Consider the following 1,081,068-nt stretch of genomic DNA (forward strand, 5'->3'; position numbering starts at 1 on the left):
TAACTGCTGACCTATGCCACCACCATAGCAACGAGGGATCCAAGCCACATCTGCGACCTACATCACAGCTCATGGCAACACCAGATCCTTAACCCACTGAGCAAAGCCAGAGATCAAACCTGCAACCTCATGGATACTAGTCAGAGTCATTACTGCTGAGCCAAGATGGGAAGTCCTCCCCCGCCTTCTAAATCCCTCCCACTTACCTTGTCTGTAGACTGGTTCTCTCAAGACTAGGATTTGCCTGCAGGCCTGGCATGATCTGCTTCACCTTGATTTGTCCACTGTTTTCACTATATTTTTTAGACTTTTTATTTTATTTTTTACGGCTGCATCTGTGGCATACGGAGGTTCCCAGGCTAGGGGTTGAATTGGAGCTGCAGCTGCTGGCCTAGGCCACAGCTAGAGCAATGTGGGATCCCAGCCATACATGAGACCTACATCACAGCTCACTCACGGCAACGCCAGATCCTTAACCCACTGAGCAAGGCCAGGGATCAAACCCGCATCCTCATGGATCGTAGTCTGGTTCTTTAACTGCTGAGCCATGAAGGGAACTCTGAGCTTGGGGATTTTAACTTGGGCTGGGTCTACCTGATGTGGCCCCACCCCCTCCCACATCATCACTGGTTGAAGCCAGTTGGCCAGGTCTACATGTACATCCTCTAAGTGGCTCTGGCCCCAAAGACATTGGAGTAGTTGAAATGGCTGAGGGGGCCCAGTGGACAGGGCCCTAGAGGCAGGAAAAGAAGGACTTTCCTGAGGGATGGCAGTGGGAGAGAGCGCTTGTAGGGGAGGAGGAAGTTGATGATGGAGATTGCAGGAGTTGGTCATTGCAGCAAATTGACACAGGCTTCAGGCTGACATCTGGAGTTGAGTCTGGCTTTACCCCTTAGGAGTGTGACAACCTGGCTGTTTACCCCTTAGGAGTGTGACAACCTGGCTGTTTACCCCTTAGGAGTGTGACAACCTGGCTGTTTACCCCTTAGGAGTGTGACAATCCTTTTAGGTTTCTGCTCTTGGGTGTCTTCAATTATAATTCAGGAATACAAGCACTGACCTCACATATCACAGTTTTATGAGGATTAAACCAAATGGGTGTACCATAAGGACATGTGGTTACACATCTCCCCCTGTCACACGTGGCGTGCACTCAGCAAGCTGACAGGACACAGTGCCAGGGGAAGCGTCTTGGCTTGCACCGCTTCTTCTTAAACTGGAATCCCAGCAAATGCACCACATGAGCACGGCATTCAGACGACAGCATGGAGTGCCTTCTACCTGCAAGGCAGTCACAGCTCCATAAGATAAAAGAGGATGCTCTAGGACTCTGGAAGACAAATGAGACACTCTTTTGTAGCAGAGCAGCAAGTTTTGGAGCCATGCAGGCCCTCTCCTTGATGTTACTTTGGATCTAGCTTACTTTCAGTCACCCACACAAATTAAAGGGTATTTGTGTCATTGTAACTATAGTACCAAGGCAGGACCTATGAAGTTCCATAGGTGACTTTGAGCCAATACACAGAAAATTATGTTCTGCTATCTTCTACTTAGCTTTTTTTTTCTCTCTCTCTCTTTTATTGGCCACCCCACAGCATATGGAGTTCCTGGGCCAGGGATCAGATCTGAGCTGCAATTGTTACTGAAGCCACAGCTGTAGCAATGCTGGATCCTTAACCCACTGTGCTGGGCCAGGGATTGAACATGGGTCCCAAGGCTCCCAAGATGAAGATAATCCTTTTGCATCATAGCAGGAACCCCTCTATATAGCTTTCAGATGCTTCATTTGATGGTAGGTGGCAAACTTATTTTCTATGTATTTAATGGACATAATTTATTGTGCCAGTCAGTGTGCTAGGCTCTGAGGATTCAAAGGTAAATAAGACATGGACAGAAATGCAAAGAAAAGGTGATAAATTCCACAAGGGAGGTACAAACAGGCCTAGTTCTGATTTAGAGGGAAGGAAAATCTCTTGGAGGAGGTAATATATCAGTCAGGATGGGCTAGATTTGCTGCAATAACAAACAAACCTCAACTCTCAGTGGCTTAACATTCTAGAAGCTTATCTCTCATTTATACTACATATCACATCACACCATAGGAGCCTCTGCTCACTGCAGCCACCTAAGGCTACAGAGTGATGGGGATCTTGTCTTTTCTCAATATGTGCTTCCAGGATCCCCTTGCCAGGGAAAGGGGGGCATGGGGATTGTGCATTGTTTCCTTGGGCTCCTGCCTGGAAGAGGAGTGTATCATTTGACATTTAACCTTTCCCTGCTTACGGCTACTGCTATGGTCATACCTAACTTCAAATCCTAGCCTGTTCCCAAAAGGCAGAGAGCTAGAAACAGTGAAGAACATGAATGACTAGAGTGCAGGTGACTTTGTCCCAATGTGCAAGGTAAGAGTATGAAGGAGCAGGGCTTCCCAGTGGGTAAGAAGCATTAGGAAAGAAGACGATGTGGAAAAGTCTAGCTGCAGAGGAGGGGTCTTAATAAGATGGCTGGGAGGCAAGTGTGCAAAGGAAGACAGATCACATGGTGAAAGCCAGGGAAGGCTGCTGGATTTGATCCAGGAGACATTGAGGGTTTTTTTTTTTTTTTTTCTTTTTAGGGCTGCACTGGTGGCATGTAGAGATTCCTGGGCTAGGGGTCGAATTGGTGCGGCAGCTGCCAGCCTACACCACAGCCACAGCAACCAAGGATCTGAGCCATATCTGCCAGATCCTTAACCCACTGAGGGATGCAAGAGATCGAACTATACTAGTTCTATACTAGTCAGATTCGTTTCCCCTGAGCCATGACGGGAGCTCCCAACACTCAGGTTTTAAAGATGCTGTGATTTAGGAAGAGTAACCTGGTTGCCCTGTGTAGGAGAGATTAGAGGACCACAAACTGCGGGCAGGAGATGCATTTCCTTCTTACACTAATCCAGGCAACGTGCAAGAGCTTCAAGTGGGGTCTCCTAATAGGGGAGGAAAAAGGGGTTTTACACACCTCAGCTACTTAAGTGAAGGTCTCAACTGAGTCTGGAACAAATTAGGTAGGAAATATAAGGGTTGAGGGTTGGAGAGTCAAAGATGATTCCAAGGTTTTGAGCCTAGGAGAATGATAATATAACAGGAGAAATGGTGCAAGACGGCCAAGTCTGGGAAGGGAGTCTGGGCCTTGCTGATTGTTTCTCTTTTGCTGTTTTTCTTTTCTTTTCTTTTTTCTTTTTGGCCGTGCCAGGGGCCTGTGGAAGTTTCCATGCCAGGTATCTAACTTGAGCCACAGCAGTGACAACACGGGATCCTTAACCTCCTGAGCCACAAGGAAACTCCAAAGCAGGAGTTTTTATTTTGCTTGCTCTTGTTTCCCAGCATCAAGAACGGGTGCTTAATATATAACTTGTACTGAATGATATTTGTTAAATGCAAATGCGTAACACTAGTAGAAAGCAAAAGGAGAAGTTCCCAAGCAATTTTTCTCCCCAGGCAATTGTTAATTCAGGATTGGCCCTCCCTCATCATGTCAATGCTAGGAAGGTGGACTTAACCTACCTGAAGCCATCAGATGAGTTGCCAAGAAAGTGTAGAGAAAAAAAAAAGAGAGAGAGCTTTGGGAACTCTGACATTTAGGGGCCAGAAAGGAGGACCAGAATCCAGGGAAGGTGAGCATTTGAGGCTGGGGTCAATCAGTATCAGATGCTGCAAATAGGTGAAGGAGGCTGGGAGCAGTTGAGAGGGCACTGAGTTGAGCAACTCTGGGAGAGCCGGATGCAGGCCACAGGGAGGCCCTCATGGAGCAACAAGGAGGAAGGAGAGGCAGCTACCTGCCAGGAGGGAGAGGGGGCCAGTGGCTGGAGGTGGAAGCTGGGCCACGGGTAGGTCAGAACTGAGACCTGGACAAGTGGAGCAAGGTGGGGAGAGACTGAAGACTCTGGAAGAGAGGGAGGGAAACCAAGGCTGGACTCCAGGTGGAGGATGGGCCACTTCTAGGCGAGGAAAAGGGCGGGGGTGGGGGAAAAGTTTCCCTGTTTTGTTTGTTTGTTTTGTCTTTTTAGGGCCGCACCTGCTAGGGGTCTAATCCGAGCTGCCGCTGCCATCCCAGGCCAGAGCCACAGCAACGCCAGATCCGAGCCGCGTCTGCAACCTACACCACAGCTGAGGGCAACGCCGTATCCTTAACCCACTGAGCGAGGCCAGGGATAGAACCTGAAACCTCATGGTTCCTAGTCGGATTCATTTCCACAGCGCCAGGCCGGGAACTCCCAAGTTTCGCTGCAGTTTCACGCTATCTCCCGGGGGCCTGTTATGTGAGCGGGGCACGGTGCGGGCAGAGGGCCACCGCCAGACAGGTCGCCCCACCCAGCTCCTCCACCACCTCCAGGCAGTGGCCTAGCTTCCCGGTTCCCTAGGGGAGGAGGTGGCCGAGAGCCCCGCGGGCTGGGGGGAGGAGGTGGAGGGGGTGGAGGGGAAGGTGCGGCGACGCGGCGGGCGGGGCTGGCCGGGAGCCACACCCTGAAACTACCTGCGCGCGACAGGAAGGGCCGGGTAAGAACCTCGGCGGCCGGCGCGCTGGACCTGCGACCGGAACCAGGCCCGCCCCGCGCCCCGACCCCGACCCCGCGGCGATGGCCTGAGCCCCACCGCCCACGGGACCATGAGGAGCGACCGGGAGCGCAGGGGCGCTGGCGGCTTCGGGGGCCTCGGCGCGGGACTCAAGTACAGTTCGCGGCCGGAGGTGGGCGAGCGCTGGCGGCGCGGGCATCTGGGCGGGACACGCGGGGGCCGGGGGGCGAGGACAGGGCCCGGGGAATCGGGGGCCGGGGGAGTAGCGCGGCGCTTCTGTCGGCCGAGGGAGCCGCTCCTCTGCCGGTTTGTGGTCGCGGCGCCGGGTCAACAGGTGGAATTTCCTGCTCGGCGGGAACCCGGCAGGACCTTCGATTCCCGCCTCGCCGCGCCCGCCTAGGTACAGGCGTCTCTCTGCCCCGGTCCCCCTGTCCCTCGGGCTTTTCCCTGACCTGGAAGGGTTCTCATCTTGGGCCTTGCATAATCTCCGCGCAGTGGGTGCACATCTGGAAGGAACCAACGGCGTGGCCTCAGACTAGGTGGTTTGGGTCGGGAAAGGAAAGTTGCCAAAGGGCTCCGGAGTCCTAGCGTCCTTGGCCTCTGCAGGAACTTGTTTTTGTCTTGCTGGTCTGAAGACATTCTGAGGACCTCTGCAGAGGACAACTGGGAGGCCAGAGCTTCGCTTGCCATAGAGCTTGGGACACCCAGGGCGGGACTGGGTCTGGGCTTCTCCAAGAGGGGATGGAGCCGTTTGGGCAGGTGACTTTATGGGAAAGGATGTGGGAAGCTGTGTCTTGAGCCTTTTGGAAGACACTGAAGCAGAAAACTCTTGCTTGGCAGAAAGAACAGGAGAGACTTCTTAAAAGATCTTTAATTAAAATGTTAGATCTTTTTTTTTTTTTTTTGTCTTTTTGCTATTTCTTTGGGCCGCTCCCACGGCATATGGAGGTTCCCAGGCTAGGGGTTGAATCGGAGCTGTAGCCGCCAGCCTACACCAGAGTCACAGCAACGCGGGATCGAGCCGCGTCTGCGACCTACACCACAGCTCACGGCAACGCCGGATCGTTAACCCACTGAGCAAGGGCAGGGACCGAACCCGCAACCTCATGGTTCCTAGTCGGATTCGCTAACCACTGCGCCACGACGGGAACTCAAAAAAAAAAAAAAAAAAAAAAAAAAAAAAAAAAAAAGTTAGATCTTAACGTAAAGAGCGGGGAAGCTACATGGCAGTGCTCTGGCAGGACTAACAGCCAGGCCTCCACCGAGGTCTCTCGAGAATCACTGTCTTTTCCAAGGCCATTCTGACTGAGAAAGCTTGCAGAAGCCAGATTCTGGGGATGCCCTCATTCTCTGAACCACCCTTAGCAACTGAGGCTGGGTACTCTGGGTTTCTCCACTTTTCCAGCCAGTGCGGGAGGAAGTGTGGACTCAGCAGCCAGCCTGGAGGCTTGGGACTGTTCCCGCTGAGTCTCAGCCCTGCTGGGGGCAGATGCACACTGGTGGTGGACATCTTCTATTTTCCTTGCTTTAATTGCCATGTTTATGAATCCCTGATAATTGCCTACTGGGGCTCTAGCCTCCTGCCTCCTCAGCAGAGGGCCTGCTGTTTGGTGTTTGCTATTTCTGGGCTGTTTTTATTCCCTCTGTTCAAGTCTTACTTCTTCCTGACTTCCCTTTCTGGGACTCTCCTGCTGACTCTCAAGAGCTGGCTCTTTCTTCCTGCAGTCCTCTCACCGCCCACATGCTCCTCTGAGCTTCCACGGCTACCCATAAGTCCTTGATTTTGTCCCCTCATGGTCCTGCTCATTCTCTTCCGTGAAGATTATCCATTCTCCACTCCGCTGGGCTCTTCCTTCCACTCTGATTCCGCCTTTTTCCCCTTAAGTGGATCACTGTCTTTTTCACCTGCCAAGCTCCACTGAACTGATGTCTATACCTCATCCTGGGCCGGACACTGTTGGGGGAAAGGCTATCAAAGATGAATAAGATGTTGTTGTTTCCCTTAAGGAACTTACACTCTTTTTTTTTTTTTTTTGTCTTTTTGCCTTTTCTAGGGCCACTCACGTGGCATATGGAGGTTCCTAGGCTAGGGGTCTAATTGGAGCTGTAGCACTGGCCTATGCCAGAGCCACAGCAACTCAGGATCTGAGCCGCATCTGCGACCCACACTGCAGCTCACGGCAATGCCAGATCCTTTACCCACTGAGCAAGGCCAGGGATAGAACCTGCAACCTCATGGTTCCTAGTCGGATTCGTTAACCACTGCACCACGACGGGAACTCCCAGGAACTTACACTCTTGAGAGCCGTGCTGAGATGTGTGAGAAAATTAGACGTGAGTCAGTGTCCTAAAGGAAGTGGCCTGCTCTGCCTAAAGCTCATTTCTGTTTCTCCAGGAAGTCCTCAGAATCCTGCTCCCCACCCCATGCTTTCTCAGAACTCTCACTCCTGGATTACCCTGCAGTGTTTGCAGTCAGGGTCTGTAGACTCTGCCTTGACTTGTTTTTCTTCTTCTTCTTTTTTTTTTTTTTTCATCTTTTTGTCTTTTAGGGCTTTACCCTCAGCATATGGAGGTTCCCAGGCTAGGGGTCCATTCGGAACGGTAGCCGCTGGCCTGCGCCACAGCCACAGCAACTCGGGATCCAAGCCGCGCCTGCGACCACAGCTCATGGCGACCACAGCTCATGGCAACGCCAGATCCTTAACCTATGGAGTGAGGCCAGGGATCGAACCCACAACCTCATGGTTCCTAGTTCGATTCATTTCTGTTGTGCCACGACGGGAACTCCTTTTTGTTCTTTTTTTAAAAAAATTGTTTTATGGCCACACCCATGGCATATGGAAGTTCCTGGGCCAGGGACTGAATTCAAGCTGCAGCTATGGCCACGCCAGATCCTTTTACATACTGCATGGGGCTGGGGGCGGAACCTGTACCTCTGCAGCAACCCAAGCCACTGCAGTCACATTCTTAACCCACTGCACCTCTGCCTTGACTTGTTTTCTAAGCAGGAGGTGCAGCTGCTGCCCCTGGGTTTGTCCTCTGCATCGGCAGGAGCCTGGCTTGGTCACACTGGGCCCCACAGGGGCACTGTTGCTATTGAACTCCTTGCTCTCAGTCTCTTCTGTCACTGATGTGGTGGCAGGGGTTTCCAACCTGGAGTCAAGACCTGGTGTTGCCACTTTCCCGTCAGATGATCTCAGAAGTGTTACCTAATCTCTCTGGACCTTAGTTTCTGTGGCTATAAAATGGGGATGACATGTATGTCACAGATTTGTTGCAAAAATTAAAAAGCATCCTTTACACGAAAGCCCTTTATAAGTTGCAGTGTGGGGTACAAATCACAGTTTGAATTTCTTGAGTTGGCAAAGCCTTGAGACAAACTGTAAGCTGATATCATATCAGTAGGATGCTTAGGAAGAGGCTGAGAACCTAGGTTGGGGTGGGGGGGGGGTGACCTGGCAGACCTGCCTGCCTGCCTGCCTGCTGAGCTCTGGGAATCTCATCCAGGAGTGTTGGGAACAGCATTCTGGCAATGGAAACCCTCTCCCTAGGGCCTTGTAGTTTTCATTTCCCTCCTTTATGTGGCTTCTGTGAGGAAGGTCCTCCTGTGAAAGGAAAATGGGAGAATTCCTGTTGTGGCTCAGTGGAAACGAATCTGACTAGTATCTATGAGGACACAGGTTCGATCCTTGGCCTTGCTCAGTGGGTTAAGGATCTGGCGTTGCCGTGAGCTGTGGTGTAGGTTGCAGATGAGGCTCAGATCTGGCGTGGCTGTGGCTGTGGTGTAGGTCACAGGCGCAACTCAGATCTGATGTTGCTGTGACTCTGGTGTAGGCTGGCAGCTGTAGCTCCGATTGGACCCCTAGCCTGGGAACCTCCACATGCCTCGGGTGCAGGCAAAGAAGAAAAAAAAGGGAAATGGGTGCTAGGACAGACTGCTCAGGCCTTTCTCCCTCCCAGCACACAAACCAAAACTTAGAGCACTTCCCTCTTTCTGGGCTCTCAGAGCATGCGCGGGCCTCTGGAGGGGAAGGCCGTGTGCTGAAAGGTGCCTGCAGGAGTGAGCGGAGAGCCTGGGAAGGTGGTGAGCAGCGGGAGCCAAGGTGTGTGAATGGTCAGGAAGCCTGCCTTCCTCAGGCCTCATACAGCCTTCCCTCCAGCCCGGTCCTGGGAATCTGTGGCCCTCGTTTAGGAGAAAGAAAACTGAGGGTAGGAGAAGACAGCACTAGCTTGACAGGTGCCTTGGGAAGAAGCCCTTGCCTGCTACCCCTGCAAATCGTCCAGGAGTGGGTCTGCCCAAAGCTGGCTCCTTGGTGGGGGTGCCGTTTTGCCACAGCCTCCCCCACCCAGGCCTCTCACTGCCAGCTGTGGCTGTGGTCCTAGAGTTTTGCTGGTGCCAGCTTCTCTGGCCTGTGGTTCTGCCCAGGCTGTTGACTCCTGTCTCTCCTAAGAGAGAAAGTCTGTTTTGGGAAGAGGGGTGAGGGTGTGACAAGGCCCTAAGGAGCACAGGTCCCAAAGTTGTGGCTTCTGACCTTGCACATGGGTTATTGGAGTGTCTGGAATACTAATGATCATCGCTGAGTTTATGGAGCATGTGCCATGTCTTACACCTCTCAGAGTAAGTACTATTACCCTTTCATAGGTGAGGAAAGTGGAGCCCAGAGAGGCTGAGTAACTTGCCTAAGGTCGCAGAGCAAAACAGTAGTGGGTTCAGGATTTGAACCCAGGCAGTCTGGCTTTGCTGCATTCTCCTTGGAAATGCTGTGGTATGAGACAGGGCTGACAGCCCAGTGGGCCCAGGAAGGTCTGAATTACTAAGGGTAAGAGATGGTTTGATTTGGTAAGAAACTGGATTTCTCTTCTCAGGATTTTCTGAGATGCCTCACGCTTAGCCAAATTACAAAAATTGTTGGATAGGATAGGATGGGAAAATGGGAACTTCTGAGATTCTCAGAGAATTCTCACCCTGGCTGGCAGTGGTGAGAAAGGTGTTTGGGGTTTGCTCAGAAGTCATGGGCAGTAATGCCATGACTTTTGTCTTTGCTAAGGACTTTTCTTGAAGCGGATCCTTACTAAAAATTCTGTCTTGGAATCTCATATTTTCAGAATTTGCTTAGCAGCAGAATGCTTTGGATCCCTGTGGTAGTTGACTCACTGGTCAGAATTTGTCTCGTAGTTGGTGATGATGATGGCGAAAAGGTGGCCCTTAACAAGACAGTCAGTCATCACTACCCTTCACTAAAGATGTGCATTTTCTTTTTTTTTTTAATTTTTATTTTTTTGTTTTTTTGCCATTTCTTGGGCCGCTCCCACGGCACATGGAGGTTCCCAGGCTAGGGGTCCATTCGGAGCTGTAGCTGCCGGCCTACGCCAGAGCCACAGCAACGAAGGATCCGAGCCGCGTCTGCAAACCACACCACAGCTCACGGCAACGCCGGATCCTTAACCCACTGAGCGAGGCCAGGGATCGAACCTGCAACCTCATGGTTCTTAGTCGGATTCGTTAACCACTGAGCCACGACAGGAACTCCAAGATGTGCATTTTCAATTCATGCTCTCTTAATCCTCACAGCAACAGTAGTAGAAAAAAAACGCCAGAGTTCCCATCATGGCTCAGAGGAAACGAATCTGACTAGAATCCACGAGGACCCAGGTTCAATCCCTGGCCTCGTTCAGTGGGTTAACGATCCGGCGTTGGATCTGGTGTTGCTGTGGCTGTGGTGTAGGCTGCCAGCTGTAGCTTGGGAACCTCCATATGCTGTGGGTGCGGCCCTAAAAAGACAAAAAAAAAAAAAAAAAAAAAAAAAAGACAAAAAAAAAAGAGAGAGAGAAAGAAAAGAAAAAATACCTAGTTTACAGAAGAGAATACTGAGGCTTGAAAAGTTTGCATAATGGCCCAAAGGCAGTTTGTGTAGAGCAAGAGTTCAAACCTAGATCTTTGTGACTTCAAAGCCTGCTAACCTCAGAACAATCCCAGGATGATGGGTAATTCATGCGCACCCCAAGCAAAACCCCAGAACACATTGTTAAACAGTGCTCAGCACCAGGCTCCAGCAGGAGCCCACTAAAGATCTCTTATACTAAACTCTCAGGTTTCCGCTTTTGATGAGGTGACTCACCTGGTAGACCAGGAGGCTGGCTGGAGATGGGATTTCCACAAGGCTTTGACAGATGGAGCTTTGTTTATTATACATGTGATTAAAAATCATAATAGATTTTAAAATAAAGAAAATTTACCTGCCCAGGCACACAAATCAGATTCTTTACATTTCGCATACCTCTTTCCAATCTTTGCTGCATGCCTAGGTGTTATCTAGTTTGTTGTTGTACACATATGTTCTGGAAGGCATATCAGCCTCCTATCAACTGGGCACAGTGGAGGGCTGGGGGCTGGAGGAGAGTCAGGTCTGCAGAGTTGTGTCTGATTGACTGTGCCCAAAGGATCTCCTCATGCTTCCAGGTCACTCTGGGTGGTGGCCTCGGGGTTGCTCCTGACTCCTTCCTGGGTCTTGTGTCATTTCTTATTTAGCAACAACTCTGATGAGGTCTTAGGGCCTCGCTTATCAGCTTCGTAGATGACACCCTATCAGGAGGGAAAGGCCGATACCTCAAATGATTTCATCATGACTCAGAAGGACCTGGGCAGCCAGCTGCCTTAGAAGTAAGTGAACCACCCAGATAAGACTTAAAACCTCCATCCCCCGACAGTTGGGATCTAAGGAGCGAGCAGGGCAACAAGGCAGACCCAGAATTTTGAGTTCACAAAGCCAGCCTATAATGTGGTTACCTCAAATGTCAAACAAATCCCCCCTCAGTATTTTTATTTGGTTGTATCTTTAAAAATTATTATTAAAAAGGCTGATATATACATATTTAAAGAAAATTTGGCTTAGAAAAGTAGAAGGAATTTTAGAAATGGGGAAAGTACCCAAGAGAGACAATTTTTTTTTTTTTTTTTTTTGGCCACATCTACAGCATGTAGAAGTTCCCCAGCCAGGGACTGAACTCCCGCCACAGCTATAACAGAGCCGCTGTAGTGTAGCCGCTGGATCCATAACCTACTGAGCCACGAGGAAACTCCTAGAGAGGCATTTTATTAACTGGATATTGCCTATGCATATTTTCTTTAAAAAAAGTTGCTTTTGGAGTTCCCATAGTGGCTCAGTGGTTAAGGAACCCGACTAGGATCCATGAGGATGCGGTTTGATCCCTGTCCTCGCTCAGTGGGTTAAGGATCTGGTGTTGCCCATGAGTTGTGATGTAGCTCTCAGACATGGCTTGGATCTGGCATTGCTGTGGTTGTGGCATAGGCTGGCAGTTACAGCTCCGATTCAACCCCTAGCCTGGGAACCTCCATATGCTGTGGGTGCAGCTCTAAAAAAAAAAAAAAAAGTTGCTTTTTTTTCCAATTAAAAACTTAGGAAAGGATTTTTTTTTTTTAAGTCAAGCAATGTAAAAATATATACAGTGAAATTCCTCTGAAATTCTCTCCCCAGATTTTATAACCCTATAAACAGTCAGGTTTCTATTCTCCCACAGTCTTCTATGCATGAATTAATACTTATGTGTATATTAATATATATGTGTACATGTATTCTCCCCAGATGGAACTATAATGTCATTCCTATCCTGTTGCTAAAGACATGGTTGTAATGAATGAATTGATCACCTATTTATTACATATCTAAACCACACTTGTGTTGTGGAGCAAGACGCAGCCCTCTCCCCTCTCCTCCATCCTTAAGGAACAGTTGGTTGACTTTGAGACCCAGAGATTGGGGTGCAGGTATGCTTGGGGTGACAGGGAAACTGGAGGACATCACTCCACTAAAACAGTGGGGGAGGGGCTTTCCTTGGAGGCTTATCAGAAGAGACAACCTGAACTGAGTTTGGAAGGGGGAGGAAACACCCTAACACTTTGACTTTTTCTCATTTAACATTGTATTTTAGAGTTTTTCCGCGTTATTACCTACCCTTTGCAAAATGATTCTTGATGGCTGCATAAACTTTCATCAAGTGGATATGTCATTTTTTGTCGTTAGTATTTTATTTTTACTATTTGTGGGTGCTGGTTGACTCTGCTATGGGACAGGTTTATGGCAACAGTGCTCAGGATAAGGGAGGAAATTGACAAACAGCCCTCGTGGGGACCTGACCGGTCAGGCCCTGTTTGGGTTATGCTATTGAATTGTGGGTTCCATGTGTTGGAGAATGGCTCGGATCATCGTCAGTGTTGGAAAATGAGACACGTTGAACACTGGAGATCTTGACACGGCTCTTTACTTCTGCAGAAGGGCGCGGGTGCTCAAAAAGGGCGTGCAAAGAAGAAAAGACCTTTCCTATTTATCTCTAAGGGCATGCAAAGAAGAAAAGACCCTCCCTATTTATCCCTAACGCAGGTGACGTTCCTGTCTCCTTCCCATTGGTCAGGTCAGGGTGCACATTCTTCCCGGTTGGCCAATTGAAACAAACTGTTGCTGGGAGAAGACGGAAAGAGGAGGGCGTCGCAGGAGGCGGTTTCAGCTGAAACCGGAGCACAATGGATTAGCCAAGATTTCCCTTGATAGAAAAGACGTTATGTTACTTTCCACACCTGTAGCTACTGTGCGTTTTCCCAATGGCCAGAGGTGTAGAAAACACTGAATGATCGAGTCAAGCATTTTAGCTGGGAAAAGAGCGGACTCTGGAGATTTCAGGAACTGCCCTGAGCGGAAGGAATCTGCCAGTTCTATTGCAATGCTGATGTGCAGGCTACTGTGATGCTGATCACCCTCCGGGGAGGGAAGAACTTTGTCGCGGTGGCCCAAGCTGAAAATACCCTTTCCCCCAGAAAGGGTGGTCCGGGGAGGATGGAGAGGGGATGACGTCTAAACTGTTTTCGCTCTAAGAATCCGATGCCAAGAACAGGACTCCTCATTTTTCTCGTGGCTCCCGTCCTTTAACTTCTGTGCACAGGTTGGGGCCTCCAGGCGCCCTTCCCTGGTGATGGGGCTTTCTTGTTTGCATATTCAGGGCTTTCAAACAGCTAGATTGGTAGGTAGCCCAGTTAACTTTCCTGGGAGCTGCTGAAGAGGTGCAGAGGTGTTTCTGAATGTAGTCAATTCCAGGAGGCCAGTGCACTTGGTGCATTTCCACTAACTTCTGCAGTTCTCTGGGTCCACCAAGTCAGCGGTTAAAAAAGGCTAACAGGTACTGTGGAATACTACTCAGCAATACAAAAGAGCAAAGCCTTGAGGCATGATGCACCAGGGAATATTGCTGAGGAAGAAAAAGACAGCAATCCTTATAAATTCTATACTGGATGATCCATTTATTTGACACTTTTGAAATGCCAGTTTTCGAACTGGAGGATCGGCTGGGTGGGCAGTGGGGCAGGCAGGAGGAAGTGGGTGTGGTCACAGGAGGGCTGCAAGGAGGGATCCTTGTGGGAACCGTTCAGAATCATGACTGTTGGTCCACACAGGAATGTAGGCCAGGGATAAAATCATTGGGAACTTAACAGCTCCATGCAAATGAATACAAGTAAAATGATCTCTGAATGAGACCCGTGGGTTACATCAGTGTCGTGGTGTTGTAACTATAGTCTTTCTTGATGTTACCACTCGGGGAGACTGGGCAAAGTGTGCCAGGGATCTTGGTTTCATTTCTTACAACTGCACTCAAATTTACGGTGATCTCGACAAAAATGTCAATAACTAAAAAAGCACTAGCCGTGAAATCTGAATGTGGGCTCAGTGAAAAGTCAGGAAAAAGGATGAAAAGAAATTACAGGGTGATGCCTTTACCTCTTTCTGGTTTACTGTCTTTTTTCTTAGTTTCTAATTTAGTGGTTTCTTTTTTTTTTTTTTTTGGCTTTTTTTGCTTTTTAGGGCCACACCTGAGGCACATGGAGGTTCCCAGGCTAGGGGTCTAATCAGAGCTATAGCTGCTGGCCACAGCCACAGCCACAGCAATGCCAGATCTGAGCCGTGTCTGTGACCTATACCACAGCTCATAGCAACGCCGGATCCTTAACCCACTGAGCGAGGCCAGGGATTGAACCTGTGTCCTCATGGTTCCTAGTGGGATTCGTTTCCACTGTGCCACGATGGGAATCCTTTCTTTCTTTCTTTCTTGTTTAATTTCTGGAGAATCTGCCTGGTTTGTGTCCCTGCAGGCAAATACTTTGGCTCCTGGTCAGGTGACTAGGGCCGGAGAAAGGTGGGTGTGGCTGAGCCAGGAAGGGGCTCTCTGGCTGAAAAGGATGCGGTGCGTACAGAGTTTGTGGGATCAAAGATACTGGCTGGGTTGGGGGGCAGGCTTCTCTCTTATGCAATCTTGGAGCCCATTTGAGATGGAATTTTCTGGTTGGAATGACAAGAGTTTGTGTCCTGGGGGAGCATTTAACTGAGGAACGGGACAGGAAGAGACTGGGCGAGGATGAACTCAGACGCAGATGCCGAGGATATTGCAGGTGGCGGGGTGGCTGACACTAGAGAGATTGAGGGGCTGTCAGCAGAATCCTGGGGTGTGGACTGAGCATTCTCAACCCTTCTAGGGTTGGACACAGGTCAGGAGAGTTCCCTGGGCTCTAGCACCTTCCTTGGGGTAGGCATCCTAAATCTGGCTATGAAGGGAAAAGTCTTTCTTTCTTTCTTTTTTTTTTTTGTCTTTTTGCCTTCTCCGGAGCCACTCCCTTGGCATATGGAGGTTCCCAGGCTAGGGGTCGAATTGGAGCTGTAGCCACCGGCCTACGCCAGAGCCACAGCAACGCGGGATCCGAACTGCATCTGCGACCTACACCACAGCTCACGGCAACGCCGGATCGTCAACCCACTGAGCAAGGGCAGGGATTGAACCCGCAACCTCATGGTTCCTAGTCGGATTTGTTAACCACTGCGCCACGACGGGAACTCCCGGAAAAGTCTTTCAATTGGTCAGTCAGTCAGTCAGTCAGGGGCTCACCTGGGCAAGGTCAAGGGTAAAAGGGGTGGGGGAGGGAAGCAGTGCCAGGAAGAAACTGGGGGAGCCTGACCTCCTAGGATTCCCTGACCACTATGGCCAGTGGGTATCATTGATGGAGTGGGTCTAAGGGGATTGAGGTTCCAGGGAGAAGGACTCCGGACTGAGGTGGTCCCAGGGGTTTCCTGGAGGGGCTCAGCCCTGGGCTGTGTCTTCAGGGGCAGGTGGGACTTGGTGGGTGGTGACAGGAGCTGCGTCATGCTTCCCTACAGGTTTTCTGGGGGCAGGGTTAGTGCCCCTCAATCCAGTGTTGAAGGGGTGGAAATTCACCCACCCTGACCCCTCATAAAAGATGGAGGCTTGTGTCTGTGGAGTCTGGTTGCAGGTGTGTGTGGTTCCAGTGCCGCAGTGGTGTGGGCAGGGCCAGGAGTGGGGAGGGGGCACAGGCCTGAAACCTGCAGACTCTGGCTGGGCAGGCCAGCAGCGATCCCTTGGGTCCTGTGCTGACAGGGCCCACATCAGCCGAGTCAGGCCCCTGAGACTTTCCATCTTGCTCTGAGCAGGTGTGCAGTTTTGATTTATTTCCTTCAACAGGAGCTGTTGGCTCTGGGTCAGCTTTCTGTTTCTCTCAATGCCTGGGGGTCACAGATCTGCAGGTAATTTTTGGATCCTCTCAGGGCCCTGCAGCCTCACCCATTTCCCGGCAGCTCCTTCTTCCTGGTGGGGCAGCTGAGGACAGAATAAGGTCGAAGGGAAAGAGTGAGAGGGTCAGGCAACAAACACAAAAGCCACCTGCTAACCAGTCTCAACCGGCAGTATGTGTCCACAGAAATCTGCTGGCAGCTTCAGGGACTTCTGGGTGGTGCTTATAACCTATCATGGGAGAGTCCTGGGTGGGGAAGCCCAGTCCAACCCCTTGCACAGGTACCTTGCATCCCAGGTGGTTGCTTAAAATAGGCTGACTGAAACTGACATGGCCTGGAGGCTCCTCTCACTGTGATGGGAGGTGAGTGAGTGGGGCCAGCAGCCTCCTAGAAATGGTAGGTGGCAGCATACTCTCCACCCAGTTCCTAAGAATGGGACACAGGTTAAACTTCCAAACCCCAGGGCCCTGCCCTTGACCTGCTGCATCTGCATCAGAATATTCAGAGAGAGGGAGAGAGGCTTGGGAATCACTATTCGAGCAAGCACTGTGTTTTTGTTTTTTGGGTTTTTTTTTTTTGCTTTTTTGTGCTTCTTTTCTTTTTTAAATTATTTTTAATTATTTTTATTATTTTAATATTTTAAATATTTTTTATTATTTTTTAATTATTTTTAATTATTATTTTTTCATGGCCAGACAAGTCGGGGAAATGCTGAGGTAGTACCATCGAGGGTTTACACTTCCTGTTTCTTGAGATTCTGGCTTTTTTTGATATCAGTTTCCCCGGGCTGAGGGGGTGAATTCAAATATGGGTTTCTTTTCTCCTTTGTCGCTTCGGTCATCCTGTGATGAGCAAATTGAGTGTCCTCTCTGTGCTGGTCGTTGCGCTGGGCCAGAACTGCAGTGGCCGTAGGATGCGTGAAGTTCTTGCCCTCGGGAACCTGCATATTGGCTGTACTGTGCCCACAGCTGCTTGAGTTTTTTTGTGGGTGCTGATTCAGCGGGAGAGAGCCCCTTTAATAGGGCCTCTTCTGCCTGGAGACAGGGTTCCTTTATAACCAGCAGCTTGAAGAAGGGACTTTTCTCCAGTTGCACCCCTGGTATCTCAGTGCTGTGCATTGTCCTGTGCTCAGCCTCTCTCAGGTTGACAAATGCGATGGCAGGTCCCCTGCTCTTGAGCCAGGCTGAGTTTCTGGGGAATTCTGGCCAGGATCTAAGTTGAAATGGTACCAGGGAGTGGCCATGAGTTATGCTGGCTTTGTCTTTCCTTTTGAAAATAAAGACATTTTTGAAGTCCCATGGAAGGCATGCCTCACCTGGGTGCTCAGACCATCATTTCCTGCTTGCACCATCCCAGGGATCTGTTCTGGTTCTCATGGCCATGGTGGTGGAGATGACATCATGGAATTGAAATCCATCCCACCTGATGGTGGGCACACTGAGTCACTGAGCTTCTGAGAGAGGGGTGCCTGTCACGAGGCAGTGGCACATGAAGCCACCCACCCTTGTCCCAGTCTTAGGTCTGTGTCTCCAGCCAGTGGCATCACCTCTGCCCTTTGACCTTGATCCTCAGCCACAGAAGCATATCATCAGACATCATGTGAGGGCCTTTCATGGCCCTTCCCAAGACTCCCGTCTTCGGTTTCGTCTGCTCCCTTCCTGGCAGATCACACCCGACCTTGGCCAAATGAGGAACAATCTTGAAAAAAAAAAAAAAAAGTCTGGCAAGGTTTATTTTTGTCCCTCTCTGCAGTTAACTGGTCTCTTGTGTGGACTTTTTGGATGGTTCGTATTATTTCTGCTGTTTATTAGCATGAACACTTACTAGTAGCTTTTCTCTCGTGAGGACCACACTGAGCTGCCAGTGGCAGGTTCTGGCTTCAGATCTGCTGGTCCCTGGAGCCAGTGGGAGAGCAGGCCCTGGCGAGCGTGTGGCCGGTGCCTGGCCCATCAGTCTGGGCTTGGGCAACTAGGCACACTTTGGTTCCCTCCAGCAGGGGGTCTGTGGTGGACATGGACATAGAGTTTTGCTTGCTTAGTGTTCAGCTTTCAGCCCTGGTGAGTTTCTTCTTAACAGGAGTAAGGTGACCACAGGACTCTTTCTATAGCATCAAATAAAATGTACGTTGTTCTTTTTACCTTGTATAAATTAGTTTTCTGGACAACCACTAGCCTTGGGGAGGATATACATCATTTGCACTGATGTGCTGAAAATAGCAGAAACTATGATATTCTCTGGTGCTTCTCCCCATCTAGAGTTTTAGATGCTCCCCCGTCTCTGTCCCTCTAGGAAGTTGGGTTTGGATGGTGATGATCTGATTTGCCCTTGCACCCCACCCTTGGCTTCTCCTCCTTCATCCCTCCAAGGGCTTCACTCTGTCCTCCAGAAAGTCATTCCTTCTTGTCTGAGCTGGCCTTGAGCCAAGCTGTGTTTCTGGGGACTCTGGCCAAGATCTAACTTGAGCTCCTGGGTGGGAAGCAGCCACGAGAGTGGCGTGGCCTCTGTTTATGGTAGGCAAGCACCTGCTTCACAGCACTAGGTTTTGTATGTGCACCTGCAGATGTGTTTACTTTTATGAAAGACAGGAGAGGCAGAGGCAGGCACTAGCGTGCTCCCTCTTCCATTGGCTCTGTGAGCTGGAATGAGATGGTTCTGTACAGAGAGAAGGCAATGTACATGATTAAGCCTGAGTGGATGGGAAGCCCCTGCCACCTCCTCCTGGGGACATGTACCCATCAGTGAAACCCTGCCAGGGTTGAAAGCTATGGCTCTTTTTTTTGGTCTTTTTTTTGCCATTTCATGGGCCGCTCCCGTGGCATATGGAGGTTCCCAGGCTAGGGGTCAAATCGGAGCTGTAGCCACTGGCCTACACTAGAGCCACAGCAACGCGGGATCCGAGCCGAGTCTGCAGCCTGCACTGCAGCTCACGGCAATGCCGGATCCTTAACCCACTGAGCAAGGTCAGGGATCGAACCCGCAACTCATGGTTCCTAGTCGGATTCGTTAACCACTGAGCCACGACGGGAACTCCTGAAAGCTATGGCTCTTGTCTCGCTTTGGTGCTTTACTGGCTTCACTACCTTTGTGACTTTGGATAGTTCCTACCCTCTCTCTCAGCCTCAGTTTCCTTATCAATAAAATGACTGGGTTAGGCAAGATGATCTCCAATGTACCTGAAAATGAGGCCAGGAGTAGGGTAATAAAAGGCAGTAGTCTAGTTACTGGTTAAACAGCGTCTGCGGATTCACACAGCAAGCATGACCAGGGCCCTACCTATGAGCCAGTTCCACCTCTGACACCTTGCTTCATGGCCAGGCTGGGGTGGCCCTTGGGTCCCAAGGAGCTGGCTTTCCCATTTCCCAGAATACTTGCTCCCTGGGTTCTGGCAGCTGACCTCAGGGAGGCAGGAAATCAGTATAAGATCTGGAGCTGCCACCCAAGGGTGGTATGATCTTGCAAAGTCATCATTTTCCCCTGCCTTTCTCTAGAACAGTGGTGAGGGCACCTGTCATGAAATGATTCCAAGATGGTTGTGAGGGTAAGAAAACAGTTGTGAAATTACTCTGCAAATTGAAAGTAAAAGTAATAAACCATTATTTTGTTACATTTCTTCCAACGCATATAAACATACACACACTCTGTTCAGAGAATCTAGCTAAAGCCTTAATGTTTTTTCATTTTCAAGTATGATTAGACAGCTAAAGACCATTGGATACTTAAAGAAAACCTACAGCCTGGAAGGGAAGGGCAAAATAAGATTCTGAAGATAATATAAAAACAATTGAGTTGGTATCCTAAGAGCAAGAAGTTAGTGCATCCGTGAAATAGAAAAGGCTGTTCAAAAAAGAAACATCTGAGAATAAAACATCACTCTTGGAGCTGAGTTGTATGATTTTTTTTTTAATTAAAAAAAAAAAAACATTGTCTTTGTAATAAGTCTCGAGATCAGGTGCTGTAAGTCCTCCAGTTTTGTTCTTTTTCAGAACCTGTTGCATTTCCATATGAATTTCAGAAGCAGCTCATCAGTTTCTGTGAACAGCCTGCTGAGACTTTGATCAAGATTGTATTGACTTTTGGGGTTCCCTGCTGTGGCACAGAGGGTTAAGGATCGGGCATTGTCTCTGCAGTAGGGAGAGTTTGATCCCTGGTACAGAAACTTCCACTTGCCTCAGGCATAGCCAGAAAAAAAAAAAAAAAAAAAAAGTGTATTGACTCTTCTTGAGGAGAATAGACATCTTAACTACCTGACTCTTCCAATCCATGAACATGGGATATTGCTTGATTTTTTTTTCAGGTCTTCCAAATTTTTTCTCAGTGGTGTTTTGTGTTTGTCAGCGTATAGATCCCCTATATCTTTTGTCAGACTTGCCCCTAAGAATTTCATACTGTGGATGTTACTGCAATAGAGTTTTGTTTTGTTTTTAGTTTTAATTTCCAAGTGGTCATTGTTAATGTATAGAAATACAACGGATTTTTTTACTTTTTTTTTTTTTTTGACCATGGCCACATCATGTGGAAGTTCCTGGGCCAGGAATCAAACCTGTGCTGAAGCAGTGATCTGAGCCGCTGCAGTGACAATGCTGGATGAATGGGATAGAATAGAGTCTGGAAATAGACCCATGTATATAGGGACAACTCATATTTGACAAATGTGCAAAGGCAATTCAGTAGAGAAAGGGTAGTCTGTGCAACAGTGGATATCCATCTACCAAGAAAACAAAGAAGAAAGAAAAAGAACTTTGATCCTTACCTTGCACCATTAAAACATTTTTAGCTCAAGATGGATTATAGGCCCAATGTAAAACTTAAAATGTTAAAATGACTGGAAGAAAACATAGGGGAAAATCCTTGTTGCCTTGGGTCAGGCAAAGATTTCCTAAATACAGACACAAACTCAGAATCCATAAAGAAAAGCTTGACAAATTGGACTTCATCGAAATGAAAAATGTCTCCTCTTCAAAATCCACTATTAAAAGAATGAAAATACAAGCCACAGACTAGGAGAAAATCTTTGCAAATATATATCTGATAAAGGACTTTTACAGAATATATATGAAAAACTCTGAGAACTCGGTAAGAGGAAACTAAGCAAACCAATTTAAAAAACTAGGCAAAAGATTTGAAAAGACAGGGAGTTCCCGTCCTGGCGCAGCAGAAACGAATCTGACTAGGAACCATGGGGACACGGGTTTGATCCCTGGCCCGCCTCGCTTAGTGGGTTAAGGATCCAGCGTTGCCGTGAGCTGTAGTGTAGGTTGCAGACACGGCTTGGATCTGGCATTGCTGTGGTGTAGGCTGGCAGCTACAGCTCCGATTGGGCCTCTAGCCTGGGAACCTCCATATGCCGAGGTTGAGACCCTAAGCGCACACACACACACACACACACACACACACACACACACACACACACACACCTTACCAAGAACTTAAAAAAAAAGAAAAAGGGAACTTAAAACCACAGTGAGAGACCAATACATATCTATTAGAATGGCTAAAATGAAGAAGACTGACCATGTCAGCTGCTGGGTAGCATGTGGACAGCTTGGAATCCTCACACACTGCTGATGGGGATGTACAGTGGTACAGTCACTTTGGGAGACACTTCGGCAGTTTCGTAAAGAGCTAATAAACATAATTATATAAACTTAGTATTCCACTCAGGGTGCTTGCCCAAGAGAAATGAGAGCATATGCTAATACAAGGACTCATACAGGAATGTTTAGCAGATTTATTTGTAATTGCCCCAACTGGAAACAACCCAAATGTGCATTAACAGGTGACTAGGTAGACAGATTATTGTATATCCATACAATGGGCTGTGACTCAACAGTGGAAAGGAATGCTCTATTAACAGAATTAATATGATAATAGAGTGACTCTCAAATGTTGTGCTGAGTAAAAGGAGCCAGACAATAAAGAGTATATGCTGTTGGAGTTCCCTCTGTGGCTCAGCAGGTTAAGGGTTAAGAATCTGACTAGTATCCATGAGGATTCAGGTTCGATCCCTAGCCTCGCTCAATGGGTTAAGAATCTGGCATTGCTGCAAGCTGTGGCGTAGGCTACATATGTGGTTCAGATCCCACATGTAGGCCTCCAACTGCAGCTTTTATTCAGCCCCTAGCCTGAGAGCTTCCATGTGCCGCAGGTGCAGCCCTTAAAAAAAAAAAAAAAAGAGAGAGAGAGAGAGTATACGCTATATATTCTATTTATATAAAGTTCCAGAAAAGGTAAATGAATCTTTGCTGATGGGAAGCATTTGAGTTGTTGCTTAAGGACAGGAAAGGGAATCAGGAAGGAAAACAGTGATGGACTGCTGGATGTGTTCATTATTTTTTAAATTTATTTAATGATTTTTATTTTTTCCATTATAACTGGTTTACAGCGTTCTGCCATTTTCTCCTGTACAGCAGGGTGACCCAGTCACACATACACATATACACTCCTTTTTCTCACATTATCATGCTCCGTCACAAGTGACTAGATGCAGTTCCCAGTGCTATACAGCCAGATCTCATTGCTTATCCATTCGAAAGGCAGTAGTTTGCATCTACTAACCCTAAATTTCTAGTCCATCCCAACCCTCTCCCTCCCCCTTGGCAACCACAAATCTGTTTTCTAAGTCCATGAGTTTCTTTTCTGTGGAAAGGTTCATTTGTGCCATATATTAGATTTCAGATATAAGTGATATCATATGGTATTTTTCTTTCTCTTTCTGACTTACTTCACTTAGTATGAGAGTCTGTAGTTCTATCCATGTTGCTGCAAATGACATTTTTTTATGTCTGAGTAGTATTCCACTGTGTATGTATACACCTCATCTTCTTAATCCATTCATCTGTCAGTGGACATTTAGGTTGTCTCCATGTCTTGGCTATTGTGAATAGTGCTGCAGTGAATATACGGGTGCATGTGTCTTTTTCAAGGGAAGTTTTGTCTGGATATATGCCCAAGAGTGGGATTGCTGGGTCATATGGTGGATATGTTCATTATTTTGATTGTAGTGACAGTTTCATGGGTATATATATACATAAATATATATATACACACACACATACATACACTTCGTTTTGTTTTCTTTTTTGGCTGCCCCGAGGCATATGGATTCCCAGGCCAGGGATCAGATCTGAGCCTCAATTGCTACCTGTGCTGTGCTGTGGCAATGCTGGATCCTTAACCCATTGTACTGGGCTGGCATTGAACCTGTGTCCCAGTGTTCCAGAGATGCCCCAGATTCCGTTGTGCCATAGTAGGAATTCCAAATTGTATGCTTTAAATATGTACAGTTTATTTTATGTCAGTTGTACCTCACTGAAGCCATGGTAAAAATTCCATAGGAGTGCCTGCCGTGGCTCAGTGGTTAACAAATCCGACTAGGAACCATGAGGTTGCGGGTTCGATCCCTGGCCTCCATCAGTGGGTTAAGGATCCGGTGTTGCCATGAGCTGTGGTGTAGATTGCAGACACGTGTCGAATCTGGCGTTGCTGTGGCTCTGGCGTAGGCCAGCAGCTACAGCTCTGATTAGACCCCTAGCCTGGGAACCTCCATATGCTGCAGCAGTGGCCCAAGAAATGGCAAAAAGACAAAAAAAAAAAAAAAAAAAAATTCCACAGAAGGTTTATAAGAGTAAGTTTTTTTTAAAAAAATCCCAGAATAGAACCAAATGACAAAGAGATGTGAAATACGAGGGGGGAGGGAAAGCTAGATAGGCATATAGAGGAGGTACTCTTAATTCTTGCTGTTCTGAAATTGCATCATGATATATTTTGTTACATATACTTTTCATTTATTTTTCTCACCTTTCTGTGAGCCCTTTGGATTTGATGCGATATGCCTCTCTGTAGTGTTTGGAAATATTCTTTTAGTATTTCTCTGATAACATTCCTCTGCCAGGCTCAGGAACTGGGCTCAGTATTATAGAAAATAGGGGTGAGATAGGGAAGGGCGTTGTTAGAAATCCCTAGAGCCCCATCTCCATCCCACACAAAAATACCTCTTCCCACCAGTCTCCCATAAGGGATGGGAAATCGATGTCTCCAGACTTGACACCAGGAGGGCTGAAGTGAAGGGGACAAACAGTCCCTGGTCTCTTCTCTCCCATGTTCTAAATGTAGCAGCTCGGTTTAAATCACCCCATCCAGAAAATTAGAAAATTACTCTCTGCAGTAACTAAATCATCCCATAGAAAAGATCTACACAGTGTAACAGTTGAGAGTGTCCAGTAAAATCTCTGGCTAGCCACTGACTTGTAGGCTGAGGTGAATCCATCTATGATCAGCCATGCCCACAGAGCTTCCACACAACCTTTAGGATCTCATTCCTAAATATGAGTACATAGCCACACGTCCTCAGGCATTTGAGGAAAGCCTTCAACACAAAAGAGAAAGTCAGCAGCAGAAGAAAGTTACTCAGTAGAAGTAGAAGGATGAGAAGATTTTACATCCAATATTCAGAGAACAAGAAAGAACTCTTGGAAATCATAGTTTTGACGGCAGAAGTGAAAAACAATAGGAAGATTAAAAAGCAAGAGGTAATAGCAGAGGAAGGACAGATAAAATAGAGGATCAATATAATAGAACTTAAGGGAGTTCTCCTTGTGGCACAGTGGAAATGAATCTGACTAGGAACTATGAGGTTTCAGGTTCGATCCCTGGCCTCGCTCAGTGGGTTAAGGATCTGGTGTTGCGGTGAGCTGTGGCGTAGGTTGCTTAGGTCCCGTGTTGCTGTGGCTCTGGTGTAGGCCGGCAGCTACAGCTCTGATTGGACTTAGCCTGGGAACCTCCATGTGCTGTGGGTGTGGCCCTAAAATATATATATTTTATATTATATTCTATATATATAGTAGAACTTACAGAAAGAGAAAAGAGAAAACGAAGGGAAGGACATAATCTAAGAAATAATACAAGAAAGTTTCCCACACTGAAAGATAGGAGTTTCCAAATTCAGAGCCAGGCAGAAAGCTCAGTGTTAGAGAAATTTTAAGACTCAATAGAAAGCATTTCCTCAAGGCTTTGAGAGAAAGACAATGAATGGTGAATAAAAAGTAAAACAGTATTTTCAAAGACTAATAATGAAAACAGAGTATGGATATAATTTTTTAAAAACCTATGTTTTGGGAGGATGGGTGAGAGGCAGAGAAGGAAGGGCATTGAAATCCACATTGATTATATTTTAGATGGATGAGTCAAGAAACATGGAGTTCCCGTCGTGGCGCAGTGGTTAACGAATCCGACTAGGAACCATGAGGTTGCGGGTTCGGTCCCTGCCCTTGCTCAGTGGGTTAAAGATCCGGCGTTGCCGTGAGCTGTGGTGTAGGTCGCAGACGCGGCTCGGATCCCGCGTTGCTGTGGCTCTGGCGTAGGCTGGTGGCTACAGCTCCGATTCAACCCCTAGCCTGGGAACCTCCATATGCCGCGGGAGCGGCCCAAGAAATAGCAACAACAGCAACAACAACAACAACAGACAAAAAGACAAAAAGACAAAAAAAAAAAAAAAAGAAAGAAACAGTGGTATTGGGGAGTTCTCGTCGTGGCCCAGCAGTTAACAAACCTGACTAGGATCTGTGAGGATGTGGGTTCCATCCCTGGCTTTGCTCAGTGGGTTAAGGATCGGGCATTGCCGTGAGCTGTGGTGTAGGTTGCAGATGAGGCTCAGATCCCGAGTTGCTGTGGCTGTGGCATAGGCTGGTGGCTACAGCTCCGATTTGACCCCTAGCCTGGGAACTTCCATATGCTGGGGGTGTGGTTCTAAAAAAAGAAAGAAATAAAGAAATACTGGTATTGGAGTATTTAGAGACATAGAGACAAATTCCAGAACAAGCAGCTTGAAAGCATTTTAAGTGGATGCCTCTGGGATATGTTTTTTTTTTTTTTTTTCCTTTTTAAAAAGTTATTTCTTTTTGAGATAAAATTGACATAGTGAGGTGTACAGTGTGTTGATTTGATACCTTTATATGTTGCAGTATGATTACCATGGTAGGGTTAGCCATGGGATGAATGTTTTTTGGTGTTTGATAATAAAGTCGTAAATATAACCATTAGGAAACTAAAATTAGAGTTACAACTATCCAAATGTGGCAGGAGTGGGGAGAATCTTTCATAGCAGTGAATAAATAGGTAAAATTTGAATGTGATACAACAAGAAATAGTAGTTCAGGAGTTGCCATTGTGACTCAGCGGGTTAAGAACCCAGCGTAGTATCCATGAGGATAAGGTTTGATCTCTGGCTTCACTCAGTGGGCTAAGGATCCAGTGTTGCTACAGGGTGTGGCATAGGTCAAAGACCTGGCTTGCATCTGGTGTTGCCGTGGCTGTGGCATAGCCCAGGAACTTCCATATTACTGCAGGTGCAGCTATAAAAGAAAAAAAAAAAAAAAAAGTCTAAGTTCAAGCACATCTTTTACAGTTATGAGGTAAATGCCAAAAGAGTCACATCTGAAAACTTAAAAATGGCCACATCTGTGGGATTTGGGGTGAGGCTGTTGCTTTTTTTTCTTTCTAGGGCTGCACCTGCAGCATATAGAGGTTCCCAGGCTAGAGAACAGCTACAGCTGCCGGCCTACACCACAGCCATGGCAACGCCAGATCCGCAGCTTAGGATTCTTAACCCATTGAGTGGGGCCAGGGATCAAACCTGCATCCTCATGGATACTAGTCAGGTTCGTTACTGCTGAGCCACGATGGGAACTCCTCTATTGCTTTTATTACAAACTTTGTTGGAGTGGGTGTGAAGCAGTGAACTCTAAAAGGGCACAGCCCCTGCTCCCCAGGGTTTAGGGCAGGCGGATAGATAGAGTCTGTGCTGCAGGGAGGGAAATTCTGCCTACCTGTCATTAGTGCCGCAAATGTCCCCCCTGCCCTGTCCTTACTCATGCCCTCTGTTCCTGGGTTTAGCGAAGCTGCCATCCTGTTTGTGGGAAGTTTTGTTTGCTTTGCATGCTCTAGGGTTGAGTATGGGTGTGTAAATTCCAGGAGAGACCTGGCCTTTCCATTTCACCTTGGGATCCTGGCCTTGGACACTTAAGGCTGCAAGCAGAGTGACTTGCCCTGCAGTGGCATGGCAGAGCTGCCCAGTTTACTGTCTTTTTATGTGTGGCTGGTTAAACATTGGCAGAGCAAGGCCACTGGGTAGGGTGTGCAGTGAAGCTTGCCCAGAAGGCACCTCAGTGGCCAATCCTGGCCCTGGCCTGGGCCTGCTACCCCAACCTGGGTATCCACCTGCGTCAGAGATGACTCATGTAGGTGGACAGTCTCAATAACTACGTTCAGATGGTCTGTCTGTTTTTTTTTTGTTGTTGTTGTTTTTTTGTTTGTTTGTTTGTTTGTTTGTTTGTTTTTGTCTTTTTGGGCTTGCACCCCTGGCATGTGGAAGTTTCCAGGCTAGGGGTCGAATTGGAGCTGTAGCCACTGGCCTACGCTACAGCTCACAGCAATGCTGGATCCTCCCCTTTATAAATTTATTTCTTATTTTTTATTTTTCTGCTTTTTAGGGCTGCAGCCATGGCATATGGAGCTTCCCAGGCTAGGGGTCGAATCAGAGCTGCAGCTGCCGGCCTATGCCACAGCCACAGCAACGGGGGATCCGAGCTGCATCTGTGACCTACACCACAGCTCATGGCAACGCTGGATCCCCTACCCTCTGAGAGAGGCCAGGGATCAAACCCGTAACCTCATGGTTCCTAGTTGGATTTGTTTCTGCTGCGCCATGACCAGAACTCCCATTTTTTTAAAAATTTAAACTCACAATCCTTAAGCGGCATGGGGCTGCTGGACATGGGGCTGCTGGACATGGGGATGCAGGGAGGGAGGCCACTGCTCCCTCCTTCTGGCTTTCCTCCTGCAGCTGGACCTTACACCCTGTCAGCGTTCTTCCCCAGAGGGGCTGGGAGGCTTCTGAGATGGGAGGGATTCCTGAAGGGCAGTGCTTTGCTTTCTCTGTTCAGAACATGAATGGCTTTGAGGAAGGCGTGGAGTTCCTGCCAGCCAACAACACCCAGAAGGTGGAGAAAGGCGGCCTGAGGCGCTGGGTGGTGCTGGTGGCCGTGCTGGCCAGCATCTTGACGCTCTCCCTCGTGGCTGGCCTCCTGGTGTGGCACTTCCAGTGTGAGTGGATCCTCCTCTGTGGGCTTGCCTGGGGCACCTGCTGCGAGCCTGAGGGAGGGCCAGAGGGTGCAGCTCGGGGTGTAGGAGGGGAGGGCTCTGCCCATGAGCAGGCGAGACTCTGGTCCACTCCCCCCAGGGTGGCTGAGGGCAGCTGTGACACTGAGGGGATCAGAGGGCATGGGTCCCTTCTTCTGACCGCTCCCCTTTCCTGGTCTCTCACAGACCGGAACGTGCAGGTCCAGAAGGTCTTCAATGGCTACCTGAGGGTCAAGAATGAGAACTTTCTGGATGCCTATGAGAACTCCAACTCCACTGAGTTTGCAAACCTGGCCAACAGGGTGAAGGAGGCAGTAAGTCCAATCCCTGGGCAGAGCCCAGGCCCTACAGTCCTCTCTGGCACCCCAACCCCGGCCTGGCAGAAAGGACACTCCTCTCTGCTCCCTGATGCCTGGGCTGGCCTGTGACATGGGCTTCTGGGCACTGGGGAAGGGGGCCCAGGTTTCAGGAGGGAGGGAGTGGCCTATCCTGGGCTGGGCTGGGGGCCGTTGCCGCCCTCTGGCACAATCAGCCTCCTTTCCTTCCCACAGCTGAAGGTGTTGTACAAAGGGATCCCAGTCCTGGGACCCTACCATAAGAAGTCAGCCGTGACTGCCTTCAGGTGGGTGCTGGGAAGGCCAGTGGGAAGGGGAACACGGTGGTAGTGGGAGTGGGGGGACCTTCAGGCTGATAAAGCCTCGAGATCCTGCTTGGAGAGCCGAGGCACCAGGCCGTGTTCTGACTTTATCTCAAAAGTCCTTTTGCAGCTTCTAATCTAATTTAGTCTTAACGGATGCTGTGTGGCAGGTGGCATTGTCAGCCCCTTTCAAGTTCAGGAAACAGACTCAAGAAGCTGTCACTCAGTGTGGCCAAGCTAGTGGTAGACCCCAAACTCCACTTGAGGTTTTTTTCTCACCCCTGAGCCTGAGCTGACCCTGCGTCACGTCTGGCTGGGTGTGAGGCTGTGGGACCAAAGGGCCCCGGCTTCTGGCTTAGGGGATCAGCAGGTGGGTGTGTATTCAGGAGCGGTGGGGGGTAGGGTGGGCCTGGAGAGGGTCTCTAGGGGAGTCCCTTGGGAGGCTAAGCTGACCTCTTTACCGGGCATCTGGGAGGGTGTGGGCACTGGCGTCTCAGGCTTGCCCCTCTCTCCCCAGCGAGGGCAGTGTCATCGCCTACTACTGGTCGGAGTTCAGCATCCCCTATTACCTGGTGGAGGAGGCCAATCGGGCCATGGCGGAGGAGCACGTGGTCACAGTGCCGCCCCGCGCCCGCTCCCTGGGCTCCATCGTACTGTCCTCAGTGGTGGCCTTCCGTGAGTGCCGGGGTGCTGGGGGTGGGTAGTTGTCTGGCCCAGAGCAAGGCCAAGCCCTGGACCATCATGGGGGAGCCAACACTGTGAGAGCCGGTGCCCAGAAGAAGATACTGACTTCCTTATTCCTTTAGGGGAATAAGGAAGCAAGAATAAGGAAATAGACTTTATCGGTAAGCTTTATTCTCCCTCTTGTTCTTCAGCCACTGACCCCAGAACGGTACAGAACACCCAGGACAGTAAGTATCATGCCCTCCTCCCAAAGGGGAAGAGGGGGGAATGTGATGTCCCTTCACTCAAGGGGGTCCCTCAAAGTCACGTGGTGGTGACCGCCAGCCCCATCCCTCTGCCTCTCCCAGTCTATGAGAAGCCCTCATTCCAGTCTCTTCTGGGTCCAGGGCAGCCTAGGACATCTCAGAGGGTCAGGCCTGGGTGACACCCAGGTGGAGGGCCTGGTTTTCTTCCCTGTCACCTCTGCCCAGCTCTGCCCTCTGTCCTCTTGTTCCCCACAGACAGCTGCAACTTTGCCCTGCATGCCCATGGCAGTGAACTGACTCGCTTCACCACGCCTGGCTTCCCTGACAGCCCCTACCCATCTCGCGCCCACTGCCAATGGACCCTGCGGGGGGACGCTAACTCTGCTCTGAGCCTCACCTTCCACAGCTTCGACGTCTCAACTTGCGACGAACGTGGCAGTGACCTGGTCATGGTGTATGACACCCTAAGCCCCGTGGAACCCCGAGCTGTGGTGCAGTGAGTATCCTGGGCAAGTGGAGATGGGCAGTGGGGGCCTGGCAGCTGCCCACCATGGGCTGAGCCTCCAGAATGAACCACAGTGTAGGCTGGAAGGTCAGGTCACTGCCAGCTTGCCAGCAGTGGAGAGCAGGTGCAGTGTGAGCCTCAGTGTGCACTGTAGGGAGCATCTCAGAGGTGATGGTCAGCCTTGGGAAGGATGCTAGAATTGGAGTTGCAGCTGCCGGCCTACACCACAGCCACAGCGATGCCAGATCCGAGCTGTGTCTGCAGCCTACACCACAGCTCACGGCAACACCGGATCCTTACTTAACACACTGAGTGAGGCCAGGGATCGAGCCCACATCCTCATGGATGCTAGTTGGGTTCATTACTGCTGAGCCACGACAGGAACTCCCACCACTCATAATCTTATTGCATGGAAATAATCACTGTAAACTTGGGAAGTACATTCTTGTAGAATTTTTTGCTATGTGTATGTTTGTATATTTATTTAAAAACAGGGCTACAGCACACTCTGTTTTGTTATCTGCCTTTCAAGAAGGAAATGTGTTATGATGATCTTCCCAGATCAGTAGCGTGTCTCTGTTACGGCTGCATGACGAGGTGCTGGTTAGCAGCACGTGACATGCTTGTTAGCCATGAGGGCTGGGGTCCTGGATGCCAAGTTTGAATTTCAGTTTGAATTTTCCTGTGCGGTCTTGGGCAAGTAATTTCACCTGTCTATGCCTCCATTTCCTTATCTGTAAGATGGGGCAATAGTATGTAATAGCTGTTGTGACGAATACCTGAGTTAATAGAGAAGCATGACATGCCTGGTGTGTTCTTTTTTTTTTTTTTTTTTGTCTTTTTTAGGGCTGCACCTGCGGCATATGGAGGTTCCCAGGCTAGGGGTCTAATTGGAGTTGTAGCTGCCGGCCTACGCCAGAGGCATAGCAATGCCAGAGCTGAGCTGCTTTTGTGACTTATACCACAGCTCACGGCAATACCGGATCCTTCACCCACTGAGCAAGGGCAGGAATCGAACCCGCAATCTCATGATTCCTATTCAGATTCGTTAACCACTGAGCCATGACGGGAACTCCCCTGGTGTGTTCTTAGTAAGTGTTAGTAGTTGATGCTGTTATTGCTGCTGTTACTGTTACTCTTTGGCCTGAAGTTTATTTAATCCGTCCTTTATTGTTAGGTGTTAGGTATTTGAGTTTTTGCTGTTCACAGTCTTAGGAGTAGATCTTTACTCAGATGGCTGCTGGCCTATGTGAGAACAGCTTTTGGACGCCACCCTCTGCCCTGTGTGGGCAGGGTCGGGGTCAGGGGTGGGGTCCTCCGGCTCCTCGCCTGGGGCTCTGTCTGCTCCCGTAACGCCCACCCTTCTGCCCTGCAGGCTGTGTGGCACCTACCCTCCTTCCTACAACCTGACCTTCCTCTCCTCCCAGAACGTCCTGCTCGTCACGCTGGTGACCAATACGGAGCGCCGGCATCCTGGCTTTGAGGCCGTGTTCTTCCAGCTGCCCCGGATGAGCAGTAAGGGAGGGCAGGGGTGGCTCAGGAGAATGGGGCCCCTTGGTGAGCCTGGGTCCTAGGTCCTCATGCTCTTCCTCCTGCCTTTCCTTTCAGGCTGTGGAGGCTACTTACGTGGAACCCAGGGTATGTTCAGCAGCCCCTACTATCCCGGCCACTATCCGCCCAACATCAACTGTACCTGGAACATCGAGGTAGGTGCTAGGGTTGGGGGTGTTAGAGAAAAGAGAGAGAGAGGGCAAAGAGGGAGAAGTTGGAGGGAGAGGGACACTCCAGATGGCAGAGGAGAGGGTGATGAGTGCCTTGGGCATGCCCTGGGGTCTGAGGGGCAGGGCACATTCTGTAGCGCTGATCAGCAGCATCTTGCAGACTCAGGCCTAGACCATTGTTCCTGGCCAGTGCTTGGTAAGGAACCTGGACCAGGGACTTGCTTCTCAGGCTGCAGCTCACTCAAGGGTGCTGCCGGGATGAGGTCACAACCATTGAAGCCTAGAGGATGCACCTGCTCGATGGCTGGCAGGAGACGGAGTCTGGCTGGTGGGACTGCCCCTCACACCATCCAGTTGATAATGTTGGGAGAACTTTCCAGTTTTTTTTTTAAATCATGTACTAGTGTGTCGCACTGTTCAGGAGTCTAGAAGGGCTTCCAAGCACAGAGTCCGTATCCGTCCCGCCACATCCTTACTCTTACTGCCCGCAGACTGGTGGGGAGAGCTGGGAAGCTGCTGCCCGACCCTCCCCCTGCCCCCCACCCCGCCGGGCTGGGAAAAGAGGCAGGCAGGGCAGAGGTCCAGCAGCATCTCTCTCCGCAGGTGCCCAGCAACAAAAATGTGAAGGTGCGATTCAAAGCCTTCTACTTGCTGGAGCCCAACGTCCCCCTGGGCTCCTGCCCCAAGGACTATGTGGAGGTCAACGGCGAGAGGTGAGTGTCGTGGGACAGGGAGTGGGGCCAGGGATGGGGTGTGCCCTGAGGTGGATCCTGAGCTGACCACCACCCCAGGCTCTGCGGAGAGAAGCCCCAGTTTGTCGTGAGCAGCAGGAGCAACAAGATTACTGTCCACTTCCACTCGGACCAGTCCTACACCGACACGGGGTTCCTGGCTGAGTACCTGTCCTACGACTCCAGTGACCGTGAGTGAAGCCTGCAGGGGGAGGAGCCTGGCTGGAGGGCTGATTGGAGCACGTTCTAGTCTGTATCTGAGCTACCAGGGACTGTAGGATGCTTGACCCCTTAGTAGGTTTTGAGGGGGAAAAAAGGGCTACTTTAGATGTACTTATGAAAAAAGGTTGGCAGTGAAGGTTGGCACACACCGTGCCCTTCCATCCCTGGGTGGGCACTTCAGTCTGAAGACTCCAAATTCCCTTGAGCCTCTGTCCCTTTGGTTCAGCATCACTGCGACTTTGAGACTCTCTGGCCTTTCAGCACCTCCAAGCTTAATGGCGTGCTTTTGAGACATTAGAACACATTGGGGCATGAATCCTCGCACTAGCTTTGAAAATTCTGAGACCTCTAATGAAGAGATCTGGCAGATTCCATGGCCTTCAGCTTCACTGTCTGCTGTGAATCCAGTTCTGCCACCTACACAGTGGATTTTTGTTTCAACCTTGTACCTTAGAATAACCTTTGGAAGACATGCTAACTGTGCATGAGCACCCTAATTTTAGTTAAAATTCAAGTGCATGGCTCACCACCAAAAGTGTGATTTGATGAACAAGCTTAGCTAAGCTTCCTGGGCAGAGAAAGTGACAAGGGTCTCCTCTCAGTTTTGTCATCTGCCTGATGACATCAGGTGGCAGACACATTCCAGTTTCAGAAATGTTGAAACATGAAGGAAACCCGGTGATCCATTTAACACTAGGATAGGACATGTATGTCATCCATCTGCTCTGAGCTGCCGACAGGCCTGGCTCTTAGGACCTGGCTGGCCAAGGCCACGGGGCAATAGAACTGAGTGCACACCCACCAGCCTCTCTCCACTCTGCCCAGAGCTTCCTGGGGTGTGGTCAATCGGAAGTTAGGAGGGATTTGGTCAGACCCCTGCCTAAGGCTATCAGGACCCCTTTGCCACAGCTCAGTGGCTCTGAGAGACCCCAGCTGCAGCCTTACTGCTCTCCGTGCTGGGGGCTGGGATGGGTTGTGGGGGTTAGTCTCTGGTGCCCAGAGTAGCTGTGAGGTTAGCTCTGAGGGCAGGGGTGAGGTGGGGAGCCAGTGGTGGAGGTGAGGGTGGTGGCCATGGACTTCAGGCCTGCCCTGTCCCTGCAGCATGCCCGGGGAAGTTCATGTGCAACACAGGGCGGTGTATCGAGAAGGAGCTGCGCTGTGACGGCTGGGCGGACTGCACTGACTATAGCGATGAGATCAGTTGCCGTGAGTCAGGGCTGCGAGACCCGGGTGTCCTTCTGCCCTTCTTGTGCGTGGCTTCTGCCACCTACCCCAGGAAGGCCCGAGGTGGGGGGAGGTTGTTCCCATCCCGGTGTAAAGGGCAGGCCACTGTCTCCTGGCTGCTGTTGGAACGGGTGGTGCTGAGTCAGTACCCACAGCTCAGATCGCCCTCCAGGTGGGAAATGGTCCCCAAGAGGGAGCAGTTGCCCCAGCTCCCCCAGCTCCCGGGCAGCAGTGAGTGATGAGTGGGGGCAGAAGGAGGCTCCATACCAGATGAGCTTCATTTTTTGTGTGTCTTTTGTCTTTTTAGGGCCACACCCACGGCGTATGGAGGTTCCCAGGCTAGGGGTCAGATCAGAGCTGTAGCTGCTGGCTTACACCACAGCCACAGCAATGGGGGATCCGAGCCATGTCTGCAGTCTACACAACTCAGGGCAGTGCCGGACTCTTAACCCATGGAGTGAGGCCAGGGGTGATCGAACTTGCATCCTTATGGATGCTAGTCAAATTTGTTTCTGCTGAGCCACGATGGGAACTCCTGAGCCTCATGTTTTGTTTTGTTTTTTTTTTTGTCTTTTGCCTTTTTGTTGTTGTTGTTGTTGCTATTTCTTGGGCCGCTCCCGCGGCATATGGAGGTTCCCAGGCTAGGGGTCAAATCGGAGCTGTAGCCACCGGCCTACGCCAGAGCCACAGCAACGCGGGATCCGAGGCGCGTCTGCAACCTACACCACAGCTCACGGCAACGCCGGATCGTTAACCCACTGAGGAAGGGCAGGGACCGAACCCGCAACCTTATGGTTCCTAGTCGGATTCGTTAACCACTGCGCCACGACGGGAACTCCCAGCCTCATGTTTATTAACTGCTGCTCCTCATCCCCTTCCAGAATGCAATGCCACCTACCAGTTCATGTGCAAGAACAAGTTCTGCAAGCCCCTCTTCTGGGTCTGTGACACTGTGAATGACTGTGGGGACGGCAGTGATGAGCTAGGATGCAGTGAGTACTTGTGGATGAGCTGGTCGGGCTTCCTGTAGCCACTCTGCTGTGGCATCGAGCCTTTGCTGAGTCTTGTTGCTTCCCCAGGCTGTCCGGCCGAGACTTTCAAATGTGACAATGGGAAGTGCATCCCGAAGAGCCAGCAGTGCGACGGAAACGACAACTGTGGTGACGGGTCTGATGAGGCCACGTGCGGCAGTGGTGAGGCTAGGCCCAGCCCACTCTCCTTGGGGGCTTTTATTCCAGGGGTGTGTATGCGCACGTGAACATACACACACACACACACACACACACACATACACACACACACACACATAAGCATCAGGTCCAAAGTTCCTTGCATGTCAAATGTGACGAGAAAGGGCATTGGTTGGGGGAGAACCTTCTGGAAGGTAGAGAAGCTTTGGCAGGGCTGGAAGGAGAGTGGGTGTGTGTGTGCATGGGTCATCAGGCTTCTGGTCAGGTGTCAGAGGGAAGTTGATTCTCCTCCCCTGTGTCTTCCTTTAGCGGGGAGGACTGTCGCCTGCACCAAACTCACCTACCGCTGCCTCAACGGGCTTTGTGTGAGCAAGGTCAACCCCGAATGTGATGGGCAGAAGGACTGCAGCGATGGCTCGGATGAGAAGGACTGTGGTGAGCAGGGCTGCCGCCTACAGTTATGCAGATTGTTCATGGTGTAAGGCACACCGAGGCGGAAATCACGCCAGCGCCTCACTCACCCAGCTCTGCCCTGGTGAGAGGGTGTATCTGCTGGGAAAGGATGACTTTGCCGATTGACACCAAGGCACTGCCCCCCCCGGGCAGCTCTGATCCTGGAGGCCAGCCCCAGGGTGGTCAGGGCCTCTGTGGTAGGCTGGTGTCCTGGCACCAGTGCTGGGCTGACCCCTGATCTATAGACCTGGCCACAGGGGCAAGTCCTGACTTCCCCAGGCTGCCTGGAGGAGAGAGCAGGGCTCCGGAGCTCTCAGCAGGGTTTGGTCCCCACCCCACCCATAGTTTAATTTGCAGCCACTTGTGTGTTTCAGAAGCACTGGCCAAGGTTAGGTGTGAGCAGAGCTGCCGTTGTCCTGTGACTTCACGTCACCCATCACTCTTGCCTCTGAGAGCCATGTCCTTCAGCATGCAATGAGAACATTTAGGCAAATGACACCCAAACTAAATCCAGGCAAACCAGCAGATGTCTGGAGGCTCCTTACAGCATCTGTGCAGGAGCAGGGAGGTGGGGAGGGGGGTGAGAGTTCTGAGCTTTGGGGGCAGGGAGAGGGGACAGATGGCTGTCACGACTGTGGCAGCAGTGCCAGTGCCCACACGCTGAGCGTGGCGCGGCCGTCGGCCTGATGCCGAACCTTGACCCCTGTCTCTGCTCCTCCCAGACTGTGGGCTTCGCGCGTTCACCAGGCAGTCTCGGGTCGTCGGGGGTGAGAATGCGGATGAAGGCGAGTGGCCCTGGCAGGTGAGCCTCCACGCCCTGGGCCAGGGCCACGTGTGCGGGGCTTCCCTCATCGCCCCCAGCTGGATGGTGTCTGCAGCGCACTGCTTCGTTGACAGCAGAGGATTCAGGTGAGCCACAAGCCAGCGGCAGCAGCAGGGGGGTTGCTCGCAGGCCCTGGGTGGCCCCCCCCCCTGTGTTTCCTGGGCTGCAAAGGCCCTTTGTGAGTCGTGCCCAGGTGGGGCCGGGCCAGGACTGGAGGGGTGGCAGACCCCCCAGGATGGGGCTGAATCACATAAATAATTGACTTGAATGTTTAGAGGGTGGGGTCTCAGTGTCTTTGCTAACAACCTGGGCAGGTAAGTCTGATGATGTCCCCGTTTCTCAGAAACAAAGGATCAGAGAGGAAAGGACATTTGTCCGGGGCTGTGCACCTACTAAGTGGCCGGGCCAGACTTGAGCCCCAGTGTGTGGATTCCAGAGCCTGTGTGATCAGTCTCCACTGCGGGGACTCCTCGGGGTCCTTGCATTCCCATACCGGCTCCGGCTTGCCAGGAGACCCTGGGCAAGTTATTCACCTTCCTTGGTGCTGATGGTGACGCTGTGACTCATCCTGGGAGTTGTGAGAAGTAAATCCTGAGCCTGTGCCTGGCACGTGGTAGGGGCTCAGCCTGTCGTAGCCTCAGGTCCACCATGGACTTGAGCCTGGTGCAGGAAAATTTGCTAAGGTCGTGCTGGCTGTCTCAGGGTGGCCTGGGCAGGGCCAGGCTTGGCAGGGGCAGGTGGCCTGGCCCAGGGCTGGGGCTCTTTGTGGCTTAGGTCCAGCCTGCCCAGGCCCGCCGGCCATCGGCTGTGGGAGAAAGACTGGCTCCTGGAGAGGCAGACACAGAGGATCCCCCTCCTGGGGCCTTCCTGCCCACCTGCCACAGGCATCTGCCTGAGAAGGGGACCCCGGCTGCCATGATCGTTGCCCTTTTGCAAAGAGAGAGAAGGACCAACATGGACTTTCAGGACAGATGGGGCCGGTAGCATGAAGTGGGCCTCCAGTCAGATGTTGGGGCTGGTCAGACAGGTGCATGTACTGGAGGTGACAGCAGAGCCTGGAGGGAGAGGGGTCAGTGATCGTTCCCCAGCCTCGCTGGTCCGAGGAAGTGCATCCTCGTCCTGCCTGTCCTCCCTCCTCTCACTTTGTCACACTCCACTCCACTCCACTCTGGGGAGAAGTGATTTGCTTCCTTCTTGGGGTGAGGGGAGCTTACCTGAGAATCTTTAAAATAGCCTTTTCATTTTGGAATGTGGACAGGTTGCACAGATAGGACGGAACTCCCCCGTACCCTCACCCAGTTTCCCTTGATGTTATCGTGGTGCATGTGTCAGTGCTGAGAAACTCATGACCCCTTACCACGAACTCGCCTCCGGGCTCCCTCGGGGCTCCTGGTGCCCGTTTCTGCTGCAGGAGTCAGTCCAGCTTCCCTCTTTGCATCTCTTTTCCTTCTCCCCAGTCGCCTGTGGTCCCTGCTGGTTTCTCCGTCTTCTCTTTGTGTGTTTTATGCAACTCTGGAGGCCAGGGGTGTTGTAGAGCGCCCCCATCTGGGTGAGTCTGATGTTCTCATGGGGTCACGAGTGTTTGGAAGAATGTCATGTCATATCTGTAGGTAAATGAGGTCAGCGTGACTTATTGCTGGAGATGTTCATCTCTCTCATCTGGTCAAGACAGAGTCTGCCTGCTTTATCCAAAGTGTTTTCCTCTTTCCCTATTCTATTCTTTGGAAGTGAGTCAGTTTGGAATTGTTCTTTGTTCCTTCTCTCCTATTTATTTATTTAATCATCTATTTATGTTGGTAGGAACTTGTGCATATATATATATATATATATATATATATATATGTATATATTTTGGGGAGGGTTGTAATCCAATACCATGTTGTTTACTGTTTTTTGTGTGTTTTTTTTGGTCTTTTGTCTCTTTAGGGCCACACCCTCGGCACATGGAGGCTCCCAGGCTAGGGGTCTAATCAGAGCTGTAGCCGCTGGCCTACCCCAGAGCCAATGCAGGATCCAAGCCGCGTCTGCCACCTACACCACAGATCACGGCAACGAAGGATGCTTAACCCACTGAGCAAGGCCAGGGATTGAACCTATGACCTCATGGATGCTAGTCAGATTCGTTTCCGCTGAGCCATGATGGGAGTTCCCCATGGTGTTTACTGTTGCTAGATTGTTCCAGAGCCGACCACTGGGAGTTCTCCAGGACTGGCTCCTGGCTTTCTTTGACATGCCCCCATGCTTTGTTTTTTTTGAGCCACGTCCTTGCTTTCTGGCACTACCTGGCGCTCTAGGCTCATCTTGCATTTTTCCGGCCCAGCCCTTAAACTAGGTATTCCCCAAGGGGAAACCACGGTCTGGGCACCGTGCGCCCCCAGAGTTACCACAGTCTCCGTTTCTAGCGCCGCCAGCGGCGTGTGTTGGGATGTGCATGATGTATGTGTACAGTACTTGAAGCAGCCACCCTTGGACTCTGCCCCCTCCCTTGATCCATCTTTTCTTTTCTTTTTTTTTTTTTTTTAAGGGCCACACCTGCGGCATGTGGAGGTTCCCAGGCTAGGGGTTGAATCGGAGCTGCAGCTGCCGGTCTGTGCCAGAGCCACAGCAATGGCAGATCTGAGCCACATCTGTGACCTACCCTACAGCTCATGGCAACACCAGATCCTCAACCCACTGAGCGAGGCCAGGGATCAAACCCGAAACCTCATGGTTCCTAGTCGGATTCGTTTCCGCTGTGCCACCACGGGAACTCTGCTCCATCTTTTCATTTCTCATTTCCCTTTCCTTCATCGTCTCCTGCTCAGCAGTCTTTTACCTCTGCCAGTGAAGGCACTCAACACCCATTGTTCTCACTGGCACCAAGAGAGACAAAGCTGAATTAGACTTGGTCCCTGCACTTCTCAGGGACCAAGACAAGATGCAGTACATACGTGCACACAGGCATGTGCACATGTGTACACCTGTGGGCACAGTAAGGGCTGTGCCAGAGCCAGGTGCAGGCTACCTAGGGCCCAGCGTGTGGCTCAGAGTTCTCCTGAGGGCTTGGGAGTGTGGCACATCACATCCCCCCTGGGCTTTGCTTCCTAAATACCCCGGGAGCATTTCTGCTGCTCTCCACTCCACTGCGGCCTTGGCTGCCTAGGCCCAGGGGCTGCACCCTCTACTGACGTCCCTGCTTCCTTCTCCACACTTTGGTCTGTATCCACAAAGAGCTAAATGGGTCCTGTCACCCCTACCACAGCTGGCGGGATAGTGGAGGAATGCTGCAGCCTGGCCAGCGGGGCCACGCTGTCTGCCCCTGCCCAACCCCCACCCTCACCTGCCCTCACACCGGCCCATGTTCAGTTCTGGCACCTCCTCAAATCTTGCCTTGGCCCTCTTTGAAGATGTTGCTTTCTTCCCCACCCGCAGGCTTTGGCCACATCTGATTTGATCTTCCAGGCTTGGTTCGAGACTTGCTTCCTCTCCTTGCTCTCCGCCCCCCACCCCTGTTCCTCCCTGGCCTTCTACCCGTTCCTCCGGAGGACTTCGCCGGCGCTGTCTGTCATGGGTGGCCTTCATGGCTTTCTCCCCTCATGCCCTGGGAACTTGAAGACTGGGTCGAGTGCCATTTCTAGAACATCAGAGATGCCCAAAGATTTGTGCATAAATGAATAAAGAGATGGATGGATGAACCATCTGAAGATGATTGGGGGAAAAAGAGGGGGTCAGGCAGAGTTAATGCAGATGGAGAACACCTGCTTGGGAGGCAAGTTTTAGGAACCATTTTAAGCTGTTGAATAAGACAAAAAAGGATCTCAGAAAAGCAGTTTTTAGAAAGTGGTTATCTGGCAGCAACAGATTACAGTGAAGAGAGGCCAGAGGCGAAAAAGACCAGCTTGGGGCTAGTGCTTCCTCTGAGTGTGAGATTCTGTGGGGAGGAGGTAAGGGATGCAGGATGCAGGATGCAGGGGGGGTGGGGGCGGGGGAGGGGCAGATGAGACTGTTTATAGGGAATGGAAGGTTCAGTGCCGGGGGCCAGATGTTTTGTAACTGGCCATTCCAGTAGCCTCTTGACTTTCCTGAGAGGTCAGAGGAGTGGAAGCAGGTCTTAGCTTTTCTCTCTCATGCAACATTTTCTATTTTAAAGATGTATTTTCCCGATTTTTTATTTCGAAAAAATTTCAAACCTATAAAAAAGTTGCAGGTAGAACAAAAGAAAAAAATACAATGAATGTCCTCACCCCCTTTATCTACATTCATTAATTGTTCGAGTTTTACCACATTCATTTTATTTTTCTCACTTTACCCAGGTGTGTGCATGTGTACACACCCATTTTGTTTTAACACATATTTTTCTTTTTCTTTTTTCTTTTTTGCTTTTTAGAGCCGAACCTGCAGCATATGGAGGTTCCCAGGCTAGGGGTCCAATCAGAGCTGTAGCTGCAGCCACAGCCACAGCAACTCGGGATCTGAGCTGCGTCTGTGACCCACACCACAGCTCACGGCAATGTCAGATCCTTAACACACTGAGCAAGACCAGGGATTGAACCTTCGTCCTCATAGATGCGAGTCAGATTTGTTAGCTGCTGAGCCATGACGGGAACTCCTAACATACTTTTCTTTTAGACACCAAGGTATCTCAACACGCTTCAGGGACAGAAGCGTAGTTTACTAAGCCACATTGTTTAGGCCACAAAGTTAATATCAGGTTATATACATCTGACAAATATTACATTGATCTATTAAAATAGTCCAACGTGGGAGTTGAGTTTTCTCCTGCACAGCAGGTTAAGAATACAGCATCGTCACTGCAGCAGCTTGGATCACTGCTTGTGGTGAGGGTTGGATCCCTGACCCAAGAATTTCTGCATGCTGTGGGTGTGGCCAAAAAAAATAATAAAGTAAGCCGAAGTAAAACTAGAAAAGAAACACTAGCTCTGCTTTAGTGCCTCGCGTATCACAGTTTCATACTCAGATACTGTATCGAGTTATCACACTTGGAAATGACATCTTACCTTCCCCTCATGTAGTTTTTGTCATTCCCTACTGATTTTTTAAAATGTTAGTAAAAATGTGAAAATCCATGAAAATATGTTAGACAGAATGAAGATAAAGTACTGACATGTGTTTAAGACATTCTCGAGGCCGAGCCTGGTCTGCTTCTTCCAAGCGGGACGTGCCACCATGTCCTCTGAAGGCTGCCTCTCTTCAGTCACGGCAGTACTGCTGTTATCAGCAGCAGGGTCATCTCCATCAGTACCAAGACCAAGTGAGATCATCATGGATCCTGTTAGCATGTGTCTGAGGATCTTCTGGTTTTGAGGTCCGGGATGACCAGATCCTTCGCACACGTCCCCTTCTTGTCCACCCCTGACTTTGCCTTAAGTCTTAATGGAATGGCCAGGGTTCTTCTGCAGGTGTTTCTCTGCCACCATCTAACCCATCATTGAGTTGCCTCTGAGGGCTTGAGCCTTCATGATTCTTGCCGATTTGCTGTCCAGCCAGATGTGCTTGTGACGATGCAGTGTGGGGATGTCACTAGTCAGCTTGACCACAACCAGCTTATGGGCTTTGTTCTCCAAGAGGACCTTCATGGTTTTGTGCAGGTTTTCACACTTTTCTGTTCTCTTTTCCTCTTGTCTTCTGGAAGTTCCGGGCCCTCTCTGGATTCCTTCTGCTGTTGGATGCAGCACTCATCAAAGGGCTTGAGCACACAGGTCACATCTAAGCTGTGCTTCTCAGGACATTCACATATACATTTCTGAGCCATTTCTCCCCCAAGTACATCAGCTGGTGTCTCCCAAGAACGAGGAAACTCCCATGACTGCATTGTGGTGATCATATCCAGAAATGATCACACTGACATAACACTATTAGCTGGCATACTGTCTGCATTTCAGATTCCTCCAATTCCACCAATATAGGTTTGTTTTTTTTTTAAAAAAATCTAGGATCTGGGAATTCCCTTCATGGCTCAAAGTGGTAACAAACCCAACCAGTATCCATGAGGATGTGGGTTCTATCCCTGGCCTCACTCAGTGTTACTGAGAGCTGCAGTGTAGACTGCAGACATGGCTATGATCCCGCATTGCTGTGGCTGTGGTGTAGGCTGGCAGCTATAGCTCTGATTCTATCCCTAGCCTGGGAACTTCCATATGCCGCAGGTGCGGCACTAAAAAGACAAAAAAAAATTTCAGAATCCAGTCAAGGGATATGCTTTGTTTTAGTCATTAGTTTTCTCTAGTGTTGTAAATCTAGAACAGTCTCTCCCAGCCTTTTAATATTTGCTCTTCTATGGCATTACATTTTGGGAAAGTCCAGGCTGTTATTTTGAAGAATGTCTCTCCATTTGGATTTTTCTGCTTGCCGTTTCATGATTACAGTTAGGTTAAATATTTTTGGGGGGGTCAGGAAACACTGCATAGGTGGTTGTGTTCTCAGGAATCACATGATACTCCATCAAAGGGAACAACCTGGAAGAAGTCTGATTACTTAGTCAGGGTGGTGTCCATGGGGATTCTCTATTATAAAAGTACTTCCCCCATTGGTTATGAATCGTAAGCTTGGGTGGTACTTTGAGTCAGTTTGTACATCATGCTACCCAGTGGTTTTAGCATCCATTGATGATTCTTGCATCTACTGGTTATTGCTGTGGTATGTGTAAAATATGACTTACTCTATCGCTTCTTCTATATTTATTAGCCGGTGTTTTTCTGTAAAGAAGAGCTTTCCTTTTTGAAATTATTTTTTCGATTCAGGATAGACTTACAGATTTAATTTTGGTGTCCAGATGGTCCAGCTCTTGGCCAGTGAAAGCCGTGTCATTCTGGCACCGTCCTTATGTGAGTTCTTTTTTTTTTTTTTTTTTTAAACTATTTTTCTTTTTCTTTTTTTTTAAATTTATTTTATTTATTTATTTTTTGTCTTTTTTGCTATTTCTTTGGGCCACTCCCGCGGCATATGGAGGTTCCCAGGCTAGGGGTCCATTCGGAGCTGTAGCCGCTAGCCTACGCCAGCGCCACAGCAACGTGGGATCCAAGCCGCGTCTGCAACCTACACCTCAGCTCACGGCAAAGCCAGATCGTTAACCCACTGAGCAAGGGCAGGGACCGAACCGGCAACCTCATGGTTCCTAGTCGGATTCGTTAACCACTGCGCCACGACGGGAACTCCCCTTATGTGAGTTCTTACTTCCAGTAAAATAAAAGGTTCCTGGTTTGCTCTCTGTGCTACTTGCTTCAGACTTGAAATGAACCATTCCTTCCAAGGAGAAGGATAGAAACCAAGTTCTGGATGCTGTTGAGGATGTTTCTGTTCTGATCCTGATGCAGCAGCACCGGGTTCACCTCTCCTCCTCCCACTGCATGCTGTTGCCTCCCTTTTCCCACATGGGAAACTCAGTCCCAGCACCACCAGTGTCTTATCCTTACTGACTCAGTCCTGTGATACACGACAGCCAGAAGTGCTGCACTGCCCCACTGCCAACCACAAGCCTGGCAGATAAACTTCCATCTACGTTTCAGTGCATTTGGCACTCAAAGTATGTACCACTGTGCTAGAGACGTATCTGGATTGATCTGTTATTCCTTCCCTGAAAGAGCGGATTAATAAGACGGGAGATCTTTTTGGTATAACGAGATGCGAATATCCTGAGGGCAACCCAGTGGTGAGGGCTGGGAGCCGCCCTGCCACTGCCCTGCCACTGCCGGATGGGCCTGAACACAGGCTCAGGGCCTCCCTCCTCCGGCCTTCCCCCACCCCTGCAGGTACTCAGACGCCAAAATGTGGACCGCCTTCCTGGGCCTGCACGACCAGAGCAAGCGCAGCGTCCCGGGGGTGCAGGAGCGCCGCCTGCAGCGCATCACGTTCCACCCCTTCTTCAACGACTTCACCTTCGATTACGACATAGCGCTGCTGCAGTTGGACCAGCCGGTCGAGTACAGCCCCACCGTGCGGCCCATCTGCCTGCCCGACGCCTCGCACACCTTCCCCACGGGCAAGGCCATCTGGGTCACCGGCTGGGGCCACACGCAGGAGGGAGGTGAGCGGGGCTGAGAGGTGGGGTTGTGGGGGGCAGACTTCCAGCTCGGCAGCCGCAACTGAACCGCCGTGGGCTTTGGGGGCTCCGTAGCCATCTTGCTGTCTTTGCCCCTCACTCGCCTTCCCAGGGTGTGTGTGGGCCGTATCCCGACAGAAGGTCAGCACGCCCTGGGCACTCTGTCTGGCAGCACAGCATCCCATCCGGGACATGTGCCATGAGGTTTTAGCCCTGTGTCTGCCAAAGCCTCCTAGTGGCTTCCGGGGCTCTGCCAGGCAGGTCCCTCCTGTGGGAACACGTAGACTGGCTCCTCCCCGGGTAGCTTGGCTCCCAGCCTCATCCCGCCCTGTCCCCCAGGCACCGGGGCACTGATCCTGCAGAAGGGTGAGATCCGCGTCATCAACCAGACCACGTGCGAGCGCTTGCTGCCGCAGCAGATCACGGACCGCATGATGTGCGTGGGCTACCTCAGCGGCGGCGTGGACGCCTGCCAGGTGGGCCCGCGGCAGGGGACGCGGGGTGGCGGGGCGGCGGGGCGGTGGGGCGGGCAGGGGGGCGGCGGCTCTGGTGCGAAGCCTAGTCTCCCCACAGGGCGATTCCGGGGGCCCCCTGTCCAGCGTGGAGTCAGATGGGCGGATGTTCCTGGCCGGCGTGGTGAGCTGGGGCGACGGCTGTGCACAGAGGAACAAGCCAGGCGTGTACACGAGGCTCCCCGTGTTTCGGAACTGGATTAAAGAGCAGACTGGGGTGTAGCTGCAAGGCCTGCCCCCCAGCCACCCCAGCGCACACACCTGCGGCCTGAGGACCGGACTGCTCACTGTACCCGCCCCGCGGGCCCCCAGAACCCAGGCTGTGAACTGAATCCCGGAGACTTGAGATGGAGACTCGCTTGGAGACCGCTCACCTGCCGCAGCCTCCGAAGCGGGGGAGCTAGAGATGCGGAGGGGAGGACATCCATCGGCAGTGCCCCCGACTCCGACCCCAAGCTGGGCGGAGGCGCTTTCCCGAAGGTCTGCTTCCTCTGCCCCTGATAGAGGAGCAGCTGTCACGTTGCCCCTCGCGGGGCTGGTGGGGCACCGTGGCTTACGGTCTCCGGGAAACCCAGGCCGGAAGGATCATGGAAGTCCGACGGGTCCAAGATTTGAATGTTTGACCAGCTCCCAGGGTGGGGTTCAGTGTGTGTATTTGTGTGTATGTAGTAAAAAAACACTGTATTTCTTTTTAAGTCTTTTTTTTTTTTCTTGTTGGAGTTGATGGGCTCTCCTAACTGCAGAAGCAAGAAACTGGGTTTAAATTCCCCTCGACACAGATCCTGGAGTCAGGCTGAGAGTGGGAACCACAGGGTGCTGGCCAATGAGGGGCTGTGTGTCTGCTCTTAGCAGAGGCTCCCTAGATGGCCTGGGGCCCTGATAGGAGGGATGGGAGGAGGTGAGGCACCCCAAGGGCCTAAGCTCCCCAGAATGGGGGAGGGGCCTTGTTGGGGTTTTCCTTTCGGTGGGGAGGGTGGTCATACGAGGGCTGTATGTGTCTATGCTTGCACACTTAGGAGGCTGTGCAGTGTGGGTAGAGTGGGTGGGTTCTCAAGTCTTGGAGGAGTGATGTTGCCTTGCTTGAGGCTTCTCACTGTCTCGTGCCGTCTTTCTTTGGTTTTTACGTATTAATTTAAAATATTCTCTCTCTCTTTTTTTTTTTTTTAGCTTTTTAGGGCCACGCTCGCAACATTTGGGGGTTCCCAAGTTAGGGGCTGAATCAGAGCTACAGCTGCCAGCCTACACCACAGCCACAGCAACGCAGGGTCCGAGTCATGTCTGCATCCTACACCACAACTCATGGCAACGCCAGATCCTTAACCCATGGAGCGAGGCCAGGGATTGAACCCTCCACCTCATGGTTACTAGTCGGATTCGCTTCTGCTGCACCACAGTGGGAACTCCTAAAATATTCTCTTTTTTAGTTTTTTAAAATATTGTGGTTGTACCTATGGCATATGGAAGTTCCTGGGCCAGGGATTGAATCTAAGCCACAGCTGTAGAAACACAGGGTCCTTAACCCACTTCACCAGCTGGGAATTGGACCCGTACCTCCACAGCCACCCCAGCCACTGCAGTCAGATTCTTAATCCACTGTGCTATGGCGGGAGCTCCCTATTCTCTCACTTCTTGCTTAGGACGACCCAGAGGGACAGTGTTGAGCATCTGGGGAGGGCTTAGTTCTTGCAAAAACATTTGAGGGTGCAGGTTAAGGATCCAGTGTCGTAATTTTGGCTGCTGTGGCCCAGGTTCAATCCCTGGCTTGGGAACTTCCACATGCCAGGGGTGTGCCCCCACATAAACAAACAAACAAACAAATAAGAACCAGTTATTAAGAAAGGAAGAAAGAAAAGAAACATTTGAGGGCCTTCTGTGTGCCAAGGCTGTGTATGAGCTGGGGCTGCAGCAGATCTAGGAAGAGAAATCAGATGGCCATGTTGTGAGGGAAGACGGGGTAGTCTCTCATTGCTCCATCTCCAGCTCAGGTCTGGCTCCTAGAAGATGCTAACACATATTTGCTGAGTGAATGAATGGTCTTTGCTGTCCATGCGTTTTGGAAACCAAAGGGAGCAATCTGGGCTGATTTCCTGGAGGAGGTGAGCTGCCTCTTTCATTTCCCTGAGTGTTTTTACCTCTGGAAGGAGGGAGACATTTTGTCTTGACACCTGTGCCGCCATCTGCATTGGTTTTTCCTTCCAGAGAAGGGAACAAGTATCATTTTTACTGAGGTGTGGGGATCGGGAGAATGAAGGTGCCGTCCGCCGACCCACGTAGAGGGCGCCATGTCGTGAATAGCTGATGTGGAGGAAGAGACTTCATCGGTGGTCTATTTCCCAAGGGCAGGTGCCGCGCAGGCAGCCAGGCCTGTCCTGTGCCTGTCTACAGCCTCTCTCTCCTGTCAACACCTGCCATCATCTGGAAGACCTCCCTCCCCAGGTCAGAAAGGCAGGCAGGGTCATCAGAGGACTTTACTGTTCTTTAAAGACACAGGGTCTCTCTCCACGGCTGTTCCAGTTTATTGTGGTTTCTCGGGCTCATTGTTATACCCTCCTGCAGTCCTGCAGGGTCACCCCACCATCACGGGGGTCTCAGTGGTGTGTCTGGCATGGTTCCGGGTGGATTATCCATGACAGTGTCCCCACAGCATGGCCCCAGGGCCGGGAACATCTGCACCACCTGGGCCATTGCAGCGGCTCAATTCCCGCTCCACCAGGCTTAACGCATCAGCGAGGGGTGGGGCCCAGCGATCTGCTTTAACAGGGCTTCCAGGTGATTCTGACGGACCTCAGGTTTGAGAACCCGGGAACGAACAGCACCGCATCACTGAGTGGTTGGTGCCCGGCGCTGTGGTTGGCAGGAGTGTCCTGCGGTCCTGGCAGGGTCCTGGAAGCCACACACATTTGACGCCTGGAAACTGAAGAGAGCTGCAGTGCCTTTCAAGAGGTTGTGGGGCCCAATCCAGCCTGACTTCTGACCACAGGTATGAATCAGCTGAGACTCCTTGGCTTAGTTGGACTCCTCAGGCTGAGGTTTGTCACTGAGCTGTAATGTAATGTAGTGACTGACAGCTGGCCTGTGTCTGCTCCTCCTTGCTGAGGGCCGCAATGCAGGCCTGCAGCAGTGGAATGGTGTATGGCCACCGTGTTGGCTGGGGTGTATGCTGCTCGGGTCAGCGTGGACTTGGGTTTCTGTTAACCCAGGTGAAGGCTGGGGGAGGGACAAATAGCCAAAACTATCTTATACACATTTGCATTTCTAATTCAAGAGCTCCAGCTCTATGTGTGTGACAGAATTCAGTTCCATCTGGGCAGTACTCTGTGGCTGCAGCCAGGCCCATGGCCCAGTGCCATTCGTATGACTGCACCCAAACAGCCAGGCAGGGCTGTCCCCTGGCCAGGCACATGGCCCTGTTCAGATGGGCCCTCAACTGGGGTTCATGCTTGAATCCGAGCCACCACTGCAATCCATGTCACAGTTTTGGCAATGCTGGATCCTTAACCCACTGTGCCACAGTGGGAACTCCCTCTGTCTTTTTAAAATTTGTACTAAGTTTTAAACAAGGGGACCTGTGTTTTCATTTCCTATTGGATCCCACAAATTCTATACCTGGTCCTGCAGTCTTGTGCCCATGGCCATCCTCTGGTCAGCATAGGGTATGTCCAGAGTGTGGCTTGGGCGGGAGCAGGGGCCGAGGAGGCTCTGAGGTGGGTGCAGTAAGGTGTGGAGTCTGCTGGGAGGTGGAATAAACTTCTAGCCCTCGAGCTGCCATCCTGCTGTGTGGACCTTGGGGCCCCCATTTGCAAACCTGGCCAAGGGGACCATGGGAGCCTCTGCTCCACCTGCAGGTATGAGACCCCAACTGAGATTCAGGTGCTGCTGAAAAGCCAGAGGAGGAGGTGGCGGGGGCGTAAGGCAGAAAAGGGTGGGATTCCTACTCAAGTGAGAGCCCACACCCCACGCACAGCACCCCCAGGCTTCCCAGGGACAGGGCCCAGTGGGGTTGGTTGAGTGCCCCCTAAAATCTCAGTGAACTACTGAAGGGTCTTTTCCCGATTGGCCTGTTTTTGTTTCTAGGATCTTGAAACAATCCATCTCTCTGGTCCCCCAACTACCTTGTATCTCAGTTGTTTTAGTCACTGATCACAACCATTGAAATTAAAGTGCAGTGTTTGCTCCTATTTTGTGGACAGGGAGTCTGATACAGGGCTCTGCAGGGACCCAAAAGCGGGACGGAAACTGTTCAACCACCAGAGGGCGCTGCAGGGCTTCCCAGGCTGCCGGCCTCTCCACTGCATAGTTTTCACCTGAGAGGGGCCTCACTTCCTGCCGGGGTGGGGATGGGCTGCTTAGGGTGGGACCTGGGTTGCAAAAGGTTCCCAGGTCCAGCTGGTCCAGGAAGGCTGTCTCCCACTGCTTCCAGCTGCTTCGTGCTCCATCTCAGGTGGGCCCATGGGAGGCCAGCAGCCAGCCTTACGGGTCAATCTCAGTTGAACCCACTCCACCCTGCAGCCAGGACCTGCTGGCCCTCAGACTTTGGGACCTGGAGGACAGATGGTCCCAGGGAAGGGTCAAAGGAACTGTCGGAGTTGAGGACAGAGGTGACCTGTGGCAGGTGGTAATTGACATCTCCTGGAGTAGAATGCGTGGAACGTTATCCCCACTGCAGCCCGTGGGCCCTACCGTTCTTGTGAAGACCTGCATTCTGGGGGGAGGGGCGAGGGTGTGTTTTAGGGACTGAACTCTGGATCCTGGGCATGAGGCTGTGCGGGAATGTCCTCCCCCTTCCAGGCACCTGGGGTGTCTGCAGACTAGTTCAGGAGGCCTCAACTCTTGGGGATGGAATGATGCTTTTCACTTTGGCAGGCTTAGAATCATGGGTGGTGTGTGTATGTGTGTTTTGCACACCTGCAACCACACCTGGGGGAGCTGGGCCTTTCAGCCAGTGTTTCTCGAACTATTGAATGTCTCAGAACATTTAATATAAGTGAACTTGGGTGCAACATCTCTAAACATTTAATGAAAACGCCGCACAAGTGTTCTAAGTGCTTTATTCATCTGATTTAAACCTCACGACAACTCTAGGGTCGTTCCCATGTTACAGCAGAAAACCAAGGCACCAAAAGTATAAATAACTGCCCAAGGTCCCATGTCTAGTTTCCTAGCATCTGGGGATCTAGGACGGAGTGCTGGTAACCTGGCTCTCAGGCCCTGTGCCTTATGCGTCGTTTCAGGAAGGAAGGGCCTTTTCACATGTAGAATGAAGGCAGGCCTCGCTCTTAGAGAACTGGGGGACCAGCATCTGGCAAGTGTTTCTCTAGGCATGAGTCCCCCTGGCTTTGAGGAAATCTTCACAAACCTAGTGCAGGACCTGCTTTCCAGGCAGAGGCTTTGCTGTAGGCTGGCAGTGAGCTTGTCTTCCATCTGCTTGGCCAGCCTGGGTGGAACATTGCTCCTTACTGGGCCCCCAGGGTCCACTGGGCCAGAAGAAGGGAGGTTTGCCTTAATCCTCGTGCTGTCTCACCTTGCCCAATAGGGGTGGTTGGCTGAGGGAGGGAAGGGGGAAGTGTTCGAAAGAGGTGGGGGACAATTAGCATCAGGTTAGGTCCCTGCCCCCCGCACTGGGATTCCTCACAGTGACAATCAGGAAGGGAGCTCAGAAAGCCTCCAGATCCCACTCAGATGCTGAGATCAAATCCCAAAGCAGGTATTTATCACTTGCTTTGACTTGGGATCACCTAGAAAACGGTTCCAACTGTTCTTCCACAAGATGACAGACCCTGGTGTTGACAATGGGGAGGGAAGATGTCAGAGGGGGTTTGAGCGAGTGGCCTTTCCTCTGGGCCCGTGGGATGCAGAGGCTCGTCCATCCGTGGGATGAGCCTTCTGAGCTCATGGCAGAGATGGGAGAGGAGAGAGAGCGGCCGCTGGCATGTCAGAAGCGGGGCCCTGGCTGAGGATAGGGGAGCCTGTGTCCAGATTATCTTTGTCCAGGCTGTTCCCCCACCCACCCCTGACCCCAAACCAAGACAGATTTGAGGAAAGAGCAGCCCTGACCATGAGCTCTGTGCGATGCACCAGTTGCTTCTGAGGGCTGATGGGCCTGCAGTGATGGTTGTATTTTGGTGAAGAAACCCCAACTCTGAGGCTCTCAGTCTCGTTATCTGCTGCTCCTCCTTTTTCTTCTCTGAGGGGTGCGCACTCCTGGTCCATCGCCCTGTGCCTGCAGCTTGGAGACACATGTTTACCCTTTCCCTTCACCTCCAGTTGTTTCCTAAAAATGGAATGCTCAGTTTCCAGGCACGGGTGGGATCAACCCCATTGTCTGTCTGTTCCATTGTCTCAGAATCTTCCACCAGGAGGGATGTGGATTTTCCTGGGGTGTAAACCTAACATGCCCTTCCCCTTGGCTCTCTGTGCTTTCCCTGCACCGCCTGCTCCCTTCACCTTGGGGTTATCACGATTTTCCCTGCCCACGCCCTGGTGTTCAAGAATAACTCAGCCTCCCTGCCAGACTTCTCTGGAACTTCATACAGACTTGTTTAACTCGAAAAGGAAACTCTTCCATCCTTAGCCTATGTTCTTTTTCCAAAGAGCTGAAGGGCACCGGGTGTGTGGTGAGGGCAAGCGAGGAGGGAGAAGGACCAGATTCAGAGAGAAGGGGAGGGAAGCTTGCATTCAGGCTCCCTCTCTCCACCCAGAAGTACGTTTAGAGAACAGCTCCCCGCGTAAACAAGGCATCAGACACCTTTTTGAATTTCATAACAGAAGTACTATCTGAACACCTAACAGGACAGGAAAAATGTATAGACACAAACTAGAAAAAATTGGTATCTATATTTGAAACATGTGACTGTGGCAAAAAAAAAAAAAAAAAAAAAAAGTAACAAGCTTATTTCTATCGGCCAAAGGAAAGGATGAGGGACGAAGTCTTTGGTGCAGCAAGGTTTTGTCAGGGCCCACCCCGCGCCGTTTGTGATTGGGAAACAGGGCAGTTCTAGGGTGGGGGGCTGCTTTAGGGAGCAGATCCTGGAACTTGTCGGGGGAGAGTTTATGTCCCTGGGAGATGTGGGGTCCCAGGTCTGGGCCAGTGCTGGGAAACAGGTGCCTGTGCCCGAGGCCTTTTCAGGTGTGTGCCAGCATGCCTCTGTGGTCCTCCAGGTGCTTAGGGGAGTAACAGCTGCCTGAGGGGCACCCATTTGACCTCACAGCTGGAAAGAACTTAAAGGTCAGGTAGGTAGGCACCTGCTTAACATCCGAGAGCAGAGACAGGCTGTCAGGGACAGGAAGTCGCTGTGATGATGGTCTCTCTCCCGCTGGTGTCTGTGCTGGGTGGGACCTGGCAGGTCAGCTGCTCCAATGATATATAAAAAGTGTCAGTAACAACGGGCAGGGCATGCTGAGTGCCTTATATGCATCACATCCCTGCATCCTCACCAGTCTTGTGACTGTGTTTGGAGGAAGCGGTACACCTCGGTCAAGCTTCCTCAGTAAAAGAGGAAGGCTGCAAATCCAGTGGCAGGACCCCAAAGCCCATGCAGTGAAGTGCTGTACTGCCTTCTGGAGGCAAGTCGCTCCCCACCTGAAGCTTTCAGGATCCAGGGTCTCTCGTTAGGCGATCAACCCTCTGGCTCAGGCACACGCGGGAAAGGCCAAAGTGAACTGGGCTGGATTCTGAAACGGCTCCTGCAGCATTTCAAGACCCTTCCCATTCTCATCTCCTTGGCTACGCCCAGCAGCCCCTGGGCATCTCCCCTTCTCGGGGGCCAAACTGTCTGCTCTTATTCCTCGGCCTGTGGCTAGCAGGAACCTGGAGGGAGAAAACGTTCCCTTGAGTCTTGGCTGTGGGCAGCAGAACAGCATGTTCTGAGCTGTGACCAGTCTTCTTCCTCCCTAGAGCCCTTCATTTCTGCTGGATGCTGGTTGGCCTTGGGGGGGGGGGGCGCATAAGCAAAGGGAACAGAGGCCAAAAGTGATTGGGCAGCTGAGCTTGGAGAGATGGCTGGAAAAGGACTGATGGAAACTCTGCTGGGGCTACGGCACACGTCCCTGTACTGGGTCCTGCCGAATCCAGGGAAATCCCCTTTGCTCAGATGTTTCCAGGCCCAAAGAAGAGCCACAGAATGAGCCTGTACTGGGTGACAGAAATACTTCTGGATCATCAATGATGGGGACTTTCTTCACTGGGACCTGGGAGAATGTCGCAACCAGAGCCGAAAGGCCAAGTCCGTTTTGTTTTAGTTCCAAGGCTTTTGAAAAATAAGTGAATGGTTAACAGTTTGAATGGTTTCACTGGGTATTTTAAACAAAAGCCTTTTAATTAGGTTTAATAAGTATTCTATAACTTTAGGTTAAAGGCAAAGAAAGATGACTCTGGGTCTTTCTCCTAGGGCTCATTCAAGGCGAGAGCAGTAGGGGGCGCCCACACCTCATACTTCCTAAGTGTCCAGGGGAAGCTTTGGGTATCTCCACAGCCCCCTCCACCCAGGTGATGGTGAGTCTTGGCAAAGTACAGACGTGGAACACAGTGTTCCCAAATGTGGCAGTGTCATGTCTGGACCCCTTGTGAAGGTGGCTTTCCAGGGGTTGTGCTGCCTTTTCTCTTCCTGTCCCCTTGCCCTAAGGGGTGGATCCATGGCAGTGGCATGCCATGAGCAAACTCGCTGTCCCCTGGTGAGGCTGGCAGGCACTCTGAGGTCCCACTGCACTTCCTGAGCTCCGGGCATGGAGCAGGCCTGCTCACATGACCTGGAAGTGGGTTATGGGTTGGCCTTACGCAGGCATCCTTGGCAGATTCCCGGGCTGGTTTATGGGAGGCTGCAGGACTTTGGGATGGTGGTCACTGCTGTGGGAACTGAGCACCCAGAGGGAAGCTCCTCAGGTCGCCTTTTCCAGAGTGGATTTCATCCCATTTAATATACCTGTCCTCAAGGTCAATGTTTCCAAGGTCAATGTCTACTCGTTCAGGCTTTCTTCACTGATGCCATTTTCTAGCTTTTCGGTCATGGTCACATCAAGTAGTAGGGAAGCTGATGAGTTCAGTTCTCCAGGAAGAGCTCATAATTAGGTATTTCTTCATCACTGACAGGGAAAGTGACAGGCAGGAAGTGTGCTGAGGTTTGTTTTTTAATTAACTGTGATCTGATTGATAGACTGCCATTATTACAGATGTGTATCATCTCTCCTCACTGATTCCTTCTGAGGACACTTACTTCTCACCGCCTGCAGGCCTGGTCCTGGCTCTGGCGGCACAATAATGCCCCCACAGGAACTCAGGGGGAGAGCGAGGCCCCTGCTCAGCGACACACTCTCCTGTCCCTGAGGGAAAGAACCTTAAAAAGCCAGGGGGCTGAACTGAATGTCCTGTGAAAACCTCACCAATGCCCAGCTATGAAAGGATGAGTCTGGGGCTCTGGGAAGATCTTAAGCCTATTCCTTACCACATATTCCTGTCACCCCATATTAACATCATCTTGGCCTGAGTCTGAATTATATTCAGCCTTGACCTCCCCACATGCTTCTCATTCTCCTTGGGATTAATGAACGCCTTCCACTTTGTACTTACTCACGGCACTGCATTATAGGTAACTTCTGGGAATCAAGGACCAAACTTTTACGTCTACACTGAAAACATTATACTTACTTAACACACTCCTAGATGCCCTCTGGGAAGGACCTGTGGGGAGAGTCAGGGGGAAGGCCCACCTCCCGAGGTTTAGGAACCAGGTGCTGAGTGTGTTGGCTGGGCCCGGAGGAGGCATCTGGTTCTCATCGGAGAAGGGGAGTTGCTGGGCAAACTGAACTGCTGGATTTTTCCTTTACTTCTGGCTCTGCTAACCCCTCCACCCCCCCTCCCCCCACAACCTACACTTTATGGTGGGAGAAGAACCGGAAAACCCACTGACGCAGATAAAAAGCTGGGGTAAACCAGTGACTGTGAGTGAGTCTGGGGAGGTAGGGATTCAGGAAATGGGGAAAAACCTTCCACACCTGGTGCCTGTAAACAGAGGTGAACAAGGGGCTAGAACTGTTTGGCTCTGGAATGGTGGCTGATACAAGTGAGGGTGTCGGCTCCAGGAGGAACATGAAAGGGCTTCTGGTCCCATGTGTTTCAGGGACACAGGCTCAGGGCCCCAGAAAGGGAAGTCTGGTAGCAGCCCTGGGGAGGGGGCCCTGGGTGGGCAGTTAGCAAGCTGCCCCAGACGGATCCCACGTGAAGCAGAGGCCCTCCTTTCTTCACTTGTCCCTTTTCACGTGTGTCTGTTCTGCAGCACTTAAAACGTGCAAGGCTAGGTTACCTTCCCCAAAGCTAATCTGTGCCAGGGTCTTTCTCCCAAGACCACACGGAAGGCCCTGCCATGTCCGACAGTGGATCTCAATTCCAAAAGGTATCACACAACCTGCCAGGGAGGCCAGGGGTACTGTGAACCCCAGCTCTACAGAGAAATTCTTCACACATGCACCTGGCACATACTGGGCAGGACTGAAAGAAGCTGTGTTTAGTTTTTCCATCACGTTTTCTCCATTTAAATCTCATTCTTTCCCTAGGCCTTCCTTGCGGTACCTCTCTAAAAGGCACTTCCCCAACTTTCCAGGGCAGTTATGCGTATCCTCTCAGGAAGTTCTGGGGTGGGGGGAAGAGCAGTTGTCTAATAAAAGCCACTCATGTTTCCTGGGTGAATACAGATTACATGCTGACAGCAAACAGCTCAGCTCTGGGTTCAGTGTATGTCTGCATGTAGTCAGGGCCTCTATAGAAGGTGTCTGGGTATCTGACGGATGCAGAGATCATTTTCTTTGCTTTTTAGGGCCACACCCATGGCATATGGAGGTTTCCAGGTTAGGGGTCTAATAGGAGCTATATCTGCCAGCCTACACCACAGCCATAGCAACACCAGTTCTGAGCTGTGTCTGCGACCCACACCAGAGCTCACGGCAACACCAGATCCTTAACCCACTGAGCAAGGCCAGGGATCGAAATGTAACCTCATGGTTCCTAGTTGGATTTGTTTCCGCTGCTGTGCCATGACAGGAACTCCTCTGCAGAGGTCTTTTAAATGGCATCTTAAACTTAGGAGCCACAAATTTGGATACAAAGAAGCAGCTCAGCTATGTTAAAAACTTAAACCTTCAACTGCTGCTAGAACTTGGCCTTTAGCTTGGTTGCTACCCCAGAGCAACCTGCTCCTTGGCTTGTGCTGGGGAAACACACTTCCTGAGTTTGTTCAGGACAGGACACTACACGTGGAAACAAACTTCCTCCATCCTCCACGATCAGTTTCTATTTCTTTTTTTTTTTTTTTTTGGTCTTTTTTTTTTGCTATTTCTTGGGCCGCTCCCGCGGCATATGGAGATTCCCAGGCTAGGGGTCCAATCGGAACTGTAGCCACCGGCCTACACCAGAGCCACAGCAACGTGAGATCTGAGCCGCATCTGCAACCTACACCACAGCTCACGGCAATGCCGGATCGTTAACCCACTGAGCAAGGGCAGGGACCGAACCTGCAACCTCATGGTTCCTAGTCGGATTCGTTAACCACTGTGCCACGACGGGAACTCCTCTATTTTTTTAATCTCCCGGCACCGCCTGTTCCACTTTGGCTTCTTGCCTGTGGGTGGGGATCCTGGCCTCCCTCCTGAACACACCAGGCAGCTTACTGTCCCTTGTACCTGCTGTTCCCTCTGCCTACGGCACTCTTGCCAGTGGAGCAGTTATTGTCCACTGATCGGATACTGTCACCTGCTTGGACCTAGATGTCCTGGTCCTTTGCTCACTGTACCTAAAATCGTACCGCCGCCCACTTGCATGCTATCTTATTCACCCCATCCCACACCCGGATGAACTCCATGAGGGCAGGGTTTCTTTGGTTCTGTTTGATGCACTATTTGTGGTGCCTAGAACAGTGTCTTGTGTAGCAGACAATGTTTATTGAAGGAATTTTAAGCAGAGTGAAGTAGGACATGAGAAACATGTTTGGAAATTCCATCTCCACTATCTCGGTTTAGTAGAAACCTGGCTCTACTAGAAGAGGGCCACCCAGCTGAGTTTTTCCAAGGGGGAAAAGAAACCTCTCTTTACCCTAACTCTGAGCTGAACTCTGGAACCTGGCTCAGAATTTTGCCTAATTCTCACCCTATTTTGTCTAGGACACAGTTTCTCCTCAAAACAGGGAGTTTGGCATTCCTGCTGTGGTGCAGTGGGTTAAGGATCCACTGTCGCCGCAGCTACAGTGTAGGTCGCAGCTGTGGCTCAGATTTGGTCCCTGGCCCGGGAATTTCCATATGCTGCAGGGCTGGCCAAAAAAGAAAAAACAACAAAAAGCAAAGGGAGTCTGCCTAAGAGTTTGACAAAGTCAAGTAAAGGGCACTGTGAGGGCTTGGAATAAGAGTGGATACTGTCCACTGTTTAGAGACACAGGCTAACCTCTCACCAAACTCCTCCCCAGATCCCTACTTTAGCCCCACTCATGGCACCTTCTAGGTTCTTCCCTGAACTACTGAAGAAATTCCTGTGACCTCAGTTAAGTCTGTATACCTTCTCCCTCATCTACATTAGGCTTGTTCTTACTCTTTCTAGAGTAAGCTCTGATTAGTTGTCCTTCTGGCTCAAAATGTGTGATGGTTCCCTATCCTACCAAACGCAAGTTCTTAAGACCTTCCTGATCTGGTCCCGTTCTGCCTGACATTTTCTTCTTTCAGGGATCCTGTACATCTCAGCAAATCAAATCACTTGCAACTCTTGGACACTCCATCTCTTATGCTCAGTATTATTTCCTGAGTGGCCCTATTTTTCTTTTTTGCTTTTTAGGGCCACACCCGTGGCACACAGAAATTCCCAGACTACTGGTTGAATTGGAGCTGCAGCCGCTGGCCACAGCCACAGCCACAGCCACGCCAGATCCAAGCTGCGTCTGCAACCTACACCATAGCTCACGGCAATGCCAGATCCTTAGCCCACTGATTGAGGCAAGGATTGAATCCACATCCTCATGAATACTAGTCAGGTTTGTTAACCACTGAGCCACGAAGGGAACTCCTGAGTGGCCCTGTTTTTGCTGGTACAAATTCTAGACCTCTTTGCAAGGAAGATTCAGCTCAAATGTTCCTCCTCCATGTAGCCTTCCCTGATCCCTCCAAATTTCCAAAGCACATGTTTTGGTGTTTTTCAACCTGTTATTTATTTATTTTTTTTGGCTGTGCCTATGGCATGTGGCAGTTCCAAGGCTAGAGACTGAACCTGTCCCACAGCAGTGACCTGAGCTGCTGCAGTGACAATGCTGGATCCTTAACCTGCTTCACCACAAGGGAACTGTTATTTTTGTATTACCTTTTCTTCCAGAATTTTTCTAGACTTCGGAAACCATAAGCTCTTAAGGTCAGAGACTTCATTCAATCAACCCTGGACCTGGGGACACCTTGATACAAGAGATAGGCATGGCACTTGTCCGAATAGAACTTATCTAGTGGTGTTTAGTCCAGCTGATTTTATTTAATATACTTATTTATTTTAGGCCACACCTATGGCATTCATAAGTTCCCAGGCCAGGGATAGAACTCCCTCCACAGCAGTGACAATGCCGGGTCCTTAACCCATTGAGCCACCAGGGAACTCCCCAGCTGATTTTAAATTATCAATTACCAATGTAATAAAAGCACAGGATGCTCTGTGAACCTAACAGGAAGTCCCAGCCCAGGGTGGGGGCTCTGGGAATGCTTCTTCTTTTTTTTTTTTTTTTTGGTCTTTTTGTCTTTGTTGTTGTTGTTGCTATTTCTTGGGCCGCTCCCGCGGCATATGGAGGTTCCCAGGCTAGGGTTCGAATCAGAGCTGTAGCCACTGGCCTACGCCAGAGCCACAGCAACGCGGGATCCGAGCTGCGTCTGCAATCTACACCACAGCTCACGGCAACGTCGGATCGTTAACCCACTGAGCAAGGGCAGGGATCGAACCCGCAACCTCATGGTTCCTAGTCGGAGTCGTTAACCACTGCGCCACAACAGGAACTCCTGGGAATGCTTCTTAAAGATGAAAGACTTAGGTATGTACTTGACGGATGAGTAAACCAGACGGAAAGAGGAAAATGGCAGGACCAGTGTTTCAGAGAACAATTCAGGAAAATTTTGGCAAGGCTGAGGGCAAATTTTTGGTGTTCTGTCCTCAAGTTCTCTAGTGAGTACCTCTCAGCACTCCGGTAAAGTGAACTTATGACCGTTTCCTGGCAACATTCAATTATTTATTCAACATTTTTTTTGAGTTCTACTATGTACCCAGCACTATGGGGGATATACAAATAGAACACACAGTCCCTGATGTCAAGAATTACGTCAGGTGAGGGAGACATACTAGTAATAATACATGAGACTTAATAAGTGGTTACTATACACTAGGTGCTCTCTCTCCTAAGCATCTTACATACAATTCATTTAATTCTTATAACTACACCATGAGGCAGATTTAAAAGAGTGTGATTGAGAAGTGGTTTGGTAGAACTAAACAAAATCTGCTAGGGGAACAGACAGGAGGTGAAGCCTGATCTGTGTTGTGAAAATCCAGCTACACAGCAGGCTGGGACCGGTTCCCGAGGGGGAGAGGAAGATTTTAGGTAGGGCGGTGGCCTGATTAAAAGATGACTCTAGCAGAAATGGGAGGGATGGACCTGACTGGAGAGAGGGAACAGTGGTTAGGAGGCTGTTTTTGCTGTTACTAGGCCAGAAACAACAAAGGCTTAGCCGCAGTAGGGATGGAGAAAATGATAGAAAATAATACCAAAAGAGGTGGTAAAGTTAACCCAGTGGTGGTATTGTCTAGGGAAAAGCACACAAAGAAAAAGCACATGGCAATTAATCCACGTCCCTATGGCAAGGTCACTTGTAGTTGTTTTACATCATAGAGACCAAGTTAACCTGACTTTCCTTTAGGAGAACTAGGTCTTGGCATAAAAGACAAAAACACACATCTGCATCATTGAACTCACACTTCCTGCCAGTATTACCCTCTCTCAAGAGGCTGCCGAAATGTTAGTGCCCCAAAGAATCTCAATGTGAGCACTGGAAGGGTCAAAGCTCCTGGCTTCTCTTCCAATCACAGGGTCTGGGAGAGCACAGAGCCCACAAAGATACCGGCTCTACCCACTCAAGACCTCTCAGGGTTCAGACCTGTTGGTACCTAGAGATTTCAGGGTGGATCTAATGCCTTTTTTTTGTCTTTTGGGGGCCAGCATGTGCAGCACATGGAAGTTCCCAGGCTAGGGGTCAAATTGGAACTATAGCTGCTGGCCTACACCACAGCCCCAGGAAAACAGGATCCTTGACCCACTGAGAGAGGCCAGGGACTGAACCTGCATCCTCATGGATACTAGTCAGATTTGCTTTCGAGGCGCCACAAAGGGAACTCTCCAATGCCTTTCTTATAAGGGTAGGAAGGGCACTAACTGTCTAGGTGGACCATATGTTTGCTGTTACACCACTGGGTTTTTGAAGACCAAATCATTTACAGTGCTAATCTTTGGTAACTGTAGAACAAACTGAAATCTTCACTAATCTTGTATGTAGACTCATTTGCATTCAATTAATTCTCTTCCTGGACAAAAGTTATCATGTACACAGGCCCTACATATATACTGATGACACTTGTACTGCAAGAGTGCACTATCTGCCTCAGTCCCTAATTACGATAGGCTAGGAGTATTTTATTTGGTTGTGATCTTTTCTTATATTTTAAAGCAATTTTCCCCAAAGAGGGTCTCTAGATGGCTCATCAGAAGCAATTCATTTGAAGCTGGCCATTTACTTAGTGTGTGCTGCTAACTTTTCAGGTTCTCTGGTCAATGAGATTCACTCTTTTACTTAACTCCAGCCAAAGGCAGCCAGAAATGTTAGCTGTAGAAAAAAGCAGGCAAGAATAGAAAGAAGGGTGAGGGACTGTGCGGAGGGCCCCTCAAAATGATTCTAACGATACTCTGTCCACAGCCTCTGTAATGACTTGTTTGCTTATCTATAAAATGGGCAGGTTTACTAATTTTGTTTGTTTTGTTGCTATTTCTTTGGGCCGCTCCTGCTGCATATGGAGGTTCCCAGGCTAGGGGTTGAATTGGAGCTGTAGCTGAGGGCCTACGCCAGAGCCACAGCAACTCGGGATCCGAGTCGTGTCTGCAACCTACACCACAGCTCACAGCAACACCGGATCGTTAACCCACTGAGCAAGGGCAGGGACCGAACCCGAGACCTCATGGTTCCTAGTCGGATTCGTTAACCACTGCGCCATGACGGGAACTCCAGGTTTACTAATTTCAAGTACTTTTGGTACAAAATTTCACGTAAATGAATCAAGATTTTAAGAAAACAAAACAGCTTTCCTGGAGTTCCTGTTGTGGCTCTGTGATAACAAACCCAACTAGTAACCACAAGGATGTGGATTTGATCCCTGGCCTTGCTCGGTGGGTTAAGGATCGGGTGCTGCCGTGAGCTGTGTGGAGGCTGCAAACGTAGCTTGCATCCCAAGTTGCTATAGCTGTGGTGTAAGCCAGCAGCTGTAGCTCCAATTCAACCCCTAGCCTGGGAACTTCCATAGGCCACAGGTGTGGCCCTAAAAACAAACAAAAAACCCCCACAAAACCAAAAATGAACAAAAAACCCCCACAAAACCAAAAGCTAAAAAACCCAAAATAGCTTTCCTGTCATCCTCATGTCTGTTCAAACCCTAGTTCTCATCAGTTTGCTGATGGGGGAATTCTTTCTGGACTGACTATGCCCCATCTTATTAGTTTTTCTATCTGTGTAAAAGTTTACCCGTGAGAAAAATGAATTACATTGCATTTTGAGATTTTTTTTTTTTTGCTTTTTAGGGCCGCACACAAGGCATATGGAGGTTCCCACTGGGGGCCAAATCAGAGCTACAGCTGCTGGCCTGCGCCACAGCCACAGCAATGCAGGGTCTGAGCTTCGTCTGCTACCTACACCACAGCTCCCGACAACGCCAGATCCTTACCCCACTGTGTGAGGCCAGGGATTGAACCAGCAACCTCATGGTTCCTAGTTGGATTCATTTCCACTGCGCCAAAAAGGGAACTCCACATTTTGAGATTTGATGTTCATGAGCAAGTTTCTCTCAAACTCTTAGTACGTTTACAGATTTCTCAGTTTAGTACTTAGAACAAACATTCTGTTCAGAAAAGAATGCCCTAATAATAATCCCAGCACCAAGTCAAGGAGACACACATCTGGAGGTTATTACCCTTAGTAACATTCTGAGAAGAGTTTTTCTGGTCTGGAATTCATATGCAAATCAAACCACAGGGCATAAATGACCATTTAAAATTCTACATTCTGGGTGACTGAGGCCACTGAGGACCACCCCCCACAGTTGGCTGACCTTGAATGGTCTGGAAAACTGCAGTTAAAAATACTCAACATACTCAATGAATGATAGAGAATGCTTTCCCAAAATTTACCCCTTTCCTCCCAAACTTAATTAAAGTGATCTTGGTAGCCTGGGGTGAATGAAACAACTGACTTTGCCATTACTCTCACTCTATAGACCACTTATTGTCAAATTCCACAGTAAGACAAATCTATAGTTAGAATGACCTTCCCTGAGGATCTCATAGGCTCATCACCTATATGCATTGAGCTGCTTTCCTCCAGTAACTATCATTTTCTACTCCTTGGCTGCAAGAAATTATTGAAATATCACCAACAGGTCTCTAATCAATAAAGTATGGCCTCAGAAAGACTCAGGGCAAGTTCTGAAAAAAGTAGCTCTGTGTAAAATACCTGGTTCAGTAGCTCTAGGATTTGATGACTTTCTCTAACCAGCCTCCTTCATATCCCTTTCAATCTTAGGGACAGTGTTTGTGGATTCTTTACAAATCCAGCTCTTGGCTTACCTGCCCAGGAAGCAGACACATGCTGTCTCACGTACGACCCTCTAGTCTGTACACACTCAAATGGATGCTTCCTTAAGTGACGCATTATTATGATGACATATCTTACCCACTTGACCTCAAGCAGCACCACCATCAATTCTTCCTTCTAGCCAAGAGTAAATAACAATATCAGCAACTTTTACTCCATAAATCATTAATAAGATATTTTAATGAAGGAAAAAAACCCAAACAAATCTTATTCTTATGTTTCTATCCAAAGACACTCAAAACTATTTTTTCCCGGCCCATCCCTTCTAACTGCAACTTTAATTTGTGACCATGTAATAAAGGCCAGTTTAAAGTTTTTGTTTTTGTTTTTTAAAAAGTTGAAACCTTTTAAAAAAAAGATTAAACAACCAGGCTAGCAAAAAAGTACTCAATACATACTTTCCTTATATCAAACAAGCTAATATTTCAGTACAATGTAACTATACAGAATATATACAATACACATATATTCACAAAGCAAACACTATAGGCTCAGAACAGATTTGAAAAAACATGATATTCACATTGATTACAATAACTCTAAAAATGATTGTAACATTGAAACGGCACTTAGTATACAAAAAAGTCACAAAAATATATATATATATATGTTGTCACCAAGAACTATGGTTCCTCTGTAAAATACTAATAGCCAGATACTAGTATATAAAATGTGAAGTTCTGACATTGTATACATTTTTAGTAAATAAAACAAAATCCAAAACCATTTCTGTTACTGTTGAAAGTCAAACATGCCAAATAACTTAGCTGTGGCCACTGTTACCAAGTAAAGCCAAACTCGAATGAGATGATAACTGGATACAAAGCTGGTGAACTAGGGCCTGGCACAGGTAAGAAAGTTGTACTGGTTCTAGGAGAGGGTAGAAGACATGGAAACACCCACCCACACAGTTTAATTCACATTTCTTCCCCAGCATCACCCTCCCTCCCCCAAGGGTTTCACAAAATGCCAGTGCCCCAAAAGAATCATAATGTTGTAACTAGCAAGAGAAAAGTTTCTCACAAACTTCCTTGATGTTGGGCTATAGGCAAATGTTAAAGCATGCATCAGCTAAATAAAGCCGTCGGTCACCCATCTAGAAGACTGTGGTGCACAGTTTCCTCCTAGGCTGGTTGTCCTAGAAAGTACTCCAGTTTTTAAATGGAGCCAGATTTATACGTTAGCTCTGTAAAATACTGAGCTACTATAGCAGCAAATATGAAATTACATAAACAAAAACATAATTTTATTTAAAAATTCATTTGTTACATCAAAACAATTTTTTTCCTTTCACATCTGTTTCCGATACCCAGACATCAATTTCTTCTATCACTGAATTATGGTCTATTATCTCAAACTGACTTTTTCATTTTGCTGCTGTGGAAAAAGATAAGTTCAAATCCTGGAAAATTTACTCTTAAAAATGGGAGTACAGAAATTTAAAGTAAAAAAAAAAAAAAAGTCTTCTAAAAGTATCTCTCACAAATATATATATTTAAATATTAAAATAGGCTACCTAGGATTTTTATAAAATGGCTTTTGAAAAGATAGCAGAGGCACAAAGAAGCCATATACTATCTTCCAACTGGACATAAGGTGCCACAAGGGTGCCCTACAAAGAGGCAGGCAATCTCTATCTGATGCAACATGAGGCACCAGCAATAACAGAGAAATCAAACATATTACTGGGACCTGCGCTGAAATTAAATTTTGCTCTAATAGGGACAGTTGTCTTTTAAAAAAATATCTTGAAATATAAGCATCAGAAGCCATCACTTCGTATACGGAAGAAAATGAATAAAGTTTCTGATCTTACTTCTTCCAAACACCTGATGACATTCACTTCAGGCACCTGAAAGATCAACAGCAGTGCAACTTTCAATAATTTAATGGACTACTCTCAGTATGAGAGACTTTACATAGCATTTGTTAACTTGAAAAGTGAAACTGAAATAAAAGCTCTTAGAGAAAACACAATCATAACCTATCATAGAAAAGGTTCTTTCTAGAAAAAGCAGGTGTTTCTAGGAACTGCACAAAAAGTTTCCCACCTTTAAATGAATACAGCCTCCACCAAATCCAAGGAAAGAGCGTGTGTTTAGAGGAGATGATGGCTCCTTGTAATGTCAGGAAGATGTACCCTTCCTCAGCAGACAATGTACTTGGTAACCCAAACAGTCATTTACAGGGTGATTTTTTAACTTGCGTAACTGAGTAATGAAATCTGGAGATGGTTACATTGGTATTTGGGAAAACAAGGACAATTTAATAAAAGTCATAGCACTGTAGGCCCTCCAACCACCAAGCAACAATTTTATCAGTAAGTCATCACAATTGAGCCCAGGGCTTTCAGTTTAATCAGCAAAATTAGTCAATTTAAAAGAGAAAGGCATAATCAAGGAATCTGATTTTATAAACCAGGCACTTCAAACTGAATTTTAAGTTAAAAAAAATTTTTTTTAAAGTTATTTTCAACCAATGGTCTGAATCTTAAATTCTTTGTAAACTATTATGTACATAGAAACCTTGGTACTAGTTGGAACTGGCCATATGGTCCCTATGCAAAGGGAGCTACATACCCCAAGTAGGACACACACTTTAAGGCAGACTGTTTCTTGGATGCTGCCAAACGGAGATGCCAATAACATCATTGCCTGACATGTCTGCAGAGATTATCTGTAAGATATGGAACTATTATTTTTTATCACAAAAATATAATCACTATGATGTAGTAGAAATACATTAACTGTATTAGTTGAATATGAAGTTTTTAAAAAAAGTATTAACTATGATGTCATCGAGTCTTCATCCCATAATCTGACTTAACTTCTCATTAATAAATCTCAACATACTTATAATCTAAAAATTAAATACCCAAATAATGTCTGCTTCTTAGCTGAATCTAGAATTTGGTCCAATTCCACTTCATTGTTAATCTGAACCATTATTGCTTTTGGCAAATCTGTCTGGCTGAGGACCTTCCAAATAAACATACCCTATGTCACCAATACTCTATCAAGCAAAATGATACTGAATGATAAAAATGGGTATAGGCAAAACAAGGAGTAAGTTACTCTAAATTTGACAATTTGAGCTTAAAACCTGTAGGATATGCTCTGTCATAAATATTCCTCATAGACATGGTTACTGTAACAGGGCTCCTCATCAATCCTGTCCCACTGATTCAGAGAAGAAAATCTATGCATTCTTCTTTCAGTAATTTTTAAAATCTAAATAATATTATAAATAAATCCTCTTATGTCAATAACTTACAGTGAAAACCACATTTACTACCTTTTGGCAACTTTGGATTGCTTCCAAATGTGAACTTCACTGTTTTTTTCCCCTCCCAACTAAACTAGAAAGCTATTCTTCCTCACTTAGATGTATATTCCAGAGATATAAATTCACATTTTACAGATGGGTGAAAACGGAATAAATGCCACGAGTTTCTAATCCTATCAATTCCTTAAATTCCAAACTCCTTTTGGTTATAATATTACGATTTCAGGATTGTTCATTTATCAAGCAATAAAAATAATTCTATCCATGTGGTATACTAGCACGAATTTACCTACATAGTGATGTAATTTTCAGGGGGTATAAAGCTAAAAGAAACTAAAACATAATCTGAGAACCTTCAAAATAAAAATCACTAAACTGGTAACTGGCCTCTTTTTAGATTAAGTACGAGAATAAAAAATAGTAAGAGATCAAATAAAAGACTCAAGAGTCTTCCAAAGGCTCTGGGAGAACCATTTATACGTGGGGAGAGACTGGCTCAGTAGTTGGAAGGTAAGGGGGTTACCAATGATAAGTACATTAGATGTGCTAATTCATTCCACTTAGTAAAATGTTTGAACAAAATGGAAGTTTTATTTTTAAAATCACAGGGCATGTGTCATAGCATGGAATCAGAATGTAAGTGCTGTAAGCCAGAGTGGCTGCTGAAATGTTAAAATAAAGAATGAATGAGGCTATTTAAACATTTTAGTACACTTTGTCTCACTGAAATTGAGAACTTTAAAAACTGTGAATATAACTAAATTATCTAAAAAAATTAAGAAAATTACTTCAAATTCAATGCAAGAAATATCAATTTAAATTCACTTACAGGTGATAACCTCCATCTGCATCCCTTTCTCAAAAATGTAAAATTCAAAAAAAACAAAAACCAATATGAATGCTTTCGTTTCTGAATTAGTACAATCGCTGACATGCTAGATGCTACCACTGTTAGAATACATACCCTTACAAAGGGAACAAATGACTGCAGGAGATTGACATACCTTGTCACAGCAAAAATCTTTGCTCATTTCTAACGTATGCATATCATACCTATTTGGTAGCTTTAAAATGAAAAATACATGCTTTTCTTATATAAAAGACTTGGTTTAAAAAGGCAATTTATCCTGTATCCTAAAATTTAAGCCCTTTCAATACCACAAAGTTTTACCCCCTTGGGCCTTTAAGACAGCTAAGCTAAGGTATTCCAAACTGGAATTTTTAATGTTTAGTTATACTAGTAATTTCTAATGGATGAGATAATGTAATTGGCTTTCATCTCTTTGCAATGTTTTCCATATATTCTAGTAAAAATTACACATCCAGGCATCTTTGTCTTAGATGAATTTTAAATAAATCTAAATAACACTATGCATAATTTCCCCCATAACTTAGTTTCCAAAAACTGATCCATAAGCTAAATATCCTCAAGCCGTATATTATCAAGGAAAATGTAGCGCCTCAGTGAAACGGGGAAAAAAAGCCTTCGTTTATATCATATTTTCAGTACGAGTTAGTTACCTGTATTGGTAAGATTTGGAGAGCACACAGCCAACAATAGGCATTTTCACAGTAGAGTCAAATATTTCACAAAACTTGGAAATCTATATAATTTGTAATTACCAATGAAAATCTAAAGGTCTATTTGGCAAAAAATAGCCAGTGATGGTAATCCTACATTCTGAGAACACTGAACAACTCAGAGCTGCCAAAATTGTGTAGGAGACTCTTAATGCAAAATATTCAGGACAGGGGGTGTGCTAAAACCCTTTTAACCAACAGATCTACAAGTGGTTCTGATGTATTTCTTCTCATTAACGCTATTTCTTTGTTCTTTTCTTTCTTCCTTCTTACAACTGAGGGCAACAATGACTCCTGGTCATAATTTTACCTAATCTTTGTCCATGTAAGACTCTAAAATTAACTGAGATTTATCTACTGGTAGGCATAATAGTTTCCAAAGAACCTATATGATTAAAAAAAATTCTTGACCTTTCCCGCTGAGACACAGCAGTATCACTATTAAGGAGTACCACAGTCTGTTGCAGAAAGTAATTCAACCTAGTAGTAAAGAAGCCTAAATGACGGAAGGCCATCATAATCTATATATGTTGATTTTCCTGAAGGTACTATAGCCTATATTTGGGAGCAAACAGGAAACAACAGGTTAGTAAGTGAGAAAAGAAATTGGAAACAAGTTGAAAAGAGCAGAACATAGAAAGAGACAAAGGAATATTAATATAAAAAAATCTCTAATGAGTTTACTTCCTTTAACATTTGTGGGGGATTAAGTTATAGAATTAGCCAATTAAAAAAAAACTGAAATAATTAAATCCATATTAACCTAAAAAATATTTTATATTAAGGTGTAGCACCCAGACAAAATTGAGATTTTATGTTCTGAGAAAGAAACTGTAATCTTCTAATCTAATCAGGTGCTTTCACAAGTATTAAATTTTAGGAATATAACAAAGAAAAAAGTTACTCAAAAGCTCATTATTGGGAGTCCCCTGCTGGCCTAGTGGTTAAGGATTCAATGTTGTCACTGCTGTGGCTTGGGTTTAAACCTTGGCCTGGGAACTTTTTTCACATGCTGCAGGTATAGCCAAAACAAACAAAAAAAAGTTCATTGTTCATGGAACCATGAATATTTAGAATCAAAGTCAATGGCACCAGATAAAACATATACTCCAGCCGAGAGTATCATATCTATTAACTATAAACCAGAAAGTGTCATTTTTTTTTAGCAGCAAAAGAGGTAATATTCATTAATTTAAGAATTCTAGTTTTTCTTTTCTTAATTCTTTTTTCTTTTACCCAGATTTGAGTCATAGATCATCATTTTATAGCCTTTTCTCATCTTCTACTTTATTGCTTACGATGTGTAAAAACTATACTAACTGTTTTTAATAAGACATTTGGCAATATCTAAAAATATTTTGGAATAAGAACAATGTATCGTTGTAATATAGATTTTTTGTAAACAATCTCAGTTGGGTTAAGAATGTAGCCTTAACAGAGAATTCTTTATTTTGTCCAAAACAGTACAATAAAAACATCCCCAACAATACACAAAACCTATATATAAAATATAGAACATCTCCAGTATTTTTTCCTTCTTATGGGATCACGCCAAGTGTAGGCAAGAGAAAGTACTCTTGATGGGGTAAGACAAAAACTGATTTAGGTAATGACCTAATTAGCCAGGCAATAAAATTCAAAGACCAGGTAAACAACAATTTTAGCCAGAAAAGCAGAGTTTCTATGAAGCTGAGATCTACATACTACATATTTTACACTCCTGGCCATTTCATGCACAGCTTAACTATTCTCAACCATGGTTCTTTGCCTCCTTTAATAGAAGATTATTTGGAGGAATGGTACTATAAGGTACAGGGAATATCTACCCCAGTATCAAATTTTTACCATGAAAAATAAAAATGATAAAGCTTAAAAAAAAAAAGAATACGTTGGATTTCGGAAGTACATACTATAATAATTTTTAAGAAAGCTCACCATAAATACTTCCAAAAACAACAGGCTTTACAAAAAATTGTACACTGTCCTGTGTATAGAAGTAAACATCTATTCAGGCTATCTGCCAAATTTGTTTAGTAATATTTCTGGTATTCCCTTTCATCTCAGAAGGTCAACAATTATCTTGTTTCTTCTTGACCTAATGATCCATTGTTAGCCCATTCCTAACACTGGAAGAAGAAACTGAAAATAAGTTTTAAGTTAACTGGTTCTCCCTAAGTCTCAAAGTTTCTATTTTGTTCCACCATGTCATTGTGCACTTATAGACACAATCTCTCAGTCATGAAAAATAAAACATCAGTTGCAGGACTTACAGAGTAAAAAGGAGAATTCTTTCCCAAACCCTTTTTTGTTTAGAAAATTAAATTAAATTTAAATGTACAAGACCAAGCACAGGCACTTTCCAAAAATCAAAAATGAAGCCAAATCATGAAATTACTCAATGGTTATAGATGACAGCTCTGATTTTGGGGGGTCAATTCTGGTTGCCTCGGCACCAGCACTGATCTTTGGCTGCTCTGGCATTTCTTCCTCTTTTTCTGCCAGCCCACCAAGAGACCCCAAGGGAAAAGTGCTTTCACAATTCTGGGTTGAGGAGACCTGTGAAATTACAGGCATTTGAACAGAGGAGTTGCTTTCAAAACTGTGTTCTCCAAGATCATACTGAACAAGGGTCTCTTCTTGCTCCTGGTTTAAGTAGTCCGGTACTAGGAAATCACTAGGTAAGAGGCAAAGGATGAAACAGGGAGTTAATTTTCACACCAGTAATAAGTAAGACAATAAATAGATTTGATTTGTAAAACAAGATTGGGATTTTTCATTTCTCTAATTCTTGAATGAAGATTATAACTCAGGAATGTTCAACTTCTAAACTCTCCCGATTATGAACCAAAACCATTCATCAGAACCAAAGTAGATCAAACCAATTCTCCCTACCATCAAGAGAAATAAAATTGTCACCTTCAGTATCACTTTGAACACCTAAACAGCCTTTCTTGTTTTATGTAAAAGAGCTTCTGTACACAAAACAAATGCAAATAGCATGTTCACTTAAGCAAAGATCATCTGAATAATTTATGCTTAACCTTTCTGTGGATAACACACTAATATGAGGTATATAAACTTAGCTTTTTATTACTTCCTGGATATAAATTAGTTAAGAAACTAAATCCTCATGTGTAAGTGACTTTATATATAATACACTATATAGAAAGATGTAAAACTACTTAGATGCTTTATTAAAATCTTTACTGCTGAATAAAAAAGGTCATTATACTAGGAATGTCAATAAATAAAATACTTAAGGTTATTATTTTATAATTTGTCCTTTTTTTTTTTTTTTTTTTTTTTTAAATCTTTTTGCCTTTTCTAGGGCCGATCCCACAGCATATGGAGGTTCCCAGACTAGGGGTCTAATTGGAGCTGTAGCCGCTGGCCTATGCCACAGCCACAGTCACACGGGATCTGAGCCGCATCCGCAACCTACACCACAGCTCACGGCAACGCTGGATCCTTAACCCACTGGGAACCTCCATGTGCCGCAGGGGCAGCCCAAGAAATAGCAAAAAGACAAAAAAAAAAAAAAAAAAAAAGAATTGTATATCTGTAGGAATCCTTAACTCCTTATACAATGAAATCCTTAATTTTTTTTTTTTTTTTTTTTTTGCTTTTTAGGGCCGCATTTGCAACATGGCGTTCCCAAGCTAGGGATCAGATGGGAACTACAGCTGCCGGCCACAGCCACAGCCATGCGGGATCCAAGCCTCGCATCTGTGACCTACACCACAGGTCACGGCATCACCGGATCCTTAACCCACTAAGTGAGGCCAGGGATGGAACTCGCAACCTCATGGTTCCTAGGAGGATTCGTTAACCACTGAGCCATGACGGGAGCTCCTAATTTGTCCATTCTTAATAAAAAAATTAAAGTCTGCTCATCTGTAAAGTTAATTTAAGATGCCCTATATTTTCTAAAGCATCTTCAGGTATTAAAGAGGGGTACTGGAGGACGGAGGGCTCAGCACATGGAAGAAGCAGAAACAGCATGGTTAACTGGGGCATTTAGTTCCAAACAAAGTTTGATATGTCATGTATGATCTAGGTTTAGTGAAATGATAACCAAAAATCAGAGTTGGAATGATTACATTATACAAAACAGTTGGTTTGAAAAGAAAAGCAAAATCTATACAGCAATAATTTACTGAAAAAAAAAAAGATTTTAAAAATTAAGGTGGTTTAGGGAGTTCTTATTGTGGCACAGTGGAAACGAATCTGACTAGTAACCATGAGGTTGCGGGTTCGATCCCTGGCCTCACTTAGTGGGTTAAGGATCCGGTGATGCCGTGACCTGTGGTGTAGGTCACAGATGCGAGGCTTGGATCCCGCATGGCTGTGGCTGTGGCCGGCAGCTGTAGTTCCCGTCTGATCCCTAGCTTGGGAAACGCCATGTTGCAAATGCGGCCCTAAAAAGCAAAAAAAAAAAAAAATTAAGGATTTCATTGTATAAGGAGTTAAGGATTCCTACAGATATACAATTCTTTTTTTTTTTTTTTTTTTTGTCTTTTTGCTATTTCTTGGGCTGCCCCTGCGGCACATGGAGGTTCCCAGGCTAGGGGTCCAATCGGAGCTGTAGCCACTGGCCTACGCCAGGGCCACAGCAACGCGGGATCCGAGCCGCGTCTGCAACCTACACCACAGCTCACGGCAACGCCGGATCATTAACCCACTGAGCAAGGGCAGGGACCGAACCCGCAACCTCATGGTTCCTAGTTGGATTCGTTAACCACTGCGCCACGACGGGAACTCCCAGATATACAATTCTGATAAAGTATTAAAAATAGACAACAGGAGCTGCTACTGTGGTGCAGCAAGCTAAGGTCTGTCTGGATTCAATCCCTGGCCTGGGAACTTCCATAGGCTGAGGGTGCAGCAGTTGAAAAAAATAGACAACAGCATTTTATATCTACAGGAGATCTTAGAAATCATCTTCAAAGCTTACATGTTATCATTCTCTAAGTTCCAAGTTTCTTCATCTGTGAAGTGACATGTTCAATCATAATAGCAGTTAGTGGCAGAGTTAGAACTAGAACCTGATCCCTGGATACCTTATGAGTCAAAAAGGTCACTAATTATAAATCTTTTTATATTAAAAAGCATAGGGCTCTAAACTGAAAGAAAAAAGGGAAAACTTCATTGATATAAATAAATTATCATAGTCACTATAGTTATAGTTGAAGGTTCTCTGTTATTATTTGAAAAAAAAAAGAGATGTGTTCAAGAATTTAACATCCAAAGAGTCTGAAGTAACCCACTATCACTAAGCATCATGGCATATGGTAGGTTCTCCAAAAAGATCTATTAAAATCTGCTACAGAATTACTTTAACCTTATAGTTAAAAAAATAAAAAACCCACAAGCAGATAACTAGTCTATTTCTGCAAGAAAAGATTTTTAATGCCAATTATAAAAATATTTTAAATTGTATATACTTAGAAGAATCAGTAAAATTTTATTGGATCAGGAGATCAGAGTATTATTGGATAGTGGGAATTTAAAAGGAATGTGACTAATTAGTTGGCAACCTGATTAAAAAACAAAAACAAAAACACAGCAGGCTGCCCTATAAGCAGGAAGAGAGAGTTTAGAAAGCAGTTTTCCTGGTTCAGGTCTTGTTGTGCACCTCACCTGCTCTGGAAGTAGTTTGCTAGCTCTGACGCTTCATGGTTCAGACTCCTCAGGTGCACGATTAAATTTCCAGAGTTGGTGAACATGGCGCCACATGTTTTGCACTCGTAAATCCGAGGCTTGCGGATAATGTGCCGGGAAACCCTCATGTGGTGTTTATATTCCCCGAAGGAAGTGAAAGTGGCACTACATATCTGGCACCGGAAACAGCGTTTACCTTCATGCTTTAGGCGATGCATCTTTAGCGAGTAAGCCCTGGTGAATTTTTTCCCACAGCGGTCACACTGAAATGGTTTAATTCCTATAAAATAAAGCAAAGTGAAATATTATCTAAAAACAAAATAAACAGAAAGATCACACCTCACACATGTCTGAACTATAATTTTGCAGCAATAGATAATTTGAAAAGATAAAAATTGTCAGCAGAAATGAATTCCAGATTCACTATCTCGGAAAAGGTACTGGACATTTGAAAAGTCACTAGTGCTTAAAAAAAGGTGAGAAAGGCCTGATTGGGGGGCAGTCCAACTGATTTTTTTTTTAAACTTTTTTTTAGGGCTGCACACCTGAGGCATACGAAAGTTCCCAGGCTAGGGTTGAACTGGAGCTACAGTGGCCAGCCTACACCACAGCCACAGCAACTCGGGATCTGAGCTGCATTGCAGCTCTCATCAACACCAGATCCCTAAACCACTGAGCAAGGCTAGGGATCAAACTTGTGTCCTCATGGATACTAGTCAGGTTCATTATTTCGAGCCACAACAGGAACTCCAACTGATTTTTGAACTCTTCTAAATCTTCTATTTCATAGACTTCAAAACACAATTTAACCACACTATTTAAACAGAAGCCAAACCTTCAGATGACATTATTTCATTAAAGTAATGAGGTTTATATTGAGAAGCTGTGAAAATGATCAGTACCCATACCCATTCTTCACTTCCTGTCTCAGAGGAAAACATGAAAGAATTGGGTTTGGAGATATTTAATGTAATGCTAGAAAAAATACATAGAGATTAATATATGAATTATAAAGTATATTAATAGGAGTTCCCAGTGCAGTGCAGAGGAAACAAACCTGACTAGCATCCATGAAGATGCGGGTTCGGTCCGTGGCTTTGTACAGTGGGTTAAGGATCCGGTGTTGTTGTGAGCTGTAGCGCAGATTGCAGACACAGCTTGAAACCCATGTTGCTGTGGCTGTGGTGGAGGCTGGTGGCTACAGCTCTGACTCAACCCCTAGCCTGAGGACTTCCATATGCCGCAAGTACAGTGCTAAAAAAAGCAAAAAATAAATTAACAAACTAAGTATATTAATGGTCTCCCCCAAATCATTATCCCAGTTTTATTTTTAAATTTTTATGGCTGCACCAATGGCATATGGAAGTTCTTGGGCCAGGGACTGAACTTGTGCCTCTGCAGCAACACGAACTGCTGCAGTGGGATTCTTAATCCACTGTGGCATAGTGGGAACTCCCACTATTATAGTTTTAGCAAAAAAAATTTCAAAAACCTTCAAAATATAATCTATTGATTCAACAAACAGGGAATTACTATTAGCACAGAGATTGTTAAAACCTATCTAAAGAAGGGGAAAAGTGAGAAATTATATAACAGAATAGTAGCAAAGATTTCTTACTTATCAGAAGTCAGTGTTCTACCCATAAAAAACATATTGCCTTTATGTAAACACTGAACTAAAGTTTCAAATATGTTGTACACATTATTCACCCAAAATTTCTCTTATACTAAAAAAAAAAAAAAAATAATAATACAAGGCTGACTAATCAGGGCACAGAGAACTGCAGAATTAAAATTAAATTGTTATTAAATTTTTAAAAACACTTTTTATTTGGAAATAATGACAAACTTACAGAAGTTACAAGAATAGTACAAAGAACATCAATATATATCCTTTAAAACCCATGTGCTTTACCATATGTATTTGTGCTTTTCTCTCTCACGTATATATACACACATATCTGATGTCTTTTTCATTTCCATATTACACCCACCCCTCTAAGTTTTAATCATAATACTTATGCCTGTAGCAAATGTATTAATAAGCAAATAGCTTTCTGACACTGCACCATTTCAGCAATAGACCTGTTTATCTGCTCTCACTAGATAACCCAGAGATATACTTCTAACTCAAAAGCATCTGTTTACTATTTTTACCTATAATTTTGAAATAAAATGTTTACAGTTCTCATTTATGCCACAATTGGGACGATGACATTACCTGAGTGGATGAGCATGTGCTGTTTCAGGTTCTGAATACGGGTGAACCGCACCCCACAGGTTGGACACTGAAAAGGTCTATCTGGACCATTTGGACTTGGTCGTTCTGTGCTGCTGGTGGAAGGAGCAATGTAGAGTTGATAGGGATACTGAACATTTTCCAATCTAAAAAACAGACCAAAGAAGGCAACCAGGCTCTGATTTTTAAGTTCAATAAACACTTCTGTACAACTTTAAATAAAAGAAAAAACAAAATTTTTGAAGCAGTTTAAAAGTTACCCTAAGTTAAGCAAGGACTATTTTAAGAACATACCATAGATAATTTTACTTTAGGTATCCTTATCCCACTAATCCATTCCTTACTACTACTGCTTTAATTCAGGCCCTTGTCAATATAAGTCTGAATTAATAACTCCCTCTAATCCATCCTCACCGATTCATAGTGATTTCTGATTAAATCAATCCCCTGATAAAAATCCTGTGACAGTTCACTGTTACCTTCAGAACGAAGGCATACAAGAGTCCTTATGATCTGGGTCTGTGCCTCATTTTTTGTCATATCTCCCAAACATACCACGCCATGCCTTTTTTTTGGTTTGGTCTTTTTAGGGCCGTACCCCCAGCATATGGAGGTTCCCAAGCTAGGGGATGAATTGGAGCTGTAGCCGCTGGCCTACACCACAGCTGCAGCAATGCTGGATCTGAGCCAAGGCTGCAACCTACACCATAGCTCACGGCAACGCTACATCCTTAACCCACTGAGTGACGCCAGGGATTGAACCTTCGTCTTCATGGATCTAGTCGGATTCATTTCTGCTGAGCCATGACGGGAACTCCAATGCTGTGCTTTTGTGTATTTAACTTTCTCTATTTGCCTGCTGCGGTTGCCTAGATAACACACCCAGGCATTTTATGAGATGTAGCCAAGAAACTACCTCCTCCTGAAAGCCTTGACTCATCAGTGGTTCTAGCTACATGCCCTCCTATGTAGAGCAACAGATCCTTGTGTGGGACACTCACAATAATCTGTTTGTCTATCTTTAACCTCTCCCCCTTCCCCAAAGTTGGTTTGATTTCTTTGAAGGTAAGGGTTACATTTCATCTCAATACCCCACCACTTGGCACAGTATCTAGTACAGAACAGAGACCTTACCAATGTTTGAAATTAAGGAATCCAGGCATATTTTCATTTGCTTACACCTTAATTAATTTATTCAAATGATTCTAGTTCATAATCTGGTCTACTAGATTAACTATTCAAGAACAATAAACCCTGTTTGAGTTCTTTGAATCCCTCAAGTATTCAACAAATATACTTTTCAAGTCTGTTCTGGACTCTATGAGGAGGAGCTAAATAAGTGAAGTCTATATTCAATGGTCAGAGACAGACAATAAACACTTAAGAAAATAATCAAAACAAAGAATTAAAATAGGGTAACCTAAGAGTGACTGGTGGGTGCTATTTTACTTTAGACTGGGGGTCAGGAAAAGCTTCCTTAAGAACTGACATTAAGGAGTTCCCAGCGTGGCTCAGTGGAAATGAACCTGACTAGCATCCATGAGGACACAGGTTTGATCCCTGGCCTTGCTCAGTGGGTTAAGGATCCGGTGTTTCCAGGAGCTGTGGTGTAGGTCATAGATGCGGCTCAGATCACACATTGCTGTGGCTGTGGCATAGGCCAGCAGCTACAGTTCCAATTAGACCCCTAGCCTGGAAACCTCCATATGCCATGGGTGCAGCCCTAAAAAAAAAAGGAACGGACATTCAGACAGTGAGCTGAAGATTCAGGAGTGAGCAATGCGAAAATCAGGGGACAAAGCATTTCAGGCAGAGTAAGGCCCTAAAATGGCAGAAAGGCCCAAAAGTCAGACAAATATGGACTATTCTAGGAACTGAGAGACAGTCAGCATGGCTGGAATGTGGTATACAAAGAGGAGTGTGGTCTGAAGAGAGTCAGGCCCAAGTCATAGCATGTAGGGCTTTAAAGGCATAGTGAGGAGTTTAGAATTTAAGTGTAAATCTATTGGAGAATTTTAAGAATCTGCTACTTAGAACTGAAACATAATCTAACTGAATTTTTTTTTTTTTTTCTTTTTTTGGCCTTTTTAGGGCTGAACCTGTAGCATATGGAGGTTCCTAGGTTAGAGGTCAAATCAGAACTACAGCTGCCAGTCTACACCACAGCCACGGCAACACAAAATCCGAGCCTCGTCTGCAACCTACACCATAGCTCACGGCAATACTGGATCCTTAATCCACTGAGCAAGATGAAGGATTGAACCTGCAACCTCATGGTTCCTAGTCAGATTTGTTTCCACTGCGCCACAAAGGGAACTCCAGGTTTTTTGTTTTTCTTGACTGAATTTTTTTAAAAAGATCATTCTGGCTGCTACATGGAGAATGACTAGATTGGAGGGAGAATGACGTCAGGGGCCAGTTGAAGGTTACTGTAGCAGTCAAGACAAAAATATGGTGGCGTCTTGGGCTGGGTGGTTGGACTGAAGAGAAATGGACTGACAAGGAATGTGTTTTGGATGCAGAGCCGACAGGACTTGCTTAACGATTAAATATGGAGAGGAAGAGAGAAACGAGGATCAAGTTTAATTCCCAGAGACACTGCTTGAGAAACTGGGGGGACTGTACTGCCATCCTGAGAAGGGAAGACTGGAACAGCAGAATCTGCAGGAGGGTGAAGCCTGGTGAGCTCTGTCTTGGCCACATCAAGTCTGAAATGCTCCTCACATCAATGTGAAAATATCAAGCAGGGAGGGTCAATTTGGAGAGAATGACTCGGGAATCATGGAAGTATATAGCTAAGGGGTAGGTAAACTTTTTTGGTAGCAGGTCATATGTAATTATTTTTGGTTTTGCACACCACATGATCTCTGCTCCAACCACTCAAATCTGCAATCCACGGACAACATGAGCATGGCTGTGTCCCAATAAAACTTGATTTATAAATAAGGGGTGGTGGCTTGGATTTTGGCCTGTGGTTCAGTTAGTTTACTAAGCCCTGATATAGATACTATTTAAAGTGATGGGGCTGCGCAGTTTTGGAAATGCCCAAAAAAAGAAAAAGAAAAAAAAAAAAAAACAACAAAACCCAACCTTGGATAAGTTGTCTAATTTACATAGATAACGCTACCTCATAACTTTAAAAAATATACTAAAATGGGGTTCCAATAAAGTTTTATGTCATTTCCAGATGAAATGCTTGGATTTAGAGTTACAAGCACAGCACTCACAAGAAAACTATGTACTACGTCAATACTAACCTATCATCATCGTCTGCATGAGCATTGGTACTAGAAGTGCTTTGAAGTGTAGGTAACCCTTCGGTGACGCCTTCATCTACTGAACCTGTGAATAAAGGAAAGAAGACAGCGGTTAATACTTTGTAATAGATAAGCTAAGATATACACCGCAAGTTCTATCTGCAAGCCTCTGAACTGAATATCTAATGTCTATAACCTAAATTATTAGACAAAAGTAGTGTTCTGTAATATTTTACTTTCATAAGTAAAATAGCATTACACTAATACTTAATTCTTTTAGAAGTATTTCTTTGATATAAATTTTAGAAAGTAGAACATTTCAAACATAAACTATTATGATATACAACTTACTGTACACACAACTTTTTTTAATTTTTATTTTTTTAGGCCCACACCATGACATATGGAGGCTAGGGGTCGAATCGGAGCTGTAACTATTGGCCTACACCATAGCACACCACAACACCTGATCCTTAACCCACTGATTGAGGCCAGAGATCGAACCTGCGTTCTCATGGTTATTAGTCAGATTGTTTCCACTGAGCCACGATGGGAACTCCTGGGGCGTGCTTTTAAATATCCCTCTCTATTTCAAATTATCTTATGAAAAACTTGTTCTGCCCCGGACATTTAGGTCTTTTCTTTCACCTACCTGGAGCTGATTTTTGTGACGGAAAAAACTTACTGAAGATTTTTTTTTCTTCTTCTTCTCAGCTCTGCAGTGCTCTAAATGCATGGGTCTGTTTCTAAATTCTCTACTAGTTCCATCTGCTAGCCTTTTTTTTTTTTTTGGCTCATCCACTGCATGCAAGAGTTCCCAGGCAAGGGACTAAACACTTGCCACAGCAGTGACAACACTAGATCTGTAGCTGCTAGGCCACCAGAGAACTCCCAGTTACTATAGCTTTATAATCAATCTCACTATTAGCTCAAGCAAACCCTTTCACTTTATTCATTTGCTTCCAGAACATCTTGATTATTCCTGGCCTTTTGTATTTTTCTATATATTTTAAAATCAACTTGTTGAATATAAGTGATAATAATCATTCCATGTTCATTCTACTAGTATGGAAACTACACAGTTTTTCCCCCATTGATTTTGCTGGTTGCTTTGGAAATTAGACACATACTAACTTACCAAGTCTAAACAAAATTCTTACTTTCTCCTAGACGACAGAAGGATCTTAGATCACTTTTCATGTCCCATACACTCCCATTCTGCATTTTATAAATCAGTGCCTGACGTTTTACTTCTTTATTTTGATAAAGTCTCTACTTTTTCTACTTTTTCATATAAACAATGTTTGTTCAGATGTTTACCTTTCTTTGCTCTTCATTCTTTTGTGTATTTTAGATCTTCCATCTATGTTCACTTTACCTGAAGTTTATCTTAAGCATTTCTTTAGTAAAGATATTCTGCTGGCTTCTGTTTTTCTTTGAGAATTTTTTTTGTTTTAGGGCCGCACCTGCAGCATATGGAAGTTCCCAGGCCAGGGGTTGAATTGGAGCTGTAGCCACTGGCCTACAGCACAGCCACAGCCATGCCAGATCTAAGCCTCGTCTGCAACCTACACCACAGCTCCTGGCCATGCCAGATACTTAACCCACTGAGCGAGGCCAAGGATTGAACCTGCTTCCTTATGGATACTAGTCAGATTCATTTCTGCTGAGCCATGACTGGAACTCTGAGAAATGTCTTTATTTCAGCTTTATTCTTGAAAGATATTTTCACTTTGTGTAGACATTGATAGCCATTTTCGTAATTACCACATTGAGGATATCATTCCATTGCTTTCTAATGTTATTAAAAGGTCATATTTTGGAGTTCCTGTCGTGGTGCAGTAGAAACAAATCCGACTAGGAACGACGAAGTGCGGGTTCAATCCCTGGCCTCGCTCAGTGGGTTAAGGATCTGGTGTTGCTGTGAGCTGTAGTGTAGGCCAGCGGCTGCAGCTCTGATTCCACCCCTAGCCTGGAACCTCCACATGCTGCGGGTGCGGCCCCAAAAAGCCAAAAAAAAAAAAAAAAGTCATCTTTTTCTGAAGGTAAGCTGTCATTAAATTTTTTTTTGGAATTTTCTCTATAATGTGTCTAGGTTTGTGTTTCTTTTTATTATTACAGTTTGGGATTTGCTGGCCTCTCATCTTTGGTCTGTTGTCTTTTTGTCAATCCTGGAAAATTCTTGGCCATTTACTTTTCTCCTTTCAGGACTTCGATCGAACCTATGTTTGTACTGTCCATAATCTTCACCCTCTTCTACATCTGTAGTCTCCACCACAGTCTCTGTAATGGTTAATTTATATGCCAGCTTACTGGACTAAGTGGTGCTCAGGTAGCAGGTAAAATAAATAAATAAAGAATACTAAATGTGATTTCTTTCTTGTTTCTTGATGATTCATGGCAATTATCATGAACATCAGTTCTTACATTGTGTTCCAATACACTGATAGAGGTGGTTTTTTTTTTTTTTTTTCTTTTTTTTGGTCTTTTTGCCTTTTCTAGGGCCGTTCTCGTGGCATGTGGAGGTTCCCAGGCTAGGGGTCTAATCGTAGCTGTAGCCGCTGGCCCACACCACAGCTTCAGCAATTCGGGATCCGAGCCACGTATGCGACCTACACCACAGCTCACGGCAATGCTGGATCCTTAACCCACTGAGCAAGGCCAGGGATTGGACTTCGACCCCACGGTTCCTAGTCGGATTTGTTAACCACTGAGCCACGAAGGGAACTCCTGATAGAGATTTTTGAAAGGAGACAAGACTTTATGCGTTTACACTCATCCCCCAGTGCACCTCTATTATTATCTTCCCCCTGCCCCACCTCCCAACCCCGGATCTGGTGTTGTCACTGCAGCAGCTTGCGACAGGGTCTGATCCCTGGCCTGGAAACTACCATATCAGGGGTATGGCTAAGAAAAGTAAAAAACAAACAAAAACCCCCCAGAAATAAAAAAAGAAAAAGTTGTTCACTTGTCAATATCTTCCCACTGTCCTTTTTTTCCTTAAAGGGAACTAAACAATAACATTTCAATTTGCCCTAGGATAAAACTGGATAAATCCCAATATTTAGACCTGGTTACCATGGACACACACACACACACACACACACACACACACACACACACTTCTACTTTATAGTAGTCTGCAGTTGTTCAGAATTCTGGCAACATTAAAGCTTATAGGTAAAGACTTGCAAAAAAAAAAAAAAAAAAGCCTGAAGGTGTGATTAGGGCAGGCCAGGAAGACTGATCTGACATTTGACCATCAGGCAAGCTATAATACTTTTAGGAGGGGGTGTGGTCATGATGAGGTAGAAATAAAACCCACCATGCTTTGGATTGATTCTATTATTATCTATCAAGAGTTTGCTTTAAAAGCTGGTCAAAAAGAACTAAAATGTACAAGATATATCTAGCAGATGGTCCCTCTTAAAACAAATCTATTTCCACATTCTAAAATATCTAAACCTTGGCCTCTAGATCCTTAATTTAATGGAGAGTATGCATGGAAAGTAAAACAAAGGGAACTCTCCTCTTGTCCATGGCAAATATACCAAAAGCTAAAAATAAAAACCACTCCAAGCTAAATTAGGAGTTAAAACAGACTTTTAGAAATCTATCCATACTGTGGACATTAAAACCCACAGTGTTTTATCATCTATGCAACTATTAGCAAAAATAAATCTTGTAAACTTTTTTTCCTGACGCAATGGTTTCTGCTCAGGACAACACAATCATATTAATTGGAATTTTAATTGAACTGATTTAATAGGAAGGATGTTAATTTCCTGAGGTGACAGTGATGTTTCTTTTCCTTTCTTTCTCTTTTTTTTGTCTTTTTGCCATTTCTTGGGCTGTTCCTGCAGCATAAGGAGGTTCCCAGCATATTAGGAGTCTAATCGGAGCTGTAGCCACAGACCTACGCCAGAGCCACAGCAACGTGGGATCCAAGCTGTGTCTGCAACCTACACCACAGCTCATGGCAATGCTGGATCCTTAACCCACTGAGCAAGGCCAGGGATTGAACCCGCAACCTAGTTCCTAGTCGGATTCGTTAACCACTGTGCCACAATGGGAACTCCGACAGTGATGTTTCTTAAATTATTAAAATGATATTTCCTTTCTAAACTGTAGGGATTCTGCTCTTGGTGGTAATGAGGGCTAAGAATTCTAAACAGAAGCTTCTGTCTTATGAAATCAGTAAAGCTGACTTACAGAATCAGACTTAAACATTAAGGTCTACCTTATCAGGGGAGATAAGGAAGATAATCCCTTCCACAATTAAGAGTGCTGGAGGATAGTTTCTGTTCCATCAATCTGAGTCCTGTTTTCACTAACCACTGTACTTAAAGTACTTAAGACACAGAGCCCCTTCTGGTGGTGAAAAATAATTACAATGGTTGTCTACTACAGAGCTTTTACCACGTACCAGCTGCTGCTTTAAGCATAATATCTCATTTCATACTTGAGAAAGAGGAACTAGCCTGATACTGACACTTAGGTGTGACTGACCTCAAACACACAACTTTGTTTTTCTCTCTCTCCCTCCTTTCTTTTCCTTCCTTTCTTTTTCTTTCTTTCGCTTTTTAGGGCTGCACCTGCAGCATATGGTGTTCCCAGGCTAGAGATCAAATCAGAGCTACAGCTGTCAGCTTACACCACAGCTCCTGGCAATGCTGGATCCTTAAACCACTGAGCAGGACCAGGGGTCAAACCCGCATTTTCATGGATATGGTCTGATCCGTTTCCACTGAGCCACGACAGGAACTCCCCACAATTTTTTAAAAACCACAAAAACAAGGTCATTGGGCAATCACAAAAATACCAAACCTCCCCTTTCTGGCTAATGGAAGTCCCTGCCGCTTTAGGCTCACTTTGGTCTGCATTCCTAGATATCTGTTGAGATTCTCAGTCATAGAGTTCGCTACACTTTATGACGTCACCAGTCACAAAGCAAACCTCATCTCCTTTAATCCTCCCTGAAATCACCTAACAAACCCATTTCCTCTAGTAAGTCCTTTCTAACACCCTCTTCGTGAGAAGCCCTAAAGAGCCATACTGTGGGGATCTCCCATATTGCAAATGGGCACAGAACTCAACTTGTTTAAATACAAGTATGCTCCTGGTGGTCTCTGCTGTAACAGGGCGCTGAAAGAAATGAAGAACTCATGGAGATTCAGCTGAAGTTCTTACTGTCTTGCACTGGGAACCTGGATAACAGAGTACATATCTAAAATTCCTTCGGAAGTGGAACAAGCCCTTAGCTGGGAGGTAAGTAAGTTCATGTTGAATCGAGCTCATCTATCTTACTGAAGTCTTTCAGTGTTGGGTTTATTTTGTATTCCTAGAACAAGGTCTTTTGAGAGAGGCTGAGTTCAGATCTCCGACTGGCAAAAACATTTCAAAACTTTACAAGGTATGACATACATGGACCTTGAAACTATTAGGTAAAGTGACAGAAGTCAGTCAGAAAAGACTACATACTGCATGATCCCACTTATATGAAATATCCAGATACAGTATATTAGTAGCTACCTGGGACTAGGGGTGGGATTAGGAGGGAGTCATTGCAAAAGGGTATGGGGGTTTCTTTCTGGGGTGATAAAAATGTAAACTTATGATTGTGGGGATGATTAAACAACTGTGCATATATTAGAAACCACTATAGCATACACTATTATGTTTTATTTTAAAAAAAATTCATTTTATTTTTACTGCCACAACTGTAGCATATGGAAGTTCCCAGGCTAGGGGTGGAATTGGAGCTGTAAGCTGTAGCTATTGGCCTACTCCATAGCCACAGCAACGCTAGATCTGAGCCACATCTGAAACCTACACCACAGCAATGCTGGATCCTTAATCCACTGAGTGAGGCCAGGGATTGAACCTGGTCCTCATGGATACCGGTTAGATTCGTTAATCCCTGAGCCACAACGGGAACTTCAGACTCTGTATTTTATATGCAAGCACCATTCCAAGCCAGGAAAACCCACTTTACAGTTGGGGAAATAGAGGAACAAAATCATTTAGATTTTTTATCTCCCAGAAAAGGCAGGTGAGCACTACCTTCTGATTTCAGGCTGCAGCTCTAACCCTCAGCTGCCTGTAAATTTTTTTTTCTTTTTTTTTTTTTATCTTCCCACTGTACAGCAAGGGGGTCAGGTTATCCTTACATGTATACATTACAATTACATTTTTCCCCCACCCTTTCTTCTGTTGCAACATGAGTATCTAGACATAGTTCTCAATGCTATTCAGCAGGATCTCCTTGTAAATCTATTCTAAGTTGTGTCTGATAAGTTTTTTTCTTTTTAGGGCTGCACTATGGCATATGAAAGATCCTGGGCTAGGGGTTGAACTGGAGCTGCAGCTGCAGGCCTACGCCACAGCCACAGCAATGCCAAATCTGAGCTGCATCTTTTTTTTTTTTTTTTTTTTGCGCCATTTCTAGGGCTGCTCCCGCGGCATGTGGAGGTTCCCAGCCTAGGGGTCAAATTGGAGCTGTAGCTGCCAGCCTATAGCCAGAGCCACAGCAATGTGGAATCTGAGCCGTATCTGCAACCCACATCACAGCTCACGGCAAGGCCGGATCCTTAACCCACTGAGCAAGGCCAGGGAGAGAACCCACAACCTCACGGTTCCTAGTCAGATTCGTTAACCACTGAGCCATGATGGGAACTCCTGAGCTGCATCTTTGACCTATGCAGCAACACTGGATCCTTAACCCACTGAGTGAGGGCAGGGATTGAACCTCACTACTCATGGACACTATGTTGGGTTCTTAACCCACTGAGCCACAATGGGAACGCCAATGATCACTTTTTTTAATGGCAGATATATATACAAAAAAACTGAATTTCCTTTTTTTTTTTTTTTGTCTTTTGTTGTTGTTGTTGTTGTTGTTTGCTATTTCTTGGGCCGCTCCCGCAGCATATGGAGGTTCCCAGGCTAGGGGTCCAATCGGAACTGTAGCCACCAGCCTACGCCAGAGGCACAGCAACGCAGGATCCGAGCCGCGTCTGCAACCTACACCACAGCTCACGGCAACGCCGGATCATTAACCCACTGAGCAAGGGCAGGGACCGAACCCGCAACCTCATGGTTCCTAGTCGGATTCGTTAACCACTGCGCCACGACGGGAACTCCCCCCCCCCTTTTTTTTTTTTTTGATTTCTAATCTTTCTAATCTTCGTTGGCTTTTCTTCTCTCCCTGGATATAGATACTTCTCAAGGATCAGTTCTTTGGTTTTTGCTCTTACATACAAATCTCCCTGTTGAGAGTCAATCATTACTGTTAAAAGCCCCAACCTGGTCCTCTTCAGTTTTAGCTCACCCACCCTGCCTTTCAGCTGCTATGGGGCATGATGATGTGTGAACCCAAGCATGGTTCACACAGAACCAACCCACTAGTTTTTCACATTGCTGTTATTACATTTAACAGATTCCTATCCATTATATGATTAGCATTATGTTTTATACCATTTAAAAAGAAAAACTAAAGATTATTAATTATAAGACATCTGAATTCATACATAATACAAAAAACTGACTTAGAATCAATGAACATAAGATGTTATCACTATTTTCCTAGTCATCCAGGTACCCTGCCTCTTCCTATTCCCTCAATCCATATATTCAATATCATCAGGTGGTAATGATTCTTCCTTTACAAAGTCTCCCTCTCTTTTTTTAAGGGCTGCACCTGCGGCATACGGAAATTTCCAAACCAGGAGTCGAATTGGAGCTGCAGCTGCCAGCCTATGCCATAGCCACAGCAATGAGGGACTGGGGCTGAGTCTGCACCTATGCCACAGCTCACTGCAACGCTGGATTCCTAACCCACTGATCGAGGCCAGGGATCGAACTCACGTCCTCATGGATGCTAGTTGGGTTCTTAACCCGCTCAGCCATGACGGGAACTACTACAAAGTCTCTTAATATCTGTTTTCTTTAGTTTTACTCTAAGCATCTTGATTCATATAAAGATTACTATAACTGGTATTACTATTACTATAACTATCTCTCCTTAGTCAACTTCCTTGCATACCAATATCAAATTTATTTTCCTAAAATATCTGTAAATGTTTTACTTTTCAGTCCCTTTAAGGCAGACTCCTTATTACCAGTAGGATAAAATTCAAGCTTACCTGGCCTAGCTGTGATAGACATTGCTAGTTGCATATAATAATAGCCAATCTCCTCTAACTTTATTTGAGGCAGTTACATACCCAACTAATATGTGTATCCCCAGATTCCCTTGTAGCTAGGAAAGACCAAGCGACATAATTTGGCAGAAGTTTTGGGGGGACTTCTGGGAACATTTGTCTTTCCTGATACAAGCACTACCCCTTTTTAGAATATAAGGCTAAGAATGAAGCAAAAATCTAGTCACCCATAAAGTATATGGGTGACAAACTGAGGGCGGTGGATTATAAAAATATAAGGAGCCTAGGTCACTGCTTACATTGTAAAGCCACTGTACCAGTCCTGGACTTCCAACTTATAAACACTTTATGCAATAAAAATAAAGATGCTGTTTGGTTTAAGCCACTTTAAAGAGATTCTACTATATGTAGTTGAATGTAATCCTAACTGAAACTAGTGTTCAAGGCTTTTCACAACACTGCTGTCAACTGCTCATTTTCTTTTCTCCCATTATTTTCTATACTTGTAGGTTCTCATGCTTTATTCACATCATCGTACACTGAATTCACTGCTTTACCATACATGTTCTTCCATACCTCTGTGCTTTTATACATTTTCAAAGAAATGTCATTCCCTCAACTGAGCAAACTCCTAATTATTAAGATCCAGCACAAATATACAGTGTTAACTTGCTTTTTCCTTTGTGAACCTGTGACACTTTGTTCATACCTCTAGCTTAGTGCTGTTGATTTACTCATCTGCTTCCTCAATTAGACTATTAACTGCTCAGATGCAGGCAGTATATGTCTTTTTCATCATATATCCCTAAGTTTGGCACACAGTAAGTTTTCAATATATATATGTATATATATATTTTTTTTTTCGGTTGTACCCACAGCATGCAGAAGTTCCAGGGCCAGGGACTAAATCCATTCCACAGCAGTGACACTGCCGGATCCTTAACTTGCTGAGCCACCAAGGAACTCTTCTTAATAAAGAATAAAACACTAACTGGATTTTTTTTTTTGGGCCATGCTCATGGCATGTGCAAGTTCCCAGATCAGGAACTGGATCCGAGCCACTGCAATAACAATGCCTGACCCTTAACCAAATTTTGCCACAGTGGGAACTCTCTAACTGGATTTTTTTAAACTGGTATTTTTTTTTTGTTATTGAAAGTAAGTCACAATTCATATACATAAGAATTGTGCTATCATATAAGTTCCACCAGATATTGTTAAAATATCATCTTTCTTTCCCAATGTCTAATTTGTCAAAAAAAATTTGTAGCACTAAACAAACAAACAAAAAAACTGTAGTACTAACAGCATCTACAAAAATCCAGTTACTGTGTTTTATTCTTCTTCTATTTCCTACAGGATACAGCACAAAACTTTTATCAAACAAGCACTTAAAAATGCTTGATATGACTTGTTAGCATCATGGAAAACACATAAGACACTATACCTATAGAGGAAGACTGTGGACTAATCAGAAGGTCCTCTTGAACTTGTTCACTTCCTGGCACTGTTTGCTGATCACTCAGTGAGCTCTGAGATGCACTGACAGGCTGGGATACTTCCTCATGGACCTCCTCATCACTTAACCTTTCAACTTTGACCCGGACATCTTCCTCGGTACCCAGAGGCAAGGCAGTTTTTGTGCTCTCACAAGTCACATAATCGGGCATTCTTCTACCTGTCTCAGATGGCCCAGGTAATTCTAAAGTCCGGGTACCTTCTGCTTGCTTAACCTTATCAGGCTGAATCCTTCGATCAATTCCAAAAGGAAAAGTCCAGGGAAAAGCTAGAGAAGAGTCAACTGGCTGATTTCTATTTTCTGAGTAGGAAGCTGAAGAATTCAAAACCTGGGGAGAACTTGTTTGTGTGCTACACTTTACAGGACTTTCAGGAGACATAACAATGTAGCTTTTGCGCTTTCTCCGGGATTCTCGACAGACAGGAATGGTTCTTTCTACCACACTGCACTCTGAAGACACTGGAGAAATGCTTCCATCTCGAGACGTAAAATTGCAGTTAGAGTTATTTTCTTGTCCAGCATCTAGACTCTTTTCTGGTTGGCTGTTGGGTGTATTCCATAAAATGCTTGATTTCATGAATTCCGAGCAGGTACTAGCAACACTGAACATTTGCATATAGCTGGCTGCAGCTAGAACATCAATGATATTTTCTGTGTTAATTGACAGAGTGGCTGTATAAGCATATTCTAAGAGGGGTATAAAGCCAGTCACTGTAACATGATGCAAATCCAACACATTCTTGTTCTCATCCTCTGCTTGGCCTACAAGTTTGGTGCGAAAGAAATCACTGCAAGCTGCTAGTACCACCTTATGTGCCCGGAAGATTTTGTCCTGGACACGAATAGTGATATCACAAAAATGTCCATCATTTCGCAGCATGTTTAGCTTTCCAAGCATTTCCTGGCTGTGAGAAGAGGAGCTATGAGTAAATGTTTTCACACCCATCTTTTCCTTCCTCTTCTACAGATGCTGTCAAAGATGCAAATGAACCAGAAATGTCCTAAAAAAATACATAAAATAAACATTAATGGATGGTTTAAGTAGTTGAAACAAAAGGGCCACTATGCTAATAAAAATGCTGAAAAATGGTAGTGAGAAAGAAAGTTCAAGGTAAGAAATATCTTAAAATACATTCCTTACATGTCCCCTAAACTGTCCAGTAAGGAGTCTGTGAGCTAATGTGTTAATGAGCTAGCTACATAGTTTTAAATAATAGTAGTTTGCAAATAATGACAATTACAGATGACTATGTGCCAGATACTGTTCTAAATGCTTCACATTTGATAATTTGATTGTCATAATGTCTCTATCAATAAGTGTATTACTATCCCTGTTTAATAGAAAAGGGTTAACTACCTTGCTGAAGTCAGAAAGTTATTTAGTAGCAGACCCAGAGTTTAAAACCATTCAGGCTGGCTATAGAACCTACACTTGCAGCCTCAATGCATTATCCTGCCTCTTTTAGGATAAAAAGTGAGTAAATACAGGTGGTCAAGAGTCTAAGTTTTAAAAAGTGATAGCCTGCTTCATTTCTCCAACAATTCCTCCAAGGTTGTTTTAAGAACTAAATGAAACAATTTGACATTTTGTCAATGTTCAACAGATAAAGAGCACTGCTACTTATATTACTAGCATAATAAACAACCTTTTTGGAAGTAAACTTACAAAACAATGTTTAGTAATCAGCCAAATGACTGGATTTCCCCTTTAAAAAGACAGTTGGTTTACCTTTACCAGATTACATATATTAAAAATGTAGGGAGTTCCTGTCGTGGCGCAGTGGTTAACAAATCCGACCAGGAACCATGAGGTTGTGGGTTCGGTCCCTGCCCTTGTTCAGTGGGTTAAGGATCCGTCGTTGCCGTGAGCTGTGGTGTAGGTTGCAGACTTGGCTCGGATCCGCGTTGCTGCGGCTCTGGCATAGGCCAGTGGCTACAGCTCCAATTCGACCCCTAGCCTGGGAACCTCCATAAGCTGCGGGAGTGGCCCAAAGAAATGGCAAAAAAGACCAAAAAAAAAAAAAGTAAAAAAATCTGTCATTATTAAATACTTTTAATTTAACAAATCAAATAATATTTTAGTTTTTAACAGTACTTTCCCCCAAACTCTTTTCAGACCCTCTGTGTGAGGTCAGGGAGGCTTGTATTAGCCCTTTGATAAAGATAAGAGAACTAATACTCAGAGAAGCTGAGAGACTAACAAATGACAATCTAAGCTAAGATCTGGGACTTCTCACTCTTAGATCACAGTACTTTTCCAAAACAAAAACATACAGCTATGCATATCAATTATTTCACCTAAGATTAAAAAGTACTGAAATAAATGCAAAGCAAAGCAAACTTGGGAGAAGTACTTTCTGTGAAATTATTTTTGAATAAGGAAGATTTCAAACGCCTTAAGAATATAGCCAGTAGTTAAAAATGATGTTAAAGATGACGAATATTTAATTAGCCTGGAAAAACATGTGTTTCTGAATATTAAATGAATGTACATTTCCGATGTAGAGTTAACATTCAATAGCGGCTATTACGTATCTAGTGAAAAAATGTGACAAAAAGAATATACAGAATATATAGCATTCATCTTTGCGAAATAAATACATGTAAGTGTATATTTGTACACATACACATACTCAGCAGGAGAACATGTTTTAACTAGAGATTCATGAATTCCCAATGAGGGCCATGATCCTTCTGAAACTGTACACAGAAAAATGTCTGTATGCACACATGACAGCTTCCACCATATTTAAGGGAATCACTAGTAGAACATGAGGTTTTTTTTTTTTTTTTTTTTTTGTCTTTTTGCCATTTCTTGGGCTACTCCTGCGGCATATGGAGGTTCCCAGGCTATGGGTTTAATTGGAGCTGCAGCCGCCGGCCTACGCCAGAGTCACAGCAACGCCAGGTCTGAGCCGTGTCTGCAACCTACAGCTCTTGGCAATGCCGGATCCTTAACCCACTGAGCAAGGACAGGGATGGAACCCGAACCCACAACCTCATGGTTCCTAGTCGGATTCATTAACCACTGAGCCATGATGGGAACTCCAGAACATGAGTTGTTTATTCCCCTTCTTTTTGCACATTTTTTCTTTTAAAAAGCAGCATATTGCTTCAAAACCTTGGGATTTCAGTTCCTCTTGGTTCAAATCGCAAAGTCATACAGAGTAGGCTTACCTTTTCCTTCCACTTGAAAAAGCTTTCAAAGACCAAAGATGGCAGTCACATTCCACTCTTCCCTATGGGTTTCTCATTTCTTTAAGCTAAACATCCCTTACCCCCAAGTGATCCTTCAAATCTTACTGAAATCCTTGTTACCCAGAGTACTCTGAACAATCTCCACTTCCCATATTTAAGACTGGTTCCTAGAATTATACACAATGTGACAGCTATGGTAGGATTATAACTTGAGCCTAATAATTTCACTATTTCTACCTCCCTTTTCTACACAAATATTAGTAAGACAAAACTAGGTATTCTGACAGCAAATCATACTACTGACTTTGTTTACAGTATTGAAAACTTAATTCAATAATTGACTTATCAGATTGAGGAACTTTATTATGAAAAGAAAGGAACACAAGTACAAATAAAACAGGTCCTTGAATTCAATAAGCTTACAGTCTTTATGCAGACGACACATGTGCCTAATTAAGAGTACACAGTGCTATGTGAAAGCCGAGAATGGAAAATTTAACTCTGTGCAAGACAGAGGGCATCATGAGGACAGGACCCAATGAAAGTAGAACTTTGCTGGATGATAAAGCAGGTGGGAGTTCCAGGCTCTCGTGGGACCTCACGTGATCTCAGCAAGTGCTCACCATTCTGATCTGCCCCCTGCATGGTATGTGTAATGCACTGGCTAACTGCTGTGAATGGGCACGGTAAGTTATTCTAAATGTGCGCATGCAGAGGTTCCAACATCAATCCATTACATGAACATCCCTTTTGAATGTTCTTTGGAGGTAAATGAGTATGTGAAGGAGAAGACATCCTAAAGATTTCCAGCTGAATAAATATAAAAAATTCACTGAATATTCTGAGAAGACAAAATAATCAAATTCTCCTCCATATGATAACATGATAGAAAGGATAAACAAGATAAAGCCTTATACTCAGACAGCCAGGTAAGGCCACTGAAAATAACTGCCTTGACCATATCAGAGATAATTTTTCAAATATAAACCTGCTCCATATACTTTCCTAAAGACCAGTAATCATAAGAGACTAGGCAGCTAGGACTGGTCTAACTAAATTACCACTTAACATATTTGCTGATTTTTCTCTCAGAAGTGAGATGAAAAGGGGGGAAAAAAGGGGAATATTTGTGGGAATTCCTGGGTGGCTCCATCAGTTAAGGATCTGGCATTGTCACTGCTGTGGCATGGGTTGCTACTGTGGTGCACATTTGATTCCTGGCCCGATAACTTCTGCGAGGCTCAGGCTCATGAAAAAAAAAAAAAAAAAAAAGGCTGTATTTATATAGTTTTTTGTTCATTTACCCTACCCCAGTAAACTGGCTTCTTCTTTTAAAAGCCCAATCATGAGCATTTAGTTTGAGATCACATGGATCAGGGAGGAATATGCCTCCAAGCAAGTGATACTCATAATCCAGGTACCATTTGCATGAACAAAGGTGTGAAGGCAAGAAATTAAAATAGTATATCTGGAGAACATGTGTTGAAAACATTTCAATCTTGGTTTGGGTGGAAGTCCCAAACAAAAGACACTACATTCCAAAGTGAGGTGCAAGGCCCCCTATGCAAGGAGGTAGTGGAAAACATTTTTCAACCTTGGTTTAGACCCACCTTCGACATTCAAAGAGTTAAATATGAGAAAAGGATTTTTTGGCATTCCCGTCGTGGCTCAGTGGTTAACAAACCTGACTAATGTCCTTTAGGACATGAGTTCAATCACTGACCTCCTTCAGTGGGTTAAGGATCCAGTGTTGCTGTGAGCTGTGGTGTATGCCAGCAGCTACAGCTCCGATTCTACCCTTAGCCTGGGAACTTCCATATGCTGCAGGTGCAGCCCTAAAAAGACCGGAAAAAAAAAAAAAAGGATTTTTGTGGAGAGTGATCAATGTGCTATGAGTTTCAAAGCCTCTCCCATTTCCTTCTATTCCTCTGAAGGGAAAGGCACTGAGGCAGGTTTGCCCTTTGTTTCAGGTCTATGGAAAAAATCTAAAGGGTATGAGTCCAATTTAAACTCTGGTCAAGACTAGGAAGAATGCTTACCATTCCCTAACAGTATACAAGCGCAACGCCCAAAGTTGGTGTAAATTCCAGTACTGCCATTAAAGCTGTGGGACTTTAGCCAAGTCACCAAACTACCTTAATTTCTTTAGCAGTGAAACAATAGAACCCACCTCAGAGTTCTGAGGGATTAACTGGCCTAATACACGTAAAGTGCTTTTAACAGTACTTAGCATGAAATAAATGCTCCATAAACACTGGTTGCTGCTACTGCTAAAGACATTTTTCCTACTCAATCCTTGCCTCTCCCAATCCTGGAGTGCCCAAAAAACCAATCAGCAAATGAAAAGGAATAAAAGGGCAGCGGAGAAAAACAGAAAGAAAAAAGAAGCCAAATGAAACTCAATTTCCACTACAGACCTGTAACAGGCATGAGGTGGGCAAGGACGATAACCCTTTACTCAATGAAGATGATTAATTCTTGAAAATAATATTTCTATTCCCTGAAAGTGACCAGAAGTTATTAAAACTTGCCCTTCAAGGAGTTAGAAGGAGTACTATCCCCATAAGATAAATTTAAATGGACGGTGGAAAATGGATTCTGAATACTTTCCATAAAGCGTTGTTTGTTCACACTTATGGTACAAAGTCTGATAGATGGAGGAATAGAACGGGCAAAAGATGAAGATTAGACTGGGAAATGCCTTGTATGCCATTTATTTATTACGTGAATTTATTAACATAATGTGTCTGTGAAAACTTTGTTTCATGATATATTCTACAATAAAAAATTACATGGACATACATAATCTGGAAATACTGCAGTAACATACATACATGTTGCAAAGTGGCATGACACCATGTTATTTGAAAAAGTCATAAATATGGACAATACAAAAACCAGAAAGTATAACCTGATTTTTTTCTTTTAATGGCCACATCTACAGCATGTGAAAGTTCCCAGGGTAGGGTTGAATTGGAGCTGCAGCTGCAAGCCTACGCCACAGCAACACCAAACCCGAGCCACATCTGTGACCTATGCCCCAGCTTGCAGCAATGAACCCACTGAGCGAGGCCAAGGGGTAGAACCCACATCCTTCTGGAGACTATTTTGGGTCCTTAACCCGTTGAGCCAGAATGGGAACTTTGAAATTTTTAAATTAGATAATTCTATTAAAAAAAAAAAAAAAAAACCTCTCTCCATACGCATGTAGATGAATATGTATGTGTGTAGTTACACATTTGGAACTCATTTAAAATTCTTGAGTAAATTTTTTTTTTTTTTTTGGTCTTTTTGCTATTTCTTGGGCCGCTCCTGCGGCATATGGAGGTTCCTAGGCTAGGGGTCTAATTGGAGCTGTGGCCACCAGCCTACACCAGAGCCACAGCAATGCGGGATCTGAGCCGCGTCTGCAACCTACACCACAGCTCACGGCAACGCCGGATCGTTAACCCACTGAGCAAGGGCAGGGACCGAACCTGCAACCTCATGGTTCCTAGTCGGATTCGTTAACCACTGCGCCACGACAGGAACTCCTCTTGAGTAAATATTTAATTCAAATTACTAATGTAGAATTTATGCAGCACTCACAAGTAATAAAAATGTATTTTGTAACAGTTTGCAATTTGAGCTAGTAAGTCAAAAAATTTCCTTCCCATCTCTTTAATTCAGAATCACTTAAGTAGTATATACACATTTATGAAAGTGGGAGTTGCTAAATAACATATACTTTAGGAGAAAAAGTTCTGATTTTGTTTTGCAGTTGAGTTGAAAAATCTTTGTCATAACAGAATGGTTTAAGTTAGACAAATCTTAGGTTCTGAATTCTGACTCTTCCATTTACCATTCACTCATTCAAACTTAAATTACTTCATCTCTCTATGCTTCAGTTTTCTCATATGTTAACAGGAATGGAAATTACACTTTCGATAGCCAAAATGAATGAATTAGCACAATTCCTGGCATAAAGTAAACATTCAATAAATGTTAGCTACTATTATTACCCTGGAAAAAGTGTGAATAAAATGAAATGGAGATCAAATTTCAAAATGTCTTTTTTATGACACAGAGCACATTTTGAATATGTCTATTTTGATTTAAAGATTAGCTGATAAAAATTATCAGAGGATATGAGATTAAAACAGAGTAGCTCAGCATATATAGTTAGGTGGCTGCCTCAGATGATTAAAGTAATGAGAGACTGATAATCCTGAAACTAATTTGGGTGGATGCGAAAGGTGATATTTAATAAAAATTTTAAATATCTAGCCACATCTCAAAACTGGACACTAACTTTCCAAATAACACTGACAAGATTTTAATTATGCTAAAATTGAACTGAGATAATTGCGTTGCCAACCTATACTAGGACCTTTAGATACGTTATCTCATACAAGGTAAGCTGATAATAACCTGACTTTACAGAGGAAATTGAGATTTGGAACACTGTTTTGTTCTAGGCCGCTTCTGTTTATGCCAAAGCTAAGGACCTAGGACCTTATGATAGGCACTGGTAGTCACTGGGGAGTAGGGTATTTATAGCTACATGTGGTGGCAATATAGAGTGGCTGTTATAGCAGTGCAAGTGTAGGATAAGATAAAATTGAATTAAGTCAGTGGCAGTGAGGACAAAGCATAAATCTGAAAAATTTAGGAGGTAAAACCACCTGGGCATGATTTTGCATTAAGGATGGAGGCGGGGGTAGCTAGGAGAGAACAATGTAACCCTAGCTTTCTGACATGGATGGCTGAGTGGACAGTGTTTTCATCAAACAAGATAATGAAAGATGAAGAGCTGAATTGGGTAGGGGTTAGTGATGAACGAAAATAAGTATTTTGGTTTTAGGCACACTGGATTTGAAATACTTCTGAGAGGAATATCCTAGAGTAAATTTATATAAAGTTGCCCATTTTGGTCCGGAGTCCATGGACAGGTTAGGTATTGGGTTTTAAGTCACGGATAAATCTAAAGAATGCGTCAGGAGCATGGGCAGAAAGGCAAGGTGTAAGAAGATTGGAATGGGTGAACAGCAAAAGGATTCAGTGAAAATACAGTGTCTAAATTATATTTTGAACCTTTCCAATTTTCAACATAGTACACACAAAATAGGCACTGAAATAAATGAATGGATAAATATATGTCGTGAAATTTCTATCTGGTCTGGTTATATAAAGGGCCTATATCCATTATCAGTAGTTAAAGGTGAAGATAGTTACATTCTGAATTTGAGTTTGAATTAAAAGCATCAATATGAACTCCTAACGTAGTTACTCTTTGGCAATGAATATCCCCAGCACCCAGACTAGCTTCCAGTTCCATTTCCCACTAAAAGAAATCATGGCTCCCTATATCGCCTTCCAGCTATATGCAAAAAAGCTATCAAAGATCATTAGGGATATGCCAAAATGCAAGTCACTTTGAGGAGGTTCCCAATGGCAAAAAAAACTGAATAAACTGAAACAGTGAAATACGTTTAAATTCATGAATTCATATGACACCAGAAACAAAAATAAAGCCAATCCATCACCATGCTAATGAACCAAAAAGATTTTTTTTGTGTCTTTTTAGAGCCGCACCCACAGCATGGAGGTTCCCAGGCTAGGGGTCTAATCAGAGCTATAGCCACTGGCCTACGCCACAGCCACAGCAACATCAGATCCAAGCCATGTCTGCGACCTACACCACAGCTCACGGCAATGCCGGATCCTCAACCCACTGAGCGAGGCCAGTGATCGAACCCGAAACCTCATGGTTCCTAGTTGGATTTGTTTCCACTGTGCCACAACGAGAACTCCCAAGAAGTTATTTTAAAAACTGGTTTTTAAAAAGAGGAAAGGCAGTTTCTGCAGTGGTTAGGCAGGTTAAGAACCCAACTAGTATCCATGAGGATGCAGGTTTAATCTCTGGCCTTGCTCAGTGGGTTAAGGATCCAGCATTGTTGTGAGCTGTGGTGTAGGCCTGCAGCTGCAGCTCCGATTAGACCCTAGCCTGAGAACTTCCCTCTGCTGCAGGTGTGGCTGAAAAATAAATAAATAAAAATTAAAAAAGAGGAAAGAATAAAGTGTTTACCTTGCCTTTCCAATACAAATGATATTTCTAAGTAATCAAATAGAACATGAAAGGTTTCTCTTTAGAGAACTATCCCAGCTAATAACTGAAGAAGGAACATTAGAATTAGAACACCCGTAGTGCACATGATCCCACCTCCCCATAAAGAGGTATTAATCATTAAGGTTTATAACTTCACAAGAAGAGCAATAAGACACAGCCAAAAAGATTGAACAAAAATCTGACCAAGTCTGTAGATCCAACTACCAATTCACAGTAATTACAGAGGTAACAGGAATATGTTAAGCTACACCACAGCAATACAAGCAGCATTTAGACTGTGAGAAATTACAGGACAAAAGAGTTGAAAGGGAAAAAACCAGCAAGGCAGAAACGAGATTAAGGGGGAACTAAAATGGGGAATTTAAAAGATTAAAAGAAACTTCAAAGATTTTATAAACCAGTCAAACTATGGATCTTAAAAGAATAAACTTACGGGGTAATTGGAAATTAGTTTTCATTGACTGCTGGGAAATATCAAGAAATTATTAATTTTAAAATGCAATAACACTGCCATATATTTTATAACAGAGCTACAATTCACATCTCATACAATTCATTCCTTTAAAGCATACAATTCAAAGTTTCTTGAGTATATTCACAGACATGTACAAAAATCACCAATTTTAGGACCTTTTCATACCTCAAAAAGAAGCCCTATAGATATATTAGCTATCACCACCATCTTCTCCCCTCCACCTCACCTTCCACTTCTCTGCTGGCCCTAAGCAATCACTAACCTGTTTCTATGAATTTTCGTATCCACAACTTTCATGTGTGGAGTTTCCCTTGTGGTTTGGCAGAAACAATTCTGACTAGTATCCAAGAGGATGCAGGTTCGATCCCTGGCCTCGCTCAGTGGGTTAAGGATCTGGCATTGCCAGGAGGTGTGGTGTAGGCCAGTGGCTACAGCTCCAATTCAACATCCTAGCCTGGGAACCTCCATACACCATGGGTGTGGCCCTAAAAAGACAAAACAAACAAAAAAACAAAACAACAAAAAAACCCTCTAAAAGACAACCAAAAAACACCTCTCATATGAATGGAATCATATAATTTGTGAACAGTGGTTGGCTTCATTCACTTACCATAATGTTTTCAAGGCACATCCAAACCAGCAAATATCAGAGTTTTATTTTTATGTCTAGATAATATTCCATTGTATAGATGTAGCACATTTTATCTATCTCTTCATCAGTTGATGGACATTTGGGTTGTTTACACATTTTAGCTATTATGAATAATGCTTCTATAACCATTCTTGTAAAAGTTTTTGTATGGACACGCTTATAGTTTTTCTAAATATGTCTCCAGGAGTGGAATAAGACTCCAGTGGTAGCTCTTGGCTAATGCTGAACATCTTTTCATATGCTTACTGGCTATATGCATATCCTTGGAGAAATAACTATTTGAAAGCTTTGTCTGTTAAAAAATTTTTGTCTTTTTACAGCTGCACCTGCAGCATATGGAAGTTCCTAGGCTAGGGTAGAATTGCAGCTGCAGCCTATGCCACAGCCATGGCAACAACAGATCTGAGCTCCATCTATGGCCTACACTGCAGCTTGCGGAATGCCAGATTCTTAACCCACTGTGCGAGGCACAGGGATGGAACCTGAATCTTCACTGACACTACATCCAGTTCTTAAACATGAGTTAAAACGGGAACTCCTTTGTCCATTTTTAACTTGGTTGTCTTTTTTTTTAATCTTTTTGCCTTTTTCTAGGGCTGCTCTGGTGGCATATAGAGGTTCCCAGGCTAGGGGTCTAACTGGAACTGTAGCCACTGGCCTATGCCAGAGCCATAGCAACGTGGGATCTGAGCCTCGCCTGCAACCTACACCACAGCTCACAGCAACGCTGGCTCCTTAACCCACTGAGCAAGGCCAGGGATTGAACCGAAACCTCATGGTTCCTAGTCGGATTTGTTAACCACTGAGCCACGATGGGAACTCTGCAACTGTATTCTTAATTTCATCTGTGATGGTTCACTGTTCATAGTATTCTTTTATAATCTTTATTATTTCCTTCCTTCTGCTTGCTTTATGTTTAGTTTGCTCTTCTTTTTGCAGTGTTTTAAGGGGAAAGCTGATTATTTGAAATCTTCCTTTCTTAATATAGGTATATACAATTATAAATATCCAAACACTGTTATAGCTATGTAAATTTTGGTATGTGGTATCTTCATTTTCATTCACCTCAGAATGTTTTCTGATTTCCTATTTGACTCCTTCTTTGACCTGCAGGTTATTTAGGAATGTGTTTTATTTTCATTTATAAGTTTCCCAAAAATTTTCCTATTGATTTCTAATTTCATTCCATTAAGGTCTCAGAACATACTGAGTATGATTTCAACCTCTGAAGATTTACTGAAGTTTCTTTTATGGTCTAGTATATGATCTACACTGGACAATGTTCCATGTACACTTCAGAATGTACATTCTATTGTTGGGTGGAGTGTTTTATAGTTGTCTGCTAGGTCTAGTTGGCTTAGAGAATCTACTGCCTGTTGATATTCTGACTAGTCTATACAGTATTCAAAGTGGTGTACTGAAGTCTCTAACTATTAATGTTAAATTGCCTATCTCTTCCTTCACTTGTCCATTTTTGTTTCACATATTTTAGTATTCTGTTAATAACTGCACTTATCTTAATAATTGTTGTATCTTCCTGATGAAGTGACCCTATTATTATAAAATGTCCTTAGTAACATTTTTTGTTAAAGTCTATTTTGTCTGCTATCAGTACAACCACTCTGGCTTTCTTGTGGTTACTATTTACATCTTTTTTCTATTCTTTTTCAAGCAGGCTCTATCTTTGGATCTAAAATGTGTCTCTTATAGACAACATATTGCTAGATTAGGTTTTTTTATTTTTTGTAACCCAATTTGATAATCTTTGCCTTTTGATAGTTTAGTTACATTTATGTTATTATTGATACAGTTGGATTTATGCCATTCATTCCAATTGGCTTCTGTATGTCTCAGGTCTTTTTGTCCCTCTCTTCTTCCTGTAGTGATTTCTTTTGCGATTAAGTGAATATTTTCTACTGTAGCATTTAACCTTTTTTTTTTTTTGGTCTTTTTGCTATTTCTTGGGCTGCTCCCGCGGCATATGGAGGTTCCCAAGGCTAGGGGTCGAATCGGAGCCGTAGCCACCGGCCTACGCCGGAGCCACAGCAACGTGGGATCCGAGCCTTATCTGCAACCTACACCACAGCTCACGGCAACGCCGGATCGTTAACCCACCAAGCAAGGGCAGGGACCAAACCCGCAACCTCATGGTTCCTAGTCGGATTCGTTAACCACTGTGCCACGATGGGAACTCTTTTTTTTATTTAAACTTTTTAAATGACATTTCTACTATTTTTTTGAGTTACATTCTCAGTGATTCCTTGAGTTTACCATATAAATCTTTTAAGAATCAGCTTTTGATTTCTACTACCTTAGTATCAGTGACACATAGAAACATTACCCCCCTTTTACTAATATTATCAACATACACATTATATATACTGTTACAAACACACTGTTATGATTACTACTTTACCATCTGTAGTCATTTGTGCAGTCCAATACAGTTTTGCTCCCTCTTGTTTTTGTGCTGTTACTGACAAATATATTACATTCATTGCATTTCTATATGTTATAGGGGCCACCATTACATTATGTATCTATTTTCTAACTTGCTTTTTAATGAGAAGAACAATATCCATTTCTACCATTTTTTATAATTTCCTATTTACCTATACTAGTGCTCTTTTGTGTGTGTATCTGAATTACCATCTAGGGTCATTTGCTTTCAGACTTCAGAACTTCTTTCAGTATTTCTTATGAGGTAGTCTGCTAGCAAGAAATTCAGTTTTTGTTCATCTGGGAAAATCATTTGCTTTCATTTTAGAAATATAGGATTCTGGGTTAACAGTTTCTTTCTCTGAGTACACTGAATATGTTATCACACTGCATTCTGGCCTCCCCTGTCTGACAGGAAGTCAGCTGTTAATCTTACTTGGGAGGTTCCACTTTAAGTAACAAGTTATTTTTCTCTTGCTGCTTCCAAAATGTTCTCATTTGATTTTCAGCATTTTTACTATGATGGGTCTGTTTGTAGATTTCCTTGCATCTTACTTGGGAGTTCACAGGCTTCTGAATATGTAGGTTATTGTTCTTTAAGAAACTTAGGAAGTTGCCTATTATTTCTTCAAATATTTTTTGTCCTGTATCTTCTCCTTTCGCTAATTACATTATATATATGCTAGTGTACTAGATGGTGAACCACGTTTCCTCTCTCTGTTCTTTGGTTTATACAGTCTCTATTGTGCTATGTTCAAGTTTGCTAATCTTCTTCAGCCAAACCTACTGTTGAGACCCTTTAGTGAATTTTTTTTTCCTGTTACAGCGGTTTTTCAACTACAGAATTTCCATCTGGCTCTTTTTAACAATTCCTAATTACTACCAATAGTCCCTATTTTATGTGAAATTGTCATTACGCCCTCTTTCTGGTTTTTATTGGGGGGTCACCTGGACCAGGGATCAGATCTGAATCGCAGCTGTGACCTATGCCGCAGCTGTGGCAATGCTGAATCCTTAAATCAAAACTGTGCCAGGACAGGAATCAAATCTGGGTCCCAGTGCTCCAGAGAAGCCACCAATCCCATTGTGTCATAGTGGGAATTCCTCCTTTACTTATTTAATCATGCTTTCCTTTAGGCCTATGAATATATTTAGAATGTTCTCAAAGTTTTTTTCTGTTAAATCTGACAACTGATGTAACAGGCAGTTTTATGTTGCCTGCTTTTTTTTTTCTAGTGCAAGGCTCATAATTTGTTTCTCTGCATGTTTCATAATATTTTGGTGGAAATCAGACGTATTTGATAACATATTACAGCGACTCCAGTTACCATCCCACACTCCACTTTCCGGTATTTGTTGTATTTGCTTGTTTACTTTTTTAGTGACTAGCTGGATTAACTTTAAACAAAGTCTACTCTGCCGCCTCAATCCCCACAACATCCCTCTGATGCTGCTTCTCAGGGATGTGCATCTTTGGGTACATCCACAGTTAACCCTGGAATTACAGCGATACTGGCAATCTTTCCCTTTTCCCAAAACACACCCTAGTTTTAAGTACTAATTGCTCTATTATTTTTCAACAATGCCCAGTGACCTAAATCGTTCTACAAAATAATTCAATCAAAATAATTCAACTCTTCCTCTGAAGGAAGAGTTTGAGATTCCTGCTTCATATCTATTCTGACAGGAGGTCTACTCCCAGGTATATAACTCCCTGGTTCTCCCTGTAGAGTAACCTAGGCTGCATACTCATTAAATGCACAATCTTCTCCCAATTAACTTTCAACACACTACCACTATTCTTGAGAGCACTGACAGCACTGAAGTTCTACATACTTTTTGCAAACAAAGTGAGTTGTTAAGGGAAGAGACTAGGAACTACCACCCTGTTTTAAGGTCTGCTTTACCCTGCAGGCAAAACCTCTTGAGAAAGAGCTCTGGAGCTAAAGGTTGAGAGGAGAGAACAGCCGCAAGTCCTCTAGGCTTGACTCATCTGGAATGGTGCCACTGCTTCATGAACCAAGGCATAGATGACTGGGGTCCCAGTATTCTTAGTGTGTTGTAGCCAAAGTTCCTTAAGTAGGGGAATGGAGCAAAGAAAGCAGCCCCTATCTCCCAACTGCACTCATTGCTACATTCAATGTAAATGGCCTAAACACATCAATTAAAACACAGAGACTGTCAGAGTGGATTTAAAAGAGAGAGGGGGTGGGGTGGGGGAACGACCCTGCATGATTCAAACAAATCTACAAGAAACTCACCTCGAATATATTTTAGGTAATTTAAAAGGAAAAGACTGGAAGTTCCCACTGTGGTGGAGTGAGTTAAGAATCCATCTGCAGTGGCTCGGTTGCTGTGGAGCCACAGGTTCAATCTCGGCCCAGTGCAGTGGGTTAAGGATCAGGCATTGCTGGAGCTGTGGTGCAGGTTACACCTCTGGTTTGGATTTGATCCCTGGCCTAAGAACTTCCATATGCCACTTGGGGCGGGGGGGGGGAAGGAAAGAAAAGAAAAAGAAAAAAAGAATCTTCAGGGCTAGATGATTTTACTAGAGAATCTTACCAAACATTTAAAGAAGTAACAGGAATCATAAATCTCCTCCAGAAAATAAAAGAAGACTTCTCATTTTATGAAGCCAACATTACTTCAAAACCAAAGTCAGTACAAAAAACCCCGACAAAATAGTATCTTCCATAAACAGATGTAAAAATTCTCAACAAAATATTAGCAAATCAAATCTAGTAATACAAGGAAAAATAAAAAGAATAATACCACAATCAAGCATGGCTTATCTTGGGATTACAAGGTTGGTTCAATATTAAGAAATCAATTTAATTCACCATATTCACATAGAAGAAATATCATATGGTAATTTCAATTGATGTGGAAAAAGCATTTAAAAAACTCAACATTGTTGCATGATAAACTCTTAGCAAACTAGGATTAGAAAAGAACTTCAACCCAATAAAGGGCAATTACAAAAAACGTATAGGTAACAGCATACTTATTGGTTAAAAGGGTGGATGCTTTCTCCCCTAAGATCAGGAAAAAACCTCCAAAATTACTTATTCAGCTATGATTATCTACATCAAAGGAATTTCTTTGTCATTTACAACAAGATGGATGGACTAAGAGGGTATTATGCTTCGTCAAATAATTCAGGCGGAGTTAAGATAAATACTGTAAAACATTACTTAAATGTGTTATCTAAAAAATAAGACCAATCAGTGAATATAAATAACAGAAACAGACCCACAGATATAAAGAATAAACTAGTAGTTGCCAGAGGGAAAAGGGAAGGGAGGGGGGACAAGATAAATAATAAAAATAAACAAGGCTATATATTGTATAGCACAGCCAGTATTTTTAAGTGTGTGGAGTACAACTTTTAAAAACTGCAAATCACTGTTGTACACCTGAAAATATGATACTGTTCATCAACTATACCTCAATAAAAAAATTTTTAAAGCATTCTACATTATTAAGTGATAGGGTATAAGGTAAATATAAACAAGTCAGTTGTATTCTTATATAACAGCAATGAACAAAAAGAAATCTAATTTTGATCTGTAAAAATTAAAAAACATTAGTATCATTACAGTAGTGCCAGAAAAAAAAAAACAAAACTTAAAATATAAAACAAGAGTTCTTGTTGTGACTCAGCAGTAACGCACTAGTATCTCTGAGGATGTGGGTTTGATCCCTGGCCCTGCTCAGTGGGTTAAGGACCCAACGTTGGTGTGAGCTGTGGTTAGGTTGCAAACGTGGTTCAGACCCCGTGTTGCTGTGGTTGTGGCTTATGCAGCTCAAATTCAACCCCTAGCCCAGGAACTTCCATAAGCCACAGGTGCAGCACTAAAACACCAAAACAAACAAAAAACCCCCCAAAACCCCAAAAAACAAAAACAAAAACCGCAAAACTAACAAAATATGTATAGAATCTACATGCTGAAAAGTATAAAACAAGAATAAAATAGGAGTTCCCGTCATGGCGCAGTGGTTAACGAATCAGACCAGGAACCATGAGGTTGCAGGTTCAATCCCTGGCCTTGCTCGGTGGGTTAACGATCCGGCGTTGCTGTGAGCTGTGGTGTAGGTTGCAGATGTGGCACGGATCCCATGTTGCTGCGGCTCTGGCGTAGGCTGGTGGCTACAGTTCCGATTCAACCCCTAGCCTGGGAACCTCCATATGCCACCGGAGCGGCCCAAGAAATAGCAAAAAAAGACAAAAAAAAAAAAAAAAAAAAAAAGAATAAAATAAATTAAGGAAGACCTAAGTAAATGGATAGATATTATTTTCATGAAGTGGAAGACTCAATATAATAAAAATGTCATCTACAAAATGGAAGGAAGGAAAGAAGAAAGAACTAATTTTCTACAAATCTAACATGATTATCTGCCACAGGTGGGGCCTGAAAAGACAAAAAAACAAAACAAACAAACAAACATTCCTCGTTCAATATATTGCTGGATTTGGTTTGCTAGTATTTTGTAGAGGATTTTTGCATCTATGTTCATCACTGATGCTGGCCAGTAATTTTCTTTTCTTGTGGTATCTTTGTCTGGTTTTGGTATCAGGGTAATGGTGGCCTCATGGAATGAGTTTGGGAGTATTCCTTCCTCTGCAATTTTTTGGAATAGTTTCAAAAGGACAGACATTAACTCTTCTCTAAATTTTTGACAGAATTCTCCAGTGAAACCATCTGGTCCTGGACTTCTGTTTGTTGCAACTTTTTTTTTTTTTTCTTTTTTGGTCTTTTTTGGGGCTGCATCTGTGGCATATGGAAGTTCCCAGGGTAGGGGTCAAATCAGAACTGATGCTGCCAGCCTACACCACAGCCATGCCAGATCTGAGCCACATCTGTGACCTACACCACAGCTCATGGCAATGCCAGATCCTTAACCCACTGAGGAAGGCCAGAGATTGAACCTGAGTCCTCAAGGATACTAGTTGGGTTTGTTACTGCTGTGCCACAGAGGGAACTCCTGTTGGAAGTTTTTTTCAATCAGTTTCAATTTCAGTACTTGTGATGGGTCCATTCATCTTTTTTATTTCATCTTGGTTTAGTCTTGGAAGACTGTACTTTTCTAAGGATTTGTCCATTTCTTCTCAGTTATCCATTTTATTGGCATATAGTTGCTTATCGTAGTCTCTTATGATCTTCTGTATTTCTGTAATGCCTGTTAACTTCTACTTTTTCATTTCTAATTTTTTTGATTTTGAGTCCTCTCTCTTTTCTTTTTGGTGAGTCTGGCTAAAGGTTTATTAATTTTGTTGATCTTTTCAAAGAACCAGATTTTAGTTTCATTGATCTTTTCTGTGGTTTTCTTGGTTTCTATTTCATTGATTTTTTGCTCTGATCTTTATGATTTCTTTCCTTCTGCTAATTTTGGGTTTTGTCAGTTCTTTTTTCTCTAGTTGCTTTAGGTATAAAGTTAGGTTATTTGAGATTTTTCTTGTTGCCTGAGGTAGGCTTATATTGCTATAAAGTTCCCTCTTAGAACTGCTTTTGCTGCACTTAATGTGTCTTTGTTGTCATCTGCTTCTAGGTATTTTTAAATTTCCTCTTTGATTTCTTCAGTGATCCACTGGTTATTAGCATGTTGTTTAGTCTACACGTTTGTGTTTTTTGTAGTTTTTTCCTTGTTGTTGATTTCCAGTCATACAGAGTTTTGGTTGGAAAAGATGCTTGATCTGATTTCAATTTTCTTAAATGTACTGAGGCTTGATCTGTAGCCCAGAATGAGACCTATCCTAGAGAATATTCCGTGTGCACATGAGAAGAATGTGTATTCTGCTGCTTTTGGATGAAATGTTCTATAAATATCTATTAAGTCCATCTGGTCTAATGCATCATTTAAGGCCTATGTTTCCTTGTTGATTTTCTATCTGGATGATCTGTCCAGTGCTGTCAGGGAGGTGTTAAAGTCCCTTGCTATTATTGTGTTACTGTCAATTTCTGTTTAAGGTTGTTAGCAATGGCCTTATATACTGAGGTGATCCTATACTGGGTGCATATATAATTGTTATATCTTCTTGGATTGATCCTTTGATCATTATATAATGTCTTTTTCTCATAATATTCTTTAACTTTTTGTTTGATACGAGTATTGCTACTCCAGCTTTCTTTTGATTTCTGTTTGCATGCAATAGTTTCTTCCATCCTCTACTTTCAATTTGTATGTGTTCCTAGAACTGAAGTGGGTCTCTTGAAGACAGCATAAATGTGGGTCTTGTTTTTGTATCCATTCAGCCAATCTATGTCTTTTGATTGGGGCATTTAGTCCATTTACATTTAAGGTAATTACTGACATATGTTCTTATTGTGTCTTTATTAATTGCTTTGGATTTGTTTAGATGGTCTTTTTTCTTCCTTTCTCTTGTTCTTTTTTCTTGTGGTTTGATGACTTTCTTCAGTGGAGTGTTTGAATTGCTTTTTCTTATCTCTGTGTGTATCTACTGCAGATTTTGGTTCGCAGTTTGACAAAGGAATGTGTGTATGACTGTGTGTTTATGTAAGATTGTTTTAAGCTGCTGGTCTCTTAATTTCAAATGCATCTCCAGTATCCTGCATTTGCACTCTTCTCACATTTTCTGGTTTTGGTAGCATATTTTTGTGTGGATGATTTCCTACCTTTACTATATCTATGCCTTCACTGGTGAGCCTTGTCATTTGTAGTGTTTTTCTTTTTAGTTGTGACCTTTTCTCTCCCACCTAGAGAACTTTAGAATTTGCTGAAAAGCTGGTTTAGTGGTGCTGTAATTCTCTTAGCTTTTGCTTTTCTGAAAAGCTTTTGGTTTCTCCTTCAACTCTGAATGAAAGCCTTGCTAGTCATCTCGGTTGGAGCTCTTTTCCTTTCATCACATTAAGTATATTATGTCATTCCCTTCTGTGGTTTCTTTTATATGGTACCTGCATTTGAATGAGTGATCCTTCCCCATGCTAGGGAAGTTTTTGGCTATTATCTCTATAAATATTTTCTCTGGCCCTTTCTCTATCTCTTCTCCTGGCACCCCTATAATATGAATGCTGGTGTGTTTAATGTTGTCCCAGAGTTCTCTTAGACTACTTTCATTTCTTTTCAATCTTTTTTTTTTTTTTTTATTGTTCCTCGTCAGTGATTTCTACCAGCCCATCTTCCACCCCATTTTTCACTTCTTCTGCCTCCTGTATTCTGCTGTGGGTTGCTCAGTTATTTCAGTTACTGTATTTTGCATCTCTGCTTATTAATCTTTAAATTGTCTACTTCTTCATCATTTTTTTTTTGTCTTTTTCCTATTTCTTGGGCCGCTCCCGCAGCATATGGAGGTTCCCAAGCTAGGGACTGAATTGGAGCCATAACCGCAGGCCTACACCACAGCCACAGCAATGCGGGATCCGAGTCACGTCTGCAACCTACGTCACAGCTCACGGCAATGCCGGATTCTTAACCCACTGAGTGAGGCCAGGGATTAAAACCCACAACCTAATGGTTCCTAGTCAGATTCGTTAACCACTGAGCCACGACGGGAACTTCAACATTTCTTGTAATTTATCAATTTTTGCCCCCAGTGTTATTTCCAAGATCTTGAATCATTGTTACTATCGTTAGTCTAAAGTCTCCTTCGTGAAGGTTGATAATTTCCTGATCACTTAGCTGTTTTTCTGGTTTTTCTCCTTGTTCCCTTATCTGAGTCCTAATTCTCTTTTCATGTTGTATAGATTTTTGGTGTGGTCTCCTCTTTGCAGACAATAGGGTTGTAGCCTCTTGCTTCTGATGTCTGTCCCCACTGTGGCTGAGGTTGGCACAGGGACTTACTGCAGGCTTCCTCATGGGACCTGGTGCCCAACCACTGGCAGGTAAAACTGATTCTTATCCCTCTGGTGGGTGGGGCGGCTTTGTCCCTGGGTGAGATTAGAGGCAGCTGTGTGTGTGTGGGGGGGGGGGGGGTCTTTAGGCAGCCTGTTTGCTGATGGGTGAGGTTGCAGTTCCACCCCATTTGTTACTTGGCTTGGGGCTTCTCAGCCCTGATGGCAGTGCCAGATTGTTACAAAACAGCCACCTCTAGAGAAGTTCACACTGATCACTGTTTCCAAGACCTGTGCCTCCAATGTCCTTCCCTCATGATAAGCCAGTCACCCCGTTTTCCCAGGAGGTCCTCCAAGAACCGCAGGCAGGTCTAACCCAGACTCTCTGCTTTGCCCTGGGACCCACTTGCACATGAAATCCTATGTGTGCCTTTCAAGAGTGGAGTCTCCATTTCCCTCAGTCTATGGAGCTTCTGCACACAAGCCCCGCTGGCTCTCAGTGTGAAATGCTCTGGGGGCTCCTTCTTCCAATGCCAGATCCTCAGGCATGTGAACCTGATGTAGGGCTCAGAACTCTCACTCCTGTGGGTAGGCCTTGCAATATAGTTACTTTCCAGTTTGTGGGCTGCCCATCCTGCCTACATAGGATTGCTTATATTGTGTAATTGCCCCTCCTACCATCTTGATGTGGCCTCTTTGTCTTCTGGAGTAGGATATCTTCTTTGATAGTTTCCAATCTATTTTGTTGAATTTTGTTCAGCAGTTGGAGGTAATTTTGTTGCTTTTATGAGAGAAGGTGAGGTCCAGTTCTTCTACTCTGCCATCTTAATCCTGTCTCAAACCACAGATATTTCTGATAGCACTGATTCTGAGGCTCTGACTTGGTTCAATGGGTTGGGTCTGCTCTTCCACCAGACTGTCCACATGTGGTTATTTTATTTTTTTTTTTATTTATTTTGTCTTTTTGTCTCTTTTTTGTTGTTGTTGTTGTTGTTGCTATTTCTTGGGCCGCTCCCACGGCATATGGAGGTTCCCAGGCTAGGGGCTGAATCGGAGCTGTAGCCACTGGCCTACGCCAGAGCCACAGCAACGCGGGATCCGAGCCGCGTCTGCAACCTACACCACAGCTCACGGCAACGCCGGATCGTCAACCCACTGAGCAAGGGCAGGGACCGAACCCGCAACCTCATGGTTCCTAGTCGGATTTGTTAACCCACATGTGGTTATTTTAAATCAAACTAAATTAAACTGAATACTCAGTTCCTCAGTCTCACTATATCAAGTAGTATATTAAAAAGCAGTTTACTGTTTTGGTAATATGCCCATATCACTTCATTTTTATTTTTTGGTCCTTTGTCCTTTTGGGGTTGCACCCATGACATATGGAGGTTCTCAGGCTAGGGGTCTAATAAGAAGCTTTTGCCGCCGGCCTACGCCAGAGCCACAGCATCTCAGGATCTGAGCCGCATCTGTGACCTACACTACAGCTCACGGCAATGCCAGATCCTTAATCCACTGAGTGACGGCAGGGATCAAACCCGCAACCTCATGGTTCCTAGTTGGATTCATTTCCGCTAAGCCACAAGGGGAACTCTACACTTTTTTTTTAATGCTCTTCAAAACTCTATTATAAATGAAAACACCTCTATCATCTAAGTTATTTAATCAACAGCAGTTAATAAAGGTTTTGCTGTTGTTTTTTACTGTGGCAAAACAAGTAACATAAAACTTACCATTTTAACCATTTTTAAGTGTACAATCTTGTGGCTCTGACGTTCACATTGTTGCTCAAACATCACTATCTCCAGAACTTTTTCACCGTCCATAATTAAACTCAGTACTCCTCAAATGATAATTCTTCATTCTTCATCCTCCACCCTCTACCAGACCCTGGTAACCAACCTTCTTCTACATTCTGTCTCTATGAATTTTACTACTCTATGTACCTCATATAAGTAGAATCATACATTATTTGTCCTTTTAAAATTGGCTTATTTCATTTTAGTATAATGTCTTCATCCATGTTGCAGCATGTATTCTAATTTCCTTCCTTTTTAAAGACTGCATAATGTACCACTGTATGTCTACTTTATTTATCTGCTGATGAACCTTTGGGTTGTTTCCACAGGTTTTTAATCTCCCACTTAACTAATGAAAGCACGATTTATTCTCAATTCAAAGAATCTCCGAGTAGAGATGAATCTTAGTGATCATACAAGTTCCACAGTGTTCTAATTCTAAAATCACTTGACGGAAATTATCACCATCATAAAATTCTGTATTATCTTAAGAGTGGCTACCACTTCAAACTGTTCATATTTCTCTTTTCCAAACTGGCAATTACCATCAGTATTTTATTTATTTAGTCATGACATACATGTTCACATGTGTGATTACCTCTCCATGGGCAAGGCCTCATTTTTTATTTTATATGGTACTCGTTGTGCTTCCTGGATTTGAGGGAGTGGTTCCTTTCCTGTGTTAGGGAAGTTTTTGGCTATTATTTCTTGAAATATTTTTTCTGTCCCCTTCTCTCTTCTCCTTCTGGCACCCCTATAATACGGATGTTGGTGCGTTTAACGTTGTCCCAGACTTCTTTGAGACTCTCTTGTTTTTCAGTCTTTTTTCTCTTTTCTGTTCTGCATTTGTAATTTCCACTAATCTGTTCTCCACCATGCTTATTCATTCTTCTGCCTCCTGTATTCTGCTGTTAACTGCTTCTAGTGAGTTTTTTATTTCAGTTATTGTATTTTGCATCTCTTCTTGTTTAAGTTTTATATCTTGTATCTCTTTGCTCAGTGTTTCCTGTAAGTTTATCCATCTTTGCCTCCAGTTTATTTCCAATGTCTTGCATCATCTTTAGCATCAACAATCTAAAGTCTTTTTCTTGGATGCTGAGAATCTCCTCATCACTTAGCTGATTTTCTGGGGTTTTTCCTTTATCCCTCATCTGAGTTATAGTTCTCTGTCTTTTCATTTTTATAGGTTTTTGGTGTGGTGACCTTTTTACAGATAATAGAGTTGTAGCCTCTCTTACTTCTGGCTGTCTGCCCCCCTTGTGGCTGAAGTCAGTATGGGGGCTTGCTGTAGGCTTCTTGATGGGAGGGGCTGATGCCTGCCCACTGGTAGGTGGAGATGATTCTAATCCCTCTGGTGGGTGGGGCTTAGTCTCTGATGGGATTAGAGGCAGCTGTGGGCCTGGGGGGTCTTTAGGTAGCCTGTTTACTGAGGGGCGGGGCTGTGATCCCACCTGGATTGTTGTTTGCCCTGGGGCTACTCAGCCTAACTGATGGGTGAGGCCAGATTATCACAAAATGGTCACCTCTAGAGAAAGGCAACTGCTGAATATTCCCAAGAGCTTTGCTTTCAATGTCCTTCCCTCACAACAAGCCACATTCACCTGTTTTCCCAGGATGTCCTCCAAGAACTGCAGTCAGGTTTGACCCAGATTCCTATGGAGACCCCACTCTGCCCTGGGACCCAGTGCACATGAAAGTCCGTGTGCGCCTTTTAATAATGGGGTCTCCGTTTCCCCCAGTCCTGTGGAGCTCCTGCACACAAGCCCCAATGGCCTTCAATGCCAGATACTCCAGGGGTTCTTTCTCCCAGTGCCAGATCACCGCAGGTGAGGGTATGATGTGGGGCTCAGAACTCTCACTCCTGTAGGTCAGTCTCTGTGAACCAGTTAGTTTTCAGTCTGTGGAGCTTCCCACCCGGGAGGTATGGGGTTGTTTATATCGTGAAATTGCCCCTCCTACCTCTTGATGTGGTCTCCTCTTTTTCTTCTGGAGTAGGGTATCTTTTTTAAGGTTTCCGGTCCATTTGGGCAGAGATTGCTCAGGCTTTAGCTGTGAATTTTGTTGTTTTTAGGAGAGAAGTTGAGCTCCAGTCCTTCTATCCCGCCATCTTGAGGCCTGATTTTTTAAAAAAATTGTGGAGTTCCCACTGTGATTCAGCATCACTGGAGCACCAGGATACAGCTTCAATCCCCAGGCCAGCATAGTAGGTTGTGACTCCAGTGTTGCCACAGCTGTGGCATTGGTCACAATGGTCACAACTGCGGCTCAGATCTGATCCCTAGCCTGGGAACTCCATATGCTACGAGGCAGCCAAAAAAGAAAAAAAAAAACTACATTAAATGTAACATATAATTTGCCATTCTAACCATTTTTAAATGTGTAGTTCAGTGACATTAAGCACATTAATAATGTTGGGCAGACAACATTGTTATCTACTTCTAAAACTTCTTCATTGACAAGGCCAGATTTTGACAAAACTCAAAAAAAACTACAGAGGACAAAAGCAAATAGCATCGCAAATTTTACTTTGGCATAATATTCCTAAACGGAACTTACAAAGCCTGTAAGAAATAAATTCATCATTTAACTATATCAAAAAATTCCATATTTATAAGAAGAAAATATATTCAATTTCACTTTTAAAAACTGAGCTTTATTTGAAAATGAGAAGAAATCTTGATTTTTTTTTTTTTTTTATTCTCTATTCCAGATACTTGAAAGGCAGCACATAGGTAAAACTTATAGAATTACACTGTCTGTTACGTTACCACAAATTTTTTCACTGAGTCAATCTTGCTTATGGGCAATTACATGTGCAGTTCACACTTTGCTTGCTCATCCTTTTCATTAAAAATTTTGTTTATGGAGTTCCTGCTGTGGTGCAACAGGATTGGAGGCATCTCTGCAGTACCAGGATGCAGGTTCAATCCCTGGTACAGCACAGTGGATTAAAGGATCTGGTGTTGCTGTGGCGGTAGGTCACAATTGTGGCTTGGATCTGATCACTGGCCCAGAAATTTCATATGCTAGAGGGAGGCACCAAAAATAAATAAATAAATAAAAATTGTTCATGAATAAAATAAAATCAAAGTAACTGAAATAATCACAAACACTCTAATAATTCACAACTGCTAGAGCTATTAATGGTACTGTAGACTAGAAATGGTTCTATACAATAGCTTTAGCTTTAACTCACAACTGATAGAGACAGCAATTACAGAACCTCTGGTAAGACCTGGTCTTCTGAGGACCCACACTCAAAACTGGTCAAGAACAAGACTTTATACAACTCTAGAAATCACCAGTCTTGCATAATATAGACAGCTGTGGAAAAATACTGTATTCCGATACAGTCAATACTATATTAAGTGTCTCCAGGGGAAGCATATGCTAGGCTGTGAGGTTTGACTCTGACACTTCTAGTTTTCATTTTTGTATACTATAGATATTACTTTCCATGGCTTAAAGATTATCTTAGAGGTTAAAGCGATAAAGGAAGGAGGAAATACTGAAAAAAGGTAATCTTTTTCCCTTCAAGTGGGAAAAAAAATAAACTCTCAGAAAATAGAATGAAGGAACTTGAACTTCGGAGCCAGAAGCTATAATTAGGAGATTATTTTACAGTTTTAAAAGTTTAGATCAGTATTTACCAGGTGCTAAAAAGGACGGAAAGGTTAACCAAGTCATAACTTAATGGATTATGGGAGAGGAGCTCAGATTACTCAATTCTTGGAATCTACTGCCTTTTATAAAAAACACAGTTAAAAATAGGAGCTGGAGCCAGTATTTCTAAATTATAAGTACTCTTTCCATTGACTTGATAACAGTATAATTGTTTCCATATAGGAACAATTGGGAAACAGCTTGGGATGGGAAAAGGTTATAACTTGTTAAAGTAAGTATCTTTCTAAATTATCAAACAAATGATTTAGGCAAATTCCATAACAAAATGTTTGAAAGAAAGAAATTACTGTTGGGTTAGAATTTAAAAAGTGAGTTTTAGTTGTACTCTTTCCTGCAAAACCACCTAAAGGGGAAAACGCTTCTGTGAGAAGATCAAACAAAAGCCTATTGTGATTATCTGAATGTCCAGAAAAATATATGCTTATAGTTACAGCTCTTAAATCAATACAAAAATCTATAATAAAGTCTTTAAAAAACACCTATTAAGTTGATGTTTCTTAGAAAGTTACTACCTCAAATCTCCCTAATGAGCAATACATATCTTACATCATAACTGCTCAATTCCTATTAAGGTTTTTAATTCTAGAAATGCCACAGATATATACCCTTAGTATCCATGCCCCTTTGAACTACAGAAGACTGCTACAAGGCCAAATACATTGAGCCTTTTGACAGTACTATGTATTAATTAAAAGAATTAAAATCTTCTCATAGTGCCCAAATCCAGTAACAGATTTCTCCACTTTATATATAATTAAGCATTATTTATTTCACTAAACTAAATTCAATCATCACGCAATATATTACTGTTCCCTAGAGATAGCTTATATAGTAAGAAAATTGCTTTGTAGTTCAGACAAATCTGGATCTTTTGTTGTTATTTTATAACCTGTTTATTATTAAAGTATAGTTAATTTAAAATAGTGTGTTAGTGTCAAGTGTATAGCATAGTGATTTGTGTTTCTTTGCAGATTATATTCCATTATAGGTTATTATAAGATATTGGCTACAAATCCCTGTGCTATCCAGTAAATCCTTAGTTGCTTATCTATTTTATATATAGTAGTTGGTATCTGCTACTCTCATACTTCTAATTTGTTCCTCCTCCCCACCCTTTGGCAACCATAAGTTTGTTTTCTATGTCTGAGTCTGTCTCTCTTTTTGCGTTATTTTTTAAATGGGGAGTTCCCGTCGTGGTGCAGTGGTTAACGAATCCAACTAGGAACCATGAGTTGTGGGTTCGATCCCTGGCCTTGCTCAGTGGGTTAAGGATCCGGCGTTACCGTGAGCTGTGATTTAGGTTGCAGACATGGCTCGGATCCCACGTTGCTGTGGCTCTGGCGTAGGCCGGTGGCTACAGCTCCGATTCTACCCCTAGCCTGGGAACCTCCATATGCCGCAGGAGCAGCCCTAGAAAAGGCAAAAAGGCAAAAAGCCAAAAAGCCACACACACACAAAAAAAAGTAATACAATTCTAAAGCCCTTTCCATTCAGTTACTACAAAATATTGGCCACATTCCCCATGGTGTACAATATATCCTTGAGCCTATCTTACATCCAATAGTTTGTACCTCTACTCCCACACTTCTATATTGCCATTCCCCAACCAGTAACCATTAGTTTGTTCTCTGTATCTGTGAGTCTGCTTCTTTGATTTATGGTTTTGTTGTTGTTTTGGCCTTTTTAGGGCTGCACCCACGGCATATGGAGGCTCCCAGGCTAGGGGTCGAATCAGAGCCATAGCTGCCAGACTACATCACAACCACAGCAACGCCAGATCCTGAGCCGCATCAATGACCTATGCCGCAGCTTGGAGCAACACCAGATCTTTAACCCACTGAGTAAGGCCAGGGAATGAACCTGCATCCTCATGAATACTAGTTGGGTTCTTAACCTGATGAGCCACAATGGAACTTTCTGCCTCTTTTATGTTACATTCACTAATTTGTTGCATTTTTAAAGATTCCACATACAAGCAATATCGTATAGTATTTATCTCACTATATAAATCTGGATCTTAATCATGGCTGTATCACTGATCTGACTGGATGCCCTTAAACAATTTAAGTGTGGTAGGGGTTAAATGAGATTAAATGAGTACTTAGGAAGTGCCCACTGTCTAGCACCATCAGTATACACACAAGAATGTGATGAAGCACTGAGTAACAGATGAAGTATCCTTACTGATAGACCTTTGACTCTATCACCTACCTCTGGCTGAATTAATCTCAAACCTCTAATACCATCATCTTTCTTGAACTCCAATTCTGGGCCTCTAAGACCAGCTAGAGTGCTAGACAATTTCATCTGAATGTTTGCCATCTTTCAAATTCAGTCTTAAAACTGAACTCAAATTCTTTCTCCTCAACTGATACTCTACTGCAGAATTTCTGTTAATGACAGATGCTTTCAATTACCCAGTTACTCAGAGCTTAAAATCTAGTACTCATTTTTGATTCACCATCTCCTGTCAAAACCTGGAAATCTTTCCTTAGCTATTCCTTCCTCAGAGGCATATTCAGAAAAATTATAGATACTCCTCTACTTATAAATATTTATTAATAATTCAAGGTCATTCTCTGGAGCAAGTCATTAACCATACCCACTACCAAGAGACAATAATAGTCTTGCATGGTACTTTAAATCTTTGCTGTAGTCTTCATTAGTTTCTCTGAGATTTTCAGGGTTTTTTGGCTGCAGCATGCAGTGGCCTGATGTGGGATCCTGAACCTTGGGCCACAGTGGTAAAAGCGCTGGGTCCCAACCACTAGACCACCAGGGAACTCCCTCTCTGTGATTAGTTTTAAGGTAGTTATGAACACTATTAAATCCAGCATGGTCAATAAATACAAAAACCTTAAGAATGCAGAAACTGTTAATAAACAGAGGTATGTGATCATGGTGGAGACAAATGCAGAGCTAACACTTTAATGAGAAAGCATGCTGCCCCCATGCATGGAATAAGTCACTGAGCAATATGAATGATTCTGAAGTACCCACAACAAATTCTGCAACAAAGGATGCTATATCTATGAGATAATTGACAATAATCATCAACGGACAAGGAAAATTGATAAAATGGAAAAACTTGAGTACGTGTTTAGAGTAGCATCAACACTAGATGACAAGATTTCACACTTTTTCGTCTCAGGACCCATTTACACTCTTAAAATTTACTGAGAATTGCAAAGAACTTTTGTTTATAGGACAAAGCAGGAACTATACCTAATATTTACATTATACACTGAAAATGAGACATGTAAAAAGCTATTGATTCATTAAAAATGGTAAGCCCAGTAGTTCCCTGGTGGCCTAGTGATTAAGGATTCAGCATTGTTACTGCTATGGCTGGGCTTCAATCCCTGGCCTAGGAACTTTTGCATAATGTGGGTATGGCCAAAAAAAAAAAAAAAAAAAAAAAAAAAAAAAAATCCTATTACATGTTAATATAACATATTTTTCAGTAACCTACACTTCCTCAGAACAAAAAAGCAAGAATAACATGGATTTTTCCAACTCTCTTAAGGTCTATCATCATATCAACTGAATTCTCATATCTGCACCTGCATTCAGTCTGTTGTGATATCACACTTCAAGTAGCCTCTTGAAAACTCCACTGTATTTCTTGAGAATAAGAACGAAAATGACAATTATCTTATTATTATTATGAAATGGTTTTGACCTTATGGGCCCGCTGAAAGGTTCTGGAGATCCCAGGAGAGTTCATGAGTAACCACTGCCTTAATTTTTAATGTTAAATCAGGAGATGATTAGAAATTTGTAGACAAGAATTTAGAAAAGGCTCAGTAAGGTAAAGGACTGCTGTTCAAACTTCTGACCCAGACCAGAGAAAAACGGTTTTGTATATTCAAATTTGCACAACAAAGTAGTAAAATCCACTTGTCACTTAAGATAAAGGACCAATTGTAACACAGACATAATAGGCCTATTTGTAAAAGACAGTCAAGGAATCGTTAAATTGCTTATCTGGTTAAGCGGAATAGAGCTTGCTAGGGAGCTTCAAGGGTTATTAGGGTTAGGTCTCTTTGCTGTTCTTTAAAAAAAAAAGGCACACAAAACAATTCATCTCTGGATTTAAGTATTAGGATTGTTGGGGGGGGGTCACCTTGGAACCATAAGGAAAGCTAACTTAAGGATGGATGGCAAAGCAAAATGTTGAGAATTTAGGTTTCTTGTTTTTTGGGTTTGTCTTTATGCCTTTTTCTAAGGCTGCATCTGAGGCATATGGAGGTTCTCAGGCTAGGGGTCTAATTGGAGTTGTAGCTGTTGGCCTACCCCAGAGCCACAGCAACTGCCAGATCCTTAACCCACTGAGCAAGGCCAGGGATCAAACCCACAACCTCAAGGTTCCTAGTTGGATTCATTAACCACTGAGCCACGACAGGAACTCCAGAATTTATGTTCTTGATGCCATCACTGAATTGTAGAATAACTAACTCTGAAGTTGTCATACTCTGAGATTTGTTTTGTTTTCATTTGAAATAGTTAATGTCCTTAAGGTTTAAGTAACTACATTCAAAGTTTTTTGATACACAATATGAATATCCACATACAGATGTTCCACAGGTACTTCAACTGGTCCAAATGAATTAATCATCACTTTGCACAAATGTACTTCAAGTACAAATGTACTTCAAGTACTCTGGTCCATGATACCACCATTTCAAAAAGCAAAAAACCTGGAAATCATCTTTGACTTCTAAGGTAGCCTTTAAAAGGTTACTTCCTCAAAACAGGTCTATGTCCTAATCCCTGTAATTTTGTTAACGGTACTTTCATGGCAAAGATTTTGCAAGTATGATTAAGTATCTCAAGATATGGATATCTGTCCGCATATCCAAGTGGTCCCTAAATACAATCTTTAGCATCCTTCTAAGAGAGAGGTAGGAGACCTGACACATATATCAGAGAAAGTGATGGGAAGACAGACAGAAATTAGAGTGATGTGGCCCCAAGCCACAGAATGCCTGATGTCACCAGAAACTAGAAGAAGCAAGGAATGGATTCCCTACCCCACTAGAGCCTCTGGAGGGAGGGGGTACCCGCCAACATATTTTTTTTTTTTTCTCCTGTGGTATGCAGAATTTCCCAGGCCAGGGACGGAACTTGAGCCATAGCAGTAACCAGAGCTACAGCAGTGACAATGCCATATTCTTAACCAACTGAGCCACCAGGGAACTCCAGTACCTGCCAATATCTTGACTTCAATCCAGTGATACTGATTTCGAACCTCTGGCCTCCAGAACCGTGAGAGAATAAATCTGTTGTTTTAAGCCATCCAGTTTGTGATAATTTATTACAAGAGCCACAAGAAACTAATACAATTTCTATCTTCCACTTTTTCTCTAACACAGACTTGGTCATTAAGACCTATCTCAATCAAACCCATCCTTTCTCTTCTCCAATAGCCACTGCCTTGGGCTACTTTAACAACCTGACTGATCTCCTTGCCTTTAGTCTCACGAATCTTGAGTTAATCCTCCATCATTATTCGAATTGTCTAAAATCCAATCATCTTAGTCCATAAGTTACTACTTCATGCCTTAGCTATCATACTGAACAATTCTGGTATCAATTGATTTCAATACATAGGATATTGGAGATAAGGCAGACTATTATCCTCCAATTATAGTGAGGAAGAAACTGAGGCTTAGAGAATAAATGACTTATTTATTCTCATAAGGCAAGTTCTCATAAGGTCCTAAGACGAGTAAAGAGGAGTTTCCGTCATGGCTCAGCGGTAAACGAATCCAACTAGGAACCATGAGGTTGTGGGTTCGATCCCTGGTCTTGCTCAGTGGGTTAAGGATCCGGGGTTGCCACCATGAGCTGTGGTGTAGGTTGCAGACGCGGCTCAGATCTGGTGTTGCTGTGGCTGTGGTGTAGACTGGCAGCAACAGCTCTGATTAGACCCCTAGCCTGGGAACCTCCATATGCCGTGAAAGCAGCCCTGGAAAAGGCAAAAAAAAAAAAAAAAAAAAAAAGATAAATTCTTTGCGTCAAACTGATTTTGACTCATTCTCTGAACTATACACATTTCCACTTGCTCTCTTCTGGTCTCGTTTTAGAATTACCTTATTGCACTCAATAGGTCAAATTATTTTGTTTTTCCTTCCACTCTAGGTATGAGCAATACCATCCATTTGTATGTCAGTTTCCAGATTACAGTGTTTTAAAATATATTTTCTTTTGATCCACTTGGGAAGTATATGAAGAAATTCTTTAATGATCAAGGAAAATAAAGATCAGAGAAAATAAGCAGCCTTAACAGGGCCACAAAATCAGGTACTCTGACTCTACCAATGCCTTTCCCTCCACTGAACTCCTGCAGCATTTTCTATCTTGATTACTGACCTAGCATTTGATATAATACCAATTTAGGTTTACCAAGGTATTAGTCCTGTCTCTCCAAGGATAATTCCATATATCTGGAATCAATCATACCTGTGTTCTTCAAAAATCACTTTATAAATGCTTGCATTATAACTGATGTGCCAATTAAATAAACCAAACATACTTAATATAAATGGAACCAAACAGTATATATGTCCTACTCATTTCGCTTCTTTCACTGGATAGAAATTATTTTGAGATTCACCCATGTTTGCAGGCTCAAGAATTTTTGTTCCTTTTACTGCTGAGTACTATCCCATTGTATCCATTGTACCACAGTCTGGTTATCATCTAACAGATGATAGACTTTGAACTGTTTCCAGTATGGAGCAATTACAAATAAGGTTGCTGTGAACAAAAAATATTGACTGGCTGACGTTCCTGCCATGGCTCAGTGGTTAATGAACCTGACTAGTATCTATAAGGATGCAGGTGCGAGATCCCTGGCCTTGCTCAGTGGGTTAAGGATCTGGCGTTGCTGAGAGCTGTGGTGCAGTTGCAGACACGGCTTGGATCCTGCAGTACTGTGGCTATAGTGTAGGCCAGCAGCTACAGCTCCGATTCGATCCATATGCTGCAGGTGCGGCCATAAAAAGACAAAAGACAAAAAAATAAAAATAAAAAATTGCCTGGCACATCAGTAAATAAAAGATGTTACAGCCATCAAATTACAGCCATGCTGACAGTGAGCCCTGAGGGAGCTCAGGATGGAAATAGGGTGCAGTCATCAGACTAGTCACCCCCACCCCCAACCCTCAATGCACTCTGAGGAGTCTCAGGATGAGAAAGCACAGGATGCTGGGCCCATGTAGCTGAGATGCATATCAAAGAAATGATTTCAATGAGCCCAGACTCTTGCATCTTGCCACAGAAAAGTGCTAAATTCCTTGAGATATCTGGTTTTCTTTAATCTTCTGAAGTTTCTACTACCTGGTCTTTGTTGCAAAAACTCCTACATATCCTGGCTCCCCTGGCCTGCCTCTTTCAAGTGGTCCCTCAGAGCAATCTGAGAGTCCACTTCTGTGGACTGGGCTTGAAGTCCTCAGAATGTCTGCCAAATAAAACATAATTCTTAACATTGAGGTTGTGTTTTTTTTTTTTCACTTGACACTGCTATGAACATTTGTGCACAAGTCTTCATATAAACACACCAGGAGAGGTTCTTAATCATTTCTATTCCTATACCATTTATATATGCTATACTCTTGGGGTACGGGGGCATGCCCGCGGCATGCAGAAGTTCCTGGGCCATGTATTGAACACAAGCCACAACAGTGACAACAATGGATCCTTGACCTGTTAAGCCACCAGAGAGCTTCACACATGCTATATTCTTATTAATAATACTGCTTATTATAGTATAGTGGTTCTCAACTGGGCATCCCTTCACAGCCACAAAAGAATCACTGCTCTGTTAATCAGTAGAGTATTTTATGCATAATGGGTGATCAGTTAAGCTGTCTATAGATCTTGTTCTCCTATAGATCCATATGCTACTTGAGGGAAAATGCTGAACGTATGTGTATTCTGTAACTGCTTAACACAGAGAGAGCGTTTAAAAAACATTGACTAGGAGTTCCCTAGTTGGTTCAGTGGGTTAAGGATCTGGCATCGTCACTGCTGTGGCCTGGGTTCCCTGAGCTGGGAACTTCCACAATTCCACAGGCTCAGCCAAAAACAAAATAAAAAAAAGGAAAATAAATAAATAAATGTCTGTGGTGCTTATCTTTGGAATAAGCATATGCTTTTATGCTCATTTGTATTACTTTTTTTTCTGGCCACACCTGCAGCATGTAAAGTTCCTGGGCCAGGGACAACTCCTGCCACAGCAGTGGCCTGAGCTGATGTGGTAACAACATTGGATCTTTAGTCTGCTGTGCCACAAGGGAACTCCTATGGTCATTCACATTATTAATAAAAGTATAATTATAAATGCCTGAAATAATTTTTTTTTTTTTTTTTGGTCTTTTTGCTATTTCTTTGGGCCGCTCCCGCGGCATGTGGAGGTTCCCAGGCTAGGGGTCAAATCGGAGCTGTAGACACCGGCCTACTCCAGAGCCACAGCAACGCGGGATCCGAGCCACGTCTGCAACCACAGCTCACGGCAACGCCGGATCATTAACCCACTGAGCAAGGGCAGGGACCGAACTCGCAACCTCATGGTTCCTAGTTGGATTCGTTAACCACCGCACCACGATGGGAACTCCCTGAAATAAATATTTTTAAAGGAGTTTAACATATACAACATGCAAATGTTTTAAAGAAAACCTGTCAATATGGATAGTTTAAAAATGGAAAAGCCATTAACTCAGAGCAGAAACTTCACGCTAAAATTACACAGAAATTTTAGTAGTGAAAACACAACTCATCTACTTCCTTCTCCAGAAAGTTACTGTTAAAATAGTATGTTTTTCACTACTGCTTCCTTTAGAATAAAGTTTTCTGGACAATTATTACAGCATCTCATATTTTAAGTTTTGTTCTAAGAAAAACTGTCACTATGTTGTCAATCTAAGCAAAAACAAACATCCATATTTTCCAAGAAAGGAATCACTTTTTAGAATTGATCCACATGAGTACTCATACTTGAGAGCATGAACACTAATGAAAGTGCATGTAATCTTTATCTGACAATAGTTTAATTCCCAAGCGTTTTCTTTAGGTTTATTCTGAACGAATTACTACTGTACTTGAGTTATAAAAAAATTAAGTCACTTAACTTTTATAACTAGCCACTTTTTACTCAAGTAAACGCTTAATTCCCAAGCGTTTTCTTTAGGTTTATTCTGAACGAATTACTACTGTACTTGAGTTATAAAAAAATTAAGTCACTTAACTTTTATAACCAGCCACTTTTTACTCAAGTAAAGATTTTAATCATTTTACTACATGAAGAAGTCCTTTCTAGTTCAGAACTTTGAGAAAAAGAGAGACTGAGATTTATGTGGAGTTAAACTTTAATTAAACCAGTAACGTTAAACTATAAGAATTTCCTCTCACTGCTGGTAGCCATAGAGTCATGCTGATTATTAATGTCGATATCCAGGGAAAGTAAGTTAATGTACATTGAGTAACTCCTACCAAGTATAGCTCTCTCTGGCCTCACAATTCTGGGAAAAGGATTTTTACGATCTAATTATAAATAAGGAAACAGAAGATTAAATTAACTTGTCCACACTCCTATAAGCAATAAAACTGGGATTTGAAGAAAGGTCTGACTGAAAAAACCAAAATCACAGCCCCCTCTCCCCACCTCATCAGTTACCATTTGTAAGAACTCAACCACAGTACTTAAGGGATATCAGCTATTAATATCAAATCACTTTTACTAGAAAGAAAGCTTGAAGAAAGTGCGTATCTTATTTCAGTCTTTTGGATCCTTACATGAAAAAGTTAAATTCCAGTCAGTTTTAGTCAATTAGCACTTAAACAGCTCTTTGTTTCTCTAAGCGTTGTAAGTGGTCATATCAAGTACTTTAGTCCCACTGTGTATGCTTTAAAATATGTACGTAAGTATAGTGGCTTTACCCAACATGCCTTTGCAGTGTTACCAACCTTACATGTGTCTTAGGGATTTGAACTGTGTTCTCCCAAAAGATATTTTGAGTCCCCAGTACCTGAGAACGTTACCTTATTTGGAAACAGGCTCTTTATAAAAGTAATCAAATTTAACTGAAGTGATTAGGATGTCCTTATACAAAGTAAAATTCAAAGACAGATGCACAAAAGAAGAATGCCATGTTAGGACTGAAATTATGCTGCCACAGGCCAAAGCACTAGCAAAAGCAAGGAGAGAGGACAAGAATAGCTTCTTCCCTCATTAAGTTCCTTCCCTTAGATGGGATCAATCCTGCCAATACCATGTAAGCTCCAAATCAAACAAAATTTCTCTTTAAGCCATCCAGTTTGTGGTACTTTGTTACAGCAGCATTAGCAAACTAATACATGTCTACTTCTTAAAGTAATGTAAAACGTAACTACATTAAATTTTAATAAAAGCAGAGACTGCAATTTAAAAAGCAAGCCCAACTGTATGTTCTTTATAAGAAACCTACTTTAAATAAAAAGAGAGGTATGTTACAAGACATACCATGCAAACAATAAGTACAGGAGTTAGCTATCTTTAATATCAGACAAGATAGACTTCATCACAAAAAGTATTACCAGCAACACAAAGGTGTGTAACAAAGAGTATATATGCACCTGATAACAATGCTTCAAAGCATTAGGAAGCAAATATTGACAGGATTACAGAGAAAGATAAACCATAGTAATAAATGGAAAATTTAACACCCTTCTTACTAATAATTGATAGAACCAGGCAAAAAAACAAAACCAAAAAACACCAAGCTATAAAGATCTGAAAAATACCATAGACCACCTTGACCTAATTGATATTTATAGTGCAGAATACCTATTCTTTTCAAGTGCAAGAAGGTATGTTCACTAAGAGAGACCATGTGCTGGGCCATTAGACAAATATTAATAAATTTTAAAGGAATGAATGCACACAAGAGTATGCTGAAGACGGAGTTCCCATTGTGGCGCAGTGGTTAACGAATCCGACTAGGAACCATGAGGTTGCGGGTTCGGTCCCTGCCCTTGCTCAGTGGGTTGACGATCCGGCGTTGCCGTGAGCTGTGGTGTGGGTTGCAGACGGGGCTCGGATCCTGAGTTGCTGTGGCTCTGGCGTAGGCTGGTGGCAATGGCTCCGATTTGACCCCTAGCCTGGGAACCTCCATATGCCGCAGGGGCGGCCCAAGAAATAGCAAAAAGACAAAAAAAAAAAAAAAAAAAAAGAGTATGCTGAAGCCATAGGTGAAGTCCATGAATGCACATAGACTATGTTCTCTAATCATAATAAAGAAAATTAGAAATCAATGAGTAGTCAACAAAATTCCATACATTTTTAAATAAAAAATACTTCTAAATAGTTCATAGGTTGATGAAGGAATCAACAAGGGAAACTGGAAAGTATTTTTAACTGAGAAATATTGAAAATACAACATTATCAACATCTGTGGAATGTAATAGCTAAAGTAGTGCTTAGAGTAAAATTTACAGTTTTAAATATATATATACATATTAGAAAAGGTTTAAAAATCTTTGGCTTACCACGACATACTCTACTATCTCACACTCAATAAGACGGTTCATATAAAAAACAAAATAACAGGAGTTCAGTGGAAACGAATCTTCGTCCATGAGGAGGCAGTTTGATCCCTGGCCTCGCTCAGTGGGTTAAGGATGTGGTGTTGCCATGGGCTGTGATGTAGGTCGCAGATGCCGCTCGGATCTGGTGTTGCTATGGCATAGGCCAGTGGCTACAGCTCTGATTCAACCCCTAGCCTGGGAACCTCCATCTACCGCAGGTGCTGCCCTAAAAAAAATAAAAATAAAAATAAATAACAAGTGTTTCCAAAGATGTGGAGAAATGGAGCCCTTACCACATATGATCTAGCAATTCTACTTCTAGGTATATACAGCAAAGAACTCAAAGTAGGGGCATGAACATATACTTGGACAAAAATGTTCACAGGGGCAGTTAATCACAATTGAAAAATGTCTATCAGATAAATGGATAAACAAAATGTGGTATATACCTACGATGGAATATTATTTAGCCTTAAGGATATTCTAACATGTACTAGGACATTGATAAGCCTTGAGGACATTGTGCTAAGTAAAACAAGCCAGTTGCAAGATGAACACTGCAAAGCCAGTTGCAAATCAAACACTGTTGGATTTCAAATATACAAGACCCCTAGAGTACTCAAATTCATAGATAAGAAGTAGATATCACGAAAAAAAAATTAAAGCCAAATCTTGGTTCTGTGAAGAGTTAAGCAAAATTGATAAGCCTTTAGCTAGATTGACCAAGGGAAAAAAAGAAATGGAAAAAAAGGGTGGGGGCAGTAGAAGGAAAACCTTGGAAAGAGATATAATGACCAGGATGGTAGACTGTCCCAGAAATGAAGGGTGTAGAGTAGGAGTGGCCAACAGTGTCAAATGCTGATATAGGTCAAATAAGATACAGACCAAAGTCTATTCAATTTATCCATAAGAAGTCACTGATGACCTTAAAATTGCACATAATAGAGAGGTAGTAGACTGTAATAGACAAAGAGTAAACAGAAATGAGGAAGTGAAAATTTTGAGTGTAGACAAGTCAATCTGAAGAACTCTGACTTTAAAGATAGGGCAAATGTGTTAGCTGGAGGGAGGATACTGGTATTTTTATTGAATGGAAGAAACTAGAGAATGCTTCTTCCCCCAGATAAGCTTTTCTAAATTGTGATAAAATATACAAAGAATGTTTTAAGTGTTGGTGGAAAAGACTCAGAGAAGGAAAAGTTAAGATACAGAAAACAGGTGATAACAGATAGTATAAGGTCCCTGGATAGGTAAAAAGAAACTGGATTCAGGGCTTGAGTAAAAGAATTAGCCTTAAACAGAATGAGACCCAATGATAGGAAAAAAGAGGAAAGAAAAGGTGTAGTTACAGTTAAGTTTATAGGTCTGTGGTAAGAAGTAGCGGGAGTTCTTGTCTGATTGCTTAGACATTTACTTCTCTTAAGTTACAGGTAGAGGTTAGATTGACAAGAGATAAAGAAGAATTTGAGGGAAATGAAACATTAAAAAAAAAGTGTGGAGGAAAAAAAAAAAAGGATGGCTAGGAGGCCCTGGAGGCCTAACTGAAACCCAGACCACAAATTTCTAGTCCTAATCATCTACATAGCTTTTGAGTTATGTATATCTCAAGAAACTGTTAAAAAAAAAAAAATGGCTTTGAACCATTTTAAAAAAGTATTAATAATCAGAAGTTAATACTTACACAGTACTCAAATGTACCAGGCATTGTTCTAAGTACTTTTCACATATTAAATAATTTAATTTTCATACAGCAGTTTGACATAGGTATCATTTTTTATCTGCACTTAAACCAGTAAGGAAAATGAAGCAAAGAGAAGCTAAGGAACAGACTACAGCCACATAATCAGTAAAAATCAGAGTCAAGATGTGAACCCAGGCGGTATGCTGAGTTGTGCCCCTTAACACTACACTGGTTTGCCTCTCAAAGTAAAGCTTAAGTGAACCTAGTTGAAGTAGGAAGAAATGAGGAGGAAAAATACCAGGTGCCAACAATAAAGAGGTAGTGATTCCTGTAAATAGAAGAAGCAGAGTTTGAATAGTTTTATGTGCCATGTGAAAGGCACCAAAGATAAAAGAAACTGTCCTCATACAGTAATGGAAAGCCACAAAAAAGGAAATGAGCAATGCTGGAAGATCCAAGGCAGAAAGGAAGAAAAGCAAAGAGTGAAGGAAAAAGTAAAACCCAAGATACAAAATGTAAAAAGGAGAAAAAGGTAAAAGTGAAAGAAAGCACATACACACACACACACACATACACCAATAAAAGGGAAAAATGAAACAGAAGCAAAGTATGCCCAAGCCCCTGAAAACTCTATTTTCTTTGTTTGGACCAAAGAATTTACTAGTTTTATCAAAGAGTATAAAGAAAATATTTAATAGAGGGTAGCTCTGAATATGCTTACTAGCTAACATAGGTGAAGATCAGATACTTAAAGATCTGAATTGAGAAAACTTTTAAATTTTTTTAAAAATTTTATGGCCACACCTGTGGCATATGGAAGTTCATTGAATCCAAGCCACAGCTGCAGCAAAGTTGGACTCTTTAACCCACTTTCCTGGAACAGGGGCCGATCTGAATCTCCCCAGCAATCCTGAGCCACCGCAGTTCCCGATTTTTAACCCATTGCACCATGCTGTGAACTCCTAAGAGAAACCTTTTTAAAAAATCAAGTAAATGTGTTTCACAAGCCAGAGGACAGCAAAATCCTATTCCAGAAATTACAGTTTTCGGTTACATGCTACCAAGATGTTTGTAATTATGCTGAATTCATCAAAAACTACCAAAACCAAATAGCAACATTAAAAAATATATACCATTTAATACCTACAGGACAGTAATATAGAATACTGAAATTACAAATTCTTTAGCTATCAAACATGTGTAATTTTATTTTACTTTATTTTTTTAATCTTTTTTGCTTTTCAGGGCCATACCTGTGGCACATGGAGGTTCTCAGGCTAGGGATCCAATGGGAACTACAGCTGCCAGCCTACACCATGGCCACGGCAATGGCAGATCTGAGCTGCGTCTGTGACCTACACCACAGCAACACCAGATCCCTAACCCACTGGAGGAGGCCAGGGATCGAACCCGCATCCTCAAGGATGCTAGCCGGATTCCTTTCCGCCACGACAAGAACTCCTTAAGTTTTTTTTTTAAAGCTATACAGTTATTAAAATGGAAGAACATTCAATATGGAGATAAAAGATGTTCTAGAAAGTTTCATCCACCAATTTTCACTCTTATAGGACAGAGTTATCAATGTGAAACACCACAAGGTCAATGATTTACTCCAGGATCAGTTATGTAAAAATGTGCTGCCTAAGGTCACCTTTGGCACTAATAATAATTTTAGTGAAGAAATTAACATAACACTCTATGTGCCCTTCAAGCAGGAGTGTAATGTATCTTTAAAGACACACATACAATCACTATTTTATTCTAGATTCTGTGACTAAGATCCAGAGATCTCACTGTCTAAAATGGCGTAAAGTATTTCTGACATAAAGAACAAAGGAAAACTAATGTGGCTTTCAGCTTAAGAGAGAAAATTTCAAGCAATCATTCTGAAGTACATGGAGAAGTGTCTCAATCACGAATGTGGTTCCATTTAAATTTGAAGTAAAAATACCGGAGTTCCCTGTCATGGTGCAGTGGTTAATGAATCTGACCAGGAACCATGAGGTTGCGGGTTCGATCCCTGGCCTTGCTCAGTGGGTTAAGGATCCGGCGTTGCCGTGAGCTGTGGTGTAGGCTGCAGACGCGGCTCGGATCCCACGTTGCTGTGGCTCTGGTGTAGGCCAGCAGCTACAGCTCTGATTTGACCCCTAGCCTGGGAACCTCCATATGCCTCGGGAGCGGCTCGAGAAAAGGCAGAAAGACAAAAAAAAAAAAAAAAGTAAAAATACCCCATATAGCTTATACAAAGATATGCCTAATAGTAGTCTACAAAGTAACAGGAAACCATGGGGGGAAATAAATATATATATATATTCAATATATATAAATAAAAATATTAAAAATTACAGTTGGAAGAAGCCAAATTAATCAGGAGCCCCTAACTAGGGAAGGAAACCCCTTTTAAAAATAGTCTTTGATACATGACTATTTTCAATAACAAGAATTTTATCCTTTACAAAGTTAGGAAGACTTACTCAAAATTTAAAACCTTTGGTGTATTATGAAAAATTTTAGAAACAACAAAATTTAAAGAATTTTTACAGGAGAATGCCCCCAAAACCATACCCAGATTCTACCACGAACATTCTAGAATATTTGTTTTATTACACATCCATCCAAACTCCCATCCATCTTGATTTTTGATGTTCTACTTTTTAAATGCCTATTAAAATGGTATCTAAATGCAATTTCCAAAGCAAGGTCTGATAACTAAAAAGGACACGTGTAGTAGACAAGCACATGGGGCTCTTGGCATGCAATCACTGGAATTTCTATAGGACCAACATCAATCATGTACTTCCTGTAATTTGACCCATGCTGAGTTAAAATATATCCAATTTTATGACACATTATATTTACTTGTAAGATGTAGCAAAGTAGTTAAGTGAAACACTGAAGACACCTGAGTTTGAAATCTGGGTATCAGTTTACTTGCCAAGTGAGATAGCAGCAGCAATAACAAATGGTTAATAGGTTATTTAAATGAGATAATGCATGAAATGTTTAGCACAGTACTACCTCTTTGAAAGGGCTCAGCAACTGTTAGCAATTATCATCACTCTATTAGCCCAATCTATCGTAACAGGCTCTAGCTGCATTTTTAGGAGGCATTTTAGTTCACCTCTAGTTCTGAAGGAAACCTCCCTGCCAGAGCATCTCCAATAAAACAACTGATTCAAGACAGCTGCTCAAAATCACTGAGCAAAAGGTAGGCAGGAACAGGATTATTTGCTTGGTGTCAAAGTACTACCCCCAAATCACATACAAATCATAAACAGGCAAACCACACTTTAATAGATCTGATAGTCACCACTTTGATCAAGTGGCCACATTTAGTATTCGTAATAGTGTAGCAATGACATTAAATACCTCCTATATGATGTAACATGAAATACACCGCATCATCTATAAAATAATCTTTCCAAAGAAAGTTTTCCTCAAGCTAATCAGTTAGGTTTCTTTAGACCTAACTTTCAGTAACAGGAAATTCAGAGGGAGAGAGGAATAAATTAAATGACCCCACCAGGAAACAGACAAGCCTAATGTAAGTGGGAGAATTCTCTAAGACAACCGGTTTCATCAATTAAGTATCAGGAAAAAAAGGAGAGGAGGACACAGGATTTTTCAAAAAGGAACTAAGTGGGTAATTAACAAATGCAACTCAGGAATCTTGACTGAATACCGCTTGGGATTTCCCAAAACGACCTTGGAGTACTATGGAAATTTGCATATGGACTGTTAATTTAGAAAGGTGTTAATGCTATGTAGGGATTAGTAGAATGTCCATAGTTTTGGGAAACACTTGGGGAAATACTGGAGTGTCTTGGTGTTTGCAATTTACTTTCAAATAGTTAGAGAGACACACAGAAAGGGAAGAGAGGTGGGGGGGTCAATACCACAAAAATGCTAATCACTGAATCTAAGTATTGGAGTATTCACTACATTTTCCCTTAATTTCCGAGAGACTGGTATTTTTCACATTAAGTTTTTTAAAAGTATTCCTATACTGAGAGGCACAGTAGAAAACATTTCTACAATGGAATTATATCTGGGGACAAATTTCACTTCTATTACTAACTAGTTGTGTGGCCTAAGGCAAAGTTACTTAAAATTACTTAAGTTTCTGTCTCATCTATAAAACTCAAGTAATAATGTCTAAGTCATTAGGTTGTTCTAAGAATCAAATCAGATCACATGTGTAAAATGCCTAGTAGTGTAGCACAGAAAAAGTAAACCTGGTTTGCCTATTTAATGCTATCATTCTAAAATACAGGGCTATAGGAAAACATTCCTTTCATTATCGCCACATTCCACGATAAAGATACATTAGGTAAAATTAAAAGTCCATTGGCAGTTAAAGCGAAGTGACGGGGGTAAGTAAATGCATAATGAAGATTTATATAATATTTTTTAAAATCCAGTAATTCCAACTGGGACCCTCTAGGCAAAAAAATCTACCTACCCAAACCATTCGTATCTATCAAATTGTGAAGTCTGCTTTTGGTATTAGCCTCTATCCGAATAAAACATTAAGAAAATAAGTGGAAGTTAGAGACTTTCTTCCTGACCAACTGATAATCTACTTATACGTTTTCTTAAAAAAACGAAGTTTTTGTCTTCATTTCTATAAGTTCCAATAAAGCACACAATTTTTGGGCTTTATCCTAAATTCTAGTTAAGCATCATACAACTCACAAGCATGCAGTTTCCTTTCATCAGTGCTAACGTAACTCGTCATGTCACTCGCAGGTAACCCTTTTCCGGCTAGGCCAGCAGAAAATGACTAGAAGCAGACCCATCCTCAGGTAGGGAAGAAAAAAACGTGGGTTTTTTTGTTTTGTTTTTTAAATAAGTGTCGCCCTTTTTTTCCCCACTATCAGAAAAAGAAGCAGGGGAGAGGAGGGAACAGTCGGATCTCGGGCTCCCGGCACGACCAGGTGGGACGCTGACACCCCGCCTCCTCGGGGTTAGGGTGCTGGGCACACGCGCGTGCACACTGGGGGCGCCCTGGGAGATCGGGGCAATTTCTCCTGGACGTCAGGGCCCAGGTTCAGTCTCCTCCCTAAAGGATTAGATACCATTGAGAGCACCCGATAGGGTTCTCCCGGTTCCTTACCGTCCAGCGCCCAGATGGGAGACGCACGGTGGCAGCCCTCGGCGGGCGCGCGCGGCGAAAAAGGGCCGGCCCCCGCCCTCCCCTTCCCTCTTCGTTACCTGCGGGCGGCGGTGCCAGGGCCCGGAGGCCTGCTGCTCCTCCTCCTCCTCCCCTCCAGGCTGTGGCGGCGAGGTGGCGGCGGCGGCGGCGGCCCGGGGGGAGGGGGCGGAGCGCGCGGCTCGCAGCCTCTCTCCTCCCCCGGGAGGCGGAGGGGACCCTATCTCGGGCCGCCGCGCCTAGGCCCGTGGACGGCCTGCGGCTGGGGCATGGCGGCCCCGAGCAGCGGCGTGCCTGCGAGGTGGGGGGCGAGAGGCGGCGGGAGGGAAGAGCGCCGAGGGCCTGAGGGGAGGAGCGAGGGGGCCCCGCGAGCCGCGCGAGCGGCCGTTGGGGGCGGTTGGCCGAGGGCAAGCGGTTTGGGGAGCGCGGCGACGGCTCGCGTTTTCCTGGCGGGTCGGGGTGGGGAAGGGGAAGGGGAGTGAGGGGAGGGGAGGGGGAGGTTGGGAGGGAGCCGCCGCCGCGCGCGTGCGGGACGGCGCCGCCGCTGTTGCCGCTCGGCTCACTCCAGCCTGTTTGGGGGCACTTTGTTTGTGTCCCACAATGCTCTGCGCGGGCGGCCGGGCTGGGGAAGGGGAGGGCAAGTGGGCGGGGCGGAGCGAGCTCGGGGGCGGGGCGCGAGCGGGGAGACACGGGTATTGCGCAGCCGCAGAAAAGGCCGCTCCCAGTTCGGGGCTTGAACTGTGGGCGACTCGGCCTCCTGACACCCGCGGGTTTTGACACCGCTCGTGCATCTTTGCGTCTGTGCACACGTGCTGATTTACCGATACACACCGCCCAGACCCTGGCCAATTCGCTTTTCCTCTACCCGTCCAAAGCCGCCTTCCCGTTAGCCCTGACAAACATTTCTGGGCATGGTTCACGCTTCTTGTCTTTTTTTGTTTTCTTTGAACTAAAACCGAAAGAAACTCCTGTTTTCTCGAGTGGTTTCTGTAGCGGGGTTGAACCGGAACACCCCAGGCGCTTTCTCTTGGTGAGGGAGCTGAGCTGGTAGTGGGCCCATTTCTCGCACACGGAAACTGAGGCCTGCGGAGAGGCGGCCTTGACAGGTGAGGACGCTGAGCCCCGCTGGCTCCCACGCCCGCTTCCGCTGCAGGCAGCCGGTGTCCCGGTTGCCTGCGGCCTTTGCACCCCCGGCGTCATATTGGTGCCCGAGGATTTTTCTAGAACTTCCCTCCCTGGGCCACCTGGCGGGACGTGCGGTTCTGAAGTGACTGAAGGAATTCATCTCGTTCCCCCAAAATATGCCCGTTCCTTCCACAAGCTTGAATTTTTTTGGCTCTACCACCACTAACCTGGCTTTCCGGCGGGGAAGACTGTGGGGCGCCCCGAAGTGACTGGTACGGCCGGGAGGCGCTCTAGAGCTCTCGGTCCACTGCAAAATCATGTAAAGTGGTAAAATTCCTGGACCCCAAGTCTTAGCGTCCCGGGGCGGGCGGGCGAGCGCCCGGGACGGAGATCGGCGGGTAGAAGGGGCGCCAGGGCTGCGGGTACAAGCGCGCTCCAGGCAAGCCCGCCGGCCGCGCAGAGGTGGAGGGGGTGCGGCCTGCAGTGCCTCAGGCGCTCTGGGTTCGCATACTTTGTTTTCCCACGCCTCCAGCTTTTACACCGAAAGACTTCTCTCCAAAGGGCTTTGTGCAAGGTGAGCTGACATCCCGCCCGAAGTAGAGTGGAGATTTCTTTTGAAACACTTGGTAACGTCTTGCATTAATCTTTCCGAGAGACCAGCACCCTAGCACCCCCTCTTTCTAACCACTGAAACCCACTTTAAAAATAAAGGCCATAAAAACAACGTCTAATTTTATAGTCTTTTGCAGTTTCCAACTGCTTTTCCAGTATGTATGTCTAACGGCCACCGCAATTGTAGTACTAATAAGTTTTACCACTATTTCCACCATCATTTTATTATTCCCATTTCAGAGATCCAAGTCGGAACGATGTGAAAGAGGCCCAGAAAATTTTGTGCTGAAATTTGAAGAAGGAGAAAAAAAGAAGGTGGAATGCTTACCCTCGGCGGAAAACAGGAGCGACAGAGCAAGTCTCAGGAAGGCCTGAAGTCCTGGTGTTAGAGCAGGTGCACAGGTAACACCTGGAGAAGAATCAGGATGGGAATAAAGTCAAACAAATCGTGTCGACCTCTCCTAGGGTATTCAGTAGGACAGTCAATAAAAGACAACTGGTCAGGTCCTTACTACTCATTACCCAAGGGACTGAGGTGGCAACTTCCTTTCGTGGCAAGAGTAGCAGCCCTGGCCAAAAAAACAAAACAAAACAAAACCAGCTTTCTTTTTTAGTTTACTCTCTTTTCTCCCTTTCCTTCCCTTTTGTACTATTCTGATTTTCATTTTACACTTAAAAATTATCGGCCTCTCACTCCACCCCCACCCTGGGACTGGAAGATCAATTAACCACCAAATGGCTGTGGGGCCCTAAGGGCACAGTGCTAGATGCTTGGATAAGGTGTAAGAAGAAATACAAAGATTAACTTTGTTGTAGTCCTTTCCTCTGTTTTGGCTTTGGGTAGGGTTAGTTTCTGTGGCTTTTGCAGCCTCCCACTTTTTTCTTCCTGGACTAGTAGAGGCTTGCCCTTCAGTTGGTGGAATATATACACCTTTCTTTGACACTCGATTAAATAATACCACTGGGAGGATTTTCTGAAACCAGAATCCTGCATACAGGTGAAACAAACAAACGTAAAACAGTATGAGGAACCTTTAATTATTAACCTGGTGTAGGTGACGCTAAGGAATTCAAATTCCAGGCAAAGAGGGTTTTATTTCAGCCATAAATTTGGGGGACCAAATTCTGGCACAAATGCCACTTGCTTGTGTTAGAGCATTATAGCTGAGTGGGAACTTACTTAGTCCATAACTTATTTCAGAATAAGAATGCTTGACACTTAACTGCAAGATCTCTAGTCTGACTTGGCTCATTCCAATAGAGGAGAAATCATTTCTGCATAAAGTGCCCTTGCTCCTTTATTAGATCTTTCCAACTATATTAACAAAATTAGTCTTGCTCCCCCACCCTGAAACTTGTTCCTCTTCTAGTATTCCCAGTTCATCATCCATCCCGTTGTGCAAGTCAGCCTCACTGCTTCACTACTTTACCACTTCTCAGTTCTAGTCCATCAACAAGTCCTGCAGAATGTTCCCATTCCTGTGGCCACCATCCTAATCTAAGACACCAGTACGTTGTGCCTGGAAAATCGTGATACAGCTGACCTGGCTTCCTAAATGCATTTGCCTTTCTCTTCATTCTCTGCATGGTTGCAATGCATGCATAGCATACAATGGCTTCCTATTGTTTTTAGGATAAAATAGACTGGTACCATGGCTTTCACTGCCCTTTAAGGTGGGCCTGTACAATACATAGCTTCAGCTCTTTGTATTTTTTCCAAAAAGGTGCTAGCTGTGGGTCCCCCCAACCCCCACATCTTCTAAAATGCCACATGCTCTTCTCCAATGCATACATTGTTCCCTCTGTGTATAAAAATTTCATTCCTTAGCTAATTGCTCGCAATCGTCACATCTCTTCTACATATGGGTGTATATGTGTATATATATGTGTGTGAGTGTGTTTGTATTTGCGTGTGTGTGTATACAAAGAGGAAAACCACAGGCCCAAGTAGCATCACTTTTGCTGAAGCCCATGATACCAAATTTAAAATCTAAACCTAGATTTAATACCTGACCTAATTGCAGTTTTGACCTTTACCAGGAATGTAATCTTCATCAGCCAGTTTGGAATTTTCTGGTCAGCACTAATGAGGTAATCGGTCACACGGACCCTCTCGATTCCCCACCCTCTCCCGCCCCAGGAAGAAGAAGCTATCTGCATGATAAAAACCCTTACTGTCCTTTTCCAGGCAAAAGAAAATGTCCTGGCCTAAAAAGAATCCTTTCTATTCTTTTGCTAATAATCTCCTGCCCCCACTCTTCTTCCCTAAGAAAACTTCCATTTCGTACAACTCCCCAGAGCACCCTTCCAGTTACTAGATGGGATGCAACGTGATTCAAGAATCATTGAATAAACTGAATTAGACCTTCAAGTTTATTGAGGTTAATTTTGTTTTTTAATACTATGTATGAACATTATGAGATACAATTCACATAGCATACAATCCACCCATTTGAAGTGTTACAGTTCAGAGTTTTTTAGTGTATTCATAGAGTTGTGTGGCCATTATCACCATAGTCAGTTTTTGAACTCCTATCACCCCCAAGAGCAGTTACTCTTCCTCCCCAACTCCTCAGCTCTAGCTGACCACTAACCTAACTACTTTATGTCTCTCAGATTTGCTGGTTCTGGACATTTCGTATAAAGGAAATTTAGCTCTCTTTTTGACCACCATTCGTTCAAAACCTCCTCCCCTGTTTCCCCAGATTGTGTTAGATCCCATGGTATAAGATTCTTAGAGCTCCCTGCATTTCTTTTTTTTTTTTTTTTTTTTTTTGTCTTTTTGCTATTTCTTGGGCTGCTCCCGCAGCATATGGAGGTTCCCAGGCTAGGGGTCGAATCGGAGCTGTAGCCACCGGCCTACTCCAGAGCTACAGCAACGTGGGCTCCGAGCCTTGTCTGCAACCTACACCACAGCTCACGGCAACGCCGGATCGTTAACCCACTGAGCAAGGGCAGGGACCGAACCGCAACCTCATGGTTCCTAGTCGGATTCGTTAACCACTGCGCCACGACGGGAACTCCTAGAGCTCCCTGCATTTCTCCAACACCCTTATCATTCACCACTTTAATCTCAGAACCTAGCAGTGTCTAGCCCATAATAGATATTTGATAATTGTTTAATAAATGAATGATGATTAATGAAATAGATGAAGCAAATGGATATGGGGCCAATTTTATCAGTTAGTAGAATGTCACCTTTCCAGGACCTGTGATGTCAGAGTATAGCTTCAGTAGACTCACCCATTCCTCTGCAAGATGCCATGATATCCCTGATTAAGGTCCATCCTTTTGGTTTTTGAAAAATGGTGAGTTCTTTAAGATGTGACTGTTGAAATGCAACTCATCTTCAGAAGGAAAATTGGTCTTGTCTTATCTGTCTTTCTTTCTTTCTTTCTTGGGGCTGTACCTGCGGCATATGGAGGTTCCCAAGCTAAGGGTTAAATTGGAGCTGTTGCTGCTGGCCTTCACCACAGCTACACAATGCAGGATCCAAGCCGCATCTTTGACCTATGCCACAGCTCACGGCAACACCGGCTCCTTAACCCACAGAGCAAGGCCAGGGATCGAACCTGCATCCGTGAGGATGCTAATCAGATTCGTTAACTGCTGAGCCATGAGAACAGGAACTCCTATTTATTTATTTATTTTTTTTAATTGAAGGAAGAAGGCAGTGATTTGGTCTCACTGATTTGATCTTAATGTTTTTTGTCTGTTTTCAGCCCCACCTCCCCTCCCAACACAAGACTGTGTTTTGACTTCTTCACAGGATTCACAGTCAAACTTCTCAAAACTATTATCTGCACTCACTATTCTTTGACTTTGCATCTCCTTTACTTCTCATCCCCTCTGATTTTATTTTCCCTTTACACCACCAAAATGTACCTTTGTTGAGGGTGCACCACATTTGAAAGTTCCTGGACCAGGGATCGAACCCCAGCCACAGCAATGACCCAAGCTGCTACAGTGACAACACCAGACCCTTAACCCGCTGCACCACAAGGGAACTCCAACATGTTCCTCCTTAATGTCACCAACTACTTTGATGTTGCTAATCCAAAGGACATTTATTTTCATCCTCATCTTACTGGACTTTTGAGCAGCATTTGGTCTTGTTGAGCACTTGCTCCAACTTGAAACACTTTCTTCCTTGTCTTTGCTGATATCCCCCATGCATCCAGGGTTGAGAAATGGGTTTATACTATTTTCCAAGGCCAGCATTCCTCAAAAATATAGTCTCCAGGTCTACAGTGTGAGCATCACCTGTCAAATTATTAGAAATGTGAATTTTTACATCATACCTAGACTTACTGAATCAGAAGCTCTGGGGTAGGGGCCCACTGATCTGTGTTTGAATGAACTCTCCAGGTAATTCAGACCCGTACTCAAGTTTGAGAACCGGTGTCCAGGCATGCTCATCCACTTACATAAACTCTGTGAGCCACTGATTCCTAAATGCATACTGTTAGCCCAGATCTCTCTACTTAGCTTCAGATCTGCCTAACTGCCTACTAGTCCTGCTTTGCTTGGTTGTCTCAGAGATCATCAGACTCAACATGTCCAGGAGAGATGAATGGGCTTCTTCTGTAGATGAAATTTTTGCTCACTGTTTTCTTATCATTGAAGGGAACCATTTTAGGTTCCAGGCACAAAAATCAGAACTCAGGGTCATCCCTGACACCTCCCTCAGTTTATTATTAAATTATATCAATTTTTCTTTCCAAATTTATTTTACAATGAACTTTTGTGGAGAATTTCATACATATAAAAAAATAGAAGAATTGAAGTCTATATAAACGTGTGCCTAACACCCAAGCCTCCAAATCCAATCAATAGCCAGTGTTGCCTCATCCATTTTTCCCTTATTTTAAAGAAAATCTCAGGTATCATATGATTTTCTATGCAAATATTTTAGGCTATATTTCTGAAAGAGACTTAAAAAAACTCAATGCCGTTATCACAGTTAATAACAAGAAGGATTTCTTAGGAGTTCCCGTTGTAGCACATCAGAAATGAATCTGACTAGGACCCATGAGGATGTGGGTTCGATCCCTGGCCTAGCTCAGTGGGTTCAGGATCTGGTGTTGCTGTGAGCTGTGGTATATAGGTTGTAGACTCAGCTCTGATCCTGAGTTGCTGTGGTGTAGGCCAGCAGCTGTAGCTCCAATTTGAACCCTATCCTGGGAACTTCCACATGCAGCAGGTGCGGCCCTAAAAAGCCAAAAAAAAGAATGGTTTCTTAATACTGTAAAATATCCGATTAGTGTTCACATTTCCAATAGAATTGTAACTGTTACCTTTTTTTAAGAAATTTCTCCCTGAGGAACTCTTTATAGGGTACTTTTTTTTTTTTCAGGGCTGCACCTGTGGCATATGGAAGTTCCCAGGCTATGGGCTGAATCGGAGCCACAGCTGCCAGCCTACAATGAACCTCTCATGACAATGCCAAATCCCCGGCGCACTGAGCAAAGCCAGGGATCAAACCCACATCCTCATGGATGCTAGTCCGGTTTGTAATCCGCTGAGCCATGACGGGAACTCCCTGGTTGGTACATTTTTTAAGTCCTCCGTATTTTTTTTCCACCTGCGGCATGTTGTTGGGAAAAAGTGACCCTGACTAGGATTGTCAATGCCGGAAAGTGAGACGCATGAACATGGGGAGATCTCGATAAGGCTGTTCTGCAGAAGGGCACGAGTACTCAAAAAGAACATGCGAAAGAGGGAAGACCCGCCCCTCATTTATCCCTAACGCAGGTGCAGGTGGTATACCTGTCCCCTTCCCATTGGTCAGGTCAGGGCGCACATTCTTCTCGGCGAATTTGAAACAAATTGTTACCAGGAGAAGAGGGAAAGAGGTGGGTGGAGGAGGATGTCTCAGATGAAGCAGAAACAAAATGGAGTAATCAGGACTTCCTTTGATAAAAAAGACATATGTTAATTCTCACAATGTGGAAGTTCCCAGTCCAGGGATCAAACCTGAGCTGCAATTGGATCCTGCACCACAGCTAGAGCAAGGCCAGATCCTTAACCTGTTGTGCCACAGGGAAACTTAAGCAGTACTTTTTTTTTTTTTTAATTTAAGGAACTAATTTGTTTGTACTGTAGTTTTTGCCACAAATCAGATTTTGTCAGCTGCAACCTCATGGTGTACTTTATTTACTTATTAAAATGTACCATTTTAGGAGTTCCTGTCATGGCTCAGTGGTTAACGAATCTGACTAGGAACCATGAAGTTGCAGGTTCGATCCCTGGCCTCGCTCAGTGGGTTAAGGATCCGGCGTTGCTGTGAGCTGTGGTGTAGGTTGCAGATGCGGCTTGGATCCCACGTTGCTGTGGCTCTGGTGTAGGCCAGCATCTGCAGCTCCAATTAGACCCCTAGCTGGGAACCTCCACATGCCTCAGGAGCAGTCCTCGAAAAGGCAAAAAGACAAAAACAAGAAAATGTACCATTTTAATAATTTTTTTTTTCTTTTCTTTTCTGGCCACACAACCCACTGCAACAGGCTTGGATCAAACCAGCACCTCCACAGAGGCAAGCCTGCTTGTTAATTCCCTGCATCACAGCAGGAACTCCCCTATGGTGTACTTCAACACGTTATCGTTATCTTGTCCTCTGTTATTTTCTGTAAATTGGTCGTAAGATTGAGATGTTTTATCAGAGTCAAGTTTGGATTTTTTGGCAGGATACCTTCTTATGTGGTGGTATATTTTTCCATTAGGAGACAAACAATGTGTGCTTTTCTCTCTTTTTGTAATGTTAACAGCTGTTGAGGAATAATACCTGCATCAGTTCATTCATTAGGAGTTTTAAAATGGTGATTTAATTCAATCATTCTTCATTTAGTAGCTGCAGTGTTTCTATAAAGGAAATCATCCCTCTTCAATTATTTGATTACCTGGTGGTATAGTTTATGTAAGAAAGCAGAATAAATACTTGATCCTTTGTCTTCTACTAAATATCTCTTAACCCTTTCTAGTCTCATTTTCAACTACTACCATCCTGATCAAAAATCCACAGAGTTCCCATTGTTATTCAGCAGAAATGAATCTGACTAGCATCCATGAGGATGCAGGTTCAATCCCTGGCCTCACCCAGCAGGTTAAGTATTCGGTGTTGCCATGAGCTGTGGTATAGGCTGGCGGCTACAGCTCCAATTTGACCTCTAGCCCGGGAACCTCCATATACAGCGGGTATGGCCCTAAAAAGACATAAAAAAAAAAAAAAAAAAAAAAAAAAACCAAAAAACCTTAACCTCCAAGATCTTGAATCTTCAGTATCCTATTCATCTTGCAAGTCCTGAATGTTCTGGTCTCTGCCTGTTTCTCCCCCCTCTTTTCATGCTATTTCTCTCTTTTCTTACTATATCCGACTCTCAAAAGTCCTTTGCACATGACCTCCCTCTACCTGCAAATCTTTCTCCAATGTCCTCTGCCCTTACTGACTCTTACATTGCTTTCTTAACGAAGACTAATTGGTGTTCCAGTTATAACCTCTCCTAACCCTTTCTGCTTGTCCTTTATGGCACATCTTATAGTTTGTGCTAAGATTATTTATGTGATTATTTTTTTAATATTTGGCTTCTCCCTCAACCATAAGATCCAAAAAGGCAGGGACCATGTCTATTTTGATAGCATATTTGCTCCTAAGCTTAACTTTTTTTTTTTTTTTTTTTTTTTTTGTCTTTTTGCCTTTTTGCTCCTGAGGCATATGGAGGTTCCCAGGCTAGGGGTCTAATGGGAGCTGCAGCTGCTGGCCTATGCCAGAGCCACAGCAACATGGGATCCAAGCTGAGACTGTAACCCACACCACAGCTCACAGCAATGCTGGATCCTTAACCCACTGAGCCAGGCCAGGGATCAAACCTGCAACCTCATGGTTCCTAGTCGTATTCATTAACCACTGAGCCACGACAGGAACTCCTCCTAAGCTTAACTTAATGCTTAGAATATAGTATGTGTGCAAAAAATAAATGTTTAATTGACATTGAAGTCACATCTGAAAAAATAAAACATTTGTCTCAGTTTGTAAAGAGTAAGGAATACTAACACTTATTGAGTGCAAGGTATTATTCTGTTTTTCTATTATTTGTTATAACCTAATGAAGTAGATATTATAATTATCTCTAACTGGCAGATGAGGAAATGAACAGAAAGTAAGCCATTTGCCCAAGTTTGCACAGATAATGGATGTCAGAGTCAGGATTCACATCTCAGCAATCTGGCTCTAGAACCCAAGATACAAGGTTGAATTTCTAATATACCACAGTCTGTAAGAATACACCACACAAGTGTCTACACTGGAGAGAAACTGACCTCAATTCTTTGAGTCCTAAATTCAAAAATTCCAGAGAGAGGGCATGTTGGCTTATTAGCTCAAGTCAGGTACTCATCCCTAAACCAACTAAAGTCAAGGTGATGAGCACTACAAGAGCATGTAGTCCATGCTGAGGGGCAGTTTCCAGGGGAAGGGGGCACACCAGGCAGACAGTCTCTTAGGGGGTACACACATATTTCTTCCCATACATCTAACATCATATATTCCCTTATCCAGCATGGTGCACTTTCCCTACATAGAACAACAGATACCTCACCTCCTCAATGAGAAAGTGTTCAAAGACATAATCAGCTACCACGCTCATCTCTGGTTCCCAGAATTTCTGTTGATCATGTCTGGATATGACTGCACACAATTTTGCAACCTATGGGCTAATTGACAAATTTGACCCTCAAAACAATAGAGTTACAATCTTTTGCAAAGATCCTAAAGGCAGCTCCTGCCATGTAAGAAATTACCCTGGGCCAATAATAACCTCCAAGACCTTTTATTGGGTAAAGTTATTTCAGAGGCCTTAGGGTAGAAAAGTTCACAGACCAAACTAGGCAGCTCAAACCACAGTTTATCAAAAGAATTTAAAATACATAGTGAGAAGTAAGGGGAAAGAAGTAGGGTAGAAGAACATACTTTGGATAAGTCAGAAGTGGGATGGAAGAACCATACTATCTGTATCTGGATTACACCATGTTCATATTCCTGTTTCTTCCCTGTTATATCAGCTTTCCTCTCTGGGTTAAGAGAATCAGGGTTGGGTCTGAGCAAGGGGATCCCACAGATGGAAGGGGAATGGGATCATCATACACCCTTGTCTGTTGGAGAGATACAGGGGCAGGTATACCTGGCAAATACCCGTATCTCATCAGTTAGCCTGATGTGTAGCTGTGGTTTTATTTCTTGGCCAGAGGGTGAGTGGGGCCAGAATGGTGTCATGGATGGGTGGCTGATCAAGACCTCATAAATGCTGGATGCTTGGTGTGCCTCGTGTGTATTTACTGATTCATGGATATTTGATACGTCCTGGTCCTTCTTGCCCTTTCTATCTAGTTTGCAGCATGTATGCTCTACTTATTTTTTTATTTCATTTTTTTTTTTTTTTGTCTTTTTGCCTTTTTCTAGGGCCGCTCCCGCGGCATATGGAGGTTCCTAGGTTAGGGGTCGAGTTGGAGCTGTAGCCACCAACCTACACCAGAGCCACAGCAACGTGGGATCCGAGCTGCATCTTCGACCTACACCACAGCTCACGGCAACGCCGGATCCTTAATCCACTGAGCAAGGCCAGGGATCGAACCCGAAACCTCATGGTTCGTAGTCAGATTCGTTAACCACTGAGCCACGACGGGAACTCCACTCTACTTATCTTTATATCTCTCCTACATTCCTCACATGCCATTGGCTTCTATACTCAGTTTTGTCTAGCCTCCTTATTTTTTGTTTATCTTATTTTCTATAGTAAACATGAAACATTCCTAAAGTATATAAAGTATATAACACATGAGCCATGTTGGAGGCTGACATGCCACCTCTCACTAGGTCCGACCCAGTGGGTCTTCCCTCCAGTGTGGGGACAGATTGCTCACTTCTGGTGAATGACAGAGGAAGTCGTGGGCTTCTGTTTAGTGACTCTAGATGCGCACTCAGACCACAATGTGTCCATATCATGGGGGACACCCAGAGACTGAGGCCAGCCGAGCAAATGACAGATTCATATCTCCCACCTCCTACTTACTCTGAGCATCCATTTGCTGAGCAAAATGACACTCATTCTTCTCTCTCTCAAGCCCACTTCAACTCGCATAAATTAAATTGTATATGTTCTTCTACAGAACAACAAATATGAAAGGATGGGAGACAAAGAGGATATCCATAAATTAAAAAAAAAAAAAAAACTTTAGAAAAGAAGGGAAGGGAAAGTAGTGTATAGTGGTCACTGAGGCAGATCTTACATCCTACCTAGCTAGACAAGGTGAGTGAAGTAGATCATAGGACCAGCAAATTTCATAGACATCTATTTGTTAACTCGCCCCCTTAATAATGGAATAAGCTCAGTATGTCTGCCCCAGGTTCTGTCTGTTGGGAGAATTTTCCTTGTTTGTTCACCACGGGGCCATCCCAGAGAAAGAACTGAGAACTGGGGGGGGGGGGGGGGTGGCGATTCCTCTGAAAGGGACTCGAATGAGTGTTTTATATTTTTATTTTTATTTTTTGCATTTTAGGGCCACACTGGCAGCATATAGAGGTTCCCAGGGTAGGGGTCAAATTGGGGCTAGAGCCACTAGCCTGCACCACAGCCACAGCAGCACAGGATCCATGCTGCATCTGCAACCTACACCACAGCTCATGGCAACACTGGATCCTTAACCTGCTGATAGAGGCCAGGGATTGAACCCGCATCCTCATGGATCCTAGTTGGGGTGGTTAACCGCTGAGCCATGAAGGGAACTCCTCAAATGAGTTGTTTAGCCATGTGCTGTGCTCTCTGCTGGTGAATACATTTGGACTGGGGCCTGTCTTAAGTGCTGAGTAGTAATAATCACAGCTCATTTGGCAAGGATTGAATTATTTTGTCAGTTCGACTTTAAGACTTTAGTTAATGGCCTGTTGCTTTTGTTTTGGGGGACAGTGTTTGTCCGTAACCCAATCCAGAAATCATTTGTGGCTAGGAGTGTGGTGCAATGATTTGCCAAACTTATATCAGATGATCATTCTTGGACCAATGAAATATTGCCCGATGGTGGGTAATTAAAAGAACCAGAACTCCCACAGTAGCCGTCTAGATGGAGGACGGATGTTCCTAATTCCTTTAAGTGTGTTCTTAATGCTGGCTGGTAATCACACTCCATTTTCCTAGTCACTTCATCCTCTTGCTTTCCTACATGACTCTGTCTGAATGTCTCCTCTTCTGTCAAACCTCTAATACCTTCTTGACTCTTACTCATGGTCGGTGACCCATAATATGAATAACCACAAATGTGGTGGCTTAAGTCAACACAAATGTATAGTCTTATAGTTCTATAGGTCAAAACTTTGACACAGGTCTCATTGGGCTAAAACCAAGGTGTGGGCAGGGCTGTGTCCCTTTCTGGAAGCTTAAAGAGGAGAACTCATTTCCTTGCCTTTTCTGGGTTCCAGAGGTCCACTGCATTCCTTGGTTCATGGTCTCCTATCTGCTAAGTCAGTAACTCTCCAACCCTATTTCTTTTCTTTTCTTTTCTTTCTTTTTTTTTTTTTTTTTTTGTCTTTTTGCTATTTCTTGGGCCGCTCCCATGGCCTATGGAGGTTCCCAGGCTAGGGGTCGAATCGGAGCCATAGCCACTGGCCTACTCCAGAGCCACAGCAACGCAGGATCTGAGCCGCGTCTGCAGCCTACACCACAGCTCACGGCAACTCCAGAGCGTTAACCCACTGAGCAAGGGCAGGGACCGAACCTGCAACCTCATGGTTCCTAGTCAGATTCGTTAACCACTGCACCACGACGGGAACTCCCGACCGTATTTCCATTGTTACATGTTACTCTGATCCAATCCTCTGTTTCCTTCTTCCATTTTTTAAAATATTTTTATTTATTTATTTATTTATTAACAGCTTTATTGAAGATCTAATTCACATACTATAAACAGTTTACCCATTTAAAGTGTTCAATTCAGGAATTCCTGTCGTGGTGCAGCAGAAACGAATCTGACTGGTAACCATGAGATTGCAGGTTCGATTCCTGGCCTTGCTCAGTGGGTTAAGGAACCTGTGTTGCTGTGAGCTGTGGTGTAGATCTCATACATGGCTTGGATCCCACATTGCTGTGGCTGTGGCTGGCAGCTGCAGCTCCAATTCGACACCTAGCCTGGGAACCTCCATATGCTGCCTGCGTGGTACTAAAAAGCAAATAAAATAAAGTAAAATAAAGTGTACAATTCAGTAATGTTTAGTATATTCATAGAATTGTTTACCTTTTAGCACTACCAGTTACAGAAGAGTTTTCCTCATCCCCCAAAGAAACCCTACACCCTTCGATGATTTCCCTTTATTCTCCCCACCCTCAAATCCTGGCAACCACTACTTTACTCTCTTTCTCTATGCATTGGCATTTTGTGTAAATAGAATAATACTCTTTTGTGCCTGTCTTCTCTCACATAGTGGGTTTTCAAGGTTCTTCCTGTTGTAATAACGTGTGGCAATATTTCATCCCACCTCTTCCACCTTTTTTTTTTCTCTTTCAGCCACACTTGTGGCATATGTAAGTTCCCAGGCCCGGGATCAAATCTCAATTGCTGCCATGACCTATGCCACAGCTGCAGAAATGACGGATCCTTAACCTACTGGATTGGGCTGGGGATGGAGCCTCACCACCACAGAGACAACGCCAGATCCTTAACCTGCTGTGGCAGAAACTCCCCTCTTCCACTTTTAAGGACTCATATAATTAGATAATCCAGCATAATCTGCCCATCTCAAGGTCTTTACCCTTCATCACATCTGCAGATTCCCTTTGGCCATGTAAGCTAATATTCATAGGTTCCAGGCATTAGGATGTGGACAGCTTCGGGCAGCCATTACCATCTCCCACAATAACCGTCCTTTCTATATCAGAGAGAAAAGATAAGCAGTGAGAAGAGAATTTTAATAGACTTTTTATCTCCCCGCCCAACCCCACTGGGTGGATCCAGGGACTCTGCCTTCTCTCCTGTTAGGGTCTCTCCTGTTAGGGTGGCTGAAACTCTCTTGCTCCTAGCGCTTCCCTTCAGAGACTGCCCCTTCCTCTGCTGCTAGCAGAGGCCACACTGCCACTCAGCACTAGGCCCATGCCTTTCTTGCTCTCTCAGTGACACCGCTGGAGCTTGTCTCCCTGCTCTCTGCATTATCCTCCCCCCCACCTCCTGGATCATTACAGGTGGAGTAAAAACAACTTTTAATTTCTCCCTTCTTAAAATTCTTTTTTGACCGCTCTTCCTTCTCCTGCTACTGCCCCATTTCTTTGCTCCCTTTGACAACAAAGCTTCCCGAAAGATTTTTTTCTGTATTGTTTCCAATTCCTTCTTTTTAGTTTTTTTTTTTTTTTTTTTTTGGTTTTTGTACGGTGAAATGTACATGATAGAAAATTTGCCATTTTGTTGATTTTTTTTTTTTTTTTTTTTTTGCTTTTTAGGGCTGAACCTGTGGTATGTGGAGGTTCTCAGACTAGGGGTTAAATCGGAGATACAGCCACCGGCCTACTCCACAGGCACAGCAATGCCAGATCGGAGCTGCGTCTTTGACCTACACCACAGCTCAGGGCAGCGCTGGATCCTTAACCCACTGAGCGAGGCCAGGGATCAAACCTGCAACTTCATTGTTCCTAGTCAGATTAGTTTCCGCTGTGTCACGACGGGAACTCTCATTTTGTTGATTTTTTTAAGTGTACAGTTCAGTGGCATTAAGTATAACCATGTCGAGAACTTTCCAGAAATTTAATTTTATTTAATTTTATTTATTTATTTATTTTTGCCACACCTGAGGCATATGGAAGTTCCCGGGCCAGGGATCAAATTCGAGCTGCAGCTGCAAAAATGCCAGGTCCTTAATCAGCTGTGCCACAGTGGGAACCCCTCCAGAACCTTTAAATCATCCCAAACAGAAACTCAGTACCCATTAAAACAACTCCCAGCACCTCCCCCTAGCCTCTGGTAAGCACCATTTACTTTTTGTTTCTATGAATTGGACTGTTCTAGGTGCCTGACATAAGTGGAATCACACAATATTTGTCTTTTTTTTTTCCTAGTTTATATCACTTGGTACAAGTTTTCAAAGTTCATCCATCCTGTAGTGTGTATCAGAATTTCCTTCCTATTCCATCCTGTGTGTATACATACCAGTTGTATTTGTCCATTTATCTGTACATGGATACTTAGGTGATTTCCACCCTCTGGCTATCCTGAATAATTCTACTGTGAGCATTGGCCAAGTATCAACTTGAGCCAATTCTCTTAAATTTACTCCAATTCAGATGTGCTTCCATTGCTCTACCCAAACTGCTTTTGTCCAGGTCATGAATCATCTCTGGACTGCTGTAGCCAATGGTCAGTCCTCCAGGCTCATCCTAGTGCCATTTGGCTGAACTGATCATTCCTCCTTGAAGTATTCTTCACCTGATATCCAGGACAGCCTCACACACTCCCAGTTTTCCTCCCACTTCTCTAGCTCTTCTTTCTTTGTCTCCTTTGCTAGTCACCCTCACTGCCTCCTCCTCAGTCCTTGGACCTACTCTCTTTTCTTTTTGTACTTACTCCCTTGGTGGGTGATAGCACCCTGTCTTATGGCTTTAAATGTGCTGACAACTTGCAGGGTTTTTTGTTTTGTTTTGTTTTGTTTTGTTGCCACACTTGTGGCATGGGATCGAACTGGAGCCACAACAATGTCAACACCCCGTCTTTAACCATTAGGCCACCTGGAAGCTCCTGACAACTTACAAATTTTTATCTCCAGCCTGGATATCTCCCTTCCATGTCAGACTCCAACAATCTGCCTGACTCTCCATTTGGTATCAAGTAGTTATCTTAGATTTAATGTGCCCCCAAATAAATTCTTGGTCATCCTCATTCTCAAAACCCAATCTTGTCAGTATTTCTTAATTCATTGGATCTATAGCCTTCTAGTTGCTTAGACAAAAATCTTGGAATCATCCATGATTTCCCTATTTCTCTTCCACTCCATATCCAATGGATTAACAAATACTGTTGGTGCTTTCTTCAGAATACATACAGAATTTGACCATTTCCTGCTACCTTCACTGCTACTGCCTTGATACAAGCCACCAACATCTCTTGTCTGGATTATTTCCATAGCCTCCTAACTGGTCTCCCTGAGTCTGTGCTTCTCTCTCTTCAGTCAATTATCAACATAGCAGCAGAGAGATGCTGTTAAAATGTTAACATTATCCCTCTATTAAGAATCCTTCAAAGGCTTTCTTTCTAACTCAAAGTGAAATTCAGTGTCCTAGCAATGGTTTACAAGGCCTGACACAGTCTTGCCTCTCCTTACCTCCTACAGTTCTCTTTCTTACTTACTTCTCTTTAGCCGTCCTGGCCTCATTGCATTTCTCAAATACACCAGGCACATCTCTACCCTAGGGTTCTGTACTTTCTATTTCCTCACGCCCTCATTGCCTTTTTTAAGATGCCAACTTTTCAGTGAGAACTTTCTTGATAACACTACTTAAATTGTAACCCTGCCAGCATTTTACTTTTCTTCATTACACTTGAAACTTTCTAAGATACCATGTAATTTACTTATTTTGTTTGTTATTTTTTTCTGCCTAGTAGGATATAAACCTTATAGGGCAAGGGATTTTTGTTTCTTTTGTTCATTGATGTATATACAGGACTTAAAACACTGCTTGGGAGTTCCCATTGTGGCTCAGTGGAAATGAGACTGACTAGTATCCATGAGGATGTGGGTTCCATCCCTGGCTTTGCTCAGTGGGTTAAGGATCCGGCATTGCCAGGAGCTGTGGTGTAGGTCGCAGACATGGCATGGATCCCCCGTTGTTGTAGCTATGGGGTAGGCTGGCAGTTGCAGCTCTGATTTGACCTCTAGCCAGGGAACTTCCATATGCCACAAATGTGGTCCTAAAAAGTTAAAACAAAAGGCCCGAAAAATGAAAAAACATTGCCTGGCACACAGCATGTACTCAAAAAAAAAAAAAAAAAAAGAGATGAAAATTTGGTATAAGTCACTTATTAGAGAGTAAGTTGATGGTGGAGGCATCTGATACTCTCAATGTGGTCACTGAAGTAGGAAGCAAAGTTACCTGTGGAAGTAGGGTCAGAGTTGGTTCATGTGGTGCATGGCTTGAAGAAAATGCTGCAGATTTGCAAGAGCACTTGTGGGAAATGGGAAAGGCAGCATGTTCAAGGTCCCCTGGCCCCAAAGAGAGTCTTGCTGAGGTTGAAAAAAATATATTTTGTGAGGTATCAATCTGGAGATTTTCTCCAGAATCTAATAATGACTACATTTATTGCAAGTGTCAGGACTTGTGCTAAGTGCTTTGCCTTCACTGTTTTATTTTGTTCTCATAATAACTCTGAGATAAATATTATTTACATTTTACTGGAGAAAAGAGAGGGCTTAGATAAATTAAATAACTTGGGCAAGGTTACTTGGCTGATGAATGGCAGAGCTAGGATTCAAATTGAGCTGTTTTACTCAAAAGTCTCTGCTTGCACAGTGTACTATGTTTGTCATGGGCTTGATATAAGAAAGGGGATTTCCAGGTAGATCCAGTCTTTATTGTCTGCCAGTTGGGTGAGGCAGAATAAAAGAGGTCTATGGTTAGGTTGTAGGAAGTAGAATGGTTGAATGGTGTACTGTGACTTTCAGTCTGGTTAGGGGTAACACCATAGCCATGAATGGAGTAAGATTTCTGGATGCAAATGGAGAAATGAAGGAATTAGAGATAAGAATGAAGTAGCCATGCAAGGGGATTACCGGTTTTAGCATCATGGCAGCATGAGCCAGTGGGGATCTCTGTTACCCCTTCTCCATTGCAGAGACATAGAAATGGTGTTCCTGGTTCCAAATGTGAAAGAGGAACTGAAATCTGGATCTACTCACTTGATTCATCAGCCAAGAAATAACAAAACAGTGTAAATACTTTAGAGGCTGGGTAGTGGGCTCCCAACGTCTGTATAAGGATAGGAGATAGAGCCTCAGGAGAGAGTGAGGCAGGAAGCTAGAACTGAGATCCTTAAATCAAGCCGGGACTCTGATGAAGTTACCCTTCAGTAACTCAGTGGGAACCACAAACTTCTCAGGGAAGTAATAAGGAAATGTATTTACACCCTGAGTTTAGATTTGGAATCTGAATTTGCCTTATTCTTGTTAATGGAATTCCTGATGAGGAGATATTAGAATAAAGGCTGGTCTGGGATAGCTTGTTATCCTGGACAGTGAAATCCTTTTTGTGCCTGAAAGACGCAAATATAAAGCCACTATGTAGCATACTTCCATCATCCATCCAGTCGACTCATATGGGAATACTAATTCCTGTTGAAGATGAGTTCATAGTTAGAATTGCAAACCATTTGGGGTATGACTCATGCAGAATTTATCAGGGATCTACTATCAGTGGAATTAGTACTTTGAAATCCTGTTTTTACAAAACATTCTTGAAAGGATTATAAAGTAATTAGTTTGAAAATAACCAAAGAGAAAAAGAAGATACAGAAATCATAATGAAAAAACATGACTCAAAAGAGACCAGACATATTTGAAGAAGGGCCAAATAGAACTTCTTAAAATGAAAAAAATTTTTATTGAAATTAAAACTGAATAAGTGGGTTAAATTATATACTAACACATTAATGAATGATTTGTGAACTGGAACTCAGCTAAAACATAACTATCTAAAGGACTGCCCAAAGGGAAGAGATGGAGACTATGAAAGTAAAGTTGAGAAATTACCTGGTGGCTCAGTGGGTCAAAGATCTGGCATTGTCACTGCAGTGACTTAGTTTACTGCTGTGCTTTGGGTTTGATCCCTGGCCGGAGAAATTCTACATGCCGTGGGCATGCATGCCCTCCCCCGCTCCTGCCCTCAAAATTAGGATATAGAGGATGTACACATATAATTTCTCTTCCAGGAAAGAATGTAGAAAGAATGAGGGGAAAGCCATATCAAAAAGACAGGGCTGAGAACTTTCCGAGAATTGTAAAAGACTTGATTGTTCAAATTGACAAAAGCTAACTAGTGAGCAAAATAAATCAATAGCAATCCTTACATAAACACTTTATAGAAGAACTGCAGGACACTAGAGACAAAGACAAAGGTCACCTACAGAGGAAAAAATATTAAATCAATATCTCATCAGTGAGCCTAGAAGCTAGAAAACACTGGAATAACATCTTTAATGTTCTGAGAGGAAATAACCAGTATACCAGAACTTTATACCTAGCTAAACCATCACAGAATATTGACAATAGGATAAAAACATTTTCAGACAGCCAGAAGACTGAGAATGTATCACTCAGTGACTCTGTCTGAAAGTATTATTAAAAATAGTAGCTCCATGAGAAAGAAATTGGATTAGAAGAAATAAATGGAATGCAGGAAGCAGTGGTGTTCAAGTGAGCAAAGCAGGTTTACTGGAGGGAAAAAGCACGAACCAGCTAGAGGTTTAGCAAGTGTGGTCACAGATTGTTACATTTAGGTTTAATATCTCAGAGGTGGAAGAGTCCTGTGTGCTGTGTAGCCTTGAGAGTAGTTGACTGGAGTGAATAGAGTGAAGGTCATTTGATCCCAGAAAGTCAAGAAGCTTTGAAGCTAAAATATGGGAGGGACCATATATTATACTGATTATTTTCCTCCACTGCATCCCAGATAGGTTTTCCAGTCTTCTCCCAGTGCTGCTTTGGGCACGGAGACTGACTCCTGAGAACCATATCAGCTAGGTTTCTTTGCTACCTGGCTTCATGTAGGTTTGACCAATTGGAGTCACTGGCCAAAAATCAGGGTGTGACAGAAAGAGAGATGAGGAGTTCCAATCATGGTTCAGTGGAAATGAATCTGACTAGCACCCATGAGGATGCAGGTTTGATCCCTGGCCATGCTCAGTGGGTTAAGGATCTGGCATTGCCGTGAGCTGTGGTGTAGGTTGCAGATTCAGCTTGGACTGGTTTAGCCATGGCTGTGGTGTAGGCCAGCAGCTACAGCTCTGTTTCGACCCCTAGCCTGGAAACCTCCATATGCTGAGGGTGCAGCCCTAAAAAGACAAAAAACAAAACAAAACAAAACAGAGAGATCAGAGTTCTTTCCCATTCTCTCCCTGCTTCAGCATTGCTTCTCTAGTAGCAGCCATTTCTGTGACTAGTGTTTCACTAATGGCCCCTTTTCCCCAGCTCCAGCTCTCACTGGACTCAAATAACTCTTTCTTCTTGCATTTTGGCCCTATGAATAGCAGATTTTTAACACCACTGATTTCTAGGTACTGTAAGGAGATAATTTTCCATGGATCTTTCATGTTTTTATACCTCTTGCGAGCAAGGGACTAAGTGCCCTTTGTTTCTGGTGATCTTTTCTTTCTTTTTTGCTTTTTTTTTTAGGGCTTCCCCTGTTGCATATGGAAGTTACCAGGCTAGAGGGCTAATTGGAGCTACAGCTGCTGGCCTACGCCAGTCACAGCAATGCCAGATGGAAGCCGGGTCTGCGACCTACACCATAGCTCACTGCAACACTGGATCCTTAACTTACTGAGTGAGGCCAGGGATCGAACCCAAAACCTCATGGTTTCTAGTTGGGTTCGTTTCCACTGTGCCATGATGGGAACTCCCTCTGGTGATTTTTTCAAGGAGGTTTGTATCTTCAATATCCTTGGAAAGTAAAGATAGTGTCTCTTTCTGGAGCAAAAGGTAGTCATACTCACTGTCCAGTGTAATGAAGATAGAGGGCAGACATGTCTCATGACCACCCTAAAAGATTGGGTTTCCTATATTCAGGGTTTACTGGCTTGCAACTCAACCCATCACAGTGCAGTTTTTATCTAGCCCCCTTAGTGTCACTGTAGGGGAACTGGGGCTGGGGTAGGTAACCAGAACAAAAATGCTGATGCACTGGCTACTGTTATTGCTCTGTGAAGTCAACTGTCCTTCATCTTGACCCAGAAGTGTCATATCCTCAGTCACTACCCATGAAACTGTAACAGGTTATCTTGTTACTTTCAAATAGGGTAAAATCTCAAATCCCTCACAGTTCTTGACATGTAACTTGGCATCTCTTGTTTGTTCCCTTGAGATGATACATCTAAAGATAGTTCTTTTCGCAGAACCCGTCTCATTGAATTCTGTTTCCTGCCTGATATGTCTAGTTTGAAGTCTCAAGGGATATGCAACAGTTCATTTTGTATATCAACCTGGCTTGGCTGTGGTGCCGAATTGTTTGGTCAAACACCAGTCTGGATGTTATTGTGAAGGTACATATTTTTTTCTTTTTAGGGTTGCATCTGTGGAATATGGTAGTTCCCAGGCTAGGGGTTGAATTGGAGCTGCAGCTGCAGGCCTATGCCACAGCCACAGCAATTCCAGATTCGAGCCACATCTGCAACCTATGCTGTAGCTTGCAGCAATGCCTGATCCTTAACCCACTGAGCGAGACCAGGGATCAAACCCACATCCTCACAGATACGAATCAGTTTCTTAACCCATTGAGCCTCAACGGGAACAACTTGAAGATATTTTTTTTAGGTGTGATTAACATTCTCTCTCTATATATATACACAGATACACAGACACACACACACACACACACACACATGCTAGACTTTGTTAAAACAAATTACTCTTCTTAGCGTGGATGGGCCTCCTCAAACCAATTAAAGGCCTTAAGATCAAATACTGCAATTTCCTAAAGAAGAAGCTATTCTGCCTCAGAACTGCAGCATAGAAACCTGCCGGCATTTCCTGCCTGCCAGCCTGCCCTGCAGGTTTTGGGATTACCAGCCCCCACAACTGTGTGAACTAATTCCTTAAATCTGTCTCTGTGCATATATTTCCTACTTGTTTTGTTTCTCTGGAGAACCCCAAGTAATACAGGATGCTCACAGAATTTAGAGGAGACTATGAATATATTGTCCCAGTGCCCAAATGATGAGAGGGAGTTTCCAAGTTAGAAAGTATGAAACAGCAATAGTATGAAAAAGAATAGCATTTCTTGAGTCTAAGTGAAGAGAGAGGAGGGTGCCTCAGTGGTGCCTCCAGGCAGCAAAGGAGGCAGAATGTGCAGGACGTGGCCCCTGCTTACACATCAAGCCTTACCCCTATCTCTATCATTCATGCACCCACCCTATAAAAAGGACTTGAAGCTCTTAGAATCCAATGTTTTACGTTCTAATGTCTCCTTGACTTGGGTTTTATAGTTCCTTCTACCAGAAAGTCCCTCTGTCTCTCCCTTCTCTCCAGGATCCTTTCATCTCTCAAAATTTTCACCACCTTTCCTTCCTGGCAAACACCCTTTCTTCCTTCAAGTCTCAGCAAAAGCTTTCCAAAAAAGCAAAGTTAGTTGTACGATTTCCCCCAATTTTCTTGCTATCTTTTTTTTTTTTTTTTTTTTTTTTTTGCTGTCTTTTAAGGGCTGCACCCACGGCATATGGAAGTTTCCAGGCTAGGGGTCAAATTGGAGCTGTAGTCGTTGGCCTATGCCACAGCCATAGCAATGCCAGATCCAAACTGTGTCTGCGACCTACACCACAGCTCATGGCAACACTGGATCCTTAACCCAGTGAATGAGGCCAGGGATCAAACCTGTGTCCTCATGAATACTACTCAGATTCGTTTCCACTGAGCCATAATGGGAACTCCCCCAATTTTCTAGAAATTATCTTACTTTGTAACTCTGTGTTTGTATGTGTCTGTGAACAAAACTGAAGCATTTTCGGCTTAGTATTATATATATTTAGGACAGGACCTATCATATAGAATGTGCTCTATACATGTTTGTTGTGTGAATGAATGAGCGAATAAATTTGTCCATGATCATGTAGATGGTAGAATGAAATTCCAACTCAGGATTTTCTTACTCTAAAGCCTACTTTTCTTCTCCATATATGATATGATCCAGTTCCTTAGGAATTCTGAAGATAGAATACACCTACTAGGAAGATAAATTTGTCAGCAGTGGAAGGAAAGAAAAGCAATTATGGGAAAAACTGATGAATGCCCATTTAAAAAAGAATAGGGGGAGTTCCCGTCGTGGCGCAGTGGTTAACGAATCCGACTAGGAACCATGAGGTTGCGGGTTCAGTCCCTGCCCTTGCTCAGTGGGTTAACGATCCGGCGTTGCCGTGAGCTGTGCTGTAGGTTGCAGACGCGGCTCGGATCCCGCGTTGCTGTGGCTCTGGTGTAGGCCGGTGGCTACAGCTCCGATTCAACCCCTAGCCTGGGAACCTCCATATGCCGCGGGAGCGGCCCAAGAAATAGCAACAACAACAACAACAAAAGACAAAAAATAAATAAATAAATGAAAAAAAAAATAAAAAAGAATAGGGCATGGAGTTCCCGTCGTGGCTCAGCGGTTAATGAATCTGACTGGGAAACACAGGTTATCTTCTTTACACTGGATAGTGAGTATGACTACCTTTTGCTCCAGAAAGAGACACTATCTTTACTTTCCAAGGATATTGAAGATACAAACCTCCTTGAAAAAATCACCAGAGGGAGTTCCCATTGTGGCTCAGTGGAAACGAATCCAACTAGAAACCATGAAGTTTCGGGTTCGATCCCTGGCCGTGGTCAGTGGGTTAAACATCCAGTGTTGCCATGAGCTGTGGTATAGGTCACAGATGTGGCTCAGATCCCATGTTGCTGTGGCTATGGTGCTCTGACTCTTGTTTCATTTTTGTTTTGCTTTGTTTTTGTTTGATACCTACTCTTTTCTCTTTGTTGACAAGATTCCCAATGGATTAATCTCAAATATAAAAACAAATTTAGGGAGTTCTTTTGTGTTTCAGTGAGTTAAGGATCTGGCATGTTCAGTGAAGCAGCTCTGTTTGCTGCTGTGGCATGGGTTTGATCACTGGCTGAAGAAATTTTGCCTGCCATGGGTACGACCAAAAAAGAAAAAAAAAAGTAGTTATAGGATTTGATTTGCCATACACAACATATATATTAAATGTCCCTTTTGCTTCAAAATGAAACAGTTTGGAAAGCTTTCAAGTTTATCGATAATCAGTTTATTTTCATAAGTCTTATTCCATGCAGGGTTGAGTGGGTGACTGCTCATTTGGTTAGATTTTGATGTCACATAAAGGAACTGTTCTGTTCCTTGAATTCCTCTGTGGAGAATGGAAGGAGCCTACTTACTTTTATAATGAGATTATATGTTTAGACATTGGCTCCTTTAATTTAAGGCGAATTCTCCTTTCTATTCATTTTTCCTAAACTCTACACCTAAATAGCCGTGTTTCCGCCCCACTATCATCTCAGATGCAACATTTCCAAACAGAAATGTTCTCTTGCCCCAGAGCCATTTCTTCGGAGTTTCTCATTTCAGTGAACTATACTACCACTCACCAGATTTCCCAAGCTAGAAACCCAAGGGTCTTCCCATCACTCATATCCAATCAGTCACTAGTCTTCTGGGTTGTTTTCATGAAGATTTCTTAACTCTGCCTACTGGTCTCCATGCAGGTGCCTGCTGCTGTTCAGGCCTGTTCAGGCCCTTCATCAGTTCTCATCTGTATGTCAAGAGTTGAGCCCTCCTCTGACCATTGTCCACAGCGTAGCCAGGGAGTTCCCTTTTAAAGATGGAATTGATCACATGATTCCTCTTTCTGAAATTTTATACGATGGCTACTCATTGCCCTTATGATAAAGTACAAGCTCTCACATTATTTAAGTTATCCATTTTCTGAACCCTGTCCAACTCTTCAATATTCATCCTCCTCTCTCCACTCCACCCCACCCATTTCATATAATATATTACCTCATTTTTCCCAATCTGCTCATATTCTCTCTCTCTCTTGCTTTTTTCTTTTTAGGGCTGCACCTGTGGCATATGGAAATTCCCAGGCTAGGGGTCATATTGGAGCTGCAGCTGCTGGCTTATGCCACAGACACAGCAATGTGGGATCTGAGCCACATCTGCAACCTACACCACAGCTCCTTGCCATCCTGGATCCTTAACCCACTGAGTGAGGCTATGAATCAAACCTGCATCCTCATGGATATTAGTTGTGTGCCTTACCTGCTGAGCCACAGCGGGAACTCCTGTTCACATTCTCTTTACTGTTTGTGTCTTTTTGCACATTGCTCCTCTTGCCTAAGAAGCTCATCACCTTTCCCCTGGCTAACTCCTATATGTTGAGGTTCAGCTCGGTCTCTTAACATCCTTCGGAAAATGTTTCCACGTATTTCCTGCTTGAACTAAATGCTCCTAACTATAGGCTTCCTAAATTTCCTGCACTTAACCAATATCATGGTACTTACCACATAGTTTTGTCTGTTAATTTTACTTTCATGCCTTTCCAAAGAGATGACAAAGCCTTTTATGACAAAGACTATTTTGTGCATCTTTGAAAGCTGAGAACCTATCAGAGAGCTGACATTTGTTTAGCAATCAATACATTTTGGTTGAATAAGGGAAAAAATTAAGTGACACTTAATAGTTGGTTTGAGAGGGCTATTAAAACACATTTTATCTTCAATATAGTTCAAGACTTTTTTATTGTGGTAAAATATTTATAACATGAAATTTACCATTTTAAAATATACAATTCAGTGACACTAAGTCCATTTAAATTGTGCAAACACTACTAACACTTTCTAGAACACTTTAATTATCCCAAGCAGAAACTCTTTATCCATTAAACAATAACTTCTTATTCCACCTTCTCAACAGCCCTTGGTAACCTCTATTCTACTTTCTGTTTAATGAATTTGCCTATTCTTGGTAACCATATAAGTGGAACTATACAGTATCTGTCCTTTTGTATCTTTATTATTTCACTTAGCATAGTGTTTTCAAGGCTCATCTGTATTGTTGCATGTACCAGAATTTAATTCATTTTCAAGGCTAAAGAATATTCCATTGTAGGCAAGAATATACAATGGGAAACAAGTCTTTTCAGCAAGTGGTGCCAAGGAAGTTGGATAGCTGCATGTTAATCAATGAAGTTAGAACAAACCTTTGTACTGTGGACAAAAATAAACTTGAAATGGCTTAAAGATTAAACATAAGACATGACACCATAAAATTCCTAGAAGAGCAGCTCCCGTTGTGGCTCAGCGTTAATGAACCTGACTAGTATCCATGAGGATGCTGGTTCAACACCTGGCCTAGCTCATTGGGTTGGGGGTCCTGAGTTGCTGTGAGCTGTGGTGTAGGCCAGCAGCTACAGCTCCAATTTGACCCCGAGCCTGGGAACTTCCATATGCTGCAGGTGCAGCCCTAAAATGACAAAACAAACAAACAAACAAAAAACTCCTAGATCATAAGCAAAAATATTCTCTGACATAATTGTATGAGTGCTTTCTTAGGTCAGTCTCCCAAGGCAATATTTGTATAAACAAAAATAAACAAATAGGACCTAATTAAACTTAAAAGCTTTTGCACAGCAAAGGATACCATAAACAAAACAAAAAGACATCCTGCAAGAGTTCTCCTTGTGGTGCAGTGGAAATGAATCTGATTAGTATCCATGAGGTTGTGGGATCTATCCCTGGCCTTGCTCAATAGGTTAAGGATCCAATGTTGCCATGAGCTGTGGTGTAGGTCACAGACTCGACTCGGATCTGGCATTGCTGTGGCTGTGGTAGAGGCTGGCAGATATAGCTCTGATTTGACCCCTAGCCCAGGAACTTCCATAGGCCTCAGGTGCGGCCCTAAAAAGCAAACAAAACAAAACAAATAAAAAAAACCCCCTAAAAAACAGAAAAGCTGCAGAATGGGAGAAAATTGTTGCAAACAATGCAACTGACAAGGGCTTAATTTCCAAAATTTACAAATAGCTCATATCAGGTCAACAACAAAGCAAACAACCCAGTCAAAAAATGGGCTGAAGACCTAAATATACATTTCTGCAAAGAAGACATACAGATGGCCAGTAGACACAAGAAAAGATCCTCTACATCCCCAATTTTTAGAGAAATGCAAATTAAAACTATAATGAGGTACCACCTCACACCTCAAAATGGCCATCATTAAAAAATTTACAAGAAGCAAATGCTAGAGGTGGTGTAGAGAAAAGGGAACCATCCTACACTTTTGGTGGGAGTGTAAATTGGTGAAGCCACTATGGAAAACAGAATGGAGGTTCCTCAAAAAACTTAAAATTACCATATGACCCAGAAATCCTACTCCTGGGCATATATCATAACAAAACTATAATTAAAAAAATACATGCACCCTTATGTTCATAGCAGCACTATTCACAATAGCCAAGACATGGAAACAACCTAAAGGTCCAGTGATAGATGAATGGATAAATATGTGAGATATATATGTGTACACAATATATAGTGGAATATTATTCAGCCTTTAAAAAGAATGAAATAATGCCATTTGCAGCAACATGGATGCAACTAGAGATTATCATACTAAGTGAATTAAGGCAGAAAGAGAAAGAAATATCATATGGTATCACATACATGTGGAATCTTAAATATATAGAACCTATCTACAAAACAGAAACGAGTTCCTGTCATGGCTCCAGTGGTTAACGAATCTAACTAGGAACCGTGAGGTTGTGGGTTCAATCCCTGGCCTTGCTCAGTGGGTTAAGGATCCGGTGTTGCCGTGAGCTGTGGTGTAGGTTGCAGATGCGGCTGGGATCCTTCGTTGCTGTGGCTCTGGCGTAGGCCAGTGGCTACAGCTCCGATTAGACCCCTAGCCTGGGAATCTCCATATGCATGGGAGCGGCCTTAGAAAAGGCGAAAAGACAAAAAACAAACAAAAAAAGGATATTCCCTCCCCTTTCCTTCCTTCCTTCTTCCACATAGTTGCTCTGACTAGAACTTCCAATAATACTATTTTTTCTTTTTATGGCTGCACCTGAAGCATATGGAAGTTCCTGGGCTAGGGGTCGAATTGGAGCTATAGCTGAGGCCTGTGCCACAGCCATAGGAATGCCAGATTCAAACCGCATCTGTGGCTGGGGCACAATGGGAACTCCTCCACATATTTTTGAATTTTCTAATTTTCCTTTTGGTTTTGATTTCAAGTTTCATTTTATTTTGATAGGAAGATACTCTGTATGATTTCAGTCTTTTTTTTTTTTTTTTTTTTTGTCTTTTTGCCATTTCTTGAGCCGCTCCCGAAGTATATGGAGGTTCCCAGGCTAGGGGTCTAATCGGAGCTGTAGCTGCCAGCCTACGCCAGAGCCACAGCAATGCAGGATCCAAGCTGAGTCTGTGACCTACACCACAGCTCACGGCAACGCCAGATCCTTAACCCACTGAGCAAGGGCAGGGATCGAACCCGCAACCTCATGGTTCCTAGTCGGATTCGTTAACCACTGTGCCATGATGGGAACTCCTGATTTCAGTCTTTTATGCATTAAGAATTGTTTTGATATGGTCTATCTTGGAGAATGTTCCATGTGTACTTGAAAAAATTGTGTATTCTGTGTTGATGGAGTTTTCTGCACACATATATATTTGGATTATAGTGTTAGATCCTCTATTCTTTATTAATCTTCTGTTTGGTTATTCTATTCATTATTGGGAGTAGGATATTTCTAACTATTTTTGTAGGACTCTTTCTCCATTCAATTCTGTCAAGGTTTGCTACATACATTTTTTGGTTTTGCTGTTTGGTGCAGATATGCTTATAATTATTATATCCTCCTGATGAATGGACTTTTTTATAGATATATAATGTCATTATTTGTCTATTGTAACAGTCTTTGACTTAACATCTGTTTTGTCTGATTTTTTTTTTTTTTTGGTCTTTTTTGTCTTTTCCAGGGCTGCACCTGTAGCACATGGAGGTTCCCAGGCTAGGGGTCTAATCAGAGCTGTTGCCACTGGCCTATACCACAGCCACAACAATGCCGGATCCAAGCTGTGTCTGTGACCTACACCACAGCTTATGGCAAAGCCAGATGCTTAACCCACTGATCGAGGCCAGGGATCAAACCTGCAACCTCATGGTTCCTAGTCAGATTCGTTAACCAGTGAGCCACGATGGGAGCTCCCATTATTGCTTTCTTTTGTGTTTTGTTGATTTTTTGTAGTGACACATTTTGAGTCCCTTCTTGTTTCCTTTTGTATATATTCTCTAACAATATTTTTGTGACTATGGTTATGGTTGCCAGTAACACCCTAAAGTTATAACAACCTTATTTGAATTGATACCAACTTAATTTCAATTGCATAAAAAAGCCCTACTCCTATATAGCTCTGTCTTCCCCTGCCACTTTATGTTATTGATGTCGCAAATTACATCTTTATTATATGCTTATAATAGTTTCCTAATGCTCTAAGAAATTACTACAAATTGGGTGACTTAAGCAAGAGATATTTATTGTCCCACAGTTCTGGAGGCTAGAAGTCCAAGATAAACATGTCAGCAAGGTTCCTTTCTTATAAGCTGTGAGAGAAAATCTGTTCCATACCTCCTGCTTACCTTCTAGTGGTCTCCTGACAATATCCGGTGTTCCTTGGCTTGTAGAAACATCACCTTGATCTCTGCCTTCACCTTCATATAGCATTCTCTTTGTACGCCTGTCTCCAAAGTTCCCCTTTTTATAAGGACACCAGCTATACTGGACTAGGAGTCCACCCAATTACAATATGACTTCATTTTAACTAATTACATATGCAGTGACCTTATCATTATTCTTTATGAATTTTTCTCTTACACATTTCATCAGAGATCTTTTTTTCATACAACTTTGAGGTACTGTCTAGCATCCTTTCATTTAACCTTAAGGACTCACTTTAGCATTTTTGGTAGGGCAAGCTTAGTGGTAATCAATTCCCTCAGCTTTTGTTTATCTGGGAGGGAATATCTTAATTTTTCCTTTACTTTTTTTTTTTCTTTTTTTTTTTTGTCTTTTTGCTATTTCTTGGGCTGCTCCCACGGCATATGGAGGTTCCCAGGCTAGGGGTTGAATCGGAGCTGTAGCCACCGGCCTACACCAGAGCCACAGCAACGCGGGATCCGAGCCGCGTCTGCGGCCTACACCACAGCTCACAGCAACGCCGGATCGTTAACCCACTGAGCAAGGGCAGGGACTGAACCCGCAACCTCATGGTTCCTAGTCGGATTCGTTAACCACTGCGCCACGACGGGAACGCCTTCCTTTACTTTTGAAGGAAGGTTTTGCTGGCTATAGAATTTTTGGTTGACATGTTTTATCTTTCAGCACTTTAAAGACTTTATCCCATGTCTTTCTGGCCTCCAGGGTTTCTTGTGTGATATTGTATTGAGAACCTTTAGTTCATGGTGATGATTCACTTTTCTTTTTATCTTTTGACAGTTTGCTTACATGTCTTGGTTGGGCCTTTTTGAGTTTAACCTACTTGGAATTCATTGGGCTTCTTAAGAGTTACAGATTTATTTCAGCAAAGTTCAGATGTTTGGCATGATTTCTTCAACTAATTTCTTTCCTGCTTTTTCCTTTTCTCTTCTGGTACTCCCATAATGTGTACATTTGTATGTTTCATAGGCCCTTAGTTCATTTTTCTTCATTCTTTTTGTTTCTTCACTTCAGACTCCATAATTTTGATTATCTTATTTTCAAGTTTGCTGGTTCTTTCTTCTGTTTGCTTGAATATGCTGTTGAATTCCTCTAATGAAATTTCCATTTCAATTATTGTAATTTTCAGCTCCAGAGTCTGTTTGATTCCTTTTTATATTTTCTGTATTTTTGTTGATATTTTCATTTTATTCATGGATCATTTTCTTGGTTTCCTTTAGTTCTTTTTTTTTTTTTTTTTTTTTTTTTTTGTCTTTTTGTCTTTTGTTGTTGTTGTTGTTGCTATTTCTTGGGCCGCTCCCGTGGCATATGGAGGTTCCCAGGCTAGGGGTTGAATCGGAGCTGTAGCCACCAGCCTACACCAGAGCCACAGCAACGCGGGATCCGAGCCGTGTCTGCAACCTACACCACAGCTCACAGCAATGCCGGATCGTTAACCCACTGAGCAAGGGCAGGGACCGAACCCGCAACCTCATGGTTCCTAGTCGGATTCGTTAACCACTGCGCCATGATGGGAACTCCGGTTTCCTTTAGTTCTTTATCTATAGTTTCCTTTAGATCTTTGAGCATATTTAAGTTTTATGTAATAAGTCTGATGTCTGGGCTTCCTCAGGAATGGTTTTTGTGAATTAGTTTTGTTCCTTTGAACATTTTCCTGTTCCTAGCTCTGCCTTGCAGTCTTATTTTGCTGAAAATTTGACATTTAACTATTACAGTATTATAATTCTGGAAATCAGATTCTTCCCTTTTCTCTGGGTTTTCTGGTTTTGTTTTCATTGTGGTTGTTTTTGTTGAAGATTATAGTAGTCTGTTTGTTTTGAGTGTTTTTCTAACTATTTTTGGAGAGGCTATATCACTTGTCAGGTGTGATCACTGAAGCCTCTGTTCCTTTAGCTCATATTCAGCTCAAAATCTGATGTTTTAATAGTGATTTCCTTGCATACCAGGAACTTTTCTAGTATTTACAGATCAGCTCTGTACTAAGACATTCCTTCAACACTTACCTAGTCTTGTACTGAGGCTAGTGATCAGCCTAAGGTAAAATCTTCTCAGCTCTTTTCTGAGCATGCATTTTGTCTGGCTATGCATATGGCTTCCTAAATCCCCCCACCCATATTTTTATGCTTTCGAATGTCCTAAATTCCCAGTCTCACTCCAGCTTTTCCTCTACACCTTAGAAAGTCTATTGTACATTTCTACCTATAATCTCTTGCCCCAGTAGGCTGGTCTATAGTCATCTTGCAAGTTTTATCAATGGTGTCCACCACTTTCCCCACATGATTTCTGAGTTAGATATAACAGAGACAAGCTCTGATGTCAGTCTTTCAGGTATACACCAGATAGTGTACAAAAGATGTACAAAATAACTTGCAATTAATTTCTGCTCTGCTTCTTCTAGTTTGAGGAATGATACTGGAAACCAGGCTGCCACCACTTCAAGACCAAAGGCACTGCCATGCTGGAGAGGGGGTGGAGCAAGGGTAAGTAAAAATGCTGCAAAACTTCCAACCATTTTGAAGATGGCTCTTTCTTAACTGGTTATTTGTTTGGCGGCTGTGAACTTTTGAGTGTTTTCCAAAGTTCCAGTAAGGCTGGTTCAGACAGTTTCTACCTTCTAAAAAAATACTTCTGTGAAGGAATGAAAGCTTGGAGCTTCCTAGTCTGCCATTTTGCTGATGTCTTTTTCTTCAACATAGTTTTGCCTTCTCTTGGACTTTCACTGAAGGGCATTAGAGCACTTGGAATATAACCTAAAGGAAGATGTGTGCAGTCACTAAAAAATGGTGGAGCAAAGACACCGTGAGCCACTATAAAAAAGCTTGGAATAGAAACTTGTTTGGGGAGTTGAAATTTTATGGATGAGGAATCCACTAGGATATTGGATGACAGTTGAGAACAGATAAGCTTAAGAAATGAAGTTCTGTCCAGGTAGTAAATTGCTCAGGGAGCTGTTGTTTGCTGACAGTATGGGACAGCTGCAGTTACATGCTACACATGGCTGGGTCTGGTTTCTTGATGCATATTAATTCCAGCTCATGAAGGGTCTTGAGCAATGCCAAAAATGACCAAATAGAAGAAAATGTGAAAATAATGATATGGCTAGTTCTGGAACTAAATTAGATCCTCTCCTCTGAGCCCAGAGAATTCTGTCTAATTCAATTCATTCCTAAAGGTAGCTGTCATATCAGCTTGTCCCAACTTTGGCTGTGGTTCATAGATGTGTCTCAGAAGTGACTTTGGGAGTTCCCGTTGTGGTTCAGTGGTTTAAGAACCTGACTAGTATCCATGAGGATGGAGGTTAGATCCCTGGCTTTGCTCAGTGGGTTAAGGATCTGGCATTGCCTCAAGCTGTGGTAAAGATTGCAGACCTGGCTTGGATGTGACATTGCTGTGGCTGTGGTGTAGGCTGGCAGCTACAGCTCTAATTTGGCACCTGCAGCATATGAAGTTCCTTGTCTGGGAACTTCACATGCCACAGATGCAGCCCTAAATAGGAAAAAGAAAAAAAAAAAGTGACTTGGGAGGAAAGCCTTTAAATTCACATTAAGGTGAACATGGCCGATAAGATTTGAGTATGAACCTGTTTACACTGTTCAGGGGGTGTTTGCATTTTAACAGAAGTCTCTATTTCAAGGTAAATGAAAATATTTCCAAGTGTGAAACTCTAAGTATTAGCTGTTTCATAGGAAAGAGAATTTTTAGAGGACCTGGTTCTAACAGAATATTTTCCCCCCGCTGTACAGCATGGGGATCAAGTTACTCTTACATGTATACATTTTTCCCCCACCCTTTGTTCTGTTGCAATATGAGTATCTAGACATAGTTCTCAATGCTACTCAGCAGGATCTCCTTGTAAATCTATTCCAAGTTGTATCTGATAACCCCAAGCTCCCGATCCCTCCCACTCCCTCCCCCTCCCATCAGGCAGCCGCAAGTCTATTTTCCAAGTCCATGATTTTCTTTTCTGTGGAGATGTTCATTTGTGCTGGATATTAGATTCCAGTTATAAGTGATATCATATGGTATTTGTCTTTGTCTTTCTGACTCATTTCACTCAGTATGAGAGTCTCTAGTTCCATCCATGTTGCTGCAAATGGCATTATGTCATTCTTTTTATGGCTGAGTAGTATTCCATTGTGTATATATACCACATCTTCCGAATCCAATCATCTGTTGATGGACATTTGGGTTGTTTCCATGTCCTGGCTATTGTGAATAGTGCTGCAATGAACATGCGGGTGCATGTGTCTCTTTTAAGTAGAGTTTTGTCCGGATAGATGCCCAAGAGTGAGATTGCAGGTCCTCTAAAAATTCTCTTTCCTATGAAACAGCTATACATATGGAAGTTCTATGTATAGATTTCTAAGGTATCTCCAAACTGTTCTCCATAGCGGCTGTACCAGTTTACATTCCCACCAACAGTGCAGGAGGGTTCCCTTTTCTCCACAACCCTTCCAGCACTTGTTATTTGTGGACTTAATAATGATGGCCATTCTGATTGGTGTGTAACTCAGAGTATTTTTTAAGGTGTACTCTACTCCAGATAGTATAAAGAAATTCCCAATTATAAAAGGGCTTTAGGAGTTCCTGCTATGGCCCAGAAGGTTGAGGATATGGCATTGCCTCTGTGGTGGCTCAGGTTGCTGCTGAGGTGGGGGTTTGATTTTGGTCTGGTACAGTGGGTTAAGGGTCTTGCATTGCCACAGCTGTGGCATAGGTTTCAACTGTGACTTGGGTTCAATCCCTGGCCTGGGATCTACCATATGCTGTGTTGCAGCTAAAAAAGAAAAAAAAGGGCTTTAGAAAATCCAATTTCTCTTCCCAATATGAATAGAAGCTCTGGAGCTGATTTGAATAGGACATATATTTTTAAAATATATTTTTTATTAAAGTATAATTGATTTGCAATTTGTGCCAGTTTCTGCTGTATAGCATAGTGACACAGTCATATGTATATATATTCTTTTTCTCATAGTATCTTCCATCATGTTCTATCCCAAGAGATGGGCAATGACCTTCTACACTTTTCCAGCCAAAGGCACCAAGGATAAAGCCAAGACCTTATTGAGAAGTCAGGTCAGGGAGACTTTCACCTTGCTACAGGAAAAGAAATGGTGATGAGGGGAAATAGAACAGATCTAATTTAGGATTTTGATTATTTTAGAAGATAATAAGCAGCCTTGATACATTTATATGGCCTTTCTTCCTAAGCATCATCAGAGACTCTTTGGGATACAGTATACAAAATAAGCAGCTGCCAGGAAGGATGGGTCCCAGAAGGTAAAAGCTAAGAGTGGGAAACATATTATCACTGACTGAATTTAACCTTTCCAGCCTCTGTTTCTTCCTCTGTAATATGGGAACAGTAATATCTTTTTTTTTAATTACTCAAATGAATTTATCACATCTGTAGTTGTATAATGATCATAACAATCTGATTTCACAGGATTTCCATTCCACAGCCCAAGCACATCCCCCCCCCCCCAAACTGTCTCCTCCGGAGACCATAAGTTTTTCAATGTCTGTGAGTCAGCATCTGTTCTGCAAAGAAGTTCCGTCTGTCCTTTTTTCAGATTCCACATGTCAGTGAAAGCATTTGATGTTGGTGTCTCATTGTATGGCTGACTTCACTTAGCATCATAGTTTCTAGGTCCATCCATGTTGCTAAAAATGCTGGTATTTCATTCTTTTTGATGGCTGAGTAATATTCCATTGTGTATATGTACCACATCTTCTGGATCCACTCTCTTTCGATGGACATTTAGGTTGTTTCCATGTCTTGGCTATTGTAAATAGTGCTGCAATGAACATCGGAGTACATGTGTCTTTGCGAGTCGTGGTTTTCTCTGGATAGATGCCCAGGAGTGGGATTGCTGGATCAAATGGTAGTTCTATGTTTACTTTTCTGAGGAGTCTCCATACTGCTTTCCACAGTGATTGCACCAATTTACAATCCCACCAACAGTGTACTAGGGTTCCTTTTTCTCCACACCCTCTCCAGCACTTATTGTTTGTGGACTTTTGGATGATGGCCATTCTGGCTGGTGTGAGGTGGTACCTCACAGTGGTTTTGATTTGCATTTCTCTAATAATGAGTGACGCTGAACATCTTTTCATGTGTTTCTCGGCCATCTGTATGTCTTCTTTGGAGAATTGTCTGTTTAGATCTTCTGCCCATTTTTTGATAGGCTTGTTTGTTTTTTTGGTATGGAGCTGCAGAAGTTGTTTATAAATTTTGGAGATTAATCCTTTGTCAGTCGTTTCACTTGCAAAGATTTTCTTCCATTCTGTGGGTTGTCTTTTTGTGTTGTTTAGGGTTTCCTTTGTTGTGCAGAAACTTTGAAGTTTGAGTAGGTCCCATTTGTTTATTTTTCTTTTTATTGTCAATACTCTGATAGGTGGATCTGAGAAGATGTTGCTGTCGTTTATATCAGAGAGTGTTTGGCCTATGTTTTCCTCTAGGAGTTTTATAGTGTCTGGTCTTATATCTAGGTCTTTAATCCACTTGGAGTTTATTTTTGTGTATGGTATTAGGGAGTGTTCTAATTTCATTCTTTTCCATGTGGCTGTCCAGTTTTCCCAGCACCACTTATTGAACAAGCTGTCCTTTCTCCATTGTATAGTCTTGCTTCCTTTGTCATAGATTAGTTGGCTGTAAGTGCATGGGTTTAATTCTGGGCTTTCTATCCTGTGGGAACAGTAATATCTATTGAAGAGGATTAGAATGCTTTTGGTTGCAAATTATAAGAATATACATTGAACATAAGTTTTAAAAAAGGAAATTGTAGGCTTTTATTCCTGTATATCAAGAATGGGTCCAAAGACCCAAAGGATGCATTCAAACTTTCTGGTTCTCCATTTCTTAGCTCTGCTTGTTTTTGTTTGGCTTTTCCTCAGACAGTTTTAATTTATGTGTCAGTTAAGAAGATCTAAAAACTTACCTCCCAGCTTAACAGTTCCAACAGAAAACCTTGTTCAAATATCACTCCCAGGGCAGATTATATTACCTTGCTCAGGTCAAACATCAAAACCTTAACTAATTTCTATGTTGGTTTTTTTTTTTTTTTTTTTTTTTTGTCTTTTCTCAGGCTGCACCTGCGTCATATGGAGGTTTCCAGGCTAGGGGTCTAATTGGAGCTGTAGCCACTGGCCTATGCCAGAGCCACAGCAACGAAGGATCCGAGCTACGTCTGCAACCTATGCCACAGCTCATGGCAACGCCGGATCCTTAGCCCACTGAGCAAGGCCAAGGATCGAACCTGCAACCTCATGGTTCCTAGTTGGATTTCTTTCCGCTGCGCCACGACGGGAACTCCTGTTATGATTTTTTTGATTGGCCAGCCTAGGTCATATTTATAACCCTGTATTTGGCCAGTGTACCGTAATTGACAGCCTTTCCAGGATAACATTGTGGGAAGGGAGAATTCCCTAAAGGATTTAAGAGGCAGAGGATGGGAAAATATACGGAGTATAAAAATATTATAAATGGAGTTCCCATTGTGGCTCGGTGGAAACGAATCTCATTAGTATCCATGAGGATGCAGGTTTGATCCCTGGCCTTGCTCAATGGGTTAAGGATCCGGCATTTTGGTGAGCTGTGGTGTAGGTCACAGACACAGCTTGGATCCTGTTCCTGTGGTGTGGCGTAGGCTGGCAGCTACAGTTCAAATTCGACCCCTAGCCCAGGAACCTCCATATGCTGTGGGTGCAGCTCTAAAAAAGGCAAAGATAAATTGTAACTATTATAATTTACCAAGCCCACCATCACAGGTTGAAGAATCAAACTAGCAGACACAAGGAAATTGCTTATAAACTATAATCATAATTAAAACATCAAATGATAAGTACCTTGTTCATTGAAATCAAGAAGGCTGCATTAGGTAAAGATGGCCTTATAAATCAGTGGGAAAAGACAGACTATTCAATAATTGCTATGAGATAACTGGATTAGCATCTGGAAAGAAATGAAAGTAGAAGCCCCACCTCCCACCACACACTATATCTGAATGGATTGAAGATTTAAATGTAAACATGAAACCATAAAAGTTTCGTATGACTGATAAATAAAACTACATTAAAACCAAACATTTGTATGATGAAAAACATCATTTGAAAAAAGAAGTCAAAAGGCAACAAACAAACTGTATACAAAGCAGTGGTGTGTTGGAGACAGCCTGCACTGGCTCACAGGAGCTGATTATTAAATTTCAGAAATTTTGCAAGCTGGTTGTCAAACACAGCCATTATTTAAAATTAAGTTATATTAACATAATTAAATAAAGACTGTTACAAACAAAGGTAATATATATTCACAAACTCATCACTCTAATTGTTTAACCGCATTTTGTTATCATCCATATTCTTGGAGAGATTTGTATCTATCATGTCTGCATCTTGGAGTTGATACATAATGGCCACCATCTATGCTCTGGGAGGATTTACATTTATTGTGTCTGTATCATGGAGATATTCCATAATGGCCTGATGCTGCACATTTCTTCCCAATTCCACGTTTAGTGCTGTTTTGTTGGTAGCTTGGAATTGGCTGTGGTAGGAATATTTACGTCATGGAAATTGGCAAATGCTTTAAACGAGGATTTATTTTCCTCAGAGACCATTGCTAAACACTAACCAACACACTACTGGGGAAAAAAATTGAAAGTCACATTAAAGAGAAAGGGCTGATCTCCCTGTATGTGATGTGCTTCTTATAAGCCTAGTATAAAAATACTATTAACCTAATAGGAACATAAGAAAGTGGTCCATTCCTGGAGATAAAAAGTGCTCTGTGTCATAATAGAAATGCAAATATAAACCATATTGAGATTATGTTTTATTTACTAGAATAGCGACACCTCAAGTTTGGTAAAATCCTGTTGGCAAGGATGATGAGGATATAAACTTATATAACCCTTTTGGAATAAAATTTGGCAATATATATTAAATTACCAATACATAGACTGTGTGACCTAGCACTCCTACCTCTGGGAATTTATCCTATTGTATAGTATAATATAATTGTTATTTTTTAACAATTTGTTGAAAACTTTTGTTTTTTTAATAGCAGATGACTGGAAACAGCACAAATGTCCAGCCACATGGGCTGGTTTAATAAATTGCAGAATATTTAATAAATAGAATTGACTGGAACTGTAAAAAAAAAAAAAATTGAAAACACCAAGTTGAATATGAAGAATCTCCAAGTTACACCTTTCCTTTCCATTTTCTTGAGAAACAGCTGACATATAACATTGTATTAGTTTAAGAAGTATAACATAAGGAGTTTCCGTAGGGGCTCAGTGGAAATGAATCTGACTAGTATCCATGAGGACACAGGTTCAATCTCTGGCCTCGCTCAGTGGGTTAAGGATAGGGTGTTGCTGTGAGCTTTGGTGTAGGTCACAGATGTGGCTCAGATCCCACATTGCTGTGGCTGTAGTGTAGACCAGCCACTATAGTTCCTATTTGATCCCTAGCCTGGGAAGCTCCTTATGTGGCAAGTGCGGCCCTAAAAGACCAAAAAAAAAAAGTATAACATAATGATTTGATGAATGTATGTTTCAGAGAGATCGTAATAGATTTAGTTAACATCTATCACCTCATATAATTTTTTTTTTTATTGTTGGAACTTATAAGATCTACTCTCTTAGCAACTTTCAAATATACATAAAGTATTGTTAACTATGGTCATTATGCTATATGTTGCATCTTTAGAATTTACTTATCTTAGGACTAGAATTTTGTACCTTTTGACTGTCTTCACTCAGTTCCCCCTCCCCTCTCCGGCCTCTGGCAACCACCAAGTGTTCTGTTTCTATGAATCTGAGTTTTTTAGATTTCACATATAAATGAGATCATGCAGTATTTGTCTTTCCTGTTGGATTCATTTCACTTAGCATAATGCCCTCTAGGTCCATCTATGTTACCATAAATGGCAGAGTTTCCTTCTTTTTTATGACAAAATAATATTCCACTGTGTACATGTGTGTGTACACACAATGTATTTATTGTATATAATATATGGATATGATGAATGGATAAAGAAATTTCTTTATCCGTTTTCTTCATTCATCAGGTTACATTATTGAGTTAAAAAAAGCAAGGCTAATATTAGATGTATAGTATGTTATTTGTATAATAAAATAAAAGTATAGTTGTATTTGGTTTGTATAAACAAAGTCTGGAAGGAAAGTAATAAAAATGGTTATGGGACAAAGTTGCTATGCCAGATGTGAGAAAAGGATGAGGAAAAGGCTTTGTGTTTTGTTTTTTTTTCTTAACACTAAAATGCATGTTTTTTCTTTTCTTTAATGTTGTTTTTTTGAATGTTGGACTATGTCAACATACTATCCTTTTACAAAATTAAATGAAAAACAGTAAATGAAAGATTCAAGGATTTTCTGTTGTGGCTCAGTGGACTAAGAACCTGACTAGTATCCATGGGGATATGGTTTCAATCCCTGGCCTCACTCAGTGGGTTAAGGATCTGGTGTTGCCACAAACTGCAGCGTAGTTGAATATGTGGCTCGGATCTGGTGTTGCCGTGGCTGTGGCATAGGCCTTAGCTGCAGCTCCAATTTGACCCCTAGCCAGAGAACTTCCATATGCCACAGGTGTGGCCTAAAAGGGAGGGAAAAAAAAAAAGCAAGCTTCATTAAAGAGCACTTGACATTCAATAAAAAGTTACTGAGGACCTATCATGTGGCGGGCACTGTTTTCAGAACTGTGACCTGAAGGTAGTGCCACATCTTATAAGTTGTGATGTAAAGCTGAAGAGTTTGTGATTGTCCTCAGTCACTAAGCCAGTCTTCAGATGCCATTATGTCCACCCCACAGTTTTCTTTTGTCCCATTAGCTCATATCCATGACCTCAATGTTGTAAAAATATTCCCCGAGTGATTGAGGTCTAGAAAAAACTTGATGTCTGTGTTCTTTTTTTTTTTTTTTTTTGGTCTTTTGTCTTTTTTGTTGTTGTTGCTATTTCTTGGGCCGCTCCCGCGGCATATGGAGGTTCCCAGGCTAGGGGTTGAATCGGAGCTGTAGCTGCCAGCCTACGCCAGAGCCACAGCAACGCAGGATCCGAGCCGAGTCTGCAACCTACACCACAGCTCACGGCAACGCCGGATCGTTAACCCACTGAGGAAGGGCAGGGACCGAACCCGCAACCTCATGGTTCCTAGTCGGATTCGTTAACCACTGTGCCACGACGGGAACTCTTCTGTGTTCTTCGCTGTATATTCTCTGTATATGTTTTCTCATCTTGGTCATCTTTCTTTTTGAATGTGTTGTTTAATGTATTTTTGCAGACAGTGAACAAAATAGATAAAAATCCCAGTGACTTTACATTCTAGTGGTGATCAGGAGAAGACTGAGAAGGTGACATTGAGCACAGACGTGAAAGGTATGCCTTGTCAGAATCTGTGATTATGCTTGTAGGTTCATAGTAATTGCTATTAATGCTGCCCTCAGCGTGATTGCAAAACATTACACATGCACAGGCACACACATATTTATCATTATATATGGGTATAATAATGCCTTCATTACCTAAGGGCTACCCCATCCTGCCAGTGGCATAAGAATCTGATAATGACGATGGGTTTGAATGGAGTAAACCTCTTTTTGTGTCTCTCTTTTTTAAAATTAGGGCTGCACCCATGGCATTGGAGGTTCCCAGGCTAGGGGCTAAATCTGAGCTATAGCTGCTGGCCTCCACCACAGCCACAGCAACACCAGGTCCTTAACCCACTGAGCGAGGCCAGGGATCGAACCTGAATCCTCATGGATGCCAGTCAGATTCATTTCCACTGAGCCACGAAGGGAACTCCTTTTTGTCTCTTGCTCAGGCCCCAGTAAACAAGGACACAGACGACATTTGCTAGGCTTCCGACTCAGATTGAGAAGGTGAACCTCTGGTCGTGGGGGCTTAGTCCTCTTTCCAGATGAAGCTAAGTATTCCATAAAATTAAAGCCTTGGCTTTTTAATATCTTATTCTACCGACTAGAGTAAATAACATACTCAAAAAGAAAGACATCCAAGATATGAAAACATATCAGTGAACATACAGAGAAGAAAAAAACATTAAATTATAGCTAGATGTTAAGGGCCATGGGATTAGATATGAGTTGAGTGGCGTTTGAAGAGTGGTTCATGCATGTGTGAAGATACCAATTCTTTAGCTTTAGATCACAACTTAAATAATCTGGTGCCTGTTTCCTGTGTTCCTACAGTACCTGTGCTCTCTTTTATCCAAGCTCCTCCTGCATTTCCCCCCTTTTTGTAATTGTTTACTAAGTGCTGAGCTCCTTAGAGGGAAGCACTGTACATATTTCTTTCACATCCCCAGCACTTAGCATGGCCAGCCCTGACATTTAGAAGCTCTTAATAAGTGTTTTTTGAAAGACTGGTGGAGACATGCCCTGTGAAACAAGAAAATGGATAATACTGTAGATACCACTTTGGTTTGGGGGGATTTACAGTCCAGACCTGCTTTGTTTTCCAGTTAGGTGGGTGGATAGACTGCTGGGTGGTTTCCATAACTGTTAAGATTTCCTGCTCCCAGTTAGCTTGCATTCTATGTGCACACACAAGGCAGCTGGCTCAGCACAGCTGCCTGTGACAGTTCTCTTCTCCCTGCCAACTGGGTAGGCTCTACCATCAGTCTGTCCCAGAGTCTCCTACACCCTGTGATACAACAGTAATTCAATCCTCTTTCGCAGATTTCTCTGATCTCCTGCCCTGTGTTCTCCTCACTTCTGTTCCTTGCTGTCTGAGCTGCTCAGGCTTCAGCAGCCATGTGGACTAAAGCAAAAGTGAGTTCATCCACAGAGCATGTGCCCAGGCAGCCAAATCTTCCAGGTTTGAATAAAATGACCCAGTCTATTTGGCATTCACTGGGCAGTCACAGAGGGACATGGCCATTCTGGGATGTCCCTCAACAGGGCAGATGCTGCCCCTGCCAGACTGGCCAAGAGTCTTTGAACGGGGTTCCTGGTGGGAGGCATGGGCGATCAAAGGCCACCTTCCCTCCCCGACCTCCACACCTTATTCTACTAACACTGATTTTACTGTAATAATGAATTCCCAATAGGAATTTCAATTCCCAATTCCACTTGGATTCTTCCCAAATAGAAGTCCTTCACCTGGTCTATAGCTGCAAATTCAAAAGACTCAAAACTGCAGCTTTCACAGACAATGGACTATTTTATTTCTAGGGGGTAAAGAATTGGCACTGGCTAATGAGTTATATTCTGATGTACAATGCCCTCTGATTGTGTATTATATATTAGCACTCTGGACTTGAAAGAGACAATTGTGTAATGTTTGCCCATTAATTGAGAATAATCATCTCAGCTGCACAGTATTGCATACCAGCCAAGCTTGTCATTCTCATATCCAACAGCTTTTAATTGTTGTGTTGCCCTTTAACGGCAACCTTTCTCAGAGTTTGGAGAACAAAAACAGAGACCTACCTAAATATCAGCTCCTTCCCACCCTGAGAGAAAAGAATCCATTTAGTTGGAAAGGATTTGAGTGTTCTAATCCCCAGAGAGGGATCATGCCTTCGCAATTTCCATTATCCATCAAGTCTAAATGCTGAGGCCATGGGCTTGCTTCTTCCTAATAAAGTTAGGAAATGTATCAGACAAGAAAGGGGCTTATATGATTATACAGTAAGCTGGAGACCAAAATAGAAGAAATGCCTTAAAATTAATTGTTAGCATCCTTTTGAATGCAAGTAACAGAAAATTTGACTCAAACTGTCTTAATTAAAAAAAAAAAAATGTATTGGCTCACATAACTGAAAAGTCCCAGCATGGAATTGCTTCAGCACATTTAGATTGCAGGGCTCAAAAATATTTATGAGCTTTGGTCCCTTGGTCCCCGTATCCTGGCCCTTCTCTCTTCTCCTGCTGCCTTCTCAGGTGGGCCCTCTCTCCTCTGGCAAGAGGGCAGCTGGCAGCTCTGCTCTAGGCTCACAGCTCTAGTCCCAAGACTGAATTTCATTGGACTAACTTGGATCATGCTCCTTATTCAAAACCAATCATGGCAGCCAAGGGGAATGGAGCATGCTGATTGGCCAGGCCTGGATCACACTCAGCCTTGAAAGTGAAGGGTTGGGTCAGATCCAACAACCTGAACCACATGAATAAGCGCTAGAAGGTGGTGATAATTCCCTAAGGAAAAAAATAGTCAGTGTTACCAGAAAAATGGGACTGAATGCTGAACAAACAAGAAAAACTCAGACACTATCCCTTCATCTCAACCTCAGGAATGATTGTCTTTGTAGATTGGAAATTTAAGCCTCGTATCTTCTCCCAGAAGCCTGTCTGCAATAAAGACGACCATTTACCAAATGCTGGACATTGTGCAGAATGTTTTACATGTATCTTCTCATTTAATCCTTATGGCTACCCTGCCAGGGAGGTACAACTAACCCCCTTTCCTAAATAAGGGCATGGAGGCATAGGGAGATTAAATGGCACTCTCTAAGCCCACAACTATTAAAGAGTGAGTCATTTTTCAGCTCTGGCCTAACTCCAAAGTCCATGCTTATTCTCCTTTTGTATGTTTCCCAAACTTGCCCATTTATAAGACTTTCTGCAGTGGTTATTACAATGAAAATACAGGTTCTCAAGCACCACCTCATCCCAAGATTCAATAAGTCTGGGACTCTCTTTTGTTAACAAGTGTGCTCAGGGATTCTTATGATTGGACTAGAATGAAAATGCACAATATTGTGCTGCCTCCCACAGCTTAAAAAACTACTGCCGAGGTCATCCCTCCTCTTGCCTCTCCCTTTCCCCTCAGGGGCCCTACAGGAACTTCTTTAGCTGCTGGTTATAGCCACTCACTAGTGCACTGGTCTCCAAAGATGGGATGCATAAAGGTTCCACTGGTGTATAGGAAGGCAACATTTTCCTTTTTCCTTCAGTATCTATTTAATTTTAATCTAAAAGAAAAAAAAAAGATATCCGACTTTACTAAAATCTGATATCCAAATCCACACTGGCATTCTCCTTTCACCACGAGCCCCGGGGCCATCCATGCTACCTGAGGTGTCCTAAGAGAAGAGTGAGGGTCCCACCATGCAGAGGGAGAATGGCGCCCCACCCTTTGTTAACTCCCCCGCAAGTGAGACCTTATTTGTACCAAGGGGAATTACAGGTGATGTTATCCAGTCTCCTGTCCCCCAAAGTCACCCCAAAATCAGACTCAGATGGTTTAGAAGACAAGTTTTACAAAGTCATCAGCAAACATACAGTTCTTATATTTTATCTGTTTCAGATGATAGAGAAGGGGGAAAGCTATGCAGATCATTTTTATGAAGTTAGTAAAACTTTTGCTACCAAAGCTGATAAGGACAAAACAAGAGAAGAAAATTGTCCATTAACCACACTTAAGAATGTAGGTGCAAGCTTCCTAAATGAAATATTAGCAAGTTTAATTCAGCAGTGGAAAAAGATAATAGGCATCTGATACTTCAAATGAGTAAGATCATGGGATACAGTCCTGCAGTGTCATTGTTTTCTTCCTGCTGTTGTCCTTATAAGCTGAATTGTGGGGCCAATACTTTTTTGCCCTGAAGTAAATGAATAGTCATTCACTTATTTGGCTGCTCCAAATAAAAAGTCCTTTGATCATGAGAAATGGCCTCAGTTTATGAATTAAGATGTATAATCTGGAGTTCCTGTGGTGGTGCAGCAGAAACGAATCCGACTAGGAACAATGAGATTGTGGGTTCGATCCCTGGCCTTGCTCAGTGGGTTAAGGATCCAGCATTGCTGCGAGCTGTGGTGTAGGTCACAGAGGTGGCTCGGATCTGGCGTTGCTGTAGCTCTGGTGTAGGCTGGCAGCAACAGCTCCGATTCGACCCCTAGCCTGGGAACCTCTGTATGCCACAGGTACGGCCCTAAAAGGCCAAAAAAAAAAAAAAAGTATAATCTTAGGTAATAGTCACAACTTTCGACATCCAAAAATTGAAGCTTATTCCTCATCCTGAATCTGAGTCTGTGCAGGTAGAAAGCTTGCAGTGGGAATTGACAGCATGATACATATCTGTATTTCCTCAACTAGATTTTCTCTCCTCCCCGTGCACTCATTAGGTGGTCTCTGACTCCTCCAGGGTTCAAGCAGGGAAAGGGAGGGGAGCAATAGGAAAGGCCCTACTTATCCAGTACTGTTATGAGTTGATATCAGAACACCCTGGACTGGGCGGAAGTTTGTTTGTTTGTTTAGGGCTGCAGCTGCAGCATATGAAATTTCCCAGGCTAGGGGTTAAATTGAAGCTGCAGCTGCCAGCCTATGCCACAGTCATGGCAACACCGGATCCGAGATGTATCTGCAACCTATACCACAGCTCACAGCAACGCCGGATCCTTAACCCACTGAGTGAGGCCAGTGACTGAACCCAATCCTCACGGATACTAGTCGGGTTCATTTCTGCTGAGCCACAGCAGAAACTCCTGGGCGGGAATTTAAAGCAGACCTTTTCTATCAAGGAGGTCTTCTGTGAGTGTTTTTGGACATCTCTTTCTGGGAATCTCTCATCTGCAGTTTCATTCATGTGAGAAAATGCATCTTTTCCACCTGGTTACTTAGATTGCTAGGAGTTCTAGTTCTTTATGAAGTTGGTCCTCTTACATGGCTCTAAGATGATGTCACAAAGGAAAATACTCTTACTTATGGCTCAAAACTGGCCCTTGGGAAATATCTCCATTCTTTTTGCTCAGATAAATTCTGGGAATGTGGGGTTTCCCTAATGCCTCCCTTTCCTCTGCCGTCAGAGTAGCTACCCGCCAGTCTCCCATCGTCCAGATTTCTCAGATGTCAGACACAGTCTGCACTGTCCTTCAGGTTCTAGGAGACTCTATGGAGGAGCAATGGGCCAAGAACTCATTGCATTTCTAAAAAGAAAAGGTGAGACTTGTTCTATGAGAAATTTATTTTATTTTATTTATTTATTTATTTTTTTGTCTTTTGTCTTTTTTGTTGTTGTTGCTATTTCTTGGGCCGCTCCCACGGCATATGGAGGTTCCCAGGCTAGGGGTCGAATCGGAGCTGTAGCCACCGGCCTACACCAGAGCCGCAGCAACATGGGATCCGTGCCACATCTGCAACCTACACCACAGCTCACGGCAACGCCGGATCGTTAACCCACTGAGGAAGGGCAGGGACCGAACCCGCAACCTCATGGTTCCTGGTCGGATTCGTTAACCACTGCGCCACGATGGGAACTCCGAGAAATTTATTTTTTTGGCTGAACTCGCATCATGTGGAAATTCCCTGGGCCAGGGATCGAGTCTACACCATAGCAGTGACCTAAGCCAGTGCAGTGACAATGTCGGATTCTTAATCCACTGAGCCATAAGAGATCTCCATGAAGGCTTATTTTTTAATTAAAAAAAATTTTTTTTGGCTTTTTAGGCTGCACCCACGGCATATAGAAGTTCCCAGGCTAGGGGTCCAATCAGAGCTAGAGCTGCCGGCCTATAACACAGCCACAGCAACATAGGATCTGAGCTGCATCTGCAAACTATACCACAGCTCACGGGAACACTGGATCCTTAACCCACTGAGCGAGGCCAGGGATTGAACCCACATCCTCATGGATACTAGTCAGATTTGTTTCCACTGTGCCACAATGGGAACTCCCATGAAGGCTTATTTTTAAATATGTCTTAGGAATTTGGACATAGTGGGGTGGTGCAAGAATTGGAAAATAAATCAGTGGAACAGCATAGTAAGCTCAGAAACACACACGTATCTGGATACAATCCATGGTAAAAGAAGAATTATAAATAAATATGAAAATCATGACTGTTCAATAAATGGTGCTTGAAAAATTGATTTTCTGTATGGAAAAACACAAAATTGCATCACTCTCTTACATCACAGGTGGGTTAAAACCCTATAAGTAAAAAAACACAAACAAAAAACAACCCCCCCAAAAAAAACCCTTAAATTTTATAAGAAAATATGGGTATTTACAACTTTGTGTATGTATAGAAAGGTTTCTTAGACTTTACACCAAAACCATGAATTGTACAGGAAAAAGTAAGGACAAATTTTTATCACGTTATGTTAACATTAATTTTCTGTAAAAGAGAAAAAACAAAAAGACAAATTGAAGACATTTGGGAAAAGATATTTAAAATGCAAAATCTGACAAGGAAATAGTATCCAGACTATAGAAAGAACCTCTACAAACCAATAATGATGATGATGATGACAGCCCAGCACTGTCCTAAGCATTTGAGCTATATTAATTCATTTAATCTTTACTATATCCCTGTGACATATGTGCTTATCATTCTCACTCTACAGATGAAGAAATAGGCACAGAAAGGGTTAAATAGCATGCTTAAAATCACAGTTAAGCGATGGAGCTGTTTGAGCCTGGGATTCTGGCTCCAGTTGCTATGGTCTTAACCACTATGCTCTCAAATGCAATAGAAACATCAACCCAAGGAGCCAACACATAAACAAGAATTTCAGTCTCACTAGCAGTTAGAGAAGTGCAAATTAAGATGTAAGGAGAAATCACCTCACAATTTAAAAAGTCTGATAGTACCAAATTTGAGTGAGGGTGTAAGAAGAAAGTGGGAACTTTTGTACATTGCTGGTGGAAGTATAAATTTTTCACAGCAATTTCAGGAAACAATTGGTAATATGCAGTAAATTTGAAAGTGCTCACACCCAATGGCTGAGCAGTTTCACATCTAGAAATATACCCTAGGGAAATTCTCATGCGTGCACGGTGAGGTGTGTTCAAGAATATTCATTGCAGTATTGTTTGTAATAGCAAAATTTGAAAACCAGAAAATGCATCAATAGGAGAAAAATTGTGGCATATTTATACCATGAAATAATATGCAGCAGGTAATATATACCAGTAATATATCTACCAGTATGGGTAAATTTTAAAGAATAGTATTATGTGGAAAAAACTGATTGAAATAAGATACATATAGTGTAATACCATCTTATAAGATTTAAATATCTGCAAAACAATGCTGTTTAATATGTACGTATACAGGAGTTCCCGTCGTGGCTCAGTGGTTAACGAATCCGACTGGGAACGATGAGATTGTGGGGTTCGATCCCTGGCCTTGCTCAGTGGGTTAAGGATCCGGCGTTGCCATGAGTTGTGGTGTAGGTCACAGACGCGGCTTCGATCTGGCGTTGCTGTGGCTCTGGTGTAGGCTGGCGGCTACAGCTCTGATTAGACCCCTAGCCTGGGAACCTCCATGTGTGGCGGGAGCGGCCCTAGAAAAGGCAGAAAGGCAAAAAAAAAAAAAAAAAGTATGTTTACAAAATATGCAGTAAAAGAATAGAAACTTAAATAGTAATGATAAATAACATATTCATGGCAGCATTTATCTCCAATGGAAAGAAGAGGGCAATGAGTGAGATCTGAGAGATGTGTGCACAGGAAGTCTCAATGATGTTTGCTATGCTTAACCTAAAAAAAAAAAATCCTAAACTGGCTTTTTTTTTTTTTTTTTTTTAAACCGTACAATACCATATACTGTGATGAAATGGCTGATTCCAGGGCTGGGACAAAAAATCTACATGATGAGCCATGCACAGCTTCTTTTGTAAAGAAGCTCTCCTGGGCTATTTGAGGTAATATCAAAACAATACAGGCACCACTTTGAAGTGGTCCCTATTGGGCAAAGTGGGCAATTTCTGTATCAAAAAGAGTAATAACTACAATGAATTAAAACCTGTCAAATACAGAAAAACCATGAGTTCAAAATGAAACCAAAAAAACCCCCAAAGACTCTAATAGCTTGCCATTGGAAATTGCTATAATAATAATTTATTATTCTGAAAATGAGTAAGTAATAAGAATATATTTATCTTCCCTATGCCATATTTTTGGGGTAACTCGTTGATAATAGAAGGTCCTACAATATAAGAATTCCAACTAATAAAATGCAAAAGGAATGACAGACTTTCTTTTTTTCTTTTTTAGGCGCACATCTGCAGCATATGGAAGTTCCTGGGCTAGGGGCTGAATCAGAGCTGCAGCTGCAGGCCTACACCACAGCCACAGCCACACCAGATCCTTAACCCACTCAGCGAGGCGAGGGATCAAACCTGAATCCTCATGGATAGTAGTCAGGTTCTTAATTGGCTGAGCCAATTTAAGAACTCTGAATGACAGACTTTTTTAAAAAGCACCATTTTTGACCTCTAAAGAAATAATTGATCTAGGCAACATTCAAGAATGAGGTTAAAAGTATTAGCTGAGATGCCAGTAGGGAACATTATGATGGTGTCAGGCTAACGCCACCCTCAGCCTCCCTAAAAGTGGGACAGTGCGAACATTATATGTGGTGATGCAACAGGAGTATCTCTTATAACATTTCTTACCTAAAAAAATTGATCCTGACTTTAATCAAGTCCTTAGAACTGCTATTTATTTATAAGAAATATGAGGGATAGAAGAACTGCTTAAATGACAAGGATACAGTCGGCTAAAAGGTTCATTCTGTAGGAAAAATGACCCAGTTTCTCCAACAAATATGCATTGTGCTCCAACAAAAATGGCATAATCGAATAAGGGAGGGTGAATTGTTACCAGATAAAAAAACACTGAGAAGAGGTAACAACAAAATGCATTGTGAGGCCCTTGTTTGGATCCTGATTCAAACAAATTGACAGTAAAAAGACTAGGAAAATCAAAGAACTATGCACAGGGATTGGTAAAAGAGGACATTAAGGAATTTTTATAATTTTTGATACTGTGATGAAGGCACAGTGATTATGTTTAAAAATGTCCTTAACATTAAGATAAGGACACTTTAGAGGAGTGTAACATGGTGTTAAATGCCTTTCAATGGTCTTTTACTCCAATCCTTCAAGCACATTAATGATTACAGAAACCAGTCAGATACTTCCCTCAAGGTCTCTATGATGTGGGAGCCCAAGAGAGAATGTAGTGCCATCTGAGAGGAGCAGCCCCTCTGCCCAGAGTGGGCACTGCTGGGGTCACTGCCGCCAGGGGAAGGGCAGAGTGTAAAGAACCGGTGAGAACAGGGCCTGAAATGACTGTGGTAGCCGATGCTCACAGGGTGTAAATTCTGTATTTTACATATAAGCACAACAGTCCCAACCCAGGAAAACCCACTTTGCAGTTGGGGAAATACAGGACAGAACAATTTAGCTTTTTTATCTCTTAGAAAGGGCAGGTGAGATCTACCTTCTGATTCCAGGCTGCAGTTTTAACTACCACCTGCCTGTAAATTTTTTTTTTTTCTCTTTTTAGGCTTGCGCCTGCAGCTCTCCTGGGCTAGAAGTTGAATTGAAGCTGCAGCTGCAGGCCTTCGCCACAGCCACAGCAACATCAGATCCTAGCTGCATTTGTGACCCATGCTGCACCTTGTGACAACGCCTGATCCTTAACCCACTGAGTGAGGCCAGGGATCGAACTCACATCCTCATGGATACTAGTTGGGCTCTTAACCCACTTAATCACAATGGGAACTCCTTTTTTTTTTTTTTTTCTTAAATCTTTATGATTTTCTGCACACTTTCGTCTAACATGCAGAAAGGCTGTCAAAAGAATTGCATTCCTCAGCCCAAAGGGTGTTAATAGCCATTATCTTCTTTCTGAGCTTTTATCAGGAACTTCTGCTTGGCAATTCAAGCTGTGAGAACGTTTGCCAGAGATTTCTCAGGAGCAGGCTTAACTCTTCCTACTGTAGCAGAATTAATCTCTTTAGCAGTTCTCACTTTTCCTGGAGTCTGGGGCCTTTCTCAAGCTGGGTCCACTCTGTCCCCGGTAGCTGGTGCTCTGCTCTTCTGATCTGGTGCCTGCTTCGTGGCGGAGCCCAGGGGGGATGGAATGTTTCTGTTTGACAGTTTGCCAGCAGCAAAAGAATGAGCTTTCCTTGAGAATTTCCATTCGTGGGCTCTGAACCAAGTCCAGGGAACTATCTACCACGAGATCCTGGTGGTGTTGCAGCCTGGGGAGATAGGAACATGTACAGAGAGCTATTTTTCTGGTCCTACCTGCTGACCGAGTCACCATCACATTAGGCACAATTAAGCTGTTTCTTTTGATAAAATTTCCCTCCTTGCCATGTCCATAGAGGCTCGTCTGTGAATTACTTTTGATCTTGGAAGATTTTGTTTTTTAGATTTTTTTTTTTAGGCTATGTCTGCCTTGTTTATAATAAGTAGGACATCTTCCTATTAGAAGTAAGTGTTCATCTGTACCCTCTATGAAGGCATGGGACTAAAAAGGGGTTCATTGGAGTTCCTGGCCTGGCGCTGTGGAAATGAATCCGACTAGGAACCATGAGGTTGCCGGTTCGATCCCTGGCCTCGCTCATTGGGTTAAGGATCTGGTATTGCCGTGACCTGTGGTGTTGGTCGCAGACTCGGCTCTGATCTGGCAGTGCTGTGGCTGTGACGTAAGCTGGCAGCTGTACCTCGGGTTGGACCCCTAGCCTGGGAACCTCCATATGCCACAGGTGTGGCCCTAAAATAAATAAGTAAATAAATAAATAAATAAATAAATAAAAAATAAAAGGGATTCATGAGAGGGTATTAAAAAGTACTGGGGTATCTTTTCTGGTCTTCTTGAAGATAATTTCATGATATATGTGCCAGATGTTAAAAAAAATAGAGACTAATATTGAGCAGAATTGTATAAAGGGCCTTGCATTGGGCAGTATGATTTCCATAACGCATTTAGTCTATATTGACCTCAGTTGCTTTGTCTGTAAAATGAGGCTAATAACAATTAGCCTAAGTAAAGGTAAGAGGTTCATCTTCTGGAATGACTTTCCTTTTTCTTAAATCTGGGAAATACTGACAATTCATCCCATTCATTCAGTTATTTATATTGCTCTATATCCTCAGTCATGTATGTATTTTTTCACTCAACAAACATTCACTGAGGACAAAACATATAAATTAACAATGCATGATACTATGGGACATAAGATAAACGTTTGTGTTCTCAGGAGTTCCCGTCGTGGCGCAGTGGTTAACGAATCCGACTAGGAACCATGAGGTTCGGGTTCGAACCCTGGCCTCATTCAGTGGGTTAAGGATCCGGCGTTGCTGTGAGCTGTGATGTAGGTCGCAGACACGGCCCGGATCCCGCGTTGCTGTGGCTCTGACGTAGGCTGGTCACAGCTCCGATTAGACCCCTAGCTCCGATTAGACTCCTAGCCTGGGAGCCTCCATATGCCGCGGGAAGCAGCCCTAGAAAAGGCAAAAAAAAAGTTTGTGTTCTCAGGAATTCCCATTTTAATTGGAGAACGAAGGCATACATGGAAAACTGTAATGCAGAGTATGTCAAATACAGTAAGAAAGGTGCCAAATACTATGAGAATTCAGAAAAAGAGGAAATTTCAGGAAGACTCAATGAAGGATGAAGTGGTTAGATTGAATTTAGAAGATAAATAAAATTTGGATAGGCAGATATGGGGGAAGTATTCCACAGTCTCCGCAAAGACTTGAGCAGAGATCTGGGGGTGGGAATGTATGGACTATGTTTGGGAAACTATAAACTACTTAGAAAAAAAATTGGAAACTGTCAAAAATACTTGAACAGAAGACCAATCAGAACATAACGGGGAGTTCCTGTGGTTAACGCAGTGGTTAGCGCAGTGGTTAACGAATCCGACTAGGAACCATGAGGTTGCGGGTTCGATCCCTGCCCTTGCTCAGTGGGTTAACGATCTGGCGTTGCCGTGAGCTGTGGTGTAGGTTGCAGACTCGGCTCGGATCCTGCGTTGCTGTGGCTCTGGCGTAGGCCAGTGGCTACAGCTCCAATTCGACCCCTAGCCTGGGAACCTCCATATGCCGCGGGAGCGGCCCAAAGACAAAAAAAAAAAAAAAAAGAACATAACGGCCACAGTTCAAGGGAGAGTTAGTGAGTGTTTAACTCGGGGGTGAGAGAGAGAAAGGGATGTGAGCACTGGCCCTGGAAAGGGTGACTGTGGGGATGGGAAGAAGGGGCGGAAGTGAGGGAGGCTGGAGCGAAGAATCCTCACATCTGCTTCTTTTCCTCAAGGTTGGGGGTCACTTCCCCAAACCTGACTGTCCCTCTACTTTTTTCTGTGAACAGTGTTGGTTTTAATACCCAATTATCTGTTCAGAGCAAGTCAGAGTTTGGACAAACAGCGATACTCTTTGACTGTGATCTTTATCTTGGAGGACATATGTGTTTTGCTTAAGTGTGACATGTTGCCCTAAAAGTCAATGAAGGAGGCAAAAAGATGTGTTGAGGCCTCATGTCCTCATGTCTCCTTCTCCTCCCACTGCTACTCCTTTGAGTTCAGATGTTCACTAACTGTCCCTTGAACTATGTGTTTTTGTTTTTGTTTTTTTGGTGGTTGTTGCTTTGTTTTGTTTTTTTGCCTGCACCCATGGCATATGGAAGTTCCCAGGCTAGGGATCGAACCCAAGCCATAGCACTGACAATGCCGGATCCTTGACCACTAGGCTACCAGGGAATTCCCTGTCACTTGAGCTATGGCAGTTGTCTCCTAGTTGGTCTCCCACTCATAAATCTTTTACCGTTTCCATTTTTTTTTTTCTGGATGATCTATAGTTTTCCAGCTATATAAAAATATATTTGAATGTATTTTCAATAATAATAATATCTCTGATGTTTAAGGTGATGTGAGCTAGTATGGGGATTATATCTCACCCACAAGAGTTTACAAACTAGTACGGAAAAGTTGTGTATGTAAATAATTAGATAAAACGAGGAGTTCCTGTCATGGATCAGTGGTTAATGAATTCAGCTAGGAACCATGAGGTTTTGGGTTCGATCCCTGGTCTCGTTCACTGGGTTAAGGATCCGGCGTTGCCGTGAGCTGTGGTGTAGGTTGCAGACGGGCTCAGATCTGGCGTTGCTGTGGCTGTGGCATAGGCCGGCAGCTATAGCTCTGAGTAGATCCCAAACCTGGGAACCTCCATATGCCATGGGTGTGGCCCTAAAAAGACAAAAAGACAAAAAAAAAAAAAAAAAGAGAGAGAGATAAAACATGTGAAAAGTGCCGTGAGATTAGCACAAATTCAGAATAGGCAGCATTCAATCCTAGGAACCTGGGAAAGCATTGGGAAGGCGGTGGCCAATGAAAGAAAATATGGGCCTGTCTATAAATGTTCAAGGGTGGGGAACCTGAGAGGAATGGGAGCTAGTGGTTTGGAACTGAAGGTCCATGAGCAGTGGATTTTGTCAGGATATGCTGTCTACTAGTTGTATCTCCAAGAGCCTTCAAATTCTTTTTAGCCATTTCCCATACAACCAACCATGTTGACTTTTTTTTTTTTTTTTTTTTTTTGTCTTTTTGCCTTTTTTAGGGCCGCATCAGCACCATATGGAGGTTCCCAGGCTAGGGGTCTAATCCTATAGCCACCGGCCTGTGCCAGAGATGCAGCAATGCAGGATCCAAGCAGCATCTGTGACCTACACCACAGCTCACAGCAACGCCAGATCCTTAACCCACTGAAGGAGACCAGGGATCGAACCCGAACCTCATGGTTCCTAGTCAGATTCATTAACCACTGAGCCATGATGGGAACTCCCATGTTGACTTTTCGGTCTGCTTCCCCTCTGGTTAAAACTGGCTTCGTCTCTGCTGAAGGATATGCTTGGGGCGTGGACTCCCAGTGCAAGGATTTCTACAGGACTGGAATTTGACAATGGAGCTGATGCGAATGGGACAGGTGTGACCTCGATGTCCTTCATCTTGGCTTCCCTTACTCCAAACTGGTGTGATTTGTTCAAAATCCCACCTACTGCTTTTGCCAAGACCAGCTTTCCACACTCTGAGAATGGATTTCTCTCTGTGGTCTGTGAGGCCACTGTGCGGTTTCCCCTACTGGATTCCTTTTTGTGGTTGGAGGTCAAACCCTTTCTTGCCTGCTGCTTCCAGGAATTCGTGGTGTGTGTCTCAGCGTGCTACACGAGAGGGTTTTATTTTACCTCCCTTGAATGGAATGGCAGTCATCCAGCAGGCCTGGGTGCATGTAAAAATAGAGGGACATGTAAGCCTGCATTTCATATCCAGTACATAAGCCAGCCACCACTGGGTGCTGCACCATCATGTTTTGATGAAAGACTGCTGACAGCACCACAGACCATGCCGTGGGGCCCAGCAAACCACCTAATCCTGCTGCTTTATCCCTGGCATAGATGGGGCAGATTTCACTGCAGGGAACAATTTCTTTCCAGCCTCCAGCAGCTCTGAGTTTCTTTGGCTTTTCCTCCTTTAGCTGCCCATTACTGGTGACCCTCAGTCAGAGGCCAGGGTGACCACGGAAGACTAAAATGTTCAGTTAATCCCCCCATTTTTAAAAAGGTATAATTAGATCCACTCACCTGTGAATCTCTTTGATTGTGGAGCTAATGTCAAAAGGGCCCACTGAAAGTTCAGCATTTCCATATCTCTCACCCCTTTCTACAGTATACCACAGGAGAGTGTCACATCCTAGACTCAATAGGATTAAGTACGAATTCCAACCATTCCGTTGATTCTTTTCTTTTCTTTTCTTTTCTTTTTTTTTAAATGGCTCTACCCATGACACATGGAAGTTCCTGGACCAGGGATTGAATATAGACCACAGCTTTGGTCTCTGCAGCAGCTGCAGCAATGCTGGAACCTGAGGAGATCAAACCCACGCCTTCTGAGTGACCCAAGCTGCTGCAGTCAGATTCTTAACCCACTGTGCCACAGCGGGAGCGCCAAATTCCTACCATTCAGATTCTTTACGGTCTGGTCCTAAATTACCTTTCTCAGTCTGTAAACACTGCATCCTTACTTTAGCCTCTAGTTAAGAGTTTTGGTCCATTTTCTGTTTTCCTAGGCCGCTTATACCACTATGCCGTTATTGTAGTGGTCCCCTCCCCTGGAATAGTTCCCCTTCTCTCTGTCTGTTGAGAGCCTTTTTATCCACTAAGGCTGAGTTTCATTCCAGGGCCTCCACAACCACTCCCACCCACGGGTATCTTTCTCTCCATAGCATGCATTGTTTTTACTACATACTCGATGAGTCATTACGTTACTTAAGATAGATTCCTGGTTATCTTATATAATGATTAGACTTGATATTTTTCACATTGAAATTCTAGATTCTAGTCTCCTTTAGAATGGAAATCCTATGAGGTCAAGAGTCATGCATTATACTCCTTGTAACTCCTACAGTGCTAAGTGCTATGTATAAGAGGAGCCAGGAAGTGCGTATTGACTGAATGGATAATAATCCACTCTTGAAAAAGCAGAGCTTTGGCAGTATCTGTGAGTGAATCTAGTGACCTTTTGAGGACATTCTTGGCTAAGCAGTGAGAAATTGGAATATGAGGTAATAATTAAAGCTATTTTCAGGTCTAGAAGGGAGCTCAGAGACTGAAGTGCTCTGGAGCCATCTAGAATGTCAGCTTAAGTCAGCTTCCAGGTTGGTTTGCTTCCACCGTTTTAGGTTTCTTGGGATTCTATGCTATGGACTCAGAAGACCTGATTTTATAGTTGCCATTCCCTAATAGCCTTCATATTTTTATTCAATTAGTGCTTGATGGTTTGAATTAAGCTAGGAACAGTGGTTCTAACCTTTTTCTTGACGTTGTGGAGAATGCTTCTGGGATGTTTGTGTAAGATGTAAATGCTTTTTATGCAACATTTGGGTATTGAACAATGCCTTTGGAATTCCATAAGTACCTGAAATGTATAGTCAGCAATAGTGCAAAACTTTTTCTTTAAACGGTGTTTTTGACTTTTGTGAACCTCTAACCATAATTTTTAGATAAATCTGATTAATAAAATGGAGACTCAAACATGATAATATCTTAGCACAAAATGAGGAATACACAAAATTAGAAAAAAAACCATGATTTTCACATGTGTCTATAAAAGGGTTTTGAGGGTAATTCCAAAGAACTTTCAGAAATGTATTAAATTATAGAAGCATTACTGTAATAAGGATAGCTTTCACTGGCTGAACATTTATTGTGAGTCATTAAATACTTGCTATTCAAAATCTCATTTAATCCTAAAAGCAACCTGATGAAGAACGATTTAATTAGCTCCATTTTAAAAGTATGGAAACTAAAGGTTAAAATGGTTAACCTGGATTTGAACTCAGGCTTGTCAGACTCCAAAATCCATGTATCACTGTGATGACCACCTTGAAGGAAAAACACTGACTGGATATGTTCAACTCTCATGTCTAAGGACACTTAAGGCTGTTCATTGCACAGCTCTGGGGTCAGCGCCTCCCCTCTGCTCATAGCATATTTGGATGGGTTTTATGACAAATTTGTAGCAGATGGCAGTAAAGTGTCTTGAACAGGGTGGGTAGGGGAGTGGTTCCTAATTCACAGTTGCTCAAAAATTGTTCTCAGTGCTTTATGGTCCCATGTAGAAGGCAGGGTCTATAAATCTTCAGAGTTCCTGTCATGGCTCAGTGGTTAATGAACCCGACTAGTATCCAAGGACACGGGTTCGATCCCTGGCCTCGCTTGGTGGGTTTAGGATTCGGTGTTGCCGTGAGCTCTGGTGTAGGCTGCAGACGTGGCTTGGATCCCATGTTGCTGTGGCTGTGGCATAGGCTGGCGGCTACAGCTCCGATTAGACCCCTAGCCTGGGAACCTCCATATGCCGAGGGTGCAGCCCTAAAAAGACAAAAGACAAAAACAATAAATAAATAAATAAATAAATAAAAATCTTGAGCAACTTCTAGATAAGCCATCTTGGAACTAACAAATGAGGGTTCTTATTACTTAGGATCTGGAACAATAGCACTTGCCTTTTATCATGGTTCTGCCTTCCTTTTGCCTTCCTTCTGTCTTTGGAGTAAACTGATTTCTCCTTATATTCTTAGTTATTAATATAATTTATTGGCACAAACAATGTATTGAGAATCTCCTATGCGGAAGACGCTTTGAGAGTCCCTTGAGAGAAGGAATGAGGATGGGGAATGGTGGGCCGTGGAGTGACCTGGTGGAGGTGAGAATTTGAGGGAAGATGCAGGAGTGAACATGTGGCTTAATCTTACCTTTATTATTATTTTTTTGTCTTTTTATCTTTTTAGGGCCGCACCCATGGCACATGGAGGTTCTCAGGCTAGGGGTCCAATCAGAGCTGTAGCTGCCAATCAACCTACACCACAGCCACAGCAACACCAGATCCAAGCCATGTCTGTGACCTACACCACAGCTTACTGCAATGCTGGATCCTTAACCTACTGAGTGAGGCCAGGGATCAAACCTGAGTCCTGATGGTTGCTAGTTGGGTTTGTTAACCTCTGAGTCACAACAGGAACTCCTTGATCTTACCTTTAAACTGCAGAGGAGACTGAACTATGAGGACCAGACAGAAGTGGTAGAGTAGTGGTGGTGGAGGCAGGATATAAACAAAATCCTTTGGGAATATAAGGGAGAGAAAAGATTATTCTCTCTGGGAGAGCTGCAGACACCTTCACAGAGGATGGGACATTTGAGCTCATTCTTAAAGGGCGGGCAGGCCCCTGACAACTGGAGAAGGAAGGAATAGTAGCAGGAAAATATGAGGTGAAAGTGGTCTACTTGCCAAAGGGAGAATGAACTGTGTGTACCTGCTTTGGTGCTATTAGAAGTTCCCAGGCTAGGGGCAGAATTGGAGTTGTAGCTGCCGGCCTATGCCACAGCCATAGCAACTCCGAATCTGAGCTGTGTCTGCGACTTACACCACAGCACATGGCAGTGTGGGATCCTTAACCCACTGAGTGGGGCCAGGGATTGAACCCATATCCTCATGGACACTAGTCGGGTTTGTTTCCGTTGAGCCACAGTGGGAACTCCTAAAGACCTTTTGATCTTTTGATTTTCCAGAGAAGGCTCCTTTTGCATGTACAGCTACTGGCAGTGTTGGCTCTATCAGGCAGCATGAGATTTCCTTTCATTTTTCATTTCCAGCAGAGCCATCTCAAGGAAAAGGACCTTCTCGTTCTTTTGCTTCCCTTTGTCCAGGTTTGATATTCCATTTGCCATTTCCTCCCCCTTTCCTTTGATGCTTATAGCAAGGGAAGTTATATTGTTCATTCTTCCTACTAACATCTGGGTCAGGTATTTGATCCATATTACCTCATGACTATTTTTGGTAAGTTAGATGAGTTAGGGAGTAGGGTGTCACCACTGTTCATGGGTTGAAAACTCAAGGAAATTTAGGAGTAAAAGAATTGGAGAAAGAAGTGTATAGACAAAGAGGTGGGACATGCATCAAAGCACGGGATAGCATGCCATGTGTTGAGAGAGGTCTCAAAATAGAAGGTGCTTCTCTTGGGATTCATACTGCAGCCTTGGCAAGCAGCCCGCCCTTATCACCATTAATTTTCAGACTTTGGAATTGGGCACCACACCCTGGTGTTAAGCTGTTAACCTCCAGCATCAAGGCCACAGCTGCCGGGAAGAATTCCTCTTTCAAGCTGTGGCCTCATCAAAGTTCTTCGTCTGGACATGCCACAAAGAATAAATGTTCCTAAATCCAGTCCTATGATTCTGGGATTCTATATATACTCAGGCAGCTCCCACCCCTTTACTCCAGAGCTGTCTTAGAGTGGATCATGACCCCGCAGTTGCAGAGAGAGATAGAAAGTGTGTGTGTGTCCCCATATGTGCACAGAAGTGTGTAACCCTCTCAATGTATATGACGAGAACCCCCTTCCAGACCTTTTTTTCTTTTATTTCCTGGAAGAATAAAATAGGAAACAATGTGGATACATTTCAAGAGCCTGGCTTCTCCTGGCAAAAATCTGCTCTGAGTCTAGAGACAGGTTACAGTTTTCAGATTCAGGAGATTTTGAGACTTGGCCCAGTTTCCCCTGCTGTGTGCTATGAAGTTACACCCAGGCCATCAGCAGAGGGCTCCCTCAGCCTTAGAAGCTGGTACTGATGCTTGGAAGGCAAAGCCATGTAAATGAGAGAAGAAATACAGATCCGACTGTGAGTTTAAAATCCCATGCCCCAAAGTACTTTTGTAGAGAAGAAACCCTAACCCATGCTGAAAACAAACCACTTCAGCAAGAAGGTATTTGCTAGCGTTTACATTAAATGACACTGTTTAAATTCCTGGATCGAGGTCAGCGTAATGTTTATGCTCAGAGTAACACGTAGCTAAGTTATCCTTCAGAGGACGTAAGAAGCAGAACAACTCTCCAACCGGTGGTTTAATTGTTTCTGGACTGGTGGCTTGATGATTCCTAAATATTGAATCACAGCGCCATCAGTCACCATGGGTCCCAGGTCTGGACCAAAGCTTTGCAGATGCCAAATCCCTCTGTGACATGTGCACCAAATCATGCCCGCTAAACACACAGCACCTGACTGATAAGCACAATGTCAGGGTAGCTAATGGCCACTGTCTGTTAGGGCCATTGGAGTGGGCCAGCTGCTCTCCGTTAAGATGGCAAAGGACGCAGAGTGCAAATGGAATCGGAAAGGGGAAACTGCACACTGCCCAAACAACATCTACCTGAAGTTACGTGTCTTTTGGGAGTGTTCTGATTTTCCACTCTGAAGACACAGTGGGCTTGGCGGCAGTAGCAGGTAGTAGAATCAGGGTGCCCTCTTCCTCGGAACTTGCTAGACAATGTCTGTTCTGGTTTTACTATCTCTTTGTTCTTAGCTTTAGGCAAATAATCATGTTCCTTTATTATAACCTCACCTGGAATGTGTTACAAAGAATGATGCCATTGGTTGTTTGACATCAGGTATGCTTCTCTGAGGAAATTACTGGAGAATGCCCCAAATTCCTTGACTACATTTGGGAGGTGTCTCGGTCTTTTATTTTGGGGTGATGGGGACATACCTAGCCAGTTGGTGAGGTTTTCTAACCTTTTCAAACTCTGGGACATGGAGGCACCATATTGTGAACAAAATCTGCCTCCCACCTGTCTCCTAAAAAAAATGTACCAAACAGAGGAGGCAGGGCAGATAGCTTTGAGAAACTGCTGTACCTAGTGCTGCGTGGACTTGAGGGGACACGGGCTTCATGAGGTCAAGGTTAATGGGCATGACCTGGAGACGTTTCCAAGAGGAAGCATATTCCCTCCTTGTGACAGAAAGGCAAAAAACGCATGTGAGTAGAAACTCTGGGGAAGCCACGGCAGGCTACTGCAGTGGGAAACTCAACAGTTTCTGTTTGTACTGGCTTCATTCATTCACATGTTTCTCATCAGCTACATTCAAATTGATTCCATTTGCAAAGCTCTCCTGGCAGTCTTGGTGCATGAGGCTTGGTGGCAAAATCTCTGGCAGATCTGATCCTGCCCAGGCCCTGCTCTTCTCGTGTAGTTTCTTGGCGCTTCAGCTCCTAAGCAGAAATTGGCTAAGCAGACGCAGCGGCTGAACAAAACCAAATGTAAAACAGAATGTTGGAACACTGAACGCAGAGGATTTTTCTACGTGTGGGGAGCGGGAATGCAGTGAGGGACAGTGAGGGATAAGGAAAAGGAGGGGCCTCCTTAGAACCAGACTGAATCATGCTCCCATCTTGTCAGCATCCTCACTAATTGCGCCAGAGCAAAGGTTATATCCCCCTTTCTCTTCTGTCTCACTAATGGATGCAATGTAATATACATGGATCCCTGGCCCTCACGGAGGTTGTGACCTGTGACACCTTGACACCATTTAATTTTTCTGAGAATCCTTAGCTTTGCAGTCTCTTGTCAGCTTCCTTCTTAGCACCTGCCTCCCCAGCGCCAACTGTTTCCCACGTGTGACCCATCTCTTCTTCCTCCACTGGATGCTGATTTCCGTGCACTGTTAAGGGAGGATGCTTGTCATCCCACCCTTTACGTTAACACCACAGGGGAAGGCCGTCCAATCCCTTGCTTCCCACTGTTGAGACCAGGAAAAGGCACTGCTGTCCGTAACCCTTGGCTAAGTTTCCCACGGACTGAGAGCATGTGTTCTGTTGCTCTTGTCCTGCGTGTTGCTATCTGGATTTGATTTCCGCATGTGCGGGTCATGGAGTCTGAAATTAGGGTGGAGACCTCAGTATTCAGAAGGAGAGAGTCCATTGGCTTCAGGTTCAAGACATGATCCAGTCCAGTAAAGCTGGTACATACATGCACATGCTTGCACGCACGGTGTTCTCAACAATTACACGGTTCAAAGTGCAAAAGGCACAAAAGGGCATATGTGGCTTCCCACACTCCTGTCCCCCAGCTTCTCAGTCCCCTCTGTAGAGGCATTTGGTGTTTACAGGATCTCCTGTGTTCTCCTGGACATGTTGTAAACGTACATTAGCAAATAGATCACATTTCCACAGTTGGTAGCATACTATGTATATTGTTCAACATCTTTGTGTTTTTTTCACCTTTTTAAATGGCTGCATAGTGTATCATTGAATGAATTTCCATAATTTATTTAACTGGTTCCATATGGATGGGCATTTGGTAGTTTCCAATCTTTTGCTATTATAAAAAAATAAAGTGGATAGTTTGATCCTTAGATTTTTATTTCCCAGGGCTTGGCACTTAGAAGGAACAGGAGTAGGATCCACTGTCCACATGTCTGCCCAGCCTGGCGCTGGGTGTAAAGCCTCAGACCACGGGGTTACACATGTCCAGATCTTCTCCTTTGCTCCCCCTAAATTTTCCCCAACTTGCCATTATGCAGAGAACTTATGATGCCAGTTCTGTTCACTAAATTAGGTAATTTTATGCTTTTTTTTTCTCCTCCTCTGCCTACATTCTCCTCCAACCCAGAGGTTAGGTTGTAACCAAACTACTGTTTGAGCAAGCGATGCCCCACTCTCCTAAGACATACGGTATTGAATTCCCTACATTTCAGTAGCACGTGATAAATTTTCAAAGCACTTTCACATAGCATTCTTTCATTTAATTCTTACACACATTATCTGAGGTTGGCAGGACATGTTCTAGATGAGGGAACTGTTGCTCAGAGGGACTGTGTAGCTTGCCCAAGTTCACTAAGCTGATAAGTGACAGACACAACACTGGAAGCCAGTCACCTAACTCTCTCCTGGGGCTTTTCTAATACACATGCTAACCCTCTTGCCATGTATGTGACATCCAAGTCAGCTTTCAACTTGGAATATGGCGGAAGCTGAAGATCTGGCAAATTTATCCTCAACTGTCATTTCTATCAGTAGGTAGATCGAGGGTATTCAGACAAAAGGAATGACGGGCCAGTTTGTCCACACAGATCCATTGGGATGGTGTAGAACACGGTGAGGACAATGCCAGTGTCCAGGAAGCGGGAAAAGTGTGGTGGGAGAGGGACCAGAGCTGGAAGCCATATGTGTGACGTGGGGTTAGGGAATTGGCCTGTGAGTGGGGAGCAGGAAGAGAGGAAAGAAATGTGTGTGTACAGAGGGTCCTCTGTGTGCCATGCTCACTGGTTAAACACTCACAGAACTTGGAAAGGACACACAAACTGATTCGACAGGCCACGCTGGTTCCCTCAGGATGTGGTGGCCATGGTGTAATGGGCCAGCTCTGCTCCCCAGGGCAGCAAGGGACTGAGGAGCTGCAGACACCCAGTGCTGAGTGCTGAGCTGGTTTCAGCCTCCTTCTCCAGCTTCCGTGCATGGCTCTTTCCTCTCCAGGATGTGTTTTCTCTCTGTCAGTTCCTCAGCGCCTAGGAGCACAGGTTTGGGCAGTTCTGCTGCCTCTGCTCACAGGGCATCTATGGATGCACCACCCATGCTACAGGGGTTCATGATGTGAAGGAGCTGCTACTGCAGGAGCATGGGTTTGAGGGCAGACAGGGACACTGCATGGGCTCCTAATGGGGAACAAGGAGCTTTGTAGGGGGCACTGCTGAGAGGCACTGGACCGAGAGGAGGGCCAGGTCACTGCAGGCTCGGAAGCTGTGCTCAGGACCTCAGGAACTGTCCTGTAGGCATGGGAATTATGCGGGAACATGGAGGAAATTTTCTCCCTCCGCAGGAGCACACACCAGGGAAAGGCCATGAGGACACGGTAGAAGGTGGCCATCTGCAAGCCAGGAAGCGGGTTCTCACCAGGAACTGACCAGGACTGCACCCTGGTCGTGGACTTCCAGCCTCTGGAACTGTGAGAAGCAGACTTCTGCCTTAAACCCTTAGTCTCTTTGTTATGGCAGCCCGAGCTGCTGGAGATGCACACAGCCACATAGCCAGCACGGGCCTGGCTCCAGAAATCCAGGGTGAACACAGAATCCTTGCCCTCATGGAGCTTACACTCTGGTGGGGAGGAGAGGGAGGCATGAAATGAACGCCCCACACAGACACGTATGGTTCCTATTATGAAAGAGAGTAGCGGGACTTCATTTAGACTATGCAAGAGAGGAGGAGGACTTCTGAGGACGCGACCTTCAACCTGCAGCCTGAAGAATGAGTGGAGGGAGCCAGGCAGTGAAAAGATCATGTGAGGTCCCAAATGAGAAAGGGCTGGGGGAGAAACTGACAAGGCACTGTGTCACCAGTGTGGGGTGTTGGGGGTGGGGAAGGATGTGAAATAAGACTAGAGCTCGGGGGGGGGGGAGCGGGGGGCAGATTGCTGGGGACTTGAAGATCTTGTTAAAAGATTTACATTTACAGGCATGCACTGGGGAGCCATTAAAGGGTTTAAGTGGAGGAATGAAATGCTCCAGTTTTCGTGTTTAAAAGATAACTCTGAATAATGTGAGAATCAGACGGGAGGGGTGCGACACAAGAGAGAGAGGCTTGTCTGAGGGCCGTCGGTGCCGTCCTGGGTGGGCAGGGGGTGTGGGGGGTGGGTCCTGAGCAGCAGGGCGATTAGAAAGAGGTGGTGGCATGTGAGGGCCAGTGCCTGGGCTGGGTGGGGGAGAGGAGAACAAAAGACAGGTAACAGGTACAATAGCTGGGAGAGGGTGAGTGCGAGGCCCCTGAGTCTGGTGGGAAGCTGGAAACATGGGGCTCTGTGGTTCAGGAGACAGATTCAGGGAGGAGTAAGCACAGCAGACCTGGGGCTACTGTCCTTAGAAAGGTCTGACTGCAAGGCTGGCCCTTGGCTGGCGTCTGGGAACTTGGCTCTCAGAGTGTCCCCATCACCCGCTAACTGATAAGGGTGGTTTTCTGTGACTAGACTGTTTGTGCAGACACTGTGATTTATGCCGTACACCTACTTTCCCTCTGGGAGTCAGGAATGTTGGTATGTGCTCGGCAGAGAGCGCCTACACGACCAGTCCTGGTTACAACTCAAGCTGAGTCTCTCATGGGCTTCCCTGGGCCGAACAGCACACACGTGTGGCTACATTTTCACTGCCGGGGGAAGAGTGAGTTCTGTGCAGCCTCCGTGGGAGGGAAGGAGCAAGCAAAAGCCTCACTCGGATCCCCTGGACCCGCCGAGTCTCTGTCCTCACAATTGGCCGGGATCCTCGCTGTATCTCTGTAATAAATCTCATCCATGACCACAACTCATGCTGAGTCTCATGAGTTCTAGCAAATCTCTGAATGATGGGGCGGTCTTGGGGACCCCTGACACAGCCTCAGGATTTGAACTTTGGGGATGATCAGCATATAGGAAAAAAGGTAACCGTGGACGCATAAGAGATCACCTGGAAGACTGAATGGAACTCTGAGGGTCTCCGCAAGTTAGGGGTGACTAGGGGACAAGGACCAAGGAAGACGGGGACTCAGGTGGCCAGAGAGAGGAGTGTCTGTGGGACTTGGCAGAGGCTCATTGACAATCTTGGCAGGCAGTCCCATGGGCATTTGGAGGGAGACCTGGCTTGTTAGGGGTGAGGAGGGTGCAAGGAGCAGAGAGGTACGTTGGAAGATATAGACATATTGCATGTAAGATGGAAAATTTTTGATCATTTGTTTTCTCACTTATGAAGTGCCCACTGTATGAATGGTCCCAGGCCAGATATGAATGATGCAGGTGGACAGAAGGTGTGGTCCAGCAGTGAGGACAGGAAGGAGCCACCAGCAGGCTGGCTGTTTGAAAAGCAAAGTGTGCCCGTCGTCGCACAGTGGAAACGAATCTGACTAGGAACCATGAGGTTTCGGGTTTGACCCCTGGCCTCACTCAGTGGGTTAAGAATCTGGCATTGCTGTGAGCTGTGGTGTAGGTTGCAAACATGGCTAGGATCTGGCATTGCTGTGGCTCTGGTGTAGGCCGGCAGCAACAGCTCCAATTGGACCCCTAGCCTGGGAACCTCCTTATGTCACAGGTGCGGCCCTAAAAAAGACAAAAGACAAAAAAAAAAAAAAAAAAAAAAAAAAAAAAGAAAGAAAGAAAGAAAAGAAAAAAGCAAAGTGCAAGACACCATGGAGGTATTTAATCTAATCGGAGGGCTTCTTTGACAAAGTGACCTTGAATGTGGGACTTTATGATATGAATAAGTTGGAGAGCAGAAAAGTTGTTGAAGTCAGCAGAGCAGAAAAAGGGAAAAAGGTCATTTTGGGAAGAAGGAAGAATATACAAGGACTGAGGAACTTGAGAGGGCTCTAGTGTCTAGAAGGGACTGATTTTGAAAATACCTCAACATATAACAGACACAGGGAAAGGGGATGGATTTTTAAAGGATGGATACAGCTACAACTGAGACCTTAGAGTTGGTGGCAGGACACTGAGCTTTTCTTTAGCTTTCTTGTGTGACAACTTTCATTTTCTTGTGGGACAGGATTTTTTTTCTCCATCCCATCCCTTTTCTTAGATCTAGCACATTTGGTGGGCTAGAAAAAAAAATAGAAAGGGTCTTTGGGAATATACTCAAGATGGAGAGAAGGGAGACATTTTTTTCAGCATCACAACACATCAGAGAACAGGAGGCCAAGGTTAGCATGGGAAAGTCTGCTGTCATTGTTGTCCTTGGTTCTGTCGCCATGAGGGCTTTTCTACCTTTCCTTCCTCCACCCTGAGATCTGAAGGTCTAGCTCCATCCAGCAATGAAACCAGAGAGGAGTAACTAATAACTCATGTCAGGGAACAAGCCCAAGGAAAGGCATCACTTTCGGTGGGTGGTGGAGACAGAGGGTGGACGATGATGCTGGGTGGGGAAGCTGAGCCACATGGGCGTCCTGGATGCCCAGAGCTGACCTGCTGTACCCTAGAGAAGCTGGGAGATTAACTTAATAAAGTCCTGAATCTCCACTCTCTGATGGCCTTTGATAGCAATTGGAATATGCCTCTTAATTCTAAGATGAGGTAGAATCTGCATGTTCCTTTAGATTCGTGTCTGTAGCTTGACCAACAATAACGAGACCATGTTGATTCTCTCCTTCTATCGTGGGAGATGCAGTGTTGGGTTCTGTAGGAAGGGGTGAGGTCTTCCCCACATCACAGGGGGAAATGGGTCAGGATCACAAGCTTGTGAGCAAAGTGAAGAAAGTGGAAGATGATTTTGTGGAGAAGTAGCCATAGAGCTGACAAGGAAGCCTGCTTGGGCTGTTGATTAGACCAGAGATGCTGACTTCATGGTGGCTCCATGTGCGCAGTGGCCAGGAGCTTGGTCATCAGCATAATGGTGGTGATCCTGCAACAGAGGGTGGAGTGGCCTTTGTGGGGGGCACCAGAGAGTCACGGGGCAAGGCGTTTGGGAATGTTGGCAGGATCAAGTGTGAGGCATTGGAACAGGAACTCTAGGTGCACAGGGAGGGGAGAAGTAGAGGCAAAGGGGAAATAAAGATGGGGACGTGTGTAGTGTATCAGGGGCAGTCAAGGATTTGGGGGTTCCGAGAATAAGTGTAGGGGGAGCCGTGAGAAGTCTGGAAGGGTAGGAAGTTGTGGTTGGGGAGCAGGATATTTAAATCTATGACTTCAGAGGTAGAGAAGTTCTGAGTAATAAGCAAGTTCAGGATGTGGCCTTGGGAGGCCTGCGCTGACCCTCATCATCACCGGAACCCTCCTTTGATCCAACATTCACAACAGTGCATCTCTCTCTTTCAGCCTCTGATGCGCCGCCCATCTCAGCTACCCTTTTCCCACTTTCTGGTCCAGCGACTATGAGTTCTGGTCCAGGAACTCACAGCATCTTTTCTTACTTCCGGAGAAATTTATTCCACATGTGTCTGATTCATTTGCGTTTACAGAAACTCAAAATCTCCAGTGTCCAAAAACCCTTTCAACTATTTTTTTCTTCCTTTTCTTAGAAACAGGAAGTTGTGTTTGGCTGAGGACAAACTCTTCCAGTGCTCCTGGGATGTACAAGATATTTGGAATGAGGAACGGTGAGGGCTGGGGAAGACGCCTCTGCTCCCGCCTTTCCCAGGGTACTTGTGCATCTGCCGGGGTAGGCCAGGCAGCTGGAGGGATGGAAGACGAGCCAGAACTTTCCTGTCTCTTGTTGCTGAGCCCAAGGCCTCAGGGAAAGTATGTTCCAGGCGAGACAGGTGCATTGGAGGCTTCTTGTTCCTCCCGCCCAGTACTAGCATCTCAGCTCAGGATCTGCTTGTGCACTGGATCTCATCTTCCTCTCCCAATACTTGAGCCGTGTCTAGTCTGGGAGGCTGCAGGTCGGCTGACGTTCAATTTTAAGCAGGGAAGGCGCACTACCTCCCCCATGGGGTATCAAAGAAGGTCCCTGTCTGAGGAAGCACGGATCGAGCTTTAACGGGGCACACCTGTTCTGATAAGCCTGGCCGGCTTGCTGGGAAGTGTTGACCTAGAAAGCACACAGGTGCCTGGGAGGGGCTGGCGTGGGGCCTGCAAAGCCGGGACAGCTGGGGGTCACAACCCAACCGCCATGCTCACTCAGCACTCTCTCTTCCAGTCCCTCTTGCGTGTTATTTCCTTTTGTTTAGAATTGTTTCATACCAAAGGTCCATCTGACCGCAATGTCTCCAGTGATTACCTCGACTGAACCAGCAAAAATGTCGGCTTAGGTTGGTGTCTTCTCCTTCACATTCTGCAGGCAGCTTTCTTGAAGTTGCAAGCTCAGCTGGAGGGCCACGGGGAAGAGTCCTTCCTTAGAAAGATGTGCTGTCCTGCGGCCAATGGCCACCCCAGGCAAGCGGACCTGGGTTTCAACTCTTCTAGGGCAGGGGTGCCACTGCGGCTCGCAGGCAGGCTGAGTGTCCAGCCCACGGTGGGATTGGGGTGGCGGATGCTGCTGGGTGTACACTTCTCTCCACTCTGCACAGGGCAGGGTCAGGCTGGAGGAGGGTAGGTATCATTTGACCTGGTTAAAATGCTGCCTTCATGGCCTTCATCACGCTCCTCCTATCTTGTGTTTGACTTTGGCCATGTATTGAAAAATTTAGCTTCAACTCACCCAGGAGGCAAAAGGAAGTGATGCGGCTGTGGCAGGAGAAATCTGGAAATCCAAGGAGAGCACTACATGTGATTCTCTTTGGTAAATTCCTCCTTTCTGTTTACTCTTATCTATAAACCTTTCCTAATCCCCCAACAGCCAAGGCAACGCCGCTGCTTCCAGGTGGGGCTTGGTGAGGTGAAGCAGCGACACAGAGCAGAGGTTGACGTGGGCTCAGAGTGTCTTTGTGACCAGGGGACCCTCGGACACTGAGGCTCTTGGGCCATGTGTGAAGGCCTAGCACGTGGCAGTACCCTGCCTCGCTTCACAGACCCGAGAATGCAGGTGCAACAGAGCCACTCTATTTGCTGGACACATGGAGCTATCAAGCCAATTCAAGACAATGTACTTTGAAGAACATTCCTATTCTTCCTGTCTTTTTTTCTTTTTCTTTTTCTTTTGGTGGTGGTAGGGTGGTAGGGGAAAGGCTTGGGAAAAATGAAGAGGGCTCCAGAGGGATGGCAAGAAGAACTCATGTTCAGATGCCAGGAAGAAGGGAGGGTCCTCAGGAAGAGGGCCCACTTGGTCAAATGCCCGAACACAAAGGATCGAAAACCTAATAGACATCGTCAGAGAGCAAGGAGTGGCACTGATGGCAAGATGGTCCATCATCCCTGGAAAATGTCCCTGGGAGAGAGGGGCGATTTGCTAAAATGGGTTGGGGAACAGTAATGTTGCATACTTCTGTAAATTCACAAAACTCTCTCGTCAGCTACGGGGAAATAAAGGGCAGAGAATGAATTCCAGACAAGGACTCAGTTATCTCAAGGATGGAAGAACTTTGATGCAAACCTACCCCCTTTGAAATATTTCTGGCAGGAGCTCAGAGGATCATGGGAATGACCAAGTTAGCTGCCGAGTCAGGGCCTCAGGGACTTTTATGAGGAGGCACCGGTACTATTTCCATCAGGAACTCTAGCTTGAAAATGCCAGCTCTCAGCAGAGGAAATGCAGTCTTCCCCTCTCCGGGCTAGAAGGGTGGTCGCGGTAGGCTGGGGGGAAACGATGGCACGGTCTTTCTCTGCAGATCTGTTTTCTGAGTCCCTGAGCTGCAGCTGTTGAGTTTCCAGACACAAACAAGTATGTATTCTGTGAGCCTCGCCGAGCCCACACAGCAAGGAAGAGCCAAGCCGGATTCCATTCTGCTTTGCACATCAGCAGCTCTGCTGCCAGCTGAACTCCAGGGCAAACTCTGTGCCTGGTAATGATGCAGGCAGTAGGGATGGCACAGCTGGACTGGCGTGGGCAGTTAATGGGGACACACTTGGCCTTGATTATTTTGGGGAGAATGAGAAACAGAAGGAGGTGAAGAGTTGCAGAAACATAAAATCAATCTCCATAAAGCTGGTGCACAGCAAGGACTAATCTGGTTTTACTAGTCATCATCAACATGCCTGTGTGTGTGCTTGTTTATGCTTAGGTAAGCCTGGCCTCCCACTCACTAAGGAGCCAGCAGTCAGGGAAATGTAGTCAGCAGGTCCACGGCCACTGCGTAAAGTGTATACCACACACGGATGACCAACTGGCTGAGGGCACGGGAGGGCTTGAAACTCTGCTTGCCCTGCCTCTGCCCAATGGCCCGAATCCTCCCCGTGGGCACCTTTTCCTCATTCACGCAGGGCTCCATGTGGCCTCCTCTCTGCCCAGGCCATTTTTTATTTGAAGGGGTCTTGAGAGAAAGCTAAAGGAAGGGAGTTCCCATTATGGTTCAGTGGTTAATGAACCTGACTAATGTCCATGAGGATGGGCGTTTGATCCCTGGCCTTGCTCAGTGGGTTGAAGATCCGGCATTGCTGTGAGCTGTGGTGAAGGTCACAGAGGCAGCTCAGATCCCTTGTTGCTGTGGCTGTGGTGTAGGCTGGCAGTTACAGCTCCAATTCGACCCCTAACCTAGGAACCTCCATATGCCGAGGGTGCAGCCCTAAAAAGACAAAAAAAAAAAAAAAAAAAAAAAGCTAAAGGAAGGACAGGCCGTCAACCATGATGGAAAAATGGAAGATGCAGATTCAGATATTTTCCTCCTTTTCACTAGAACGTCATTTCTTGATGCTGCCTATTCCTTCTTACCCACTATGACCAAGGACTAAGCTCCCCCACCCCAGACCATATGGAAGATGAGCTGGGGGCCTCCCCTGAGCTGGGGAGAGATGAGATGATATGGAGGGAAGATGGGATTTTGGAGGCCATCAGGGAGGTTTCAGGTGGCTGGCGGGGAAAGCCGTTCCGTATAAAAGGGCTGATTGAGACAACTGCAGTCTGCCTGGGTCAAAAGCATTGTGAGATGGGGATGACATCTGGTGTGGAGAGATGGGGCTGAGGTCATTGGATGATGTCACTTGGAAACAGGTGCAGTGCTCCTCAGATGCTAAGAGAATCTGGTATCTCTGGCTGGTCGGTATGTAAACGTGAGGAGGGGGACATGCGCAGAGTGGAATGGGAAAGTCTTCCTCAGGAATAAGGAGCCCAGAGACACTGAAAAACCTTTGTTACCCCAGAGTTGGAAGTTCCACCTAAGGCAGAGGTTCTTAAAGGGTGGTCCCCAACCTAGCAGCCTCCATCTTGCTAGAAATGCAGGCCTCTGACCCACTGAATCAGAAACTCTCGGGGTGGGGCTGAGCCATCTGTTTCGAGCAGTCCTTTATTTTCTTATTTATTTATTTTTCTCCAAGCGGTCCTTTAGATGACCCTAATGCCCACTAAAGTTTGGGAACCAGTTGTCTAGATTATGCAGATGGAGAATTGCCCAAATGAGCTGGACTCCGCAGGCACCGGAACTCAGGGGGACGCCCACAGAGACGCAGGCAAGGTGCCAGCTGCCCTGCAGGTGCTCAAGGTGAGCTGACCTAGTTTCAGCCTCTGTCTTTGGGTCCTGGGTCCCCTGCCCTTTCCAAAGAAATACCGAGCCAGGTCAGACCACTCCATTGGCACAAGATCACACTTTAGTTCAGAGACACATTTGCATAAATACTTGACATGGATCCACCCCAGCAGGTGGGAGCCTGAGAACACAGGGCTCTCCACGATCCTGGGGCCTGCAGCCCTCCAGGCTACGGCTTAATACCAAGATCGTCCAGGTCATTTCTGAAGACCGCTCGGGGCACAGCTACAGAGCTTGCTTTGACACACCATCCACCCTACTCCACATCTCTTACTAATTTGTTTCCCCTCTGAGGTAGATTATTTATCGAGGGAACCAAGTAGAAAAAATGTTTTCATTTAACTTTGCTAGTCCTTTGCAAACAGGCTGACCGAGTCTCCTGTTTGGGTCAATAAGTATACTCTTTACCTTTTAACCTATGCCCTCTACTTGAACCCAAACAAGGTTCAACCCACTAGGTAGTAGACTTTAACATCTGCTGTGTCTCCTCTCCTTCCCTCCCCCTTATGGATTCATGCCAACCGGAGGGGCTGGGGCCCTGCCGGGCCTGGGTGGGCCATGCCACCTCCGGAGGTGGGGTCACCGCAGTGCAACCCTTGTCTGCCTCCCACACCCCAAGTCCATGAGCACGAGCTTGGCCCACCCACTGGATCACAGGGGGCAGGGCTGGCTTCCACAGGGCTTGGCATCCTCAGGCTTCAGGGCCTCATCGCAGGTGGTGGAGGCCTGGCCGCTGGGATCGAGGCATTCCACAGCCCGCCGTTGCCAGCCAGCCCCGCAGCTGCTGGAGCACTCAGACCAGTCCCCCAGGACCCACTGCGCGTTGAGCAGAGGCTGGATGACGTTGGTGGTCGCTCTCTCTTTGCTGCTCTGTATGCTGAAGTTCACGTCATTTGGGACAAAGAAGGTATATTTGACTTTGGGGGGAAAGACCTCCCCAGGGACTGTTAGGAGCTGCACAGTCAGAGGCTCTGGCAGGGGCCGGAAGCTCTGCAGCCGCTCCAGGGTGGCGATGGAACCACTGTACTTGAGGATGGTCCCCTTCACCAGGATGTCCTGTTCTATGGCAGAGATGGCCAGGTTTCCATTGAGCAGGTACTGCCCGTCAGCGGTCTTCAAGGCCAGGTAGTTGCCGTCGTTCTGGACCCCTGGATGGCTCCGCTGTTTCACGTCAATGTTGGTGGCACCAGCTGGGATGGTGACGATGTCATTGTAGCCATAGCTATGAGAGGAACAGAAAGATACCCTCAGGACCAGTGGCTCCTTAGCCTGGTACTCAGGGGGTCAGCATGTGGCGACTGGGGGTGGGCAAAGGGCTGCACTAGAAAATAAGGAAGTAGTCACCCCAATGTCTCAAATAAATTAGCTGCTGAGGCTTTGTGCGTTGGGGTTTTTGCTTTGCCTGGCAGCTCTGTTTCACATGTTTGGAGTTTAGGTCTTGACAACAGCACAGAGGGGAAGCCAGCCCAGAGGGTGTGAAAGCTGCATCGTTGCTGCCAAACCTGGGCTCTTGGCTCGGACACATGCAGCTCTTTGCACTGGTATAAACTCTGCTTGGCCACTCTCATACCCAGAGCTCAAATCCATGTGGAAAAATGTGTTCCACACGCGCATTCCAGAATCCGACCCGATGGACGCCTCCCTCCACCTCCTGGGGTCGATCAGTTCCTGGTATTTGGTTAGTATGGCTCTAAGGCAGGAGCCGGGGTGTGACAGCCCGCTCTGAGGGGCTTCTTTTGGGTGTGCCCAGCACCACGAGCTGGGCCATCTGGGGGGTTGGGGTGCCGTTTGGAGAAAATGTTTCAACTTTATCATAGGTCTGGGGCTTTAAGTGGGCTGGAGAAAGCTAGTTCTTAGTCTTCTTTTCTGAGATTAGTGCATGTGGGTTTCTTAGGCTGGGAAGAAAGTGAAGAGGTTGCTATCCTTGCCTTACACCCAGTGGAGCAGCTGTGAAACCACCCCCAGGGCCACGTGTCTAATGCCTGAGAGAGTGCCAGGAGGGGACCCAGTGCCTGAACACCCCACACCCGATTCTTTTTCCTACATCCTTTGAGTTAAATTTGAGAAAACCCCCGAGTTGTCTGCAGTACGAAGATTCGGTTATTGGAGGCTGAGGAGATGAGAGAGACTGAGAGAGGCGGCAGGGGGTACAGGTTGGCCTCTAGGCCCTTGTCCTTCCTCTCCAGGAAGTGTGTGCAGGGGCAGAAAAGAAACAACCCAGGAAGGAAGACACCTGGCTCTCTTCTGGCCGCCGTTACCTATTTCTGTGACGCCAGAAGAGTCGTACAATCTCTTTGTGCCTTAGCTTCTTCATCTGAAAATGGGAAATAATGGTCTTGGCCCTGACAGACTGTTTTAGGAACAGGCCACTTATTTTAGGCCACAGAAGTGAAAGCACTTAAATACAGGGACTTTATGCACATGAGCTTTGAGGTGTGAGAAAGCATCTGGAGTGCTGAGATTCATGAAGCCCTGAAACCGCCAAGGCCTCCCCTCTGTGTGCCCCTCTCTCTGAAGATCCACCTGCGGAAAGGGCAGGACTCGCCAGGTATAGGATGAAAATGATTTCCCAAAACAGGCCTGGAAGAGCTGCTTTCTGGCAAAGGTCCTGGTTACTCAGCGTAGCTCTATTGCCCACTGACTCAGAGATGATACATCCGGACCCATGTGGCCTCCGGCTGCCCTGAGAGCCGCCCCCTCCATGGGCCAGACCCATCTCGTGACTCCTCGCCATGACTCTGAGATGGAGAGGATGCCGGTGTTTAGACAGGCACCAAAGCTCAGTGTTCCACAGGTATGAAGGGGCAGCCACAATCCAAACGTGGGCCCATTCCGTCCGCATGTGTCCGTTCTTGCAGCTGGGGACAGAACTCCTGGGGAGACCCACCTGGAGGGGTTGAGGGAACCGGAGACCTTCCTGCACGAGTTGCCTTTGCCCCCACACACCCCACATTTGTCCAGCTTCCTAGGCGAGTCCACCACGTGGTCACAGCCAGCCTTGACACACTGGCCCCGGACACAGATGGCCAGAGTCTCGGGCCCACACAGGGTGCCATCAACCACCTGCAGCAGGCGGGGGGAGAGGGGAGGGCAGAGGAGGGATGGTGAGCCGGATGCAGCCCAAACGTGGGCTCGGGCCAGGTGGCCTTCCTCCCCGCCTGTGGATCTGAGTTCCAGGCGGGGATCCTCACCTTGGCCTCGAACACTTTGAACTCACTCCGCCCCCGGGCTCGGCAGAACAACTTGCAGCGGTCTCGGGGAGACACCCCCGCGTACTTGGGGACCCACTGCAGGAGGTTCCCTTCCAAGTCTGTGTAGTTGTAGGCGTTGTACTTCTCACACTGCTGCTCCCTGAAGCTTTTCCCTGAAAAGAGTACAAGAGGGCGTGGAGTTAACAACGCTGAGCTGAAGAAGGGAGGAAGCTGCTGGAGAAAGGCCAGAACTCTGGGCACCTTTCTTCCTCCTGGACTCCACCCAACTCCAGGTCGCAGGTCCAGTGTCACCTGGGTCCAACTTTCCAAGACACCAACCAAGGCCCCTACTCATGGGGCAAGGAAAGGAGCAGCCAGCCTCAGCTGGGATTCCTGGGAAAGAGCCTTTTCATTTGGGAAAGATCTTAATTCTACATTACAGAAGGATAAACTCAGGTGGGAACAAGGGACAATTCAGTAAGCTTGGAAGGCAGAGAAAGACCCATGGAGTTATATTTTGGGAGCTTCGCTCAGCTCATTGTGCTTGACTTCTTGGTGACACTAGACGTGTGGCCAGGGGCTCCCAGATTTATACCTCTACACCCCACTTGCTATAATTCCAGGCATCTATAGGGCACTCCATTCGCAGGCATTTGATCACCCCCAGCTCGCAAGGCCCAATTCCACATGGTTCCTCCATGAACTGGTGATGCTACCACATTCTGGCCTGAGACTGGAACCCTGCTATCTTCCAAACATCTGAGCCTCTACATCCACTATTTCCAAATTGCCATTAGGTCCTATGCACTATTCAGGACAACAACCTGTGATTTGAAATGTCTCCGCCCCATTCTCAGCATCTCAGTCCACCTTTCACAAGCCTTGGCCTTATGGTTTCACGTAAGACTCAGTGCCCGTCTCCTCTGCTGCATGCTGCTTCCTGAATAGTCTGTCTGACGTATGACCTGGGTTTTTTTTCCCTTTCACAATCCTGAAGTTCAACCTGCCCTTACTACTGAAGTTCTTTGCCTCAGTTGTACATCTCCATGGCCCATGGGGACTTCAAATCACAGGTGGCCATGCCCTCCTCCTGAGATTCTGAATCAGGACATCCGAGGGCCCTGGCTCTCTGTGTTTGGAAAAGCTCCCCAGGTCACCTGATGGGACAGCTGGCACAGAGAGCCTCCTAATGCTGTTTTAGCTTCCATGCACCTTACCTGGCCTGGAGAAGCTGGTCCTCTCTGCCCCAAAGCACCTGGGGGATCAGAGCCCCACCCTAGCATGTCCTCCCACACCTCCTCCCAGTCCTTCAGGCCCTGCTCAGCCCTGACTCCCCAAGAAGCTTCTGTCTAGCCCAGGCTTTTCCTTGCTCTGGATTCCTCATAAGCCCGGGGTCTGTGTCTCACAGATTGCACTTTAGTTGCTTTATAAAAGGGATTTGGATCTCTAACAAGATCTGCACATTGCTTAAGGACAGAGAATGTGCTTTTTATGTCATTATAACACCTTTTCCAGTTCTACTCCCACAAGAGGCACCAAAACGCTCACTGATGGAGGTGATCCTGGTGCACCTGAAATCATGGGATCACCTGCTGCCCACATCTACCTCATGCCTTATATTCATTTCTCTTTCTCTCTCTTTCTCCCTCTCTCCTCCTTTCTCCCAGGGAATGCCTCACCCCTGTGCCAGGCAGACTCACAATTCCAGGGCAGGGTTTCTAGAGCCTCGTGCCATTACTGATCTTCCCCATCTTGCAAAACTGCAAAGCCCCCCTATCCCCTCGTCAGACACCACGCCAGTGCCAGTGCGCCTCTGCACTCAGGCGAACCTCTCTAAATCTCTGCTGTCATTTGCTGCCTGCCAGTACTTCCCGTAGCTGCGCAGGGGAAGCTGGGTGGGATGGTGGGAAAAAGGCCTCCCTCCCACCAGTTCCCCGCTGCCCCTCACTGCCTGGGTTATTGCCAGTGCTTTCTAGCAGGTACTGGGGGGATCTGCCCAGAGGAGGCAGAGGCGAGGCTGCTCTCCTAGAAGGTTCCGTCAGGCAGCTGGCACAGCACCAAGGGAAGATGGGCAACTCTTCTCAGAAGGAATGTGAGCTAGAATCAGATTCAGAAATCTTCCCTCTGCCTGGGCTGGATGTTGGCTGGAAAGACATTGGAGGTTTGGCTCTGACACTTGCTTTGGAAAACGCTTCCATTCTCAGAGGAGGGTTCAGACGCCTCCGGGGGGATTATTATCCTAGACACTAGCCCCTCTGCAAAGCCCTCCCCCAGCTCTAGCTGAGTGAGTTTGGTTGGGAGTGACATTCTCCATTTCTACATCTTGGAAGACTAGAGCAGTTTCTCGCCTTGACTTTGCCAGGCTCTCCCCGCACAGCGAGAGCTGTCCTGGGTGGCTGCACTGTCCTAAAACTTGGTACCTTGCAGAGCGCATTTATGTCTGCGTCCCAGGAAGGCTCTGGGCCCGGGAGACCGCCCCACTCCTCTGCAGATCTGCTGCAGGCACCCTAGCCGCTGCTCTGACGGCAGCATTACCATCAGGGGGACACTCCTCTGTGTGGCACGACTGGTACTTGGCTCTCCGACCCAGGCAGTATCTCCCTCCGTTCTGAGGCTCCGGGTCCTTGCACTCGCGGTGTGAAAACTGTACTCCTCCTCCACAGGTCCGCGAACACTCTCCCCAGGGTCCCCACGGGGCCCAGCCTCCATCCACCATGGGCTGCAACACACAAGGGCATGCTGAGTCGGGGGCAGAGGAGAGGAGGCCTCAGAGCTTGGTGTGACGTCCTTGCCTAGTTATGCCCATCCCGGTGCGTGGAGTTGGGTAGACTGCCTGATTCATTTGTTCAGTGACTGTGTGGCCTGCGTGACTGCGGCTTCATGATCACATTCTGTGCTGGCTTTGCTCACTGCTGCCCTCCTGGTGCCTAAAACAAGGCCTTGCCCTTTGCTAGGTGCTCAACCGGAGTTGTTGAATCAAACACTTTTATGGGAATAAGGTTGAGTCTAAGGTGGTAGTTCTCTGTCAGGCAGGACCAGTTTGGACCTCTGGGGACACTTGGCAATGTTTGGAGACATCGAGGCTGTCACAAGGGGGGGGAGGGCATATGCTGCTAGCCTCAGGTGGGTAGAGGACCAGGTGCTGCGACACATCTAAAGACAAGCATCTGACAGCGGACGAGACAGCCCTTCAAACCAAGACGTGTGTAGCGCCAGCGCCACCAGTGCTGAGGCTGAGACGTCCAGATCCAAAGGGATTATCTCTGGTCTCCCAGCCACCAGTTCCAGGGTAGGAGGATGCCCAGAGTTGCTTCCAACCTTACAACTGATCCTGGGGACAAGGCCCTTGGTGGGTTCACAGTTTTCAAAATGAAAATAAATTTTAAAAAGTTACAAAAGTCACATGTGCTCATGTAGAAAGTAAAAAATACGGAAAAGTGTAAAAGAGAAGTTAACACTTAAGGAAATACCACTACCCAGATGAAACCACTGATGTGATTTTCATCAATATGCTCTTGTACTTTGCTCTGACTGTATAATCAGGAAGATGCCATGTTTTTATTTTCCGCAGATATGATTTTGTCCTATATAAATAGTATTTTATGATCTGTCTTTTATTCTTCAAAATAGATGATAAACATCATCTGGTGATCATTTTATGTCCACCTTTCCCTATATTGAGCCTGGCTCTGGTGCTGGGCCCCGTCCCCGCCTGCCCCCCCTAGTAACACATGAAGCACATGTTACAGCACAAAACTGGGAGCAGCTCAGTGTCAGGATGGGCGGGGGCTAAGAGTGAATCTGTGAAGCCTGTCCCAGCTCAGGCTTCGAAGAAGCGTGTGACCTACCCAGCCAGGGAGGCTCCTAGGCCTCAGTGCAAAGGACATGCTGCTGAGGACAGCCCTCTGGAGGGTGAGCCTGCAGGCCACCCTGGGGATTCAGAGCTGGGCCCGGCCCAGGCTGCGAACCCCGCAGAGGCTGTTTCATAGATGGCTCAGTGACTTGCAGCTAGAGAAATGTGATCAGGCTTGGATTGGAAGTATTAAGAGCAAATCATTTAAAAACTCTCACTGGCATTGCTTGCTTTTCCTCGTAAGTTTACCCTGTCCTGGGCCAAGTTTCCTCTGCCTGGTGAGAGGTGATTCTGACTCCTCCGTGAGGGGAGTTCCCATGGTTACTCTCACTGTCCTGACCTCTGGCTGTGAATTCAGCTCAAACTTGGGTAGGATATAAATACCCTCAGTTCCTGATTGGCTGTCCTTCCTCTGCTGCCATGCTATCTGTTTACAATAGAATTCACCATGGCTCCTGGTTATTGAGTGCCCACTACGGGTCTTGTGCTGGAGTGTTTCACACCTATCACCAATCGTCACAGGCCTTGGGGCCACTCCACGGCAATTCCCCAAAAGCCTGGAGACCTGCTGGCATTACCCATCTTCTCTGAGTAGCTCCTCTCACATTTGGATAAATACCCTTTGCTTTGTCAAAAGATGAATGATTTTGAAGTTTCCACTGTGGCTCAGCAGTTACAAACCCGACTGTATCCATGAGGATGTGGGTTTGATCCCTGGCCTTGCTCAATGGATTAAGGATCCGGTGTTACTGTGAGCTTCGGTGTAGGTCACAGATGTGGCTCAGATCTGGCATTGCTGTGGCTGTGGTGTAGGCCAACAGCTGCAGCTCCAATTCAACCCCTAGCCTGGGAACTTCCATAGGCCGTGGGTGCAGCCCTAAAAAGACCAAAAAAAAAAAAAAAAAAAGGAATGATCTTACTTAGAAGTCATAGTTGCACGTGGCCCAAAGTGTCTTAGCTCATGGCTCTCAAGTGTGGCTTCTTCCTTGAAAATGGCCCTCCCCCTTTTCTCCACCTCCCCCCGCCACCCGCCGCTCCCCAAGTGGCCATCCCTCACCTTGGGCTTCTCCACTTCCTCCTCAGGCAAACAGCTGCCATCCCAGCAGAGGCGCCCGGGCCCACAGGGCGTCCCATCGGCCCAGGGCAGGCTGCCGTTCTTCGTATGGCAGAGGGGCTCTGCGCCATCCATGTGGCACCAGAGCTGGGCGCAGATATCCTGCGCAGATGTGTTGGGGCAGTGGCGGAATCCCAGCCCAAAGATCTGCTTGCACTGTTGGTCCAGATCATAGAGGGCCCTGCGGCCTGGGAGGTCTGTTGGGAGGGGCAGGGCCGAAGTGGGGGCGTCCAGGAGACAGTCTCCTGAGGAATGGAGGAAGGAGAGGAACAGAAATAAGGCGCAGGGGCTTGCTTCCTGCCACATCACACTCAAGGTGTCCTTGACCTCAAATCTAGAAACTGTCAACACTCGGTTGTCTACAGAAAGCTCATCCAGGGGTTCCCGTTGTGGTGCAGCAGAAATGAATCCGACTAGGAACCATGAGGTTGTGGGTTCGATCCCTGGCCTCGCTCAGTGGGTTAAGGATCTGGCGTTGCTGTGGAGCTGTGGTGTAGGCCAGCAGCTGTAGTTCCGATTGGACCCCTAGCTTGGGAACCTCCATATGCCATGGGTGTGGCCCTAAAAAGCAAAAAAAAAAAAAAAAAGAAAGCTCATCCAATGTTTGACTATCAGTAGCAATTTTTTTTTAGGGACTGAATTTCTTTTGTTATCCAGAACCTCTTACACGCATTCAGTGTTTGCCTAGGGAATACCAGCTAATCATAACACTATTCTACATCGCAGTGTAATTAGGGATGTAAAGGGGCTGTTAAAAACCATGCCAGGAGAAATAAAGCCAAAGTATTGATGTTTAGATAATCTATTATTTTCGTATCAAGAATCTAGGATCAACTGTGTTTTCACTGCTTCACTCAACAAGTCGAGCTCCCTTCGCCAGGCACCTTGCCCCAGTCCTTGCTCTCACGGGGCATTTCCTGCCTCTGCCACTTCCACGCTATGACTATCGTTCCAGCCCGAAGCTCCCTTCACTCCTCTGCGAGACAAAACTTCTTCCGCTCCTTCCAGGTCTGTTCAAACCCACCTCCTCCAGGCAGAGCTTCTCAGACCTACTTCCAATAATCGAAACTGGAATACTCTAAACTGGCCCCAGACAGAGGCTGCTGGAAGATGGGCTGGAAGAGCATGTGCTGTGGAGCGTCAGAACCCTGTGGCCCAGGGAGGTGGCCCAGCCCAAGTGTCCACGATGCTCTGGGACTCAGCTGGAAGCAGCGTGGCAGTCACGGCTGGCCAGGGAGAAGCAGCGAGAAGCTTGGGGGACCTACCGTGCCCGCTGTCGAGGAGCTCTGTGAGGTACATGGCGCTGCAGGGGGACCAGGGCAGCGTCTTGTTGAGGTGGATGAAGAGGGGCGCCATCATATGGTGCTTGCCCAAGGGCCCGAAGAGCCGAGCACAGGGCTTGGAGTCGTCATGGGGCATGCTGAGGACGTGCCCTGGGGAAGACGAGAGCCGGTCCACACACTGTCTTCACAGGACAGATGGTGTGTGTGTGAAGGCCCAGCTGGCTGCCAGGTCCTCATGGGGGCCCCACCCGCCTGTTCCTCAAAGAACCCGCTGGCTTCACTCTGCCCGCACTCTCCTCTCCCAGGAAGCTTTCCACAGAACCAGGAACACTGAAGTCCCTTCATGTCATGGCCCAGCCTGTCCCGATTCACCTCCCCCTCAGGCACACACTTGCTTCCATGGCACTGTCTTTGCAGCGACCTTCCAGAAGCCTCACTGCTCTACCCGAGCATGCCTTCTGTGTTCTGGCATTTCCCCGGGGATCTCTGATGACGACCCTTGATGTGTTGGTCCCGTGCTTGGCAGGGGAGGGGACTGGCCAGTGCAGGGCGCTCGGCACAGTCGCTCTGCCAGATGACGAGGGCCCGTGCCAGGACAGCACTCGCTTTGAAGCCCGGCTGGCAAGTGCTCCTGCCCCAGCCCAGCACGTGTGGCCCCCAGTGTGGCGAGCCTTACCGAGCTCATGGGCCAGAGTGTAGGCCGCCTGCAGGCCCTCATCCTCGATCACAGAGCAGCTCTTGCCGGGGTCACAGATGGTGCCGATGTCTGCCACGCCCAGAGTGTCACACATGCCCTCCTTTCCACAGAAGTTCTGCTCGAGGAGAGAGAGCGAGACATGAGCACAGACATAGGACAGAGACCCTGCCTATTCCTGCGCCTCCAGGGGTGAAAGAAATGTTTGAATCCAACTCCCTATTTCTTCACAGAGGTCCCTTCTCCTTCCGCATAGGCATGTCCTGGGGCTGCCCGTGGCTTGGAAAGTCTGTCCTGGGCGTGGTTAAGGGTGTAGACCCTGCCCAGGGCCTGACTTCGAGGTCACCACAGGAATGCTCACAGAGACTCTGGGAAGCAGGGATTGTCATCCCCATTTCACAGATGAGGGCGTGGAGGGTCACGCAAGTTAAATAGCTTGTCTAAGGGTGGCTGCTCTGTGCCTGGGTCTCCCCAGCTGAAAAGTGGGGCTAAAAACGCAGTGCTTGCCTCAGGGGTGAGCAGGGTCGGGCACATGGGATCACACTCGCTAGCCTTCAGGAAGTGATCTGTTTAAACCAGCCCCGGGGGGTGGGCAGCCTTCTGATTTGGAGAAGTCCTGAGGACACCCAGGCTCCCTGCCCCCCGGGTTTCACCCCCTCCGTAGATGGGCCTCTTCTTAGTTCCCACTGCACATCCCTCACTGGGCAGTTTGAGCCCGTTTCCTCTTGTTATGACCTCAGCAGACAGCTGGTCACAAACCTCTGGCAAAGAGCCCTTCCGAGATTCCTCTCCTTCCCTTGCAAATACCTCACACTTGTCCCCGTGACCTTCTCCTCGGCATCCACATGAGGCTGCTGGTGTCCAGCTGGGACTATGTTTGGGCAGCCTGGGCCTTCCCCCCCCCTCCCGCCCAGTTTCTGGGGGCCAGGACCTGTCTGGTGAGCAGGATGGCCGTGTCAAAGTGCTCAGGGTGCCGGTCACTGGGCTGGTTGAAGCGCCGCTGCCAGCTGCAGAAGTTGCGCAGCGTCAGCCCGCCGTTGTCGGACACCTCCGGGCCCCACTTCTCGTCCTCCACGATCAGCACTTTCACCACCATCAGGTTGATGGAGTTCCTGATGCTGGGGTGCTTGTAGATGCGGGCTGCCATGGACATCAGCGTCAGGATGTGGTTCTGGGGAAGGAGGAGTGGAGAGTGAGGAGTAAACCTTCCAGCCCTATCGTCACCCTGAGTCATGCACTCTGAGTGCTCGGCTCTGCACTTGACCTTGGTAAACGGCATCTTGGTGAAGACTCACAAAACCCCCAGGGCCCCAGCATTATTTCCCTTCACCGTGCAAGTAAGAGACTGGCCCACCATCCCAGAGCTAATGAATGTGCAGCTACGTGTGAACCCAGAACTCCTGATTCCAAAGCTTGTGCATTCAACATCCTGACCAGCCATGTGTGGCCATGGATAGCTAAATCCACTAAAATTCAATAAAATTAATATCATAATTTCCCTGCCACACTGGCCACATTTCAAGCGCATCATGAGCCACCTAGGGCTTGTGGCTACTGCGTTGGATGGAGCGGACAGAATGTTTCCATCACCACTGAAAGTTCTACTGGACTGCACTGGTTATTTCTAACCTTGACACCCACCCTCTCCCTGCCAGCCACCTGCCCTCTCTCTGCTCTTGGCCCAGCAGCAACTATCTGAGTGCTCAAGGTTGGTAGAATTTCCCTCTTAGAAATTTCCTGATGTCTGCTGGGGTGAGCCCTACTCTCCAGGATGGGAATGCTTCCTTAACAGTCACTTCTGACAACAGTTCCCTATTGAGGTGAGCACCTCATTGAGTGCTCACACAAACTCTGGGAAGTGGGATTGTCATCGCCACTTCACCAGGGAGGAAGCAGGGCTTCACGCAAGCTAAACAGCCTGTCTCAGGTGGCGCAGCTCCTAAAGCTGGGGTGCCAGCCCAGGCCTGCCTGTTTCCAAGTCTACGTTCTTCTCACTAGCTTTCCAGCGCTGGCCTCCTGGCTCCTGCCTGGATAGCCTTGAAGGGTGAACTCCTGTCTGGGGCATGAGAAAATATGGGCCACAGTGAAACCCAGGTTCCCAGGCCCCCACTGCTTCCATCCCACTGAGGCCAGCTGAAGGGGTTGACTTGGTGTTTGGCCTCTGCTCTGCCCCTGGGCTTCCAGCTGTTCCCCAGCTTGAGGGGAGGCTGGATTAGGGCTCACTCTGCTGCCTCGGGGACCTTGAGACGTCAGTCCTCTCTTGGATGACTTTGCAGAGCCAGAGACAAAGGGGGCAGGGGCCTGCAGGCCTTTGGCCAGCAGTGTGGGCAGCCCTGCTCCCTGTTCCCTAGGGCACCACCTCCTGGAGCCTCTCTTTCTTCCCTCCTGTGGTCTGGAAGGTGGGAGTAGAAGAAGGGAAGAGAAGGATGAAAGGCTAGAGAGGGACATTCCATGGGCTGAGGCCATGTGTGGGAGTTCCAGACAAATCCCAGTATTTGTGAATGGGATCTGTCTGTTCACCTCGCAGGCAACAAGCCAGATATTTTGTAAGCCCTACAAACAGGGGTTGGCAGGTTACTGAGCAAGTCAAGCACTCCAGCTATGTTTAGGCTGATGTAAACACCTTATCAGCAAAGCTGAAACTTGGCACTCGCTCCTGGAGCTGGATTCCTAAGGGAAACACAAGCAATCACATCATTATGCAATTGGGGGTGAGGGCTGAGGAGTGGCAGCTTGCTGGGGCTACTTCCTCCACTGCTTCTTGTGGGGCAGGAAGAGTCTCCCAGTCTCCTGCCCTAGGAAGGAGCAGGGCCAGCCCTTGGAACTTCTTCTGAGACAATCTGCATCTCTCCTCACCAGAGGGCTTCCTTTGAGTGCCAACTCCACCAGGAGAGATGATGGGGAGATGATGTCTTACACAGCAGGTGTGAAGAGAAGAGATGCCAGCTGCTCAGGGCTTGGACTGAAAGTAAGGAACCAAAGACCTAAGGTTTAAGATGGGCCCGGTTCCTAAGCTGCCCGATCGGTCAGACTGAGCAGAAACGGTGCAATGGGCATGTCCCCACTGGAAACCAAAGGCTCAGGGTGCACACTGCTGCACGGAGCGTCCCGTGGCGGGGTGCTCCTCAGCGCCGAGGTTCTCAGTCCCCTCCTTTGTGTTCAGGGAGCTCAAAGCATCTCCTTCAGACATGGAGTAAAGTTGGACTGAGCCAGCCTGAGAGTTGTTTTCTCTGAGGCAGTGGGTTAGATGTATGGATGTCTGAAGGTCCATCTGGCCTCTTTCTCAGAAGATAATTTCCATTGCAAGAGAGCTGCCAGGACTGTGTCTTCCAGAGTTTTCTGTTAAAGTCCCCAGTCCTGGTCTGACTCCCCTCTCCTCCTCTCTCGTCCCACTGAGCACTGGGGGATGGGAAGCCCTGCTCCTCAGCTCCTCTGAGGAACAGTGGCAGGAGTGCCCATGCATCTGAGTTTCCTGGAGGAAGGGCCACTGGGCCTGGGCAGGTGGGCCGCCTTGAGTCTGAGCCCAGCTTCTCAGCCCATCTCCTGGGTCAGGAGGGCAGGCCCGACTTTCAGTTCCACAGACGCGGGCCCAGGAGCCGGTCAAGAGGTCAGCTGTCTCGCTCCATCACCTGGTGTCTATCTACAGCTCTCTGTGACCACCCCAGTGTGGGCTGTGGGCTACAGTTGGGAACCCCCCCACAGACAACTTCGCACAACCAGGATATTGGGTGGGGCCCGTGGCCAGCTCGGCTGGGGTGGTCACACAGCCCTGCTCTTGAATGACCTGGGCATCGCCTGCCCTTGATTCTTATTAGGAAATGCAGGTACTTTTCAGGGAGTCTCCTTCACTGGTCACCCTGGGACTTGGAGGAGAGAAAAAACACCCCACCAGCTAGGCTAGGGCGAAGCCCTCTGATTTTCTGAGATATAAACAAGGAGGATCCTCCCTCGGAACTCCCACACAGCCAAGGCTAACTGTAGTGGGAATCTGGGGAAGGCTGGGCCTGGGCCAGAGGCATCTCCCGCAGCTCCTTCTGCTCAGAATGTCATCCCTACACTCTGCTCATTTGCTCTTCATTCCGTGGGTCCAGCGCTCTCCTCGCAGCACGCCTGGGGGAGGAAGAGTAGTAGCATAGCAACCTCTTGAGCTCAGCAACGGTCTGTCAGTTTCCCATCTGGCATCTCTTGGCGGGGGTGGGGTGGGGAGGTGGTCTGAGATGGCTGGGGAGGGGGAGGGGGCAAAGGGAGAGGAAAGAAGAGATGGAGAAAAGAGAGGGTTCTGGCATGGCTGTCCTTCATCCTTCCTTGTTCTGCAAGCAGCGGAGGGGCGAGGCTCCCTCTCCAAAGCACACAGTTGCCAGAACCACAAGGAGTTGAACTTACATAGTCTGGGCTGAGGGAGCTGAAAGCAGGCTCTCTGCTGCACAGGACAGCACAGCAGACACAGCGCTGGCTGGCTGGCTGTGATGGCGTGTGACCGCCCTGCCCTCCTACCGTGACAAATGCATCATCCAAGGCAACTCCAGCATTAGCTACGCTTTGCCGAGCACCTACTGTGTGCCACCTCTGGGTCGAGTGCTTTCCGTATCTTACCATCTCCTCCAGACAATGCTGGGACATTGATATAGCTGTTCCTGTCAGGCTGGTGAAGAAGTCTAGGTGCAGAGAAATGGGTAACTTGCTCAAGGTCACTCATTTCCACTTCTCGTCAAAGTCTATATTGCTTTATCACAGCACTGACTGCCACTCATTTTTGCTGCTGCAAGGAAACCACAGCGAAGCCCAAAGAAACCCAAAGCATGCAAACAAGCCAGCGTGCCCCTGACATTGCGCCTCACCCTCCCCACCCCCGCACCCCCGCCCTGCCTCCTACCCGGCTTTGGGGGGAGTGATAGATCAAAGACCGTTGAATACTAGGGCCTTTTCTTTGGGAAATACTTCATACAGTTGATCATTCTGATGGCTGCAGACAGAGATGGAGAGGACTCAGTCTTTTGCCAGTGGGGGAACCTACTTCACACGCATGCAACATTCGTCTTCCACCCATGAAGACTTGAGCACGCATCTGTTTCTGTTATTATCCAAACTAGGACACTTTTGAGAGTGCAAAAGGAGGCTGTTAATTATTATGCCAGAACAGGCTTAGACTGGGGTAGTGCTGGGCAATGTGAGGGTATGAGGTACTTTAGAATTAGGGCTTTTGCGGGACACCTTCTCAAACCCAGAGGATAAGGGTAAGGGGGAGACGAAATGGCTATCACTGAGCCCTTCCCTGAAACCACCTGCCAGTGGCCTGAATCTTGGGGCTCCTCTGGTATTCTCTGGGGATGAGGAGTGCTACGCGTGGGACCCTCCCTGCTAAGCAGAGAGTTCAGAAGCTCAGCTTGCAGCCGGTGCACAGCTTTCCAGATTGAGGGCGGGGAACTGCTTGGCCCCCACTCTCTCCTTTCGCGCTCCAGTTTCATCCAGGGAACAATTAGCAGCAGCCGGATGCAGACAGAGTTAATGGTCTCTTCCGAGGTGGTCCCTCCTTTCAGAAAGCCCCCTTTGTCTGAGCTCCTGAAGTCTGAAACCAGATAAGAAGGTGGGAGGCAGGGCCCCTTCTGTCAAGGGATTAAGTGAACTCAAGTGTACAGAGTCTGGAAAACTTCCTTGTCGCTTAGCGGTGAGACCAGCCTTGCGCAGGGCTAATTCCTTCTCTCGGCCTTGAAGGTTTCTTCTCAGGATTGGGCCTCTCATGGTGGACGCCTTTAGGCTTCTAGATTCAATGACTCGTTCCCACAACACAGATGAGTGTCAGGGCTAGGCTGAGCCAGAGTCACAGATGCTCCTGGTGCTAAAGAGGCGGCCTGGCCAGTGAACCAGCACTGTGCTCAGGTTCAGGAGACCTGAGCTGCAGACCCAGCCCCGCCTCATACTAGCAGTGTGACCTGGAGGGAGTCACATATCCTCTGTAACCTGCACTTTCTTCCTCTGCCCCCTCACAGGTACTCCCACTGAGATGATGCTTGTAAACCACTCTGCAAATTCAATGCACCCAGAGTGGCTTCCTCGCATGGCGCTGAACTTTCCAGGAGACTCATCCTGAAGCAGCAACATGGATGCTTAGACTAGAATCGATTACCTGGGCCAAGTGCCGTGTTTCACAGGTGAGGGGGAACGTCTTCCTTCATCTTCATAACACTCTCTGGTTGCTGGGACACCCCAAAGCACCTTCTGTCTGTGTGAACGAAGTCTCCAGGAGGATCCTTGGAGAGTTACTTGGAAAGAACTAGAGTCCATTTGAGGAGGTGGCATGGGCAGGCAAGGTCTTGGGGAACGAGGAAGCCCAGGGGATGGAGCTGAGAAGGTCAAGTCTATTCTGTGGCATCTCCACAGTTGGCGAGCAGTTGGAACAGAGGGGCCAGTGGTCAGTCTTAGAAACAGCTGTGTCTCAGCCCCTGCCACACCCTAGCACGGTGACAGCAGGATGCAGGCAGTGATGTCAAGAGGGAGGTGGCAGGGCTGACTCTGCTGAAAGGGAGTAACACCCCCACCCCCACCAAAATCCCACCCCAGGAGAAGGCCTTGGCCTTCACAGGTGCCTGATGCCTATTCTGACGGGCTCTCCTGACCCGCAGGGGCTGGCTGCTGCAGAAGTGTGTGTCTGTGAGTGGTCCAGAAGTCTGTGTATGTGGAAAGGGAGCAGATAGGACATCCAGCCAGGAGTCATCCAAGGGTGGAAGTGCTCCTGGGTGGCTCTGTGAAGAGAAAGCCAATTTGTCTGGGGCAGAACCCCACCCAGCTTCCTGCATCAGCGGCCTGGGAACCCTGGTGCCCAGCCGCAAGCATGTCTGCTTTCAGATGGCCCTGACATCTGGAGCTGTTGCATGTGTGCTTGAAGCAAATGCGCAGTTTCTTAAGTGTCTGGCATTGAGCTGAGGGTGAGATGGTAGGAAAACGTCAGAGAGGACATGTTGGCCCTGAAGACTGAAAAGCAATTAATTACTTTTTCTGCTGCTCCGTGTTCTTGTTGGCTTTCCCACCTCTTGGGTTTCAGGCAGCTTTCAGGAAGGAGTCTGTGTCTGGGAGGGCTCAGCACCTCAGGTCTGGGTTTGCAGTGAATGTACTTTCTGAGGAATCCCCCACCGCCTCCCCTGCATGGCTCTCTTCACCTGAGGCGGGAGGAGCCCCACCTGCCACCCTCTCGAGGACTGCCTTGGAAAAAGGAGTCAGAGAAGGTGGCTGGTGCCTCCCCCTGATCTCATGGAAGGCGAGGAAGCAGATACTTAATTGGCCTGGACCCACAGCCCATGGGGCAGACGGTGATGATGGCTCAAAGCTGCCTTCCCACACTTGGCAGAAGTGAATACTGGGACAGGCACACGAGCCTTGGGGCTTTCATCAGCCCTGGCAGTAGCCAGGGGAGCAGCCACGTGGACCCTTCACCTCCAGCTCTTTCCAACCTTCCATCTAGAATGCTTTACCTGGTGACTGCAGAGGGAGAAAGATGGGATGAGGAACAGGAAGGCCAACTGTGCCTCATCTAGTCTATTCTGCACAGGTGATGCTGAAGCACACAGTGCTCCCAGCAGCTGGGGACAGGCTGAGCCTAGAACAGGGTCCCAGCCAAGACTGCCATCACCGAAAAGGCATCAGCTGAGCTGCCGCAGCAGCCAGGGTGCCTGTTTCAAGGAACTGTGACCTCTGGGCAGGTCAGTTCTCCACCAGGCACATCTCAGGTTCTGTGCTCCCCAGGGGAAGAGAAAGTAAGGCTTCACCTGGTCCTGGGGGAGGTGTGAGGTGTACGGTTTCAAACACACCTCCTGCTGAGTTTGCACCATCTTTGAATCTAGTTGGAAATGGCCTGGCTACAGGAGCTGCCCCTGGACTCAGTTTTCCTGCCCCAGCTCAGCAGAGAGCTGTGTCTGGGCAGAGGGCAGCTGAGGTGGACCAAGGATAGCTCTGGCTCCACCAGGAACATTCACCAAAGGAGTTCATATCCCCACCCCCTTCTCCCCCCCTTTTCCACTGAAGCTTTAGTTTCCTGGGCTGAGCCCCCAGGCAGAAATTCTGTTCCCTTCCCTTATTGCGCTGATGCTGGCACTGCCAAGTTCTGCCAGGGCTGAGCGCCAGGTTGGCAAGGTGTCCACGCCCCTGATCAGAACCAGCTGGGCACACAGAAGTTGGGCAGCCCCTTTCCAGGTTCAGCTCCCTGCAAACAACATCTTTTACTCATGGCAGCCTCAGTTTTGCAGGCAAAGGGAATCTTTCCATCGCAGCTGCCTTCCCTTGGGAGCCTCAGGTCTGGAGACAGGAGAGGGCTGAGAAACCAAGGCTGGGGTGGATGTTCTTCCAAAGTGTTCACTTATCATCTCTGTTGGGAGAGGCAGGTGTTTGGGGTAGGGATGCTTCAAAACCCATTTTCAGTTCAAGATGTGAGGGATGGAGGGAACAGAGAGGAGGAAGCCCAGAACCTCCATCTTAAGCTGGAAGGGGCCTAGTGGGAGGAGCAGTAGGTGGCCCAGGTATCAGCGGTCAAGAAAGGTGTTACCGCAGTTTCTCAGAAAGGACATTTCCTGATTTGGGGTGAGGAAGTGAAGGGTTTTCTCAGAGGGGCTGGAAAGGGAAGAATTTGGAGAGTCTTGGAGGTAACTGGGATCTCAGGGCAAAGCCAGTCCTACCTGCAGGTCGGCTCCATAGAAGGCAACCATGGACGCATCCGCCACCAGCAGCGTTTCCACGAAGCGAGCCTCAGACACAAACCGCTTGGTCCTACTCGTGGCCCCCAGCGTCGGTGGCAACTCGGTGGCACCTCCTGCCTCCTCTTCTTCGCTCTCCTCGTTCTCCTTTTCCCCTTCCTCTTCCTCCTCCTCTTCCTCCTGCGCGCCGGCTCCTGTCTCCTGCCTCTGACCCTCTTCTCCCTTCTCCGCCTCCCACTCGGGCGCTCTGAGCAGGGGCTGGGCTTCGGCGGCAGCGCGCCCCGGCCCCCAGCGCTGCAGGCGGTGAGGCTGCTGCAGGGAGTCCCCCGCGCCCTGCGGCTGGATGGTGAACTCCTCGCCGTCCAGCAGGAAGGAGCCGCTCAGCCCGCGGCACAGGCTGACGGCCGCCAGCGACTCGGGCTCCCCGTTCACCGTGCCGGAGAAGAAGCAGTCGCGCAGCTCCCGCTCGCCCCCGGCCGCCCCGCCGGAGCCCCCCAGACGCTCGATCTTGAACTCGGGCGCCAGGAAGCTGGCGTCGGGCTCCAGGCGCAGCACGAAGCCGCGGCCGAAGGCGGACAGGTGGAGCGCAAGCTCGCCGGCGCCGCCCGGCAACCGCGTGGGCACCACCAGCGCCGAGGCCGGCTCCCCCTCGCCGGGCCGGGTTGGAGCGCCGAGGGCGAGCGGCGGCAGCAGCAACAGTAATAACAGCAGCAGCAGCAGCAGCAGCAGCAGGAGCGGCGGCCACCCGGGGGCGGCGCGGGGCATGGGGGCTGCGGCTGCGGCGCGGGAGACGGAAGAAGCGGGCCCGGCGCGGGCAGGTGCGGGCAGCCGACCTGCGGTCCCCGCCGCAAGGAGCTCGGGCGTCCGGCCGGCCGCGTGGCCTGTGGGTGCCTGGCGGCAGCGGTCCCCGAACGGCCCCTCGGGCTGGCACTGCCGCTGCCGCTGCTCCCGCGCCCTCCCGCCCAGCAGAGCGCGAGCAACTGGCGTCCGAGCCGCGTGCGCGTCCTCCGCGCCTGCCTCCTCCCCACCCCGGGAAGCACCGAGTGGGCTGCCGAGCCCTTCGTATTTATACTTCCTTCCCGGCTTTGACATAAGAGGTTTATTTTTGATCTCTCACTATTCCCGTTTCCCCTCCCCTGGGATCAGAGAGAGAAACTGAAAAGAGGGAGCGAGAGAGGAGAGGAAAAAAATTTTGGATGAAATGTAAAACCAATCAGAAGTCAGCGGGACTCGCTCTCTCCCCCCCTCCCAAGTGTCAACTCCAACTTTTTTCCCCTTTGCTTTACGCACTCCCACATTAACTCCTCCAATGCTGGACAGGCCCTTTAGGCAGCATGCTTGGGAGACCCCAACCACTACCTCCTGTGAGGCCATGGAAGAGGCCCCTGCATTGGCCCCAGTGACGGTGTCACTCCGGGGACCTGACTGTGCAGAAGTCTTCAGAGAAGGTTCCAGAGCTTTTCATTGTAAAGCAAAAGATGGAGGTGGGAAAGGTCTTACTAAAACCATGCTCTTCGGCTAAAAACCCCATTTCACCCCAAGCTTGAGATGGGGGCAAACAGTATCCAACCTGGTTGGCTAAGTCCTGGTTAAGGCAACAAGGACTGGGTTACTGCTTGGTGGGCGCAGGGGGGCAGAGCCTGGCACGGGAGTTAATTACTGAGGGGAGATGTAAGCAAAGTCGAATCACCCCCCCCGGGCAAGTAAGCTCTTGGCTAGGAGTGCAGCAGAGGTCCAGGAGCTGCATGTCTGGCCCTGAAGACTCAACTGCTATGGAGCTCAACTGTCGGGGTTGGGGGGGGGACGGACATGACCCCCTCACTGCACTGCCCATGGCTGTGGATACCAGTCGTCCCACAGTGTCACCTACCGCTGGGATGGGAGGGAGCTGAAACCCCCCCAGAGAGGGTGGCATGTTCTACAGTCCTCTCTCAGAGCACCAAAGAGAGCACTTCCTGGCACCCCAGTCCTACCGCCACAAGGCTGGGCTGGACTGCGGGTCCTCTACTCTAAGTACAGGCTCTGAGCTGTCAGCATGCATACCTGGGGATCAGGACTGCTAAGTTCTTCGCTGGTCACCAGTTCCCTGCCTGGGTTGGGGTGCCTGCCACTGGGTCGCCCCTGCTACGTTTTAGCCCATGCCCTTCTGTTACCATCTGTGCAGGAGCATTAGGAAAATGAGACTCTCAGGGCTTGTTACCCCTGAAGAGGAGCCCCTCACAGACTCTCAAGAATCCCAGGGCAAGTCCTGGCACATTCCCTCTGAGCATTCCCTCTCTCTGCTTTCTCAGAAACTTTGAATTAGATGGAAGGAAGGATAAGCTTTCTAGCCTAGCATGCTGCCGAATCTTCTTCCCTGGATAATTTACAAGATAAGATGTTTCGGGGAAGCACTTCTGGAGGCAGGGGAATGGAAAGAATGGCCTCTTCAATCCTTTTCCAAAAATGAGCAAAACACTTCATCCCAGCACAGCAGCATAATCGCCCTGGGGGAGTCTGACCCGGCAGGCAGTGAGTAATCCCATTTGCTTCAGGCCTGTTGTAACATTTCTTTGCTTCTCAAAGCCCCCTATTCGCCATTCCCCCGAGTAGAGCACAACTCATGATTTTCAATAGCAATTTGGTCTGTACCTTTTCCTTCTTTCTCCTTTGAGAGCATTTGAGAGGAGAGGGAGGAAGGGTTGTGCCTGGTTCTCCTCCCCCCGGGTGTGTATTAATGGCTGCAGGCAGGAGCCTTAACCAAATCAGGGAAGTCTTCAATGTCTTGGGCCCCCAGGTCTCAGCTGGGAAGGCTCTGGATGTCGTTCTTGTTTTTTCCAATAGAATAAAATGCCCCCAAAGACTGCTCTTTGGAAGCTCCTTTGGAGAGAGGTCGCGTAGCGGACTTTGGGCTCTTTATGCGTGGCTGGCCTCCCTCTGCCTTCCTGGGTTCACTCTTCCCAGTAGGCATACATGCCTTGCTGGTAACTCCAGGATGGTGCCTGCCACTCACACTGTGTCCTCAAGGTGTCACACTTAGCGTAGCTGTGCGTCCACCTACTGCCCTGGATGCTGGGACTGGGAAGGGGGTCCCTGGCTTGTGATGAAAGCCCTTGGGAGAATGGCCGGTAAAGACAGTACAGCAAGACAACGGCCAACCAGTGAAAAATCCCAGAGGGGTATCCGCCAGTTGTGGATTTCCTACGTTACCGTGTTCTTTCCCAAAATATATAATTACAGCAGAGCTTGGCAAACTACGGCCTGTGGGCTAAATCCTGCACGCTGCCTGTTTTTGTATAGCCAAGGATGCTTTTTTAAAATGATTGAAAAAAAAATGAAAAAGAATAGTAAAATTTCACAATGCTTGAAAATGACATGAAATTCACATTTCAGTGTCCATAAATAATGTTTTATTGGAAAGTGACTGCGGTCATTCACCTACACATCGGCTGTTCTTATGCTATAAGAGCAGGATTAAGTGCACCTAAAGTGTATTAACTATCTGACCCTTTGCAGAAACAGTTTGCTGGCCTCTGAATTACAGTAAAGCAGCATTAATTGGTGGGGGGCTCAAATTTGGAATGTGGGATTATTTAGACTCAAGATCTGCGATTCATGTGAAGTAAGAAGTTTAACATAATTTCTTGCTCTAAATATGAGGGGGAAAGTGTATAAAATGTGAAAATTAAAATATCTGTGCCTGTCTTTAATTCTGTATGTAGCAATTATTTATTATTTACTTAGTCCTTAAGTAATTAAAGGACTTTTATGTTTATAGTACCCTATAATACAGGTAGCACATTTTAGGATTCTAATTAACTTATACTATTAGTAACTAGTTATTTCTTAGTTTCTCACTAGTTTTATAGAGTATATATTATACATTTATAATGTATCCTAAGCTCTGATATTCTCTAGGATTTCCTTCCAACCAGAAGACACATTAGTAGCTGTCTGATCCACTTCCACTCGAATTTTGTAGAGAAGAAACAGAAATGCAGAGGTTTCAGTGGCTTTAAGGCACATAATCAGCAGAACACTTTTCCCTAAAATGTTGTGGTACCCCCTGCATGAAGATTAAAAAAAAAAAAAAAGTATTGCTTTCGAATTTCATTTGCAATTCATATTTTATTGCTGTTGTTGTTGTCAAAAGTGAGTGCTTACTCTGGGCCAGGTGTTGTCCTAGGACTCATTTAAATTTAATTTCCATTAAATCCTCTGTAATAACAGCATCCATGTTTTGACTGCTAGCTGTGGTCTCGGCACTGTGCCGAACAGCTTGCAAACATAAATTCACTTTACCATCATGACAATCCTCTCAAAAGGCATCCTACATATACAGAAATAGGTTTAGAGAGGTCAGATGACTTGCTTAGGGTCACTTAGTTAATAAGCGGTGGAAACAGTGTTCTTAACCAAGGTCGCCTTCATAAACTACCAATTAAATATAAGATTTTTCTAGCGATGATGTCCTACACTGAATTAGCGTTTCTTTGTTTAGAACCAAGGATTAAATCATGCTATTACAGAGCTGGAAGGGCCTCTAGGATTTTATCTTTAAAGATCACAAAGAAGGGAATAAACAGCTTTTCTCCAAAGCCTGTGATGGCATTTAAATATAAACAGAGTTCTTTCATTCTAAACAAAATAATACCCTTTTTGCCACAATTCATGTTCATTTTCTATAACTTTGGCTAATTGCTGTGAACCCCACATTGCCTGTAACAGAGAGGACTTCCTGGTCCTTGCCTCTCTCTCTCGTGAGCACAAACCTCCCAGCAGTCCAGGTTTGGTTTTTGACATCACTTTTGTGCTGATTTCCCTTTGCAGAGTTTTGTGATCGCATTGGTATGCGTACAAGCATTCCTCTGTATTTTTCTCTGTTTAATTCTTTCTTAGTCCTAAATCTTCTACCTTTTGGAACCTTTCGAACTTCACCCAGTATATGGAAAATCATTAATTCATATTCTTGAGGCCATTTTAAGTTCAGTTTCCTGACTCCCACTAGCTCCTCTGATTATTTTTCCTATCTTCATCTGGTTGTTCTTGTGTTTACAGACAGTCTCAGTGGCGCGCTCCCAATCCTGTTACTTCTATTACCAAGAACTAGATCTAGCACAAACTGTTGTCCGATATTGACATCGACTTGCTTGTTGACCAAACTTTGATTGATTTTGATACAAGGAGAAGCAGCAAAAAACCTTTTGCTCCAACTGTTTGTACGTTCAGTGACTGACTGCCAACCACTGGGCTCACTGTTGGGTACCCGATATAAGACTGCCCAAGGCCCCATGTGGGATGCATCTGTGATGACAATCTCTGATTCCTGCTGTAACTGGCCAGTTAGTCACTTGCACTTTTTGAGTCTTATAAGGGCCACAAAGATGAATGACAACAGTTTGGGTCATGCTTGCTTTATTACCAAATGACCAGCAGGTGGCACTGTTCAACTTGGTTTTCATCCTCTTAGACTTTACAGAGCAACTTATTCAAAAGTTAGAAATTTCTATCATGCCATGAAGTCTGAGGTAGCAGTCTTTCAAAATTACACACACAAAAAAATGTGAGTGTTCATTAGATTTCTTACGCCTGGTCCCTGGAGAAGGTTGAAGGTGGTGGTGTGCCCTTGTCTTGTTTTGACATAACCTGTGCTGCTCTCCTTCCAACCATCCCTTCTTCACCTTGATTTATGGTCTTCATCAGACCAGTGTCTCTCGACTCAAATTATCTGGCAGCCTTGGAGAGCTGGCCAAACTGAGGTGTCTCTAGGGCCTGGGACCACTTTAATCCTGAGGATGGTTTGATTTCTATGCATCTTTTAATTATTAATGAAAAGAATTCACCTCTTTCACATCTTCATTATTGATTCTAACCACCAGATGGGAGTCTCGTCACATTTACTTTTTATAGCTGCTGCAAGAGGGTCTGAAATCTCTCTAAACAATGGGTCTAATTAACTGCTTCTGATTATACACACACAGGAACACGCAGACGTATAAACATATATTTTATTTTGCTAACTTGTGAAGCTGCATCCATTTCTCCTTGTTTTAGAGGGAAGAAAAAAGGGATGAAGGAAAGGAGCTGGGATTTCAGGATAGAAGATTCTTTCTCTCTTCCTTTTTTTTTTTTTTGCTTTTTAGGGCCACGCCTGAGGAATATGGAAGTTCCCAGGCTAGGGGTCAAATCGCAGCTACAGTTGCAGGCCTACACCACAGCCACAGCAACGCCAGATCTTTAACCCACTGAGCGAGGCCAGGGATTGAACCCAAAACCTCATGGTTTCTAGTCGGACTCGTTTCCGCTGTGCCACGATGGGAACTCCGGAAGGTGATTTCTCAGAGCAGATGAAGTGCTTATTCAAGGTCATCCAGGGACTGGATATTAACACAGTCCACTTTTTGGAAATATGTTCACAGCGTTTGGTGCCCAGTAGGCATATGTAAAAGGCCACTGTTTTCTATCACACCATCATCGTTGTCATCATGTTACTATACCCCACCCATCCTGGTCCACTGGTCCTATAGTGTCTGGAGTTTGTCTTGGCCTTGTTCCCCTCATCCCCAGTATCTCCCTTCTTTACAGTTGTCTAGGGAGCTCCCCTGACTTGCTTTCATGGACAGAAGGGAATCCAAGTCGTGAACACTTTGATTTGATGGCAAGGACTCCTAGGCGTGTTCGAATTTTAAGAGACCCGAGGAAAGGAAACTAAAAGAAAGAAACAGCTGATGGCAGAATTTCAGACACTGTGACTATAGCATGAATGAGAAATCTGGGGCTGGGGAGGCACACGAGTCAGGGCTCCTAAGTAATAGGTGGGGGCACCTGCAGGGGTGTTGAAAGAGGATTTGGGGGAGTTCCCTGGTGGCTCAGCTGGTTAAGGATCCGTTGTTGTCACTACTGTGGCTCGGGTTCCATCCCTGGCTTGGGAACTTCTGCATGCCTTGGGCAGGGCCAAAAAAATGGGAGGATTTTTGAATTGGGTGCAATCTGATATTATGAGAACTTAGGCTCCAGCCTTTCTATTTTTAAGGTACTTTTTTTTTTTCCTCCCATTTTTAGGGCTGTTCCTGTGGCACATGGACGTTCCCAGGCTAGGGGTCGAATTGGAGCTGTAACTGTTGGCCTACACCAGAACCACAGCAATGCCAGATCCAAGCTGTGTCTGCCACCTACACCACAGCTCATGGCAATGCCAGATCCTTAACCTAAGAGTGTGAGGCCAGGGATCGAACCTTCCTCCTGGATGCTAATCAGATTTGTTTCCACTGAGCCACGACGGGACCTCCCATTTATCAGGTACTCTTGAGTAGTGGAGGAAATGAGCACTTTCTTGCTTCTGGATTAAAAAAAAAAATCCAGATTTTTTCCCCCTCTTAAACATCTGGGCCTACAGCAAACTCTCTACCCATCTCTCTTCCTAAGGTTACAAGATGTATTTCTCTTTTTTGGACATTCTTCCTTGAAGTTCTCTCTGAAAGGAGTCTTGTCAAGCTCCTTGGATTAAAGGATTTAAAGAGGAACATGGACGTTAGATGTGGAGAGCAGAGGTCATTTCTCCATCCCCTCCCATCTCGACCTGCCAGCTCTTCCTTCGCCTAGAATCACACAGCTGGTGGACAGACAGGCGATCCAGGGCGGGAATGTACATCTTCAGCTGTATCACATCTAATGTCACTCTCTCCTGAAGAGCAGACCCTGAGCTTAGAAGGTCTCCAAGGTCTCTTAGAGCTGCCTGGAGATGGGTCTGGCAGTGGAGGCCTGGTCCTTGGGGTGTATTACAGCAGCTTCATCACCCAGCACGTTATCTTCGCTCAGAACTCTTCCTTGGGGTGTTTGCTTTTTCTTCAGTAAAGAACTTCCCATTAAGGAAGAATTCAAGGGAGTTCCTGTTGTGGCGCAGCGGAAACATATCCGACTAGAAACCACGAGGTCGAGGGATTGATCCCTGGCCTTGCTCAGTGGGTTAAGGATCTGGTGTTCCCATGAGCTGTGGTGTAGTTCACAGACGCGACTTGGATCTGGTGCTGCTGTGTCTCTGGCATAGGCTGGTGGCTACAGCTCCAATTAGACCCCTAGCCTGGGAACCTTCATGTGCCACAGGTGTGGTCCTAAAAAGACAAAAGACAAAAAAAAAAAAAAAAAAAGGAAGAATTCAAAATACTCAGACTTTAGCCATATTTTGTGACTTTACAAAGGAGGGTTTCACCCCTGTATGATGCTGAGAATGTGGAAGTGTCTTCCAAATGCCTCAGAAGCTGGTGGGCAAAAGAAAAGGGCCTGAGGGCTTAGGAAGAGAGTGGAATTTAGAGCAGCCACAGGCAGGAGAGGAATGGGAAGAGATGGGGATGGAGGCCCTGGTACCTTTGCTGGAAAGGCTTTTTAATTAGCCTCAAATCTTCGAACGTGGAAGGCTTTTTTCCTTATCTTGGCCTGTGCACATGTACCCGCTTGCATCAATACACCCTCTCTCTCTTTCTGCACACACACACACACACACACACACACACACACACACACACTCATTAGAGAAACTTTTGCACTTGGGAGGGAATGGGGCTCACTATGTCTTGCAGGTCTGGAGGGATGGGCAGAGAAGTGGGGGGGGGGGCTAGGTGTGTGAGGGTGTATTTGTTACCTTGACACGAGTTTTCTTTCAGAAGGCGGTGCAGACTCATTAAAGTCTTGTAAGCAGGGAAGTGACATGACTGCATCGGTCTTTTACAAAGATGCCTCTGGCAATTACGTAGAATGAGGATTGCATTAAAGGAGAGATTAGAGTAAAGAGGACCTGTTAGGACAAGCCTTCCAGAGGTTGAGTGAGCCTAAGCCAAGCAAGGGGCAGTGGAGGTGAAGAGGAATGCACTCTCCCCATCGGGTCTGGTGATGATGCAGGGGCCAAGAGAAGGGCAGAGGTGAGGTGCGCAGAGGTGCCCTTGGCCGAGTTGAGGGAAGCAGGGAACGGAGGTGTCTGTGTACATGCAGCTGGCTTTGGGTATGGGTGTGGGAGGGAGTGATTCATTTGGTTTCAGACCCGTGGAGCCCCCTCTGGGAGGCTGGTGGAGACGGCCAGGCAGGGATGGGGCTGGGCGCGTGGATTTGGGAGTTGGCTGTGAGCTGGGGTACTTGAAGCTGGGGTACTTGAAGCTGTGAGTGCTCGGTGCTACACATATGTGTGCGGCTAAGGGTCCTTTTTGTTTCTTCCTAAGTTGCTAGTCACCTCTCCAGCATCGCCCTATCCCTTCTCTTTCCTCTCTCTTGGCACCTGCTGGAGCGCAGGTGAGGTCAGCCTGGCCAACTCCCCTTCTGAGGCCTTTCCTGAAGAGTCAGAGTCCACAGTTGGGTCACCTTTATGAAATGTCATGATGTTTGCCCACCCGGGCTCTGTGGTCTAGGGTGTCTTCTGGTTGGTCCATTGGCTGAGTCAGATGTCAGGGTGGGATGCACTGGTGAAGGAGGAGATCCTGCCTGGCCCAGAGGGAAGGGGAGGAAGGGAGAAGTCGTTAGCTGAAGTGACTCGCTGTCTGGAGTCTCACCAACCACAGCTGGAAAGTATTGGACGGGTTGCTGGGCAGCTCCTGCCAGGTTGGCTGAGAAGTGACATTACTGGATCCACCCCCTCCTGGCTCTCCACAGTGACACAGGAGGCGCACAGAGGTGCAGGCAGAGCACGGAGAGTCTTGATCTGCAAGATAACCTCTGGCTTTGCCCAGATCTTGGGAGATGGGAGCCAGCGGGGTCTGCTGGCCATCCCGGCTCTGCCCTCAGACCCAGAGCCAGAGCAGCTTTATTCTTCCCCGTGGCCTGGTCCACGGGCCATGTCTAGGTTCTTCTTTAGTTATACACCAGCATTTTCTGCCCTTTAATTTTCAACGTCCTATAAGCTTCATGCACGTGGGTCACAGAGGCTTAGGTGGAAGATTTCTCTGCTGCTCTGGCTCCCCCTCTGCCCTGGATCAGCCATGGTTCCTGTTCCCTTTGCCCACTCACTTCTCCACCTCCAGGGTGAAGTAGAGGCCCAAGCCCAGAGTAAGGCAAAGGGTGTTGACTAGGTGGGTCAGGTCCCAAAGCATTTTTATTTATTTATATTTATTTTTTATTAATTTATTTTGCTTTTTAGGGCATTTTTATTTATTTATTTATTTATATTTATTTTTTATTAATTTATTTTGCTTTTTAGGGCTGCACCCAGGGCATATAGAGATTCCTGGGTTAGGAGTCAAATCGGTGCTACAACTGCTGGCCTATGCCACAGCCACAGCAACACAAGATCCAAGCCGAGTCTGCGGCGTACACCACAGCTCACGGCAACGCCAGATCCTTAACCTAATGAGTGAGGCCAGGGATGGAACTCGCAACCTCCTGGTTCCTAGTTGGATTTGCTTCTGCTGCGCCAGGACAGGAACTCCCGAGAGCATTTCTAATGAGATGCCAGAGAAAAAAATTCAAGGACGGTGGATACCTTCCCATCGTGGGAGGTTCAGTAAGAACCCTTCCATCCTGTTGGGCCCAGGGAGCAGCGTGGTGGGTGAGAGCAGGGTGGGGACGTGGAATCAGATGCTGCACATGTGGTTTATGAGCACCGTGCCCCCAGGGCTGGGCTGTGATCCTGCCTGGGACGGTCTCTGTGCCACCCTCTCGGCCCACCTCCCCTCTTAAAGCACCTCCCTCGAAGCTCCCTTGGTGGCCACTGACTAAGATTCTACTGTCAGAACTTTGTTTTGAAGAAGATTTTGAGACTTTTAAAGAGTAAATATATGTGAATGGGAAACATTTTTAAAGTGGTTATGAGTTCTTTTTAAAGCTGGTATCAGTCAATATCACCTCGGTGAAAATGAAGATGCTGGCAGCATCAGATTTTGGGAAAGGGGATTGATGATGCAGGAGAAGAATTAGGGAGAAGACAGGAAACACAGTGGGGGCAGAGGGGAAAGTAGAGGGGGGCAGGGGTGTGCTGAGTGGAGGAACTGGCTGCCTGGGTTTCCACGGGCCTTGTGCCTCCCCCTAATCTTACCTACGGGAAGAGTGCAAGAGCCTGCAGCTCACCTCCATTTTTCTTGGCAGAACAAATCAATTGAACCGCCAACTCCTGAAGCGCGAATTGTCTCATACTTTGTAATTACCAGAATCCCAAACTCTTTACTCTGTGAACTCAGTGTGTCCTTACTCATGACAATCAGGATAGTCCTCCTCTTTCAAAAGTAAGGAACTCACAGCTATAGGAGACGGGGCCAGTAGGATATCAGTCCCCCCACCACCAGACCCAGCTGGAGCCGGGCCTGGCTCACAGATCTGCAGGGGGAGGCAGTGAGCTACACTGTCACATAAGGGCTGCTGATTTCAGCTCAAGTCCTGGTGGGGTGAGAAGTTCAAGTATTTTACCAACAAGTGTGAGAGGAGGCTTTTCCTCCACTGTGGGCACAGGCAGCACTTGCTAAACCTCTCGGAGTAGAGGAATGGGCTTCTGAGGGTCTATGCATCTCCCAAAGTCATGGGCAAAGTTTTGAGTGTGTGTCTGCCTGGGTGTTTCCAGGGATCAGGTCTCTTGGTATTTATGACAACCCTGTGGCCTCTAAATGATCAATACATTAGAGCAAATTCTCATGTATGCTGAGTTCCAGTCAGGCGCGTTCCCTTGGTGCTGTAGTGTGGAGGAGAGGATGTGAAAATAAATGCAACAGGAAAAAAAAAAAAAAAAAAAAAAGCTCCTTTAATGCAGATTAAATATTACTCCTCTGGTAAGTCAGGGTGCTCCTGTGACTTTTAGTAAAAACGCCAAAGACAGTTGACTAGTGCCTTTAGGGCCATCAAGTTAATTGTTTTTCTTACCCAAAGTGGAGATGTTAATAATTCCCATCCCACCACTCCCCCTCCTCAAGTGTTTTGTAAGGATAAAGTCAGGTAATCTATATGAACTCATTTACAAACCATATGCTATTTTATATATGTCAAGTATTTTTATTAAGAAGGAGAATGAGTTGATAGAAGAAAGCATGGCGCTTGGGAGGAATGATGAATTTTACGTGGGGGCCTCGCCTGACGTTCTGCTGTCTCGAGGTGGTGTTTCCTGCTGACTGTGCTGGGGGGCCTGAGGCTTAGGTTCAAGCTCCACCTGGATGCTGATGGTGGTGGGAAGAGAACATGCTAGGAGGAGCAGAGCGGAGAGAAGCGAGCTTGGCAGAGAGAACTAGCTGCTTTCTAAATCCCCAGGCAGGAGTGGAGGATTTAGTATTCATATCTAGGTATCACTGCCGCACCCATTCGAAGGCCAGCACTATCCTGAACAGCCAAGAGCTCCACAGTAATTTACACTGGGGTGTGTGTGTGTGTGTGTGTGTGTGTGTGTGTGTGTGTGTGTTTGTACGTGTGTAAATCTATGAAAGAAGTTACTAAATTGGGGAACCTGAGAGATGAGGGTGCAGCTGTTATTTAAGATGGTGTGGGTGGGGGAAGGATTCAGGGTGCAAGAGGGAGGCAGCCCAGAACTATTATCTGGTGAATTTTCCCAAGCCAAGTCAAGACCCTTTGTTCTAATCTCCTAGCAGAGAACACATACAGGACTTAAGGACCAAAGGGACTTCAATGAAGTACGAAGCCCAGGAGGAAAAACAGAGTGGGTGGCTGAGAGGGGAAAAAATAGAGTTAAATAGTTTCTCCAAGCAGAGAAGAATGGACCCAGGCCCAGGGCTGTAATTCATGGGAACTTAGATGCATCTCCAGCTGCTTCAGCTGTCTCCACATCTGGGGGAAGATGGGCCAAGAGCTCCAGCTCTGGTGGAAGCCAGTGGATGCTGCTGCTTTATAGTTTAACACTTCCTGAGCCTTCCAGGAAGCTTCCCAAATACCTTTGTAGATGTTGTCTGCTTTGCCCATCTCTATGGCACAGTTTCCATGAAAAGCAGATTAAACACACCTGGGACTTTCAGGGCTCTTTGCCAGAGAATGCCAGAGACATACAGCACAAAAAAAGGCAGGTTCTTTAAAATCTCTTTTCTGATGTTCATGCTAACCTGGTAAACCAGTGATTTAATAACATCTGACCTGAGGAGCTAGGAAATATCCCTCCCCACTGAGATCTTGCCTAGAACATAAGGCTTCTTCCTCCTTTCTCCCCACTCTTTTCTCCTTGATTCTTATCTCCCACATGGGAGATACTCCAGGAGGCTTGATTTTATAGGAGGCAGAAGTCATCCTTCATCCTGATGTTGCTGAATAATCAGGATCTGAAAGAGGTGATTTTTTTTTTTTTAGAGTCGAACCCAAAGCATATGCATATTCCCAGGCTAGGGGTTGAATTGGAACTGCAGCTTCCAGCCTGTGCCACAGCCACCGCAACTCAGGATCCAAACCACATCTGTGACTTGTGCCGCAGCTTGCGGCAATGCTGGATCCTTAACCCACTGAGCGAGGCCAGGGATCAAACCTGAATCTTCATGGATACTAGTTGGGTTCTTAACCCACTGAGCCACAACGGGAACTCCAAGAGGTGAATTCTAAGCCTCCTAATGGGATCCTGTAGCTGTCTCCTTCTGGCTTCAGTGCATCACCCTTCTGGGCTGACATACTTAGAACCTGGCTCAGCCAAGTGGCCAAGCGGGACTGTCATGGAGACTCATGTAAAAGAAAAAGAAGTCCCAATTTTCATGAGTTTCCAGCCCAGCCTAGTGTGGCTGTAGCCATCTCAGGAAAAGTGTTTAACATTTAATTAGCGAAAGGCAGGGAAGTTCAAACTGAATGTTTTGCTAGAGATGGAACATACACACATGCTGAAGGAATGAGGAAAGGAGGGGAAGTCTAAGCTGTATGAGTTAAATGGAGAGGTTTCCTATAGGAGGTGAGAATTATATAGACGAGCAGAGAGGAGGCTGGGAGGGCATCGGGTAGGAGAGATGGCGTGCTGAAGTAACAGCTTTGCAGCAGAAGGAGCCAAACCAATTAATGTAGCAAGAGTGAGGTCAAGAGGAATGCGTCTATGAGATAAGCAAAGCAGTTCTCTGGGCAGCCTTGGGCAGGGAACTTTCTCTCTTTGCACCTCAGTGGCCTCAACTCTGAAATGAGGGTACTGGGCTTGGGGATGAGGTCCCTCGGCCAATTCTCCATCAGAGAGGCAGAGGGTATTCATAATAGGAGCCCCACATTAGGCATTCCAGGTTCCCCTAGGAGACAGCCATACCTCCACCTTAGAGCTGAAGTGCCTCGTCCACTGAGAGTGATCAGGCTGAGGTTAGGGTCAGGCCCATCCACTCACTCAACTCCATATTCATGGGAGCTCCTATTTGCCAAGCATGGGGCCAGGCCCCGGGAGGTAACAGTTCATGAGACAGAGGAGGTCCCACATTCTAGCTGGAGGGTGCGGGGCAGGCGGCCAATAAAGAAGTACAGATCTAGGTGAGCAAAATAGGTGTAGATGCAGGTAACTGGGGAGGAGAAGGGGAGAAAGTAAAACACAGACTCATAATCTCAACTTTGGGTTTGTTAAGTTGGGTGGCCTAGGGACGCTTCTCTGAAGGGTGGCCCTTGGGCCGAGACCAGAAGGGCAGGAAGAGGTCAGTCTGGTGGTTGAGGGCAGAAAGCCAAGCTGAGGTGTTCAGATCTGACAACTTGGGCCAGGCCTCCAATCTTTCTTTGGAGGAAGAGTTGTTGTCTATTTTCCTAAGATCTTAAGATCCTGAGGACAGGGAGAAGCAAGAGTCCTGATGCAGTGTCCTGATGTGGAAGCAGGACCACCAGGGTGACATTGGAGCCCCTGAGCAGAGCTGGGAGAGAGTTGCCCCACCAGCTTTCCTCCTTTCCCACTGGAAACACCAGAACCGTCTCAAGATGATGATGCAATCATCCTGGAGTGTCAAGTAAGCCTTGGTAGGAATAATAATAATAGCTAATAAGAATATGACCAGCAGTTCTAGGTAACATTTGAGAAAGATTTTTTTTTTTTAACCTACCAAACACTCCTGAGCACTTTTTAAAGCATTCACTTCTTTAATCCTTATAATAAGTTTAGGACATGGGTAATATTATTATGCTGATCTTAATAACGAAGAAGCTGAGGCTTGAGAAGGTGCAGTAACTTACCCAAAATTGCACATCAAGGATCAGCTGGAGTCAAGATGAAGATCTGGGTCCCCTGCGCCTGGTTCTTTTTTTTTTTTTTTTTTTTTTTTTCTTTTTAGGGCTGCACTGTGGCATATGGAAGTTCCCAAGCTAGGGGTCAAATTGGAGCTGCAGCTGCCAGCCCATGCCCCAGCCACAGTAACGTAGGATCTGAGCCATGTCTGTGACCTACACCACAGCTCATGGCAACACCCTATCCTTAACCCACTGAGTGAGCCCAGGGATCGAAACCACGTCCTCATGGATACTAGTCAGATTCATTTCCGCTGGGCCACAATAAGAACTCCGAGCCTAGGCTCTTAATATCATGCTCGGTTGCCTTTCACAGGCCACAGACAGTTATGCTGTATTTGACCTGGAAGTAATCTTAGATATTATCTAGCCCAGAGATTTCTGATGCAGCCTTCTGACCCAAGACCTCTGACGGAGGGTAATTCCTCTTCTTTTGGCAGATGAGAAAATGAGAGAATCAGATCAGTGATTGGAAAGGAGGGCACACTCAGAGCCCTCCCAGCTTCTACTCAAATCTTCTCTCTGCTCTACCCCAGAATTTCCCCAAGGGCCTCAGTTCCTGCTGAGGAATCCCTGGCAAAGTGACTGGACAGAGCTGCAGCTTCCCGAGGAGAGAGGTGAGTGTTAAATAAGGTGAGACACACAAAGCTCCCCGGAGCCGTACTTTGCACAGAGTAGGAGCGCGAAGGCAGGCGAGTGCCTTTGAAAAAGGTCAAGTGGCCTGCTTCTGTGCTGGGGGGTAGGAACAGTTGGGGTGATTGGGGGAGGGGAAGTGAGGCACACAGGCAGGGAGGTGCTTCTTCTCCTGGGCCTGCCATCGTGAGTGACATGCCCCAGCCCTTACCAAATGCCGCTGTGGATCCCTGTGAAAGTAAAATGTCATTAGAAACCGTGTAACTCCCCATTAAAACTGCTGGGTGTAGGAAAACAATTGCATGCCCTAAATAAGTGACTTATGATTGCCCTTGGTTGTCTGAGTTTCTCTTTAATTATAGGCCCTCTTTAAACACTCAAACACAGAAAGCCTTTGTAAACGTGAATGCTCTCTCTCACAGCCCTCCATATGCACACTTCCCCTTTCATTTAGAGCATAAACACCATTTCTTACTCATTCACATAATGAATTTCAGCCCCATGCCTCTCAGTTGAAGAGGGGCCCCAGGAGAGCCGCGGGCATCTGGGCACTCTTCCTGTTCCAAGGCCCCCGGGGGCTCTCCCAGATAGGATCCTTCATGGGGAGAGGATAATGGGCAGAATGTGCTCTCGAGATGAGATGGATCAGCCCCAGCTTTCTCTTCCCTTCAACAACAGCATTGTTGACTGGAGCAGCCACTTTCTTAAGCAAATTCCAAACTTCTTCCACTACCCCCTTCTTAGGCTTCAAATCATCCCATTCTCTCCCCTCCTGGCCCCTCCTCTTGCCAACTCAACCCAGAGCACTTTGGTTCTGCAAAGATTTTCCAGGTATCAGGAGAGACCAGGAATGCCTTTCTCCCTTTACTTGCCTTCTTCCTTGTCAGAAGAAAGAAGGTGATTTTTTTTGTCTTTTTGCCATTTCTTGGGCTGCTCCCATGGCACATGGAGATTCCCAGGCTAGAGGTCCAATCGGAGCTGTACCGCCAGCCTACGCCAGAACCATGGCAACGCGGGATCCGAGCCGCGTCTGCAGCCTACACCACAGCTCACTGCAATGCCGGATGCTTAACCCACTGAGCAAGGCCAGGGATCGAACCAGCAACCTCATGGTTCCTAGACAGATTCGCTAACCACTGAGCCACAACGGGAACTCCAAGAAGGTGATTTTTATGGAGAGCTAGGGAGGACCTCAAGGTCCAGAGCCTGGAACAGGGCTCTTCAGACCCCCTCAGATGAAATGGGAACCCTTGGCCTGATGGTCTCGTCCCACCTATGCACACCCAGCCTCCCACCCCAGTGTCCTCCATATACTTGGTCAAGGGTCAAATGAAAGAATGTCAGGGAGGAAGGATTTTTTCTGGATGATTACTTTTTTACTGTCCACAGTGCTTCGGCCCCTCCCTGGTGGGAAGACCATCTCTTTCCCCACAGCACCCCAGGCACTGATGGTCAGTGCTGGACACAGTCCCCCCCCCAAGCCCTGAGTGGCACTGTTTGCCCATGTCAGTGGTATAAACATTCCCACAGGACCTGTTCCAAGCTCCTGTCCTGCCGCCCCTGCCCTGGGAGATGGGGAAGGCCACACACTCAATCCTACCATCCACTCCCGCACCTCTGCTCTCCTTCCTGGTGCTGGCCGCTGTCCTGGAGGGCTAGTGGTTCCCAAGGTGTAAGAGCTCAGGTAATTATGCTCAAATAATTAGGAAGTGATGGAGTTTATTACTAAGCATAGGTTATAACTATACATCCATATAATTAAAAATTTTAATAATGACTGTGTTTAATAGCTGACAGGCAAAGTTCTTGAAAATTAACCATTTGCACCAGCCCATCCAGCACACCCTTGCCCCCAGGGCGGACTGTGGGTCTGGGCAGCCGTACCTTCCAGAAGGTCTCTCCATGTGCCCAGCAATGTGCCCTTCTGGCAGCAGGAGCACATTTACAGGGAGTCCTTGGTTCTGGGACTTTTAGGGGACACTGCGATGAGGAAAGAGCAGGGATATTGTAATAGAAGGGATAAGGGGGTTCAATGGCAGTCTTCATTTCCAACTTCTGAGCCCTACTGCCTTGAGCTAAAGGCTGAGGCCCAGGGAGCGGCCAGATGTGGGTCCCGGCTGATGTGTGGGGCATGGGGCGGAGGGGAGGTGCGGAGGAGGCATAGCTTGAAAGCACAACGTGAATCCAGACTCCAGAGCTAGTTTCTCCGGCCAGCCCACGCCTCCCGCCTCAGTTCAACGCCACTCCCTCCCCGCCAAGTGGCTCTCAGCTCTGGAGGCGGGACCGAGTTCTTCGGTGGCCCCAGGAGGCTGCAAGCTTTGGGAGGCTGGGAGGGGAGAGAGGGAGGGCGCTGACTGGGCAGTCCAAAGAGGAGGGGGCCTTTAATAGGCTCGCCGCGCCTGGTTTGCGGCGCTGCGAGTGGCTGCGGTTCGGAGAAGCGGCCCGGCACCTCCCTCTAGTTCTCGGCTGCAAATCTTCGTCTTTGCACTTGACAGCGATTGTACTTAAGCTCCCAGGGCGCGCTTTGCCTGGAAAGGCACAGGTAGGCGGCGCGGGCAGCCCGGTGCGCGCTCACTGCCCTGGGAGGATCCTCCCTCCCTGGGCTCTCCTTTCTGGGAGCTGCGGGCGGCCCCGGGAGTCGGTGGTTCTGGCGTGCGGGCTTCAGGAAGACGGTGCCGGCTGCCGGGGAGCCGAGTCGAGCCCTTCCGAGAGCGCGGCTCTGCGCTGCCCGGCGCCATGCTTCTGCTGGGCATCTTAACGCTGGCTCTCGCCGGGGCACCGGCTGGCGGCTCAGAGCCAGAGCGGGAGGTGGTGGTCCCCATCCGACTGGACCCGGATATCAACGGCCGCCGCTATTACCGGCGGGGTCCCGAGGACTCAGAGGATCAGGGACTCATTTTTCAGATCACAGCATTTCAGGAGGATTTCTACCTACACCTGACGCCAGATGCTCAGTTCCTGGCACCCGCTTTCGCCACAGAGCATCTGGGCGTCCCCCTCCAGGGACTCATCGAGAGCTCCCCGGACTTGCGACGTTGTTTCTACTCTGGAGACGTGAACGCGGAGCCAGACTCTTTTGCTGCTGTGAGCCTGTGCGGGGGGATACGCGGAGCCTTCGGATACCGAGGCGCTGAGTATGTCATTAGCCCGTTGCCCAATGCCAGCGCGCCGACGGCGCAGCGCAACAGTCAGGGCGCACACCTCCTCCAGCGCCGGGCCGCCCCCGGCGGGCCTCCTGGAGATCCTACCTCTCGCTGTGGGGTGGCCTCAGGCTGGAACCCCGCCATTCTGCGGGCCCTGGACGCTTACAAGCCTCCGCGGATAGGCTTAGGGGAAGATCGCAGCCGGCGCAGGTCCGGGCGCGCCAAGCGCTTCGTGTCTATCCCGCGATACGTGGAGACGCTGGTGGTGGCAGACGAGTCCATGGTCAAGTTCCACGGCGCGGACTTGGAGCATTATCTGCTGACGCTGTTGGCCACGGCGGCGCGACTCTACCGCCATCCCAGCATCCTCAACCCCATCAACATCGTCGTGGTCAAGGTGCTGCTTCTTGGAGACCGCGACACAGGGCCCAAGGTCACGGGCAACGCGGCCTTGACGCTGCGCAACTTCTGCGCGTGGCAGAAGAAGCTGAACAAAGTGAGTGACAAGCATCCTGAGTACTGGGACACCGCCATCCTCTTCACCAGGCAGGTGAGTTGATCTGTCACCTCTTTGGACCCAGATAGCCCCCATTCTATTGGGGTCACCGCCCTTAGCTCTCCAAATGCCCTTTGTGCCGCGCAATGTTTAAATTTCGTTGATCTCTTCCGACTGCCACTTTGGATCTTCCGGATGCACGTGGGCGGGCAGAGGAACGCCTGCTCCTTCGGAAGGTGTTGGCCCGGCCCGGCCAATGAACGCCTCCAGGATCAGGCGCGGAGGGGCAGGAACCCAGGAAGTTGCCGCCCCGGAGCCGCAGTTTGTCTCCAAGACAAATAGGAGGCGCTCTGAGGATGGTGTTGGAGAGGTCCGCCCCTACTGCGAGGGGCGTCTAAGTCTTTTCGGATACCTTCTTCGGAGGCTTCCTTTTTCTGCTTATGAAACTGGAAGTTCAGTGCCTGCTTCTTTTCTCATGAGTAACAGTTGTTATCCTGGCCCTGTCCTGTGCTGGGAAACCCGAATTGGGATAGTGGGACTCATCTGGGATTTTTCGTGGGTTGCAGTGAAAGGACACACTCAGTACAGGGAGCATCCCCTTCTTCCTTGACGCTTCTCCTACACCCCTCTGTGCTGGGCTTGTCTCCTCTTTGAGGGGCTTCTGGTCCATTCAGAGCAGGCACGCTATGTTAGTGTACCTGTTTGAAGCTTGGAGTTTCAAGTAGAGCTTCCCTTGGAGTTGAGTTGAAAACATCTCTTTCAATCTTCCCATATCCCTGTTGGCCGAGGGTGATGTATACTACCTGGTGGCAGAGCAGGCAGGGCTGCTCCCGACTTAGACTTGCTGAAACCTCCTGTGACTGCACTTGACCGCAGGCCTCCAGATTCTGCCCCTGGCGGCATGGAAGTGGAGTGAGTTCAGGGGAGAGCATCTGCAGATCCCAGCTGCAGGGCTGGAAAGATGTTGAGTCTTGGGATTAAAAAGACAGATCAGAAAAGCAGCTCTGCCTTTTGCTACAGCCCTATTGAAAGTTTAGATTCGTAGATCTTGGAGTGATTGGGTGCTGTGTTTTTGAGTTCTGAAATTTCTCAGATACAGGAGCTGGGAGGAAAAGGGGCATCTGTGTGTCCTGCTTCTTCTGATTTGGGGGCTGTGGCTTGGGTCTGTGCCAAGCTCTTATTTTGTTAACATCAGAACCACAGCATTCTGGTGATGGCACTGAATCCTTGGGTACCTGTGGCGCCCTGACCCTCCTCTGTATCCAGATGGACTGGTGCACATGGAGCTGGAGCTGCAGTCTTCCACATTAACCCATTTGGCACAGCTGGCCTCTTCCTGGAGCTGAACTTCCTCCTTTCCCAGCCTTCTCCTCCCACCACCTGGCTCCTCTCGGGAGGTCTTTGGCCTGAGTACGTTTCCGTGCATGCTCATTCTTCCAACTGAGGTCTGTAGAGCTGTCACTGCCCCGCCCCTACAAGCACTGCTTGAGTCATGGGGAAGCTACAAAGGAGGTGGCTTCAACCTCTGCACACAGACCAACTCGGCAGTCAGATGGCTGGGAAAAAAAAGCAAAGGCCGAGAACAGGCTCTCTTAATGGGCAAAGCAGCTGCTGCCCCATCTGCCACCTTGGATGGCCTGTGGGGTCACTCCCTGGTCTGAGGTAACAAAACCCAGTCTCTGATGCCTAGGGGCAAGGCTGACTTTTGGAACCAGCCCTAGGAAGAGGAGTCCTGCTGGGAATATGGATGACGCCATCAGAAGGATCTGCCTTTTGAAGAAGCCATCAAACAGCGTGACAGCTTCTGTTTGTCGGTGGAATGTGCTGGGCCCCCAGGGGGCTATCTTGACCATGCACTGTGGGTACCAGATGTATGACCACTTGGGTCGGAAGCGGTGGTTGGTGGGCATAATGTGGCTCTCAGAAGCTGTCTTTCCCTTAGGCGTTGAGAGGGCAAAGCCAGAGAATGGGGAGGCCGCTTGGCAGGCCCATGACCCAGGTATGTGCTTTATGCTGTAGAACAAACATCTCTCCCCCCAACTCCTTGCCAGCACAGACTTCAGGGCCTGCTGCATTCTCAGAGTCTTAGGAATAGCTCATTCCTAAACCCCCTGGAGAAGGTACAGTACAAGATGAGAACACCAGCGTGCAGCTGCTCTTTCCAGACGTGGCCCCTGTGGAGTCTCCGGGAACCTGGGAAAGGAGCCTCCTCAATGCTCCAACACGAGAGGGACTTTTGTCTTACTTTGCAAGGTCAGAGTAACCCATTAAGTCAGATGTGTGGGCTCTGCTTAGGCCTTATCTAGTATAATAATGGTGCAAGTAGTGCTTTTTCAAGCCAAAATTAGAAAAAAATATACATATAAAATTTGTTTGGATTCGATGTTTTTAGAAATAGGCTTATGTTGTAAATTACCTTTTGTTTCTAAAGGACCTTGAACTGATGGACACCTTTAGAGTCACCTGTTTCTTGCTTCCCGCAGAGAAATGGGAACCATGATGAGTGCCTTTTTCTGACTGAGGTCTGGTTAGGGTTTTCATGGGGAGGAAACAGTGAGGAAGGGCTTGGGCTCGGGGTTGGGGTGGGGGGTTGGGGTGGCAGGGGCGCGGCATTTCCTCCAGTGAAGGAGAGGTGAGAGCAGCTCCTGGGAGTTGCCCACACCAGGGGTCCTGGAGGAGAGCGGGAGGGCAGGCTGGCAGCTCTCTCTCCCACCCGGGTCAGGGCTGCCGTGGTGGAAACAAGCCCAACCAGGCTGTGGGGAGCCCTGCTGTCCTCTTGGCAGGCAGAGGGAGGGGTGAGGGTGTTGAAATCAAAACACCAGGAAGATGGAGACCCAGCAAGGACCCTTTACTGTCCACAAAAGGGAAAAATGGATCCTACGGCAAGTATTTTGACTATTTGGCAAGTTTACTTAAAGTTTCAGAAGGAGTCCATATTTCTGGAGGAAGAGTGCATATCGGGCTCAGCGAAGTGATCAGCCTCCAGCACATAACAGCAGGGTGAGGTCACACAGGCTTGGAACCAGGATCTGCGGAGAACGAGAGCCAGTCTTTCTGGGTGGACGTTTATTTCCTCAAGGAGAAGATTCTACGGCATCTGCGGCGTTGGGCAACAGGAGCCAGACCCTGAATGCTGAGATCCACGGGGCTGCCCTTCTCTCTCTTTGGGACCAAAGTTTCTGCTGTTTGGGTAGCTCTGTGGTCGGCTGGCTTCCATTCATTTATCCATACATTCTCTCAATACTTATTGAGCATCTATTGATTCTAGTCTCTCCTGGGCTGTGGAGGTACAAAGCCTCATCAGACATGGCCTCTGGCCTCCAGGACTTTACTGCACATCAGGGACCCGGACAGGAAACCACCCATGACCATGTGGGGTGTTCAGTGCCCTGGACAAGGCTTGGGGCCTCCTCTAATGGAAGCCCAGTGGGGAGTCATTCTCTTGAACGCTGGAGTCCAGAAGCTGAGAACAAGGGACAGAGAGGCACTGGAACAGAGGATGGAGAAGCTAGGAGCCAGTGGTGATGACCAGAAAGCTGCTTTCTACCTTGTAGGAAGCCCTCTCCTCCATTTGACCCTCTTGTTTTGCTATTTGTGATGTTTTCTCCGTAGGACTGACTGTTTTGGATTTGTAATTCGTGGGGTTTTTTGCCTGCTCATTCCCTCATTTCCTTGGTTTTCCTGTCAAGCTGAATACTGCTGTGCTACTCCCTCTCCCCCTCGGCTCCCCAATTTCTCAGACGCTTTCTTCTTCCTCTTGTGGCACCATGGAGGCAGGCTCTCTGTCATCATTCTCGTCTCTTCCTCTGCTCCCTCATGCTCTTCTGTCCCAAGCTTGGCACTTGTCTTCCTGCTCTGGTCTTGGGGTTTGTGGGGATGTATACTTACCCTACACTGTGCAGAGGGGATCAGCATTCTGGACCCTCATTTGAAAAAGAGGCCAATTCTTTCCATGATAAACTAGTTGCAACATGGCAGTGAAATTTAGTGTTCAGACAAATGAATGCTAATACGACAATAATGTGTATTTTACACACATCTCCTAATACTAAAAAGAATCATAATTTTATCAGATCTTTTTTTTTTGATTTATCATGTTGTATTAGTTTCAGGTGTATAGCAAAGTGGCTCAGTCACACACACACATTCTTTTCCAGACTCTTTTTCAATTTTCATTATAGTTTATTACTAGATATTGAATATAGTTCCCGGTATTATACAGTGGGTCCTTGCTGGTTATTTTATATATAGTAGTGTGTATATGTTAATCTCAGACTCCTAATTTATTCCTCACTCCCATCCCCTTTGGTAACCATAAGTTTGTTTTCTATGTCTGTGAGTCTATTTCTGTTTTGTAAATAAGTTCATTTGTATCATTTTTTAGACTCCACATATAACATATGATACTTATCTTTCTCTTTCTGATTTACTCCACTTAGTTTGATAATCTCTAGTTGCGTCTGTGTTGCTGCAAATGGCATTACTCCATTCTTTTTGATGGCTGAGTAATATTCCATTGCATATGTACCACATCTTCTTTATCCATTCCTCTATTGATAGACACTTAGGTTGCTTCCATGTCTTGTCTATTGTATATGGTGCTGCTGTGAACGCTGGGGTGCGTGTATCTTTTCGAATTTTGTCTTTTGTCTTTTGTAAGGGTCTTTTTTGAAGTGAGACCTTGGAGGAAGATGTTAGCAGAGAGAGACAACTGTAGATTTGGTATTTAATAGTTGGCAAATCTTTATCACTAAATGGAAACTCAACCCTATTCCTTCTGGGAAGTGGGGGGAGACAGGAAAGAGGGGAGATGATTCTCCTTGGCCTGTGGGGTCATTGTTCTTCTGCTTCCCTTTCTTATAGTAAGTGCCTCACTGAGCTGGGAGTGATGGGGTGGGGGCGATGAAAGGGAGTTTGGAGGGAGGGATGTGCGCTAGAATCTTTTCATTTTTTTTTTTTTCAACATTGCTGAGTCAGGAGGGCTGGCGAGGTCTGTCCCTCTGTAGGTCCTGCCCTTCCCTTGCCTTTGAGCTCCCTGCAGCTGTTTGTGTCACACGAGGCCCTCCGGCTCACTTGCCAGGACACCTTGCCTGGGTCTCTTGGCGCAGTGGAAAGAACACAGGCGTAGGGTCAGTCAGAACTGAGTTGGGATCCCGGCACTTGCACTTTCATCCGTGACACTGCATGAATCAGCTGTTTGAACTTCCCTCTTCTCATGCATAAAATGGGGATGATGATGATAGGGGTACCTGGTTTTCAGGGCTGTTCAGGGGATGAGTCACTGGGTGGTCCAGAATCGGCACCCAGTTCATGGGGGCTGCTACCATCACTGCCTTAGTCATCGCTCTGTAGATTTCTTGTTGTCCAGTCATTACCGATGGGTCCCCGGCTGGAATGCAGGTTTGAGATGGTTCTGATGCAGACATTCTGCCCCATTCCCCTGCAAGTATGCCTGATGCTTCCAAATTCATGTGGAAACCATGGGCTCCACAGCTGCCAGTCCCACTGATCTATAAACTGCTCTAGGCAGGACTTCTCTACATCCGGGTAGACCCTGCGACGGGCCCGTGACATTGCCGTGGTTCACTGTGTTCCCAGAAGGGAGGCAAGGCCACAGAGAAAGGACCATGGCACTCTGGGAGCTCAGTAGTTCACCTCCCTTCCTGGGGCAGGGTGGGAGAGCTTAGGCTCCTGGGCATTTCATCTTGGCTCTTTGCCATCAAGCTTTGCTCCAGAGGAAGGAGGGGCCTAGCAAGGAGCCGGGCAGCAGATGGGGACACGCAGGGCTAGGGTCAGTGTGTCCGTGCAGGTGTGGGGCAGGGAGCCAGGTGCTTTCTTGACAGGGAGGCAGACACGGCTCCCAGAGCACTTGGGCCCCTGGTCCTGTTGCCCTCCTCTCCCGGCCTCTCCCCACTCAGTGACCAGCCTGTGCTCTGGGGCCCCCTGGGGGAGTGATCTTGCCCTCCTGAGAGCCCCAGCCCCTTCATTCTTGGGGTGCTCTGCCTGGATTCAGTGCAAACTCTGTCCCTCACTACTTGTCTAACCTTGGGCTCACTGTTGGACCCTGGTTACCTGTCTCTTCAGGTCACATGTGTAGAACGGGGCCTAATAATAGCATCTTCCTCCTAAAGCTGTTGTGAGGATTCATGAGTGAGTGCAGATGAAGCTCTCAGGACAGCATCTGGTGCCTTAATGTCAGCTCTTGTTGGACTTGAAGGGATGGTTTCTGGAAAGGGTTTGGTCTTCCTGTAGGCTTTGGGTACCTCTTCCTCCTCACCAAGGCAATTCTTATTTGGTTGCCTCCATCTCTTGCTGTGGTCCTTGTGTACATCTTGAGGGATTTATATTCCAGTGGAACAGAATCTGCTGATGGAAGCTATCAGGCAGTTTTACTTTCTCTCACCAGGTGTCTTGAGTTGCACTGTCCAGGCACTGAGTTGCTGGATTTCTTATTCTTCCAGCAAAGCAAGGTTCTCCCACCCTCGGGGATTGCAAACGGAAGTAGAATTGGAGGTAAATAAGGAAATTCAGGGACTCTTGATAGAGATTCAGATGGGAAACAAGCTAAGGGCCAGCGTTAATACCAGGGCAGGGTGGTTTCACCAGCAGTTAGGATCCCTTAGCTTGGGTGGTGCAGTTCAGAGCCAAGGCCACTGCTGGCCTGGGCGTTCAAAGCTGTGGGTTCAGACCCCATCCTTATTTAGTGACCTGGCCTTGCGGGGGTGATCCTAGCTCACTGAACCTCAGTTTCCTCACCTGCAGAATGAGAGAGTGGCTCTGCAGTTCTGTGAGTAGAAAGCTTGGAAGCTATGATGTGGCCTTAAACCTGAGCATAGGCTCACATGCCCAGGTGTTCAACGTGGGCAGGAAGTTGGCTACACTGAACATGTATGAATACAACAATTACTCTGCTTGGTTTTTGTCGGTCTCCCTCTCTTCAGACGTCTAGAAAACACGAGCATCTCTGTAGCTGGCAGGGGAAGTGAGAGCAGGTGGGCGGGAGGACCCTAAGGAAGACAGCTGGCGGGCAGGTGTGGTGGATGGGGAGGGAGCACTTTTAGTAAACATGGGTTGGGCCACATCCAGATGTTACCCTTATTTATTTGTTTGTTTCCAAATTGTGGCTCTAATCCTAAACTATTTTTATAGAACGAAAGAGTTGGAAAGGAGTTCCCATCGTGGCACAGTGGAAACGAATCCCACTAGGAACTATGAGGTTGCGGGTTCGATCCCTGGCCTTGCCCAGTGGGTTAAGGATCCAGCGTTGCCGTGAGATGTGGTGTAGGTCACAGACGTGGCTCGGATACTGTGTTGCTGCAGCTCTAGTGTAGGCTGGCAGCTGTAGCTCCGATTAGATTCCTAGCCTGGGAACCTTCATATGCTGCGGGTGCAGCCTTGAAAAGACAAAAGACAAAAAAAAAAAAAAAGAAAGAGTTAGAAAAAAATAATCCAGGAAGATCAGGTACTTGTCCAAGATGATTCTTGAGTTATCTGGAAAAGCAGTTGTAGCTACAAGAAGAAGTGGCAAATTGACCAGAAATAGTAAGGCAGGTAGGAGCTGGGCTGGGCAGTGCCTACACCCTCCAGGTGGAAGGGACCAGAACAGTTTCTGGAGGCAAGTGCCTGAGCTGAAGAGAAGATGTTAAGGCAACTTGGAGTGCATCTGAGTTCGTTCCAGAAGGGTGGAGACAGTGCCACAAATGAGGCACGGCGGGGCCCTGCACAGCCGCCTGTAGGCGTTCAAAGCTCAGAGGCCCAGCAAGTCTCCATCTGAGTCCTGACTGGGGGCAGAGAGCCAGGCAGAGCCTCTGAGCCAAGCAGCTGTGTCTTCCCACAGTGACGAGCTGTCACTGCAGGATGGCTGCTCTCAGCTACACCCTGACCCTCAGGAAGTTCGCCGGCTCTTTCCTTGTTCCTCTTGTTTGATCCAGGGAAACCGGGATGTCTTGATGGAAAGAACAGGTTTCTCCTGGCCAGGAAAGGCCTGCAGCTGCATGTCTGTTTCAGAGAAAGTCCTGGGAGGAAGGAGGCTTTGGCGTGAATGACCTCCTGGCCGGAGTGGCGGGCTGCCCCATGGTCGCGGGACCCCAGCCTGAGCTCTGCTCTGCTCCAGCTGTTTCTGCTGAGCAGGGCAGGGGATGGGACTCTGAACCACTATGTCATGATCCTGTGTTTCTGTGATTCGGTTTTATCAGCTACACAATGTGGCTCAGCAGATGAGATCACCTTAGGTCTAAAAGCAGAGTGTTCTGGGTATTCCTTTCATAACCTAGAGGCCAGAGGGGCCGAGCACCCGGATGGGGAAGGAGCAGAGGCTCAAAGCGCTGGGGTGTCTGGGTTCTAGTTGCAAGTTGGTCCTGGGGACTTGCCCGAGGGGACACACCTGAGTTGTGATGGGCCAGGGCCAGACTCTAGGCATCTTGGAGCTTGTGGCCATGCCCTCTCTCATACACAAGGCCAGTGGTGACTGCACATGATGGCCAGGGGACAGTGTGACATGCTTGTCCTGCAGGTTCTCTGTACAAGCTGTGACTGCCAGGCAGAACTTTCAGAGGCAACCACCTTTGTGGGATGCTATACTCCCGTGGCATGGCCCCCTTACTCTGCCGCTGCATGAGCCTTCCTGCTGCTATTCTGTCCTCACCGTAGCCCTTCCCCTCCTTTTCCAGGCCACCCCATCAAGTCAGCCTGCTCCCCAGAGGCCACATTCCCTGAACTACTGGTCAGGTGAACCTCCCTTCTGCTTTCTGACAGCATTTGTTTTCTAGGTTTCAGAACTCTGGGGGAAGGAGAACATTCTTCAGAGTAAGAGAGGAAAGGATATGGGAATTTGGGGTCCACTTAGGGGCTCCCAGCAGGGGCTGAGGTGCTATGAGTGAGTGTGGGATGGTATTTCATCCACCAATGACTCAGTACTCTCTGTTCAGTCTGGTCACCCTGGTTGCTCTCTGGCCAGAGTCAATGTTAACTCATTAGGGTGCATGACTGTCACCTGACCATGGGAAGCCAAGTCTGACTGCTCAGGTGGTAAACTTTTGAGTGCTTTGGATTAAATTTTGCTGAGTTTTGTCCCATGACCACGTTTCCTCCTCCGCCCCCTGGCCCCACTTATGTGCCCTGGCTGCCTACCTTTCCCCAACGTCAGCACACGCACGCACACAGCCCTAAAGAGACACATAGCAGCGGGCAGGTCCGTGTGCGTGTTGTGCGCACACCCGGGCTCTGAGGGAACACCCGCAGTGCTTTCTCCCACGTATGTGGATCCAGAAGGGGCTGGCATCAGCTGTGACTTGGCGGAGAGCATGAGTGTCCTGTTCTCAGCCTCCACATGTGCATTTCTGCTCGGGGATCTAGGGTTCTCTGAGCTTCAGGGAAGCCCAAGGAGGGTGTCTGTGGAGGGTGTTGGTAATAGTCTTTATTCCAGAGGGACGTGAGAGGATTAAGTAGGATTCCAAGTGCCAAGTGCAGGCACGGTGTCAGCAGGTACGAAATCACCACCGAGCTTAGCTGTGATCATACGTTGCAGTCCCACCCTTGACACGTGAGTGTGTGGGTGTAACAATGTCGCTGCCTCCTCAGACTGTGGCGGGATTCCTCGAGATGCTGCATGTAATCTCCTAAACGGTGATGTTCCCTCTGCATTAGAGGCAGGGATTGATGAAGAGAGAACCCATGTCACCTATTCTGAGTGTCTTCTCAGGAGGCAAACAAGCACGAGGGTCTCATTCCATTTCCAGCTCTGGGCCCCTGGGGTGCCTTAGTGCATTGCTAGCCCACAAAGCTCATGAATCCTGTGACAGCCCCCCTCCCCCCGCAGGAGCCCCATTTTCCTTCTGCATCCAGGAAATGCATATCTTCAGGGCTGCTGGAGGCCCTGACCCCACTGCCAGCTGTTTCAGTAGAAAGAGAAGGACCTTCCTGTTTAGGTCACAATCCATTTAATTTACCTTCTTTGTAGTGGCCATTGAGCCTATGGTCCTCTTAACCTCTGTGGCCAGTGGCACTGGGTTTAGATCTCGGCTTGTGTCTGCCTCGCTGTGTCTCCTCGCAGCCTGTGGCAGCCAGGCCTAGGGCAGGACAGGCCTTTGGCCAGTGGTCCTTTGGCTGAGAATCTGAGCTCAATTCATGGCATCTGAAGACAGTCACTCATCAGGGGCAGAGGCTCCCCGAGCTGACTGTGGATGGGATCACGAGGGCCTGCCACCCTCACCTGCCCACCTCACCCAGCTGGGGAGTCACCATTGTCTGGGCTGGAAGGCCACCTCTCTATAAAGCAATGGCCCTTCTAGTTTAATTCCATATCTCCTAGTTTCCTTTAGTTGCCCCCCACCGGTAAGATTGGGGTAGAATCTCTTCAAGCCGCAGGGCTTTCTTCCTGAGGCCTCCTCCCTCAGCCTGGCTTCATTCCATGGATAATGGCCCCTTGGCCCCTGGGCACAGAGCCTGGGTGAGCAGGAACATCCCACAAGGTGCCCTTTCTTCCCTCTGGTTCCTTCTGTCACCGCCTCTAACTTCCCGCTGGCTTCTGCTTCTCCCCGACCTTGGCAGGACCTGTGTGGGGCCACCACCTGTGACACGCTGGGCATGGCTGACGTGGGCACCATGTGCGACCCCAAGCGAAGCTGCTCTGTGATCGAGGATGATGGGCTCCCCTCTGCCTTCACCACCGCCCACGAGCTGGGTAAGCGAGGGGCTCTCAGGCAGAGGGAGAGCGCTCCCTCCCGGGGTCTTCTGGGCAGTGGGCAGACGTGTGCCTTTGCTCCTTCTTGTCCCGAAGCCTTAACAATGGCTTATTTTTTTCCATGGCCCCAGCCCAGGTGGCCCGTGGCATTGTCCACACCAGCAGCAGTCAGAGTCTCATAGGCTCCCAGGGGAGCAAGTGTCACATACTCTCCTGTCCTCACGGAGCCCACAGCCTGATGGACAGGGCAGGCCTTTCACGAACATGCTCTCGAGGCTGTTGGCAAAGCAGCCCGTCAGGCTGCGGTGACCTGCCTGAAGACGGTCGCCCCGGACTCTCGAACGCCCCTCGCGTCTTCTTAGCTGCGTCCCCCTTCTTCTGCCCTCTGAGGCCTCTTGCTTCCCCCACAGGCCACGTGTTCAACATGCCCCACGACAACGTGAAAGTGTGTGAGGAGGTGTTTGGGAAGCTCCGAGCCAACCACATGATGTCCCCCACGCTCATCCAGATCGACCGCACGCATCCCTGGTCGGCCTGCAGCGCGGCCATCGTCACCGACTTCCTGGACAGTGGGCATGGTAAGCGGGGCCTCAGAGGAGGCCCCTTCATTCTCTCTCTATCATTTATTTATTTTTTTATCTTTTTGCCTTTTCTAGGGCTGCTCCCGTGGCATATGGAGGTTCCCAGTCTAGGGGTCGAATCGGAACTGTAGCTGCTGGCCTACACCACAGCCACAGCAACATGGGATCTGAGCCGCGTCTGCAACCTACACCACAGTTCTCGGCAACGCCGGATCCTTAACCCACTGAGGGAGTCCAGGGATCGAACCCGCAACCTCATGCTTCCGAGTTGGATTCGTTAACCACTGAGCCACAACGGGAACTCCTTTCCCTATCATTTAGACGCTGCGCTAGCCACACCCCACTTTTCCAGGCACATCCCTAACAAATGCCCTTGCCTCCCTGCAGGCGACTGCCTCCTGGACCAACCTAGCAAGCCCATCTCCCTGCCTGAGGACCTGCCAGGTGCCAGCTACACCCTGAGCCAGCAGTGCGAGCTGGCCTTTGGCGTGGGCTCTAAGCCATGTCCCTACATGCAGTACTGCACAAAACTGTGGTGCACCGGCAAGGCCAAGGGCCAGATGGTGTGCCAGACCCGCCACTTCCCCTGGGCAGATGGCACCAGCTGTGGTGAGGGCAAGTTCTGCCTCAAGGGCACCTGCGTGGAGAGGCACAACCTCAATAAGTACCGGGTGAGTGAGCTGAAGACGCGTGCAGGGAGTGGCTGGGGGCCCCCGCCTGTCACAGATCTCATTGCTGCGCTGTGCCTCGATTTTCCTGGCTGTGGTCCTGTCCCCTTCTTGATTCTAAAGCCTGAGAGAAAAGATGTGGTCGGTCAGAGAACCCAGTGAGGCCCTAGGCTGGCGAGGAGCCTTCCCAGGAACAACAGCCCTGAGCTTCGCCCCAACTCCCTGTTAGGAACCCTGGGCCCAGAATCTAGCAATTGGGGCTTGACTGGCTCACTCAGGGGCTCCTTCCTCTCTGCGCTCGTCCGGTGCTTCAGAACCTGGCATTTCTTTCTTTCTTTCTTTCTTTTTTTTTTTTTTTTGTCTTTTGTCATTTTAGGGCCTCACCCGTGGCATGTGGAGATTCCCAGGCTGGGGGTCGAATCAGAGCTGTAGCTGCTGGCCCATGCCAAAGCCACAGCAATGCCAGATCCGAGCTGTGTATGTGACCTACATCACATCTCATGGCAATGCTGGATCCTCAACCCACTGAGCAAGGCCAGGGATTGAACCCGAAACCTCATGGTTCCTACTCGGATTTGTTTCTGCTGCACCACGATGGGAACTCCAGAACCTGGCATTTCTTACATCGCAAACCAAGCTTCAGTTTCTGTTGTGGTTGGCCATTCCTGAAGGTGAAATGTAAATGAAGAAAAGTTATCTTTCCCTGATAAAAAGGAATAGCAATCAAACCGGAACAAATTCAGAACCCAGATATTCTCTGAATGTGATTAAAACTATATATTCTTCAGCTCCTGGGTTGGGGTAGCAAAGGCATTTGCATTTTTCCAGGCAGGAGGAGGTCCATCCTCTCCCTTCATCCTGGTGGCCATCGTCCCTCTCCCTGCTGCTCTGGCCGCGGGAGGGCTTGCCTTGGGGTGTTATGTACTCAGAGGCAGTAGAGAAAAAGCATTCACCAAGCACTTTCTCAGTTGCCCCAAGATGGGTGTGGTACAGAATTATGTAAAATCTTCTGTGTTCTGGGAAGTACCTTTAATTAAAGCTTCAGTCCTTTATTAGGCAACACCCCACCATATTCAGAGATCTGGGTAAGATATGGTGGTGATCAGAAAAACAAATGTGGGCCATGGCAGAGAGGGCCACCCAGTGCAGTGTGCAAGGCTAGACGTGTAACTGTAGTCTGTGGCTTCGATCCACAACACAGAGAAGTTGCGGTGAGTGTTGAGACAGCGTGAGTGTATGTGGTGGAGACAGCGAGGAAGGGTCAATGATGATGGGAGGGGCCTGGAGAAACTGATGAGGAGGCTGAATCTGAAGAGAGGCTTGAGGGGTGAGTAGGGTCTCACCAGGCAGAGATGGAGCAGAGCCCGGGAGGCGGGCTGAGCTGGAGGGCTGTGGAGATGGGTGCTCCATCAGGGCATCTTTGGGAGGGTGGTTTGGGACCAGCCTGTGTTCACCTTGACTGCCAGCCTGATGCACTGAGGCTGGAAGGTCCTGAGGACAAGCCAGTCATGGCCAGCTCCTCCTGGGAAGATGAATCTGGAAGATGAAGAGATGGGTGGAGAGGATATTGGATATAGGAAATGTGATCTGAGACACACAACCTTTTCCACATGTGCTCTGGACCTCTCAGTCCTTCAGCAGCAGAATCCACTAGCTCTTCAACCTCATTTCTAAATAAACGGTCCCCTCTCCACCCCTGGCCCTTCAAGAAGGCCACGGCCATCATCAGCTAAGGTCACAGCACCAAGCTTATCTTATCAATGGCTGCAGCACCCCAGGGATCTGACTCTGCCCACCGAGGCTAGAAGCCTTTGGACTCCAGTGATTCTTCAGTCCCATCTGACCCACAACCCATCCATCCATCTGCCTTCCTGCCATCCCTCACCAACCTCCAATCGAGCTGAGACCCTGTGGCTCCCTGTTGGAACTGCCCCTCACATACCCTCGAAACCCCCGTCTCTCTCCATCCTCATCTCTCATCTCTGGGATGAGCCACCACCCTGGGGGCATCTGATTCTCACCTCCTCAGCGGTGCCTGTGTGGGTGGATGTGGTGGGAAAACCATGCGGGGTCCTGCCCACCGGTCTCACTTTATATCAATGACTTGGACGCTGAGGTGGGCCTTTCATGCTGCCCCGGGGGTCACATCACTTTTTATTTCGGGAGTTCTCACTCTCCCAGCAGCCTAAGCTATCACTTCTCACCTCTACCCCTCTCCTCCCTCCATTACCAGCTCTAGCTGTCTCCTCTTCACTTTTGCCAGTGGCTTTTCCTCCTCTTTCGCTAAGAGAAACAAAGTGTTCAGGTAACCAGGAGAGGACTCCCCTGGCTCCCAGCACCGCATCCCCTTCTGGCACCGTCGGCGAGCTGCCCAGCTCTCACCTAAGGCCAGGCTCTGTGCTCGGCACTAGGATGCTGCCCCTCTCGTCCCTTTAAGGGAGGCGCCCCATCAATTCTCTCCTCTCTCTTCTGCAGCATCGAATGTCCCCTCTGTGGAGCTTGTCGTTCCCACCAGGACACACACTTGCTGACATGTCTTTCGTCTGAAACACACCCTCTCCTGATCCTGCTTCCTCTCCATAGAACACAGTTTCTCTCTCCAACCCCCTTCAGGGCAGCCTTCCCTGAAAGAGTTGTGGAAACTGGCTCTCTCCCATCCCTGTCTTGCCATTTTTTTTTTTTTTTCCAGAGCCCATTCCAAACTGGCTTTCAGTCCTGTTATTTATCTAAAAATCACTCTTTTTAAGGTCACCAATGGCCTCTGCATTGCTAGTCAGTGATTGTTGCCTGACCTGCGAGCAGCGTTTGACACGGCCTGTCACTCTCTCCCCTGAGAAGAGTCACCTCCCCTGTGTCCCTCCTCCTCAGTGGCTGCCCCTCCCTCACACTCCCATTTCCCAGTGTTGGGGGCTCCAGGGCTCAGCCCTTGCCCTCCTCACGATCCGCACTCACCTCTTAGGTGGCTCCCCTAGATCTACGGCTTTAAATGCCATGTATGTTTGGGTGCTGCAGATTCCTGCGTTTCAGTCCAGTCCTCTCTCCTGAACGTTGCATGTCACACTGGACCTCCATCTCTCCATCTGGATAACGGAAGACGACATCAGTAAAACACAGCTCCTCTTCATCATGTGAAACCTGCTTTGTCATCTTCCAGGCACTCAGGCCAAGGCCCACATCTGCCGCCTCAGCAATCCCTGAGCTTATTGCAGGGACAGAAGCAGGTGTCTGACAGTAGTCCTTCAGACTGTCCCCCAGGGCAGCGAGAGGGGTCCTTGGGAATAGAAGTCAGGTTCTGCCACTTCTCAGACCCTTCCGGGATTTTACTCCTCACTCTGAACAGTGAGCCCGTCTCCGCCTTCAGCTCCTGCTTTCCCTGCTCTTGCGATGCTGGAGTACTCCAGGCCCCCCCCCCCCCCCCCCGCGCCAGGGTCTCTGCGTTACCTGCGCCCCCTTATCTGCACGGCTCACTCCCGTACTTCCTTCAGGCCTCTGTACAAATGTCAACTCAGTGACCCTAGAACACAGGGCAGCCCACCTCACCGAGATGCTCCCCCTCAACTCCATCCTGCTCTCCCCCACCTGCTTCCACCCTCATCTGCCACTCTGTCCCCTGTCTTCCCTGCTGGGGTGCGATTGCTTCGAAGACAGGGATTTGCTGCACATGGTGCCAGGCTTGTAGTAGCAATTCAACAAGTATTTGGTGAAGGAGTGATTGAATGGCTCGTGGCAGGAGTGTTTCCTGTAGGGATGGGTAGAAAGAAGTGATGCCAGGTAAAAAAAAAACAAACAACAAACACAGCATCGTCTCAGAAGCCACAGAGGCAAAGATGGAAGACTGGTGACGCCAGGCCTGGGCGTAGACTCTTTCAGTCTGTAGGGGGTCACTGCTGACCATCGAGAGGATGCTCCCTGGTGAGATGGGGACTCGGCCCATTCTGCAAGGCTCGGAGGATGAGGCGGTAGAAAAAGCTGGTGTGGCTGACTTGTTAGAAGGGAAAGGATGGAATGAGATGGTCTCTAGTTTAAGGAGAAGGTGGGGTTAAGGGTAAGTGTTTTTCTAAGAATGCAACAGACATGTTGACACAATGAAACAAGAACTGCCTGACAGAGGACAGACAGGATAAATATGCTGAGATCTACATAAAGTATTTATCTTACATGGAGCCAATGGCTCTGGGTAGGTTGGTGGCTCCAGCTGATCTGTGACAGCGTTGCCATCCCAGCCTGTACAACCGGGCCGCCTCTGCTCTTGCCCAATTTGTGTGTATCCAGGGCTGAAAACTCACTTTACTGTCATCCTAAGAACAACATTATGAAGACTATAAATTTCCTATCCCTTCTCCGCCCTCTGGAAAGGCAAAACAACACTGCATAATTCACCCCAAAGCCAAATAGAGTTTTAGGATTGCTTAACTGTTTCTTATCTCTATCTCCTCTTAGCATAAACATTAGATCTGCTTATAGTGAAACTTTCTCAAATCCAGCACCCCCCCACACACACACTGAGGGGAAGACCAGTCTGGTTTCGTGAAAAGTCTCAATTATAGAAACCTCACAGATAAAAATATTCAGATATCTATGAGATGTCTAAGGCGACATGGTTTACTAGCCAGGCTGTGTCTGGCCAGCCTTTAGCTGCAGAGACTCTTGTGAGGACATTAACAATAGATAAGGAGAAACCTTGAACTCCTGCATGGTGGCAAACACTGTGCTGGGAAATTTTACACGCATTGTATCTTTTAAATCTTCCTTCTGACCTCACACCATTTTTGCACGTGAGGCACCTGAAACTTGAGGAGGTTTTGCTACTTGCTCAAGACCACCCATGAGGTAAGGGCAGAGGTGCCCATGGAACTTGCCCACCTGATTCCACAACCCAGAGGTGCTTGCTAATCAACAGGTTGAAGCGTTGTGTGTGCCCCTGGCACAGGATCATCTGCTGGCCAATTTTCTCCTCGTGATACAAAGTGGGTCTCATTTAGTGTAGCTCCCCTGAGGTTCCAGGTATGGGTGTGGCGCCCCAACCCACAGGGGTGTAACAGACGCTTTCTTGCAGGTGGATGGCTCCTGGGCCAAGTGGGAGGCCTACGGCCCCTGCTCCCGCACCTGCGGCGGGGGCGTGCAGCTGGCCCGACGGCAGTGCAGCAACCCCGCCCCGGCCAACGGCGGCAAGTACTGCGAGGGCGTGAGGGTGAAGTACCGCTCGTGCAACCTGGAGTCCTGCCCTAGCTCAGGTGAGGGAAGGGAGTGGCTATGGCCTGGCCAGGGAGGCAGGTGGGAGGCCACCAAGTTACTACAATCAAGATTCGAACGCCCGGGACAAAGTCTGGATGCGCAGAGGTGCAGAATCCCCCTGGGATTAATTCTCTGCCCACCCACCTTTGTCAGGGTGTTTTCTTCTGATGCTGAGGCTGGGGGCTAAATGATCCAAAGGGATGAGACACTAGAAGCCTCTTAGTCAAGTGCCAATAAGCCCATCTTCATAAACAGGAATACTTTCTGAAGGCCTAAGAACTTCGGTGGGAGAAAAATGACATCTTTATATTCACTTACCTTTTCATCTAAAATCTAATATTGTCTCCAGTTGGAAATTTAGGTGTTTTGTTTTGTTTTGTTTTGTTTTGTCTTTTTAATGCCGTGCCCATGGCTTATGGAAGTTCCCAGGCTAGGGGTCATATCGGACCTGCAGCTGCCAGCCTACGTCACAGCCATAGCAACTCAGGATCCCAGGCATGTCTGCGACCTACACCACAGCTCACGGCAATGCCGGATCCTTAACCCCCTGAGTGATGCCAGGGATTGAACCCGTGTCCTCATGGATCCTAGTCGGGTTCATTAACTGCTAAGCCATGATGGGAACTCCAAAATTTAGTATTTTTTAAAACTAACTTTTCTGCCTAAAACTTAGTATTTTTTTAAATTAGCAACAAACTACAGTGCTAGTAGTAGTGCCTGTGACTCTGCCACCACTAGAAATCGTGGGCTATTTCATATGACATTTCAGTTGTCGCAGATTTCTCAAAATGCCATTTGTGCTCATCACTACTTCAAAATGATAGTGGTCTTTATTTTTATTAAAGTATAGCTGGTTCACAGTCAAAATTACGGTGGTTTTTAGACTCATTATTGAATCTCGTTATTTAATGTGTTTAGCAAGGAAGCACACACATCACAAACATGTTTCAAAATATAGTGACAGTTGTAGGTTAATATGATTTATGTTCTTTGTAGTCCATGTGTTTTATGCATTTAAAAACCGTCTGAAAACCATTGCAATAGACTGCTGAAGGGCTCAGTTTAGGATTCCTTCTTCAGAAGGAACTGAAGGCCAGACTGCTGGGGAAGGTGGACCATGGCCTGCAGGATGCATTACCATCTGTTATCCTGCATCCTTTGGTCCTCGCCTGCTTTGGTCCTTCAAGATGGGTGGCTTCAGTGATGAGGACCACCTAGTTGGGGTGGGAGGTGGGCTGTTAGAGGCAGGGGAAGCTGAGCAGCCCCCCTCTGAGGGGGACTCTCTCCTTTGCCCCCTCCTCCACCGCCCCTCCCTTTAGTTTCCTGTATATGCTTCATCCCCCCAGCCTCTGGTAAGAGTTTCCGGGAGGAGCAGTGTGAGGCCTTCAACGGCTACAACCACAGCACCAACCGGCTCACCCTGGCTGTGGCCTGGGTGCCCAAGTACTCAGGTGTCTCTCCGAGGGACAAGTGCAAGCTCATCTGCCGAGCCAATGGCACTGGCTACTTCTACGTGCTGGCGCCCAAGGTGAGTGACCCTGGGACAGGAGGCCAGGGCAGGGACGAGGTCTCCGGGAGCATCGGGCTGAGCTGCCCCTGCTCCTTTTCTCCCGCTTCTGGGGCCCTGCAGGTGGTGGATGGCACGCCGTGTACTCCTGACTCCACCTCGGTCTGCGTCCAAGGCAAGTGCATCAAGGCGGGCTGCGACGGGAACCTGGGCTCCAAGAAGAAGTTTGACAAGTGTGGGGTGTGCGGAGGAGACAATAGGAGCTGTAAGAAGGTGTCAGGACTCTTCACCAAGCCCATGTGAGTTCTGGGCCCCAGCAGGGGTGTAGCCACGGCCAGGGGGATGGGCGAGGGAAGGTGGGGTGCATGGGGTTGCTCCCAGGCATCAGAAGCTTGGAGTAAATGTCAGATCCTGGCCGTACCCTTGCTGTGGAGGCTGCTTATACCTTGTCTACAAGTATAGTGTTCATTCATTAATTCATCCAACAAAGAGAGAAGCAAAGATGAAAGCTTGAGTAGGAACCACTTAACAGGAGATAATATCAGGGAGCTGGCAGAACTCTAAGGGTCTGTCTGGAGTTCTAGAGCGAGACTGACCTCTGTTCAAATCCCAGTTCCTCATTTTCTGGATGACTCTGGGCAAGAGACACTATCTTTAGAATTCTAAATTTCTTCACTTGTAAAGGGCATGTGATACTGATGTATTTCATGTCCTGCTGTTGTGAGGATTAAGGGAGTTAATTCTAAAAAAATGAATTAGCATAGTTCCTGGTGCATAATAAATGCTCACTAAATGTTCATGATGATGATAACAAGACACAACATACCTGGGGACAAATGTGACAGCCTCCCACTTCCTGAGCCTGAGGCCCTGGCCTTGGCGATGGGATTAATGGAGAATGGCAATAAACCGCAGGGAGACAGGGATGGGTTCTGGATCAGCTGCAGAAATGCCTCTGCAGAGTCTGGGCTCCTGGCTTTCTGAGGTCCAGCACAATCTCTTTGTTTTCAGGAAAGGTGCTCCTTAGAAAGTCCAGACTCAGGGTCTGGAAGAAGCGGGGGCAAGCGGCGCCCCTGTGGTCTCAGTTGAGGGGGTGTGACTGGCTCTGAGAACTGGGGGGCCCGGGTGCTGGTGATGGGAAGGGCTCCATGGCTGTCCAGGAGCCTTGACCATCCCCTGGGGGTAGGGCCCTCTGCTGAGCCCCTGGGTGTGGCTTCTTTGGGAGCCCTGTGGACAGCTGGTGTTGCAGGCTGTCCCTCGGAGACCCACAGAGGGGACCGATGGGGAATTAAAGGTAGAGACCCTGACTTTCTTCAGTGGCTGAATGGCAGGTGTCCTTTTCATAGACTAGTGGAGCCAGAATGGACCTAAGTCCTCATTTCTTCTGACCTGCTCATTGCATAGATAGGGGACCAGAGCCCAGAGAGGCTGATTTGTTTGAAGCCACCACGGAGTTGGTGGCCCAGCCAAAGTGTGGTCTGGGTCCCTGATTCCAGGGCCATGTACCCCAGCCAGGTCTTCTCCCCTCCCCCCCTTCCCCTCCCCTCCCTCTTCCCCTCTGCCCCCTTGGAGGGGTGCAGCCAGTGGATCTGGTTACGCCTGTTGTACTGACAACCTCACCACCACTGGGTTTGTGTGACCCCTGAATGGGCTGGCCAGGCTTGTACCCTGCTGCCTGTGTGACTGCGGGGTTTGTGAAAGGGAGCCAGGCAGAGGGGGTCCCTCTAACGCTCCTCACTTCCGCTGCAGGCACGGCTATAACTTTGTGGTGGCCATTCCGGCGGGTGCCTCCAGCATCGACATCCGCCAGAGAGGCTACAAGGGGCTGATCGGAGACGACAACTACCTGGCCCTGAAGAACAGCCAGGGCAAGTACCTGCTCAACGGGCACTTCGTGGTGTCAGCCGTCGAGCGGGACCTGGTGGTGAAGGGCAGCCTGCTGCGCTATAGTGGCACGGGGACGGCGGTGGAGAGCCTGCAGGCCTCCCGGCCCATCCTGGAGCCACTGACAGTGGAGGTGCTCTCCGTGGGGAAGATGACGCCGCCCCGGGTCCGCTACTCCTTCTACCTGCCCAAGGAGCCCCGGGAGGACCGGTCCTCACCACCCAAGGAGCCCCGGGCCCCCTCTGTGCTCCACAACAGCGTCCTCAGCCTCTCCAACCAGGTGGAGCAGCCGGACCCCCAACCCCCCGCTCGCTGGGTGGCGGGCAGCTGGGGGCCGTGCTCAGTGAGCTGCGGTGGCGGTCTGCAGAGGAGGCAGGTGGACTGCCGCGGGTCCCCTGGGCTGCGCGGGGTGGCCGCTTGCGACGCTGCCCACCGGCCCCCCGAGACGCGCCCCTGCGGGGAGCCCTGCCCCGCCTGGGAGCTGGGCGCCTGGTCACCCTGTTCCAAGAGCTGCGGCCGGGGGTTCAAGAGGCGTCCGCTCAAATGCGTGGGCCACGGAGGGCGGCTGCTGGCGCGGGACCGGTGCAACCTGCGCCGCAAGCCCCAGGAGCTGGACTTCTGCATCTTGCGGCCGTGCTGAGCTGGCTCGCCCTCCTCCTCACTCTCCACACCGGCGGTGCTGCCGACCTGGGCAGAGGACAATGCCCAGCCATGAGGTCACCTGCATCTGAGGACCTGGACGGGGAAGCCAAGTCACTAAGGCACAGTCTACCTCACGCCCAGCTCCTCTGGGCTGGCCTCAGGGGAGGCTGAGAGGTGCGTGGACCTGGGCAGAGGTGCTGAGGCCCAGTCCCCGAGGGACCTGGAGGACAGGCCCCTCCCATCAGGACTTCAGGGACCTTGCCCCCATCAGGGAGGCCACGGGCTGCTGGAAGAGCCATGACCCGGCAGCTTGGCATCCTCAGGGGCCCTGGGACTCTGAGCTGACTCTGAACAAGGCAGGTTTTTATGGTGCTTTCAGCCCCTTTCTGTTGTGATCCAGGTGGACTGCACAGTGAAAACTGGCTAGGGGTGGGTAGAGCTGACAGGGCTGTGGGGGGAGGTGTAGCTGGAGCCCGGGCCCCTCCTTTAGGGATGAGGGGGGTGTTGGGGGGCAGTCCTGAGTTTTGCACTTCCTTCTCAGCCCTCCCTTAAAGGGCCGCCTCTTCTCCCTGTGTCTCTTGTCATCAGACTAGTGGGGGGACCTCCAAATAGATGTCCTCTGGGGCTTTGCAGGTGGAGATAGGCGGTCTGTAAGGAGAGTGTTGCCTTTTTTAAGAGGGATCTGATGACCATCAAAAAAAAAAAAAAAGATCCTGAGACTTAGGAGAGGTGATCGATTCTGTGGCTGAAGCAGGGCGTTTGAGGAGCAATCTAGAGGGTCCTGCTGTCGCTGAGGCTGAGTCTGAGCTTTGTGGGAATGTCGCCCTAAGATGGGGAGGAGAGGGCCCCAGTTCTGATGGCTTTTGGCATCAGAAGAAGGTTTAAAGAAGGCAGATGCCGTAACCCAGCCCTGCTCCAGTCATGATCCACTAAGGGGGACGTGGGACATGCCCAGAAGGGCCAGGTGCTAAATATCCATGTGGACAGCTACACGTGGTCCACCTGGGGCTCATCACGGTGCATCGCAGGCCATAGTTTCCACAGTCGGATAAAGGGGTCCACTGTTTGCTACCTCAGGCTATGTTCTCTGGGAACCCGCCCTTGTCCCTGCCCTGGGGCAGTGGCGACCCTGGTGCTTCCAGCAGACCTGGCTGTTGCCCCCTGTAGACCAGCCCAGACACAGAGATGAACTTGGGTGCATGCTTCCTGCTTCCCACAGCCAGGCCACCCCCAGGCCTCCACATGCGACGACAGGGTCTCTCTCTCCAGGTGCCTTGGGGAAATTTTCAGGAGGCACCAAGAATCAATTAGCTGACCCCAGGGCCTTTGACTGCCACCAGTAGGAGCTGCTGGAGATCTGTCTATCTGGGAGACACGTCAGGGGAGTAGACCCCAGGGTGTTTCCCACAGCTCCACGTAGGGAAGTGTTTGGGGCTAGGGACTCTTCGGCCAAGCAGGGTATTTCTTGAGGATGTGGCTGCCCTAGCACGAGCATGGGAGAGTCTGCTTCTGAGTGTAGGTAGTAAGTCCTGGACCTCAGGGAGGTGACATCCCAGTAAGTGTCTTTCCTGGGAGAGGGAGTCCGTCCATTTTCTTTGGTTTCCTCTAATAGTCAGAATCCACAAACCAGCCAGCCAGCCACGCAAGCCTGGGATGGTGATCTAATCCCAGTCTGACCCTAGCCGGGTCCCTTAAACAAGCCCCGCTGAGGGGAAGGGGGCAAGCGGATCTCTGAGGCAGGGGTCCAGTCACCCTTGAAGAAGGGAGCGAGGAGGTGGACACTGTGGGGCTGCAGGGCAGAGGGGGACCCGCTAGCTGACGACAGCACTGCGCCCCGTGCTTGGTGCAACCCTCCTCTGCGAGGAGCTGGTGGCGCGGGGGCCGTGTGGATGGGGCCGGGAGTGGGTGGGTGGGAAGGGAGCTGCAGTCAGTGGGGGCACCTGGCCCCTCTGGAGCGGCTTGATGACCCATTTCAAGGAGGGACAACCAACTTCGTTCCTGACACAAGCTGGGTCTCTGTGCTCTTTTCTGTCATGATGTTTTTCTGTCTCCTTTTCTTCCTTTGTAAAAGAAGTGTGATCAAGACAACTTGGAAGGTGTGTCTTGTCTTGGACTATTTCAAGAATCCAACCATACTCTCCAAGGCTGAGCAGAGACAAGTCTCAAGGCACAGGTTTCTGGTGATGGGATAAAAAGTTAAGGAGGTCTCTCATGTCTGTGGAAGGAGAGGAACATTCTGGGGGCTGCAGCAACCTCTTCCGTGGGGTGTGGAGCAGTAAGGGTCTGGGCTCGGGAGCCCCGGCCCCCTCTGCTCGTCATGTGCACTGATTGGAGGGCCTTGCCATGCTGCAGTGGGGGTCAGGGGAGCTGAGGACCAGTGGAGGGACCTGAGTGTCCCCAGCCTGGGCCCCGGCTCGGGAAGGCACTAGACACTGTCACTCACAGAACCCCCTTTTGTGTTTGGTTCTTTTGCATTTCATGTACTGCAGAAGGATGGAAGGGCCTGAGTACTGGCTGGGCTGTGTATACTGTGTATACGTGGGAGCTGGCTGCTGCGGGGACAACAGCCTGCTCCCAATAAAGTTGTATTTAAGACCTGTGTCCTGCCTATGTGACTTCATCTCATCTGTGCACATGTGCCGCTATCTCGGCACCCACGGTGGGCCAGCCCAGGGTCCCAGGCTGGTCCCTCTGGGCTCGCCCAGAGACAGATGGTGACAGGCGTGGAGTGTGTGAAGAGGGGATGGCCTTGTGCTGAGGAGGAGCACTTGGGTCTAGGGATGTGGGGTTTGGGGGAGAGTGAGTGTGTGTGGGGGTGCTGGTGGAGGAGGAGCACACCCTGCTGAGAGGAGAGGTGTTCAGCCAAGGAGCACAGGCTGGGGCTTAGCAGCCAGAAGGGTTGGGTGTGCAGGTGGCCTGAAGGAAGACCTCTGGGGCTGGCCGGTATTCCAGGGGCAGGGGAGCAAGGAGAAGCCAGGGGTCCATCATGCTCCTGGGCACCTGTCTTAGGAGGGAGTTCTGTTTCTGGAGGGAAATTTCATTCCTTCTGTTAGGAGAAAATTTCCATCTTGTTCTGTTTTGGTGAGATGATGTTGGCAGATACTCAGGCAGGGCAGGGTTGGATCATTTTAAAGAACATCCAACTAAGAGGCCAGAAGCATGCCTGGGTCTCAGATCTGAGATGTCTCTTGGAATCCTCCCCCGCTTTGTTTTCTTTTTAGGGCCACACCCTCTCATATGGATGTTCCCAGGCTAGGGGTCCAGTCAGAGCTGCAGCCGCTGAAGCCAAAGCAATGCAAGATCCAAGCCACGTCTGCAACCTACACCACAGCTCACAGCAAATGCTGGATCCTTAACCCACTGAGCGAGGTCAGGAATCAAACCTGCATCCTCATGGATGCTAGTCAGATTTGTTCCTGCTGAGCCACGCGGAAACTCCCTTGGAATCCCATTTTCTAATCTGCAGAGTGAGAAGGTAGATTTCATGGTCCTTCAGGGTGTTTCCAGCTTTTACAACCTGGATTTCTGGGCATTGCTATGGTTTAAACTGCAGTGGCTGACTCTTTGATTTCAGTTTGGGATTCAGAGATGAAAGGGCTTCTCCTGGAGAGGGGTCCAGGGTTGGGGCTCAGACAAAGCTTTGGCACTTGATGGAAAGTTCTGGTGGAAGGAGGTGGTAGCCAGAGCCTGCCTGACACTCCGAGCTAGTTGGAGGCCTGGATGGGATCTGAAAGAGGTTAGGGTTGATGTCTAAGTTGGCAGTCAGCAACTGTAAGGTCTTTGTAAAACTCAAAATTGTCACATTCCTGGGGTTGTTATTTTTGTTATCCCTCCTCTTTTCCACTGTAGCAATTGCCAGTAAAACCTTTGTCAGGAAAAGTTCCCATGGGTTGGTTTGGGGGGAAAGGAAAACTGTTTCTCTACCTGCAACTTTTGACACCAAATTCATGGGATTTTCCCTCCCTTGCCAACCAATTTTCCAATTCTCCATGTATCAACTGGATGGCCTATGATTTCTTTCTTTCTTTCTTTTTTGTCTTTTCAGGGCTGCACCTGCTGCATACGGAGGTTCCCAGGCTAGGGGTCGGAATCAGAGCTGTAGCTGCCAGCCACAGCCACAGCCACGCAGGATCTGAGCCTCGTCTGCAACCTACACCACAACTCTCGGCCATGCCAGATCCTTAACCCACTGAGCAAGGCCAGGGATCCAACCCGTAACCTCATGGTTCCTAGTCGGATTCGTTTCCGCTGCACCACAACGGGAATTCCCTATAATGTATTTCTGACACTAGCTACCTGGAATTAGCCTCAGACTCCGCAGGTTAAGGGCTCAGTCCCACTGACTGAGGACACTTCAGACACTGGTCACAAGTAACGGGTCCCTAGGGTCTCCACGCAACTGACCTACTTGGCTACCAGGTTGAGCGTTCTCATGGTTCCCTGCCAGGTTTAAAAATTTGCTGGAAGAACCCACAAAACTCAGGGAAACATTTGCTTATATTTGCTGGTTTATCATAAAGGACATGATACAGGTGAACAGACAGATGAAGAGGTACACAGGGCAAGGTCTAGGAGGGTCCTGGACACGGGAGCTTCTGTCTCTGTGGAATTGGCTGGGTCACCCTCCAGCATGTAGATGTATTCACCAACCCAGAAGCTTCTCAACCCTGTAGTTTGTTTTTATTTTTTATTTATTTATTTTTTAAATTATAGTTGGAGTTCCTGTCGTGGTTCAGCAATTAATGAACCTGACTAGTATCCACAAGGATGAAGGTTCGATCCCTGGACTCACTCAGTGGGTTAAGGATCCGGTGTTGCCATGAGCTGTGGTGTAGGTCGCAGAAGGGGCTTGGATCCTGAGTTGCTGTAGGCCAACAGCTACAGCTCTGATTTGACCCCTACCCTGGGAACCTCTACATACCATGAGTGTGGCCCTAAAAAGAAAAAAAAAATCATAGTTGATTTACAATGTTCTGTCAATTTCTGCTGTACAGCAAAGTGACCTGGTCATACACACACACACACACACACACACACACACACACACATGTATACTTTTTCTTACATTATCCTCCATCAAGTTCTATCAGAAGTGATTGGATATAGTTCCCTATGCTATAGAGCAGGACCTCATTGCTTATCCATTCTAAATGTAATACCTTAGGAGTTCCCGTTGTGGCTCAGAGGTCATGAACCCGACTAGTATCCACTGGCCTTGGTCAGTGGTTTAAGGATCCAGTGTTGTCATGAGCTGCGACGTAGGTTGCAGATACAACTTGGATCTGGTGTTGCTGTGGCTGTGGTGTAGGCTGGAACCTGTAGTTCCAATTGAACCCCTAGCCTGGGAACCTCCATATGCCACAGGTGTGCCCCCCCACCCCCCCCCAAAAGTAATAGTTTGCATTTACTAACTCCAAACTCCCACTCCATCTCATTAGTTAAGGAAACTTCAAGGGATCGGAAAGGAGCTAGGTATCAGGAACCAGCATCAAATATTAAAGCAAAAGATGCTCCCAGTATCCCTATCATTCAAGAAATTACAAGAGTTCTGAGTCAGGAAGCAGGGGACAGAGACCAGTATATATTTCTTACTGTGTTGCAGCAAGTAAAAGATGATGAGAAGCCTGGGTTCTACCCTGCAGCCAGGTTGGGGGTTCAGGAGAGCCCCAGGTAAGCAAACAGGGGCAGCAACTTACACCAAAATGTCTAAAGCAGACAAACCTGCCTGCATTTTTAAACTTTTTGGAGAGGGACAGTGCAGTTTCCTGACCTCGCTGGCCTTTGAAGAGGGGCAGGAACAATTTGCTTTGTAATCCGTTCTCTGAAGAGGAATGTCTTCTTGCTCCAGTAAAGAAAAAGCCTCTGTAATTGCATAAAGGTCTTGACTCCCTGGGCCACAACTCCCCCTGCCCAGCAAGCCCTGGCTGGTCCCCAGCAGGCTGAGCTGGCATAGCCAACGGCCGCGTGTATGACCCCAGAGTCTTTCTGTGGCCCCTTGGCTTGCACCCAGCCCTGCTGGGTGAGTCAGGCCTGAAGCCTGCAATCCTAGCAACAAATCCCAGAAGAACCCAGCGTCTCCTTTCAAGCTCCTGGCTGCCACAATCACACACCAGCCCACACAGCCAGGAACGGGGTGCAGTGGCCTCTTCACTGTACCATCCTGGGGTCCTGGGGGAGGAGATCCCTCCCCAGCCCCATTGTGGGGACCTGGGGTGGGGAGACCCCTTGTTGCTCCTGGAAGGGGACCCTCCCTGCCCCCATCGTGGGGGCCCCTCTGGAGGAGACCCCCTGAGCTGCTCCTGGCTGCCTATCCAGCATGGCCCTGCCACTCTGCTCAGTGGAGGTTTCTCCTTCTGTGACTTATGGTCAATAATGTAAATCACACTCCAAGCACTGGCTGGAGTGTTGTCCAGGGAGATAACAGTTCCTGGCTTCCAGAGGCATTCCAGGGCAGAGGCAGAACTATTTGTTTTTGAAGGAGAGCAACCCTGGCAGAAAAGGCAAGATAGATGGAGAGGATGGGAGAAGAGAGTCTCAGGAAAAGTGGGATTTGGGAAAATGGTGAAAATAATGTCATACTGGCAAAGGCTTGGAGGTTGATGAGGTTTCAACTGCACCCCTTGAGCTGTGACAAAAAGTCCCCTTCTCCTCTCCCCTCTCCCCTGTCCCCAGCCAGGACCCAGTCCTAGGCAGAATATGCAGGGGTTTAGGCCACCTCTCTCTGGAGCTTCTGACCCCAAGGGCTGGGATTTAGTTCAACAAGGAGGACCCTCCATCTTCCCCAGAGGTCATCCAGCAGAGACCCCGGATGTGGTGGGGGTGGGAGTGGTGAGGGCTTTGAGGAAAGAGGCCTTGAGAGGCCTAATGAGATGTATTTGCGGGGGGTGGGGTGGGCATGACCTCTTTAGGGACCCTCCTGGGCCTGGGTCTGCAGAGTGAGTGGATGTGGCCCAGAGAGCAGGTGCACACACACCTCGTGCGGGACTCAGGGCCAGTCAACCTTCAAGGAGTGTTTCCAAGATGGAAGCTTCCTGGGAACCCATCAGAGCAAGAAGGATGATGGAGCTGGTCTTCTTTGGAGCTGTGAGGACCCTGATCCCTGCAGGCACCGTTTAACCTACAAACACCATCCCACTTGGTCTTCACGGCCGCCCTCCGAAGGCTGATCAATCCAGTCTTCCAGATGCTGAAAGCGGGCTTTCAGAATGTGGAGTGACTTGTCAATTACCCTGGTGAGTGGCAGAGCCAGGATTCAAGCCCAAGTTTGCTCCCTTCCAGAATGAGGCTCTGCTCGGCTCTGCTGTGCTTTAGGAGGCCTGGTTAGCCTCTAGGTAAGGCAGGGAGACAATGGCCTGTTCCTTTCTTCTGCCTGACAGGTTTCCTGAAATGACTGAGAGTATGTTCCTGAGGCAATGTTTGGTAGCTTCTAAAGGACTTCTGAACACAAATGTGCCCCGATTCCTATAAGGCAGACCCGGGAAATAGTGCAAAGATTTCAATAAACTGAGTTGCACTAATTTTTTGGTGTTCCAGTGCATAGAAAAATTTTGTTACACTATTCTGTAGTCTATTAAGTGTGTAATAGTATTACATTGAAGAAACACACATACCTTAATTAAAAAAATCATTTATTGCTAAAAATGCTTACCATTATGTGAGCCTTCAGCAACACATAATCTTTTTGGAATAGTAATATCAAAGATCACTGATCACAGATCGCCATGCCAGATACTATAATAAAAATGATAAAAGTTTGAAATGTTATGAGAATGATCAAAATGTGATAGAGAGACGGGAAGTGAGCAAATGCTATTGGAAAGGTGGTGCCAGGAGTGCTTAATGCAGAATTACCACAAATCTTCAAATTACAAAAATGCAGTATCTGTGAAGCATAAGAAAGCAAAGTGCAATGAAAAGAGGTCTGCCTGAAACCTCTCCTAGCAGAAAACCTATGCACTTGACTGCTTTCTTGGTATGTTTTCCACGGGAGCTTCTGAGGTCGTAAGGGCTGGCACCTTGTCACCCCAGGAACCTGGAGTTCAGAGATGCCCCAGAAACCTCAGAGAAGTTTGAGCTACTTTGAGGCAAAAGAGCAGAAAAGAACAATGAGTCATTAGACGTAAACAGTTGCCTTTGGAGTGGATGAGCAATGAGATCCTTCTGTATGGCACAGGGAACTCTATCTAGTTACCTGTGATGGAACGTGATGGAGGATAATGTGAGAAAAAGAAGGTATAGATACATATGAATGACTGGGTCACTTTGCTGTACAGCAGAAATTGACAGAACAATGTAAATCAACTATAACAGAAAAAACAAAACCCTAAAAAACCAAAAAAGAATGATGAGCCATGAGTAAAACTGACAAGGGCATCCAGCAACCCCCATGACTCTATTTTCCCTGGAAACCTCCAGAAGTTGTTTTTTTTCCTGTTTATTTCCTTAAATTAAATATTTAAGACCTACATCAAGAGCAAAGAATAATAAAATAGAGCCCAGGTGCAAATCACCCAGGGTAAGAAATAAAACATCACTGGTGGTAGAGTCGAGGCACCCTGTGAATGCCCCTCTTTGTGCCGGGTGGATACACGTGACCTTGAATTTGGTGTTAAGCATCCCCAGCCATTCCTTTATTCTCTTGCTACACTTGTCTGTATCCCCAAGCAATGCCTCGTTTGCTTTTCAACTGGTACATGCAGGGCAGAACCTCTTAGGTAAATGCAAGTCCTTTGGCCTCTTACCTCCTTCACTGAACCTTCTGCCTGCAGGAGTCTTTCACGTGGGTACATGTAGTTCGTGTTCACTTATTTTTCAGTCTGGTGTATTACTTCTTTACTTAGGTATGCATGATGGACATTTAGGTTGTTTCCAGATTTTTGCTAATACAAACAACGACTCCTGTATGTGTTTTCCAGAACATGTATTATATGACCCATTTTAGGGGTGGAATTTCTGGGCCAGGGAGTATGCACATCTTCAACTTCATCATGAGCTCTTTTCAAATCGTTCTCCAGTGTAGTCTGACCAGGCCCAGAGTTTGCCCAATTTGTCTTTCTCTTTTAGGGGCTGCCTTTTCCACCAACTGGGGTTGCCTCCTGATCCACTTACCTCTGGGTAGGATTCACCTATCTCAGATTTCTCTCTCTCTCTCACTCCCAGAATTCCAGCAGGAGCTAGGTGGCACACTCAACGTAGGATAATTTGAGGAGAGAGTTAAATAAAAAGCAGGTTATGGGGGTGTGGCAGGGATAAACCCCAAGGGCTTGTGCAGCATCCTGGGTGCTAAGGGTTGGCTTAGTTTCCACACTCCCTGGAAGGTGAGAGGAGAAAAGTTACAGGGGCAGAATAAGAGCAGTCTATGTAGATAGGGTGGCCAGACAGGTGCTGAGATTTTTAAGTGGGGAACACAGCTTTAACTGCAAAAAGAGGAAATAAGGAGTTTCCATTGTGGCTGATGCAGCCCTAAAAAGCAATAAAATAAAATAAAGTATTTCCCATTGTGGCTCAGCAGTAATGAACCCAACTAGTATCCATGAGGATGAAAGTTTGATTCTTGGCCTCCATCAGTGGGTTAAGGATCGGGCATTGCCAGGAGCTGTGGTATAGGTCACAGATGTGGCTCGGATACGGTGTGGCTGTGGCGTAGACCAGCAGCTGCAGCTCCAATTCAACCCCTAACCCAGGAACTTCCATGTGCCACAGGTGCAGTCCTAAAAAGCAAAAAGTAAAAATAAAAAATAAAAATGAAAAAGAGGAAATAAGGTTACTTACAACCTGCAGCTTTTGTGTAAATTCGATGGGCTGATGTGCTCAGTGCAGTGCCTGGGCTGCACTCAGCAAATGCCATTTAACTATTTCTCTAAACCTGGAGTAAGTTACACAGCCTCCGGGATTCTCAAAGAATTTTTATTTCCAAATCTGTGTTGAAATATAAGTGGGTTAAGGTTATTTTTCTTGTAGTTGCATCCCTGCCATTCTAGAAAATAAGAAATGTGTTACGTCCAGTTTCTGTCCTTGGCTGGGACTCTGCCTGCCGTTTTCTCCAGCATCGCAGGAGTCAGTGTGGTTCCTGCTTCTTGGATATTGTGGAGCTGTTTTTGGGAGATGAATCTCCAATGTTCTGAAGACTAAGTTCCTCAATCTTTCCCTCAACATACATTTATTTATTTATTTATTTTTTAGGGCCACACCTGTGGCACATGGAGGTTCCCAGGCGAGGGGTCAAATCGGAGCGGCCAGCCTTCACCACAGCCACAGCAACTCAAGATCTGAGCAGTATCTGCGACCTACACCACAGCTCACGGCAACGCTGGATCCTTAACCCACTGAGCGAGGCCAGGGATTGCACCTGCCTCTGCAGACTCTGATCAGGTGAAATAACAGGTGTACTCCTATGCCTATGAAAGGCCTTTCACATGCCCTCACTTTTAGGTGGGTCATTTAAATTCAGTGCTTCCCTCATTTATTCCAGAAATAAATCTATCTGCCAGGTATCAGGCAATAAGAATCTCCAGAATATTCCTCCCTCTGCTTCCTTGCTGCTTCTGTGCTGGCTGTTAGTTCTCAAGTGCCCCCATGACCTCCTCTTTTCCTTTAGCCCTTAAATGCTGCTCTGTGCAGCCCTCATTCCTCATGCTTTCCCCTGTCATGTGCTCTCCTGTTGCTTGTGTTGAAATGGGCACAGGGATGGCTCTGAGTTTGCCTACCTAAGCCTCCCCCAATGGGTGCTACCAGACTCTCTCTGGCAGGGGCCCCATATCTCGTCCGCTACTAGTCCCATGACTAGTCACATGGCAGGAGCTGCCTGACCTTCAAGCCTCATCACCCACCACCCTGCCCTGTGCGTCCTACAATTCAGCCCAAGTATTTCCATTCCGGATGCCCCCACGCATTGTCCATGCGCCACTGCGGGGCGGGCCTTCCCTCCTTAACCACTAATGTCTTTGAAGTCGTCCCCGCCATCCCTCTTCACTGTGGCTGCCCTAGTGCAGGCCAGTGGCATGGCTTCCCTGGGGATCATCAGAGCCTGTTCCCATCCTCTCTGTCTCCTACACGGTCATCCCCTTCCAGCCCTTCCTCCAGGAATGACTTTCACCCCAGAGGAGAGGCCCTGTTTTGCACTCTCCCAACACCCTCTGTGTCCTTCTGACATTGCAGTGATGTTTGTCTTTCTCTTCAGTTATACTCTGCAGACCTTGATGCCTTCATTGACCTTGTACTTGGTGAGTGCTTGGCACATGGTCATAATATAATAATAACAGCCATCACTTAGCATGAACTATATACAAGCATTATGTTGGGGACTTACTTGTATTATTGTATTTATTCTTCATAACAACATTATGGATGATATTAAATTACTGTGCCCTTTTGCACAGGAAGAAGCTTGGGGTTAAAGGTGAAAGGACCTAGTATATGTTCTTCCAACTTGTTAAGTGGCAGAGTGAGGTCTCCAAACTCTTTTTGAATGAGTTATAGAAGGAGACCTCTTGTCCTGATCTCAAAAGGCTCAATTTTACTGGGGGAAGAGGAGAATGATTGCGATGCAGTGGGGGAGGGCTACCATGGAGGTATTATTAAGTCTATGGGATTCTAGAAGAAGCTGTTGCAGTGATGACTTTCAGTGCATCTGGGAGGATCTTACAGAAGAAATGATACCGGAGCTGGGTCTTGGAGAATGAACAGAATTTGCTAGTAGATAAGGAGGGAAGGCCTCCCTCACAGCAGAGCCAGAATGGACAATGCATGGTGGCGTCAGGTATGGAAATACTCCATTTGGCTGATCTATAGGAGGCATGGGGCAAGGCAGTGGAAGATGAATCTTGAAGGTTGGGCTGGCATCGCATCATGAAGGCCTTCTATGCCACATTAAGGAGCTTGTGCTTTGTTGGGTGAGCAATAGAGAGTCATGGAAGGATTTTAAATCAGATATTTAACTCAGATCAGATTTTGATCAGCTCACAACTCTAGTGCGCTTGAGCAAGTGTGGATTAGGATAGGAGAAGACTGTTGGCAGAAAGACCAAGTAAGAGGCTCCTGCAATGATCCAGATTTAAGACCACCAAAACCCGGACTAGGGCAGTGTAAGTGGACTGGAGACAATGCCGTAGATTCTAGAAATGTAGAGGGTTAACGGTGAGCAGGTCTTGATAACTAACTGCATTCAGAGTATGACAGTGAAAGAAGAGTCAGAGTAAACTGCAGATTAATGTTGACCCTCTCAGTGACTTCCTTGCTTTACAGAGGAAATATAAAATCAGGTCATTCCTTGACACACGGAGATGGCCAGGGAATAAGGGAGAGAAAAGCGGGTATTCTTGATCTCTCTGGATCAAGTTTCTAAAATATAGTTCTGCCAGGATTTAGAGGATGGTAAAACTGATACTTTTTTTTTTCTCCTGTTGCCCCTTCCTGCCTGCACCTTCTTCCTGAAAGTTCCTGGCATCATATGCCATCCCCTCCTCTAATCTAACTTAGCTATGGTTAGCTTGGTACCAAGAAAGCATACAAGGAGACATGGGAGGTTGAAAGGGAAAGGATAGAGCCATCAGAGTTTGAAAAGGCAGAGAGATAGTGCACATATATTAGTGTGAAAGCAACTGTACTGTATTTCAAGTGTATTTCAGCATAGGTCATATAAACAGATTTATTTTTTAATATACCCCCTGTATCTTTCAACTAACCATACACTGTACGTAATATACTTCAATACAAGTATCTCGGGATGGGAATAGCAGAAACATATGTTAACGGAGTTATATTAACTCTAGGGACAATACCACTGGGTTACGAGATATTATAGCTCCATGTGTTACCCATAAAGGATCCTGTGGCTTTAATGCGTAACACACTCTGTTTTGGATTGGCAAATGGATTGGAGTCAGGCTGAGAAAAATGAGGATCTTCCGGATGAGAAGGTTTATGTACTGTTCTGGGCAAGGAAACCTCCCTTAAAGCAACCTGGGTAAATCTTCTTGCTGCCCGGTCTCTGTCTAAATGAAGATTCCAGTGGTTAGGGAGGGCCACTGCTATTTTCACCCCACCATCCTGGGAAGGTCTGACACATATAGATGGTCTTTGAGATAATTAGATAAATACCGAACTGCCTGATGGGAAAGTCTTGCTAGTTCCTAGGAGTCCAGGGCACTATTCCTGAGCACTCTGCTCTTCTTTCTTCAAAACCTACCTGTCTATACATGGCTCCAGTCATGGCCTGGGTGTCAGGAGACCCAACTTCTTTTCTAGGCTCTGCTACCTCTCAACGTCCTTCTGCAGAAGACTTGTCCTTTCTCAGTGTCCATTTCCTTTTTAGATGAGGCATTGAACTTGATCATTCAAGCTTACATGGCCCCTTTCAAGCTTTAAGACTCATCAGCTCTGACGTCGGAAATCATAGCTCCAAGAGGATTTTCAAAAGCTTTTATTGGTTACAGCTTCTGAAAAAAAAAAAGAAGATATGTCTTTTTGGCTTTTTACCTTGGAAATTTCCATGCTTCTTTTTGGAGGAAGTGTCCCACCAAAGCATGCTCTCCTGCTCTTCCATCTGTGGGCAGTCCTTGGAAGGAGAATAAATACTCAGGAAGTCTCACTGCCACATGGGTTTGCTACCGTCTCTGGAGTGTCCTTAGTCCTGCTTAACTTTTAAAGTTGCCTTGGATGTCATGGACCAGAAAAGTGATAGCAAAAATTTCTATTTCTTCCCTATGCTTATCAAACCCATACCTAGACACCAAAAATCTGTTTTGAACTCTGTACTGCCGCCCAGTGGGCAGCTCTCATCACTGCATTCTCTTTATACAGGGCGTTGAGGAGAGAAACCTGGATACCTTTTGAAAGGTGGGATAATAATAAGGCTGCTGTTGCTAACAATGGGAGCTTTCTCTACATCCCACCCAGGCACTGTTAAGTCTTTTTCTTCCGTATGTGTTTATAAGTTATAACTATTTATACGTTACATGTTGTCTATCCTCCTAGCAACTTGATGGGTAACAGAACAATTAAGTTCTAGTATTATTCCCATTTTGCAGATTAGAAAACTGACATTGGTAAGTGCCAACTAGCTTGGTAGGATCTAGGGCTGGAAACAGTGAGAAATGGTTCCCCTGGCCTCTGCTCTCACAGAAATTCTCAATAGCCAAGTTTCTGTCTCAACTCCTGTCTCAGGCATCAGAAGAGAATGTTTTTTTTTTTTTTTTCTCAGACAGTGTTTTCAGTTCAGTCTGATTCCTGTCAACTGCAGTGTGTTCTTGGAGCTGTGGGGCATAAGTAAGAAGCCCAAGAAATGGTCCTTGCCCTCAAAAGGCCTACAGTCCAGTTCAGAGGGTTGTACATACTCTTAGGAGGTAAATAAACAGTGCAGAGTGGTCCTGAAAGTTTCCTGGAGGAGGAAGAGTTGAAGTGGATGGAGACGGCATGGTTTGAATCTGGAGGCAGGAAAAGACAGGTGGGAGAGCGGGGCGTGGACAGAGTGGAGGGCCATCTCCTTGAGGGAGGCTCTGCATCTCTCCTTATTCTTTCTCTCCTCTTCCCTCGTGTCCATATCTATCATTTTCTCACTAGAAGCCAGGAATGTGGAATGTGAGACATAGGCTCTGCTCTCAGAGCACTCACAGGCGGAGGGTGAGACTGTGTAATTAGTCTGAGCCAAGGCAGCAGCAGGGGGACTGAGGCCTCTGTGTGGGGTGACGGGGAAGCTGGCCCAGTGAGGAGGCAGAGGACCTGTGCCCCTGAGGTGCTATGGAGGAAAAGACAGAAAGAGAGACAGAGAGAACCAGACTGGGGAGGCCTCGAGCTCCTGCCCAGAAAGTTGGGGCTTTATGCTGAGCCATAGACATTGCGAGTTGAGTTTCTAAACAGGGAGCAGCATTTTGAAATCACATGATACTGACTTTTTTTTTTTTGTCTTTTTAGGGCCGAATGTGTGGCATATGGAGGTTCCCAGGCTAGGGGTCAAATCAGAGCTACAGGTGCCAGCCTGCACCACAGCACAGCAACATCAGATCCATCTGCCACCTACACCACAGCTCATGGCAATGCTGGATCCTTAACCCACTGAGCGGGGCCAGGGATCGAATGCATGTCCTCATGAATACTAGTCGGGTTTGTTACTGCTGAGCCACCATGGGAACTCCAGCATTGACTTTTTTTTAAGAAAGAGAAATAAGGAGAGGAGAGAAGTAAATATAGACTTAAATGCTTTGTGCCAGAAATGAGTCCCTGCGTTAATGTGCTGACTTCATTGGGGAATTCTCCAGCATGCTTTGCTGCAGCCGTTCCACACCCCAGCTACCCCTGCAGGGATTTGGCAATGACAACTGAATTGACAGTTAGGGTCACAGGGATTTCTAGGTCTTAGTATGGTCTCTGTGAGTTTAAGGAATTGCTTAGGGATCTCAAGAGATGAAGAGCCCCAAACTGGAGCTGGAGACAATGGCCTCCTTGGCTTCTGTGAGGCTGAGCAGTTCTGTTGTTTCCTGGAGTTAAGCCTGTGCCTGACTCTGTCTTTTTAGCTTCCTCTCTATGAAAAAGGTCAAATGCAATCCAAAAAATGAAACAGGCCACATAGAAGGGAGAGCAGGAAGTCAACTGAGCGTAGACAAAGAATTGTGATGAATTAGTTAACAAAATACACCGTGCAAAACTCAATGTTCCCAGGCAATATGTGCTGACTTATAAAACAGGCTTCTTAGCTGACATGAGAACTCTTGTTTGATGACTCTAACCTATAGAAACACTCACTCATAAATATGCAGGAATATTCCTAGGAATGTCCATTGCAGCACTGCATGCAATTGAAAAGGAAGAATGAAGAAAGAAAGAAAGAAAGAAAGAAAGAAAGAAAGAAAGAAAGAAAGAAAGAAAGAAAGAAAGACAAGAAAGAAAGAAAAGGAAAGAAGGAAGCGAGGCCTTAGATTCCTAAAAAAGAGAACTAGTTAAGTCAATTGTGGTACATTTACCAAGTGGAATTCTATGTGGCAGTTGAAAAGCACTGTGGCATTGGTTTCCTGGGGCTGCCATAGCAAGTACCACAGACTGGGTGCCTTAAGCAATTTTCTCACAGTTCTGGAGGCTGGAATTCCACCATCAAGGTGTCATCAGAGTTGGTTTCTCCTAAGGCATCTCTCCCTGGCTTACAGCTGTCTTCTCCCTGTGTCTTCACAGGGTCCCCTCTCTGTGCCTGTCTATATCCTTTTATTATTTATTTATTTATTTATTTATTTATTGTCTTTTTGCCATTTCTTGGGCTGCTCCCGCGGCACATGGAGGTTCCCAGGCTAGGGGTCCAATTGGAGCTGTAGCCGCTGGCCTACACCAGAGCCACAGCAATGAGGGATCTGAGCCGCATCTGCAGCCTACACCACAGCTCACGGCAATGCCGGATCCTCAACCCACTGAGCAAGGCCAGGGATCGAACCCACAACCTCATGGTTCCTAGTTGGATTCATTAACCATTGTGCCACGACGGGAACTCCTATCCTCTTATTTTTATAAGGACACCAGTCATATTGGATTAGGGACCCCAGTGACCTCATTTCAGCTTAATTACATCTTTCAGTGTTCCATCTCCAACTGCAGTCATATTCTGCGGTATGGGGGTTGGGACCCTCCATATGAATTTGGGAGGAACACAATTCAGCCCATGACCAACTATACATACTCATGTGGAAAGGTGTCTATAATTGTTTTTAAAAAAATTGAAGATCAGTATAATACATATGATGTCTTTTTGAAAAAAATAGTGCGTATGTAATGTATATACATATAAGGACACTGCAAATCATTTGGAAGGATGTATGACAAACATTTAGCAATGGAAATTTGTGAGAAAGAAGTGGGCATCGTGGCAAAGGGGGTATGGCTGGGGTTATGGGGATTTTTTTTTCCATTTATTTATTGTATGAATTTCATTCTTAATGTTTTATTCTGGGAACTAGCTTAGAGATAAAGAGCCCATACCCCTAGACTGGGGTTGTGTGACTTCTGATTTGAGTACAGGCTCAAATCCTGGCTTTGCCTCTCTAACTGCTTCTCTAAACCTCTGGGGCTTTCTTCGTAATGGGGAAAATAAGAATCAGATTTTTATGACAGTTACATTAAATAATGAATGTAAAACATTAGACACAGTAGTTGGCACCTACTAAGACCAATGAACGTTAGCTATTTTTATTGCTGTGTTAATAAAGAAAAAAAGCTCTCTCTTGCAACTTGGGCTAAAGAGGTGTGCTCTTAACCCTGGAGTGCCAGTAATTGAATCCGGTTCAATGCAACACATAATTGAAAGTCTGCCATGTCTGCAAGGCACTGTGATAAAATCTACAGGGGAACAATGGCAGTCAAGTCAATGCCTGTCTGTGGGTAGCTAACAACAGGCAGACACGGCTTCCTCCACAAAATAACCCAAACTCACAGGAGTCTGGCCCCTGCCTATAAAGCATTTAGTAAGAATTTCATGTAAGACAACCATCATTATTGTTAATATCACCCTCTCTTTTGTAGTAAACTCTACTTGGAAAATTAAACTTAGAAGGCAGCTCAGGAAGACAGATTCAGGGAAATTACTTAAGGGCAATGTCACCAAGGCATGCATATTCAGGCCCGTTCCAGGCATCTCTAGAAGCAGAATACCTGTGATGGCTGGTCAGCATGTGGTCTCTCCAGTATGGGGTCAGGAGCAGGGTGCCGACAGATTTCCTTTTTAAAAAAATTTTTTTAGGAGTTCCCATCGTGGCTCAGTGGTTAAAGAATCTGACTAGGAACCATGAGGTTTTGTGTTCGATCCCCGGCCTCACTCAGTGGGTTAAGGATCTGGTGTTGCCGTGAGCTGTGGCGTAGGTCGCAGACGGGGCTTGGATCCCACGTTGCTGTGGCTGTGGCATAGGCTGGCAGCTACTGCTCTGATTAGACCCCTTGGCTGGGAACCTCCCTATGCCACGGGAGCAGCCCTAGAAAAGGCAAAAAGACAAAAAAGAATTTTTTTTTAAATTAAAATACAGTTGATGTACAATGTTGTATCTATTGCTGCTGTACAGCAAAATGACCCAGTCATATAGATACTATAAACTTCCTTCAGAGTCTTGGTCCCCGCCCTCCGCCTTGGAGAACAGTTTTTTTAAATTAAATTTTTTTTTTTTTTTTTTTTTTAGGGCTGAAGGTGAGGCATATGGAAATTCCTAGGCTCAGGGTCCAATGAAAGCTTCAGATGCCGGCCTATGCCACAGCCACAGCCACCACTGGATCGGAGCAGTTCACCACCACTCACTTGGGGCAACACCAGATCCTTAACCCCCTGAGTGAGGCCAGGGATCAAACCCACATCCCCATGAATACTGAGGTTCGTTTCCACTGAGCTACAACAGGCACTCCTAGGAGAACAGTTTTGTCAATGGCCCTGTTAGCCAACTCTTGGTCAGTTCACCGTCAGGAGTGACGGTGACATCTGGAATTGGGGCTTTTTTTTTTTTTTTTTTTTTTTTTACCTCTTGGTCTCATGAACCAGCCAGAGTTCTTCATTTCCGAGCTGGGCGTGTGCCCACCATCATCTGCTCCTTCGGACTCCTCCATGTAATCCTAGGGGACAGGCTTGTCAAGGTCCACTTGACTGAAAAATAAAAAGAATACTTGGGCTAGAAAAGGAGCGGTTTGAGGGAAGGCCTGTGGAACGGTCTTTAGTGAGCAGGTAGGTGTGCGCATGCGCACATGCCGCCAGGCTTTGGGCGGCGTGGGAGCCAGGGGTCCCGCCAAGGGCCACAGAAAGAGGCCCAGGGAGCCAGCGAGCGAGAGAGGCTGATGGTGGGGCCTGCAGGTGGAATCCTGGTCTCCAAGGCAACAAGCACGACGGGGAAGCTCAGGTGAGCGGCTATAGGGCAGGGCTCACGCCCGGAAGGGCGGCAGGCGCCGACTTTCCCCCTGAGGTTCCAGAGCCAAGGGTCAGGTTCAACCCGGGTCTGCTAGGAAGTAAGTGTGGCCTTAGCTCCTTATCTGTTCTGGGAGGTGATAGCAGTACCGGCCTGGCCGGTTTGCCAAGTGGGCTACGTGAGAAGCACTTGGAACCCTGAGTGCCAGGCGGAGTGACGCAGAGCGCGGCTGGGGGCGCGCGGTCTGCAATGGTCGCTCCGCGGGTTCCAAGCCCCGTCTCCCGAGCCCGCTGTCGCTTCGTCTCCCACTACGGGAGTGACTCGGGCGGATTCTTAGGGAAAAAGCCTCCCTCCCAACAAGATCACTTTACCGAGCCCATAGGGTCGGCAGGGGGCACTTCCTGGGCATCAGGCACCAAGGGCACCCTTTCCTTGTTGGATCCATTGTGCCTTGGCCGATGCTGTGGCTGGATCAGAGCAGACCCCTCCCCTCGGGCTGAAAGTCTCCTGGGCTCTCCGCGGCCTTCGTGGTGGAAATATGAAGTGTGACTTCCCTTGCACAGGGGAGCCTGAGTCAACCCAGGCCCGGGCTTATCTCTTAACTCGGCAGTGTTTGTTTTAAGAAAATCAAAGCACGTTCCCCTTCTGCTTTCTTCAAAGGGAGGAGGAGAGAGCTGGCCACTGCCTGGGAGGGAGGCTGCTAGTGCAGAGGCGTCAGTTCAGAGCTCCCCTCTTAGCAGGTCCCTCTGGTCGTCTGTGTGCCCCTTCCTTGTTCTGATCCATGTCGCATCAAATTGCATCAGAGCCCCCAGACTCAGGGCTTTGGATCTGCCAGTCTCTCTGAATTTGGTTTTGGGAGGGAGGGCTGCCCAGAGTTCACTCCCTCTGAAGACCTCCTTGCTGGAAGGTCACAGCCCTTTCCCTCTGGTAAGGCTGTAGCCCCTCCTCTGTTCCTCCCTCTGCCTGGAAATGCTCCTTCTTGCTGGGCCTTCCCTCTACACTTTCTCACAGTCTGCAGGCAGAGAGGCCTTGGCTGGACAGGAAAGTTATCCGTGGTCCTCCTCTCTTTCCTGCTCTTTCTCTTTCCTTCCTCCCATCCCAGAACTGCCACTCCTGGGGTCAAGGCCATGTTCTCCTTACCCCACTCCAGGGAGGATCAGAGCCCCCGGTGTGCCCCCGCCCCCCACCTCCAGGGTCAGAGTTTCTTATTGCATCCATTGAAGGAGCTGGGCCCACCACTTTAAGGCCCACCACTGGATTGGGAACAAACAGCTCATTGTTTGAGATGCTTTTAGAAGCACTCAGAATCTACTGGGTGCCCTCAGGCAGGAGGCCTGCATGTGAACTCAGGAAAACTGCTTGGGGCTTCCTGGAGCTGAGTCACAGTGGCAGCAGCGAATTGTGAGTAACCTGGGGGAGCACTTTATAGGATTCAAATCACTTTATTTCATTTTATTTTTATTTTTAAACATGTTTTTAAAAATTAAAAACTTTTTTTTTTTTTTTTTTTGGCTGCACCCGTGGCATGTGGAAGTTCCCAGGCCAGAGACTGAACCCATGCCACAGCTGTAACCAGAACCAGTGATAACACTGGATCCTTAACCTGCTGAACCACAAGGGAACTCTTTCAAATAACTTTTCATAGCCAGAATCTTGCAGTATAAATTGTAATGCTCTTAGTTTACAATTTTTTTTTTCTTTTTAAATGTGGGTATTTTCAGACACTCAAAAGCAGAGGGAATAGATCCATGAGAGCTCAGGAACCCAGATACAAAAAGGCTTGACTTTCTGCTGCTGTTGTTTCCTCAGTCCCCTACTTCTCACTTCTCTTTGCAACATTCTTCTCTTTAACTTGCAAAAGGCTGATGACTTTTTAGATGAATTTGGCACATGCCTTTCTGCCAAATTATGGTTTATTATCATGGCTTTTTTTTACACTCAGGAGATATGATCTGTTTTAATAGGAAGCTTAATCCAATGGCAATTTATTGTCAGAAAGAACAGCTCAGCCTGATGCCAAATGGAAAATTGTTGTTTTAGGCAGGCATTTTCCTACACCCAGTTAGACAGCATTAAATAATGATGCGATTGGCTAATTTGCACAGCTGCTTGGGGCTGGTGGGTTGACTGGGGACTGGCTCTTTACTGGAGCCCTTTCTGATCCTCCTCCAGAAGCAGGGCCTGCCTGTGTTAGGGGCTGGTCCAAAGCCTTGCTGGTTTGGGGAGGAGGCAGTTGAGGACATTGCCCACAAGGCTATTCATTGGCCTCTTAAAAGGAATGACACCCTAATTCCTGCAAAAGGCAGCTCCCAGAAAGCGTTCTTTCCCCAAATGGGGTATGATCTTTTTTCCTGACAATGAGAACTAAGCACACTGTTGGGTTTTGCTTTTTGCCTTGGCTACCAGGAAGCTTAGCACTCAATTTAGAGCCCAACTGCAGTGACTGTTTCACCTGTGGTACCAGTTAACTTATCTCCCCTATTTCCTCTGTACATTTCCGATTTCTCAATTTTTATCTTTATATGCCTTGGGGCATAGGGGTTTTATTGTACCCAACCTTCGATTTCATGCTTTTGAAATTAGGAGTGGTAGAAATTAAAAATGAAAGCAAACAATGCCAGCTCGCCTTTCCTTGTCCACAGAGCTTTGTTTGTGAAAAGCCAGAGGTTAAAGTAATAGGCCCAGATCACACCATCAGTAAGTGTTATTGGTGGGGGGGGGGTGCTGACCAGACCTTATGTATATGCAGTGCCTTTTCACTTTGTAATTTATACTTTAACTTTTAAAAAGGCTTCCTCATCTTGAGCAAATTGTCTCAGTTTGTCCTTGATTTATTCTTTCAACAAATACTTACTGCCCACTTTATCTGTGTCATACTAGGCACTATGAGTGGACAAATAAAGGTAAAACAAACTCATGTCTTTGGGAATTTACCCTTTAATAGGGAATATCAGACATGTTCATCTAACACAAGATAAGAAGTGTGGGAGTGTTTTAGATAAAGTTTTTAGGGATTGAGAGGAGGGAGAAGTTAGTTGAAGATGAATGAGGGCAGACTTTGTATAGATGGTTGACATTTAAGTTGATTCTTGAAGACACGGGAAGGTATAGACATAGAACCTTCTGTCCTGCTGTTACCTCCATGTTACAGAGGATGAAATCTGTAGAAAGAGGCAGAAATTTCCTCACATCACCCAGTTAGAAGTTACTACTATTGTGATTATCCACTCTGCCTCCCGGTGTTGAAGCTGGTTCTGTGGCTTTAGGTCAACTGAGGCTGGCTTAAATTTGTTCTTAGGTGAGAACTATTTATTTATTTATTTAGTTTATTACATAATGAATTTTATTACATTTATAGGTGTACAACAATCATCACAACCAAATTTTATAGCACTTCCATCCCAAACCCTCCATGCATCCCCTCACCCCCCCAAACTGTCTCCTTTGGAAACCATAAGTTTTTCAAAGTCTGTGAGTCAGTATCTGTTCTGCAAAGAAGTTCATTGCGTCCTTTTTTTTTTTTTTAGATTCCACATGTAAGTGATAGCATTTGATGTTGGTGTCTCATTGTCTGACTGACTTCACTTAGCATGATAACTTCTTGGTCCATCCATGTTGCTGCAAATGCCATTATTTCTTTCCTTTTAATGGCTGAGTAATATTCCATTGTGTATATGTACCACATCTTCTTTATCCACTCCTCTGTCAATGGACATGCAGCACTATATACAATAGCCAAGAACTATTTAATTAATGGTATTTAAACTGCCAGAGCCCAAGCCTTGATATCTGGGGCAGTGCTTTATTTTAATTTGCAGGGGATAAAACATTATCTTGAGCTAAGCTAGAGTTAAAAAGTGGCAATGCATGGAGGCCACTGAGGTCTCTTAGATAATTTAAGGAAGCATTGAAGAACCAGCTGGGGCTCAGGGACAGCTGGAACCAGGTAGGGCATGTTATAGCCACTCTTTGTATCTGTGGCTCTATCAGTGTCAACCTGCCTCCTTCCAACCTTCCCCTCCCCAGCCTGTGCCCATTGTTCAAGGCTGAACTTGAATTAGGAATGTGGGAACATGGGTGTCTTTAGCCCATACATGTCTGCCCTTCTTCTGGTCTGATATAAAACTTACTCTTTTTTTTTTTTTTGTCTTTTCTAGGGTTGCACCGGCAACATATGGAAGTTCCCAGGCTAGGGGTCTAATCGGAGCTGTAGCCACCGGCCTACACCACAGCCACAGCAACGTGGGCTACGAGCCACGTCTGCAATCTACACCACAGCTCACAGCAAAGCTGGATCCTTAACCCATTGAGCGAGTCCAGGGATTGAAACTGCAACCTCATGGTTCCTAGTCAGATTCGTTAACCACTGAGCCATGATGGGAATTCCTAAATCTTACTCTTTATCTGGCTCTTATGAAAGCAATTTATGAACCCTCTTCCTTCAGCCTGACCCCCAATGTCCCTCACAGTCCTGAGGGAGAACTGGCCTCACAAGGTTCTTTGGACAGGGCAAGGCAAGGTGGCCCTAGCAGCTGGTGTTTTGACCATTTGTGACTTTACGATGTGCCACGTTCCATTTCTAGATCTCTCCAGCTCTCCTTTTGTTATTTTTTAAATTAAAAAAATTTTTAAGATAGCTGTAGATTTCAGGCAGTTATAGGAAATCACACAGAGAGAGCCTGTGTGTCCTTTATCCAGTTTCCCCAATGATAACATCTTGCAAAACTATAATGTCACAGATGCTGTAATATCACAGGTACTATGCAATAATAATACATGTGTTATAATATCACATACACTATAATATCCCATGTACTATACTGTAATATCACAACCAGGATACTGACGGTAGATACAAAATGTTTCTGTCATCACTGTGTATCTTTTTTTTTTTTTTTGTCTTTTTTGGGCTGCACCTGCGGTACACGGAAGTTCTTGGGCTAGGGGTCGAATTGGAGCTGTAGCCACTAGCCTACGCCACAGCTGCAGTAATGCCAGATCTCAGCCGCATCTGCCACCTACACCACAGCTCACGGCAATGGTCAGAGATCAAACCTGGGTCCTCATGGATGCTAGTCAAATTTGTTTCCGCTGAGCCACGGGGGGAACTCCATCACTGTGTATCTTCCTGCTGCCCTCTTATAGTGACTTCCCTCTCACTCCCATCCGCTCCTTAACCCCAACAGCCACTAAGCAATAGTTTGTTCCTCTTTGTTGTTGAGTCCATGGTATGGCTGGGCTGCAGTTTGTTTCAGCATCTGGGCAGTCTTAAATTATTGGCTAAAATGAAAAACCTTTAAACTATTCTGTACAGGATTTTGTGTGAAATATCTCCCCCCCCCTGCCCACCCCTGGGATACATACTGAGAGGCGCAACTGCTACATTTATGGTAGTTGCATTTTTAAAAAAAATTAGACATTTAAAAATTAGACATTTTAAAGACCATTATTTGGTTCACAGCAAAGTTGAGCGGAAGGTGCAGTGATTTCTCTTATGTCCTCTGCCCTGCATACACACAGCCTCCCCTGCTATCAGTGAACGTACTTGACACATCATTGTCACCCAAAGTCCATAATTTGCATATTTTGGATATTAATCTTTTATCAGATATATCTGTTGGTGTGATGAATTGTATTAACTGATTTTCAAATGTTGAACCAGGCTTGCATACCTAGGATAAATTCCACTTGATTGTGCTGCTTAATTCTTTTTATATGTTATTGGATTATATTTGCTAATTTTTGGTTGAGGATTTTTACATATAATTTAATGAAGATATTTGTTTTTAGTTTTCTTTACTTGTAATGTCTTTGCCTGGTTTTGGTCTTAGGGTAATGTCAACTTCACAGAATGAGTTTGGAAGCATTTCCATCTGGTTCTATCGTTTGGAAGAGACTGTAGAGAATTGATGTGATTTCTTCTGGTGGTAGAATTAACCAGTGAGCACATCTGGGCCTAGTGCTTTCTATTTTAGAAGATTATTAATTATTGATTCAATTTCTTTAATAGATATAGACCCATTTAGATTGTTTCTTCTTGTATGAATTTTGGCGGATTTTATCTTTGAAGGAATTGGTCCATTTCATCAAGGTTATCAAATTTGTGGGTATAGAGTTGTCTATTATATTCCTTTATTGTCCTTTTATGTTCATAGGATCTGTAATCATGTCCCTTTCCCATTTGTGTCTTTTTTCCCCTTAGCCTTGCTAGAGGCTTATCAATTTTATTCTCTTTTCAAAAAATCAAGCTTTTGGGTTTTTTTTTTTTTTTTTTTTTTGCCTTTTCTAGGCCCGCACCTGTGGCATATGGAGGTTCCCAGGCTAGAGGTCTAATCAGAGCTGTAGCCACCAGCCTATGCCAGAGCCACAGCAGCATGGGATCCGAGCCGCATCTGCAACCTACACCACAGCTCACGGCAACACTGGATCCTTAACCGACTGAGCAAGGCCAGGGATCACCATTTGTTGAAAGTCTGTATCTCCCTCCATGAATTGCTTTTTCACCTTTATCAGTAATCAATTTGGCATATTTGTGTGGATCTATTTCTGTGTTCTTTTTTTTTTGTTGTTTTTGTTTTTTCTGGGCCTGCAACCGTGTCATATGGAGGTTCCTAGGCTAGGGGTCTAATTGGAGCTGTAGCCTATGCCAGAGCCACAGCAATGCGGGATCCAAGTTGAGTCTGACGGCTCACAGCAATGCCGGATCCTTAACCCACTGATCGAGGCCAGGGGTCGAACTTGCAACCTTGTGGTTCCTAGTCAGATTGATTAATCACTGAGCCACGACGGGAACTCCTGGGTTCTCTATTCTGTTGCGTTGATCTATGCAGTTTTCCCTCTGCCAGTACACATAGTCTTTATTACTGTAGCCGTATAATGTCTTGAAATTGGGTAGATGATTTCCTCTTATTCTTCTTTTTCAAAATTTCTTTTAGCTATTCTAGTTTGTTGGCCTGGCCATATAAATTTTAGAATTAACTTGTCTATAGCTACAAAAATCTTTGATGACATTTTGATAAGAATTATGTTAAATCTGTATATAATTTTGAGGAGAATCGGTATCTTTACTATGTTGAGCCTTCCAATCCATGATCATGGGATGCCTCTCTCTTTATTTAGGTATTCTTCCTTTCATCAACATTTTGTAATTTTTAGCATAAAAATTCTATATGTGTTTTGTTAGATTTATACTTTGGTATTTAATTTTTTTAGCTAATGTAAGTGGTGTTGTATTTGTATGGGCACTGCCTTTACCCTGAGTTTACAGACCAGGAAACTGAGGTCTGATAAGTAGCTTACCCAGAGTTGTGTAGATGGTGAGTTTAGGGCTGGGCTCTGAACCTGTACCTGATTTCAGAGATGCTCCTGAGATGCTGACTGCTGTGTTCTTCTTGTCTGGAAGGGCTGGCAGGCTGCTGGCTTGTTGATGGTTGTTGACTGAAGGAGTTATGTGGTTTGGCCAGAATCTTCCTTGCTGTAGTCATTGGTGCCTTTCAGGACTCTCACTGGCCCAAGAGGGCATGGGGGACAATTCTTAGAGAGTCAAAGGTTAGGCCCAGCATTTCAAGGACATGTGTCTTTTTTTTTTCAGTCTCCAAACCAAAGCAGGTCCTATTTTTTTTTGAATAAAGGGTCTGTACTATCTGACTGCCTCCCAGGAACTTGTTGAAAGTTTGACCAGGTTATTTGAACTAGTACCTAACTTTGTTTGTACCCCTGAATCTCTAAACTAGAAAAGAAAGTCTTCCTTAGCCTTAGCCTTCCTTAGGCCTAAGGAGGCCTCTGGCTCTGTCCATGAATGCCTATAAAAGGAGGTTTTGCCCCGTCATAAGCTTGCTGGGTTTTTAGCTTAGGAGGCCTGGTTTAAAAACAAACATGTAACATTTGTCTTGGATCTTAACCAACTTCACCAACCTGACAGTCTCTTTAAAGTGTAGTCGTGACTGCAAAGTATGTGGTGGAGAAAAAAAGGAACACTCTTTCTACGTCACATCTCTGTCTCCAGCTGGAGCTGAAAGCCCACTTTTAATGCTGTTGCCTGCATGGGGCCTGTTTCTGCTGGGCCAGCAGCTGGGGGAAGGTGAAGGTAAAGCTTCAGAGATAGAGTTCAGAATTTGTAGGTTCCCTGGAAAATTTAGCCACACGCAAATCATGGATGGTCTCTGATTCTTGCCCTCACATTTTAGAAACTGAGGAACCCATAGCAGAAAGAATGTGTCTAATTTGAGATGATTAAGGGCCAAGGCTTTGGAATCAGAAACGTGTTAGTTCAACCTTGGCTTCTCCACTTGTACTTGTGTATCATTGGGAAGTGTCCTTAACTTTTTTGAGCTTCCACTTCCTTAGCTGTGAAGCGAGGATGCCAGCATCTGTATTAGATGATGCGGAGACAGTGCCCAGCACAAAGCAAGCACTTGGTAAACATTCATAACACATGACATGACCAAAATGCAACATAATCTTTTGCATGTCTTGGTATCCGTTTACGACTACCCAGAGGGAATAGTTTTCCCTTGCTGTAGAAGGATACTCCAGCAGGTACATCTTACCAACACATTAAGTCCCTAACAGCCTCAATTCAGAAACTGCAATGTCCAGTTGAAGACAGTAATCACAATTCTGAATTAGATTTAATGTTAAAATTCCTCCCTTTGCTTAGCTCAGGTGATCCTCAGATGGGGTCCCTCTGGAGTCTGCAGTGGGGGCAAAGTGGGGAATGTGCTTGGTTCTCTATTTTTCAGCCCTTTCTTATCTTCCTCTCTTACCTCCTGATTGGTTTCTAGTCCCTCCATGGATGGGAAGGTGGATGGAGGGTGGGAGGAAAAGGTAGGGAGCAGAGGGCTTTGTGCTTTGGGTGTGTAGAGCACCCTCTTCTCATGGGCCCTTCCGTGGGATCTGCAGACATTGCCAGCACACTCCTTTCTACACACCCCTTGAGTTGTGATTGTATTTTTTTTTTTTTTTGTCTTTTTGCTATTTCTTGGGCCGCTCTCGCGGCATATGGAGGTTCCCAGGCTAGGGGTCCAATTGGAGCTGTAGCCACAGGCCTACGCCAGAGCCACAGCAACGCGGGATCCGAGCCGTGTCTGCGACCTACACCACAGCTCACGGCAACGCCGGATCGTTAACCCACTGAGCAAGGGCAGGGACCGAACCCGCAACCTCATGGTTCCTAGTCGGATTCGTTAACCACTGCACCACGACGGGAACTCCGTGATTGTATTTTTAATCTACAGAACTGTAAAAAAGGGAGCCTCAACAATATTATTTACTTCAAAAATTGAACTTTCTGATTACTTCTTTGGATATAGATTTATTCAGTGAAAAGCAAAACCACAAATAATTTGAGGCAAAACATCACCATGAAGTGATAGATGAAAATGGGAAATGCTATGTTCAGAAAACCGTACTCACTGAAATTTTGCACAGTGCATTGCAGGTGAGGAACAGCATCGTGAAGTTATGTGTGCACTTGAAGTTAAGTTGTTACAAGCTTAAAATAGGCTATAAAACAGATGTTTTATGTAAGTCTATGGTAACTACAAAACAGAAATCTATAATAGATACACAAAGGATAAAGAGAAAGGAATCCAAGCATACCACTACAGAAAATAATTAAACCACAAAGGAAGAGAGCAAGAGAGGAAGACAGGAACAAAGGAATTACAAAACGACCAGAAAACAATGAAGAAGATGACAATATTAAGTCCATACTTATCAATAATTACTTTAAATGTAAATGGACTAAATTCTCCAATAAGAAGACATAGAGTAGGTGAATGGATTAAAAAAAACAAGACCCAAATATGTGTTGCCTGCAGGAGATTCACTTCATTTGTAAGGACACACATGGATGGACAGTAAAGGAGTAGAAACCAAATGGAAACCAAACAAGAGTAGAGGTAACTATACTTGTATCAGATAAAATAGACTTCAACTAAAAAACTATCAAGAGTCAAAGAAGGTCATTATATAGTGATAAGGTGTTCATTTCATCAAGTGGGTACAATTGTGAATATGCATGCACCCAACATAGGAGCACCTAAATATATAAAGCAAACATTGACAGATCTGAAGGGAGAAATATAAAGGAATACCATAATAGGAGGGGACATCCATACCCCACTTTCCATGATGGGTAGATCATGCAGACATGAAATCCTTGTGGAAACATTGGATTTAGACCAGATGAACCCAACAGATGTACAGACCATTCTGTCAAACAACAGCAAGAGACCCATTCTTCTCAAGCGCACACGAAACACTCCAGGATAGAGAATGCAGCCACATCTACCTGGGCCATGTGCATCTTTACTTTCTCAGGAGTGACCTCACACCAGGTCTCTCTTATTCCAGTGCATGTGGTGAGAGACACAGTCTCCTTGTAACAGCCGCTTCTCACTAGCCTTGGGCTTAGAAGGTAACCCCATGCAGGGGAGGGGTGGGACTTGCACTTCAGCCTCAGCTCTCCATACAGAACTTTCTTCTTGCTCCTTTCCTCACAGCTCTCAGCTCCCTTCCTCTCTCATGGATCTCTTGAAGCCTCCTGGAGTGGTGCAGTTTGTCCTGGGGCATTTACTGTGTGAGATCCACACATTGGAATTGGTCTCACACTCCTGATGGTATCAATCTTTATGATGTGGATTCTTCTGCACAAATTTTAATTTTAGCATCCTTTTATACATTTTTTTGGCCTTTTTTTTTTTTTTTTAGGGCTGCACCTGCAGCATAGGGAAGTTCCCAGTCTAGGGGTCAAATCAGAGCTGCAACTGCCGACCTACGCCACAGCCACAGCCACAGCAATATGGGATCTGAGACGTGTCTGCGACCTACACCACAGCTCACAGCAACGCCGGATCCTTAACCCACTGAAGGAAGCCAGGGATCAAACCCGAACACTCATGGATCCTAGTCAGCTTCGTTAACTGCTGAGCCACGAAGTGAACTACGTTGTTATACATTTAATAGGCCTGGAATTTAAGTCCTTCTAACTTTAGCTACACTCCCCTCCTTGCCCACCTTTCTTACTAAGTCAGACCCTCCTGGGGAAGAACCTTGGTGAGAACTGTGAGGGGAGAGGTGGGAAGGGGGCATAGTGCCCTTGGAGACTGCCTACTGGAGCAGCTAGACGTGACCCTGGCCCCTTGGACTCCCTGCCCCCCAGCTCCGATCTCCCACAATGCTAGTCTGCTGCACTCTGAGCTACAAGAGGGCACAGGGAAGAGCCCTGCCCATCTTTTCCATTTGTCTGGTGTCCTGTACACTGGCTTGAACAGAGCACACACCTAGTTCTCATGCTGGGGCTCAGGCCAAGTGGCCTCATCTCCCCTGCAGCCTCCGCGTGGCTGCAGAGGGTGATTTATGGCTGCCCATTAGTTCTGTTCACATGGCTCAGATCTTGAGAACATCTGCGCTGTGGTGGAGCAAGCTGTGTTTGCAGTGACAGATGGTCAGGCTCTTTTGGGGACTGATTAGGCTCACAGAGGGACAGATGCCTGAACTTCTGCTGCCTGGGAAAAGCCAGGCTGCCTATTAACTCATCTGAGAGCAAACAGACCTTCTCCTTACCTTTGCCCAGACTGCAGCAGGGTACTGGGTTTCTGCGGGCCCTCTTGCCTCTGGTTCTGGACCAGATGGAGAAAGAGGAGATCAGAGATCTAGACCAGTGGTCCTTAAACCTGGAAGGCTTATAACACACAGAGTGCTGGGCCTACCCCCAGAATTTCTGATTCAGTAGGTCTAGGGTCGGGGCTGATAACTTGCTTTTCTAACAAGTTTCCAGGCAATGTGATACTGTTGGCTTGGAGAACCACTGATCTCAACCAGTCCTAAAAGGAGGCACCTCTCTGGGAAGGCTAGAAGGGTGCCAGAGCTGAGTGCAGGATTGGTGAAAGATAGATTTGGGTGAGAAAACTTTGAGATGCTGGGTTCCAAGCAGAGATTGTAGGGACTTAGGTTGCCAAATACCATGTTATTCTGGAGTGGAGATCTCTCAAGGGTCAGAGGGGGCTTGAGGCAAATTGTGCTTATTGATTTAATCAGCCCCAGATCAGTGTCAGAATCTTACCATCTGGGTAGAGAGCCCACTGTGGGCACAGGGTCTGTGGCACAGGGATGGCCATGCCTGCTTTGTCTGTTGAGGAGCTTGGTCCCTTCAGCGAGCGTCGTGGGAAGAGTCCATATTGCAGAGGCTAAACCATCTAATGGATGGACTGTCCTCTAGGGAGGCCGAGGGACCCCACCATCAACTCTCTAGTTATGTGTTGTTCCTTTGATGTCAGCAGGCACTGCAGAACAAGAGAAATGACAGTAGAGAAAACTGATGACTGAAAATTCGTCCACTTGTGCTAGATGTTCACTGGCAGATCAGGGATTTGGTTCCAGGAATAATAGGAGGCAAGTATGCCTTTGCCTACACTCATCCGGATGTTTAAAGAGTCTGCTCTCTCTTTGTGAGTGTCAGTTGGTGTTTAACCAGGGAAGCAGATCCACTCTGGGTTATGGGAGAAAAGATTTCTTATCGGAATGGATCCTATTGACTTAAAAAAATATGCACAGCCTGAAAGTTGAGAGTTGGAGTTCCCGTCATCGCTCAGTGGTTAATGAATCTGACTAGGAACCATGAGATTGCAGGTTCGATCCCTGGCCTTGCTCACTGGGTTAAGGATCCGGTGTTACCATGAGCTGTGGTGTAGGTTGCAGACGCGGCTCGGATCCCACATTGCTGTGGCTCTGGCATAAGCTGGCAGCAACAGCTCTGATTAGACCCCTAACCTGGGAACCTCCATATGCCGAGGGAGTGGCCCTAGAGAAAGGCAAAAAGACCAAAAAAAAAAAAAAAAAAAAGTTGAGAGTTAAGTTTTTGTTTTTGTTTTTGTTTGTCTTTTTAGGGCTGCACCTGCGGCACATGGAGGTTCCCAGGCTAGGGGTCTAATCAGAGCTGCAGCCGCTGGCCTATACCACAGCCACAGCAATGCCAGATCTGAGCTGCGTCTGCAACCTACACCACAGGTTATAGCAACACCAGATCCTTAACCCACTGAGTGAGGCCAGGGATCGAACCTGCAACCTCATGGTTCCTAGTCGGATTCGTTTCCGCTGCACCACAACGGGAACTTCAAGAGTTAAGTTTTAATTGGGGGAAAATGAGGACTGTAGCCCAGGAGGCAGCATTTCAGATAGCTCTGAGATACCCCTCCAAAGAGGTAGGGGGGAATGTTGGCATATATGGGATTTTGGTGAAAAGGGAGGTACATGCAAGCAAGCAGCATATTTTGCAGAAGGTCATTGCTAGTCTTGTGAAGGTCAGTGCTAGTCACGAGGAGTAGACATTACCATGAAGGATTTTAGTGCTTTTCTAGATATGAGGAGATGCGAGGAATGGGCTTCTCCTGAAAATATCTGTCTGCAGACCTGTTCTGCCAGTTTTCCCAGAGCACAGAGTGCCTCACTTCTGGTCTCACAGAAGGTCCTTTCAGGGGGTATTGAGGGTGGGTGGCTGGAGTGGCTCATGATTCAGTCTGGGTAGAGGCAGAGGGCAAGTGCCATCTCCAGTTCACAGTCCTTACATGATGTGGGAGGCACTGGGCAGAGTGAGGGCTGTGGCCAATTGGAGAAGCCCAGTTGCTGAAGTGGCCCATGGCACAGATGCTGCTAGGGAAGTTGACCAGAAACCATGTATCTGATGGCCAGGCCCCCACTGGAGGGCAGGGCTAGCACTCAGGAGAAGAGCTGGACCCACTTGCATCTCTGCGACAGCCTTGCAGAGGGAGGCCAGTGCTCCGTTCCTGCCTCCAATGCTTTTGAGGGCTCACTTTTGGCCACTTCTAACCCAGAACCATCCAGGGAAGGGGATTCTGGGAAGCAGCTCCAGTGTAACCCAATTGTCAACAGGACCATCACCACAATGTAGTTTCTTGGCTCGTAGTCAGTGACTTTAATTCCCCCTGCCTGCTTTCCCTGGCTACAAACCTTGCATCAGGGAAGAGAGAGACAGATCCTTAGGGGCTCCAAGAAAGTCTTTGAGAAAACTTCTCCGCCATAACTGAAATCAACCAATTTTCCTTAAAAGACAGAGTCTTCAAGGCCAGCCCTGCATAGACTTTGCCCTGAGCCCTATAACTAGGCCCCAGGTCCAGTTTACAGTTGTTGTCCAGCATAATCATCAATGATGCTTCCTCGCATTCTCCAGTGGAGAATGACACTGGTTTGGATGACACATCGTAGAGTCACTTGGCCTTTAGCTCAGGATTGAGTTGCACATGTAGGTGAGGAGGGTGGGGAGCTGAGGGCCCAGAGGCTGCTGGGATTCCCTGGAGGCCCCCCGCCCCCCAGTCATGCCAGGGTTACCATGGGGAGGTGGGGGGGAGGAGGTGCCTGGGCTGCAACATCAAGATCTAATACTGGAATTGGGATAAAATCAGGTTAAGCTTCCCCGCCCCAGGGTCCCTGGGCTTCCCAGGAATTCTAGGAAAATACCTGCCTTGTGTTTCTGCTCTTCTAACACCTCCCCATCCTGGGGCTTGTTTGGCCAGGGAAGCGCCTACTGCAGCCTAAGTGCTTCCCTGTGTTTACCGGCTGAGCTGCCCAAGGTGTGAGGCTGCACTGCTGCAGTTTTCTGAGTGTGTCGCTGTGGGGGAGAGGAAGGTCCAGAGAGGGCGGGGCCGAGGGTTGTGGTGCATCCAGGAACCCTGCACCGCGGGGGCGGGGGGAGGGGGGAAATAAGGCTCCTTCCAGGAGGGTCCCATCAGCCCTGGTGCACAGTGGTTTTGGGATGGTCCCTCAGGGGAAGTGGGCCTGGCCAGTGGCTTCCCTGCAGGGGATGGGCTAACTGTCAGAGAGTGGTTTTTCTCTCTGGACAATTCCTTTCCCCGCCTCCTTTGGGAGCTCTGGCACATAGGCCTTATGCACAGTACATTTTATAGTGGCAGCTGCCCAGGATCCGAAACCAGACAGAATCCCAGGTTTGCCTCTCTGCTCCATCCTTTAATAGCTGTGTGATTTCAGACCAGTTACTTAACCTCTCTGAGCCAGAGGGGGGCTATTCTTCATATGGTGGGGAGAACAAGAAGTTCCCTGCAAGCTGGCATTGGGACTAAAAGGAGCAAAGGCCTGCAGGGTGCCTCACACTGAGCCTTTGCTCAGTTACCACCTCCGTCTTATACCTTAAGGCCATTTTCTTTCTTTCTTTTATTGTGGCAGCTGCCACTATAAAATGCAGTCTATCAGCTCTAGCGACAGCCCTGTGCCTGTAGTGTATCAGCTCCAGCAGCTCTGTGGCCACGGTGTATCAGCTCTTTTACCTGGTGAGAAACCAAATGAGCGCTCGGAGAGTTGGAGAACTCAGGTTTATCACGCCCGGCGGGTAAGGATCACTCCCCGGAGGGATCCTCTAGAGAGGAGATCACTCTCCAGAGTCTGAGCCCTGAAGAAGGGTTTTGCAAGGCTTTTATGGGCTAGCTTTTCTGGGTCCGTTGATTGGCAGACTGGAGAGAGGTCAGGCAAGGTAGTAGATGCAGAAGCAACTTTACAGAAGCAGATGCGTGGGGAAGGGGTGGTTAGGGGCAGTTGGCTGGACTTTGCTTAGTCATCATGGCTGGGGTCTCTCTACCTTTTTATCAGGACATTTTCTCCTACACGTTCTTTATTCTATTCTATTCTATTCTATTCTATTCTATTCTATTCTATTCTATTCTATTCTATTCTATTCTATTCTATTCTATTCTATTCTATTCTTTTTACTTTTTAGGGCCGCACCTGTGGCATATGGAAGTTCCCAGGCTAGTGTTCGAATTGGAGCTGCAACCCACACCATAGCTCATGGCAATGCCAGATCCTTAACCCAATGAGGGAGGACAGGGATCGAGCCCATGTCTCCATGGATACTGGTTGGGTTTGTAACCCACTGAGCCACAAAGCCTCCAAGGCTTTTTTCTTAATTCGGTTTTAGCTCCTCCTGACACTTTCTTGGGGAACTGTGGTTTTGCTGCCAAAACTCGGCCTCTGTCCACTATTGCCGAATAGAAACGAGGAGACAGAGTTTGGGGTGAAAGAGAAAAAGAGAGCTTTATTGCTTTTCTAGGCAAAGGGGACCACAGCAGGCTAATGCCTTATAGACTGTGCCCCCCTCCCGCCCCCCGCCTCCTTGGGAGAGATTTGGAGGTGGTTTTTTAGTTAGGGGAGTGGAAGATAGGGCCAAAGATAAGGATCAGGGTAGAGGCAAGCTTTCACTGTCTTTCAAAACTAATGTTTAGTGGTCCCAGGACTGGTTCTGGTGGTCCTTCTTCTTCCCAGAATGAAGAATGCTTCATCAAGTAGTTCTTCCATTTGTTGGGGGTTTTAGTTCTGTAGAAAGGCTCAAAGATATTGTTATGTATATTCTTTGAAGAACCAGGACTCTGCCCCAAGACTATTGTCTCTTGACTTTTCCTTCCTGGTCTCTGCATCCCCTCTCTTCCCTGATGAGCAGCTGCCCTTTGAACTCAGGGAAGGTCATGGAGGCTGAGGCTTATTCCCTAAAAACAAGCAATGGAGGACACAGAAAGGCTTGTGTGCCCAGGAGCCCCACGGGACCCTAGCTCGGTTACAGTTTGATTAAGTCAATGGTTAATTGAAATCCAAGACTTTTACCATCGACTTCCTTCTGGTCATGGGTTTACTACAGGAGCAAGTGAATGAAATGAATGAAGAAATCAGTGGCTTAGTTAAAGATGGTAAATGCAGTGGGGAAACAACTGAGATGAATCTTAGCATTAAATCTGCCTTCATGAGCTTTCCAGATCTAGAAGAAGAGAATATTGCTCCAGCCATTGTAGAGACTATGATGATTGGGCCCAAATAACACAGGGATTCCGAAGAGGAAGCTCAGGCTTTGTTTAGGGGGAGGAGGTGGAGATGGGCAGCTGACCTAAGCTCTTTGAGCTCACCTTCCTCCTCTATAAAACCGGGCTGTCTCTTCCTGCCTCACAGGAGGGTTAGCAACAGGGAGACTTTATTGATGCAAACCAATTGACAGTTGCCTGACGCTAAGTAATCAGTCGTGCTCTTGGTGATGCTGGTCCAAAGTCAGCATCCTTCAAATCAGCTCTGCTGTTCTACTTATTCAGCATCCTCCAAGCGCTCCTTGCTCATTTCAACTCTAGTCTTATCCAGGCTGCTTTGTGTCCCCTGAAATGCTTCCTACTCACCCTTTCCTTTCCTGAGGGCTTCATGACCTCATGGAGTCCCATGAAGTCTTCCCGAGCCTGTCCCTCCTCTGAGTTCCTTCCTCCCCTTGGCATGGCTTGCCCACTGCTTTGGGTTGCCATGTGCCAGCCTGTGGACAGCTGCGGTCTTCTCTCTCCAGTGAGATGTTCAGGTCCTTGGAGACAGGAGCTATTTCTTTTTTATCCTCTCCTGGTACAAGTGGTGACTCATGCATGCAGTGGTGTCTAATGACAGCTTACTGAATGTCAGATGCACCCTCCTCTCTAGTACTGAGCTTTTATGCGAGGATAAACTTGAGAACACTGGAGGGTTTCCTCCACAGATTTCTCTATTTCCCAACAATATCCTCAAGATTGCATCTGTCCTACCCTCCACCCTCATTTCCCAACATGGGCTTCTGGGGTTTCAGCAGAAACCCAAGGATGAAATGACCCAGGGTCTGAGGAGGCTGCATTTCAGCAAAGTTAGGAGCCTGCTGCTGGGTGTATAACCATCCTTCCCAGATTGCTGGTCCCAGAGCAGAGATTGGTGGCCACCTTGGCTGCCTTCGCTGTCTAAGCCTGATATCTAAAAGCAGCCCTTCCCTAGCCAAGAGCAATAAGCCTCAGGACATTTTTGGAGAGAGTTGGAGAGGAGGGGAGAAGGTGGTACTTCTTCAGGTTTGACCTCTTGTGTTCGGGATATGCAACAGATGTGGAAACTGCGTGATATTAGTTTATTGCCATGGAATTCTTTCTTGACACTGAAGTTTCCTTAGTTCGTGATATTAGTTTATTGCCATGGCATTCTTTCTTCACACTGAAGTTTCCTTAGTTCGTATACAAAGCAGACCAAGGTGGAGCTGCTCTGGGGAAACCCAAGGCTGAGAAGAGGGCCCAAGGAAGTGCCAAGAACCTCATCAAAACCCGTAAACCTTACACTTCTTGCCGAAATAAAGGAGGAGAACCAGTGTCTTTCTCACTTTTAGGGTGTGCCTGGCATGGATAAGTCCTGCCCTTTAGGGCCCATATACTTTCCCCTTCTTTCTATGAGGTTATGGAGCCTCAAGGCAATGTTTTTGCTGAAGGCTCCAGCCTCTTGGCTGCTCTGATCGTCACATGGGACAGAGGCGAGCTTGTGCAGACTCAGGAAGTGACAGTGTTCAGTGAGCTGTGTACTTGGTGGCGTGGTTTCTGTCCAGGGTTGAGGCAGCAGCAGCTCTCCCCCTCCGCCGCTGCCAGGGGGCTTTGTGTGTAGCACAGTGGGTGCAGTGGTGTCTGTGTGAGGCCTGGGGATGGGGGGGTCCTTGTCCTGCTGTGTGTGGTCCTTCCAGCCTTACGGGCCTCAGCCTCGGAGGCTCTGGTTTGAATGTCGCTCTTGCCTTGGAGGCGGTTGGGCCACTTCCAGCAGAGCTGGTTGGTGTTGAAGAGCCATGGGTGACGGCTGTGGGAAGGGCACCAGCCTGCCTGGCCTCTGAGGTAGCCGGTTTCCTCCGTGTCCCTGGGAGCAGGCAGCCGTTTCACAAGCTGTGTGGGAAAGGAGGGCCGCCCACGGGTGGAGAACCGGGCAGCGTGGGTGTAGCCTGGGAGGGGCCTGGGAGGGAGGCCGAAGTGGGAGTCTTGCGGGAATAAGGAGAAAAGGGCTTGAAAACCAGGATAAGGCATTTCTCCAGCACTTGGCTCTCTTTGTCTCTGAAAATTAAAGCCAGGCCTCTCCTGGAACGTTCCACTTGAGATTCTGCTGGGAAATTTAAAAGATTGGGGAGGAGAGGGCAGTACGTGGGACTTTCTGCCTCAGTTGACAGTATATATGCTGGAGTGGGCACCACAGTATTTTGGTATTTATGCATTCACCCATTGGTTATTGAACACCTACTGGCTTTGAACCCTGGCTTAAAGGATGGATTAATATGGAAGCCATGATTCCTGCTTTTAAAGAGCTCACAGTCTAGTGAAGAATGCAGGCAAATAAATAGAAGATGATATGATATAGTATTCATCCTGGAAAATATCAATAGTCTATCATATATGATATATTTATTAGCGCATAATATAGTACTATTCTTAACATACTAATAATAATGTACTAATTTATTAATATGTAATATATATGAATTATACAGCTATATATCATAAATCAATAGTATGCGTTATATATATACACTATTATGTATATGTATACATATGTAGTATATAGTATATATACTGATATATTTGGATATATATGTATATAGATGTATATTAGCTACTTTGCCATTGCTGTTTGTCTCTATTAACTCAGAGAACCCATGCAACAATTCTATGCTAGTAAGTGGATTAGCTGGAAATGAACCCAGGCAGCCTTCCTGCAGGTGGATACAGGATGCAAGAGGAGATTTGAAATAAGAGTGTTTAACTCTGGGAGTTTCCGTCATGGCTTAGTGGTTAATGAGTCCGACCAGGAACTGTGAGGTTGCGGGTTCCATCCCTGACCTCGCTTAGTGGGTTAAGGATCTGGCTTTGCCCTGAGCTGTGGTGTAGGTCACAGACGTGGCTCAGATCCTGCGTTGCTGTGGCTCTGGTATAGGCCGGCGGCTACAGCTCCGACTGGACCCCTAGCCTGGGAACCTCCATATGCTGTGGGTGCGGCCCTAGAAAAGGAAAAAAGACAAAAAAAAAAAAAAAAAAAGAATATTTAACTCTGCCCCCCTGAGTTAAACCCTGAGAGGTTTCACAGAGAACAAGTTGTCTATCCAAGATTGTATCTGTTTCATGTTGGGGTGGAGACAGGGGTGGAAGGTATTCCAGGTAAGGATCAGAACCTCCTGATGGGCGTGGACCTGGGAGAGAGAAAGGCACTTATGTCAGGTCAGCCTGGGACAGTTACAGGAATCAGAACACATCTTGGACCAGCCAGCCCAGGCGCTCTCATCCCACCTTGTGGAAGGCAGTGGCCACACCCCCAGCATGCATGGCTCTTACCAGGTGACTTCAGTCTGGGCTCCATCCTGCATCCACGCTTGTGGGAGGGGAGGCGGGGAGGCAGGGAGGACTGGAGTTGTCTGTTTCCCAGCTGTGATGCCCGGGCCAGCCATGAGTCTTGGCCAGAGGGGTCAGCTCGGCCGTGGGGCAGGGAGCTGCCTATGCTGTTGCTCAGCCCCCGGCACGTGGAGTCCAACCGCCTGGGTCAGCTGGCCATCTGCGTCTTGTTTAGCATCTCTACTCCTGGGAGCCCTGCTCTCGGGCCCATCTGTCCAGCTGAAGGGGAGGTTTGCAGGCAAAGGGATGTTCTTGCTGTGTTTCTCTAACCAAACAGATGCTTAGAACAAATAAACAGACCAGGAAGCTCGGAGAGGTGGTGTCAGGCTTAGTTGAGACATGCTGTCCTTTTTGAAGGCTGTTGATGTGCTCAAAGGGATCAACATCCAGGGCCAGATCGTATCTGACTATAAGGTGAGGCCAGGGTTCTCGGATCATCCACAATGACAGTATTTGTTTAGTGCTTTACAGTTTCCAAAGTCCCGAGATCACCGGCCAGTGAAGAGTTGATGGGGCCTCGCGCTCGTGTCCTTGGCCTCCAGGTCCTGGGCTCTTCTCTCTGCGAGAGTGTCGACTTTAGTAGGTCAATCTGGAGAACATGAGATGTCCCCTGGGAAACGGCAAGCTTGCTTTGGCGGATTGTGCGGTTTTATTGATTACAGATCCCTTGTTTCCTTTAGGAGAGCAGGCTGCAGGAAACCTCGAGGTCAGAGCTCTGAGGTTTTGCTCTGGGGACTGTCCGTACAGCTAGACCTTTGCCGTCCTGGGGTGGATGATGGGCCCAGCTCTGCAGTCAGATGTGGGCTTTTGGACTCAGCCTCCACTCAGCAGGAGCTTGAAGGCGTTCCTTCACTTCTCAGGGCCTTGGTTTAGCTCTCAGCAGAGTGGGGTAACTATGCCTTGCTCTTGGGGTTTAGTGAGGATTCAGAGGGGAGTGATCAGCAGCCCTGACCTCCCTTCCCATTTCTCCCCTGGCTTGTTCTTCAAGGCTCTTCTGGCAGGAAAGCCACATCCAATTGCTTGGCCCCTCTCTTCTCCCTTTACTTGGCTGCCACCGTTTCAGGCGGCTCCACACGCTTCTCCAGCCCCTTCTTAGTCACCCATGGCACTGAGCACTTGCTGATAAGGGTTTTTTGGTTTTTTTTTTTTTAATTTTATTTTTTATTTTATTTTATTTTTTTTTGCCTTTTTGTCTTTTGTTGTTGTTGTTGTTGCTATTTCTTGGGCCGCTCCTGCGGCATATGGAGGTTCCCAGGCTAGGGGTTGAATCAGAGCTGTAGCCACCGGCCTACACCAGAGCCACAGCAATGCAGGATCCGAGCCGCGTCTGCAACCTACACCACAGCTCACGGCAACGCCGGATCGTTAACCCACTGAGCAAGGGCAGGGACCGAACCCGCAACCTCATGGTTCCTAGTCGGATTCGTTAACCACTGCGCCACGACGGGAACTCCTGTTTTTTTTTTTTAACCTTTTCAAAATACAAATTTATTCTAATTCTTACCAAACAATGCAATGAAAACATTGTGTTTAAGCAACAGAAAACAATAAGAAAATCAAAAGTTCTTTTTTTCCTTTTGTGTTTGTAAGATTTTTATTTTTTCTATTATAGTTGATTTATAATGTTCTGTCAATTTCTGCTGTATAGCAAAGTGACCTGGCCATTCATACACACACACACACACACACACTCACACACACATTCATTCTTTTTCTCACATTATCCTCCCTTGTGTTCCATCACAAGTGACTAGCAGGATCTCATTGCTTATCCCTGATAAGAGTTTGATAGGCTTGTGAGATAACCCTCTACAGCCGTCCCTTCGTATCTGCAGGGGACTGGCTCCGGGACCCCCCAAGGATACCAACATCGAGGATCCAGTCCTGCGTATAAAGTGGTATAGTGTTTGCATGTAACCTACGCACTTCCTCCGCTATACTCTCAATCATCTCTCCATCACTTATAACACCCAATACAATGTAAATGCCATGTAGACAGTTGCCAGTGAATGGCAATTTCAAGTGTTGCTTTTTGGAATTTTCTGGAATTAAAATTTTTTTTTATTATAGTTTATTTACAATGTTCTGTCAATTTCTGCTGTACAGCAAAGTGACCTGGTTAGACATATATATACACATTCTTTTTCTCACATTATCCTCCATCATGTTCTATCGCAAGTGATTGGATAGTGTTCTCTGTGCTATACAGCAGGATTTCCTTGATTATCCACTCAAATGGAATAGTTTGCATCTATCAACCCCAAACTTCCAGTTCATCCCACTTCCTTTCCGTCCCCCTTGGCAGCCACAAGTCTGTTCTCCATGTCCATAAGTTTGTTTCTTTTCTGTTGATAGGTTCCATTTGTGTCATACATTAGATTCCAGATATAAGTTGTATCGTATGGTATTTGTCTTTCTCTTTCTGACTTACTTCACTTAGTATGAGAATCTCTAGTTGCATCCATGTTGCTGCACATGGCATTATTCTTTTTTATGGCTGAGTAGTATTCCATTGTGTATATATACCACATCTTAATCCATTCATCTATTGATGGACATTTAGGATGTTTCCATGTCTTGGCTATTGTGAACAGTGCTGCAGTGAACATAGGGGTGCGTGTATCTTTTCGTGTGTGTGTGTCTGTATATAAATATTTTCAATCCACGGTCAGTTGAAGCCACAGATGTAGAACCCACAAATCCAGAACATGGATGCAGTGCTCAGCAAAGTGCCTGGCTTGCTAACCTGTTCAGTAAATGTTAGCTGTGGCTCTTATTGTTAAGGGGGATTCATCAGGGAAAACTTAAATCACTCACAAAATCTTGGGACTGGAAGAGACCTTTGCGAATGCGCTTTTCTGTTTCCTCTTTTGACAGATGAAGTCTCAGTGGAAGAGTCAGTGAAGTTCTGGGGGTAGATCCCAGTGCTAATTTATTCATTCATTCATTCGACACTCATTGAACACTTACTCTGTGCCGAGCGCTGCACCAGGGGTTGGTGTAAGAAGATGAGTAAGACAGTGCCAGGTGCCAGGAGCTCATGATCTACTTGGGGAGGCAGCTACATAAATAGGGACAGTGCATGTGGTGGGTACAGTAGTGGAAACAGCCTGGGGGGCCCGAGAGAGTTGAGAAGCCTCTCACACACCCTCCAAGGGTCAGCAAATACTTCCTGCAGCTGGTAGTGCCGAACTAAGTTTTCAAGAAGCAGAAGCCAGTCAGGTCAAGAGGAGACTCTTGGAAGGCAGGCCAGGGATTCCAGGTGCAGGAGATAAAGAACATGGGGCATCCAGAGAGCCAGGCAGCTGCTGACCCTGGGAGCCAGCTTCCAGAGAAGAGGGAGGTCCTGTGTGGGAGTTCTGAGGAAGAGGGAAGATGTAATTGGTAGCGTGAACTTCCTCTCCCAAACAAGGCCTTGAAGGCAGAAGCACCAGTTGTACAGAGGGTCCTGCAAATGGATTGGAGTGCAGAGGCCTTGGCTGGAGGACCGGGGTGGAGACTCTGAGGTAGTCCCCTCTCTCAGATTCATCCCCCTGGGTTATAGGAGCACACTTACTTCTCCCAAACAAGTATTTGCTACAAAAAGCATTGGAATGAAGGGAATAAGAAAGCAGGGAGTTCCTGTTGTGGCTTAGTGGGAATGAATCTGACCAGTATCCATGGGGATGCAGGTTTGATCCCTGGCCTTGTTGTGAGTGTTGCCTGAGCTGTGCTATAAGCCAGCAGTTTTGGCTCTGGTTCAACCCCTAGCCTGGGAACCCCCAGATGTCATGGGTGCGGCCCTAAAAAGACAACAACAACAACAAAAGAAACAACAACAACAAAAAGAAAGCAGGACCCCAGAAAAAGCTAGGTTATCTGTGAGTGGGCAGTGCCAGTGGGCTCAGCACAGGCCTACCGTCTTCCAGGGGGCAGAGTCCCACGTGGTGTGCGTGGCTGCTGTGAATGAAACAGTTTTCTCAGTTACCTGCCCACTGCCCAGCAAAGACGTGTGGGCATCCCTTGAGGATGAAGTCTTGGCACTTCCAGGGTTCAGTGGGCACCTCAAGGCCAGCAGGAGATTTTTCTTCTGATACATTTCCTGTTATAATGCAGCATAAGTCAGGGTTCTTGGTCATAAAGAAAAGAAGCTAACTTGGTTAACTCAAGCAGAAAATAGGTTTACTGGCCATATTCAGTAGCTTTTGAAATCTGTGGGAAGGGAATTCCCACTGTGGCTCAGCAATAACGAACCCGACTAGTATCCATGAGGACACAAGTTCAGCCCCTGGCCCTGCTCAGTGGGTTAAGGATCCAGCATTGCTGTGCACTGTGGTGTATGTCACAGAAAGAGCTCAGATCTGGCGTTGCTGTGGCTGTGGTTTAGGCCAGCAATTGCAGCTCTGATTTGACCCCTAGTCTGGGAACTTAGATATGCTGCAATTGCAGCCTTTAAAAAAAAGAAGAAAAAAGAAAGAAAGAAGAAATAATCTGTGGGAAGATGAGTGAACCAGTCTTGGGCACACACCAAGGGAGCAAGGCTCTGCCACAATCCTGCCCTGGGAACAGGGGGTTAAGATGCTGCTTCTGCTGTCAGACCTTCAGACACCACTCCCCTTAGAAACTTGCCATCACAGGATCATCTCCAACTGGTTCTTGGCTTTTAAGTCAGAGTTAAGCTCTGTGGATCCTCTGATTGGCCACACTTGGGTCGCATGGCCTTTCTGCAGCTGCCTGGGGAAAGAGGAGAGGAGTGACACAGCCTCTTTGGCTTCCATGAAAAGGAGGCCCATCTTCCACCTAATTTGGGATCTCTTCCCCCAGCAGGAGCACCTTTGGGTGCTGGGAGGCCCCAAATGACAATTGTCTGCCTTGTTCTTTGGCCTCCCGGGTCTGGCTCTCAAAGACACTTGCTCTCCAGAGCTGTTCTCATTGGCTTCCATTAGTGGGTCTGAGGACTAAGGGGTTTTCTCCATCACTCTTGGAAGCGTCTACCTCTTGAACTCTTGACTGATCTTTTCCAACTCTTTCCCTGAAAATCGAGTATCATTTTTCTTTGAATGAAAAGAGATGCGACTGCCTAACTATAAAGGCAATTCTCTCTTCCTCTGACAGATTTATGCCCACAGGCTCTTTTTGCCCCAGACTGTGTGGATCATAGGGGGCAGGAGGGGGGCACTTAGTCAGTCTCTATGACTTTCCCAGATTTTCCCTGTTTTGACAAATGGCATAAATCACACTCCCATTGGTTAGGCCCAAGGTAGAAGACCTCAGAATCAGTCCTCCTTCCTTCCTTCCTTCCAAGGCAAAATAATAACTCAGGCAGTCAGTGTAGACGCATGGGCTTCGATGCACTCTTTGACATGGCCATTGATTAACATTTGTGGCTTAAGGGCTCCAGGGAGTAACGTCCCCACAGGCCTTGTTTACTATAGGGAGTGTACCTATGCCCAGATGGACAGTAATCCCTAACCCCCTGTGACTCAGTCTATGGGAAGAGAAGGGCAAAGAAACCATGAGACTTATGGGGACATTTCCACCCCTAAGACTGCTGTTGGACAAGGACTGATATAGGTAATTGGGCAAGGCCAATGGGAGAAAACCACATCTTTCTGGACTCCACCATTGGTAACTCCCATCTTTAAGGAGTAAAAACCCCTATAGGACAATAGAGAGGGGGCTCTTCTTCCCCCTCCCAGCTGTCCTGGGAGCTGTTTGCTTCCCTGTAATAAAGACCTTGCTTGCTTGCTGCCTGTGTGTTTGAGAAGTTCATTCTTCGTTTCCGTGAACAAAAACCCGGATTCTGGTAACATCTTTCCAGCATCCCTCCCTCCCTCCCTCCCTTGCTCCCTTCCCCCCTCCCTCTCTCCCTTCCTCCCTCCCTCCCTTCCTTCCTTCCTCCTTCCTCTCCTCCCTCCCTCCTCCCCTTCTCTCTTTCTCTCTTGGTCTTTTGATGGATCTAATTTGGGTTGCCTCAGAACTCACCTAACTATGGATTTACATCCTAGAATCAGAGGAGATGGTTGGAGAACCGGCATGGAGATGTGGGTTTTGAGCCTCTTTGGAATTCCAACAATATTTGCACTCATGTACTATAATGAGAAAATTTGGCTCTGGCCGTAAAATGGTCTGCGATCATTGATCTTCTTTCAGAGGGTCATCTCTTCATTTGTCAGAGTGCTATGATGATCCAGAGAGGGAATAAAACAGACCTTTTGTTTTGCTTCCTTTTCCTTCTTGCCCTCTGGTCTTTAGCCAGTGGGTTAATTCCTAATCCTGCCACTGGAGAATGAAAGAAGGAAGAGGAGGTAAAACTTGTTCCCTTGTCTTTACATCTCTCAGGCTCTCTTTCTAGGAGTGTGCATGGCTCCAGATGTGCATGTTAAAATGAAGTCAATGCATAGTTCATCCATCTCCTTCTGCTGCCTTCTGGATTTTCTTCCTCTCCTCTTCATTAGGTCTAGGAACCTTGCCAAAGTTTGCATGATCTTGGGGTCTTCAGGAAACCCTCCAGACCTTAGAGTTTATCTGCAGGAACTGTGGCTGTTCCAAATACAGAAAGGAGATAATTTCTTGAGGGCCCAAATTTCTCCAAAGGTCAGAGTTAAGTCTCTTTATGGAATCAGTTTGCCTCGTAGGGGTTAAAAGAGGCGGCATGACATCTCCCTTCCCGTTTAACAGATCACATTCCCAAGGCAAATCCAGCTGGAGGAGTAGAATTCAGGGAGGCTCTGGTTCCTTAATCATTGGAGTGTTAGCATTATGAAGACATTCCTGGTCACTTGAAGACCAGAACTGTAATCTAACTTTCAGCCCCAGCCTGGTAGGGTACGTGGAACTCAGGGTTCAAAGCCCGACCACCATGTGTGACTTCGGTGTCACAGGCAGATGGCATTATCAAGTAGCAATTACTCATGACCTTTAGCTCTGCTTTTCCTCCCTCCTCTTCCTCTCTCCCCTTCCCTGGGGGTCTGAGACCCAGAGCCACATTCCTGCATTATCACACTTCCTTCTGCAGACCAAGAGACTCATTCCAGGATACTGATCTGTGTGAAAGCTCTCCAGGGCTGGTGGGAAAGCTGCTCCCAGAACCTGACTTGTTTTCAGAAGCTTATCTTCTGGCACTTGCTCCTCCAAAGAAAAAGGCTTAGGCAAGAGGATAAAAGAGGCAGTCCAAGGGTGTGTGAAATGGAGCATTATATGCAGACTCACAGCCACCCCAGGGGTTACAGTGAGAATGAAGTACACCTTGCCTAAGCCCATCACCTATGATTTGTAAGATATAAATAAATATGTCCAACTTACCTTTTACCTGGCCATACTCAGGGTCATTGTCTTGGCCCTTTTAGTGGAGCCTACAATGAGCTATGGCTCCAGTGGGGTTACCAGGTGGAATGGCCGTCACCTATGGCTACCCCTAAACAAGAGCTATGCCTTGTCGGTTTCACTGGAAGAGGGTGTGGGGCAATCTGGTACCATGGCTGACATCTTTGTCAGATGTTAAACAGTTTTAGTGATGGATGGAGGTAGCTCTGTGTGTGTGTGTGTGTGTGTGTACACACATGAATATGTCCAAGATTGGAGTGTGTATTTGTTGAGTCCTCATGTTTGCTTCATATGGATGCTTGGGTTTGAGACTGGGTGCGGGATGGTGAATGAGGGGTAGTGCTGGGGGTGGGGGAGGACGGGGGAACTGAGGCTAGAGGAGTGGAATGACTGCAGTGGGAGTGGGGGTGGCGTGTGAAACCTGGGTGGCATGAGAACTGATTTTATGGCTGAATGGAGTTTGAGCATTCTTTGTCTGGCTAAAGTAAAAGGATCAAAATTTTTTTATGCTGAAGAAATGCTTTTATATTTTTTTCCTTTCTCTTCTTTGGTTCCTTTTATATAATAATTTGCCAAACTCCCTCAAAAAAATCCCCCAAATGGGTTTGGGGTGTGGAGAGCACAGCTGAGCTCCGTGGGAAGGAGCAGCCACGGGGCCAGAATGGGCTCAGCTGGTTTGGGGACATGCTCCCTGGGTTGCCGGCTTCCTCCCCTGCCAAGGGGCCAGATCCCTGCCCACCCATTTGGAGAAAGCTGCTCTTTATCTTTTGTTTTGGTTTTCATTGGCATTTTCTTTCTTCCTTTTTAACTGTGTCCAATCAAATTGGCACCAGTGAAGCTTGGGAAGACCAGTTGGAGCCATCCCTTTACTCCTGCTTGTTGAATTCTGGGAGCTCTGCTTTCTGCCCCATCCTGTCCTCTGACCCCAACTCACCTTGCCTCTACTGTCCTCACACTTGATCCTCCTTGACTGTGTCTGCACCTCTGCCTGCACGTTTGGGTATTAGGGGTGGGGATAGTGAGAGTTGTAACAAAACCATTGAGACATATTTCTCCAGCATCATTAGCCATCTGGGTCCTCATTGATGCCATACTTTCTCTGTTTTGCAGACAGAACACTGAGTTATGGGGAGATGAAATAGATTGCATGTTTGCTTTAACAAACTAGTAATGAGGTGGCTTTTTGGTTCCTCATTTGGTTATTTGAACACTTATTTCCTTTTCTTACCCAATTTGAGATACTGAGGAGACAGCTGGATCATGGATTTTTATAGTTAGAGAAATCCTTACAGATCTCTGGCATAGAGGGGTCTTCAACAGCGCTGCTGAGCCCCCTGAGAAGCGACCGCTGAAGCTTCAGTCAGAACACTTCCATGCCTGCTGACATCATATCTTGAGCAAGTCGGGAACTCCTTGTGTGGATTTCACCCGCCTTCCCTGTTTAATAGACGTGTAAAAGAAAACACATGTCTTCAACCAAGAGTCTACTTACCTGTAATCTGTTTATTACCTAAACACATGCATACCCACATACATGCAGAACGAAGCCCAAATATTTTAATATTTAGGTGCCATTTATCAAGACAAGTAGAAATGTTTTACATAATCCTAAGGTAAAACCGTGTGAAGTTTTTATTAAGAATGTTTTTTGGGCCGGGTGGGAGAAGATTGTTGTCAGTATAAATGGCCATGGCATGGGACATGCTTGATTTTTATACCTTCAGAAATAAGTGGTGGTGACATAGTGACAGATGATAAGGTCCATATGTTGGATAACAATGTTAAGGCTGCTGATTAAACTTTTCATTGGCGACAAGTGATTTTTCTCTGGATTTGGGAAGTAACAGAGTTTGGGATAACAGACTGAGGAAAGAAGAACTTGGAGATCACTTGATGGTTTATTTCCACCATCATTGTTCTTCTGTTAGAAAGACTTTGCTTGCTGCAATCCTAAATTGGAAGATCTTACTTGGCCCCTTTAGGGTTGGGTGGCAACACTTTAAAAAGCCAGAAAATATGAATTTCATCAATATGAAGTTCATCTATGCAATTGTGCAATGAAGTCTGGTTTCAACATATCCTAGTATCTTGCCTTGTCTAAATATTTTTATTTTGGGGTGGGTGATTATTAGAAACAGTAATTTAAAATCTTTTAAATTTTAGATCTCCAGACAATGAGAACACCATTCTTTTCATCCATTTCATCTAAAAGTATTGGTTGGAATATGGTAATCTTTTGGTCACTGAATCTTCAGGAACATCTAGATCATCTGGTTCAATAATTTGTAAAGTATTCTCCAAGGAGAAAGAGAGCGAGAGGTAGTTAAGGGTAAGGAGTTGGTCCTAAGTAGGAGTCTTTGGCCTCCCCAGGTTTGCTTCAACCAGAGAAGCTCCATGTGGTTGGTTGTTCACATAACTGCTTGGTAGAGCTTTAGAAACTGTAGTTCAGTGATACAAATAGATCTTACTGTGGTTAAGTTAAGCTTTTTATTTACCAATGGAATTACTTCTTCCACCTCAAATCTGATTACATATATATGTATGTATACATAACATATATTTATGCATGTGTATATATTTTAGCATATATAATATACATAAATGTAAGTTATGTTGTTATATGTTATATATGATAAAATATATGTCATTTAAATAAAATGGATAAAGCCAGAATGAATCTGATTGAAGAATAAGTAGAGGTCCAGACCCCTACCAGCCTTGCTTCCTTGGTCTTCTGAGACATTTTTATGCAACTTTGGCATTTCAGGAACACAGAATGGAAATTACCACTGGAGGCAAGAGGTAAGTATCTAAAGGAGTATATGTAAGTGGAACCCTTGCAGGTGAAGTAACATTTCATTTGCCCACAGGTATCTTCTGTGCCCTGAGCTGAGACAGAACAGCCATAGCAGACCTCATGTCTTGTAGAGAGAGACAGCAAAGTTGCATTTTCAATGAAGTAGTGAAGCAAAAGGGGTAGATAGGCTAGGCTGTTTATTGTCATCAAGATGGCCTGGAATGGTCCTCGATGAAACTCATGGAGAAAGTGGGGGAGCCCTCCAACCAAAAGATTAGAAGCCCAGCTAAACATAACTCCAGGTACCAAACTAGTGGCTGGCAGCTCCCACAAACCTTGAGGAAAGCTATCTTGATTTCTGTGTGGTACGCAAAGACTTATGGCCACCCCCATCCTGTTGGAAGTTCATTTTCTGACACTGTGTCCAGTGGTGTTCTCATGTCACTGACTCCTATTCTAGCTCCTTCCACTCTGGTCACCTATCCGCTCACCCCACCCCGCCCCACCCCCGCCACCCACTGCAGGCAGACAGTGGCGTCCTTCAATGCCATGAATTACTTGGGGCCCCCAGGTCAGCTGGTCTCCTGTCCTTGCTCAGTCATTCTGTGGGTTTGTGGACATTGGGATTTGCTGAATGCCCTGGGATATGGTGTGGGGAGGAGATTTATCAGAAGAAAGTGGTGGGATTATACAAGGCAGAGGTGGAAGAAAGACTTTGGTTCTAGGAAAGGACTAGTGGGCAGTGAAATTTTTAATTTTTAAGTCCAACTATAAGATTTTCTCAATGCAGATCACCTAAGAAGATTTTATGGCGAATTTCATGGTTGCTGTTTGCTCCAGGGAAGTCTTTGAACACTCCCAACATCAGTGGCCATGTCTATCCAATAGGCTTCTGGAAATGTGTTCTCCTTCAGGAGATGCTATTTCAAACCCATCCTCCGTGATTTGGGTGGTTGGGTAGTTTTTCCTCGGTCATCTGCTTTTCAGTACAGGCCATCTTGTAACTCATGTATGACTTTTTCAGATGCTTGTTTGGGTGTGGGGGTAAAGTCTGTGGTTTAAGAATAGGCTTTTTCTCTGTGGGAAACTGAAAGGCTGGGTTACAGCGATCCTGGCCGGGGGCCTCTTCAGCACAGTTAATTAATTCTAATGACAAATATTTACTGTGTGTCTAACAAAGCAGGCCATGCTCTAACTGGTGGAGATACTCTGATGTGATAATGGAGAGTGGATTTGAGAAAGTAATGATTTTAACATGTAGTTACCCACCTAAGTTTCCGCAGGCACAACGGCAGGCATTATTCTGGCATGAAAACCAGGCTTGACTCTGAGGGGACTTGCCCATGATGCCTGGGTTGGTGATTTTGCTTCTTTTCCGTAGTTGGGGGAAGGAAGGCCGTTCTTGGCCCTGTGCCAGTGTTTGTAATCCTCCCAGCAGGCTCCCATATCTTCTGGGTGGGCCTGCATCTTTTGTTACACATTTGTCCCCCAACCCAGACCACTTCGGAACTCTCTCAGAGAGTGCGCGCCCAGCAGACGTTCAGTGGGGTAGGTGGGCTGGCGGATGCCCTCAGGCCCAATTTGTTCCGCTTCCCTTCAGCTCCTCAGCCCTAATTCATTTGTTTGCATTTGGGGATTAAAAAAAAAAAAAAAAAAAAAAAATCTCTCATTATTGCCTATCCTTTATTTCCTGGAATCTGACATGAAAGTTGTCATTGTTTTAGTTAGTGGTCTCCCAAAGAATAAACCATTTGAGCAACCATTCTCTATGGCAGGGGTTTCAGATTGTTTGACTTTTAAGTCTGGGTGTCCATTCTGTTCGAGTTGAATGTGCACTGAATTTGGGGTGGGTGGGTAGGGGGCTGTATTTATTTTTAAACTCCTTTAGGCTGTAATGAAAACCAGCTGCTTCTCCAACAAGTGCATTACTTTTCCCATAGAAAGCCTGGCAGTCAAGCCAGAGCAACAGGGGTTTCGTGTCTTTTGACTTTTCCCTGTGTAGCCTTCTTGCATTTTACTCTTTATCTTGCAGTTCTCCAGCTCTTGACGGTGGATGGATTGGTAGCTTCTCTCCCACCTCCTTCTGTGCTTGTGGCACTACTGGCATTTTTAGTTTGTGCGGAACAGACCTTTCTGTCACTCCGTCGTGGGGGCAGAAGTGGTAGCTCCCTCCAGAAAAAAGGTGGCCCCTCCAGTTTGAGTCTGGGATGAGGCCTGCTTTCTCTGTCTGCTGCATATAACCCTGATGCCAGGTCCAAGCGGGGCACATTCTTTTGGGTGCCTGGAGAACATTCCTTCACATGTGCCCTTCCATTAGGCATCTGCTGTCACCCTTCCTGTAGGAGAGTAGCACTGAATTCAAATGCTTGCCCAAGTGTATAGGCTGTTGAGTAGGAGGGCTGGGGAACAGGAAATGCAGCAGAGCAGAGAGCAGGGAGGCAGCGCATTGCACCGGCCACCTCCACTCTGGTCACATGAGAAGGCGGAAGAATGATTTACTAGGTGCTCCCCTCTCCTAGAATGTGTGATGCAGGCCGATGACGGAGTGCACTTTCTACTCTCTGTAATGGGAAGCTTGTGGCGGGGCTGCTTCCCAGTTATTAAAAATGGGGCAACGAGGTGAGCTATACATGCGGACCTCTGTGTAGGAAAATACAAGAAGTCAGTTGGGAAAAGATGGAGTGAAGACTGCCTGAGGGAAAAAGAAGGTAGAGAGTAACTGGAGGGGTTCCCGTTGTGGTGCATCGGAAACAAATCCAACTAGTAACCATGGGGTTGCAGGTTCGATCCCTGACCTTGCTCAGTGGGTTAAGGATCCGGCGTTGCCATGAGCTGTGGTGTAGGTCACAGACGTGGCTCAGATCCCACGTTGCTATGACTATGGTGTAGCCTGGTGGCGACAGCTCCAATTCAACCCCTAGCCTGGGAACCTCTATATGCTGTGGGTGTGGCTCTAAAAACCAACCAACAAACAAACAAAACTGTAGAGAAGAATAAAAGATTATTGAGATTGAACAGGAGAGTTAGAAAGTTCAAATGGGTGAGTAAAACAGCAGTAATGCAATCAAAGAAAGCATGGAGGGGGGCTTGCTCCCTGCCCCCTCCCCTGCCAAAGAGAGAGGGTTGGGGGAGGGGTTGACTGGGGAGATTGAATTTATAGGTCACTGAAAGAAATGGTGAGAATGAGAATGAGGAGCTCAGGGATTTTTTTTGGTCATTGGACACCCCTGGAGCTGTGAGTAATGTGCACTTCAGAAAGATTTGGGCAAATTTCCGCAGAACCAATTCAGAGAACATGATACAGTGTGTCCTGCCTCTTTATGGAGGACCTGCTCTGTGGGGCCAGAGAAATACACACAGCTGAGGCTTTACAGCCATATCCGGTTTCCGTGTAGTTCTCCTTCTTTTCTGCTTCCCACAACACTTGTCGGTGTCCAAGTATATTTAGCTCTTGACGCTAGGCAGCGCGGTGAATTGCTTCTATCGCTTACTCTGCTGGTTTTCATGTACCTTCTCGCACCCCGCAAGGCTGGGATTCTTAGGGACCAGGCGATGCTTTCTTTTTCTTTTGTATCATTCCCAGCCCTGCGGGTGGTCAGCAGGTGGTAGGTGGAGAGGTAGATGGGGTGACTTGATAGGAGAAATCCCGCTTGCCCCCCTCCTTCCTCCCTCCCTCCTTTCCTTCATTCCTTCCTTCTGCCTCCTCCCTCCCCCCTTTTCCCTCCCTCCTTCATTTCCTTCTTTCCTTCCTCCCTCCCTTCCGCCTCTTCCCTTCCTTCTTCTTTTTCCTTCCTTTCTTCTTCTCCTACTTATTCTTTCTTCTTCCTTCCTTCCTTCTTCTTCTTCTTCCCTCCCTCCTTCCCTCCTCCCCTCCCTTCTTCTCCCCTCCCCCTTTTCCTTCCTCCATTCCATCTCTCCCTTCCTGCCTTCCATCCAATATTTATCAGAAACCGACACTGTTCTAGGCCCTGGGCACGAGCAGCAAACCAGCAGACAAGATGTGATGAAGCTTACATTCCAGCAGGGGAGGAGGACCATGCAACAAAATGACTCTAATCTAATCACCACGTGCCCTGAAGGGCAGGGGAGGGGGAGGGAGGGTAAAGAGGTGGCAGCAGCAGGAGGGCAGGGGCTCTGGTTTGCACAGGGTGCAGGGAATGTCCTTTTTATGTGGGTGACATTTGAGTGGAGAGCTGAAGGACCTGAGAGAGTTCTCCGGGGGAGGAACGTCTAGGTGTAGGGGACAGAGGGGCCCCAAGGAAAGCATGCCCAGTGTGTCTGGAGGGCAGGAGGGAGGCTGGTCAAGGCTGGGGTGGGGTCCAGAGGGGCAGAGGAGGTCAGAATGTGACCGGGGCTGGACCATGCAGGTTCTTGTGGCCCAGGTAAGAAAGTCAAGAGTCGGTTCTGGGTGCAATGAGGGACTCCCGTATGGAGAATAGACTGGGGCCAAGTGTGGGCTGTGAGCCCACAGGGGATGTGGCAGAAGCTGATGGCTGGGACCAGGGAGGTGGTGGCTGAGATGATGGAAGTGGTCTGATGCTGGATCTTTTTGGAAGCTGACCGCATTGCTGATGCGTTTGAGGTGGGGAATGACAGAAATGCAGGAGGGAAGGATCTTTTGGGGGTTTGGTCTTGTCAGAAGGTGTGTGTGTAACTGGAGTTCTGTGACTCTGGATAAGTCCTGAAAAGAAGGATGCCTGGGATGAGCCTAGGCCTCCCTTGCCCCCGTGACTGGTCTATGCTGGATGGTGGTGGCCACACCAAGCCTCGGTTCCAGGTAAGGTGGTTTAAGTGAGGTCAAGGATAAGTCTTTCATTCCATGCTTATTACAGAGCCTCTGTTCCGGTGTGGTTCTGGCTGGTGGTTCAGGTGGTTTCACCTCTTTGTCTAGCTAGAATCTGCTGTTGTTTGGGGACCTGAACCGTTTCTCAGTTAAAAGAAAAAAAAAAAAAAAATCCAATCCAGTTCCACTTCAGTGTGGTTGAAGGTGGTCAGTGCCCTATAAATAGATTTTAATTTTTATGGCAGTTTTAGGTTCAAAGCAAAACTGAGCAGAAAGTACAGAGATGTTGCACATGCCTCCTGCCGCCACGTATACAGTCTCCCCTGCTGTTGATATCTGTCACAGTGAACCTGTGGTGACACGTTATCATCACGCAAAGTCCATGGTGTACACTCGGGTTCACTTTTTTTGGGGGGGGTCTTTTTTGTTAGGGTTTACTTTTTTTTCTGTCTTTTTGCCTTTTCTAGGGCCGCATCCTCGGCATATGGAGGTTCCCAGGCTAGAGGTCTAATCAGAGCTGTAGCTGCTGGCCTACACCACAGCCACAGCAACGCAGGATCCAAGCCACGTCTGCGTCCTACACCACAGCTCATGGCACCGCCAGATCCTTAACCCATGAATGAGGCCAGGGATGGAACCCGCAACCTCACTGTTCCTAGTCAGATTCGTTAACCACTGAGCCATGACAGGAACTCCCAGGGTTTACCTTTGTGTGGGACATTTTATATGTCTCGACAGATGTATAATGACTTGGATTATCGTGGTTTTTTTTTTTTTTTTTTTTTGCTTTTTAGGGCCGCACCCACGGCATACAGAGGTTCCCAGGCTAGGGGTCCAGTTGGAGCTACAGCTACCGGCCTATGCCAGAGCCACAGCAATGACAGATCTGAGCCGCGTCTGCGACCTACGCCATAGGTCACAGCAATGACAGATCTGTGCCGCGTCTGCGACCTACGCCATAGGTCACAGCAATGCCAGATGCCTAATCCACTGAACAAGATCAGGGATCGAACCCACAACCTCATAGTTCCTAGTTAGATTCGTTTCCACTGCACCACGATGGGAACTCTTGGATTATCATTTCACTGCCTTAAAAATCCTCCACACAACTTCCATTCCAGCTACTCATCCCTCCTCCCTCCTCTCTGCCACCCTAGCCCCTAGCAACCATGCATCTCTTTACCGTCTATGAAGCTTTGCCTTTTCCAGAATGTCAGAGTTGGAATCATACAGTATGCATCTTTTTCAGATTGGCTTCTTTCACTTAGTAATATGTATATAAGTTTCCTCCATGTCTTTTTATGGCTTGGTTGCTTGTTTCTTTTTAGTGCTGAATGATATTCCATTGTTTGCATGTACAGTTTATTTACCCAATAACCTACTGAAGGACATTTTAATTGCATCTAAGTTACAGCAGTTATGAATAAAGGTGCTTTAAATATCTGTGTGCAGGTTTTTGTGTGGACAGAAGTTTTCAGCTTTTTGGGTAGATGCCAGGGGGCATGCTTGCTGGATCAACTGTACGTTCAGTTTTGTAAAAAACTGCCAGGGTTAGGGAGAGAGGGAATTGGATGAAGGTGGCCAAAAGGATCAGGTTTCAAGTTAAAAGATAAAATAAGTACTGGAGATGTAGCATACAACAGGATAACTATAGTTACCATTGCTCTGTGGTCTATTTGAAGGTTGCTAAGAAAGTAGATTCTGAAAGCTGTCATCACAACGGAAAAATTTTTTTTTTCTTTCTTTTCTCTGTTTCTACATAAGACAGAGATGTATGTTAACTAAACTTATTGTGGTAATCATTTTATGGTAGATGTTAGTCAAACCATTTTGCTATCTGCTTATACTTACATGATGCTGTATGTCAATCATATCTCGATACAACTGAAAAACAAAATTTGCCGAAGCATCTTCCAGAGTGTCTGTACCACTTAGCATCCTCACCAGCAGTGAATGAGAGTTTCCACAGCTCCACATCCTCACCAGCATTTGGTCGTGTCAGTCCTTTGGATCTGAATCATCCTAATAGGGGTGCAGTGGTTATGTCACTGTTGTTTCAGTCTGAAATTTCCTAATAATGTCATGGTAAGTATCTTTTCACTCTCATATTTTCCACATGTATATCTTCTTTGGTGACGTATCTATTCAGGTCTTTCACCCATTTTATAATCAGGTTTTTCATTTTCTTATTGTTGAGATTTAAGTTTTGGGGTATATTTTAGATAACCGTCCTTTATCAGAGGTGGCTTTTGCAAATATTTTCTCCCTGACTGTGGTTTGTCTTCTCCTTCTCTTGACAGTGTTTTTCACAAGCAGAAGTTTCTCGTTGTAGCCAAGTCCCATTTAACTTCCTTCTTTCATGGATTTGCCTTTAGGGCTGTATCTAAAAAGTCACAGCCAAACCCAAGGTCATCTAGACATTCTCCTGTGTTATCTTCGAGGAGTGTTATTGTTTAGTGTTTGTTCAGTGTACTGGAAGTACTTTTTATGGCTTCTGAAACTTTCCACTCACTTTTTCCAATGTTCCTTCCTTCTCACCTCTTCTCTAATACCCCATCTCACGCAAGTGAAAAACACAGCTGATATCACAATTCCCAACAGCTAAAATTCTTACGCACAACAGATGTAAAGGGAGATTGTTCAGCTTCTAATTCAGTCTTTTGGAAGACCTTGGTCTTCATCTTCCTGATTGTTTTATTCAGAGATGCATATCTTCTCTCCTACGGTCTCAGCATTTTTTTTTTTTTCCCACTGTACAGCAAGGGGGTCAGGTTATCCTTACATGTATACATTGCAATTACAGTTTTTCCCCCACCCTTTCTATTTTTTTTTTTTTTTGTCCTTTTCAGGGCCTCACCCACGGCATATGGATGTTCCCAGGCTAGGGGTCCAGTTGGAGCTGTAGCCACCAGCTTATGCCAGAGCCACAGCAATGCGGGATCTGAGCTGTATCTTTGACCTACACCACAGATCACGGCAATGCCGGATCCTTAACCCACTGAGCGAGGCCAGGGATCAAACCCACAACCTCATGGTTACTAGTCGGATTCGTTAACCACTGAGCCACGACGGGAACTCCATCAGCTTTTTTATGTTACTGTGCCCACTGTCCATGACTGTCCCTTCACCCTTTGGAATCTTACCCTGGCTTCTCTCCCATTCCCTCTGAGTCAGGAATTAACTGAGCTAGAACTGACTTTAAAACCTTCTAGTCAAGGTTTCTTTTTGTTGACCAGGTTCTGGAGATGATGAGTGTTGAGCTGATGGGTATATTATCTTCCAGTGATGATGTTGAGAGCAATGCTTCCATGAAAGTCTTCAACTCATCTGTACCTACACTAAGGTTGTGGGTTATACCCAAGTGACCTCAGTGTCATTTTGATCCAGTTTGGGTCTAGGCCTGATTGCTAGTTTCTTTGAAAATCCTGTGCTGACTTCACAGACCCCTAAAATTTGGCGTTCATCCCCAGTTGTCTTTATTTTTGGCTTGGTTTTTGCTATATGCTGTACATAAACCTTTCTTGAGGATTCTGGAGGTTTAACTCTGGGTCTTGTGGGGAAGTTGCTTCTTTATACACCATGACCCTGAGGACTCAGAAATCCGGAAGTACAGTCATGGAAAACTTCTGAAGAACTATCTACCCACCCCCCTGAACCAAAGTTCAAGGCTGGCTCAGAAATCTGGTGACTGCTGCATCCTTCAAACCACAGGTGGCCATGGCTGGGGTAGAAGCTGGTTCATGCATGCTGAAGAGAGGGGGTGGAAGAAGAATCATGGCATCAACCAAGATGGGGTGAAGGCAGCACTTTGGGGGAACAGTGTCCTGCCAGCGAGCTTTATAGGGAAAGGGTAAAAATTGCCAAGTATTATTAGAAAGGGTTATTAAAAAATAAAGTGTAGGAGTTCCTGTCGTGGTTCAGAGGAGACGAATCTGCCTAGTATCCATGAGGATGCAGGTTCAATCCATGGCCTCGTTCACTGGGTTAAGGATCCAGCATTGCCATGAACTGTGGTGTAGGTCACAGATGAAGCTTGTATCTGGCATTGCTGTGGCTGTGGCATAGGCCGGCAGCCACATCTTCGATTAGACCCCTAGCCTGGGAACCTTCGTATGTTGCAGGTGCAGCCCTAAAAAGACACACACACACACACACACATACACACACACAAAGTGCACATGATTAATTTTTAAGCAGATGGAAGTAGAGGGAGAGAGGGAGGATGGTGGGTAATGGGGGTTGCTGACAGCAACATCAGAGCAGGTAAGAGAATCACTGGTGAGGAATGGAGGAGGAGCAGAGGCTGGAGAGAAAAAAGCCTGTGTCAGAGATGCTCTTCCAGACCAGCCTCTGGTGTCAGCGATAGGCTGGTTCCATCATAACCACTAGGGAGTTTGAGAATTTACCTCAGATTCCAACTGAGAGGGTTTGGGTTAGAACCTAGGAATCTGCTTCCAAAACCAGCTCCCTCCCTCTCTCCATTCCCAGGTCAGGCTGATTAACTCATAGATTTGCTAACTGAGTGGTTTAGACAAAGGATAGGCAATAGCATCTGGCCCAAATCTAACCTGCAGAGACACTTTTTTACAGTCTTGAGCTAAGAGTGGTATTCACATTTTTAAAGCATTATAATGCCCTCCCCCAAAAAAAAGAAGAGCCAAAAAAAAAAAAAAATAAGAAAAAGAAAAAAAAAAAAAAGAGTATATGACAAAGATGTAAGTGATCTGCAGAGCCTAAAAATATTTACTGCCTGGCCCTTTACAGAAAAGGTTTTCCTACCCCTAGCTTAATAGGGAGTAAATAGACATGATGTTACAACTGGGGAAGAGGTGATGAGGTCTCGCATTCCCACAGTGGGTCACTCCTTACAGGCAGGGACACTGGTGTTGGGTGTGGATCTTATTGGAGAAGGATGTGCTGCCGCTTTTTTTTTTTTTTTTTTTGTCTTTTTGCCATTTCTTGGGCCACTCCTGCAGCATATGGAGGTTCCCAGGTTAGGGGTCCAATCAGAGCTGCAGCTGCCAGCCTACGCCAGGACCACAGAAATGCGGGATCCGAGCCGCGTCTGTGACCTACACCACAGCTCATGGCAACACCGGATCGTTAACCCACTGAGCAAGGGCAGGGATCGAAGCCACAACCTCATGGTTCCTAGTTGGATTCGTTAACCACTGCACCACGACGGGAACTCCTGTGCTGCCGCTTTGTAAACTCCTGCTTTGTCAGGGGCTGTTAGATGCATCATGTTTGCACCAATGCATTAAGGTTATGGATAAGGCAGGGATCGAATGGGCTGCCCATTAAGAGCAGTTATTTAAAATGATTTCAACATTTCCTTTGTTTAGTTCGGAGAGGAGAGAGCAGGTCAGACCTTGGAAACTTAAGGAAAAAACTCTCGGTTGTACAAACATAAAGCACTTAAGTCGGCATGTGTTATAATGCGATAAGGGTGGGTTTGGAAGAATGGCTTTTCAAGTGCTGTCTTAGCTCCTGGTATACAAACTTGCCAGAAAGAGAGAGAGAGAGAGAGAGAAAGACAGAGAAGTGGTGGGGGAGAGGGAAGGAGATGAAGAGAGTGGATCAGTTTGAGAAAGGCTCTGATCCCAGGCTTTCTTGAAAAGCTAGTCCAGTCCCCCAAACTCAAGATAAAGGCTGAGGCTTGTGGCTGATGTTTGCATGGGGTGTGCCCCAGGCACCCAGCACTCTTGCCCAGGGATTGCATGTTGGGGGGCTTTGGCCATGGATGGAGTGTGAGTGAAGATCCTGTGATGCTGGTGTGTGGTGGTGTCCCGGGTGATGCTGAGAGATCCATCCTGACTCTAGGGGCAAGCGCTGCTGCCTGTTGATCTGAGCAGGGCAAGTTTCCAGAGCTGTATCCCATGCAAACCATGAGCCCCTGGGTTGAGGACAAGGTACTTTGAGTCCTGTGGAACTTGGAGTTCCTGGAAAACTCGTGGACAAAGGAATGGTAAGAGAAAGACCCTAGGCTTTCTGCTGATGTGTCATGGGGCTTGAACACTTTACTAAAAACCCCAAAGCACCATATTTGCCTTTTTACCCTGAGTGTGTATAGGTAGGAGGCACGCACTCCTTTATTCCTGCATGGATGTGGAAACAGAGGCTTAGAGAAGTGGAGTAACAGACCCGGGTCACACACTTAGTGGGGGAGTCGGACCCAAACTCTGGGGGAGTCCAGAACTCCTCTCCTTCCTTGTGACCCTGCTCTGGCAGAGTCATGGCTTATTAAGGAGAGCCTCTGGATTACGGGCCATTTTCCAATGAGAAAACCGAGATTCAGAGAAGTGAAGCAACTTGTTTAAGGTTGCTCAACTCATTACCAGCATTCCTGTGGACCTGCCTCAGGAATGGGCTGATCTGAGCTGCCATGGACTTCTAAGAACTTCTTATCAAAGGAACTGAGAATGTCAAATGGGGTGTGTTGAAACCCGGAGGAACAAAGGAGCATTGAGGGAAAAGGGAGCTTTGCAGAATGAAAACATCTCACTTTTCTTAATGACCTGCCAGCTGATGCCCCTTTGAAGGACTTTTAGAAGGTGGGAACGTCTGAGCCCAGCAGTTTGACTCCAGAGAGCACCTATTTATTTATTTATTTATTAGCTCTTTAAACATTAACTTGGCTGGTCTAAAGCGATCACCGCAGACTCCGGAGTTCATGGACACCGGTCAGGTGAGGGGAGCTTTCTCTCCACAGGCCCAGCACCTGAGCGCAGGAGTCTGGACTGATGCCCAGGCATCCGGCGCACCTGTGACCTGGCGACCCTGACCCTCAGGTAGCTCAGCTGCTAGCGGCAGTGAAAGAGATGCCCGAAAAGGGGCTTGAAATCAACCAGATCTTCACATTCCTTCCCAGGGCTCCCTCTGACAAGCTGCCACTGTCCAAAAGAGTCCAAAACCCAAGATCTCTGCACATGGGTGAGATTTCATAACTTGGCGGGTGTACGGTTTCCTGGAGTGTATCTGTCACAGAGCATCCCTGTTCGCCTTCAGTTTCTAAAGATGGTATTGTATGATGTAGTGTCAGGCCTGAAGATGGTTCAGTGCCTGGACAAGTCGTGAAATGTTCTTTGATGCTTAAGTGCAGCGTCTAATCTCTTCTCTGGGGTACAGTAGGCGAGGGGGTTCCTAGACGCCAGAAAGGACTGTGCGAGCTCTTTCATCTTTCAGAGTTCACAGTTTTGCCTGTAAGAACTAAGTAAGATGCAGAGTCATGCAAGTGTGACAGGAGTTGGATTCATGGGTGGGAGTGGGGCAGCCAAACCCAGATGGGTACAGTTGGGCTGGGTCTGGTCCTCAGATTATTCAGCTGAGCCTGTTTCCAGCTTCACCTTCCCATCTTAGTCGATGTAAACCTGAGGAAGCTGTGCAGACAAAGTGGACACTCTGCCTTTCATCAAGCGTGGTCCATTTCTGGAGTCCGAAAAGAGAGCCCCGGCCTGGTTTGTTCACCCATAAAGGGCTGGTTATTTCCCTGAAGGGCCTTTCGTAAAACACTCAGAGAAGATTAGCACTAAAGAGGCTTTTAAGAATTTCTTGCTTGATGTCCTTATTTTCAGAAGTAGAAAATAAAGCTCAGACAGGAGATGTGAGTGATTAACTTGTGGCCTGCACTTAACGGTAGAGGCAAGATTGAAAGGGATGCCTGGTCCTCTAATTTTCAGGCCAGTAGCTTCGTGACTGGCTGTGCTGCTCTCTGAAATAGGGTTATTATGTTAAAATCACAGTCCATAGCATCCGGAGGGAGGAGTTGAATGCATTCATTCCTTCATTCCCACATTCATTGAAAAAACTTTACTGGGCTTACCAACTATAATGGAAAAAAAATAAACATCATTAAAATTAAAAAAAGCAAAGAATCAAAAAACACACCCCAACTTTACTGGATTGCCATTGGGTATAACAAAGAACAAAGCTGGTAGGGCCCCACCCTCCTGATGCTCAAAGAAACAGGTATTTGTGGAGAACACATGTGGACTTAGTTCACTTGTTCTTTCTCTGGTTGGTGAGAAACACATACATAGAAACGGGGTTTTCAGGGAGGTGGAGGAGACAGAAGGAGGGTATAAGAAGGGGAGAGGCAGAGAACAGCTCCCCAAGGGTGTTTGTGGGGAGGGACATGCTTGGCTGCCGCTGCTTCTTTTTCGGCAGTGACTGTGGTTAGCTCGAGTGCATCAAACTCCTTAACTCTAATGCAGACTCTTCTACTTTCCGGTAAACTTGTGTTACCATGGTGAGAGAGTGGCCTGGGACACGTCACCTGTGAAACACGGGAAACAATACCCCGATGTGGTGCCACGTGTCCAATAGTTAATTAGAACGTCCTGCCATGTGTTTCCCATTCCTTGCAGTGGATTTGATGGCTTTATGATTTATCACCTGCTTTTCCAAGCAAAGCTTTCACCCTCATTCTCAGCTCTCCTTTCTTGAATGTGCTAAGAACGGTTGGGGGCACAGAAGGTATGGGAAGGAGGCAAAATGTGTGAATTCGCTGTTGTTCCTCCAGAAGGCTTTCTTCCTTCCTCCAGAAACCTTTCTTTCTTCTCCCTGTTTCCACCCCTGATCTAGCGCCATTGACCTTAGCACGCCTCTCTAGGCATGGTTACAACTCACTTGGGAAAGTTCGCTCTGATGTTGCATTTCTTGCCATCTGCCCTACAGCCTGGAGCAGCCGAAATGGCCGGGTGACCCTGTTCCCCATTTACAAGATTAGGGACGGTGGCCCAGGCAGAGGTTCACGGCTGGCCAGCGGTCACTCCCATGGACATAGGTTCTGAACTCTGAACTCCAGCCCATGGCTCAGCAGTTCCTTTTGTAGTTCTGCTGTATCGTCAGTGGTTTGTGAACTTGGAGGGCTCAGGGCAGCAAGCATCTGATGATTAATCAGAAAAGAGGAGTTAACTGTGTCAACTGTAAATGAGAGTCGGAAATCAAATTTATCTCCCAGGGCCTCACAGACTCCTGCTAAGGGGTTTCCTGATAGGGAACCATGGACTGAGCCTGATCCCCTGAGAGGCAGTTGTGAATAATTCTATAACGTTGGATGTTCCATTTGGTACAGTCATGCATTTATGCAAAAGTTTATTTCTTTCTGGTCAGACATGATCATTCTTAACACTGGTGTTACTTAACATTGAAAAGAAGTCTTGTGAAGCAGGAGAGTGGGTCTTTCCTGGGGTCACTCAAGATGCATTGCATGGTAATCTTTCAGATCTAGGGAGTTCCTAGTCATGGCTCAGTGGAAACGAATCTGAATAGTATCTGTGAGGTTGCAGGTTTGATCCCTGGCCTCGCTCAGTGGGTTAAGGATCCGGCATTGCTGTGAGCTGTGGTGTAGGTGGCAGACACCGCTTGGATCTGGTGTTGAAGTGGCTGTGGTATAGGCCAATGGCTATAGCTCCAATTTGACCCCTAACCTGGGAATTTCCAATGCCTCGGGTTTAGCCTTAAAAGGCAAACAAACAAACAAACAAACAAACAAAAAGAACAAAAAAAACCAAAAAACCAAAAAAACCCAAAAAACAAACGTTCAGATCTAAAACTTGATTCCAGGGATTTACCCAGAGGTGTTCATGTGGGATGATAATAATGAGTCAGGGTTTAACCAGACCAGTAAGAACAGTACAATGACCAGCCATAACCGAAAATCAAAATAGCAGGCATTTATTGGGCACACAATAGAAAGCTTTTTTTTTCTGGATTAGTCTAATATAATCTCCCCCCAACAACCCATCAGAGAGGTGCTGTTTTTATCCTTGTCAGAGAGGAGCTGGAACGAACTTGCTAGATTTGCTCAAAGTCTTCAGCCGGTAAAGACCACCCAGGATTCAAACTCAGGCAGCCCGTCTGCAGAATTGGCTCTTTTACCAGTTGAATTTGCTGCTGTACACAGGTGAGGTTTTGGGTAGAGAGAGCTGTGTGAAGGTGCTTGTCTTTGGAAGGCCCTCCACCGAGGACACTGAGGCACAGTCAGACTCTGAGATCTTGGAATGAGACAATAAGTTTCTGATTTAATGTCAGATGCTTGCTACCCTGTGCCCTCCAAGGTCACAGCTTGGAAGGATGCTTCCACCTGACAGGTCTGATGCCATAGAAATGGAACCCCTCTGACCAACCCCCCACCCCCGCCCCTCGCCTGAGAGTCTCACCAATCGCTCCTCTCTCAGTTCCTGACTCCTGCGGACCCCCATCCTCTTTTATGACAACACAACATAACCTCAGATCCATTGCAATTCAACTGAATAAGTTACCGTAAATAAACCACATTCCAACGTGTGTTCCCGGGGAGTCAGCCTGGAGTCACTCTGATGAGACTTGGGGGAGACTGGTGCCCTTAATTGAATTTGTGAGGCATCCTGTTCCCCTGGACAGAAAGTGGGGAGAAGCCCTGCTCCCATCAGCAGCACATTTACAACCGTCTCCTGAGTGGTTTATTTCTGCAGATGGTGCGTCTCAGTCATTTGATGTTCTTATTGTTTTCAATTTGCTGACCAAATTCTGGGACTGGACCCAATTTGAGGTTTGTAACCTCTTGTCTGTTATTCTAGAGCGAAGTAGGGCGTAATTAATGCATTTCTTATTTGTGCCTCTGATTCAGACCTCGGTTTTGAAGTGGAGCAGTGAGTGCAGAGCACGCGTGAGCTGGGTGTAGCCCCGACAGGCGTGTGTGCACGTGGCACGTTTACTCAGAGGCACACATATTTGATTTCATACACTATTGTTGAAGGGACTCTTCCGGATGCCTTTTTATGTAGCTTGAGTGCAGGGCTGTGACAGATCCAGCTCCTACCCTTCCCCTTTCTTTGCTTTCAACATAGTTCTCCCACATCAAGTGTTTTCATAACAGGAATTAGATGGAACAACGTATTTATCTCGTGATTACTGTAATTTAACACCAGTTGTACAGTACACGTGGAGGGCTGCACACTGCTCCAAGCACGTTACGCATATTATCTGCTGCAATCCTATTATTACTCTTGGAAGTGGGTCGCATTATATCTCCTCATTTTACAGACCAGGAAACTGAGGCAAGTTTCCTTATCTGCTGGCGATCTGGATTTGTATGGGGTAGGTGCCACCCGGTGCTTTGTTTGATAGATTTGTGTTTTCTTTTCCATACAAAAGAAGGACAAAAAGCTGTGATCCGAGAGTGCTGGGAGGGAGAGAAAAAGAGGAGCTATTCCCCTTGAGCAGAAAAGCCAGAATCATCAAAGCCTGGGTGTACACAATGATGTACTGGTTTTAGGGCTAAACACTTAGAACTATTACAAAAAGGCTTTTATTATTTAAATTCCTGCAGGAAACTTAACTTTGTTATTGTAACCCTTAAACTTTCTGGCTTCTAACTTCCCCTCCTTTTGAAGCAATTATGTGCATAATGTGATTTTTAATAATCTGTGGTTTCCTTGGAATGCAAATATCATGTTCAAACATCTCAGGGTGTCCTTCTTAAGGCTCTAGGCCTCCTGGTCTTTGCACAGAAGATGCCTGTTGCCCTGGATACTTGGTCTCACTCTTCCAGCAGGTAGGGCTCCGAGGAAGAATGTCCAGCAACACTGAGCCCTCCCCTATCTTGCCAGGCTTCTGTTGGGTGATGGAGTTCATCAAACCGGGGTTCATCATAGGAATGGTGCACATATCTGTGAGCTGTGCCTTTGCCCGGAATGATAGTAGAGAGAGGCTGGGAGGTAAGTGATTCAGGCTCTGCGTTGGAGGTGATTGACTAGTGAGGGGGCAGAGGGAAGAATCTCTGAATCAAAATTGTCTGGATATTTGCCTCTCACCAATGTGGCTTCAGGGATATTGTCTTCCTTAGTGCCAACCATAGCGCCTGGCACCTAGTAAGCAACTGAAAAATATTTATTGACTATGTGAAGGAATGAGTGATGGGTAAAGCAAATGTGATCAGAGAAAGTTCTGTGATCTGCCCAAGGTCACGTAACTGCTCAATGGCAGAACTAACTTTGGAATCAAAATGACCTGAGTGCGACAGAACCTTTGGTGTTAGGTTCTTTGTGTGGTCACTCTCATCTCCTGTTCAGATTTTTAACTCTTTGGACACAGAGACTGTGTACAGATCAGTATAACTGAAGCTATTATTTAGCAGTGGGAGACTTGAGACAAAGCTGGATGGCTGTGTGCATGTATGTACACTTTTGTTAGTTATGATGTGCTTTTCTTTGAGGGAGGGCATGAGGAAGTGGGGAGTTGGGGAAAGGCTGGAAATTGGCAGATACTGTAGGATTCCCAGGTCCTTGCACTGCCCCAAATGGCAGCTTTACTTTCTCGTTGTCTTTTGTACCTGTCCTTTAACCTATTTTTACCTTTACCTGTGTTCTCCATTCCATCCTAGCAATGGCCCCACTTACCCCTTGCCTGGACAGTAGCCTCCTCACCTTCCATCTTTTGTCATGTTATTTTTGGGTTATTGGCCTCGTAAAATAGTCCTCTTAGCTTTGCCACTTATTCGCAGGGTGATCTTCGCCAAGACATTTATTTTTTCAGAGCCTGAGTTTACTCATTTGTCAAAAGTAGATAATGACAAAAAATACGCTACTAATACTGTGAACATTTGTTGCAAGTCTCTGTGAGAACCACGCCAGACCACAAAGGCCGGGCCAGGCTGGAGGATTGGAGAGACCAACCCGCTAGACTTGGCTATAGTGACCTTCTCTTTGGTTCACTGTTGCCTCAGCTAGCAAGCGGTGCAAGGAGAAGAGGGGCAGACAGCGAGCCCTGTTTCCTTGTACATACTCAAAGATCAGTGACTAGGAAGTTTCTGGAGATTTCAGAGAAGGAACTAAGGACAAGGGCTGTGTCTGGATAAACCTGCTGTGTAGATTCTAAAGAGTTTTCTTATAGTGCTATTAAGGTTCTAGTGCTAGAATCTTCTCTGTGCTGGATATTTTTCCATACTTTATCATATTTGAGCACAGCAAAGGTGGAGAGTGATGTAATTATCTCTATTTTATAGCTGTGGACAGATAGAAATGTTCAGGAACTTACCCAAGATCACAAAATCAGGCTTATTTCATTCCCAAGCTTATTTATCTAAGTTACAGTTATTTTCAAACTTTATATTCCTTAGGCAGGATCCGTGTCATGTAACTGTTTATCCCCCTGGTGTCTTGCACATAAGAAGAACTTAGTGCATATTTTTTGATCCACGAATGGGTGGATAACAACTTCTTTTATAGGTTATAAAGTTGAGGGACTCTGTAAGACTCTTGGAAAAGAATTAAGATCTCTAAGATTATGGTAGACTGGCTTGAGGTCTATGCCTAAATTAATTAAACTTTAGAGTTGGGATGCAGAAGTAAGGAGGATGCTTGAGAACATTCCGTGATTGCCAATTACATAAGAAGCTTTATAAAGGGAGTGAGTACAGAAAGATCTTTGAGCACTCTGTGATGGCCAGAAACAGACACACGAATCAAAGCCAAAAAGAAATCCGGTGATGCTAAACCATTATTTCCCAAAGTGTGTTCCAGTGAACTATATACCCAAGAAACACTATCTTGCAAGATACCAAAAAAAAGAAAAAAAAAGAAAAAAACGCTAATAATTAAATACATATGAAAACACTAGTAGTCTATGGTATATATTCTCTTGATATATATTGCACAGTAAAAGCTGAGAATTCCTATAGTTTTTTTTTTTTAAATCTGGAGTTCCCACTATGGTGCAGTTGGTTAAGAATCCACCTGCAGCAGCTCAGGTTGCTGCGGAGCTGCAGGTTCATTCCCCTACTCAGCACAGTGGGTTAAAGGATCTGGTGTTGCTGCAGCTGCAGCATGGTTTGCAGTTGCAGCTCAGATTCAATCCCTGGCCCAGGAACTTCCCTATGCCATGGGTGTGACCATTTAAAAAAACAAAACCAAAAAACTAACAATGACCAAGTGCTTTTTATTTTATAAACTAGTATTGCCACACGTATTTAACACATATCTTCTCTCCCATCACCCGTCTACATGCCACCATCTATTTACATACCAAGCAGCTAATGGTTATCAGAGCCCACTGAGAAATGCTAGAAAGGACACTGAGTAGTAGTTTGAATGCAATTCCTTTTTCTCCCTTTCATGCTTGTTATTATGATCAGCTAATACTTGTATTGAGTGATCAAAGTTGGTCTATTTCTTCCATTTACTCAGTAAATATTTACAGGTACCTACAGAGCATCAGACATGGTGATACACATGCTGCATCAGTAGATCTTTGATTGCTATGGTCCTCATGAGGAAGGGAGAAGAGTTTGGAGAGAGAGATGTGCATGAGTATTGGGAACCATTGGTCATTAAGATGCTCCCATCTTCACCATCCTTCAGAAGTTATTAATACCCAAATGACATTGTCTAAGTCTCCATTCTACTGCCATCATGGAGTTCAGAATTTTGTTAGGTTTTCCTCCTCAAGTAATTTTTGGGAGCCCTTAAGGAAACTATTCCCCAGATCCTCCCATGCCAGCCGGGCAATTTGATAGTCTGGCTCTGGGACAGTGCCCCACTTCTACTGGCTGTGGCTTCTGTTTTTCTGTTTCTTTCCAAGTGCAAATAAAAAAAGTTTCCGTATAAGACAGCTTAAATCTAGATGTAGAAAAGAAAAATCTAATGCTATAAGTCAGTAATTCTTAGAGTTTTACTCAGTTTATATGCCCAGAGTAGCATCCCAACATCTCAGTCTGAAGCATTTGTGTGTGCATATGTGTGTATATATATATGTGTATATTTATATACGTGTGTGTGTGTATATAGAGATGCCTGAGCATTACTAAAAAGTTCATCAAAATGTTGTTTCCAGAATTAAGAACAGTCTGCATTCTAAAATACAGATATTCATTGCGGTCCTCCAGTGTTTATATGAATATTAGGAGGTAGAATCTACAAGGAAGGACTAGAATGTAGGTAGTGTGACAGTCTCAGGCTCACTTCTAGCTGGTCTGAGGACCTTATGAAGAGAGTTGCTGTGTCAGTGAGCAGGAGATTGAACGGGGAAAAAGAGGGAGACCCGGATGTGTCACTGCAGTGGGTGACTGAGGCTCCGTCCAGCTGGGCAGCATCTGAGGAATCATGGACTCCCCTGACTTAAGTACAGAAGTTGGGTAGTTTCTCCCTTGGTTCCAGGGCCCCATGGTCCAGGTTGCCCCATGGGTCACACCTCCATTCAACCTGTCTTCCTCTCTGAACTATCCCTTGTATTTATCATGTAGCCTTCAGCCAAGACCAGCTCCTCCATTCAAGGGTCACTTGCTCATAAAGCTGTGGGCTGCCTGAAGAAAGCAGCAGTGAGTTGCAGAGTAAACTGAAACTAGAGCAAATGAGATGGCCTTTGCCAATGGCGGCTCCTCCTGCCTCCTCATTTTTCCAGCTGCCATTTATTTAGTAGCTTTGTGTACCAGACGGTGCATTAGGTTCTTTACAAGGATCACCTATCTGGTTGAATGCTCACCATTACTCTTCCCATTGGAGGGCTGGTCAACAGAGCAGATGTGGATCTGCTCTTTCAGTGCATCCCCATCCATCACCGAAGGAGTGAGCGGCTTAGACTTGTGATGAACATGAGAACAACAAATGACAAAGCTTGGAACAGGCCCAGCTAGTCCCCCTCACTCTAGCCCATGGCCCTGCTTTACTTTCTTAGAGCATATTATGTATTGGTTTATCTCTTTACCTGTTGTTGGTCTCACCTCTAGAATGTAACCTCCACTGGGTTGGGAGTTTATCTGTTTCGTTAGAACACTGACTGGGATGTAGTTGGTAGTCAATAAACATTTCCTATTGAATGAGAAAGGAAATAGGAGCTTTCATTGTTATGGGAGCAATGAAGTTTGTCCTGTATGAGAACTTTTGGATCAAGAGGGAGTAGACACGGTACAGGTAGGGGGCAAATTGCAAAGTCTCAGGAAGCAGGTGGAGATCTCGGAGGCCCATAGCATATGGAGTCAGTGAGGAGCAAATGCAAAGAAAAAGATTGAAAAAGGAAAAGAAGGGACGGATTCATTTACAATAACCCCATTCATCAACATTTATTGGGTGTTTGCTGTCCCAGTATGTGAGAGGACACAGTGGTTGGCTACAATGTGATAAAACGTAGAAAAAAAGAGCCAAAGACCAGAAACTGGAGAGACTGAGAGGAGGAAGGAGGCCAGCAGAAGGCTCCCTGTCACATATTTGAAAAGACCTGGCCTTTTCTTAGAAGCACCTGCGTGTGTGAGCTGTGATGTGCATTAGCGAAAGGGTTACAGGAAGTCTCACACTGGGTGGGGCAGGGTGGTGGGGGAGAGGGGGACCCTGGAGAGAATCTGACTTTGTTGCCAAGTTTTCTGAGTCAGATGTCTTCCAGAAATGGAGAGCAGGTTTCAGAAAGAAAAAACCGGAATATACTAACAACTATGGAAAACATTAGTTCCTGAGTGAAGTTCTTGAAAGTGACAAGGTTTAGAAAACCCGAGAGGGTAAAGCTTTGAAACAAATTATCATGGGCTCTGGGGATGTGGATGGTGGGGCTGGGTGTACCTAGCCAGGAGTGAACCTGAACTCTTTGTCCTGAGAACCACTGTTTTCCTTGTCAAAGACGAACTTGTCAGACAGAGCTTCAAAGGGTTTGGGGATCCCAAGGGTCCCAGGACACGTGTCTGGTCTTCCTTCCCTCTTTGTCTCAAAATCCCTCCTACCCTTTTGTCTGAGGTGGGGACAGGGTGTGGCTTGAGTTGGAGGCTGGCATCTTAAGACATTTCTGCCTCCCCCATTTCCCTCTTCCTTCCCCTTCTATCAGTGTCAGAACTCTAGGGGACCAGATCCCAGGCGGGCATTTCTGGCCTTTCCTGAAACTCTCCTTGCTGCTTTGACAAATAATATCACTGTTATGTAAGTGACCTCTGTCAAGCCAGGAACATGCAGCTCAGGGAAGAAGTAAATTTTAAGTTTTGATTTCTCTCTCTCTTTTTTTTTTTTTTTGGCAAAACCCTGTTGTTCCCATCCCTGCGAGGGCAGAATGATGTCCACTTGGTGTGGAGAGGGAGAGGGCCACTCTGCCTGAGTGCGCTGGAGCCTGGTGCTTGTTCCGATGCCCGGCTGGTCATAGAAACACCCTGTGGGAGAGCATGATGCGGGGAGCTCTGGGCTTGCAGGAGCTGCTCCAGCTTCCACGCTGGCTCCCACAGAGGTCAGCCAAAGCCAGGTCCCCTTGGTGACCTGGATTGCAAATTTGACAAGATCTCCCCAGGTCACACTGTGCATAGAGCACCCCGTCTGAGTAAGGGTGAGTCTGAATTGAGGGAACACTTTGCTGAGTAGCAGTTTCATGTCTTACCAAACAGAGTATGGAATTGGTATCATGCGTGGGCTCATCATGCTACCAACTGCCCAGGCTGGAAAATTTGGAGTCATGTTTAAAGGTTTCCCTTTCCTTTATGTCCTGGATAGAAGCAGTCACCTCAAAGTCCCTCTCAGTGACCCTTTCCTCCTGCCCTGTGGTCTCCAGGGCTCAGCCTCTTGTCCAGGGGGACAGTCAGGAGGGAGAGGAATGCGGGATCTGGAAGAATACATTCCGGGTGTGCATTTTGGCTCTGTCACATGACTTGGACAGGCCAATCTTTCTGTCCCTTGAGTTATTCTTATAAAAGGGGATTGATAGTACTTCTTACTTTGCAGGGCTCTTGTGAGGATTAAATGAAATAACATTTATTAAAATGAAGCCGACTCAACAGTATGGTCCCAATTGTTCTTTTAGATGAGGTGATTAGTAGAAAAAAGTTTATGAGGAGCTGCACCAAAAGTTTAATAATGTTTTTATATTGAGGTGGGATTTATGGGCTTTAAAAAAAAATTGCATCCTCCTGCTTTTCTATATTTTAAAAATTTCTGGGAGTTTTCCTGTGGCACAGGGAGTTAAGGATCCAGCATTGTCGCTGCTGGAGCTCTGGTCACTGCTGTGGTGCGGGTTCAATCTCTGGCCTGGGAACTTCTGCATGCCACAGGTGAGCCCCCCCACACCACAATTTCTGCAATGAACTTGTTACTTTTGTAACTAAAAATCATAAATAGAAATTAAAATTCCACCAAACTGTCAAAAGCCAGCTGAAATGATATTTCCTTTATTAAAACTCCCCAGATCCTCCCATTGGCAAAGCTCACTCTCTGAGCAGATTACTGAATCACTCTGAAATGTAGCTTGCTCACCTGTTTAAAGACTTTAAGTGAAAAAATATGTATATACACTATGATGTATATATAATATATATTATTTATATGAACAAATATAAATATATGTATAATATGTATGAAAAAATATGTATGTACACTATGATGTATATATAATATGGATATGTATATAAAATTACATATACATTATATCACAGTATGATATGTACTATTAGATACATCTCTATTATAATATTATATACATATCTATATTTTATATTAATTATATAATTTATATAATCATATAATATTTATAATAATATAAATATAGATATGTGTATGTATGTGTACACATAGAATGTGTGTATGTGTATTATGATATATATATATATGTATATTTTCCAATGTTTCAATGTCTGGGCTATAGAAAGTGCTTAATAAATGCACTTTTCTTCTAAATACTAAAAACACTTCATACTTCTCTTTTCACCCTTACTGTATTTCACTTTGTATTATGGCTATTTGTGAACTTCCTATATCTGCTACTGGACCGTGAGACCTCTGAGGGTAGCAGCTATGTCCTCGTCTCTTGCCACACAGGGCTTTATGTGTCACACATGGAAGGTGCTGAGTGTGCTCTCTGAGTGAGTGAATGCCCAGGTAAAGGACAAGGCCCCAGGAGTAGCGTTGAGGCTGTCAGGGTGTAACACTGGGTGGCCTGTGCAGTTGCTCAACAAGGGTTTGTCCGTTGGGTGAGCGTATGGGACATGTGGCAGCAGGGACCCAGCAGGAGCCCAGGTGAATGAGCTTTGGCCCATGGGAAAGCCCCCCCCATCACTGCAAGGAGGAGGTTCATTCTTAGAAATGGAGGGTGAAAAATGGGCAGAAGACCTAAATAGGCATTTCTCCAAAGAAGACATACAGATGGCCAGCAGAGCCATGAAAAAAATGCTCAACATCACTCATTACTAGAGAAATGCAAATCAGAACTGCAGTGAAGTACCACCTCACACTGGTCAGAATGGCCATCATTAAAAATTGTACAAGAGAAGGTGTGGAGAAAAGGGTACCCTCCTATACTGTTGGTGGGAATGTAAGCTAGTACAACCACTATGGAAAACAGTATGCTCCTCAGAAAACTAAAAATAGAACTACCATATGATCCAGCAGTCCCACTCCTGGGCATATATCTGGACAAAACTATTAAAAATATTATCAAAAAGATACATGTACCCATACATTCATTGCAGCACTGTTCACAATAGCCAAGACATGGAAATAACCTAAATGTCCATCAACAGATGAATAGATTAAGATGTGATACATATACACAATGGAATACTACTTAGCCATGAAAAGGATGAAACTGCCATTTGCAGCAACATGGATGCAGCTAGAGATTCTCATGCCAAGTGAAGTAAGTTAGAAAGAGAAAGACAAATACCATATAATATCACTTATACGTGGAATCTAAAATAACTTATCTACAATGAACTTATCTACAAAGCAGAAGCAGACTCACAGACACAGAGAATAGGCTTGTGGTTGCAAAGGGAGAGGTGGGGAGGGAGTGGAATGAATGGGGAATTTGGGGTTGGTGTAAGTAAACTATTACATTTAGAATGGATAAGCAATGAAGTCTTTTATTGTATAGCACAGGGAACTATATCTAATCTCTTGGGACAGAATATGGTGGAAGATAGTATGAGAAAAAGAATATGTTATATATGTATGCCTGGTCACAAAGCTATACAGCAGAAATTGAGGCAACACTGTAAATCAACTATACACTAATAATAATAAAATAAAATAAACATAAAAAAGAAAACTGTGAAGATGTTGCTCAGTTAGGTAGTTTATTGGATCATAATTTTGGAAACTTGTTTTATGTAGATGGTCGGTGAAATTCTTGTGCGATTTTAGAATAATTCCCACAGAACTTCTCTCCAGTTGTACTGAATCAACAATGTACTAGGGAATATTTAACCTGGAATAGATAATCCAAAGAAGACTGGCATTAAAATGGCTAAAGTGTTCCAGGTCAGAGTAGGAATTATACCGACACAGTGGTTCATGGAAAAATTTTATTAGCACCTGTTATGGTTGGCCCTAGTTCTGATTTTCTTATCCCAGCCTTATTGTTTGAAAAGTGCAAAGATCATATTTGGTGTTGAAGAATATTTGCTTTCACAAGCAAAAGTTTATTTTTTGCATTATGTTTCATAACCAAAGTTGGTACACACCCAAAATAGTCACAAAGTCTTGGCAGGCTCATGAGAAACTAGGTAGGGTCTGTGAGCATTTAGACAGCTCAAGTAAATGTAAGAGAAGAGGAATCACATGTACAGCTTAGCCAGGTCCTCCTCATCCTCTCCACTAATCATTACAAAATCCCTAAAAATAAAAAAATAAGAAAGGGGGTGGAGTTGCTTCAATCCCAGGACCTGGCTCTGAGTGCTAAAGAGAGTCGGGGGAGGGGGCTTTGAGTGAGAAGAAATGGAAAGGGTGGTTTGCATGATAGTCTTAAGAGGCTGGGGAGGATGGAGTTCCCATCGTGGCACAGTGGTTAATGAATCTGACTAGGAACCATGAGGTTGTGGGTTCGATCTCTGGCCTTGCTCAGTGGGTTAAGGATCCAGCATTGCCGTGAACTGTGGTGTAGGTCACAGACGTGGCTCGGATCCCTCATTGCTGTGGCTCTGGCGTAGGCCGGCGGCTACAGCTCCGACTGGACCCCTAGCCTGGGAACCTCCATATGCCCTGGGAGTGGCCCTAGAAAAAGCAAAAAAAGACAAAAAAAAAAAAAAAGGAGGCTGGGGAGGAGCCAATACTCCTGCTTTGGTATCCAGGCCAGGAGGGGATTCTCCCCAGATCCACTGCAACACCACTGACCTCTTCTCCCTACTGGTGACTGGAAGGGCTTTATCATGGGCAAGAGCCAGGCCACCTTCATAGAGCTTGGCAAGCTTAAAGCCGAAGAGAAAGCAGACAGCAGAGACCCCATGGCAGCTGGGAGAGCTGGGAAATATGGAAACATGCAGGCACTTCTGAAGAACTCCCGCAACCAGTTGCGAGGGACTTTGAATAAAAACTGGAGATTTTGGCAGATTGGAAAGAAGGGGGCAGAGCCTGAGTAATGCTGGTTATCCTGTTACCATGGTGTTCTTTCCCTGTGGCTAATGCAGCCCAAGAAATAAGTGATATGTATAATCTGTATGGGTGTGTCCGTGGAGTGAAGAGATTGCCTGAAAGAGAAGAAATGCAGAGAAGATAATGACCCATGGAGGGAAGAGATATGCCAGCTGGGACACAAGACAGAGTGAAGTCAAACCCCAGACTTCACTGTCTTTACCTGGTTGCTTAGAGCTCAGGGAGACCCTGCCACCCTAAGTCCAGGGCAGAAAAATGGGCTCCCAAGGGTTGGTGAGACCTCATGTGATACCGCTGGGAGCGGAACAGGAAGAGGTGGGACTTTGAATATTCACTGACATTTTCGCCAAGGGTTGTGAATATTCACGCCGATCTACTCACTGAGATATTTGTCTCAGGAGGGAAATAGTGTTTGGGCCTGGTGTTTGTCTATTTGTGTGTGTGTGTGTGTGTGTGTGTATTTGTGTGTGTATGTGTGTGTGTGCGTGCGCGCCTGTGTATGTACATAAGTAAAGAACGTAAAAATATCTTAAAATAACCTTTTTTTTGGCATATGATGCAATGTTCATGATATACTTGGTAAGACCAGAAAAAGAATTGAAATGAGGAGTTCCCACCATGGCTCAGCAGTAACAAACCTGACTACTATCCATGAGGACTCGGATTCAATCCCTGGCCTTGCTCAGTGGTTTAAAGGATCTGGCGTTGCCGTGAACTGTGGTGTAGGTCGCAGATGTGGCTCGGATCTGGTGTTGCTGTGGCTGTGGAGTAGGCCAGCAGCTACAGCTCCCATTAAACCCCTAGCCTGGGAATTTGCATATGCCACAGATGTGGTCCTAAAAAAAACAAAGACAAAAAATTTAAAATGATTACATAGTTGAATATGTAACATCAAGAACTTCAAGAGCATGATTACATTCATTGTTCCAGAACTCCAGTGTAGACAATGAGATATTTTTTTGAGCACTTTACAGATTTCATCACCATTTCACATGTGTCGTTTCAGTGACAACCCTGTGAGGTAGGTAGGGTACTCCAGTCCCATCTCACAGATGGGTGGACACTGGGAGGGTGAAGGGATTGTTCACAGTCAGTAGCAGATGGGGGATTGAACCTCATCTCTAGACTCAAAAATCTCTTGCTCCTGTACCAAGAGTAGCAATATTTTTGTACCTTATCTCTCATTTTATATCTTTTATATGACATTTTATATCATGTATGTTACATATCTTAGATCTTACCCATCATTCCATCAAAAAATCTTGGCGTGATTTGTAGAAATAGAAAGTCGGGGGTTCCTGTTGTGGCTTAGCAGTAATGAACCTGACTCGATGAGGATGCGGATTTGATCTCTGGCCTCACTCAGTGGGCTAAGGATCTGGCATTGCCGTGAGCTGTGGTGTAGGTCACAGACGAGGCTTGGATCTGGCGCCGCTGTGGCCATATGCAGCAAATGCGGCCCTAAAAAGACAAAAAAAAAAAAAGAAAAAAAAAGAAAGAAAAGAAAAGAAAGAAATAGAAAGTCCACTTTTCCTATGAATGGCATGCACCACATTCATAGCCTGTTTCTCTGTTGATGATTTCTGATAAAACTTATGGATATAAAATTGTTTCAAGCATATTATCAGGACTGCCTTTAAGATGATGTCTTAGTTGTTATTCCGAAATGGTGTGTCCACTTTGACCTTTGTGTGCCATCGATGACGACCCACATGCTCAGGGGGTTGGGATGACTCAGTGGAGTCGCTGTTGGGTGCGCCTGGAGAAGGGAGGGAGGGCAGGCTTAAAGAGTGTGAGTGTGGTGGGCCTAGGGGTGTACTGCTGAGGTCCTCTGGCAGGGACAATTTGATGCCCGGCTGCTGGGAGTGTTGTCAGCAGTCAGCCCCTCAGGGAGTTTCCTTGCCTAGGTTCAGGCCATTCTGGCGGTGGCCCACTTCCAAAGGCTGATCAAGGCAAAAGATAATTCAAGACCACTCTGGGGGGCTGTTGGCTCCAGTGTTTCCTGTGGAGTCACCGGATCTGCATTATAGTCTGTGCCCTTCCTGAGTCCACTCCTGCTTCCTTTGTCACCTTCCAGACATGGGGGTCCCAGAGGTGTTCCCTGTTTGTTTTTATTTATTTATTTATTTGTTTATTTCTTTTTGTCTTTTGTCTTTATAGAGCCGCACCCGTGGCACATGGAGGTTCTCAGGCTAGGGGTCTAATCGGAGCTGTTGCTGCCGGCCTACACCACAGCCACAGCAACACCAGATCCGAGCTGCATCTTCGACCTACACCACAGCTCACAACAACGCCAGATCCTTAACCCACTGAGCAAGGCCAGGGACCGAACCCTCAACCTCATGGTTCCTAGTCGGATTTGTTTCCCCTGCTCCACAACAGGAACTCCGGTGTTCCCGTTTAACACCTGAACTCTGCACTCTCTTCTCAGAGTCTGCTTTGCCAAGAGCTCAAACCACAACTGTTCGTGCTTTCTTTTGGAGCAGGGCTTGGTAAACTATTCTGTAAAGGGCCAGGTAGTGTATAGTTTTAACCTTTGCAATCCAGCTCTGCCTTTGTAGCATGGATGCAGCCAGACATCACAGGTAGATGAACGAGCCTGGCTGTGTTCCAGTAAAACTTTATCTACAAAAACAGGCCTTTGGCTGGATTTGGCCTGTGTGTGCAGTTTGCCAGGGAATTACTGATTTCTGAGAAATCTGGGTTAATTGCAGATAATTGGGGAATTCTGGAGAATTATGCTTAATTTCTTCAGGCCCAGTATTGCATAAGTTCTAGAGCAGCTCATTACTGTGCATGCCAAGGGCTGAATGCTGGTAAAGCCCATCCTAGCAGAGTAACAGCCCACACACTTTTGACCCGGACAGACTTATGATCGAATGTGAGAAGGGACTTTTAGAAGCTGTCTCTGCCCTGGGCAGAGTGACTTCCCTTTAGCCTGGTTCATCATCCACTCTGGCACCTTCTTCCCAGGATCCACGGAGATGGAGAAAGAGGACTGCCGCAGGGAGGGACAGAGGAAGGGAATAGCAGGGCCCCTGCCAGGACCTTTGCCTGTGTTATTTCACTTCATTCCCACAGCCTCTGTCTTCCCCGCGTCACCCAGTTCTCAGGGAAGGTGAGGAATGCGGTTTGCAGTGCTATTCAGCGATAGGATGGATTTCCAACCCTATGTCTGGCTTCTCAGAGCCTTGCCTTCTCCACGACCCCAACCTGACCCCTCACCTTGGGCTTGTTTGCAGATGGTTTCTCTTGAAAGCCCGATGGTTTCTTCCCAAGAGGATTTGGCACGAGGAGCTGGATCCTGGACCAACGCTGGTGGCTGTGTTCCCAGGGTTCACTGCAGGCTGTGTTTCTGCATGCTTGCCACTGGCCAGCTCTGGGCTGTGGCATCTGATGAGCTGGGGCTTTGGGGTCCTCATGGTCCGTCCTTGCAGGGAGGGATGGAGGAAGGGAATGGCAGGGCCCCTGCTGGGACCTTTGCCTGTGTTATGGAGGGGGGCCCACAGCAGGCCCTCTCACTCCCCTCTGTCAGCCAGCTGTCATCACCCCACCGGCCTTTTCTTTGCAGCCCGTTTCAGAAGGCCGGCCAACTCCTTGGGAAGGTGAGAGAGGAAATTGGGAGGTGGGGGCTGGGGGAATCACGCTACCACTGTGCTTTCTTGCCTTGGGGCTGATGGAAATAACACTGCTACAGCACCCGGAGACCTGGCCGCAGCCCAGACTCAGCTTCCTCATTGTTGTGGCCCCGGGGAGCTCTGTGGCATCTCAGAGCTATTCTTCCCCCATGTAAGAAGAGTCAGGGTTCCAGCTTGCTTGTGCGCTGCACGGTGAAGTTGTAAGGATAACGCCGGCATGGGTGACAGAAGGCAGCTAGAGAAGGGGCAGGGCAGAGTCCATGGCTCTCACCTGTCAGCGCGCATCAGTACCACCTGGAAGAGCACAAGTGTCTCATTCAGTAGATCTGGGGTCGGGTCTGGGAATCTGCAATTCCAACAGACTTCTTACTCATCCTTAGAGGCCCTTTTCAAGTTTCTTGCCTACCAAGCCTTCCTTAAGTACTGCAGTTCCGGCTGATCTTGCTTCTGAACTTTTAAACTGGGGTGTCCCACAATCTGTACTCCTGGGTGCTGTCACCATGGGGCACACAGCAGTGGCTGCCTGAGTGCTCTGTTGGGCAGGAAGCTTCGAGGCTCAGGGCAGAGAGATGTGGACAGGGAGGTGGTGGCATGCATAACAGATATTCATCATCCCCGACTCAGAGTCTCTATCTATTTTCTGTGTGCTGGGGTTGTCTTCACAATTAAATAATGCACGTCCTGATGACAGCAGCAGGGTCTTACTGCTGCATCTTCTGTGCTGCTTGGCCTTGAGCACCTGAGCACTGTGTCCTTTTGATTTTTAGTTCTCATCCCTGTGCCAGTGATGGCAGTGGCCACAGGTATTCTTTGCTTAGTCTGATAATAATTTTCCAGTACTGCAGGAGTATTTCCTCCAGTTTTTGCTCTGGTCACAGTTTTACAACTAAAAACATTATGCATTTTAATTTTAATCTGCATTATTAACTCTTTCTCCATCACTTTCTTTCTTTTTTTGGCCACACCCATGGCATGTGGAAGTTCCCCAGCCAGGGATCAAACCCACACCGCAGTAGCAACCCAAGCTGCTGGCATGGCAATGCCAGATCCTCGACTCGCTGGGATCCACAAGAGAACTCCTCTCCATCACTTTCTTAAGTCTAGGCAATCAACAAGGCAATAAGTCAAACCTTGATTTGCAGTGTTTGTCAATATTTGTGCTCAAAATACTTCTATCCCAGCCGGTTTCAAGCCACCAAACTGATGCTACTGAATGCAGAGTTGCAAAGAGATGCTGGGTGGTATAGTTTTCCCACTATGTAGACATAACAGATGAAAATAACCTGAAAACAAAGGAAACTTATGAGGAAGGGATGGGTTTTGAGTATTCATTACTTAGAAAAAATAGAATTGATAAATTTGCACAATTCACTTATTAATAATGGGTGTTTAACACCTGGTTCTCACAACTCCTAAAACTAACAATTGGCTCTTGTGCATTTTCTCTGGCATACCACTGGGTGAACTGGGGTAGGTTTGCATAAGTTAGGGCTTTTTTGGTTGCAGCAAATAAAAGCTTAACCTAAACTGGCCTAAGCCAAGAGGCCAATTTTTGCCTTATTTAAAACCTACAGAAGGGGAGGGTGGGCTTGGCTTCAGGTCAGGTGTTATTAGGACCCTTGAGCGTACACTCTCTCTGAGCTTTTCTGTCCTCTGATGTCAAGGTGCCTGCTTACAGCTCAGACCTCATCCTCCTGAGGTCTGCTAGAGAAGAAGCAAGTGTTTGGTCTCATTGGTTCTGTGTTCCATGTCAGTCCCTAAACCAGGCACCGTGGCCGGGGCAGTATGAAGCTCATTGCTGTGGACTAAATTGTTTTCCCCTCCTAAACTCATTTGTTAACGCATGAACCCCCAAAGTGATGGTATTTGGAAGGGGGCACCTTTGGGAGGTCGTTAAGATTAGATGAGGTTGTGAGGATGGGGCCCTGATGATGAGATTAGTGCCCTTGGTAGCAGAGACTAGAGAGCTTCCTCCTTCTCTCTGTTCTGTGAGGACATGGTGAGAAGGTGGCCATCTGCAAGTCAGGAAGAGAGCCTCACTGGGAACCGAGGGCCCAGCATTTTGATGTTGGACATCCCAGCTTTCAGAACTGTAAGGAAAAAATTCCTGTTGCTTTGGCCACTCAGTCTATGTTTTTTTTTGTTTTGTTTTGTTTTGTTTTTGTTTTTTTTAATGGAACCCTGAGCTGACTCAAACTCTCTCTCTGGCTCGGCTGACCCTGGCAGCTGGGCTGGAGTCAGTTTCACCCAAGCACATGGATCGAGAGTGGAGAGGGAGTGATTCTTTAGAGGAGTTTCTGGGTAACGTTACTCAAAGGGTGACTGGAGGTAGACAGCAAGCAAATATCCATTGTATGACCTCTCTTTGGACCAAAGCAATAGTTTCCTGGCTCAGAGGGTTTAGATATCGGGCAGCCTTTCTGGGAATGTGATTGAATCACTCCTTCTGTGCATAAGAGAGGAGGAGAGGAGAAAAAAGAATGGAAAACTCAGAGCCATCTACAGTCCAAATAGCTCCATGATCTGGGGCCTGCCCTCCCCTTGGGGAACATGGCAAGATGCTTCTGGCACAAGGGACGGGTGAGAATTTTGTTCCTGGAGTCCCAAGTTTCAAAATTTACTTGCTTGGGTGAGAAGCTTGAACCCAGTAATGGGCTCTAAGAGGGAGTGTTTTGCTGAGGTTTGGTGTAAGTCCTGGACTGACAATCAGCCATCATGTCACTCCTTGAGATCCACTGCCAGCAGGCCAAGAGCAGCCCCTTGCACTTGGTGGACAAAGAGGTATGCAGAGGTCCAGGAATGTGAAGTGCAGATGGGAGTGTCACAGGCCAGGATCTCCACCAGAAAATTTTGAAAGAAACGGAGCTGGGGTGAGCAGTGGGCAGGTGTGGATGTAGCATTTTATACAAACTTCTAAGGCGGTAAAAGGAGAGAAAATTTGAGTAGAACCAGATGGTGATTTATCTGTTCCAGACTAATGACTGGTTCCTCAGGGTCAGTCAGGGTCACGGGTACAGGAGAGCATGCCAGCCTCCCTGCCTGGCAACAATTTCCAAATCTCTCCATCCTCAGAGGTTGACAAGGTGTTGACCTGGTGTTAGCCCTGCAACTTGGGATTCAATGCAGTGGCGTGGTGCCAGGAAGAACTAGCCATATGCATGTAGGGTATGAGATTCTCCCGCGTGTGCTGGGCCCTGAGCCAGAAGTTTTCACACATGCACCCCCCTTTGATCCCCTCAACTGTGCAATGGTGGTCAGTTTTCCCCAGTTGCAGGAGAGGATGCGGAGGCTCAGAGCCCACAGTTGGATAGAGAGTAAGTGGCATTTCCTTCCCCTGAGTGTTACCTGCAGGTGCAGCAGCACTGGTCAAGCCCTATTCATTTGTGCAATCATCCTCTTAGCTCTTCTCGAGGGCACAGTGGTGTCTTGTTTGCAACCACAGCCCTGGTGGCGAGTGGTCAAATTTGAATGCAGATTACATGTATTTTTTTTTTTTTTTAAGACCTTCAGAGTAGGCATTTAAAAAATCCCTATTGCAAAAATAAGGAAACAGAACCTCAGAATTCAGATACATTTCCTAAGCTCCTATAGATTGCTATTCAATGACTCAGGTCTGTGTGGTTTCAAAGCTAGTGATCTGTTATTTGGCATATCTTCCCCCTTGACCTATACTTGGGGATATTTGGCTCCTGTCCCCATTGGGTAGAGAGTAAGGAGGATGTGGATGGGGACAGTGATGGCAGTGGTGGTGGGATTTGCATGTTTGGAGTTTAGGTAGACCAGTAAGCTGGCTGCAGGCTCTACCCCCTTTTCAATTAGAGTATCTGCTTTCTTTATTATAATTTGTCTTATGATTTTATTTTTCTCCCCAAATGGGAGGGTGTTGTTTTTTTTTTTTTTTGGTCCTCACAGATTTTATGAATATAAAATATTCAGAGTTTCTTTGATTTTTAAAAATTAATTTATTAAAGTTATGTAGCTACTATATAATTTATAAAGTTATATACTCAGTTTTTAAACCTTAAAGTTCAACTTAAAAATTTTATTGTACTTGTTTATCAAATGTTGTCAGTTATTTTTAAGGAGATATTTGATTAATAACTAGGCCTATTTATAGACATTAATGCCTCTAAGCTTTTAAAGCTACATTTATAAGTTAACTATTTTAAACTCATTTTGAAGTTCTTCAGTATCTAACAAAATAAACCTTCTAAAATTCTTAAGTAACTCTTATAAATGTAATAGAATAAACTTGCATATATGGTGATCCTTAACTACTAACTGTTCCAAAACTGTATATAAACTCAGAAAAATTAAACTTATATATACAAGTCTAAATCAATTAATCGCACATTTAAAATAGGAATTTTCAGTGTAGGTATATTTTGTAATAGTCTAAGCAAACTCTCGAATATTGCAAATACTTACATTATCAAACAGACGGAGATTTCTCCTTCTCTCCCCCCTCCCCTCCTTCTCCTCCCCTCCCCCTCCTTCTCCTCCCCTCCTCCTCCTCCTTCTCCTCCTTCTCCTCCCCTCCCACTCCCATTCCTCCTTCTCCTCCCCCTCCTTCCCCTCTCCCTACTCTCCCACCCCCCACCTCCTTTTTCTTCTTCTCTGCCTTCCCTGAGCATATGAAAGTTCCCTGGTCCAGGGATGGAATCTGAGCCACAGCTGCAACCTATGCCACAGCTGCAGCAACGCTGGATCCTTTAACTCATGGCACTGGGCTGGGGATTGAACCTGCACCTCCACAGTAACCGGACGTGCTGCAGTTGGATTCTTAACACACTGTGCCACAGCGGGAACCGCAGGCACATTTCTTCTTAATGCCTAAATATTAATATTCTAAGTTTGGTTCTCCTAAACATTTCTGTCCTTAATTCTAAATCTGCCCAGAGTTAAAGATGCTTAGCCACTAAGGACGTAATAATGATGCCACCCCCAAGCAATTTTGGGAGAATTCGGGGATTTTAGCTGGGATTTTAGCCTGGATTCTTGGCAGCCTTCTTTGTAGCCCACACCAGGAACTTTAAAATGTTATGAGCTGTTGGTGTTCTGTATAGGAATGCACAGACTGCTGTAACTACATGACCACTTACTGCTGGCACCTACCTTGTTTTTTGGGACCTGCAGTGTCCAGGATGTTAACCCAGTGTATCACCTCCGCATATATTCATTTCACTCCACTAAGCCCCATCTAGTCATGGAAGCCTGCAGCCAACTCAGGCAGCTACACGATTTGTCTCGATTTCGTTTGCCTTTGTCTTGGATATATTAATTTCTTTTCCATTTAGCTCCACTAACCTTTGACACTGATGGAATTCTATCTTCTTTCCATAGTCTTCCTGACCAGTAGGACCACACAACTCACACACTTATTAAAATGATATCCGATTACATCCTGCAAATCTCACAGCTTCTAGGGCAAAATGCCTGACGATTTTACAATGGTTTCGATTGTTTAAAGAGATGTTTTAAAACATAGCACTGGTGGAATCTTCAAGGTTTAGAAGAAAGAACAAATATTTGGGGAGCGCCTGCTATGAGCCAAGAACTTTATATATTTCATTTCATTTTTGTCTTCCAACACCCCTTTCAAGTGTTTATTTTTATCTCCGTATTCAAATGAGGAAGCTGAAGTTCGAGGTGGGTTAAGTTTCTCAAAGCCACACGGCAAATAAATGGTGAAGCTAGGACCTGCTTTTAAGATTGTTTGCAGAATTCATGATCCTTCCCTGATGCTCTTCCTGTGGCTTTGAAGGTTTTATTACCAGGCTCTCTGAACAAAGGGCCTGTCTCCTAACTTCTCCCTTGACCACCAGAATTTTCTAGTACAGCCTAGTGTTTCTAGACAACCACAAGTCTCAAAAGTAATATCTCTTCCCCTTCCCTTCACTGGCCTCAAGCCACCCAAGAAACAAGTTAAGATTTCCAAAGATTTTCATGACAGCAGCTCATGGAGGGCAAGTCCTAAGATGCCAGTTATGGCAGAGCAGAGGGTCAGTGTCCTGGGTCTTTCGGGAAAAGCCAAGTTCGAGTCCTAATGATACCAGAAAGACGATACTGGAATCCGGGTTCTTGTTCACGGCAGTTGAAGAATGAACTCCTCGAACACTCAGGCTGCAAGCAAGCAAAGTCTTTATAAAAGGAAAGCAAATAGCTCCCAGGGTTGCTGGGAGCAGGGAGAAGAGCCCCCTTTCTCTATTGTCCTGTGGGGGTTTTTATTCCTTAAAGATGGGGAGAGTACCAGCGTGGGGTCCAGAAAGATGTGTATTTTTTCTCCCACTGGCCTTGCTCAGTCACCCATATCAGTCCTTGTCCAATAGGGTCTTAGGGGTGGAAATGTTCTGTTAAGTCTCATAGTTTCTTTGTCCTTTTTTATCACCCTGTAAACTGAGTCACAGGGGATTAGGGATTACTGTCCATCTATCCATATAGGTACACTCCCTATAGTAAACAAGGCCTGTGGGGATAGTCCTCCCTGGAGCCCTTAAGCCATAAATGTTCATCAAGGGTATGTCAAAGAATGCATGGAAACCCACGCTCCTACACGACTGCCTGAGTTAATATTCTGCCTCACTAACAGTCCTTCAGCCCCACCCTAGACATCTTGGGTTTCCTTCCCTCTTCTGGGAGGTCTCCAAACAGTTCTAGATTTGACTGCTTTTCTTTGCCTCTCTGTTTGCCCAGGTGAGAACTGCTCTCTGGACCAAGCCCCCGTGTAGCTGGGGACTTGAACCTGCCTGGGAAAGAGGGTGGGAACACAGGGCCAGAGCGCCAGAGGCTGAACCTGCTTCCTTAGCAACCACAGGCCAGCCGAGACACTTCTTTCCAGGCATCCCAAGTGCTTGGCTCTGCAAGCAGGAAGCACTCAGTGACATTCCTTCTCCCTTTTGCTGAGGGGTGGGCCCAGCGGGTGGGTGGGCTTCCAGCAGAGCTCCAAGCAGATGGCTGCATTTGAGTGACACCTGGTGTGGAGACCCAGTGGTGGCCCTCAGTGGACTGGAGCCACAATGGAATGATCTTGGGACTGGGAACAGGAGTCCCTAGTTCCTGACTTGGCTTTGTCATTGACCAGCTGTGTGATTTGGGGCTGGAGTATGATTTAAGTTGGCCTCCGCCCATTACTTAGAATTTTTATTTTATTCCATTAAAAATGCTCTTTTTGACTTTTTAAAATGTAGGCTTTTAAAAAAAATTATGGATAACTCTTGCACCTACATAAAAAGGAAAATATGGGAAGTTCCCTTCGTGGCTCAGCAGTTAATGAACCTGACCAGGATCCAAGAGGATTCGGGTGCCATCCCTGGCCTTGCTCAGTGGGTTAAGGATCCGGTGTTGCCATGAGCTATGGTGTAGGTTGCAGACGAGTCTCAGGTCCAGCGTTGCTATGGCTGTGGTATAGGCCGGCAGCTGTAGCTCAGATTTGACCCCTCCCTTGGGAATTTCCATATGCCACAGGTGCAACCCTAAAAAGAAAAAAAAAAAAAAAAAAAAAGAAAAACAAAAGGAAAATATGAGTGAAATAAATGGATTAAAATGTTCCTAAAACATTCTAACTTTTCTGAATTGCTTTTTGGCTTAGGCATGAAAACCCAATTTTCCCACACCGTTGTCCTGTGGGCCAGGGGAGGCTGTGATGGGGACCGTGGTGGATGGTTTGAGGTTGATGGTGGCAAGGGAGGTACCCAGGAATGCCTGAATCCTGCCTCACTAGACACACTCTGAGCAAGCCTTCTAAGATTCTTAAAGCCTACACGCCCAAGGAACAAGAACTGGGGAGGAATTCAAGTGTCACTTGGCTGTCAGCCCTGATAACTCATCAAAGTAAGAACTGTAATCAAAGGTTCTTCTGGCCCAGGTCCCGGGAGGCTTAGTGAAGGCCTCTGCTTCAGCTTTAATTCCAGTTTGGGACCAGGCCAGGCAGTGAGGGTTACTGGGGGAAACTGGAGGAAACTGGGGACATCCCTAAAGTAGAACTGTCCATTTTGTACCAGGAGATTCTTCCTGAAGTCCTTCGGGTTTTCTGGTGCCTTCATCAAAGGGTCAGCCCAGAGCACTGTAGGTAGCCACGGGCCAGGGCTCGTGGGACAAGGGCCAGGCTCTGGACTGGCACAGGGGCTATTTGCTGGGCCAGGGACCACAGCTTGAGTCTCGGTTATGAGGTTGGGTCACACGGCCAAAAGGAGGAGCAGCCTGAGAGGGAGCCCGTGATTCTGTGGAGCTCCATTGTGTTCTGGGAGAGGAAGGCTGCTGGGCATTCATCCTGCAGACAAAAGAGCATTTGGTGTGATGATTCACAGCCCCCTCCCAGCCCCGCCCTCCCTTATCACTTCTCAGGATGCTGAACAGACAGAAGGTATTTAAACCTGTGAGAGGCGGGGCGGGGCAGGGTGGGCTTGTTTTCTCACCCCTGCTAGATAACCAGCTCTCTTTCCTTTTCACTGTGGGGTTGAGCAGGGACGTGGGAAAAGGGGATAGGAAACGATCCTTTCCCCCAGATCAAGAAAAGAATCAAACTGCATATCCCTAAGTGGCCCCGAGGAACCTTGGCTAAAGTGTCTTGCTAAATTCCCAGGAATCACTGAGCAACAACTTAGGACACGCTTGGGGTGATCCTGGTCATCTGGACTTTCCAAGCAGGTGGAGTGGATTCAGACATTCTGTGAAGCCAAAAAGATATGAATGTGGATGGGTTTCAAAGTGGTTTCAACCTTGGGTTTGGAGCCACAGAGAGTTGGTTTTGACTTTTGGTCATGCTCCTTACCCTGTGAGACTGGGCTGTCTGTTCTCACTAAACCTCTGTTCCTGTTTCTCAAAGTGGATGATAACACCTTATGTGTGTAGTATGTACTTAGCCTAGGGCCTGGCACCTCCTGACAGTCAGGATGTGATCTTCCTGCCTGGGGAGGGAAGGAACGGGGCAGAGGGCTCAGCACAGAACTACTGTTGAGTATATACAGTATATACTACTGTTGAGTATATACTCCACTGCCCTCCCCCACCCCCAGCACATTTCACTAATGTCTAAAAAGTCTTGACACAGTGCAGTGTCTTACCACAGAGGATGTGATGAAGAATTCCCAAATGGGGCATGGCATGATGTGGTGTGAAGATGTGGTACCAAGTCAGGAAGGAGCATAAGTTGACTGATTCTTTGGTGATTAGATGGTCAGGACAGTCTCACCAGCAGGTGAAATGTATCACTACCAGGGCCCCCTTTTCATCTGTTTTCTGGATAAAGATGTTAAGTCTTTGGTATTTAAAGTTCCTCAGCTCTTCCTGTCTCTAACTAAAAAACAGTAACTATAGCGATGATGTTTCAAATTCCAGTAGGAACTGAATGCTGGTTTCTGTGTAAGAAACCATCTGTAGGAGTCCCGTCGTGGCTCAGTGGCTAACGAATCTGACTAGGAACCATGAGGTTGAGGGTTTGATCCCTCGCCTTGCTCAGTGGGTTGAGGATTTGGTGTTGCCATGAGCTGTGGTGTAGGTTGCAGACGCGGCTCAGATCCTGGGTTGCGATGGCTCTGGCATAGGCCGGCAGCTACGGCTCTGATTGGACCCCTGGCCTGGGAACCTCCATATGCCACAGGAGCAGCCCGAGAAATGGCAAAAAGACAAAAAAAAAAAAAAAAAAAAAAAAGAAAGAAACCATCTGTAAAGGGGGATATATATTCTGGGGCTTTCTTAAACCCTTGTCATTAGGATCCTGGCATTAAAGTCATGGGTAGCTGTAAGCAGTTAAAGGTAAGGAAAGCTGTAAGAAGCCTTGAAGTGTCAGATAGCCGGTCCTCCCTATGTGAACAGAGTCCACTCCTGAGGAATAGTTCAGCCAGCTAAGAATCTGGAAATCCACACTGTGGTGATTTATGACAGTTAAGTTTCAGTTTATTCCAGAAGTGGCCCAGGCGAGGTGAGAAACTGAGGTATCTTATTTGAAAAGCTCCCCTTTCAAAGGGATTTGAAAATAAAGAAAAGCGAGACCCCAAGAAGGTTTGGGAATTCTTTATCAGAAAGTCACGGAGTGGTGGCTCTGGGAGGGATCTCAGAGATGAATTAGTATCCTGATTCAGAGCACCCATTTCACAGATGAGAAAACTCAAGTCTACACAGGTGGAGTGCTTCAGGTCATAGGCGACTAGAGCCCAGATTTCCTGGCTGTTGGTCCTTCTTTCTCTTTTTCTAGACATCATCGTTACCTGTTTGGGGGTTGTGTGCTGGGTACAAAGTTTATGGCAGGTCTGAGACACCTCCTCCTATGACATGGTACTCTTGTAGTCAGATAAACAAGGTGTGTTCACATGGAGTAATAATAGTACTTGAGGCATGTGTACCAGGCACCACCAGTGTGATGGGAGCAGGGGCAGAAGAGGAGAGATCTCATTCTTTTTTTTTTTTTTTTTGTCTTTTCGTTGTTGTTGTTGCTATTTCTTGGGCCGCTCCCGCGGCATATGGAGGTTCCCAGGCTAGGGGTCGAATCAGAGCTGTAGCCACCGGCCTACGCCAGAGCCACAGCAACTCGGGATCCGAGCCGCGTCTGCAGCCTACACCACAGCTCATGGCAACGCCGATCGTTAACCCACTGAGCAAGGGCAGGGACCGAACCCGCAACCTCATGGTTCCTAGTCGGATTCGTTAACCACTGCGCCACGATGGGAACTCCGCGATCTCATTCTTGATGGGCCAGGGATGATCTCAAGGAAGGTGGGATTTCAGGAGGGCCATGAAGAATGTGTGGGATTTGGATGGGAGAAGAAAAAGGCCATTCTAAGTAGGACAAAGACATGTTCAGAAAAGGACAAAATTAGGACAGTAAAAGGAATATTTGTGAGTCAGAGACAATTTGGCAGAAGTGTACATTTTCCTGGGATCACGGAATGTGAGAATTGGAAGATCGTTCAGAGATCCTGAGGTTCAATGTCCTCATTGTACTGGTGAGAATGTTAGGTCCAGAAAGTTAAAGTGCCTTGGCCAAGGTTGCATGGCTATGAAGAGCAGACTGGGAGTTAGTGCTGGCCCATGACCCCTTATCCAGTACATTCTCTGTTACACCCTGCTGACCCTAGGGAAGTGATACCGGAGAGACAGAAAGACCACAGAAGACTTCGCAAGAGATGGAAGACACTTGTGCATTCAGCACTGAAATCTTTGACTGTGGTCAGAGTGATGAGCTGGGGGTGGCGTGCAGGACGTATCTCCCATCCGAAAAGAGAAGCAGAGAGAGAGACCAGTTGAAGAGGCTCAGACCTAGACCGGCTAGGAGATAACATGAACTGAGGTGGTAGCAGGAGAGAAGATGAAGAGGAGAAGATGACTGAGAGAAACTTAAACCATCAGCTCTGGGAGAGTCAGGGAATGGAGGGGATAGAGTTAAAGGCTACTCTGGAAGTTCAGAGTTGACCACTTGTCTGTGAAAGGAGAGAAACCACGTTATGCTTTGCCCTTGGCTTTTGCCATCACTTCCCTTTAGCTCTTCGCCAACTTATTCATCCTTTCTTTCAACCAGTGTTTTTGAGCCTGTGGAAGGCCTTCCAGTTCACCTCAGCCAGAAACCCACTGCATATGACATACGTTTCTGTTGTTTTCTTGAGATCTGTCCCCTTGAACTCTTGTGGGTCAGGGTCATTGGAGAGAACTGAGGTGGAATCAGGAGAACAGCTTGGTTATTGAAAAGAAAAGAACCTGATTGTCTGGGAGCGTGTTGAAAAACCAGCACGATTTCAAATGGGAGGAGGATCAAAGTGTCCTGGGAAGGGAGGAGGTGGGTCCCGTGCACACAGAAGCTCGTGGCCTTAGAATGAAAGATGCCAGTGTGGTGGCAACAAAGGGACCCTTGTGCACTCAACTGCTGCCTGCAGGAGTGATAACAGCCTTGGTCCTAGGGCCAGGCCGGGGTGACTCTAGGCATGGCTGCTGCCCCCCACCCCCAGGAGAGTGGAAGGACTTTGTGTCTACCATCAGATTGGGAGCAGGTGCTGAAGGCTCCTTATGTCAGAGGGACACCCTGAGACCCAGCTTTAGAAGACCAAGGGCGGCTAAAGGCTGAGTCCCTGCTTCCTTCTCATTCCTTCTGTGTCTCAGCGACTCCTACCCCATCTGATCTCTGGATATCTTAAATATGGCTTGTCCTTCTCTTCTTGGCCACTGTGACTGTTTTCATCCCAAAGGTTTAGTCTTACCAACTGGACTCTTGAACAAGTATGGCTGCTAGGTCAAAACACATGGACCAATGACAGATTGGTTGTAGCCATGTTGAGAATTTACTTCTCCTGTACTTTGGCCAAACATGACAGGTCCAGGCACACAGGGGACATTGAGATGATTGACTTAATTTTGAGTCTGTCTCCTATTAATACCAAGTGAAAATGGGTCCATGAAGTAGGTTGGGGAGACACAGTCAGAACTTTCAAGTTAAATAGCTTCCTCCTCACCTTCCAAAAAGCGTGATTATTGTAAATGTCCTCAGGTTGCCTCTTGTACCCTCTGAGATCAGGCAGATTTGGGTTTACAGAGAAGCACCCTGGGACCCCTGCTCCCCTGCTTTCTAGTGGGCGAGTTTGGTAAATTACACTGACTTTCTCTGGACTTTGTTCTTCATTTGCAACACCCAGTATGACCTATACTTTGCGTAGCGTTAGCAGGACAATTTAGCAAGTCTCTGGTGAAGAGGAGAGAAGACATGGATTGGGATTAGCCCTGGGTGAGACCAGCTCAGAATTTAGGACCTGGTATTTAATTCATGCTGGTAGCTCCTAGTCATTTCCTAGGTAGGATTCTGGGGTCAGAGAAGATCAGTCTCAAAGAAATGTAATCATCAGGAATGCAGAGACTGTAGGGGGGCTGCCATGCTCAAGTTCATCCTGGAGGTCATCTCCCTCATCAAGCTGCCTTGGGCCTGGACACCATGGACAGATGCCTACTGAGGCGTTATTATGAGAAGCCCAAGGACTGCACAGTGTGTGGTTAGGGGAGTCAGGTCCCAGCAGGAAAGAGTCAATGACTTGTGCAAACTGCAAGCTGAGCCAGGAATGCAACCCAGGCATCCTGCCTCCACTCCCCATGCCTACTGATAAGGCCCCGTCTGATCCCTGTTTCCGGAACTGGACATCTCTGGAGCCAAGAGAGTGACATCAGAGCATCCAGAGAGCTCACTCTGTGGCCCTGGGCTGGACATGGAGAAGGGGTGTCAGCTCCCAGGGAAGGGCTTTGGGGCTGGGTTTCTGGGGCCAGTGGTGGGAACAGGTCCCTCCCTGGAGGCTAGAAGGAGGCAGTGAACTTTGAGAAATCTCCACTGAAGCATTGAAGGGAAGGGAGAGATTTATGATTTATGACCGAAACCTAAATGAGCAGAACTTGCCGGCTTGACCTTGGCCCCAACTGAGGGGCGTGGGAGAACATTCTGCAAATATTTCAGAGGCATCAGTGCCAGAGAACTCAGTGGCTGAACCTGGCGGGAAGGGAGGGGAGGGAGCACAGGGCTAAGTCTGTCAAGGAAGTCTTTCCCAGAGCTGTCTGGGGACAGGCCTCCTCCCCAGGGACTCCATCTGTTTGGGCATCTCCCATGGCACAGGGGTCAAGGGCTTGCAGATTCTGGGATACAGACCACAGGGCCCAGGGAAATAGATCACTTTTCCTGTAGAGAAATTGGGCAGAAAGCATAAGGCAAGGTGGGCAGTGAGAACATGATGAATGTCCTTTCTCTCTGTGTCCTGTTCTTGATGGGTTTTCAGGACACCCATGTTGTCTATTTGTGTCCTGGCTTCTCCCCTCCTCTGGACCCCTTCCTATGCTACCTTCTGGGCTAAAGCCTCCACAGCCTCACAGGCAAGTTCAACCTCTCCCTCCTTCAGGAAGCCTGCCCCAACCTCAAATACTGTCATTGTGCATCCCAACACCCTGAAAAGCCACAGTACTAAAGTTCTGGGACGTCCTATGCTAAAGAAATATTTTGGAATTTGCTTCTCCTAATAGTTCCTCAGTCTGTTTGATCACAAGATTCTACTTTTAGGCAACTATGTGACATGCTGGCTTAGAGGCTTTCTCATGGGGATTCACATATGCATAAGTGGCCCCCTGGTCACATTCTAAGTGCCTCAGTGGCAAAGACCATGCGTACTGCTTTCTTTGCAACTCCCATAGCACACATCAGACCCTAGGTGCATACCACATTGGGGTTTAATTAAAAGGAAAGAGGAACATTAGAAACAAAATGAAAAAACAAATGACAAAACAAGGGAAATTTTGCAATATATATAGAAAGGAATGATACCTTGAACATAGAGGAGTTTTTGTCAATCAATGACAGGAAATGAATATTGCAATAGAAATGGGAAAGAAATCATAAATACCTAATTGACAAGAAATAAACAAAGCTTACAGGCATTTGGATAAGTATTTAACCTAAAGTAATGAAAATATGAAATAGAAAAATGGAGTACCATTTTATCAATTAAACTGGCAAAAAAGAAAGAGGCAGTTACATTATTGGCTTTTTTTTTTCTTCTTTTTTTAGGATTGCTCCTGTGGCATATGAAAGTTCCCAGGCTAGGGGTCAAATTGGAGCTAGAACTGCCGGCCTATACCACAGCCGCAGCAACATGGGATCCAAGCTGCATCTGCAACCTACACCAGAGCTCACGGCAATGCTGGATCCCTGACCCACTGTGTGAGGCCAGGAATCAAACATGTATCCTTATGGATACCAGTCAGATTTGTTTCCACTGCACCACAATGGGAACGCCTACATTACTGGGTTTTAAAAAAGACAGCGTGAAACTGTTTTTTTTCCAAGAATGTGCTAAAAATAGGAATTTTCCCATCATAAACCATTTATCAAAAGTGTATTATATCTGGATGTATAATATTCCATAATATGGAATATCAAAATTCATTTAGCTGCCATTTTGCCTGGGCATTTTAGGTTGTTTCTAAGGTCTAGTCTGATCTTAGATTATTTCCTTAAGATCAGGTTTTAATAATGTATTCTCTTCATACTGCTATGTAACAAAGCACCCCAAGACTAACTAAACATTGTGTAGTTCAAGACAACAATTCTAATTAAATCTGGTTTCTATGAGTTAAGAGTTTGAACAGGGTATACTGGGGCAACTTGTCTCTGTTCCATGATTTATGGAACCTCACCTGGAAGCCTGGGGGCCTGGCTGGAGTCACTCCCAGGTCTGGCACTGATGCTCATATGGAGCTGCCAGCTGGAACTTCTCCATGGAGCCTCCTCATGTGGTCTGGGCTTCCTCACAACATGGCGGTTGAGACTCAAGGACAAATAAGAAGGGTATTGTATACTTTCCTCTTGCTACTGTAACAAATTATCACTGACTTGATGGCTTAAACCAACAGAAATTTATTCTCTTACTGTTCTGGCAGTCAGAAGTCTGGAGTGAGTCTTTCCTGGCTAAGATTGAAGCTGGGGATATGTTTCTTTTGGAGGCTTCAGGGGAGAACTTGTTTGCTGGTCTTTTCCAGCTCTAATGCTTTGTTTCTTGCACTCCCTGGCTTGTGGTCCCCTCCTTCATCTTCAGAGATGGCAGCAGAGCCCTCTGGATCAGTGTCATATTGCCTTCTTCATCTTGGCCAATTCTTTCTCTGTCTTCTTCATGTAAAGAGAGTTCTGACCATATTGAGGGTCCACCCAGATGATCCAGAGTAAGCCTCTCATCTCAAGATCTTTAGCTGAATCACATCTACAACATCTTTTTCACCACATAAAATAAAATTCCAGAATAGTGCCTGCCAGAGTCTAGTGGGGTGTGGGAAATGGGGAGAGGTTGGTCAAAGGGAACAAACTTCCAGTTATGAGATAAATACAAGCTGGGGATTTGATGTACTGTGACTATAGCTCATAATACTGTTCTGTATACTTGAAATTTGCTAAGAGAATAAATCTTAAAAATTTTTTTTTTGTCTGTTTTTTGCTTTTTAGGGCCATGCCCACAGCATATAGAGGTTCCCAGGCTCAGGGCTGAATCAGAGCTACAGCTGCTGGCCTATGCACAACCACAACAATGCAGGATCCGAGCTGCGTCTATGAACTAGACCACAGCTCACGCCAATGCCAGATCCTTGACCCACTGAGTGAGGCCAGGGATTGAACCCTCAACCTCACGGTTACTAGTTGGATTCATTTCTGCTGCGCCACAGTGGGAACTCCCAAGAGAATAAATCTTAAGTGTTCTCATTAACAAAGAAAAAAGGGTAATGCTGTGAGGTGATGGATATGTTAGTGAATCTGATTTTGGTAATCATTTCACAATGTATATGCATATCCAATCATCACATTGTATACTTCAAATATAATTTTATTTGTCAGTTATACCCCAGTAAAGCTGAAAAACAAAAAGGGAGCAGCTGTAGGTTCGAGGGATTAGAATGTGCACAGCCCTGTGGGCCTGTTTTCAGCCTCTTGTGGGGACCAGGGTTTTTCTTCCTTTTAGCTGGTTTTATGGGAAGCCATACCATGGCACCATGGGAATTGCAGGTGGAGGTGGAGCCTTGGGCAGCTGTGGTGGTGGTGTGGAATCTTGGTCACCTGCTCATGTAGCTTATTCTTGCCCTCTGGCCCCATCCAGTCTCTGTCCCAGAGATGCCCTTTCTAGTTTAGGTGGACTGTTACTGGGAGCATCAGCACTGACTTGGTAGTTCTGATGGAGCATAGCTTTTAATGGGCAGTGCTGAGTGTGTGGTCACTTGGTGTCCTGGGGTCAAGAATCCTGTCTCTACCAGGGTCCAGTAATATGCCAGTGACCGTGCTTGTATGATTTATAAAATCCTGCTGTAGACAGCATGGCCTTGCTTCAGAATCCTGAAGGCCTGCATTGTGCTTTTCCTGCCAAGCTTTCCCTAATGTCATTATGCTGCATCTTCTCCCAGCACTGCCATTACCAACACCACTGGGTCTGCCCAGTCGAGGCTGTTAGCACCATGGCCTGGACCTGCTGCAGAGAGCTTTCCTGCTCTGGACCCTCTCAAGGTTGACAGCCTCCTGTGTCATTCAGTGTAAGGAGAAGGGCACTATTTTAAGGTGTGGAGTGTGTTGCATTGAGAACCCAAGGAAACCTGCAGGCACTGAACATCCTTCTCTGTGGTGAAGATGCAGGATGCAGCTTAGAAGGATATCCTGGGTACCCCTGACTGCTGGACCCCTAGACACTTAGTTGAAGTGGCTGATCCCCAAATCTTCATGGGTTTTATAACCACCTTTGAGCGCATGTGTCTTCCCCGTGCTTCTTGCCTCTTCCTCCCAGTCGGCTTGAGGTCGCCAATGTCATGGATCAGTGTGATGGCCTGTGGGCTGTCTAGGCAGTCAGATTTCTGGATTATACTGCGACAGAGGATGGGAGAGTTAACACGGCCCTGAGGAGAGTCTGTAAAGGAACAGTTTTCTGCCACACATGAGTACAAACTGTTTCTGATTCTTTAAAAAAAAATTGAAATGGAAAAGAATGCATTTGAAAAATCACTTGTCATGTACCCTGTGGCCTTATTAATCTCCTCTAGCAATAAAGTCACTGTGGGCACAGCTATTGCAATGGCGGTTCCTGTACTTTTAGGAAATGGTGGTTTCTAGTTACTCTCCATGGTTTGTTGGTTTCTGCAGGGGCCAGACAAGTGAATCAAATGAAATGTAATAGGGACCAAAGGCCCAGAATCTTGTGGGTCATTAATGGTGGCACTCATCCTGCCATGTCCCCCTGGGACATGATACCGGGGTCGGGGAGGTAGCAATTTAAAAGGTTCCCAATTGGCTTTTCCTATTATGATAATTCTTATCCCATAAGCCAGAGATCCAATGTGGGGTTTAACTCCAACTGCCAAACATGCCCACCCCAATCCCCGGGGACTGCGTATGTCAAGTCTGTGGACACAAGGCGCCCACTGGGAGCTGTATTGCAGCCAGGGTTGTCTTTATTACCTGGCTCCAGAGGGTTTATGCTGACAGGGTTGCCATTATGATGCTTTGGGTCTCCGGATTTCAGTGTCACCTAGGACCCTCTCTCTGTTCATCTGTCCTGGAGAATTCTGGTTATTTCCCTTTCACGAGTCTGCTGGGTCCTTCCTCCTGGAAATCAGTCATCTCTCCAGGCAGTGGTTCCAGGCAACTCTGGGGCAAGTGATTTTATTTGAGGTGACTGTCTGCCTCCAAGGGTGACTTTTGGGAATTATAGATATTAATCAGCATCCTGGTGGCCTCTATTTCTTTGGCGCTCTGTCATTCCTGCGGCTATTAAGAAGCCCAGTTTTGTGATTGCCTTTCCCAATAGCAAATTTAACGGGAAATTATATATTTTATTTGCTAAATTTGGCAATCCTGGCCCCCTCTAATCTTCTTGGTGATTGGCGGCCTGGGGATGAGTGGTCTTTGGGTTCCATTGAATGGAACATAATGCCTCAGTGACCTTCCGGCCCCACACACTTTATTACCCATCCGAGCACGCCCATTCCTCTGCCCCTCTGTGCCTTCCTGTGCCAAACTCCAGAGCAACTGGAGCAGTTCCTGTTCTCTGAGTGGCCATTGCCTTTCCCTGGTCTTAGGAGCCATCTCTGCAGCTGTTTGCCCCATTCCCTGGGGGTCCTTTGTAGGATGTTAAATCCATTAATCTTTGCTCACCTAAGTCTTACCTCCTGACCGCTTTGTTTTTGTTTTTGTCTGTTCCTATGCACTGATATGAACATCCAAGAGTCCAATATTCTTTTTGTTTCCCTTAAAAAAATTAAGGTATAGTTGATTTACTATATTATATTAGTTTTAGGTGTACAGCATAGCAATTCAGAATGTTTATAGATACAACCCGGCTGCTTTGATCTAGTGCCTTCAAACTCAAGCCTGGGAGTCATCCCTTGGTGTCCTTGCCGTCCTCCCAGTGTAGTTTCTTTCTTTCCCTCATCAACACAGCATCTCCTCAGCTGAGTTCTTCAGGTTTTTTTTTTTTTTTTGCTTTTAAGGGCAGCACCCGTGTTATTTGGAGGTTCCCAGGCTAGGGATCCAATCAGAGCTATACTTTGTGTAATAAATTCTTATACTCTGGATTTTATATCGCTTGCCTATAGTAGTAGTATGTTATTTTTCCTGTTTATTATTTTATTTTATTTTACTTCACTTCACTTCACTTCACTTCACTTCATTTCATTTCATTTCATTTGCTATTTAGGGCTATACTCACAGCATATGGAGGTTCCCAGGCTAGGGGTCAAATCAGAGTTACAGCTCCTGGCCTACACCACAGCCATAGCAATGCAGGATCCCAGCCACGTCTGCAGCCTATACCACAGCGCACGGCAAGGCCGGGTCCTTAACGCACTGAGCGAGTCCAGGGACCAAACCAGAAACCTCATGGTTCCAAGTCAGATTTGTTTCTGCTGCACCATGGCAGGAACTCCTGTATTTTTCCTGTTTAAAACAATCTCTGTAGGGCAGAGAAGTGTATCTTTACCCATCCCATCTTCTCAGAACCAGCAGGGGCAGGGCGCCTGGCGGGAAGGCCTGGCTCATGTGCAGGGGTGGCAGGAGAGCTGCCACGCAGAGGGCAGCGTGGAGGAAGAGGAGGAGATGGGGCAGGAGCCTGGGGTCTGGTGCTGAGCTGACGTTGCCAGGCCGAGTCTGCATTATCTTTGGGAGCAGGGTTTTAGGGAGTGACGCCATCCAAGCCTTACAAGGAGGAAGCAAAACCAAAGACCGGGATGGTCAGCAAATCCGCCAGCCAAGCAGGGTCCTGGGTGAGGATGGGGGTAGGGGCTGGTGTTCCCCTCCAGGGGCACCTGCTTATCTTCCTGGGAGCAGCCTGTCCCTGTTATCCAGCTGAGGGGACTGAACCCCAAGGAGGGCAGGTAACTGACAAGAGGCCCCACAGCTAGTAATGGGCAGAGGGGGGATTGGACTCCATGCTGGCTGGGCTACAAAGCCCATGCACAACCCTACAGTGCCCCCCTTCCTCTCGCTTGGCCTGACAGTGGCTCGGGGTCAGGTGGAATTGCCTGCATCTTACTCTGCGAGCAGGTACTTCTCTCATCTTCTGTGATGCTGGCCCTGCCATGAGGATGGATATGGAAGGGATGCCAAGGTAGGTATGCATGACTTGGGAGGCAGGCAGCTCCTCCTGGCCTGCCATCCATCGGTCGTGGGCACCTGCCCTGCTCAAGAGAAAACTGTGGGGCAGCAGAGCAGTGTTTGAGTGGGGAACCTTCTCCAAGCATAGCCTCTGGGGTGTGTGGGCTTGGGAGTCAGAGCCCTGCGCTCCCTTTGCTTCTTTCTAACCCCATGGGCCTCAAAGTGGCATCAGGCAGACCTCTGTGCTTGGGCCCCAGCTCTGCCGGGTATCTGGATGGCTTCCGAGGAAAGGAAGGTGTTAACAGCCTTGTTCCCACTTCTGCCTCCATGAATCACAGTTTTGTTTTTCAATCTTGCACATTCCATGGATGAGCACCATTTCCTGAGTCTGACACAGACTCCATAGCAAGATTTGGCCAGGATCCTGCAAAAGAAAAAGAAAGAAGCAAAGAAAGAAAGGGAGGAAGGAAGGAAAGAAGAAAGGAAGAAGGAAAGAAAAGGAAGGAAGGAAGGAATGGCAGGAGCTGCAGGTGGCCTAGGCTCTGGACCATGACCCCTGGGCATGAGGGTTGCCATGCAGCCGCAGAGTCTTTGCAGAATTGGTGAAGAGCATGGCCATTTTTCAGTCTTCCTCTGGTAGTGTGCTGGCCAGGCCTGAGGTTGGGGTTGGTCCCAGGGTCTTACTTGTTTTGGTGAAGCCCTATGCTGTGATGGAGGCCTGCAGGGCCGCCTTCCTTTGCCGGGAGTTGGTGGGAAGCACCGATGTAATAATCCTGATTTATATCTCTAGCCAAGCCCTGAGCACAGCTCCAGTCCCTGACAAAAGTAATTCTCCCTTGGACAGAAACGGGTGGGAAATGGGCCAGTTTGCATCCATACTGTACATTCTTCTCCTTGACAGGACAGGGCTCTGTGAGTATTTCACCTTCATAATCTTGGCCACAGTCAGGGGTTTGCAGAGCTGTCTAAATCCAGTTTATCAGCAGGAAGAAATGCCCTCAGACTTAAGAAGTGGGAAGTAGGACTTGGCTCTGTTGGGCTGGTGATTTATGGAGGAGCAGAGGACTGGGAATGGATGGGGTCGGGGGGCGGCGGGGGGGAAACAAGGTCTGTGGGGCTCCTCTCACAACCTGTAAAAGCAGCAGCGTGTACTGTAACGAGATCGTGTTCCAAGATACATTTCCTTCTGCAAAGGATATGGCGTCTGGCATCTGTCACGTGGTAGGGACAGAGAAACTCTGTAGGGACTCAGCTGTCTTTGGGGTGTTTGGGAGGTGTGGGGTGGATCCCACTTGGGCCAGGGCTGCATCTAAAGGAGCTGTGGACTTGAGGTTTTGCATCTTGTCCCTTGGCTACCCCTCGGACCTGTGTGCCTGGATTCCCCCCACCTATGGGGCATTGTCCTTCTGTACTCCTGCAGCTTCTGAAAGGCCATTTTCTCCATAAATCATCTCAGACTGCTGTCCCTGTAGAGTGGCCTCTTTTCCACAAGGACCGCTTTAAGACATTATGTGGGCCTGTCAAATCAATGGTGTTCCTGCTTGTACATTTTGCCTTGCATCCTGTCTCTGTGACATCTGCTAGGGCACCCTCAACTTTGCAGGTAGCATCTCAAAGAATAACCAGTGTGGTTGAGGCCATGGGAGCTGGAGTCAGATTGCCTGGGCTGGCATCTCTGCTACTTAATAGTTGTGTGATTTCAATGACTTTTCCCCCATGCGTCAGTTTTCTCATCTGTAATGTGGTGGCAATAATTGTGCAATTAAACTCATTACTGGGAGAATTAAATGGAACTATGAACTTAGTATCTAGTATGTGGTTATTCATTACACAGTCTCATCAGAATGGTGATGGTGAGGATGGTGGTGGTGGAGAGGATGGTGGTGGTGGAGAGGATGATGATTTGGAGGGTGGTGAGGGTGATGGTGATGGTGATAATGTTGATAAGTCAAGCATGGCTTTATAATTACTAAAAAGTGCTATGAACGAATGACTTTTTTAAACTGCAAACCTTTTGGCAGGTTCTGTAACTAGGCTGTCTTTTGCTTTTTTTTTGTAGTTTTTCAGTAATCAGCACCAGAGCCTCCTCTTAGCTCTTCCCTGGGCATAGCGCAGTGAAGAGAGCATGAGCTTTGGAGTGGTACGAACCTGGAACTGAATGTGATCACGGCTAGATGTAATCCTTCTGAGCCTCAGTTTCCTCACATATGAAATGGAGCCATGATGGTCCCTTCACCCGATTATTGAGATGACAGATGTTGTTTGAGGTAACAGCCCACTGACTCTAGCGGAGACTCAGTGAGCATCCACGTGCTAGCTTCCTTCCCCCTCCCTCTGTCTTTCCCAAATCCTCTTTCTCTCTCAAGATCTGTTTGGGACCTAGCTTCTCCATAAATTATCCCCCAGATAAGTGGACTAAATCCCTGTCCTTACATGTTTACAGCCTCAGGTCTCTGAGTTGGAGATGCCAGGGCACTCTGACCAGCCAGGCTGGAATGCCATTGCTTGGGGTTTTGTAATCCTGAGGCTGATTTTCTTCAACTCAGAGAATTTGCCCAGAAGATGTAGATGTTATTTGCCTCTCAGACAGAAAAAAGACTCATAGAAGGTGGTTTTCTGTATCACCCACATTTGTGGCTCTGGGTCCTTGCACCAAGCCTGACAAACAGTGGACCCAAGTGATCGCTGAGTGAAGGGGGGAACTCAGAATGCCCCAGAGGGACAGGGGGCTCTTTACAGTTCATAGGGGACTCCCTCACAGCTCTGAGGGAGGCTGTCACCCAGCTCCAGCTCCATGGTTATGTCAGATGGGCTCAGGCCTCCAGAGTGTAGCTCTGTAAACAAGGGGGGGAAACCACAAGCTTTCTGATTAGCCTGTTCTGTTTGGATTGGCAGCACATTTCTAGCTGGAATTAGAGCCTCAGAAGTGAATGTCAGAATCATTCCATATGAGAGGAAGGCTTGCTGGCTCTGCCTCCAGCTTTGATGTGGAGCACATGGGCCTGGGGGTGTGACCTCCAGACAGGAGGGGAGAAGGGACCAGGGGAACTGCTTGCCTTTGGAACTTCCCAGGTCCTTCTCAGGTCATTCCCATTGGCTGGCCATTCTAACTTGCCCAGTGTGGCAGGAGTCAGGCATAGCATATTCTAACCTGGGCTTTGTTACTAGCTAGCTGTGTGACCTTAGACAAGTCACTTTACTTCCCTGGGCTGTAAAGTAAAGTGACAGCTAGTTTAGATGATCCCTTCTCATCATTCCGTGACATTTTCTGTTTTCTTACAGCTTTTGTTACCTCCTGGCAAGGGATCACGGACATTTCTTGTGTGCGTTGAAATGTCAGGAGATATTAAGAAATGGAGACATGGAGTTCCCATTGTGGCACAGTGAAAATGACTCCCGTAAGTATCCTCGAGGATGCGGGTTCGATCCCTGGTCTCACTCAGTGGGTCGGGGATCAGTGTTGCCATGAGCTGTTGTATAGGTTGCAAACTCAGCTCAGATCTTGTGTTGCTGTGGCCTAGACCACCAGCTGCAGCTCCGATTTGACCCCTAGCCTGGGAACTTCCATATGCCACAGGTGCAGCCCTAAAAAGCAAAAAAAGAAAGAAGGAAACGTAGACATGAACTGGCACTCAAGGCTTCTTTCCTGATTCTTGGCGCTGTAACTACTGCCTCCTCTGCTTTTGCCTGTCCTCTACCCTCTCCCAAAGATGACCTTCGTGGTGGTGACCCCAAGTGTGGAGGAAGCCCAGACATCCCTTCACCTGTAAGCCCTGGTTTTCTCCTCTGCGTGGAGATGCCGATGTCATCTCCCTCCCTTGCAGGCAATGAGGATTGAGCAGAGTCAGTGTGGGCTGTGCCTTGGAAAGCATCAAACGGCTCATAAACGTGAGGAGTTGTGATTATGGCACAGAGCTGGCCCTGCTGGGAAAAATGGGATGAATGGTGCTCTATCAGGTGACCCCTTTCCTCCCTGAAGATGCTTCAGGGCAAAGGATGCTTCTACTGCTGTTGGTCACTGGTCTGCCCTCTTTGCTGTTCCCTGTCTCTTCGAAGCAGAAACGCTGCCATCTGACTCTTTATTTCTTTGCACATTTTCCCACTAGAGCAGCAAAAGCGTTTTCCGTGTGATTTGGCTTATCCCGCTGGCCATGTGTGGCAGCATATCCATCTCTTAGAGGAGGAGTCTTTTCTCTCAGTCCCTGGAGCAGAGCAGTCCAGGATGTTGTGCGGGGAGCAGATGCCAGAGACTAGGGTCAGGATGGTGCTCTCTTTCCTGACCTGGGGAGAGTTGGAGGTCCTGAGAAAGGGGCACCGTTCCTGGGTTTTGTTTTCACTACATAGTAGTTGAGAGTCTGAAGGGAACATGGTCCAGCCTCCCTCTTGGACCTGAGAGTGAGGGTCTTGCCAGAAGTCATTGACCGGGCTGGTTAAAAGGTGCAGGTAGAGTTCCCATCGTGGCTTAGTGGTAACAAACCCAACTAGGATCCATGAAGACATGTGTTCAATCCCCAGCCTTGCCCAGTGGCTTAAGGATCTGGTGTTGCCGTGAGTTGTAGTGTAGGTGGCAGATGTGGCTTGGATCCCGCATGGCTGTGGCTGTGGTGCAGGCCAGCAGCTACAGCTCTAGTTCGACCCCTAGCCTGGGATCTTCCATATGCTATGGGTGTGGCTCTAAAAAGACAGAAAAAAAAAAAAAAAGGAGGCACGGGGACAGGAACTTAGCCTCTGGTCCATTTCTAATGCTCTTCCAAGGGTGCCGCGTGCATTCTTTTCTTTTTTCACTCACTCCCCATCCTTCCTCATTCCTCCCCTCACCTTTGTCCTTTTGCTTCCTTCTCTGGAGCCCATTTGCTGTAACTCTCTGAATGGAAATGTTTTCTGAGTTTCTGGGGCAGGCAGGCTGCTTGGTAGGGTTGGGTGACCTCACGGCCACTGGGGTGTATTCGAAGGCCGTCAGGTCACATGGGGGTACCCAGGGCACCCGCTTGCTGCATCAGCGTCTTCCCAGAAATGATAGAGATGAGGCAGCCAGGGATCCCACCCACAAGCCCCGGGGCTCAGGGGTCAGACACCACCTGTGAGCTGGGTTCTGTGGTGGCAGGTGCCCACCATCCCCCTCCCCTCCCTCGCTGACCTGGGAGGAGGGCTGGTGTGTGCTGAACACCCACAACCCAAGGGTGGGCCAAGCTCTCCCTCCCTGTACCTTCCCTACCCCTGCCATCTTACCACCCTTAGGGGCAGTCCATCTCCTTGGTAGCTGTGCCCAGCATCACCCAGATAGCTCTGGCCCAAGTTCAAGTGCCCATTTCAGCCCAGTACTGCCTTGGCTTGTGAGCGGGACTCACCATGGGTAGATTTCACCTTCTGGCAACAGCTGACTCTATTTATTCAGATGAGAACAATTTTCTCCCCCTTGCACTTTCAACAAGTTCGACCTCAAGCACCCCCCTCCCTGGCCCCCGCTCTGCTGCCAAGAACAATAAAAGACAGAAAGAGAAGGTGCAGGGCAGGGAGACCATCTGCTCTAATTGAGCTGTCAGCTGAGCCCTGGAGTTCCTGGCTCTGGGGTGTCTCATGGCCCAAATGGGCCAGTTTGCTGCTAATGGGAAAGGGAGCTGTTTTATTTCCTAATCATTCTTAGAGATAACTGCTCAGTGCATGTGGGAGAGGCCTCTGCAGAAGAAACTGACCAGCCGCCCCATTGCCGTTCTTCCTCCCGGGCTGGGCTGGAGCTGGCTTCGTAGGAAACCCATCACTTGGGGTGGGGCAGGGGCCAAGGAAGCCTCAGATGGCCTTAGCGCTGTGTCTCTGACACGTGGTGTGCCTGACCAACTAGTCAGGACCCCATGTCCAGGATGCCCTGAGTCTAGCCCAGAGCCCTCACTTGCTCCCAGATCCCTGTGGTTCTGTTAGGTTTTTGTTCTCAGTCAGTGACTGCCCTTGTTGGGGGGAGGTATTGGCTCCTGTCCTTCTCCAAGAATTCAGGGCTGGAGTGTCACCTTTCCATGGCCTAGAGTTTCATGTGAAAAAACAAGCATGTGTTGGGTGACATTCTGATTGGACCCGGCCGCTCTTTGGTGTTGAGGCCACCTCGAGTGCAAGGCGGGAAAGCTGGGTGCAGTTCATCCTGGGACGTGATGGCTCGGGGTCTGATTACGCTTGGGAGGCAGATAGGAAGAGCGGTGGGCAGGTTCCTTCACGTAGGGAGGCAACAAGAAAGTCTCCATCGCTATCATTTGAAAAGGCTTTCTTCTTCCCAGCTTGGTATTCAAGGCCCTCAGCCGCCACCGTGCTTGCCTTTCCAACCTCATTCTCCTCATCCTGTCCCCAGCCCTCATCCAGCATCACCGTTCCGTGAACATCCCTGGGACTTGTGACACCTTTGCTCTCACTGTCCCTTCTGCTCCACCGTGCTTTGCTCACGTCCGAACCACACCTATCAGCTGAGACCTTGACTGTACCCTATTTCACCTCTGATTCCTTTGAGTCTCTCTGAGGCGTTTCCTGTTTCCTCTGGACCTTTTTAGCCCTCCCTTATAGCACCGAGAATAGCTGTCGGTTGCTCACAAATGGTCCTGTATCTTTCATTGGATTGAGCTCCCTGAGAGAGAGATTTCCTGTTTCTTCATGGTTGTGTCCGGGGCTAGCAGGTCAGTCACCCTGAAGCGTGTACTACATACGTTTGCACAGAGCACAGAGCACGTTTACATAGAGTGCCAGGAAGATGGGGCAGCTCTTGTCTTAAGCAGGAGAGCGTGGGCCAGTGGGGGGTGGGGTGGGGAGTGGAAAAAAGATATTAAAAGGCTCCAGGGCTCCAAATGAGGAGCAGAAACATTGAATTTCAGTGCTGGAAGAGGTGTGAAAGATAATTGAGACCGATTTCTCATAGATGAGGCTCCTAGTGGAGTCAGTCATATACGCAGTTAAGGGCCCAGTGAGCCCTGCTCATTCTGGTTGTTGGAGAGACTTTCTGCCACTGCTCCTGGGGTTTCCAGTGATAGTTCTGGATTCCCCCATGTTGCCTTGTCAGTCTCACCTGCCATGTTCTAGTTCAAAAATCCTGGGGAGCCTGCTCTAGAATGCTGTATGCTAAATCCTGGAGGGGAACCAACTTAAATTCAAAACGCCACTTTCCATGGAACTCCAGGTCCTTAGGCACCCTTCTGTCAGCAGCTGGATTCCCAGTTCTGCCTCCGGGGGCATGACCTCACAATGGGTTTTAGATTGTAGTTTAAAGTGTGGGGGGGTGGGAAAGCGGGGAATTGAAATTAAAAATAAATGAGAATAGCATACAGAAACATGGGAAGGGCAGATCTGGAAGCTGGGACCCTGGGCTCTAAAAGAATAAAGATGCTCTGCCCGTGAGAAAATCATCTGCAGGCTTCCAGCGAGCCTCTTGCAGGAAGAAGGACAAGAAAAGGAGAAGGTTCTGGACTGGAGCTGTGGACAGACGTTGGGCTGATGAAACTGGGCTCAGGCTCAGGACCAGGGAACGAGGCATCTCAGAACAGTTGACGAGTCCTCAGAACTTTTGCAACTAGATTCGGAAACCAGTTGGGGTGTAGGGGGGAGGTGCAAATATCCCCCTTCCTCCCTAAGTCCACAACCTTTGTGAGCCTCCCAGGCTCTGAGAAGAAATGATTTCTAGCTGTGTCTTCCTTGTCTGGGGCTCTTTGGGGAAAATAAGACAGAAGGCCAGCAGTCCAGCTGGGCGGGTGTCCCAGCCTGGGACATTCCAGCAAAGCCCAGGCCCGAGCCTGATGGGCATCCTTTGTCCCGGGGGCTGGACCAGCCCAGGTTTTCACCTCACCTGCTGCAAGGCAGGTGCTGGGGGAAGCAGAGGCCTGGTGGCATTCTTTGGTGGTACTGCCCGGCCTCAGCTTTCTCCCTTTCCCTGAAAAAGCTTTGTTGTATTATGTGACCCAGGAGAATATCCTTTGAAGCGACTCTGAACCCCAGAGGAAGTCCTTTCTCTGCAAACTAGGGACCTTCTCTGAGGATCACAATCATCAGGAGCAGAGCTGGCCGGAAGTCCAAGGGCCATCTTCCTTGAGTGGCAGATGTGAGCTGTGGCTTCCAGGCAGGGGCCGAGAGCTTTGGATTTGCCATGTCCCCACATGGCTTTTGGCTGCAGAGCTAGGCCCTCCCTCTGCCAGGAGGAGCTCTCTTCCACAATCTGGCTGGCTCAGGGCTTGATAGCCCCATCCAAGAAACCATGGCCCAAGGCCCCCAGGAACAGTCGGATGTTGTGGTGTGGGCCTCTTTAATCGGAAGCAACGCCAGTGAGATGAATTTGCAGAATCTGCCCATTGCGCAAGTCCACCTTGAATTTTTGTCTTGTTCCGCCCACGGCTTCTTAGAGTCACTCGCATTTATTCCCCATCTCTCTGAGCTTCGAAAAGAAACACTTAGGCCTGTGAGCTATTTGAAGTGGGACAGGATTTCTGGGAGATCTGAGATTGAGAGGGTGGGAGAAGGAATGGAGGAGGAGGTCTCCAGCCCTTTGTTTCTTTGTGCGGTCACGTAGACATTGAAACTACCTGTGTCCTGAGTTTTCCAATTGCTGCGACCCACAAACTCTCTACTTCATAATTTTTTTTTTTAATTTTTTTGAGTGTGGGTTTCCTTCAGGCCCTGGATCCTTTGCCTGGATTTCTTTAGATTGGCTGGGGAGACCAACACACAGAGAAATCAGAACTCTTATTTCCAAAGCCTGCTGGAGAACAGGGCGCATTTTCTGACCCAAGAGGAAGCTGAGAGATCCCTAGTTCTTGAATCTTCTTTTGTTACCCAAGGGGAATGAGCTTGGCAGCTTTTTCTAAGAATCTCTACATATCCAGGAAGAGAACCCAGTGGGCTGGATATTTGCAAGGCTTCCAGAGGCCAAATTGAGAATGAGAAAACTTAGCTGGCTCCAGAGCTGGCAAGGATGAGGGCATCAGTAGAGCTAGGCTAGCTGGAGTCCCCTGAGATTTTCCTGAGGGCATCATGTCCCCAAATTCCATCTTTTGCTGCCTCTGAGAGGGTCTGCCTTGGCAATCAAGAAAAACTTTCCAGGACTGAAGTTTCCCCTTCCGTTCTACCATTCTCCCTTCAACTTAAAACTTTGTCTCTAGTCCACTGATTTCTCCAGGTTTTCCATTTTAGAAGCAAGGACCTATTCAGAATAAGAAAACAAAACGTCTGCTGGTTGTCACGTGTGCTTCCAGAAATAGTTCCCAACTACTATTTAAGATGTTGAAGTCAGAATTTCCCAGGAGGCATCTGAGGTGGGTCCAGGAAGGGGGATGACTAGCAAGTGGCCTGGTGGCTGCTTGACCCTGCATATGGGACCACATGATCCTTGGGTGGTTGCATCATCTCTTCCTCTGGATCCCTCTGGCTCGTCCGCAGCTCAGCAGTCCCCAGAGGATACACAGGAAGATTTGACCCTCAACCAACTGGAGATCAGCCACTACTTCTGACTGCAGGAGACTTGGGGATCCGGTGCAGCTCAGAGATTAAGAGCAGGAGTAATGCAGCCAGGTCCACCTCTGTGCTTCCTCACTGTGTGACAAGCAAGGCAAGTTTTTTAATGTCTCCAGGCCTCTAAATCCTCCTGTGTGAATGGGGAGAATCATATCTGCCTTATAAGTTTGCTGCAATGATTAAATGACGTTGAGGAGATGCTTAGCAGAGTCCTGGCCCAGAGGCAGCGCTCAGTGCATGGTCGCCAGTAGCAGATGTAAATTTACCTGTGGCAGGGCTGCTTGGTGTGTACAAACCTCTCAATGTGACAGGCAGGGGCTGGCTCGCTTGTCTCTGTCACCCTCTGCAACTGTGAACTTCTTGTTCTATTCACTGTATTTCCAGTGTCTAGCCCCATGCCTGGAACCTAGGAGCTGCTCTCTGAGCGTTTGTTGAGCAAATTAATAAATGAACAGTGGGGGGGGGGGGCGGCAGCTACTAGGGTGAATGTCTGAGTGCTTCTTGGGAGAGGAGAGGATACTGTGACCTGCTGAGGCCCCCAGCACCATTTTGCTTGGACTCTCTAGTAGCTGGAGAGGTTGCTGAGGCTGAGAATCCTCCAGGGATTGGGGATCTGGTAAGCCTTGCAGTTTCTATATTACCCTTGACCCAGGAAGGCCCTACCAGGGCAGTGACCCCTCATTCCGCACCAGTCCAGGGGCACCGTTCACATTAAAGTCCCTGAGAATGGTGCTAACAGAGCCGTGTCCTGCATGGATGCTCCCAGTGTTGAGAATGACCTAGATTCCTTGATGCTAGGACTTGCTTTCCAAAGGATGATTCACTTTCAATGACCTGAAAGAAATGAGGGAGGTAGGGTGAGGAAGGGCCGCTACAGTGTCGCCTCTGGAGCCAGGACTGCAGGGGCGTGGGCGGGGGTGGGGTGGAGGGCGGCTGCGGCAAAGATTCTGTGTCCCGGAGCCCAAGGCCCATGGGGTCACAAGACCCGACCAGGTGTATCTCTTCCCAATTCTGTGGAAAGAACATTTACACCATGGAAAGCGGCACAGGCTACCCACCCAGGCTCCCTCCTCCTCTCCAGAGAGCTGGTTATTATGGGGGCACAGTGCACCACTGATTTTGGCTGAAGGCCAAGGATGTCTGGGAGAAGCAGGAGAGAGGATGGTGAGGAGGAGGGTCAGAGAAAATCCTGGGGGTGTGTCCGGTGCCTGTGCAACCACCAGTGGGGAAACGGAATTTTGCTTGCTGGATACAGTTTGAAAAGTGGTCACAGGCCAGGCTGCTGAGGAGTGTTCTGTTTTCAGTTTGCGTGCTATCATAGCAGCCTTTTGGCAAGAACTTATCCCGGGGCCAACCTTGCTTTGACAGATGGGGTTGCCTCGGGACCGAGGCAACTGGACTTTCCCAGGAAGCAAAGTAGGTGGAGGAGAAAAAGGTGGGGGCAGCCTCTGCTGCAGCAGTCCCCCCACCCCGCCCTCCGCCTCCCCAGGCCGGCCCTCCATGCCGCTCCTGCCTTGGGCCACAGCCCGCTACCTTCCCCCTGTTTAAGTGCTTGGACCACATCTTGATAGGTAAGCCTCATATGATAATTTAAGCTTCACTCAGCAGTGTCTGACGCTAAAAAGAAAGAAAAAATCCTAATATTGATGGAGGCTTTGGGTATGCTCTGAACTCTTTGCTTTGCATATATTATCTCACTTAAGGCTAAGAGCCCTGGCAGCAGAAATTATCACAACATTGTAGATCAACGCTACTTCAATAAAACTTAAAAAAAAAAAAAAAGGAAAAAAAAGAACCCCGAGAATCAAGTAGTACTAAGACTCTCTTCCCATTGTAGCAAAGAGGCCCAGAGACATAGGGACAGGCGCCCCCCCCACCCGCCCCTGCAAGTGGCAGACCCACAATGCATCGCACCCCCATTTTTAACTGCTGTGCTGAATACTTGGTTGGGATTTGAACACAGAGGGCAGAGAGAAAGGAGTCAGACAGAGTGCGATTTTTGTAAAGCTGTGATGTCTCTGAATGGCCCTGGCTGCGAGGCTCCATTTTACTTTGGGGGTTCTGATCCTCTCCGGTACAGTCGAGCCCACCGTAACACCCCACTCTGCTCTTGAGGGTTTTAAAGAACACCCACTGGTTCTGTGCCTCAGCCTCCAGTGCTCTCTCTGCCTCTCATCTTCCATTTGTTCATCCAGCTGCCCATCCAGCCTGTTCCTGGGAAAGGTATACCGTGTGTGCGTGGTGTGTGTGTGTGTGTGTGTGTGTGTGTGTGTGTGTGTGTGTGTGTGTGTAATAACAGTAAGAAACTTAACTCCTAAGCCACATGTTTCACTCTGCTGCTTGTTAATTTTAACAAGGCAGCTGGAGGTTTGGGCTGAGAGCTTGCTTTTCTATTAACCACAGCCTCTCCTCCCCGTGGATTTTCTGTTTGTAGTTTTGGAGGTAAAGAATTGTGGTAGAGGCAAGCCTGAATCATTCCAAATTAACAAGAGCAGCTCTCAAGACTTGGACAAAGGGAGCCTCATGCGGGGCTGGGCTTGGTCCTTCAAAATGAGAACCTTTTGCAGCACATTGGTTCTGAATCAGGGTTCTGCTCAGCCTGGGAGACGTAGCAGAGAGTGAGATTCCGCTCAATCTGGCAGTGTGGGCTGGGTTTCAGATGTGCCCAAAGAGGCTTGGTTCAGCAATGGCACAGGGCTGTGGCTGGAATGTGGAGGGAATAGCAGGTTCTGGATCGAGTCTTCATGGAGGAAGTCAGTTTTGAATTGGCCTTTGCAGGGCAGGCAGCTGCTTTTATTTGTTGGTTTAGTGATTCTTATACAAGCAGGGATCACCCCTTGAGCAAAAGCCCAGAGGTGTGAGCAGTTGCAGAAGCAGTGACTTCCCGGGGGGAGCCGAGTTAGGTGAGCACAGGTGAGGGTGAAGGCAGGGTGACAATGTCCCCCGGGATCCAGATTGCGGGCACCATGTAAGGTCATGTATAGAGTTTGGATTTTTTTAAGATTTTTTTAATTTGGGGTCACTGTGGACTCTCGTGTGCTGGGGGGACATGCCTAGCACTGTGTTCTAGAGAGATATCTGCTAAATGGTGCTTAGGGTCTGGAGTGGGGTCACTCAGGAGGCTGTTGGGATGCACAGGAGAAGGAGTGAGTGCAGTGGGGATGGAGAGGAAGGAGTGGGCCCAGGAGATGGCTTGAGGAGGCCAGGATTTGCTGAACGTTCTGAACCCAGGTGACTTTGGCCACATGAACAGACAACAGAGATGAAGAACCAAAGAGCAAAGGGAAGGGGACTTTCTGAGGCTGCATTTGAGGTGTTGGTGAATCACTGAAGTGAAAAGATCCAACTGCCAGTCACCAATGGGGGTCGGGTAGAAAGAGCACAGGGTCAGGGTAGCAGCTTTGGATTCCTCTGCACAGAGGCGAAGCAGAAACAAAGGGGAAAACAATCCTAGAAGGCAACACATATGGAGTGATTAGACAGAGGGGAGGGAATCAGGAGAGTTTCAGGCTCCAAACCCCAGGGGAGGAGAGCCTTTGAAGGTGGGGGTAGTCCATGGGGGTTGGAGCCACAGAGAGGTAGAGGGGCGAGAGGAGAGGAGAGGCTCCTGGACTTTGTCATTAAGGAAGTCACTGCTGATATTCCTGGAGAGAGAAGATTCAGGAGGGTGGCAGCCTCAGAAGTCACTGCATAAAGGCTCAAGTGGAAGGTTCAGAGATGTTGTCTGTGAAATATGCATTATGAACACACTCATCGTAAATCCACTGAGTGCCTGTTGAGCTCCAGGCACTGAAGTAAGTACCAGGGATGGAGCAAAGAACAAACAAGATAGAGACATTTTCTTCTTTCTTCTGTCGAGCTTGCAACTCAGTAGAAGAAATAGGCATTAATTGCAGCAACATGGATGGAACTAGAGACTCTTATACTGAGTGAAGGAAGTCAGAAAGAGAAAGACAAATACCATATGCTATCCCTTATATCTGGAATCTAATACATGGCACAAATGAACATTTCCACAGAAAAGAAAATCATGGACTTGGAGAATAGACTTGTGGTTGCCAAGGGAGAGGGGGAGGGAGTGGGTTGGATTGGGAGCTTGGGGTTAATAGATGCAAACCATTGACTTTGGGATGGATTAGCAATGAGATCCTGCTGTGTAGCACTGGGAACTATGTCTAGTCACTTAAGATGGAGCATGATAATGTGAGAAAAAAGAATGCATACATGTATGTGTAACTGGGTCACCACGCTGTACAGTAGAAAAAAAAATAATGTATTGGGGAAATAAAAAAAAAATAGGCATTAAACCTGTGATTTCTAAAAGGTCCTTGAATTACATGGTGACATCTTAGTCTGAGGATCAGGGAAGGCCTCTCTGAGGAATTGCCAAGGAAACTGAGACCAAGGAAGAGTTAATCAAGTGAAAGAGGGGCAGGGGAGTCAAGGAAAGGGGAGCAGGGGGCAGAGGAGAAGGCCCAGAGGTGAAAGGGGCTTGATAAGAGGGAGGGGTGAAGGTGAAGTCCTCTGGACCTCCTGAACAGGAGGGTGTGGCTTCCTTACATGAAGCCAAGACCAAGGTATGAGCATCTAGAGGTCATAAAGCTCCATGTGACATTGTGGTGATGAGGGACTCAGGGTGGGAGATGAACCAGAGTGGGTGACTCTGCTGCTGGTCTCAAAGGAACAACTATGTAACTGCCCATGGAGAGTGCCATGTGGCAGGAGTCTGCTGTGGCCTCCAGGACCTGAAGGCAGTGTCAGGATGACAGCCAGTGAGAAGTGGGGGTCCTCAGTCATGCAAGAAAGCCACCTCTGCCAACAACCCCAGTGAGCTCAGAATTAGACTCCTCCTGAGTTGAGCCTTCAGATGAGGATGCAGCCCGGATGCTGCCTGGATCACAGCCTCCTGAGGCCCAGAGCTGAGCCCAAAGTCCTGATGCCTGGAGGCTGTGAGATAATAAAGGGGTATTGCTTTGAAGCACCAGGTTTGTGGTGATTAGCTATATAGCAAAAGAAAACTCATATGCTCCATATTTTTAGGCTCAAGTGTTGGAGGCTGTGGCGATGGAGTAATGGTGATATGTGAGCAAAGTGTTGAGAAGATTGGGAAGGGCTGCCAGCTCTTTGTCTGGGTAACAAGATTGCAGAGAAGGCAGGTGAGGAGAGAATGGAGACATAGGGGAGGAGGAGGACAAGAGTCCTTTGTTCTCAGAGATGTTTTTGTACATGTTTATAGTCTCTATTTCCCTGTTTCCCCTCCAGTGAGATTGTCCTCTACTCCGAGATGTTCCCTCCTCTCTTTTCCCCCAGGGGAACCCTTCCCCAGAACTTACCAACTCAATGTCAAGTGCTAAGCCAGTGAGGGTCTGGTTGGGACAACACTGACGATCATTTAGAAATGTTTTCCTTATTTTTTCTTTCCTTCGCAAATACTATTATATTTACACGAAAGGAAATTAAATACCTCAAACCTATTTTCATAGTTGTTTAAGTTAAAAAATATAATTCACCCAGAATTCTACCATTTTAACATAGTTGCTGTTGTCATTTTGGGGGTGATTCTTTCCAGCCTCTTGACATGCAAATATACCTCTGCATAGTTGTAATCACAGTTACATGTAAAGCTGTAATTATTATTTATGTTTTGTGATTACAAAATGTATACACGCTCTTTAAACATATACAGATAATGTTGAATTTCCCCTTACTATAAACATTCCTCCATGTTTCCTAGTTTTTGTTGTTATTTTATGGTTAATAGTCTATCCAATTGCAATAATTCACTATAATATTTGTAGGTTGCTACAGTTGTTAAAATTGATAGATTATGTTTCAAAACATCTTTATGCAAAGAACATCTTCTTTTGAGAAAAAAAATTTAGGCTAAACTTTTACCAGTGAAGTTACTGAGTCAAAAGTAGTAAACATTTCCGAGTTCCTGTTGCGGCTCGGCGTAAACGAATCTGACTAGCATCCATGAGGACACAGGTTCTATCCCTGGCCTCGCTCAGTGGGTTAAGGATCTGGCGTTGCCATGAGCTGTGGTGTAGGTCACAGATGTGGCTCAGGAGGGTGTAGGCCAGCAGCTACAGCTCCAATTTGACCCCTAGCCTGGAAACCTCCATATGCTGCGGGTATGGCCCTAAAAAGACAAAAACAACAACAACAAAAAAGTAATGAACATTTTATGGCTCTAGCTGTATATATTCATACTCATTAAAAAATAAACATCTAAAGGTAATTGAAGTACCGCTCTTCCTTGAATCACAGAGTAAACAGTTATTTGAGATAATTCTCTTAGGATTTATCCTGATGACCAGATGGCTGGGCAGTGATTTAGGAAGGTGACCCATTTAAGGCATAGAGGTATAATTCCCATAGCTCTTTTATCCATCGACATGTTCCTTCCTCGGTACACCCATCCACTCACTCACTTATCCATCTACCCACCCATCCATTCATCCCTCCCCGCCTCTATCCCTCCATCCCTCCCTCCATCCTTCTGATAGATATACAGTAAGCATCCACGCTAAGCCGGTCCCAGTGATCGCATCATTATTAAGGCAAAGTGATTGCAGATACTCCCTTCTTCCATACATAACTCTGTCTGAAGTTTCTCTGACTTCCTCCCCCTTCTCTGGTGTGCCTTTGATGTTCACTTTAATCAATCTTCCTGGGTTTAAAAGTTTTGGCAGAAAGAAAACCTTGGCCCATCTTATTCGCCTCCCTCCCCATCCTTATAAGGACACCGCTGCTCATGTTCCAGACAAGTAGTGAAGATGGAGTTGTATTGTTTCCACCTTAAAAAAAAACATCTCCTGCGTTTCACAGGAAGAGAGCATTAATCCGTGCTGGTGATATGGTCCTTCTCCAGTGCCAGATCTGTCAAGAAATATGACATGGTAATCTCAGTAAGACAAGGCATGTTGCTTTCCACAGTGTGAAGAAAATTAAAGAAAGGCCATTAACTCAATGAATGGTTCTTAAGATGCTGGGAGTCTTCGTTTAGGTTTTACACTCCACCTACTTCTGTTTTTCTTAAGTTCCGCTGTGCAGGTTGGCAGTCTCTTTGCCGAGTGTCTAGTAGGAGCAGAGCTTTAGAAAGGACATGTGGAGATGCACAGCTGTGACCCTGAACCTGGCAGCCAGACTTGGAGGGGGCCCTTCCCTCCCTTGCTGCCCTCCTTCCTCTCGTCCCTCTTTCCCTTGTTCCTTCCTCCTTCTTTTATGACATTTCTGGGCCAAGCAAGAGGAATGAAGTGACTTATGTCAGCGTCTCCTATTCATTCCTAAGCATCTCTGGGCTTCTCCACCTGCATGTGTAAAGCCCAGCATTCATATCCTTCAAGGAGGGAGGTTCGTTTCCTCCGAAGGCTTCTCTCTCTTCTAATGATGGTCAGATGTTTTCTCACAGAACTTGCTTTGGTTCCCATCACAGTCTCTGCACGGAAGGATGGCCTGTGTCTGCAGCGAAATGCCCTGTGTCTGCTGCCACGTGACTTGACACCGGCCACGCTAATTGTTTCCATTATTAACCTCACTCCAGTGTTTCTTTGAAATGATTATTCATCCTCCCCCAGCTTTCCTTTTCTGATTACTCTTTTATTTGTCTCTTTTCTTTCTTTTCCTTGTAGCTGAACACTTTTGGTCTTACCTGAGCTCCAGGGTGGTCATTATTGAGGTGAAGCCTCTTCCAGGATGCTTTTTTGCTCCATTTACTTTTTCCATAGTTTTTCCTTGTTTAGGCAATTCTGGCTTTATATAGACAATCAGTTGGTAAATATGGGCTTTGTATGTGCAAGATGCTGGTGGGTGTCTTAGAGAAAAGACGAAGAAACTTCTTGCAGAGTATTGGAGAGAGGGCCTCTACCCTCCCCACCCCCACCCCCGGCCTCCCTCTCCACCCCCCTGTGTCCTTGTGACAGCCCTTACTCCTTCATCTCTTCCTTCCCTATGCTGGGGCCTCTCCTAGGGCAGGGATTCCATGTAGCTCTTCATACACTTGGTCATTAATCCAGAAGAGCCTTTACTGAGTGTCTGCTGTTTGTCAGGCACTGGGTCATGCTGGATAGCAGTACCCAGGCTGGTCAAGCCTGATACAGATCTTCAGAAGAGAAGGAAGAAGTCACTTGGGTTGGAGTGGTTAGGGAGTGGACTACAGGCTGGGCTTGAAGCATGTGAGTATTTGCTTTCTTCTTTTTTTTTTTTTTTTTTTATGGCTGCACCTGTGGCCTGTGGAAGTTCCCAGGCTAGGGGTTGAATTGGAGCTGTAGCTGCTGGCCTACACCACAGCCACAGCAACTCGGGATGAGCCGAGTCTGCAGCCTACCCCACAGCTCACCGCAACGCCGGATCCTTAACGCACTGAGCGAAGCCAGGGATCGAAACTGCGTCCTCAGGGATGCTAGTCGGGATCGTTAATGCTGAGCCACAATGGGAACTCCTGCTTTCTATTTATTTATTTATTTATTTTTGTCTTTTGTCTTTTTGTTGTTGTTGTTGTTGTTGCTATTTCTTGGGCAGCTCCCGCGGCATAGGCATATGGAGGTTCCCAGGCTAGGGGTTGAATCGGAGCTGTAGCCACCGGCCTACGCCAGAGCCACAGCAACGCGGGATCCGAGCCACGTCTGCAACCTACACCACAGCTCACGGCAACGCCGGATCGTTAACCCACTGAGCAAGGGCAGGGACCGAACCCGCAACCTCATGGTTCCTAGTCGGATTCGTTAACCACTGCGCCACCACGGGAACTCCCTCTATTTATTTCTTAATTGAAGTCTAGTTAATGTACAATGGCCTGTTAATTTATGATGCACAGAAAAGTGATTCAGTTAAATATTCTTTTTAAAATAAGAATGTGAACATTTGGGTACAGGGTGGAGGGGCCCGCAGAGGCTTCTCTCCAGCCCAGAGCAGCAGAACCAGCAGGAGCATGGGTCCTTTGTTCATGTTCCTGTTGTCCTTGGGTTTCTGGGGACCTTTGGCTAGAGGGGGAAGGTTTCTGTTTGTGCTGGGACATTCTGGAAGATCAGGTGGGGAAAGATAGCTTTGGTGTTGGAGAAAGGCTGTGGCTACTCACCCACTTGAGCTCTGTTGCCCAGCTTCCCACCTGCTTTTAGGCAGTTTCTGTTTCTTCTTGGCCCCTTCCATCATTTTTCCTCTAAAGGACCGGGGCCGGGTTTCTGCAGGCGTATCAGATTGCAGGTTGTAATATTGTGTTTGGATACCGTACGTTGCTGTGCTTGTCATGAAAACATCTGGCTTACCTCTGCGTAAACCTGTCTGCTCTTGAGTGGCCCCTGCAGCTCTGTGTTTACAGAAGGCCCTTGACTGCTCTACGCATTTACAACTCTCCGTTTCAGCTCGCACACCGAAAAGTCCAGTCACCAGTATCTATCAGCAGAAAACTCATAAAGTCATATAATGTCAGGGCTAGACGCAGGTTTTAGAGCCCAGACCGCCTCATGGCAGACACAGTACGCCCAAGACTCACAGAGGGTGGTGGTTTATCTGAGTCTACCCTGCCAACTTGCCTAGTCATCATTTACTTGGTAAAACATTTTGAAGAAGTGCCTATAAAGTCCACATGCTGAAGCGAAGGTGAGTGAGACATGAGGAATAGATTCGAGGAACTCACAGTCTCGGGGACGTAGGAAGAGTTCATTGCAGCCCATAACATGTGCTACAATAGTGAAGTGCGCTAAGCAGGCAGGGAGGGGCTAGCTTTGTCTTGGTGAGCCAGGGGTGACATCACAGAAGCCATGTCTTTGGAACTGGGCCTTGAGAGATGAGGAAGGGGTCCCCCCCTCAGAGATGAAGCTGGGACATCCCAGGCAAGAGCAGAACAAAACCAGCCTTGATCATGGCAGGGGAGGGGAGGCCTGGTAATATGAGGGTGCTCTGTGGCTTGAGGAATGGGAGACATGGCCGCAGGGGAAGGTGTGGGCCAATGATGTCCAGTGATGCTAAGGTAACAAGGAGCTGGCAGAGGTCTTTCACCAGGAAATGACCCGATTTGATTTTTTCCTTTAGTACAATAACACCTGTGGTATTGTGACAGATGACAGGGAGTATGAGGGGCTGATAGTAGAGAACTAATAAGAGGATTGATACTTGGAGTAAATCCTGAGGTGGTCCTGACTTGTCTGGTGGTGACAGATTTGCAGAAGGTGGTGACAGATTTGCAGAAGGTGGACAAGAGCTGGAAGATACATGTAGAAAAAGGACAGGGGTTGGTAACCAAAGGATCCTGTGGAGCAGAAGGAAGGAAGAGAGGAGGATGGCAGAAGTTTTTAACTGATGGGCTGATCATTCGTGATGGAGGGATGTGCTCAGATGAAGGGATGGAGAAGGACCAGTGGATAGGAGAAGGGAGTGGAGGGGAAGAGGTGGTGAGTTGGTCACGGGTCTTCCAGGAGGAGGGGGCAGCAGGAGCTGGAGACTTGGGTCTTGCCATTTAGATCTGGCTGTGATCCTATCACCTGCAGATGTGCCAGGGCTGTAACCCAGAGTGACACTGACCGGTTCCCACTTCCATGCTCTAATCCAACCAGTTATGCACCCTCCCTTTCTTGTTCCAGATTCCAGTTTTTTGTTGAGTCTGATTGGGGTGAAGGAAATTGACTAAATGGCCCTTCTTATTCCCGTCAGGACCACAGAGTCTTTGTTGTGTTTCTTTGCTTTTTTTTTTCCAAGTCATTTCTCAGGACTGATGGCACCTCAGGCCTCCAGAGGAGGGCCTGTCAGATGGAGTTTATTTATTTAATGAGAAGAACTTAATAATTTGGTTTTGTTTCCCCTGGTTCTTTATTTTTCTTTCTACCTCCCTCTTCTTTCCTGGGCTTTGCAGGGCGGGAAATGGGTCAACAGCTTGGCCCAAACATTCTTGAGTATTTAATTCTTCAGCTGTTTTACAAGCTTGCCTGGTTTATGTAGCTAATCTCTCCCATGCTTCTCCCTAGGGCAGTGTATGTGCGTATGTGTGTGTGTGTGTGTGTGTGTGTGTGTGTGTGTGTGTGTGTGTGTGTGTGTGTGTGAAGGGGGTCCAGGAGGGGTGGGATGGCTGTGGGCAGGAGCCCTATTTAGCCAAAAGGTCTAAAAGCCTAATGAAGACTGGAGTGCCTGCCTGCACTCAGCTGTTGAATCCCCATCACTCTGGCCTTTGGCTGGGTCAGAGTTTCTGTGCACACACTTCTCATGCCTTCTTGTTCAGTCTGAGGAGCTTGAGAGGTGGTTTGTCTTGAGGTTTGCTGTGCGGTCTGAAGACTCTGTGGAGGTAGAGAGAGACGTGACTACAGGCGCTGGCCATCTGTGGGCCCCTCTGGACCCAGATGGGTCATGTTGCATTCAGAGCCGACAGTAAATAGCTACTTTCTAAGGAGTGAAATCACCCCCCGGGGTTGCCCCTTTCTTCCTTAGAAAGGCACCAACGACTGAGGCGTGTTCTGCCGACCCAAAGCTCCAGCTCGCTCCTGTCCTCCCTTTGGAAGAACTGTAACCAGCTCTCTAATGCAGCACCCTCAGAATTCCTCTGGCCAATGATATCACTCCCAGCCAGCCTATAGAGTTACATATGAACTGGGATTTTTTTTTTTTTTTTTTAGGTTTTAATTTTTTCTATTATAATCGATTTATATTGTTCTGTCCATTTTGGTTGTACAGCAAGGATGTTTTTAAAGGGCTCCCAATCGAGGAGTGGAGGAGGAGGCCACAGCAGGGGAGTGGGCTTGGGAATCAGGAAAATGCAGGTGGTGGTGGTGTCTCCACTGGAGCAGGCCTGTTTCTCTCTGGCAGAAAAACGGAATGACTCTGTGATGCTGAAGTTTCCCAGATGTCTTGGATTTCATCGTAGGAAAGTATGTACATTCCTGGTGGAAGGACGGTGGGAAAAGGGTAGTTTTTGATGCTTATTATGTGCGAGGTCTTGTGTGAAGGCTCATAGACATCATCATATTAAATGTGACAAATCCTCGAGACACAGGCATCACTCTTCTTCTCCTTCTTCACACTGTACAGATGAAGAAGCTGAGGGTCAGAGGGTTGGATGATGTGTCCAAGGTGGTTCTACTGAGAAGAGCAGAGCTGAGCTGGATTCCCCAGACCCCACACTGCAGCACTGAATAATTTTTATGGCATTTTCTCATACACTTACCTATCAGATTCCCCGCCATAAAAAAAAAAAAAAAATGTGTGGCCAGGCTCTGTATGATTATCCCCACTTGACAAATGAGGAAACTGTGGCTAAGAAAGGTTAAGTGACTTGGCCAGAACCTCAGGGCTAATTAGGAGTAGAAGGACACTTAGATCTTGATCTCCTGATTCTTAGTCCAGACTTTTCCTGACTACTCTAAGCTGCCTGCTCCTTCTTGTCACTGCTGTACTCAATCTTATGCCGGAGTCTTGTTTTTTTGAAGGGTGGAAAATTCCCCTGTTTTAATCTCCAAATTTCAGTGTAACTTAAAGAGCCCCAGGGAAAACAAATCAACTGCAGTGCTTTCCATCAAGGCTGCAAAATCCACCCCAGAATTAATGGGACAGTTATTGTATATAAAATGCTAACCTGATTAAAAACATATTTATTGAGGATTAGCAAGTCTGTAATAGCTATAAATCTCCTTCGCGGTCATTAAAATCTTAAAATATGTCTCCAATAACAATGCAATTATTTATGTAATAATTGCCTGAGTAAAATAGAATTAAATACATATTTGGTGAGTATAGATTTCAGTCTTTAACAGCACAGAGAGCCTGGGACTGTGGGGTTGAACAACAAAAGTCCCTTTAAAAAAGAAGGGTGGGTGGGAGCATAAGAGGAGTAGGCAAGCCCCCCCCCCCCACCTCCTACCCTCTGTGCCCCAAACCTGCCTTGGCCTCTCTGAATTTTTACATGGAATCCATGCCAAGTATTTTTTTTTTTTTACTGCATTTCCACATATACATTAAGTATTTCCTGGGCGAGAGCCGAGGTGGAAGAAGCAAGGTGGCAGGGCTAGCAGGTCGGGCTCCTCGGCCAGCCTAGGTGGCTTGCCATCCCATGCCCTACCCCAGCCAACTCTTTGAATTGCTGTTGAAATGGTATAAATAAGGGGAAATACATAATAGCATCATTTTGTGGGAGGTTTAGCAACCACTCTAGAACTATTGGAATTCCAGTGACAGAGCTTTGCTGTCACTATGATCTTAGGAGACATTATTTAGCACACGCTGAGATGGAATTGATGACCTGTCAAGATGTTCAGCAGATGGTGTTTCCTATACCAGATGGGACCACGTGGTCTTAATCATGCCCTCCCATATGTCAGGCCTTACAGTGTTTATTTATTCATTCACTCATTAAACACATATTTATTAGGTACTAATTAATTGCCAGGCACTGGGTAGGCATTATAAGTGAATATATATGAGAGCAAGAATAAGCCACACCCTGATAATGTGATTTTCAGGGTGCAGGGGGAAAGCCCTGAATTAAACTGTCTGATTACTTTTTATTTCATTTATTCAGTAAATATTTACTGAAATCTTCTTAAGTACTAGGAATGAATCTAGATGGAGATTACTCATGGTAATTAAATAGTATTATGCTTGTTACGATGGTGATAAGAAATGAGAGGAAATATAGTTTGATTAAGCCCTTTTGGTTTGATACAAGAATTGATATTTTTATTTGAATGTGTGAGGTTATTTTTGGTAAAATGGTTTCTAGTCAGATTAAGTCTAGGAGTGATGATGCAGATTTTTGGCTGCCAGTTCCATGGCAGGGAACAAAACAAATTCTTGCCCTCACCAGGCATACATTCTTGATGCCTGAAATGAGTTTCTAGAGGATAAAATGTTTTGTAACACAGTAAAGGATAAGCCTTTAAAAGATCTCCATATTAGAAAGAAAAAATAAAACTATCTCTGTGTGCAGATGATATGATCTTGAATATGGATAATCCTAAAATATGCACATAAAACTGTTAGAGCTCATAAATGAATTCTGCAAGGTTGCAGAATACAAGATCAAAATACAGAAATCTGTTATATTTTGTATATTAGCAATGAATGATCCAAAAATAAAGTTAAGAAAACAATTCTGTTTATAGAAGCATCAAAAAAAAAAAATTACTGGAGTTCCCATTGTTGTGCAGTGGAAATGAATCTGACTGGTATCCATGAGGATGCAGGTTTGATTATTGCTGTGGCTGTGGTTTAGGCTGGCAGCTGTAGCTCCAGTTTGACCCCTAGCCTGGGAACTTCCACATGCCACAAGTGTGGCCCTAAAAAGCAAAAACAAAACAAACAAAAAAAAATCTTAGGGATAAACATAACAAGAGAAATGTAAGATTTGTATCCTGAAAACATTATTGAAAGAAATTAAATAGTACATAAGTAAATGGAAAGACATTTTGCATGGAAAACTTAATATTGTTAGGTTGGCAGTAGTCCCCAAATTGCTTTGCAGATTTAATGTAATCACTGCCTTTTTTTTTTGCATAAATTGACAAGTTGATCCTAAAATTCATATATAAATGCAAGAAACCTAGAATAGTCCAGACAATCTCACAAAAGAAGAACAGAGAATATTCATAATTCTCCATTTCAAAACTTAAGACAAAGTTTCAGTGATAAAGATTGTATGGCACTGGTGTAAGGCAAGACATAAAGTCAAAGGAATATTATTGAGAGTCTAGAAATAAACCATTACATTTACGATCAATTGATTTTCAACAAGAGCGCCAAGACAATTGAATGGGGAATGAATAGGCTTTTCAACAAACAATAGGCTACTGGATATTCAAATGCAAAAAAAATGAATTTGGACCCCTACCTCACATCTTATATGAAAAGTAACTAAAACTGAATCAAGACCTAAAGGTAAAAGCTAAAACCATAAAACTCTTAGAAAAAACATAGCCATTTTGGATTAGAAATGGTTACTTATATGTGACACTCAACATACTAGCGACCAAAGGAAAAAAATAAATTGGACCTCATCAGAATTAAGAACTTTTGTGCTTCAAAAGTCACAATCAAGAAAATGAAAAGACAACCCACAGAATGCTAGAATATATTTGTAAATCATATATTTGATAAGGATCTAGTATCCAACTCCAAAATTACTACTCAACAATAAAAAAGACAATTAGCCTAATTAAAAAATGAGCAAAGTATTTGAATAAACCTTTGTCTAAAGAAAATGTATGACTGGCCAATAAACACAAGAAATGTGTTATTATCTTTAGTTTTTGAGGAAATGGAAATCAACATCATGAGGTATCACTTCATACCCACCAGGGAGGCTGTAATACAAATAATGGACATTCACAAGTGTTGAGGAGGATGTGGAGACCTTGGAACCCTCATATCTTCCTGGTGGGATTGTAAATTGGTGCAGCCACTTGGGGAAGCAGTTTGTCAGTTCCTCAAAAAGCTAAACATAGAGCTATCATGTAATCCAGCAATTCCACTCCAAAAGAATTGAAAACACATATCCATCCCAAAAGGACTGTTCATATCAGCATCATTCATAACAGTCCAAAAGGGTAACAACTCAAATGTTCAAAAATTGATGAACGGATAAATAGAATGTGGTATATCCATATAATGAAATATTATTCAGCCATGAAAAGGAGTAAACTACTGATCCATGCTACAACATAATAACTCTGAAAACATGCCCAATGAAAGAAGCCAGACACAGACGATCTCATGTTGTATTACTGCATTATATGAATGTCTGGAATAGGCAAATCATAGAGACAGAGAGTCAGTCAGTTGTTGTGGGGGGTCCAGGGAAGGAGAGATTGAGGAATGACTGCTAAGCATAATAGGTCTGGGTCTTTTTTTTTTTTTTTTTCTGGCATAATGAAAATATGCTGAAATTGGGTAGTGGTTGTGGTTGTACAATTTTGTCAATATACAACCACTGAATTGTAGACTCTAAAAGGATGAACTTCATAGTTTATGAATTATATCTCAGTCAAGAAAGTATAAGAAAATAAAAGACTATAAATGTGAACACTACTAAGAGAAGCTGTAAAGGACTGATTTTTTTTTTTAATCTTTTGTCTTTTTAGGGCTGTACCCACAGCATATGGAGGTTCCCAGGCTAGGGGTTGAATTGGAGCTGTAACCGCCAGCCTACACCATAGATACAGCAATGCAGGATCCTACACCACAGCTCACAGCAAAGCTGGATCCTTAACCCACTGAGCGAGGCCAGGGTTGGAACCTGCATCCTCATGGTTGCTACTCCAGTTTGTTAACCACCGAGCCACGACGGGAACTCCTGATTTTTTTTTTTACCTCTTGCAATACCTGGTACACATTAAGTGCTCAACATGGGTATTTGTAGAGTAAATGAATGAAAAATCAGGTTATTTCCTCAGGAATCAGGTTTGCATAAGGAAAGAGACAAAAGGCAAAGAAAAGCTTGAGGGAAAACTCTTTACAATATGAAGTGGGGTGTGGGGGGAGGTGGCTAGCGCTAGAGAAGAGTAAGGCGTTTCCTCTTTTCATAATTTCACCTGAGGCAAGGGCTATCTCTATCTGCTCCTGTAGCCTTACTTCTCTGACCTGGCTTGGTTTTGCCCCCCTGCCCAGGGTATCCCCTAGTGCCTGGTACCTACTGGATCTCAATGAAGACTTATTTAATAAATGAATGATTGAAACATCAGGAGTTTGTCTGAGCCTCCTTGGTAATTTTGGGGAGAGTTGGGGCTTGAGAGAAGTTGCAACTTGTAGGTGAGAAAGCCAGATTTACCTTTTGAGATCCTCCTATTGGTCAGAAAAATTAAGCCCTGGCCCCTCAGCCCTCTGCACAGCTCTGCACCAGGCTTAAAATCCCTTTCCTCATTTCCAGGCGATGTGGCCTGGGGCTCAGGCAGGGGGTAGAGGGAAGGGACATCCCCGAATAGCAGATCCTGCAGTTCCTGGAGGGCTTGACCTGACTTTGGTGGGAAAAGCCTGCAGGTTCAGTCCTGACTCTAAGCTGCGCAGTTGAGAGAGTCAGCCAGGCATTCCTGAGAGGGGTTTATGGGAAAATTCACAGTTAGCTGAGGGCTGCACATACTCAGCAGTACACGTAGTATGTGGATGGCTTTGTGAATCTGTGTGATTAAAGTATAAACTGTAAAAATCACATGTGTATGAGAGAGGCATGTATTTTCTTAACAAATACTTCCTTACGCATCTAAAGAATACCTTTAATACATTCATTAGAAAAGCGTAAGAAGGACCAGACCAGTTTTTCCTCGTCCTGCTCTGTAGCCAAGTGTGGGTCTTTGGACATGTGGCCTTACTGCTCTGGCTCCCATGTCGTTCTCTGCAAAAATCCAGGGTTTCATTTCTAGTTCTTTTTTTTTAATTTATTTTTTATTTATTTTTTATTTTTAGCGCCACACCTCCATATGGAAGTATCCAGGCTAGGGATTGAATTGGAGTTACAATAGCCAGCCATAGACACAGCCACAGCCATGCCAATTAAGCCGCGTCTGTGACCTACACCACAGCTCATGGCAACACCGGATCCTTAACCAGACAGTGTAATGGCCAGACCCAGCGGTCTTTTAACTATGGTACAACACTGCCTCCCCTCCTTGGGATTCTAAGTCATGTAGTCATGATCTGAACTATAGAGTATGATGTAGGCTAAGAGTAGGGTTAGTGGTTTATCATATTGTGGTTTTGCAAGAGGTTTCCTTTTGGTGAGTAAGATGACTTAGAGTTGGCCTAGTCATTGCCATGACTTGAACCATATTGTGGTTTTGCAAGAGGTTTCCTTTTGGTGAGTAAGATGACTTAGTTAGAGTTGGCCTGGTCATTGCCATGGGTCATGCAGAGCCCAGGCACAGGACCTAGACCTCAGCCTCTGTGTCCCTCTTAGCTGATGACAAGCCACAGGGCGGTCTTCAGAGTCTTGGTTTTCTGGGGCCGTCTGCTGCTTGGTTCTCATTTGGTTTTGGGGCATAGAGAAAATAAACAGAGAAGATAAGGGAAGAAAGCAATCCTTTTAGAGATGGAGCTGAAGGATGTTTCAGGGAGGCCACTTATTGTGTCTGTGATTCAGAGGCAAAACTAGCCACTGAGTGCCCATTGACATGGGATAGCAGGCTTGAGGGAAGCTAGATTGATCCCACTCTCCATGGCCAGGTTCCCAGGCCTTGGTTTATGGGCAGTAAATTCCTCCATGAGGTTTGTCTTCTCATTTTATGGGAGAAAGTTTCCCCATAAAGTTCTCCTCCAGACCATCAAAACTCCCTCAAACTCTTGGGAACTACATTCCATCTGCGTGCTTTGTGGTTTCCTCCCATGAGTCTGTCTTCTTCCCTCTCCTGCTGGTAATCCCATTTCAATCTCCCTCTCCATCCCCTCCATCCCAACCAGAGATCCTAAGATGCTTTGTTTTTCTAGAGCTGCCATGTTGAAAATGTTGCTTCCTACTCTAGGAACTGCCTTATGGGTGGGATGGAACACTTCTCCATTGACCCATATGAGGGGGCAGAGTAGGGGGTTGGGGGGACTGTCTTTCCTGTCATTCAGTGGACTTACATTCCTAGAACAGTGGCTGGCACCTACTGGGCACTAAATCTGCACGATTGATCATCATAAGTTAAAAACCAGATCGGTTTCCTAAAATTTCATTAACCATTCTCAAACATTTTGAATCTAGAGGACTTGAAAGTATGCAGGATTGCGTGAATCACCATTGGGGAGCTATACAGAAACCGATTTTGTTATTCTTATTCCTGACAGATAGCTAAGCACACAGTGACTTCCTGAAAATCCCACAGAGCATTAGCAAAGGCCCTGGGAAGAGATCGGGGGTGGGGGGGCCCACCTGGGCCCTTGCTATGTTAGGCAGCAAACTCTGCTTTCCCCAGCCAGGAACAGCAACCCCACAGTTCTCTTGCTGCCAGATACTGGCTTCCCTGCCGAGTCAGGCAGCGTTGGAAAGGCAGATGTCAGCCAAGTGAGGCTCAGTTTGAGTCATGTCCTGGGAAATGTGTGTCAGCAGCAGGTGAAAGATGTTAAGTTTTGTACAGACTGTGACCAAATGAAAGGTGAGGATCACGGAAGCCCTGAGCTTGGCCTTCCTTCCCAAGCCTACTTGTGGTTACGTCGAGAATCGCACATGAGGTTGCAGGACACAATGCAGGGGAGTTCTGGGAGCTAGGAATTAGGATACAGGGCTGGTGAGAGTGTTGACATTGGGGTCCAACTTCCGCTCATCATGGGCTCTGAGGCTCAAAAGAGGCAATAATTGGGAGTTCCCTTGTGGCTCAGAGTTAAGGATCCAGTATCGTCACTGCTGAGGCTCTGGTTACAGCTAGGGCACAGGTTCAACCCCTGGCCTGGGAATTTCAACATGCCTTGGGTAAGACTAAAAAGAAATTTAAAAGATGAGGCAATAATTGCACCACAATGTGATGTAATCAGTACTGTTGAAATGTTCACTTGAAAACGACTAAGATGGTAAATTTTATGTTGTGTGTATTTTACCACAATTAAAAAGAACCAGCTGACAACATAGACAGCAAAGTACTAAACAACATTAACACCAACGACAAAGGCAATGACTTGCCCCCAGTTCTTAGGCCCGAGCAGCATAACAGGGCTGAGAACAGCTACCCCAAGCTGTACTGGAGGACCAAGAGGGCAGCGTGTCTGCAGGCCCTCTGCACATACCACGCCAGCGTGCCCTTTGATTGTTGTGGCTCCGGTCTGGCCACTCGTCTTGCCCAGCATTGCCCCTGGGACCTGAGAGGAGGCCTTTCTCCACCAAAACGCAGCCTCCTCCCCGGTTGAAATTTTCCTGCAGGGGTTCTGCTAGGACCTTGCTCTTAGCATGCACCAACTCTTAGACACTTATCCTGCGTGGCTGCCTGCACCTGCAGAGCTTGGGCAAACATCTGTGTCTTCCTGTTCCTCACTTGAGATAGTCTGTTATTTCCAAAGGAACATTGCTGAAAACTAACAGAAATCAATGAGGAAATAATGACCCAAAATATGAATTTATGAATAGCATTAGTAGAAAATGAGCTCTGCTTTGTTAAACACATATTATGTATTAGTCAGAAAATAAGTGCTTGATGTGTCATTTTTAATCCTGGCAGGAAATTACTACCATGCTTTTTTAATTTTAAATTTTACAATTTTATTTTATATTTCTTTTTCAGCCACACCTGCAGCACATGGAAGTTCCCGGGCCAGGGATCGAATCGGAGTCACATCTGCAGCCTATGCCACAGCTGCAGCAATGCCGGATCCTTAACCCACTGCGCTGGGGCCAGGGATCGAGCTGACAACGGCACAGAGACAAACCAGATCATTAACCCACTGTGCCACAGCGGGAACTCCCAATACCATGCTTTTTTAAAGTCAAGGCTACTTCTGTTCAGAGATCTTAGGCACAGAGTAAGGCTAAACCAAGCCTCAAACCCTGGTCTGACTGGCTCAAGTCTTTACTTTTCCCTCATGCCACTCCTAGATTTCCCACCCAAAGGATTCCCTAGAAACAGTAGAGATCTTTAAGAGATGCTTGATGTCCTGGCACAACCACGCTCTCCCCTGGTAACAGGTATGCTTTTGGGCCTCTGCCTGCCTCCCTTAGCTCCTGCCTCTTTCCTGTAAGCTCAAAGGGCCAGGGCTTTGCCTGCTTGCTCACTGCTATATGCCCATTACCAAGGACAGAGCTTGGCACAGAGTGGGTGCTCATAAATAGTCACGAAATGGAAGAGTGAGTAACGGACCTCTTAGTGACATTGCACTCAAGGCCTGGTCTGTCCATCCATTTTGTCCTGCTGTCCAAGGACAGATAGCCACTTTCATTTGTAACTTATTATTCAGGCCCCAGTAATCTCCTTCTTAATATCGATTTCTAAATAACCCTATTAGCTCTCAATAAATGTACTGGGTTCCATCAAATGTGCGAGTCCTTTCATAGTCCAGGTAACCTTCTTTAACCACCTCTAGAACATCACGGACTGTGTTGTTCACTCAGGGGAACAGTGATGGTGATTCTGATCATGGTGAGGATGAATAAATAACATTTATGGAGCAGTTTTTTTTTTTTTTTTTTTTTTTTTGTCTTTTTGCTATTTCTTTGGGCTGCTCCCGCGGCATATGGAGGTTCCCAGGCTAGGGGTCTAATCGGAGCTGCAGCCGCCGGCCTACGCCAGAGCCACAGCAACGCGGGATCCGAGCCTCGTCTGCAACCTACACCACAGCTCACGGCAACGCCGGATCGTTAACCCACTGAGCAAGGGCAGGGACCGAACCCGCAACCTCATGGTTCCTAGTCGGATTCGTTAACCACTGTGCCACGACGGGAACTCCTATGGAGCAGTTGATATACCGCAGGCATCAGGCTAGGACATTTCCATGTGTTTTCCAATTTAATCTTCACATCACCCTTTGACATGATCACCCCCACTGCACAGATGAGAGAAACTGAGACTGACTTTTTCGTGAATTGGCCAAGGTCACACGTAATTCTCCCTGCCTCCAAAACTTTAAATCACGTTATATATTGCAACCCTAAGTGTTCTGCCTCTCACTGCACAAAATATACCTTCTTAGAACAAGCTCTACCCATTACAGCAGACCTGAAATATTACAATACCCTGTAACAGCCACACCATCTGCACCATAAAAAGGACCCTTTTGCAGGTCAATTTGGAAGAGCCCACTTGGTTTATGAGATTGTTTCATCCCCCTTCCTCCCAGGATCCTCCACCAGCACTGCCATTTCCTAACCCACTTCCTTTCATGCAAAGAACACAACCTTCCAGAAAGCCCTCAAGCTGTATAAATTTTGTCTGGATGCCATTCAAGATCAGTATTTTATACTTAATCTACTTCTAGATGGAGCAATGAGGATCAAGAGGATTTATGAGGAGTGTTTCAATGGAGTCTGACCTTTCGCTCATGTTTCATCATTTATTTATAGTCTAGTGTCTTTCGTGAACTTCAGCCCCGTCCTGGGGTCCCCAGTTGTGTGATGCTCTTGAATGGCCCCTCACAGCTGGAGTGGATGTTCTTGGCCATATAAAGAAGAGGTGGGGGCAGAGGAAAACACGGGGCTTTGATGTCTCTGGCAGCTCAGTGTGTGTGGGGGTGTGTGTGACTTCTCTGGAGCTTGTGGTCAACTGCCCCTCCACCACCTGCCTTGATTTGATTCTGGTTCTTGGTCCATTTCCTCAAGATCTCTGGAACCCAAGCCTTGTCTTCCTTTGCACCTGGCTGCCTCATCTTTTGAGTTGAGTTCAACATTGGAGGTGGAGAGGGAGGTGGGGGGAAGAGGAGTTTCATTCTTGAGTGAATTCAGTTGGAAAATGTATGCAAGATTTAAGCACATCTCCGTATCACCCCTGGAATCTTTATACCACTTATACCAGTCTTTATATATCAGGTCTTTATACCACCCAGGCAGCATCAGCTGATGTCCCATCACTTCAAGGACAAACGTTCCATGATTCTAGAATGAGCAAATCCATGTTCCCAAACTGTCCAAAAGCCCATCTTGCTCACTTTGGCTGGAGCCCTCATGGTCCAGATGAAGCTTCCTTTGCAGCCTCTCCCAGTCTCACATCCTAAGAGGTGGGGCTGCCTGGTTCCTTCCCTCCTGGGGTCACCTTGAGATTGCTGCCCACAGAGACTGATTCTTTTCTCCAGAGACTGTTTTCTTTCCAAGTTCATGATGTCTGCTTTTTTGTCTTTCTGTTTGTGGCAAGAACTCTGAATTTCAACTGAAATTCTGCCAGTTAGAAAGATTGTTTTTTAATCTTCCTGCAGTTTTGCAGGGCCATTCAGATTGTTGGGAACATTGGATACCAGAATCTTTAAGGTCTCTGGTCAACCAAGGGGCCTGGGCAGTAAGCAACCTGGTCTTCAGAACTCTCACAAGATCCCAGACCACCCCCCACCCCAACACACACACACACACACACACACACACACACACACACACACACACACACACACACCAATGACATCCCTTGGGAACTTCCCCCTTTAAATGCTTCTTTTTTTAATTTTTATTTTTACTTTTTGCCCTTTTTTTAAGGGCTGCATCTGTGGTCTGTGGAAGTTCCCAGGCTAGGGGCCAAATCAGAGCTGCAGCTGCCGGCCTACACCACAGCCACAGCAACTTGAGGTCCAAGCTGCATCTGACCTACACAACAGCTCATGGAAATGCCAGTTCCTTCTTAACCCACTGAGCAAGGCCAGGGATTGAACTCGTATCCTCATGGATACTAGTTGGGTTTGTAACCTGCTGCGCCATGATGAGAATTCCCACTTCTGCTTATTTTTCATAAAATATTTCCATGGATATAAAATAAAATATAAGGCACATAAGATATAAAAGATAATAAATACTCCTGGACCCATCACCCGTCTTGAGAAATAGAATGCTGTCAAAATAATGACGCATCCTTGGGTCCTCCCTATTGGTTATCTCCTCCTTCAGGGGACTTCTGAAGGAATTTCTGTTCTTGTGATTTTTATTACAGTCTGCAAGCCTATTGAGTAAAACGAATCTATAATTTTGTGTGCATTTGAACTTAATATGAATAGCGTCATGTGGGGTGATTTTTTTGGTGCCTTCTGCCTTTCAGAGTCATAGGAACTGGATGCCTTTAGCCATAGCGAATTCACTTGTGCTGGCATATGTGACTCTACCTCAAATTTTTGCCGTCTACCCATGTGCATTTGGTTGTTCCCCGTTATATGAATAAAGGCAATGCTGCTGTACACATTCTTGGCTGTGTTACCCGGGTACGTGGGCAAGATTTTCTCCTGGGTCCCAGGATTTCTCTTCTTCCCCGGTGACCTCGTTCCTGGTCGTTACCCTCAGAGGCTGTGATAAACACACTGCTCGTGTAAACGTGGTGTAAATTGTGGGAAACCCAATGCCTTCCTTTCTCGGGCCACTCCCTGTTTGGTGGAACAACTGAGGCCAGCATTCAGGTTGATCACCCCACTGGAACCCTGGCCCTGAGTTCTTAGAGGTCAGCTGGGCTTTCCTGCCTCAAGATCACTCTCTTGACTTATTACTCTCCTATGACCCTTACCTCCTTTGTGGGTTCTGGGCAGTCTCTGCTTTTCAAGTCACATCTTTTACCTGGCCTCTTGACTCTATCCAGTGACCAAACCCCTAACCACTCTTTCACATTTTTTTTTCAGGCAATTTTTAAAAAATTTCTGTAAAACTATTATAGAATTAGACTCTTAGTAGTCACATGCCAGATTTAGTTAGGACTGGGCTAAAGATGGGCGGGATGACCCAGTCAGTTTCTGGACTCAGCAGCATGGCTTATCCCATGCCCTTCAGGGCTAATCAATTTCCTATAGGAGATCCTTGACTGGGTCTGCCTACCTATCTGTCTCTCTCTTTCTTTTCTCTCTCTCCCTCCACCTCTCTTTCTCAAACTTGCAGAAGAGTTGCAAGAACACAAAAAGAACCTTTTCCTCCCTGACTATTTAAGAATAAGTTGGTAATGAGAGCCATCAACTCTGAATACTTTAACATATATTTTCTGCCGTCAAGCACTCTTATGCATAAGCAAAACACAGCCATCAAAACCAAGAAATCAAGTGATCCATCACTCCCACTTAACTCTCAGGCCCCATTTGAGTTCTTATTGTCCCAGTGAAGTCTTGTAGAGTCACAGGATCTGGTCTAGAACTGTCTCCTAATCTCCTTCAGACTGGAGTATTTCCTCACTCTTTCCTTGACTTCATGCTCTTGACACTTTTGAAGGTAACGAGTCCAATTACTTTGTAGAATGTCCCTCAGTTTTGGTTTACTGGTGTGTCCTCAGGATTAAGTTTACGTTTTATATCTTTGCTAAGGGATATTTCCGAAGTGATGCTAGATTTCTCTCATTGTACTGCTAAAGGATATAGCATATAAATGTGTCCCATTGCTGAGGAGGTTCATTTTGAGCTCTAAATTAAGATGGCATCTCTCAGACCTCCCCACTGTAAAGTTACTTTTCTCCTCTTTATAATTAATGAATATTTTATGGGCAGTTGCTTTGAAACTCTGTGAATATCCTGCTAATCACAAAACTTTCAATTTATTCATCACCTCAGTGCGAACTCATGGATTCCTATTTTTTTTCTATTTTTTTTTTAATGGATATTTAGTCTGTTGCTATTTAGTATCATTATTTATTTTGGTGCTAAATTGTCGAGCTGGCTTTTGTGTTCTTTTGACATGTTTCATTCTTTGAAAACTGCCTCCTTTTCTGGCACAAGAAGTTGTTTCGGGCTCATTTTTTACTTTTTCCGTTCTGTCTTAGAGTCAGCGATTCTTCTAAGGAACCCTGGACTCTTGCAACAAAAAATGGCATCTGGAAACCAAATTCTGGGTGCTAGGTGACCTTACTGCTATTGGGGTGTTACTGCTCCCAGCCCCCTCTCAGAGGGAAGAGCTAGGGAACACACACACCTATTGACATCTGTGTTTCTCTGTGTATTAATCACCGTGAGTTCACATTTATATTTCTAATTCCAGCCCAGAGCGTTCATTCTAGTTTTCTCCCTTCCCATTTTGGTAACTGTGATGGTTAATTCCATGTGTCAACCTGATTGGGCCACGAGGTCCCCAGATATTTGGTTAAACGTCTTTCTGGGTGTGTCTGGGAGGGTGTTTCTGGATGAGATAAAGATTTGAATTGGTAGGCTGAGGAAAGTAGATTGCCCTCCCCAGTGTGGGTGGGCCCGATCCACTCCACTCAAGTCCTGAATAGAACATAAGGGCTGAGTAAAAGGGAATTCACTCTCTGCCTGACCATCTGCGAGCTAGGATGTTGGTCTTCTGCCTTTGGACTCAGACTTGGACTGAAACGTATCCCATCACCTTTCCTTGTTCTCAGGTTTTTGGAGCAGAACCACGCCATCGTCTCTCCTGGGACTCCGGCTTGCTGACTGCGGATCTTGGCACTTGTCAGCTTCCATAACCGTGTGAGTCAATTCCTGCGGATAAATCTCTCTCTCTCTCTCCATCTATGTCTACTTCTTTATTTATATGTTTCAGGTTCTGTTTCTCTGGTGAATTCAGACTAATACAGTAGCCCAGTAGAAAGCCTGGCTTCTGTAATTCTCAGCCTATTTACTTGTTTGATCAGTCATTCTATATGTTAACCATTTCCCCTCACTTCTGCCACAAAACTCTGCCTGCATGGTGGCCAGCCTCACCTCTCTGAGGCTCTGACCACCTGTGCTGGCTGCCTTTTTGCACAGATGGCTTTTTTGCCCAACATGGGCTCTGAGACCCTTGGAGGGCCCAGGTCACCCTCTGCTGACACCTGGATCAGGTTGCTGTTCCCTCTCCCCCCTTCCCCCTCCCACCCCAATTGCCTGAATGCCTATGTTGCTCATCTTCTCTGATAGTTTTGGGGCTAAATTTTTAGAAAAGAAAGGGAGAGAGGGAAGGGGAGGGGAGAGAAATGGTGGTGAAAAGATGAGGAGGAATGGGAAGAGAGACCTGATCTTTCTTTTACAGTCTAGCTCCTTCTTTCTCAGCTATTTATTTGCCATTGCACTGATAACCTCCTATAGACATTTTAAAATCTGCATATCTAAAACTGTTCCTATTTTCTCTCTAATAAAAACCCCTCTTTACTCTTCTATACTGCTGATGGGGTTATAAATAGCTTATTTCTGGAAGTTTGGCAATATGGTTCAAAGGCTTTAGCAAATCTTACACATTCTTTGACCTCAAATTATACTTTTAGGAATATATACTAAAGAAATAATTAAAGATGTACAGAGATATTCAGCTTGAAAAATATCAATTATAGCTAAAATTGGAATCATGCAGAATGTTTTGTATCAAGGGAGAAGATAAATTGTGATAGAGCCATAAGCTGAGGTGCTATATAATCAGTATAACAATGCTGAATTACAATCTTTTAAATTAAAGTATAGTTGATTTACAATATTGTGCCAATTTCTGCTATACAGCAAAGTGACCCAGTCATACATATGTATACATTCCCTTTCTCATATTATCTTCCATCATGGTCTATCCCAAGAGACTGGATATAGTTCCCTCTGCTATACAGTAGGACTTCATTGCATATCCATTATAAATATAATAGTTTGCATCTACTAACCCCAAACTCCCAGTCCATCCTATTCCCTCCCCTGACCTTGGCAACCACAAGTCTAGTCTCTAAGTCTGTGACTATGTTTCTGTCTTGTAGATAGGTTCATTTGTGCTATATTTTAGATTCTACATACAAGTGATATCATATGGTATTTGTCTTTCTCTTTCTGACTTACTTCACTTAGTATGAGAAACTCTAGTGGCATCCATGTTGCTGCAAATGGCATTATTCTTTCTTTTTAATGGCTAAGTATTATTCTATGGTATAGAGGTACCACATCTTCTTAATCCATTCATCTGTTGATGGACATGTAGGTTGCTTCCATATCTTGGCTATTGTGTGATTTACAATTAATTGATGTGGAAAGATGTTCACTATATATTGTTAAGGTGAAGAGAAGGCATGAAACAGGATGATCCTAATTATATAATAAAAATATTAGAAATACAGATGTAGGAGGAAAGAAAAAACCTGGAGGGTATATATCAAAAGGGAAAGTTAACAATGAGATTGTGGACTTTTTTCCAGAGTTTTTTTCCCCTTAACTGAGTTTTCAGGTTTTTCTTCACCAAATACAAGTATCAAAAGTAATGAAATGAAAACTACACACAACCCTGTCCTGATGCTGCCATCCTGTTCATGGTACAGCCATTGTTGAAGCCTTCAAACCCTTTGGATCATAACTGATGTCTTCATCTCATCAGTCAGAGTCCTGCTGATTCTTCTTTCATAATACTTCTTGAAGTTTCCCTTCCTTTCCTGCTACCGCCACCCCAGCCCAAACCTCGTCTTCTGACACCTGGGCTATTTGCACAAATGGTGCTCTGCTCCACCCTGACCTAGACGGCCTGATGAGTGGCCTTGGGACAGTTCTGTGATCACATTGCTGCCTGTGCAGACATCTCTGGTGGTCCTCTGTGTTCACAATGAAGGTTGGATGCCTTAACTCTGCCTTCCAAAACCTAGTCCCAGTCCTTCTTTCTTTCTCTCTTTCTTCCTTTTTTTTCTCCCTTCCTTCCTTCCTTCCTTTCAATTTTTATTTAAAATTTTTTTCTACCTTGTAGCAAAGTGACCCAGTCTCTCTCTCTCACACACACACGCACACACACATATATGTTCTTTTTCTCACATTATCCTCCATCATGCTCCATCATAAATGACTAGATATAGTTCCCAGTGCTATACAGCAGGATCTCATTGCTTATCCACTACAAAGGCAATAGTTTGCATCTATTAACCCCAGATTCCCAGATTCCCTCCCCTTCCCCCTTGACAACCACAAGTCTGTTCTCCAAGTCCATGAGTTTCTTTTCTGTGGGAAGTTTCATTTGTGCCATATACAACTATCTGATTCTAGATATAAATGCTATCATATGGTATTGGTCTTTCTCTTTCTGACTTAATTTCACTTAGTATGAGAGTCTTTCCTTATTTGGATTTCAGACTTCAGCTCTGTGTCCAGCTTCATTTTCTTCAAACATATGTTGGATTTTGCAGCTTCTGTGCTTTTGCTCAGCTACTGGCCATTCTGGACTTAGCTCTTCCCTCCACCTTATGTCTACTCATTCTCCAGTGTCCCACTCGTGTCACCTCTTCTCTGGTGCCTCTCCCCAGGGCCCCATTGGATGTATTTCCCCATTTCTGAACAAGGGAGCAGTTTGTGCTACTCCCCCTTTTTTTTTTTTACCCTGTGTGCAGCACTTTCTGCTTTCTTCAGTTGGGCAAATTGTCTTCCCTGGGGTGCAGTTAGTTCACTCCAGAATCTGAGCCTCCTTGCTTGGAGTTCCTTCACCTTCCTGTCCATTTCATCCTCTACTTTATGTTGAAGAAAACCAGAAATTGGGAACATAAGACTTGAACTTCTTAATCTTCTTCCTTGAAATTCATCTGCTTCTCAACCCGTTCAATTGTAGTTTCTTCCCCTCTAAAATCTATCAGAATTGACCTGGCAAAGATCATCATGATCTGTATTTGCTAAATTCAAGAAACTCATGTGTGTGAGGGGGTACAGGGACTCTATAGCCAGAGAGGGTAGGGTTTGAGTCCCGACTTCCTCTTTCACTGTCTCTGTCTTATACAAGTTTTTTTTTTTTTGTTTTTGTTTTGTTTTGTTTTTTGCCTTTTCTAGGGCTGCTCCTATGGCATATGGAGGTTTCCAGGCCAGGGGTCGAATCGGAGCTGTAGCTGCAAGCCTACACCAGAGCCACAGCAACGCCAGATCCGAGCTCCATCTGTGACCCACACCACAGCTCATGACAACGCCAGATCCTTAACCCACTGAGTGAGGCCAGGGATTGAACCCGAAGCCTCATGGTTCCTAGTCGGATTCGTTAACCACTGAGCCACGATGGGAACTCCGTGTACAAGTTTTATATGTTCTTTAAGGACTGGTTTTCTCAACCAGTAAGTGGAGGGGAATAATTATATCTTCTTTCTAGGATAGTAGTAAGAATGTGATGATGTTTAGAGAATGTTTGAACACCCTATATTGGATGCTATGAAGTGTGCTGTGAAAATGAGCTGCTGTTATTACACCATAAAGTCTAAGCTCATGCACCGGCTTCTGCCTGCCCTTCATCCTCAGCTCCTCTGGCAGCCCCGCCCTCCTACTCATCCTGTGCACTTGGTGCTTCAATTAGAACAGACTGCCTGGAGCTTCCCAGACACCTGCACTCGTCCCATCTCTGAGGTTTTACACCTGCTCTTCCTTTGACCAAGTGTATCCTTCACCCATTCTTTCTTACCTGGTTGAACTCCTATCCATCTTTTGAACTTAATTCACATGTCATCTTCTAGTGAAAGCTGACCCTCTTCTTCCCAAGAGAAGAATTCCCTGTCTCCTCTGTGCAGACTTTGTACCTTGCATGTCTTTCCAGGTTGTATCATGACATTGCGCCATCTCTCATTGTTGACCCTGTCACTCCCCCAACTACAGACTTCTTTGCTCTGCCTCCACTCCTTTGTGTGTGCTGTGCATCTTAGACAGTCAACCGTATTTGCTGTTTGAAAAATTGGAAGGAGGCAAAGCTCAGAAATAGCAGAGCCAGGACTTGAAATCAGAACCGCTTCCTCCTAATCCCATTTCCTTCACCAACATCCCCCCAAGTCACAAGCACATCGAGTCAGTTTTTTGGGTTGTCTTCTCATGTCTGATGGCCTTGGACTGACCCTGAGAGTGAGATTTACTGCCTAGTATTATAAAAGCTTTAGACCCCAGTCCATCTCAAAGGAGTTGTGCAAAAAAGGGACTGAAGTACATCAGAAAACAGTGGGGACGTGGAAGGTTCTGAGGCTGAAGGCAGGCGCCTCCAAGGCCCCTATCAAAACCAAAATAAAAACTCTTTTTAAAAGCTCAGTAAAAAGAGAAAGACACTGAAGGAAAAAAAAAAAAAAGGGATATTAACGTGATCTCCAGGCTGTGTTTATTGAAACAATCTTGGGTCCATAATCAAAACAATGTTTTATCATTTCCCCTCCAGGCTGGTCACAAGCTACAAACTGGATCATTTGACACATCTCTTGAGCACTTGAAACTCAAATTGAAACTCTGCCATTTTAACTGTACAAAGAAAAATAACTTTTCAAAGCCCCACATATATATTTTTCTGATTCATCCTTTTGATATTTTACTTGGACCAAAACCCAAATTCACTTGGTTTTCTCCAAGCACACATTTGGGCTACTTCCATCATTGTTCTTAGAAATGATTTTTCCTTTTGACATACTTACTGTACATTCAGTATACAACCTGGTCAACGCCATCACAGGCCATGCCACAGACTCCCCCATGGGCTGTCAGGAGCATCTCTAAAACATCATGTCTCCTCGCAGGTTGACCAGCTGCTTAGTTTTGTAGTGTGTGTGTGTGTGTGTGTGTGTGTGTGTGTGTGTGAGAGAGAGAGAGAGAGAGAGAGAGAGAGAGAGAGAGCAAGTGAGTTTTGTGTTTGCTGGGGGAAATGCTGGGTTAGCGTGTTTTTCAGAGGTTTGGAGGTTTTCTGTGGCTTGTTTGCTGATATGAATAAATGTCAGAACATGTTTTGGGAAGATGGGTATGTATGTTTTCATTTATCTGAGGGAGTACCCTAAGTATGGGAGATTTAACATGGGGAGACGTCATGTCTCCTGGGTGATGTAGACAGAGGACATGTGTTAGGAGAAAAGGCTAAGCTGACTAAAACTGGCAGTGTTCTTCTTCTTCTTCTTCTTCTTCTTTTTTTTTTTTTGTCTTTTGTCTTTTTAGGGCTGCTCCCGAGGCATATGGAGGTTCCCAGGCTAGGGGTCAAATCAGAGCTGTTGCTGCCGCTTACACCACAGCCACAGCAGCACTAGATCTGAGCCGCGTCTTCGACCTACACCACAGCTCATGGCAATGCCAGATCCTTAACTCACTGAGCGAGGCCAGGGATCGAACCTGAAACCTCATGGTTCCTAGTCGGATTTGTTTCCACTGCGCCACGACAGGAACTCCAAAACTGGCACATTTTCACTGCAGTGTCTGAGAGGAGGAGGAATCAGCTTATCCCACTGCTCTGGGTTTGACCAAGGCAGCTTCTAGAACAGGGACAGCCCATCAGGGGCATGAGCCGGAGAATGGAAATACCTCTGCTTTTGCCCGTGGTCAAGTTGCCAGCCTCTTTGTTTTCCATCCAGCAGGTCCATTGCCACCACCAAACAGACTTGGCTCCTCTGTGTAACCTTTTCCAGCCTAAGCTCCATTATGTTCAGCCGCCCTCCGCACCCCTCCCCCCGCCCCGCCCCACCCCATCTCCCTGCCCCGTAACTGGTCTCTGCCCCTTCCTCTTTACTCCTATGCCCTGTCTTCCCTCTGCCTTCTTTTTCAGTCTTTTCTCTTTGTTATTGGTCCTGGCAATTGTCTTCTCTTGCTGTCTGGGCCACCGAAGTTCAGTCCTTCTGACTTTATTTTTGCCCTTAGCTTCCCTGTCGAGTCTTGCCTCTGCTGGACTTTAGGCGCTGCCTTCCCCATCGTGGCCGCTCATCTTCCCTGCCTTTCCCTTTCTCCCCCGTGCTCTGGGCCTGTGCTATCAAACAGGAACCCAGGGAGCTCATGGGAGGGTAAAGAAGACCATGACCGAAGGCTGAAGAATTATAAACACCACGATAGGCGGGAGCTATTAGAATGCCTTGGAAGAATTCAGATTCTTTTAACTTGGGCTGCTCTGAATACACAATGGGAGAATCAGAGCCAGTCAATAATGATGCTGCCTCTGGCTCATTGCAGTTCATTTTTAATAAATGTTACAGCTGGATACAATGACCAGATGAATTTTAAGACCCTCCCAACGCTGCGATTCTATGGTCAGTAGAAGATTACAGCTGTAATATTTTAAAATCCTGTATTGTCCACAAACAAGGGCTCTGTAATTGTCTATTCTAATTGTGGCTAAAGGCCATTCTTTTATGTCTTCACTACAGGGAAGACGGTCCAGCCGTGTTCTATGCTCTGCAGAGCTGTTTGACGGGCATTGCTTTCCTCTTTCCTTGTCACTGCTGCAGCCAGAGCCAGGGAACTCTAGCACACCCAGAACTTTCAGAGAGGCCAGAGATGCTGCTTTCCAATTCCTCCCACACTTTGGGGAGGAGATGAGATATCCGCTCTCATTCCAGTGTTACTGTGGCTTCAAAACACCGTTAAGCAAACTGAGAAGGGCCCTGGCCGACTCTAGTCCTAGCCTTGGTATCCTCCCCGTCCTGAGGAAGCCCTGTCAGAACCCTCCAGCTTCTCAGCCAGAGTAGGTGGTGTGGACCTGGAACTGAGATCCTCCTTGAGGGAGGACCCCCAGTTCTTGGAGGGCATCCTCCCTAGGATATTCCACCAGAGTCCAAGTTGCTTCCAGGGAGGGGGCTGTATCTTGGCTTGACTGGAACCTGACCAGGTGTGGTGGAGAATTTAATGTCTTACCTTGGCTAGGCCACAGTACCCAGGTATTTGGCCAAGCACCAGTCCAGATGTTGCTGGGAAGGGTTTTTTTTTTTTTTTTTTTTTTAAAGATGAGATTAAGGGAGTTCCCATTGTGGTACAATGGAAACGAAACCAGCTAGGATCCATGAGGATGCAGGTTCAATCTTTGGCCTCATTTAGTGGGTGGGGTATCCATCATTGCCGTGAGCTGTGGTGTAGGTTGCAGATGCAGCTCAGATCTCATGTTGCTGTGGCTGTGGCATAGACTGGCAGCTGAAGCTCCAATTAGACCCCTAGCCTGGGAACTTCCATAGGCTATGGGTGTGGCCCTAAAAAGACAAAAAAAAAAAAAAAAAAAAGATGAGATAAAAGTAGATGCTGAGTAAAGCACATTATCCTCCATAGGGGGACATGGGCCTCATGTAATGAGTTGAAAGCTTAAGAGGAAACAGACTGAGTCCCCCTAAGGAAGAGGAAACTTGAAGTGGCCTTTAGACTCAAGACTGTAACATAACTCTTCCCTGGGTTTCCAGACTGCCTACCTACTCTGCAGATTTTGGACTTTAGTTGCCAGTCTCCACAATCATTTGAGCCAATTCCTTAAAATAAATCTTTCTCTTTTTTTTTTCTCTCTCTCTATACAGTTGACCTATGGATTTGAACCATGTAGGTTCACTTGTACACAGATTTTTTTTTTCAATAAATACATACTACAGTACTACATGATCTATAGTTGGTTGATTCTGTGGAGGTGGAACCATAAATATGGAGGGTTGACTGTAAGGATATGGGCAGATTTTCACACTGCATGGGGTACTGGTGCGCTCAACCCCTGCATTGTTCAAGGGTCCACTGTATGTTTATACACACATCCTATTAGTTCTGTTTCTCTGGAGAATCCCAACTAATACAACAGGCAAGGCCTGATCTAGACAGAGCAGAAGGTACTCTTTGTTCCATTGGTTAATTAATTAATTTTTTTTTTTTCCTTTTCAGGGCCACACCTGCAGCATATGGAAATTCCTGGGCTAGGGGTCAAATTGGAGCTGCAGCTGCAGGCCTACGCGGTAGCCACAGCAATGCTGGATCCAAGCCACGTGTGCAACCTATGCTGCAACTTATGGTAATGCCAAATCCTTAACCCACCGAGTGAGGCTGGGGATCAAACCTGCATCCTCATGGACATGAAGTCGGGTTCTTAACCCATGGAACCATAATGGGAACTCCTTGTTGGTTAGTTTATTCCTGCAGGAAGATCCTTGTAACAGCTCTTGGAGTGTACAGAAGTAAACCAGACCTTGGATGGGTGACTGTGTTTCTGACTTTAAGGGGGTCCCAGAGGGTGACAAAACATCTTGGTTTTCCTGGGACTGAGGGGTTTCCTGGGATGTGGAATGTCGAAAAACTGGGAAACCTAGAATAAATTGGTTAACCTACCCAAATTTAACAATTTGGGCAGTTGGCTTTTCTCTGTTCAGGTACCCAACACCTCTGAGAATGTTACCGAGGGCACCTCAGGTAGATTCGCTGAGAAACTGTTGTGCCTCGAACCCCCTAGATCTTGGTTATTGATACAAGAAGCATACAATCCCTATGGAGAGGATGTCGTTTCAAGACCCTGGGTTTGCTTCCAAGAAAGAGTCAGAGACTTATGTAAACATACTCTCCTAATGTCCCCGAAGCACTTTAATTATGAGTGTGCCTTCTGCCAGCAAGTGCATTTACACCCTGGCCCTGGAACTGTCTTGAGAGTCTCAGCGCTGGTTGCCACAAGCCACAGCAGACCCTGCCCAGGTCCAGTTCTGTGGGCATGGTGCTTGGGAAAACTGTAGCCGGTATCCATGAGGCCAGGGCCTGAACCCTACCTTCGCAAATGCTGCTGTTTGATGACTTCCACTTTTCTGGCAGATCCCCTTTTGACTGTCACAAGCCCTCCAAGTGCCCTTGCACTAAAGATTTCGTGGCACAGTCCCTTCCTTCGTTCGACTGGCTCCTGAGGTACCCCAGGAGAATCTGTACAGTCTCAAGGCCCTCCCTCGGCCACATTCCTTTCCTTTTGGACGTGGTTCCTTAGCCACCCAATCTTCAATACTGGATAATGGAAAAAGTCCAAGTGTGAAGCGCTTGATGCCCCCTTGCCTACTCACCCTGTACCCCTCCTTTTGGGGGCTGTCCCAGCCTCTCGGAGAGATTGAGGTCTGGAGGGCCCCCAAGCCTTCAGGTCCTCACAGACGAAGCAGTTCCATATGGCATATGTTTCCATCTCCTCTTTTTCTTCTTAGGGCCACATCTGCAGCATATGGAAGTTCCTGGGGTAGGGGTCTAATCAGAGCTGCAGCTTCCAACCTCTGCCATAGCCACAGCAATGCTGGATCTGAGCTGCATCTGTGACCTACGCTGCAGCTTGTGGCAACACCAGATACTTAACCCACTGAATGAGGCCAGGATTGAACCTGCATCCTCATGGGTACTAGTCAGGTTCCTAACCCTCTGAGCCACAACAGGAACTCCTGTCATATGGTTTTTGATGTGAGAGGCCATGTGGGCGGGATTATTGTGTTGTTATTTACCAACGCCAACTTCGGTGCTCAGAAGAGCCAAAGCCTCACCCAGTCTCACCTGTCGGCAGCTGCTGGCTATGAAGCATCCACTCAAGCAGGCAGGGTAATTGCAGATGGACACCAAGTCTCTCAAAGGCCGCTGTGGCAGGTGCTGCATGGGCATCTTGCTCTGTGCAGCAGATAACACTGTTTCCACTTTGTAGCTGAGAAAAGTGCTCCTAGAGATTAAGCAGCGTGTCTGATGTCATACAGTAAATAAGCAGCAGAGTTAAGCTCCTATCTTAAGTCTTTCTGACTCACTCCAAATACCACTTTCCTTCTCTGATGCCTCACAGCTTAACAAATCACAGCTATACCATATACTCCAGCCTCAGGTTCATCCCCTGGGAACGCAAGACTAGGATGGTTGGATGGGCTATAAAAAATGGCCACAAACATGCCATGCCTATCCCTGTGTGTGAGCCTGCGCTGTGAGCTTGCTCAAGGCCAAAGCTTTTTTTTTTTTTTTTTTTTTTTTGGTCTTTTTATGGCTGCACCCACGGCATATGGAAGTTCCCAGGCTAGGGGTCCAATCAGAGCTGCGGCTGCCAGCCTAGCCACAGCCACAGCCACAGCAGAGCAACACCCAATCTGAGCAGCATCTGCGACCTACACCACAACTCCTGGCAAAGCTGGATCCTTAACCCACAGAGCGAGGCTAGGGATTGAACTCGTATCCTCATGGATACTAGTTGGGTTTGTTACCACTGAGCCACAACGGGAACTCCGTCAAGGAGGAAGCTTGCTTTTTCCTCCTGGAATCTGGGCGGCCGGCCAGCCTGCTCTGGCTGATGCGAGGTTAGCAAGTGTGATGTGAGGTGAGGCTGGAAAAGTGCTTGTGCACTGGGACTCGCCTTCCCCGCCTGCTGGAACCTCCCTCCTCTGCAGCGTGCAGAGAAGGGAGCTTAGCCGATCGATCGTTAGCTTGAGCCACCCGGAGAGATGCCATCTGAGACACACCAGCTCCCAGTTGCCCCTCCAACTGCCTGTGGTTGTATGACTCCCCAAGAGACTGCTCAGCTCAAGCCGACTTGATTATGTGTAGATTTCTGAGCTAATAAAGAATTCGAATGGCTTGTACTGCAGCAGGTAACTGATATGGAAGGTGGAGAAGCAGCAAATGCACAGCCATACCCCTCACACCCACACCACTTTCAGGCCACAGATAATCCCATGCTGAGCTAGGTCAGGTGTGATTTGGCACCGCACCGAGGGGAGGTGGCTCATGCTAAACCCTCAGAGAGGCCCCCGGACGGTGGGGCCTGTCTTTCTCCCTCTTCCTATTACTTCCCACTGTCTTCTTGTTTCATCAGGTGGGTGGATGTGGGGGTGGGAGTGGAGCCCTTCGCTGGCACCCCTTCTCTGCAGGATAACGAAGTACCGATTCTCCAGTTCATTCTTCTGCTTTGCAAATTCTAAAGCCGCACAGGTTTCAAGAATGTACTGTTTTTCCTCCCTTCTTTCTTTCTTTCTGTTTGGAGTTCAGTGTCTCCCGCTTTTGTTGTGTGTGTGTGTGTGCGTGTGTGTGTGTGTGTGTGTGTGTGTGTGTGTGTGTGTGTTGCAGGGAGAATGGAAATGGGAGAAATGGCGTGATCCGATGCCTCTGTGAGTGAGGGTGGGGTTGATGAGAAAATGTTGAGGAGTTTCCACTCCAGGGTATAGTTGATTTTGTATATGAGTATGGAGATTAATTTCCTTCCAAATACTAATTCTGCCTTCCTCTCATCTAGTTTACATGAGAAATTGCAAGAGAAATTGTCTTTCTCTTTGGAACATAACATAAGCCTCATTTATTATGACCTAAAAACCCTGTCTATTTAAACTTTCCATCCAGTGAAAAACAATTCCATTTATACAAGCCGTAAATGTCCTTTCTCTCCCCAGATTGAGCACACTTATCATCATTATTGTATTATGCTTTATGTTTAGGCGCTCATGGATGCATTAGAATTTAAAATAAAAGCATAAATGTATCTTGGATTGTCAATCAGTTTTTCATAGTATGCCCTTTTTTTTCTTTTTAGGGCTGCACCTGCAGCATATGGAAGTTCCCAGGCTAGGGATTAAGTCAGGGCTGCAGCGGCTGGCCTTTGTCACAGCCACAGCAATGTGGGATCTGAGCCACATCTGCAACCTATGCCACAGCTTTCGGCAATGCCAGATCCTTAACCCACTGAGCGAGGCCAGGGATTGAACCCACATCCTCATGAATAGTAGTCAGGATCTTAACCAACTGAGCCATAAGGGGAACTCCGTCATGCTATGTCTTAAAAAAAAAAAAAAAAAAAAAGAATGTCAGCAAGATTTGGTTTGATATTTTGGTTGAAACCATCCAGCAACCATCTAGAGTAGGAGATGGCAACCTTTCTGTAAAGGGTGAGGTAGTAAATGTTTCAGGCTTTGCTTTCATGTGGTTTCTGTTGGAGCCTCTCAACTCTGCTGCTGTAACACAAAGGCAACTCCAAGGCAACAGTAAATGAACAAGCATGGCTGTGTGCCAATAAAGCTTTATTTTTAAAAAGCTGGTGTCAGCTAGATTTGGTCTAGCAAGTCGTAGTTTGCCAACCCCCAATCTAGAGCATAGGCATTCTGAGCTGCAGGCACACAGTCCTAGAGGTTATAAATCAACCTTCCCAAGATGAGTTTACTTATATAACTGGGATGCTGGCGTTGGAAGAGACCTTTAGTAGCATCTAGTCTTGCCCCCTTATTTTACAGGTGAAGCAACAGGGGCTCTGAAAAGTGAAGCAAGATCACCCAGAATTAGGAAACAGAACCCATTCTCCTGACTCTTAGCCAAGAGGATACTAGTTGCTAGGTATCCTTCTTTGAAACTTTCAGCAAGTTTCCAAGAGTCATTAGCAGTAAGAACCACTAACATCTGTATGCCATTTTATGATTTACTGGGATAGGACATGGTATCCTCTCTTGTCTATGAACAGATTGATCTCATTGACTTTAGCGACTTGTTCATGATTGCAGAGTCAGTAAGTGATGGATCCAGGCACAAGCTCATGCCTTTGGATCCTAAGACTGGTGCTCTGCTGCATCAAGCATTATTGCCCTTATAGACTCAGTGCTGCAGATAATTTTCCACTTGCGTCTGTCTAGCTGGATGCAGAACCACTGAAGTGGCGAGAAGGTGGTACCTTCCTGTCTAATTGATAGTTTGGGGCCTGAATGTGCTCCTCGGTGGAGCAGTGGAGGTGAATCTTCTTATTCCTGTCTTTGGAGATTTGTAAGCCCAGCTAGTGTGCGATTTTACAAGCACTCTAGCACTTGAAGTTAAGGATCTCCAGTGCTTCCTGGCACTGCCCCATTGAATATAAGAAGCCAAAGTCCACATAAACTTTTGTCGCATAGGTTCTCAGGTACTAGAGAATGCAAAGCACTTGCTGAATAGTGGTCATTAAATGCAGAATGATTCAGGCAGGCAAGCTTAGCCCTAGAAATGCTTTCTGCAGCCTGTCTTTTTTTCCTGCTGGGGGGAGGTTGTGAGTTTCCCCTGCAGGCTGGGGGCTGGGTCCACCTGGGGCAGTGGAGGATGCCCAGAGACAAAGCACTACCTGGTATCTATCAGTCCCTTCTAGCCCCTCTGACAACCTGCCAGGGCTGTGGTGCCTGGCAACCTCCTCCTACTCGCATTCCTGAGCACTGCTGAATCTAGCCCAGCTCAGCTCAGCCTGCCAAGAAGCCCAGCACACAGAGCATGGTGAACTGCCTAGAAGAATGTAGGCACTGAGGCCAGGGCCTGCTTGGGTTTATTATCATTTATTGTGGTGTATTTATTCAATTGTAGTTGTAATTTCTTCTTCATTTTCCTCCCTTGCTCTTGGATGGCTTGTGACAAGACTTTCTGGCATCACATCTAATTACACTATTTTTAAATTCTCCCTTCACTTTCAATCTACCAGCAAATACTTTTCAACAAACTTGATGGGATTAAGACTAAAGTGGCCAGATGGCTTCTTTGTACCGAATTTAGCACTGTCCAGTGATGCCGGGTTTCCAGGGCACAAGGACCTGTTATCCTCTCACTCACTTCCTTGAGCTGCTCAACTTTGTTCTGCCTTTTATATTTACCAAATCTGGAAATGGGTTTAAGGAAACTCACAGATGTTCCTGAGCTAAGAGGAGCCCTGAGACCTTAGGGTTTGGCAGAGAAACGCAGCAGTATGGTGGGAGGGGCCCTGAGTAGTCACCCCTTCATCTCCAAGTTCTGCCTCCTAGAGCCCAGCTAACAAGGTGGGGGTAGGTGGATTATAAGTGTAAGGCTGGGCCTGGGTTTCATGTTCTGTCCTTGCTGTGTTCATTGTCTAAATTTGTTAGAGGATATGAGGGTTTTTTGGTTCCTGCTTAGATGTGTCCATCCACCCAACATTTCCAAAATTCCTCTAATATGCCAGACACTGATATAGAAGTTGGGATTTCATCGTGAGTAAGACAGGCAGTTTTGCCTTCTTTGAACCTGTGGTTTATTTTGGGGGAAAGTATGAAAGAAAGTTGGTCCAGATATTGGTAGAACCCCTCCTTTTTTTCTTGAAAGGGGAATCTTTCATAACCCACAAGGAAACTAGGGGTTTGGGACTTATCCCTATTTCTCCTCCAGAGGTATAGTTTCTTCCTTGTATCTTCAATCTCAGATAGCTTTAACTAGGTGAACACAGGTCATCATTGACTCTTCGTTTCTCAGGCTCCAGCCCATGAATGAGGATGCAAGTGGATCCAATACTGATCAGCAAAATTTGCTGACTGCCAGTTCCCTGTAATGTTAACTAAAGATATTTCTGTAAGATAGGCATAGGCTTTGAACATCAAGCCGCACAGGACAGCGGTCATTAAGAAGGAGGAAGCAGGAGTTCCTGTTGTGGCACAGTGGAAACAAATCCCACTAGGAACCACGAAGTTTCAGGTTCAATCCCTGACCTTGCTCAGTGGGTTGGGGATCTGGTGTTGCCGTGAGCCGTGGTGTAGGTCACAGATGTGGCTTGAATCTGTTGTTGCTGTGGCTGTGGCATAGGCCGGCGGCTACAGCTCCGATTAGACCCCTAGCCTGGGAACCTCCATATGCCACGGGTACGGCCCTGGAAAAGACAAAAAAAAAAAAAAAAAAAAAAAAAAGGAGGAAGCATAGGAGGGGACCTCTACCATTGCCTTAGCTTATTATCTGGAAAATGTGTTCAGGTCACAATATGGATGAAAGGAACCCAGGCAGGGCATAGTTTTTTCCTTAAGTAAAGAAGATGGAGTTGGGAGCCAAGCCAAGGAAAGCCAAGACAGCTAGAATGAAGGGAAGGTCACCAGAGAGGAGAGACCTGCACCAAGAGAGTCCCCTTCAAGTGTTCAGGTGCGTACTGATCAGGCCAAGCACATGAAAAGACTATGAAGAGCTGGGGAAAGAATCACCTTGAAAGGATTAAAGAAACCCTGTAACAGAGCATCAGCTAGGGTTAGGGTATTTCCTGTTTCCTAAATCCGCAGTTGAAAATCTCCCAATGCAAGGGGAATCAGGGAGAATTTTAAGAAGAGTCTTGCCTCAATAGTGGGGAAGATTACTTCTATACTAACTGCAGCTCTGGTTTCCACCCAACAAAATTTGAATCAAGTTCCAAAAGGGTCAAATGTTTTCAAGTAACTTAGCTATATTCTAGAATCCAACTTGGGGATATTTATAAGGATATAAAAATATCCAGCACATGACAAAGTAAAAGTTACGATGTCTGGCATCCATTAAAAAAATTACTAAATGTGCAAAGTAACTGGAAAATGAAACCCATGATGAGGAGAGAAAAAAAAAAATCAATCAACCCAAAGTGACACAGATGATTTAATAGGGAAAGACATCGGAACAGTAAGTGTGACTGTATTCTGCATACTCAGAAATACTTTGAGGGGTGTTTATCACAATAAACACCAATGTTGGAAAAGAAGAAAGGTTTTGAATCGGTGATGTCAACTTCCACCTGGCGAAACTAGAAAAAGAAGAGCTAATTAGACCCAAAAGATAGGGAATAATAAAGATCAGGGTGGAAATGAATGAAATAAAACCCAGAAAACTAAGAGAAGAAAAATCTCTCCCAAAATTCTTTGAAATGATCAATAAAATTGATGACACTCTAGCCAGACTTATTAGTAAATTTAAAAAGGGAAGAATAATCAAGTTACCAGTATCAGGAATGAGAGAGCCGATAGCATACTAGACAGGTCCTACAGATGGTGGAAAAATAAGCCAATAGTATGAAAAACTTTATATCAACAAATTAGACAACTCTGATGAAATGGAAAAATTCCTTGAAAAATATAAATTAGCAAAACTCATTCAAGAAAAGTAGCTTGGGGAGTACCTGTTGTGGCACAGCAGAAACAAATCCTATGAGGATCCATGAAGAGGCAGGTTCGATCCCCGGCCTCGCTTAGTGGGTTAAGGATCCAGTGTTGCCGTGAACTGTGGTGTAGGCTGGTAGTGGTAGCTCCAGTTTGACCCCTAGCCTGGAACTTCCATAGGCTTTGTGTGAAGCCCTAAAAATCAAAATAAATAAATAAATAAATAAATAAAATAAAAGAGAAGTATCTTGATAGCCCTATCTATCTATTTTAAAAATCAAACTTGTAGTTAAAGACCTTCCACAAAGAACACTACAGCCCCACAGGACTTCCCGAGTGATTTCTATCAAACATTTAAAGAAAAATACCAATTATGGAGAAACTCATTTAGGAAACTGAAGAGGAGGGGATACTTCATAACTATTATTATGAGGTCAATATTAGTCTGATATCAAAACTATGTAAAAACATTACAAGAAAAAAATTGTGGTCCAACATACATCATGAACATAGAGGCAAAAATGCTTAACAAAATTTTAGCAAATTCAATCTAACAATGAAGTAAAAAGAATAATAGCTTAATGATCAAGTCAATTTTGTCCTAGTAATGAAGTTAATTTAACATTTTAAAAAATCTATCTTTTTAACCATTTAAAAAAGGATAAATATGTGAGTTTTTCCATAGATGCAGAAAAACCTTTGAAAAAATTTAATATATGTTCATGATAAAAAACTCTCAGCAAAGTAGGAATAGATAAGAAATTTCTTAATCCTCTAAAGGCAATCTACAAAAAATCCTGACAATTAGCCTTATCCTTAATGGTGAGAAACTAAATGTTTTCCCTCAAGATCAGGAACAAGACAAGGATGTCCATTCTAAGCACTTGTATTTGACATTATATTATAGGTTCTAGCATAAAATGGAAATCCATAGGGATAAGTCTAACAGAGGATGGGAAGACGTGTACACTGAAATTGCAAAGCAATGCAGAAACAAAATTAAAAAGGAATTAAATGAAAGCTATACTTTGTTTATGGATTGGAAGACCAGGCATTGTTAAAATGCCAGTTCTCCCCAAATTGATTGATAGTCTCAGTACAATCCCAGGCAAAAATCCCAGAAGGCTTTTTGTGTAGAAAGTTTCAAGCTGAACTTTTTACTGTCTTCATAGTTTTACCTTTTCTAGAATGTCATATAGTTTGAGTCAGACAGTATGTGGCCTTTTCAGATTGGCTTCTTTCATTTAGAAATTTGCACTGAAGTTTCTCCACACGTTTTCCTGGCTCGATAGCTCATTTCTTTTTAGTACTGCATAATAAATATTACATCGTGTGATGTACCATGGTTTATCAATCCATTCATTCACTAATGGACACCTTGGTTGCTTCAAGTTTTCGGAAATTATGAATAAAGCAGCTATACAGGTTTGTGCAGATTTTTGGGTCAGTCTGTTTCCAGCTCCTTTGGGCAAATACCACGGAGTGTGGCTGCTGGATTGCATGGTTAGAGTGTGTTTAGCTTGGTAAGAATTTGCCAAACTGTCTTCCAAAGTGACTCTGCCATTGTGCATTCCCACCAGCAGTAAATGAGGGTTCCTATGGCTCCAAATCTCTTGCCAGCATTTGGTGGTGTCAGAGCTCAGGACTTTCGCATTTTAATAAGTTGTGGTGGTGTTTCATTGCTGTTTGAATGTGCAGGTCTCTAATGGAGTATCTTTTCATATACTTCTTTGGTGAGGTGTCTGCTCAGATTTTTGCTCATTGTAAATTTGATTTATTTTCTTATTGTTCAGTTTTGAGAGTTGCCTTTAAGGGTCCTTTGTATGTTTCCAGTACTAGTCAATTAGCAATCATGTGTTTTGCAAACCTTTTCTCCTAGTCTGTCCTATCTTTTCATTTTCTTCACAGAGTCTTTTGTAGAACTACGTTTTAACTTTTAATGCAGTCCACAGTTGTTTTAGCTGTAGTCCTGTTATTTTATGGGAGCCCTAATGATAGGGTGGGGGAGGGAGGAGGGAACACATTCTATAATCCATGACCATGTCTCAGTCATAATCATGTGACCGTGAGCCTGTCTCTCTGGGCAGTGGCCTTAACAACTGCTTCTCAGTTCCTCCTGCCCTCTCTTAGGTGAGACAGGAAGGCTGGAGGAGGCTAGAGTTCAGTTTCCCATCACCCACACTGACAGCTAGAGGAGCTGGTGTTGGGTATTCTCCTGCCCCCCAGGACAGGTAGGCTCTGGTACAACAGTTTCCCTTGAGGGCAGGCCTTTGTTAAGGAGGTGTGAAAAATTTATTTGTACATTTAAAATTTTATATAGTCTCTGCCCTCAAGTAGAGATAATTGTAGGTTCCCGTGCAGTTTATTTTTTTTTCCTTTTAACAGCTGCATGTGTGGTATACGGAAGTTCCCAGGCTCGGGGTCAAATCAGAGCTGCAGCTTCAGCCTGTGCCACAGCCATGGCAACGGTGGATCTGAGCTGCATCTGTGACCTACACTGCAGCTTACGGCAATGCTGGATCCTTAACTCACTGAGTGAGGCCAGGGACCAAACCCACATCCTCATGGACGCTATGTCAGATGCTTAACCCCCTGAGCCATAATGGGAACTCCAACCCATGTGATTTTAAGAAGTAATACAGAGAGATCCCCTGGTTCTCTTTATCCAGTTTCCCCAATGGTACTGTGTTGCAAAGCTAAAGTATAATGTCATGATCATGATATTGACATTGATAAAAATCTACCAATCTTATTCAGATTTCCTCAGTTTTACGTGTGCTCATGTGTGTGTGCTTAGTTCTATGCACTTTATCACACATGTTGGTTCTTCTGTGCACCGTCACAGCCCAGATCCATAACAGCTCCTCATCACAAAGACTCTTCATTTATCCCTTTACAGAGAAACACCACTTTCCTCCCACCACCTCACCCCTGTGTCTCCATCTTATGCTAATCACTAATCTCTCCTCCATCTCTGTGATTTTGTCAAGAAAGTTATATAAATGGAATCATACCATGCGTAATGTGGGGCGATTAGCTTTTTTTTTTAACACATCATAATTCTCTTGATATACATCCATGTTTTAGCACATGAAAATAGTCCATTCCTTTTTATTGCTGCGTAGTATTTCTGAGCATGCATGTGCTATAGTTGGTTTAACCATTCACCCACTGAAGGACTTTGGGGCTGTTTCCAGTCATGGGCTATTACAAGTAAAGCAGCCATTATCATTCATGTACAGGTTTTTGTGTTTACATAAGTTTTCATTTTTCTGGGATAAATGCCCTAAGGTACAACTGCTGGATTGTACGGTATCGCATGTTTTGCTTTTTTTTTCTGTTTGTTTGTTTTGTCTTTTTTTTGTCTTTTCTAGGGCTGCTCCCTTGGTACATGGAGGTTCCCAGGCTAGGGGTCCAATCAGAGCCGTAGCCACTGGCCTACGCCACAGCCACAGCAACGCAGGATCCGAACTGCGTCTGCAACCTACACCACAGCTCACGGCAATGCCGGGTCCCTAACCCACAGAACAACGCCAGGGACCGAACCTGCAACCTCATGGTTCCTAGCTGGATTCGTTAACCACTGCGCCACAACGGGAACTCCTCGCATGTTTTGTTTTATAAGGAACTGCCAACTGTTTTCCTGAGTGCTGTGGAATTTTTGTATTTCCACTAGCAATCCACATCTAGGTAATTCTGTTTCTCTTCCTCTTCACAAGGATTTGATATTGTCACTATTTTTTGTTTTGCCCATTCTAATAGGCATCTCGTGGTATGTCATTGTGGCTTTAATTTGCGTTAGTGTGTGGTTGTGAAAAAAAATATACCTACACAAAGGAAAAAGAGAGGAGTAACAGTTTTTCAATAAGAAATTTTGGTTGCTCTTTACCCAAGTTGAGGAAGGACCTCATGAAATCCTCCAGACTAGTTTGAAAGAATGTTCTGTAGGGTATAGAATAAAGAATGCTGCCTGCCAGGTGGGGTTCAACTGGGTTCAGTATTCTTGCAGTGTATACTGAAAGCTTAAAGAGTAAAACCTGCTTTTAAAGATCTTGAGAATGTGTGCATATCATCATGTCGATGCCTCGTAATCATTTTCTAAAATAAATAGGGCTTGAATTGTCCTGTCTCGCAATCTCAGTTCAAAATTGCTGAGCTTTGGATGGCATTGTCCAAAATGGATTCTCCAGAAGTCTTTTTCTCAGTGGTGCTTATAGATGTTATGGGAACTAGGTGAAACCCAGTGAAACTGGCTTTATGAGAATTTAGAATATGAGCGGTCGTGTGACTCTTTGGTAGGCACATATACCGTACAAAGGAATATGCATAGTCAAGCCATGGAATCCCGCCCTTTTTAGGAATACACTGTGGTGACACTGACCTAGAGAAAAGCTTGTGTTCTGCAAATGTGATAGAAAACTGAGACTGGAAGTCACCTGTAAGAGGGGTTCTCGCCTCAGCATAGTAATGGTAAAAATGCATACCTTTGTATAGTGTATCTTCACTTTATTAAACAGCTCCAGGATCAGGGGTCTGGACTGCAGTGTGCCAGCAGCCAGGGGCAGGCCTGGGAACCCCTCCATGTGATCTGAAAGGGGGTGTCCTGGGGAGAAGCCAAGTGAGAAAGCCGGGCGGGCTGCCCATGAGAAGGCTCCAGGCAGCGAGGAAGAAACTGGGTGTGCGCCAGTGGGAGGAAGCTGCATTTTTTTAGTAACATTTTTCACAGATGCTATCGCCTTTCTTCCATTGGACTTCAAAATCGCAATTGTTCTCCATCAGTCAGAACAAAGGTAGGAGGAAGCGCCTGAAGGAAATCCCTTGGCTAATGAGAGCAGGGGTCACAACTCTTTATAGGGATGAGAGCCAGGAGCACAGGTGGGGGAGAGCCTTTGAAGGTGGCCCTGGTTGAACACATCTCCTCCTCATCTTGGACCCCTTCTCCTGGGTGGAAACGTGGGCTGTGCGTGCTTCCAGGTGCACCCAGACCCAAGACCCCGATCGTCTCTGAAACATTTCTCGAGCAGGAAGCCATCTCAGGACCATTTCTCTGGCTTCTACCCTCCGGGTAGACCAGGTGCTATGGTTCGATTGGACATTGCAGGGACCCAACATTTCTTTCACTACAGACTTTAATACCCATCCTGTAACGTCTAGGCTACCGGACAGACGTGCTGGGGCCCAGGAACTCTACCTCATGGCTTCTAAGCAGGCAGATTTGGCCCAGAGGGCATGCCGCTGCTTCTGATGGTAAGTACGTCTCAAAACAGAATTTTTTCCTCTGGCATCAGATGGGGGTGGGGGTATGTGTGGAGGCTTCAGAATAGGGGCTCTTCAAGCTGCCATTCAGGAAGTGCCGGAAAATAGTCAAAGGTGTTACACAGACCAAAAGTGCAACATGAGTTGGTCACTTTAGAAAGCCATTCTCCGCTTGCCATCTGTCTAGAGACAAAGTTGTAGATGCCTCCGAGCATGGATTTCATAAAGAGTCCTCCTGCACAGAACTGGTTCAAGAGCTGAGGGATGGTAGGAGGAAGAGGTGGCAGAGAATGAGGACTGTGTTGAGATGTGAAGGAGCCTGAAGGAGGCAAACTTCTCTCCCACTTTCTTCATTGCAAAGAGCACTGGGGCTTCTACAGGGAGGAGGAAGGGCTGCTGAAGCCGCCACCTCAGTGTGATTTTGATACATTGGCATCAGTGCAGGTTCCGCAGAACCAATAGGTTTCACAGCTTCACCCCTTCGTGTGAGGAGGTCCAGTCCGTCCTCCTGCCTTCCCTTCTTCTTCTTCATATGAAAACGTTTTTATAGGCAGTATGGTGGCAGATGTCTTATGAGAAGGAGTGGACGAGGGTGACCAAGGAGATGTGAGGTCACCGCAGACTCTGGACCAATGGGGAGCATAGATAGTGGGAGCTGCTCCCAGCTCTTCTTCTGTTACAGCTCAGAACAGACTGTCACTGGGGTTCCAATGCCTAATTTATTTTCTGGAGCCCTCTTGGAGTGGATGAGGAGCCAAGACTGCTAGATCAGGTCTTAACTTTATTACGCCAATGTAGAGTCAGAGACCAATGATGGCAAACCTGGGATGCAGAAAATTCTTACAACACAATCAGGACCCAGCAATTCCCTGGCAGTTGGGTTGGATCTCATGGATGTGGCATTTTTGGGTGATGGTCTGTCCTGCTGTGGAACAGGCACAGATACTCAGCCTGGAACCCTTGGCTTCCACAGGCTCCAGTTAGTGGCTAAGGGTGCTACCATATGGGGTTCCTTTTCTCCCTGATTGGGAGGCCTGGGGGCCATGCAGATAGATAGCAGAGGGGTGATGGAGCAGTGTGGTTCAGGGGTTTGGGCTTCTTGAAGCCTTCTCAGAACTGTATCTGATTTTACCCATGACCAAAGCCAGGGCTCTGGGGCCTAGCAGGCCACCAGTCTGTTCTCTGACACAGCCTGTGAGTGGCTTTTCTGGTACCTCCTTTCTGGCTGCCAGGAGCTCTGGTAGCTTTTTTTCAACAGCTTGTCATTCAGAGGAAAGGGACCGCCCACTTGTCTGCATTCTCTGCCATACATGGGAAAAAGTATGACAGGATTTGAATTGTTTTTCTTCCCTGTGGGATAGGGTATTTTAGGTTTGATTATTTTTCACCCTGCCTCATTCCACAAAGCACATGAGGTGGCTTGCACAAATGCATGGAATATAAAGGAATGAAAATAAATAATAGAGTAAGTCAGGGTGATGGGAAAATATTAATCAAATGAAGCCATGAATAATTTTATCACCCCCAAATGCACACCCCCTGGTCATGTATGTATCCTAGGGTTGGACCATAAATTTGTACTTATGATGAAGTTAGTCCTAAGATACAATTCAATAAAAGCACTTATAACCAGGGGATAAACCATGCAATGTTTAAATTCAGAACAGAACATAATTTTTTTTTTTTGTCTTTTTAGGGCTCCACCTTTGGCATATGGAGGTTCCCAGGCTAGGGGTCCAATGGGAGCTACAGCTGCTGGCCTATACCACAGCCACAGCAATACAGGATCTGAACCACACAGGATCCTTCCCACATCATGGCAAGGCCGGATCCTCAACCCACCGAGAGAGGCCAGGGATTGAACCTGCATCCTCATGGATGCTAGTCACATTTGTTTCTGTTGAGCCATGATGGGAACTCTCCAGAACAAAACAGAAACTGTATACCTAAGAGCAACTTTTTCACTTTTCTTTATTAGTTTTAATATGCTAGTTGGTTCATACAAAAGGATACTCACAACCTGTATGCAAATTATCCATGGCAGTGGTACAGTAAATACCCTTGAACCTGCCCTCGGCCACAGCCACAGGACCATGCGTTCCCTGACTCGCAGCTTCCCTGGTGCTCCCTCCCCATCCCTTTGTCCTGCTGCTTCTCTCCTGCCAGAGAGAATCACTATCCTAAATTTTCTTTACCAGTCTTCAGATTTTTCATTTTGTTTTATCCTAAATGCATAAATCCATACATGATATTTTGTTCAGTTTGGCTCTAAGTTTTATTGAAATAACATACAGATCGAAGTCTTCTGGGATTTTTTTCTTTTCCATTGAGCATTATTTGCTAGATTCCTTACAGTTGATTCCTGTATGTGCAGTCTCTTTTATTGCTTTGTAACCATGCTTTTTGTGAACATACCACCTTTTATCTACTCTCTGCTGTGGACCCTTTCACTAGCTTCTCATACTGTGCTGTTAAGAATATTGGTGCTGGGGAGTTCCTGTTGTGGCTCAGCAGGTTGTGAACCTGACTAGTATCCATGAGGATGGGGGTTCCATCCCTGGCCTCACTCAGTGGGTTAAGCATCTGGTGTTTATATGAGCTGTGGCGAAGGTCACAGACATGGCTTGGAATCCTGCCTTGCTGTGGTTGTGGTATAGGCCGGTGGCTACAGCTCTGATTGGACCCCTAGCCTGGAAACCTCCATATGTCACCGGTGTGGCCCTAAAAAAGGCAAAAAAGAAAGAAGAATATTGATGCTGAAACTTTTTTTGGGAGATGTCTCCTGGTACCCATATTCCAGAGTGTGCCTAAGGTCATATATAAGTAGAATTATTGGGCAGTCTTTATAGGATAATGCCAAAGTGTTTCCAAAGCTGTTGTACCAGGGTACAGTCCTGCTGGTAGAGTATGACCTTCCTCAAGTCCTTATTCTTACAAATATATGATATTGTCAGGTGTTAATTTCTATCAGTGTAGTGGCAGAAAGGTGATATCATGGGGCATTAACTGCATTTCCTTGACTGGTAAGGCAGTTGAATTTCGTGTATTTATTTGTTTTATGCTTTTCTTCTTCTGAGAAGCATCTTTTCTTATGATGAATTTTGCAGATTATTTTACTGGCTCTTATTTTCTTATTGATTCATAAGAATATTTTACGTATCTTCTCTTAGGCCAACTTTCCTTTTCCTAGCCAGGCGATTTACACATTTACTCTTGTGACTTCAAAAATTTTTTCTATAAGTTGATTACTCACAAATCTAAGTATTCAGCCCAAGGCTTTCTTCGGAGCGCCACACCCATGAGTCCAACTGCATACTCAACGTTTTTACTCCAATGTCCCTGTAGGATTCCGAGGTTCGACATGTCCAAAATTGAGCTCATTGTCTTCCCACCCTGGCTGAATGCTTCTATTTTGTTTTCTGTCTCTGGAACATCAAGATCAATGACACAACAATCAGGTGTGTCCAAGCTCCAGACCTGAGTATGGTTAAATCAGACTCCCTCATATGCTGTACCCAGTCCATCAGTTAGGATACTAATGCCATTCCTGTCTCTGCATCCCCAATGCTTCTCCTTTATTCAGTGATCACAGGAAACCTAATCCCTGCAGGGCCTCCCTAACTGGACTGCTGGCCTGTTGTCTTGCTTCCCTGCAATCCATGCCCTGCATTGGAGCCAGGTGATATGTTTCTAAAGCATAGTATGTGGTTAGGTTACTCCCTGGTTAAACAGTTCTCATGGCTTCTCTTTCTTGCCGAGGTCTAAACACGTTGCGGCCCAAGAGACTTATCAGGCCCCAGCTCTCTCCTCGTTCCCCATCTATTGTCCAGTCTTCTGCTTGCTCTGGGCTCAGTGGTACCCAGATATGGTGGAAGCTGACTTTCCCAATAAGTTAATACAAGATATTAAGAATGGAAAAAATGATATGTACATGGGATGCATATTTTATTTCAAAAGACACGGCTGTACATTTATTCAGCAAGGTTTTGAAATAGGGCCAAGACCTTTTCTGGGAGTGTAAGTTGATGGGTGTTGAGAGTCATATTTCTTGCATAAACCACACCAATAATGGATTATTTATGATTTCCAGTTACAGTCTTTCAAAAAGAGGATCAGAGACCTGACATTTGTGAAGCGATACAAGTGAAGAAGTCTACATTTTAAAGAATTTTTTCCTCCCCCAAACTCTTAAAAGTTTTTTTATCCATATCTCATTCAATAGTATTTTTCTTTTCAGGATTCACCTCCATGAAATCTTTTCAAAGCGCTAGAATACTTAGAATAAAAACAGCAACTTTCTTTTTTTGTGGTCCTATTTCATGACTTTACATGCTATCTAACTATATTGTATAATTAGAATAACACTAAAACCATCATAGATAGCTCTGGGGACAAATTCAACATCCCCTTGAGCATTTAACTCCTCGGGGGGAGCAGAAGTACACAGGCTCACATCCTTGCAGGCTCAGGGTATCATGGGGGCCAGTTAGTTTGTTTTACAAATAAGTTAATATAAGTGAACGTTGCTTGAGACAATGTCTACTCTATTCGCAGTTTTTTAAATTGCTCATCTCCAGGCTTTTGCCTGGGTAGTTTCTTCTGCTTGAGATCTTGGTTTCCATTTAGTTCCCTCCTATTTCTTCTTCATGTCTCTGTGTACTTATCACTTCATCGCACAAGCTGTCTCTGACTCTCCAGGTCTTGGATAGAAACCTCACTCTCCGCTACCATAGGTTTCTGTCTTCCTCTCTTAGAGTTCTCAACATTCTGGGCCAGGGTTATTCTTTTTTATTGGGGTCTATTCTGTGCCTTGTAAGAAGTTTAGCAGCATCCCTGGCGGACATTACAAATGTGTCCTGGGGGACAGAATTGCCCCGGTCGAGAATCACTGCTCTAGATTATAAATGTTTGTTGAGTGACTGAATGACCTTATTAATTGGCCTGATACAAAGTTGAACAGCAATAAAGCAGCATATAAATTTAGGAGAATAGTCAGGTGCTATTTCAGGCTATCTCTATCCTACAATTACATTTCATTGAATTTTTTTTTTATTCAGAGCTTGGCTGTCAACCTGGGAAGTTGTTTTTATTGCCTGCAAGAAAAAGCGATGGTGTTTTGTATATTTTACATTATTTTTTAGCCTGCTGCAAGCCTGTCAGTCCTTCATCCCACTGTGCCATCTGCCTGAATCTTAGGGCTTCGTAGTGAGAAAAATACATTCCAGCGTCAACTGAGATCTACAAATACATTTCCAAGTATGTTTTGATCACCATGCTCCTGAAGTTAGTGCAGGCATGAATATACATAAGGAAGGAGGGCTGGGTTAGAAGCATAGTTAGCTTAGCACCCACGCTATTCAACCATCTCTCTGCACCCCATGAGGACCAGCTCACCCAGCCTCTGGGTGGGGATCATTTTCACATTTCCTGGACACTATCTCACCTATCTACGATAATTTTACTCATTTATTGGACATTTTTTTTTTTTACAGTTTTTTTTTCATTTTTGGCTGCCCTGTGGCATATGGAGTTCTCGGGATAAGATCTGAGCTGCAGTTGAGACCTGTGCCACAGTTGTGGCAACAACAGGTTCTTCAACTCACTGTGCCAGGCTGGGGATTGAACCTGTGTCCTGGCACTGCAGTGACTCTGCCGGTCCCATGTGCCACATCAAGAACTCTTTGACAAATATTTTTGAGCACTTAATATTTTGAGTCAGACACTGGACTAAATGCTGGCCATCATACGTAAGATATGTGATTTACCTAAAAATAAGTTAGGGTGGTAGGGACATTAGGCCATCATTGGACTAAATGCTGGTCAGAATCCCTCCATGTTATCTAGTTTATACCTCCTGAGATTTAAGGGAATGTTGGGAGGTGATTAAGAAGACAAAGAAACAGGGATTTCTTGTGGCTCAGCGGTAAGATCCATGAGGTCACAGGTTCGATCCCTGGCCTCGCTCAGTGGGTTAAAGATCCAGTGTTGCCATGAGCTGCAGTGTAGGTCACATATGCAGCTCAGATCCCGCATTTCTGTGGCTGTGGCATAGGCTGGCAGCTGCAGCTCCGATTAGACCCCCAGCCTGGGAACCTCCATATGCTATGGGTGCACCCCTGAAAAAAAAAAAAAGAAGACAAAGAAATGGTTCAGAGGCTCCCTGTCTTGCTTGAGGAAGGCTCTGAACATCAAGGTTCTCGTCTGTGGGAGAATCAGCTCCAAGGTAGCAGGTCTTATCTAGCAAAGGGTCTCTCACAGCTCACAGGTCCAGGCAGTACAGACTGCCTCCCTGACTTGCGTGCTGTCAGCCCCATCAGTGACCAGCGGTCCTGTGCACTGTTCCTGAGACCCTCCCCTCTGCCCCGAAGTGTTCTTGTTCCTGCTATTCCCGGGCCTTCAGGACTAGGAAATCCCTGCCTACCAGCCTCTGCTTGGGGAAGGTGGGCTTACCTGAACACTCCCAGGAATAACCACTGTGGTTTGTAATTTTTTTCCCCTTGAGCTGTTTCAAATAGCAAGTTCGAGGGACAAAGCTCAGATTAGCTTTCTGTCAGCTGATTGCCTGTGGAGGATCAAAGGGAAATTCCTACAGGGCTCCCTGCTCTGGTCCACCCTGGCTTCATTTTCCATCTCTGATGCTTCCAGCCCTGCAAATATACACAGTGTCACCATGGCGACTCCAGGACAGATAGATACACGTGAAAAGCGCATGAGGCAAATCTCTCCTCTGATGCTCTGTTCGGAGGGAAAGAAACCTTTAAAAGCTTTCAAAGGCGTTCCCATGGTGGTTCAGCTGAAACAAATCTGACTAATATCCATGAGGATGCAGGTTCGATCCCCGGCCTCGCTCAGTGGGTTAAGGATCTGGCATTGCCGTGAGATGTGATGTAGGTCGCAGACATGGCTTGGATCTTGAGTTGCTGTGGCTGTGGTGTAGGCCGGCAGCTGTAGCTCTGATTCGACCTCTGGTCTGGGAACTTCCATATGCCACAGGTATGGGCCTAAAAGTCACACACAAAAAAAGGCTTTCAAAGCCACCACGGTTTACCTCCTGATTTTCACACAAGCGCATCACAGCCTTTCCCTTGTCTTTTGCTTTGCTCACAGAAGTATCTTCAAGCTCAGGGAGATGACACTTCGGGATGAACAGAGCCTCATACCCTCATACCCCTCATACTCCTTGAGTGTCTGACATTGACCCTCCCGTCCCGATTCCCACCCCGTCGAGGCCGTCACCTCCTTACATCTGGGTCATTCCCTCTTCTCCTTTGATGCCTCTGCCCACCTCCTCCCCAGCCCCTGGCCTGTTTACTGATATGGACTCATCTTCCCAGCACCATTCCTGAGGGACCTGGTTCTGGCCATGTCACACTGGGTTCTGGCTTATGTCCAACATGTCTTTTTCTCCAGGTGAAAGCAGGCTTAACTGAATACTAAGCAGTGGCAAAGAAAAGAGCATAGCAGCAGAGAAATGGGGAGGGGTATGAAGATTGGGGGGGATTAGGGGGAGGCACTGGAGGCAGAAGTGCAGTTGGGGAAAGGGGAATGAAGGGCAGGGCTCTTACATCAGCCCCACCTCGAGAGGTGTGTCTGGAAGGATATACCCGATCACTTGCTAATACATTTTAGATGCAGTGCTGGGGAAGGAAGCTGCCCTCTGGTTTTGCAGTGAAAGGCTGGTTGATGGTGGCCACTTGCCAAGGCCTGTGGTAGCAGGAGGGGTTCCCTTCCTCTGAAATAAATGAGTGCTTCCCTAATGGGGGGTATGGAGAAAGTCGATGACCAGAGGCCTCTTTGGAGGAGGAGCAGTAGATCTGATAGATCAACTTTCATCCAAGTCACCCCTTGGTTCTAGAAGGATGGTCCAGCCACTTTGTCATCAAGCCCCTATTCTCTGTCTAGCTTCCGGGATTTGCCTTGACGTTGCTCAGACCGACTCTCACTCCTGCTTCTCAGCACACCCCTCCTGCTGCGGCCAGGCAGATGACCTTTTGAGTCCTTGAAGGCAGCATCCTACTGCCTGCTCCCCTGTTTTGCATCCTGCCTCCTGCTTCCTGAAATTACTCTCGGTAAAGGCCAAGTTCAGGACCCCTGCCTCCACCAGCCTGCGGATAGCTCCACCCTGGGGGATCTCTCTCCTACTTATGTGCAGCCCTCGCCCCTACCTTCTGCACACACATCTTATCTTCATTCTTGGCTTTCTGTGTGTGAGGCCTATCCCGTGGTAGACGGAGCTCCTAGCTCAAGGCAGTGTTCTGTTTGCGGAGCCCCAGGGACAGGATCAGGCTTGTGGGGAGCGCTTTGCTACTATCTGCTGAGATTCTGTTTTTTTCAAAGTTTGCATGCAGATGTGGCGTGTTCTTGGTCGCCTGTCTAGTTGCAGTCCCTCTTCTGTCTGGGTCACAGAACTCGGTGTTATTCCAGTAGCCTTGTATTCCAGCTGAAAGGCCACCTTTCCCAGGCCACTACCCAGCTGAAAGTTAAAATGAAAGGCAAGCAAACATTCTTGGGCAGGACTTCCAGGAGACTATCTTAAGAGGAGGACAGAGTTAAGTGTTCTGCAAATATTTTTTTTCCCTCAATTTGCAGCTTATCATTTTCTTTTCTTATTTGTCCCCCATTTAAAAAAAAATTTGTTGAAGTGTAGTTGATTTACAATGTTGTGATAATTTCTATTGTACAACAGAGTGAGTCAGTTATACATGTACACACACCCATTCCTTTTCAGATTTTTTCCCATACAGACCATCACAGAATATTGGGTAGAGTTCCTTGTGCTATGCAGCAGTCCCCTTTGGCCAATCAGTCCATATACCATGGTGCGCATGTGCCAATTCCAAACCTCCAGTCCATCCCTCCCTGACCACCCCCCAACACACACGCACACCTGACCCCTTTGGTAACCATAAGTTTATTTTCAAAGTCTGTGAGTCTGTTTCTTTCTGCAAATAAGTTCACATGCCTTATTTAATTCTTTTTTATGGCTGAGTAATAGTCCATTTTATATATGTACCACATCTTCTTTGTCCATTCCTCTGTCAATGGACATTTGGTCGCTTCCATGTCTTGGCTATTGTAAATAGTGCTGCAATGAACACAGGGGTGCATGTACCTTTTTGAATTACGGTTTTGTCCAGATGTATGGCCAGGAGTAGGATTGCTGGATAATATAGTAGTTCTATTTTTAGTTTTTTGAGGGCCATCCATACTGTTTTCCATAGCGTCGTATCAATTTACATTCCCACCAACAGTGTAGGAGGGTTTCCTTCGTCTTTTTATTTTCTTAACAGTATCTTCCAAAGAATGAAAGCTTTTAGTTTTCATGAAGTCCAGGTGGTCACTTCTCTCTTTCATGCTTCCTTCTTTTTGTCTCATAGCTAAGAAGTCTGCCTAACCCATGGCCACAAAGACTTTCTCCTGTATTTTCTTCTAGTATATATCTAGTTTTAGCACTTACTTTGAAGCCTCTGATCCATTGAGTTAACATTTATGTGAGGCGTGTGGTAAAGGTCAAAGTTATTTTCTCCTTTTGGGCCCAGGGATGCCCATTGTTCTGAGTGCCATGTATTGCAATGACCCAAGTTTCTACTTAGCCCAAGAGACCTCTACAGTTGGGCCTCAGCGGGTCCTAGAGCCACTTGAACTTGCATGTGACATTTGTGGGCATGTGCACATGTGACTTAGGAATGGAAGGGTGGAAGTTGAGCTGATCTGCAGCTTTTACTGGGTTCTGGAAGGAGCCCCTGTCTCTCAAGAGGGTGCAGGTCTCCACTCTAATGTAACCCAGACTTCTTCACCTCACTGGACAAAGGCGACCACAGAAGAAAAAGATGTCAAACACTGCATGTGAGCTGCTTTGGAGTTCCTGGGAAGAAAACGATATGATCTGTTGGGAGCAAGCCTGTACAAACATACACAAATTATTCTTAATAATGGTATGAAAGCCAAGGCAGTAAAGCTTTGTAAAATCTGATGCTAGGCATCTTTAACTTAAACATAATTCAAAGCGACTGCGTGTTTGTTTCAAAGTTCACTCTTCTGGGCCACTGTGTTTAAATGGAAGAAGCTTACTGACCAAGAGTGTTTAAAATGAAACCCTAATTAAGGGGATTTTGTGAATGTGGCTGAAATGAATATTCAGAATTCAGAGTCTTGTAATCCCCAAAGTCCAATGGGCTCTAATCCCCTTGCCAACTAGAATGAGATATTGAAAACAGCGAGCTATCCCTAGAGCTACAGGACACCCACTGCCCTGGGTTTGAGGAACAGAGGCTGCTCCCCACAAGGGTGAGGACGGCACACACCTTCCTGAAAGAGGGCTGGACACTAGTGGAATCTCATTTCCCTTGGCAGCCTCTTGCCCCATATTTCCCAAGACTTTTCTTCAGGCCACCCATCAGCTGGCCTTCCCAGATCTGTTTCCAGAGCAGCATCTACCGAGACCCAGACCATGTTCCCAGGGCTCCCCTGATGCATGGAGGCCACAGACCCGAGCGCTGGAAGCAATCGTGGATGTAAATTAAAGGGCCAGAGTGCTGGAAGCTGCTCTGGCCCTTTAATTTGCAGTGGACAGCACCGGAGCCCAGAGAGGTGAGGTCACTTGCCCAAGGTTACACGTGTAGAGGTAGACCTAGACCTGGAAATCTGGAAGCTGGTGTCCTGACGTCTAAGCAGTGTTCTTTCTTCTGTGCAGAAGAGAAAGATGGAAAAGCAAACAGATCACCAAGTCAACCAGAGCTGGGCTCTGGTTCTGACTTTTTCCCTGTAACCTGTGTCACTTTGGAAAAGTCACTTAACTTTCCTAATCTGCAGTGTCCTCATCTGAAAATGGAGATACGTATTCAGCAAATATTGATTAAGCACCTTTTCTGGATTGGCACATGCTGCTTTGGGTTTGGGCTATATAGGGAGTGAGACAGGCCAAATCCCCTGGCCCAAGACATGGAGCTTATATCCTAGGGCATGTGAAGGGCAGTGCAAGGCCTCTCTGGGAAGGTCATTGCCGGCATTGAATGAGATCGTAAATGTGAGTGTCTTAATATAGTTCTTTGCAAAGTAGACATGTAATAAATGGTAACTATAATTATTACTCTATATTCCATATATATTTGAAATATATGTGCTATATTGTGAACACATACATACTATATATTCCAAATATATATACTATATGTTCCAAATATATATATGTGTATATACATTCATAGTCTCTCCAAAGAAGGCAGACTTCCGGGGTGGCAGGGTCCTGTCTCTGTTTTCTATCCAGTACCAGTGTTTAGGCTTCCCCAGGCAGCCCCTGGCAGTCTTTTCAGGGACTAGAGTACTGCTCTAACTTACCTTCAAGTTCTCAAGTATGGTCTTCACTTCTGATGGCCTCCTGATTAATGCAAATGCTACCCTTAGTTCCTCAGCTCTTCTAAAAGCCTTTTGTATAGAAGCCAGTGACACTCTGCCAGCCCCCTGTGCCCCGCAGCTGACATTTCCCCTGTGGCCCACTCAGCTCCTTTGTGCTCCTCTGGCCCTGCTTTGGTTCTGACTTGGCCAGCCATTCAGCTCCATCCCTTACGTGGCCCTGGTTTGCTCTCTCTTGCTCAGCCCTGCTGTCCTCCCAGGCCCCTGGCAAGCTGCCGATAATGCTGTTCCAGTCAGCACTCCAGCACCAGCCCTTAGAGCACAGAGTACTCTCCCTGCCTCTGTCTCACCCCATCTCAGGCCACAGTCTATTCTAAAGCAGTGGGACTTGGGGTGGGGGGTGGGGAGGAGAAGAGTACTTGGCATTAGAAGCTTGTAAATTCTCTACTCTATCCACTGACCCTCACATATGGGGCAGCATGAGCTTTGACTTTGGTGGGTAGAGAGATAGCTGTTTAGAAAGGAGAGAAAGCAGGAATGAGAATGACCCATGAACACTCAGCAGAGGGCTCCTGAAATCATGTCTCTCCTTCCCTGGTCAAATCTCAGTGATGTCCTTGTGAATGTCCCCTGAATATTGGTGTCTGTTTTACCAGTTCAACTCCCAGGCTCTCCAGACCAGAGAAGGTTAGGGTTGTAAAATGAGCCATATAAGTTTAAGAGTGTGTTTCTGGATGACAAGCCAGTTTCTGGACAGATTGTGTCTCTTTGTCGTCTCTTTAGCAAATAGAACTGAGAATTAGGTAACAATAATAGCTAAAAATTATTCTAAGGATCTTAGACATATTAACTTATTTAAGCCTCAAAAGAACCCTATAAAGTGGGTGCTTATCATTCACTTTATTATAGAAGAAGGAACCAAGGCATCAAGTGGTTCCAAGTTCCAAGGAACCTCCCTGATCCAAGGATATGCCGCTGAGGTCCAACCCCTGCAAGTTATCTCCTGAGCTATCCTGTGTTGCCACCTATGATCCATTTATTACCAGAGAAATGACTTTTATCTTATCCCAGGCGGGAGCAGTAATTTCACACAAGGGTGCATTCCGTCCACGTTCTATTGTCAGAAACTGTTACCAGGGAGGCCGTGAAAGGGGAGGAGCAGGGAACCATGCCAGGCTGTGGTTTTCCTTCCTGCTGCTTTGGGGCAGGAAGGGCATCTTCCCTTGGAAAGTTGGGACATAGCCTTCCATCTCTGTAGACTGGCATCTTCTGATCCTTCCAGCTGGGAAGGCTCCCTCCTTGTCCAGGCTGTCTCTGTTCAAAAGAACTCATTCAAATATCCCAGAAGATTTGTAAATCAAGGTGCACTTGAATGAGAAGTGATTGTTCTGATTGGAAAACTGGGGGTCAGGGGCTGGACATGTATACCTCAGCCCCTCTTCTCCCTGTGCTTCTTGCATCTACAAAAGCACTCCTATTGCCCTGTCTTTCTCCAACAGAGACTTGAGAGGGTGGGCCCTGCTTCTGCAGGTGAGGCATACCTGGTCTAGTACTGCCATGGCAGAGTGGTTAAATCTGTGAATTTCAGAGTTCAGTGTTGGGGAGCCCATTGTTGCTGCATATCCAAGCCATGTTTCCCAATAGCTATTTTAGTAAGAAAATTAGTATTATTATCTTTCCCTTTCAGTATACACAGGGAAAGGAGAGCTAACCATTTCCTTTCCTATCACTATAGTTAACCAAATCAATTATGAAGTCCGGTTAAAAATATACACATGTACATATACACAAATACACATGCATAAAGAGTTATCAATCAAGAGTCACAAGTTTTTCAAAAAAGTATGCATGTGGTGATTTTACATTCTTCCTCTAAGCTGAATCTGCTGTGCTTGGGAGCTGGACTTTTAGGAGGTGAAGAAAATCTGAGTGTCCTAAAGTAAAGTATCTATTGTCTATGGAGCTGAGTTTTCCCTAATCTAACTTTCCAAGTTGACAGGATAGAATGCAGAAGTAGGCTCAGAGCAGGGGAAACTTGAAGAGGTAAGTGGTAGTGCCAAGACAATAGTGGGCGGGACTCAAAGACAGATATGAGAGTTTTGGTTACCTGGGTTTGGTGATCTTAGAGTCTGGAAAACAGGAAACAGTAACTAGAAAGATGAACAGGTATGTAACATTTAGATGAGAATTTGTTTGCCACCACAGATTGCTTGCAATAAAAGTCATTTCTGGAATGCCCATTATGTAGCAGGCATTTCCACATCTACTCTTTCAGTTATTTTCCTGACCAACTTTTTGTGGAAGCTGGGAAACAGAGAGATTGAGGTTAAGGGAATTGTACAGAATCATAGAGCAGGAGGTAAGATTTGAACTCAGGTTTATTGACAACAGGGCACATCTTTTTTTGCATTATATGATCTTAGAACACAGGATTCCATTACATATGGAAAATTGACATAGTCACTGTTTTCAAGGAGCTTAAAGTTCAACTGAAGAGAAATATACACTCATGGTAAAAAGATTTACTGTCAAATATGCTCAAAGAGCTAAAGAGCTAAAAAATGAACAAAAACTAAAGGAAATCAGGAAGACAACATGAAAGCCAAATAAGAATACAAGGGAAGAGGGAGTTCTCGTTGTGGCTCAGTGGTTAACGGACCCAACTTGTATCCACGAGGATGTGGGTCCCATCCCTGGCTCATTTAGTGGGTTAAGGATCTGGCGTTGCTATGAGCTGTGGTGTAGGTCGCAGATGCAGCTTGGGTCCCATCTTGCTGTGCCTGTGGTATAGGCCAGCAGCTACAGTTCTGATTAGACCCCTAGCCTGGGAACCTCCATATGCCATGGATGCAGCCCTAAAAAGACAAAAACAAAAAGCAAAAAAAGAGGTAGAAATTATGTAAATGAACCAAACAGAAATTTTGGGGCTGAAAAGTACCCTAGCTAAAATGAAAACTTTTCTAAGGGGATAAAGAACAAGCATATGGAAGATGGTGGGGTAGGAAGATCCTGAGCTCACTCCATCCTGCAAATACACCGCAACTACAACCACATGTGGAAAAACTCCCTCTGAGAACACCCTGAAAGACCATCAGAACAGCTTTTCTATAACTAAGGATATGAAGAAATAAAGAAAGAAAAAAAAGAAAAAAAAAAAAAAACACACTGCGACTGGTGGGAGGGGGAAAAGAAATTATCTAGTTGAGACCCACACCCCTGGTGGGTGACCAGAGGAGGCAGATATCACAAGCTCCAGGATTTTCCCTAAGGAGTGAGGAGTTCAAACCACACATTGGGCACCCTAGTCCCAGAGTGTGACCCTGGGAAGATAAGCCCTCTGGGCTGGTTTTGAAAACAAGAAGGGCTCATGACAGGGCCATAGGAATCAATACTCCACTCTAAGTCTCACACACAGACTTGCTTCCTCCCAGGGAAACGCAAACTAATATTACGGTGAGGTATCACCTCCCACCTGTCAGAATTGCTGTTGTCAAAAAGACAAAAAAAAAAAAAAAGTGTTGTTGAGGATATGGAGAAAAGGGAACCGTACTACATTATTGATGGGAGTGTAAATTGATGCAGCCATATGTAAAACAGTACATAGGGTTAGGGTTAGGGTTCCTCAAAAAATTAAAAACAGAACTGCTACATGATCTAACAGTTCCATGCCTGGTTATTTATATAAAGAAAACAAAAACTAATTTAAAAAGATATATATACTACTACATTCATAGCAGCATTATTTATAATAACCATGATATTGAAGCAACCAGTGTGCCCAATGACAGGTGAATGGGTAAAGAAGGTGTGGTCAACCATAAAAAAGAATGACATCTTGGAGTTCCCGTCGTGGCTCAGTGGTTAACGAATCTGACTAGGAACCATGTGGTTGCGGGTTCGATCCCTGGCCTTGCTCAGTTGGCTAAGGATCTGGCGTTGCCGTGAGCTGTGGTGTAGGTTGCAGATGCGGCTTGGATCCTGTGTTGCTGAGGCTCTGGTGTAGGCTGGTGGCTACAGCTCTGATTCGACCCCTAGCCTGGGAATCTCCACATGCCATAGGAGTGGCCTAAGAAATGGCAAAAAGACAAAAAAAAAAAAAAAAAAGAATGACATCTTGTTACTTGTGAAAACATGGATTGTCCTAGAGGGTATTATGCTAAATGAAATAAGTCAAAGACAAATACTATATGATTTCACTTATGTGTGAAATCTAAAAGGCAAAGCAAATGAAAAATGTAACAAAACGGAAACAAACTCACATAGCACAAACTAGAGGTTACCACATGGGAGAGAGGTGTGGGGAGTGGCAGAATAGGTGAAGAGGATTAAGACATATAAACTGTCAATTGTAAAATAAATGTCCTAGGGATGTAATGTTTGGCACAGGGAATGTAGTCAATATTTTATCATAACTTTACATGGTGTGTAACCTATAAAAACATGTTTTACACCCCAAACTAATACAAGTCAACTATATTTCAATAAACTAAAAATAAAGGGGGGGAAAAGGAGAAGAATTCATGAGGAGGTTCCATCAGCAGGTTTGAGCATGCAGAAGAACCAATGCAGAAAATAGGATGATTAAATTGATAAAATCTGAGGGATAGAAAGAAAAAGGAACAGAGAAAGATGAACAGAGCATAAAGGATTGTGGACACCATCAAACAGAACCAGCATAACATAATGGGAGTTCGAGAAGAAGAGAATGGAGGAGAAAGATTATTTGAAGAAAGAACAGTTGAAAACAGCTTAAATTTGATGAAAAACATAAATATACAAAGTTAAGAAGCTCCACTAACTCCAAGTAAGCTGACTTCAGCAACCCGCATTGAGACACATTATATTCAAATTATTGAAATTTTAGAACAAAGAGAGAAACTTGAAAGCAGTAAGATAACTCATCATGTACAAGGGATACTTATAAGTTTATTACCCAATTTCTCATCAGAAACTGTGGAGGCAGAATGCAGTGAAATGATATATTTAAAGTGATGAACCATGCTATGATTAATAACTGTACTTGGCAAAAATATCCTCCAAAAATGACATAGAAATTAACATGTTCCTAGAGGAGCTAAGGAAATTTATTGTAACTAGATCTGCTAAGGCGAGTGCTTCAGGTTGAAGCGAAAGGACACTAGATAGCAATTTGAAGCTATATAAAAAAATAAAAATCTCCTATAAAGTTAAATACCTGGACAAACATAGAAACTAATATTATTGCAATCTTGGCTTGTAACTCCATCTTTATCTTTGACAACATTTGTAAAGTAAATATGTAAAAAAGAATTATAATTTATGTTATTAGTCAATGTATAATGATGGAATTTGTGGTATAACTAACAGAAAGAGCTGTGTAAGATTAGAGTTTTAGCATGTAATTGAAGTTAAGTTGGTATCAATTCAAAATAGATTGTTGCAACTTTAGGATATTATATGCAATCCCCATAGTAACTGAAAAGAAAATATCTATAGACTACACACAAAAGAAATGAGAAAGGAATCAAAATGTGTCACTACAGAAAATCAACTACACACAACAGAAAGCAATAATGAAGCAAATGAAGAATGGAAAACAAATGGCAAAATGTCAGAAGTTCTTTTGAATCAGTTAATTACCTTAACTGTAAATGGATTAAGCTCTTCAATCAAAAAGGCACAGATTGGCAGAATGGATTAAAAAATATGATCTATAAGCATCTTAGATCTAAAGACACAAATAGATGGAAAGTGAAAGAATGGCCAAAAAAAAAAAGAGATATTCTAGGTAAAGAAGCTGGAGTGCCTATGCTAATATCAGCAAAAATAGACTTTAAATCAAAAACTGTTACAAGATACAAAGAAAGACATTATATATTAATAAAAGTATCCATTTATCAAGAAAAATCTAACAATTATACATACACCAAACATCAGATTCCCAAAATATATAAAGCAAACATTGACAGAATTGAAAAGAGAAATAGACAGCTCTACAATAATAGAGACTTCAATACCTCACTTTCAATAATGTCTGGAACAACCAGACAGAAGATCAATAAGGAAACAGGATGTGAACAATACTATTCGCTAATTAGACCTACCAGACATATGTAGAAAACATCATCTAATAATAGCAGAATGTACATTTTCTCAGGTATACATGGAACATTCGCCATGATGGATCATATGTTAGATCACAAAACAAATCTTAATAAAATGAAAAAATTTAAATCATATAAAGTATATTTTCTGACCACAGTGGACTGAAGCTAAGGATGAATAACAAGAAAAATTGTAAAATTCACAAACACGTAGAAATTAAACAACACACCCATAAACAATCAATAGGTCAGAGAAGATGTCATAGGGAAATTAGAAAATACCTTGCAACAAATGAAATGAAAACACAGTGTACCAAAACTTCTGGAATACTTGAAAGGGAGTGCTAAGAGGGAAATTTTAGTTATAAATCCATCCATTAAAAAAAAGAGGTAAGGAGTTCCCGTCGTGGCGCAGTGGTTAACGAATCCGACTAGGAACCATGAGGTTGCGGGTTCGATCCCTGCCCTTGCTCAGTGGGTTAACGATCCGGTGTTGCCGTAGCTGTGGTGTAGGTTGCAGACGCGGCTCGGATCCCGCGTTGCTGTGGCTCTGGCGTAGGCCGGTGGCTACAGCTCCGATTCAACCCCTAGCCTGGGAACCTCCATATGCCGCAGGAGCGGCCCAAGAAATAGCAACAACAACAACAACAGCAAAAAGACAAAAAATAAAAAAAATAAAAAAAAGAGGTAAGATCTCAAGTCAACATGACTTTATGACTTAAACTAGAAAAAGAGCAGTCTAAACCTAAAGTGATCAGAAAGAAGCAAATGGTAAAATTGGAATGGAGATAAATAAAACAGAGCCTAGAAAAACAATAGAGAAATTTAAGGAAATCAAGAGTTTCTTCTTTGAAAAGATCAACAAAAATTACAAACCTTTAGCTAGACTAAGAGCAAAAGAGAGAAGAATCATAGTGCTAAAATCAGAAATGAAAGTGGGGCTATTACTACAAGTAAATACATAAATAAAAAAGATTTTAAGAGAATACTATGTACTTTTGTATACCAACAAATTGGATAATCTAGATGAAATGGACAAATTCCAAGAAACAAACAATTCATCAATACTGATTTGTGAAGAAATACAAAATATGACTACTAAGGATATTGAATCAGTAATGAATGACTGCTAGTAAGGAGACTACTGTGACTAAGGAGATTGAGTTAGTAAACAAAACCACCTGAATAAAGAAAAGCCCAAAGAATGGCTTCACTGATAAATTCTACCAAACCTTTAAAAAAGAATGACCACCAATTCTTCTCAAACTCCTCCAGAAAACCGAAGAGGAGGGAATCCTTTTTAACTCAAGGCCAGACCTCCCCCACCCAAAAAAAAAAAATACAGTGAAAACTACAGACCAATTTCCCTGAATATTGCTGGAAAAATCCTCAATAAAATACAAGCAAACCAGATTCAGCAGTATATTAAAAGGATTATACAACATGACCAAGGGCATTTTACTCCTGGGATGCAAGGCTGTTTCAACATAAGATAATTAATCAATATAATGTCAAATTAATAGAATAAAGAAATAAAACACATAATCAACTCAATTGATGAAGAAAACCATTTTATAATATTCAATATTCTTTCATGATTAAAACTGAAAAGACTAAGAATAGAAGGAAACTTCCTCAAGGTGAAAAAGGCCATCTATGAAAAACCAACAGCTAACATACTCAGTGGTGAAAGACTGATAGTTTTTTTTTTTAAGATCAGGAACAAGATATGAATGCCTGCTTTCATCACTTCTTTGCAACATTGTATTTGAAGTTATAGTTAGACCAACTAAGCAAGAAGAAGAAACAAAAGGCATCCAAATTTGAAAGGAAGACATAAAAGTATTTGCAGGTGATATGATTTTTATATATAGAAAACCTAAGATCCCACACAGAAAAAACTGCTAGACTGCTAGGGCTAATAAACACATTCAACAAAGAGTGGGACACAAAAATCGACATACAAAATAATCAGCCTTTTTATAAATTAGGAAACAATTCCATTTACAGTAGCATCTAAAGTACATAAAATATTTAGGAGTAAATTTAATCCAGTAAACTTGGAAAACGCAAAACATTGCTGAAAACAATGAAAGAAGACATAAATAGGTAGAGAAATAGCCTGTATTCATGGATTAGAAAATATAATATTGTTCAGATGATAATACTACCCAAAGTGGCCTACAAATTTATTGCAATACCTGTCAAAATCCCAACAACCTGTTTTGCAGGAATAGAACAACCTATCCTAAAATTCATATAGACTCTCAAGAGACCCTGAGTAGCCAAAACATTCTTGAAAAAGAAGAAAAAAATTGGAGGAACATTTAATGGGGAAAGGACAGTCTTCAACAACTGGTTCTGGGAGAATTGGGTATCTTTAGGTAAAAGAATAAATTTGGTCCCATACCTGACACCACATACAAAGATTAACTCAAAATGCAATTAAGATCTAAATATAAGAACTGAAACTATAAAGCTATAAGATATAGGGGGAAAACTTCACGACATTGAATTTGACAATGATTTTTTGGATATGACAACAAAAGGACAGACAACAAAGGAAAAATAGATAAATTAGACTTCATAAAGATTAACTTTTGGGCAGCAAATGATACTCAAGAGTGAAAAAGCAATCCATGGAATGGAAGAAGATATTTGGAAATTGTGTATTTAATAGGAGATTAATATCTAGAATATGTAAAGAGCTCCTACACCTCAGTAATGACAGCAAAACCCCCTCAAAAATGGGCAGATATTTTTGGATAGATATTTCTCAAAAAAAGGTATATAAGAGGTCAATAGACACATGAAAATATGCTCAATGTAATGGCTAGTATCACCCTAGCCATTATGAAAATGCAAACCAAAACCACAATTAGACTCAAACCAAAACCACAATTTGACTCTACTTCATATTCCTTAGAATGACTATGGCAAAAAGATTAAAAAAAAGGAAAATAGCAGGTGTTATTAAGGCTGTGGTAAAATTTGAACCCTTGTGCATTGTTGGTGAGAAGGTAAAATGTTGCAACTGCTGTAGAAAACTATTTTGTAGTTTGTCAAGAAGTTAAACATAGTGTCACCATACGATTGAGCAATTCCTCTTCTAGGTACTCCAAATTATTGAATGCAGGGACCCAAAGAGAGACTTGTACACCAACTTTCAGTAAAACTTTAGTAAAAAGGTGGCAATCACAAATGCTTATTAACCAATAAATGTGTTATGCATGCACAGAATGTAATATTATTTCGCCTTAAAAAGGAATGAAATTTTGGTGCATACTCAAGCATGACTGAACCTTGGAAATATGCTAAGTGAAATAAGCTAGACAAAAAAGGACAATTGTTGCATGATTTCACGTACGTGAGTGTTGAGAATGGGCAAATTCATGGAGACAGAAGGTAGAGGAGTAATAGTTTCTATTTGGGATGATGAAAAAAGTTCTGGAAATGAACAATGGTGATGGTTGCACAGTATCCTGAAAGTACTTAATACCCTGAATTGTATGTTTTAAAATGTTTAAGATGGTAAATTTTATGTTGTGTTTATTTTGCCTCAGAAAAAAAATCTCAGGAAAAGATTGGCTACCACTTAAAAGACAGGGCCAGTGTAATATCCTGAGTAGAGAGACATTATAACTTGCATCTTCCCAGAAACAATGGCTCCTACTAAATCATCTGTATTCCTTTGCCTGCTTCTCCTCTATAACTAATGATGTTTTTGCCAAAACTTGGCCCCTGTCCGCCATTCTGAACAGAAATGCAGAGACAGAGTTTTGGGTGAAGGAGAAAGAGACAGCTTTTTTATAGCTTTGCCAGGCGAAGGGGGCCACAGCAGGCCAATGCCTTAAAGACTGTACCCACCCCACCTTGCAAGGGATTAGGAGGTGATTTGTTAGTTTGGGGAGTGGAAAAATAGGGCCTCAGATAAGGATCAGGGTAGAAACAAGCCTGCATTGTCTTTTAAAGCTGGTGTTTAGCGGCCCGGGGGCAGGTTCTGGTGGTTCTCCTCTTTCCTGGAATAAAGAATGTTTCATGGAGTAGTTCTTGCATTTGATGGAGGTTATGGTTCTGCAGAAAGGCTCAAAGATACTGTTATGTATATTCCTTGGGGAGGAACCAACCCTGCCCCAAGGCTGCACTGTTGTCTCTGAATTGCTCCTCCCTGGTCTTTGCATCCCCTCCCTTCCCTGATTAGCAACTGCCCTTGGAACTCCAGAGAAGCTCAAGGAGGCTGAGGCTTGTTTCCTAAGAACAAGAAATGAAGGACACAGAAAGGCTTGTATGCCCATGAGCCTTACCGGGCCCTAGTTTGGTTATAATACCCCAGGTCTCTGCAGGATGGCCAGCTGAACTTTGTGGCACATATGTGAGAGTGTTCTTTTATCCTATCTACCCCTCACTTGTCATATATGAGTCTGGCATACTATTATTCACTTTTAAAAACTGAGATAGAGTTGATATATAACATTACATTAGTTTCAGATGTATAACATATGGATTCAAAATATGTATATGTTGTGAAATGATCCCAGTAAAGTAGTGATACGTCTAGTTAACAGCTATCACCACACAGTTACATTTTTTTTCCATTGATGAGAACTTTTGAGTTACTCTCTTCGCAACTTTCAAATATACAGTACACTATTACTAACTGTAGTCATTTAAAAACATATGTGTATATTTAGGGTTCGGAAATTGGATGTGGACAAAGTGCATATATGTATTGTGGTAGTGATTTTTAAATTCTCCTCTCTGGAAAATTACTTAAATTGATGATTTATTTTATAATCCATGGTGTAGGCACATAGGGGAAATACGGCAGTGACACTAAACTTTAAATGGTATGTAAAGAGCATGAGGAAGTAATTAGCCAAGAGGAAATTAAGTAAGAAAACTTAGGTGAGGGAGACTTCTTGGTGCTAACTCCTGGGGTTGGCTAGAAAGTGGCAACACAAAATAGAAGGGAGAAAGTTTCACATTTTAAGTTAAGAGAATAGACTAGAGATGTATCAAGAAATACGTCAGCCTAAAGACATATGTCTATATATATATATAGAGAGAGAGACATATATATGTAGTTATATATATACACACACACATATTCACTTGTAAGCCTCATGACAAGCCTATGAGGTAGATATTATTTTTAACCACACTTTACAAACGAAGAAATTTAGAGACAGAATAAGTAACCCCTACAAGGTGAGATAGCTAGTAATTGACAGAGCTACAATTTGAACCTTCTCACCACCACTAGCTCTGCTTGCTCTTGCTCCTGGTAAGAGAAATGTCCTTAAAAAGAAAAAGGAAATAAATATTTACTGAACATTTAAAACTATCAGCAACTGAATTTATAATGGTTGAACACCATTGTATGGTGGAATATTAGCCAAGGAGTACATGAGAAAGGACCTTCCTGTGGCCATGTGTAGGCTAATTCTTGCATTTTTTTTTTTTTTTCTGGCTGCACCTGCAGCATATGGAAGTTCCCAAGTTAGGGATCAAATCAGAGGTACGGCTGTGGCCTCACCACAGCCATAGCAATGCGGGATCGGAGCTGCATCTGTGACCCACACCACACCTCACGGCAATGCCGGATCTTTAGCCCACTAAGCAAGGCCACAGATAGGACCCCACATCCCCATGGATACTAGTGGCTTTGTAACCCACTGAGCCACAATGGGAACTCCAAGGGTGCATTTTGATACCTGTATGGTGGAAGCACGATCGAACTTAGACCTATAACAGGTGATGGTGCCTCTCTGTGTGTGGGAGGGGGTCTCTTCAGATGGAGTGAGTCACAGTGTGCTTTGAGTGTGGGGATGTGACAATGTTTTGGATAGGCAAAGTTTACTAGGTAGTCATAGCTAAATTAGGTGCTTGCTGTTATGACTTTCATTTCAAATAAGAAAATTGAGCCTTAAATGGAGTAACTCTTCCACAATTGGGACCCCAACATAGGCCTGTCTGCCTGACCCCTTGAGCTCCGAACTAAAGAGTTAGGGAAGTGTGTGTCCTCAGCCAGACACATTTCTGGAGCTTTTCTCTAAAAATCTTGGCAAGTTTTTTGTTGTGTTTTAGTAAGGGAGCCGATCTCTTGTTCTTTTATGTGCTGATTAATGCTTTAGAGCCATTCCAAAGGGAGGCCTCCCGGGATACAGGACTTCCTGTGTTACCCACAAGCTTGATATGTATATCTTTTATGTCTTCATATAATTGGCTGATAAAAATGTTGAATAAGAGATGACCAGAACTGGGCGGCGTTTCAGAATAATCTCAAAAGACTGATGTTATGGGCCAAAATCAATAAGATGAAATTCAACTGAGTAAAATGTCAAGTCCTGACTTGAGGCTAAAAATAAATTACATAAAATACCAGGTGGTACAGTTCTGGTTTGAAAAAGGCTTGCAATTTTGTTGACTGCTCTTCAGATGAGACCACCCTGTGAAATAATGAATCAAACAGCGTGGAGTATTAGGCTGCATTAAAAGTAGGGTTGGTAACCAGAGCAGGGGAGATGGTGCACCATTGTCCATGGTGCTGGTCACCTGGTTTAGGTCCACCTAAAAAGCAGATTAATTCTACATGAAGAGCGACACTAACATTCAGAGGACGTGGTCAAATGGATGGTAAGTGTGAGAAAACCAGGACCAATGAGAAGTAACTCAGGAAATTTGAGCCAGGGAAGGCATTGATAAAAGAAGCCTTTGAGGACAGCTAAACTACACATTCCCCACTGGGAGAGCACTAGAAATGCTGAGTACCTCCTGTACCAGCAGGCACAGGTGTGGAGAATCCCGGGGTTAAGGAAAGGATGGAGGGTATGTCAACCCATCCATCCTCTTCTCAACAGGCACATGGTGCTGCATTTCAGCTCTGTTGTGAGCATCCCATGTTGTCTTGGGGCCCTCAGTGAGGCATTCACATCCTAGAATCACAGTGAGATGTGGGGCCCTGTGGTGCCCACTTGACTGCCCCAACCTAGCCCAGACCTGAGTAGGCACTGGATTCCCAAGGGAATTAACCCATGGGATAGACTGTCTAGATGCCTCTGGCTCTCCATGCTGAGACTCTATAATTTGAGCTGACCACATTGAGCTCCTGATGCTTAAAGAGAGCTTTCAGAATCAAAGAGTTTCTTTTCTCTTTCATCAAAGACTATTGTCTAGCTTAGAACCCAAGAAAGCCATCTCCAATACTCATTACTGAGTAACAACTTCTTTGTTCTAGTGGATATGATTGATTCTGTGACATGACTGGTTCTGCATGTGAGTAGCTTAAGAGCACCATAATTTAATGGAAACAAAAATACATTGGTTTAGATATTATTCGTAAATAATAACAGGGGTAGGTAATGTGTGGTATGGAAAGAGAGTGGTCCCAGAGCTGGGGAACACTAGGGTTTAGACTAAAGCATTGCAGTTGAGCTTACTATTTTAAATGAAGAACTGACAAATTAAAGAATAAGAGGTACACTTTTTCTAAAATCAGTACTTTTGTTGCAAGGATCAAATTGTATAAATGATTTCGGTGGCATAAAATGTCATAGAAGTTTTATTTTAGAATGCAGAAATGCATTTCATTTCTCTATTTCTTATACCAACCCTTCCCCCAAAGTTGAATGTATTTGATAAATGTCTGTTGAAAGCAGAATAAATTTTAAGACATGTACTGCTTTGTATAGAATATATACATACTAGGAATTAAAAGAAGGCAAAAATCTGTGTTTCGGTTGGGCAAGTCATTATGAACTTGAGTTGAGGCATGATGGTCGGGTTCATGCATGAATGGTTAAGAGGTCTCTGTCCTTGTTATCACTGAATTAACCTTTCTATTCAGGGGATTCACAGGGACATGTTAGATTTGTCAAGGGGCTGAATTATCCAGCTCTCCCCATCAGAGTTTAGAGAAGAGACAGAATGCTCAGGAGATCAAGATGATGAGTTAAGATCCAAGAGAGACCAAGAGTTAACCAGCTCAGAAGGGTTGTATGTTGTCGCGTGGTCTGCCGTGAATGCTTCTTTCTCTTTCATTTTTGCACAAATTAATAAACTGAGTTAAAACTCATTTATGACACTGAAGTATTTTAGGCATAGTATTCCGTCATATAGATATATTGCAGTTGAATACATTTCCTAACATTAGATATTTACGTTTCCTACTTTTTATTATGAATTATGCTGCAAGGACTATTTTGCACATATATCTCTGTGTATGTCTCTGATAATTTCCTAAGGATGTTATTCTACAAGTGGGAGTGCTCTGTCAAAAGGTGTACTTCTTAAAGTTTTTGCAATTGACTGCCAAAGAGTACTCTGGAAAGACTCTGCTGATCTACTTTCCTTCCACCAGCGGTGCATGGTAATGCTAGCTCTGCACATTCACCAGCTCTGGGACTTGTCTTTCTTTTCAGCCATGACAGATTTTAATTATATAAAAAAATGGCATCTCCTTGAAGTTTTCAGTTTAGTGTCTTTGCTTGCCACAAAGGCTAAACTTTTCCATAGATTATTGTTTGTGCAATTTTTTTTTTGGCCCATTGTCTATTTATGTCACTATATGTTTTTCAGATTGTCTCAGTATTGTTTTCTCATTAGCCCATTGAGGGCAGAGGCTTTCTTTTCTTTTTTTTTCTTTTCTTTTTTGACAATCTGATGCTTCTTTAATGATCTGCATAAAGTTGTATAGTTTTGGATTTTGCATATAAATGGAAGCCAGTTCTATCCATGAACACATGTCTTCTATGAATAGCCGAATCATGCATTTTGGAGATAAACTGGAGGAAGGAAAAGTCATCAGGGTGAGGGATGTGAGTCGTCAGGTCCGGAGATCCGGGGAAAGGGTCTGGGGTGAGCTTTCCCCACCGCCAGAGGGGATCTGCCTTTGCTTCAGTCTCCTGCAGCAGGACCTTATGGCATGAAGGTGCAGGTTAAGCTAGTGGGCAGAGGCTCTTTTGGCCCAATATGTTACCCAACACATAGTCAATATTCATAGGAGATGTTTTGAAGTGATTGGTTTCTAGGGCTTTGCCAATCACCCAGCCTGAATGAGGTGGCAGCAGACCAGGCAATTGACTTTATCTACTATTCAGATAAGCACTGTGATTAGCGAAGGAAAATTTCCCTTCTGAATCACATGACTTGATCATGTATGTGTATAAGGGAGTTTGGGATTAGTAGATGCAAACTGTTGCATTTGGACTGGATAAGTAATGAGACACAGGGAATTGTATCTAGTCACTTGTGATGGAACTTGATGGAAGATAATGTGAGAAAAAGAATGTGTGTGTGGGAGATGTATGATTGGGTCACTTTGCTATACAGCAGAAATTGACAGAACATTGTAAATCAACTATAATAGAAAAAAATCTTAAAAAAAGATTCACTTTTGCTACTGCACAGCCCCTTGTATCTAACCTTAAAGACCCTTTAAATACAAGGAAGAATTGAGCTCAGGGATCTAACATATCTGTTCTTTGAACTTCCAGCTCCCAAGAAGTTGTATGAAGCCTCCAACTTGGGACCTCCTTGGGGAGCCAAGAGAAGGGCAGTGGGCAAATGCTGGATAGTTGGGCAAGGTTTCAGGACCCTGACATCTCTAAGGCCTATGAGTAATCACTCTTCAGTATCTGCAAGGGAAGAATGAGGTTGGTGGAAAGAATATAAAAATATACAATGTACAGAATAATTTAAAGATCAATGGATGTTTATGCACTAAAAGAAGTGATTTCAGGAGGGAGAAAATAACTGTCCTCAATTGCACTTTAAATATAAAAGCTATAAAAACACACATTTTTCTAACTCAAACTGGGTATGACAATGGATTAATGAAGGAACACTATTTACTTCATGCAAGCTACTATTGCTCATAAGTTTGTTTATTCATTCAGTCATTTAACAAATATCCTTTAAATTCCTAATGGGAGCCAGACACTATGGTAAGTGCTGAAAACTCAAGGGAAAACGACACAGCCGTTGTCCTTGCTCTCAAAGCAAATCAGGAATATCTGTGCATCAGGATCAAGACTAAGCTCAGCTCTGGGGGGCCATCACCTGTTGCACGTAACATGCTGACTTCCCTTGAGTGGCTTCATTTATCATAACAGTGGGAGATAAGGGGTAGAAGAATCTGTAAGAAATACTGTTAATGACAGTGCTGGTGGTCATTCAGCAGTCATAGAAAGAGCAGGCAAAATCTTTTGGGTAAAAGGTAAGTGTAACCAGACACTAGATTTACTAAGTGAGGTTTAAGTTTGAACATTATCCACTTCAAGCTGTAAAGAATCTTTACTGTCAAAATCTCTTCATGAAACAAATTAAAAAAAAAAACACCACTTTGTTATCTTGAGTCTACAGCCCTCTCACTTTTAATTTCCCTTTCTTATTGAGTGATTGCTACTCTAATGCCTTTTTATAGCCTGCCTTGGGGTTCTATCTCTTGCTGTCCTGACCAAGGGTCAAGGAATGCCAGTGGCCAGAAGCCGCAGGGAAGCAGATTTGGGTTCAACATAAGCAAGAAGAATGTTGCTTAAAGAAGAAAACCAGAAAGGATGACCATTTCTTTAAGAGTGATAATGAGTTGTCTCTGTATTAATAGCAATGATGGTAGAGATGAGGATAATAGCAACATCAATCACATTTCTTGACCATTTACTATATTCCCATGTGTTGTGCTACAAAATTTTTTCACTTAATCTCAAAAATACCTAAGACATGTTATGATCCATATCCATATATAGAGGATGAAAGTGAAGATGAGCTGGGCTGAACTACTGGCCCAGACTCACACAGTTAGAAAGGGGCAGCACAGGCTCTGAACACCTGCTTTGGAGCCCCAGCTCCAAAGCCTCTGTTCTCAATTATTAGGCTATTTGGTCAGGTTTTCCACACTGGAGGTGTTCGAGCATAAATTGGATTATTACATGAATGAAGGTATAAGCAGAGGATTCAAGCTTTAGATGAGGATGGAGGTCACCAGGCTGGTTAACAGCTAAGTCAGTAACTACACATTTTTGGTAATGGATGCTGTTGAGGATTTGACAACAGTCTGTGGGCTTTTTCCCTAGAAAAATCCATTTGTGCACACAGATGCAAAACCTCATAGTGCAACATCGTGGGGAGCGAGGATGCTCCTCCAACCCCTGGCACCATGTGTGGGCCTTTTGGGTAGAAAGTCATTGCTCAAAATACACTCTTGCTCTGGGACATGATCTTGGAGGTGACTTTCCCTCCACGTTCTAACTACAGGTGTTCAGATGGTGCCACTGCCCTATGGCACCAATAGAAAAAACCAAAGCCAAACACTGAAGTCAAAAGGAGAAGCCCTCTTTACACATTTCTCAAAGCAGGCTTTATGTGCCATTGGAAATCTCTCCCTTGGCTGTTACCACTTCAGGTGCATTCTGAATGACTCAGAAATAGAGACACAAACCATATGTAAAGCCTCCCCTCGTATTATTATTTATGGGGCACAAGAGCCTGCACCTCCCCAGCAACCCCCATTGCCAATAAAGAAGTGAAATCAAGTCTGGGGAGGAGGAGCGAGATGGTGGAGGGCAAAGTGTCTATGGAAGGAAATATTTTTATGTGTTGTTGATTTCTGGTTCCTGCCTCGCCTCCTAGCGCATGTGTTTCCAATCTGGAGTGAGCCCCTGAGCTCAGTGTCTAGAGAGAGGCCATCAGGCCCTGAGGCCCCTCCTCTGCTGCTCCCTATTTCCCCCCGCTCCCCCGCCTGCGCTCCAGGGACAAGAGCTCTGGTTCTGTGGGTCTGGAAAACATTCCTCAGCTGGCCTGGGCTCTCTTAGTCTGGCACCCGCCTCAAAAACATATAGGCATGCCTATGAGCACGTGTGCAGTGTATGGGGTTTCATTCTCATTTAAACCTTCTCTTTGGGACATTTGGATCGCAGAAGTTTCCGGGGGATTATGGATGCACGTTAGGCCCTTCCGGGTCCCCTGGGGAAGGTTATGGTGTTTTTCCTCTCCTCTGACCAGCCCTTCTACTTTAATGCATTGTTACATGCTTAATTGCTTTGGCTCCAGTCCTTGAGCAGGCCTTTCTGCACAGGTTCCTGACAGTTTCTGGGGGAGGCTCTGCAGGGAGGCAGGTTTGCAGAGCAGCAGACAGAAGGCCGAAGGATGGACAGACAGCATGTCTCTGTTGGGCCAGCCTTCGTTTCTGCTCTACTTTGACTCAGTCCCTCTAACTGTCTTTGAGTCATGGGTGATGGCCTCCCAGTTCCTTCCTCTGCCTCCACTTTTGTTCTTGTTCAATTCAGCCACCCTGCTGGCTGCCCAGCAACCTTTGTCAATCGCAAAAATGTCATTATGTGGCTCAAAAGCCTCCAGCTCCTCCCTGATATCTTGTTATAAAGAATAATCACAGTCACTTCTACCAGTTCTGGGGCTCTTGCTCTGTGCCAGACACCCAGCTGAGCGTTCTTTTTTTAAAATTATTTTCATTTCATTATAATTGATACACAATGTTCTGCTGATTTCTGTTGTACAGCAAAGTGACCCAGTCATATATATATATATATATATATATATTCTTTTTCTCACATTATCCTCCATCATGTTCCTTCACAAGTGATTAGATATCAGCTGAGCGTTCTTCAGGCAATATTCCCTATCATCTTCCAGACGGCCTTTCCAGGTGGGGTTTACTGTGCTCCCTTCACTGCTGAGGAGCTGGAGAGTAGGTACCTAAGGCCATACAGCTGGCCGGCACTGCCAGTGTGTAAAACTATGTGGCTCAGACCTTCACTGGGGCACCAAGTGGTGGGTAAATGAGGCCTCAAACCCAGCCAGGCCTCTGCTTGCCAAGCCCTTTGCCTCCACAGGAAGCCTCTTTCCTTTTTTTCTCTTTTTTGGTCTTTTTAGGGCCATACCTGCGGCCTATGGAGGTTCCCAGGCTAGGGATCCAGCTGGAGCTGTAGCCGCTGGCCTATGCCACAGCCACAGCAATGCCAGATCCGAGCCATGTCTTTGACCTAAACCACAGCTCATGACAATACTGGATCCTTAACTCACTGAGCAAGGCCAGGGATCGGAACCCCAAATCTCATGGTTTCTTGCCATATTTGTGTCCACTGTGCCACAACGAGAACTCCAGAAGCCTCTTTTCTGATTCACTCTGTATTCAGGGGTCAAATTTCATTCTTTAGATGTTAACCAACCACCTTCTGTGATTGAGCCCATGATTCTGGGCTGGTCCATTTGGTGCTGGTGCTCGTAGGGATCCAAACATAATCAAATAAGGCTCCTAAGCTCAGAGATGCACAGTTCTGTCAGGGAGATGGTAGAGGAAGGAGATGGCCAGAGGGTATGTTCTACTTCACCGGCTACTTGTAAAGGTAGGACTGTCCACAACACATGCTGGGAATGCAGAGGAAAGCTATCTTATCCACCTTGGATGGGGACTAGAAAGCCAGGAAGAGGGCTGGGATGGCTTCTTGGAGGAAAATGATGTCTGAGAAGTCGTAACAGCGAGGCCCAGTCAGCCAGATGGAGGGGGAGGCAGAGAAGAAGGGAGTTTCAGGCAGTAGGAACAAGAGCAAGGCACGGAGGTGTGAACGACACATTTCGGAAAAGCCCTTTGGTGAGTGAATTTGCAGGGGAGGTGCTTTAAATCTCAAGAGAAGATTCAGGTGGAGACTTTAGACAGAGTCAACCTATGAAAGCTCTTTACACAAAGGCTAAATACTAAATATTTTAGTATTTCCCATTTGCTAAAATAAGGGTAGACCTTCAATATGATGGACATTCTCCTGACGGCACCTACTTTCTCCAGGCAGGTCCCAGGACAGCAGGGAGGAAAGAGCTTTGAGTCACATGTACTGAGCTGCACATCATTTCTAGGCAAGTGTCCTTGACTTTTTCGGTCTTCACTCTGCCCATTATTTGCTTGATGCTGAAGTCTACCTCTGTTGCATTTTCACCACAAGCTCCACTGACTAATGAATTCTAAGGTCCCTTCCACCTCCTATCCCCAAGGCTTCATTGTATGAAATCTACTCTCATCACACCATTGTTTCCCTTGTGTTCTTGCACTATTTTGGGGGTGGGTGGGTGGAGGGGAGGGCCCACACCCACAGCATATGGAAGTTCTCCTGCCAGGGATTGAATCCAAGCCACCACAGCTGACCTACTGCCACAGCTATGGCAGTACTGGATCCTTAATGCACTGCACCACAATAGGAACTCCTGCACTATTAAAAAAAAAATGTATCCAAAGTAATATTTGGACATAAAGAGTCAAATAGTGTGACAGGGCTGATTGCAAAAAGAGATTCGAGTCCTACCTTTTTTGCAACTCTTGGCTTTTCCAACAGGTATTTACCTTCATGTTTCCAAGTAATTTGCTTATTATTTATTGTCGCTGTTGTTTTTTCATTTAAGACATCATGTGTTGGCCTCCTACCATAGGAAATGAGAATTTTAGTTTTCTTACCATTTGCCCTTGCTCTACACATATTTTTCCTCTCCATGTTCCATAATTATTTCACAATTTTGGTTAAATCAATACTACATTTTTATAGGATTATCGTTTTGTAAGTATTATTAATAATTGAGCCCCAAACTGTAATAATTACATTCCATTATTTTATAGATTTTTTTTCTGGGGTCATTTTTCTCCATTAAGTTTTCTATGAATCTATCCAGATTTTGCCACAAACTCTTAGAGAATTGCAAAAGCCCTCTCAAGCAGCGTCAGTAACACCAGGAGGGTCGTGGGTCCCTCTCTGCCTCTCAGGCCCCTCCCATGCCTGCCTCTCCTCCTCTGCTGCTGGGACCCACACTGGTTGCTCCCCAGGCCTGCTGCCATCTGTTCCAGGCTCCTGCCTCCCCCATTCCCAGTGTCCTGACCCCCTATTTTCTGAACACTGCGTCTTCTTTCTTGCTTTATCTTCTCCTTCCCTCACTCTTTTTTTTTTGGTGAAGCAGCAGCTTCTTGAGGTAAAGGGATGCAGGGTCCATGGGTACTTTTTTGAAAACATCTTTATTTGACTCTCATACTTGACTGGGTTTGACTGGCTGTAGAATTTTGGGTTGGGAAAGATTTCTGTATATACTGTTCCAGGACATTTTAGCATCTATTGTTGCTCTTGGAAAGTCCGATGTAATTCTTTTTAAAATTTTTTTTAAATTAGTAGTGATCTATAATGTTCTGTCAATTTCTGCTGTATAGCAAAGTGACCCAGTCATACATATATATATATACACACATTCTTTTTCTCACATTCTCCTCCATCATGTTCCGTCACAAGTGACTAGATGTAGTTCCCTGTGCTGTACAGCAGGATCTCCTTGTTTATCCACTCAAATGCAATAGTTTGCATCTACCAACCCCAAACTTCCAGTCCATCCCTCTCTCCTCCCCCCTTGGCAACCACAACTCTGTTCTCCATGTCCATGAGTTTGTTTCTTTCCTGTAGATAGGTTCATATATTAGATTCCAGATATAAGTGATATCATATGGTATTTGTCTTTCTCTTTCTGACTCACTTCATTTAGTGTGAGAGTTTCTGCGTCCATCCATGTTGCTGGACATGGCACTACTGTGTTCTTTTTAATGGCTGAGTAGTATTTCACTGTATATATGTGTGTGTGTTTACACACACACACACACACATACACACACACCCTCCATTGAAGAAGATACACGCACCCCTGTGTTCATCGCAATACTATTCACAATAGCCAAGACATGGAAACAACCTAAATGTCCATCGATAGATGAATGGATTAAGAAGTCCAATGCAATTCTGATTTTTGATTCCTCATATGTTAACTTTCTCTCTTTCTCTCTCTTTCTCTCATATGGGTTAATTTCTTTCTCTCTCTCTCTCTGGAAGCTTCTAGGATCTTCTCATTATCCTTCCCATTTGGGAATTTCACAATGATATGTCTTGTGTGGATTTTGGGGAGTCGTACTTGGTAGGCTCCTTTAGTCTAGAAACTCACTTTAGTTTGGGGAACATTCGTGGTATTATTTCTTTAATTACTACCTCCCTTAGATTTTTAAGTGTTCCTTTCAGCTGAAAATTGGATGTAGGACTGTCTGGATTTGTCCTCTAATTTCGCAGTTTTCCTCATCTAGCTTCCATTCTTTACCTTTTGTTCCTGGGAAATTTCCTGAACTTTAACCTCATATCCTTCCAATTGCTTTTGTGTATTTTTAATTTGCACTAACACTGAATCCCCAAGAGCTTTTTCTACTCTGAATGTGACTTTCTTCCAATAGCATTCTGTTCTTGAGCATGTTATCTTCTCATCTGTTTCGGGATGTTAATAGCTTGTTTTGTGAAAAAAAAAAAAAGTATTGCCCTTTCCCTCCATTGTCTGTCAACCATCTCTCTCTCTCAATCTGTGAACACAACTTTCCTGTTTAACCCCTGTTCGCATGTTAGAGGCTTTCATAAAATATTTGGAGGCCTCAACTGTCTATGCTTATTTAAGAGTGAGGCTGTAAAAAGTTCTCTGGAAGTTTTAGAGTAGAACCTCAACTGGATGACCAGGGAGTTTCACAGCATAATTTTTTTCCCCCCTGCTGGGGAAGGAGGAGGGACCCACAGTTGTCAATGCTGTAGCTCTTTTACTCAGAGGATTCCTCCAGTCTCCTGATAGAAAGGCATAGGCCTGGCTTGCAGGATTCTGGGTGTTTCAAGGGGCATGAGAGCAGGGGGCTTTCTTGTTCAGTTTGTAGACCTTCCTATCATCCCTCTGTTTCCATGTAGCCCACTTGCCCTGCCCTCTGCCGCATGTGGCATCCCCAAGTCCAGAACCTTCCTGTTGCAATCTTTCCTGCTGGTATTGGGGAGAGACAGTCATCGATAGGGTTGGAAAAGGGCTGGGGAAGGGATCTACCTCCTTCTAATATAGGTTTGCTTTTTTATTTTTATTTTTTGTCTTTTTGCCATTTCTTGGGCCGCTCCTGCGGCATATGGAGGTTCCCAGGCTAGGGGTCAAATCGGAGCCGTAGCTGCCGGCGTACACCAGAGCTACAGCAACACAGGATCCGAGCCGCTTCTGCAACCTACACCACAGCTCAGGGCAACGCCAGATCCTTTAACCCACTGAGCAAGGGCAGGGATCGAACCCACAACCTCCAGGTTCCTAGTCAGATTCGCCAACCACTGAGCCACTACAGAACTCCCAGGTTTGCTTTTTTCAGATCACCATGTCCACCAACTTCTGAGTCTTTTCGAGGTTCTGTGATCTGACCTGGCTTCTTGTTGTCTCTCCCTCTGCAACCACTCATTTTTAATTGTTGTCCCTCTGGTTGGTCAGCTTTCATTTGTCCATCCACCTCCTATCTCCCAACTTTTTGTTGATGTTGTCTTCTCTCTCATTCTCTTTGTCTCCTTATGATGTAATAGTTTTACCTTCATTTTAAAAGCATTTTAGAAGAAGAATTTAGATGAGTGATGTGATCAAGTTGCCATATCAGAATGGAAGTTATTTTACCTGCCTTTTCCTTTCCTAATCTTTAATCCCTCCTTTAAAAGTTATTTACAATAGCAGGGAATGCATTTTGAATATGATGGTACTGAAAAGCGTGCATTTGCTGAAGAGGCCAAAAATAGAAAATTTGCATATTCTAAAGCTGTGAGTACAGGAAACTTGCCAATGGATTTTGCTATCTGAACTAATTCCAAGGCAAAGAATTCTCAGTTCCCAAGGGAGGTGGTGTGGTCTCTTGAAGCAAGACACTGGATGGTGGTTGGGAGACTTGAGTTCTTCCAATTCCAACTTAAGTTTTCAGTTCTCCTACTGGAAAGTCATGCAAACTTGGACAGATTTTTTCTCCTCTGCGGGACTCAGTTTCCCCCAGAGGAAGAATCCTCTTAGTTCTTTATTGCTATGCCTGTGTTTTTTTAAGTCTCTGAGATTGAGCGCTCACCTAAAAAAATATCAGCTGCTGGGAAGGAAACATGCATGAAGGCAAACGCCCATAAAAAATGGTCTACATTCCAATCCAGTCCTCAAATTAAAAAAAGAAAAAAAAGTTCCCAGGAGTTCCCTTCATGACCCAGCAGTTAACGAACCTGACTAGGGTCCATGATGATGTGGGTTTGATCCCTGCCTCGCTCAGCAGGTTAAGGATCCAGTGTTGGTGTAAGCTGTGGTGTAGGTCGCAGATGTGGCTTGGATCTCTCATTGCTGTGGCTGTGGTATAGACCGACAGCCGTAGCTCTGATTTGGCTGCTAGCCTGGGAACTTCCATGTCATGTGGGTATGGCCCTAAAAAGCAAAAAAAAAAAAAAAAAAAAAAATTCTCAGAGTTCCTGATGTGGCCCAGTGGGTTAAGAACCTGATATAGTGTCCACGTTGATGTGGGTTCAATCCCTGGCCTCTCTTAGTGGGTTAAAAATGAAGATTTGCCACAAGCTGCAGCATAGGTCACAAATGTAGCTCGGATCCAGTGTTGCCATGGTCATGGCACAGGCCTGCAGCTACAGCTCTGATTCTACCCCAGCCCAGGAATTGCCATATGCCACAGATGTGGCAGTAAAAAAAAAAGTCTCTATGTATTCTCAAAGAATCTCTTTTCATGTGGGGAAAATATTTTCCCTACTGTCTCTGAGATACTCTCCCCTTTCCCTGAGGCTTTGGTGCCAGTTGACTTCCAGGAAGAATCTTGGCTGTTACTCAAATAAGTAACATCCCTAAAAATGTCCATCCCTAAAAATGGAATAAGTTCTTTCACTGAGAAGAATTTCAGTGAATAATGCTTCCCCACCCCCATGTAGTGATGTATTTATTTGTGCCCTTGCATGTTTACTGCCCGCTTTCTCTGTTAGATCTTAAGTTCCAGGAGGGCCAGAGCCTGGAGTATCTTGTTTCTTGCTATATCTGTTGTTCCTTGTCCAGGGCCTGATATATGGGAGGTGATTTAACAAATAAATTGGATAATAACAATTCAGTGTTTCTAAAATCACTCATTCCCCAGAGAAAGAGGCTCATGACATGGCAGGAGATTTAATTGTACAAGTGCTCTTATCTTCAGATGAGGAAAAGTGGGGAAGAGCTATTTTTTTTTTATAGTGGGTAAAGAAGTGCAGTGGGGGTTTTATTTGAAACCAATAAGGAATACTCTGGAGATTTTGACGGATGCTAAGGTTAATTCATTCTGTTTGCTTTTGGACCAGAATATAACCTTTGCATGATTAATGTTATGGGATTAGAATAAAGAGAATAGAAAGTTACTGTATATAAAGTATATTACACGTATTGTTTTAGTTAATTCTCTCAACAACACAGTAAAGTAGGTATTATTATCCTGATTTTACAGACAAGAAAACTGAAGTCCACAAAGTTTATATAAATTGCACACAAATACAGCTGGCAATGTTAGAGGTAAGTTTTAAATGCAGAGAGTCTAACTTCTTAGTGTCTTAAAAAGATTTAAGATAAGGAAGAATTCTTATATTTCTCCTCATTTTCCACTGTTTTCATCACTCTTCATTTGTTTGTGTAGATCTAAGTTTCCATTTGGTATCACATTCTTTCTTTCTTCACTTTGTTTTATGTGACTTTTTTTTTTTTTTTTTTTTTTTTTTGCTTTTTAGGGCCACGCACTTGGCATATGGAAGTTCCCAGGCTAGGAGTTGAATTGGAGCTGTAGCCACTGGCCTACACCACAGCCATAGCAATGCAGGATCGGAGCCTCATCTGTGACCTACACCACAGCTCATGGCAATGCTGAATCCTTAACCCACTGAGCAAGGTCAGGGATTGAACCTGCATCCTCATAGTTGCTAGTCAGATTCATTAACTGCTGAGCCACAACGGGAACTCCAAGGAATCATATTCTTTCTACCTGAAGCAAATCCTACATGTTTCTGTTAGTGTAGAACAGGTGGCAATTAACTTTCTCAGCTTTTTGTGTGTGTGTGTGTCTGAAAAAGTATATATATATTGCTTTCTAGGGATGCACTTGAGGCACATGGAGGTTCCCAGGCTAAGGGTCGAATCGGAGCTACAGCCACCAGCCTACACCAGAGCCACTGCAATGCCAGATCCAAGCTGCGTCTACGACCTACACCACAGCTCACAACAACGCCAGATCCTTAACCTGCTGAGCAAGGCCAGGGATCAAACCTGCAACCTCATGGTTCCTAGTAGGATTTGTTTCTTGCTGAGCCACGATGGGAACTCTCTGAAAACATATTTTTAAAAATTCGTTTTTGAAAAGTATTTTCACTGAGTGCAGAAATCTGGACTGATGTTTTTAAGTGCTTCAAAGAGCGCCTCTATTGCCTTGTAGTCTGTGTAGCTTCTGACTATGAGTCTGTCCTAATTCTTATCTTTATTCCTTTATACATAATGTTTATTTTTTCTCTGTCTACCTTCAAGATTTCCTCTTTATCTCTGGTTTAAATCAGGTTAACCATGATTTAACCATGATATATCTGTGAGTGTGTATATGCATGTCTTTTAATCCTGTTTGTGATTCTTTGAGCTTCTTGGATCTGCGGTTTGTTATCTTTCATTAATTTTGGGAAATTCTCAGCCATCAGTTCTTCAAGTAATTCTTCTGCCATGTTCTCTCCCTTTTACTTATGGAACTCCAATTACACATGTATTAGACCATTTGCTATTATCTCACAGCTTCTGGATACTCTTTTTTGTTGTTTTCCTTTCTTTTGGTGTTTCTCTTTCAACCACTCTGGAAGAGAATTGCCTATTCCTTTGAAGTTCCCTCAAGAGCTTCCTCTCTTCTTTCCAAATTAAGGTCTTGTCTACCAGACAGCCTATTACCAAATATTACTTCTTCCTTTGGTGACAATGGGATTATTCAGATCTGTGTAATGCAATAACAGGCAATTATGTGGACACAGAGACAGAAACTTTGACTTATTCATGTAGATTTGATCTACACAACAACTTGAGAAGCAGGCATAGAGAGACTCTAGATAAATTGACCAAGGTCACTGGGCTGGTAAGTGAGTGGTGAAGTCAGGCTAGCAGGCTCCAGAGACCCCTCCGTGTACCACTGGCTTATGGTGCTTACTGAAAGTTACTCAGCTTGAATTATGAGAAGTAGCCAAATGTGTACCTCCCAGTTCTAAATACCAAGTGCTTTCTACCATGTTAGACTGGAAAAATAAGCTTGGATGAGGGAGTTGACCTGAAGGAACTCTTGTACTTTTGGCCTTGGAGGTGGGTGTGTAGAAGAAGAAGGAGACTTGACCTGCCTCTTTGGCCAAATTGGACTCTACTCAGTGGTAGCTAATGGCCCAGGAATCTTGTCTTTCTTCCCTTACAGAGATCTCTTTCCAGGACAAAATCTGTTCCTGGCTTGCTTTTTTTTTTCCTTTCAGAACTGAGGTGAAGGGACCATTGCTAGTAGAAAGTCCCTTTCTGACTTTAGCATCTCATTTCTGAGGAAAGACCAAGGCCACCCCATGGATGCAGGGCACCAGTATTGTTATCAGCTCCAGAAACTGCCCAACACTAAGAGTGCTGACAAGGGCAGATGGTTCTGAAGGATAGTGTTTTTACCAGGAAGATGTGGCTAGGGAGGGAAGGAGTTGTGATGTCTCAGGACCTCCACATCACTCTAAAGCATTTCCAAGAGCAGAAAGTTTCGATCCCCTGGGTGCTGCTAGTCTTGCAAACTTTGGTAAGTAGTGTCCATGGATTTTCTAGACTTCTCAGAGTCCAGAGGATAAATACCAGGAAAAGCCACACAAATATAGGCAGTGTATGCTGGAACATCAAGCTGGTAAGGGAACATAAGGAAACCTCTAGGGAGATGGGCTCCAGTGATTTGGCTCAGCTGTCTGGTCATTTATACTGATGCTCTATTTGGAATGTGTGAAGATAGGATAGATATAAAAAATGGATATTTATGCTGAAGAAACCAATGTGATACACATTAATGTAATCACAGAAATAGTTACCAAGTATTTGCTAGAGAAAGGCTATGATTCCAGCCACTTTGTAGGCTCATAGATTTTTCAGATAGTATCTCTAGCTCCAAGAAACTTGAGCCTCACTGGAGAGAGAAGATGCACACATTTAAAAAGCTAGTCCTATAGGACAGCATATGGGAGAAGCAACATGACATAGTAATCTTCAAATGGGTATGCTTAGTTTCAAATCTTTTACTAGTTCTGTGGTTTTACCTAACTACCTGAGCCACATTTTCCTCATTTTTAAACTGGGAATACTGCCATTACTTCATACATATAAAATATTAAATGAGGAGGGCGTGCAAAGCACCCATGCTGGTGTTAGGCTCACAGTAAGACCTTATAATTTGTTGGATCTAAATGTAATGAAATAAGTGGCTGTGTGAGTTTGCTAGGCCTGCTCTAATGAGGTACACAGACTGGGTGGCTTAAACAACAGAATTTTATCCTCTCATAATTCTGGAGGCCAGAAGTCCAAGGTCAAGGTGTTGACAATGTTGGCTTCTTCTCTCCCAGCCTCTTGTGGTTTTCTAACAATTGGTGGTGTTTCTTGGCTTGTAGACACATCACCCAAATTTCTACCTTCACGTTCACAAGGTGCATGACTGTGTTACCTTTTCACAAGGACACTGATCCTATGTCCACCCTACTCTAGTATGTCCTCATCTTAACTAATCCATCTGAAACAACCCTGTTTCCAAATGAGGTCACATTCTGAAGTATGTAGGACTTCAACATGTGAATTTGGTGGTCGTGGTGGTGGGTACACAATCCAACTCATAATAGTTGGGTAAAGAAAAAATTCTGGAGAAGGTAGAGGAGATGGAGAGAGATCACTGGTATCCAGAGTGACCAGTGAAAGCTTCTTAGATTGTATGGGGCTTCATCCAGGACTTGACAGTTGGCAGGAGCTTGGTGGAAGTGAGGCAAGGCGAGGGGGTGGTAATTACCCTGGGGGAAAATGTGGTGAGCAAGGCTTTAAAGACAGAAATGTGGCGATATGCTTGAGTAAAACAACCAGGCTGGATTGGAGAGCATGGGCCAGGGAGTACTTTGGAGGTCCTTGACTGCTGAAGCAAAGAGTTTGCACTTCATACCCTTAGCATGAAGAAGCCATTGAAAGATTATGACACATACCCCAGAAACAAATAAGCAGTCCCAGTAAGACCTGGATTATGTAAATATTTGCTCCAGTGGTTGAAAATGACACTAGAGACCCATATTACTAGTGCATTTGCTATGAATTACTGTGCAGTAGTGAAGTGAGTTGAGTGAATTTTTGTATATACTTGGTCTCTTGGCTGGCTGGATTTGTGGGTATGGTCTGTAATCACATGAGAGCTTGTCTATGGGCCAAGTGACCTGGTTTATATGGGGATATATGGGGATTGGACCAGATGGCTAGAATATGTAGTGTTCTCAGGGCAGAAGAGGGGCTGCACAATGGAGATCGGGTAGATTGTGTTAATCAGGAAATGCTGGTGAGGAAGGGGAGCTCCGGTTGTCTCCCTGAATGGAGGGATGACAGAAAACACAAAGGGCAGTTTCAAGAAGCTCATGTTTCATAGGCTGTCCCAGTTCACTGCCCAGGCCATTCATCCTTGCTCCATTAGAATCTCAACACCTAGGTCATACCAGAGCCAAAACCTCATGGAAAAGTGTCAGTCGTTTGGCCTATAGGATGCCAACTGATTTCAGGGGAAACTCCTGTTTAATCTCAGTTGTCGGTTGCTGTGGCAGCAAATCAGCACAGTCCTAGCATCCGACACATCTGACACATCACTCAGGGCAACAGCCACATCTGGCACCACGCAATTCTTATGGGCAACCCCGTAGTCACCATGGACTGTGTAGGCTCTGTAATTAACTTGTCAGCGCTCTCCACTGGTGGCCAGGAATTTCCACCAGTCCTGGAGGGCTTAGCTTAGGATGTGAGCTATAGAGTGGGAAGGTCTTGCCCTGACTCTAAGAACCAAGCCTGGCACTTCCGGTGGGCAAGTTTGTGGCTTGTCTGTGTACTTTGGGTTATGCAGAATTCTGTTTAGGAGCACTTCATTGTTGTTCCTTAGGAGCCGTTATGAAGTCCCCATTACAGAGAGAACCCAGACTCAGAGCAAATGCAAGCTGACCAGACCTTTCCAATGTGTAAGTACTTAGAGTTTACATGTAACTAGCATGGTGCTCACTGTATGTCAAACTCCACTGGGTTATCTGCACCTGGGTTTCTTTCCCTATGGTTTCCCACTCATCTGAGAATTGGATACCAAACCTATTTCCTTTCCAGAGTGACCTTTGGCCCTCATTATCCCCCAACATTGAGATAATGCATGTAAAACACCTTAATTGTTTGGCACTTGACATATCACAAGTTCTGAATAGACAGTGGATAGAAACAATACTTAGAGTCACTCCTACAACATGCCAGTTGCAGCCCCCTCAGTCTAGAAATCACCCTTTACTTGGGTTTCTTATGAACAGTCACATCCCAATGGCAACACTGACAGCAGTTATCAGGGAAGGAAATGGGAAGAGGTGTTGGCTTCTCTGGTGTGGCCAGAAGTCATGGTATCAGCTTTAATTGGTGATCCAGGAAGGGTGTGTGTGCTTTGCAGATATGGCAGGCATTGGTGGCCTCTCTTGTTTTCTTTTTCAGCTCTAAGTCATTCGGTAGAAAAATCCAAAGCTGGAAGAAATGTTGGGGTAATAGTTGATTGCCTGTAGTTTTATCCATTAAAAGGGTTTTAAGTTAGAGAAATAAACCTTCATCTTTTTTTACCTGTGGCTTAGTATCTTCAGTATTGTTCTGGACACCATAAGATACAAAAAAAGACAGAACACATAGTTCCTGTGATCAAAAATCTATTATTTAGTTAGCTAAAGAAGATATTTGTACAGGAAAACAGTAAATAAATAAATTCAGGGGAGTTCCCGTCGTGGCTCAGTGGTTAATGAATCCGATTAGGAACCATGAGGTTGCGGGTTGGATACCTGGCCTTGCTCAGTGGGTTAAGGATCTGGCATTGCTGTGAACTGTGATGTAGGTTGCAGGTGTGGCTTGGATCCCGTGTTGCTGTGGCTCTGGCGTAGGCCAGCAGCTACAGCTCCGATTCGACCCCTACCCTGGGAACTTCCATATGCCGTGGGAGTGGCCCAAGAAATGGCCAAAAGACAAAAGAAAAGAAAAAAAAAAAACACAAAAAGAAATTCAGGAAAAGATTTTTTGAAACTTCCCAAGTACTACCCAATGCAATCTTTGGATCAGTGCCGTTCCTATCAAGATACCAAAGATAATTTTTGCAGAAATGGAAAGATTTATCAAATTCAAATGGAATCTCAAGGGACTGCAAATAGTCAATAAAATCTTGAAGAAGAACAAAATTGAAGATATCACCCTTACTGATTTCAAAATTTACTACAAACTACAGTAATCGACACAACATGGTATGCGCATAAAAATAGACATTTAGACCAATAGAATAGAGAGCCCAGATATAAACCCCTGCATGTATAGTCAGACGATTTTACTTTTTTAATTTTTTTATTTTTTTGTCTTTTTTTGCTATTTCTTGGGCCGCTCCAGCGGCATATGGAGATTCCCAGGCTAGGGGTCTAATCGGAGCTGTAGCCACTAGCCTACGCCAGAGCCACAGCAACGCAGGATCCGAGCGGCATCTGCAACCTACACCACAGCTCACGGCAACGCCGGATCGTTAACCCACTGAGCAAGGGCAGGGACCAAACCTGCAACCTCATGGTTCCTAGTCAGATTCATTAACCACTGCGCCACGACGGGAACTCCAAGCCAGACGATTTTGAACAGAAGTTCCAAGACCATTTGTAGAGGAAAACACAGGTTTTTTTGTGGTTTTTTTTGTTTTTTTTTTTACCATGGTTCATGGAAAACTGGACATCCACTGCAAAAAATAAAATTAGACGCTTATACCATCCACATAAATTAACTCAAAGTGGATAAAAAAATCTAAATGTAAGGGCTAACACTATAAAACTCTTAGAAGAAAACACAGGGGGAAAGCTCATGACATTGAATTTGGCAATGATTTTTTTGGATATGACACCAAAAGCATAGGCAACACAAGGACAAAAAGTAGTTAAATTGGACTTCATCAAAATTTACAACTGTGCACATCAAAGGACATCATCAATAGAGTGAAAAGGCAAGCCACAGGATGGGAGAAAATATTTGCAAATCATATATCTGAAATAGGATTAATATCTAGAATACATAAAGAAGTCCTACAACTCAATAACAACAAAAACAACCCAATTTTTAAAAAGACCTATTGTATAGCACAGGGAACTATATTCAATATCTTAAAATAACCTAAAATGAAAAAAAATCTGAAAAAGAACCACTTTGCTGAGTCATTTTCTGTACACCTGAAACTAACACAACAGTATTATTAATTTTTTTTGTCTTTTCTTTTTTAGGGCCGAACACGAAGCATATGGAGGTTCCTAGGGTAGGGGTCAAATCGGAGCCGTAGCCACCTGCCTTGCACCACAGCCACAGCAACACCAGATCCGAGCTGCATCTGTGAACTACACTACAGCTCAGGGCAACGCTGGATCCTTGACAGACTGAGCAAGGCCAGGGATTGAACCTGCATCCTCATGAATACTAGTCAGATTCATTTCCACTGAACAATTACAGGAACCCCTAACACAACATTATAAATCAACTCTTCTTCAATAAAAAAAAAAATGTTCAAAGGACTTGAATAGACAGTTCTCCAAAGAGGATATACAGATGACCAATAAACACACGAAAATGTGCTTAAATCAGCAGTCGTTAGGGAAGTGCAAATTAAAACCACAATAATATCCAACTTCTCATTCCTTAGAATATAAAACAAAAACAGAAAATAACAAGTGCAGCAAAGGTAGCAGAGGAACTGGAAGCCTTGTGCATTGCTGGTGAGAATATAACAGGGTTCAGCCACTGTGGAACACAGCATGGCATTCCTCAAAAAATTAAGCATTGAATTACCACATGATCCAGCAATTCCACTCCTGGGCATCCACTCCAAAAAAAATTGAAAGCAGGAATTCAAATAGACCCACGTACACCAATGTTCACAGCACATTATTCACAGTAGCTAAAGATGGAACCAACCCAAATGTCCATTGACAGATTAATAAATAAATCAAACAAACGTGATATGACATGAATGAAAGTTAAAGCTACTATGCTAAGTGAAATAAGCCAGACAGAGAAAGACAAATACGGTGTGACCTCACTTATATGTAGACTCTAAAACAAGAAAAACAAGAAACTCATAGAAGAAGAGGTCACATTTGTGGTTAACAGCGATGTGGTGGGGCTGGGAGAATTGGATGAAGATGGTTGAAAGGCAGAAACGTCCAGTTATAAGATGAATAAGTAGTAGGATGCCATGTTCAACACAATGACTACAGTTAATACCATATAATCTATAGGAAAGCTGTTAAGAGAGCAAATCATAAAAGTCCCCATCATAGGAAAAAAAAAAAAAGTTTGTATCTGTATGAAATGATAGAGTTAAGGAAACTTACTGTGGTGATCGGAGTACCTGACATGGCTCGGTGGAAACGAATCTGACTAGCATCCTTGAGGACGCAGGTTCGATCCCGGGCCTCGCTCAGTGGGTTAAGGATCCAGCGTTGCCATGGGCTGTGGTGTAGGTTGCAGGCTTGGCTTGGATCCTGCGGTGCTGTGGCTGTGGCTGTGGCTGTGGTGTAGGCCGGCAGCTGCAGCTCTGATTTGACTCCTAGCCTGGGAACCTTCATATGCTGCAGGTGCAGCCCTAAAAAGACAAAGAAAAAAAAAAACTTACTGTGGTGATCATTGCAGGATATATATAAGTCAAATCATTAAGCTGTACAACCTAAGTGTGTATAGTAGTGTATGTCAAGGATATCTCAGACAAACTGGAAAACCCAGTAGGATTTGATTAGGAAATGCATGGAGGGTGCAAAGAGGTTTGGTCTGGCAGGAGCTGCAGGCAGGCTGTCAGCTCTGAGCTGGGGAGGCTGGAAAGATCATGGGGCACAGGAGGGGTGGGGACCGGGCAGGCTCCTGGGAAGCAGCCACATGCCAGGAAGAGGAAGCATTGCTGCTCTGTTATCAGAATGGTCTGGAGCGAAACAGCAGGAAAAGGGAGGCAGGGAGATGGGCTGGGATCCTACTGAAGCCACCAGGGCCAAGGTATCAGGACTTGGGCTAGGGGACTATTAGACGGGGGGACGAGGGGCCCTGGCAAATCCTTGTTGCTGGGCACGGTCCCCCCCTTCTCCTCCTGGTGGCCAGTGGTCGTCTGGGTCCTCTGCAGTGAGGAGGGGAGGATCAGAACATCCCCACCCTCTTCTGTTTGGACCTTTCAAAATGTGGTCAGATGCGTATGAAGGATAGTGTTTATCTGGGGAAACATCTCCAAATCGTGGTCTTGTATAGCAGATGAGAGAGCTGGGTTAGGTAGCTGGGGCTGGAATAATAATTGCTCCATATGTACCACGTGCCAGGCACTATGGAGGGTAAACGTAAGAGTGAAAAGATGACAGGCATCTCTTCTCACATGGCCACCTGCTCTCGATCTGTCGCCCCCTTTCAGTGAGCTCACATGTGCCAGAGAGCCTGGCCCAACACCTGGCAGAGGGTAGAGGCTTAAATGGTACCTATTGTTTTCCTGCTCCTCACGGCTCTGGGTGTCCTGTCAGAATCATCCTTCATCACTCTGTCACTGCTCGCATGTGCTGTTGCACACATACCTCTTTCCCCCTCTTTCTGGTTGCTGTAAAGCTAATCCCGGATCACCCACAGGCATGAGCTCACCAGGCGTGAAGCAGGATTGACATCGCCTAGCAACTAGGCAAATAGCTCCTGCAGGCCCCACAGGGGCTCCAGAACCTCATCCCTGGGGCATGTGGGAACGGAAGAGCTTCAGCTGAAATAAAGACACAAACAAACGGATCTGGTCCCCAAACATCACGCTTCATGCACGGACTCTCAGGGGCATGATCTTATTTGCATCCTGCTTAACCACCCTCTCAAGCTCCAACACGTCCCTGAAAGGGTCAGATAGGAGGGCTAAGCAGTCAGGGTTGGAAAATATATAAAGCTTGCACACAGAGATTCACACACACACATAGTTTGTTCAGACTTCCTGTTCCCTCCGTCTACGCTGAGTCAGGGGAGCTGGTTGCACGTCAGAGGCCATCAGCCATCCTGCATGTCTGGATCAGTGAATGAAGACAAAAGTTGCTCAGGTCAGAAATGTTATGCAACCCTCTGTGACAGATGTCCACCCCACTTCCTGGTCCTCCTCCACCACACAAACAGCACTAGATGGGAAAGTTCAGCGCCCAGAGCACAAAGTGCTGCCATCCGCCGCGACAAGGGGGAGGCGGTGGGTGCCTAGGAGCTGAGCTATGTCCACAGCAATGGGGAGTCCTGGTTTGCTTGTGGACGTGCTTTGGGGGCTCCATTCCTGCAGAGGGATGATTTTAAGTAACGAGAGAGAGAGTTTTCAGCAGGGCAGCTGTGCAGACGAATTTTCTGCCAGATTGCTGGGTCAGAGGTGGGAGGAGGGCAGAGTGAGTGATGCCGTGATTTTGCCTCCCACGGCCCCATCTGGGGAAGGAGGCGTGATTAAAAGCCTGGAATACAAGGCCTAGAGGAGAAGCCTCCACTTGGAGGTGATGGCTTCCCACCAGGAGGAGAGTGAGGTTGGTTGGGCTTCCATACTGCAGAGTAGCTAGTGACCCTGGTTGGGTTGACAGGGGCTGGGACCTGGGTCCTGGATCTGCCTCTCACTAGCTGTGTGGCACCAGGTAATTTGTCCTCTGCACACTGAGACTAGTGATGCTCTTAGGATGCGTATGGTTGAAGCCCCAGGCCCGGAGCCCTGGTCACGTCTCTCTCACTCTAACCACCTGGTGCTTGTGGAGTTTTCAGACCTGATTCCACAGCCAGCTCACCTGGCTGCCTTTCAGCTTGAACATCATCATCTATCTCGTCCCTCAGTCTCTGGACTTGACCATTTGACTCTCACATAATCAGGTCCTGTCTTCCAGTTGGTCCTTTCCGTCCCTATCCCTGCTCTGGCTGGTCACAGCTCCTGACTCAGCTCTCTTGGCATCAAATAAAGTCTGTTGTTCTGATCCTGTGACCAGATCCTACCTTATAGAAATGATCATGCCTCAGGCCTACACAGAACATTTGCAAGCTAACTGAATATGCAAGGTTTTAAAAAATATTAACCCAATTCATATATATTTAGGCTTCCGTGCTTTTACTTCCTCAAGCATCATCTGAGTCTTGGGACTGGGCCAGAGCCAGGGTTTTGGGTTCTGATCTTGGAATATTTTCCTCTTGTAGAACTGAGGGAGGAATTAGGGTGACCCTGAGTGGATTGTGAGCCAGAGCTGATCCAGGATGAATCTGAAATGAAAAGGGGTCTGTAGAAATGACCATCTCCCCATTTTTTTTTTTTTTTGTATTTTCTGTCTTTATAGGGTTGTACCCGCGGCATATGGAGGTTCCCAGGCTAGGGGTCTAATTGGAGCCGTTGCTGCCGGCCTGTGCCAGAGCCACAGCAACACAGGATCCGAGCTGAGTCTGTGACCTATACCACAGCTCACGGCAACGCCAGATCCTTAACCCACTGAGCGAGGCCAGGGATCGAACCCGAAACCTCATGGTTCCTAGTCAGATTCGTTTCCACTGCACCATGACGGGAACTCCCATCTCCGCATTCTTACCTAATCTAATGGGTACCATCAAATTTTTTGACCGTTTTATATTTTATTTTTTGGCTGAGCCTGTGGCATGTGTAATTTTCCAGGCTAGGAATCAAACCCTTGCCACAGTAGCAACCCAGGCTGCTGCAGTGACAGTGCCAGATCCTTAACCTACTGTGCCACAAGGGAACTCCTGTTCTATATTTTAATGCAAACTTGTATCTATTCAAAATCTAACATCTGTCTAACTATTCAAAGTCCCGGTGGCTGATACTATCACAACCTTAGTAACAAATGTGATTGTAGGTGTAGTTTTGCATAGATTATTTTACCTTTAGGAAATCCAGAATCTCTAGAAATTATTAAAACTATGAAGAGATTGACTTTTAGATCAATCTCTGGCCAAATGTACCCACATCAAAATACTGGTATTTTCTTTGATCCTGAAGCAGAACTGTAGCATGTATGGATTTTATTTTTTATTTTATTTTATTTTATTTTATTTTATTTTATTTTATAGCAGATCTATTTCAACACAGTTCTATTTATTCTTTGTTCTATGTTTATTTATTTTTGTTATAACTGGTTTACAGTGTTCCATCAATTTTCTACTGTACAGAGTGGTGACCTGGTTACACATACATGTATCAATTCATCTGAAGTGGTTAGACATAGTTCCCAGTGCTATACAGCAGGATCTCATTGCCCATCTATTCCCAAGGCTACAGTCTGCATCTATTAACCCCAGATTCTCAGTCCATCCACTCCCTCCCCCTCCCCCTTGGCAACCACATGGACTTATTTTAATCTTTACTTAGGAATGATATTTGTGCAAAGTTATCATTCAGTGACATGTACACTCATATGTCAGGAAGATAGCATTCTGCATTTTTGTATTCCCAGGTAATGTTAACCAAAGTAAAAAATACTATTAGAGAACCAATGCTATTAGATATGTTTTTTTTTGCTGGAAAATTTCTCAAGTAAGGGGATCATGTTCAGGAAATAAAACTCAAAAATATAAATTCTTCTACAAAATTTCTCTAAGCAAGCCTCTTTCGAATTCTTTAGTTGACAGCAATACTTAAAAAAAAAAAAAAAAAAAAAATCTTGAGAGTTCCTGTTGTGGCAAAGTGGAAACGAGTCTGACTAGTATCCACGAGGATGCGGATTCAATTCCTGGCCTCACTCAGCAGATCAGGGATCCAGCGTTGCCTTGAGCTGTGGTGTAGGTCGCAGATGTGGCTTGGATCCCATGTTGCTGTGGCTGTGGTGTGGGCTGGCAGCTGTAGCTCTGATTCAACCCCTAGCCTGGGAACTTACACATGCCACCGTGGGTGCGGCCCTAAAAAGCAAAAAAACTTTTAACTGTAAACTCTTATCTTTCAATGTTCTGATTTTGCCTGAACCTTGAAAATGTCGAAGTGCCATTAACTATTTTATCATCTGTTTCTTCTCAAAAAACTAGTGTTTGCAAAGGGTCATTATCATTGTCCTCATCTGATTCAAAACTGTTACCTTTAGCTGTTTGGCTGGCACAGGTCTTAACTGGATAATGAGCTTAACTACTTTGGCAGGAAAAATGTCTTCTTCCACATCTGATTCTCCTCCTTGGTCCCCTGTGGATAAGGAGGCTGGCTATGTTATATACTTAAAATGTCTGTAATAAACCTGCATCTAGATGACATTGAGCTTCCACATGGAGTAGAAGCATCTCCTACTGGGTTTTCCAGTTTGTTATAAAAGATACAACTTGGGAAATAGAAGAGATGCACAGGGCAAGGGTGGGGGGAGGAGTCTATGTGCCCGGCAGCACGTCCATCCACCAACCTGGAGGCTCCGCATGGCTCATTGTCACCTTCCTTGTCCACCTCAGGCTCTCACACCACTAACCGCTCCCACCTTGGTTACTCCACCGCCTTCTGTGACACCATGTGCTCTGGTTGGCTTTCTGCTCCTCTGGCCATTTCCTCTCTGTCTCCTCTGCTGGATCTTCTCCTTCTGCCCAACCTTTAACTTTACCATTTCTCAGAGTTTGATCCTAGACCCCCTTTTCTTCTGACTTTATTTCCCTCTGGGCATCCTGCCCACTCCTGCTGATTCAGTGCCATCGGCAGGAAGACAATTCCCGAACTTATATATGCAGGTGAGATCACCCTCCTGAGCTCTACACGCACACGTGCGGCTTCAGGCCACTCTACCTAATACCCCAGTTCCATCCCCTTCCCCTCTCCTCTGCCCCTCCTGTGTCCACACTCACTGTCCTTGCTGGGCAACTGTGACAGCTCCAAGAGTCCTCTCCGCCTCCACTCCCATGTCCTCTGCGCTCAGCCACTAAGGTGATTCTTGATAAATGCAAACCAGACTCCATCATTCGCCTGTGGAACACTCTTCAGTGGCTCATCATTATTTCTAGAATATTCCAACATTCTTAACATGGCCTCTAAGGTCTTGAATGATCCCAGACTTAGTCAGGTCTTCAGCACCCTGGCTTTCTTTCAGGTTCTTAAATTTACCAGGTTTCTCTCCATCTCAGAGCCTTTTCACATTCATTCCCTGGCCAGCTGTGCCCCTCTTATACCCTCATGTGGTGACAGGGACTTTCCCTTTGTTGCTCTTATCACAATTGCCTGTAAATACCTGTGAAATTATTTCTTCATCGTCTTTCTCTCCCACCGAAATGCCCCTTAAGTCCAGGCACCAAGTCTCTTTTGTTCAACTGTTTATGCCTAAGGCTGAGCACAGTTTTATTTGACTCAATAAATACTTCTTGAAAGACAGAATAAACCAGTGTGAGAGTGAAGAGATAGGAAAACCTTGACATTGGGCTTTTATCTGAACCTTACAAGCAGTGGCTCAGGTTGCTGCCTGTGGATAGATGTGAAGCCTGTCTTCCTTTCGATGTGATTTTATTTTATTTTTTTAAGTTTTATTGAAGTATAGTTAATTTACAAGGTTGTGATAATTTCTGCTGTGAAACAATGTGACCCAGTCATACATACACACATATCCATTCTTTCTGGTTCTTTTCCCACATAGATTATCACAAAATACTGGGTAGGGTTCTCTGTGCTGTACAGTAGGTCCCCGCTGGCCAACCGTTCCATATACCTCAATGTGAATATGGAAGATATGGAGTTTAGATTTCTGAAGAGGCCTTTGGGTGTCCCTGAGGACAACACTGTGTGGAATATACTTGGTGACAACTCCGTGAGATTGCAGGGTGTCCAGTTTGGTTCCATTGTGAAGAAAGCAATTGTGACATGGTCTCACTTTGACAAGTAATGGATTGGTAGTGTGATGCTGTAAAAAGAACTGAGTTTAGGTTCAAGCTACAAATAAATTTGGGTTTGAATCCCAACCCAACAGCTTATTATCTTGTAAAATCAAATCAGGCAAGTTATTTAAGTTCCCCAAGCCTCAGGTTAGGTACCTGGGTCATTGGGTTGCTATGAGAATTAAGTGATATAATCCATGCCAAGTGCTCATTAGCTCAGGCTTTGGCACATAGAACTGGTTAAATGCTGCTCTTGTTATCAGTGGTCCCAATTCTCTAATAACAAATGATTTGACTGACCTTGGCTAGCTTGTCTCCCCCAGTTATAAGATCATCATCTTTTTTTTGGACAAGATGACCTCTGTAGTTGCTCCAGCTTTAAGAATCAATGATTCAGGGAACTCTTAGCATGTATCCACTCTGGGACTCTTTGAAACCCTTCCATGGGAGGGGTAAGGGTCATTTCTCTTTGCAGCCATGCTCAGTTGGCTTGTCCTGGAAGATAAGCAAGGATGACACACACAGAAGGGGAAAGTCCAGGCCAGTCTATCTTGGTCTTGCCTGGAACCTGGGATGTGTGGGTGGGACCAGAGACATGTTTCATAACCATCAGAGCATGTACATCTTTCTGGGAATGATGGCAGGAGAGGAACTAGAGAAGCAGGATGACTTGAATTTTTTTTCTTGGAAAGAAGATTTTGTTGGCCAGACTCTTGCTGTACTTCATAAATGGGCAGAGAGGCCAACTGAGTTGGAATAGCTGGGTTTGAACCATTCCCTCGCTGCTGGCCAGGCCTGAGAACATTGCTCTAAGAGCATGGTCATTGGCTTGAGCTCATGCTTGCCTTCTCCAGAAGTCCCAGGCTGTCCTTTGCCCCTTTGGTGATCTGCTGTTAATCTGATACACGTGTAAGTTAAGTCCGTTTTGGATGAAATGGGTGGGAGGGAAAGAAAGGGATGCAGAGAAGGACAGGGTTTATGTAGGAAGAGATGGGGACTGAAGAATGGAGGTTTCTCTGTGCCATAGGTAGGATTCTCTCCAGATGAGTGAAGAAAACCCAAAATCAGCAGTGGTTTACTCAATATGGAGGTTTATTTGGTCCACATATCAATGCTAGGAGGCAGGTTGGGATGTTCTTGAGGCTCCACAATGATCAGGACCAGACTTTTTCTGGTCCATTTCTACTGCTCTGCCACCGGTAGCGTGCACTTTCCGTCTTGTGGTCCAGTCTGTACGCACATCTGCATTCTGGCAGCTGGGAAAGAGAGAGGGCAAAGGGAGGAAGGGCACATGCCTTCTCCTTTCCAGAAATTGACACTTCCCAGAAATTGAATGCATTGCTTCCACTTATATCCTGTGGCCGATAGCCACATGCAGCTGCAGAGAGCCTGGGAGATGTGTCTTTATTCTGAGTAGTCACATGTCCACCTAACTTTGGGGGACAGAAGATGATTACAGGGATCAGAGGACACACTCTGAGAACAAGAATGGACTCTACAGAGCACTGTCATAATAGCCACTGTCAGTTTCAGGCGTCTGGAGCCAGGCAGCCAGACTGGACTGGAACCTTAATTCTACCAGATGCTAGAATTAAGAACGTGTGCGATGCTGGGCATGTTTCTGAATCTCTCTGAACATCAGTCTTCTATAAGTCACACTAATGATAACTACCTCAGAGAATTGTCACCAGCATTAACAGCAGTGATGTTTGTAAATTGCCAGGTGTCCTTCCTGGCAAATTGGAAGCTTACAATAGATGTTCACGATGACAGTGTTTGTTTTGGATGCAGAGACTCCCCAAGGGTGTCCTTTTCCTTTGGCCCAACTGGAAATGAGATTTCTAGCTGGCTGTCATCATTCTTGTGACCATTATCCACACCCTTCAGAAAGGCCATAATTTTCTCTTTAGATGGATTAATCTCTTGCTTGGATTTTGAGTTCCTGTGAAAGCCAAAATCTCCTGAGCATCATGGAGCCCTGGCATTTCAAAAGTAATAGCTTACGAGAAGAAAGTATCAGTGAATTCCCTCTTCAATAGTGCTTAATTCCCCTCAAACATGCATTTAATTTAGGCTTAGTAAAGCAGTTATGTACTAATAACTGCTTATTAAAAACATCTTTGTGGCTCGGGTTGTGGTCATGGAATAGCAAGAGTGGTTTCAGCCTCTCTTTCCATTTTCTCCTCCACCGACTGCCAATCGGTCCATGTTTGTGCTTCTCCTAAAGGATTTTTATTAATTGCTCTTCACTGCAGGAAAAGAACAAGCCAAAGCCTAGTCCTCCACTCTCCATCCCCATGATGGGCATATCCCACCCTGTGCCCCTCAAATGCAAGGCGTGTGGTGGACTTGGATATCTGCTGGATGGCTTTTTTCTGCAGGCTGTGCATGCAGCCCAGGTGCCATGCCTGCTACTGGACTGAGGCAGGGCTGGGCTGTGCGTGTTTCCTTTGCACGGGAACAGGAGTGTCAGGCATGATCTCTGATTAAAATTGAAGGGCAATTAAATGATGCTTGACACTTAGGCAGTATTTCAAAAATCATAGGACATTTTTGTATGTCAGTATATGTAACAAGGACAATACCAACCATTTACTGCATATGTACGCTAAGTACTTTGTATACATTATCTCTGAATTTTAGCTTCCAGCATGATGGACATAATGGTACTCCAGTTTTACAGACGAGTAAACTGAAGCTCAGAAGGTAGAGATGACTTATCCAAGGATGCTGGCTCGGAGGAAGCAACTTTGAAAAGAGGCAAACCTGGGGCTCATGTGATTTTCCTGATTCCACAATAATTTCTTTTTTTTTTTCCTTGCTTTTTTAGGGTCACACTTGCAGCATATCAAAGTTCCCAGGCTAGGGCTTGAATCGGAGCTACTACAGTTTCCTGCTTACACCACAGCCACAGCAACGCAGGATCTGAGCCTCGTCTGCGACCTATACCTCATGGCAATGCCAGATCCCCGACCCACCCGGGGATTGAACCCGCGTTCTCATGGATACTAGTCAGATTCGTTTCCAGTTCACCACAACGGAAACTCCTCCATGATGATTTCTTACCTCTTAAAAGAGTGAAGTTGAAGACAGAAGACAGACTGGGGCCATACAAGTGCTGTGTGGCAGGAAACATTTTAGAACCACAGCTGAAGGGTCCCTGCAGGAAGATACTTTAGGTTCTAAGCAGCCCAGGACTACTCATCCTTTTGCTGTCTCCCAGGCTCCTTTCCAGCTGCAGTGAGGATGGCTGTGGCTTGAGGGGTCCTGGCTAGGAAGGCTGGAGATGGATGCTGTCTTCAGACAGGACAGCCCAAGCTCAGCACGACTGGCAGGCAGGCACGTCAGGGGGAGCTTGTGGGACACCTGATTATTATGAACAATATGCCATTTTTTTCCTGGTTCATATTCAGTGTTACAGTTTCCTCAGTGTTTGTTATTCTCCAATTGTATCTCTTATGCTGAGAATCATATTTCTTTTTTTAAAAAAATAAACTTTAGGAGTTCCCCTTGTGGCTCAGCGGAAATGCATCTGACTGGCATCCATGAGGACACAGGTTTGATCCCTGGCCTTGCTCAGTGGGTTATGGACTGGCATTGCCATAAGCTGTGGTGTAGGTTGCAGATTTGGCTCAGATCTGGTATTGGTATAGGCTGTGGTATAGGCCAGTAGCTACAGCTCCCATTCTACCCCTAGCCTGGGAATCTCCATATGCTGTGGGTGGGGCCCTAAAAAGACAAAAGAAAAAAAAAAAGTCATGGCTCAGTGGGTTAAGAACCTGACATGTCTCTGTGAGAATGTGGGTTTGATCCCTGACCTTGCTCAGTGGGTTAAGGATCCAGTTTTGCCACGAGCTGTGGCATCCGTCGCAGATGCGGCTTAGATCCTGTGTTGCTGTGGCTGTGTTGTAGACTGGCAGCTGCAGTTCCGATTTGACCCCTGGCCTGGGAACTTCAAATGCCACAGGAGTGGCCATAAAAAAGAAAAAATTTTTAAAAAGATAGTACGCAATTACATTCGCACACATACACACACACACACACACACACACACAATAAACTTTATTGGAGTATAGTTGGCTTTCAAAGTTGTGTTAGTTTCAGGTGTACAGCAAAGTCAATCAGTTATCAGTTATATTAATCAGATATCCATTCCTTTTCAGATTCTTTTCCCATATAGGTTTTTATACCATATAGGTATTGGTAGGTTACCCTGTGCTATACAGTTAAGTCCTTGTTTCTTATCTTTTTATATACAGTAGTGTGTATGTGTCACTATATATATGCCAATCCCAACCCCCCAATTCTTTCTTCCCCCTCATACCTCCCTCAGAGATTCATATTTCTTAAACATCAATCCATATACTTTTCCCTATAATTTTTATAAGAGTTTCAAATTGCATTATAAGTATTACTAGTAGCATAAAACACTATCAAGGAGCATTTAATATTTCTTTTATCATTTTGATGTGCTGTGCGGTTGGGTTATTTTGTGTTTTTTATGTTCAATTTTTTGACTTGTTTTCTTTTCCTATTTGCCTTAACTACATTGTTTTTATATCTAAAACATTCACTTATTTGAAATACAAAGTATTGAAAAACATACACTCAAAAAATTTCATTCTCATCCATAGCTCTGCAACCAATTTTCTTCAGGGAACCATTTTCACTTGTGTCTAGACTCTTCTTCCTGTTTATTTTTGCACATATGAGCATGTATGTATATAAGTGTGTTTTTCACAGATACTTATATAGTAAAAAGAAGATATTCTTATTCTTTTCCTTATTAAGACGACACAAAATGTTTAATTCAATCAGACGTAATGTGGATCCTAGGTCTTACGCAGCTCCAATTTATACAGGATTCAGAAACACGGACAAGAGCAATGTACTGGTCAGTGGTCTTCCTTGGAAAAGATGCAGGACAATCCATGGCTTTCTGGTGCCTTTTCTCTCTTGCAGGAGCATTTATTCTGCTTCGTCTTTAATGTGTAAAGATTCAACAGTGAACAGGGAATGTGGCTGCTTTGGTGGAGAACCGTGCAGAGTTCCCGTGTGAAGCATAGTTGATTTCCAACGTCAAGAGTAGAAAAGGTGTTTCTGCTGCTCGGAACAGCCAGATGGCAGAGACACACAGGATGAGGTGTGGGGGGAGGCCCAGAGCTTCCGTGCCCTCCCCAGGCACCACACCCCCTGCCTCTCTGCTGTTCACCAACCCCGGCCTCGCTGCTGCCATGTGATCACGCTCTGATCGAGGGCCTTTTGAGCACTATGCTTGTCACTTGAGTTAAGAGCTTTCAAACACTGTTTTATGAAACCCTCACAACATTCTTATGAAGTAGATGTTATTATTTCTTTTACAAATGAGGAAAATGAGGCTCTGGGATTAATGCCCGAGGGTGCAGAGTTGATAAGCGGTGGACCCAGGATTTGCCTTCAGTCAGAGTCCACTGAGTATTTAACTATTATATTCAATGCAAAGAAAGTACTTATCGCAGTGAAATACTTAATGAAAAGCTGAGGGCCTGGAGCACAGCAAGTACTCAGTTACTGATAATTAGTGCCTCATCAACAGAATTTTGAGCTCACAGGGGGCAGAGAACAACCATGGGGGTATATATGTATTTTTTCATCTCCAAGTGTACAGAGCAGGACAGGACCATAAGTGCTTAACGCTCGGTGACCGACAATGACTTCGGAAGTAGGAATATGCGTGGAGAAGGAGCAGTTAACTTGGGTTCAGCACTAGTTCCAGGCATGCAATGTGGACATGTTTGGTGACGGTCAAAGCTCGCCTTTCCCAGAGGAGCCCGGCTGGCTGGGGTTAGAATCTCAGGCTCTCCTAGGGGCAAAAGAGCCTGGGAAAAGCAGCAAGGAGGAACAAGAAGGTCATTGCCAGCTGTAAGAGTTCTAGGATTTGGTTTCCAAAAAAAAAAAAAAAAAGTGGGGGGGAGAGGATTTGGGTTCTCTGGGCTTTCAGACCTGAGGGCAATTGAAGGGACTTTCCTAATTCTTGGAACCAGCCACCAACTGGTGAGTCAAGGAAATGGTAAGGAAGCAGAGGGGAGGTCACTGTTTGACACCCTTTGGGGGGAAAATATCCAAAAATGATTCTGGCATAATCTTACTCTCAGTCTTCGTAGGAAAAACTGCGGGGTCTCAAAGGAACAAACATTGCATGGTCAGATGCAGCATCTTCCAGCCTGGGTAGCACCCTCCCCCACCCCAGTCTCCTTCCTGCAGGGCCTCCCTCACCCCAGGGTCTAGGTCCCCCTCCCAGCCATCCAGTACATCAGCCCTTCTTGTGTTCGGGCCACTCTTCGGCTGAGGGGGCCCCTAAGGAGCCATCGTTATTGTCAAGTGTGTGGACAATGGGTCAAGCCAGAAAATTTGGTTAACCTTGAAGCACCACCTAAGCATGAAGGAGCAAGAAGAGCATCCCAGACAAGCCCGGGACCCCTGAGAGGTCCACTCAGAAAGAATTGCTAGGGCTTGGTGGACAGGCCTCCCTGCTTTCTTCCAGTGCTAACAGCTAGAGGGAGTTAAAAGGATTTCTGAAAGGTTTATTTTGGGGTGGGTTTGAAAGCTCCCCTCTCTTGCTCTGTTTTTCTTTTTAGACAGCTTTGCACAAGGGGCAAGTCTCCTGCCAAAAGGCCTCGTAATGCCCCTCTTTGGGGACTGAATTTATCCGCTCAGCTGTCCCTTGTAAATTTATTCCTGTGTGAGATTTTTCCCAAACCATTCATTCCTCTGCTTAGCTCAGGCAGCTGGAATGCAGGGAAAAAAAATACATTTTTCTTTTTCTTTTCTTTCTTTTTTTTTTTTTTTTTTCCCAAGAATGTGCTTTTTGTGTGTCAGGAGGGACTGGACTGAAGAGAAAACAAAACAAACGTGTGCACTGAAGCCCACGCAGACGCGAGTGTGAACAGCCCTGCCAGTGCCTGGGGGCCCTGGCTGGTGAGGGTGGCAGAGGGCTCTGGATGCCAGCGAGGAGACATCTGCGACATGGGCCTCAGGTCCCCAGCCTGGGCTGGCTGGCCAGAGAAACACCTCACTGGGTGTTTCCATGACAACATCACAGTTGAACTGGAATGGAAAGCCTCGTGCTTTTGAGCCTGGAGCGGCTCTCCAGCTGCACGTGTGCACCAGGCCGGCCCGAGGGGAGGAGGAGGAGGGTGTTGGGAACTTTTACTTTATTTTTCCTTGAGTGATTATGGTCTCTGAGGCAGGTGAGGGCTGTGGAAGGGCTGGAGGTGACATACGCACTTAAAGAATTTGGGTTGCCTTGGGGACAGTGAGAATTTTCCTGCAAGGCATGGTCTCTGGGGAAGCCTTGCATCTGGAGCTGATAGAGAAAGGCATGCCAGTGGGCGTGAGCAGGCCCGTGAGCTGCTGGCTGGCCTGCTGGCCTCCGCACCCCCAGGACATCTCTCCTTCCAGGGTATCCCAGCGCCTGGGGACAGGCAGAAATTTGGCAGCAAGAGCAGAAGAGTCAGGACAGACGTTTGCTCCCATTTTCTGGAAAGGACTCCAGGGCCTCGGAGCAAAGGGGGTCTGCAGTGAGCAATAAGCACAGGAGATTAGAGGTCCGGGCTGCATGCTATTCCAGCTGCAGCAGCCTAGTTCCAGGTCCCTGTCCAAGCCCACAGCATTTCGTGAGGGTTTCTTCCAAGAACAGCTTCATGGGAAGGAGCACAGAGGCCCTTATCCCACTGGGAAGTTCAACGTCCCCTTATGGGCTAGTGGACAGTTTCAACATTTAATGAGTCTACTCTGTCTCTTTCTGCCTATAGAAAATACATGCCTGCCTATAGAATATACACACCTGTGTCACTTAGATCCCTACAGCACCAGAGTAATTCTCAAGGACCTGCCACCCATCTGGGAGGCTGAGCGTGGTTTTGGCTTTAGAGAAGGGTCCCTTCTTCTGTTGTATTCTTGGGTCCCTCCTCCCCCTTTTTTGGAGCTGGGTTGATGGGACTCAAACGACCACAGCCATGCCTAGAAAGAGGCAAGATAGGAATGGAAGAGAAAGCCTCTGTCTTTAGGGAGCTGGTGGTCTGATGGGGGGTGTGGTAGGAACCTTAGGGCCACACCAGCCTGGAAAACAAGTCAGGGAGGGGAAAGGCACAGACTTCTCAAACTTCACGGTGCAGCAGAAGCAGCTGGTCATCCTGTTAAGAGGCCCATTCAGTCAATGTGGGTGCACTGAGGTTCTGCCTTCCTAACCAGCTCCAAGGTGATGGCAATGCTGCTGGCCCATTGGCTGCCCTTGGAGGAGCAAAGGCTAGAATGATCATTCCATGGAGCCAGGAAGGGATTTTTGCACTGTGGAGAATGGAAGAACATTCTTTTTTTTTAGCTACATTTGAGGCATGTAGAAGTTCCCAGGCTGGGGATAGAACCCACTGAGGCATGAGGGAACTCCTGGAAGAACTTTTTTCTTTTTTTTTTTTTTTGTCTTTTTAGGGCCACATCTGCTGCATATGAAAGTTCCCAGGCTAGGGGTCAAATTGGAGCTGCAGCTGCCAGTCTATGTCACAGCCACAACAAAGCAGGATCCCAACTATATCTGTAACCTACATCACAGCTCATGGCAACGCTGGATCCTTAACCCACTGAGCAGGGCCAGGGATTGAACCCGAGTCCACATGGATACGAGTCGGGTTACTTATCACTGAGCCGCAACAGGAACTCTTGGAAGAACATTCTTTTTTTTTTTTGTCTTTTCTAGGGCCGCACCCGTGACATATGGAGGTTCCCAGGCTAGGGGTCAAATCGGAGCTGTAGCCGCCAGCCTACACCAGAGCCACAGCAATGCCAGATCCAAGCTGAGTCTGTGACCTACACCACAGCTCACGGCAACGCTGGATCCTTAACCCACTGAGTGAGGCCAGGGATTGAACCGGAAACCTCAGAGTTCCTAGTCACATTTGTTAACCACTGCGCCATGACGGGAACTCCCGGAAGAACATTCTTAACACAACCTTCCTGCCATTGTCCACTGGCAGGGTGGTAGCTTTTCTTCTGCAAGCCTATCTTTTCTGGTCTTGTCTTCCCACGAACACTAAGCAATTCAAACACCAGTTGTCAGTTTCAGGGTGCTGCTCCTGGGAATGAATGAGTTTAAAGGCAGCTATAGTTGTTTCTGGAATTGCAATATCACTGAATGGCTAAGAGTTCAGCACTTGACGACAGACAGACTGGATTGGAATCTTGGCTCGCTGGCTTCTATAGCCATGCAACCTGGAGAAGCCACTTCTTCTCTATGAACTTAATTTCCTCAATTGTGAGGATTAAATGTAAGAAGGTGTGTGAAGCACCCAACTTATATGAGCTATTACCATGATTGGTTATGCAATCATTGATAGATAGCAAAAATTATGAGCTGGAGGCCCACAGGCTGAATCCGCACCTCCCCCAAGATCCAGATGGGTTTTGTTTGGCCTGCGCAGTATTTTAAATAACGTTGACTTAGTTGCCAACATCTTAAAATTGGGAAATTTCACATAAAAATCGGAATTTGGGGCTTATGTTGAAAAATCATTAGTGCTGACAAAACTGGCATCAGTTTCTGGCATGGGAACAGCCGCCCAGCGGCAGGGCTGAGCGGGGATTCACACCTCAAGATCACCATCAGCTCGTCCTCTCATTGGCATTATCTCCTCCCTGTGGGCAAGGGCCCTGGGGTCCCCACACCTGCAGGGTCCCTTCTGACTTGAGAATTCTAGTCATTTTGGCTCATTGATGTGTAGCAAGGGCTTCTGGAACTCAGTGAGTTAAAGGTTACCTTGCCAAGGATGCTCCTACCTCTTAAATGAAAGCGCGCTGGGGGCCCCTTCTTTGCCATCCAACTGAGTGGCTGGCTTTAATTGCTGAAGGAATACCTCAGGCCAGAACTTGCTGGCTCTAGAAAGCCTCCCTCACCCACCTCTGACCACTGGTCAGCTCCCTTCTCTGTCTCCAAAGTCTAAAGTGCCCCTGACCTTGGCAGTTGGGGGAGGTGCTTCTCTTGCCCTGGTGCTGACGTCTGGGTGCAGCATGAGCATCATTACACTTTCGTTGGACTCTTGCTTTTTTGCGTCTCCAGACCTGCCTGGGCCTCGTGCCCGTGAACTTTGCTCCTGGAGTTAATGACTGTGCTAGACTGCTCCTGGCCGTTGCCCAGAACACTCCTTGTGCCTGTGCGGGAAGGGCCATGCTGGGAAGGAGGCCTCATGTCTGCTCTTTCTCTCCATCTCCCAGCCTTTAATGTTTAATGGGCTGGAGATGGAACCATGCAGCGAAGAGGAGGTAAAAGAGCACAGAATGAAGCTAAAAGCCCTGAGTCGGACTCTTTTCCTCAAAAGATCTTCTCTGGGACCCACAAGGTCGTGCAAGTTCTGGGAGTGCTGAGGCCTCAGGCAGGTCATAACGACCTGCCCCCAGGTCCCGAGGAAGGGGACTTCCCAGGGGCTGAGAGGGACCACTTGGCTGTTCCTGTGGGTGGGTCAGCTTCTCTGATGCATAGTGAATAACCCTGCGTGAGTTCTGGTTCCCAGCCTAGGAGTAGGGGCACGTCCGTATGACTGTGGCTGTTGGGATCTGAACGTTTAGAAGGAGGGGCAGCTGCCATGTGGAGAGCTGACTCTAAGGACCCTATTTATCAAAGTCCCCAGCTTTGGGGACAAATCTGCATGAATGTTAGTGTCGTAGGTTTATGGGTGATGGTAGATAAGAGAGTTGGTAAAAGAGCTTTGCTGTTGCTGCCATCACCTCTGGAAGTTGGGAACAGAGCAACAGAGCATTTTCAGAAGAGCCGAGAAGACCTGTGTGCACAGGTCCCTTTGACCAACTTACCAGAAGACCAAGAGACAACCAGTAAGTCACACTTTATTTTCCAGAATTTGGATAGCCCTTAGACAGATAATCCACTTGTATTCCGTGATCTAAAGACAGCTCTCCTGGAGCAGAGGTTGGGGGTATGTACCACATACGTCTGAGCACGAGCAGTCTAGTCCCCTCAACGTGTCCAGGTGTCTGGCATTGGGCAGACCAGCCTCCAGGTGGCTGATGGGATTTGAACCTGGCGACCTTGAAGAGGCTGCTTGGCACCTCCCTGCTTCTTTCGCGGTGCCTGGGAGTGGCAGGGAGGGGCCCCAGCCTACCCGAGCCCACTCCCCAGAGAGGACAGAATCCTTCACAGCAGGTCATCCGGGGCTGGGTCCTTTCCCACCACGAATCTGCATCAGCATCACCTTGTCGCTCTGTGGATGCAGATCCACTGAGTCAGAGCCTGGAAGGGAGCTGGGTCAGTGCTTTTACCAAGCGTCCCAGAGAGTCACCTGGGGTTTCAGAACCACTGGTCTCACATGTGAACTCTAAAAACTCATGTGGGGGAATATTTCTCATTCCTCGATTTAAAACGTTCTTTAATAGTACTCTGCTTGGAGTGGAGAAGTTCCAGGACCCTAGGAGCCAAACCCCAGAGGGGGCAGGATGTGGTCTCCTAATCCTCTCAAGCAGCCTCAGGGCCAGAGACCCAGGGCCTCGTTACCTGGGATGCCTGCTGTGAGGGAGCTCCTATAACCAGCTCTAGAAGTCCTTCTAGTTAGGCACCAACTGTTCTCTTTAAAGCCTTGACCTGAACGGTCCCTGGTTCCAAGTGGAATGCATTTTCACTTAAAACCATCCAATGTTGGCTCTGAAGGGAATTTAGACATCTATTCCAGAGCCCCCATTTTAATAAGTAAGAAATTGTAAGTTAGAAACAGACAAAGAAAAAACAAACAAACAAACAAACAAACAAAAACGCCACGATGATAAATCCCTGAATCCCATTCAAGGGGTTCCACAGAGAGAGGACTTAGGAGGAGGCGGTCACCTAGGAACAAAGTCATTGTTTCCAAACCCAACTCTTGCCAGGAGAGAGATGACCTCTAGTTTCCCAAACATGCTTTGAGGGGAGATGCATGCCAGGCAGGAACTCAGAAGTCCCGCCCTTCCCAGGCTTTCCTGCCCGCTCAGGTAGGACGGCTCAACTGCCCCACCCTGCCTGAGCTGGCTCTTCAGCCAGCTTCTAACATGCACACAGTATGGTTCATTCTCTAAACAGCAAGTGCCAGTTAGGTGCCAAGCTCTGCTCTAGGTTCTGGACTATGCCATTAACGGGAAAGATGGGAGCTACTTTTACAGAGTTTACACTCTATTTGTAAACATATTTCATTCTGCTTCTATATTTTCAACTGTCCAGTTTCTGCCTTGAGACAAAATTTTGATGCTTGGATTTTTGATAGAGAATAATTTACTCATCTTCTCGTTCTATAGATAGTCGCAGGATGGTAACGTCAGGCATTCTGTGCGCCCTGTGGGCCAAGCGCTGCTTTGGGTGCTGGGAATTCGGGTGTGAATGAGGCAGACACGGTCCTTGCTCAAGGAGCTTACAATTAGGTATAGACAGATAGGAAATCAATAGGAAAAGAGCAAGGGAATTGTGGCAGTGAGTCCCAGGGTGATAGGACAGAGAGTGACTGGGAGATGGGAGGGAAGAAAGGAATTGCAAGTGAACTGAGATTTGAATGAGAAGAAGAGTCTGGAGAGAAGAAGTAGGACCAAGAACAGCATGTGCAAAGGCCCTGAGCTGGAGGGGAACTGGTGTTGTTGCCAGGAGCAGAGAGAAGGTGAGGGTGGAGAGGTAGCAGTGCCTGGACCACAAGGGATTTTGAAGGTGAGGTCGCAGTTTAAGCTGTAGAGACTCAATCTGATTCACATTTTAAATTGATCCTCTGGCTGCATGGAGGAGAATAGAGGTGAGGAGGTGAGGAGGAGAGCAGAGGGTCTGTTGGGGGGCACTACAGTCACCAGGGCTGGAGATGATGAGGGCTTGAGCCTGGGAGAGCTAGAATCAGATAGGATGTGTTTTGGGGGAACAGCAGGCAAGATTTGAGGCTTAAGGGCTTCTTGTGTGAAAACCCTTTGAAAAGCATGAAATATGTCAGGGAAGGTTAGCAGTTTCTAGACATGAGCGCCGGAAGGGCAGACACCATATTTATTGTAGGCCTTGCTGTGTACAGCACAGATTCGCAAGCAGATGCCTGGCAAATGCCTGCCGAAGGAGCGAGAGGAGTGGTGATCAGTGTGGATGTTTCCTTTTTACAATTGAGATTAACGCGGAATACGTAGCATAAGATGAAATACATGTATCTTACGTGTTCTCTTGGATGTGTTTCGCTGTGGTTTTCTGTGGCCATTTCACTTAGTTCTGGCCCACAGTTCAAGCTGTTTCTCCTCTCTGCTCATGAAACAGACCAAAATGTGACCTAGGTCTTGGTGGATGTGGCTCAGACACAGTCCCTGGAGGAGGAACAAGTCCTGGTGTGGAGCTGTTGGAGCCCTCGGGCCACTGACCATTAAGAGGGTTTCACACCACAGCTGGTGTCCCCAAGTCACCACCACTCTGGGCAAGGACATCCTGTGATGAAAACAGGAAGGAGTGGCTGAGTGATCTATTAATCCAGTTTGGATGGAAGTTTCTTAGAAAAGGGCTAAGGAGGGTCTCAGACTGTGTGGACAGAGCAGAGATCAGGGCTGGAGAAAGAGACCAAGGAGTCGGAGTTCCTGTTGTGGCTCAGGGGGTTAAGAACATGACTTAGTGTCTCTAAGGATGTGGGTTCAATCCCTGGCCTCACTCAGTGGGTTAAGTAAGGATCCAGTGTTGCCACAAGCTGTGCATAAGCCACAGATGCAGCTCGGATCCATTGTTGCTGTGGCTGTGAGAGGGTGAGGCTGCAGATCTGTTTTGATGCCTAGCCGGCTGGGAGCTTTCATATGCCACAGATGCGATCTTAAAAAGAAGGAAAAAAAAGGAAGGGGCCAGGGAGGACCTGAACCAAGGGTAGGTGGGAGCCTCCTGGAGAAAAATGACTCAAAACTTGGCAATGGGCAAAAGAGATGCTGGGGGTTTCCTGTGCAGTGCTCAGCACGCTTCCTTGACTGGCACTCCACTGAGTTGCTGTTTCGCAGCTCTGACTCGGTAGGGGTAGCTGATGGAGTTTGCTTTGGTAGAGATGCAAAGGATTTCTGTACGCTGAGAGGGGAAAAAGAACTGTGAGGGTTATGGTTTGTGACCATGTGAGACATTAACCAATTTAGATTTCAACCTAGTGATCTTATTCTAACTTTATTAAATTGCCTATGAAAAAATCAAACTGTTCAGATTGTCACTTGCAGTGGTTTGAATGCCTTACTGTTTCCCTCAGTGATTACCAAATTGCGTAAGCTGATACGTCTCATTTTATATTTGCACGAGAATCATGACGTCACCTCTTGGAAAATGGCCTTTGTGTCATCTCTTCTTCTGAAGCGCTATCATGTCCTGCTGTCACCCAGTACAGTATCCCTCCCCTGCTTCCTGGGCAGGCTGGTTGGTGGGACAGTGCACCTGCCTGTACACTGTGTGGAAGGAGGTGATGTTTAGAACACAGCCCTGGGGACACAAACATGTGTGGTGAACAATCCATTTGGGGTTCCAGTTGCCAAGTTGTTCCAGGGCCCAGGGTTGCCAACTTGTGAGCCAGTGAATAGAAACTCTGTATAGCCAAGCACAGCACCATCACCCCCACCCCCACGTATTGCAGGGACCTAACCTGCCTGGTACTTGCTTCCACCCTTTTTCATGTATGGATGGGAACCTGGACTTTACCTCCGTAGGGGTTTCCTGAAATGGGATCCACTCAGACCTTGCAAAGGTGGGGTGGAGGGAAAACAAAGGTGGCTCTTGAAGCCCCAGGAGCTGGCCTTAAATCCTGTGAAAAGGGCTAAGAGGCAGGTTGAGGTGAAGCGGTAACAGTCTGTGGCTTGTCAGGAAAGCAGAGAGAGTATAATTCCGTATTTGCATTGACCGACCTTGGGCAGCCCGTGACTGCATAATTGCCTTGTAAAAATGCATAGAAAAGCAGTGGAGGCAGCAGATGGCTGGGGACCAGGAGTTGTCCCACATCTGGCAGGGCCTCGAGCAGTGAGCATGGGGGTGCAGGAACCCTCAGGGGTGGCAAGGAGCAGGCATAGCCTAACCATGTTCCCAGCATCCGTGTCTCATCTGGTGCGTTTTGCCTTTGCCTCCGTTCACTCTGTCAGGAGGGCAGCGCATTCTCTGTTGCAGGTAAAGTACTAAGTGCCTCATAGACATCAGGCACTTGATCTTCACTGCAGCCTTCTGGAATAGGTATTGTCACCAAGGCTCAGAGAGGTTAAGCAGTTGGCCCACAGTCACACAGCTAGCAAGGGGCAGAGGTGGAACTTGAACCCTACCTAGTCTGTTTGGCTCCCAGGCACCTTCTTCCTGTGTTATACTCACCCCTCCAGGTTAGATTGTGAAGCAGGTTGTAAAAAAAAAATTAATAAGAGGATTGTGGGGGCAGGGTGGGGGGGAACTGCCAAGTTCTTCCCTCTGACAGGATCGAATATTCGATACAACCATGAGCTTAATGAGAGCGAAAGCTCAGGCCTTACACTGCTTTATGTGCCCTCAGACCCCAGAAGTGCTAGGCATGCAGGGAGGGGACAAAAGCCATATTACTGCAGGGAACTTTCATTAGGATGTATAGAGTTCTGTTATGGGTTTGGAAAAAATCCATCATCTCAAGAGGCACTATAATGCTCAAAACAGCTTTAGAAAATCTCTTTGGAAATTGCTTTCTGAGCCTGAGGCACATAAATATATTTTTATATATATCCTCAATCACGGCAAGCCTTAGTCCTTGGAGGCTAGCTTTAAATGTTCTAGAAATCCAGAGGCCTTTCAGAGCCAAATTTGGTGAAGGGGGCAAATGGCCAATGTCAGATTTTCAGTTTTCTTTCTTTCTTTTTTTCTTTTCTTTCTTTTTTTGTCTTGTTCTCTTTTTAGGGCCACACCCGCCTCATGTGGAGGTTCCCAGGCTAGGGGTCTAATCGGAGCTGTAGCCGCCAGCCTACGCCAGAGCCACAGCAATGCCAGATCTGAGCCATATCTGCGACCTATACCACAGGTCACGGCAATGCCAGATCCTTAACCCACTGAGCGAGGCCAGGGATGGAACCCACAACCTCATGGTTCCTAGTCGGATTCGTTTCTGCTGCGCCACAGTGGGAACTCCTCGGTTTTGTTTCAAAACAAGCTGGTGTTCCTGTAGAACAGCAAGGCTGATGGGCTCTGCAGACGTGTCTATGCAAGAGGACTTCAGTGCGGTTTGAGCAGAAGCCTGCAGGTTTGGGTCCCAGGCTGCTCGCCATCCTCATCTGAAACTGCCTCTGCTCACTCTCTGTCCCTGTCATCTGGTTTCCTTTCTGTTCCTCGGGCCCTGACGTGTATCACCAGCCCAAGGACTTTGTCCAAGTGGGCATCTTGGGCTCTTTCTTCCAGACTCATGTCTGCAGCCTGAGCTCTGGTGCTGTTTCCCAGCCAGATCTTCTCCCCTGTCATTCCCTCCGTGGCGCCCTGTCTTTTCCTTTGCAATTGCAATGTCAGATTCCACTGGAGTTTTAAGGTTCCAACACCACCCATGAGCCTGTGGTGGCAGACATGCTTCTGTTCTGCTCACCACTGTGACCTCAGTGGTCAGCAAAGGCTGTTTTTGATGCTCAGCAAACATTATCTTTTTGGTCGTGGGGCGGGGGCACACCTGCAGCATATGGAAGCTCCCAGTCTAGGGGTCGAATCAGAGCTGTAGTTGCCAGCCTGCACCACAGCCACAGCAACGCCAGATCTGAGATGCGTCTGCGAGCTGCACCGTAGCTCACGGCAGCGCTGGATCCTTAACCCACTGAGTGGAGCCAGGGATCCAACCCGAGTCCTCATGGATACTAGTGGGGTTCCTTACCACTGAGTCACAATGGAAACCTCAAACATTTTTGAAAGAATAAACAGCCTCCAGGTCACCAGTTACCAAGCTGCTACTTCACCACCTCTATCCTCAGGCAGGGGTCTCTCTCTTTGTACCTCTTGGCAGGCTCTCCTCAGGCTCTATGTTTGGCTAATTTTTCTTTTTGTGTTCGATTTCATCTTCCGCCCACCTCTCTGGAGCGCTCAGCCCAAAGTTTCTGAGAATCCAGTGCTCATTTCTACCCACAAGCTCTCTGGGAAGCAGGAACCCATCCCGAGGACCAGAGTCACGGTCCCCTCCTGCTCCTCTTCCTGTGCGTTTTCTCCCGATGTTTTAAACTCTGTCTAGTCTCCTGAAAAGAAACGGTAAAGTGGTCTTCACCTTCTCTTTCTCCTGTCCTTCCATGGTCACCTTGTCACCAAGAGAACTTATCTCTGCTTCTGGAATGGCGCTTGCATCTTGAATTTCCTATTCATTCTGATGAGAAAATACTAGCCCTTATTTTTTTTTTTCCCACTGGGATGATGGGAAGAGCCTCAGAACTTGCCCCCACCCCTAGGCAGCTGTCAAACTTTCCCTCAGCCTGACAGTTGTCCTTTCCAACAGCCGCCTAAGTGCCATGATGACCCTCCCTTGTCTAAAGAGAAAAACCCACACTCCAGCCTTAGGGACCACTACGTAGTTCTTGAAGCATGGCTCCTGGATCAGCAGCATCACATCACCTGGGAGCTTGAAAGACATGCAGATCCTTGCCCCCCCATCCCCAACCCACTGAATCAGAAACTCCTGAATGTGGCTGGGATGGGGATGGGGGTGGGGAGTGGTCCTGTTTTAACCAGGCTTCCAGGGGAGCCCAAGCACACTGGAGTCTGAGAACTGCCGCTCTAGATGCGTCTGGTTGGCCAGCATCTCTGAGAATTACCCTCGTTTTCCTGCTCCATGCCTTTGCTCGTGCCTTTTCATCTGAGTGGCATGATCTACCTTCTTCACACTCCACCCCACACTCCATGCTTTTCCCAACTGTCAAGTTCCTGTTCATCATTCCAGGTCTGGCCTGAAAGTGGCGCCTCTGTTGAAAGTCCCCTGATTCTCAGTCAGAATGAATCATTCTCACCTTTGCGTTTTCACTGGCTTTGCCCTTGCAGTCTTGAGCTGCTTCTGCCTTGTCAATTGTCTTTTCCACTGAACTGTGAGCTCCTGGAGATCAATGTTGGAGATGTTTTTGTTCCAGCCTCCATGGCCTCCCATTTAATAAGCATTTTCTGAACTGACTTGGGTGGTATTTCATACACATGGTCAGTAAAGAGTGAGGTTTGTCTTGGCTGGAGAAGCAGGCCAGAGACCCAGAACATCCCACCCCTCCAGGAACTTAAGGTCCCAAGGCTGCTCTGTGGCTCCTCCCTTGCAACTGGGTCACCCAAAGTTGGGTAGCCTAATTTTGGAGACATACCTGGAATGGCTGGAAACCTTACTTTTTCAAAAGGTAGGCTATCTAGGGAGAACAGAACAGAGGGCAGATCATCAGATCATCAGAAAGGTGTTGATAAGAAAGATTTAGGACTCCAAGCCCACATACCTAAGCTAGCAAAACAAGCCAAGAGTGTCATACCCCAACCCCCACCCTCAGTAAAGAAACAAAGGCCTATAGCTTTTTGATCTGCTGGGTTGGCTGGTTGGTACTTGTGTGGACGTGGCAAAGCACATTTAGTTCTGAACCATTAACTAACATATGATCTCTCTCTCGTTTTAAACTCTTGCTTGTAAATGAGCTGAATTCTGACCCACAAAAGTCCATATGTTGAAACACTAACCTCCAATGTGACTATATCTGGAGATAGGGCTTTTAAGTAATTAAGGTTAAATGAGCTCATAAGGGTGGGGCCCTAATCCCATGGGACTCGTGTCCTTATTCGAAGAGGAAGAGACACCGAGGGGAGGCACCCACATAGAGGGAAGGCCAGGAGAGGACAGAGCGAGAAGATCGCCATCTGTAAGCCAAGGAGAGAGAGCTCAGAAGAAGCCAACCTGGCCAGCACCGTGATCTTGGACTTCAGCCTCCAGAAACGTGAGGCATAGCTGTCCACTGTTTAAGCTTCCCCTTCTGTGGGATTTTGTTACGGCAGCCCGGGTGGACTAGTATACTGCTGCTTTCATTTTTTTCACCATCCTTTTCCCAATTCTTCCTACCAGCTCAGTCTGCATCTTTAACTCTTTTCTTTATTTCTTTGTAACAACAACAACAAACATGTCAAAAGAACATAAACTAATTCAGAGACCATGGCTTAGAGTTTTATTGGGTAGCTCAGAATCAGCAAACTGGAAGTTTTGGTTTCCCTGGTAACAAATCTTTCATCTGAAATCATGTTTTCCAGGCTTGTGCTCCATTAGAGTTTTAATACATATGTATAAATGCCTATAAATATCTATATGTGCTCACCATTGCATGTCATTTTGGTGAGTCTTATGGGTCCACCCTTCCTGATATACTTCTGAGCTTTCCCTCTGTTCCAGTGTGACTGGAGACTAAATGATTAAAGAATTTAAATGAATTCAATCCTCCCTAACTTCAATTAGGGGCATATTTCCCATTTTGTGTCCTATGTCCTACCTCCACCCAAGTACTTCAAGTCCCAGAAAATAGTCTCAGAAGGGAAATCCTTCACAGGGCCTTTAACTTATTTCCACCATCTCTGGAATAGATACTGCTTGTTACACAGTAGGAAAAATGCAACATGGATAGAAGTATTTTAGAAAGAAGAGGAGATACAACCTAAATGAAATCCAGTTTCACTCAGCCAATTGCTAATCTTTTGCTGATGTATGCTCGAGCTAGAGATTGTATACTGGCCCACTTGACTCACTGGGCAAAGAAACAATGAAGAGAACAATGACAATTAAAATTTTTTCACCTTACCTTATATTGTTTTATCATTTATAGATGATAATCTGAAAGTCCTGAGGAATTAATATTATTGATTCAGTTTTATAGATGAGGGAAGAGGGAGGATCAGAGGAGGTGTGGGCTTTGCTCGATGTGGTACATAATCAGTAAATGTAAAGACCAGGACGTGAACATCTAAGTGAAGTACATCTTCTGCTGGTGCCTGTAAGGACCTTGATTTTAAGTATTTCTTGTCCTCATGCTCTACCTCCTTGCCTTCTGGGATGCCAATTGCACGTATATTAGGCCCTTTGTCTGTATCCTCCATATCTCACACTCTGTCTGCCCTTCAGTATGTTTTTTTTTTTTTTTCTGTTCACATATGTTCAGGTTCACCAGCTTGACTTCTGCTGTGAAAAACATCAATGAGTTCTTACTTTCAGATATTGCCATCCTAGAAGGTCCACTTGCTTCTATTTTTAATAGATTCCAGTTCTCCGTTGAAAGTCTTCATCTTTCCAGCCATCTTTTTTGCCCATCATTTTCTCTATTTTCTTTAAAATGTTTCTAGTAGTTATGTTCAAGTTTCTTCTTTGCTAAGTCTAATTTTTGGATATTTCGTGGATCCGCTTTATTGTCTATTCTTTTTCTCTTATTGGTTACATCTCCCTACCTCTTCTCAGGTCTCATTACTTATGGTTGTTTGCCAGATGTTTTGTATTAAAAAACACAGAGACTGAAGTTAAGGTTCCTTGCCCCCAGGAAGGCTGTACCCTTTCCCCAGTGGGACAGGCAGTATAAGGTGCTCATTACCTGATGCCATGACAGCCTAGACTGGGTCATGACTGGTTGCCGTTAGACTCAGTCCTCTCTGGCTTCCAATGTGTGAGGGTGAGACCTGGCATGTGTTTTTTGCAGCCCCTTCTTCTAGTGAGACTTTGTCTCTTCAAAATGGGAGACTGAGGGAGGTCTGATTCCTGGTCCAGTTGCCATCTGGGTGAAGTTGCCTGGGCTTTGGATGGAGATCTTGTTGTGTCTCTGTCACCTGTGCCTTAAGAGGTTAGTTCTTTAGTGTCCACATCAGGCAGATTCAAAATCTGCCGGAGCTCTGATGGGGAGCCCCATTGGGTAGGGTTGTAAGCCTTTCCCACTAGTGTGAGCGTCTCCCAGGAACATGGGGGCTTTGGGTGATTTCACTTGTCCTTTCTGCCTCAGCCCCCATCTCCTGTCCACCCCAATGCTGTAACAGTCTGTCGGGAAGTCAGCCCTGTGTCTGGGTCTCCTCTGAACCCATCCTCTTGTTCCAGGCTGCAGGTAAGCCCCATCTTTTCCTCTGCATAGTAAGCCCCATTCTTCCACTGGGCCTTGGCAAATGCCCCCACCCCCTTGTGGAAGAAAACTGCCAGCCACCCCTGCTCGCTTTGTGTGTGTTCTTCCCTTCTGGGATTGGCATTCTTCCAGGCTTCTTGGCCCCTGTGGGTCTCCTCACTGTTTTGAAAAATATGATTGTGTGATGTGTCTTTCTTTTCCCTAGCTGCTGCAATGGGAGGAATGCCTTGTGTCTATGTACTAAATCCTACTTGGAAGCCAAAATCTAAAAACTATTTTTTACATCTATTTTTTTCATCAGTGAAAGTACACTGAGACACATTATTTTACTGATATTTTATTAGGAAGATTTGTAAACATACAGCAAAGGCGAAAGACGTTAGCAGTGAAAAACCCATATAACTAGTGATGTGTCAGCAAGCTAGCTCTCCAGGTAAACACTTCACGAAGCTCTGACATGTATGGTTTGCTGATTCCTATGGTGTAGACATTCCCAGCATGGTCAGTTTCAAGCTCTGAGTATAACTTGGGGAAGATTTGAGCAAAATCTGCTCTTATAAGCCTGCGCAGGGACACCACTGCATAGAACCATCTCCTAGAGTGTGAATACTAACAGTTTAGTATCCATGTTTTATCCCATGTGTATCCAGCCCTGTGTCCATCATTAACCCCTGTTATTTTTCATAAATTTCAGATATAATTCCCCCTAAATACTTCAGCATATATATTAACCAGAGTTGAATATTTGTTGACAGTATCTCTTTGGACAAAAAAGTAATTCTCAGCTTTAAATTGTATGTTTGCTCAGTTTTGACAAAGTTTTATTCATACCCTCTCGAGGTAGAAAAGAGCACATTTATCCCAGAAATTCCCTCAAAGTTTGGCCAGATAAAACTTCCAGCTCTTCCAGACTCAAACTGACACTCAACCAGGATTCCTTCATTATTCTTGGTCAAATGATCATTTCATTCTAACCATGTCTTTGTATTGGCTCCATTTTATACTCATCAGAAGGAATAACCAGAAATTGGCAAACGTATAACTTTGAAAGTAGATGCCTCATAAGAGCCCGAGAGCTTCCGTATCCATAGTGTACGCCCTCCTTGAATCATGCCAAAAAAGCATTGCAGAAATCAAACACAGATCAACTCCACAGGCCCCCAGACAGACAAGCAGCCTCATCCCATCCCTTCAGATTCCCTCCAGCTCCAGCTCTAGCTCCAGCTCCCACATTAAATGTATGTGAATCATTCCTAATAGTCCCATGACATTGTTGTCATCCGAAGGAACAAGCCTTTCCTTCCTCCTGCCCCTGGCTGATCCCGACCACACTTCGCTTGGTGATGCATGTGTTTGGCTTTCACCTGTCATAACTCAAGGGAAAATATCAGTCAACAGCAAAAAATACAATCCAGGAAAAGACTCAGCAAGAAAAGGGAGAAAACAGTCATTTGCCTTCAGTTGCGAGGAAGGATATTTTTTAGACTTGAGGAGTGTGAAATGTGGACAGTGTCTCAAGTTCTAAACCACAAATTCATGTTCCAGATGAGGAAGGCAGGTTTGGAGATGAGCACATAGAAGTCTCTCCCCTAAAGTGCCAAAATAGAAAATATTTTCGGACATAACTTCACATATTAACAGTGACAGTGATCAAGACGTGATGGCTGCCTTTTATTATGGGAGAACTGTTAAGAGCCTCATACCTTACGCACATGTTGTGGCTGACATAGGGTTTGTTCCGGTCACCTCACTTGCCAGACGTGGTAAGAATGGATGCAAGTTACAAGAAGGCATATTTATTTAACTGTTAGAACTGTGTAACAGCTCAGTGAATTATTGCTAGACACTTCCAGATTTCATGACCACATGACTCTCCTGTGACCATATTTTCCAAACTGAATTTGGGTCATTTTTTGGCCAAATAAAAATATGCTACCCGGAGATAACAGCACATTCAGGCAATTGTTGTTGGTATTCAATTCACTCAACAAACATATATTTATACAGTTTTTCTAGTCCTTTTTACATATGTACATAGTCATGCTTTGTAGGATAAGAGTTCATAAATAGTAATTCCTTTAACTATTGTTCTGCTATTGACATTTTGGTGTTTCTCATTTTTCCATGTGATAAAAATATTGTCACAATATCATAGCATTGAAAGAGTTTTCTGTATGCTGGGTTATTACTTAAACATAGATTGAGGGCATAATCCTTTTTAATACCCTTGAGCAATGTAATAAAATCCTCTTCCAAAAAGTTTGTATCAGTTTACGAACCGGTAAAAAATGTATCACTGTGCCCATTTCACCACACTTTCACCAACATTGAGTTAGAGTAATACATTGGACACTGAAAACTTGGATAGTCCATGAGGATCCAGCCCGGATATTACAATGTCAATGTCAGTGTTGCAGAATGTTATAAAACAGGTTCTGATGAGTAGGTTTACCTGAATGAACTTTAAGTTCCCATCTAAACTTTCAGGATTATATTTATAATTGATTGTATTTTTTTTTTATTGTTTTAGCCTTTTTTTTTTTAGGGCCACACCTGGGGCATATGGAAGTTCCCAGGCTAGGGGTGGAATTGGAGCTACAGCTGCCGGCCTACACCACGGCCACAGCGACCCAAGATCCAAGCCAAATCTTCGACCTACACCACAGCTCAAGGCGACACCAGAACCGTAACCTGCTGAGCGAGTCCAAGGATCAAACCTGCATCCTCATGGATCCTAGTTGGGTTCGTTAACCATTGAGCCACAAAGGGAACTCCCCCCCCCCCTTTTAACAATTGATTTTAATGATAGCTAGTTCAACAACTGATTTTAATGATAGCTAGTTCAACCATGATTTATTTTATACTAAAGCAGTTGTTTTCTTCAAAACAGTACTGAAAATATGCAGGAAGAAGCCTAAATGGTAGAGCTAGTCCATATGACAGATGTTGGTATCATCTTTAGGTTCTCAGGATTTTGTCAACTAAAGTGGGCATGCTTGCCAATTCATTCACTTAAAATGCAAATTATCTTTATTGTTTGGTTAATAGATGTGTATGTATATACTTAATGTATAAGCAATATGTGTGTGTGTGTGTGTGTGTGTGTGTGTGTGTATTACATATGTATATTGGTAGCTCAGGCTGCGCTGCTATAACAAGATATCTTAGACTGGGTGGATTAAATAACAGATATTTATTTCTCACAGTTCTGGGGGCTAGAAGTCTGAGATCCAGGTGGCAGCACACAGTAGAATTTTGTTGAGCCCTCTCTTTCTGGCTTGCGGATGGCTGCCCTCTCTCCACGTCCTCACATGGCAGAGAGAGAGAGAGATCTTGCTGTTCTTCCAAGGCCACTGTCCTATTGAATTATGAACTTACTTATGATCTTATTAAATACCCTCTCTCCAGATATAGTCACATTGGGGGTTAGGGCTTCCATGTATAGGTTTGTGGGGAACACAGTTTAATCCAGAGCAACATGTCCCTTTATTAAAAATGTATTTGGGGGGTAATATTTTAGCAATAGTAAAATATATGCCACCTCATTGGTTTTGTTTGCAGTCTCAAGCTTTGGTCTCAAGCATCTTTCTATGACCTCTTGTGAAGTCTCTCTGTACTTACTGGGTGAGGTGGGATGCTAATTCTCCAAATAAACTGTGATCGACAGCATCAGAGTTCTCTAAGGAGCTGCCTCAGCCCTTGTCTGCTTTAGACTAGGGATCAAGGTTAAGACTCTGCCGTGGTTGCCTACTGCTATGTAACAAATTCTCTCCCAACTTCGTGTCTGTGAACAATAATAATTTTAGTGTCTTCCATGGTTTCTGTGGGTCAGGAATTTGGGCATCTTTGCTGGGTGACTCTGGCATGGGGTCTCCCGAGTGGTTGTCATTAGACGGTGGTTGAGATAGGAGCAGTGGAGGAGGAGAGATTGGACCAGTCAGGGCTGTCTCTCTGAATGTAATGTCAGGCTTCTCGTGTGGTTTTTCTGCCGGGGCTAGTTTGTGCTTCCTTGTAGCATGGCACACTGGGGTGGTCAGACTACTGGCATGGTGGCCCAGTGCTCCCAGGGCAGGGTTCTACCTCACAAGGAGACTCAGACTCTGAAGCCATGTAGCATCTCTTCCTTGACATTCTGCTGGTTACAAATGAGGCACCAGCCCACCCAGATTCAAGGGTAGGAGAATTAGATTCCGTCATTTATTGGAGGGTGGCAAGGTTCTAGAAGAGCAAACGAGATGATACTGTTGTATCCATTTTGGGAAATAGAATCTGCCACAGCCCTTTCTAGAGAATCCAGATCTGAGAAATGGATGTTTCCCACTAACTCTCTGTGGACGGTCCCAATCCTGAAACGTGGCATCCAGTTCTGGGAACCTGTTTTAATTGGGGTGCATGAGAAGATGTGAAAGCGCATCCTAACAAAGAGATATCACAAGAACTAGCTTCATTTTTTCCTGGATAAGAGGTGTGATCACTGCCTTGGCACCTCTGAAGGACTGTCACGTGGGAAAAGGAGCCAGTCCAGTCTGGATTGCTCCAGAAGGGTGGATGACTACAGGGTTTTTAAAGAACCACCCCGCCCCGCCCCACCCCCAGTCAAACTTAGAGGCTTCCTTGGCCATTTACCTCTCTCTGTTCTCTATTCTGCATGCAAATTTCTTTTAAATGGTGCCTGTTGATTAAAAATAAAAAGTTTCAAAGCACTAGACTTGATCAAATAAATGAGTGCTATAGTGGCAAAATCAGGTACAGCGCAGGTGTGTCTAAGGTAAAAATAAACTAAGCCTATGCCCCTCACAGAGGGAGTGCCATATCCAAGGGGTACAGGCAGTGTTCGTGTGCTGGAGGGCACCAGAAGCCAAGGATAAATGCAGTGAAATATTTTACTTTTTTTATTTTTTAGTTTTTCTTTAAGCGCTGCACCCATGGCATATGGAGGATCCCAGGATAGGGGTCAAATCGGAGCTGCAGCTGCCAGCCTACACCACAGCCACAGCAACATGAGCTCCCAGTCATATTTTCCACCTACACCACAGCTCACAGCAATGCCAGATCCTTGACCCACTGAGCGAGGCCAGGGATGGAACTTGCATCCTCATGAATGCTAGTCAGATTTGTTTCCACTGAGCCACAACAGGAACTCTAATATTCACATATTTTAAATTAAAACCTCTAAGAGGACTTCCCAGCTGTGGATAGCTAACCAGGTCTGGTCGCCTTTATTCCCTTGGCATACTGTGTAGAGAAACTTTTGACCTAGTTAAGCACACAAACTGAAGAACAAAGCTCCCTGGGTTCAAATTCCGGCTCTGTCACTTACTCATTAATTATACGGCCTGGGCAACGTAACCTCTCTGCATCTTTGTTTCCTCATCTGTGAAATGGGGGTGATGCCCAGCTGATAGGATGATGAGAAGGATAACATTCGTTCATTTCGTTATAGGGCTCAGAGTGGTGTCTGGCATGTAGCAAATAGCACCTAAGTGTTTATTGAATAAATGATAAGCCTCCTCCATGGGAAGGTAATAAATAGGCACTGGGTCACTGCACAATCACGAGAGGAGGCTGGAAATCATACTTGGTGGTTGTTGTGGTTGTTGTTAAAGGGATAGCTCATGGTGTGGTCCCTAGCCCATTCCCCCAAAAGAAATTCTAAAAAAAAGCTGACTAAAGCCTAGGTCACCATCTGCTGGGTGGTTTATATATATATATATAAACACATATTTATATATATATATAAACACATATTTATATATATATATATACACATATATTTATATATATATATATTTATATACATATTTTTATATTTTTATATTTTTTATATTTTTATATTTTATACATATTTTTATATTTTATATTTATATACATATATTTATATATATATTTATATATATAAATATATATATATATTAATATAAATATATATATATATTTATATATATATATTTATATATATATATATAAACACATATTTATATATATATATATATATATATATATAAACACATATATATATATATATATATATATATAAACACATATTTTTTTTTCCCTTTCCTTTTTAGGGCTGCATCTGTGACATATGGAAGTTCCCAGGCTTGGCACTGAATTGAAGCCACAGCTGCTGGCCTACACCACAGCCACAGCAACACCAGATCCGAGCCAAGTCTGTGACCTACACCACAACTCAAGGCAATGCCAGATCCTTAACCCACTGAGCAAAGCCAGGGATCAAACCCACGTCCTCATGGATACTAGTCTGGTTTGTTACCACCGAGCCATGACAGGAACACTGGCTGGGTGGTTTTTGATGATCTAGAGCAGAGGTCAGCAAACCTTTTCTGCAGAGGGCCGGAGAGTAAATATATTAGGATTTGGGAGTCATGCGGTCTTTGCTGCAGCTATTAAAGTCTTGCCATTGTTGCGTGAAAGCAGCCGTGGACCACACCTATGTGAACCAAAGGAATGGTCAGGTCACTTTTGGCCCACCATCCATGTCCACGGTTTGCTGAATCTAGTCTGTGTCATGGGGGGCTGGAGCAAATGAGGTGAAATCACAGTGGATTTTGATGGTGACAGCTCTAGGAAGCTGGACGGGAGGCAATGCCGCCTCTTTTCCTGGGATAAACCCACTCCTCTCCGACTCTGAGCAGGTCCTCTGTGTGTGGCTGGGACGTTTGGAGCCATGCGTGCACAAAGGGGGGACCCTATTAGGCACGAGAGTGCACAGACCATTCATTCTCCTCACTGTGGCTTTAATTATCGTACTGCAAGGCCTTTGGGAAGAGAGCTGAGGCTTTGTGCTCTTTCAGACCAGCTCCAAACCCCAGAACAATGCTGTCCATTCTGCGCCCTCGCTGACTGTCTTTATTTCTTCACCTGCACTGAGAGCTCCCCAGGCCCATATGGAAACCTAAAAGTTCATGAGAGACTAATTCAGTGAGACTCTTCCAGGGGAAGTTCAAGCCCCGTGGGAGGTGATTACACACTGATGGAATTTTCGAGCACTGCAGGGAAAGATGATCTTTGCCTCTTGGCTGTGGCGCAGTAGTAAGTGGGAGACATTATTTCTAAGAGTGCAGTTCTTCCCGGCACTGATAAGGATGGAATGCAGGCTACCATGGAGATTCAGGTCACTAATTAGTCCCAGAAGCCTCTCTGCCTTGAATCACTGTTATATTAATTATGCATCAAATTAGAATGTTTGCAAAGGCCCAGGGCCAACTGTGCTGCAGAGGCCGGTGACGGCACTGAGCCATCGAGGGGCGGCCCGCCCAGCACACAGCAGGGACCAGCAGCCAAACCCAAGGCCTGAGCACGTGGTGACCCTGCCTGATCTCTGACCCAGCTGCTTGCAGCCTCCAGCCTGCAAGCGCGTTGCTGGCCCAGAGAACACGAAAGCAGGGAGGAGGCGCCCTGGCCACCCCCAGGTCCGCCCTCTGAGCTCTGCTGCAGTCGCACTTCACCAAGGAGAGATACAAAACAGCTATTTGGCTGTTTTCACAGTAACAAGTAGAGGAGACTTCCAGGTGTTTTTGAACGTGGAGATAACATGTCTGGACCATGGTCTGACTTACGGTTTTTATCTCAAGTTTAGAGTTGGGTGGATGTGGCTGTAGCTTTGGTTCAACTATTTTATCTCCTCCTCCTCCTCCTCCTCCTCTTCCTCCACCCTGTCCTCCCTGCTTGTGTTCTCCAGCAGCATAAAACCAAAATATACTAGATGCTTGGTTGTAAAATAAACAGATGATAAATAGCAGTCTCTGTGCCTGTTGGGCTGTAATTCCATCGAGGGCCTGTGTTGAAGTCATAAACCACAAGAAGTGAAGCATGACCCACAAAGAGCCTTCAGGATGAAATTACAGCCCCATAATTCAAAGTGGACTTTGAAAAAATAATTCTCGAAGCCTAGTTTTAATTCAGGGAAAGATCCCCAGCTGTAGTGACATCTTCTGATCAGTTCATCAGTAAGTGAATAATTCCTTTAGGTTCATCTGTGATGTATGTTAATCTTGGGTGAGCATCCTACCTGGTCTCTAGGAGGTAACTAGTGAAACCAGGCTGTGGTGCCCCACACAGAACCCAAGGCAGAGAAGCTGGCATTTTGCAGACAGAAAGTTCTACAGGGGATCATAAGTGAGTGTGCACACCTTGGGACAGTGAGGAAGAAATGGGGGCTTCTGACCATAGGGGCCATCATCTCTTGCCTCTGTATTGCATACTTTCATCTTCCCTCTTCTCACTGTTGTGATATCAGGTAGGGGCTGAGTCTGAGGAACAGACTGACAAAATCTTTGCTCTGTATGTTACCTCTCCTCTAAATGTGCTGGCTATTTCCTAAACCAATTCTGCTTGATCGCCTAATTCACTAAAGCAAGTTGATCTCGTACAACCGAAGAGTTATGAGGGACTCTTTCAGGATGGGTATTTGTGTGACGAAATCAAATATTCACACAGAACAGAGAAAATACACCAAATCCAACAATTCTGCGGGAGGTGGATGTTTAAATGGCAGCTTCTGGTGATCATAAATTAAGCGTTCAAAATCCCCTAGGCATCCACTGTCGCCTAGGTGTTAAATGAAACAACACGTGTGTAAGGGTTGGCAGATGGTAAGGGCTCCATATACAGTCATTTATTGATACAATTTGTACCATAAAAGTCAGAAACTCTTCACATATGCCCTTTTATATAATTACACGCTTTCTTCAACAAGGCTGTTATTTATAACAAAAATCTATAGCTATGAAGAAAAGTAACAGAAAGGAACAATTTAAGGTAATCAGATGAAAATGAACAAAGAATACTAATTTTTTACTAGAGTTATGAGGTAAAAGTTTCATATGAGCTTTGTATTGGATTTTCTCATTCTTTAGTAGTTTCTTAAGGTGGAAATTTAGATAATTGATTGGAGAACTTTCTTTTTCAAATACAAACATTAAAGTTGTAAATGTCCCTCTAGGTACTGCTTTGGCTGCATCCCACATATTTTGATATATTTTCATTTTTGTTTTGGTTCAAACTGTTTTCTAATCTCTCTTAGGATTAAATTTGGACTCATGTGTTATTTATTTTCTAAATGTTTGAGGATTTTCTGGAATTATTTCTGGTGTTGTTTTTTATTCTTAAATATGTTATGATCAGAGAACATACTTTGTATGATTTAAATTCCCTTAAATTTACAGAGACTTGTTTTATGATCCAGAATATGGCCTTTCTTTGTAAATGTTGTATGTGCATTGGAAAAGAATTTGTGTTGTACTGTTTCTGGATAGAGAATTCTTTTATAATAATAATAAAAGTGTCACGTGTATGGCATTTGTTACAGTTCAACATCTGTATACACTACAGAGCGATTACCCCCACAAATTTAGTTATCATCCATCACCACACAGTTGACCTTCTTTACCCATTTTGCCTACCTCCCCCACCTCCTTCCCCTCTGGTAGCCACTGATCTGTTTTTTGTATCTATGAGTTTGTTTTTGTTGTATTTTGTTTGTTGGTTGGTTTTGTTTTGTTTTGTTTTAGATTCCACCTATGAGTGAAATTATATGGTATTTGTCTTTTTCCTTCTGATTCATTTCACTTAACTCAAAGTCCATCCATGTTATCAAAAATAGCAGGATTTCATTCTTTTTTATGGCTAAGTAGTATTCCATTGTGGTACGTGTGTGTATACACACACACACACATACATATATCTCACATCTTTATCCATTTATTCATCAGTGGGCATTTACATTGTTTCCATATCTTGGCTATTGTAAGTGGTGCTATAATAAAATTGGGTGGATATATCTTTGAATTTGTGTTTTCATGTTCTTTAGATAAATACTCATGTTTTAGATAAATTTGTGTTTCATGTTCTTTAGATAAATACCCATAAGTGCAATCACTGGGTCATATAGTAGTTCTATTCTTAATTCTTTGAGGAATCTCCATTCTGTTTTCCATAGTGGCTGTGCCAGTTTGCAGTTCCAACAGTATGTAAGGGTCCCCTTTGCTCCACATCCTTGCCAGCATTTATTATTCCTTGTCTTATCAATAATAGCCATTCTAACAGGAATGAGGTGATATCTCATTGTGGTTTGATTTGCATTTCTCTGGTGATTAATGAACATCTTTTCATGTATCTGTTGGTCCTCTTTGGAAAAATATCTACTCAGACCTTCTGCATATTTTTTAATTGGATTGTTTGGTTTTTTGATATTGAGTTGAATGTGTCATTTATATATTTTGGATACATGATTTTCAAATGTCTTTTCCATTCAGTAGGTTGCCTTTTCATTTTGAAGATTCCTTCACTTTGCAGAAACTTTTTAGTTTTATGTAGTCCCATTTGTTTATTTTTTTATTTATTTATTTTTTTGTCTTTTTGTTGTTGTTGTTGTTGTTGCTGCTATTTCTTGGGCCGCTCCTGCGGCATATGGAGGATCCCAGGCTAGAGGTTGAATCGGAGCTGTAGCCACCGGCCTACACCAGAGCCACAGCAACATGGGATCCGAGCCGTGTCTGCAACCTACACCACAGCTCACGGCAACGCCGGATCGTTAACCCACTGAGCAAGGGCAGGGATCGAACCCGCAACCTCATGGTTCCTAGTCGGATTCGTTAACCACTGCACCACGACGGGAACTCCCATTTGTTTATTTTTGTTTTTGTTTCCCTTGCCTTTGGAGTTAGATCCACCAACAGATAAATGAAAAGATACTTATTAATCACAAAGATTGATGTCAGTGAAGTTATCACCTAGGTTTTCTTATAGGAATTTTATAGTTTCAAGTATTCCTTCAAGTCTTTACTCCATTTTGAATTAATTTTTGTGTCTAGTGCTAAGACAGTTTCATTCTTTTGCATTTGCTCACCCTCATTTCCCCACACTGTTTATTCAAGAATCTGTTCTTTCTTCCTTGTGTGTTCTTTGCTCCTTTATCATAGGTTAACTGTCCATGTATGTGTGGGAGGATGGAGTATTCTGCAACTGACAACTGTCAATTAGGTCAAGTTGCTCAATAGTTTTGTTCAAGTGCTCGATACTCTTATTTTCTGTCTACACGTACATCAATTAATATAAAAAGGATTTTAAATTTTCTATCACTGTCAATTTATCTGTTTGGGTTCTATCAGTTTTGTTTCATTTATTTTGAAGTTGTTAAGTATGATTAGATACATATACATTTAGGATGGTTATACTTTGATGATGAATTGACCCCTTTGTCATTATGGAATATCCTTCTTTATCTTAGACAATATTATTTGTTCTAAGGTGTGCTTTGTCTGACATCAAATATAGCTACCCAGATTTCTTTTGATTAGTTTTTGGATGGTATGCTTTTTTAAATCCAATCTGACAATCTCTGAATTTTTTTTTTTGTCTTTTTACCTTTTCTAGGGCTACTCCCGCAATCTCTGATTTTTAATTGGAGTATGAAAAAAATTTTTTTTAAATATCTCTTGTGTAGGTCTGCTGTTGATGAATCCCTTCAGCTTTTATTTGTATGAAATATTTTTTTTCCATCTCTAGCATTCTCTATTGTGGTCTTCATTTTTAAAAGATAATTTTCCTGGGAATACAATTCTTTGATAATAGCTTCTTTCGGCATTTTAAGGTGTTACTCCATTTTCTTTTGACTTGTGTGTTTTATCATAAGAATTCTGCTCTTGTGCTTGTCTTTATTACTCTGGGGTTTGTTGTTGTTGTTGTTGTTGTTGTTGTTGTTGTTGTTGTTGTTGTGTTTTGTCCTTTTAGGGCTGCACCCACAGCATGTGGAGTTTCCCAGGCGAGGGGTCTAATTGGATCTGTTGCTGCTGGCCACAGCCACAGCCACAGCAACACCAGATCCAAGACACGTCTATGACCTACACCATAGCTCATGGCAACGCCGGATCCTTAACCCACTGAGAGAGGCCAGGGATTGAACCCTCAACCTCATGGTTCCTAGTTGGATTTGTTTCCACTGCGCCACAAGGGGAACTCCTATTACTCTGTTTTTTATATGCCCTTTATCTCTGGCTACTTTTAAGATTTTCCTCTTGTCTCTATTTTAAAGTAACTTGGCTATAATCTATTTTGGCATGATTTTCTTTATATTTATTCTGCTTGGGTTCCACTGACTTTTTTGGACATGTGTGTTTATAGTCATCACTAAATTTGGATAAGCTTGTAGCTATTTTTTTTCCATAAATCTCTCTTTGTCCTCTCTGGAACTCTAATTATATATGTCAGAGTGCTTTGATGTTGTTCCACAGGTGCTATATATTATTTTAATTTTTTGTCAGTCTTTTCTCCTTTGTACTTAATGTTGGACATATTATGTAATTATGTCAATGTACCAGTTGAGCATATTAAGTCTATTTATAATAGCTGTTTTAAAGTCTTTGTTTTCCAGTGTTTAAATTTCTGTCATTTCTAATTCTGCTTAAATTATTGATGTTTTCCCAGTTATGGGCTGTGTATTTTTACTTTTTACATACCTGATAATTTTTTATTTGATGCCACATATTGTGAGCTTTTGCATTGTTGAGTGCTGGATTGTGCCATATTTCTTTTGATTGTGTTCAACTTCGTTCCGGCATCCAGTTAGAACAGAGGTTGCCTCTGAGAAATGGTGAGATTGAGATCTTTGTTACATGGGTGTGTATTTGTCACAAAACTCCCCAAAGTATACACTTATGATTTATGATTTTACTTTAAGTAAATTACACTCAATAAAAATATTTTGAAATGTTATATATGTTCATTTAAAATTTTTGAAGTAACCCAATGTAGAGAGAGCAAAATCTAAAAGCTTTACTTCACTTCTCCTCAATTATCTCTTAATAATTCCCCTTCCCCCAGATTTTTGCTGCTCATATAATTGGCTAAATCATTTTTCATATCTCCTTCAAAGTCTGTATCTATGGATTTACAGATATAGCATCATAGTTAAGATCGCTGACTCTAGAAACTAGACTGTCTCAGACAGAATCATGATTTTACTACTTACTGAATTAGTTTTGCCTAGCCTTGAGCATCATATAAATGGATTTTAAAAAGTAAGCATCATTATGTGTTTGATCCCCTTCCCTCAATGTCATATTTTTTAGTTGATTGAAGTCCTTGTTTGTATTAATAGTTTATTCCTTTTTATTGCATCCCATTGCATTTACCATTCTACAGTAATACCACATGTGTATCCATTCTCCAGTTGTTAGATATGTGGGCTGTATTCAGTTGGGCTGTCATGATAACAGTTTCTAGGAACATTCTTCTTCTTTTTTTTTTTCTTTTGGGCTACGCCTGAGGCATATGAAGGTTCCCAGGCTAGGGGCTGAATCAGAGCTGCAGCTGCCAGCCTATGCTACAGCCACAGCAGCTCGGGATCTGAGCCACATCTGCGACCCACACCACAGCTCATGGCAATGCCAGATCCTTAACCCACTGAGCGAGGTCAGGGATTGAACTTGCAATCTCATGGATCCTAGTTGGGTTTGTTAACCACTGAGCTATGATAGGAACTCCTCTGGGGACATGCTTGTATACATTGTGGGTGGACATGTTTTCATTTCCCTTGGGTAAATATTTAGGAGTGAACTTGCTTGTTTAAATTTAAGTCTATTAAAAAATGTCTTTTTTTGGAAGTGATTGTACCATTTTCCTGAGGCATGGTGTGAGAGTTCCTGTTCCTCTATATCCTTACCAGCACTTAGTATGGATCAGTTTTTTGGTTTGTTTGTTTGTTTGTTTTATTTTAGCCATCCTAATGGACATATAATGATATTTTTTGTGGTTTTATTGTTTACTTCCCTGATGACTAATGATGTTAGTCTTTGCTTGTGCGTATTGGCCCTGGTGTATCTTCCTTTGTGAAGTGTCTAAGTTCTTTGTTCATTGTTCTGTTATCTATTGTAGTGTAATTCAAATACTCCTACATAGTAGCTTAAACAACAGTTTTTATTTTTTTACAAAGTTTCCATTTGGGCAGGATTCATTTGAACACCCAATTTCTGCTCCACATGCACAGGTTGGGGTAGCTCAGCTGGGGCTGGGATGTTCATTCCAAGATGGTTCAGCTATGCCTGGCAAGTAGGTGGTGCCAGCTGGGCACTCGCTGAGGCTGTCACCCAGGAGCCTTGGCTCCTTTTCCTTTAGTATCATTAATGAGAAACCAGGATGTATAAAAAAGAAATTCTCTCAGTCATTAAAACGATATTTTCAGATGGCCTTTATAGTTTCTTTCCCTCTCAAATTGGACACCCAAGCCCAAGAGGTACCTGAATGTGTCTAGAAAGTTGCCACAGAGTAAACACGGTCCATCTTCTCAAGGCACCAATTTCACCTCTGCCGTTTTGGGTAAAATCACATTCATTTATGGGTCTAGACCATAAATAAACAGATAGTATCAAATAAACAGATAGTATCATAGAATATTTACAATTAAAATGCTATTTAAAAGCTTCTCCTTAGCGAGTCACCTTAGGATGATGATCTCAGATGCTGGAGACGAAGATTTTTCTCTCCTCTGGGACCATGACAGAAAAGTTGGAGAAGTTCTGCAGACTTACAGGCGCTGAGCAAGGAGTCTGACCTTCTGCCCATTATTTAAGACCTGTAACCATGATTGGGTCTAGGCCGTAAATGTGCCATATGCTCTGGTTACTTGGTTAAATCACAGAATGAGCAGTTTTTATGTTATATGAGGTGCTGCCCTCAAAATGTTTCATCTGTTATTCAGTATGGCTTTCATTGAGAAAGTCTGAGTGAAGTACCTGTTCTCCGACCCTCTATTGAGTCAAGACAGAGTCAGCCTGTCCTTCCCTTCTGCCTGAAGACAGAACTGAGGTTACTGCAAACCATGCCTTCCAGCCGGTGGCTGAGGGCTATGCTAGAAATCCTTTTTCATTGTATTTGGGGTCCCAAGTATTCTGCCTTCCACCACATGCCATCATAGCCCCTGAAGGACCAGCCCGATGAGGTAGGACAGGAGTGGCCTTGACAGACCCATCCCAATGAGAGATGAGCGAGAACTTTCTTTTTAAGCCATTTGTTATTCATAAACACCTCAATTCAAATGAGTTGGCCATGATTTTAAAACATGTCCTTAAATTCTTTTTTTTTTTTTTTTATGGTTATTTCCCCCAACACACTTTTTTTTTTTTTTCCCACTGACACCATGGGGATCCAGTTACACATACATGTATACATCATTTTTTCTCCCGTTGTCGTGCTGGGTTGTAAGTATATAGACATAGTTCTCAGTGCTACACAGCAGGATCTCATTGTTAATCCATTCCAAAAGCAATAGTTTGCATCCGTTAACCCCAAGCTCTCAGTCCCTCCCACTCCCTCCCCTTCCCCTGGGGCAACCACAAGTCTATTCTCCAAGTCCATGATTTTCTTTTCTGCAGAAAGGTTCATTTGTGCCGTATATTAGATACACGATTACCATCCAAAAGTAGACTCTGATACCCCTTGAACATTGGCCAGCCTTAAAGACCCTCTCTCATGAACATGATTAGGTAGAACTGACACTGACTTTTCAAACTAGGATGGGGGAGACCACCTAGATTCTTCCGGAAAGCAAGCTTTCTCTGTCTCTTCTGTCTGTCTCTCTGTTTCTTTTGGCATATGAATATTTGGGGCCCCGAGGCAACAGGTAAGAGGTCCAGCTACCATGCTGGGAAGACCACCATGTGGAGAGAATGCATGGATGTGGAGAGATGTGTTTAACAAGGGCCACTGCTCCAGCCTTCAGCCATGAGACTCCCCCCAACCCCCCACATCCAGGCATGTGAGTAAGCAGCTTTCAGAGCATTCCTGCCTTCAAGCTGCCCAGCTGCTGCCACACAGAGCTGAGATGAGCTGTCCTGTTGAGTCCCGCCCACAGTGCAGATTCACCAGCAAAATCAACCTGTGTGTGTTGTTTTAAGCCACTAAGTTTGAGGATGGTGTGTTAGGTAGGAACCATAGATCAATGGATTCTTTCCCATTGCCTAGCAACACTCTGAGGAAATGGGACATAAATAAATAAAATTTTGATTATAGACAGAAAGAGTATGGCAGAAAATGCAGGATCATAATGCGTTAAGACAGAGAAAGGGATTAAAAAATGTGGAAGGTAAATTACTTCTGCAGATATCATTTCCAGTAAATATGTCTGAAACATCCCAGAACCTTGGATGTTTTAATTTGGTAGTGATCTTAAGGCTCATAAAAGTCGACCCTTTTTTTTTTTTTTTTTTAAGTGAGGTTCAAATAGTTAACTGACTCTGACAGGATTCCAGAACCAGAAGAGGGCCCAGGCCTACAAACTTCCACTTACTGCTGTATTTCTTTTTCTCAAGATATGTAATAAATCTCACTAATTTAGCAAAAAGTGAGGACAAAATCAAGTAAACCAATGAAAATGCAACAGCAGTAGCAGCAACAAAAATACCTCATAGCCTCCCTGGCTATTTCCTTTTTGAAATTTTTTTATTAAAGTATAGTTGACGTACAATATTGTACCAATTTCTGCTGTACAGCAGAGTGACTCAGTCATACACATATACACATTCTTTTAAAAAAATATTATTTTCCATCATGGTCTGTCCTAGGAGACTGGATATAGTTCCCTGTGCTATACAGTAAGACCTCATTGCTTATCCATTCTAAATATAATAGCTTGCATCTACTAAACCCAAACTCACACTCCATACTACTCCCTATCCACTTCTGCTTGGCAACCACAAGTCTGTTCTCTATGTCTGTAAATCTGTTTCTGTTTTGTAGATAGGTTCATTTGTGCCGTATGTTAGATTCCAGATATAAGTGATATATGGTATTTGTCTTTAGAGAAATACTTATTTCACTTAATATGATAATCTCTAGGTCCATCCATGTTGCTGCAAATGGCATCATTTCATTCTTTTTTAGGGCTGAGTAGTATTCCATTGTATATATTATACACCACATCTTCTTAGTCCATTCATCTGTCAATAGACATTTTACCTGGCTATTTCTGAAAGTAATTGTCCTTGCTAAGCCTCTGTCTGCCTCCTGTGTCTCTGGGGAACAGGTGTCCTAAACCCAGGTCCTTGTATATGTAAAGGGATTGGGAGGCAGCTAGAGAATTTTTGGCTCCAGCTCTTCAGGCCAGAAAGAGAATGGGTCTCAGCATCCTACTGTTAAGTCACCACAAACGTCAGCACATTTGTGAAGCACTCGCTGCTAAGTACTTAGTGCATGCACATCAAGTTCATTGAGGTGAAATTTACATGTGCTGCAAATAAACCATATTAAAAGGATAGTTATCTCCATGAGTTTGACAAGTGCATGACCTGTGTGGCCAAGGCCATAATCAAGAAATAGGACATTTTTGGAGTTTTTGTTTTGGCTCACAGGTTAAGAACCCTACATAGTGTCAGTGAGGATGCAGTTTCAATCCCTGGGTTAAGGATCTCAGTGGGTTAAGGATCTGACGTTGCCACAAGCTTGGATCCAGCATTGCTGTGGCTGTGGTGTAGGCCGGCAGATGCAGCTCCAATTTGACCCCTAGCCTGGGAACTTCCATATGCTGCAGGTGTAGCCCTAGAAAGAAAAATGAAAAAGAACTAGAATATTTCTATCCTCTCACCTCCAAACACTTCCTTTATGCTCTTTTGCAAATAATCCCTTCCCCCTGTGCCCAGGCACCCCATGATACTCTTTATGTCACTATTTTTTTTGTCTGTTTTAGAATTTCATATAAATAGAATCGCACAGTATGTGGTCTTCTGTGTCTGGCTTCTTTCACTCAGCATGTCTTTCATATTCTTCCATATGACTGTGTGTATAATAATTTGTGGCTTTTCAATTGTTAAGTAGCACTCTGTTGTACAGATATACTACAGTTTGCTTATCCATTCTATGATTGATGGATTTGGGGGTCTTTTTCAGTTTGGGGCAATTATGAATGAAGCTGCGATGAACATTCTTGTGAAAGTCTTTTTGTGGCCATACACTTTTATTTCTTTTAGGCAAATACTTAATAGTGGGTTATATGGTAAATATACATTTACTTTATAAGGAACTGTTTCCAAAGTAGTCGTATCATTTTACATCCCTGGCAGATATTTGTGAGAATTCCAATTGCTCCACAGATCTGTACTCTAGTGGGTGTGCAATAGTGTCTCATCGTAGTAGTAATTTATATTTCCCTGGCAATTAATGGTGAGAAAATTTTCACACTCTTTTTGCTATTTCTATAAATTTTTGGGCGGAGTCTCTTTTCAAAACATGTGAAATTTATTTCAGTATGCATGGGGCTTTAATTAAGGAAATATTTTCTAATACTGAAGAAATCATATGCCAAAGTGTGCAACTGAAATTTGGCATACAATAATAATTTATATTCATGAATGTTTTGAGACAAAAGAGGTAGTTAACATATGATCCATACCCTGAGTTCTAGACCTTACAGCCCCAATATGTAGTTTATGTGAATATTGAGGTATAAGGAAAAACCTCAGAAAGAGACAGAAGAAATGTTAGGATGCTTTCATCATCATCTTAAAGGGTTTTTTCATCATTAGAATAAAGATGCCATGAAAAAGCAAAATAAACCTAAGAAAGTTTTTTTGTCAGAAAATTATCAAAACAGTTGCAGTGTAGTATACAGGGCAAGTGAGGAAAAAAAAACCCCACTGTGATACATGTTGAAGCAATTGATTTCAAGATTTTATTCAGAGACAGGACTCAGTTAAAGCAAAGTGGGGAGCTGAACAAATCTTCTTCCCCCCCAGAAACAAGTAGAACTGGAAAAACAATGAAAAACAACTGTTTCAGGGGTCTGCAAATCAACCGAGACAAACAAGAAATTGAGAAGTGTTTATTCATGAAAATCTGCTAGATCTTTGGATGACAAAAGGGGAAGTCTACAGAGCCTGAAGCCCTCTTGCCTGAAATTGTTTTGCCCTCAAACCCCAGCCCCCTGCAAAACTTGGATAATGAAGCAATCTTACCAGGGCAGGACTGCCCATGAAAACCAGCAGGTTTACTGCTAGAGGGGGCTGACTTGATTCGAAAGACCAAAACCCATCCCTGGAAGCCCTATCAGTAAAAGTAGCATATGTGATAGAAGTGAGTGGGGAAGTCCCATAGCTTTGCTAACCTGAGTTTACAGTCCCAGTTATGGCAACTGACAGACCAGTTAATGTGTGTGTATATGTATAACGGAATCACTTTGTTGACAGCAGAAATTACACAACATTATAAATCAACTAAACCTCAATAATTTTTTTTTTAAGCTTAATAAGGCGATGCTGGAAATGGGAGCATTATAGAAGGGCTAGATCAGCTCTCTCTATCTCCCTGGATGAATGGGAAACAATGCCCATCTTTATGGGGAACCCAAAAAAGGTCCAGAGGAAAATAAAGCCTAGGCAGACTGGAAAACTGCCTGAACTTTGAATACGTCCTTTAACACACACACATCTCTTTTTAGCAGAGGTGGGAGGCCTTATAGGCTCAAGGTTCTTGAGCACAACCTTTATGAATCATTGACTTACTGGTAAGCTATGCAGACATAGGACAAGTCCTAGGAAGCTAGGCAGAAAAACAAAACAATAATTTAAAAACAACTCAGCAGAGACATCAGTGGCTGCAGATCTCAGGGAGACAGATTCTGCAGATTAAGTCCAAATAAATTCCTAAGAACAACAAAAACAACCTCATGGAAAAAATATAATCCAAAAATATTACGGTATATGGTTTACAATGTGAGTTTTCAAGAAAACATCAGGAGATATTCAAAATAACATTAAAATGTGATCCGTTCTTAAGGAAGAAAATTCTGTAGAAACTGACTTTGAGTGGACCCAGATGTTATATTTGGTGCACAAAGACTCTAAAGCATCTCTCAGAATATAGTTAAAAAATTGGTAAAAGTATGATGACAATGATCCTCAAATAGAAATTCTCAGTAGCGAAACAGAAATAAAAAGGAACCAGTGGAAATTCTAGAATTTAAAAGCACAATAGCTGAAACAGAAAATGAGTTAAATGAGTAAATTTGAGATGGCTGAAGAATCAGTGAACTTAAGTATAGATTGATGGAAACTAATCTGAAGAACAGAAAGGAAGATAGATTGAAAAAAATAGAGCTTCAGAGGCTTATGATACAACATTAAACACACTACCTTGTATTGAGAGACCCAGAAGAAGAATTAAATGGCAAAAAAAAAAAAAAACTTGAGGAAATAATGGCTGAAATGTCATAAATTTGCCATAAAAATTAATTTACACATCCACAAAGCTCAGTAAGCCCCTAGTAAAATATAAAAATCTCCATTCCACACATCAAAATTCAATTACTGAAAACTAAATACAAACGGAAAATCTTAAAAGCAGCAAGAGGAAGACTCATCTCATACTGGGGAACGACAGTGCAGTTAATGGCCCAATTCATCTCTGGAACCACGGAGGCCAGAAGGCACTGGAAGGAAACAGTCAAAGTGATGCAGAAAGTCCTCAGTCCGTGAATTCTATTATCTCAAAAGTTAAGATGAAATAAAGACATTCCCAGAGAAACAAAGATTGAGAGAATTTACCATTAACAGAGCAGCCTTGAAAGAAATTCTATAGAAAATGAAAGGAAACAAAACAATAAGGTAAGTCCACAGGAAGAAATGAAGGACACTGAAAGTGGTAACTGCATAGGTAAGTAAAAAAGAAGGTATAGTTATAGCCTCTTAATTAAAAAATCCATCTGATCATATAAGGCAATAATTATAACATGGTCTTATTGGGTTTATAGCATTAATATGGAGTTAATATATATGATAGTAAGAGCACACAGGAAAGGGGAGGAAATGAAGCTATGTAGAAGCAAAGGTGCTATATCTTACTGAAATTAAGTCAATATCAACATGAATTACATTGATAAATTTAGATGTATAATTTATTTATTTATTTATTTATTTTTGCTTTGTAGGGCCCCACCTGCAGCATATGGAGGTTCCCAGGCTAAGGGTCAGATCAGAGCTATAGCTGCTGGCCTACACCACAGCAATGTGGGATCCGAGCTGAGTCTGTGACCTACACCACAGCTCATGGCAAGGCTGGATCCTTAACCCACTGAGCGAGGCCAGGGACCGAACCCGCAACCCCATGGTTCCTAGTCAGATTCGTTTCCACTGCACCACCACAGGAACTCCTTCTAGATGTATATTTTAAATCTTGGAGCAAACACTAAGAAAATAACTAAAAGCGAAACAAAACAATACCCTCCCCAAACCAACAGAGGAATTAAAATCATATACCAAAAATATTTGTTCAACCCCAAAGCTAGCCATAAAAGAACAGAGGAACAAAAAAGACATGAGTCATATTAAAAACAAATAGCAAAAGAACAGATGCAAATCCAATCATGTCAATCAACAATCACATTAAATAGCCCATGAAATAGACTAAACGGTTAAATGAAAATGGTGCCATAACCAGATTAGATAAAAAAAGAAAGATTCCACTATGTTCTGACCACAGGTGACACCCTTCAAATTCAAAAATACAGCTAGATTGAAAGTTAAAGAATGGAAAAGACATATACAGGAAACCAAAGAGAGCTAGAGTGGCTACATTAATACATATCAAACAAAATAGACTCTTAGAAAATACATATTAGTAGAGATGAAAAGGGACATGTGATCATAATAAAAAGGTCAATACATCAGGAAGATGTAGTGATTTTAAATGTATATGCACCTAATAAGACCCTAAAATATAAGAAGCGAAACCCAAGAGAACTGAAAGGAAATGTAGACGCTTCAATATTACTGGTTCAAAATTTCAAGGCCCTGGATATTGGTAGGACAAGAAGACAGAAAATAATAAAGATCTAGAAGACTGGGAACACAGTGAACCAATATGATCTAACTGACATTTATAGAACGCTTTACCCAACAGAAGCAAAATACATTATTTTAAGGGCACGTAGAATGTTCTCCAGGAGAGAAGATATGATAGGCCTCAAAACACATTTCCATGATTGTAAAAGGATTGGAGTTACTCAAGGCATGTTTTTCCCTGGCAATAAAATTAGAAAGCAACAACTGAGATTTGAGAAATCCCCAAATATCTGAAAATTAAACAACACATTTCTAAATAACCCAGATCAAAGAAGAAACCATAAGGGGAATTAGAAACTATTTTGAACCAAATAAAGACAACATATAAAAAGTTATGGGATACAGCTAAGGAAGTGCTTAAAGGGAAAGTTACAGCTTTAAACATGTTATGAAATGTATTCGCTGCCTAGAAAAGTCATTGTTATAAATTAGAAAAATATCTTATGGTATGAACAGATCCTAGACTTTGTTGGTTCAGTGCTGGTACCTCTTCATCAAAGGTTTTTAAGACTTTAAATGCATCTAATTGCATTTTGTATATATGCCTGTATATAAGTGCGTATAATGTATTTATGTAAAATGCTTTATCAAGGAAAAGTCTTTGCAGATAATCTCTATGCTGTCTCTGAGGTTCTCTCTATTTATGAGGCACTGGGCTTAGTATTTTATACACATGACCTCACTGAATATTTATAACAATCCTTTGGCATATTATTAAGGAGAGTAGGCTGAGAAAGTTTATCACTTGCTCTATTAGCGTGTCAAATACACACCAGAGCTGGATTCAAACCCAGGTGCCTTGGAAAGCAAAGGCAGAGCTCTTAACGTCTGCTCTACCCACCTCCCTCTCCAAATCTCAATGATTTTATCTTTTCCCTCAGGCCCCTGCATCGCATGTGTTCTTCAGCCATGAAGCTGGGATGAGAAATCTTTGTTTCTCATCCTTACAGATCTCTGACATAGGTTTGCAAATCTCTGAGAGTTCTTGCCTCACCAATTCCATTCCTCAACACTCACAGCTTTGCTTTACTTTGGTTACTGTAAGATGGAATGTCCCCCTACCTTCCAAAGCGTGTCCTAAGCCTCCGATCTTTTGCTCTACTCCTGTTCAGATCTTTGTGTGTCCTTTTCAGATCTCTAAATCGGTACACTTGACTTTGCACTCCTAGCAGCCAGGCACTGTCTGAAATAGAGGTTCACATTTTCGTTTGGAAAGCAGTGGATGTATTCTGACCTGATTAGGAAGACTGGGTGTGAACAGTCATAACAAGTAGTATCGGTCTGGCACAAATGTTTGTGGGGCCCCGAAACATCCTAATAATGTTAGTTGGGACAATACAATGAAATGAGCCTCCTTCAGATGTATGGGATGCCTGGAAATCACAAACTTATGTGTGTGATAACTTCTAAAGACTAGTATTTTTTTTTTTTCTTTTTAGGGCTGTACCCTCAGCATATGGAGGTTCACAGGCTAGGGGTCCACTCGGTACTGTAGCTGTCGACCTGCACCACAGCCACAGCAACACAGGATCCAAGCCTATACCACAGCTCACAGCAATCCTGGACCCTTAACCACTGAGCAAGGCTGGTGATCGAACCTGTGTCCTTATGGATGCTAGTCAGATCGTTAATTACTGAGCCACGATGGGAACTCCAAGACTCATATTTTTTTTAAAAAAAGATAGAAATCAGGAGTTCCCATGTGGCACAGCAGATTAAGGATCTGATATGGCTGTAGCTGTGGCATGGGTTCGATCCCTGGCCCAGGAACTTGTATATGCTGTGTTCAAGTGCAGCCAAGATACGTATGTGTAAAATATAAAAGATAAAAACCATCATTTGGTAAGAATGACTATGTATCAAGTGACTGAAACCATGAACCATGAATCTGAGGATGACAATAAGTGAATCTCACTAGAAATCTTATTATGCATTATTAGAAATCTTATTATACTATATGTTATTATGTTAGAATCTTATTAGAAAATAAAATAAAAATAAAATTAGAATCTTATTAGAAAATAAGTAAATCTTATTAGATTGTGCATCTAAGGGAAAATAAAGACTGCAGCAAAACTAGACTATTTTTCCCCTATTCTTTGCTGGCTAGAAAATGGAATTTGGAAGAATTTTGGATACGTTCTCTCCAGTTTGTGCATCTCACAGATGAAATAGAGACCCAAAGAAGAGGTGAGGCTGTCAAAGGCAGGAGTAGAGTATTCGATTCGCCCTTCAATCTCCTGCACCCAGCAACAGAGCTGGCTCCTAAGGTGTCTTAGGAAGCATGTGGGGGTGACTTGCCCAAGGACATCCAGTTCAGACCCAGAAAGAAAACCCAGATTGTTCAGGCTGCTCCTCATTTCCGTACTTTGAGCTTTGACCTTAACAGGAATATGTAACTGTCATAGACAAAATTCTTTCTAGACAAGGCCTTTGGTCACTGTTAACCGGGAAACAATATGACACCTATACCGGGTTTTTAGTTTGGGGTCTTCCTCTGGTTCTTCAATTCCCGAGGATGAGGTGCTGGTGAGGCTGTCCCCAAGGGCAGGTTCCTTGCTGAGACTCAGGGGGCCCTTTTCTCCTCTGTCTCCAGGGCCGGATGATCTCAAACAAAGGCCTCTGAATAGCTCTTCTGTCCAATCCCCGGGGCCCCTGGTTTTCCTTTTTAATTTCTTTTTAAAATACCCCCTTCTCTTAGGGTGCCTGTTCCTGAAACAGATGCCTACAGGAGGGCAGTAGGACTAGGGTATCACATCCCCGGTTGCTCTCTCAATTCTCATGATTGTTCCACTTTGTTCTTTCTTCCCACTCGGCTTGCGGTCCTGGCTGCACCCGGGGCTTGACTGGTTGGCATTTATGTGGCTTATCTGCAGCTGACTCCATTCCTGTCCCCACTTCCTCACCTTTGGGCCTCACTCTCTGCATTCCCTGATCATCTTTCTTTGACACAATTGACCCCCAAAGGTCTCTCAGGCGGTTCTAGGGCTGAGCCAAAATGCAAGGGGAGATAGATGTGTGATTGTCAGAGATCCGAGATGGGGGGGGTGGGAGTCCTCTCAGATGCTTGCTTATCAAGCCCAGTTTATGAGTCTGGGCAGTGGGTCAGCTCCCTCTGACCTGAAGTTCGGGGCTGGCTGCAAGAGTAACATCCTGCCCAGCCCCACTTAAATGTGGTTCTGTTCAGGTCACTGGAGGGGGCAGGGGGAGAGGAAAGGTTATTACTTTCTGACAGAGCATCAGGTATGTGGACTTTAGGAAACACCGTTGAATTCTGAAGAATATTAATCAAAAAGGTGGGAAAAACCAGAGTAGCTGATGTGACTGAGGCCAGGTCTTTGTGGGGGAGGGTAGAGGGATGGGCACCGGCGTCATTGCAGGAGAGTCAGGGCTGGCACTGGTGAAGGTCAATGGATATCGGAGGCAGGGCAGGTAAGATCTGAGTCCTGGGCCCAGAACCTGGCCCTTGAATGGCCACGGTGGGCGAGGGCGCCTCTGGTACCTGGCACCTGGTGAGTGCAACAGAGACAGAGAACGTGGCTAAAGGAATTGAGTGAACATTCCTCCCCCTCACCCCCCACCTGAGTCCATCCTGTCCAGGTATTGGGAGAAAGGCAGATATCCCTGGTCTGAGGGACTGGGCTGGTGATCTTGCCCTTTGCTGGCAAACTCAACACCCCCTGCCCTATTTAGCCACAGAAAGACTGAGCCTGAGGCGCTGGAGCAAATCAGAAGGCTGGAGGTGAGTGATCAGTGTATTACTGTCCACAGTGGATACCACTTCATCATTTAAAGGCCTTTGCCTCATTCTCTCATCAATCAGTCGTGTCTTTTTATAATCCCATCTTTTAGGAAACTCAGGCTTGAGAATAGCTCTATCATCAGAATCAGTGGGGGCAGAATATGTCATTCAAGCATGTATTGAGCGCCATCTGTGTGTATACCATGCAAAGAGTAAGCGTCCTTGGGATGGGGCTGTGACAGTGGGAGACTGGGACTTCCTTTCTACCACTGGATGGGATTTGTATCCATCATGGGCACTCAGTGACTAGTCCACTCTGCAGACCTCTGCCACATTGGGGTGTCAGCTGAGGGCCCGAATGCTTTCTGCCGGTGTGCTGTGATTGGTCAGTCTTCTGAGGAACCTGAAAATGATGGTGACAAGCCATGAAAATGATGTAACAGCATTTGTGTCTAAGTGAAAGCAGGGTGATAGGATGGAGAGGAGAGGGAAGGGCAAAGTCGGAAGAAGAAAAGGCTTCCAGAGAGCAGGGATAACGGAGGTGTCGTGGAGATCAAAGGAAGAGCTGGTTCAAGAAGGGACAGTCAGCAGCGAGCAGCCAACCTCAGTTCCCCAGCAGGGGCCTGTCCACCATGGAGAGCGTGAAGGGGAGCCGTGTTCCCAGGGGACAGACAGTCATTGTTGTGCTTTCCATTTATAGCCTAAATGTACAGAAAACACCCACCAAACGCCAACTGCCTGTACATCGGCAATATTGGCAGGCTCTGCAGGATCTCAGGAAGTACCACTGAGGGCTTCGGAAGGGACACAAAGACAAGTATAGTTTTTTCCTTGTAAAAAATGTCACCAGGAGTTCTCACTGTGGCACCGTGGGTTCAGAATCCTATTGCAGTGGCTCCAGTTGCTGTGGAGACACAGGTTTGATCCCTGGCCTGGCACAGCGGGTTAAGAATCCAGCATGGCTGCAGCTGTGGCTTAGGTCACAGCTGCAGCTCGGATTCAGTCTCTGGCCTGAGAACTTCCCTATGCTGCAGGTGCAGCCATTAAACTAAAAAAGTCAGGAGTTCCTGTCATGGCTCAGTGGTAACAAGGGCACTGGTTTGATCCCTGGCCTTGCTCAGTGGGTTAAGGATCTGTCATTGTCGTGAGCTATGGTGTAGGTCAAAGACGCAGCTGAGATCCCACATTGCTGCAGCTGTGGCATAGGCCGGCAGCTTCAGCTCCAATTGGACCCCTAGCCTGGGAACTTCCATATGCCGTGGGTGCAGCCCTAAAAAGACAAAAAAAAAAAAAAAACCCACAAAAATATTCCAAGCACATAACACTTTGCACAGAGCCATGTGACCATCCATCCAGAGTGACTTGACATACATAGCTGGGCTGCATGCAGTGTAACAGTACAGGTACTTGGGTTCCAGTTGGCCTCTCCGGGTGCATCTCCAAACCCTTTCTTGGGATTTGTGAGCAACGTAACCTGTAGAGTCACTGAGGTGAGATGGGTAGAAGTCAGTGGGGAAGAAGGAATCCCATCTGCCTATACCCACCACCCTGCACACCTTCTGACCACCCCTCAGGCCTCCCGCACCCTCAAAGATTGCTGATCCTCCTGGATCCTGAGCTGACAAACAATTGGGATAAGAACAGAGTGGATGCAAAGATGCCACCTGTGTTGGCAGCCATACCTCTGCCCGCTCCAATGCCCACAGCAAGAGAGGGTGGCTTGCTCCTCCAAAAGCTTTTGTGGGAGTTCCCGTCGTGGCGCAGTGGTTAACGAATCCGACTAGGAACCATGAGGTTGCGGGTTCGGTCCCTGCCCTTGCTCAGTGGGTTAACGATCCGGCGTTGCCGTGAGCTGTGGTGTAGGTCGCAGACGCGGCTCGGATCCCGCGTTGCTGTGGCTCTGGTGTAGGCCGGTGGCTACAGCTCCGATCGGACCCCTAGCCTGGGAACCTCCATATGCCACAGGAGCGGCCCAAGAAATAGCAAAAAGACAAAAAAAAAAAAAAAAAGCTTTTGTGGCCTGAACCATTAAGGGACAAACAGAGCATAGGTGACATGCAGGGAGAGGCAGGGGTGGATGAAGCCCCCCACCTTCCCATCTTGAGTCTCCTCATCTGTGTCTAGGGTTAGCCCATCCCACCCATCTCATCAACAGGGTGGTGTAGGTGGGAAAGCTGGGTACAGAGCGCTGCAACGTGTGTCCCCCACCTTGCAGTTCCCTGGAAAGGCTGTGCAGCTGGCTCACCCCCCAAGCCCCCACCCCCACCCCATCCACCCCCCACTTATCCCAGCACCTTGGCCATGAACACTCGTCCCTGCCCTGGGACCACCTGGCTTGGCGGAAGCGAATTTCTCTGAGGAGCCTCCACAGCTGGCTATGTTCGTATCTCTCCAGATCCTTCTTCTCCAGGGCAACCACACACACGATGCCATTTTGCAATTTATTTTCATTCGGCAGAGACAAGCCTTCCCTCCGCTTCCTGGCCTGGCGTCTCTGGCCTGGCTGTGTTAGTCTTGGATGGCCCTGGGCAGCCTTGGCCTCAAAGCTGGCATGGCCTTGTTATGCCAGCTGGAGAAGGACAACACACCTGTGGGGGCACTAGGCTGGGTCTGGGAGGTGGCTGGGCAGGGGTGCTAATGACTGGAGGGTGACACGAGCTTGCCAGCATGACCTCATCCCGTTTTATCCCCAAACAGGCTCTCCTGCGGAGGGGCTTGGGGTGTTTGCGCAGCTGCCCCAGCCCCGGGGGGAACCCTCCGTCTTACCTGGGGTCACCCTTTCTGGCCTCCAGGTGGAGTTTGTCCTCAGGCTTCTCTCCGATAGCTGGCATATCCATGCTGCTGTCTTTTCTTCCCGCTTCATGTTTGGACAAGGTATTATTTTAAACAAGAAAATTGAAAAACAGATGGGTTGTGGTTTCCAGACTTCACGTCTCTGACAACAGGATAGAAACCAGGAGTCAACCCATCTGATGCTTTGGGACCTGATTCTGCATTTCTGACATTGGCAGAGGCCTCCCTGGAGGGAGCTTCCAGCTGAGGAGGCGGCTGGCGCTCCTGCCAGAAGTGTGCCTCCCTGCTCCCTCCCAGCACCGCTGTCCTTCCGCCAGGGGACTTGGGATGGGGGCTGACTAAGCCTCACGTGCTGTCTCCTGCAAGGAAGATGCTGACCCACCATCTGGAAGAGGCACGGGGAGTTGTTTTTCTGGGGGTGGTGACAGGCAGCACTGAGTCACCAGTGGTCTCTGCCCCAGTGTCCCCTGGAGCCCAGGCTCTTCTTCAGAATCAGAGATTCATGAATGTGGGCCTTAGGACCATGTATTTCTCTGTGCATAGTGGCCCTTTGAAGGCTTGTGGCTGTGTCCAACCCACCATCACCCCCTAAAGGGAGGGAAATGAATTGTTCCCAGGGGGGTGTTCAGCTAAATGTGACATAAAGTAACAAGGGGCTGTGGATGGACCCGTCTGCAGATGGACCCCAGAGACCAAGCTCTGCACCCTCACCACCCAAACAAGGGATCTGAGTAGAAAGGATGTCTCGTGAACACAAGAAAAATACATGGAGAAAACTTAGTGTTAGCTGCGGACAAGCTCACAATATGGAAAACTCTTGAAAGTACATGGTTGCAGGGCCAGCTCATCAGAGATCACTGTGTAGCCCCTCTCCTCACTGATGCATGGGGTCTGCAGGAGAGAATGTTCTGGGAGGTGGCCCCTAACACAGTGTACCCCAAAATGTGCTTCATGGAGCACTTGTCCTTAGAAGCCATTTTTATTAGGCAAGGATCCTCCGATCAAGTACGATCGAACGATGCCACATTCTCTGCTTGGAGATTCCCAGTATGCACGAATGACGCAAAATATAGGCTTAGGAAAACCTTGGACTCAATTTAACCCCGTGTTTCCCAGATTTGTTTGATGATCGAATGCCAACTGCTAACTTTGCAAAATATCTGTGGAGCACATTTGGGGGGGCGGGGGAAGCTGCTTTACTGGAAGATGTTACATGCTGCCTGCAATTGGCAGTGTCTTCTCTGCAAGCTGGGAAGTTAATCCTCCTCAGGGATTACGGCTTCGGTTCATCTCAATGGATAAGTGGTCCAAGTTGGCTCAGGGCTGAGTTTGAGCCTGCATACTAGAAATTAGCTTTTACATCCTTAAGGAGAGGGCAGGGGAATGATCTCCTTTAAAAATTAACTTTCTCACACTGATGTAAAAAACTTGTGGGCTATACAAATACAAATAATTTAATCATGCTCTGAGGCTAAAAGATTCAACCTGTTCTACAGTTTTCCATCAGAATCTGTTGTTCTGGAGTTCCTGTTGTGGCTCAGTGGGTTAAGAACCCGAATAGTATCCATGAGAATGTGGGTTCGATCCCTGGCCTCACTTAGTGGGTTAAGGATCCAGTGTTGCCACAAGCTGTGGCATAGGTCACAGATGTGGCTCAGATCCCACGTTGCCATGGTTGTGTGGGCAGCAGCAGCTCTGATTTAATCCCTAGCCCGGAAACTTCCATATGCTATAGATGAGGCCTCCAAAAAAAAAAAAAAAAAAAAAGAGTGACTCCTGAGGAAGCCTGGATGGAAATATTTGAGAGTCAGAGATATTGTCTTTCGTCCTGCCCCTCGTCACACAGGCTGGTGTCTTATGCTGGGCACGCAGTTCTAGATCCTGAATGGAGTCCAGAGAGTTTAGCTTTATATATGGTCTGGGAACAGAGCAAGTGTGTAGTCCTTAGTCTGGGTCATTCCTGACTTATGTTCACATCTTGCGCTTTCTATGTACAAGTATTTATGACCCGAGGTTTGGAAATGCTTAGTCAGAGCCCCAAACCTTCCACAGAGTTCCTCCAGGCATTTTAGCTCTGGACTCACAAAGGTTTCCTATTCACTCTTCACAGCTTTTCTTGTGAGCCTTGCTCCTGCTAGCACACCTCCCTGGGGTCTTGCTTCACCTGCTATTCTTCTGATAGTGCATCAAGAGAAAATCACTGTGGTTTTTCTCCTGGCTGCCTTGTGCTGTTATGTTCGCCAGGAGCCTCCCCCCTGGACCACTCAACCAGCTTTGAATCCCTGATGGAACATTCTGGCCCCTTACAGTTACCCTAAGTCTCACTCAGAAGTCCTGAAAACCTGTTTCACGGGGCGAAACCCAGGCTAACCCATCTTTCTCCTCACTCAACCCACTAACAATTTCTCGTCTGCTACAGATTTACCTTCAAAGGGGAATCAGGTGAAACGGAGACAGGCAAGACCACGACGAGTTCTAGGGTTGTTTCGGTTTCCCAGTCTTGATCAATTTACCCGGTAAGATAACACTCCCCCTGGAGCCATCTCTGCTGACCCTTCTGTGACACCTCTGGAGCATGATGGCAAATCAATGACTCCTAAGGTCAAAGGTGTTCTGGCTTCAAAGAAGAAACACCGGCCATGGATGCCTTTGCTGGCCGGTGTTCCCTCTCTCGTTACTTTTGATTGATTCTTATACAGAGAAGGAGTCAGAAAGGGCCCACCAGCAACCCCCCCATGACACCCCCAACACCTACTTGTAATTACAATGTAACCGCTCACTGTCTGTGTGGTGCAAGTGTGTTTGACTTAACTCTCAGCTCCTTCCTTCCAGCCCCTTCCCTGAGGGCAGGTCCTGCAGAATGGCACGGGGTTAAGTGGCTTGAAGGGACTTAACAAAAGCCTTTTGACTAAATCTGTGTTTACATGATGTTTAAAAGAGAAACATTAGCTCTACTCTTTTGTCTATATCATGTCACCCTGAAATCACCAGCTGATGCACATAGCGTTCAAATGTGCAGGGATGGATGTGGGTGCGAGACGCGTTCCTGCCTTCGTTTCTTGGAGGAACGAAACGTGTATCAAGCAGTGCTCTTCCATTATGCAGAAGCGTCTCTGCCATCGCTTCCAAGGAGCTGAGCTGGGATGGGCTTAGGTGGTACTTAAAAGGCATCACCCTAAAGGAAACCTCGGCAGAAACCACAATGTAATTTGCAAGGGGCAGAGAGAACAGTAGCTTCAGATGCGCCCTCAGCACTCACACTCATCCACAGCCCTGTGTCTCTGCTTGGCTTTCTCTCTGCACGGGCCACTCCTGTCCCCTGCACCTAGCCTCTCTTCCTTTGTTTGCCTTGCTTTCTTCAGAAGATCACCCCATGTGCTGACTCTCTAGGTGGCACCCGGGGAAACAGACACAGAAACCCACCCGGAAACAACATGGTAAATGGTGGAGCAGGGGTAACTAAACCACATCACAGTGTCGGGACTTCTGGGGGTGGGGGGGGATGTCTCAATTTCTGAAAGCCCAGGATGGAGGCATGGCTAGAAAATTCCTAAATTAGAAACAACCAGGGGAGTTTCCTTCATGGCTCAGTGGTTAACGTACCCGACTAGGATCCATGAGGATTTGGGTTCGATCCCTGGCCTCCCTCAGTAGGTTAATGATCCGGCGTTGCAGTGAGCTAAGGTGCAGGTTGGAGATGTGGCTTGGATCCCGCGTTGCTATGGCTGTGGTGTAGGCCTGTGGCTACAGCTCAGATTCAACCCCTAGCCTGAGAACCTCCATGTGCTGCAGGTGTGGCCCTAAAAAGAAAAAAAAAAAGAAACAGGAAATGTCACCCTATGGTTTACACCTCCTTGTTAAATCTTTTGTTCTCCTGCCTGATACCCTCAGCTTCAAGGTTGCCAGGGGCGAGGAAGGTGGGAGCCTGATTTTAAAATAATTGTGTAATTGACCACCTGGCTTTCATCACAATATCTGGCCCTGGACTCTGTGTAGGACCTTAGGCAACTTTTTAAGCCTGGGAGGTATTTACTCTGAAGGCAATTAAAAGAGGTGTTAGCTAGAGCCACCTGGAAATGAGTTCTGACTCACATTTATGGGTGGCCATCAAGAATCCATTTTGCAGCGCTGCTTCATTGGATCTGAGAGCTCATGGTAGGGCCTGATGGGGAAGAAGAGATCTGCTTACCTAAACATCTGGTTATTATACAGTAGTATAATAACAATGACCTTTAAAAATGTCGATGCTTAGGAGTTCCCGTTGTGGCTCAGTGGGTTAAGAACCAGACATAGTGTCTGTGAGGATTCTAGTTCAATCCCTGGACTTGCTCCATGGCAAGGTACAGCATAGGTTGCCAATGCAGCTATGATCCGGTGTTGCTGCGGCTGTGGTGTAGGCCTGCAGCTTTAGCTCCATTTTGACCCCTAGCCTGGGAACTTCCATATGCCTCAGGTGTGGCCCTAAAAAAAAAAAAAAAAAAAAAAAAAAAGAATACTTATTATGTGGCAGCCATAGAATTGGATGTCATTATATGAAAGATAACCTTACTTCCTCATGGAGCTATGAGGAAGCTGAGGCTTGGAGAGCTGGAGCAGCCTGTTCAAGGTCATGCCGCTGCAAAGGTGCAGAACTGCCACTTGACCCCTCACCGAGTCTGACCCAAAGCCCAGTCACTTGTGCCCTGAACTGTAAGAGAAGGCAGGATGGGGAAGGGGGTGGGGAGTGGGCGGCATCTGAACTGCCTGACTCTGAATTAGGGCAGAAAATACCAGAGCATCAGGCAGTCTGTTACTGGGTTGAGGCCCCAGCACCAGGATCTAATGGGAAACCTGGGTGAATGACAGGAGTTGATAATGGCAGTGACTCTGACGGGGTCTACATGGTGCTCTGAGAGCAGCACCTTCCTCCCAGGTTCACGTGACTGAAGGAGAAAAGGTTTACCAAGTGCCTGCCAAATACTAAGTGCCCATAAAATAATAGTTTATTATGTGGTTTGTTTTTTTTTCCACTCATGAAAGTGGGTGTTGGACATTTTCAAGCTGTTTCACAATGACAATTTCAACCATTTTTCTTCCCTTTCATTCTTTCCCAGATCATTTGTGTTCAAGAAGGAAATGTCTTTCACGTTATTTAGGGCTTGGTTTACTGAATTCTTTTTTCCCAAGGGAGTCACTTTTTTTTTTTTCTTGCTTTTTAGGGCCGCGCCCGCAGCATATGGAGGTTCCCGGGTTAGGGGTCAAATTGGAGCTATAGCCACTGGCCTACATCACAGCCACAGCAACACCAGATCCTTAACCCACTAAGAGAGTCCAGGAATCGAATCCACAACCTCATGGTTCCTAGTTGGATTTGTTTCTGCTGCCCCACAACGGGACCTCTGGGAGTCACGTTCTTTACACAGGAATGTCGTAACTTCTACTAGGGCAGTTCCCTTCTGAGTATTCGTGGGGGTAAATGATGAGTAATCATGGGGTAATAATAACTATGATTATAATAATGGTTCCCACGTATTTAGTATTCAGTGCTAATGTGCTAAGCCCTTATGCAGGAGTTTTCAATTAACTCTAAAATAATCCTATGAGATAAGTGTTCTTCTATGCATTTTACAGATTGGCAGTGTCTCCCCCTTTCTCCAAGCTGTCAATGTCTGGTTTTGCTGGTAGGCACCCAAATCTGTGGGTATTGTGACACCCATCCCATCGCTTCGGTAAAGGACAGTCCATCATTTGGCAGCCAGCACAGTGTCTGCCAACCCAGGGGCATCCCAGCTTCTCCAGGTCATGTGTGTGGTAGAGCCTTGTATCTGGGCGTCCTCCGACTCCCCTCCCATCTTCTACACAAACAGTTCCTGGCACATCCCTCCCTCCAGTCCCCGTCCACTGGGACTGCTTGTCCACAAGCTCATGCTCACAAGCATGTCCTCAAACAGGAGGCCCTAAAAGCCATAGGACAACGTGGCCCATGTCCCCAGAGGGCCAGTGGTACTCCAAGTTGGGAACTGTAGCCAGCTAAGTCATTTTAACCAGTCATATGATATTTAAAGCACTTATATAGCAAAACCTTCCAGAGAGTAGAAAGCAACATTCATATGCATTTTAAAAGGATGCAGTCTCGGAGTTCCCTTCATGACTCAGTGGTTAACGAACCTGACTAGGATCCATGAGGTTGCGGGTTTGATCCCTGGCCTTGCTTGCTCAGCGGGTTAAGGATCCGGCGTTGCCATGAGCTGTGGTGTAGGTCACAGACGTGGCTTGGATCTTGTGTGTCTGTGGCTGTGGCGTAGGCTGGCAGCTGTAGCTCCAATTTGACCCCTAACCTGGGAACTTCCATATGCTTGGGTGTGGCCCAAAAAAGCAAAAAATAAAATAAGAAATAAAAGGATGCAGTTTTGGAGGAGAATGCACCCAGACCCCAGTGGTAAACATGCTCACCTGCCTCCAGCAGGTCCTTGGCAGGGGAAAGGCTGAGGAGTTCCTGACTGCTACGTATGAACACCTGTTCGCAGCACCATACAGGACTTAGGGTAAACGATGAAGAGTGTGTCTGAGCTCCGCCTGATGGTGGCTGCCAGAGTAATAGATGGCATCTGTTATCTTGGAAGCCCAAACCAAGGATGGTCTACAGGTTTCTGAGTTAATTTCCTTGGGCCACCACACCAAACCCCCCTGAGCTGGGTAGTTTAAACAACAGAAATTTATTTCTTGCAGTTCTGGAGGCTGGAAGTCTAAGATCCAGACGTCGGCAAGTTTGGTTTCTCCTGAGGCCTCCCTCCTTGGCAAATAGAGGATCACCTTCCCACCGTGTCCTCATTGGTCATCCCTCCATGTGCAGACCTGTGTCTCTCTGGGTCCAAATGTCCTCTTCTTATAAGGACACCCATCAGATTGGATTGAGACCCACCCTAACAACCCCATTTTAACTTACTCCCTTTTTAAAGGCCCCATTTCCAAGTATCCTGGGGGTTAAGACTTCCACATATGAATCTGGAGGCACAGCTCAGCTTGCAATGGCATCAAAGACAGCTTCACATATAAGGTGACACCTCGACTGAGCTCTGAAGGAGTAACAGAGGCTCGACAGTCACGCAAGCAGGTGAGGGCGCAGTTGGGCAGGGAAGGGCCATCCCAGACAGCTCAGAAAGCCACATGCTCCTGGAGCCTGGGATGTGGGAGCAGTGGGGATGACAGGAGGTGAGCATGGAGCACTGGTGGGGACCACAGCAGGCAGGGAGCTGAGTGACACTTGGGGAGCTGAGTCTCTGTGGCGGGGGTGGGGGGGAGGCAGGAATAGCCCGAAGAAGGCTTGGTGGGGTCAGACCTGCATTTAGAAAGATTGTCCTGGAGACACAGCAGCACAGGATGTGCTGTGACAGCAGGAGAGGGGCAATGTCAAAACTAGTCAGAGCCAGAGCTGGGATGTGGTTCCCCAGGTTCAAGTGCCTTTTTCAGGTCTAACCTAGTTCCCTTCCATGGGAGTTGATGCCAGCTTCCTTCCTTCCTAATGGAAATGTTACCAGTTAATATCTGGCAAAGTAAGCGTATGTGAGGCAACGGTATGAACTCACTTATTCTTCTGAATCATTACTCCCCCACTTGACAGAAAGGAACATTGAGACCTATTGAGATCACCTGGCCTCTCTAAGCTCAGAGGACCAACGTGGGGGGAGCCAGGATGCAGGCACAGGGAGTTTGCTCCGAAACCCTGGCTCTTGATCTCTCCTGACATTGTCTCTGCTGAGCAACCATGGAATGGCTGAGTCCTCAGGGGCTTTCAGTCCAGCCAGCTTCCAGGAAATGCAGCTTATCCCTCAGAACTCCTGAGATTTGTAATCAGCGTCATTCAATGGACTCAACATCCGTACATGCTTTCCCACGCTGCTCAGAGGTGGGCTCTGACTTAAGGAGCTCACAGTCTAGACTGTGGAGCACATATGAAGAGCCCGGTTACCTCTGCGGGGGGAGGAGAAGCCACTGAGAAACTTTCCATAGCAGAAAGCTATCTTCCGAGGAAGATGTGCTCTTGGGGGTGAGAAAGGAAAAGGCCTTTCTTTCTTTTTTTTTTTTTTTTGTCTTTTGTCTTTTGTCCTTTTTAGGTCTGCACCTGTGGCATAGGGAGGTTCCCAGGCTAGGGGTCTAATCGGAGCTATAGCTGCTGGCCTATGCCAGAGCCACAGCAATGCCAGATCTGAGCCGAATCTGTGACCTATACCACAGCTCACAACAATGCCAGATCCTTAACCCACTGAGCGAGGCCAGGGATCAAACCCGAAACCTCATAGATCCTAGTCAGATTTGTTTCCCCTGCGCCACAATGGGAACTCTGGGAGAGGCCTTTCTTGGTCAGAAGGGGTTTCCATCACATGGTCCAAGACAGCATTGCCGGGAGATGATGGCAGGAAGGAGGGTAGCCCTTTTTCATGGAACCTGTCACTGGGATGATATGGCTACGTGTACGGATGAGACCTCTGGATACAGCTCAGGAACACGCCACAGGTGCTGGGGAGGGAAAGGTGGGTCCATTCCTTCTTTCCACACATTGACTGATGACCCACTGTGTGCTCGGTGGCCTGCCATTTTTCAGTAATTCACTTCCATAGCCTCACCCTGTGTGGGGGATACGTCCTGTCATTAAGCATCAGAAAACCCTTCATCTGCCTCTACACCTCAGCACCCACTTGGAGGTGGAGGCTTTTTGACACAATTGAGTCTCAGTTTCCTCCCCATTCAGCCAGTGAGCCTTCTTCATGTTATTTTGGGCATAAATATCACGAGGAGAAGGTCTGCTGTCTGCACTGACGCATCATCCACTCCTCGGGTTGGAATGAATGTCTGGAGAAGTGCACAAAAGCAGATGAACGTCCCCCCCCACCTCTGAAACAAAATCACCTTGACGTGTGTATACACGGTAAGAGCTCATGGTTACATGGTTACAACTGCCGGCTGTTACTGCCACCACCAGAAAGCACCGGCAGGGGGCCGGGGTGGGGGGGCTTTGTTTCCAAGAATCTTGCACTCACCAGTGCCCAGAGAAAGTCTTCTTCTTTGGTGTGTTTACAATGAGAGGGAGACAAAACGGGGGCTGAGAGACGCCAAGAGGAAATTGACACAGCTAAATATCAAACAGTGGACAAACACACGTAGTTGAGAACAAATATTGGCTCGGTACCAGAACCAACAGCGGGGTGGCCCCTGTCGCATTTCACAGAAGGGAGCCTTGTTCCCACAGACAGGGAGCCACCACTGTGTCCCAGCCTCCCTGGATACGGCAGGGACTGGACGTCCCCGGTTCGAGTTTGAGTTCGGTACAAGCTGCCAAGCACCATCTTGGAAAGGGGAGTAGGTGGGGGAGGCTTCCGGCTAGAAGTGCTGTGGGGAAGCCTTGAAGAGGGGCAGAGAAGCAGTGGGAGTTGGAGACTGCTGCCCTCTCCTCTGTCTGGAAGGATGGCTCTTTCCGAAGCAAGGGCGGGAATTGTCACTTGCCAAGTCCCTTCCATCTCCAGATCCTCTGAATGGGCTTTCTAGTGTTTTGCAATGGAGACAGAGCTAATTGCCTTCACTTTCCCCAGTGCTGTGCCATGGCGGGAAGAGATGACCAGGAATAACTGATTCACACATCCCCAGAGACAGGGAGCTGCAGAGAAAAACATAACTCAGCCAAACGTTCTGATGTCCACCAAGCAAAACATGAGACCTTTGGAAATATCTAAATGATCAATGGACGTTCCCCAGTTTTAATTCTCATGCAACAAGTGCCTTTTGTGAGGAGCACACTGCTTATAATTAGCACGAGGGAGACTTGGCAACAGATGTGTGTGCGTGCATGCGTGCCCACCTGCACGTGCGTGTGTACACAAGCATGCATGTGAGTGTATGTGTGTATGGGGTGTCTGAGTGAGCGTATGTGTGTGTGAGAGAGAGCGTGTGTGGGCATGAGTTTTCTGCGTAAGTGCATGTGAATATGCCAGTTTGTGAAAGGGAGGGGCTGTGTATGTGAGAGAGATTGAGTGAGTGGGTGCACATGCAGAAACACATGTACATGCATCTGAGGGCTCTTGGAAGCCAGGAACCTAGCTTCCAGCTGGTGATATGGGCAGAATTTCCTGAAATTGCCTCTGACTCACGAGCACTCGATGACCAGCTAAAATAATACAAAACAATTCAAATATGCAGAGTCTTGGGTTTGCTTTCATTTGGTTAGTTTACATAAGGGAAGTTGTTATTGAAAAAAGCCTTTATCCGAAGGTTTTCTGAACACAGTACTGTCCTGACTCCGTGTAGCCTTTTTCTTGCCTCTGCTGCCCGGCTGTATCAGGCTGTGTATGTCAACCATGGTCGTAATCAATTTTGCCCAGAGCTCAGGGTTACAGAGCTATCTGCCTGACCTCATCATGGTTTTCATGCCATGACAAGAGTGGCTAATGGAAACCACACCAGCTAGAAATCAGGAGTCCATGTGACCTGGGAAAAGTCAGCGAAGCTCCCGGAGCCCAGCCTGTTCCCTGGCCAACCTGGGTTCCACACCCACCTGCCTTAACTGCCTCGGGACATGTGAGGACAGATGAGAAGGATGCTGGAAAAAAAGCACCAGCCTTATTACTTGGGGATCTGATTCTAAGATGTAAAGTCAAGAGACTGCAGTCGGCCGCTGTGGTTTCTGAGGACCAGTCCAAATTTCCTTAGGAGCCACAGCTCCTTGCAGTCTAGACCACCTGCAAAGGGAGAGAAAAGGAATATTCTCCCTTTTATTGGTTGTCCCAATTTATCAATTTAGAATAAGCCTTTATGCCCCACTCTCTCTAAATAAAACTTGATTTGAAAAGTGTCTGAACCTCTGTTTGCACATCTGCTCCTGTGTTAGCTTTTGTCCCTCCTGTAGGGAAGGGCCTGTCCCCTACGTATCTGAGGCCACCGTCTATCTCCCTTGCCCGGTAAAGCCGCTGGGCCTCGCACTGGGGCGTGAACCTAGCAGCACAGAGTCCAGACTCCGGCCGCCCGCTGGCGGGAGTCACACCCTGGCTCCACCCCTGCAGCCTCCGGAGTTGGCTCCTTAGAAGGGAGAGTGCGGCCTGGATCCCAGGCCGATCTGGGCAGATAGGAATCCACGGTGGACGCCAACTCAGCTTTCCTCTCTTCAAAGGGTATATGCTGTGGGCACAGATAATCTCTTTGGAAGTTTGGATCAAAGAAATAAGCGTCAAAGATAAAAGTCGTTCTCTCATGCCTGTGATGAGGGCCCACAGAATGCCCTTGTCACTGCATTAATTTTGTTTCTGTGTCTCAGCCATGTCCCTCCTGGCCTTGGGAGCCCTTCCTTCCATTGAGTGAATGTTTACAGGGCGCCTCCCTGTGTCACTTGGGGGGTTAAGAAGAGGCCGTAAGCAGCAAACAAGACACACAGGCCCTACCCTCCTGGGGCTACTGACAAGCAGGAAAGGAAGGCAGGAGCCCCTGACAAGGGGGAAATATATTGTGGGCAGACAGCTGGGAGCACAGAGCTTGGGGATTTAACCTTCTCAGGGGATCAGAGTAGCCATCCTTGGGGACATGACTTTAGGTGAGATTTGGGGGGCCTGGGATGTAAGCCCCATGGGGACTGTCCCCAGAGGGTACCTGACATAGGAAGTGCTTCTTAAATACTTGTTGAAGGGATAACAGAGGAGGTAACAGAAGGGGGTGGTGCTGTGAAGGAGGTTCCAGGCAAAGGGAATTCCATATCTGACGGCCATGGGCGTGCTCAACCCAGCAAAAAAGGGTCCTCGTGGATGCACTGGAGAGAGCAAAAAATGGGTCCAGGACCCAAAGCTGGACCAGCTGGCAGTGGCTCTTGGACCTTGTTGAGGAGGTTGAACTCTTGCTGGAGCATCAGGAGCTGACGCCAGCATTGAGGGGCCAAGTCGCTCCCACTGCCCACTCTGCAGTGGTCCTTCTCAAACTCTAATGTGCGATGGAACCTCCTGGGCATCTCATGAAAACACAGATTACTCCATAGTTGTGAGGCTGGGATTCTGCACCAGCTCCCAGGGGCCGAGGCTGCTGGTTTTGAGCACAGCATTTTGCAGGCAAATGCTCTGCCATTGAGCTCTACCCCCTGAGCACCACACTTTGAGTAACAGAGACACAAGATGCTGCATCAGCGTTGACTTTCTAGCCATGCAATGGCCTCTACCCCTTCATTATGGAGGACGTATGAAGTTCTATTATTTATTTGGATACATAGGGTAATTACTTCTCAGAACCAGTGAGGACCTTCATTCTGAGGCAACTCATCTAAATAACTCCCCTCTCCGAGGGGAAAAGGGAGCCTGTCCCCGGGGATGCCACCTGCCCATGTTGACCCTGATTAATAGCAGCAGCAGTGGGTCTGGACCTCAGGGTTCCCTGAGTGTCAGCTAAAAATTTGCTCTCTATTGCTAAACTATCTCCCTTTTCCACATGGCTTTTTTCCTACCGTGTCCCACCAGGATATGGGTGGAGGCCGGCTGGGCCTAGAACAGGCTATCGGCCTGCACTGGAGAGGCTCCTGGCCACCATCCGAGTCCTGGAGGATTAACTGAGTGCTCTGTGGCCTTGGAGGGAGGCCAGCCCAGAGAGTTTCCCAAGCCTGGATTAGCCACAGCCTGAGATGTGCTCACGGCTGCTGCGTTATCATGGTCTTTCTCTTATCTGGATTTTAATGACTTCAGCAGTTTGCCTAGCAGGTGATGTCCTGGTGCCTGGAGTGACTGACCAGTGCTCCAGCCATGAGAGTTGGTCCTGGGAAGACCCGCAGTGGTGGGAGTTCACCTGTGGTGCTATAGTGGGGGGAGCATAGACTATTCCTCCAGCTGAAAGTATTCCTTGCTAGCTAATCCTTATTGAGTCCAATTCCACCACCAGGTCTTCATTCTTTGGGTTACACACTGCCTCAACTGTCTATCTTAAAAACCTGAGGATGACTATTGGAGTTCCTGCCATGGCTCAGTGGAAATGAATCTAACCAGCATCCATGAGGACACAGGTTCAATCCCTGGTCTTGCTCAGTGGGTTAAGGATCCAGCATTGCCGTGAGCTGTGGTATAGGTTGCAGACGTAGCTTGGATCCTGCATTGCTGTGGCTGTGGCATAGGCCGGCAACTACAGCTCCAATTCGACTTCTAGCCTGGGAACCTCCATATGCCATGGGTGCAGCCCTAAAAAGACAAACAAACAAACAAACAAAAAACCTGAAGTTAACTATTAAGTCACTAACATCTTAGTAAGAATTAGGTCATTGGCTCTCCCCTAGGGTAGGGACAATGTCTTGGTTAGAGAAGGCCACTGTGATAGGGATGAGGAGTAAGAGAAAGCAGGAAATGGGGAGACAGGAGATGAAATTGGCTTAACTTCACCATCTTGTCCAGGGCCAACTCTGATTTTGACCTCCAGATGCTTCCTATTTTTTATGGCTTCTAATCAAAGTTGGTGATGATGTAAGGAACTGGAGTGAAACCAGGCATTCAGATTCTGGGTGGGGTTTACAGTAAAGATATGAGTAATACCTGACACTTGCCTGTGCCTCTCTGTCCCCCAGACAGGATGAACCCCGGAAAGCCATGGGTACCACCTCTAGGGTGGGACAGAGGTAAGCCCAAGGTCAAGTGGAACCGAACCTTTACCTGTAGGACCGAGCCTTTCCCTGAGAGACTGAGTTACCCCAGGGAGACTGCTGGACTAGAGGGGACCAGAATACCCTCAGCTGCAAGGGAATCTCAGCCGGCAATAAAGAGGAGGGAAGGACTGACACACTGCAGCTCAGACAACCTCGAAACCATCGGGTTGATGGGAAGCAGCGGGCACTGAAGAGCACGCTTTCAGTTTATGGCCTTTGGCTGGAGGCAGAGGCTCACTGGAGGAACACCCGTGTCCAATGGCTTTGTCCGCAATGAAGATACTGCTGCCTACATGGTACGTATCCTCTTTGTGAGGACTCAGGAAATATGCTTTGGCCTTAGGTTCCAAAATAGTTCTTCTCCAGAACAACCGGTTTACTTTTATCTCATAAGCCTTGTAACGTGTGTGAAGGATCCCTTCCTGCCGGTGTTGATGGCTAGGTAGCTGAGAGCCAGATTCATGATCTATCCTGTGTCATTCCCTTCTCATTATTTAAACACACACACACACACACACACACACACACACACACACACGTGCTCCTCTCATGCCTACCTCCATTTTCAGTTCCCACCCTACCCTCTTTTTCTTTGTCATCTGCTTCTGTTTTTTAATATCTTGCTGTATTCTGTGTATATTTATATAACTGTTCTTGTGTTGAAACAAGGGGGAGCGACATCGAACCTCCAGAACAATCTGCCCCCTTGGCTTCAGTTTTCCTGTGCCCGTCTGGACTGTGGCCAGGAGGCGCCTAAGGGTTCCCTCAGACTGTGCATTCATGCGCCTCACTTCTGCTAAAGAGATCTTTGCAAAAGCACCTCCGTTTACAGATCTTCCACGCCACCCCCTTGGTTTTAAAAAGGGGCCACATTTCCTAGGTGGGCCTGTGGCTGGTTAGTCGAGCTCTTCCATCCAGTTGAGCTTCTCTGAGCACACTCCCCTCTGCCACCCCAGCCCTTCCTGTCCCTGTATTTGTGCACTTTCCCACCCTCTCTCGGCCCCTGCACAGAGCTCTTCCCTCCAGACGCCTGTGTCTTCCACTTGCTCTGACAAAATCTTGCTTATCTAGATGCCCCCACATCCACGCCCCCAGAATTCCACAGAGACGCCCCTGCGGTCAATGGGCCCTTCTTCTCTTGGCCTCATTGGTCCTTAGTGCTGGGTTTGATATAGAGTGATGCTTGTTGAATTCATTTGAGTATGTTGGCATCGATGGCTTAAAATAATAGCACCTTTTCCTTCCTTGCCACTAAATTTGGGACATTGAAGACGGATGCTGAGATCAGACAGAGGAGGGAATGAGAATACCAGCTTTATTGCCAACCCAGTTAGATCCTGCAGCATAGACGTTGTCAAACCAGATTTCCTAGGGGTTTGCTCCAAGACCATTCGTCGGGATGAGTCAGCTGGGGACAGTTTGGTTTTACAGAGCAGATCTATTTACTGAGGGTCTCTTGCTCACGCCTCAAGGGAGAGACGACCCTTCAGACTCACCCTGCAAGGAGGGCTGGGGCCGGTGCCACATGTGCTGAGCCGGTGGACACTGAGCTGGGTGGATAGCAGCTGCTATGGGGACAGACCATCCTAGAGAGATGCCTGGAAGGCCGAAGGCTCTCATTCAGTTCCTTATTCCCAATCCACCTATCTGGTAAGTTGCTCTTCCACCAAGCGAGGGAACACAGAGGAAGAAATGTATCCCCTCCATACCTCCACGGGATGGGGTTTCTATTTTATGGGCCAAGATGATAGAAGAGAAGGAGAGTGTGTTAGGCAAAGTCTTATAATTAAGACAAAGCATTTCTTGATGATCTGAGCAGACATGAATATTGGGATGTACTGAGAATTATGATGCATCCCATTGTGTAAGAAAATGACATTATGGACATGTTAGGGAAAAAAAGAGTCTTTATCCATTAGAAATCACACAGCAATATATATGGTGGAATAACATGGTATCTTGGGTTTATTTTAAAATACTTTAGCCCAAAACAATTAAACAAAGGTGAAAGGAAGAGCAGAAGTGGTGAAATAATTGGAAAAATATTAATGATTGGTGGCCTGGGTGATAGGTACACAGGGGTTCATTATGCTATTCTCTTCAATTTTCTGTACACTGGAAAATTTCCACAACAAAGTTTTATATGAAAGGATATGGAGGGGAGTTCCCGTTGTGGCTCAGCAGTAATGCACCTGACTGGTATCCATGAGGAGGCGGGTTCGATCCCTGGCCCTGCTCAGTGGGTTAAGGATCCAACCTTGCTGGGAGCTGTGGTGTAAGTCGCAGACTTGGCTTGCATCCTGCATTGCTGCAGCTGTGGCATAGGCTGGCAGCTGCAGCTCTGATTCAACCCCTAGCCTGGGAACTTCCATATGCCACACATGTGGCCCTAAGAAGCAAAAAAAGAAAAAGAAAAGAAAAATGTAAAAGATATGGGGGAGCTTAGAGAAACTGAGTTGTCCACTAAACCAGGCTTTGGGGGTAAGGCGTCCAAGAGCAATGCTGCAAGCTGTCCATGGAGCAGAAGGCCTGGCTGGACACAGGGCTCCCAACAGCCAGTGTGAACAACCCACCTCCGGGTCCCCTACCAGTGCCAAGTCCAGAAACCAGATGTAGCAGTCACCTCCCTTCTCCTGCAGCCAGACTGGAGCTTCTTCAGATAATTGGCTTCTAGAAAGAAGTCTGGGGCAGGAGTGGGAATGGCCAAACTGGGGTCACCAGGCCCCAGTGCCCTATCTGGGCATCAGGCAGCTGCACTTCCCTGGTGAGGGGTGGGCTCTGCCTCCTCCAGTTCAGGAAAGGGATGTAGATCATCTTGAAAAAGTATTAATCTCCACTGCAGGGAGGAAACGGTTCTCCCGCCTGTTCCAAGTGTGTTTACGTTTCTGTTAAGTTTTCCCTGTAGCCTCTACAGCAATAACTTTTGCATCATTTTTTTCATTTTACAAATAGTTTCTCACATTTTCTTAGAATTCTAATGATATCGTTTTCGTCCCCAAAGTGGACTCACACATCTTCTGCACAACAACCGTGAGTCTGTCATCCCCCTATTACGGATGAGACTCACCCGGGTTCCCAGGGCTCTGAGGAGGTGACCTCAGGCTTCAAACCCCAAAGACCCACCCTGAGACCAGCCCGTGTCACTTCCACTGCGATGCAGCCAGACTTCCATTTGTGACTTTCAGCCAGACTTCAAGCAGGTTTTTTTCTTTATCTCAATCTAATCAAGAGCCGAAACGTCAGAGGTTTTCATCTTCCTTCGGTCAGTTTTCTGGATCGCTTTTCTCAATCTTTTGAAAGCTGTCATAAGCGAACACAAGAATACTAAAAAAAAAAAAAAAAATCTACAAGTGGTTAGAGTTTCAGACAGAGCTTGTAAACTTGCTACCACTTCTAGGCAACACAGGACACCGGTTCAACTTAATTGTCCATCCGTGGGCGGCTCCCACAAGAGGCCGCTGCCTCAGCTGTCAAAGACTCTGAAGCATGAAATCAGTTTTAAAGGTGATTTTGTTCAGAAAGTGGGCAAAAATCAAAAATCAACTGAATCGCTTGCCTGCGACTGCCTGCAGCCTCCCCAAGGAGTGCTGACACAGGGCACCTGGAAAAGGGACCGAGCTCTGCAAAGTGTCAGGGAGGGGCCGCATCTCCGTGTGCAAATAACTGGCCTCAGCACATTCCAAGGGAAAAAGTGGAGGAGAAGTATGACGCGATGTCAAAAGAAGGCGCAGGCCCAACAGGCTCTCCCCTGCTGCTTAATACAGGAAATATTTCCCAAACATCTCGGCTAATCCTGCACCGATACAATGAGAAATGAGCCCGTCTGGCAGCCAAGTGCTTATTAAACAAGGACAAGAAAATACTCCCGCCCATAGCAACAGAGCCAAAGATAACAGCGGGGAACAGGGAAGCTGCAGAGCAAAGGCAGATACAAAACATTCAATCCCAGGAGCCCCCCAGAGTGACCGATGTGTGAAAAAAATAAAGGACCTCATTTTGCCCAAGAAGCTAAGCAACGTACTGTAAACCCCAGGAAGGGGCGTAGGGCTGGAGGGCCCCGTGGACTCGGCTCTGGGAAAGACAGAGATAGATGGTAGAAATGACAGGCAGGACTGAACCGGGGCCACACCTTGAGGCTTTCTGTGCTGGCCACTAGCCTGTTTTTTTTTTGGGGGGGGGGGTGCTGTCTTTTTGCCTTTTCTAGGACCGCTTCCAGCAGCATATGGAGGTTCCCAGGCTAGGGGTCTAATCGGAGCCATAGCCACCGGCCTACACCAGAGCCACAGCAACATGGGATCCGAGCCACATCTGCAACCTACACCACAGCTCACGGCAACACCGGATCCTTACCCCAGTGAGTGAGACCCGGGATCGAACCTGCAACCTCATGGTTCCTAGTCGGATTTGTTAACCACTGCGCCACAACGGGAACTCCACCACTGGCCTGTTGATGACATGAACACAGGAGGCAGAAAGATACAGGCTACTTTTCCACTTGCAGGAACACAGGATCCATGACACTGCGTGGTGAAGACTTCATGTAACACAGGGGGACTTGCTTTCCAATACCTATGCCTCCTAAATACCCATTCCTCCTTTCCTGTCAAAGTGCGCACCCTCCCAGTGTTCTTCCAAGCTCTCTGTCCATGCGGGGAGGGAGCTCCCCCTAGGTAGACAGCCTCTCACCTACACCTTGTAGCTCCATCCCAGAGCAGCCATTCTGTTTGGCTTTAAGAAAGAAGTTCGTTGCAGCAGCTATTCGTGAGAGGTGGGGCCATGGTGCAGAGGCAGGATGAACTCGAAAAATCATTTCGTATCCCCTTTTACTACTTTTTTAAAATTTAATTTTTTAAAAATGGTTTGCTGCCCCCACAGCATATGGAGTTCTGGGCCAGGAATCAGATCTGAGCTGCAGTTGCGACCTACGCCATTGCTGCAGTATCACTGGATCCTTAACCCACTGTGCGGGGCTAGAGATAGAACCTGCATCCTAGCGCTCCAGGGGTGCTGCTATTCCCATTGAGCTACAATGGGGATGCCAGCCTTTTACTACTTTAAAAGCACTCGTTTTATTTGTCACTGCAACAAACCTGCTGGAGAGCCTTAGAATTTTATGGCTGGAAGGACTTAAGAAATATTCCAACAGGCTTATTTTATGGAAGGGAAACTGAGGCTGAGAGTTTAAAATGGTTTGTTCAGAATGAGCCTAGACCTGTTCTCCTGGCTCCTGGGCCTGTGCTCTGTTCATGATGTCATCCTACCAAGTCCCCTCCCCCAATCGGGAAACATGGGAGCTGTTATTTTCGAGTTCTTTTTTTTTTCTTTTTTTTTTTTTTTTTTTGTCTTTTTGCCATTTCTTGAGCTGCTCCCACGGCATATGGAGTTTCCCAGGCCAGGGGTCCAATCGGAGCTGTAGCTGCCACCCTATGCCAGAGCCGCGTCTGCGACCTACACCACAGCTCACAGCATCGCTGGATCATTAACCCACTGAGCAAGGGCAGAGATTGAACCCACAACCTCATGGTTTCTAGCCGGATTCGTTAACCACTGTGCCATGACGGGAACTCCTAGAGTTCTTTTAAGAGGAAAATGAAAAATCTTCCCTGCCTCGGTGACCTGCCCCTGGTTGCTAGCTTCACTGGCCCATAGCAAATTTATCTAAGCCCCTCTAACTCATCCTTGCAACCTTTCTGAAATTTTAATAAATTAAGCCACTGTCATTCTTTGCAGAAGTGAACTGTGTACCAGCTATACCAGTTCCAAATCCACCCACTCTCTTCCCCAGCACACACTCCCTGCCCTTTCTCTCTCTCAAAGGATTGTCTGTATGATGACAAAACCATAGGCTGAAAAGTTCAAAGTTCTATCACTTGTTGGTTGTTAGCTCTGGACCACAGGTGATTGCCTTCAGACACCATGATGTCCCCCACGGCTCTGACACTGAGCTGACCTACTATGGCACCACATGACAATCACCCCTGGGTCTCCAATGCTTATGGGAAAGAATGCAGCATCTGGAGTCAGTCAGCTCTCAGTCTGAGCAAACTACACACTCTCTTTGGGCCTCAGTTTCCTCGTATGTAAAACTGTGGTCAGAATAGTGGCTCAGAGTTCCTACCATGGTACAGTAGGTTAAGAATCGACTGCAGTGGCTCTGCTTACTGCAGAGGCGTGGGTTCGATCCCCAGCCCAGGAACTTCCATATGCCGAAGGTTCAGCCATTCCAAAAAAAAAAAAAAAAAAGAAAAATAGTGGCTCCCTCCAGATGATGAAGAGTAAATGAAGATGTAATGAGACAATCCCTTTAAAGGGTTTTAGAAGAGCGCCAGGCACAGAAAAAATTGCCAACTATCATTTCAGTGACTATTGAACTCGAAAACTATAAGAAAAAAATGGGATATTAGATTTCTGCCAACAGCCTGACCCACTTATCTTTAAGAGCATTGGCTTGTCTCCAGACTTCAAGTTGTTAGAGACAATTTTACAAACTTTTAATCAGTTGCTTTCTCTGCAATTACAATTTCAATCTTGTGTGCGCTGGACAGATATGCTGAGAACATGGCTCTCCTTTACCTAAGGGCTATGAGCACCCAGATTTCGCCTCCCATCAGCATCAATGCATAGACTCTCTTGACCCTCCTTAAGTACGAGTCTAGCCAAGATCTCCATTAACATTTTCAAAAGGAAAACACACACACAGACACAAATACAGAAATAATCGAGCAACCGTAGGTTAGATTTCTTGGAGAGTATAGCCACTAATTATTGCTTGGCAGAGCTTATAAAGTACCCCATTCTTACCTTGTTGTCCTTGATATGATCTGGAAAAATGACAGTCAACAACTTCTAACTCAAGGCAGGTTTGGGTTGGCCCAGCGGCCAAGTTGGGTAAGAATTTGGTCCCTCTGGGAACTTAGTCCACAGCCCTTTTCCAACTGAGGGCTGGCGTCCATCTCCTCTGGACCCTCCCTCTTGGACCCACCCTGTTCTGGTCCCTCAAGTGCATAGGACCCTTCGTGTCTATCTTGGGGCTTTGAGCCAGCCTTCCCTCTACCCGTCTCCTGGAGGTCTCCGTGGTTCCAGATTCCCAGTTTGGCTTTTGAGCCTTTCCTGTCTGCCTGTTGTATTTCTCTGCAGTTTTTGTTTGCCTGAGGCATGTCCACCAGCCAGAAATTAACACTTGTTCTCCCCTTCTCTAAAGCTTCCAGGCTTCCTCAGTTGGGTCTGGTCTCTGTGACAGCCACATCTTGCTCTAGAATCAGCCTGCCTTACATCTCCTTTCAAACCTTGACTTCTCTTTAGGACCACCCCCTGGGCTCCCCTTTCCTGTAATCTAATTGGTCTTGAGCTAATAGGTTGGGACCTGATTTGCGGAACAGAAATGACTGACAGCTCATTTGCTCAATGGCAGATCACATCTTTATTGCTTGGTTTCTAAGGCATTACCCCCTTCCTCAAATTCACTTTATTGACTCATTCCTCTAGAGACTTTAAGAATCTTCTGGAATTCTGACATAAGTAGATAGATTCGACCATATTAGGCACATACTGTATTTTCCACATATAACAGATGGAAAAAGACATCATTTCCACCTAAAGAATCTGAGCCTATTTTCTCCATAACTTGGTTAAACAAGAGGCGTGATTTATTTACTCTTTTGATGGTTGCTGAGGTGATGGATAGGAAGCGGTACTGCCTTAGGTAATCGCAATCAATTACTTGCTGCCAGTTGTAACCAGTGTGCTGAAAGAGCAGTAAGCAAGGCTCTGATACAGTTCAGGTCTTGACATTTGTAGAAAAGTAGTAATTGTATTATGGCCAAAGGGATTTAGATGCTTTAGCCCCGGGGGCTCTGCCTTCTCCAGTTGCCCTGGGAACCGAGGGAATTATTATCTCAGCTCATCCTAACACTTACTGTTAAGGCCCAGGAGTGGGGAAGCTCTGCTTGAGGTTTCCAGCGGGAGTAACTTAATCCTGTATTTATTACCCCTGCCCATCAAACCTTCTCCATCCAATCTCCCTTCTCCAAGTCTGGGAGAAAGTCTTGGCCGATCCTTTTGCTTTCCCAGGTCCTTTTAAGCATTGTCTTATTTTCCATCAAATTTAAATCAAAATGTAATCTTTTACCTATATCAGAACTTCTCCCCTCGCCAGTGCAGGCTCAGACCCCATGGCAGGCTGCTGTGCTCTCTGTCCCACCTTCCCTCCCATGGAGCCTCCCGAGTTAAGGGGGAGGGGAAGGAGAAGATGAGGGTGAACTTAGCTGGTGCCCTTGACATTGGGGTTGGTGCCTTACCGTGTGACAGACACTCCAGTGCTGACTGTGCTGGGGCACCAATGCACCCCAACACCCTTTCCACTGGGGTCGCCGCACCCTGGAAGGCAGCCCTTCTTTAACTTGAGCCCTGATGCCTCAATGCTGACCCTTCAGCCAAAGAGAGAACTCAATCTGATCGCATCACCATTGGTGGACATGCAGCATCTCCCTTGGCAACTCCATCCCTTATCTTTACATCCTAGGAGGCACCAGCCCACCTCTCACCATTTGACTTTTCCCATGAGGCAAGACACTGGTCTTTGGATCAAGGGAGAGAGGACAAGTTCTTCCAAAATCACTCTAGGTTTCCATCCAGACCCTTGGTAGCTCTGGGGCTGTGTGTTTTCCATTCAAAGCCCCTCAGCTGAAGGGCAGCCCATCCCATTCAAGTGTCAGGAGAAAGAGGAGAAAATGCATGTGAAGGCAGGTTGCTGATAAGACTCTGCGTGACTTTTTTTGTTTCTTTTAGTTTTGAGAATGAAACCAAGCTTTTATGTTTTTGAACTGTCAGCAGCACTTACAGGCAAGCTGCAATGATTATTCACTGAAGTCTATCATTGAAGAAACTATACTATTGCTTTTGACATCACTACCCAGGTCTGTTTTGATTCTCTTTGTGAGGTTTCTGCAGTCCAAAAGTCCTCACGTAAAACCTTTCTTACAGTCCAGATTAGGCTTTTGACTGCTACTTGTGCCCTGGATGCTGTAACCTGTCTTTTAACACACCATCAGAGTCCCTCAAGATTCTCAAACCTTCTATTTCAAATGTGAGAATTGTAATGTCTTCCAGGAAAATGGAGATGTTTTTCTTAGACATACTCAGCAAATCTCATGCAATATATTGAATGATCTGTATGAAAATGTTTGGGTGGTGCATTTCCTCAGGGGGCAGGCTGCCACATTCCTTACCTATGAGTAAAGCTTTCTAGGTGGCAGAGAGGTAATGCCCAGCCTGCCATCTCCTGATGCCAAGTTTCCTCCAGTTGGTGTTCCCCTCACAGCTAGTGACATGTGGAATGGGCACCCGCTATTACCACAGCAGAGCCAGGGCCAGAATCCAGGGCGTTAGAGGAATGACACCATCACACACCTCTTGGAGCTCCTGTAGTAGGACTACTTTGTAAATGTTAAAGAACCAGTCATTCAGTATATACAGAGGTGGGGGGCAAATAAACAAAAAATAAAAGCAAACAGACAACACCAAGAAAAAGAAAACAAAAAAACCAATTTCCCCACCCCAATAACCAGAACTGGGGACAAATTCTTTCATCCAATATGGTACTGTTGGTGATGTCAGAGAGGAATGTCCTACCAGAGGCTGTTAAACGCATTTAGAATGTCATATAAATGGAATCACAGGGTATATAATCTTTTGAGATTGGCTTCTTTCCCTTAGGATGATGTCACTGAGATTCATTGAGTTGTTGCATGTATCAATAAATTTATTCCTTCTTATTTCTGAGAATGGCAGTGTGATTCACCATATTAACCACATTCACCATATTAACAAGCGGAAAAAAAACACCTTTTGATCTACTCTAAACAATATAGGGAAAACCATATGAAAAATCCAACATTCATTCCTGATTTAAAAAAAAAATCCCTGTTAGAAATAGAAATAATAAACTAGAAATAAAAGGGAACTTCCTCAGTCTAAAAAGGGGTATCTACAGATACAGAGCCTGAAGGTGACATAATTTTTATTGCTGAAAACCTCTATGCCTTCCCCCTAAGATCAATAATAAGGAAAGAATATCTGATCAATATTATACTAGAGGTTTTGGCCAATGCAGTAACACAAGAAAAAGAACAAAAAGGCATTAAGATTGGAAAGGAAGGAAGAAGTCAGTTTAACTATAAATGACGTGATCGTGTACATAGAAAGTCCTAAAGAATTTACAAAGTGTTACTAGAGTTTTGTGAGTTAACTCAGAGTAAATGAGTTAAATAAGATTGAACACAAGACTAGTATAGAAAATTTAATTATGTATCCATATTCTAGCAACAAACAATCAGACATTGGTATGGAAGGAACAATAACATTTACAATAGCATTTAAAACTATGAAATACTTGAAGATAATAAAAAGATATATAAACCTTATACACTAAGACTATAGAAAAAAATACTGTGGGAAATGAAAGAACTAAAAAATGAAGAGATCTACCCTGTTCATGGATTAAAAACTCAAGCTTTTGCAGATGTCAATTCTTCCTATTTGATCTATAGATTCAATGTAATCCCACTGAGAATCATAGTAGCCTTATTTAGAAATTGACAAGCTGATTCTAAGATTTATGAAAATGTCAAAGACATTTCAAATAGTCTTTGAATAAGAAAAATCAAAGTTTAGGACTTATACTGCGCACAATCAAGACTCATTATAAAGCCGCAATAATCAGCATAGTGTGGTGTTGGCATAAAAATAGAAAATTAGATTAATGGAACAGAAATAAGTGTTCAGAAATGGTCCCATGCATATATTGTCAATCAATGTTTGACAAAGGGGCCAGGATATTTCAATGGTGAAAGGTTCTTCTTTTCAATAATGGTGCTGAAGTAGTCATCTGTGGTAGACAAAATTCTACAGGTGTCTCCCAGAGATTCTGTATTCCGATTATTCAAACAGTAATATAGGTACTACTGCTAGAGGGACTTTGCAGATGTAATTAAGGTTACAGACCTTTAGATAGGGAGATTATTTAGGATTATTCACAAGGGTCCAATATAATCATTAGAGTCCTTAAAAACAGATAAATTTATCTGGCTGGAATCAGAGCTGCTGGATCATATGGCAACACTATTTTTAGTTTTTAAAGGAATCTCTATACTGTTTTCCATAGTGGTTGCACCAATATATTCCCAACATGCGCAGGAGTATTCCCTTTTCTCCACACCCTCTCCAGCATTTGTTATTTATAGACATTGTAGTGATGGTTATTTGGACCAGGGTGAGGTGATACTTCATTGTAATTTTGATGTGAATTTCTCTAATAATGAACCATGTTGAGCATTTTTCATGTGCCTATTGGCCATCTTCATGTCTTTTTTTGTCTTTCTTTTTTTAAAAATTAAATTATAATTGACCTAACAATGGTTCTTCAATTTCTGTTGTGTAGAAGAGGGACCCAGTCACACACACAGTTCCCTGCTGTATGTCTTCTTTGCAGAAATGTCTATTTAGGTCTTCTGGCCATTTTTTGATTGGGTTTGATTTTTTTTTGAGTTGTATAAGTTGTATACAACTATATATATTGGAAGTTAAACCCTTACCAGTTGCATCACTCGCAAATATTTTCTCTCATTCTGTGGGTTGGGTTTTCCTTTTGTTTATGGTTTCCTCTGTTGTGCAAAAACGTATAAGTTTGATTAGGTCCCATTTGTTTATTTTCTGCTTTTATTTCTATTGCCTTGGGAAATGGATTGAGGTAATTGCTGTTAAAGTGAAGGAATTGATTGTTAAAGAATAGGGTTCTATAAAGTTGGAATGGGGTTGTATGGGACGATCCCAACAAAGCTGAGGGCATTGAGCCCCTGAATTCTGCTGAGTCTTCTATGCTAGTAGAAGAGGTCATCCCACTCCAGTGTAAGTGGCTTCACATCACCACTGGATGCGGCCTCCCCACCCTCAGTGGGAGTAGCCTCTATACCTCTATCTGAGGGCTTCACCCCACGTCACCTGAGGAGACTAGTCATCTAAGCCAGAGGCAGTTCTCACGCAGGACACTGCTTACACTCCTCAGAGCCTACCCTCACCACTCCTCATTGTTTCCAGACTCATGTCACAGCTAAAGGTGAGTCACCATGTGTGACCCATGAGGAGGTGAGCTACACTCCAAAGGAGCTACCTGAGTCTCATAATTCATACAGATTGAAATCCGTGGGGCATGTGTGGGAATGGGTATTGAGGAAATGGGGTCATGGTGAAATTTGGATCCAGCTATTCCCGTTGGATCAGGCTTACAAAGCTGAGGTTCTCCGTTTGATGTGGCAACCTAAGGACTTAGGAATAGCTGTAACAGTTTGATCGGTTGGCTGAAACATGGACCAAAATTAGTGCATGGTGAGCAAACTGGAAATGCCAGGCTTGCCTTGGTTTAATGGAGAGGAAGTGGCTAATCCAGTGGCTTAGGGAGATGGAAATATTAGAGTAGATTTGTCACTTAGGACCTGCTCTGGGAGGGTCTAGAAGACCTACTTTTCACCACTATTGTGAAGGATAAACTTGTGAGGGGAGCCCCTCGCAAGAGAGAGCTCTGGACTTGCCTACTGCAGCCACTGAATTGCCATGAATATTTTTTCCTTGTTTTGTTATGACTGTTTGTGTGTGTGTGTGTATGTGTGTGTGTGTGTGTGTGTGTGTGTGTGTGTGTTACATAATATGGTAGACTACTGACTTTGTATCATAGTGTTTAAGTATTGTTAATTTTACAAGATATCAAAGAGAAGAATAAACATCACCTAAGGACTTTAATCCTCTTTTGGGGAAAGTTATGTGCAGGAGAGTTGTATCATGTTAGATAGAAGTATGATATTATTGTCTTCATTTGGAGAGTCGTTGTGGCTTAAAGAGATGTGAGTGTCAAGTTGACAAGGGGGAGTCTTGTGATAGTAGTATATGTTAACTTGGCTGGCCTGTGGTACCCAAATATCTATTTAAATATGATGCTGGATCTTTCTGTGTGTGTGTTTTTGTATGAGAATAACATTTACATGGGGGGTGGACTTGAGGTAAAACAGATTGCCCTTCATAATGGGGATGTACGTCATGCCTTTAGCTGGGGGCCTGATGTTTTGGACTGAATATTTGTTCCCCCCCAAAATACACATGTTGAGGCCCTAGCCTCCACTGTGGGGTGTTAAGACATGGGGGCATTTTTGTAATTAGGTTTAGACGATTGCATGATAAGATTTGTAAGATGAAAAGAGACACCAGAGCTTGCTTTCTTCCACAAATGAGGATGCAGAGAGTATATAGTCATCTAAGCCCGAAGGAGGCCCCTCTTCAGAACCCCATGATGCTAGCACCCTGATCCCAGACTTCCCAGCCTCCAAAACTCTGAGCAATAAGTTTATGTTTTAAGCCACCCCATCTATGGTATTTTGTTATAGCAGCAAAACAGACTGGGACACCTGTCTAGAACCAAAGAGTGATCTTCCCTGAACAAGAAGGAATTCAGCCAGCAGACAGCCTTTGGACTTGAACCACAGTGGCTCTTGTGTGCTGTCTCCAGCTTCCAGCCTACCTTGAAGGTCCTGGACTTGCCAGCCTCCATAATCACGTGAGACAACTCCTTGAAACAAACCTCTCTGTATATATACATCCTGTTGGTTCTGTCTCTCTGGAGAACTCTGACTAATGCAATCACTTTGGAAGACAGTTTGGTGATTTCTTAAAAAGTTAAACATCCACCTTTCACATGACTTAGTCATTCCATTTACCTAAGAGAAATAAGCACGTGTTCATATAAGGACCTGGACATAAATGCTTACAGCATATTTTATTTTATTTTATTTTATTTTATTTTTTGTCTTTTTGTCTTTTTAGAACCACACCTGCAGCATATGGAGGTTCCCAAGCTTGGGGTCCAATTGGAATTGTAGCCTCCAGCTTATACCACAGCCACAGCAATGCCAGATCCCAGCCGGGTCTGTGACCTACACCACAGCTCACCACAACCCGGGATCCTTAACCCACTGAGTGAAGCCAGGGATCAAACCTGTGTCCTCATGGATGCTAGTCAGATTCATTTCCGCTGAGCCACAAAGGGAACTCCAACATCTTTATTTCTAATAGCTCCAAACCAGGAACACCTCAAAATGTTATTAATAGGTGAATTGATAAACTGTGGTATAGCCATAGAGTGGAGCCACACTTAGCAATACAAAGGGAGAAATATTGATACACACAACACAATAAATCTCAAATAATTACACCACATGATTTCTTTTACATAAAATTCTAGAAAAAGCAAATTTATCTGTAGGATCAGAAAGTAGTGCAGTGGTTGCCTGGAGATGGGAGTGGGGATGGAGGTTCTAAAGGAACATGAGGAAAATTTTGGAAGGGATGGATATGTTCATTATCTTTATTTTAGCAATGGTTTCAAATATGTCAAAAATCATAAAAGTGTATGCTTTAAACATGTGAAGTTTATTGCACGTCTATTATACCTCAGTAAAGCTGTAAATGCCCCCCAGACAACCACAACAACAAAGCAGTTGCAGACCATACTTCCCTGGTGCTCGCTGTTAAGCGGGATAATAATCCCTAATATTTACAGAGCACTTACTATGTGCTAGACAGTGTTCTCAACCTCTATGTGTCATTTCTTTTAATGCATGGGTAGTATTATTATCTCCTTTTTATAGAGGATAAAAGTGGGGTTAGAGAGGTTAAATAACTTGCCTTACTTCTCTAATTTCACCTCTCTAACCAGAAATTTGACTCCACAGCCATTCTCATATGGAGCTTAGTATAGGGGAAACCAAAGATGGGGAACAGGGGCATAAATGAATCTGGGGTCAGAAGCACAACCTGGTGTGTGACGCTCAGAAGCTAAATCTTCATCTTTCAAGTCCATGTATTTGTCAAGGGTTGTGGTCCATCAGCCAGATAAGATGAGAATTAGAAAAAATGGATCAAAATGAAAGGAAGGGTAAAAGAATGGGGATAAGAAATTGATGGAGAGAAGGAAGGAGGAGGAAGAAAGGAAGGAGGGAGGGAGAGGGAGGGAGGAAGAAAGGAAGGATGGAGGTGAGACAGCTCATATCCTCAAGGATTTTAAATGATTTTTTTATGTTCATTAATAATGATTTTTATTTTTTCCATTATAGCTGGTTTACAGTGTTCTGTCCATTTTCTACTGTACAGCAAGGTGACCCAGTTACACATACATATATATTTTTTTCTCACATTGTCATGCTCCATCGTAAGTGACTGGACATAGTTCCCAGTGCTATACAGCAGGATCTCATTGTTTATCCATTCCAAAGGCAATAGTTTGCATCTATTTATCCCAAATTCCCTATCCATCCCACTGCCTCCCCCTTGGCAACCACAAGTCTGTTCTCCATGTCCATGATTTTCTTTTCTGTGGAAAGGTTCATTTGTGGCATATATTAGATTCCAGATATAAGGGATATCATATGGTATTTGTCTTTCTCTTTCTGACTTCCTTCACTAAGTACGAGAATCTCTAGTTCCATCCATGTTGCTGCAAGTGGCATTATTTTGTTCTTTTTTATGGTTGAGTTGTATTCCATTGTGTATATATACCACATCTTCTTAATCCAATCATCTGTCATGGACATTTAGGTTATTTCCATGTCTTGGCTATTGTGAATAGTGCTGCAATGAACGTGTGGGTGCATGTGTCTTTTTCAAGGAAAGTTTTGTCCAGATATATGCCCAAAAGTGGGATTGCTGGATCATATGGTAGTTCTATGTATAGATTTCTAAGATAACTCCGTGCTATTTTCCCTAATGGTTGTACAAGGATTTTAAATGATAATTTCAATATTTAAAAAGCACACTTCTGTGGGGGGGGGGGGAGTGGGCTGAGATACACCATCTGGAGGCCTGAGGCCTTGATGGACATGTCTGACTAGGGGAGGGTTGGCTGTGAGGCTCAGTCTCTCACATTCCTACATAGTAATTCATCATCTTCAATATCCACATCTGAAGGATGGTTGGGGAAATTTATTCTTAGTTATACATGGAATCAGGAATATTGGAAGGGGATGGATAAAGTGGGAGGATAGAAGTGGAATTCAGTCAATATTTCTTGGAATTTCCTTGGAAATGCTGAACAGTACCTTAGGCAGAAAACTTTGTGGACATTGAGATCATAGCGTAATAACCAAAGAACAGATGCTTACCCACAATGGATAATTCCAATGACCCAGGGAGAAATTACTCACATTGGGACTCACAGATGCAATGTCTCAATCATTGCATTTGATGACTGTTATCAGTTATAAATGTATTAAACTTATTGGAAATGTAATAATTTGGCTCCCCAGAAGCTAATTCTTTACTTTCAAAAACATGATTATCCTTTTTCTTCCTCTGAAGATGCCAAGAGATACAGTCTGAGTCATAGACTTAAGACAGGGTGTAATAGACTGAATGTCCCCCCCAAATTCAGGTATAGAGGCCCCAACTCCCAACGTGATGGTATTCAGAGGTGGGGCCTTTGGGAGATGACTAGGTAATGAGGGTGGGGCCCTCATGATGAGATTAGTGCCCTTATAAGCAGAGACACCAAAGAGCTTCCTTGCTCTCTCCCTCCCAGCCACCTGAGGACATAGCCAGAAGACAGCCCTCTGCAAGCCAGGAGGAGAACCCCACCCCACCACCAGGAACCAGATCAGTCAGCTCCTTGGTCTGGGACTTCCAGCCTCCAGAACTGTGAGAAAAATAAACACCTGTTGTTTAAGCCGCCAAGTCATGATATTCTATTACAGTAGCCTCAGCAGACTAAGACACAGGGCTAATTCATTTATAAAGCAAGTGGAATGTCTCCAAATATCTCGGCTCATTTGGAGACACAGTGCCAGGATGACTCGTCAACTAACATATGTGTGGCTTTTAGGTATGGCTTCACTTTTGTGATTCTGTGAATTGAGCTATAAAAAGGGGGTTGAATTTATATGCCCTGAGCCCCTCTGATTCCTAGGGAATCCATCAGACTTCCCTTCTTTGTACTTTTGGTTAAATTGTTATGGGCTCTCTTTCTTCTCAACCCAAAGTGGTGACAAAGAGGACCATTTCAATTCTCCATTTCTGGACAGTCTTCATCTAACTGCAAGTTTTATGTGAATTACCTTTAAGAACCAATTTTCCTAAGGTTGAGATGGATTGAAATATGTTCTTAGGGAGCTCCCGTCGTGGCGCAGCAGAAACGAATTGGACTAGGAGCCATGAGGTTTGTTCCCTGGCCTTGCTCAGTGGGTTAAGGATATGGCATTGCCGTGAGCTGTGGTGTAGGTCGCAGACACAACTCAGATCTGATGTTGCTGTGGCTGTGGTGTAGGCTGGCAGCTGTCACTCCGATTGGACCCCTAACCTGGGAACCTCCATATGCCGCAGGTGTGGCCCTAAAAAAAAGAAATAGGTTCTTGGGGCTTTGGGAGCAGTTAATGTGAGAAGTGCCTTAGGGCAAGTTGAGTGTCCAGATGGCTAATTTTAAATTCTCGAAAAGCTAAAACACTAGGGTTAGTTCAGTGACACTTGCCATCTCTGCTGTGATTTAGAGCTGTTTGTGGTGAGGTGTACCAATGACAGGTGTTGAGGCCTTACCTGTCATCGTAGGTAGGTGGGCAAGACCAGTTGGGCAGTACCAAGTTATTCTCATGTGGAGTTATTCCAGCTCCCCTTTGAACAGCTGTCCAGGGAAGGGATAGATGGACACTGAGGGGTCTGGCTGTCTGGGTGGGTGGAGGAAGGTGGGGTATTTCATGGAATTTCACAGTCCCCTTGGCAGGCGTAACCTGAGCCATTAGACTGACCTCATCCATCTCAATGTTATTTCTCTCAACAAGCAATAACCTCAGCTTTCCATGGCCTGTGGTTTCTGTAAGCTGGGAATGAATTCCTTGACTCTGAGTGAAGGTGTCCAGTTGAAAACAGAAAAAAAAAATTGTAGTCCATAAAGGCATTTTGTCATCAGGGAGTGCCCAAAATTTGGAAGAGTGCAACAGATAAAGGTCATTTTGAAAACTAGCATGGAGCCAGAGGAATGACTCGTCAGCCACTCAGGCATTCTTATGACCAACATTTATTAAGCATCTGCTGTGTACTAGGCCCTTTGCTAGATATGTCAGAGGCCAGTGATGAACAAATATGGTTCTTGTTTTCAAGGAATTCACACATTAGCAAGAGAGATGAATGCATGAACTGTTAGATTTAATCACATGAAGTTGCAGACATTCAGCCACTTTGGTCTATTAACAACCTCAGGAGTTCCTCTCATGGCTCAGTGGTAACGAACCCGACTAGTGTCCATGAGGATGCAGGTTCCATCCCTGGCCATGCTCAGTGGGTTAAGGATCTGGAGTTGCCGTGGGCTGTGGTGTAGGTTGCAGGCATGGCTTGGATCTGGCTGTGGCATAATAGGCCGGCAGCTATGGTTCCAATTAGACTCCTAGGCTGGGAACCTCCATATGCCAGAGGTGCAGCCCTAAAAAGATTAAAAAAACACACACAACAACTTCATATAGTTTGATCAGATGCCATTATGTCTTATGCATAATATGCTACAGGGACAGAGAAGGACGAGTGGTTATTTTAAATGTTGGATTGTTGTCAAAAGGCTTTAGTAAGGAGATAACATTTAACTTTGATCTGAAAGGGAGAATAAACTTTGGAAAATATTGTTAAAGGTGAGGTGCAAGGCAGGAAGTTGCTTTTATGCCATAAATACTTACTGAGCATCTACTATGTGCAGGATGGGGTCACATGCCTGAGATATGGCTTTCAACCTGTTCTGTGAACGCCTCTGTCTTTCTAGAATTTACGTTCCAAAGAGGGGTGCATCTTGGGAACAAACACCCAGGTAATTACTTACGACAGTTCCGATGGGTGCTAGGAAGAAGCAAGTCTGCTTGGAGAGCAAGTAACAGGGGCCTAACCTGGCCTGTGGATTCTCCAAGATAAGCCAGAATTAAACAGATGATATGGGTAGAGGAGAGCATTCCAGCAGGCCAAAGACGCAGTGTTGTGCCTTTCAGACTTTTTTTTTTTTTTGTCTTTTGTCTTTTTAGGGCTGCACCCGAGGCATATGGAGGTTCCCAGGCTAGGGGTCCAATCGGAGCCATAGCCGCTGGCCTGCTCCACAGCCACAGCAATGACAGATCCCAGCTGCATCTGCAACCTACACCACAGCTCACGGCAACGCCGGATCCTTAATCCACTGAGTGAGACCAGGGATCAAACCTGCGTCCTCATGTTTATCAGTCAGGTTTTTTTCCCTGTTGAGCCATGAAGGGAACTCTCCTCTCTCTCATATTTGAATGGTCCTAAGCATGTGCTTCTTTCCAGAGTGGACTGGATATCCTGGATTTCCAGGGGCTCTGGCATTTGGTAATGATACAGAAGACCCGAGTGCTACAGTGTAGCCAGATCACTTAACTGGGTGACTTGGGTGAAGTGATTTAAGCTATGCACAATCCATGTGAAAGGAAAATCCATCAATAAAGTAAAAATGGTGTGAAAATAGAGGCAAAGCAAATAATTAAGGATATTGATTTGTTCCCAGTTGTGCTAGAATGTTCAGCATCCTCTTCTGATCCCTGATGATTCCCTTTAGGCCTGATTCTCTTTAGGCCTCCTTCTAAAGCCTTAGAAGGAGCAGGCTTAAAACGCAGTGGGAGGTTTCACCTGAAAGCATGTCAGAACTGCCCACCTGGCTGGGGCACAGGCAGTTTTCAATGCCCCTCATTTGGACACGTGGAGATCACTTATGGAAGGCTCAGTCCTCTGCCACAGGCTTTACCAATGACTCCATATGAATGGAGAGCCCTCAGGGTCTGAGCAGCAAGGACAAAGCTGAGGTGTCCTGGGCTATGGGCAGTGGTGAGAAAAGTGGGAATGAGGGGCTGGGGGCGGACACCCCCGAGGCTCCCGTGCACCTTTCACGACTCTTCTTCTTCGTGTTTGGCATTGCTATTAATATAAACACAGCTTTGCAAATACAATGTTTTAAACCGGAGGCTATTCTTTTATCATATGCTTTAATATGTTTGTGAAAATTTTCCATCTGCACTAGTTCCCTTCGTGGCTCGGCAGTTAACGAGCTTGATTAGGATCCATGAGGATGTGGGTTCAGAGGCTGTCAGAGGCTCTGTGGAAGGAGAGGTGTGTTCTAGAACCACCTCTGTGTTTGGTGCCCAGGAAGTTTTCACCCTCATGAGCTTCAGGGTCTGGGGGAGGGCCACTCAGATTTACCTAAAGTGGAGAGGGATGGCTGGGGTAAAAGAAGAATTGAGAAATGTGACCTACAGGTATCATTCTTAGGCAGAAAAAAATACATATTTAAGTTGAGCATCTGAAAAATATTTCCTGAAAACTGCCGATGCCTGAAAAAAAACCAGAAAAAATGTTCACACACCCCTTTTTCAAAATACTGACTTAAAACACCTCTTATGGGCCAGCTTCAACCCTGAGCCCTCAATTCATTCAGTGTTTAGATGGCAGCCACTCTTCTCTCCCCCAGGTTTTCTTTTTCTTTCTTTCTTTTATTTTGTCTTTTTAGGGCTGCACTTGCAGCATATGGAAGTTCCTGGGCTAGGAGTCAAATCAGAGCTACAGCTGCCAGACTACAGCACAGTCACAACAACACGAGATCTGAGGCACATCTGTGACCTATACCACAGTTTCTGGCAATGCCAGATCCAGATCCTTAACCTACTGAGCAAGGCCAGGGATCGAACCCACATCCTTATGGGTACTAGTCGGATTTGTTTCTGCTGTGCTGCAAAAGGGACTCCTCCCCCAGGTTTTCTGAGTCTGCCTCTCTCCTTTTGGAAGGGTGTGTGTTTGGAGGGCACAGCAGCCCTGGGGGAAGCTGCCCTCATGCCCACAGGCCACAGGCTCCTGTCCTATACGGGTTCCCTCCCCTGAACATCTCAAGATGGGACCAGCCTCGAGCCAGTCCTGCGGGGAAGCCCATGGGGTTAACTGGGCTCCAGTCTGTCTCCATGGCAACAAAACAAACGGTGTGTTTTATAGAGTCAGTTTTTCTACAGTTGAAAGAATTTCAACCTGCCCGACACTGATTTTACAAGTCTAGAAACCGAAGCCAGAGAGGTGGGGCATTGATGGTCCCCAAATCTTACTGTTAGTAAGTGACCAGACTGAACTGGAAGTTGATTACCCAAACAAGGGCTGCCCCCGGTAAGTGAAGCACTGGTTGGCATCGCAAAGACAAAACAAATAAATTCACTAACCATACCTTTTCCTCACTGCCCTGGTGTTTTACAGACACAGTTGTGATTTCTTTATCTTGAAAACCACATGGTAATAAACCTCTCTGACTTTTTTTTTTTTTTTTTTTTGCTTTTTAGGGCTGCACCCAAGGCACATGGAGGTTCCTAGGCTAGGGGTTGAATTGGAGCTGCAGTTGCTGGCCTACGCCCCAGCCAGCAATGCAGGATCTGAGCCTCATCTGCAACCTACACCACAGCTCATGGCAAGGCCGGATCCTTAACCCACTGAGCGAGGTCAGGGATCGAACCCGCAACCTCATGGTTCCTAGTCAGATTCGTTAACTGCTGAGCCACGATAGGAACTCCCTCCCTGGGACTTTTGGAGGAATCACAGCTAGAGATGACTGAAAGGGTTTTTTGGCTCTGACTTTCCCAAGAATAGGTTTTTCAGGATCTCTATCACCTCTCAAGTGACCTCATGGTCGCCAGGAGTCCTATTGGACTTGGGCTGGACAGGAGCCTGAAACTAAAGGGCTTCAAATTCTTCCAAATTGCAGGTGCTTCAAAATAAATGTCTTTTAAAATTTGAGCCAAGTTGGTCTCATCTCTGGGGTTTTTCTCATTTAATTCAGACTTGATGACTTATTCCCCACTCTACACCTGCTGGAAATTCCAGAGGATCAGCAGCCCAGCCATGACCAACCCCCAGTTAAAGACCCTGGTTAATTGCACTTGATGCATGAGCCAGCCTTCCCCAACTCTGGAAGAGGGCTCCATCAATCCCTGTGCTGAGTGGGACTCCAAGGATGGAGAGACGCTTGGACCTCATCACCACCCCTTCCCTCTGTCCAAAATGAGTTTGAGATGTATTTGCAGAAATCAGCATAATGGGACATCTGGAACTTAGTCTGTGGAGGGTGCAGAGGAATCAGGTCTCTAGAGCTGCAGAAAATGAAAAGAAACGAATTGCTGGTGAATTTAGGAAGGGGGAGCGTTCATCAGTGTCATCAAAAACCATTTTAGCATCCAAATTAGCCCTCTCATTTCCTGAGTCCATTGGGTAATTACTTGTCTTCATTTTAGAAGTGTCTATAATAAACGCTTGAAAAAATAAATTCAAGTAACTGCAGAAAATATAAAAATCCAAATGGATATGAAACAATTATCTAGAGGCTAAAAATATTAGAATGAGAGGTTAGAATGCTCCATAAAATGGAGATAATATACATACCACAGAGGTTTGTGCTGCAGATGAAATGTTACAATGACTCTGAGGCACTTGGCCAGAGTCTTGTCTATACAGCTATGATTTCATCGAATTCAGCCTGTCATTTTATAGACGGAGGACCTGGGGCCTGGGGAGATGGCCTTGTCTATGGTCAGAAAGCTGCTGTGAGCCAACCGGGTCCTGGGCTGACATGCAGGATAGAATCCCTTCTGCTTTACATGCTTCCAACACCCAGCAAGCATAAATCAGCGTATTTTGGCTCAACTCCTTAAATTCTAGAAAACGCTGAGGGAGATGAGATTTCTCGAAGACCTCTGGTATGTCTGTCATCCAAGTTGCTCGAGGCTGCTGGACAGTCATATGGAAGCTTTGGTTTCCTCCCAAGCCTTCTGCCTTCCTTTAGGTGAGAAGCTGTTTTCACATCAGCCTGAAGTCTGGTTGGAGAGGTGCTGACTTAGGGGCATGAAACATGCTTAAAACACGTGTCAGGGTCCTTCTGGAAGGAGAATTGGGAAGAAGTTGGTAAAGGCTTATAAGATGAGTGATGCTTTAAGAAAGGGAAACTATAGGGCTTTTTAATTTATTATTATTATTATTATTATTTTAAACAAGGAGCAATGAAGTTTAATTAGCCAAGATGGGAAACTAACCTGCATGGATCAGCATTACTTTCCTGAGCTGATCAACTGATCAAGCAGGAGAACCACAGGCCAAATCCATCTTTCCACACTCCCCTATGCTGATGGGCTAACTTTTACCTCAAATTTCCAGAAATCTCATTGAAAATGGGTATTTATTTTGGCCTTTCTCAGAGTCATTGAAGCCCATTTTATATTAGAATTCAGAGGATCTGGCTAAGAGGAGAATATTAATTGTGAAAACATGGAAATGATTGGCTGGGTCCATCCTGCTGGAAATTCCAGCAGGGGCTCAGTAACTCATGCATATGCTATTACAACTTTGCATAACAACACATAATTCCTATTACTTTGCTTTATCTTAAAACCATTAAACACACTGATTATATAAATACATTTTTTTCCTAAATATAATTAGACTGCTTTATTACTCATATATTCTCTCGAATTCACTCTCTTAAAAGTGGTGTAGAGTTCCCTGGTGGCCCAGCAGGTTAAGTATCCCTGCTAGGTGTCACTGGTGTGGCAAGAGTTTGATCCCAGGCCTAGAAACTTCCATATGCCAAGGATGCAGCCCCTCAAAAATTAAACAAGTTGAAATAGTCAAATCCCTGCTAACTGGATTTGACTGTTTTCATAGCTTTAGATCCTTTCTGCTCTAGTTTATATTTAGCTACTCTTTTAAAAATTCCTTTTTACCTTTATGTTAGTAGCTTTCTTTCTTTCTTTCTTCTTTCCCCCTGCACTCTTCTAGGTTTAAACACATGCATTCTGGGAGGATTGGAGAAAGAAAAGTATGCTTGTTCACCCAGACTTAGCAATTGCATTTATTTTTCACAGCATTCCACACCATCTTCTGATCATATATGTATATATATCTCATATATATGGTCTATATCTGTATGTAATTATAGGAAAGCTGTCATACATCAGCACTAAGAAAAAGAGATGTGTAAATTGTATATATTTATGAGTTTTCATTCTGCTTTTTGTTTTATTTTATTTTTGGCTATACCTGCAGTGTGTGGAAGTTCCCAGGGCCAGGATCGAACCTGTCCCATAGCAGTGATCCAAGCCCCTGCAGTGACAATGCCGGACTCTTAACATGCTGGATCACTACTTTTTGTTTTCTTTTTTTCTTTTTTTTGTCTTTTGTCTTTTTTTGTTGTTGTTGTTGTTGTTGTTGCTATTTCTTGGGCCGCTCCCGAGGCATATGGAGATTCCCAGGCTAGGGGTTGAATCGGAGCTGTAGCCACCGGCCTACACCAGAGCCACAGCAACGCGGGATCCGAGCCGCATCTGCGACCTACACCACAGCTCGCGGCAACGCCAGATCGTTAACCCACTGAGCAAGGGCAGGGACCGAACCCGCGACCTCATGGTTCCTAGTTGGATTCGTTAACCACTGCGCCACGACGGAAACTCCTACTTTTTGTTTTCTAATGTCAGCTGAGGCCTCCCTGACTCTTTTGCGATTAGGCACAATTAGTAGGACCGGTCCAACCCTACAGCCTATAGATTTGCAAAGTTCTCCCCACCATCTCTCTGAATTCCTGGAGGCTGGGCAGAGTGGAGTTGTGTTCCTAAGGGCTCCTCTGCTTCCTGGGCTACTCCTTTCCTTCCTGTAACTTTGTCTCCATGTACAGCCCATGAAACGCTGATGTAGGAGCACATGGACCCAAATCCCCATATTTAAAAAAAAAAAAATTGTCTGCAGCAGGGAGACTTTCTAAGAATGCATCCATGTTGAAACAGTCTCTGACAACAACCAGAGCGGCATAGTCCTTGGATTATGTTGGTATTGAACCCCCTGGGTGAGAGAAACAACGTTGCTCAGTATTGAAACAGTGTAGACTTGTTGAGCTCCAGCTAGGTAATGCTCGCTCCAAATCATGGAAAGACTAGAAAACCACTACTGAAGGGGTTTGTGAGCAGCAAGTATTTCAAGGCAGCAAGTAGTACAACAAGGAGAGGGCCTACTATCAGGATGGTAAAGTGAGTCCTTTCTCTCTGGTCCTAGAGCTGATAGACATCTAATATATCACCAACTACTAAAATTCCTAGAAGGACTGCAAATTCAAGCGGTGACTTCGGAGTCCCCGTCATGGCACAGCGGAAACGAATCCCACTAGGAACCCTGAGGTTGTGGGTTCAATCCCTGGCCTCGCGCAGTGGGTTGAGGATCCAGCATCGCTGTGAGCTGTGGTGTAGGTCGCAGACGCGGCTCGGATCCTGAGTTGCTGTGACTGTGGTGTAGACCAGCGGCCATAGCTCCGATTGTAGGTCGCAGACGCGGCTCGGATCCTGAGTTGCTGTGACTGTGGTGTAGGCCAGCGGCCATAGCTCAGATTGGACCCCTAGTCTGGGAACCTCCATGTGCCACGAATGTGGCCGTAAAAAGAAAAAAAGAAAAAAGAGATGACTTCAGTCAGCTAGAAATTTTTAGGAGCTTCTTAAAGACATTTAGATAGGAACAAATTAAAGTGAGGAGCCAGAGCCCCCAATATTCTGAGGAGTGGTCTGCCAGCATGGAAACCATCTGGTGACCGCACACCTTATATCCACATGTGTGTATATAAATACATCAGAAGGGGACTGGGATTGGGCAGACTTGTCAAGTGGGACTTAAGCCATACCTTCTAATAAAATGTTTTTATTTTACATTGGAAATTTAAATATATAAATGCTAATTTTATTTTATTATTATATATATATTTTTCTTTTTAGGGCTACACCTACGGCATATGGAAGTTCCCAGGCTAGGGGAACTTCCTACGCCAGAGGCACAGCAACATCAGATCTGAGCCACATCTGCAACGTACACCACAGCTCATGGCAATGCCGGATCCTTAACCCACTGATCAAGGCCAAGGATCGAACCTGCAACCTCATGGTTCCTAGTTGGATTCTTTTTTTCTGTGTCATGATGGGAACTCCAATTTTATTTCATTTTTAAAAATTTTTTGAAATATAGTTGATTTACATTATGTTAGTTTCAGGTATATAGCAAAGTGATTCAGTCTTATATGTATATATATGTATATACATATATTCATATATATTCATTTCTAGATTCTTTTCCATTATAGATTATTGCAAGATATTGAGCATAGTTCCCTAGGCTGTACAGTAGGTTCTTGTTGGTTATCTTTTATTTTATTTCTTATTTTATTTTATTTTATTTGTCTTTTGTCTTTAGGGCCGTACTTGTGGCATATGGAGGTTCCTAGGCTAGGGATCAACTTGGAGCTGTAGCCACTGGCCTACACCACAGCCAGAGCAATGCGGGATCTGAACCACATCTGTGACCTACACCACAGTTTACGGCAACACTGGATCCTCACTGAGTGAGGCCAGGGATTGAACCTGCGTCCTCAGGGATCCTAGTCAGATTCATTTCTGCTGAGCCACGATGGGAACTCCTATGTATTATTTTAAATTTTCTTTATTTTCTTTTTCAAAACTGAAGTAGGTCCTTCTTGGTTATCTTTTATTTTCTTATTTTAATTTTTACTAATTTTCTTTTTTTAAATTGAAGTATAGTTGATTTACAATGTTGTGTTAGTTTCAGGTGTACAGCGCAGACATCCAATTATACATACCTACATATTTATTTTTCTAGATTCTTTTCCCTTATAGGTTATTAAAAAAATACCGAGTATGTAGCAGGTCCTTGTCAGTTATCTATTCTGTACATAGTAGTGTGTATATGTTAATCCCAAATTCCTAATTTATCTCTCTCCTCTCCTTCCCCTCTGTAACTATTAGTTTGTTTTCTGTGACTCTGTTTCTATTTTGTAAGTTCATTTGTATCATTTTTTTTTAGATTCCACATATAAGCAATATCGTATGATATTTGTATAATTGCTAATTTTAAGGGAGAACTTTTCCCTGGGTTTTTTAAAAAGAAACAGGTGCATTCAGTTGGAGGGATTCACTATGTGCTTCACAGAGGAAGCTGGATTCTTTCGTTTTTGTTTTTGCTTTTTAGGGCCACACCGGTGGCATATGGAGGTTCCCAGGCTAGGGGTCAAATCAGAGCTGCAGCCGTCGGCCTAGACCATAGCCACAGCAAAGCAGGATCTGAGTCATGTCTGTGACCTACACCACAGCTCACAGCAACATGGGATCCTTAACCCACTGAGCCAGGCCAGGGATTGAACCTGCAACCTCATGGTTCCTAGTTTGTTTCCGCTGCGCCACAATGGGAGCTCCAGGAGGCTGGATTCTTGCTAGGACTTGAAAGCAGAGAAGGGTTGGGGAGCGCCAGAGAGCTGTGGAGATGGGGAAGTTCAGGAGCTTGCTGGGATGTGATATGTGAGCCAGGATTTTGGTGTGTGAAGGAGTATCCCTGCAACACAGGCCGAGGAGGACTTGGGTGCCAGGTTCAGCCATTGTTATCGTGTTCTATGAACTAAGGAGAGTTGAAGATTTTTGAGCGGGGCAGGTGCATTCTCCTAGCTCTGGTGGATGAATTCTCCTCCGGCGGGGGTATCCCAATGGGTGCAAACAGAAGCAAAACTCTAAATGGGAGCTAGTAAAAGGCTAATGCAGACATTTGGCTCAAATTCCCTAATGCCTTGCTCTGCAAAGTGCCAACAGCAATAGGGAAGGAGAAGAGACACGTGCAAAAGACTGATCGTGTTCGGCCCCAGGTGGGAGGGAGAAAGTGATGAAATGGAGAAAGAAAGGATGGAGACCAATAATATGGTCCAATCCTGCCGCTGCATCTAAGAGGTGAAGATGGAGATATCCCTGAATTTAATCACCAGAAAGTGGGAGGTGACCTTTGACAGAGCCATTCCAGGAGGTGGTGGGAGTTGGGATGCAGAGCTGGGCGGGGAGGAGGTCCTGTGAGTGTCTCACGGTTGAGGACCTGGGTGTAATGGGAAGCAGAGAGAGGCCACTCGAGGGAAAAGCTGTCTTCGAAATAATCTGATTTATTAAGAAAAGGCACTCTTTTCTGATAGACCCTTGACCTCCGAGCCAACTCACTCGCCCAGTTTTCTCCTTCTCTCCTTCTCCACTCCATTTTGGTTTTTGTTTTCAGAAAAAGGAGTTCCCGTCGTGGCGCAGTGGTTAACGAATCCGACTAGGAACCATGAGGTCGCGGGTTTGGTCCCTGCCCTTGCTCAGTGGGTTAACGATCCGGCGTTGCCGTGAGCTGTGGTGTAGGTCGCAGACACGGCTCGGATCCCGCGTTGCTGTGGCTCTGGCATAGGCCGGTGGCTCCAGCTCCGATTCGACCCCTAGCCTGGGAACCTCCATATGCCGCGGGAGCGGCCCAAGAAATAGCAACAACAACAAAAGACAAAAAAAAAAAAAAAGACAAAAAAAGTGAAGGCTGGAAGAGGCAATCAGAGAGTTGGAGTGACATCATAAAGGTTCCCAAATCTGACTCCTGAGGTTCCAGTCTTGTCCTTGAACAATTCCCAGCCAAACTGGGACAGAGAGGCCAAAAGGACCTAGTTAATGGAACAGATGGAATGACATTCCGAGTCTCAGATTTCCTCCTCTCTCCTCCCCAGAACCCCTGCTCTGAATATTTATCCTCAGCCTAACATACAATGAGTCAGCCGTTCAGCATACAAAATTGCTTTGGAGTTTGAGAATAAAATAGAGTAAAATAAAATAAAATGTTGGATGGAGAGAGGGTGGGGGAGTTAGGACATGAGACTGATACCCCCAGTTCTTACCACATTTCTTACAACATCCAAACCAGAGTCCAGGCCCCCCGGAGCTAAGCACAATAATGAGAGACACTCACCCAATTGTTTTGTGTCTGAATAGTGCTGAGCAGTGCAGCACTATTCTGCCTATCTTTTGGTATGGGAAAGCTTACCTTTTGTCTTTACGGAGTCATAAAATGACCCCTTTGTTAGCAGCAGATTGATGAATCCAAACCAGCCAGGAGAAATGGACAGGCAGGACGCATTTCAAAATAGTCTGAATGTTCTACACATAGGGCTAGCAGCATTGTAGGAAGGAGCAGAGGCATCAAAATGTTGGGTTTTCTAAAGCAGGAGGCAGCAGCTCACTCACAGCATTTGCAGTGGAAGCAAAGCAGCCCGCATAGCCCGCCATGGGAGGTGAGGTTGAACATTGATTTCACCAGATCTAGTTCTGAGATTTTGAGCCACCCACCTGCCAAAAACCCCCAGAGAAAGGAGGCAAGTGAGACACAGCTGGGCACAGCCTCCTCGCCCATTGGGGAAGACAGAAGACAGAGGTCACGTTCTCTCTGGATGCCTCTCCTGATCACTCCCTAAAGGTTCAGGTCGTAAAACCCTCTGAGGTCCCTGTAGAGTGGATTTGTTTGTTTGGATTTTGAGAAACCCAAAGAGATATTGACATACAAATTGTACGATGGGCGGGAGAGGGAGAAATCCCCTGCCCTCACTCCCCCGCCTCCTCTCCCCTTGCCCTCCCATCTCCTGCTGGTACCCATATAGAAGCCAGCAGAACCCTGCTACCTCCAGGGTTTGAGAAGCCCCTGGGAGAGGAGCAGATGGGGTGTGAGGAGGACAGTGGGAGCTGACAACAGGCCCAGGACCTGCACAGAGCAGCATCGAGTCATGATTCAAGCTGGTTTAGCACAGTTTAGCTAATGTGAATTTCAATGGAGTCTTCTTTTTTTTTTTTTTTTTGGTCTTTTTGTCTTTTCTAGGGCCGAACCTGTGACGTGTGGATGTTCCCAGGCTAGGGGTCTAATCAGAGCTGTAGCCACCAGCCTACACCACAGCCACAGCAATGTCAGATCCGAGCCACATCTTTGACCTACACCACAGCTCACGGCAACACCAGATCCTTAACTCACTGCGAGAGGCCAGGCATCGAACCCAAAACCTCATGGTTCCTAGTTGGATTTGTTAACCCCTGAGCCATGACAGGAACTCATTCAACGGATTCTTACTCTGCCTCTTACTCCTCCTTCCCTCCTTTGCCTTGCTTTCCTTCTACTTCTGATCCTTTCAAGATTTCTTGCTTGGGAGTTCCCGTCATGGCGCAGTTCCCAACTGAGTTTGGGGGTTCGATCCCTGGCCTCACTCAGTGGGTTAAGGATCCGGCGTTGCCATGAGCTGTGGTGTAGGTCATAGACATGGCTTGGATCCTGCATTGCTGTGGCTCTGACGTAGGCTGAGGCTACAGCTCTGATTTGACCCCCAGCCTGAGAACCTCCATATGCCATGAGTGCGGCCCTAAAAGGAAAAAAAAAAGAAAAATTCTTGCTTAATGAAGGATTACAACCCTTGTCTTCTGGGATGCAGGCTCATTTCTGAATTTCTGGGGAAAGCCCTGTGTGTGAAACTAAAGAGTGGGTAGAGGATGGCTGTGAGGCAGATGGGCCGAGAGCTACCTCTGCCCCAAAGAGCCAGTGCTTGACATCTGCTTGCGCCAGGCTGACTCAGGAGGTGGACAGGAGATGCTTAGGGAGGAAGCAGGTTAAGAAGAGGAGCTTAATTAAAACTGTGGCGAATAGGAGGGAGTTTCCACCCATCGTGGCTCAGTGGTAAAGAAGCTGACTAGTATCCAGGAGGACAAGGGTTCGATCCCTGGCCTTGGTCAGTGGGTTAAGGATCCAGCATTGCCATGAGCTGTGGTGTAGGTCACAGCTGCAGCTTGGATTCTGCATTGCTGTGGCTGCGGCTTCGGCTCCACCTCGATCCCTAGCCTGGGAACTTCCATATGCTGTGGGTGGGTCCCTAAAAAAAAAAAAAGAAGAAGAAGAAGAAATGGAAGAAAAAAAAAAACCTGTGAAAAAAAGGAGAATTATCTCCCATTGACCTTTCCTTTTTAGGAATCCAGTGCCTCTCTGCTCTTCTGTCATCCCAGTTCCCTCAAACCTCTTAAACAGAAGCCCAAAGCTAAACCAAAGCCGGTTTGCCCACAAACACAAACAAACCTCGGCTTTGAGTTGAGACGAGACCATTTGTGCCTTACCGTGAACTTGATTCTCATTCCTCTCCTGGGGGATCTTGCATTTAATGTTTCATCTCAAATTACGAAATGAAACACCTTGTATGCTATTAAAGAAATATAAGGTGTGGAAAGTCTGTTTCACCCCTTAAAGCATATCAGATGCTTGTCTGCCGGGCAGGTCCCAGGGATGGGGGTGGAGTGGGGTGGGGGAGGAGGTCAGCTGAGAAGAGAGGGCAGTGAGAAGGAGGTGATGCTGACCATCCCTGGAGTGGGCGTGCAGGCAGTGGTGACCCACACACCCTGCTCTCTGGCCTCGTGGGTGTAAGTCAGAGGTCTCATGAGATCTGAAAAACTGGGTGGAGTAGTTCTGCATCGGATGAGAAAAGGCGGTCAGGAAAGCCTTCGTGAGATTTAGATGAGGCTGGAGCAGAGCAGGGCTAGAAACCATGCCACTCAGCACGCCGGGTGGGTTAAGTTTATCCTGCAGACCAGAGTGGGCGTGGGAGCCACGGAGGGCAGAGGGAAAAAATAAAGGAGCTGAGTGATAAGGTTATATAGAGAAAAACAGCAGAGAAAAACATCGCCTAATCCAAAAAGAACACGCTTACGTTTTGATTTCACGTAATATACTTCCTGATCCCCCAGGAGAATTCTTGTCCTCCCCCGTGCTATGTGATACCAGGCAGGGCGAAATCCCCGAGCCCTGGTCGGAACAGCTCTCAGAAAAACATCTGTATGGATTTGCTGGCTTTCCTTAACACCAGGGCCAGCTCAGCGCCGCCAGGGCCGTGTGCAGCAAAGCTGCTGACAGGCTCTGTAAGGAAATCAAGAAGTCCTCCCTCTGTTACAAACAGGCCCTATTCCTCTAGACCAGGCTGCCGAGCATCCTCTGGGGATGAGAACAGCTCAAATTAGGAGTGGGGGGCATGAGTGTTGAAGATCTTAAACCAGACCCTGGTATAAGCACCAAGGGCCTGCCCACTCTGGCCCCCTCCTCTGCCGTAGGAAGTGGCTACGGGGATGGAGGGGTGGAGGTGTCATGACGTCATGTCTTACCCTTTACAGAAAGTTTGCCATCTCCTACTCTAGATGGTTGCTGGATGGTTTCAACCAAAATATCAAACTAAATCTTGCTGATGTTCTCTTTTTAAAGCTATGATATGACTGAGTTCCCCTTGTGGCTTAGCGGGTGAAGAACCCAATAGTATCCATGAAGATATGGGTTCAGTCCCTGGCTTCACTCAGTGGGTTAAGGGTCCTGTGTTGTTGCAAGCTGCAGTGTAGGTTGTAGATGTGGCTCAGATCTGACATTGCTGTGGTGAAGGCCAGCAGCTGCAGCTCCAACTCAACCGCTAGCCTAGAAACTTCCATATGCTGCAGGTACAGCCTGGAAAAGAAAAAAAATGTTTCCACTGTGAGGTGGGGTTCAACTACTATAGCTTCTTGAGATTATCTTCTTCTGTATATTTGCCTAACTTGTCAATATATCTACATCAGCTTCTAAAATGCTTTCTTGGAGTTCCCGTCGTGGCGCAGTGGTTAACGAATCTGACTAGGAACCATGAGGTTGCGGGTTCGGTCCCTGCCCTTGCTCAGTGGGTTAACGATCCGGCGTTGCCGTGAGCTGTGGTGTAGGTCGCAGACGCGGCTCGGATCCCGCGTTGCTGTGGCTCTGGTGTAGGCCGGTGGCTACAGCTCCGATTCAACCCCTAGCCTGGGAATCTCCATATGCCGCGGGAGCGGCCCAAGAAATAGCAACAACAACAACAAAAGACAAAAGACAAAAAAAAATAAATAAATAAATAAAATGCTTTCTTTGCTTTAAATGTAACAAGTATGAGTAGCTGGAGCAGAAACACTGTAGAATGTTCTAGATCACCCTCTCCAAGATGCTGGTTTTAAGGGAACCAGCATTTTGCCGTCCTAGAAACCTGTGACATTCAGATGGGCAGATATTTGTAATCTTGACCTCAGTTTGCCTTCATATGACTTAGCCACTCATGCTTTGTAACAAAAGTGGTCCTAGTGAGAAAGCCAGTGTCAAAGAAATGACTCTTACTTTGAAAACTTGTCAGATTCCACCTCCATCACTGGCTTATATGCTGGTGGATCCCAGGAACTCAACTGTTCTCTTGCTTCCTCCTATTCCCATTTTTAGGGAACACATAAAAATGTCAGCCATGTTATTCAGCATACAAATCACAGTTTAGGTAATCATTCTAGGACACATGACTAGAAGACTAGTGATTGCAGGAGTTCCCATCATGGCGCAGTGGTTAACGAATCTGACTAGGAACCATGAGGTTGCGGGTTCAGTCCCTGCCCTTGCTCAGTGGGTTAACGATCCGGCGTTGCCGTGAGCTGTGGTGTAGGTCGCAGACTCGGCTCGGATCCGGAGTTGCTGTGGCTCTGGTGTAGGCCAGTGGCTACAGCTCCGATTTGACCCTTAGCCTGAGAACCTCCATATGCCTTGGGAGCGGCCCTAGAAAAGGAAAAAAAAAAAAAAAGAAGAAGAAGACTAGTGATTGCAAAGAAATGCCAATTAAGCATGAACAGTAGATTTCAGATGTGGCTAAGAGATGTGTTTCTGATGTTCACTGCATCTGTGGCCCAGTTTCCACCTAAGATTCCGGGGGTGGGGGTGTTGGAGAAGGATTGGAAGTAACCACGTGGTTCTTAAGCCGAGGATCTACTTTTCTCTAAGTCTAACGGGTTAGACCTTAAAGGAAGGATTTATGTTCATATGAATTGTGCAGAAAGGAATTTTAACAAATAGAGAGGCCGTGTGAGATCATAATTCAGAGAAGACAAGGCTTTCCAGGAAGGGCTCACATACACTGCAAACTCTCTGGGTTACGAGAAAGTCCTGTGTACTAGTAATGCCTAGAGAATACGCTTGGAGGTATTTATTCATGCAATTGACAAATCATCCATTGCTTGCCCTCCCACTGATGATAGTGGAGATCAGAGGTGCCACACCTTGCTGGATTTCCAGTTTGATCATGTAGAGCCAAGTCTCTCAGCCACAGGACTAGTGACATATGGGGCTGGGTCATTTATTGTTGTGGGGAGGGCTGTCCTGCACATTATACCTCTGGCATAAAGGTTTCCATATATGGCCTGATATTCCAGGGGGACAAAATCTCTCCTCTCCCTGCTATGGGGAACCAGTAATGTAGAGGAGTGACCTCTTTTTTCTCCAATGTTTCCAACAATTCATTTAGCTCTTTGGGGGGCCCAAGGGGACAGAAGGCATCATTCCCCATAACGAATCACCAGCAGGCTGACGGCGTGGTGGAGTGCTGACCACGTGGGCCCCCAAGTTAACCACTCCAGTCTGGAGGGATGAAAGCTCACCTTGACAGCCGTCACTCTCACCCCCCACCCCAAGCACCTGAGTTTCCCATGAACAAACCTGATCAAGTGCTGAGTGGGCCAGATCCTGCTCAGGCTGTGAGAAAGTCGGAATTCTGGATTCAGAACATGAAAATGACTCTTTGGCAATAGGCAGTGACTTGAGCAGAGATGAATAATGACACGTCTCCCTAGAAGAACCTCGCTTATTTTTGTAGGAAAGATAGCTTTGTGTGCTGAGGAGAGGCACTGAGGGGGAAGTGCTGTCTACATACAGAATGCTCTCCAAACATATGACGTTATCCGGAAAACTCTGAAGAGAAGGATATAACATCAAAAACAAACCAAACCAAACAATCAAACAAAACAAAAAAAACCCACCAAAACACAAAACCCTCTTGGCTCTGTAGGCAGAGCTGATTCTCCCACTACATTGAAAAAATACTTCTGTGGTCAGTAACATCTGAGTGCTGTTGGGTGAGGTCACTCTGTGGTTGCCATGGCGACGTGTTTTCCAGCGGTGCCTGTCTCAGGAAACCTCACTGAGCTGCTTCTCATCTGCAGCTGAGCTCCTGGTTATCAGGGAAGAAAGTCATGTCCCCAACCAAGACAGCCCCCAAAAGAGAACAAAGCCTTGGCCCCAGGGAGACTCTCCGTTCTGTCCTTGGACCCTGACGTCCCATTTGGGTATAAGGAGCCCAGTCTGGGGACAGGAGGCTTCTGAGCTTGCAGGGAAGGTAAGCCCAAGGTCAGGTCCAGTGGAATGTGTGCAAACCTGAGCTTGTGAGACTCCTCCCACTGGTGCTCATCATCCAAAGAGGCATCTGCTTTGAACTCTTCCTTTGAAGTGGGAGCTGGCCCTGGCTGCCGGTATTCCGAGTTCTCAAAAGAGGAGACATTTCTGGTGCCACGAATAGACTAGAAAAGGCTTTTGACAGTAATACTTGGCAGGATTAGAAGTTTCTGAATTCTGCTGGGATGAGATTCGTGAGCAGTCAGGCTGTGATGCTAACCCATGAATGTCATGCCCATTATGATGGGACTCGGCGTGGCTGTTTTTTTCACAAGGAGCAATATTTCTGGTGCCCTGGGACAGGTGCCTACACAGCTGGAGATGAAACCCAGGCTCCCGTTCCTAATGGCTTTCTCTCTAAAGACCGACTCATGTCCAGAAGAGGCTGGATCAGCCTCTGACAAGTGATGTCTCGTGGTTGACGTATCTGTTTCCAATAAGCCAAGGTTTACAGTCTGTCAGTGGACTGACTGCAAAGTTATAAAAGTGGCTCTCATAAAAGAGAAACATGAGTGGTTGACACATCACATTGTATCTGTGTCACTCTGTGCTCTGGCAGCTGGGCTAGCCCTCATTTACAGCAGAGGAGGTGACCTAAAAACAGAATAATCGGATTTCAACCACAATGGGGATTTCTCTACCCCATGAGGCTCTGAAGGGCAAGGAGTATTGTGTGACTTCTGGTTTCCAGGGAAATCTGTTTTGCATGCCACTTCTGAGATGTGCTTGGTAAATTCCAAATGGAATAAGGCAGGGTGGAATGGCTCCTGGCTTCTTTAACACCTAGACTGAGAATTGATAAAAGCATTTGAAAGAAATAATGACTCAAGAAATAAGACTAGAAGCTAACATTCTTTAAGCTTTCAAGACTTTACCTAATCACAGAATTTTTCTGAAAATATGATGGCTTCAGTTTTCACCTTTAAGGTATGTGTGGTTGCTGGAGAGATAGAGAAAGAATAATAGCTCATTTTAAGAGCCATTCCAGGGGTTCCCGTTGTGGCTTAGTGGTTAACGAATCCAACTGGTATTCATGAGGACGTGGGTTTGATCCCTGGCCTTGCTCAATGGGTTAGGGATCCAGCATTGCCATGAGCTGTGGTGTAGGTCACAGATGCAGCTTCAAGCCCTCATTGCTGTGACTGTGGCGTAGGCCAGCAACTGTAGTTCCAATTTGACCCCTGGCCTGGGAACTCCCATATGCATGGGTTCTGTCCTAAAAAGACCAAAAAAAAAAAAAAAGCAATTCCCATTAGGGTCCGACCCTGCTTAGCAGCCTGACCAAGACATACTGTTATCCCTGGTTGCCCCACCTCATTTCAAAATTTTATTCCAACCAATGCTCTAAACAAGGATACAAGGAGAAGTCCACCCATCGTGATGCAGGACAGACCACCCATCACCTGCTGCGGGGACAGACTCATTCAAAACCTGCAGAGAAAGAGAATTACTTGTAAATCTATGTGTGGATGAGAAGGTCATTTAGACCTGAGGCTGTTCCAGGGACCTTGCTGGGTCAGTTTTTATCTTCATAAACCTCTGTCTCCTCTCTCTAGCAGTCGGCCTTCTCACCCTCAGCTCCCAAGGGGCCAGTTTGAACCTGGATTTGGAAGCTCCAGCCGAGGTTTGGCTCAACCTCAAAACATCCTTCATTTCACCTTTGCCACAATTGCATCAGGCCCCCAGCTCATATTTCAGGCCCCTGTAGAGCTCTGGCAGCCCATAGAATGGTGACCACAGGCCCTTTGCTTGGCCCTTGGGCTCTAGGAACAAGAGGACTGTGCTGCCAGGCCTATAGTGGGAGAGGCCTGTTCTCTGAGAGGGGCTGTGCCCTGCCAGGAGAGATCAACCGCTTGATAGGCCATCGGCTGCCGTTCCAGATCACTCCATCCTTCTAGCTTTCTGTGCCAGTCTTTCTTCTAGTCCACATGAAGCACTGGCCAGTCCTGTGGACCCTCAGCTCTCTTGTCTTGGTGGATTTTCTCCACATATGGGAAATCTGCCATATTCCCCAGCCCCCAGCCATTTTTCAAGTCCCATCCTGCCTATAAAGCTTTCTCTGCTCCTGATTGATTGAAAAATAAAAAATAAAAAAGACTACACACCCCTCCAGTCCCACTTAGCATGCCCATGGCAATGAGCCATTGCTACATCAGAGCAGAACCAGAATGGATCTCTCCATCTCTTGAATCTTGGGCTAGCCCAGGAGGCCTGTCCGGCCAATGGAATCTTAGCAAACATAACACACGGAGGAACTGGAAAATTTGCTTGGGCATCTGGGCTTTCTCTCTCTTTCTTGCTGATCAGAACTTTTTTTCCACCAGGAGAGGAAGGCTGGGCTGTATCTGGAGGATGAGAGGTCCACTGAGTCCCGCCATCCCAGACCTCCCAGCACCACTGAACTGAACCCAAACGGAAGAACTACCCGGCTACTGTGGCGGTGGGAGAAATAATAGATAGGTGTCTTCCGAGCCCCTACATTTTGGAGTGTTTTTGTTTTTTTTGGTTTTTTTTTTTTTTTTTTTTTTTTTGGTCTTTTGTCTTTTCTGGGGCCACTCCCACAGCATATGGAGATTTCCAGGCTAGGGGTCTAATCAGAGCTGTATCCACCAGCCTACGCCACAGCCACAGCAATGCCAGATCCAAGCCGCATCTGCGACCTACACCACAGCTCATGGCAACTCGGGATCTTGAATCCACTGAGTGAGGCCAGGGATCAAACCCGAAACCTCATGGTTCCTAGTTGGACTCGTTTCTGCTGCGCCACGACGGGAACTCCACTTGTACCTTTTGATGTCTGTCATCACTAACAGAATTTTACATAAAGTCTAATGAACTTGGAAGGTTAATTTAACAGCATTGCTGCATCAGGATATTTGAAAGGCAGCCCCTCAAAGCATCAGCTCAAAAAAGATACTTCAAGTTATTGAGGAAACCAGTTTCCCCCTTGGTTTAAGCCAAAAAACAAGAGGCATCCAGTGCTACCTCTAGTCCATCCAGAAGGCCACTCATTGTCATCTCTGCTCTCTGCTTTCACCAAAGGTCCTCTTTTTTTAAAAAGAATCAATAAGTCAATCAATTCATTTTTAAAACCTGAAATATAATGAACATGTAACATTCTGGAAGCTGAAGGTGTACAACACGCTGGTTTGATGCATTTGTATGTTGTGACACGACTATCACCAACGTGATCCAGAGCCTCATCTACTGAGTAATAGCATCTAACCACCCATCAGCTGGCCCAGTGACCCAGCATAAATAGAGGTGGCTGGACCCTCCCAGGGCTCTTCCTCCACTTTGGAGCAGAGGGGCATTTCTGAGGAGATAGTTGTTAAAAGCATGGCCTTGGGAGCCATTTGGATCAAGACATGAATCTTGCTCTCCCGCCCTGCTTGGCTGGCCCTAGGAGGACCACCCCTCTCTCTGAGTCTCCATTTCTTCATCTTCATCAGCCAAGCAGCCATGACTCCTCCTCCACAACCTCCTCCTGTCATTACTGTTACGTCTCTCTCTCCTAGGATGGCTGTGCAGTCTGGCCTGAAGGAGAGATTCAGGCCGGGGATATCAGCTTATTTTATTTTATTTTTGATTTTATGTTATTGGAGTGTAGTTGATTTACAGTGTTGCATTAGTTTCAGGTGTACAGCAAAGTGAATCAGTCATGCATATAAATCTGTCCATTCTTTTTTCCCACGTAGTTTATTACGAACTATTGAGTAGATTTTCCCCTGCACTACAGTAGGTTTTTGTTAATCATATATTTTATACAGAAGTGTGTGCTGTTGTTCCCACCCTCCCAATTCTTCCCTCCCCCCTGATGGTTTTACCTATGGTAACCATAAGCTTGGTTTTGAAATTCGTGTGTTTGTTTCTGTTTTTTTTTTAATAAGTGCTTTTATCATTTTTATTAGATTCCACATATAAGTGAGATCATATGATATTTGTCTTTGTCTGACTTTCTTCACTAGTATGGTGATCTCTAGGTCCACCCATGTTGCTGCAAATTGCATTACTTCATTCTTTTTGATGGCCGAGTAGTATTCCATTGTATACACATACCATATCTTTTTTATCCAATCCTCTGTTGATTGGCATTTACAGCTAATTAAGGACTGCCTGGAAATACCGTCTTCATCTCCTGTAACCTTTGTTTTGCGATGGTACATTGTGGCCAGTTACACATCGGGGAAATACCTCCTCCTCGACCTGCCACAAGCTGTGAGCCTGGATGGGCCACACCGAGTGTCTATGGGAATTTAGGCAAGAGTGGTGCTGGAGAACGTGGCTGCGTCGGACTCTTCATTTCACTTTCCCAATGCCTTTGAAATCTGTCCTTTCTGACAGACTCTGCCCTAGTCCGAGCCTCTGTCCCATCTTAATTCAATGGCTGCAATTGTTTCCATCTTACCTTGGATACACTGAGAAAGCAGAGCCTACAAGGACTTCCCTGCTGCTTTTTTACTTAGGAGTAATCCCAAGAATCAGAAAGGAGGGATGGCAGAGTGGAAGAAGGAACCTCAGTACAGGAGGGTGTAAGTGAGATCACCACCTTGGGAACCTGAACCCACCAGGGACTTTCTGAAGAGTGGATCCTGATTGCCCGGGAGGAGTCTTTATCCATGGGCCCCCATTCTCCACTGGCTGAGGGTGGCTCCCAGAAGCACGCTCTGCTGCACATTCAGATCATTCCTACCTATGCTTCCTGGCATTGGTGTCATTGGATAGGCCCAGGGGAAGGATGTATGTGAGGTTGGGCTGTTAGTGTGAGGATAGGCAAAGCCCACGTGGGAGTGTCCACCATGGCTGTGGCCGTGGCTGAACTCAAAGGGGATGCTGAACAGGTGTGGAGCAGGGCAGCTGAGGTTTCCTGTACAATCTCCTACCTGTGCACTTCCTTCCTGTACAATCTCCACCCTCATCAGGAGGCTCCTTGCTCTTCTCTACACAGGCACTACAGTTATTATATTTTCAAAATGTAAAATGGACCTGTCATTGATACCTTCCCAAATGTCAGGGCTTAAATCTGTTCTATGGATAAAAATCACAGTCTTAAGATGGCCCAGGGAGATGCACCAACCTTTGCCACCTCTGCCCACTGCTCCTGTCTCTTCTCCTCTCATCCCCCCACCTCACTCTCCACAAATGGGCTACGTGCTTGCCATGTCATTCTACACACTGTACCCACATTGACCACAGGGCCTTTGCTCATGCAGTTCTTTCTTGCACCAGCAGACCTCTCTTTGTCCTTCACGTCTCAGCTCAAGCATCGGCTTCTGCAGAGGAGACTTTCAAACCCCTTCTCTGGAATGGGGTCTTTGGAAATCTAAACCATGTTCTCATGCTACCAACTAAACTGTTAGGTAAATTAAACATAAATCAACGCAGTAAGACAACTGCAAAAATCCTAATTGGCCAATTGATCTTTCTGGTTACTGGGTCTGAAAAGCTGCTTCTCTGGGACCCTGCCCATCCCAGGTCCTCCTCTTCTCCTGAGCATGCTCACTGTCAAGCTGCATCTTACTGTCGTGGAATGTCTTATTCTCTTCCTGAGATGGGATGGATCCAGAGGACATATATTCCTGGTTCTTTGATTGTATGTCTTGCCTTTTATTCGAGGTCTGTGCTTCCCCCACTTCCTAAAGAGCTCGTGCTGGCTGAGGGCCTGGGATGCCTGCCAGGTGGGTGAGACATCTGAGCATGACTCTCTCAGGGAAGCAGATGGAGATGTTCCAGTCACCTGATTTGAACAGATCACGAAACTTAAGCAGTAAGTTTGACTTTGAAACACTCTGGCAACTAAGACCAAAAAGGGGTGGGGGGGGAGTTCTTGGATTTGGAAAAATTTATCCAGGAATGAGTTGCATAGGTTCAGGAAGAGCTGCCAGTTTTGAACCTTTCTCTCCAAAGTCCCAGCCTGCTTTCCCTAATCGCAGTCCCTTCCTTCTGCTTCTTTTACCAGCGTGACTGATACATAGTTGGCATCAGTGAACTGCGCATGTTTAATGACTATGGTCTGATGACTTTGGACACACGGGCACACCCATAATACCGTCATCTCATTTAAAAGTCATCGATATTCTGTCCTCTCTGCAAGTTTCCTTGTGTCCCTTTGTTTTTTCAATGGTTTTGGGTGTGGGGCGACAACACTTAACATGAGATCTACTCTCTTCCCCAATTTTTTTTGTTTTTGTTTTTGTTTTTTTTACAGCCGCTCCTGCTGACTATGGAAGTTCCCAGGGGTCACAGGGGTCACATCGAAGCTGTAGCTGCTGGCCTACACCACAGCCACAGCAACACAAGATCGGAGCCTCCTCTTCGACCTACCCCGCAGCTCACGGCAATGCCAGATCCTTAACTCACCGACTGAGGCCAGGGATCGAACCTGCATCCTCATGGATGCTAGTCAGATTCATTTCCTCTGAGCCACGACGGGAACTCCTTTTCGCAAATTTTTAAGTGTCCAACACAGTATTGTTGACAATCAGCCCTGCACAGAACAGCCAGCTCTAGAACTGATTCATCCTGCATAATTGAAACTTATACCCCCGAACAGCAACTCCCCACAGCCCTGGCCCTGGCCCTGGGCAACCACTGTTCTATCCTCTGCTTCAGTGACTGTTTTTAGAGGCCTCTTATAGGGCACATCATGCGGTGTTTGCCCTTCTGTGTCACTGAGCATAATGTCCTCCAGGTTCATCCGTGTTGTCCCAAATGGCACTCAGTGTCCCTCAGCAGATGAGTGGATACAATTTTAGACACAGGACAGATTAAACTGTGTTTTATTATCATATCCTTTGAACAGTAAAATAATGTAAAAATTATCTCAGTTCCACCAATGGGGACTGATTCAAAATGGTAGATTTTTAATCAGTAATATTATGTAATGGTGAATATATTAATGTGAAATAAACACCAAGATAAATTTTTATTTGGAAAAAAAGCAGGGTGAAGGATGTTATATACACATTACACAAATTACATATATTTTATAGAAATAAATATTACACACACATACATACAAAATGTGTAAATAGTAAATTTCTGGTGGGAGTTCCTGTCGTGGCTCTGCGGAAATTAATCCGACTAGGAACCATGAGGTTGCGAGTTCGATCCCTGGCCTCACTCAGTGAGTTAAGGATCTGGCATTGCTGTGAGCTGTGGTGTGGGTTGCAGAGGAGGCATGGATCTGGCATTGCTGTGGCTGTGGTGTACGCCGGCAGCTACGGCTCCTATTAGACCCTAGCCTGGAAACCTCCACATGCCGTGGGTGTGGCCCTAAAAAGCAAAAAAAAAAAAAAAAAAAAAATTTGGAAAGATACACAAAGAATTGATAATAGTTGTTGCCTTTGGGGCAGGAAAGTGGGGAAGCACAGAGGGCAACCCTGAGCGAGAATTATTTTGATTATATATTACCTGGTACTTAATTTTATCGTGAAAATTTATTGAACTTTTAATAAAAATAAAAGGTACTTAAAACATTACTAAAAGAAGACATGGAATGTACATGCAATGAGCATTTAAAGGGAAGGAAATCAATCCCTTTCTTCTTTATTCATCCCTGTTTATGGAAGCACATGTGGCCTATGGAAGTTCCCAGGCTAAGGGTTGAATCCGAGCTGCAGCTGCCAGCCTACACCACAGCCACGGCAACACAGGATCTGAGCCACTCCTGTGACCTACACCACAGCTCACAGCAATGCTAGATCCTTAACCCACTGAGCGAGGCCAGGGATCAAATCCGCGTCCTCATGGATACTAGTCAGGTTCACTACCACTGAGCCACAGTGGGACTCCCATCTCTGTTTTAAGCTCTTGTCTCTCAAACCACTCCGTTCTCTATTTCTGCCTCCCTTGACTCTTCTTTGCCTTGGTTTTCTCTCTCTCCCCCTTGTCCTCTCCCTCTTCCTGCTTCTCAACCTTGTCTTCTGTTCTCTTGCCTCTCCTCCCTTTCACCAACCCTTCCACAAACTCCCTCTTCCTTTAGTTTCCCCTCCCAAGAGCTTCCTGCAACATAAAAGACTTGAAAGGGAATAGAACTATCACTGAGCCTTCCTGCCCTTCCCCAGGCCCTTTTCCCAAGGGCTTGAGAATATTTCAGGCTTCCCTGTTCTCAGTTCTTCCCTCTCCCTTCCCAAGATGAGCCTCTTCCATCTCTGATAAGAGCCTGGGAGCGATATCCCCTTGGGCAGCTTGGGGAAGTAGGGGGTGTCCAGCCCACCTGCCTCCCCTCACCCTCCCCGTCTGGCCCCATCCCCTTTCCTGCACCCCAGCCTCAGACAGCTGCCCCCACAAAGAGCACGTGACTGATGGAGCCTCTGTAGAGGAAATCAAGAATCAGAAATCCGAAATCAGGAGTTCCCGTCGTGGCGCAGTGGTTAACGAATCTGACGCGGAACCATGAGGTTGCGGGTTCGATCCCTGCCCTTGCTCAGTGGGTTAAGGACCCGGCGTTGCTGTGAGCTGTGGTATAGGTCGCAGACGTGGCTCGGATCCCACGTTGCTGTGGCTCTGGTGTAGGCCGGCGGCTACAGCTCCAATTAGACCCCTAGCCTGGGAACCTCCATATGCTGTGGGAGCGGCCCTAGAAAAGGCAAAAAGACAAAAAAAAAAAAAAAGAAAAAAGAAAGAACTCCGAAATCAGAGAAAAATGGCTTTCTTGGAGGCAAAGCCATGAAAGATTGCAATTTAAATGCCTTTGGCGACAACTGAGCACAGAGGTCTTTAGGAGAAAGTCATCCCTTATCAGTCTTATCTCAGGGTGGGGGGGAGTGTGGAGAAGGCAGGCCTGGGGAGCTGTTTCCATGTGTGGATAGACTCAAGCCTGAGGTTTACAGAGTCAGTATGTCCCCTGTGGCCAGAGTTCCTTTTTCTTTTCACTCCAGGGAGGAAAAAATAAAAATGGAATCTGCCCACTTAGCAGGTCCGTGCATCTCATTCAACCGCAGGTAGCACTGGGCTGCCGCTGAGCTGTCTTCATTACCTGGGATCTCTGTGTGATGGACACGGCTCTGGCAGCCTTTACTGTCCATGTGGCCAGGCCAGCAAACACTTCTCTGTGATCCTTCCCAAGTCAGACCAGGGCCAACCAATGCCAGTCAGTGCCCCCAAATCAATACACAGTCTTCCACCATTTTTCTTCTTGCTTGGCCGTCTTTGGAATGTGTGTCTGAAAGGAACATCCCTGGACATGAGGATTGTGGATTGTGACCTGGGGGAGAGATGGGGCGAGGAGAGGAGGGTATGGAAGAGGCTAGTGTTGTGTGAGGAGGAGGTGATGGTGGTTTAAAGGGGGGATGAAGGGTGGACGTGGATGGCATACATTGCTGTGGGCAGAACGCAACCTCAGAGCCCGTGTGCTGGATTGGGACGGGCTCTCTCTTGGGAGAAGGGCACTCAGGACATTTGGGGAGGCCTTTCTCTGTGTCTGCATCTGATCTCTGCTTGCTTCCTTCATTCCTTTCTGCATGCCTCTATCAGAAAATACGAGCATTTGCCAGGTGCCAGCTCCTGGAGACCCAGCGTATAAAGACAGGCATAGTTCTTCTCCTGGTCACATCTCTGGGAAAAGGCACTTGGAAGTGAAACATTCTACTCCGGGAAGCCACCTCCACCCTGTGGTATGATGGAAGGGCGCTTGTCCATAAACAGACACCGTGCAGCCCAGTGGGAGTGGAGGGAGGATGCTGCTGGAGAGGGCAGAGCAAGGACAACCACGGCCCTGCCCAAAACTGCCCTAAATGGAAAAGATCCAGGCAGCTCACTGCTTGTGAAGTGAAGTTGTTTGACAAACCAGCAGATCCAGCCAGGAGATGAGAAGGCAGGGCGGGCAGGGCATGCGAAGCATCTTCAAAGATCTGAAGGATATCACAAAAGGAAGGGGAGGGAGGTATTTATAGGGACACCAGAGAACATAGTTTGCAAGGCTGTCTGGAAGCTTCAGGACAATTCCCCTTGGCTTAAAGTAAGGGAGAAATATCTGACACGTGAGCTGTTCAGAAACGTGTGCTGCTCCCTGAGGGCAGGAGTCTCCATCACTGGAGGACGACCGGCAGCATCTGTACCTCCTGCGGTCATGGTGCAAGAGAGCTGCCTGAATGGGGTGGACGCGGGTCTGCACCATTTCTAGCACCCTGGCTAATTTGATCGTTTTGAGATGCTGTGAAACAGGGGGTGACTTTATTTGAAAAACTGCAACCACTTATTTTTATTTGGGGGGCACCTTTCACACACAGCTTTCTGAGGAGTGGGGAAAGAAGTTTCCCGGGCCTTGCCCTTCTTTGCTGCCCCAGGAAAATCATCAGAGGCACCCTCTCACTTGTGTGCTTCGTCCAGTAAACTCTGGGCAAACGGGGCCCAGCACCTTATAAACGCAGGGAGGTTGCACAGGCCTCTGAGATCCTGGAAAGCTCACACTGTCCTTGTCCTGGTTTATGGTTCATTTTCAGAAGATGCTTTGAGGTCTTAATTTATTCTTTTCTCAGGTTGAAGAGGCAGGAATGAAATGCCGGCAGGTGAGTTGCAGGCGGTACTGTGTAAGCTTGCCCTCTGAGAAAGGAGCATTGCTCTGAAGGGAAGTTGAAATTCCTGGGTAACTTGGGAGGTCCCCAGTGGGTCTCCAAGGGCAAGGCTGTGCTGCACCTGGAATGGCAGCATCAGCAGCAGGGGTCTGACTCTGGAGTCCCGTATCCCACCTGCTTCTCTGGGTCAGGTGGGCTTGTCCGTGGCCATTCCAGCACCCAGCCTCTGAGTCCCCGGAAGGCACCTGCCATGCACAGTGGGGTTTCTCTCTGGGGTTCATCGTGCTGTGAGTCTGACCTTCGACTCTCCTGGGCTCGTCCCTAGGCTTATGCGCTGGGCTGGATCTGACACATGGCTACCACCCCCTTGAACTTGCCAGAACCTGAGAAGCGCCCCAGATTCGGAGCCTTTCCTGGTGAGCAGGGCTGGGCACTGCAGGGAAGGGCGGAAGGAAGTTAACAGCATCAGTGCCCTTGACACTACATTGGGACAGCTCTGGGTGCCCGGGGGGAGGGGGGTGGTCATGTCAGCACCACTTTGCCTTGATAGAGGCTGCCTTCCTTCCTGGAAGAGACTTAAATGCCCTTGGAGGCTTTCAAAACCGAGCCAGATTGCAGGAGCGGAAGGAGGTGTCCTTCCTGTTACCCTTGATTTGTCACGTTCCTCCTGCTCGTGCACATCACCGCCGCCTCGCTCAAACCACTGCATTCTTTCAGCGAGGCCTCTCCTTGGTCAAGAGCTGAGGCACTGTGGCAAGCTGCTCCTCAGGCCCCTGTTCTTACCCCACACGCTGGTTTCCCGGGAGGTGGCCGCCATGGGGCCCCCCCGCCATGGGGAAGGAGAGACACCGGCTCTTTGGAAAGACACTCAGCAACTCCAGGGGCAGAAGTGAATAGCGAGGCTGGCAGAACCTCTGCCTACCCCCTGTCTCCAGGGTAGCTGTGTTTAATGGTCCTCCCGGAAAGCGATCTGACTCTTGCTTCAGCATCCTATGTGGGCCTATAGCAGCCCCATAGCAGGCAGAATGTTCCAGAAGGAATCCTGTGCCTCACGATGGGCCCTCTTTGTGTGTCTCTGTCACCCTGGCATTAGGCTGCTTCTACCCCTATTTGACTCAACCCTGATTACAGTCTTAATACCCAAACTCCTGATGAAATCCCCTCTGACTTTTGTGAACGTATTACCCATCTTCCTAGACCCCAGGGTTCCAGGCACACTGGGTTCTGGACCAAACACCAGATGCCATCTGTCGGTCCTGCAGGCCTGTGCAGTCAGGGCATCTCTAAAATGCCAAATGGCCTATCTGTAAGTGGGTGGCCGAAGGTGACCTTGCTGGCTGCGCTGGGCCTGGAGTGCACAGGGCGGTGCAGCATGTTCCGTCTTTCTGCAGCTTGACCTGGTCCACAGTTGGCTGGGGCTGGAGCCCAGGCGTCAGGCCCGACTCAGCTGTGTCCTCTGGCCTCACACAGCATCTTCGTCACAAAGCCTGGCAAGGGACCGCTTTGTTCTTTCTGTTACTCCAAATAGCGGTCGGGGGAGGGAGGCACTCCGGCTCGCCTGTCTGGAAGCAGAGGTTGAGGCTCACGAGATGGGATTTCAGTAGCTGTGCAGGGGTTGTGTGCAGGGAAAGGAGAGGGGGTTGATCGCCTTGCTAGGGCACTAGAGTGCAGACTCAGAGCTGCACAGAGGCCAAGGGATCCCACGAGGCTGTCGGATTTGTCAGGCCGGTCTGGGAAGGCTGCTTAAATCTTGGCGAAGGTCAACTCCCTGTGGGCTGTGACGACATCGCATATTTATCTGAATTCCCTCATGTAACCCAACACAGAGCTTCGCCCATAGACTGGCTGAATGGTCCAGGGGGTGCAGTCTGGAGCCAGGTTGTCCGGGTTCGAATCCCAGCTCTGCTACCCAGCCCTGTGACTTGGGGGAGTGAATTGCCTTCTCTGGGCCTGCTCCTCTGATAAATGGTGACAGTGTGAGTCCCTGCCTTAGGAGGTGGTTGTGGCTGCTTAGAACCATGCTTGATGCACTTGCTAGGGTTGTGAGGCACAGGGTGGAGTCAGGGGGTAGAGAGCCAAGATCCAGAAGGCATTGCACTCTAGGGTGCCTGAGGCCTCCGTTTTGGGGTCCCCTTCTCTAGCCCTTAGCTTTCCCCTGGCATTTGTCAACTATTTTACATGTTGGGGAATTTTGACAAGCATGTGACTAAAACAGCTCAGAAGAAACTTCCTGGATGCTGACACTCCACCGCTGGCAGTGAGCGAGGACCAGACACGTGCTTTGTACAATCCAAGCTCAGCAGAGAAGTGCAGGTCTGCAGGGACCATCTGCAGGTGCCAGGGGCTGCCAGGGGCTCTGGGTGACACCGCACAGCGCCTCTTGTGGCCCGAGACTGGCATCAGTCAGGTGGTTTGACTGGGTTGGCGCAGCTCCTGGGGCCACAGCTCAGAATGCAGCTAAGTCTCCGAGGGAACTTGGGCCTTGCTGGCCCAAGGTTCTGGCCACTTGAGAAAGCTGGCCAGAGATGAAATAAAATCATAGGTTAAGTCACAGGTCAGGTGTCCAGGGAAGGGCCTGCGGGTGACCATCCTGGGAGTCCTGTGGAGGGGGGCTTGACCTGGCTCTCCCCAACCCCTCCCTTCTCAAAGCCCCCACCAACAGAAATCTTCACCAAGGGTGGGCGTCTGGGCCCTCTCACCCCCTCCCCTGTGCCGGGCTCGCTGTGCAGCAAGCGCTGCCTTGCTGAGACCCTGGGCTTCCCTCAGCCCCGAGCTGCCCATGAGGCAGAGCAAGATGATCATAGCCACAGCAGCTGAGAATCATTTTGTGGATGAAGACAAGCCTGGCAAGAAGCCCACCACCAGATCCCGTCCCTTCCCTGGCACCCACAGCCCCAGGTCCCCTCCCCGTCTCTGTGCTACTTTTCTGGCCATCCACAGGCCACTGAGAACATTGGCCAACCGTGCTCCAGTTCCAAAGACACCCCTCAGTCCCATGGGTTGATGTGGAGACTCCAGGTGCTGGGGGAAAGGTAACTGGATTCTGGAAGCCTTTTTTCCCAGGGAGGCCAGGCCAGAGCCAGCAAGGCCCTGCCATCTGTGCAAGGAGTAGCCCTGCCAAACAGCGTGCCTTCCCAGAACTGAGCTGTCCCCGTGCCCACAGAAGCAGCAGACTCTGGGCACTGTGGCAGCAGATGTGGAGACTGAGGTAGGGCTCAGGGAGGCTGTGGGCGCCCCTCAGGCTCGGTGTTCCAGCAAACTCAGCGCTGCATCTGAAGAAAGTCCTCAGACTGCTCCGGTTCTTCCTGCAAAGGCAGGACCAGCTAAAGAAGGGTCTGGAGCCCGAGGGGCCCTGGGGGAGCCGGGGAGAGGTGAGACCGACACCCTTGGTCCTGTTGGGTTCTCACACCCTACACCGCTCCCCAATTCCTCTGAGCAGTGTCAGTCTCCCCACAGCCTGTTTCCCCATTGCTATCCCCCAGGGGCCAGAGCCGTGCCTGGGACACAGTGGCCTCTCAGCAAATGTGCCTTGACTGGGAGCCCATCTCTCCGGCATCAAGGTTGGGGAAGAAGCCGCAGGGGCTCGTAGGGCTCCAGAGCCCTTTCCATTTCAGTCCCAAAATAGCCCGGGGAGGGGGTCAGGGAACCTGGGAAGCCAATGCAAGTGTGTGGCCAAGGTTCTCAGCCTCCCTCCTGCCATCCCTGCCTGCCTTTACCCCGCGGCGCCACCCTGCCACCCAGCCACCTCTTTACCATGGCTTTCCTCCCTCCTCCATCCTTTGATGTTAGGATGTCCATATTCAGACTCACCTCAGTTATTTGCCTTAAGTATCAAATTCTCACGCTAAAGCAATAAATCTCTAAGATTGATTTCAGTCATCAGCAGGAGAGGGGAGTTCCTGTCTGGAGGAGGGGTTGACAAAGGGGACGTCTAGAGGCACAGACATTCCCATGAGACCCAATCCCCCACCAGCCCCACCTGGAGCATCCTGTGATATTTCAATGGCAATGGGGGGAGTGACTCAGCCTCGAGGCCCAGCTGAGTGTGACAGCAGGGATGGGGGTGCAGAGGCTGAGCAGCAGCTGCCCAGGGGTGATTTTCTTCTCAGCACGGCCCCCTCACTGCAGCCAGTCCACCCAGTCAGCAGTGGGCAGTGCAGCCATAGGCCCACCTTCCCAGATGCCTGGGTGTGGCCTGGGGAGGGGGAGGCCGGGCTGCAAGAACAGACGATTTCAATTTAAGGCAGCATTTGGGGAGAATACTGTTCCACTTGCTCATTTTTCTTAGGTTCCCCCCGCAACTTGATTCACTCAGCCGTGGATGAGAAAGGCCTGTTTCCATAGCAGCGCCACTGTGAGAAGGAGGAAAATCAGCAACACAGAGCAGGCTGGGTTCGCATCTGTAAGACAGCACCAGGGAGGGTGAAGAAACAGAGGCTGAGCAAACTCCTCCGAGCCCTCCCCGCTCCCTGGTGGTTGACCTCTCGTCCCACGTGGGACCCGGGAAAAGTGGGAGGACAGGGAGCCCCAAAGATGATTACATCCAGGACACACACCTGCTCGCTGCCTGGTTTCCATTAAACCAGCCTGATCTCTTTAGGCCTGTGTTTATTTTCATGGCTGATGTAACCCAACCAGACTGATGAGTCTGGATCTTACTTTTTCTTGTGTTGTTTCCTGTTTAGTGGATCGTGTTCACTCTTTCTCTGCATATTCCTTTCTCCTCTGATGCTGCCAAAGAGAACCCTGTTCCTTATTTCATCTTCCAAGGCCAGCGTTCATAGTCAAAGGGTTCAATCCAAAGATTCAAAGAGAGAGAATCTCTGGGAAAGATGCAGGTGGAGGTCCAGCCTCTACACCCTTTTGGAGTTGTACAAGCTGAGTTTCTTTTTCTTTGTTTCTTTTCTTTTCCTTTTTTTTTTTTTTTTTTTTTTTTTTTTGTCTTTTATCTTTTTAGGGCCGCACCCATGGCACATGGAGGTGCCCAGGCTAGGGGTCCAATCGGAGCTGTTGCTGCCAGCCTATACCACAGCCAGAGCAACGCCAGATCTGAGCCTTGTCTGTGACCCACACCACAGCTCACGGCAATGCCGGATCCCTAACCCACTGGGTGAGGCCAGGGATCGAACCCCCAATCTCATGGTTCCTAGTCGGATTCATTTCCGCTGTGCCACAACAGGAACTCCAAGCTGAGTTTCTAGAGAGAAATGGTTGACCAGACTTGGTGTCCCAGCCCTGGGCCAGAATGAGATGTTCAGGAAAGGTGTTTCTAGGAGGCATGCCGCTTTGAAAATGTTGGCATCTGGGCTTGAGGATTTGGGATAAAGCGACCCTGCTACCTTCCTGGGGTTCTCTTTCTGCTGGTTTCCTTGGAGATCCGTATACCAGCCTAGCTCTGGGTCTGGCCAGAACTAATGGCCCTGGGTTTGGAAATATCCCCAAATATAATCTCCTCCAAGGGTTTTATCCTTCGCTCGGAACTCCACTGGGCCTTTTAAAGTAGATTGAATCCATATGTTTCTGATTCATTTACACTTAACTCATCAGAATGTTCCCTTTTTTATGAGTGATTTGTTGTCTTAAGATGCCTTTGCAGTCTTGTTTATAAGCATTTCTTTTCTCCTTAGAAACAAGATACCATGTCTTGTTAAAGCATGGGAGGGAGGTGGTAAAAATGTAACTTCAGGTCTGAGTTTTGTTTTGGTTCTCAAGAGGAAATGCAATGTTTCAGCAGAGCTGTTTGGTTTCAGTGTCAAAAGATGCTCTTTTTGTGGCTATCCCTACCCCTCCTCCCAGGTCAGAAACTCAATGAGTGCTCTCTAAGCAGCCATGTAACCTTGGGCAACTCACTTTATCTCTTTTCTCCCCAAATCCTTTATTGGTAAAACGGGGACGATAATACTCCTTGCCTCACAGGCTGTTGTGGTAATAATGTGTTGAAACCTTTATAAAAACATGAGTCACAGGAGTTCCTGTTGTGGCTCAGAGGTAACTAGTATCCATAAGGATGCGGGTTTGATCCCTTGCCTTGCTCAGTGGGCTAAGGATCCGGTGTTGCTGTGAGCTGTGGTGTAGGTCGGAGAGGTGGCTTGGATCCCACATTGCTGTGGCTGTGGCACAGGCCAGCAGCTGTAGCTCAGATTCAACCCCTAGCCTGGGAACTTCCATATGTTGCAATTGTGGCCCTAAAAAGACAAAACAGAACAAAACAAACAAACAGAAAAGAATCACAAAGAATTAGCCAGAACAGTGCCAAGCTTGTGCATTATTCTAGCTCTTCTTTCTGTGCCATCCCCTGGTGCACGTTATTCCAGTTAATCCTCTAGGACTCAGTTCCAAGATCACCTATTTTAAGACCTTCCCTGTCCACCAGGCTTGATCCTAAGAACAGTCCATCCATTTCTCCTCTGTGTCCCTGCGACTTCTTCTCCATGGCTTTATTGTCAAACTCATCACTTGTTGGCTTTTGATTTGTATAATCTGACTTCCCTGTTAGGAAACTGACATCTCCTTGAGGCAGTAGAGTGACATTCATCTTAATTTTCCATAGCCTGGGACAGAGTCTAATCCATAGGAAGTGCTCAACAATAGTTTGAAATTAAGGAGATAAAAGCAGAAAAGGGGACAACATGCTACTCATTCTTTCTTTCTTCTTCTTTTTTTTTTTTTTTTGTCTTTTTAGGGCCACCCCTGTGGCATATGGATGTTCCCAGGCTAGGGGGTGAATTGGAGCTGTAGCCACTGGCCTACACCAGAGCCACAGCAGTGCCAGATCCTTAACCCACTGAGTGAGGCCAGGGATGTCCTTATGGATGCTAGTCAGATTTGTTTCTGCTGAGCCATGAGGGGAACTCCCATACTACCCATTCTTTTTATATTCAGGATGAGCCTGATTAATCCTGCCTGACTTTGTAAGAAAGGAGACAGATGGAGTGATGCAGTGGGGGTATTGTCCCCAATAAGATGTGAGGTGTGGGGGTGGAGGGAGTGGAGGGTGACAAGGGAGAAAAGGAACCAGAGAAGGCTTGGGGTTTGAACCACAGAGGCAAAGCAAGTTTCATGGAGAAGGTAAAGAGTTCATTTTTGGATGTGTGGAACATAACTCTCATGCAAAAACATCTTGCAAAATGTGCAGATGTTGGCTAGAGAACGTTTGGAGCTACAGATGTTGAAATATTGAGGGAACTGTTGAAGTTAGGGTGGGTCACACCATCAGGGGAAGCATGGTCTCTTTGAGGTCTTGGAACATAAACTATCAGACATTATCCTTCTTATTTTTCTAGATACTGAGTATAAAGTGAGGTTGTTCATTAGAGATTTTTCTATAGCATTTACAGCTATAAATTTCCCTCTTAGCACTGCTTTCACTGCATCCTATATGTTGTGTTTTCATTTTCATTTGTCTCAAGGGATTTTCCAATTTCCCTTGAGATTTCTTCTTTGACTCATTGGTTGTTGAAGAGTGTTGTTTAATTTCCACATATTTGTGGATTTTCCAGTTTTCCTTCTGCTATTGATTTCTAGTTTCATTCCATTGTGGTTGGAAAAGAAAGTTTGTATGATTTCAATCTTTTCAAATCTGTTAAGACTTGTTTTGTGGCCTAAAATATGGTCAATCCTGGACAACGTTCCATGTGCAGTTGAGAGAAATGTGTATTGTGCTGTTGTTGGGTGGAGTGTTCTGTATATGTCTGTTGGGTCCAATTGGTTTCTAGGTTTGTTCAAGTCTTCTGTTTCCTAATTGATCTTCCATTTGGCTTTTTATCACTTACTGAAAGTGGGGTATTTTAGTCTCCTATAACTATTATAGAGCTATCATTTTCCCTTCAGTTCTATGACTATTTACTTCATGTATTTGGAGTGCTGTTTCCTGTTGCATATATGTTTATGTTTGTTATATCTTCTTGGTGAATTGATCATTTTATCTATATATAATGTCCTTTATCTCCTGTAATAGTTTTTGACTTAAAGTATCTCTTGTCTGGTATTTGTATAGCCACCTCAGCTCTCTTTTTGTAACCATTTGCATAGAATATCTTTTTCCATCCTTCACTTTCAATCTGCATGTGTCCTTAGAGCTAAAAACTTTCTTCTAAGCAGCATAAAGACAGATCATGTTTTTTTATCCTTTCTACCAACCTACACCTTTTGATTGGGAAATTTAAACTATTTACATTTAAAGTAATTAGTAATAAGGAAATACTTATATCATGCTGTTATTTGATTTCCATATGTCTTACAAGCCTCTTCATCCCTCATATCTTCTATTACTTCCTTGTTTTGTGTTTAGTGATTTTTTTTTTTTTGTCGTGACATGTTTTGACCCCTTCTCATTTCTTCTTGTGTATATTCTATTTATGTTTTCTTTGTGGTTATCCTTGGGCTTATATATAACCATCCTAAAGTTAGAACAATCTATTTTGAATTTATATCAACTTAACTTCAATTACATAAAAAACTCTATCCCTTATAACTCCATTCACCCCCAAGTTTATATAATTTATACCACAAATCACATCTTTACATATTGTATACCAAGTAACATAGATTTATAATTATTCTTATGTATTTGTCTTTTAAATTCTGTTGAAAATAAAAAGTGAAATTATAAAACAATATTAGAAAATATTACTCACTTTTATATTTGTCCATACATTTACCTTTACCAGAGAGCTAAATCTTCACAAGGCTATGGGTTGCTTTACAGTATCCTTGCATTTCAACCTGAAGGAGTTCCTTTAGCATTTCTTATAGGGCACAACCAATGGTAATGAATTCCCTTAGTATTTGCTTATCTGGGAACATCTTAATTTCTCCTTCATTTGTTGAAGGACAGTGTTGCTTAATATAGGTTTCTCACTTGACTATTTTTTTTCTTTCAGCACTTTAAATGTATCATTCCATTGCCTTCTGGTCTCCAAGTTTTCCAGTAAGAAATTGACTGAGGATCTGAAGAAAGGGATCTGAAGTCTGGGTTTCTGAACCTAGCAGAGAGAAAAGTCCTCGAAAGCCCTCTACTCACTTTGATGTCTTCCTGACTTCAGTTTTTCAGTGACTGTGGTCAATAAGTCTGTGAACCTCATGCAAGGCTTCCCTTATATCACCCTCCTGGATCTGCACTCTCCATTACCACCAGCTTCTGGACTGGCGGGTTGGAAAGTGGCCTAACTGGCTGATCCTGTGGACTGGGCTCCTCTGTGCCCCGGGTGCTTCCATAGCAGACAATTTCCAGGAAAAGAAGCAGCAGGCCATCCACCTGACAGGAGTCTTTTTTGATTTCTTCATGGGCGTCCTCTACTTCTGGCTGCAGCTCCTCTTCCTCTGGTGGACGAAGAGTGTGCCCTGGCCTGGGGTCCCCTGGATCGGGCTGCTCTGCCTGGGCCTCTGCAGCATCTGCACCATCCTCACTGTGGCCATGGTTGTCTTCCATATCTTTCGGATGCTCTCAAGTCTCAGCATCCTTTGAGTGGACTGACTCCATGCTGCTGTCCATACTCTTTGGCCTCTTTGCCATAGACTTTCTGGCCTGGATGGCTGAACCCTGCATTTCGGCTGAGATTTGGCAGCCTCAGCTACTGCCAGCCTCCCCCATGTCCCTGCAGGTCCTGCTGTGAACAGCTGGTCAGTGCTACTTCTTCTTACCTCCTGTCCCTGCCCTATGGTTCTGCCCCTGCCATCAGAGCCACACAGGAAGCCAGAAGCCAAGGCCAGCCAGCCATCCCTGATCAAGGATATTTATTATTATTATTATTATTATTATTATTATTATTAATTTCTGGAGTTCCCATCATGGCGTAGTGTTTAACGAATCTAGCTAGGACCCATGAGGTTGCGGGTTTGATCCCTGGCCTTGCTCAGTGGGTTAAGGATTCAGAGCTGTAGCATAGGTCGCATTTGCAGCTCAGATCCCAAGTTGCTGTGGCTGTGGTGTAGGCTGGCGGCTACAGTTCCAATTAGATTCCTAGCCCAGGAACCTCCATATGCCACAAGTGTGGCCCTAAAAAAAAAAAAAAAAAAAAAAAAAAAAAAAAAAAAAAAAAAAGACAAAAATAATTTCTTTTTTTTTTTTTTTTTTTGCCACCAGTGGAATCAGAGACATGGACGCAGGCAGGATCATGTGAAATCAGAATTCCTTCTGAAGAGCAAATCCGTAGTCATGGGGGGGCAGGAGAGGACCAGGGGAGGTAGGCCCAGGATGGGTGGAGGTGGGGGAGATGGCCCTGTCCATCTGGATCTGCTAAGCCACCCCAACTAGCCCCAGCCATCCCCACCCCACCCCACAGAGAGATTAATCAATACATAAAATAATATATCAATTTTAAAAATTGGCTGATAATCTTCCCTAGTATATTTTACACATGATGAGTAACTTTCTCCTGCTTTCAGGATTTCTCTTTGTCTTTGTCTTTCAATGGGTTAATTATAATGGGTCTCAGTGTGGGTCTTTTTTAGTTTTATCCTACTCAGAACTCATTGAGTTTTTTGAATTTGTAGATTCATGTCTTTCCTTAAATTTGAGAAGATTTCAGCCATTATCTCTTCAAATAAGATCTGTTTTCTTTTCTACTTCTGGGACTTCCATAATGCATCTATTGGTCTATTAATGGGATTCTGTTAAGTCCCTTAAGCTCTGTTCACTTTTCTTTTTTCTTTCTGCTACTCACGCTTAACACTTATAAATGTCCTATCTTTGGATTCATTGATTCTTTCTTTTTCCTCACAAGTCTGTTGTGGAACCTCTCTAGCTAATTTTTTAATTTAGTTACAGGTATCTCATGCTTTTTGAAAGTCTACTTCATGCAACTTCACGTTTACAAAAGACCTATATTAGTAACTTTTTTGCTAATCAAAAGAAATCATAAGAGAATTTTTGCTTTTATCAAAAAAAGGTGAAACGTGAAAATAGCATTCAGGGTTTGTTTTGCAGTGATCCATTATAGGGACAATGCTTTCCCAGGAACAAGACTCAGCATCTCAGCATCAAGCCACCATAGTTTTGAACTGTGTGAGCATCTGTACTTTGTCCTGATCTATTTTGTGCATTCATTAAGAAGAGTATCCTAAGGTAATTGCTTCTTCACAGTATGCCATTTTGGCTTACAAAAATTTTCACAGAAATGTTGTACTTTCAGGGAGTAAGGGAAACCTTATTGTATTTTTTCAGTTTTAGAACATCTGTTTGATTCTTTTATATAATTTATCTCTATGTTGATATTCTCATTTTTTTTCCTATATTGTCTCCTGATTCCACCTAGTTCTTTGCCCATGCTTTCCTTTAGCTCTTTGAGACTATTTTATTTTTTTTATTGTTTAATTTTTTTAGGGCCACACGTGTGACATATGGAAGTTCCCAGGCTAGGGGTCAAATCAGAGCTACAGCTGCAGGCCTATGCCACAGCCACAGCAACATGGGATCCAAGACTTCTCTGTGACACAGCTCACAGCAACGCCCGATCCTTAACCCACTGAGCGAGGCCAGAGATCAAACCTGCAACCTCATGGATTCTAGTTGGGTTCATTAATGGCTGAGCCACAAAGGGAACTCCATCTTTGAGACTATTTTAGATAACTTTTTTTTCTCACAGGTACGAAGAACAGATGATTGCTGGGGCAATGGGAAAACTCATGAAGGTGGTGAAATGTACACACTTCCAATTATAAAATAAATAATCCTGAGGTTTTAATGTATGTCATGGTGACTACATTTTATATATATAGTGGTGTAGTATATTTGAAAGTTAAGAGTAGATTTTAAGAGTAGATTTTAAAAGTTCTCATCACAAGGAAAAATATATAACTATGTGTGGTGATAGATATTAACTAGAGTTATTGTGGTGATGATTTTGCAGTATATACATATATCAAATTATTATGTTGTACACCTAAAACTAATATACCATTTTATGTCAATTGTCTCAATATCAAATCAAATCTTTGGTATACACATTGAATTTCCTTACGAAAATTTGAGAAATTCTGAATTCCAAAATACAGTTGCTCCCAAGGATCATATAAAGGATATGGACCTGAATTAAAAGCAGTTGTCTTTGAGTACTGGGGTCATAGAATTTGTTTCTTTATACCTTCCTTATATTTTCAATACTTTCTATGTAGTACATGTATTATTTTTAAAATTATAAACATATCTTTACAAAATGCATATTCATTGCAGATATTATGGGACACCTACTACCCATATTCTTTTAACAGTTAATCCAGTTAGTTTCTTTAATCTTGAAAGAAAGAAAATACAGTTCTCTAAAATATATAGGATCGTCAGGCTTTTCACTAACAGAAACTTTCTTCCATTGTAATTATTACAAATAAGGATGGGATATTGCTTCTGAATTTTGTTGTTGTTTGTTTGTTTGTTTTGGCTTTTTAGGGCTGTATCTGTGGCACATGGAAGTTCCCAGGCTAGGGGTCAAATCGGAGCTACAGCTGCCAGCCTATGCTACAGCCACAGCAACACCAGGTCTGAGCCACATCAGTGACCTACACCACAGCTCATGGCAATGAGCTTAACCCACTGAAAGAGGCCAGGGATCTAACCTGCAGCCTCATGGTTCCTAATCAGATTAGTTTCTGCTCCACCACAAAGGAACACCTGAATTTTTCCTCACTAGACATTTATCTCCTTTAAGGAATAACTGGAAGCCAGCAGGTTTGTTTTATAAAGAATTCAAGTGTCAGGTGACAATATTTTTCAAAGTTTTCTGTCAAGAAGAATAGAATAAACAGCTACTCCCAGGGGCCTAAGAGCAAAAGCCCTGTCAGCTCTCCATTGTAACCTAGGTGCCTGACTCAAAGACTGGCATGAGTGAATAAATGGATGAAAAAATAAGCCAATAACTAATTTTCTTTATGGAATATGGTCTAAAAATAATTTCACTGGCAAGACTTTAAGGATCAAAGAAACTCCTCATAGAAACACACACCTTATTTACAAATCACTCTAGGAGTTAACCAGTAACTCCTAGAACCAGTAATTTTTCTCAGCAGTTAACCTAGGAAAGAAAAAGAATGAAGGAAAGACAACTGTTTAAAGTTTTTGTCTTATACCCAATATGTATATTTCTTCAGGGATGGTTTCTGCCATTTTATTTTTTTCCTTTGGTTGGGTTATATTTTACTATTTCGTTGTAAGTTTTGTGCTTTTCTTTTGTGGAAATCTGAGCCTTTGGAAAAAATAGCCACCTCCTTTGCACACTGGCTCAGTGCTAGAGAAATCCTTAAGTAATTAACCAGGCATGTTCTGAGACCCTGGATCAGCCCAAGGAGAAAGGCTGGGGTCTTCCTGGATCTTTTCTGAACAAGTGTCTTGCTCCGGTCTCTGTGTGGCTTTTCAATTACTCCATGTACACAGTTGCTTATCATTGTATTAACTGCACAGTCTCATCTCAGTTCCTCCTTGGAGGCTTAGATGGTTTATTGTGTGTCTCCACCTGTCCTCCTTTGCCCCAGACACCTGCAGGTCTATAGTTTCCCTATAGCTTTCCTGAACAATGCCAGCTCCTTCTCTCTGCCTCAGCTCTGAGCTGGGTGAACAAGAGACCAGTCCTTTAAGCAGCCCCCAGATAGGTTAGAACATTGCAAATAAGTTCTGCTTTGCTCCCTCCTGTTCAAGAGAGGGGACTGGGAACTGCTGTGTTCTCCAGACCAAGACCGGACCACTCAGGGAGAGGGTGGGGAAAAGGTAGCAAAAATACCTCAGCATGGAGTTCCCGACATGGCTCAGTGGTTAACGAATCCGAACAGGAACCATGAGGTTGTGGGTTCGATCCCTGGCCTTGCTCAGTGGGTTAAGGATCTGGCATTGCCATGAGCTGTGGTGTAGGTTGCAGATGCGGCTCGGATCCCGCGTTGCTGTGGCTGTGGTGTAGGCCGTTGGCTACAGCTCCGATTGGACCCCTAGCCCAGGAACCTCCATGTGCCACGGGTGCGGCCCTAGAAAAGACAAAATGACAAAAACAAAAACAAACCCACAGCATTTTCTACTCTTTTGAATGTGGCATTTTCTTGACTGGGAGTTTGCTTGGTTTCTGTAGGCCTTTGATGGTTTTTCCATAACTCATACAAGGTTATTTTATCCAGCTCTTGGTTGTTGGTTTTTCGTGTGTGTGTTTTATGTCTCCATGAGGGAATAAGGGCTTGGATCTTCCTAACTGGCCATTTATTTCGCTGATCTTTCTCTCCATTGTCATCTGTATGACTCTTTTTCACCCCCTGGCTGATGGATATGCTTGACAGACCAAAAGGCAGACCACACGTGGGATAAGAGATGAGTTTCTCCCAAGGACAGTGCTTTGCTACTTGGGAGCAACAAACTACGAGAATGAGCCCAGCTCTTCCCATTCCAACCACGATTCCCAAACATCAAGCAGCTCCATCCTGGTGTAACTGGACCAGGCAGTGATTTTTCCATGGTTGGTCCAAAGTGTGTGTCGTTTTGTACAGGGAGCTCTGAAAAGATTCAGTTTCCCTATAAGCAAAGCTGGACATTTGTGTAGATGGTTTATTTGCCAGGTGATTCCCCGTTGCAGAAATGAGGATGGGAGAAAGTGATAAACATGAAGAAAAAGCCAATATGAGCAAGTTGGCATCAGTGCAAGTTCTGTGGCCATTGGAGGCTCCCTGCTATTGGACTTCCCTGGAAGCAGACAGAATTATCCATCCCAGGAATGGTCCACAGGAAGACTGAGGAGCCAAAGCATCTAGTAATTTTAAAGAAATGTCCTTGGAGGCACTAAATATTTCCTCCACCCCTTCTCTGAGCTGCATACCACGGATTTCCTGGGCTCCTGTCTTATCTCTGAGGTATTACCCAGCGGGTGAGCATCGGTGGACTCTGCCATTGGTCAAGGGCATATGTGAGCTGGCTAAAAGTAGTCCTCTGTGACGACTGGGGATACTGATGGGGGCGGGCGGGGTCGAAGGTATTTGCAGCATGGCAGTCATTCTACACCCTGATAAGTATGTATGTGTGTTGTTCTATCGAGCGAAACGTAACAGTGTAAATGTAGAATTTCACTTCTTCTCTTCCTCCTCTCTCTTTCCCTTCTCTCCCTTATCCCCGTCAAATTTCATCCATTAAAAAAAGTGTTGATGGGAGTTGCCATCATGGAGCAGCAGAAAACGAATCCGACTAGGAACCATGAGGTTCCAGGTTCGATCCCTGGCCTCGCTCAGTGGGTTAAGGATTTGGCGTTGCCCTGAGCTGTGGTGTAGGTCTCAGATGTGGCTCGGATCTGGCATTGCTGTGGCTGTGGTGTAGGCCGGCAGCTATAACTCCGATTAGACCCTTAGCCTGGGAACCTCCATATGCCTCGAATGCGGCCCTAGAAAGACCAAAAAAAAAAAAAAGTGTCAGTGCCATAATAATACAGAAGTGAATCCCACTTTTTCCCAAGCCACTACTGATATACAAGTTATCCCCTTGTTCTCCCAGTTTCCTAGTGGCTGGTAATCAAAGATATACATCTCAATCCCAGAGAAACGTCCTTAGCATATTCTTCAGCTTTTCAGGGTGACCTTCTGGGTGTTGAGAAAGCTGGGGATCAGGGGTTCCCCCATAGACATGGGTCTGACTGGTGAGTCTGCACTGGTCTGCACTGGCTTCTACATGGTAAATGCAGCACAAAGGAGATGCCCAGCATGTCATCTGCAGCCATTCATTCTCTTTTCCCTTAGGATTTCTTTTGGCTGAACAGCAAGCTCTCTGGCCTCCGCCACAAGAGAGCATCACTAACATAACATAAACGCTGGCAGCTGCTGGGAGCTGGAGATGGTTCATGATGAACAGCTGTGTGAGGTTTGACCTTTGGGGAGAAGCAACACCAAATCTCACTACCATGAGCTGCTTTCCATTTGGATTTAGTGCAAATGAGGCATAATAATTAAACAGATGGATCTGGAGGCAAAGGAAATGAAAAACGCATTTCACTGGGCATCAGGAGAGGGGGTGAAGAGAGAAGAAATTTTATGGATGAGAGTAGAGGGAACCTTTCCTAGAACTGAGAGGTATAAACTATTATAAGTCATTAGCTTTGTGAGAGTGGGACTTTTTTACTTATGTGATTCTGAACTAAGTAATCCACCCCTGGAACACAAAGGCCCTGTGGTTGCACAAGTGTGGCCATCTGAGAGGGGAGGCGGGTGGGTGGAGAAGCTCCGTGCTTGAGACAGCTAGGGACACGATGCTGGGTCAAAGAGTTTGGGATCTTGCTCTAGTGATGTTTAGTGGTAAACATCCAGGCTAAGATGTTCTGGGAAAGGTTGTCAGAACGTGGGGCTTTAAATCTTGGGAGAAGATAGTTTTTGCTAGGATTGCTTGAAATTCCCTAAAAACTGCTTGTATCACTCTGATAAAAGGAACAAAAATAATCCATGGGAGGTTGGAAAGGCAAACTCATTGTGGCTGGAGACAATTGCAAATAAATCTTGGTGGCCTTCCCTAAGCAATGCCAGCTGTGGGTCTGCTTTCTTAAACCAAGATGGACCCTAAGAGAAGAATGAGAAGGAAGGGTTTCCCACCCAAGACGCTACGTGCGTCTGGGGGAATATATATTCTCTTCTTTTCCTCCTTGAATCACTGTTGTGATTTGAGGCTTAATAGAAAAGAATATTCTCTTCTTTTCCTCCTTGAATCACTGTTGTGATTTGAGGCTTAATAGAAAAGAATATTCTATTATTTTCCTCCTTGAATCACTCTTGTGATTTGAGGCTTACAGTAGTGGCATAATAAATGTTTGTTCAACCAGATATCTCAATAGCCCAAAGTCTACTTGGATTGAGCAAATTAAAATTATGGTCAATCTTTTTACCGAAGCTGCATTCTGTGACTTTCCTAAGCTTTCCCACTCACTGCTTTCAGAAATAGTTTTTTAAGAGAAGTTGACCAAAAAGCTTCAAACAGTGAATATGTATGTTTTATGGCCTGGCTCAGTGATAGAAAGCCTGAGCTTTGGTATCAGATCTGAGTTTCTGGCTCCAGCATTTACCACTTGTTAGACTGGTAGGAAAACTGTTTAGACTCTTTTTTTTTATTACTCAAATGCATTTATCACATCTGTAGTTGTATAATGATCATAACAATCTGATTTCACAGGATTTCCATCCCACAGCCCAAGCACATCCCCCCACCCCCATGTTTATACTCTTTAAAGCTTAGTTTCTTCAATTATAAAATGGATACATAACTGTATGTGCCTTATAGAATTACAGAGATTAAGTGAGATCATATGTACAGAATACTTAAGAGTATTTTGCACAGAGGAAACAAGCAATGTTCGTTTTTGTTGGTCATCAATATTCTCCTCTTCCTTTTCTTCCTCCTCACCTAGAACAGGAGTGGGTAAACTATGGCCCACCACCAGATTTTGTAAATAAAGTTTTATTGGCCTACAGCCACATCTACTTGTTTACAGATTTCCTATGGTAGCTTTCACCCTCCAGGGCAAAAGTGAACAATTGTGACAGAGACTGTATGGCTGGCAAGTTGGAAATATTTACTATCTGACCCTTTAACAGAAAAAGTTTGTTGAACCCTGCTCTAGAAGAAGAAGATCTGGGGAAATGTTTTTGCTTTTCTTGATCTTAAATTACCAGGATAACTTGGATTGGCAGAAACAGGATGAATGAGCCCATAAAATAACAGTATATTATGTTTTCTTCAAAGATTTCCAAAATAAAGAGTAGAGATGAAGAAATGCTAAGAGAGAAAGGTAGAACCGTTTCACTTGAACATTTTAGCCAAAGAGGAAAAAACAGAGGTAGAATCTATCAGCTTAAAAGAAAAGCCATAGAAGCAAGCAGAGAAATCCTACTGAGTTAGAGGATAATTGTTTCCATGGGTATTGAGTGTGCCTCAAGTTATTTTATTAAGATAGAAATTCATGTTTCTGAATCCATAGATGCAATACAGAGAAAGTTACAGAACACATATCGCATGGAAGTGTTTGCACATAATAACAGATATGGTGTTTGTACCCAGCAATTTTTTTTTTCCTTTCAATTTGAAAGCCAAACACAGAGTACAGTGGAATTCCTGGCCCTCTAAAATTCTCTTTTCAGACTGGTAGTTAAGAAAATAACCTTAAAACTCACTTGGAAGAAAGGAATAAAGTTAGAAACTTAGCATCAGATTGGAAAGAGAATAGAAAAGCACCAAAGACAAACACCACCTGAAAGGTGAGATAAACGGTGCTCTAGGACCATCGGCAGAAAGAAGGGGAGAAACAGAAGGGATTTTCCCAGGCTCTAAAGAAGAGAGCGGGCCAGGAGGGTCCAAGGGCAAGGTTGAGGTTAACATCGAGAAACCAGCCAGCCTCAGCCTGCCCACAATGCCCTCACTGATGCCAAAGCCACACAAGGGTGGAGACAGGACCCCTTGGGATGGGAGCGTCCATCTTCTGGTCCAAGACATGATGTAGATGACCTTCTCATGTCCCCTTGATGATCCAGAAGGAATGATGGATGACCACTGGTGCCCTGAAATTTTGCTCCTCTCTTTTCAAACTACCCCATGTAACCCTAAGACTGGCGGGCACACACCCTGTGAGCACATGGCAATTGTTAGGAAGTCGTTAAGAAATTGGCCCAGAAGTTGCCGAATATTTCTCTTGGGCTCTTCAACTGTTCTAAAGTGTATAACGTGATCGTGTGAAGAGGGAGAACAGTGCCTGCAGAGCGGGGCTTGATGCGTGGCAGCTATTGTTCATTCTGTGGTTGAAAGCCAATTGGGAACTTTGGGTTTACTATTTAATGAAGAAATTCTACTTGTTTCTTTACAACAAACAAGCAAAAAGCACTTTGTCTGAAAAGTCAGCTTTCGGATTCTCGCCCCTAGAAAGTCCTTGTCCTAAATGCCCCCTTTTCCTCATGCTGTAACTATTTTCAGAGGGAGCCACTGCCCAGGACCAGTCATGAGCTCCACATGTATGACCCCAATCTGGTTTTTGTTCCTAATTCCTGAATGAATGTTCTAAAATCCCCATCAGCTCTTTCTTTCCCAGAAACACTGTGATTACTCTTTTGTAGATGTGCAGAATAAAAGAAAATTTAACATTTAAATAATAATGTATTTTTAAAGGCATAATGGGGTTAGTTTAGGTAAAACAACCCATTTTACATTATCTGCAAAAGAAATCTAACATGTTGGGGATCTCACTGGGGAATGAGAGAATATTTGATTTTATGAGAATATTAAGTTTTTATTGAATTACGTCTTTAGTCAAAGCAACTGGGTTCATCCACCGAAATGGGAAGTTTAACTCAGTCATCTTTGGGCTAGTAAAATTTAAACCACGAAGAGAATCTTTGGATGAATCAGTTCTTTTAACAGATTCTGTTGGGCCAGATGTTGGATGTTTCCTGGAGATGAGCTTGGTGGTGGTGACCGACTTCTACAAAGCGCCAAAGCCAGGGCGCCCAGTGCCTGCATGGCCTGAGCACACTGGAATAACTGGTGGAAAAGGACTCAGGGACACCAGGTTCTACTGGTCATTTTTGTCCCTAAGCTCTGGAGTTCCTGTTGTGGCTCAGCAGGTTAAGAACCCGACATAGTGTCCATGAGGACCCAGGTTCGTTCCCAGGCCCTGCTCAGTGGATTAAGGATCTGGTGTTGCCATGAGCTGTGGTGTAGGTCACAGATGTGACTTGGATCCCTCATTGCTGTGGCTGTGGTGTAGGCCAGAGGCTACAACTCTGATTGGACCCTAGCCTGGGAACTTCCATATGCTTCAGGTGCAGCTGTGAAAAGAAGGGAAAAAAAGAATAGAAGCTCCCAAACTTCGCTAGATTTCAGTTTTGCTAAAAAATTATTTTGGTCAAATAAGGGTATAAAACCATTGGTGATTCCAAAAGCCCTATCTGATGTCATTAGTTACTTAAAATTCTCCAGGGGAGCTCATTAAAAATAGACCCCTCTTAGCATAAAGCTGGAAACAATTCAAATGACCATCAGTAGGGGACTGGTTAAATAAGCAGTGGTATATCCGTGTGCCTTTTAAAAAGCATGAAGTGGGAGTTCCCTGGTGGCTCAGTGGGTCAAGGATATGGTGTGGTCACTGCTGTGGCTTTGGTCACTGCTGTGGCAAGGGTTCGATCTCTGGCCTGGGAACTTCCACATGGGTGTGGCCAAAAATAAATAAACAAATAAATTAAAAGGCATGAAGTGGTCCAGCATGTGCTGGTGGAGGAGGATCTCTCAATAATGCTATTAAGTGGGGAAAGCCAAGAGCCGAGCAAAGTCTATGGCAGAATTCCTCTTGTGCAGGTAAAAATGCACATGTGAGGCATAGACCACGGTTTTGTTTAACAAAGGCATGCAAGAAACTGCTAAATGTTTACTCTTTTTTTTTTGTCTTTTTTTTTGGGGGGGGGGTCTTTTTTTTTGCTTTTTCTAAGGCCGCTCCCATGGCATATGGAGGTTCCCAGGCTAGGGGTCCAATTGGAGCTGTAGCCGCCAGCCTATGCCAGAGCCACAGCAACATGGGATCCGAGCCGCATCTGCAACCTACACCACAGCTCACGGCAACGGATCCTTAACCCAATTGTAAACTCTAACAGCTCTGCAAATTATGACTAATAACAATGACAAAGTTACCAGTTCCGGGTGTATTCTGAGGTTTCCTTTGTGCCCTCCCATGTGGATCTGTTACAATGTGACTGCACTTGGAATTGTGGGAAGAACACTGCCATGAGCTGGAAGTGAGCCTGGATATCATACACTGCAGCGTGATCTTGTGCAAGTGATGTCTCTTCTCTGGAGCTCGGAGTTCTTATCTTTTAAATGGGGAGGCAGGAGGAGCAGTTAAGATGTAGGATTCTAGGGGTTCCCGTGGTGGCGCAGTGGTTAATGGACCTGACTAGGAACCATGAGGTTGCGGGTTCGATCCCTGGCCTTGCTCAGTGGGTTAAGGATCTGGCGTTGCTGTGAGCTGTGGTGTAGGTCACCGACGCGGCTTGGATCTGGTGTTACTGTGGCTCTGGTGTAGGTTGGTGGCTATGGCTCCGATTGGACCCCTAGCCTGGGAACCTCCATATGCCGCGGAGAATGGCCTTAGAAAAGGCAGAAAGACAAAAAAAAAAAAAAAAAAAAAAAAAAAGATGTAGGATTCTATTGTAACTTGCACTTAGCGTGGATCATCTGTGTAGGGAGAAGACAAAAACACTCAAGGAGAAAAATGGGAAAATAACACGAACTCACTCAGCAAATACTTGGGAGCACTTTCTTTGCTAGCACTCTTTTTTTTTTTTTTTAAGGCCACACCCTTGGCATATGGAGGTTCCCAGGCTAGGGGTCTAATTGGAGCTACAGCTGCTGGCCACAGCCACAGCCACAGCAATGCCAGATCTGAGCTGTGTCTGCAACCGACACCACAGCTCATGGCAATGCCGAATCCTTAACCCACTGAGTGAGGCCAGGGATCAAACCCGCAACCTCATGGTTACTAGTCGGATTCATTTCCACGGCCCCACAGTGGGAACTCTGCGAGTACTTTTCTATGGGGAGGAAGGAAGAAATAAGCATCCTGGAGAAACCCTATCATCTCATGTGAGGGCGAAAACATACTTGCCTGAAATAACCAGTGAATAACCACCTATGAACAGCCCTGGATGTGTTTCTCTCATTGTATGGAGCTCACTTTAAAATATCACTCACCTGAAACCCAAGAACACAGGACTCAGCAGTGAAAGTCAAAGCCAAGGCCCTTGGTCACTGCTGCACTGATCTGTAAAGTAAAGGGTGTGACCGATGACTTGTGGAGCTCCTTGGCCGTGGTGACGCCTTTGAGGCCACATTCTCTGAGAGCAGGTCCAAACTGAAGAATTGTTTTTCCCGGACACCAGAGTCCTGCCTGTTCAGTAGAGTCTCATTTGCAGTTTAGGACTTTGACAGCCCTGTGCAACTCCTGGGCACAAAACTCCCCAAAGAGAAGGTCCTCCCTGAGTCAGTCCCATTGTCCCCTTGGCTCCGCCCTGTCTGCGCAGAGCAGCGGAAGGGCCTCAGCTGGGGCCCCCAGGTGGCTGTCTGGCTGACCCCATCACAAAGGCCCCAGTGAGCGTGGGGACCAGCACAGGACAGGGGCTCTGGGCAGGTCAGACTTGACGCCTCTCTTGACCCCACTGGCAACCGGAGTCCGATAAAGACGTGATTGAGCAGGACATTTCTTCCTGACAGCTTAACAGATGGCTATAATTAGGGGGCCTGCACCGAGGGTGTGAGATACATAGACTCCATTGTAGCCGGGCTAAACGCTCGAAAGGTCAAGGCCAAGATATGGTTTGAAAGAAGCTCAAAGTTTTCCAATATGTAGGAGCAGCGAGTCTGCAGGGAGAGGGGGTTACCGAGCGCGACCGTGTCACCCGTTTCCTGTCGGTTCCTGGTCCCAGCATGGCCCTCGACGGCGGGGCCACAGTGCGTCTCTGGACTGGAGTTTCCATCCTTCCCGCACCATGAAGGTGGCCTCTGAGAAGTTATCTGTAGAGGAGCTCAGAAAGCACCAGACTCCTTGGTCTCCACGAATAACAATAACGATGATCAAAACCAAAATACACGTACAGGAGTTCCCGCCGTGGCTCAGTGGTTCACGAATCTGACTAGGAACCATGAGGTTGCGGGTTCCATCCCTGGCCTCATTCAGTGGGTTAAGGATCCGGCGTTGCCGTGAGCTGTGGTGCAGGTTGCAGACGCGGCTTGGATCTGGCGTTGCCTTGGCTCTGGCGTAGGCTGGTGGCTACAGCTCCGATTGGACCCCTAGACTGGGAACCTCCATATGCCACGGGAAGCAGCCCTAGAAAAGGCAAAAAGACAAAAAACAAAACAAAACACAAAATACACGCACAGCTTTTTGCTGTTACATTTAATCAATACCTGTTAGGTCAGTTTATGTTTTCTTATCAACATGATGACAAATGAAAGTGGCTTTAAACCCAAGACCCTTTCTGAGACATTTTAGGCCTTTTTCTTAGAAGCTAGAAGTCACAGCGTGCCCGGCATCACAAGCTCCAACTGACGATGATCAAAAATACAGTGAGGCATGGCAACAGTGTTCCCACAAGGGAAAGTGACAGCTCACGATTTGGACAGAAACCCAGGGAATCGGTAAAACTCCCAACCACGAAGGGGTTATAGGCTGGACTTAAAAATGCTCTTACCTGTTCCCATCATGGCTCAGTTGTTAACGAATCCGACTAGGAACCACGAGGTTGCGGGTTCCATCCCTGGCCTTGTTCAGTGGGTTAAGGATCCGGCATTGCCGTGAGCTGTGGTGTGGGTCGCAGACGCTGCTTGGATCCCACGTTGCTGTGGCTCTGGTGTAGGCCAGTGGCTACAGCTCTGATTTGACCCCTGGCCTGGGAACCTCCATATGCCGAGGGAAGCGGCCCTAGAAATGGCAAAAAAAGACCCCCCACCCAAAAAAATGCTCTTACCTGATCGCTACTCCAGGGAGTTCTCGTCCTGGTGAAGTTGGTAGACATCGCAGAGGAGATTCATTCATCAAAGAACTCGATAATCTCAGGGTTGGACGGGATGTGGGAGGCCACGGAGTCCAAAGCTTGAATTGTGTCTCTTGTATTTCTGCTGAGTACCTGACCCTCCTCCGCGGTGGGAATTCTGGTGATCAGAAGCCTTATCTATTCACATAGCCAATTCCAACTTGGGCAGCCCTGCGTTTTGAGAACGAATATTGAGCTTAAAGCTGTTTCGTTCTACCTTCCACCGTTTGGACCTGCTGTACCCTATGGGGTTAAAAGAACACAGCTAAGTCCTTGCTTATAGGTGATTTGCAGGGTCCAGTGCAAAATGGATCCCTGTTAAAAATTATTAGGAATTTCAAGACGGTGCCAGCAGAGCACTGAGCCACGTGAGCATTTTGGTGCCTGGCCCCACCTGGCTGGACAGGTAAGCACACCTGTGAATAATTGTCTCATTTCATTTCTGAATGGCTGGACGTGGTTGAGTGCAAACGGAAGGGACATTTTCCCTTCCACTTGGTGTTTAATTCTTTTTCAGTTCCTTCTTCCTTCCTGCAGAGCCATAGACTATTCAAGTCATTTTTCATATGTCAAAGTCTGATTCAGTCTTTCCTCAAATTCCAACTTCTCTTCTCACGGCCGCCTTTGCCTCCCCTGCCAGGCCTGGGGGCTGGGAGCCTGCAGAGACCTGTGTCCCTTCTTTGTGCTCCTGTCCTTCCCACACTTCATGTCACATCGGCTCTTTGCGGGAGCAAGGTGGTGACAGAAAAGGTCTTCCCTGCGTGATGAGTACAGGTGAAATGGGCCACAAGCAGCCTCTGTGCTGAGACCCCAAGGCTGTCTCTTCCTCTCTGGGGGCTTCTCTCCAGGTTCCTTCGAGACCCTCCTCCCCCAGGGTGGAGGAGGGGGTATATTCAGCTGCAGTTTCTGGTGTGGGTGTGGCCTGTCTTGGCTGGCTGCTTAGGATGCCCTCCCAGGCTGTGACTGGCGATTCACCTTGGTCTTCTGCTGAGGTCACCCACCTGCACCCCCTGCTTAGGTGCGCCCCTTAGATAGAGAGGTTCTCAAGCTGCTTCATGGCTGGGCTCTCCCTTGGGGCCCATATTTGGACCTCAGAAAATGTCTTTCCCTCCTGCATTGGGTACAGCTCACTTCAATACAGCTTTTGCTTCGTTCTGTTCTGCCAACACGCCCCTGCCCACTCCAAGCCAGGGATGCCCTCTTTCCCTGAGAATTTCTTCCACGCCCTCCCCTAATTCCAGGGACATTTGTCAAGGCCAGTGGGAGCTTCTTTAAAGCTGGCCTGAGCGTCCAAGAATTAGGAGGGCACTTTAGCTCCAAGTTTTTTTCTAGAGAAAACTTACCTTCTTTGCTCCCTCCTAATGGATTCTTTTTTTTTTTTTTTTTTTTGTGTGTGTGTGTGTGTGTGTGTGTGTGTCTTTTTGCCATTTCTAGGGCCGCATCCCACGGCATATGGAGGTTCCCAGGCTAGGGGTCCAATCGGAGCCGTAGCTGCCGGCCTACACCAGAGCCACAGCAACGCAGGATCCGAGCTGCGTCTACGACCCACACCACAGTTCATGGCAACGCCAGATCCTTAGCCCACTGAGCAAAGCCAGGGATTGAACCTGCAACCCCATGGTTCCTAGTCGGATTCATTAACCACTGTGCCATGACGGGAACTCCCCTCCTAATGGATTCTTAATCTCTCTTATCATTTGGAAGTGGGTGACTGGCTAATGCAAGCAGAAAATAACCCTGGCCTCACACCTTCCTTTAAATTTGGGGTGTGGAGAGTTGTGGTGCAGCAGAAACGAATCTGATTAGGAATCATGAGGTTGTGGGTTCGATCCCTGGCCTCGCTCAGTGGGTTAAGGATCCGTGAGCTGTGATGTAGGTTGTAGATCCTGTGTTGCTGTGGCTGTGGTGTAGGCCAGCAGCTGTAGCTCCAATTCGACTCCTAGCCTGGGAACCTCCATATGCCATGGGTGTAGCCCTAGAAAGAAAAAAAAGCAATAGCCTCACCCCAGATTCCACAGATGTGGAAGCCCCAAATCCCAATGGGACTGTATTTGGAGATAGGTTTATTTATAGGTCAAATGAGGTCAGAAGGGTGGGGCCTGATCTGATAGGATCAGTGACCTTATCAGGAGAGACCAGAGCACTCTCTCTGGTTCATGTGAGGACACAGCTAGTGGGTGACCATCTACAAACCAGGAGGAGAGCCCTCACCAGGGACCCTGTCAGCCACTTTGATCTTGGACTTGCTGCCTCCAGAAGTATGAGAAACAAATGTCTGTGGTGGAGGCTGCCTGGTCTGTGGAGTTGTGCACGGCAGCCCCAGCAGACCAGAACAATCTGCACTTCCCTGAGCGTTGCCTTTTAACATGTGGGCATCTTTATCCTTTCAGCCTTTCCCAGCAGGTCAGAATCTGTTTTCTTACCTCTCTGAGTGGAATTAGTTTGTTGGCAGAGAGGAATCACCTCTTCCACAGGGATTTGCTCCAGCACACAGTGGAAATTAGTTGCATCACCTCACTCATACAAAGCACTTTAATTGCTTGTGAAAAACACACAATACAAAGTAGAGACTTGGAGTTCCCCTCGGGGCACAGTGGAAACGAATCTGACTGGGAACCATGAGGTTGCAGGTTCAATCCCTGGCCTCATTCAGAGGGTTAAGGATCGGGCGTTGCTGTGAGCTGTGGTGTGGGTCGCAGTTGTGGCTCGGATCTGGCGTTGCTTTGGCTATGGCGTAGGCTGGCAGCTGTAGCTCCGATTGGACCCCTAGCTTGGGAACCTCCATATGCCGCGGGTGTGGCCCTAAAAAGAAAAAACAAACAGACAAAACAAAGTAGAGACTTGATGGTGGAGATGTGCACATGTTACCAGGCTCCTCTCCTCTCAGCATGATTCAGATGGTGGCTTTTCACTTGTCTGTTTATCATCTTGTTTGCTCTGTTTTATCCTCAGGCTGTGCTTTTTGAATGCAGGTGTAGAACTTATATTTACAATGCCTTTAATTGTCTTTCCTTCAGGTTCAGCCCTTTGTTCCAACATGCCTTGATTTATTCAAAACTACTTAGTGATTTTTTTTTTTTTTTTGCTTTTTAGGACCGCACCCATGGCATATGGAGGTTCCCAGGCTAGGGGACAAGTAGGAGTTACAGCTGCTGGCCTATGCCACAGCCACAGCAATGCAGGATCCAAGCCGTGTCTTCAACCTACACCACAGCTCACGGCAATGCCGGATCCTCAACCCACTGAGCAAGGCCAGGGATCGAACCCACAACCTCACAGTTCCTAGTCAGGTTTGTTTCTGCTGCACCAAGATGGGAACTACTACTTCATGATCTTCAAGTAGCTCCTCATACAGTATTAACTAATTAAACGGGGAAAACAGCAACTTTCTAGAGGAGAAACCGGCAGACGGCACTCGATTACGTGATCACAGTTTACGTCACCTCGATGTCACGTGAACATCACGGACCACTGAGAGGATGTGCTAAGAAGGATATTGTTGTATGCTTGACAAAAAAGCACACCTTCCCTCTGACCCCGAGAAAATACCAGGCAGCCCCAAAGTGAGGAATATAGTGAAACATAACTAACCAGAACTCTTCAAAGGTGTCAAAGGCTGACTGAGAAACCATCTCGCAGGCTGGTGGAGGCAGAGATGTGATGGCTAAATGCAGTGTGGGATCCTGGCCTGGGTCCTGGTGAGAACAAGGACATCCGTGGGTCTGCTTCTGACACAGATTCTGAAATGTGAGTTTTTCTCCACACCACCAAGCAATGAATTCAATTCTGACACTGTCCCCCTGGAGATAGCACTGGATCCCACAGGTTAAGGGCTCGGTCCTGCAAGACTCCCCACCCACTTCGGATGCCAATTACAAGTCCAGGTTGTCACCCATGCTCCTGAAGTCTCCCGGGACCCCCTCCTGGGGTTCCATTGATTTGCTAGAGTGGCTCCCAGAACTCAGGAACAATTCACGGAAGGATATAACTCAGGCGCAGCCAGGGGGAAGAGATGCATCAGGTGAGGTGTGGGGAAACAGCCAGCCACCCTCTGCATGCTCCACTCTCCCCAGATCACATGTTCATCGGCCTGGAGGTTGTCCTCACCCATCCTTCTGCGGTTTTTATGGAGGTTTCATTACAGAGGCATGATGGATTAAACCACTGGTTGTCGGGGATCTCCAGCCCCCCTCTCCTCCGTGGAGTTAGGGGATGGACAACGCTCTAATCATAAGTTTGGTTTCCCTGGCAACCAGTCTCCATCCTTAGGTGACCTATGGGCTTTCCAAATGTCACCTCATTAACACAACAAAAGGCAACTTTATGCTTTCATAGCAGAAAATTCCAAGGGTTTTAGGAGCTCTGCGCTGGGTATGGGGACCAAGACCAAGTATATACTCAGGGCTGCATCCGAGGCACATGGAGGTTCCCAGGCTAGGGGTCAAATCAAAGCTACAGCTGCTGGCCTAGGCCACGGCCACAGCAATGTGGGATCCGAGCCGCATCCTCAACCTACACCTCAGCTCACAGCAACGCTGGATCCCCAACCCGATGAGCGAGGCCAGGGATAGAACCCACATCTTCATGGATCCTAGTTGGGTTTGTTAACCACTGAGCCACAAAGGGAACTCCATGTATTTTGTATAATAAATCACAACATCACAGTGGAAAAATTGGTGAAATTCAAATAAGGTCTATAGGTTACTTGAATGTATTGGATCCATGATAATATCCTCCTTTTAATCATTTTACGATGATTTTATGAGATTTTAACATAAGGGGGGTTAGGTGAAAGATATATGGTGGGAGTTCCCGTCGTGGCGCAGTGGTTAACGAATCCGACTAGGAACCATGAGGTTGCGGGTTCGGTCCCTGCCCTTGCTCAGTGGGTTAACGATCCGGCGTTGCCGTGAGCTGTGGTGTAGGTTGCAGACACGGCTTGGATCCTGCGTTGCTGTGGCTCTGGCGTAGGCTGGCGGCCACAGCTCCGATTAGACCCCTAGCCTGGGAACCCCCATATGCCGCAGGAGTGGCCCAAGAAATAGCAAAAAAAAAGATATATGGTGATTTTGCTTTATTCCTGTACCTTTTCTTTAAGTCTGTTATTATTTCAAACAAGAAGCTTAAAAGCTAGTGCCTTCCCTGGGCTGGGGAGACAGTGGTAAATGAAACAGATGCTTCCTCAGAGGCTCGGAGCTTAGCTTGGTCTGCAGAAGGACAAGCAAGCATCCTTTTTTTTTTTTTTTTTTTTTTTTTTTTTGTCTTTTTGGGGCTGCACGTGCAGCATGTGGAGGTTCCCAGGCTAGGGGTCGAATCGGAGCTGCAGGCACCGTGCCGAGCACACACAGCATATACTGGTTCTGCCCTTTCACCCACAGTTCCGGTTGGGGATTCATTGAACAATTTTAAGTGATTTCTTGTTCAGATTTGTGCACAGTTATTCTTTTCCACACTCGGTTGTGCTTCATGTGCATCTTAAACCCGGGTTCAAAATGTTTCACAAGATGTTCTTGGATTATAAATGAAAGAGAGCCAAAAGGCAGAACATTCCAAACAAATTCAGCCCCAAATGATACAATTTCATGTCAGGGTTGAGTTTATAAATACTTTCTTGCATTGTTCTTCTTCTCGGCCAAAGGTCATCAGAATATCTCCTTGGCTTTTTTTTTTTTTAATTACTCAATGATTTTTATCACATCTGTAGTTGTATAATGATCATCACAATCCAATTTCACAGGATTTCCATCCCACAACCCAAGCACATCCCCCACCCCCCAAACTGTCTCCTCTGGAGACCATAAGTTTTTCAAAGTCTGTGAGTTTCTGTTCTGCAAAGAAGTTCAGTCTGTCCTTTTTTCAGATTCCACATGTCAGTGAAAGCATTTGATGTTGGTGTCTCATTGTATGGCTGACTCCTTGGCTTTTTAAGTGAGGTCCTGGATATTTATTCTCAAGACCTCTCTCTCGGAGCTCCGATGCCTTCCCCCTTCCCCACAAAGAAGCCCCTCTTTCCCGCTGGTCATTTAAACCTCCCCTCCCCCACCCCAGGATACACCACTTTCCGATCTTTCTACCACCCATCCTTCAGTGAGCCCTTAAGCTCTTTCTCTCCATAAAGGTACCCACCGTGGCTCCCAGTCCCCCACTTCCCCATGGGGCTCGGCTGGGAACATGTTTTCATAGAACCACCTGCATCCATGCATTCATCTCCCAGAGCCTGCACAGACACTGTGGCAGGAAATTTGTATTCCGCCCAGCACAGCAACAATTCCTAGTGACTTAGTTTTTGTGAGACGACTGGCCTTCCCTGTCCCAAACACAGAGAGACCAATAGCAGCAAAACTTCCGCTCAAGTTCCTTTGGGACTGAGTCCCTTAAGAAGAGACTGCCTTGGGAGTTCCCACTGTGGCTCAGTGGGAACGAAACTGACTCATATCCATGAGGATGTGTGTTTGATCTCTGGCCCTGCTCAGTGGGCTAAGGATCCAGTGTTTCCATGAGCTGTGGTGTAGGTTGCAGATGAAATTCAGATCCCACATTGCTGTGGCTGCAGTAGCTCTGATAGGACCCCTTAACCTGGGAACTTCCATATGCCTTGGGTGAGGCTCTAAAAAGAAAAAAGAAGAACTAGAAAAACAAGAACAGGAACAAGAAGAGGAAGAAGAGAATGGCTTTGAGAACCCTGACACCCTTACAAATGAGACTTTATCATCGATGAGCATAGCCAGGTCTGTTATCTCAGCCAGACTTCAGGGCAGGGGTCAGGCTATGAGCTGGGGCCAGTCATCTGGAAGCAGGACAAAAATAAGTCTTTGCAAGACAGTCTGGGCAGGTTGTAGGTGGGAGAAGAAACCTGTCTTACTTAACCCAGAGGAACTGATGTTTCATGGGGCAAACCTCAGGCACCACGTTAGTGGAGGGTGTAAACAGTGGGCAGGAGGCTGCCATGCTGTCCTTTTGTGATGCAGATCCTCAGAACTTTCTGTCACCTCCGTGTAGTTTGGGACACATGGGGGTATTTCAAGAAAAGTTTGATATTTAGTGGTAAATAAAATAGGGTTTTCTCAAGGCAAACATTTGTTTACCTGGATATCAGGTATTCACCTGTAAGGTGAGTCCAGCCTTTGGGTGGTTGAAAGGCTATCAAAGAGAAACACATTTCAGTGGAAAGCAAGTGACCACCTTGCTGCTTGTGAACTGTGGCTTTTGTGATGGTGCCATAAAGACACAGAGGGAAGGAGTGTGTCCGTTCTGGAGCTGCGGGCAGCTTCTTGGAGATTTTTTAGTAGTTTAACATCTTGGCCATAGGTAAGGCGAGAGGTGAGCTGTGGAAAGAGGGGTTTCAGGCAGGGTTGGTGACCAGATGAGTGAAAAGACTGCGGGACCCCAACTTCCAACCCTCTGCATCCAGGATGGTCCCAGGCAGGACAGGTGTCTCCTCAACCCCCCTCACTTTTTTTTTTTTTTTTGTCTTTTGGCCATTTCTTGGGCCGCTCCCGTGGCATATAGAGGTTCCCAGGCTAGGGGCTGAATCAGAGCTGTAGCCACCGGCCTATGCCAGAGCCACAGCAACTCGGGATCCGAGCGGTGTCTGTGACCTACACCACAGCTCACGGCAATGCCGGATCCTTAACCCACTGAGCAAGGCCAGGGATCGAACCCTCAACCTCATGGTTCCTAGTCGGATTCATTAACCACTGAGCCACGATGGGAACTCCCCCCCTCACTTTTATAATAACCATCTGCTCTTCGCAGTCAGTGTTCTTATTCTTTTCAGGGTTCCTTTTTCCCCTGAGCTAGCAAGACTTTTGCTTATTATTTTAGGCTATTTATAGCGAGCGCTCCAAGATCTGCTTTTGGTAACAAATTACACCTCATTTGCTCTTCTAAACAAATGCGATGCTGAGTGAAGGCCTTGATCTCAGAAGAGAGACTCAAGATGCTGTTACCTTTGGTTCTTCTCTTTCTCTCCTCTCTCTCCTCTTCCTCCTCTGCCCTGGCCTCCATCTCCTCCTCACCATCTCTCCATCACGTCTTCTGAAGAGGAGCCCGTCTGACCTGGAGAACTTGGTTTCTGGGTTCTGGAAGCAGCATGGCAAGAACTAGCCACCTGATCATGGAACGAGTCCTCTGAGGATCTCAAGAGGATGAAATCTAGCAGCATAAATGCTAATGACGAGAGTGCTTTGCTTTTTTCAGAAGCACTCCGAGGGCTTCCCCGACGTGAACTCATCTTGGGAGGTGGAGGAGGCACCATGACACGCGGTCCTGGGGTTTATTTTCAAAGCTGTCAGACCACAAGAATTTTGTTGGCCGCAGGATTTATAGTGGCTCCTTTTCAGTGTCTGACTCCCCTCCCTTTCCTCTTTTTTATTTTTTATTTTTTGTTTTTGTTTTTTAGGGCTGCACCCACAGCATATGGAGGTTCCCAGGCTAGGGGTCCAATTGAAGCTACAGCTGCCGGCCTGCGCCACAGCAATGCCGGATCCTTACCCCACTGAGCAAGGCCAGGGATCGAACCTGCGTCCTCACAGATGCTAGTCAGATTTGTTTCTGCTGAGCCACGATGGGAACTCCCCTCCTTTTTTCCTAATGAGATACATTTACACCCTGTCTCTTTAAAAACTAACGACGAGGGTCAAAACAGAAGGTCTCTTTGGTCCCGACATGCAACTTCACATTTACAAAAACACATCTCTCTACTGTACTTTTAGATGCTTTGCCCGTCGCTTCACCAATCAAACCACAAAAACAAGTGGAGCTTTGGGCGGATGAGGAATGGAACCACACAGGAGTTTCAAAAGCTGGGCCAAAGAGGCCATGATGGAGCTGAGCTTTGACCCTCACGGACTCTCAGAGCAAACAGTGGACCAGTTCTCCTCTGCAGTGGTGACCGTCTCCTTTTCAGACACAGAAGGCGAGTGGGATCCGCTGGACGGCCTTGGGGTCCCCAAAGCAAGGGCTGGAGTGCTGGCCCCATCCAGGTGCGCTCAGTAGAGTGCCTGGCCCACAGAAAGACCTCACTGCATATTCATTTACTCATGAACACATCTGCAGAGGGAAACAATCAGACTGAAGACCAAGGATCCCAGCTCTTCAACCAGAGACAATATGAATGGGGACAGCACAGTCAGTGGAGTGTCCCCTTTATGTCCCTGCTCCATCACTGGGATTCCCAGGACACCAGTGCCCCCTTGACCCCCCAGAGCTGGGGCGGGGCGGGGGGGGGGGGGCTTACAAAGCTTGTTTTCCAGGAAACAGCTGAGATTCCCATTCTCCTATTCCTTATTTGTTGAATAAAGATTTGGGGAGTTCCTGTTGTGGCTCAGTGGGTTATGAACCCAACCAGCCTCCATGAGGATATGGGTTCAATCCCTGGCCTCATTCAGTGGGTTAAGGGTCTGGCGTTGCGGTGGCTGTGGTGTAGGCCAGCAGCTGCGGCTCTGACTTGACCCCTAGCCTGGGAACTTCCATACGCTGCCAGTGTGCCCTGCACCCCCCCAAAAAAAAAGATTTGGAAGAGAGAGTCAAAATAGATCAAAGTTATGTGTTCTAGCCTCAGACACACCTGAGTTCCATTGCTGGCTCTGTCACTCATGAGCTGTGTAATCTTCGAGAAATTGTTGACTCACTCAGAGCCTGTTCTTTATCTGCAAAACAGTGACAGCACAGAGCACCTCAAAGGAGTCCCGTGCAGAGATTGGGGCTGTGGGGGTCCCCAGGTCATCACTTCTTGCCTGGACAGTGAGATTGCCAGGTGACTGAGCCGAAAGGAAAAGACACTCCAAGGCTCCCAGCCCTTACACAGGCAGCCGGCTCGCTTACACCTGAGAGGCTCACACCAGTCCCAAAGGGTCTGGAAAGACAGTCCCCACGGGGGCCAGGATGGCAGAGAGCTGGAAACGTTTGGCCATTAATGCAACACATGAAGCAGTTGGCCTCATGTGTCTAAGGCCTGCATCCATGCTAGCTATATTTTCGTTTGGATCTGGTACATATAAAATGTTGTACCCGTATTATTTTAGTATATGCAGGAGTGTTAACGGCTGGTAATTCACTGACTATTGTCCTCTCTTTCAGAAGTACCCACAGTTCGAGAGTAGATTCGTGGAGATGTGATATTAAACCTTAAGGAATGAATCTTGCCAATAACTCAGAGGGTGGAAAGAATCAGAACGTTTCCAGGGAAGGCGGGATCTGGCCCAGCTTGGACGTCCGGGTACCGTCTCAGTAACAAGTAGCCAAGGACGACCTCAGCGTGTGGCACAGAGTGGCTGACATCTCTGCTGTGAGCCTGGGCATTTCCTACCATTTTCTCATCTGTTTATTCATGCAATGTTCACGGAAGGCGCCTATGTCCTGGGCACCGGGTCCGTGGCACTGAGGGCCAGGGCATTTTAGAGGAGAAGACACGTGAATAGCAGGCAGGGGGTGGTAACTATTATTTGGGAATCAAGAACGTGGACATACCCAGTGCTTGGGGCAGGGGTGATGCTGCTTTATCTGGGGGGGTCGGAGAAGGAATTCAGGCCCCTCCCAGGGGGAGCTGGGACAAGAGCATCCTGGACTGAGGGACTGTGGGGCCAGGAAAGGGTGGGTTGGACAGGAACAAGAGTGGGGTTTGGAGCTTCACTGGTTCTGCCACTGATTGTGCAGTGCTTGGACCAGTGACTGTGAGGATGGGCACGGATGGGCTAGGAGCTGGGCCCTGGACTTGCATCCTGGCTCCGCCCCTAACAACAAGACCAGCTGGCAAGTTACTCTGCAAGCTTCAACTTCGCCATTTGTAAACATGGGGGAGACCTATCTTTCATGCCTCAGATCTTTGGGCAGATGAAATGAGTTAATTTGTGCAGAGCCCCGAAGCCAGGGCCAGACATCCTGTGAGCCCAGGATGATGTTAGCTTTTCTATGGGGGCAAGTTGCTTCCCCTCTGTGGGGTTCAGTGCTGCCATCCACAGATGGAGGGCTGCCAAGGGATAGTCTTGCCAGGTGCACAACTCAAAGATTTTTGGAACTCTGATGCTAATTGACATGTTATTTTATGGTCCATTTGCATGTTATTTGCTATCTGCTGTATTTGTTATTGTTGTTGTTTTCCTTTTTTAAAAAAAATTAAAAAAAAATTTTTTTATAGGCTGCCCCATCACAGTCCTCTTGTGGGATTTAGCTTCTTGCCCCTGACATTGAGCCCAGGCATCCCTCACTTGTCTTTGCTGGAATTCCACTTCTCTCTGCTTCCCTGGTGGGTTTTCTTCCTCCGGGGATCTTTACACACCACACCAGTCCACTGATTTGATTAAAAACGTTCTCTCCATAAACCCCAACACACTGGCCAGAGGTCTCTGGAGCAGAAACTTTTAAAAATGAAATTTCAAGCCATTTTCTGTTTGGAGACCAAGTGTCTGGGAAAGATACCATTTCAACCAAGGGTCCCCCAAGTCCCTCACAGACAGCCCTGCTTGCGATTTTGTCCCAGACACCCATAAAGCTTTGTTCGGCCGCCTGATTACTGTCCTGGCCACAGTGTCTCAGGCAGTAAGCCACATGTAAACCCCACCAGTCTCTCCTGAACACAGTGCACTGAGCTCATCAGTGCTCTGTGGTGCTCACATTGAACAGGACAAGGGCTTTAGAGTGAAAACTGAAACTGGGGACCTGGTGTCTTGGTACTAGGGATGCTGAACTTCACCTCCCCAGCTGGGTGGTCAATTCCACAGGCATTCTGGTAAGGAGGGGAGATTGAAAAGGCGGTGCCACCATTTACGGACTCTGTGACCGACCTGGGTCCCATATTTTTTTTTTTGTCTTTTGTCTTTTGTCTTTGTTGTTGTTGTTGTTGTTGTTGTTATTGTTGCTATTTCTTGGGCTGCTCCCGCGGCATATGGAGGTTCCCAGGCTAGGGGTTGAATCAGAGCTATAGCCATCGGCCTACGCCAGAGCCACAGCAACGCGGGATCCGAGCCGCATCTGCAACCTACACCACAGCTCACGGCAACGCCGGATCCTTAACCCACTGAGCAAGGGCAGGGATCGAACCCGCAACCTCATGGTTCCTAGTCGGATTCGTTAACCACTGCGCCACGACGGGAACTCCCATATTTCTTATCTATGAAACCTGAGCCTGTATCTTTGTTTTGATGCCTCAATGACAACATGGGGCTTTATAAATTCGTCACTTTTTATCCTTCATAACTCATGTATGTGCATATTTATCTTGCTAAATAAATGCATGGCTGCCCTTCCATATCAGAGCCTGACGAATCCTCATCCTACGAAGTCTAGGCATTTCTTGGTCTGGGAGGAAACAGACCGGCCAAGTGCCTGCAGGTGACTATGGGACCAGGTAAAGCCTGCAGCGGGTGGACCTTATAAAGCTGTCTCCCTCTTCCCCCTCCCCCTGGGGATTACTTAATTATCTTCTGTGAGAGCAGATTTATACACCTGTAAACGAATCATTCCTTAACGATTCTCTCCTTCCCAGACCACGCGGACCACGAGGCCACTCATGTTTCAGGCCACCTCCGCAGCTCGTCTGCCCACATCAGACCTTTCAGAACCGCCAGGCTGGTGGGGTCCACCTGGGTCGGCCCCCCTCTCCCCTGGCCCATTCCCACCCTGCCCACAGCGATGTCGTCCAGCACAGGGCTTTGCCTTTTTATTCCTGAATCCTCAGCCCTAGTCCCACGGACTGTGGTCTTATTTATGTTGGGTGAACACGTGGAAGGTCGAGGAAGCTGCGGGGAGGAAGAACGAACGACTCCCTTCAAGGCCTCCAGAGAATCCTGTAACTTTCTAGAGTCAGGATAGCAGAGGCCTGACCTTGCTCCTGGGCCAGGCCTGCATCCCCTGAGGTCACCCTCCTTGGGGTCACCGACAGCGCGCCCCCGGAGCCGCTCTCGGCTCAAGGTTGAGGCAACAGCGCCACCTCCTGGCCTCGAGGCCGCTGCCGTGGCCTGACTCTGGCGGTCTCGGGCGCCCTCTTGTGGGAATTCAGAAGCCACCTGGTTGGCTGAGAAGGTCCCTGGGGACTTCTCCACCTTTGCCGTTTGACTCGTGCTGTGGGCCTGCGCTGGAACCAAGCCTAGAAATCAAGGCTTCATAGGAGCTTAGGATGCTGACGATGAGGCATATGATGTAACCAGCTGCAGGCATCAATGGCATGAAAACTGCGGTGGTGGTGAGGAAAGAACTCCGGAGAATGATGGAGAGGAACTGGGAGGTGAAAAGAAGTGGAGGGAGAGGAAGGAGGTGCTAGGATGACCTCTTTCTGGACTAAAGTCACTGAGAAGGCCACTGGAAAGAGCACGTTGAATGTAGACAGCCTTTCCCCAGCAGGAGGTCCGGCATTTCCAGTTACCCTTGTTTGAGCTGTTCTGGAACAGTCCCCGCCCTGAGTCTCCCCTCCACGATGTTGGATTATTGACGACCAACCACTGATGGCTCTGGCTGGGGCTCAGCTATAGAAGTATCTTGGAGGCCTGGGAACGCAAGCCCAGCTTGCAATGTCCTTCCCTGAAAGGCTTGTTTTGTTTGGGGACATCTCGTGCCAATCTGTCCTGCCAAGAAATGATTGCTGTTGAACTGTTGGTTTGCATTGCTGTCAAACACAATCTTACAAGGAGAGCAAGGGGGCAGCCCCCCCTCGAGAACCAGCTGAGAGAGAAGGCTTTTGACTGGCTGGGACCTTCTCAGAATCTTCTGGAGAATTTTTCAAAAAGACACATCCAGAGTGGCTGATGAGAATCACACCCACAGCGCAACTAAACCCTCACCCACAGCACGGAGCAGGTCCTGTCCACCTATGGGGGCCACAGTCAGCATCCCCAGGGGACGGGGGAGAAGGGCAATCAGAGGCCCGGAGCCCCAGGTGTAGCTTTGTTTTGGGCATATGCTTGGATCTCCTCTGTTCCAAATGCAAGCAGTCGTGCAGGGTCCTGCCTAACACACAAAGGCTAGGAAGAATGTGGAAACAATGCCCCAGTATTTGAGCCAGGTCTAGGCTACAGTAGGGACACTGGGCAAAATCAGTAGAGAAGTTTGCTTTGCTGTCATGTCTCTCCAAACACCTGGAGGCATGAGAAGGTGAAATTTTATGCTGCTGGCCTTGTTCTGTTGTTTGTTTCATTTCTTTCTAATAAAAATGATTTGAAGGCAAAACCAGCGGAAGATTGATAGCTCCAAATCTGTGCAGTTTAGCAGTCACAGCAGACTTTGTTCTAGGATGGTTAACTCTTAGAGGTCAAAGACGTTACCTTCACAAGCATTTGCTCACTTCCCCCTCTGGGGCTGCTTCCCACTCTGTACAACTGGGAGTTGACCAACTTTCAAGGACATTTGCAGTTCTGATGCTCATTGGTTCTTTCATTTTTATTTTTTTGCTTTTTAGGGCCACCCCCGTGGCATATGCAAGTTCCCAGGTTAAGGGTCAAATCAGAGCTGCAGCTGCCAGCCTACACCACAGCTCACGGCAACGCCGGATCCTTAACCCACTGAGAGAGGCCAGGGATTGAACCCGCAACCTCATGGAACTTAGGCGGGTTCAATAACCACTGAGCCACGAAGGGAACTTCTCATTGGTTCTTTAAAAGAAAGTCCTATATCATCTCCTGCCTGTCACATGATCAGCCATCACGGTCTTGCCTTTGCAAGGAAGAGTTCACCTTGGCGTGCATTTTCCTCCACATTAATTCAGTAAACAGTGCGTGCCTCCGGCATTGCCGACACTGCTGCGGGGACAAGCTGGGAATACAGCCAGTCCTGGCCCCTCTGGAGCTGGCCATCTTATGGGGTCAGTCACACATGACCAAAATCTGAAAATGTGCAGTATCTGTAATACACTATAGTGTGATAAAATGTAACAACAGTCCACCAGCGTTAAGTACCATGAAGAGAAATGAAACAGCTTGAGGGCTGGGGAATGAGGAAAGCTGTTTTAGAAAGCGTGGTTGGGAAAGTCCTCTCTGTGAAGGTGGCATTTGGTGGGAGACCGTGGACGAGGGGGTGAGCCCTGGACATCCAGAGCAGACATGCCAGGCAGGGTCTGATCCCAGCGAGCTGGGTCTGGGAGGAAGGTCAGGAGGCCGCGGGTCAGGAAATGCGGCTGTGTCGCTGGATCCCCTCTCAGGGTTTGATGCCAAGTGTGATGGGACATCAGTGCTGTGAGCATGTTGCCAGGCAGTGGGGGCACTGAGAGACAAAATACAGTCTCTGCATGGAAGGGCCTAGAAGGCGCGCTCCTGCTAACGTGTGGCCATAAAGGCCAGTGGTGGGAGCTGTGTGTGGGATCTGTGCTGCCGTGCAGCTTCGTGGTGCTCCAGGGCCTGGAGGTGGTTGCTCTGACACCTCGCCCAGTAGAGGAACAGCTTCTGGACTGTAAAGAAAGGGAGAGCCGCAAAGAGGCACTTTCAGTGGAGAAGCTTGAGTGGGCAAGACCTATTTGGGAACTGGCCCAGCAGCCACAGCAGTGTCTCATAGTAGAGCCCAGGAAGTGCGTGAGCATCAGGCAGATGCAGGAGGAAAGGGCCCGCCCGGCCCTCCTCCCCAGGCTGCATGAGAAGGGGCTGCTCTTCAGCCCAGAAGAGCATCCTGACCAAGGGACCAGGCCCTCCTGCATGTCTGGCACATGGGAGGTTGGTGGTTCCCTGAGGCCTCGTCCTCTCCAAGAGCTGGAAGGGATGGTGGCCTCACAGGCCACCAGGCCCATGTGCCCTGTGGGTGAAGCCCTTGCCCAGGGGCCCAGCTAAGGAAGGACGGAGGTCAGCCTGGCCTTGGGTGCAGGTCTCTTGTCCTGTGCACGGCTGCGCTCTGCATGCTGACCAAGCCTTCCAGATACGCAAGGGCGTCCTGACCAGGGGTGGCCTTTCTGCAAACCAACATGATGGTCCAAGAGTGAGCCGGTTCCCGTCTTGGTCTAGGCTTCCCTGGGCTTCTCCCAGGTGGGAAAATTTGCAGGACCCCAGGGTACCAGGCGCAGCTCAGAGCCTGGGCCCTCAGGCCATCTGTCACTGAGAGCTGGGATAGGGGACACTCCTGGGACCGTCCCGCGTTCGAGCCGTGCCTGCCAGCAGCACGCTGGTGCCTGTCCGCTGCCACCGGCCATGAGATAATGTCTCTCCATTTCAGGACAGTGACATAGTCACATCAGACCTCGATGGCCAGTACGCACATTCCAGGCCTGAGACCAGGGTGGCAGTGGGGAAACCTGAGCTGTGGGGAGACATTCTCAGGCTCAAAAATCACAAACCCGAGAGGGAAAGGCATTTGATCAGAAAACGACACCATTCGGGTTATTTTAATGCCCTGGATTTGCGCTGCCCTTTAAGTGGAACCCCTTCTGTCACGGTACCACGGTGCCAAGTGGCCCGGGGGCAGATGACCTTCACTTGTTTTTAACCAAAGAACAAGGTCCCGCCTGGTTCGGGTGCTCCTCAAGCTGCTGATGGGCCTGTGTTTCCCGAGCCCCAATGCGTGCAGGCGGGTTGTGGGGCTCCGTGGCGCGACTTGCTCTGAGCACGGGGAGAGGTCTCTTCCCTTCCGCCCCCCTCCCCAGGGACAGCTCCTAAAGGTCCCCCCCTTTTTAGGCACTGTGCTGTTGAATGCCATCTGGGTACGTCCCCTGACACTTGAACGTGCAACTAAGGGGTAGGGGTGACTGTCAGCTGCTCAGAGAGGCAGTTCCCCAAACTGTTGGTCAGTTCTGATTGAGCACTATTTAGGGACCCACTGGGTCCTGAGCATTTTGCCGTGTGCCATGGAGAGTGCAAGCCCCCACACACCACAGGCTGGACTTGCAAAAAGTAGGTAAGAAAAGTGCAAAAGACAAGACAAGTACTCAGAGGGCTAGAAACAAATGGTCCAGGACCGACTGGTCTGGCACGGATGACAATGACATGAGGAAGGAAAAGAGAGACTGTTCCAGTGGACAGTCCACCTAAGGCAAGGCCTGGAGGTGGTGACGAGCATCCCCATATCAACGAGGCACCTAAGGCTTCTTATGGCTGAAGATTGAAGTAGAAGGGCTTTTTCCGAGGAGGGTGGGAGCACCTGCCCTTAGGCTGGCAGTGATGCTGGGTCAAAGTGTGTGGTTTATACATTTTTAAAGCTTTAGAGCAATGAAAAGCAGCTTGAATTAATGGCGAAAGGACCAACTGGAGTTCCAGGGGATGTGCACTCTGGGATGAGTTTTCACTGAAACATGGATGGCCGCCGTATGTCCAGTCTGCATGTGGAGGAGGATGCCGCGGGGGGCAGCAGAAACGTCCCTGAGCTGGAGGGTGGAAGGCCTGGTCTTGGGCTCCCCAGTGACAATGACAAACATTTATTAGGAACTGTGTGCTGCAGCTTATTCAAAGGGTCCTAAATATAGTAACTCAGCCCCTCCCCCATTCTGAGGACAGTACCATTATTATTCCCACTTAATGAATGAGAACTCATGCACAGAGATTTTAAGTCACTTATGGAAGGACACGGAGCTAATCAGTGGTGAAGTTGGGATTCACACCTGGTTGTCTGTTGTCCGACCTTCCTCGTTCCCTCCTTCCTTCCTTCCTTCTCTTTTTCTGTCTCTTTATGGCCGTACCCACAGCCTGTGGAAGTTCTCAGGCTGGGTCACATTGGAGCGGTAGCCACAGCAACACGGGATCTGAACTGCATCTGTGACCTACATCACAGCTCACGGCAGCACTGGATCCTTAACCCACTGAGTGAGGCCAGGGATGGAACCCGCGTCCTCACGGATACTAGTCAGGTTTGTTACCGGTGAGCCAGAACGGTAACTCTTAATCCCTGTGCTGTTGCCTCTTGAAACAAACGAGGCGAGGGATCACAAGCAGAAGACAGACTCTCCATATTTGTTTCTTTTTCAGTAAAATGAGGACACTAATAACTTCCCAAATTACCTTTAAAAGTGATTATAAGGATCTAAATAAAATATTGGATATGAAATACTTGGAGTTTATAAGCTCCTATACATGGGTAAAGTATTACATTCCTCAGAGGAATGATGAAAAGATTAAGTGGGAGAGCTGATGGAAAAGACTGTAGGGAATGAAAAACCCAAGTGTGGGCCCTGATTATCAACGCTGAAGGCTCACTGGGTTTGAGGAGGTCCTGGGATGCCATGGAAACCTGGGGGCGTGGCTTATTCCTCAAAGCTGCATGGCATCCTTAACCAATGCGGTTTCAGCAGGCTTAACCAGGGAAGGGAGGAGAGGGGCTTTTTATTCTAGGAGCCCAGAGAAAGTCAAGAGATCCCTCTCAGAGGATCTCAAAGCTACTTCCTTTCCTCCCTCACTTTCAGTCATTCCTTCTTTCCTCAAATTGAGGCCCCAAGACACAGAAGAAGATCTCTACTGAGAGAAAAGTCAAGATGAAATCTAATCATGCATTCGTGTTGATGCTAGGCATTCAGAGAGCCTAGAAACTGGCCAGGAATGGGGAGACACAGTCTTTGCTCTCTGATGTGACAGAACTGAAAGGGTCTCATCCAATATCGGCCCATCCTCTCTGTATGAGAAGAAGGAAAGAAAAGTTCGGGGGCCTGAAGAGGTTTGTTGAAGATCATTGTGCCTCCGTGTATGTGTTCCTACCCATTTCATGAATCCCCTTTCTGGGTGGATTTGGGGGTTACTGGGAGTTTAAGATCCATGTAAGCGCCCTGTGACGACAATGCAAAGAATGTCAGCTGAGTATTTAAAGGTTCTCTTGGAAATGTCCTTTCTCTGCCTGTGTACACCCAGAGAGGTAAATAGGCACCATCTGTATGCACCTGCCTTCCTATGTTAAGGAGTTCTTCCTGGCGAGCCTAAAATCAGCACCCACTTATGGAGCTGCTGCTCCTGGGAGCCAAAGCAGCCAAGTACAGCCTGATGGAGCTGACTCTCTGCTCCCCTCTGTCCCATCTTCCCTTTCCATGCGCGTGTGGCCGAATCTCCCCCACTGAGCATGAGATGGTTCAAATCCTCTGGTGTGATTGCTCCCTCCTGCTTTAGCTCAGCATCATTAACAACAAGAAAGGTAAACAAAAACACTTTCACCAGAGGCTGGGTTGGGGACCAGAGAGTATGTCTGCTGGGGGGTGGGGGTGGGGGAATAACACCCTTTTTTTAGCCCAGAATTCATCAGATTCTTCCTATGGTAACAGAGAGGCCCTTTCGCCCCAGCAGTCAGGAGGCTCCAGCTGGGCATGTGTTTCTGAGGTGTTCTAGAAGTTAAGGGCTATCCGTTTGGGGTCTGCTTCTGGGGACGGGTGAATCTCTGTTGAGACAGTAGCCTGGAGAAGCAGGGCCTAGTGGTTACTATGGCAACAGGCCAGCAGAGCCGCAGCGTTCCAGAGGATGGCTGCTGTGCCTATGAATGAAACTCGCTCAGACACCCTCCTCACCTATCAAACTGAGAAGATGGTATATTTTGACAGCAGGGGGCTTCGCCTGGGCTCAGTGGAACCTGAGGTTCCTACGGTCACTTGGTTTAGTCAAGAGGGCTTGGAGGAGTGTGGGCTTTATTGTTGGGTAGGAAGATGGAAAAAAACTGCCAGATGGTGAAGAGGATCCTAAACCTCCCAGAAGGAAAGAGAGATGTTCCTCATGGACACAAGAAGGCTGCCAACTCCACGTACAGGTCAAGCAACTGTGTGCAGGTGAAGCTAGCTGACGTGGAGAGGATAGAGGTACCAGCCATGGCTTCCGAGAATTTGTGAGATGAGTCTGGACGGGGGTAATGGTGCCGTGCCACGTGTAGTAGTTAATGCTGGAGAAACCACAGTGCACAAGACAGACTGTGCTTGACCTGTTACAGCCACCAGAGGACAGACAGGCACGTCCTCAGGGGCAGGCCGGGACAGACCTCCTCCAGCTGCTGCTCAGTTGGCACAGCTGGGCACGGTTCCGGAAAGGTGTGCCAAGTTCAGCCGATTCAAGGTAAACTTCTGTTTCATTGTGTTTTATTTTTTCTTTAAAGGAATCTCTTCATTACACACTGCCTATCACACAGGTAAAAGGCACATAGAACCGTGAACAGATGCAAGCGGTGACAGCTGCTTTTTTTCACAGCACCCTTCTCATTGAACATTAGTTATTCTACATTTTCTCACCAGTTTCAGAAAGTGTCTCTCGGAGGCTGAACTTGCAGAGGTGATGTGAGGGGAGAGGGAAGCTTTAGCAGTGTCTCCAGAGGCTGCTGAGCATTTCCTAACATCTGAATTGTTTTTTACCACAAGTTTTCCATGGAAAGCTCAGCAAGTCCCTAGATTCGAGTCTCAGAACCTGGACTTAAAGTCGGCGGAAGAGCTAATCTTCCATGTGTGTGTCCCAGCCAGCATGAGCTGCCACAACGCCATCCCGCAGACTGGGTGGCTTAAGCAGAAAGTTATGTCTTCCAGCTCTGGAGGCTGAGAAGTTCAAGATCAGGGGGCTGGGCAAGGTGTTTCATCCTGAAGACTCTTCTCATGGTACAGTGGGCCACCTTCCCACTACATGTCCACGTGGCCTCTCCACGTGTGTGAGGACAGGGGGAGCTCTGAGGTCTTTCCCTGTAAGGGCGCTAATCCCATCACGGGGCTCCATGCTCACGACCTTATCTAACCACCGCTTGATACTATCACACTGGGGGCTAGGGCTCCAACACACAGTTTTGGAGGTGTGTCGGAGAGAGACAAACATTTGGTCCATAATATTGTGTGAACAGTTCGGAATATGTAAAGAATTTATCAAAATGTTTCATCTTGGAGTTCCCATTGTGGCACAGTGGAAACAAATCCGACTAGGAACCATGAGGTTGCGGGTTCGATCCCTGGCCTCGCTCAGTGGGTTAAGGATCCGGTGTTGCTGTGGCTGTGGTGTAGGCTGGTAGCTGTAGCTCTGATTTGACCCCTAGTGTGGGAACTTCTATATGCCGCGGGTGCGGCCCTAAGAAACAAAAAAAGAAAAGGAAAGAAAATGTTTCATTTTAGGTTGGTGGTTATTCTGATTTTGCTAGGCAACACTAGGACAATCTTACAGAATATCAAATGTGGAGTTAAGCATAAGAAATAGCATGTATTTAAGATTTATAGGTAATCTTCAATTGATGTCTATATTCATGTATCAAAGGGACAATTAGACTAGTGGCGTAGCCAGGTCAACCCATAAAGACTGGTAAGCTCATAGAGGAGAACAATTTAGGGACAAAGAGAAAGCAGTTTTCAAGTTGCCTAAGAAAAGAAAAAGGATAGAGATACAAAGTCTTTTTGAAAACTTTTTCTGTTGTTGTTTACTTAGTTTTGTTTTGAAGAAAAAGGTTTCGGAAATAAACATAGGGAAGGAACTGGGTGAGGCCAACTATTGGTCCAAGGCTGCCTGCTAGGAATAAGACTAGATGAGGAAAATTTCTATCATTTGGGAAACATCTACAGAAACCCTAATCTGATAAAGACCTCGGGTCACTCCACCCCAGCAGCTGGCATTCCTCCACATCCCGAACCTCGGCAATGTGGAGCCTGCTGGAACAAAGCCCTTGCCTCAGTCCTCCCCAGGCCGCTGAGAGGAGGTGCAGAGCCCGGCTCTCCAAGCATGGAGCCCCCTCCCTTAACTGTCCAGACAGGCCCCCACCTTGTAAATAAATGCCATATGCCGCAGACAAGCCCGCATCTGGACATGGGACCCACGTGGACATGGGACAGCGTCTCTTTCAAACATTAGCACAACGGCTTCTATCTCATCCAAACATATCATTGAAAAGGAAATTTTGGGGTCCTCCCCATAGGCAGGATGTACAAAGCCGTCTGGGACAGATCTGGTATGAATTACCCAGTGCCCTACACTGGAATAAGTGGTTAATCCCATGGAGGTTTACACTGGAGACTGACCAACCTGCCCCCGGGGTGGATGCAGAACCAGTCTTGGCTCCGGAGCCTGTTCCACGTCATGTGTTGTGCAAATGCGCCCTGGCCCAGGAATGGCCTCCGTCCCACAGCAGATGGGATCCTTCTTATGTGGGTCTGCTCGAGATAACAAGTGACCCAAGCACTGCATTGTCCAGAGATTTCTGCTCCCCAGGAACATGTCCCTGGGTCAATTCTCAGACCGAATCTCCTCCTCCTTTGCTCCTTTACCTGCTCCTACTCTCTTTCCAGTCATGGCCTGGAGGCTCTTTCTGGGGCCCAGAGGCAGCAGGTGACTATTCCCAGAGGCCAACACGACGACCTGCAGCTCTTCCGGATGTCTCAGGGTCCTTAGTTTTCAGTCTGATGGCAGCCGCCCAGCTTTGATCTGCTGTGTTTGGACAGTGAGAGCCGCAAACTTGGTGGGGAAGATGGAAACAGCTGTCAGAGCGAGGGGTCATTCCTGCTAGCCTTCCTTTTTTTCATGGTTATTCCTGTGCCCTTGAAGAGTTCTCCGTGTAGCATCTTAGCTGTGACTTAAGCTACTAGAGAAGGTGTGAAACAGAGAATTTTAGAGCTGGGATCAAAGGATTTCCAGAGAGCAAATGGAAGAGAGATTTGTTTTTCTCTTCATGGTAACCATATCCCTTACAAATTTTGTGTCAGGGGCAGGGAGAAGTTGAGAATATTTCCTGCAGGTAGATGTTTGTTTTGTTTTCTGATCCCACAGAGGTAAGGAGTAGGAGAAGGTGGGGGACTTAGAGAGTAGACAGGATAAGGCCGCGTGTTTTTGTGACTGGATGATTTTAAAAACCGTTTTCAAACCGGGACTGATTTTCTTTACGGAGCTTATAATTTCAGAACCTTACAGCCTACATACTTAAGACTGCAAATGGCACTGGCATACGATTGTGTGGGGCTTGGCACAGAAAATGTAAAAACAAACTTCTCTCATTTGATATTTGCTGTAGAAGAAAGGTATAAGGTCTTAAAAATGAAAATTTGCCTTCCCTCATCCTTTTTGTGATCTTGTCTCCAGCAAATTCTTTCATTCATTGTATTCACATATTTTACCTCCTCAAAGTTGGTATGTATAATCTTCTTTAATCAAATGAGCTTCAGGATTTACTTTGCACCTATGATGCACTAGGTACAGGAGGGTTGACATAATGGGAGCACAACAGGTACAACATCCCTGCCCTTGAAGAATTAGAATCTCTTGCTGAAGACCCCACATCTATGCACGCTGATCTGAGAGGCAGGGTCAATTACTTTGAGGAAGGAGAGTTTTGGCTGGCACAATCGGGTGAAGCCTCATGGAAGTGGAACTTGAATCGGCTCTGACAGACAGAGGGTGCCCACCCGTGCACAGCAGGAGGAAGGAAATCCAGCTGGAGGAAAGAATGTCCCAAAGGACAGAGGCAGGGAAGAGCGGAGCCCAAGCCCCTAGCTTTCTCTGAAGGCATCTCCATAATACATTCTGTCCCCAAGTAAGTCCTACTGCCAGCCATGCCCACGTCATTCTCCTAGAGACATATGAGGCCTTAATGGAAGGTGCCCTCACTACTCTTGAGACTCTGGCTTGCCGTCATCTTGTTGGATTTGGACTCCATGTATTTGTAGAGGAGACAAGATCGAAAGAAAGAGGTGTTTTTCTCAATGAGGTCTGTCCTCTCTAGTGGCAAGTCATGAAACGAAATGTAGATATTTTGCTACATAGTGGTTAATCTTTTTGATAGTGACGGGCAGAATGATTCTTTATGCAGAGAACAGGCCGAAGGGCTGATTCCCCGAGCTTATGGATCATCACCTCCAGTGCTAACCAGCAGAGTGGTCAGAGCTCCTGTGGTCATTGTGTGCCTTTGTCTTCAATCCTAGGTTTCTGTGTTTATCTCTCTTGGTCTTCACCCTCATTAATTAATCCAAGGATGGGCAACTCTCCACTGCTCATGATGACAGAACACAACGATAATGGGGAACATATAGGGAAGGGAAAAAAGTCAGAGCATGCACACTACCATATATAAAATACACAACAAGGGCTTACTGTATAGCACAGGGAACTGTGTTCGGTATTTTGTAATGAACTATAACGGAAAAGAATTGAAAAAAAAAAGAATATAGATACATACATATAAATGTGTAATTGAATCACTTTGCTGTAACATCCAAAACATAATATTGTAAATCAACTGTACTTCAACTTTAAAAAAAGGTCAGTGGATTACTTACATATAAGCCACGGACAGATGTACCTTCTTAATCTTTTAACATTTTAACATTGAAATTAGCTTGCATTTCCCAAATATGGATGATGAAGAGGTCTATTTGGGGTTAAATGAGCAGATAATGTCACTTAAGAAATGTTTTCTAAGTTGGGATCTGATCCCATCACTCTTCTTACTCTCCCTCCCAACACTCCACGTCTCAGAGACCAGGGGTTCACCAGTGACTTATACAGAAGCGCTTGGAGCTAAGTTTGAAGAATCAAGATGTGTAGAGAAAGCGGATTTTGTCATGAAGTTCTCTGTATTCTGTCACATGCTTGGTTTTGCTTCCAAAAAAGCCAAGTTCAAAGGTACTTTCAGACCAGAGACAGGTGAGAAGTGGGAGGGAGACAGCGGGAAGGCTCAGCAAATCTGAGAATAGCACAGAGCGTCTGCCAAGGTGACTGGGTGCCCAGGTTTCCCCACCGCTCTGCTCCATGCTGCCTCTGCTTCAAATCCTGCTACCGGGGCACAGAAGGAAAACAGTTCTGGTGATTTTCATTTGTTTCTTGCTTGATACATTCTTCTGGGCTTGTGCTTTTGTTTTTTAAACAGACACTGCTGTCTTTGTGTACTAAGAACTATCAGACACAGCTTAGGGTGTGCAAATTGTGTTCGGGGGCCTCCCCTCATGGCCCTCTCTGAGAGTCTTTGGGGGTGTAGCAGCATCTTCATCCTTTACGCCACCAAGGAGCGATGGAGGTTTGCTGGCTGAAATTCACCCTTCGGCGGTTTTGTTCTCTGTCCACAAAAGCGGTGTCAGCAAGCCCTGCCCTGTGATTTCTGGCACTCCCAGTGGAAAGGAAACAGAGGTGCCAAGTTGTGGCAGAGCTTGCCCGGCTGGGCTTCAACGACAACAGCCTCATGGTTTCCCTTCCTCCCCAGTCACCACTCCCTCCGTGCTTCCCACCCCCAACTGTATCCAGCAGGGTTGGCTAACCTTCCTTTCCTCATCCTAAGAAAACACATTTCACTCCAGTCCAAAGGAAGATTAGGATGAACGGCAGGTTCTGAGGGGGCTATGGAAGCGGAGGCACCCGGGCAGGGTCGGGAGAGTTCCTGAAGTCAGGCATCTCCACTGCTCCCGCCAGCAGCAGAGGAGCCCGGAAACGCCACCGACAGGCTCACAGCAGGTGCACCTGTGCTTCCGGAAGGCTGATCTTACACATTACTGCCCTGAGCTGTCTAAACGGTCCTCATGTATGCGTCCCTCTTCCTCAGAGACATCTGAGTCTCAGTGACGCCTGAACTACCCGGCCACACCCACATCCTCAGCCAAGTGGCAGAGCTAGGGTTCCAATCTGGCTTCATCACGCCAAGTTCATTATACTCTTCAGACCCCCATGGCCATCATGGGTAAGCAGCAGTGGGGACAGGCTGGGAGGAATGAAAGGGAAGTGACCGAGGCAGGAGCCAGGTCCCTGGGGCAGGGCTGAGCAGGACAGTCTGGGTGTGTGGCCAAGCCCCCTGTGCCCAGGACTGTAGATACAAAATGCTCTCAGGAGGACCCTTCCACGAGCCCCCACCTTGCAGAGTGAATGGACTCCAGGTTCCTCGAGAGCAGCACCCTGACAAGTCCTCTCCCACCCAACGCCATGCGGCCCCAGCCTTGGCTCTTGCCACTCCCTCCCTGCATGCCATGCTCTGCTGTCAGCTCTCCATGTCTTTTAAAAATTTAAAAATTTCTCGATCGCAGTAAAATAGAACACATAGAATTTTAGCATCACAAACATTTTAAAGTGCAGAGTCCAGTAGTGTTATGTACACTCACACTCTTGTGAATAGCTCTCCAGAACTCTCTCATCTTGGAAACTCTGCATCCGCTGCCCCTGCCCCCGGACCGCCACTCCACTGTCTCTGGGAGCCTGCCAGTCCAGGCACCCCCCCCACCATGGGACGTGGGGCCATGCACTATGTCTTTCTGTGACTACTCTCCTTATCTGTGCCCACATGGCTCACCGTTCCCTCCACCTGTACACCTCCCCATGCGATTTCAGTTCTTTAGGAGTCAATACAGATATTACCACCTCAGGCTCTCCCTGGTCCCCAATCTTAAGTTCCCTCCCTGTAGCCTTGGTAGTGTGTGAGCCACAGCCAATAAGAGGTGTCTGTTCTAGCCCCTGATGCTAAAGGCCTACACTCTCCCTGGGACCTCTGGGAGCTTCTTAACATGCAGCACACGAGGCCCTCTACACGGCCCCGGGTAGCTCATGGGCACACTCGAGTTCAGCAAGCACTGTTCTAACGCCCACTAGACAAGGCATCTGGGAACTGTTCACGGGCTAGCCCCGGCCCGCTCCGTTCTGCGTGAGTGAAGTTAAGGTGCAACACAGCCATTGTCTGAATCCACATGGTCTGTGGCTGCTTTCATGCCACAATGGAAGAGCTGAGCAGGTGCAACAAAGACCATGTGGCCACACAGCCTAAAATGCGTACTCCCTGCCCCTTGCCCAAGTCTGCTGATTCCTCTACTAGATATAGGCTCCTTAAAAGCGAAAGCCTGTCTTATTTTGTGAGAAAGACAGATTAGCACAAAGCTCTGCGTGTGGGCTTGAGAGCGGACTGATTGGATTTGTACCTTGGCTGTGACTGTAGCAGGTCACCACTGCTCGGTGCCGCGTGTCCCCCCCGTAAGTTGGGGATGTACTACCTTACCAGGCTCACGTGGGTTAAGCAAGTCAATGCATGGGACGAGCTTCAAGGAGTACCTGCAGCAAACATTCGTCTTATTTTCAGTGTCCCATGGGGGCTGTGGTGACGTTGGCAGAACACCCCCTGCAACAGACACTCTATCAACACCCACTCTCTGCGTCTTCCTTGCGAACATCTATTTATTCTTCCAGGAGAATAACTAGAGTGACCTCCTCTCCGGGTGGTAAACACTACGACAGGCCAATTATGGTTATGCAGCCTCAGTGTCAGTGGACCGGCCTGGGGTGGGCAGTTCTGGCCCAGGAGTCCTGAGGATTTTTGAAGGGCTTCTGGGAAATGGTTCCCTCCATGTTTAAGAGAAAACACGGGAGCCTTGCCCCTGTTCCTTCCTGACGTTGTTCTCAAAGAACGTGATGCCCTGAACCGCAGCAACCATGAAGGCAGGCATCTGAGGACAGAGCTCACAAAGGCAAAGCACCAAGATGAGAAGAATGTGGCCCCTGTAGGAGGGCAGAGTAGCTGAATCCATCAGCCCCCGGGCCTCACCCACCCAGGTACTGATTTTATGGAAGAAAATAAATGTACTTAGTAATTGTACTTCAGCCTAAAGCATCCTAACGCGTGTAGCCAGGGGCCATGTTGATGTTTTCACTCTGTCTAGGACCTAGTAACTGTTGCTGGGTGCTAGTCACAAAGGAAGAGTGGCAGCTGGCGATGAATGGGCTGGAGAGGGCAAGAGGAGGGTCATGGATATTCCAGGTTAATGTCGGGTCCAGTTCTTCACTCATCACTCACTCTCCCAGCTGGGAGCATCGTTTCCTGCGACCTGTGGCTCTCCCTCAAATGCCCATCTCCCTGGTGTGCCCAGACCAGCCACCTAAACTTGGCAGGTCGTTTCAAAGCCAGATGGGTGTTGCTTATTTCCTTGGCGATATCCATTATTTTCCTTCCGGGAAGGAGGGTCTGAGGAGAACTTATCTTCTGGGGGCAGACAGTAGAGGTGGGGTCTCTTATAGAATATGAAATACAAGGAGGTTTTCTTTGGGCTGAAAGTGTGAAAAGTTTCCTTAGAATTTAGTTGTAAGGGCTTTAACATGTGCCAGCCTGTGTACCGGGTTTGGGCCACATCTGAGCCACATCTAGGAGCACAGATTCAAAGCGATATAGGTGGTGAGTACATGTGAGAGGAAAGCGTGGGGAGAGAAGGGTGGCAGAGAACAGGGGTGCCCCCACCCTTCCTGGAGCAGTGGGGGCAGAAGGGTAGCGGCAGTCCAGGCTGGGCTCCCCGCGATCCCTCATCCTGCAGACACCTGCCAGAGGCAGAGATGCTGAGCTGCTTCCGCTGCGACTTCTAGCTGGGGAGGTGTTTGGAGAACTTTGGAGCCATAAAGTCACTGTAACAATCATTAAGGCTCGAAGGTCCCAAGTCACATGACCTCATTCATCTCCCTGCCTTTCGGCAAGAACAGGACCTCGAAAACCTCCCAGTCACACCAGAACATGTTTGATGGTTACAAGCCGCCCCCCAACCCCGGAAAGGGGTTAAAGCAAAAAGGTTTCCCAACTTTCTCCCGTGAACCATTTTAACTGTGTGTGCATCACCTACTTTAGAGTCTAAGAGGATCTTGACGCTCGTCCTAGACCCACCCCGTTCTCGCCAGCCTAAACCCAAGGCCCCCCCCTCCAAGCGGGGGGGGGGGTGGCAGCACAGCTCAGTGGAAGCTGCGCGCCCCCCAAGTGCAAGCGGAAGGGACAGGTGTGAACAAGCGCCTCAGCAAGACCTCCTGTGGCGCCTGGCCCCGCTCTCTGTCCTCCTTCCTGCCACCGATTTCTCCCCATGGTCCGTCCTACTGGATGCTGCCCCTGCTTTCACCACTGGTGTCCTTCACGACTCCTCAGATCCTGAAGGAGCAGGAAGGAAACAGCTTCTTGTGGGAATGTCTGCTAATGGTATTGGTTCGGATGAAATGCTCCCTGTTGGAGACTTGTGAAGAAGAGAAGCCCTCGCTCCTCCGGGCATTCTCAGCCGAGCAAGTCCTTCCCTTCCCTTGAGAAGCACTGGGCTTGAATATGTAACCTGCTACACGACTTTGACTTCGCTGAAGGAAGACAGAGAAGGCTGCAGGGGCCGGAACGCCACTGCTCTTAGGGAGGGGGTTAGAAGGGAAGCGAATAAATAAAATCTGTGGTGCAACTCTCTTGCAGGAAAGAGTGGACCTACCAGAAGCTTCGGCAGACTGCTTTGAAGTCTCTTGGACAGGAAAAGAGCAGCCACTGTGGGAAGCAGGCTTCGGTGACATCCTCTATAGAGCTGATGTGTTGGAAACTAGCCAATGAGCAAGGACTGTCTTGAGAAAGGTCTCCCTCCTCTTGTGGAGTTGTTGGGAGACCAGACAGGACTAGGACTCTGGCTCTCAAGAGTGGTTCTGAATGAATTTTTAGTTTCCTGGTGGGGACAGAGAACTCAGAAGACTTCTCCTCCAGGAGCACCCGGCCATTGCTTTTCCCAGTCTAGCTAGAGCTTGCCCCAGGGGTCAAGCACATGTATGCGCAGGGCCAGGCTGTCGGCAAACAGCCTTAGAGAGGAGGGCAAAGGCGAGGCAAAAGGGGCTCCTTCCTCTGCCTCACAGCTTCCTTTTCCAAAGGCAGCAGGATCTAACCACCAACAGTCAAAAAACCATCACAAAGGCATGGGAACGGATATGCATGCAACTGGTACGTAGACCCCATCACCTGCTGCAGACGAGGTGTAGGTGGGGGGAGACCTGTGCCACTGAGATCCCAGGCTTCTGAGCCAAGCCCAACTCCAGAGGCACAGCCCTGCTTCTGACTGGTCCTGGGGCGCAGAGTCACTCTCCCTTCCTGACTTCGAAGAAATGGGTGAATGACCTCTGGCTAAGGGGAGACGCCCATCTTCTTGGGGTTGCTTGGGGTCTCTGAGGCAGAGGTGGTCATGGCAGACTCCTCAACAGAGGCATTGAGATCCAAGAATTCCAGGATGAGGTCCCAAAGGCAGTAAATCAAATGCCTGAAACAAACAGACAAAACAGCTTAGGGGAGGGTCTGGCTCAGTCTAAGACACCAGATCCTGTTTATGACATTTGTCTTCCCCCGCTCACCCACTCCTGCTGCCCTTAGTGGACTCCCAACGCCAGCAGCTGGACAAAGCCTCTGCCATGCAATAAAAGGGTGTAGAACTAAAAAAGGGCTATGACCCCAACAAAGGTGGAACCAGTACTTGAGACTAGATTTTAGGCAATTCCATACTTTTGCATCTAGCTACCTTAGCACATCAGCACTGCTTTGGAGAAGGCTGAAGGAGGGGAAATCCTTGTGACCACAACCTACTAAGAATTTGCAGGTTACCTGTAAGGAGGCAAAGCTGGACCCTTCAGGAGTGTAGGCAAAGCACCTACAGGGTGCTTCCGGCAGGGTGTGAGAGAGGAGTAGACGAGTACTCAACGCTTGCAAAAGCATCCAGCCCAAGGACCAGCCAGGGAAACGCTTACCCCTTCTGGACTATTCTGGGGGCGTTAACCGCATTTCTGGTCCCCTTATCAGAGCCTGACTGTCTCTGCTTATTGCATTAAGCAAAAACAACTTCTGATCCTACATTAATCACAGCTTTGTTGTGAGGTGGCGAACCCACACTCAGGGTGCTGTTCCTGCACGGCTCATAGGGGCGGGCAGATGGCAGAAGAACCCCTGAGGACAGTGAACAAGCCTTGGGGGCCGACAGGGCATTTTCAGTAGCTCACATTGATTCTGAGTTCTTCCAAATGCAAACAGTGACTGGTCCTAGGACAGCTTCCTACCACCTGACCACCTGCTCAGAAGCCAGCAGAAAGGGATCTACCCAGTGTATATAAGCCTGGTCACCACACTCTGTGGCCCGGGCCCAGGGCAAGGAGAGGCCGCAGCGCCGCTCTGCTCAGAGCGGCTGTTCACTCAGAGACCCGGGCCACCTCTGAGACCGGGGACAGCGTCAGCCGCCTACCTGTTGATGAGGGGTTGCTGCAGCGACTCCAGAACCAGACTCCAGCTCAGCCGGCACTTGTTCACACCCAGGATTTCCACAACAATATCTGAGGAGGAAAGCCAGGTGCAGTCTGAGTGTCACCACTGAAGTCGCAGCTTCTGAGGGGTCACCTCCTCAGGATATCTGCTGTCTCTATTCAAATCAGGTTACGCTGGCACACCTTTGAACCATGCAACCAAACTCCAATCCTCAGAAAACAGGGGAAAGCTAAGAAAAATGTTTTCTTTTTTTTCTTTTAAAGGGTCGCTCCTGAGGCATATGGAGGTTCCCAGGTTAGGGGTTGAACCAAAGCTACAGCTTCCAGCCTACACCACAGCCACAGTGATGCTGGATCCCCGACACACTGAGCGAGGCCAGGGATTGAACCTGCATCCTCGTGGATACTAGTCAGATTCGTTTCCACTGTGTCACAACGGGAACTCTCAAGAAAAACGTTTCTTAAGTTAGGTATCTAAATAAGAATGGGCCTCAAGAAGTACTTCTGTAACCTGTCACTAAAGGGCAGGCACTTCTGCTGTAACGGTTAGTTAGGAAAAGAGAGAGAGGTTACTAGGAGGATGTCAAACCGTCCAGAGCTAAGAACTGCACAGCCACAGGCAACGAACTACCTTCCTTGCCCTCCAAAAAACCTATATAAAGTGAAGGAAAAACCCTCTTCGGGGTTTGTTTTTATCTACTGCTAAGGACCATGCACTTTACTCTCTGGCTTAGCTTCTGCAGGACATGTGACTTCCTTCCCTGGTCCAAATGCAGAGAACCCAAAGTACTCATCTGGTGGGAAAGGCTCTGAGACCTGCCACCGTGTCATCTCTTCCATTCCCTCAGTGTCACTTGCAGTCCTGATCATTTTCCTATTAGTCTTAGGAATGGTGGGTCATGGAGTTCCTGCTGTGGCATAGCGGAAGCGAATCCAACTAGGAATCATTAGGTTTCGGGTTCAATCCCTGGCCTCGCTCAGTGGGTTAAGGACCCGGTGTTGCTGTGAGCTGTGGTGTAGGTTGAAGATGTGGCTTGGATCCTGCGTTGCTGTGGCTGTGGCGTAGGCCGGCAGCTGTAGCTCTGATTCAACCCCTAGCCTGGGAACCTTCGCATGCCGAGAGCAGGGCCCTAAAAAGCAAAAAAAAACAAAAACAAAAAGAAATGGTGGGTCAGCAAATTTTTGAGTCTGGCTGCAGTCCTGGCCCCTTTAAAAATGGGGAAGGGTGTGGGGTAGTGACGGCAAAGCAGGCTGGGAAGGAACACTTATTGGTATAATCAATCTCATTGAGTTACCTGGCAGGACTCCCATCAGGCTCTGCAAAGCCTGTTCCTCAGCAGCCACCTTCTGCTCCTGGGTCCTCACAGGCCGAGGATACTTAGGCAAAACCCCGCCAGGCCAGATGGACTCCTGAAGAAGCCGGAGGTACTGCACCCAGCGCTGCGGACAGGTCAGGTTAGCTACCTGCACTTCTAGCCACCTGTGGTGGAAAAGAAGGGTCAGAGAAACCTGAAGGGAAGGGCGCAGCACGGTGTGAATCACGCAAGCAATCAGAACAGAGCAAAGCAGAGCCAGCACCAACTCTCACACAGGTGAGCCCAAGCCATCAACGACGTGGGGCCACAGAATTTGAAGATGAGTAATGACACCAATATAATGACTTCCTGAGTATTTGCTCGGAGACACACATTGCATCAGGGGCTTCAGAGCAGAACACTCAAAGGGCTTCTGGCTCTGGGGAAAGCTGCGCCCTTGCAGCTGTCCTCCAGCGGAAAGCACTGTAGCTGGCAGTAAGATGTACACGCAGCCTGCACAGCAACTGGTGGTTTTAACCACATCCCTCTCCCTGGCGCCCCCCCATTCCATGGCCAGTTGGTCTTTCAAGTTCCGAAGACCTGTCCTGAGGACTCCCTACATCTGCCCTGGGCTCCTAACAGACCAGGCCTTCTCTCCAGGAGCACAAGTCTGCCCTTCTGGCAAAACCCCACTTCCTGACCATGTAAGCTAAGGTGCTCCCTTGCCTTAGGCCTCCTTTGGTGCCTGGTTCTACAGCACAGGTTCAGAACTGGTATTTCACTCTGGAATAGAAAGTATCTTCTCCTGGAGTTCCCATTGTTGCGCAGGCGGAAACGAATCCGACTAGGAATCATGAGGATGCAGGTTGGATCCCTGGCCTCGCTCAGCAGTGTGTTAAGGATCCAGCATTGCCGTGAGCATGGTGCAGGTCGCAGACGCAGCTTGGATCCTGTGTTGCTGTGGTTGTTGTGGAGGCTGGCCTCTGCAGCTCCAATTAGACCACTAGCCTGGGAACCTCCATATGTCGTGAGTGTGTGTGTATGTCCCTAAACAGCAAAAAGCGGGAAAAAAAAAGCACCTTCTTCTGTACTGAATCTGAATTATAAGCACCACAAGAGTTGCCTCACCACAAAAAGTGAAATACTTGTTGATTGACTGGCAACTGTTCTGATTACACTGAAAATTTCCTCCTCTGTCTTAATTTCAAAAATGAGTCAATAACTGAGGGGGCAGAGATGCCAAAACTGCAGTTCCTGCAAGGCTTTTCGACCTTATTCTTGTCTCTGCATTTTTTTCCCCAGAGTGATGAAAATGGTCACTAGCTGAGGTTAAGGACTGCGGGCACCACTGGACACTGGCAAGGCTGTGACCGTCATGAATGGACCATCAACCACTTTACTCACGCACAAAGACGTGGTTTGGTCCCGCACCACACAGTGGCTCATGCCGTCACTCCATACCCGAGCTACTTGTCGGACGAACGAGTGCAGAGGGCCTGCCAAGGCAAACTTTATTTAACCTCCACTCTGCCAGACAGTCTGCATTCCACTCAAGCTAGGCATTCCAGCTTCGGGGGCTGCAACCCCCAAAGCCCAGGGCTCACAAATGATTCTAAGAATAGGAAGTCTGCAAGGTAATGGCAGGGCAAGAATGGCAGACATCGACGGAGATCAAGAGCGGCACAAAGCTGCTCCTGCCCCAAAATAGCCATCACGATTGTATTGTTATTATTAGGGCTGCCTCCCCTTTTTATAGGGCTTTTCATTCAGCGAGCCTAAGACAGCCCGATGAAAGGGATCCAGGAGCGAGAATTCCTGTTCCTGTTTATAGAGGAGGGTCACCGAGGGGAGGTGGACACGACGATCTGCTCAGGTTCTCTGCAGGGAATCGGTGACCCAGCTCTTCTTCACCGCAAGCCACGTACACTCGTGTGACCTTTCCTGAGGTGAAGGATGGGCACCAGGTTCTCACCGTAGTGATCTGAGGGAGAGGAGCAAGGCTCCGAGAGCCAAACAGACTGAAGTCTTCCAAAGGAGTCAGCAGAATCCTAAGCAGGAAGGCTTCGGTCAGTTCTGGCTTGGTTCTCACTCACAGATGCAAACAACAGGCCGGCTTGCCCTTAGGTCTGTCCTCTGGGGCCAGTGATCCCTGCGACCCAAGTCTTCAGGGATATCTCAGCATCCACAAAACGCTTCCTCCTTGGCTAAACAAGTCTGGGCACCAGGGTCACCTTCTGGGCATGTTTTACAATACGTTCGTCTGACGGTTTTGAATTAATGGCCATTCACTCGATGGGAACAGGACCTCCAGCTGCATTTTGGCAAGGACGTCCTCTGTGGTCCCCTCCATGGTGACTGAGCCTCTCAGGCTCATGCGCTGAATGCAACGCAAGTGCCAGCATGTGTCAAAATATATAAAGGTATACAAATTTACCAGATTGTAACTCATCAAATGCCAAATGGAAACGGTGGCAAGAAGAATCAGTGTGGAAAAGTAAGAGTAAGCCCCTGATGATGAGGATGAGTCAGTGAGTCAAATAAAATTGTTGGAGCTTGGAGCTCGAGCGGACTATGGGACAAAGGGGACTGCGGATAAAACAAAGGCACCTTTAGGCACACTAAGCCCTGAGGCACAGAGCTAATCAACATTAGGCCCTAGAAGAGTCAATCCCAGGAACAGAATAAGGGCAGCACTTGTGCAAACTGGGAGAAATGAAACAAACTTCATGCCTAAAGAGAGGAGTCCGGTTTAGAAAGTGGGGTGCTGCAGAGCTTCAGTTTTCCTGCCTCCTCCTCACATCCCTAAAGTAACAGACAAGCCGCACCTGCACCTCACAGACTTGAACTTCTTCTCCCTTTTCAGGATTCTGCTCCCACCCAGCCCACGTTCCTCCCCCACAGGGAAAAGGCTTCCTCCTGGACACTTGGGACTAGGCTGCTTTCATTTCCCGGCAGCCAATCTTTCTGATTCACAGACCTTCTGAGGTGTGGGATCTCATCACCAAGGATCAACAGCCATTCCAGTCTGGAAGGGAAAATGATCGAAGCCCAAACCAACAAAAAAATCCCCACCACTACTATAGCCCCCACCCCCCAAAACTGCCCTGTCCCCCAACCCCACACATTTGTGACCTGAGGCCGATTCTAAGGCACGCTTTATGACTATGCACCACGCTGTTCATAAGTTGTAAATGGCCAGACTCAGGGGGTCTGTGTAATTCGCCTTGTCCGACACCTCAAAGAGACACAAGCCTCGGAACCACGAGGCAAGTGGGGATTTCTTCACCCAAGGAGCTCTCCCCTCCACCCCCGCTTTCCATGCACGCCTCTGCTCCTTATCTAACTTGTGCCCTCCTTCAGTCCCGAACCTGGGCTAGAGTAGAGGAAGCACGGAGATTGGGCACTGGAGTGAGTGTTAGGAGAGATCGACAATGGACTGTCCTTAACTCCCTGCATCCTCCTATTCGCTTGTCGTCTTCTGTCCTTAACCCAGGAGTGCGAAGGTTAAAAAGAAATCTGTGTCTTGAAGCAAAAGGAATGGCATTCATGTGTCTAAAGACCAGTGTATCATAAGCATCCGTTTCTGGAATCTGCTGCTACCACTCTTATGCTGGCGGAGAGCTAAAGTTTCAAGGTGGTTATACACACACAAGTCCCTTGGACAATTTACTATTTACAAATTATTTTTAGGAAATCATTTACTAAATACAAATGTTATTGTTTATGTAATACAAGATGGGTGAGGTAAATACGCTAAAATAAATATGGTAGAGAATCGCCTCAAATAGCACCGGCTTTATTTTCTAACACTATTCCAGCTGACGTTTGATTTAGGTATCTTCTTCTACCATCCTACCTTTGTCCCAAAGAAAAGAAGAAAAAACAAACAAACAAAAAAAAAAACGCTAACCCAGGTCTGTTTTGTTGGTCTTCTCAGAAAGAATGACTCAGAGCACATAGGAGCTTCACGAGGGGGCCCAGAATAGGCAATAAAGTGAGAAAAACAACAACAGATGGACGTTTAGACACACGGAAGAGCCTTTCTGATGCGGCCATGAAGGAGGGAGGATGCAGTGAGTAGGGCATCCGTCACCCTGGGAGTGCAAGTCCAGGCCATCCATGTTCAGAGGACCCTGGTCTGAAATAGCTACACAGAGAGGAATGAAGCAGTGGCTAAAAAGGCGACCGTTTAATACTAGGGCTTAAGATGGCACTTCAAGGTTAGCTGAAGGTCATTTCCCCTAAGAACAGCAGAATCAAATCTCAAGAGTATGGAGAGAAAGCTTTAAGGGACCACATCTAATCTAATAAGTCCAATTCCCCTCACTTCTTTTCTCAGATTGCTGCTGTGGTTGAGTGAGGAGGGCCCTGGCTAAGAATGGCTTGATGGGGAGGGTGGGGGAGAAGGACCGTGAAATAACAACACAGGAAATGTTTATAAGAACAATAACAGTATTCCAACAAGAGTGCCTGGTGCAGTCTAAGTGAAAGACAGTAACAGACTCATTCTCAGATCTTCCTTATCCACTGCCACTGGGCTGCACCTCTCTATTGAACACAGAGGTGACTACGCTCCAACCTTACACAACCAGCTGAAAGGGCCAAATATAATTGAAAGAGGAAGAGTAAAGGAAGATGAGGGCAAAGCTTCGATCACTGTAAACAGATCTACAAACTACAGGTGTCACCCTCAGAGCAAGGTTTACAGTCATTTAAGTGGGTGGTCATGGCATAGAGTATTCTTCAAACTGTGGGCTGAAAGGCATGAGAGGCCATGTCACCCACTCTGTGATCTGTGATGTTTAAAAATATCTAAATGCTGGAGTTCCCGTCATGGCTCAGTGGTTAGCAAACCTGACTAGCATCTGTGAGGATGCAGCTTCGATCCCTGGCCTTGCTCCGTGGGTTAAGGATCCGGCATTGCCATGAGCTGTGGTGGAGGTTGCCCATATGGCTCAGATCCCAAATTGCTGTGGCTGCGGTGTAGGCGGGCGGCTACAGCTCTGATTGGACCTCTAGCCTGGGAACCTCCATGTGCCGCGGGTGCGGCCCTAAAAAGGCAAAAAGACCAAAAAAATAAAAGATAAAATAAAAATATCTAAATGTAAATAGATAAGAAAACATAAAAGTGCACCTCATACTTTGCGACAGTTTTGTGTTATGTACGTGTGTATATATGGATATAGCAGATGTACATTTGTGTCTTCAGAGTGGGTCATGACGTTGTTTTTTATTGTGAGTTGAAGTTTGAAAAAAGTTTGAAAAACATCACTGCAGGATACGGAATTAAGAGTTCCAAGAGAAGGAGGAAGAAGTTCAAGCCACATTTTGAGCCTCCTGGAAACAGTGCCCACCTCCATCCACCCCCAAGCACCCTGGAAAATGTTCACAATGGCACAAACCCAACACGCTGTCCTGTAGCCACAGTCCTAGCACATGACTGCGAGTATCTGCTCGTTAAACCTGGAGCCCCATCTACAGAGTGGAGAGAAAGGAGACGGTGAGGTGATGGTGTGGATCCAGGGCAGTTCCCACTACACCAGCTGTTTCTGCCAGCTTCACACCAGCTAAAAGGAACAGCCCTCTTCCCTCTGATTCCTTTCCCAGGTCTCTGCTTTTCTGTTATGGCCCCTTCTGGTGTTTATAGATGGTCCCCTTCCATCTGCGCCCAGCTCTGGGCTGCCCAGTCCTAGAATTGCCAGACCCGGGTGACTCGGCTGGGTCTAGAAAGTTTGGCCTCGCTGCCCTTGGACTGTGTATCTAGGTCACCATCCTTCCCTGCCGCGTGGTGGGAGAAGAATGGGGAGGAGGTGAATGTCAAGGGCAAGACACTCCTGATTCCTTCTCCCAGTGACTATTGTGAAATCTAAAGTGGCTCGCCGAGTCTCACACGACTTCGCTGACTTTTGCTTTCATGTTTTAAATCATGGGGCCACATCTTTAAAGCATGTGCTACCAGAGAAGACTAAATGCTGACGCAACAGGATTCAAGCATCTGAGTGCCACAGTTTTACATCTTGCCACAGATTTTGCTTTTGACTAGTAACGTATACGTCACAGATATAAAATTAATAGGCTTTAAGAACCGAAGTACTTTTAATCAAGGAAGTTGAAATCCTCTGTTGAACCTTAAAGAGTATCTTTTCCAGTCTCACCAATGAAAACCCTGAGAAAAAAAAGGAGCATTTCATAGCAAGAGCCTTACAGAAACATACAACTTCAGAGCTGGAAGGAAAGAAAGAGCTTCTTCCCCTCTGACCCCCTCCCCAAATTGAAATCCCCTGTGTGATATCACCGCAGGGCCAATGTTTCTGGCCTGAGAATCCAAAAGCTGGGCTTTTATCTTAGTTCTGCCACCAATCAGGAATGTGACTCTGGGGAAGGTGTTTAATTCCTGAAAAGGATGATTTCAATTCATTAGGGATGCTTCTAAAATATGGGCAACCAAAACCTGCCTCTTTGTAACTGCTAGTCGTTGCCTGCTAGTCAGAAGTTTAATGGGAGGCATTCAAGTGACTAGGGCAAGACGCTTTCAAAAGACAACACTCTGCATTTTAAATTCAGCCCTCCTGCCAAATCTCCTCTACAAGCTCTCCATGCTTCATTCGGCCAACCTGGAAGCAGAGAGCAGGGAACACACTCCAGGTTAGATAAGCAAAGGAGAGAAATGAACCGTTTCCCCATCCTGGGTCCCTCCTCTGGGTGTGCGCTGCTTTGTTATTATTCTCTCTAAAAAAGGAGGGCCCGGAACCAAACACAACCTCCAGATGTGCCCTGACCAGCAAAGAATGCAGAGGATTAGTGCCTTCCTTGATCCAGACACCATACTTCTATTAATATAGTCGAGACTGGGTTGGCTTTCTGGGCACACACATCAAAGAACTGACTCATACTGAGTTTGCAGTCAACTAGAACCCTAAGTCCACATATGCACTTTAACAAAAAAAATCACATGTCCCTCTGCTAAGCCTAGGCTTGTCCTTTTGTACTTGCGTAATTAAAAAAAAAAAAAAACAAAACAAAACCCTAAATTCTGATTTAGAGTATTCATTTCCATTAAATTCCACCTTGGAGTTCCCACTGTGGCTGAGTGGTAGTGAACCCAACTAGTATCCATGAGGACATGGGTTTGATCTCTGGCCCTGCTCAGTGGGTTAAGGATCTGGCGTTGCTGTGGGCTGTGCTGTAGGTTACAGATGTGGCTTGGATCTGGCGTTGCTGTGGCTGTGGTGTAGGTTGGCAGCTGCAGCTATGATCTGACCCCTAGCCTGGGAACCTCCATATGCTGTGGGTGCAGCCCTAAAAAAAAAAAAAAAAAAAAAAATCCCATCTTGTTTGTTTCAGACTATATTCTAAACCTTCCAAATCTTTTTGAATCTTGACTTCTGTCACCTGGAGTATTAACTATATCTCTAAGATTAGAGTTACTTGCAAATTACTGATGAACAGGATTAGTTCAATGCTCTTACTAGAAATTGCCCTACAAGCTACCAATTTATTAGATACCTGGGCTAAAGACACTCAAATGGCCTTGGATCACATAGAAGTACCACAGTCCAGGCCATATATGTTCATATGGATATTATGAAAACACGGCACGAACCTGTTGAAATTCAGACAATAAAACAAGCAGTGCCTTCCTTTCATTGACTGGTCTTGAGAATCCTTCTAGGAAAGAAAGAAACCATGCTTCTCAGGCAGAGATCGTTCCCACTGAAGGCACACTGGTTCCCTTCCTGAGTGCTCACCAAGTATCTATTTCATAACCTGCTTTAGAAATGTCCTGAGGTAAATGTCAGGGTCAGGAGCCTGTATCCACTTTCTAAAAGGCCAGATATTTGTCCCTCTCCAAGCCAACACATCTCTATATGGACATCTTCTTAGTGATCTTACGTCTTCAATGATAAATACAAATCCTCCTTTTACGTCCATGGGCCATAATTTACTTGAGTCAGGTACAGGAGTTAAAGCAGACTGAATGCTCTCTTATCTTCATTCCTATCTTAGCCTTCAATTCTAGTTTAATCATGTTTGCTCAATTCCTCTTATTAGACCATTTTCCTTGACAGAAAAAACCAAAAATTAAATACCCAAGCACAGAGTAGACCAATTCATTGTTGAATAAATAAATAAATGATTCCTCAGTTTAAGCAGTTAATGCTAGAGCAACTATTCCCAACATTTTACCTGTATTTGCTTTGTTCTTGTTTTTAATATTTTTTTAAATAAACAAGCAAGCAAACACTACCCCCTAATATTCGTCCATGTCAGCTCCTTCTGAGTTCAAGCTTACTGGACACGGTGCCTATCAGTTCAAATTTCTATCGTGTTGCATTACTCAGTAGGTGTCCCCTCTACTTTTTATGTATGTTCCACTATAATCTAATCCCAGCTAACCCTGGTTTCATTTGATGGTGATTCTTTTCCTTCCTCTCTGGAATCATGCATTTTATTTGTTCATTCTGTTTACTCAGGACACATTAGTTGAGCTTCTTGTAAGTGCCCAAAGAATACAATTACAAGGTGTTGAGGGCAGAGATCTCAATTCCTTTTGATACCCTCCTCAGCATTTCCTGAGTGCCACTTAGGTAATAAGCCATCAAATAGATACTGAATGAACTAAGTTTACTCCCAAACTCTCTGGGATAACTTCCAGTCTTACAGCTTTAAGTTCACCTGTTAAGACGGCACATGGGACAGGATACTCTGCTGTGGTCTGTGAATTCTAGTACCTCTCACCTACCTCGACATTTTCCATTTTACCCAGCTTCAGCTTTATCTCAGTTTTTCTTTCAGCTTCTTCGTCACTGAGCTGATGGCTCTCCTGGCAAATATATTTTTCCTGCTCTCTCACTGCAGTCAGGAGCCCACCACGCAAGCATCATGTGTTGTAAAGGATGAATATTTAAAATTTTCCCTCTGTACCAGCTACACAGTTATCTCTTCATTTCACATTTTCTTTTTTCTTCCAAAGACAGAGCTTACAGGTAGAAGAAAAGATGAAAATCTAGACCCTCAGGTCCTTAAATTTTCTACCAAAAAGCCCCAAATTATGTAGACAGATATATTATATATACAGATATAGTCCATGCTTTCTCCTGTGTCATTTATTTTTACATAAAATAGGTAATGATTTATTGATTTAATAAGCAACAAGAAACTTTCCACTTTACAAGTCAGATATGCTGTTTCGAAAGATACTATGCTGTTCTGCAAGTTATGCTTCTCAACCCACAAGGCAAAAAATGGAGTCGTTCTTTTTTCCTTTTCTCTCTCCCTAATCCACGTGCTCCCTGCAATAGCACAAGATCATTTGAACAATTACTAAGTCTAGGCGATCCTACCTCCTCAGTCCTCAGTGTCTCAGGAATTCATCACTTCTGTACTACCCCTGTGGCAATGGTCTCAGGTCAGGTCCCCAAGGCCTTTCCTTTCTGTCAGTGAAACTTTTTCCTATTTGGTCTGCCTGGTTCTAACGTTGCCTCCTTTAATTAATCCACAGCATCACTTTAAGTGATTCTTCTAGGTTACAAAGTTGATCATTTAAATTCTGTGAATGGTTTCCCAACAAATGAGGGTCAGAGCCTATATTCTCTCACAGAGCACAGGGCTCTTCAATGTAATCTTTGGCCACTGGCTGTACGTCGCACATTCCCAATCCCACCTGACCTCTTCTCGCACCACAAACACGCCACACTGTTTAACCACTCTTCCTTCCAGGCTCTGCTCTCCAATGTCAGTGCTCAATTTCCCTGCATCCTTTAAATCCTCTATCAGATTTTCTATAAACCTTCTTCTCTATAAACCTTCCCATGGCCCCTGACAACTTACTTTAGTCCCTTCTCTTAATCATGTACAGTTCTTTTTAAGTCCTAACTTTAAACTGTAACTCCCTATTTGTAAGACTGTACCTTCAACTGACAATTAAACTTCTTAGGAATTTGGAATTTGGGGTCTTTTCTGTTCGATCACTTAACAGAGTATCTGTTACACAGTAGGGGTACAGTCAGTATTAGTTACTAAGTGAACTAATGTTGTAAATGGGACAAACACTGGCCATAAAGCATGGCACACAGCTCAGACTAAGCTGTGCAGAAGACAAACAACCTAATACTTAAAGCAGCAAAACAAACAGTGAGCTCTTAATTATTTGTGCTTATGGAACAGGACAATAAAAGATTTTTAAAAAGCTGACAAACCTAGAAATCCTCTGTATATGGCATTTTGTGTGTATTTCTAGAAACATCTGGCAGAGTTATTTTCCTAAGAATCTTTTGTTTAGGCTAATATTAAAATTAAACTGTGTGCTAATACACCCGCTGTAGGGTGGGTGTCATATAAGACGTGTACTGGGTAATAAGAAGTCAGCTGAGATAGAATGAGAATTATCATGAATAACCCATGCAATTCACACCTGGCCGCACACTGCCCGGGAAGGAGGAGAGGAGGAAGGCAAGGCGGCGGGTCAGCCATGCCCCGTATCTGGCACACTCCATAAATCCTAGAGAGGAGGGACAGCTGCCAGCAGTCTATGCTTTTGTCAGTTTTCCTGGCAAATAGGCCCAGAGGATGGAAGAGACCGAAAGTTGAACAAAAGCAAAGGGGTTCCGAGGACCGTGAGTCACTGTGGTATTCTGGGAAGTGCCCCTGATAGATGGAGCAGCAGGGCACTGACTCTAACCATTACTTGAAAGTAGTAAGAAGAAAATAAGGGAGCAGAATGTTTGGGTAAAAATGGCCAAAAGCAAAGTCAGGCTCCCTTTCTAACAAACACAGCACGAGAAGGAGCCACTGGGGGCTTCTGTGCCCTGGGATAAATGAGACTGACTGCAAATGGAGATCTTTAGACATTTGGCCAAGATTTCAGCATTGTGACATTCTTAGGATTCCAATTTTAAAGACTATTACAGAAACCTAGTGGCCCTCTGCAGGCCTTCAGGTTAATTTTTCTCAGCCCCACAGTAAGCTGCTATCAGTGCACCAAAATCCAGCTCTGAAAAATCAGGGCTCTTGGCCTTCTCAACTGGGCAAAAAATCAGTCACATGTTTTGGATGGCTGCCCGTTTTTTGTTTGACCAGTAAAAGCAGCAGCAGGACATCTTTCACAATCAGTAACTCCCTCTGAGCCATCGTGTCTCTGCTCCAGTCCAAGTGACTCCTGTCAGGAAGAGGACCTCAGTTTTCACCCCAATACTGCACAGAAAACTGGTCCATACCCTTCTGGGGAAGAGACACTCAGTAGCCAGAAGAGCGACAAAGGCTTCACGTGGTGTGTTGTAACGAGTAAGAATGGCACTGAAATGCCACACAGAGGTCTAAGTCTGGCTTGAGCACTCAGAAGTCGAATGAACTTTCTGAGCTCTGGCTCCCTTTTAACAGACTCATTCCTGCCCTTTCTTCTTCCCAACGTTACCGAGATCAACAGAAAAAAAACGAAGGCACTTTCAGAAGTGCACACACTTGTGTGTGCAGATGTCTCTGAGAAAGACTTCTTTGGATCCTCTTAACGCTTCTACCAGGCCCAAGGAGCTGAGTGATGGCAGGATCCCTTGCATGCTGTGTACTTCACGCTGCAGTTTCCCCTTCTGTAAAACTTACCCTCCCCTGGCAGACTCAGGGATATAAATATTAGAAGAGTGAACCATCTCGGTACCCAGTGTTTACAAAGATTGGGGAGGGGCCTGTGGGGTGATGGGTAATTTGAAGACAATATTTCAGAATCCTTCCTAAAACTAGACCTCTCTATACCAAACTACGACACCATGACTGCAGGAATTGCAGGATCCAAAATGACTCTCTTTCCTTCTTTCCTTGGGCCCGTGTGACCAGCAAGCCTGGCCTGTGCTCAGCCACCAGGTAGTTATCCCGACCCTTTTCTTTCTTAGCACCTAGGGTCAGGGGCTGGGTGAAGGGAAGGGAAGGCTGATCCAAAGGGCCATGCATTCAAAAGCACATTGGGAAGGTAAAGGTCAGGGAGAGGGCGAGAAACACTCAGAGCTGGAGCCCTGGGAAAAAGAGCCAGGCACAAAGGAGGCAGCAGCAGGAACTGAGTGGTGGTCCTGACAACCCAGACCTCCGTTCTTCCCGGTGACTCTACCTCACAGGGAGTGCTCCAGGCTCTGCGAAGGGCAAAGACCATCACCTCAGGAGAGGAGGGAGATGGGGGGCTTCTGGAGCAGGGAGAGGGGATAAGGAAGTAGGTGCTCCACTCGATGGGCTGGCCCCCAACACCTCAAACATTAGAGATCACAGGTGTCGAGTATGCTCAGCCATGATTTGGAAGAGAAAGACTTAGGGATGTATTTCGACAAGCAGACATGGTAGAGTTCCAAATTATGCTGTGGAAATGGCCAGAGTAAGCTGGAAAAGACGAGCCTTGAAGAGGACAAGGGATAAACATGAGAAGCAGATGTCAAGTTCAGAAAGCAGGACAGACACTGGCAGAAGCATGGGGCAGAAGGAACCTGAGTATAATGAACGGAATCGTCTCAGGAGGGGGAAAAGCTACCCAAAGGTATCTGTTCAGTTGCCTGTCTACAGGAGGCACTTAAAAACCCTTCCAAAAAGAAGGCTATCCATCCTGACACTAAGGATACAGGACAGAGCAGCAACGACTCCAGAATCTCCACATATAGCGATCTGGGGGCCCTACCTGTGGCTGGAAAACAAGAGGGAGAGAGGAGGCAGCAGAGGGAATGTCTTGAAGCCCAATTTACATAGCAAGCACACTGCGTTTACACAGATTCTATACATGTGGGGGTTAATCCACCCCAAGAAAACCTTTGGTGCCCTAATTCTGTCAGTGCTAGATGACAATGTATTTCCCACTTCGTCTCTACTCCTTCCCCGCTCCAGGACCAGAAAGGCTGGCTCCTCTGCAGGGCACGTGAGGAAGTCTCTGTCTCAAGACAGAGGGAAAGGTCAAAACTGAGGCACTGACATCTGGTTGACAGGAAAGAATCAAGTGATCGCCATCTGTGGCTGAAAGCAACAAGCCACTAAGATTCCCAGTATCACTGACAGTCTCTGTCTCAGTGAGGTGCACCTCTAGGCTTACCAAAAAGGCCCCGAGTAAAGGACAACTGGCTTACAGAGAGTACTGACAAAAAGTTCAACTTCAGATATCCATCTGATTCTACTGACTGTAGACTTTGGGTTCCTGAGTCAGAACTGTTCTCTAGCACTGAACCCTCAAGGGGATGCTCCGAGGGGCATCTTCTGGCAGCACATGCTACTCAGAGAAGCAAGGGCATCAGAACGGAAGGGAGAAGGGTAAAGGATGAAAGAAAGTGGGTTGGTTTCAAAGTCAGGAGCATGAAGGAGAGGGCAGATAAATTGCTCTCTGAATCACGGAGCAGGACAGCAAATGGTTTCATTACTATGACCACCAGGGTGAGGACCTGTAACTGCAAAATAAATGGTTCCCGCAAAAGTGAAAGGATACTGTTTAACCTGTAGTGCCACCTGGTGTCCAAAGGGAGAATTCCGGTTCTAACTCCCCCAAGGAGTAGTAGCCTGGTGGGCTTTCCAGAACATATTTAATGTTTGTCTGTCTTCTCTGCATGCACACACACTCAGAAACGTGCTGCCTGAAAAATATTCAGAATATGTCTAAAGGTTACCTTTTATCTTAAAGTAGAAATCATGTCCCTTTCCCTCTTGAAAAATGCTTCAATGCCTAGAACATTCCTTACCCTTAACCAGTCTAAATGAATCCTATCCTGCAAGGTCTAGCTTTAAACACTTTGCTCTCTAAACCTAATATTTACTATCAAGAATCGTATGAGCTTGTTTTTACTGTTTAGGGTCTAACCTGTGTCATCTGACCTCACACTGTTCAATATTTCTGATTCTTAAGGTTTATCTCTTCTCTTCGGCTGAAAGAACCTTAACAAAACGGTGCCACCCTAGGTCTGAAGAGCTAGCTCCCAACAAATACGTCAGTAAACACAGGCATCAAATCTTATGCAGACTCTTCGAACATGAGTTGTATAGAGGTCCCCATACCAAGAACTAAAGAAAGTTACTTTCCTAGAAAGTAAGGAGAGTCGGGAGTACCTGAGTTAAGGGCTAGTTCCTTGGTTCTGAGTTTCTGCTCTGGATATGACTTGGGGGGATTTTAAGTATGTGAGGAAGATGGCATGGAGTTCACAGATAGTTAATATGAAGGAAGAGACTCTGGCCTGGAGCATGCAGAAAAGGCCATCTGTCTTACAGGGTGTTCGCTATTAATAGATCCCAAAGCTAGCTCGCTATAAGACTACTCCAAAAAACCACTAAAATGTAAACATATTCTCTGCTCTACATCAGCTATGTCACTGCCCTAGCAAATAAGAGTCTCCCAGGAAGTGGAACGTGGAGCTCGTAACGATGGCGGAGAATCTACATTTACTGAGTGCCCCATGTGGCAGGCATGCATCAAGAGGCTTCGACCGTCTCACGAGCTAGGCACTGCTACTCCCACTTGGAGAGGCACTGAGGCAAAGGCAGGTTAAGTGGCTTGTTCTAAGTCACACAGATAGTAAGCCTCAAAACAGGGTTTGAATTCAGATCCGTCTGACTTTGCCACCTGTAATCTTACTTCCACACGTGGAAGAAAAGAGGTTGAGAAGGCAAAACAGCGGGAGATGCTTCCAGAGGGGCAAGCTTAGCAGGGGGCCTCACAGTGGGAGGCCCACGATGGCAGAAGGCACCATGTTCTTCTGGAAAGGAGAATGCTCCTGGAATGGGAGACGGCCCAAGGCCCGGCCATGGCTCTGGCAATGGCAGCTGTCCAACCAAAGAGCTGTGGGGGTGGCCTGTAAGGGAGATTCCATTACATTTGTGTTTCATGTCCCCAGCAGCACTGAGGGATCCCTGAGATTCTCACAAGTGACGAGGAAAGGGACCGATGCAATTGGAAGGGTGTGTGATGTTCACTCATTTGACAACTGCTTACTAAGAGCCTTCCATGTACACGGCTAAGTGCCTACAACAGAAAGGTAAGTAAGATATAGTCCCTGCCCTCACTATGCTTACTGTCTGAAACCGTCCTCAAAAACTGTCTTAGGGTCCTCTTTGTGTTACAGATAGGCAAGAGATACCAATAATTTGACCTGGAAAAAAGGTTTTAAATGTCATGGTATTCTGTTTTTTTCTTTTGGGCTGCACCTGCAGCATATGGAAGTTCCCAGGTAGGGGTCAAATCAGAGCTACAGCTGCTGGCCTCCTCCACAGCCCCAGCAACGCTGGATCTGAGCCACGTCTGCGACCTACACCACAGCTCAGTGGTAACACTGGATCCTTTAACCCACTGAGCAAGGCCAGGGTTCAAACCCATTATCTTCATGGATACTAGTCGGGTTTATTAGCACTGAGCCACAAGAACTCCTGTTTTTTTTCTTACCTGCTACCAACTCTGTTACCTTTGTTTGAGTGTATGAGAATGGAAGAGCATGCACCACACTCAGAAGTGCAAAAACACACATGCACAGGCACATAGCCAGGGAGCTACCGCCAACCTGTTACAGCCTCAAAGATGCATTCATGTAGAAGCTGTCCGTACATGACAGAGAAGGCAAGATGTCTTTATCCTAAGGTGGGTGCAGAATAAGAAACACCTAAGAAATAGAACAGCCAGGCCACTCATCTAGCTGGAGACTGTTGGGGCCCATCCTGGCCCAGTCTGTGGAAGTCAAGAGCTTCCTCTTTTCAAGGTCTAGTGGAAGAGTCATGGGACAAGTAGCATTCCTCTTCCTCAAGGAAAAATGATACAACATGAGCATGATACAATCTGCAGCGGAACACAGATTTCACTCCTTCAGATGAGCCTGGGTTGAGAATCAGAGGGGCAGGAGATAATTGGAGATAATTGGATAATTAGTTTGAGGTAATTTTGTATCTTGGGCTCTTGCAAAAGTATGCATTTTTCTACAGAAGCTGTGCATTGAAAGAGACCAGGTATAAGATACTATAAGGCACCAGAGCTGAACTGAAAGAAAATTTATGGAGCAAAGGAAAAAAGCCATAATCTGTGCTTCCTGAGAAACTCTGACTCTTAACTTGGATAATCTTTTTCTGATTGGGAATGGGATGTAGAATACAGATACCAAAACAGACTGTATAATTTCTAATCCAGGAGTGCCTTAAGAATAAAAAACAAATGGAAATGAATTTAGATGCTATCATCAAAAGCGTGTGCCTCTGAGGCCAGCTAGATGAAAAGAGAGATTAGATGGAACTAAGACCCCGGGACTTTCAGGTGAAGCCCATTCTAGTGGCACTGCTTTGCGAGGAAGGCCAGCAGTGGGGAGTCAGGATGGAGGGTAGAAAGGGCGTGGGCTTTGGGGCCAGGATGACGTCAGGGCACTCGTGGGGGTGGCATTCCCTACCTCTATGATTCTGGGAAGGTTATTTAACCTAAATATCACTTTCCTCACTTATAAAAACATATGTCTGTCTCATAGAATTGATCTGCACCTTAATGTATCAAGTATATAGCTGCTTACTTGGTACAGTTAGTAGTTAATAAATGTCAGTTCCCTTTCTGTTCCAATTGCTCATGCATCTTTTTGGTGGTGGGCCTGGAGCCTCCTGTAAGACACAACCAATGTCAGAGAGACCCTTTTATCTATCTGCTGCTTAGACGTGTCCACCGAGAGAGAGGCCCCTGAACGGATTCCACTCAGAGAACACCCACGATTCTGGAGTGACCTAAGAGAACAGCAGAAGGCAGAAGACTGCCAGCGCGGCACTCCTGAGTGGTCCCGCACTCTGTCCATAAACCTTCTCCTGACCTTTCTGGAGAGATGGTTTGTAGAGACCTCTTTTCTAAGAAAATGATTCTGTGGCCTGGCACCAGGTCCAGAGCTGGCTGTTTCATTTCTTCCTGGACCCAGGGCTTGCTCTACAACTTAAGCTCACACATTCTTTTTTCCTTCTCTCTACGTCCTGACTTCACGTACTTTTCTACTCTCCTTTGCCCACAGATCACAGAACTTTCTTTTTCCCAACTCTCTTGCCATGCTACTCCATTCCCGTGTGCCCTCCACACACACACACACACACACACACACACAAACTCACTCACTCACTCGCACTCACTCTTTGAGAAATCCTGACGCAGATGCCAGGAATGTGTCTGCTGCCCTTTTGACACAGAGTCTGATGCCATCCTCGGGGCCGTGGGGAGGGCAGAGCCACGGGACGTGGCATTCGTGTACTCTACTGCTAGCCTGGCTCATATTTTTATCGTGGCTTTGCTCTGGGCATCCAGGCAGGGAACCGGGCCAGCTGCTTCTCATTCCTTCACTCTACATCAGGACTCCATAATAGTCTTACCTCTTACCTTGGCTGGATCTTCCTGCCCCAAACCTTCTACCATCAATGGAGCACAGTACATCTATCCTCTTTCCCTTGACCCAGTCAAGGTCTGGGTACGTGTCCAAGTTCCTAAACCTGATTCTGATGCCTGCAGGGGTACTGTCAGTCTCTCCTGTTTTCGGACACGAGCGGTCTCATAAGCTGGACGCACGCCTTGGCTTAGACTGCTCCCCCCACTCCTCTCCCCGCCCTTTGACTCTAAGTCCAAGTAAGGAGTGCTCCTTCTTACATAATTGGATGTTCCCAGCAAAGAAGCTGACACATGAGGTCAGGCGCGCATGCGTGCAAAGCTTCCCTTTGACTTAACAATGCCTTTTTTGGGCATCTAACTTCTCTTTGGGCCCCCTTCCCCCACTCTCCACGCCATCAACAATCAACGCAGATTTATGTAGCCTGGCTCAGATCAGAACTCTTCCAACCTTGGCTTACAAGGAGGGGTCATGAGGTTGAATTTACTCTCGCTCTTTTTTTTCCCTTGCAGGCCAGAGATAGAGAGGGAGGGGGGCCGAGGGGGGAGGGAGAGAGATGGTGCATATCAAGAGGGAAGAAGTGAGACAGTGCACGCCCCCGTGTGGTCCCTGGCACCCCAGGCAGTTATGTGTATAGGTCATTTAAGGGAGCAAGGAGAACAGACAAAGCTGGAAGCAAGAGGAATTAACTTATCTTCTTGGATGATAACACTGGAGGATGGAAAATGCTGACATTTTAAAAAGGGGATGCCTCTAAATCTACAGGGCTGGACCATCCCCAATGCCCACTGTAGTGGGTTCAAGATAACCAGAGTAGTGGCAGTGGCTACCTGGGGCATCAGCACCAACTCTCCTTCCCTTTAAAGTGCAGAACTTAAGGCAAGAGAACCCAGGTGCTCTGCAAAGGGATACAGCTCAGCACCTGTGGTTTCCGAGAGAGAACAAACAGACTGCCTCCCGGGCAGCACCATGGGGACAGTCTCAGAAAGGCCAACCCTGACCGGCTGGGTCCAGCCCCACCTCTCTGGGGGTAGCTGACAGGTGGAGGGAGAGGCGCTGCAGCTTTGGGGAGAGATCACATTCCAGCTTCTTTGCTTACCGAAGCAAACAAAGCCAAAGAATGCGGCACTGCATGAACCTCTTTTTAAAAATAAAAAATGCAAGCTGTCCAGGGAGCAAGTAACATGGGCTGACTTCAGGATGCTGCAGGGCACTCTGAGTTTTGCGTGAGTGTGCATATATGGAAATGTAGTTTTCATTTTACACACTGACTGATAACTTTCCTCTTGGGGAATTTTACCGCTCTGGGTCAAAGATTTGGGGGGGCTGGCTTTCATCCTTTCAAATTGGGGCAAAAGTCTGATCCCAAGAGACCATCTCCACAGCTAACATCAGATAAACCTGGGTTCGAACTGTGTCTGTGGTACACTTCTTAGCTCTGTGACCCTGACTCAATGACCACAATTCTTGGTAAGTCTTAGTTTCCTCATCTTTGAAATGGGGATCCTAATACCCCTTTCATAGGGCTTTTGAAGGGATTAAATAATCGGCTTGTTGTGTTTAGCACAGGGTCTACACCAAGGAAACTCTCAACAAATACCTGCTGGATGATAAACCCTGAAGAGGATAAGATCATTGATGTCTACACCGTGAACCCTGAACCAAGCCCGATTGTTTCGTGGGAACCTCATACAAGGGCACTTGCTGGTATGAGAGTGTGGGCCACCACAGATCCTCTCAGCCTCTGGAGGGGCACTGGGACTCCTTCAGATAGCCACGACTCCTGGATGCTATCTTGGGAAGCTTCAAGAACAACGTGAACCCAGCACAAGGTATCTGAGAAGAGGGCCAAGTATATGGTTAAAAAGATGGGAAGGACGATTTAGAGAGGAAAATGAAAGGCCTTGCACAGGAAGGGATGAGGCTCCTCATTTCATTCTGGTTTGTAGAGGCTTAGGGCCGGGAGGATGGCAAGAGCTGTGTTCCTACTTCTGTTGCAGCTCATACAAAACAAAATGGACTTAAGGGTAAAGTTTTACTAGATATAAGTACCTTCTGACAGGAAGGGACAGGAGGCAACTCAACGAGTACAAAATATCATCACTGGGAAGGACCTATGATGAACAGGGGTAATGACCACAGGTACAGAGAGTTTTCCAAAAGGAACCAGCTACAACATTCTGTTCTTGCACAATACTCACTTTGGCTTCATTCGCATTCACTAAAAGCATTAAGAATTTTCCCCTTTAACAACAACAAAAAAAAGATGACACGCAATGAAAAAAAAAAAAAAAAAAAAAACGTGAAAAGAGAAGAAAGTCAGGGGAAATTCAGCCATGAGCCCTCTCCCTGATTTTGTTTATGGCATGAGCTACATTCACCAGAGAGCTATCCATCCAGAGGTGTGGTTCCAGTGCCACCGTCAGGGTTTGGGGACAGAAAGTAGAGGAGCTTAGCCTGCTTCCAAGTTCTCCTCCTGAGGAAAGGCACCACTTGACTCCAGCAGCTCTCCGCACCGGTGTAACGAGGAGCAGCAGTAAACCTGGAAAACACTGCCGTACTCTGTCCGGAACCTGTGCTTGTCTGTGCTACGGGGGACCAGGTGCTCCTCTTCCTGCTCTCAGATGCAAAAAGGCTCTGGTTGTCCCTGTGGCCAATGAGTCCACTGGCACAAAGGCACTCTGAAAGGCCTCACGAAGCCGTAGGCGTGGAAGGCCCATTCTGTGCAGCTCAGAGAGGCAGGCTAACAGGAGAGGCGGAAACTGCCAGAGACTCAGCTGTGTGGGGCACCCTGAAGACATGAACTGGGGGGTGACTGAGGCACCACCCCTGAGGAATTTGAAGCACTTTCTATCCTTCTCTCCTTTTTCTGAAGCACAAATATGAAGACTGACCTGTGCTGGACATGTGCCGCTTATCTACCTACCTAGGGACAGACATCATTATTCCTCCTCTGCAGATGAGGAAACCAAAGCTCAGAGAGATTAAATAGAGAAGAGCAGCACTGTCTTGCAGTGGATAAGAACTTGGGCTTTGAAGTACCTGGCTTTGACTTCTCGCTCCACCGAGCCCTCACCCTGTGATCATGGGCAAAGCCCTCAGTTCTCACCACCCCCAAACTAATATATGCGAAAGTAGGGACCGCTGTCTGTTTTGTTCACATTGAACAGCCCTTAATATTTTTTCAATGAATAATGGAATAAGACCAAAACAATGCCCCAGTTGGAGAGGAGTATCTTAAGGTAAAGCAGAATGAATGACACAGTACAGCCGCACGGATGTCTACCGGGCAGGCAAGGAAACAGCTCACACTCAAGAGCATGATCTGTTTACTTCTTCACAGCCCATCCCCTCCTCTCTACAATCTCCTCCCTATCATGAGAGAATTTATAATTATCGCCTGCTGAGGTAATGAAACCTGGCTTGAGATTCTTGTAGCCTGCAACTCCCTTGGATTTAATTTTCCTGTTTTAAAGCCCTAAGAACCCTAGCTATGCAAAACACTTCTTCAGTGATCTTCCTCTAATTCCCCAAATACACTTCTCTCTCCTTTCTGGCCCAAGCTCTTTAATATTCTGAGTTACTCGAACTTCAGGTAACCTTCCCACCTTTGTTACATACATGACTCTCAATCCTTTCTGAATTTCTCCAGACTCATCTGTACTTTTTGGTTACTATGGAATAACTTCTTGTTTCTGAACCAATTTACCACGTAAATGATTTCAGAGGGCTAACCAACTATGATACACTAGCTCGTTTAGGATCACACCCCTCCCCAACCCTTTTCTGCTTTTTATAGCCGTGCTCGCTGCATTTGGAAGCTCCCAGGCTAGGCGTCGAATCAGAGCTACAGCTGCCGGCCTACACCACAGCCACAGCAACGCTGGATCCTTAACCCACTGAGGGAGGTCTGGGATCGAACCCATGTCCTCATGGATCCTAGTCGGGTTCACTAACCGCTGGGCCATGAAGGGAACTCCCAGGATCTTCCCACTTTTTGAAAGCACTTGCAAGATTGGCAAAGAGAAGCCTAATGGTGGGAGAGAAATGAAAACTCAACAGGATCGTTTGCAAGTGACTGAAAAAAACATACGAAGACTCTACTTTTTCTAGTTTTGAGTATAAAGGTATTGAAAAGGGAAATGTTTATTCTTTCATCCAATATTTAATAAGCATCTTCTATGTCCCAGGCCCCATGTAAGCTCCTGGGGACATAAGCTAGTTCTGGCCCTTAAATAATCGCAAGTCCAGGGCGAGGTTTCTGGACCTCTGCGCTGATGCTCAGGGTAGGGTAATTCAGTGTCGTTCGGGGTGGGAAGGATGCTGTCCTGTCACTCAGGATGCTCAGCAGCATCCCTGCCCTCCAGCCAGGGTGAAATAGCTTCTTGCCTCCCTTCTCAGTTATGACACCAAAAATCTCTCCAGGTATCACCCAATACCTTGGGAAAACTGCCCTCCAGGTTGAGAACCACTAGTCTGGGGGAAAGCAGACCATTTCTCATACACTGTGATACGTATTATTATCAAAACTTTGAGAGTAGAGAAGAAGCCTCTTACTTCTGGACGAAAACGGGAGATGATGCCATAGAATATACGACACTGAAAGTTCATTTTTGAAAAATATTCAGCAGTGGGCCAAGCAGACAAGAGGAGGGAAAGTCTGGGTCACAGAGAGGGAGCAGGGGAGGAATAGGTTGAGAAGACACTGTGGCAGAGACAAGAGGATGAACAAAGGCCTGAAGGAAGAGAGGGCACAGTGCTCACAGTGCTCTCAGGAAGAGAGGGCCTGAGAACTGCCAATAAAGCTGGGACCAGATCATGCCAAATGAGAAAGGAGATGGAATTTTAATCTAATAAGTGAGTACATATTTTAAATACAGTGGAGCCCTTTTTCAAACAAAACCCTATCTAGATCCCTGATCTACTAACCTGATCGAAAGGGAATCGCTTTACTGCATTCAAGGTCTACTCCGTTTTCCCCTGGCTTCTAAGGTGGCTTCTGAAGCACCTCTGTGGACCCCTACAACTCTGGGAAACATATCACATAAATCCCTGCTATAGGCAAGAGGGCTCCCCTGAAGGGTATTAAATGCAGGATCTATGTTCATATGTGCTTCTCAGAAAAAGTAGTTTTGAAGCAGAGCTGAGCACGGAGGAGGGAGACTAGAGGCACAGGGAAGAGTCAGCATTGTTCTACATGGGCTTCACTTGGAGACCAGGCTTCAGGCTCCAATGCGGGAAAAAGCACACTGGCTTTGGAGTTGTGCCCATCCAGCTTCAAATTCCACACAAGTCACTGACTATGACCTTGGGTAGGTGAGCTGACCTTGCCAAGCTCTACTTTCTTATTCTGTGCAATGGGGCTACCTAACTCACTTGGTTGCTCTAAGGAAAGGCATGTGAACAGAGTCAGGTGCTGGCATGTGATAAGCATTCAGCAACTATAAATGTGCAACCTCTTCTTTCCCTTAGTTTCTTAATGAAAGCACATTAAGCCTTCCTGGTGCTGTGTAACTTTACGTGTGGGAGGGGAGACTTAACTGCTTGTCATTACTGGATCTCCTCCTTGTTGCAAAATAGATACATCATTCTTTTTTTTAAGATAAGTTTTTATTTTTGGAGTGACCTATCAGCACGGGCCACCTGCTGACAGAAGAGTTCAGGATTTGGCTGCTTCTTACTTTGGGATCTGCCAGGATGTCTCATACGAGAGGTCAAAGCAAGAGCGGCCAAAGCTCAAGCACTACGTGTGTCTGTCTGGTTCAGAGACAGTGAATCTGGCTTCTTCAGACTAGCAGAGCTTGCATCAGGTTCACGGTTAGGAAGTCAACAGCTAAACACTCCATCTAGGTAAAAAAATCTTTCGGCAGATTCAAATGGCGCTGGGATCACTAAGCCTGAATTATAAAATCCGAGATTCAAATCTAAGTATCCCTCTGTTCCTTACCATCCTGTGTCAGTAAGTCCTTCTTCAGTGGTGAATACATACATCCCGCTGGAGAAAACACCCTTTATCTTGAGAGCACTGGTCTGTTTTCTCCTTGGCTTTCTCATTGTTTATCATCACAGTGACTACATACTGTTGGCTAAGAGACACATGGGGTTAATACTGGGTGGAGAGTTGGTCCTGGAGTAGGAAGAGTTGGGCTGAGGTGTTCTGAGATCACAGGCAGTGCCTGAACTCAGTGGAAGATGCTAGAAGTCTTGCGGACCATTCAAACCTCAGACAACAAGTGATTAACAGGGGCTCTCCGCCAGCCCCAGGCACGCTTCATCCCTGTACTCCTGTAACAGAGGTTCCAGCTTCTATTACAGCCACATGTGTCCTGGACTCTACCCTTTTCCCTTCTAGCGGAAAATGAGGCATCACATCCAACCCCAGGCCAACCTGAGGCTCTAAGGTGAAGGTGAATGCAGCAGACATACCTCTGAATTAGGGTCCCGAAGATAAGATGAAGAACTTTTTGCACGTTTTCTGTACACAGCCATCTCCACTGTTCCATCAGCAGCAAGAGAAGCAGGTCCAGGGCTGTGTTAGCCAACGCTGTCTCTGCTCCTGGGGAATGAAAAGACATCAAGATAACTCAGAAGAGACCCACACTTGAGAAACACATTTCAATGCACTGGGTTTTCTCCATCTTTATATCAATCATCGTATATTTTTGTAATACTTTGTATTCAAGTCAAGAGACGTTTTACTTCCTTTCTACCAAGTTCAGGGATAGGCTCTGAGTTTCATTACAAGTCTTTCATTCGTGTTACTTAGTCACTTAGTAAATATTTCTTTATCCTTAAGAAGATTCTGCATATAATTATTTTGCCTACCTAGCTTCTGTTTCTTTTGTATTTCCCCCAGGAAGCTGAATACATTTTGTTCCATGTAAGTGCTCACAACTGGTGACTAACTGGAACTGGCAAGGCCCAGGCTCTTCCATCCTTATATTCCACTCGCCTCCACAAAGCCATCAAGGAAATGTTGTGGCAGCAGATTTGGGATTCATTCTCCTGTAAAAAAGTTGCTTTGAAAGCATCTCCATTACACAGAGCTGATGGGTTAGGATCCAGGAGACTTCAGTTTGATTATGAGATAACATGTGGTTCTAGGAAGAACACTACACCTTTGGTAAAATGCCACGCCAATTACTCACTTCTTTCCTCTTGCAAAGACTGGAAGGGCCGCAAATAAACTCATACTCACACGAAGCTGAGCTCTCTTACACAGATGTATTTTATGGATGGAAGCATCTGTTCTCTAGCCCTGTTCGTGGGGTCTCATGTCGCCTGTGATTTGCTCCCCAAGAGAATGCTCAGAAAAACATCATGTTCCTGAATAAATCTCAGCTTTCTGGTGCTGCAGCTGTGATTACTATTATAATTAATCATCAACAATACTTTTATTAGTCTAGGAGCGATGGGTATTCTCCGGGCTAGCGATTTCAAATTTGGATAAAACTGATAGAACTAAATCCTACTTTCTTCTTAGTCCTGTCCAAGATATATTTTCTTTTTTCTGCACTGTATTTCTAGAGGGCTTGGGAGCTGATGTGTCTGCTTTCTAGTCATTTGCTCAAAAGGGGATATTCAGTTCCTTGGGAAATAGCGCCATCCTGAGTCTTAGTCACTCTCCTCAGGTAGAGCATTTACCTAGAGCTGCCATCATGTGGTGACAATTGGTCATAGCAGTAAGAAAAAAGTAAAAACAAACAAGGCACCAAGTCCTCTTGAGGACTCTGGTAAATTAGTTATCATACGAGTATTTTGAGTCTCTCAGGGCTAGAAGAAGGGCTCGTGCATAAATACTTCTTTAGGGAAGTTCCCACTGCGGCTCAGCAGTAACAAGCCCATGAGGATGTGGGTTTGATCCCTGGTTTCATCAGTAGGTTACAGATTCAGCATTGCTGTGAGCTATGGTGTAGGTCACAGACGGGGCATGGATTCTGAGTTGCTGTGGCTGTGGTGTAGGCTGGCAGCCGTAGCTCCAATTTGACCCCTAGCCTGGCAACTTCCATAATCTGCAGGTGCAGCCCTAAAAAGGGGGAAAAAAATCCCTTAGAGATGGAACATTCAGAATTTAGAGTTGATTTTGGCTAGAATTATTTTAGCCATGCCATCTTATTTATACTTATAGTTCTCGGAGACTTTTGCTGTTATAACACTTCATTTACTTAACCAGTGAAATCCATGTGAAGAGTTGGGGTTGTAAACTCCGTTTTTCACATAATTAAGCCGGATCCACAAAGCAGAAGTCAGGTGACTGTGGGCACTTGAGAAACAATGGTGAAATCAGTCTCTTTTTCCCCCTTCTGAACCTACACTCTTGGGATCTTTTGTTTTCAGTAGGCGCCTTGGTCTTGGGAGACTTGAAAACCCCTCTTCTTTTAAGCTCTAGCACAGCAAGCATACCAGCAGCCAGGGCTCCCAGTCTCTCCCTGCACTCCTGGGAAGTAAACCGCCCTGCCTCTAATGCTTATGAGAGAGGGGCGCTCACCTCTTCTCCCTCTCGGCCCTGTGTGGGGTAACCATGTGGTGTCATTCGCTGTGGCAGGAGGAACAGATCCAGGGCAAAGATAAACTCCATTCTGTACATGCTGTGTTTCAGCTGGCCTACAGTATATCTAAGTGGAGGTTTCCAGGAGGCAACTGGAAATACACATTCAATGTTTAGGCATCACTAGCACATGTGTGAGGGTTGAAGCCAACAGTACAGATGAGATCACCCAGGAGCAGAGCACAGAGTAAGAACCGAGAGCCAAAAGCAAAGCTCTGGAAGGCTGAGGAGCCAGAAAAAAGGGACTGAGGAGGGACCTCAGAGAGGCAGAAAGAAAACAGGAAATTGGTACCATAGACACCCAGGGAAGAAAGTTTCTAAGTAAAGGGAACACTCCACAGATATGCCAAAAACTAATGTAACGGTGACACTGTATGGATGTTATCTCGCTGGACTGGCACTCCCTGTTCCATGCCCTGCTCCTCAGCGCTTGGACCACACTGCACTCCTCTCTGCATCCCAGCACTTGGCACAGGACCGCAGATATTAGCATTTAACGCATGGCTTGCTGAGCTGGATAGAAGGGAAACTGAAGCGACAAATCCCAACTGTCATAAGTCCCAGGTGGACTAAACCCTGGCTCCCTGTCACTTACCTGCGTCATTGTTGCTGAGGTCTTGGGCTGGTACAGCTGCCTCTGCCTCGAAACCATCCACACATTCCTTGGAGATTTGTTCAGAATCTTTTCCTGGGGCTTCTGCTGGCTGCATTTCTAGTAACTTTGTCTGTTTTTCAATAAAGGATTCCATCCCAGACATGGAGAGAACCTCTGACTCCTGAAGAAAGAGTCAGTGGCATGTCATACGAAGAATGCAGAAAGCAGGAGGGCTACGGTGGTACATGGGGGTCTCTGTTTCTTCCTATGGAAGTGTTAGGAGTAGAGGGCCCAACTGATTCTGTGCCCATCTGAGGAAAGGGTTTTTTTTAACTTAAACTGCAAGGAAAACAATGCCTTTGCAGTCTCGCTTGCCACAAAAACCTTGGGTTTTCTTCCAGAAGCTGGCTTTCTCATTCTGTCATCCATTTTCCAAAACCCACGACCCTTGAGACACCAACCTGCCAACCCAGAACTAGCAGGAACCCAAACCACTAGGAGAACACACTCCTAGAGGAAAAATCACAGATCTAGATGGTGGCTAAGTCCTTTAGCAAGGCACCTAAGTCCTCCTGATTTTAGACAATGTCTATAATTGTAGGATCAACACTCTAGCTATTAATTCCGAGAATTCTCTATGGACTACTTACCACACTGCCTTCCTGGAGACAATAGAGAATTTTCTCGTGTGCCTCAGCTATGTTCAGTGCTGGAGCAATTTTACTGGATGAGAACCTCAGTCTGGACCTAGTAGAGAAACAAAGAGCAGAAAGAGGAGCGAATTCATAGTCTTGATCTATATCCAAAGGGCTGATAAGTATTAATACCTCAAGACAAGAATATCCATACTTATTCTTGGGGGCTTACTGTGGTCAGAGTTGCCAGGAGAGACCTGGCCCTGAAACCTCCCAAACAATATATATTCTGGCAAATTCTTAATATACAGTGCAACTCCTGCACTAGGCTATACCTACAAGGCATTGGTGAAAGGGCTTTCATGAATGCAAAATAAGGACCAGTCTGTCACGACTGTGCTCCCGCAGGCTAGAAGACTGGCCGGCACCGACTACCCACTCATCAAAATTTTGTCGAAGGTTAAAAAGATAAATGGCACAGACAAAAGCTGTCATTCACGCCTTTTTATACATCCACTTATTTCCCTTATGTTCCAAACAAAACTAGGGAAGGAACCATAGGTGTTAACCTTAATTCAAGAAACAGTTTCCGGGAGTTCCCGTCGTGGCGCAGTGGTTAACGAATCCGACTAGGAACCATGAGGTTGTGGGTTCGGTCCCTGCCCTTGCTCAGTGGGTTAATGATCCAGCGTTGCCGTGAGCTGTGGTGTAGGTTGCAGACGCGGCTTGGATCCCGCGTTGCTGTGGCTCTGGCGTAGGCCGGTGGCTACAGCTCCGATTGGACCCCTAGCCTGGGAACCTCCATATGCCGCAGGAGCGGCCCAAGAAATAGCAAAAAGACAAAAAAAAAAAAAAAAAAGAAACAGTTTCCTTTTTTTTTTTGTCTTTTCTAGGGCCGCTTCCTGTGGCATATGGAGGTTCCCAGGCTAGGGGTCTAATCCGAGCTGTAGACGCTGGCCTACACCAGGGCCACAGCAACGCGGGATCTGAGCCTCATCTGTGACCCACACCACAGCTCATGGCTACGCCGGATCCTTAACCCACTGAGCAAGGCCAGGGATCGAACCCACAACCTCATGGTTCCTAGTTGGATTTGTTAACCACTGTGCCACGATGGGAACTCCAGAAACAGGGTTCTGAAGCAGGGCAACAGGGTTGTGGTGCAGCGGAAACGAGTCTGACTAGTACCCACGAGGATGTGGGTCTGATCCCCGGCCTTGCTCATCAGGTTAAGGAAGAAGACACGGCTCGAATCCCGAGTTGCTGTGGCTGTGGTGTAGGCCGGCAGCTGTAGCTCCGATTCGACCCCTAGCCTGGGGACTTCCATGTGCCATGGGTGCAGCCCTAAAAAGCTTTAAAAAAGAAAGAAAGAAAGAAACAGGGTAATTATAAGCACAGGCATCACGGTTACCCTTCAAAATATGGGCCCGGGGGAGGGGAAAAAAAAAAAAGCTAAAAACTGTGTTACTGCCGGTCCATGAAACATGAACACAGAGACAAAGAGAGATAGTCAGACAGACACACACACATACTCTCCCCCTCCCTTCCTCCCCCTACGCCCACACCCTCTGTCTCTCTTCATAACGGCCCAGGGACAGCGATGAAGTGTCCAGGGCGGAAATGTGGTGGCCCTCCTTTCCACATGCTGCTTTGAGTGCTGCCAGATAACACTGCGACCCCAGCGCAGGAGAGGCCAGCAGCAATAACCGGTTACTAAAATCGGCCCTGCAGGTGTCCATTCTAGCCCTTTCCTGTTTATTGCCAGTACATGCAACTTCTGAGCCAAGATTTCCAAAAATGACGGCAAACAGAGATAGGTCATAAATAAGGCTTGATTCTTAAAAGGAAAGAAACAGTTCAGTTCTTCAGGGAAATAGAAAAGGAGAATATCCATATCTAGAGTTTTCCCTCTAGTTAAAAACCCCTGGCCAGTTTGGGCCCTGGGTTCCCATGGCAAGACCAACATTCAACAAGGCTGCCTACCCAGGCGCTCAGGCTTCCTGCGATGCCACACTGGGCACATGGACCTGTAAAAGCTGGTACCTACAACCCATCGCCTCTCTTCTAGGGCCTAAGAGTGGGGATGGGCTTTGGCTGAACATTGGGGGCCAAGCTGAGAACTGAGAAGGGTCTCTCACTTGCTAGCCTTCTTGCCTTCTGCCTGGGGCTTGCTTTCTGTCTCGGCCTCGCTCAGCTCCTCGGTGGGGCTCTGGGGCTCGGAGCGAGGAAATGCTGTCTTCAAGGTGTCCACGATAGCGCTCACCACCATCTGCAGGGGTCAGAGACGCAGGGTCAGACAGGAACCACCAAGGAGCAGCTGTCTTGAGGTGCTTTCCTCACCCAGGACGAGCAGACGGCTGGCCTATCCAGCACAACCTCATCTATCAGCACAGTCAGATACCAGCCAAATGACTCAGTGGCGACTCTCTCTCCTTTTCACCAGCGGATGACTCAGTGGCAGCTCTGTCCCCTTTTCTTTAAGGCCAGGAAAATCTTCCTCACTGAAGTAAGACAAACAATGCCGTGGGAAAAGAAGCCGGAACAACGAGATAAAATAAAAATCTGGGAGGTTTCCAGGCTGGGGAGTACTTCCATTTTCAGTGTCTTTCTTCTCGAACAAAAGAATGATTTTTAGTTTCCAAATTAACAAAACTTTCAACAAGATGTGACTAAATGGAAGTAATACAGGTAGGAATATTCAAAGAAAAGAGTGAAGAAGATGATCAAAATAAGAAATATAGTCTAGAAGCCTATAGAATATAAAAAGGCTCAAAGCAATTCACAGAGTAAAAAGGCTGGTTTTTCCAAGGAACTCAAATGATTTCTCTTCTTTACACAGAGACAAACAACAATCACTTAGGTTAAAGAATCTGGAGTTGATATAAACTTCTCTATTCACAACGATGAAATAAAACAATCTTCACTGAAGAGTAATAATTACCTCTGTTTCTCAGAATGGGAAAACGACACAGAGATATTTGCTAAAAAGAAAAATGAACAAATGAAACCCCCAAATAGCAAAGAAACAGAAGGAAACATTTACTCTTCCCTGGGTGCCACCTGCTAATTAACACTGCTGGCTCAGAGCAGCATGCCCGCCTCACCTCACCCTGAGTGAGGCCTCTACAAGGAGCAGTCAGGCCAGCCAAGACAAGGCAGAAATGGTCCAGGAAGACTGCTGTGAGGACCCAGGGACAGCGAGCCAGGGAAGAACACAGAGAACAGCGGGAAGGTGGGCACTGTAGCTTAGAAAATGCATCTTACCCTCTGGGCTCACAGAATTGTAATGAGGATACGGAGGGCCCGTATCTGTCTTATTCACTCTGGTATTGCGAGCGACAAGTACGGGACATGCTTAAAGCACGCATGCGGGAGGTAGATGTTAAAAAACAATCGATGAAGGAGCACATCTGCATGGATGAACACATCTGCATGGAATGCTGGGGGCTTTACCTCACCTAGCTCTTTTCGGTTTGCAGTTGTTTTTCCTCCTAGTGAATGTTTCCTAATTCTCATGAAATTCCACTTTTTCATTTTGTCTCCTGAAGTCTAGATGAGAAGAGGGAGACCCCTCTTCTGCCCAAGAGTCGGTGTTTTCTAACCTTAGAAAACATGTGCCATTTGGGATCAGTGTAAACCTCAGACTTCTGCCCCAGAGATGCTGAAGTCTCCTCCCACCTCAGGTGGTTCTAAGAGGCCCTCCTGAAGAAGGTACGACTCTCTCACACTCGGTCCTCCAGTGGAGAATCCCTACACCGACCGAAAGCCATCTCAGTTTCATGTCTTAGGACTCTTTTCCTGAGTGACTGACACTGGGAATCACCCTGGCCTCCAGAAGCGACCTTCCTGCCCTTCCATCTGTGGAGATAATACAGATCCACCCCTCTATCCCTCCCCTGGAGGAACAGTCTCAGGACACCCCCAGGAGCCATGTGTGCACTTACTGTGGCAGGAGTACTGTATCCTTGTAGCTGCTCCCTGTCACTCGGCAAACTGATGATGTAACCAACATGTGGTTACAGAAAACTCCAGTCCGTGTCCTATGTACTCCTCCATGCTGCCTCCCCCACCTGCCACCTCCCTTACTTTTCAGACACTTCCCCTGAGAAACTACGGTGGAGCACAGTGGCCCTGCTCGTACCTTGTCTATCCTGGAGACCACGAATGGCTTCTTGACAAAGGCGATACGAGCATCTGTGTTCAGGGCAAGGAACTCCTGTACCTCCTCGCTGTTAGCGATTTCAGGAATGGCACAGAGTTGCTACAAAAGACACGAGAAGGACTTCAAAGAGACATTCCGGTGCCTAGATCGCGCCCCCTTGGGTTGGGTGTCTGGTGGTTAGAATGAGAGCAGAGAGGGCTGACCTTCAGGAATGATTCCAAGAGGCTCTTGCGGGCTTCCACTCTGTCACTATCCATGTTTCCGAACGGAAGATCCGGAAAGAGCTTTTTAGGACCCTTCACATCTTGAAAACAAAGACACCAAAACCCAATTCATTCACTGGATGTGCACTAAGAGCTATTCCACATGCAACGCATCACATACGTAAAGAAAACAGAACTGCCGAATACACGTCCCCAGGGATTTCTTTTCCTCGCTTGTGAGCTACAGCCAAGAGGCAGCTGAGGCTGGAGAGGCCTCTGGGTCCCAAGGCGGGGGGTGCTCATCCCTTCACAGTCCCTCCCCTGGGGCCTCCCCTTCCCGGGATTTTTTTATTTTGGGAGTTCCAGATATATTACAGAGATATGATACACACAACCTACTTTCATTATCCATGATGATATTAAGGTATAAGAGGCCATACACTCAGTGGTTATGAACAGGGGCCCTGAAATCCGATTGCCCAGGTTTCAATTTTGGCTCCAATCCTTGCTATAGTAACAACCTGAAGCAAGTTGCTTCATCTTTCTTTGCTTCTTGTCTGTAAAAATGGGGATGATAGTATCTACTTTGTCCTGAGAGAACTAAATGAGTTAATATGTGTAAGTGGCTTACACAAGAACTGGGCATACATTTTCCAGTTTAGTTCGGTCAATATCAGCTATCGTTACTCAGAAAGAAAATGTATAACTGAAATCCACTGTCTATGCCTCAACTTATTAAAATGTTTATTTGGGTAATCATTGGTATTTAAAAAAACAAAACAAAACAAAGTAGCTCCTTACTTGCTTATTTTTTGAGTTAAATTACATATTTTCTTGTTGTTCCTGTGCCTTACAAGGGTCAGGCAGCACGCAAAAAAAAAAAAAAAAAAAAAAAAAAAAAAAGCCTGCTTGTTAAAGGAAAGGTGGCAAGAATTTCTGGTTAATATTTTACTACTTAAGAGCAATCAATCTATCAATCTGGAAAAGTTAATTTAAATCCTTACACTACCTCACAGGCACGAGTGGAAACATGAATGTTTCTTAAGCATAAACTAGAGGGGTCCCTGGAACAAAGCCTTCAGGGGCAAAGAAGTATCTCAGAAAGAATGCCATCAGCACTGTCCAAAGCTAAAACCCCAAACACGAAGAAGCAAACTGGGAAAGCACAGGGCTCTGGATGCTGCCTTCTCCCTCATCCCTCCTTCCCCCAAACCAACAGGCTTCCAGCCTCTCACATCGGGGTGGCTAGATATGGAAAGCGAGCAGGCACTCTGGGACTGGGGAAACTCCTGACTTTTGAGGAGCTTTCGTAGGTCGGATTTCTCCTCCAGACGGGTCTGCAGATTCAGGAACTCGCGGTAGCGGCGGTTCACGGTGTGGTAGGCCAACTGCTGCAGGCCGCTGCTGCTCTCGCCTTCAAGGGCCGTCTCATACTGTTGAGTGAACAAACGTGTTTATGGATCAGCTTGCTGGCCACACAGTAAGAGCAGAGTCGGGGTAAAGGGAGCAAGATGTTCTTACTCTGTTCCTGAACTGATCAGAGGTGACAGCTGCTCCAAGCTGTACTGAGGAACTCCAACTCCAAGGGGGCTGAATTATGGCGTGAGATGCATTTCCCCCATCCCTCCTTCCCCCAAACCAACAGGCTTCCAGCCTCTCACATCGGGGTGGCTAGATATGGAAAGCAAGCAGGCACTCTGGGGCTGGGGAAACTCCAGAGTGGCCCAGGAAGCGGGAAATGAACTGTACTGCTCCTCACTCCTCCTTCCACCCCAAAGCTCTCCCTGCAAACACTCTCTTTACTTAACGACTATTATTTCAAATCCCAAAGATAGAGGATAAAACTGAGGGTACACCACTGATAAAAACGATACCAGCTCTTTTACCCCCAAATTATGGGGCTGGATGTTATAAGGGGATAACCGTTGTGCCATGACACTTAACCAGTGATTATTTATCTTAGTTGGAAGAAGCATAAATAATCCCAAACAGCTGATGAACTGAAATCATTTGTTTGCCTGGAAATGCGTTAAAGGAACATGTGTTTTTGTTTGGCTTTGGGCAGATTCATTATTGCTCTTGGGGCTACACTGAACTTTTGTTCCTAAGTACAGATCATCTGTATGATGAGAAGTCATGTGAAGACTGGAAATGTTTTAACGGGTCAGTGTTTGCTGTCTTCATATGCTTGGAGGGCCAGTATGTGGGAAAGACAACTGGTTCCCATATGTTTCTCAGAGCAAATACCCTAAACAGCACGAAAGCTGCAACTTCAGACCTCCAGGGGAAGGCTTTTTGACAGAGCAGTGAAAATATAATAGATATTGTGGAAGAACAACACGTGTGCTTGTTCTCATTAGGAGTAGGTTTGGTTAAGGTATCACCATGTGGGCAGGTGATGGAGCAAAGAAGCTCTTATTGGTGGGACTTGAGCTGCTGTTTAATTTGTTCTAGAGGCAGAGAGGAAGGTGTTCATTATGAGCTGAAATGAGCAAAGTAGTCCCTCAGCCCAAGACTGAGAAGGAACGGCCCAGATAAGAGGTGCAGGTGGAATTCAGGTTAGGACTCTCAAACGTGGAGCCCCTAGGAGCTAGGGTACCATCTATGGAATATTTAGCTCCTGGAGGGACACGATTTGATACTATACACTCCCAAATTTGGCTGCGCCTCAAAATCACTTGGGCTGCAGAATTTGCTATCAGAATACGGACTCTGATAGGCTCTGATGGACTGGGAATGAGAATTTCCAAGAATGGGTCCCAGGGTTCTATATTTTTAAAAAAGACAACTGTCCAGGAGACTTGCAGCCAGCCTATCCTAAAACCAGTTTTAAGGAGCTGCTGTCCTACCAAACCAGCCACCTGATACATGGACCCCCTTCATATCATCTCTGCCAAGTAGCCCCTACCACTGGGCTTAAACACCTCCAGAAATGAGGCACTTGCTACCTTTTGAAGTATATGGAGATAAATGACCTTCCTTCCTAAAACAAAGTATGAAAGATACCAGTACTGAAAAACAGAAAGAAATTAGCAGGGAAGAAATCTGGGAAGAATCTCTGGACAGGAAGACTGAATCCATTGGGAACCAGTGAGAAACATGGCCCTCAGTATCCTGATGGCCCTGGGATTCTAGGACTGCTTGGGAGGATATCAGATAGACACCTACTCTCTTACAAGGGAGCTGACCGTTCACACACAGCCACTTGTTCAATTAACCACGGCAAACTGAGTAAAAGCAGCCTCTCTCCCTTAACACACGAGCTTCACTGACAGCCCTCCAAACCCATGCCCAGACCAGAGTGGGTGATGACAGTTCGAACCCTGTTACCTTCACCGTGTAGAGCGTGTATGGGTGGAATCCGGTGCCACTGTGCTCTCGAGCAGTAATGGTGCCGGTGATACGAAGGTTCTGGATGACAACAGGGCCATCTGGACTGCTCAGGGGCTCAAAGCTGAAGGTGGCCGCGCTGAGGGGACCAGGTGGAGAGGAGGAAAGCAGAACCTGAGGCAGACTAGGATCGAGGGCGCTCACGCCATTGGTGAGTTCTTTCTCTAAGCACGGAGGTCGTGGCGGGCATGTCCTTTCTGGACTGGCCAGCAAAGTTGCAAGAGAGGTGACATCTCCTTGTTCTACCTCTTTGTCTGCTGTGTCAATGTGGATCTCTGGGCAGGTATTGAGCATGGAGACAAGCAGGCCCGAATCTGTTTCTGTTCCTGGGCCCTCCTCAGCTTCTGCTTCTTCGACTCCTTCGGATCCCTCAGCATCCTTAGCCTCTAGGGAGTGGGAACCTCCTAGGACACACAAGACATTCGGGATCTTGTCAGAGAGGAAGTTGCCTGGGGTCATGAGCATGATGGTTTCTTTGCCCAGTTCAGACAGCGGAGACTCCAGCTCTGCGTCTTCAGACAGGAACAGAGGGCCTGTAATACCTGGTTGTAGGAAATGAGAAGGGTTGTTTCCTACTCTTCTTTCTTCTAGCACTACCCCCAGGTCTCCCTCTAGTGCTTCACGGCCTTCTTCAACTTCTGGGGACAGGTGTGATGGTCCATCTGGCTCACTGCAGTCCAGGAGCACTGGGACTGCTGCTGGAGAGGGGGCTCTCACTTTTGGTAGACTTTGCACCTCAACAATCAGGGGCAGAGATGTGGGCACTGAGGGCTGTTCCAGGGTACTGGCTTGGCAGAGGGGTTTCATTGTTCCAGCTGGATTATTTCTGGCCTTGGAAAAGATGCCCACGAGTACAAGGTGAATCCAGTCAGGATCTGAGAGCTTGCTGATCAACGGTAAGATCACATTGCAAGTGATGAGTTCCACCACTACATGGCGGCCAGTCCGGGTCTCCAAGTGGGGCTTTGGCACTAGCCCTTTAAGCAACAGGTCCACAATTTCACGTGTATAGGTGACTTCAGTACTGGGGCTCTGGACTGCAGGATGTGGGGCAGTGGTCCGGCAATAGGCCTCCCAAAGCTGGGAGGGCTCAACTGTGCCACTCTGCTTCCCTGCAGTGGCCTCCTTTGCCTGAATATAGCTCTGCAGGTGGCAACCGCAAAGCGTCAGAACCCTCTGGGCGAGAGCATGGCGGTCCACCATGGCCATCCGCCTCCGCAGCTCCTGCACCAAACCCCTCATGGCTGCCTCCATCTCCTCCTCAAAGGCCGGCTCCTGGCTCACTGTGCGGTACCAGGACGACACAAAATCCCGCATGATCAGGCGGATGGTGCGGTCGATCTCCTGCTCCAGCTGCCTCTCGGCCTCGGGGTTTGGGGGGCAGATGGCCAACGGGATAAAGCGTTCCAGGTGCAGCCGACCTGAAGCCCCCACGATGGCGTCGGAGCCCAGCCATCCTCCCAGCACCAAAAGCAACGCAGACAGAAGGCACAAAAGCCACACGTTGACCAGGAGGTGGATGACCAGGAGCCAGCCTAGCACGGCCCCCACGGCCAACAGCTTACGGCTACTAAACAGGTGACCGAGGCTGCAGCTGGGTTCGGCAGCGGGCTCCTGAGAGAGAGCTGCGGCCTCTGCCTCCATGGCGCACCGGAGGGGGCTCCCCGGGCGACCACCCTCCTTCTCCTCTTCGGAGTCGGGGGCCCGGCGCCGTCTGCGGCGCGGGCACGAGATTCAGGCACTGGCCAGGCTCCAGCCGGGCTGCCGGCCCAGACGTTCTACAGGCAGCGCCCGGTGATTGCGGCGGCTCGACAGCTCGGCCCAGCTGCAGCCCCCTCCGACCGGGGCGCTGCACAGGAGAAAAAGCCTGTGGACTTCATGGTGCCCGATCGGTGTGCGGCGCGCGGCCACAGAGGGGGGCAGGGTCGTCGGCCCACTGAGCACTTACCAACGCCGAGGAACGGTGCGCCAGGGGATGGCTCGCGCACCGTCCGGCTGAGCCCCGGCCGCCGTGAACGCAGAGCCGTCTCCTCGGTGGGATCCAGCTGCCTGGTTGCCTGCAGTCCGCAGCCCAGCTCCTTTCTGGGCTGCCGGCCGGCCGGGCGCCGGCGACCACTTCCGGGTCGATGCCGGCAGGAGCGAGGCCTGTTGGGAGAGCGCTGCGCGCCCCGCGGCCCGGCGCCCTCTGGCGGCGAGGAGCCGCCGTGACTGCAGAGCACAGACGGGTCTCTGCCCCTGAGAGCTCTCAGAGCGCGAGCCCATCGCGCGTGCGCCCCAGTTCCCAGCGCGGAGCAGACCTGAGAGCGGGCTTGCAGGTAACGACCCTCTGAAACTCGGACTTCCAGCTCCAGTGATTAAACGACATCTGTAAACACCTTCTACCATTTAGGCAAACTCAGCAGTCCAGTTTATTTTAATTTCATGTAGGCATTTTTTTTCACGGGCCTAATACATTTTAACGTTCATCCCCCACCCCCAACTCCCTCCCCTCTCCCATCCCCAGGTACTCAGGAATTGCGAAATACAAGGCGGGAAACATTAATACAGAGATAGATTTATTCCTGAAATTTCATAATACTGTATAACAAAGTCATATTTGTGATTTGGGGTTATTTGCTCGTGGCATTCCGGGGGCAATCAAATCTTTTGAATATCTGGTGTATTCAATCACTGGGGTAGGTAATCTGGAGGAATAGAAGTGGTCCTTGTCGTCAAGGACCTTGCCAGTAATTGGGGAGATGAGTTCTTGGATCATGAGTGAGTATTTAATAATGCAAGTCAGTATGGGATATGGTACAATGCAGATTATTATACATATCAGGGGAAGGAAGGGTCACTGAGGGTTGAGGCAGTTAAGGGGGACCTCATAGAGAAGGTCTTTCTGCTGTGTCTTCAAGAAGGAATGTTTCTATTCCCTTCCATCTCCTCTCCCCTTCTCCCCAAACACCCCGGAAAAGACAGCAGAGGTAGAGATGTATGTCCAGACAACCTTCTAATAGAATTGCTTGGGAATGTGTTTTATGTGTGGTTGTTTTTGGTTTTAGTAAATTTGCCTTCAGTGGTCTGCATAGAATTACATATAGGAAAATTAAGTATCTGACAGCAGCACTGAGTGTGTATAAGAGCGTTTGTGCCAGTTTCCTGTGAAGCCAGCTTCCTTCTCCATCTTGGTCCCTAGGAGCTCTGTGTGCACATGGCTGTCCTTTTTATTTTGGCCCAGGACGGATATCATTTGTACAGAGCTGCTCGTGGCTGCCCATCGTCAGTGATCCATATGTTGGTTATGGCCTTTCATCACCACAGCATCAGTCCCCAGGTATTTACAGGAATCTTCAAACTCCAGCCCAAAATCATGCCAACAGGAAACATATTGTGGCATCTCTCCTTTTCTGCTGTCGGTACAGATTTCTTTTTTTTCCTTTATTTTTTAATTTTTAATTTTTTTGGTCTTTTTAGGGTTGCACCCATGGCATATGGAGAGGTTCCCAGGCTAGGCATCGAATCAGAGCTGTAGCTGCCTGCCTATACCACAGCCACAGCGATGCCAGATCCGAGCCACATCTGCAACCTATACCACAGCTCACCGCAACACCGGATCCTTAACCCACTGAACGAGGCCAGGGATGAAACCTGCGTCCTCATGGATGCTAGTCAGATCCGTTTCCACTGAGCCACGACAGGAACTCCCAGATTTCTTTGGAATGCAGAGGGACTCATCGTTTAGATGTGCGGCTTTGTTCATGATGAACTGAGTTCATGGTTTAGCTCATGAAGCAAAAGTTTGATTTAGGATCCAAGTGTCCACAGAGCGAACTGGGCACGTCCCTAGGATCCTAGAACGCTGGCCACTTGCTGCGGCTCTGCTTCCCACAGAAAAGGAGCATAAGTGGGTGCTGCCATCCTTGTCCTCCCAGACCATCCCTTGTGCTCAGGGACGGTTAGAAGATCACAGGATGCTCTGGGGAAACATCCCCGCCATGTAGCTGAGAACTGAGATGAGACGTGGGTGATGAAGGCACCAAGCATGATTCTGAAGACTTGCTGTGACAGTTCAGAGAGGAAGTTTACTCTGCAGCATAATCTGGAATGTTCAGGGCAGTAAGAACCTGACCTTGGAAGTGGGCTTGGTGCCACCTGCCCAGATGGTCTGGAGTGAGGAGGTAGCCAGCAGTGCCTTCCGGATTCTGAAGTGGATGTGAGGAGGCGGGGCTCTCGGATGAACACGCCAGTGCACTTGTCATTTTGACTGGCATGAGCTGCTGCCTGGGGCCTGGGGCGAGCCTTAGTCTCCACACCCGGTGGTGGGGTGTGTGTGTGTGTGTGTGGTGGGTGTGTGTGTGTGGTGGGTGTGGTGAGGGGGTGCACTGGCTGCCAGGCCGCATCACTCACCACCTCCGATATCCTTCTTTCTTTCCTTCTGATCATTTCTTGAAACATTCTAGGCATCTTGCCAGAGTGCTGGGGATAACAGGACGCATAGACACTGTAATTCTCCTCAGGGGACCCAGTCTAGTTACAGGAGAGAGACATTGTTGTGTCCTGGTTTGATATGATTTCAGATCCACTTGACGTAAGTGGATTTCATCCACTTCTTTATGACAAAGACCAAAAAAATTTGTGTTTAGAGGCAACGTTGCTCTGGTGAAACTGAAGCAGACCACATCACGCTGACATTGTCTTATCTGTTGTCTTGAGGAGCGCTTAGCAGCTTAGCTGCCGAGGGGCCCATGGGGGCTCATTGATAAGAATATGTTGGAAGCCTCCATGGCTAGAGGATAGTTAGATTCTAAATACCGAGGGGTTTGTGAGGAGTGTCTGGGAGTTTCCATCCAGGAAGAAGTCATTGTCTGCCAGTTGAGCTCTCTGAAGATCTCGGGGCACTTGTCCTGCTGTGGCCAGGCTGCTCAGGGCTGGCAGTGGTGGCAGAGGGCACGGTCTCAGGAGACAGGGCCCGTGTGTCCCTGCCGCAGAGATGAGCTGGTCTGGGCTGTGGTGCCAGCCAAGGGGGAAGGTCCCTGCCTCGCCTGCCCCCTGACACCCCCACCTTCATTCCCTAGCTCTGGCGACAGGGGGCTCTTGTTCTGAGCTGGCAGCTGGAAGTCAGCTCGCAGTGGTTCTCCCATATACCAGCCTGGCCCGTATAAAGGCACCGCTCGAGCTGCACTTGGACTTTCTTTCTTTCATCTCCCCTTGCCTGGAATAATTGTGTCATTAATCTCTCTCTCTCTCTCTTTTTGTTTCTTTTCGCTTTTTTGGCTGCCCCATGGCATATGGAATTCTCAGGTCAGGATCAGATCCAAGCCACAGTTGTGACCTAAGCTGCAGCTGCGTCAATGCTGGATCCTTATCCCACTGAGTGAGGCCAGGGATCGAATCTGCATCTTCCTGGATACTAGTCTGGTTCGTTTCCGCTGAGCCGCCGTGGCAACTCCCGGTGTATGTTGTTTCTTAACGGGCTTACTAAGAGACATTACCCTGTGTGCTGTTCACTTGTCAGATTCCCACTGTGAATCTGTGCTCAATACACTGTTAGCAAAGACGATCTCAGTCTCTGGGCTTCATTTGCCCCTGAAACAGAACAGACACGTAATTGGATAAATATAAGTAAACGTGATCACATGGGGTGTGATGGTTGCAGGAGAAATACAGGGACATGAGAACTCAGAGGAATGGGGCCACCTGGGACATTGAGTGGTGCTGATAAAGTCTTCATGGAAGGTTTACTCTTGAGTTGGAAAAAGAAAAAGTAATTTTAGGTGAATGGGAGGGGGTACAGAGAGCAAAGAGGATGGGGGGTCTTTTAGGCGGAGGAGCAGTGAGAAACAGGGCCGGGGAGTGTAGCAGGAGGACATGATGGAGGCAGCTTGTTTCGCACCTTGATTTTTGTCTCAAAAAGAAGAGTCAAGGTAACTCAGGGAAAAGAAGGGTTGTGATGGGACAGGTGATGTGAGAAGAGCTAATGGTTTGGAATTGTTGCAATGAGAAACAGAAGGAGTAAGAAGCTCACAGAGGAGAATGAGGAAGACGAAGGATGGAGGATGGAGTTAAATATCATGACTTTGTAGTGGTGCCAAGATGTATCCTTGAGTGTTTCCTCCCCAGGTGTTTAGCGCCCTCCATGTAGGGGAGAAGGAGGCAGCAGGCCAGTCTGCTGTAACATCTGAGGTCTGGGGAGACAAAGGGACAGAATAATTGGTCAGGACCTTGACATCCTGAGAAGAGAGCTGTGAAATCTAAAATCCTGGTGTCCAGGTGTCCAAGGTTTATTTGATGATGTAATGAGAAAGTGGAGAGTGGAAATACCAAAATGAGAGGAAGACGTTTTGTGTAAGCTGGAGAAGGAGTCATCTGAAAGAAGCCGTTGCAGGATGTTGCTGACTCAGCTCCACACGGTGCCTTAGATGCGGTGTTGAAAACCAAATAGCCACCAGGAGGCAGCAGAGAGCATGACAGCTCAAGGAGAAACCGCATCTATTTATTCATTCACTCTGCATTCATATATCCATCCATCCACCCAACAGGCATTACACTAGACACTGAGAATTCAAAGATGGATTTCATATGGTTGCTTTTCTTAAAGGATTCACAAGCTAGTGACAGGCCCTGACACCATGTGAAAAGTTCTATAAAGGAAAGATGTCCAAATATAGGAATGCAGAAAATTAGGGCAAGTTTCATGGAAGCGGTGACATTTGAGTGGCCCTGAAGGATGGCTGAATTCCCCATGAAGACAAGAAGAACAGGTCATTTTAGGAATAAGGAAAACCAGGAATCCTGAGTAAGCTCCTCTAATGGTTTGCTAGGACTGTTATAACAAAATACCATAGACTGGATGGCTTCAACAGTAGCAATTTTTTTTTTCTCACTGTTCTGGAGGATGGAAGTCCAAGGTTAGGGTGTTGACTGGGTTGGTTTCCACGGAGGCCCCTCTGCGGGGCTTGGAGAGGGCAGTCTCACTGTGTACTCACACGGCCTTTCCTTTGTGGTACCTCCCTGGTGTCTCTTGTTCTTCCCTGAAGGACACTGGTCTTATAGGATTAGGAACCACCTGTTTAACTTCATTTAACCTTAGTCAGCCTTTCAAAGGCCTTGTGAGTCAGGGTTCTCCAAGGAAACAGAACACACACACACATGTAGTTGTAGATGCACATGTATTATGAGGAGTTGCCAGTGAGGCTGTGACATTCTGGGATCTGCCGGATGCCCAGGAGAGCTGGTGGTGTAATTTAGTCTGAGTCCCAGGGAAGCCAATAGTGTAAATCCCAGTCCAAGAGCTGGAGAAGGTGAGATGAGATGTTCCAGCCTAATCAGTGAGGCAGGAGGAAAGGGTAGATGGCTCCAGCTTTCCTCTGCCTCTTGTTCTGCTCAGACCCTCAATGGGTTGAACGAGGCCCACCCACCTTTGGGAGGGCCGTCTGCTTTCCTGAGTCCACTGCCTCAGATGTTCATCTCTTGCAGAAACACTGCACGGACACGCCCAGAAATCATGTTTAATCTGAGCATCCTGTGGCCAGTCAAGTTAACTTTAAATTAACCATCCCAAGGCCCTATTTCTTAAATACAGTCACGTTCTAAGGTATACTGGTGGTTAGGACTTCAACATGTGAAATGGGGTGGGGGGGCACAGTTCAGTGCATCACAGGTCCTTTCTGCCTGTGGATTCTCTGAGTGGTCACATTCTTTTTTTTTTTTTTTTTTGTCTTTTTAGGGCCACACCCACGGCATATGGAAATTCCCAGGCTAAGGGTCAAATTTGTAGCTAGCTGCAGCTGCCAGCCTCCACCACAGCCACAGCAACATGGGATCCGAGCCGCATCTTTGACCTACACCACAGCTCACGACAATGCCGGATTCTTAACCCACTGAGCAAGGCCAGGGCTCAAACCTGTGTCCTCATGGGTGCTAGTCAGATTTGTTTCTCCTGAGCCATGACGGGAACTCCCTGATTGGTCACATTCCGATGATCAAGATACTGAAAAAGACAATAATTTTAATAGTTTTCAAGATTTGGTTCCATGGTATATAAAAATGGAAGTCTCAATGACCTTCAAGTTAAAGGGTTTTAGGCTTAAATTCCATGTTTGTTTGTACCAAATACTAAGTGCTCTAACAGACTCCCACCCCAAACCCCATGGCAGAACAACTAGGTCTGAATAGAAAACACTTTTGATGAATTGGGCTTATACAAGGATCAGATGTAGGTGATGGTTTCCGGGTACACTGTCTTGGCCCATTCCATTAAATTCTGTAGTCATTAGCTACTACATTAATGGTTATTTAAAAGAGAAAATCCAGGGTATCTCAGCAGATGCAGAAAAAGCATTTAATAATATTCAATACTCCTTCATGACTTTAAAATAAAAGCAGGAAGTTCCCTTCATGGCTCAGTGGTTAACAAACCCAACTAGGATCCATGAGGATGTGGGTTCAAGCCCTGGCCTTGCTTCGTGGGTTAGGGATCCAGGGTTGCCCTGAGCTGTGGTATGGGTCACAGATGCGGCTCAGATCCCACAAGGCTGTGGCTATGGCATAGGCCAGCAGCTGAAGCTCTGATTTGATCCCTAGCCTGGGAATATCCATATGCCGCAGGTGCAGCCCTCAAAAGCAAAAAAAATTAAAAAAATTTTTAAAAATTAAAAATAAAATAAAATAAAATAAAAGCAAAACAAAGAAACCTCATGAACCAACTATGATAGGAAGGCATTCCCCCTTCTTACAATATTATTCTGAATGGGAAACACACAGGCATGTGCCCTATGCAATTAGTTTATTTATATTTAAACATTTTAACAGCTCTATGGAGGTATAATTGGCATAAAATAAATTGTGCATAAAGATGCACAAGTTGATACATTTTGACATATGTACGCATGCCTGAAACCACCACCACAGTAGTGATAACTAATATGTCTATTGTCTTCACAAGTTTCCTCGTGACATCTCAACATTGCCCTACCCCCGCCCCCACAAGGTCACTACTGATTTGCTTTTTTTGAGCATACCTGTGGCATGCAGAAGTTCCAGGGCTAGGGATCGAACCCATGCCACTGCAGTGACCTTAGCCATAGCAGTGACAATACTGGATCCTTAACCTGCTGAGCCACCAGGGAATCCCAACTGACAGGCTTTCACTTTAAATTAGTTTGAATTTTCCAGAACCTTATGTAAATTAAATCATACACAGTGGATTTTTGTGTCTGGCTTCACTTACTCAGTGTGGTTATTTTGAAGTTCATCCATATTGTTATGTGGATCAATTGCTTATTCTTCTTTTTTTTTTTTTTTTTTTGGTCTTTTTAGGGCCGTACCCACAGCATATGGAGGTTCCTAGGCTAGGGGTCTAATTGGAGCTATTGCTTACGGCCTATGCCAGAGCCACAGCAATGCCAGATCCAAGCTGTGTCTGCAACCTATACCACAGCTCACGGCAACGCCGGATCCTTAACCCATTGAGTGAGGCCAGGGATCGAGCCCACAACCTCATGGCTCCTAGTTGGATTCGTTTCTGCTGTGCCACAACAGGAACTCCTATTCTTTTTTTTTATAGCTAAGTAGTGTATGCCATTGTGTGACTACATAACAGTGTGTTTATTCATTCAGCTATTGGTAGACCTAGGATTGTTTGAAGTCTGTGACTGTTACAGATAAACCTTGTGGAACTTTGGTATACAAGTCTTTGTATGGAAGTATCCTTTCATTCCTCTTGGAAAAATGCCTACAGGGGCTGCCAAAGGCTCCGAAGAGCAACCCTTTTGGCCACTGATTTGAAGCATCATGATCTGCTGGGTCATGTATAGGATGTACATCAGTCTGCACCTGTTGTAGAACCTTCTTTCGTTCTAGGCCCTCCCCTCAAAATTAGCATCTTTTCATGTCACTCGGAAATGGGCCAGAGTAATCACCCACACGAGGAGTATGTTGCCTCTGAAATGCAAAGTGGGCCACCAGGCATTGTGCCTAGGATATACAGGGATATCTCGGCACATGCCGCACCATGGGACTTCTAGAAATTTCCCAGAGGTGGGAGGCATCTAAATTTTTGTTGCATTTGTTCCCCACCCTCTGACGTCTTACCAATAAGTCTAGAGTAGTTGCCAGTTCTAGCCCACTAGCTCATCTCTGTCTTTGATGTCATCAATGAACTGGAATAGTGTGATGCTCTGTGGAAGGGAAAAGCCGTCAGGTGTCCGAGGACTAACTTATAGGCTGGGGCATGGATGTACTCCTAAATTAGGACAGTGAAGGCATATTGCAGCTGAAAGGAGGCTGCTTCACTGCTTCCAGTGGTCTTTACTAATAGGCACCTAGAAAAAAACCTTTCCCAAATGAACAGCTGCATAACAGGTAGGAGGGCTGTGTTAATATGTTCAAGCAATGAAATGACATCTGGAACAGCAGATGCAGTTGGAGTCCCCACCTGATTAGGTTTATGATAATCCACTGCCAGTCTCCAAGATCCATCTGTTTTCCACACAGGCTATATCAGGCGTTGAATGGGGTGGTGGTGGGAATCACCACCCCTGCCTCCTTCAAGTCCTGGATGGTGGCACCAGTCTCTGATCCCGCCAGGATCATGGCATTGCTTTTGACTTCTGTTTTCCTAGAAAGAGGCAGTTTTAATGGCTTCCGCCTGGCTTTTCTATGATCGCCCTCACTCTACAGGCTAGAAGTCGATGTGGAGTTTCTACCAGTTGCAAATGTCTGCTCCAATTTTGTGTTCTGGAACTGGGGAAATAAGCCCAGAATGGGTTCATGGACCCCCTGGACCCACTATGAGATGGCCTTGAACTAAAACCCCATTGATCATCTCACCTCCCCAAGCCCCCACTCTGACTAGTGGGCTACAGTGACATTTTGGGTCTCCTGGAATTAATGACCGTTCAGGACCTATGTTCAGGAATTCCCCAAAGGCTGATTGTTTTCCTTTTCCCTGATGTTAGCCTGGTAAAACTTGTTCAAGTCTGAGAATTGATTGAAGGGGCATGACTTTCTGTTTTGTTGATTCAAGTTGGTCCTCTGTACACTTGACCTAGAGCTCTTCTACTTAATTAGGCAAATGGCCCATCTATCTCTCCTCTAGGGACAATGACCAACTTGCCAAAGCCCTAGGTCTGTATGAGTCAGATTATCCTGATGACTGTCTTGACCCTGCTGTCCCATGGTCACCATACCCACTTTGTCTTTGATAATTTGTCTCCACCTGACCCTCTGCTGCCATGTGATCCAATTGTCTTCATTGCACTGAAGTATCCTAATCAGAGGCAGCAGATCCCACTGTCATTTCTGGGCTGCAGAGAAGGGTGACCCCAGCCAAAGATGCTAGGGCTCCCCTTACCATGTATTTCCACTGCCTGTGGCAAAAGGCTTATCCCCTGGACCCTCTCACAGAGGTTGAGCAGGTCCTTATGTGATAAATTCATTGTAACATTCTCATCTCCCCAAGCCTTTGGTACTTTCCCTTCGGATGTACCAAGGCAGTTCTGGCATTTTAATTTTATGAAGTGCTGGCCCACTTTTCGTCCATGTTTCTCTTAACCAGTGAATTACACTGTTCTGGCCCTTTCTAACCCCTGAAGCTAAAACATTGAATCCAGAATCTCTGCTTCATGGGCCCATATCAATCAGTTTGACTTGATCTACTTTTATGTCCTGCCACCATTCTTCCTTCACCCTTAATGTCTGTTCCAACATGGATTTTCCAGATTTCTGTCTGTATAAATTGGAAATATCATGCAGTCCTCTCAAGTGTAGCATACCTCCGAACAGGTCACACTGTGCGCCTCACCTTTGAGGGCCTGCTGGGGTTTGAATCTGGCCGTAGGTCTAGAAGCAAAGACATGTCATCCTGGGGGTGGGCAGTGGGCCTTAAGGAGCATCAGCAGCATCTTGCAAGGCAGCTACCTCAGGACGGGCTGTTATGGTTTCTTTGGGCAAAGCTGGGCTCAGCTTTTTGGGTGGGGAAAAGGGCTGCTTCCACTGGCAAAGAAGATGCAGAAGGGGGTAAGAGTTCAGTGTCCCCAGCTTCACCAGGACTGCCATGTCCTCACAACAATGTTCAAGATCCTGTTCCTTCCCAGACAACGCTCCTCAGTTGACAGAAGGTACCCCATGAAGCTGAGGATTCAGTTTGCTTTGTAATTTGGTTACTTGTAGCATGAGACTCTGAGTTAGGTTTTCAGAAATCTCAGCCCTGTGGCTATCGGAGATGCAGTTTTCTTTCTGGGATGACACGGACACTTTGAGTTAATTGATGCTGAGTTTGAGCTGGGAACTTCAGGCCCTGAGTACATCCTTTTCTTTTCCTGCTTTTCCTAGTGCACTTAGGTGCAGCCAGCCAATCTCATCAGCCTTCTTATTTTTACTCAACTGTCAAATATATGGTCACCCAGAACCTTGCTCTATATAAGTATTTGATTAGAATATCTAATGATATTTTGTATCTCCTTGGCCACAGCACAGCACTGACTATCAGTGCTTCTTTGTCACTGGAACTAGGGTTATTAATGCCTTTAAATACAGTCCAATTAGAGAACCAATTCCAGAGACCTCAACCCAATTCAGAAAACTTATGCTTAAGATTCTATCCCCCCATATATGTATGCTACATATAAATTTATATAACAAATATATAAATATTATTATGAAAAATATGTACTTAGAAATATATTAACTAAATAATAAATACATATTTATATGTATAACTTACCTACCTATCTATCTATCTATCTAAGAAATTTATTTCAAGGAATTGCTTCATGCAGTTGTAGAGGATGGCATGTCCAAAATCATAGGGCAAATCTCTGGCAGAAATTGATGCTGCAGTGTTGAGGCAGAATTTCTCATCCAGAGAATCTCAGGTTTTGGTGTGAAGGCCTTTCCACTGTTTAGATGAGACCCACCCACCGACCTTATCAAGGACGAGCTCCTTTACTTAAGGCCAACTGATTGTAAGTATTAACCACACCTACAAAAGAGTTTCACAGTAACACCTAGGTTAGTGGTTGATTTAAAAACTGGGAGCTACGCCTAAGCAGAGGATGCATTAAACCTAACACCCGCATCATCTAATCATTTTTCAGTATCTACTGGATACTCATATGGTCTGTTAGTATGGTAAATTTCATTGACTGATGTTCTAATACTAACCCAATCTTGGATTTTGGGGACAAGCCCCTTTTGATAATAATATGTTATTCTTTTAAAAAGTATTTTTAAAATTTTATTTTATTTAAAAATATTATTAGATTTGATTGGCTAAAATTTGTTAAGACTTTTTGCAGTAATATTGATGAGGGATGTATATACCGTACTTCTCTTTTCTTATAGTGTCTTAGGTTTGGGTATCAGAGGGATAGTGGCCTTGGAGAAGGAGTTGGGAAGTCCCTCATTTTCTGTTTTTCTGCCGTTATTCTTTTTTATGCTCTGGTACAAATTTGACTAAGAAAATCCCTTTCTAACTGTGTTCTAGATTTCTTTCGGTTAGTGTTAGAAGGATCATGTGGTTTTCATGCATTTATTTCTAACAGATTTGTGTTATGTTTAAAGTGGGTTTCTTATAGACAGCTTATAGTTAGTTCTTGCTTTTTAAAAAAGATCTATGTGGATCATTTGACCATCTATATTTAATGTGCTTATTTAGATAGTTGTTTCAGTCTACCATCTTGCTCTTTGATTTTTATTTGTTCCATCTATTCTTTTGTCTTTTCCTCTGTATTTCTTCCTTCTTTTGGATTAAATGAGCATTTTAATACTACTCCATTTTCTTCTTTATTGCCTCATTTTCTATAATTTTTTTTTTTTGTCTTTTTGCTATTTCTTTGGGCCGCTCCCACCGCATATGGAGGTTCCCAGGCTAGGGGTCGAATCGGAGCTGTAGCTACCGGCCTATGCCACAGACACAGCAACGCGAGATCCGAGCCGCGTCTGCAATCTACACCACAGCTCATGGCAACGCCGGATTGTTAACCCACTGAGCAAGGGCAGGGACCGAACCTGTAACCTCATGGTTCCTAGTCGGATTCGTTAACCACTGCGCCACGACGGGAACTCCATGCTATAATATTTTAAATTGTTTCATTTAAGGTCTATAGTGTACATCGTTAACATAATACTGTCTACTTTCAGATAATGTTATACAACTTTAATTGAAGAATGTTACAACAGGAGTTCCTGTTGTGGTGCAGGGGAAACAAATCTAACAACCATGAAGTTGTGGGTTTGATCCTTGGCCTCGCTCAGTTTAAGGATCTGGCGTTGCCGTGAGCTGTGGTGTAGATCACTGGCAGCTATAACTCCAATTTGACCCCTAGCCTGGGAACTTCCATATGCCGCTGGTGCAGCCCTACCAAAAAAAAAAAAAAGAAGAAGAAGAGAATGTTCCAACAGCATACTTCCATTTTTCTATTTCTGGTCATTGTGGTATTGCTATCATACATTAAACTTCAGCATATTTTGCAAGTTCCAAAATACATTTTATGATTTTGCTTTAAAGGGTGAATTAAGTAATAAAAATATATTTTATATTTACCCACATAGTTACCATTTTTGAAGCTCTGCATTTCTTTGGTAGAAACATATTTCCTTCCAGAATCATTTTCTTTCTGTCTGAAGGATTCCAGTGCCATTCTGCTGGTAGTAAAAACTTCCACATTTTTTATGCCTGAAAATGTCTTTATTTCAGTCATAAAAGGTATATTCTCTGGGTATGAAATTCAAGGTTGCTGACAGCTTCTTTTTTCCCCCCAATTCTTTAAGGGTACTGCTTCACTTTATTCTGGCTTTTCATTGTTTCTGATGAGAAATCTGCTATCATTCTTATCTGTATGAAATATACCTCTTATCTCTGGCTGCTTTGAACTTTTCTCTTAAGTTCTGGTTTTTAGTAATTTGATTATGGTGTGCCTTTTTGTAGTTTTCTTCATGTTTACTGTGAGTGAGGTTTATTGAGGTTCTTGGATCTGTGGGTATGTAATTGTCATCAGTTTTGGGAAATGTTGGCTATTATTTTCCATCTATAGTTCTACTCCTTATCCTCTTTTTCAGACTCCAAAAATACATATGCAAGGTCCTTTGAAATTGCCGAACAGCTCCCTGATGTTCTGTTTCTCTCTCTCTCTCTTTTTTTTTTTTGTCTTTTTCCTGTTCATGTTTTATGTTGGATAGTTTCTATTGCTATGTCTTCAAATTCACTAATATTTTCTTTCTTTCTTTTTTTTTTTTTTTTTTTTTTTTTGTCTTTTTGCTATTTCTTGGGCCGCCCCTGCGGCATATGGAGGTTCCCAGGCTAGGGGTCTAATTGAAGCCATAGCCACCGGCCTACGCCAGAGCCACAGCAACGCAGGATCCAAGCCGCGTCTGCAACCTACACCGCAAGCAGCTCAAGGCAATGCTGGATCGTTAACCCACTGAGCAAGGGCAGGGACCGAATCCGCAACCCATGGTTCCTAGTTGGATTCGTTAACCACTGCACCACGACGGGAACTCCACTAATATTTTCTTTTACAGTGTTAATATACTGTTAATCCCACCTATTGTATTTTCTGTCTCAGGAATTGTAGTTATTATCTCGAAGTCCAATTTTGGAATTAAAAAAAATTTCCCCATCTCCAACATGTTAAATATTTCCTCTAGTTTCTGGAACATATAGAATATAGATATGTCCTTGTCTACTAATCCTGTCATCTCTATCATTTCTGTATGGTTTTTATTGAGATTCTTTTTTTCTTTATTACGTTTAGCATATTTTCTTGCTTCTTTGCATGCCTGGTAATTTTTTATTGGATGTCATAAATTATAATTTTTTTCTCGTCATATGCTAGGTATTTTCTATTCCTGTAAGTATACTTGAGCTTTGTTCTAGGACACAGTTAAATTACATGGAAACAGTGGATCCTTTTGGGTCTTAATGTTTCAGCATTGCTAGGTGGGACCAGAGTAATGTTTGGTTTGTGGCTAATTTGGCCCTACCACTTGGGCTAAACCCTTTTGGGTACCATAGCTGATGTTTTCTGAATTATTGGATTTTCTAGTCTGGCCAATGGCAAACACTGCTATTCTCATGCTGTGGCAGTGCTGGACACTGTTTCCTCTGCTCCTTCCAAGTGTACTTCTCCCTCAACCACCCTCCACCCCCACCTGGCCTGGATAAATGTCCTCCCTGGCATATGCTGACTAGTACTCAGCTGAAGATTTTAGAAGGGATCCTCTGCAGGTACTCAGTGTTCTCTCGTTGTCCAGATTTCTGCACACACACACCCCCCTCCCTGCCCCAGTGCTCTGTCGTGCGAGCTCTAGCCATCTTGGCCTTAAGACTCCCAGTTACATCCTTTCAACTCAGACCACCAGTTTTTGCCTGCAGTGTGGCCTGGAAACCCAGATTGGGCTATTCATTAGGAGGGCAATGTAGACTCACCTCATTTGTTCTCGTTTCCCAGGGATCACTGTGTTTTGTTGTCTGATGTCCAGTGTCTTGGAAGGCATTGTTTCATGTATTTTTTCCTAGATTTATAATGACTTCAGAGTTGGGGAAGGGGTAGACATGGTCCCTTTTACTCCAGCTTTTTCACAAGTGGAACTCCCATTTGCCTCTCACTCTTCTTTCATAAATCACCTTTTTTTTTTTTTTTTTTTTTTCCTTTCTGACCTCAGAGGCAGAGGGTCCCTCATCATTCTTTGCAATTTGTGGCTGGTAACATTGATATACACAAGGATACCATTGGTATAAGTAAGTTTTCATTTCCCACATTTTTCTTTTGACCCCCTACACTTATTCTTTCCCCTACCATAGGTAATCATTTTTTGGGTGTATTTTTGTACGAGTTCATGCATATGTCTTCTTGGACTTTGGGGGTATTTTATCTTTATATAAATTGTATGAGGGCATACTTTTTTTTTTTTTTTGTCTTTTGTCTTTTTGTTGTTGTTGTTGTTGTTGTTGTTGCTATTTCTTTGGGCCGCTCCCACCGCATATGGAGGTTCCCAGGCTAGGGGTCGAATCGGAGCTGTAGCCACCGGCCTATGCCACAGACACAGCAACACGGGATCCGAGCCTCGTCTGCAATCTACACCATAGCTCATGGCAACGCCGGATTGTTAACCCACTGAGCAAGGGCAGGGACCGAACCCGCAACCTCATGGTTCCTAGTCGGATTCGTTAACCACTGCGCCACGATGGGAACTCCCATTTTTTATTTTTAAAAATTAGCACAGTGTCTTTAAGGTCCATTTATATTGCCATGCGTATGTCTAATCTCTTACTGCTCTCTTCTGCATGGTAAACCATTGTATACATGTAACACATTCAGGTATTTCCTCTCCCAGAGATGAACAGTCAGATTTCCTTCCACATTCTATTACCAAATTAAGCCATGATGAATATCCTTGTACATTTTCCCTCTCAGACTTGAGTGAGAAAAATGCCGCAGTCCCCCTTATGTGTACCCTTCTCCCCACATGTAGAACACAACCCTTCTTTAACAACCCAAAGTGCCATTCAGGTAGTGCCTCTGGTTCAAAATCCAGGTTATCCGGATGATGCTTGTTCCTCGCCATCAGGTCTTATTTTAGCTTCTTGTGGTTTACGGATGAGAAAATAAAAGGCCAAGTACCTTCATTCTAATACTTCACACTCAGTATAAAATAATAGATTCATATGACGGCTGACTGGCTCCAGGAGTTTGTTCTCCCTTTCCTCCTCTTAGTAATAGAGGGGCACATGGCAGCTCAGCTATAGACTGTGTTTTCTCAACACCCCTGGAGCTAGAGGTGGGCATGTGATGTGTGTACCTTTGATGATACCTCCTTAAACACAGGATACTCCCTCTGGACTTCTAGCTGGCAAGGGATTGACAACAACTTAGATTTAGAAAAAGAGGCCAAGTCATGTATTAAGGATGACGGCTCTACCCTGTCAGCCTAAGACCTGGGGTTGCCTCTTAGAGTCCACTTTCTTTAGCATATTAGCTCAGAACACAATGGACTTCTACTTTTGTATGTTTTTTCTGTAACAGCTTAGCCTTTATCTTTAGTAATACAAATAAGAGAAGATGATTAGGATGAAACTCGTACTTGGAAAGCAAAGAATGAGAAACATCAGAGGTCATCACATCTTGCTGGGTGGGTGTTGTAAAGGTCCCCCCACCCTGGCGGTAGAGCTGGCTCCTTGCTGAGAGCAGCTGCTGCCCTTGGTTCTGCTCTCTGGAAGGAAGTCCAGTGTCCATTGTTGCTTTTCTTTGTCCTCTGTTTTTACTTTTATTGTTTCCTTTCCCACTGCTCTTCATAGGTGTTTTGAGAACAGGTATTGGAAAATGTGCCTTTTTGGGAACTGGACAATCTTCACAGCCCAGGTCCTGCTAGCACAGTTTTGGGACCCACCTGTGGCTTTAGGGATTTAATCGTTATGTCTAAAGGCAAGAGTTTTGGTTTTTGCGTTAATACAATGCCTCACAAACTAAACAGCGTTCAATCTTTGAGTTTCTAATCAGTTCCATGTAAAAGTAAATGAATCCAACCATTGCTTCGGATTGTGATTTTTATAGCTACCAAATTTCTCTCAGTACTTGACATTCGTGCTCAGCTCGTAACTCCCTTAGTTTAACAATAGCAGTATTGAAGCTGCTTGCAAAGGTAGTTTGGGGTGGAAGGGCATCATCCTTGGTTGGATTGTCACTAAAGGAGGTAAGAGATAACTAGAGACGGAGAGATAAGCCACTAGATTATCCCACATTCTCTAGTTTGTGAGAACAGGTTAATAGAAGATCCTTGGGACAGGCTCTGAGAATGAATTACATTGCCTGTTGTTTGGGAATACATAGAGTCTGTTGACTTTTCTAAGATAGTCAACCCCCAAATCCCAGCCTTGGCCAACCCCGAATCTCAGTCTCAGATGGCACCCCATCCTTAAGGTTGTGATGTAGAAGTTTCACATATTATTTTTGCCCAGAATTTATTGCCCTGAACTTGGTTATTTGGTCAAACTTAGCTGCAAGGGAACAGTGAACCCAAATAAAATTCATAGTGTTCTATTACTAAAAAGAAAATATATGTGTGTGTGTGTGTGTGTGTGTGTGTGTGTGTGTATGATATATATGAGATATAGTTAACAGTCTCTGCCATACATATAAATTAGAAATAAGAAAGAAAACTGTTATCTTTTCATATGCAATGGCTTATCAATATAGAAACCTCAAATAATTGATTGAAAAATTATTAGAAATAATGAAAAAGTTTATCTGAATGACTGAAGAACAATATCTAGAAGTTATTTACATTTCTACATATCATCAATAAAACATTAGGAAATGGTATTAAGAATAAAATTTACAATAACGGTAATATTTTTAAAAGATGCTTAGGTACACGTCTTACCACACATGTAAGAACTTTGTGGAGAAGATTACAAAACGTGATTGAAAGATATTGATGTTCAATGTCCATAGAAAAGAATTTCTCAATGTTATGGAGATATCAATCACCCTCACATTGATTTATATTGCAATCCTAGTTAAAATCCCAAGAATGTTTTGAGTGAAACATGACAGATTCATTTTATAATTTATATGGAAATTAAAAGGATCAGAGATAGCCAGACTGCTAAAGGAAAAGGATAGGTAGAAAGACTTACCCTACTAGATATCAAATTTGTTATAAAATTGTGGTGATTAAGACACATTATCCAATAAGATAAATAAGAGGGTCCCGAAGAAGATTACTGAATATATATCATATAAGAACCTTTTAGATTAACTAGGGGAAAGAAGGGACTATTCAATAATGGTTCTGGGACAATTGGTTTTTCCACACCAAAAAAAAATGACATAGCGTCTTGACTCTAAAAATAGCACAAAAATCAATATCAGTTGGATTAATGACTTAATATGAAAGCAAAACTTTAAAACTGTTAGAAGAAAGTATATTTCAGACTTCAAGGTAGAGAAATATCTTTTAAAAAGACAAAAGTCGCTAACCAAGGCAGAAGGATTGATGATTTTATTTTTTTTTAATTTTTTTTTACAGAATAAAATGCATACATTTACACACAATTACATTCACACAGATTATTATAACATGGATCTTAAGAAACAGATTAAGTGACTCCCACTGGAGAAGTGGAATGGAAAATATGCTGAGACAAATAGGAAATTTATTCTATACTTTAATCCCAATTTTATGGCTTTCATCTTTACTACTTAGTTTTATCTGTTACATTTCAATTTTTCTTTAAAAATTAGCATTATATTGTTATATTATGCAACTAAAATATATAAAGAAGAAAGCCTTATATACCATTAAATATTTTATATAGCATAGTAATAAGAATAACAACTGGTAAGCATAACAAAAATAATACACCCTCTGAAAATAAGTAAAATATAAAATGCATGAGTTAGTTAAAAAAACAGTGTAACTATATAAATCTGTCCTCACAATTTGTTCCATCTCATTGATTCTTCAATAAAGGCATTACACCATTCTAGGTGATGTGATAAACAAGGCATTATAGACTTTACATTGTACCATGGAGAGAAATGGTTATTAATAATACAATTGTAGAACTGTATTATTTAACTGTACAGTGGCATTATTTAATTATAATTATCATAAGTTCTTTGATGGAGAGGAAATCAGAATCAGATCTAAGAAGACTTCAGCATTCCAAGAATGATGTCAAATGACCCCCTTCATGGTGGATTATGCACTTATTTACTATGAGATATATTTCTTCTGCAGAGATTCCTTGTGTATCAATTGTAGACTTTTGGTTTGCAGTTATTCTGAAATTTTGATGTAAGAGTCTATATGTATATGAGATTGTTTTAAGTTGTTGTTCTCTTAATTGCAAGTTCATCTCCGGTGTCCCGCATTTTTACCCACCTCTTCTCATGATTTCTGATTTTGATGGTATAATTGTGCATGGATGATTTCGTATCTTTACTGTATATATACCTTTACTGGTGAGCCTTGTCATTTGTGGAATTTTTGTTTCCTGTTGCTGATCTTTTCTTTCCTGCCTAGAGAAGTTCCTTTAGTATTTGTTGTAAGGCTGGTTTAGTGTTGCTGAATTCTCTCACCTTTTGCTTATCTGAGAAGGTTTTGATTTCTCCTTCAAATCTGAATGAGAGCCTTGCTGGGTAGAGTATTCTTGGTTGGAGGTTTTTTCCTTTCATCACGTGAAGGATTGATGAATTTTATTACAGTAGAACTTTGCATTTCTGTTCATCACAGTCATGATGAAGAAAGTAGAAAGACAAGGTATACACTAGCCGCATTTATTTGCAAGACGTGATGGAAAATGCATTTGTATTGATAAATATAAAAAACAGCAAACCACCAAGAAACCTCCCCCCCCCATAACCCTATAAACAATCTGGCAGAATAAATGAATATAGGCATTCCAAAAAAGAGAAAATATGAATGATGAGAAAGCATTTAAAATTGTTTTAAAACTCATTGGTAGATCAGAAAAATAGAATTCAGGACTACACTAAGTACATCCATAGGCAGAAATCAAAGAATTTAACAATATTCAATGTTAGAAAAGCTCTTACACACTCTGATGGGTATGTGAATCTTAAAGAACTTTGGGAAACAATTTCATCTAGTGGACTGGAACATTTATGTAGTTTATTTCTCATCAGTCCCCTCCAAGGTGTATATCCCATAAAAACTCTTCATGTATACACTAGGAGGTAGATTGGATTGTTCATAGTGGTAGTTTTCATAATATGAAAAAAATCAAAAACATCCTAAGTACTCATTCGCAGAACTACACCTACATGTAACAGCTTGGTTAAATGTCACTAACAAAACAAGTCTTTAGAACAATGCTTCTCAAACTTTATTACGCAGGCATTTTATTAAAGTGAAGATTCTCATTTACTGAATCTGGGCTAGTGCCCCAGATTCTGCATTTTCAACAAGCTGTTGGTTAACTATACCATATATATATATATATATACTATATATATATATACACACACACACACATCATACACACACACGCACACACGTATATATTCTCTTTTTAGTAATAGAACACTATGAATTTTATTTTGCCGCTGGTCCACAGATCACATTTTGATTAGCTAGGTCCCAAGGCTATTCCGTTCTTTATGGAGCACAAAACCAAGCTATACCAAGCAGGGTATCATTCAGGTAAAGAGTGCATATACATGGAATAAGCCAACAAACAAGGCAATCATAAAATTCAGCATGGTAGTTACTGTTTGGGAGACCAGGACCAGGAGGAGTGAATTAGATGGATGCAAGTTACTGGTAATATAATAATTCTTAAATTGTGTGGTGAATCATGGATTCGTTATATTGACGAGGTTTGTAATCCTGACTTCAAACTTTGGATGTGGATTCATAATCGGTAGAGAGGCAGGATTAGGTTAGTAGGCATTTTCAGTCTTCGCTATGCACCAGCATCACTTAGGGGAGATTTAAATGACACCAGCACCTACCCCCCAACCTCCAAATGTTCTGATTCAATTAGTCCAGGTTGCAACTTGGGTATGGTGTTGGCTTAAAGATTGCCACACAGGAGTTCCCGTCGTGGCGCAGTGGTTAACGAATCCGACTAGGAACCATAAGGTTGCGGGTTCGATCCCTGCCCTTGCTCAGTGGGTCAAGGTTCCGGCGTTGCCGTGAGCTGTGGTGTAGGTCGCAGACACGGCTCGGATCCTGCGTTGCTGTGGCTCTGGCGTAGGCTGGCAGCTACAGCTCCGATTAGACCCCTAGCCTGGGAACCTCCATATGCCGCGGGAGCGGCCCAAGAAATGGCAAAAAGACAAAAAAAAAAAAAAAAAAAAAAAAAAAAAAAAAGATTGCCACACAGTGCTCACGTGTGACTGGGTCTGAGAACCACTTCTTAGACACCTCTAATTGTCCCTCTTAATCATCTGTGATTTGAACATACACATTTTTTTTTTCTTACTAATGGACTTCTTAGAAAGGCTTTCCTGGTTCAGCATAAAGGACATGTTCTTTAGTAATTAAAATAGGGGCTCATAAACTGTGATCTTCTTGACCAGCAGGGGCTGTGTCATCTGGCCCACTGCTGTCCTGTTATTCTGTGTGACACCCAGCACAGCTGACACTAAAAGCACCTGTGAAGGTACCAGTGAATAATGGCTCATGGAGCTCTGGCTCACTGAGTATTAATCAGAAGTTTCCTCCAGGCCAGTTTTTATCTCTCCTCTGGGCTCCCACAGCAATTTACATTTACTGCGTTAGGGCAGTACTAGTTCTCAATACAATTGTTTGCTGGCAGATCTGTCTCTCCCATTATACTGTGAGCTCCTCAAGGCCAGGCTCAGGGTTGTATTATTTTTAGACCCTCGGAGCTTAGTCCAGTGCCTCAATAACTGTTTTGGTGAAGTAGCAGATAAATGATTTTTGAGAAAAATTCAACAATGTGCTATGACCCTTTGCTGCCTCGGTCGGCCATAATTTAATCATCCAGGGGTCAGGACCCCAGAAGCGTCAGTCTGGAGAGAGGGGTCTCATGATGCACTCTGCAGAAAATAAGCTTAATATTTTAGAGCAGTCTGAGGTTCACAGAAAAATTGAGCAGAAAGTGCAGAGTGTTCCGATATGTCCTCTGCCCCCACACAGGCACAGCCCTCCCCACTGTCGCCCTCCTGACATCCTGCGCCTCAACTTGATGAACCTACACTGACCTTATTATCATCCAAAGGCTGTTGTTTACATTAGGGTTCACTTTTTGTGTCGTGTTTTCTTTTTCTTTCTTTTCTTTGTTTTTTCTTTCTTTTTTTTTTTTTTCCTTCGTAGGGCTGCACCTGTGGCATATGGAAGTTCCCAGGCTAGGGGTTGAATTGGAGCTACTGGCTTACACCATAGCCATAGCAATGTGGGATCCAAGCCACATCTGTGACCTACACCACAGCCCAGGGCAATGCTGGATCCTTAACCCACTGAGTGAGGCCAGGGATTGAACCCAAATCCTCATGGATCCTAGTCAGATTTGTTAACCACTGAACCACAAAGGGAACTCTCCATGTTGTACTGTCTATGAGTTTTGACAAATGTATGACAAGTATCCACAATTATGGTATCATCAAGAATAGTGTCCCCACCCTAAAAAATCCCCAGTGCTGTACCCTTTCATCCCCATTGGTCACCACTGATCTCTTTATTATCTTCATGGTTTTACCTCTTCCAGAATGTCACATAGTTGGAATTGTACAATATGTAGACTTTTCAGATTGGCTTATTTCACTTGATAATATGCAGCCAAGTTTCCTCTGTGTCTATTCATGGTCGGCAGCTTATTTCTTTGTAATGTTGAATAATATTCTGTTGTCTGGATGTACCATAGTTTATTGATCCGTCCACCTATTGAAGGACATTGTGCTTGTTTCTGCGTTTTGCCAGTTGTGAATAAAGCTGCGATAAACATCTGCATACAGGTTTTTGTGTGAACATAAGCTTTCAGCTCCTTTGCATAAATACCAAGGACTGTGATTGGTGGATTGTACGGTAAGGGTACATTTAGTTGCTTTTATTTTTAAATTCTTATTTATTTATTTATTTGTCTTTTTAGGGCTTCACCCGCAGCATATGGAGGTTGCCAGGCTATGGGTCGAATCGGAGCCATCCTGCCAGCCTGTGCCCCAGCCACGGCAGCACAGGATCCAAGCCATGTCTGTTGCCTGCCCCACAGCTCACAGTAATGCCGGGTCCTTATCCCACTGATCAGCGCCAGGGATGGAACCCGAGTCCTCATGGATACCAGTTGGGTTCGTTAACCATTGAGCCATGATGAGAACTCCGGGTATATCTAGTTTTGTAAGAAAGTGCCAAACCGTCTTCCAGAGTGGACCATTTTGCATTTCCTCCAGTAATGCACGAGAGTTCCTGTGGCTCTGCGTCTTTGTCAGCATTTGGTGTTGACAGTGTCTGGAGTTTGGCCCCTCTAATAGATGTGTAATGGGATCTCGTTGTTGTTGTGCAATTCCCTAGTGATATATGACGTGGAACATCTCTTCACATTCTTATTTTCTATCCATATATCCTCTTGGGTGAGGTCTTTTCTGTTCAGGTCTTATGCTCATTTTTCCATTGGATTGTTCATTTTCATATCATTGACTATTCAGAGTTCTTTGCAAATGTTGCATGATAGTCCTTTGTCAGATATATCTTTTGAAATATTTTCTCCCTGTTTGTGGCTTGTCTTCTCATCGCTTGACAGAAACCTGTTTTTGTATATTTGATATCAATCCAAAATCTGATTACTTGTCTTTTAATGCTGAAAGTGGAGAAAAGGAAAAAAGTCTGGTTAATTTAGGACCTGGGTTATGTCCTGGTTGCTTGAAGCTTTGTTGTCTGGGGGTTTGACAGGCAGTGACATACTCAGCAGTTCCCTATCCATCAAGTGCAGGTGAGCCAAAAGGACTGTGGTGATGCTCTCACACTCACTCCATCGTTGTGCCTGGTCCCACTTTTTTTCCCTTTATCTGCCCAAACTATTGATGGCCAGAAACCTGGGTGAAATAAGAGTGACAACAAGGCCCCTTTCTTCTCTCTCCCACATGCCCTGGACTTTCATGGCAGCTGTAACCACTGAGAGGGGATTGCATGTGCAGAAGGAGGAGGTAGGCCAGTTGCACAGTATAGTCTCATTTGCTGTCTGTGAGCTAATGACTCAGTGAATACAAGACTTCTTTGGAGCCTAGTTAGAGAGAGACTTGGGAATGTGCCCAGCATTCACACTCAGAGCCTCTTGGGAGGTGAGAATGGATGCTAGAAGTCAATTCTTTGCGAGGGGCGAGAGTGTTTGATGATAGACGGGCAATAGGCTGTGACCCTTGGCTCTCCTGTGGGTCTCTTTGCTGGCACTGGCTGAGCGCAGGCAAATGGCTGTGGGAAGTTTCCTTAATGAGCAGCCTGGCCTTGCTGGCAGGAGCCTTGCATATCTTCTGAGCTTTTCTGGGAAGCAGAAGAAATGGTGAAGTCTCTGAGAACAAAGTGAAAGGGCCCCGGGAGGGCAGTTTTAGAATGCGGGGGTTGGGGGGAGAAGGATAATAGGAGCTCTGGCGTGGCTCCTGTCCATTCCTCCTGCCCACCCCCTGCTCCCCAGGGCAAACTTTGCCTACATCTCTCCTCTTATGTTCAAATCACTGTGTGTCTCTCCTGGTCGTCTATCACCTAAGCTCATCTCCTTATCCCTCCTTGCATGAATTCTGCCCTGCGGAGACTTCCTCCTCTTCCCCCTCCTCCCTCCCTTTCTGGCTCCTTTCTTCTCTGTTGGCCTTTAACCCTTTCCTCTGGGCCTTCTCATTCCTCCCCTAATTTTACCCACTGGGAATTAAAGAACCCAAGTAAGGAGTTCCCACTGCGGCTCAGCAGTAATGAACCTCAATCGTACCCATAAAGATGCAGTTTCGATCCCTGGCCCTGCTCAGTGGGTTAAGGATCCAGCATTGCCGTGAGCTGTGGTGTAGGTTGCACATGCGGTTCACTTCTGGCGCGGCTGTGGCTGTGTCGTAGGCCGGCCACTGCAGCTCTGATTCAACCCCTAGCTTGGGAACTTCCATGTGTTGAGGGTGCGGCCCTAAGGGGAAAAAAAAAAAAAAAAAAAAAGAACACAAGCAGAACTTGTGGTCTTTTTGTCCTTTGATAGTACAGTTGACTCTTGAGCAACACAGGTTGGAACTTTGCATCCACATATACACATTTTTTTTTTTTCAATGGTAAATACTAGTCCTGCACCATCAAGGTTGGTTGAATCCACAGATGTGGAGGAACTGTGGATATGGACAGGTTTATGTGAAGGACCAGCTTTAAATTACATGCAGATTTTCCACTGCTTGAAGAGCTGACACCCTTAACCCTCGCATTGTTCAAGGGTTAACTGTATTTGGAAAACAGCTTTAAACATGCATAGGTGTAGTGAACTGGAAGAGGAATTGGAAGTTTATTGTCTTCCACCTTTAGACAGGACCTCACTGAAATCATTGTTGGGAACACCCAAGTCTCAGAAATATTAGTGCTTTGCAGGGTTTTTTTTTTTTTTTTTTTGCTTTTTAGGGCCGCACCTGAGGCATGTGGAAGTTCCCAGGGTAGGGGTTGAATTGGAGTTGCAGCTGCCAGCCTACGTTACAGCCACAGCAACACGGGATTCAAGCTGAGTCTGCCAACTACACCATTGTAGCTCACCACAATGCCGGATCCGCAGCCCACTGGGCGAGGCCAGGGATTGAACCTGTGTCCTCATGGATCCTAGTCGGGTTCATTACCACTGAGCCATGAGGAGACCTCCAGCAATATGCAGTTTTAAGGGAGGACACTTAGTGTGCTGGTTAAAGGCATAGGCTCTGGGGCAGATACCAGAGATCTGATTTTAGCACCATGACGTGAAAACTCTGGACCTTTGGCCAGGTCCCCAAGCCTCAGATTTATCATATGGGGATATTGATAGCATTTACCTCCTAGAATTGTGAGGAGGGCTAGGCAAGTTAATATATGTTAAATGCTTTAGAATCTGGTACACAGCAAAGCTATAGAGTATAAGCATTTTCTGTTGTCTTACCTGAGAAACTAAAATTTTGTTTCTTCGGTGGACAGCATTTTTTAAGGCTCTTGGCACTCTGCATCTTCACTCTTCCTCTGGGGGTGGCGAGTGGGCGGGGAAGAAACTGGGCCTTCGTGAATCAGTGAAAATCCTTCCAAACACTGAGGTTTGGTGCTCAGCCAGATGCCTCGTAACTTGCGATCAACAGGTTTCCCAGGAGCCTCCTCCTCGCCCCACCAGCCACACAAAGCCATTTTCCTGCTGCCACTTGGGTTTGTCTTCCGTAGCCGCCTGCCATAGGGACTTGTCAGGGGTGAAATGAAAAATTTTATCATTAATTCTAATTCTTCTCGATGTCTCAGTCATTGAAGTTTTCACATTCAGGGCCATTTGGGTGTCATCAACGCTTCAGGTTTAAAGAGGAAAGATGATGAATGGTGAATGTTTATGAGGAAATGGCAGCAATTATCTTGATGGTAATGAAGAGGGAAGTGAAGAGATGGGCCCACTGGGATGTTGCTCCTGAGCCTGGGACAGTGGACGAAAGTGCTCCAGCGGTCTTGGCATTACCATTGCACCAAGATGGATGGAGTGTCTTACCCAGCGGCCCTTCCAGATTCATTATTTTTTTAGAAATATGCCTTGTGGAACCAGGTTTGCAAGTTTTACATTGAGTGAACAGCTATTTCTTATGTTAAGTTATTTCAGCTGTAGAGTAGAGAATTGTTGAAATAAATGGCTGGAGAATTTGAATTGCATTCATTCTTGACATTGGAACTGACAAATAGCTTCATTCCCCCGCTGAAATGGAAAGTTTATTACTCTGAGACGCAGGCGGGTTCTGGGGAGAGGGGGCGTCCGCATTTTATTTTAGTGTAACTCTTCTAAGATGCTGTGAAAGAGTAAAATAAAATGCTTTTCTGAAATCCTGTTGGGAACCATCCCCTGCCCCATTCTTCACATTCGACTGGAAATAAAACCAATTAACAGAGATTAATTTATAACCAGTATAAAACCCAATGTGACAGCTGGTTATTCCTGTCTGAGCATGGAGTTCTCAGGTGGGCTAGTACTGGTAGGTGGTAGAGGCAGCAGAGAACTCAGCATCCTGGTGGGTTGCGCTGGAGCACCTGCCAGTCTGAACCTGCTCACCAGGTCCTGGGCATCTCACCAGGTCCTGGCATCTCCCAGGTCCTGGGTCCTGGGAGAAACCATCAATGCTGGAGACTGGAGTCCTGGGAACTATGCCTATGAATAGGATATATTTTTTTTCCTTGACATTTCCTCAGCTTTGGATGCTTCTCACCTCCCGGCAGGCAGGAATCCCTGCAAGGAGAGAGGCAATGACCATGGCATTCAGTGAAGCCGTGAGCGTGGTGAGACGGCAGATCCTGTGAGCTTGCTGGGGTCGCTGGGATGCTCACCTGAGTAGGCCTGTTGCAGATCAGTCCGATCCTTCTGATCGTCCTGTCCACACCATCCCTTCTGTCTTAAAGTCCTTGATCACTGCCTCCCCTCACCTTTCCTCTCAATGTGCCAGGGCCTGCATGTCTAACAGACTTCCTGAGTTATCACTTACCCAGTCCCACGCTGGAGAACAGCCACCCCGCTCACTCTGTTGACTGATTTATAAAAGCCTGATGAAAGGGCCTTGTCCATATGGAAGCACAGATTTCTTCCTCATATCTCCTCAGCCTCTGGTGCCCTTGATTCTCCTGCTCCCCGGCCAGAGTCCCCTGTGCAGACTGTGGTCATGAGTGCAGCCTGTGCAGGACCCTTGCAGGGATTTCTGGCTGCTTTCAAGTTTGAGCTACAAGAGATGAAGACTGGGGCTAGACCCTGGGAGCCAGAATCTGTGCTCGAGTTGGAATTTGGCTCTGACCATTCAAGCCCAACATAACCCAGGACTTCTGGGGCCCCGTTTCCCACAGGGCTTGAAAGAAATCTTCTGCAGGTTTAGGGATCAAGAAAGTACCTTATCAGGAGTTCCCTTTTGATGCAGTGAGTTAAAGATCCGGCCTTGTCACTGTAGCGGCTGGGGTCACTGCTGAAGCATGGGTTTGATCCCTGGCCTGGGAATTTCCACACGCTGCAGGTACAGCCAGCCTCCCCCCCTGCCGCCCCCCCACACCACCACCACCACCAAAACCCAAAAAGCATCTTATCAGAGGCTTGTGGGTGCGTCCAGTTTGCTTAAGGAAATCTCTTTCTTAGACGAGCTCACCTCAATTCCCCAGTAGATCCTATGCTGGTTTCTTGCAGAAGCTCTAGAATTGTAATGGTAGCTGGTAATCCCTGATAGCACTGCAGGTAAAATGAATGCTGTGCCAGTGCTCAGAGGGGATCCTCTCCTGCCACATTCATCCTGATGCTCCTCAATGCAGCTCCTCCATCTACATCTGTCTGAGTTGAAATCTTGTGCTTTTTCCTGTACTTTCCCTTCTTAGAAGAGAATCAGGAATTGAGTCCTGTGGCTAAAGAAAGAACTCTCCAGGCCCCGGGACTCCATAGATTTTTTTGCACCCATTCATCTGTGCTGGGTGGAATGTGCGAACCAGAACACGAGGGGCCAGAGAACCTGCTCTCTTGGGTACCATCCTAGGCATGTGCTTCGGAAAGCATCTCGAGGAATAGGAATTGGGTGTCCAAGGTAGAAGTGATTATGCCTTCCACTGAGAGTGATCTGAATGCTATTTTTTTTTAAATAAAAGCTTCAATAAAATGTTGATAGTATGGTGATGATATATTTCATGAGTTGAAATCCCTAAGTTACCCAGCTGCTGTGGCTAATGATAACAGTTATCATTTTTGAGCCCTTAGGATGGGCCAGTCATCATACCAAGCACTTTACTATTTCCTTGTACTCAGTCTTCATCTGGTTTGTTTTCTATACCCTCGTATTCAGTGAGTGAGCCAGATCCCACTGTCTTACCACTTTGGTTAGACTTACTCCAGGCCCAGTGATAACATGACAGCGAGGGCTGTTGGCTGGCATTTCCAGGCTAAGAGACACAAAAAGTCTAGGTTCCAGGATATTCAAAAGAGAGAAAAGAGATTTAAGCTCTATCCATGTGCCAGTAACATGGGAGATATAATCCAGCTTTTCTGCTAAAACAGGAGCGAGCTGTGAGTTAGCATCCATTCTCTGTTGGATTCTGCTGGCCTTGACTTAGATGGCAGTCTTTATGGATAATTTGCATTCTTCTAATTCCCAATGAACTATGAACACGGTTGGGTGGCTTCCATGGGAAATTAGGTGTGAACGTATCTGGGGCCTGGTGGAGGGATTAGAGAGAATGAGATAAAATGAAGCATGAATTCTTCAGCCTGATCCCCAAGGTCAAAATTCATCCCAAGTGAGAGTGTCACTGATATGGTTCTGTTCTTTCTCTGGGACATGCCTGATCTATTCTGTCTCTGCATCTTTGTGCATTGTTCCTTTGTCCCTGGATGGTCTTGGTCCCTCATAGATACAAGTTCTTTCTAATCTCTGAAGCCTTTCAACTCCTTCTTAAACTTCCTTTCTCCCTCTCTCCTTTCTTTCCTTCCTCCTTTTCTCTTTGATTCTTGCCTGTACCATTAAAAATTTGTCATCGCATTGTTCAGTGTAGAGGTTAAATGTAAAAGCATGTGAGCCTTGAAACAAGACCGGCTTTCAATCCCAGCTCCTCCATTTCTTATCCGTGTGACTGTGGGAAAGCTCCTTACCTTCTCTGTGCCTCAGTCTCCTCATCTGTAAATAGCATTGGCTTCTTTTGATGGTTTTCTTTGCTGTGCAAAAGTTTTTGAGATTCATTTGGTCCCACTTGTTTATTTTGGCTTTTGTTTCCTTTGCTTTAGGAGACAGAGCCAAAAAAAATATTTCTATAGTGTATGTCAAAAAGTATTCTGCCTATGTTTTCTTTGATTAGTTTTATGGCTTCTGGCCTAACATTTAGGTCTTTACATTTACAAACAAATGGGATTTTTCCCCCTTCTTTTTTTGATAGTTTGTTGTTAGTGTATAGAAATGCAACATATTATAATAGGAGAATTATATTAGATTTTCACTATTCATATTTTTTAAGGAATTTTCTTGAATGCTAAGATTCTGAAGCCAGGAGTCCTTATGGTCCTAGGAAAGGTTGAGGTTGCTCAGTCCACGGTGCAGGACACGCAGGCACAGTCAGCTTCCTGTTACATGCTCTGCCTAACCATTGCCAGTGAGTTAATTCTGAAGTTTCATATACAAAAGTTCTCTCCCCTCCTGAGATTTGTGTTTGTTTCAAAATGTATTCATGATCAGCTTAAATCTGTTTTTAAATTCATATAAGCTTGAATTTATCGCAGAACAAGGCCATAACTTTTCAAAAGAAGTCGAACCATAAACACTGCCAGGGAAATGCACTTTTGGTGTTTAAAAGGTAAACTTAAGCAATATGTTGAAATTTCCCATATCTGATAGGAAGTCTGGGGCATGGGTTGGGGGGTGTGGGGTGGACCACTGTGCAGAACCAGAGACATATGCACAGAAAGGATGGTTGTGGTGCTGTGTTATGATGGGTTTATCTTTTATCCATTTGAAGTTGTGGTCGTGCTGGTGAACTCAAGGTGACTCCCTGCTGGTGGGTTGGTCTAGCTGTTGGACGTGTTATGAGGGTGAAGAGGAAAAGAAAAGAAGAATTAGGATAGGGTTGTGAGTCTGTGTGTTTGCCCAGGGAAGATGGAAACACCCAAGGAAAGCAGGGAAATCAGATTGCTAGGGGTGATATGATTAACCGAGAGAGGATTTTATATATGTCAGATCATTACATGGCATAGTAAATTTATGTTAGAGATTAAAGCCCAAGAGGTCTCTGGAAAATTAGGAGAAAGAATGAACGATTAAAACAGACTAAAATGGGATTGAATTTTTGAATGGATCCAGGATGTTTCAGTAATGAGTAGCACCGTTCCATTGTGCGCAGGTTAGGCTTATTTGTTGGTATGTAATTGATACTGTCAGCATCTGAATGTAATCAGAATTTTGAAATACACAGACTAATGGCAGACTTTGAGATTATAAGGAAGAATCATAGCTCATGATTAAGAGTCTGTATTCTCTTCCCTGTTTAGCTGGAAATGGAAATTGAGCAAATGGTTAGCTAGAGCCCTGAATCCCTGCTGTCTCCTTGCTATGCATATCTTAGAATTCTTGAAGCAAGATGAGATTTCCCATGGGGGTGAGTAGATCTTTACTTACTCCGTTGGAATTTTGGGAGGAGAGAGAAGTGTTTGAAGACAGCACTCTCTAATGCCTGTCCCCTGCCCTCTCCTCATCACACCCAAAGGGTCATCCTTACCGTCTACCAGGCGTCCATCCCACCCTCCCATGACCTGGGTCTCAGGGTGCTTAGGAAAGGATCCCTAAAGAAATCATTTTAAAACTGTCTACTCATCAAGAGAATTAAAGGCTCTGAAGAAGAAAGACTGCAGAGAGAAGACTGATGAAAATGCTGAAAATTCAGAATTGTGCATCTATCCACAGCAGGGCTTTTAAACTAAGGTATAGAGATTCAGCTGAACTGAAGAAATTATTCAACTCAAGCCTACAGGGAAAATCAGGGGTAGATTAAGCAATGATTGATAAATTAAGTGGGTAATTATTTCTATTTTTTAAAAGTTTTTGCTTTAATTGCATTTCCTTTGAAATGTGCAGGATAGGAGTCTTATGCAGAGTTCAGATACATCGTTCACTGTTTGGCAACCTGGTAAAGAATCTATGAGATGTAGCTTGGGTTGCAAAATGATCAGGGGTTTCACCCTTAGGGAAAGGGAGCCCTGCCTACAAGCTTAACCTGTATTCAAAAGAGAGCTCAGTCTGAAGGGAGAGGGATTCTGAGTACAATATACATCTGCAATGCAGATCTGTAGGAGCACAGAGCATGCCCTCTGGGCCCCAGACTTCTGCTCTGGGTCCTTGGAAAAAGGTGAGTGTGCAGAATGAAAACAGAAAGGACCGTCACAGCCACAGTAACGTGGGATCCGAGTCGCATCTTCGACTCACACCACAGCTCACAGCAATGCTGAATCCTTAACCCACTGAGCAAGGCTAGGGATCGAACCTGCAACCTCATGGTTCCTAGTCGGATTCGTTTCCGCTGCACCATGATGGGAATTCCTAAAATGATTTTTATTTTTTTCCATTATAGTTGGTTTACAGTGTTCTGTCAATTTTCTACTGTACAGCAAAGTGACTCAGTCACACATACATATAAACATTCTTTCTCTCACATTATCCTTCATCATGCTCCATCCTAAGTGACTAGATAGAGTTCCCAGTGCTATTTTTTTTCTTGAGTGAGCTTTGATAGTTTGTGTCTTTAAAGGAATTTTCTTTTTCCGTTTCATCTAGGTTGTTGAATTTATTTACATAAAATTGTTCATAATTTTGCCTTATGATCACTTTAATACACATGGACTCGGACTGATCTTTTCAATGAATAAACTTTTGATTTCATTGATGTTCTCATTGCTTCTTTGTTCTCGCTTTCACTGACTCTTATTTAGCATTTTCTTCTGTTTACTTGGGGATTATTTGTTCTTTTCCTTAGGGTGGAAGCTGAAATCATTGATTCGAGACTTTTCTGAGATGAATATTTTGTGCTATAGATTTCCTTTTTACTACTGTATTAGCTGCATCTTAACAAATGTCAACATATTATGGTGTATGTGTGTTAAATACTGTATATATAATGTTTCATATATAGTATTTTCAGTTCAGAATACTTTTTCATTTTGCTATCTTTAATTTTTTTTTTTGTAGAGCAAGTCTTCCGGTAATTAATTCTTTCAGATTTTTTATGTCTGAAAGAGTTTTTATTTCATACTCATTTTTGAAAGGTGTTTTAACTGGGTAAAGACATCTAGGATCAACGTTTTTTCTTTCAGTGCTTTAAAGTACTTCTGGCTTGTATTGTTTTTAATAAATAATCTGCTGTCATCCTTAGATCATATGTTCTCTTGTTAGATTTCCTGTTTATCGTTGGCTTTGAGCAATTTGTCGTGGTGCAGTTTTCTTCACATTTCTCGTGCTTAAGATTTGTTGAGATTCTTGGAGCAGTGGGATTGTGGTTCTCATAACATTTGGATAATGTGTAGTCCTTATTTCTTCAAATTCCCCCCAGCCCCCCCCGATCTCTTTCCTAACTCTGTTTCCTGATTCAAGGAGTGTGCTGGGCTCTACTGGGATTCCTTCTCCTAGAACTCTCTCCAGGCAGAAGACTGGGAAAGAATCAGGCTGAGTTTATTTCACATCACTCAGTGCTCATGGTCCCTTGATGCCTAATGTCTGATGTCTTTAGGACCACTGTTTCGTTCAGACCACTGTTTCAGTTGTTTTAGGTGGAAGGTTATATCCATTTCCTATTGCTTCTTCTTGACTGAATGTTCATGTTGAGTGTTCCAGGACATTGATAGAAGGGCAGGGCAGGAGATGTCTCTGCCTGAAATGTGTGATGTTTTGGAATCTGAGTGTGAGGTTCCCTCTGCAGAGAACACTCTTCCACATACTGTTTACCTAGTTAACTCATCCTCCAAGTCTCAGTCTGCACATGACTTTGTTCAGAAGCCTGTTCTACGAGCATCTGTCCTCCTTTAACCTCTCCTTGTGGATGTTTCCATGGTATAGCTATTTCTCTTTTAGCCATACTCATTCAGAGTTACATTTCTTTTCCTTATCTTTCTTCACCACACAGTTATAAGCTCTGTGAAGACAGAGATGGAGCTATCTTATTTCCTGCTAAATCTGAGTGGGTGTTTAATAAATGTTTGTTTGACCAATAAATAGGAGAGGATGAAAGCAGTTGTGTGTGGCAGGGGCAGTGGTACCTGGTGGGTGATGGATCCTTGGAATAAACATTCATTGTGACTTGGTGTGAACCATATGGTAGCTGACTGAACTGACTGACCAGATTAATGTATAAATATATTAAGATATGTACAGAAACCCCCAGAAATCCTTCAGGCTTGGGGGCAAGGGAAATTCTAGAGGGTAATAAGATCTTTCATGAATAGATTGATGGGGCAGGTGGCGTCAGTAAAATCTAGGCTATCACTGTTGTGATTGTATCTGTCTTTACAGGCTGGTGTGCATGGGGGTGTACTATATGTACACATATCATTGTGTCATAATGTGTCATTATATCATATATCATAATATACAATGTTATATAGGAGGTCTATTCTTACTTGTTTGTTGCTTGTTTTACCCCTATGACATAAACTCTATGAAGTCAGGTGTTTGGTTTGTTGTGTTCTCTGCCCCATCCCTGATGCCAGAGTGATCTTTTTTTCACATTGTAGATATTCACTAAATATTGGTTAAATACATGAATAAGATATTTTCATGCCACCCTATTTTAATTCTGCTTAAGTAATATGATATACTATGTTTTTTTTCTTTTTTGTTTATTTTTTTAAACATAATTAAGTGGAAATCAAACTACATTCTCTCTTCATTTTATTATGCCTATAGGGAGTCTGGCTACTGAGATTAAAATGGTTTAACTAAGGCTCCAATGTCCACCTGGTGGCAGCTTAACTTAATCACAGTCAAATTACCTCAGAGGAAATTAACAGCTTTCCAAGAGCTGAGCTTGACAACTCAAACATGCAGAAGCCCCAGGGTGCCCACGTGTCCACGCTGTGCCTGGCTCTGGAGACAAGGGCAGCACCGTGGTAAGCAGTGGGGAGACATCATTAAGCTTATGATTAAACTGCTTTGCAGGGCAAAAAAATATCCTGCTGAGAGAAGACCAAAGTCCTGCCAAAAACATCACCACTTTGTTATTTATTACAAAGTTCTGGTGATTTTCCTTCCCAAATCAAAACTAGGAAGAGGGAGCATTACTGCCTCAACATGCAAGTTGGCAGGATCAAGGCTGGAAAGCACAGGCTTGAATGTGATAGAAGGAGGGAGTGAACAAGGATTTATGTGTGCCCAAAGAGTAGAGTTCTAGGGGACAGCCAGAGTCAAGTACAGGGTAGGGTGCTCAGTAGGGGGACTCGAGAGCTGGCCCTGGGAGGCACAGAGATATGGCCGAGAAGGTGTTGACCTGAAGCAAATGGACTGCCAGATATTTTTTCAACAAAGATGGGTTTATTCAAGATCAGTGGAGAATTGCAATTAGGGGTCTGTAACCAAGGCAAGCTGTAGGCACATCCCCCCATGGCAAGGGAAGGAGAACCCTTTCATAGAGGGAGACAAGGAAGCTGGGATTAAATAGCTGGAGGAAACAGAGAGCCCATGCCTTTCCATTGGCTGAGTCCTTGTGGGAAGGGTCTTTCTTCTTTCTGTTGGCCTCCACTATGGTCACGGGCACGAGAGTGCCCCTTCTGGCCTCCCAAGGCTATTTTTTTTTTTTTTTTTTTTTTTTTTTTTGTCTTTTTGTCTTTTTTTTAGGGCCAAACCTATATGTAGGTTCCCAGGCTAGGTCTAATCGGAGCTGTAAGCCACTGGCCTACGCCAGAGCCATAGCAATGCCAGATCCAAGCCACATCTGCAACCTACACCACAGCTCATGGCAATGCCGGATTCTTAATCCACTGAATGAGGCCAGGGATCGAACCTGCAACCTCATGGTTCCTAGTTGGATTCATTTCCTCCGCACCATGATGGGAACTCCCCAAGGCTATTTTAATTGAGGTTTCTGTTTATTAATTTTTTACAAGGGAAACCTGAAGATCAGTAGTTTGGCACTGGTAATGAGAGCTGTGCAAATAGTTTTCAGTGTGATCTGACTTAGATATTTGTGAGCCTCTTTCCCCAGAGTGGATTTTAATGAAAAGCTGAGCTCATGCCAGCTCTTGCCCCCGGATGTGAGCACCACTTGGCCCTCCCTCCATAGCTGTTTTGGCTCATGATAACAGAGTGAGTTCCAGATGCAAAAGGCTTGACTCTATCTGGGATTGGATTTGATGTGTCTATTAGGGCAAAGCAAAAAAATATATATATATCGAAGACCAGTGTTATTCTTTATCTGTCGTTGCTGTCAGGGTTGAGTGCATGAATCAGAAACCACTCTGGATATTTTAAGCAGAATGGGACTTAATATGGAAAATTGGGTGCTTCAAGATAATTGGAATTGCTACAGAATGGAGTCAGGGGTTGAAATCGTTAAGCTCAAGGACGCAACAATAAAGCTGCAATCCAGAAAGCTGTTGGCTTTGTCCCAAATGCCTCTTGACATCCATGAGCTGGGGACTGGGCATTGGGGTTCTGGATCTGGCTGCCACTACTGCAGCTTGATTCTCATGGGTTCAGGATGTTGCTTGCCAGCATGAACAGCAAAGGAGAACAGCCTCTGCTGTTTCCATCTTGTAAGTATCACTCAAGAGGATCTAGTGGGTAGAGCATCAATTGGATGCAGAGTCTGAAGACTGGGGAATGTAGGAATCTTGTTTTTGTTTTTAGTATTCATTTGTCTCTAGAGAGACCAGGACCAGGGTGGAGCAGAGAGGCACCCAGGGCATAAAATTTACTGAGGTGCTCAATCTCTGGGTTAGGCAGGTGCAGAGGTTCACCTCTTAGTACTATTGTGATAATTAAATGAGATAAATCTTTTACAGAACTTAGTGTGGTTTTAATACATAGTGAGTGCTCACTAATTGCTGGGTTAATCATTTTTAGTTGGAGGGAGAAAAGGAAAATGATATAACTTTCTCCACTCCTATGAACTACTTTCAAACAATTTTTTCCTTTGGTGCATCTCTAGCCTTATGTTACATAGGCATTTGGGTAAGTCATGCTGTTTGTATGTAGCCCCTTTCCAGAAAGTATAGTCACTATTTCCTTTTTACCAAGCTTTGAGCCTTTAGCCACAAGGAAAGATCTTTTTAACATCTTGTCATACCTGCCTAATTCTTCCACATATAATGGCAGCCTCTTAAAGTTCTACCTGAGAATGTCATCATGTTTTAACTTACAGATTGTTTGAAGATTAGATACACATGAGAAGGCTAGCACTGAGCTGTGACTATTGGTATCTTACATAGGGAAAATATTTTGAAATGGAGAAGTAATGGGAAGAACATTAGGATGCTGGCCCATAAGGGAGGCAGAAAAGAGAAAAGAGGGAAAAGAGACTTGAAATTAGAAGTTGGGTCTGTGGCTAGTGGGATCTAGTCACAAATATGACTTTAGGGAGATCACATCATCTTTTTGGGTTTCATCTCTGTACCCACTATGTAGTATGTAGAATAGCCATGTGATTTTTCAAACTATTCTGAGTGTAAACATTTTTCCCCTCCCCCTCAAAAAACAAAACAAAAAAAGAAACCTAAAGAGAAAGTCTATCTCATACCACATGCAAAAATTGATTCCAGGTAAATTTTAGCTCTAAATTCAAAAGGTAAAATAATGGACTTTGAGAGGATAACATAGACTCTCATTATCCTTAGAATAGACACAAAATTCTTTAAAAGGATAATTTAGAGGAAACTTTTGATAAGTTGGACTAAAGTAAAACTAGGAACTTCTGGTCATCAAAGATGTCATCAAGAATGTAGAAGAGTAGAAGATACATGACATTTACAATAACCAACAAAGCGCTCATATCTGGAATCTTGGTCTTTGTCTATAGAAAACTCCTACAAATCAACAAGAAAAAGCCAGATGTCCAGTAGAAAATTGAGCAACAGACCTGACCAGGTATGTAACAAATATCCATAAAGTATATAAAAAGAAGCTTCAGCGTCATTAGTCCTGCATGTGACTATGCGGTTTTCCTATACCATTTATTGAAGGGACTATCCTTTCTCCATTGAGTATCTTGGCTCATTGTCAAATATTAGTTGACTGAATATGTGTGGATTTATTTCTGGGCCTTTGGCTTGTTTTATGCCAGTACCATGCTGTTTTTATTACTGTAACTTTGTAATAACGTTCAAAATAAGGAAGTATAATAATGCCTCTAGTTTTGTTATTTTTTTTTAAGATTACTTTGGCTATTCAGGGTCTTTTTTGGTTCCATATGAATTTTAGGATTGTGTCTTCTATTTCTGTGAAAAGTGTCATTGGGATTTTGATAGCGATGGCATCCAATCTGAGATGTCTTTGGATAATCGTACATCCACTTGAAATATTATTTGTTGTCATCTACTCCCATTAAATATGTATATCCTATATCACCAAATTCTTGTGTAACAAAATGTATGTCAAAAATTATCATAATTGCCCGTGTAATAATAAAAAAAACCCAGACAAAACCAAAGTGTTCACTGAAAGTAAAATAGATAAATTTGGTATGTTCATATAATAAAATTCTACATGTCTATGAAAATGAGCTACTATTGCACATAGTAAAATATATACATCTTACAAATATAATGTTATTATAAGAATCCAGTCCTGAAAGGATCCATTGTATTATTTCATGTATATAAAGTTTAAAAGTAGGCAGTATGAATTTATGGTGTCAGCATAGTACTTATCACGGGGGAGGAGGAAAGGACAATGATTAGGAGTGGCCTTGAGGGGCTTTTGGGGTGCTGCTACTATTCTCTTTTTGGCCTTGGGCTGGCTACATGAATGTGTTCTCTTCCCGACATTTCATCAAGCTTAATATTTATGGTCTTTTCTGTATGTTACATTTCAGTAAAAATGTGAAAAATAAAAAAGCAGCACCATCAGAAAAAACAAAAAATGTAAGGCAAGGACCCCAATGGAAAAGAAAAAAAGAAAAGTGGTATTTTGTTATTAGAAATAATCTTCTATGTTAAAATTAAACAATACTTTCAAAGTACAGTTAGAACAATAAGGCTATTTTTGTCACTAGGAATCAACATTTGTGCATAATATTTTCATTTTTGCCCTGCTGACCATTTTCTCCTCTATCAACAAGTCTCTGCAGTACAGAGATAAGTAGTTCCTAAGACCTATGTGTTTGTGAGCACCTCGCCTTGCAGTTCCACGGTGGTGGAAATGCTTTCAACTGAGGTCTGTACAAATCTAGCCAGTACTATCCCACAAGTTAATGCATTTGTCTCCAGTGCATTGAAAACTGGCATAAAATATATTCTCAGGTATGTGCTATTTTCTTAAATATAGGCACCTAACTCTATCTATCTATCTATCAATCAATCAATCATCTATCTATCCATCTATCCACCCATTTTTCCATTCTTCTATGTATCTGTCTGTCTATCTATCTATCTATCTATCTATCTATCTATCTATCTATCTATCTATCATCTATCTATCTATCTATCATCTATCTATCTATCTATCCGTCCATCCATCCATCCATCCATTTATCTTTCTATTTATCGTGTGGATCAATATTCAGGGTTTCCCTAAATCTGGTAGGACACAGTCTGAAGCCTGGGGACAGTTTGTTTTGGCCAGTTCTCACATTCTGCCTGCCTGACTGTAAGATGCTGGCTGGGAATCTAACTTGTCACCCTGGTTGGAGGGTTAACCTGCCAAGAAGGCGACCAAACCTTTGCTAACCTTTGGGACAAAAGTTCCTATTTTCTTTTGTGTGTTAAAGTTCACAGTGGATGTTGCTTCTGCCATATGCTGCCCAGTGGTCCCTCCTGAGGTGGGGTGGTGATGGAGGTGGCTGTGGGGTGTGAATTTACTCTGAGGTGGCAAGGTGGAAAGCAGAGCCTTTTGCTGTTTCCTGTCCATCTTTGCACCTGTGATCCAGAAAATCTGTGACAAGAATGGCTCTACAGGCTTCATGAAATCCAAAGTGTTGAGGAAATTGTTGCTTTTTTGCTTGCAGAGTCAGGCCTTTCACTTCTCACCTCACTGAAAACAGATTTGGCAAGAATTTGACACAAACGCCCATGTCCTGAAACACTCTTGGCTTCTGTGACACGACAGCCTCCCTGTGTTCCTTTACCCCTCTGGTTCTCTGGATTCTCTGCTGATTCCTCTGCTTTTCCTAACCTTTAAATGTCAGAATTGCTTTAAGCTCTATCATAATCCTCTTCTTGTCTCACTCGACATACTTTCTCCCTGGGGGATCTCATCCATTACTATGGTTTTAAATATCATATATATGTCAACAATGCCAAATTATATATCCAAGTCCACTGCCTCATTCTGAGCATCCAAGGAAAATAACACCACCAAAGGAATATGGGCTCACAAAAATAAACAATCCCTTGTGTTACATAAGGATTAAAAAGAAAGATGCACAATATGGTACATTTTCTAGAGGAATAGTTAATGAAGTGGGACAAAGGATTTAAAATAAGTATAAGCAACATGGATGCAACCAGAGATTCTCATACTAAGTGAATACGTCAGAAAGAGAATGACAGATACCATATGACATCACTTATATGTGCAACCTAAAATATGGCACAAATGAACCTAACAAAAAAGCAGAAACAGACCCACAGACATAGGGAAAAGACCTGTGGTTGCCAAGGGGAAGTGGGGAGGGAGTTTGGGGTTAGTATGAGATCCTTCTGTATAGCACAGGGAACTATATCCAGTCTCTTGGGCTGGAACATGATGGAAGACACTATGAGAAAAAGAATGTGTGTGTGTGTTTATACACACACACATATATTATATATGTGTGACTGGGTTATTTTGCTGTATAGCAGAAATTGGCACAACATTGTTAATCAACTACACTTTAATAAAATAAATGCTTAAATATATACATAATAAAAAAAGAAAATGTGAAACATCAGTGTGCAGTTGTTAAGAAAAGCCCGAGCCATTTGTGGTTGCTTTCCTGGCAGAGTGGTGAAGGCTGCAGAATCCCCTCCAAGATGGAGGCGGCCTAGGTGCAGCCCCAAGAGAACCATGCAACCTCAAACAATGAAATCACCTTGACACCAAAGACCACAGATTGCAGGAGTAGCAGCCCACGACTGGAGAAGCCCCTGCCCACTTTAAGTCAAAACCTCCTCTCTCTACCCTTGCTGCTGATGCCTCTCCTGAACAAAATAGGTGAGAGTAGGGCTTCCTAAAGTTTGCACCCTGAGGGGAAGGTGAGGACAGGAGAACCAGTAATGGGAGAAGGATTGGCAAGAGAGAAAGAGAATAAGAGCAAGTGTCCTACTTGGACACTGATGAGAAAATATGCCTGTCACTATAAAAATAACATTCGAATTTGACAGAATCTTTTCCTGAGCAATATTGAGATTTTAATCAGTGGATGAGTGTGAGATAACAGAAAATACTTATTTGGGTCTCTTGGTTCCCAGCATAGGACTCCTGAAAAGCCTTGAAACTTCCTAAGTAATAAGAGCATCAGGAGCATTTTTGGTTTTAATGGGGTGACTTTTGGTGGGCTCCTGGGTGGAGGCCAGAAAGACCCGACCATGATGAGAAGGGTGACATTTTTAAGCCTACCCACCATCCCCCAGAGAGGGGAGAGGGACTAGAGGTGGGCTGATAAAGCCTCTATAAGAAACCCCCAAAGTGTGGGGTCCAGGAGCTTCCAGGTGGGTGAATAATTCCACAGTGGGAGAGTGAGGCACCCTAACTCCACAGGGACAGACCTCCTGTGTCAAGACCGTACCTTTGTATCTCCTCTGGCTGTTCATCTGTATTCTTTATCATAGCCTTTCATCAATTGGCAAACATGTCTCCCTGAGTTCTGTGAGCTGCTCTAGCAAACTAATCAAGCCCAAGGAGGGGGTCCTTGGGACCTCTGATCTATAGAAAGTTTGGTCAGAAGCACAGGTGACAACCTGCACTTGTGACTGCTATCGGAAGTGTGTTTATGAGTGTGTGTGTGTGTGTGTGTGTGTGTGCGCGCGCATGTGTGCATGTGCGCGCATGTGTGTTGGGTGGTGGAGGGCAGTCTGTGGGACGGAGCCCCAACCTGTGGCACCTGAAGCCATCTCCAGGTAGACAGTGTCAGAATTGAGTTGAATTATAGGACACCCCACTAGTACCAGAGAGAATTTGCTCATATTGGGGAAGAGCCTCTACCCATTTGGTGGCTGGAAGTGTCAGGAGTGAAGGGTTCTGTGTGAATAGCCAAGGAGACACATGGAGAAACCCACAGTAGGGAAGAACTGGATTTTCCTCCCACACTCAAGAAAGACTGAGTTTTTCCATTTTAACAAGATTATGGAAACAATTAGACTGGACTAAAATTTAAATCCAAATAGATTGGAAAGAAAACAAACTGAGTGCTCTAGGCAGGTTGAGTTTTAAGGCCAAGAAAAATGCGAGCGATTTTGAGAATAAAGCGTATTTCATCCTATACCTAACTGAATTGGGAACTCTGAATTTACCAACCAATTATTTGTTGACTGCCACGTGTGTACAAATCTCTGCATTAGAGATAGAGCAGTGCATGATTATTTTGGGGGGGGCATATCTTTTTTCCCTTTTTAGGGCTGCATCTGCGGCATATGTAGGTTCCCAGGCTAGGAGTCTAGTTGGAGCTACAGCTGCCGGCCTACACCACAGCCACAGCAACCTACACCATAGCTCATGGCAATGCCGGATCCTTAACCCACTGAGCAAGGCCAGGGATCGAGCCCTCTTCCTTATGGTTGCTAGTCTGGTTCGTTAACCACTGAGCCACTTTGGGAACTCCAGTGCATGATTTTGATAAAAATATTCTCCCTAATGGAGCTTACTTCTGGTAGTAATCAAACCATTTATATATGGTACATACTGAGGAATGGCCACGCCGTACAGCCTGTGTCTCAGTTCTAGAGAAACATAATTCAATAGAACTCTCTGCAGTGATAGAAAAGTTGTGTATCTGTGTCCAGTAGCCACATGTGGCTGGTATGACTGAGGAACTCTATTAAAGTCTTGTTTAATTTAACACATTTCAATTTAAAGAGCTGCCTGTGTCCAGTGGCTACTGTATTGGACAGAGCAGCTCTAGGGTTTTAGTGAAGTTGGAAATCAACTTTTTTCCCCCAGCTGTCCAGAATTCTTTCCTTCTTTTTTTTTTTAATTTAAATTTTATTATTGTATTGAAGAATGGTTGACTTACTGTGTTGTGCTAGTTTCAGGTGTCCTGCAAAGTGATTCAGTTATACATATACATATCTCTATTCTTATTCTGATTCTTTTTCCTTATAAGTTATTACAGAGTATTGAGTAGAGTTCCCTGGGCTTTACAGTAGGTCCTTGTTGATGATCTATTTAATATATATAGTAGTGTGTATATGTTAATGTCAAACTGTATTGTTATTATTATTTGTCTTTTTGTCTTTTAGGGTCACACTCATGACATATGGAGATTCCCAGGCTAGGGGTCCATTTGGAGCTATAGCTGCCGACCTACACCACAGCCATAGCAATGCAGGATCTGAGCCATGTCTTCAACCTACACCACAGTTCATGGCAACGCCAGATCCTTAACCCACTGGGCAAGGCCAAGGATTGAACTGGCATCCTTATAGATGCTAGTTGGGTTCGTTAACCACTGACCCATGATGGGAACTTTTCTTTTTTCTGGTCTCCAAACTGAATTATTATTTTTAAAAAAATTTATTGGAGTGTAGTTGACCTAGAATGTTGTATTCACTTCAAACTCACTTTGCTGTATGCCTGGACAATCAACTTTTATTCAGAGCCTTCTTACTACCTAGGATGCAGAAACCAGTCCATGGGCATTTGACAAATAAAGCGTGTCCTCTCCCTTCAGAATAAAGAGCTTAGTAAGTATCAACTAGAGATATCCTATTATTTGTGTTATTTAGGACATTGATATCATTACTGATTATACTCAATCGCTTGATGTGTCATGGACTTAGAAGGGTGAAGTAAAACTTCCCTTACTTAAAATGTGTTCTCTCAGAGTTCCCATCATGGTGCAGTGGAAACAAATCTGACTAGGAATCATGGGGTTACGGGTTCAAACCCTGGCCTCGCTCAGTGGGTCGAGGATCTGGTGTTGCCCTGAGCTGGGATGTAGGTTGCTGACTTGGCTTGGATCTGACATTGCTGTGGCTGTGGTGTAGGCCAGCAGCTATAGCTCCGATTGGACCCCTAGCTTGGGAAACTCCATGTGCCACAAGTGTGGCCCTAAAAAGACAAAAGACAAAACAACAACAACAACAAAATGTGTTCTGTCAATGTCTCTGCTTCCAGAATTCAGTAACTTGTTCTTAGTTGTACTCTGCCTTTCCTATAATTACTGCCTATTTGAAAATAGAGGCTTCAGGAAAATGTCTCAGTTACCATTTTACGCTAATATGAGACATAGAAGGAACGAGATATTCCCCTTTGCCTCACCATAAGCCACTATGGGGTTCTGGGTTTTTAAGGGCTTCTAGCTTTGCTGAAGCATGAGGTCACATATGCAGCAGTAGTTCCTTGAAGACAAAAACACAGCAGCTCTTTAGACTTCACATACATGTTTGATTCTGTCACAGATAAGTGGGGGAAGGTCATGGAGAACTGGAAATAAATATCTGGTAGAACTCTTCAGTAGGTTGGTGGCATCAGGCCAGCATCTCTGTGAATCTCTTGACCTTTACTTCATGTTTGTCATTTCATGGTTAGCAGGTGGCTGTGAGGGATCCAGACATCATGTCCACATTCAAGGGAGGAAGATATAGGAAAGGGAGGGGAAGACTTTGTCAGGTACATCCATTCCTTTCCCTGGGAAAGCATGATCTTCCCCAGGGACATCCTGCATGTGTGTAATTAGCCACCCAGACACTGTGAGCTTTCAGGGAAGATGCAGAAGCAGCATTTAGCCTGACACAGTGATGCCACCAATAAAATCAAAGTTCAATCAGCAAAGAAGGGGGACGTGAACGTTGAGCAAGCGACTAAAGTATCTAACACAGTGGGGATTCAATGTATTTTTCTTTATATAATGAACTAGTCTGTAGGATTGAAAAGAAACAAATACTAGCAATAAACCCACGCCTGTCTCAGAATCGCTTTTTTGTTTCAGTGAATAGTGCTGATGGGTTGAGCTCATTTCAGTAGCTGGGTTCTTCCTACCCTAATAGGAGTATTGTTGCAAGAGGCTCTTCAGCTATGTATGCAAATACATCCCGGACAAATCCGAACATCAGTCTGACATACGTGCTTCAACATGGCTCAACCCCTGTGAAAATTATTCAGGTGAAGGATGGTGCCACACAGATATGGGAAAGAGCTGAAATAGTAAAGAAATAAAATGTCAGCAAGCATAATAAATCATGGAGAGACTGCCTGGAGAGACAGGAAGGGGGCCATGTCCTGCAAAAGCTTGTAGGTCCATGGTAAGGATGGAAGGTTTTATTCTAGGGCAACAAGAAGCTGTAGAGGTACTTGCTTCATATAGGGTGCATGCTTGGTTTACGAACATCACTAGTGCAATCATCCATGAGAAACACAATTTAAATGTGTTCAGATATCTTTTGTAAAGTTGAATGAGCAATTTGTCAGTTTCAATGTATTCAATGAATTGCTTTGAAAAGCATCTCCCAGGAGTTCTCTTGAGACTCTGTGGGTTAAGGATCAGGTGTTGTCACTGCAATGGCTCGGGTTGCTGCTGTGCTGAGGGTTCGATCCCTGGCCTGGGAACTTCTGCTTGCTGCAAGTTCAGCCAAAAAAAAAAAAAAAAAAAAGAAAAAGAACACCATCTCCTGTACCTCACACATCCAAGGAGGAAACGCACCTTTGTGCATCAGAAAGGGCTTTCTGTAGACTTTCCTTTTCCCGCTGCCCAGAGCTGCAGAGCCCTCTGGTAAGTAAGTATCTCTTTCACAGGTTCTAGTTTCTCTTTTTGTACTCTTAAGCTGTTATGTATGAGCCTTGGGCTACCCAAGTAACTGGACCTAGCACGTCTGTTAAAGAAACCATTGGACATTCCGACTCTTAGAATTGATTAGTTTTGAGTAAGAAAATATTTGGCTCCTGTATGGGTAATAGGGGAGAGGGGGCGAGAGTGGATGGGAAGGTAAGGCATGGGTCACAAGAGTAGCCTAGGTGAGGGATCACGGATGCTTGGGTTGGATTGGTGCTAATGGACACAGAGAGCCGTGGGTGACCTGAGATTTATTTTGGAGGTAAAGTTGAAGTAATGATGGATTCAGTTCAGGAAGGCACACAGAGGGAGTAATCAAGTATAACTTCCACAGTTGGTGAAATAGTGCTGGCAGAGTGCTGGTAGCATATTAGATATTAGGATCTACACCACAGATCCTAGGGTACCGTGGGGCAGGGTTCATTACATTACCTTCTTTGCAAATGTGGAAACGGAGGCTCCCGCTTCATGGTTCTGCTTTTTGCTGGTCTGGAGACTGGTCAGAGACAAAAGACATAATGTGGAAAAGAGAGGGGAGGTAGACAGAGAGGTCAGATGAGTCTTAGAGAAGAGGGAGTTAGAAGAAAGTGAGGCAGTTGTGTGGGTGTGAGGAAGAGAGTTAGCTAGTGTAGCCAGGCTAAGGCTGTGCACTTTGGATGGTGTGGCTGAGGGCAAAGATTGTCTCTCCTTTTTTTTTTTTTTTTTTTTCAGGGCCACACCTGTGACATATGAAGGTTCCCAGGCTAGGGGTTGAATTGGAACCATAGCTGCCAACCTACACCACAGATCACGGCAATCAATGCCAGATCCTTAACTGAGTGAAGCCAGGGATGGAACCCGCGTCCTCCTGGATACTAGTCGGGTTCATTACCGATGAGCCATGATGGGAACTCCTGCTTCTCCCTTTGACATCTTTGAGAGGTGTAAGGAAAAGATTGTTCTTGTTGGGGGGCAGTCATAGAGATGTTTGACTGTGGACGTATTCCTGCTTCTATGTGATTCCAGGTAAAGACTGAATTTATTAAGTTTCCAACTTTATCGCCATTCAGCTAATTTTGTTGCCTTGAGCCTACATGTGAAGTGGAACTTGAAAGAAGGCTGATTTGGAAAGCAGTGAGAAAATGGGTGTGACCAATTTTATGTTGACCTTTGTGAAAGACAAAGTTGGGCAGGTCCATTGGATACAGGTTACAGAAGGCCTGGGGAAAAAATGTGAATAAAAATCCTTACTAGCCAGATTCATGCACGAAGCACTACTAATATGCCACCAGCACTCTGCCAGCACTATTTCACGAACTGTGGAAGTTATACTTGATTACTCCCTCTGTGTGCCTTCCTGAACTGAATCCATCATTAATTCAACTTTACCTCCAAAATAAATCTCAGGTCACCCACGGCTCTCTGTGTCCATTAGCACCAATCCAACCCAAGCATCCGTGATCTCTCACCTAGGCTACTGATGTGACCCATGCTTTACCTTCTCATCCACTAGAGTAATGGAGTAAACACCTTCTCTCGCTGAAAAAAATTTTTTAGAAATATAGAAAATTATTAAAATGATAAAAGTAGTCATTGTACCATCATATGGAAAACAACTTGTAGAGTTTTAGGGTATTTCTTCTAGCCTTGGGCATGGATGCCATGTATATATGTGTGTAAAAACTTCAGAATATGATTAATAATTGGAATTATCATATACATAACATTTTACAACCTATTTCAAGTGCTCCGTGAACACTTTCATATTAAATAATCTTTACAAAGTAATTTTTGATGGCAGCAAGGTAGTTTATGATATGGAAATACCATGACTTATTTAACCATTTCCTTTTAGACTTTAACTATTCTCCCATTTCCCTAATGAGTCTTCTTATTTTATTTTATTTGCCACTATAAATGGCACTAAATCAATACCTGGTAAATTTTCCAGTATTAAAATCTTTCCCCCACTTTTTTTTTTTTTTGGTCTTTTTGTGGCTGCACCCACAGCACATGGAGGTTCCCAGGGAAAGAGTTGAATTGGAGCTGTAGCCACCAGCCAATGCCACAGCCACAGCACCTCAGGCTCCGAGCCACGGCTGTGACCTACACCACAGCTCACAGCAACACCGGATCCTTAACCCACTGCGCAAGGCCAGGGATTGAATCCGAATCCTCATGGACACCAGTAGGGTTCGTTAACTGCTGAGCTAGGACAGGAACTCCAGAATCTTCCCAAGTTTACTGGTCAGGACGCTTGTGCTCTCTTTGGCAGCACATACACTACAGTCGGAACAGTACAGAGATGAGTATGGCTCTTGTGCAAGGATAACGTGCAAAGGAGACTCACGAAACTCTTTGTGTTTTTGGATGTCAACTAGATGGTGATCATTTTGCAGTTTATACAAATGTTGAAGCATCATGTTGTATTACTGAAACTAATGTACTGTTGTATGTCACCTATACCTTAATTTAAAGATATCATGGACACCTTTAGAGCTGTTGGTAGATATTGCCATATGACTTTCGAGGATGGAACCCCTTTAGAGACCTTTAAGTAAATGACTGGATTTCCTGTTTCACTGCTTCCTCCCTGATACTGGGAATTAACTTAAAACATGAGAAATTTATCTCGGTTTTAATTTGCATGTCTTTGGTTCCTAGTGAGTTAATTGGCTATTTGTCTTTTCAAAATGGAATTCATGTGTTCAGTTTACCTTTCTCCTCTGTCTCCATCTCTTGGACCCAACACAGAGCGATAATTAAATAAATATTTTTACAATGGGCTGAAAATCCATATGAACTTCCACCCAGGAACCGATAATGCATAAAGTTTTTGTGGCTCCTCGTCTATCAGTCTTCCCAAATGTAATGATTTCTCCTATGAAATGTAGTATTCAGAGAAAATGTAATTTTTTTCAACCCCCTGCAGTCGCAAGAGTCATTCTCTCAGTTACAACTTCTCTCTCTTCAGTTTCACTGTTCTTCATCCATCATTAGTAGGAACTCTAGGATTATGGGAGGGCAGTGTATGGACTGCATATTTATTGAGCTCTAATTGTGTGCCTAAATGAACATGCCAGCCATGCAACTACAAGTGGATGGTCTTAAAAGTAACAATGTGCATAATTAGCTGACAGGAAGACTTGAGCTATTATTTAAGTTCATATATAGCCTTACCTTGTCAAGTGTTAATTTATGCTCTGCTCTTTCCAGAATGATTGAGCTGTTTGGTAGTTTTATTTATGACTCATGCTTAGATCCATTTTCCAGTGCTGATAATGTTGAGATAATGGGAATTTATAGTTCGCTCTGACAAGAGGCCGTAAAACACACGACTGGATGTTTTCTCTATTGCTACGGGCTCAATTTGTATCATAAAGTACTTAATAATTGTTATTAATGAACCTGCTGTGGTTGGTATATAGACACAGCTGGAAATCACATCTGTTATCAGACAGTGGGGTTGAGTAAAGCACAAACACTGCAGGGAACTAATAGCTACAAAAGGAAATGACATCACAGAGCCATAGGAAGTGCCCATAGATGTTAGCTGCACTGAGACAGGAGAGATTTAGGATAGATTCTGGGAGAAGTGACAGAATTTGGCTCTTTAAAAAGTTTTTCTTTTGTTATGGATCCCAAATGCCTTTGATTATGAGCCTGAGTTCCGGAGTCAATCCATATATGAAATATTAGTGAAGTGTTTATCTTAGTTTTTAGATAAAAACAAATAAAAATAGACCACATTCAGCTTACCAACTTACCTTTCCAGGCGTATCTTCTGCTATTCCTCTTGAAACACTCTCCTGTTCCATCCAAGTTGGGTTATTTGCCTTTGTTTTTACAGACCTAAGCTTTCCCGCTTGTGCGCTTTCCCTTATGCTATTACCTCCTTTTGAGCCTGTTTCCCTCAAACTATTTCAAAAGAAAAAGAATTTTTCTGCTTTGACTTTTCTCCCTCCCTCCCTTCCTTCCTTCCTCTGTCCTTCCTTTCTTCCTCCCTTTCTCTTTCCCTCCCTCCCTCCATCCTCTCTGTCCCCATTATCAACTTTCATTTTTTTTATTCACCATTGGCAAAGATATGAATTTATTTCATGTGTATCACTTGAATATACATAGTGTTACAAAATAGGTTTTCTTTTGTATGCTTGTTTTTTTTTTTTAATTTACGGAAATCATGGTAAATTATAGATCTCCTTTTACTTCTTTTATTTAGCATTGACATGCCAAGCATGGTGCCCTGTGAACATCCAGGCCATTCCTCCTAAAGTTTCATCACACTCCATGTGTATCCACCAGAACTGATCTATCCAGTCTCCCAGGCAGTGATGGTCATTCAGATTACTCTGAATCCCTGTCACAATAAGCAAGGTAGTTGATGGGCATTTTCATGTATGTTGCTTGTGGGTCTTTGGGAGAATTTCTTAGACTACATACCTAGGAGTGTTACACTGGGTCATAAAGTGTGTGTACACTAGATTTAACTAAATAGCTGTTGGGAATGCTCAATCATTCTTCTCCCCGCAGGAGTGTATGTGGGTCCTTACATCCCCACTTGCTACTCACAGTTGGGATTGCCTGGTTTTACATTTAAACCACATTAACAGTGGTACCATGATAGTTCATGATGGTTTTTCTTTGTGTCTGTGAGTGCCACTGAGTGTGAACATCTCTTGATCAACTTCTTAGCCCTTGTGGTTTGTTCTATTTTAATTGTCTGTTCATATTTTTGCACATTTTTTTTCTCTTGGGTTATCTGTCTCTTCTGCACTTAAAGGGATTTCTTGTATATTTGTACATTGTCAGTTTTAAATAATCCAAATATTTTCTTACAGTCTGTCATTTCTCCATTAAATAAAAATACTTCATTTTGATGTAATTATATCCAACACATTTTTTTTTTTGCCTGAGGAGTACTATTTTCCGAGTATTTTAAAAAGAATTTTTTCCTACGTCTAAATCACAGATACATTTTCTGACATTTTCTTCTATTGATTTTCTATTTTATCTTTCATTAATCTATCTGGATTATATTTTCATATGTGATGTTATTTAGGAATACAATTTTATTTTCTCTCATATACAAAACAATCTGTTCTTTTGCCTTTGATTCATGGTGCTATATAGCTACATTTCTACATTTATTAAATTTTCACCTATACATCGTCTTTCTCTGAGTTTGCTCTTTTGTTCCATTAACCTGTTTGCCAGTCTGTTCTTTTATCAATACCATAGGTTAGGACTGGTAGCTTACCATGGCTACAAATCATCTCTGATCATTCCTGCTGAAAGGGCCAAACTGCAAGCCTTACTTTTCCCCAAACTGAGCAGTTTCTGCAGCTGGTCATGTGGGCAGCCAAGTAGGTACGCAATCATAGCACAGCTACTTCTTACTCTCTGGCGGGGGAAATGGGAAGAGAGAGGGAGAGCCTGTCTTGTTTGCTGCTTATGACAGAAGGTGCTACACCCACCGGGGTGGGGCTGTTTGGACTGCTGTTGTGCCCCACTTTTATTGGTCCCACTACTAAATGTATAATTACCATTGATGTTTCACATGCTTGTGCTGTGAGCCCACATAAAATTCAAGGGGGATTGTCCCAATTGTTTTTATTTTATTTTATTTTTATTTTATTTTTTTGTCTTTTTAGGGCTGTACCTGCAGCACATGGAGTTTCCCAGGCTAGGGGTCTAATTGGAGCCGTAGCCACCGGCCTGCACCACAGCCACAGCAGTGCCAGATCTGAGCCGTGTCTGTGACCTACACCACAGCCCACGACAATGCCAGATCCTTAACCCACTGAGCGAGGCCAGGGATCCAACCTGTGTCCTCATGGATAGTAATCAGATTCATTTCTGCTGAGCCATGATGGGAACTCTGGAAGGAGTCATTTTTAGAGATATGAGAGTTGGTGGATGCAATAGGCCACCAACAAGGCTTCCAGTTGCCCCATTTTGTACAACAGAAACGATATAGAATTTCAGAAAGGAAAAGGAAATCTCAGTCTTGGGGTCCTTAAGCCCCAAGGACTCTTTTGAGCTACAAGTATCTACTACTGATAATTGTGCTGACTGGAACGAAAATTGTATGTTCTGCCAACCCTTGAATATGGATTCAAGTTGGGGGATTCATTAATACCTGTTATGTCGAGTTTGTTGATGGTGCTGTTCAAGGCTCCTTTTTGCTGACTCATTTTCCGTCTAATTGAGGAGTGTTGAAATCTCTCATCATGACTGTGGATTTGTCTATTTCTCATGTCAATTCTGTGTTTTCGCCTCACATATTTTGAATCTGTTATTAGATGCAAACACATTTAAAGCTGTTATTTTTTGTGAATTAATCATTTTATCCTCCCTTGTTATGTCTGGTGATAATACTTGTTATGAAGTCTGCCTCATCTGATACGATCTTAGTCAGCTCAGCAGGCTTATAGTTCATATTTATATGATATAACTGCTTTCATCTTCCACTTTTTAATTTATCCATGTCTTTATACTTAAGGTGGGTTTCATGGGTATCACATTTAGCCATTTTTCTGAAGTCCAATTTGAGAATCTTTGACTTTATTTATTTATTTGGCCAGACCTATGCTATGCGGAAGTTCCGGGATAAGGGATTGAACCCACATCACAGCAGTGACCCAAATTGCTGCAGTGACAATACTGAATCCTTAACCTGCTGTGCCACAAGAGAACCTCAAGAATCTTTGACTTTAATTGGAGTATATAAACCAAAGGTGAACAAATCATTTCTGTAAAGGGCCAGATGGTAAATATTTTAGGCTTTTGGATCTTAGAGTTTCTGTTGAAACTGCTCAACTCCGCTGTTATAGCAGGAAATTAAAATCTTTTTAGGATTCCATTTACTTCCTTTTTACTAATTAGGTTAAAAAACTGTGTTTTTATTAGTGATTGCTCTGTAGCTTGTAATGTACATCTTTACCTTTTCATAGTCTACCTTAAAATAATATTGTAACACTTTATAGATTGAAATTCCTAAATACTTTCACTTTCTATCCAGTCATTTGTGCTATTTTTGTCACACATGTGCCTCTATTTATCAAATCTATAATGCATTATCATTACTTCCTCCTCCAGATTTTTGATGTAAAATGGCAAAAATTGTAATATATTTAAAGTGTATGATGTGATTATTTCATATGCAAATTCATTGTGAAAGGATTCCCACTATCAAGTTAACACTTCACATATTTACTTTTTAAGGGGGGTCGAGAACTCTTGAGTTACATTTCTTTTTTTTTTTTTTTTTTCATTATAGGGCTGCACCTGTGGCATATGGAAGTTCCTAGGCTGGGGGTCGAATCGGAGATGCAGCTGCCGGCCTACACCACAGCCACAGCAACATGGGATCAGAGCCACATCTGCAACCTACACCACAGCTCCCGGCAATGCCAGATCCTTAGCCTGCTGAGCGAGGCCAGGGATGGAACTCACAACCTCATGGTTCCTAGTTGGATTCCTAACCCACTGAGCCACAACAAGAACTCCTTAAGTTTTCTTCTTCAGCAAATTTCAGTTATACAATACAGTGTTATCAACTATAATAACCATGTTAGACATTAGATCCTCAGACCTGATTCACCTCATAACTGAAAGTTTGTGCCCTTTTACCAGCCTCTGCCTACTTCCTTCACCCCCAGCCCCTGACAGCCACCATTCTAACTGTCTCTATTAGTTCGAAAATTTGTTTTTCAGATTCCATGCGTAAGTGATAAGTATTTGTCTTTCTCTGTTTGCCTTGTTTCACATAGAAAAATGCCCTCCAGGTTTATCCATGTTTTACAAATGATAGGATTGCCTTCCTTTTAAAGGCTCAGGGATATTCCTGTGTGTATGTTTCTGCATCACATTTTCTTCATCCATTTGTCTCTTGATGGACATTTACGTTGTTTCCATATATTGGCTATTGTGATTGATGCTACAATGAACATGGGAATACAGATATGTCTTTGGGATAGGGATTTTGTTTCCTTTAGATATATATCCAGAAGTGGGGTTGCTGGATCATGAGATCTCTTTTTTATTACTTGTGGAAGCTCCATACTGCTTTCCATAGTGGCTGGACCAGTTTACATCTCTATCAGCAGCATTTGTATTCTCTTGTCTTTTTGCTAATAGATATCCTAATAGATGTAAGGTGATATCTCATTTTTTTTTTTCATTTCCCTGAAGATTAGCGATGAGAACTTTTTCATGTACCTCTTGGCCATTTGTATATCTTCTTTGGGAAAATGTCTATTCAGGTGGTTTTCCCATTTTTGATTTTTTTTTTCTTCTAGGGCCGCACTTTCAGCATATGGAAGTTCCTGGGCTAGGGGTAAAATTGGAGCTGCAGCTACCAGCCTGCACCACAGGCACAGCAATGCCAGTTTCAAGCTGCATCTGTGACCTATGCTACAGCTTGTGGCAACACTGGATCCTTAATCTACTGAGTGAAGCCAGGGATCAAACCTGCATCCTCATGGAGACCGTTGGGTTCTTAACTCACTTAGCCACAATGTGAACTCCTGTTTTGTTTTTTTGTTTTTGTTTTTGTTTTTTTCAGTATTGTGTTGTAGGAGGCTCTTGTATATCTTGAGTAATTAACCCCTGATCAGATATGTGGTTTGCAAATGTTTCCTCTGATTCCATAGGCCTTTTCATTTTGTCAGTGGTTTCCTGTGCTGTGGAGAATCTTTTTAATTTGGTATAGTCCTACTTGTTTATTCTTGCTTTTACTCCTTTGCTTTTAGTGTCAACTCCAAAAATTTATTGCCAAGACCAATGTAAGGAGATTTTTCCCTGTGTTTTCTTCTAGGAGTTTTCTAGTTTGGGGTCTTTCATTCAAGTGTTTAATGCATTTGGAGTTACTTTTGTGAGTGGTGTCAAATAGAGGCCCAGTTTCTTTGCATGTGGACATCGAAATTTCTCAACATTATTTATTAAAGAGATTACTTTTTTCCCATTACATATCCTTGGCTCCTGTGTTGAAAGTTAATTGACCATATATATTCGTGAGTTTATTTCTGGGCTCTCTAGTCTGTCCCAGTGATCTTTGGGTCTGTTTTAATGCCAATACCATATTGTTTTGATTACTGAAGCTTTGTTATTGTTTAGAATCAGAAAGTGTGATACCTCCAACTTTTATTCCTCTTTCTCAAGATTACTTTGTCTGTTTGGGGTCTTTTGTGGTTCCATACAAAGGTTATATTTTTTCTATTTCTGTGAAAAATGTCACTGGGATTTTCATATGGATTGCATTGAGTCTGTATATGGATCTAGGTAATATAGACATTTTAACAAATTAATTCTTCTGATCCATGAGCAGAGAATGTCTTTCTGTTTATGTCTTTTAAAATTTTTTCGGAGTTTCCATCGTGGCGTAGTGGTTAACGAATCCGACTAGGAACCATGAGGTTGTGGGTTCGATCCCTGTCCTTGCTCAGTGGGTGAAGGATCTGGCGTTGCCCTGAGCTGTGGTGTAGGTTGCAGACGTGGCTCGGATCCCGCGCTGCTGTGGCTCCGGTGTAGGCCAGTGGCTACAGCTCTGATTAGTCTGGGAACCTCCATATGCCGCGGGAAGTGGCCCTAGAAAAGGCAAAAAGACAAAAATAAATAAATAAAAAATAAAAAAAAAAAATAAAAATTTTTCATCAATGTCTTAGTTTTCAGTGTACAGATCTTTCACATTCTTGGTTTAATTTATTCCTAAATGCTTTATTGATTTTGATGCTGTGGTACATGGGATAGTTTTCTTAATTTCCCTTTCCGATCATTAGTTGTTAGTGTATAAAAAGGCAACTTATTTTTGTACATTGATTTTGTATTCTGCAACTTTACTGAATTTGTATTAGTTCTAACATTTTTTTACGGAGTCTTTAGGATTTTCTATATATAATATCATGTCATCTGCAAACAGAAACCATATTACTTTTTCCTTTCTGATCTGGATGATTTTATTTCTTTTTCTTGCCCAATTGCTCTGGCTAGGACTTCTAGTATTTTGTTGAATAAAAGTGGTGAAAGTGGACATTCTTACTCTTCTCCCCAATCTTAGAGGGAGTGCTTTTATTGTATATTAAAGATACTCAGTTTTTCACTGAGTATGATGCAAGCTGTGGGCTTGTCCTATATAGCCTGTATTATGTTGAGATATGTTCCTTCTCTACCAACTTATTGAGAGTTTTTCTTGTAAAAGGATGCTGATTTTTGTTAAATGCTTTTTCTGCATCTACTGAGATGATCATAATTTTATTTTATTCTATTAATATGACATGTTACATTTGTTAATTTGTGTATATTGAACTATCCTGAATTCCAGGAATAAATCCCATTTGATCATGCTGTATGATCCTTTTAACATACTGTTTAATTTGGTTTGCTAATATTTTGTTGAAGATACATCTGTGTTCATCAGAGATTTGGCTGGTAATTCCCTCTTATTATAGTGTCCTTGTTTGGCTTTGGTATCAGGGTAAAGCTGGCCTCATTAAATGCATTTGGCAGTGTTTCTTCCTGTTCTGTTTTTTGGAAGAGTTTGAGAAGAATTGACATTAATTCTTCTTTAAATGTTTGGTAGAAATCACTAGTGAAGCCAAGCAGTTCTGGTCTTTTCTTTGTTGGGATATTTTTGATTACTTATTCAGTCTCCTTACTAGTTATGGGAAATGAGAATGTTGAAATATGTCCATCTTTTTTTTGTGTATGTAATCTCTGAGCTGATGAAGAGAATGAATAGAGAGGGCTAAAATACTCATAATAAGCACTTCTGGCATATACAGATACAGAGTCCACTTAGAATTGATGAGGACATTTAATATCTCTGTTTCTTTAGTAGTACAACCCCATAACTTAGGAAATGAAGGTACTTCTATGATTTTTGAATTACTTAGACGCTGATTAAACAAATTTCTTACACCACCAAGGGGTTGATATTTAATTTGGAGAAGGCATATTTATTTAAAAGTAATTGTAAGATACTAGGTATATTAAAAATATAATAGTTATCTCTGTGACTTGCTTTGGAAATGAAAACATGCTGAAAGGCAATAGTGGAACTCTTATAAAGAAATGTGGGGCTGTTTGGGACTTTAATAACATAGTAAGAGACTAGCAACTTGGCAGTGATGAGCCAAGGAGATGATACTCAGAAGGTTGTATGATGTAATCTTACAGGAACCATGAGAGGATGAAGCAGAATGGTAGATAGATCAAGAGTACCAAATCTGGATGGCATCTTTGTCTTAGGTTTGAAAAAATCTGGCTTATACATTTGGGAAGCAATTCTGGGAATTCATCTAGCCCAGATCCTATCAAGTGCAGACATTTTTTAAAATAGGTCAACCATTTTTGTTTGAATGCTCCCATTCATTGATGGGGACCTCACAACCCCAAACTGCCCATTTTCTTTTTGAAAAGAACTAGTTGATTGAAAGATCTTCCTTGACTAATTCTAAAATCAGCCTCTTGTAAACTCACTTACTGATTCCAGTTCTGTTCTCTGGACAAATCAAGAGGCAGTGATACACTCTTGGAATAATACTGCTCTTCTCATAAGCTCCATGCCTCCTCCATTGGTAGGAGGATGGAGAGAGGGCGCAAGATTCTTATGTATACCTGCTTCTTACCACTCAGCCTCAGTTGTAACTACCAAAAATTTTCCAGATATTGCCAAATGTTCCATGGGGGGGTGGGGGCAAAATTGCTCTGCATTGAGAACCACTGTCCTAGATTCTCAATTTTCAATCTCCTTTCGTTCAAACATTTTTGTCCTTTATACCCAAAGGTTTTGAGAGTTATCTTTGTTTTCCTCATTTTCTCTCCTACAAGCCTCTCTTAATTCCATTTTAGCCAAGGCATCTGACTTTATCACTCCTTCAAAGCTGATCTTAAGGTCACTGAAGAACTCCATGCTGCTAAATCTAATGTTCAATGTTAGCTGACCTATCAGAAACGTTTGACATAGCTGATCACTTTTTCTTTATTAAAGACATTTCTTTGCCTACTAAGTCACCATAATACTTGACTGTTTTCCTATCCTACTGACTAATCTTAATCTCCTTTGCTAGTTCCTTTCTTCATCCCACAGGGGTATGTGCTTGCACTTCTTTATTCTATGTGCTTTATTCTCTTATGACCCCCATCCAGTCTTTAATTAATACCTATATATTATTGGTTTCATAGTTAAATATCCAACTGGGATTGTCATTTTAACTTCACACACTCTAAGCTATCTGCTCTCAATATTTCAATTTGCAGACATATCAAACAGTTCAAACACGATATGCTCCAAAATGAACTTCTAATTCTCCTCTTTAAATCTACTCCTTTGGTCTTCTTTATTTCATTGTGACACTGATCAGAATCTTAAACTGTATGTGATCTCTACTCTTGGATTTCTTTATGTTTTACACATGAATTTTAGACCAAAATGCCTGGGTGTGCCACATTCAATGAATAAAGAAAACCATTATACGGGGTCATCATTGGAGTTGGTGAAAATGCAAGCCTCTTACTTAAGCTTTTTTTTTTTTAATGTGTAAAAAATTTTTAACAAAAATATTAATAGATTAATAATACATGATCATTATAACAAATTCCATTAGTTCATAAAATATTAAGAAATAAAGGTTATGCTGAGATATCCACCATTAATACTTTGGTGACCATCCTTACGTGCATTTAAATAAATGGAATTACATTAATGTATTTATTATGGATACATTTTTTTTATGGCACATCCATGGCATATAGAAGTTCCTGGGCCAGGTATTGAATCTAGGCTGCACCTGAGGCAATGCCAAATCCTTTAACCCACTGTACCCAGCCAGAGAGTGAACCTGTACCTCCGCAATGACTCAAGCCACTGTAGTTGGATTCTTAACCCACTGTACCGCTATGGAGTCTCCCACTGTAGAGACATTTTAAATGCCCTTTCCTCCTCTGATGCCCTGAGAATAGCAACATGGTATGCATTTTGCATTCATATTTGCCTTTTATGCCTTCTCCATATTTATATAGTGATGTATAAATACAATAATGTGCCCAGTTTGGGTTTTCTTTGCATTTATCTTTCTCAAACTTCTAGTCATCTTGGATTTGTAAGTTAATGCTTTTAAAACATAACATATAGGATATTTTGACCATTATTTCTTCAAGTATGTTTTTATTGTTTTATTGATTTGATTTGCTAACATTTGCCTTTGGATTTTAACATTGGATTTGTACATTGCCTTTGGATTTTATATTCATAATTTAAATTTGTCTATAATTTTTCCTTCTTGTACCAACCTTGTGAAATTTTAGAATAAGGGATATGCCAATTGCCTAAAATAAATTGGTGTGCTTTTCTTCTTTTAAGATTATCTGAAAATATAATTTGCCTACAACTAATTTGCTTTACTTTTTCTTCAATTTTAGGTAGAATCTGCCTGTAAATATATTCTGGACTTGGTATTTTTATTATGGAAGGATTAGCTACAAGTTCAATTGAAAATGGTTATAGGGCCATTTTTATGAATTTGAATTTTTAGAATTGAAATTTAGTCTTTTACATTTAAAATGTTTATTTTTATACAATTTTTAAAGGTTACTTTCCATTTACAGTCATTACAAAATATTTCCCACCCCTGTATTGCCCCCCCACACTGGTAACCACTGGTTTATTCTCTATATCTGTGAGTAGGTGTCTTTGTGGTTGTATTTACTAGTTTGTTGTTTTCGTAGATTCCACATATAAGTGATATACAATATGTGTCTTTCTCTGTCTGACTTATTTCACTTAGCACAGTGCCCTCAAAGTCTATCCATGCTGTTGCAAATGACAAAATTTCATCTTTTTATGGCTGAGTAGTATTCCATTGTATATGTACAACGCATCTTTTTTCCCCCATTTTTTGAAGTATAGTTGATTTACAATGTTGTGATAATTTCTGCTGTGCCACAGAGTAATTCAGTTGTACACATACATGTATCCATTTCTTGTCAAGTTCTTTTCACAGAATATAGGGTGGAGTTCCCTGTGCTATACAGCAGGTTCTCACTAACTATCCATTCCATATACCACAGTGTGCACATGCCGGTCCCAGACCCCCAAATCCATCCCTCTCCCTCCCCCTGTCCCCTTTGGTAACCATTAAGTTTGTTTTCAAAGTCTGTGAATCTGTTTCTGTTTTGTAAATAAGTTCATATCTTTCTTCAATGAATGAAAGTAATCTACATTTTTTCTTAGAATTGACGTCTTGTCTTTATGCCTTGTAATTTAGTGGCATGAAGTTTTTCCTAATACTCACCTATATAATTATTTTAATATTGCTACATCTCCAGTTATCTTAACTAGAGATGCTTAATATTATATACATTTTATTATGTTGTTACTGGTGGTAGTGGTGGTCATGGTGTTCTCTCTTTCTCTTTTTATCTTGTTATAAATTTGTGGGAGTTCCCATCATGGCTCAATGGAAACAAATCTGACTAGCATCCACGAGGAGGCAGGTTCGATCCATGGCCTCACTTACTTGGTTAAGGATCCAGTGTTGCCGTGAGCTGTGGTGTAGGTCACAGGTGCGGCTGGGAGCCCACATTGTTGTGACTGTGGTGTAGGCCAGTGGCTATAGCTCTGATTTGACCCCTAGCCTGGGAACCTCCATATGCTGTGGGTGTGGCCCTAAAAATACATTTAAAACATTTGTGAATTGTATTGGTCTTTTGGCTTTGCTGATCGTCATTATATTAAATTTTTAAAAAATTGAGGTGTAATTGACACATAACACTGTGTGAGTTTAAGGTACACAATGTGTTGGTTTAATACCTTTACATATTGCAATGTAATTACTACCATAGTGTAGTAATTACATACTACCATACTAATATCTTTATCATTTCTTTTTTGTGTGGAGAACTGTTAAGATTTAAAGTCTTAACTTTGAAATTTATGGTACAGTGTTGTTATAATCACTATATTGTTTATTAGGTCTTCAGAACTTATTTATCTGCTAATTATAAGTTTATACCCTTACCATCTCCCCAATTAACCCACCCTTTAGCCAGTGGTAACCACCATTTTACTCTGTTTTCACAAGTTCTTTTTTTTTTTAATATATTCTACATGTAAATGATACCATACAGTGTTTGTTGCTCTCTGCCTGACTTAGCTCACTTAGCATAAGGTCTTCAGGCCATCCATATTGTCACAAACAGCAGGATTTCCTTCTTTGTCATGGCTAGATAACATTCATATACACACATATGTACAGATTATCTATCTATCTATCTATCTATCTATCTATCTATCTGTCTGTCTATTTCACATCTTTTTATACATTCACCCATTGACAAACACTTAACCTGTTTCCTTGTGAGTAATTCTGTAGTGAACCTGTGTGTGCAGAGATCTCTGAGATAATGATTTTGATTCTTTCAGATATACCCCCAGAAATGGGATTGCTGGATCATACGGTAGTCCAGTCTTTTTTTTTTTTTAATTTTTAAGAAAATCATACTGGTTTTCATAATGACTATAGCAATTCTTTATTTTCTTTTGTTTCTTATTTCATTAACAGCTGCTTTTAAATTACTATGCTCTTATTTCGACATGCTTCGTATGTATTCTGATGTTCTTTTGAAAACTTATGTATGCTTATTTCATCTTTTTAACCTTTGTTCTTTTCCAACATAAAGATTTAAGATCAGAAATTGATTCCAAGTACCGCTTTAGCTGTATCACGCAAGTTTTGATATGCAGGTTTTTTTTTTTTCTCTTTGTCTTAAGCATTTTGTTATTTTCCATTAAATCTCCTCTGACCTTTCAATTATTTATAAATGCTTTATTTTGTCATTTCAGAAATTAGTTTAAAATTTTTTTCTTATAGTTACTGATTTCTGTTAAGTAACTTTTTAGTCAAAGAAGAATATATTTTGTAGGTCACCAGTTCCTTCCAGTTTTTTGAGACTTGCTTCATTGCCTATATGTTATAAATTTTCACATATCACATGTGAACTTGAATACCCTGTGCCTTTTTAAGTTATTGATGGATTTTAGAGGGCAGCCAGCATATATACCTATCTTCTCCACAAGAGTTCTGGGAACAATCAAAAAGTAAAACAGAAAGGTGACAGATGGAGTCCAAGCCATCATTTTTATTACCGACCACGCTGCTGTTAGAGAATATGGCTCATATCCACAGGAAAGTAAGCATTTTCACACTAACCCTCAGATTTAGGCAGAATTTGCCACCTGGTTGCAGGGAGTGCTGGGCCCAGGTGGTCATCTCGGAGAATTGGAGGTGGCTTTTGTGGTCAAGTGATGGTGTGAAAGAGCGAAGCAGAGTGTGTGGTCCCTGTTGAAGCTTGATTCTAAGAGGAAGAGGAAGGGACTAGCATCTATGTCACTTTTCCCTTCTACTCTGAAGAGGCAGATGAATCCCTTAGAGAGAAGTGTGCTAATAAGACTGGGGAGGGGTCAGAAGGGTTCCTCCAGTGGAGTCCCCGCCTCAAAAAAGGACATATCAGGACTATTCTAACATTGTTCTCTGTATATTCATCACATCAAGTTTGTTTATTATGTTTTTCAAGTCTTTCAAATCTTTATTTTATGACAGCTCAGCCAAACATGTACATTTTATAGGTATTAGCCAGTATTTTCAAGTTTTTGCGTGTGTTGTACATCGCAGTGCCAAAATAAATGTTTAATTTTTATTTTATAAATTTCTGCCTTTTTCTTTATTAAATCTCTGCCTTCTCTTCTGAAGTAGTGTTTGTTGTATTTTCTTAATTTGAAAAGGACTACTGAGTTCCTTTTGGGTTTAGTTTTCTTTAATGATAAAAACATTTAATGTTATACATTTTCTTCTGAGTGTGGTTTTGACCTTGCCTCATATTTTGGTATTTTTTGGTTGTTGTTCTTCTTTTCTTTGGTCCTAAGCATTTTTTAAAGGGGCAGTAAGGTTAAAATGAATGCCAAAGGTGGTCTTTATGATAAAGCTACTGTTGAGTGACCATAAGTAGTCAGGAAGTTATTTGTGAAGAGAAACCTCATGCTGTTAATCCAGGTGACAGTAGGGGGGACATGTGGTGGCATGTAGACTGGTTGTATCTGTGTGAGTCACTGACTTTTGTGTTGTTTTGATTTTTCCTCCAAGTTGACTTGAGTGCATTCTTCGGCATTTCTTCTTAAGTCAATTTCTAGATGCCTATTTCCCAAGTAAGAACACAATGCTGTCTGCCCCCATGAATCTCCCCTCATTCTCCAAGCACAACACCTCCAAAGAAGACATTCCCCTTGTGGTGAAGAAGGCTGGTACCCAGGAATGTAATTTTGGTGGGAATAGCTCTCTCTTCCTGCATTATTCTGTCACTGTAAATGATCTGCCCATTTGGCAGGTAATGAGAAAGGAGAGGCTGCTCTTCTCCTAGGAAAGAAGGGCCACCTGGGGTGAGATATGGGGGTAAAGAGACAGCAGGACTTCTGTAAGTGACTTCCCCACTCCTGGTCACTCCTCATGACTTATAACAATGTATGATGCCTGAATAAGTGGGTAACTCTAGTAGAACAAACTGTAAAAAAAATGCAAAGGAAAAGAATAAGCATTAGCAAAGATGTAGGTCAATTAGAATCCTGTGCTTTACTGGTGGGAATGTAAAATGCTGCATCCTTTGTGAGAGTGTGGCAGCTCTTTAAAAATGTGTGACTGGGTTACTTTGCTGTATAGTAGAAAATTGACAGAACACTGTAAACCAGCTATAATGGAAAAAATAAAAATCATGATTTAAAAAAAGGAAAAAAAAAATGAAACACAAATGGAGTTCCTGTCATGGCTCAGCAGAAACGAATTTGACTGGTATCCATGAGGACACAGGTTTGGAAAGCTTTGGAACATATTAAGGTGGAGTTTCCCAGGCAAAAATGGAACTGATAGACCTGCAGCAGTAAGCCTGATCAACCAGAGCTTTAGTCACCTATTAATCACATTTGGGGGAAAGTTTTCCCTTACTCCTCACACCTTCCATCAATCCAAGGAAGTTCCAAGGGATGTTGTTTTCAAAACCAAGGCCAAGTCAATTCCAAAAATATGTGGATGTTTCCAAAGCTTTCCAAATGCATTATATGTTAAAAAAGGGGGAGGCTATTTTGGAATTTGGGGTACTTTCAAAGGAAAATAACTAAAAAGCACAAGAATTCTGGCTGGGTCCGAGAAAGGGAGAGGGAGAAGGCTTGTGAGGTGAGGGTATTATGTGAACACAGAATGTGGTGGCAAGTACGCTGGACTTGCTGTACAGCCCTCTGGTGCTATGGCAGGACTGTCCCCAGCAGAGGGCGATGTTGGTCTGCGTGAAGCCTCCTGGGTACACCCCACCCCCCAGCCCCAACATCCTTTGATCATTGCAGTTTTGTATCCTTGCCATTACTTTTTTTAGCTTTGGTAACCAACCTTAGGAAAGCCTTGAGATCTGAGGCTTGGGCAGGGGTTTAAGGCTTATTGGGAAATTCTGTATTCACTTTCTCAGGATGGAAAGAGCTCTCTCTAGTTGGCACCAAAGACCTGGGGACAGAGTCTGAAACTAAAATTAACAAGAAAGCTTTCCAGGCAAAGGGCTCCATCTATTCTCCCAGACCCAGCTTCCTCTTCTCTTTGAACACCTGGCTTTGAAATGAGACCTATTTTCTGCAGGTGGCCAAGAAATGTGGGAGCATGCGAGCCCTGTTTAAGTATGGCATGTCCTGGAGAAGTGTGGTTCCCAGACTAAATTAGCTGAGCATGGGACCGGATGACAGCCGAAAGACAGGGGAGTAATATATTTTTCATTCGACAGCAAGTTAAGGGACATCTTTGTAGCTCATGCAAGAAGCCTGGGAAACGCTGGGCAGTCGTGAATGCTAAAGCCTTTGGGATTCCTGCCAAGGGGCTCGGCTTACATGCTCCAGGCCATGACAACTTCATAGGCAACTTGGAGAGTGACAGGTTGGCTTACGCTGGAGGTTTTACACTTTGTATGCTTGAAGGCACTACTTAACCACCACTTCCCACATTTGCAGCCATTTCCACCTCCAGAGAGATTAGAAGACAACTTTTACACTTGCAAAGATAGTATTTAGTTATTCCTGTGAGTGCAAAAGGGGCAGTGGTGGAAAGAATCCTATAGTCTGCTGTCACAGACAGCCGCTGGAGGGATTAAATCATGAATTTTTGCTTTAAAAGGTCAAAGCCCTTTTTAACTGTAGGGTGAACTGGAATCAGGCCTGATGGCTAATAGCTGGGGGTTAGAGGAGAAAATAAAAATTTGCTGGGCACCTGTGATGTGCTCGGTGCTTTTCTTCCACTCACAGCCTCTCAGCCTTGTTGCTCTGAGGCTCTGTTCTTCTCTTTCACCAGGCAGTAAATGTAAGAGCGTTTAAGGAACCCCTCTGAGTTCACAAGATCAGAGCCAAGACTGGACCCAGGTCTATCTGCCTATAGATTCCTGGCCCTACCCACACATCCCACCAACCCTGGACTCCTCTGGGCTAAAGGAGGTCAGATCTTTCCCCCTGTGTAGCTCAGGTGCTGTCATCCTGGGGAGGTGCAGATTGTTGCTGGAAACTGAAGGGAAACTGTTACAGGGGAAAAGTGGCTTCTGGGAAGTATGTGCATCCATGTCCTAGCTTCTCTCCAGGGATCAAGCATGCAGCCTTGACCAGCCCTCAGAAGTGCTTCTTTCTTAGGAAGGAACAGCCCAGGCCAGCAGGGTTTGAGAGCCGTGTTAACCATTGCTCAGGCTCTCAGGCTCCTGGGCCCAATCTATAAAGCCTCAGCCTCTGTACTCCATGCTGAGGGCTCTGAGGCTTCTGGGAAGGAAACAGTCCCTTGAAGAGGCTGTGTGTGGCTTTACTGAAACCTCTAGGAAGGCGTGCATCATGGGAAAAAGAAGAAATCATCGGGTCTAGGAGATAAACGTGTAGTATGCCAGTGTGTTCTGCCGACCTGCTTTCCGCGCATTTGCGGACTTGATGATGATGGTGATGGTGAAGGCGGGGTGCCTGCCTGGAGGGGGTCCCTGCACAGTGGCTTTGGATTTGGCCCACATGAGATCTGCATGACCTCCAGGACAAGAGTGAAGTGGGAAGTAGAGGAAGCTGGACAGCAGGATGGTGGGGACAGAGCCCAGGAGGTGCAAGGACCACAGCTGGGAGTGCAGCACTTTGCTCTGGGTGAACAGAAGTCACTCATCATTTCTATTTTTACTTTTTTGCTTTTTAGGGCCATACCTGCAGCATATGGAAGTTCCCAGGCTAGGGGTCAAATTGGAACTACAGCTGCCAGCCTACACCACAGCCACAGCAATGCAGGCAAGGTCCGATCCGCATCTGCAACCTACACTACAGCTCATGGCAACGCCGGATCACTTATCCACTGAGCAAGGCCGGGGATTGAACCCTCACCCTCATGGATACTAGTCAGATTCGTTTCCACTGTGCCACAGTGGGAACTCCCTCACTCATTATCTCTAAATGGGACCTGATACCTCTGCAGGCCCAGACTCTTCATTCATGAGAGGAGCTTACCAAGATGCTTCCTTCTGTACAGGGAGAAGGTTAAAGTGTCCCCGGCTACAATGACCTTGAAACCCCAGCACGACCTGGGATGGCACCATTGTAAGCCTTCTCTCCTTTGCTTGGCTCTTCTCGCGTCTTGGAATGCTCTGTCTTCTGTAGCAGGTAGAGTCTCCTTCTTTCAAGTCTCTGGTTTTCAAGACCTACTTGTCATCTCTCTTTTCCTTCCTTTTTTTTTTTTTTTTTTTTTTTTGTCTTTTTGCCTTTTTCTTGAGCTGCTCCCGTGGCATATGGAGGTTCCCAGGTTAGGGGTCTAATCAGAGCTGTAGCCACCGGCCTACACCAGAGCCACAGCAATGCAGGATCCGAGCTGTGTCTGCAACCTACACCACAGCTCACAGCAACACCGGATCCTTAACCCACTGAGCAAGACCAGGGATTGAACCCACAACCTCATGGTTCCCAGTCGGATTCCTTAACCACTGCGCCATGACAGGAACTTCTCTTTTCATTCTTTCTCCTCATTGTTAGACCTGGCTCCAAATAGCCTGTTGATACATCGGAGCCGAGTGTGTAGCTTGGTGTGGTGAGAAAGGACTGTGTTGACAGAGTTCTCTTAGGGTCTTGGAGGGTAGAGCAAAGCCAGGATACTCATGAGGTTTTAAAGTCTTGTCTACGGTGCATCTTTAAACGCAGAAGCTTGCTTGGGATGGGATAAAGATCAAGATGAAAGAGTCCACGAATGGTGGACCCAGGGAGGCAAGGATTTTGAGGACAGGATCGGAAGTGACTTGGATGATAAACAGTCAATTCGATGTTATCTATTGAAAAGTTGATCAATTTTAACTGGATTTTCAAGGATGTTCAGTCATTTGCAAAGTTTATTTTCCCAGGAAAAGGTTTCCTAGAAGAGTAAAGTCCTGTTAGTGAAAACGGCAGAACCGTCATGTCATAAGAGCTGTGTGGGTGTGGGTAGTTTGGGTTCCCACCATCCGTAGCAGTCGACTTCTCCCTCCCTGGCCAGTGCAGCCACCTGTTCAAATTTCATCACAGCCCTCGTCGCTGGAGATACCCACCTGTCCCCACATGGGAGCCTCTTGAGGTCAAGGCCAAAGCTGATGAACACTCAGACACACAAACAGTGAAGTGATTTGTGGAATTAATGAAAGAAAGTTTCCAAAATGTGGTCTCTATGCTAGTAATGGGCTGTGTTTACAGAGGAATTCTTTAACCCACGATCAGTTATATGACTCCCCTGGTCCCTTCCTCCTGCCCTGCCTCTTGCACACAGAGAACGCAGGAGAAAAAAAATGTGATCAATTTGGAGAGAGGAAGAAATATGAAGCTAAACCTTATGTACCTCGTCTTTAATCAAGAACATGGATATATATTTCTGAGGGGAAATAATGGTCAAAACAAGCATTAAAAAATGTAATGTAACTTAGGTAAACCTGGCATGAATTGCTGGCAGCCTGCCTGTTTCTTCTGAATTAGTACCTGAATTTAAAGCCAGGTTACTTTTCTGGCTACAGTATTTGTGCCTTAGTTTTCCTGCTTAATCTTCCAGAATCAATCAGAATTCAGTGTCTGAGCTTTGCTACAGTAATTGCCTGGGAAGGAGCTCAGCCAAGCTAATAAGGGTCACTTTAGGAGGTTTCTGCTGGCCTCTCGTAGTCACTAGAAAGGAAATTCAGCTGGGACCCAGAACCTTTGCTTTATTTGCTGTTTCTGTATTCAGACAACACGTAGGAGGCATCTTCCAGCTGTTTCTTACATCCCTGTGACTCCTCCAAGTACTGTGGTCTGCAGATTTTCTACTAGACCCTTCCGTGAGAGGCTACGAATGGGGTGGGCAGAGGGAGCTGAGCCAGGGCAGGATGACAATAGTGCCAGATAATAAGGATGCCGATAACACAGGGTGATAGATTCACATTTGCATAACAGCCTTGTCAATAAAACCTCTTCTCATTCTCACTGAAGAAATTAAAAGGCAACAATCAATTCACCATTCCTCCCCGTCACTTGTCTGTGTTGTTTCCGTAGGCCATCTACTGACCAAAGAGCAAGGGTAACACCTAGGGATGCGGGGTCCTGAGAGAGGGAGGTTGAAAACAGGTGCTGCATCCGCACTGGTCCCCAGCCTAGACTGACTTTGATGCCCATTGAATAGAAGGGTGAAATTAGGAGTTAGCAGAGGATGGTGGATAGAACAAGGAGAGGTGGCTAGTATTGACTGATAGCTGAACATAATAGCTGACACATTTATTGTTATTGTCTCACAACAGAATGCTGCACAGAAGTGAAAATGAAGGCATAACAGCTATAGGACAACAGGAAAAAAAAATCTCCCTAACATCACTTTAAAGGACAAAAAGCAAGTTCCAAACATGTCATATAATGCCCTTTTTATAAGGTTTAAAAACTAAACAATACCCTGTTAGGCATATATATTTTTACAAAAAGACAGAAAAGCTGGGAAATGATCCACACATCATTTAGGATGGTGGTTGTCTCTTTGGGAGAGAGAAGGAGGTGAGTTCAGAGGGGTTTTTAGGTGGATGGATTACTAGATGTTCATTACATTAGAAGTCAGCACATTAAACAAAAGAGAATGATGCATAGATGAATGATGGACTCTGTCATGGGCCAGGGGTTATCATTAATCCCAGTTCTGTGCACCTGAGGTGGACACAGACACATCCTCATAGACAAACATAAAAGAAACAGCTGAACACTCATCAGACTCTGAGCACATGCCATGAGCAGGTGTTGGTCTCAGCATTTTGTAGGTGTGGTCTCACTGACTCTTTGTAACCACTTGATGATGCAGGTAAAGTTATAAGCCCCATTTCCCATAGGAGGGTATTAGGCTCAGAGAAGTGAAATCACTTGCTCAAAGTTACGTGGAGATCGGAGGGTCGAGCCAGGACTTGAACTAAGCCCTATCATTGAGAAGTCCTAGCTCAGTTCCCCCTTGACCCTTGCCTTCCTGGAGCTCCTCACTTGGGTTTGCACCTGCTGCCTTAGACCCTAGCATGCTGTACAGCACCGATCAGTTCATGTGCACGAAACACCTGACAACTCCTGGAAGCCCAATCTGTGGTGCCCACCCAAGGTGACTGTGATGGGACCCCTACCAGGGGTCTCACTATCATCTGGTTGTTGTTGTGTGAGGTGGTCTGAGCTAAAGAACTTGGCCTAGAATTGGAGGTGCTAAGCTAATCAGACTTGATTTCCTAGAATTTGGATTGCCAGGTAGGAAGAGCATGTGCCAGCTGATGGAGAAGGGAGAAAACATGCAGCAAAGGAAAGAGAGGTCCTGAGAAACCACACAGGGCCTGAGACAGCCCAAGAACAGGACCCAGAATACAGTTATTCTGTAGAATGACTAGATTCTCTAGATTCTGTGTGATTCTCTGGACACGTATAGACGACACTTGCCCACCGTGTCCTGCATTCTCGTGAACACAGTAGAAAGACAAAGCAGGAGTAATTATGGATGAGATACGGCAGATGCATTTTCTTTACAATGTGTGCAAAAGATGGTTACAAAGGCACTTGCTTTTCTCCAACGAGTGAGTTCCTTGTAGCAATCCTTTCTTGGGACTGACTAGGAGGCCACAGACAAGCAGGGCCTCTGGAAAGCCCAAGGAAGAAACTAGCATGAGGAATAAAATTAAGTTGAAAACCTCCTTTGACATTTCAGAAAAGTCAACAACCATCTAAGTGATGAGAGAGACCAGAAATATAACGGGCTGAATGTCAATTTTAAAACGAGAAAGATAGCTGCTACTTTATCTCGCTGAGCAGGTGTTTCTGAGCAGTAAATAACTCACGGATGGTCTATTAAACTTTAATGCTTGTGATAACAGCAAAGAGCATGTTGCCGCCCTCCTGAAAATACATATATATAAAAACAAACAGCAATTTTCAACATTTATGCTTTGCACCATTTTCTTTTCACAGTTGTTTTACTGGGTTATCTTGTGCTGGTATCTTGACCACAAACCCCTGCTGCATGAAGCTGATTTGCAATCGTGGGCAGAACCACCTAATGTAATTAACTATCTGGCACGTGTACAATGATCATTTCCACATAAAAAAGATTCTCTCCTTGAATGAACACCCTCCAAATAAGGCACCAGTTTCAGTGCTTGTAAAACAAGGGATGAGATTTTAATTTTTTTTTTTTTTTTTTTTTTGGAATGAGGAGGCATGGTTTTTCCCTGCTTTCTTCACTGAGTCTAAACTCATCATCTCTGGGAGGTTTTTATTGAAATAGTAATTATGGCACATCAAAATGACTTTAAAAAATATACAGAAGAAAAAAATGGAGCAATGTAATTGGAAAAAGGTTAGATAGGAAGAGATGAGCAATTTGAATCAGCCCGATGAGAGTTATTACCTAATAATGAGGCTTTGCACTCCTATTACACTGGCTTTTGTATCTGAGCCTTTAAAAACCACGAGCTAATGAAGCTTCCTGCCTCCTCCGTGACTGAGGTCGCTGTCGCCAGCGTCTGATGAATGGAGAAAATAAGCCACCAGGACCAGGTGAACTTGGCTTTTCTTCAGTTCAAACCACTTATTCCTGCCATGATTTGGAATAAAACTTAGAAACTCCAGCTCTCAGCTTCTCTCGTTTGTTTGTGACTGAAGAGGAGGAAGAAAGCTAACCTCTCCAAAATACACCATTTGGGCATGTTGATTATGTTGAATTAAAGTTACTTAAGAAACAGCCAGTGCCAGAAGGACACTCTCCTCCTTTGTCCCCTGGAAAGCAGGGGAAAAAAAAGAAAAAAAAAAAAAGAGGAGTTCCCGTCGTGGCGCCGTGGTTAATGAATCCGACTAGGAACCATGAGGTTGCGGGTTCGGTCCCTGCCCTTGCTCAGTGGGTTAAGGATCCGGTGTTGCCGTGAGCTGTGGTGTAGGTTACAGACACAGCTCGGATCCTGCGTTGCTGTGGCTCTGGCGTAGGCCAGTGGCTACAGCTCCAATTCGACCCCTAGCCTGGGAACCTCCATATGCCGCGGGAGCGGTCCAAAGAAATAGCAAAAAGCCAAAAAAAGAAAAAAAAAGGAATCTTTATGTGAATGGTGCCCTGCCAAACCAGGAGGGAGAGAGATGTCCTTAGCGCAGAGATGGGGAATACAAGGCTGAGAAGGCTGTGCAAACAGCCCTTGCTACTTCATAAATTTACTACCCTGAGTCCAGGCCCCTTTGTCTTGTCAGTTCTTCACAAATTTATTGTTTCTTTGCCCAAAAGGTATAACAGCTGCCTGCGCTGGTCAGTTGGTTTTTTTGTTTTTTGTTTCTTGTTTTTTGTTTTATTTTTTTAGGGGCACACCTACAGCATATGGAAGTTCCTAGGCTCGGGGTGGAATTGGAGCTGCAGCTACTGGCCTACACCACAGCCACGGCAACGCGGATCCCAGTCTCCTCTGCGACCTACACCACACCTCACGGCAATGCCAGATCCTTAACCCACTGAGCAAGGCCAGAAATGGAACCCATGTCCTCGTGGATACTAGTCGGGTTTGTTACCACTGAGCCGCAACAGGAACTCCTGGTCACTTCTTTCAGTTCCATCTTTTCCTGGATTCCATTTTTTCTGCATGTGGGAAATTTGTTTTTCTCTGTTAATGGGTCTGATGTCAATGTCATGACTAGGCCAGTCAGGGAAGCCAGAGGGGAAGAAGGGACATGTTTTCCTCCCTACCCTTCTTTTTCCTGGAATGCTCAGCTTTCTCATTCTCTGCCCTTCCAGGGGTCCCCAGCTGCAGAGGTATAGAGGCAGGTTGGTGATGGGCTGAGAGTGGGATGGAAGAGCTCACTCCTGGGGGGCTTAAGGGACTTCAAGGTTGAGACAAGTCCTTCCACAGCAGTGGGGAGGGAGGGAGGGAGGCACAGCTGTGTGCAGGAGCCAGCTGTCACACGTTCAGGCATTTGCCAACTGGTGGTTAAATCCAAGGTAGCTTGAAATCAGTCATGGGAGGATTATACTGCATATATCAGCAGACAGGGCAGTTAGGCAGGTTTGCCAGCACACCAATGAGAGCGTGTAAAAGGGAACTCAGTTTCTGGGGAGTCAGAGGAGTCCTTCACAACTGTTTTGTGGAGTTTCCTTTGTGGCTCAGTGGAAACGAATCCAACAAGGAATCATGAGGTTGTGGATTCCATCCCCGGCCTTGCTCAGTGGGTTAAGGATCAGGCATTGCTGTGAGCTGTGGTGTAGGTTGCAGATGCAGCTTGGAGCCCACGTTGCTGTGGCTGCAGTATAGGTCGAAGCTGCAGCTCCGATTAGACCCCTAGTCTGGGAACTTCCATATGCTTCGGGTGTGGCCCTAGAAAGACCAAAAAACAAAAACAAAAACAAAAACAAAAACAAAAACAAAAACAAACAAACAAACAAAAAACCCCAAACAAACAAAAAACCCCTGTTTTATATCCTTTGTTAAAAGTAGGATGTTAGAGTCATAACTCAGGAGGTGATACTGAAATGGAGTGAGAGAGAAATTCCCCGGGACTTCTGTAAACTAAGGCCGATGCCCTAACAGCCAGTTAAATCTGAGGTGTAGGCCGTCAATTAAGTGATTGTGGGAAAATCTGTCACCGAAACCATGAAGTCTTTACCTTCCCTGGGAGCTTTGCCTTATTTTTGTGCCCTCTCTGTCTCCATTCAATCCCCATCATGGATCCATTCATTCACTCAGCAAATTAGTGTTAATTCTTCCCTGAAGGAGTATTTTTATTTTAAATGGAAAGGCAGGAAGAAGAGGCCAAAACAATAAGCTCATGCTTCATTGAACATTTTCTGCAGATACTTTCCCACGTACTTCATAATTGTTTACTGATTTAATCCTCAAGAAAACCCAGTTCAGTGTATATTATTATTGTTAACCCTATTTTACAGATAAGAAAACAGGTTCTGAGAGTTTAATGCAATAGATCTCTTAAAAAAAAAAAAAAAAAGAATCTCTATGTGAATGGCAGTGCCTGGATAGAGCTTGCTCAATTAATATTTAGACAGTAACCTTTACAGAGAGGTCAGGGTGCTAAAGAAGGCCATGCTTGGGTCCCTTTTTGGATTCTGTAGAGGAAAGAATACTGAATTAGAACTCTGAAGGAGTTCCCGTTGTGGCTCAGGAGGTTAAGAACCTGGGAGTTCCTGTCATGGCTCAGTGGTTAACGAATCCGACTAGGATCCGTGAGGTTGAGGGTTCGATCCCTGGCCATGCTCAGTGGGTTAACGATCTGGCGTTGCTGTGAGCTGTAGTGTAGGTCGCAGACGGGGCTCGGATCCCGAGTTGCTGTGGCTCTGGCGTAGGCCAGTGGCTACAGCTCTGATTTGACCCCTAGCCTGGGAACCTCCATATGCCGTGGGAACGGCCCAAGAAATGGTGGAAAAAAAAAAAAAAAAGACGAAAAAAGAACCTGACGTAGATGGAGTTCCCATTGTGGCGCAGTGGTTAATGAATCTGACTAGGAACCATGAGGTTGCAGGTTCGATCCCTGGCCTTGCTCAGTGGATTAAGGATCTTGCGTTGCCGTGAGCTGTGGTGTAGGTTGCAGATGAGGCTCAGATCCCTGGTTTTTGTGGCTCTGGCATAGGCTGCCAGCTACAGCTCCGATTGGACCCCTAGCCTGGGAACCTCCATATGCCATGGGAGTGGCCCTAGAAAAGGCAAAAAGACAAAAAAAAAAAAAAAAAAAAAAGAACCTGACATAGTGTCTGTGAGGATGTAGGTTCAATCCCTGGCCTTGCTTAGTAGGTTCAGGATGCCACTTTGCTGCAAGCTGGGGTTTGGGTCACAGATGCTGCTTGGATTTGGGATTCCTAGCCCAGGGAACTTCCATACGCCATAGGTGTGGCTGTAAAAAGAAAAAGAAGTCTGAAAGAGCTGTATTCTAGAATTCTTCTTTGCTACTGACTTTATCTCCTAGAGTCTGTGTTTTCTCATGCAAAGGCAGATAATATCTTTTTTGCTTGTTTGCTTTGTTTGGGTGAGGCCTGGGGAGACAGCTCCTGACAGAGCCTTCTGGTTCCTGGTGAATTGTTTAGTAAGTGTAAAGCCCATTCTGTTTCCTTCTTACTTGAATCCTGCCTCCACCCCTCTTCTCCAACCATCAACTTTTCTCCACAGTCTCTATCAATCTAAGAGATTAATTTCTCCTCCAAAGAAGGTGATCTTTTAAGTTATTTCCTTAGTACTTGCTGAGATCCTTGAACTGACAAGCAGTATTTTATGAAAATGCTGAGTTACAACTTGCTGTCCAGATTTATGCCTGACTCTTGGGAGAGGGGTCTCAGGTTCTCAGAGCAAGCCTTGACCCATTGCCCTTGCAGCTCTCTGGGCACATACCTATAGGCACATACCCACATATGCAGTATGTTCTTTTACACTGATGGGGGAAGCACAGAGATGCACAAGACCAGCCCTGTGGTGAGCGAATGGCAGAACTGCAAGTCATCACCTCTTGTGCTGCTCTGAGCCTGCTGTAGACAGAAGGTCACATTAGCACATCTGTCTCAGATTGCCTGTGTCTCCCTAATGTCCTTTCTGCTGCACCCACACTCTCTGGCCTCTAAGAGCCTCCTGGTCCTGGTCTTCTTTCTTTCTTTTCTCTTTTTTTTTTTGTGTGTGTGTCTTTTTGGGGCTGCACCTGCGGCATATGGAGGTTCCCTGGCTAGGGGTCAAATCAGAGCTGTAGCCGATGGCCTACACCACAGCCACAGCAATGCCAGATCCGAGCCATGTCTGTACCCACACCACAGCTCATGACAACACCAGATCCTTAATCCATGGAGCGAGGCCAGGGATCAAACCTGGCATCCTCCTGATGCTGGTCAGATTCATTTCTGCTGAGCCATGACAGAAACTCCTGGATCTTCTTTCAGATCAGGATATCCATCCACTCATGCCAGGACGAAAGCCACCTTTCCTACCCCATGCTGCCCATTCTGCCACCCGGGCCACTTCCACTCTAAAGGAAATGTGCCTGCTCTTCCCTCCTCACCCACTGGGCAGGGTCCTTCAGTAGGGGAAGGGCCAGCTTGGAGCGGCAGAATCTGGTCCAACAAGCACAACAGACTTATGGTGGTGATAGCTTTAACTCTGCCCCCAGTTTTGTTTTGTTTTGTTTTCCTTTCCTTGTTAGGGCCACACCTATGGCATATGGAAGTTCCAGACTAGGGGTTGAATTGGAGCTGCAGCTGAGGCTTATGCCATAGCCGTGGCAATGCCGGATCCTTAACCCACGGAGCGAGGCCAGGTATTGAACCTGCATCCTCACAGATACTATGTTGGGTTTTTAACCCTATGAGCCACAATGGGAACTCCTTGTTATTAGCAGTGAAATCAGCAGTGGCTCTACCTCGAATTTGCCAAGTGGCATTGGTTTAAACAACCTAGAACTAGACTGTACTGTCCCAAGTCTGCTGCAAAGAGGACCATGTGTCTTTATTGGGTTCATGTGTATTGAGCATTTATTGACACGCCAGGCACTCTGCTAAATGAATTACAAGCATTGTCACTGTCAATCCTCCCATCAGCCCATGGGGTAGTCACTATTATAATTCCTTTTTTAGAGAAGAAACTGAAACACAGAGAGGCAGAGAAACTTGCCCAAGGCCACACTGTTAATAAAACTGAGGTGCTGGGATCTGAAGTCTATGTTCTTACACACTCCATGGCTCCACCTCTTTCAACAGTGATTTGGTGTGCTACTTCCATTCCACATTGTAATGAGAGGGTGGGCTGTTGTTAGGCAGAATCTTATGAGGAGTTCCCACTGTGGCACAGGGGGTTAATGATCTGGCTTGTCTCTGGAGGTGGTGGTTCATCCCTGGCCTGATGCAGTGGGTTAAGGATGCAGCATTGAGGCAGCTGTGCCATAGGTTGCAGCTCCAGCTCAGATTTGATCCCTGGCTCAGGAACTTCCATATGTCTCAGGGGTGGTGGGAAAAGAAAAAAAAAAAAAAGAATCTTGCCGGGGGGCTCCTCTCAGTGTTACACCCTACAGCCTCCTCCCCTCAAGTTTGGGTGGGACCTGTGACTTGCTTCACCCAGGAAACAGGGCAGAGGTGATGGGGCGTCCCTCCTAGGGTAAGACTTGGCTTAGCAGACTGGAGTGAGAGAAACTCAGTGGCTGGCCCTGAAGAGACAAACAGCCATGACCCACCCATGGAGAGGACCACGTGGCAGGAGCTGCTGGTGAGCTTTAGGGACCAAAGGCCATCTCTAGCCAACAGCCAGTGACTTGTGGAGACCCTCAGTCTGCAAAGAAGTGAACTCTGTCAACAGTCTGAATGAGCTCAGAAGCAGAGTTTCCCCAGTCGAGTCTTCAGGTGAGAATGCAGCCTGACTCACACCTTGATCACAGCCTCAGGAGAGTTTGAGCAGTGGCTGGTTAGGCCATGCTGAAATTCCTAACACATAGAGCCTGGAAGACAATACCCAATGTTGCTTAAGTTGCTAGATTTGTGGTAGTTTGTTTGGCTGTAATGGAAGACTAAACCAGGCTAAGGAATTTGCCCAAGGTCACACCCTTAGGAAAATTACAGAGCTGGGAGTTGAACCTAGTTCAAGGTTGAACCCAGTTAATCTGACACGAGAGCCACATTCTTAGCAACTTCTCTCTTTTGCCTCCTTCAAAAATACATGATAGAGATGATTTTCTGTTCAGTATGTAATTATTTCTTCAGTTTTCTACTGTTTAGCAACTCATGGCCCATGATGTTCTTGGCTGGAGAGACCTTAGAGGGGCCTTTGATATTCCTTTAAAAGATGCGTCCCCTCTTTGAGTTCCTTTTGGTCAATGACAACATTGCCAGCTGGATGTGTCACAGTCCTTGGCCATTTTAGACCCATAGCAATAGTTTCAGGTTTGTACAATGTCCCCTAAACCACATAATATTATGTAATAGGTTAGGAAGATCAAATCCCTGTGAAGAAAGTCATGAAGATTTTAGATGTGAGGACATGCAGACTGTAAGAAGGATATTTAAAGCACTTAGCTGGAGACACAAAATAAAGAGACCAAAGATGAAGGAACACTGACCAGGAGGAAGGGCTACTTCAGCCTTGGGGCACTATGTCAGATCCCTTGTTGAAAGTGATTTTATAATCTGTGCCCTCGAGTCCGGTCAGAATCGGTGACATCATTTGCAGAACCCAATGTCGGAGGAAACACAGGGCCTCTTGTTCCAAAGTGAAGAATTTCAAGGCAGTGACTGCAGCACATTAAGCTAAGTGCAAGGCCTTTCTGAGTGTGGGGCTGGTGCGCCTGCAGTGACTCTTGTCATGAGGCCAGCCCTGGGCACAGACCCCACAAATTCTGAGGCAGGCTGGACCTGTGATGGGGGTTATCAGACATCTCTTGCTATTGTAATAAGTCTTTTTCTCCCTGTGCATCTAACCTGCTCACTTATTCAAAAGAGCTTTCCAGCTAATACCTAGAATTTATAACATGTGCCCCTCCATCCCTTCTGCCCTTGGCCACACCACAGGGCGGCGGGGGGTAGGGTGGTGCTTGTCTTTAGAGATCAGAGAATTTAATAGCAAGAATGGTTAGTACTTTGTTTAAAGTCACGTAGGAAATGAGGTTCCCTTTTATCTGCATCTTCTCCCAATAGGATCATAAAGCTGAGTGAGGGCTGCATTCTCCTCATTCTTATTTTTGTCTCCATCCTCTGCCCCAGCCCAGGCCATGGTCCTAGCACAGTGTTACCTTCAGGGTGGTGACTTGGGGTGTAATGGTCTTTGAAAACATTGGTTGAGGAATTCCCTGGTGGCTTAGTGGTTAAGGATTGGGCATTGTCACTGCTGTGGCTTGGGTTCGATTCCTGACCCTGGGATTTCAGCTTGCTATGGCCATGACCAAGATAAATAAAATAAAATAAAATAAAAATGTTTGAAATTCATGAATGAAATGGACTTCCTGGGAAGCAACCAAGCCGTCCAGCCCCATCACCACCTGGGATTCTGATCTTCTTCACTCCATCCTTTGTTCTTCTCTTCTCTCTCAAGACCTCAGGGGAAAGATTGGGCATTTCCCCCATAAGAAGCTATGTCTTGATGCCTTGTGACAGCTCCTTTCATGCAAAATGTAACTGTCATGAGAGGCATTTGGAGACCTAAGTTATGAGGCTAAGGGAACTCGATCCTTCCAGCACTGTCAGATCACCTGCAGCCCAGGTGTGCTTGCTCACAAGCTGCCAAGGCTAGTGGTGACTCAGCCTTGAGAGAGCTCAGAAGTCCTTCTTAGGCATAAGCTGCCTTCTTCTCCTCATTCCTTCCAACCCCTCAGTCCACTCTCAGTATGGTCTGTAGGCTGTAGCTCTCCTCCTGCTTCCAACACAGTTTGGGCAAAATCTATTTGATTTCTGCTCACATTGCATGATTACAGTCCTGTGTGTGTGTGTTAATATCCAGTTATGAGTGTTTAGAGCTGCAAGGCACATTAGACTAATTTAACCCAATTTCCTCTTTTCAAGAGGAAAATCAAGGATAACATGATGGTCACCAACATATCCGCAGCCCGGACTCTTGGCTTCTAATTGTACTTATACTGCTCTTTCCTGCATCCTAAGCAGCCACTTTCTCTACTGAGTTATTTACTGCCTTCCTAGCTCTGATCTCAGCCTGTGTTTTCTTCCATGGTTTCTCTTGGTCCTAAGACATATTACATATCATTCTTCTCCAGTTTTGCTCATGGACTTCATGTGCCATGACTGTACTTGGATCATCCATTCTGGAATTCATCTTCTCTCTCTTTTCTTTTGGCAGGTATGGGTGGGTAGTAGTGGTGATGTAGGCTAACCAGTTCCAATTCATTTATCCTTTCTCAATATTTCATCTTTATTGATACTGAAACATTAATATTACACACATTCTTACTTGAACACTTTCTAAATAGTGAAGACCCAGCATGCTTAAAAGAACATAAAAGACCTCTCTCTCCCCCACTTCCCTCCAACTTCTTCTGGCCACTGCTCTATAATGAGCTTCTGTCCTTGGATGCTGAGCACGAGTGATGATTTCTTTGCCAGGTCTGTCTTCTTATCCCTGTAGTTTACCTCCAAGGCATCCTCTTTTATGGTAGGATTTCAAAATTAAGCCTCCAGTTCACCATGCATCAGATGCAACTGAACTAAAATTAGGTCCACAAGTGCCCACAAGTGTTCTCCTCATTTCCTTCAAATAGGAGCTGGGTCTTTGACTGAGAAGAAAGATGGAAGAAATAGGAGATCAGTAGCCGACACTTGACTTAGCGGCTGCCATTTGGTGCACAAGTCACCGCAGCATGTCCACAGAGGCAGTGTCACCTTTGGAAAGGAACGCATGCCTCTCATTGTTCTCTCCCTCCTTGCCTTGCTCACTGACTCTTCTGGGGATTTAGCCATGGATTTGATCATTTCATAAGGTCTGATAATATTCCAAGACAGATTCCCTAGGTCAGATGAGTAGCTGCCCCAGTCAAGGCTGGTGGTATCTACCTGGAGAGACGCTCCGTCTCCAGGGGACAGAGGAGCAGACATATCCAGAGCTAGAGCTTCTGTCTAGCTGATTCCTGAAAGCCCAGAGTCTCAGAATCAGAGGGAAAGCTGAAGTCAAGGGCCCATGGCTATTGAAACTCTAATTGAAGCTGCCAGAGGTGTGTGTGTAGAGGCACATCAGTGACAAATGAGTCCAGCAGGTGTGTGCCATGCGCGGACAACGTGGAGGAAGCTGTGCAGAGGTGGCTAATGGATGTGATACAAACCTCAGTCAGTAGCGTTGCCAGACTGTGTTGTCTTTTGCTTCCCTATCATTTTGTGTAACCCAAGTTCCTAACTCACTCATCTCTATTTTTATTTTCTACCCTGCTTCTTTTGTTCCTCCTGCCTGCCCTTTGCCCAGTGAATTGGGAGGAGTGCAGCTGAAACCCAGTTGGATGTGTCCAGGAGCTACTCTGTCTGCACAAAATGGGCTGGAACTCAGTTCTATAGGTATGCATATGTTGGGGGGGTTAGTGTGTGTGTGCGCAAGTGTGTGTGTGAATGTGTGTGCTGCAGGATTGGCTGCAAGCCTTTGATAACAAACAGAATAATACTGTTTATATTCACACGGGGAAAGACTTGACTACAGAACTGAGCTCTTCACAGCATAATTACAACTTGCTGAGCACGGTGGCTCTGGTGAACAATGAAGATATAATCAGTGCACCTATTTGTCCTCCTGGATTCCAGCTGCTAAAGCAATTTCTTTTTCACAGAACTGACAATTTTGCGGTTCTCGTGAAAATCCACCGTTCCCCCCCGCCCCCAAATCCTGTGAAATGGAGCTCGCCGGAGGAAACACTGTGAAAGCAGCCTGGTCCCTGCATCATCTCCATGAAATTAGGCAGATCGTATTTCCAGCACTGCCATCCTGATTGCATGTTTGTTTAAAATGACAGTTGATGTTGTGTATCTCTTTCATTAGGGAGGCTCAGCGATCTTGACATTATTAACGAACTGCCGCACTTCCTGCATATAAACAGGAATCCACAGAGACATCTCAGGGCGCACTTGAAGGAGAGGAAGGCTCTTTGAATGGGGCGGGGGTGTACAACAGAAGTATCTCACCATGTTTGCAGTTTGGCAGGTGTATTTAGCTATTCACAAGTGAGTTGTTTTCCACGAGGCCTAAGCACCGAGGTTCAGATGGTGATCGTGAGCATCTGGGTTCAAGCCCTTGAAGTGGCCAAATCGAGTGGAGGCAACTGGGGGCTTCTGGAGGAGCGAGGGGGCCAGAGCAGGGCTGATTGGTTCTCGTTCCCCTCGTTCTTTGAGCCCTAGCTGCGTTGAGCGCCTAGTGCTGGATTGTGAGTCACACAGACAGGGACTTTGTTTTCTGGATATTTGGAATTGCATAGGTACATTGAAGCCTTGACTTTAAATGATCAGAGTTAAGTGGGCTGGAAGCCCTGGATATGAATTTAGTATTTTCTCATCAAGTGTTTTTAGCTCAGCCTATTGCTACTCATTTAATACTAAGGGTACCCTCCATCAGAGGCCCTTGTGATGGTGGAAACTGGTGACACACACTCTAGTCCTCAGTCAAACTCATTTGTGGCTGTTCCCTCCTGGCCAGAAGATTTTACCTCCTCCCTCTTAGGCACTGACCCTCTGAAAACCTGTTCAGCCACCTGAGAGCATTTCCATGGAGGTCTCTGCTCCTGCTCAATTCCTTCCCAGTCCGTTCCATCCAGTTCCTGGCTCTGGGCCAGGTCCAGATGTACAGCCCACCCCCTGCCCCAATCCTGGCCACTTGCCCTCTGTAAGGCTGCCCTGAGAAGCTCACACCACTCTGTATTCTTAGAGTTGATCCCAAGCGAAGTCTTTGCTGACCTCACATGGTCCACAGTGGTTCCTTTGCAGATGTCCAACCCGCAGCCCCATTCTTGTACTGGGGCTAGAACCAACAGCAGGATGGTAATGACTCTTGTAAGAAGAAAGGGATGGGGTCAAGGGGTAAAATTATGTTTAGGTTTATAAAAAGGAGGAATGATCTGGGAATCTCAAAAATCATTGCTTTCACCTCCCTTTCTCCCCTCTCTTCTTCCCCCAGAAGTCATTAATTTCACCTTGTAGCTCCTGCTGCAGAGCAGGGAGTGGGAGTGCATGAAAGTTGTTTCTTCCCAGACAAGGGGTTTTGAATCCACATGAGGGCAGTAGAGAGTCTATTGTAGCTAAATGGCCTCTGCAAAGGGTAGATTGAAACCTTGACCGCCACCCATGGCTTGAATGCTAACTCTACTAAACCGCCCCAAATGCTGGTCCAACGTCAGCATGAGACTAAGAAAGCTCAGTTTCAGAGAACTTGCATCATGTTATCACTGCAACCCGGAAATCATAGTATCCATCTCTGTATAAAGAGGATTTTAGTCTGGTTTGCTCAAGACAGCAGTCCCAACTTACACCCAAAGCCTCAGGTTAATTGTTAAGAGAGTACCTCCTTTCCCTTTGGAAAAGTATGCTGATTTGGATGACAAATTACCTGGCCACCCCACCTGCAGGTTCTTCAATGTCTTTAACTGTCCGAAGGCCCAATGGGCATCGTCGTGGGAACAGCAGGGATGAACAAGAATCACAGAGTTTAGAGAAATGATTTTTATGTCCATACGTAAAAAGACTTGGAAAGCGAGCTTAGAAAGAGGACAGGTAGACAACGGGAATATATAATCAAGCAAAATACTGGAGACAGAAAAGAAATGAAAAACGAGGAGGCTCATAAAAGTTGGACATATTCCCAGAGGGGACAGTAAATAGGGAAAGAGGCTTTCATGGCTACTACCCTTGGGAGGAGTAATTATTGGCTCTAGGAGTGTGGACATTAAGGTGTTTATTAATCAGAAAACTTTGATCTTTCTCCTTAGACCCTTGTTCCTTCTGTCCTCTTGAGGGTCTGTTGGGGTAAAGAGTCAACCAGGCCCCTTCAAAGGAAGTGATGACATATTCTTCCTGTTCTCCAAAGTGCTCTTGTGGGAATCACCCGTTTCTTGAGCAAGAGAGCTGAGCTGGTGTTTGAGCAGACGGGGAAAACCCCCCATCTGCAAGAGGCCCTTTGTCCTTCTGGAAAATTACTGAAGTGCAGTGCATCAAGACTATACACAAACAAAAATCAATTGCTCGAGATTCCAGCTCTGACCACAAAGTCAATAAGAATGACAAGAATAAATTTGTTCTTCCCTTAAAGGCTCTTAGAACCTAAGTGGAAGGGAACTCTAACATGGAGAGAGGTGGAGACAGGCCTTTGAAGACTGAGGATGAAGAAATGAGAGATCCCCAAAGCAGAAGATAAGGTCGAGGAAAAGAAAAGAAATAGAACAAGAGGATAATACAGAAATTACCAGAAAACAACAGTGAACCCCTCTTCTGCCTGAAATGTATGAGCTATTTTCCTATAACTTTATTTTGTACGTCAAAGGTAGAAGAAGATAAATAGGTAACTGCTAATAGCTCTGTTATACTTGCCAGAAGGTGGGAGATGGGAAGATTAGAGTCCTAGAGAAAAGAGTGCAGAATCATCACATTTAGGCAAAGTACCATGATGATGTGTAAATATAGCTAATTCCCGTTGAGCTCTAAAGATGTATCAGGCATTTTTTTTTTTTCCGTATTTTTAGGGCCGTACCTGAGGCATATGGAGGTTCCCAAGCTAGGGATCGAATTGGAGCTGTAGCTGCCAGCCTACACCACAGCCACAGCAACATGGGATCCGAACCACATCTGCGACCTACACCATAGCTCATGGCAACACTGGATCCTTAATCTGCTGAGCGAGGCCAGGGATCGAACCTGCGTCTTCATAGGTTCCAGTTGGGTTCGTTAACCACTGAGCCACGATGGGAACTCCCAGGCATTTTCTGAAGTGCATTATGTTTCATTGTTTTTTACGGCTATTTTATAGGGTAAATCCTGTTATCCTTATTTTACAAATGAGGAAACCGAGGCACAGAGTGGCTAATGAATGATGCAGTTCACATAATCAATAAATGTCAGATTTGAAATTTAGGACAATTGGTTGGGAATGGATGAATGAAATTTCTTGGTTACATCCCAGATTCAGGGAGTTCCCATCGTGGCTCAGTGGTTAACGAACCACTAGTATCCTTGAGGACGTGGGTTTGATCCCAGGCCTTGCTCAGTGGGTTGAGTATCCAGTGTTGCTATGAGCTGTGGTGTAGGTCGCAGACTCGGCTTGGATCCCACATTGCTGTAGCTGTGGTGTAGGCTGGCAGCTGTAGCTTTGATTCAACCCCTAGCCTGCGAACTTCCAAATGCCGCAAGCGCGGCCCTAAAAAGACAAAAAAACTAAACAAAGCAAAAAACAAAAAACGAAAAAACCAAAACATCCCATATTCAAAGCATGGAGTGAGGAACATTGTTGAAATTTTCTAGAGCCTAAATGCAGAAACAAAGACACCCCAATCTCACATGTGAATTCAGGAAAGAAAACCAAAACCCAGGATTGTGAGGTGAATGTATTTCCGGATATACATCTTCCAAGATATATTTGTGGTTAGTTCCGTCTACCCCCCTTAATACTCATTATGTATGTGATTCATAACTGAGTTTGTTAATATTATTATTATAGCTTTTTACAAGTGCATTTGCCTGGTATTTTAGCATGGGGGTTGGAAATGTGGAAGATAAGTCAGACTAGCATTTTGTGAAACTAATTTCTGGAGAAGATTGTGAAGGCCAACATAAATGACAGGGATTCATAAGGAGAAGAATCTGTGTCTTACAGAATGGAGGGAATTCATCCAAGCTCTGGCATAAGACCATAGAGTCAAACCAGGGCACAAAATTGCAAGAAAATGCTTTGAAGTTAAGCTGATAACTCTTGTCCTGATTTTCTATAGTCTTTATTTATCACTACTAAAGCAGTTCTAAAGTATCCTTTCCCTCAAGGAGCTTATAATTTAGCTGGGAAGACCGTTCTGTGTAAAATCATATATGCTAATAGTCAACCCAGGTAGACTGTGGACGCTGCAAGGAAAATAACTGTATTATCTCAAGTAAAAAGAAGTCCAACTAAAAGTGGCTTGACCAAGAAGACATCTGTTATCTCACAGGGCAGAGAGACCAGGGACAGGATGTGACCATGGTGATTAAGGTGCCATTTCAGAGTTAGAGCTCTAGGGTCCACTCCTCGGATTTCTTGATGTTTCCCTCTTGGTTGCAGGATGGCTGCTGCAGTTCCAGGAATCACGGACAATGTCAATATCTAGAGTCAGAAAAGGAAATATCTGTATCTTTGTTTCCTTTTTAAGACTTCCTTTTAGGAGTTCCAGTCGTGGTCAGTGGTAATGAATCCAACTAGCATCCACGAGGATATGGGTTCAATCCTTGGCCTTGCTCAGTGGGTTAAGGATCCAGCATTGCCCTGAGCTGTGGTGTAGGTCGCAAAAGTGTTTCAGATCTGGCATTGCTGTGGCTGTGATGTAGGCCGGCAGCTGCAGCTCAGATTTGACCTCTAGCCTGGGAACCTTCATGTGCCACAGGTATGGCCCTAAAAAGACGAAAAAAAAACTTCCTCCCAAGAAGTCTGTCCACACAGTTACCCTCATCAATCATAGGCCAGGATTTTCTCATATGCTCAGGACTAAACTGCTAACTTGGCAAGGCAGAATGAAGTTACCATGATTGCTGGCTTAGACCAGCAGGTCTCATACTGTGGGCCATGGCTATGTGGCACTCTCCAGCATCCTTTCAGGGGGCCAGCAGAGTCAGACAACTTTGGAATAGGCCTAAGATGTTATTGGTCTTTTGACTGGGGAGATACTAGCACTGATAGTGTAAAAGCAATGGTGGGTGAAACAGATGGTCCCTTATCATGTACCAAGGCAAAGGTATCAAACTGCACAAATGGCCACCTTGTTCTCCGTGCCCACAAGCTCATAGCCAAGGAGAATGCCAGCTTCACTTAAAAATGCCCTTGGTAAAGTGGTAAAAATGACTAATTTTATTAAATCCTGACCCTTAAATAATTTTTAAAAATTTAGGTTATTTTTAATTATTAGTGAAAACATTGATTTGTAGGAGTTCCTATTGTGGCTCAGTGGAAACGAACCCTGCTAGTACCCAGGAGGATGCAGGTTCAATCCCTGGCCTCACTCAGGGGGTTAAGGATCCTATGTTGCTGTGAGCTGAGGTGTAGATCACATGTGTGGCTTGGGTCCTGAATTGCTGTTGCTGTGGTGTAGACCAGCAGCTGCAGCTGTGATTGACCCCTAGCCTGGGAACTTCCATATGCTGTAGGTATGGCCCTAAAAAGCAAAAAATGAATAGAATAGAATAGAATAGAACAGAACAGAATAGAACAGAACCCAAAAAACCCCAACCAAAAAAAAAACTGATCTGTAATGTTTTATGTTTCATGTGCACAGCATTGTGTTTCTACTTCTGTATATCCTGTAACATGCTCACTGCTAAACATTTATTTTCCATCTGTCACCATACAGTTGATCCCCCTTTTCTCATTTTGCCCTCCCCTAACCTCTTCTAATCTGGTAACTGCTATTCTGTTTTCTGTATCTCTGTGTTTGTTTTTGTTTGGTTTGGCTTATTCATTTATTTTGTTTTTGTTTCTATGTTTATTAGTTTTTATATTCCACGTTGGCGAAATCGTATGGTATTTGTCTTTCTCTGTCTGACTTACTTCACTTAGCATAATATCCTTAAGGTCCATCCATACTGTTGCACATGGTAAGATTTCATCTTTTTTATGGTTGAGTAATAATCCAGTGTGTGTGTGTGTGTGTGTGTATGTGTGTGTGTGTGTAGATACCAGATCTTCTTTATCCATTAATCTGTTGATGGGCACTTAAGTTGTTTCCATATCTTGGCTATTGTGAATAATGCTTCAGTGAACATAGGAATGTGAATGCAGATATCTTTTGGGATTAGTGTAGTATGAATTTTTTGGATAAATACACTGGAGAGTAATTCCTGGATCATATAATGGTTTTATTTTTAATTTTTTATACTGCTTTCCATAGTGGCAGCACCAGCTTACATTTCACCAGCAGGGTAGGAGGGTTCCCTTTTCTCCACATTCTTGGTGACACTTATTATTTGTTGCCATTTTGAAAATAGCCATTCCAACAGATGTGAGGTGATATTTCATTATGACTTTGATTTGCATTTCCCTGTTCATCAGTGATGTCTTTTCATGTGCTTGTTGGCCATCTGTATGTCTTCTTTGGAAAAGTATCTTTTTAGCTCCTCTGCCCACTTTTTAATTTGGTTGTTTGTTTTTTTTGTTGTTGAGTTTTATGAGTTTTTATATATTTTGGATATTAACCCGCTATTGGATATATCATTTGCAAATACCTTCTCCCATCCAGTAGGTAGTTTTCTCATTTTAATGATGGTTTCCTTTGCTGTGCACAGCTTTTTAGTTTGATATCATCCTATTTGTTTCTTCTTACTTTTGTTTCCCTTGCCTGGGGACACGTTATCTAGAATGATATTGCTAAGACCAGTGTCAAAGAGTGTACTGCCTATGTTTTTTTTTAGGAGTCTTATGGTTTCAGGTCTAACATTCAGGTCTTTAAATCCAACTTGAGTTAATTTTTGTGTATGGTGTGAGATAGGGGTCTATAGTTGCACTTATTTTTCATGTGATTGTCCAGTTTTTTCCACAACTTGATTGAAGAGACTCTCCTTTCTCTTCGTATGGTCTTTGCTCCATTGTCATAAATTAATTGTACATATATGCATGGATGTATTTTGTAGATCTCAATTCTGTTCCATTGATCTATGTATCTGTTTTTCTGCCAGTGCCATGCTTTTTTGATTACTGTGGCTCTTCTGTATAGTCTGAAATCAGGGAGTGTGGTACCTCTGGCTTTGTTCTTTTTTCTCAGGATTGCTCTGGCTATGCAGGGTCTTTTGTGGTTCCATACAAATTTTATTTATTTTTTATTTAAAAAATTTTTTGTTTTGTTTTTGTCTTTACTAGGGCCGCACCTGTGACATATGGAGGTTCCCAGGCTAGGGGTCAAATTGTAGCTGTAGCTGTCAGCCTACGCCACAGCCACAGCAATGCAGGATCCAACCTGTGTCTGCGACCTTCACCACAGTTCGTGGCAATGCCAGATCCTTAACCCACTGAGTGAGGCCAAGGATCAAACCTGCAACCTCGTGGTTCCCAGTTGGATTTGATAACCACTGAGCCATGATAGGAACTCCCCATATGGATTTTAGAATGTTCCTGTTCATTTCTGTGAAAAATGTCTTGGGATTTTGATAGGAATTGGCTTGAATCTGTAGATTGCTCTAGGTAATAAGGACATTTTGACAAAGTTAATTCTTCCAATCCATGAACACAGACTATCTTCCCATTTATTTGTGTCTTCAATTTCTTTCATCAGTGTCTTTAGTTTTCAGTGTACAGGTCTTTCACCTCCTTGGTTAAACTTATTCCTAGGTATTTTATTCTTTTCATTGCAATTTTAAACAGGATTTTTTTCTTAATTTCTCTTTCCAGTAGCTCATTGTTAGCATATGGAAATGAAACAGATGTTTGTTTATCAATTTTCTTATCCTGTAGCTTTATTGCATTTGTTTGCTATTTCTTCTAGTTTTTTGCTGGAGTCTTTATGGTTTTCTGTATATAAAATTGTGCCATCTGCAAATACTGACAGTTTTTCTTCTTCCTTTCCAATTGGGACGCCTTTTATTTCTTTTTCTTGCCTAATTGCTCTGGCTAGGACTTCCATTACTATGTTGACTAGGAGTGGGGAGAGTGGGCATTCTTGTCTTGTTCCTGTTGTTAGAAGTATAAATTTTAATTTTTCACGATTGAGTATGACATTAGCTGTGGTTCTTTCATATATGGCCTTTGTTATTTTGAGGTGTGTCCCTTCTATACCCATTTTATTGAGAGTTTTTATCATAAATATTTGTTAAATCTTGTCAAATACTTTTTCTGCATCTGCCGAGATGATCCTATGATTTTTATCCTGCATTTTGTTAATGTGGTATATCACATTGATTGATTCATAGATGTTGAACCTTCCTTGCATCCTAGAATAAGTCCCACTCGATCATGGTACATGATGTTTTTGATGTACTTGCTGATGTTTTGTTGAAGGTTTTTGTATCTATTCATCAGAGAAATTAGTCTGTACTTTCTTTTTGTGTGCTTGTTGCTTTTGTCTGGTTTTGGTATCAGGGTGATGTTAGCTTTGTAAAATTAGAAAGTATTCCTTTTTAATTTTTTGGAATGGTTCGAGAAGAATAGGTTTTAAATCTTCTTAGAATATTTGGTAGAATTCACCTGTGAAGCCATCTGGTCCTAGACTTTTGCTTTTTTAAAAAATTTAATATTTTTTCCCATTATATCTGGTTTACAGTGTTCTGCCAATTTACTGCTGTACCACGGTGCCCCAGTCACATGTACACATACACATTCCTTTTTCTCACATTATCATGCTCCATCATAAGTGACTAGATATAGTTCCCAGTGCTGTAGATTTTTGCTTTTTGATTACTGTTTCCATCTCTGTACTAGTGATCAGTCCATTCAGATTTCCTATTTCTTCCTGATTTGGTCTTTGAAGGTTGTATGATTCTAAGAATCTGTCCATTTCTTCTAGATGGTCCAATTTGTTGCTATGTAGATATTCATGATATTCTTTTATAATCCTTTGTCTTCTATGGTATCTGTTGTTATTTCTCCTCTTTCTTTTCTGATTTTATTAAATATTTTTTTAATATTCTGTGTGACAAAATGGGACATACACACAAAGCACTTCTTTTGCATCTTGAAGTATAAAAGTTGTCTTGAGGCAAAACACTTGTGTGACTATTTGAGTAGTAAGCTGATGTATCCTTTTTTTTTTTTTTTTTCCACAAAACACCACGTTCACTTGAAAGAACAACAGATAAACTATGGTTAGTCAGGCTTAGGTATTTTGCAGAAAATTTCCCCAAAATGAATGAAGTGAGTCATTTCAAGGAAAACAACTGACAGTATAAACAGTCATTCCTCAGTATTTGTGGAGGATTGGTTCCAGGCTCCCTGTGGATACCAAAATCCATGAATGCTCAAGTCCCTTGTATAAAATAGCATAGTAATTGCATATAACCTACGCACATCCTCCCGCATACTTTAAATCATCTCTGGATTACTTGTAACACCTAATACAATGTAAATGCTATGTAAATAGTTGTAAAAGCAATGTAAATGCTATGTAAGTAGTTGCTGGAACATGGCAAATTCAAGTTTTCCTTTTTGGAACTTTCTGGAAAAATTTTTTTCTGAATATTTTCAATCTGTTGTTGTGAATCCACAGGTGTGAAGCCCACAGATACAGGAGGCCAACTGTATTTGTTGCCAAAGATAAAATTTGAGCTTTCAAATGAAAATCAGGGTTTGGGAAAAACCTGTGTCTGTTACTGGCAGCTTGACATTCTTCCCAATGCTGAAAAGACTTTTCTGATGAAATTAGTAATATTAACAAATGTGTACTTTTTCGACATTGTATAAGTGAAATAAGTGAACATTTGGATGATCTGCATAATTTAGTGTACCAATATTTTCCAAATGACCAAGGCACGCTGCTATAAAATCATATATGGGTAAATGGCCCCCTCAAAAAGCAGGATAAATCAATGGATTTTAATGCATTAGAATATGAAAGGCCATTCAGTTGGTTTAAGCAACTAAGCTTTAAGAAACCGTCACTTGCAAGTTTTTGATTACCAAAGAACATCCACAATTACCTGCAGCAGGTCCTCCTCTCTTCTTTTAAATTACATACCTACATGATTAAAAGCTAAGTTTTCTTCATATACTTCAACCAAAACAAATATTACAACAGATTGAATGTAGAAGCAGAGAGGAAAATGCAGCTGTCTTCCATGAAGTCATGTAGTAAAGAGGTTTACAAAAGTGTAAACCAGTGTCACTTGCCTCAGCAGACTGTTTTGGAACATAGAGTTATTTTTTATTAAAAATGTGTTAATTATGGTAGTGTGCATTGGCTTGATTAAAAATTTACATACAAATATTTAAGAAGTTTCTCAATTTAAAATTCGAATCTGGGAGTTCCCATCGTGGCTCAGTGGTTAACGAATCCAACTAGGAACCATGAGGTTGCAGGTTTGATTCCTGGCCTCTCTCAGTGGGTTAAGGATCCGGCCTTGCTATGAGCTGTGGTGTAGGTTGCAGATGCATTTCAAATCTGGCATTGATGTGGCTGTGGCATGGGCCAGTGGCTACAGCTCCCATTAGACCCCTAGCCTGGGAATCTCCATATGCCTCGGGTGCGGGCCTGGAAAAGACAAAAATAAAATAAAATAAAATTCAAATCTGATAAATATCAATAGATACATTCTAAACAAAGAAAACATATTGAGGTCCTTGATTATTCTGAAGATGTAAAGGGGTGGTGAGACCACAAAGTTTGGGAAATGCTGGTTTAAAAACACAGGATTTATTTCTGGGCCTGGGAGGGAGCTGCTTTGCCTAGCAGCACATGGCTACCTGAGACCTGAACCAGGTAGGAATACCGTTACCAAGGAACAGGTGGGAGCAGCGTGGTCACCTGGCATTTATCATAGACTCCTGGTGAGGAAGGGAACGAGGAAGTAGCAGCTACTGGTTCAAGGAGAGGAGACCATAGCTCGGGGGGGGGGGGTCGGGGGGAGGAAATAAGGTCAATAGATGACTCCCCCAACTTCCCCTCTTCCTCCTCTGCCCTCTTTTATATTAGAGAAGAAAGACTCAAAGAATGTATTAGAAAAGGCAGACAAAAGTCAGTGCGGGTGACAGTATACAAAGTATAGAAAAATGAAGTTGGAAAAACTGTCAGAATCCTTTCCTCTTGACCTTATTTTTTTTTTTTTTTTGTCTTTTTGTCTTTTGAGGGCCGCACCCATGGCATATGGAGATTCCCAAGTTAGGGGTCTAATCGGAGCTGTAGCTGCCAGCCTACCCCACAGCCACAGCAACGTGGGATCCTAGCTGTGTCTGAGACCTACACCATAGCTTGTGGCAACGCTGGATCCTTAACCCACTGAGGGAGGCCAGGGATAGAACCCGCAGCGTCATGGTTCCTAGTCAGATTCGTTTCCGCTGCACCACAACGGGAAGGAACTTCCCTTGACCTTATTTTAATGTGGAATAATATCCCATGTTTTTCTGGGGTTCATAAATACATGTACGTATACATGCATCCAAGTTGGAAATGTATGCATATATTCCTAAAAGCTGCTTTCCAGTGGGGCTGAAAGATGTATCCTTCAACTGAAACCTAATGATTCCAATTAACACAACTGTATGAGGAAAACCTTTCAGGAAAGTGTCATGTTTTAATATTTTGTTTTTATTTTTTCTTTCGGAAGATCCTGAAAAGAGGGAGGGGGAAAGAGTGAGGTTAGGGGGGGTTTTATATCACTAAGCCAGATAAAGACCAGGATAAAACTATTAAAATTTTTGAAAAAGACATGAATCTTCCGACTTGGCCACCATGACCTTACTGTCCACTTTAAAAATAGGCACAACTTAAAAGCTGAGAATTCAGTTGTACTGGGGCACAATGAGGACCTTAGCCCAGAAGGCAGCATTTCAGAGAGCTCTGAGAGACCCCTCCAAAGAGGTAGGGGGAACGTCAGTGTATATCTGATTTTGGTGAAGGGGGAGGTCCATGCAAACAAGCACACATTTTACTGAAGGTCGCTGCTAGTCTCGTGAAGGTCACTGCTAGTCCTAGCAGACGTCACCATGAAGGATTTTTGTGCTTTTGTAGATACGAGGAGATGCAAGAATTGGTCTCATAAAATCTTCTCCTGAAAATATCTAACTACCTGCCGACCTGTTCTGCCAGTTTTCCAAGAGCACAGAGGGCCTCACTCCTGATCTCCACTCTGAGCTCCTTTAGGGGCTGCTGAGGGCTGGCAGCTGCAGCGGCTCATGATTCACTCCATGTAGAGGCAGATGGCAAGTGCCAAGCTCCAGGTCACATTACCGTGGAGCAGAAGGGATACGTATGAGTCTCCACATTGACCAAATGATGATTAAAACCATACCATCCAGTTCCAGGTTCTTGAGGCTCCTTCCTGAGATTGTCACCTCTGGGTCTTTGTCATTTGTTTTACCTGCCATAACCTCCCCACGCATGCAGGTGGTGTGACGTCTCTGTCTCCTGGACTAGACCTTACGCTAATAGCGATCCTTGTTCATGCTGTGTCTTCTTTGACTTTGCCTTTCTAGCCCTAACTTGTGTTTAACATATTTAAGGGACTTTAGAAATGCTTTCAAGGACAGTTGTTGTAACTTGCAGCTGTTTTACACTCTGGATGCGGGTAGCCTCCAGGATCATGGAACACAGCTTGGCACTTGTTCTAGGGGAGACAGAAGGCCTGATGTTGCCATGTCCTACTGAGCTGTCACTCTGGGGCCAGCTGTGACCACCTTATTCCTGCTCCCTGACTCCTTGAGATTCTTTTTGCCCTCCATTCCCCTGGATCATCCCAGATCTGAGCTAAGCCTTTCTTCAGCTTCTCGGCTCTGGCTCTGCAGTCTGGGTTCCCATCTGGCTCCTGGCCCATCTTCCTCTCTCACTATTGCACAAGCGGTTCCCTTGGCCTGAAACATTCTCCCCCGGTTTCCTCTCTGGCAAATGCCTGCTCACCCCTTAAGACCAACTCCGGAGTTACACGTTCTGTGCCATATTCCCTGGTTCTCCCGAACAATCTCCTTTCCCCCATAGCTTTTTGTTCACATCTGTGTTACTTACTGTCCTTCTTACCAAGGGTCAGGCTTTGCCATTTAGACCCACTGGGAGCTTCCAGGGCCAGAGGCTCTGCTGTACCCCTCAGTGTGCTGTGCGTGTAGCATGTAGCAGAGGAACAGCATGTGCTTTGTGTCGCATGGATGCTCAGGCTTCAGCGAGGGAACCAGGACAGCGACGCAGGTCTGGGTCTCTGGCTACTTGTCTGACCACATCTTCATCTTCTATGCATGTCACCCCACCCGATCACTCTCCTTTCTTTTTTCCATGCTTCTTTGCCTTCAGCTGGAAGCTGGAGCCTTTCATCAAGTGTCCCTGGGAGCCCACGTCTCACCCGAGGCCCAGCTGCTGAATAATCATTGCCAATTAGGATACACAGGTATTGTCATTTAGCATAAGTTTTCACAAGGCAGTATTCTGTCCATACTAAGCAGTGAGTTATACATGTGGGGACACTCAATGGAGGCTGTTTTTCAAACAACAAATCAATTAACCTATTAACTTGTGTCTGTTGAGCCCCTATGTTACGGGGGACTGAACAGAAGACAAAGAAATAAATTAGCTTTATTTATATGCTGTTGCCAATATCTGGCCTGACCAAAAGGAGTTCTTTATGTAGCTGGTGTTGCAGAGACCCTAGAAGGGTGAGTAAGTCACCGCAGGAAACCTGAGGGGCCTGGTGTGTGGTTGGGCCTTGGGAGGCCAGGCCCAGAACTTGCCTTGGGTCCTGAAGGTGGGCAAGAGTCACCTTCTGGAGAGTCACACACCCAAATGCTGGAGAACTAGAGAAGGTCTGTGTTTGGAGTGGGCTGGCAGGAGCCTTGGAAAGCTTGTCCTGAGCCTGCAGGAGAGCAGGCTCTGGGTAGGTGACCCTGCCTGGGAAAAGACATCCTGATGTGGCTAGTGGAGGTTTTAGGACAGACCAGCAATTCCACACAGTGGTGTTTAGTGAAGATTAGGCTGACAACATTCTAGGTTCAGTACATTCTCCTTTTGAGATTTTTTTTTTTTTTTTTTTGATCCAGGGATACTAATAGGCAATGAAGATATGTTAGATCTACTCCTTTCCTTTAAGGGTTGTCTGGCCTCCTAATAAAGAGGGATTGGGAATCAGCTTCTTGCTCGACTTAAAATGTCATGTCAAGGCTCTCTGCACGGGGCCCTCAAAGCCATTCTTGGCTCTCTCCTCCTGGGTGAGACATCTTGGCACTGGGCTTCACAAGACAAAAGCCATCTGTAGGAGGTCCCGTCGTGGCTCAGTGAGGTGTAGGTCGCAGATGTGGCTCGGATCTGGCATTGCTGTGGCTGTGGCATAGGCCAGAGGCTACAGCTCTGATTCGACCCCTGGCCTGGGAACCTCCATATACCATGCGTGCAGCCCTAAGAAGACAAAAACAACAAATGAGCAAACAAACAAAACAAAACAAAACAAAACAAAAACAAAGGCATCTGTAGAACAGTATTTCCTGATTGGAACTCTGACCCTGAGGCTTCTAGCAGCTCAAAACTGCTTCTGTGAAGTTCACTATAGCCAGCATCTTCTGAAATACAAGAAAGACTTTCATTTACATTCTTTTTCAGCCAAAGATTTTATGTTCAACTCACTGACTTGTGGCTCTTGCGGTGTGTATGGTCTGCCGTGGGTTTTCTGAGACCATTGGGACGAACATGTGGCTCTGAAAACAGCCAACAGAACTGCTGACTCACAGCAGAGGGTGGCCCCCAGTTGAAGATCCTGACATAAACCCGGACCATGTTCTAGAGGGAAAAAGGGATCTCATAGCTCATGATGGACCGTTCAGTCTAACCGCCATGGATAACATTTTTTTTAATGTGAAAGGCCATTTTCAAGTTCAAATTTAGACCTAAAGCACCTATTTTTTCCCCCACTGCCGTTTGAGAAAGGAGGGGGTCTTTACCTTTTTCTGCACATTGAGACTCAGCCCTGGGAGTAGGGTTTGGAAGATGGAGAGTCAGCGACCGTTCTGGTCCAGACCTTTTGTCCTTGTGTCTACTGCCTGGTTTCATTTTCAAACGTTCCCAGTTTGGACAGTACAGTGACATCCGTGCCATACACGCTCCCCTAATGACCCTATGCTGGAGACTCTAAGGGCAGCAGCAGGGGAGGAAGAGGGTGAAAGTAGGAGAGGGAGAGCCTGGGGTTCTGTGGAATGTCTGTGGGGGGAACCCACAAATCTCCTAGGACCAAGCAAGCCAGAAATGTGGCTCATGGAGGCTCTGCCATGAGGAATCCTGTGAGGGCTGATTTCTGCTTCAGGAACAGTATTTGCTTCTAAAGAGAAAAAGGAAGAAAACAAAAATGGGAGAAACTGGAGTTGCTCAGCCCAAATCGGGCTTAATGAGCCTGCGTCTCCTGCCACCCGCTCTTCTCCCCTCCGGTAAGAGAGGCAGCAGGTTTTATTCACTGAAAATCCTGAGGACCACAGGAAGGGGGCGGGGCGGGGGGGGGAAGCAGCCAGATCCTCAGAGCGCCCGCTTGGCAGGCAAGCTGCCTGCTCATCTCGGACTGACGCTGTTTCCTGCTAAACAGAAAATGGCTGTGAAATGTCTGTTTGGGAAGGCAGTGCGGGACTTCAGCTTGTAAGCTCTCCTCCTGAGGATTTAGAGCAATCCTGTCTGTTCTGCCAGCGATCCCCCTACTGTCAATAGGGGTTATCATATCAATAGACCCACAATAATTGCCTCCACCAAAGACTCCATTTCCCAAAGAAGTTAATCCCTAAGGAGGGGGGTTGGAAGTGGGCGGGGGAGAAAGGGCTAATGAACCACATCAGAAGGCAAAGCAGAAGGAAAATCTCTCCCAGGAAGGTCAAGGCAGTGTGTGCCTCTTTAGGAGATGAGATGGCCACAGGGTATGGGACCCGGGGAGAATCTTCAGCTGCAAACTAGACTGAGTGGTAGGGGAAACGAAGGAAAGAACAGAATCGGCTTTTTACCCGGCGCGCCTCATAAAATGAATGATCAAAAGTAAATTACAGACTTGCAAATGGGTGGTTAACGACTGAGACAATATGAGTGCAGAGAGAGGCTCATCAAAACACACTGGCAAGAGCGGGAGAGGGAAGGACAGAATACAAATGCCATTCTGGAAGCTGAGCATCAAAGCCAACGGCCCCCAGCAGAGGGCCAGGGTCATCCCACACCTGTCTGGGCAAGGGGAGGACTTGCTGGGGCTGCTTTCAAAGGAGGAGGAGATGAAGGGACTGTGTGCGCAGAGGAAATAATAAGGGAAGCACGTGCAAAGGAAGGAGCACGAGGCACAAAGCCGAGCACCCTCTATAGTGGGTGGGAGGGCAGTGGACTGAGGGGGAGGGGAGTGAGAGGCAGAGGTGGACTGAGGGGGAGGGGAGTGAGAGGCAGAGGTGGACTGAGGGGGAGGGGAGTGAGAGGCAGAGGTGCGGCGCGGGGCGGGGGGGGGGGGGCCTGGGAGGGGCGTGGCCGGGATCCTTGGCAGCAGTTCAGAGCCGCTTCAGACCACCAAAACCCTGAACTGCAGAAGTCACAGAGGTGGGTGAGGCTGGGGTCAGGGAGCCCCAGGTTCAGTTAAGATCCCTGCAAAGCCCCCTTAGCTCATTCCACTGGGACTGGGAAAAAAAGGTGGCAAACTCAGGTTCTGAAAGCACTTTAGTGGGAAGGAGCGAGGCAGAGCCATGCAGCTGCAGTGGAATGGGTAATTCTAGAAGTGGCATGCACTAATGTCGTCACCAGTTTGGAGCAGGATGGGGACCCATGGCAAGCTGTTAGAGCGGCTGCTGTAAGGAGAGTGGTGCTCCTGGATCCTGCAAAGTCATACACATTCCCTGGACCATGGTTAACCACAGAGCAAGTGACTTTGGACCCTTGATAGGCCAGGCACTATGCAAGGTTATAGAGGGATTCAAATGGTTACAATTTTCGCTTGTATTTTTTTAGAAGCTTAAAGTATAACAGGGAGACTGGTATACAAATAACTGTTTGTAAGAACCACCCAAGATAAAACACCAACTCTGAGCATGGTGGGAGGCTTCATAGAGGAGGTAGCATAACACTGGGGTCTTACAGGGCCAGATGCGGAAAGCAGGGTGAGGGTGGCATGCCAGGAAGAGGAGAGAGGCAAGAAAAAGCACGGTATGTTTAGCAAGTGGCAGGCAGCCAGTGTGACTTTAGAGCAGGAGGTGAGTACGGGAGGTGAACCTGGAAACTTGGGCCGAGGATGGATTGGGGAGGGTCTTGAAATCATGCCAGAGAGATTGGACTTTATCTCATAGGGAAGCCACTGGGGGTTGCTGGGTAGGGGACTGACATGGTGGGATCTGTGTTTGGAAAGCCCTCTCGGCAGCTGGGAAGAGGATGCACACACATAGAGATGCCTGGGGACATCTGTCCTGTGGTCACTGGGTACATCTGCTGTGCCAGGTGCCTACCTGCTTGTACGCAGGGTCGAGGCTCAGCAGGTGGGACCACGGGAGGAGCAGAATTGGCAAGGGCGAGCAAAGGGTATCAGGTTTCTCTGTCCCACACAGGCGAAGGGCCACCTGCTCCAGGCAGGTTGGAGCCAAGCCACACAGTAGGCTGCTTTCCTCCTTGCCCTTTATTCACATGGTAAATACCTATTTCAAAGGACACAAGGTGCAGTGCCTAAGAGAGCTAAGGCAGCCGAAAGCACCAGCATTGGCATCTCAGAAATTGCCTTAAGAAGCCAAGAAAGCAAGAAGCTTTCCGGTAGGTTTGAACGTCTGACAAATGAGCAGAGGCAGTTAAGACGGTCTCTCTGCATCCCCCCTCCCACCTTATCACTTAAGTATGACATCTATCCTGACTTAATTTTCATTTGCTGACATTTGCAAAGGATGTTGGGACTGGAATCCCCTTATTCTCCCCCATCCTGATGTTTAATTGAATATCATTGATCCTGTAAGTCACAGCTTCAGTGTCAGCTCCTCAGAAGACCCCTTCTCATCTCTGTAGACTGGCTTTCATTCTCCTGTCTCTCCAGTGGGGGCTCTTTTAATGTTTTCCCTCTTCTTTCTGCTTCAGAATACATTTTCCTTCATGATATAGTCTCCCAAGGAGACTTGTTAAATGACTGGCTAAAGCCACAAATAAGCAAATTCAGGAAATAATGCTAGGGTTGAATGTGGATAAGTGAGTTAATTTCTTGCTTCGGCTAAAGGAGATGGCTGATTCTTTGATGTTCAGGCATTTGTTATGTTTCACGAGAGGCCCTCATCCTCCAATAGAAGGGGCCACCTGCTGTAAGTGGAAAGAGTAGAGATATTTCGACCTGACATCTTCCCCATCATCTTTTGACTCCCATATCTACTAGGTAAACCCATTAGATAAGTCTTCGGAGACCCTCTCATCTCTGATAGCTTCATCACTTCCAACGCGTTGGCTGGAGCATGTGCCAGCATTCCCAGGGAATAGACTACCTGTTGCTGGGCAGTCTACCCTTCTTCCTTACAAACATGATTGTGTTGGGGGAAGCAACAGATCCAACTCTAAAGAATACATTTCCTAACTTCCTTTGCACCTGGAGGTGGACTTATGACACAGTTATGGCCAGTAAGGTATTGGTGGGTATCATTGGGCTTGGCTTCTGGGAAAATGCTATAAGGGACAGGACTCAACATGTACACTTTTGTACTTCCCTCATTTTGGAACTAGGATGTGAGAACTCTTAGAGCTGGAGCAGCAATCTTGCAGCCATGAGGCAAAGATCAAACAAATCTGAGACCTCGGCTTTGCTATCCTTGCACTGTTAAACCAATGTCAGCAACCGACCACATCTGATTTCTCATTAAGTTTGAGCAATAAACCCTGATCTTGTCTAAGCTACCATATTTTGGGTTTTTTAGTAAAACCCAGTCTAGAGCTGACACATCCATCATGCTTTGCAGATACCCTAGTGAGCGAGTTGGCATTTGTTGAGTGCCTGCTGTGTGTGGCACCTTTTTTAGGCTCTAGGAGACCTCTGTCTTCGAGGGGTATAAATACTGATAAGTAGGTACACTTGCCTTATGGGGTCTACAAGGCCCTGCCAGGATAGGCTCCTGCCCCCTTCTCTGAGCCCATTTTATACTATCTCTTCTTCTTCCCCTGCCTCAATCTCCAGTCCCACCGGTCACATTTGTGGGACAAGCCTGTCCCAGGGAATGGGTCTTTATACCCATTATTCCTCTTGGCTTGAAACTCTTCCTTATCCATCTCTTCCCCACACTCTGTAGAGCTTCCCAGGGCTTCCATCCCTGCTAGATGCTATCTAAACGGATCGTTTCCTAGTTCCTTATTATTCTGTTTTTTTTTTTTTTTTTTTTTTTGCTTTTGTTAGGACCACACATGCAGCATATGGAAGTTCCCAGGCTAGGGAATTGGAGCTACAGCTGCTGGTCTACACCACAGCTGCAACAACTCGAGATCTGAGCTGCATCTGCGACCTACACCACAGCTCATGGCAACACTGGCTTCCGGGCCCACTGAGCGAGAATAAGGATCGAACCTGCATCCTCATGGATACAATTCATTTCTGCTGCACTAGAATGGGAACAACAGTTCCTTATTATTCATGATCTCAGAGCTTTTTCGGTTTGTTTGATTCACAGCACTATCACAATTTGAAACCATTTCATAATTTTTTGTTTATATTTTTTGGGGGTCAGTTTCTCTCTCTGTGTCCTGCCCCCGACCCACCAGACCAAAGACTAAGCCGTGTGCAGGCAGGGCCACCTCTTTGTTCCCTGGCATTTACTTTCTTAACCCCTGCTGAGCATCTCACATGGTGTGGGTGACACAACAGAGACTCCTGGTGAGCATAGCCCATCCCTATTATGTGTGGATCCCATATTTGCAAATTTACCTGCTTGCTAAAATTTGTGACACCTGCCCCTCCCGAAAACTGATACCCATGGCACTTTTGCAGTGATTTGCAGACCTGTGCAAAACCATGAACAGAAGTTCCCGTCGTGGCGCAGTGGTTAACGAATCCGACTAAGAACCATGAGGTTGCGGGTTTGATCCCTGGCCTTGCTCAGTGGGTTAAGGATCCGGCACTGCCGTGAGCTGTGGTGTAGGTTGCAGACACGGCTCGGATCCTTCGTTGCTGTGGCTCTGGCATAGGCCGGTGGCTGTAGCTCCGATTCGACCCCTAGCCTGGGAACTTCTATATGCCGAGGGAGTGGCCCAAGAAATGACAAAAAGACCAAGACCAACACCAACACCAACAACAAAAAAAACCTGAACAACCTGTCACCCACATGTGAGTTCCCTGCTGAGGTCAAACAATATCTGCCCCCGGCTTCAGCTCTCACACTTGAACAAGAGTCCTCCTCATGGTCTGCTTAGAGCTTTTTCACGTTTCTGTTGGTGATGTTGCTGCTTAAAATGGCCCTGAGCACAGTTCTAAGGTGAGGTCTAGTGTCCTAAGTGCAAGGAGGCTGCAATGTACCTTATGGAGAAAGACGTGTGTTGGATGAGCTTTGTTCAGGTGTGAGTTAGAGTGTTAAACTTGGCCGTGAATTCAACTTTAATGAATCAATAATGTATATCTAAAAAAGGGTATCTCTAAGCATAAAACAAGGTTTTGTTGTTGTTGGGTATTTTGGAGATTTACAGATTGTTTTTTAATTGTATTGGTGTATAGTTGACTCACAATGTTGCATTAGTTTCAGGTGTACAGCAAAGTGAATCAGTCAGCAAACAAGGTTTTGTACTGATAGGTTGATAGGTATCTTGTGCCCAAAGCCTTACAGGAGCCTAACCCTGTATTTCCCCTGGGAGCGATGGTCCAGTGTGTTCTCTAATTTAGTATTTGTGGTGACTTCATATAACATCGCTTCCAAAAAAAGCAAGAATGAACTGTATTTGCTGATGAATGGTACACTTCGTGCAGGGCGTGGTGGGGACACAGAGGGCAGTGGGGATTCTCAGCATCACAGCCAGTGCATAGTCAGGTCAAGTTAATTCTGCTCTCAAGCTGGCAGATCTTGAGGCAGTTTACTGTTAGTGAGGGAGGTTTCTTTATTTCCCTTGGCGCCGTCCTGCAGAAAGACAGTAGTGAGATGCCCCAGAAACTGCAAGGTGCCCTCAAATGGTGATGCTTTTGGAAAGAGAATTAAGAGCCCGCACCTCTCTGTGCCTGCCTGTGTCAGACGATTATAGAGAAGAAGAATGACAGGAGAAAATGGAAAGGAAATGGGCAGACAGCCTGCAGAGTGGTATTTCAACCCCAACACAAAACATTCAGTAGTAATTATAGAATAACCTTCATTTAAATGCAAATAAGCCTGTAATTAAGATAAGGGACCTACCATTTGGCAGCGTTCGTGTTGTTTCTTTTTATTTTTTAAATTTTTGGGGGGTGACAATTACGGTTTCTCAGACATTCCTCTGCTTTATTGATGAGTAGTCATTATGTTTATGGATTGTGTTGTGAGTGCAATATTTGGATAACTGCAGAATAGAAATTAGTGTCACTTACTTTCAGCTGCCCCCAGCAAAAGAAAAAAATGTGTATAGTGCATAATGTTGACATAAGCAAAACTTCCTAAGTGGCATGGCCCTGGACGACATCACATAATGTGCTGTCCCAGATCACCAGGAGCCTGAGACAAATGCACTGAGTCCAGAATTACAGGAGGCAACAAACAGCTTTGTTGATGACTTCTAGCAGAGATGCTGAGTCCTTGCAAAGCATCGACAGTCACACCAAGTACCTTCCCTTGGTGGAAAATGGACGGAAATGAGGACCTGCTTTTTAGACATTTTCTTAGTAGGATCTTCAGAGAGGGCAGATGTGGACCTGGCCGTGGTCTGCGTGTTAGCTTCTGACACAGACCAGTCTCTTAACACCCTTTTGCTAGGTTAACATTGATCACTTCACTTATTGACACTGGTTGACTCACTCTTGATTAGGAAAAGTCAGATTCCACCCCCTAAGAAAGACTGAAAATGAACGGGCTCTTGGCCAGGTAAGCAGTCATTCATTTATTTTATTCATTTAACACACACGCATATTTCTTTTTCTTGCTTTTTTTTTTTTTCTTTTTTAGCCTCTACTAGCACCAGAACTATTCAGATGCTTGGGTATATACAGTAGCAACACACAGGCATCAACCCTTCACAGCGAGCTGAGGACCACACCCACGGCCACATCTGACTACTATTTGGGGAGGCTTCATCCAACCACCTCAACCGGCCTCGATGACACTTTTCTTTAACTCCTTGACTCATCTTGGGCTGGAAGCCTTCTTTTCAGCTAGGAAACTTCAGAAGCCGAGGGTTTCTGAGCAGCTGAAAGGTCCAGCAAGTTCCATTTATTCCTTTAATTAGCAAAGGGGGGTGCTTTAATAGTTCATTAGCCATCACATAATTAAACTTTTTTTCTCCTAAAGTATACAGAACTCAAACTCCAATGTCCTCAGACCCTGTTCTTTTCCAGAGGTTTGTTAGGCCGTCTGAATGCTATGCTGTATCCTTCAGGGAGTCACATAGCTGCCGCCTTAGCATTTTTCTGTTTGTTTGTTTGTTTTTAACTGTGCTTTGAAAGGAAATAAGTCTACTTCTAGGCTTCTTTGCTGGCTCAGTGAGGTCTGGGATGAGAAGCTGGGTACCCTGAGCAAAGACAAATTTAGATGCAAATCGGACAGGTCTGCCTCTGCTCAAACAGGTAGAGGCAGACCCCCCACCCCCACCCCCACCCCACCCTGTTCTAACTTGTCTGCTGACACTTTCTTTCTCAACACCACGAGGATTTTACAAAAAATTATGTGCTTTAAATGAAACATACCTTGTCTGAAAAGATGATTCCATAGCTTTCCCTAGACTCTCTTTATCTCTATTAAGCGTTATCAGTTTGTCGGGCTATAGATGTTTCCTAGGCAACCTAAGATGCCCTTGATAGAGTTTATACACGGCCACCAAGGACTGAAATGCGTTGTTGGATTAACTAGGGGACTTGGAAAACTTTCGTGTCTTTTACGTGTCTACCGTTGTATCCTCTGGAGTGATTGTGAACTTCAGAAGCCATTTCAAGGTTCAATAAAAGTCATGGAGGTGAGAGGAGGCCAACGGAGCACTTAGGTTCGATCCTCACCACTCTTTGTCACCCACACAGTGAGCTGGCCGGCCATTCTGTGGTATCTACGGATATGTACATCCATCCTTCATCTTAACTCAAGTGGCACCTCCTCCACAGAGCCTTGTCTAATCTCCCTTAAGAGCCTAGATTAATGAGATGCTCCATCTTCCCTCTGCCCTAAAATGTTGTGTGAATGCTACCAATAGTTGCTCTTTACTCTGGAGGTAGAAAATGGAAATTAAAATCATTGAAACTTAACCATTTGGGGAATTATGTTCAGTTTTACCTTGGAACAGTGGAGAACATTGTAGAAGCTACATAAGCTTCCCTTAGGGGTTCATTTCAGGTGTGTCCTGCCAAGCTTCCCTTGTACTAGAAGAGGTCACCTCTTCAAGCATTGTATTCAACTCTTTTCAGTGGCTTTGAGGCAGATATCACCTGTGGTTCTTAGGGGACCTTGAACTGGGAGAAATGATCTCAAGCCCCATACTTCAGACTTGGATATTCTGTTCACAAACTAAATAAGGCTGTCTTCCTATGTGCATTTGGAGAGAATATCATGAAGTCCATGGTTTTTGATTCCTCTAGTTGGAGCCCGGGAGTTGGGAAGGGCAATCTGACCTTGAAGGAAGGTGCACAAATTGAAGGGACACCCAGCCTGGGTGGTCAGTGGGCCCCAGTCACACGGCAAGAGGTTGAGAAAGAAAGATGACCATTCACGACCCCTGTGGAGAGACTTGTCAGCAGACTGGGGAGAGTTATACATCATCATTTAATTTTAATTTTCCCTTTTAATTCTTGTAGTTCCTTTTCCCCCCTAAACTTGAGTCACGTATTTAAACTATTAAAGTTCCGGGTGAGCTGTGCTTAGAGCTGTAATGAGGTATTTAGGTCTCTACTTTGGGGGAATGGAGGTGCAGGAGGGTTGGGGCAGTGCTGAGAAGCAGCCTTGAGAAATCTGATGTAATGGGCAGAAAAACCTGAGGCAGTGAGTTGGAGAGAAAGCTGATGAACAGCTTGAAGACAGATTTGTGCAAGGTTTAAGTACTCCCACTTGGCGAAAGGAGTACTTGCAGTGATTCAGATGGGGGCTCAGCATAGTAATTTGGTTCTATAATTCGGTATCCAAATGACTGATAAGCCCCACCTGCTCTGGGAAGTTTTTTTGGCAAGAGAACTTACTCATTCCTCCTGCTCTCTGGCTTCTAACCCATTAAAGGTGGATCCAAGGATCTACATGGAGATCAAAAGACAGCATTTACTTTTTCACTGGTACATCAAGATTGGAGAAAATAGGAAAACTCAGTTACCTTCAATTTGGGGACCCGCAGAATCCCGGCATGGGCATGGGCCACCAAGTTGCCCCAGGATGGAGAAGAGATGAACATAAAAGACATTTTCAGATATCTGTAATAGGTACTGCTAATATTTCTGGGTTCCTTACATACATTCAGATTATTGGGAAATGTTCAATTCAGCTAGAGAGTGGTGAAAACTATATATGTCTTTTGCCATCCAAATTCATCATGGACCCCTGAATTCTATCCTGGATTCCCAAGGGGTCTGTGCACCAGAATAAGTCATCCTTCTTTAGGAAGAAACTAAATCAGCAAGAAAAACATCAACCAGAGTTTTTTAGGGAATGCCCCTCCAGATGTGTCTCCACAAAAGTTTAAAGTCAATAATGGAGGGGAGTGTATCTTTCTGGCCCCAGATACCTCCACCTAACCCTTGCTTTGCTCCAGATCTGCCCTGAATTTTTTGTTCTCTTCACCAGCTCACCATGCCTGGAGCCACCTCCCACCACCTGTCCCATTCTGAATTTCTCATTGTCTCTAAGTGAGAGAAGCTCATTTAATTTCTGCTCACTCTCTCCTGAAGGAAAAGCAAAACAAACACAGGAAAAATGATGGGTATCTTTCCAGATGCAGACAAATTCATCTCTTTCTGGGACATTTCCACTTCGCTTTTGACAGCAGTAGTGGACTGATCAGCAACCCCCGAGGATGGTTCTTTAGAGGTAGCGGGAGGGTCACTGTAGCTGTCAGCATGCTCACGCATTGCCTGCTGCTGTGGAGACCCAGGGAAAGGAGCGCAGTCAGAGAAGCACGTGGTTGTCCGGGTGGGCTTTTTGTTGACCTTCCCAACAAACACTGGAGAAAAAGCCTCCTCTGTGACTTGGATGTCTTTGTCAAATTAGCTATATTTGGATATATCAGGGAACGTACATGGCCGTTTAACTGAGTGTCTACTATGTGCATGGCCCTGTACGAGTGCTGTATTGGCTGCAAAGAAAAATTCAATGATAAATAACTGTCAACATCAGTTTTGCTTCCCCATCCCCTCCCACGGCAGATATTGGGATGGTTAATTTTATGTGTCAGTGTGCCCAGGCCATGGTGCCAGACACATGGTCAAACATTGCTCTGGATATTCCTATGAAGATTTTTTTGGGGGAATGAGATTAACATTTCAACTGGTAGACTGTGAGTAAAGCAGATTGCCCTCTGTAACATGGGTGGGCCTCATCTAATCAGTTGAAGGCCTGGATGGAACAAAGTCTGACCTCCCCAAGAACAAGAGGAAATTCTTCCAGCAGATGAATTCCCAACTGGGGCTGCAACATTGAATCTCCCCTGGGTCTCCAGTCTGCTAACCCATCTTGCAGATGTTGGGTTTGCCAACCTCCTCAATCACATGAGACAATCCCTTAACAGAAATCTTTTTCTACACACACACCCAATTGACTCCATTTCTCTGGAGAACCTTGACGAGCCAAGATATTTTATACCTTTCTCTTTCACCTGATTAGTCACTTTTAGGGCATGTTTCCCCTGGGGGAAGTTGTCTGTGGTCAGATTCTCCCATGGCAGCATTGCTCTCTGGGGACTTGGTGGATAAATTAATATATATCTTTAACAGCAACCTTGGATTTCTGCAGGGAGCACCCAGACTTGCAGGAATCATCTTGGACTTAAGCAAAGTAATAAGGAAAATAAAAGTGACTGTAGAATACTCATATATTTGTTTTCTTCCCCATGTACTTGGGGAAGTGATTTTCTCATCTGACAATACAATTGTTATTATCCCTGGCTCTAGAGAAGGGGCTAAATCCCCGATATGTCTAGTCCAGAGTTTAGAAGAGATAGGGTACAGCTGAGAAGCAGGCTGGTTCCCTGCTATTCCTACTCCACACACTCTCCTCAGGGGCAGGTGACCTAATCCATGGCTTCTATCGCCATGTCATGATGGTGACTATCATGGCTCAGAGTAGCGTGAGTCCCCAATGCATACATCCAGCATGTCTTTTCATCTCCTCTTGGATGTCTCATGGGCTTCTTAATCTTAACATGTTCAAATCTAAGTACATCATTGCTGCAAATTCCATGTCCTACCCTGTATTCTGCCTCAGCAATTGTGCCTCTGCTTACCCAATTGTCTAAACTGGAAACCTGGGATTCTTAGTATAGCCTGAATCCCTATCTTTTTCTTCTTCCTTTTCTATAGTTTTGGTATAGTTCTTTATCCATTCAAAACTGGACTTTATGGTGGTCTCTTCTCAGGTCCCTTTTTTCTTTTTTTTTTTTTTCACTTTACCCTCCACATTGTAACCTAAATGGCCTTTCCAGTGTTCATATCGTTGCCTCACCCTTTAAAATCCTCTAAAGTCTTCCTATCAATTTCAGGATAATGTTCGAACCTTTCAGTGTGGTGTATTAGTTATTTTTGATGCATAACAAATAATTCCCAAAGTTAGTGGCTTCAAGCAGTAAAACATTTACTTTGTTATACAGCTTCTGAAAAACAGGAATGCCTTGGCTGGGGTGCTGGCTCAGAGTCTCTCATGAGATTGTGGTCAAGCTGTTGGCTTGTGCTTCAGTCTCTGAAGATGTGCCTAGGGCTGGGGTTCTACTCCCAAGCTCGCTCACATGACTATAGGCAGGAATCTTCAGTTTTTTACCACCTGAGTCTCTCTGTTGGGACATGCTTCCCCCAAAGACAGGGAGCACCTCTCTCTAGTCTTTTATAGCCCAATTTCAGATGTGACATGCCATCAGTTCTGCTTTGTGCTCTGGATCATACAGACCAACCTTGGTGGGATGCAGGAAGGAATCACACAAATGTCTGGATGCTGGAATGTCAGGTTCCTGGTGGGGCCATTTGGAGGCTGTCTACTGTATAAGGCATTCAGCAACTTTCAATGATCTTGCTTTTGCTTACTTTTCCTGCTTATTTTCTTATTGTACTCCATCCATCTCCCTCATCGCCATTAACTGCTTCCTCATACTCTGGCCTTTAGCTTCCGATGCATTGTGTCTTTCAAAAATTTTTGCCTTACATGCTGTTTCCTCTGCTTGAAAAATCCTTTTAACTCTCTTTATTTTGCCTGAATTTTGTCTGGCCTTTTATGGCTCCGTATTGCCAAAGGCCTCCATGGCCTCTTTTCCCCCCAACTCCATGTCTTTCTCTGTGCTTTTATAGCACCCCACATTTACCTCTATCATGCTCCTTTAAATCCTATTATAATAATTCATTTATGAATCTCCTACATTCTATTGTGATGTTTCTGAGTTCAGAGACGGTGCATTTTTTTGGGTAATCACCCACTTTATTCCCAATGTCACTCAAAATGCTGGAACACAATAGGAGTTTTAATAAATGTGTGGTGAATGAGTGAATAAATGAATGCACAGTTTGCTGTAGAATATGATTTTTGGAGAGGAAGGAATTCAAGCCCTTCTATCAAATTTTATTACATCTCACAATTTTCTGGTCAGGAACATGGGAAAGCTCCTCTTGGCAATTCTTCTGCTGCACATGGCATTGATGAAGTCACTCAGCAGTATTCAGCTTGTGGATAAGCTTGTCTGGAAAGGTAAAGAAGGCTTTGCTTCAGTGACTGGCACCTTGCTAGCCATGGCTAAAAGGGACCAGGCTCAGTTGGGAGGACCAACGTGTGGCCTCCCCAGGACAGAAGTAAGTCAGACTTCTTGGATGGCAGCTAAGGGCTTCCAGAGAGTGTTCCAAAGGAGCAAGGCAGAACCTTCAGGACTCCTGACCTAACCTTTGCTGACCCAGTGTTCAGTGGCTCAGCATGCACAGAGAGAGCTCGTGTCCAAGAAGAGGATACTAGAAGGTCATGAGCACCAGGTAACAAGGCTCACTGAGGAGCCAACTTTGGAGATTAGCCCCCCGAATGGTAACCAGCTATTGTCATGTTCTACCTATGTTAAGTGTCTCTGCTGTTGTTCCAGAAGTATATTTTTCAAACATTTTCATCCTGTCCTCTTTAGTAAGAAGGAGAAATGAGGGTTACTGTACATTTAGGTGGATGTGTAGCTGCATGAAAATCACTGATAGAGGACATTCACCCTAAACTATAAGTCAACCTTAGAGGAAATATATACTGGCTTGACCAAGGGCTCCTTCTTCATATTCTAACTTTTCCATGGATAATTTCATCAAGATTCTCCTCTGGAGTGGAATCTTTTTCCTAAGGGAGTTTTGGAGGTGTATAGGGCTATTTTTGGTTGTCACAAGGGCAATCAGATATCACTAATGTTTAATTGTATCCTGCAATATATGAGCCAGTCCCATACAACAAAGAATTATCCTGTCCAAAATAATGTTGAGAAGTGCTGAATACATAAAGATAAGAGTCCTATATTTGCTAATATCACAACCTAATATGATTATAGCAGGAGAGAAGTGGCTCAGTAGCAGATTGTGGGCCAAAAAGAAGGATTTTAGTTGGATGCGAGCTTAATAAGAGCCAACATCATGAAGTATCTGCCACAAATTACTGTTATCTTAAGCTGTATTAATGGAAATTTCCATCCTCTCTATACTAGTCAGAGTGCACTTGGAGTTGTATGGTCAGTTCTGGGCACCTGGTTTTAAGGGTGGCATAGATAATCAAAGAATGGCCACCAGGAGGACAGAGAGTCTAGAAGCCATGCTTTATGAATGAGAAACACAATATCTATCTTCAGATATTTGGAACATTATGTGGAAGAAGGATTAGGCATAGTCTTCGAGAGTCTAGAAAGCAGCATGAATCTAAATGAAGGAAGACTTTTCTAATAAAAGAGTGTCAAAAAATGGAGTGTTCTGCCTTGTGGGAAAATTAACCCCACTTTGGAGTGTCCTGGTAGAACAGAGCCAGTTACCATGGGATGATTTGAAATGAACTAGGTATAACAAAGGGGACTCAAGCATGGGGTCATACCTCTACATGGCTGGCCTTCCATTATTATTCTTGTTTTAGGATTCACGCGCTTCTATTGATGAAATACTTGTGGACACCATCTCTCCATAATTTGATTATAATACCTTAGCTCTTAATGCCATTCTCTAATTTTGTAATCCCAAATAAGTCCCTTTGGCTATGTAAACTTTTGTTTCTTCAGTCATAAAATAGGAAATCCTAGTGCCTGACATAGTCTCCTAACCGGATAGCTATGATAATCAAACTGTGTCCTAGTATTAAACTGTAACGTACGTGAAAATATAAGAGCTGATTTATTTTGTTTTCCACAAAAGCTGTGGCCCTACAATGTGCCTTATGTTAGAGAGAAATGTTTTAACACTCTTTTTAAAGGCCATTTGAATGACTTGTAATTGTTTTCCTTTTCCTGATAAGGTGTGAAGGTCTCTAATAGCTGTCAACCAAGTGTCCTGGAATGATTTAAATGGTACTCACTCTTCTCTTATTGGTTGGCCTTTATTTGATCCCATACAGGGAACAACTTTTGAACAAGGGGAGAGGGGAAATATGTTAGATTAGTTTTTACTTAAGTGATGTTTATTTTGGGAAAAAAATGCTGTCATCAGTGATGGGTATCTACTTCCTTACTTGGAGATGGCCGCATAGGTAGTGCAAGAGATCACATTCTTCTGCTTGTTACAGAAAACGACCGAAAGGAAAAATGACACTTGACTTAAGCTAACTCTTACTGTTGCTGTTTTTAAGAGATTCAAGTTCACCAAATCAGCCCTTCCAAGTTCTCAGAAGGAAAACCAAATTATTGTTCATTTAATATTTAATTAAATTTATTATAGCGGGTGTGCTGGTTTCAGGTTGAATTTATGATACACTAATGTTAGAGTTTTATGTGTTCCGTCTCTACTTTATAGCACATTGGGGTCTCTTGCATAATCAACATGTACAATACACGTAAGCCCATTTTATGTGAGTTGGAGCACAATTTTACTATTTTAAATGATTATGGAAGTTTATAGTTATATCCCCCCTTATATCATATTGTTAGCGAGGTCTATGATTTTTTTGATGCCAAATTCTTGATATGGAACACAATTCCCAATTATGGCAATCTTCCTATAGGGAAATGGTATTTGGTACATAACAGTCCACTTTAGTATGAGATTTCTAGGAAGGCAGTTGCAAAATGAGGCAACAGTGCATTTTCACCAGAGGCAAGTGGCTGTTGTTGTTTATTTGTTTTCTGAGGATAAAGTTGATAGTTCTTCCCAGTTGAACCCCCATTAACCCCCAGGAGTAAAAGGGATGCTTGATGGCTCCGTGGACAGGACCTGTGTTTCTCTTCAGTGAATTTAGAGCCTCGTTTCCCTCTACCCTTCAGCAAGGATTCCCACATCAACACACCACAAAGGAATTTTTGAGAACATTTTGTGCAATTCCAACCCTGCACAAACAGAACCCTGAGGTCCAGTGCTTCTGGGAGGGACTTGCCCTGGGCCATAGAGCTGGTCAAAGCCACATTGAATTCAGATCTGAATTCAAGCCCTGGGCTGTCCGTGCTATTCACAAACCTCCTTACTATTGTGCCGTTTTTGCTGAAGTGAGCATGAGGCACCTTTGTGTCTCTGGCACTAAGTCCCTGCTATATAAATGCCCCACCCCACCCCGCCATCCTTCCCCCACACCCTCCCTGCCCCATGTTCTGATTGTAATCAATCCTCATCCCAGTCAATCCTCATCCCGCGCATCAGGGAAAGCCTGGGAAATTCTAAAACCTCTGCAGAGAAAGGGCGAGTGCCCTTTGAGGTGCCAGAAGAGAATTAATGGGACTGCCCCCCATTCTCTGACCCCCCCCCCGGGCCCAAGGCATCTCACGCCCAGATTAGCTGGTTTCCTGTGCGCTTATTTATGTGCCATCAGCCAATATCCTTCAGCGAGAGTAGCAGCAACCTTGATTTGTTTTCCCCCTTTACAGCTCTGTTGCTAGAAGAGGTGGATGGAACATTTAATTTGGCATTAAATTCTATTCTGGGGCATCGTCCCCTGTGGCAAAGGTGATGTGGATGGTTTGCATTTATGATTTTGCTCCGTTCAACTCATTTTTATGCCCAGGGATGAGTTTCTGCTCAAGCTTTTCTTGCTTCTCTTGCAGTTTTATTTCGGATTTCATGTAGACGAGTTCAGAGTGAAAGAGTCTGCTTTCCCTTTGTATTCAGACAACCATCTTTCCATTAGAAGTGTTGGCAACAACCTTGTTTCTGCATATACGTGCAAAAGAGACAGCGCATTTGAATTCAGAGTGTAGTCCTGTTCTTGAGGGATGTGGTCTGTGTCGGCAGCAGCAGACACGCCGGGAAGGTGACAGGCACGCCGGGCAGGGGGTTCATCTCAGCTCCCCTTCCTTTTTTGCGTGTTTACCTCTGATTTCAGAGTGGATGGTATGTACAGTGGAGGGGTTCCTTCTTTATCCTTGAATCACCTTCAGCTGGGTTGACAGCCACCCTGCTCGGTATTCGGGCGTTAGTTCGCTGGAAATTATGATTGCTTCTCCCAAAGGGAGATCTCTTAAAGCCTCATGGCCTTGCTGAATTGTTTCTGCCCCCCAGGCCCGCCAGCAGTCCCCATCTCAGGACCCCACAGCATTCCTAATTGCTGGTTTCTCTGCTCAGGAGTGCCCTCTGCCCTTTACTTCTTAAGGTGCCCTCTCTCCTCAGCACTCAATCCCAAATTCCTTTCTCCACAAACGGTAGGAAAGTTTGCCCCTGGTAAAGAAGAGATAACAGGCCCCAGATGGAGTCACTTGTGCTAAGTCACCAGACCGCGACTTAATACCTCATCTAATTGCAGTTGCAGCCTCTCCCGGGAGTGGGCTCTTAAACCAGGCGATCTGGAATGGCTTGGTCAGCACTAGTGCGGGAGACCCCTGCCGCCCCCCCAAAAGGAAGGTGACCTTGCCTGAAACTAGCCACTCCTTGCTGGTAACTTCCTTGTCCAATCCCTTTGTGCCTCTAAAAAGCTCCCATTTTGTACAGCTCTTCAGAGCTCCTTTCTGCTGGATGGGACGCTGCCTGATTCATGAATAAAGACGATCAGACGTTTAATGTATACTCTGCTGAATTCTGTTTTTCACCACCCCACTTTTCCCTCCCACCACAGCACCAATTACTAGTCCTCTCATCGTTTTTCTGGCCTCTGTCTAGCCTCTTGCTTCAGTGTGTCCTTGCGTGGAGCAGCCTGTCTGTGGGTTCAGGAGTCATGGGGAGAGGGCTGAGGCCAAGGGAGAAACTGAGGCAGTGGGCTGCCCGCGAGCAGGGCCTCCCCCATCCCCTCCCTCCTTCCCCTTCGAGGGTTTCTTGATCACTGATTTCCAGGTGGAGACTTGCTCCAGGCACACAGACTGATGAAATCCCAAACCCTTTGTTTGTGAGGAAGCCTTTCTTCCTCCTGTTTGTGAAGGAAAAGAAAAAAGGAGAGAAAACCCCAATTAAGCTGAAAGACCCACACAGAGCCTGAAGTTGCTGAAGACAAAAAGCCTTGTGCAAATAAATTGTGAAAGAGAAAGAGGGGAAAACGCCCCATAATTTCCTCTGTGTTTAGCCTGCTTCTACAATTCCATTTGGATGAACATGCGGTCGTTTGCAGCAGCAGCTCAGGACACAGCTAACCAGGCATCAGACCCCTATTGCCACACAGACCCCACCACCCCAGAACTCGGGGTGTGGACCACCAGGACGAATCCCCCAAGGTCCGCGTGGCAGTAGACATGGTGAGTGATCCCAGTGCCTATCACTAGATGGCGCCCTTGCTATGCACAAGTCCAGCCTCCAGGGCCCTGGGGTAACACGAAGCCTTTAGCTGGAGGGCAGCATTTTTCGAGTGGTACTTGGTTAAGAGAATCCATTTCTCTTCCAGTTAGGCCCAAAGCCCAGCTGCTCTTGCAGGTGCTCAAGAATTTTCAGCATGTGGATTCATTCATAGCATCCTTGTGTACACACACACACACACACACACACACTCACATACTCCCACCCACTACCTTTACCAGTTATTTCCTGGAGATCTGGACGAGTCCCCACTGGCAGCCTCAGTCCCTCCAGGCAGCTCTTCTGTAGCCTGAAGCTCCCTGTTTTGGGGTGAGCCTCTCTGGCTTCATGAACACACAGCTTCAATGTAATTATCCGTCTAATTGCTCGCTCATACTGAGCCTATGTATGTGTTACTAATTATGATTTATTTAAAAACCCCCCTGCCATTCTTTGTTCTCTGCCTCCTCCTCTCTGTTGAGGGCCAAGGGAGGGATCTGATTTGCAAGTTGGTATGAATGGTAAGTTTTCCTTCTGGACTCCTCCCTCCAGCTTCAGAATCCAGGTCTTGTCTTGGATCTAGTCCCCAGTGTGCCTTCCTGCTCCCGTCCACATCGCTTTCCTAGGCCATCCTGCCCAGGGGTGGGTGGTTGTTACCACCTGGCAGGTAGTATCTACCACTTCAGCTGTCTCATCAACACAGGTACTGATCCCCAGCTCTGTATTTCTAACATTGATCTTATGCCCACGTTCCACACCCATGTGAAATACACTTGCTTGCTGGGCATCTCCACCTAACAGCACACGGGCAGTGCTGAGTCAACATGGGCAAAATTGCACCCAAGACCCTAGCCCCAAACCTGTTCTCCCCCTTTATCTCTTCTTGTCCGGGGCAGAACCCAAGCATCCTGGAGTCGTCACGCCCCCTTGCTCCAGGTTTCTGTCTTCAGGTCTGATGCACTCCTGTCTCTCTACCTGCCCAGAATTCCCTGTTCTCCCTGCTGTTGCCTGAACCCAACTTTCCCATTCTGGCCTAGAGCATAGGCACCATCTCCCAGTGATCTCCCAGTGTCACCCAGCACCCTCCATCCACACCACCACCAGGCTGATCTGCCTCACACACCAGGCGCCCATACCCCTCGGCTGCCGCAAAGCCCCGGCAGACCCCCAAGCCCATCGCATCAGACCTTTCCTGAGCTCTGTCCCCCTCTGTCCATCTGCTGAGGCTCCCCCCACACTACATGCTCCAGCCTCGCCAACCTGCAGCTCCTTGAGGCCATTCTGCAGAGACACCCTCTCTGTCCTGGCCTAGAGTGACCCATTTTCCTCCATCAGCTTAGCCTCACTTGTCCCCACAAGGGTAGGTATTTACATGTTTTCATCAGATCCCTTGTGGCAGGCCACTGCAGTCTTCCTGCCCTCATCTGTCTCCCACCAAAGGCGACAAGGTCCACGAGGCAGAGATGTCCATTCCACCCCGCACCCAACACCTAATGGTCACCCGCTGCATGCTTAGCAGATGAGCTGAAGCCAGGACTTGCTCTGCATTGTAGTGTAGGGTGTGTATGTGTGTGTATTTGTGTGTGTGTATCAGAGAGAGAGGGCGGTGGGGTTGAGGGGATTCCCAGGCTCACAGCAGGCCCTCAGTCTCTTCCTTTTAGTTAATTATTATCTAAATGAAGACCCCGCAGGGCACAAGGCATTTTGCTGGCAGCCTGGGGGAGGCTACCTACAAAGTGAAATATTCATAGAGTATGCAGATGTCTACACAGCACACATGTGCCCTGGAGGTGAGGAGAATGATGGATAAAGAGACACCTGGGTAGGCAAAGGGCTATTAATCAGGGATGAGTCATCAAGGCCCTGGATTCTGGACAGACCCAAGATGGTCCCCTTGTTGTGAGTTCTAATCAGGGATGCAGAAGCACAGAGAGGGATGGGGAGAGGAAGATGCTACCGCAGGCCTGTTTTAGCTTTGAAATGGTCAGAGGGAAGCCCGGAATGTGGCTGTGGTACTTCCTGAGTGTGCAGGATGCGGAGAATCTATTTAGTGTTGCTCAGGCCCCTGGAACCTGCCGCCAAGCCCGGGGGAGGCCCTGGGTGCTCAGCCTCTGACCTCTGGCCCCTTCTGGGTCTCCTTACTGCCTCGGTACAGTCAACCCTTCCCCGAGCAGCCCCATCGGGCGACCACCCCAGGCACAGGAATGGAGGCCCAGCCACCCCAGCCCGACAAGGGACGCAATGAGGGGCAGCTGTCACTGCAGGGCTCCCGAGGGTTGACTGAGGTTTTGTCAGGTCTGCATCCCAGTCGGACTCCCCTTCTCCTAATCCTGTTTCTTCTACTTTTTCACAGATGTTGAACCCTGATCGATGTGTAGTGCCCAAACTTCATCTTAGTCAGTTTTAGAGACTCTAACTTAGGATGCTGGTGACCTAGGGTGGTCCTCAGAGGCAGCCGATGGAGGGACTATGGAGCTGGCTCACTCACTTTCGGCCCAGCACGAGGAGTCCTTGAGTCTCTGGCACAAAGTGGAGTCCAGGGGCTAGATGTCCCTGAGGGTGTGCTGGCAGGAGGGAACCCACGGGTGGGTGCTGTCTATCAGGTGTTTGAAGGGTGTGGAGAAACCATTAAGGGGACAGGATTGGGTGGCTCTTGCCAGGGGTTATGGATGCTCTGTGGAATGAAAGGAAACACCTGAGAGGAGCAGGCACCTGAAAGCCAGGTTGAAGGCCAGAGGGCATCTTCGGTTGCACACAGAAGCTCAAGCAGATGGGCTGAGGACCAAGGCTAGGCGCTCTGGCAGAACAGTTGAGCTTCAGTTACTAGATGGAAGGCAGGTCTGTGATACCAGGGGCAGGGCCCAGGTTGGTAGCTCTGGGGATTCTGGCAGTGGAAGACATGAGGCCACACTACCCAGATGCCCTTCAGGGGGAAACTTGCTGCCCAGACGTGCGACAGGCTTCTCTCTGCTCTCGGCTTCTCTAGGTCGACCTTGCTGAAGCAGTGGCCTCCCCTGAGGTTACCTGAGGCAGTAGGTGTCTGAGCCTGAGCAGGGGGGCGGACACCCAACACCAGGTACCCCTGATGGGCCGACTCGTGTTTCCTCTGCCATCCTGCTTCCTCCTCTTTTCTTCACAGTCCCTGATCCCCGTGGACATCTTGCACCCCACCCTATGCTTCATTCACCATCTCCCCCCCAGAGAACCCTGGTGGTAAAGCCCTTCTGTCACTGGCTCTGGCATCTCCCACTGGGCTTCAGTTCATCAGTGCTGTGGTTCTGTGGCCCACATGCATCCTGGTTGGTGTTTCCAGCTCCTGCTCAGTTCTGAAACTCCGTGTAGAGAAAGCCTGAGTGGAAAACAACCTCTCGTGAGTGTGAATTCGAACATCCTCCATTAATCTTGGCCGCACATCTGATTCTTGGCCACAAATCCATTTCTTCTCAGAGAGTCACGGTAGTTCTTTTGTGGAATTAAGATTCACTTCAGCGAGGGAAGCTTTAATCTAGCTTTTTCTGTGACTGGAACAGAAAATGGGAGCGAAACCAGGTTCAAGACCCGGTGAATAAAAACATAACAACTTATCAGAAAAGGCTAAATGTACATGTTTGAGAACCACAGCTTCGAGAGAACAGCAGTAATAAGCGTAGCAGACCCAGTTAGTGTGAAGTCTTAGATCCGTTTGACCGCTTCTGCCTTCCTCTCTTCTGGCCTTGGCTGCTTTTTCTGGGCCCAGAGATGAACTGACCAGGTGCTCAGAGGCCCTGGCTTCTCCAGAGGGGACCTCAGGGACCTGGTCACACAGCTCAGGGCAGAGAAGTCATTCTCCAAGAGGTGAGCTATGACCCGGAAAAGATGAGTGATGAGGAGGAGACAGAAGGTAAATTGTCCAGCCTTTTTCTTCCAGTGGCTTATTCTGAGATGTGGTGGTTCTCGGTGGCTTCTCCGGAGGTGACTGTTGGGATGAAAAGCCAGCAGTGTTTCCTGTGAACGCCTGACCTTGGACCTTCTCTTTGCTTTTCCTCCTTCTCCATTGCTCTTCCTTTTCCCTTCATTCTTTTTCTCCTGGCATGTTCCCCGCCCCTCCCCATGAAGGATTATCATGCGATCTTTGCCCCAAGTTCTGTTTCCCAGAAAATTCGGGCTAAGACAGATAACTCACACTGACTGAGTTCTTGATGAAAGCCGAATCCTCTCCTTAGTACTGTGTAGATATCAACTCCCTTCTTCTATAAGATGGAGTGGATGCTATTTTCATCTTCATTGTACAGAAGAAGAAAGTGAAACACACCATTCAGGTGCCTTGCTCATGGCCCCCTTGCTACTAAACTTAAGAACCGGATTTAGGCTGACCATTCTGGCTCCCGAATTGGTGCTCTTGCCTCTTGAGGATGGACCACCTTCAGAGCATCTGCTAAGACTTTGGTGTTTCAAATATCACATGGGCTGTAGATATTTGAAACACTTTAGAAAGTCTCCCCCCTCCCCTGCCGCTGAATAAAGAAGGATATTATGTATTTCTGAAAGGAAACTCCTTTAACACCGTCTGCATTGAAAGTATCCATGGTCATGGCAGCCTGGGTTCTGAACGTGAATCTATTCATAGATGTGGTTTGTTTATTTTTGCTCTGGTAGTTTGATTGTTGGTTGTCAGTTGTCTGTTGATGGATGCTCACAGCTAGCAGAGCCTTCCCTTTTCTTCTCTGTGTTTGCATCACTGACCAGATGTTGATAAGCACTGCTGACTGCTAAATCTCTAACTCCAAGCAACAGAGGGAAGCTTATGGTGGGCTGTGTGGCCTTAAGTGCAGTCTTAAGGGAAGATGAACTGAGGACCTGCCAGAGACACAGGGCTTCTTACTATGCATCTCTGAACCTTCATGTCCCCTTCCCATGGGGGTCTGTGGATGCATTTGAAGTCCGTGAATAGCCTGAAATGTATGAAAATTTATGAGTAGGTCAGTGTCTGCATTTTTTCTAGGAAAAGAGTAAAAGGAGGATATACACATTTCATCAGGTTCTCAGAACCATTGCTATTATGGAAACAAAATAAAAAACAAAACTCTTGAATTTTAAGCCTTGGTATTGCTCCTTTCTCCTTTCTTTGTGGTCTCCTGCCAATCATGTCACAGTTGGGGGTCTGTTTCTCATATGGAAACAGAACACTAGTACCTTATAATACCCATGAGTTGCAGTAATCACATGAGATAAATACTGTTTGTGGAGGAATGCTCTCTCCACGGCCCCTAATCAGCCTGGGATGGGTGATCATTCCTACCTGTGAATCTGAGGTTGGAGGCTGTGGCAAGGCTGAGATGCTTACAGGAACCACGTTCGCACATGATTTGGCTCATCCACAGCTGACCTGCAGAAAGGTCAGTCTGCATATAATATGCTACCAAATTCGCTTCCTGGTGAAATGAATTGTTTGTTGAGTGTGTCTGAGTGTGAGTGGTTCACCTGGGGGTGATGCCAGGAGGCAGGTGAGTGTTTGGGGGGCACAGGAGCCCACACAGTGTGTGAAGGTGAGGAGTTGCTCCTATGAGTATCTTGGGCTCGGTCCCACAGTGCAGAACATGCCTCTGAGCTGCGGTCCCTGAGGGCTAAGCATGCTCCTGCAGCCAGAGGATGCTCCCAGGCAGCATCTCAGATCTGCCCGAGGAGGCCACCTGCATGTGCTAGAGTAGATGGCAGGAGCAAGCATACCGTGGTGGCCGTGGCCAGCTCTGAGCTAGATAGTCACCTGCATTATCCGTATTATAGCCTAAGTCTGTGGTCCCCAAGCAGATAGAATCACCTGGAAGACTGTAAAAATAACCCCTTCCCAGGACCTGTATTTGGGAAATTTCAATTTGGTATGTCTAGGACAAGGTCTAGGACATTTTCCCAAGGATCTCCAGATAATTTTAATGATCAGTCTGTTTGGGAAACATGGCGCTTAAAAAAACTCCTTTAATGTAGATATAATTTGCTTCATTCTAAAGGTAAGAAAACTGAGTCTTGATATGTGAAGTGCTTTCTGCAATATTTCTCATAGATCACGGTGGAGGCAGAGTTCTGGGCAGTGCCCATCTCTTTACCTCTGTGTCCAACTGCCTCTTCCAAAACCTCTTTCTCTTTGAGAGGTCACATCGCTTGAACTTCAAAGGAGAGGGTAGGGCATGGTGTATCTGATGAAGTGTAGAATCCTAGCCTTGCCCCCACCAAAGGCATCGTGTCACCTGCCAACAGAGTGAAGCCTCTGAATGGTTTTCAGGTATGCTCCTTTTTTTTTTTAAATTTGCCTAGTATTTATTTATTTATTTTTATATATAATGATTTTTATGTTTTTCCATTATAGCTGGTTTACAGTGTTCTGTCAATTTTATACTGTACAGCATGGTGACCCAGTCACACATGCATGTATAGATTCTTTTTTCTTATATTATCATGCTCCATCATAAGTGACTAGACATAGTTCCCAGTGCTACACAGCAGGATCTAGGTCTGCTCCTTTCTTAAGCGCTGGCCAGGTTCCCAACATGCCATGCCTGGGTGATTGAAATGTTCTACTGTCTCATGCCTTCCTCTAGTCCTGTGACCCCTGCCAACACAGCCTTCATCATGCCACTCTTTTTCCTGGAAACCTGTAGGGACTCCTCCTTCCTCCTCTATGAAATGGGGTGATGGGGTAGGAAGCTCTTGGCCACCCTGGTCCCCTGTGTATCTCCAGCCTTCATCTTGCAGCTCAGGGATGATGTATCTGGCTGTCTCCAGGTTGGAAAGCAGAAGCCTTTCCAAGTATTTGAACAGAGACAGTTTCTAGAAGGGAATGGACTAGATAGGTGTTGGAAGAATGAAAAACCAAAAAAGGGACATTGAGGTATGACAGAGGGTTATTACAACCAGACGCAGCAGCAGTCCTATAGCTGGAAGGTCAAAGCAGAGGAAATGGGATGATGAGCACCTGGAAGCTCAGAGGAGCTCAGTGGAGATGAGGCTTGGGTCTCTGACGAGGGGCAGCTACCTTGCAGCAGCTGGTATCTCAGGTCTCAGAGGGGGGTCCTTCCAAGGCGACCCTCATACCGCTGGGGATGGGGCTTTCTTGGCTTCTGCTGTATCTCAGGAGTTGGAAGAAAGGCCCTCCTACTCCCCAGCTTACCTCTCTGATGACGGAGGCTTGTACCTCTGAGGGGCACAATAAGGCGAGGAATCAAAGGACCCTAGAGGTTGGAACTGGTTGCTGCTGTCAGGTGATGAGCCATTAGCTCAAGCCTGCAGGAAGGGACAAGTCCCATGCATCTCCCTGCCTTCCAGCCTCACCCCAGTGGCCCCTGTTTGTGGGGCCTAACAGGGAGCCAGCTGACCCAGGAAACAGGTCATGGGCAGCTCCCCAGCCCCAAGTAGCTGAGCAAGGATACTGCTTCCATGCTGAGAGATGACAGCTAGAGACCTGGCCTGAGGCTGGAATGCTCCCTTGCTTCTCATATGGGGTTCATGCTGTCCTATCTCGTTGGAATTTTCTTCCCCCTCACAGATTGGTCCACATCCCTCAAATGTCTCCTCTCTGAGCAGCCTTCCAGGTCTGTTCCAAGCCAGAAAAAAACGCCTTTCCGTATCTGTTCTCCTCCAGCATTCTTGCTTCTATGAAGCAGCGGTCACTTTGTAGTACAATTACTTGCTTCTGATCTGTGTCTTCTGCCGGAAGGTAGACTTTTGAAGCGAAGGATGTTGCTTCATTACTCTTTCTCTCTCCAGGAGTTCAGTAAGTGTGTGTCACGTTGCAAAAGGCCAGATGTGGGAATGAAGAAATGACAGAAATGGGCAGGGCAGATTCCCACTTTCAGAACACAAGCCCCAAAGGAGTAGACAGATCTAGGGGAGGTGGGTGGGCCTTGCTTTTTCTCCCTGTCAAGAATCTTGAGGGTGGCAAAGCATGGAAAAATCAAACAAACATTGCTTCTAGGATTGTTTTCGAATTTAGAAATCCCATTGGATTTCTGGCTCCCATGTTCCTTTGGTCCAAAGAAAACAGAATTTGACGGGCACTTGGTTCCGTTCAGCATGACTCACTTCTCTGTTTCCCTCTCTTTAACCTTTTTTCTCTTATTTCTGCAGGTTTGATTGTTTCCCCCTAGCGATTACCACCTGCTGAGGTGTTAATAATCGGCTTGAGTTCTGGGGTATTTTTTTTTTTATTTTATTTTAATGTGAATTCCCAAAGACTGGCAGTTCTTCTAGAGTCTAAGATCTATCTTGCTAATGGCAGAATTTTAGATCTTTACAACAGGCTCTGAGTGAAGGTATTTTTGGAAGACTTCGCATTCATACTTGTGTTCCTAAAAACTCATTCAGATTCAGAGCCAGCAAGTGCTCATCCGGCATTAAGATAGTCTAAGCGTTCTATTAAGCTCTCTTGCATTCATTGTATCACACGACAGATCTTTGCAGAAACTGGGAGTTAGGAATTATTATCCCATATTTATATCTAAGGAAATGGGGATCAGAGAGATCAAATGCATCACCTGTAATCACACAGCATGTAAGTGACCGGGCTGGAATTTAAATTCGGGTCCATTTGACTCCCTGCTCATGGCTTCTCTTCCATTAATTCTGCTTATAAGTAGTCTCAGCTCCAAAGAGGACCCTAATGGAGAAGGAAGAGCCAGGTCCCTGTGGAGAAGGACCTTCTTCTCCAAAAGGCGAGGATATTTGCTCCCTATTTCTCCAAAACTTTAGCTCCAGGTGATGCAGGAGTCTCCTGCTCCCAAGAGAAATGGATTGAAGGTCCAGGAAGGGCATCCCGGCTGGGAAAGCAGGGGCTTTGCTATGGGGTCATTTGACGTCCCTGACTGTAGGTTTTCTTGGTTGTGGAAATAGAGGCTAGTGTGACACTATCTCCAAGGTTCCCTTCAGCTCGAGGACAGAATGAATTCCCCCTGTTTGGGCATGTGGGGCTCTTTTACCTTCAAGGTCACAGCCTCTGTCGAGTCTCTAAGGACTCTCAGGAGATAATGAAGAGTCAGAAGTGTTGGGAACCTTGAATATCTCACTTAAAAATCAGCTTTTGGGCGTAGGCACCTCAATACACAGTTTATAACCTGTGAGGGAGGTGAAGCAGCAGGTCTTGGGCCCCAGAGTGGATAAGTGTCCCCAACATAAACTTTAGGGGTCTAGGCTGGCCACTCATAACGGATCCATGTCGACTAACCCAGTTGTTGCTTGCTCAGTATTTGGAGTGGGTCTTAAGTTGCTTTGGTTAAATGCTAAATAATTCACCACACTCTTTCCTTGCTGTTGTTGCCTCCAGTGGCTCTTGCCTCTGTCCTTTGCTGCTGCTCCCCTGAGCGCCTATGAATCATGGCCTGTGAGGATGCCGGTCCCCAGGGAACTGAGACAAATGCAGTCATGGTTTCTATGGCACCCTGGAGACCCCAAACTGCGGAGCCTCCCACATCTCTTATCGTAACATTTAGAGCTGCCTTGTAGTTCAGCTGAGGACATGTTCCAGGCACATCATAGAATATTTATTAGCGTTATTACATTTTCTCCTGCACCTTCCATCCCAGAGGGTCCCCAAAGGCTTTGCTAACAAAATACCCATGGAGATGGTTACCCATTTCTAAAATCCAGATAATTTTACTTTTCTTTTACGTTTTCCACCCCACCCCTTCTACTGGCCTCCTCTCCATCCATTTCCCCCTGAGTATTTATGACCCTTCATTGCTAACATATAACCGTCAAATGTCTTAATCTGATTGTGTGCATTTCCTAGGGTGGCTGTGACAAATTAGCACCAACATGGTTGCTTATAACAATGCATGTTTGTTCCCCTAAGGTTCTGGGGTCTGAAATCCCGAATGCATTTCCTTGGAGGGAAACCAAAGTGTTGGCCAGCAGAGCTCCCTCGGAGGCTCCAGAGGAGATCACTTCCCTGCCCTCCGCCACTCTCAGGCTTGCATCCCCTGCATCTCTTGGCTCATGGCCTCTTCCGCTGGGTCTTCAAGGCCAGCAGCATAGCATCTCCAGTTCTCCCTCCCTTCCTTCTTCACATTGCTTCTTCTCATACCCTCAAACCTCCCTCCATCTTCCTCTTAGAAGGACACTTGAAAAAATGCTTAGAGTCCACTGGCATAATCCAAGACAGTGGTACCACACCTGCAGTCACATTTGCATTAAAGTGACAATCAGGGTCCAGGGATTAGGATTTCAGCATCTTTGGGGCTGTCTTTCTGCCTACCCACACCTGGCAATGAAGGCTCCTTACTGACCGATGTCAACATCTGATTTCCCATCACGGAGCATACACCTACTGGACTGAGCTGGACTCAGCTGTGTTCAGAAAGTTTTGCACATTTCTGCTTTGGTGTCTTTACTCATGGTTTTCTTTTTGTTTGGACCAGAAATACTTCCTTTCTCCCATGGTTATTTGACCTTTCCCTTCACCCTAGCTGGAACAAATGCCTCTAAAGTGTGTGCCATTCGGGATCTCACTTACTTGGAGCTGGGTAGGATGCACCCTGGGCTTTTCTGCTAAACTGCGTATTCCCTGCCTGCGAGAGCTCCCCATCCCCCAGGGGACTTGCTGCCTGCCTTTCACATGGTGGCAGGGGCAGGGGGCTTTCATAAATGCCGCATACATTATTTCCACAGGAATGATAGGGCAGGGAAGTCGGCAGGTTGATTCCACAAGCTACAGTTTTGTCATTCATCAAACATTTATTGTTCATTTAAAAATACTTATTACATTTCCCTTTGATTCCAGTCTAACAGTGCTGAACAAGTTTGCCTTAGGCATTAAGGAACTTAAAGACTTGGAGGAAAATTCGGATGCCAAACAAGCAAGTGTGATTCCTGCAAAGTAAAAAAGATCTGGGTGCTGTCGCAGCACCCAACCAGAACCTATTTGACCTCACTGTGAAAGTCGGTGGAATTAATTCAGCAATTAGAGCTTTTACTAAAAGGACAATCATAGCATTATTATTCATAACAAAGGACCACCTTCCGTTTGCATAGTGCTCTTTATGAGGTGTGACCATAATGTAATAAAGTGATTTTTTAAAAAAATAAACATAACAAACTATGTAACAGAGAATCTCAGCGCTCGAAAGACCTTAAAGGCTGTATTGTTCAGCTTTCTTTCCAATGCAGCTGTTCCCTCTACAACAGAAAAGTCACAGTGGATACAACATGTACATGAGCAAATGCAGAGGAAGGCGGTGTTAGATACATCTGTTTATCAATATATAAAGTTTGTATATATATCTATGTATAGATACATATGGGTATGTGTGTGACTACACACACACACACATATACATTTAAGAAAATCCGAACAAAACTCTTAACTTTTTAGCTTTTTTGTTGTTTGTCTTTTTAGGGCCACACCTGCAGCATATGGAGGTTCCCATGCTAGGGGTCCAATCGGAGCTGTAGCCGCCAGCCTACACCAGAGCGACAGCAACATGGGGTCCTGAGCCATAGCTCATGGCAACACTGGATCCTTAACCCACTGAGTAAGGCCAGGGATCGAACCCGAGTCCTCATGGATGCTGGTCGGGTTCGTTAACCGCTAAGCCATGACGGGAACTCCAAAACTCAACATTTTATTTGAAGACTTGCTGTGAAAAACAATGCCCCATGCTTCCTGGACAGTCTGAAACCATGGCCAGCCTTGGATGTGGGAGAACAGGGGTGGGCTGTGCGAATTGTTACTCTGTGTCGCAGTCACCTCTATGGGTCCTCAGCAGGTGTCTGGGGCTGAGCCCAAGCCTGTGGTCACTCAGCAGGGACAATAGCTGAGAAGAAAGCCTGGATGAGGAGCAGACGAGAGTGAGAAAAGATGATACCCACTGGGTGATTCTGTGTGTGTCTGTTACACATCTGATTATGGCAACTTGCAAAGACTATTAGTTATGGTTTCACTTCTGCCTTCCAGATCTTGTGCAAATTCTTGGTCTGGCCAGTTCCAACTTGGAAATATAGAGAGAGGAGATGCTGGAGTAAGCTGTTGCAGTTTAACCAGGTTTAAAGCCATGGGTCAGAGTCATTTACTGAAGGAGACAAAGCAAAGGCATATACCCTCGCCTCCTCTCACCTGCCCTCGCTGCTAAATCCTCTTCCCTTTTGTGATGTAATCTACCAACAGGAAATTGTAATTACTTAGTTTTTCTTTATCGTGGTGAAATATACATACAGTTACTGCCTAGCTCTGGTGTGTGATTCAACATATTTTGAAAAATGGATACACCCTGTGTAATCAACACCCCAGTGAAACATTTCAGCTTAGGAACCAGGTCTTGTGATCTCTCCCGATGTGTTTGCTTTAAGATTGTAAAGGCTATCCTAGCCCTTTGTTTTTTTTATATGCATTTTATTTTATTTACTTATTTCTTTTTGGCTGTGCCCACAGAAGTTCCCAGGCCAGAAATTGAACCTGCACCATGGCAGTGACAATGCTAGATCCTTGACCACTGGACAACTAAGGAGTTCCCAAGTGTATGCATTTTAGAATCCTTTTCTTTATATCTTTAAAATATCTGGTAGGAATTTTTACTTGGATTGCACAGGTTCTACGGAATATTTGGGGAGAATTGACACTAACAATATTGACTCTTCTAACTCATGAATAGCATATATCTCTTCACCTATTTATATATTCTTTAATCTCTTGGCAATATTTTGTAGTTTTCAATGCGGGTCTTCAACATCTCCTTTGTTAATTTTATTCCTAAAGTGCTATATGTCTTGTCTTCCTCCTTTGTTCAGTTTTAACCATGAGTGGGTGTTGAGTTTTGCCAAAAAAATTTGAAATTTAAGTGGTCATCTGTTGATATATGTTATATATTTCCTTCCTTGCTTTGTTAATATGGTGAATTATATCAATTGGCTTTTGAATGTTACAACTACTTTGCTTTCCTGGTATAAACCCTACATAGTCATAATTTGGAATTGTTGTATATTAATGGGTTTGATTTACTAATATTTTGTGAAAGATTTTTGTGTCTTTGTTCAGGGGGGATATTTGATCACCATTTTCCTTAACTGAAATGTCTTGGTAAAGTTTTTAAAACAGGATTTTGCTGGCTTCATGAGCCAAATGCAACCTGGTCCTTTTTCTTTTTTTAATTATTTGAGGGAGTTTGCAAGTGATTTCATTATTTCTTAAGTATGTCATATAGTTGTTGGTAAACCATCTGGACTGTAAATTTTCTTTTTGGTCATGAATTCCACATTAATATGGGCTGTTTGTATTTTCTATATTTTTGTGTTTTACAAAATTGTGTTATCAAGGAAGTTGTTCAGTTCATCTAAGTTGTTAAATTTATTGGCATAAGTTGTTATAATGTTCCTTATTATCCTGTTTAAAAGTCTGTAGGAGCTGTAGTGATAGCCCTCTTTCTATTTCTGATAGTGGTAATTAGACTATTCTCTCTTTTTAAAATTTTTTTAAGAAAGTCTAGTTGATTTGCAATGTTCCTTCAATTTCTGCTGTACAGCAAAGTGACCCTGCCATACACACACACACACACATATATATGCTTTTTTTTTTTTTATGCTATCTCCATCATGTTCTAACCCAAGAGACTGCACATAGTTCCAGTATGACCTCATTGCTTATCCTTTCTAAATGTAATAGTTTGCATCTACCAACCCCTCTTTATTTCTCTTGATTGGTCTTGGTCAGATTTTCTCAATTTTATCAACCTTTCAAAGGTTATTTTTTTGTTCTTTTTTTTTCCTGATTATTTTGGGTTTAATATTTTCTCTCTTTTTTCTAGCTTTTTACTATGGAAGCTTAGATCACTTATTTTCAATATTTATTTTACTTTTAGTGTAAGGATTTAAAGTAATAAATTTCCCTCCTTGTGCTGTTTTAGAGGCCTCACATAAAATTAGACAAGTTGGTTTTTATTATCATTCAGTTCAAAGTATTTTCTAATTTCTCTTGTGAGTTTCACTTTGATCGTGGATTATTTAGAAGCATACTGCTTAGGATTTCCTTTCAGGGCTCAGTAGTTAATGAATCTGACTAGCATCCATGAGGATGCAAGTTCGATCCCTGGCCTTGTTCAGTGGCATTGCCATGAGCTGTTGTATAGGTTGCAGATGTGGCTTGGATCCTGCATTGCTGTGGCTATGGCGTAGGCTGGCTGCTGTAGTCCTGATTCGACCCCTAGGCTGGGAACCTCCATATGTTGCAGGTGCTGCCCTAAAAAGCAAAAAAATAAGTAAAAATTAAAAAATAAAATAAAATAAAGCATGCTGCTTAATTCCAAGTATTTGAGGATTTCCACATGTTTTATTTTTATTATTTTCTATTTAATCCTTTGTTGTCAGAGAATATATATGCAAGATTTTAGCCTTCTGAAATGTGCTTAAATGTGTTATATGGTCCAATGTGTAGTTGCTATCGACTATATGCACATATGTTAGATCATGTACACCTGAAAGATGTATTCTGAAGTTTTAGGCTTATAGTGTTCCAAAAGTTTTAATTAGATCGATGCAGTTTGTAGTGTCATACAAATCTTTATATTTCATTATTGGTTTTTTTTCTCTAGTTATTCTAACAATTTCTGATTGAGGGATTTTAAAATCTCTAACTGTGTATTTCTGTTTCTCTCTTTATTTCTGTCATTTCCTGCTTCATGTATTTTGATGCTTTATTATTACAAGCACTGAAAGGATTATTATATCTTCTGCAGAATTGATTTCTTTTTATCATTGTGATAGTCTCTCTTTGACTCTGGTAATATTCCTTGTGAAGAAGTCTGTTTTGTCTGTTATCAGTACAGCCATGCAAGGCTTCTTGTGGTTATTGTTTACATGATTTATTTTGTTCTATTCTTTTCCTTCAACCTGCTGGGGTCTTTAGATTTACAGTGTATCTGTTATAGACAACGGAGAATTGAATCTTGTTTTTTACCCAGTCTGAAAATCTCTTCCCATAATTAAAGTATATAGTCCACTTGCTTTTAATGTAATTATTGATAATTTTGGATTTAATCTACCATTGCAATATTTATTTTCCACTTGTTTCAGCTTTCCTTTTTTTTGCTTTCTCAATGTCTTCTTTTCTGCCTTCTTTTGAATTCATCAGATATTTTAGAGTTCAACTTCATTTATTTTATTGGCTGCTTAGCCATGCCTCTTGTATTTTTTTCAGGGTTGGTCTAGGAATTATTGTGTGATCATTAACTTCTCCATCCATCTAAAGTTAATATTGCATTCCATCACATGAAATGTAAAAATTCTAGAAGAGTATAATTCCACTTACCCTCATCGTTTGTGCTATTGTTTTCGTGGATTTCACTTTTACATGTATTAACACCAGAACATAATTATTTTAATTTCACTTTAAAAAGTCAGCTGTTTTTTTAAAGCAATCAAGAGAAGAAAAAATAATGTTGTTCATATTTATTTAGACGTTTATCTATTCTTGGGTTCTTCGTTCCTTCTTGCACATAAGAAGTTTTATTCTTTGGTCTGAAGAACTTCTTCCAGAACATCTTATAGTAAAGATCTGCTGAGCATGAATGCTTTTTCTACTTATCTAAAAATGTGTTTCTTGGAGTTCCCATCGTGGCTCAGTGGTTAACAAATCCAACTAGAAACCATGAGGTTGTGGGTTCGATCCCTGGCCTTGCTCAGTGGGTTAAGGATCTGGCATTACCGTGAGCTGTGGTGTAGGTCACAGATGTGGCTCGGATTCCACGTTGCTGTGGCTCTGGTGTAGGCCATCAGCTACAGCTCCGATTCGACCCATAGCCTGGAAGCCACCATATGCAGTGGGAACAGCCCAAGAAATGGCAAAAAAAAAAAAAAAAAAAGTGCTTCTGATAAGAAATCAGTCATCATTTATATCATTTTTCTTCTGTCTGTTATATATTTTTCACTGACTTTTTAAGGATTTTTCTATTGCTATTTGGGCTTCAGAAATTTAAATATTATATACTCATGTCTTTGTTTTGTTTTTAAATTCAATATGTGTTCACCAGAGTTGAATTTGAAGGTCAGAAATCTTGGTTTATTTGGGAAATTTTTGGTTATCATTATTATTACTATTATTATTGCTTTTTAGGGATGCACCTGTGGCATATGGAAGTTCCAAGGCTAGGGGTTGAATTGGAGCTTCAGCTGCTGGCCTATACAGCCACAGCAATGTAAGATCCAGGCTGCATCTGCAAGCTACACTGCAGCTCATGGCAATGCCAAATCCTTAACCCACTGAGCAAGGCCAGGGATCAAACCCACATCCTTATGGATCCTAGTTGGTTTTGTTAACCACTGAGACATGAAGGGAACTCTGGTTGTTAATTTTTTAACATATGTCTTTCCCATTTTTTCTTCTTATGGAAATGAACCTTATGTATATTATAATATCTGTGACTGTTTCACATAATGAAGATTCTTTGTTATTTTATTTTTAAAAAAGTCTTTTTCTCTCCTTCAGTTTGGATAATAAATATGGATCTGTCTCAGCTCACTGACTCTTTCTTCTGAAATCTCTGGTCTCCTTTTAAGCCATTAAGGATATTTCATTTCAGTGTTAGAATTTCCATTTAGTCCTTCTTCTTCTTAAAATTTAATGTGTTTAATTGGGTATATTTATATTACCTTTGAATATATTTGTTAATAGCTGTGTTAAAGTCCTTGTCTACTAATTTCAACAGCTGGGTCATCTTAAGGTCTGTTTCTATTGACTATTTTTTCTCTTGATTATAGGTCACATTTTCCTGCTTCTTTGCATATCTAATAATTTCTCATTGTGTGCTGGATCCCGTGGATTATACATCATAAGGAGTCTGGATTATATTGTCCTTTTTTAAAAGAAAGTTGAATTTTATTCTGAAAGTTAAATTATTGGTGGGTCCTTTTGGCCCTGTTAGGACTGTTTCTCTTCTTTATTAAGGTGGATCCAGTTCAATTTTGTCTTTAGTCCTAAGGGGTGGCTCTTACTGTAGAGCATGGTCCTTACTCCTAAGGGATGGCCTTTCTGAGGTCTCCACTAAATGCTCAAGGGTCTCAGTCTTTACTGTGTCTCCTAGAATTGTGTAACTTCTGGTATCTTATTCAGCTCTAAGTCCCAGAGCATCCATTCTCAGTTAGGCCTCATGGTTTCTCACCCCTTTTGAGGTCTCTCTTCTGTATAGCACCCTTCTCTCCTTTATCCTGTCCTGCGAATTTGAGGCACTTCACACATCCAGAACACTGATCTCTGTTCTCAGAGAGCTCTGCTTGAGCTCCAGTTCCCTGTCTGAAAAGAATCCCTGGTCAGAAAACATATGCAAATATGAAACTTACTTTGTATATTTTCCTTCTCTCTAGGATTATTGTTTTATGCTTCCTGCTGTCCAGTGCCTATAAAGAGTTTCTTTTATTCAGTTTGATATTTGTGCACAGTGGTAAGCTAAAATTGAAAATCTCACAGTTTGTTTTTAAATTTTAGTTTCTTTTGGATATTTACAAAATTTTTCTTTATTCTTTTCATCTATTTCTCTTTCTCCATTCTCCCTTCCCTCTCTCTTCCTCCCTTCTCCCTTCCTTCCTTTCCTCCTTCCCTCTTCTGCCATCAAGACTATAACATGAGCCAATTTCAGAATTTACCCATTTTCCCACTGTTTGAAATAAATTCAGCCTAATACTTCCTCTGAATGTTAACATGCATTATCTTCCTGGATTCTTCTCTAAGCAAGGAGTGGTGACTATTGAATGGCAGCTTCTCAGTCAGCAGAGAGTATGCAATGGACCTGTGTAACAGTTTCTTTGAAGTCATTTGTTTGAGGAGCTAAAGTTTCTGTGTTGTCCAAGTGACTCCATCATGAGGGACAGATAATGTGGATTAATGAGATAATGAATGTTGGGAGAGAAATTGCCATCTAGTGTGTACCCATATATTTTAATATTTAAGAGAAAACTTAAATCTCACTTACTTTTAAAGACAAAGAATTTAGGGTTGTTACTTTGATTTTCAGCAACTACAAGGGAATCTGATTAAATAATTAGGGTAGAAAACCCCATTCTCTTTTGGATAACAGTCTACCAGGTGGCCAGTGGACTGCAGTAGATCTCACAGATCCTATTTTTCTTACTCATTCTCTGCTGGAATGGGGCCATTTTTGTTTCAACTGCCTCCAGTTCATCTAAAGTTTTTGGTAACTAGCCTATTGTAGGTGGTGAGTCTCTTGCTCCACATAGGTCACCAATGGGCCGATGCAACCATTGCAGTAATACTTGCTTGTTAGAGAAGAACGTTTTACATTCAGAAGTCTGGGGTAAAAAAAAAAAAAAAAGAAGAAGTCTGGGGTGTTACAAATCCAGTTCCAAAACTAGATCATATTTTTGATTCAGGTACATAAATCTCATGTGAAAAAAATATTGAGTACTTTGTTTCTAGTATGTTTTGTCCTATTTCATCTTGTATTATACTTTAATGTAATAGATCTTACTTATTCATCTATTTGTTTATTATCTGTTTTCCACATTAAAGTGGTAGGAACAGAATCCTTGTGACTTTAATACATCACTCTCTTCAGAGTCTAGAATAGCAAATAGTACGTTCTTGATAAACATTTTTTTTTTTTGCATGTGTATCTCACCTCTTCTTTCTAGATTACAAATCCTCGAGGATATGTAGAGTCTTATCTATCTCTAATATTTGTTTGCCTGTGGAGCAATTGATAATGATTGAATGATTTTTTCTTTTGGTCATGCCCACGGTATGCAGAAATTCCTCGGCCAGGGATCAAACCCAAGCCACAATGACCAGAGCCACAGTGGTGACAACGCTGGATCCTTAACCTGCTGAGCCACCAGGGAACTTCAGTGATTGAATGATTTGAAAAATGAATGAAACCTCTGAAGATTTCACTTAATGTCACTAAATATTAAAGTTGAAAGAGGACTTGAATACTCAGCAGTGAGAAAGAGGCATCATCCAGAGCTCAGAAGGGAAGAAGGCATGTTTGATTTCTTTGAAGATTGCTTCCTGGCTATGGCCAGCAGCTCCAGAGTTTCTTTTGGTACTTTCTATAGAGACATTGATTCCATTGTTGAACTGTGGAGGTCAGGGACTGGAAGTTAGGATTCCGCAGTCTTTTCTTGGCTCTGATGCTGTCTTTGCACAGAATGACCTTGGAGAATCAGAGCCTCTTTGTGCTGTTCTGTCCCTATGGAGATGAGAGAGCAGAAAAGAAGAGCTTTCTTCCCCCTTCCCACATAAGTGTTTGTTTTTAGCCTCATGAATTTGCCAGAGTGCTTAGATACCAAGGTGACAGACGTCAGAGAAAATGTGACAACAAAATAACTTGTTACGAAGACATATAGAAATGGAGTGCATTCCTGAAGGGGTGTGGAGCGTGGGGTCTAGAATAATTTAGTGCAGCATTTGGGGATCTTTCTATGAACTTAGTAGATAGGCGGTTTGGTCCCGATTAAGACAGGATCTTGACTAGAGTTAGGGGAATGAGGTCGTTCTGATGAGCAGTGATCTGTGTCACCCCGTAGGGGTCTTAGGTCGGCCACGGTTGGCAGGAACTAAAGCCAGAAAGAATTAGAACTGAATGTGCCACCTGTCCTCCCTAACACTTCTAGCTGCGACAGTGATTGTGACTCCAAAACCGAGAGGCTGTTCGGAGGGTACCACATACCCCAAGGTCCCACCAGTCATGACTGCTCCTCCAGCTCAAGCTTTCTACTGCTCTGTGTTTGCTATAGTAGGAAGTTATACTGTGGACAGGCCAGGAGATGTAGGCTTTTGTTCACTTATTTTTGACTCCATTATTACCTCCGTGTAGGGGGACAGCAGGGACTCTCAAGCAGAGGTAATGATGAGGATGGGGACGGGCTTGGGGAAGAGACTGGGGAGAGTAACACTGGTCACTATTTTGCTGACGTTTCACTTGCAGCCACATCACAAGAAAGAGGTACTGAGAGCAATCTGAGTTGCCATAACAACTAATAAACTGTAATTAGTCAAAGGAGGGGGATAGAGTCAAGAGTACCAAAAAAACAAAAACAAGAAGGAAGGAAGGAGCATCTAAGAAAGGAAAGTAAGTTTTCAGTGTACATCGATATGGATACAAAAGTGTTTTAGAACATACTGGTGATGGACATAGGATAATGAATTAAAATATGGAAGAGGATGGAGTTCCTTGGTGGCCTTGTGGGTTAAGGATCTGCCAATTGTCACTGCTGTGGCATGAGTGGGTCTGATCCCTGGCCTGGGAACTTTCACATGCTACAGGCCCAACTAACCCCCCCCAAAATACTGGAAGACGAGATGTCACTTTTGACAGCCATTTGCAGAAGGGTATTTCTTTAAAAATAATGAAGTTCTAAAGGTGAGAGAGTTATTTGAGATAGCAAACCAGAAGGATATTACGCACACACACAATCTCCAGAGGAAAAGCAGTTTGTGACCATCTTGCAAGGCCAGGTTAACTTAGGTGATTTTCGTGTCATGATTTCTTCTTTTTTGTGTGTGTGTGTCTTTTTGTCTTTTTAAGGCCGTACCTGTGGCATACGGAGGTTCCCAGGCTAGGGGTCTACTCAGAGCTACAGTTGCTGGCCTACGCCACAGCCACAGCAACACCAGATCCGAGCTGTGTCTTCGACCTACACCACAGCTCATAGCAAGACCAGATCCTTAACCCACTGAGCGAGGCCAGGGATCGAATCCGCAAACTCATGGTTGCTAGTTGGATTCGATTCTGCTGCGCCAAGACGGGAACTCATCATGTCACGATTTCTAAGAGTGTCTTTCCATGATTGAATTGATGCACTGAGTCCCCATGGGTCACTGCCTTTTAATGACTTCCCTCCACATCACAGATCACAGCCTAAGCCGCATTCACTGCCCTTCCAGCTTCCTGGAGAACTGTGTCAGCAAGAAGTGACAGAGGAGTGATCCCTGGGAGATGGGCTGGGAGGCAGCAGGCATGCCTTATAGCTTCCTTCAAATCCTGGGATGTCTCAGGAGATAAGTGGGCTTATTCATTCAGTAGACACTTTGTGAGTCCCAAATCCTAGCTTTGGTGCTCGAGAGTGGGACAAATGTGGTTTGTGACCACAGTGAAAGTGACGTTCTTCGTGTCTCTAATGGAGAGTGACACTTAGAGGGTTGGGCATGGAAGGGCCCTCATTGTTTTTAGACTCTGCGCACAAGCTCTCCTGGAATCAGAGGGAGCTAAGGTGGCTGCCCCAGAGCAGGAGGGTGGAAGAGACGCTGAGTAGGAAGAGGAGTGGGTACATTCCCATTAGAAAAAAGATGGAGGCGTCTGACACTCAGAAGATGAACATTCCCAGTGATCAGCAACCGCTGTGCCTTTCCCCTGGGCTGAGGAACCCATGGGTCCTTTTAGCTGCTGGCTTGAGCCCACCTCATCCCTCATGAGCAGGGCGATCGTGATTTCCTTAGGGGGCTTGACAGCCACGCCTTAGAGAAGAATGAGCCTGATGAAGTGCGGCTGTGTCTGTTTTCCATGAGAAACATTAGCAAACTCAACTACAAAAGGCCACCTCGCAGAACAAAAAACTTACGATATGCAAAGTACAATAGAAATCTCCTAGCTGCAAACAGAAGTGTCTTTGGCTGCGGAGACAGAGGGACCTTGCGGAAGACAGAGCATGAAAGGGATTCTGCACAAAACAAAAGTCAGAACACAATGGTATGTATTTCAGGCACATGAAAGAGTGTGTGGCAGCAATACTACAGAATGAGGGCAGAGGGAGAGTGGAAACCCAATCAGCCAGTGCAGTTGTGGCAGGGAAACAGATTTGGTCCTGTAAAGGGAGAGGGGGAAAGAAGCTTATTTTTTTATGAATTAATCTCTAGTTGGTTTTCATAAGTTGTTCAGAAACAAGCGAGCCTATGAATAATACATACTGTACACAGCCCCTAAAACACAGAGCTATCTCCAGTTGAGATTGTGAAAATGAAGGCATTTGGAGAAATATAATTGAGTAAAGGGACCGGAGAGAAGGCTTCTGAGGGCGGGAGTGTGAGCAGCAGCGGGAACGATACCCTGGGGGAGAAGATGTCTATTTGTTACTGACCCAATTAGGTCGCAGATTCTTGGAGAGCTGGAATAACCTTTTCATCTTTTACAACTTTGTATTTTCCCGGGTTGTATAACACAATCCTTTGCACACAGCAGATGCTCCACGATATTAATAGATAAATGAATTCAATGTTGATGTGGTGATGAATTTGGCTGATTACTAGGCTGGTAATCATTGTGTCATTGGTATGGAAACAGAAAGAAGAAATCTATATTCTTGAGACCCGCATTAATACAGGTGAGGCACCCGTTAGTTGAATAAGAAAATTAGGGGGTGGCATGCCTCCAGTATGTTGTATGTGATGGGTGATTCATCGATTAGCCCATCAGCCCCAGAGTGGCGTACTTACGTGATCTAAAACCTGCAATAGTGAGCTGAAGTTAGAGGTCTTGATCAGTGCTTCTACAGAACAATAGTCCCTCTAGAAGCTCTGTAGAAAAAGCATTCCATGGTCAATTAGGCTCAGGAAATGCTGCTTTCTGTATTCTCCTCATTATCATTTAAAAGGCTCAGAGAAATCCTGCAGTAAATTGCCCTGTTGAACCTTGTTTAATCCAATGCTTTCCAAACTAAGTTGACCATGGAAGGTTTTCTTTTTCTTTATTTCCTTCTCTTTTTAAAACACACCCATTAGCATCTTTCAGAACTAGTTTTCCATGAAGTGAACTCTGAGGAATTCTGGTTTGGATGAGCATTAAGAAACCGGGCATTTACCAAGTGTCTGCTATGTTCTTTGAATGGGGGTGAGGCAGGAAGGGAAACTAATGGATCTTTCTCCTGCCTTGGGATGGAGCAGGAGAGACAAACCATCAACCACACATCTCAAGCCCATGTAGTTCTTTGACCCAACCATGGGCTGTAAAGCACACCGTGGATGTGATCTTATCAGCCAGCAGGGTCTTCTCACTCTATCCCTGACCCCTCCAACACTCCATCCACTGTGCCTCCTTGCCTGGGTCATGGTTTCCATCCCCAGCTCAAGCATCTTGGGCCCTGACCACGGCCACCATGGATGTGTGCTGCCCTGGCCAGCACCCCACGGCCACTGCCACTCAGCAGCCTCAGAGCAGCTATTGCAGTTACAGACTTTTCAGGTTGGCCTGCGCTACAGCAGCTTTGAAGAGTGGTACAAACATCCTTTCCTCATCAGAGGAAGCATGTGACTCGCTGCTGAAGCTCTCTGTCAACAAGGTAGGAGGACCCTATCAGCAGTTGTTTTCATAATAACACCTCAGTGGGCATGAGACCTACACTCTTGAGTCTCCATTAGCCACATGGGCTCTATTGGATGGACCCGCTGTCATTGTCCTAACATTAAGGAGTTCCCCTCCAGCTGCAGTGACTGAGAGCTGAGCGCAGAGAGCGTCTGGAGGACCCCTTTGATGGAGGACTCCTTTGATGTTGAGGATCTTATCCGATGCCCATTTTGTACTTTAACCCTCCCCCCCACCCCCCAGGTCCTCAGCCGTGTGGTCTCAGGGGCCGCTCAGTGCCTCCTCCCGTGTAAATAAGACTGACCTGTCCACGGAGACAGGTGCATGGAGAGGGGGTCTATTTCTATGAAACTTATTGCATCCCTGGCCCAATCCTTCGCCATGTCCCATTCCTGCACCCATATACACCCACTGTATACTTCCATCTTATCACTTTGGTCTCATCATAAAACTGTAGCAGAGTTTCAGGGTTAGTTTAGATTCACCAGCTTTGACAATAACTAGGGGGCTCCAGGTAGGTTAACCTTTTTAAGCCTCCAATTCTACATCTGGAAAATGAGGATAATATCATTTACTGTAGATTATCTGATAACTTGATGAGCCACTGCAGCGCAGAGATCCTAGTAAGCGGCAAGCACTTAACAATGACTAGTTCCCTCACTTCCACTTTTCCTCTAGATCAGTGCTATCCAGTAGAGTGTTCTGTGATGATGGAAATGTTTTATATCTGTGCTGGCGTGGAAACTACCAGCTGCATGTGGTTGGGTGGCACTTGAAATGTTGCCAGTGCAACCGAGGAACTAAAATTTTAATTTTATTTAGTGTTATTAATTTAAATAGCCACATAAGGCTAGGAGCTACTGGATTGAACAGTAAGTTAAACAACAATTTTTAAGACTCAGGGTGTCCAGAAGACGAGCTGGAGCTCAGCCTGGGGGATCTAGGGCCACAGCTTCCAGCTATCCACGCTCACTAGATTCCCCTCTGGGATTTGATGCCATCATGAACCACGGAGAACTTCTAGAAATAGGGCCAGGATGACGGGGGCAGCTGCTATGCCTCCCTGCTTCTAAGGCTTGGGGAGAATTCACACATGCATTTTTCCTGGACAAACACCTCAGGGAAAGGAGGCTGGGTCTTGGTGGGATTTTAAATATGCTTGAGTCTGAGGATGATGCTGTGTATAATGGAGAGGTTTGACAATCTTGCCACAGAAACGTAGGAGGCCCATCAAGCTCCATTCTACTTGATTCCATGCAATTATATCCGTCACTAGTCCAGAGATGAAATAATGATATCTGCCAAAGAGATTTCAGAACTTTGCCAATTAACAGAGTACACTGCCTAACCTCAGGTGAGATCACGTCTTCCTTAGACCTAAGCTAAATGTGTAAATGTCAAGGTCTTGGAAGTGTTAAAACCATTAGAGAGAGAGGGTTAGAGAATGGGGGTGGGGGGAATGTAAATTTGGTGAAAAATTAGAATAACATGCAATATTTATTTTTGTAATACAATTTACATATCTAAAATCATTTTGCTAAGAAGAAACATAAAATGTATTATGTATAACTTGATTTGCTCATAAAATTATCATTTAGGTAAAATTAGAGATGTGAAGAACTGGAAAAACAAAATGGAAAAAATAGGAGAGAACAGATTTTTTACTGATTCATTTTCTTTATATATTTATTTAACAAAAATCTTCCCCAGGGGTGGGGGAAAATTCCTTCTGACTTTCTTCTCTTTCTCTCCCTTTCTTTCCCTTCCTTCCTTCCTTCCTTCCTTCCTTCCTTCCTTCCTTTCTTTCTCTTCTTTCCTTCATTCTCTTTCTTTCTTCCTTTCTTTTTCTTTATGCTTTCTCTCTCCCTCCCTCCTTCATCTATCTCTTTCTTTCCTTCCTTCCTTTCTTTCCCACTTGGGTCATCACTTCTTCATCTAAAGCACTCCTTTTTCAGCTTAAGCCCATTTTCTTGTTACAGGTACAGCAGTAGACAAATGTTACCTATCATCTCCCTTAAACCATCCCTCAGGTCACAGTTATTTGGCGACTTCTCAAGTGTCTCCCCTTCACCGATGGGGGATCCCAGTTTTTTCCCATGCCCCCTGGCCGCCATTAATTCCTTGTCACTCTTTGCCTGCTCTCAAGCCCAGGGTCCCATGGGGAGCAGGTGTTGCCCAGCTGTCTGTTTCCACAGGGCTTATGCATGGATCCAAGGGCTTGCCTCTTGGGCCTGTGGGTGGGCTGGTGCTGACTGGCAGAGGAGGGGGAATGAGAACCCTGATCACAACAACTCTCTCTGAACTGTTCATCACCTGCCAGGTCCTCTCCTATATTCATTACTTCACTTATTCCTGTCCTAACTCTGAAAGTTCAAAGTTTTCATAGATGGAGAAAGCATGGCTTGAGGAAGGTTAAGCAGCTTGCTTGAGGTTATGCAGCTATTGAGCCAGCTCCTGAGTCTGGATTCAAACCCAATTTGTGTGACTCCCACTTGTGAACCATTACCCACTGCCCAGCCTGCCTGAAAACAATAAGAATCCTATTTACGTAGGGCTTTATGGTTTAAAAACTGTCTCTACACACTAGCTTGTGTAATTTTCCCTGCAACAACCTGGGGCAGATACAGGGAAAACCAGAATCCCCATTTTAGAGATGTGCAAACCAGGTCAGAGAGGTCAGACACCCTGCCTAAGGTCACACAGTAAAAGGTACTGGCGTTCGAATAGCTCGTTTCCTACCTGAAGTCCTCTTCTCTCTGCCCAACAGTTGGCCTGAACAGAGAGAAGTGTCTTTGGAGCTAACATGCACACACATACGCACACACATGCACACACAAGCACACATGCACACACACACATACACACACTTTTCAGACCTGATGCCAGTGAATCAGGGCTGGGTGGGGGGAGGAAGGCTGGCACAGCCCATGGGGTTTCTGTCACTGCCCCAATCATGGCATTCACCATATGGATTGAAAGACATCAGGAGAGCAGGCTTCTGGCCTTTCTTGCTGTTTTTGTTTATTTGTTTCTTCTTTCAAAATTCTTTTTTATGAGGCTGCCATAAAAACTCTCATTAGGCAGTGTTGATTTTCATTAATGTGGATTCTCCAAGAGCTTAATCAATCTTCTGTGACCAATGACCTGCTTCCCATGGGAGCGGAGAGCTGTTGAACAAATTAGCTTTACAGATTGTAGGTAAGGCATACAGATGTGAGGTAGCTTGTGTTGCCAAAATGGGACGTGGGTTAGCGGTCTCATTTGCACAAAACCCGTAGCATTCAGGTGTGTCCTTGCTGTTACCAAAACACATGGCTACAAAGCAGCCATTCTCCGCCCCCATCACACCTCGAGCCCCACTGGCTCCCCTTCCTGGAGCTCCCTTTTGCCCTCTGGGAAGTCTGTGCTTTGAACACACCTCGAGGCAGCAGCACCTCTGTGATCAGTGGGAAGAAAACCCAAACCAGAGATGCAAAGAGGAAAGCAGGAAAGGGGAGATTGCATAGTGACCATTGATGGGAGCCTAGCAACTTCACTAGGAACCATGATGGTTCAAGGTCAACAGGAAGAACCTTCCCACCCAAATGGTCCCCCCATCTGGGAGTCCCTCAGCTGAACATCCACGAGTGCAGAGACTACCTACTGTGGGTTAAGCATTGTGTCCTCTCAGGTGGCCTTTCCAAAGGGGGGTGTCTCCTGGATGGGTGGCCCCATCCATCCCTGGTCACTGGGACGAGCCCTGGAGGCTTGGATGGAGGAGCCTTGGATAAAGGCAGGACAAAGACACGCTTTGCCCACATCACAGCTCTGCTCACACTGGTCCGGTGGTGCCGACCTCCAGTAAAGCCTCCAGTTTCTGCCACCAGTGTTGGTCTGTCTGCTGCACGTCTGACCAGAGCGGGGTGTCCTTCTCAGATCCCAGAGGAGCTGCCGTTGGGGCTGCACAGGCACCAGCTGTGCCTGCGCTTCCAGGGGCCCTCCCGGCTGCCCCCTTGTTTTATCCTCCTAAGGTTCCTGTGGAGGGTGAGGAAGGATGGGGCTACTATCCTGCAGGGGCGGGGGCAGGGGGAGGGAGGCGGGGCCAAGACAGGGCTCCACCCCGAACTCCTGCTAATGTCCCTTCTCCCTCCTTTGGGCTCAGGCGCTGAGCTGGCTGTCCTCCTGTCTCAGCCAAGTGAAAAGTCTCTGTGCCTCCTTTGCAGATAAGAATAGGACAAATCTGCATCCTGGTTATCACCCAAGACAGCTCTTTGAAATGCCCGCCACCTCTAGGTGCAGTGAAGCAGAGGTGTGTCTGGGTGCCCTGGGTTGCTCTGAGGGCCCGTCCATCCTTCTTCCCCAGGCCGTGTCCCCAGACGGCCTGGCTTATACAATAGGGAGTCTTCTCCCTCACGCCGCCTGCCTCCTGCTCCTGCAGTGCAGTCACATGTCCAAAATCAGGCCAACACGGTCAGCTCTGCAGCCACGCAGTGCTGTGACTCAGGCCCAGCCTGGCTTCAGGATCCTGCAGGATGTGCTGCGGTGGTTGGAGTAGGGGGCGGTTGGACACAGGTCCTAGTTGCACAGGAGGGAGTCAAAACGGCCGCAGACTTTCCTTCTGCCTGCATCCCCTTCACTTTTCTTTAAACTGGTCAAAGGTATGTTGAGCACCTACTGCACATACAGCCCTTTAATAGGCCTGGAGGATGGTCAGGTAGAGATGAGTAAATAGAACTAAACTCCCACCTTGGGGACCTTTCCTGTTCACACGCAGAGGGCCCTTAGCCTGTGGTTTTTATGGATGTATGACTATTTCCTGACCTCTGTGCTGAGCCCTCCCCCCCGCCATTGTTTACTCTCAAGGTTTTTCTTAGCATCCAGCACTGCATCCATTAGCATCCATTGCTTCTTTGGTCCTCAGTAAATAGTGGATGAATGATACATACATGGACTTCCTGGGCAGGGCCGCAAATATACATTTTTCCTCCTTTTCCTCCTGGGAGGAGGGTCCCTACTGATCAGTTGCTACAGTTTCTTGCACACCTACTGTGAGTGAGACATCGCTACTTGAATTAGAGACACCGGCTCTAACCCTTCCAACAATGCTACTAGGTACATGTTTTTATCCTAATTTATGGATGAGAAAAGGAGCATGCAGAAAAGTGAATGAATTAGTCCAGGATTCCATAACCAGGGACGTGCAGTCCAGGATGCAAAACCACATTTACAGTAATCGGAGCCCTGGTCTTCCCCTGCTGTTTATAATCAGGCGGAACAATCTGGCCATTAGGCCAGAGTTTCTACCCTTTGGCTGTTATATGAGAAAAATCAAATAGAGAAGATAAAATTGCAGCCTGAGTACCGGCTGGAATGGGGGCACCTTGATGTTTGGGGTGACTTCAGAGAAAGTGCTGGGCCCAGCCAGGGCTCCCTTGTTCCTCTGTGGCCCTGGATAGCCCTGACACCAAGGCGTTACCTCACACTGCAAGACAGTGTAGAAACCGGCTCTCTCCTTGAAATGAGGCACAGTCTTCAACTGAAACTCAGATTCTGATGTTTCCTGATGATCTTAGACCTGCTCCCCAAGAGCAATGACTTTCAGCTGCAGCTGTCCCTTGGGCTGGAAGTGAAGCAGTGACCTCAAGGTGAAAGTCTCCGTATCCCATTACCAATCCAATTACCTGGCACTTGCAGGTTAGATGGGAACTGCCAGACCGGAACCCAACAATGGATCATTTAGTTCTGTGTCTTGTCTCTGACAGTAGTCAGGCCCGGGAGTCTCACTCAGATGCTTCTTCCTGTCATTCTGCACTCCCACTAGCAAGCTCTCCTTTCAATGAAGGAATAGAGCTGGTCGTGGAAATGGTGGGTGGCACAGAGCCCCACGATGTGGCTCCCACCCAATCCCAGGCTTGGTACTCATATCCTTGAAGTCACTGAATAGATGTTTATTGAGCAGCTACTGTGCACCAGGCCATGGTAGGCCTGGGTTCACAATGCAGACAAAATCTCTCCTCTTGCAGTTGCAAGAGGGGTGGGAGAATCCAAGTGATAGCAATTAAGATCATGGATGGAGTTCCCATGTGGCTCAGAGGAAACGAAACTGACTAGCATCCATGAGGATGCAGGTTTGGTCCCTAGTCTCGCTTAGTGGGTTAAGGATTGGGTGTTGCCCTGAGCTGTGGTGAAGGTCGCAGATGTGGCTCGGATCCTGTGTCGCTGTGGCTGTGGCATAGGTGAGCAGCTGTAGCTCTGATTCAACCCCTAGACTGGGAACCTCCAGATGCCACAGGTGCGGCCCTAAAAAGGTAAAACAAACCAAAAAACAAAGACAATTAAACCAATGGACACATATTATGACAATTGTTATAAGTACTACGGAAAAAACAGCATGATAAAGAAGATGGACGATGATGGCAAGTTGGTGCTCTGACCCTTAGGGGGCCAGGGAAGGTCTCTGGGACAAGGTGACGTTTCAACAGAGGCTTGAAGCCCTTGTAGGGGCATAAGAAGGCTGTCAGAAGACAGATAGGTGGGAGACAGCTGTCTTTTGCTTTCTGTTTGGGGGGTTGGGCGAGGTCTTCGGGCTAGAAACAAAAAACTAAGCGAGTGCAAAATAGAGATACATTTAAGTGCTTGAGGAACAGGAGAAGAGCAAGGTGACAGATGCAGCCAGAAGGAAGGCGTGCGGAGAGGCAGAGCTGCCTTTGGGGAAGTTGTGCGGCCCAGATCACGGAGGCTTCCAGGACCACGCTGTGGACTTTTATTCTTCGTGAGTTGGGAAGGCATTTGCAGGGTTTGAGTAGTAAAGATCACATCGTACCTAGCATTCATTAAACATGTCTTTGGGTAAATATTTGTTGAATGAATACATGAAATACTTGTCGGGTGATTGAAAGAACAAATATCACTGAATCACACAAGTAACTACAGAGAGACGAAGAGTTCCTAGAATAACATCCTGTGTCCATATTTGCTCAGAAGAAGGGGGTGTCTTCCTACTGAAAAAGCAGTCGGCTGTCAGCTGCTTCATCTTTTGTCCTCCAGATGGAGGGTGGATCATGGTGCTAGGAGCAAGAAAGGTAAAGAAGAGAAGGCAAGCGACAGAAAGTGGGAGATCCCTTACCCTTAGGGGTGCAATGATTCTCCTGCATGGACAGGCAAGGACAGTACCCCTAAATGAGGCCATTCTTCTGGAGACACAGAATAGGTGCTTCCCATGGGGTTTGGCTTAAGGCACTCTTAATATGGCCCTGCCCAGGTGTCCACCTGCCTTCTGTCTCAGGGCCGATGCCACCTCACTGGTCCATCCTTTTCTTGGGCTTTGAAAACAGCTTCACTCTTGAAGAGTCTCCCTTCAAACAGGATGGGAGGGTGTGAACTGAAGTCTGGCCCTGGACATCAGCCTCTGCATGGAGTAAAACATGAGCCACTGCGGCTACCAACCTGCAGCACCCCCTGAGTGGAGCTCAGGGCGGAGACCAGGAGTGAGGCCCTCTGTGCTTTGGGAAAACTGGAACAGGCCTTCAGAGAGCTAGAGAATTTTTGGAAGATTTTATGAGCCCAGTTCTTGCGTTTCCTCATATCTAGAAACACACTAAAATCCTTCGTGGTGATGTCTGCTCCTTGTGACTGGTGGTCACCTTTGGGAGATCAGCAACAAACTTTTGTACAAAGTGTGTGTGCTGCATGCACCTCCCCCTCACCTTTATCATATCCTGATGTTCCCCCTTTTCCTCCTTGGGTGCTATTTCAGCCTGGCCTGTACTTAAGGATAAAGAATGTCACAGTCATCTGTGAATGCAGTCACCTCCAAGGGTGAGAGCTGGTGAGTCCTGAAGGCTGTGAAAACTCAGGATACTGGCCCTGATAGCAGAGGTGCCTATCAAAGGCATGATTTCAGGGACCCCAGGCCTCTTTTGCTCCTGCTCCCTGCCCTTTGTTGCAAAAACTCCTGTATCTCCTAGCTCCTCCCTCACTGCCTCCCTGTGGTCTCTCAGGGCTCCCTGAGATGCTGTCTCCTGGGCTCAAGTCCAAATTTTGCCCCAAATAAAACTTACCTCTCAACTTTCGGGTTGTGTATTTTTTCAGTTGAGAGGGGTAAATTACTTTCACTGTCCCCCCTCTTTGCACCAAGTCTCCTTTCACGTGTCGCCTTGGTGAAGATGCCTTTTTACTCCTCTCCCTGACTCCCTATCTTGTGGGACCCACAGCTCCCCTCTTCCCTGGCTGTGGACAAGGCCCCCGGACCCAGCCTGCACTCCTCTCCCTTTCAGATCTGGCTTCTGGGGCGCCAGGAACATTGACACTCGTCCCTGTCCTTGGCACCCAGCGCGGTGTCTGCATGCGGTGCTCATGGCGTTTTTCTTCCTTTTCCTTCTTTCCTGTTCATCCTTCCTCCCTTCATTCCCTCTCTTTTCTTGCTTTTGTTTTTAATTAGGCAGGGTGATAGTCGATAAGAGTGCACGTGGTGTGAGTCTGACAAGTCCTTGGGCACACGGCAGGATGTGTACTGAGCCGGGTGATTGGATTTTTTAAAAAAGCTTTTGTTTTTATTTATTATCCAGGTAGCATGTGATCACCATAACAATGTAGAAAATATAGGTAAGACTTCTGGATATAAAAATCAACACAGTTCGGAGCTCCCATCATGGCTCAGTGGTTAACAAACCCGACTAGCATCTATAAGGATGCGGGTTTGATTCCTGGCCTCACTCAGTGGGTTAAAGATCCAGTGTTGCCATGAGCTGTGGTGTAGGTCACAGATGTGGCTCAGATCCTTTGGTGCTGTGGCTGAGGTATAGACTGGCAGCTATAGCTCCCATTGGACCCCTAGCCTGGGAACCTCCATATGCCACGGGTGCGGCCTTATAAAACATAAAATAAAATAAATAAAATAAAATAAAATATCAACACCGTTCTACCATCTGTTAGTATGTTCACGGTTATCCTTTTGAACTCCTTTGCTAAAATGCAGGCCTTTTGCAGGCCCTTGTGCTGGGTTACCCACAAAAAACAAGGGAAGGGGTGAGAGTGGGGCTGAGAGGCGGAGGTGGTCAGATGGCATCCGTGAGGCTGTCGGCTGCCCAGCTCTGATCCCACCCTCGGCATTTCTTTCCCTTGTCAGACCCAAGGGCCCAGGCTGACCATCGATCTTGTGGGCTCCAGCTGTCACAGCCGCCACCAGCGTGGCATTCTAATGTCAAACAGTCTGGCGCTTCCGAGCCAGCCCTTCCTTTCTCTGCACTTGCACTTGGTCACCTCCTTCCCCACACTCCCTGGGACCTTCTTTCCTGCCCTTCTAGGGCCCAGGCATCCTGCTAGGCACCTGGCAGCCCTCGCTGGTCCTGGAATCCACAAGTGTCTACCTTTGCCAGGACTTCCCAGGCTTGACTCAATTACCTACCTGAATGTTACTACTTAATTGACTGAACCTACGAAAAACAAACCCATGCTGATCGATAGAGAAATAATTTTGCAAATTGTGGGCATAAATCTTTAGAGATCTGTGTGCACGGCCATTTGTTAAAATGCTGAAAAGGTAAATCAATTTTCTTTATTAAAACACAATTGCTTCATCTATTGCTAGTTTAGGCAGAGACCGGGGAAGGCAGGGTGTGTGTGTAGGGTGGGGTGTGGAGTCTTTGAACTGCTTTTTTGCCCTTCTTTCAGGGGTCATTTGTTAGTCTAAGAGGGTCAAGCGTTGGGGAGGGGAGGAGAGTTTTCAGGCTGGGCAATGCTTTAACATTAGAAGACAAAGCTAGTGACAGGCTAGTGTGATGCCTAGAAAAGATCAGCTTGAGATGGTAGAAAAGGGATACTCAGGGTCAAAAAATACCCAGGGAATCTCTTCTCTTTGTTCCGGGGATGGGGGCGGGAAGCTCTGGGGTGAGAATGCTGAACCCTAACCACTTGATGTAGGTCTCCAATCCTTGTACCTTTGGAGAAAGAATTCAGCAAAGGGACAGAGGAGTGAGGCAAATAGAGTGTTTATTAAGAGAGAAGAGGGGAGTTCCCGTGGTGGCTCAGTGGTTAACGAACGAATCCGACTAGGAACCATGGGGTTGCGGGTTTGATCCCTGGCCTTGCTCAGTGGGTTGAGGATCCTGCATTGCCGTGAGCTGTGGTGTAGGTTGCAGATGTGACTCAGATCCCGAGTTGCTGTGGCTGTGGCGTAGGCCGGTGGCTACAGCTCCAATTAGACCCCTAGCCTGGGAACCTCCATATGCTGCAGGAGCGGCCCTAGAAAAGGCAAAAAGACAAAAAAAAAAAAAAAAAAAGAGAGAGAGAGAAGAGGGAGGAGATGGGTGTGGAGAAGACACAGGCAGGCTGCTGGGGGGTGGGGGGTGGGGGGACAGGGACAGAGACAGACAGAGAAAGAGCAGGAGAGGAAGAGAGCAACACATACTTGGAGGGGGTTTAAATCACTTGTGTGGGGCCATCTGTCTTGCTTTGTCTGGCCTTGAGCCCACATTTGGCCTAACCCAGGGCTCTCCTCAGCGGGCATGAGCATTTTTTAGCCAGGATGGATGCCAGCACAAGGGTCTCTGAGAAGTCGACAGGATGTACTGGGGTCTGATGCCCCTCCCTCCTCTGACCCCCAAGGAACCTTTCTGGGCATGTGTGATTCAGGAGGTCTTCTTCTTGTTCTTTTTTTTTTGTTTAATGATTTTTATTTTTTCCATTAGAGTTAGTTTACAGTGGTCTGTCAATTTTCTACTGTACAGCAAAGTTGTCAATTTTCTGCTGTACAGCAAAGTGACCCAGTCACACATACATATATACATTCTTTTTCTCACATTATCCTCCATCATGCTTCATCATAAGTGACTAGATATAGTCACTTATATTTCCCAGTGCTATACAGCAAGATCTAATTGCTTATCCATTCCAAAGGCAATAGTTTGCATCTATTAACCCCAGATTCCCAGTCCATCCCACTCCCTCCCCCTCCCCCTTGGCAACCACAAGTCTGTTCTCCAAGTCCATGAGTTTCTTTTCTGTGGAAAGGTTCATTTGTACCATATATTAGATTCAGGAGATCTCCTTCTCATGTCAAGAATGAGAAATATGTGGTCCCTTTATCTTCTATCCAAGCAGGACATGGCTCCTCCTTGCTCCTGCCATAATCTTTATCTTGAAAAGTATCTGTCCACAGGGGACAGATTCCAGTCACTCAGCCTGGGACACACCTATCTCCTGCCTTGTCCTCATCATTCCAGATTATATCAACCAGAATAAGTTAGATTAAAGATGTGGTAACAAAGCCAAAACCTCCGTGGCTTGAAATAGCAAAGTTTTATTTCTTGTTTACAAAGCCTTTCTGTAGAGATGCTGTTTGCTGGTGGAGACCGGTCTGATGGACGTGCCACCAGCTCACATTTGGCAGCTCAACTTGATGGAGGTAGAGGAGAGATGGCTCACATGCTGGTGAAATTAGTCCCTTCGGCTCTCATGTTGGAAATGGGGGCGGGGGAGGGGATGGTGTGCCGTCCTGTCATGTGTCCTGACGATGCGGAGGCTGCAGTCTTGGGAGCAATTCTGGTGACCATCCCACACAGCAACCTGGAACCTCTATTTTAGGGCCTCTCCATTAACTGGAAAGCAAAAAGAAAGGGTGTGTAGGGGAATGGTACAGAGAGTAAAGGTGAGGTTATGTCCATGAAAGCATCTTCTCTTGGGTCTGAAGCAGGTGACATTTTTTTTCTTAGTGTTCAATCGCACTATCTCATTCAGTCCTTACAGCTTCTCTCTCATTAGCATCACTTTGCAGATCTGGAAGCTCTTTTCCTTCCACAATGAAAATCATGGCTTTCAATCCATCATGGATCATCAGGTCCCTCCCAACTCCCATCATTCATCAGGTCATGAAAAGGTTAAAGGACTGGACACTGCTGGTGGCCTTGGTGGAGTCACTTTGCCTTTTCTGGGCCTCAGTTTCCCTATGAGCTAAAAAGCAAGAAAGACAGGCCCAGATGGGTCTCTAAGAGCCTTCCCCATTCTTCCCCATGCAGTGCTAATGGCTTGTGCTGTGGTAGTGGTTTTGCCCCCGGTTTAACTGGACAGCTAAGGACCATGAGGTCTGGCATCAGTGTGCATAGAATGTTCCTTTGAGTCACACTTGAGGAAGACGATGACCCAAAGAAGCTAAGCTTTAAATCCACAAGGTCATTAGATGTATTATTGTTCGGCTAAAGGCTTTCCAGTATTAAACTATTGTTAATCTGGAACTTGAAGAGGATTTCTTGCCTCCTGTGGAACAGAGAGTGTGCTCAGGAATTATTGGTGGAGGGGGAGGGAGGCTTCAAAAGTAGAGGGTCGGGATGTACCTCATTAAGCCTCACCACTAGGCTCCCTATCCCATAACAGACCTCAAAACCCCCTAAGTGCGGGGCCCTGCTGACTACCCTCCTTAAAGCAGACACTGACTCACATAATGCAAGTCCCTTTGGCTAGACGTGGGGAGGCTGGGATTGTAGGCCATGCCATCTTTGGATTGGGTGTGACAGAAGACAGAGCCAAGGACTTTGTGGGCTGAAGGGCACAAAGCCGTCCAGTGCACGGTGGTGGGACAGGACAGGGGAGCATATGCATTTCTCTCATGATGGACCCCCAACTGTCCTGGGGTGCCTGGAACAAGCGGGCACTCGCACTCCCCATTCCAGATATTTAGTCTGTGCTGTAAACTGTTCTCAGCCATGATGAGCTCATTTTGCCTAACCTTCTTACTATCAACACTTTGCAGAGGAGAAAACAGAGAATGTAAGGAACGTGTCAGAACACACACAGACCATGAGCAATGGAGCCAAAATCTGCAGCAAGGCTGTGATTTCACACCCTCAATGGTGGGCTGCAGTCTCAGTGAGGCCAGGTCATTGAAAAGTCACAGGGGAGCTAGACACCAGATAGAAGCCACCAGGAGGTGACTGTCCAGCCCCAGGCCTTGGGGATCCTGCTGCAGCTATTTCTCCAGCTTATGTGATTGCTGGGGTCCCTTTCCTGAGGTCCTGGCAAGTGGTAACCATATCTCCATCACTGACTGCTCTTTCCTAGCACTTAATGGCACCCTGACATAGTAGATGCTAAAAGAATAAACATGGTTAGACTGGGCTCTATATTTTACCAAAAAATTGAAAAATGTGGGGACAAGTCACTGGATAATTTAAAAATGGTTAATGGAAACCCCAGTATTTGAATTGTTGGGAAGAAGTTTTTTTGCTGAATTTGTTTTCTTTTTCAGGCTGTACCAGCGGCATATGGAAATTCCCAGGCTAGGGATCGAATCAGAGCAACAGCTACAGCTACACCACAGCCACAGCAACACCAGATCCGAGTCGTGTCTGTGGCCTACACCAGAGCTCACAGCTATGCCGGGTCCTTAACCCACTGAGCGGGGCCAGGAATGGAACGTGCATCCTCACGGATACTAGTCCGGTTCATTAATGCTGTGCCACAATAGAAACTCCCTCCCTGATTTTTTTTTTAACCCAGAGAAAAGAAGGCTGGGGAGATATATAAGAATGGTTTGACTCCTCGGAAGTTTGTATACAGCGTCTTGGACCATTTAGCAGAATTTCTTGAGCTCTCTCTGTGTGGCTGCTGAGCTTTGCCTGGGAGTGGCAGTGGCCACAAGAAAATTGCCTGCCCCTCCTTCCTGGGACTTGGCCCCTAGGGGCTTGCCCTGCGAGGGGTAGATGAGGCTGTTCGGACCCAGGGTTTTCCTGCCCTCACCCTAGAACATAATGAGCCATGGGGGGGCGGGGGGCTCGCCAGATCCTCAAGATCCTTTCAACGGAGGAGGATTCTTGCTGTAGGAACTGTGCTCAGAAGGAAGCGAGATCATCCCGTGCCCATATGGGAGGGAAGAGCTAACTTGGAATCAAGTTAGTTACTTTTAAATTCTGCACTGATTTTTCAGCAGTTTTAATGGATTCCCAGGGTTCTGGGGGCTGTGGGAATGTGGGGGAGGGGAGGGGTGTGAGGAGAGGAGGGGTGCAGGGACAAGGGGACAAGCTTTAGTGAGGGGACAAGGGGACAAGGGGACAAGGAGGGGTTTTGGGACAAGGGGACAAGCTTTAGTGAGGGGACAAGGTTTCCTGCGGCTGTGATTGGAATGGCTCTGCTCCGTTCTGTGTGCTGGAGCTGCAGTTGTAGCCTGCACACCTGTCGCTGTTGCTTACTGCCTGTGTGTCCTCAGATAAGTTCCTCAAACTCTCTCTTCCTCTTGTTTTCTCTTGTCAAAAATAAAAGGATCTTGCTCCTTCAAACAACCAAACACAAGTGGCGTAAAAAGTCCCTGTTTAGGACTCGGCCTGCCTTCACAAGCACTTGTGGGAGCAGTGAGGGAAAGGAAACGCCCTCACCCCAGAGGTGTAGGGAGGCTGTGATGAGAAATTGGCTGTTGCATTGATTTCTGAAAACAAAACACTCCCTTACTCTGATGTGCTGAGAACAGTCTCTGCTGGAGCTGAAGGGGAGATATTGGGCTTCCTGGGCAAAGAGCACAGACACAGGCTTAGGAAAGGAGGCAGTCAGAGTTTTCTTGCAGACAGTGGGATGGAGCCAAGGGGAGAGGGTGGGGCCATTCTGTCCACCCAAGGGCTGCAGAGGGGTGGACAGGTAGGCTCAGAAGCAGGTTCAAATCCTGTTTACACTCTGTAATGGCTGTGAGGTTGGGGGCATCTTAAAACTTCCCTTTTGGAGTTCCCGTCATAGCTCAGCAGAGGCAAATCAGACTAGCATCCATGAGGACCCAGATTCGGTCCCTGGCCTCGCTCAGTGGGTTAAGGATCTGGCATTGCCATGAGCTGTGGTGTAAGTCACAGACTCAACTCGGGTCTGACATTGCTGTGGCTCTGGCATAGGCTGGCAGCTGTAGCTCCGATTAGACCTCTAGCCTGGGAATCTCCATATGCCTCAGGGGCGCCCTAAAAAAACAAAATAAAACAAACCCCCCTCCAAAAAAAACCCTTCCCCTCTTATACCCCGGGAATGCCACATAGGCGGTAGCTGACAGTATCACTCACGTATCTGTCACAGACTCAGCACATTTCAGTTGAAATCATTTTGAAGCCCAACAAATGAACCCATTGTAAAGGGTCATGGTGGGTGGGATGGGTTCCTGCTTCAGGGCTGTCCTCTCTTAGGGGATGATGTGAGACAAATGTGGAATCCTGGCACACAGAGCAGGGCAGGGCAGGTGTGTGGTGAGGGCTGGAAAAGCTGGCATGGATGAAGGATACGTTCTTGTATGCACAGAGGAGAACCGCATGGATGAAGGTGTCCGGGCAGAAAGGAAAGGACCTAGTTAGCTGAGGTCCAGCACCTGGTACCAGGGCTCACCAGACACTGCCTGTCCCCTCATCAGCCATGGCAAGAGGGGAGCTGGATCTGAGAGGAGGGGCCCAAGGTTCCTGGGGACTTCTTGTAGACAGCAGGAGAGAAGTGATGGAGGGTTCTGGGGGAGCTGGTGGTGCCAGCTGACAAAATAACCGTGATAAATCCACTTTTTCATGCAGCGGAGGCGAATTCTCTTCCTCCAAGTCACAGACTACTTTTTTCCCCTTTGCTTTTTTTTTTTTTTTTTTTTTTGCTTTTTAGGGCCACACCTGCAGCATATGGAGGTTCCCAGGCTAGGGGTCTAATCGGACCTACAGCTGCCGGCCTACACCACAGCCACAGCCACGCCAGATCTGAGCCGCGTCTGTGACCTACACCACTGCTCATGGCAACGCCGGATCCTTGACCCACTGAGCGAGGCCAGGGATCAAACCCGCAGCCTCATGGTTCCTAGTCGGAATCGTTTCCACTGTGCCATGACGGGAGCTCCCCCTTCACTTTTTTAAGTTCTTGATGATGATGCCAAGTTGGTGTTTTTGTTCCTGCTTGGATACCTTGACCTTGGACTTCCTGACCTTTCTTTCCTATGGTGGCTTCCTCCAGCTCATTTTTGTGTCCATGGTCAGGGGTGTGAGGTGGGTGAAGAACCGCTTGTGCCGATTGGAATCTGGAGACATGGACATGGGGAGGGGGTCTCTGAGGCCTGGCCCCGCCCTGCTCCCAAAGGCACCTGTCCTAGAATGCAGTCCCAAGGTCTCTACAAATCACTAGTCTTCCTGTCTGATTCCTTCCCTTGTACTTTCCTTCTTTTCGTTGCCTCTGTAAGTTCTGCTAATTCAACTTCTATAGCAAAGTGTTGACATTTTGAATATTTCTTTTATGTGTGAACTGGATATGCATTGTCATCTGCATGGTAGCCATGAGAAACCTAGGATTTGGAGCATTTAGTGAGGATTAGAGTCAGGCTGCAAGTAACCTAACACCAACTCCCAAATGATAGCTGTTATACAAAAAGCATTGAAAATAATGTTGGGATGTCGACAGTCCAGGGGTAGGATGACAGCTCCACGAAGTTGTTGGGGATCCAGCCTCCACTGTTCCAAGGTGTGGCCCGTATCCACGTGTCCTTGGCAGCATTAAAAACAGCTCCAGCTATGGCGTGTATATTCCAAGAAGCAGGAACGAGAAACAGGCCAAAAATGGACAAAATCTCACATACACACACACCTTTCACCTCACTTGCTAAACTCAGTCACCTGGCCACACCTACCTTCCAGGGGAGCTGGAAAATACTGATTTATTCCAAGTGGCTGCGTATTAACTGGAAGTGATTTATTACTCAGGGATGAAGTAGATGGCAGATTTGGGGATGGGCGACGGGGAGTCTCACACACATATGTCTGGCCTAGAGTTCCAGACCAGCGTGGGAAAGAACTTCAACCTAGGTCTTCGATGTAAGGTCCAGTGCTCTTGCCAAGACACTGGTGGAGCCCAAGGAGGACACGGCAAGTACTAGCACAACCTTAGCCAAAAGACGAGCTTCGTTTGCTGCTCAAAGTCCAGCCTTTGAGATGCCTACCTTATCAAATACATAATAAATGTTAGAGCGTATGGATATCAAAAGAATATGCATTTATATACACTAATTGCGTCAGATCCCGTCCTGGCTCAGCAGTTAACGAAACCGACTAGGATCCGTGAGGACGTGGATTCGATCCCTGGCCTCACTCAGTGGGTTGAGGGTCTGACGTTGCTGTGACCTGTGGTGTAGGTCGAGGAGGCAGCTCAGATCCCGAGTTGCTGTGGCTGTGGCGTAGGCCGGCGACTACAGCTCCAATTGGACCCCTAGCCTGGGAACCTCCATATGCCGTGGGTACGGCTCTAAAAAAAAGACAAAAAGACAAAAAAAAAAAGAAAGAAAGAAAGAAGAAGAAAAAGGAGATCAGAAGAAATGAGCATTTCCTTGTGGGCTGGAGCTACAAGGATGGTTCCAGGACGGAGCGTTGGAGGCCACCTTTGAGGGCTGGCTTGCATCGTGTATAGAGCGAGTGTGGGCTCTTTGATGGGAGCTTGGTGGATAGGTGGGTTTTTTATCTTTGGAGGAGAGTGAGATCCCCATACAGGAACTATTGCTCAGCTGATGTCTGAGCTAAAATAATAAAATAAGCCTTTCCTTCTGCACACATAGACTCCAAAAACTCTTTACTGCAATAACAATATCAATCCACAGCCCCCTCCTGCAGTAATAGTCGTGGCTGTTGTTGACTGAGGGTTTCTGTGTTCTGAGCCCTGCATGTATTACTCATTTGTTCTTCTCACAATCTGAAGGAGTAGGAATCATGTCGCTTTTACTTTGCAGTCAAGTAACTGAAGCATAGAGAGGTTCAGTGACTTGCCCAGATGAGGGCTAATGTTCAGATGAAGGCACTGATTCCAGAATCTTCATTCTTCACACCAAGTTATACAGCTTTTCCTGCAGCAGCCCCATCCTTGGGAGCATAAACCTTTAAACCTGCAGACTGAGAAATGTTCCTGCTGTAAGAAGAGGAGTTGCCAGGAACGTAATGTCATGTGTGGGGGGCTGAGGGCAAAGCTCCTGTCATGAGAGCCTGATCATAGGAGCTGCTTTGCTGTTGGATTGTTTTATTATGGGTGAGATTATTGTGTCCAGGCCTTGTGGACACGATAACTCTTCTATTTTTTTTTTTTGGCCACGCCCACAGCATGCTGAAGTTCCCAGGCCAGGGATGGAACGCACCACAGCAGTGATGACACTGGATCCTTTACTTGCTGATCCACCAGGGAGCTCCAATAATACTTCTGATTCTAAAAAAAAAGCTGAGAAGAGTGAGGCCCAGAGATTCGGGTAGGTTTTTGGGCTTCCTTGGCCTTGGTCTCTGTGTTGGGTGCTCTGCACAGTTTCTGGTTCAGCTCTGCTAGCACTCATGCCCTTTCCAGTTCTGTCTTCCCAGTTATGAAATGAAAACATAGACCTAGGACCCGTGCAGGAGGGCAACAACAGCTCCATCCTGCACGGCTCCAAGCTCTTCGATCAGTAGTGCTTGAGGCCTGCAGCTTCCTGTGAAACCCACCCCTGCCCCGTTTCATGAGCCCCGGGCAGACAGTCCCCATCTGTTCACCAAACACTAAGCTCGTACTATGTGCCACACATTGCATTGTGCCTGGAAACGCAAAAGTGACTAAGACCCTGGCCTCTGCTCAGTCAGGGTAGAGATTTTGTTTTCTTTTTCTTTTTACGGCTGCACCTGTGGCATATGGAAGCTCCTGGGCCAGGCCCAGGGATTGAGTTGGAGCTGCAGCTGCAGGCCTACACCACAGCTATGGCAACGCCACATCCTTAACCCACTGAGCCAGAGCCAGAGCCAGAGAGTGGACCTGCATCGTCACAGAGATGTCAAGTCCTTAACCCACTGAGCCACAGCGGGAACTCCAGGGTAGACATTTTTCACCTGAGGCCCATGAATGATTTTTGGGGGGATCTGTAAACCCTCTAAACACGTCGCCAACATCTGGTATATCTCTTAAGATGCTCGCACTTTTCCCTAGGGAGGCATTTCATAGTTTCCATCACATTCTGTAAGAAGTTTATAATCCCCAAAAGGTTATGAATCACTGACCTTGCAGTCAAGACAGAAACCTAAACACATATTCAGAACGTAGTGTCATGGTTCTGTGTAGCGATGTGAATGAATCACCATAGAATCCGGAGGCAGAACCACTCACACTCTCATCTGGGGATGGAGGTGGATCTGGGCTCCCTCAGCAGGTGAGCCATCCGGGGCTCATGGAAGAAGTAGGAACATCTGGATAGGTGGGAAGGCAGGGGAAAGGGCTACACGGTGTGAACCCAGGGGCCCAGCTAATCTAAACTGTCCTGTAGGAAGAGAAGGCACACCTGGATTGGTGGTGGGTATTCAAGCTCCTAGAGCTTAGGAAGCCCAGTGGCGGGGCGGGGAGGAGGAGGAGGTGCTGATTCTTGAAAGTCAGTGCCTTGGATTTTCAGTCTGGGGTGAGGGAGAGGTGGTGGTTGGAAGTAGATAGAGGAGCGTGTCCCTGATTTGTTCCTGATTCCAATCAGCAGGACTCTGACCTCTACAGGCAGGCGGCCTGCATCTCAGAGAAGGTCAGCTTCCCATCTCAGCTTCCTGTTTCTGCAAACTGGGCTTGATATTTGATAAATAAATCATGCCACCTTCCCTTCACACCCTGGCCCAAATAAAAACATTCACGTTACCACCACTTCACGACTGGCCACTCCGGGCCCCTGACAATCAATTACCCACCGGAGATGAAATTATTGTTTAATGGCTTCTGGAATGGGCTCCCACTCTGACATTCATCACAATCAATAATGCATCAGCAGGGACAAAAGAAATTACCTGCCTCCTGCTAAGTGAAAGAGTCCATTTATGCAGCATAGCCCCTTCACGCCTCCCGAGCAGGCCACCACAGGTGGGTTTCCAAATGACAAGAGCTGCTCCCTCCCTCGGGAGGTGGGCAGGTGGGCTCTTGGGTGAGGGTATGTCCATGGCTGCCCACTTAGGCCCGGCAAGCAGGGCAGATCTGGTGGGTGGCCCAGAGATGCTGTGGCCAGCAAGCCGTTGCCATGCCCCCTTCCTATACTTTTCCAATGTACATTGCATCTCCGTCATTTTCTATGGAAATGGACAGGACATAATTTCCTTCTAGATGTTTTGTAAGCCACTGGGCGAATCTTGGCTCTGTCACTTCCTGCAGGGTGGCCGTAGGTGACGTTTTCACTACTTAGATCTAAGTTCTCTTACCTGTAAAATGTGCTTAATAACATTGACCTTAGAGGCTTGTTGTAAGGGATTAAATGGAAGATGGTGTATAATGCACACAGCAGGCAATCATTTCCCTTCCCACCCGTAGATAGTGGCTTCATCCTGATATTGCTGGTGGGTGAGCCTAATTTAAATAAGGGCAGATTAAGAGAGAAATCGTACTTAAATTTCAAGTCCCCAAATCTTACAGAATGTCCATGTTATTCAGCACATAGACTGGAGATACCAGTTCTATCGTAAGATCAGTTCAGAGGCATTTTAACCAAACCAGAGCCCAAGATACAAAGATCTCCCTCTGTCCTTCTCTCCCTCCCTCTCTCTCTCCTTCCCTCTCTCTCTCCCTCCCTCATTCATCCGTCCATTTACTTTTCATCTATTTTTATTGGGTGCTGACTATGGACCAGGTGTTATAGTAGTCCCTGGGGATACACAGTTAAAAACTCACCGTTTCACCCTCTCAATCCTCTCTCAAAGATCTCGCAGTGTAGTATAGAAAAAAGTCCTGAGTAGGTCACCACAGAGTGGTAAGTGTGTACTAAGTATCCTGGGATGGGCATGGAAGGCTTCCAGGAGGAGGCAGTTCCCCAGCCCACTCTCACTGCAGCGGCAGGTGTTTGCTGTTTCCCAAGGTAGGGAGGCCTGAGGGAAAGGGCTTGTGTCTTATTGCTCCTTGGTCCTGATTTTCCCAAACAGTTCCTTCCTTTTCCCTCTCGAGTCTCCGTATTTCGTGCTGTGCTCATTTTACAGGTGGGTAAATGAATCCAAAGGAAGCCAAGTGATTTGTCTGAAATCATCGAGAGGTTGGAGATAGAGCCAGAACTGGGATTACTTGTCCTGATTCCCAGCCCAGGCTTTTTCCCCTTTGCTATGCCTATGAGGAGCCTAACCCAGAAGGAGCAGATTCATTCAGCACACATGGCCTGCATCAAGATGCTCCCCTGCTAAGCCACGGTGGGGAAGGGGGTGACATAAAGATGGAAATGACCTCAAAGTGAGACATGAAGATAACTAATAGCAGTGACCCTTAGTAGGTGTTGAGAAGAGATAAGCAAGGGAGGCACAGAGGAAGAACAGTCCACTTTGTGGGTGGGGAGAAGGCTTCCCAGACAAGTTGGCATTTGAGGAGTTAAGTACAGCTATCTTGGAGTTCCAGTCGTGGCGCAGAGGAAACGAACCTGACTAGCATCCGTGAGGTTGCAGGTGCAATGCCTGGCCTCCTTCAGTGGGTTAAGGATCTGGCGTTGCCATGGGCTGTGGTATAGGTCACAGATGAGGCTTGGATCCTGAGTGGCTGTGGCATAGGCTAGCAGCCACAGATCCGATTTGACCCTTAGCCTGGAAACTTCCATATGCTGCAGGTGCAGCCCTAAAAAGCAAACAATTTTTTAAAAGTAGTTAAAAAAAAACCCAAACCAGCTATCTTTGCTGGAACATGCTTAGCTCAGCTGACTGTTGCCTAGAGGTCACACTGAATTCTAAGATTCTATAATTCAGCATTGCTCCAGTTTTGTTACCCAGCTGCCCACTTTCTTGACATTGGGGCTTCCTGACTGATTAAAACTGAAATTTGTGGAGTTCCCATCACGGCGCAGTAGAAACGAATCCAACTAGAAACCGTGAGGTTGTGGGTTCGATCCCTGGCCCCACTTGTGGGTTAAGGATCTGGCATTGCCGTGAGCTGTGGTGTAGGCCTCAGATGCGGCTCGGATCTGGCGTTGCTGTGGCTGTGGTGTAGGCTGGCAGCTGTAGCTCCAATTGGAACCCCTAGCCTGGGAACTTGCATATGCCACGGGTGCGGCCCTAAAAAGCAAAACAAAAACGAAAACAAAAAACCCTGAAATTTGCTTTTTCTGCTGTAGGCTCAACTCTGCTCTGTCTGTGTTTCCTTCTGCACCTGAGTCTGGATGTTTGGCAAGAGTGAAGCAACAAGGCGTGCCTGAAAGCAGCTCTCTGCCAGTAGAGGAGTGTTTTATTATGATTACAAAACACTTCCTTACAACAACAATCTATATTGGTAATTATGTGCTGAGGGCCATCAGCTCTGTGCTCTGAAGGGTGCAACATTATTGTCAAGAACACTTGATGGCTTGCCTCTGGTTTTACGACCTTGGCTTGCACCTTAGGCTCCATCCTAAATATTCGTGGAGAACCTAAGAGCAAGACAGTGGTAAATCCAAAACCATTGGATGAGCTGCACCCACTGCCTCCTGGTCCCTGCAGAAGTGGGCAGTGGGATGACTTACTTAAAGACACCTTGGCTGGAGGGTGAGAACCATGTCCCATGGGGCTCTGAATGGAGAAGTCGGTTCCTGGAGAGGCAGCCACCTGCCCCAGCAGTAGCTCCTGCCCTTCATCCTATCTGATGTTTCCCTGACTTCATTTTGAATTTATTTTCCCATTGGCTAAACATCCTGAAATTCTGCCATCAGACACCCATTGCTTTGGGCTCACGAGAGCTCCCTCTTATCCATTCACTTTTTTTCCTTCTCTCTCTCTGCTCATGCTCCTTCCCTCCCTCCCCCACCCTCTTGCTCTTTCTCAATACAAATGTAGGGGTTGTTTTAGTCCTAGTTGTACAAAACTGAAATCACGTAAGCATTTCTCTGTAACTTGTTTCTGCTTGAACAATATCTCACAGAAATCCCTCTGGGTCCATAGATACAGATTGAATCAGACCACATTCTTTTTATTAGTTGAAGAATATTTTATGGCGTGAGTGTTCCCTGGGGTATTTAACCATTTCCCCTATTGAGTTTGTTGCCACTTGTAGCCAGTACAAACTCTGCTGCGGTAACCATCACGTACACACACTCTTTGACGCTCCCATTTCTAGGGGTAGGTGCTCATTAAGTGCCATTTATGGGGCAAAGTTGGTCCTTATTTGGAATTTTAATCCATCTCACCTGATTACTGGAGCTATTCCTATTCCTTCCAGCAGTGTTTGAGAGGGTCTTACCTCCAGGATTCTTAGCAGGTTAAAATCTCTAAACAGGGGTGCAGAGGCCTAAGGAAAAGAGAATTCTAATGGGGTCAGGAGCACCATGGGGACAAGGAGGGAGAGAGTCTTTCAACTCATAGAAAGCTGTACAAACCACATGGTTTGTACATTGAGGCTGGAAGCCATACGGCTTGATGATGCCAGCCACATGATGATAACCCCTGGCCACAGCCCCTGGCACTGAGGTCTCACCACTGGGATGACTGGGGTTTAGGGTTTCAGCAGAGCAGGTGAGGGCAGCCAGGAACTGGGGAAACGGGGCTTCTTCTTCCTGCACCTTGAGGCAATTATCCAAAGGATCTTGGAGTACATCTTCATGAATTACTTATACATTCTGGCATTTAAAGCCTTACCATGTGCCCGGCAGAGTGTTCCTGGCATAATGTCCACGGAGCTGTTTTCCCTAGAGGATGGTCATGTTCAGTAGGAGGGTTTTTCTCGCAGATTCCTAGGTCAGATAGACTTGGACCTGTTCAGCTTACCACTCAGGTGACTTTGGAAGCCTTGTGCTGAGGTTCGGTCCGCTACACCCCTGGGTTTATACAATCCATTGTCAGCCTGGGCTTACCTGTCCTATTGATTACTTTAATCTGATTATGCAAATAACACATAATCACTATGAAGATATTAGCAAGCAGTAACATGAGTGTAAATAGCCTCCTAGCCATTGAAATGTTTCCAAAAAAACAAAAAAACAAAACATGGGAGTTCCCATCGTGGCTCAGCAGTTAACGAACCCAACTAGTATCCATCAGGACAAGGGTTCAATCCCTGGCCTCACTTAGTGGGTTAAGGATCTGGCATTACTGTGAGCTGTGGTGTAGGTCGCAGGCACTGCTTGAATCCAGCATTGCTGTGGCTGTGGCGTAGGCCAGCAGCTACAGCTCTTATTGGACCCCCAGCCTGGGAATCCCCAAATACCATGGGTGTGGCTCTAAAAAGACAACCCCCCCAAAAAACCTAAAAAACCCTCACAATTAAGGCCCTGCTGTGTGTCTATAACTTTGAGTCCTGCTTTTTCTCCCACTGCATGTTAGAACATCAGCATTTTTCTACTCCTCTCTCCTGGATGAGTCCCACAGGGGCAGGTGGAGAACTGGGAAGTGGAAGTGTTTTCGTAGACGCACATTACTTTTCAAAGCAACAGTTTTACCCATTTGGAACTTAGTCTTCAGCCATCGAATGAGCAGTTCCTCCTCCCTTGAGGGAGAGCTGGAAAGAAGGCTCAGAGAAGGTCTGGGGTTTCCTGTCTCTGGGCTGGGGCTGCTGCAGAGGAGGAGCCCCAAGACTCCCTCCCCTTGGCATGTCTTTCCCTGACTACCTTCAAGAACACTTGTGGTTGCCAAGCGGGAGGGGGAAGGTGTGGGGTGGACTGGGAGTTTGGGTTTAGAAGAGGAAAACTGCTGCATTTGGAATGGATAAGCAGTGAGATCCTACTGTATAGCCCAGGGAATTATGTCTCATCACTTGTGCTGGAACATGACAGACGATAATGTGGAAGAAAGAATGTAGATAAAGTATGGCTGGGCCACTTGGCTGGACAGCAGACATTGATAGAACCTTGCAAATCAACTATAATAAACAATGAAAAAACAAAACACAGCAAAAAAAAAAACAAACAAACAAAAAGGAAAACAACATGGTTATGTAAAGACTTGGATAGCAAGGCCTTGATTTGGTTGATTTCCCTATGAACGACTTCCGGATCTGGGATGACGGGCTTAGAGATGCATATGCTAGCATTTCTAGCATTTCACATTCGTTCCATGTAACTTTAAAGCTAAATGTATGTGGAAAACTAAAAATTCTGAAACTGGAAAGTGACATCCAAATAACACTAGGACCATTATTGCAATGAAAGTGAAGTTAGTTGCTTGGGGACCTGGTTTTCAGTCTATATTTAAATATCAGGCCCTCGTGAATGTAGATAAGGTTTCTTCGTTTGTGAAGTGAATATAATAATAATGTCTGCTTTATTGAATGCTTTTTTCTTGAGGGCCCAATGAAATAACATAGACAAAAGTGCCTAACTGTGAAGTATTAATCAGATGGTAATAATAGTTATTATTAAATTAGCCATCCTTCCTACCATTTCAGTATCTGAAGAATTTTTTTTTTCTTTTTAGAGCTGCACCTGCAGCATACAGAAGTTCCCAGCCTACGCCACAGCCATAGCAACTCGGGATTCAAGCCATATCTTCGACCTACACCACAGTGGATGGCAACATTGGATCCTTAACCCACTGAGCGAGGCCAGGGATCAAACTTGTGTCGTCATGGATACCAGTTGGGTTCTTAACCCACTAAGCCACGACGGGAACTTCTCTGAAGCACTTTAAGCAAGGCTTCAATCCATTTCTACTGAGGACTATTGGAGATACTCCAGAGACTCCAGAGAGAGCAAGCCGGAGATTGGTCACGTGATCATATTGATGCTTGATGGACAGAGTGGTCATGGTGATTCCCTAGCCAGACATTTCATGACTCTATGGCTGTGATACTTAGGGTAAGTGCCTATAGCTTCCTGAGCCGGTTAAAACTTATAGCCTGTATCCCGCATGGGATGTGTGTGTGTGTGCATAAGGACCAGACAACACAATGCTTGGCATATCATCATGGCTTATTCATAATGACTATTAGTTGAAAGTTTCCCCTTAGCTCCATGATAAAAGGCCCATTATCACATGTTTTGGCCAAACAAGGAGAACAGGTTTAGACTGGCCAGTCGAGGGACCTGAGGCTGCTGCAGAATGTTTTTCTAAAAAGCCCTACAGCTCCAAGGATACTAAGTTCCATTTTTTTTAAACCCTAATGGATACTATTACCTTTATTCATAATAATGCAACAGAGCATATGCTGAATCAGAAATTATATTCTGAGTTTTTATCAATTTTCTAAATAGCAGGCAAAGTATCAGAAACCAAGTAGTTTGAGGGAAAACTCAGGCAGGGAACAGGTGTGTGTCTGTGGTTTTGTCTTGGGGGGGAGCCGAGTCTTACCTCTTAACTTGCATGAAGCTGCCTCTGAACTTGGGATTCCCCTCACAGCAGCCTTCTGGTTTGTTATCTTACTGGGTCTGACTCAGATGTGGGGCTGCCCTAGCCACCGGCAAGCAAAGGATTCTGTTAAGTTCCGGGGAGGGACGTCCCATCCGAGGTCAGGCTTCCCACAGACAGGATGCCGAGCTCTGGGGACTGAAGCAGTGTTTCTGAGCAACGTGGACCAGGGAAGCCGGGCGTGGGGGTGGAGCAGGCACTGAGGTCAAACCTGCAAAAGGAGGAGAGGGAAAGGGAGGCGGATAGAAATCACCCAGCGCCCGTGTTTAGCTGTAATCTAACATGACTTTCCCCTCTGTTGGCAAAGGGGGGGCACATGATGTTAACATTCATTATCATGTCATATTCGATTGACTGCCAGAATTTATTATACTTTCTGCTGTTACACCCGGAATACTGACAAAACCCATTCCCTTGCCCAAGAAAGGTCTCTGCTTTCTAATCTTCACAGAATAACAGGGAGGTGGAAGGCCATCAATACCAGAGTAATGAGTGTCAGAGTGAGGCCAGATCAGCAGCACCTTAATTCCAAAAGCAGCAGGAAAGGAGGGACGAGGCTCTGGGGGGACGGGAGCCTGCCTTTGGATAATGAAGCCAGGAGCCGGGCTGGGCGGCTCCCTGGGGTCAGGGGCAGCCAAGGGGTGGCTCCATGTGGGTGTGTGGGTGTAGGTAGACAGCCTGAGGCTTGGTTTCATCTTCCAGGAAAGGCTGCAGACCACAGTGCAGGGAGCCGGAGAAAGCTATTCCCACCATTAAAACAATCCAGCATTTTGCCGAAGTTAATGAATTAGCTCCAGAACTGTTTATTGAGCATCCCCTAGGGGACCAGGCACTGTGCGAAGCTTCTAGGGATTGAGGAACAGACAGACACAATTCTCCAGCATATAGCAATCTGGTGGGGGCTGGGGGACAGGCAGCTGTTCCACGATGTCGTGGAGCTTCATCAGGTCACTCGGATATTAATGAGAGCTATTTGTTTAAGACACTCAAACGGATGCTGGAAATATGAAGAGAAATAAAACAGAATCTGTATCCTCTGGGACTTCACAGCGTCCTGGGGAGCCCAGAGCAGGGAGAGTGTAGCATAGAATCATCTGGGGGGTGAAGGGAGGCAGGGTGCTAGATGGAGGGTGGCTGGTAGCTAGCAGCCAGGAAGATGTGGGGTGACATGGGTTCCAGGTGAGGGACCTGCGTGTGCAAAGGCTCAGAGCAAGGAAGAGAGTGTGTGGTCGAGATGCTTCAGTGAGTGCTGAACCCTGGAGCATAGGGGTCTGCGAGGGGAGGGGGTGCCGCCAACCCTACCCCTCCAGGTGCCATCAGAGGAGGCTTATGTCCCTGAGGAGGTCACTACTCCAGGTGCATTTGCCTCTCAGCTAGGTCCATTTTCCCATTTAGGGCTTTTTCTCCCATTTCTACCCTATTCCTGCTCCACCATATCTTCACATTTCCAGCATCAGCTTCATCTAAGTTAAGTTTTAGGTAACAATAGCTGATGAGCCCAAGGGGACTTAATATTTCAATGGACGGTCCTAAACTTTGGATTTCAGTCCTCAGAACTCAGGGGCCTGGGTGGGATACAGAAAGAGGCAGTCAAATTTCCCAGCACCTCTCAGATTACCCTACCTGCTCCTCAAACTCACCTGCTTCAGGGAGGGGAGAATGGAGACAATGAATTCTGGGTGCTCTGAATTCAGGTAAGTATGTGATTTCTTTAATCAGACTGTTAAAGGCTGGAGCTGTGTCCAGGCCTGAAAACCGAAGGATGGAACTCAGGCATAGATGCATAGATTCTGTTTTTCTTATCTGGAGATATAAAATTCCAGAGAGTTTTTTTTTTGTTTTTTTTTTTTTTACGTTTATCTTAGCTATGAAGAACATGAGGAGTCTAAAATATATCCTTGATGGGGGGGCCAGAGACTCCATGTTTTAAATTCTGAAGAGAGTGCTCTCACATGGAAAGCTGGAGTTTTATTTATGTTAGAAAGATTCTGATTTGCTAGAGCCCTTGGGATGGGTCAACCGAGGTAACATTATCTTACTAGTTTTCTGTAAACCTAAGGATGCATTTGCATCTTTGTTTGTACAAATTAAAATAATCATTTACATACACATTTGCATACTGTAGGAACTCTGTGTACATAAGATTAAATTAATTAATCGCTCTGATATGGAAGTTGTATCTCAAAGCACCATCAGTGTGATCTTGGGGGAAGGAGCTCAGGCTCTGAGTGAGGCTCTGAAGACTTTGAGGCAGAATCGGGTTCAAATCCTACATCCACCACCTAAGAGCTATGCCCCTTTTCCTCGAGTCTCATCTCTTCATGTGTAGAAATAGAGAAAACAGAGTTCCTGTCATGACTCAGCAGAAACAAATCTGACTAGTATCCATGAGAACACAGGTTCGATCCCTGGCCTCACCCAGTGGGTTAAGGATCCAGTGTTGCCGTGAGCTGTTGTGTAAGTTCGAGATGAAGCTCAGATCTAGCATAGGCTGGCAACTGCAGCTCTGATTCTACCCTTAGCCTGGGAACCTCCGTATGTGGCAAGTGCAGTCCTAAAAAAATAGAAAGAAATAGGGAAAACAGAGTTAACCTCATCTATGTTGTTTAAGGCCCAGGTAGTTGAATAGTGGATACAAAGTACTGAGCACAATGCCTGGTACAAGGAAGCTGTGCAGTATAGGTTTGTTCTTTTGACAACTCAGGAGTATGGCCCCAAATGAGAAGCTTATGAAGAGCAGTTTGGCAGGTGCCTCTGTGGTTGGCAGGTGTGGTTCTCTAAAGAAAGAGAGGGTGATCCGCTGGACAGTTGTGAGATGAAAACAAGCTGACCCAGGTATATGGCTGACTCTCCCAATGTCTAGAGGCCAGCCGGGTTCCCAAGACTCATTGTGTTTTGTTTTGTTTTGTTGGCCCTGGAGTGCAGCGGCTTAATGTGGGATCTCAGTTCCCAGACCGGGGACCAAAGCCGGGCTGTAACTGGGAACGCGCTGAGCCCTAACCACCAGACCACCAGAGACATCCTTAATTGCTCTTCTTAACAGGATAATTCCATGTGCAGAGTTGAGTCTGTGAGTGTCGAGTGTCGGAATGCCATTCCTTGGCCCCAGTGTCCTCTCGTCATGCTCACCCGGAGAAGTCCAGTCCTCTGTTTATGTGTGTGTGGACCACAGTGGGAACAAGGGCAGGTGGCTGGAGAAAAAGACTCACAACCCCATCCCGTCATGTTAGCTCAAGTCACTTAGAAGCAGATTCTGGGATGGGATGGAGCTTGAGGTGGGTCAGGAGGGCTGACCCCTCTCAAGGATGCAGCTGGGGAGGGATCAGGGATAGGCAAGGAATACTTCCAGAATGTGAGGTGTCTTCTTCCTGTGATGAGTAAGGAGAGCCTGAGATAATGTCTCAGTTCCCTCTTGGCCAACCCAATGAGGAGCCCTGGGGCTAAGGCACTGGCCCAGCGGTCCCATTAGGGACCATTCCGCGTTCAGACCCCAGCCAGGCACTGCCAGGGAGAACATGGCTTTGGCTCGAATGTTTTGTCAGATCCCAGAAGCATGGCGTTAGGGAACCTGTCAGGTAGCTGCCCTCCTCTAGCTGACACCCAGGAGGTTCTCTCTCAAAAGGGAGTCTGAGTGACACCCCTCCCTGGCTCCTGCACAGAGGGTCCTGTAAACTAAGACCAGAAATATCCAATGGGTCTTAAGTGCTGCTGGCCAACTCAATCTATTCCCTTAGTCACCCCACTGTCCCCCACTTAGATGACCACTTCACATCTTTATCACCATCCTCAAAGTTATAGAACTTATATTTTATTTCACTGAGACAGCAGGGCCCATCCGAAACAACCCAGCACCCTGAGCCCATCACAGTTCCCGCATCTGTCCCCATGCTCTGATTTCTGATCTGGCCCCTTCAAGTGGTGGGGCTATGCCTGTCCCTTCTACAGCCGACACCTCCACCTGTGTGCAGCATCCCCTCGGCTGGGCTGCTCAGGACCCCTACTTCTCCACCTCGACCGAGGGCCATCAGCTGGCATCTTACTCCCACACTCCTCTGAGCAGCACTCCTGGAGATGGTCATCTGTGCTCTATGCTTCCATTTCTCACCGCTAAATTCTTCTGATTTCCACCTGATGAGGATTCTGTGCCCTCCGCACATTAGCACCATGGTTCAGGCAAGGGAGTCTCGCATTGCATCTGACCTGACTTTTCACCCCCACCTTCCAGCTCTCCGGCTCATCCTTCTGGGAGAGCCTTTCGTACTTGTTTTCAGAGACACTGTGCTCTTGGTTGCCTCCTCCTCAGCGGTCACTCCTTCTCTAGCTTCTCCTACTCTCCACCGTCTCTTTAACTGGAAGGCTGCAGAGCTGTTTCCACACCTCCGTCCTGTCTAAAAGTACTCCCTGAGCTGTGTCTTCTACTTCATGGCTTTGAACAACAGCTGTTCCCAGACATCTTCCATCTCCAGCCCTGTCCTCTTTGTTTTTCCTCCAGACTGGTGTGTCCAACCATCTCCACTTGGATATTGAATAGATACTGGAGAATCAACAAGTACAAAACAGAATTCTTGGTTCCTGCCCCTTCGTTAAACCTCCTTCTCTCCCATTTAACCAAGAATTCATCCTTGATTCCTCTTTCACACCCCACATCCAAACGATCAACAAACTATCCAGGCTGCACCTTTGAAAAACATCATGGATGTGGTTACTTTTCATTCCTCCATCTCTGGCCTCTGTCCCAGCCCGTAGCACCCCTCACTGCCCAACAGTGACGACCTCCTATCTAACCTCCTGTGCCACTTGCTGCCCTGGGCTCTGGTCTCTACTCAGTGGGTGGTCAGCCCATTCTTGGCAAACAAACCTCCCACAGCTTCCATCACACTATGTGATCAAGCTTCAAACTATCCCTAAACCTAGTGACTTAAAGCAGAATTATGGGCTGAATGTTTGTTCAGCCCATAATTTGTTCCATACACAAATACAAATTTGTGTATTAAAACCCTACCCTGTAATGTATTGGTATTAGGAAGGGGCCTGTGGCAATGAGGACTAGATGAGGCCATAAGGATGGGGCGTCACAGTGGGATTAGTGACCTTCTAAGAGTCACCAGAGTGCTGGCTTCCTCTCCCTGCTCTCCATCGTGGGAAGGTACTGGAGAAAGTCTTCATCCTGCAGTCCAGAGGAGGCTCTCCCCAGAACCAGAACACATAGCACCTTGATCTTGGACTTCCAGCCTCCAGGACTATGAAGAATACATTTCTGTTATTTATAAGCCACCCAGCCTGATCTGGTAAGACAAGCAGCACCTATTTTTCTTATGTCTCATGATCCTGTGGGTCAGAAATCCAGGCAAGGCTGAGGTAGGTGATGCTTCCTTTCTACATGGCATGTGCTGAGGTCCCTAAGTAGGATTCAGCTTGAGCTGGCCTGGACTAAAGGGTCCAGAATGGCTTTACTGTCATGCCTGGTGCCTTGGCAAGGAGGACCAAAAGGCTGGGTTCCACTGGGCCACCAGGGCCTCTCCACATCATCACTCTGCAGGACCTCTACCTGGTAGCTTCCAGAGACCAGAATAAGAGAAGGGAGTTCTCCTAAGCCCAGGACCAGAGCTGGCCCAGGGTCACTTGTGCCATAGTCCATGGGGCAAAGCTGTCACAGGCCAACTCAGGGCCAAGGGGAAGAGACACACACCTCTCCTCTCGCTGGGACAGGGAACAAAGCATCTGTGGCCACTTTGAGTCCATCGTGCCAGAAATTCAATTAGGATTCTGAGGTGCAGAGGACATTGACCTACGTGATCTGTCTCCGGCTTCCATTCTAGCTTCATTCTCTCTGCTCATTTTATCACAGCCAATGCAGCTTCCTTGCTATTCCTAGAATATTTTTCTTTTCCTTCTTTTTAAAATGATTTTTATTTTTCCATTTTAGTTGGTTTACAGTGTTCTGTTAAGTTTCTACCATACGTCAAATTGACCCAGTCACACCTACATATATACATTCTTTTTCTCACATTATCCTCTATCATGTTCCATCACAAGTGACTAGATAGAGTTCCCTGTGCTATACAGCAAGATCTCATTGCTTATGGAATATTTTTCTGATTCAAGACATTTGCACTTGCAGGATAATCTCCCAAACCTTCATGTCCATCTCCCCATCTCTATTCAGGCACCTGCTCAAAGCCTACAGCTCAGAGAGGCCTTCTCTCAACTGGCCTGGCCGCTCTCTTCCTGTGACCCATGCAGTGGCCCTTCTTTGTCCTGGTCATTGTCTGGACTTGTCTTCCCTGTGCTTTGCTTACTCCTTGTTTCCCCCCTGGAATGGGGTGTTTCCAGTTTTGCCACCACTGAATCTCCAGCCCCTAGAAGAGGGATGGGTCTTTAGAAGCCACTCAGAAAATGTTTGTGAAAAGTAGAGGAAATCAAGTTAACTCCTCCATCTTCAAGAAGCTGGGCAGTGATACAGGGAGACCAGACAGCAATACAGTTACTCTTGTCCTCCCAGGTGCCTTGTTCGAAATGATTTGACTTGACTTGACTTGATTTTATTTCCTATAATTGCATGTGGGAATCAAAGGCAAGGAAAGTCCCGAAGGTAGTAATAGAAAAGAGGTTCCTGGGACCTTCCTCCCAGTCACCGAAGCTGGCAGCCTCCAGTGCTTTCTGTTTGGCTTCACTATGTGGGTATAACTGAAGCGTACGTGGGGTGGGGTGGGGCGCTCTGAGTTTACAGATGCTCTTGTCCTGCAGTGGTGCTATGTGGGCAGGGGTGGAAAGTTCACTCCAAGTGAGTGCTTTTTCCAGAGAATTCTAGGAGGAAATGAGTTTAGGATACCATGGTTCGGCCACAGCTTATTTTATTCTTTGTTAAATTCCCAGCACAGGAATTCCCTTGTGGCATGGTGGGTTTAGGATCTGGCATTGTCACTGTAGTGGTTGGCTGCTCTGGCGTGGGTTTGATCCCTGGCCCTGCAATTTCCACATGCTGTGGGCAAGGTTAAAAAAAAAAAAATCCCAGCACAGAGTCCGGGGCTGATCACATAATAGGCACTCAATAAATATTAGTAAAATAATGAATTCTCTTAGGGATTATGTATGGGGCTTTTGTTGGATTCAAATGTGACTTGGTGCTACTGATGAAAACCTTGGCCAACTCTGAGTAACAAGTACAGAGCTACAGCTAGAGGCCAGGTATAAAGGGATGCTCTGGACAGGTCTCCCGGCTCCTCCTGCCTGTGACCCTCTAAGGCTTAAGGCTGCTGCTGTGAAAACAGCAGAGACCCAGCAGGAACTAGCTAAAGCAATGTGGGCCTCGCTGATGGAAGGACCCAGATATCTTGTGGATAGCAAGGCAGGGTGGGAGGGCTAAGGAGGCATCTGGGCCACAGGGGAAGCAGAGCTGGTGCATGAAATGCTGGCAGGACCCTCCTCACCCTGCTTGCAGTTTTTCCCGCTGCTCGTCAGCATCTTTCTCTCACGCCGGACATCAGTTTTCCAAATGTGGCCAAAGACTTGTCCACCTACAACCTTCTGGCTTTATGGCTTTTCTGAAAGAGGGAAGCTCCTAGGATTTTCTCCTAGACTGAAGAGAAGGGAACCATTGGTCCAACTGGGTTTGATGGACCTGGCATTCTGAACACATCAACTGTGGTCAGAAGTCAAAAGATGGAGTTGGGTAAGAACACAGTAGGTCAAATGGACTCTAAGACTCATGGGGATAAGAAGATGGTTCCTTTCTTTTTTTGGTCTTTTAGGGATGCATCTGCAGCATACAGAAGGGTAGAGGTCTAATCGAAGCCGTAGCTTCAGGTCTACACCACAGCCACAGCAACACAGGATCCGAGCCATGTCTGTGACCTATACCACAGCTGATGGCAACATCAGATCCTTAACCCACTGAGTGAGGCCAGGGATCCAACCTGCATCCTCTTGGATACTGTCAGGTTTGTTATCGCTGAGCCACAACAAGAACTCCAGAAGATGTTTCTTAAAGAAGGGCTGGACACCACTGAGCAGACAGCTTCTGGGTGAAGCTCATCCCTATATCATCCCTGAGGACAGTGGCTGTGCTCTTTCCATATGGTCACATCTGCCACCTACAGATGATTGTGCCTCTGCTGGAGGGCAGCACATCCACGTGCTCCATAAGGCAGGCACTAGCCTGGAAGGAAATGGTGAGCCTGGATAGATTATTTTCTGGGACACTTGGAGCTGGTGAACGTGGAGATGGAAGGAGTTAGCATGTGAACAGAAGCAGAAAGGCTATATTGGGAGATGGCACAACGTAGATTTGGGCTCAAGAGGCTGGTCAAAGCCACGTGGGACTTGAATTTATGAGGAATCGGAAGCCGTATGTCAGCAAAGGAAATGCTCAGAGGTTTAAGACTGGAGCTGAAATGCAGGCAGAAACTGATGGCTGTGATGGGGGTCAGGGGTGATGCTGGGAGATGTGACCCCCGGGAGAAGGACTATGAGCTGACCCAATGGGCTTCCTGGAGTCCTCCTGGAGTTCCAGCTTCAGTCTCAGGCTCGCTGTAACGTGTGAGTACACTCTTTGATACAAGGCAGCTCCAGGAGGTCGCTGGTCCTTAAATGAAAGCAGTTCAAAGGAAAAGTTTGTCCCTGTGGTTTCCTGTCTCCACATTCCTGGTGTTGTGCTCCTCTCCCCTGCTCAGGCCAGTTCTGGAGAACAAATCAGGAAATTAAATGACATGGTGAAAGTACAAAAGATAAAGAGGGTTTTTCCCATTTTAAAAGGGGGGAAACTGGGGTTATATCGTTAGACATCTGAATGGAGGTTAGTGGGTGACAGATTCCAAACCAGGTCCAGGGACCTTCATTCCATCACAGTGGCCTAACCCTCAGTTGTTAGACCAAAGCTGATAGGGACCCAGGACTCTGATAGAGCCAATAGAATAACATTTATAAGGAGAACCCTACAGAAAAAGTATATTTTACTTGGGGACCAGTAAACAGCATCCTGCATTATGTTTATTTATTATTACTATTATTTTTTTAGGGCAGCACCTGTGACATATGGAAGTTTGAAGCCTAGGGATCGAATTGGAGCTATAGCTGCTGGCCTACACCACAGCCACAGCAGCGTTCGATCCGAGCCTCCGAGCCGTGTCTGCAACCTACACCCCAGTTCATGGCAATGCCGGATCCCCAACCTACTGACCCCGAGGCTGCGGATCAAACCCACATCCTCATGGATACTAGTCGGATTCATTTCTGCTGCACTGCAATGGGAACTCCCTGCATTATGTTTAAATTAACCTCTTATGTGTCATACAGGCACGCGTGTGTGTGCAGCTGAAGAAGAGAGGCAGTACATCAGAGTTCCTGTCGTGGCGCAGCAGAAACAAATCCAAGTAGGAACCATGAGGTTGTGGGTTTGATCCCTGGCCTTGCTCAGTGGGTTGAGGATCCGGCATTGCTGTGAGCTGTGGTATAGGTCGAAGATGCGGCTTGGATCTGGCGTTGCTGTGCCTGTGGCGTAGGCCAGCAGCTGTAGCTCCAATTGGAGCCCTAGCCTGGGAAACTCCATATGCCATGGGTGCAGCCCTAAAAGGCAAAAAAAAAAAAAAAAAAAAAAAAAAGAGAGAGAGAGAGGCAGCACATAGTTTTATATTTAAATAATTATTATCCTCTGAAAATATATTCCTATTAAGATAGGTATTTTCTACCATGATTGACTGACTCACTTTAATTAATACTACTGAAAATATATTTTTTAAAAAAGATCTTAACTAAATTTTATGATTTAATTTAAATGGAGCAATCATTGCTTCATTCATACCTGCAGTGGGTTGAATGGTGATTCCCCCCACCCCAAATAAGGTATGTCGACATTTTAACACTTATTTAAAATGTGTGAGTGTGATCTTATTTGCAAAAAGAGTCTTTGCTGCTGTATTCATTTGAGGATTTGAGGTGAGGTCACCTGGATTATTGGCAAAGGCAAGTGTCTATAGGAGGCAGAAGAGGAGACATGGATGCAGAGTGGAAGGTGCTGTGTGAACAGAGAGGCAGAACTTGGCATGATGTGGCCACCAGCTAAGGGACACCTGGAGCCTCCAGAGGCTGGAAGAGGTGGGGAAGTATTCTCCCTGAGAGCCCTTTTGGGGAGCTTGGACCTGCTGGCATCTTGATTTTGGACTTCTGAGCTTCAGAACTGAGAAAATAAGTCTCTGGGTTTTTTTGTTGTTGTTTTTAAGCCACTTTGTGCAAATTTGTTAATGCAGCCACTGTGTACTAAGATCAGATGTTTCCCTTTCCTCTTAAGAAATCTTCACATTCTGGAGTTCCTGTCGTGGCGCAGTGATTAACGAACCCGACTAGGAACCATGACGTTGCGAGTTCAATCCTTGTCCTTGCTCAGTGGGTTAACGATCCGGCGTTGCCGTGAGCTGTGGTGTAGGTTGCAGACGTGGCTCGGATCCAGCGTTGCTGTGGCTCTGGCGTAGGCTGGTGGCTACAGCTCCGATTCAACCCCTAGCCTGGGAACCTCCATATGCCGCGAGAGCGGCCCAAGAAAATGGCAAAAAGGCAAGAAAAAAAAAAAAAAAGAAATCTTCACATTCTTTTGCATGTGTTTCCTCAATCTAATTGATAATACTCACTCTGTGATCCAATCATGGTTTTGAAAGCATTTATTGAGTATGTACTGTTTCAGGCACTCTGCCAAATGCTTTACCGGAATATCTGCTTTTACCTTTACTACAGACATACCAGCTTACAATATCATTCTCCTCCTTTCATGTGCAGAAAATCTTAGAGAGGTCGAACTATTTACCAGTGATTGCAGAGCTGGAAAGTGGGATGGTCAGGATTTGAATCCAGGTCATCCGAGTCAAGAGCCACAAGCCATACCCTGCAGAGTTTCATCTTCAATCTAAAGACCCATGCAGCTGCTTTGAGGCTTTAGATAATTAAAGTCTGCCTCTTTGGCAGTTACTCACCAGAACTCATATATATGGTGTTTCCGGTCACCTGTCCCTTGCACTGGGTGCCTCCCTTGCTAAAAAAAGAGCTCCTTTCCTCCACACACCTTCTCGCTGCAACTTGACTCATTCTCAGCTCACGTGAAAAGGCTCACATGTCCCATGCCTTCTCTCCAGTCTGAAAGGGCAGGAGGGATAAATGGGCCCAGTGTGATATGCCCCAGCCGTCTCTTTCTAGTTGGGCTAAGATTATTCTACTGGTTGTTTTATAACCAGTATTATTTCTACTGGTTATTCCACAATGTCCCTCTTTACAGCTGACAGAGTAAATGATAATTACTAACTTTTTGCATGCAATATTCCTTTATATGCTTCAGGAAACACTGCTGATAGTTTTATCAGGGGTTAGGGCTAGGCTTGCTCTTTCTAACATTTCTTTCTATTCATTTGTTTGTTTATGTATTGATATATTTATTTGGGCCATGGCATGCAGTGGCTTGATGTGGGATCTCAGTTCCCAGACCAGGGATGGACCCCAGGCCACAACCACTAGACCACCGGGGAACTCCCATCTCTGACACATTTAAACATTAAATCGACTGAACATTTCCAATGGAATTTGAGTAAAGGGAAACATTTTCCCAACCCACTTACATGGCAGTTTTCTTACATCAGACTTGGCTGGGTAGGATGAATCCTCAACCGATTGTTTTCTTGGCATAAGCCGGTAGTTCTCACTCTAAGTTGATAGAAAACTGAACAGAGCAACAAATGTTACCAGCCTTTCCCCGGGACTCTACCAGATTTGTTCCTATGCGATGTCTCCAGGGCCCCTGGCTGTCCTTGTCATCAACAGTTCCCTTTCTGCCAGCATCCTCACGAATGACATGAAGGGTATTTGATGATAACTTAACAATCTCCTACAACATTGAAGAAGCAGGAGAGAAAAGAGAGCATCATGGCTGATGTTAGCGTTAAAAAGAAAAAAAAAAAAAAAAAAAAAGCAAAACACTCCCGCTCCCATCTCCCTTTCTCTCTCTCTCTTGCACACACACATATCAGAATTTTTTTTTTAAATAAGTGCACGTCTAGTCAAGATTATTTATGTAAATGCTTTAAAGAATGGGCCTGAAGATATTTTTCTTCTTAGCAGTCTTTTGAGCAGTTCCTATCTTTTTCATCTGTTTTCATCTAAGCTGTACTTTAATGCCTTTTAACTGTATAGTTTTATGTGTCACCACTGATGCTAGTCGCCAGATAAATACAGCAGGGAGCTGGCATAGATCTTCTTTATGGGGGATAGATATACAAAGTTGCTTCCACATTTGTACACGTGCTCCATATTTTTGGAACCTGAAGCTGACAGGAGAAATAATAAACCAACTTTGTAAAGTAACAGATTCCCCATAGTTTAAGGCATTGAAGAAATCTTGACAACCCTCTTTATTATGATGTATTGACAGCATTCATTCAGCAGCAAATATTTATTGTGTTGCTACCAAATTCTAGGCACTCTGGTAGGCATTCAGGATGCCCTGTGGCTAGTACAGAGGCTATGCTTGAGACTTTCAAAGTCTTAAAAGGCAGGCCTGGGTATAAATGAACTGAAACAAAACAATGCAATCATTTAAATGGAGTATTTGGAAGCACAGAGAAGGAGCAAGGGGTATTTTCCAGGAAAAGCTTCTGAACACTGCCAAATTCAGTGGCTTCCTGGGACCAAAGAGTTAATGGAGGGAGATTCGGGGCTGAAAATAGCATTTCTTCTACCTGAAAAAATAGGACAGTAAGTGGGTGACAAATCGCTCCATGTTTATTTCTTCCTTAAGAAGTGGAAATATTACAAGCCACTGTGAACAATTTTTCCTGCTTGCCAAGGTCTGCCCCTAGCTCATGTGGGAGAGGAAAATAATGAGAGGTAGAGATGATAGCTGCCTTCAGATATTTGAGATGCTGTCATGTGGAGCAAGAATAACACTGACTCAGAGGAACTCCAGAGGGTCGTGGCTGGGCCCCTCGGGCAACAGTTCGAAGCAGGGAGCATTTAGCATCATGTGCAAAAGAGAACTGCCTCGTGGGGCAGTGAGTTCCCCATCGCCAGCAGGATTCAAGCAGAGGTAGATAATCCTGTCTGGAAGCTCAGCTTTCCCCTGCCCCAGCGGGTTCTTTGCTGGGTACCTGCATTTGTGCTGCATTAGGGAGCAGAAGGAGGTTTGGGGGGAAGGATTCGGCGATGAGGCACGGCAGTGGGATTTAGGGGAGGGACCCTCCCTTCTTCCTCCAGATCTCCACGTGGAATAATTCTGCCTATTACCACTCAACCTCCTTCACGTTCTTCACATCCCTGGAGGGAGAGAGGCATGGGCATTATCATTCCTACCCCGTGGAGGAGGAAGCCTCCAAGCCCAGCCAGGATGGCATCTCCCTTCCATTAAGGCAGGTGCAGGAGGCTTATTTCATTATGAGATGGTGGGGCTTACTGATTCTCAGAAGAAAGGAAAGCAGAAGGGCAACGTGGTGTTTATTTATAAAGCCAGATTTTACATACAGTGCCTGCCAAGGATTTAGTGCTGCGCTTCGAGTGAATAAATCCCTCCAGTGTCAGAGACATAAGACGTTGTCAAGCTGCCTGTGAGACAATGTGATCATAAAGTCTTAGAACTGAAATACCTCCAGTCACCTTGGTAAGAAAATAATCCTCTCTCAAGTGATGCTTTGAAGTTTAATGGAGTTGCTCCCCATCCAGTAAATGAAATGTGGAGTTGAGCGGTGGCCATGGTGTGCAGCTGGGAGCGGGGCGGCCAAGCAGAAGGATGCTACTCTCTCTCTCGCTCCGAGTCCTCCCCAGGCTGACCCCAATCTGCTTTTATAGCCCCGTGTCCCATAACTGTCCTACAGGAAACATATGCCTCTTGCAAACTGTCCACTGCACCTGCCCCGGAAGGCCGTGGTGAAGAGTTCAAGCCAGTGGAACTGCCAGGGCTGGGCAGGGAGCACTGCGTCTTATGAGCACGGGTTTAGCTGAACAGGCAGGATAAAGTCGAAATGAAGGCCAGGCTGGATTTGTTTAGACGGCCAGAGTTGGAGCTGATGGCCATAAAAGCATCTGGTGAGGTGACCAGGGCTAGGAACCTAGTAGGCATCCCCACCCCCACAGTGAGCTCCTGGTGTGACACAGTGGAGCCCATGGGGGTATAAAGAGGATGGGATGGGGGATCATGGGTAGTCTGAGGTCAGGAAAGGAGTCTCAGGGTCCAGTGATGGTGTAACAGCCAACCCGGGGTCCATGGCAGTCATGGGACTGACCTCAGAGAGAGGAGTTTCTCTCCAAGAGCCTTGCAACAAGATGCCATTTCAACATGGTACCGACCAAGAGAGCACTCGGTCTTATTAAGAGAAGCGAGGGGTTCATCTGTTCCTGCTATTGCCGTTGCCATGTGTCAGAACCTTGAGTCCAATCATCAGGAAGGATCTGACCCCCTGGACCTGGCAGTTCTCTGTAACAATGGCCAGAGAGCTTCATGAAGGTGGTGCTTTGTGGAGGTGACAAAAGGATTTAAGTGTAACCAAACTCACAACATGTCCTGAGCCACCAGCATCCTTTCATTTTACATCACAGGAGACAGGAAGGGAAGTTCAGGGGTTCAGCTTCTTGTCACTGAGGAATTGGCAATAATCCATACTGTGGTTTCACCTGTTTGGTTTTGATATAATCTGGATCCCTCTTGAGTGTTTCCCCTATCAACTTTAACTCCCAAGAGCGACGCCAGTATAAATATTCCTCGCTGAAGGAGTTTATTTGCCAATGCACTTTTTGCAAGGGACAGTTTTTAAGGCCCAAGTCATGACGAGCTGAGTTCCATGGAAAGCTAAACTTCCCCCGTATTTCCACAAATAGCTGTTTGTGCTGACATGTCTCTGAGCTCCTCTAGCCTGAGAATCTTGCGACCCCTACCTGAGATGGATAAGGCTGGGTCCATGGACAAGAACCAGACTGAAAGGGCCTGTCAGACCATGGTGAAGACCTAGCCTTGAGCTTTGTACCATGGGCAGTGGGAGTCACTGAAGGCTGTCAAGCAGGGTAGTACATGAACCTGCAAGTGAAACACTGAGAGTGAATGCAGAGAAATGAAATCCTAGTAACCTATGGGCTTGTTATCTGATTTATTCCTCTTGAGTCTGGACCCATTTCATCCAGCTTCCAATACGCAGGGCATCTCCCAAGCAGAGAGGATGCTGGTGGCGAAATGTCAACTGCTCCCACAGTACATGGACACAAGGAGACTTTCAAATACTTGAATTTGGAGGCTCAGAGTAGAAATCAACAACAACAACAAAAAGATAGATTTTGAGGGGGTAGGGGTATTTAGTGATGGGAATGGAGTTAACTTTATCTTTGGAAGGTTGGGTTAAAAGGAACCATTACATATAGAATCAAATTTCTTTATCTGCCTGCGAACTGATGTTTTCAACTTGAATCCAGTGCAATTCTTTGACCGTGTGAAGCTTCTGAGACTTCTCATTTCTACGAAGAGATTGTCACTGGCCCGCAGTGGAGGCAGACGTGGCTTAAATACAAAACTTAGTTTTCCTGTTGTGTGAAGGCTCAGATGACCTCCTGAGAGATAAACTTGGTGGTTGGCGGAATAACACAGGAGAGCCCTTCAAGGCCCTTAGTCCCTCCTGCCTGTCAGCCTTGGATGAGGAGGGTAGGATGGGTGATTGAAGCTGCAACACAAAGACAAAGATGCTTTTCTGTCAAAATTGGAAAATAAATGGAGGCCCTTAGACAAAGGTGGTTGGGTGGGACAGCTTAGGGACGTGGAATGTTTCTTGGAGAAATAAGCAGAATCCCTCGGTTAGAAGAATGAGGGACATTTCATGAGAGTACCAATGGCTATAAAACTGATACTGTTACCTCTGATACAGGTGGTGTCAAGTGATAAAACAAACCAACAGGGAACAGGGTTGAGTAGAGTTTGGCAATCACCAGAGATTTACAGACTTCTAGATCCTCTTTTGGCATGAACAGATCCTTCCCAGGTATTTGGGTACTTTGGTTTTATTGGGGGTGTTTTGTGTGTGTGTGTGTGTGTGTGTGTTTTGTTGTTGTTGTTCTTTTTAGGCCCAAACCTATGGCATATGGAGGTTCCCAGGTGAGGGGTCAAATCAGAGCCACAGCCGTTGGCCTACGCCACAGCTACAGCAACACAGGATTCAAGCCAAGTCTGTGACCTATACCATAGCTCACAGCAACACCGGATCTTGAACCCACTGATCGAGGCCAGGATCGAACCCACTTCCTCATGGATACTAGTTGGGTTTGTTACCGCTGAGCCACAACAGGAACTTCTGGTATCTTCTAAATAAATGCTCACTGATTTCTGTCACTGAGATCCAAAGATGAGTGGGAGCTAATGAGGCAAGGGTTGGGAGGAGATAAAGAGTTAACTCTCAAAAACTCCTGGAAAGAAAACACTGTGTCCAAAAGCCCAAGAGCAAGAAATGCTCTATTGCCTTCGGCATGTTGAGGTTATGACGCGGTAAAGGAATCACAAGAAATGGGTTCATGAAAATCTTTGTAGTTCCTTTTACAGAATTGAGGCAGGAGTTCCCGCTGTGGCTCAGCAGTAATGAACCTCACTAGTATCCATGAGAGTGCATGTTTGATTCCTGGCCTCGCTCAGTGTGTTAAGGATGTGGCGTTGCCATGAGCTGTGGTGTAGGTCACAGATGCTGCTCGGATCCTGCGATGCTGTGGCTCTGGCGTAGGCCGGTGGCTACAGCTCCGATTCGATGCCTAGCCTGGGAACTTCCATATGCCACTGGTGAGATTCTTAAAAAAAAAAAAAAAGAATTTAAGCAATGAAGGCTTTTAATCCATTTTAAAGTGGAATAAAATGGCAGATTTGGGGTTCAGGCAGCTGAGGGGACAGAAGGTTTGGGATGGGGAGAGACCTGTGGTGAAGAGAGCCTGGGGTGACGCAGACAGAGGTGATGAACATCTGAGCTCAGGCCATAGCTACCGGCAGGCACGGAATGTGAAGGATCCAGGACACGGAAAGTATAGTTGGTCTGACTTGGTGATTGTGTTCGTCAGGGTTTTCCAGAGAAACAGGACCAATTGGATATACATGGATATGCATAAGAAGAAGATTTCTTATGCAAATTGGATCCCAAGGTTATGAAGGTCGATGTTCTCTGTGCAAGCTGCCGCCCCAGGAGAGGTGCTGGTGTAATTTAGACTTGGTCTGAAGGCCTGTGGATCTGGGACCCATGGTGTAAGCCCCAGTCTGGGGCTGAAAGCCTGAGAACAGAGAGCCCCAGTGTCCAGTGTCTAAGGGCAAAAGAAGTCTCAGCTCCAGCGAATGAACGCTTCCTGTGCACTTTCTGTTCTATTCAAGCCTTCATCGGATTGGATGGCACTGCCCACGTGGGTGGGGATGGTCTTTACGCAGGCAACTGATTCAAACGTTGATCTCTTTCAGAGACCTAGAAAGAATGTGTACCCATTACCTGGACATCTTTTCCTCCCGTGAAGTTGACATAATAAAATGAAACATCACCGTGATGAAATATTACGAAAGGTTAGTTAGGAGACAATGATGATGGGTAGGTCTCTGGTTTGGCTGGTGGGCCCATCAAAGTGTATGGTGGACCAATCCATGCTGACAAGAAAAGTAGGCAGAGGAGAGGGGCTGGGGGGAAGAGGGCCACCCTTTGTTAGATATGCTGAGTATGAGGTATGGTGAGATAAGCAGGAAAAAAAAAAAAAATCCATCTGAAGCTCTGATAAGAAGTCCTGGCTGGAAATTTGGTCTTAGGAGACATTAACTTGTGGGTGGCAATGAAGATAACGAAGGTGGCAGTGTTGGCTTAAGGAAAGCCTGAAGTATGTAGGACGTAGCACACATTGGGCCTGTGAATAGTGATGGGGTGTTCTTGGCTGTGGAGAGTCATTCCCTCTCTATTTTGACAGCTCAGTGAGATGCTAGCTAGGCAGGCCTGCGTTAGCTCTGTGCATGGAAAGGCTGATACCCAAGTCTAAACTCCAGAGCGCTTTCCTCTTTGTAGTTATATCATTTCTGTGAAAAGGAAGTTCCCACTGTTAAGCCATTGACTAAATGTTCTCTGCACTCTTCTCAACACTCCCAGGAATGGGTGGTGTAATACAAATGTATACAAAGTGATGGGGTCTCTCTTAATCTGCGGTGCACCCAGGCAGGTCTGGCCTAGATAGAGGGATGGGGCTGCATGTGTCTGCCACTGCTTTCTCGTAGGTTTTCCTTCTATAGCTCTTTTCTGCATTTTCAACACATGGCTGGCACGGATGGGGGTAGGGTGTGTGTGTGTGTGTGTGTGTGTGTGTGTCCCCTTTGCATGCCCTTCCCTGACTTGGGGGATGTGGACTTGGGTCAATGAAATGACCTCAAAACCAAGGTTCTGGCGAATACACCCAGGACTCACTGGGAATTAGCTGGAGAAATTAGGAGCATGTAATTTATTCCAATCAGAAGTCAGCATAGGATTTTATGCAAGAGAATGACAGTTTCCAATTTTCTTTTGGAGGATTGGCATGACATGCCATAACACAAATAAAACCCAGACCCTTTAAGACGATCTTTGAAAGCAGAAGGTCATGTTAGGAAGCCTTCCTGGGACTCAGGATTCTGTTTCTTCTTCTAGAAGTTCCTTTTGTAAGTTTCTTTCTGACGTCCGTCATCTTGGCCAGTTCCACTTGATGAGGACATTTGCCTTCTCAGACCCTTCCCTTCCTAGCCCTTCCTTCTAACCCTGCAGCAAGGCCCAGTGTGCTCATTCATTGTTTCAAAAGATAACAGTAACTCAATGAGACTTTAATACAATTAAGGAGTTTTGGGGATTTTTTTTCAATGACCAAAATTTTACAGCAAGTAATTATGGAATGTTTACTCCATGCAGGGGATTATCTGGAATGCATTGCCGGCAATAACTCTTTTGATCTTCATAGCAAACCCTTGAGGTTGCAAGTCCTGTGCTTATTCCCATTTTAAAGATAATGAAGGGAAGCAGAGGGAGAGTAACGAACACTTCTAAGATGACTCAGCTCATTAGTGGTAGAGTCAGGATTTGAATGGGAGCAGTCTGCCTCCAGACTCTTGCTCTTAACCACACTGATGTATTGTCTACAAGAAATAAACAGAAAATAACCCCTGTCTCAGGAATCTTGCAATTTAGGTCTTGTCCTGGCTTTGTGGGTTCATAGATAGTCAAGGGTAGGTAGGAAGTAATTCTTCCATTTTTGCCCCTAGTCTAGTCCCTGGTTCTAGACATCAGTTCAGCACCCATCACCTAGGGGGACATACCTGAATCTATCTGTACCACTAGAGGCCCAGACCCTGGAGACTGAAGACCGGAGAGGGAGAAACAGTCTTTTCCTTCCCTGGAGTCTGCTTTATGGAGTCTAGAGTTTAGCCTGAAGCCTCTGCTCTGTACGGGAGATTGTCATCAGGAATTATGTTGCTTTATTGGTGGTGGCCTTCCCTCTCCAAGGGAGCAGGTCTCAGCTCTGTATTCCCATCAACAGGGCAAACAGGAATTTTCCACTTGTTCCACCATTGTGTCGATGGCTAGGAATTTCTCTCTTTCTTTCTCCCTCTTGGGCTCCAGTTGTAACTTGCTCCTCATTCAATCATGGTGCCTGTTGTCTTTTGCTCCTTGGCAGGTTGGTCCTGGGGTGGGGGGAGGGCCCTCCCAGAACAAAGGGAAGGCAACATCAGCACCTGTCCCGCAGGTGCAGTTCTGTAACAGTGTAACATAATCTGAATCCATGGGCTGCATGTATATCTATAACTGTCCACTCAGAAAATACAGAATGTATGTTACCTTATAAGGGGAACCAAGGGACCAAAGGGTAATAGAAAAAAATAACAGAGGGTACATAAGACAGCACCCCGCTGCGTTCCGGGCTCAGCCTGTGGATGTGAATCGGCTGAGCCAGTGCCGGCACGAATAAACACTGCTTCCTGGCAAAAAGCCTTGGTGTCCTGTTTCTCTCTATGTAAGTCCTGCAACACGTCAATGACAGTGATTCGCCTGCTTCTGTGGCACCTCTTGCTTTCCCAAGGTGGGTTCATACAGAATATGCGTTCAACTGTGAACAAGTGAATGAGTTCCCTTAATTCAGTTCCAGCTTATTTCTTAACATGCAGTCTTCTGCCTTCAGGTCTCTCTCGCGCGAGGCCTCCTGGATCTTTTCATCCCTTGACTATTTTAGAAAACAGATCACACACCTCAGTGGTAACTTAATATATTCCTGTAGCCTCCTCTATTAATTAACTTAGTGATTTAACAACACTGGACTTTATTGTCATTTTATAGTGCTTTGCTAATACGTCATTTTTATTCTCATCCTCTTTCCCCACCCCCTAATCTGAAATAATTTTTACTCTCTTCCATGCAGCACCTTTTATCCCTCGTAATCAATATTAATTTCATTCTAAGATCATATTTTGAGATGGGGCTGTTTACTTGGTTCAAGTTTGGAGATCAAGAGGTAGTTTGTGGAATCTGTGTTTTCAAAGGAAATATCTTATTAAGATAATTATCTGCCAGGCTAGCAGGAAAATTTCGGTCTCGTGGCACAGCACATACTGATAGGTTTCTGCTTCAAGGTGACTGGGTCACTCTTAGAGAGAGGTTGCCGCAGCTCAGGTGGAGAGAGCTTGGAGGGTGAGAGGGAACGGGATCCAGCAAGCAGGTGGCGTTGGCCCCGTCGTCCTGGATTTCTGCACAGTTGGCGCGGCGGGGCTTGGCGTTGGGAGACCTCTCCAAACTCTCAGCAGCATTTGACACTCTGTGTGGAGGGAAGGTTCTAGGAACAGAGCCATCAGTGGAAGGGGGCCATCGAGAGAAAAAGTGGGGAGAGCAGATGAACAGATATCAAAGGCTAACATTCAGGAGAATTGCATTGACCTCAGAACATATTCTGGATGTGGGTGGGGAACTTTCCCCCCACATTCCAAATACTTTGTTAATTGAAGACTCCACTTGTCATGAAGCATAAACAAGGTTTGGGTAGAATTTTTATTTTATTAAGATGAATCATAGGACTTACTTATCCATCATCTAACAAGCCGGGGTGTTGCTGCAAAATTGCAGAACAGAAGCCAAATAAGAATTCTTTCTGGAATCAGCATTCTGAAAATTCAGAATGAGCCTTTCTTTTCTTGGCTTGTTTTTGTGTCAGGAGAATGTTATCAATTGAGTAATTATTCAGAGGTTCCCATGGGGTAAATGCAGAAAGTGGAGATAGCTCTTTAAAAAGGAAACATAAACAGCATCATGGCTTATTCAGAAAGGAGTCCCCGATTCATAAATAGATCCATGAGATGATGGCGCTGGAGGCAAAACCCACATCCAGTGGATGGAGATGTACCTCCGCCCGTTTTCTCCATATTTGCACATAAGTCTCTTTCTTGTTCCCATCCTTTGTCTAAACAGCTCAATGAAAACTGCGCCAATCTTTTTTCTTTCCTCCCCTTTCCCATTTTCTTCTCCTCCCTCCCTCCCCTCATCTTCCTCTCTTTCCTCTTTTCTTTCTCCTGTTCAATATTCTCTCCAAATTTTCCTTCCCAAGTCCTCCCAGAACACATGCTCATTTAAAAAAATTGTGATTTTCTTTAGGCTTGTTTCCTTGGGTGGGCTCGCACACTGCACACTTAAATGCACATTCTTAGAGCTGGAGGTACCCACTCAAAGCATCTTTTAACTGCGGTTTTGCTATGAATTTTCCATCGTGGTCTGTTTTGTCTTTTTATTTCATTATTTAATTGGATTTTTTGCAGAAGCACCTTGGAAGGAGGTAGGGAAGTATCTTCCCAGTTTTGTGGAGGAGGAAACCCAAACAAGGCCCCTTCACTGCACAGGCTGCCTTGTCTGGAAAGGGGCAACCTTCAGAGACAGAGCTTGTCTTTGGTTCAAGGTCTCCTGCCTTTGCTCCTGTCCAGCCCCCAGCATCACTGCCAGGTCAGGTCTCCTGTTGTCTCCACTTGCACTCTGAAATTTAATCTCCACAGCGAAGCTCAAGAGGCCTTTTTATTTTATTTTACTTATTTATTTTTGGCCACACCCTCAGCATATGGAATTTCCCGGGCTAGAGCTTGAACCTGCATCATAAGCCGCTGCAGTGTCTAACCTGGATTCTTAACCTACTAAGGATCCAGGTCCTCAAGGGGCCTTTGTAAATACAGAGCTGATCTTGCTGCATCAGGGCATAAAGAGCTTCACTTTGTTCCTGGGATAAAGGCCGGTATATTTCAGGCTTCTGCAGGCTTGCAGGTTCGTCCCCTGTGGCTCCATCCTGGCCATGCTTCCTGGACTCTCCACCCCAAGCCCCAAGAACGTTGGTTGCTGTCCTTTCAGCCCCTGCGTCACTCTGCTCCCTCCCACCATAGCACTTTGTTCCTACACATGGGATGCCTGCTCCTCATTGTCTGACTTCAGCCATTGGCTCCACTATTGATTCCATGAGAAATCTTCTCTGACCACCTCCCCTTTGGTGGCCCCTGGTCAGATCCCTCTCTCCCTTCTTCTCAGCATACAGTAGAAATTCCACACTCACATGTATGAAATGTTATATACCTTGTACAGATATCTGATTCATGGGTACATCCTCCAATAGACTTTAGGCTCCAGGAGGCCAGGGCTATCTTTATTTGTACGTGATTTTATCTAGATAGATGCTCAAAATGTATTTATAGAACCATGCTGATGATGATGGAATTGTGTGGTGGCCAAGGAAATGTGATTGTCCTATGTGTGGCTTGTCATGGGAGGGTATGATTCTGGGGCCTGGCCAACCTCACTACTTAATTATGGATTGTGTAGAACACAAAAGAGGGGAATGGAAATTGAAGACAGTTGAAGATAACCTTGAAAACTAAGTGGAGCCAGTAGCAAAGGTAGTAGACACAGTTCTCCAAGAGTAGTGTGATATGATTAACTTGGGTCTGCTAGAAGTTATTGTTGTGTTCTCTGCATGTGTTAGAAAAAGAATTTCCAGACTCAGAGCTGGGTGAAAAGAAAGATAAGTTTATTGAGATAAGAAACACTGCTAACACAGCAGGACGGCTTCCTGATAATCAGGGAGAGCTGAGAGCATGAGGTTATGTCTGTTTTTATAGCCCAGGGACAAAAGAGAGAGGGGAGGTCTTAGGATACACTTGCTGGTTGGTTACAGACATATAATGCCCTTTAGGGGCTGGGTGAAAAGTGGGCCACGTACCTTTCCTAGTAGGGGGCAGGAAGGAGTAGGCCAGGTTGCTCAGAAGGGGCTCGAGAACTCAGTAACAATTGCAATGGGACTGAAGGGGTGATGAGGGTCTGGCAATTTTTATCCTGAGACTCTGAGTTTATCTCATTGGAGAGGCCTTGGAGTCCCAGTGACCTGCTTCTTTCCCTCTACCACCTTGCACAGCTCTAATTGCCTATATGCCTCAACCTCCCGCCCCATCAACTCTCTCAGGTTGGGGTCACGTGGTATTCCTATTTGCCTGTCCACTGGTTTCTAACATGGCAGGATTTAATATTTGTAGAATGAATGAATTGCACATATTATTAGGCAAAGCCAACCCACACCCATATATAGCCAGGAGGAACCCACTGAGCTAGTGTTACGCAGGGCTGAAGGGTGATGTGGGTCCCAAGCCAACTGAGGGTCCTTGGCAGTCTTCTTTGGTTCTGTCTCCCAGGTCTCCATCTGCTTCACTAAGGGATGATGAGAGATTGACCACAGGGCTCATTGTTCTTATTGTTACCATCCCCAATTCATTTCATCTGTTCCATGTGATACTTGTGGCTTGGTGAAAAAACAGTGGCTTTGTGGCCATATGCCCCTGGCTCAGTTTTGTCCCTCACTGTGGCCTTCCACAACTCACTTGGGCTTTGGATGCCTCACTGTGGAGCAGAGAGAATAATTTATTTATTTTTTCTTTTTTTGTCTTTCGTCTTTTTAGGGCCACACCTGTGGCATATGGAGATTCCCAGGCTGGGGGTCTAATCAGAGTTGTAGCTGCTGGCCTACACCACAGCCACAGCAACTCAAGCTGCGTCTTCGACCTACGCCATAGCTCATGACAATGCTGGATTTTTAACCCACTGAGCGAGGCCAGGGATCGAACTCGCAACCTCATGATTCCTAGTTGGATTTGTTTCCCCTGAGCCACAACAGGAACTCCATGAGAGAATAATTTCTTCTTCTCAAGGTTGTCACATGGCTCCTGAGACAGGGACAGGTTTCACCAGTGTGTGAACATCCCCAGCCCCAGCAGCCCCGCCAGCCCCGCCAGTCCCGCCACCAAAGAACATGTCATCTTGGTCCAGAGCTACGTGGCTCGGCTTCCTTCTTCCTCCTGATGAGAATTCAGTCCCTGACAGCAAGTTCTGTGGGTTTTGTGATGTAGAATTGAGTGAAAGAATAAAGAGAGAAGTGGGAGTCAAATGGTTAAAACTCAGTGCTTTCCCCACTGCGGCCCCAGTTCAGTCCCTGGTCTAGGAACTGAGATCCCACATCAAGCAGCTGCACCCTGCAGCAAGGAAAAAAAAAAAAAGAAAAAAGAAAAAAAAACTTTTAAAAATAAAAACAATAAAGAGAGATGTGACTAGGGATGTGGCCAGTAACAAGAAAGGGACAAAAGACCAAGGCTGTGGTAGGAACTTGGGTGTCTGGGAAGAAGGTGGGGAGTCAGAGAGGGCTCCCCAGTTCCAAGGAAACTATGGGGCAGGAGAGGTAAGGCGTTTTGTTGGTTTGTTTTGAGGATAATTCCTCTGTCTTATGAATTGGATTCTCTTTATGTAGTTTAAGGGAGTTGCAATTACAGTCCCTTTAAACACTTCTTTATAACTCTTGACTGGAATCCTTTGAATGAGTCATTCCTCCAAGACTGGGCCACATGGAGCCCCAGACCATAGTGAATGCTGTCTGCAAGGTACAAAAGCACCGCCTGGCACACAAGAGGCACTTAATAAATTACTCCTGCGCTCCTCAGGTCCCTTGGCCTTACCGACACTGTCCTGGGTCAGGTGGACGACGTAATGAGACAGATGAAGGCAGTTGCTGATGGAGGTCCCACTGGACCCCCCCCCTTACTTCAATTACTTGAGTGTTTCTAGGGAAGTGTGTTGGGGTTTGAATTATTTAGGTAATTGATCTGAGTCTCCACTACTCTTGCCCTTGTGTCTGAAAGCACTAGTGTTTGACTTCTCTTTCCCAGGTTGTTTATTGAGAATGGAGAATAAAATCTGATCATCTCTAGCCAGCTGTCAATCATGACTGTGATCCTGGGTCCGAATAGCTAGATGGGAGCTGACCTACAGGTCAGCCTCGGGGCCTCCGAGATGTGAATGTGGTGAATCACGAACAGCCAGAGCTGCCGACCTTTCCTATGGACGTTGGCGGGTTCAGGGCTCCAAGGAGACGATGGCAACTCTGAGTGGCAGTTAAGGGGAAAAAAAAAGGCAGAAGAAGAAATCAAAAAAACAAATAAATAAAACACAAAGCAAGGAAGGAGATTTCAACATCAAAGGAAATAAATGCCATGGAAGAAAGACGGAGAGAAGTTTCTGGTGGTTCAGACCCTTCAGTGTCTGGCTGCTTCTCCCTCTCAACCCTCTTGTCTGTGTTCTGGGGAAATCGGAGGGAAATAGGCTCCCTGATTTTTGCCAAGTGGAAGATGCTTAATATGGTAATCAGCCCCTTCTGAGGAAGATGTATGGGGAAGCACAGCCCCAGCAGCAATGATTATCAACCCCTAATTGTCGCTGGTGCCAGCTCAGACCAAAAAAGATGAAGGAGAGAGGGGAAACCACCAAAGAGGAAATTTTAATCATGGTCCGAGGGGTATTATGGATTTCTCGAGCCACGGGGAGCAGAGCTGGTGGAGGGGGAACCATACGAATCCTAGATTTTTACCCTGACGATGACTGAAACTGACTTTTGATCATGACTTTTATTCTTAATTTCCATGGCTTGATTCCCCCTAAAGGACTTGGGCATTTGCTTAGGAATCTGTGTTGAATCCTAATCTGCCTGTCTCCTCACAGGCAGCCCTGGAGCAAGAGTGACTGCCCGTGAGCCCAGCTGAGGCGGCCTGATAATGGCCCTGCTGCTGTCCCATTGGTGACTGGTTTGGGTTTTTCTCTGGGCTCGTCAAAATCAGCTGTTACTCTCAGAGGTCTTTGGGGCTAAGTCCCTTCAAAAGTAAGCCTTGCTCAGGAGCCGTCATATGGCTTCTCACCATCCGTCTGTCACCTGTCCCTTCAGCCCTGTCCATGGAGGGGAGAGGACGGGGCAAAAACAGCATGTGCATCGGAGCCCATGACCTGCTCAGTTACCTGCTGGCTGTGCCACCTTGGGAAAGGGAGGGAGTAACTACCCACTCAGTGGGACTGGTAAGAGGAATGCATACCTTTCGGGAGAGTAGATAGACCCAGAGATAGAGCAACGGAAAGAGAGAGTGAAGGTGAGTGTGCCTAGCACGCTGCCTGGTACACAGCAGGTGTCAGTACCAGGTAGGAGCATTCAGCTTCCTGTGGACACCGAGAGCCAGCTTGGTGCTGGACACCCTTCTGGGGACTGGGGTCACAGGAGGCAAAACGGGCATCCCACAGGGAACTGCTTGGGAATCCCAGGTTACTTTCAGTCTCTTGCACATAGAAACCGTCGAAACCAAGGCCCCACTCATCTTCCAGAAGGCGGAGGTGGCTGGAGATCAGCATGCAGCACGAGAGGCAGGCAGGCGCTTCTGACACATTAATGACATTCTCCTACCACGGAGCCACCTCAGTGTGCCTCTGGGCTGGTTCCCATCACTGGTGATTAAGGAAACCAACACACGGACTTGGAATGTGAGGGCTTCTGCTGCAGAGTATTCAGAAAGCCCCGTGGGTGAGAAACAGAAGGTCTAGAGGAAAATCCGACATTATCACTCATCGAAGGTCTGCAGAAGAGGTTTGAAGCCTGCAGAAGCGGGACCCTATAGGAATAATGACTCTATGCTGCTACCTTTTCCAACAAAACATTTCCAGTCTTAATTGAGAAGTGATTAATGTATCAATTGCAAGCATCTCTGGCAGAGCTTAGTAGAAGGAGATACTGGGGAGCGGGAAGGGAGTAGGGTCTTAATATGTGTTCCACACATCAGTGCCTCTGAAACTGCATTGGATATGAGTCACTTGGGACTTTGGTTAAAATGCAGATTCTGATGCATTTGATCTGGGGTGGGGCTTGAGTCTGCATTTCTAAAGCTCCCGGATACTGCTGGACCTTGGACCACACTTTGCGTAACAAAGCACAACATCCCCTGGCTGTTTCTGCCCCCGACACAGAAAGGGTAGAGGCAGGAGTGGCCTGATTCATTGAGCTTCCTTCTTGGACCACATTTCACTGGTTCTGCTGCAGCTGGAATCCCACTTGATCCATCAGGTGCATCTTCCCCAGCATCCTGGAAGCACCTCTCCTGGAAAGACAAACAAAGGCCCACTCTAGGGAAGCTTCTATCCAGGGCATGGTGGGTGAGAGATTGCATAGCTCCCCAGGATTTCACCAGCAAGAATTCCATCTCCACCGGCTGCTCCCCTTCTCATGTTTGGACAATGATGATGAAAGGCCCACAGGTTTCCAGCTAAGTGTTGGAGACCGGCTGGCAGCCTTGAAAATGCCAGCTTTTCCAGAGGTTGATAAGCACCGGGGAAATATTTTTCATGCTGAGCAGGGCTACACAAATTGCCCAGCATCTGGAACAAATTGCTGTGTGGGTACCTGGGCTGCCAAGGAGCAGGTGAGAAGAGGCTGCCATCAGACCAAGAAAGAGCCTCCTGATTGCAGGCAGTGGAGAAGCCCACTGGGATGCTGTGTGGCCTCCGTGTCCAGTGGTGGAAGCAGCATTTCCCCAGAGCCAAGAGGAGGAGAGGACGAAGTCCACCCAATGGCAACCCAGGGGAGAGGGTTTTGCTGAGAGTGTGGAAAATGGATTCTGATCATTGGATTTGCCTGCATGGATCATGCTGAGCTCCAAGCACCAGATACAAATGATAGCACAGGCGACCATGGCTATGCTACTGCCCCCCGCCCCTAGAGCCTCTGGTACCAGGGCTAGTCCCATAGGCGCATTATCAGCAAATTCTCCTAATAGCTCTTTGAAACTGGTAAGTTCTTTGTTTTTCTTTTTTCTTTTCTTTTCTTCTTCTTTTTTTTTTTTTTTTTTTTTTTTTGGTCTTTCTAGGGCCACAACTGTAGCATACGGAAGTTCCCAGGCTAGGGGTCAAATCGGGGCTGCAGCTGCTGGGCAACACAGGATCAGGGCCACATCTGCGACCTATACCACAGCTTATGGCAACACTAGATCCTTAACCCACTGAGCAAGGCCAGGGATTGAACCCGTGTCCTCATGGATACTAATTGAGTTCATTACCGCTGAGCCACAACGGGGTAAGTTCTTTGTTATCCCCATGGTATTGCTAAAAAAAATCAAGACCTGGAGAGTTGAAGTAAGTCACATAAGAGTACACCCCTGGATGGCGGAGCTGAGAAAGCTCAGCAGCATCCTCTGAGCACAGCAGATGGGGGAAAAATGGGGGAGAGGCCTCACCAGCCCCTTTCCCACAGCACCATCCTGTTGCTGGCAGTGCCAACCTCCTCTCCCTGGGCACTCCCTCGGGGCCTTCTACTGCCCTGCCTTCCGTCACTCCTCTCTCCACCCCTGACCCTCACCCACCCCTGCCATCCCAGGTCCACAAAGGACGCATTCTGCCCTGGTGCTGCTTTTTCCTTGGTACCACCCACGCTCCCTGTTGCTCTGGAAACCTGCCCACCCTACTGTCATCGACCCTGAAATGACCAAGATGATAACTAGCTGATGGTGCTGTTCCACGTTGGTCCCCTGCTGGGAGGGGGCTGGCTCAGGTGACCCTGACCGTGTGTCCTTGTCCTCTGCCCTGGGGCACCTACAAAGTATGATGTGGGCAAGGCATTAACTAACAAGATTCTAGTCCTGAGTTAAGGACTTGAGATGATGCGTGTAACCCGGCAACGACAAGAATTCGTGCTCCTAGAACTTAACACCACTCAGCTGGTCTTTTATTTACTTTTGGTTGGTTCCTTCTCCTGATGCTCCTCGACTCTTAGGATTGTTCGCCAATATTTTATCCCTTCCCACATCTTTAACTATTTCTTTCCTTTGGTTTTTCTTTCTCCTCTGCCTGGAGGTGTACTGCTCCCCGTGTAGTAGGCTGAAAAAATGATATAGTCACCTCCTCAGCCTTGAAACCTGTGAATATTGCCTTAGATGGCAGAGAGCACATATCCCCTTATAGGGCACAAGATGGAATTGAGTTTAAATGCTTTGAAAGGACAAGCTTATTCTGGGTTATCAAGTTAGCACTAAATCCAATCATAAGTGACCTTATAAGAATGTGACAGGGGAAAAGTTTTGAGAGAGGTACACAGAGGAGAAGCCAAAAATAGAGTTGGATTTGTATTAGTCAGGGTTGTCCTTAGAAACATAATTGGTAGAGTCTAGGTAGGTAGGTGATAGATAGTCAGATTGATAGGTACATAGAGAGATACATAGATATTGATTATGGAGGCTTAGAAGCCCCACACGATCTGTTGTCCTCAAGCTGGAGACCCCAAGAGAGCTGGTGGTGTAGCTCCCATCCAAGTCTGAAGACCTGAAAACCAGGAGCGTCTCAGGGCGGGCGGGAGAAGATCATGTCCAGCTCGGTAGTCAGGCAGAGAGAGCTTACCCTCCGTTCTCCTTTTTGGACCCATTTAAGCCCTCAGTGGACTGGATGATGCCCTCCTACCATTGGGGACGGTGATCTGCGTGACTCAGTCTGTCGGTTCCACACAGACACAGCCAGTAATAGGGTTTAGGCACACATCTGGGCACTCTGTGACATATAAGATTAGGGTTAGGGTTAGGGTTAGGGTTAGGGTTAGGATGACGTATAAGATTAGCCATGAAGACCTAGAAGCAATGCAGCCACAAGGCAGGGGACGCTGACAGGACAGCGCTCGGAGGCTGGAAGAGACAAGGGTCAGACTTTCCCTGGATGCCTTTGGAGGGAGGGTAGCCCTGCTGACACCTTGATTTTGGATTTCTGGCTCTCGTGAGGATATATTTATACTATTTTAAGCCACCCTCAATGTATAAAGTCATCTTTCCTAAACACTGCCTTTCCCCACTACCCAGTTTAATCCTCCACAACCCCCTCCACTTCTGCCCCTCCCATGCTTCCCCTCTCCACCCTCCACTAGGCTTCCCTGCCCCAGGCAAGGGCACCTACCTCCTCCCTGTCTTCCAGCCCATTGGCTGGCCGCCTGCATTCCTGCTCCTTCTTCTCTAATGTTACCTCTGCTCTGTCCATCCTTCCTGTGTGACTGCCCCCTGCTCCGGGCTTCCCTTCTTTCTACTGCCAGCCTTTGAAACACTGGTGCCTCTCTGGGGTGCCTGCTCGACTCCCCTCCCCACTCGCTCTTTGGGTTTTAGCTACAAGGTCCATGGGCATTTGAGAGGGCTCTGCTCACATCCTGTTTCAACCTTAATCATGTCTCCCCTGCTGTTTCCAACCCTCACAAACCACACTGCCTTTGCCTCCTCTGTCAGTGAGGATCAATCACATATTGCCACTAAACTGAACGTGTATTCAGTTTATCAGTAGAGGCCATCGACACAGTAAGATTCGCACACACAAACTTTAATCTGAGCCCTTGTGGTCAGCTGTCCTTGTTTTCCCATTTTTTTGTCTTGCACTGTGATGGCACAGCCAGAGGGGGCGCCAGAAATAGCTTCTCTACTGCTGGGGGTCCCACAGGTCTCCATCCTTTCACCAGATAACTCCATCAGTGTTTCAAGCTCATTCATTTGCTCCTGAAGAATGGGAGGCTGTCACCGGGCAGGAGCCCAGCTCCCTGGCCACAGCCTCATCTGACCAGGGGACACAGTCACTCCTCCAGTTGCAAACAGGAAAGGATCCGTAAGAGGACGTTGAGAGAAATGAGTCAGAGGGTTCGGTCAGCCGCTGTCTATCACTTGGAGAGGTGGCCCTAGACCTGAAAAGTACAGTGATTGATAGCATGCTAGGCTGGTGATTCAGTCACCTTCCATCAACTCTGAAAGCTGGGAGTCAGAATCGGTTCCCTGATTTTACTTACTTAGGTGGAGGTATCTTCCACACTTACACTGGCTTCTCTGACCGTGACAAGTCACCGTGTGTGGGTGACTCCCAAGTCTTTTCCTCCAACTATATCTTGCTGTCATCGCCTGGAAGTCACTCATGCCCTGGTGTCCCACGTAGACCTCCCACGCAAGATTCCAAACTGAATTCCTTGTCTTTCTCCCCCTATTATTTAAATTTTGCTCCTAATTTACTTCCCTTATTTGTTAGTAACCCTGTCCTCGCGTGACCTCTGTGGGACACTGGGAAATCACTTTTGAATCCTCCCTGCCTTCCCACCCCTTATCCTCCCTTCCTGTAAATTTGTCTCTGTTGGCCTTCCAAATCCTGAATCTTCCTTTATCCTGTGCCTTTTGTGATTACATGGCCTTCGACAAGTTTTTGACCTTCCTGTACTCCATTTTCTCCTCCGTAAAATAGAAACTTAATAGTGCCTTCCTAATAGAGTTATTGCAAAAATTAAATATGTAATACTTTGAATTTGAATGGTGTCTGACACCTAAGAAGCACTCAGTAAATATTAGATTATTATCTATATAATATTATAATATAATAATAACATTATATTATAATATATTATATAACATTATATAGCTAATAATAAATCACATACTAATATATATAATAATTATTATAATATAATATATAATATAATAATGCAATATATTATATAATATTATATATCTAATAATAAATAATATTATAATAATATATAATATAATATATAATAGTATATGGCTAGTAGTAAATATATTAATAATATATATAATTATTTATATATTATTATGTGTTACTATGTAAATATAATATTATTTATATATTATATATAATAATAGTATTTGCACATATAATATTCTATTAACATATATACAATAATATATGCTATTAATATATTTATAGATAATACATCAAATAAATAATATATATATACATATTGGCTGTATTGTTCTTAGTTCAGCTCTTCATCAGCTTCTCTGTATAAAACCATGATATTGACTTCTGGGCTTTTGTCCTTATTGTGTCTTGCTCAAAGCTATTCTTTCTGGAGCTGCCAGAGTGGTTGGTGATGTCGCACACAGACTGAGCATATCACTCCCCTTTGAACCTCACCAGTGGTTCCCCATCACTGACAGGATGAGACGAGAATTTCTTAAGACGGCAAATGAGCTCCTCCACATCTGGCCTAGCTTTTCAGCCCCTGGCGTTGTCTGACTCATATTTTACTTTCTGTCACTACTAATCTGTGTGGATCATTACTGAGTCACAGGAGGTGGGGAGCAGGTGTTCATGTCATTCTTGTCTTTGAGGTTCCCCGTCTCCACCGGAAACCCACATCTTTGGCCACCTGGCTTCCCCTGGTCAATGTAAGTCTTAGTTCACATGTGCCCCCTGTGCCTTTCCAGACTTGGTGAGGGGCCCCTCACTCAGCCTCCACACACACCTGGATCACAGGACTCCACAAACTGTGCAGTCCTGTGTTTACCTCCCTCCCTGCAGCCTTTCCTCGTGTATCCACAGCATATGCCCCCACTGCACACAGTAAATGTCCAAAAACACTTGCTGTGTCTAACTGTCTCCCTGTCTAGGCTGAAAGGCTCTCCCAATGATCCACAGAAGCCACTGCTTTGCACTTGAGTGAGTTGGGAATCGGGAGGACTCACTCAAGGGTCCAATTCCAAGGGTATTCCTTCTGGCAGGATGCAGTGTAGATGGCATATCCTGGAGCTGGGGGTGGGGTGAACTAATCATTAGGAAGTGGCTGCTCTGACACAATTAACGTGTACCATTGAGGTCAGTTAAGGCAGTGGGAGTGGGGTGCTGAAATGCAGAAGGCTGGATGACACAGTTCTGGAAGGAGAGGTGGTGTGAAGTGCCCACAAGGACTCAGCTTGAAGGGACAAGCACAGTTCCTGAGTGGCCCTATGTATAGCTAGATGGTGGGGGCTGGTTCTCATTCAAGGCTACTCTTCTGTTCCAGGAAATTGTATGAGACTAGTCTCCCAGGCCAGGGAGGCACCTGACCTTGAGTAGAGCAGGGTAGGGATGTCTCTCAGTTGCTAAGTGGGGTGTGGAGGGCTGGGCTCAGACCTGCCCAGAGGGATAACTAGCCAGAGTTGAGGATCCGTGAGCCAAGCATCTGAGCACAGCGTGGCCAGGAGTGAAGTCAGGATAGCCTTGAACAGTGGTGATGAGGATGCCTGGGCCATTCTTGGACTCTGTCTCTTACCAGGGAGCAGCAACTGGGAGCCATTGAAGCATCATCCAACAGTTGGGCCTGGGCACTGGTCCCGGGTTGGAGAAGGCAGCTAATTCCCAGCCTCGCTGGGTGTAGCTACCGACAGGCCACGGTTTCTCATTCTTAGATGCAGTGTCATCTCAGTGATAGGCTGCAGCATCATTTTAAAAGCAGCTTCCAGAGAAAAAGAGATACTCTTCCACGTGGAACAAGGAGCACGTGGATTGTAAGAGGCGTTCTGATTTCAGAAATACTCAGAAGTCTTCTGCAGAGAGGAACACAGGTTTTGTTAGCTCTGTGATTGGCGCCTCTGGAAGCGAGGCAAGCTCCCCCACTGGGCAGCCTTACTGCTGGAGGCAGAGGCAGACAGGCCCTGGGAGGATCTGCACGCCAGGACTCAGGGGTCCTTGGGTTCCAGTCAGAGAGATTGAGGAAGGCAAGGAGCCCCCTGTTTCTGGGACTCCCTCCCTCCTGCTTTGCTCAGATCTAAAGCATTATGTGTCAGGCCACCCCAGTATGGTCCTGCTCTCTCTCCTCCTCCAAGCAGGGCCGGGCTGGGATTCTCCCCTTGCTCTGAGGCTTTCCAAGATCTCCAGGGAGATGTCACCGTCCTCAGTCCCCTGTCCAAGGGCTGTGCGTCCTTCTCCGTCGGGAACACGCTTCTCCGTCCCTGTGCACTGCAGGGTGAGCTTGCTTCTCTTCCGTGAGGAGTGGCAGGGCAGCTCTCTGTCCCTCTTTGGGGGTATTTTTATGCTGGGTCTTCATCTTTTCCTGGGTTCGCTGCCCCAAATGATGGATATTCCAGGAGAGCCCTCTTCACCTCCTGTACACTGTCAGGGAAGCAATTCATCACTGCATTTTAAAAATCCTCATTAAGGCAAATTAAGGCAGCAAAGCTGGCAACAGAGGGGGTTTGAAAAAAATAGTGTTCATGAAATATTTATTAAAACAGCCATTGTAATAAATATTTGAAAACCAGTTATTAACGTTAAATCATATCAGTGTCAAGCATACGTTATACACCGCCTGTTTCGCTAATTGAGTATCAGGGTCAGACGTTCCGTCTCCCGGTGGGTCAGCTGGAGCCTCTGTCCATGCGCTCTGATGGCTTTCCCCAAAGTCTCTGAGCAAGAAGTCTCCAGAAGAGAGATCGTCCTGAATTGGAGCAGCTCCTGGGATGCATGGGCCTTTTAACAGCTCCTTGCCCAGGCTTAGATGAGCAGCAGCATGTGTGGCAAAAGTGGCATCAGCAGAAGGGGATTACGGGGTCCCTGGAGGCCGAGGACTAGGTCTGCTTGCATTTAAGCTTTCTTTGGAGATGAGATTAGTTGACTTGCAGAATTATTTAATTCTGGGGAATACTCAGAGATCGCATGGAGCAAACTCTGGGCTCAGCCTGGTGTGACTGTCCCTGCACAACCATGCCTGTTTTTGTTTCCATTGGGTTTGCCTTTCCTGCCTATGAACATGTGTCCATTTGTGACTCCAGCCCATCTCAGCACCCGTGACTCCTGCCTCTGCCCACAGCATCCATCCCCTGCATCCTCATGAAGAACTCAGCACGTGCCCTGCCTGTGGGTCCTCCCCGCCCCCCCCCCCCCCCCGTATCTCTGCTCAGCCTCACCAGCCACTATCCCACTCATCTCCATTTTCCCCTTCTGATTGGCTATTCACTCGTTATTTTCCTTGAATGCAAAGACATTGTGAAGAAAAGAACCACAAACCATCCACAGACTCCTCACCAGGAACAAAACCTTGCCATTTGACCCTGCTCCGTGAGTGTAATTGGTATGGCTTTCAGCTCTCTCTGTTCTGACCACTGGGCTCTCCTTGCTGCAGGAATATTGAATTGATCCTTCTTTAGCTTCTTGTGTTCTCTGAGCTCCTTCCGGCAGTGGGGCTGTTCCCTTGCCTAGAATGCTTTTCCCTGCATCTTAGCAAAGAACCACTTTCTCCTTTTTCAGTCCTCTGCTCACATGCCACCTCCTAGGGTTATAGGCATGATGGACTTTCCTAGCTCCCTATACCTGCTCTCATAGCCCTCATCACAGCTGTCATTTTAGGTTTGTTTGTGGGACAATTCGACCAATGTCTGTGTTTCCAAACAATTGTAAGATCTGTGATCTTGTTTTACCCCTTCTTGGAACTCTAGCATCTAGTACAGAACCTTACACAGCAGGTGCTCAATAAATGTTGAGTGAAGGAGGAAATGAACAGTTGGGTGTCCCACAGCTAGGTTCCCGCTGGACTTTGCATAAACTCCTCCATTTTGACATCGCCTAAATGACTGCACATGATTTTATTTATTTAATGCACAAAACAAACAATAGGTATAGTCCTATGTTACTGTTCCCATTAAGACAAGGACTCAGAGGATTTTCTGTTGTGGCTCAGCAGAAACGAATCCATCTGGCATCCATGAGGATGCAGGTTCGATCCCTGGCCTTGCTCAGTGGGTTAAGGATCCAGCATGGCTGTGAGCTGTGGTGTAGGCTGGTAGCTGTAGCTCTGATTTGACTCCTAGCCTGGGAACCTCCATATGCCGAGGGTGTGGCCTAAAAAAAACAAAAGGGAAGAGGGAGGTCCCAGGCTCATTGACTTCTAGTTTCATGTGTTCTCCTTTACTCTTTGCAGCTTCCCCTCCAGGTTAGCCTACCTGTGAGATGGTCCAGGGCAAAAGCCATAGTGACTATATGAATAAAAGGATTTGTTTTCTTGATGTTATCATTTCCCTGGTCACTCCCTTGCTCACTTCCTAGGACCACAGCCCAAGATGTCTTGCATCTGGCCTCAGGGAGATTCCTTGCACTGGTAAAATACAAGCAAAAGGCAGTGGTAGAAAGCAGATCTGGGGAGGGCAGCTTTCGTGACCTTTGTATTGTTCAAAGCAAACAATGTTCTGAAAAATCTAGGAGCGGGGATCTCACGTCAATGGATCCAGGTTTCTGAATCCCTGGCACTCCCAAAACCTGCAAAGGTGCTATCACAATGTACCAGCAAATAGAATAATAATAAAGCCGTTCAGACCTGATGAGGAGGCAAAGCCAATTATTATTTTTCAATACAATATAAGCTGAATTATTTGCCAGTGGGACAAGATAATTATCCTATGAGCTTTTCTGAAAGAACAGAATAAATGCTCATTCTGTAAACGACAATCTCATGCAAAGGAAAGGAAGGAAATAAATCTTAATGTCAGGATAATAACAGATCCAGTAAAATCAATATTGATTATTTGGAGGAAAAGGCAGTAAAAAATGTTAAGTTCTAAGGCTAACATTATACTAAAAAGCTGGAGTTTAAACACAGAGTATGGCTCAGGAATGCTTATAAAGTATTTTCTGAGTGCTGGTGCAGATGTTTTATTTCTGGTGTCAACAGGCTCTGTTTTATGGGAGGACGCGGCTGCGCATCTGGGGTCCTCAGAAGTGGAAGGTAGGGCATCCTCCCAGTGGCTTCTATTAATTGGGATCCTGTGGGGTCCATAAAAATCTCCTACCTTTGCTTTGGGCCCTGTCATATTTCTCCAGGGCTGCAGGGGAACGATGGAGGTATATGTGTCCTTCACGTTGATATAAATGAAAAGAAGAAACAAGGAGCAGCAACAGCGAGGAAAAAAAGTAAACTCAGCTGCTTCTCATGTGATGTGTGACATCAGCTTCTTCCTCGGAAGTGGAGGTCTCTTTGCAGCGGGGACGATGACCATTTCTCCACGGAGCCTCGCCGACACGCACCAGGAGGGAACTGAAGGCCAAGCGGAAGCCACATGCAGGATCATTCAGTTTCTTTTGAAAGAGAAAGGGGGGGTTTCAAGCAGACTGGGCGTGTCCAGCTGAACACGAGACCCCCCCCTTCTTTTCCCCCCACCATCCCGCCGCCTGTTCAGCGACACTGGGTCTCGATTCCTAGGATCTAGGATGTGCCCTCTGTGTTTTCCTCCAGGGGAGCCAAGGGGGCCAGGAAAAAGGGGAAGGAGAAGAAAGGCGGGCAGGCCACCCTGGCAGGGCAGGGATGAAAAAGGGAGAGGGAAGAGGTGGTTTGATGGTGGGAGAGACGCAGGGGACAAAAGTATGCTGGTACCCAGCCCCCTTCAAATCCTCTTCGAACTCATCCAATGACCTGTCGCTTGGTCCCAGGGACCCCAGTGTCCTCTTCCCTAAGGCAGGGAAGGAAGACCATGTGGCCGAGGACTCCCCCACCCCACAACCCTGGAGGCTGCAATGCTCTGGACCACAACCTGCCTCTCACCTGGGCTCTGTCCCTCCGAAGTGTTCACTCTCATCAAATCCACATCAAAGCAGTAAACTCTGTTTCTATCAAGATGCCTATGATATTAAGTCCAGCAGTGTAGAGGGCTGCTGGCGCAGGTAAACCCTCCCTGCTCCCCCACCCCCCAGCCCCAGGCCCACTGAGGTCCTTTCAGGGTAGCAGGGGACAAAAAGCATATCAGTGCTCCAGCCTCACCCTTGGGAATGACAACAGAGTCTGGGGCAGGACCAGACCCCAGCCTTCTTTGCAAGCCCCCCTTAATGACTGAGCCTCCTCCAGTGATTGTCATGGCGCTGAGGTGGTGACCCGGTTCTAATCTAGGGTCTAGCAATGACTAGGAGGTACGACTAAAACTCACTTTCTTAATTTATCAATTTTACTCAATATTCATTTACTTCTTATATAAATGGTGAGGATTTAGATTTTTTTTTTTAATCTGATGGGGCTTTATTCAGTGATTCATCCAACCTAGCAGACATAAAGGAACTTCAAAAAGTTGTACAAGGTAAAATAAAATTGTTATAAACGGAAGAAGCCTATGATGATGTGAAAAAATACAGTTAATCAAAGATGCACATGGATGTGGAAGTCATGGGAGACGGTTTTAAGGAGCGAATGTTACAACTGAAGTCTAACATCGTAAGAGGACTTCATCAGATGAAAAATGGGTGGAGAATTCTCTCCACAGGGAAAAAGATATGTGAGGACCTCATGCAGAAATCAACATAACAAAAAAGGAGTTTCCACTGTGGCTTGGTGGGTTAAGAACATGACATAATGTCCCTGAGGATTCGGGTTCGATCCCTGGCCTTGCCCAGTGGGTTAAGGATCCTGTGTAGGTCGAAGATGCGGCTCGGATCTGGTGTTACCATGGCTGTGGTGTATGCCTGCAGTTGCAGCTCTGATTCGACTCTGAGCCTGGGAACTTCCATGCGCTGCAGGTGTAGCTGTAAAAAGAACCAAAAAAAAAAAAAAAAAAAAAGGAAAGAAAGAAAGAAAGAAATCAACATAAGTAAGATATAGACAGCAGCCAAAAAGATGCCAGAGTGTAGTGAGGAGAGTCATGGATGCTTGTGAATCCTTTCAACACCTACGGTTGTGAAATCTTCACAATTACTTATTCAACAGTGTACTGCAAGTATTAGCTAATGTAATCAAAATAAGTAAATTAGAAGGATAAGAATTAGAAAGGAAAAAAGGAAACCACTATTTGCAGAAAACATCTTAGGATACCTACAGTGTTTTGCAAATCATTGACAAAATTAACAAACAAAACGAGAATTGAGTGAGAGTGAATATCAACTTAATATGAAAACTCAACAGCCTTTAAATACACCAACAATAACCAGTTAGTCGAGAATGTAATGTTTGAGAAACTATTTACAATGGTGAAAAAAAAGTAAAATAGGAAGAAAGGTGCAAGGATTATTTACCATCACTATGGGAAAACTTTAAACACTCCTGCAAGACAAAGATAGAGACTTGAGCAATTAATTGTAAAGGGGAGCTTAGATGTTTAATACGCCCCTCCCTCACACACACCCATCTTGCAGTATTTGAAATTTTCTTGCTGTTTTAAAAATGATCCTTGACAAGCCTGATAGATCATTTACATTCTGGTCGGCAGCATAAACAAGGCTTCTGGGTTTTGGCCACAGGTTGTCTTTAAAAGCTGAAAACTAATCAAGAGCATTTACATTATTGTGACCATGAAAAGTATGATTCAATCTCTGGCCAAGGAGATGGCTGGGATCGTATTTCCCTCTCTCTGGGAGGCCCCTCTAGGAGACTGTTTCTAGATTCAGAGTCAAACAGATTTTCTCATCTCGCACCCTATCGTTTGCTTAAAATCGTGCCTCAATTGACATAGCCTCTTATTTAGAACACAATTTCTTATGCAGTAGTTTTATCATGAGGAATTAATGACCTTGTCTTGTACTCTTGCCTTTGTCATGCCCTCAATTATTTTTCCAACTCTTGGTGACACCCCTTGTCCTCCTGAGTCCTCATTTTCCCTGCTCACCTGCATCCATCCCTCCATCCTCTTCCTCAGCCTCTAGGGGGGATTTTGTTGGCCTCACACACAGAAACTATTGTGAAACGTCCTTTGCTGCTCTTTTTTAAATGAAATCCCCTGTTTCTCGAATCACACGTTTTCCTCTTCTGGAGTTATGGAGTACATTCCAACATGATTTCCCAAAAGATTGGTTTAGGAGTAAAATATTTCAGCCCTTGCATTTAATAATTGAACTTAATCTGCCCTTAGAGTTGATGGACGGTCAAGGTGGGCAGCAAGTTCTGGATTAACGTTGTGTTTCCTCTGAACATTGAAAGCATCACTGCCCCATCTTCCTGCATCCCGATTGGTTAATTGGGAATCAGATGAAACACATGTCTGATACTACCTTGGTAGGTAATAACTCTTATCCGCCTTCTGACTCTCTGGAAGCATTTCGAATGTTCTATTGAGAATCTTGTTGCGATCGGTTTTTGGCTAAACTTTGTCCCTTAGAAGCTGTAAGAATCCTTCTTTATCACTGATAGTATGTCTAGATGTAGGTCTTTTTCTTTTAATTTAAAAAACTTATGTCCTGGGAGTTCCCTTCGTGGCTCAGTAGTTAATGAACCCAACTAGGATCCATGAGGATGAGGGTTCGATCCCTGGCCTCGCTCAGTGGATTAAGGATCAGCATGGCCATGAGCTGTGGTGTAGAGTCACAGGTCAGACACCAAGTTGCTGTGGCTGTGGCTCAGGCCAGCAGCTGTAGCTGTGATTCGACCCCCAGCCTAGGATATAGTATCCACGTCCTCATGGATACCTGTCATGTTCGTTTCCGCTGAGCCATGGCAGGAAGTCCAGGACCCTACATTTTCTGACTCTCCCTCCACTGTTCTTTCCACTGTGCCGCCCTTAATTTTAATTAAATTGGTGTTGATTAAAATAGTATTCAGATCCTCTCACTGGTGGTTAAAAGACTGTCTTTGAATAGGCACAGCTCAAGAAGTCCACATGATGCCATATCAGAGACCTACAAATTCTAACAGCGACATTAAAACAGAACTCAAACTTTTTTAGTATGTTTTTGTGGGAATCACATGATGAGCTCAAAATGTAGGTGCAACTATTTCCCCTAGTTTCAACAGGGCATTTTGGGGACCTACCCTGCAGAGTCAGAGCCCGTCATGGCTTTACCAGAACCCAGCCATGTGGTCCTGAGAGTCTGGCTACAGTCAAGCAGGCATCACACCGGGAAGATGGCCCTCAAGGCACTTCCATAAGCGGGCAGCTTGTACTCTCAACCAGAGCAGAGACGGTGGGTCCCAAGAGGCCCAAGAAGTTTCTCTAAAGGAATGTGAATTTGTGTTATTTACAAAGCAAATCATCTGAGTCTGCTTGAGACTACATTTTTTTTTTTTTAAGTCAAAAAAAAAAAAAAAAAGAGGATAATGAAGCCCAGCCCCAGCCTGGCTCACAGGCTCCCATAAAAGCCGATGTAAAACAGATTTACAGCAGCACACTGCCGTGCTTTTATGTGAGACTGTGCTTCAGAGGGGCTCATCCATCTCTGAGGAGGCTGAAGTGAGCGAGATTTAAAAGGCGGCCTTTCTTTCTTCCATAATAGGTTGGACACTTCAGAGTAAAAAGACTCAAAAGGTGTTAAGCATGATATTTATAACAGTCACATTGCACACCTATTTTGGTAATAGGCTTTAAGTACTTAAGACACAGAATCATCTTATATTTCATGTGCTAGGCTGTGTCTCTTCCTTGGTCACTTTGTCACATAGGAGTTGATGTCAGCACAGCCTGCAAGTACATGGTTGTTAAACCGAGAGCTGATGTCCAGGGCCTTTAGTTAGCTTAGCATTCAAAAGGCCTTAAATTCCCAGGATGATTCAGGAGGCTTGTAAGTGTGTTGTTTCATGGGAGAGAGGGGCCGATATACAACATGTGAAAGCCCTGGGCAATAATTATAAAGTTGACTTAGACTTTCAGAAGTTTAGTCTATGTATCGTGAACATAAATTGGAAACATCCAAAAAATCGCACACACTCACACCCCGGTCTGTTTTTTGTTGATCATGTAGGCAGAGCTGGAAACACCTGTGATGTTTGGCAGGGAGGTTATTTTTTCATAAGTGAAGTTAGAAAGTTTTCAGGGCCTTCACCACGTCTGATTGATAGGGATGGAGTAGGCACAGGTAGTTATAGAAGTCCCAATAGAGGATCCTAGACAGAGAAGGAAACCTAGGGCATGTTGAGAGATCACTGTAAGTTAATAAATTGCTCAAAAAAGCCATCAGAACTAGGCAGGCTTGCTTGACTAATGGAGGGGAAGGCGTGAAGCCTGCATGGAGTTTCAGACCAAGTTTTCAGATCCTGTTTGAGGACCGCCCTTTTGCTGATTTGAGTACACACCTTACCAGATACCTAGGAGGAGCGGCTACTCCCAGAAAGGAAGAGGCGGTCTTTTCTGACCCCCACTGTAGCCCACCAGATCCTTGGGGGCAGAGCTTCCATGCCTTGCCGCTTGCATCTCTCACAAGCGTCCTATCTTAATAAATTTATTTCTTGCCCATCACTTTGTCTCTTGCTGAATTCATTCTGCTCAGAGGCAGGAAGAACCTGAACCTCAGTGAGTCTAGACACCTGGGAGTGATTCTAATTTAAAACTGTGGGTTCAAGTCCCAATCTGTGTTCTGGCTAGGTTCAGGATGTTAGTGCTGTCAGTTTCATGATCACGGCTGTACCAACACCTTTGGACACTTGGGTTTTCTTCTGGGTGCCTGGGAGAGGCTGTTGAGTGCAGAAAGGGAAATAACTGTTTTTACTGGTCCCACCATCAAGAAGCAAGGCTCTAATACTGCATGAACATCACAAAAGAAGCCAAGGGGCGCCCCCATTCATGTCGAATTGTTGCAGGAACTAAAGGCAGCTCATGCTGGATGAGGTGAGAATGAGTTTCAGAGGCAGATAAGGACACCTGAGCTTTGTAGAGAAAGTTGAAATGAGAACAATGTCTTTGTCCATATTGAGTGCAAAACAATTAGGTGAGACGGCAGAGGAGATAGAAGACTTGCAGGGAGGAAAAGTTGATTAATTTCCCCACTTTGGGTGTGAAAAGTTCATCAGCCGAAAAGCCAAGAGTGCATGCATAACTAGGTAATAATGCATTTCACTGTCAGGATAGCTCCCTTAATTCATTCCTCCCCCAGATAAACCTCGCTCCTGTCTTAGGTTTATCATATTAATGTACAGTTTTGGGTATCTCTTTGGATCCCTCAGGGTTGGAGGGTTTTTTGTTTTTGTTTTTTTTTTTGAGATCTCCCAGTAAGGGTCAGTAGCAAGCCCCCACTGTTGGAAGGATAGTAAGAACATAACACAGATTATAAAACCAGACTCTCCTGGGTCTGTGCTTACCCACAGACTGGGCAGAAACACCACCAGGAATCATCTGCACCAGGTAATCTTGAGAGCCTTCACAGTCTATTCACTCCCAACGAAGAAAGATGAGTTTACTATTTTCTTTCTTTTTCTGTAAGAATCTTCAGGGCACCAAGCTTTGGGTTTCCAACAAGAACCTGCACATGTCTATTAATAAATCTATGTATATCTCAAATTTTGTCTAAGTTTAATGCCATCTTCCTTCCTTGTCAGTCATGGAACCAATAATAGCAGCAATGAGTGTAAGAACAACGTATGCATTTATATACATAAAGAGTTACATCCTCTTTCTGTGGAAGATTTCTGAGTAGACAAGAGAGCTATTAGCTTCCCAATTTACGTGTATTTCTCGCCAGGGTGAACTAAGACCAGATGTTCATAATCCCAAACTAAGTATACGTTAGATGGTTTGGCAACCAAAAAATTGGATTTTGTTTCGTGGGGTCAGCCCTGGACGTTTTGATCTGATGTTGTCCAGTTTCAGTCCCAAATTTCTCACTGAGTCACCCTCAGGGCTCGCCCTCACCAGTTAATGACTCATCTGTATTTCATTCTGTGCCCCATGGATGCTCTTCTGCCTGGGGTGTATGTCCCCCAGCTCCCCTCTCCCCTAAGGCTGCATGGAACCCCCTCTGCAATGCAGAGGATGAGGGGATTTCATTAGAACGACTAGGTTTAATTATCCATTTTGGCAACCGATCGAGGATGTGGGACTAACAGCTCAACACCCATCAGAAGTGCCCAGGGACCACCTTCCCTGTATATGAGTGTGTGGTGTGGTGGGAGCCTGGGTTTTCCTATTCCTTCTGCAAACCAAGGCTGTTCCATCCCCACTGCCAAGCTCATGCCAAAACCTGCTGAGCACTGAGCCTGAGCCTTAGAGCTCACCAGAGTTTTAATTTTTATCATGTTTCCATGTATCTTTTTTTTTTTTTTTTGTCACTTACTCTTTTATCCCCAGTTCTGTATGTGACCAGGTCAGTTTAAGCCATTTTCAATGGCTGAGCCCTGTTTCACTTTGAGTTTTGTTTCTTTTAAAAACAGTTGGATTAGCTAGTTTGATGGGGGGAGGAGAGCCGTTTCAGCTTTGCTCCTGTTTGAACTTCTTTGTGCCTCTGCACCTCCCACTGAAGTAGTAGGAAGATGTGTTGCATTCGACACTCTGGAAAAGCTACCAGCCGTGGATGCAAAACTGCTATTGGCCAGGTCTGAGGGGCCTCCCTGCTCTGGGACAGCCTTTTCTCCCAGCTTCCTAGATAACATTTGTGGGCTCCAGGATCGAACAACACATAATGTTGCAGGTGCAATGGCATTTAAATGTGGGGACATGTGTTCCGATTCTCTTGGATCAAGCATTGCTCCCTGACCATCTGAGTTTCCTTTGTGCAACGTCTATGAAGTTCCAGGACAAAGGGAGAAGAAAGAGCCTTGAAGTTTGCCAGAATCTCTCTTAAAAAATGCCTTTCTTTCTCTCTGACAATTGGGATAACTCTTGACTTCAGACCTCAAAGCCCTAAACTCTCTCCTGAACCCCAGGTCTGGCTGTCTCAGTCCCTTAATTGACGTAGCCACATCAGGGTCTATAAGCCTCTCAAATAGGATGTTTCCCAGCGTTTTCATTCTGCCCACCAAACCTGCTCCTTCCCTAGCTGTTATCTTAGTAGATGGTACCACCATTGACTTCCCTGCCCAGACAACTACATCTAATTACTCAAGGGAGGATGTCTCTTCTCTTCCCTGTTTTCCTCCCGTACATCACCACAGACGTAAAAAAATCTCACAGCCAGTCCTATCCACTCTATCACAGAGATAGGTTCCCAAGCCTTCGCCTCTTTATCCCTCCTGCCACTGCTCTAATCTCAGGGGCCGTAAACTTCGACTGGACCTTTGCAAGAGTCCTCTCATCCCTCTCCAGCTCTTCCGCCTACCTGTCAATCATGTATCTACCTAATTTTAAAATAAGGAATCGAAGACCATTTTCTCACAGTTTCATAAAGCATAAAGGGGGCATGCAGTAAAAAGTGCCCCTCACAAGACTGCACCACATCTGCTTTTGTCTCCTCTAGCAAATCCCACATGAGAAAGAAAGAATAAATAACAGCGTAGGCCAAACCATATGCAATTGCCAATGCATGATCCTTTCTGACCTCTGAAAATGGCAGTGGAATACGCTTTTATCTCTTCGTTTGTTATAATCCCTTTTAGCTATTTTGCAATGTGTATCCATAAGTATAATTTGTGCCCCACTCCCCCATTTTATACAGAAAGCATTATCCTTTACAATCTACTTTGTACCAACTCTATTTTCTTATTTTTTTATTTTTACCTTTTTAGGGCCGCACCCGCCGCATATGGAGGTTCCCAGGGTGGGGGTCGCATCAGAGCTGAGCCGCTGGCCCACACCACAGTTACAGCAATACAGGATCTAAGCCGGGTCTGCTACCTACACCACAGCTGCTGGCCTACACCACAGCTCACAGCAACGCCAGATCCTTAACCCACTGAGTGAGGCCAGGGATTGAACCTGCATCCTCATGGATACTAGTCAGATTCCACTGACTGAGCCATGATGGGAATTCCCAACTCTATTTCCATTTAATGACCTGTCTTGGGGATATTTTATTAATAGTAGGTAGAGTGTCTTTATTTTTATAAAACAACTATTGAGCACTTCCGTTTTATGGATTGACACATCAGTTTCTTTCTCTGCTGTTGGACATTTGGGCATTTTCCAATATTTTGCCATTTGGTGGTGCAACATTGCAAAATGACCTTGTATATACATTGCTTCATAAATGCTAAATTCTTAGCTGAGTTCTTTCCTGTCCCTCTTCCCTTCCTCCAATCCTTTCTCTAACAGCCAAGGTGATCTTTTTAAAACATAATTCAAATTATGCTATCTTTATGCTAAAGTTCCTCCAATAATTTACCATCACATTCAAAGTAAAAACCCCAATGTCATGACAGGCCGTCATGGCCCCAAGTGATTCAGCTTCTGCCGATTTCCATCCTCATCCTCTGCCCTGCCCCCAACTCCCCAACGTGTCGCCAAACTCCAGCTGTCTTAGTGTTCCTTGATCACGCCCAGTTTTTTTTCTGCATCGTAGGGACTCTGCACTAATTGCCTAGAATATTATCTCCTGGACTGTCACATTGCTGCCTTCCTGGCATGTAGGTCTTCGTTAAGTTAGTGCCGGTAAGTGTTCAACATCCAGCTCTTTGGGAAAAATGAAGCCACGATTTGTAGCATCTGACGCAGAGAATTTGTAGACTTGTAGTACAGAACCACAATAGATATTCTGCTGTGGCCCGTTTAATACTGCCAATGGCATGTCAAACAGCTCACACAATTGTGGAAATATCTGTTCTTCTGAATTGGCAGCTGGCTCCAGCATAACAGTGCTTTAAATATTTCTTTGCCTGAATACCAACACTAAAGCAGGTTCCAATCGCTATTAAATTGGTTTCTTTTATATTTCACTTTAACCATATCACCATCAATCTAATCTAATCTTTTCTCAGTTCCTTTACTCATCTGACTGAATGATCTCCTGCCCCTCCTCCCTCCCAATACACAGACGCTGCAGGAACCTGAGCTCCAGCAAAGTAGGGACCTTCTGGGCTTTTGTTTCCTGTGCTTAGATTGGTATCTGGAAAATATCATGGACTCAGAAAATGTGGGTAGAATGAACATGTGAATAAATGACTTCAGCCCCTGATGAATTCCCTAGCCTAATTTTGACTCCAAATCATTAAGCATTGTTCTTCCTACTTTCCACCCGAATGTGTTCTGAAAATCTGATGGGACTCTCCTAAGACCAGTATGCGGTCCCTGTTTCTTGACTGCTTCAACTGCAGGACCCTTTGGACTCTGCTTCCATGTGTCTGTCCAGCCTCACGCTCTGCCCCCATCCATGGGCAGCCGCGGTCGCTTTGGCATGGTCTGCTCAGGCACCAGGCCCAAGAAGAACCCCGTTTCTTTCCAGTTCTGTGCCTTTGCGTGTAATAGTCACCTACCTCTCTTGGAACCTTTTCTCCTCTTCCCTTTCCTGAAACAGTTCTCCACAGTCCCATTCAAATCCTATTTCCTTCTTGAAGGTTTCTCTTTGCTCTCCAACTCACACAAGTATTTCCCTTCTCTGACCCTCATTTGTACCTACAGTAGAGAAAATGTCAACCCTTGACCTAAAAAAGAGGGTGCATCTTTTTTGTTCTTTTTTTTTTTTACTGACGTATAGTTGATATACAGTATTATGTTAGTTTCAGGGTTACAGCAGAGTGATTCGGTCATTCCAACATGTATGTATATATCTATATTCTCTTAAAAATTCTTTTCCATTATAGTTTATTAAAAGATACTGAATATAGTTCCTTGTGGAACATACATCATAAATACAGACTGTATCATCTAATGACATTAATGAATTAATAATAATTTTCTCAGGGGTTATATGGGATGCCTTTATTTTTGGAAGATACTTGTTTGAGGTATTTAAGGAAGGAGTGTCATGATGTCTATAATTTGCTCACAAATTATTTTTGATATAAGAAGAGAGAAGAAAAGAGGATAAAAGGAGAAAATGGGGGGAAATGTTAATATCGATGTGTCTAGATGAGGCATATGTAGGTGTTATCATACCACTCTTTCGTTATTTCTGTAGGTTTGAAAATTTCAGTATAGAATGTTGAAAGGTAAAGATGTATGAGAAATATCTATTAGGCTTTATCAACATACAGTTGCCTGACCCCACCCCTGAAGATCTATAGATTCTGAATCAGTAGATCTAGGTGTTTAGGTCCAGATATAGGTATTTTTATGACATTCCACAGATGGTTCTGATATGCAGTGTCTTGCTAGAAGCCTGGCTTCTTAGAAGCCTGGTGTGAGCCCATGTGCCTCACTGGGGTACAGCTTCCAGGAGAAGAGGTGTGAGGGAGGCAGGAGAGGGTACTGGTCAAAGCTAAGCAAGGATGTGGTCTCCTGACTTCAGGATGATCCCCTGGAGAAGCTCCGGAGCACAAGTCGCACTGCGGCTCAATCCTGTTTTGAGGCAAGGGGCTGGCCTTTCATATCTCCAGCCACTTGGTCACTGCTAAGGTCTGGTCCAGAAGACGGGCTGGTCGGGAGGGAGCCACGATGATGAAGGTTTGCTGGAACATTTCTCTGTAGGAGACATAGGAGGGGCATGGGAGCAGTGAGCAATGAATCGGGCAGGATCTGAGTGTTGACATCCTTGCTTCTGTCACAGTGACATGGGTTCAGAATGTGCGGCTCCTTATTTTCTATGTCTTGTCTCCCCAGCCTGAGGGCAGGGACCCTGTCTTCAGCCATGAATGCCTCCCACAGAGGTGGGCACAGTCTCGGGCACATTATATGCAACCAGGACCTTCTTGCTCACTGATGTATTTGGCCAAGCTCCACACTTTTAGAATAGCATCTCCTCAAGCCATTCAAGAAGTTCCCTTAGGAAACAGCCTTGCTTGAGTGGCACGGCAGAGGGGAGGCTGTGAGATGAATGGTAGTGGGTAACAGACACAGTTTTCTTTTGTTTTTCTTTTTTTTTCTTTCTGGTTTTTAGGGTCACACCTGCCACCTGCAGCATATGGAAGTTCCCAGGCTAGGTGTTGAGTCAGTTACAGCTGCCAGCCTACATCACAGCCACAGCAATGCCGGATCCTTAACCCATTGAGCAAGGCCAGGGATTGAACCCACATCCTCATGGATAGTAGTTGGGTTCATTACTGCTGAGCCACAATGGGAACTCCACAGACGTGGTTTTCTAATTGCACAAGTATCCCATCTATGACCGCCATCCACTTCTCATCATCCGCTCCACAGGAAGCACCCTATTCATTTATTTATGTAAATTTATTTTATTGAGGTGTAGTTGATTTACATTATGTGTTAATTTCTGCTGTATAGCAAAGTGACTTAGTCCTACATATATATTCTTTTTCATATTTATTTTCATTATGGTTTATCACAGGATATTGAATATATTTCCCCATGCTACATAGTAGGACCTTTGTTTATCCATTCTATATACAACAGTTTGCATCTGCTAATCCCAAACTCCTAGAAGCATCCTATTTAGAGTGATATCTTTTATCTCAGCTGGGGTCTCCTCAGAAGCAAATCTCAAGACATGGATTAAAGGATGCATAGTTTATTTGGGCAGTGATGCCAGGACATGCCAGTAGGAAAGTGGGGACTGAGATGGGAAAGGGGAGGCAAATGACCACCATGGGTTTATCATCAAGGTACCACCAGGGGTGCCTGGGAAATTCTGGGCCCAGTGTGGAATACACACTTCAAACCCAAGAACCCAGGGACCCAAGATATTTATATGCCAATCGCACTGACCATGGCTGGAGGGCTCCTATTGTGAGATTGGGAGGCCTTGGTGTTCAGGCTCTCTGGCCAGCTTGGTGGGGACAGAGCAGTCTCCTGCCACAAACCAAGGCCCTGAGGCAAGCTATGCACAGACAGGACACTGGCAAGCACCACACCTGCAGCTCCCATCCCACCTCTAACCTACACAACCTCCTTCACGGAGGCAGTGACAGCCTCTCTTGCAGACTAGGAAAGAGAGACAGGAAGATTCAGCAGCTTCCAGATCTTGTCTATTTCATAGCTAGCAAAGCAGAATATGAACTCTGGTGCCCTGACCCAGCAGTGTGTGCTCTTACTTCTAACTGAAATGGCTTCTTGACCCATAGCAGCAACACAGGTGCCAGCAGTGACTTGGTCTATGGTGCTTGCTCGTGATGATTACTGCTAGGGAAGAGATGGACAAATAGTCTAGGACGTTTGGCAGTGCTCTTCAGGTCAGGGCCCCAGTGGTAAATAAAAATGCATTTGGCATCTGTAATTTGGAAATGTGTTTAGAGGCAGCACACACCCTCCCAAGGTCGGCTTGTCTGGAGAACCACTCCTGCAGGAGCTGGGTGGCTCAGAGTGATTTCTCTGAAACTGCCGAAGCCTCTAGCAATACGTGTCGTTTCTCTGTCTGGAACCCTGTGTGAGGTTTCAGAAGCTGCCATCCACCTTCATGTGAGTCGGGAGTCCCTCCCTCACGCCATTCTGTATCTCCATCAGTTCTGTTTCTACCCAACTGTTCTCTTCCAGTGGTGTCAGCTCAGCGGTGCTGACTGAAGATGCTAACACCCATGAGCACAAGGAAGAGAAGGGATGGGAAGGGGCTTAGGCTGGATGTGAAGAGCTGAACTCCAAGTTGATTCACGAGGTCACAAATGCTCACTGTGGCAGGGATTTCTGTGTTGAAAGTGCGCACCAGTCTCTAATATGTCCTGATGACTTTTTATGGGTTTCCCCAGATCTCCCCAGGTCTGCACGCCTGCATGCCTGCTGACCCGTCCTTGGGCACCTTTCCGAGGAAGTGTATGCCCAGCGCCTGGGCCCCATTCTGTGTATGATGAGATGACTGTGTGCACAGCACTTTGCCTGGTTTAGGGCTGGGATATGTGGATCTGTGTCATAGAAAAAAAGCGATTAATGTCTCCATTGCTGTGAAACAGTGGCAAAGAAAACCATGTGGCAGCTGCAGACTCAGAGTGCTTAAGAGAAGGCTGGAGGTTAATCCTAGCAATCCTGGCAGGGTGAGCGGGAGCTGGATGCTGGATTAGATGTTCACGAAATTCCCTTCCCGATTCTAAGGTCTTACAATTCTATAAACCAGCTATAATGGAACAAATAAAAGTCATTTAAAGAGGTTTTTTTTTAAAAGCCAAAAAAACCAAAGAGAAAAATATTTTTTATCTCTATCTGCAAAATACATTTGAGAAATACCCTCTATCTATTTATAAACTGTATGTGTATTCTTTTTTTTTTTGTGTGTGTGTGTGTGTGTGTGTCTTTTTTTGCCTTTCTAGGGTTGCTCCCGCGGCATATGGAAGTTCCCAGGCTAGGGGTCCAATTGGAGCCGTAGCCGCTGGCCTATGCCAGAGCCACAGCAACGCAGGATCCGAGCCGCGTCTGCAACCCACACCAAAGCTCACAGCAACGACGCCGGATCCTTAACCCACTGAGCAAGGCCAGGGATTGAACCCGCAACCTCATGGTTCCTAATCGGATTCGTTAACCACTGCGCCACGACGGGAACTCCTATATGTGTATTCTTGTATTAATGTGTGGTTTCCAGTATAACACTCATGTACACCTATATTTTCAAAGGATGACATTGAAATATAAATAGAAAATTGACAGAACATGTAAACCAGCTATAATGGAAAAATTAAAAATTGTTAATAAAAAATAAAGTAAAAATTAATTAAAATAAAAATAGACAAGCTCATATTTTCTTCTAGGTCCCTGTTGGGTGAACCTCTCTTGAGATGTAAGCCTTCCAGTTTGGGTACCACTGCTATATAGACACAATACATCCTTTCTCTGTTTTACCCAATACAACTTTGTAGGACCAAAGCTATGTAGGCCAAACAAAGCCTCCAGGTGGGCCATGTACAGAGCCATGTAGAGTGTTGGAGATCTGGAGTCAGAGACACCCAGGTCTAAACCCACTATTCCGGCTCCACTCATTTTTTGCCATGTGACCGCACACCAGCTACTTACCACAGAGAACCTTAGCTTTTTTCCCTTGTAAAATAGACCTAATTATAACAATACCCAGCTTACAAGGTTATTGGGACAAATGCAGATAAAGCTTGTAAAAGACTGAGTATTATGCTTGACACAGAATAAGGATACAATAAATGGCAACCACCACTGAGATTTTAAAATTAATATATGCCTCCCCCTGTCAACTGTTACCCTCCCCAGCACACAGTACAGATCATTGCCCTAGCTGGAAAATCCAAGCACCTTTGTGGGTATGCAAGTGTGCAGCTGCAAAGGCGGTAGTCCCTGGACTCAGGCACCTGCTGCTTCCTCCTGAGCCTCAAGGCCCCGAAGAAGTGCCTCTAGGACAAGTTCCCACGAAGATGCCTACAGGCGTGGGCTCACCCCGCTCATAGGTTTATGGGAAAGAGAAAAAAATCTTCCTGTGGTAGCAGATGGGCCCAGTGACGAAGAGAAGGGGAAAGAGCTTCCTCGATTTGGGGATTTTAGAGAAGTTCGGTGGACCTGAGAGTTTTGGTGACCTGAGAAGTTCCGTGCTGCCCCTGCTGCTCCCACTCAGAGCCCTTTCTTCCCAGAAAGTGAAGTTGCCTCTTTTCAGTATCTTTTTTTTTTCTTTTGGGGAGCACAACGCATTTACATTTTTCCTGAAAATTTTTCCTGGCCAAGATTAAACCTGAAGAGGTGGAAACCAGAAGTTGCCATTTATTAATTGTGTCACACTGGGGAAATTGTTCATCTGAGTATCACTTGATTCATCCGTAAATGGAGGGCGTACATCAGAATAAACATGGGTGATGTAAGGAAAAGTTCTTTGTATATATTTCCATACATATGTAAGGAATTATTTTTGGTTCTTCCTCTGAGGGGAAATGGTATGATAAAATTGTCAACCACCAAAGAGAAACTATTTTGATACCCTGTGCCTCTGAGGATGCTATCATTGGGAGGGAGAAAGAGAGAGAGATGGAGAGAGAGATTTTTTTCAGTGTAATTTAAGCAAGCAGGCTTCAGAATTAGAAGGGAGCAAAAGGAAGGGTGAGGAATATATTATAATTCTGATCTATTGCACCATCTAAAAAAGACGTCTATTTGACTCCTGTACAAGCAGCAATTACCTGGAAAATAAATGTAATAAGAATCTCCTAGGTTGGCAGTAAAATTAGCATCACTGAATTTTAATTAATTGTCCAGCTTGGAAGGAATATACTTAGATGAAAAGAATGCCCTGAACCGTGGATTGAGCTCACCCAAATCAGTGCCTTCAGCGAGGTGTTTTTTTTTTTTTTTTTTTTTTTTTTTTTCCCCTCTCTCTCTCTTAGTTTCCTGGAGGGTTTTTGCACCCCCATTGCCACTGGGAGCTTGTCCCAAAGAAATGATGTGAGTCATCAGCTTCCTCTGGGGACCCCAGTTTCCTCCTTTGTAAAGTGGTGGAAGCATGTTTGGATGGGGAAGACTTGGATCTTGGATCCATGACCTCTTGGGTCTCCTTTAGCTTTAGTGAATTTTTTTTTTTTTTTTTTTTTTTTTTGTCTTTTGTCTTTTTAGGGCTGTACCCATGGCATATAGAAGTTCCCAGGCTAGGGGTCGAATAGGAGCTGTAGCTGCCAGCCTACACCACAGCCACAGCAATGCCAAATCCAAGCCATGTCTGCGACCTACACCACAGCTCACAGCAATGCTGCATCCTTAACCCAATGAGCGAGGCCAGAGATTGAACCTGTGTCCTCATGGATACTAGTCGGGTTCGTTAACCACTGAGCACACTTTAAAGTGTTTTGTTCGGGACACGTGCTATTTCTAGATCTCTCTGGTTTTTGTTTTTGTTTTTTGTCTTTTTAGGGCCGAACACTTGGCATATGGATGTTCCCAGGCTAGGGGTCCAATTGGAACTGTAGCCACTGGCCTACGCCGCAACCACAGTAATTTGAGATCCGAGCCACATCTGTGACCTACACCACTGTTCATGGCGATGCTGGATCCTTAACCTGCTGAGTGAGGCCAGGGATCAAACCTGCGTCCTCATGGATGCTACTTGGGTTTGTTAACCGCTGAGCCACAGCGGGAACTCCTAGATCTATCTGTTTTAAATGTTGCCGAAGTAACGGTGATGATGACTGTGGTCTTGAGGCCTGTGAGTTTACTGGGGACCCAGGATGTTCGGGGGCACTAAGGGAGCTTTGCAAGCATTGCGAATTGTGGTTTCCTGGTGTTCCTTTGGGGGTAGCTGTTGATTGTGTGCCCATTTTATAGATGAGGAGAGGGATGCTCAGCCAAACTTGCCCCAGAGGCCATCCATCTGGGCACCAGTGGCCATGGGCGGTAATGAGGGTGATAAAAATTAAGCGAAGGTTTTAAGTCCAGCTGTTGGGAGTGCTCATGCTTTGAGGCTCAGAGAAATGTCTTGCCTCTGGGACACAGACTTAGCAAGGCCAAATCTATCACAGGATCCACAAATACCTAATACATTATAGTTCCCTGCAGATTCCCTGCTCTTCCCATTTCCATCAAATGCAGCGCATTTATTTTCTTAGCCTAGTACTCTGGGCGTTTTGAGATCACCTTTGGTGATACCTCCTTCTTCATTCTTCATATCCAGGCATTCATCAAATTTTATTCTTTAATAACTTAATTCAGTGATAATGTGTCAGAGTCTGCGTGAGAGACTTAATAACGAGAGGTCTTTAATTTATATAGTACTGTAGCTTTTTCAGAGGGCATCCACATGCATTGTCTTCTCTAATCCTCACAATGGCCCCTGAAATAGATGATCTGTATTTTACAGATGAAGAGATGGAAGTTCAGAGAGGACCACAGTCAGGCAGCCAACATGAGGAAGCGCCGTGATGGAGCCCAGGCCCAGTGCTCCCTGCAACATGGTGCTCCAAAGTGTTTCCTATATTTGTACTTTGTTTTACATTTCCACAGTTTCTACCGAAGTCTTAATTTGCATAAGCTCAACTCTGCTTTCTGTAAGAGCTTTGGAGTTGGCATCCCTGATTTCTGTGTGCTTCACCCCAGATTTAAATCCTAATTCCTGGGTTTTAAACCTGGTGGATTCCCATTCCTGGGGTCTAAGTTAACCTGCTCTAGAACCTCTCAAGGTTCGCCATCACCTGTCCTGACGCTGTACCTGCAGATGCATGTCCCACCTTATCACATGGGTCTCCCATCCCAGGCTGTTTGCTGTGTATTTGTTTACAGACATGCTTCCCAGCGGACGGGGTTCACCTTTGCATCTCCAGCACCTGTCACTATGGCACGCACACGGTCAGCTCTCACTCTGCCTGTGAGCACGTTGGCCATGACCCTTTGCCTTCTCTTCTTATCACTAAAGCCTCGATTCCTAAACACCCAACTGCAGCACATTGGAATAACCCTAAATTCTGGGTAATATTTGTAGTTAATATCTTTGCTATTCAAAGTCTAGACCAGTAGGATAAAGATCACCTAGGAACTTGTTAAGAAACACAAAGTATCAGGAAACCTCATCCTCAATCAAGGTCAACATTTGAACAAGGTCCTAGGTGACTGGCTGGCACATTAGGTCCTGAGACACATTGAACCAGATGCTCTACTTGTGATGCGATGGCCAACAGAGGCTTTGATTCATAAAAGCCTTGTTTAAATCCCAGCTTTAGCCCTTACTAGTTGTGTGGCCTTGAATAAACTTATAAAATTCTTTGGCTTCTGTTTCCTTATACATTAAATGAGTATAACAATGCCTCACCAGCCACAAGGGAGGCATTCTGTTGTGCCTTATTACTGGCTATTACAAACACTTGGATCTTGGCTATTCTTACCCCATTTTAGAGCTGAGAAAACTGAGGCTACTTGGTACTGGCCAAGGAACACAACACATTATCTGAAAGAGTTGCAATCACACTTAACCTATTTGATGATAAATGCAATTTTCACTCCACTCCACTGTTTTGTTCTCTGCATTGTCAAGTTAGATCACATATTATTGTGAAGACTGAATAGGAGTCAGGTTGTTATGTGCTCTGCGCCCTGCGAGCCGCATACAAACATTATTACTCATTAATTGTATTACTGGCTTGAATTGTTCTCTAATTGCCTTAGATATTTTACTTTGTTTCCTTGAAGTTAATAGCGTTCTTCCTTATTGCTTGGGTATATGACGAATTTGAGGTACCACTTCTCGTGGCAAACAAGAAATATCAAATACACGCTGAATGTGCATGTGGCTGCTTGCATGGGCTGATTAGTGAGGAGCCAGAGAGGAAATGAAAGGAGGCAGAAAATAGGGGAGAAGAAGATAAATTGGCATTTGATTTATCTAGGGGACAGGAAAGTGTGAAAGAAAATTGATTAGAAGTAGGGCTAGGGAAGTAAAGGAGATGAGCCTGGAGAGTTTTAGATTATTCAGAGAGGGAGTGGGATTCTTGAGAATGTCGTAGGTGCTGAAAGCTAGGGAAGGAGTTGGTCATTGGGTTTAGAGATGGATTTCTGTGAGTCGACTGTAGTCTTTTCCCAGGAAGTTGGGCTTTCTTGTGCCATGCCGGTTTTCCCTTTTGGATATTGTCTCGTTCACCCATCAGTGTTGCTGTGGGAGTTCCAAAATGGGAGGAAAAATCAGGTGATCAAAATAAGATGGTAGGAACATCTAGAAAGCAGAGGGAGTTGACATTGTTCCTGGAAGTACTTGCACACATTGTAATATCACCCAACACCTCTACTGTCCCCACTGCACCATCCTCCTGCCTTGGAGAATGGGGTGGTGACACTGTGTTGGGAGTTCGTCCCCCATACGGGACCTGACTTGAGCATCCTTCCATGGGCCCCTCCTGAGAGGCTTTGTTCTCGGTCACGGCAGAGTGATGCAAGCAGTATATCTGATTTCCAACGGGGCGGGGATGTTTAGAACCTGGGAAGAGGGAAGACATCAACCAGCCAAAGATGCCTGGAAACACTTTAGATTGTAATGTCAGCCCAAGGATGTGCATAGAAAACTGTGCAGAATGAATTCCCTAAGGACTGGAAGCTCAGAGAGAGTTCTAGCTGGTCTAGAAGCTGAAGACCCAGGGAACTAAGGGGAGACTCCAGACTTTCTTCCTACGCTGAGTCAAGCTGGACCGCACGCCTGCATTGTGTTTCTAGAATGTACAGAATTGTACAGAGTCAGTACTCTCAGACCCTCACACTATTCGCAGCTGTGTGGAAAATAGCACAACACCAGGCAGAACTAAGGAAAAGGGCTAAACTTCCAGAGCCCAGTTTAAGAAGCAAACAAAAGCAGGGTCCCATCCTTTGGTTTGGGGAATAACTTTACATCTCCCACTAAAATAATCATCTGCTTGAGGGCAGAGATCAGGACAGCTGAAATACAGTTAGAAAAATACCAGCCTCAGAGTCAAAATACTTTTGTTCCAACATTCAGCTTTGCATTTAATTGCAGTATGCTTTAAATTTACTTAACCTTTGTCTATAAAAGGGAATAATGACAGATTTCATGGTTTTTAAAATGAAATATGATGCCTGGGAATATTTTTGTAACTGCTGACTTATCTGTTTTCCTGTTACTCTAGTATTTGAAACTCTGTCTCATAGGTGGAAACTTTAAGAATCAGTGACAATAACATTGAATGCTCATTGTGTGCTAGGCACCGCATCAAAGATATTATATACAGACTATCTAATCCTTGTGACAGCTTTTCAAAGTAGATACTATTATTGTCCACATTTTATAGATGAGCAACTTAAGGCTTAAAATTAATAACTGACCCAAGGTGATCCAGTTGCTGGATGGCAGAGCCAAGACTGGGAGTTCTATCCATCTTTCTAAAGCCTGGGACCACCTTGGCCTTTCAAGTCTAGCATCATGAGGGACAACGGGTCAACAAGCCCATGAATTTGATTTATAATAATGTGAGGGAGGAGGGGAACTCTTGGATGAGTTAATCCTTGTTTGTCCTAAAGTCCCAGACCAACATCCTTGGAGGCAAAGGCTCTTTCGTATAGGCGCCCAGTTAAATCTGAATTTCAGATAAGCAATGAATGCTTTTTTTTGGTGGGGGGGGGGTCTTTTTTTTTTTTTTGTCTTTTTATGGCCACACCACGGCATATGGAGGTTCCCAGGCTAGGGGTCTAATCAGAGCTGTAGCCGCCGGCCTACACCAGAGTCACAGCAATGCAGGATCCGCGCTGCGTCTGCAAACACCACCACAGCTCACGGCAACGCCGGATCCTTAACCCACTGAGCAAGGCCAGAGAACGAACCTGCAGCCTCCTGGTTCCTAGTCAGATTCGTTAACCACTGTGCCACAATGGGAACTCCCCAGCAATGAATGCTTTTTAAGTAAAAGTGTATCCCATACAAAATCTGGACCGTACTTATACTGAAAATTATGTGTTACTTTTTTATTTGCTAAATCTGGCATCCCTATTATAGGAAAGCCTCCATCTCAGAATTGTTTAGAATCTACCAGAACCTAAACCTATAATTTGGTTTTGGGGCTTGGCTGGGATCTAAGGCATGTTTCTGGAAGTGGGGGAGACAGAGGGAAGTGCACTGCAGTGGGATCATCTAGATTGGGACTCAGAACATCTGCCTTGTGGTCCCAGTGCCACCTGCCTGGATGGGCTCCCCCCACCAACACCCCACTGGATCTGTGGTCCCTACAGATCTTCCCAAAGTTTCTGGCAGCAGTTTGCCTTTAGTGACTGGGTTTTGGAGCAGAAGGGGTTGGAGTGGTTGCAGTGTAAAAGAGTGTCGTTTCCTGGAACCAAAAGTTTGAGCAGAGATGTGGAGGTGAAGCAGGGGGTGTCCCAGGACTGTCTTTAGGAGCCAGGGATGTGGAGAGAATTTACATGTGAAAACTGAAAACCAATTCATCCAGAGCCAATTTCAGCTCAGACCAGGGGGAAAATTGCTGTTCAAATTGGTATTTCCATTGCCAGGTTTATTGACAAAATGAAATAAAAGAGCCTCTTTGTTTTACGAATTTGTTGTAGATTACAAAAAAGGGGGGGAGGGGAATTTATACTCTCCAGTTGATGGCATGTTGGATTTTGACCGGCCTTTTCTTTCCTTTTTTTTTTTTTTTTTAAATTCAATGAATTTTATTATATTTATGGTTGTACAACCATCATCAGAATTGACAGGCTTTTTCTAAGAACAAAAATGCTTACAGATGAGTTAGGATACGTCCTGTTCCTCGAAGAGCACATGGCTCAAATCTCAGGATGGAATCTTTCCTCTGTGCAGGCACTGGTGGTTTCTCCCCTCCTTCCTGGGGGCTGGAAGCTGCGTGTCCTCATTTCAAAACTGGGGAAAGTAGGAGGTACGGGGAGTGACTTTCCCAAGGTCACAAGTGGACAAAGCAAAGTAGCTTTGGGGCAGAGCAAATGCAATCCCCCACCGCTGGGCCTAGACCCTCCTGCCCATCCGCCTTCGGACCTCCTACCAGACCTGAGCAGGAAGCCTCGGCTGGAAGCCCCTGGAAACATTTGGCCCCTCTGCACGGTTCTCTGCAGGTGTACAACCACCTCCAGGCCTGGAATCTGCTCCTGCCCTGTTGCTCTGTCATCGCCAGCCTCTCTCGCGGTGTTTGTATCCCTCTCAGCCTCTCCAAGTCTGGAAGGTGTAGGGATTCTGACGAGGTGGGGTCGTATGAGAAGCCAGCAGCCCTCCCGTAATTGCCACCGACATAGAAACACGGGAGCAGATGAGTAGCAATTCATATGTCGCTGTGTGACAGAACAAAAACCTCTACTGAGGAATTAAAGTCATAAATATCCGACAGGGCCCCTACCTGCAAGCCAGAGCCTGACATCTGGAAAGGCAGCTCGCTGGAGCCACTCTGCTGTCACCATGCTGCTGCCTGCCAGTGGCAGCTAAGCTGTCAGAGCAGAAGGGACAGGAGGGGAGGTGTTGAAGGAGGAGGGAGGGGTAACCAATCGGAACCTGGTGACAGAAAGGCCCCTTTCCCCCACAGTGACCACAGTGACAGAGGGGCCCCACCCAACCCTGCGCGGAAGCTCTTCGAAAGCTTAGCCTGTGACAAAGGCCCTGTCCTTGCAAGAGGCGTGAGCTGTTTGTGGCTGGTCTCCCATCTGGTTGATGGGAATGTGACAGCTTAGAGTTTGTGCTCCTGGAGGGGAAGGCACTGAGGGCTGAGCAGAGGGGCGAAGGTGCAGGGTGGGGTTGCCCGGGTGGCCATTTCTGGGTTTCCCAGGGGGACAGCACGTCACCGCCAGAGATGGCTGAACCATGCAGAGGGCCCAGAGGAGCTCTGACTGGTGATCCCTAGAAGTGGGAGTTTGTGAAGGGGGCTGTCTTGGGGTGGATGTATACTATTTTGGGATGTGGGAGGGACATGGGCAGGGGGGACAGCCTCCCCTGATAGAAGCAGCTGATGAAAAGTAATTTGCCTACTGTGGCAGGAATTCCCAGGCCTGGAGTTTTATGTTGGGACCCACAGTTGTTGCTGAATGAAATGGATCCTTAGCTCCTCACAACCATTTGCGAAGACTTTGCAGAGCCTTGAGCTGAGCATTGCCTGCAGACGCCTTGCCTCTAACTTACCTTGACCTCCTTTGCCCCACGGTCAGCCTGCGTGCTCCTGCCGTGGCCCCTGCATGCAGCCCAGCTCCAGGGAGCCAGCCTGGCTGCTCCTTGGGAACCCTTTCTAAGCTCCTCCATGCCTTTCTTTTCCTATTTGCAAAATGAGAAGAAAAATATTGGCTCTACACCCTCTTGGGGTCCTAAAGGGATGAGCCAGAGTCTGAGATTTGCACCCAAATGTTCCATCCTCTAGTTTACCCAGAGAAAATGGTAGAGAGAGGCATTTGGTGTGGATAGGGAATCAGAGGAAATGACTTCACCAAGTATCCCTTGGTATCTTTTGAACTTTGAATTATGTGACTGTATCGATTAGCTATTCAAAGTAAATATAAATATATTGATTAATTAATTAAAAAGTAGAGACTCTATCGAGGGAACATCAAAGTAGTTCTTGTTAATTTCTGAGAAGCTACTTACCTATTTGTAAAGGATGCCATGGCAAATGTACGTCAAAGACAAAATGTCAATTTTAGTTCAGGCCGGAGAAAATCACTTCCTTTGTGTCCATTCCTGGGTCGTCTCATCAAGGATTAGTCCGGGAAGGAAACGTGGTGGCAAGTGAATTCTGGGCATGTGGATTGTAAGCAAACCTGCTTCGGGGTCCCATCAGCCCTGAGAAGCTGAGGGCTTGGGTTGAACTTGCCCCCGGTCCTTCCCCTCCCCTCGGTTCTCGGACCATGATGAGCTGACTGTGGATGTGGCCGCTGGCCTTGCAGGGACAACCCTGGAAAGTCTGGTGATCAAGTTCATTACCCAGTAGAAAGACACCTGGGGGATCAGCGTGAGGGAGGAGGCAGGCATCGGGGTGACAGTGTCAGAGGTGAGAGGAATGGGGGATACACAGGGCCTGGCACACAGATATCACCCATGGCAGCAGTGGGGCCACAGAGGTTTCATCCTACAAAGGTGGCAACCAGCATTCTGTTTTCTGCCCACCCTTCTCCGCCATTCGTATACTGGGAGGCTTAAACTTTATGGCCAGGATTGAGGCAAAGTATATAAATTGGGCTGGGAGGGAGCTGTGGTTAAAATGCCTCAAAAATTTACTGGAAGTTCATACTAAATACTTGACGGTATTTGGGGAGTCTTCAGACCTGGCATCAATTCCTCCTCTGCCTGAGATCGGTACTCCTGATATTTTATGCACGAGAAAGTTTGGCACTAGTGGCACACTGGGGAGTTCCCTTCGTGGAGCAGCGGAAATGAATCTGACTAGAATCCATGAGGATATAGGTTCAATCCCTGGCCTTGTTCAGTGGGTCGGGGATCCCATGTTGCTGTAAAACTGTGGTGTAGTTTGCAGATGTGGCTTGGATCCCGCGTTCTTGTGGCTGTGGTGCAGGCGGGCAGCTGTAACTCTGATTTGACCCCAGCCTGGGAACTTCCATATGCCGCGGGTGAGGCTCTGAAAAGCAACAAAAAGAAAAGAGAGAGACAGAGAGAGAGAGTGGCATTGTGCGCGTGCGCGCGCGCACACACGTGTGTGTGTGTGTGTGTGTGTGTGTGTGTGTGTGTGTCTCGGGGTGGGGGCGTCTGGGGGCACGTGGTGGGGGAGATGCAGGATGAACAGCCTTTGTTTCCCTTCTTAGTACTGAAGATTTTCTAGATCCCGCCACTGGGGCTGGAGCAGTGGGCATCAGGGTGGGGGTCTCTTCCTTGTTTAACGGTATCTGTGTCTCCTGCAGGTTCCCATAGGATTCCTGGGGCTCCACAATGTCAGCCAGTTTGGAATAATACTTTTAATAACATACACTTGAGAAACTCTTTCTATTTCTAGCCCTGCTCCCATGTTAATTGTTTCAGTTAGGAGACAGAACAAGCCTGGGAAATGGGCTAATCTCCATTTTACAGATAAAGAGATTGGGCACAGCCTCAAGGGTCTGGCTCAGTATCAGGAAAGGAGACTCACAGGGCTGTCCTGGGCCCTAAACATAGCTGTTTCCCACAGATGAACACGATGTCTTGGGTGGCTTGGTGTTTGTGCTTCGAGGTCTGATTAAAAAGCCAGGGGACATGCTGTTGGCAGAGAGCTTGCTCACAAACTAAGTTATAGTCTTAGAAGAAAGTTTTCATTAGAGCCTCAATTTAAGCCCACGTCCAGGCTAGTTCTCATTTCACCTGAACTTTGTTCGAATGGCTACCTGTGAGTGTTCACCGGTGCTTACCTGGCAGGAAGTTATTGGTAAATACCCTGTGTTTACCCATAATTACACAGCCTTGCAGGTTACTTGCTAATTATGCTCAGCAGGTGCAAAAGTCATTAGCATAACACATCTTTGGACCTGGGGGCAAAGGAGACTTGCCATTCTGTATTAATTTAGTAATTGCATATTATTTACCATATCTAGGGTTATTTTGCCACAGCACAATAACAAAGAGCTGCGTGGTTCACCTTCTGAAGCCATTTGCTGGTGCAAGTCAAGGGCGGTGTGATGGCTCCTGCCCGTCCTCCTTGGGTGAACTAGGGGGTGGCCAGACCCAGAGGGACACTTGGAGGTCTCAGCCCAGCCCTGAGTTGCCATTCCCTGTGCGTGTCTAGCTTACACAAACTTATAATCCTAGGCCAGCCTCCCCAGTGCCCAGCGTGCTCCTGAGCTGCTGTATGCTCAGGGAATTAAAACTAATTTTAATATTAGCCCTAAGCAAAGCATAATTAGAAAGATAAATCTTCACAACTCTCTCCTACCCAAATCTCTCCACAGCCACCTCCCACCCTCCCCCCACCTCCCTGCCAAAATGCATTATGAAGCCAAATGCAAATGGCTTTGAGACGATCTGTAACAACACTCAACACATTTCATCAGCTAATTGAAAGCGGGTTCCGATGTCAGACAGACACCCGAGGTGTGACACCTGTGAGGAGGGTGAGCCCCTGGCTGCCTCCGAGGCTGGGTCCTCCCCCCTGCTTGTTCCTTTAGCCCCAGCACTGCACACCATTTGTCCCCGGAGCAGCAGCTGGCTTATCATGGCCACAAGAACCTATAAAGCCAGTGGTGAGATATTTCTTGCACTAAATGATGCTGCCGTGGATGTCAAATGCCCATCTTCATCTCCAGAAATAACGGTTCATCTTTCATAGCTTTTTATCGCTGCAGAAAGACTCTCCTTGTTTCTCCTTGAGAAGCACAGGCAGGTAAGCAGACAAGTGCCTGGCGACTTAGGATGAGAAGAGGCCACCTTGGTTCAGAAGAAACTCTGTTTCTTGTTCTTGTTGATCTTTTTTTCAAGGAGTCCCTAAACAACCAGTGCAATTTGCCTTCCCCGAAGGCTCAGGGACAGCTTCCTCCTTTTGAAAGTGCTAAGTACCTTGCTGACAGCATCACCATCAGCCTGCAAAGTGGATTCTAAAGGGAGATGCAAAGAAGGCAGCGGGGGGGGGGGGGGGGGGGGAACAGAGCCCAGCCGCTGTGATCGCTGACTGCTAGGGTCCGCCTCTGCCACCCCGCGGGGCGTTAAAGACCATGTCCAAAATCACGCCAGCCTCTGGCTCAGGCCCCTTCTGCCTCCCCGGGCCCAGGCCCAGCTCTTATGGTTTTCTTGTGGACACCTCATCAGCTACTAACAGCTCGGCAGAATTCCAAGCCTTCTGTTCCTCGCCTATTTCCCACACCATTTTGACCCCGCAAGTGTCATCTTTGGCTTTCTTTGTAAATTTCTGCTCTTTATATTTATTACAAGGTGTTACAAATGAGGGTCTTGGAGGGGAGGGAGGAAGGTGGATCAAGGCTCAGTCAGAGAACTGGGGCCAGCTTGCTCCCAGCTGCCAACACCCATGCATTTACTTGCTCCAAATTCAAGTTCTCAAGCTGGAGGGTCCCCCCTCACACCTCACCGAGGAACATCCTCTGTGATGCATCCCTCAACCATCCCTCACAAGGCCCCGGGTCCCCTCATCTCACTCTAAAGCCAGGCGGAGCTGGGTTGCCTCTGAGAGGCAGGCCTGTAAAGAGGCTGAGGCAGAAGGGGGCACACACCCCCTCACCTCACCCCTGCTCCCTGAGCTGTTTTAGGTGCTTCCTAGGGATTTGCACTATGCCACGTGCACATCCTGTTTCTCATGTGTGTTCCTCCTCTTGGAGTTTGTTTGTTTTTCCGTTTCTAAACTATTGAGATTAAAATACCTGTGGCTCTCTAAAAAAAATTATTGAAATGTAGTTGATTTACACAACCTAAATGTCCACAGATGAATGGATTAAGAAGATGTGGTATATATACACAACCATATAAAAGAATGGTTTTACTCAGCCCTAAAAAAGAATAAAATAATGTCATTTGCAGCAACATGGATGGAACTAGAGACTCTCATACTAAGTGAAATAAGTCAGAAAGAGAATGATGAATACCATATGATATCACTTATGTCTGGAATCTAATATATGGCACAGATGAACCTTTCCACAAAAAAGAAATGCATGGACTTGGAGGATAGACTTGTGGTTGCCAAGGGGGAGGGAGTGGGATGGACTGGGAATCTGGGGTTAATAGAGGCAAACTATTGCATTTGGAGTGGATAAGCAATGAGATCCTGCTGTATAGCACAGGGAACTCTATCTAGTCACTTGTGATGGAACATGATGGAGATAATGGGAGAAAAAGAATGTATATATTATATTATATATATGTGTGTGTGTGTGTGACTGGGTCACTTTGTTGTACAGTAGAAAATTGAAAGACCACTGTAAACCAACTATAATGGAAAAACAAAAATCCTTAATAAAAAAGAAATATAGTTGATTTACAATGTTGTGTTTAATTTCTGCTGTACAGCAAAGTGACTCAGTCACACATACACATACACACACACATATATTCTTTTTCGTATGCTTTACCGCTATGGTTTATCACAGGACATCGACTATAGTTCCCTGTGCTCTACCATAAGACCTTGTTGTAATAGTTTGCATCTGCCAATCCCAACCTCCCAAACCATCCCTCTCCCATCCCTCCTCTCCCTTGGCAACCAACAAGTCTGTTCTCTATGTCTGTGAGTCTGTTTTTGTTTCGTAGATATGGTCATTGGTGTCATATTTTAGATTCCACAGAATTTCTATGTTTGTCCATGTTTTCTCCATCTCTTTTTTGAGATTTTAAAAAATTGAAGTGTAGTCAATGTATGATACTATACATTATAGGTATATAACATAGTGATGCACGATTTTAAAGATTTTACTCCTTTTGTAGTTTTTATAAAATATTGGCTATATTATCCATGTTATGCAATATATCCTTGTAACTTATTTTATATCTAATAGTTAGTACCTCAATCCCCTCCTCCTAGATTCTCCTCCTCCCTTCTCCCCACTGTAACAACTGGTTTTTTCTGTGTATCTTTGAATCTTGACTCTTTTTTTGTTGTAGTATTCACTAGTTTGTTGTATATCTTAGATTCCATGTATAAGTGATATCATACAGTATGTGTCTCTGGGAATTTCTATTTGTTTGTGGGACTCATTCATGGATCGACTGTGGTTCCCTGTTTATTGCCAGTTTCCCAGTGACCTCTAGCAAATACATCCCTCCCTCCTCTGATTCCCTGTTAGCCTCAGGCACAGATGGAACAGGCAGTAAGGGGAGAGATGCTTTTTCTATTAGTCTGCGGCTTTTTAAAATTGAAGTAGAGTTGATTTACAAGCTTATGTTAGTTTCTGCTGTACAGCAAAGTGACTCACTTATACATATTCTTTTTCATATTCTTTTCCATTATGGCTCATTACAGAATATTGAATATAGTTCCCTGTGCTATGTAGTAGGACCTTGTTTATCTATTTTATATACAGTACTTTGTACCTGTTAATTTCAAACTCCTAATTTATCCCTCCCCTACCCCCTCTCCCCCTCTCCCATTGGTACCCATAAGTTTGTTTTCTTTGTCTGGCAGTCTGTTTTCTGTTTTGTAAACAAGTTCATTTGTATCACATTTTAGATTCCACATGTAAGTGGTATCATATGGTGTTTGTCTCTGACTTCACTTACTATGATCATCTCTAGATCCATTCATGTTGCTACAAATGGCATTACTTCATTCTTTCTAAAGGCTGAGTAGTTTTCCACTGTCCACATCTTGCAGCCTTCTTTTTTTGAGCTCTGGATTTTCTCTTATTCACCTTAACATCTCTGATACCAAAAAAGGATACCAAGACACAAAGCAGGCCCCACATGAGGCCAGAGGGAGCCTAACCAAGGTGAGCAAGCCTTTCCAGTGGCCGAGGGTCACCTTGACCTTTCTAAATAGCAGGGAATGTACAGGAAGGGGCCTGACATCCCTTGTACCTACTTGTACCTACTATGTGCAAGGTGCTGTGGTACATTGCTTATCTGTTTCTTCATTTAATTCTCTGAATAAATGAAGTAGATGTTTCCATTCCCTTTAACAGATGGGGGAAGGCTTGCAGGGGTTCAGGTAGCTCAGGCTAGTAGATGGCAGGTTCTTCTACAATTCTTTTTTTGGTTGTTGTTATTTTAGGGCCGCAACCTGGGGCATAGGGAGGTTTCCAGGCTAGGGGTCTAATCAGAGCTACAGCCACTGGCCTACGCCAGAGCCACAGCAACGCCAGATCCGAGAGCATCTGCAACCTATACCACAGCTCACAGCAACGCTGGATCCTTAACCCACTGAGTGAGGCCAGGGATCGAACCCACATCCTCATGGATCCTAGGCGGGTTTGTTAACCACTGAGCCCCAAAGGGAATTCCTGCAATTCTTATTTCTTTGGCCGGAAAGCTGGTGTGTTTTCTTGCCCTGCAGTCCCTCCCTAGGGAGATGTTGGGAAGGGGAGTTTCCCTCTCTACCAGCAGCACCTTCTTCTGGGAGCTCAGCCCTCTTCCAGCCCCATGGGGATTTTCCAGGGTCTAAAGAAAACCAACCAACTGACATCCACTTTCCTCTTGCCTTATGCTGTCTGATTAAGTGTCGAACTTGACCAAACCTCTTTTTTTTTTTTTTTTTTTTTTTTTAGGGCTGCTCCTGTGGCATATGGAGGTTCCCAGGCTAGGGGTTGAATCAGAGCTGTAGCTGCTGGCCTACGCCACAGCCACAGCACCTCGGAATCCGTGCCTTGTTGCAACCTACACCACGGCTCCTAACTCATTGAGCGGGGCCAAGAATTGAACCCATGTCCTCAGGGACACTAGTTGGGTTTGTTACTGCTGAGCCACAGCAGAAACTCTCAACCAAACAACTTCTGATTAAATTTCAAGCTCTGGCGTGTGTACTGCTGTTTTCTGACAGCCTCTGCAAGCTATCGCACAGGGTAAATCAGTCCAGCTCCCACGAATTTGCTCTGAGTTAGGGTGGGGGTGTGGGTGTGGGTGTGTGTGTGTGTGTTGGGGAGTGTTGGGGGGTGATTCACAGTGGCTGCATGAAAACCGTTTTGTTTTCCAAACACACTCTCTCGAAGTTGCCCCTCCCCACTTCTCTGGTTAAAATGCCTCTTATTGGATTGTTCAGCCATATAAAGATTTCATCTGATCTATTATATGCTGCTTTAATTGCCCTGTTTGTTTACTATGATTGCATCTGAATTGCCCTGGAGCCAGTCCTGGCTGGGAAAAGCCACCCAAAGACAATGTCACTGCATTGTTTTCAGGGAGGCAGCCGGCCTGGGCTACAGAGGGGAGGGATCTAAGAACAAGCAAGGGGAAGGGACAGTCCCCACCCACCCCTGGGGCTGGTGTGTAACTGTGGGTCTGCATGGATTTGCAAAGGGAGGGGGTATCTGTTTAGAGTAAGTGCCCCTCGAGGCAAGCAGCCGAGAATCTTCCCGAACCTTGCGTAGCACTTGTAGAGTGGACTTGTAGGTTGACTTAAGTCAACCATGCTTTGGTAAAGGTACACCCCCAATCCACTCTTGGTGTTTTCTCCCGCAGTAATGATGGCACTGCTGGGATCCAGCTACAAACCCTCTCACCCTGTTCCCACTGGGATTAATGGCCAAAGATGGAGTGAAATAAAAATGTCCCATGTGGCACAGAAAACAGACTTGTGGTTGCTACGTGGGCGGGAGGAGGGAGTGAAATGGATGGGAAGTTTGGGGTTAGTAGATACAGACTATTATATTTAGATGGATGGACAATGAGGTCCTACTCTATAGCAGAGGGAACTGTATCCAATCTCCTGGGATAGAACATGCTGGAAGATAATCTAAGAAAGGGAATGCATATGTGTGTATGACTGGGTCACGTTGCCGTATAGCAGAAATTGGCACAACATTTAAATCATCTATAATTTTAAAAAAAATCGGAAATATTGCTCAAATTGAAAGACAACGTTTTGGCAAGTAAAATACAAAGAAATTAAAATATACATGGCCCTAAAAAAAAAAAAAATGCTGGAGTTTCTGTTGTGGTTCAGCAATTAAGGACCTGATGTTGTCTTGGTGAGGATGCGGGTTTGATCCATGGCCTTGCTCAGTGGGTTAAGGATCCAGCATTGCTGCAAGCTGCAGCCTAGGTCCCAGATGTGTCTCACATCCAGTGTTGCTGTGGCTGTGGTATAGGCTGCAGCTGCAGCTCTGATTCACCTCCTGGCCTGGGAACTTCCATATGTCACAAATGTAGCCGTACAGAAAAAAATGTCCTGTGTGGCATCATCGATCGCTACCGGTCAGCCTCACATTCGAAATTGTCATCTCCATGCAGGGCTCACTTATGCTAAAATTCAACCCTAGTGAAAGGGCTCTGCTAACAGCCTACAAACAGGCCATTCATCCACTGTACTCTACTGAGCTTTTAATCCATGCCAGGCCATGCTAGGGGCTCCCTCCTCCTGCTGTCATCCTTGGTGAAGGAGTGGCTGGTAGAAGCTGCAAAGAATGAGAAGATCTGGTTCCTATCTCTGCAGAGCTCAGGCGAGTGGGCAGTGGAGGTGGGAGGGGATGGATACACAGAACCACCATCGGAAGCATCACAGGACAGGTGAGTTGTGTTACCTGCTCTCTCCTCTGTGCCCCAGCTCTGTTACTACCAACCTGTTCACATCACTGTTCTCAGGTGCAGAACTAAGATGCCCCTGCATTGCCTGATCTCAGTCCTGGTGTTTGTTAGGAGGAAGGACTGATGACAGTCAGCTTTCCAGGGAAGCAGTCTCTCCGTCTGCTCATTGTTTCAATGGGAGGAAGCATCCTGGTTCTTCCCTTGGTATCTTAGGCTCATGGGTGGGAAAAAATCCTGTAGGAAAAAAGTAGATCTGCCTCAGTGGGATGAGAATGTGGACAGAGAGGTGCGGGGAGGGAAGAGAGCAGGTGGCAGCTCCTGGAGGAAGGCAGCGACCTGGGGGTGATAGGTGCGGGGAGCACCAGGGTAGGATCTGCTTGGGGAGAAAGGGGGGAAGCGGCCGTCTGTGTGCAGAGTGGCTGGGAGCCAGGCAGGCACGGGGAACCTTCAAGGGGATAAATACTAAGAGATTTCCATCCCTTTTGGGATGAGTGCCAGGGAAAGAGGCCAAGATTCCAGGGAACACAGCCAGATCAGGGTTATTATAATCCCTAGGAGGATTCATTTGCCAGCTTCCAAAGCAAAAGCAAGCAGCACCCTGAAATGGAGACTAGCTATTTCGAAGCAATTAGCCACTGGTGCCTGCTGCTGACTTTGGAGAAACTCCAGAAGCCAGCAGGGCAAGGAGAAAGGCAGGAAGTTGTGGTTGGCTGCCGGGAGATGACTCCATCCTGGGCGTTTCTTCCCACCTGATAGCCCTCCCCCCACCCACCCCGAGGGCAAGGCAGGGGGTCCTGTTCCCATGGGGTCCACCCCTGCCTTTGTGACACTGAGCCATCACAACTTGGTCCACAGAATGCTCCACACTGTCCAGGTTAAAACAGGTCATGTCCTCTGCTTAGATTGGCTGCTCTCAATGTGAGACCCAGGATGGGGAACTGGCCAAAATCTGACCCTCAAAGGAAGCAGTAATTCTGCAGGTGACCCCCATCTCCCATGGGTGTTTCTTGTTTGGGAGACAGTGAATCATGAGAAATTATTTATAAAAACAGAGACAGTCTGGAGTTCCCTTTGTGGCACAGCAATAACAAACCTGACTGGTATCCATGAGGACACAGTTTCTATCCCTGGCCTCGCTCAGTGGGTTAAGGATCCAGCATTGGCATGAGCTGTGGTGTATGTTAAAGATGTGGCTCAGATCCGACATTGTTGTGGCTGTTGGGTAGGCTGGAAGCTACAACTCCCATTTGACCCCTAGCCTGGGAACCTCCATATGCCATGGGTGTGGCCCTAAAAAGACCAAAAAAAAGAAAAAAAGAAAAAAAGAAAGACAAACGACTTTCCAACTCTCTCCTGTGTGCCCAGACTATTGTAGGTCCTGGTCCTTTTTTCATCCCATCCCATTGCCAACCAGGTGTTCCACGCTGCCCAGGCACTGCCCATAGCCACAGCTGGTGCCGGGATCGCCCTGGCTTCAGGGTAAGAAGGGATCCAGGTTAGCATCTTACTAGCCTCAAGTTGAACCTGAATTGCCTTTTGAAGAATCACATCTCTGGGGACATTTGCTGGGAGCTAACAGAGAAGACAGACCTGGGAAGCAGCCCCAGCAGGCTCTGTGCTGGATGCTGAAGTGATAAGAGAGAAGAGATAACAGAATGTCATAGAAGGGTGTCATGGAAGCCCTCATCCCCAGAGGGCTTCCCCAGAGGAGTTCCCCACTCCAACTACTAAGAAGCACCAGCTCCCGAAGACTCCTGCCTTTACTGGGAGGACGGGGGACCCCATGACGCCCGGCAGAGGGAGTGGCCAGACCCCAGTATGGATGCCAGGTGCTGTCCAGTCTCTCTGAGGATGGGTGGGAAGACCCAGGAGGAGGGAGAGGCATGGCTTTGCTGAAGTCATTGTGACCCTCCAAGGAGACAGTCACTGTGTGGGTGACCCCGTTTCCCCAGGCATGGATGGCTATCTGTTTTTCACCTTCCCAATCATGTGTCCCAAAGACTTAATGTCAATGAAGTTCATAGTCCCAAAGCACCCCTCTTTTGGAAGGCAACCCCAGGAAGAGGCAATTTGGGATTAAGCCTGGTCTTTTTTTCAGAGGAAGGCCTCTGCCCGTGATGCTTGTCCTTCGCTGAAACCCCTTGGCCTTAGGACCCGTCTTCCCCACCCCTTACACCTGGATGCAGCCTCTCTGCACTAGCTCCCTTTCTTGGGCATGAGCCTTGCCTCCCCTGCTGGACTCCAGCCTCCCAGGAGCACTGCCTTGCTATGCCTCGTTTCCCTCACGTGGCCTAGAGCAGGGTCCTGAGGGGGTCCCAGGTCACAGGACCAGGGGTGAGGCGTTCCTTGGTCCTTCTCTCCTGCCCCGTGTGCTCCCCCCTCCTCCTCCCCCTTCCTCGTTCCTAGCATTCTCATGTCAGATGAAAAGGAAATGCTAAAGGAATGGCTTCAGGATGTGCGGAATGGAAGGAGAGCCGCCCAAGCCTTTGCTCTGAAAACTGATGCGCTCCTGGCACACACATGGTCAGCAGTCTCCCTGTGTCCCTCATACATCAGCTGGTTGGCTGGAGCATGGCTTACCTGCTACCCAGGATGCTGGCCATTCACCTGCTGTACTCGCTCTGCCAGAGTCATAATCAAGACACTCTGGGTTCAAGTCTTGCCTACAGCATGTTACATCCCATGCTCTTCACAGGAGCATAGCTGCCAAAGCCCGCTGTGAGCCTTGGGGGAGCGCAGGCAGGGCAGGGGAGAGGGTCCTAGGGCGTAGCTCCAGGCTAGGAGGCAGGGCCCGGGGTCCTGGAGACAGGTCACCTCCCAGCAGGGTCCCTGCTAGAAGAGAGGGGGCCTGTGGGCAGGCCCAGTTGAGCTGAGCTGGTGACAAGCGCTAACAGCCCTCAGGATCATGGCCAGAGGGGACGAAGGACTTGGAGGACTCCGAGGAGAGGCTGGCATGCAGCAAAGAGGCATGGGAGGCTGACAGCGAGCTAGCAGCCCACATAGGCCTGCCTCAGTAGGAGGAGGGGCCTGGCTGGCCTGGTGTGCGAGGCACCATCTGAATGTCTTGATTTGCTGCTAATTGAGCAGCCTGGCACTGCAAAGTCACGTGACCCCGTGCAGCTGAGACCAGGACTCAGTCCCCCTGGTTCTCGTGGAGCAGGAGGACCACCTGCCACGGCTGCGGGGAAGCTGGCCGTGCTGGGGAAAGCAGGCTGGGCAGGCCTGCGAGCCAGCACGGCCTGGGCCTGGCTACCGTCCCTAGGACGGCCTGGCTCCAAAGCTCCGAGGCCCACAAAGGCCCTCCAGCTGGCAGGACTGGGATCTTCTGAGTCCCGATGACCATTCCAGCCAGGCCCCGTGTGTGCTCCAAACGTGCAGCCTCATGCGCTGTCCCGTTTTGTTCTCCCACCAATGAAATGGGGTGTGTTGTTACAGCCCCGTCTTAGGGTGATGTCACTCGGGGCTCAGGGAGGGAAGGCAACCAGGTCACAGCTTACAAGCAGTCAGGCTGGGATGTGACCCCTGTGGTTCTTGGTGCCAGAAATGACGCTTGACAGTCTCAGTGTGACTTGAGGGGAAAAAAAAAGAGTTGTCCTTCCACGACTGGCTTATTTCACTCAACATGACATCCTCCTAGGTCACCCAGGCCATCCCATATGGCAGGATGATTTTCTTTTTAAAGGCTGAATAGTATTCCACTTCTTTATTCCTCAGTTAAAGGGCTATAGTAAACGTGGGAGGTGTGGGTATCTCTTCAAGATGCCAACCTCAGTTCTTTTGGATCAATGCCCAGAACTGAGGTTGTGGGATCATATAATAGTTCTCAGATTTCACTTACATGAGGTACCTAAAATAGACTATCTCAGAGAAGCACACACTGGATGTGGCTGCCTGGGGCTGGCGGGGAGGGGGGAATGGGTTGCTGTTCAGAAGATAGAATGTTTCAGTTGTGCCAGGTAAATTCTAGAGATCTGCCTGAAGGTGACATCGTGCCCTTAAACATCTGTAAGTGGGGAGAGCTTAGGTTAAGTGCTCTTGCCACAATGAAATAAGATTTTTTAAAAAGGAAAGAAGGAAGGAACAAATCTACAGTGACTGCATGTCTTTAAAATGTTTTGATTCTAAATCCAAGTTGCACTGGGCTATCTTGTCTAACACTTACTGCCTAAACTGTGCCTTTCCATTTATCATCATGTTTGGTCTCTACTGCTTCATGAGGCAGATTTAAAAAAAAAATTTTTTTTTTTTTTTTTTTTTTTTGTCTTTTTAGGGCTACATCTGCAGCATATGGAGATTCCCAGGCTAGGAGTTGAATGGGAGCTGTAGCTTCCGGTCTACACCACAGCCACAGAAACTCAGGATCTGAGTCTCTTCTGTGACCTACCCCACAGCTTACGGCAATGCCAGATCCTTAACCCACTGAGTAAAGCCAGGGATCGAACCTGTATCTACAAGGATGCTAGTCAGATTCATTTCTGCTGAGCCATGAGGGGAACTCCAGATTTTTTTTTTTTTTCCATCTTTTCAGGTGTGGGTAAAATGAGGTTCAGGTGATGAGGAGGTTTCCCTGGTAACATAAATGGTGTTCACCTCAGGACACTAGCCCAGGTGTCTGTCCCACTCTGCCAAGTGGGGGTGGAGCATCTGTGTGAGCCCCTCCCTCCTCACTGCCTGGCTCAGATTTGGCAAAGCCTCATGAGTCTGCTCCAACCTCGTGCCCATTTCATGGTGTCTTCCTTCAGATCCACCTGCTCCATTATTGGACTCATCCAGGGCGTCAGACCAGTGCAATGAAGCTTTGATGTTGCAGGAGGGTGTTTAAGTGTCTCCCTCCCTCTCTGTCTCTAAGTGCTTCTCCCTTCTGGTGACGCCAAGGAGGAACGGGTGGCCAGGCTCACAGGTGAGTGAGGGCACATGTGCAGGACTGTGTGTCCCCGGCGATAAGAAAGGCAGCAGAAATGAACAGAAAGGTCTGGAGTCTCTCTCTTTCTCTCTCTCTCTTTTTTTTTAACCAAAAGTGAAAAATCAATTCATGACCTTAAAGAAGTTTATGAATTCCTAGCTTAGGAATCAATGCACATTGATTTTTGTGCCTCTGCATGGGCTGTACATGTACACTATCAAATGATGAAAGCTATATTTTGTTGGGCTTGGAGTGGGGATAAGCAGGTGCCATTTCTACCAGATGGCCAAGAGTGAAAAAGGGGGAAAAAAAAATGCCTTCTGCAGCATCTCGGTCTGGAGCCTGGGGCCTCTGGCTCTGATGACCAGGTCCCGACACCTGTCTCTGACTTCCCAGGTCCCAGTGCACATCACCCAGTCCCCTTCCTCACGCCCACCCTCTGCGGCTCCACCAGCTCCCCCGCACACAGGCTCTTCCTGAGGTGGGTTTCTCAGATCAGGTTTACAGGGCGAGGAAATTTGCAGAGTGAAAGAAAGATGGGACAGATAGGCACAGGAAGTGTCATGCAGAGGTGACTTAATCATTTACATGAGAACAATGTATCCTCTTTAAAGAATACTTTTCCATACATTGTATCATTGGATCCCCATAGCACCCCTGGTTGTAGGTCAGAGGATGTATCACGGTCCCTGTTTTACAAATCAGGGAGCAGATCCTAAGAAAGCTTGTGACCTGCTTAAGATCTTACAGCTGGCATCGAAGCCAGCCAGCTCTGCCCCCTGGTCTCACAGGGGTGTGCCTCCTCCAGTGCCCAGACGATAGGGCAGCTTCGCCATGGGGGGACCTAGAGAATAATCCGTGTACAAAGGGAAAATGTATAATTGTGCACGAAACATTGAAAGAAGGTGATGTGATTGAGTCTGTAGAAGAATAAATACAAATTTTGCAGGGGCACGGAGGTGGCAGAACCTGAGCAAGACATAAGACAAGTGAATGTGGGACTTCAGAACTGGCTGAATCAGGCAGCCTAGTGGCCAGGATGCCATCTTGGCCAGTGATCCCTAGGACTCTGGAGCTCAATTGTCCCCAGGTAATCCTGTCCTCCACCCCCATTCCTGCTCCCACTGTGCTTTCTAGCTCGGTTGGTGCCTTTGCTGTTTGCCTGGTCCAGGGGCCCCAAACCCTCTCCTTAACGCTTCACCTGCCGTCAGAAACCAGCTCTTATTTTACTCCTTACATTTTTCTTTAATCTCCTTCTTCTATTCCTCTTCTCTGTCCCCTAGATCAGGTTTTCATAACTTCTTACCTAACATACTGGTGTCACCTCCTCAGATATGTATATTTATTTAATTTAAAAAACAACATTGTGGGGAGTTCCTGTCATGGCGCTGAGGAAATGAATCCCACTAGTGTCTGTGAGGATGAGGGTTCGATCCCTGGCCTTGCTCAGTGGGTTAAGGATCCGGCATTGCCTTGAGCTGTGGTGTAGAGTGCAGACTCGGCTCAGATCCCGTGTTGCAGTGGCTGTGGTGAGGGCCGGCAGGTGTAGCTCCCATTCGACCCCTAGCCTGAGAACGTCCATATGCCTTGGGTGCAGCCCTAAAAAAAGCAAAAAAGCAAAACAAAACAACAACAACAACAACATGGGGAACGAAACCGCTTTGGGTCTTAACTATGGTTTCTCCTCTTTTAATCTCTCTGCTTCCTTTTCTCCCTGAACACACAGACCACCCGTGCTGGCCAGGACTATAGGATACAGAAGTAACTGGAATAGAGAGAGGATCTGCCCGTGCCCCTGACACCCCCCCCCCGCCCCCGCCAAGGGCTCCTTGAACCTTAGCACAATCTTCTCAAGGGAATCTCTCAAAAAGATGGTGCTGAAAGTTCTCAAGCAACCTGGTCCCATCGGGAGCTTGAAAGAGAAATTAAGGTGAGTCATAAAAAGATGTATTTCTTATGTACACCTAAATTTGTGGACTGTGTTTCACAGACACCAGCCCTATGTATTGCCAATAAATTTCAGAGACTTTCAAATTTCATTTTAAAACAAAGCAGTGTTTCATGTCTCTCCCTACACCTCCTTCCCCCACCAACAGCCACCCGAGTGACCCAGCTTCAATGTGCATCAGATCCTTTTATTCCCAAATTTAAAACCCTCAGGGCCTCTGCATGCCTGTGGGATTGAGTCTAAAGGTGTGGGTAGGGGAGTTCCCGTCGTGGTGCAGTGGTTAACGAATCCGACTAGGAACCATGAGGTTGCGGGTTCGGTCCCTGACCTTGCTCAGTGGGTTAACGATCCGGCGTTGCCGTGAGCTGTGGTGTAGGTTGCAGACGCGGCTCGGATCCAGCGTTGCTGTGGCTCTGGAGTAGGCCGGTGGCTACAGCTCCGATTCAACCCCTAGCCTGGGAACCTCCATATGCCACGGGAGCGGCCCAAGAAATAGCAACAACAACAACAAAAAGACCAAAAAAAAAAAAATATAAAATTAAATTAAAAAAATAAAGGTGTGGGTATGGTCCTCTGTGCTCTGCACTCCAGCCCCCGTCTCCCCAGATCCCTTCTGGTCGGTCTACGGCCTCCCTCTGTGTTACATCCTAAGCCCTTAGGAATCTCAGCCCCACCCCGCTGTTTCGGGCCCTGTCGCCTATATGCATGCTCTTTCCTCAGGTGACATTTCTCCTCCCCCAGTTCCCTGTCAACCCTAGAACTGGTCTCCTCAGAGATCACTTCTTCCAGAAAGCCTTCCCTGACCCCCAGGCTGGCTCCACAGCTTTCTGGGAGACCCCTCCTCATACCACCACAGACAACTTGGGCTCCAAGGTCAAGTTGAAGGTTGCTGGAGAGGCAACAGCAGGTGAGAGAAGAGCCTTCAGGAGAAAGCTGCCTCTCCCCTCCACTTTCCATCTCAGGAGAGCGTGGGAGTGGAGTTGAACTTGAGGCCCTTTCATGGGTTGGTTTGTTTCCAGGAGGCTCTGAAAAAAAAAAAAAAAAAAAAAAAACCAAAAAACCTAGTTGCTGGAAAGCGTGTGTGAAATGAAAGGTCAAGGAGTAATAGTTTCATCTCAGGGACTTCTTTGGTTAGTACTTTGGTCAGTACTTTGGGAATAAAATTTCCTGTTTCTTTGGGGCTTTGGGGCCCTGTTTTGCACTGAAGCCTAAGGAGGCTGGGCTCCTGGAACCTCAAAGAGAGACTCTGTGCTCCTAAGCGGGTAACAGGTGTTGGGAAAATAAAATGACTCTGGCTCAGGTTGTCAGTGTCAGAAAGTGAGACACATGGACAAGGGGAGATCTCAACAAGGCTCTTTACTTCTGCTGAAGGGCGCGGGTGCTCAAAAAGGGCGTGCAAAGAAGAAAAGACCTTTCTTATTTATCTCTAAGGGCGTGCAAAGAAGAAAAGACCCTCCCTATTTATCCCTAACGCAGGCGACGTTCCTGTCTCCTTCCCATTGGTCAGGTCAGGGCGCACATTCTTCCCGTTGGCCAATTGAAACAAACTGTTGCTGGGAGAAGAGGGAAAGAGGAGGGCGTCGCAGGAGGCGGTTTCAGCTGAAACTGGAGCACAGTGGATTAGCCAAGATTTCCCTTGATAGAAAAGACGTTATATTACTTTCCACACAGGCTCCGGAGAAAGGGGAGGAGATGGCCTCTGTCCTTGGTTGGAATGGTCCTGTGCCACCATCCTCTCCCTGGTTCCCTCCCTTCAACTGCTCCGTGGTGTCAGCCCTTGAACATGGGCTGGGAGGTCTTAAACTGCAAAATGTTGAGCTGATAATAATCAGGGGCCATCACCACATTTGCTTGATTTTGAGGCAGAGATTATGACCAATGAATGGAGGCTGTGCGGCAAATAGCCTGGAGGAGATTGGATGGAGGGAGCTGGGGTCAAGTCAGCCTTTGAGCACCAGTTCTGTGTCCTGCAGGCAGAATGGGCAAATAATCAGCCCCAGGGGCCCCACAGCCAATAGCCAGGCTTCTTCTGGCACCTTCTGGGATGCTTCATTTTTTTCCTTTTGTCCCTGCATGGGTCTGTGGATAACATAGGCTGGGTTCATAGGTGTACATAGATACTTATGTGTGGATGAAGAATCATGAAGAGGGGTCTTTGTTTGCACGTTCCTCTCTTACGGGTTTGTGTGTGTTTGGGCTGGAGGGGGGCACCAGCTGGAGGATGCCTGCTCAGCACAAGGCAGGACCTTTTGGTCCCACTGTGCGCACAGAGGGGGATGATGGACAGGAGGGGCTCAAACCCAAACTGCCATGAGTTCTTGTCGTGGCTCAGTGCTAATGAACCCAACTAGGATCCATGAGGATGAGGGTTCGATCCCTGGGCTCAATCAGTGGGTTAAGAATCCGGCGTTGCCGTGAGCTGTGGTGTAGGGCTTGGATCCCATGTGGCTGTGGCTGTGGTGTAGATTGGCAGCTGTAGCTCTGATTCGATCCCTCACCTGGGAACTTCCACATGCTGCAGGTGAGGCCCTAAAAAAAAAAAAAAGACAAACAAACAAACAAAAAACAACCACCTGCCAAGCCGACTGACGCTATCAGAGCACCCCCTTGTACTAGCTGGTTTGTAAATGTGACATCCCTTAAAGGTCTCTGGGAATGCTTGCTGGGGAGACACACATGCTCTGGGGTCAGTAATTGGCCAACCTTGAGCTTGGGAGGGAGGAGGCAGCAAAAGAAGGGGGAAGAGATGACAGGGGTCATGGCTCAGTGGGTTAGGATCCAGGGTTGTCACTGCTATGGCTCAGGTTCGATCCCTGGCTGAACTTCCACATTCCATGCATGGGTGTGGCCAAAGGAAAAATTCATAAGGAGGAAAATAAATAGCCTGGAGCCGGAATGTGCCAGCTCCTGAAAAACTAGTCATTTTAATCATGATGCGGAAGGCAGCGGGGAGAATGGGATGGGGGTTAATGTCTCTAATCTAGAGGCTATGCCATGGGGTGGCTGTGTCTGCCTGGGGGGTATTGCTTTTCATCTGCATCTGGGAGGATGATGGGAAAGTGGGAGAGAGGCACTAAAAGGAACAGTAGGGAGCTAGACAAGAGCTTTGCAACCTCATCACTGGTGGCCTTTGGGGCGGGACCACCCTGAGCATCGGAGGATCCTTGGTCTCTACCCACTAGATGCCACTAGTATCTGCCTCCCCCCACCCGGTAGTGAAAACCCAAAATGTCCCCAGGCATCACCAAATGTCCGCTGGGGGTAGAATCAGTCCTGGTTGAGAAACCCCAACTCTGGACCAGGTCCTTCACCTGCCTTCTTGTTGGTAATTCTCAACACAGATGGGCCTTTTTCCCTCATTTGGGACAAGAAGCCAGGCTGGGACCAGCTGTAGGGTCTACCTGACTCCAAGGCCTGGGGTTTCTGTCCCACCACACCCCCACTGGAGTGGCTTCTATGCCACAGCCCCGGACCAAGGCCAGTCTCTGTGCAGGGGAAGCCATGCAGAGGCCTGAGAGTAACGGCCTCATTGGTCCACTGACCTTGGGTGTGACTCCAGAAACATCTGGAAGCCCTCCTGTCCCCTCTCCTTGTGTCAACTTCAGCCACGATGAGAGCTTCTGTGCACCCTTCAGTTCAAGTTCAGTCTTAAGTCTGTGGCGGGGAGGGGAGGGAGCAGAAGAAAAGGAACAGAGAAGGAACAATATGTGAAGCCAATTCAAATCTCAGTATGAATAAATCCACTGGATGCAAATTCACTGGAAAGCGAGTGCCTTTCTCTACCAGCTCCTATTTAAATGAGGCTTCGTATGCAAAAGCAAAGCAACATCCTTTCCTGCTGATATTAGGAATGGAAGAAAAAAAATACAGTGTGCATGGGTTAGGTTTCCAGATGAGTTCACTACTTTAATATGTGTAGTAATACTGTTATTATAGTGAAATTAGCACTGCTGGTGGTATGCTGTGTGGTTCATTACCAATGAGGAAACCACGTGTAAGAATCAAATACTTTGAAAGGTTCATTCTTGATATTTATTGCAATTTTTCAATTTAGGGCCTTATCTCTTCTTACCTGAAATTTTTGATTCGTCCCTAAACAGGGCTCCCTGACTCCAGGCTCCACTCTTTCTATTTACCCAGCCTCTCCCCTCTCTGTTTATGTGGGTCTGGTATTTCCATGTTATAAAACTGTCCATCCCTCTCCTCTGAGTTCTCCAAAGCCTCCCTCTCAAACCTCAGGATGAAATTGAAATGACTTGGCAGGACTCACAAGATTTTCTTACCATGAGTGAGACCTATTGTTTGCCACTCCTGCCCTGGGCTTATATTTCAGTTACACAGCACTAGTGGGAATTCTCCAAATGCTTTTGGTTTCTTCGTTTCTCTATAAACCTTTGTACCTGCTGTACATTTTGCCTGGAATGTTCCTCCCATTTTTTCCTCCAGCTGGCTAAGTTCTTCTGGTTCTTAAAAACGTAGCTCAAGGATCTCTTCTTTCCAGAAGTCCTAACACCCTCTTCCCATGTCCACTAGCTTCCACAGCATTCCATTCAGGCCACATGAAAGTTACTTGTTTCTCTGTCCCCTTCACTAGCCCATGAGTGTCTCAAGGGCAGGGGATATATCTCAGTCATTATTTTATCCTCAATGCCTAGCATGATGCCTGACGTAGAGGATATGGAAGAAATACTCAATAAATGGTTGTGAGAAGCTTGGCTGGCTGTACCCATGAATCATGGATGGTTCAGCCTGAACATTTACTGTCTCCTTTTGACACCTAACTTAGATAATATTCATACCTTGAAATCAATCAAAAACCCTCTCAACCAGATCTTAAGAAACTAGTAAACCATCTTGGGGTGGATCAGTTCTTTTTTTCTTTCCTTTCCTTTCCTTCCTTTCCCTCCCTCCCTCCTTCCCTCCCTTCCTTCCTTTCTTTTTTCTTTTGTCTTTTTAGGGCCACAACCACAGCAACACCAGATCCAAGCCACGTCTGCCACCTGCACCACAGCTCATGGCAACGCCACCTGCACCACAGCTCATGGCAACGCCAGATCCCTAATCCACAGAGCGAGGCCAGGGATCGAACCTGTGTCCTCATGGATACTAGGCAGATTTGTTTCCACTGAGCCATGATGGGAACTCCCAGTTCTTTTTTCTTAATCCTCTGTGAAATCGCTGAGGAGTGATGAGCCCTCAGTGTTCAATCTCTTCCACTGCTCAAATGCTCAAAAGCCAGAGGGAACAAAGCTGAAAAACACTGAAGATCAGGATTAAAGCAGAGTGTCTTTTGCCTTTGCTGGAGTCGAAGTCCCTCTTTCATACATGCTCATTATTTATTATTCATGGTGCACGTTACCTGTGCAGAAGGTTTAAGAATCGTGCTCCTGGGCTTGGAGCAGCCTACGTGGTCTTTACCTTCCCGGTTTGTTACTTATCTCCTCGCCAACCCCAAGAAGATTCTTGCACACAGTAGGCGCTCTGTAACTGTTCTACTCCCAGAGTGACCTTAGCAGGATGTTCTGCATAAGGGCAGGAAAGAAAAAGAAACCTCCTTAGGCTGCCTTCTTCCAAGACTGGTCATGGGAAATTTCAAGCTGTGCTGAGCTGAGCAGTCGATGTAAAAACTCTTTATTTATTAATTTATTTAGCCTGCCCACCCCTCTTTCTTCACAGCTGCAAATGCCTTTTGAAAACAACTGTGGATTTTGAAAGGTGTTGGGAATGTGTTAGGAGCAGGAGGCTTGGAGTCTGTTCAACTGTTAATAACTTGTGAGTAGCATCAGTGGTGCCCCAGTATTAGCCAGTGCTGGTTAGAGCACAGCAGCCCTGACCTAGGACCCTTGCCTCCTTGGGCTCAGCTTTCACTGAAGGTTATTGGATATTGGGTTGGGGGGTGGTGGTGCTGCCAGCCACCAATGGGAAACAGCCTGGGTGATCAGACCCCAGAAGAAATCCCATGCCTGGTATTATCTTAGGGAAGGGAAAAGTTTTCTTCTTCCTTGGCTATAGCAGGCTTATTTGTGAGTCAGATGCGGTGCCAGCTTACTGGTCCAAGGTGTCAGGGAATTGATGAGAACTTTGTAATAAAACATGAATCTAATACATAAGCTATAGGAAATGGATTGAGTTGATTTTTAGAAGGTAACTGGATTTAGTATATCCATTCCCCACAACCCCAGGAGGAGACAGGAAGGATGACGTCGGCAGGGTTTGGTTGAGGCGGGTGTTCCAGGAAGAAGAGGAAGGCATGGATGGTTTATGAACATTGCAGAGGTAGGAACTGTACATTCAGAGGTAGAGGTGGGACTTTCCAGAGACAGTTGAGAGGAAAGACCAGTTCTTTTGTGCATCCCAGGTGGGAGGCTTGGATTCTACAAGGCAGACTGCAGCCCAGAGCATCGTCAAGCCTGCCCAAAGCCCAATATCCAAGAGATGGAGGGCAGATGATAAGGAAAAGGGCTGGTGCTGTGCTGATGCTGGGTAGTGACCTTTGCAGGTGGCTGCAGCAATAGGAAATATCAAGATTGAGACCATCCTAAGAGAGTCCATGGAGGGAGAAAGAGAGGAGGCCCCCCAATTATTGAGACTGGTAGCTGGAAGCTCACAGTGGATTAAATCTGATTTTGAGATAGAAAATGACATTTCTTAGATTCTGCTGGCATACCAGCTACTATTTTTGGAGAAGCTGGGAACCTCATAGAAACATGGGAATAAAAACAAACAGATTTTTGATTACACTCCATGCTATACCAGCCACTGTACCTAGAGCTGCCTATTCCGGCTGCTTAAATTGGCCTAACATAATTTCTGTCCTCGAAGAATTTGTATTCTGAGGAATTCTGATAGTCTACGCTTCCACAGGTATTTAGAATTCTTTGCTACTCTTTAGCACCTCTCCTTAGGAAAGAAGAGCGTGGGAAGGTAGGCTGGGAGAGAGATTTTCAGGCCATTTTCATTTTGACACTGAAGCCAATTCAAGCCCAACTCCCATTCTATGTAAACATATAACTTAGAGTCCATTGCTCGATGCCTTGAGGAAGGTGGGGGGCTCTGGTGAAGAGCAGAGGCTGCAACTTCTGCCCTGCAGTGCTTGTACAACCTTGGTGAGGCTCCTCGCCCCATAGCCTTACTGTGTCTGTACCTGGAAAATGCAGTTCTTTTTTCTCTTGGTCCTTTTGGGCCGCACCACCTGTGGCACACGGAGGTTCCCAGGCTAGGGGTCAAATTGGAGTTGTAGCCACTGGCCTACTGTGGCCAGAGCCATAGTAACACCAGATCCGAGCCCTATCTGTGAGCTACACCACAGTTCACGGCAATGTCGATCCTTAACCAACCGAGCAAGGCCTGGGATTGAACCCGTGTCCTCATGGATGCTAGTCAGATTCATTTCCGCTGAGCCATAATGGGAACTCCCTAAAAATGCAGTTCCTAACAGTACCTACCTCCTGGTGCACCTGAATATTCCAAGTGTGGTGGAATTTGCATCTTAGAGCATAGAGGGTCAACAAAGAATTAAATATTTATTCTGATGTCAAATAGTGAGAAGTGCTGTGAAATGAAAACAGAGCCAGAGTTGCTGATTGTTTTCCATTCTGGCGGCCAGGAAAGGCCCACTTCCTGGAGATGGCACCAAGCCGAGCCTGGGTGTAGGCAGGATGAGGGCGTGAGCTGACAGACATCAAGAATACACGTTCTCTCGGGCTCCAAGCTGAATTTTCTGGAACTGCGTGTTACTCTTTTATTGAAACACACAGACACTGATTCAGGACCAGGACCCCATTCATGGCAAAGGGGCTGGTGGGAGACACGGCAAGTCTCTTTCTTATAATGAGTCTGAGCCCTTAAGGCTCCAGCAGTGACAAAGCACACCTTAGATGATAAGTTTCTGCTTGGGATGATGCTTTAACTATGGAGATAATACCCTTGAAAGATTGGTCAAGATATAAAGAATGAGATGGAAAAGGAACAAGGGAGGATATAGGCAAGGTCGAGAAAAAGAAAGCATACAGGTGTGTGTGGGGGGGGGAGAAGAAAGAACAGAAATGAGAACAGGTGTAGAAACAAAGAGATGCTTTTTTAAATACTTTTTTAATAAAGGATATATTTGGAGTTAATGGGTTTCAGTGGTCTCAGTGGGTTTCTGAGCCCTGAATTTCTTGCAATGCATTAGCTGGACTGTACCAGGAATTGGTTCCCCAAAAAAGGCATGGTCATTTGGTCTCAGTTCCGCGTGCTCTACCCCCACCTCCACTGCTCTGATATCAACTTTTGACATTTTCCATCAGGCAATTTATACACTATCACCTGCCAGCGTTCCCCGAGCACTCATGTTTGTTTGATCTCATACAAACTCCCTTCTCCGATCTGTTGATGAAATAATAAATCTGGGGACCTTTGAAGACGGGTGCGCCGTGGGAGAGGACAAATGGGGATCTTTCCTCTGCACTTAAGCATCCTGAATGCTGAGTCCCTCGAGTGGAGGGGGCGACGTTGTGCACCTCCTTGGAGACACATTTAGACAAATCCATCAGGCAGGAGTCCCTAAAAGCCTGTAATTTTCCAGGCCATATGGGAGATACCACATTGTTAATGGAAGATTCTTGTAAAGCAGCATGAGCCTGAGCTAAGCCATCTATTTATTTGAATTAAATGGTTTTATGCACTTTCGAATTCCCGATGTGCTAGCAGGAACCTCACATGATTTAACTTAAAGTCATGGGCCCGACCCTCCAAAAACTGGAAGTCCCAAATAGCACACTTCTTTAGGATATTAATGTTTCTTAAATACTTTTTGGAATCTCATAGCCTTGTGTGAACATGTACAGGGACTCAATTGTTCGCTGAGTGCATTTTGCGGTTCTTTAACCAAAGCCTTCTGTGGGTACCTTGCAGCCCGTTTTCCACTCTTCTCCCATACAACCCCCCTGCTCTGATCCAGCCCCTGAACACCCTGGGCACTGCAAACACAGCGCCTGCTGTCCCACCCACACCCCCATTCCTGCCAGCTCACCCACGCCCACAGTCGCCCCCATCAGTGACTTCTCCACGACAGGGGTGCATTTGTTACAGTGGTTGAATCTACACTGTCACGGCATCTTTGCCCCAAATCCGTAGCTTACACACGAGGGCTCACTCTTGGTGTTGCTCTTTCTGTGGTTTTTGACAAACAGATAGTGGGATGGTGTCTTGAGTCCTCAGAATTAGGCAGAGTAGTTGCCCTAAACCACTCTGGAGTTCTGCTCTCTTCTTTTCTCCATAGCTTTGTCTTTTCCAGAATGTCATATAGTTGGAGTCATACAGGCTGTCATCTTCTCAGATTGACTTCCTTCCCTCAGGAATAATATGCCTTTAAGGGTCCCCCACATCTTCTCATGGCTTGATGGGTCATTTCTTTTTAGTGTCTTATATTCCAATGTCTGGATGTGCTATACTTTACCACGCTCTTGGAAATTCTGGTAGTTTCCATTGTCTAGACCTGCTCTGTCTGAGATGTGGGCCACTAACTACATACAATTTAAATCAAGTGGCTATTCAGATTTAAAATAATTAAAAGTAAGGAGTTCCCTTCGTGGACTCAGCAGTTTATGAACCAGTCTAGGATTTGTGAGGATGCAGGTTCAATCCCTGGCCTCGCTCGGTGTGATAGGGATCCAGCGTTGCCGTGATCTGTGGTGTAGGTCGCAGACACTGCCGGGAGCCCAAGTTGCTGTGGCTTGTGGCATAGGCCGGAAGCTGTAGCTCTGATTCAACCCCCTAGCCTGGGAACGTACATGTGCTGCAGGTGTGGTCCTAAAAAGCAAATAAATAAATAAATAATATAATGTAATATAATAAAATAATCAAAATCAAGTAAAATGAAAAATTCAATTTCTCGGTTGCACTAGCCATAGAAACTGCTCGGTAGCTGCGTGTGGCCAGGGGCTGCTGCATTAGCCCAGATCTGGGGCAGCGTCCCTCATCTCAGAAAGTTCCAGGGCATAGATAGCCCTGCTCTAGACAGCTGATGCAGTCATTGGACACGTTACTTCATCAAGGTTCTACTACAGGTAGCTGCCTTGCCACCCTAATACACATTAACTAATTTAATCCTATTCTGATTTTACGCAGGTGATCTGAAGGGCAGATAGGTTAAGTGATTACAGCCAAACCGGCACAGGTAGGGTTGGGGCCAGGATGGGAGCCAGGTGTCCCCCGCTCCAGGACACTGGTCCCACATGACTCAGCATCCTACCTCTCGTGGGCTCTGTGCTGTCTGCTCCTTCCCATCCCATCATCAAGTCCCCCATCCAACAGAGCCTGTCCATCATCCATCCAACCTCTCCTTTTCAGACGAGAAAACTGGGATTTCAAAATGTGAGTGACCGTTTGGGAGGCCGGATGTCCAGCCCCTCACGGCCCAGCTGGTAGCCTTTGCCCCGCCCTGTTTTCTCAGATGCAGGGGCCGTTGCCCACGTGGGTAACCCCATAGCAGTCAGCACAAAGCCTTGGAAGGGGAAGGTGCTTCATTTACACATTTTCATTTGCCTCTTAAGGCAGAACTGGGATTTCAACTTGCTAGGGGCGGAGAGGCCACAGTCTAGCTTCCTGTCCCTGGGGGCTGTGAGAGGTTTGTGAGATGGGGTTGTCTTTCACACACCTTCCAGGATTGCGGTTTGCCTCCTTCTGAGAAGGACAGGGAACAGATGTGAGATGGTGAGAAAGAACTAGGGGTTGGCAGTCAGGAGCCATGAGTCATGTTCACCAGCATGCAGCAGGCATTTATTGAGCACCCACTGCATGCCAAACCCTGAGACAGGACTGGGGTCCAGATGTGAGTAAGGGAGCTGGGGATGAGATGTGCAAATTCAAAGCTAGAGCCAGCGACAGCGGTCCAGCTGGAAGCAGCCGAGAGATGGGAGGGAGGGGCAAGATGCTGTCTTTTGCAAAGATAAACCTTGTGGCTGATGAAGTGGGCTCCTTTGAGAATGCCTGGTAAATGCTAGAGGCAAGATCAATTTCTGACTTTTTCTCTGTGTAGGAGAAGCCTCCTGACCTGGGTGGAGGAGCTAGAGAACTAACAGCGACTTCATATTTTCAGCTGAAATTTACACGCAGCTCTGCCCTCCCAACCTCCTCCGACGACCAAGCTTCCCTTTAGGTGGACAGTTGGGCTTGGTCTGATTTTTGGTACTTCTTGGGGGAGAAGAAAGAAAAGAAAGCCTTGGGAGGATGGTGGTGGAGGCAGGAGGTGGCCAGCTTCAGGGTCCATGAGAGGCAAGCACTGGGTGATGACGACTGAGTTGACATGTACAGCCCCCCACCCCCCCAGCCAGCCAGGTGACAGGGCCAAGGCAAGCCAGAAGCATGGTGGTTTTCTGTTAAGTCTTTGTTTGTTTGTTTGTTTGTCTTTTCAGGGCCACACCCGAGGCATATGGAGGTTCCCAGGCTAGGGGTCTAATCGGAGCTATAGCTGCCAGCCTGCATCACAGCCATAGCAATGCAGGATCCAAGCCTAGTCTGCACCCTGCACCACAACTCATGGCAACTCTGGATCCTTAGCCCGCTCGCTGATCGAGGCCAGGGATCAAACCCGAAACCTCATGGTTCCTAGTCGGATTGTTTCTGCTGAGCCATGAAGGAAACTCTGGTTTTCTGTACATCTTTAACAGTCCCGGTACAGACTTTAGCTTCTGCCTCTGTCCCAGGAGCCTCCCCCTAACCACTCAGAAGCAGCCTGGAGGGCCCTTGTGGCTGCCCTGCGTGGGTCAGGCCTCAGCTCTACCTCTTGCTGCTGCTTCCGGGCCCTTCCCACCTGGAAAGGCACCATTGCTGCTCATTCTGGGGCCCAGCCTGGGCCCCCGGCCCTTTCTCCTGTCTGCTGTCTCCTGTGGCACCTGCTGCCTTGCAATTGCCCTGCTCAGTAGCCCCTTCCTTCCCTTTCCACAGCCTCCGTCCTGTGCCAGGTGCGTCTTCCTACCTGTCTTGGCGCCTGATCTGGAGATGGAATCACAAATCACACTGGCTGAGCAGGCGGGGGTGTCCCCTGTCATCCAGCTCATCTCCTTGCCTCCCACCCCTACCCTGTCCTCAGACACAGATGACCAGAGCGACCCTTTTAAACATCAGTTGCCTCTTGTCACTCCTTGACTTAGGGCTCTAATGGCTGCCATTCATTCTGAGAGTGGAGGCCAGGCTCCCTTCAAGGGACAACAAAGCTTTACACGACCTGACCCCGGTGCATCACTCCCCACTTCCCCCTACCGGGCTCCGGCCACATGGCCCCCTCGCCACTTCTCACACACGTGCCAGCTCACCCTGGACAAGGGCAGCTCTCACTCCTGTCTCTGGAGAGCACCCCCGCCCCCCCGACCCCCGCCACCTTGCTCATTTCTCTGCTGCCTTCAGTGTAGACCAGCCAGGCTGGATAGAGAGCTTGCAAAAGGATTAGAAGACAAAGACATCCAAAGTCACCTTCTCCCCCTCCCTTCCAGCAATCTCTAGTCTCTTTACTCTGGTTTTGTTTTCCTCTGAAGCACCTGCCAGACATGGCGGAATCCAGGGGCTCAGCTGCCTCAGAAATCTCTGTCCCATTTCATGACTCTTTTTTTCCTCTGGTTCAGTTTCACTCCTTTCTCCACAGTGTTGGCAAAATAGCCACCAGCCTCTCTGGGCTTTAGCCTCCCGTTGGCAAACCCAATGCAAAGAGCAAGCCTCATTTCCAGTGGTTCCTGAAAAAGGACATGAGCTGATTCTCACTGCCCAGGCTTGAGATGGGGCTTATTTTTTAACCACCCTGTGAGGCCAGGGGAGGGGGATCTTCTGCCTGGAGGGGCCAGGGTCATGTCTCTGTCCCTGGAAAGGGGGTGGGGGTGCAATCATCCGCACCCAAAGTGCAGAGCTTGAAACCTGTGAGAAATGGTTCCCAAAGGGAGAATGGGTACAGTTACCAGGAGAAGGGGCAATGGAAATGAGGCAGAAGGAAATGAGAAGACCCCATATTCCCTGGCTCCCTGCCACCACTTCTCCGTTTGCTTCTTAGCCTCTTTTCCCTGGGGCCGCCCTGCCTGCATCCTGCAATCACTCTGCGCTCAGAAAATGCCCTTTGTGATCTGTTACCCTCCTGTTTGTAAGTCTTTGGTGCTTAGAAGTTAAAGTCCAAACTTCTTAGACCAGCACTTAAAGCCATCGCAGACGGGCCTCACCTTGTCTCTCCCACCTTGTCTTCTCGAAAGCTCTCAGCCTGGCCCAGTGGTTCTTCTTGCTGCCAAATCCCACCTCCCACGCTCTTCTGCTCATGTGCTCCGGCTCCCAGAGCACAGCCGTGTTACCACCAACTTGACCTCTGCTTTCAGTATCTCGAGGCGCTTTCCTGAAGCCTGTTTACCACTACTGGCATTTCCTACGCATGGTCTTACGTTGTTAAGTATTCACTCAAGTTCCGCTCCCGCCCCCCCCCGCAACCCTATTGTAGGTCACTTGAGGGTCGAGACTGTTTGCATGTTCCTTGGTAGGTGACCCAATTGTGAGGACCCAGTTATACCTGATGGATTGTTTGAATGCCACTCTTCCTGCATCTCAGCCTTATTCCGAGGGCTTGCCCCTGCCTCCCTCTGCCTAGCAGATGGAAGCTGAGACTGTGGGCTGTCTTTGACACTAGTGGGGAGTTAACGGGTCCCTGATAGAAGTTTGAAGACCCTTCACGCACTCTCTCCCTGCTCCTCTCTCTTTCGCTCTCCCTGTCTCCTTCTTTAAAGAAGGGATTACTTCACTAGGGGTTTATGATCCTTCAGATTGTTCCTAGCTGTCTCTTGTTTTAGGGCTCCATGCTCTCATCTAACTGGTCAACCCCTACTTTTGGTCTCCATCCCTCCCCGCTCCTCGCCAACCTATGTCGCCTCTAGCTTGGTTCCTCTGCCCTACATTCTCAGTGTGTCACACTCATGACAGCTGCTGTGCTGTCATGGGCACTGCCCTGGACCCGGAAGAGCTAGCTGTGTGACCTTGACCTCTCTGAGTCTCACTACTTGAATTTGTAAGGTAGGGATACAAGATTTTTTTTTTTTTCTTTTTAGGGCTGCACCCACTGCATATGGAAGTTCCCAGGCTAGGGGTCGAATTGGAGCTACAGCTGTTGGCCTACACCACAGCCTCAGCAACGTGGGATCTGAGCAGTGTCTGTGACCTACATCACAGCTCATGGCAACCCCTCATCCTTTACCCACTGAGTGAGGCCAGGGATGGAACCTGCATCCTCATGGATCCTAGTTGGGTTCACTAACTGCTGAGCCATGAAGGGAACTCCAAGATGTATTTCACAGTCATCATGTAAACCAAACAAATAAGGTATGAAAATGCTTCTGATGGTGCCAGATGCATAGTGAGCACTCAACACGTGTCCATGGAGCACCATCTGTGTCTCTCAGATGCTGCCTTTCATCACGGCTGACGTGAGGTTGCCATCTAGTGAGCTTGCAGCTAACAGCTGTGGGGGCTAGACAGGGGTGGGCTCCCGGGCCAGGTCCCAAGTCCTCCTGGGGTAAGGACTGTGGATGCCTGCCCAGCTCTGAAGTATGAGCATGCCACTGTCTTGCTTGTGTAGGAAAACGATCACGAGGGAAGGAGCGGGGGAGGTAGAGAGCACAGAACATGGACTCAAGCCCCCCCAGACCTCAGGCCCACAGTTACAAGGTGGGAGTGCAATGTGCCTTCCCCAGGATGCTGGGAGGCTGTGTTGCGCTGCTGCAGCCAATGCTAAAGGGGCGGTTCCCACGGAAACAGGTACTGGGGCACCTTTGTCAGAGGTGATGTGTGAACTTCTGTTTCCCGTCGTGGTTCAGGTGGAGGCAGGAGGCTGGTCTCTACAGTGCACTGGACACTTTGCTTGCTCTAAACACCCTCTCCCCATATCCATCCTTCAATGAAATAAGAAATAGGCACTACTGCCCTTCATGTTTTAGAAACGGGAGACTGTGAGAACAGTTGGGGGTTTTGTTTGAGTTCTTCCCTTAAGTCAACGCTTGGAAGAGGAGCCAAGCTAGGGCTCTGCAATTCTGTTCCTTCTGCTGTGACTCATTTCCAAACGCTAGCCAAGCATCCTATAAAAAGTTTTAATTGTGGTAAAATACACACAACATAAAATAACACCTTCACCACTTTTAAGTGTAGGGTTTAGTAGTAGTATATTCATGCTATTGTGCAACTGATCTCCAGAAGTCTTTTCCTCTTAAAAAATAGAAGCTGTGCCCATGAACCAAGAACTCCCCCAACCCCCTCTCCAGCCCCCGGCAACCACCATTCTACTTCCGCTCTCTAGACTTTGACTACTCTAGGGATCTCTGATAAGTGGAATCATACAGTATTTATCTTTTCGTGACAGGTTTTCTTCACTTAGCATAATGTCCCCAAGCTTAGTCCGTGTTATAATATGTGCCAGGATTTCTTTCTTTATGTAAGATTGGATAATATTCCATTATATATATTTATCCATTCATCCATCAATGGACACCTGGGTTGCTTCCTTCATTTGGCCGTTGTGAATAATGCTGCTTTGAACATGGGTATACAAATATCTCTTTGAGACCCTGTTTTCAATTCTTTTCCAGAAGTGAAATTGCTGAATAATATAATGATTCTATTTTCAGTTTTTTGAAAATTGAAAAGAAATACTATTTTCACAGTAGCTGTACCATTTTACATTTCCACATACATGGCACAAGAGTCCTAATTTCTCCACATTTTCTTTCTTTTTTTTTTGGTCTTTTTGCCTTTTCTAGGGCCGCTCCCACAGCATATGGAGGTTCCCAGGCTAGGGGTCTAATCGGAGCTGTAGCCACCAGCCTACACCAGAGCCACAGCAACTTGGGATCCGCGCTGCGTCTGCAACCTACACCACAGCTCATGGCAACGCCGGATCCCTAACCCACTGAGCAAGGCCAGGTATCAAACCCGCAACCTCATGGTTCCTAGTCGGATTCATTAACCACTGCACCACGACGGGAACTCCAATTTCTCCACATTTTTGCCAACACTTCTATTTTATGTCTTTGGAGTTTTTTGATAGTAGTTATTCTAACGGGTGTGAGGTATATCTCACTACAGCCTTGATTTGCATGTTTTTAATGAGTAGTGATGTTGAGTATATTTTCATGTGATTTTTGGCCACTTATATATCTTCTTTGGAGAAATGTCTAATTAAGTCTTTTGCCCGTTAATTTTTTTTTTTTTTAATTTTATGGCTGTACCAGGGATTGAATCTGAGCTGCAGCTGTGACCTACACAGCAGCTTTGGCAATGCCGGATCCTTTAACCTCCTGCGTCAGACCAGGGATCAAACCAGCACCTCTGCAGTGACCTGAGCCACTGCAGCTGGATTCTTAACCTGCTGCACTGCAGCAGGAACTCCCTTTGCCCATTTTTAATAGGATGTCTGTTTGCTAGTCAAGCAATTTTAATGATCTCTGGATTGATATAATAAACACAAAGGAATAGGGCAAGCTGGGCTGAGTTTTCTGCTTCGACTCCAATATTCCATCTGGCTGACTCCCTCAACTTCCCCACTGATACGGCCATACCTCCTGCTCAGAGCGACTGTGGACACTAGAGATGAGAAATTCCATCCACCAAGAAATGACTGGGGTGAATCAGGGCTGGCTTAGGGCACTACCCTTCATCCAAATTGAGGTTGCAGAAGAAATTATTCCTATGTAAAAACAAACAAACAAACAAAAAAACCCCATGTCCTTGCCCTTTCTCCTTTTTCACCCAATCTGAAGTATTACGACCACCAGAGCAACCACAGCAACTCCACCCCCCCTCCCACCACCACCACTGCTCCAGCCCATGGGAAGCTCACCATGCACCACATCTGGTGCCCCCATAGCTGGAGTCCATCCAGCAGCATTCAAACCTCTAGGTGAGAAATAGCCAGCCATTAAGTCATCAGGTGGGCTAAACAGCCTAGGTATCTGAAAATGAGAAGGAAAACGGGGGTCTTTCTTTCTTTTTTTTTTTATTTTTCATCCATACCAGAGAATAATGAAGCTGTGGTTAAGAATTTTAAGTGGCAGCTCCAGTCAGGCCGGGTGGTTTATAGAGATTAACTTACCCCCTTGGAGTGCTCGGCAACCAACCAGAAGGCTTTCCCAAGCCAAGCAATTTTATAATTAAGTGATAATTGTTTTTTGGAGGTTTATTTATTTTTTTTATTTCCTGGGTAGGCTAGAGAAAGATAAACAGCTGCAGGAATCAATACGTGTCAAGGTCATAGGCTGAATTATTTACTGATTCTCTGCTATTTATCTCAAACTTTCCTCTCTACAAGGAAAAATTGTGTCTACTTCACAGAAGATTTAGAACGTATCTGGTTGAGTTTCACAGTTGTTACTGCTCCCCTTACCTTTTTATGACCGGGCAAAATTGTGGTCTCCCTAACAGGGTCTGGAGAATGGAAACGTGGAAGTGTCTGATGTCTGGGCTCATTCGCTGTACTGGGCACTAAGCTGTCAGGGGTACTGGGGAGGGGGACTGGGCAACAAAAGATGCAGTCCCTTCAATTGCTCATTTTCATGATGACTACAGCACCTTCCCAATAGGTCTCCCAACCTGCTAGATGTTGTCCCACCCGCTGTGGATTCTGGCCTCTTTGGTCAAAATGATCTTTTCTAAACTTACATCTGTCCCTTCTCTGTGAAGACATCTTTAGGATCATCTGAATCCAGGTACATTCCCAATGGGTCCTACAGCAGCCATCCATCTCTGCATCTGGCCTCGTGTCCTGCTGCTGCTGCTCTCTGCCTTCCTCCCTAAACCCCTGCAGGACTTTTTGAGTTTCTCAAACATACCATGCTCTGGTCCCCCAGGGTCATCCCAGCTCTTGGTCCTGCTGCAATAATAGTTGTGTGCTTCCCAGGGCAAGCCCTATGCGTCTATGTTCTACTGGTCCCTACCGTTTTCTAAGTAAAGTATGGTTGATTTATGGTATTGTGCTAATTTCTGACATATAGCAAAGTGACTTAGTTATACATGTATATCCATTCTTTTTTATATTCCTTTCCAGCATGGTTTATCCCAGGAGATTGTAGATACAGTAGGATCTACTATATAGTAGGATCTTGTTGTCTATTGATTCTAAGTGCAATGGTTTGCATCTGCTAACTCCAAACTCCAGTCCATCCCTCTCTCTCCCCCTTCCCCCTTGGCAACCATAAATCTGTTTCTGTTTTGTAGATAGGTTCATTTGTGCCATATTTTAAATTACACATATAAGTAATATCATATGGTATTTGTCTTTCTCTTTCTGACTGACTTCACTTAGTATGATAATCACTAGTTGCATCCGTGTTGCTGTAAATGGCATTACTTCATTCCTCTTTATGGCTGGGTAGTATTCCATTGTGTATATGTACCACTTCTTCTTAATCCATTCATCTATTCATGGACATTTAGGTTGTTTCCAAGTCTTGGCTTTTGTGAATAGTGCTGCTATAAACGTAGGGATGCATTGTTGAATCCTTGTTTTGTCTGGATATATGCCCAGAATGGGATTGCTGGATCATATGGTTGTTTTATATTCAGTTTTCTGAGAAATCTCCATATTGTTTTCCATGAGAGGTGCACTAACTTACATTCCCATCAACAGTGTAGAAGGGTTACCTTTTCTCCACTCCCTCTCCAGTATTTGTTATTTGAAGACATTTTTAATGCTGGCCATTCTGACTGGCTTGAGGTGGTACCTCACAGTTTTGATTTGTATTTCTCTAATAATTAGCATCTTAGCCCCTACCTTTTAAGTCTGGGTGATTGTTGCTTCCTGGGTTTTCCCAGAGCACATGTCCCAACCCCATGAGATGTCTTGGGTCATTTGCGATGATGGACCATGCTTATCTGAGCATGTATTATACCACTAATAATAGTTCAATGTCCACCCATGATAAATTGTCAATACATATACGTGCAGTTGAAGACGGACTCTCATAGTTACTTTGGGGCACTGAAAAGGAATTAGGACTCAGGGAAATTGTGGGCTGGTAGAATGTTGCTGCGGAATTTTTTTTTTTTTTTTTTTTTTTTTTTTTTTTTTTTTTTTAGGGCTGCACTTGCAGCATATGGAAGTTTCCAGGCTAGGACTTAAATTGGAGCTGCAGCTGCTGTCCTATGCCACAGCCACAGCAATGCTGGATCCAAGCCACATCTGTGACCTACACCACATCTCATGGCAACACTGGATCCTTAACCCACTGAGTGAGGCCAGGGGTCAAACCCGCATCCTCATGGATACTGGATGGATTCATTTCTGCTGAGCCACAGCAGGAACTCCTGCTGTGGAATTTTAACTAAGCCTCTCTGAAAAGCACCTTGTTTGTTTTTGATTGAACTACACACTAACAAAAAATAGCTGGGAAGGTTTAAAGAAAGCACAGTACCATATAAAAGTTGATATTAAAAATCCAGTGTATTGAGAATTGGTTATCTGCTGAGAAGACTGTTATTCCTCTAACCCAACCTTCCCATTTCCATAATTTCACTATTGAATCAATTCGTATATATCCTTCAAAGAACATATCTGTTCTATAAAATTAAGATAGCTACACCCAAAATAGGCACTTTCTGGTGAGTCACTTGCTCTTTCAGACCTTTAGCATGTAAATTAACCAGTCCAGGAATAAAGAGATTCAGGAGACTGTCTGGGGGAGATAGACATGCTTGCCCTCTACCCACTCTGAGTTGAGTTAGATGCACCTACATCCCAAATCAAATTGACTTAATGTTATTTAGTGTCCTTTTCAGGCACATCTCCAGTTTTTTCTTCTTTGGCAGGTAAGGCTGGTAGATAACTCTGAGTCACCTCTATAAATTGATATGTTGCCAATATTTGGATGAAGAGCTATGTACGATGCGAACAAAATATTTGAGCAGAAAACTCAGATTTTCCTTTCCATTTGGAGCTTTGAGTGCTTTGTGGACAAATCTAAGGTGCTTCATTTCCTATGTGAAGTCCTTTGCCTTCCCTGAGGCCTTGGATGCTGGTTCTGGCTGCAGGCCAGGGACCAGGCGCTGTGGCTCAGTGCGCTCACAGGGTTGTGAGCCACATTGAAAGAGCTTCTTGGTCACTGTTAAGGGTCTAGATCCCAACAATGCATCCATCCATTTCCCCTGCTTTCTTTCTCTCTCCTCCCACTGATAATTAACCAGAATCAATCCGGCTGCTTTTGAAATTAGAGGACTTTCACTTAGTCAAGCAACTGCTCCCAGGACATCAGGGGCAGCATCAGTTTTCTGTGAATTTTCTTTCTCTCTCTGCGCTTCTGCTACTGATTAAGTAATGCCACCCTGGGGCTTCTTCCTGATAAAGCAGCTTCATAGAAAGCAAAAGGATGGGTCTCCATACAATCCTGGTTATAACTCTCCATTCAGGGGTGGCTTAACTTAATTAAGTAAGGCACCATGTTGGTGCTAAACAGTGCCCCCCGAGCCTCTTGGTTTTAATCTGAGAAAGGGTTTACCTTTTTTTTTTTTTTTTCATGTATGTCTTCTTAGGGCCGCACCCACGGCATATGGAGGTTCCCAGGCTAGGGGTCAAATTGGAGCTGTAACCCCTGGCCTATGCCACAGCCACAGCAATGCCAGATCCTTAACCCACTGAGTGAGGCCGGGGACCAAACCTACGTCCTTATGGATACAAGTCAGATTTGTTTCCACTGAGCGACGATGGGAACCCCCGAGAAAGTGTTTATCTTGAGAAGAGATTCTTTTCAGACATTAGGCCGGGAGGCTAGAGAGGATGCACCACTGGCTGTTGGAAGGATTCAAACAACTCTACAGCAGAAACTTGGAACCAGCTTTGCTGAGAGTTCTGAAATCCAAATTTTGATCCTAACATCCAGCGACAGGAGGATAGTAACGTCTCCACGAGGACCACTGAAGGAAAAATCCTGAGAACAAAAGGAAAGAGCAGCTGAAGCTGAGAGACCAGAAAGGCTGCAGCTCAGGGAAAGCTGGTTTAGGACCAGGCAAATGATGATGCAGTTAGAAAATGCAGTGCGGTTTGGTGGGCAGACTACTCGTTCTCCTTTCATGGATTAGACACTAATCCATGGGGAGGTTTAGAAGGGTGAGGGGACCTCCCAGGCCACCCAGTTTGACCCTTGAATCTATCTATGTGTATCGTTTTCTCTTACGGCAAAACTACATTTGCTATTCATCCCTAGAGCTCCTTCCCCCACAGCCACCTTCTTAAAGACAAGCCATAAACAGCCCTGTTTTTATAAAATAAATTGATTCTATCAGAGACAAAGTTAGTAAGCATTAAAGTAGGGAGGTAAGGCTTGGATTCCCTTTTCAAAGTCCAGTTTCTGTTAAACATGATTGCACTTTCTTTAAATAGGGAGTAACACAGCAGTTGTGTGAGAAATCTGAGACACTATGCAAGGTGCAATGTTACCAGTTCTACTGGGCAGAGAAAATTAGAGAGGTACTATATTAGTTGGGATTTATTCTAAGGTACTATTACAAAGATGTACTGAATGTAGTACTGAAGAATAAAAATCTCCAACTCTTTAAAGTGCTTCTCAGGGGAGTTCCCATTGTGGCTAGGGAACAAACCCGACTAGGATCCATGAGGTTGCGGGTTCGATCCCTGGCTTTGCTCAGTGGGTTAAGGATCCAGCATTGGCGTGAGCTGTGGTGTAGGTCACAGACATGGCTCAGATCCCAAATTGCCATGGCTGTGGGGTCGGCCAGCAACTACAGCTCAGATTCGATCCCAAGTCTGGGAACTTCCATATACTGCACCTGCAGCCCTATAAAACTAAATAAATACATAAAATAAATAAAAATAAAATGCTTCTCAGGCAGTAGACAGGTGGACTGAAATATTGGACACATACAACTTTCCTTTTATGACACAATCGGGAAGTGGCAAACCTTAGTCATACGGCCACACTGCCAAGCACTGCCAAGGAAACCAGCCTTCACCTGGGTACCAGTATTCCCAGGAAAGAGACAAAGCTTCTATTATTAAAGGAAGAAAGGTCAAATGATATTGGTGGATACTTTGCAGGTTCTTCCATGGGTACATACATAGAAGGAATTTGAGACAACATGGAAGTCAGAATATTAAACTACTGCTTGGACTGAGATAGTAATTGAAATAGAAAAGAGAAGGCTAGAACTTGAGGAAGGTAAAGGCAGTCAATCAGACTTAGATGAAGAGGCTCAAACCTAAATGTGTATATTAGAAGGTGGAATTGGAAAAGGAAAGGAATGTGTAGTCTGCTTTCTAATTATTTTTTTTAATTCAAGTGTAGTTGATTTACAGTGTTTCTTCCATTTATCTTGTATGGCACAGTGACCCAATCAAATTTAGTTCAAACAAGCTTAGATGAGACTCTACTCTAATCATCTGGGATGCTTGATGGTGGCAGTCCCATAAGGCAGGTCACTTTAACTGCACTGGATTTGAAAATTTGTAATTCTTTAACTTTTTTCTTCTTTTTTTGGCTGCACCCACAGCATGTGAAACTTCCTGGGCGAGGGACTGAACCTGCACTACAGCAGTGACCCGAGCCACTGCAGTGACAACAACAGATTCTTAACCCACTGCACCACAAGGAAACTCCTTTGACTCTTGATTTTGAAATGCCCCTCCTTATTCCTGGTATTATCACTTGTTCTGAAGTCTATATTGTTTGAAATCAACATAACCTCTCTAGCTTTCTAATTGTTAATGTTTTCTTTATATATATATATATATATATATATATATATATATATTTTTGTCTTTTTGCTATTTCTTGGGCCACTCCCACGGCATATGGAGGTTCCAAGGCTAGGGGTTGAATCAGAGCTGTAGCCGCTGGCCTACACCAGAGCCACAGCAATGCGGGATCCGAGCCATGTCTGCAACCTACACCACAGCTCACAGCAATGCTGGATCCTTAACCCACTGAGCAAGGCCAGGGATCGAACCTGCAACCGTTCCTAGTTGAATTCATTAACCACTGAGCCATGACGGGAACTCCCCAATATATATATATATATATTTTTTTTTTTTAAAACATACATGAGTTATCATACTAAAAGATTTCTTGTAGACAACATATAGTTGAGTCTTTCTTACATATTCAGTCTGACAATTTCTGCCTTTTATTTGATACATTTAGACCGTTTATGTTTAATGTAATTATTGATATGGTCAGATTTATGTCTACCATGTTGCTACTGGTTTTCTTTTTGTTTCATGTGCGCTTTGAACTTATTTCATCTTTTTCTGTTTTTTGGATTAAGATATTTCTGTTATTCATTTTATATTCACTATTGGCTTATTAGTTACATCTCTTGTTCTATTTATTTTATTTTTATATTTTATTGGTTGTTCTAAGGTTTATAATATGCCCTTAACTTATCATAAACTGCTTTGAAATAATATTATATCATTTCTTGTCTAATGCAAGGTCCCTATAACAGGACACTTAGACTCTCCCATCCATCCCTTGTGCTGTTGTGTCGTACATTTTACATGTACATATACAATAAAATCCCTAACACATTACTATTTTTTGCTTAAAATATTAATTTATGTTTTGAAGAATTAAAATGAGAAAAAAGAAACATTTATATTTTAAAATACTTTCTTTCCTTTTTTTTTTTTTTGCTTTTTAGGGCCACACTCTTGGCTTATGGAAGTTCCCAGGCTAGGGGTCTAATCGAAGCTACAGCTGTGAGCCTACACCACAGACACAGCAATGCAGGATCCAAGCTGCGTCTGTGACCTACACCACAGCTCACGGCAATGCCAGATCCTTAACCCACTGTGTGAGGCCAGGGATTGAACCCGCAACCTCATGGTTCCTAGTTGGATTCATTTCCACTGCACCATGACCAGAACTCATAAGATTCTTTCTTCATGTAGATCCATATTTCTATCTATTCCATTTTCTTCTTCTGCTCAAATAACTTCTTTCAATATTTCTTGTAGGATTGATCTACTGGTAATAAATTCTTTCAGCTTTTGTTTGAAATAGATTTTATTTTGTCTTCATTTTTAATGGCTATTTTCACTGAATATGGAATAATAAGTTGGCAAGTTTTTTTTTCCAGTTCTTTAAAGATGTTTTATTTATTTAGGCTTGCATAGTTTTCTTCTCTCTTTCTTATCTTTATCTGTATGTAATGTGACTTTTTACCTCCATCAGTTTTTCATATTTTGTCTGTATCACTGGTTTTAAGAAACTTGATTTTGTTGTACCTTAGTGGGGTTTTCTTTGTGTTTACCCTATGTGGTATTCATTGACCTTATTTCATTTAAGTTTATAGCTTTTTATCAAATTTGGAAAAACATATTTTTCAAATATTTGTATACCTCATTCTCTTTTCCCCCTCTTTTTGCTGCATCAGTCACATGTATGGAGGACTACTTGGTCTTGTCCCTCAGTCACCAGGGCTGTCCATTTCACTGTCAGTATTTTTTCTCTGTGGTCTTAATTTTGGATAATTTTCATTACTGTGTCTTCATGTTTACTGATTTTTCTTTTTCAGTGTCTGATTTGTGGTTAATTTCATCCAGTGAAAATTTATATTTTAGAAGTTTTCCCAAAGAGCACTATATTGACAAATAGTGCTTCAATAGTTTTATTAAAAGGTCAAGGCCAGAGCTCTCATGCAGAGAAGCCAAAATAACAGGAAGGTGAAGAACCTGGAGACAGTTTCCAAGTTGTTCTTGAGGATTATTGAAGGACCTATGTAATTAGTAGCTAATCTTACACAAATTATAGAAAAAGATTATTGTCAATTATGGGAATATTTTGGACTACATAGACATTGGGTATGGGTAACTGTTGTACTGAAGACAGAGTATTTGAGAGGTGAATAAGGTTTTATTTGAATGTAATTCTAAAGGGACAACCCTAAGTGTATATATGGCCTAGCATGTGTATACTCCTATGCCCTCCTACTCAGTGAGAGTGGGAGCTTCTCTGTTCATCAGAAGATTCAGATTCTGCTATTGCAAATTGCATTGGCAACCATTAGCTTAGACCAGAGGAAAGTCATCTTAATTAGTTTAGCCACAGCCATAGGGAGACAGCTCTGGTTCAGGAATTCGGAAAAAACTACCGTGATGGACTGTCATCACTACTCCTAACAGATCAAGACTCTGTAGCATTCAAATTCAACTGTTCAACTTTAACGTATGCCTTTATCTAGCTGTGCTTTCCAAAAAAGCTTGTTTCTTATTAAATTTTTTTTTTTTTGTATCATGGAGAAAATGTATGCTCCTGTTTGAGTTACTCTGAATTCAAATTCTAGAGAAAAATAGTCTTGTGCTACTTTTCCTTTTTCATTAGAATGCATTACATTGCAATGTGTAGGCTATGGGCTTTCAATCCCAGGAGAAGAACTGGCACTGAGATGGCTTTGCACTCAGCCTGGACATACATTGATACCAGTGATATTGCTGGTGGTGTGGAAACTGAGATGATCAAGGTATACATGGTCCTCGCCTTCATGGACCTCACAACCTAGTGACAGAGAAAGATATTAAAGAGGAATCTTACATAATTATCTGAATACAGTTGTGTGTGTTGGGGTGGGGGGAGCCTCAAGTGCTCAGACCAAGTATTTGGGTTTAATTTATTTTGAGAGTTGAAGGCTGTGAAATGAAAGATGAGAATTTAGGAGAAAAGGAACCAGGGTGGGAGTGGATGGGGGTGGATCCAGAAATGGGGAGGACTTGATTAAGTTTGAGGAAAGAGTGCAGGGGTCAATGTGCAGGGGCCAGAGTGAGGGGAAGGGAGATTGTGTGGTGATGAGGTACCAATTAGGAGCTCAACCATGCTGAACCATAGAATCCTTTCCAAGGACTTAGAACTTTATTCTAAGATCAATGGGAAATCATTGAATCCTTTTAAAACATGATTGTGACATGATCAGATTTGCCTTTTGGTAAGAGAATGGGCTGGAAAGAGGTAGGAATAAAAGCAGAAAGGAGTTGTTAGGAGTTCCCATCATGGCTCGGTGGTTAGCAAACCCAACAAGCATCCATGAGGATGTGGGTTTGATCCCTGGCCTCGCTCAGTGGGTTAGGGATCTAGCATTGTGAAGAGCTGTGGTGTAGGTTGCAGACAAGGCTCGGATCCTGTGTTGTTGTGGCTGTAGCGTAGGCTGGCAGCTGTAGCTTCGATTGGACCCCTAGGCTGGGAATTTTCATATGCCATGGCTGTTGCCCTAAAAAAAAGAAAAAAAAAAAAGAGAGAGAGTTGCTAAAGGGTGAAAGTGAGCTAAAATTTCAATGCTTTACAGGTGTCTCTGCCATCCTCTAGTCCTTCTTTCTGAATGCTCCAGCCAAATTAAACAGTCTTTTGTGACATTGAGGGAATAGAAGAATGTTTATTAGGCAAGTGGACAAAGAAGAAAAGAAAAATGTCACAATTTACCTGCTCCTCCACTGCCACTATGCCAGATTCTCCATCATGGGAGCTGTGACATACGGTGCTGGTGGAGTTCATGGCTTCTCTGGACCAGGTGCTCCCTGCCCACACAGACACCTGCTTCTCATCCTGGAGAGAGCCAGTGGATCGATGTGGGTATCAGTGTATTGTGTTAATGAATTCAGATATTATACCAATCTCAGCATCTCTAGTCTGTGGACAGACCTTTTATAATTCCTTTCCTATTTCTGCCATTTGAACAAATCTAGTTTTTCACTGGATCTCCATCTGAGTTATCTCAGAAACTGGGATCTTGTCTGTCAGGGTGTACCACATCCCCAAGATCCAGGAAAGGGAGTGGGGACACTGGAGTCTAATTCTCATTGGCTCAACACATATCCCTTACTTAGACAAGTTCAGTAAATTCAACAACTATAACAAAACAACACCCCCCCCAATATTCTGTGAGGGGCATGTTAGCCAGTAATAAACTCTTTTTGACTCACATTATGTAGAACCAAGTATATGAAATATCTGCGCCTCAGTACCCATATGGCCTTGTTTTGGTTTGTACTTTGGGTTGGTTTATTTTGTCTTGCTTGTTTATTTCAGGGGTGGTGATAGTCAGTACAGGAAAATTCCTGTAGAGAGGCTGAAGCATGCTTCATGATTTCTCTTCCCATCATCCAGGGTGAGATAACCACAAAAAACACTCTTTTATAGCACTTAGGGTAAAAGATATTTTAAAAATATCTTCTACAGGAGACCTTCTCCGTGGTAAGATCATTCGAGACCAGAATTATCCCCACTACAGTCAAGCTTAGTTTCCATTTCTCATCTCAGAAGATCTCCAGAAGGGTTTAAAATGATGCTACTTAGGTGTGGTCTGTGGACCGGTGCCAGGTCATGAAACACTTATCACTGGTCTGTGATGAGATGCATAAACAAACTGAAAATAAGCATTTAAAAGCTTTCATAAAAGTTTCTGTAATTTTTCATCTACTTTGTTGAATCTGTTAAAGAATTCAGGCCAGTATTTTATATGTTTTCTTTTTTTTTTTTTCATTTTCCTGGTAATTCATTTCTGTTGTATTTTATAAAAGCATTTAATCCACAAAGGACTAGAAAAAGAACCAAAGCCCCCAAATTTGGTCCTGTCTATACTATTCAGTTTCTTGAAACTTCTCTCTCTCTTTTTTTTTTGTTTTTGTCTTTTTAGCGCTGCACCCGTGGCCTATGGAAGTTCCCAGGCTAGAGGTTGAATCAGAGCTACAGCTGCCGGCCTATACCCCAGCCACAGCAACGTGGGATCTGAGCCATGTCTGCAACCTACACCACAGCTCATGGCATACCGGATCCCCGACCCACTGAGCAAAGCCAAGGATCGAACCCTCATCCTTGCGGATACTAGTCAGATTCGTTTCCACTCTGCCACAACGGGAACTCTGCAACACGGTATCCTTAACCCACTGAGTGAGGCTAGGGATCGAACCTGCATCCTCATGGATACTAGTCGGGTTCATTAACTGCTGAGCCACGAGGGGAACTCTGCAGCTTCTTCTTAATCTGCAGTTATTTCAAATAGGAAGTTAACAAATGCAAAGAATGTTTTGGAAAAAAAAGCTGATCTCTGACCTCAGATAGTTAGAGAAGTGCTATTTAAAGCACCAGCCTTGGACTGAATCAGCTAGACAGGGAAAGGATAACTGTAAAAAAAAATCACTAAGTTCATGGTCAGTGTTATGGCGAGTCCAGCCATAACACTGAGGATGCGATCTATTGCTACCTTTTCCATCCATTATCTATAATAACGCTGTGTAAGAAAACCAACCACATACACACAAAGCCCAGTGATATAAAGCAGGGAACACTCATTATCTCACTGTTAGCTCGGCTGGGAGTGGCTGGTCCAGGAGGGCCTCAGACCTGACAGCCTGGCTCTGGCCCACAGGGTCACGGTCTTCAGCGGCCTTGTTTCCATGAACGATGCAAAGTTCCAAGAGAGCACACGGCAGGTGGCAAGGCCTCTCCAGGCTTGGGCTCAGAACTGGCATTCTCATTGGGTTCCATGGGCAAGCCATGAGGCCAGGACAGATTCCAGGGGTGGAAGAATGGCTTCCACTTGGTGGGATGCTGGATAAAGGGAGCAGAAGAATCAGGTAACAACAAGGTCCTACGGTAGAGCACAGGGAACTACATTCAATATTCTGTGATAAACCATAATGGACAAGAATATGAAAAAGAATATATATATGTATGTGGGAAAGACTATGGAATATATGTATATGTGATAGAAAAATATGCAAGGAGAAAGAATATGGAATATGGGATTTATGGACATGTAATGGAAAAGAATATGAAAAAGAATGTATATATCACTGAATCGCATTGCTGTACAGCAGAAATTAACACAACCTTGTAAGTCAACTATACCTTCATAAAAATTAATGAACATTGATAAAATAAAACAGACTATGTCCGAAAAAGAGTGGGGAAGAATAAGGACCATTTTACAACCAACACACCAGGCCCTGATAATTATATGAGCCTCCACATTTTCCAGAAAGTCAGAGCGAGCTCACATTTCAGATATTAGTGCCTGACTTCCCGGCCCTAAAGGCTGTGATGAAACGCCGCCCCTCTCCTTCTTAGGAACCAAAATAGACACCATTAATTGATCCCTGTACTCTGCTGATGAACTTGGAAGTGACTTTAGAATCCTCAGAATTGGATTTGCAAGCTGAAATCTATCACTCACCATGGCAATTATGGACAGACAGGAGCACCTTAGGAGCCAAGACCCCTCGGAGGGCAGTGCGTTTGCATGGTGTGGGTAATGACAGCTGACTCCACCTCCTCAGGCATTAATCTCAGACTTGTGTGGTCACTGTAGCCCAGTTAGAAGGCCTGTGGATATCTGTCTACAACCTGAAAAGTGAAAGAACAGTCAGGCGCATGTCAAGACAAGCATATGTTCTCCCACCTACAGTGGGCTGCATTAGGCTGCATGAAGGGTGAGGGGCAGTGCTTGGAGCACCTCTGGGTTAATGTACAGCAAAGTTCTGCTAGTTTGGGGGATCATCAAGGACAATGAATGTGGTTAGAATACTAGAAATTCTCAGGAATGGCACAAACGTAGCCTGAACACACTGGGTCTGAGTTCAGGGCATGGATGGAATCCTATTTTGGATGCTCTCCTATAGCCCTGGGAGACTGAAGGAGAAGGTGGAGGGAACTGGGCCCTGCAAGGGAAGAGGAGGATCTCCCTTCTGCAGGAATGGTGCCCTTGCCCAGCTGGCCAGGAGGGGCCATGGCTGAACCTAGAGCAGGTGAGCCATGAAGATGGCCTGGAAGCATGGGCATAGTGCTTGACAAAGCCAAAGGTCTCCTGAACTTGGCATTGGTTGAAGTCTGTCTCCATAACAATGATAAGCTTTCCAAAGAACAATTGTGGAGCCTGAGGATGTAAGAGGGGCAGAAACTATCCTTTGGCTTTTCTTCAGCAGCATCTCTGTGCTGGACCCGGGGATAAAAAAAAAGTTGCATAATCATATTGAACCTTTACACTAATTCAATAAGATGGTAGCCCCATTTTCCAGGGAGCCGTGAATGGTTGAGTGATTTACACAAGGTTCCATGGGGACTCGGTTAGAGAGTCAGTATTTAACTGAGATATGCGACATTAAAGCCTGTCTCCTTCACCACGATGCTCTACGACCTCTCAGGATTTGAGAGCTTTGAAAAAGGTAGGGGTTGCCCTGGTCTGTTCCAGGGATAAGGGTAAGTGAGCCTCGGTAGTGGAGAAGCAGTGGGGTTTGGAACCAGGGAGGATGAAGCAGCCATAGGCAGGTAGATCATGGGCATAGCATGGATCTGAACTGCTTTCCCACGGAGTCCCTGAAAGACACAGACCCCAGTGACATTCCCTGTGTGCTTTGGTTGGCCATGTAGGACTCACCCAGCCCACCGAGAGGCAGGTCCCAATAGCAGGTGGACCGGGCATCGACTTGGGGGCTTAAGTGCATGACACAACTTCAGGGGTGAAAAGCTGCCCATCACACAAGTCCAGGAAGAGGGAGCAGGGGTGTACCAAGAGCAGGAAGTGGGGGAAGGCAACTGGGGAGGCATAAACAGGTAATAGAAGTCTACCTGGGCAGTCAGCCTGGAGAGACCTGACAGGCACAGGAGGGGGGACAGAGTGACAGAGCCTAGGTCTCAGGGGCCAGGTGACTCCCACAAGGCAGATAATGCAGAGACAAAAGCACAAGAGAGGGATGATTCTAAGATGCACCCCCTCCTCAGCCCCCAACTTCCCCCATTACCAGACCCAAGACCAACCACAGAAGGGGGCCAGTCAACATGAGGTTCCCATGGGAGGATCGCTTCATTGCCCTGTCGGGAACTGTCCTGGTCCCATGCCACAGGCCTAAGTGGACAGATGCAGAGGGATCAGAGTCACTAGCAGCACAAGGTTTGGGGCAGGGACGCAGGCGAGGGACTTTTCAGCCTTGCCTCTGCCACTCATTCCAGGCCCTGCTTCAGACAGACTGGAGATTTCAGAAACAGAGCCTGGTAAACTCTATTTAATTTTTTTTCTTTTATGCTGCAGCATTTTGAACCAGTGAATCACCACATTCTTGTATTGGGATGGTTCCGAAGGAGGTGACATTGGCTGGACTCACAGGAGAGACTTGAGTTAGACAGGCGGGAGAACTTCCTGGTTTGAAGGGCACAACAGGGGGATGATAGAGTGGCTGTCATTCTTGCTCTTTCACCCCACCCCACCCCCTTTCCCTTCACTCTTTAGCACATTTCCTCCCCTTTCTTCTTGCATTTCACTGGTCGGTGTTTGCCAGAGCCAGGGGAGAGCTCATTACCTCAGCCTTGATCATGGCTTTGGGGGAACTGGCACAGGTGCTATAATCCCGTGTGCTGGGAGGGCCCAGTGATGACAGCCTTATGTTAAACTGATGTGTTCTCATTTCTGTTGAGGATGACTATATTTCTATACACTTTATTTCACCCTTTAAACATTTATGTTCCTGTGTCATGATTAATTAAGTGCAGTAAAATGAAGTGTTTGCAAAGTTAAAAAAAAAATACCCAAAACCCCTCCCTTCTCTGGAGTCTTTGTACTTCACTTTCTTTGCTACAAATGTCAGCCCATCTTTCTCTTTGTTCTTTTCTCCTGTTGGTCTGTCACCTTTCTTTATTTCTCCCTTCCTCTCCTCCAGGCCAGGCTTTCAGTCCCCACTCCAGCAAAGGATCTATGGATGCCAAATGCTTTCAAGACAACAGGGGGTTAGTCTAACCAGAGAGCCGGCCCTCCTCTTGCCTCTCCATCCCGCCTCTGCTTCCCCTGCCCTCCTCTCCCCTTCCTTCCTCTTCTCTTTTTTTTCATCCATCTCTTCCCATTTTCCTATCCTATCAGATCCCTCTCATAATGAGAGTTTAATCCAGAAAAGGGCAGTGACTGGAAGAGCGAGCCCACAATGTCACAACTGGGGGAAATTCAACAATGATGGTGAGTGGGTACCTCTTGGGCCCAAGTCAGAGATGATGAGGAGTTACGGGCATGAGAACATTCTGGGGTCACCATCTCTACTTGCAGGCAGATAGTCTTAATGAGTTGACTAGAAGTCTACATATAAGTTACCCTCAAAGTTAATTTGTTTAAACCTCCAATACTCGATTCTTAGCCGGTCAGAAAAAGAGCCTTGTTGAGCGCTGGTTTAGAGACGCCTCCATCCAAGGTTTCATGGATTTACTAAAGGCTTTCAGATCAGACTTCAAGGTGCTGCTGGACAAATATTCACTTGACGAAGGTGCTCGTACTTCAAGGAACACTCTCCTTGCTCGGTGGGCTCATTAAAATGCAGGTTTGGAGTTCCTGTTGTGGCTCAGCAGGTTAAGAACCTGACTAGTATCCATGAGGATGCAGATTTGATCCCTGGCCTCGCTCAGTGGGTTACGGATCCAGCGTTGCTGCAAGTTGTGGTGTAGGTCACAGAAATGGCTCGGATCTGCCGTGGCTGTGGCTGTGGCTGTGGGGTAGGCCTACAGCTGAAGCTCCAATTTGATCCCTAGCCTGAGAACTTCCATATGCAGCAGGTGCAATTGTAAAAAACGAGGAACAATAACAATGACAAACAACACAGGTTCTTAGACCTCCTCTCTAAAGATCTAGGTTCAGTGTGACGGAGAAGGGGCCCAAGAAGCCACCCTTTCAAGGAGGTCTTTGATGATTCTAAAGCAGGCCATTCCTTGACTGCATTCCAAGAAACACCGCTTAAATGAATAAAGGCCATTGTTACTCTTGAGACGAGAGTGAGGCAAACACTCTGAGTGGCTCTTGAGGGTGCACAAGTGTTTGTGTTCTCATTGTACATAAAATCTCTGTGGGCCACTGAGTGGGAGGCAAGGAAATAGAAGCCCAGGTCTGCATCCCCTGTCTTCAATTGCTCCTCCAAGATTGCCCCTGGGGGAATTCAGCTATATCGCAGTGTGGCTGGGGACCCACCTTTCTTGCATTCACTCCCCTAGGTCCTTATCCTGGGCATTTACTGTATAAACTTACAAACAAGCCAGGAAAATAAAAGAATTCATATCATACAGCAGACATAGCACAACACTGTAAAGTTACTATCCTTCAATTAAAAAAATTAACTTCAAATAAGATAAAATAATAAGGGCGTTCCCCTTGTGGCTCAGTGGTAACGGACAGGACTAGCATCCATGAGGACGCAGGTTCGATCCCTGACCTCGCTCAGTGGGTTAAGGATCCAGTGTTGCTGTGAGCTGTGGTGTAGGGCACAGACGCACCTCGGATCCTGCATTGCTTCGGCTGTGGTGTAGTCCAGCAGCTGCAGCTCTGACTCGACCTGGAGCCTGGGAACCTCCATATCCCACAGGTGCGGCCCTAAAAAGACCCTAGTAAAATAAAATAAGATAACTATTGCAGGAGTAGTGTCAGTAGACATCCCTGGATGAAGGTCTAGGACAATAGCCAGCCCAGGGTGCCCCGCGGTCTGTATGGAAATGATTCTGAGGACCCCTCACAGCACGGCCTTTCCTCTGAAGCTATCAGACAGCAGGGCAGCCAGAAGCCTTTGCTCAATGGTGTTTGGGGGCCACTTTGTGGCTTCTGACCAAGCCGGAGTCTCAGGGCCTGGCTCCAGGGGCTTGAGGACGAACCCCAGTGTCCCAGCAAAGTTCACATGGGTGGGTCTCCTTATTCCACTTTAAAACCTTTAGCCCCTTGCTCAGGTCCTCCTTCTTGCTCTCCTCCCTTAAGTGTGGTCTGTGGTCAGTTGGTCCTTGCTGCGCAACTCAGGGCAGGATGTTTTCCTGCTCGTGGCTTGGCCTGCTAATTGCGAACAAGCCTCCTAGGGCAGTGCCAGGGCCTGGAGATGCTCCGATAGACTCCCAGCTTCCTGAGAGGCAGGATGCTGCACACATGAACTCTGTGGTTTGCCACCAGCCGGGGGGCATTGGGACTGGGTCAGCCTGGCAGTGTGTGTGTGTTGCGTATGTGTTTTGAGAGAGAGAGAGAAAGAGAGAGAAATCTGAACGTAGGTAGATGGAGTCAACCTCCACAGATGCAGCTCAGATCCCACATTGCTGTGGCTGTGGTGTGATTCCGGAAGGAGTTTCTACAAATCAGCCTTAAAAATTATATAAAGGGAGTAACGACAGAGTCTCTATGGAATCATCCACATTGGACATTTACATAATTTGAATTGGTTTGCCATCAATACTCTGTTCAGTATCAGCCTGTCTCCTTTAATTTCTTTGTAGAGGATCACACAACTTCTTTCCCTGCCCTGGTGAAGCTATAGGTGGAATCATCACATGGACTCAATGCAAGGATTTATTATTGTGTCACGAGACTATAAGCCCTGAGAAGCCCATCCCTGTAATTAGGTTAGGGGCACCCTTTTATGTCTTGAGTATAAGCAAGGGAGTCAGGATCCAGAATAGGGAGCCATCAGGAAGGTGTAAACAAGGGTGGATCTCAGAGTAGACTGGAGCACCTTCAACAGAAAGTTCCATGGAGACTGGGAATTGTTTTCCATGTTAATTTAGTGGTTTTCACTCTGGTCTGACTGGAATCACAGCATGCTTGAGAAAAAAAAGAATGACAGAATAAATACATCATGGAGTTCCCCTTGTGGCACAGTGGAAACAAATCCAACTAGGAACCATGAGGTTGCAGGTTTGATCCCTGGCCCTGCTCAGTGGGTTAAGGATCCAACATTGCCGTGAGCTGTGGTGTAGGTTGCAGACACGGCTTGGATCCTGCGTTGCTGTGGCTGGCAGCTGTAGCTCTGATTCGACCCCTAGCCTGGGAACTTCCATATGCCGAGGGTGCAACCCTAAAAAAGCAAAAAAAGAAAAAAAAAGAAAAGAAAAAGAATACATCCACCTTATGTTTTTTTGAGTGCCTAATAGTTGTGTTTCTTTCACAATGATGCTCCAATGTATTTATTTTTATCCCCATGTTGGAATGAGGAACTAAAGGCTCAGAGAGGTTTTGTTATTGACCCAGGATCACCCAGCTGGTGACAGAGGCACTGGCCTTGACTTCAAATGGGTCCTCTACCCTCTGGCCTCTGCGCTGTTACCTGACCCATCCTTCTGCTTGCTTCTGGACAGGCATCAGAGAGCAGGACCCGCAAGACAGCCACAGATCCTGACAACAACCAGCCCTGTCATCCCCTCGTGTCAATGAAGGATGGGCTGCTGGGAGCAATGCGTGGGGTCCTCAGCCAGCGCCAGACTAACGTGCCCACCTTTGTGCATGGGTCCTGCCGTACCATTGTCTTACATCCCCACCCAGGTTTTTCTGCTTCACTCTTCATCCACCACCACCTCCAAACGCATCCCATCCACTGCTGAGCCTCGTCTTCTCCAACAGAACAAGCTCTGGGCTGCGCATCCCCCAGCCCCTGGCCCCTGCATCTCCTCGGAAAGACCCCAGCCAGGCCTCCCTGATCAGGTGATGTCCCACGAGGTGACACTCTCCTCCCCATTTATCACACAACAAAAACTCTTGGGGAAAAATAAATTAAGTCCAGACTGGGAAAAAAAAAATAGCAGCCCTTTCCTCCAAGTTAATTAATTTGAGCACTATTTTCAGGAAAAGCGGTTCTTAAATCCCTATCGCTGAAGGCAATTTTCTTGCCACAATCACTCAGTGTCCCTGACAGAAAGGAGCATAATCGCTCCTTGACAGAAGGTGACTGGCAGAAAGAAGGCCGAGGGGAAAGCGGATTTCCGCAGCCACGGGAGGGGCCGCAGAGGCCCTGGAGGACCCGCTCCCCAAGCCCAGGGAAACCCCAGTGTCTGATGAACACGGCTATCTCTGCAGAAAGTGACTGCTGTGGGCACGTGGTGTGTGGCTGGGTGTGCACGTGTGTACTTATGTGTGCAAGTCCTTGTATGCAAGCACACGTGTGCACGTGTGCATGCCTGCCTGTGTCTGTGCATGCGTGGATGTATGGGTGCTGGTAGGGAGAGGGAATAGCAGAGTTTTTGCATGCACGGGACCCTGGGTGTGGGCACCCTGACCTCCCAGCACATGTGTATAGCCTGGGACGCCCTCCGCAAGCCCTAGAGGCTGCTTGACTCAGATTGGGTCCTTTCCTGCTTCTGGGCTTGGCCTCCTTTCAAGCCCAGGTCCAGATGGCCTCTCTCTCTCTCTCTCTCTCTCTCTCTCTCTCTCTCTCTCTCAGGCATGGAATTGACCATTATTGATGGGAAAATGATGATGGAGCTTTTTCCCCCTCTTAGAAATAAGGGTAAAATCTAGGGTCAGTGCCCAGGTTCCCTTAGCCATTAAGGGTAAAAATAGCTTCCATTAATCAAGCAACCAGTCACTAAGCTAAGCACTTCTGCATTTGCACGCGTTACTTCTTAGATTCCCTTGCACACCCCTGATCACAAGGTCCACAGGGGAGGAAACTGAGGCTCAAAGTCAGCATGACTCACCTGTCATGCACACAGCCAGGCCTCCAGCCCAGTCGCCTGGACTGTCAGAGCTCCCTGTGCTGAACCGCTGCACCGCCCTGGAGCTGGTTACCAGGTCCTGGACCTCCCTCCAGCCGGTCCTCCTGCCAAAGGAACCGCAGTCCCTGGACACCCTTGACCAGGAAGAATGTCACAACCAGGGCTGCTTCTTCCCCCTAGAACCTAAGAGCTCTCCACAGACTTTCCCAGCTGGAGGACAGACTGCACGCTGCTTCTGAGGGGTTAGCGTGATGCCGAGGAGACAGAGATGACTTGAGCCCTGGCCCCTTTGCTCGTTACAGCGGTGGCTCTCTTACGTCATCTTAGAGCTGTGATCATGCAGGAGCAACCAGAGGGCAAAATAATTGCCTCTTCGGGTGTTTTGAGCTTTAAATGAGAGAATGTATTTAAATGGCTTAACATCGTGACCTGCTTGTGTTCTGTGGTACAAACAACATGTAAAGAATAAAGAATTGTTCAGGAAGCTGTAACCATTATTATTAATTATTTCCTCCTCCCAGGGGCAGGTAGCAACTTGCATTTCCTGCCACAGGTCTGCACCACGAGCGTCAGGTTTGAGCAGGTGAGGCTGGACCGCACCTGGGGCTGGTGCTGTCAGTGCTGTGCCGCCAGGCACGATGGATACAAAACCTCCCAGACGGCTTCCCCGTTTGCAAAATGGGCAAATTCCTCGTACCCATCTCCTAAGATAGCAGGGAAGGGAGGGGCGAGGAAGAGGGTCCCGGAGCAGAGGAGGGGCTCAGCTGATGGTAGATACCCGTGTTGACATCATCACCACCATTATCGTGTTGGTAATTCACCAAACCGGGCAGAATTCTCCCAAGCTTCTGCGGAAACTTAGACGATGGCTTATTTTCCTTGCCTGGAGATCAGTATATCTGCACAATTCATACTTCATTAGAGGAGGCTGTGTCTCACGGAATGAGTCCCCTGGGAGAGGAGGACATTTCTAAAAAGCACGTTAAGTAAGTCTGTGGCGTCCAAAGCAAGGACAGAGAACGTCTTTTCCTCAGGCCTCTTTTGTGCTCACTTTGGACCAAGTACGCACACCCTGGATCTGAGCCGACAGCCCTCTTTCCTCGCTCCTAAATCACGTGGGCTGGAAGCCTGACTCTGGGGCAGTGGTGTGTCACCTGAGAAGCATCCTGCTAATAGGAATATAGGATGGGCCCTGCCTGGCATGGGTCTTTAGGACTTTATCTCTGTCCTCCAGCCCTTGTCTGTCAGGCCAGACCAGATTGAAGGAGGTCTCATGGTTTTAGTCTTGTTTTTCCCTCTTTCTCTTAAATTTATTTATTTACATTTTGGGCTCCTTTCCAGGACTAACATGTTTCTCTTCAATCAATTTTTCTACAAAGGTTTGTCTCATCTGGTGGACCTCAACCCGGGTATAGGTTCGAACCACTGGGGGGAATTTTAAAAAATCCTGGCACTTAGAGGCGGAGGGGTGGGGGAAGAGGAGCTGGTGATCATCAAAGCGGACAGAATTTCAGTTATGAGGACCTAAAGGACAGCGTGGGGATGATAGCTCATCATAAGGTGTGTACACTTGGATTTGGCTGCAAGAATAAAGAATCGATCTCAAGCACTCTTTCACACACACAAAAGGTAACTGTGTGAGGTGAAGGATGTGCTAATTGATGTGATGGTGCTAATGATTTCACAGAGTATGTGTATATCACAACACACGTGGCACACTTTAAAATGTATGCAATTTGGAGTTCTTGTCATGGCTCAGTGGTTAACAAACCCGACTAGTATCTATGAGGATGAGGGTTTGATTCCTGGCCTTGCTCAGTGGGTTAAGGATCCAGCACTGCCATGAGCTATGGCGTAGGTCACAGATTTGCCTCGGATCCCAAGTTGCTGTGGTCTTGGCGTAGGCCAACAGCTGCAGCTCCAATTTGACCCCTAGCCTGGAAACCTCCATAGGCTGCAGCTTTGGCCCTAAATAGACAAGAGGCAAAATATATATAGACGTACAATAAATAAATAAAATATATGTGATTCTTTTTTTTTTCTTTTTATGGTTGCATCTGTGGCATGTGGAATTTTCCAGGCTTGGGGTCGAATTGGAGCTGCAGCTGCCAGCCTATGCCACAGCCACAGCAATGCGGGTTCTGAGCTCTGCTGTGACCTACACTATAGCTTCTGGCAATGCCTGATCTTTAATCCACTGAGCAGGGCCGGGGATTGAACCCACATCCTCACAGACACTATGTTGCGTTCTTAACCCACAAAACCACAACGGGAACTCCCAGAGGCATTTTTATTTGTTGAAAAGAAAGGAAAAGAGAAGGGAAGGGAAGAAAAAAGAAAAGAAAAGAGAAAAGAAAAGAAAAGAAAAAAAGAAAAAAGACAAGAGAAGGAAAAAACTACCAGGAAAGCTCTGTCTAGGAAATGAGAAAGGGGTTGGACAATTTGACCCACTTGGAGTGGGGCAGTCCTGCCCGAGAGGCAGTAAAGGGGCTTTAGAGCCAAATGGGAGACAGAGCACATGAGGGAGGTGGGATGGGGGCAGGAAGGGACTTTAGCAAGTTGAAGTGAACTAGGGTTTATTTTAAAGCAACATTGGCCAACTATGGCCCGAAAGCTGAATCCAGGCTTCTGTCTGTTTGGGACAGCCTAACCAAGGACGTCTCTACATTTCTCAATGTCTGGGGGGGAAAAAAAATCAAAAGAAATACTTCTGACACAAGTAAATTGTCTAAAATTCAAACTCTGGTATCCACATAAATTTCTCTTTTAACACATACAAAAAAAAAAAAAAAAAAAGTACCAGCACCTGAAGTTCCATTTCAGATCAACCAAAAAGGGATGTGGGTTGAGCATGGGGAGGGGAGGTGTCTTGGGTTTGGGGTGTGCTATCAAAGCTCCCCAAGTAATTAGAATTAGTAATATGGGAGTTCCCACCGTGGCTGAGCAGTTAATGAACCTGACTAGCATCTGTGAGGACTGGGGTTTTATCCCTGGCCTCGCTCAGTGGGTTAAGGCTCCAGCATTGCAGTGAGCTGTGGTGTAGGTCACAGATGTGGCTCGCATCTGACGTTGCTGTGGCTGTGGTAGGCCGGTGACTATAGCTCTGATGAGACCCCTAGCCTGGGTACCCCCATATGCCGCATGGGTGCAGCCCTGAAGAGACAAAAGAGACAAAAAAAAAAAAAAGAATTAGCAATCTGTTTCACACTGGGTGATGGTAAGAATCTCAACCTTTCGAGGTGGGTGAGAAAATTCAATCTGCCATCAGGACTGGAATTTTTTGTAAACTAGCCAGAAAAGAGTTGTACAGATGTTTCTCGCTGCTCTGGACTCTTAGATGGAAGATCTTGGGTTGAAGCACAGATGTGGGCTCTGATGGGGTGCCGTGGACAGAGCTCAGGCCCTCCATCCTCACCCCCATCCCCCCAGCTGGCCCCAGGCAGCCCGTGTTGACCTGCACCTGCCTCAGGGTGTCTCTGGGCCTGGCTGAGGTCACAGGTCGCTTCCAGACACAGATCCATCCCTGCAGCAGGACAGATCCCTCAGCTGCATGTCACTTGTAAACTGATCTGACTGGCCATTGGGCAGGAGATGAAATGGTCCCTGACAGGCATGGAGGTAACTCTCTGAGCTCTGTCTTGTCCACCTAGGGCACTGCTTCCCAGAAGCAGGCCCCTTGGCCAAGTTCATTGGGCAATTCCCACAGCACAGAGAACCCACTCCTGGCAGCTGTGTTCATCAAGTCAGACGGAGCCTGTGTCAAATCCATTGTCACACGGTGCTACCCTGTCCCTGATTCCATATGTGAAATCAATTACCACACATTAAGGCACGTTTAGCACCGCACTGGAGCCTTTTTCTGCACCACTGTTTGCATAGAGGGGGCAGGGAGAATCATTATCAAGTGATTGGAAATGGATTTTACATCAGCGCAGAGGGCAGAGAGGCGGAGCTAAGGTACATGGATGCAGAGCATTGGAGGGAACCCCGAAGATTCTTGGCCCTTGGGGACCAGAGGGTTCAGAAAGGATGCTGGGTGAGGATCCTCCAGGCAATGAAGAAAATATTCATTCAAACCTGGAGGGTGAGTATAACTCCTTCTGCATCTTTTAGGTTCTTATGTTCTATGACTCCAGAGAGCAGGCTTCTATTCATCACACCCCGCCCCCTGCCTGCCCTGGCCTCCCCCTCCCCCAGGAAGATCAGAGAAGCGAGTTGGAAAGCCTAGGCTGGAGATAAGACCACCCTGAGAGTCCCCGCCCAGCACTTCATTGCTCTGGGGCTCTGGACAAGGCACCCCGCCCACCCCACCTTTAAACTTCAATCTGTAAAATAGGGGTAATGAGAGCACCTGCCCAAAAGACATGTTGGGAGACTCAGAGGACAGGACACCTGTAAAACATTTTGTCCTGGACCTGGTGTTATTCAATTTCACAAACATTAGTCTCTTAGTCCATTTGGGCTATTGGAATAGAAGACCACAGGCCAGGTGGCTTACTCACAGCAGACATTATTTCTCAGAGTCTGAAGGCTGCAGAGTCCAAGAACAAAGTGCCAGAGGGCTTTCGGTCTGATTCAGAGATTCTGTGTCTTCCCATGTGGGGGGGGGCAGGGAACTCTCTAGGGTCCCTTTGATAAAGTCACTAATCCCTGATCACTCCCCATTGGCCCCATCTCCAAATACCGTCACATTGATTCAGTCTTTGACACTGAGTCATGTTTTAATTTTGTATTTATTTTTTGCTCTTTTTAGGGCCAAAGCCATGGCATGTGGAAGTTCCCAGGCTAGGGGTTGAGTCAGAGCTACAGCTACCAGACTACGCCAGAGCCACAGCAACGCGGGATCCGAGCCGCGTCTGCAACCTACACCACAGCTCACAGCAATGCTGGATCCTTAACCCAGTGAGCGAGGCCAGGGATCAAACCCATGTCCTCATGAATCCGAGTCAGGCTCATTAACCACTGAGCCACAAAGGGAACGCCCTTGAGTAATGTTTTAAAATAAAAGTTTCCTTCTCCCGCCTCCTCTAATCACAGAGCCCCTTGTCCTTCAATCACGCGAAACACCTTCCAGAGTATCATGTTCCAAAGTCTAGTTCCCTCTTTCCCCACCTCCTGCACACCTGCCAGGGAAGGAGCTGGCCTTGCTTACTTCTGAAACCTTCCAGGCTCCCAAGTCCTAAGTGAGGCTGGAGAATTCAAATAAACACATACCCATAGCCACACGCCTCCCTTGCACGCACAAAGACAAAGAAACCGATGAAGGTTAATTTTTTTGGCCCCTTCTCATAATGACTCATCCATAACGATTTCTCCTGGTTGTATTTTCTTCTGTGACAGAAACAATTTACTGCATTCCTGCAAAGCCCATTTTCTCAGCATGATCTAGTTGTGCGGTGGTTTGGGAAGTAATTTACCGATATTTTGCTTCAAAATAGCTTACAAAGACAAAGGGGTTCTGTTGACACCACGGTGCATTCCTTATGGGCTGGAAAAATAGGATAAAACAATTCAAAAAGTAAAAACATGGTATTATCGTCCTTTTGAACTTCGGCTGCAAATCACACACCCCTTGATGAGACAGGCCTTCCCTCCTCTGGATTTCTGCATCTTGTCCTGAGTGCTGGTGGCAGCCTGTGTGTTTGCGTGGGCAGGTTCATGTTAGGTCTCGTTGGAAACACGTTTTCCCATTTGGTCCTGAGCCCTGCCCTCAGGACCCCATGCATTGCTTTTCTCCTGTGTCCTGCCTTTCGCACCCCTGGGGGGGAGATCACCACTGCCCCATCACTCAGGACCCCCATCAGTCGGGAGCCCCACAGAGCCCTCACCTCCTGGCTGCTGCCCTTGGTCCCAGCTCCTTTTCCCCTCGCCCTCCCTCAGCCTGGGAGGTTGATGTTTCCACTTTTAAGCTGCCGAGCAGAGAACTTTCCAGTTGACCCTGGCCAGCCCCTGACTTGGGGCAGATGCAGTGAGCCCGTGCCCTCCTCCTCCTCCAGCTCCTCAGGGAGGGAGACTCCTCAGCCTCTTGATAATCCGATCGGGTCTGAGCGCCTTCTCCAAATTAGACAGGATTTAGGCTTCGTCTTGGTCTTAGAGCTGGCATGCATTTGTTACTGGCTTTGCCCAAGGTTTTATACTCCTTTAAAATTAATAATGATTTTAGGATTTTTATAATGGGCAAGGTTTATGATCGTCAGCCTAATCCTATAAGCCTAAATCCTAAACCAACATGAATTATGCTCAGGATGGTGGAGGCAGCTGCACAGATCTTTAATTTCCTGAGCAGTTGACATGAGAAGGGGAAAGAGAAACTGCCATTGTTAGTCTCAAATTATGTTCTCATCAACCAAGGGGACCCTGTGGAAACTTAACTTCTAAAGGCTTCATGGACCTAACAGAGATAACATTTTATTAAAAATGCATTTTAGTTGGATTTGTAAAACTAGAACCTGATACTTTCCGTGCCTTTCCACAAATATGGGATGACTATACTGCATTTCTGGACATCTTATGGTCTACTCTATAATCATTTGCTTATTTACAAATAGTAGGTCTGCTGAAGACCTACTATGTGCTAAGCATTGTGATAAGACTCCAAAAATATTCTTTAAATGGTCTTTACCTTGGAGACACTCTCCCAGTTCAGTGGGGATGTCAGTACTCTCAAAGAGAGCCTTTTCCTTCTGTAGTTGTAATTATCTGCTCCTTTAGCTGGCTCGTGGAAGCTCAAAAGTGATGGGGTAGGAGCTCCTGCTGTGGTGCAATGGGATCAGTGGTATCCCTGGAGCACTGGGGTGCAGGTTCGATCCCTGGCAGGGCACAGTGGGTTAAGGATGGGCGTTGCTACAGCTGTGGCTCAGATTTGATCCCTGGCCCGGGAACTCCACGTGTCGTGCGGTGGCCAAACAAGGAAAAAACAAGTGATGGGGGTTCCCAAGGAATGAATAATGAATGAATATGAATAATGTTCCCTTCTATTTCTGCCTTTTGACATCTTGACGGTGCCCCTTTCTGCTCCTGCCAATAGAAGAAGCAGGAGAAAAAGGTCAAGTTTCAAAGACGTAGCCCAGAATCCAGCCTGTCCCATTTTTCCGTCCTGATTTTGGTTGAGTAATGGGCACGTGCTCATTGATACTGCATTTATCATGGTGACCACTGAGTTCCAAGGACCGAAAGTTACTCCTCTGTTTCTCAAGTCTCCAGAGCTATGTTTCAGGCTCGAGTTGTGCCATCCCCACAGCCCCTTCATTAGAGGCACCCATCAATGCTGTGGGGTGACCCGAGAGGGGTAGCACCACAGACTCCAACGTAGTCACATCATTATCACTGGGACTCTCCTGGGCCACTTGGCCAAATTCAGGGCATTTGCCCTTCCTTCATGGGAGGTGCTGAGCACAGCTCAGTGGCCATGGGAGGCTGGCAATCGTCTGGATCTGCCAGGAAGCCCAGGAGAGACACGTGTCTGGTTAATAATAGAATCAGCTCCTTGACAAGGCTCTTTTAAATTATTAGAGGAATGCTTCAGAGGGGAGGTAGTTGGAAATGGGAAGGAAAAAGTGGGCAAATAATGTTTCTTTTTGCTTGTGGCATCGGCTTCTGAAACACCTCCCACCCCCAATCTCTTTGGCCCTTTGGGGGCGTGGCTGGTCACCACGGAGAGGAGAAGACCTCTAGCAGAGACCAAGGCATTTCATTTAATTGACATCACCCCATGGCACTAGGACATCTAGAATTTGTCTTTGTGGCCTTTCTTATACCCCAGGAAGGACCCTTGAGGCCAACTCAAAAGGGCAGCTTTGGCTGTTGAACAGGCGACTCCATTAATTTGGGATGAACTGTCAGCAAATTGAGTTTCAAGGGCAGCCCAGGAAAGTGTCAATTTGAAGCAGTCTGCCGGGTGCAAAGATCCTTAGGAGCTGGATTTTGGAGGCTTGTTTACGTTGGTTTATGGAAGAGCTACAATCCCTCAGGTAGATTAAGTAATTTCTTCATTTAGAACATCCCAAACTGTATGACATTTGAGAGATTTCCTCAACCTTGTCAAGGGCAAACACTCGCTTTATTGCTTTTCCCGATTCTTTAAAGACAACAGACTGCTTTCTCCCTCACGGCGACTAGAGGAGCAGAGGTGAGTGGAAATTACCGCAGATGTTTTATGACGTTCAAGCCCTTGCATTCCTCCTCCCCAAACTGGCTAATAGCTTCTCTCCTGTGTTTTCTCATTCTGTCTCCTGTAATTTTTCCTCCCGTTTTCTTTCTAAGTCAAAATCTTTGCCCTTTGCGTGATGCATAATCATACTTAGCATTTATGCAACACTTTGCATTTTTCAGACCCTAAAGGATCATTAATTAGCTAATTCACACGAGACGGTATGCTTGTACAGCAGGCCTGTCGCTACCCCATTGCATAGATGAGAAAACTGAGGTCCCAGTGGACAGACTCACAGCCCCAAGCCAAGTAACCCCTCTCCCATATCAGAGCCTTCGGCTTCCAGTGAAGCCACACTTGGCTCCCAGGAGTAATGTCAAGGAGAGGAAGAGAGAAAGATCAAAATCGTTTTCCCTACAGCCTTCTCTGTTAAAATCCACTGTGTTCCCGTTTTCAGTGATTCTCTCAGTATATTGTGTTTGAGCTGTGGAGAATCCCAGGCCTGTCCAACAGCAAGTGTCACCCTGTGCTTTGGGGCTTCCTGTGACTACACGGTCCATCGTTGCTATCACCCAGGTTATCAGTGGAAATTGGAAACAATAGGGACTTAAGACTAATTCCTACCCAACAGCTCTTCTGTGGCTTCCTCTGAGCACACCCATCCTCTAGCACGGTCATCTACGCTCTTTTTTTTTTTTTTTTTTTTTTTTTGCACTTTTCAGGGCCACACGCGCAGCATATGGAGGTTCCAGGCTAGGGGTCGAACCAGAGCTACAGGTGCTGGCCTACACCACACCCACAGCAACATCAGATCTGAGCCACATCTTTGACCTACACCACAGCTCGCGCCAGATCCTTAACCCACTGAGTGAGACCAGGGATCAAACCCGCAACCTCATGGTTCCTAGTCGAATTTGTTTCCGCTGAGCCACGACGGGAACTCCATCGTCCTATTCAATTAGCTTATTTATGAGCACATCACATGAGGCAGAATCAACGACTTCGCTGTAGTCAAGCTATCTTACATTTACTGCTTCACTCTTTCTCTAAGGTTTATCCTCCTCTTGAGATTGAATTGGTCAGATATGATGAGTTTCCTTCAAAGCCACATAGATAATGACCCAAAGCACAGTCATTTTTCTCCCAATGTATTCTTTCTTGATTTGTCTCAAGAGGCTTTATCGTAGGCAAGTTAGTGTTGTCACTGATCTCTCACTTTTCAAGTCCTGATCTGCCTTTTTAAAAACCTAATTGGATTGGTCTTTTTCTACTCTTTGGAAACCTCACCCAGTCTTTCATGAGTTCTCAAAAATGGGATTTCTTGAAACTAAAATTCCATCAGTCAATTTTTAATGACAGTATCCACTAAGTTATAAGACTTCGAATGGCAGGGGCAATATTTCTTTCTTCTATGTTTTTTTTTTTTTTTTTTTTTTTATTCCTGATGGTGCCCTGGCAGATTAACAGGGGCTTAAAACCTGTGTGAAATGCACCAGCCCTCTGGGAAATGCTGTAGAATATATTATCTTGCCTTCTAACCTTCTAAGAATTTTCGATTTAGGTGGGCAAGCAAGTCTTACATCCATGAAAGTTTTAGAAAATGGTAAGTGACAATATGATCAAGGGCCAGAACAGACCATAAAGGCCATGTGTAAATGCTCCAGCAAGTAGGATAATTAAGAATAGGGTCTTACAGCAGTCATGCCTGGCAGTGGGCTCTGACTACAGCTGCGGGCAGCAGGGGCTGGTGGCAGGGGGGGTAAAGGGGTGGAGTTCCATTAGCGCTTTGGAGTCAGACAGATCTGGCTTCAAACCCAAGTCTTTTGCCATCAAGTGGTTGTGTGACTTGGACAAGTGGCTTGACTTCTGCAAGCCTTGGTTTACTCATCTGTGAGGAGAATAATATTTCTAAAAATGGAGAATAAAGAGAGTTCTGTCCCTTTTGTTCACAACTGTACCTACAAAAATAGTAAAGCACATAGTAAAAGATCAAAAAAGACAAAGGACAGGGCAGGGCTGCCCACGGCTCTGCAGGTGGATCCTGGCCAACGGGGGCATACTGGTGCCCGGGAGGCCAAGGAGAGAAGTGTGTAGTCAGGGCCCCTCGCCTTTCATAACTTCCCAGGGGCACCATCCACAAAATACACAGCGGGAAAAATTCCACCCGAAGCTGACACAAGGGGGCAGCCCAAAGGGGGTCCATCCTATATGGTGGTTCTCGTCCCGCCCATGTGTGCCCTGGAAGATGCTCTCTGCAGGGAAACAGGTCCACACGCTCCACTTGACGTTCACAAGGTGAGGGCCAAGGGCATCATACTTAGAAGGTGATTTCTTTTTTTGCTACCACGTGTGGTGACACTGCAAAGTGCAGCGGCATTGATTGTAACTTGGAATTCCTTCATCTCAAAGTGGCTTTTTATAGGCATGTTTCCTGAAGCTGCGTGGGTTGGGATTGTTTAAAAAAGGGGCAAAAGTTCCTCCAATTGTCTTCACTAACTTGCTCACTTTTAAAATCTATTCCTTCTCTCTCTTCTTTCTCCTTCCTCTTTTCCCTGCTTTTCTTTCTTCCCTCTTCCTTCTGTTGGCAAAGTGAAAGGCAGAGGATGTCTTTAAGGATCTCTGGCTGTGAGCACAACCTTGGGGTGGCTGAAGTCCCATCTGGACCTCATCTGGTCCCTCTGATCTCTTCTTCCTCCCCCGCCTCTGCTTTACTTCTAATGTTGCCTTTGACTCCTGCCTTGGTTTTTCTCCAAGGATTTTGTGCATGTCCTTTTTTGGAGTCTTTCAAACTATTTCGACTGTGAGATACTATATGAAATATATTTTACTTTTTTTTTTTTTTTTTTTTTTTTTTTTTTGCTTTGTAGAGCTGCACCCGCGGCATATGGAGCTTCCCAGGCTAGGGGTCCAATTGGAGCTGTAGCTGATGGTCTACACCACAACCACAGCAATGCCAGATCCGAGCCACCTCTGCGACCTACACCACAGCTCACAGAAACCCCAGATGCTAAACCCACTGAGCAAGGCCAGGGATCGAACCTGCATCCTCATGGATACTAGTCAGATTCATTTCCACTGAGCCACAACGGGAACTCCTGAATATATTTTAAGTGCTTGACCCAGCACAAATGGATAAATACACATACACATAAAACAAATAAAATCACGGCTAAAATATTTTTTAAATGGGAGTTTCCATGTAGCTTAGTGGGTTAAGCATCTGGAAGTGTCACTGCAGTGGCTCAGGTGACTGCTGTGGTGTATGTTCAACCCCTCCTGGGAACTTCTATATGCTGAGGATGGGGCCAAAGAGAAAAGTAAATAAATAAATAAATAAATAAATAAATAAATAAAAAATAAATGTAAGGAAACAAAAATAGAAAAAAGCAAAAAGAAATTAGATCATGGCTAAACAATATTTAACCTCATATGGGTGACACTCTCTGACATTTTATATTCTATTCCGTTTTCCTCTATTTCATCCCATCCATTCAATTTCACTTAAAATAATGCACTAGATTCCTTTTGTAGCTAATTAATGGGTCCTAATTGGTAGTTTGAAAAACTCATTTTAAATGATCATTGGCTTCTGAATCCGTGCCATCTCTGAATGGTCTTTTGTCTCTACCTGATTCCTGAATATTCTTGATTTGGATTGTCTCCTTGAAATCCCAGCCAAAAATGATGAGACCAATAATATGCATTAAAGAGCATGTAAGCAAGTTTAAAATGATTTTGTCGAAGCAGCCATATGAAATTAGTTTAAATCTGGAGATCTCACATTTTATTCCATTTTTCTAAGGTTTTCGTTTTTTCTAGTCTATTCGAATCCCCAGCTGCATTTCGATGAAAATCCTGGCGAGCCCTCGACTTTTCCCGCATTTAAACAAGGGTGCACCCTGGCCAATCAGCGCCGTCTCTGGCACTGAGCGATCCTGGTGTGTCCTGCGGCCCTTGGCTCAGTATCAGATTGACTCTCAAGTAACCCATCTTCTATGTAAGTCACTGATGCAATCTGAGTTAGGAAATTAGAATATGCCGTCTAGGATTTTCATCACAATTCTGAGCTTGATTTAACATCAAATCACCCCCCTGTCGACGTGACAGTAGCCTGCTCCAGCTCGCAGTCCCCGCCCCTGAAGGGGGTGGGTCAGGACTGGAGAGGGAGGGGTCAGGGGAACCCGGGGCATTGCGACCTGCCAGCTGAAAAAAAAAATTACATCCCCGTATCAGGAGAATGACGTGAGAAGTCCCAAGGGGTGGAACGTGTCACGGAGCCTCGCTGTCCTGTTCCCTTTACCCTGGCAACAGCCGTCGGAGACAGGGTTCCTACTGGCTCTACCCTCTTGCCTGGCTCACGTCTGACCATAGAAGCTGGGATTTTAGGGTGATCCGGGGGAGGCCACCGTGTAATTTTTCCTTTTCCCGTGACTCTGGCTGAGGTCCCTGTTCCTCACCCTGACCTCCACAATTCTAGCTCCTTTGGCAAAAGAAGGAAGCACACTCCTTGCCCCCAGGGCTCGGATCTGGAAGCCTGGTGACAGCCACTCCCCCCCACCCCCCCACAAAAAAAAACCCCGCAAACATTCATCAGATCTTCCCTTGACTCTTTTATATCTTGAAAGCAGGTGAAATGCTCATAGCAGCACAATGAGTTCTCATTAATTTCCTTTGGTAATCTACTTTCCTCTGACCACTCACTTTGAAATTTCCTACCTACTGTATCTTGGCACCTCAGCTAAAACTTAATTTTTTTCCCCTGTCACTTCATGAAAAAATATTTAAAACGACAGGAGATTATAAAAAAAAAAAGAGAGAGAGAGACAGAGAGAGAAGAAGGTAGAATTTTTTGGCATCATAACACTTTGTGTTATTGTAAACCAGGTCAAATCAATCAACTTCAAATGAAACAGTCAGTTGCATTACTTAATTATGTCTCGCTTTACAGTAGATCTGTTTTTTCAAAATGCATGTCAACCTTACTCTCTGAATCATCTTTTTCTATTTAGGATTTGCTTCTAAAATAACAGCAAAACAAAAACTGTAATCCTGTCTTTTCTGTGTTCACAAATGGAATCTTTTTTTGTTGGGGGGGCTGCACTCATGGCATATGGAGGTTCCCAGGCTAGGGGTCAAATGGGAGCTGCCGCTGCCAGCCTAAGCCACAGACACAGCAACTTGGAATCCAAGCTGCGTCTTCCACCTGTACCACAGCTCCCGACAACACCGGAGCCTTAACCCACTGAGTGAGACCAGGGATCAAACCCGCAACCTCAGAGTTCCTAGTCAGATTTGTTTTGGCTGTGCCATGATGGGAACTCCCACAAATGGAAGCTTCAAGCAGGTATCCCAAGGAAAGTAGACCTGGTATCCTCTTCACAGCGACTCTATCAGTACTTGGAGGGTTAAGGAAGTTCAGGGTACAGCTCCCAATCCGGGAGTCACCCCCAATCCCCCATGTCACCTCACCAAACTATGACGAAAGGAGGGGGAGGAGGGAGGCCAGCCCAGTTAAACCATGAATGCAGAGAGGAACTGAGTCAGGAAAATAAGGGATCATTATGAGGAACTGAGTCAGGAAAATAATGGTTCAAGGGCTCATGCTGGAGAGAATGCGGTTGAGGGAGGTCACAGAGATGCCGAGGACCCAAGATATTTTGTGTTCCAGGCTCCCGTCCACCTGTCCACCTTAGCCTGGCCCAGGTAACTCTGTGGGTCCTAGTCTCTCTGTATCTGGTTTTCTCCATCTTTCTGGGTCTTACAGGCAGTAAAGAGAAGGTGACTGTCCTTTGGTTTTTTGTTTTTGTTTACAGTTTGTTTTTTACTGTTAGTAAATCTGTGTTGTTTCTATGCATTGAAAGTGTTTTTATTATAAAACTCAAACTCAAACTGAAAGATTTAAAAGTCCAGAAGCTGTGAAAGATGAAATAGAAGTTCCCATTTCCCAATTCCATTTCATAACCCCACACCTCAGATGCAGTCATGGTTTACAGTTCCTTTTTAATTTTTTCTTCCAGCAATATTTCTCCTTATACACCTGTACAAATGAAGTTATCTATGGAATATTTTAACGCAAATAGGATCCTTATATTTGCTTAAGTTTGGAAAAAAAAAACTGTATGTTGAAAGATGTTTGTTACAGTGCTATTTCTTTTCTTTTTTTTTTTTTAATCCCCGTTTATTTTTATTTTTTTATTTTTGTCTTTTTAGGGCATATGGAAATTCCCCAGCTAGAGGTCGAATCAGAGCTACAGCCCCCGGCAGTGCAGGATCCGAGCTGCATCTGTGACCTCCACCATAGCTCACAGCAGTGCCAGATCCTTAACCCCCTGAGGGAGACCAGGGCTTGAACCTGTGTCTTCACGGATGCTAGTCAGATTCGTTTCTGCTGAGCCACGACAGGAACTCCTACAGTGCTATTTCTAACAGCAAGAAGAAAGAAAGGCAACAATGTAGGAGTTCCCACCCTGGCTCAGTGGTTAATGAATCTGACTAGGAATCATGAGGTTGCGGGTTCGATCCCTGGCCTTGCTCAGTGGGTTAATGATCAGGCGTGGCCGTGAGCTGTGGTGTAGGTTGCAGATGTGGCTCGGATCCAGAGTTGCTGTGGCTCTCGTGTAGGCTGGCGGCTACAGCTCCGATTAGACAGACCCCTAGCCTGGGAACCTCCATATGCCACAGAAGCAGCCCTAGAAATGCCAAAAAGACAAAAAAAAAAAAAAAAAAAAGGAAAGAAAGGCAACAATGTAAATGATCATTATGAGATGAAGGAAGTTACCCTCCTGGTGCAGAGGAAATGAATCCAACGAGGAACCATGAGGTTACGGGTTCGATCCCTGGCCTTGCTCAGTGGGTTAAGGATCCAGCATTTCCGTGAGCTGTGGTGTAGGTCACAGATGTGGCTCGGATCCCTCGAGACTGTGGCTTTGGTGTAGGCCAGCAGCTCTAGCTTGGATTAGACCCCTAGCCTGGGAACCTCCATATGCTGTGGGTGCGGCCTTAAAAAGACAAAAAGACATTAAAAAAAAAAAAAAAAAAAAGTTCTGGTGCATCTGTATACAGACCGCTCTGCAGGCACTAAAAGGAAGGTAAAGATCTAAATGTACTGACCTAATTTTAAGCGAAAAATGGAAAAAAGTACAAAACTGTGTCATTTGGTTTTGATCCAGCCTTCCAGATGGCAATATTCTCCTATTTTTACTTCTTTAGGGTGGCAATTAAAATATTTTTTGCTATTAAACAGCTATTGCTTAGTATAAGAGTTTGGTGTGGGGGGTGGTGTTTGCCTGGTCGTGGTTATATGGCAACTCTGTGGATTGTCAGGGAACACACATAATAAGTATAACCTGAGGGGGAAAGATGGCTCTTTACAAAAGTAAATGACTTCATCCACTTGTGCATTGTACGGGAGTGAAGGTTTTATCTCAGGGAAGATGGCTCTTTTGTTTAGGGAAGCCAATTAACAGGCCTTTGGGTTAGGCTCCAAAGCCTCCAGTGTGGAAAAGAGAATTAAATCTCTCTGCATAATAGAGCAGAAGCCTGGACCCAAGTGAACTGACTCCAGAGCTGGGTCACATTTACAGCAGCACAGCTAGGCTGGAGTTCCAGGTTCTCATCTCTTGAGTTTGCCAGGGTCCACGAACAGAGCCCATGGTTCTGGAACATTCAGTGACTCTTGGAGACTCTAGGTTCTCTTCTTCTCAAATCCATTCTCTCCCCTCTATCTTGCCTCCCTCTTTGGCGCTTTGCCTTCTCTGCTGCAGGATCTACCACTTCTGCATCAGGCCCACAGAACAGCAGCCCCATCTGTCTTCATCCGGACTGTGGTTCTGAGAATTGTCTCCCAGGCTGTTGTGTTTTCTCACCCAGTAGAGGAAGGAGCAGAAGCCTGGGGAGTAACATTCCCCTCCTTTACCAAAAATGGAGGTGATTGGAAAGATTATGAACTTGACAGTGACAGAGGAAGGGGCCAAAGTAGATGATTAAATAGTTAATCCCACTAGGGGATTGTAAATAGAAAGAAAGTATGGGAGATCCCTGTAAGTTAATGATCACTCAAGAAAGGGGGCTTGCTTAGCCAAAACAAACAAACAAACAAACAAACAAACCCTGCAACATGAGCAGGAGACATGCCCCAAACAATAAAACAATGGTGGAGTGAGACCCACGTCCTGCCCAGTGAGGTCAGCAAGTTAGTGATTCCTAGGACATGCTCCTCTGTGCGCACGGAAAGAAAAAAAAAAAAAAAAAAAAAAAAAAACAGGGAAAGGTGACATTATACTGAAAGCTGAGATGATTCACCATATTTTAGCATATGTTACAGCCTTTTTGTTCATTTCCCTTGCACCATGACAGTCCTAGTTTGACCGTGTAGGAACAAGAAAACTCCCCTGCCTGTCATGGGAAGCTTTACTCAATAATGAGGAAGAAGGTGGGTTTCTCCCCCTCCCTCTTCTTTCTTTGACTATGAAACTGTAAACTACCAAGTTCTTAGGGTGTGTGGTTCTCACAAGTGTCCTGTACTGAGAAACTCATTCCTTACCTGTCACTCTGCCTCTAGCTGAATTCTTTCTGCACCAAGACTGAAGAACCTACACTTGCCTAAGTCCCAAAACATGGTCTGTGGGTTTCAAGTTCTCACCTGCTGGTAATTTTTGTTCTCTCCTGAAAGTGATTGGAAGTTACCCGGATGGGAAAAATTCCACTCCAGGAACTTTGTGAGTAAGATGCCGTGTCGGTAGGATGTGCTGGAAGCAGCGTATGATCTATGGCTACAGGGAGGTACCCAAAGACGCTGGGAGGACGGTTGATTGCTGTAAGGACGTTGGTTGTCATAAGGATGGTTGTTGTGCGGGGAAGGAGTGGATGGCTTTTAGACACAATGGTATCTGTCACTGAATTCAATATTGTTTCTCTTAGATCCTAACGTTTGCCTCTGTTATCATAACATCTTTGGTAAAAGGCTGTTCAGTTCAACAGTAGGTGGTGGTGGACGCTGGGGGGAATAAAGAGCAGTGGCTCTGTTCAAGGTGGAGATGGAGAAGGCAGCACTCGGCAGAGGGAAGGAGCCAGGATGAGAGAGGAGCTTGAGGACCAGAGGCTGGACTTCCGGACAAGAGAGGGGGTGGTTCTGGGAAACCGGAAGACTAGGGGCGTTTAGAGGGCGTCAGACGCAGCCATGCTTCCAGGTGAGCCACGCAGTAGATCCTTCACCTCCAGCAGCTAAGTATTATCTCAGTTCCCGAAGTCAGCACAGGCACGTGAAGCCCTTCTGTGAGAGGGAGGAGGGTGCTCATTAGCTCACCTCACCCCTGTTCACCCCAAGGCTGTCCCATCAGCAGCAAAGATCACATCCTCTAATGACCTACAGAGAACTGCCTGAGCCAGCATTTCTTCTCCCTGGAAGTGGACATGCCTTCTCTCTCTCTCCCTTTCTTTCACGCTCTCTCTCCCTCCTCCTTCCCCCACCTCCCCCTCGCTCCCCATCTTGTGACTGATACATTTGACACCCCCAAGGCAATCTTTCACTCACAGGTTTTCTTTAAACTCCCGATTTATTCTCATCACTTTTAACTCATTCTTAGCCGCTTCAAGAAAATGACTTGTTCTCCCTCCCATCACTCTCCTTCCTTTTTCTTCCACGTCCCTCCCCGTCTCTCCTACTCTTTCTTTCAACTGGTGAAGGAAAAATAAAAACGGACTCTAATTACTGAGGATGAGCGTAAGTAGTGCCAGCTCTACACCTGCGTCAAGACAAAGGTGGCCCAGAAGCTTCCAAGTGAAATGACACATCTTGAAGCGCCGGTGCCATCAACCTCAATAGCCCTTGAGGTAACCCCAAAGCCTCCTTTGAGAGCACTGCTCGGTCTTCGTCTCTTTCCTTATTTCCTCCAATTAATCTGTCTTTCCTCCAGAATGAACATTCATGTAAAAATAAGACATTTTGTTGTATTGTTCCTCTGTTTGGTTTAATTACTGGTATGGCACAGTAACTGTTTTCTACAAAGTTTTCTTGCAACTACAGACCAATGGAAGCACACAAAGGGTTAGAGAAGCATTTGTGGGCTGGGCCAGAGTGCTATTTATAACATTGTTTCTATTTTATTCCAGGTCCCAAGCAACTCACTTAAAAATGAAATTTTTGATAACTTGGAACAAAGCTTATGTGTAGGGAAATACTTGCTGATGGGATCTGTAGGGTAGATTCATGATGGCTGCAGCCATGCATGTTTCCCATTGCACCCAGGGCTCTATTCCCTGTCTTCAGAAGCACATGGCTCTTGGCCATGCTCTGGGCAACTTACTGGCTAAAATGCAGAATCACTTGCAAAAAGGCCGGGGTGATCCCTACTTTAATGAGGAGGTCCCACACATGTATATAGTCCTGGTGAAACGGACAGCACTAACGGCCTGAACCCAGCCAACACACAGCCTGGGACTTGAACCCACATGCTGGGACTCGAACCCAGCCTAAACCCAGATTGGGACTTGAACCCACGGTTTTTAATTAGAATCACTCACCAGGTGTCTGGACTCACTGAGGTTCAGGTTCTTCCTGCTTCTGAGCAGAAGGAATTCAGCGAGAGACAAAGTGATAGGCAAGAAATAGATTTATTAAGATAGGACGCTTGTGAGAGACGCAAGCGGCCAGGCGTGGAAGAGCCAGAAGATCCGGAGGGCTACAGTTTTATCATCCAAGAGGAGGGGGTTGGGAAAAGCCTGCCTCTTCCTTTCTGGGAGTAGTAGCTCCTCCTTAGTATCTGGTACAGTGTGTATTCAAATCAGCAGAAGGGTGGTCCTCAAACTCCTGTCCTGGGTCTGAGAGTGAATGAAGGCCTCATTCCATCCCCGACCCAACCACCTGAGGCCATTCTCACGCCTCCACTTGTCAAGCAAGGCTGCCTTGTTCTGAAGGCTTTTTTTGAGCAATTGATTAACTTACAGGGATCTCCCAAAGTCCCCTAAGTTTCCCTCTTTATCTATGGTCCTTTATTGGGACTTCTACAACTGCCTGTACCTGCTCCATCCCTATCACTGGGACTCTGCTTCTGCATGTGCCAGGTGAGTTCCAGGGAAACCTGGTTTATCCTTAGGGAACTAATCCTCTCCAGGGCTCAGAAATCCACTCCTTTTCTGTACAAGCCTGGAAGCCGTGTTTTATGGTAGGAAACACTCGAGTACTCTTTCTATGGTTTCTGTGGTTTTTCTTGAGTTAGTCACAACAATCGTTTGGGGGAAAAGTCTGATAAACATCACACACACACACACCCTTCCCCATTCATTTTCCAATCCCTGTTGACTGTAGGGGTGGCCAACAGAAGATATTTTCCAAACCTAACTGGAGTTTGCTTTATGGATTGGGCACTTTAATCTTTTGAGCATTTACCTCCAGTGATGATCCTCCGGGGAAAAAGAAGTTGCTTGGCTGGCTGTGCTGTCCCAGCCCCAGCCCCCTACCCCTGCGCCCAGAATGAGTCCCCTGCGGAGAGCCATTTACACTTAGGAAGAAATGCGATCGCCTCGTGCTTACAGTGGCTTTTGGGGTGATTTGAATTGCAATGCAGTGCATCCAATCGTCAGAGTAAAGAAAACTGAACCGGTGTCATTAAAGCTCTGAGGGCTGAAATAGGTGGCCTCGCCCTGGCTTTCCTAGCAATAAAAAAATTCATCTGGCAACACCACATAAAAGAAACCTGGCTGAGTATTGGCTGGCCAGGTGTCTCTGTGTGGACATTTGCATGTGTGTGTGCGTGTGTGTGCACGTGCGTGCACCCGTGTGAGCAGGTACACACACGTATACATTTTTTTCTTCTGGTCATTGCTTTTTCTCTCTTAGATACATGATTTGTTGGAGGAACCAGACTGTTTCCTCTGAGGGGCAGGAATATTTTAAATTCCTCTAAATTCTTTCCCAACTCCCCTGGAAAGATAAGGAGCCCGTGATGCCTGGGGCTATAGCAGGAGGCTTGTGTCCACGCAGCATTAGGAGCTCCTGATATACAGGCACCTTTGAAGCCGCTGGCAGCACCACCCTTAATAACATTCTTCTTTACAAAGTGCTTGTTGTTAAATATTTATGAGGCCTTGCAAGATGGGGCCCTATCACTGCCCAGAAATACATAAATGCCACGCTCGCCCGCATCATATGGGGTTGCTCTACAGAAGGGGGAGGCGCCAGGCTTTCCACTCCCTTCTCTGTGAGGCTGCACAGACCTGAGCTGATGAAATCACCGCTTCAGTGCAAGGATGCTGCAGAGGTGTGGGCTCCGGAGCCAACTCGGGACGGGGGTGGGAGGTGGCGGGGGTAGGACAGCTCCCAGCAAAGCAGGCTCCCACGATCACAACCTTTTAAATATTAATAGGAGCCAAAAATACATTCATAAAAAATGAACAAAACTAAAATAAGAGGAAAAGCTGTAGACGAGGGGAAACGTTTGCCGTAAAGATGACAAATGGAAAGCTAGTGTCTCTTTTCGCCAGCCCCCTGTGGCTCAGGTAGCCAGGGGGTTGGCAGGCAAAGCAGAACCATTGGTTTCCTGAGCTAGAAAATGTCTACACAGCACCTGTGGGTCCTGCCACCTGCAGCTCCCAGGTCCTGGGCATCTGCTTTCCTCTCACGACCCCCCCCCCCCGCCCCCGGTGAAGCCAAGGCTGGTGCTGGTCCTCTTGGAGAAGCAGGGGCCTCGCTATCCTGTCCAGCAAGCAGACCTTTCTGCGATGACCAGCGGGGTTTATATCTGAGGTATCCAGCCCAGCAGTGACCAGCCACATGTGGCTACTGAGCCCTGGAGATGTGGCCAGTACAACTAGAGAAGTGATGTCTCACTGTTGTGGAATTCCCAGAAATCCCATAGGAGGACACACGGGGAAGATGGAGAACAGCTTTATTACGTCGGCAGGTGCACAGGGAATCGCTTCCCAATCACGGACCCTGAACAGAAAGGGGGAGATACATTTAGAGTGCTTGCTTCTGTATCTAACATGCTACATTAATCTTCAGTTACATGCAGGAGTCAGAAAGATGTATAGCTGTGCAGAATGCCTTATATTGTTACTTTAATGATTAACCTCAAGTACAATCTAGCTATTTTTGAATTTCTTTAGAACAATCAGGTCCCGGAGTTTTTCAAGTCCTAAGGACTGTGTTTTTCTCAGAGCCCTCGTATGAGTCACCTTAAGTTCACCAAGATGGACGGTGGCAGCAAAATGGCTTCGCTCTTGTCAAGCTCCCTATTCCCTTTTCCACAGCCCTACGTCACTTCAATTCCATTTCATTTACATGTAGACTGTCCTATGTGACTAATGCAGGCATTCAGAGAAGGAAGGAGGTGGTTTCTGCCAGTTGTCTTTGTGGCCAGTTTTGATCCGTGGGAGGTGATGTCTGGAACTTATCTGCCATCCGAGGGGGAGCCCAGCTTCCAGGTGATACCATCTCAGTAGAGCAGCCAACTTGCCTCTCTCCTGCCCACCCCACTCAAGGGGATTAGACCCTGTGCCATGAAACCCTGTGTAGCCGGGGTCCTACCCAGGTCCCCTGTGACTTAGTATCACAACAGCATGGTACTGAGCACCAGTTTGCAGACACCCACCTCGGGAGCCCTGTGTCCACATCCGCCCTGTGCCCAAGGTCCCCCTTCCTCCCTTCCTCTGCTTTGGGCTGTTGACAGGCCTCTTGTGAGTGGTGAGGCAGCAGGTTGGGGACAGAGAGCGCAGGCACCAAGTTCAGACAAACAAAGGTTTAAACCTGACCTGTTGGCGTTCCCATCGTGGCTCAGTGGAAATGAATCCAACTAGTATCCATGAGGACGCAGGTTCGATCCCTGGCCTTACTCAGTGGGTTAAGGACCTGGCTGTGGTGTAGGTCACAGACATGGCTCGGATCTGGTATTGCTGTGGCTGTGGTGCAGGCCGGTGGCTACAGCTCCAATTCGACCCCTGGCCTGGGAACCTCCATATGCTGCAGGTGTGGCCCTAATAAGACAAAAACAAACCAACAAAAAAAACCCTGACCTGCTTCTTCCTACCTGTGCCATCTTGGGCAACTGTACCTTTCTTGAGCCTCAATTTCCTCACCTGAAAAATAGAGCTAGAATAGTATCTATCTTTCAGTAACAGTTCCAGGACTAGAGAAAATATTTACCAAACGTGTTCAAGAAATGGTATCTGCTGAGGCTGATAATAATAATGACAACAAAATTCTAGGTTTGATTTCTTCAGCTGAGCCCAATAGCTCCATCTTTGCTTATTCCCAGTATTTCTCTTTTCTTTCAATGAGCCCACAATTGATGTCCCCAAATCTGTAAAAACCAAAACACATGGAGACAGTGTATATATTTTTAAGAGGAATTGCCAGATTTAGTTTTTTAAGAGTATGTGTGGAAGAAAACACAAATAGAGAAAAAAAAATGGAATTCTTTTTGGTCCTTCTAATCATTGAATAAATGAAAAGAAAATCACAGTTCAAACTATTAAAATGTCTATAAAGCAGTATAACTCTTTGCTGGTGGAATTGTAAATTGGGGTGATAATTTGGAAAGTAATCTGGCAAAAGTCATTCATTCAGTGAACATGTATTGGATGGGGACAAAATTCCAGATGTTTTGTTAGGCTCTAGGGAGAGAAAAACAAATAAGATCAACTCTTTATCCATACAAGTTTATAAAATGGGCATTAAATAACACATGTCCTCACAAAAAAATGCAGCCTACTTCTTAACTCAGTAACTCCAAAGAGATAATTTTAAAAAATATTTCCTTCTAATGATGTGCATTGCTATGCCATCTATCATAGTGAAAGACTAGCTACTCTCAAGTAATCGACAAGTAAGAAACTTTTAAAAATTATAATACATTATCTACAGTAATTTTTATCATTGACATTAAAATTACAAACATGAGAACTATGGAGACATTTAAAATAATGTTAAATGGAGAGAACACAAAATATGCACAAAATAATTTGACTAGAAAAAATGATGTGGGAACAAATTAAGACTCTGACTTTAGCACGTTTTAGAAACGGGGTTTTACACTTTGAATGGAGCATTACACTGTGGGAGTCACTGCGGCTGGCAGGTACATATGCTGCCTCCCTCTGATCCTGAATCACAAACTTTGTGCTTCCCAGATCATTGTTCCATGGTAGGATGGCAAGTCCCTGACCCCTGAAGTTAAGCAGGACCCTGAGACTTGCTCGGATGAATGAAAGGGAAGAGGAAGGGCCACACAGCCCTGGTCAGAGCTTTATGAGCCAGTCCTCTTAAGATGGACAGCTCCCCACAGCCCCTTCCCTGCCATGGCAACCACAACACTTCACATGCTAGACGCTGCATCCGCTTGCATCCTGGAGGAGAGTGAAAGGCAGCAGAGCCCTAGACAACCAGAAAAGTATATTTAGCATGAGTGAAGATGAACTTTTATTAATTTTAGCCCTAAAGATTTCTTAACAATATCCTGATCATACAGATATGTGTATTGCTTACTACTTATTTAAATTGCATTGATCTCTTATTAATCCTGAAATGATAATAACATGGCCTTGCAGGGATGTGCAACAGACCTCATTCTTCCATCAGCATTTATGGATTTGAGCATCACTTGCCACATCCTCATTTAGCAACTCTAAAACTTTTTGGTCTCAGGATCCCTTTATCTACTTTAAAATAATTGAAGTCCTCAAAGAACTATTATGATGTGTGGATTGTCACGATCAATATTTGTGATATTAGAAGCAAAAAGTGAAAAAAGAAAATATTTATTAATTGATGTAAGACAACAATAGTAACCCCTTAATAGAAACGCATTCACGAAAAATACCATAGTTTCCAAAATTACATATGAACTTACTTGCAGAACAGAAACAGAATCAGAGACTTTGGAAACAAAGTTATGGGTACCAAAGGGGACAGGTAGGAGGAGGAGGATGGACGGGGGGGTTTGGGGATTGGCACATGCACACTGGCCAATGGGGAATGACTGGCCAACAGGGACCTGCTGTACAGCACAGGGAACTCTGCCCAACATGCTGTGATAACCTCTACGAGAAAAGAATCTGAAAAAAATGGATGTCTGTACATGTATAACTGAATCCCTTTGTAGTACAGCAGAAATTATCCCAGCATTGTAAATCAACTAGACGTCAATAAAACTTTTTTTATAATTAAAAAAAGAAAACAATCTGTTTTATGTTCCATTTTGCAGATCTCTTTAACTTCTGACTTGCTAGCATTCGGTTAGATCCTCAGAACTGCTGTCGCATTCAATCTGTTGGAATAGGTGATTTTGATTGGAGCAGCTAAGGAAAATCTGGCCTTACACAGGTAATGTGGTAGTAAAAAAAGATGTGTCCTAATAGGCTTTTCAAGTGACGATGGATATTCTTTGTTATTACACCAAAACTTGACAGGTGGTAGTAGTTGCTTAAAGGTCAGCTGCAGTGTAGACCCTGAAACCGTATCGGCGAGCCTCTCAAAACTGTTATATAAAAATTCACGGGTCTGCCTTGCACTCGACATGGATCTTTTACCCGTGTGTGATGTCATAACATCAGGCATTGGCATTTGGGAAAATACTGGTTGGTTGAGTTACTCTGATCATCCCAAAGTTGACACATTTCATAAAACAATTTCAAAAAGTCACAGTTATTACTATAACGATTGATCATATCAGAAATGTCTTGTTGAGTATTGGGAAGCTGTCAGGCTCATGGTGGCAGATACACATTTTTTAAAAATTCTGATTTTGCTCAGAAGCTCATATTTTATCACTGGCAACAAACACTTGCAGTTGTTTTCCTTGAAGTGACAGGCTCCCTTTGCTCACTTTTGAGAAAATGTCTGCCAAATGCCCGCGTCTGAATAACCGTGGCTTGTCTAGAATTTGTTCTTTCAAGCAAAAACTGTGTTCCAACAACAGAAAACAGTGGCTAGTTGAACCCACAACTCAATCACCTTGAACTAATCATCCAGCTTGGTTTTGCAGCATCTGTGCTGTATGCCTGCGTCCGTTTGTCCCACAGGACAAGGGTCTGCATTTAAGGGTTGAGAGTTCACAAAACGAATAATTTTTGCTCTTTCATTCAACGGCGTTCTTAAGCAAACGGGCTTGGTGTTTTTCTTACTGTGAGTGTGTGGCTGTGAAAAAGAATACACTGACCGCTAAGACAGCTGGGGGCCTCCGCTTGGATGCCCGCTGAGGGACCAGTGTTTTTACCCACTATCGCATGCATATCACCAGTGCAAGTACCAACAGCACCGAAAAGCCAAATAGCATTCTTAACATAACGTGAAAATGATTTTGATCCCCACGGACCCTCCAGAAAGTGTTGAGGATGCCCTGGGGCCTGCCATCACACCATGCACTGTTATTCTTGCTTATTGCTGGTGTGGGACGCTGCAGTGGAACTCGAGTCTCCCTCACCCTCCTGCTCTTGAGGACCTGTGCCACCTGGGGAAAGAACTTTGTCTATCGGGCTCCAGTTCCCTTTTCTGTAAAATAATAGCATTCACCGCCTCACTCACATGTTCATCTGTTCAAAAGATTTTCTTTCTTTCTTTCTTTCTTTCTTTCTTTTTTGTCTTTTGTCTTTTTAGGGCCACACCTGCAGCATCCTACACCACAGCTCACGGCAATGCCAGATCCCTAACCCACTGAGGAAGGTCAGGAATCGAACCTATGTCCTCGTGGATACTAGTCAGGTTCATTAACCAGTGAGCCACGATGGGAACTCCTCAACAGATATTTATTAACTATTACGTGCATCACACGTGTGCGGTACTGGGGATACAGCCACAAAAAAGCGAAGTCTTTGGACTCGTTTTATTTCTAGAGAGAACCGAAACAACACAGATGCGTGTGTGTAAGAATTTATTTAGATAAAAATGATAGTACAACCTTTAACAAACATAGACATGAGTGAACCCAGTTCAGACTGCAGAGTATGTTAGAAACAAAATTCCCCAAAGTGCTCTGATGGGAACCATCGGTGGTGGGAGTGGGGCACAGAGGACTCGGGATGGGCAAGGAAGCCTCGGTTCTGAGAACAGGGCATTTGAGCTGGGACATAAAGCTGCGGTGATACCAGCAGGCACCTTTCTGACCCTAATTTCCTGTGATCTTGACAGAGCCCCACGGGGCACCTCAGACCTTTCTTTGGGATATAAAAGGGATGGTGCAGGAGGAATTAGATAAATAATATTAATATCAGTCAACATCTATTAAGCACATATTACCTTCTGGGAAGGTTTTAAGGGCCTTACTTGTGTTAGCTCATTTTAATCTTCACAGTAACTTCATGAAATAGAATTCTGTTATTCCCACTTTGTGGAAGATAAAAACGAGGTCCAGAGGTCCCACCCGGAGAAAGTAACAGAGGCAGGATTCAAACCCAGGGAGGCTGATGCTTCAGGTCTGAGCCACTCCCTGAACAGACACTCCTTAGATGGTTGTCACTTATCACTAATATTTGCTATAAAAGCATATTTTTTTGGCCATGACTGAGGCATGCGGAAAATCCTGGGCTAGGGAGCGAACCCAGCAGTGCCAATGAGTCTTTAACAGCCAGGCCACCAGGGAACTCCAAATGCATTTTCAAAATATATGTATCTTGGAGTTCCCACGGCGGCTCCCAGTGGTAATGAACCAAACTCAAATCCATGAGGATGCGGGTTCGATCCCTGGCCCTGCTCAGTGGGTTAAGGATCCGGTGTTGCCGTGAGCTGTGGTGTAGGGCTCAGACATGGCTCAGATCTGGTGTCACTGTGGCTGTGGCAGAGGCCAGCAGCTGCAGCTCTGATTCCACCCCTAGCCTGGGAACCTCCATATGCTGCAGGTGCGGCCCTAACCCCCCCCCAAAGTATCTAAATAATACACACAGTTGATTTTAAAATATTTCACAAATTATAGGACATGGTATCTATAGATCAGGCTAAAATTGGAATACATTTTGAGTTATGTGGAAGGGACAAGGGAGAGAAAGGTATGAGGGATTAACTGTGCTTCTGGCCTTGTGTGGCGCCTGAAGGGGAAGGTTAACTATCTGAGCTTGTGCAAGGAGCTGGCTCTGTGCAGCTGCTCACACCCGAGAGGGCTGTTCTAAGAGCAAAGCAGGCAGAGCTCTACTCACGCTGCATGTCTGGGGGGCCAACCTCGGGTCCGCTCTTTTTGATCAGTTTGCTCCAGCTGCCTCTGAGCTCTGAAAGATGCTTCCATCCTCCTGTTGCTGAAATCCTTTTCTACATCTTTTAAGAGCCTTCCCCCCTTATTCATGCACACACTAATCTCCGCCTAAGGAAGCCTGATGCCCAAGGTCTGGCTGTATTTCCTGTGAGAGGCAACACTGTTACCAGAGCTGGGGTTTAAACACTCTGCCTGAATGTTTAGTACCTGAGCACCGCCAAGCTCTGAGAAGACAGAGGTTTTATTAGTGGTGGCTTTTCCTTATGTAGGTCCATTCAAGCAATCGTGTGCTTGGTCCTGACATTTGAAACTTCTCTATTTGGAGTCCCCATTGTGGCTCAGTGGGTTAAGGACCTGATGCTGTCTCTGTGATGATGCACAGGGATGGATTTGATGGGTTAAGGATGTGGTGCTGCCAGAGGCTGCAGCATAGGTCTCAGGTGCAGCTTGGATCCAGTGTTGCCGTGGCCATCGTGTCGAGTGGCAGCTGCAGCTCCTATTCAGCCCCTAGCCTGGGAACTTCCATTTGTTGCGGGTGTGGGCTTAAAAAGAAAAAAAGAAGTTTTCTCTTTTTCTTGAGCAGCATGCTTTAAGTATGTTTTATTATCTCAGGGTGGATTTCAAATCTTTTTTACTTGTTCGTTTGTTTACCCAGCAAACGAGGTTCTGGAGAAACCGAAGTAGAAAATGATATGAACAAGAGGGTCAATGAAATAACTAATTTTCATAATTTCCAAGGCTTTAGGTGATGAAGGGGACACACCAGTTTGACAAGGAAGGTGAATCTGGAGTCAGCTCCGGGGAGATTTTTGAGCTGCCGTCCTGGCTCCTTTTGACAAACCATCTTACATCTCCTGTCAACAGAGGCAATAAAGATTCTAAAGTCTGATTTGTTGTAGATTCACGTCTCCTTTTCAGAAGGCACATTGGGAGATGCAACCTGGATCTGGTGGTTTGGATCCTGTTCTGCTCGGAACTCCGCCTGAGCCTCATGAAGGGCGGAGGAGTCTGTCATTCAATCAAACAGCGTTCAGAGAGCACCTGCTACATGCAGGATGCAGGCACCTGCTGGGCACTGGATAGGCACAGCCAAAAAGGTGGATGCTGGCCTTGCCCCATGGAGCTGGCTACCCAGCTCGGGGTGACATGGTGTGGACAGAATTTAGTCCTGCTGACATAAAGATATGATGAAGCCTACTGTGTTAGCATAGATATGGAAAATCCTTTGTGTGAAAGAGCTAAAGACATGCTATTATTATTATCATTATCATCATTATTATTATTACTGTTGCACTTGACAATGGGTAATGGTGCTAAAAATTAAGCCTCACAGGTATATCAAGGTTTCTTTGTACCAAGAAAAAATGAAGATGGATTTCTCATAAGAATATTGTAGGTAAAAATTTTATATATAAATTCTTATACATAAAATTCTTTTATATATAATTCTTATATATAAATTCTTCTCCTTACCCCAGAACATCCAGTTTTCTTGTATCTATCACCTTTCATTCCCCAATTTAGGCAACATTTCCCTATAAGCACTGTCCTTGGCGGGAGGGTGAGCAAGTATTAAAACCAGGAAGTCCGTTGTCTTATTAAATATATAATGTAATAGGCAGCAGAAATAGTCTTGGAAATGAATTTTTTTTTTTTTTGTTGCTTTTTAGGGCCACACTTGTAGCATATGGAAATTCCCAGGCTAGGGGTTGAATCAGAGCTACAGCTGCCAGCCACAGCCACAGGAATGCAGGATCCGAGCCACATCTGTGACCTACACCACAGCTCATGGCAACAGCAGATCTCCAACCCATTAAGCAAGGCCAGGGATTGAACCCACATCCTCCTGGATACTAGTCAGATTGGTTTCCGCTGAGCCACGAAAGGAACTCCTGGAAATGAAAATGTTTGATTTGCAAAGGCTGGTCTTTTGGAGAGAAGCAAAGTATTGGGGCATAAAATATATATTCCACAGCAGCAACTGGACAGAAAATACATGAAGTTGTAAAAGTGAGATTCCACGCGACCAGAACCCTTGCTGGTTACAGTGGTTTCCAGAGAGATATGGACATGAAGACAATGTAACAGTTATAGGCTTCACCCCATAGGACACCCCTCTACACCATCTCCGAGTAGTGGTGGGTGGACGGCGGGTGGTGGATGACTAGCCCTAAAGAAGTTCCACACGAGGAGAAAAGGGGAGGCTGACGCATCCTCCCCGGGTCCTCAGCTGTAGAACAGTCCAGGAGAAGGGGGTGCATGGACAAATGGGCCTGAGGGAGTGCCCCATGTGGACATGGGGTTGGGGGGGAGCAGCTGGGAGGTCCTGAGCTCCCTGGGAGACACTGCAGGGTGAGCCCGTGCAGATGGAAATGCAAAACCTGTGCTTGGAACAAAGATGACACAGAAAGTTTGCCTTCCCGGGACACACTGGGATGGTGGGCATCAGCAGAAGATGCCCTGGGAAATGACAAGGACCAGAGGAGGCAGGCTGCATCTCAGAGGGACCTGGCAAAGGCAAAGGATGGGGATGGACCAGGTAACCATGCCCTCAACAGCTTTGGATGGTAGCCGGCCCGCCAGCTTCCCTCCTCTCCTCGCCAAGGTCAAGGTCAGTCAGGCAGGGAGCCATGGAATGGGAGCATTCAGCCAAAATCTATTACTACATAAATTAGAAGAAATGGAGCAGGTGGAGTGGGCCAGGTTAAGTTTTCCACCACAGCATATAAATGAGGACCAAGGAACGGAGAACTATTGACATTCCATCTTGGCATTTGTAGATTTGTGACGGGACGGGCTCCCAACAGTATAAGGCCTTGTCCCCTTGCAGGTGCCTTGTGGATGGCATTTTGTTAGTTACATCTGAGTGTCAGGTTAGATGAAGCCCTAGGTGACATGCTGACAGGGGGAGCTACAGTTGTGTAATTTTTAGGTGAGCAATGTATAGGGTTTCTAAATAGTTAACACGTGAGAGAGATGATATATACATCACCTACATATGCGATCCCTGATGTGATTTCTGTTTGCAGTGGGGGAACAAATCACATCACTGACCAGGCTAAATATCAGCATTTTGTGGGTGAGTTGAAATTTTTAGTGAGTGCAAAGTTGCTTTGGATCATCTGCCAAGTTGATGCCTAGCATGAGTATGGCGTTAATGTGCCCAGATCAATATAAATATGGATACCCCAGTATGAATTAGGCAGGAAAAGTGGGACAATCTGACAGCCCCTTGCTGAGACCCAGCGGCTCCCATCCCCCAGAAGGGTCTGCATAGCTGAGTGCAGTCCTGATGGACTACGGGAAAGAAAACAGCAGCCTGGAAATGCGGCTGCTTTGGAGACGTTCGCTTGACAGACTGAAGCCTGTTTGTCATCTGGGCTGTCACCTATCAGAGTTTTAAATGGGAGCCTCTATAGGATGTTACATAACCTGCTGGCTCACAACAGCCCCAGTGGAACGGAACCGGGGCAGCGTGGAGGAGAAGCTGGCTGTGAGATGGAGGACGAAGCCCTGCTATTCTTCCCCTTAATGGATTCCGTGCCTCCTGCCTTGCCATGCTTGAACACACAACAAGGGAATGGAGGCGCTTGCTCTTTAAGGGCTGTGTCAATCAAGAGAAGAAAATTAATCATGGCCAAGTTGAGAGCAGAGCTGGAGAGAAGGAAGCAGGTTGTCAGTGGGGGCTGGGCACGCAAGATCATACCCCAGGAGATGGAAAGCCTTCATCCCCATTCTGTTCCCCAGCTACTTGATTGATACCGCCCCTCCCCAACACCATTTAGCAACTGAAGGCTGAGAGCTGAACTCAATTTCCCCCTTCTGGGAAGGGATGTAGGTTGAGATCCACACGACTATAATATGAGATGAAATGTTCACAGGTTGGAAATCAAGTGCTGGTATGAGCTTCAGAGATGTCCTCTGGGCACAATGCTGGTGGTTGGATTCCTACACTTTCCAAGGAGGTCTCAGTCCTTTACTGATCTTTCCATCAGGGAGGGGTGAAGTCAAGCAGAAAGCAGACAGAGAATAATCAACATGGGAATGCCTTGCTATCTGCAGTGGACGTAGTCCCGAGGATTTACATGTAAAGTTTGGTGAGGAGTTTTATTTTAGAGGTGCTGGAGGAACTGGCTATTTTAAAGAATTCTGATGGAAGAGTGAAGAATTCTATTGTGATGGGATGACTCACTCACTACTCCCTGATTTATCTGTTCTGTAAATCTGAATTTTGCGTATTAAGTTTTCCTTACCGCACATTTTCCACATACTGCTGAGTCATCGAAGGGCATGAAGCAGAGAATGAGACTTTGGATGTAGTTGTCACATAATCATTACCATTTAACTAAAAAGAAGAGCCTTGTTGGTAGGTTAAGGGGCTGTACTCAAGTGTGTGGAATTCCCAGGCATTCTTAGTGGTCACCATGTCAATGTGGGGGTGACGTTGTCTGGCACGGCAGGTTATCTGTGGTGCATGCAATCTGTAGCTGCAACTTCATATGAATAATTGTTGAGGCTGCTGTGCTGAGTCACAGGGTGGTGGCAGCTATTCCAGTAGAAGAGCAAGAATGGCTGGCATTACCCAGTTGTGGTACACTATTCATAAAGTGGCAGCAATCATGTCCCTGGTTTATGCCCCTCCCACACTGACTCTAAGTTTGCCCACACAACCTGTGTGGGTCAAGGTGATGATAGCAAATGTGACTTAAACAGAGGCTTGAAAATTGCCTCTGTGTTGTGGCTTGCTTCCTTTCCTCTTGCTGCTCTGATGACTCCTGTGTCCACTACCATACAAGGGAACCCAGGGTAGACTTTCTGATGAGGAGCGATGCACTAACAAGTCATCTGCATTGCCCCATGGGCATCATCAGCCAGCAAGTAAGGAAAGCCATCCTGGACCAGGACCATATAACCTCAGATGAGCTACCGGCTAATCACAAGGATCAACCAAATCATCTCAGATAAAAATGGCTTCCTCGACCCACCAGAACTCAGATAAAATAACAAGTACTAGTTCTTTAAAACCACAGGAGTTCTCATCATGGCTCAGTGGAAACGAATCTGACTGGTAACCATGAGGACGCAGGTTCAATCCCTGGCCTTACTCAGTGGGCTAAGGCTCTGGTGTTGCCATGATCTGTGGTGTAGGTCACAGACACAGCTTGGATCTGGTGTGGCTGTGGCTGTGGTGTAGGTTTGTGGCTATGGCTCCGATTCGAACCCTAGCCTGGGAACCTCCATATGCCATGGATGTGGCCCTTAAAAAAATAAACTTATGAAAAAAAAAATAAAAATAAAAAAAAAATAAAACCACAGTGTTGGGGCTATTTTTTACGCAGAAAAAAATAGCGGATACACAAGGTAGGGACAGAAAGTTACAAGTGTGTTTGTATAAGGGGGGAGGGGTATTGTCTGGATAACTTAGGCATTGACACCTGTCACCCATCCATTATTATATAATGGGAGATTTGGACACTAAAGAATTAATTTAAAAAGCTAACATAGGGGAGTTCCCGTCGTGGCGCAGTAGTTAACGAATCCGACTAGGATTCGCAACAATGAGGTTGCGGGTTCGGTCCCTGCCCTTGCTCAGTGGGTTAACGATCTGGCGTTGCCGTGAGCTGTGGTGTAGGTTGCAGATGCGGCTCGGATCCCGTGTTGCTGTGGCTCTGGCATAAGCTGGTGGCTACAGCTCCGATTCAACCCCTGGCCTGGGAACCTCCATATGCCGCGGGAGCAGCCCAAGAAATTGCAACAACAACAACAACAAAAGACAAAAGACAAAAAAAAAAAAAAGCTAACATAGGGGTATTCCTTGATGGCCTGGCAGTTAAGGATTTGGTGTTGTCACTGCTGTGACTTGGGAACTTTCACATGCAGTCATGGGCGTGCCCCTCCCCCCCAAAAAAAGGAAAAAGAAAATCTCACATAGGATGAAGTCTGAATTAAAAGAGGTTTATTTGTTAACCTATCTCCTTATATAAATAATTGAAATGGTTGTAACACAGGTGTGATGTTACCTCACAAAGGGATTAGCATATTCTTGTGCTATAGGTAGCTCCTGGCAAAGATTCCTGGCAAAGAGTTGGCCCCATTCTTCACAGGCTTCCCCTCAGGCTCCACATTTGTGCTTGTAGGCTGGTCCTCATCTTATGTGACAACAATGTTTCTAGAGCATGTTGGCTACCAGAGCCCCTAATACCAGTGGCTCTGTATTTATTTAAATCTAATTTTTATTGTTTGAAGCATTTCCCCTTAAAAACTGCAGCTGCTACTATTACGCCATTGCTAATTCAAAGTGCGTGTGTGTATATATATATACATATATATATATATTCTTATATTTTGCCTGTGCACATCTCCACGTGGCATGGCACTGGAGCTGTGGGACACTTCCTTCAGTCTGATTAGGAAAAGACATTCCCTTCAATCTGCTGCCCTTTTTGTTTGCTGTTATTGACCCACATGGGCTGTGGCTTGCTGGAGTGTCACCAACAACTGGACTTCACTCATCTGCATGATGTTTGGGGGCCATTTGCACCCACATCTTAGTGCTAGAGTTTTCCTGTACTAGCGCCAGCTGCTATAGCAAAAGACCAGAGACTGGGTGGCTTAAACAATGTTTGATTCTCACAGTTCTGGAGTTGGCAAGTCCAAGAACAAGGGGCCAGCCACCAGATCCAATGTCTGGGGAGAGTTCTTTCCAGGTTTGTGGACAATTGTCTTCTTGTTAATCTTCACGTGGTGGGGAGAGCAAGCTCTAGTTACCTTCTCTTTTTATAAGGGCACTAATCCCACCATGGAGCCCCACCCTCATAACCTCATCTAAACCCAGTCACCTCCCAGAGCTTGCTTCTTAGCACCATCCCATGGTGGGGGTTAGAGTCTCAACAAATGGATTTCACGCTTTCAGCCCATAATACACCCTTTAGTCATCCGTTCCCTAAGACTGGCATTTACATGTCCTTGAACTTTAAGCAACACTGCTCTGTTTGCATGGTTCTATGGTCATCCACCTATCTGGCCTTGTGTTGTTCTGACTATGCTGGCCCAGTTAGCCACAGTGACAGTACTGGCTGCTGCCCAGCTTGACTCCTTCAGGGACCACATTTGCCTGCACCGAGAGGACCACCTCTGTCCTGTCTCTCTCAGACTCATCGATTTCTTCCATCACTGCTGCCCCCCCTTGTTAATTCATTGTGCATTCTCCTCTTAGCCCACTCGGCTGGCTGTGTTTCTTTTACAGTTTGTTTTTTTTTGTTTGTTTGCTTTTCGTGACCACTCCTGAGGTATATGGAAGTTCCCAGGCTAGGGGTCGAATTGGAGCTGCAGCTGCCGGCTTACGCCACAGCAACACAGGATCCAAGCTGCATCTGCGACCTACACCACAGCTCACAGCAATGCCAGATCCTTAACCCAGTGAGTGAGATCAGGGATCAAACCAGCATCCTCATCGATACCAGTCGGGTTAGTAACCTGCTGAGCCACAATGGGAACATCCCTTGTCCCCTTTGTTTTGAATGAAAATGCCAAGGAAAATCCCAGTGATCCCTTTGTGATGGAATTTCATGCGTTGACTTGACAAGAACACAGGGACCCAGACATTTAGTCAAACATTATTCTGGGTATATGTTGTCAGGTTGTTGGGAATAAAATGGACATTAGAATCTGCAGACAGTAAGGCAGATGGCCCTCCTTGACGTGGGTGAGCCTCATCCAATCAGCTACAACCTGAATAGAACAAAAGAGCCAAGCCCCCCACTCCACCCCCACCCCCATGAGCCATGCCTCCCACATGGGCGGACCTTGTGGTTGAGCTGGGACCAACATTGTCCCATATTGAGCTGGGACCTCAGGGTTCTGCTGCCTTCAGATGAGCTCTCACCAGCAGCTCTCCCAGGGCCCCAGCTTGCTGACCACATATCTTGGGACTTCTCAGCCTCCAGAATTGCATGAGTCAATTCCTTGTCATAAATCGCTTTCTGTCAACACACACACACACACACACACACACACACACACACACACTCCCTACTGGCCCTTTTTCTCTGGAGAACCCTAATTCACCAATCTTTGAAAGATGTTTGTCTTAGGAGAAAACAGCTGACCCTTCATTTTTTTTTTCTTGAAAAAATGTCACCCTTCTCTAATCGTTATAGAATAAAGCATAAATGGTCATGCTTAATATACATGAACCCAGGCATGCATTCATATCATTACTGTTCTGGAAGAAGCTGTCAGGTAACATTCTAAAAGTCTTTAATCTTATTGTGACCCAAGATAAGTGAATTTTACTGAAATCTGACTTGAGAAGACATTAACCTGGAAATGGGTGTTCTCATGAGCCGTTGATGGAACCCTGGGAAAATAAATCACACAACCGCTTTGATAAAGGGTTGGAAGCAGATAAAGCTGAGTGCTACAGAGGGGATGGTGAAAGATGAGGGGAAACCTAATTTGACTCCTTATTCTAATTTGTGCTCAAGGGGAAGTAAATTTAATTCAGGGTAAATCTGCTGTGAAAACATGGTGCCACCACTGAGTTAGACCTTCAGTGATTTATTTATTTATGTGTGTATTTATTCATTTATTTATGCTTTTTTTAGGGCCACACCCATGGCATATGGACATTCCCAGGCTAGGGGTTGAATCGGAGCTGCAGCTGCTGGTCACAGCCACAGCCACAGCAACTCAGGATCCGAGGCTCGTCTGCAACGTACACCATAGCTCACGGCAACACCAGATCCTTAACCCACTGAGCAAGGCCAGGGATCAAACTCGCATCCTCATGGATACTAGTTGGGCTCATTTCTGCTGAGCCACCATAGGAACTTCAGGCCTCCAGTGATTTAAAACAAACGTTCTCATGTGGCACATTGGGTTAAGGATCTGGTGTTGTCACCGCAGTGGCTCAGGTTCAGTCCTTGGCCTGGGAATTTCCACGTGCTGCAGCTGTGGCCAAAAAAAAAAAAGAAAAAAAAAAAAAGGCAGTTCAGCCTGAGATGGGAGGTGGTCTTAAGTATACAGGACCGGCTGTCCTTCTCAGGGGCCATGTGTGGCAAGATAAACAGCTCCAGGCTCTCTGCAGCTGAAATGAGAAAGAAATAAAGGGCATCCTTTGCAGCTGTCCAAGGGAGTGTGGAAAGAAAACCAGACCACGCTGACTTGAATTAACTGACTTGAAGCTGGGCCCCTGTGATTCCTCCTTTGTGTACAATTCATTCCAATTCAATACCTTGTGTCCCTCTATTTACTGACAAATGTGCCAGAAAGGATAGAATGACAGTCATACCCTCAAGGGGGGAATGGTCACCCCCCAGGGAGGGAGAAGGAGCGTGGACTTGCAGGACAGGCTGCTTGCCCAAGACCCCGAGGGCACGTTTCTGGAGCTGTGGCTGCTGGGGTCATCCAGTATCAGGTGTGCTGAGAGGTCCAGGTCACTTCAGGGTGTGTGAAGGGAAGGGCATTCAGGAAGAGAGGTTTGGGGAGTGCCTGTAGTGGCTCAGCGGACATGAACCTGACTAGTATCCAGGAGGACGCAGGTTTGATCCCACTCGCTCAGTGCATTAAGGATCCGGGGTTGCTGTGAGCTGTGGTGTATATCACAGACGCAGCTTGGATGGGGCATAACTTAGGCTGTGGTGTAGGCCGGAGGCTATAGCTCAGATGAGACCCCTAGCCTGGGAGCCTCCATATGCCCTGAGGGGCGGGGTGTGGGGGTTGGGGATGGGAAGAGAGAGAGAGAGCAGTTCTCCTCTGGACACCAGACCTTCCTGGTCTCAGGGGTGCAGTCAGGGGAACGGCTTCCTTAGAAACTGCTCTCCTTGGAATTCCCATCGTGGCGCAGTGGTTAACGAATCCGACTAGGAACCATGAGGTTGCGGGTTCGGTCCCTGACCTTGCTCAGTGGGTTGATGATCTGGCGTTGCTGTGAGCTGTGGTGTAGGTTGCAGACGTGGCTCGGATCCCGCGTTGTTGTGGCTCTGGTATAGGCCAGTGGCTACAGCTCCGATTGGACCCCTAGCCTGGGAACCTCCATATGCCGCGGGAGCGGCCCAAAGAAATAGCAAAAAGACAAAAAATAAATAAATAAAATAAAAAACAAATAAACAAAAACAAACAAACAAACAAAAAGAAACTGCTCTCCTCATGCTGGACTTTCCTTCTTCTTGTGCTCACGTATCCCAGTCTCTCAACTGTTTCATGTTTGGGTCCAATTCGGAAACCCTGGGGATGCCACTGCTGGTGGATGCCAGACCGGGACACTCGCTTCAAGCCCTCCTACGTTTCCACCTCCAGCAGCACTTCGGTGTGGCCAAGAGAATAGTCAGGGGCTGTTCCGGTGCCATAAGTAGGGAACACCATGTAGGGAGCCCAGAGCTTTCCCAAGGCACCTCCTTGGATCAACTGAGCAAGGAGCAGTTTGGGTAACAGTGACAATCGCAGTGCCCTGGACTGGCCTTCACACTGCCACCCCAGCAAAGGGTTAGCCTGGCCCTGGTTAGTGAGCCTGCAGAGGGAGCCCCTCTTTTGCAGCCTGGCATGTAAGTGTACACAGCCGAAGACAACTATTCTAAAATTAGAATGGGAAAGGGAGGGAGTTCCCACTGTGGCTCAGCGGAAGCAAATCCAACTAGTATCCATGAGGATGCAGGTTCGATCCCTGGCCTTGCTCAGTGAGTTAAGGATTCGGCGTTGCCACGAGCTGTGGTGTAGGTTGCAAACGAGGCTCAGCTCTGGTGTTACTGTGGCTGTCGTGTAGACCGGCAGCTACAGCTCCAATTCAACTCCTAGCCTGGGAACCTCCATATGCCCCAGGAGCAGCCCTAAAAAGGAAACAAAAACAAAAACAGAAACAAAACCTTAAAAAAACGAATGGAAGAGAACAAGAAAAATTCCAGATTTCCCAGAGCTCCTCCGTAAGCTGGGAGCTCCTCAGCCTCCCCATGTGTCTTTACTCGGAAGGAAACAGTTCTGCTTCTCCGGACTGTGTGTCCCTGGCTTACAGAGTCACAGTGTGCTTGGGGCAGAGGGACTTCTGAGACCATCCAAACCAGCATTTGCTCCAGACCCATGTTTCTTTGAGCAATCACATCTTCTAGCAATTCAATAAATATTATGTCAAGAAAAAAACTGTGTGTATAATGTTTACATTTGAAAAAAGCTGGGATAAAAGAGTCAGATAGAAGGTTTCCAGCAAGATAATTCAGAGCTGTTCAATTTGCTGGTATACAGGACATTATCGCTAAAGCGTGTTATGACAAAGCCTTCCATAAAAAAAGACACACACTGGTAAACACACACACGCATACACAACTTAAACAAGCGTTTCATGAAACACTATTTACCCTAACTATGCATTTTGATAGCTTTTGTCCTAGTTTATTTTTAAAATGTTCATTGAAACCCACTTAATTTCAAGGCCAAGTTATAAATGGTTCATGACCTGTAATGTGAAAAACTGCTATAGTACAGGAGTTCCCGTCATGGCACAGTAGTTAACGAATTCGACTAGGAACCATGATGTTGTGGGTTCGGTCCCTGCCCTTGCTCAGTGGGTTAACGATCCGGCGTTGCCGGGAGCTGTGGTGTAGGTTGCAGACGCGGCTCGGATCCCGTGTTGCTGTGGCTCTGGCATAGGCTGGCAGCTACAGCTCCGATTCGACCCCTAGCCTGGGAATGTCCATATGCTGTGGGAGCCGCCCAAGAAATGGCAAAAAGACAAAAAAAGAAAAAAAAACCAAACCAAAACAACAACAACAAAGACTGCTATAGTACAAATCTCTCATGGGGAGCATATTATTGGCTATTTCCCCAATTTTGGACCTTTGCACGCTTTCTGGTGGAGAGAGTGCCCTGCAGGATTGATCCATGGAACATACTTTTGGACACGTTGAGCTAGTCCAGCACAGAGCATGAGGACCTGAAACAGGACATGACTTGTCCTGAAGTCACACAACAAATTAGTTAGTGGCAGAGCTGGAGCCCAATATCCAGGTGACCTGCCTCCTAGATTGGGTTGCTTTTTCTAGGCCATTATACCATTCCACTTAGGACTGTTTTGAAACTTAAGTGGTTTAATCCAAGTTAAATCCATGCACTGGGGATGACGATGGCTGTGGGTACTGCCATACGAGATAAGCTGGTTAACAATCGGTCAACACCTGCCAGGTGGAGAGTAATGACAGAAGAAGCACAAAGGTGATTAAGGCATAGTTTCTTCACTCAAGAGATAGACACATATGGGTGGCTAAGATATAAGCCAGATTGATGGATGCTTAAATAAAGCCACCATCTGACGGCAGGGGGAAGGCGGGGAATAGAGTTAAATGAACACGGAGTGGAGATCTGAGAAGACTTGAGAGCAGTATTTGAACAAAGACTTGAGGACAGGCCAGGACTTTCATAGACACAAAAAGGACAGATAAGTTAGAAGTAATTAAGTGCACTTCAGGGGAAGGGAGCTCGAGCAAAGGGAAGGGAGCTCGAGCAAAGGAAAGGGAGGAACTCAGATGCAGGGTATTTGGGGGGAGTGATGTTGGAGAAGATGCATGGTGGGAGGCAAAGCGAGAAAGGGGGACTGACATTGATCAGCTAGGATTTGGGATGCCAGGCTCCATCCCTGGTATTATTTTGCAGGAATATGAGACCCATGGGATTTGGGAAGCACTATTTTCAGTAAAATTTTCCTGGCATTCAGGAAGCTAAAACATAAGGGAATTTAGAGGAGAGAGAGAGAATTCCATTATGAAGTTGCTGCAATAATTTAAGCAAAAGGTAATAAGGACCCAAACCAACCCAGAGATAGCAGGGTTGAAAAGGGAGGTGATGGTGCAAGACAAGTGTTTAAGTCAGAATCACGGAGATTTGACAAGGATTTCGATGAAGAAGAAGAAGAGAATGGTGAGCCATAGAGGTCTCAGTATAGGGTTAGCAGGAGGAGGGTAATATGTTCCTAGAGCCTTGGAAATGAAATTTTGAGGAGATGATGATGTCTTTGGAGAAGATGGGGTAGCTGAACTCCAATCTGAGAGATGCTGTCTGTCACTTCAGGAAAAAAAGCCAATACTCCCAAGGATCATTTGCAGGTTAAAGGTTGCCCCTAGTTAACATACTGTGGGTTTGGACCTAGGATGTAATTAACTCTTTCTGTGGCTAAATTTGATTAGTTACAAGAAGAGGGTTTTCTGACTTTTTTCTCTTGAAATTGTTGCCCTGAGGTCCCTGTGCAATAGGGATTTTCTCTGCAATAGTCAGAGGCATCGTGGACTTCCTTGAGGACGGAAAGACATCTGGGTATATCTGCAGTGCTTAGTAGTATTAATGCTGGGTGTAAATGGGTGAATAACAGCAAGACTCATAATGAAATGTGAATGGCATGAACATAAAACTTACGGAATTTGGTAACAAAATCACCCAGACTAAGATGGAAAAGTCATAACGGGGAGTCAAAAGTAAGTTTTCAAGATAGACAGTGGTGAGATAATGGAGGCATCTTAATGCTAAGAAGAAAGATGTGGATATGGTCAGGCGAAAAACAGAAGAGCATTACATTCTTGGGGAAATTGCGTAAGATAAAGATGTCTTTAATGAGATGTGTCTGGTCTAGAAATTCTTGGTGAATCAAAACTGGGGAGATACTCTATAGTCAGGGAGAACTCTAAGGTTATTGCAGTAAATTAAAGGAGTTGAAGAGTATCACAGCTAGTATGAAGGAACTGAAATTGTTCTTGTCAAGACTGTCACTGACCTCCACTTAAAAAAATATATGAGGAGTTCCCCAGTGGCTGAGCAGGTTAAGGATATGGCATTATCTCTGCTGTGGTTTAGGTTAGATCTCTGGCCCAGGAACCTCCACATACTGTGTGTATGGCCAAAAACCTTAATTTAAAAAATTAAAAATAAAATAAAAAGTATATGATGTTTGTTTGCTGTCTTCAGTATATTTAATCCTTTAGCATTCAATCACTCTTCTTTTTGAAACTCATCTTTTAAGAAATTTTAAGATTCAAGTACAATATAAAAAAAGAAAAGTGTACAAATCAACATGTGCATACAAATTAGTTTTCATAAAGTCAAATTCCTATGGAACCACCATTCAGAGAAAGAAATAAGCCATCAGCCAACATCACAGGACTCCCCTTATGTCCCTACCTCATCTCTAGAGCTCGTTTTCATCCTGACTTCTACCACCATCAGTTCCTTTTGCTTGTCTGGGTATATCTGCAGTACTTTGCGGTATTAATGCTTGTCGTAAATGGTTGAATAGTAGCAATACTCATAATGAAATGTGCATGTCATGAACATAAAACGTATGGAATTTGGTAATGAAATCAGTCAGACTAAGATGGAAAAGTCATGATGAGTAGTCATGTATCATATACTGTATACTTTTTGTATCTGACTCCTCATGCTCAATTTTATGCTTGTGGGATGCATTCATGTTTGCATACAGCAAAAGTTTGTTTATTCTCATTGCTGTATAGTATTCTACTCCATAAATATATCATGACCTAAATAATAGATATTTGAGTTACTTTCAGATTGTGTCTACTATGAATAGCGTTGCTATGAAAACTCTTATACATGTATTTTGGTGCATGTATGCACACATTTCTACTGGGTATTTACCTAGGAGTGGAATTTCAAGATCATCTATTCACCTTCAGAAAATACTGCAAAACAGTTTTCCAAAGAGGTTATATCAATTACACTTCCACAAGTAGTGTGTGTCAGTTCCAGTGGCTCTATCGCTGCAACAATGGTTGGTATTATTGGTCTTTTCAATGAAAGCCATGCAGTCATATTTTAGTATTTTAAAATTCATGTTTCCCTGATGGCCAATTAAACTGAATGCTTTCTTATGTGATTACTGCCACTTAGACATATTTTGTAAATTGTCCAAATCTTTTACCCCCTTTTAACTGAGATTTTTGTCTTTTTTCTTAATAAATGAAAGCTATTATTTATATGTTCTGGATATGAATCCAGTCCTCTGTCAATTACATATATTGCAAATATCCCCTTCCACTCTATGGGTTGAGATTTTACTTCCTTTGGTGTGAAAACAGAAATTCTTAATTCTAACAAAGTCCGTTTTTATCAATCTCTTTCTCTTTGTTGGTGTTATTTATGTTCTTTTCAAGAGATCTGCCTAAATCAAGATAATGTAGATAGCATTCTTTTTATCTGCTAGAAGCATTTTACAAATTTTCTTTAGAAACTGAAATCCATCTGAAATTTGCTTTTGTATATGGGGTGAGGTAAGCAGTAAAAATGCATTTTTCCCACATCGATATTGAATTTATTCAAGGTCATTTATAGAAAAGATTATCCTTTCTTCACACCAACACAGTATTACTTTTTTTTTTTTGTAAACCAAATGACTGTATGCGGATTTCTTTTTGGGTTCTCCTGCACAATACTGCACTTTCTTAATTGGTATAGTTTTATAGCTCTGTAACGAATCATGATATCTAGTAATATGAGTCCTCTAATTCTCTTGTTTTTCCAGACAGCTTGGTTATTTTTATTCCTTTGTATTTTGATAATTTTAGTATCAATTGATCAATTTCCACCAAAAAATATAATACTATTGGGATATTGATTTGGATTGCTTGGAATCATGCATCAATTAGAAATGATTTAGCATTTTCACAATATTGAATCATTGATCACCAATCCATAAACATGGCATATTTCTTCATTTATTTAGAATTACTTTAATTTCTCTTAGTAATGATTTGTAATTTTCTATGTATAAGGGTACATTTTTTGTTGTTATTCCTCATTGTTTGATGTTATACAAAGTTTTAAATGATATGTTTTGTGATTTTCATGTTCTTGTTTGTGGATACTACATAGAATATAATTGATTTTTATATGATTAACCTTATGTCCAATGACCTTGACAAATCTGCTTATTAATTCTAACAGTTGTTCTCCATAGATAATTTAATTTTTTTAGCTCACCATCAGGCCATTTGTGAGTAATGAAAGGTTTTTTTTTTTTTCCTTCCATCATGATACCCCTCTTTTTCTTGTCTTGTTGTAAAGGCTATAACCACCAATCTAATTTGAATAAAGATGGTGATAGTGGTTATTCTTGTCTTGTTCTTAGTCTCAAAGAAAAGTCTTTAAAATTTCATTAAATATTATTGCTGTAGTTTGGTTGTAGTTGTTGATAATTTTTATCAAATTAAAGACTTTTATTTCTATTTTAATGAGTTTAAAAAATTTTATATTACAAATAGTCATTGCCACCAAATATTCTGCACCTAATAAAATGATAATTGGTTTTTAAATTTCATTTGCATATGTGCTGAATTATATTGATTTTCCTGTTTTGAATATTTGAAATTGTGATTTTGGAAAAAATGCCTTTTACCTTTTTTTGGTAATGTTTTTGTCACGTTTTGGTAAAAAGTTATGTTGACCTCATAAATCTAACTAGCTAATTTACTGTGAAATTCATCTATTGGATTTATAATATCAGGGCTTTTTATTCCTGTTCAAGAATTTCAGTTTGATATGTTTATATATGTTGCATTTTCAGGTGAAATTCTCCATCCTATTATCCATTTTCTTGAATATATTAATTGCAGCTATTTAAAGTTCATTTCTGAAAACCCAATGCAGCATCACCTGTGACTGTTTTCTGCTGTCACTTTTTCTTTTGGTTTGTCTTTTAATGTGTCTGGTAATGTATGTCTTTAATTCCAGACATTGAGTATAGAGAATTAGCGAGGCTTTGGATGATGTACTCTTTTTGCAGAGTAGTTCACCTTCCTCTCTGGCAGCTGCCTAGAAGAGAAACCATCACGGCAACCTAATCAGAGAGGGAACTAAAAAAAGGCAGGGTTTCAGACTGCAAAGCCACTTTCTGAGTCTTCCTCACTGCTAAGGTCCAGCCCTTCAAAGGCGCTGACTGAGACCTGAATGTAATAGATACTCCCCACACATATTTACTGTGTGTGTGTGTGTGTGTGTGTGTGTGTGTGTGTGTGTGTGTGTGTGTGTCTTTTTGGGGCCACACTTGCAGTATATGGAGGTTCCCAGGCTAGGGGTCCAATTGCAGCTGTAGCTGCTGGCCTACGCCACAGCCTCAGCAACCCCAGATCCAAGCTGCATCTGCGACCTGAGGCCAGGGATCGAACCTACATCCTTATTGATGCTAGTCAGGTTCATTAACCACTAAGCCACGATGGGAAGTCCAACAACTATTGAATAAATGAATAAGGGAATGGATGTTGGGAGTAGAGGGAAGAGTAACAGTGACGAACAATTCAGAAAGAGAAACATTTCCAAACAATAAGATAGACTGAAGGAAAAAGAAGAGTTTCCAGACTGAGTTTCTAGACTGTGTATCATGGCATCAGTGGCAGCAGAGCCACTCCTTGGGAGCATTTGGACACATAGAGGGAGGAGGTAAGCAGACCCTGTCCTATTTTCAGTTCGATGACACTCAGTGATGAAACCAATCCAAACACTTAGAAATATGGGGTACGGGCTGAGTAGTCTGGGCTGGAAGAGAAGGACACAAAAGCTACTTTCTAGCCCACACCACAAGTTGTAGAATTGCAAATTCTGAAAGATTTTATGGATTTGGGAGCCATTTAGAGTGGCATTTCTGCATATCTATAAAGAGAAATTTGGACCAAATGAGAACAATAAGTAGAACTTAAAAGTTCTGCCTTCAGAAAAGATACAAATTTAGTCCTCTCCTAAGTTCAAAGAGATTTTGAATGAACAACCAGAAGATAGTGTTCATTTTTCTGGGAGGAAACTCTTAAGGGAATACATTTTCTTCTTATCTTCCTGGATTCTTCGTAACCTTGAGACAGACAAGCATGGTAATGGGGAACATATTCTTTAAGAGAAGAAATAATTTTTATTGGTTCTTTAATACTTCCTATATAGGCTCCTGGCTATTTTTCAGGTCTTTCACTGGTTAATCCATTCCTGGTCAGTAAAGTTGTTCTTGTTTGTCCTCCTGTGTATTGACATATTGATAAAATATATAGTTCAATACCAGAGTAGGCAGTTTAGCTGCAAGATTCACCCAGGTAGCCTACTGACCTTTCTGTTTAGAAAGTTACCAAACCCCACAAGTCTATGGAGGAGCTCATGATTTCCTTTTGTGGGTCTGTATATATTCCTTGGGAGAAATAGACTAGACAGTCTCGGTGATGGGTTAGGACTGCACTCCTCTCTTTCTGGGCAAAGATAGAGCAGGACTCCAAGAATCTGTGGTTCCAGCTGAGCCTCCAGCATGAATTATGGCACTGGTTGCAGGGCCCGTTAGTATCCTAGCATCTGTAATAGATGCTTCTAGTTCTCATGAAAATATTGAATAAACATCAAGGAAAGATGTTTTATAGCCTGAAGCTAATGCAGGGGGTCGTTAACATTGTTATTAGAGACAATCCAGATGATTTAGCTGAGACCTTTGACAAGGGTATGCACCTGTCTATGAATAACAGGCAGCTATTTATTACCCAGACTGTTAATTAGACAAAAGATAAGGATGGGGATGGGAGAGAGGGTCTACTCCAGACGTGTAAATGGGGAGACAATTACTCCATCACAGAAAGCACACTCAGTGCCCGCGCCAGCTGTGGGCACAGGGACAGCGGGAGACTGCCTTCGGGTCACCGGACTGCTTTACCTCCAAAGTGGAATTGCATGTTCTCCCAGAATTCTCTTTAATGTGAAATCTAGGAACAACTTTCATCATTTTACTATCGTGTCACCGCCTTGCCATTACTTTGGGCATTTGAGGCTGATGAAAATGTATGTTTTTCTCTATTTTGCCATCCCCTTACTGAGTTCTTCTTGATAACATTAGGACTCTGTCACTGTTACAGGAGTGACTTGAGTCTCAAGTTGAATTGTGTTTTGGTTAAGGGAGTGAGAGATTCTGGGTGATTCCTGTGCAGTCCTTTTCTTTTAATGAAAAAGTAACATCAGGGAGTTCCCATTGTGGCTCAGAGGGCTCTGCACACGACTAGTATCCATAAGGATTCAGGTTCCATCCCTGGTCTCACCCAGTGGGTTAAGGATCCAGCCTTGCTGTGAGCTGTGGTGTAGGGTGCAGACGTGGCTTGGATCCTGCATTGCCGTGGCATAAACTGGCAGCTGCAGCTCTGATTCTACCCCTAGCCTGGGAACTTCCATATGCCGCAGGCCCTAAAAATTCAAGAAAAAAAAAAGTAAAATCATACTTATTTAGAAGAATTTAAAGCAACTCCTTTACCTTAATGAACAACTTCAGGAACAAATCAAAAAATATCAAAATGTTTGATAAATGACCAAGGGAAAAAACATACACCTAGACGCACAAGCCATGCTTGGTCTTTCTTAACGAACTTGGAACCCATTTGTCTGTCTCTCGAGACTGTTCACAGCTAGGCTTTCTATAAAGCCACTCACATGCTCTGGAACAATGTAAGAAGTTTCCATTGTCTCCTGTTCCGCCTCTTACATGTCTCACTCGCAGATGGGATGTAGAGTCACTCACTGTCCTTATCTCTTTTTCTTACTGCCTGTGCAGTTTCTCCATTCTTATAACATTATAATAGCTCATTCTTGAGCCTGACTTCCCATTTCCTGATGGTTGGACAACTATAGATATCAATAGTAGCATACAAGTTCGCTAATACTTTTTGAATTCTTCTTCTTATATGTCAGATCCACTTCCTAATGCTTTAAGTGCATTACCTAATTTAGCACTCATAGGAATCCAGTTCCTAGCTTTTGGATAAAGATGCTGAGGCTCACAGAGTTGAGATAACTGGCTGGTCCCACAGTAAGTGATGACACGGCTGGGGATGAGCCTGCCTCATTTTTTTTCCGAATTTCTGGAGACTGGAGTAAACCCTCCAACTTGGATGTGTCTGCCAGTCTCCAGTGAATTTTGTTACAGATGCAGATTCTGATTCTGGGCTCTGGGATGGTGCTAGGATTCTGTGTTTTTAACAAGCTGCTGTAGCTGGTTCTGGATCGACCATGATAAGGCCAAGACAGAACTCCTTCTTCCTTGAGGAAGAGGGGGTGTGGTACTTGGAAGGTCTCCTCACATCACCTGAAATCGGAGCGTGTCTTCTTATTTCCATCCCATTGCACTTTCTGTGTCCAAAAGGGAACTAAATTCAGTCTTTCTTTTCCTCTGCCTCCATTTCAACAGCCTGTCCCTGTGGACATCCACAGAGAAGGCTTTCTCTGTCACAGAGGGTCTAGTGCAGGCCATTACCCCTCTGTTTTGCAGCAAACACCCCTGGATGATGTGTTGCTATTGGGCAAGAGCAAAACTTTTGATCTTCTTAGAAAGTCACTCTATTGTTTGCTTCAAAAATGCCCTGAGGCTGCCAGTTCCCCCAATGGAGGCTTTAAACATATGATGGCCATTTATCTATTTTCAGTCCTTTCAAATTCCTTCTCCTTCTTGTGATTTGGGACAGGGGAGAGGGCAGCACCTGAATGGCCGCTACTCACCATTCATTATCCAATAGATCTCTATTAAGCCAGAGAATTTTTCCCCAATTGTTTCTTTCCTTCTAGGGATAAAGACCTCCTTTCACCCATTATGCCTCTGATCATTGTGCTGCCCTTTTCTGAAACTTCACTTTGTTGGCTCTGCTTTCTTTGAGGCAAAGATGATCAAAGCAGCTCTAAGCATGCCAGCAATTTTTACAATAAATAGCATTTTCTGGGTTATTTTTCGTTCCCATTTTAATGCAGCTCACTCACCTTGCTTGTTCTTTAAACTGTCCCTGTGCATTTTCTATGGCTTTATATCAAACAGAAAAGTCACTTCAGATTACATCAGAGTACTCGCCCCTATCCCAAATTCGCTTTAACTTGATGTTGAGGTTGGAGAGATTCAGTAAATTGTATTCTGCACAATGGTTCCTTTTTTTTTTTTCTTCCTGGAGTTTCTTGGAAGCACAGTGGTCTGCCCTGGCTAGGAGTAAATCTGAGAAGAATTGAGAATTTAAAAGTTTTTCAAGGCTTTTACCAATCATTGCCATTCCCATCGACAACCTAGCGTTTCCAAAACCTGTGTGCTTCTCACTTTCTGGGTCTTCACAATAGGCAGAGAATTAATTACCTCCAAATTGCATCTATTTCTGCTTTTCCAACTCCATTTTACTCTTACTACTAATAGGAGTAATACCTGCCACACTACTAATAAGATTAATACTCTTAATACTAATAAGAGTAACACTTGCCACAATTCCTATGAAAGGCGAAAATTTTCTGATCATGTACTTACGATGTGCCAGGAACATTTTAAGAACATCACATGGAGTTTCCACTGTGGTGCAGTGAGTTAATGATCCGGCTCATCTCTGTGGCATTGCCTATTTGACCCCCAGCTTGGAGCAGTGGGTTAAGGATCCCACATTGCCACAGCTGTAGGTTGCCATAGCTTGTAGATGAGGCTCGGATTTGATCCCTGGCCTGGGAACTTCCGTATGCCACCGGTATGGTGAAAAAATCTAAAATAAAAAAGAAAAGAAACAAAAAAAAGGAATATTACACGTGTTAACCCATTTGATCCTTTATACAACTCAGTAGGTGGGTTCGATTATTATTCCATTTTATAGACAAAGAAATCAGGCACAGAGAGGCCCATGACTAGACCAGTGTCACACAGCTAGTAAGGGAAGAAGGCAGGATTGAACTCAGGCACTCTGGCTCAGGAGCCTGCACTCTTCACAACCAATCTCCTTACTATACAATGAGGATTATAGTCAATGCACTCAAAGCCTTCTAAACTTAAAGCTTTATAAACGTGATCTAAATTTTGGTATTAGTATACTTCATTTGAAAACTCCATGTTTCATTCAAAACACTGTCTCAGTCTTTCAGAAAGGTTTTTTTTTTTTTTTTTCCATTAAAATAAAGGAGTAAACAAAGCGCAGAGATTTCAGCCACACATCATAAGGTCAATGCCATGCTTGTCACACTTGGTGTTTATGGGCTTACATCTTCCAGCCTCCATGTAGACACAGCGCCGTGAGGGCAGGAGCTGAGTTTTATTCATCAATGAATCAACCTGCAACGGTCCCTAAGGAAGGTCTAAGCTCTCTTCTCTCTATGGCTCTGGAATTGATTCAAAGCTGCATGGAATTGGAGGTCAGAGTGTGGGAGGCTGGGTATGGAGACCCTGGCTGCTGCCTTCCCTCCCTCCCGGCTCTGCAAGGTTGTTCTGCATCATACTGCTCTCTCTCAAGTCTTTTTTTTTGTCTTTTTAGGGCTGCACATGTGGCATATGGAGGTTCTCAGGCCAGGGGTCTAATCAGAGCTATAGCTGCCGACCTACACCACAGCTCATGGCAACGCTGGATCCTTAACCCACTGATTGAGGCCAGGGATGGAACCCGCAAACTCATGATTCCTAGTCGGATTCGTTTCTGCTGCGCCATGATGGGAACTGCTCTCTTTCAAGTCTTTCACTTGTCTGCCCTTCAAGCAACCTTTCCCCTGCTTGTGCCTGGCTCATTGTACAGTTTCCTCTGGCTAAACAGCACAGTCCCTAGAGAGAAGAGAGCCCAATTGGGTTTCCATGTCACTGCTGACTGTACAGAGCTGGAGGGCAGAGCTCAGTTTCCCTCCAAATTCCTCTATGTCTACACGTCAACACGCTGTCACCATCAGGATTAAACCACTCCCATGTGGTCCATCTAAGAAATCCACTCCATTGACTTTGTTCCTTGTGACCAAGTACCCTGGCCTAAGAGAGGCTCTCCCGGACTGCTTTACCTCCTAAAGCTCTTCTGGGTGGCCAGGATGGTGGTCCCTATCCCACTCTATATACCTGACACTAAATCTCCAGGGGGCATCACATGAGCCAAGACATCTCAGCCTACCCTGTCATTCCTGCACCACGGCCCCAGTGTTCAGAGGATGATACCTTGTAAAGTTCTCAGTTCATAAGACTTTGGAAGTAAAATGCCAAAAGCAGTGCAAGAACACAGTGATCACTTTAACAAGTTTTGAGTGGCCCTCCCCCTTGCTCATTTCCTCTCGTATCTCCATTTCACCTTCATGCTAAGCTCTGAGTGGAGAGAGTGGGCATTGTTGCATTTGTGTAGAGAATGCCAAACTGGGGCAGAGAAAGACTTGCCTGCACTAACAATTTAAATCACAGGCTCGGCCCTTGGCACAGTAACCATCAGTCAGGGCAGCCTTTATTCTTAGGAAAGTATTTTTACTCTCCATTGTGGGGAGCTGGGTTCTAGGAATCCAAATGTAAATACAGAATCTTAGTACATGTTTAAAATAAAAGGGTAGCTGTAATGATGACACTTGCATTCATGTGGTGAATTTGTGTACTGGCCCTGTTGTATAAAAAAAGTTTATAAGGTCATCTTTCAAACACATTTCACCTGAGGGCCATTTCAGTGGCACATTAGAAGGAATTGGTAGGAACTCCGTCAGTTACAAGTAGCGAGGTCTATTTATACTTTATTATAACAAAGATGTGGTGGTAGGCAGTGGCTCATGTTGGTTCAGCAGCTCAATGATATTAGGACTCCATTCGGCCTGTGCATTCTCTTCATCTCCTCAATCTCATAAGATGGCTGCAGTAGCCCCAAGAATCGAGTCCTGCATTCCAGTTAGGAAACATGGAGCATTTTCTCTCACCAGAGAGGAAATCCCTTCCATTTTACATTTCTCTGACTAAAATGGGATTAATGTCCACCCCTAGATGAGGGGCTGAACTCATGTTTCCTAAAATCAAGGGATCCCCTCTGATTCCTAAACAAATGTGGAGTGAGGTTCTGCCTGTTAGCTAGGAGAGCCAACTTTAAGGAAGGCAGTTAACAGTGCCTAACACAAAAGAACATTGGCCTAGAAGCAAAATGAACAAGAAGTCAATTCTCTTTCTTCCACTGGCCAACTGAGACACATTGTAAAAGTCCTTATGCCTCTGCTTTCTTACCTACAAATTAAAGATAATAATAGCCCATTCTTCTCACAGGAATGAAGAGAGAAAATATACATATACAGAAATATTTTAGAGATTCTAAAGTATTGTGAAAAGCAAATTATTATATTTAGGGCATTTTTTTTTCTTTGGGATGGATATTAGCAAAGCATAAAACTGACTCTTCCCGATGGAAATCATAACCCGGTAGGAAACCTGAGCTGTTCATAAATGAAATTTGAAATAATCTAAGGTTTAACTATCAACTCAAGACAACAATAGTAAAGTTATTACCAGCAGGACAAAGAGACAATAAAAACGTGACAGGTAAGATGAAAGGATTTTGAGTTACACACTTGAGCTGGAGTCCCAGTTCCAGCACATGTTGCTCCTGGGATCTTGGCCAAATCACTTATCTTTTTAAAAAACATTTTTCTTTGTCTTTTTAGGGCCGCACCCATGGCATATGGAGGTTCCCAGGCTAGAGGTCAAATCAGAGCTGTAGCCACCGGCCTACAACACAGCCATAGCCACGCAGGATCTGAGCCGCGTCTGTGACCACACCACAGCTCACAATAACGCTGGATCCTTAACCCACTGAGCAAAACCAGAGATTGAACCTGAGTCCTCGTGAGTACTAATCGGGTTCATTTCCACTGAGCCACGACGAGAACTCTGATTCACTTATCTTTTGAATCTCACTTTCCTCATCTGTAAGACAGAAAAAGCTCTTTATTCACAGTGCTTTTAAGTTTTTAAAAGAAACAAGAAATATACACAAAATACTTGGTACAGTGTCTGGCAAAGGAGAACTCAGCAAATGTTAATTAACAATTAGTTATTACGCGATTTACTAGAAATTACTCTTCCCTCCAATGGTTCCTTCATCCCTTATGGCACCAGGTACCCCTGTATCCTGGGGAGATGACTGGCTTTTACCATATTGAACAGGTCCTGAATGATCTCTGTCCTCACACAGGGTCCCTGAAGCTCCAGATTAACCTTTTTCCCAGGCTGGTTCTTGACAATTTACACTTAGTCTTTGCTCCTTGCCTCTTAACTGATTTTGGATTTGCAATGAGACGCTGCTTCTGTCCCTGAGGTTGCAAATGAACTCATTCTCCTCCTTTCCTGAATCTTGGCCTCTTGTTACATTGAGTGAAAATGACCCAAACTGAATTTTCCCCTGGCCTGGAGGAGAGCAGGAAATGAGAGACGGCAAAATGTCAAGCAATCGATCAGAAAAGGGGAGACACCTCAAATAAGGTCTCTTCAGTCCCGTGTTCAGCTCCTATTGCCCTCCTGTGATTACAGGTTAGAACTTTGGGAGAAAAGGAAAAAGGTGACCAACTGCCTTCTGGGTCTGGGGCACGATACTTTCCATCTTAAAAAAACAACCAGCAAACAAAAAAAAAACCAAACTATTTAACATGCAAAGGGTATTATTTGGAGAGGTAGTTTGGGGCTGATTTACTTTGTCAGAAAGGTAATCAGGAATTGAACTGCCACAGTAGTAGACTGCAATTTAAATTAGAATTGCAGGAAGGCTGGACCACAGGGAAGAGGATTTAAACCCTTGATTGTTCCTGGGAAGGCTGGGTAGGCCCTTTTTCTGCTGTGAAGCAGGACAGACTTTTAGCCGATGCTGGTGGCTGGCATTCTCAGCATCTCTCAGCTCTAGCCACTCTGTCTTCTTAACCTTAGCATGTTCTTTCTTCCTCACTTCCTAAGCCTGCCTGTGGCCTGGTGGGGTCTGCAGAAACTTTGAGTGATTGATGTGCGTGGGACTGGCCATAGCTTTCAGGCACCCACCAAGTTGCAGCCTCCTGCAGGTGGTTCCATCTGGAGAGCGGGCCCTACAGGTTTTCCTCTTGGAGGTGCTGTTCTCTAATTGGGTTTTGCACTGGCTCTTTCATACCAAGTCCTTCCAGCAATGGCTGAAAATGGACCCCTGTTCCTCAGCACTAAGTTGGGTGCCGCTGCAGGTGTTAGGTCCCTTCTGCCCCCAAAGCCCAGAAACCCAGGGGCTGGCCATTGCCCAGGCACCAACCTGAGTCCTAGTGGGACTTTGCACAGGACAGCCAGCCTCCAAGGCTCAGTCCCAAAATTGCATCACCTTCCTCCTCTCAGCTTCCTCCCTGTCCCCCTCCTCCCCAAGACACCCCCGCTCCCCAGCCTCCAGAACTGAAAACTGGGCATGCTTTGGGGTCAGTCCACTTGAACAGTGAGCAATGATGTTTTTCTGAATGAACTTTCAGACACCATCCAGATCTGCTTTCCAAGCTGGGCTACCAAACCTCAGGGGTATCAGCAGTGACCTTGTGCCTGGTGTTGAAACAGATGGATCTGGTTCAAATCCTGACTATGCCAAGTACTGTGTGTCCTTGGGCAAGTCGATCACCTCCTCTGAGTATGCAGCTCCTTATCTGGTGATGGAGAGAATGAGACCTCACCAAGAGGTCACTGGAGTGAGTAACACGCTTAGAACCGTGCCTGGCACAGAGTAAGTGACAGTACAAAGTACCCGGGATATTACGAGAGATGATTCAGGAAGACAAACCTTTTTACCCTGTGCCTTCAAGTAGTAATACTTGACTGCAGTTTAAAAACATAGTTTTAAACGTTAAAAATAAGCGTAGATACATTGTGAAGCAGACAACAACATTCATAGACATTTTAAAGATAAAAACAGGTGACTTCCAAAAACTTTCATGCCTGTTGTGTGCTGCTTTGGACTCCCCCTCTGACAGCCTGGGGGTGGAAGCTTTTTTTCTCTGCTGTTTGAGGGATTTCAAAGACTTGAGCAATAAACCAAAAAGCTTAAGTTGGACAGAGAAGAACGCAGGAAATATATTTGCAGGGAGCAGGTCTGTGTGTGATCTGTGAACAGTGAATATGGAGATTCAGCCTGGTCTGGGCTGTTTTCGCAGTAGACATTCACCCTACTTCCTTCATCAGCTCTGCCCAGCCTTTCCTAGCAAACAAGTCCTCCCATCACCGAGGGAGAGGAAATCCCAGTGGAATCAAAATCTTCAACAGGGCCCAATTAGGAAGCTTTGTGCGTAGGAATTAGTTTCTGAAACCTTTGCACCTCAGTATCCTCATCTGGAAAATGGGTTTGTAATACAGAGCAGTAGTGGAATGAGATACGTGTCTCTAAGGAATCTGGCACATTTCCTGGCCCTTCTCAGCATCACTGCTCAGCTGCCAGGCCTCCTGCACCACTGACCCGGGACACGGCGATGGCCCCCCTTGCTGGCTCCTGTTTCTCCTCCCTCCCCCCCTTCACCCCTGTACCACCTCCTCTAACCCCTGGGCAGCCAGAACAGTCTTTGAAGAATTGAGCTGCCCCTGGAACAGCTTCTGCGTGGACAAGTCCATGGCAGCTGAGCTCCCGCTGCCCACAGGACACCCCTTGGAGGGCTTGCTCCCCACCTCTGCACAGACCTGGCCGGGGCCGGGACCCAAGGCAGTGGCTGACAACCTCCCTCTGCGCACAATCTGCAGAGGAGCCCAGCTTGTCCTGCCTTGTTCTAAGTGCACATGACTCGGAGAATCACTTTAAGGCAGAGGATGAGATTTGCATACCAGCATGAGGCTAAAAAATATTCTCCCTAAGCAGGAAGCCCCTCAGCCCATAATTGCTGTAGGTATCTAAGCCGTCAGGCCTCTGCTGCCCAGTGACGCCGCAGACCAGCTTTTTCATCATAAAGGAATGAGCTGCCAATGATTTTCATAGCTTGATTAACGCTCTTCAAACCGATCTCCATTGGGTGCAGAAGTAAAGCCAGGGGAAGATGGATGTTTCCTATTACTTGATGTAATGACTGTGAGGCAGGCTAATGAAACCTTTACAGCCTGAGTTTACAGGAAAAAAACCAACAAACACAGATCAATACCTGAGTTACAGTTCGAATGCATTGATAAATGGGTGACAGGCTGCGGGCCGGCCTCCGCATAAGGAAGGAGGGCAGGGAAGCGGGGTCGGGGCATATTGAGAGGGAGCTGGAGACAAAAGAAATAGAAGAAGGAAAGTCCATGGGTTGGACTGAGGGGACCCTGGCGCAGAGAGGAGGTTGTGATCTGAGCATGTGGACATCAAGGTAAAGAGAAGGACCCAGGAAGTGAGAGTGAGAGGAAGGAGGGTGTTTGCACAGCCAGCTTCGCTGCGAAGCCACAGGGTCCAGAGGTGAGGGGTGGTGGGCACTCAGTGGGCACTCGGGGGCCGATGGTGACCTGGCTCTGGTGGTTGCACTCATGCGAGAATGGGCAGCCCCTCCGCCCTCACGGTCCCTTCTGCTAATTAAAATCTCACCCCCACTGTTTCCATTCCTAGTGCTCATTAAGATTTTCTTGCGGTGACGCAGACATCCTTCTGTTTCCTGGGATCAGACGCCTGGTGAGGAGGGCCAGCGCCTGGGCTCAGCTTCGGCCTCTGTTCTGCTGCCGCTCAGAAGCCACCCTGGGGCAAGGTGACACCAACTGCTGGCCGGGGCCAGCCAAGAAAGCCTCAGCTTCTGACATGTCGCCCATTCATCTTCCCAGACAGCATTCCTGGGCACAACATGTGGCTCAGGGAGGGAATGCAAAGTGGAAAAATTCCTGGCTGGGGCGGAAAATCCCTCACCAACTCGGAGTCCTTAGTCTTTGCTCTAGTTTTCGAGGCTGCAGTGAGCGAGCTCTGCCCACCACTCCTTTCTCGACTGTGCTTATTTATTGTCCTGCCCCAACTCTGCTGCGGGAAAGGGATGTTTGCGTCTTTTCTCATCGCTTTGTCCCAGCTCTGCTGCAAGAAAGGGATGTTTCTGTGTTTTCTCCTCCCTTTGCCCCAGCTCTCAGAACCCCATTAGGTCCAGAGCAGGAGCTCAGCAGATTCTCATCCCAGGAGGAAATGACTGATCATTGTGCCTGAGTCCTGGCCTCGCAGTGAACCAGCTGAATGATCATGGACCTCCCTCTCAGCTTGCTGATCTGGAAAATGGGGATAATAATCCCTATTTTATCTTCCAGAGTTATTAAAGGACCAGATGGGTTCACATGTGTAAAATGTTTAAAAAACAGGGGACACTGTATACAAGTAAGGGGTCCATGCTAGTTACATCAGAGGGCACCCCGTGTCCACAGACCCTGTGGAAATGATGCGTGGCCTAAAAACAGGCTGCATTGATGGGTGCGTTTCCCACCTGGCAGCTGAAACTGCTACCTTCTCTAAACCGCTGATTCGGGAGGATTGCCTCTCTATCTTTATCCAAAGTTACTTTGGGGGTGAAGTACCCAGAGAAATTAGAACCCAGACCAATGCACCATGGCTGCAGGGCGCACTGTATAAGATATGTGCCTACTGGAAACTGGTCCAAAGGCACGATGTCTAGACTCTGAGAGTGGGCTGTGGGACCTGTGCTGTAAACATAGTGGCTGACAGTGTCCTGGTGCTCAGGGAGCAGAGCCAGAGGCAGGGCTTTCCTGGGAGGGAAGGGAATGCCTTTCCCCTGCTCTGCTGATTCAGGAAGGACAGTGAATCAGCCGGAGGCACTGACAGCTCTGATGCTCACAGGTGATGTAGTGGGGCCTGTGCCCAGAGGAGGCAGGCGGGAGGCCCCAGGAACTGGCAGCAAGGCCCTTGGCCTTCACCTCCTGATCACTGTTCCCATCGGATCACTCTCATTGTGGGGAAGTCAGTGGGTCCCATTCAAGGTACCAGGCTGCTCCTGCAAACAGCTCCCCCGGTTGCTGGGCCTTTAAAACTTGAAAAAAAATGGGAGTTCCCATTGTGGCTCGGTGGTTAACAAATCCAACTAGGAATCATGAGGTTGTGGGTTCAATCCCTGGCCTTGCTCATGTGGGTTAAGGATCTGGCATTGCCCTGAGCTGTAGCGTAGATCGCAGAGGCGACTCGGATCCCTCATTGCTGTGGCTGTGGTGCAGGCTGGCGGCTACAGCTCTGATTAGACCCCTAGCCTGGGAACCTCCACATGCCACAGGTGTGGCCCTAGAAAAGGCAAAAAGACAAAAAACAGACAAACAAACAAAAAACTTGAAAAAAATGTGGAAAAATATTGTTAGTATAGGTGCTCCCATTGTGGCTCAGTGATTAGGAACCCGACTAGTATCCGTGAGGACACGGGTTTGATCCCTGCCCTCGCTCAGTGGTTTAAGGATCCTGCATTGCTGTGGCTGTGGTGTAGGCCAGTGGCTACAGCTCCAATTTGACTCCTAGCCTGGGAACTTCCATATGCCAAGAGTGTGACCCTGAAAAAACAAAAGACAAAAAAAAAAAAAAAAACATTGTTGGTATATATTGATATTTCAAATCTAAATATAACCTGAGAGGATTTTTTTCCTTAACTGCTTTGATTTTATATTTGTCTTTTTAAAATTTTGTAATTAATTTTGTATATTTTGCTTTCAGATGACAATAACTTATTTTCTTACTTACTTTACTTGTGATATATGGAAATACTTTCCATATTATGATCTATCAATAAATAATGATGTGAAGCTTGAAAAAAAAGGAAAGGACCATGTGGCTGGAAAGTTGGCAGTGGCCCTGCCCAGGCATTTTCCATTAGTGCCCCTGAATGGCCAGCTCCCCTTTGCTCCCCAGGCTGTGGGGTGTGGACACACACAGGGACATGAAGCAGAGAAACCCAGCCCTTGCCCTCAGCTCCTTTCCTTCCTCTTTTTTTTTTTGTCTTTTTAGGGCTGCACTTGTAGCACATGGAGGTTTCCAGGTTAGTGGTCTAATCAGAGCTACGTCTGCCGGCCTATGCCAGAGCCATAGCAATGCGGGATCTGAGACGCATCTTCCATCTACACCACAGTTCACGGCAATGCCGGATCCTTAACCCTCTGAGCGAGGCCAGGGATCAAACCTACAACCTCATGGTTCCTAGTCGGATTCGTTTCTGCTGTGCCATGACGGAAATTCCCCCTTTCCTTCCTCTTGAAGCAGCAGTGAGCCAGGCAGGGAAGAAGCTGAGGCCATGTGTTTAGAGACGGGCTGGAAATGGACTCCTGACTCTGCCACCACTGGCTACGTGACTTTGGAACAGTGGTCACATGTCTCTGAGTCCCTTTCCTCACCTCTGTATGGGGATGAGAGATTTCCTCTCATAGGCTCCTGAGAACCACCGGAGACCAGGCAGTGGATGAGGCGTTCACGGTTGCTGGATCAACAAGACCCCTCCAGAGCTGCCTCTGTGCACAAGAATTTTTGAATTGCCAGCACCAGGAGGGACAGAGAACCAAAGCTAGACACGTGTGCAGAGCTTTGCTAGTCCTCACCACGGTCCTGTGAGTTGAACAGAATTAGCTCCATTCAGCAGATGAGGAAACCAGAGTGAGAGAGAACAAGGAACTTGCCCAAGGGGAGGTTGCTGCCCTTGACAGAGCCGGGGTGCCAAAGATCCCGGTTCTGATTCCAAAGCCCAGGCCTCTCCTTGTCACTGGGCTGCATCCCAGAGAAGAGTCCAGGCTGCACAACTAGCAGGGTCTGCCCACAGCCTCCAGGCATTGGGCACGTGCCTGGAGACTCAGACGCCACGTGCTGTTTCATCCATGGCGCCACCTCGCCACGTGATGAGAACCACCTGCTGCGGGACAAAGCCAGGACGAGAACAGAGCTTGGCTGTGGGCTGCAAATAGCTGCCACAAGCAGCAGCAAGCTGGTCAGGCACACAGGCAGGACATGAGGGGGACCCACCCACAGCAGCCAGGGCCTGGGCAGAGTTACCCAGGAGATGGTGGTTCCTGAGGACTTCCAGCCTTGGCCTGAGGGAGACATGAGCTAGCATTTGTGAGCTTTCAGCATGTGTCACTCCCTGCCCCGCCTGCCTCCTTAGGCTGTGCTTCATTTGCTCCTTAAACCATCCTGTGCAATGGATCTTCCTCCGGTCCCACAAGTAAGGAAACTGAGGCTCAATGAGGCCACGCTCGGGAGGGCGGGGCGGGAAGTTCACTAAGGGAACATAGCACTGGTGCTGGGGTAGAGTCCCCAGGCCCCAAGAGATGGGGCTGTCATGTAGCCCCATGCTAGTGCTTCTTCCTGAGAGGTCTCCTGTCTCCCCAACCCCAGTGCCCCAGTGCGCTCAGAGATCAGGGAAACGTTTGCCTCTCTGAAGCCCTTGCCTCCATCAGACCTTGTAATTGGAGGACCTGACTTTATGTTCAGCAGACTGGCACATACCTAGTCTGTACTCAAACATTTGAGAGCAGGCAGATCACTGACAAAATCAAAGATCCAGAGCAGCACCGCCCAACACAGCCCTAGGTGGTGATAGTCATCCTTGCTGCCCAGTGCAGTGGCCCAGGGTCACAGGTGGCCATGGCTATCCTGTTGGACAGCACACATCTGGAGATGTGGGCTTCCTCTGCTTTCGCCATCACTGCCATCAGCCAAGGCACTGGCCGTGATGATGCTGAGGGGCAGAGACCCAGCTGACTCTCCCCTTGGGCGAGTCCAGCCAGGCTCCTCAGAGCATGATGAGCTCATCTTGAAATATCTTTGGGAAACTGCCCCTACTTCCTGACTAGCCACCAGGATCACCATTTTTTAAAAGCGTGAGGATTCCGTTCTCCATGGGCCCCCAGCCCCTCTCTGACAGTAAGGGAGGCTATCTCAGCAATTCAGAAGACCATTTGGGGTCCATTTTTCTTCTCAGCTAAGAGCCAGGAGAAGCTGATCACAAACACAAAATGGGGGCATTAGCAGGCTGGTGGGGGGCAGTGTTGGGGTAGAGATTAGGGCACAAAGTGGGCAATGCCCAGACCTAAGGCAGCTGTGTGGGAGTACCTTAGACATCCCAGGGTTCAAAGGCCAGAGCACATTAGGAGCTACTCCAAGAACAGGTGCATTAGGAAGAGGGATACTGGTTGACAGTGACCATTCTTCCTTCCAGAGCACCTGGGACCTTCCCTAGAGCTGATCTAGGATCCTTGAAGCAGGGAGGAGTTTTGGACCCTACTGACTGTGGATGGAGCCAGGAGCCCTGCTCTGAAGGGATCATAATCTAGCTTCATGATCACTGGTGTGGTTTTTGGGAGAAAGTCTAGAGGGTCAGTGGTCTCCGAGTGAGGGGAGGGCCCCAGTTGTGAGCGGTGGAATCGCCACATTTCCCAATTAGTCTGAGTTGTCATGGGAGGCACCAGTTGGAGGCACCACCTGCCTAAGTCCCCACTCCGATCTGAGAGCTCACTCTTGGAGCCTTTCAAAGGGAAAGGCTGGGAAATGGGGAAGGTGTGACTACGGCTCAACTCGGTGGACCCCTGGGTTCTAGGTGTTAGCAGTTTACTGGAATATTGAGTGGAGCAGGAAGGGGTGGGGGAGGCTGACGGTTCTTCACATGATGTCATGCCCTCCTCATCCCATCCGGACCAGGCTTGTATCCCATCAAAGAGAGTCTCTTCCTTTCTTTTTCTTTCTCTCTCTCTTCTTTCTTCCTTTCTTCTTTCTTTTTTTTCTTTCTTCTTCCTTTCTTCTCTCTTTCTCTTCATCTTTCTTTCTTTCCCTCGTCCTTCCTTTCTTTCTCCTTCCTTCCTCTTTCTTTATCTCTTTCTTTCTTTCCTTCCTATCCCAGGCCCCCTTTCCTCCTGCAAAGACACAGTCCCTTTCCCCTGGGGCATGAAGGAGTCCCTAATCTGGATGCTGACTCTGGAAGGGAGGCCTCTGGATGAGGCCCATGATTGCTGAGCTAATCTGAGTTGGCTGACTTTCCCCCGGAGTTCTCAGGATGCTCCGTGGAGTGACTCGGAATGGAGAAAATCATTCAGCCCAAAGTATTAGGTCTCTGTGCTGCTTTGTATAAATGGAAAAAGGGCCTCTTTCTGGCCTGCCTCCGTTGCTGCCTGACATTGGGCCTTGGGCTCTCAAGGCCTCAGTTTCCTAATGGATAGAATGAGGGTGTTGGACCAGATTCCATGCCTGTTGGAATATGACCTTCAGAGTCCATCACCAGGGTGGGAGTGTGGAGATCTGGAGTCCTCACCTCTGCTTCCTCTAGATTACCCAGCCTTTCCTCTTTTGTTGGTTTACATCCCTGCCTAAGATTTGGTTTGCAGAGAACATTTGGTGGCTAAAAATAATTTGCAATCCCTTGGTTAGCTGGTCTCTAAGGTGCCCTTTCTGCTCTATAATTTTAAGGTAGCACCTGCTAATTGGATCTGATCGCAAACCCGGGTCAGAGACTAACAGCTTGTGGTAAGAAGTCCTGAGACTGCATTTCAACTCATTTTAGCAATTTGCTCACTTCTTTATATCTGACACTTGGGGTTAAATCTGGAGCTGTGTTTTTGTGTACGAGCATTTTTGTTTTCAAGCTGACTCTCTGCGGTCTGGGAGTTTATAAAGGGGGAGGAGAGCCTGCCTCCTGTTCCATTCCCCCTCCAATGGTGGCTACAGGATGGTGGTGAGGTCCATGAGGGAGGCCCCGGGGTCCTGCCTTGCCCGTCTCATCCGGAGACCTCTGCCCCAGGAGGGGTCACCTCAAGAGGGGCAGGTGTGGCTTTCACTCAGGGGTCATAGGAGAATTGTACCTCACCACCCACGGGCCAAATATAATGACTCACCAAGCACTCATTAGTCCCAGAAGGTCAACTATAGGATGGATCCAGCAGCTTTGTCATGAATACCTATCCTAAGTGCCAAAGCTTCAGCTGAGGCTCTGCTCTTCGGGTCTCTGTACTAGGAATCATGCCATGAAACCTGCTCTTGGGAGGAGCGTAGAAGAGCTCCTTTTCCCTCAAAGGTGCTTTATTTTTTTTTTTCTTTTAAAATAGACTTTATTGGGAATTCCTGTCATGGCATAGTGGATACGAATCCGACTAGGAACCATGAGGTTGTGGGTTCGATCCCTATTCTTGCTCAGTGGGTTAAGGATCTGGAGTTGCTGTGAGCTGTGGGGTAGGTTGCAGATGAGGCTTGGATCCTGCATTGCTGTGGCTGTGGTTGTGGCTGTGGCCGGCAGCTGTAGCTCCGATTTGACCCCTATCCTGGAAACCTCCATATGCCACAGGTACGGCCCTCAAAAGCAAATAAAATAAAATAAGCAAAAAATAAATACACAAAATAGAATTTATGGAGGCATAAATGACACACAGTAAAATAGGCCCATTTTAAGAGCACAGTTCTACAATTCTGAAAGCTGTATTCCCAAGAGGATGCCACTCCCAAATGAAGAAGTAGAGCATTTCTGCCACCTACTCCTCACTCATGCCTTCTCCATGCACTGTGGCTATGCCAGGACGGCATGGTGGGTAAGAAAGGGCTGTGGGGTGATGGAAACGCTATGTCTTGATTGGGTTCAGCATCCATGCAATTGGAGGCTTAAACTGTACCTAATGTATAGTTGAAATTGAAGCTTGGAAGAAATAAATTTCTCAATGCCATAACCTAGGACTGAGCCTAGATCTGACTCTTAACTTCCAGGCTGTTCTACTTCCTTCGCTGCCCTATTCAGAGATGGAGTAATGCAGGCTGGAACCAGAAATTTGTCCCAAGCGTCTCATTGCAAGTAAACAAGGAGGTGAGATGATTTAGACAACGAATCAGTGGTGAAGCCTAGACATGGACCCACACTCTGTAGGCTCTGGGTCCAGTGATGCCGCCACAGATAATGATGTCAGCATCTTTAAGTCAAATATGACTTGTCAGATCCTACAGAGCCTCCGCACACAAGAAGAGTTTTTTTCTTTTTCTTTTTCTTTTTTGTCTTTCTTCTTTTTAGGCACCTGCAGCATATGGAGGTTCCCAGGCTAGGGGTCTAATCAGAGCCATAGCTGCTGGCCTACACTAGAGCCACAGCAATGCCAGATCCGAGCCGTGTCTTCGACCTACACCACAGCTCATGGCAATGCTAGATCCTGAACCCACTGAGCCAGGCCAGGGATTGAACCCAAAACCTCATGTTTCCTAGTCAGATTCATTTCTGCTGTGCCACAACAGAAACTCCAAGAAGAGCTCTTAATGTCTTATTGGACACCAGTGACTCTTGGTGTTAAGCACTCATGCTTCTCAGACTGAACCAGAATGCACAGTAAATCATGCAAGGATCTTGCTAAAGTACAGACTCTGATTTTGGAAGGCTTGGAAATCTTGAAACATTTCTGAAAAAATTCAAAAACAAAATTAAGTGAATTCAATTTAGTCCTTCCCTTAATTTTCCTCTCCCTCTACGAAGGAAATATGCACACACACACACACACACACACACACACACACACACACACACGTGCGCGCGCGCCCACACACACACACACCAGCCTTCGTCATATCATAGTGATCTTCTGACACCAACCTTAACGTGATCACCAAAAACTGTAATAACAAACTCTTGGCCATGGATTGACTGACTGGTCACACCCACAAAGGACAACTGAATGTCTCATTGGCTTCCATTTTCCAGCTGGAACGAGGTATCACATTTCAAGTATTTCGATTGACCTTGCATCTGGGTCTGTCGAAATCGCAGGTCCCAGAGCCTGCTCTGTTGTGCTAAGAGGTTTTCATCTCACCCTGCCAGAGCCACTTTGGGTTAGTGATTGATGGCTAGATCCCAATCCCAAGCCAATTGCTCTTCCTTTCTGTCTGGAAGGATTTGGGATTTATTGATCTCCATCCAAACTCCTTGGGGAGAACAATGCTGCTCCGGCAGAGGCGAGGCCACTTGGGGCCCCATATTATGCGCTTTTATTTCTACTGCCAAGTCCGACCCAGCTTTGTCTGCCACACTTTTGGCAGCTGGCAGGTGTGATTCCTGTCTTAGACGAACCTGACTCTCCATTCCACTGCTCATCCTTTGATGGCATATTCATTTAGACACATTGCCGTCATATGGATGCGGGCTGACCCAGTTAGCTCCACGTGCGTTGTGAATCCAGTTAATTGTATATCAACTAATTGCATAATTTATTTATTAATGGACTGAATTAAAATCCAAGTGCTGCAGCTCATCTTCAGAGCATCAGGGCTGGTGAGAAGTAAGGCTTTGGAAGGATTTCACTTTTCGGAGCCATGATACTGCCCTCCCTCAAACTTCTTTTCTCCCTCTCTTTTTAAATTTGAAAAAAAGAACTATTTCATGAGATTAGTAAGCAGGCAATTTTTAAAAAAATCTCCATTACTAAAAATATTAATTATCTTTTATATCTCTGTATTTTGTTGCATAATATTGGGGAACAAATATTGACAGATCACATTGGGGGCTCCCAAAAGAATAGTTATGAGGATGCAAATTCTCAGTTTAGAAGGAATCTGGGTTTTTTTTGTTTAGTCCATTGCCAAACAATCAGGGCAGCATGAGATCTCTGTGAGCGCGGGTAGATGCACTCTGACCTCCCATGGGCTCCAGAACGCTGGTCCTGGATACTGGTTTCTGCAGGAGGAGGTTGTCTCTTGCCAGCTGCCTGCAGCCAAAAGCAAAGGCACAGAATGCCTTCTTCCTAGCAGCCTACCCTAAGCAACTACCCTATTGTCCCAAAGGGTTTTCGGTGCTGATTTGGGGAGCCAATCCCCACACTTCTTTCTGCCACTTTACTGAGAGTATAGGAGCCACCATCTCACTTATTCTGTGTCTCAGGTTGGGCTTCTCCAGCATTTGAGTGCAAAGGCTGTATGTAGGAAGTGAACTCAGGAAGCTCTGGAAAAGGACTGGGAAGTGAGACAGGAACAAAGGGGACCCTGGTAAGGAGCATGTTACCAGGAAGGACATCACTCAGTAGGACGTCGCCGGGAGGACCTCTGGGAGACATGTAAAGCATCCTCAGGTGTCCCACCCTGGAGAGAAACTGTTTTTATTTTATTTTATTTTATTTTTTATTTTTATTTTTTTGCTTATTAGTGCCGCACCCACAGCATATGGAGGTTCCCAGGTTAGGGCTCCAATCAGAGCTGTAACTGCCGGCTTATGCCACAGCAACATAGGATCCGAGCCATGTCTGTGACCTACACCACAGCTCATGGCAACGCTGGATCCTTAACCCACTGAGCAAGGTCAGGGATCGAACCTGCATCCTCATGGATGCTAGTCAGATTCCTTAACCACTGAGCTACGATGGGAACTTCTAGAAGCTACTGTTTTTATTCTCCAGTTCTCACCCACCACTGCCTGGGGCTTCTCCTAGGAGCATGAACTCTTTATAGGAAGATAATAGGCCTCTTTATACGCCTTTATAGGAAGATACACTCTCAAATGGCCTAAGAGAAAGCCCTTGGGGGAGAATCGGAGGTGATTGTGATGGGACCCTAGGGACAGGTTTGGGGTTGTTGAGGGCCAAGGAGCTGTGAGCAGGGGGTAACTTTAGTCCTAAAGAAGTTCACGGCAGCCCAGTTTAATGGTCCCCAGTCTGTCTACACTGTGGATCCAGACCAAATTGACCTCTGGCTCCACAGAGAGATGTTTCCCCACTCAGCTCTTATTTTATACCCTTACCCATCTCCCATTGTCCTCATTTCCTGCCTCAGGATTGAGTCCCTGGAGGGACCCTCAGTGTGTCACAGAGATTCCTTTCAGGGAAAACACACCCATATCCAGAGAAGTGTGTGCTGTCCCTATTTCCACATGTTGTCTGACCATCGGCTGTTTCTCAATATCAGTGTTGGTAAATCCAATACCGTATTAACTTGTTCGCAGTAAAGAAATAATACCTTACCTTCCTATTACTTTTTATAATTCCCAGTGTGCTTGTATTTCTGAGTTGATTCTGCCCAGAATTCCTCAGAGGGAAGAATTATTAAATAGCACCAAGAAGAAAACTGAATCCCTAAGAGGATAATTCAGTCTCTGGGGATGGGTGAAAGAGCCATCAAGAAGTCAGTTGAGGGAGTTCCCATCGTGGCTCAGTGGAAACAAATCTAACAAGCATTCATGAGGACGCGGGTTTGATCCCTGACCTTGCTAGGTGGGTTAAGGGTCTAGTGTTGCAGTGAGCTGTGGTGTAGGTCGCAGACAGGGCTTGGACCTGGCATTGTTGTGGCTGTGGTGTAGGTCGAAGATGTGGTTCGTATCTGGCATTGCTGTGGCTGTGGCGTAGGCCAGCAGCTACAGCTTTGATTCCACTCCTAGCCTGGGAAGCTCCATATGCAGCAAGTATGGCCCTAAAACAAACAAACAAACAAACAAACAAACGAATTCAGTTGAGGAGTTCCTGCTGTGGCACAGTGAGTTAGTGATCCTACTTGTCTCTGTTCTGTTGCTGGTTTGATCCCCAGCCCGGGGCATTAGGTTAAGGATACAGCATCGCTGAACCTATGGGGCAGGTCGAAGCCTTGGACTTGACCCCTGGCCTGGGAGCTTCCATATGCCTTGGGCGGGGCCGAAAAGGGGAAAAAAAAAAAGATCAGTTTCTCTGGGTCCCAATCATACCTCCTTGGTGTATCAGCTGTGGGTCCAAACACAACTTCCTGGATGCCCTGTGACCGCTTCCCCAAATAAGTGAAAACTCTGTAATGGTGCAATCCACTGGGTCCTCCTGAAGTGTAAGTGGGATAATGAAGTCAGGAGAAGTCATGGTTGGAACTATTAACTGACTCAGTTGAAATCGCTCAGCACATCCAGAGCCCAAACCTGGCTCTTCTGGCTCTGAGTCTTTCCTCTTTCCCACACCCACAGCATATGGAGTTTCCTGGAGGTCAAATCAGAGCTGTAGCCACTGGCCTACACCCCAGCCACAGCAAAGCAGGATCCAAGCCGAGTCTGCGACCTACACCACAGCTCACGGAAACACCGGATCCTTTTAACCCCCTGAGCAAGGTCAAGGATCGAACGTGCATCCTCATGAATGCTAGTCAGATTCGTTAATCACTGAGCCACGACAGGAACGCCACCATTCCAGATTTCTTGTTCAGTCCTGAAAAACGGGCCCAGATCAGGCGTTTGAGGGTTGGGCTCCTGCTGAACTTTCTCTTCATTTCTGTAAGACCTTCAACCTCAGTGTAGGCATGGGAAGAGGTGGTTTCCCAGGCTCTCGTATAGAGATAAAATGACTGAAAAATAAGAATGAAAACATAAATAGAGTCCTATAGCTGCAACCTCCACAGGTTTAAGAGAATGAATGCCCTGTACCCAACACAAAAGTATCTTAACCAGAATAAATTTGCCTTTTTATGCTGAGCAGAGGCTGAAAGGAAGCTCGCAGGGTCTCCGTGTCACCAGCGTCATCTTTATGAATAACAGATAAAGGATTTGCCTTATTACAGGAGAAAGGGCCAAATGTGTTTACTTTCAAGTACAGAATGAAATAAAGTGCATATTCTCAATGTGGAGCTTCATTTTGATTATCCATCTGGAGGAGGAGAGCAGAAAAAAGCCGCCCATTCCCACCCAAACTCTCCCTCCTCCTCCTTTTTTTTTTTTTTTTGTTATTGAAGCAAATGAGGCCAATTGTTGGAAATTTTTGTGCAGCTCCAAAAGCCTCAGTGGTGACTCTCACTGAGATTAATGCATTTAATTTACCTCTTTGGTATATCTGAGGCACTATTCAGCAGCCAGTTGGGAGTTCCTGGGCCTGGAAGCTGCTCCATGATGAGGGGCACTGTGGCTGCCTCTGCCCTGGCTTGTCTGCAGGGCTACGGCTGTGCCGAGGAAGAAGCAGGGGGGGCCTTGCCTTCCCAGTCTCCCGCCCCTTCCTCTTCCACACCCCTCATACCCTGCAAAAAAAAAAAAAAAAAAGAAAGAAAAAAAAGGAAAAGTTAAACTACAGGGCAAGACATGCACAAAAGACCTGCCTTTGTCATCTTTCCAAGCATTCGGTTCTGTCTTCTCTCACAGTAGCCTCATGAAGGCAAAGTTTCCTATCCATGGGATGATCAAGGAAGCTGAGTAGTTTTCTTTGTGACTCAAGCAGTTTCAAGTCTTGGGATGTTATACAGCAGCTTGGGCATCATTCATGGCTGTTTCTCTCCTTTTTTTTTTTGGCTTTTTAGGGCCACACTCGAGGCATATGGAGGCTCCCAGGCCAGGGGTTGAATTGGAGCTGCAGCCACCAGCCTACACCACAGCCACAGCAATGCCAGACCCAAGCCATGTCCTCAGCCTATACCACAGCTCACGGCAATCCCCAACCCACTGAGTGAGGCCAAGGATTGAACCCACAACCTCATGGTTCCTAGTCGGATTCATTTCCCCCGCACCACAACGGGAACTCTGGATTTACCTTTAGAAATGGAAAAATAAAATTTTGGTCTTAGACTTCCCCAGACAACTTTATGTAGGGTTAAAATAGGAGTAAAGTACCTATAATCATGTCTCAGAGACATGGCATGTTCTCTTCCAGATTTTGGGGGGTTCCCAGTGCATATAAAGGTTATGTTTACACTACACTGTAGTCTATTAAGTGTTGACAGCATTATGTCTAAAAATATGTACAGACCATGAAGTTCCCTTTCATGGCTCAGCAGCCAACGAACCTGACTAGGATCCATGAAGATGGGGATTCGATCCCTGGCCTTGCTCAGCGGGTTAAGGATCCGGTGCTGCTGTGAACTGTGGTGTAGGTCAAAGACGTGGCTCAGATCCCAAGTTGCTATGGCTGTGGCTGTGGCAAACAGCAGCTGTAGCTTCGATTCGATCCCTAGCCTGGGAACGTCCATATGCTGCAGGTGCAGCCCTAAAAAGCCAAAAAAAAAAAAAAAAGGTACAGACTTTCTTTTAAAAATATTTTATTTAAAAAAATGCTCACCATCATCTTAGCCTTCCGTGAATTGTAATCATTTTACTGGTGGAGGGTCTGGCCTCGATATTGATGGCTGCTGACTAATCGGGTGGTTGGTGGTTGCTGAAGGCTGGGGTGGCTGTGGCAATTTCTTAAAATAAGGCAACAATCAAGTTTGCCACCCCAGTTGGCTCTTCCTTTCATGAAAGATTTCTCTGTAGCATGTAAGGCTGGGTGGGAACATTTAACCCACAGTAGAACTTTCAAAATTGGAGTCAATCCTCTCAAACTCTGTTGCTGCTTTATCAACTCAGTTTATGTCATAGTCTAAATCCTCTGTTGTCATTTCAATGATCTTCACAGCATCTTCCCCAGGAGTAGATTCCATCTCAAGAAACCACTTTCTTTGTTCATCCAAAGAAACAGCTCCTCGTTTTTGTAAGTTTTATCATGCGATTGCAGCAATCCAGGCCCATCTCCAGTTTCCACTTAAAATTCTCTTGCTGTTTCTACCACATTTGCAGTTACTTCTTCTACTGAAGTCTTGAACCCCTCAGTCATCCACGAGGGCTGGAATCTGCTTCTTCCTAATTCCTGTTAATGTTGATATTTTGACATCTTCCTATGAATCACAAGTGTTCTTAATGGTATCTTGAATGATGAATCCTTTCCGGAAGGTTTTCAATTTACTTTTCCCAGATCCATCAGAGCAATTACTATCTGTGGCGGCAATAGCCTTATGAAATGTGTGTCTTAAATAGTAAGATTCGAAAGTTGAAATTGCTCCCTGATCTGTGGGCCTCAGAATGTATGTTATGGAAGTTCCCATTGTGGCTTAATGGGTTAAGGACCTGACAGTCTCTGTGAGGATGTGGGTTCAATCCCTGGCCCCACTAAGTGGGTGAAGGATCTGGCATTGGCACATACTGTGGCACAGGTCACAAGATGTGGCTCAGATCTGGCATTGCTGTGGGTGGGGCTGTGGCTGTGGCTGTGGAATAGGCGGGCAGCTATAGCTCTGCTTCAACCCCTAGCCTGGAACTTCCATATGCCACAGGTGTAGCCTTAATAAAAGAAAAATAAGGATGTTTATTGACAGGCATAGAAACATGAATCTTGTTGTCCATCTCCATCAGGGCTCTTGGGTGACCAGGTGCATTGCTAACAAGCAGTCATATTTTGAAAGGAATCTTTTTTTCTGAGCAGTAGTTCTCAACATGGGCTGAAAATGTTCAGTAAAACATGTATAAACGGATGTGCTCTTGTCCAGCCTTTATGGTTCTACTTACAGTCCACAGACAGCTGATTCAGCATAATTCTGAAGAGCCCTAGGACTCTTGTAATGGCAAATGAGTTCAACTTAAAGTTACCAAGTGCATTAACTCCTATCAAGAGAGCCAGCCTGTCCTCTGAAGCTTTGAAGCCAGGCATTGACTTCTCCTCTCTAGCTATGGAAATCCTAGAATGCATCTTCTTCTAAGAGAAAGCTGTTTTAGGAAGTGTAGCACCTTCTTTAATGATCTTAACTATAACCCCTGGATAACTTGCTGTAGCTTCTGCATCAGCACTTACTGCTTCACCTGAGCTTTGATGTTATGGAGGCAGCTTCCTTCCTTAAATCTCATGAACCAACCTCTGTTGGCCTCAGACTTTTCTTCTATAGCTTCCTCACCTCTCTCAGCCTTCATAGAGTTGAAGAGAGTTAGGGCCTTGCTCTGGATTTGGGTCTGGCTTAAGGGAAGGGTTTAGCTTCAAGATCTTCTAACCAGACCCCTAACGCTTTCTCCAGATTGGTAATAAGGCTGTTTCACTCTCCTTTCATTTGTGTGTTCATTGCCATAGCATTGTTAATTTCCTTCAGGAACCTTTCCATCGCTTTCCAAACTTGGCTAAGTATTTGGTGCAAGAGGCCCAGCTTTCAGTCTGCCTCAGCTTTCAACATGCCTCCCTCACTAAGCCTAATTATTTCTAGCTTTTGATTTAACTTGTGAGATCTGCAACTCTTCCTTTCATGCAAACACTCAGAGGCCCTTCATTGTAGGGTTATTCATTGGCCCAATTTCAAGATTGCTGTGTCTCGGGGAAGAGGGACGCTGGAGAAGAGGAAGAGAGATGGGGAAAGGGCCAGTCAGCAGAGCAGTCAGGTCATAGGCAACATTTATGGATTAAGTTTGCTGTCTTATATGGGCATGTTTTGTGGTGCCCCAAACTATACAATAGCAAGATCAAAGACCTCTGCTCACAGACCACCATAACAGATCTAATCATCATGAAAAATTTTAAATACTGGGAGGACTGTCAAAATGTGACATGGGAACATGAAGTGAACCAAGGTTGGCAAAAGGGTGGCAATAGACTTGCTCTAAGCAGGGTTGCCACAAACCTTCAATTTGGGAAAAAAGAAAAAAGAAAAAGCGATTTCTGTGAAGCATGATAAAACAAGGTATGCCTGTATATGGTGCCCTATGCATAGATAGAGTTCCCTTTGATATTAAGAAAAATCCCAAAGAGGCTGCCTTGAAGATGAAATTCACCAGAAACCCAACAGGCTATCTCGAGAAAGTAAGCAAATCTTCTAGGCCAAAGTGAGGTCTCCAATCTAATTTTTGTTATTGTTGTTGTCTTTTTAGGGCCACACTGGTGGCATATGGTGGTTCCCAGACTAGGGTCGAATCGGAGTTGTAGCTGCCAGCCTACACCACAGCCACAGCAACTCTATGTCTGAGCTGAGTCTGTGACCTACACCACAGCTCACAGCAATGCCAGACCTTAACCCACTGAGCGAAGCCAGGGATCAAACCTGCGTCTTCGTGGATGCTAGTCAGATTTGTTTCTGCTGAGCCATGATGGGAACTCCTCCAATCCAATTTCCCACACACATTGTGACATGACGAGAGGTCCTATAGTGGACAAAAGCAAACATCGCCTTAGAAATTCAAATCATGGATAATTCATGTCAAATTTGGAACTAGTGTTTAAAAAAGAAGAATATGAATCCCCAAATGGCAACTTGCTACCCGACATCAGGCGCTTATTCCTTCTCTGGGGGGCTTAGCAGTTCCATTTTCTAGCATGGGAAACCTGCTTTTGCATAATTTTTTCCGATTGTGTTGAAGATGGATAAGGCTCTAGGAAAATGCCAGGGATGGGTAAGATCTGAAATGGTACCATTACTGGTTGGCACCTTCTGCAGACTAAGGGTTGGGACACCGAGGTCCCTGGGGTTCTTTGATGTCTTAACTATGGGGCCTAGAGGAACCCATGGCCCTGCCCAGCACCCCAGTGGCTGGTTGTCATGCAGGAACTGTCAAAGCTCTCTCTCCCTCCATGCCAGCCCCATCCCCCCACTGTGGGTACAATGAGCTCTGAAAAGGAGATGCAATGCATGGAGTGATGTGTGAGCCTCAGAGGGCTTCATCATTCACACAGAAGCCCTGTCACGGAGCCAAGTTAGTTCTCATGTGACATTAAAAACCTCACTTCAGTGAGGAAAACAAACAGATAAAGAACACCAGCTAATGAGTTTGGAAGGCCAGAGAGCAGCTGAAGTATTGTTTTTTTAAATGCAATAGATTTTAAACGGCATTTCCGATAATGAATAAGTCACCCAATTACTGCACTCTTCTCATTTCGAACACCTGTCCCAGTGATTCTCAATCCCCGGAGTGACTTTTATTTTTAACAATATTTATTATCATGAGTGTTACCACATTAGAAGAAGTCAGCTGGAGCCAGACGCTGCTTTCGTCAGTGGCACCAAGCACTGTGTGTTACTGAGAGGTTTTCATCTTCTTTCAGATGCTGCAGCCGGAGGAGGTGCTATTAGTCCCAGTGGACCAGGAGGCAAGCTCATAACCCCCTGCAGGATAAGAGCCCCTGAGGCTCTCCCATGACTGCCAACTCAAAGGGACCCTGAATATTTCACAAAGTGCCTCCTGGAGACAAATCTAAGAGCAGCTCCACTGGCATCCAAAGGCCAGTGCTTCAGGGTTTTGGACAAAGTAGTTCTGCCATTGCCACCAAGCAAGTCCTCCTGCTCCCGAGAAACTGCTAGAGAGACTTCCAGAAGGTAAAGGGGCAAGGAATCAGACATGCCTTTGGTGCACCCCTTTTTGCTCTTCAGACAAGACTAGAGAACTCACAAAGGATCTGTATAGAGTCCTGCCATGCCTCCAGCACTGGGCCTGTCACGTGTCCTTGTGAGTGATCTAACTTGGAAAAGAAACTCAACATACTCAACAGCTAGAGAGCGTTTTATTAAAGAACCTTCTTTTAGTCATTTTTAACATTTATGAGATCCTGCTGCATATTTTATATGTGACATTGGATATGCCAATTTGAAGACAAAGAGCCTGTATTTAAGAGGGTTTTGATCCTACTTGCTATGGGAGGTGGCCATGCACACTAATAGTTATGATGAGGATGATAATAATAGTTTTCTAAGGACTTGGCAGTGTCAGCTCTTCAATCCTCACCACTACCTTCACTCCACAGCTGAGAATACTAAGAAGCAGAGAAATAAGGTCACAAAGGGGGTAGATCTGGGATAAGAATCCAAGAAGTTGGTGTCCAGAGTCACGCACTTAACCACCATGCTCACCTATGAGGATGGGCAGCAAGGATGAAATAAGGACGACTTTTTGGCTTGCTTAAACCACAGGCTTACCAATGGGACCAGCACGTAAGGACTTTGGGTTGTAAGTAATAGACTTAAGTAAGAAGAGGGGTTTAGCACAGGGCACCCATAGAATCAAGTAAGTCAGGGCAGGTCCCAGGACCACAGTGGCCAGAACTTTCTTTGGTTCTCATTCCCTCCCTCCTCTTCTCTCTCCTCCCCTTCATCTTCCTCTCATTCTCTCTCTCTCCCCTCCATCCTTTCTTCTTCCCCTCCCCTCTTCTTTCCCCCCTCTCTCTCCAAGCCCCAGCTCATCTCTGCTCTATTTTTCATTCTAACCTCACTCTGATCTGCTGGACACCAGCTTTTATCACATGGTGAAGGCAAAGAAATCAGGGAGCCCCTGACTTGCACCTGAACATCTTTGCCTTCAGAGTAAAATATTCCTCCCTCGGTTCTTAGAAATGTCTTAATGACGACACTGGCTTGTCTTATATCAAGTACCTGCTCTTAGACTAAACACCGAGCACGATTAGCAAAGAAAGGTCATAAAAAAGGCCATTTCTATTCAGACCACACATTAGGCATGGGAAACAAGTCTTTTCTCAGAGGAAGAGGTGAAAGGGTGATATGACCATTGAAGGAACCATTAGAAACTTAAGAGCCAGCCCAATGTACATGTATTAGGTGTAGATGTACTGATAGCCTATTTGCAGATGAGAAATTGGAGTTGTGAGAAGTTCAGTGACTTGCTCAAAATGTCATCTCTTGTCCCTGAGGGATCTGAACAAGGTGGGCTGTATGATCTGGCTCTATCGTGGTATTCTTGGCGTAACTTTAGGGCTTGAACCACACACTCATTCTCAAGGGAGAGCCAGTGGTCGCTCTGCTAACAGGAAGTCTTGGTGAAATGAAACTTTCTCACCTGGGTCAGGACCACAGGATTGATGAGGCAGTTCATAAACAGAGATGGGAAACAATGGGTTCTTTGTGCCCAAAATATGCCTCATGGTTGGACTTAATGCTGGTGGCTGAATGGTCAGCATTCCCTCAAGTCACAAGTTGCAGAGGGAGGGGGATGGTCTGGGAGTTTGGGGCTAGCAGATGCCAACTATTAACATTTAGAATGGTTAAGCAATGAGGTCCTACTGGACAGCACAGGGAACTGTATCCAGTTTCTTAGGATAGACTATGATGGAAGATAGTATAAGAAAAGGATTGTGTATGTATGCGACTGGCTTACTTTGCTACAGCAGAAATTGGCACAACATGGTAAACCAACTGTACTCTAATAAAAAGTTAAAATGCAGCTTGTGTTCTTGAAGTCAAGCCATCATCAAACCACTGGGACAGAAGGGGTGGCCACACTTTTGTCTGTACTTTGACATTGCAGCCTCAGCCCACACCTTCTTTCACGTCCCAGTTCCTCTAAAGTTTGGAAGTGAGAGAAGCCAGGCTGAACCATGCCCAGCAGTTCACGAGGAAGCCGTGTGTCCGCAGTTCAGGTTCAAACTTGCTTTAACTAGGAACTTCCCCAGCATGCTGGGTGAGTGGTTCAAGTCCCTGAATTCCATGGCCATCTCTGCCTCCACCATTCTTCCAAAGCCCTACAGGAGTTACTTGCCTAGGAACTTTGCTTTAATCTCCAGGGACCCTCCCTCCTTTAATAGGCTTCTGAACTTGTGTCTATACAGCCTGCTCTTGTCTTCTGTGTTCCCTCCCATTCTCCTTTTGGTGCTCAGCATCTTCACCCACCCTCGCCTGTCTACACCCTCTGGTCCACTTGTGCTTCCTGGCACTTTTTCCTTCTGGGACGGAGTCAGTTCATCCCCCTATTGTCAGACACTGTCTTCTGGCTCTTTCTGCCAGAATCCTAGCAGTGGGCCCAGTTTCGCTTGTGACTTTAACTCCAGTGGCACAATCATGAGGGCCTCTCAGAGGGCAGCTCCCAGAATTCATTGCCTCTCACTTGGAGGCTCCACCCTTGGGAACAAGAACCATTCATATACTGAGAAGTGTCTGGCTTTAGACCTCTGCTTTGCCATCAGCAGAGAGCACCTCAACTTCACCATCACTGTCCTGTCACGGGCTTGTTAAATGACCCCATAGACTCCATCGTATCTTATAATCTTTTTTGGGGGGAGGGACAAAGAGTGGGGTGGTCATTTCAGTGCAAAAGAGGGAAATCAAGAAAAAAAAAAAACACTTGGCATACATCCTTAAGAATATTAATTACGGAGTTTGTACCTGTCCTTTCTAGGTTTTCTTAGCTCTAATGTATAAACTGAATATATCTTTAGGTCGCCATTGCTGAGTCTCAGAGTTCCATTGTTTTCAAAGAACAAGTTCAGTGTCCAAAAAGTGAAGGGAAGTTTCTAGAGTCGTGGTCATGTCCCTCAGAAGCGCCAGGGCTTCCTCATGACTCCTCTAGTGCCTCTGTTTCTTTGTCTTTACCCTGAGTTTTTCTCATGTCCTCAGCTAGATCCTTCTGAATGTTTTTCTTGTTCCTCCCATTACCCAGATTTGTGCCACTAAGTAAAACAGAAAGTAGATGCAGCAAGAAGAAATTTTCCATTCTAAGCTGAGTGTGTGCATGTGTGTGTATGTGCCTGCTTGCACGCCCGCCAGTACTGTCCTGACTGCTGTCCCGCTACAGAGGGGGACCTGGTCCCTTCTGCAAGGTCTGAAGCTGAGTGGTCACAGGGCTTTGGCGCAGGGACCCTCCGGGTGCTGGTCTGGTTCGGGAGTGGGGGCAGGGGGGTGCTGCTACCCTGTGTGGGCAGCACATGGGCACATTCTACTCCACCGGTGGCTCTTTGGTGCTTCTGCTCTCTGGAGGGGCAGTGGGGTGGGGGAATGGGATTTCTTCTGATTTGCTTCAATTCACTTAGCAACTATTTCATTAAAATTTCCCTCCATGAGAAAAAGATATTCCCCTTGTAGTTTATAACATTTCTGTGAGCTTCCTCTCTGTGGATTCCCAAGTTAACCAGAGTAGACTAGAGATAATTAATGAATGTCTCTGCCCTCAAAGAACAAGGATATTTGGGAGAAAGTCTCTCTCTCTCTCTCTCTCTCTCTTTCTCTCTCTCTAGGTCTTTCCCTCCGTTTCCCTCCCTTTTCCTCTCTGTCTCTCTCCCCCTCCCTCCCCCCACCCGCTCCCTCCATCTCTCTCACAAGTGCATAGACATATATCCATTCATACACTGTAGAAACACTTAGAAACCAACATGTAAGCAGCTATAAAAATAGAATTCAAATGAGTACATGCTTTCAAAGTATCCTGGGGGATTCTTTGAGACGTCTCGGACAAGGAGGTCAGTAAAAAGATAGTCTCAAAAGATATATGTTATAGGTGTTTGTTTTCTCAACTTGAGTGAGGTGTTGCTTTTATCATTATGGAATACACAATTATCAGAATCAAATATATGTTTCTTCTCAAAAATCATGGTCCAGACAGTCTCCCTGGATTCATTCACTTCTCTGTTCTTTGTTGAGCCCTGACTCTGTGCCCAGTACTGAGCTGGGGGTCCCGGATGCAGAGATGACTAAGATGGGTCCCCAGAAGCGGTGGGGCAGTGCTGGGCCAGGCACATGATGAGCCCATAGTCCAGGCTCACAGTGAACGAAGGCAGAATAAGGACATGGCACTTTGGGCAAATGACAATTAAAGAGATTTCCCTTTTTTTTTTTTTTTTTTTTTGCTTTTTAGGGCCGCACCATGGCATAGGAAGGTTCCCAGGCTAGGGGTCGAATCGGAGCTACAGCTGCTGGCCTATGCCACAGCCACAGCAACACCAGATCCAAGCCACGTGTGCGACATACACCACAGCTCATGGCAACACCGGATCCTTAACCCACTGAGCGAGGCCAGAGATCGAACCTGCATCTTCATGGATGCTGATCAGATTTGTTAACCACTGAGCCACGATGGGAACTCCGAAAGGGACTTCCTGAAGGAACTGATACCCAGACGTCTTCAAGGGCCCATAGGAGTAGCCAGGTGATGCCTGGGTAGGAAGGGTGTTGCAGAGGAGGCTCCAGAACCACAGGACCCAGAGCAGAGACCTGGCTTAGAAAACAAGTGAGTGCTTGAGTTGGGGGTGGGTTGGGTTGGCCTCAAGCTGCCTGGTGCTCCCACGGCCTGAGTTCCTAAGGAGGGCACGTGGGGAGACGAGAGTGGACAGACACAGGCCAGATTTTGAAGATTTTATAAGCCATGGGGAGGAGTTTGGGTTTTCCCCACAGGGAGAGTTGGCGACAGGAGCAAGCGGTAATTTGAGTCTGGAAGCAACGTCTTTAGGCATTCATGTGACATCACTCGCTCTGGGTTGTGGTTGGCTTTGGGAACAGTTAGCTGTCAGAAATTCAGTCTGTGGTTTGTTGCACTCATCCAGATGAGAACCAAGGTGGATATATTAGGATAAAAGAAAAGGATTCTAGAAATCCCTGAGCAATAAAATGAGCGGGGTTTGGTCAGTGATTTTTAATCATGCATCGTCTTGGCAAATGTCAGCTTCGTCCTTCCACTTGATCCATCCAGAGAGCCGTGGAGCCATTCCCTGAGTCCACGCCTCTGCGTTTCTCAGCATCTCTGGTCGACCTCCCACATGTGCTGTGATCGTGGACCTGGCCACCAGAGCTTCTCCTCAAGACCCCTGCCGGACCTCCTAGCTCCACCCTGGCCATACTTCAGTGTACTCTGCGCAGCAGAGATCCTGTAAACATCCTCCAGAGCGTCTCCTCTCACTCAGTGGAAGTCAAAATTCTTAAAAAGCCCTAAAACCCCATGGGGTCTTCAGCCCCCTCCAGCCTCTGCTTTCTCCCACTGGCCTCCCCTCCTTTGTGTCCATCATTCCAGGCACACGCCCCTCCCCCATTCCTCTTCTCTGCCGGTTGTTCTCCCATCAGGGGCCCAGCATTTGCTGTTCCCCATGAGTGCATGACTCGTCCTCTCATCTCCTATTGGTCTTTATTCAAATGTCACGTAGGCAATGCCTTCCCAAGGCCCACTAGGAAAACTGCTATGCCTTCGGCACCTTCTCCCTCTGCTTCATGCATCTTGTTAGCCCCCTACCATCCAATACCTAATGTATCGTGGTCTCTACACCAGCTCTATCCCCAGCCTGTAATAGTAGATATTCAGTGGAAGGTTTTTGTTGAATAAGCAGAGGAATGGAGTCCATGGAGATGAAAAGAAGGTGGGAGGAGAAAAAGTGACTGGTGTTCCGAGTAACGGTATGTGGATGGCAGGGAATCGAGAGCACAGGACAAGGCAGCGGGAGGGTGACAGTGACATCTGCAAGTGACACACATGTTAGATATTGTTCAGTTTAAGACAAGTCACAGGATTTCCAGAGATGATTCCAGAGGACGGGATGTTTATAAGAGTGAACAGACTGCCATGACAAATTGACAAACAAAACCACAAACACCCCACCCCAAGCCAGAGTCAGCACTCAGTACTCGCTGGGTAAACACGTTGAGTGCGTTTTAAGCAAATTCCAAAGACGTGGAGGAGGATGCGGTGATGAAGACTGTCCAGGTGTGAAAGGGAAGATGGTGAATTGTTCCTTTATTTTATTTTATTTTACTTTATTTTATTTTATTTTATTTTATTTATTTTTTAATGGCTGCTAGAGCAGCATATGGAAGTTCCTGGGCCAGGGATTGAATCCAAGCCTGTAGCAGCGACACCAGATCCTTTGACCCCACTGTACCATGGATCGAACCCGCACATCCACAGGGACCTGAGCTACTGCAGTTAGATTTTTTTGTCTTTTTTTTTAGGGCTTCACCCACAGCCTATGGAGGTCCCCAGGTTAGGGAATGAATCAGAGTTGTAGCCACCAGTCTACACCACAGCCACAGCAACGCCTGATCTAAGCTGTGTCTGCTACCTACACCACAGCTCAGGGCAACGCCAGATCCTTAACTCACTGAGCAAGGCCAGGGATAAAACCCATGTCCTCATGAATACTAGTTGTGTTCGTTAACCACTCAGCCACAATGGGAACTCCCCTTTCCCTTTTCAAAACAGAATGTGCTCTGTCTAGTTGCCCGATGGTTTCCTGTTGTGAAAGAAACAAAGGTGTCCAGTCCGGCTGGAGTGCAGGTCCTCGGAGCTCAGCCCCAATGCCTGGCAGATGACCACAAGCAGAGCGATCTTGTCCCCTGGCATGGGGGGGCCTCTTCCCACCACAAAGAACAAACTCCTGGGTTTTATTTAGGCTCCTGGTAGGTGCTTATCTGTGTGCAAACGCCTACGTGGATGCACAGGGCGGCCGCAGGTGCTCTGCCTTTCTGAGGTAGAGTTGATACTGTACCAACAGCGTGATTTCCAGGCAGCATGCATGGAAAAGTCCCAGGACCCCTGGACCCCTGTGTGCTCTTGCTGGGGTCCCTGGGGAGCATCTGGAGCATGAAAGCTCCCACCCACAGTAAGGGCTCTTCACCCTCCTTTCCCTTGTGTACCCTGCTCCATGCAAAGCACCCAGGACCCAGCTCCTCACTGGAACTCTTTCCAGACTTTCCCAGAGCCCAGCCCAGCATGTGGGTGTGTGTGTGTGTGTGTGTGTGTGTGTGTGTGTGTGTAGACATGCGTGCTGTCTGTGCAGTATGCCTGCCTTTGCATCAGTGTCTGCATGTCTGTGTGCGACCACAGACGACACACCATCAGATGTCAGCGGGCCGCCGCAGGAGAGCCGTGTCACACAGCAATTCAGAGAGCGTGGCTGTCTTCAGATCTGCCATTTACTAACTTTTGATCCTAATTTCACAGGCTTTCCTTCTCATCTCGGAAATGGGGAGAATCACATCTGTCCTTCAGGGTTTTGAAAAGAATTCATTAGACGAAGGGGCTAGTGTAGGGCTGACCCTTAGTTGTTATTGTTAAACATTTCATAAAGTGACACCCAGGCACTTGGCACAGAATCAAAGGTAGATACAGAATTGGAGAAGAAAGACACTGATGGAAAGAGAGGCGTGAGTGGGTTTGCTGCATGTTTGCAGGCCTGGTGCAAGGAGGCATCCGAGGGAAGATGCTGTGCCGGCCTGGTGAGCAGAACACCGCTGGTGGGGTCCACGCTGACTGGTGGCCTGTGCTGCCTGTAGAGCACGAGCTCAGGCCCCTTTGTGAAGCCGTGTCCGGGGCTGCTCACACTCCTTCTAAAGTGCATCTGGGAGTTCCTGTCGTGGCTCAGGGGAAACGAATCTGATTAGGCACCATGAAGTTGTGGGTTCGATTCCTGGCTTCGCTCAGTGGGTTAAGGATCTGGCAATGCCATGAACTGTGGTGTAGGTCGCAGACACAGCTAGGATTCTGCGTTGCTGTGACTGTGGTGTATGTTGGCAGCTATAGCTCCGATTTGACCCCTAACCTGGGAACTTCCATATGCCATGAGTGCGACCCTAAAAAGCAAAAAAAAAAAAAAAAAATTGTGCATCTGCTCTCCCCCCATCCTTGGGTGACTGTCGGCACAGGAGAAGGCCAGGCAGGAACAGGTGGCCTCTGCCCAGTTCCAGAACCTGACTGCCAGAGCTGGGGCCCCCTTTCCTCAGAGCCTCCATGCAAAGCAAATACAGGCTCTCTGGCTCTCAGGGGCTCTTAAGCCATCCTCCCTGGAAACCAACTTCACTCAAAAAGGTTTAATTAACATGCTCCCACCTTCCTAAAAATAGGAAAGAAAAATCAATAAACACTAAATGGTTACAATCCTCAGATCAAAGTGGTTTTAAATAGGTTGTCTTCAGCTTCAGCCCCTCTCTTGATTCTCTAATCTCAAGCCGAAGACATGGACTAGTTCTCAGGAGGGGGCCGACATGTCTCAAATGTGTCACAGGGACACCTGCATGCTTGCCCCATGGCAGCCATGGTCTCGCCCATTTTATATACACCGTAATAGTTGGATTCGTAACAAAGTAGGGACAGTTGAAAATCTTCCAAACCCTTGCTCCTTCATCACTGGTGACAGGGTTGTTTGCTAATCTTAGCAATTTGGGGTGAAGATGGCATGTGGATTCAGTTAGCCCTTTTTTTTTTTTGTCTTTCTAGGGCCGCACCCGAGGCATATGGAGGTTCCCAGGCCAGCGGTTGAATTGGAGCTGCAGCTGCCAGCCTACACCACAGCCACAGCAACTCGGGATCCGAGCCGTGTCTGCAGCCTACCCCACAGCTCACCGCAACGCCGGATCCTTAACGCACTGAGCGAAGCCAGGGATGGAACCTGCAACCTCATGGTGCCTAGTCAGATTTGTTTCCTCTGTACCACAACGGGAACTCCAAGCCTCCCCCCCGCCAAAAAAAAATTTAGGCCTCAGGGCTTTGGCACTGTTCCTTCAGCCTGGAAAACTCAGACCCCATATCTTCATGGCTCCTTTGGCTCCCCTGTTTTTAGGCTTCCCTGATCCAGATTTGAACCCTCCAAGTACACAGACTATCTCACCGGCTTCCTGCTTCACTGTGTTCCCAGGCATAGACCACTTTCTAAATGGCAGGTGCTTGACTGACTTACCTTGTTCATCATCTGTGTCTGTCTTAAGGAGGCAGGGAACAGAGATCTTTGTTTGTTTGGGGCTGCATCATATTCCAGGGTCTAGAAGGGTCCCAGTCAACATTTGTTGCAGAAGAAGCTGTGGTTAAGAGGCTGGATTTTACATGAAGGGCTGGAACACAAATCCCAGCTCCACCACTGACCTCTCCGGAGCTTGGGCAATGCTTCACTTGGTCTTTTTTGCCTTGGTCTCTTCATCTGTAAAACGGGGTGACGGGGACATTATCTAGTCACAGAGCTGTTATGATGATTAAGGGGACTAATATGTAGGATATTTAAATAGAACTTAATACAAGATGTAACTTCACAGAGTTCCCGTTGTGGCTCAGTGTTTAACGATTCTGACTAGGAACCATTAGGTTGCGGGTTCGATCCCTGGCCTTGCTCAGTGGGTTAAGGATCTGGTGTTGTCATGAGCTGTGGTGTAGGTTGTAGACGCGGCTGAGATCCCGCATTGCTCTGGTGTAGGCCGGCAGCTACAGCTCCGATTAGACCCCTAGCCTAGGAACCTCCATATGCCGCGGGAGTGGCCCAAGAAATGGCCCAAAAAAAAAAAAGATGTGACTTCGCAAATGTCCTTTATGACTGTTGCTGTTAACAAGGACACCTGACAACTATTAAGTGTTTCTCTGTGCTGGGAAGCAAGCTGACTGTCCGACTGAGTGGGCTAATACACATCAAATGCTCAGAATAGGACTTGGCACATATGAAGCGCATGATAAATATTAGCTATCATTTTATTTTCTCTCCATTAATACACAAACCACACAATGAAACAGATGCGATTATTATCCTGATTAAGCTTGGTGAAGTTTCTTAACTCTCCCCAAGCCAGCCTGCTGCTGTAAAGTACGAGCTCAGAGAGCCACCCCCCTCCCCCCAGGACCCCCCTACAAGGCGCCCCATGCAGGGGGAACTGGCCCTTCCGTCCTATTTCCAAGGCTCGAGTTCCACATTGTTCACAGGCTGGTATCTTCCTGACTACTTGTCACTTTTAATGACTGCAAGGGAAACTGTGAGACTCTTTGGATCACCCACCCCTCCTGTTCCCAAGTTCAAATTCAATCCAAGCCTATTTTCCCCTTTATAAGGATGCTTTACACGCAATTTATCATCTGGGGCCTGTTGATTGAAATTGTTTAAATTGGCTCAGTACAGACACTAAATCCAGAGTGTAAAGCTTCTACACCAACCTGGTTTAGAAACTGAGGATGTGGTTTCCCCTGAGGGCCTTCTGGTTTATCAGGCGTGCTATAAAACCCCATTTCCTCCTGCCCCTCTCTGCAGAGACAGCAGCCCTCAGAGCACAGGGACTCCCTAGCGTGGCTGGGCTTGGGGGGAGTGGGCATGAGCCCATGCAAATCTGAGACTGAAGATCTTAGAATCCAGGGGAATTTTTGGAACTGAGGGCCGATGTGGGGGACAGCAGGTGATCTGGATGGTCACAGTTTCTAGTGGCAAAGGCACCTGCAAGGACAGCCCCAGACAGTACTCCTGGGAGGGTTCTGCTTCTCCTGGGTTCCTGGCCTGAAGTCCCCTCTGGCCTCTGCAGGCAGGTCCTCACCACCAAAAGGCACCACGGCCCCTGTGGAGACAGCGCCCTGGATCACAGTCATGGGGCCCAGAGCTCGCCTTGGGAGCGTGCTGGGAATAAGTTGTAGGAGAGCCTTCCACCTTGGGCAGGGGGTGGTAGGGTGGGGGTTGCAGGGACCCCTCCAGGCTGTGCCTACCTCAAACTCAGGGTGAGAGAAGCCCTTCAAATGGGTGACTGGAGTTGTCACCCAGGTGGGGCCAGGGAAGGAGAAAGTCCATAGCAGCACAGCGAGGGAAAGAAAGACTGGGACCAGATAGGCTCTATTTTTTTTTTCTCTTTTTAGGGCCACAGGTGCAGCATATGGAAATATTTGACTATTTGACCCCAGGCTAGGGGTCAAATCGGAGCTGTAGCTGCCAGCCTATACTACAGCCACAGCAGCAGCAGGATCCGAGCCTCATCTGAGACCTATACCACTGCTCATAGCAACATCTGATCCTTAATCCACTGAGCAAGGCTGGAGATCAAACCCGTACCCTCATGGATCCTAGTCGGCTTTGTTACCACTGACCCATGACGGGCACACACACTCTCTCTCTCTCGGCCTCGATTGTCCAGGGGTGCCCGCTACAATGCCCTGCCTGCCCCTCCTGCCCGAGGGCAAGATTTGCTATGCACCTGCCCTCCAGGCGGACAGCCGAGCAAGATTCTGATGCACCAGGAAGAGGGCCGCCAGGCTTGCCAGCTTTCTCTTGTAATAGAGGCTATGCAAGTCCCTCCCCTACAGAGACCAATGTGTTGTTCCCTGCAAAAGTGACATCAAATCAGGACATCTTGGGCCGCTCCCTTGGCATATGGGGGTTTCCAGGCTAGGGGTCGAATCGGAGCTGTAGCTGCCAGCCTACGCCAGAGCCACAGCAACGCGGGATCCGAGCCGCGTCTGCGACCTACACCACAGCTCACGGCAACGCCGGATCGTTAATCCACTGAGCAAAGGCAGGGACCGAACCCACAACCTCATGGTTCCTAGTCGGATTCGTTAACCACTGCGCCACGATGGGAACTCCCCTGCATCATATTTTTTTTAAGAGGAAAGAGGAAAAAGTTGATGATGGTACTAGTTCTTGGAGTGTGCGTCGTGGCTCAGTGGAAAAGAATCTGACTAGCATCCTTGAGGACAGAGGTTCGATCCCTGGCCTTGCTCAGTGGGTTAAGGATCCGGCGTTGGCATGAGCTGTGGTGTAGTTTGCAGGCACAGTTCGCATCTGGTGTTGCTGTGACTGTGGGGTAGGCCGACCGCTATGGTTCCCATTCAGCCCCTAGTCTGGGAATCTCCATATGCCGAGGGTGTGGCCCTAAAAAGACAAAAAAAAAATTTTTAATGATATTAGTTCTCACCAGCCATTTCTCTCCCATCTCTTCTTTCCCCTCTGCTCAGGATGGAATCTCAGAACTCCCAAATCCCACCCCCCCTTTTTAAATGAAGACGACATTAGTGGTCCTGACAAGTTTATTGGAACACAATAATGAAATACTGGAGAAAAGTAAGAAAGCTCCAGACAGATAGTCTCGGCACCTCTTGCCCTCAACAATATCCCTCCAAAACTGTGTAAAACTAAAAAATAAACACTGTTTTATCGTGCAATAGACACCTGAGGGTTTGTGCCCTTGTGTGTTACCATGGTTCCTCGTGTCTCCTTCACTATTTCTGCTTCCTCTTCTCATCCTGGAGCAGGAAAGGGATCAGGGAGGGGAAGCTGGAAGAAGAAGGGCCAGAGAGGCCGAGGGACAGGAAGGAGGTGAAAGATGAGGAGGAGGAGAGATGGGGCCTCAGTCTGAGGTCAGGGTCCTGGGAAACACGTTTAGTAAATTGCAATGGAAGATCAGCCTCCTTGTCAAAATTTGAAAGATGGTTTTCTTTTGAACAGAGAGGAGGAATGCTATGCAGGTGGTGGGGGTGGAGCTAGACAACCCCAGTTTTATTCATTAGACAGAGATGACGTTCTGGTTTTGGCAGGTGAGGTTCTGCTTTGAGAGCAGAGAATGGTGGGTGGGGGGAGGATTTTGTATTCTCCATGCAGACTAGAAAGAGAATCCCTGACGTGGACCATCGGATGCTGTTTGAGGCATTTTCTTACATCCAGGGAATTACACCTAAGCCACTTACACAGAATCTCAAGGGCTGTGGTTGGTCCCACGTCTATTAAAAATCTCCCCTAACAGGAGAGCATCATATTTTTTTTTTTAAGAGGAAAAAGCTGATGATGGTACTAGTCTAACTCTAAATGATACTAGTTCTTCTCATCACTCAGTGATGCAATATGTTTGCCATCTAATTTCATCCCAAACACCCTAAACTGAAAATAAAGTGCTGTTTAATAGGCATGCAAAGATGTCATTTCATTTTGCTGAATGTTCTAGTAGCAACTACTAATTATTTCAATGCATTTTTTTCCTGTAATTATTTGAAACAGACTATTCAGAGCTCCCCATTAACTTCAAAAATATTTCGGTGTCCTACAGAAATTCAATAGTGTAAATTTAAATAGCTCTTTCCCTCCTTTCTTCAATTTGCTGGGAATACAGCTGCATGAGGTTGAGGGAGGAAACACGTCTTGTACAAACAGAAAACAACCGAAGAGGAATGAGAAAGGAAAATCCTGACCCTACACCCTCTCCTTGTCCTCGGGGGGCCCCTTTCTTGCTGCAGTCAATTATCTCCTGGTTCTCGTGGGCAGTTATAGAACTAACCCCCCAGACGCTCTTTGTACCTTCCCCCAGATAGAGGCCAGAGAGAGGCTGGTGGCCAGTGAAGGGATGGGAATGGCAGATATGGGAGGAGGAGTCATGTTGCCATTTGCAAGTCACCCTGTTTGTAGGACCAAGCCCTAATTCCTCTTGAGGTGGTTTGGGAGGATGAGGAAGGACCAGCCAGACTGCGACCACCGCCCCCCACCCCCTGCAGCCATCGAGGGGCTGCCCTACTGGGTGCCGACATCCCAACAGGGGTTCCAACATCCCTCTGAAAAGGAGGCCAGCACCACCTCCTTGTCTCTTCGGAGGGGCTCTCTACTCGCCCGGCTGCGACACAGCCACCCCTGCAGCAATGGGGTAAGAGGGAGCTGGTCAGGCAGGTCACCTCCGAGGGCCAGCAGATCCTTGATCCTGTCTGCCTTCTTCATTTGACCCTCTGGGGGCATCAGCCTTACAAACAGGAGGTTCCCCCATAGGATGATGCATAAATGACAACAGCAGGTACCCTCAGCCACTCGTGTTGGGGTTTCTGTTCCTCAGTGAGTGTACTCATTGCACACAAGTCCACGGGCTTTCTCTACAAAGCATGGTACTCAGAGCCAGAGCCAGCGTCATCTAGAGGTGATACCCTTTCACATGCATCCTTCTGTGTGGGAGTGAGTGACAGACGCCAGGGTGGGAAATGGGAAAGCCGGCTTCCTGTGGGAAAGGCTGGTCCATGGAGTGAGCAGTGTGGGTCCAGGCTGAAGCTGAAGGCATGGGATCGGCCTCAGATCACTCCCTTCCTGGCTTGACTTCCTCCCTTCCCTATGCTGCTCCTTCACCCCGACAGGTCCCCCTTGCCCTTTCATTAAGGATCTATTCGAGATTCACTTGCACACGACAAAATTGAAAACCAAAACATAACCCGTTTCTATAATCAAGCTGATCTCTAGCTGTGTGGCAGAGATGAAGAAGCAGGGGATGGGGGGGGGGGGGTAGCTACAGAAAGGATCAGTTTTGTTTCCTATGAATGAAGAGTCCCTACTTTTACAGGCACGTAGTCCATCTCCCATTTCCTCTTCTTGAGAACGCCCAAATGGAAAAGTCAGCTAGGCACAAATTAATCAAACAATACTTACTGAGTGATAGGGAGCTGTCTGAGCAATGATCCACGCAGGAAGCGGAAGTTCGACAGGACAACACACAGAGCCCTGGGGTCAACTGTGGGCATCATTCTGGCTCATGGTACTAAGAGCCACGAACCCCAGGGAATACTCCCATCGGGAAGTGAAACTAGACAGCAGGACCACACTTGCCCTCTGCCAGCTGTGCCAGAAAGCCATAAGGTGACTTCCCCTGGGACCTCAGAGTGGGTCCTGCGGAGGTCCTAGTTGAGGCCTGCCTTGGGGGAACGACCCTGGTTTTTGCTCATGTCTCGTTTTTACTGGCTGAGGGAGTTGGTAAGCAAAACGTGACATTTATATAAACCTTAATGGGTGTTCAAAACTCTCGCCCATGCTGGCCCTCCCAGCACCCTCAGGGGCTCACTTGATGGATGAGAAAATGGGCTCTGAGATGGGATGTGAGTTCCCAGGCTCCCCCAAGCTTAGGAGTAGCTAAATGCGGGACAGCCCTGTTGTGACTGCGTCCCATCACCCCTAATTTCCCAGTCAACACCTCAACCCAGATGTCTCAGGAATACCTCACAACCCTCATGCTCATTGCCATTGCTCCCAAGTTTTTATTCTACATAAACAACCCCTCCTCAGGCCCAATAACCATCAGCAGAGCCAAAACCACCAAGGACAGCCTTGAATCTTCTCTCTCCTGGATGCTATGGTTACTCAAGTAATCCATCACGATTTTTTTTTTTTTTTTTTTTTTTTTTTTTTTTGGTCTTTTTGCTATCTTGGTCTTGGGCCGCTCCCGCGGCATATGGAGATTCCCAGGCTAAGGGTCCAATCGGAGCTGTAGCCACCGGCCTACACCAGAGCCACAGCAACGCGGGATCCGAGCCGCGTCTGCAACCTACACTACAGCTCACGGCAATGCCGGATCTTTAACCCACTGAGCAAGGGCAGGGATCGAACCCGCAACCTCATGGTTCCTAGTCGGATTCGTTAACCACTGCGCCACGACGGGAACTCCTCCATCACGATTTTTATCTGGTAAGTGGACCACAAACCTCCTCTTCTCCATCTTACTAACCATGCATTCCTGTCTCTCCTTAGGTCTGTCCCCTCAAATCCATCCTCCATACGGCGTGATCTCTGTACCTTCAGAATCTGGCCAGCTCCATTCCCACTTGAAACACTTCACACGCTTCAACATAAGTGTAGCTGGGAGTCTGGGGTCCAGGCCACTCAATCCTTTGCCCCCGACGGTCCCTGAAGGAGGCCAAGTCTGTGGAATCTCAGGGCTCCAAGACATCTAGCTTGAAAGTCACTGGGTTATAGAATGAAAACACCTTTCCAGGCAGTGAAAACTCCCCAAGCCCCGGCCTCAGTCCATCTCTCCCATCTTAATCCTTGTCACAGACTATCTTCCAGTTTAAATTCTGAAGGAAGAAACACCGAGAAAATAATCAATGTTATTTTTTGCATCTGTTTTACAGATGAGACAACCAAGCCATGGTGTGACTGATTTTCATGCCCAAGGAGATGGTGTGAACCCCTGAGACAGGCAGACATGAGTCCACGTGCCTCATCACAACTTGCCACCTGTGCCCCTCGTCAGACACCCCCCAGATGGCCGTTTCTGCATGGAATCCAGGCTGTTTTCTGTTTAGAGTGAGGAGGCAGCATATTTGATCTAGGCCTTCAAAGAATCCAAATAGAAACACTTAAGTATCCTTAAATGCACTCAAATAAAAAGGGCAATTAATTCAGCTCCGAGAAGGACAGATTCCCGATCTATAAAATATTGACCTCATAAGGCTGCAAGGTTTAAACACAATAATGCATATGGAAGACCTCTGGAATCTTGAAAGAAAGAGCACAAACACTTGCAGGAGCCAGGCAGGTAACATAAATGAGTTTACTGTCCAAATGGGGACGGGGATGCACGGGGAGTCCCTCCCTGTTTAAAGAGGCAGCAGCTACTCAGTCCTAACAGGCTATTACCGAGTGAAATTCGGTGGGGGCAAGGGGAGGCCCTCTGTCTTGCCAACACTTCTGATTTTTAAAGAAGTCTTGTTGTTCAAAATGTTGTCCCACTGAATTGTTTTTTCATTGGATCAAACAAAACACTAGGAATCTGAAGACAGACAGATGGCCAAAAAGCACTTGAAAAGATGCTCAATGTTACTAATTTTTAGAGAAATGCAAATCAAAACTACAATGAGATTTCTCTGTCAGAATGGTCATCAGCAAAAAGTCTACAAACAGTAAGTGCTGGAAAGAGTGGTGGGAATGTAAACTGGTGCAACCCCTATGAAAAACAATACAGGGGTTCCTTAAAAAACTAAATATAGAGCTACCAATACAGATCTATACTAAATATAGACTCAGCAATCCCACTCCTGGGCACCAATCTGGAGGAAACCACAAATCGGACGGATGCATGTACCTCAATGTTCATTGCAGCCCTCTTCACAATAGCCAAGACATGGAAGCAATGTAAATGTCCATAGACAGAGGAATGGATAAAGAAAATGTGGTACATCTATACAATGGAATATTACTCAGCCATAAAAAAGAACAAAATAATGCTATTTGCAGCAACCTGGATGAACCTAGAGATTATCATACTCTGTGAAGTAAGTCAGACAAAGACAAACACCATATGAGATCACTTATAGGTGGAATCTAAGAAAATGATACAAAAGAACTTATTTCTAAAACAGAAACAAACTCACAGATTTCAAAATCAAACTTATGGTTACTACAGGGGAAACCATGGAGGGGGAGGGATAAATAAGGAGGGTGGGAATAACATATATACGCTCTTAAGTATACAATAATTTAACAGGGACCAACTGTATAGCAAGGGAACTCTACTCAATATTCTGTAATAACCTATCTGGGAAAAAAGAATGGCTATATGTAGATGCATAACTGAATCGCTTTGCTGTACACCTGAAACTAACACATTGTAAGTCAACTATATTCCAATACATTTGAAAAAATGAAAGTAAAAAGCAATATTAAAATTGGGGAAAACTAAGTAAAGGGTATCAGGATCCGTCTGTATTTTTCCTACAATTATATGTGATTTTACAATTTCCTTAAAATAAAAAGCATTTTAAAAAGGGGTGAGGAGTTCCTGTTGTGGCTCAGCAGAAATGAATCTGACTAGCATCCATGAGGATGCAGGTTCGATCCCTGGCCTTGCTCAATAGTTTAAGGATCTGGCATTGCTGTGGCTGTGGTGTAGGCCGGCTGCTGCATATCTGATTTGACCCCTAGCCTGGGAACCTCCATATGCCTCAGGTGGGCCCTAAAAAGAAAAGACAAAAAAAAGGGGGTGAGGAGTTCCCGTCATGGCTCAGTGGTTAGCAAATCCAACTAAGAACCCTGAGGTTGTGGGTTCAATCCCTGGCCTCGCTCAGTGGGTTAAGGATCTGGCATTGCCATAAGCTGTGGTGTAGGTCGCAGACTTGGCTTGGATCTGGCTTTGCTGTGGCTCTGGCGTAGGCCGGTGGCTACAGCTCCGATTAGACCCCTAGCCTGGAAACCTCCATATGCTACGGGTGCTGCCCTAAAAAGACAAAAAAAGAATAAAAAGGAGGGGTGTGTGAAAACATACACACACCAGGAACCTGGGAGAGACCTGGGGTCTGTGGTTTGCAGCCTCTGCCTTATAAAGTAGGCTCTGTCTTTAGATCTGCAGAACTGCAGAAGGCAAGCCTCCTAGAGGAAGAGGAATCTGGAGTCATCCTTTCAGGCAGAGGCATCCTTTCAGGATGGTGCAGGTCCAGCAGGAGACAGAGCACCTTCTGCAGATGGGAAGCAAACATAAGAGGTGAGCTTTGTCAAGCAGGCAGAAAATTAGAAGCATCTGAATCAATCTGCTCTTTCCAGTCAGAGTCAATCAGGTTGGAAAACAAAAAAAAGAAAACTAAAATCAATGGGCTCCACCCAATTTATTTTGAACTCTGGCTCCAAAAGGGAGTCATATGAAATGGTGCCATCTTCCTGGGCACTTCAGCTCCCTTGCTCCCCCCATAGAGGAAAACACAAGAGAACACATTGAATTCTGTGAACGATTCATAACCTGGATCCTCTCACTCTCCTGCTTAGCACCTTTGATGACTTCCTGACTATGTCCAAGGAGATAAAAGCCGAACTCAAAAAGTTCAGCAGATAACTGGAACCTACAAAAAAGAAATCAAGAAGATAAATAGACATTGAAGCATTAAAAAAAAAAAAAAAAAACAAAACCACCAAGTCTTTTTTACCCAGCTTTCTCATTCTAAAGATGGCAATCTTATCTTAATTGTTCAGGCCAATTAGATTCAGCGTGGATTCCTCTCTCTCCCTCCATCTCCTACCTGACCCATCAGGAAATCCTGTTGGCTCTACCTTCAAAGTGGATCTGCAATCTAAGCCCTTCCACCAGCTCCACTGCTAATACCCTGGCTTGGTCAACACCATCTCTCACCTGCATCTTCTAGTGACGTCCCCCTACATCAGGAAGAATAAACTATGTCGTGGCACGGAAATAAATACCACCACTATCCCAGCCACTTTACCAACAAAGCTACTTCTCACTCACTCTCACATTTATGGGCTGGTTCCTGGAGGGACTCTGTTCAGCACCGTCTCTTGATCACCCAGACTGATAACCAGCCATCATTGCCAATCGCGTGGTGCAGGCAGAACTGCCCAGGGTCCCTGGAAGGAGCCACCTGGAACCAAAGTGTGTGCCTTTTGGTCACATCTCACTGGCCAAGGCAGTCACTTTGCCATGCCTAACTTTCAGGGATAGGAGAATCCAATCCAGCTGTGTCCCAGGAGAAGCGGACACATTCTGTGGACACACCCCTAGGATCTGTTCTCAGCCCAGCAGACTGAGCCCTCTTCTTAAAACCGAAGCCGGAAGTGATATCACCCTTCTGCTCTCCACCTCCTTGAGTCAGAACCAGTGTTCCTGGGGGTCCAACAAAGTGCCACGTGACCTGATGCTCCATCACGTCCCTGGTCCATGTGTCCTACTTCCTGTTCCTTTGCTCACTCCATTCCTGAGCTGCTGGCCTCCCTCTTATTCCTCAAATAAGCCAGGTATACCCCCATCTTTGGGTTTTTGCACTGGCTATTCCCTCTGCCCAGAAGACTCTTCCCCAGATAAATGTGTGCATGGCTTTCTCCTTTAAGTTTTCACCTGACCTCAAGTTTTTTTGTTCTCAAATGTCATCTTACTTAAAATTGCATCCATATATCCCTATGTTTGACTAGGGGATCCATAGCTTCTTAGCTGCATTATCTTGAGAAATTTGCTTAATCTCTCAAAAGTTTCGATATCCTCCCTTGTAAGATTAGATTGATGGTATGTGACTTGCTGGGTTAATATGAAAATGGAATGAGAAAATACACATGATGCTACACTCTTAGTTGTCATCAGTATGAGTCTGGTTCTTCTCGCCCACCCTCAAATGTAATAGCACAACGGCCATTTAATGGTCGTTTGCAGAATCCCATGATTTGGGAGGCTAGAAAGCCTCCCAAAGCTTGGAATTTCTAACTTTAGGGTTAGAGAAACCTTAACATTTATCTAGGCTAGGGTTTCCAAATTAGCTCCAGATCCAGATCTTTGTTGTTGCAAACCAAAACACAGTAAAGCAAAAATAGAACAAAAACAAAGCAACTCCCCCCACCCCCACCGCCGCCCCAACTACCAAATTCTGTGGCCAAATAAGTAAGGGAAAATAGCTCTCCTATTTATGGTCAGCTTTTAGAGATTCAGAACTTACACCGACATATCAGAAGCTCTGAGAATCCTTGCAGTAAAGAAACCTGTTCATCTTTGACCCAATATTCCTCAAACTTAATTGGCCACAGAACCCTGTGTGTTTCCTTTCACTGCAGTGCTTATTAACACCCTGTAGAACTAATGTTCTGTTGAACACAACTTGGAAAGTGCTGAGCTGGTCTAAATCTCACAGCTACTTGAGAACTAAGCTGCAGACCAGAGAGGTTAAGTGCTCAGCCCACTGTGGCACAGAGGCAAGGTCAGATCGGACCCTGACATGGACACAAGCCAGGGTCAGGCTTCTCATTTCGCACTCACTTCATGATAAATAAAGTCATCAAACGTGAAAATGGAAAGACGTTCTCTCCCATTTACTGACATTGTCAGCCTCACCCTCATGCCAGGCTCAGAGCTCAGGGTGTTCGCAGCCCATTTTCATCCCCTCAATCCTGTCCTTGCAGCAAGAGACCAACTTCCTTTTACCCATGAGGTCCCCCATCCATTTTGGATTTCAGAGTGAAAAAAAAAAAAAAAAAAAAAAAAACGACTTTGAGAGCAATGTCCAGACAGAACTGTTAGCTATTATTTACCTTTATAGGAGTCTCTTACTAGACTGTATGTCTAAATGAGGGGGAAAATTGCTAGATAAATAAAGCAGCAATCACCCATGGCTCTACCATGCTGGAGCGCTCACAGACCAAAAGCTGCCATTTCCTAGACCTTCTTCCTGCCACCAAAGCCTACCTCCCACATACTCATGCCTTCTTTATACTTTTCTCCTCTCCTGTGCAATGGGATGTGATCAGTGGATGTTTTCTGAGGATGAACGTTTTCAGGCAGGGTGGATGGCCTGGGTGGAGAGGCTGAACCTATACTGTCAGGAATGTAAGCTCCTGGCTGAGTAATATAATCCTTTCTTCCTTAGTGTGTCTTGGTCAATTAAAGAACAGTGTCTAAGAGCGACCTCTGTATCCATACTGTTACTTATTTCTCTGAAGATCATGTGTTGCAATAATGTGCTTTATTCTCTTTTTTAATGAAATGATTTTTCCTTTTTCCATTATAGTTGGTTTACAGTGTTCTGTCAATTTTCTACTATATAGCAAAGCGACACAGTCACATATACTCTTTTTCTCACATTCTCCTCCATCATAAATGACTAGACATGGTTCCCAGTACTATACAGCAGGATCTCATTGCTTATCCATTCTGAAGGCAATACATGCTTTATTCTCAGACCTGTGATATTAGGTGCAAAGTGATATCTCTGATTGATCATAGTCATGCGTAGCATACCATTTCTTCTCTGACTTTTCTGAGATCCTGGTTCTCACTGGCTTATCTATGCCTCAGTCACACTATGAAATGGACAGAGATGTTACTACCAATACCTCCTTCTCCTAGGTAAGTTGAGGCACAGATCAGAGAAGTGTCTATCCAAGACCAAACGGTGACCATTTGAACATCTGCACATTTGAAGAGCCTGCACTTGAACTCATCCTTGGACTCTAAACCCTGGACTGTCTTCACACTCATGATTATATGCCTACCTTGCTCCCGAGTGGGCTTCTCCTTAGAGACTTGGATACCGCACCTGATGGAAGCCAAGATCGAGGGTAATGGAGCCATACGTGCCCCAGACCCTTGCTCCCAGTGAGGTGCACGCTGCTATCCCTGCAGTCCTGGCCAAGCAGACAGACTTCCCAACCTGTCTCCTCCCCTGGGCTAACTGAAAAAGAGAAAGATCTCATATAACGATGGGGCCAGTCTACTTTGTGTGTCATCCATTTGTACACATTCATCAGTGAGGGGTGTGCACAAGCAGGAAAATGTTTAATTTCTCCCAAACAAGAACAGCTTTAACGTGTTAGCTTTCCTGATTACAAAAACAACACATGAAAAAAAAAAAAAAAAAAAAGGAGTTCCCGTCGTGGCGAAGTGGTTAACGAATCCCGACTAGGAACCATGAGGTTGCAGGTTCGGTCCCTGCCCTTGCTCAGTGGGCTCAGTTGCCGTGAGCTGTGGTGTAGGTTGCAGACGCGGCTCGGATCCCGCGTTGCTGTGGCTCTGGCGTAGGCTGGTGGCTACAGCTCTGATTAGACCCCTAGTCTGGGAACCTCCATATGCCGCGGGAGTGGCCCAAAGAAATAGCAAAAAGACAAAAAACAAAACAAAACAAAACAAAAAAATGCATGTTTTCTCTAAACCTATGGAAACCTATGGAAGAGAACGTGACCCTCACCTATTTCCAACTCCCGGAAGGAAACTGACATGAACACCTTGGCTACGCTTTGCAGACAAAGTTTTCCCTACCCTTGAGTCTCACGCAGGAGGCAACATGAGTCTCTCCAGTTCTGGGGTTTTTTTTGTTTTTTTTTTTTTTTGTCTTTTCTAGGGCCATACCCGCGGCATATGGAGGTTCCCAGGCTAGGGGTCTAATCGGAGCTGTAGCTGCCAGCCTATGCCAGAGCCACAGCAATGCAGGATCCCAGCCGCATCTGCAAACTACACCACAGACCACGGCAACGTTGGATCCTTAACCCACTGAGCGAGGCCAGGGATCAAACCCGCAACCTTATGGTTCCTAGTCGGATTCGTTAACAACTGAGCCACGATGGGAACTCCATCTCCAGTTCTGTTTTTGACACAGCTGGCTTTAGTACCATCCATAAACATAGACAAATTTAATCAATTCTAGAAGGCGGCAATGGGAAAAAAAAAAAAAAAAAGAAAGAAAATCCAATCGGGTGTGGCTGTAAAATATCAGTTCTCCAACTTTGTGAGATCATAGACATCTTTGAAACTTTGATGAAAGCCCTGGATCCCTCTCAGAGAAAAAAAAATATACCCACATACAATGGATATTTTGCAGGGAACATTAAGGAATACATGAATCGTCTGAAAGCCACCTATAATTCCCCCGCAGCCTTCGAGTCAGAAAGAGTCCTGTCGTAAATGGAGAAAGAAGTGTTCCTCAAACATACCGCAATCCATATTTATCTATTTGTTTGTTTTCTTAGTTAATATTTCTCTCTCCCACTAGATTATGAGTTTCACAGCAGCAGAGACAGTTTATTTTATTCAAAGATGTGCACTCAGGCCCTGGTGGCTAATATGTCTCAGTTATTTGTGAAATGAGTGAACAAAGGAATGAATGAATACATGCCTGCTGGTGCTCTTTCTGTCCCAGCAGCGACTTAGGCATCATGTCAACAGGAGGACTGTTGGGGAAGAAGAAATGAGGGAAGGAGAAGTGTGGGGGTTTTTTGGCCAAGTCAGCATTTTATTGAACAACACACAAAAACATATTCACAATGGTAAGAACAGGAAAGGAGTAGTGAGATCTCCTGTTTGGGGCCAGGCTGACCCCATGGAGCTTTCACAGACCTCCCTTTAAAAAAGAGGGTACATATGGAAGTTCTATGTATAGATTTCTAAGGTATCTCCAAACTGTTCTCCATAGTGGCTGTACCAGTTTACATTCCCACCAGCAGTGCAGGAGGGTTCCCTTTTCTCCACAGCCCCTCCAGCACTTGTTATTTGTGGATTTATTAATGATGGCCATTCTGACTGGTGTGAGGTGGTATCTCATGGTAGTTTTGATTTGCATTTCTCTTATAGTCATATATATATATATATATATATAAAAGAGGGTACACTCTTGGGCATCTATCCGGACAAAGCTCTACTTAAAAGAGACACTTGTACCCGCATGTTCATTGCAGCACTATTCACAATAGCCAGGACATGGAAACAATCCAAATGTCCATCGACAGATGATTGGATTCAGAAGATGTGGTATATATACACACAGCCATACTACTCAGCCATACTACTCAATGGAATACTACTCAGCCATAAAAAAGGATGACATCATGCCGTTTGCAGCAACATGGATGGAACTAGAGAATCTCATACTGAGTGAAATGAGCCAGAAAGACAAAGACAAATACCATATGATATCACTTATAACTGGAATCTAATATCCAGCACAAATGAACATCTCCTCAGAAAAGAAAATCATGGACTTGGAGAAGAGACTTGTGGTGGCCTGATGGGAGGGGGAGGGAGTGGGAGGGATCGGGAGCCTGGGCTTATCAGACACAACCTAGAATAGATTTACAAGGAGATCCTGCTGAATAGCATTGAGAACTATGTCTAGATACTCATGTCGCAACAGAAGAAAGGGTAGGGGAAAAAATGTAATTGTAATGTATACATCTAAGGATAACCTGACCCCCTTGCTGTACAGTGGGAAAATTAAAAATAAAATAAAATAAAATAAAATAAAATAAAATAAAATACTTCAGAGCCATGAAAAAAAAATAAAATAAAATAAAAAATAAAAAAGAGGGTACCTTCGAGACCAGATTTCCAAGCTAGATAAATTAGGAGGTGGCTGTGTTTTTATAAGGGAATTAAGGCAGCGTCCCTAGCCCTAAAGGGAGAATTGCAGGTTTCCACAGGAGAATTCAGAAACCCCTCTGTCACCTTAAGTGGGGTCGTCAAGTCCCTGAGGCGTTCTAAAGCAGGAGGGAGAGATCAGATTTCCCTGGAGGCTGCTTTTCTTTTCCAGACAGGGAAGAAGTGAGGAGAGCTGGAGAGAGAGGCTGGACTAGCCTAGGAGCCAGAGGAAGAGCCCCTCCCCTGTCCACGGGCAGGGGATCTGGTGCGGGGACACAGGCCCTGGTCTCTCCTGGGGCCACTGCCCCTGCCCCTCCAGTGGGCTGGGTCACACATCCTGCAGAGCCTCCTGCAGAGCCAGGGGGAGGAGTGTGGTGCTGGAGGGTCATCAGATGGCTGCATCTGTTGACTGGGTCACACATGAGATCTTCTAAGACAGGCACATGCTTGCCAGGCAGAGGAAGGTGGCCAGGAAACTAAAGATCGCTTCAGCCACCAGTCTGCTCTGGCAGTTAACTCTTGGAGGGCGCCACCATGGATGCGATTAGGAGGAGCAGGCACCGGATTAAATAGTGCAGGGGCTCCGATGGGGGCCAGCTGATACAGGTGAGCACGCGGTAGAGGCACAAGAGGTGGACCAGGTAAAAGGCCAGGATCATGATCAAGCTGCAAATGGTGACCACTTCAAACTAGCTGCAGGCACTGTAAGTGATCCTCCGAGATCTCCTCACCCAGATGAAGGCGATCAGCAGTGTGACCATTTGCGCCACTTTCAGCAGCGCCCCGTGGGTGTGGGGTAGATGGGGTCCAGCAGCCCTTCCATGAGCCCGCACCCTGCTGCCCCTTCCCAACACCAGGTCTAGGGGAGCTGCCGCTGCTGCATGTGGTGCGGATGAACCCCGCTCCGTGCAACATCATGCAGCCCCTGCCCGCCCCTCCTCTGGCCGGGGCCAAAGGCCAAGAGAAGTTAGAATCTACTTTTTAAATACAGATATAAAAAGATGGCAGGAGTTCCCATCGTGGCCCAAGGGGAAGCGAATCTGACTAGCATCCATGAGGACGAAGGTTCAATCCCTGGCCTCACTCAGTGGGTTGAGGATCTGGCCTTGCTGTGAGCTGCGGTGTAGGTCGCAGACACCGCTTGGGTGGGGCTTTGCTGTGGCTGCGGCAATAGGCCAGTGACCGCAGTTCATATTCGACCCCTAGCCTGGGAACCTCCATATGCTGCAGGTGCGGCCCTAAAAAAGACAAAATAACTAACTAAATACTAAAAAGAATTTAAAAAGGTAAAAAAGATGGCAGGGTGGGAACATTGGGAAAGGGACCGTATTTCTTGTTTGGTGGGGGGAGGGTTGTAAACTGTTTTCACCCAGGTAGGAGGACAGGAGTGGCCTGAGTCTTGAGACCTCTGCCCAACAGTCTAATCACAGGAGGACTTTTCATCTGCTTGGTGGAAGTTGCCTGACCTGATCCATGATGAGAAGGTAGCACCCAGCATTGCTCACCATTTTTCCAAGCCCTCATCCCCAATGGACCTTGTTCCCATTTCCCACTTTTCCCTGAATTCAAGACCAGTGGGCTCAAGACCCAGCTTCTGTCTCCCTCATACTCAGTGTCTGGAAGCTCAAATCAGATTGTTCACAAACACTAAATCCCTTCTTGGCTACATTTCCATAGAAAACAACGCTCTTTACTGCAAGTCATTAGTCCTGCCAGTTACCAGGTTTGCCTCTGAAAAGCTCCTTGGGCTGCATTCCGCTGGACTCCTCTGGGAGGTCAGGCTTGGATGTGTGACATGGCTGGGCTTGGGGGAGGGGGAGGGAAGCCTACTCTCTCCAGGTGTAAAGCGATGCCCAGAGCAGAGTGTCATTTTCTGGCCTTTGCTGCATGTTATTACCTTGTTCAGTGTACTCAGCACTAATCGCGCAATAAACACAAATGTGCTTGGTGAGCTGAGCAGTACAAGGCAGTAAACCGGATGGGAAGATTAGGTTGCAGCCCTGTGCTGTCGGGGCGAGAGGCATGGGTGGGGACGAGCCAGGGCACCTGGCATGGTGCTGAGTCGGCCTGCAGGGAAGCAAGCAGCTCTTCCAGGCAGGGCCCCAGGAATGGCTCAGCCCCTGCTGCTCCCTCTCTTGATGTCACGGGCCCATGGGAATTTCTAGCTTCTAACTCACTTAGAGTGAGAATGCCTGGCACCTGTAGGTAATCAATAAACACGTGCCAGTTTAAATAGAGAGGATGATTTGATTAAATTATCCAAATATTTAATGACTCTCTTCTGGAGATTGTGCTCGCGCTAAAGATAAGATAATATCCCTGCCATTGTCTGTTCTAATACAGAAGAAAGCATTCACAGTGAATAATGATAAATATGTAATATCCTAAGAGCTGGAAGAGACTTAAGTTAATGTTCTATGAAAATGTAAAGAAAAAAGTGACTCTCTTAGCCTCTAAGATCAAGAGAACCTCTAAAATGTGATAGGCAGTCTGTATTTACTTGAGCCATGACTATTGACGTGCCAGGGGTTGTGTAAAGCACCAAGAATAAAACCATTCAAGATCATTTCAGTCCTAAAGAAGCATACACGTTATGGGGGGAAACAGACAAATGAAAGGGCATTTGTGTGTGCATTTGTGGTTGGTTGCACTACTGTTTATAATGAAGTGTTTGTGGGACCAAACAGTGGGAGTATTGTTATGCCTGCCTGTACCTGCCTTACCTCCCAGATGCTAGGCTAGGCTGTGCGGTATCTCTGGCTGCTTGAGTACAAACATAGGTATTTCATGATGTCCTGTTAGTGATTTGACATTGTATTGGATGCTCCATTCAGTCTCTTGTGTCCCTAGGCCACCTGCCCTGAGAATCGGCACATCTCAAAAGGGGGCTGCCCCATAAGCATGGGGCCTGGAAGGGAGGCTGCCTGAGCAGACCTGACCATGACCCACAGCTTGAGGCAGAGACTCAGAAGCAGGCTCTTATTTGCACGCATGAAATACCTCTGGTTTCACTCTGAGCTAGTGAGAGTTGGGGCTACTTGCTACGCAGTGTAACCTAGTGCAGTCTAACTAACACAATGGTAAAATAGGGATAAGCAGAGGTCACAGTGAGGAAACATTCAGGAAGTTCAAAAGCCAGCCTGGAGAGATGACCCCCAACGACTTCCTGGGAGAAGAGGAGCATCTAAGCTGAGTCCTGCGTAGAGAAATATTGAAAGAAGAAAGATTTATCCAGAAAGTGGAGACTCTCACATAAAGGCTCAAATATAAGAACTAGTGCAGCATATCCAAGGCCATAATTTAGTATGGCAGAAGCTTAGTTATGAGCTTCTGCATGTGAAAAGAGAGAATGGAGGCCAGGGTAAGGAAGAGAGTGGTGAGAGACAAACCGGGAGAGGTAAGAAAAAACATCTCATGATGGACAGTGTGTGCTATGTCAGCCGCTTGGACGTCATCGGTGAAAAGCTTTAGAGGATCAAGGAGGTTGGAAGTAGCTTGGCATTTGAAAGTGGTCATTCTGGCTGCATTTGGAGGGTAGACTGGAGAGAAAGAGAGAGAAAACTTGAAATAACAGAGGCATTTAAGAGGCTTTTCCCATGTAGGTGTGAGAAACAGGGTACGCGGAGAGGAAAGGATGCCATGTGGGGGGACTCCGGGGCTGGCATGGGGAAGGCTTGGCCATGGAGATGGGGAAGCCAAAGGACTGCCAGATTCCTGGAGAAGCAGGGAGTGAATGGCAATGCCCTTCCTCAGGTGGGGAATAGTACAAGGGTTGAGTTTAGAGTTGGGGGATGGGAGGGAGACGGCGATAGGGCAGAGAGAATACAAGGTGCCTCAGAGGCATCTGAATGAAGATTTCCTTTAAGTGCTGGATATATGGGTCTGGAGCTCAGGAGAGAGATCTGGCTAGAGACAGGGCTTTGGAAGTCATCAGGCCAGAGATGGTAATTGAAGCCTTGGGACTAGTTTGGAGTGAAAGTATACAGAATGAGAAAGAAAACAGTGTTTAAATGAAGCAGAAATAGTGCAGGAATTATTCCCTTCAGGAACCATGGCTATAAAGCAGGATGCAAGGTAGAGGTAGTCCTTGGAGGATGTAAGAGTGTTATGGATTGGCTTGTGTCCCCCACCAAATTCATATGTTGAAGTCCTAATCCCAAGAGCACCTCCACGTATAACCTTATTTGGAAATAGGGTTACCATGGATGCAAGGAGTCAAGAAGAGGTTATTCTGGGATGAGTCCTAATCCAGTATGTCTGATGTGCCTATAAAAAAGGCAATTGGGGGGTTAGTGCTATGCTCAGTGGGTTAAGGACTCAATGTGGTCTCTGTGAAGATGTGGGTTTGATCTCTGGCCTTACTCAGTGGGTTAAGGATCTGGCATTGCTGCAAGCTGCATTGTAGATCACAAATGCAGCTGGGATCCGGCGTGGCCATGGCTGTAGCATAGGTTGCACCTGCAGCTCCAATTTGATCCCTAGCCCAGAAACTTCTATATGCCACTGGTGCAGCCTTAAAAAGAAAAAATAAATAAAAGGAAATTTGGACACAGAGAGATGCACACAGAATGCCGTGTGAAGATTGGGTTTTACTACTGTGAGCGGAGGAATTGCCAGAAGCCAGAGGCCTGGAAGGGACTCCTCCCTAGTGCCTTCAGAGGGAGCAGGGCCCTGCCCACACCTTGACTTTGGACTCTGGCCTCCAAAATTTTGTGATGATTATTTCTGTTGTTTAGGCCACATAGCCAGTGGTACTTTGTGACAATTGTCCTAGAAAAACCAATGCAAAGGATGAAGATAGGGCTTTGGTTTGTGATTTCTCTGTTTAACATGACTTTTTGTTTTGTTTTGTTTTGTTTTTTTTGCTTTTTTAGGGCAGCACCCACGGCCTATGGGGTCGAATCCAGGCTCCAGGATCAAATTGAAGCTACAGCTGCCGCCCTACACCACAGCCACAGCAACACGGGATCCAAGCCACATCTGTGACATACACCACAGCTCATAGCAATGCTGATCCCCAACCCACTGAGGAGGCCAGGGATCATACCCGCAACCTCATGAATGCTAGTTGGGTTCACTTCCGCTGTGCCACAACTGGAACTCCTTAATGTGACATATTTAAATGGCATAAGAAAGGCCTAGCAAAGGAAAGGGGGGCTGGAGATAGAGCTGATGGAAGGAAGAGAAGAGATGCAGCTGATGGAAGGAAGCCTCTGAGGAGGAAAGAGGGGGACATGCTTTCCAGAGCTTTGAGGATTAGCAGCAGAGGGAGACCATGCCTTCCACTGTGGCAGCATGGGTGGGTGCGGACACAAGATCTTGTGGGCAAAGGGACAAGAGTTTGAGAAAATTTCAGGTTAAGGATCTGGCATTGTCACTGCTGTTGCTTGGGTCACTGCCATGGTATGGATTCAATCCCTGACCCCAGGAACTTCTGCATGCCATGAGTGTGGCCAAAAAAACAAAAGTAAAGAAAAGAAATTTCAAGTTGACATTCCTTTGGAGTCTGTAGTCACAGGTTACTTTATCAGTGAAGCCCCTCTTTACCTTTTTTTTTTTTTGTCTGTTTTTGTCTTTTTAAGGCCACACCCATGGCAAATGGAGGTTCCCAGCCTAGGGGTCCAATTGGAGCTGTAGCCACCGGCCTACGTCACAGCCACAGCAACACAGGATTGGAGCAGTGTCTTTGACCTACACCACAGCTCAAGGCAACACCGGATCCTTAACCCAGGGATCTGGCCAGGGACTGAACCCGCATCCTCATGGATGCTAGTTGGGTTTGTTAACTGCTGAGCCATGCTGGGTACTCCATACCATCTATTTATAATGTCCATTTGCTTCTCCCCTGCCCCTTCTTTATTTTTCTCCATGACAGCTTCACCATCAGACATACTGTACGGTAGTGAACTTGCTCATTTTTTTACTGTCATTCACTTCCCACTGGAATGTTAGCTCTACAAGGTCAAGGGTCTTTGTCTCTTGTATCTACTGCTATATTGCTAGGACCCAGAAGCATCCCTTGCTCATAAAATGGCTTGATAAACACTTGTTGAGTGAATGGATGATTGCATGTTGGCTTCTATTTTCTGATGTGAAAGAGGAGGCAAGGTCATCTGTGAGGGAGGAGGGGAGAGGTGTCTTGGGAAGGAGGGAGGTAGCACTGGGAAAGGTTAAGGGCTCAGTGGAAGTTGGAAATTAGGAGATAGTTTGTGAGTTGTGATTTTCTCCAAAAGTTCTTGGCAGATCCCATGAAGGAGGGGAGAGGACATTTGGATGGATCCGGGTTGAAGCCTTTTCAAGGTCAGCATAATGGAAAGAAAAGGATCAAGGACATTTTGGGAACTTGACAGCAGGAGTTGGTGGAAGAGTTAGATCATGGGGTCTTGCCTGGAGAGAGAAAAGGAATGAAGACAGGAGGGGCAGATGGCCAGGGGGAGGAGGAGGAAACCATTCGTATGATGATGAAAAGGCAAATTCCAGATACAGTGAGCTGGTCATCCTGATGGAGGAGATGGGGGGATGGAGGAGAGCCCTGTGTGAGGAGGAGCCGAGGGAGACAGGAGATGTGGTTAACCCCTGATGCGGAAGGGTCCTACGTACGGTATCTTGGGGTTGCTGTTATGGAAAGGGCTCTGGTTTGGCATCAAAACCCAGGTTATATTTGGACTCTGAAATTTACTAGTGCATGATCCTGCATGAGTTATTCTCTCTAGGTACCCATTTTCTCATTTTTAAATGAGGGATAATAATAACATCTTTCTCATGGAACATTTATGAGGATTGAATGAAATAAGATATGCAAATGCAAGTAGTCTATTTAAGAGCATAAATCAGATGACATATGATACTACATATTGCCTGGTATAGAACGCGTCCAATAAATATTGGTATTCTGTTTAGCTGTTTGTTTGCTTGTTTGGTTTTCTTTTCAGGCTCGAGGTTCACCTGTAGAATGTGGGCTTGGGTAGGGTACAGGAGAAAGGGGAAGATATCCGATTCACCCAGGGAGTTTTTTAATACGGGATGTGATTTCAATATTCCCTCAACTGGATCCTCACTCTGTCAAGAATAGTTGCAGGAGGTAGTGGGGTAGCCTTACAAGTTTTTCTGTGGATGAATAATGCATCTTGATCCGCAAACATAGCTCTGGTGCTGGTATAAAACACAGGTGGGAGAAGAGAACGGAGGTGGTTTCGGAGAGAGTGAGTAACGTAGGTGTCAGGATGCTTGTCTTGGCTGGAGACTGGGAAAAGAGAGAGGTTCATTTGCCCTTTGGTTAATGTTTTTGTGTCTAAGGAATTAGATACTATGTTTGAATGACGGCTCAAGATTCAAACCCCAACTCTTCCATTGTTGGATGCGTAGCCTGGACTACTTACATCATCTTTCACTTCCATTTTTCTCATCTACAAAATCGAAAAAATGAAACTCACCATGGAGGACTACAGTGGGGACAAAATAAGTGTATGCCTCCTGAGGGTCGTCTGGCACTAGGTAAGCACTCATGAAATGGCAGAGGTGGTGATGGTTGCTCTTGTTGTTATGGGTTTTCATCCGTCTCTGGGGTGGGTAAAACTCTCTGAGTTTTTCAACACGTAAATAATCATGGGCTCTGTGGAGATAATAATATTTGGTTAATGTATCATTTAGGGCGGATGTAATCTCTGTGGAAAAGTGGCTCCAAATTACAGTGTTTGAAACAGAAGAGAGGTCTCTTCCTCTAACCTGATGGCTCAGGGTCTTTGGAGTGGATCAGCCATTTCCAACATGTGGTTTTTCCTCTAAGTCCAGGGCAGTTGCTCTGTTTCATCTCTGAAACTTGAAAGTTCTATTTCTTAAGGAGGAGAATGAATAATGGGGGGGGGAGAGAAGAAGAAGAACAGGGTGACCCTGGGCAAGGGAACTCGAGTGGGAAAAATGTCAAAGTCACATTTATTTTAGGCATTTAGATGACCTGGAAAATTCTTAGCAAGGCATGGTTCACCCCTCGTCCATGAAAGCTGAATCATCTGTAGCCTGGTCATGGGATTGAGTTACAGAGGGTCTTGGACCCAAAGACCCAGGAGGGTGAATGTCACAGAAGCCCTGTGGGTGGACGATCAGGTAGCCTCCAGGTTTGTCTGGGACCATCCTGGTTTTAGCAGAGACGTTCCCACATCTTAGGAAACCACAAGGTTCCAGGGTAACCAGGATGACGTATCTATATTTCTCCAGATTTTACTTAGAAAGAATTTGTTCATTTGCCATCCTCACAATGGCAGCACACGAAGACACACACACACACACACACACACACACACACACACACACACACACACACCCCAGAACTTCTCCATTGGGTTGAAGCGTTAATCACTTACGGAAATATAAGGATCTAAGAAAAATACGATTTGTTCATTTATTCAGCATCTATTACACACAGATTACATACCAAGTACTACATTAAGCATGCAATATACAAGGACAAATGAAACATGAACTCTGCCTTCCAAATGTTCACAGTTGATTCGGGGAGACCCATCAGTAAACCGATGATTGCAATGAAATGTGGAAAGTGCTGTGATGGAAAGAAGCCCAGGATACAGAGGAATACAGGGGGACATGTCCAGCCAAGCCTGAGGAAAGCGGTTTCTTGGACACCATGACCCTGAGATCCTGCCTGAAAGACAGATATTAAGTTCTCAGGCAAAGTAAGTTGGGTGGGGTGGGGTGGGGGGGAAATGGGCAGGGTGTGGGGGAGGAGTGGCAGGGAGAAGGTGTCTAAAGCAAAGGGAGCATCTGAATAGCTGGAACGTGGGCTCTGGAGTTGACACTTAAGGAGATTAGTTGGGTGAATGGTACCTCCTCCCTTCAACCCCCCTCTACCCTCCCAACTCTCTCCTTCATCACTTCTTCCCAGGCTGGGGTGAGTGGTTGTTAGAACTGTGCATGGATCTTAATACACCTCTGGAAAGCAAAAGGTTCCTTCTGAAGACTTCATCTCCAGGTGATGCTCAACATTCTGAGATCAGGTAGACTGAGTCCATCAGAAGAGGATCACACATGAGTCCAGAAATGTCCCGGGAGCTCTGACTCCCATTCCTTAGCACTATCTAGCCAAGAAGCATGTGGATAACTACTAGACAGTGTGGGCTCTTGAAGTGCAAGCCAAACACCTAATAATCTATCCTTCTCCAGAGCTACCTCATGTTGGCTGCTTGTCTCTCTGTAACAGGGCTGTGTTACTGCTGTTTTAGGGTCTAAGGAAGTTACAAAGTTGGAGGTTCTTCCTATCATTTTCCAGGAATAATAAAGTATCAACTAAAATAAGTTATTAAATCACAAGTGACCATGACCGAATCCCGTCAAACTTGTGGTTGATATTTACATGAGCATTTATGAGGACCTAAGTGGACTTCTTCTCCTGAAACCAAGGTCCTGTTCAGGTCAGGGCTTAACCCCACAAGTCTCTTCTGTCCCAGACACATCATTAGCAACATCAACAGGTACTGGTAAGAGAACCACCTGGGGTGCATTTTTCAGCCCCAAACAAAGACAAATTAATGTCACTGTTATGGTGTGGACTATGTCCCCTCAAAATTCGTAATTGAAGCTCTGACCTCCAGTGTGACTATATCTGAAGATAGGGTCTTAATCAAGGTTAAACAAGGGCATAAGGATGGGGCTGTAACCCAACAGGCTTGGCATCTTTAAGAAGAGGAGGGAGTGTCAGTGATATCCCTCCACCCCGAACCTCCAGCCAGTACACACGCAAAGGCAGAGCCATGTGAGGGTCCAGCAAGAAGGCGGCCATCTGCAAGCTGGGAGGTGCTCTAGTTAGAAACTGAGTGCCGGTATCTTGGTTGAAGACTTCCAGCCTCAGAACTGTGAGAAGATGCCTCTCTGTTTTGTTTGTTTGTTTGTTCTTTTATTTTTAGGGCTGCACCTGCAGCACATGGAAGTTCCCAGTCTAGAGGTCTAAATGGAGCTGTAGCTGCCAGCCACAGCCACAGCAATGCAGGATTGGAACCACATCTGTGACCTACACCGCAGCTCATGGCAACACGGGATCCTTAACCCACTGAGCGAGGCCAGGGATAGAACCTGCATCCTCCTGGATACTAGTCAGGTTCGTTACTGCTGAGCCACAACAGGAACTCCAACACCTCTCTGTTGTTAAAGCCACCTGGTCCATGGCATTTTGCTGTGAAAGCCCAAGCAAACTAATGCCACCCTTTGGAAAATGCCTTTTTTCCTTCTCAGCTCTCTCTACCAGCTGGCACAACTCTGGACTCTTCACTGGGTGGGGGAGAACAGAGAAGGGCCTTGTTCCCGAACCTCAGCCGGCCAGAGGGCCACACTCCCACTAGAAGGACAGGTGTGCATCCTTGGTTGGGTTCCTCTCTACCTTTAATGGGATGAGGGGGCAGGAGGGACTCTAGGAAGAAAAAATCAAGTAAATGACAACAGCAGGAGAGCCCTGAACATCCACACCTTAGTAGGGCCCCAGGGGTGTTTTGAAAATTGGGCCAGGTTACAGTTCATCTTTGCTGGGGACATTATTCCTTTTTGGTTTGGGGGCAAATGGGTACCTCTGTCTCCGAGACCTCCCGGAGATCCTTTTCTTCAAGAGGAACTCAAGCCAGTCCACCTGCCCTGGGAAGCACCTATTTCTCAGGAAGCAGGAAGCATCTACTGTGAAGAGTGGTCCCTAATTAGCCACCCGCATCCCAGCAGAGCCTGAAAGCGGGAGCCGTGAGGAAGGGTGAGGATGCATCTGGAAGGTATTTTGGAGGGAAGACAGAGAGGCCCTCCCTTGCCTGCTCATATGAAGAATTCATGGATATTCTCGCTGCAGCCCCTTCATTTGGCCAGACCCTTCACAAAAGAGGCATGCATAATTGAAAGGCCAAAGCCATCACCTCTGTATGAGAGCAAAGGGAGGCAGCCTGCAAGCTGTTCGGTGCTCACACACAGTGGTGCAGGTGCAGCGTGGGCCCTCTGACAGCATCTTCTGTGGCCTCGGCCTTACCTTCTTTCTTTCTTTCTTTTTTTTTTTTTTGTCTCTTTTTTGCTTTTTGGGGCCACACCTGCTGCATATGGAAGTTCCCAGGATAGGGGTCAAATCGGAGCTGTAGCCGCCGGCCACACCACAGCCACAGCAACGCCAGATCCAAGCTGTGTCTGTGACCTACACCAATGCTGGATCCTTAACCTACTGCTCAAGGCCAGGGAACGAACCCACGTCCTCATGGATGCTAGCCAGTTTTGTTAACCACTCAGCCACGCGGGGAACTTCTTGCTGTTACTTTCTATTTAGGGCCTCAACACTGGCACCCTGACCAGCACGGAGTATTTCTTATCTAAGCAGACAGGGGCTGGACAGTCACGACGGGAGGGACAGGGTCAGAGGGCAGGTACATCTCACGGGTGGTTGATCTAGAATCTAAATAACTATTTTCTAACTGCAAGTCATGCCACATTATGGGTCACAAAATCAATTTATTGGGTCATGGTCAGCATTTTTTTTTTTTTCAAAAATGAATGCAGTAGAATAGAATAAAAAAATCCAGTATACCCCCATACACTCTCACACATGCAATGTGTCCTGATGTAAAGTGCCGATTGCCATAAAGATTCTGACAGCCATTGGTGTGCAGGACCTCTCAGTGCCTTTTAAACCTGAAATTCCATACTTCTCTGGCTCTTCTACTTTGTTCGGCACACCGAGCAATGCCCTAGGGGATATGGCTGGGTTTAAGATGTGTTCCCTAGAAAACTATTCCATTTAGAATAGATAAGCAATGAGACTCTACGGTACCGCACAGGGACCTATATCCAGTCTCCTGGGATATAGACCATGATGGAAGAAAGGGAATGCATATATGTATGTATGACTGGGCCACTTTGCTGTATAACAGAAATTGGCACAATGCTGTAAATCAACTATAAAAGTATTTTAAAAAATCGAAAATGTAATAAGAAAGAAATGCATCCCCTGAACTGGGGGCTGAGTCCAGGGGAGGGAAAGCCAGGAAGTGCTTCCAAGCTCCTACTCTCTGCCAGGCCCTCTGCTAGGCTCTTTCTTCTATGTTATTTCTTTGAATTTCAGCAAAAATCCTGTGAGGTGTGTCTTTTTATTCTCATTTTTGGAGTGATGAAACAGGCTGGATAGGTCCCTGTATGTCACCGAGAGGTCAGGAACACAAGACTGCACGTGAAACACTGAAGGGCTGGTGTGATGCGATGAGGTGTGACACTCCCAAGAATTGACTTCGGGCCATAACGGTCACAGGGAACCCCTGGGAGAAGAGGGCCAGTGCGAAACGTGCCTGCAGGCTGACTGGTTCTTAGGGATAGCCTCTGTGGAGCAAGCCTTTCTAAGGCTGGGCCAGCAGAATAAAGGAAGGAGCAGAATAAAGTTTAGCTCAAGTCACAAATCAGGGACCTCAGGATTTCCGTTGTGGCTCAGCGGGTTAAGAAACCAACTAGTATCCATGAGGATGCGGGTTTGATCCCTGGACTCACTCAGTGGGTTAAGGATCTGGCATTGCCATGAGCTGTGACGTAGGTCACAGATGCAGCTCGGACCCCATGTGGCTGTGGCTGTATCTATGTCTGGCAGCTGCAGCTCCAATTCGATCCCTAGCCTAGGAGCTTCCATATGCCGCAGGTGTGGCCCTGAAAAAGACAGAAAAAAGAAAAAATTTAAAAAAACAGGGAGAGCATCCCAGGCCATGTGTAAACACCAAACATCCCTGCCCCCAAGGACCCTAAACTGGAGAGCAGGTGCTGGCAGAAGGAAGCATTTGGGGTCGATGCTGCCTCTCTTTCGAGGGCTTATGTAAGAAATTCAGGCAATCTCTTACCTGGAACTTAGAGTTGTGAAGAGGTGGCCTGTGTAAAAAATGTCCTTTTTCCCCAGGCTACCAGGTTGCACTGATTAAAGAAAGAACAATTTACTGACTAGAGTAGAAGGGCTGGAATAGCCTGGTGCCTTTTCAGTGCAGCCAAGAATACAATCAGGGAGTTTCTCAGGCGGGGAAGCCTCTCTGAATAAAGCCCAAGGTTTTATCCAAGCAGCCAGAGTGTGGGTTTGGCTGAGATGCATCCAGGATGCTTTTGTGGGCAGAGCTGGTCCAGGCATTGCTCCAAAGGCCCAATCAGCCTTTGGATGTCTCGTCTTTGCCTCTCCATCATATGCCTCATATTACCATGACTCGCCATGCCAGGGCTAAAATATCTCCCTGGCGTTTCACTGGTGCCCACCATCCGCTTCTCTCCAACATTTTCCCATCTCTGTATCATAGCTTCTAACAGCGCCAACTCCTGTGTCCTGGATTTCATTCTTTGTCCTAGTCTGTGTTCCTCTACCAGCTTTCCCATTTGTGCAAAAGCCAGCAAAATGTCTCTTTGTCCATCTCCTCTCTGTCTCCCACGCATGTCGTTCCCCGCTCATGCCTCAAAGAGCGCCTATAAGGCATCCTTTACCCACGGAACACATGCCAACTGCCTCAAACACCTGCCATCGCTCAAATGAAGCTCCTTGAGGAAGCCTTCCCTGACTGCCGATCAGAAAGACACCATCTCACCTCACAGAAACATCCTTTTTATAAAGCTGCCTCTCAAAATGAATTCTGGGCAGCAGAAACACAAAATCATTAAGGATGACAGTTGCTTTACTTCTGTCGTGTGGCCTTAGGACAGGTGTTTCCCCTGAACATCGGGCAGACCTATCCATTGATTCAGTTAGTGAATTTATTGTGTGCAAAACACACACCTCAGGGATACAGGCGATGAAAAGAAAAACTCTTCTTCAGGAGCGAGCAGTTGAGTGGGGACGGAGGGGGCTCCGACAGAGTTAAGGATTCCTGACAGAGGACAGAACCCCAAATGGAAGTGACACAGAGGATTCCAAGGTCTGGAGTTCCCATTGCGGTACAGTGGACATGAATCCGACTAGGATCCATGAGGATGCGGGTTCCATCCTTGGCCTCGCTCAGTGGGTTAACGATCCGGCATTGCCGTCAGCTGTAGTGGAGGTCGCAGACACGGCTTGGATTCTGTGTTGCTGTGGCTGTGGTATAGACCGCCAGGTGTAGCTCTGATTCAACTCCTAGCCTGGGAACTTCCATATGCCGAGGGTATGGCCTGAAAAAGGCAAAATAAAACAAGGGAAACCAAAAACCAAACACATGAAAAAACCAGCAATGACAAAACGAAAGTGCTCCCGTAAGTTGCCTTTGCATATGTGTGTGTGTGTGTGTGTGTGTGTGTGTGTGTGTTTCTCTTTTCTCTCTGGCCCAACAGGCCCACAACCTTTCTGGGAACCAGCAGACAGCTTCTGGGTTGTGGGGGTCCCCTCCCTCAGGGCCTGTCCCTGCCTCTCACCACCCTGCCTTCCCCAGCAGCCAGGAGAGGGCTCCCTGAGGATACATAGGAACCGTGCCTTCTTCCTATGGGCTCTGCACTCAGGGCTGGGAAGGATACCCTGATGAGTTAGGGGTTTGGAGCAAGTGCAGAGGTCTTAAATAACAAACAACTCAGTGTTCTTTCTTCCTTTTTTTTTTTAATAGCCCAAATAAAAGCGACATATTTTCTGTCTAATTTTGTTCGTGAGAGTTTCTCAGCTCTTTTATTACTTTTATTGTACAAGTATTTCATGACCATTATTTTCAAAAGAATGAATGCATATGGAAATATACTAAGTGCAATATGAAAAGCATTCCTCGCCCTTTCCTCCCCCGACCCCCAAGGCCAGCGCGGTCTCTCCCCTCTCAAGACACACAAGGTTACTTACCTTTTATCAGTGAATGAGGGTACTTAACTCATTGTTCTTTGATTATTCTCATGTAAAAATAACATTCAGAGATGCCTAGGGACAAAGAGCTTTCCCCCCTTTTAAAAAACAATATATAGCACGTTGCAAAAGGGAAGAACAAAAATGTATCTTAAAATATCCTTCCCAGGTGGCTGTCTGGGGGGTTCTTGTTTCTGTTACGACCAAGACCATGGTCAGCACACTGCTTTGGAGCGTCTTCATTGCACCCCTGCCTATTTCTCTAGATAAGAGAAACTCAAGGTAGAATTGTTGACCAAAAGGGGAAAAAAAAATGTTTAAGACATGGATGGGGAGTTCCCGTCGTGGCGCAGTGGTTAACGAATCCGACTAGGAACGATGAGGTTGCAGGTTCGGTACCTGGCCTTGCTCAGTGGGTTAACGATCCGGCGTTGCCGTGAGCTGTGGTGTAGGTTGCAGACATGGCTCGGATCCCATGTTGCTGTGGCTCTGGCGTAGGCCAGCGGCTACAGCTCCGATACAACCCCTAGCCTGGGAACCTCCATATGCCGTGGGAGCGGCCCAAGAAATGGCAAAAAGACAAAAAAAAAAAAAAAAAAGACATGGACATTTCATGCATTGCCCATCTGTGTGTGGAAATGTCCTTTTCTTGCACCCTCGATGATTCTTGATATTGACAGTATCTTAAAATTATTGCCAATCTATGGCAGGGCGTGGAGAGCAGAACCTCAGTATTGTTTAAAGTTGAATATCTCTGCTTATTGGTTGGCTTGAAGTTTCCCTTCTGTGTACTGCCTATTGGCCTGTTTCTTCATCTTTTTTTTTTTTTTTTTTTTGCCTTTTCTAGGGCCTCTCCTGCTGCATATGGAGGTTCCCAGGCTAGGGGTCTAATCAGAGCTGTAGCCACCAGCCTACGCCAGAGCCACAGCAACAAGGGATCCGAGCCGCGTCTGTGACCTACACCACGGCTCATGGCAACGCCAGATCCTTAACCCACTGAGCAAGGGCAGGGACCGAACCTGCAACCTCATGGTTCCTAGTCTTGGATTCGTTAACCACTGAGCCACAACAGGAATGCCGACCTGTTTCTTCATCTTTTTTCAAAGTTTTTTCTAAACTGTTCAATTTTGATATAATTGTAGACCATAAAGTTACAATGACAGTACCAAAAAAAAGTGTCTATATACACTTCACCCAGATTTGCCAACGTTAGAATTTCCATAACCACAGTACAATGATCAATATGAAGAAACTAATATGGACACAACACTATTATCTAATTTACAGATGTTCTCCAAGTTCTGCCAAATGTCCCACTAATGTCCATTGTCTGATCGAGGATCTAATCCACCCTTTCTATGTGCCTGTTTTGATAACTGGGAGCGTGATGTGTGTGAAGTTCTGCATCTCTCATGACTTAGCTTCCCAGGGACTTCCACCTGCAGCAAGCTGCCTTTTTTACCTTAATGATTGCTGGGAGCACATTAGATATTCTGGACGCCAAATGAAAGCTGCAAATGTAATAATGATAGGTTCCAAACTCATTAGTCAGAAGTGAGACTTTCCTCATTTCCCTCTAACTTAATCTGATGTCAACCCTTTCCACTAGATGGCAGAATCTGGACCTCAGACCCAAGCATCTCTTCCTTGGCTTGGGGTCAAATTTCTGGGGCATGGGTACCAAGGTGCTGCTGGCAGGGTGCATCTGGTCCTCAGTCACATTTTGTTCACACTGCCTCCCCTGAGAAATACTTTTTATTCTCTTGTTCTTGATCTTTAGGTTAAAGCTGAGTCATTCTTTGTCCCCACCCAAGGTGACTTTACTGTCTACTTGAGGGCCATTATTTGGTGCACTGTTATTTGCTGTTAATCTGGCTGTTTTTGTGTTTGTTGGACATGAGAGAAAACTCTGTGTGCCAAAGCCATCCTTCCAGACACATCACATAGATTTTTTTTTTTTTCCATCTTTCTTTTAGGGCTGCAACTGCTGCATATGGAGGTTCCCAAGTTAGGGGTCAAATCGGAGCTGTAGCCTCTGACCTGCACCACGACCACAGCAGCTCAGGATCCAAGCCACCTCTGTGACCTACACTAGAGCTCATGGCTACACTGTATCCTTAACCCACTGAGCAAGGCCAGGGATCAAACCTGTGTCTTTATGGATGCTAGCCAGATTAGTTTCTGCTGACTCACAACAGGAACTCCAGGGTTTGTTTGTTTTTTTTTCTTGGACCGCACCCACAGCATTGGGAAATTCCTGGACCAGCAATGAAACTCGAGCCACAGCAGTGACAAAGCCAGATCCTTAACCCACTAGACCACCAGGGAACTCCCACTGAGGTATTTTTGATTCACTACTTCCCCACCACACAGAACTGGGTTAAGGTGGGGGAGCAGTGGGATCCTGTGTATCTTTGGGCTCCATTTAAGACAAGGAGATATGAGTGTCTTGTTTCTGAGATTTCTGTCACTAGCACCCCCCCAGTCCTCCCACACCCACTGCCCCTGTGACACCAGCTCAGCCTGTGGCAGGGGGCTGGGGGCAGAATGTCTTTCTCAAGCCCATCAGTTTCTCAGTTCTCTATTTCTCTTTTGACTCTTTTTCTCCCCCAAGCGACTAGACTGTTGATTGAGAATGGAGACAATCAAATCTGGAGACTGAGATGGTTACAAACACATTCTTCCAAATAGTTTTTCCATGCCATGTCCTAGGCTTTTGAAATTCGAAAAAACGAGAAGGGACTCCTTTGTTCTCTGTGTTATGCTGTGTCATCTATTCTCTAAGGAAGGAACAGAGAACACCCTGGTTGCTTGCTGCTGAGACAAGGAGGGGGCAGGTGGTGGGGACAGGAGGCAGGTATAACAGGAAGGTAGAAAAAAAAATCAGCTATTGTATCAAAATATTATTCCTCTGCACCAATATTTCTTTTACTTGTCTTTTAACGTTGTTTATGGAGTCTTTTGTCATGGAGACATTTATAATTTTTGTACAGAAAGACCTGTCAATCTTTTCCTTTATAAATTCTAGGTTTTGTATCTTACTTAGGAAAGCCTTCTGGTATACAACTTAAAAATATATTCTCTGATATTTTCTTCAAATGCCGAAGGAATTTTGTTCTTTACCTTAAAACTCTCACATTTTCAATTTTTTTTTTTGATATAAGATCAAGAAAGAAAGGATCTCTGTCTGTCTGTGTTTCTGCTTCTTTCTCATCTTTTCCTCTTATTAGATAGATGATACTCATTTTCCTAACACCCTTTATTTAACAGTGAATTCTTTCCCCCACTGATTTAGAAAAGGTCTTTATGATAAACTAAATGCCTGCAGGCACTCAAATCTTGTTCCAAAGTGTAGTCTGGAATATTCCAGACTTAGAGTGAGAATGGGAGCAGCTGTAAGTATGTTGCCCCTTCAACTGGCTTCCACTCCTATGTCTATTTCATGAAGGTGATTGTGATTCTAGTGCTCAAAGATAATGTGTTTTCAAGTAACGCATTTCTAAACTTAAACCTGTGGCTTCGTTTTTGATCCATCTCTAAAACAACAGTGAACCCTTTCCATTCTGGAGGAAAAAACATGCTTATGCTTGACTCCTACTGATAGGGATGGAGTAGGCACAGGTAGCTGTAGAAGTGCCAGTAGAGGATCATAGGTAGAGAGGGAAATCTAGAGGACTTTGGGAGATCACTGTAAGTTAATAAATTGCTCAAAAAAGCCTTCAGAACAAGGCAGGCTTGTTTGACTAGAGGAGGTGCTAGGATTGCCTCAGGTCATTGGGTGGGGCATGGAATGAAGTCTGCATTCAGATTCAGACCAAGGGCAGATGTTTGAGGACTGCCCTTCCACTGATTTGAATACATACCTTACCCAACACCGAGGAGGAGCTGCTACTCCCAGAAAGGAAGAGGTGGTCTTTTTCTACCCCCACTCCCCTTGGAGGATAAAACTGTAGTCCACCAGATCCTAGGGGCAGAGCTTCCTTGCCTCCCCACTTGCATGTCTCACAAGCATCCTATCCTAATAAATCTATTTCTTGCCTAACACCATGTCTCTCGCTGAATTCCTTTTGCACGGAGGCATAACGAACCTGAACTTCAGTAAGTTCAGACAATGGGTGAGTGAAAACGTGGGTTCAAGTCCCAATCTGGGTTCTGGGGTTCAGACCAATAATGCTGTCAGTTTCACTACGAGATTTTAAAAGATAATTTTGACTATGTCATTTTGTATATGATGGGACACCACTGCAGTTCTTTTAATATACTGGTGGATACATTTTGAAATTTATTTAGTGATTATTTTTCTATTCAAGGTCTCCGCCCAAAATGGAGCAAGACCCCATGGCCCTTGCCCGACTCACATCCCCCACCTGCCTTTATGTGTAGAAAAACTTTAGTCAAAGAATAAGTTAATCAGAAAAGTGAGAAGATGCAGAAGCAAAAAAAAAAAAAAGTCAAATAAGACCAAATAATAATAGTTTAGCCATTCAGCAAAGTCAAAGACTTTTAGTTCTTTCTCAAGGACTCTAGATAATATTCTGAGTCATATCCTGTGAGCTGTCTTGTAGATACTAAATCCCCCACCAGATAGAAGAAGTTAACTACATGATGACCAGACTACAGCCATGACATAAGCTGCCACAATTCTGAGAATTGGCCTCAAAGAAATGGGAACAAACCAACCCTGGAACTGAAGATGAGCTGTACTTAAAACAACCAAGATGGCACGGATCAGACCCCTGCATGATCAATTTCAGGATGACGGTCAGACCTGACCGTGCTATTTCTACCTGTAGCCCCCTCCCTCTACCTACAAAAGCTCTTGCCTATCGATTGCCAGTGGTGGGGGGAGTGGGCTTTTGGTCAGGAGGCTGCCACCCTTCCCCCTTCAAAAATAAAGCAAACTTTCCTTTCCACCAACCTTGCCTCCGTATTGGCTTTGGAGTAGTAAGCAGCTGGACTCCGCTTTCAGTACCAGGCCTACTGAGTCAATGTTGTCAATTTTATCTTCCTACGAAACCATCTATTTCATCTAGATATTCAGAGGTATTGGCTTAAAGTTGTACCTCACATTCTCCCAATATTTAAAATTTAATTTATGTCTTCTTTTTTATTTCCAGTGTTGCTTGTATAATATATTTCCTTTGATCACACCAGCCTGGGTTTTATCTATTTTATTGGTATTTTCAAATGACCAGATTTTATTTTTATTGATCAGATTTTCTGTTTTTATTGTTGTTTCTTTTATATCTTTCTCTTTTTTATGGTTATTTGTTTCCTCCATTGACTCAACTATTCGTTTTCAAATTTTCCCTTGTAGCCAACGGTAGCTATTTGCTACAAATGAACACTACCAGGATTTGGGGAAAACATTTGTTTTCCTGTAAGATGAGGTGGACCACAGCTAACACTTTACTTTTTCCTTCTTCTTGCTTGTATATGAATATGCAGAATCTGGAGAAGACAACAGACATCTGGAGCAGTAAGGTAAAAGCCAGCAGAATTGTAAAACCATGGGCCAGATACTGCTTATGCATTGAGCCAATGCCAGCAACTGCCCATCTATGGATTTCCTTTTAAGTAAAGAAAGACAACAACTGGTTCTCTCTTTTTTTAAGGCACTACCTTTGGAGGTTTTTGTTTGTTTGTGTTATTTGGAGAAATTTTCCTAATGGACATGCCTACTGAATGATTTCTAATGTTTCTTGTTGTCCAAGAATGTCGTTTAAGACTATGGATATCCTTGGCCACATAATGTTCTCATTCTTTTATAAGTATTTTGTAATTTTTATTTGAATTTCTGTTTAAATCAGGATTTCTCTTTTCAAAGAATTTTCGTTACTTCTCTCTTAAATCTTAAATGTATTGTATTTTTATAAGAGGACGTGGCCTATAGCATTCTGACCAATCACAAATGTATTTTGATTTTTTTTGACCCAAACATAGTTGATTTGTGAAAATTTGGTTGTGTTTGAAAAGGATGAGCATTCTCATTTTTTAATTCAAAATTTCTGGAGTTCCTGTCGTGGCGCAGTGGTTAACGAATCCAACTAGGAACCATGAGGTTGCGGGTTAGGTCCCTGCCTTTGCTCAGTGGGTTAACGATCCGGTGTTGCTGTGAGCTGTGGTGTAGGTCACAGACGTGGCTCGGATCCCATGTTGCTGTGGCTCTGGCATAGGCTGGCAGCTACAGCTCTGATTAGACCCCTAGCCTGGGAACCTCCATATGCCGTGGGAACGGCCCAAGAAATGGCAAAAAGACAAAAACAGAACAAACAAACAAACAAACAAACAAAAAATTTCTCTCTCTCTTTTTTTTTTTTTTTTTTGTCTTTTGTCTTTTGAGGGCCACACCTGAGGCATATGGAGGTTCCCAGGCTAGGGGTTGAATCAGAGCTGCAGCTGCCAGCCTATGCCAGAGCCACAGCAACACCAGATTTGAGCCATGTCTGCGACCTACACCACAGCTCACAGCAACAACAGATCCTTAACCCACTGAGCGAGGCCAGGGATCAAACCCACAACCTCATGGTTCCTAGTCGGATTTGTTTCTGCTGAGCCACGACGGGAACTCCTCTCTCTCTCTTTTTATACCTATCATTTACCTATCTACGTATCTCTATCTATCTTATTCATTATTTATTTTCAGATTGTTGATTTTGTTTTGAAAATCGTGAGTACGCTTTTTTTCTTATTTGTGCTGTCCTTTTTTGAGAAGAATATTAATATTTTTAATTGTAGAATTGTCCATTCCTCCTTGTGTACATAGGAATCTTTATTTTCTAACAATTTTTTTCATTTCACTAAGTAAAGCTCAAAACTTATTTCTTCTTGGTGGATTGTACTATTGATCCTATGGATACCACTTTTTTTCTCACAGTTTAGGCTTTCTACCTTGATTTCTATTTCTTTTGATATTAGTATCATTGTACCTGCTTTTGTTATTTTCCTGCCATGTTACTAAAACTTCCGTATTGCTTTTTTTAATATGTATTGCCGCTAAATAGCCTAAAACCAAAAATGTCCCCAAATCTTCAAATCTCCCATGTTTTGATAAAGTTAGTATACTCATATTTACTGGTAATAAAATCTTAGTACTTTCTCTAGTTTTTCCCCTATTGCCACTGCCTTAGTTTGGGCCGTCTCACTTTTTTGCCTAAACTCTTCCTCTGACTTCCTAAATAGTGGTTCTGCCCCTATCTGAGACTTAGCCTGAGCTAAAAAAAAAAAAAAAAAAAAAAAAAAAAAAAAATCCTTTTTTTTTTCTGGAAGCCACTGAGATTCTAGAGTTCTTTTTCTTTATGTCAGTTAGTATCATTTATCTTAATTAATTCAATATTCTTTACATTTATAACTGCTGGTCAGTCTCCCACTTAAAGTATGAGCAACTTCAGAAAAATACCCACATTTGCTAAAAGTCGTAGCTACAATACCTGCCAAATGTCTAGCTCTCGGTGCTTAATCAGTACTGGACCACCCATCACATGAATGAAAGTGCCCCTGGATGGTGAGGATGCGTTGTCACTGTATCTGGATAAGATGCAGAACCTATCACAGCGCCTGGACAAACCTGGGCCCAGTGAGTACTCGTTGATGGTTTGATTTATGAACAGGTGCCTTTCAGTCTCTTCGTCTTGACAGAGAGACATAATGCAGCTCTAAGTTACATTCCAAGGAAATAAAAACATTCAGCATGTTTGCAGTCTGACTGATGCTCTCCTAGCCTAAGCCCTTGACTGGGATTGGTAAGTGAGGTGTGAGGGCTGGGGTCAGAGGGCAGGAGTTCTCCTTCTGGATGGAGTATTCCATGTTACTCTGATCTTTTTGCTGCTCACTTTTCCATCTCTGAGATATGGAAGAAAAACAAAGGGGAGCAAAGCCTGACAACCAGTGTAGACATATTATAACTCGGGTCATAGTTCCAGTACTTTCACTTTGACTTGGGATTGAGATTGAATTACTACTGTGAAGGAAGGAGACGTATGTTTGAAAGTGAGGGTGTGAGTGCGTGTGATGGTACTTTCAGCTTTTATTAAGAACCTCGCCTTCTTGCCCCACATAGGTGCCTTACTTGTGCAGTGACATTTCTACAAACATTTCATTTCTCATAACATCAAATAAAAACATCCTCGTTAAAGCCACTTTTCCTGTGCAACAGCATAATGCTGTTTCTGGATTGCTCTAGAAGGCATGAACCATGTCTGTGTGTGCACATTTCCACGACAGGACACTTTTCCGGAGGGCCCCGGAATCCCCCCTTCCAGGACCACACCTCCCTGCTGAATGGGCTGGATGGGGGGAGTCACATTCTACCTGGAATCACTTCTTCTTCCCTATGTTAGAGGCCAGTTTTAACGTATTTCTATATTTTTGCCAATGTATACCACCCCTAGAAAGCTTTTCTGGACTAAAAGCAAGGAGAATATACTGAAGTCTAACTCATCTATCAAGTCAAGAATCTACTCAATTGAGGAATTCCCTTTGTGGCTCAGCGGAAATGAATCTGACTAGTATCCATGAGGACGCAGGTTTGATCCCTGGCCTCACTCAGTGGGTTAAGGATCCTGTGTTGCCCTGGGTTGTGGTGTAGGTCACAGATGTGACTCAGATCTCACGTTGCTGTGGCTGTGGTGTAGACTGGTGGCTATAGCTCCATTTCTAACCCTAGCTTGGGAGCCTCCACATACTGAGGGTGTGGGCATAAAAAGACAAAAGACAAAAAAAAAAAAAAAAGGAAAAGAATCTACCCCATTGAAAAAAACAAAAGCAAAAGAAATCAAATTGAGAGGCAATACAAATCAAAGTTTTAATGTAAAATCAATCTTTTGTTTACTTAACAAAATAATATTTGTCTATATGATTGAACCACACTTCTCTTGTAGCAGGAGAGTTAATATATATATTCTCTGCTCTCTGAGTGCCAGCGGCTTTATGTATTGCTGTGTCTAATCCTATGGGGTTGTTCTTGCTCCCCCGTTCACTAGTGGGGCATCTGCAATTCACACAGCAGAAGCATCCTGTAAAGAGACCAGTGTGTGAGCAGAACTCAGGGCAAAACCCAGCTCTGCCTCACCTCAGTGACCGCTAGGTCTCCAGTTTATCCTGACACTTTCTTCTCCCACAAGGTGCATGCAGAAGTTCCTGGGCCAGGAATTGAACCCTTGTCACAGTAGTGACGACACTGGATCCTTAACCTGGTGTACCACCAGGGAACTCCCAAATTGTGCTATTTTTGTTTGGGTTTCTATTGTCATCGCATCATCTGTGTGTGTGTGTTTGCTCTCTTACTCTGTGTTAGATAATGCTGACATCCCTGAACCAGAGGAGGGAGTTAGGGAAGCCGGTTCCAGCCCCACCTCCACTGTGGATGGGAGCTGCACCCTGTATCTCTCTTTTCGGGACACACCTGGGTCTTCCTTGTAGTCTCATCACCTCTCTAAGATCACTTCCATGTCTAACATGCTAGCATCATCTCTACCCCAGTCTCCCATCCAGAGTGACACCAACAAAGCTTGCAAATATCTTAAGAAATAGACTATGCAAAGGTACTTTGAAAACAAAAATTTAATTTAGAGAAAGATGTACAAGAGTTAGAGTTATAGATCCACCCATAAAGGACAGAATAACTCATCTGCAAGGTGCCTCAAAATTCATGTCTTTCATTTCCCTATCATTTATCCCTTTTCCCATCCTAATCAAAAGCTCATACAGAATTGTGGGGATGGCCTGCACACAAGTAAGTCACCTTTCTTAGAGGGACAAAGGGCATGGAGTGCTTGGTGAGGGGTTTCAGCTCACTGAGGAGTGATTCAGGAGGTTGGCTCAGTCTTCCCTCCTCTGGGCATAAATCAAAGATTCCAGCATTCTAGGCTGCCAGTTCAACACCTTTTATAGGCACTTAATTCATTCGGAAATTAGAAATATATACATACTCTTTACGGAAAGTACCATTACTCTTCGGCATGACACGTGATTTGATTTTAAGCCTTTATGTGTCTTGACTATATCCTCCTGGGGGTTAGAACCTGTCAATGTCTGTGATGAATCGCTTCTGCTGCCTGGGCTGGCCACCCCCCACATAGACTGGCTGATATGCTCCTCAAAGAACCATTATCTCCCCCTCTCCTGCAAAAGCCGTCCATGTAGCAGGGGCCAGTAGGTGGGCAAGCCAGATGTTTGAGAAGAGTGTTGCTCCTTGCCTCTGTTCTACTGTCACCTGCCTTGCAAAGCCTCGCTCAAGATCACGGTGAAGACTGAGTCCCGTCTGGCGCCTCATTGTTGGCACACCTGGCCCCTGGAGTCTCCATCTTCATCCCCTCTCTCCTCTCCCCTGACTCCTGACCCCACACACGCTCTTGCTCCTTTGTTCTCACCATTGCCTCTTCTTTCACAGCCTAGACTTTGCAAGGAAGCTGAAATCCCTCCACCCTGAATTCATCCACCCCTTCTCAGTCAGGTTACGCTTTTAAGGTTGGGACTTTCAGCTACAAGGAATGCAATTTGGGTAAGTGAGCGAAAGGGTGGTTTTCTTGGGCAGAGGTGGAGTCTGGCATCTGGCCACGTTCTGCAGTAAAAGGACTGATGCTGGATGAGGAGCCAGGAGACCCTGTTCTGCTTTAACTTGTGTGAACCCAAGCATGTTACTGCCTTTCTCCTGACACCACTTCTCTGTGTGACATGGCAGTGGGGGGAGAGATGGAAACACTTATGGACTCTATGTATTTCACATTCTTCCCAAAATTTGGGTGGTAGAATTCAGCGGGTTTCTAGGATAGCATAAAGCCAAATAATTCAGAAAAGTATAAATCTTTCTTCAGACCACACTCCTCCTACCCATAAAGTCTTCAAAGTAGGCATTCCCATGTAGAGAAGTAGCCCAAAGAAGAAAGTGATGCTTTAATGTCAAAAAGATGGAGTCCTCACCCCCCATGTAGGAAAGTGGAGCTGTTCCAGGTACCATGGACCCTTCCATCTTTAAGTGCAAGCCTGGATCCCACCCTTGTGCCATGATCTGTTCAACTGCCCACAGAGAGGCTGCAGAGGCTGCTGGGACCCTTGTCCGTGTCACATACGCAGGTGACCTGTTGGAACCCAGCAGCCACTGCCTCACGGTCTGTCCCACCAGACTCAGGGAAGCACAGGGTGGGCAGCTGTCCAAGTCCCGAGGGCCAGGGAGGGCACCTCCTTGGAGGGAGGACCTAGATCTCCTATGCATTTGCCATGGTAATCCCAGAAATACCAGTCTCGTCGCTGTTGCTTGCTCAGAATTTGCAGCATCTCCACTTCTCAGATTCAGTTGACACCTCTCAGACATCCCAGGCCCTCCAGGTGAGGCCCAGGCGACATGTACCATCAGGACCCTTGGACTCACAGGTTCTAACCCACCAGGTTGGTCGCCCTGACTTTCAGAGCTCCATGTTCACCTCCAACCTCTTGCCCAGCAAGCCCCCTCAATGTGAATGAACTCCCTCCTTCTTTCATTCAAATAGAGATCAGGATAACCTCTATGGAAAACATTATGGGGGTTCCTCAGAAAACTGAATATAGAACTACCATATGATCTAGCAATCCCACTTGTGGGCATCTATCTGGACAAAATTTTCATTCAAAAAGATGCTTGCACCCCTTATGTTCATAGCAGCACTGCTCATAATAGTCAAGACATGGAAACAACCTGTGTCCATCGACAGATGAATGGACTAAGACGATACGATACATAGACACCATGGAATACTACTCGGCCATAACAAAGAACAAAATAATGCCATTTGCAGCAATGTGGATGGAGCTCGAGACTCTCATACTAAGTGAAGTAAGTCAGAAAGAGTAAGACAAATACCATATGATATCACTTATACATGGAGTCTTAAATATGGCAAAAATGAATCTATCTGTAAAACAGAAACAGACTCACAGCCATAGAGAACAGACAAGGGGGCAGGGAGGAATGGGATGGATGGAAATTTGGGGCTAGTAGATACAAACTATTTAGAATGAATAAGCAATGAGGTCCTACTGCATAGCACAGGGAAATACATCCAGTCTCTTGGGATAGAACCTGATGGGAGATAATATGAGAAGAAGAATGGATATGTGTGGGTGTGTGACTCAGTCACTTTGCGCTATGGCAGAATCTGGCACAACGCTGTAAATCGACTATACTTTAATTTAAAAAATTTGCATCAGGAAACAACAACAAAGTAGACTCAGGCTGACGCCTTTTTCATGGCTCTCACGGACCACCCTGATTGTTTCACTCAGAGTCTAAGTTTCACGTAGCTGAGCATGGGGAGATGGGCAGGGTTTGGGTACTGACAAGGCCTGGCCAGTGACCACCCATGCAACCCACAGCATTGGACACCGTGCATGCCCTCTGCACTGCCAATTAGGCATAAGAGCTTTCAGCCTCCAAGGTTGATGTGAGGGCTGAGTGAGAAGACACATGTCTAGTGTCCAGAGATGCCTGGTTGTTTTTTGTTTTTTGGGGTTTTTTTTTGTCTTTTTAGAGCCGCACCTGCCACATATGATGGTTCCCAGGCTAGGGGTCTAATCAGAGCTGTAGCGCTGGCCTACACCAGAGCCACAGCAACGCTGGATCAGAGCCGTGTCTGTGACCTACACCACAGCTCACGGCAACACCAGATCCTTAACACACAGAGTGAGGCCAGGGATCGAATCCACAACCTCATGGTTGCTAGTTGGATTTGTTAACCACTGAGTCACAACGGGAACTCCAAGAGATGCCTGTTAAACGCTGGCGCGCTGCCTCCACCCCAACCTTTAGGAAGAGGGATTTGGTCCACCCTGACTCCATCTGTGACCTTATTTTTATCCCAATTTTTATTCCAATTAAATAACACTATTTACCTTAAGATAAGGGGCCACCTATACGTATATCTCTACCTGGGGCTTCAAACAACATCTGGGCTCTTGCCATGTTTCAGGAGAGGGAAACAAAGGGACTTTGTCTTCATCTGTCCCTCACGGACTTTCCCGTCCAGACGCTTTCAGTGGCAAGTGACAGAAGCTCAGTCCAAGATAACTTCAGCAAATGAGGGTGAATGTCTGCCTGCAGGCCTGACTTGTCCTTCTTTCAGTGGTTCCCTTTCCTCATGCTTCTCCTCCTGCTCTTCGTTGACTTCATTTCCTTGCAGTCTTTCTCCACCTGTTAGGAAAGATATCCCCAGAGCAATGCGTATTTCCAAACAGCACCTAGAAAACTCTCAGGGAAGAAACTGATTGGCCAGGCCCCTGGCTCACCCTTGCCCTGAAAGGGTAGCAGCCCAGGCAAACCACAGGAGGCTGATTCCTGGGGACCAGCGGGAGGACCGTGTGCCAACAACAGTCCCCACCTCCCATGGAGCCCAGAGAAAACTGCTGGCCGTGAGCGCCTGGAGGCAATGACTGTGCTGTTCATACTGAATATTCCCCAGCACGTGATCTGTTTCTCAAGCAAGATTATAAAGACATTGGAGCCGATGTGTGTGTGAGACTTTGTTCAAGGGCTTTCCTAGTCTTCATTTCGGTTAATTCACATCAACTCTGTGAAGTAGACATTATTATTTCCACTTTAAGGACAAGATGGGAGGAGATGAGATGAGATGGGAAAATTGAGGATCCCAGAATTGAAGCTGATAAATGGAATTAGACTCAAATTCAGGTCTTCTGATTTTAAATGTGAAATCCTTTCTGTTATACTGCTATGCCGTATGGCTTCTTTTGGAGATGATGACGATAACTCTTAAGAATCGAGACCAGATGACTGCCTATAATTCCAGTTAGAAAACATTGACCATGCTTCTCTTGCAGGAATATGGCTTTAAATCTCTGTGTCCTCAATCTCTGTGCGGCTAAGAGTTCGACTTTCACTGTAATATCAGCTTAGGCAAATTATCAATAAATCGGGAAATTGGCTCTAAGTCAAAGTCTCAAAATAGACCCTGCATAATTCCCACTTCGCTTGTACCCTGGACCCATCATATGCATTCACATCAAAAAGGACCTTACACGGGAGCCACATCCAAGATGGCTTTCCAGGGAGAGGCCCTTGGAAAGGTGGGGACAGCCTTTCTCCGCCATGGCTTTCTCCCTCCCAAAGCAACATTGCAAGTCAGAGCTGGACCCCTGCCCTACCCCAGGTTGGGGAGGGCTGGTATCTCCCCTCCCCCCAGAGGCTGGCTCATCCCAGCATCACCCAAGCCTCAGGGAGGCAGCCACAGTGGGTGTGGGCAGAGGGAGCACTGGCTTTTGTTAAGTCCTGAATGTTATTTCAGTGCCTCTCTTTAGATTTAAGCTCCTGCAGTTCTTTCCATAATAGCTTCGAGGAATAAAACACGCTGCCCACACCCCTTCTCCCTCCTCTCTCCGCCAGCACACCTCCTCCTCCTCCTCATGGCTTCTGTCTCAGCTCCAGCCTTGGACAAGGCCCACCATGTGCACAGTTGTCCAGCCTCCGCCAGGGGCTGGAGGGCCACGGTCAGGTTCCACTGGCCTTTGGACAGTGGGCAGCCGGGCCCCACCATGACCTTCCTAGACTTGCTGTCCGATTTAGGGAGTGGTCGATTCCTGGAGAATCCATCCTTATTTGCCCTTGCTCACCGCACACCACGCAGAAGCCGAACGGTCTCTACAAGGCTTCGGGGCTGCCCTCTCCACAGGTGAATGACCTCATCTCCTTCCACTTCTGGATTCCTTATTTCTTACTCCATTTCCTCATCTCCTATCTGCAAACAGAAAAATCATTTCTGCAGTAAATTTCTCCTAACTTCAAGGAGTGTGGGAGGTGAGAAAATACCATTCTGCCCGGAACGTGGGCCCCTTTTTGGAGGGTAATTTTGTCCCGGGGGCCATTCATCCTCCTCTGACCTTTGAACTGGGAAGTAAACAGTGCATATCGCACATCCAGCTAATCCGAGAGGCAAATCTCGTCCTGCAGACACCTGATTAGAAGCACTTGAGCCCCTGAGCTCAGAGGCTAGAGCTTTGATTGTTGAGTAAGGAGCTGTGATTTAAAGAGTCCCCTCCAATCAGACTTCCCCCAATCAGTGCCACCAGAGTCACAGAAACCCCTGCCCGGCCCAGGCCACCCATACAGAAGAACGCTGTCACCAGCTGTTCGGGGCAGTTGCATACGTAAAGATTCCCAGCCCCAGGGCCCTGCAGATGGAGGTGAAAATGGAAAAGGAAAAGCACGATGCCGACTGCTTTGCTGTGATCCATCCAACTGGTAAGGGATGGGCCAGCTGTGCAAAACCCTGGTGGACAGCCCAGGATCAGCTTTCTCACCTATAACTATATCCACGAGCTCTCATCTATCCAACAGGCCTTTATGGGTGACCTAGGAGAGGAAAAGATGTCTTCTCCATTGTGGGCTTTTGTGAAACACGAAGGCCACTGGGAAATTTTACTTGATGGCACCTTCCAGCGTTGAGAGAGCTGTGGCTCTCCAGATGGCTTAGCGCTGAGCGGCACTTGGAGTCCAAATCAGACTTTTGGCTCGATGCCCCTAAGGAGGGGTGTCACCTTGGTGAACACACAAAGTGCAAGGCTAGAAAGATTCCCTCCAGGAGTTTAGGGCACCCACAGCTGCTCCCAAGGTCACATAGCCGACCACGTCAGTCTCAATTTGACTGAAAGGGTAAAACAAATGAATGGTTACCATGTATGGTGATGGTGGCCAAGGAGTTATAACTGTTATCCCCATATCAGACATGGGCTTGAGATGACCCAGCCGGGGTCCCACCGCCCCCAGGAGTCAGAATTGGGGTCTGACCCAGCCAGATGCAGCCCCAGCCCCAGCCTCATTAACAAGCCATGCTAATGATGCCAGCTGTCTGTGGAGTGTGCCCGCATGTGCCAGGCATGGTTCCATTTGCCTGTGTGGGGGTAACTCACGTGGGTCAGGATTTTTGCTGGGCTTCCTTTTTTTCATCTTTGAAAATTTGTATTGCAACTAAGCAGGGCAAGACCAGGGCTCTCAGACACGTTTCAACAGCCCCAAATATAGGTGCTATATTTCCATCTCTCATTCTTAATTTCTTTTTCTTTTTGTAGCTGCACCTATGCCATATGAAAGTTTCCAGGCTAGGAGTTGAATTGGAGTTGAAGCTGAGGCCTATGCCACAACCAAGGCAATACCATATCTGAGCTGCCTCTGTGACCTATGCCCCAGTGTGCAGCAATGCCGGATCCTTAACCCATTGAGCCAGGCCAGAGGTCAAACCTGCATCATCATGGACACTATGTCGGGTTCTTAACCCCGTGAGTCACATTGGGAACTCCTCATTTTTAATTTATGGTGTTATTTGCCTACATACTCTTCCTTCTGGTCTCTACCTCACTTTTGAGGTATGTTGTGACTCTCATCATTTCCATAGTGCTTTTAAAACCTATCATAGAAAATGCCCATCTATCACGTCTTTGCATTCAGATAAAATTGCTAATTGTCCGTAGCAACCATTTCCAACTCAATTATTACGAAAAGTAATATATATATGCACAAACACTTTTCTTCTGTATTTTTTTCTATCAATGTATGTGTTGTTTCATATATATATATATATATATATATATATATACATATATATATATATATATATATATTTGGTCTTTTTGCCTTTTCAGGGCTGCATCTGCTGCATATGGAGGTTCGCAGGCCAGCCATCCAATTAGATCTGTAGCTGCTGGCCTACACTACAGCCATGGCAACTCAGGAACCAAGCCATGTCTGAAACCTGCACCACAGTTCATGGCAACGCCGAATCCTTAACCCACTGAGTGAGGCCAGGGATCGAACCCATGTCCTCATGGATACTAGTCGGGTTCACTAACTGCTGAGCCACAATGGGAACGCCCTAATTTTTTTTTTTTTTTTAAGGCCCGCACTCATGGCATATGGGAAGTTTTTGGACCAGGGGTTGAATCTGAGCCACAGCTGCAACTTTTGGGGATCCTTTAACCCACTGCGCCAGGCTGGGAATTGAACCTGTATCTCTGCAGCAATCCCAAGCTGGATTCTTAACCCACAGTGGGAACTTCATGTACAATTTTTAATATAGGCTATTAACACCAGCAGAGGGGCTATATGTAAGACTGATTTCTATTGAGTCCCTCCCAGGACTTAGGACAGTCTTTTAGAAGTTGGTCTGAGAGACAAATGCTCAGGTTTGAATCCTGCCTCCATTGCTTACTAGCTGTGCAGCTGGGGACAAGTTTTCCTGGAGCCTCATTGTCTTTGTCTATAAAATGGGGATGTTAACTGCACCACTTCAGAAGTTGTAAGGATTTAAAGAGCAAAATACATACAAAACACTGACTCTCACACCTGGCACATAGCAAACACTCAATAAATGTCAGCTGGAGGGGTTGGTTGATTATGACGGTCCCATGTATGGATGCTTAATAAAAATTGGTGAATGTACAGATGTGCTGCCGCCCAGGGTGAGGATGCTTGTAAATGGTGTTGGTCTCTCTGCCTCCCCAGGTCAGGGCTAAAGGCTTATCAGTGACCTGCTGTCTTCATCGTCACTCTGGTGAGCAGCGAAGTGGCGGTAGAGGCGGCCACCGGGGCTGCCGCGCTGTTATCACGGCTGCCACAGCCACCCCGGAGCATTTAACTGCACATGTCACTCTGCAGGGACCGCACAAAAAGACTGGGCTAGAGATAAAACGCTTGTCCCTTGGGAGCTCACAACGTCAAGGACGTTTTGATAGGCAAGTGAATTAGAACCTAGTGGCAGAAAAAGAAATCTGTTAACATAAAACACCTTTAAAGTGAAAAGAGATTCAAAACACATCTTTAATTGTACAGATGGGACATCCACAGAAATAAAATGACCTGCCCACAGTCCCTCAGCTTGTATGGAGCTGCGACTAGGATCTAAATCTGCAGATGCCACTGCTCCTTCCACTCAGCCACTGGGCTGCACCCCTGCAGGGGTGGGCGCTCTCCTTGACAAATACACAAGGAGAATGGTTACCTGAGCTTTGAGCAAAAACGCAGTGCTGCAGTTCCCGTCGTGGTACAGCGGAAACAAATCTGACTAGGAACCATGAGGTTGCGGGTTCGATCCCTGGCCTTGCTAGCGGGTTAAGGATTTGGCGTTGCATGAGCTGTGGTGTAGGTTGCAGATGCGGCTCGGATCATAGCGTTGTTATGGCCAGTGGCTACGGCTCCGATTAGACCCCTAGCCTGGGAACCTCCATATGCTGTAGGTGCTGCCCTAAAAAGACAGAAAAACAGAAAAAAGAAATGGCAGTACTGTTTCCAGTTCACCTATGCAGTCAGCAAATACTTTCATTCTATGCAGTTCAAGAACATATACATTAAAATTATTATGTGGGTGACTAGTATGTATAATAATTATGGTGGAAATCTGGAAGAACTATTTCAAAACTGTGTGTTAAGGCATTATGATGGCATGGCTGTTCCGAATCAGCTAAGGAGGGTGGCATTAAGGGGCTAAGTCTTCCAGGATTTTTGTTTGTGTCATCTGACTTTCTTCCCATGAGAGGAAACCACAAATTAGAACATCAGTTTTTAGGGCCTTAGACTTAGGAGACCTCTCAAAAAGTCATCACACCCATTAGATTATCTCTGTTAGATTTTGATTCCAACCCATCATCGAAGAGATGTTAGGTCTGCCATTCCCTGAGGACATATTATAACCACTCACAAAGTCTACACTCAGGAAGTTCTTCAGTGTGTCTAACCTAAGTCTGTCTTGCTGCAGTTTAAACCACAAGCACTAAGATTGTTCATCTTCGTGAATGTGGATTGACTGAGGCACATAGAATAAATTCATCCCTCATTCCCTTTTGGAGAAGCTTCTCCATATTCAGATTGCAGTTCTTCTCATATCTCAGAAGCCTCATCCCTTTTTATGGTATCATACGCATGGATGACTTCAGAAAATAAATTAAGTGAATGAACTATAGGACGAATACAGGTATTCCGAAACAGGAGTGACAAGAGAAGAAAATAGAAAGTTATTTATTATTTTCAAAGCAAAGGAGTAGGAGGTTGATTGGAAAAGGTGAGAGATGAGAGGGAGGGGGGAAAAATCTGTCATTGAATGATATTTTCATTGGAGAGGAAAATAAGTACCAACACATGAAATTTGAATCATCTCTGCAAGTTCCACCAAGCATGAAAATATCCCTTTAAAATTTCCCGTAAGCAGTGGCTGGCTATGGGATTTTTCCAGTGCAAAGGGAAT

The 1,081,068-nt window shown here is 45.7% G+C and overlaps 8 protein-coding genes, 4 long non-coding RNA genes and 2 pseudogenes across 63 annotated transcripts; 8 read left to right on the forward strand and 6 right to left on the reverse strand.

Annotated features, from left to right (window-relative positions):
- Positions 1 to 4,497: 4,497 nt before the first annotated feature.
- Positions 4,498 to 45,953, forward strand: ST14 (ST14 transmembrane serine protease matriptase). Of its 2 annotated transcripts, none has more exons than XM_005667512.4 (19): positions 4,498 to 4,725; positions 28,078 to 28,237; positions 28,460 to 28,587; positions 28,825 to 28,895; positions 29,428 to 29,585; positions 29,786 to 29,821; positions 30,095 to 30,335; positions 31,720 to 31,859; positions 31,953 to 32,050; positions 32,669 to 32,778; positions 32,857 to 32,987; positions 34,120 to 34,224; positions 35,124 to 35,234; positions 35,322 to 35,435; positions 35,742 to 35,867; positions 36,608 to 36,794; positions 44,457 to 44,731; positions 45,086 to 45,222; positions 45,320 to 45,953. In XM_005667512.4, exons 1-19 carry the CDS (start codon positions 4,645 to 4,647, stop codon positions 45,479 to 45,481), a joined length of 2,571 nt encoding a protein of 856 aa, XP_005667569.1. In that variant the 5' UTR covers positions 4,498 to 4,644; the 3' UTR covers positions 45,482 to 45,953. The 2 variants fall into 2 exon arrangements, with proteins under 2 accessions (XP_005667569.1, XP_005667570.1); XM_005667513.4 differs by lacking the exon at positions 4,498 to 4,725 and adding an exon at positions 8,573 to 8,656.
- A 17,360-nt stretch (positions 45,954 to 63,313) lies between these two features.
- Positions 63,314 to 134,002, reverse strand: ZBTB44 (zinc finger and BTB domain containing 44). 14 transcript variants are annotated; one of them, XM_084976654.1, is made up of 7 exons: positions 133,951 to 134,002; positions 133,479 to 133,851; positions 88,798 to 89,870; positions 79,189 to 79,273; positions 75,914 to 76,023; positions 73,889 to 73,972; positions 63,314 to 70,705 (listed from the first exon to the last, which is right to left on the reverse strand). In XM_084976654.1, exons 3-7 carry the CDS (start codon positions 89,813 to 89,815, stop codon positions 70,695 to 70,697), a joined length of 1,308 nt encoding a protein of 435 aa, XP_084832780.1. In that variant the 5' UTR covers positions 89,816 to 89,870; positions 133,479 to 133,851; positions 133,951 to 134,002; the 3' UTR covers positions 63,314 to 70,694. The 14 variants fall into 14 exon arrangements, 12 of the variants coding, with proteins under 12 accessions (XP_084832780.1, XP_084832779.1, XP_084832776.1 ...); XM_084976653.1 differs by having other exon boundaries at positions 75,914 to 76,026; XM_084976650.1 differs by having other exon boundaries at positions 75,914 to 76,077.
- Positions 122,010 to 129,597, forward strand: LOC146399927 (uncharacterized). Its single transcript, XR_014815588.1, has 2 exons — positions 122,010 to 123,435; positions 126,578 to 129,597. It is a non-coding gene; the product is annotated as an uncharacterized LOC146399927 (long non-coding RNA).
- LOC102165987 (uncharacterized) lies at positions 133,380 to 228,897 on the forward strand. The gene is made up of 5 exons (XM_021063955.2): positions 133,380 to 133,717; positions 135,394 to 135,555; positions 166,043 to 166,124; positions 222,883 to 225,253; positions 227,512 to 228,897. The coding sequence occupies exons 1-2, from the start codon at positions 133,395 to 133,397 to the stop codon at positions 135,440 to 135,442; spliced, it is 372 nt and encodes a 123-aa protein (XP_020919614.2). The 5' UTR covers positions 133,380 to 133,394; the 3' UTR covers positions 135,443 to 135,555; positions 166,043 to 166,124; positions 222,883 to 225,253; positions 227,512 to 228,897.
- On the reverse strand, positions 206,505 to 227,561 carry ADAMTS8 (ADAM metallopeptidase with thrombospondin type 1 motif 8). Of its 4 annotated transcripts, none has more exons than XM_084976640.1 (10): positions 227,447 to 227,561; positions 225,559 to 226,731; positions 217,827 to 218,066; positions 216,878 to 217,013; positions 216,184 to 216,351; positions 214,862 to 215,163; positions 212,487 to 212,670; positions 209,952 to 210,124; positions 209,648 to 209,823; positions 206,505 to 207,982 (listed from the first exon to the last, which is right to left on the reverse strand). In XM_084976640.1, exons 2-10 carry the CDS (start codon positions 226,666 to 226,668, stop codon positions 207,412 to 207,414), a joined length of 3,060 nt encoding a protein of 1,019 aa, XP_084832766.1. In that variant the 5' UTR covers positions 226,669 to 226,731; positions 227,447 to 227,561; the 3' UTR covers positions 206,505 to 207,411. The 4 variants fall into 4 exon arrangements, with proteins under 4 accessions (XP_084832766.1, XP_084832767.1, XP_003130131.3 ...); XM_084976641.1 differs by lacking the exon at positions 227,447 to 227,561 and adding an exon at positions 221,489 to 221,550 and having other exon boundaries at positions 226,410 to 226,735; XM_003130083.5 differs by lacking the exon at positions 227,447 to 227,561 and having other exon boundaries at positions 225,559 to 226,735.
- An 11,315-nt stretch (positions 228,898 to 240,212) lies between the features above and the next one.
- ADAMTS15 (ADAM metallopeptidase with thrombospondin type 1 motif 15) lies at positions 240,213 to 268,748 on the forward strand. Of its 3 annotated transcripts, XM_084976645.1 has the most exons (9): positions 240,213 to 240,404; positions 241,215 to 241,295; positions 255,499 to 255,631; positions 256,042 to 256,209; positions 256,600 to 256,883; positions 261,937 to 262,114; positions 263,462 to 263,643; positions 263,746 to 263,921; positions 265,372 to 268,748. In XM_084976645.1, exons 3-9 carry the CDS (start codon positions 255,535 to 255,537, stop codon positions 266,144 to 266,146), a joined length of 1,860 nt encoding a protein of 619 aa, XP_084832771.1. In that variant the 5' UTR covers positions 240,213 to 240,404; positions 241,215 to 241,295; positions 255,499 to 255,534; the 3' UTR covers positions 266,147 to 268,748. The 3 variants fall into 3 exon arrangements, with proteins under 3 accessions (XP_084832771.1, XP_084832770.1, XP_003130129.1); XM_084976644.1 differs by lacking the exons at positions 240,213 to 240,404; positions 241,215 to 241,295 and adding an exon at positions 243,796 to 246,949; XM_003130081.5 differs by lacking the exons at positions 240,213 to 240,404; positions 241,215 to 241,295 and adding an exon at positions 243,796 to 245,004.
- A 16,092-nt stretch (positions 268,749 to 284,840) lies between these two features.
- Positions 284,841 to 619,566, forward strand: LOC110255461 (uncharacterized). Of its 15 annotated transcripts, XR_014816767.1 has the most exons (16): positions 303,601 to 303,664; positions 367,159 to 367,366; positions 368,382 to 368,497; positions 400,436 to 400,523; positions 421,670 to 421,762; positions 448,701 to 448,859; positions 453,005 to 453,072; positions 458,510 to 458,574; positions 463,205 to 463,280; positions 536,129 to 536,502; positions 537,679 to 537,856; positions 549,637 to 549,806; positions 552,822 to 553,121; positions 614,121 to 614,390; positions 615,487 to 615,694; positions 617,891 to 619,566. XR_014816767.1 is itself a non-coding variant. In XM_084978383.1 (8 exons), the coding sequence occupies exons 3-6, from the start codon at positions 536,416 to 536,418 to the stop codon at positions 614,179 to 614,181; spliced, it is 330 nt and encodes a 109-aa protein (XP_084834509.1). In that variant the 5' UTR covers positions 400,338 to 400,521; positions 421,670 to 421,762; positions 536,133 to 536,415; the 3' UTR covers positions 614,182 to 614,390; positions 615,487 to 615,694; positions 617,891 to 619,566. The 15 variants fall into 15 exon arrangements, 1 of the variants encoding a protein (XP_084834509.1); XR_014816769.1 differs by lacking the exons at positions 303,601 to 303,664; positions 453,005 to 453,072; positions 458,510 to 458,574; ... (1 more) ...; positions 552,822 to 553,121; positions 617,891 to 619,566 and adding exons at positions 284,841 to 285,106; positions 590,787 to 591,525 and having other exon boundaries at positions 400,436 to 400,521; positions 536,133 to 536,502; positions 614,121 to 614,323; positions 615,487 to 616,557; XR_014816770.1 differs by lacking the exons at positions 303,601 to 303,664; positions 453,005 to 453,072; positions 458,510 to 458,574; ... (2 more) ...; positions 537,679 to 537,856; positions 549,637 to 549,806 and adding exons at positions 284,885 to 285,106; positions 573,712 to 573,827; positions 590,787 to 591,525 and having other exon boundaries at positions 552,822 to 552,937; positions 614,121 to 614,323.
- On the reverse strand, positions 517,464 to 524,979 carry LOC146399928 (uncharacterized). The gene is made up of 4 exons (XR_014816781.1): positions 524,664 to 524,979; positions 522,553 to 522,721; positions 519,989 to 520,189; positions 517,464 to 519,553 (listed from the first exon to the last, which is right to left on the reverse strand). It is a non-coding gene; the product is annotated as an uncharacterized LOC146399928 (long non-coding RNA).
- On the reverse strand, positions 538,146 to 543,460 carry LOC106504929 (uncharacterized). Its single transcript, XR_002335747.2, has 3 exons — positions 543,008 to 543,460; positions 540,557 to 540,650; positions 538,146 to 539,530 (listed from the first exon to the last, which is right to left on the reverse strand). It is a non-coding gene; the product is annotated as an uncharacterized LOC106504929 (long non-coding RNA).
- A 9,742-nt stretch (positions 619,567 to 629,308) lies between the features above and the next one.
- On the reverse strand, positions 629,309 to 674,478 carry SNX19 (sorting nexin 19). 19 transcript variants are annotated; one of them, XR_014816756.1, is made up of 14 exons: positions 672,299 to 674,478; positions 670,263 to 670,401; positions 668,969 to 669,069; positions 668,745 to 668,864; positions 666,742 to 666,872; positions 664,619 to 664,715; positions 663,969 to 664,149; positions 661,252 to 661,381; positions 653,983 to 654,067; positions 650,948 to 651,084; positions 637,496 to 637,680; positions 636,182 to 636,269; positions 634,406 to 635,212; positions 629,309 to 632,307 (listed from the first exon to the last, which is right to left on the reverse strand). XR_014816756.1 is itself a non-coding variant. In XM_003130084.5 (11 exons), the coding sequence occupies exons 1-11, from the start codon at positions 674,000 to 674,002 to the stop codon at positions 635,080 to 635,082; spliced, it is 3,009 nt and encodes a 1,002-aa protein (XP_003130132.1). In that variant the 5' UTR covers positions 674,003 to 674,478; the 3' UTR covers positions 629,309 to 635,079. The 19 variants fall into 19 exon arrangements, 4 of the variants coding, with proteins under 4 accessions (XP_003130132.1, XP_084834507.1, XP_084834508.1 ...); XR_014816764.1 differs by having other exon boundaries at positions 670,204 to 670,401; XR_014816754.1 differs by lacking the exon at positions 653,983 to 654,067.
- LOC106504931 (uncharacterized) lies at positions 674,097 to 949,911 on the forward strand. Its single transcript, XM_084978385.1, has 5 exons — positions 674,097 to 674,673; positions 711,494 to 711,561; positions 912,012 to 912,152; positions 912,789 to 912,992; positions 948,071 to 949,911. Exon 1 carries the CDS (start codon positions 674,237 to 674,239, stop codon positions 674,564 to 674,566), a length of 330 nt encoding a protein of 109 aa, XP_084834511.1. The 5' UTR covers positions 674,097 to 674,236; the 3' UTR covers positions 674,567 to 674,673; positions 711,494 to 711,561; positions 912,012 to 912,152; positions 912,789 to 912,992; positions 948,071 to 949,911.
- On the forward strand, positions 721,838 to 721,937 carry LOC146399929 (U6 spliceosomal RNA; annotated as a pseudogene).
- On the forward strand, positions 769,492 to 833,465 carry LOC146399930 (uncharacterized). The gene is made up of 2 exons (XR_014816753.1): positions 769,492 to 769,780; positions 828,782 to 833,465. It is a non-coding gene; the product is annotated as an uncharacterized LOC146399930 (long non-coding RNA).
- A 97,552-nt stretch (positions 949,912 to 1,047,463) lies between the features above and the next one.
- LOC100518505 (CKLF-like MARVEL transmembrane domain-containing protein 7 pseudogene) lies at positions 1,047,464 to 1,047,990 on the reverse strand (annotated as a pseudogene).
- Positions 1,047,991 to 1,081,068: the final 33,078 nt, after the last annotated feature.

The sequence above is a fragment of the Sus scrofa genome, chromosome 9 (assembly GCF_054392235.1).
Source record: "Sus scrofa isolate SSC_HxYL_T2T_F1_AM1 chromosome 9, Sscrofa_HxYL_maternal_Yorkshire_Landrace_v2.0, whole genome shotgun sequence".
Classification (NCBI taxonomy): Eukaryota; Metazoa; Chordata; class Mammalia; order Artiodactyla; family Suidae; genus Sus; species Sus scrofa.

Bases quoted from the DNA above. Each gene is read 5' to 3' on its own strand.
- ST14 (XM_005667512.4), top strand. From the start codon at position 4,645: ATGAGGAGCGACCGGGAGCGCAGGGGCGCTGGCGGCTTCGGGGGCCTC. The intron at 28,238-28,459 runs GTGAGTGGATCC...GGTCTCTCACAG, and splicing joins CCTGGTGTGGCACTTCCAGT to ACCGGAACGTGCAGGTCCAG. The intron at 36,795-44,456 runs GTGAGCCACAAG...CCACCCCTGCAG, and splicing joins GTTGACAGCAGAGGATTCAG to GTACTCAGACGCCAAAATGT.
- ZBTB44 (XM_084976646.1), bottom strand. From the start codon at position 89,815: ATGGGTGTGAAAACATTTACTCATAGCTCCTCTTCTCACAGCCAGGAA. The intron at 76,078-79,188 runs GTTAGTATTGAC...TCTGTTTTTTAG, and splicing joins CATGCAGACGATGATGATAG to ATTGGAAAATGTTCAGTATC. The intron at 73,973-75,913 runs GTAATGTCATCG...TTTATTTTATAG, and splicing joins GCACATGCTCATCCACTCAG to GAATTAAACCATTTCAGTGT.
- LOC102165987 (XM_021063955.2), top strand. From the start codon at position 133,395: ATGGGAGACGCACGGTGGCAGCCCTCGGCGGGCGCGCGCGGCGAAAAA. The intron at 133,718-135,393 runs GTGGGGGGCGAG...TTCCCATTTCAG, and splicing joins AGCAGCGGCGTGCCTGCGAG to AGATCCAAGTCGGAACGATG.
- ADAMTS8 (XM_084976640.1), bottom strand. From the start codon at position 226,668: ATGTCAAAGCCGGGAAGGAAGTATAAATACGAAGGGCTCGGCAGCCCA. The intron at 216,352-216,877 runs GTAAGGCTCGCC...CGTCTTCCCCAG, and splicing joins CACTCTGGCCCATGAGCTCG to GGCACGTCCTCAGCATGCCC. The intron at 209,824-209,951 runs GTGAGGATCCCC...CGCCTGCTGCAG, and splicing joins TCAAAGTGTTCGAGGCCAAG to GTGGTTGATGGCACCCTGTG.
- ADAMTS15 (XM_003130081.5), top strand. From the start codon at position 244,048: ATGCTTCTGCTGGGCATCTTAACGCTGGCTCTCGCCGGGGCACCGGCT. The intron at 256,210-256,599 runs GTAAGCGGGGCC...GCCTCCCTGCAG, and splicing joins CTTCCTGGACAGTGGGCATG to GCGACTGCCTCCTGGACCAA. The intron at 262,115-263,461 runs GTGAGGGAAGGG...TCATCCCCCCAG, and splicing joins GGAGTCCTGCCCTAGCTCAG to CCTCTGGTAAGAGTTTCCGG.
- LOC110255461 (XM_084978383.1), top strand. From the start codon at position 536,416: ATGGCCTTTGGCTGGAGGCAGAGGCTCACTGGAGGAACACCCGTGTCC. The intron at 573,828-575,853 runs GTGGGAGAAATA...TTTTTTACTTAG, and splicing joins ACTACCCGGCTACTGTGGCG to GAGTAATCCCAAGAATCAGA. The intron at 575,920-614,120 runs GTAAGTGAGATC...CTGTACTTTTAG, and splicing joins GAACCTCAGTACAGGAGGGT to ATGCTTTGCCCGTCGCTTCA.
- SNX19 (XM_003130084.5), bottom strand. From the start codon at position 674,002: ATGGAGGCAGAGGCCGCAGCTCTCTCTCAGGAGCCCGCTGCCGAACCC. The intron at 669,070-670,262 runs GTCAGGAGTTTC...TTTGTTTTCAAG, and splicing joins CCTACGAAAGCTCCTCAAAA to ATGTGAAGGGTCCTAAAAAG. The intron at 664,716-666,741 runs GTGAGAGACCCT...TTTCTCTACTAG, and splicing joins GAAGGCAAGAAGGCTAGCAA to GTCCAGACTGAGGTTCTCAT.
- LOC106504931 (XM_084978385.1), top strand. From the start codon at position 674,237: ATGGTGCCCGATCGGTGTGCGGCGCGCGGCCACAGAGGGGGGCAGGGT.